The 1,034,587-nt window shown below is 40.1% G+C and overlaps 1 protein-coding gene across 5 annotated transcripts; it reads right to left on the bottom strand.

Annotated features, from left to right (window-relative positions):
* Nucleotides 1-154,873: 154,873 nt before the first annotated feature.
* Nucleotides 154,874-850,558, bottom strand: negr1 (neuronal growth regulator 1). Of its 5 annotated transcripts, none has more exons than XM_062978156.1 (8): nucleotides 849,942-850,558; nucleotides 553,058-553,290; nucleotides 396,800-396,925; nucleotides 358,089-358,220; nucleotides 301,124-301,244; nucleotides 286,630-286,781; nucleotides 245,164-245,205; nucleotides 154,874-160,715 (listed from the first exon to the last, which is right to left on the bottom strand). In XM_062978156.1, exons 1-8 carry the CDS (start codon nucleotides 850,115-850,117, stop codon nucleotides 160,591-160,593), a joined length of 1,107 nt encoding a protein of 368 aa, XP_062834226.1. In that variant the 5' UTR covers nucleotides 850,118-850,558; the 3' UTR covers nucleotides 154,874-160,590. The 5 variants fall into 5 exon arrangements, with proteins under 5 accessions (XP_062834226.1, XP_062834225.1, XP_062834227.1 ...); XM_062978155.1 differs by lacking the exon at nucleotides 849,942-850,558 and adding an exon at nucleotides 578,116-578,689; XM_062978158.1 differs by lacking the exons at nucleotides 154,874-160,715; nucleotides 849,942-850,558 and adding exons at nucleotides 242,752-244,683; nucleotides 578,116-578,685.
* Nucleotides 850,559-1,034,587: the final 184,029 nt, after the last annotated feature.

The following is a 1,034,587-nucleotide window of genomic DNA, read 5'->3' as shown; positions in this document are numbered from 1 at the left end:
TACGGCTGTGTGGAAGGGCCCTGGGTTATCTGAGTCCAACTCAGATAATGTGGGATTTTCTACCTTGATATTCTGGGATACAGGCCATGTCTGGAAGGGCCCTAACTCAACCACAGAAGTCAGCCATAGCAGAGCGTCTGATGAATCCACCAGGACACAGCGTATTATTTGAGAACACAAAATTGCTGGACCACTCTGACAGCCACCGTGTCAGACTATACAGAGAAGCCATTAAAATCCACAAGCGTGTGGACAAATTTCAACAGAAAGGAGGAAACCATGAAAATGAACAAAATCTGGCTACCAGTGTTAAAAAAACCCTCTAAAATCAGAACTGTAAATAAAGAAGAACACTGAGAAAACAAGAGATGTCCAGACTAAAAATCAGGGCCAGCCAATCACCTCCCAACAAAGGATTTCTTCAAGGAAACAGCCAGGCTTTGAAGCTGAAAGGCAATTCAATGCTAATCAATCTGGCTAATTGCAACGTTCGCACTTGCCTCAGAAGAGTTCTTTCTTACATCCTGGACTTTCCACAGATATATAAACCCCACTTGACTAGTTTCCAACAGATCTCAAAACCTCTGAAGATGCCATAGATGTGGGTGAAACGTCAGGAGAGAATGCTTCTGGAACATGGCCATCCAGCCCGGAAAACTGACAGCAACCCTCAAATTCGAATTGGAGGGATCTTATTCATTTTAATACACTACGAATCTGTCAAGCTGATGGGATGAAGTATCCTTTACCTTGTCCTTAAAGGGACAAGAGGTGTTTGGGATTCCAGATTTTTTTTTATAATGGAGTATCAATATAATAATAATTTTAATAATAATTTTATTTCTGTGTTTTTGAAGGCTTTCATGGCCAGAATCACTTGGTTGCTGTAAATTTTCTGGTCTGTATGGCCATATTCCAGAAGCTTTCTGTCCTGACGCTTGGCCCACATCTATGGCAGGCATCCTCAGAGGTTGTGAAGTATATTGGAAACTAAGCAAGTGAGGTTTATATATCTGTGGAAGGTCCAGGGTGGGAGAAAGAACTCTTGTCTGTTGGAGGCAGGTGTGAATGTTGCAATACATCAGCTTGATTAGCATTGAAAAGACTTGCAGTTTCAAGGCCTGGCTGATGCCTGCTGTGGGTGTCGGGAGGTTAGCTGGCCATGATTGTTTCATGTCTGGAGTTCCTCTGTTTTCAGAATGTTGTTCTTTATTTAGAATGTAAATGGGGCCTCAAATGCTCTTTTTAATTCCCCCCTCATGGACTTCCAAACATAAGTTGGATTTCATTTCCCCTGACTGTACAGAGAGTGCTTTTATGACACAAATGTCACCCAGTGGGTTTTCATAGCTGATTGGGGGATCCAAACCCTGTTTTCCCAGGATGCATCTACCATGGCTCAATGCTATGGAATGATAAGAGTTGTAGTTTAGTGAAGCACCAGCACTCTGGTGAGATGGCTAAAGACCTTATAAAACTCCAACTCCCAAGATTCCATAGCCCTGAACCTTAGCAGTTAAATTGGTGTCAAACTGCATTTATCCTACAGTGTAGATGTGCCTACAGACTCCTAATCCAAAACTCAAACCATTATACCATACTGCTTCAATTTTGCTGTCACTTACCTTTCTTTTTAATGTGACCTGAATGCTGCTGCACTGCAGCATCCATCCATAGTGAGATATGATGGGAGTTGGTGTTTAATAACATCTTCCCTGTTCCTGATATAAACAACAGAACAGTCAAAGCATCATATAGGAAATTTGATGTTTCCATTATGTGATACATGTCTCCTCTAAATTCAGCTTTGTCATGCTGTAAATTTATAATCCAATTTGAAAAGAAATGCTTATGCATTTGATACCATGATGCCCTTTTTATGGAGAAATGAGTGGGTTTATGATTAAAATAAGTATTTACTCATATGACCTAAATACCATAAACATGTCAGATCTTGTCTGATCTTGGAAGCTGAGCAAGGTCAAGCTTTGGTTAGTACTTGGCTGGGAGGCTGCCAGTGGATGCCAGGGACTGTGGGCAAAATGTAGCAAAAACTAGCAAAATCATCTCTCAGTATTTCTTCAGTAAGAAAGTCCTGCGAAATTCATGAGGTTACCATAGTTCCACACACACACACATTTAGATATAAATCTTCGAGAGTCTATTTTCTCATGAAGTTTGAATCCAACCCAGAGACTGGGGTAATGATCCAAAACATCCTTGTTTCGTTGACTCTTTAAGGCAGAGAAATGCTCCAGTTCTTGATCACACAGACAACAAAAGCACTGCATTTTCTTCCAAAGCCTAAAGACAACTCCCATATAATGTGTATTGTTCCTGTAGATACAGTAGGTGGCACTTTAGCAATGTGTAGTTTCAATGCCTGATAGTGATAAAATATTAATATGGGGGTTGACTTTTGTTAAAGGTGTAAAAATAAATGTTTCAAGATATAATTGTCAGGTCTCTCTGGCAAAATATAAAATGGATTGTCTCTAGGCATATGAGTCATGCTGAGTTTTGAAAGCCAAAATTACTTGTAATGATGGCATATTAGAATGCAAGTGTGTTGAAACAGATCAGAATGTTGTACGGTCTCTTTGTGCCTTCGCCTATTGATTTCATCCTTGCAAGGAGAGAAGTTTGGAGGTTGTCTTCGTACAATGGACAAAGGGACAGAAAACACTGAATATCCCAATGGAATAATATCGTAATTCTATTTATACTGCCACTTCATATTTACTTTTTACAGAAAGAGAACTATTTATTTAGCAAAGGTCTGAGTTTGTCTGCTAATTGCAGGCATTCTAATTCTCTTCTTGCATCTTTTGAAAATATGATCTGTTTATTCCCCTGGTAGTTTCCTTTTGAGGAATAGTTATCAGCTGAATTAATTTTGTCTTACAGCTGCCTGAATTTTATTGAAGCTTATCGGCATGCTTTTGAACTATTGTCTCATTTTGGAAATGAGCTTTCAGTTGATTCAGCTTGCCCTTTCAGGGGCTAAGGGTGAACCTACACTGTAGAATGAATGCGGTTTGACACCACTAAGGACCATAGGAGTTGTTTTACAAGGTCTTTGGCCTTCTCTGCCTAAGAGTGTTGATGCCTCACCAAACTGCAAATTGCAGGATTTTATACAATTCAAGTGGTGCTAAGCTGCATTAGTTTTACAATGTAGATGTATCCTAAGAGCCTTTTAGCAATGGCAAGACATACCCTTTATTTTATGCTATGGATGGAGGACGTCAGCTTCTGAATCTACAGTTTATAGATGCCATATATTGGGTGTATATCTAGATATCTGGCAATATTTTCTAGAGGTTTATGTGTAAGTTATTATGACATATTTATTTTAGGTTTATTTAGTATAGGCCCATTCTTTAATTTGTTTTACATTATTTGTGGATTTTCTCTACTTATACATTGCAAGTATTTTCGAAAGCTAAATGTATTGTTTAGTAAAGAGGAAGGGGCTCATTTCCTAGAATTTCTGAGAAAAAGAAGCAACTTTCTATCAAAGTGTATGTGTGTGGGTTGGCCTTCTAGAACTTCTTATGCCCCTGTAATCTTTTATTAATATTTGGATACATCCACTTAATGTAAGTAATCCTCATGGTAAGTCTTTGAGTTGCATTTTTGGCAGCTTTATTCAAATAGACAGCATTTGGTTCTCATGTTATACAAGAGGGTAGTATTTTGCCCAGAGGCAGTCCACTGGCGAGGCCAATTAGGCAGTCACCTGTGGCGCATTATTACTGGGGGTGCCATCGAGGCGCCCCCGCATATGCTGGGAGTCTCAGCCCGCCTAGGCCGCTCCGCGCAGCGCCAGGCCAAAGCAATCATTCTGTGCGGCCTTCCGTGTCCGCATGGTCGATTGAAAGGCCTGCATACATGCACAGGCCCATTGACCATGCTTTTTGGGCAATGGGCCTGTGCGCATGCGCAGGTCTTCCAATCACCCCCGTGGACGGGTGGCTGGGCATGCGCGCTCTCCAGGTTGGCTGCTGCCGCCACTGCAGGTATTTTTCAGCAATTTGTTTGGGGCGTGGGGGGTGCCAAAATTCGGGGGGGGGGGGGGTGGAAATGGAAAAATGGCCTGATGGGTTTTATATATAAGAAATTAATTGAAAAACAATATAAATTGAAACAAACATTGGCTGAGATATGGAAAGAAGACTTGAACATTAATGACTCTGACATCGAATACTGGATCAATTCTATTTAAAAAATCAATCAGATAAGGATTAGAGAAACCCAAAGGAAAATACTGACTAAATGGTACAGAACTCCAATCCAATTAGCTTATATAACTAAAACAATCACAAAATTGTGTTGGCACGGATGTGGGAAAACTGGCTCATATATTCATATGTGGTGGGAATGTGATAAAGTACAAACATTTTATAACAAGGTATAGAAGGAAATTGAAGATTTAACAGGACATAAATTGGTTTTTAAAAATAAAGAATTCTTCATCCAGAAATTAGATAAGAACAAAATTATAAAATACATGATAGTTGCCGCTCAAGCAACAGTTGCCTTGGGTTGGAAAGAGCAAACGAAGTGGGAAGTTAAAAAATGGTATGAATACCTAACGGATTTTATGCTTCAGGATTACATCCTTGAAAGGAGAACTAAATATATATCAGACCGAATAAAAAAGAACTGGGATCTGAAATGGAGAAGATTGATAGATAAAGTCAAAGGACAAAGAAAATATAAAGAATTGAATCATGCTCTATTTACGATTGATCAATTAAAATAATATCTGAATGAAAGAAAGTACTGTTCCCAGAGGGAGGGGTGAGGGGTGAGGGGTGAAAAACCAGTAGACGTGAGTGGGAGATAAAGGTGGAATTAGCAAGTGTAATGTTACCTAGAATATATAATTGGATGTGTATATTGAAATGGTGATGGATTTTGTCATTATTTCCCTGGTATTTATAATAAAAACATATTAAAAATATTAGAAAAATCCTCTGCCGCTTACTGAGCTGCAACAAGCAATAGTTTTAACCTGGATTACTGTCTCTTGTATCTTCTGAGCTTTTGTGCAGAACCATAGGATCCCATGGAAACAGGCCCGTAGCCAGGATTTTGATTCGGGAGGGGCTGGGATTTTGGTTCCGGGGGGGGGGGGGGGGGCTGAGTCTGGGTGAGAGAGGATCTCCCCTAGCAAACCTTTTGTATTGTTATCCCAATACCCCCATGCATATGGGATATATTGAGCATGGTGATCAGATCATGATATGAATAAACATAACAGTTTAAATAATAAATGTAAGGCCTTCTCGCGGATCATCCTGAGAATTTCGGGGGGGGGGGGGTGAAGCCTCTCAAGCCCCCCCCCCCCCCCCCCCCGGCTACATGCCTGCATGGAAAGCAATGGTTTTAACCTGGATCTCTTTCTCTTGTATCCTATGGTCTTTGATACAGAACCATAGGATTCCATGAACAATGGTTTCAACCTGGTTCACTGCCTCTTGTATTATATGGGCTTTGAAACAGAACCATAGGATCCCATGGAAAAAAATGGTTTTAAACTGCTGTAAGTCTACTTTAATGCAAGGGGCTTTGGGCAGAGCAAGGGATATCTTGGCTTTTGTATATTGTTGTTTCTCCTGATTAAAAACAAAAAAGTAATACTGACCTTGTGATGATTGTAAGATGAATATATTGCCAGCTCTTAGGTTTCCACAATGAGTGTGATGGGGAGGCAGAACACAAAATGGGACAGCTGACGATATAAGGGGAGATTCTCTCCTCCTTTGCTTTCCCCTCGCAATGTGATGAGGTGGATAATTTTATCCACAATATTTTAATAATTTGTGTACACAAAACTATCAAAAAGTAGATGTTCTACTATCTCACTACCCATTTGAATGATTTTGTTGTATTTCATATTTCAGAATTCCAACTATGGGATGCTCAACTTGTATCTGTAGCTGAAACTTTTGTTGCAGTCCAGATTTGGTTCTGCAGCTTTAAGTGCAGCTAAAGTTCCCTTTAGTATTAGAGACATTGATTGAGCCAAATGAAGTATCCTAACCAACAATACACACACACTTCTCTTATGTATAAATAAATATAACATGAGAGGTTTACAACAAGAATGGGATAGAGCATTGGAATATCCAAATGACTAATCAATGGCCATTGCTTCTAACATGTATAAGTAGTATGGCTATAGATCTCAGACTATGTCTGAGAAATTGCTCTTTTGGGTATATTGATCGCCACAATGTCTATTCAAGCAAAGGCTTTCTAAATCAGCAAATGTTGGGGCGGTAATACTGCTCATGCTTTTTTAACCCATATGATTTGGAGTTGTCCCATAGTAGCAGCTTTTTTGGGAAGAAGTTGTCACATGAGTAACTTTTGCTCATCTCTATTTACTGCATATACTTTTAGGAGTTCTGCAAATCAAAATAGGGTGGGCATCTTTCAGGAGTCTTGTATTTGTGTATTTCTGCATGGCTTTTGTGACTCCTTCCAGTTAAATGTCAACTAGGGAATATAATGAAGCTTTTAGTGTAGCTGGACTACAAAAACCATCATCTTGGACAATTGTTCTCAGGTTACCTGGAGCTGATGGGAAGCGAAATCTAATAGCATCTTGAGGACCTTGGGTTTCCTACTCCTGCTTTCAGCTTACACGATATGCACACACAATACTGAGAAATCGTCTTTCTTTGTTAAAGGAGGAACAAGCACCTTTCACAGTTTTTTTGCCAGAAAGAAGAAAATAATAGAGCCCTGAAGCAATCCACAAAGCACTGCTTCTGTATAATGCTAATTTATTCCACTTCACTTTTCACAGGAGCATCGCTTGATGCTCTGTTCCCAAAGAGTATTGCAAATGTGTAAATTCTGTGTAAACCATCAAGCGATGCTTCATTGTTTATAATTTTCTGCAAAAATATAATAGAGCTCTTTTTGATGGTTGTTGATTTTTTCTTTTTTAAATGCCTCATAACATTTTTACTTTCTTGGTCTCCTATAATATTTGTTCCAATTTTCAAGTGTGACAGACTTTCGGTAATAGAATCTCTGTAACTGATGCTTAGAGAGGGGTGCTCACATGTCACTCAAGCTGACACAGCTTGGAAGATATTTTCTTCAACATGTAATTGTTGCAAAAGATAAAAGATTAGCACTTGCATGTAAATCTTTCGTTATATGAAATGAAGAGTTCATACCTCCAAAGATCGTGCCAAAACACAATTCAAGAGACACCAGTGGCTCTAATAAAAATGCTAATATATTTTAGAAGCAATGTACTGTAGTCTAATATCTGCACTAATTTATCCTCTTCCATGTCATTTTTTCTTTGCCTTTGTCATAAGTCTCAGCACTTGGGTTATTTTATTTTATTTTGTTCTATTATAAATACAGGTTTGCTTGTTTGCTTGGTTTACTGACAGGGGTCTTTGTGATTCAGATTCAGTATAAAACTATATCCTTTTGTCACGTTATCTGGCAAAAAGAATATAGTATCTTGGAAAATACTGTGGCCCTAGTCTTAACTACAGGTTCTTTTACTCTGACTAGTACATTAGAAATTACTTATGATAACCCTAAGGCAAACCTATTTTGCTTTTGTTCAGAGGGGATTTGTCCTTGTTTTCTCCGGAGGCTCAATGTGTGACTTGCTGAAGGTTATCAAGTGGGTTTCCACAGACAGATGGGGATTCGGACCCTGGTCTCCAAAGCCGAAGTCCAATACTCAAACCACTACACAATGCTGTATGCCTTCTCCCAACTGTTTTGGATGACCACTCTCTTACAAAGTGTACCAGGCAACATGACCAAGAGTTGGCGATGATCAATGTTATTGTCCAGAATAGCCAAAAGATTGCAGATTGTTGAAGGTTGTGCATGTTCCCTGTGACTGACTTACTTTGCCACAATGACCTTGGTTGTATCCAAAAGGTGAAGTCAGGAAAGACAGGGGAAGGGCTTCTCATATAGTGTGCCTCTCTCATATGTTATTACCTGCTGCCTCTCCCAGACAGAAATCCTTTAGTGTTTCCACAAGCACCAGAGTTTTCTGTGTTTCACATGAAGAGCATTGGCATAGGTGAGAAAGTGATCATGGAAGCATGACTACAATTAAGGTAACATACAAGATCCTTTTATAATACTTACAAAGAAAGTAAAACAAAGAAGACATAGTTAGCCAAGGTAACAATTTAGCAAAGCTATTCTTAAGTTATTGCTTCTGTGAAAGTGGTTCTTTGATTTTGCTTCCTATTCGGAACATACAGCAAAACAGAACAAAATACAAAATGCAGAAAAGAGCACAACCCTTATTGGCTAACTGAAATGCACAAACTATATCACACAAGCTTTCAATGCACTTCTTGTTTCGTCAGGCAAAAGATGTTTTAAAACATACAGGAGAAGAAAGGTGATGGTGGTAGAGTTACGGGCCTACATTTTGTATCAGATGTTGTTTCTGTTGTAGTTCAGTTGTTCAGGAGGGATCTTAGTGCAGGCAAAGGACATTCCTCTCCTTGATCATGTGAGGACAGGGACAATGGTTAATAAAAAAAAACAAGTATGGTAATAACATTCTAGCATCATTAGCAACAGAAAAGAAATTTCCTTGAGATCCAGGTTGACCCTAACTGCTGCTTTCTCTCAAAATTCATGTACTGCTATATCTGGAAAAAACTTTAGGTGCTACATAGGTAACCCCTCCATTTGTAATCCAAATGAGTTTATCTTTATTGGAGGTAAAAAAAAACCCCCTCAAATAGGCGAATCTTGATTTTTTTGAAGTGCCCACTTCTTAAGGTTTCCCCTGATATGGCAACCTTTGCATCACTAAATCCAGAAAACATATTCAGGGATAGCCATGTTAGCTATATGATAAAATACAACAAAATCCAATATCTAAAATAGAGTGATACCTTTATTTGCCAACAAGCTTTTTGAGGCTCTTATTGAACAAGGTTCTCTTGTCAATCAGCTTGGGAATTAATCCTTCTTCCTAGAATATTGTTTTAATCATAGTGATATTTTCAGTTCAGGACCCCCCCTTTCCCTGTGAAAACAACTAACTCCTGTTGCATTTCAGGTTATTGTTCCACCAGCAAAGCCAATTTGCCAACAAGTTACCTGACATTTACAATACATATTTGGGTTTTCATTATAACCACAGGAGAACCACTTTAGTTTTTATATAATACATATCATAAAGAAAGAGATAGGTAAAGAATGTCTCTGTACCAAATTCTGATTGAAAGATACAAAATAAGTGACAAGATTGAGAAAAATGTATATTGGGGAAGGTCCAAATGACAGAAGAATCAGGAATCTGAGAACTGAGGGAGATAATAGATGAAGTGGGTGGAACATGGCTGAATTGTATATATTGATTCAAACAAACCGGTCAATGCTTTGACCATGAGTTATTGTTTTGAGTTCTGGTATTTTAAAACTCCCACGTCTCCTATATCCATCCAGCCTCCTACTCTAGTACTAAGGCAACCCAAGTGCTGTTTTGGCTAAAATGGTGTTTAGGAGGTACAATTCTTGGCAAAGTTACTTATTTGGGCTACAGTTCCCATAATCCTCCAACCAACATGGTCATGCTAGCTGAAATGTTTTGGAAAGCAAGAAAGCCCAAAGCAAGCAAGTTTGTGTTTACAGTACAGGGCTCATAGGAGCAGGCATGTAGAGTCAGATCTACCTTTTGACCTATCATAACCTTCTATGACTGCGTAGGCAGGAGAAAGACAGTGAGCAAAGAACTGAATGTTAATGTTGTCTCTGTGGTTCTGGTGTGAGCTCAGAGTTTTTCTCCTATTCAATCCTGGACCCTGGCAAATTTTCAGCATGTGGAGTAGGGGCAATCTGGACCAGAACCTAGGATTGGATTGTAGTAACCTCAAAGAGATATGGTTATTGACCTAAAACCACCAGTGTTGTGTTAGCATGTATACTAGGCTTGATCGATCCACGAAAAATTTGATTCTAAACTCGTTTCAAAACTAGAGGGGGGCAGCGTTTCGTTTCTGAAGGTATTTCCGAATTTTGCCCCCCAAAAAATTCGAAATTAATGAAAATTCGTTATCTTCAAAATTAATTCGTTAATGGCGGACGCGCATGCGCAATTCCCAAAAACAGCACAGAGGGAGAGGACTTTACAGGACTCTCCCACCCTCATTTTTTGAGTGATCTTCTTCAAACTTGGTACAGTGGTAGAACACATTTAACACTGATAGCTCACCAAAATTTGGAACGTTTCCCTTATCCTCTGATTTTTGGCGAATTTTCATAGCTTTTATAATAAACCATTTTTTAATAATTGCAGAAATCTGTTCCTGGTTTGAAAGTCTTATTTCCTGTTAAATTGGGTTGTCTTTACTGTGAAAGTCATTGTTCTACTTCAGAAACTTTGTTTTTGTGGCTGAAACTTTGTTAAATTGGTGTGTGTGTGATATATACTGTGTATATATATCCCTGCATATGTGTGTGTGTGTTTGTGTGTGTGTGTATATAGGTAAAGGTAAAGGTATCCCTTGACGTTAAGTTCAGTCATATCTGACTCTGGGGGTTGGTGCTCATCTCCATTTCTAAGCCCAAGAGCCAGTGTTGTCCATAGACACCTCCAAGGTCATGTGGCCGGCATGACTACATGGAGTGCCATTACCTTCCCGCCAGAGCGGTACCTATTGATCTACTCACATTGGCATGTTTTCAAGCTGCTAGGTTGGCAGAAGCTGGAGCTAACAGCGGGCACTCACTCTGCTCCCGGGATTTGAACCTGGGACCTTTCGGTCTGCAAGTTCAGCAGCTCAGTGCTTTAACACACTTCGCCATCGGGGCTCATGTATATATAATATACATACACATACACACAATGTGGAGAATATGTGGAAAGGTAGATAGATAGATAAGTTGGGAGCCACAGCGAAGGCACCTTCCTGGGAGCAAGGTCTAATAATAATAATAATAATAATAATAATAATAATAATAATAAAAAAAAATCCCTTACAATATCCAAGATGGCTCACTGCTACAGAATCTTGGGAGGTTTAGTTTGGTATGGTACCATTATTGGCAGAGAAAGCCAAGCTGTAGGAGTTGAAATCCAATCATTTATCCTCCCTATAGAATCAATTTTATATGCATTTTTAGCTACAGAAAAGCTAAAATCAGGACAGTAAAAGAACAACACCCAGAAAATGGGAATTCCAGACAGGACACAATCAGGGCCAGCTAATACCTCCCAACAAAGGATTCCCCCAGGTAGGAAGCAGCCAGGCTTTGAAGCTGCAAGGCTATTCAATGCTAATCAAGGTGACCAATTGCAACATTCACACTTGTCTCCCACAGACAAGAGTTCTTTCTCCCACCCTGGACCTTCCACAGATATATAAACCCCACTTGCCTAGCTTCGCACAGATGTCAAAACCTCTGAGTATGTCTGCCACAGATGTGGGTGAAACGTCAGGAGAGAATGCTTCTGGCACATGGCCATAGAGCCCGGAATACATACCGCAACAGTGTGATCCCGGCCATCGACAACACAACCACAGTATCCATTCAAGTTCATGTAGCGTGGTATGGAGACCTGTATTGGGGGGAGGGTGCGAATCTGGGCCCTTGGGAGTCGTAGTCCTCCCTCCCCGGGAGCAGCCGAGGACGGGCCTGGCCCACACCCCCTCACATCCCGGGCCTCTTCCTCCTCACCGCCGGGCCCCTCTCTGTCTCTCTCGGTCTCTCCATTCCCGGCTCCATCCGCCGCCTTCCCACCTCACAGAGAGACACCAGGCCTGAGCTGAGGTGAGGCGGTGGCGGCGGCCATTTCCCCCCTCCGTCTTCCTCCTCCTCCTCGGCCTCCTTCCCCCTCGCCCCCTCCCATTGGCTGAGCCCGTGACGCCCCTTTTGCTGAGGGGCAAAAGGAAAGGGCCTGAATGGTGGGAGTTTGGGTGATTTGCAAAAGCTTTTTTTTCCTAACAAAAAAAACCGACGAAATAAGAAAAAACGGCCTCTCGCGATTCGAAACCGCGATATCCAGACGTGTGGACAATCAAGGCCATATATTGCTTCAAAACAAACGAAAATAACGAATTAATAACGGGTAACGGGGAAATCGAATTATTTGAGCAAGCCTAATGTATACCCATTCACTTCTTTCATTTTATCATCTTCAGTTTGAAACATTGCTAAACCTGCAGAAATGTTTGGCTAGAGACAACAGTAGCATGAATGGGTGCACCGGAGGCAACAATACCATCATTATTCTAAAAAGGTTCTCCTCTCTCTCCAGCCTTAGTCCACCCACTCCTGCTGGCTTCATCCTGCCATCTGTGCCGTACATTATGGCACAGCTTGATTGATGCCCTCCAGAGCAACAGAACTATACTGATAGCCATCTCTTGGCAAGAGTAAATACAAGCATTCTCCTTAATCAACTTGCTATTATTTCTGTTACATATCAGTAACAACAGGAGTTTGATAGAGCTTCCTACTGGGCTAAAATCCAGAAATGCTATATTTACAACAACCATCCTTGCCTGTATTTCTCCAAAGTACCAGCACATGATATATGCAAACACATATAATGTTCAACAGATTTATTATATTTTTTAAAAAGTGTTTCAGTTGGTATGAGCCGAGGGCAGCCCTACTGTTTGGAAGAGTGAAGTAGCTGCATTCAGTTGTTCCTCCTGAATCACCTGGCAATTCCTCTTTCTTGGAGGACAAGGCATGTGATCTGCATTGCTTATCCTACACCCATTAAACTGGCCCGCTGTGCTTTTCTTCAGTGACAGAGGAGTCAAACCCATTGCCAGGGCTGAAGTAAGATTCATTCACAAGATGTGGAAAGAAACGGGAGGTTTTGGGCATGCCCTGGTAGGAACAGAGGAGTGATTGGGAGAAGGAGAGGATATTTATCACAGCCAATTCTTTCCTCAGTCCACATCACCTCCAAGGCAGTTCCCCTTGCTCCAGTTTGCAAGGTGTGGATTTACATGTGTGTTTGCTCCTGATGGCACAGTGTGTTAAAGCACTCAGCTGCTGAATTTGTGGACCAAAAGGTCGCAGGTTCAAATCCCGGGAGCGGAATGAGCGCCCGCTGTTAGCCCCAGCTCCTGCCAACCTAGCAGTTTGAAAACAGGCTAATGTGAGTAGATCAATAGATACCACTCTGGCGGGAAGGTAACGGTGCTCCATGTAGTCATGCCATCCACATGACCTTGGAGGTGTCTATGGACAATGCTGGCTCTTCGGCTTAGAAATGGAGATGAGCACCAACCCCCAGAGTTGGTCACGACTGGACGTAATGTCAGGGGAAACCTTTACCTTTACCTTGCTCTTGAGTGAAACATTAGAATGGTGTTTTTCTGGTTGAACACTATCCAGCACTGCTTCAAAGAGGTGACAGGATGGAGAATTTGTGGAAGCCATACTTCAGTACTGCTGTTGTGTTATTTACAATGAATTATATTTTAGAAAGCTAGTGTAGTGTAGTGGTCTGAGTATTGGTCTAGAATTCTGAGAGGGCAAGATTCAGATTCCCGGTCAGCCATGGAACCCTACTGGATTGCCTTGAGCAAGTCACACTCTTTCTGCTGCAAAGGAAAGCAGCTGCTCTGAAGAAGCATTGCTAAGAAAAGCCTGTGATAAGTTGGCCTTAGGGTTGTAATGATTTGAAGGCACAGAACAAATTACAAGATAAATTTGTATCTTGCTTTTCATCAATATATATTCAAAGCAATGTACTGCACATGGCTTTTATCTTCTCCGCCTTTTTTTTTTTTTTGCAACAGCCCAGTAAGGAAGGTTAGTTTGTGGTAGAGAGCAAGGGATGAAGGGAGAGAAAGTCTGGCCCACTGTTGCCTCCATGGCTTATTGGAGAACTGGGATTACAGCATTCTGGCTTTCCTCTCACAAATCCTATAAAGGCTACACTCAAAAATCAAAGCCAAGAAGAGATAAACCTATTCTAGCTCATCTGGGTCAATGCTACATGAACCTCTGGCAGAAGTTAGAATCATAGAGTTGGAAGAGAACTTGTGAGCCATTCAGTTCAACCCCCTGCCAAGAAGTTGTTCATTTCAAAAGAGTACACTATTATTCATTCCTTCCTGTTTTCATGGTAACTTTGAGAATGCATCCTGCAAATACATGGGTTGCATTGTATTAGTTTGGAAGTATAGGGATGTATCATTTTCTGTGTGCCACTAAGAGGCAATAAAGGAAGAGATGGGTAGTTAAGAGTCCCTGCTATGTTTCTGCTTTGTCTTACTTGCTCTGTTCTTTCCTTGCCTGTAGACTTATACTCTTAGGTTTTCCTGAATAGTCTTCTATGTAAGCATGTAGCCAGGGGCATTCTCTTTCCTTTTTGGTGCCCCTGGTTTCAGCCTTCAGTGCCGGGAGAGGAAGGGGAGTGTGCCAACAGCCCAGGCGCCAAAGAGGATGCTGCTGCACCACAGACCATTTGGAGGCTGCAATAAGTATGCCTGTGCACGCAGCAGGCCTTCACGCCTGTGCATAGACGTCTCGCCACATTTGTGGCTGGCAGTGGAGTGCGTCGAGCCCGTTGGCTGTCTTCTGGGACTCTCTGTATCCAGGTAAACAACAACTCCCATTTGAAAAAGGGCAATCATCCCCCAATCCCTGCCTCTGTGCACAGTTGGGCATATTGGCTCTATGTGCCAAGTTTAGTCCAGATCCAACGTTGGCTTGGTTCAATGCCCTCTGGATAAGGGCACACTGCAACTCCCAGATCCAAGGTCAACCACCCCCAATCCCTGCCTGTTGCTGTAAAGTAAAAAATAAGTCAAAAATATTCTAAACATTTTGTTAATTAAAGTAAATAAATAACATTTATTATTTAAACTGTTATGTTTATTCATATCATGATCTGATCACCATGCTCAATATATCCCATATGCAGGGGGTTATTGGGATAACGATACAAAAGGTTTGCTAGGGTAGATCCTCTCTCACTCTGATTCAGCCCCCCCCCCCCCCCCCCCATCAAAATCCTGGCTACGGGCCTGCTTCTATGCATATAATGTTTATTTCCCACGTAGGGCTCTTCTACACAGCCTTATAACCCAGAATACCAAGGCAGAAATCCCACAATATCTGCTTTGAACTGTGTTATCTTCATCCACACTGCCATATATTCCAGTTCAAAGCAGATAATGTGGGATTTTATTCAGCTGTGTGGAAGGGGCCCTAGTCACATAGCTAGTGATACCAAACTATTTTTCATTTCTCCCAAATACACTAATAAACTTTCTGAACAAGGTCTTTTGTTGATGCTTCTAAATGCCAGTTTTCACAAACGCAACCATTGTAAACACTTTCAATGATGCTATTAATGTCAGGAAATGCCAACAGCACAGGGAATGCTGGGTTTTTTTTTTGTTGAAAAAAAGACTTCAGGAAAACTGCTTTGTTTCATTTATCTCAATACCTAATACAGTAGTCTCACTTATCCAACATTCGCTTATCCAACATTCTGGATTATCCAATGCAGTTTGCCTCCTGCCCCAATCCACAGCTGTTTCTCTAGGCAGCAAGGACTGAACTTTTTATGGATTTAATTTCCAACAATGTTTCTACTGTAAGTTCATTTTATGCAATTCTATTTTTATTTGTAGTCAATTTGTTAGTAGCCAATGTTTTTTAGACAATGTTTTCAATACATTGCATTGTTTTGATGCTAAATTCATAAATACAGTAATTACTACACGACACTACCATATTTTGGACTGCTTTTTTGTTGATTTGTTGTAAAACATGATGTTTTTGGTGCTTAATTTGTAAAATCATAATGTAATTTGACGTTTAATAGGCTTTTCCTTAATCCTTCCTTATTATCCAACATTTTCACTTATCTAACATTCTGCCGGCCCATTTATGTTGGATAAGTGAGACTCTATTGTAGTTTACATACTGGCTGTTTTCTCTTTATTTGGAATCTCACCCCAGTTTCAGAAGCTGGAAAAAATATTATTGAAATACGCACCATGACACCTAAGGCTTCTGTCCCTACTCTTACCTGAGAGTAAGACTCATTGAACACAGTTGCATTTTCAAACTAACATGCATAGCCCTGCTCGGTATAGCTGCAAGCCCTATGGCAGTGGTTCTCAACCTCTAGGTCCCCAGATGTTTTGGCCTAGAACTCCCAGAAATCCTAACAGCTGGTAAACTGGCTGGGATTTCTGGGAATTGAAGGCCAAAGCACCTGGGGACCCACAGGTTGACCCACAGGTTGACCCACACTGCCCTATGGGGATTTATTAGGAACAAACCTAATTGAACGCAATGGAACGTATTTATGAACAAACAAAGCAAACATTGCCATAACTATCAAAAATCTTCTCTTTTCTTCTTTCATTCTACACATCTATACAGCAATTGTGCTTTACTTCAGACAACAGAATAAAAACGGTGTTTCCAGGATTGTTATAACAACTCCTAGAGCTTTGTTGCCAATGGCTGAAAGTTACTTATTCTTTTTCTGAGGCTGATAGCATGCTCAAGTAGCATCTGTTTCCAGGTCTGTTGGACCAGAGGAGCCTGAAGTTTGAGGCCTAGCACTGCTCTCCAGTTGCAGAATGTTATTTTTAAATGAGCTTTTGTAATGGTGATTGACAATTTCATTTTTGAGCTGTTTATCAGTTTACACTCTGCCCATCAGGTACCAAAAGAACATGACAACTCTTGTCAGTTAGACAAAAGATCTGGATGACAGCATCTCAGCTGAATATTTTTCCCCCACCATACACTTCCTGCATCAATGCTGATAAAACAATTCTATTCATTACACCCAAAATGAAATAAAATAATAAAAATCTCGATGAGATCCTGACAAGTTAGATGAATATTGAAAAATAACAAAAACTGCACCTGATCCCACTTCTTCAGCAGTTTCCAAATAACCTGTCAAATCTCATTAGAAATCTTTTATTTTTTATTTTTTGAAGACAATAAGCTCAATATGGTCATCTTGTCAGTGGAAGTGAGTCACCCACCTGCTCCAGAGCCTCAAGAATACAGGACAATTCTTTTCACCGCTGAACTTAAAGATACACCGAGAAAGGAAGAGTCAAAATTGGGTTCGCTCTAACTTGGTAAATCACAGAACTGGAATGAACAAAAGATACCCACTTTAAATTCCATGACCCCAAAACAAGAGTACTAACTTTTCTTCATGTTATTAGTTAATTACATTTACATCCACTCTTCATCTTTCAATAGGTTCTACCCATCAGAAACCTGCCCGATCCCTTCGTTCATCCGGGGAGGCCCTTCTTTCGCCACTGCCTTTATCCCAGGCCCGTCTTGTGGGAACGAGGGAGAGGGCCTTTTCTGCTGTGGCCCCCCGACTGTGGAATTCACTGCCCACTGAGATCAGGCAAGCCCCCACCTTGTTAGCCTTTAAGAAAGATCTAAAAACATGGCTTTTCCGATGTGCCTTTGGGGAGTAAATGTTATATACCTCTCTGGTTATTCCCCTTGGATTCTATCCTTTAGACTGCTCCACCATTTTATATCCCTGTTCCCTTTATTCGTATGCCTCTCTCTCCTGAGTTTTTAATTAAGTGTTAATGTGGCCCGCCCTGTTTTTTACTGTTTTCTCTGATTTGTGCTGTAATGTATATGATTATTTTTGCACTGTTATATTGTGTTATGATATGTTGTTTTATTTTGTTATATTGTATGGTGTCTGGGCATGGCCCCATGTAAGCCGCCCCGAGTCCCCGTTGGGGAGATGGTGGTGGGGTATAAATAAAGTTTTATTATTATTATTATTATTATTATTATTATTATTATTATTATTATTATTATTATAAAGCCTTTTCTCTTCCCACTTCATTCTTATAACAATTCTATGAAGCGGGCCATGTTGGGAAAAAGTGAGACTGGCCAAAGATGGGCCAGTAAGGCTGGATCTATACTGCCCTATAACCCAGAATCTGATCCCAGACTATCTACTTTGAACTGGATTATATGAGTCTCCACTGCCATATAATCTGGGATAAGCAGATGATCTGGGACCAGATCCTGTGATATAGGGCACTGTAGAAAAGGCCTAAATCTGCTCAACTGGGGGCCCTTCCACACCTGAATAAAATCCCACATTATCTGCTTTGAACTGAAATATACGGCAGTGTGGACTCAGATAACCCAGTTTAAAGCAGATATTGCGGGATTTTCTGCCTTGATATTGTGTGGAAGGGTCCTAAATCATGATGCAGGGAGTTGGCATTTGTCAATCCATCCTGAAAATTTGTTGCACAATACTGGGAGACCCTCTAGAGCAGCATGAATGATACTTGAGAGGTGGGTGCAGTGGGAAATAGAATGGAAAGAAAATAGTTTCCTTAGCCTACCTCAAGAGTAGATCATTTTCAATGCATGGAAGATGACTTGTTTTTAGCCGGCCTGTATCCAATGCTCCTGTACTTCTTATGTGTGTATGCATGTGGGGATGTTCCTTCAACCCACATTTTGACTGGTGGAGATTCCATGGCTTTCGTAGGGTTTTCTTTGGCAAGGAATCTTCAGATATGGTTTTGCTAGTTTCTTCCTCTGGAATATAGCATGCAGTGCCTGGGATTAATTGGCAGTCTCCCATTCAAGTACCAACCCAGGGCTGATCTAACTTAGTTTCCAAGACCAGACAGGATCTGCTGCCTCTATGATAATGATACTTGTCATATGTGGTAAAAAAAAGTTCAAAGCAGTTGTTTTCATCTCCTACACTTTCTGTTCACTTTGGTCTTGTTGCATTACAACTGCTGAACACTTAAAAGTATATTTTTAAAAATCAGAGAAGTGATTTCCAGCTTATACACGCATCATATAAATAGTGCTGAGCAATTTCCCCAGGTCTGCAGCTATGTGTGTCAGTATATGTGGGTGCATCTCCCATTGAGTTTGGGAGATTTTTTGCTTGAATTTTGTTTGTACTAAAAAGGCCTTTTCACCCTTCTAGTGTATGTTGGTGGCCATTTTAACTGGGTTGTGGGATGTATGCTCCGTTTTCATCATTTTAGATTTTCCTCCAAATGAGACTTCAATAGCTGTCCTTAGGTCATGCCCAGCCAGAGAAGATGTGCCTAACAAATCATTTGTTATACAAAGTTAAGCTTATTCTCTTGAAGCCAAGACTAATAATACTGGTAAAGTATATTTTTCCCCTTCACTCCCTGATGCTGAATAAGGCAGCACACATCAGCAGGTGGAATGCAAATCCCCATATCAGCTGCAATGAAGAATCTGATGTGCTGCTGTTTGTCTCTTTAATCCATTCTAAGCAAAGCTTTTCAAACTTTCTGCATATTCTGTTTGGCCTCTCTTTAGAAAATTAGAGACTTCCCATGGCCATTTTTGGGGGTAATGAAAGATTTATATTCGTTTCCCTAAATTGGTTTCTCAAATGGTATCACAGCCCTGCTATAATTTCTACCATTCTTATTTATCATGTATATAGAGCCTTAAATTGTTCATGTGCTGACTTTAAGTTAGCTGAAATCAGTGCTGAGAACCTGTAGAAATGAAATAGTTGCCTCTCAAATACTGCATTTACTCAAATCTAACCTTTTAGGGCTAAATTACCTTGCCAAAAATCAGGGTGCACATTAAATTCATGTAATCGGGCAATCTTAGTGCTGAACCAAAGCAAAAGGTGAAACTGCTTCAGGAGCATCTGGTGCTTCAATTTCAGGGATGCCATCTGTAATTTAATTGTCATAGTTGAATGCTATGTAATCCTGGGATTTGTAGCTTGATGAGGCATCCGCACTCTTTGGCAGAGAAGGCTCAAGGCCTTCTAAAAGTATGGCCCCCATGATTCAATAGTATTGAGCCAAGGCAGTTAAAGTAGATTCATTCTGCAGCATAGATGCACTCCAAGGTTTCTTTTCCATTACTGAAAATTGTGGTGTTCTAACACAATTGTTTTTAAAGAAGGAATTCTAAGCAGGTAGCAATTGTCATGGGCATTATACAAGAGTGTATCTTTTACTGCTGCACATTATATTCACTAGCAATTTTGGGTTTTTTTTTAGGGTTTTAAAAGTTGAGGTGCATATTAGATGCGATGCTGCATTAGACTTGAGTAAATACGGTAAATATCTTTGCTTTCAGTTGTGAAACACTCTTATCTGGACTGAGGCCACAAGAAGGAATATTTCAATTGTGATCTGAACTTCCTCATTCCCCACTCTAGACAAAATCAGCTGAAAATAGATTAGTCAATTACCAGGTGAAATTATCTGCCTTCAAAGTAGTGTATCAAAGGGCTGCTTGTAGCTTTGCTGTGACACTTGAGTTCTTCAGTGGTTCTCAACCTTCTGGGTCCCCAGGTGTTTTGGCCTACAATTCCCAGAAATCCCAGCCAGTTTACCAGCTGTTAGGATTTCTGGGAGTTGAAGACCAAAACATCTGGGGACCCACAGGTTGAGACCCACTGGTCAAGAGGGTAGTGAATTCAGTACTTTAAACAGCTCCTTTAACATTTTTACTAAAATCTAACATGGATTCAGCAGCTGACCAACATGAAAGCCACCATCCAACCCTAGACATGTGTCTACATTGCCTGAATACTTCTATCACTTCTTCTTTTGAAATATTGTTTTCTTTGTATGCAAATCTATTTAATTTAATTCACTATCTAACTAAAATGCATATGCTTATTTGACTAACAATTTTTTTCTGAGTGAAACTAGCCCTTAAGTGTGTCAGTCTGGCTACAGCAGTGTAAGAAACGCCCAGTAGATGTCAGCCTTGTGCTGTTCCAGGCCAAAGACAAAGTCTTTACATTTCATTCTGAATGGGCCATCAATATTCAGTATGAAATATACCAAGATGTAAAATAGCAGGTGCAGCAAATTTGGAGTGAGGATACAGTTAATGGGTGAAAGATTCAATATTCCATCTACTGAGCAAACAACTGTATATAAAAATTCCATCTGTAGCTCTTTATGTATTGCAGGCGGAGGTGGGAGGAGGCTTAATACATGATTTACTTTAAAAAATACGGATGTCTTTGTTTCGAAATATGATTTCCTACAATTAAGTGGCAATATGTTTGAAAGCCTTTGATAAAATGTAAATATTTTATTGGAGTAATTTTAGGTTCCGTCTGTGTATTTTGCCACAAGAAATCTTCCTACCACCTTCTTTTGCTCCCCCAGCTAACAGTTACATTGATTTTCAATGCTGTTTCCCCCCCCCCCCCCCCCCATTTTGGGAGTTTTTAGACCTACCTTCTATTTATTTTTTACTTTATCTACCCAAAACATCTTTCACTTATATTTGAAAGAAGTGACTAGAGTAAAAGTAAAGGTTTTCCCCTGACATTAAGTCTAGTATTGTCCGACTCTGGGGATTGGTGCTCATCCCCATTTCTAAGCCAAAGAGCCAGCATTGTCCATAGACACCTCCAAGGTCATGTGGCTGGCATGACTGCATGGAGCGCCCTTACCTTCCTGTTGAAGCAGTACCTATTGATCTACTCACAGTTGCATGTTTTCGAGCGGCTAGGTTGGCAGAAGCTGCGCCTAACAGTGGGAGCTCACCCCACTCCCTGGATTTGTGGCTCAGCAGTTTAATCCGCTGTGCCACCAAGGGCTCCAAAAGAAGTGACTACTATGCACTTAAACTGGGGCTACAACTTTGTTCTTGAAGTTGTGCCCAACCTGTGATGCCTCTAAGTCAAATCTATTACAGAGTTTTCTTAGCAGGATTTATTCAGAGGAGATTTGTCTTTGCTTCCTCTGATGCTTAGAGAATGTGACTTGCCCCATGGGTTCCCATGTCTGAGTGGGGATTGAACTCTGGTCTATAAAGTCATAATCCAACGGTCAAACATCTATACCATGCTGGCTCTGGTCTACAATAAGTACCTATGTATTTGATGTCCTGTATTGTATTATTTTAATGATTTCTTTATTGAATATGGTTTTAGGGCTTGATTTTGTATTTGTAATCAATTGCAATGTCTTTTGTGAAGATTTTTATCCTGAAAAGTGGGCTAAATCTATCAAACAATAAACAATGAGAATGAGGCACGAATTTGTCCGTTTCCAACGTCCTCAGATAATTCCACCTGAACTTGCAGCACACAATAGCAACTTGAAACCTTTGTTTTTGAGAATTGCTATAGTTGTCACTGCTGTTTTTTATGAGGCAGGGGGTGGTTTTATTAAAGAGAAAGAGATGCAGGCTATCTGCATCTCTCTATGTTGAGGCAGAAATCAGTTAACTGTTGGCTCAAATGCACAGTGAGCACAAAGCAGGCATAAGCCTGATGAAATCCATTGCAAAACTGTGCCACGTATCTTAAATTAAAGATGATGGAATCTGTGATAAATTATACACGTAAAGCTGTGCAGACGGGATGCCAGTGGAGAGCTGTCTCAACATAATGTCTGGCAAGTCCTCTGGACTTAAGTCTGTCTCAAGCAGTGAGTGTCTGCCTTGCCTTGGGTTATTCACCAACCATTTCAAGATCTATAGCCAGCTTTCCTCTTCCCTGTGTGACATTACTGGAAAAAAATCAATTGGGTAATAATGAATTAGTGTTGCTGCGTGCCTTCGTAACAGCAAATTTGAATAATAAATGCTCTTCTGGTTTTCACAGTACAATTGCATTGTATCATAATGTGTGTTCATTCCTTTTGAAACTTGCAGGGAACTGATGTGAAGGTTTATGTTGTTAAGGCACATGGGACAGATTGTATGAGGTCCTGGCCAGGATTGAGTAGTGCACTTCTAACGGATCACACCATTTCTACCAAAATCAGCAGCCTCCCTTTTCCCTTTATCTTCTGTGCACACTAATAAATGACACTGGAGGGCTGAGCAACCCTCTGGAGCAAGGTTTGTGGGCCATCAACCAGAGGGAGTGGGGATGAAAGTCATGATTCTGCTGACATGGGATACCATTGTATAACACTAGACTGAGTCTCTTTCACACAAGACAGCTATCGCACTTTGATACCACTTTAAATGCCATGATTTCAGCTATGAGGACTCTTCTCTATGGAAGCTATGGAAAAAAGTAGAGCACTGAATGTTACTTAAAGGGACAAGAGGGAAAGCCTATGTGTGTGTGAACCACTTGTGGAAGGGGTATAACCTGAAGATTGGCTCTGAAGTTCGGCTAACATCTCACAGGTTATTTAATTTGCCTGTGAATTGGCAAATACTGTTTTTCTTCTATTTTAAGACACCATTGATTGTGAAATGCACCCTAATTCCAGTACCACCACCAAAAATACATAAGATAACCTGTGACTCTAAGGCGTACCCAATTTTTAGATATGTTTATACAGGGGAAAAGTGCATTTAGGACTGAAGAAATACAGTATTGGAAGCATTACCAGATGTTTTATCTTCTAGTCTTGCTTGGGCAGATATTGGTCTGGAATATGCAGAGCTCTGTGTCCTCAATATTTTTGCCTACCATTGGTTGCCAAGTTTGATTGTGATGTAATTTGAGCTTTATGTAATAAAGTCATGGCCACCATATTTGACCCATTGGTATCCGGCTCCCCGACCCCATTGCAGAGAAGGGAACATTGCACCAAGTCTTCTGGTGATTGTGAAGTAAAGCCATCATGAGACCATTGGGTGACCATGTGAGATATATGGGGTTGATAGTTATGGAAAAACTTGGTCTTAGGTAGAACGTTGTGATTTATTTTTAGTTATTATTAATAATATTAAATGTGATTTTAATATGTTTATTGTATCGAATGACACCTTGCCCTTTGTAATCTTTGATAAAGTGTCTTTTATTAGTATATGACCAATAAAATTATTGATAATTTTGGCATGAGATTTGGACCCAAATCTTTTGTGTAGTTTCACAGAAGGTTCCCCAAGATCAACATAGTGATCATCTGTCTATCTGTTTACCTACCTACCTACCTATCACCCATCTATCTATCCATTCTTGGCTACTTCCTGCCCAGCTATTCTCAGCCAGACCATCAACATACTTCACCTTCCAGCCCTCTAACCATCTTGCCTCCTACGTGGTTCCCAGATTTATGCCAAGGAAACTATGTGGGATTGGGAAGGATTTTTCTATGTTATTGTAGCAGTTTTTTAAAAAAATTCCCTATGTTTTTCTTCTTCTTGCTATGGGGTGAAATCCTCAGAACCATGCTCATTTGGTTGCTGCATTTTGTCACATTCTTATGCATGTGTTGCTGACAGATACGGAAAAGAAGCACTCGAGATGCTAACCCATAATTAAGTGTCTCAATTGTAATTCTGAAGAATTCTGAATTCTGAATTTCCTGATAGAAAGTGCTAGTGCTTCATTACAGTACAAATTCCAGGACCCCATAGGATGCAGCTATGACAGTTACAGTGATATTAAACTACTACAATTTTTTCTGTGTAATAGAAACTACAGCCACTCTTTGAATCTACCTGCCCAGTAGGTTCCATATCTAAAGCTGGGGTTGCATTACTCTTGTCCCTAGCTCACTCCTGACCAATTATACCATTTCATGTAAAGGAGATTTAGTGCCTTACCACATTAAAGCAGTGGATCCCAACCTGTGGGTTCCCAGATGTTTTGGCCTTCAACTTCCAGAAATCCTAACAGCTGGTAAACCAGCTGGGATTTGTGGGAGTTGTAGGCCAAAACACCTGGGGACCCACTGGTTGAGAACCACTGCATTCAAGTGTCTATCCACTTTAAATCATGTGGTGGCTGATCCCTTTAATGCACTGAAAAATATCTGCCTGTCCGGCTTGTGCCTAAAATCTGCTGTCATTAAAATGGTCACTTGACTAATTTCCACAGGCAGGAATAGGTGGAACTGAGATTAAGTTTTAATAGGACTTTGCAGAAATTCTCACTTTGTTTCTGTTCAGTTGGAAAAGAATTGGATTAATTTATTTTAAACTAATTGGAGGAGAACGCGAAACTCAGAAATTGATTCGCCCAGACTTTAAGTGCATACCTCTTAAAGTCAGTGTTTTCATTTTTAAGTATACAGTGATGATCATGTTGAATTTGGGTTACAACCTCTTTCTCTCCAAGAAGTTCCTAATTTTTGACATGTATATTTCAAATGCAACCTTTCCATGCTGGGAGTTTGATCAGAGCAAATGAAGGAGAATTTCATCTGGGGGTGTGTCAATACTAAACAGTTATATTAGTTTGATTGGCGAGAAAGCCTCAGTGGAGACACCTTTTCCCCATGATAACTCTTAGGAATGAATTTCCCCTCTGAGGAGCAGATTTCTCTCACTTTCTGTTGTCTCGCCCCTATTTGTAACTATGAGTTGCTTGTAAGTTGGATATTTGTAACCCGAGGATTGCCTGTATTTGGAATTCTCTGCCAGAAAACCCAAGTGATGTGGATCAGCTTGTGTAGTTAAGTACCTAATGAAACTTCATATCCAAAGGATTGAGTCATGGCAGTTAAAGTAAAATAAATTAGCTGTAGTTGTGTGGAATGAATTTTATACCCTCTGTTTGTTTGTAAAGAATTTATCCAAAATTCTTCAAATATTTTAAAGGCAGGAGGGAAAAAACTTGAAGTTTCAATATTTTCAGAAAGGAAAGTCATGTATTTTTGACCCCATCTTAATCCTATACATTAGAAGATTCAGAATGCACCTAGACAATAGAATTAATGGAGTTTGATATCAGTTTAAGAGTCATGGCTCAATGCTATAGAACAAGGGGAGTTTTACAAATTCTGTAGCTTTTCTACCAAATAGTGCTGATGCCTCCGCAAACTCTAAATCCCAGGATTCCATCACATTGAGCCATGGCAGACAAAATGATGTCAAACTGCATTAACTCTATGGTTTAAATGCATCCTTAGTCTTGGATTGGACACTTCATATTTATGTAGAGGAAAGATTTGTAATCTCCCAAAAGAATTACACTTGTACTTTTGTTGCTATGAGTGGGGTGACTCTCTTCTCATGTAGGGGTATGTGTGTGTATGTATGCAGATCATTGGGGAGGAATACTGAAATGAATACTTACAAGTGTGCTGTTCAATATATAAATGGCTTCTAACAATCTAACAAGTGTGCAGGCGATGCAGTTGTATGACTAATTCACTAGGTGGCAGTGAACTTTATAAGAGTATAAAATGTATTCTGCATTGTTTTTGGCATTTCAAACTGTTTCAAATTGCTGTTTTTATTCCAGCACCCTGCCTTGACATCCTTTGATACAGGACAGGATACAAATATATATAAAAAAATTTAAATACAGCTGTTTAGAACAGAAGATTTTGTGGTTGTTGGCTTTATAAAGACAAAGTATTGGACAGGGAGAAAGACCAAGGACAGACAGTTTGAGAGAAAATGGCCACTGAATTAAATGAGAATAAAAAACACCATGGGAAACAGGAAACCAGTTCAAAATCATTTTATTTAATAACATATTTCTGTTAAATCTAATGTGTATTTTAAATGACATGTTTACAGATACATTTGCATCTCTACTGTTTTGTCTGCTGAGGATCAATCATATTTTCTATTCTGCTGTTGCAGTAATTTAAAGCTGTGAATGCAGATGTGTGAACAAGCCACATAGTTTAAAAGCTACTGGAATGTATTAATTTGTGTGCTGCATTTAGGGAGGGAACTTTGCTTCCACCATTTTCTGCTATAGTGAAGATCTTTAGCAGATGTTCTGTGTACCACTTTCTGACATAGCTGTTGCTAGGAGTGCAGAAAGAGACCAATACTCTGATGATACATTGCTTGACTAATGCCTATACGTATATTTAGTCTGTCTTTCCTGAAATTGATTCAGTTATCCTCCAATCACACTAACACATTGGATTAAAGAACATATGAATATGCACTACAAGTTTGAATTAAAATGATGTTTTGCTTGAACAGCATTGGGGTTTCACACAGCCCGAAAGACATACAACAACCCATCAATGGCCGATCAAGGATAACAGTGATTTCTTTGGGTACATTTGCACTTTTGAATTAATTCAGCCTTACACTACCTTAGTTCCCATGGCTCATTGTTTTGCTACCACAGAAGTTGTAGTTTTACAAGCTCTTTAGCCTTCTCTGTCAAAGAATGCTGGTGCCCCACCAAACTACAAACCAGGCTTCCAATGCACTGAACAAAGGCGTCAGTGGACAAATCTAACTACATATGCACTTTATAATTTGTGTTTTAATAGAGTTTAATAGATTTTTTAATTTTTTGTTATTGTTTTATTGAATGTGTGTTGGGCAATGGAATTTTGACAACTGTTGTAAGCCACCCTGAGTCCCTACAGGTGAGAAAAAGGTAAAGGTAAAGGTTTCCCCTGACGTTAAGTCCAGTCATGTCTGACTCTGGGGGTTGGTGCTCATCTCCATTTCTAAGCCGAAGAGCTAGCGTTGTCCGTAGACACTTCCAAGGTCATGTGGCCGGCATGACTGCATGGAGCACCGTTACCTTCCCGCCAGAGCGGTACCTGGCTTGAAAACCTGGCTCTTTACTCAGGCCTTTAGTTAAAGTTTGCTCATCCCCATAGCAATCTGTATCTGTGACCATTCCTGTACCGGTTTGCACTTTTTCCTTTTGTCAGCTTGATAAAGACACAGGGTCTAATCCCATCCCAATTTGCACTTCCAAAAATTTGCAGCACTTTATCAGTCACCTCGTGTTTACAATATTTATATGGTCCACCTTACTCAGTCTACTTTTACAACCTCTCCGTTTTAATCCATGTTTTTATTAGTTCTTGTCATTTGTTTTTAATGGCTAATGTTTAAATTTTTATAATGTGCATGTCTTTTGTCTATTGTTGTGTTTTATATTGCTATTGTTTTTATTCGGGCTTGGCCCCATGTAAGCCGCCCTGAGTCCCCTTTGGGGAGATAGAGGCGGGGTATAAAAATAAAGTTATTATTATTATTACCTATTGATCTACTCACATTGGCATGTTTTCGAACTGCTAGGTTGGCAGAAGCTGGAGCTAACAGCGGCCGCTCACACTGCTCCCGGGGTTTGAACCTGGGACCTTTCGGGTGAGAAGGGTGGGGTAAAAGTGATGTAAACAAACAAATAAACACACAACAGCAATTAAAGTGGTGTCAAAGTGCATTAATTGAGTTGTGTAAATACATCCGGTTATACGTTGTGTTTAACTGTTCAATAAGGCTGTTCTACTGGCTACTCATTGTCACTACAGACCTTATTTGGGGGTGAAAGCATTTTCTTCATGTGTCACTAGTTACCATTACATCTGTCCTCTTGCAGGTGATTAAATGAACCTCAGATTTTGTTTTCCTTTCATACCAAAGTTGTACATTTTCTTAAGTTCATTATGCGATGGCAATGTGTTTACTTTCTCTTAGGCTATTCCCCCCCCCCCCCCCTATCATTCTGTTTTTAGTTACGTCGACTTCATGCCTAGAGCTTGCCTGCACTTATAGCTCTTAATATTGTGTTGCCCAACAAAAACATTCCTACTGTATACTCTGAAGAGATATACTTATTTCTTTCCCATTCAGCATGTTAAATTTTGCAAAATATACCAAATTACACTAATTCTGTTACAGCATCAAAAGGTTACAATAATTTGGTGTATTTAAAACATTTAAGTAAAAAATTAAGCACCATAGATGAAAAACCTACACATACACATATACATTCTGTTAGATTGGTGCTGACCCGAAAGGTAATGGGAGTGTGTGAAATTTATTTATTTATTTATATAAATAAATACAGTATTTATATTCCGCCCTTCTCACCCCGAAGGGGACTCAGGGCGGATTACAATGAACACATATATGGCAAACATTCAATGCCAACAGACAAACAACATACATTAGACAGACTCAGAGGCATTTTTAACATTTTTCCAGCTTCACGATTCCGGCCACAGGGGGAGCTGTTGCTTCACCATCCAGTAGTGGCTGTACTTCCGCATTCCTTTCCTCGTTTTTTGCTGGCAGTTTTATGGTGTTGTAAATTAGCCTCCCGCATAAAGCGTCCCTAAATTTCCCTAATTGACAGGTGCAACTGTCTTTCGGGGCTGCATAGGTCAACAGCAAGCCGGGGCTATTAACGGAGGCTTAACCCGACCCGGGCTTCGAACTCATGACCTCTCGGTCAGTAGTGATTTATAGCAGCTGGTTACTAGCCAGCTGCGCCACAGCCCGGCCCCCCGATTGATGTGCTCAATCAGAGAGGGTTACAGCAGGTATTATTCTAATGTACAACTGAACATATTTTAAGCAAGAGGAAAATAAAACATGCAATGGGAACTAATCTGTTGTGTATTTATCAATATGGGCCTTGGTCAGAAATAAAGTGATTTCTTCAAATCAAGTTTCTGTTTAAAAGACTACTGCTGCCTTTCAGTCTTTTATATTTGAGTGTAGTTTACTGGGACTAACTATCTGATTGCTCCATCTGTGACCACAGAGGCTATCTGCATGAAGATCTCTATCTGCTTTGAAACCCACCATGTGGGACAATACAATGCAAGTATTGTCAGTTGCATTCAGCATTCCTTTTGGGCCATAGTTTCAGGGCTCACCAGCTTCTTGAAAGTCCTGCTTTTCTTCATCGGGTTTTGCCATGACTTTCACCATTTTGCAAATGTGTCCAATTCTGATTTGGTCTACAATGCCATGGCACCCCAGGGACAGTGCCAATGTATATTTAGTCAGTATCTTGGTGAGGCAACCATGTCACTTCCTACAATGTTCTGCAACATGATTGTGTAAATAATATGCCCAATAAATTAAGGTGATGTGCATCATTGTCACTGGGCAGCTGGCTTCTTATGAAAAAAAGCTTTGAATAAATTCTGGAACCAACACTGGAAATTTCATAACCTATTGGAAATAACTGCACCATAACCTTAATGAAAAGGTAAAAATGGTGTCGCATCTGTTTGGCAAATGTGAATCTCCATGTACATGTGGAGACCACCTTTTGAAAACCACTAGTCAGGAAAAGCATAACCTTGTTAGAAGTCAACCCTTTGAACAAGTAATATTCATAAGCATTCATGTAATGGCACACAGGTAACTCAGCTGTTAAACTGAACACCCATGTCTTTAAACTGCCAAGAATAAAGAGATGCCACTGCAAAAATATATTTGGTTAGCAGAGGATGGTTATTTCTTTGTAGTTGAAATTTGCAGTTGAAGTTGCGCAATATATATATATTTCCTTGAAACCTCTTAGGGTGCATCCAGACAGCTCCTTTAATGTGGGACTTCCCACAATAAAAAGGGGGCTGTCTAGATAACGTCTGTGATAAAAGACAAATTAATTCACCACAAATCAGGAAAACCCTGATTTGTGGTGAATTAATTTGATAGTGGGTTTATTCCATGCCTTCTTGGAAGGCGTGAGATGAACCTATTACTTCCACTGTCTGGACTGCAGTCCAGACAGCAGTCCTGCGATTCTCCAGGCTAAATTAGCCCGGAAAACCACGAAGACAACACCCCCTCCCCAAAAGCCCTCCAGACCCCTTTAAAAAGTAAAATAACTTACCAGGCCTCCATTAGAATGGTCCTGCAGCTCACCTGGTGCATAGGAATGACGCTCTCTCTCCCCCCCCCCCCCCCCCACTCTCCTGGTGTGTCATTCCTATGCGCTAGGAGAACTGCAGGACCATTTGGGGAGGGGGTTACAGTGTCTGGGTGTTCTCCCAGAAAGTTCAGGGAGAACATCTGGACAACCACCCCAGAAAGCATGGGCTTTCTGGGGTGTGTGTGGATGGGCACCCGGGAACATTCGAGTTTTTAAAATGCAAATGTTCCCGAGATAAATGCCTGTCTGGAAGCGCCCTTAGTTTAAAATATGCACTCAGAGATAAAAAAAAAACCCCAAGTCTTCTTTGAAAAATAACATATCCTGTTTACTCACAAACATCTTGTCTTAATTCACCATACAGGCACATTTCTTATTAAAGTTCAGTTATAGGTAGGATGTAGTTCTCTGTTATGAACACAGGATATCATTCTTAATCAATAGTCCATAGTCTTTAAGAATAGCTTTACTCACAGAAGTCCATAACTATCTATTGAAGTCTCTAAAGCATACTTCTGTATTGAAGTCCAAACAGCAACCTGCTTTCATTGAAGACCAAACACATATAATACAGGTTAGCAAATATATACATTAAGAAATGAAATAGTGAAAGGTTTGGGAGTTTGCTATTTCCAACACACTCGCCTTCAAATTTCACTGCAAAATGCAGTAGACTCTGGGAGACCAGGGTCCAGACTGCTGCTTGGCCATGGAAACACATTGTGTAATGTTAGGTAAATCACACTCTTGCTTCCTTATAGGCAGGCAATGGTAGTCCATTCCTGGATACATTTTGTCAGGAGAACCCTATGATACGTTTGTCTTGGAGTTGCCCTACATTGAAAATGGTGTGAAAGCCCCCAAGAACAAACCAGTGTCTGAAAGAAATCACAGCACAGCCCATATCACAGGTTAAGACCACAACAAATGCCCCTGCAGAAGACACAGAGAGACTATTAAAAATGTCTTTCAAGTGCTGTTGGTGTTTAACCTGCCTTGGGATCTACGCAAGCCTGTCCCATGGCCCCTGCTGGTGTTCACTCTTTTATTCTGAGACCCAAGGTCATCTTTAGACATGGATAGTCTGCTTGATTACTAAGCCACTAAACTGCTTCCAAACACATTTAATATTCTCTGCTATTTAACATAGGGTTCCTTTTTTGTTTCCATTTAGCTTTATTCATCATTAAAATGAGAGTAATCTGCATACCTTTTAATCCAGGATTAGCCCTTTTTAGTTTATTTTCCCTGCAGACTGATTGTCAGTGCTTCAGAAAACATCAACTATTGATGGATTTCTATACAGCTGCCTCCACATCTGTGGCTATAAAATGCGAATCTACTTTAACAATGTCTGAAGTCTTCTGTTTGGGGTTTTGGAAACACTTGCATATTCCTCAATGACAGTTTGAATAATGATAATAAAAAAGACTAATCACTGAGAGATTTTGTTTGTTTGTTTAGATATGTCTGTATTTAGATGTAGTTAAAGTAATGCTCTGGGCTATCATGAAAACAAAAACTCTTTTCTATATCTAAAATTCCTAAACGAAAAGTTTATAATCCAATTTGCGCAATAAAATCCAAATGTGAAGTCTGAACTTTCAGGCTGCTTAGCTATTGTACTCCCTCTGCAATACTGCAGTAAAAATGGAAGGAGAAATATTGGCATATGTGCGATGTACAATAATACCAGTTTGGTACCATTTTGACTTTTATACCTCTATTTTATGGATCCTAAAAATTATAATTTGGTGAAGCATTCAGAATTTTCTGAAAGACTTCTGGTAGACTTCTCAAATTATAAAGCAGGACCTCTCTAGTAGAGACTTCTATGTACCTCACAAAACTCCATGTACAAGGATTTTGTGGAATAAAGCACGACAGTTAAAGCAGTATAAGACTGATTTAAAGGTAAAGTGTTTATTCTCTCAAAATTGACCCAAGCACTTAAGCTAAAAGCTGGCCTGACAAAATCCCCATTCCTATTTTTCTTCCTGCTGGCAAAGGTCAAGATCTTGATTTGCATGAGTATTTTCTGCTGGTGGATTTGGGGAGTTGTTTTCCAAAGAAGTATTTTCCAAATCTAGTTTCTGTGAGCTGTGATTACGAATCAGCTTTGAACCCCATGATTCACAATCAACCTGGAAAGAGGTGACAAGAGTTGATCTAGAAGGGATCAATCCAATAAGATTCAAAAAGATAATTAAGGGGAGAGCTTATACATCAAGGTTAATAATAAAAATATCATATGCCGGATTGAATGACCAAATGTGACCTCAAAAACCTACCATTACAGCCGGGTAGCACCCCAATAAAAGCATTCCAGAGATGATGGAGACCAACGTGCTGGACAATGATATCCAGCACTTTCCTGGTCGGAGGGCCCCTTAGGATAAGTAGCTGTGGTAGGATCCTGAGGAGAACATCCAGCTGCCTGTTTGGAAGCCATCGTACAACCAGGAAAGAACTGCAGAGTGAACTACGACTATCCCAGATAAGATATAGGATCCACTTTGTTGGTAAGTTGCATGTGGCCCCTCCCACTCCCCTCAGCTCCTTTTTGGCTGGAAACAGCAGATCTGCCACTTCTAGAAGCCCCCAAGGGTAGCAATTGCACTTTAAAGCAAGTTGAACCTTAGAATTATAAAATTGAAAGAGATCACAAATGCCATTCGGTCCAACTTCCTGCTATACAGGAATATGCAATCAAAGCACCGTCAATAGATATCTATCCAGTCTGTTTGAAAACCTTCAGAAGAGCAAACGCCACCACACTCCAAGACAGTGTATTCCACTCTTGAACAGCTCTCATCGTCAGGACATTCTTCCTAATGTTTAGGTGGAATCTCTTTTCCTGTAATTTGAAACCATTGTTCCATGTCCTGATCTCTAGAGCAGCAGCAAACAAGTCTGCCCCTTCCTCAACTATTCAAATATTTAAACATGGATACTATGTCTCCTCTCAAACTTTTCTTCTCCAAGCTAAGTATACCCAGTTCCGCTAGCTGCTCCTCATACGACTTGGCTTCCAGACCTTTCAGCAGTTTGGCTGCCTTTCTCCGACACATTCCAACTTGGTGATATCTATTACACATCCCAAAGAAAGGAAATTGATCCTTGGATCCCTGGAATTTTCCTACCCTTGTTTAACATAATAGAACAACCATTTCAAGTGATCTTGCTACATTTGAGAGTAACAGCTGGTGCACCATTTTGTACAGAAGGAAAAAGAACCAGAAAAGGAGACTACATGTTAGACAGGGCCACTTGTAACTTATTTCCTGTAATAAGCTCTGAACAGTATCCTCCACTTAGCTGCCAAAACATGTAGAAAGGTTCTCATTATCAACAATCCATTTGCTCCTAAATCAGTGCTTTAACCAAACACTTTGACTCCGTTTCTTTTTTTTTAAAGCTACATCCACTTCCTTCCTCTTCTTGTTCTGATTCTCTAGCCCATATTGGTCTAAGAACACTCATTCTTCTAGCTATGGTCCACTTACCTACGTGTACTCAGGGTCAATCCTATGGAGTTCAATGGAGATCACTGCAGGTAAGCATATATATAACTGTAACTGTAATATTCCTTATACACCAGGGCTTAGGGGAATGTGTGCCACTCCCATCATTATCTATGTTGGAGAGGGCAATTGAGACTTGCAGTCCAACAACCTCTCCTGGAGGCCGTGTAATCCTCATCACTTTATAAATTCTTCTGACAATCCACTAGAAAGGCATTCAGAAGGCTGTAAATCATCATATTCTGGAACTTTCTCAGAAAATCCAATCAGCAGGTATAGTGTTGACACCTGGTTGATGGATTGTCACTTCCAAATGTATGCCCCAATGCATTTTAGAGCACTGTGCCTGTGCAGCTGTTTTTAATGAAGTAAGATATTTAAAAATTGCTATAATGACATTGTTTACTGTTTGCATTGCTTCTCTAAGCCTGGTTCATTAGCTGTCATTAAAAGCTTTTCACAACATGCTCTCTGCATATATAGAAAGCTTCAGCATAGTTCAAATGCCATTCTAAGTGCCCTATTTTCCAGACATCGTGTGGCCAGGAGAAAGTGTGAGGGAAAAGCAATTGCCATTTTTTTTAGAGCTAACCCCATCAAAATGATATAGCTGAAAAGTTTTCTGAATATCACACATGGAAAAAGCCAAAGGTATTCGCTAAAATTAAGAGATATTATGTAGAAAACAAATAGCATTAGAGGGTGCTGTAATCAAGGAAGGGGGAGCTGCTCCATATTTGTGGAATGGACCACATACTTTTATGGATGTCAGGCTATTTATAAGGAAGGGCAATTCAAATGGATCCAGAGCTAATTTTATCTCGTACCTACCCATAGATTCTAGAAATGCTTTGGTGTGAAATGTTGGTCATAAATTCAAAATGTACTCTTGGTATGAAAACATTTGATTGTGTTTAAGAGGAAGCCCTCATGTGGAACTGACATTTAGCAGCACAGATTTATTTAGTAGGGTGTGTTTGTGTGTCCAAGATGGTAATATGTCATGGAACCAAGTCCCAGGGCTGAATTTCCAAGCCCTGGACTTGGAGTCATAACATAAATAATCCTGGAAGCACCTGGCAGAAGAAGATAGAATGAGCCTGGGAACTCGGGGTTGAAAGTATAAACAATTATAATTGGTATAGTGTGTGGGAATAGTAGAAATGTGATACAAGGGGTGGGGTTTGATGATGATATTTGCGTGTGGTGTTACGTTGCATCAGAGGTGATAAAAATGATTGTATGTAAACATTAGGTCATTCTCGACTTTTCCAAAGTCATGTATTCTTCAATAAAGATTGGATTTGAGAGCAGCTATCTTTGATCTGCGTTCAGACTGGTCCTTTGAAGTGAGCCTGACATTTAAGTCGAGAATCCCGTTCTCACCCTCCTGCGGATTCGCAGTGAAGTGATAATGAATGAAGAAGGAGATCAAAGCCCAAATGGAGCAGGGAGGCCTTTGCCAGGGGCCCGGCCGTTGGGGGAAGAGACGCTGCAAGCCATAGCTTCCTCTACGGGGTACCCCAGGCCGAACGGCGTGACCCAGAGGATTCCCAGAGGAGGAAGAGGCGTCTCTGCGGCTGCAGAAACCAGTTGGGGATCTGGAGGAAGCATGCCGGAGACCGTGGCCCTGCGGTTATCCATCCTGGAAACTAATTTATCCAGGCTGTCGGAAACCGTGGGGAGGTTGGTGCCACTATTGGAAGAGAATCTCCAAAAGGAACCCACCCGATATGGCGCCGAGAGAGAGCCAAGTAAAGAAGGAGATTGGAGCCAGAGGGGCCAGCGCGCCTCAACGCAGAGCCCCGTGGAGGCGAGGGGCGAGGGGGATGAGGAATACTGGCAGGAACTGGAGTTCCGAGACAGAATGGCGCGCGAAGTGGAGCGCCAGCAAGCTCTGGGAACTCTGAGACCGCCAACTCCAACAGAACTTCCAACCCCCCGAATGGGCGTCGGGGTGGAAAGACCACTGGGGCCAGGGATCGGGTCCAGTGGATTAGCGGACGAAGGCAGAGAGGAGCCGGAGATCCAGGAAGAGGAGGAGGATGTGCCGTACGACGAGGGAAGGCGAGGTGCGGGGGCTACAGCGAGGCCCGCATTCGGATGGGTGGAAGGGCCGACAGCAGCGGCAGAAGTTCGGGAGCCGCGCAGAACGACCGCCGGAGTGGGGCGCGGCGTGTTCAAAGGGGCCGTCCAAGGAAACCCGATGCAACCCTTCCCCATGCCTCCCAGACAGCATCAACGGGCCGCAGAATGGATGCAAAGGAGGGAAGATCTCAAACTGGAATACGGAGGGGAATCATCTGAACTGAACTTTTTCCTCATTAGCATCAGAGGATATATGGAAGACAATGCACACACATTCCCCTCCGAAGCAAGCATGGTTCGGGCCATCGGCAACACACTAAAGAGAGGAGCGGCCAGCTGGTATGTGCAACTACATGCCAGACGCGACCCATGCCTGAGGTCAGTGCCCCGCTTCCTCGCCGCACTGGAAAACCGGTTCAGAGACCGGCTAGAGCAATTGAGGGCTCGAGACCAGCTTAAAGGAATAAAGCAGAGGGACAAAACGGTGCCCGAGTACGCAGAGGAATTCCTCCATCTCGCGGAAAGGGTACCAGAGTGGTCTGAAGTGACCAAAGTGGAGATATTTAAAGAGGGACTACGCCCCGAGGTTTTTAGTTGGGCAGCGCACAGAGACGACCCAGAAACACTCCAGGGCTGGATACAACTAGCGGGGCGCGTCGAATCCACCCTGGCCCAAGTAAAGCGTTTCAGGGGCGGCGGCGGCCAGCAAAGACCGGTGGCGAGAGGTCGAGGAGAAACGAGGAAGCAGGAAAGGCCCGGAGGGAGGCCGGGGATCCCCTTCAAAGGAGATGACAACAAACCCAAGCCGGGATGCTTTGTATGTGGGAAGACGGGCCATCGAGCAGCAGAATGTTGGGCCCGGAAGGGGGAGCCGCCAAAACCCTCAAAGCCCAAGCCAGCAACCGGGAGGCGAGCGGAGGAGGAGGTGCGAGCCCCAGAATCTTCGGAAAGGCTGGTGAGTCGAGACAAACGCATGCTAGTAGTGCCAATCTGCCTATCGGGGCTAGAGAATCGGGCCACCTGCAGGGCATTCGTGGATTGCGGTTGTTCTAGGAACATTATAACTCCGGAACTAGCAGGAGCGCTGAAATGCCAGCAGACGTTGCTTGACTCCCCAATTGCATTTTCGCAGCTAGATGGATCAGTTGCTGCTGGGGAAGTATCTACAAAGGAAATACGGGGGGTCCCATGTAAAATAGGCAAATGGGAAGGAAGAATATCCTTTGTGATAGCCCCTATTGCCACATACCACGTAATACTAGGGATCCCATGGCTCGAACAGGCAAATCCCGAAGTAGATTGGAGAGGAAAGAGCCTAACATTTAAAGAACAACAGACGCAATGGGAGATAAGCAAAATAGCAGGAGAGGAGGATGAGGAAGATGAAGCAGGTGAAATAGACCCACAGCTATTGCCACCTGAATACAGAGACTTTGTGGATGTTTTCAATCAGAAAGAGGCAAGTAAATTACCTCCCAAGAGGAATATAGAAGTAGAAATTGAAATAACCCCAGGAGCAAACTTACCAAAACCAAAAGTGTATCCCATGTCTGTTCAGGAGAAGGAGGAATTGAGGAAATATATTGATAAGAACCTGGCGCGAGGCTTCATTAAGCCATCCAATTCTCCTCTCGGAGCCCCAGTGTTATTTAGGAGAAAGAAAGACAACTCCCTAAGATTGTGCATTGACTATCGAAATTTAAATGCAATTACTAAGGACAATAAATACCCTATGCCCTTAGTAAAGGATTTAATTACCGTATTGAAGAAAGGGAGCATATTTACTAAACTTGATTTAATTGAAGCATATCATAAATTAAGAATCAAACCTGAGGATACTTGGAAAACTGCATTTTCCTGCGCATTCGGCCATTTTGAATATAAAATTTTGCCATTTGGGTTAAAAAATGGCGGCAGTTGCTTTATGCAGCTTATAAATGAAATACTGCACCCATTGTTGTACCGAGGGGTATTCATATTCCTTGATGATATATTGATCGTGAGCGAAGATAAAGAAAAGCACGTGGAATTGGTCCGGGAAGTTTTGCAGAGACTAAGGGAAGCAAAGCTGTATGCAAAACTGTCCAAATGTGAATTTAATAAAACTCAAATTGACTTTCTGGGGTATCGGATATCTCCAGAAGGGTTAGCTATGGACCCGTCTAAAGTATCAGACGTAAAAGAATGGGGAGTACCCCAAACAAGGAGGCAATTGCAATCATTTCTGGGGTTTGCAAATTTTTATAGATCGTTCATAAAAGGCTTTGCGCAAATAACCGCACCCCTTACTGAACTTTTAAAAACAAAAGGGAAAGGGGAGACAGCAAAAGTGAAAGCTCCTGGCGCCAAACTGAGTTGGACGCCAGAATGCCAAAAGGCATTTGAAACCCTAAAAGGATGCTTCACAGAAGAACCCGTCCTAAAACACCCCGATATCCGGAGCCCTTTCATAATCCATTGCGATGCTTCAGACTGTGCATACGGGGCAGTACTATTGCAAAAGGATCAAAATGGGAACTTAAAACCTTGTGGATATTTGTCCCGGAAGTTCAGTGAAACTGAAAAATGTTGGCTCACATGGGAAAAAGAGGCATTAGCCATATTAAAAGCCTTAGAATGCTGGCGACACTTCCTCGAAGGGAGCGGAATCCCATTTGAAATTTGGTCTGACCATAAGAACCTCCAGTATTTAAAATCTCCTCGAAAATTGTCCCCCAAACAAATTAGATGGGCACAATACTTCAGCAGGTTCGATTTCCAATTAAAGTTTTTCCAAGGGAAACAGAATGTCTTGGCAGATGCTCTTTCACGCATGCCTCAACACGAAGGCATAACCACAGCAAAAGAGGGAACAATATTCTCTGATAAACAATGGGGCTTAGCTGTCAGGACAAGAGCGCAAACCCAAAGAGAGAACACTGCTATTATTGAATTCGACGGGGAAAGTAGTTGGGGAAAAGAACTGAAACAGTCATACGAAGGAGATCAGTGGATCGCATCCAACGCAGAAAAGGGGGAGCAGAAGGGGGGATTTTGGTTTGTGAACAAGAAACTGTATATCCCAGCAATATTAAGGATTAAGATTTTGCATCGTTTTCACAATAACCAGAGCGCTGGTCATACAGGAATTACAAAAACAACAAAGGCAATAGCAAAACATTGTTGGTGGCCAGGAATGAGGAAGGACATAAAGAATCATGTTGTTCAATGTGATGATTGTGCCAGAAATAAATCGAGAGGAGGGAAGCCAATGGGATTATTACAAACAGTAGCGGAACCTACCAGGCCTTGGGAATGTGTAGCTATGGACTTTGTGGGGGAACTGCCGGTTAGCAAAGGACATCGTTATATTTGGACAGTATTAGACCTGTTTTCTAAACAGGCCCACTTTATAGCACTGACAAAATTACCATCGGCAGAAAAACTAGCTGAATTATACATAAACCATATTTACAAACTTCATGGATGTCCCAGTAGAGTGGTCAGTGACAGAGGGGTTCAATTCACAGCAAAATTTTGGGAAAAATTCTTGGAAATGCTAGGAGCAGAAAGGAGTCTAAGTTCTGCTTTTCACCCCATGACAAACGGGGCAGTAGAACGTACTCAACAGACACTTGGGCAGTTCCTTCGAATGTACTCTAACATGAGACAAAATGACTGGTCTAAGTGGCTGGCTTTCGCAGAACTAGCTTTTAATTCGACTATACATTCAGCAACAAATAAAACTCCCTTTGAAGTAGTTTACGGGTATGAAATACAGCCTCTGCCCCAGTTGCCAAAATGGACAGAGAATGAAGAAACAGGGGCAGGGAAATGGAAAACTCAAATGCTAGAATGCTGGAGTCAAGTGACTGCATCCTTAAAGGAAGCACACAAAAAGTATAAAACATTCGCAGACAGAAAAAGGGTGGAAGGCGATAAATTGGAGAAAGGAGATTTAGTGTGGTTAAGTACCCAAAACATCAAATTGGGGCTACCTTCGAGAAAATTGGGCCCCAAATATATTGGACCATTCAGAATACAGGGGGTTATCAACGAAGTGACTTTCCAGTTGGCATTGCCAAAAAGTTTAGGGAAATTACACCCAGTATTCCATCGCAGCTTACTGAAAAAGTATATGGGTACTTTGGACAAAATGGACACATAGAGTTATTGTTTGATTTATTTCAGGATTGTGATGAAAGAAGAGCCGAAGAGGAGGACGAAGAAAAAGAGGGCGCCATGTCATGGAACCAAGTCCCAGGGCTGAATTTCCAAGCCCTGGACTTGGAGTCATAACATAAATAATCCTGGAAGCACCTGGCAGAAGAAGATAGAATGAGCCTGGGAACTCGGGGTTGAAAGTATAAACAATTATAATTGGTATAGTGTGTGGGAATAGTAGAAATGTGATACAAGGGGTGGGGTTTGATGATGATATTTGCGTGTGGTGTTACGTTGCATCAGAGGTGATAAAAATGATTGTATGTAAACATTAGGTCATTCTCGACTTTTCCAAAGTCATGTATTCTTCAATAAAGATTGGATTTGAGAGCAGCTATCTTTGATCTGCGTTCAGACTGGTCCTTTGAAGTGAGCCTGACAGTAATATAAATTGCAAAAAAGATATCAAGCCCCACATACAGTCAATGGGTTGTTTGTTGCCTTTCAATGTTCCATAGGAGTGGGCTACATCATTTATCAGATGTCATGTTCTTTAAGGACATATAAATTACTATGCTGGATCAGATCAACAGCCCATCTATTCCAACATCCCATTCCCACAGTGAATGACCCAATGCCCTGGAAAATGTACAGGCAGGGAAAGTTACAATAGTGATCATTTCATTTCATGTGTCATGTATTATTTATTTGAAGCACAAGACAGCTCAGAGAGAAGGAGCATACAATGCATTAAAATGTAAAATGTCAGTAACCAAACACAGCAGTAGACCAAGAGATTTAGGCCAATTATTACTTGGATGGGACACAATCAATGAATATCAAGCACTGAAGGCTGTATTTCAGAGGAAGGAACTGGCAAAACCAACTCCTTAGTATTCCTTGCCTAAGAAACCCTTAGGAAATACATTGGGTCACCATAAGTCAACAGGTGATGTGAAGGCAAAGGCACACACACATCCTACAACTGTGAGATGGGAATCATGTGGCCCACCAGATGCTGCATTCCTCACCATTGTACTAGGATGTCACCTACAACAACATTGTAAATTAGTAATGCTATATCAATCCCAGTCTTGCTTTTCTGGGAGGGAATGTATCTCATGGAAATTAACAGGCTCTGCTTTCAAGTAGATATAGAACTCACCGATGAAAAATGTGTTCCTTTTGAAAGCCAAGATTACTAAATTTGATTTTCTCTAGTGAAGCACTGAATGTCCATTTGAAGTCAGAATATATGTTGCACTTGAGAAAGAATTTTCACACATAGCTGTAGATGGACTAGCAATGAATCCTGCAGTATGCAAAATGTATGTCTGGAAAAGCTTTCTTGTACATGTTCAGTCAGTGTTTTTGTTTCTGATCATTTATTAAGTGTTCATGTTGGGTTTTGCAGGATTCTACTTTTTTGTCTTTAGAAGCCTACACTTTCAAACTGTTCAAATGCAATGCTAGACATTTGGGGACTGAAGGGAAGTTTCACTTGGGGAGACAGTAGTCCCCTTTGCCTGTTTTACCATTATATCTCTGCTATGTTTAATAGATATGCATGTTTTTATACCATCAATTTTCATTAACTATACTATATCATTTCTTATGGTAAAATCCTGAAGTGGAATGTCATCATCACTATCATCACCAAAGATTATGGTAAATATTTCTCAAGGGCTTACAAAGTAATTAAAAAAACAGCATAGTTGGTAACTTGTGTGGTGGGCTGGAAACTGAATCCATTCTCCAGAATTCTTTGGTAGGCTTGAGGAAAAATAAACCATAACTGACAGAAATCCCCAAAGGTTTAAATCTAGAGGTTAGCATTTTAAGACAAAGTGTTATTGTTACCTACTATTTTACAGTGCAACTTGATCCACACCTACTGAGATGAAACTTCCATTGAATTCAATAGAATGTTTCCCCAGCTAGATCTGCATTGCATTGCCGACTTAATTAGACTAAACCATGATTGGTACAAAAGAGATTTCAGATTACACAAGGGACTACTGTAACAAGGAGATATGAATGGCTTTCTCTGTTTTCTGCCCCTCCACGCATACATCGGTTCCGTCTGATCTGTGTCTAGCATTAAGTGGAATGCAAGTTATAAAGCAAAATGAGAATCATGGTGTATTAGCAAAGGTTTAGGTGGTGCAGTTAAGTAAACCATTCACTGAAGCATTGCCACCGCTTTTCTCCTGATATCCTGGCTCTGTTGTATAGTATACAACATAAAGAATGATTAAACTCTGCCTACAGACTTGTCATCTAATTAAACTAAGCATTTGAGGTGGAAAAAGAAGACAATATGGATAAGGAAAGATGAAGAGTGAGAAATTAAAGCCGCAGTCTGAGGCACAATTTCCTGAGAGTGAGAACTGGTAATCACGCCATGTCTTATTTATCAGCAAATGTGTAGAGATGCAGTGTAGCTTATAATCTCAGCAAATGTGAGAAGGCCTGGGAAAAGAGTCGTTTACCATGAGACAGTCTCAAAACACCCTACAGATAATTCCTAAGCATATAGGTAATCTGTTTCTTCCAGTCTCATATATGGAGACAAATGACGTTTCTTACATGCTTTTGTCGTTTCCAAGAATATTAAACATACAAGTTCAGTATATTGTCAAAGGCTTTCATGGCCAGAATCACTGGGTTGCTGTGAGTCTTTCAGGCTGTATGGCCATGTTCGAGAAGCTTTCTCTCCTGACGTTTTGACTACATATGTGGTAGGTATTTTCAGAGGTTGTGAGCAACCCATACAAGATCAGCTTTTTAAAATGTTTATTTGTATCCCACTTTTCCTCTCCATACGGAGACTCAAAGCAGCTCACAACTAAAAACATTTCAATACAAGCTCCTGGTACCTGAGTGGGATGACCAGTTCACTTTTGATTTTTTTAAACCAAATTACTTGTATATTGAGCTTTCAAGTTGCTGGAAAGTATAATCTTCTCTTCTTATGTGTGAAATGAGTCAAGTTCATGTTTTCTCTTGCCTTTCCATACTGTATGAAACAAGGTTCGATATTGCCATTTCTGACATCCTAGTAATACAGGGATGCGTAAAATGGTTGCTAACACAGCATTCCTAATGGCTTTGTGTGTATCACCAGGAATGAGAAGACATGCACATGGCAGGCAAAACACACATTCAAATTCTGTTATTCATTTTGCACTCTACATATTCACTGTGTAGCACTTCTCCAAGTCTTTTAGCTTTGGGGTCAGGGGAAGGAGGGAGGGAGAAAAAGAACAGCGGCATGCTTAGAAAAGGACTTGCTTACAATCACTCAATAATTATTCTTCTAGCATGGCATTCTGACATTGTCTTACAAATGCCAAGGCATGGAGATAAGCTTTTGCCTATTGAAGATGAAGAGCTGTGCTGTGGCCATAGTTATTTGGAGCTAAATTGCTCTTTCTCCTGAAATTGTTGCTATTTCAAATGTGAAGTGGGGGCTTGCTCGGTAGATACACACTCACGTTCCCTGTGTGCAGCCCTCTCTTGTAAAAGCAGTTCCCCAATTATTTCAATATCATATAAGGCTGAACATCTGCTTTTTTTTTTTTTTAAAAAAAAAAACATTGTGCAAAGCCCACTTGTTAGTGGGTATCAGTAAATCATCTCCCAAACATGGTATATAGTCTTCCCTGCACAGCATCAATCATTTAAGTATTCCATAGGAATAAAAGAGAACGTTTTCTTAACTGTGTCTTGCTTTAGTGGCCACATTACATAAAGAGGATGATTTATGAAGCAGGAAAAAGAAGGAAAGGGTTGTATTCTGTTGTGCTCTTTTCCCATATATTTGTCTTTTGTCGTGTCTTTGGCTTTGTGGAATCATCCTTGCACTTAGTTTGTGTGGTGGCAATTAGGAATTTCTCTTTCTTTCGCACTGCCCCCACCACAACTTTGTAAAATGTTGAATCCTGTTTTTTCTTATGAGACAATGAAGCTAATCTGGCTAACACTATTTTAACAACATCTGTCTATTTTAGGCCATTGATTTCTATCAATACAACACAGCAAACTGGATGAAAATGGCCATAGTATATGTTTCCCTATATAAGTAGTACATTGTGTCTTTGCCATGGAAACCAATTTATCAGCTGTCAACCATATCCCAACTCTCTCTTCCTTATTCTTGTTCCCTCGTTCTCTCTCAGCCTCTCATACATGCATACACACACACACACACACACGCACACACACACACACAGTTGCTATGGTGGCACAAGATGAATGATCTTCCCTGCAGTTTCATTGATGGCGTAAAGTCAGGTAATGAACTGTCAATTTCTTTGTAGAGTTGACTTTTGGAGATTCGTAGCTTCTACGGATTCAAGGCCAGTAAGATAAAAACAAAGAGCAAAATACATTGTTGCTTCAGGGAAGGAGGGAGGACACAGTTCAGGGGTAGATAGAGCATCCAGCTAAAACACATTATTTCTAAGTAAGCCAGAGATAACTAGATAGGACAGAAAGTAAGATCAAAGATGAAAAACAGGAGAAATCAATTGGATACCCAAACATCGGGACTAGTTATTTGTATTTGGCTTTCTGGTACATGTATTACAGCTCTAGTGTTTCAGTATTCACACCCCACACAGATCTGTTCCACCTGGTACGTCTGCTTTGTTTCTGTCCTTCCATCACCTAATCCTAGTTTATGCTCTCTGAATCACTTACTTCAACATAGTTTCCGCTTGCTACTGGATTTTCAAAGACTATTCACAGGTCAGGACTTGGTTTGTGCCAAATTTGTATATGGGCTCAGGAAGCAACATTTTCCGTGTAGAAAACAATATTTTCTGCTCAGAAAATAATATACAGAATAAATATTTTGCACAGAATAAGGATTGTGAGAATCTCATCAGTCTGGGATTTTCTTCGTCAGTGTTTTGTAGCATTCCTTATTTTATGCCCATGTTTTGAATACTATCAAATATTTTGTCCACCCTTAGCATCTGACATGGAACTATGGAACATAACAGCATAAGATTTTGGAAACTGGTGGGTACAATGTACCTAGGCAGTAGTGAATACATGGATTTGACGTCCTCAGAGAAATAGCTTCTGGTAGCTAGTTGCAAACCTCAAATCAGCCTGATTTAAGATATTCAGGCTATTACACAATAGCTATATTGCAAAGATGGATGGATGGTATCCTTGAAGTGACTGGCTTGACCTTGAAGGAGCTGGGGGTGGCAACTGCCGACAGGGAGCTCTAGCATGGGCTGATCCATGCGGTCATGAAGAGTTGGAAGTGACGGAATGAATAAACAACAACATATTGCCTCAGTGAACACACTAGGAAGTGTGCCACTTGTGCTTTGTAGAATGAACTTTTTGGGGCAGAAGACCATGGTAAATGTGGAGAATTTGGTGAATCTGGCAATAGGCATCCATCATTAGGTATAAGGTTTTCCCCTGACGTTAAGTCCAGTCATGTCTGACTCTGGGGGTTGGTGCTCATCTCCATTTCTAAGCCGAAGAGCCGGCGTTGTCCGTAGACACCTCCAAGGTCATGTGGCTGGCATGACTGCATAGAGCGCCGTTACCTTCCCGCTGGAGAGGTACCTATTGATCTACTCACACTGGCATGTTTTCGAACTGCTAGGTTGGCAGGAGCTGGAGCTAACAGCGGCCGCTGCCGCCGCTCCTGGGGTTTGACCCTGGGACCTTTCGGTCTCCAACTCAGTGCTTTAACGCACTTCGCCACCGGGGCTCCTTATCCACCGGGGCTCCTTATTACCATTGTCCAAACTCTTAGTTTAGTTTCTAGGCAGATATCACTGGCTGCTGAAACAGGCAGGTCTTTATACAGTGCTATGGCTTCTAACAAAGCTTTCCCCACAACTGATAACAGCTTTGATAGATTAGGTTTGATTAAAATCATAGAAGAAAGGATAAATGCACATCACCATTCCAATGTACATCTAAGTGCCTGCCTGAAGACATGTACACAAAGGCACAAATATAAATCTAGGAGCTAGAATAATTTAAACAATTAAAAGTTGACACTTCAAAATAAAAGACACTGCTTAGAATGTAATTTTGAAATATTCTCCTTGGACCCCTCTCCATCCCGGTCTCCTGAGGCTAGAAGGGATAGTTGGCAGGACTGAAGCTCTTTCCTTCCTTCTTGTATCTGCCATTGCATCTGTGATGGTATGAAACAAAATTTCAAGATCTTTAAAGTTTTATCTGTAAATTACTGTAATTCTCATCTCATGTCTCCATCACCCTCTCTATTCCTCCCTACTGTGAGAATCCTCATCCATAAAACTAACTTCCTTTGATTTGCTTTTGCTTGCTAAACGTAGCCATACAGCTTGTGCCACCTCTGGTTTTATAGGTACATGTAGACAAGAGGAGGGATATTTGGCCAATTAAGGTCATGTTTACACAGGCAAAACAAAATGGAGTAACTGCTGTGAGGCATCTACATTAGCAGCTGGAAATGCTGCTTCCAGCTGCTAATCTGGCACAAAGAGAACCACAATTACCTCTGGAGCTTCCAGAAAATCGTCTCCCCCCACCCAATATTTTTGAAGTGTGGGCAACCGGATCAGGGTGGAGCTGGGTGGTTGAGTGTCCACACTTCAAAAATACCCACCACTGTTTTGCTGGTCAGGTCAGAACCATTATCTGAGCAGTGTGAGCAGTCTAAATCCCAGCTATGAATTGAATTGTAGCTACTTTCTCTCTCTGTGTGTATACATGAGGACACTGCTCTCCAATAACACAACCCCTTCTGTGAGTGTGTGTGTTTGTGTTTGTGTAAATGAGGACATTGCTCCTCAATAAGAATTTTCCATTGATCCCCACATTTCCAACATTTGCAGAGAGTGAGCATTGACAAACTGTTATATTTTCTTTGTTCTCATTCTCTTCGACAGCCCTTTCTCTTGGATGCATATCTGTATTTCTAAAAGCTCAAATGAACTTTTAACTAGTGCAAAGCTAGAAATCTGAGGACTGAAGAATAACTCCTATTTGGGAACAATGTCCTCATTTCAGAGGTGTCCTTTATTGACACCTCTGCCTATAATTGATGCCTGGCTATGATGATTCTAGACAATTACATGGTTATGATTCAGATTACCATGACACTAGTAGCTAGGTGCCAATCCAATAGGATATATAAAGCCTCCCTACCCCCTCTATTTTTATGGGTGAGGTTCCCCCACAGCTATCTCTTATTGGTTCACATGAGCTGAAGTGGCTTTTCAATTAAAGATTTAATTCCTTGCACTGATGGAGGTCTAGGGATGCTGAAAGCTCCAATAGATAGTGGGAAAATGCTGCATTGTTGGCTATTTTAATGGAGAATACATTATTTTTTTCCTTTATAGCATGTCCCCTATGTTCATTCTGAAGTATTGGTAGCTTGAGCCTATAACTACCCTCCTTTATGTACTACATTTTTATTGACAGGTACTGTTTACTATACACCACGAAGAGCTGTCATATTTGTGAAACTAGCTTTGTGCAAGTGGAAACGGATTGATTCTAAAGATTTTATATGCTAATTTCTGTTCTCTGGACTCTGGCAAAGAATGATTGTGGCCAGTTCTCAGTTTGGCTTTGTATATTGCACATTTATCTTGATGCTATATATTTGTTTTATGGGGAATGTATTATTATATATGTTTATGCATAAGGTGCGGCTGTCAGTGAGCAATAAATCTGTTTCGTGCTTTACCTACTGCTGAGCTCATTTTGGGACTCAAAGATCCTCTGTTAAGCTAGGGCGCAGGACAGTTGTAAACCTCAGTGATCTGCCTTCCTTCCCTTCCAAATGTGTGATGGATTTTTGCACAATAAAATCAGGGCTCAGGTTTGAATCGTCAGGATTTTTTGTTTGTTTCAGTACGTGTGGCATCATATTGCCACTGTATGAATTCAGCTGCAATACACACAGCTGGGAAGAATATATTTCCCAAGCAACCTTGTATTGTTAGAAGAGATCCTTGTTAAAATCCAACATGTTTTGAGATGGCTTGGCCTTGAGCTGGCAAGACCCATCCTCTTCACAAAAGACCTGATCTTAGTGGAGATGAAAACGAGAACTTGTTTCAGATTAGCACAGCTGCCTGCATTTGGGGGATTGTCCTTAACAATGTTGCCATGGAGACTGTCCTGTTGAGGGTCTGCACTTCAAAATTTGCCACTAAGCTACTGGCTGCAAGGTGACAAGGAGATAGTAGTGAGCAGCATTTGGCTTTTGCTCAGGTAGAGTTTACCTTTTCATCAGAATCCTCTGTTGATAACTTCTGCACTAACGGGCACTGGGTGGGTAGATGGGGAAGAACATCATACGCAGGACTCTGCATCTTTGCAATGAAAACAATATACTGGGAAGCATTTCAAGATGCCTGCAGCATCATCTACGGAAGCTTGTTTAGAAAATAGGTTTGGCTAAACAAAAGCCTTGGAAGTACCATAATCAGCCTTGCCCCCTGTTTGGGCAAATGGCTTGAGGGAGGAACAATTTGTCAAAAGACACACATTTGCAATGTTCAAAGAAACAATTTTCTAGCCCAGCGTTATCTCTCACAACTCCCTTTTCTGCACCTATGGTTTGCTATGTATTTTTGTTCAGGAGACAAATGAGGCCCACTTTGGAGTGTTTGCCTGGATTTTTGTGTCTGCCGGTGATCCGGAAGCTCAAGTTGGTACAAAATGCAGCGGCTTGACTTCTTGCGGGAGTCCCGTTGAGATGCCAATCTTACTACAGCTGCACTGGTTACCAATTGAGCATTGGATTGCCTTCAAAGTGATGGTACTTACCTTTAAGGCCTTACATGGTCTGAGGCCGATGTACCCGAGGAACCGCCTCATCCCTTACCAATCCCAGAGATCCCTCCGTTCTGAGGACCAAGATCCAATAATAATAATAATAATAATAATAATAATAATAATAATAATAATAATAACTTTATTTATACCCCACCACCATCTCCCCGTGGGGACTTGGGGCAGCTTACATGGGGCAGAGACACAAACAACATAGGACAAAATATAGGCAACATAATACAAAAAATACACTATAAAAAGATAAAACAGTAATACAATATATCAATTAAAACAAAAATACAGGATAAAGAATTGCAAAAAACACATGAATGGTAAAATCGTAATAAATACAGGATAGATGATTAAAAACCCTCTGGGGCTGATTAATTAATGACTGTACCCTGTTTCCCCTAAAATAAGACATCCCCAGAAAATAAGACCTAGTAGAGGTTTTGCTGAATTGCTAAATATAAGGCCTCCCCCGAAAGTAAGACCTAGCAAAGTTTTTGTTTGGAAGCATGCCCGCCAAACAGAACACCAGAGCATAAAGGATTGGTAAATGTACATACCATAGAGTGTTGTACATGGAAATATTGCTAGTAACAAGAAATTCTTGATAGGAGTCACAGTTTGGTTATGCTGGTTTATGATGACAACTACTGTACAGTATATAATATATGTTCATTTTTTTGCTCAACAATAAATGTGAATTCTTCTTCATGGAAAAATAAGACATCCCCTGAAAATAAGACCTAGAGCATCTTTGGGAGCAAAAATTAATATAAGACACTGTCTTATTTTCGGGGAAACACGGTATCTACAATGGCCTGCTGAAAGATCCAAGTCTTCAGTTGTTTCCTGAAAGAAGGTAGAGAGGGAGCCAACCTATTCTCCCTGGGGAGGGAGTTCCAGAGTCGGGGAGCCACGGACGAGAAGGCCCTCTCTCTCGTCCCCACCAAATGCAGCTGTGAGGAGGGTGGAAGTGAGAGAAGGGCCTCACCAGAAGATCTCAGTGATCGGGTGGGTTCATAGGTAACGAAGATAGGCAGGTCCCGAACTGTTCAGAGCTTTATAGGTAATAACCTGCACCTTAAATTGGGCCCGGAATATAATCGGCAGCCAGTGGAGCTGCTTGAACGGGGGTTTGACTGCTCCCTATAAGCAGCTCCAGTTAGTAACCTGGCTGCCGACCGTTGTACCAACTGCAATTTCTGGACCGTCTTCAAGGGCAGCTCCACGTAGAGTGTGTTACAGTAATCCATCCTTGAGGTAACCAGAGCGTGGACCACCATGGTCAAGTCAGGCTTCTCGAGGTATGGTCGCAGTTGGCGTACTAGCTTTAGATGTGCAAAGGCCCTCCCGGCCACCGCCGACACCTGAGCATCAAGTGACAGCGATGAGTCCAGGAGGACCCCCAAGCTGCAGACCTGCACCTTCAGGGGGAGTGTGACCCCGTCAAGCACAGGTAGCCATGCTATGCCCGGATCAGCCTTACGACTGACCTGGAGGACCTCTGTCTTATCAGGATTGAGCTTCAGCTTGTTGGCCCTCATCCAACCCATTACAGCGGCCAGGCATTGGTCTAGGATCCGAAGGGCTTTCTTGGAAGTAGGTGGAAAGGAGTAGTGGAGTTGAGTGTCATCTGCGTAGAGATGGCACCGAACTCCAAAACCCCGGATGACCTCGCCCAGCGGTTTCATGTAGATGTTAAAAAGCATGGGGGAAAGAATAGAACCTTGCGGGACCCCACAGGTCAAAGGCCAGGGTTCCGAGCAGGTGTCCCCCAGCTCCACCATCTGGGATCGGCCCTCCAGGAAGGAATGGAGCCACTGAAGTACACTGCCCCCAAGGCCCATTCCCGAGAGCTGCCCAAGAAGGATACCATGGTTGATGGTATCGAAAGATGTCCAGGAGAACCAACAGGGACATACTCCCCCTGTCGAGCTCTCTGCAGAGGTCATCCACCAAGGCGACCAAAGCTGTCTCAGTGCCATGATCAGGCCTGAAACCAGACTGGAATGGGTCAAGATAATCGGTGGCATCCAAGAATCCCTGGAGTCGAGAGGCCACCACTCACTCCAGAACCTTGCCTAAAAATGGGAGGTTTGAAATTGGTCGGTAGTTAGATAGAATCGAGGAATCAAGGGATGCCTTTTTAAGAATTGGTTTAATAGTTGCCTGTTTCAGGCTAGATGTAAATTGCGCTTGTTCCAGTGAGGCATTGATAATCCTCAAAAACCAATCGACCAACCCCCCCTCCCCCCGGCAAGCTTTATAAGCCAAGTAGGACTAGAGCGCATGTGGTTGGTCTCATCACTCCAAGGATCTTGTCCACGTCATCAGGCCAAACAAGCTGAAATGAATCCATCAAAGTTGACTCAACAGATGCACTAGGTACCTCAATTGGAGCTGTATCAAAATTGGTGTCCAAGTCGGAGCCCAATCGAGTGACTTTATCTGCAAAATGATGCACGAACTCGCTGCATCGAGCGACCGAGTTGTCAAGGGGCTCCTTCCCCTCATGAGGATGAACTCCGGAACAACTCTGCTGGTCTATTTGTTGTAGATGCGATGCGGGCAGTCGAGAAAGTTTTTCTGGCTGCCAGCAATGCCATGGAGTAGGCCTTAATGGAGGCTCTAGCCCGTGTTCGGTCGGTGACGCTCCGAGTCTTCTGCCACTTGCACTCTAGTCCCCGCCTCAGCTGCTTCATCAAAGCCAGCTCCTCGGTGAACCAAGGAGCCGACTTGGCTCTGCGGAGCGGGAAGGGGCATTCAGGGGTGATCGAGTCAAGAACCATGGCCATCTCAGTGTTATAGAGATCGACCAGGGTCTCGACAGGATCGTTAGCCAACATGACAGGAAGTTTCCCAAGAGATATCAGGAATCCATCTGGATCCATAAGTCTCCTGGGCAGACCATCTTAATCGGTCCACCACCCCTGCGGAGGTTTTGGGTGATGGTAAGTCTAACATTGACCAGATGATGGTTGGTCCATGATAATGGAAGGATGTTTTGATCTTCCACATCAACATCTCCCCGTTCATCACAAATATTAGGTCTAAAGTGTGTCCAGCCTGATGAATGGGACCAGATATCATTTGGGACAGTCCCATGGTCGTCATGGCAGCCATGAAGTCCTGAGCTGCACCAGATAAGGTGGCATCCGCATGGATGTTGAAATCTCCCAGGACAACAAGTTTCTGAGAGACCAACACCAGGCCAGACACCACCTCAGCAAGCTCAGGCAGGGAGACTGCTGTGTTGCAGGGTGCAACGGTACACAAGCATTATCCCCAAACTGTCCTGGCTCCCCACCTTCAGATGGACACACTCAAACCTGGTTGATTGAGGAAAGGGGCATCTGGTCAGTGGGATGGATTTCTGATAGACTACTGCTACCTCACCTCCCCGCCCCCCAGGTCTGGCTTGCTGGTGCACCCCATAGCCTGGTGGACAGAGCTGGGTAAGATTAACTCCCCCCAGCTCGTCCAGCCAGGTTTCGGTAATGCAGGCCAGGTCTGCCTTTTTTCCAGGATCAAATCCTGTATTACCGCTGTTTTACCATTGACAGACCTGGCATTTAACAGCAAGACCTTGAACCCGGGGGGTCTGTTATGGAGGCTACCTGGCCTATCTTTCCTCAGGGTTGCAAGGACTTTGTTGTGCTTCTCCCTGGGCTGATGGTTTCGAACGCGCCTTCCTCCTCCCCACACCACCTCAATGGCTGCCCCCCGACCCCAGTCATTTCCCCCCCCCAGGCCCCCCCAGAACAGGAGAGCAGTCGGAAAGGGCTAGTCAGCTCTCTAAGCCCAAACAATCAAAGGATAAGCCAACCTGAGGGATTCCTAAAGAGGGGGGGGGTTCATGGGAGGGGGAAAGGGGGGGAAATCAATTGAAATGTTTGAAGAGGAACTAAAAAAGGAGGCATATAAAAATTAATACAGCAGTTTTCCTGGATAGGGATTTGGGCCAGATAAGGGGTGACTGGGGCTTTATCTGAGATCTCTGAAGAAGATTCTAATGATGCTAAACTAGAGGTCGGGATGGAAGACCTAGGAGTGATATTTAAGCTAGTTTTTATCTGGGGGGCTGGTCTCAAACCATTTAATAATAATATAATAATAATAACTTTATTTTTATACCCCGCCTCTATCTCCCCGGAGGGGACTCAGGGCGGCTTACATTTAAGCAGAGACCTATTGGAAGTTCCTAGTTTTAAGATCTTGCGCCTAATCGCAACTAGACGCAGAGCCTTTACAGCAGTGGCGCCATCACTTTGGAACACCCTGCCACCTGAAGTTAGTGCCTTGCGGAACATATCAGCCTTCCGCAGGGCATGTAAGACACACTTGTTTCGGCAGGCTTTTGATTTTTGTTATTACTGTTTTTAAATTGTTTTAGATTTTAGTCCGTTTTGGAAGCCGCTCCAAGCCCTAGGGGAGTGGTGGCATATAAGTTCGAAGAATAAATAAATAAATAAAATATTGTGAAACTGCTCAATTCTATTTCCTGCAGATACAAGGCCACTTACAAAACACACATCCCCAAGTGAATTCCAACCAATAATAACTCCTCTTCAGTTTAAATTAGATTTACTATATTGCATGCTGGTTAAAAAATCCTTTTAAATATATATTTGAAAAGAAGTGGTGCAGGAAATTACAGAATAAAATTGCTTGCAAAAATAAAATATTGAGATGGATGCAATTATGCTTTTCCACTAGTAGAAACATTCTTCCACGCAGAAAAGTGTTGTTTCTAACTTCACAGAAGAGAGAACATGAGAAAATTATTGCATAAACCACTATCGAAATGCATTCTCAAAGCCATTGAAGGAATCACTGGGGTGATACTCTTAACATCTGCATTCCCCCTACATACTGTAGTACATACCATTTTTGACATTATCATGGATTGCTGGATACACTGTTGCACAGGACCAGTTTCCATTAGGTCTTCCCCAAGACCTAATGGTACTTTGGGAAAAGCCATTACCCTGAATACTATTATTGGTTTCAGAAAGTAAAGAAATATTGTCAGATTTATGGTCATAAACGAGCTGTGTTTTATCCCTGTCAAATATGTGTGAATTTGTTTATAAGCATGAAGTGCTAAACAGTAGTTAGGCACTCTAATTGTCTTGGGATATGTTTACATCTGCACTGTTTTGCCAAGGTTGTATTGCCTGCTGTAAGTACATTTTAATCCAAGGAATGAATGAAAATATATCTACCATCTATCTATTAGGTGTCTCTGATTCAACACAGCCCTTTCTGTCTGAAACAAAAATCTTGTTTCAATTATTCTTTTTAATAGAGTGCCTTACTATTGCCCCATACCGCCACATGATGGAAACCTGTGATGTGGGATGCCATAGCCCAGACCCAGTACTGTACCCTCATCTTGTCTGCCTCTACAACTAACTCATTGTTTGTCAATATGACCAGGATGCTTAAACCTCACAAGGTCAATACTCCTAGCTGCGAGGAGACTTACAGGGTGAGATCTCATGAACTATCTTGAGAGTTCATGATATCTCGGAAAAAGAGTTTAGGTTAGCATCCTGTTAGTAAGTTATAACATGATATATAATCTTTGTGACATCACAACTAACTTTTTGGTCATTGTGTAAGTCAGGATTCTGGCTATGAAACAACTGAAAGCCCCTTTCCAACCCACCTTATAAGCCATGTAGCCCTACCTCCACAATATTGCAATGTCCATGTTGTTAGAAAGCAAGAGGATAAGTAGTGATGAGTCCAACTATTTTCCTTTAGCTAGTTGGGATCCAAATAAGCCATCTGAAAAGACCTTGCTGTTGTTCGTAATATTTTGTCCAGGAAGATCGGTAGCAAACTCCTTGCTTTCCCACAAGCCAGAAATGGCTGCATGGAACGGGTGAGAGGATACATGGCTTACACTATGTTTTTTTTTTGTGGGAGATAGCATAGAGCTATAGAGATGTCATTACATAAATTTCTTGATAAAGGATCTCAGTCAGAGTCTCATGTGATTGGGGCAAGCATATAGACTTGTCTGCGTATGACTTACCTGAAAGCAACATGACCAACCACCTTTCCTATTTAGAGTTACCCTATAATACAACCTTCATCCATTTGGGTCTGGAAAGATATTTTTTACATCAGTGGGCAGATTTGAATGAATTTCTCTGGGATCTTTATTTCTTATTACTGGATAATGTTATATTTTCAGATTGATTTTGCTTCACATCGTGTGCATTATTAGTTGCATTTACCAGGGTTGACTGCTCTAGTTGTCACAACTGGTGGTGATAAAGGGAAGAGAAAACAAGTCCTAAATTTGGCTTAGTTAAAAATGTATAAAGGGGCTGCAAAGAGAGCCCAGTATGTGTGTGTGTTGCATTTGGGTATTTTTGTGGACAGTATATCCTACCTGGTTGTCTAACCTTTCTTATACTTGGTGGCTCCGTCAATGGATTTTCACCTTGCGGTGGTGAGGGGGCTTGCATGTTCCAATGGACCTGAGGGCACAACCACTGGAGTCATGCACTCCCAGGAGGGGCCACAGGGGAGAATCCAGACCAAGACCAATCCGAAGACCCTAAGACCTCAACAGCGGAGCAGGCGGAGGATAACATGGTACATGTTACAATGGCTGTGAAGGTGGAAGAAGGCTGTAACAGACTGAGAAGCCACTGTCGTTGTGTAATCACACCACTGCTGGGGCCTCACTCTGTGAAGACTGTGTGTTGACCGGCTGCGCACCAACCTCCATACATTAACAAAAAAACACGCACAGGCGTCTTCCAAGAAAAATAAAAACAAACCAAAAAGTCCCATGGTGATCAGTGATTGGCGACAGGGGCAGGACTGTGAAATCTGGAAGCCCCTAGTCACAGACTGGCACATAGGCGGTGGATATGGACTCCGTCGTTCTACCTCAAGGTCCGAGGCAGTTGAGTAGTCCGGCAGCTGTATCCATGACTGAGCAGCCCTTTTTAGGATCCGCTCTGCTCACCTCACATGGGGAAGGGGCTAGAAAAGGTGCAATAAACATAGCCTGCCTCTCTTATCCCTGACTGGACTGCTGCATCCAGAGGGGTCACCACTCTGCGACCAAAAACGAAAAATGAACTTTGAAACATGGAACGTACTGTCAGGACCCAGGCACCAATAACCATGCGCAGAGACCAGAATCTATCTAATATCTTTATTAAAGGAATATATAAAGTCAGTAAAAACAAGTGAAGAATATAGTTCAGAAGTAGACCTTTCAGGAAAGGTCAAATATAGTCCAGGAAAACAATGTCCAATATGAGATATTAAAGTCCAAAGTTATAATCCAATAACCGAAACACACACCTTGCCAAGCAAAGCGTGGGGAAATGACAGGGTCCTTTTAGTCCAATGGAGCTTGACAACAAAGGCTGGAAGCAAACTAGATGCTTGGCAAACAAGGCTTGATACGTGGCAACAAGAGGCAAGAAGCAAGAACGAGGTCCGTGGCAAGATCCGAGGACAAGGCAAGCTTGAAACTGGAACAAGGTCCGAGGGAACTGGAGTAGCGTAGTCCACACACAATCTACTCCCGAAGCTGACGAATTGACTCCGCAAGGATTTCTTTGTGGCAAACACCTATATAGGATCTTGTTTTCCCGCCAAGGAACACTTTCCCTGGGGAACAAGAAACGAAACCCATACTGTGTCCAGATGCATGACTCCTTAAAGTTTCCCAAGGGAAGCAGACTTAATCAGCTAATTGTCTGGCAGCTATCCTGGCGCTCCGGCGAATCGCCTCCCAAGCGCCTCTATCTTGATTATAATAATCCCGGCGAGAAAATGGGGGAGATTTCTGCTCAAGGCTTGTTTGGCTGACTTCTTGTGGGCAAACATCTTGCAGGTGCAAGGGCTCCAATTCTGGCTGAAACGGTGGGAAACCCAAGTTTTCCTCTTCATCTGCCTCAATAGTACCAGGAACGGGACTACATGGCCCATGAGTCATCACACTATCCCCGCCCTCAAGGCCCCCCTCAACCAAGGCCCCTCTTCCCGAGGTGCGGGGCCGCGGCTTGGCAGGATAGGCCTGATGGAAGCGACGGACTAAATCGGGGGCATGGACTGTGGAAGCGTCTTCCCAAGAGCGTTCTTCGGGGCCAAAACCCACCCAGTCAATGAGATACTGAAGGCGGCGGCGGTGGAAGCGAGAATCTAAAATGTCCTGAACCTCGAATTCCTCCTCCCCATCCACCAAAACAGGAGTGGGGGCCGGCCGGTCTGCATCAGGGTGCACACCATCCGCCGGAAGGAGCAGGGAACGATGGAACATGAATGCGCATGGAGCGCGGAAGTTGGAGTTTGAAAGTCACGGGGTTAAGTTGCGCCACCACTGGATAGGGACCAATGAAACGGGCATCTAGCTTCCGGCAGGGACGGTGGGTGGGCAAAAAGCGAGTGGACAGAAGAACCCGATCTCCTACCTTGATTTCGGGGCCCGGCTGGCGATGATGGTCAGCGTGGCGTTTATAGTCTTCCTTGGCTTGGTCCAGTTGCTGGAGCAATAGTTGTTGCACCGCTGTGAGTTCTTGCAGCCAGTCCTCCGCTGCGGGGACTTCTGAGGTTTCAATGACAGGAGGAAAGAAACGTGGATGGAAGCCATAGTTTGCAAAGAACAGGGTTTCCTTAGTTGAAGCCTGGACACCATTGTTGTAGGCAAACTCTGACAGAGGTAACAGGGAAGCCCAATTGTCCTGCTGGTAGTTTACATAACAGCGAAGGTATTGTTCCAAAGTGGCATTGGTGCGCTCAGTTTGCCCATCCGTTTGGGGATGGTGAGCTGAAGATAAACGAGAGTCTATGCCCAATAGTTTTTGTAGTGCCTTCCAGAAACGAGAGGTGAATTGAGATCCACGGTCTGTGACTAAACTCTTGGGCAATCCATGTAGTCTGAAAACATGCTGAAGGAATAAATCTGCAGTCTCTTTGGCCGTGGGGAGGCCATCGCTGGGAATGAAATGGGCCAACTTGGTAAAAAGGTCCACCACCACTAGGATCGTGGTGAATCCAAGGGAAGGTGGTAGGTCAGTGATAAAATCCGCAGAAATTATCTCCCATGGACGAGATGGAGTAGGAAGGGGATGCAGTAGCCCTGAGGGCTTCTCCCTTCTTGTCTTGGAACGCTGGCATACCGGGCAGGTATTGACATATTTTTCCACATCCTTGCGGATCTTGGGCCACCAAAAATCTCGTAGGATCAAATGCATGGTTTTAAATAGTCCAAAATGCCCTGCTGGCTTGCAGTCATGACACAGGCGAAGTGCCTTTTCTCAGCCTGGTCCTGGAGGGATGTAGACATGATTTCTGTAGCATAATAGCCCATCCTTAAGTGAGAAAGGGAAACGTAGTCCTTGGCGAATTTGATCTTGAGCCCAGGCGTCTGCTTGTTGACTGGCTCTAATTTCTTGAGCACAAAGGGGTCCTGGAGTAGAGGGAGTTGGTTCAACTGCAGTGGATTTGGTGTTTCCCACTGTGAGCGTGGCAAAGTTTTCAGGCTGTAGCAATTGAGATTCGTAGGTTTCTCTGCGCCCTGCAGCATACTCTGGTTTCCGTGAAAGAGCATCTGCTTGCTTGGTCTGAGCAGGGGTTACATAATGGATCTGGAAGTCAAAACGCTCAAAAAACAAAGCCTAGCGCTGCTGCCTCTGATTTAACTTGCGGGCAGTTCTTAGATGTTCCAAATTACGATGGTCAGTATGAACCTCAATGGGAAATTTGGCCCCTTCTAACCAATGTCTCCAATTTTCAAAAGCTGCCTTTATGGACAAGAGTTCCTTCTCCCAAATAGTATAATTTCTCTCTGGGGCTGTTAGTTGACGGGAGTAAAAGGCACAAGGGTGAAGATGTTCTCCCACTGGTTGCATGAGTACAGCCCCGATTGCCACATCGGAGGCGTCAGCCTGCACAATAAAAGGGGTTTTAGGATCAGGGTGCTGTAGAATTGGCTGGGACGTGAATAAATTCTTTAGTTGCTGGAACCCTTTCTCTGCTTGCTCCGTCCAGCGAAAAGGCTGTTTTCCACGGATGCAGCTGGTGATTGGGTCAGACCAGCGGGCAAAGTCTGGGATGAACTTGCGGTAGTAGTTTGCGAACCCCAAGAAACACTGCACCTCTTTCTTGTTGGTTGGCGCCCGCCATTCCAATACTGCTGAAACCTTTGCCGGGTCCATGGAGAGCCCTTGTGGCGAGACACGGTATCCCAGGAAATCAACCTCTTCAAGATCAAAGGCGCATTTTTCCAACTTGGCATATAATCCATGATCCCGCAATCGTTGTAACACCATTCTGACGTGTTTCTCATGTTCTGATTGTGATCTAGAAAACACCAAAAAATCGTCCAAGTAGATGATCAAGAACCGATCTAGATAATCCTGAAAAATATCATTGACAAAGTGCTGGAACGTTGCGGGAGCTCCACATAAACCGTAATTCATGACTAAGGACTCGAATAATCCGAATTTAGTCTGGAAGGCGGTTTTCCACTCGTCCCCCTCCCTGATGCGAACTAGATTGTAAGCCCCCCGAAGATCCAGCTTGGTGTAAACCTTGGCCCCTCGAAGCCGGTCTAATAGGTCCGAGATCAAAGGCAGGGGATAGCGGTTCCGCTTAGTGATATTGTTCAATGCTCTATAGTCCACAACCAAGCGTAGGTCCCCTGACTTCTTTTTCACAAACATCACTGGGGAAGCGGCTGGGGATTGAGAGGGTCTGATGAACCCCTTGCGGAGGTTTGACTCTATGAACTCCCTGAGAGCTCCTTGCTCTGGTTCAGTCAGGGAGTAGAGGTGTCCTCGCGGGATCGGGGCCCCCTCCACCAAGTCAATGGCACAATCATAGGGCCTATGCGGGGGTAGTTTCTCGGCTTCCTTTTCATTGAAAACATCCCAAAAGTCTGAGTATTTCTTGGGCAAGGTGATGATGGGTTCAGCGTCTGTGGCATGGCAGACCTTGGCTACAAGACAATGGTTTTGGCAATATTTAGAAGCAAACTGCAGTTCTCTGTTGGTCCAAGAGATGTTGGGGTCGTGGAGTATCAGCCATGGAATTCCCAAAATCACAGGGAAGTGAGGAACCTCGGTAACAAAGAAGGAAATCTCTTCCATGTGTTCCCTTATCCACATTCTGGTGGGTTCAGACCATTGGCTTACTGGACCTGTCTTTAGGGGGCAGCCATCTATGGCTTGCACCACCCGGGCGTTCTTGAAATCGTGATATTGTAATCCCAGAGAGTCGGCATACTCTCTATCGATGAAATTGTTTGTTGCTCCTGAGTCTATCATGGCATGGATCATGACGGGTCCTTTTTTCGCTGACCACAAGGTGACCACTAGGAGAAATAGGACCCCGGTTGGCGGCTCTTGAGTGGGGTTTCTGACCGGGTTGGCGAGCCTCTCTACGCCCGGTCGCTGGCTTCCCCCACCGGCTTTGCGCCAGCCGCCTCGGCCGTCTCCGTCTCCACGGAGGACGCCGCCGCCAAACGAGCGGCGGGCTTTCTTTTGGCTGGACACTCTCTGGCAAAGTGGCCCCCGTTTCCGCAGTACCAACAGAGGATTAAACGTTGGCGGCGAGCCTTCTCGGCAACATCTAATCTGGGACGCACATTGCCCAACTGCATCGGCTCCTCCTCGCTTCCCCTGGGGTATGGGGCTGGTGGCGGGGGTCTCCACACTGGACGTGGTTGGATGCCGGCGGGAGCGGGAGGTTTCACTCCTGCTCCTCCACTCTGGCCTCGGAGCCACTGTTTTCTGTTGGCAAGCATGACTTCGGCTCGTAAACATTGGTCAATAAGTCTCTCAAGAGAGTTTGGAGGATCCACCTTGGAGATTTCTTCCAGCATCTCGATGTTGAGACCCTCACGAAACTGTCCTCTGAGGGCTACGTCATTCCAACCGGTGTTTTGGGCCAGCACTCGGAACTCGGCTATGTACTGGGACAACGGCCTGTCCCCTTGGAAAAGGCGCCGGAGTTTATGTCCGGCCGCCTCTAGATTGTCCTCGATCCCCCAAGTCGCCTTAAGGTGATTCAGGAAGTTTTGCGCGGAACTTAGGTGCGGGGAGGCTTCATCAAATAGCGCCGTCGCCCAATTGCCCGCTGGCCCTTCTAGGAGACTGTAAATCCACGCCACCTTGACGTCTTCTTGGGGAAACTCGGCATGACGGGCTTCTAGGTATGCCTGGCATTGGCGACGGAAAACATGAACCTTGGAAGCTTCTCCAGAAAACTTGGTTGGTAGCGCCAGGGCAGGGAGACGGGCTCCGCGTTCCTTCAAGCCCCGTATTTCTCCCTCCTGCGTATGGAGTGTATCACGGATTCTGTCCACTTCATCCTTGGAGATGGTGTAGCTGAGTGGTTGGGCTTCCGCCCCGGTTCCAGTAGACATTCTGGCCTAGGTTAATTGGTGCTTAAGGGTGGCGGAGTCAAACTGTCAGGACCCATGCGCAGAGGCCAGAATCTATCTAATATCTTTATTAAAGGAATATATAAAGTCAGTAAAAACAAGTGAAGAATATAGTTCAGAAGTAGACCTTTCAGGAAAGGTCAAATATAGTCCAGGAAAACAATGTCCAATATGAGATATTAAAGTCCAAAGTTATAATCCAATAACCGAAACACACACCTTGCCAAGCAAAGCGTGGGGAAATGACAGGGTCCTTTTAGTCCAATGGAGCTTGACAACAAAGGCTGGAAGCAAACTAGATGCTTGGCAAACAAGGCTTGATACGTGGCAACAAGAGGCAAGAAGCAAGAACGAGGTCCGTGGCAAGATCCGAGGACAAGGCAGGCTTGAAACTGGAACAAGGTCCGAGGGAACTGGAGTAGCGTAGTCCACACACAATCTACTCCCGAAGCTGACGAATTGACTCCGCAAGGATTTCTTTGTGGCAAACACCTATATAGGATCTTGTTTTCCCGCCAAGGAACACTTTCCCTGGGGAACAAGAAACGAAACCCATACTGTGTCCAGATGCATGACTCCTTAAAGTTTCCCAAGGGAAGCAGACTTAATCAGCTAATTGTCTGGCAGCTATCCTGGCGCTCCGGCGAGTCGCCTCCCAAGCGCCTCTATCTTGATTATAATAATCCCGGTGAGAAAATGGGGGAGATTTCTGCTCAAGGCTTGTTTGGCTGACTTCTTGTGGGCAAACATCTTGCAGGTGCAAGGGCTCCAATTCTGGCTGAAACGGTGGGAAACCCAAGTTTTCCTCTTCATCTGCCTCAATAGTACCAGGAACGGGACTACATGGCCCATGAGTCATCACACGTACGGACGCTTTCGGATAACACTGACAGTGAACGCCCCAAACGCAGGACTGCTATCATTTCAAGGGAGCTGGGACGGTTTAACATCGACATAGCAGCCCTTCAGGAGACTCGGAGAGCAGGAAAGGGACAGCTGAAAGAAGAAAAAGGAGGCTACACCTTCTTCTGGAAGGGACTGCCTGAAGAAGAGAGAAGAATTCACGGAGTTGGCTTTGCTATCAGAAATGACCTGGTGAAGCACCTGACTGAAGCACCCACTGGCATTAACGAACGACTCTCAACCCTCCGAATTAACCTTGCCAAAAACCAACAGGCAACCATCATATGTGCCTATACACCAACACTAGATGCTGATGAAGACATCAATGAAAATTTTTATTGTCAGCTGGACACAGTCCTATCGGAGATAGCTAAGGAGGACAAAATAATCCTCCTGAGAGACTTTAATGCAAGAGTCGGACGGGACTTCGACCTCTGGCCAGGGATCATAGGAAAAGATGGGGTCGAATGGCATCTTGCTTCTCACCAAATGCGGAGAGCACAACCTTGTCATCACCAACACGTTCTTCCGCCAGAAAAACAAGCTCAAGGCATCATGGAAGTACCCCCGGTCAAAGCACTGGCACCTCTTGGACTATGTAATTACACGTACCAGAGACCGCTGTGATGTGCTTCTCACAAGAGCCATGACCAGTGCTGATGACTGCTGGACAGACCACAGGTTAATCCTATCCACAATGGCTGTCAAGATCGCTCCCTAACGCAGACTCCAAGGAAGAAAAATAAGGCGTAAAATGAACACCCAAGCCCTTCAGGAGCCCTCCCAACGAGCCCTTCTCCAAACAACACTCAAGGATCATCTACCCACAGAACACCCCGAAAATGTTGAGGAACATTGGAACAAACTGAAGACCTCCATCATCATAGCCTGTGAAGAAACCATTGAATACCAAACTAAGAAATATCAAGACTGGTTTGACGATAATGACAAAGAGATACAATGGCTAATTGATAACAAAAGGAAAGCCTTCCAAACATGGCAGAGAGACACCAGCTGTGCTCTAAGAAAAAGATCTATGCCAGTGCAAAAGCTGAGGTCCAAAGAAGGACCAGAGAACTCAAGAACATCTGGTGGACCAAGAAGGCTGAAGAAATCCAACACTTTGCAGATACCCATGATGCTCAGCAATTTTTCAAAGCCACAAAGATCATTTATGGACCAAGAAACCATGGCATACAGCCTCTACGCTCATCAGATGGAACCAAACCTCTGAAGGACAAAACATCAATTGCACTACGTTGGAAAGAGCACTACCAGAATCTGCTGGATCGCAACTCCAATGTGGCTGAAGAGACCCTCTCACAAATCCCGCAACAACAAACCAGGGATGAGCTTGCAGCACTGCCTAGTTTGGAAGAAGTCAGCAATGCCATCAGCCAACATAAAAACAACAAAGCCAGTGGACCTGATGGGATCCCTACTGAAATCTTCAAAGAGGGTGGACCTGAGCTGATATAACAACTCTACCAGCTCATTGAAAAGGTGTGGGTGTCCAAGAAAATCCCAGCAGACTTCAAGGATGCCAACATCATCACCCTTTTCAAGAAAGGGGATAGAAGAGACTGTGGGAACTATCGCGGTATCTCCCTTCTAACCTCCTCTGGGAAAATCCATACAAGAATCCTTGCAAACCGCCTTCTTCCTGTCTCAGAAGACACCCTCCCAGAATCCCAGAACAGCTTCCGCCCCTCCAGAGGAACAGTGGACATGATCTTCACTGCACGACAGCTCCAAGAAAAATGCAGGGAACAAAATCAACCTCTGTACATGGCATTCATTGACCTTGCAAAGGCATTCGACATAGTGAATCACAGTGCTCCTCCAAAAAATCGGGTGCCCTGACAAATTTGTGAACATCCTGTGGCTCCTTCATGATGACATGATGGCAACAGTTTTGGACAGCAACGGCTCCCAAAGTGACCCATTTAAGGTGGATTCAGGCGTCAAGCAGGGATGTGTTATTGCCCCTACCTTATTTTCCATCTTCATCGCTATGATACTTCCCCTTGTTGATGGGAAGCTTCCCACCAGAGTGGAAATCATCTATCGGACAGATGGCAAGCTATTCAACCTCAGCAGACTGAAAGCTAAAACCAAGGTCACCACAACATCCACTATAGAACTTCAATATGCTGATGACAACGTAGTCTGTGCGCACTCAGAAGAAGACCTACAAGCCACTCTAAACACCTTCGCAGAAGCATACAAGAAGCTTGGCCTCTCACTGAACATCGAGAAAACCAAAGTGCTCTTCCAACAGGCACTGGCTAACCCCTCTGCAATGCCAGGAATACAGCTTAATGGTGTAACATTAGAAAACGTTGACCGTTTCTGCTACCTTGGCAGCCACCTCTCCACAACATCGACACTGAAATACAACACCACCTGAGCTCTGCAAGTGCAGCATTTTTCCGAATGAAGCAGAGAGTGTTTGATGACCGGGACATCTGTAGAGATACCAAGGTGCTCGTTTATAAAGCCATTGTCCTCCTAATCCTGCTCTAAGCCTGCAAAACGTGGATGGTCTGCAGACATCACACTCACCTCCTGGAGCGTTTCCATCAGCGCTGCCTCAGAAAAATCCTGCAAATCTCTTGGGAAGACAGGCGGACAAATGTCAGCATGCTTGAGGAAGCAAAGACCACCAGCATTGAAGCGATGCTCCTACGCCATCAACTCCGCTGGACTGGCCACGTTGTCCGAATGCCCGATCACCATCTCCCAAAGCAGTTACTCTACTCCGAACTCAAGAACGGGAAACGGAATGTTGGTGGGCAGGAAAAAAGATTTAAAGATGGGCTTAAAGCCAACCTTAAAAACTGTGGCATAGACACTGAGAACTGGGAAGCCCTGGCCCTTGAGCGCTCTAATTGGAGGTCAGCTGTGACCAGCAGTGCTGCAGAGTTCGAAGAGGCACGAATGGAGGGCTTAAGGGAGAAATATGCCAAGAGGAAGGAGCATCAAGCCAACCCTGACCGGGACTGCCTTCCACCTGGAAACCGATGTCCTCACTGCGGGAGAACATGCAGATCAAGAATAGGTCTCTTCAGCCACCTAAGAACCCATCCTCAAGACAACAGGAATGGAGGACCATCATCCTCGAACTACGATGGATCACCTAAGTAAGTAAGTAAGTAAGTAAGTATACTTGGTGGCTAGATGGGACCCAAACGTGAGCCATGGAGTGGGATTAATGAGTGTGACCTGGCCCAATAGATGTAATCTGAAAATGTCAGCTCTGTGAAGGCCAATGTTATATGGTTTCTCTACACTTCCCGTTCAGATACATTTCTGATACTTTCTTCATTGCATTACTTACTAAAGCTAACAGCCTATATGTTACCCCAACTCAGATATCAGCAGTTACTACGTTTCAATTTCACTAGATGTAGAGGATCAGATTTTTTGGGTTATAATTCCAGTAAATACGATATACTTCAGAGCTTTATTTCAATTTAGCTGGTGTATAAGTGCTATTAAAACTCCGACATGTTAGAGAAGTGCATATGTAAATGTAATAGCCTGCTTTACAGAGATAAGATGATCGTTTTTTAGATAGATATATTAGTTCAATTGTTTTCCCATCTTATTTTTGTATTATCCTCCATGAGATCTTGCTCTATCAGATTTTATAGATTTTAAACAACCACTCTTTAATCTTAGTAGCTCCCTTTAGAATTTTTTTCAAAGGTCATTATGATTCTTAAGTCATTAGTATTATCCCATAATATTGTAATGCAGAAACGTACCTGGTATTATAGAGATTAACTGTAAATGTATTACAGGATAGTCTTTTCCAAAATATTACTATTGCTTTATGAAAAGGAATTACTTTTAAATTACCACATAGCTTACTTCAAACTGCAATTCGTACGTGTTCTTTGGATACCAGGATCTCAGTCCAATTGCTAGTCCTAATTAGAGTAGACCCATCAAATCAATAGGTATCTGAGAAGTGAACACTTCAATTAACTCAATGGTCCAACTTCTGTTAATTCAAAAATTACACACCTGTTGGAGCTAATGATTAGATTTAGGCCAACTGAACTTCCAAGTACATCTGTGTCAGATTGCACTTCCAAACTTTCCTTCTTTCTGTGGCTCAAATTCATCTCCTTACAGAATCACACTAAGGACATGGAGGAAAAATGCTTAGGAAGCCTGTTTTCTCACAAATTTGACATATATTCAATACATGTAATGTTAACTGCTTTTCTTTCTTAGACACTTGATTTGCCAGCTTCTCGGACTGCACCAGTAGCTGCTAGTGTCTTTCATGTCAGTGGGGTAGCGAAGCCATTACAGCATTTACTATGAATTTTAAAGGAACTAGTCAAAGTATGAATCAATTTTGAGGATAGGTTTCAGCAACTTGTAAAGTGCATTTAAAGTTCAGAATGAAACCCAGAGAGGATTCACTACTGCACTGTCATGAAAGCCACCATCTGCCACTAGATTAAACCAATTGTCTCCTCGGTTTGTAGGCATTTTTTCCAGATGTATATCAACAAGCTAAGCTTTACACTTGTGATGGATAATGGTATTCAGTTATCATATATGTAATACTTCTGATGCCTCTTTAACCAAAACCTTTTGCATAATAGTTCTTTATATTATTGTGAATTTCCCCACTCAAATTATTTGATTCATTTTGATTTGTAAATAATTTAAGATGTGAACTGGAACTGATTTTACAGTGCCAAAATGAAAAGTAGAGATCCATTTGAACAACACAGTTCTTCCAAATTACGATAATTGCATGGATGAGACTTCTGAATACACACTTTTTTCTTTATGTAAAGAATGATGAAAAATAGTTGGTTTCAGAAAAGCAGTACATGTTTTGATGTTTACATTGAACTATCTGCAGGGTTCTGAAAAGGTATTTAAAATTGTCTTTATAAAGAAATCTATAATTTTAGTTTTAGATACTTACTGTATAAATAAAAAAATAAATTATCCAGAGTAGAGACAGATGTTTATATTAATTACACAGATATTATATTAAATTTCATTCTTCAATTTTTTAAAAAAATACCCACTCTGCCAATTAAATATAATGTAGTTTTGAAGCTTTTTTGGGGTGTGGGGGTGGAAATGGCATGGGAAGATGACATTTGCATTTGACATAGCATCTTCCCACTTCTCTGCACTTCCTGCTATCCTCACTGAGGTTTTTTCACTTTTGATTTGTTGGTAGCAGCTGGAAAAAAATGAAGCATGATGGACAGCAACAAGATCCAAAAGGAGGGAGGAACAGGAAGAGGAAGCAAGCGACAGATTGCTTCTTTGCACATAAGCACTTGTTTGAAAGGAATGCCTGAGAGGTGAGAGTGAAGAGAGAGAAAGAGAGAACAGACTGATAAGAAGACAATAAATTAAGGAATAGCAATGAGGCATTATTTATTTTCCTCTTCCTTGTCCTCCCAAAGCTCCAAGGAGCTAACATGATTGTCCCCGTGGATTTATTGAGTTAGCAATGTCATCAACATATAATTATATTTTAATGTTCCATGCATCCATTGACATCCTTACTTGCAGTGCCATATCTCAGTAGAAATTAAAGACAGAAAGGAACATGAATGAATATTCTTTTGGGCTTTTTCATCTGCACTGCTTTTGAAAGAACTATGTTTTAAAAGTCTGGTATAAATAATACTGCAAGCCACATAACACAGGATCAGTTCAAGAACTTTCTAAAATGAAAAAGCAGACGTGTCACTGTAATCCTGTCAGTGATTTAAAGTGGCATAAAGTCCAGTTTATGGCATCACAACTCATATTTTTGGCCATTATGTAGGCCAGAAATCTCTTCTAACCACACAACACAAAAGCCACATAACAACACATCCCTTCTCTGGGTTGTTGGAAAGTCCACTTATTTTCTTTCAACTGGACATCATTTGCAATAACATCCCAAGAATGCTTAGGGCCCTTCCACACATACCTAAATCTTGGAGGAACTGGGATATTAAATACCAGTTCCTCTAAGGATTTAGTCCTCACCCCACCCTAAAACCTTGGCTTTCCCTGGGTCAGGGGTGGGGGTGGTTATATGCCCTTCCAGGTCTACCCCGGGAGGGCATCTAGCCACCCCCAGCCTGTCATTTTCCCCTAAAACTTACTTGAGAGGCCTGCCAGCAGTGCAAACCCTGACGGAGAGCTCTCCTGATGTACAAAATTTGGTTTTCCTTGAGGCATTATTTGGATGTCTCAGGTAAAACTGAGACAGATCCCATGTTTTGGGCTTGTCTGGAAGGGCCCTTTGAGATCCCTGATTTTTCTAGTCCTGGCACTCCAGCTAAAGGAAAATAACTGGCATGTTGCTACTTATCCCCTTGCTCTGATGACCCATAAATAGCGATATTAGGGAGTTATATGACTTGCAACATGGGTTTTTAGAGGTGAGAGCATTTGGAGACATGGGCATCTATTCTTGCTTATAGATATTGTATTCCCATTCTAAACAATTAAACACCTTCTTACCATTATTACATCATGTTGCCTTTTCCTTTAGCACTGATAAACAGTGGATAGTATTGATTATCTATCTCAAGTTGTGACTTTGTTTTGCTAAGTAGAATAAATTCTGCCTATTCCTTAATGCTCCCTTGTTTAACTTTTTAAAACTGGCCTCAATGCTGATATTTGATAGGCTAGATTAAATGGTTTTAGACAATAAGTTTCCAGATTTGACTTATCTTTGCTAATTGCGAATTGCATTTTCTCTTCTATTCTCATTCTGATTTTTGATGAAATATGGAGAGTGAATGACGAACACATTATTATTATTATTATTATTATTATTATTATTATTATTATTATTATTATTATTATTGTATGACACAGCAAACAAGATAGATATGCTGGATTTTATTTCACAAAATCACAAGTCAAACACTTCCCAAGTGTCTAGAACTGTGTGATGTATTTTCGGATGATGTGCGCAGTAGGGTGGCCTTTTGCAGTTGGCAGATTGTAATTTTGTCAATGTCTATTGTTTCCAAATGCCGGCTGAGATCTTTTGGCACAGCACCCAATGTGCCGATCACCACTGGGACCACCTGCACTGGTTTCTGCCAGAGTCTTTGAAGTTCAATCTTGAGGTCCTGATAGCGGCTGAGTTTTTTCTGTTGTTTTTGGTCAATGCGACTGTCACCTGGGATGGCAACATCAATGATCCAAACCTTTTTCTTTTCCACAACTGTGATGTCTGGTGTGTTGTGTTCCAGAACTTGGTCTTTCTGGGTTCAGAAGTCCCACAGTATCTTTGCGTGCTCATTTTCCAATACTTTTGCAGGTTTGTGATCCCACCAGTTCTTTACTGCTGGGAGCTGGTACTTGAGGCATAAGTTCTAATGAATCATTTGGGCCACATAGTTGTGCCTCTGTTTGTAGTCTGTCTGTGCAATTTTCTTACAGCAGTTGAGGATATGATCAATGGTTTCATCGGTTTCCTTGCACAGTCTGCATTTTGGGTCATCAGCTGATTTTTCCATCTTGGCCTTAATTGCATTTGTTCTGATGGCTTGCTCCTGGGCTGCAAGGATCAGGCCTTCTGTCTCCTTCTTCAGGGTTCCATTCATGAGCCATAGCCAGGTCTTCTCCTTATCAGCTTTTCCTTCAATTTTGTCAAGAAACTTTCAATGCAATGTTTTGTTGTGCCAGCTGTCAGCTCTAGTTTGTAATGTGGTTTTCTTGTACTGGTTTTTGTCTGCTTTGCTTTGAGGAGTTTCTTATTTTTGACTTCAATCAAAGCAGGTTCTTCACTTTGCTTTACATATTCTGCCAGGGCATGTTCTTCTTCTTTGACTGCTTGTTTTACTTGTAAGAGTCCTCTGCCCCCTGATCTTCTAGGCATATATAGCCGGTCAATATCACTGCGAGGGTGCAGTGAATGATGAATGATCAAGAGTTTTCTTGTTCTTCTGTCCAAATTGTCCAGTTCCGCCTGTGTCCAATTTATAATGCCAGCAGTATATCTTATGACAGGTATGGCCCAGGTGTTTATGGCCTTGATGGTGTTGCCTCCATTGAGCTTGCTTTTGAGAATTTTTCTGACCCTTTGTGTGTATTCTTTGCTGATCACAGTTTTCACATGTTCATGCTTGATGTTTATAGGCCTCTGGCTGGTGACACTTTATTGTTTGGCCATTAGGCATATTTATGCCCTCACTTTCAATGATTTTTCCCTTCTTCAATGCCACTGTTGAACATTTGTCCAAACCAAACTCTATGCTGATATCAGTGCTAAAAATTCGGACAGTGTTAGTCAGAGATTGGATTTCAGTTTGCGTTTTCCCATATAGCTTCAGGTCATCCATGTACATCAGATGTGAAATTTTGTGAGATTTTTTATATGTTTGATAGCCAAGGTTTGTTTTTTGTAAGACTGTTGACAGAGGGAATTATTATTATTATTATTATTATTATTATTATTATTATTATTATTATTATTATTTGATACACAACAAGATTAGTACATAGCAAACAAGATCACTATGCTGGCTGTTGCATTGGATCACACATCGGACACTTCCCAAGGGTCTAGGATGTGTGATGTATTGGCGAATAATGTGTGCGGATCTGAATAGGGTGGCATTTTGCAGCTAACAGCGCTGTTTATTTTCAAGTGCTGGCCAAGGTCTTTAGGCACTGCAACCAGTGTATCAATCACCACTGGGACCACCTTTACTGCCTTGTTCCAGAGCCTTTGCAGTTCAGTCTTTAAAACCTTGTATCATGTCAGCTTTTCCAGTTGCTTCTTTTCAACATCGACAATCCATACTTCATTTTTTAACACGATTGTGAGATCAGAAATATTGTGCTCCAAAACTCTGTCAGTCTGAATTCAGAAGTCTTGTTATTATTAATAAGGGAGACTCTTACTATTGTCATGACTTTGAAAGTTACATAATTTGGGGAATTTATTTTCAACTAAGGCATATTTACAGGTGACTGAGCATTGGTGCCAGCAATGGTGATGATGTCACAGGTCGAGAGCAGTTTAAATAGAAAAGAAACCTCTCTTCTTTCACCTCTCACATCTCATATTTGTTTTTTCTATTTTCCCCTATCTTCTGGTGGCACCTATCTATCTTCCCCTATCTTCTGGTGTCCCCTATCTCCTAGATAATTCATTGAACTACATTATATGAGTCTACACTGACCATATAATGCAGCTTCAAAATACATTATATGGCAGTGTATAACCTGAAGATTGCATTCCAGATGGATAAGAGTGAATCAAGGAAGTTACAGCCCTAAGTCTGCAAGACCTGAGCAGGGCTGTTGTTAATAGGAAGACTTGAAGGTTTCTCATGGGTTGAAGTTGATTTGATGGTAGTAAGCAACAATAACAAGTTCAAGTGACTTGTGCATACAGTTAAGAAAGGAATGTGTACATAATAGGCTTTCATAATTCTGGTATTTCCAGCATGTAGGCAATGGTCAACAAGGGTATTTTAGATGTTTGAAACAAAGAGAACTAAAACGAAAATATGCTTGGAAATGTATAGTAATGAACAGACACTACTGTATATAGGTTTCTTTGAAACTCTCTGCAAATATTGGAATCTTTTCTTATAAAAGTTTGTTTGCATTTCATATAAATCAGTTGACCTGGTCTCAGCAACAATGCCTTTCAAATTGTTATATTCATTTCATTCTCAGCTTATTTCTTCTGCAATTGGTCTCTGAGGTTTTATTTGCTGGTTCATTTCTTTCAGCCCGCAGCCAGCTCTGCTCTCTTCACCCACCCTCGGCTTCATGCCATTCTTCTGGGTCTTCTTGTCTACAAAAGGTCAGGCTGTAGTGGTTTGTTTTTTATTTGGATACTGCACTGCTTCCTCCTTGTAACATACAGACCCAAGATATGTATCTCAGGAAGAATACAATACTTTATAGAAGGAAATAAAATGTACACAAAAATGACTGGGAGACCTTAAACAACACTTCTTAATAGAACTATCTTCGCTACTTTAAATATAACTTCAGTAGGCTCGTAAATGTTCATTGGCTAATAGAACAGAAATTGGTGTTTTATAGATTTAGTTTATTTATTGGATTTCCACTCTGCCTTTCTCCCAGAATGCTAGACATGCCTTTGTTTTTTTCTACCTGTTCAATGACACGTTCATCTTCTTTTCCAATGTGACATGTATTCATTATCTACTAGGCAAAGCGAGTTCCGTTTAGCAAAGGCTGCAAGCTTTGCTCAACTGTATCAATTAGGCAATGCAATTAACCAAATAATTTGTTAATCAGACATTTGTTAAGCACTTTCAAAAGCTATTCCTGGACTAAAGACAGCAATTGTGATTATTCACAGCATTTGAAATTTAAGGAATTAGCTGAACAGCAAGAAAAGCTATTTGGTTTTAGACAGGCTATCACAGAAGCTTGTGTGACAGAGTAATTTCTCTAAAATGGTACTGTGAGTATCTTGATTTGGGAGGGGGTTACTGTAAGCTTCTGAATTCCAGGCAGAAAAATATTTTGGGTCAATCCTGCCTGTGAGATGGTTCAGGCTGAGAGAGAATAAGTGCTCCTAGACCGAATCCCATACCTTGCTCAGCTGAGATCCTACATTGTGCTAGTAGCATTCCAGCCATGTAGTTCTATATCTTTCCGACAGACGTAGTGACTCTCTTTTTTCCTCTGGGAGGCCAGTGCATCTCCATGCCTTTTTCTTTTCCTTCCCATGGGTAAAGAAGAGCAGCAAGGGGCCTTTCCCAGAGTTGACAACTGGCAGGGGATGATTTGAATGGAGTGCAAAGTAGAGAATAGCTCTTTATGCCCCATCCAAAAAGAGATACACACTAGGGCATGCTTCTATCAGTAACAGGATGTTGCCCTGTGTACTATGTCTCACAGCCTCTCTGCTTTCTTTATTTTTATAACTTCTAACATCTTTGGCTGTTTGTAAAATATACTAGTGATGTGAGGAGGCACGAAGTCCTATTTTATTCACTTTGTCTCTACCTGTGTTGTCAGATGTGGATTTCTACTAAATCCATGCAGTGCTTCAAGAACTGATCACATAACAAACCAAAGAAATGAATATAGAACTATCTTCATCCCCCAAATAAAGCTAGTGTGCTGTTCTGTTCCACAAATTGAAAGAAGGTAGATTGGAACCTACAGGTAAGGCTGTGCAGCTAAGATTCTGAATCAGATAAAGTTTGGCAGATGGACAGGAGTAAGGTTGTTGCTGTTTTTTTTGTGTATAAGGACTGAGGACTTTGTCACATGGACCTGTTATTCCATGACAATCCTGATATCATTGATAGAGGATGCATACTGGGATGAGCATTCTTGATATTGCAGCTCTTCTAATTTATGCAATAATGCTACTTCACCAATTCATGATTCACAAATCATACTTCTTATTGTCCCACTTTATCTGCTGGCTTTGAGTTATAAAATGTTGCTTTAAGTTCATGCTGTCTTACACTTGGTTTATCAACTGAAATGTACAAACATTTGCACACAGTTGGTTGGACTGAGAAGTAATAAAAATATTATAATAAAAAATTAGCCAAAATGTACTGCACACAGATTTACTGAGTAAAAAAAAAAAGGTTCTGCATGGGTTTAGCTGCTATTTCAACTACATAAACCTGATCCAACAAATGGTTTTCAACCAGGTTTTGGACTATATGTGGATGCTGATGACCTTTAGGGTTGACATTAAAATGGTAGAAAAACAGCAAAAGAATGTTTGAACAAACTGTCAGGGTATTGACCTTATCTACCATATAGTAAAACTGAAAAGCAAATATACAGAGACCTGGACAGGTCACTGCCAAGACAACTGTGGATGGTATGATTTGTTTGAAAATGTGGTCAGTGTGAATGCCTTGGAAAACAAACAAAAAGTCTTCCTTCTTCTCATCTGTCAAGCTCGGTTTGTAGTTAACGGTTTCAAAATGTGAATTCTTTGTGATCTTGGAATCTCCAAGTATTTGCTATTGCCTTATAGGAACTCAAGTCTTGCTCTGTCCACTAAGATTAATGAAAAAAAAAAAAGAAATGGTTCAGAGAAATGGAGACACAGTGGCAGCTTGCAGGCTAAAGCTGCAGCCTAGATGGCTTTTCAAATCCATTAAGCAAACCTATTCTATTGATTTACAGAATCAGAATGTTTAGATCCATATTTTTTGTTGTCCACATTGTCTGGTGTATTATTTATTTAGGTTTTTCTACAGTCATTCCGTACTGTCTAACTTTAGAAGTTAATGAAACTAACTCATATCTTAAGTATTTTTTCATGGAGCTGGACTTATATCCAGGACTCAGGTATTATGGCATGTTTGAATTGATTGATCTGGGGCGCATCCAGACAGCCCCTTAAAAGCACGAGCTCCCACTTTTTCATGTGGGGCATCCAAACTATGCTCCATGTAAAAATGAATTCATCCAGGACCAAGTAGGAAAACCCTGCTTTGTCCGGAGGTAATTTGTCAGTTGGAAAGACCCAAGTCTTTCAGAAGACCCACATCTTTCCAGGTGCGGGTGCTGTGTAGATTGGGACCAAGGATTGTGCCACGTGACTTCTGATGCCCATCTACACAACTGTCTCAGGTTTCTTGGGCTCCTGGAGCCCAAGAAAACCAAGACAACCCCCACCCCCTCCCAAAACTCCATAAAAAGCCTTTGAAAAGAAACTTACCCAGCCACCATTCCACTTCTCCAGAGCTCCCCTGGTGCGAAGAAATGACATGCCAGGAAAAGGGGAAGGGATCACTCCTGGCCCCCTTCTCCTGGTGCATCATTTCTACACACCAGGAGAGCTCCGGGGAAGGGGTAATGATGGCCAGTAAGTTATTTTGTTTTTAAAAGGCTTTTCTGGGGGGATTTGTTTTGTGTCCCAGTGCCCTCCCAGAAAGTCCCGCAGGGCATGTGGAACCACACCCCCTCCAGAAACACACATGCTTTCTGGGGCATGTGTGGACTTTAACCTGGGTGCAATCGCATTTAACAAACTCGATTGATCCTGGGTTAAAGGGCTGTGTGGAACCACCCCAGGAATTGTGGAATGTTTTGGTGAGTCTCAGAGGTAATTCCACTGCAACATCATAGAGAGGTAAAAGGTAAAAATAGTACTTTAAATCCATGGATTTATAATGGTAGCCATAAAATTGGAGTTTCTAAATCAAAATTCAGGTTTGAATCCAGGAGAAACTCACATAGTCTCTGAACTAGTCCACGCTACATCAGACTATTTTCCAAATGATCATATAAGGCTCTGAATCAAAACTTGCAAGTCGTACCTACTCATCTGCAACCCTTTATAATTATATGAATGTTTACTTGGAAGTAAGCTTAGTGAATTAACTGAGCAACCTTCTGAATAAAGAAGCTTTGTTTTACACCAAGACGTAGTTAATGCTTCTTACTTCTTTGTTTTTCCAACCCAGAAAACAGAATAATCAAGGGAGGAATTCTCCACGGATTGCTGTTCCAAAAAGGAGACATAGAAATGTGAGGCATAAATATCAAAACATCTGGAATTATTAATGTTGTATATTAAAATAATACATCAGAGAACATCCTGGTTAGAGCCTGGGCCTTTTAGATAAATGTCACATACTGAAAATATGCATAAATTTGCTGCACAGATTGTTTTGGCATGTCACATTCTGTAGGAAACGTAAGAGCAGGACCTGTGTGGCATTTCCCTGCCACAGATGCACATTCTGAACCAGGGTAACCATAGAGTATAGTTTAGTCCTTGTGAGATTTTTAAAAACATGCTAGAAACTGCAAAAGTTTTATCTGTAAATTTTATTCTGTGCAAATTGCTATGATCTACATTCAAACTTGACAGAAGGCTTGAATAAATTAAGCTCTTAAACCCAGAAACAATCTCCATGAGTTTTTTCTTTTGTTTGTTTGAAAAAGATTTTGCCATCTTTAGGTAGCCCACACCAATATAGATTTCCTTCTTTTAATTGCAAAACCAAGTTTGTGCATATTTCCATATTTCTGGACTAAAAGCCAGCTTACGTTTCCAAGGAACTGAGAACACAAGCATGCATTTTTTGTGAACATGGATTATGATTCTGGTCAGTTCTAGTAGATTGGAAAGCTCTGCCAGTATATCAACTCTGTAGTTTCTCCTTTCTATATAGAGGTGTAGCTATTTTCCCCCTCGATGTATTGTCACCTTGACGTGTTGAGGGGGCTTGCGTGTTCCAATGAACCTGAGGGCACAACCACAGGAGTCACACACTCCCAGGAGTGGCCACAGGGGAAGATCCAGACCAAGAACAATCCGAAGACCCAAAGACCTCAACGGCGGAGCAGGCGGAGGATAACATGGTACTTATTACAATGGCTGTGAAGGTGGAAGAAGGGTGCAACAGACTGAGAAGCCACTCTCATTGTGTTAATCACACCATTGCTGGGACCTCAATCTGTGAAGACTGTGTGTTGACCGGCCGTGCACTGTGTGTTGACCGGCCGTCCACACATTAAAAAAAATCACGCACAGGTGTCTTCCAAGAAATGGAGGACCATCATCCTCGAATTACGAGGGATCGCCTAAGTAAGTAGCTATTTTCAACCTGAGATTCCAGGAGATCCCCAAAGCAAAGACACTATGAGAGGATTGGAATGGAAAATTGCCTGTGCCTTGGAATGTACCCCTTTTCTTCAGAAACAGATGGAGGTAATGGGAAGACTATTCTGGCCAGATGTAGCCCCCATGACCACCTTTTCTGGATAAAAAGTTGTCTGCACATTTACTGTCTAAGGGTCCTTCCAGACAGGCCCTATATCCCAGGATCTATTTCCAGGTTTTCTTCTTTAAACTGGATTATATGAGTCCCCACTGCCAGATAATCTAGGATGAACAGAAAACCTGGGGTCAGATCCTGGGATATAGGGCCTGTCTGGAAGGGCCCTAAAAAGGGTTGAAGCAGGAGTTATTTTGCAACCACCTCATACAAAGCATGTGAAGGCCTTGGCAAAGTGAGATTCTTTTGAGTTTTGGATGGTGGCTTAGCATCATTTCTCACCTCAGTTCATGTCTCACTCTTTCTCCTTTCTGCTACAAGAGGATAGGTATCTGACAGGATGCCAACGTAGGTAACTGATGCTTGCCCATCTCTTCATAGTGGTGTTTGCTGCTTTTGTTGATTTTTAATTTATGCAAGGAGGTTGTGGAATCTCTTTTTATGAGAACATTAGATGTTTGGAGCTACAGACAATTGTGCTAATGGTTTGATTGAACAGGATTTTGGCTCGGGTGTTTCTTAAACAGAACTTGTTTACCTAATCAACAAAGCTACTGTTTTTTTCATGTAGCAGTCAAGAAAGTTTAATGAAGTGAACGGGGAATAAAATTTACATAAGGAAACTTGTATGATTCAGTGTGACCAGTTTTGAGTGGGAAATGTCAGTCAACAAAACAAAAAGTGACATTTTGCAATCATTTTTCTTACTCATTTTCACAAATACCTTCACAGAGTCAAATCTGTCATACCGAAAGAAATCATCAGTTTTTGCATTTCAGATCTATTTCATCTGATACAGCTGCATCATTAAGACAAACTAAATAGGGCACAGTGGCTAAGAAATGTTGGTTTTCTTTTACACTTTTCTACTCAGAGCTCATAATGAAAGCCTTTCTTCTAGAATGCTCTCATTCTTCTTCACATCTTCCCAGTCCCAACTATTCTTCCTCATCTTTAATATTCTCTGCCTACATCTAAAAAGACTTAGAAACACATAGTACACTTGAATGTCACAATACGTTAGATTTATAAATCAATCTTGGCTTAGGGCACGTCTCTACTGACCACCTAATTTGGTATAGCCAACTAGATGGGGCTGATCTGGCTTAAACCAGGGGAAGGCAGTCCCCCAATTTAGCTAACCTTAGGGGAAAACCCAAATACTGAGCCTGGGTTTGGGTTTCCCCCCAGGTTAGGGGTTGTCAAGAGGGCTGGAATGTGGAACCAACTGAAACTGTCTTGAGAGCCATCCCATGGGAGACAGTCACAAATATTTCCCTGCCCCTGTGCTGTGGTTGGTGACACGACTATCATCCTCCCTACTTTATCCTGGGTGGTCTGGCTGCTTTCCCCCTCCCTATCACAGAAATCTTGGCAAGCAGTGCTCCCAAGACTAAAGTATCTAGAAGCATTGAAGCCGATGGCATCCACGACACAGAGGGAAGGGATGCTATTTAAGGAGATTGTCCAGTGACATCAAACCAGGCTCAGCACAGCCGGGCAGTGGTAACTCTCTATCGCCTCTGAGGCAGCTCGGGGAGTCCCTATTAGACCAATAAGTGGGCTTACCCAGTGTCTCATATGCCAGATTGAGCTTACTTTTTTGGGTTCGTGTAGAACTATCTTTAGTGTGCCTTGGCAAGCAAGCTGACTCATGGTGCTTAATTGCTTCTCCATCTAGTAGGAGAGGTTAAACAAGCCAGGGGCTTGTGTCCACAATTTACTTGGCATGAAAAGCCAGAACTCTATAGCTATGGCCAATAGCAGACTCTAGTTTGTGATTCCAGTTTCCTGTTATGTCCTGCCTTTTCTCCAAGACTGGGTCTCCTGGCAGCTGGTTAGGAGATAAGCAAGCCATCATTCTTCAGGCTTTCCCTCAGGCAGGAGGAAACTAACAGGAGTGATTCAGTTTACTATAAATGCTATCTCACTTACAGGGAGCTAGAATATTTTTTAAAGCATACTCTGATGTCAAGACACATGCACACACAATCACCATATATGTCAGGAATTTCAGGAGAATTTAAATCTAGTTTTAGGTATTCATGCCGTTTCAGTGGTTGGTATATCTATTTTCAGGATAAAATCTAGTAAAACAGACTTAGTCCAGGGATGAACACTTTTACATCCAGGATGGGTCTCCTACTAGACGAAATATCCCCAGTACTTCAGGTGGAAGATAATGAAAGTGGAGATCACATGCCATACAACCTTTTCTACATCAACTATGCTCAAGAGCAGTTGTAGGGGGCACTTTGTATTTTAAATGGAATGGGTGGGTGAGTGGGTGAAGAAGCCATCTTGACCTTCTTTTCAGATGATAAAGTATCTTTGACTAACCCTATTTCACATTGCTGTTTTCACTCCAGCTTTCCCTTTTTAGCATTCTAAGTAATCTCATATCACTTTCCTTTTTTAAATGTGGAGGAAATGAATGTGACAACTTTGCCTCAGATGATATTTTAAGGCCAGAATACATGATACAAAATGTGAATTTGTGTCCCAGGTGCAAATTTGTAAAATATCTCTTCCAGAGGTAGCATTTGCTTTGAGGAAAATTCCCCTATTGGTGGTAATATGAGATTCTGGGCCCTCCTCAAAAATTATAGCTTTTCCCCTCCCAATTATTATTGAAAATCCAGCACAAGAAGATAGTATTCCATTTCACTTTCATGCCTCTTTTGATCCCATTAACTCTTCTCTACAACTGATGCTGTAGCCTTATGTAGTGGTTGGAGCCTGGACAGATTCTGAGGATTGAGATGAAGAGGAAGGGGATGCTGTGAGAGACTCAGTGGGTCCGGGGGGGGGGGGGGGGAGTGGAAGCAGCCCAGAGAGAGTTGTTTTGGAATCTCCTCCTGGCAGTTCCCAAGAGATTGGAAACAGTGAGATCCGTTCCCATGGGAATATGCCAGAATTGCAGGCTGAGAGAAATGTGGGAGATGAATGTTTGTCTAGGTCATGGTGATTGGAGTTGCAGAAATAGAGACTCGCATTTGCCAGAGAATTAGAGATAAGGAGGAGAGAAGCTGGTGTATGAGACTTGATGTCATGGGAGGTTTTGGGGCTTTTAAAGTGGTCTCTGCTGGTACAATCTTTGCGAGAGCAAGGATGCATTCAGGAACAGAGCTCTCATTTTTTGGGCCTGTGTTCTTGGAATTCATATAATCAAGTTTCTAAGCTGTTCTTGCTTCCCATTCCTCTATGGCATAGTTTGCCTGCCTTGGATTCATGTTACCTTGTCTTTGGATATCTCAGTGGATTTGAATGGATTTTTGGACTCTTGCCCTTCATGGAAATAACCTTTTGGAACTTTGATTATGTCTTTTGCTTGCCTTTCATATACTTTGCTTTTATTATACTCTGTTTTTTTTAAAATAAACTCTTACTTATTGGATCACCTATTGGATTGTTGTGAAAAGAGGCTTCAGGGCCCTGGTGTAACACACTCAGTCTAGAGGAAAGCAATGGCAAACTCCCTCTGAATAAATTCTGCAGGAAAACACCATGATAAGGTTGCCATAAATTGGGAACAACTTGCTGCACAGCACAACAGTTGAGATAATTTGTAGCTGGGATCCTACATCTCAGGATGCAAAGTATAACTTTAAAGTAGAGGAATTATGTTGCTGAAACAAGGCACAATATACAACCATTAAAAGAAATCATAACAATATGCAACAGGAAACTGTATAAGAAGTCCTGTTGCACCATGGGAGATTGCACCATACAACAGAACACCACGAAATGTAGTAACATATTTCCAATCAGGCGCGGCAGAGCATTTCATTGCCATTGTTCAAATGCCCTCTGGCTCTATTGCCCTTTCTTTGCACTGTCATTGCACAGGGGCAAATTACTGTAAAATTGCATACATTATAATTGTTGTGCAATGGCCGCACTTCTCTTTGTACTTTTACAATGTTTCCAATGCTATGACAATGCTCTCTTCCTGGGAATATGATCATTGTGCAACACTACAGTTGAGCTGTGGTAGCGCAGTGGGTTAAACACTTGTGCCAGCTGAACTTCTGACCTGAAGATCTGAAGATCGGCAGTTTGAATCCATGAGATGGGTGAGCTACCATATGTCAGCTCCAGCTTCCCATGTGGGGACATGAGAGAAGTCTCCCACAGGATGGTAACACACCCGGGCGTCCCCTGGGCAATGTCTTTGTAGAAAGACAATTCACACCAGAAGTGACTTGCAGTATATTCTCAATTTGCCTCTGACACAATAAAAAACCCCACACTTTTAAACAGCATAATAGTAAATTCATTTACAACATCATGAATTCGCAAAAGGATGCTGCCCTATATTTTTTTAAAGAGTATTTTGATCTATAGCTACATAGCACACATTACCATTATCAGTTAAGATTTTTTTTCAAAAAATAATAATAATTAAACAACTTCAGGTTAAGGATCAATCCCACAGAAATAGAATTGTTTGTGGGAGATGGCAATTTGACAGACTAATTGAATGAGTTTGGAGTACCAGGGTTTTTTAAGTGGAACAGGTGAAAATTAACTGATGATAATTGAATACTAATTACCTCCATGATAACAACTGTGTGCCAGGTGCTTTAAAGCACAGAAGAGGTGAGAACAGGGAGATGTGGTTATTTCATTGCATGGACAGCTGCAGCCAAGGACTCTTGAGTAGAGTCCTTGGGGAAGGGTGTTCAACAGAACCTGGAGTGCAAGGGGGGGGGGGGGGCTTCATGTCTTCCCTACCTTCCGTTTCTTTTGTTGTTGCTATTTTGTGAAAGAAAACTTAATGCCTAAATAAAGACCAAAATATGGTGAACAATCCAATTCCTAGACTCTACCCAAAGTTTTAAATTTTCTAAACAAAATTTTAAAATATCACCCCAGACCTCAGGAAGTGGGTAACATTTCAAGTTTTGTAAAATCATTTTCCCCAAAAGGAATTTTTTAAATGTCCTTGTGTGCCTAAATATGGCATGTGTATGTGTGTGTGTGTGTTGGGGGGCAACCTTGTCCCACAGGCCACACTTTACCTATCTTTGATTGAGACTGCACCTCTAGACAGGGCATCCAGACAGCACATTACCCCTGTGTAATTAAAGAAGTGTCTTTCTGTATCTTTTTGTTAGCCTTTCTGTCCATCTTTTTTCATAGTTTTCATATTTTCATATTTTTATCTGTCAATAGAATAACTAATCTGTGACTGGGGCTTGTAGCACTTAATCAGCAGGGGGCAGAAAGCAAAAGGAATAGCATTAGAGCCAAATGCTAACTGTGGAGGGGGGAAAAAGAACCTAAACTTCTGCATTGTCCTACAATCTGACCTTGGTCTGGTTCTGATCCATTGGATCTACTTGTCTCAGTGTCACCAACTTCTTCCCATTAACATGGAATCAAATGGAAAGAAGACATTTCAGACATATGTTACAGTGGAAAAATGGAGAGATAAAACGCTAAAAACACTGTAGTCATTCATGATAAAGTTTCTTTTAAAAGATAGCAAAAGTAAGTTTTTAAGTCAAAAGAGGCAGCAAAAGGCTTACTTTAATTATGAAAGATGGTTGGCCATTGTGTGGTAGTATGTGCTCTTTTGTTTTGTTTTTCAGTTGAAAACAAAAGTCCTGTGCCTTTCAAAGCAGTGTGGGACTCGGTCTATCCCTAATTAACATTTAACAAAGAAATAACTTGAAGACTGACAGAAGTCTACATGGTTTTGAGGTGCAAAGAAAAAAGGGATGCAGATGAGTGACAAACTGCATCAAAGAGGGTGTAAGATGAGGTGGCATGCTTTGAAATGATACAGAATGCAAGTTAGAGATGGACAGAAAATTCAACAATATGTGATTATTATGTAAAAGGAATTCAGAAAATCCACAACAAGGAAAGTTCCTCTGTCCCAAGAATCTTTGAAGTTTAGGACTTTTGGCATGAAAAATATACACCACCCCCCTCCAAAAAACCCTCAATTTTCTATGCAAATGTTCCAGATCACGCTCTGATTTTGCATGGCCAAAAGTGTCCCAGTTTTCATCTGTGAAATATTGATAGGTATGCATAGCGGCTGATTGTTCCAAAGATCTAACACAACTTTTATTTTAAAGCCTTTATCATTTTCTTAAAGGAAGAAAAGTAAAGAGACCAAGGTTGGTAGACATTCCCGAGGAAAAATGAAGTGATGTTCTGAAGTTAGGCTTGTGGTTACTAGGCTGTCCAAAAGAAAGCCTTGGGCATTGCAGCCATAAGCCTAATTTCAGAAAGTGTAGTAATGCAGGACAGGATCTAAACAGACAATCTATGCAGGTAGTGGTAGAGACTCTTACAGACGAACCATATCCCAGTGAATAAGCACTTGCCTTCCTTTCAGAACATTTCAGATGTTTGAGATCACATGGCTGCTTTTGTTTTACAATTTATCAGGTGATATAAAATATTTCCAGATGAAACCTTGGATTCATATTGTGAGTCATACTGAACCATACAGGCTATATGGAAAATCATTTTGTTTTGGTATAGGGTGGCTTCTATAAGGTGGTCATCACATGCACTCTGGACTCAGATGGCGGAGAACCCTTTTTCTAGCAAGAGTTAGTGACCCAAAGGAAAAGCCAATTGGTGGCTGGACTCAAAGCCAAAATTACTCTGATAAACATTCAGGAAAAGTAAGATAAGCTGGTCCCCTGTATAAAATGATGTAGCCCTGAATATGCCAGTGAATGAACAAAACGGCTGGCATTCTATTAGCAGTGCACACATGCATTGGTTTTCCTTTCTTCCTTTTTGGTCCCTTTGAAGGTTGGTACTGGAGCCCCCAGGGGTGCAGTGGGTTAAACCCTTGTGCCAGCAGGACTGCTGACTGATAGGTTGGCGGTTCGAATCTGGGGAGAGTGGGGGAGCTCCCTTGGTCAGCCCCAGCTCCCCATGCGGGGACATGAGAGAAGCCTCTCACAAGGATAGTAAAGCATCAAACATCTGGGCGTCCCCTGGGCAACATCCTTGCAGACAGCCAATTCTCTCCCACCACAAGTGACTTGCAGTTTCTCAAGTCGCTCCTGACATAAAAATGGTTGGTATTTCTCTGTCTGCAGCACCCAAAGTCCCACACTCCCCCATGGCTTTTATACACCTTATGGAGAGTTGGCACAATCAGAAAAACATTAAACGTAAAATGTTTGCGGTGGTGCTGAGACCCAGGGAGGACCCCAGCAGATCTTAGTCTTCATGTAATTATTTTTCAATGGCTGCAGGGTCTAGCCAGATATCTCTCTGATCTTGCCTGCTCCCCAGGAGGCAAGGAATAGTTAGATGGGCATGGGAAGTGGCTTTCAGAAGTAGTAGGGTAAGTTTGTGGTACTGTCATATGGCTCAGTCTAACATACCGTAAGCTCACATGTAGAACTTCTACACTGGACTCAGCTGTATAAGATTCTAGCCAATGTTTCAGAAAGAAATGCTGAAGAACTGTTTCTGTTTTATCTCTAAAGACAATGGCTGGAAAAGCTCTTGTTACAGCAATTCTGCTCACCACTTGGCTCCGTTAAGTGTTTCCTCCCCTCCTCCAACACCATCAATATTGGTTTTGCTGCTCCTTCATAGGTTTTTAAAACAGCATGGAGAATAAAACTACGAATTGCTCTTTCCAAATAGAGCTGCCATGAAAGTGGTTTTAGCAGGGTTCAGGAGGAGAAGGTGTGTCGGCTTGCCAATGTTAAGCCTAAGCAAACTGTTGTAGAAATTGAAATGGTTTAACAGACTGAACCTGTGCTCCTTGGATTAAGCTGAAAACTTGTTGGCACCATAGTGAGAATGTTGAAAGGAGCTATATCACTGCCAGTTTAAGCAAGGAAAAATATATGGCCAATCCATGCCCACAGTCAGCAGCTTGAATGGGGAACTTCTCTCTCTTCCTAAAAAATATTAACAAATGAGTCAAAACTAGTGCTACAGCAAAGAGGTTGCAGGGGGAGGCAAATTGCCTGCTACCTGGGCAACTGCAATTGTACGAAGGCTGCTGTTATGAAATAGCTGTGCCAGAAGAATAGGCGAATTGTTCCATTTCCCTCCACTTCTGCAGATTAACTGACTTTACATTATTTCCCAGTAATACATGCTGTATTATTTATTGCCATAATCAGCAAGTCCCCAAGACCATAAATAACTCTACTCCCACTATGTGACTTTGCTTTATGGGCCCATGTTAATGGTTTAAATTAGGTTTCATAGGAGGCAGATATTGCTTTGCATCTTCCATGAACACGCTTTGGAAAATGAGAGCTGCTTGGGTTTCCTTGTCTCTTCACCCTGGTATCCCATCTATTAAAAATGTATATAGAGACAAAAATCCAAAAATATATTGATTCACAAGTACAGTAATCTTACTGAAATGGGAAGTGCATTAGCAGAGGGAGCATCATAGACTGCTTGTTGTTTTTGTTGTGGTGGTGGTGGTTATGGTTGAAGCATTTTTGCCAGAGATAGAGATGAGTGACCTTTGTTCATAATATAACACATTTAAGGATCATTTGCAGAAGATGTGGGGAAATTTAACAGGCAACTCCGATAATGGCTTTGTCAACTGAAATAGTGAGACAAAAGGTTGATCTCACAACATTGAAAGTCATATCTGATGTGAAGCTAATGGTGCGAAGTCAGGCACATATGTCCTGCTTGCCAAACATGTTTTATTATTTCCTTTGGGTATTGTACTACTGTATTTTTGGGCACAAGTGTAAAAATATATCACTCAGTACTAACAATATTGTCATGACATTGTCTTTCCAATCTCTGTCTATTAAAAGTACTTACACCTACTCAGAAATTCTTTTAGAATCATTGGGATTTACAAGTATTCTTGCATTGGGATTTACGAGTCATACATAGGATATTAAAACAGTACTGCTCCCCCTTCTATTCTGCCTTGGTCAGACCACACTTGGAATACTGTGTCCAATTTTGGGCACCGCAGTTGAAGGGAGATGTTGACAAGATGGAAAGCGTCCAGAGGAGGGCAACTAAAATGATCAAAGGTCTGGAGAACAAGCCCTATGAGGAGAGACTTAAAGAGCTGGGCATGTTTAGCCTGCAAAAGAGAAGGCTGAGAGGAGACATGATAGCCATGTACAAATATGTGAGGGGAAGTCATAGGGAGGAGGGAGCAAGCTTGTTTTCTGCTGCCCTGGAGACTAGGACACGGAACAATGGCTTCAAACTACAGGAAAGGAGATTCACCTGAACATCAGGAAGAACTTCCTCACTGTGAGAGCTGTTCGACAGTGGAACTCTCTGCCCCGGACTGTGGTGGAGGCTCCTTCTTGGGAGGCTTTTAAGCAGAGGCTGGATGGCCATATGTCGGGGGTGCTTTGAATGTGATTTCCTGCTTCTTGGCAGGGGGTTGGACTGGATGGCCCATGAGGTCTCTTCCAACTCTACTATTCTATGATTCTATGATTCTACTGAACTGCATTTGTCCTTTATTATTAACATTTTCACAGAGGGTCTTGCAAAATTGCTGTGCACTAGGCATCAATAGTTCATTTTTTTTTTGGCAAACCCTTTGAGTAGAACGTCCTTAAAGCATGTTAGCTGCCTGCGGTTATCCATTGATCACCTTCCCCAAGGAACCTAAAGCTTCTGTACCTTGGCTTTTTCTGGGTGAATCCTGCTCTCTACCCCTTCAGGGTTCTTTTGGACACTGTGGAGGGGCCTTGGTGAGAAGCCTCATTTATTTTTAGATATAGATGAAGATATGTCAGAGGTCAGAACACACAGACTTCAACCCATGTACACTAAATGTTCAGAAATGAAACAACACAGAGGAAAGATATTTTGAAAAACAATTCTTTACATTTTTTTTTCCAAAAACAGGTCAAAGAATTATTTTTTTAGCAGTCAAAGGAGCTTCCCGTTTCATCTTCTCATTGTTGTTATGTTTTTCCAAGTTGACTCTAATTTATGGCAATCAGTAACAACAACAACAACAACAACAACAACAACAACATTATTTTTTTACCTCACCTCCATCTCCCCAAAGGGACTCGGGGCAGCTTACATATGGCACAAAGTGCCTAAAACAACACATAAAATAAACACACAGTACAATACAAAAGTAAAACCAATAGCATATAAAACAACAATTAAAACTCAGAACAGCGCACAATAAACCTAGGATAACAATTGTCGTAATACATGGCCAACTTTAAAAAAAAAAACAAGGCAATGGGATAGTGCAATTTGTAGCTAAGGAGCAAGGGCACAGTGTGAAAGTGCAATGCTGACATTAATTGCAGATCATTGGGGCTAGACATTCTCAAAGGCTTGTCTGAACATCCAAGTCTTTGAATCCCTCTGGAAGGAGAACAGTGTGGGGGCCTGCCTAATCTCCTTGGGGAGGGCATTCCAAAGCCGGGGGGTCACCACCGAGAAGGCCCTCTCCCTTGTCCCCACCAACCTTGCTTGTGACAGTGGCTGGACCGCAAGAAGGGCTTGCCTGGCAGATCTTAATGCTCACGCAGGTACATAGGGTTTTCTTGGCAAGAGGAGAAAAGATTTGCCATAGCTCTTTGGCTGAGATAGTGTGATTTGCCCAAGAGTACCCTAGGAATATCCGTAGCTGAGGAGGGATTCAAACTCTGGTCTCCCCAAGTCCTAGTCCAACAGCACATTGGCAAGGGAAATCGCAGCTTGCAAGGAAAACCTCTGCATGGGAAATGGGAAAACTTTAAAAATTCTCCTCATTGGAAGATATTTTGGGAAATTGGGGGAGATGTTTCTATTTGCTTTATACAACTTGTAGAAAATGACAAAAAAAACCCTAAAATAAACACAAAGCTTTTTTAATAAACAAAATCTATGATACCTTTGTTGGACCTATTAAAAAGAACAAAATACATAATGTAAGCTTTTGAAACTTCATCGGATTCTTCATCAGGCAAAGAGGAAGAGCGAAGGAGAAGAAAAGTGACAGTGTTAAGAGTCACAGGACTGTACTTTACCTATTACTTCTGGTGTCTGTTAAGATGGTCTTGAGGGATTTCCATGCAGGCAGAGGCCACTCATCTTCTTGGCCATGTAGGGACCAGGGCCAAAGTGCAGTAAAAACAAGACAGAGATAGCCTGGATCTTAATGGATGGTGTTTTATGGATTTTGTGTTTTGTTGTATTTTGCTACATGCCCCCATAGCTACCCCTGAATATGAAACCAACTTTTTTTGGTATTTTGTCCATTGAGATTTCTTGAAAGAGTGAAGTATCCACATGCTGTTGTTTGCCATCCAACCCACCGAAATAAGACAAGCACAACAGATATGAGTTCAAATATGGGCAACTTTATTAAATGTTACCTAATTAAATTTTGTAATTTGTAACTTGAAGGTATTCCAATGTGTGGTATGAATTTGGTGTGTAATGAAGTCGGGATAGTGGTCCTTCCTGACCTATCCTTCGACTGAATTTGGGCAAAACATCAGGTCCCCGGCTGAACTAATCCTGGATGACCTTTAAGGGAAAATTGATGGAGAGTTCTGCCCCAAGGATTAATTAAAGCCATAATCTCCCATTCCTAGGACACTTCTGTTCCCCCACAGCTGGGTTATTTGAACAACCAGTGAGGGTTTCCATTCCTGGCCTACATGCAAATGAGGTGCCTTGGGTGTACAGCAAATACATCTCTTACTGTCTTCTGTTATGGCCTATTTAAGCAACCACACCTCCAAATTTGTCATTTAAAACAGTATAGGGTTGGGATAAAACCCTTCTAGAACAAAAGAGGGGGAAAATTCCTACCTGGCCCCAGAGGCGACCAAAAATTATACTGTTAGTGGTGGGCGGGTGGATCGATGTCTTCCAACAGAATGAAGGAAAGTGGGCAAAATGCTAACTACTATAGCTCCGCCCCCATAAAGTAGATCTGGCCAGATCTATTTTCAGCCGCCTCCTTACCAGTGGAAGGTGTGTGTGTGTGTGTGTGTGGGGGGGGGGTGTTGATTTCCTATGCTGAGACAATCAGCCTTAATTATAATCGCAGCAATGACAATATGACTTCAATATGTTTATTTTTCCTAATCTAAAGGAATCCTGAAATTTCATGCAGTCCTTGAACGTTGACAGTGCTCTGGCTCAAATTAACTCTCGATGTGACCTTTCAAAATGAACTAGTTTACACTTTTCAAAGTAATATGCAGATCAAAATATAGTTATCATTTGGTCTGCTGACTTTGCTGATGTATGTGATGCATACTTTCAAATTTTGTTCAGTAATTTGTATTTTCCTTAAATATACATATGTTAGAGAAAACTGGGTCCAAGATTAAAATGCCAGGAGAAATAAGACCTAAGAACAAATGTGAATGTGCGTGTTTAACAAACTACAGACTGATGTGAAATTTTTTTGGATGGAACACCATTGGATTGAATGCATGTAAAATTGAGATGGGCTGCAGATATGCTGAGTGGAAAGACAAAGGAATGCCATCAAACGAAAGAAAAGAAACCTGTTGTGTTTTCTTCCAGAGAATATCAGATTATATTGTTTGATTGTTGCAATTTTAGAAGGTGCCTGTCCTCAAGTTCTTCCGCAGTTGTAAAGACAGGCAATTTTACATTCTTTTGTGCAACTCTAAAGTATGTGCACCCACTGCTATGTGTCAATTTATGAAAATATATAAAGCAGCAATGAAAAAAAAGTAATATGCCTCAGAAAGGCAGTTCAGGTATCATGCATGACTTCAGCCCTGCAGCATCTAAAAAGGTATAATGATCCATAGATACAGCAAACTAACATTTTATGCCTATTGTGATGATAGTAGGGTTTCTAATATACACCACTGTTAGAAAGAACCTCTGCTGCATACTGTCTTAGGAAACCTGGTTGTCTAATGATGACAAAAAAGCCTGTCTGCCTCTCTTTCTCTCATTTAAGTTAAGAAAGAAATGCCCATGAAATCCTGAATCCACAGGAAAAGATAGAAAGAAAGGCAGACAGAGCACCTGCTAGCTACATATAGGCAGGGAAGACAACACTGATCTATCTTTGGGGTGAGAGAAACAATGAAAACAACTGCAGGAACTTTGCTTATTAGAAAATAACTTAGCAGGGTATTGCAGATAATAATGCTGTAGACCTCCAAACCTTCAAAATAAAGTACAGAGCAGAGGTGGGATAGGTTCTGTGCAGCTGTAGTGTTCGGAAATGATGCCACTGATGTTCTTTGAGATTTGGAACTTTGTGGCATTCTGGAATAGAGGGCCATCTATTAAGGGAATTGATGAACTTTGAAAGAGCATTTGTCAACTCTGTTCTTATCTCAAGCATCTGATAAGGAAACATATGTATGGTGACAAAACTAATATTTCCATTATGAACAAATATGTGTGTGTGTGTGTGTGTGTGTTTACATACAGTTATCAGGCGAAGGTAAATGATGATAACTGTTGTCCATGCATAATGGATGGAAAATATATCAAAGCCACTTTAGCCTATATTTACATTTCTTAAACCCTTTCCATATTGAATGCACAGTTTGTGAAGTCTAATAGATGCCTAAAAATGTAATGGGTACAGCTATTACCATAATGGAAAGGACTTCCAGTCAATGGATCTTGCTGCTTAGTCTCTGCTTAGTCTGGCAGTGACAGCAGAACACAACGGTGGCCGTTTATACTAAAATTTCACTCTGCTTTACATATCATGTCCACTTCGGAGAAAGCAGATGAAGAGGAGGTCTGTATCCCAATTATTCTGAATACATGGTGCCAAACACCCAAGTCTTCACATTGGCTTATGTAGGGGGTTGTGATTATATGTTAGGTGTACATGTGTAAATCAGAAAGCATTGTATTGATTGTATGACTGGAAATCATGCACAAATTATAGTTTGGATTGACAGCTTGCACAACAAAAACCTAATGATAGTTTATTTCTTAATGTACAGACCAAACCATTATCAGATTAGAAGAAAATATGTTCTTAATATATGCATTCAACCTTGAACACATGTTACAATTAAGGCTTTTGGACCATAATGATCTCCCACAATGTCTGACCCTTTCACAAACATACATTCAATCTGGGAAATGTTTATATATTATATTTACAATTGAGTTTGAATATCTGCGGTGATTCAACTCTCATATCATTTTGACCCATCATTTATGTGTTAGTGTTTAGGAAGGGTCTTTGTTCTCTTTTTAAAGCAATGCCATGGAAACCTACAAATATGATCAGACTCTGATTTCCATCATATACAATCTATACAGCAAATACCTCACAACCTCTGAAGATGCCTGCCATAGATGCAGGCGAAACATCAAGAAAGAATGCTTCTGGAACATGGCCATACAGCCCAGAAAACTCTCAGCAACCCAGTGATTCTGGCCATGAAAACCTTTGTCTATACATTATACAGCAAATGTCAGGGATGATTAATGATGAGAGTCAACCAAGTCCTGCATTTTATTTTCTGGCTATTAATGCTGGCTGGTGATACCTATGTCAGTGAGGTGGTAAAGCCACCCTGGATAACTCCTTTAAAATTTGGACTAAAACTCAGAGTGCATTAACTTCCCCACTGTCAAGAGAGTCACTAGTTACCAATGGTCCAAATTTCCTGAAAATAGTGTCTACAGCACTTAGCATGCAAAGCCATAGTTTATGGTCTGATTTTTGTTTATACTTCTCATTTCATATAGATGATATACAGGTAATATCTCTAGACTAGGAGTTCTCAAAGTGTGCTCTGTAGAGCCCTTGGAGCTCTGAGGGTGATAGTGAGGGGCTCTGCGGCACCATGCTGCCTCCTCCTCTTTCCTCCTCCTGAGAAATGCAGGGAAAATAAAGTTGTGAACTGCCAGAAACAACAGTAGTAGCAGTAGCATCCTCCTCCTGGGGCACAGCTTTCCCCCCACCTCCTTCACTGTCCAGACTCTTTTCCTCACAGCCCAAATACCCCTCCTCACTTTCTTTGCTTCCAAAACCCTATTTCTCTCCCACCACTCAGGAGGTGCTTTGATTGTGTTTTTCCTGCATGGAAGAAGGGAGCTGGACTGCATGGCCTCTGGAGTTGCTCCTCCTTCTCCTATTATTATTACAAAGTCTGGATGGCATCTCTTGGGATGCTTTGACTGTGCTTTTCCTGCATTACAGAAGGGGGTTGGACTGGATGGCCCCTGGGGTCTTCCACTGAAATACTGTTAAGTTTATATTGGTTAAATATTGTTTTGTTCTTTCTTTTTCTGTATGAATTAGTTCAAACTAACACTCTCCATCTATCTGCCACTGACCTGGTCCATGTCAGACACACACACACACATATATATACACACACACACACACACACACACTATATATATATATACACACACACACACACACACACACACACACACACATACATACTTTTGCTTCAAAAAAGGACTTCACAGCTGAAATAGTTTGAGAACCCCTGCTCTAGACATTCAAAATGCTTTAAATATAAAGTTGAAATGGTCATTATGTCATCAGAAAATAGGAGAGAAACCGTTTGTGCTTGTGACACACACAAACGCACACAGGGATTTACTGTCAGCTGTCTCAGCTCCCTCTGCAGCAGCAATTTATCAACTCAAACTCATTAAGAATACATCTGCTCATGGTCTCCCGGGGACTGATAGGCCTCAGCATGCTACTTCATTCCTTGGTCCTTGCCACAATCTCTTGTGAAAGCAGAATGCAATTATTGGGATTTTTAAAAATTCATTTCATACTTCATACTGTTTTCTTTCAGAGTTACTGCCATCTGTTCGGTGGGCATCCAGGCTTCTGAGTTCATTGGACAGGTGAACCAATTCCTTTCAACCCAAATACCATGAAAGGTATCCCAGCATCTGAAGTGATAGTCTGTGAGTCATGATCCACCGGTTTCAGCATGTTGTATTACTGTTCACCTAGCAGGGGACTATCCAGGGAGCAAAGCTGTCATTCTTGACAGAAAAGATTAGGAAATGCCTTTCTTCTTCTTTAAATTATACGTTTAGGCAATTGTCATTCATTATATGTGAGGTTACCAGAGGGTAGACTTCTTCAGCTCAATTTCATTTAGAATACAGCTGCTTGTAATATGATGGTGCCGACTCTTTTCTCAGCATGATACTGTTCATTTCTGAATCTCCCCACTGGCTTTTGGAACAGTTTTGATATTATGGTTTTGTTAATAAACAAGTAACTTAGATTTAGTAGCTTTTTGTTTCATGAACTTTTATTAACTTCCATTTGCTTCCTCACTTTGCACTGAGTCTGCATCTGTTTCTTTCTCAGTCTCTTCTGATTTTCTTTTTAAGGGTTTTCATTTTTCCAAGAATCAATTCTACTTTAATGTGTGTGAGGACTTTTGTTTTCTCTGTGGGAAAAAATATAGGTTAGAGAACACAAACATGCATATGAATTTTGCATAGGGCAGCATCAAATATTCACTGTTTTCAATATCTGTATCCCTACTGGCATTTTAAGGGAGGTAGAAGTTTCACTTGAAAAGTGTTTCCATTATGCCCTTTTAACTCACTCTTTGCACACACAGTTGGGAATACAGTCGGGTGAGGAGAGAGAAATAATACAGCACAGTCAGTGGCTAAGTTGTCAGAAGCTGTGTCTTTATATACCGTGTTTTCCCGAAAATAAGACAGTGTCTTATATTAATTTTTGCTCCCAAAGATGCACTAGGTCTTATTTTCAGGGGATGTCTCATTTTTCCATGAAGAAGAATTCACATTTATTATTGAACACAAAATGAACATTTTATATATACACTATACAGTAGTTGTCATCACAAACCAGCATAATCAGACAAACTGAATCCTATCAAGAATTTCTTGTTACTACCAATATTTCCATGTACAATACTCTATGGTACTTACATTTACCGATCCTGCATGCTCTGTTTGGCGGGAATACTTCCAAACAAAAACTTTGCTAGGTCTTACTTTCGGGGGAGGCCTTATATTTAGCAATTCAGCAAAACCTCTGCTAGGTTTTATTTTCTGGGGATGTCTTATTTTAGGGGAAACAGGCTAGGATGTTAACCTTCTAAAGGTGGAATTCTATCTCTCGTCCATCTAAAAATTATTCTTCTCCCGAGTCATAGCCAAAGTGAGTGAGTGAGTAAAAAGGGTGAGACAGCAGATTATGTTGAAACAAAAATGGGTTGAGGCAGTCATTGGCTAGTACCATGTGCACATAGCTTTCTACTCCAAGCTCACTGGTACACAGCTTAAAACTTTGGCTCTGTCTTTCTTCAGTTGTGTGACTGTTTCCCCCTAAGGTTTAATGGCATCTCTTCTTCTCTCTCAGGATTCTCCTTTTTCTATTTCCTGAATAAATTAGGTATACAATCCACCCAATGGTGTCTTGAAACTGTGTTTGAACGTACCAAATATACTTGTGTATAAATTAATCTTGTGTTTCAGTTGAATGAGCACAGATTTGGGGACCAAAATTATGGATTTTGATATGAGTCATGGATAAGTTGAGCTAGGGGAAGCACCAGCACTGTCTTGGGGTGGGAGGGGAGACAGCCATCTCTGGACATGGCTGTCACAGTTTTTCCAATCAGGCATTTTAAAAAGCCAGAATTGGTACAATGGTGGAGGGAATAGAGGGACTGGTGTTTCTTTTAGGTTCTTCCAAGACAGACTAAGCTCTCACCTTTTGCCACTTGACTCAAATAAGATGATTTTTTTCTATTTTTTAATGCATCAAGGTACATTACTTATATTGACCCACAGACAAGTCAATCCAGTTTTTTTTCTTGATTTTTTTTGCTAACATTTCTTGACCTATATATGAGTATGTACACAAATAATGGCATTGGATATGATGGAATAAAATCTCAGTCAGCTAGATTTGGTTGTGCAAAAATGGCATTGTTGGTAGATGTGGGAAATTGAAACCAAGGGAAAGTGCCCTCACTTAGTATTTTGTGTGAGCTCACTGTAAAAAATTACATTTTTGTTATCTTTGAGAATATTTATAGGAGATTTTTTAAAACATAGAAGGAAGGGAAACCCAAAATTTTAAATGGGTGAAATATGCCATGCTTCTTTTCAGCAAAACAAAAGCTTAAGAAAAACAGCTATATTTTAGAAGGAGCACAACTAATTGGTGATTAAAAGATTTCATTAGGGGCAGGTGAGCTTTTTCTTGCTTAGATTGAAATGACTCTTACCCACCTAAATACCTAGTTTTATTAAGTTGAAATAAACTGTGGCAGAGATTATTCAGTGAAAGAAAAATGATTCAAAATACTATCCTTCTCCACAGAGGAGGGCCTGCTTTCGGTCCCACCTCCATCCCAAGTACGGCTGGTGGGAATGAGAGAGAGGGAGGGAGAGAGAGAGAGAGGGCCTTCTCTGTGGTCACCCCCCACCTCTGGAATTTCCTTCCTAAAGAAATAAAGCTGCCCCCTCCTCTCCTTCAAAAAAACAACTGAAGACCTACTTTTGCTCACTAGCATACGGAGAGGAGGAGGATTAGTCAATGAGTGACCACTATAGGGCCCTGGTTGAGAACTATTTTATATTTGAGCTCTGCTAGTCTATGCCAGCCCAATTTACCACCATAGTCCATACATCTAACCCACACAACTTTGTGAACTCCAGTTGGCTTCTGTAAATTAATATGGACATTTGTTCAGATTTTATGTCATTATATGATTTTGTCTATGTTGTTTTAATTTATTGATGTTAGATTTAATTCATTGATCTTAGCTTTAATTTGATGGTAGGTTTTAATTGCTGTTTTCATATATGGGGGTTTCCTGGGATTTTATGTCAGTATTTGTTTGTTTTATGGAGGCATTGCATGTTTGCTATTGTATGTTGGAATCCACCTTGAATCCCATTGGGGAGATAGGATGGAATGCAAATAAATATATATTATTATCCTCTTGATGATTATAATACCACAATTTCCTTCATGTATGATAGCTTCAAGGACTTGGCATTTAGATTTGACTTCTTGACATATCATTCTGACCTAAGGAGACAAATTATTTTGAACCAAGTTACATTTAAGGCCCATGGTTGTTGGTGGAGTTGGTTTTTTAACTGTTGTGTCAAAAAAGCAGAAATTAGGAACAATACAGCCAAAATGTTTTATTTGGGCAATACAAATACAATCAAATCAAAAATATCACAGATTTTCATACATTAGTAAGAAGTTACTGTACACTTGAACAGTTGCCATTTTATACAGCTAACAAAGCTTTACCTTTAATAAAATGTATTTTCCTCTCACATAAAATATACACTTTTCACTGACGTATTTTACATCATACACCTCTCTGGGATAAGAAACATTTCACAAACAATGCACAACGGAGGCCATCTTTTCTAAACCCATACAAAATATTACATTGAAGCGAGAAACACTGTAATATCCTACTATAGGCTTGCTGCCCTCAAAGTCATATTCTGTTGCTACTTAAAATACTACATGCATCATAAAATGCTGTACAGTGATTCAAGATTGAACACATCAGATTTGCACAGCACTCTGCACAGTACTTTAAAATGTTACGCTTCTAGTTAGATCAACGGCACACTTGCAACTTTCCTTGTGTCCAAATATGTGGAATTCACTTCACGGCCCAAATATTAAATGCCAAGTTTTTGTGGCACTATACCAGGAACTATGGTCTAGTACCTCTGTGTGCCTTGAAGGTGGACAGTTCACAATGATCTAATGTTTAAAGATAGATTTTTATTCACAGGCATTTGCCCTAATTCAGAGATTGGTCTATGTAAACACATTAGAAAGTCTTGTTTCTGGATATAGTATCATCCATAAAGCAGACCCACTTTTCTGAGACAAGAAAAGCAGATACCAAATTTCCCTCTGTGCATTTACCTCACTGCTGGATGACATCATGTTTGAGAGAAAATAGCATCTTCCATGGATAAAGCAGAAGATCTACTAGGTCTTATGTACATGACCAATGTATTTTAAACTTTTATGTACATGATCAATGCATCTCTGTCGGATGCATCCCGAAAGAAAAGTATTTCCAAATGTACATATTAAATCCATATTGTGTTAGGAGACCACACTTTCTTATTTGTTTTTTGATGCAAATGAAAGCATACAATCTATTTCTAGCAACAGTATTGTTTTGTATCATTGTATACATGTGCAATGTCTAATACTCTGAATCAGGGATATGTGCCTATGTATAGAAAACCCAAGCAATGCCAGTAAAATATTTCCTGTATATGCTGAAATACATAGTTTGTGGGGAACAATAGATTGCAAAATGTCCAAATCTGAGCTAGGAAGTAGTCTGTCGTACGCTGTAGGGAAAATATGTGACCATTACTGTGTCACCAATCTGCAGTAATATTATCCTTTTTGTTGCTATTCCTAACAACAGAAAGGAGGAAGGCTTTTTTTTTTGCTAAAAAACATTCCAGCTGTGCTGCAATCCAAAGAACAATTGCAGCATGTCTCTTTTATGCTGCAAGGTTTCTAGACGTTTGCTGGGGAAATGATCAAGAGATAATTTCTATAATGTCGTCTTCTTTATAGGGTAGATGATGGAAAGAAGTCCATTGAGTCTCACAGGATAATGCTAGGCACATACTCATTTTAATGGGATTTTCTCCAAAGTAAACATTCATAAGGTGGAAGCTTCAGGCGCAAACTACATATGATGAAAGTATTGTAAGAGGAAAAATTGGTATACAAGTGCTGAGTCTCCTGCACACAGTTTTTCATGGGTGACCACATCTGTTATAGTAAGAAAACCTAGAAGTGAAAAAACACACAGAGGAGAGGAACTATGGAGAGGGAAGTTGTAAGAGGAAAAAAAGGTTTGTGCATTTTTTTCATTCTTAAAATTGATCCACCCTAGCCTCTCTAAACGAAGTTAGGTTAGTCCTGGAATGAAATAAACAGAACTCTCAGTGTTATGTGTTATTTGAACCTTAGAGACACAATGGACTTCAGGTCAAATTAATTTCATGGAATATTTTACCACTTTCTAGCTCAGAGAGTATTTAGTTATACAATCATTTTTAACATGTTCTACATCAGTGATTCTCAACTTGTGGGTCCCCAGATGTTTTGGCCTTCAACTCCCATAAATCCTAACAGCTGGTAAACTGGCTTGGATTTCTGAGAGTTGTAGGTTAAAACACCTGGGGACGGACAGGTAGAGAACCACTGCTCTACATGGAAGGCAAATGTCTTCCAATGCTTTGTATGTTTAAATTTAGGAGGTTTTTTTTTAAAAAAAATCAAGTATTTTAGAAATATTTTGGGATTGCTCCAATAAATAAAACCTGTTAGTTTTATTTTTAAAAGATCAATTACACATAGTTAAAATATCAATTAAAATAGACAAACACAATATGTAGAAGTAGCTTTGCTTCTACAAGATCATCTGAAATTTGTATTACTGTGGAAAAGAATCAGCTTTTCAGGAACCTAAAATACTGACAACAGTAATATAACACCGTTAATTTTGCAAGAATTCTGGTTTCAATGGAACTACACCAGAGTCAGTGTTAAGACCACAATTTAGGAGTATTTAAGGATCTGTTCTTGTATGTCTACAATTTCCAGTAATGCAAGCAGGAGGTGGAGAACCACAGAACCTTCTAGGCTTAGGCCAATATCAATGTAGTGATTATTTGCTGATAGACTTGATAGTTTGATGTAACCATTTCTGCAAGTGTTAACCTACATTCAAATATCAGTTTTCTTTTCTGACCTCAGTTTCTTATTTTGCAGAGTTTCTTGCTTATCTTGCTGTCAAACTGACTTTTTGTAATAACATTCTATATATCCTACTGAACTCCATTCCTAGGAAGAAATTCTCCCAGGGGAGGTTTCTTCTTCTTCTTTTTCCTTGTGGAAGTTATACTTGGAACCCCCAGCTCATTTTGCATTCAGAAAATGTTTTCAACCTCATCTAAATAAGGCATCTATTATACTTTCTCTACTATGCATCAAATAAAACTTGTCTGTTATGTCAAGTGGATAGAGGACTTTTGAAAATCAGAAATATGTATGTCTTGATTAGAGTTGAACACTATACTCTAATTGTAAAATAAAGGCAATTTTGTGTGGGCTGGAAGGAACATAAGAGATTGATTTGATTATTGTCATCCACTATTAAATGACATGTCTTTTAACTGACATCGGTAGAATGGGTGCTCTAACATAGAAGATACATGCTTTTGATGTACTGCATCATCCAGCGATGCAGTAGGATTGTTTTCTAGAGTGAAATTCTTCATTTATTGGAGATTCACTGCACTGGCTTGAATCAGGCTATGAAGAATCAAATATTTGTGAAACAGTATGTATACATTATAATTAATGGTGTGACCTAATTTGAAAAGGCACTGACCTAGGTGGCTGTTTTGTCCATGTAACTAACCAGGGTCATCTGCCCCAGCAGGATGATTAATTTCTCATCTCTATGTTGGCAATTGATATTTTAAGTGGGATTTGGTGCTGTTTATGCCATACGTGTCTTTAATATACGTTTCATATCATTTATCTGGTTCCTTGCCTATATTTACTATGATTTCTGTCTTACGATTCAATACAGTTTAATTCAGGCAGAGAACACAATTTCTTGCAATACAGTCAGTAATTACTATTACCTGGAGGTAAATTACATGAATACAAGTTGCTGATTTGCTTGGGAAAAGTTCTTTTTTGCCACCACACCAACTGAGGTTGTATTAAATACTATGGAGTGTTTATACCTTTCTTTCTTATTGTGAAAATGAATAAAGAAAGAGAATTGATGTTTCCTGTGTACCACTGGGACCCTTAAGTGAACAGAAATGGATAGATTGCAATCTGACTTCTTGCCAAATCAACCTCATGTGAGCCAATGGATTAGAACATAATGAGGTGCAGAGTACTAACCCAAGCTAATATTACCTTCTGCTCACATAAACCAAGCTAAATGAGTATCCCTGTCTCACAACTGTTTATTAGAAGTGCTCTGCCAATGAGATATTTGCTGCTCAAATATATACACTATCTGTTGGTTGAAGGATGGGAACATAGCATTTAATGAACATGACTGGAAGGTTAGAGACCTTGTTTTTTTCCACAGAAAGTGCTTAGTTGTATATACACTATATACAGATCTATAGAATACAACACTGAATGTGTGTCCAGCATACCTCAGTTTTATGGTCCACAATTTCATAATACAAATTCTCTATCAGACTGATTCTTCTGTCTCCTAAGAAAGGGTACTCAACTTTCACCCATTCCTGTTCAATTTTGCTTGTGGTTTGAAGTAATAAAAGATAATCTTATTTCTACTATGGGTCTATTTTTAACAGAGTTACACCAACTGTGAGAAATGTTTTTGATATACTTAAGTGAGGAACACTAGGGTTTACAAACAAAAAATAAACTAGGTGGGAAAAGAAAAAAAAATAAGATTAAAAAATCTTGGCCAAAATTCAGAATGACCTCTCAGTGTAAAGTGTGTGCATTTAACTAAGTAGCCAATGTGCTAAGGAACATGGTTACTGAATTCAAGAGTGCCAATATACACTGATGATGCCTGATGTACATCATTGGCCCAATATGCAAGGTAGATCATAGCACAATTTGATATATTCCCATTGTGCTTCGGTCCCTTTGCCAGATTTGCTTTTTGCAACAGCAGCCCTCTACTGCATACAGTTGATCTTCATATTAATAACGGTTTTCTACAGATGGGAGTCAATTTATAAGCATGTAATGTCCCAAAATAATTCAGTTCATTTTTCTTTATGGAAAGACAAACCACTTGGTTTTTGCCATCCAGTGCATACGCTTTTTCTTTTAGGTTCACTTCAAAATAAAAAACAAAGGTCTAGAACTAAGAGTTCATGGAACTTAGATAACTACTGACTTGACAAGTTCCCTTATATTCAATGGGTCTAACTAATCTGGGAGCAGTCATTAGATTTAGATCAAAGTCACCACATTAGCTATTGTCTTGGTCAGCATGTTTTGAAAAAAGTATTTTCATGATATTAAAAACACACAAACACGCAAACAAAAATGGAGAATCAACTTGGGCTCATTTAGTTCTTATAGGCAATCCTAGATGCAGACTGAAACCATACTGGTACCTGGTTGGAGACTCTCCAGATTCTTCCATCATTTCTGCCTTGAGACTGAGACTAAATATAGACTATATGACTTTCACAACAACCAAATTCTTCCTACCTAGAGCACTATTTTTCTTTGTTTAATATTTAGCCTGATTTACACACTGTTTTATGACTTCTAGTTTGGGGTAATGAAATCATTTGGCTGAATTTGGATTTTATGTTTTATTTTCAAAATATTCTGATCTTTTAAATTCTGATCCACAAATCTGAACACCTTAGGATATGAATCTCAGAGTTTTTAGAATTTTTAAAATTATGTTTACTTGAATATGGTAATTGGAACCATTAAAAAGTTTGATTTATAAATATGAGATGTAACAAGTACAATATGCAACATTCATACATTATGGCATCAGCTACTATCAAAGGCAGTAACAATCATGCAACAGAAAGGATGGTGACAATTAGCTTAAGTTTAAATTGCGTAATAAAATTACTTAGAATTTCAGCCCAAACATTAAAAACCTATCCAATATTTTGAGCCCAATACCTATATTATTTTCAGCACCTTGGATAGTACCTTTAAAGTGAAAACTACAATGTTTAGATCAGGCATAGGCAAACTTCGGCCCTCCAGGTGTTTTGGACTTCAAGTCCCAGAAATCTGAGCCATCTTAGCAGCAGTTAGGAATTGTGGGAATTTAAGTCCAAAACACCTAGAGAGCTTGAAGTTTGCCCATGCCTGGGGTAGATTCATCACCTCATGGCCAGCAGTGGCATCATGGGAAAAAGCCAAGAATGTTGATGTCATCATCCTAACATCACAATATCTTTGCCATTTATTCCAAAAGAAATGATTCTATTTTACAACAGAAATAACCTTTTACTTGGGGTATAAGAGCAAAGGGTTGTGCAAATAGTTGGCGGCGGGGGGGGGGGAGGATTATATTTAAAAGGGAGGATAAATAATTGTGGGTCCTCCTTTCCTTTTTCTTGATGCTCTTTTACCTTTTTTTTGCTCCTAAGTAGCTTCAGCGCCAAAAGCTATGTCTGCAGAACGCTTTCCCCAATGTGACAGGAGCCCTACTGTGTAAAACTTGCCAAATCTCACAGTGTGCAACATTACGTTGCAAGCAGGTTTCACTACTTGCTTATTCCATTTTTGCAGCCAGGCTTGCACGGACTCATAATTAAATAGCAAAACCCATGCCGGGTAAAGGTCAAATGCTTTAAATGTGTCAATAAGAATGCTGTACATGTTTATGATTCAACTCACTTTATAGCAAAGTCGGCATAAAACAGCCAACACATCTGTTGAGCTAACAAGGAAGATTTGAGCTAATGATTTATAAGTTAAGCATTAAAATGCACTGAAGGGTGGAAATCACTGTATATAGCTTTCAATATACATAGGTATATAAGAGCATTTACAATTGCTTTACAGCAAGGGTAAAGTTAACACTTTATGACTGGCTCAAAACCTTTGCTCACTTACCTGGGAGGAAGCCTATTTGAAATCAACAAGTCTTGCTTCCAGGTAGAGCACTGTACACTAAGCTTTGTCTTTTAGTCTAAGCCTAAACACTTGGAAGTGACACATTGATTTCCATTAGCCTTACTTCCAGGTTAAACAACCTTAGAATTACAGCAAAAGATGGACTTGATCTTGGGCACATACTTCAAGATCACTTGAAGATTAGCAGTCATTAACTCTTTACACCTTTTAAGCAGCAGCAGTAGATGCCATCTGAGTGGTTAAAAGGCGGACCTTTTGCCTATGTTTGCCATGTGTCTTTATGAATGAAGCACAAATTCTAGTTCACTGACATTTTAATCATGGGGCAACCATTATTCTTTTCTGCCAAATATATAGAGGTTCTGCCTCAAAGAAATACTAGCTGTCAGTAACTCCAAAATAGCTATATGTTTCAGAACTTTTATAATCTGGCAAAAAAGAAAGATTTACTTCATAAAAAACGGATTATATATACTCTCATACATTTTCAAATAATAGTTTGCCTGCTAAGCAATCTAAACTGTGGACTTTGTCACACAAATCTGTGAATACGTGGTAATGGATACTTACCACATTGAGCACCCTCGATATCACACTTCTCTTCATTAGCACAATTGCGCTGATTTCTCAATTTGTGGTCCTGTGACCCTTCTTCCGCACAACCTCGTAACCCCACCTTCACACAATATTGCTGTTCCTCATTTCTTTTATTTTTATTTTTAGCACAATTGCACAGTTCCAGCAACTTAAAAAAGACAAATATAAGTAAGGTGACAATCCTGCCCCCTGACAACCCTTTCTTTTTTCAGGGAAAAATATCACTTTCACATGTCTAAATGATCATTCATTAAGACCATGAATGCAAAAACAATTAAAGCTTTTTAATCAGGTGATCAAGACAGATTTTAACAAATTCACAATCCAAATTTCTAAACAGATGGATATCACCCAATTCAACTGTGTTCCTAGGCATATGTAAATGCAAGTAATTGAATTTTAAGTAATTTATTCTAGGCACGAACATAGCTGTACCCAATAACATGCTAGGCGCAGAAAAGCTCCATTATCAATTCAAAAATAGAAAATAGGTATGATTAATCTCTACATTTTCTCTCCCTATTTTTCCCTGAAATGGTTAGTATAGTTAGGCCTAGATGTGAACTCTTTCTTATTTCCACTGTTTGCGGTCCTATAGCATAACTGTGGGTGCTATTTACAATAAGTGCAGACCAGTTTAGATAGTAAATAAAATATAAATAACAAGGACAAAGACTGAGGCCTCTTTTACACTGCCATATAATCCAGATCATCAAAGCAGATAATCCACATTATCTGCTTTCAACTGGATTATATGAATCTACACTGCCATATAATCTAGTTCAAAGTAAATAATTTGGACTTTATATGGCAGTGTAGAATGGGCCTGAGAGCAATGCTGGAATTGAAATCACAGATTTTAAATCTAAAAGAGATATGGCATGGTTTTATCTCTTTGGTTACCTTTCTCTGAATACATTCCATTTTATCAATATCCTTCTTGAATTGTGGCACCTAGAATGGGGCACAATATTCCAGGTGAGGTTTGACTAAAGCAGAACAGAGACATCTATTCTGCTTTGTAAGTACAAGGATTATAGTATCTCTACTCCTTACACTTCTTCCTGTTGAAATTCATTTAGCTTTCCGATCTATTAAGTTCATTTTGAATTCTGATCCAGTTCTCTTGGGTATTAGCTTCCCTTCCTAATTCTGTGTTACCGGCAAATTTGATAAGCATGCCCCCCTTCCATCATCCAAGTCATTTATAAAATAGCACTGGGTTCAGGACAGAACCCTGTGGCACTCTATTATACACCTCTCTCCAGGATGGAGAGAGCCATTGTTGAGCGCACTTTGGGTTCAGTCAGTCAACAGATTAAAAATCCATCTAACAGTACCATTGTTTCACCCTCATTTAAATTGTTGGTTTGCAAGAATATTAAACATGACAATATGCAAATCTTACAGCTATGGGGTTCAGTACAACAACCAGGAGATAATAAAATTTGGTTTGCAATGGACTGATGTTTCTGCTAACAATAACTGAAAACCACAGGAAAGCCAATCCCCCTGAAGTTAGGCTGGTCAAAGTTGCTAATGGAAATTTTATGTTATCAGTAGAAATGCTTGAGCATTCCGATTTAACTTTAATGCCAGTCACTTTTTAAAAAACTAAAACAAAATCAGAAATGAAAGCAAGTGGACATTTTAATAGTCTGCATAATTTAGAAAACAGTTTGTAAGAAATACTTCTAAGAATCATAAGATACATCCACGAGTGGATAGCTGGATGTCTCCACAATGCACAGCTATGTCCAATGAACATTCCAGTTTAGTTTTTGCTTTAAACCAGTGGTTCCCAACCTTTGGGCCTCCAGGTATTTTGGACCTCGGCTCCCACAGTTTCTAACAGCTGGCAAGCTGGCTGGGATTTCTGGGAGTTGAAGTCCAAAACACTTGGAGGCCCAAAGGTTGGGAACCACTGCTTTAAACTGACTTTGCTCTGCTTTGGGCAAAGTTGGAGGATATTCCAGAGTTTGTGGGAAACACCAAAGTATCCTGTGACTTTGAGGCAGTTTGGATAATTAGATTGAGTTTGATTTTGCCAGATCCACTATCCAAGCTGGACATTGGCGGCAACACTTTTTCCCTGCACTCATCAGTTAGGGTTGGGTAACTCTATTATGGGATGCAAAACACTAAAATAAATCCAGTGCTGCAGTGGGAGCCCAGAAGCCACACAGCTGCAGTGCACTAACCAACAGCTTGATAAGAACCCTCTTGATTCATATTTATCACATTTTCATTGTTTTCCCGGTCCTCCTTCAATGAAAAATGGGCTTTTTTCAATCGTATCTCTGTTTGGTTCCTTTTTACTAACAAAGATATCCAAGACAGATAAGTAATTAAGCTCGACATTCTCTGGAAGTCAAGCAGAAGTTTATAATGAAGGGTAAGCATCCTTGAAATAGTCAAAAAGTGTCATTCTTTGGGCATTAGCCTGAAGATTAGTAACATGAAACTTGATATTCATAGAGAGGCATCAACACCATATTATCACTAGCTAGTACATCTCTTTTCTTTCTGAAAGCTACTCAGTCAATTTATTCAAAGGTGTAAATTAGCTTGGCTCCATTGCCTTACATTAAGTTCATGGAGTTACATTTTCTGGCTTCAGAAGAGATATTAAATGGGAAATGCTCTAGGTTTTGATGGTGCATACAAAGGGCCAATGCCTGTTTTAAATCTGCTATAGTATTTTGAAACCAGCATTAGGTTAAAAATTAGATCAAGGGGTAGAATGAACTTGTAGAAGTATGATTTCCTTTTTTGATCTTTCGCTGATAAAATCTGGCTAAGCTTTCCTCAGTTATTTTCATATAGTTGGCAGCCATAGTGCAGTGAGCTAGGCATTTCTTGGCATTTCAATTGTATTTGTGTAATAACATACAAAGACAATGCTATGCGCTCCTTAGCATCAATGTTGTTATAAACTTTTATGGGTCTTGAACATTGAATCTGAAAATACCACAAGTATGTATGGCTATCTATTTTCAAGCAAGATGATGGATGCTTTTCATTCCTTTCCAGGAATGTATCTATAGTGCACAGTTATAGTAGGCTAATACCACTTTAAGACCCATAGCTCCAGCCTATAAATTAGAATTTTGCAATCTGTATTTTGGCAAAATTCTTTGTGGTTCAGAAAATGGAACAACATTTTTAAGTACCTCTCCGGTGACAAATATGACCATTAAAGTTTTACAACTCCGTAGTGAAAATGCACTCTGGGAATCCTACAAACAACACATTTTAGAGTATGTTGATGAGTCTCACCATTCTTCCGTGATTTTACCAAGAACCTAGAGTATCCGGAATTATATCCTTGCATTGGTTTCGTGTAGGACAAATTTGTAATTGGACAAGATTTTCTTTTAGCCAACTGATGAGGAACATTAATTGCATATTTGTAATGCAGATGCATAAATCCATTTATGTGCAGATACAATTGAATACATTTCCTTTACCTTTCAGAGCACCACTCAAAATACCTTGTTCAGCTTGTTTATTATCATGGGCATAATTAAATTTCTATTACAATGCCACTGAAGTTTCAGAACGAGAAGCTCCCTGTGTATTGATTATGTACTGATTGAGAAAGCCGGAATCTTGCTAGTGACATATGTGCATCATTTTGGGTGGAATTCAAAGGCCCTTTACACCTTATCCAAAGTTTCCTTCCTGGTAGCTTTTAACCATACAGTTGATGACTGCTGTTGATGATTACTGATGGGAAAGAAGGAACAGGGAGGTAAAGCAGAGGAGGGAGAAGTGGCCTGTCTGGGCTGCAAGAAAAAGGGAAATATGGGTGTACTCAAACTGGGACCATGCCCTTATTTCTTTCCTCCTCCAAGCTGATACCAACAATTTGTCCCTTCTCTGAATCCACCCTTCCCCCCAATTCTAAGCAGCTGCAGCGGACCTTTCCAGGGTTTGACAGACATCTCTCTATGGAAAATTATAGTTGTGAAAACTAACCTTTCTAATTTGAACAATAGTATTAAATACAGGAGTTGACAGGTTCTAGAGGGACTGAGCACTGTGCACTGCTGGCTTAACATGGGGTTTTGGCAAGAATATTAGGACTCTTGTCAATAAGACTTTGGAGACATTTGCACTTTATAATGCTTCTTCCAAATGTGTGAATTTGATGTAGAATTTTAAGGATAATTCTTTTTAGCAGGGTATGAATGAGAGTTTCTCTCCCTGTTTTTGTTTTTCCTATTCATTTCATTGGATTCTCTTCAGGTTTTGTTTTCTGTGAATTGAACAAGAAAGTGAAAAGAAAGCTGGTGCTGTCAGATGGCAAGTGTAAAGTCATACATATTGGGGCCCAAAAAATTCTAACTGCAAATATATACCTGGTACATAAAAGCCTGAGATTCCAGTAACTGGCAAAGAAAAAAGATGTTCGCATTATGGTGAATAGCTCAGTGAAAACATTCAAGGCATATCAGGATCGCTCCAACACATATCTTGAGAAGGAAAGAACTATTAACATCTCATTAGAAGGAAACATTGTTAGAAAGTCAGTGAATACTGTTTTCAAGAATGCAAGCAGGGTGTATCACTGTGTGTTGTGTGACTGTTACTGAAAATTCACATGTGTAGTGTCATTGTCAAGGAAACTTAGAGTTCCCTGTTAGATTTCTTTTCTACAACAATAGCCAAGAATGATTTTCCCTCCTAGAGTACCAATGTAACAAGCCCCTTGGGTTTAATTGTTCCTGGCTTAAGATCATTTTTCTCAGTGCATAGCGTTTAAACCACCACAAGTCAACAATGGATGACACTTCTCATCTGATATTTTCAGATACACTGCCTTTGAACAAAGAAATTCCATTCAGCTGTTGCAGGTAGTTTATGCCAGTGCTTTAGAAAAAAGTTTTTTCTCAGTATGACTCAAGAAATTCAGCAAAACTAGAATATTCTGGGAATTGTAGTCCAAAAAACCATAGCCTGAAATGTTGAGTAATAGATGCCTATTAACAGACCTTTTATCCATTAGTGGCCTAAGCAGTCTTCTCTTAAAGCCCTCTTAAAATATCAGTTAATCTGACCATATCTCATCTTCAGAAATCATATGTCTTGCAAGATCATTCAGGAAAGAAAAAGTAAGGCTTAGCACAGTTGCACTGAGCTAAGCTTCTTGTCCTATTGACAACCAAAAACATGGGTTAGAATGTCTCTTAGTTTGGTATATCAAAGCCTTCAAGTGACATTATGATGTTGTAAATGTGAATATATTATGGCTGCCTGTCTGAGAAAACCCATGGTTCCGGAGACTCTGAGGAAAACTGCTACCATGATGTAACCTATAACTTCTGAGGGATGGGTTTGCCACTCCTTGCCCATGTTGGGTAGCTGTCCCACAAAACAGGGGAATACAAAGCTATGTAAGTCTGCCACCTATTGATTGAAGTCTTCAAACATATGGACATATTTAAATTAACCAAAAAGTAATGTGTTTTAAAATGTAAATATCCCCCAGGCGCACATCTCAATATGGGTAAGGGTACTGTGCATGCAAATTTCAAATCATGATGGTCTTAGAGTCGTGGCTCAGACAGACCCTCTTTTCTTTCTTTCTCTGCCCCCTCTCTCATTCACACACACACACACACACACACACACACACACACACACACACACACTGTCCTTATAGATGGACAGATCTCTAATACGTGTTCTCCCTCCAACTCTGACTTGGGAATGAAATGACAATTTATTAGTAGTTCAGTATAACTGGCTTATTTTTTTATTCATCTGATCTCTAGAGATGTAAATATTCTCTCAATGTGAACCCTGCCTGATTTTTTTCTTTCTTGCACTCCATTTTTCCTGTCAGTGTCCAAAATGTAGATGAAACAATGTAATCACTTTTGAAAGGAACAAAAGGGTCAAAAGATGGTTTCTTGTCATTTTGCTTAGCTCAGCTAAGAGAGTGTGGAGAACCATCTTTGGTATCAAAAAGTGGCAAGATTTTTTCATGGCATAGCCATTCAGGTACTTCATAGGTAGTATCATGGTCCATTACATGGTGTCACAAGAAAAAATATGCTAGATATTTGCACATAAAGGTAAAGGTAAAGGTTTCCCCTGATGTTAAGTCCAGTCATGTCTGACTCTGGGGGTTGGTGCTCATCTCCATTTCTAAGCCGAAGAGCCGGCATTGTCCGTAGACACCTCCAAGGTCATGTGGCCGGCATGACTGCATGGAGCGCCATTACCTTCCCGCTGGAGCGGTACCTATTGATCTACTCACATTGGCATGTTTTTGAACTGCTAGGTTGGCAGGAGCTGGAGCTAGCAGCGGCCGCTCACGCTGCTCACGGGACTTGAACCTGGGACCTTTCGGTCTGCAGCTCAGTGCTTTAACGCACTTTGCCACCGGGGCTCCTATATTTGCACATGACTTACATAAATATTTATTTATTTATTTATTTTTCAAACTTATATGCCGCCACTCCCCTAGGGCTCGGAGCGGCTTACAAGAACCGGCTAAAATCAACAATTTAAAAAACATCTTAAAAACATCTTTAAAAACATCTTAAAAACATCCTAAAAGCACCTTTTAAAACATCAACAACAGAACTCAAAAGCCTGTCGAAACAGATGTGTCTTACATGCCCTGTGGAAGGCCAACAAGTCCGGCAAGGCACGAACTTCAGGTGGCAAGGTGTTCCAGAGCGATGGCGCCGCTACTGAAAAGGCTCTGCATCTAGTTGCAGTTAGATGAAAAGTCTTAAAACTGGGGACTTCCAGTAGGTCTTGGTCCTCAGAACGGAGGGATCTCTGGGGTTTGTAGGGAGTGAGGCAGTCCCTCAGGCACATCGGCCCTAGACCATGTAAGGCCTTGAAGGTAAGCACCATCACTTTGAAAGTGATCTGGTGCTCAACTGGTAACCAGTGCAGCTGCCGTAAGATTGGTGTTATATGGCATCTTATCAGGACTCCGGCAAGGAGCCGGGCAGCTGCATTTTGCACCAATTTGAGCTTCCAGATCACCGACACAGGAAGACCAATGTAAAGGGCGTTACAGTAATCCAGTCTCGAGATGACTGTAGCCTGGATCACCGTAGCTAGGTTGTCCCTAGACAGATAGGGGGCTAGCCGTCTAGCCTGCTGAAGATGAAAAAAGGCAATTTTGGTAACGGCGGATACCTGGGCCTCCATCGTCAATGAAGGGTCCAAGAGGACTCCCAGACAAATATGCTAGATAGTTGCACATGACTTTTACTATAACTTAAATACAATGCAGAAAACTCAATATAGCTTGAAAAGAAACATTATGCATCTCACCACAGTGGAGAGGATCTGCCCAAACTCCTGTCCATCCCAGGTGCTAACTATTGACGGATAAGGTAAATGATTCTGTTCCTCCAATACTTCTTTATTTGCGTTTGTTTTAATATTAGATTCTATACAATTTAAGTGGACATTAGTCAAATCAAGTCAGAAAGCTGGGTTTTACAGAGAATATTTGGAGCTTTATCACACCAAGCTCTTCCACCACTACAACAAAAAACACTATTCAATTAGAAGAGCTTTCTTTCCTTTCTGGCCTTCAGGATCATCCTAGGAATATAAAGTTAATTTGTGCTAAAAACTCACCATATAGACCAATGAAGACTGCCAACCCAGTACCACCCACTACCTTCTCTAAGACATTCTTAGTTGGCGAACACACACATACACCTGCTCCTGAAATATAAATGAAAATAGTTTTACATTTAAAAAGGGTGTGTCTCAACCAAACTTAACTGATCACTGGCAAAGGAAAGTCAGGAACTACTGATGTATCTGAACTATCTCAATAGCAGCTATCATTTGCCAGCAATTAGTTAAGTCTGTAGACATCTGAAGAAATCTAGAGAAAAGCAAAAAAGAGGCTGAAAGGTTAAAGATATTTTTTTAAATGTAAGGCTCTTTTGTATCTATATTGCCAGGCATATGTATGTTTATGTGTGTGTGTGAGAGTAAGAATCCAAAATAGAACTGGAAAGGGAGACTGGGGGGGGGGGGGGGGAGTCAGCGAATAAAGTGTTGGCTACTCTGACAAGTCCCAGTGTTTGTGTGTATAGCAATATAATCTGGCAATGAATATTTTCTATAGAAAAAAGTTGAAAATTGCTCAGTTACTTTGCCCATTCCTTCTCCAGCATGTCTCCATCAAAAGCATGCCCACTGAACACGTTCTGACCACCTAAAATTGTCATAAAAGTACTATTGATATTTCATGGAGGAAATTGTATCAGAACAGTAGTGGGAAATGAGGTAGTTAACATCTCTTCTGCTAATAAAAAACACTTTCAAAATGACTCCCACTGAAGAACAACAGAAAAGAAACATCATGTGATCAGACCCAACCAAAGGCATTATTATCCTGATGTAATTGCAATTCACATGCCTTATGTAATAAAGCCCCCATTGAATTAACTGACGTATTGATGCTAGTATGTGCTGTCAAGTCAGCTTTAACAGCTTTAACAGAAATCCAAGAGAGTATGACATCCCTGTTCTGCTCTTACAAAACCATGACTGTGATTTCTTTGATTGTGTCCATCCTGCCGTGAGGTCTTCTCCTTTTCCTATGGATTCAACTTTACTAAGCATTATTGTCTTTTCTAATGAGCTGTGTCATCACATGATATGCTCAAAGTATGACAGCCATTGTTTAGTCATCTTGGTTTCAAGAGACAGTTCCAGTGTGAGTTGTTCTCCAAACCATTTATTTGGGGATTTTTGGCAGTCCATATTATCCATAGAAATCCCCTCCAACAACATGTTTCAAATGAGTTGGTTTTCTTCCTGTCAGTTTCCTTCACTGTCTAGTTTTCATTTCCACACAATCTTCACTAGACTCAATGAATTACATGTTAACTCAGTCAGAGACCTGAATCCTATTTCCAGACTCAGCTAGTGCAGACTCATTGACTGAACATATATGTAAATCCCATTGTATTTTTCCTCTAGTTTTAAACTATGCAGCACTTGTGGTGCAGGGAGAGTAACTTGCAAGAAAGTCACACTGGGGAATCTTAGTTACTTGGGTCTGCATACTTATGTTATTGTTTCTGTACTTTTTGTATTTTGTGTAATTGCACCTTGAGTGCTTTGTGAGCTGCCCCGAGTCCCTCTGAGAGATGGTGGCAAGGTAATAATAAAGTTTATTATTACTTTGGGTCATTACATTTGACCTTGAGAACACTCAAGTGTCCCAAAAAGTGAAGAGAGCTGTGGGGACTAAAAAAAGGTTTTTCAAATACTCCAGAATAACAAACACTTGCTTTTCCCTAGTGGGTTTAATTCTAAAAGCTCATTCAAACTATGTTTGGTGTTGGTTTGGATGTCAGATATTTTTTTAACAGACCGAGGGAGCTATAGCTTAAGTAGGCCCCCCATGCATCTGGGGGCAAGTGTAACAAAAGTGAGAAGTACTTACCTCTGAGTAGGCATGCATAAATTTTGCATGATAGCATTCTTTGCAAGAGAGTTGTAATTTAAGGAACTAGGAGACGTCATTCTGGTTTTTTAGGTTTATAGGTAGGTATCCAGATGTTTCCATAACAGTGCTGAGGATACAAAACATTGGCTCCCCATGTATATCATCTCCATTGAACCTTGTTTCATATTTGTTACTTTATTCTAGATAAGTATGGCACAGATTTGTAATACAAGAAGACCATAGGATATGCAGCTATGAGGATACGACTCCTACCAAATACATGGTAAGACAGGCTAAAAGTTAGTAAGAAATTTGCAAAAGAGAGAAAAACATTCTAGTAGCAAGACAGTTTTATCTGTTTCTGATATTCACCGTTCATTAAAAAAAGAAAAGCTACCACAAGCACAGAATAGCATTGATTTACAGTTTCTGATAAATCATCTAACGACACCCCATCTATTACTTGTCCCGAAATTGCTTCATACCCCACCCTCTGCAAGCTATATTTAGCCTGGAAATATAGTGCTATCAATCAGTTTGTATTGTCACAATGGCCTTTTAATTTTAAGCTGCATGGTGCAGGAATTATTTATTGTTTTAATATGTCTCATCATATGATAATGCACTAAACCTTCTGTACAGGACCACTAATGAAAATATATCTGCTGAATGAGGAACAGATGGCTCACCACCAAGACATTTTTTTCCAGGGCAATGCTTCTCCCTCCCCCCTTTTTTGCTGCTCATCAAAATCCTAGTATTTTAATGCAGTAATTAAAATATAAGCTTGAGGTATTAGCACTCAGGGCGCTTTGCAAGCAATATTTTCTGCTTCTGTCACAGCTTCCACTACATCTGCAGCAAAAGGGAAAACACAATATATCTAAAATACACATCATTTTTGGCAGCCAAATATGATCCATTCAAAACACAACTGCCTCTGTAATTCCGTTCAGTACCCAGGGCTCCATTTAACACAGAATGCATCCAGATTCTGCATTGCAATAACAGTTATAAGACATTAACATCCGGATCCCTGCAAAGAACTTTACTGTGTAAAAAATAACAATGTAAACATCCTAGTGATTCAGATGGTATATCTAAGTCTAAGCCTGAAGTAAAGAGAAGCTACATCCAGTGTGTTGCATTAATACACTTTAATTGAACATCTTGAATTTGTAATGAGAAGCAATCCATCTTAGAACTGTTGATCTAACTATGCTGTGTAAACATGGAGAGTCAATCAGTCCGCTGGGTGTGTAATATGAATGCCAGTCGTAACAAGTTATATGTGTTTGGATGCTTGGCAGGATGGTGGGTGTGTTGGTGAAATTGATATCATCCCCACAGAGATTTTTCTTAGGAAAACAACAAAGCATTTAAATTCTCTCTGTGAAAACAGGCCAAGATAAGGAAAGTAGATTGTTACAGTAGGCTTTTTATAGCAAACTTTTTATATTTTTGCTCCTTTTTATGTAGTCCTGCTCTTCATGCAATTGGAGACCCCAATTGTTTAAAGGAGAGATTCCCTTTTTCACAAAGAAAATCCTTGTACAAAGAGCAATGGGACTAGAGATAGTGAAGCAGAGCAAACATATTTCCTTCTTTGTGTGTTGCTTTATAGGGCCTCTTAGTAATATAACTCTAGCTGCAAAATGGCCCACAGATGATAATATAGGCACCTAGAGACTCACTAAATGCCTAGATTATCATCTGTGGGACACCAAAATTTCCCAATTACTCCAGGCATTTAAACCTGTTTTAATTTGTATACAATTTTAGTGTTTCAAAGATTGTATAGCTGATTCTTATTATGACTGGCTAAATGCCCACTTAGAATCTCAAAGAGGATGAAGGGCAGTCTAGAAATGTCTTATATTCATGCAGTCAACTGCTTAGGCTTCCTTCCTTTGATGCTGCTCTGTGTGGCCACTACATAGCAACTGAAAGCCAAACCAGATGGAATATAAAATGAATTATTGCATTTAACATGCAGGATAATTTTAAAAATGCAAACACTGTAGTCTCATGTGGGGAAGGTCTGAAAATTACCTGATCACAGCAAGTATGACTAGTGGTTCTCTGTGGGTCCCCAGATGTTTTGGCCTTCAACTCCCAGAAATCCTAACAGCTAGTAAACTGGGAGCTGTAGGCCAAAACACCTGGGGACCCACAGATTGAGAACCACTACTGTAGACCAATGGTTCACAACCTTTGGTCCTCCAGGTGTTTTGGACTTCAGATCCCATAATTCCTAACTGGTAAGATGACTGGGATTTCTGGGAGTTGAAGTCCAAAAGACTTGGAGGATCAAAGGTTGGGAACCACGGCTTCAGACTTTTCTGTGCTTCAATCTTGGTGACAGACAACTGCCAAAGTAAATACCAGATCCAGCAGAGCTTCTTTTCTCAGGATTAAAGCAGTGGAAAAGGTGCTAAAATCACATGTGCTTGCAGAGAAGCAACTGTTAAAATCATATTTACCGGAGCTTGGGAAAATAACCTTTCGTACAATAACTTTCAGAACCTTCCTTTCTACTGGGAAGATCTAGAGTTGCAGTCCAAAAAAGGAACTTTAGCAAGTTCTGCAATTACCCAAAATGTCCAGCTCAGTCTTCAGTAGCAATTCATAAAGAAAAGGAAATGAAAGTGTTTCTGGGAAGGATAACCAAGCCTTTTGCAGCCTCCTTTGAAAAAAAAAAAAAAGCAAAGAGGCTATTTCTCAAACTGATAAAAATCTGACACAAAAACTAACAAAAAGGACTCTTAATTTATTGCAGAGGCAAATTTCATCTCTTCTTCTTCATTCCCCATTTTGGGGGAAGATATAATATTTTATTCTAACTACAAAGAAACATACTCTTTAAATTAACATTTGGTAGGAAGGATTTGATAGCAGTCTGATTATCAGATACAAGCCATAGCCGAATCCATTAAAAAGTCATTCAACTAATGACAACAAATATGTGTTTTTTACTGTATCCAAGAAGTGATGTTTTCCCACAAATGGGCTATTCTTAACTTAAGATAATCCACACTTAGTATGCTGAATTTTTGTTTTGCCTAAGACTCTTATGTCCAAAACTGAAATAGACTAATGGCTTTGTGTTTCCTCCAAAGGAAAGGTCACTTCTATCTCTCCAGAGATGAACCTTTTTATTTCTAGGATCATTAGTGCTGGCTGGAGGCTGGAGCACATTGCCTTGAAAAGATATGGCTCTCTGAGTCAAAGCCCTACATCTTTATGCCATCATACAAGTTCAAACAGCTCAGGGCCACTCACAGAAGAAAAGCCTATGAATCACTCCCTCTTCATATTGGATTTCTCAGCTGCCTGTTTCTGCTGCTGTTTCTTCACTTGGGAGTTTATCATATGACACAGAAAAATCACAATTGCAGCAGGATAATAGCATCTTTGTCTTGAACTCACCATATAACACCCCTCCTTTCCCGCCACTTTCTCAGTGGGAAGTAGCCTGGAAAGCATTTTTTTTTATAAACACAATTAATCTGTTAATGACCTCTTTTGTAAATGAAATGCCTTTTAACAGACTCCTACTGAGAGAGCAGTGTGAAAGGAGCAGTATTATGTAATAAGTTCAAGGCAAAGACACTGTCGTCCTGTGATTGCAGCTTACCTGCCTTGTGTGATAAACTCCCTGCAGGAAATAGAAGAGCTCCCATGAAGCCATTTTCCCAGTGCTGTACTATCATAATCCAGCTTGGATCGTTACCTTGACGTGGTGCTGGGGCTTGAGTGCCTTGATGACACCATTAGCTATACCGTGCAGGGCCACCCAAGACGGGAAGGTCATGGTGGAGTGGTCAGACCAAGCACGATCCCTGGGGAAGGTAATGGCAACCCACCCTAGTATTCTTGCCATGAAAGCTACATGGATCAATAGAACCAAAGAAATGTCCGTATACCATCGGAAGATAGGACCCCCAGGTCGGAAGGTGGTCAAAATGCTACTGGGGAGGAGCAGAGGACTAGTCCAAGTAGCCCTAGATGTGATGACGTGGTTAGCTCAAAGCCAAAAGGAAGGCTAACGGCCAACGGTGCTGGAGGTGAAGGACGAATCCGATGTTCTAGAGATCAACACACTATAGGAACCTGGAATGTAAGATCTATGAGCCAGGGCAAACTGGATGTGGTTATTGGTGAGATGTCAAGATTAAAGATAGACATTCTGGGGGTCAGTGAACTGAAATGGTCTGGAATGGGTCACTTCACAAAAGATGACCACCAGATCTACTACTGCAGACAAGAGGAACACCGAAGAAATGGAGTAACCTTCATAGTTAATAATAAAGTTGCGAAAGCAGTGATTGGATACAACCCAAAAAATGCTAGAATGATCTCAATTCAAGTTCAAGGCAAGCCATTTAACATCACAGTGATCCAAATATATGCCCCAACCACAGCTGCTGAAGAAGCAGAATTAGATAAGTTCTACGAGGACCTGCAGCACCTACTGGATAACACACCAAAAAGAGACATTATTCTAATTACAGGAGATTGGAATGCTAAGGTGGGCAGTCAAATGATAACTCGGATCACAGGCAAGCATGGTCTGGGACAACAAAATGAAGCAGGATGTAGGCTGATAGAATTTTGCCAGGAAAACTCAATGTGCATAACAAACACTCTCTTCCAACAACCTAAAAGACGGCTTTACACATGGACTTCACCAGATGGTCAAAGCCAAAATCAGATTGACTACATTCTTTGCAGTCAAAGGTGGCGGACATCCATCCAGTCGGTGAAAACAAGACCTGGAGCTGACTGTAGTTTAGATCACGAACTTCTTATTACAAAATTTAGAATCAGACTAAAGAGAATGGGGAAAATACACAGACCAATTAGATATGATCTCACAAATATTCCCAGTGAATATACAGTGGAGGTGAAGAATAGATTTCAAGGACTAGATTTAATAAATAGAGTCCCAGAAGAACTATGGACAGAAGTCCATAACATTGTTCAGGAGGCAGCAACAAAGTACATCCCAAAGAAAAAGAAAACCAAGAAGGCAAGATCGTTGTCTGTTGAGACACTGGAAGTAGCTCAAGAAAGAAGGCGAAAGGAAACAGTGATAGGGGGAGATATGCCCAATTAAATGCACAATTCCAGAGGTTAGCCAGGAGAGACAAGGAACTATTTTTGAACAAGCAAAGCATGGAAGTGGAAGAAGACAATAGGATAGGAAGGACAAGAGACCTCTTCCAGAAAATCAGAAACATTGGAGGCAAATTTCAGGCAAAAATGGGCATGATCAAAAACAAAGATGGCAGGGACCTAACAGAAGCTGAAGAGATCAAGGCGAGAATATACAGAAGATCTGTATGGGAAGGATAATAATATAGAGGATAGCTTTGATGGTGTGGTGAGTGAATTAGAACCAGACATCCTGAGGAGTGAGGTTGAATGGGCCTTAAGAAGCATTGCTAACAACAAGGTAGCAGGAGATGAAGGGATCCCAGCTGAGCTGTTTAAAATTTTGGAAGGTGATGCTGTCAAGGTGGTGCATGCCATATGCCAGCAAATATGGAAAACACAAGATTGGCTATCAGATTGGAAAAAATCAATTTATATCCCCATACCAAAAAAGGGAAACGCTAAAAAATGCTCAAACTTCCATACAGTGGCACTTATTTCCCATGCCAGTAAGGTAATGCTCAAGATCCTACAAGGCAGACCCCAGCAATACATGGAGTGAGAGTTGCCAGATGTCAAAGCTGGGTTTAGAAAAGGCAGAGGAACCAGAGACCAAATTGCCAATATCCGCTGGATAATGGAGGAAGCTAGGGAGTTTCAGAAAAACATCTACTTCTGCTTTATTGACTATTCTAAAGCCTTCGACTGTGTGGATCATAATAAACTATGGCATGTTCTTGGTGGTATGGGGATATCAAGTCACCTTGTCTGTCTTCTGAGAAATCTGTATAAAGACCAAGTAGCCACAGTAAGAACAGATCACAGAACAACGTACTAGTTCAAGATTGGGAAAGGAGTACGGCAGGGCTGCATACTTTCATCCTTCCTATTCAACTTGTACGCAGAACACATCATGCGACATGTGGGGCTTGAGGAATCCAAGGCCGGAGTTAAAATTGCTGGAAGAAACATTAACAACCTTAGGTATGCAAATGATACCACTCTGATGGCTGAAAGTGAGGAAGAGCTGAGGAACCTTATCACCAAGGTGAAAGAAGAAAGTGCAAAATCTGGGTTTCAGTTAAATGTCAAGAAAACCAAGATCATGGAACCTACACCTACTGATAACTGGCAAATAGAGGGAGAAAACGTGGAGGCAGTGACAGACTTTATATTTCTAGGCACGAAGATCACTGCAGATGCAGACTGCAGCCAGGAAATCAGAAGACGTTTACTTCTTGGGAGGAGAGCAATGGCCAACCTTGACAAAATAGTGAAGAGCAGAGACATCACACTGGCAACGAAGGTCCCCGTAGTCAAAGCAATGGTATTCCCCATAGTAACCTATGGATGCGAGAGCTGGACCATAAGGAAGGCTGAGCGAAGGAAGATAGATGCTTTTGAACTCTGGTGCTGGAGGAAAATCCTGAGAGTGCCTTGGACTGCAAGAAGATCCATCCTCCAGGAAATAATGCCCGGCTGCTCACTGGAGGGAAGGATATTAGAGGCAAAGCTGAAGTATTTTGGCCACATCATGAGGAGACAGGAAAGCTTGGAAAAAATCACGATGCAGGGGAAAATGGAAGGAAAAAGGAAGAGAGGCCGACCAAGGGCAAGATGGGTGGATGGTACCTTGAAGTGACTGGATTGACCTTGAAGGAACTGGGGGCGGTGACGGCCGACAAGGAGCTCTGATGTGGACTGGTCCATGAGGTCACGAAGAGTCGGAGATAACTAAACGACTGAGCAGCAGCAGGAACAGGACCCACAGTTTACTATATGCCTTCTGTGTCATCCAATAGGGTGAATAAACAAGTCACAGAAAAGCAGTGGTGTCCTTGTTGTTGCTATCCTAGGGTTAGAACAGAGGGGTCAGGATAGAAACAGAATCTGATATACCTCTGTTATAAAAATTTCTGGTTTTCTTCACCTAACCCCCTCCCATCACTAAACTCTTAAATAAGCATAGCTGATTTAGAAATGAGGAAATGTATTATGGCGTTGCCCTCTTTACACTTACTGTCTCTTTCATTAGAGAAAGCTTATGCCATGATATGCCAGCAACACTATTTTTGTTGTCTTGACTATTTTAAGGTGCCTGAAAACTCTTTGCTGTTTTAGTACAAGAGACCAGTCCCCTGATTTCATCTGATATTGTTTTGGACTGCAGTCCTGCTTAACAATAAGTAAACCTTACTGAATTCAATGGGACTACATATGAGTAGGCATGGAAATTATTGTTCAGTTGTTGTTGATGATGTTTACCTTCAAGTCATTTTTGACTTTTGGCAACCCAAAGATGAAGCTATCATTGAGTTTTCTTTGCAGTTTTTTTCCCCAGAGGGGATTTGCTTTTGCCTGTCTGTGAGATTCCATAGATGAGTTGTCATTTAAACCCTTTTCTCCAGAGTCCAGTTCAACATTCAAGCCACTGCACCACATTGGTTTTCATTGTTCTATTAAGAAATATAAAAATATTGATTTGCCTGGTATTTAGCATCTTATAAGCATCTTATAAAGAGGAGATACTGCTGTTTGGTTGCTGGAGCTAATGTTAATTTGAAGAATACGTAAAGTAACACATCACTGAGATTTTACATTCCCCCCCCCCATCACCATTGTATTATCATGAAGATATTTCCATGCATATGGGTTAGAGTAAATCAAGCAAGGTTTCTTTGCTCCATGAAGTCACTGGGTTTTAAGCATGCTCGTTTATGATAGTGTTCAATATTTTATTCATTATTTGCTTGTTGTACAAATTTTTATACATCCGTTTAAGAAGAAGCAGGCATGGAATATGCTACCTTTGGCCAGAGTAATGTTTTTTTAATTCAGCCCATGCACATGGCAGTGAAGCATATATTATTCCTCCCACACAGCACTTACCCTTATTATAATGGCCTAGATATATTAATTTATTTTGTTGACAACGATGAATGAATCCAAGTGTGGATGTTTTGTGTAAAGTAATGATATAATGCCAGCAAGCTCACATTTCTTAGTTTTTAAAATAAAAGACACAAACAAATGCTTTGACTTGCAAACAATAGCATTTAAATAGTGGATTTGGTTTCGAAGAATGGCTACACAAATGTTACACATTACATTTTTATCATTTTTCTTCATCTGTAATTTCTGCTATCTGATTCCCTTTTTGTGTAAATCAGTGGTTCTCAACCTGGGATCCCTAGATGTTTTTGGCCTACAACTCCCAGAAATCCCAGCCAGTTTACCAGCTGTTAGGATTTCTGGGAGTTGAAGGTCAAAAACATCTGGGGACCCCAGGCTGAGAACCACTGGTGTAAATGATACACTCACGAGTCAAGGAAAGTAGCTAATTCTGCAAGATTTTATAAATGTATCTATCAGTCTTCCCTCTTCTGAGCAATGGCAAGATGTAACCAGGGGACAATGTAATGTTCTTTCCTCATGATTTCCATCAGTAGAACGATTTATTATAGTGCATGGAGTTCACAAGTATCATGTTGTTACTTATAGAGCAGCTTATGGCTTTAAATCAGGTCAGGGGAACCTTTAGCCCTCCAGATATTGTTGATTTCCAATCAGCTATAGCCAGCCTGACTAATGGTGAGCTATTACATGAGCTGATGACTCATCAACATCTGGAAGGCTCTAAATCTCCATACTTAAAACCTTTGCATTTGCAACACAGTTTAACAGAGTAGCTACCCAAAGCTTCTCTAAAGCACAATGTGTAATATTGTTTGGAGAACTTTCTTCTTGCATTGAAAGCTGTGTGTATCTATGCAAGCTCCATAAAATTGGATGTTCAGATGTTTCCTAACATCATTACCCAACACTGTAATTTACACTGTAATGCTCAAAGTGAGGTAGGCCGAGATGGATGACAACAGTTATTTCTCTTCTCATTTAAGTTACTGGAAAGCCTTGGAAATCTTGTTTGTGTTTCATTGTCATGTGTAATGGTGGAAGTGCAAACCTTGGGCTGGATATGATGGTAAACCATAAGAAGACAAATTTCAAGAATCAAGAAGATATGTTTCATGACTTGCACTGGTAGTTCTTGGCAACTCTCACAGAGGCAGTTAGATTGTTTAAACCAGGCATGGGCAAACTTCAGCTTTTCAGGTGTTTTGGACTTCAACTCCCAGAAATTCCAGCCAGATTACCAGCTGTTAGTAATTGTGGGAGTTGAAATCCAAAACACCCGGAGGGCCAAAGTTTGCCCATACTTGGTCTAAATACTCAGCCATGACTAGGAAGAAAAATTCTTTAAATTACAGGAGAAATGGTAGTCTTTTAAGAAGGAATAATACATTTTATGATATGAACTAAGACCCAAAATTAAATTTAGTTTTATGTACACTGAGAGCAGTAAAACTTGGAAGTAACTGGAATAAAACAGAGGTGGCAGCGGCTAAACGACATTTGGGGAATGTGCAGGCCAAATCGAGTTAAGAGCTGAAAAGCTTAAAATCCGATTCCGCCCCCAAAATGTGTACCTTTGCATGGCTGTATATCCCTGCAGTCATGGAAAACATGTGACTTCCTTTCCATCCTCCTGGGTGGACTGCTCCAGAGCATGTGTTTTAAAAGCCTGAAACAACTGATTGGGCTGTCAAAAAATGGAGCCATGGACACACATGTGGCTAAAAGGAAGCACAATTGCAAAGCAATTAGAACTCTGCAACCATTCCTTTCTTTCTTATAACATTAATTAGAGCTTGACATAACAGTTGGGTGAAGAAAGAATTAAGAAATCTGCTTGTATATACATTAGGATCTCTGCCTGTGTGCATATGAGGTCCAGCATGTCTCGGAGATAAGGTTTTTAAAAAATACTTCCACCGGCTGTCCCCTGTATGCCCTCCGTCTTGATCAGTTTCAAAGGAAGGCATGAGGACAGCGGGAGAGCACTTCCTGGGACTGACAAGTCTCCTAGTGTACTTCCTGTGAAGTCTTGGGATTTTTTGCCTCGCTTTTAAAACCCGCATATTGACATCGTCTGGAAGCGCCCTGAGACCACTGAATGTAGACTAACATAGAAGGGAAGCGTTCGTGTGTTCCTTTGACCAAAACTGTTTATCATGCAAACATTTAGGAAGGTTCAGTGCAATCCCAAATTATCCATTAAGCTCAGTGATATCATTGTAGCCATAGCTTGAATTTCCAACTATCTACTGTCTACATCCTTCTTCTGTGTCTGAAATGTCTGGGGTTGAATGGCTGAGAGCAACAAGAGCAGATCCAGCATCAATGCTGTTATTACAGAAAGGATATATACACATATAAAATTCCTAGCAGAAAAGAACAGTTTGAAGTCATTTGGACTGATCCAGAAACCTGTTTGTCAAAAATAAACAAGAGAAGACTGACAAAATACTTCCAAAATGACAACTCCAATTCCAAAGCAGTGCAATATGGAAAAGAGGAACTGGCCTTTGCTCATTGACAAATGTAATGTGCAATCTGGGGCAAGAAGCTCACCAGCATTCTCTAATGACAGTGCTTATGGGGAGGTTTAAATAAGACCATCAAAGTTATATAGTCAATTGCTTCTTCAATGCCTGCATTTCTACCAGATTGAAAGATCTCAATCACTCAATTGGGGGTCCTGCAGATAGCCCCATTATCCAGCAGATGTGGAAGGCAATTAATGCATCCCACCATTTATGAATGGTTAAAACAATGACCCTGCTGACTATGTTTTTTATGCTCCATGAAATAGCTAAGGGTTATCTGAACAACTGCTTTGGCACTGACAGTGTTTTAATGATCTCAATAGTCTCTTGGAAACATAGCTTTGAAAACTTTACTATTTTTGTTATTTCACAGCCCCCAGCCAGTACAACTATATTGGCAAGGAAACTTTGAGAACTGTATTTCAAAAGAAGTAATCTTTCCTAGTAAATAATTGTTAGTGATCTTTGCTTGTAAATGGAAGTAATCTGTTGTCCACTCATTTTGGTGAAAGGACTCGCATATAAGTGATGGGATGTTTGTGCCTTATTTCGATCATTGTTCTAGATAAACAGATATTCCTCTCTTTTGCTGAGCAACACCCTGAACAGGCAAGCAGATATGTGAATGTTAGGCTAAGTATTCAAAGACACATCTGCTCAGCTAGTACACCAAAAGCCACAGGCAGAGAGAGCGCTGGAGATTTCACTGAAGAGGATTTTGCTTAAGCTCTGAGTGTCAGGAGCTTTGCAGAAATATGCAATTGTATTTTTTTTTCTTGATTAATCATCATATACTTAGCATATCAGCAAGAAAATTAAATCTGCCTTGGCAGGGTCTCCTTGTCCTCCAGTAATATTCAAGGGAAAGTTTAGCATCTGAGATTCTCACTTGCCTGGTCTTGTTTTCAAATCTCTTAAGTGTGTGCTATATCTGGTATAAGGTTAAGTCCAGAGGTCCTAATGGAAGAAAGCCCATTAGGTTCTTCCTTCAAAGAGTGGGGAAAGATTCAAAATAGTTCAGGATAGCTATGCAAGAGACCTTGGGATAGGGAAGAAATGGTGTTGATGTTATGGTGTACTCATGTATTGCTTACATTTATATCCTCTATTGATCTTAACGGATATACACTGCTCTCTTCCTCCCCATTTTATTGCCACAACATAGGTTGGGCTGAGAGAAAGAGAGTGTATGCCTGGCCTAAGGCCACCCAGTGAACTTCATGGTTCAGTATGGACATCAGTTTGGACATCCCATGTCTCAATTCAACAATCTCACCACTACTCCACACTGGCGTTTTCTATGTTTTTTCTTAACACTTAAAAAAAGTGAACTTATAATTGCAGAAGATAAGCATCTGCATTATCAGGCCTATGGCTAGAAGCCTGAATTGTCTAGAGACACTTACTGATAGATATTTCTCTATTTTTTCCTGCCACAGATACAGGAATAGATAAGATCTGTCTGACTAAAGTATAAAAAAGGCAAATGCATTCAATTACCTTTAAAAAAAAAGAAGAAGAAGAGATTTGTATCTTGCTGTTCCTAGATGTAGAATTTGATGGAAGAACACAGCTCCTTCCATCTCCACACCTTCAGAATCAGTCATCCTCTTACTATTCTTTCTAAAATAATGCCCAAGATCATGTCATATAATGAAATACAATTAAACTTTATAGATCTAAAATAGCTTCAATAGGGCCATCAATTGCATCAGCTCAAACTAATCGTGGAATTTTACGAGTATACAATGGCTTGCTTTATAATTATCACAAGGGAGCATTTTTCCTAAGCTCTAATTTGAATGGATATTGGTTTAATTCATCAGAATCCCCCATTATTGCATCTCAGGTAAAGCATTAAGTTATTACTCTCACACAATGTGGGGAACAGAGAGAAACAAAATTATTCTGATTCTAATGAAAGCAACAGGGGTATTTTGTGTTTTGAGGAGGGGCTATTGCTGGTGGAATGGAATTTTGTAGTAAGCGGAAACCAATTCGCATATTACAGCTCTTGTTTATATCATTAATCATACCAGTGGGTGCTCTGGTTATGTTTGATGCAGCAAAAACTCTGGAAGTTCAAACCTCAGTGTGTTTTTACTCAGTAGATTTCATACCATTGGTGCATATGAAAACATCCGATGAGCAATAATATAGCACTGTAATATAGAACTGTGTATGTGTAGAGATAAACACACAGGTTCACACATGGTTCAGATAGCAGAAAATTGAACTAAAAGGGATGTGACAAATTTAATGTATAAAATATGTTTGACTACATTATCCTGCACTCTGTTCACTAATCCATCTCTGCTGGAAAAAAAAACTATTTCAGACCTCTATGTAGCTTCAAAGAGCTGACATTTTTAAAGAATCCTGCTTTATGTTAAATCACCTTTAACTTTTCTTAACTTTTCTTTAAAAATGAGAGTTTCTCTCTTATGTGAAAGACAGCAAACTTCAGTGGAAACAATTGTAATTCGCTCCCAAAATAAATGTTCAAAGAACTTTAGGAAGTGTGCTTGCTTGGAGATTAAATATGGGTTCAAGCAAGTCATTCAAACTTCACCATAAGCAAAAGTAATTTCCATTTTGGAGGGTAAGGGTGGTTTAGAAATCAAGACCTTTGGAAATCTGGCTATATTGGGAGCATTTAGTGATTTAGCTAACTGGACTGATGTAGTGAAGTGAAGCAATACTAGGGATGTGTATGAATAGAGTTTTTTTACGCTCCCAGAAATAACAAGTAAGTACAGCTTTTGAGTTCTGCAGCTGAGCTTCCTGCTGATGGCACAGTAGTGCCTGATCTACAGAGAATCCATCTAGTGCAGTTAAGGTTCTGATGTATTCGCCACTGGCCATCGCACAGTGGTCCAAATGTTGGCCAACATGTGGGTAGGTTCTCCTGATACCCTTCTCTTCATTGCAACATCCAATCACTATCCCAGCGGACTAGGGATGACCCAATTTTGGGGCAGGGTTGGAAAAACTGTACAGGAAGCTGGGCTCTATATTTGCTGTAGTAACCATGAAATGAGGTCAAGCTGTTTCAGCTACCATTTTGGCCAGCAGGGTGAGGATGGAAAGCTTCCAAGAATTGAATTGCTGGAAATTAGCCCTCAGTAATTCTGCTCAGTTTGAAGGGTAAAAATAGCCTAAAAACAACATGTGGGTTTAATGACTTTGAGGTTTCAGGGGCTAAAAGTGGACACATGGAATCTGTAGGTCACACTTTCCCACCCCTGCAATAGGCTGAGCAAGGATGAGATAACAGATCCTGATGTGAGTTTAGCAGTGACAGGTTTTTAGCTGGTCCTCCAAGGTCTGTCAACCAATGCTCTTAAGGGATGCTCCCATGCCCTCTAACATAACATATTTAGACATGTCATCAAGAAATAACACAGTCTTGCAAAAATGGCAAACATCAATAGAGAAAAAACGAAAAGATAGGAGAGGATGCCACTGTTATGATTGAGCCTCATGGCTCTGTTACTGACAGACGTGGGCGTAAGACTCCTCGAGAGTCAGATACTCTCGAGGAGCGAGAAAGAAAAAGACTGCGAGACATTTTTGCAGCACCATCTGACGAAGAGTCTTTTGAGGGGTTTACGGAGAGAATGGAGGAGGGGCTGGTTAGCTCGGAGGAGGATGAGATGGATTGGACTCGGGTAAGGGAGGAATTGGGTGCCACTGGTCATGATGGGATAGAAGATGAATGGGGACCTTCAGGATTAGACCCATGGCTTAGCTGGAGGGATGGGACGGGATCCACAGCTGGAGATGCTGTGGGGCGTAGTCAGAGGTGTTCCAGCTCTGATGAGGAAAGTGATGAGGAAACGCCCGGGTTAAGGAGGACAGCTGACAGTGATGAGGATTTGTAACTGGCATAAAATGGGGCTTGGGAGCAATTGCAAATTGCGTTGGGCAAGGTAATCTGGACGAACGCTTGGGATCTGTGTGGGACGCTTTCCTGAAGACTGGTGTGTTTTCCTGTGCTGAGACGTAAGTTGTTTTGGAATTCAGGGTCAGACGGCGGGAGGAATTGTGTGGGCATTTGTTTGTGCAAACCTGTGCTTACTCTTATTAGCTTGACCTTCCGTCGTCTTCTTGACGGACGCCATCTCCTGTTTTGAAAACTCGGACTGAACTGACCACGGCTTGTCTTCCCCCCTTCTTGGACTTGGAATCTACAACGTCTGCTTCTGGCTTTGATCTACGGAAAGGAACTGGGTCTACTCTACTGCTACAATCCTTGGCTGATCTGTTCGTGTTGGAAATCCTGTCTGCTGTGTGTGTGGGAGCGACGCAAGTTACTCTAAGCACAGTGTTGGCAGCAGAGAGGAATCTGCTGCCAATTAGTTGCATTCTTTTGTATCTTTTGTTCCTCGGCTTTTGTTTTGTTTATCCCCAGGCTGAAGCAAGCAGTTTGTTTTTACCCGGATTAAACTCCGGTTTAATCCGGTTTATCTTTTGAACGTTTTTCCTTGCCCCTTTTTGCTCCTAAAGGCTAATACTGCCTGGCCCTTGTATTTTACGGGCATTTTTGAGTTCTGTAATCCAATAAACTCTGTTATCTTGAACCTTGTGGCGTTCTGTCCTTGACAGCCACAGTCTGCTTTTGTCCTATTGGGAAGGGAAATATTTAGCTTCCTTCTCTCCTCCAATGAGTTACTTCTGTGCAAGCTACTTTTTCTATTTGAACACAGTTTGTGACTTCTGAAATAAGCTTGGGGGCAAAGGGGGAAAGAGAGGGAATGAGAAAGAAAATAAAACATTATAAAAGCAGCTGAAAAAGTGGGATGACGGTGAATTAATTGGGACTGACCTTGTCAAATCAACAGTTAGATATGCACAGCTTTCTTAATTTTCTTGAAGCAGGCTTTTTAGTTTCAGTTCATGTATGTCTGTTTGTCTACATTGCTACCAGTTACCAATGCAGAATCAGTATTATGCTCCCAATCCAGGTCTCTTCTGTATGTGACAAAGTCCTTTTCTTTTTTGCAGGCAACAACATGTATTTTTGCCAGCTGGTCATTGGGTCTATTCTTTGCTGCTGCCCTGAAAAGGGGCAAAGAACCACGTTGCTATTCCTTCAGTTGGGTTCCAGAAATGAGCAGATACTAATGCAGGGCCGGCCCCACCATAAAGGCCAGTGACGCCGCCGCCTCGGGCGCAGGTCCCGGGGGGGCGCCGTCAGGCTGGGAGGGAGGCGGGGCACCGCTCTGACGGTGCCCCGCCGCCCGACCAGTGCGCCCTGGCCTTGTGGCTCCCTCTTTCGCCGCCGGGGGAGGGGAGGAGGGATCGCCTCCTTCCCTCCCCGGGCGGCGAAGCCTGCTTGTTTCGCCGCCCGGGGAGGGGAGGAGAGATCGCCTCCTTCCCTCCCCGGGCGGCGAAGCCTGCTTGTTTCGCCGCCCGGGGAGGGGAGGAGAGATCGCCTCCTTCCCTCCCCGGGCGGCGAAGCCTGCTTGTTTCCCCGCCCGGGGAGGGGAGGAGAGATCGCCTCCTTCCCTCCCCGGGCGGCGAAGCCTGCTTGTTTCCCCGCCCGGGGAGGGGAGGAGAGATCGCCTCCTTCCCTCCCCGGGCGGCGAAGCCTGCTTGTTTCCCCGCCCGGGGAGGGGAGGAGGGATCGCCTCCTTCCCTCCCCGGGCGGCGAAGCCTGCTTGTTTCCCCGCCCGGGGAGGGGAGGAGGGATCGCCTCCTTCCCTCCCCGGGCGGCGAAGCCTGCTTGTTTCCCCGCCCGGGGAGGGGAGGAGGGATCGCCTCCTTCCCTCCCCGGGCGGCGAAGCCTGCTTGTTTCCCCGCCCGGGGAGGGGAGGAGGGATCGCCTCCTTCCCTCCCCGGGCGGCGAAGCCTGCTTGTTTCCCCGCCCGGGGAGGGGAGGAGGGATCGCCTCCTTCCCTCCCCGGGCGGCGAAGCCTGCTTGTTTCCCCGCCCGGGGAGGGGAGGAGGGATCGCCTCCTTCCCTCCCCGGGCGGCGAAGCCTGCTTGTTTCCCCGCCCGGGGAGGGGAGGAGGGATCGCCTCCTTCCCTCCCCGGGCGGCGAAGCCTGCTTGTTTCCCCGCCCGGGGAGGGGAGGAGGGATCGCCTCCTTCCCTCCCCGGGCGGCGAAGCCTGCTTGTTTCCCCGCCCGGGGAGGGGAGGAGGGATCGCCTCCTTCCCTCCCCGGGCGGCGAAGCCTGCTTGTTTCCCCGCCCGGGGAGGGGAGGAGGGATCGCCTCCTTCCCTCCCCGGGCGGCGAAGCCTGCTTGTTTCCCCGCCCGGGGAGGGGAGGAGGGATCGCCTCCTTCCCTCCCCGGGCGGCGAAGCCTGCTTGTTTCCCCGCCCGGGGAGGGGAGGAGGGATCGCCTCCTTCCCTCCCCGGGCGGCGAAGCCTGCTTGTTTCCCCGCCCGGGGAGGGGAGGAGGGATCGCCTCCTTCCCTCCCCGGGCGGCGAAGCCTGCTTGTTTCCCCGCCCGGGGAGGGGAGGAGAGATCGCCTCCTTCCCTCCCCGGGCGGCGAAGCCTGCTTGTTTCCCCGCCCGGGGAGGGGAGGAGAGATCGCCTCCTTCCCTCCCCGGGCGGCGAAGCCTGCTTGTTTCCCCGCCCGGGGAGGGGAGGAGGGATCGCCTCCTTCCCTCCCCGGGCGGCGAAGCCTGGTTCTTTCGCCCCCCGGGGAGGGGAGGAGGCGATCCCTCCTCCCCTCCCCGGGCGGCGAAGCCTCCCTCTTTCCAACCCTGGCCGCGCCTCCCACGCTGCGTGGGAGGCGGGGCCAGGCGAATAGCATGGGAGGCGGGGCCAACCCTGGCCCCGCCTTCCACCCAGCGTGCCCTGGCCCCGCCTCCCACGCAGCGCGGGAGGCGGGGCCAGGGCACGCTGGTTGGGAGGCGGGGCCAGGGCGCAGGAGGCGGGGCCGGCGGGGGGCGCTTTTCAGCGCCCCCGCTTAATATTTAAATTTATCTCCGACCGGCCCTGTACTAATGATAAGAGTAGGAACAACAGAAATCATGGAAACACTGCTTTTGAGACATAAAGGAGGGCACTATTCATGTGTTTTTGTCAAGAAGGTGACCGCACCAGCTCTTCGAGAGTTCTAAACTGCATCAACAAAGTTGTTCTTCATATGAAGAAAATGATGGAACTGGCAATGGAGAAATTGAGATTAACATAGCCCCCCTCCTCAGTTTGGGAATACTTCTTCTGAATTATAACATGTTTGCACTATTTCATATGGCCTCCTTCATCAGTGATGCAAAAGAATATAAAATAATACAATCATTTAAAAATAGGTGTACAGAAACATTTTATGCAATTTCTTCGTAACTTAGAAGAGAGGATCTTATTGTTATGCATTCACTTTTACCAGAAGTACTTGGTATTCCAGAAACACTGAGTTGTCTTCTCAGCATCAGAATGTTGAATTGGATCATTGTGTTTATCCATTTATACAAAGTAGTAACATTTTATTTCAGTCTCAGCAGGTGATAACTGCTAGTTGTTCCAAGGAAGGTTGTGGATTTTAGCTGTCTTTAATGAAAGCATAAAATAAATAGATGTCCAAAAAGATTTAGAAAGCTTTATAATGTAAGAGCGGATGAAATAAGTATTAAGGGCAATAGACCCCCTTTGGTCTCTGCAGAAAATCTGTATCAATATAAAGCCCAAAGAAAATAGTTCTTAATCATCCTTCATCAGCTAGAGTTCATATGCTATTGCTTTAAACTACATTGACTATAATAAAAATCTGTTCAAGGACATAATATTTTGTAATGAAAGCTTGAAAACCATGCATTACAAGTACTGACATAAGAAGCTAGTTTTGAGGATAATGAGGGCAAGATGGTGGTCCCTCTGTTGGTATTACTCCCATGTAAAAGGTAATGTTTTCTCATGACTTTTAAAATTACTTTCAGGGTCTAAAATGGTTTAAGGGCTAAAATGTATTGTGGACATTTTTTGCTGGGCATTTCCTAATAAAGTTTAGGTCGTTTTCTTCCTTTCTAGAAAGATCCTAAAAAGTAAAAACAAAACAAAACAAAAAACCAGAATAGACCTTTTTTGCAAGAAAGTCAGGCTATAAATAATAAATGTGAAAAGTGAATCTCAATGAGTTACTTCTGTTGTTCTTAAAGGAGTAGCATGGACTGGATCTACACTGCCATAAAATGCAGTTCTAAACTGTAGAAGTGTAGATCCATCCATAATTTTGGAAAATAACCTTCCACACTCTATAAGGGATAGATTCCTACTTATAGTAATTTGTCTGCAAACTTTCCCTGATTGGAGTACATGATAAAATCAGCATGAAGTAATTTACTATAATTGAACAAGATGCAATGAAACAGTCCTTGGTTTTGTGAACCCAGTGCAGAAAGGTGTTAAGAGACTTTGTCAATTAGGACAGCCAATTCTTGTTGCTGTCAAAGACTAAGACAAGTTCAGTGAGATGACTAAATAAAATTAGATAGTTATATTCATCACAACACGAGAGCTTGGATTATTTGAACCTGATCAGTTCAGTAAAAAATGAGTGAAAGCAAATGATGGCAGGTATAAACTCCCCCCCCCCCCCCCCCATATTTTGCGAATTCCAGTGGTTTAAATAGAACCTTTTAGTCGTTTGACAAATATTAGTGAGTTTTGTAGTCCCAGATTTTCTTCCGAGCCATGGAAACATTTCTTCTTTTCATTCTCATTCTCTTGGTGGCTAGTGTGGCAGAAAGTGACATCCCTTCATCTTTCTTCCTGACATCTGAGGCAGTTTTCACACTGTACGGAGAGAGTGCTATGATTCCACTTTGGCTCCTATGGCCACATACTTTGAGGTTTGCAGTTTAGGAAGAGGCATGTAGATCTCTCAGCCAGAGAGCTCCAGTACCTCACCAAACTACAAACCCCATCTCATAGTATGCAACCATGGCAGTTAAAGTGGAGTCATAGTATTATAGTTGTGTAGTGGGAAAGTGACCCCAGGACATTGTCAAGGGTATGTAAATTGAAATGCCAAGAAGAAAGAAGGGCAGAGTGAGCAGCTGATAGATCTCTTTCCATTGCTGCTGGAACACAAGTAGCTCATCCATCAACAGCTAAGGGGAGTTGGAGGGTTCAGGAAGAGAAAGACTGAATGCTCCTGTGGCACTTGTGTACAAAAATGTCCTCTTTCTGCCGTGAGTTCTCTATTTCCAGCCATTCCTGCTGCTGCCTATCTGAATTAAGAAATTATTGGGCAGACAAACTGAAGGCAAATGAAAGCTGACATTAAGTACGTAATTGTCTTGTATGTGTCTTCAAATCAGTGGTTGACTTATGGCGAACCCATGATTTTCATAAGGTCTTCTCAGGCAAGGAATACTCAGAGGTGATTTTACAAGTTCCTTTCCTGTTGGTGGTTGTCCATCCAAAGCTGACCCTGATTAGCTTCCAAGATTAGATAAGACTTTGGGACTTAAGGGTATTTTCATTAGATATCTAACAGATGGGGAGATAGACCAGGACCAGGCAAGTAGCCGGGAGGGGGAGGGGCTTGAGGGGCTTCATCCCCTCCCCCAAATTCTCAGAGTGGCCTGCGAGAAGGCCTTATATTTATTATTTAAACTGTTATGTTTATTCATATCATGATCTGATACCATGCTCAATATATCCCATATATCCTGTATTGGGATAACAATACAAAAGGTTTGCTAGGGCAAATCCTTTCTCACTCAGACTCAGCCCCCTCCCCCAAACCAAAATGCCAGCCTCTCCTGAACCAAAATCCTGGCTACGGGCCTGACCAGGACTGAAAGTACTGAGGACAAGGAAAAAGGGATCTAACTCTGACCTTTTCATGTTCCCATTCTGGATCTCCTACTCTTTTTTGTTTAACTTTCTCCATTTCCTCTTTCTTGCACATGCTATGGGTGTTCTTTAGATCATATTTAGTTGTGTCAATACTTTCTTGGTTAATAAAAACACACATTAGAGGGATTTAGGCTTTCCAGACACACTGTCTAATACTAAAATGTAGATATATGGATTATTCAGAAATATTCAGTAGAGGACCAACCCCAGAGTATACATGGATGGCACTGTAGTACTTTCTGTATATCACCACATATAAACATTAGGATATTTCCTTTTTAAAAAAAGAGACCAACTCTCAAAATGTGTCTGAATCTTGCTGCTGTAATCAAAAACAATCCACATTCTGACTACCTATCTCAAATATGTCACTGCTTTCACTTTACGAAAACTTAACTTTTCACTCCCTGGCAGCATGTTTTATTCTCCTACCACAAAGCACAGACACATCTGAACACATGTGGGTGTTTACAGAAGACAAATAAAATACAGATGGCCTTGGCAAATAGAAATATGGAGCGTGGGTCTTTGTGGTCTAGTTAGAGCCATGCTTGACAACATACACCTAATACTTATGAAAGCTCGGTATGCTAATGGCTTCTTGAAAGGGCTCATAGTCAAACTGGGAAGGTTTATTGCTACCTATGTCTTGGTGATAGCTGAAAGACTTGCCTGCACTCATTTGGGTTAAGAATGTTTCGACCTACTTTAATAAGGCCACGGTCCAATTAACCTCTAGCTGAGAATACCCTGTCTTCTTCCTGCAGTAAGATAACAAAGTTGAAGTCCATATTGATCTTTTTAAAAAGTCAGATGTTATTGTATGCAAAGCCCTAAGGTATAAGCAGCAATCATACATAAATTTATTACAAACAGCCCAGAACTCCAGCTTTATTATTAGTTTCTCATTATATAGAGTATCTAAATTGTGATTCTTTTTTTAAAAAATGTTTAATGTAAATGGCAGATATACAATTTTTACTAACTACAGTCTAGCAAAGTTCATATATTTCTGCTTAGAAGAGATATTTCACTCTTTTGAATACAGAGCAATCCATGGACTTGTGCAATTATAAACATGTGTAATTTCATAGATATTGGTTTGGGGTTGCTACATTTAAGAATTATGGCTGAAGTCTCAAGAAATTGTTATATTTCCCTGGGTTTCCAGGCAGAGAAATAATGGTAGTGACATGGGGATGAAGTATGCAGAAAATTCAATTCTTGTGTGTGAAGTGGGTATAAAGCTTGAATGGACACTTATTTCTATTTCCAACTGCCTTTGTATGTGTGCTTCTACTATGTGTTATGGGAAGATAACCAATTCACGCATCCCTGGTTCTACCAGCAGTCCATCACCATTAGATGCAGGGACTAGAATTGACCATGTCTATTAAACAAGGCATAGGACGGAGTGCCAGTATTGGCACCTCTGATCTTTCTTTGGTACATGCCCTCATAGCAGTGGTATGGTGCATGAATGCAAACTCCCTGTGGCTTTGTTGTAAGCTCTTACCCTTTGCAACACTGCATCTAGATCTGGTTACTATTTGTGCATATTCTATTCCTGCCACTTCCAAGACAAGCGCTCAGTAATATTATGGGATATTCCTGGACATCATAAAAGCTGTTCCTGGGGCATATGTCCAGGAATATTCCATAATATTCTGTGGGCTTGACTTGGAAATGCCAGGAATAGAATATGCACAAATAGTAACCAGATCTAGATTCAGAGTCGCAAAGAGTGAGAACAACTGTTCTGCATTGGCTTTGTTATAATGTAGGCTATGTCAAATTATTGAGTGTTGGTAAGCTAGAGATTTATGACTGAGGCCCCACCTACACTGCCATACAATGCAGTTTCAGAATGCGGCTTAACTGAATTATATGGCAATGTAGACTTATGTAATCCAGTTCACTGCAGTTAAATTATAGGTTGCTGTGTCTCTATGTGGAAATGGAGAGAACTGGCTGCCAATGAGTTCCTGCTCTGAATTGAAAGTAAAATATTATGGGAGCATATGGCATACACACTAGTATCATTTTGGCACAAAGTCAAAACATAGTTTTTTTTAAAGTCTTTGTGTCTAATTATTTTATCTAGTTCTCACATGTGCTGTGGTTGTCACTATTTTTTTAACTCTGCTGTTTAAAGCTACATGTAGTTGAAATGGAATAGGAAGTTTTCATCTTTTCTTATACTCCAGTAGTTCCTGTTATATACATAGATACACACAGAGGCACAACCTTTACTGTGCAAGGCAGGGGAGACTTAAATGAGCTGACTGTGGGTTTCTGTGCTTAACTCCATGGGTGTCAGCAAAGGTAATGTCACTGAAGCATAGCATAAAAGCCAGATGAAAAGAAAAGAAAAGAAAGAAGCCCTAGATTGTTAGTAACTAATTGGTGGACAGAGCTAGCTCCTGGATTTTATTTTGATTGTATTCTCTGCTTCCAAGGAATTTACTCACAAACTGTTGTCTGTGTCTGCATGTTCTCCTAAACCATTTTTCAAGGGAGTCATATGATTGAAGCACAAAGAAAAAGCTCTGGGAAGGGTAGCTAGCTAGCTGCCAATACCAACTCAACACTAAGACGGGAGCACTTTTGCTACATACTTCAACAGAAAGCACTCAACCTTTGCTCAGAAATAAGAATAGAGATCTTGGCAGTGCAATTGCTGATACTTCTCTAGAAAAAAAGCTACAAAGATAACGTGCCTCACATCACTACCAGAATTTACTTATTTCAATCGGATTACACTATAAATCTATCTCTATCCTAAAGATCGACATTTTCTGCCCTTCTTCTGACTGCTCCTTATATTGCCTTTTGCTGTTCTGCTTAGCCATATGGTTTTGTGTTGTCAAAGGATCAAATCCTTCTTAACTGGCTCCTCTCTCTGCTTCTCCAGTTTCTCTCCCCACAGTATGACTTTCTGCTGATAGGAGATGTTATTAACTCTCTGAGTAAAGCTCAGAAAACTACTCCAAGAAATTACAAAAACCAATAATATTACCACATTAGCACACAAACCATGCAGCATAGAACATACACAAAAGAGTAGAATTGTTCAGCCTTCTGGTCCTGCTAGGCTTCAAACTTTGATAGAGAACACTGGAAACCACCAGTATTGTTAAAAGTGAACTGTATTGGCAAGAAAGGGGAAATGCTTTGAGAAAGGAACAATGAGAAAGGGACTATTATTTTGTGCTTCCCGAATATTCAGTGTGGAACTGGGCCAGGGACAATTGAAACACAAGTTTATCATCATCATTATTCTCTACTCTGGAGCTATCGAGTGATTCCCAGTGGGCCACAATATTGCAGTCCATTGCTTATTTTGGAAATGACTCAATATTCTTACTGTGCACAATTTTAATGTTGCGTAGCTTTGCGAAGGATAGCAGTTACACATTTATGACACTATTAACAGTGACATGATGATTTCTTTTTCTTCTAAAATGCATTGCAATGTTTTGTCACATGTAGATTAAAATGTTTATTTAAGATTATATAGACTGAATAGAGGGTGAGACCTGGAATAAAACCCACAAGGCTTAGTTATCAGGCCAAGCTGCTTACAGTTCTGGCCTACCTATATCTAAATTCTGTCCCTGAAAATTATTTTTGAATGCAGCAAGAGTATTCCTCTTTGCAGAGAAGCTGCATCTGTTTTTAAAAGCATGTTTTCCACAGATTCACCAGGTTGTATTATTATCAAAAATGTGACAGGTTACACTGGCAGATTCTGATTCTTGGTGGCCTTATCATGTAAGACACCTGACCAGAATTGTGAAAAATGTCAAACCAGAAAAATACTTTCAGATCCCAAACAATGGTGGTGCAGAGCAATTTACCAGCATTCAAATTTAAATGCACACCATTCATGTAATTTCATAATTCCTCAACATTGATAGATCACAAATTTGCAACACAGAAGCCCCTGATTTTCTTCTTTAGCATCTAGAGTTAAGAGGAGTTTTGGGCGGGAAGCAAGATTGACTGAATCCTTTGGGGATGTTTCTAATTATACTGACTGTGACCCGATATAGACATGCTTCAGGTGGCTGTTATATTTATTTATATGTGTTTATTGAACCTGTTTTTTCCCACTACTGAATCTTGGGCATGTAGGTGAGAACTTGGCAAGTAAAAAAGAATCCTGACTATTCTGATATTGTACTGCAGGGCAAAGTTTCTAGAAAATTGATCACCCAAAGGCCCTGTAGGTTTTTAAACTTTGAATTTTTCAGGAAACTGATAGGTTTATGGATAGAGAGGGATTAAAAGATGGTTTATTTAGAACAATGCTTCCCAACCTTTGGGCCTCCAGGTGTTTTGGACTTGGACTCCCAAAAATCCCAGCTAGCTTCCCAGCTGTTAGGAAGAGCTGAAGTCCAAAACACCTGGAAGCCCAAAGGTTGGGAAGCACTGATTTCGAATTATAGAATCATAAGAGCTGAAAGAGACCATAAGGGAAATCCAGTCCAATCTCTACCACATAGGAACACACAACCAAACATTCCCAATAGATGGCCACCCAGCCTCTGCTTAAAAATCTCCAGATAAAGAGACCCCTCTGCACAGTTTGTTGTGTAGCCTATACAATGGTCCACCCAGAGGTGCTGCAAGTTATTCAAATAAGTGCTTTGAAAAAGGGAACCTTTATGATCCCTTAAGACTTTTTAAAATAGCAGATTTCAAATATAAGGTCCGCCAGAATCCTGGAGATTGGAAAAGAGATTAATTTTGGATTACCTCACCCAGAACCCCCCAGCCAGAATGCCCATGTGCTTATGGTAGCTGCAGTCTAAAAAACCTAGAATTTCTAAGCTCTGTTATGAACATTAGAAGAGCTGACAGCACAGGTCTATTTAGTTCAGGAACCTGTTTCTCACAATGATCAACTGCCCCTTGAACAAAGCAGCTGCCGAATTTCTATTCCTCTTTATTCCATCCTCGGTTTACAAAGTCATTAACTACCTGCTGTAGATTGTTTTTCGAACTGATCTCTGACTAATTTTAATGACAAAGCATAACTCACCCATCTAAACCAATCGACTCCTAATGACTGAAGGAAGGAAGCAGTCATCTATTCAATATATACAGTCTATTGCCCCTAATCAGTGTTTATCTGTAGTGACTATTGTAGGTCACAAAGTCCGCAAGGCCTTGTGATTAATCACACAGCCAAGGCAATGGACAGTGGACACAATTTTCATTCCAGGTCGGAGGCTGGAATTGACACATGAGGCTAATCTGGGAGGGAAACACTTGTTCCTTTACTTGGCTTTTCCTATTACCAAGACTCATGTGCTATTTCAGGAAACACAAAATTCGGCTCCAAACCCAAAAGAAAAGAAAAGAGCTAGAACCAGCACTTTTGTGCTTTTGCATTCAGACTTCAGCTCCATTTTGAGAATTTCCTGCAGCTCATTAAGAACTACTTACAATTTTAAGTATTAAATATGTAGGAATCCTTTCTTTTTTAATCCAGGTTGTGTAAAAATTTAATACAGTATGTGCTTAATTTTTAATTGGAGCCTTGACATGCATAAGGGAATGTAAACCTGTTCTTTTAACAAAGATGCAAAGATGTCGATTTCATATGAAGGAGTTGCTGATTCTGCTCACTACCTCATCACGATTAGCACAAGCATGTCAGCTTTTGATTTTCTCTCTAAAGGCTTTTAAAGGGGCAGGTTCCTTTGTGATATTTTGCAGTAGCCCCATTCTGTCTATGCTGTGATATATCGAGGCTATAGTTATGAGAATATAATGGCCTCATATTCCAAGGTATGTCAGATGATTTTCATTTTTCATTCTCAGTTTTCTTCTTTTTCTTCACCTAATTAACAGAGATCAGGATCTGATTTCAAAACAAAACAACCAGAACTTTTTGAGCATTCGTATCATCTGCTCAGGATCTTGGATGCTTGGCCCTCTGCATGTTTTGGACTCTACCTGCTATTATTCCTTACCACACAGTATGTTGGCTGGGGCTGATGGGAAATGGGTTCCAACAATACCTTGAGGATTTCTGATTATTAACTTCTGTTAAAGGAGACTCTTTATGGGACATTGATTAGAGCAGTGATTCTCAACCTATGGGTTTCCAGGTGTTTTGGCCTTCAACTCCCAGAAATCCTAACAGCTGATAAACTGGCTGGGATTTCTGGGAGTTGTAGGCCAAAACACCTGGGGACCCATAGGTTGAGAACCACTGGATTCAAGTATTTTTCCAGAATTTAAAAACAGGACTGAAATTCTATTTATCATTCTCATCTAGAATGCTCCTATTGAATCAATCATTTAATGATGAATCAACACAAAGGTAACTAATGTAATGATTGTACTCTAGCCAGGAGTTTAGCTCAAAATCTTTCATAGGACTCTGGTCATTTTGGCCGAGGGATTTGAAGAGTTCTACTTCCCAAAAGTAACTTTTCAAAGCTTTCTATACATATAAATCCAAGATGAAAGCTGAACAACCCACAGACATGGCAAAACAACAACAACAGTAGACACAGGTGTTGCATTTTTCACCTGCTCTTGTGACTGACATAAAACTGAGGCAAACTGGCAAGTATCAATAGGAATCTGAGTAGAGATGATACCATGAGAGGACAAAAAGGGCAATCTGCTTCTCTTCAGTTTTAGATAGTTTGCATAAAAGCATGAATGATAGTCTGTTCTTCCCTCTGTTTTGTACTACTAGGGCGGGTTTTTTTTTAATTATTTGTTCATTTCTTTACATTTGTTTGTCCTTGTGCTGTGAACACAGTGGTAACATAAGCCAAAGGGAAGAAAGCAAAAGAGGACACAGTACTTGATGGCTTCTCTGTCATTGTGACACTGTACATGCTCTGTGTTTTAGTCTGAATTTTAAAGAAGTCATGGTTTGGAACACTAACCTTCACCCAAAGCTTCAGTACCTTGGAAAGCTCCTTAAAATTTTGGCCTAAAACCAAGAAAAGATTCTGTTCCCTACTGACATGGGTGTATACAGCCACCACTGATTTGCATGAATATTTCAAATAGCTGCATGTAAATCACCTATTTCTCAAATAGCTGTACTTGCACTATACAGTTTTACCACTTGCATACCACTTTAATTAATATTATTTCACCTTAGGGAATCTTAGGAATCTTCAGTGCATGGTGCTCTCATTGGAAAGTACCTTTGTTTCCTTACACACACACACACACACACACACACACACACACACACACACACAGGTAAATATAGTGCTCAGTCTAAAGTTTGATAAGCTGTCAAACTAGATTTTAAGGAGTATTCCTATTCTCTGTGACTTCTTTTCCATCAACAAGATGCCTCTGCCTCAGCAATCACATTTCCAAATTAACCCACTGTTTTTCACACACAACATGAAAAATGCAGATGAAGAAAAACACATGCTCGTAATTTATACATTGTGTCCCCTAAAATTAATACAACCGTAAACAGATTATCATTCTGGATTTGTTTGTTTATTTATTTATTACACCCCCCCCCCAAATGAATACATCCTCAATTCCAAAAGTAGAGAAATGTGAATTTAGAAACTTGACATGAGGTTTGCAACCCTCTGTTTCAACAAGGCAAACAACGCCTTGTTGTATAGGGGCTACAATTGGAACTCCTTACATAAAATTGTAATTTAAGGTGGAATTGGTAACTGATTAAATCATCATTATAACATATCTTGTTCAAGATAACCATATTTACTTAGTCTTCTAATAATTACAGTGGCTATTATAGACTGTTAAGGAATGTATATATTCTTTTCTTTTTGAGATTATAAGTAGCTAATGGCTATGATTGGGAGGCCTAATCTACACTGGCCAGAGGGGATCCAAATGGAATACTCAGAATCACAGCTGGATGAGTCTTCATAGCCTGTGGCTGCTGGATGTCCTGACTAACAAGGAGGAGTCCGCACAGTCCAGTGGCACAGAACCTTGTTTGGTGTTACTGGACAGCTACCCTGACTGTCCCTATCATGTGCTTGGCCTAGCAGTGAGTATCAGACACAAAATTGCTGGTAGTTGTTCTTCATCACATGTAATGATGCTGGCTGGAGTGCCAGAGCAACTTGGGAGAGAGGAAGGGGGAATTGAGGAATTGCCCCTTCTGTCCCAAAATGCAGGTGAGCTTCAGGGAAGCTCAAGGATATCCCCTGACTCTGGAGAACAAGGTTCAAATCCCCATTTGATCATGAAAACTCATTGGTTGACATTGAGCAAATTGCACTCTTAACTTCAGAAAATCCCATAATGTGTTTGCCTTAATATTATGCTAAGTTGGAAATGACTTTAGGACATGCAATAACAATATGTGCATTACAGATCAAATATGAAGGTTTGTGTGTGTGTGTGTGGGGGGGTATATATGGCTAACTTCTTTTTTGAATTCATCTATGTGGCTTAGGGGAAAGTGGTGCAAGTCACTGCTATTCTAAAGCATTGCCTCTTATGTTGGTGGCTGAAACAATTTTAAATGTCCAATCTTTCCCTGACTAAAATTAATGGGAGCTTAACTACAGAGGCAAGATTACATTGTTGGACTGTATCCTTTGCTGAGAAAGATGATCTGGCTTGCATATTTATTTCTAGTGGGCCACAACTATCCATTATATTTAATTTCCTTTTGAGCTTGGTTTAACCATAGAAAGAGTATTTTGGCTACTATATATTTGCTCATATTTAGCATGATGTTTCACCAAAGTGCAAAAGAAATGTTTTCTTGTTTGCAGGTACAACGAATTTCAAAGTATCTGTGATCTAGAGATCATCTCCTTGTTGGAAGTGGTGGCTGTTTGTTTCTATCAGTGGAACAGTGGATTAAGGTTCCAGTTTGAACTTTAATGGACCAATGTATGGTATGGAACCTATTCAAGGCTAGGTTCAGCACCTTGGGGAGTTCTTTTAAGCAAATTTACCATCCTACTAAAATGGTAGCTTTCATTGTCACTATTCACAGAGTAGGTGACAGAGCGGTGTTTGCCGGGATAGCAATTGCTCAACACAGCAGAACTGTTGAGCAAATGTCAATCTTTTGTTTAATCCAGGTGCACAATCTTTTATTTAATGGATGGCCAAGTTGTTGGATGCAGGATTGGAATTTTCCTCTATTGAGCACCATTTTACATAAGTAAACCTAAATATGGGCTGCTCTTTTGTTCATCTGTCACTGCCTATTTCATCATGAGGACAACATATTTCATGTTTTAGCAGAAACTTGGAACATACTAGAGAGATATAAGAGATTGCAGACAGTGAACCTCCTCCATATTCTGAAATGGAATATTTAACCACTGTAGTCTATATGGTACTAGAAATCTTTTGGTGTGCCAGTTCAAAGAAAAGGATAAGAAATTTCATTGTATTGTTTACTGCTTGGAGCAAGAGAGAAGGACATCTGGCGATCATGGTATTTTGCACCACAACTCCTATAATCCCTTTCCTTTGGCCATACTGGCTCGGGTTTGGGGCAACGAAGCCTAAAACACCTACACAGACAATATTTTTCCATCTTTGTCATACAGTCAAATGTGTGATGATCAATTTGTCTTTGCATTTAATGGGCACCTTTTAAAAAAACCTAAATTACAATGGCTGTTTTTTATTACTGTCATTTTGCAAATTGTTATGACTGTAGCAGATATGATGGCAGGGTGAGGGTGGAGGATTTAAGTATTTCATATCTTGCTGTTGTTTTGAGAAAAATCCTTACTCTGCAGTTGCCATTTTCATTCAAAACAAATTCCTTATGGTGTTAATGGGGATTTCCCCCCCTCACATCTAAATATTACCTTCATAGGATGGATGCTCCTCAGGATTATGGTAGGGGAGAAATAGATTAAATTTCCACTCTTCACTTATAACTGTAAATCTAAAATTATTTGTTCTCCCCTCCATAATTGATGCCATATCGTCTTAAGTAAAATAGGTACTTTATATGCAAAGATGTATTTAGCACCATTCTTTTTCTTTGAAGGTTTTCCTTTATTTTTAAAGATGGATTGAACAAGATGTTTTTATTAATTTACTTGTTTGGCATGAGAAAAGGAGCCCTGATTTAAGGACCTGAGTTATTTTCTTCCAGACTGTACATTTGACCCTTTATATCTATGGATTCTGTATCCAATAATTATCCACAAGCTGAAAATATCCCTGCCTCCCCCATTTTTTGTCATTTTATATAAGGGATAAATTTTCATCACCATTGTATATTATCGGACTTGGACATCAATGGAGTTTGGTATCCAAGGAAGGTACTCGAAACAAATCCTAATGGATACCAAGAGCCCACTGTATATTATTTTTTAAATGGCTTCTCCCAGACTTAGTACTGCAGTGTTGAATTTGGGGAAAGGAAAAGGCCCTATACAGATAACTTCATGAACCTTGCAAGATAGATAATAATACTGTTAAAAACTAATGGTCTGCCATTTTGATTTTCAACAATGTCTCCGAAGCTAGCATCACACTGGAGGAACATTCTACTTTTGTTACTCATTAGATTGCTGTCATGCACTGTCATTTCCAGGCCAAGAAGATAACCAGACGATATAGGGAATAGATGGCTTTGAACCTCCTTGGTGTAGCTGAAGGGTGAGGGAAGTGTGGCTCTCCAAAGTTGTTGAACTGAAACTCCCATCACCCTTAGTAAGTATTCCCAGAGGTGAGAAGTGCTTGGAATCACTGTACAACATCTGGAGGGTCTTATTTACGCTGTCAGGGACTTAAACAGGTAGGACCACTACAAAATTGTGTGCCTTGGGATTGACATGCATGAGAACATGAAACAGCAATGACACTCCCTACTTAAGATAATATATTTCACCCCCCTTTTAAGTACTGTGACTTGTTTCCATTTCATTTCTCGCTATTCCTTGCGCAGGTTATGACCCTTCAGTAGGTTTTCTTTGAAAAATGGTCTGGGTCATTTATACTTTTCACAACAGCTTCCTTCCCCTTCCTCAAGATAGATAAGAAAACAAAAGACTTATTGTCGCATTTAGTTCCAAGCTGATGGGTAGGCGGGAGATTGAACATACTGAGTTATAGACATCTGTGTTTGTTCTTGAAAATGAAAACCTTATAGCCCCTGGATATTGTTGTTAGATTAGAAGAAAAAGTAACAGGTATAATGGAAAAAAAATGTTGGATGACAACTGAAGGAGTTTTGAAATGGTCAAGGTTGCAAACGTTAGCAATTTCATCGTAAGTTGTGTTTTTAGATATAATCTAAAATCCCCAGAGATTCATTTTAAGAATATCAGCTTTTGTGTACTATATTAAAAAATAACAATACTTTGTTTGATCTCAGTACCAATTCAACTGATATGTCTTTGGATTACAGCAGGGCAGCCAAGTGAGTGTACAATGACTAGTTATCCAGGAGCCACAGATATATCTATACAATAAAGGTTCAGAAACAAATATATAACCCTGGTGGAAAAAGCAGAGTTACTGCTAGTTTGTGCATTTCCTCTTACCCATGTTTGAAATTAGTTATTGTGCCTTCTGTAATATTGCTGTGTTGGTGTTAGAAGTTTGCATCAATATATTTTACAATACTATGCACTATTTATGGGTGCCAAATGAGTTTCTTTGCCTGTTTTTGATGTTCATATTCCCTGTTTTACAATATTTAAATCTGTGTTTCATCTTCTGCTTGACTGTACTGTTTTTTCCCATGGCTTAACTGTTTTTCTCGTGGTTTTTATTGTTGTCAGTTGCATCCAACTTTTAGAGAAGACAGATAGAGATAGTTTAATTACATAATGGTTTAATTAAACACAGAAATGTTGTTGGACGAGCAGTACTGTGAAATAACACAGATGACACATCCCTGGAATGCAGCATACTTAAGATAGACAAGATAGCAATTAGTTTTGGGAAGCAGAAGCATATCAACTACTCATGTCCAACATTAAGAAATGAATTGTCTTTTCATGACAGTTACCAGATATGCAGTTATAAATTAGGGGCTTGTAAGCCCAATTTTGGAATTGTCTTATGCAGTGGTTTGTGCTGCTTAAGACTCTTATTTCCCAAAGATTCCTCAATTCTTCTACTAGTCTTAGTTGATCAACTTGATTGTAGAGACAGTGTGGGCCACATGAGACCATACAGTGTCATGAAAATATTCAGAATTAGGCAACATAACTTGTATGGCATATATGGGACATGAGTAGTGGAGAACAACACTCTGCAAGAAACAAAACACGCAGCTGCTAGAATAGGTTCTAGATTGACTAGGGTTCTAAGCATAGGTGTTTTATGCTCAGACTGGGGGATAGCAGAAACTCATAGGGCAATGAGAAGTTGTAGCTCTTAAAGATCTGCCAGTCCTATAGCTGCTGCTTCAGCCAACCAACACATTGGATCAAGCAAAAATTGAAGAAGAGGGTGGATCCAGTCAAGAGAGGATGAGGTCATCATGAATCTCCTAAGTCAACTAATACTGATTGGTTTTCTTAAAATGAACAATCAATTATAGAATAGATTAGCCATACACAGAATGAAAATTGGGAAAACATCCAGCAAGACCACCATCTTACTATGTTTCTGGAACAAACTGGAAGAACAATCTGATGAAATAGCAACAGATGCAAGAACCATAGCTCCACAATTCTAAAGAAACTGAAGACATGCAATCCAGAAAGCACTCAGATTGATACATGCCTCAAAAAAGAATAATCATACCCTATATAGTTCAACTGATTGTAATAATCATGAATGTCCTCTTCAAAAATGGGAAACTGGCAATGTTGTATTTTATATAGATGGCTGAATATACATATTAGCATACCTTCTTCAAGCATTGTCTCTGGGCAACATTCAGCTCCTAGGACACATTAACCTCTCTAGTATATTAAATTTAGTATTTAGCTATATAGTATTTTATTCGTTGTAAACTAATTTTATTGCAAAAGAAGTATGTTACAGTATGACCCCCATACCTGTGGGACCTGTTCCCACAATTTAACCTATCCATACCGTACAAAGTATGTCCTCTCTAGCATGTACACAGTTGGATACACACACATCCTGTAGTCCAAATATTAAGAAAGCCAGTAAAAATGCACTTAATATAAAACGATTTCTACAAGAGAGGAGATACAAGCTTGAGGCTGCCCTCCCTAGAGCATCTAGATCACCTGTAATAAAAGGAGCATCATTTTCAAACAAATCCTCTGCATCCATGGAATATAAATATATGCTCACATAACTTGTAATGTTTTAGCAGCATAACTCCTCTTAGGGCAAAGTCAATGTTCACACATTCAACTTGAGGATGAAGAATGTTTGTTTGCTTGTTTTTTAACTCACAAAAAAAAACCTCTCCAAATTTCTCTAACTGTAGATGGAATCCTATGATCTTTTTATACACAAGTCTGTATCTTCTGTTTTTCTTTAGCAGAAAACTACATGTAAGCAAACATAAGTGGCAAGGTGGACATAAACATACCATTACAGTGATTGTAAATTTCTATACATATACGCACACCCAGAAAGACTAAAACCTAGAAGCAAAAACAGTTGCTTGAATATTTATGAAATGTTGAATATAGGTTTACAATAAAGCATAAGGTTTCAGTGCTGTTGCTGAAATGAAGAGTCAAACTGTGAAATGTACAGTGTCCTTTAAAAGTGGCACTCTGAGGAGAAGGACACCTAATGATGGAGCATCCTCACTTTGGAGGCTTTGTTGTATCTCCATGGAGATCTCCAACCAGTCAATGTAGAGCAAGGATGGGGAGTATATGGTCTTCCAGTGTTGTTGGACTACAGTTCCCATCATCTCCCTCCATAGGCTTTGTTGCCCATAATTGATGGGGAGTTTTTGTGAAACAGTATCTAAAGGAATGCACATTCCCTAACCCTGATGTAGATGCTATTAGTAGTCTGAGCTGATATAAATCCCTCTTCAAGCAATACCAGGCTTTGTTGAACATGTGAGCAAGGCATACCTAGCCTTGATCCCTTCCATCAACACATTCCTTCCATAGAAAATACAGCAGATCCTTGGTGCCCACAGCAATTTGGTTCTAGGACCCCCTCCCTCCCATGAATACCCAAATCCAAGGATGCTCAAGTCCTATTATGCACAATGTCATAATAAAATAGCGACCCTTATATGACAAAATCAAGGTTTGCCTTTGGAGATGTTACAAAATATATTTTCAAGCTGTGGGTGATTGAATCCATGGATACAGAGGGCCAACTGTAATGCACATGAGGTTCCTGTTTTTGCAGAGGTTTTTCCACATGAATAAGATTCCTAATTTTCTTCATGCAAATATCTGAACAAATCTTCAGATGAATGTGTCAGTTGTGTTTGCTCTCTCTGTGTGTATGTGTGTGTACGAGCGCTTTAAATTCTAAACTCTACACGATTGGCTTGCAAGCTTATTTTCCAGATCACTGAGAGCAATAAGAGAAAAAATTTGACAGACATTGGCTAAAGCAGCTTAAAATCAGAGGCATTTGGTTTCTAAAGAAATCTCTCTCAAAGAGCCATTGACCACATTTTCTGCAGGTCATTGCTCAAGTGTGTCTTAGGTAGTACGGTGGGACATAAACTGTGCATAATATGGTTTTCTTTTTCTGTTGGGAACACAGAGAAGCAAAATGGAAAAAGATGACTTAGATCCAAAGCTCATTTTAAAGCCCACCCCCATAAGTGCCTGGTAACCTTTCAGCACATTGGTATAATATTCATATTCATTACCATAATTATTAAGGCTTGCACCATACTGTATATTTTGGCAGGCTAACCTTTGCTAAAGCATTTAATTGATGCTGTCGCCTGTGCAAGTGGAGGTACATACTATAGGCAATCTTCAAATTCTGTACAGCTTTCTGAAGTATGTGCTGATATGAGAAAATAAGAGTTTGGAAAAGTTATTTTGGACTTCAGTTAATGGTTTTCAAGCTCTGGAGAAACTGTAACAAATGGCACCACCCATGGTTTTGATTTTGATCTTTAATGCCTTTCATGATTTAGGTCCTGGTTATCTACAGGATTGCCTTCTCCCATATAATCCGCCATGCACACTCTGGTCCTCTGGGGGGGGGGGGTGACTATTCCAGCCTGTCAGAACCCGACTGGCAACCATTACCCAGAGGACCTTTTCTTTGGCCGCCCCAAGACTGTGGAATGACCTGTTACAAGGATCTCTCCAGCTACCAGGTAATAATCTTTTACACCCCTCCCACCTTATTGTTTCAGTTGGAAATATCAGGGATTCAACCTGAGTCCTCCTTGTCTAAGCCAGTCATATCTTTTAAAACACAATTGACGTGAACAACTGGAAGATTTTTTGCTTACATTCAGATCCCAGGAGCATATTATGCTGCCTGCCATATTTTAAATATGAGATATTTACACATGCAGTCTTGAGCAAGTTGTGTTTGGGTATTTTGAATTAAAATTCAGACAGCATTGCTAACAGGTACAGGAGAATCATACTACTTTCTGGGGCTGCAAAATATTGTAATGGTGCAGCATGGGCAGAGGAGTCCAAACTCACGTGACTGGCATAAATGTACTGTGTCTGTTCAGAGGCAGAAATACGCCATTTGTTTTCACTGCATTAAATGTAGAACGACTCTGTACTTTGATGTTAATTTGCTGTGAGGAAGCAAAACTATCAAAAATTCGACTTCCCCACTGCTAACTTATTTTGCAGGGGGAGGGGCTAATGTCAAAAGGCCAAAATTAATGAAGGAAAACACAAATTCTGAGCTCTTTTGGTGGAATAACTAATGCTTTTAGCAATTTCTGAGGAAATGAAAGAAAGAAGGGACCCCCCCCCCCCCGTCATCTTAACATTTTAAAGCTCCCATAGCCTAATGAAGCAAAATACCTCCTACAGTTCTTGCCAACTTGAAGTTTTGCAAGGAACTGTCTCATTAACTTTAAATGTAAGGAAACTAGTCAGGTTTCCGGAATGGTTTCCTGCAGCATTTTTCCATCTCACCTTTACATTTATACTGAGAAAGTGTTGCTACCTTGAGTAATATTGAAATACAATGAAAAATGGGAAGCACATCTCAAAGATTTGTAACATCCATGCTAAATGAAGCTTTATTCAAACGGTGCAAAATCCTCACTATAAAGCAGGACACAGAAAATTGTCCATTCCTTGCCTCAAAATGAGAAACAAATGGGAAGCCAAAAAATCCATGGTGTTATCGTAAATCCCAAGGGCTGCTTCTAATTTGAGAAGAATGTTTTTAAGACTGCCATGAAGTCAATGGAAGCTCTGTTGTAAAAGCAGGAGGTTTGGAGACTGAAAAATCTTATGTTATTACATATCGTTAGGCTAAGGATTATTTTGGTTCTGCTTGAAAATTAATATCTGTTGGTATATATTGCGCGCATGGGGGATTGAGAGTAGCAAGTAGACTTATCCTACACAGCCGAAGATAAGCCTTTTAAAAATTCCATTGATTTTAACAAGAGAGATTTAAGTGTGAGTTTAACTTGGTCACTGAAAATCAGTGGAACTTATATATGGTATTTAACCCCAAACAAGCTGTTGAAAATGTGCCAGAATGTTGCAAACTATGCTGGAAATGTTAAGATGAAGAGGCTCCTTTTTCATATGTGCTAGACCTGTAAGAAGGCAAAAAGTTATTGGTCTATGATTTATACAGAAGTAAAGAAAATTTTAAAAAGCCTGGGTCAGGGTGAGCTCCTGACCTTTAGCCCAGTTTTTGCCTACCTAGAAATTCGAAAGCAAAAATGTGAGTAGATTAACAGCTACTGCTTGGAAAGCGGAAAGGTATTTTAAAAAGGCACCCCAAAAAAATGCAGATGATTCATCAAAAAAAGAAGGAAGTTTACGAAAAAGCTCTTCAGCAGGGAGATGGAGCGATAGCATTCCCCGCCATATCGAAACCAAGCACAAGCCTCCAAGGTACCTCTATTCTATGTACAATTGTCTGTCTTGTCTGTATATATACATTGAATGTTTTCCACATATGTATGTTCTGTGATCCTGCCCGGGCCCCCTTCGGGGTGAGAAGGGCGGAATATAAATACTGTAAATAGATAAATAGAGGCCTCTGGTGGTGCAGTATGTTAAAGTGCTGAGCTGATGAATTTACGGACCAAAAGGTCACAGATTCGAATCTGGGGAGCGGAATGAGCGCCTGCTGTTAGCCCCAGCTTCTCCCAACCTAGCAGTTCGAGAACATGCAAATGTGAGTAGATCAGTAGGTACTGCTCTGGCGGGAAGGTAACGGCGCTCCATGCAGTCATGCCGGCCACATGACCTTGGAGGTGTTTACGGACAACGCCGGCTCTGCAGCTTAGAAATGGAGATTAGCACCAACCCCCAGAGTCGGATATGAATGAACTTAACGTCAGGGGAAACTTTTATCTTTACCCTAAATAGATAAATATAAATACTGTCACCAGAAATGTTTTTGTTGGACATTATGGATGAAGTGCTGGAAAGTGAAGTACTGATAATGGAAGAATGAATCGTTAAGCTTGCCAAGTTGGCCCAAAGGTAAAGGTAAAGGTTTTCCCGTGATATTAAGAATAGTTGTGCCCGACTTCGGGAGTTGGCACTCAACTAGTTGGCCCAAACTACCAAATTATATTAAAATATACACTAAAAGGATTTTTTTTGAAACGTTGAAAACCATTTTGGATCTTTTTAGCAAGAAGAAATCTAAACCTATTACAATCTGTGGTTATGAATATCAATAAATTAAGTAGATTTAGCTAGACCTGTAATGGTAGAATGATACTTTTTATTTATTTTTCTTTTTATTATGGTAGGTACTGGGGGAGAGGGGGTCAGAGCCCTAAGGTGCCTTAGGTATATGTCTGTTTCTTTTTTCTTTTCCCCCCTCCCTTTTTATTCCTTCTGTTTCTTTCATTGTACTTTGATTGTTAATCAATAAATACACAGATAAAAAAGAAATCAATTGAACTTTGTTTAAACTGTGCTCACTGTTACAACAGAAAAAAGCTAGGACATGTTTATACACACTATGAGTTTCTATTATTTTAGGATCTTAATTTTTAAAACTGAAGATAATATTTTCCAAGGCACACTCTTTTGGGATCATTTGACAATAACTGACAAAAGGAACCACGGTGGAAAGAAAGTAATATTTGTATCACACAAAGATGTTTAGATTACAATACAACTTTTACTTACCTGACAATGAAATATATTCAGTTGGATACACTTCTAAGTAAAGTATATATATTTAGGATAGTATTCAGTTAGCCTGACATTTTTTGCTATGTTGAGGTGAAAAACAGTTATAGCAAAGCCAACCCCCCCCCCCCCACTTTCTATAATGTCATTGTTATGATAGTAGCCTTGACCTATATAATGTATTTACAGAACTGCATTTAATGTTTTGTTGGTATTATCTTCAATGAATATCTGGGATAGATATAAAGGTAGGAACCCCTTTGGGTTGGAAAAGGGAGACAATATCATTTATTCTTAATAATCAACATTAAGTGCAAAGAAACAACTGGCTTCTTGGGAACTCCCATATACCCCAATGAAATTAGTTTTCAAGACAAGAACAGTTTTCATTCAGAATCTCCTTGGTATTTTTATGCTCTACTTATTATAATTGTCTCAGCCTGACTATTTTTAGGTCTGTCCAGGAGGCAGCATATATTTCCTCCTTTCCCTCTAATGATTAACAAGAGAAAAAGGGGGAGAATTAAATAGTCAACAGCAACAAACCCAATTAAAGTGCATTTAATACTTTTATTCATGTGTAGTAATTAATACACTTAAAACCAATCAAATTGAAAATGAAATAGTCTTTCTCAATGTAAATATAGGGGCAACTACATTTCCCGGCTGGAAACAGAGGAAAAAGGAACACAGGTCACAAGCTTTAGTTAGTCTGAGGCACTTTCTACACCAGGCATGGGCAAACTTGGGCCCTCCAGGTGTTTTGGACTTCAACTTCCACAATTCCTAACAGCTAGTAGACTATTAGGAATTGTAGGAGCTGAAGTCCAATACACAGGGAGGGCCCAAGTTTGCCTATGCCTGTTCCACACTGTCCTTATATCCCGGTTATCTGATCCCTGGTTATCTGCTTTGAATTGGATTATATGAGTCTCCACTGCCTTGTAATCTGGGATAAGCGGATATTTTGGGATCAGATCCTGGGATATAAGGACAGTATATAAGGGGCCTGAGTTCTTTGTGTTGTCCTTCTCATATATGCATTTGTAGTGCTAAGTTAAGTGTTCAGTATATTCAGCTTTGTATTATTATAAAGCTTGGTAGTGTTTATATTATTGTATATTGCACTATGTAGTTGGTTATCTATCATATTTAATAGCATCTAGGCTTTGTTTATTTTGTGTTACCTATATTTTTCACAGTATTATTGACAATCAAATTCACATTTCTCTTTAATAGTTTGGTTGTTTCGCTTGTTGTGAGACGCTTCAGTGTTTTTTGGGCTAAAGAAATACAATAACTAAGCATTTTAATGTGTGGTTACTGCAGTTTCACAGAACAAACCTTTGGAAAGCCTTTTTCTTGGGATCCATGAATTAGAGCAGAAGGTTAAATGGCCCCCACTCCATGCCAGAGCCCTAAGCTATCATCCAATAATCTCCAAATTATTACTTCTGTTCATAATGTGGGAGGACATGGTATAGTCTTCTTAATTATGGCACTCCAAATGTAGAATACCACCTCCTTGGATGTTCAGCTGGGGCCAAATTTGGTTATTTTCCAACATTATGCTGGCATATGACTTTTTATTTAAAAACTTCAGGGACTAATGTATTTTAAAGTGTTTTACATGTGGTTGTAGCTGTAAATTGTTTGTTCCATACTGTATTTTAAAAAGTATTTATTGAAATCTCATGATTGAAATCTCATGATAAAGGGTGGGAAATAATAATAATAATAATAATAATAATAATAATAATAATAATGTTTTTTCTTTTAGCAAAAATAGTGCAAACTACAAGGCCAAAGTATACATCTACCATCCCAAGTATGGGATGTATACCAAGTTCAAGCTTGGGATACAAGAGGACATATACCAAGAGAATGTATACCTCCTAACATTTCATCAGTAAAAACTAGTACAGTAGAGTCTCACATATCCAAGACTCACTTATCCAAGGTTCTGGATTATCCAATGCATTTTTATAGTCAATATTTTCAATATATAATGATATTTTGGTGCTAAATTCGTAAATACCGTAATTACAACATAACATTACTGCGTATTGAACTACTTTTTCTGTCAAATTTGTTGTATAACATGATGTTTTGGTGCTTAATTTGTAAAATCATAACCTAATTTGATGTTTAATAGGCTGTTCCTTAATCCCTTCTTATTATCCAAGATATTTGCTTATCCAAGGTTCTGCCGGCCCGTTTAGCTTGGATAAGTGAGACTCTGCTGTACCTAGATAGTCAAGCAACATCAGATTGTGGTCAAAATGGCAAAAGTTATTAATGAGGAGCAACACATGAGCTACATAAGGGCTACCAGGAATTGCAAGATTCCACTCCCTCCACTCTTCTTACTACTGAATTAAATTAGTTCAAATTAGTTTTTCATATTGATACTAGTTTACAGCAACTAAAGTAAGATATGATAAAGGGGAAAGTCTGTGTGGAGGACAGAGAAAACTGGACGTTTTTAAAAGCAGGTGAAAAGTGGCCAGTTGTGAATCTGAAGGTGGTCAGTTCCGAATCTGAAGTGGCCAGTTGGGAATTTGAAGGGGAACATTTGGTTGAGATAGACTCTTTGAGATCGACTCTTTGTACACACCAACTCCATATCACCTTGGTTTTCTGCTATATGCTGAGTACATCTTGGCATCCTAACTGTGCTAATTGAAATTGAAACCTTCTTTACATAATGAAGTTCCATGTCATTGCACATACATATAAAATAGGAGATTGTGTTAGAAAAATAGCTTGCTGTTGGGATTTTCGATTGAGATAGGCTGTTTCATGAAATCTGACCTCTTGCCTGAGACCATGCCACAACGCAATTCCCACATTGTGTCTTCTGCATTCTTTTCCCATTATGATTGCTAGATTTTATGCAAAATATCTCAGTGTTCAGCTAATGATTTCCCCTCGTTTGAAGCAAAACACAGAAACACTGGAAGCACCAAGAGAGAGGCTAATTGATCCACCCAGTGCTGCTACTTTTACTAATCAATTTAACAGCTATTACATTTTGTTTTGTTTTGTCCATTTCAGAGAAATGTGCAAACATTACTCTTGAAAATGCACAACATCTCTCCAGTGGTACCACCAAAAACTCGTCATCTCACAGCAAACACAATACTTTTGTTTTAGGTCACTGAAGAACACCCAACCAGGAATTATATTCCCAAGTGAATCTCTGTCACTGACCTCTAGGGAACTCTCTATAGAAAATAAATTCTGGTGAAAGTTGGGCAAAGTAAGAAGTAGTGTTTCCTTGGGAGGGGAGCATTGGGAAATGAAATGCAATGAAATGGTTGGGATCACTTGTCTTAATTTTAGGAAAGTAAAATATCATTTACAAATAATAGAAGCTAGGGTAAACTGGGTTAGCTTTTTTATTATCCCTGCCTCTAAAGAAATATTTCATTTTAGGCTGCTGTCCAATACAGAAATAATAAGAGTAAGTCCCTTTGATTTCAGTGACACTCAATAGGTCTTGCTTATATGTAGACACATGCTATTAGTCACCTCCAATTTAGCTATTAGAGGCTACAAAACACAAGTGTGTTAGCAGAAGAATATAGCTGTCACATTCATAGCAAAGCAGGGAAAATCATGAATATACCGTAACATACATGAGATATAAACTAGCAGTCTGTTTTGTATATCCAAACATCATTTCAAAGAATACATGACATTTTTAATACTACTAGTATTAAACATCTTAAACTACAAGATGTTTAAGAAATATAACATACATAATTTGAAAAGTGTGCTTTAACTTTATACAGTTTTAATCTTATTATGGCTCTCTCTTATACTGGTTTCTATTTTTCATGCGGCTAATCCTTTCTCTAATAGATTTCTTTTGCTACGGTTTCCTCGTCCACATTACAAGGGGTGGATTCATCTGCTTTGGGACAGAGACTTCCTTACTCAATAAAGAGAAGATGCTCCAGGCCTTCTAAGTTTAGAAGAACCAACGCAGGAAATCATATTTAAAGAAAGGAAGAGAAGAAATTGTGTTCAAATTGTGCACTGATGAACCCTACAAGTATAACTGAAATAAATTTTCTTTAATTCCACACTCACAGTGCTCCATTAAACAACTACAGAATATGTCTTGCTATGGCGTGCAGCAAGACTGAAAAACAAGGCAAGCATTGCCGTTCATAGGTAGCCAAGTTGTTTTGGCCGTCCTAAACAGAATAACATTTTCCCCTTTGTGAACTGCCATACACAATCAATTGGCAACATTCATTTTGATGGATTTTATTTTGGCCAGGCTTACACCACAATGATTATCTATTAGCAAGGGTTAATGGCGAAAGTTTTATTCAGGTTTACCATAATTTCCAGGTGCAGTCATCACTGGACTTAAACAAATGGCAGAAAGCCAACAGATTGAAATGGATCTGGATGGGAACCATAATCATTATCGTACAAAAGATTAGAACTCCCACCTGGACTCTCACCTTAGAGTTCCACCATGGCTTTGAATTTCTGACACAGTCTACTTGGTGAAATAATACTTCAATGTGTTAAATACCATTTTGGGGGTAGAGAATGAATCCGCCACCCCAAAATATTATGATATATGGACTATTTTCCTCAGACTGAATGTAAGTGCATACTGAGGCATTAAGGCATATCATTTATCCATGTAAATACATATTTTGGTATACACATTATTAAGTGCACACAATTGTATGGGGAGATGGGTGTTTTGGTCAGCATAATGTTGAGCATTGAAAATGTGCAAAATACCAAAAGCAAAACTTTCCCAGTTTTTAGTGGTGGTGACTCCAAGACTTCTGTAGCTAAAAATAAAACACAGCCTTGAAGAATAGAGAAGAACATCGAAACTATACTTCATTTCAATTATGAATAGCTAATTTCCCAGTTAATCTTGTTTTTTAAAACCTCACCATTCATATTTGCTATACTGAGACATTTCTACCTTCAACCAGCATCACTATCTACAACACAGTAATTGCAACCTTTTTTTTTCCTGTATATGTTAACCTGTCAACAACACAATTGTAGTTAAGTGTCCTGATTTATCAAATAGATTACCACAATTTAACTATTCAACACTGGACAATTTATGCACAATAACTCCTCAATTATACCACTTGGAGCTAATCCATTTATTTTTCATATTTTTCCATGACTGGGAGAAATATAATTGTGGTTGTTTAAAAATGTGAACAGCAATGATATCAACTAGATGAGCACAGATTATCATGTAAGAAATAAAAGAAAGCAAACATACCTCACAGTTTAAGGACTAGTAAACTCTGTAAAATGTTATTATAATTTGCGAAAACCAACACAATCCACATCAAGTCTTAATAATTCCCAAATTGTACAATGATCATATAGAAAAGGATTACCAAAAAGTAAGGATATTTTTTGTTCGAGAATTATCCTATAAGCACATAGACACATGCTATTCCTTATGACATAATTATGGGACTACTTTGTGCAAAACAGTATACACGTGTCTGTCTTGACAGGATTAGGCTCTTGGCTGATTTTTTAAAAAGGAGCCTTTGTGGGGCTAAGCATGTACTGAGACATTCCCAATATCACAGTAAATACCTATAGGACTGTGTCCCCGCTTTATACATACAATCATCCTCTTGAATGAGCAGGGAGATATATATTTTTTAAAAAAACAAATCACACCAAGGAGAAATTCCGAAGCTGGGCTGGACATGGGGCTAATGTGTTTCAACTACTATTGTGGAAGAAAATTCCACACACACGCAAACATTACTAATCCTTTCATCACAGGTATTTAATAAAAAACAAAATATCACCCTGTTTTGCTGCAGGAGTCATCAGACTGCATGTGCTGGGGAAGAATTATGAACACTGTTAGCTTGACTACAGAGTTGGGATGAGCAAAGGTATTGAAAGCTCTTTGTGCATGGGGAAAGCATGGTAGATAGGTACTCTCTTTCTCTCTCTGAGACATGTTGTTGAGTGCTGACAGAGATACTACTTTCTGCAGCACTGCTCTTTCAGTCTGTTGAATACATTCTATAACTTTAAAGCTGCAATACAAGGGGGAACAGAGAGTAACTGTAGACATTCAAAATTGCAAGGTCAACAGGATGTGCAAAGCTCTTACATTAATTGCTCTCTGTGCGTTTTGGTAACACCCTATAGGGGGCAGGTGAAACAACTACCACATACTGTTTAACCTACCCCAACAGCCCACCAAGCAAAAAAGCATATAAAACACCCACTGCAAGTTAACTTGTACTTCCTGCTACCCTTGGAAATCTGAACAGTCAGACATACCAAAGATCAGAATATCATATCAGATCAATCAAATGTTTTTGGTTCCCCCCCTCCAAAATGCCATCCATGCAATATCAACAGTTTTATAATATAGATATGAAAAGAAAACATTTTATTAATGAACAAAAAACCATCAAGAGTCAATGATATTTACTACCATCCAGTAGGATCTACATAGCAGTTCCTAACTCTTGTTAAACTGGATATCCTTCATAATCTACTGGTATGTTATTGTGGAGATGTTTATATGTAAACGTGTATGTGAGCTGATTATGTTGATACTCTCTAGACAACAAGTAGAGAACAACTTGTGAAGTGTATGTAGAACTGAATAGTTTGTGGTGGCATTGCAAAATGCCCAAGTATTTGCATTATGCACATCTTAACCTTCCCTTTCATCCCACTTGTATAAGGTTTAATGATTGGTAATTTAACTGTTTTGTTTAATATAATACATGTCTTTATTTGAAAATCACAGCTTAATGTACTTGAATTACACCATTGCGGCCTCTTCTATGTCTAGCTGGGATATCACTAAATTGTCCTTTGCTTTGAGACCATGACATCTACACAAACTCATTCTGAGATACAACAGCTTACTTTATATTCTCACTAGTTTGCTCTACTGCACTTTTCTGTGCAAACCATAACAAGTTCAATTAAAGAGACAAGCTGTTATCACTCATCCTGAACACAAAACAAATACGTTTGTCCTCAGTCAAGCAGCAAAGAGCAATTTCTCCCTACTTGTGAAGGAACCAGAATAAATTCAAATGAAACTCTTTAGTATTCCCTCAATTCATACTACAGTAACATTTGTAAGGAATGGTATAGATGTTATCTTCCATTTTTCAGGTGCTAGTTTTGACTTTTGTAATTTGTAGGTGACATGTTGTGCCTATGAGTATGATGCTACCAATTTGCAGGTTATTTTCCTCCCATTTCTTCTTTGAGAAATCATTTTTATAACCATTTGAAGATATGTTGCTAATTAGGTTGGGTTTCCTAAGGTTTTATTTAGGATTATATTTGAGTCCATTTGCACTGAAGCAGGACTTGCAGGATATGGAACCTGAAACATGACTTGCTGAGCAGGAAATGTAATGGTTATGCTATACTAGGAACAGAAATTTAGTAACCTATTTGAAATGTTTCCCACAAGTTGTGTTTAAAGATGCTATCATAAAGAAGGCAAAAGAGCCTGTGTTCTACAGTGGTCGTCCATGGACCAGTGCTGGTCCCTAAACCATCTGGTGGCAGTATCTGGAGAGTTTCCAATAACATAAGAAACAGTTGTAGTCATTGACACAAATATGGTATTGATGACACAACAAATTGCATCAAATAGCTTAAGAAGTAATGCTCTATATGACATGTCAGTCTTTCTTTTTCTAGAGTAATAGATTTCTCCATAATCCTTCCCACCTTGTGTGGCATCATAATGCTACAACACATTTACAGAACCTCCTCCACATTAACAGGTGGAAATAGGACTCATATATATTATTGAGCCACAGAAGACATGTGAAAAAGTTTTTCAGCCACATCTGTGTTGGAGAGGAAACAGTGGTTTAATGTCCATGAAAATTGACTTTGGGAAAACTTTGAAACAGTATTGGTATGCTAACAAAATCCAAAGAGTTGCTTGTATATGATAAAAAGTCCCTTTAAACAGGTTTTTCATAACTAAGCACTATGTTCTATACATGAATCACCTTATTACAGGATAAATTCAACAGGAAGAACCATACTGCATCACTAATTATCAAAATAATAATAATAAAGGGATGGTCACTTTCTGTGCACCCTTTTTTAAAATTCTAAACTTAGAATGAACACAAGAAATGTTACATTCATAAAGAAGTATCTGAGAGATATCTGCTATTTGTTCAGATTTCGAATACATGTTGTAAGTTCCATTTATTAACTCTGTCTGCTGTGCTCAGTGTTTGCAAGTGTCCCTTTATCCCACTGGTGGCATTCATTTTACAACCAATAGCACCTTTGTCCTTAAGAAGAGATCGACATCCTTGAGCGTAGCATCTACCAAAATATATATATTTATATATTTATATATCTCCCATTTGATTGAGAGGAAGAGAAAAGCAGTATCTTATGAAGGCACACCCATGCTGAACTGACAAGGAAATCAAAATCATAGCATAACTGCACAGTGCAGTTATATTACAAAGCTCATTCTTGAAATCTGAGTCTCATGCTAGAATAAAATCTAGATTTATTTTCTATTTTTGAAGAAATGAATCCAAGGCAATATCATTTAGGATTTTTTTCATTAAAAAAGGATTCTATATCAATGGAGATAGAATCTTATTTAAAGAGGGAAATGAATGCTTGTATTGCAGCCTTAAAGATCACTTTTTTAAACTGCAATATTTGGGTTCTTTTTAATGTAAACTACAGTCTGCAAAATCAGCAGACCATGACTGAATGCTTTTGAAAAGTTATAGATTACAAACATGAACTCACAATTAATATCCTCTAAAAGTAATTTCAGAGTTTTCACGTTTTTTAAAAAAACAAAACAAAAAAGAAAAAGAAAATGAAAAAGGACAATGTGTACTTCCTCACAAGGTAATGCAGCTAATAAAAAAGAGAGTAGAATTAAAGTATTTACATAATGAGCAATTCTACAGAAGGCGATCATCCCCATATAAGCACTGCTGATTATATCCCACGCTGCTTTTTAACAAACTCTACCAGATTGGATCCAGTCATCAGCACTTTCAAAGAATCCTTAAAAGCTTTCCATGGTTCTTTACATTTATTGTAGAATGATGTTCTTCAGGTACATTATGCTGGTGTAAGAGGACAGTGTCAAGACAAGGTACCAGCAGGACAATAGAACTTCAGCGCCTCCGGTGATCCCAAGCTGGGTCGTACTTGGAGCTGGAAAGAGAAGGATACAAGTTAGTGAAAATGTCACTGTTGTTTCACCACTCATTTTTTTCTCAGAAAAATACTAAGAACTAGTATGATGCCATGAATAGATTTCAAAAGCTAGCAAATAGTAGCAAATTCTAGATCAAAAGAAGAATATATATGTGTGTGTGTGCATTCCCACCACATTCGCTGGAGTTAGGGGCACAGGACCCCCATGAAAGCAAAAAAACAAAAAAAAAACTGTGAATAAAGCAATTACTATTGTTTTTAACCTGAGAGGACATCTCTCTAAAAAAGTACATGTCTTCTAGCATGACTTCTTCTGGAGCAGACCACAAAATTGCATTTGAGGATCCATAGATTCCTAGAGAGATGTTCTCCCTAGAAATCTCTAGGTCCTCCAGCATGACATAAGGATGTTAACTATAGAGTAACACTGGAGAAAATATTTTAATCAAATCCATGAATAATCAGAGCTACAAATGTGGAGGGACAATAATACTTTTACATAGCTGAAATTTCCCTGTGAGATGATGTTTCCTAACTAAGGACTTCAACACATTGAGCTAGAGAAAATGGGGGAAAGGCCGGAGTTTCGTAAGGTTCTGTCTTTAAAGAAGATGAAGAATTTACTCCCATCACACTAAGATCACCTCCTCCAGGTTCTAACTCAACCATCCACTTAATTCCCATCACATGGGCAGGTAATGACTCCTCTCATTTCAAGGAAATCATCACACTTTTTAAAACAAGCATCCTTTAAGGCAGCCCTGCCTTCAAGACCCTTTGACCGAAACAGAAGCACTTTTCTTAAGGCAGCACTTTCCCTGTGGTTGTTTACACTCAAGCCTCTTCCACTGAAACAGAAACACCTTTCTTAAGGTGGCACTTTCCCTGAGGTCAGTTGCACTGTGATTTCCTTCCATTGTCTCTCCAGGATTTTATTTATCTTTTAAAAAAAATTATCCCAAAACATAGAAAGTAGTTTTAAATTAACCTTCATCTTTCTCAAAGCCTTTGCATTGGTGATTGGAAGAAGTGGTTTTAAATTAACCTTTTCCACAAGCCTCTGATGGAGCCCCGGTGGCAAAGTGTGTTAAAGCACTGAGCTGCTGAACTTGCAGACCAAAAGGTCACAGGTTCAAATCCCGGGAATGGAGTGAGCACCCGCTGTTAGCTCCAGCTTCTGCCAACCTAGCAGTTCGAAAACATGCGAATGTGAGTAGATTAATAGGTACTGCTCCAGCGGGAAGGTAACGGCGCTCCATGCAGTCATGCCAGCCCATGACCTTGGAGTTGTCTACGGACTTAGAAATGGAGATGAGCACCAACTCCCAGAGTCAGACATGACTGGACTTAACGTCAGGGGAAACCTTTACCTTTTTTTACCAAGCCTCTCCATTGATGATCTGGGGAAAGGGCATTTTGGCTCCTCCCACACATAGCACCAACATTTTATTTACAAGCGGGCAACAAAAGTGGGCAACAGCAATTAATATCACATTGTGAAATTGGCCATTTTGCCTGTCTCTATGTGGGGAATTCAAAAATAAGTTGATCTCCATCCAGCTTAGGAATCATTGGAAAAACCAACACATTAGAAACAGCAAAATACCTCACACCCCCCCCCCCCCCTCCAGTTGAAGCTTGTGTCGTGTGAAGGGCACAGTGGGTTGTCATTTCCTAAATGTGTAGAAATGCTGATTTTATTGTGCGTGGAAGTCCTAAGGACTGATTGACACATTTCATTCTGAATGAGGGAATGCATGTACGTTTTCTTTGTTCTGCTGATTTGATAGTTTTGGACCAGATTCTATATTTTGTAAATTATAACTATAGGGAAATGGGGTGTGTGGATATTGGATTCAGTTTTGGAGAATGCAATGTCTATTCTTCTGGTTGTTGGGTGAAAGACAGTTTTTTCACACTCCCCTAGAGGCTTGGGATGAAGTCCTGCAGGATTAAGAAGGTTCAGTGGATCTCCCACTCTCATAGGGGTTGACATCTAGAGGCTTTTAAAATGCTGGATGGCATTTCACAATTACAGCCAGAATTCAGGATTACTTACTTAGCTATATAATCAGGTTTATCATATAGCTGGTGATGTCTCTTAATCTGACCCCTCCAACCTCAATTTACTGGGCACCAACCACTGTGAAGGATGGTGATCTGTTCACCTGTCAACCGGGCAGCAGTTGAGTGACATTTCCACTTTTCCCTCCATGAACAATCTCCAGTGTGAGGTCCAGAAGCAGGGTTGCAACTCCTGCTTTCACCAGAGATCACCCAGAAGAGAGGGGATGGGAATATCAATCAACTGCACTTCAAGTGGCGAAGTAACAGATCCATCTCCTTTCTTATAGTGGTTGCTGCCTGGCACGTGGGGATTGCCACAAGATAGTGGCTTCTTCTTCATGGACTTTGATTGTGTTTTTCCTGCATGGCAGGGGATTGGACTAGATGGCTCATGTGGTCTCTTCCAGCTCTATGGTTCTATGATTCATGTGTGTGTGCATATGTGTGCAATCAAGGGTAGGGGAGACTCAATGCTGCTATCATTTGACGTTAAGTTGAAATAATATGTTTTGTTCGTTTTTACCCATTAGACTAGGAGCTACAGCTTCTGTCAAATGAATTTAATATGCTTGATCACATTTCTCAGGATTGAACCATGATCTTCAAGTGTGGGCGTTTCTATAATCAAGTCATCTGCTATTGTATGAACCCCTGTGATTTCTCCAAATGTCTCAAAATTCTTTTGTTGAAAGACTTCACATATTGACCTAATTCCAAAAGTAGACTGAGACATTTGTATCTGTCCCATAGTGTGTTCAAAATGCACAGGTCAGCAGGCTTCCTGTCTAATCCAATTTGCCAAATCCATCTTCCGCATCCAGAATCATAAAGATGCTTTTACCAGCCAATCAACACTGAACATCTGTTGTCACTGGAATGGAACAGTGTTGTCTAAGTATAGCTTTATTAAGTGTTCTGGGATCCAGAAAAAACTACAGCATGCTGTCTCTTTCTCAGTGATGGCCATGTTATTAACCCATGGGGTAGAGACACAGAAACCCTGAGTATAATTCTTTCTTCCTCTATAAGCTTCAATGGATTCTAAAGTCTGTCCATCTCTGAAAATGCTTTATTTCTGCACCCATCAATAACAGATATGACTGCGGACTTTGTGAACATATGATATATGGCTTGAAATTTTCCAGGATTCATGAAAGTTCTATAGCAATCATTGTGGTTTGTGGCAATTATTTGTATCTAAAGAAGAGATGTTCAAGTACTCTAGGCGATGTGGTCATGAACAACTAAAGACAGCAGTTGTATCTGACTACAGCATATTATTAAAATGATATTCCACATCCCTGATTCTGTCTTGAAAACAAAAGAAGTAACTGTCTTATGGTATGCAGGAAGGACATTGACTTCAAGCTTAGCATTAAACCTAGATTGCTTAAGGAAACGCGAGTCATGATCCACAGGATCTCATACATGTTAACCAACTGATGACCACCACCTGGTGGATGTATGAATATAGACTTTCCCTATTCTGTGGGGAAATTTGCCAGGGATCTGGGGCTATGAATCCTGAAAGGTAGATTAGTCAGAACACAAAGCAGTAATGATATACATATTCATTTAGTCAATGTGTCAGGACAGACTCTAGTGCAGTGGTTCTCATCTTGTGGGTCCCCAGATGTTTTGGCCTTCAACTCCTAGAAATCCTAACTGGGTGGATGTGTTGTGCAACAGCACAAGCAGAAACTCTTTGTGGAAATATTATATTGTAGTACTGCTAATGTGTAATGCAAATTACTCATGGTTGTTGTATGTTTTCCGGGCTATATGGCCATGTTCCAGAAGTATTCTCTTCTGACGTTTCACCCACATCTATGGCGGGCATCCTCAGAGGTTGTGAGGTGATAGTCCTCACAACCTCTGAGGATGCCTGCCATAGATGTGGGTGAAACGTCAGGAGAGACTACTTCTGGAACATGGCCATACAGCCTGGAAAACATACAACAACCCTGTGATCCTGGCCATGAAAGCCTTCGACAAGCACATCAAATTACTCATGCTAATTTGTTTCATTTTTCTATATTTTAGGTGAATGTGAAAAACTTTGGAGATGTGTATTTTGATCCCTGCTTCTGTCTGGGGTCATGCATCTATATCACTATAGCATTAGTCTCTAAGGTACTAAAACATCACTATATATTGTTATTGCAAACTAAGATTGCTTTGTCTTGGAGAATTTTAGATAGAAATCAAGAAGATAAGAAATTTTTCAGAAGGTGTTATTGATTTCAGCAGTTGTATCTGCAGCCTACTTGGTATGCTAATGGTTGGCCTGATCTGGGGAACCAGGATAGGGGCTCTTGAATCCCAATGTATTACTTTATCTTTAGAACCAAAGAGGGTTGCTTGATGTCACTGACATCAGTAGAGGGAAAAAACAGTAGACAATAGTGGTCATAAAAATAGCTGAAATATCCTCTGATTCTGCCCTCTGATTCACACAAAAGCAGCATCTCGATCACTGCGTGTGCTCAGTGTCTGAATATTTTGTGTAATGTTTTGGGGGCAAACATTATACATTCTAATGTAAATATACATGAGATTCAAATGTACATTCGAATCTAGATACAACCAAAATCAATTCCTGTGGTTCTCTTTTTCAGGCTTTTGATAGATGTAGCTGCCAGTTATTGTAGGTGCTATTGATTTATTAATGACACAGAGTGATATAACTACAGAGGTAAATGACTCTGTAAGCTTTCTACAAAGTTCCTGGTAGGTACCAAAGTTATCTGTAAAGCAGATTGTTTTGGTAATCAACTTTCAAAATAAATGACAATGCATTTAATTCTAGGTGCCCACAATTCAGGTCAAGGGTAAAGCTAAGGAAAAGTGGAGATGCAAATCAAGGTCTGACCTCAATTTTGTATGAAGCCCTGGACAGAGAACTTGGGCAAAGCAGGTGAATTAAATGAGGTTGAAGTTGTTGAAGCAAATTAAATGAAGTCAAAGTTGTCAAGATGAATTAAACAGTGTTGAAGCTGCTGAAGAAAATTATTCAGAGACAAAGATTTCAAATGACCCCAGTCAGTTTAGTCGGTTTGGCTAATGAGCAGCCCCATTGGATGTCATCAGTGGATTTGAAAAGCTTTCCTTGTTCCAGCTATAATCAATCATTGAGCTGTCAGAGAAGAGTCCAAAATCTGCAAGTTAGTCCCAATAGTAGATAGAATGGTGCCAGTCCTGAGGTTTTCAGCAGAAAACTACCACCACCCTCACCTCTGAACATTTATGGTGGCAGAAGGTTCTCTTGGAAAGAAAAGAACCACAAGAACTTCACTGAAGGTTCTGGTATGCTTTGATAAGACACAATTATAATACTGTTATGCCACTTTAACTTCCTATCGATTCCTGGGATATGAAGGGGTATTCAGGAAGGGGTATTTAGAATTTCCAATTAGAGAGCTCTGGCATCAAATCAAACTACAACTCCAGGATTTCATATGGTTCAACTATGGCTGACAAACTGGGATGATAGTGATATATTTGTATAGTGTAAAAAGGGGCAGAGGACTGTTAGAAGATTCTATTTAGAAATTGTCACAGAAGACAATTGGAAGGATATTATGATTGCAAATCAATGTGCATCTCACCCTTTTGCTAATGAGGAAAGGACAACATATATGAATTTCTCCTTTCAGTTATCACAAATCTTTGAGAGAAGGTAGAGTTTTCATGCAACACACACACACACACAGACTTTCAAATAAAAATGTTGTCTAAAAAGTGGTTTTCTGAGCATTTTGATACAGAAAATAATTTTGGAATTTAAAATATAATGCTTCTATGTGCAAAATGTTTCTTATTCCACAAAATCAGATGAAAATGAAAAATACTAGAAAACGGGAAATGAAAGGCATTATTTGTCTTTTTAATCTTACTGAAAGAAAAAAAAACACTTTACTGCACTTGACAATTTTGTTTAATGTGATTTTTTGAGGTGTCAAGAATGATGTTCATTGTCGTCAAGATGAAAATATGTACAAATATTCTTTACATACTTAATTTGAACACAGTATATTTTAAATTCCGAATTTTGAGAAGCAATACCACCTATTGAAAACTAAGCTCTTTTATTTGTTAAAATATTCAGCCCAAATTAAAAATGTAGTTAGAAGAACGCAGTTGCATATATTTTTTTTACATAAGAACACTTATGCATAAACATTTTAGCAAGTTTATGATAAAATGGTATGTGATGGTGGGGGAAGGAAAAGGCAAACAGTTTTAGTGTGCATCCAAGCACAGCTTGCAACCAGATCATCAGGGAATGATAAGTCTCTTCTGAAATTGCTGATCATGTCTTCAGCTTGGTTATCTATTTCCATCTGCCATCAACCAGAAATACATTCCCTGGTTCCTGTCCTTCTCTGATGCCTTCTACTAACCCATATTCCCAAATTCTTCCAATCTGACAGTAACCGTTTTGATTAATTCTTTGTTATCTCAATTTTCAACTGCTTTAAACATTTTTTTGGCTTCTCTCTTCTTCTACTACTACTTTCGTCTTCTGTCCTCAATTAAATTGTTGCAAACTGAATTAAAAGTACAAAAGTAGTTTCCAATCTATTCATTTAGCCGGGAGGAGAGGAAAAGAGTGGTGGAAACATTCCCTTTTCAGTGGGGTTAAGTAAAATTGCTATAGCCTCTTTTATAGCCTTATCACAAAGGGGACCCCCCCCCCCGCCATTTTGCTAGCAAGGGTGGTCCTGTGTGCCGCTCTGGCGCTTCCCTCACCACACTGGGGGAGCATTGCCCAAACAGGTCAGAATTGTGCTGGCTCCATTGGAGCCAGCACAACATGGGAAGGCTCCATGTTGGGAGGGAAGTGCCCAAGGACACTCCCACCCCAGTTGGCGGCAGGGCCTCCACTGGAAGTCACACAATGTTGTGTGATGGCTGGAGTGGGAATCCATCCCCAAAACAGGCTAGAAGTGTCCTAAGATGCTGAATTTGGTAAGTGTAATGAGGTCACAGATTGCATGTTCCTCCTGATACCTTTGCTATCTGGGCACCACTCAAATTTTGCTTGCCCACATGTGTGCTGATTTTCATAAAAATTGCTAGTAAGTCTCCTGTGAAGTGATGCACACAAGGATCAAAGGAGGGAGATTAGGTGTGATTGCGTTAAATAGTCTCCTGCTCTGCCTCCTTCCCCATGTGCCAGCTCTGGTCTCCTCCACAGGGGGATTCAAATCCCCCACACCTTAGAAGTTGCCTGCTGCCGGCTACGTGTGGGGCAAATTGCTACAACCTCTCCTAGTTGCATGCTTAATAGCTTTTGCTATCTGGTCCACATTCAAATATTGATTACTCACATGTGTGTTTATTTTCATCTGTGAAACGTTAGAGGCTATAATACTCTAAAAGCATCAGATCTCAACCAATCTTGGAAGCTAAGCAGAGTTAACTCTGCTCAGTATTTGAAACAGAACATGGCCAATGAATGCCAGATGCTGTGGCTATATTTCATAGGAAGGAGCTGACAAAACCACTTGTGAGTATTGTTTTCCTAAGAAAACCCTATGAAAGCCATGAAATTGCCATAAGTTGACAGGCGATTTAAAGGTACACAAACACACATGCTAAGTCAACCCAAAGTTAAACAAGATCCCTGGTATTGGACAAGCAAAGCTGCCCTGATATCATCTATAGAGTGCTACTAGGGCTTCCATCATTGGATGAATGAGTGAATAGCCTTCTTCCACTATCTCATATATAAACTAATACATGGTTTTTGAGCTCAGCCTGTCTGAGCTAGCAAGGGAGCAGCTGCTAATTGCCACAAACACTAAACAACCTGTCCAGAGGCCCATCAGACTGGCACCAATGCTGTGTTTCTTGGATATTCCATCATGGTTTGTCTGACAACATATATTTGAAAAATATATTATTTTATTTCTTAACAATGTAGAAAAGCTAGAGTAAAAGATTATACATTCAAGGCAGCACATGCCTTCTTTACTGTTTTCAAGAAAGATTCATTCCACCACTATTTCCTGCACAGCAAAGGGGAACATGACCAAGCAGTTCTAAAATGACAACAGTCATTGATACCCATTCTGAGTAGAAAACAGTAATTGAATTTCTCACAGCTGAAGAGGGGCTGCCAGGCAAGATTCACCTCTGTATGATGAATGTACACAGACTTCTACATGTTGTGAATGCTGGATGCATTCTTTGAAAACTGTGCTTAAAGCTAGACCTTAGAGCAGCCCGCAGGAATTATGATCAACAAAGAGAGTGCAGAGATGACCATTGAATTGGTCTGCTAAGACTGACACCTCACATGGTTGAGTTGAAAGAATATATCTGTATCATTTAATGTGCTAAGCTTGACAGTCAAGCCATTTGCATGTAAAGCTGCAGGACTGAAAAAGAAACATTGTCTTCTCTCACACAGAAGATGCCAGTCCCTGGTGAGGGGCATTAAAGAAGGCAATACAGTCCTGCTGTAGCAGATTATGTGGTTGCATATATGCAATCTCAGTATGCTGTGATGGAAAATAGGAGGCCTGTGTACGCCTCCTATAATCCTAACTCCTAAATATAAAATCTGTACATCAGAATGCAATGTTCCTTTGCATTCTGTAGGTATAGGATTGCAGCTGCAGGCAGACAGCACTCCGGAGTATAGTTAAAGTGGAAAGGGGAGACACTTGTTCTTCCAAATAAAAGTGTTGTTCCTTCTATGTGATTTTCCTTCTTTCCCCACATTTATATCATTGTAGGGAGTGGGTTATTGAAAATAAGTCATAACTTTTATGAATTCATACTTTCTGTATTGAATAAGATGCCAAAATAAGGATGAACATGCAAGCTAGGAGAGGTGGCACCAGTTTACTGTTGGGAAACACAAGATTCCACTTCTCTCATCTTCCTTTCCCCACACTGAGTTAATTCAGTGCAAACTATCTTTGCATGTTGAACTCAGTTTGTAGTATGTTAAATAAGCTGGAGAAGAAAAGAGAAACGGAGACATTTTAAGAGCAATCAAAAAAAGGAATAATTGAGACTCCCCTTGTCAAACTGGCATAGGTGTAGAATATGTACCTGGATTCTTGTTTAGAATTAAAAAGTTTAGAAATAGTTTCATGTGCATTTTTAAAGTTTGTACATAAAGCAAAATGAGTGGAAGAATTTTGTTAACATTTACATGGAAATGTGACTTAGAGCAGAGACAGAGTGATCCAACAGTCCCCAGGCAAAGTGATGGTTTGGCAGAAAAAGGTCCCTTAACTATGCTTGTTTTAAATTCAGAGAAACAGCAGGTGGTATAACACATACACAAAGGCATCATGTTGATTTCTAATGCTTCTTTAATCATCTTGGAAATAGAAATACCATTAATATTTACTAAGTAAAGGGCCTTTCTAAGCTTAGTGGCAGACAAAGCACAGGAGATGTAATAATATTAATGGAAGAAACACTCAAAAGTTCATCACATTGTGTTTGCTTTGTGGCTCTGCAGTCCCCTGAGTTGGCAATTTAATTGTGTTTTGAATAGCAGACTAAAATTTCCCCTCATTTCCTGGTAAGAGAAAGTCAGAGGCACAGCTGTCACACTCTTGACAATTTCCAATTTATGTTGAGATATCTGCTTCTTATTATGCACAAGCTCCATCATGAACCAAACATTACTTTAACTCCACACAGAGATGCTTCACCTAATACAATAAATTTACAACATATAAAATTAGGCCCCAATTCGGAGACTTTCATTTGCATGAGCAGTGCTTTCAGCTCTGAAGCACGTAGGCCTCATTAATCACCTGAATTTTCAGTGATGCCGAAACTAGTACAGTTCTCTTTTACTTCCTTTGATTAAAAAGCAAAGTTAAATTAGAAATCAGTATGACAAAACCAACCTTTCATTTTTATCAAAAATCAAGCCAGGATGATCAAGCATGCTGTAGGTGGTATTTCATCTTATCACATTAAAACAGTTACCCCAATGTACGAGCTAATCTGGATTGTTGTGACTTCTTAAATAAGTAGAAAATTATGCAAATCTGCTTTCCTTGGTATGAACTGCAAACATAATGCATCCTATCTAGATTGTACAAAAGCAAACATACCCAATCTACAATTTGACTGTGATCTTTAAAAAAAAGATTCTGTATTATTTACAAAGGTTGTTTCAGGTAAATAAATGAAATTTCTTTCGTCTAGCACCAAGAGATGTCACAGATCTGACAAAAACATGGAAAAACTCTGCAGGCTGGTAAGTATAAACTACTGATATGAGGCCTCCTCAGTATATCCATTGGACTGTTTTATCCTACCACCGTAATCAGCCCAAAAATGTGTTTCTTACTAGAATTGGCAGCTTGCGCCTTCAGCCCCAGGTGTGTCATTTTATCTTAGAGAACCATAAAGGAAATATCTGGGATGATGATTACTTCATTTTTTGTACAATGCACATGGAACAATCACATGTATTCTATCTGTACATGTATGCATAATAAACTGCTGATACATGCAACGATCCATTAGTCAGAATAAACACAATGGTGGATTGTATTATTTTGCAGAGTGGGAAGCAGGACTCCTGGGAACCCTTAAACTCATCTTAAAGTCTAACCCCATACTGTGGTAATACGGGGATCCAAGCTCCATATGAAAAGTTGAATCTCTTTTTTGTTAATATATATATACCGTATAAGTTGTCTATGTTATCTTCTAAACTTCCTCATGAGGAAAAGGGCTTATGTTATACTCTATTTGTTTGGCCCAAAGAAATAAACATTTTTTAAAAAGTGATCCCCAGCTCCTTATTTCAGAGTAGGTGTCAGTTGTGTCATCACCAGATTGAACCATAAGTAATTGGGATGTATGGCAGCAATCAGGCTTATGTTTTAAATGCCTGGAATTTATCTGCCGGAATTGTGGTTGGGATGGCACCACTTTCTCCTCTCCATCCAAATGGGCTGATGCAAGCATCAGAGTGAAGTGTTCATTTCACAATGACTGGCATCATAAGATTTCCTTGAGTTTTGGAGTACTATGAGATTTAAACTTCACTGGGCTGGCCACACTGTCTGAATGCCCAATCACCATCTTCCAAAGCATTTACTTTACTCTCAGCTCAAGAACAAATAATGGAATGCCAGTGGACACAAAAGAGATTTGAAAACAGATTTAAAGCTAGCCTAAAAATGTGGAATAAAATAAGAGAACTGGGAAGCCTGGCCCTTGAGCGTTCTAACTGGAGATCAGTTGTTACCAACAGTGCTATGGATTTTGAAGAGGCACAAATAAAGGGCAAAAGGGAGAAACATGCCAAGAGGAAGGTGGGTCAAACAAATCTTTGTTGGGACGACCTTCCATCTGGAAGTTATGTTTTCATTATGAAAGACCATGCAGCTCAAGAATAGGTTTCTACAGTCACTTTATGAGCACACCACCAAGACTCTACCCTTGGAAGACAAGCATACTTGTCCACGAGTGATAGCCGATGATGATGATGATGATGATGATGATTTGTATTTGTCTTGTTTTTTTGGATTTTTATGAGATTAAAATCTCATAGTAATCTTGTCCTGACACCCTCAAGTTCTTCACTGCTTTATAGAAAACCTGGCAATCCTAATATATAGGGATGCTTACAGATTATTTATGATTGTCAGTTCCTTTACTAACAAATGTGATCTGCACTAGCTGGATCAGTGAGTGGATTGGTATAGAATTATAAAATGACTTCTGCATTTCCAGAAGATCACCAGACAGGGAATATACTGTGCAAAATATATTCGATAGCCCTATTCATGAATATGATAAAGAGTAGGGTTGGGCAAATTTTTCGTTAGTCCGTTAAATTTGTTTCAAATTTGGTTCGAAAGCACTTTTGAAGCAAGTTTTCAAACATCTGCTCACTGCCTTCTGCTCACTGCCTTCCTAATATTAAGAATTTGAATCAAAAGGCACCTTTTTTTTCGTCTGTCTCTGAAGTCTTCGGATGTAGCGGAAGGAAGAGGGACGGAGAGGCGGGGCCATCGTTCTGGTAACATTTTAAAAAAATTAAAAAAATTAAAAAAAAGAAGCCATTATCTGGACAAAATTCCATTTCCCAGAAGCCTTGGGCTAAGCTAATCAGGGCAAAAGGAAGAGGGGCGGAGAGGTGGGGCCGTCGTTCTGATAGCGTTTTAAAAAAATGTTGTTTGAAAATTCCCCAAAAAAATCAGTGGATGGGTCAAACATTATGAAACTTGATAGGCAAAGAATTATGAATATTTTCTTCCATTCTGGCAAATTTCATCTCAATAGCTTTACAAATGTAGCAGAACAAAGCCTCTGAATTCTCTCCATTTATAAAAGCATTGGGCTGAAGCAGATGTTTCTCCAATAGTACTATGCCCGCTTTAAAACTACAATTCCCAGATGTCCCAGGCCCTCTCTCCTCTTAACATTCCCCACCCCCTTTTGTCCTCACTTAGAATCATAGAATAACAGAGTTGGAAGAGACCTCGTGGGCCATCTAGTCCAACCCCATTCTGCCAAGAAGCAGGAAATCGCATTCAAAGCACCCCCGACAGAGGGCCATCCAGCTTCTGCTTGAAAGCATCCAAAGAAGGAGACTCCACCACACTCCAGGGCAGAGAGTTCCACTGCTGAACAGCTCTCACAGTGAGGAAGTTCCTCCTCATGTTCAGGTGAAATCTCCTTTCCTGTAGTTTGCAGCCATTGTTCCATTGCGTCCTAGTCTCCAGGGCAGCAGAAAACAAGCTTGTTTTCTCCTCCCTATGACTTCCCCTCACATATTTATACATGGCCCTCCTCATGTCTCCTCTCTCTCCACCTTCTCTTCTGCAGGTTAAACATGCCCAGTCCTTTAAGCCGCTCCTCATAGGGCTTGTTCTCCAGACCCTAGATCATTTTAGTTGCCCTCCTCTGACCATCTTGACCAAACTTTCATACAGTATGTGAATTCTTGGAAGGTATGAGAAGTTTAGAGAGAGAGGGGGAGGGAGGGAGAGAGGGAGGGAGGCAGAGGTTTGAGTGTTGGACTCCGATTGCAGCTTGATTCCCCACTCATCCACCCACTTTGGCAAGTCACACACTCTCAGCCCCAGAAAAGCCAATGAAATAGGAAATAGCACTTTCAAACCAGGAATTGATTTCCTTATTCAGAGGCTGATGGCCATCTGTCAGGAATGATTTGATGGTGTACTATGATTTCTGTTCCTGGGTGATAAATGTCATTTCCTAATTGGTTCTGTCATAGAAACATGGCAAAATTTATGACACTGCCTGAACTTTATCTTTGCGCAAGGGACATGGAACACATTATGGTTTGCTGGGACACTGTCCACCAATTTAACAAAGTTTCAGCCACAAAAACAAAGTTTCTGAAGTAGAACAATGACTTTCAAAGTAAAGACAACCCAATGAAACAGGAAATAAGACTTTCAAACCAGGAACAGATTTCTGCAATTATTAAAAAATTGTTTATTATAAAAGCTATGAAAATTCGCCAAAAATCAGAGGATAGGGAAACGTTCTGAATTTTGGTGAGCTAGCAGTGTTCAATGGGTTCTACCACTGTACCAAGTTTGAAGAAGATAGCTCAAAAATGAGGGTGGGAGAGTCCTGTAAAGTTCCCCTGGTGCTGTTTTTGGACACTGCGCATGAGCATCTGCCATTAACGAATCAATTTCAAATATTCCAAATATTCTTAAGTTTCAAAACTTTTTTGGGCCAAATTTCAGTAGTAGTTTCAGAAACAAAGCGCCAGCGCCCCCTACTTTAGAAGCGAGTTTAGAACCATTTTTTTCATGGATCGCTTATGCCTAATAAAGAGCATTGAATCATTAAGTAAAGGTTCATATGGCAAATGGGGATCACAGATAGCTATAGTATGACAAAGTCAAAGTGAAAGTAGATTTTAATAATAACTATGTAAGGTGTGTCTTACTGAGAATATGGAATAAATACGAATTAAGTTCGTTTCAGAAAACAAATCTCAGCAAAAGAAGCTTTTTGCAGAGAAGAAACAACAAGAAAGGAAAAATTGCTAAGATATCAAGATAATCTGGAGATGCAACAAGGAGAATATATGATGAAAACAAAAGAACAGTTATTTGTTGTATCCCAGCTGCCTACTTGATCTCTTTTTCACCCAAACATCACACAGATGAACAAGAATAGTAAGTTTATTAAGAAAAGAGTATCTAATATAAAAACAGTTTCAAAATACAATCATTAGCTATATTTCCAGAATCTTAACAAAAAGCAATGACTACCTCTGAATAGGAATTCCAAAAATCACTGAAGGCAAAAGCAAGAAACTAATCCAAGGGTTGTTGCACTTAAACTAGAATTACAGTGTTCCCTCACTTATCGCGGGGTTACGTTCTAGGACCACCCACAATAAGTGAAAATCTGAAAAGTAGCGGCACTCTTTTTATTTTAATAATTGTACATTACTGTATATTGAAGCCTTTCCTACCAGTGCTGGCAAGCCCCTTGCTCCATGCCTGGGTGCTGGAAGAGGATGCGCAAAGGCTGCAATGCCCGCTCGGTCCTTCCTCTTCACTGAGGGGAGAGGGCTCACAGTACTCTTCCCTCCTCTCGCTCCCTCAGCAAAGGCAGTAGGGAGAGGGACACACACACACACACACACAGAGCGAAGCCAGGGGTGCAGGGGACTGCAGCAGGAGGCAGGAAGGGGTTAAGCGGCGGGAGAGGCGCTGCTGAGGAGGCTTCCCTCACAGGTGGTCTCTGTCTGGGTGGGGGGAGGCAAAGAGGAGGAGGAGGAGAGCCATTGTCTGCCTGTGCGCGGGAGAAGGAAACATTCCTCAGATCTTTTCTGGGCAAAGGGGGGAAGAAAGGAAAGGGACAAGGAGAAGGGGGCCGCTGCTGCTTGGGGGCTGCTTGGGGGGCGGGGCCACTGCAGTAGATGGAATGGGAGGGAGGGATTGAGAGAGAGAGGCGCCCCTCAGCACCCCTCCAAGGGTGGTGGGGCTGAGCAGACCAGCTCTCCCTTTTCCTCCCTTCCTCACTTCCTTCTCTCCCTGCTTTCCTCACTTCCTGCCTTCCTCCTCAGCCCTGAGAGCATCTCCTCTCCTCCTCCTGGGAGGGAGCCATCCCCAGGAGGTGTGATCCTTTCTTGCTGCAGAGAAGCCTCGAGGAGAGGAGTCCGTGCCTTTTGAGATGCCAGCAGCCTTCTTTCTTTCCCAAACCTAGACTGGGAGGGATAGAATGAAACGTCCCATTCTTTCTCCCTCTCCCTCTCACCCCAAAGCCCCTTCCTTGCGTTCCTTAGTTGGGATCCACAGGTAGCAGCCCAGATCCCCTCTCAGGCCAGACAAAATGCTGCCTCTTCCTCCGCTTGACGCCGGCACATAAACAGGAGCTTGGCTGCCTCTTCCAGCTCCAGCTGCTGCTGCCGCCCGCCCTCACTCTCTCACCCAACCTCCAGGCAGAGCAGCCTTCCTTCTTCTTTGGCTGCAGGAGCAGAGGCAGCCAGAGCAACATGGCAGACACGGAGCAAGGGGGCAGCTATGGGGTAAATAAATTAATAAATAATTAAATCCTGCAAAACAGCAAGTCTGCAATAAGCAAACCGCGAAGTAGCAGGGGAACACTGCATGTCCCAAATCTTGAAAGCATGAACATGACCAAAATCCCAAAAAATGATACTTGAATTTTACTATAATCCCAAAGGCTTCAAACTTGAAACAAGATTTATAATCCTAACAGGAGGCATGGAACTTAAACAGGAGAACCAGATACAGACCCAGGAACAGAACTCCTAACTCGGAGCTCCCAAGACAGGCAATTTGACTCATGAAAATCCAGCGTTGATCTCCGCACCAAACATTGATTCCAGTGCCTTAAGAATACTCTCTCTTCCCCATGACATCACTTTTTCTCACATCTGGGTTCCTTTTGTTTATCTTTCAGTCTTTGGCAACATCAGATTTGTCTCTGTTTCATACTATCCCTTCTGATCTGTAGAAACTGGGTTATCTGTAACCCTCCTGTCTCCTCCACATTCTTTTCAAAGTCAATTCCTTGCTGATTCTCATGACAATCATTTCTTGTTTCCCCAACAACAGATCTACCCAAAACATTCCGATCATCTCAAAAACACTTTCATCCCACTCCCCCCCCCCCACAAACAAAAACACCAGGCTCCCCCAGAAATCCTTGTCCTCATCCCCAGAGGCTTCACAGGCCTCAACATTATTAATGGAAGGTTTTCATTTCCAGTACTTTTATCTATCTTTAAACTTTCGAGTCATTGTAAATAGGAAAAGAAATTATAGTTTTGAACAAATAAGACAGACCTTGAATTTCAATGATATAAAAATGATGAACAGGTAATTGGTAAAACGTACAGGCTTTGCTTAAAAATTGATATGGATACAGAACAAGTGAATCATTGTATAATAAAACGGACTAGGGACTTTGGATATACCTGTAAATTGAACAATGAAAAAGAATGTGATCAAGAGGTTTGAAATTTATGTTATAATCTTAAAGAATTTATTCATAAAATGATTTACCATTGATAAATATAATGGAACCTCAGAAATGTAAAAACCAGAATAGGTAGTGAACTTGTGAAAAAGAAACAAATATTCTTGTCCCCACCAGCTGCGCTTGGGATGGGGGAGGGACTGAGAGGCGGGGCCCCTCCACTGGTCGCAATGTCCAAACAGGTTTGTAGACGGGGATGCGGTTTGTCAAAAAGTCTAGGCCTGAACCGTTTTATTTATTTATTTTTATAATTTCTGGAATAATTGCTGAAGAGGTGTGACTTAACAGAAATGAACTTATTGCCTATTCTGATTAGGAAAAGTCATTAGTAAGTTTTCTGAAATATTGTAAACTCCTGAGGAAAAAACGAAGGTGAATGGATGACTATATTAGCACAACTTCAGTTTACAGAATATTCAGTTTAGGGAAAGAGAGAGGTTGGACGAAGGATAAATGAGTACAACTGAAGAAAAGATAGTTGGAAGTCACTTTGTGTATAATAATCTATATAGTTTAAATATTATGGTATTTTATTATAGTAAATTATTATTTCTTACAACTAGCAAATACCTCAAATATATTATTCTACTCAGTTAAAAATGTTATATGAAATTTGAGTTTGGTATGAGAAGATTGCAGTTTCAGTAACAACATTAGCATGATTGCCTTGGGGCTCCATCAACCTTAAGGAAATCTGCCCAGTAAGAAAAATAAGAGAAACTAACTAAGAGACCAGATGCTGGTTCATTTTGTAGCTTGCCAAACCTCTGAGGCATGATGTGCAGTGCTGGTGAATGATCTATTGGAATGTGTTGCCATCTGGGAAGACCACTAAGCAGACAGACTCCTTGCTTTGACTTATGTCACCCTCCAGCTGTTCCTTGCATTTCTCCGTCTGTGTATATCAACAATACTCCTCCATCAAGACTTTCTGTCAGATGAGTGTCAGCAGTTATAATACGGTAGTATTAATTAGATAGGATGCCAGTCACTACTGGATAAAATTGCATTTTTAAGGAATGCCATATTCATTTCCTTAAAAATTTTAAGATTGCTGACCAACCATAAAATTACAGAGTTGGAAGAGATAAAAGGGACATCCTGTCCAATCCACGTAGATTCCTTTTACATATACTGCTATCAAGCCAGGGACCATCCATCTGATATCTGTGCATTTCATTTTTTAATACCTAAGTGTAATATGTTACATTTCTCCATTTCTCCAATTTGATAACAAATTCATGTTGTTCGTTCCAGTTCAGTTTTCCAATTTGTTAATGTAATTTTGAATTCTGCTCTTTGAAGTATTAGTTATCTGTTCTAATTTGGTATTACCTGCAAACTTGATAAGTATGTCCTCTGTTCCATCAACAAAGTCATTTATAAAGATATTGAATAGCACTGGGTTCAGGTTAAAACCCTGTAACATCCTACTAATCACTTACTTTTATAATAAAGAGAAGCTATTGATAAGCATCCTTTGGGATAAACTAGTCAACCAATTACAATTCCACCTAACAGTAGTTTTGTCTAATCAACTAGGTTGTTTGTAAGAATGTCATGGGACCGTATTAGAAGGCCTTGCTGAAATTAAGATATATACAGCTACTTGCTAAGTTTCTAACTTTATTTTAAAAAGAGATAAAATGTATCTGGCATGACTTGAGAAACTCATATTGACTTTTTGTAGAGTTTAGAATGTATATCGGATTATGCCAGGCTTTTCACTCCCCCTCCCCCCCTTTCACTCCCCACGCATTTCCTGGAACTTCCAGACCACTGCTCAGGTCATCACTAAAAACATTGGTCCTCTTTGTTGTCTATGTTGCATTATGGAAAATGACATTATCTGTAAGACAAGTGAGTAATTTATTGGACCTTACATTCTTGGAAGAGGTTGATTTCCAACAAATATCAGTGTAGTTGAAATCTCCCATTACTTCATCTGTTCTTTCTGAACCTGTGGCCATCTGTTCCAGGAAGATATCATCCATGTCCTCAATCAGGCTTTGGGGCCTGTAGTAGACCTTGATGATAACATCCTGTTGTTTCTCTTCCTTTTAGTTTTCACCCAGGTGCTCTGAACCTGACTGCCAAGATTTAAGTCATGGATCATGGGAAAGATTATCTTATCTATATGTCAAAGATATTTAAGTCATGGATCATGACTTAAATATCTTTGACATATAGATAACATAATATTCCTCCTTTGCTGTTTGATCTTTTTTTCTGAAATAGATCTCATCTACCTGGTTTCAGTGATGCCTATTATATCATATTTGCTTTGCTGTATCAGGCGTTTAAGTTCATCTTGTTTATTTCCCATGCTCAGTGCATTAGTGTAGAGGTATCTATGGCTATGAGCCATTCCTCCTAACTGCTTATTTCGTTTTGTTTTCTTTCTACTGTTGGGTTCTTGTACTATTTACTATGGTCTCTCTTTAAACATTTGGCTTAAATCTCCAGCACTTGTTGGAACTCTTTCTCTCAATATTACTGTCTCCTTTCCCTACATAATTCAGGCTCTCCTGATTAGATTTCTGATACTCTTAGCAAAAATATTCCCACAAACTGCTGTGAGGTGCAACCCATTACTTGCCAGGAGGAAATGCAGACCATGGCCATTTGGAGTGAGTAGATGCAGAGAGATTTAAATATGACTATGCCAAAGAATATATCCTTTTCTCTGAAAAACACAGATTTTAAAAAATAATTTATATGTTTTTTTTATTTCAGTGGAATGATAAAGATGGAAAGATTACCTAAAACCTTTTCTTACCATAATCCAGTGACTTTTATTTGAGCATGGAAAACAGATTCTTTTAACTGGAAATAGAATGAAACCCTTCTCCAGGATTAAAATGTTGTAGAAAAATGTGGAAAAATATTGATAGCATTTTTCAAAAATAATCTGTATAAAGCTATTGATATCAGGTGTAGGATGAAAATAAGGCCTTTATGAAATTATGTTTTAAACAACAAATGCAGCGTTTTTTTTTAAAAAAAGAGACTAGAAAAGATCCCAGCAACTCCTGAAGAAGTTAAAAAGAAAGGAAAAGGAATTTTAAAAGTCTCCTACAAATACAGTGGTGCTCAATCAGAGACAAAGACAGCTATCAATGATAGCTGTGGGATTGAGAAAAATATGCATTATGCAAAGCAAAACAACTTTCTAAATAAGCCAGAGAGTTGACTAGCATATAAAATGAGATAAGAAAGTGAGAAAAATTAATCTTAAAGATACAAGAGGGAAATCACTGTAAATATTCAAAAGGCATTTCACTGATATTATACTTTATTGTACAAATACAACAAATTTCATGGATACAGTTATAAAAATATTTAGGCAAACAAAATTTACCTGTGATTTCAGACTCGTGAAAACAGATGTTAAATGTTCCTATAACTGTTAGAGGGATTTTTAAAGCGATAAAAACGATTAAGGCAGGCAAAACATCTGAACTGTCTATTATAAATGTCTTGAAAAAGAGACTTTACAGAAAACTCTGAATTTACTTCTTCAGAATGAGAAGATCCCTGACACATTAAAGAAGGCAAATGAAATAGAGTCAGGACTTGATTTAAAAAATACAGTTCTATTATTGCATAATGGCTGAAAGATTTGTACAATGATTTTAGCAGAAAGATTGAAGACTACAGGACTTTATTCATAGAAATCAAAGTGTATGTGGATTTTTACTGAAAATATAGCTATGTGATAATACTGTATGTGTGTTTAATATTCTGGAATGCTTATAAAGCTACAGAGAGAACCGGTGGCAATTATACTTTTGGATTTGGAAAAATATTTGATATCTCAACTTTTTCAAAAATCTAAAATCTTTAGTTTTGATGACAAGTTTATTATTTGGAAAATGGGACTATGACAAACATGAATTGCATTTATTGATGAATCATTATACTAACTCATGTAGTGATATAATGAAAGATTTATTAAGATGAGAAGAACTCAAACTGTCATTTTGGGGAGAATTTCAGTGATAAAAAAATGAATGTTGCCAAAAATGCTGTTTTTATTTGAGACAATACCAGTTTTGACAAATGGCATGCCATTTAAACAATGGTAGAGAGATTTATTGACTTTTATATGGGAAAGAAATTAATTGGAATATTAAATATAAACCGTTACATGATGCAAAACAAAGAGGTGAACTGGATTTCAAATTGCAAGCTATTTGGTTTGGCTGAAAGTCTGAGCTATATTGACTAAGGTTGGATCTACACTGCCATATAAAAATACAGATTAACTGCATTGAATTAGATTATGTGAGTCTACGCTGCCATATAATCCAATTCAATGCAGTTAATCTGCATTCTGAAACTAGATTATCTGGCAGTGTAGATCTAGCTTATGAGAGTGTTGTACTTGGAAGGGCATGACCTGAGGTCTGGATTACAATGATATTTATGATACAAAAAAGCTAAAGGGATCCTTTTGTGAAATGTGCTTTGTTAAGAATATGAAATAGATACTAGTCAAGATTATAACCTAAAATGCCCTTATGGGTTTCAACACAAGACGACTTCCTTAGGAATAAAACAGTAGCAAAAATGAAGTTGGTAGCATTTCAAAATCTTTTGGAATTTGACCAAGAACACTACAGTTCTATGATTCCATTCCTATGACCTTGTATTTCTCTAGTACCAACTCTGTGTGCTGCCACTTTCTAAAAATGCCTATGCCACATTAATCACATATTTTTTTTATGATTCTTTAGAACTGTTTAGGATTCTAGAACATATAACACTAATACGCTGACTTTGAAAACTATAATGCAAACCATTGGCGGAGCCACATCATTCATTTTTATATTAAAAAAAACATTGGCCTAAATCTAACATCATGACAGCAGAAAGAAAATTCCCAGTGTTCTATTGAACCACACCACTGCCAGTGTGTGACCTACAACACATAACAGAAATGACACTGGATACTGTTCTTGTGCAAGTTCTGCAAACAATTATCTGTTAGCACCAGATCCATTGCACTGCCATAACACCACCATTCAGAATATATTTACTTTTCAACATACTCCAAATCAGAGGATATTCAGCTTCTCCAGAGTTCTGGAGGTCTGCAGCCTTCCTACTCCAGCTGCCAGTTTGGTGGATAGAAGTGATTTCATCTCATTTCAGTTGCCTTTTGAGTTATCTTTGGTGGGGAAACAAGGTTACCTTTTAAGGGTGGAGGACCTCTGAACACAGTATTTTAATATTTAAAGAGTTTTTGATAGCCATAGATTTTTGAAGGGGTCACAAGGGTTTCACTGGACTTCCCAAGAAGGACATATAGCCCATTGGTCACCCCTCTGCAAGGGCACTTATATATACAACTTTAACTCAGTAATTCCTTCTGTTATTATTGGCTGTTTTGTATATTATATTTGGATCAGCCAGTAGTCAAGTGATTATCTGTGTGTAATTTGACTGCAAATGACATCACCCTTCACCATTGACTGTGCTGACTATGGCTGATGGGAGTTGCAGTTCAATAACATCTAGAGATCCAGTGCAGTAGACCATGCAAATTCTACTTCATTCTCTAACTAATATTTACATCAACCAAAACCGTAACTGCTTACTTAGAATAAAAGGTACTATAAATACACTGGCAATACATACAACTAGCATTTATGGATCACTTAACAATTGCTGTTAAATGCTGGTTGCATAAGTTGCACCAAAAAGCATATACAAACAATTACATAACTGTATGCTCCCCAAGGAAAGGGGCTTGCTGTTCCAATATAGCCTTGAGCACAGGGGGACCTTTCACTACGTAGTAATTTTCAGGTGATAATGAAAGACAAATATTATATAATAAGTACCTTTGCCTACTTTACTGATAAAAGCAGTACCTAATATTTGCTGGATAGACCACGCAGTTTTAGAATTACAATTCAATTGGAAGTGATGAAGTGCTATGATTATGTGCTATGTTCAGCAATGCTACCTTACATTATTCAGCAGATATATGCAAAGATGAAGTAAAATTCAGTGGGATGTAGACTGCTGAGTCTACTAATGACATCTTTGGTGCCATAACTGGAAATACTAGTTTTATGTGTTACAAGAATATAGTAAGTTGTTTCATGAGGGAGCTCTCAAATCTGGGGATAGTATAATTACTATGTTATGAAATAGGACAATTCCTTCAGATAAGCAATGAAGGCGGTAAAGATTTCGATCATATATTATCTTGTTGTTAAGAGTGCAGTATTGTTTTATCCCTCAATCAGTATTTATAAAGATAGATCAGAGAAATAAAAGCATGCCTTCTTTTTTTAGTCCTTAGGGAGAACAGTACCTTGATTTATTAGAAGAAGAGGCTAACAATATTAGTTCTCATAACTTCCTGACTTGTAGGTTATTATTGCTTAGGGACCTAATTTCTTGTGAATGGTTCTGCCCAACCACTGTGGACTCATAAGAATGGCATATTATTTTACAAGGAAATCTGCAGGTTTTATTTACCTGATTTCAGCGCTGTGTTTGGTGTTTTATGTGAACATGATCAGGATAGATAGAAGTAATGGACAATATACTTTATGTTAAAATAGATGTATGGATCCAGAGGTCTGAAGAAACTAACAATGACTATACTTTGGAAAACATCAATACAAGCCTAATAGTACAAAACTTAATAGTCCTTTTGAGAAAATCTTGGCATATTTTGTTGCTGTCTTTTACTGTAAAAGTCATATGGCCTTATCTCAAAGCACAACTTATTTTTACATAACATTTTAATTTTATAGCTGTTACAACAATCTCTCTTTCATGGTTGTCATCAAATTTGATGAGAAGAGAAGCACAGTTACAACGCATCTTTGAAAAGGAAATAGCAAAAGGTGCAGTCCCTTGACACCGTGATTTGGAATTCTGAAACAAAAAAGACTTGAAACAATCACTTTATGTCAAATAGTCCATTAACTAAGACAAAGGACACCTTTGCCTTACAGGGCAATGCACCTACCATGTTTCCCCAAAAATAAGACAGTGTCTTATATTAATTTTTGCTCCCAAAGATGCTCTAGGTCATATTTTCAGGAGATTTCTTATTTTTCCATGAAGAAGAATTCACATTTATTGTTGAACAAAAAAAAAAAGAACAAACAGACAAACTGTGAATCCTATCAAGAATTTCTTGTTACAGTAGAGTCTCACTTATCCAACGTAAGTGGGCTGGCAAAATGTTGGATAACCGAATATGTTGGATAATAAGGAGGCGTTAAGGAAAAGCCTATTAAATATCAAATTAGGTTATGATTTTACAAATGAAACACCAAAACATCATGTTAGACAACAAATTTGGCAGAAAAAGTAGTTCAATACGCAGTAATGCTATGTAGTAATTACTGTATTTATGAATTTAGCACCAAAATATCACGATATATTGAAAACATTGACTACAAAAATGCGTTGGATAATCCAGAATGTTGGATAAGCGAGTGTTGGATAAGTGAGACTCTACTGTACTACCAATATTCCCATGCACAACACTTTATGGTACATACATTTACTGATCCTGCATGCTCTGGTGTTCTGTTCAGCGGGCATGTTTCCAAACAAAAACTTTGCTAGGTCTTACTTTCGGGGGAGGCCTTATATTTTGCAATACAGCAAAATCTCTACTAGGTCTTATTTTCTGGGGATGTCTTATTTTAGTGGAAACAGGGTAGGCTCCCCCATAATTACTCCTCTATTGCCTGCTGCTATTCTCCACCACGACATGCAGTTGAGTAGAAACTAGGGATGGGAGAGGGAGTCATTTCATTCAGATTGTTTAATGAGTCTGAATTAAAACATAAATGGAAAGACAGTTGAAAGAATGGAATGAAAAGGTGGGGGAAAGGTGCAGCTGACTGGCAACAGAAAGCATGAAGAGTGAGAGTAAACATCTAGGGCTCATTCACAATACACCATAAAAGTGCTACAATTCCACTTGAACTGACATGATTCCATCCTATGCAAATGTGTAATTGGATGTTTAGAAAGAGGTACTTAGAATTCTCAGCCAGAGGGTTCCAACCACTCACCTTGACTACAAACCCCAGCATTTTACAAGATGGAACCATAGCAGTTAAAGTGGAATAATAGTGCTACAAGTGAAGTGTGAATGCATAATCTAGAGCATTAATTCTCAATCTGTGGGCTACAGCCCAGCAGTGGGCCACAAGAACAAAAATCCTTTCTGCGAACCTCCTTCCTCTTTATTTATTTTATTTTATTAATTTTTATTTATGCTTCTTTCTGGAGATCTGACCATTGCATGGGATAGATCACATCAGCTCTAGATGATTAAATATGTTTTTTTGTGAGTGAGCAGATGGCGACGATTGGATAGCATATGCTCTGTATCAGAAACTAGAGCTGATATTGTCTATCCAATGCAATTTTCTGAATTAGCACTCCAAATAACCAAACCGGATCTAAAGTTGACCAAAAACTGATTTGTAACCCTTTTGGCACTAATGTTGGAGAGTGCTCCCTGGTCAAAGTAGTCCCTGGTCAAGTGGGCTCTGGTCAAAAAAAGTTGGGAATCACTGATCTGGAGTTATGCAAATTTTATTGACCTGTCATGCATTCAAAGTCTTTATATATTGAACATCCTAGGTTAGGGTTATATAGGGACTGTGTAAGTCCCCAATCTTACTAGACTCTATGAAGGTCAGTTCCCGTGTCATTCGGGAAGCAGCTTGGCTGACAGTCCTGCCCCATACTCTGTGTGAGCAATTTCTAATATGAATTGTGCCAGGGAGCATATTTCTGCCCATTGCAATGGGGAATGGAAACTGCAGCTAGCTGCTTCCTAAGTGACAGAACAGACGTCATCAATTGTAGTGCCAGTGGGGATTAGGGGAGGGGAGGTCATGCTAGGACTCACAATGTATCAGTGTAACTAGAGTGTTTATGCATATCTAAAGACCACAGAGGATTCTGGCCAACATTTTTATGCTTGATTTCACAGTCTACCAGGCGTGACTGGAGTTTTTAATCACTCCTCTCCCCCTACTGATCTTATTCTTATTGTCATCATAATTCTACCTGATATTCAAGGGCCCTAGGGCTGCAAATAATAAAATCACGATATATTTAAAATTTAAGAGTAGGAATAATTTAAGCAAAACATGACAAGTAAAAGTCTTTTACATCTAAGCTGCATCTTAGTGAGTCATCATAAACAATTTGCACCTATACATGACAAAGTAAAATCCATCAGACATGGATCTTTTTAGGTGTATGGATCAACAGCAATAGTATTGGCCAGAATCATAGTGATTTTCTGCCATTGCTGTTGATTCCCTTCTAGCCATTTACAACTTAAGGTGACCCTATCATGTAGTTTTCTTGGCAAGATTTGTTGAGAGGGGAATTGCTTTTGTCTTCCTCTGAAACTGAGAAGAATCTGTCTTGCCCAAGGTCACCCAGTGTGTTTCCAAGGCTGAGCAAGGATTCAGACCCTGTTCTCTAGAGCCAATGTCCAATGCTGAAACAAACCACTATACTACAATGGCTTTCTCTGGTGACTTAGGCTGGACATTGTGAAATGTTCTGTGAAGAAATATCTAGTATCTCCTTGAGCACTGTTTTTTCTTAGTTGCACAACTGCTAAGAAAACCATTGGTTGATCAGTGGTTGCCCTGGGAAAATTCCTTTGAGCAACTGTGCACAGCTATCACTCTACTAACTTTCCTGAATACATGTTCTGGCAGAAGTGCTGCATTCATATTAAATATTATTTTGGCCATAATTAGTTGTAAGACTATTAAAGGCACTTAAGCAAGCAAATAAAGCAAAATATTAAAGACACTAAGGTATAGTATTTGGATTAAATGACAATTAGAGACATCCCTATGGGGTGGTAAACTGGCAGAGAATAATGCAAGGTGAAATTATATATTTTCAAAACAAAGAAGGAGAGCAATCAACACTGGCTTGTCTAAATGTTGCTATGACTAATGATAGGATTTAATTCTGAAGTTGCAATGCAGTCATAAAGATAAACATTACACTTTAGTTCAGGATTTATGGCTTTAGAGAAGCTGTATGAAAGCACTGAATTTGATAGCATTGACTTGAGATAAGAGACCAAATCTATGCAGAAAGTGTCACAACAGAATTATGAGTGACAAAACAAGAGGGAAGTTTGTCAACAAGGAAAACCATAAATTATGGCATGAAGGTCAGAATAGGATAATTTAAAAAATGATCTTGTGAGAATACCATATGAATGAATACACCAAAGATCTGAATTGGAGAAAAATCCAACTCATATTCTTAAGTACAAATTTTTTCACTTCTAAAAATTCAAAATAGCAAACTGTGGTTATAATCAAATGCTTCAACTAACTGACTATGCACTTCAGTTTGAAAATTTTGTTTTTCACAAAGAGAATGGTATCTCTGATTTTAAAAGTTGCAATTGATAATAATTTTAATTTACAATAATTTAATATTTTATATTTTAATCCTTGTATTTTGATGTAGTTTTAATGGCTTTTGTTATAAGATACAATGTTACATTTGGTAAGTAGCATAACCAGGGCCATAGCCAGAAAAAAATGGGGGGGGGGGGGGGGTTGAAACCTTTTTTTAGCGAATCATGAAGTCTAGTTCCATTACTTTTAAAATATCATTATAATCTGACACATAATTAAAAACATATTTTTATTAATTTTATCTTTTTCTTTATTTTTGAGATGAACAAGAGATCAAGACTGTTGTGAAAACGGTCCAAACATTGGACCAAAATGTAATAATTATTTTATCTTGATTAAAGTCATTGATACCTAAATTGATTTACATTTCAAATTTTATGTGTCTTGTCATGTATGTACAATTGGCATAATGACAGCAACACTAGGCAGCTGAGAATGAGCTTGAATCGTAAGACAAATCTGCTTTCAGATTTATGGTTACTTATCTCTTTACATGGCATAAAAATGAAAACAATGAACAGGAAATCTTATCATGATTTAATGAGATGAGCATCAGGCATCAGATTTTCACTTTATGTTTTCTAAAGCTACACTTCACTCAGATTGTTGCAAAAACTATGCAATACATTTCACAGGATAAGCATTTTGCCAGATTTGATATTTCTTTGTCAGATCAGAGGAAAAAGTGAAAAATCTTTAGTAATAAAAAAGTACCTAACAATATTGCAGACTTGTCTAATCGGGTATTGGATTCAACTCAATGCTGTGTAATAAAAACAGTGTCAGTTTTACTCAGATTATTTTGTTTTGTTTATATTATCATGGGACTCTAGGCAGCTTGCAAGAAAAATAAAACAAAGTACAATAACAATGTACAAAGTAAATTATTGTACAATAACAAAGTACAATAATGTGTACTTAATTAGGTGTGTGTGTTGGGGGGAGAGACGTGGGGGAGAATCTTGCTTTTCTCAGTAGGCTCAGGAATTAATGCCTTTTGTTGCATGTGCATGGGCAACACACCTCCCGCCACCAAGACAAAGATAACGCAGACACAAAACTGGGATATAAACTGGCCCCAACTTGTTTATTGATTACAGGAACAAGGGTTGGCCACCATGCATGGGTCCTGGATCCTAGATTGGTCAGCCCAATGCTGACCGATACTGAAACCACGCCAGGGTGCAATACCAGACATTATCCGCACACCCTTGGCAACCACCGAATGCTCCTCCCGTCATCTGGTGGGGGGGGGAGGAGGCAAACCAGATCCAGGGCCCATGCCACACACCACAAAAAGGGGGAAGGGGGCACCCACTCCCCTTGTTGCCAACCCACAGTGCCTGCACCAGTCAGGGAGCAGCCTTAAAAAGGCTGCTCTGGCCAATCAGCAGCGGGCCCCTGGCCTGGCAGGCAGCAGGCAGGGTCTGCCGCTGACAGGCCAGCTGGTCCAAGTGAAGGGAAGGAGAAGCCCCCTGCAAGTGTCATTGGCCGGTGAGGAGGCACCCACCACCACAACGGCTGTGCCTGATAAGTTGGGTGCCACTTATATCTTGACCATGGAGTGATGTTGTTTGGCCACAATGTCCTGGCTTTGATCTGCAAAATGTTGAAAGGTATGAAGTAACACTAAAAACTCTATATGAGAATAGTTAAAAGACAAACAAGCAGTTCTGTTGAAACATATGCAATGGAAGTAAATGATGTTTTCCAAATCGAGGATTGATTTTATCCTCCCCCTCCTCCCTCTGTAGATGCTAGGCTCCATCTACAGAGACCACTGAATGCAGTTTCAAACTAATACTGAAGAAAGTGGTTTTGCTGTGGAGATAATTACATACGAAATCCTGGAACCAGTTTGATGTCCAGATGGTGATTCACAAACCACAGAGCACTGAAGCACATTAAGGTCATTCTTTCACACGCTTTTCTGGGCTTTTGTCATCTGGTGGCTGTAGTTTGAAGCTACATTAAATGGTCTACATTAAATGGGACTCTAGGGACAACTCTGGGCCTCTATCACTGGTGGAGAGGAGAGGGCCTAGGATGATGGATCTTCTGCTGTGCTGTTGGAGAAAGAAATCTGATCTAATTTTTGGGCCCTGGAACATGCTTTCAAAGCCCACAGGACTATAGCTTCACTCCATCCATTCATCCACAACTCAATTCTTTTTTTTTAAAATTGCAGTAGCAATGAAAGCTAATTTAGTCAAGACTAAGAGGCTAACTGAAACAGGCCATCCAGATTTTCCAACTCCAGCCCAAGACATATGAGCTTCATGAGGCTTTTGACTTCTGTGAAAAAAAGTGTGCAAGCAAAACAAACAAACAAAAAACCCACACAGACCAAATACTAGAGGAAAGGCTGGGTCACTATGAAGACATCAACAGCTCCTCCAGTATTACTATTTTTGCTGTTTCTTGGACAAAAACAATGAGTAGTGCATTTTTCAATATAATCACCACATCAGACGGCCAGCAGCAGAAGGAGATGGAGGCCTGTTTCACTGCAAAGTATGGGGAATCTGGTGTCCCACAACTCGCATCGCCCACATTACTGGAGGGTGATCACACGGGGAAGCATAGAGCGTGTGTTGTGTGCACGGCTTCCTCACTAGATTGGGCAACACGGGAAGCCTCCCATGTTGCTAAGGCAGTGGCGGCATGCCGGTTCTGTCCCTGTGCATGCACAAAGCCAGCATAATGTTGTTTGATGGAAGCTAGCCAGCTCTGTGAGCTTTAGGTTGGTGTTTGTTGCCAAATCTAGCCCTGTATGAAGAGGTAGTAAGGTTGAATATGCTTTATTCAAACCTGAAATACTCCAAAAATTTCCAAAGGGTTGTCAATTGCCTGCAATGCTCCTGTTCATTCACAAGGCAGAAGTGGATAGCTGGCAAGTTCCTCTGATATCTCATGTATACTACTATATTTGTATTTTTTAAATATCATGTCTCTTCTATCCTCAGTCTCTCAGATCCTCAGTCTCTCAGATCCTCAGTCTCTCTTCAGTCTCTCAGATCCTCAGTCTCTCTTCAGCCTCTCATCTCATACACAATACAAGTAATGAGTGAAGGAGAAACAAGGCTTTAGGAAAAGGTGAAGATTTGTGAAATAGCAGGAGGTGTGTATTTGCGCTGAACACTACTCTTGAATACCAGCAATTTTATAGATCCTGCACCCCTCCCCAGCCTAGCAAACCATGCTACTTGTGGAGGGTATATTGTACATAAGCGCATATTGTGCATATGCAAATATTCAAAAATCTGAAACCCCCAAAGTCCGAAAGACTTCTGGTCCCAAGCATTTTAGATAAGGGATACTGTATTATGCATTGATCCAGTATCTGCTACCACAGATTTCCAGAAATGTATGAAAGCCAGTCATGAAAATATGCATGTTTTCTCTCAAGGGCTTGCCATTTCATAGTAATTCACATCAAAGAGAACTTTTTAAAATGTTGTCCCATCTACTACACAATGACAGATCAAGTCAAATTTTACATCCTTAACTTACATAGCCTTAACTTACAGCAAACCATTCATTTCAGCAATATATCAGCTGACATGTTTGTCATAGCCACACATTTTAATGGGACACTGGAGAACATCTTCCATAAATCAGTGACAGTCTTCACCTTTTCGCCAAACAAAAAAACTATTGAAACAAAAGCTCTCTTCACTTGACACAATAGTATTCTCATTACAATCAATGTTATTTTAGCAGTTTGCCCTTATGCTATTTTCAAAGTGTGAGCATTTTAATCTGTGAAACATGCTTAGGTATGCACTCTAAAGTCTTTTATGTGATAGTGTTTGTTCCACACAATGGTTTAAACCTTTTGAAAGTAACCAAGATATATCAATATTGTAGTAAAACATTTGTGAAAAATTATTGCATGAGATGTATAAGGCATCAAGAAAAAGAAAAAGGCCTCAAGGATGATAAGGAAACTATAGAGTTGAAATAGCATTTTGATTTATATTCCTAATAGTTGATCTCCTGAGTTCTTGTTGTATACTTAACAGTGTTTTTCAGGCCTGTGTGATCAATGAAAAAATATTTCAATACTCATTATGAAATTAGGGGGTGGGGAGTAAATTGTTTCTAAAGTGTTTATGAAGTTGGACAGGGTCCATATCGTAACTATGAGTTGCGCACCTAATAGTCACAGCCTCATTTTTTGGGTACCAAAAATTGTATTTTTGTTTTCCTTATATAATAGTCACCCAGACATTTCGGACTGATTTTCCCCTTCCTTCCTTCCTTTTCTGAAGATAAGGCAATTTAAAACTACACAATGGAGCTCCTTTACAAAACCTGGAATGGGGTTCTTTGAAGAAACAATAATAGAGGCATGATTTGAGTTCCAGAAACCTCAATTTCAGGTTTTTTTTTTTAAACTGCCTTTCCTTGGAGGAAAGAGGAAGGAGAGAAGAGTAGACCTCCAATTTATAATTTTAAAAGTGCCTTGCCTTTGGAGAAGGAAGGAAGGGAAGGAAGAAGGGAGAAAAAACCCCCAAATGGCTCTGCAGTATAAACAAACAAACAGAAACAGAGCTGTTTGTTTAAGGCCGGATCATCCCTCCTCCCAGGGCTGTAGCTAGAAAAAAATTTCGGGGAGAGTTTTGAAAATTTGGGGGGGGGGTTGAACCCCTAACCCCCCCCCCCCCTGGCTACAGACCAGTTAATATCTGCTTGAGATAGTGCCTGGAGGGACTCTTAATTTTTTGCGTCTCATAGACTTAGCATGGGGATTTGGTTAACCAGTTAAAATTCATGAGTAAACCAGTTTTTTTAACCTGAAAATTTTCAGGGGTTGGTTTGAACCCCTAACCCCCACCCCCCCCACCCCCGCTACAGGCCTGCCTCCTCCTCCCCTTTCAGAGGTAAGACATTTTATTTTAAAAAACAAGAACAGAAACTGGAGAATAATAGTCGGTCCCTTTTTGGTAAAAAAAAAAGGGAAAGGGTTTTACCATTATGCAATGAATTTGTCATACTGCAATTTCTGAATTTCAGAAACAGATTCCATCATGGTTGTTGTATGTTTTCTGGGCTGTATGGCCATGTTCCAGAACTACACTTTTTAATCACCAGCAACCAAAACATCTGCAGCAGTGATTCCCAACCTTTGGTCCTCCAGTTGTTTTGGACTTCAACTCCCAGAAATCCCAGCCAGTTTACCAGCTGTTAGGAATTGTGGGAGCTGAAGTCTAAAACACACAGAAGACTAAAGGTTGAGAATCACTACTCTACAGCATTTTGTTTGCATTTTGACTCTGTCTTTCCCTCTAAAAGAAACACAGGGCCCTTCCACACAGCCAGATAACCCAGAATATCAAGGCAGAGAATCCCACAATATCTGCTTTGAACTGAGTTATCTGAGTCCACACTGCCATATATTCCAGAAAATAATAGGGGTGTCCTTGAACAAAGTGGAAATGGGGGCCAAGGGACAGGAAAGGGGAAATGGAGGGACTTGGGGTGAGGAGACAACAACAACAACAACAACAACAACAACAACAACAACACGCAAAGATACTGTGGGACTTCCGAATCCAGACTGACAAAGTTCTGGAACACAACACACCAGACATCACAGTTGTGGAAAAGAAAAAGGTTTGGATCATTGATGTCGCCATCCCAGGTGACAGTCGCATTGATGAAAAACAATAGGAAAAACTCAGCTGCTATCAGGACCTCAAATTTGAACTTCAAAGACTCTGGCAGAAACCCGTACAGGTGGTCCTGGTGGTGATCGGCACACTGGGTGCCGTGCCAAAAGATCTCAGCTGGCATTTGGAAACAACAGACATTGACAAAATTACGATCTGCCAACTGCAAAAGGCCACCCTACTGGGATCTGCACGCATCATCCGAAAATACATCACACAGTCCTAGACACTTGGGAAGTGTTCGACTTGTGATTTTGTGATATGAAATCCAGCATATCTATCTTGTTTGCTGTGTCATAATAATAATAATAATAATAATAATAATAATAATAATAATAATAATATAATAATAATAATAATAATAATATAATAATAATAATAATAATAATAACAATACACTAAGAATGGAGGGTCCTCGCAGCAAAGGGTAATGGGGGTGCTCTCAAACCAAGGAAATAATATGTTGGGGGGGGGGAATGCCTAAACCCCCTTCAACACTTCAATAAAATGCCCATTGAACTGGATTATATGACAATCTGGACTCAGATAACCCAGCTCAAAGTAGATAGTGTGATTTACCTACCTTGATATTCAAGGGTCCCTTCCACACAACTGAATGCCATCACCCATTTCCTGCTTTGAACTGGATTCACTCTGAACAACACTCTAACAACAGGGGAATTCCAGACATGAAAAAATCAGGGCCAACTAACACCTTCCCAACAAAACATTCCCCCAGGGAGGAAGCAGCCAGGATTTGAAGCTGAAAGCCCATTACATCCAAAACATTCTGCAAAACTGCGGACTTCAGACTTGCCTCCAACAGACAAAACAACTAACAGCCAGAAATATTGTATATTCACATACTTTAGAAACTAACAAATACTAACTACCGCCAATTCTTCAGTACTTTATTTCTAACACCACTACAATTTGCCACAACATCGCGTGGCCGGGCACAGCTAGTGCTATATATGTTTAGTGAGATCTATGTTCCTTGAATTCCCTGAAGATTCCTCTCCTGTAATAGTGATTAAGATGACAATCTAGGAGCAAATATATCATCAATCAGAACTGTTAAACAGTACAAAAATTACAAAAATGTAAAGTTTGCTTTTGAAACATGTAAAAAGAAAGGTAGAACAGCTATTTCTGCCTTATACTATGTAAAAAAAATATTCTGGCCACCTAAAGTTGTAAGTAGAGACATTTAACATTCTTTCTGTCTATGAAATCATTCATATCTTCCATTCTGTTTCATACACAGATGTTTTGATACTGCATAAATTGTACTGCTTTGAACTGTATAGGCTGAACACCTTGTAAATGGAATTCCAAAATACTGTAGAGTCTCACTTATCCAAGCCTCACTTATCCAAGTTTCTGGATTATCCGAGCCATTTTTGTAGTCAATGTTTTCAATATATCGTGATATTTTGGTGCTAAATTCGTAAATACAGTAATTATAACATAACATTACTGCGTATTGAACTGCTTTTTCTGTCAAAGTTGTTTTAAAACATGATGTTTGGTACTTAATTTGTAAAATCATAACCTAATTTGATGCCTAATAGGCTTTTCCGTAATCCCTCCTTATTATCCAAGATATTTGCTTATCCAAGCTTCTGCCGGCACATTTAGCTTGGATAAGTGAGACTCTACTGTACTCTAAAATCCAAAATTATACAAATGGATGGCTGAGATAGTGACACCTTTGCTTTCTGTTGATTCAGTGTGCACAAATGTTGCTTCATGCACAGACATATTAAAAATGCATATAAAATTATCTGTAGACTATGTGTATAAGATGTATCTGAAGCATCAGTGAATTTTGTGTTTAGACAATATTATAATTGGAAATGGAGCCCCGGTGGCGTTAAAGCACTGAGCTGGAGACCGAAAGGTCCCAGGTTCAAACCCTGGGAACGGCGTGATCAGCCGCTGTTAGCTCCAGCTCCTGCCAACCTAGCAGTTTGAAAACATGCCAATGTGAGTAGATCAATAGGTACTGCTCCGTCGGGAAGGTAACGGCGCTCCATGCAGTCATGCAGGCCACATGATCTTGGAGGTGTCTAAGGACAACGCCGGCTCTTTGGCTTAGAAATGGAGATGAGCACCAACCCCCAGAGTCAGACATGACTGCACTTAACGTCAGGGGAAAACCTTTACCTTATAATTGGAAATAGCTTTTTAAAAAATCTGAAAAGACTCTGATATTCAAAAGACTTTTGTTTCCAAGCATTTCAGATAAGGAATATACAACCTGTATTACCTGTGTTGTATTACAATTTTTTTAATAGTTTTATTTGGAGACCACATAAAGACTGAGTAACAGAACGATGTGGATGAATGCATATAGATGATGATTCGGTTGGCAGGGAATTGGACTAAATGGTCATTGTGGTTCCTTTCAATTTTCCAGCTCTATGATTCTGTTATTCTAACTCAGCCTGCCCCTCTACGATGTAATCTACGTATTCTTTGGCTGTGTTACTTGTCTATGAACACCAGCAATTTAACTTATAAGAAATGGAGCAAAGAACTGTGGTTTCAAAAGAATTATTTTGGGTTCTGGAGACTGGACCCTCTTGCTTCCTTATACTTATTCAGAAATGTATTTTTCTGGATGTTTTTATTAGCCCCATCCCCTGGCATGACATTGCCCATGACTAAATTTGTGAGAATGTTTGTCTGTATTGTAAAGGCATCCACTGAAACAAACTGAAACTGAAACAAACTGAAAGTTAAACTGAAAGTTGGTGACTGGTCCAAGCTCAAAGTGACCTTTGTGGCTGAGCTAAACATTACAGTTGCTTTCGGATACAGTGGGAGAAAGGGGAGAATATAAAAAGACTATATGGATGAATGAATCAGTGCAGCTCTCTGCCTTTCTATTCTCTTCACTTTATAGGAACTTTCTAAATCTAGTGTGAACCTCTCATTCCAACACTGGCATTATTTAAAGTGTTTGAAATTGTAGGAATCTGTTTGAAAAGACAGTAACATGGTCAACATCTTGTGAGAGAAATTATGTTTTTTGGCAGCAAGGCAGCTGGGGAGATTATCATTGGAGCTAAATGTCAGAAGTACTGTTGTCAAGGATAGAAATTCATTACAACTAGGAAAATGATATTTTCCCCTAATGAATATTCTTTTGAAGGTAATTTCATTTTGATATGATATCTCTGATTAACATAACAGTCACAAACAATTAACAATTTCAGTTCAGTCAAGAGGAATCATGGTGACTGCCAAATCCAGAATGTATCACTTGACATGAGTAACTAATATCCACAGGCAAATAGGAGACTGCCAAACCAAAACTGTCCCTTTTCCCCTTAGTAACCACCATGGGATTAACAGGTGGTCAGAGTCTTATATGGGCTGGAATTTGGCAGGTAAGTCCTACTGCCTTTTGGATCTGGATCAATATATCTGTCTTCCAATTTTTCTAAGCAGGGGGAATATTTTTCATAAACATAATATTCAGATTCCCTGTGTGAGAAATATGGTGTCCCAGAAAGATGACATATGGTGGACCTCTATTGAATCCCTCCTCTCAGGTGTCCTTCTATTATTCTTTGTTAAATGGAATAATCATTTTGTAATAATCTCACAATCTGGCAATAGGTTCTGATTCCTCAATTATTTGAAGAACCTTCTGAATGAATATATACCTGGCTTAGATTTTCTTGTTTGTTTGTTTTTTTGCATGTTCTTTGTGAGGAAGTAGTTGAGAAGGATAATTTGAATTCCACGCTGTAAAAATGCTGTAGCACTTCCATATTCCAAATTCTTTAAAATAGTGTGCACATGTGACTCCAATACTGGTAAAAAGGGGGATGAATGACCCATGATGATGAATAAGTGACAGCATAAACTTGGGGGAAGTGGGATGTATGCTCCTGGTTAGGAATGCTAACTTAAGTAAAAGTTAGTTTGGTTTCCCCTCTGACGTCTTCTTTCCTTTGACCCACAGAGAAGGAATTTGCTCTGGTCCCTGAGTTGTGTTTTGTCTGACAGGAATAGAATTTAAAGAACTGATAGCTCCAGATTTAATCAGAATTGAATGCTGACACAGCAAGGCCACAGAAAGTTTCTGAGCTTCTATTAGTTCTTGCTCATTACCCAAGTAACATTAGAGATATGGGGTTATCATGCTAATGAAGTAGACATAATTAAATAAAGAACCATTATGGGATGTTCCTATGTAGCCTGACAAGTACACCTGTGCCAGGAAATCCGATCTACTAATTGGTGATATAACTGTAGTGTATTGGGATATGCTTTGTAATTTCCATAGAGTAATGTATAAATTCTCAGTTTTTGTCTCATCCAGGATGTCTGTTTTGTGGTTTTGAGACTCCAGAGACTTTTTCTCTACAGCCAAAATATACATTTGTGTTCTGGCTGAATTGTGCTGAGGACCCAACCTTTTTTAAAAGGGATAACACAAGCATAGAGGGAAAATATGTTGTGCAAAAAAAAATTATTCAGTGCTTAGAAACTCTTTCTGAGCCAGAGTTCACGCAGAGGTGAGGAGAGGAAGCAGGAAAGCAGCTTGCTCCTTGGTTTAGGTAAGGCCTGTCTAATAATTCCTTAAAAACCTGAGAGTGTGCACTCTTTTCTTAGATTGCCTACTCTTTTCTTAGATAGCCTTAAAAGCCTTAAAAACCTGTGTTTGTTGGACTCTTTTACCTTTAAAAACCTGAGTCTGGGCTGATTCTTGAGTGTGGGCTAGCTGTAATTAAGGCTTGCTGTTCTGCCATTGTTTGGAAGGTGAGGCAAGGCTATTGTTATTGAAAGTGTTGGCTTCCTGTTGAAGCTTTCTGAGCCAGAGTTCACGCAGAGGTGAGGAGAGGAAGCAGGAAAGCAGCTTGCTCCTTGGTTTAGGTAAGGCCTGTCTAATAATTCCTTAAAAACCTGAGAGTGTGCACTCTTTTCTTAGATTGCCTACTCTTTTCTTAGATAGCCTTAAAAGCCTTAAAAACCTGTGTTTGTTGGACTCTTTTACCTTTAAAAACCTGAGTCTGGGCTGATTCTTGAGTGTGGGCTAGCTGTAATTAAGGCTTGCTGTTCTGCCATTGTTTGGAAGGTGAGGCAAGGCTATTGTTATTGAAAGTGTTGGCTTCCTGTTGAAGCTTTCTGAGCCAGAGTTCACGCAGAGGTGAGGAGAGGAAGCAGGAAAGCAGCTTGCTCCTTGGTTTAGGTAAGGCCTGTCTAATAATTCCTTAAAAACCTGAGAGTGTGCACCACTACAGCAAAACACATTCTTACAGTATATACAATAAACAAAACAACTTTAAAAATACACACACAGGAAGGGGATAGCATTCTGCCCATAACACACACAATCCTCCTCGGTCACTTCACTCACCAAGAGATGGACCAACAGCAAATACTTGCCACCACATGCACCAGCTGTGGCATGTTCTGCTTTTTCACACAAAAACTAGTCAACTACATCTGCTCCAAATGCAAACAGATGACTCTGATGGAGCAGAGGATCCAACAGCTCGAGCACCGTATTAAGACCCTTAAGGACATTCAGGCACTCGAGCTCTTCTTGGACACTGCACAACACACTGCTGTAGATCTGCAGCCTGCATCACACCAACACCACCATGAACATGATCAGGAACCTTATGGGGAGATCAACTCACAGGTAGACAACCCTCAGGCTTGGAAGGAGGTCACCCATAGAAGGAGACACAGGACCAGGCAGCCTCTGCAGAACTCCTCTGCTCAGCTGCATTTACACAACAGATTTGAAATTCTAACACCATTAACATACAATCAGGAAACACATCTTGTGGAGGACCACAGTTTCTTAGATACCACTCAGTGGGCCACCCTTGATCAATGCGCAGGGGATAGCCCGGACGGGGACAGTGCATCACCACATTCACACTTATGTAATCATGCAAATGCTCCATCCCCAATCGTAGACCAGGAGCAACAGGAACATCCTTGGGAGAGTAATGGGCTCTCGGATGTATCTCAATGGATTGTCATTGATGAATGCACTGGGGATGTTGAGGAGGAGGACAACACTTTACACCTGCATGATTCACTTCAACAGGAACACTCTTCAGGGGACATACACACTGTCTTGCACAAAAGGGACCCTGTCAATCCTCAAAGGAAACAGGTCTTGGTAGTAGGTGACTCCCTCCTTAGAGGAACGGAAGCCATCATTTCCAGACCGGATGGGATGGCTCGAGAAACATGCTGCCTCCCGGGGGCAAAAATACACCATATCACTCAGAGGCTCAGCAGGCTCCTAAAGCCCCATCACCCTCCCCACCTTATGTTGATTCATGTAGGTACCAATGACACCGCTAGGCATACTTTTCAAAAGATCACAAATGATTTTCGAGCTCTGGGAACAAAGCTAAAACTGTATAATGTACATGTGATCTTTTCATCCCTCCTCCCCGTTGTAGGACACGGCTCTACAAGGGCCGGAAAAATAGTACAGGTCAATAACTGGCTCAGAAAATGGTGCCAAGAGGAGCATTTTGGCTTCCTTGACCATGGTCTACTCTTCCAGGAGGATGGCCTATTGGCAAGTGATGGGGTGCATCTCACACAAGCAGGAAAACATCTTTTTGCACACAGACTCACAAACCTCATCAGACGCACTTTAAACTAGATCCACTGGGGGAGGGGAACAACAGCCTGGCGAACACTATATTACCCACAACCACAGGGAACCGCCAAAAGGCTAAACGGAGGGTTGCACAAACACAGCAAGGACCAAGTACGGAGAGCACAATAATCCCAAATAAACAGCTCAAGGGGAGGTCACAGGGGCTTACATGTCTTTACACCAACGCTCAGAGCATGGGAAATAAGCAAGACGAACTCCAACTCTTAGCACAGCACCACACATACGATGTCATAGGCATCACTGAAACCTGGTGGGATGACTCCCATCACTGGAATGTAGCCATTGAGGGCTATAACCTCTTTCACAGAAATAGAACAAAAAGGAGAGGAGGGGGAGTAGCTTTATATGTCAAAAACAGTTACGTTGCAGAAGAAATGCAAGACTGTAATCTGGGAAACCAGCTAGAAAGCATCTGGATAAGAATCAAGGGAACCGGGACTCAAAAAGATCTTGTTGTGGGTGTCTACTACAGACCTCCGAGTCAGGATGAAGGACTTGATGAAGCCTTCTGTCAACAGCTGACCAAACAGGCACAAAGAAGAGATATAGTAGTCATGGGCGATTTCAATTATTCCGATATCTGCTGGAAAACAAACTCAGCCAAGAGTACAAAGTCCAACAAATTCCTCACTTGCCTTGCAGACAACTTTATGGTCCAGAAGGTAGAAGAGGCAACAAGAGGATCAGCAACTCTTGATCTAATCTTAACAAATGTGGAAGACCTGATCAATACAGTTGAAGTGGTTGGATCCTTAGGGGCAAGTGACCATGTGCTCCTGGAGTTTGCAATACAAAGGAATGCTGAAACTAAGACAAGTCAAACACGCATTCTGGACTTTAAGAGAGCTGACTTCCAAAAAATGAAGGAATTACTGAGCGGCATTCCATGGACACCAATATTAAAAAACAAGGGAGTTAAGGATGGATGGGAGTTTTTCAAAAGTGAAATACTCAAGGCGCAAATGCAAACAGTGCCAACAAAGAAGAAAAATAAGACAAGTGCAAAGAAGCCAGAATGGATGTCCAAAGAACTTCTAACTGAGCTAAAGCTCAAAAGTGACATGCACAAGAAGTGGAAAAGGGGAGAAATCACCAAAGAAGAATTCAAACGTATAGCCAACACCTGTAGGGAAAAGGTTCGCAAGGCTAAAGCACAAAATGAGCTCAGGCTTGCCAGGGACATAAAAAACAACAAAAAAGGCTTTTTTGCTTACGTTGGTAGAAAAAGGAAGAAAAAGGAGGCGATAGGGCCTCTGCAAGGAGAAGATGGGGTGATGGCGACAGGGGACAGGGAAAAGGCAGAACTGCTCAATGCCTTCTTTGCCTCGGTCTTCTCAGAAAAAGAAAGCCATCTTCAACCTCAGCAACATGGAATGGGCGAAGGATTGGGGGAACTCCAACCCCAAATAGGGAAACAAGTTGTCCAGGAACACCTGGCCTCTCTAAACGAATTCAAGTCCCCAGGGCCAGATCAGCTACATCCAAGAGTATTGAAGGAATTAGCGGAAGTTATTTCAGAACCACTAGCAATTATCTTCGAGAGTTCTTGGAGAACGGGAGAAGTCCCAGCAGATTGGAGGAGGGCGAATGTGGTCCCTATCTTCAAGAAGGGAAAAAAGAACGACCCAAACAATTACCGTCCGGTCAGCCTCACATCGATACCAGGCAAGATTCTGGAAAAGTTCATCAAGGAAGTGGTCTGCAAACACTTAGAAACAAATGCGGTCATTGCTAATAGTCAACACGGATTTACCAAAAACAAGTCATGCCAGACTAATCTGATCTCTTTTTTCGATAGAGTTACGAGTTGGGTCGATACAGGGAATGCTGTGGATGTAGCCTACCTGGATTTCAGTAAGGCCTTTGACAAAGTCCCCCACGACCTTCTGGCAAATAAACTAGTAAAATGTGGGCTAGACAAAACTACGGTTAGGTGGATCTGCAATTGGCTAAGCGAACGAACCCAAAGGGTGCTCACCAATGCGTCATCTTCATCATGGAAAGAAGTGACAAGTGGAGTGCCGCAGGGCTCCGTCCTGGGCCCGGTTCTGTTCAACATCTTTATTAACGACTTAGACGAAGGGTTAGAAGGCACGATCATCAAGTTTGCAGACGACACAAAACTGGGAGGGATAGCTAACACTCCAGAAGACAGGAGCAGAATTCAAAATGATCTTGACAGACTAGAGAGATGGGCCGAAACTAACAAAATGAAGTTCAACAGGGACAAATGCAAGATACTTCATTTCGGCAGAAAAAATGGAAATCAAAGATACAGAATGGGGGACGCCTGGCTTGACAGCAGTGTGTGCGAAAAAGACCTTGGAGTCCTCGTGGACAACAAGTTAAACATGAGCCAACAATGTGATGCAGCAGCTAAAAAAGCCAACGGGATTCTGGCCTGCATCAATAGGGGAATAGCGTCTAGATCCAGGGAAGTCCTGCTCCCCCTCTATTCTGCCTTGGTCAGACCACAACTGGAATACTGTGTCCAATTTTGGGCACCACAGTTGAAGGGAGATGTTGACAAGCTGGAAAGCGTCCAGAGGAGGGCGACTAAAATGATTAAGGGTCTGGAGAACAAGCCCTATGAGGAGCGGCTTAAAGAGCTTGGCATGTTTAGCCTGCAGAAGAGAAGGCTGAGAGGAGACATGATAGCCATGTACAAATACGTGAAGGGAAGTCATAGGGAGGAGGGAGCAAGCTTGTTTTCTGCTGCCCTGCAGACTAGGACACGGAACAATGGCTTCAAACTACAGGAAAGGAGATTCCACCTGAACATCAGGAAGAACTTCCTCACTGTGAGGGCTGTTCGACAGTGGAACTCTCTCCCCCGGGCTGTGGTGGAGGCTCCTTCCTTGGAGGCTTTTAAGCAGAGGCTGGATGGCCATCTGTCGGGGGTGCTTTGAATGCGATTTCCTGCTTCTTGGCAGGGGGTTGGACTGGATGGCCCATGAGGTCTCTTCCAACTCTACTATTCTATGATTCTATGATTCTAATAGTCTAACCATGTGCATGTTTACCTAGAGGTCAGGCTACTGTATTTCACAGGAATGATGTTCCTAGATGATTATAACCTATGGCTGCACAAATGTAGGAGTCTGACTGTTGCTGAATCTAGACCAGTGGTTCCCAAACTTACTTGGCCTACTGCCCCCTTTCCAGAAAAAAATATTACTCAGCGCCCCCTGGTAAGGGGGTGTGGCTTAGAGGGGATGGGCGTGGCTCCTGCTCAAGAGAGCGGGGCTGAGCCTCTCCCCTAGTCCAAGATGCAGGGCTGGGAGGGGGCGGGGGAGGTGGGCGGGGCCACAAATGGGTGGCCAGGACTGGGGTGGGCAGAGTTACGAGCTCTGAGGCAGGGCTGGGCTTCTATCCCTGTCCTGCGGCGCCTTCCAGGACACAGGATGCAGGGCTAGAGGAGGGGGTGGGGCCTCTTCCCAAGTGCCTGATAGGGCTGAACCGCTATACCCCGCCCCTGTGTTCTAACAAGTGCCTCAAGGGAGGTATACAGAGGCTCAGCCCTGTCTCGCGCTCTTGGGAAGAGGCCCCGTCCCCGACCCTAGCCCTGCCTTTTAGTCTTAAAAGGCCTCTCAGGAGAGGTATAGAGGCTCAGCCCTGTCTTGGGCTCTTGGAAGGAGGCCCCGCCCCCTTCCCTAGCTCCGCCTGCTGTGTCCCAACAAGCGCCTCAGGAGAGGTATAGATTCTCCGCCCTGTCTCAGGCTCTTGGGAAGAAGCCACGTCCACTCCTCTAACTCCGCCCCCTGTGTCCTAACAGGCACCTCAGGTGCTCAGTCCTGTCTCTGGCACATGGGAAGAGGCCCTGCCCCTCCCCTGGCCCCGCCCCATGTCCTAATAGGTGCCATCACCGTCCCCCTGGATTGCTGCAGTGCCCACCAGGGGTGGTAACGCCCACTCTGGGAATCACTGATCTAGACAATTTGGCCATGTCAGTTACTACTATCTACACCAGGGGAGGGAAATCTTTGGGCTGTAAGGCCAATCCCATTTGCAACTGATACCAAAGGGGTTTGTGGATCATCCATGGGAATGTTATCCCTCAAATCTCTCCCTTTTCTCAATGCACTGCCCCTTCGGAGTGGTTGCCTCTGGCCTTTCCACTTGGGAGGGGAAGGAGTACAGAAGAAAACATCCTATAGTAATCTCTGACATCAGAGTGGAGATAATAGAGGGATTTCCCCTCAGTTCATCTCATGTCACTGCTATTGCTTTAGGGGAGAGGAGCATTTCTAGAGAAGCCAAAGAATGAGCATGGGGCACTATGCACAGTGAACAGAATGGATATATATTTAAAAAAACATACACAGGGTACAGTTCCTTAGTCATATTTATAATAGAATAGTTCAAGGATAGTTGCTTTAAACAGGTCCACTCTAGCTATAATTGTTGAAATATATTTGCAACAATTGTTTATAAATAACACTTGTATTAATAACACCCTTGGAACTTTAGATGTGTATTAGATTTTCCTTTTCCTCCCAGGATTTCATTTATAATTTAATTATACTCTATGCTGGCCATAGACTTCCCCAAAATGAGATTGGGGGGGGGGGGGTAACCACACATACTTTAAAGCAAATGAAAAAAAAATCATATTAAAGGCCTTCCACATAGCTGAACACAATCTCACAGAAACCACTTTTGACAGTAATATTTCATTTTAACTTCCATGCCATATTTTTTGTATTAATCTTGTCATTTTATTCAGATACTTTACAAAATATGCAATTCTTAGATGCCACCTAAAGCAAATCTGAACCACTCGCCCCACTTTTTTTCCCCTCGAAAAACATAGTAACCACCTTGTGATTTAAGGATGAAGTATATTAATCAACCTCCTGGTGACTCATTTATTTTACAAAACAACAATGTGGTGATTTGATGAGTTAAACAACACTGGACAGCATTCAGTGCTTTTAGCACCCCCAATCAAGACATACTGGAAGGAGAAAGTAGGCCAAGATAAGTATGTAAAAAGAACAAAAGTAAAAGAAGAAAAAAAGAAATAAACAGTGGCTCACAAAATATCAAGGCTATGTTCACAAAAAAGCTATCCCACCAGAAAGTATTATTTTTCTTTATATCGATGGGGGGTGCCTGTTTCACGCAGATGTATTAAATTGTCAGGTATGTTTTAGCTGATTTGATGGGCACTAGATACCCTTTGTGATCGCTTCCAACTTTGCAATCCTGTGATTCTACAGCTACAATTCTACTGGCCTAGGATGGCAAGAGTAGAAGTCCAGCAAGACCATTTGTGATCTGATTTCCCATTCAGCATTATTTATACTGTCCACACATGTCTCTTGATGTGGCATCTGAATCAGTATATAATATAAACACTAAGAGAACCATAGGTTGAAATCAAATGTGAGGAATTGAAAGAATTTTTGAAAATAAGTTTGGAAATATTTTAAAATGGCCAAAAAAGTCCCCCCCCCCCCTCAAATATTGTGAAACCCTGATAATAACAATAGTATATGGCTGAGAATTTCTGTATTTCAGGTCTTATTCTGTATGAAAAATGGATGAGGTTTTTTGAGGGGTAAGGACAGGAAACGGGGGAGGGCAAAAATGAATTTTTCTTTTGCACAGAAAATAACATTGATGCTCAGAAAACAAGTCTTCTGCAAAGAAAGCAATATTTAGATACTGTTTAATGAGCAAGACATTCTTCTTTTCTCTGCAAGGAGCGTATGAACTTTTTTTTTCAACAGAATAATTTCTGGGGAAGTAGTTTTTTAAAAAAATGCACACAACCTTCTTGCAGCAAAGAGGAAAATGGTAAAAAATATTCAATTGTTGCCTGCAAGAATGAATTTTACTAATATTAATATCCCTATTATCTGCACATTCCAGAACAAGCCACATTGAATACAGAGTTAGATGGACAGAAAATACAGAGCAAATTGGGAGGGATAGCTCCAGAGGACAGGAGCAGAATTCAAAACTATCTTGACAGATTAGAGAGATGGGCCAAAACTAACAAAATGAAGTTCAACAGGGACAAATGCAAGATACTTCACTTTGGCAGAATAAATGAAATGTGAAGATACAGAATGGGGGACGATGCCTGGCTCGACAGCAGTACATGTGAAAAAGATCTTGGAATCCTCGTGGACAGCAAGTTAAACATGAGCCAACAATGTGATGCAGCGGTGAAAAAAGCCAATGGGATTTTGGCTTGCATAAATAGGGGTATAGCATCTAGATCCAGGGAAGTCATGCTACCCCTCTATTCTGCCTTGGTCAGACCACACCTGGAATACTGTGTCCAATTCTGGGCACTGCAGTTAAAGGGAGATGTTGACAAGCTGGAAAGCATCCAGAGGAGGGCGACTAAAATGATTAAGGGTGTGGAGAACAAGCCCTATGAGGAACGGCTTAAAGTGCTGGGCATGTTTAGCCTGCAGAAGAGAAGGCTAAGAGGAGACATGATAGCTATGGACAAATATATGAGAGGAAGTCATAGGGAGGAGGGAGCAAGCTTGTTTGCTGCTGCCCTGCAGACTAGGACACGGAACAATGGCTTCAAACTACAGGAAAGGAGATTCCACCTGAACATCAGGAAGAACTTCCTGACTGTGAGAGCTGTTCGGCAGTGGAACTCTCTGCCACGAAGTGTGGTGGAGGCTCCTTCCTTGGAGGCTTTTAATCAGAGGCTGGATGGCCATCTGTCAGGGGTGCTTTGAATGAGATTTTCCTGCTGCTTTCAGGGGGTTGGATTGGATGGCCCGTAAAGTCTCTTCCAACTCTACGATTCTATGATTCTATGGACAAATGAATGGTGTCAATACATTACAAAATAATAGGGTCTACTAAAGCAAGGATGAGAGTTATGGAGACCTCCAGATGGTATTGGAGTGTAACTTCCAGTACCCTCAGATAGCATAGCTAGTAGTAAACAATGCTGGAATTACTGCATATGAACAACTGGAAAACTTCACAATCCCTCTCTGGATCTAGAGTATTTCTTAAAAATGATGTTCAGCCTAACACCTGATACATAATCTAATGAAGTAGATAGATAAAACAATTGCCCAAACCATTTCTTTTCAGAATCTGTTACATTCAGGCTTGTTTGTCAAAATGGGTGTCCATGGTGTTTAAGTTTAGAAATGCAAAGACTATTCAAAATGTGTTTCTCAACTGTCAGGGAATCTTAAGGAGAATCTTAGACTGACAAGAATTTACACAATTTGGAAAAAATGAAAAATATTGTATCAATATTTATCAATATTTTATAAAGTCTGGGCTGATCTTTTTTCTTTTTAATAAATGTACAAATTTAAAATTGAAAAATATTTAACACAAATAATTTTCACAATTTGGGGTTTATTCTGCACAAAATTTGTAAAAACATGATTTTCTATCAATAAAAATATTATTCATTGTATAGTAAAATGCTAATTTCTGGATAAAAATCAAGATGTGAATTTCTTCAGAATACACTCTCAGTAACAGTCTTTTCTGTATAAGTTTCAGTGGTTGGAATCCTATTGGAGGTGTAACTGAGTTTTGCACATTCATTACAGCTTTGTATTCATGATCTTGATTTATTCACAAATTTAGAAACTGCATAGGATCCATGAAGCCCCACTTTCTCATCACAGGGAAGGCCGTTCTCCTGTTGCTTTAGATGCAGCTGGTAAGCAGTCCCCATTGCAAAGGTAGATTGTGACAGGGAACCTGTATCTGACTCTTGCAGCAGAAATCACTACTGTAAAAGGGTGGAGACATTTGTCAGCTGTTTTTGAAGTGACAGGGGAACAGATGCCCTCCATTGCAGTGTCTGCTGCTGCTGTGTAAAGCTGGAATCCATCATATCACCATAAAACCACCATGGTTATGTAACGTCGTGTGTAAAGGGTTCAGTCCAGCATTTTCTGTACATAATATAATATTTCTGTGCAAAACTATGATGTAAACTATTACACTGAATAAATTCCAAACTATGAAAAGTTTTTGAAATTTGTACATTTTTCAAAGGTTTCTTTCAATAGCAAGATTTTTAAAATTACTTTTGTTTCCTTCTGGAAGTTAATGAAAAATTATATCCCTTCTCGTAATTTGCACAGAAGGCACAATCTTACATGATCTTTGCATGTTTATCTCTAAAATCACTCTATTCATTTGCAGACATCTTCAGATTACTCTGATATTTTCTTATCCTACAATTCAACTCTTTGTTTTCATTTTGACTGCATCTGCTATGTTGTTGTTGCAAGCATTCATTCATCTCAATAGGGCTCTAAAAATTTAAATGGAAGCTTTACAGCAGTTTTCAGTGATATCTAAAGTCTTTTGAGGTAGGAGGGGGAATCCATGATCAATACTCCAGTCTCACACATTTTCATAAGTGTAGGAATAAATTTGAGCAACCTGCCTTAGTTCTATTTTGATAAATATGCCTAGCACAAAAGTGTCAGGTTATAACAATAGCTACAAGGTGATAAATTAAAGCTGGGACAAACATATTTCAGCCCTAATATCCATTGCACATGCTATCAGATATTTATGCATATACTTCTGGCACGATGCTTCTTCAACAATAACACATTCATTTGTTAATGTCATGTTGGAGAAAAGTAAGAACATTTTAATGCACAAGGATAGTTTTACTGGGGTACTAATTACTCTAATTTGATAGCATTTTTGTTTCATTTGCATCATTGACAGCTCTGTATGACTTATAGGTAATTAGGGCTCAAGATTTTATAATGTAAATAGCTTGAAAGGCACTCACTGAACTTCTAATTTTTTTTAAAGGAAGATACATTTATTAGTAGCTCTCATATTAAATGTTTGCTCATTTGACCTTTTGTAAAGCATTTCATTCCAAATTCTAAAAGATTGGCTTCAGAAATAATTTACTTCTCATCATAAAATGAGACACTGCAAATAAGCTCTCAAATTCAACAGCATGCATTCAGTGGGAACCGATGCTCCTTCTCTCTATCTTTTTTGTTAAAAATATTTCACTAGTTTACACAATTCAGGTAATGACCACAAGCTGTTTTAACCATGTTTAACTATGTTTATTGTTTTATCCTTAATTTATTGTGTTTTATATTTGATTTACAGCCTTTTGTTTGATATTATGTATATTGGGTTGTTGTGTGTTTTCTAGGCTGTATGGCCCGGAAAACACACAACAACCATGTGATTCCGGCCATGAAAGCCTTTGACAACACATTATGTATATTGTTTTTGTGTTTTGAGCTGCCCCGAATCCCTTTGGGGAGAGGGAGTGAGTTATAAATAAAGTTTATTGTTATTATTATTAAAGTCTAATAATTCTCACTGAATTTTGGCCCACTTTTGCTGAGCAAAAGTGGCAGCCAGAGGGCGAGAGCTTTACTTTAGAACTTCTGCCTGAGGCCAGCCTCACCAAACATACTGGGTGTGGCCCCCACAGCTGTGCCATCTCACCTGAAGCCAGCAGCAGATAAAAACACCATCACTGGACCCAGAGCCTGCTGTGCTGAGCAACAGAGGCAGCCAGAGGGTGAGAGCTCTACTTTAGAACTTCTGCCTGGGGCTAGCCTCACCAAACATACTGGGCATAGCTCCCACAGCTGTGCTGTCTCATCTGAAGCCAGCAGCAGATAAAAACACCACCACTGGACCCAAAGCCTGCTTTGCTGAGCAAAAGTGGCAGCCAGAGAGTGAGAGCTCTACTTTAGAACTTCTGCCTGGGGCCAGCCTCACCAAACATACTGGCCGTGGCCCCCACAGCTGTGCCATCTCACCGGAAGCCAACAGCAGATAAAAACGCCATAACTGGCCCTTTGTCACACCCTGTCTTGCAGATGTGTAATTTTAGTTTTTGTTAGTTTTTTGGGTTCTGAGATTTTTACCATCACCTTTGCAAGGGTTTTTTGTGTCTTAGAGGGTCTTTCTGGGTTCAGGGTGGGTTGGGCTATTTTAGTTTGGGTCTGGGTTGGAGTGGGTTGGACAAGACCTGTGGACTAGACAAGCTCGAGACTCTGGGTTCATGTGCAATCCACCTATGTTAAGCCATTCAATAAGATCTTGGCGCTCTAGGACTTTTATCAACATGGACAGAGACACCTCACCATCATGAACCTCACCCCATCTACTTCCCCAAGGATCTCATATCACAGGTTACACTGCACCCCCCCCCCCCAATGAACCTGGGTTGTGCCTGAACAGTATCCTGCGGAGTCCTTAGTTGTGATGATCTGGGAATCTTTGGGAGGGCATAAAGACTGGGGCTAGACATTGTGGGGAGGGAATCAGGAGGCAGGTGGGGGAGGGAAATGGTAACCAAATCCTTTTAACTTGGTCCTTTTTAACTTGTGGAATAGTGCAATATAAGAATTCTAATTCAGCCAGCACTTTAAACACTCTGACACGACATCTGCCCTGCTGGCTTGTTGCAAACTGCCTTTTTATGTTTAATGTTTTAAATGTTTACTAATATTAGATCTTTTAGTAAACATGTCCTAAATGTTTAATTTATATATTTAAATTTCTATTTTTGTTTTTTTTAGTTGTTCGATAAATACACCTGATGTTGTTCATTTTATTGTTTATGATTTGATCTGTTTGTTATGTTTTCACATGTATGGTTGGCATTGAATTTTGCCATCATGTTGTAAACTGCTTTGAGTCCCCCCAAGGGTGAGAAAAGCGGTATATAAATGCAGTAAATAAACAAATAAATGAATAAATATTGCCCATTGAACTGAGGGAAAATCTGATATTCAACAGTATGGCTTCTTTTGTTACTAGCTACTCTAAGATCAAATTTCACCTCTTCCGGCTGTCCCAAATAACATGGGGATTATTAGAACTACATTGTGGAAAGCTCATTCTTCCCTGGAGGTGGTCAATACAAAGACATATTTCAGCTGAAGGTTTTACCACACCGTTGCCTACTCTCGTTAACTGAATTTAATACAGTCTTCAGATGAAGATATTCCTTGAGAAGGAGCACTTCAGAGTTCAGTAGGCCAAGGTATCAAAATAGAATTCACAAAATAAACTTCTTAAGTGTTTCTATGTCTTGAAATGCTCTCTCCATGTAGGTGAGCTTTTTAAAGTTTTCTGTGATGGTGTAGAAATTGGTGTATCTTTCCTTTACACAGTATGGTATCATTCATATCCACTGACACAGTCGTCTATCCAAGAATGGCAATCTCTTAGAATTAGGGGTCTAGGAGACAGATGCCCCTCTCACAGCTTGCCTTCACAACTTTGAGAACTTTATTGTTTATGTAATTATGTTTATATTTTTTAACAAGGAACCTTTTTATGCAAAAAAAATTAAAGCTAAAAGCCAAAATGGTTTATGGAAATACATTAAAACAGGCCATGGCTATAAATACACAGAAGATGTTATAAAGCCACCATAGTGATGAAAAAGAGATAACAAACCAACTGCACACAGCAGACACCAGCAAGAACTAAGTGCCTTTAAACTAACTTTCAAGTTACTTGCCTTAAAACTTCATCCAGGCAAGATCCCCCCACCAATAAGAATAAAATCATACAAAGCTAATGCACATTATGCTTAATTCTATGTATAAAATAATATACACAGTAATGCATTAACCTATTTACCCTCTGAATATTATCTCTTTTAAATTACATTTAATACTTGAAGTAGAATTCTATGTCTACTTTTCTGGGAGTAAAGAGGAATGAACTCAGTGGTATTTATTCCTTAGTAGACATGGGTTATGCTGTGGGTGCATTATTGCATATTCAGAAACTAAGATTGTTTCCTGTCATACATACAAATGTTTTTAAAAGTCTGCAGCAAAATAGATACGTAGAAAGGTCTGTCCCCTTCTCAGTCTGACCTGAGAAGGCCAGGTGTACGGACAGGTTGCTCACCTGTAACCATGTTTCTTCGAGTGTACTCTGTGAATTCACACTAATGGAGAAGCTGCGCCTGCGCAGGTTCCGACGGAAACTCTTCCAAGCTGAAGTTCAAATTTTGGCGGTAACCACGCCCCCCTTCCCAAGGGGCATATAAGGCAGCCCCAGGCGCGCGCTCCCCAGTTCCTACGCCGCCAAGGCAACGAGAAAGGGAGAGGTTTGCCAGAGGGGAAGGAAGGGCGGGTTTGTGTGAATTCACAGAGTACACTCGAAGAAACATGGTTACAGGTGAGCAACCTGTCCTTTTTCTTCGTGTACTCTGTGAATGCACACTAATGGAGACTGACACGCTAAGGTCCCGGATGGTGGGACAAGGCAAACTCGACAACTTAGTGAATGTCCAAACACATATTTATTAGGACATAATGAGATAGCAGTCTCAAGAGACCAGTGCAAACCATTGTCCGAAAGGACCAGTGCAACGCAAACATGAGCATAGTAGAAGAGGAAAACATAACATAGAAATTTTCCAACAAACATGATAGAAAAAAACACTCAATTGCATATAGTGCATATAAACGCTCTCCCAGGGGGGAGAGGGACAAACACATCATATCCGCCTGGAACAATAAGGCGGTGCCAGGTAATAGAGCAAGTGCTCAACACAATCAGGGAAAAACACATCCCTAGAGGTAGGTATGGGGGAAAAAGACCGGCCGAAACTTGAAGGAGAGGTATAGAGAGTCACCTGCGGGTGAATATAAGGAGAAAAACGTTTGAGAGTCAGGAGAGGCAAGATGAGAGTACTGATCTTGCAAAGGCCGAGTCCTTTAAGGCTTTATTGTCCAGCCTGTAGTGAGAGACAAACGTAAGAGGGTTTGACCAGATAGCCGCTTTGCATATGGAGTCAAGCGGAATACCCCTAAGGAAGGCGGTTGAAGCCGAGAGGCCCCTAGTCGACCTCGGGTGGATGGATGGAGGAGGAGGTCGCTTGGCTAGTTCGTAGGCCAACTCAATGGCCTGAGCGATCCAGTGGGACAGTCTTTGGGAAGAGATGGGATTACCCAACTTGTCCTGGGCATAGGCGACAAAGAGTCTTTGTGTCTTACGGATGTCCTTGGTACGGTCCCTGTAGAAGAGAAGTGCCCTTCGAACGTCGAGAAGGTGCAGTTTTTGCTCTAGAGGAGAGGAGGGGTTAGAGAAGAAAGCTGGTAGGACAATGTCTTGATTGAGGTGGAAAGCTGACACCACCTTAGGGAGAAAGGTAATGTCCGGGCGAAGAACAGCGCGGTCATGGTGAAAACGTAGATAAGGCTCGTCGACCCTGAGGGCAGCAAGCTCGGATGGCCGTCGTGCCGACGTGATCGCCACTAGAAAGGCCAACTTCCAGGAGAGCAGACGGAGATCGGTCGAGGCAAGCGGTTCGAAGGGAGCAGAAGTGAGTTGAGAAAGTACAAGTTCGAGATTCCAGCCCGGCGTAGGTGGTAGCGACGGCAGGCAGATGTTATTGTAGCCTCGGAGAAAGGTTTTGATCAAGTGATGAGAAAAGAGAGATGGCTGACCGTGGCGTTGAAAAGACCAGGAAAGAGCTGCGAGATAAGCTTTAATAGAAGCGAGAGAGAGTTTCTTCTCGACGAGGGTCATGAGGAAGTCGAGGACCACCGATACCGAGGTCGGAAAGGTGTCGACGTTACGGGATCGAAGAAAGGCGTGAAAGCGAGAGAGTTTATAGGAATAAGCCTTGGTAGTAGACGGCTTATGGGCTGCCCGAAGGACGTCTTGCAGGCTCTGCGGAAGGGAGGCTAGGTAAGAATCCTCCATGCAGTGAGATGAAGGGAAGGGAGGTCCGGGTGAAGAATTTTGCCGTCCTCCCTTGAGAGAAGGTGCGGCGAGGGAGGCAGAGGGCGAAACGTTCCTCTGGAGAGACGAAGAAGGGCCGGATACCACGGTTGGCGGGGCCAGGCCGGAGCTATGAGAATCGCTGTGACCGAGATCGAGAGAAGTCTTTCGAGAACTTTCGGTATGAGAGGAATCGGTGGAAAAAGATAAAGCATCTCCGCCGACCAGTCCAGTAGAAAGGCATCTCCTAGACAGCCGGGGAAGGAGTTCGGGGGAAGTCTCGCCCCGTAGCGGGGTAGCTGAGCGTTGTGGGGAGACGCGAAGAGATCCAGAGTAGGGCGTCCCCAGTGGAGGAACAGACCGTCGAGGATCTCGGGATCGAGCTTCCACTCGTGAGAGGAAGATGTCATCCTGCTGAGGGCATCTGCTAGGTCGTTTTGGGCGCCCGGCAGGTGGATTGCAGAGACCTGTACGTCGTGGGCTATGCACCAAACCCAGAGACGGGAGGAGAGGAGCATCAATTTCCTCGAACCCGTACCGCCCTGTTTGTTGATGTAGAATACTGCTACGAGGTTGTCCGATTGAATGAGGATGGATTTGTGACGGATGAGGCGGGAGAATGCTTTCAGGGCTTTGAGAATGGCGAGAAGCTCGAGAAAGTTTATGTGGTTGGCCCTCTCGGAAGGGGACCAAAGGTCTTGAACCGTTAGACCGCTCATGTGGGCTCCCCAAGCATAGGTGGAGGAGTCCGTGGTTATGGTTAGTGACGGCGGGGCTGGATGAAATGGGAGGCCCTTGCACACGTTTTGGTGAGACGTCCACCATGAGAGGGACTGGCGGACGAACGACGGTACCGACAGGTATCTGGAGTTGTGATGGTAGAACGGCTTGAAAGTGTCTATAAACCACCTTTGTAGGACCCGAAGGCGCAGCCTGGCAAACGGGGTCGTGAGAACCGTGGAGGCCATGTGGCCCAGAAGAACTTGGATGGCACGGGCTCTGACTCTCCGGGCAGATCGACAAAGGGCGATGTGGTGGCGGAGAGCTAGAAATCTGTCGAACGGAAGTGAAACAGTCTCTGTGACGGAGTCGAAGAGGGCCCCGATGAACCGGATTCGGGTTGACGGGGAGAGATTTGACTTCTCGGAGTTGAGTTGGAGGCCGAGAGATTTTAGAAGACGCAGCGTGAAGGAAACGTGGTTTTCGAGAAGAACCGGATTGGGCCCGACGAGAAGCCAGTCGTCCAGATAAGGAAAGACCGTGATGCCATGTAGCCTGAGGTGGGCCGCTACGGCGGCGACGACCTTGGTAAAGACCCTCGGGGCCGTAACGAGGCCGAAGGGTAAAACGGTAAATTGGTAGGTTTGGTCGAGAACTTTGAAACAGAGGAACCGTCTGTGCGCCTCCCGTATCGCCACGTGGAAGTAGGCATCTCGTAAGTCTATGGAGGCAAAGTAGTCTCCCCGCTGCAGCATCGGGAGGATAGAGGCAATAGAGACCATCCTGAATTTGGAAGGGCGAATGAATATATTGAGGGCCCTTAGGTCCAGAATGGGGCGTAGCCCGCCTCCTCTCTTCGGGACTGTAAAGTATCTGGAGAAGAAACTTAAAGGGTCCAGTTGGGGAGGGGAGGGACGGATGGCGCCTTTGGCCAGTAATGCCTCGACTTCGGCCAGTATCTCTGGGGAAGGAGTTGAGTGGAGAATGCGACCTGTAGGTGGGAGGTCCGTGAACTCTAAGGCGTAGCCGTCTTGGACAATGCGAAGAACCCATGCATCTGAAGTAATAGACTCCCATTGATTGTAGAAGGGGGCTAGGCGGTCTGCAAAGGCGCCAGAGGGTCGAGGCAGCGTGGGCTCTGCATCGGTAGCGGGCGAGGAGCTTTGGCAGGGGTTGGCGTCAGGTACGCCGGTTAGCCTGCGGAGGAGCGGGGGTGGTTCGACCGCGTTGCTTTTGCGGATGAGGTCCCCGACGAGGTTGGTGATGGGTTTGGTTATTCGAGCCCGAAGGCCGCCTGAAAGAGTGGTGTCTGAAAGATTGCGGCGGGAAGCGGCGGGAGCGGTGCGGGAACCAGCGGGTGCGCTGAGGTTGCGGTTGGTCGCCACATTTAGACGCAAGAATTTTAAAGTCATGATTAGACTTGAGTTTGTCATCGGTACCGGAGTTAAATAGTCCGAGCGCGTCAAAGGGAAGGTCTTCAATGACCTGTCTGGAAGATGAAGAGAGACCCGAAGACCTCAGCCAGGCGTGGCGGCGGATGGATATCGCGTGGGCAATCATCTTGCCCGCAGTATCACCTGTATGTTTCGCCATTTGTATTTGGTGGTGAGCAAGCGAGTCTGCTTCCTGTTGGAGGGTAGTGAGGACGGAGCGGTCTTCGTCCGACATCTTAGCGAAGAAGGGCTGTGCCTTCTCCCAGATAATCTGTTGGTAGGCCCCCATGCAGGCACCATAGTTCGCCATGCGGCAAAGCAAAAGGGCTCCGGAGTAAAGTTTTCGACCCACGGCGTCGAAGCGCTTCCCTTCTCTGTCGGCCGGAGTGTTCGACTGACGACCTGAGGATTGAGAGGCCTTAACGACCAGGGAGTTGGGGTCGGGGTGGTGTTTGAGCCACTCCAAGGTATCATCGTCGGTACGGTACCAAGTCTCGATCCTCTTCGAGGTCGGAGGAATGGAGGAAGGAGTTTTCCAGGAGGCCTGGATAACGTCCAACAGATAAGGCAGGAAAGGGAGTAGCGTGGCCGGCGGAGCTTGGGCCTGCACCCTTTTGAAAACTGGATCAGACACCGCTTTGGAAGTCTGCTTGATCTCCAAACCCAGGGCGTCGGCCATTCTGACCATTTGATCAGAGAAAGCACGAATATTGTCAGTAGGAGAAGGCGGGTCCGCCTCATACGCATCGTGGGGAGGAGAGAGGTCGAGACCGAGAGAGACCACCGAGGCCGAGAGGACAGAGTCTGGGCGGTCAACATCAACATCTTCCTCCTCAGCCCCTTGGGGGGACTGAGGGGGAGAAGAAAGCACAGTCTCGGGAGGAGGCATGGCCTCGCGGGAAGAGAGGGTCGGGAGCCGAGGATCCTTGGAGGCTGAGGCCTGAGCTGCTCGAGCTAGGCGAGCCGTTTGCCTGCCACGCTCCGGTGTCGAGGTGGGAGGGAAGAGCTGTTGGCGCGACGAGTGAGGCGGCGCAAGGGGCTCCGGCACCGGCACCCTGACCACCGTTTGGGTAGAGTGGTGGGGTGAGTCCTGCAGCTCCCCGTCGGACAGGGGGTGCAATGGAGATTGGGAAACATCTCTAGGCCTCTGTGCAGGCACAATTGGAGAGGATCTTCTCGAGGAAGTTGCCGAGGAAGATGGCTGGTCTCTCCTTGAGGAGGCCGAGGAAGAGGAGCGCTGAGTCAGCCGTTTCTTTGTCGGCGGTTGCTTGGAAGCAACCCTCAAGGACTTGCCAGGTGTGGGAGGAACCACAGCTGAGTCAGATTGCGCTCGACGAGACTCCTCGTGAGCCCTTTTAAAGGCTATTTTGATAGCAGAGGAGGACGGAGGGGAGCCGATACGAGAGCGGATCGAGGTCACCGAAGCCAAAGAGCTCGACGTCGAGGAAGGCCCCACCTTTCCGGAGCGGGTCGATACGGTAGCCGTCGTCACGGTACACGGTGGCTTGACCGGCTTAGCGGCCCTGGAGGTCTTGGACGCCCTGGACGAGACCGAGGAGGCTTTAGCTGACGGAGGCTTAGCTGGTGGCGCCGACATAGCTCTTAGGGCTGAAGACGACGACGTACCCGACGTCGACGGAGTCGGTTCTGGCGCGAGAGATTTTTCGTAAAGTGCCGCTCTAAGCCTAGCGGCTCTGTTCTTTCTGGCCTGAGCCGTGAGAGCTAGGCAGAAACGGCAGGTACTGACCACATGAGCCTCGCCAAGACAGAAGAGGCACTTGGCGTGGCCGTCCGAGTCAGGAATTTTAGCAGCACACTGCGTGCAACGCTTGAAACGAGTAGTAGACATGCGAAGAGTCCGAAGTGAACCTTGCGGCGGAAAAAAAGGAACTGGGGAGCGCGCGCCTGGGGCTGCCTTATATGCCCCTTGGGAAGGGGGGCGTGGTTACCGCCAAAATTTGAACTTCAGCTTGGAAGAGTTTCCGTCGGAACCTGCGCAGGCGCAGCTTCTCCATTAGTGTGCATTCACAGAGTACACGAAGAAAAAATACTATGTTAATGAACAATGATATTTAGACCTGGAACAATGCTCTTTTTACTAAAAGGTCTGGGCATTATATGTTCATTAAGTTCAAGGAAATTCGTGCCAATAGTGTGTGTGTTCCTGTTAAAAGCTGAATCATTTGATTCTATATATCAAGGCAATGATGTTCTTTGTTATGGGGTGCAGTAAAAAAAAGGAGGACATTGGAGAAGTCATATTCATAAAACAGATCTACAGCTTCCTGGCAGGTGAAAATTCTTCTAATATATATTTTTTATGAAAGTACGACACATTACATTCTTGATGGTATAAATAATAAAACACGTTACCCAGACAATTTTGCATTTGCCATAATAGTTAGTAAAAGCAATGGTACCCTTGTTCTTCAACAATAAAAACTACACGGCCTTTTCATGAAAGATGATTGCAATTTCCACTGGCCTGTATATGCAATAAAGGACCATAACTCATCAAATTTTGAACTATTTGCTCTTAAGATACAAGAATTTTTTTCTTGAACACTCTGTGACATTAAGTATTCATGAGACTTGAGTGAGTTCAGAGACTGCACAAGTAAAAAACTATTACTATTTTTCAACTTGATTGAAATCTTTTCTCAAAGAGATGTACACTACAGCCAGCTGAGAGGGCAATTCAAAAAAATTGTATGCGGGGGGAGGCTATGGAGATATGCAGAATACATCCAGGTACTGGGGCTCTTAGTGATCGATTTCTTTGAGCACCCTTGTCCCTCCTCTGAAATTGATTCATGATAACTGCCTCCATTTGGGTCAAACAGTATTTAACCGCTTGTAAATTTTAATTAAATGATTTGTCACTTTGAACATATAGTTTGTCATCTTGGAGCTCTGCAATGTGTCTTTATCAGAAAATGACTCAAGGGAAAGACATTCGTCTACTCTGTCATTTCAACACCCATTAAGATAATTTGGTTGTCGCACTAGGCAGAAGTTGGGGATTTGTAAAATGGACTATTCCATTGTACATGAGCTGCACCACAGTGTAAAGTTTAAGACTATAATTAGTTCTTTAATTGCATCCTAATAATTAGTTTAGCCTGGTCATTTCTCATTAGTAGACATTTTATTTCAGTGTACAACACATTGTTCAGAGATCTTTTTAGAATAAAAGGTCTTTTTATGAACACCATGACTTTTGTTTCTTTAGGAAAACATATATTGTTCTTGCAAGTGACACAGTTTGAATATCATGGATCTGTTTTGAACCTGTAGTTAGTTTTCACATAGTTTGAAGAGAACCTGATATATTAAAATTAAGGCAAGGAATAACAGAAACAGCTAGGAGGGAACAGTAATATACTACTTACGTTATGAAGAAAAATACAATGTAAATTGGGTAGTACTAACTAAAACAGAGCAATTGAATTCATTATTGAATGATGAGCAACTGTATAGATACATCTACTGATTAAGTGGACTTACTCTAGCTGGGATTGATCAATATACATACAAGACAGAATGAGTCTTGCATGTGTATTAGAGGGACTGGAAAGTTCAAAGGGCAGCATAAGACATTCTGAACCAGCTACTAAAGGGAAAGTGATTTGCTGATGAGTGATTTCTGCAGACAAGCATAATCTACTTATGGCCATACGGCTTGGGAAAGGTCATTGCTTGAGATATCTGAGCAGCATCAATCTGGATCTAGAGATAACTTTCTTAGAACTTTAAGTATATAGGTTGCTTTGTGAGAACTCTTTAGTGTTTTAGTCACACATTCATGAGTACCATTCCAGAGACTGATGCTGTTCATTCCAAAGATGGATCCTCTCTTGTTTCTTCAATTGTAAACCTCACAGTATACACAATGCCCCATGTTATCATGTCTGAATCCAGCAGTCATGGGTCGTGGTGTGGTGGAGACCTGCAGAGAGTCAGGATTCTCTAACAGATATCATGATCTGGCTTAAAATGGAGATATTTAATAGTTCTATATACTGAAGAACTATCGGATGCTTACACAAAGAGAAGATCCTACTTATTTCATATTTCAGTAGATCAATCCCACTTGTCCAACAAAGGCAATCTTTGAATTCGAACGTATTCTAAATTTTTTTGTGAGACATGTGCCATCTCATGAATGTGCTCTTTATGAAAGGATTCTTCATGGTGGATGATTAGCTCACTCCCCCTCACCCCCAGCCCCAACCTGCTAGGAATGTTATTCATATGTGCTCCAATCAACAGAAGAATGGGCTTTAGAGACCCATTACAAATACATGGGTTAGATATCACCAACTCTAAAGCCACTCTCTCAGAATGCTTGTGTAAAATACAATGATTGTTCTAAGACAATGGCTACTCCACTTTATAAGGTGATAATGAACAAAAAGGTTCGCGTATGGAATGGTGCACAATTTGCTGGGGAAGGAGATCTTGGCATTACAATAATGGACCAGCAATGGCTCAGTATTTGGTCCTCATTTCTTTACTGCTCCATCTCTTTGAGCAACAAGGAATGCACAGTAATATTATTGCATAGATGGCACTTGATTCCAGCCAAATTACAACGATCATATGTGAGGTATCTTTCTCATGCTGTAGGGGGTGTGACAAAAGAGTTATAAAAACTTTCTGTTTGAATGCCATGAAATTTAAAAAATTTGGAACAAGTTCCTGCAACAATATAACAAATTATGTGAAACAGTATAGTGCTTTATTTCTCTTATCCATCATTCAAGATGAAAAATGCAAACTTGTATCAGGAGTTCATATCTTTCCTGCTCTTGGTGGCAAACATGGAAATAGACCCACACTAGAATAAGCTAAAAAACTTCTCAATGCATTCTTATTTGGACAGTCTCAGGTCAATTGTACTGGCTGAGAAACTTGACCATATTATAAAGTGAGCCAGATGCCTGGAGACAAAATACAATGCTGAACAAATATGTTTTATTTTAATGTATATGCCAATTAGGAAGTCTCTCTGTGGGGTCCTGTACTCTTAGAGATTTTGGGGAATCATTTTTGAATGGAAACCTGTAGTACCCTATTGTTGAAACATGTGATGTAGTGGCAATGCCTTTTTATAGAAAAAGTGTTGTTAATCTTCAGTCAAAATCTAATGTCCTTCATCTGCATATCTATTTATCTTCAGATGTAAGACACAAGTTATCCCTGGTTAACAGCAGGTATGGGAAGAATTGAATGGGGCTGTGACTAGGGACCTTATGAGGAAATTTCAGTGTCCCAAGATGTTTTCACCCTAGTTGGGCCATGGAGTCCCACATTACCCATCAGATAATGGAGACTCACTTCCAGCAAGACTCTGTGGCTTAACTGAAGCAATAGCGCCCTACAACACTACGCCAGCAACATAGGAGCCTCCCCATGTTCCATTAGGAACAACAGGGCTAGCGGGGGGGGGGAGGGGGGAAGACATGCAGCGATCCTTCTCCATGTGTGATGGGGAAGTGTTGTGGTGAGGCAGGGCACAGGGCACCGGGATTGCTCTGCTGCTCCAATGATTTGCAATGAAGACTGGCAAATTGGAATGCGGGACCTCATCAATGTGTTGAGGTCCTAGGTGTCTCTTTAGTGAGATAACATCTGGTAAAATCTGTTCAGGGAGAAATTATTTTCATGGTAGCATACAGTGAATACAGAACAGTAATGAGTGAGTAAATCTGGATAAATCTTCTATGTGTTTAATTGCCATGCAGTGATGATTGCAATATTACTGCCATGATCATGACTTCCCCTAACCTACAGTTGTATGGGGATAATTTTTTCCAGTGATCACAGCACAGGTAAATAACATTTTTATCAAGTTTGGGTGTAGAGTTTACTTAGATAAGTATACACTTAGAAACACTTGATGGAAGAAGAGACTTATATTCAGTGACATGCTACTAATTGTTTCCCTGGTGGCACTTAGGGTTTAGTGTGCACACTCTGCATCTTTCCACTGGCTGCTGATGCATCTCAAGTTCTGTTTCTTGCCTCCAGCTGTGCTATATGTTTCAGTTTCCTCTATGTAGCAGCTTAATGCTGTCTTACCCTCTCCAGCACTGACTGATGAAATAGATGGAAAATAGCAGAAAACCCCTCTGGCAGCAGAGAAGCTGTAGGATGAACGGCAAGAGTGGACAGATGAAAATGTTTACCATGCTTTCGTATTAGAGGATCAGTATCTTGATTGCAGACATTGTCTGAGCTTCTCCAAAAGGTATTTCAGTTAAGGAACAATACACTGATGTTTATGCTTCAGTTGCCTATTTATTGTTGTGTAAAACTGCATAGCATGTTTTTCTGAGCTCCTTGATCGGTTGAATTCTGCCCTTTCTAACTGCTTTGCAAGCTTCCTTATAAATTGCTTGACATACTATACAATTTTAGATTTGCCAGAGGTATGTGAACAATTTGACACAGCCAAATAAAATCTGTTTCAGCTCATGATTAATAAGTCCTTTTTTGTATTGGTTTGACAAATGGCTGCTTAGATTTTTTAACTTCCTGGGAACATTCTCATTTATCTTTCTCTGAGAATAACACTTTCCGGATGTAGCTGCCACGTGAGGGGTAACTGTGGCATATTTTTGCTTTAGGTTTATGTATGTGTTGACATCCTAAACCCAATTCATGCACTCTGAAGCTGAACAAAGTAAATGGCTAAGAACAAAAGCATCCTAGTGTTTTCCACATCCCTCCTGGCACCCTCTATACATGAAACATGGTTTTCTGAAGGGAAGTTTTCTGTATCGCATGCTTTTCAATGATGATGTTCCGGCATTAAAAAAATCACATGAAGAATCGCCATGGATACTGGAGGCTTCCTCCCTCAAAAATAAATTCTTCATGTCCAAAAATGATGATGTCTAGTTTATTCAGTTTCAGCTGCTCACACACATTCTAAAACAGAGGTTGGAATCATGTCCCCACTCTCCTTCCACAATTTAATATTCTGCAAATCCTAACAGTCTTGGTAGACAATAAATGGTGAGATTTCTGGAAATTGCATTCTAACAACACAATAGCTATCTTTAAATATCTGAAAGAATGTCATGTAGAAGATGGAGCAAGCTTGTTTTCTATTGCTCCAGAGACCAAGGACTACAACAACAACAACAACAACAACAACTTTATTTTTGTACCCCGCCTCCATCTCCCCAAAGGGACTCAGGGCGGCTTACATGGGGATGAGCCCAGTCAACATAGTTAAAATATAAAAATGAACATCCTGAGTACATACATAAAACAGATGTGCATAAACAGTAACATAAAACAGAGACATAAAAACATTATAACAAAAACAATTCAATCATCAAGCCAACGCATAAGGTAAGAACTGTCAATTCTTAGGTCACATGCTAGAGGAGGTCAATTTTGAAAGTAGGGTCAATGGATAAAGTGCGCAATCAGACAACAGGGATTGGGGTGGAGGACATTGTAACGTGGAGTATAATGTCTTGGATAGGGATGATAATAAAGTGCAAAATGAAATTTTATGTCTTGGTGGGGGTCAGGAGATCTAGGGATTGTCTAATCAAAGGCACAGTGAAACATCCACGTCTTTAGATCTTTTCGGAAGATGGACAGGGTGGGTGCTAGCCTAATTTCTTTGGGTAGGAAGTTCCAGAGCTGAGAAGGCTCTCTCTCACATCTCCACCAACCGTACCTGTGATGGGGGTAGAAGCGAGAGGAGCCCCCCCCCCCCGAAGATCTCAGGGACTGCGCAGGTTCTTAGGGGAAGATGCGGTCATGAAGGCAGGCAGGTCCTGAACCGTTTAGGGCTTTATAGGTGATAATCTGAACCTTGAATTGGGACTGGAAACTCATTGGCAGCCAGTGAAGCTGTTTGAACAGGCGGGTTGACTGCTCCCTGTGATCTGCCCCAGTTAACAATCTGACCGCCGCCCTTTGTACTAGGTTGCAGTTTCCGGGCCTTCGTCATAGGCAGCCCCACGTAAAGTGCATTGCAATAATCCAACCTGGAGGCAACTAAGGCACGGACCACCATGGTCAAGTCAGACTTCACAAGGTACGGTCGCAGCTGGGGCACAAGATTTAATTGTGCGAAGACTGAGCTTCAGCTTGTTGGCCCTCATCCAGCTCATCACAGCAGCCAGGCACTGGTCCAGGATCCAAGGGGCTTCCTTGGAATTTGGTGGAAAAGAGTAGTAGAGTTGAGTGTCATCTGCATAGAGATGGCACCGAACTCCAAAACTCTGGATGACCTCACCCAGCGGTTTCATGTAGATGTTGAAAAGCATGGGGGATAGAATAGAACCCTGCAGGACCTCACAGGTCAAAGGCCAGGGGTCTGAGCAAGAGTCCCTCAGCTTCACTGACTGGGAACAGCTCTCCAGGAAGGAGTGGAGCTACTGCAGAGCAACACCCCCAATACCCATTCCAGAGAGCAGACCCAGAAGGATACCATGGTCAATGGTATCAAAAGCTGCTGAGATATCTAGGAAAACCAACAGGGACACACTCCCTTTGTTGGGTTCCCTGCAGAAGTCATCCACCAAGGCGACCAAAGCCGTTTCAGTACTGTGACCGGGCCTGAAACCCGACTGCAATGGGTCTAGATAATCAGTATCATCCAAGATTCCCTGGAGCTGAGAAACAACCACTCGCTCCAGAACCTTGCCCATGAAGGGAAGATTTGAAATTGGCTGGTAGTTATTTAGTGATGTTGGATCAAGGGATGACTTTTTCAATATTGGTTTAATATTTACCACACGGGCCTGTTGCCTCGTCACAATGGCATTGTTTAAGTACAATGATCTCTTTCACATCTTGACACATTGTTGGTGTGAATTCCTGTGATCAGTGTAATCTCTCCCTTGTTCTCTTTCTCTTTTACACACACCCCTGTATATATAAATAGGCAAATATATCATTGCATGCCTTACATAAAAAGATAAATTTACCTTGAAATAAAATACAAACAACAGCAACAGCCATCAGTAAGACTTCCATATCAGATGCAGAGAAACATTTAATGTTATGTCTAGTTTGGCTCTCATTTACACCAGGAATAGAAAACCATCCTTTTATTGGGAAGTGACATTTGACAACATTTTCTGGATGAATGGATTTTAATCTTGGACATTCTTAAAATTTTATATAATGTGATTTTATTTTGTAATGGTACTTGTTTTATATGAACTGTTGTTTTGTAGATTGTTTTATATGAATTGTTGTTTTTACATAGTTTTTAGGCATTGAATTTTTGCCTGTTTACTGTAAGCCGCTTTGAGTCTCCTCGGAGAGAAAGGCGGGGTAAAAGTGATGTAAATAAAATAAATAAATAAATAATTTTTCCCTTTTAAATTAACATCAGCCTCAGTCAAGGTGAATTATATCTTCACTCTCTTTGGTGCCATGTTATATTTATGTGTTCTAGTGAGATAAACTTTAAATCATTCATATTCTCAAGTTCATCAAAACATTGTAGACTTCAGCTTCAAGCGGATTTTTTAGCCTGACAATATGCAATTAATTTTTGCCATTGATTTTGTCATCTATTTGGCACTTTTCTCTGTCTCCTGGCCTATTCAGTATATCTCCTTTGATGTAAATGAAGAGTGATTGTCCTGCTGATGCACATGGGGATAATGGGAAAATATGTAAGTGCCTTTAAGTAATAGAGAGGTATTTTGTACAACATACATATTTTCCTTTCAGTTGGTCTAATGTCCTGAAGGGAGGACAATAGATAGTAATTCAAAACAAGCGAATGCAGGCAAAATGACACCTTCTATTTCCAAAATGACACTGCTCAAATGATGTTTTAGAGACATTTCAAAAATTATGACTTCTTAAACATAGATATGCTTCTATAGGTGTTATACTTTTTAAAGTAATAGAGTTTCATGAAGCATACTAAAACTGTAATTCATACAACAGGAATATCATGATTCTGTAAAATGGGGCTAATGTGAAATAAATGGCTTGATATCTATTATAATGAAATTGTTCCAATGTTGAGTCAGTTACATTTCCTGACATACAGTTTACAATATTCTACCACACTCCAAAGCAATAAAAATCCCTTAACAACAGTAATTCATATCTTAGTCACATCCAAACTGGACAACTATATTGTATTCTCCCTGGAGTTGGCATTGAAAATAGTTCTTCCATTCAGTTGCTTTGTATTCACTGGCTTGTAGACTGCAATCAACTACTCAAAGCACATGATACCAATTTTATAGTAAATATCTCAGATGTGAAATAGTTCCTATGCCCAATGTACAGGGTTTAAGAATGGACATTTTACTGGACTCAAGACTTTAAAAAGTAGTTATTTCATGGGTCCAGGATTCACTGTGAGAAGGCTGAAAGCTCAATTTGAGGATTCATGCCTTTTCAAGGTTTAATAGTCATTCTGGAAAAAACAAATGTGCACAAAGCAATGAAGACATTTTAGTGTAGGATACCCAAAATGGGAAAAATGCACTCAAACATGCTTTAGTTAATAGGGAAATGGGTAAAATATATTAGGTAAATATATATTAAAATGCTCACATTAGAAGAAATGCATTATACACAGGAATAAGCTACCATGTCTTATAACCATTCACAACAATAAGCCTATGATTCCACTTTAACTTGTGTAATTCAGTCCTATGGAATCCTGAAATTTAGAGTTGGAGGACTATTTAGAATTCTAAACCAGAAGGCTCCAGTGCTGTGGTTCTTAATCTTTGGTCCTCCAGTTGTTTTGGACTTCAACTCCCAAAAATCCTTAGCTGTTAGGAATTGTGGGAACTGAAGTCCAAAACACCTGGAGGATCAAAGATTGGGAACCACTGCTCTAATACCTCATCAAACTAAAAGCCCCATGGGATGTTCCCATGGCAGTTAAAGTGGAACATGGTGTTAAAATATCAATGTATAGTATCAATAAGAAAGACAGAAAATAGAAACTGAATTTAACTAGATGGCCCATGTGGTGCCTTCCATCTATTATTATTATTATTATTATTATTATTATTATTATTATTATTTTTAAAAGAAATTCAACAAGCATTAATACTTTGAGATTTTCACATGCTGAGTATAGCATTTGAAACTGTAATGGATTCAACTAACCATGGCTTGAAAATATTTTGGAGGAAAAAAAGAAAGAGCAATTCTTGATTTTGCAACACACTGAGCACAACACTAATGTGTAGGTATACCCTACTGTAACGTTCTGCCATATCACAAATCCTCAGGTCTCTCTGTCACTTATTTGAGTTGGTCATAATTTTATATGAGGGACACCATTTTACTACATCATTGTATATAATCTAACTTTGGTGTCTACAAATTATGATATCCACTGTAGGAGGGAGAGTGTCCTAACCCCAGTGATTACTGAGGACTCACTGTATTAAGGTCAACCTCAGAGGTCTTCTTTCTGTACTCCAACTATTCTGAGACATGCAAGCATGAAAAATAGTGCTCTCTCTCCCTCCCCTTTCTCTCCCTCTCTCTCTCTTGAGCTAGATAACTTTAATTTCTCCTTATTGATTTATGGGCACTTGGCTTAATTGAGGCGGGGGGGGGGGGGTGTCAAGGCCTATGCATGCTTGTGATTTGCCTGAACAATACTGAATACATGCACATAATCTTCGCCCTAATACTGTGCTGAGCATACTGTTCTTTCTATGTGTCTATTGAAAATTGTAGAAACTAGTTATCTGATCATCAAAGTCCTCTCAGACCATATTCACTTTCTATTGTACCCTTTTCTCTTGTATTTGCCAAAATGGTTGTGACATTTGCAAAATTTGCTATTCTTAGAAAAGCATATGCTGAAAGTTTTATATGGTATAATGCTGTACAAAATGACACAGAGGGAATGAATGGTAAAGTGCTCTTTGGGGTTTTGGAGAATTATGACAAATGAATCATCATTTTGACCTGAAGGCTTTTAAAGCTGGTTTTAATTAACATGCCCTGTTGCACTGTGCAGCAGATATATCGCAGGGGAAAGGGTAAGAAAAGATTGACATATATACCCAGAATTAGAGCTAGGAAGAACATTTTCAGAAAAATGTCCTTTTCTGTGAAATTTTCTGAGATTCCCCCCTCACACTCCACTATCCAAAATAAAATAAAATAACCAAAATGAAAAAATGGAGTGAGGAAAAAAGGGGAAATTTTCAGACTTTTCTCTGAATAATCTGGGTGTGTGGGTGCACACATATGCAAATGATGACCACCATTACCCCTCCCCAATATAGCAGAATAATACTGGGTCCAAGGCATTGTGGAAGATGCAAAATGGTGGTCAACATAATTGGTGGTGGTATCACTTTTAGGAAACTCAAGGGGGAAAAGATGAAACCATGCCTGCCTGCTGATGATAAACTGTACTCCAAGAGAGTGTTGATTTATTTTCTCCTCCCAGTTAGGGATGGAAAGAATATTTACATCCTTAAGGAGAAAATAAGAAAGAGGTTTTTTGAGTGTCTGTAAACACTGAGGAAGAGTACCCATTTTAATTCTCTAGGTTGTTTATTTCCCCTGCCCTAAAAGAGCTTTATAACAGGCCCACCTATATCCTCTCCCTACATGCAGAGACAGGAATAGCACAGCAAGAAGAATTCTCCTTGTGGACTTTGCTGGTACTCATTGCATGATGAAAATGTTTTGCATTCTCATGAACCAGCTATCAGAACTGGTTGGAATGGCTATAGCTTCCCCAAAACAATGCCAGCTGATCTCCCATCACCCCCCCCCCCCCCCGCTGCCACCCATCCCGATGTCCCATGGCAGTGGAAGAGGGGAAACCAAGAGAGGATCATGGAAAGCAATCGCTTCTCCAATACACATCTATCTTCACCCCACTTTCACAATGTCATATGGGAATAAGCAAGGATGAGTCAGGAACTGGCAGCTGGGAGAACATTTATTATACCATTCATTCTCCCTGTGGGAATAAATAATTTAATAAAGAATCTCCTTACCCCAAATTGAAACATTCAGAGAATTGCTCCCCTTTCCATTTTTCTGTTCATCGATAAAGCAGAACATTTCAAGTCACCAATCTGGCCATCTATACACAACAGTAACTAGAATTAAAGTGCCACACATGGACATGGGCAATTTGATAGGTCAGAGTGGAAGGAGCATCTACGAACATTTTACAACAGCTCTGCTAGATTAGGCCAAAGGCCTTTCTAGTTCATTATTTTGTCCTTATAGAGACCAACCAGTTGCTTCTGGAAAGCCTACAAACAGGATATCAGCCCATTAGCATCATCTTCCTATGATCTTCAACGTCCAAAGATAATCCTTTCTGCCTACTCGCCATGTCTATAAACAATCTGGTGTTTTTGGTTCAGACCAAAATTTATCAGGCCGCAATATAGAATAATATGTTATTAAGATAAAAGCTAAAGGAGAGGTTATGCTTCGTATCCATAGCTAGCCAAAATGGCTAAGTTACTCCATTTGTGAGAAAAGCTAGGTGTGAGATAGGCCTCACACTGAAGCCAACTGCAATCTGTTTTGATTGTATTGGTTAATCCAATTGACTTATCAGTGATGAAGGATAGCTTATGATGAGTCTTGGCTAGTCATTAATTGGTTACTCAGGCTTCTAAGGGACCTTCCAGTCAGGCCCTAAATCTGAGGAAAAACTGAATCAACCTAGAGAAAACTGAGATTTCCCAGTTTGCTCCATATTAATGAAACACCTGGAAAGAGAGTTCTAAACCAGTGCCATTTTTTCATATTTTATTATGAAGCTAAGCTAAGATCCAGATCTTTCCAGGTGAAGGCCCTGTAGGGACCCCCACAGCAATCCCTGTTCTTTGGGCTCTAAAAGAAAAAAAGGAGTGGGATGGCATTCCCCCTTTCCTCCCAGTTCCCCATCCCTCCCCCCAAATTACCTGAGGGGCCTGCTGGCAGTGCAGGCCCCTCTAGAGAGTGCCCAGTGCTTGAAAATGATGCATCAGGAGGTGTGAGGGGATGAGGGAAATCTCTTCTCCCCCCACCTTCTGACATGTTATTTTCTCACTCCAGGAGATCTTTCCAGAGGGGCCTGGGCTGCTTGCAGGCCCCTCAAGTAAGTTTTTTTTGGGGGGAGGAATGGGGGGCTGGGTGATGGCTGGATTCCCTCCCAGGTCAACCTCTGGTTGACCCAGGAGAGCATGTAGCTCCCCCAGGGAAAGCGTGGGATTTTGGGGTGGGCTGGGGGCTAAATCTCAGGAGGAGCTGGGATTTAATATCTCAGTTTCTCCCGGGATTTAGTCATTTGTAAAAGGGCCTTAATTGCCTTGCCAACTTCTACCTCTGTTGAAACATCTTTCTGGATGCTTCTTCATAATTCTTCAATGGATAGTATTATTACAAATCCCCAATAATTCAAAACTCAATGTTTCATCAATGAGTTCAGTAAGAAACAGTGAATGTTTTACAATCCAAGCCAAAGTCTCTACCCTCATAAATAGGCTGAGACCAATCTGGGACACCCCATTATCTTATCATTCTACAAACATATCTTTCCTTGAGCTTTAAAGAAGGCTCTATTTCTGTCGTTATCTTGGTTCACACAATTTCACCTAGCGGAAAGATTGCAATGAATTGTAGTTTTTAAGATCATTTGGTATGGAATGCCTAGCAATTTGCAGCTGTTTATGCTTAGGAACTTTCTTTTAATAGTTTGGGGCTTCTTGAAGGCTTGTGGAGTGGCCCCTTCCATACATTTCCCAACTGCTCATGTGGAATCGTGAGTTTGGGAAAGGTGAAGGCTTTGCAATGGAAAAAGAACATATGAATACAAGAATTTAAAGATTAGTCAGCCTAACATTTTGTTTAGTCAGTGGCCAATCAATTAGATATAGGAAGTCACCATAAAGAAACAGGAATATAATTGAACCAAGGTAGGAAGAGAGGCTGACCAAGGGCAAGATGGATGGACGGTATCCTTGAAGTGAATGGCTTGACCTTGAAGGAACTGGGGGCGGTGATGGCCGACAGGGAGCTCTGGCGTGGACTGGTCCATGAGGTCACAAAGAGTTGGAGACAACTAAACGACTGAGCAGCAGCAGCAGCATGTATTTAATGAGATATCTTGTAGATGGGACCCAAGGTAGGGAGAATGATAGCAGTTGCAGGATGGAAGGAAAACATTTGGAAGTGGCTAGGTTTTTATTATTATTTAAATAAGTATCAGGGAACATTTGCATTATTTTCCTTACAGGAATTCTACATGCGCACACACACTACAGAAAGTGGTCATTTGAATTCAGTATATGAGCAATTTTGCCTTCTCCAATCTTTTCTTCATAGGAAGCAGTTGACATAGCTGCCAGCCACTGCTTTCACTTCCAAATCCCAACTGCTGTGTTTCTTAAATAATCATTACACCTTTCTTCAGTGACATCAGCACTCTTCCCACTAAACAGATGGTGCTTCAAAGCTACACTCAGATGTTTAATTACTGAGCCCTCCACCTTTACAATAGCTCTGTTTATGTTCCTGTTTATTGTTCTTCTTACCCTATTAAATCTGGTAAGGTTTAGAATCCTTTACAATACATCCTTTTACCTAAGCTGGCAAACAAATGTTAATGAGCTGAACATCCCACAAGAATATGTGATCAGTGTTAAGCCAGCTACTATGCAAATGTCTTTTTCACTGTCATGGTTTACAAACATTGGTCAAAATGGGACACTGTTCCATCCTCCTTTGATGGCACAAGGGTAACAGCTTATCCAACATCATCATTTGGGAGCTAAACCAATGCACACCTAATGTATACATCCTAAAACTAAACTATGAGGGTATCCACTCTGCAACATTATAGTAGTTTGGAATCATTTTAACTGCTGTGGCTCTTTCCTATGGAATTCAAGAATTTTTAGTTTGGTGAAGAGTCTTCCTCAGAACTACAGTAGTAGAGCCTTCTAGTTGTTCACTGCTTTGAGTCTTGTTTTGAGAGAAAAGCAGGATACAAATAAATAAATAATTCTAGTAAAGAATTCAGAGGGCCCCTTGGCAAATTACAGATCTATGGCAACTGAAGTAGTATTACAGTGTACAAAACTGGGTTATATAGATTGTATCTATTCTACAGATCTGGGTCTAAAAAAACTTATTTATTGGAGCAGTTGACTGTCAATATGGAAAAGATTCATTTTCTAATCCAAGGTCTTTATTCCATGTTTATCTTAGGGGTGCACAAAAGGCTAGGTTGGAGAACTTCTGTTGTTGCTTAACCACAGTTACCATCATCCCTGAAATCAATCTTGCTGCCTGAGATTAATTCGAATGATAGTCCAAAATCACTGAAGCGTTCTCCACTGCTGACATCAGATTATCAAGGATCTATCCAGTACAGTATCCTATTTCTAACTGACCAGGGAAGCCACATAATGAAGGCAAGAGCTAAAAAAAAGCTGTTCAAATGTGGGGCATAGAGTTGCTTCAGCCACCTTGATGCATGACTAGGCCTATAGCTTTGCATGATGATACTCCAGGATACTGCAAAAAGGTTCTGGCTAAAGGAAGGAAGGAAGGAAGGAAGGAAGGAAGGAAGGAAGGAAGGAAGGAAGGAAGTTGGTTGAAAGTTAAAACAAGTAACTTCTGTTCTGTTGACCACAATTCATTGTTCAGTGCCAGTGTTTCCTCTTAAACAGTGACAGATTCTATTTTTTTTAAGCAAAAGGGAACTGCATTGAAGTCCTAAATGGCTATAGAGGTTGCCAGTTGATGCTTAAAAGCCAGCTTTTAGAAGCTGCCTTTTGACATTTCAAAGATGATTGTTAGATGTTGCTATGCTCACTATTTTGACTAGCTTTCTTTTTATGCGGAGTGACTTTATAAACTTCATTCCAATGACTCGACTTGAGTGTGGTGAGAAATTTCATAATATGGAGCCTTATTAAATGCCACAACATTAATTGTGGTTATTTTTGTGGACAATAACTTCAGCAATACAAAGTACATGTGTCTCTTTCATCTTTTACCATTGGTTTCTTTGCATAATTGTCAACAGAATACTGTAACTACTGATACCATGGAAAATGCCATTAATCACGGCGTTTTTAAATCAGTGAGATGGAGCATAAAAGGTTGTTGGCTTCTGAGTCTTCTCTGGCCAGTATAGTCAATGATCTGGGATTCTGGGATGTGAAGTCATCTAACACCTGGAGCTTCCTGGCTGAAAACTACTGGTCTACTCCAAGCTTTCTTGCTGAGCTTTAATTGTTTTTAAATTATTTGTCTTTATTAGTTTTAATACTGGCAATCTAATCAACATTCAGAAGGAAAAGGGGCGAACAGAAACAATGAGAGGAAAAGAAAGATAAGTATATTTAATAATGCATGATATGTATGGATAACTAAGATTACATTTAAACTAAGCTAGAACTCAAACACATTACTAAAACATTTTTGGTGTCTTTAGTCATAAATGAACATTCTGAAAAATTACTTGACAAATAATAAGTGATATTTATCAAACAAAGGAGCGAAAAGATATGAACAGCACACACCTTTAAATATGAGATACAGAAACATAAACAGATGAACATATCTATAGAAGAAACCTTTAGATTATGGAGTCAGAAATTTTCACTCACTCAAATCACTGAGCAACTTTAGCATCGCTGCCTAGTTTCAAACTAAACCAAATGAAAAAGAAAACCATCCATTATAATGTCCTCTATAAATGTTGATATGTCACTGAAGTAATGCAATGTATTTCAAAATAAATGTGGAGTCAAAATCATGTAATTTGGAAGACTTGTTTATTTTAAGGGACCCAAAACAAGCCAAATATCATATTTTTATCTGAAAACTATATACTCACTTGTAATTACAGAAATATCTGAGATAACTATAATTTTAAAAAATGATAACATTTACCTATCTTCTAGAATGCTTGTTTAGAGTATGTGGTGACTGTTTCTGTTGAGCAATTTACTCATTTCCTTTTCAAAAGACACTTTTGAATAGCAACAGACATGAACACAGAAAAATAATTTTTGTTAGATTTATTTTTAAATGATTCAAGTTAAACGAGCTTATCGTAACCTCTGAAAACAAGGTGAAGTTGGCAACAAGACAAGAGGAAAATTTGTATATTCCTAGGATTTTTGGTATTCAACCACAGAAAGATCTAGCTTTTAAATATGAATTGTCACTCTTCCATAGATTATGAGCAAAATAATATTGTGAGGAATGTAATGAAGATGATTCAATTCCAAATTTTAAGCAGAAGATTTGTTTTAAGTCAATGGATTTTCCTTTTTGATCTTCAAGTCACATCACTTGGGCTGGTGTCACCTAGTGTATTAAATCATAGTTCACACAACCAAGCAAGTGCCATGGGGCAAAAAAATCATTTCTGTTGAAATGCTTCATGGGATGAAAGGCACCCCCGAAACATCCATCCAGCCCACACCCTCTTTCTCTCTTCCACCACTCATGAAATTCTTAAAAGCCTCAGGAAGCAGTGAGAGCCTGTGGACAGCAGCAGTGTCTTCTCTGACACCGTACAGCAGGAAGAAGAGGAAAGCAGGGCAGGGTGATGAATACACATTGCAATGGTGATGGAGTCTTGGGGAGAAAAGAGAGAAGGGAGGACTACATTCACCTCGCTTCCACTTCCTTGGTGAGCAAGCTGTCTTCTGCATGTGCCACAATATTACCTGCTCTGATGGAGTTACAACTGGAGTTTGAAACCCTGTCCACCAGGAATTGCCAGAATGAGGCAGGGGCTTGGCAGGAAGAGAGAAAGCCCTGGATTACCAAGCTGATCCATGACTGGGGCTCATGTACATACTTGGGGGTTTATTTGCTTCTGCCCCTCCCCACTGGGACTGAAAGTGTGCTTAGCACAAGTCCAGTATACACATTTCTGGAATAGGTGCATTTGGATGTTCTCTCACATCCAAAATGATAGGAGAGTAATTCTGGTGTTACTCTCTCTTTTTATGTCATCCAGTGTGGTCCAGACTTATTGTAGTGATGCCACTGCAACCTCCCAACAGTAAAAATATAAACATTTTGATATTAATGGCCATTCCCCAAGATCTGCTGCAGCACTGGCCCAATTTTATTTCATTTTTTTTTAATTCTCTGGCTTAGTCATATAGTTAACCCAATTCCACAGGTACAGGTAAACAAAAAGACATAGCAGTAGCCCTTTCACATTACACAATAGTAGCACTATGATCCTACTTGAATAACTATGGGTGCATCCTATGCAAACCTTCTTATCCATCTACTTTTTAATTTTAAGGATGCATAGAAAAGGCTCATATTATTGAGGGGACCACTGTCCTCCAGAACTTGATTCGTTGCTTGATTCTCACTGATTCAATGACAAACAGCAGATGTCACTACTGAGTAGTTGTGAATCTTACACTTCAAGCAGGCAAAATGATTCTTGGACTTCAATGTAGAATATGATTTTGCATTATTGGAAGAGTGTGAAAATAATCTAAATCATGCAGTGACAAAAAAAATGGTTAGGTGCGTTAAAGTGACAAATTTTCCTCTCCACTTTCAAGTTGAGAGATCACATCTAATCTTCATAACCTGTTGCACATGTTGTTTCTCTAAAGATCCATTAATTTAACCTTAAATATGATTGCAGACAAAATATGTGGTGACATATTTTGTCTGCAATCATATTTAAGGTTAAATTAATGGATCTTTAGAGAAACAACATGTGCAACAGGTTATGAAGATTAGATGTGATCTCTCAACTTGAAAGTGGAGAGGAAAATTTGTCACTTTAACGCACCTAACCATTTTTTTTGTCACTGCATGATTTAGATTATTTTCACACTCTTCCAATAATGCAAAATCATATTCTACATTGAAGTCCAAGAATCATTTTGCCTGCTTGAAGTGTAAGATTCACATCATGACTAGGTGGGCTCTGACATGGAGCCCAACACCAAAAGTCCCCTTTCCCTATCTTCTGCCTCAATCTGGAATGGGCAATGGGAATCGGTCCCTGGGACCTTCAAACACCAATTGCCAAACATGTCAGAAGGAAAGGAGAGGAAAAAGGGAGGGGAACAGACGGGAGGGATTGACGAATGGTAATGATAGCTGTGAAATCCAATTATATTTCATGATTAACCATGTTAATCATAAACACTGTTTAGGGCCTATCTATTTAAAAAGTGAATTGACATTCCTGGAGAATTAATTCATCCTTCACTGCTTTGGCCAAGAAAAGAGTGGTTTGAAGTCTGGTGGACTACAATTGCAGCTTAGATGAATTCCATGCAGGTCCAGTGCTGTACTTTACTTTCCTTTGAGCATGTGGTGACTGTTTCTGTTTAGCTTCAGTCTTCTTTTGGTCCAAAGACAAAATGACAGAACAAGAAGGGTCAATTTGGTTATTTGTTCACTTGGTCTCCTTCCAGAGCTTAACCAGCAAATGAGTTGGCAACAATGCAATTACAGTAAGGAGGAGGAAGGCATTGAATGTGTTTTACTACCTCTGTATCCAACCTTAGAGCAAGCTCTGGGTACAGAAGGTGATGTTGCAAGATGGTCCAAAGATATCTCACCCTTCCCCTATAACTTTTCAAAAGCATCAGTAGCCTCCATCTGTCCTTTTTTTACACGTATAAATCAAAGCATGGTAGGGTGACCCTTTGTAACCAGGCCATGTCTATCCTGTGCAAAGTAAATGTATACTCTATACCGCAATTATTGTTATTATTATTATTATTATTATTATTATTATTATTATTAATAATAATAATAATAATAATAATAATAATAATAATAATAAAGCTATTCATAAATGCAAGAGCCTGTATTATCAGATATAAAACTAAACAGAGCTTTCCTTACCCTTGGCCAAACCAGCTAAAGAATCAGAAATATAAATGGAGCAAAAATGAACAACCAAAATAATCCATCTAAATTGCAGCAGTTGAATTCTAACTTCTCTCTGAAAACTGGCTTTCATGTGTTGTATTAAGCATGACAAAAGAAGTATTTAAAATATTTGTTTTTACTCACCTTGTAGATTTGCAGAAGGATTCATTAATATTAAAACTGTCCATAAGGACAACTGCATTTAATGTATAGATCTAGAAAATGGGGGTCAATGAACTCAGGATGACCTATTTTAGATCTAGTTCTTTATATAATAGATTTTTTTGTTTAGAACTTATGCATTTATTCCAGAAATCATGATATGGTTATGGCTTTGTATCCAAATAATAATTCTGTTGGAATAATAATTCTGGAATAATTTCACTGTTACACATTATCCTATGAACTAGCCCAAACATCAACTATTGCTGAATAGAACATTTACATTTTTCATAGTATCTTTATTTTCAGTATTTTCCTGGATATTTTGGGATATTCTTTCTGAAACGTGTATTTGCAATAAAGACATTTCCAGCCATGTCCTAGAGCTGATGAAATAAATCGCTTCCCCACAGCACAACTGCTTTTGTCATTCTTCTAAAAGCTATAGTTCCATTCGTTTTATACAGTGCTTAAACTATAAAGTATTGAGGGGGAAGGGAATAATGTCAATTTAGACATAAAATTGTTCCAAGATTCACACCCTCCTGTTGTTACACCACTATTCCAATGCCACCTATCTTCCACTGAAACAATTTAGCCCTACAGTGTATTGTGAAGAGGGGAGGGGAGAACGGGGGAACTGGACGGATACCAATCAACTTGGAAATGACTATAGAAATGTTAGGCAATTTTGCCTTGAAGCCAACGAGACTGCTTTAATATCAATGTATAACGGCAGTCTTTTAAACCTTTAGGACATCAAGGCCATAAATCTATATCCCAAGGGCCTTAAACCATTAGAAGTGTTTATCCACCACCTTTCCTTCCCCATTAAAAAGCACTAAAACATTGTAAGATGTAATAATTTCTACCCAGACATAAGAATAAAATGACAACCTTACAATATGCAAAGCAATTTTTCCATGAAAGAAACTCAGTTTCTTCTGCTTCTCTTGGGAGGAATTGCTAGACAGCTCTTAACTTTAATATCCATTGACACAGTAATTCTATGTGATACAGGTTGGATTTTCCTTATTCAAAATGTTTGGCATCAGATTTTTTTTTTTGGGTTTCCTGTTTATTCCCCATTTTTGAAATACTTGACATTTGACATGGGAAAGGGGAGGGGGGAGGGAGCAGGTGGTCTCCCCAGTGGCACCACTGTTGTGAGACTAAGCGAGATCTGGTGTGAATGCTGCTCCATATCATGGGGGAAATCTCATGAGACTGCTAATCTTGCCAGACTGTGTGTGAGTCTGTACTACTATATATGGTTCATTTCCAGGGTATGATGGGCAAAAACAGCATAGATTAGTTCGGCCATTGTGCAGTCATTTTTTAACTAGCCCCTTTTTATCAAAGTGGCAACAGCAGTAAAAATATTCAATTTCTGTAGTCTTTTAGATTTCGAATTCTAGAAAAAGGAGATCCAATCTATACTATGAAATGATACTGACGTGCTCATAAAATGTTCACTCTGGAATATTCAATAGCTTAGTCTTCCCACTCTCCATTTCTCCAAGAATAAATGTGGAATTAATCATATTTCTATGGAGTTTACAAAATGTATACGTCTACAGTAGAATGAAAGGAAAGACTTCATCTTCACACTTGTCTTTCCATGAATTTTAGACAAAGATAGAACAGCAGTCTCTGTTATAAAGAATGGAGAGGAACACAAGATATGTAAGAAAATATATGATGAATGCTCAAAGTATTTTTATTGAGAAGAATCTGTAAGATACCAAAAAAATGGAGTGTGTGTATTTATGAGGGTTCGTTTCCAAAAGGAGAATACTGTTAAAAAGAAAGGAATAATGCTCTCTGTCTTTGAAAGTTTTAAGGTTGCCAATCATACTCTGTGACACTTCATTATAGAAACTGTGACTAGTTTAATACCTATTAATGTTTTAAAATACCATATTTCATTGTGTGATAGTCACATGTTTTACCTTTTTTGGGAGGGAAGGGACTATTATGCAGTGATTTTTTGCAGCGATAAGGCTTCTCTTGGCTGGCAGGTAAAGGAAGCCTCCTAGCTCTTGTGCCTTCACCCACATGGGTGTCTGTCCCTCAGAGCTACAGGGCTTCCCCAGGGGCGTTTCCCTCATAGCCCCGAGGGGCAGGCGTGTAGGCAAAGATTGTGAATAATGTACGAGGAATCACAAAATACCAAAAGCGAGACCCCCAAAAGGAGAGTGTGCTTATTAAATGATGGTGCCTATTATGTGATGGAATATGAGGTATATTAAATAGGTTACAGTGATAGGAAATAGCTATATAAGAATTATAGGTACTAATCCAATTTAGTTCTTAATAAGAAAATCATTCAGAGATATTCAGCATATACAAAAATACTTCAGGAAATGACCCAATTAGAATTTTGGCCTCCAAACTCCCAGCTTGGTCATTTTATTTCAGTTTTTTCTCCCCCACCCCTTCATAATATTCATGGATACATACCTTCTAATCAATTTCAGGTTATAAACAATTAAAAATTGAATAATATATGACCATTTGCTTAATCTAGTTATTAGCCATAAGCACAGTAGTAATGGAAGTTACATAACTGTTGACTAACCAGATTCCTATCAGTTCAATGGATGGACTGTATTCGTGACTAACAACTGAATTTAGGCCATTATGTTCAGTTTCTGTATTTATACATTTATTTCATCATGCTCAGAAAAAAGTAAATACAGCCCTCTATACTGAATATTAGGGGTGTGCAATTCAGTTAAGCTTTGTTCTGTTTTTGGTATCCAGATTTCGGTGGACCCCCAGATCAGTTTTTTGGGAGCATCCTGAATTAGGTCGGGGGGGGGGGGGGGGGAATTAGTTTTTTGTTCTGGCAACCGAAAGATCTGGCCCATTGACAGCAATGGGGAACTTATGAGGTTTCCCTTTCCGTCATTTTTAGGCCACCAGTCTTAAGAAATCCCCCTTTCTGGGATCCTTTCTCCTTATAATCTTTAATAAGACTTGGATTAAAAGAATCAGGCTTAAGAGCCCACCCTTTCTTGGATCATTTGCCCTCCAGACCCTTTCAATGAAGCTGAGTTATTTCAATGGGAGCCACATCACTTGAAGGAGAATTAGCCATTCTACATTACCTCCTAATTTTACAGCAGCTTTAGAAACAGTAAGATACCTCTGCCTTACATTTGAAGCTTGTCTCATGTGATGGGCACCATCGATGGCAGTTTCTTAAGTGTGTAGAAAGTAAAGTGCTTATTTATTGCTATTTGAGTCAAAAAGCAAGCCAAGCCATGCAGAGCTGCGAGTGGCACTGAGAATTTAGATCACTGATCGGACTCTCTCTGAAGCCTGCTCGCAACAGAAAAATGGAAGTCCAGCTTGGCTAAAAGACATGTTGTGGCTTTCTTCTGTTCTGATTGGCTCAACAGGCGAGGCTCACAGGGAAACTGCACTCCATGTGTAGCTGAAAGAAACCAAAAGTAGTCATTTTTGACAACCACATGGACTGTTGTGGCTGGAAAGAAATGGCGGCAGAACCTGTGCTGAAATGGCTGGCTGAACCACCTGAACCCCATTTTTCAAAATTGATCCATGCACAACCATAGTGAATATGGTACAGAATCCTGAATAAAAATACAATTCTGAACTTTGGACATAACTTACCACATTTCAGTTCTTATTAATACAAACCCAAATAACTAATTTAAATGTTATCTGCATCACTTTATATGCATTGATCATGTATAATAGGAAGAGGGTGTTATTTCCAATATAACAAGCTGGATTCAGTGGAAATAACTTGTTACCTTTCAAATCTTTTGTCTTTAAATTACAAAAAAAGCCTTTTGTTCTTAACTAAATGCACTGCAGGCATTGCTTTATTACCTTTTAAAAATATGTTCATTATCTTGTAGAATTGAAAAAAGAAAGAAAGAAAGAGCTCGTTTCCACAAATTAGCAACCAAGCACTTTTTTTCAAAGGGAATTCTCATTTGAAATCTCTGTGCTAAGTATGATAATACATTTTCTCTTGTGGTAAGAAATGAAAAATAATTTCAAGAATAATGTTTCCAAAGAATATCAGCTTAGAAATTGATTTTTAAAGTTTTATTTTGACTCTAAACAATGAAATTCTTCACAGTTCAGGAAGTCTTTCAGAGCAATTTGTATAGAGATACACATGGGTCAAGATCCTGCACTGGGAGATGCAACTATGATGACAAAGCTATAGCTCTGTACATCTCCTGATGCTACCATTCAAAATGTCCACTTTTTGAGAGAGCAGCCTCCCCACTGGGTCTTGTTGCATCTTGCTACTAGGAGAGGGTTGGATGTATCATCACTCATCATCCTGTTCTCCAGCACATCACAAATACCTCTGTTCACAAATACCTCTGTATCACCTGATGTGGGATTTAGACCATAGGGAGAATTAGACTTGCTATTTAATTATAGGATTAACTAAAGTGAGGTGAGTCCAATTTTTGTGCCTTTATCATGAGTAAGGCAGAATATCCTACAATGATCTTACTATGATTACCATTGGTAATTTATCTGTCTGATATATTCTTTATTTCTTTTTAAAACATTTGTCTGAGTTGTATGCCAGTTTCAAGAAAGAAAGCACATTGGAATCAAAGGAGTGATTCCTTTAATATTTTCATGCCTATTTATTTCATAGGATTTATAGCCCACCTTTCTCTCAAAACTCACATCGCAAGAAGGCTCACAGTAATGTTAAATACATATTTAGTACAATAAAGCACAAGACATAACCAAGTATTAAAAAGATGTGTTGTTGAAGGCTTTCACGGCCGGAATCACAGGGTTGTTGTGTGCTTTCCGGGTTGAATGGCCATGTTCCAGAAGTATTCTCTCCTAACGTTTCACCCACATTTATGGCAGGCATCCTCAGAGGTTGTGAGGTATATGGGTATATGCTATATATGCTGCCTGATAAAGTAGGATAGAGAGGGCTCTTAGTTAAGTAGCTGATCTAGGATCTCAGACAATATGAAATACAATATGAAATAATGGTTTTTTATCAGTAGAAGACAGAAATAGAAATACATTAAAAAGCATGATCTAAAACAAGACAGAGCAGTTGAATATTTATGAATACTAACCCAAAACACTCACCCACTGATTGCATGATGCAAGTATGCTTTATCTTACTCATATCAACAAATGGAGATGTGAACACATACCAACATTTAGATCTTAAAGAAGCTCTCCCAGGTGCTGAATCTATATGCAGGCTAGGATTTAGTACCATGGACAGTTCTTCTAAAATTGAAACTAAAACCTAAAGATTTACTGTCCTAATAACATGAAAGCCACCTGATGTCACTTTTTGAGGTGAACAATAGATAATTATTTTATATTACTATTTCTAAACATTTAACTGCTTCGACTTTATAGCAATTTGTTTGAGATTCATGTTGATTAAAGTACATATTCTTCTTCAACTGATTTTTTAAATCACAATTCATATTGTATTTTACTATTTCCCTTATTTTCCTTGTTTTCTTGGGGGACTCCAGATTGCAGAGATGTAAATGATAATAGAAGCATACCTGTCTACATTGACAGAGTTTCTTTTATCATACCTTTATGTAGTGGATGGGAGGAGGGCAAGTATTTGATTGTGATTGTGCTGTCGCGCCTGGGGCTGTACTCTTAGTGAAAGAGGCATGGACATGACATCTTTCCCCAGGGGATTGCTTCTTGCCCTCCTTTAGGGAAACTGGAACTCCCAAGGACCAAAACACAGTAGATAACTCAAAAACTGGGTTTATTGTTCACAAAGGGGGTAAAAGAAAATATACATTACAGTCTTTGATTGTTTAAGTCCGTGGAGCCTTCTAGATCCCTCTTTCTCTGGCTGTGAATGCCGGAGCAAACTCAGCCTCAGTCCAATGACCTATATCTGAAGACAAGAATCTTCCTCTGTTGCCAAAGGACTGATGTGAAGGCGCTTGAACCTCAGAATTGGTGCTGAGAGGTAACTTTTGAAGGGCTTTTAGTGCCAAGTCTCTCTCTCACGTCCATCCGATAGAGAGCTTGCAGGTGGAATGAAAAGAGGAAACACTGTCCTACTCGGGGAAGAGGTGGAGCCAAACAGTTTTGATGAGTGAGCAATATAACAGGTACAAACAACATTGATTGACAGATATAAATAACCAATCCAACTACATTTACAGGGTAAGGGCAAAATCAGGCATGATACAACAATTCAAATCTTGCAACTTATAGTTCAACATATAGATGGCGCCACTAGGGCCGTCACAGTGATTATAGTGAAAAATGTATTGAAGACAAAGAACAGCAAATTCATTGATTCAGTCAATATTGGAACATTTTGAGGCATGTATAAATGAATCAGTACTGTTTCTGCTTTTTTTGTTGTTTTTTTTAAACCTGCTCTTCAGGAGGAAAAAATGAACTGATAACATGTTTACAGAATTTCAGCTGCTGGTATGGAGGGGAAACAACTTATTACGGAAGCCATGTACAGACTGACACATTGCTATCTATACAGTAATAATAATCTTGGTATCTAAATGGAGGTAGTATGGGAAGGTATTTGGAATCTTGGGTACATCTGTTTTAGAGCCTTCAAAAATCTTGGGAACAAAGAAATACATTACCATCACTCAGCTATATCTACTGCATGACTCAGACCATGAAATGATTCCAATAACTGAGGTACACTTACATTCAAAACAATGGGTGGGAGCAGAAGAAAGTGATATCTGGAAAGATTAAGTGTAGATGCCAAGTCTTAAACAAATGGCTTAAAACATACCAGAACAAAGAAGACACTGCTTAATCACACAGCTTAATCAGATAGCTTTTCACAGGCATTCCTATTAGGGAGAGCTAATGGGGACAGTCAGTTTAGAACCAATTCTTGATTATCACGTGATGTATCTGTGCACAGTACTCAGGATGGCAACTTCTAATAGTGGCCTGATTGGCTCTTCATCGATAATCCCTTAAAATTGCATGATGCTTAGCCCAGCCACCTTTCCAAAACCGATCAAAACATAATGTTTCAGTGTCAATCAACCTCAAGACAATAGGTCACAGAGCTTTCTCATGAAAAGAAGTAAAAAAACAATCTCCAGCCACAAACCTTTTCTAGCAGGAGAAATTATAGTTTGCTGTTTCCTCGACTTGTTTATGTAGAGCAGGCATGGACTACTTGCTTTCCTTCACAGACATTATTGTAGTGCTGTTCCATGATACCTGATCATTGTGTATTCTGGCTACTACTGCTGGGAAACTTTGCAATTTGTCTGTATCAGAATTACATTATCTTGATTTAAAACTTGGAGAATGTATGGATGTTTGGAGCTGGGATTGTTCCCACAATTTGAGGGGGGGGGGGGAGGGGAAGAGAGCATTTGGGTGTCAATCACATATGGAAGACAACATTTTGTAGAAACTGAAAAAAACAGTTAGGAAAACACTATATTCTTTTGGCTATTTTATAAAAAGGAAATAAGAAAGTAAATATCAAAAACCAAAGATTAAGAATTGGTTCTGCCTTTTTAAAATGGAGAGCAAATGCAAGATTTCTTTCAGAAGTTCTGTTTTTGTAAGTTGACATTCACGAATCTCCATTATTTATCTTGTGATGTGCCCACTGCCCTTCTGCAGGTTCATCACATGAGCCACCTTTTCATTTGGAGAATATGTAGTCTGAAATGAATATTGTGCTGCATTTAGGGGAAGATGTTTCAAGCACACAATATTTATAAGTGAAGAGCCAAAAACCCAAAACAAAAAAACCACCTCCACACAGAAATGGGTTGCTTCTAGCGAAACAGCCAACAACCAATTTACTACAGATAATACCACAAAGGGAATATAAAAGGAAAGACATTTCACCACTACGCCAACACTGTATATATCTACTATGTGATCTTTGGGACAGAGAAAAGCAGAAAAGTGCTTTCATAAAAGAAATCCACTAAAGCAGAATACCATTTGCCCAAAGAGCAGCACAAACAGTGAATGCACAATGAGAGGAAAGACACAGTTCAGCAATACTCAGAAGTAATACTGTTGAACAGTGAATGGACGGATATTGGTATGAAACATACCAACATATGTTTACTGGAAAGAAAAAGAAAAATGAGAGTACCCAAGCATACTTTGGGGGTGTATGTGGATACTGACCTGGGCTTGAGACAGGACTAGTAGTAGTTGACTCAATAATTTCTACAAAAAGGGAAAAGGGGGAGGGGGAGAGAACATTTGGATATTAATCACATATGGAAGACAAAACAAAACAAAATATGTCTACAGATATGGTCATGCAACAAATACTGATGATGCTAATTTGGGAGGTGAAAATTCTGTAAATATCATGCAGTAAAGCAGGAATGGTGTTTATGAGTGGCACATATAATCATCTCAGCTTCTCAATTCATGCATCACTAAGATGCAGGAGTCAGAAAACAACACTCTGATTGACAAATTTCAACCAAGCTTTGCCTTTGCTGACCTACCCTTGAAGGTCTCAAAGACAGTTGTCTGGTGGATTACTAAAATCAGCACACAAAACAAAATTTAATATCCATGTTTTACTGTGAATACATAAGTAATACCTACTCACACAAATAGTGTATTTATGAAAGCTGCATCTACCCATATAAAACACATGCAAAATGTCTCTCAATTTTTGCTGTGGAAAGTATTTCTGATAGGCAACCATGGAGACAACTTGGATTAATCAAAGGAATATTTAAATAAATGACATCAAGCATCATCAGCTCAATCCATAAAATAATGTTACAAACAATTTTAGAACTTCACCTAAGGAGGCACAATTACTTTTAATGACGTTTAGTAATAATAATAATAATAATATTTCTTCCTCGCCTCTCCTCACGGCTCGAGGCTGGTTACAACACTGCTAAAACACATAATCAAAACACATAATCATTTAAAAATACTCCAATAATAATGATAATCAAACACAACATATCAAAATATATAGTTACAAATAAAGGACACACCAGTCATACTTTTAAAAAACTTAAATTTATATATTCTCAAACACATTTGATTGGATAAGGTCGTACTGATTTAGTGAATTTTACTTTCAAGTAACTATCCATAAAATTGTCATGTACTTCCATTCTCTCTCCCTCACCCCTGTCTCTCTCACTTTTTCCTGAATGATGTAGCATACTCGGATCAACATCAAGTCAATATACAACTCAAAGAAAGAAACTTAAATGACCATGCCTTTGAAATGCGGCTGGAATTGAAATGATGAAAAGCATGTCAAAATCGTGCATCATTATACTTTGAGCACTTAATTTTTTTGTAAAATACATTTTGAGGTCTCAAAAAGCCACCATCAAATTCTCCTATAAATTAGTACAGTTTTAGAAATGGAAAATGATTTTGGATTGGCACTTCTTTGATAATTATGCTACTTGAAGACCTTGACCTGCAATGCAGTAACTTCACAATTCCTTTGAGAAGCTAAAATGCATGCCCTTTGAAAGGCTATTATTTCATATCATATGCTGTCAATCATATCTAAGGGCTCGAGCTATGGTATTAATTCTCCCTCCATTTTGCCCAGACAGCTCACAGTTGCTCTCATGCTGACTTTAAACACCATAGCATTTCTTCAGATCGGAATTCAAGAATCACTCTGTTATAGGGTGCAAGCAGTTAAGAGGTATTTAATTTTGTCTCACACTTAACACACATTAGGCTTTTCTTGGGTTGTTAACCTATCTCTTACTGCCAGTTAATAATGTATATTGTACATTCTGATGGGAGGAAACAATTCTGTATCCCTGGAAAGAACATCTCTACAAACCAAGGCTTAAAATAACAGGAGTTCCCTTGGATAAGAAACAATGAAACTTTGTGTAGACAAAAATCTGTTTCATGCACAAAAGCATTGTGTATAAAACTGTCTTCAGGCTATGCACATAAAACTTGAGACTTATCACCATGTTATCTCATCATGTATACGCAAATATCCCAAAACATGATAAAACATGAAATATGGATCACTTCTGATCTGAAGTGTTTTGAATAAGGGATATTCAACCTGTACAAAACTCAAGTAAAGCAAAGCCGATCCTAAAACTCAAAGACTGACTAGGGTTGTCAGACCTTAGTAATCCTGGCCCCAAGTAATCAGTTTCCATGGGTCGTCTCCAGGTGGAATTGTAGGTGTGAATTCTCCAGTTTTGTGGGGCTCATTTCCAGACAAGAAAGCTCCTTGGAAATCTCTAGTTCAGCTAGTAACTGAGCAGCTTTCTACATTTGCAAGTGTCCATTGATTTGTGGTCGCAACTTGAAAAGTCTCTACCGTGTGTCTATGTACAGTAGAGTCTCACTTATCTAAGCTAAACAGGCCGGCAGAAGCTTGGATAAGTGAATATCTTGGATAATAAGGAGGGATTAAGGAAAAGCCTATTAAACATCAAATTAGGTTATGATTTTACAAATTAAGCACCAAAATATGTTATACAACAAATTTGACAGAAGTAGTAGTTCAATGCGCAGTAATGCTATGTAGTAATTACTGTATTTACGGATTTAGAACCAAAATATCATAATATATTGAAAACATTGACTACAAAAATGGCTTGGATAATCCAGAAACTTGGATAAGCGAGACTTGGATAAGTGAGACTCTACTGTATTTAGCTTCTACCTTTTTCCCATTTGTTGTGGCACCAAAAGTCACCCTCTGCTCTGTTCTGGTTAGTTGCCAGTAGGCTTGATTAAAATGTTCCTTTCCTCATCTCTCTAAGTAGAAGTTTGTTTCGAAATGATCTGAGAACAGGCTTAGCTATGACTTCTACTATTCAAACAGGGAAATACTTTCCCCCTCTCTGAATGACAAGCTGAAGGTGACTGTGGTCATTACTTAATGCATACAGTGTAGTAATATAACCAGGGGCAGTTCCTAGGACTCCGGATTTAGCCTAGAAGATTTATTTATGGTGCTCCAAAGCCCCCTACAGGGGTTTTGATCACAAATATCTGATTTGACCCAATCAGGTTGTCAAGACCTGCTCATAACAGAGCAAAAATAATTTTGTGCAAAATGCATTGCCTGACGTACCAGGCGATGGGCGATGCGGTGTGGGGTACCCTCCGTCCCATCACGGCGCTGGCAGGGAGCTTCTCCTTCCCAGAAGCCCCTGCATGGTGGGAAATTTTCCCACTGCCTGGACCCCAGCCACCCAATTGGCCAGGCCTGCAGCTCGGTGTTGTTCTTGGTTCCCCCACCATGGGGGGGGGATGTTTTGATTTGTTAATTCATTATAGTTAAAACTGTTACCACTTGGAAGTGATCATGCCGCTTTCATGATAGAGATGTTGTTGCCTCCATCTGAATACTCTGTGGGAATCTTTTTGAACAATACATTTAAATGTGTTTCGATCTAACGTCTATGTCTTTTAATATATGTGTTTTAATGGTTTATGTTTTATTTATGTATTTTAACTATGCTGTACACTCAGAGGTGGTTCAACCGTAAGGCAATTTACATGCCTGCTTAAGGCGCCATCGCCTATGGGGCGCCATTGAGGCATCTCCACTCAGGCATTGGCCGTGGAGGCAGGAAAGCCACACCTGGGCGGAGGTGCCTCTGCCCAGGCATGGCCTTCCTGCCTCCGTGGCCTGGCCTGGCCTGGTTCGAGGCAGGAAGGCCTCTTACCTGCCACCGGGGCCTCTGGCGCCCTGCCCACTGCACATGCGCCAAGTGTCCGCACAGCGCATGCACAGTGGGCGATGAGTGCACTCCGCCCATCTCAGTCCTCCTAGGCTCAGCGAGATGGGCAGGGTGCCCTCTCTGCTCACAATGCATGCGCCGTGCGCCTGCTTGGTGCAAGTGCAGTTGGTAGAGAGGGTGCCCTGCCCATCTAAGTCTTCCTAGGCTTGGAGCCTGCAGTCTTCCTGTCACCAGTGTGGCCTTTCTGGGGCACCACCACCGCAAGTGGGGTTTTTATTTTTTATTTTTCAGTGATTGTGGGGGGGGGATTTGTGGGGGGGGGGGTGTCAGACCCCTGGCAGCTGGGCACCAAGAACCATACACGGAGGCCAATCTCTATCTAATATCTTTATTAAGGAAATATATAAAAGCAATAAAATCAAGTGAAGAATATAGTTCAGAAGCAGACCTTTCAAATGAGGTCAAATATAGCCCAAAAATGTATTGTCCATTAAATGATATTAGAGTTCAAAGTTCTTTATCCAATACCGAAACACACACTATTGCCAAGCAATAGTGTGGGGAAATGTCAGAGTCTTAGACGTCCAAGGAAGCTTGACAACAAGGCTGGAAATAGACTTGGTTCTTTGACAAGGTCCGTGACTAGAAACAAGGCAAACAGTGAATCTTGGAACAAGGTCCGTGGATAACAGCAAAGCAAGGCAGTACTTGAATTCTTGATCTGGGAAGCAAGGAACTGGGGTTACGAAGTCCACACACGATCTCACTCCTGAAGCAGCTCTGTTGACTCCGCAAAGAATCTCCCGCGTCAAACACCTATATTGGGTCTCGTTTTCCCGCCAACAATCTCTTTCCCTAGAGAACGAGAAGCGAAACCCAACTCTGTCCAGATGCAAGCCTCCTTAGAATTTCCCAAGGGAAGCAGGCCTAATCAGCCTGTTGTTTGGCAGCAATCCGTAAACTCCTGCGATTTGCTTCTCTGACTCCTCTGTCTCTAGAGTAAGATTCCCTCCTGGGAAATGGAGGCGAGGAATGCCCAAGGTCTGTTTTACTGAATTCTTGAGGACAAACATCAACATCCGGCAGGTGAAAGGACTCCGGTTCTTGTTGAACTGGCGAAAACCCCATGTTTTCATCTTCATCTGCCACGATAGCACTAGGAACAGGACTACAAGGCCCATGAGGCATCACAGGGGGGCATGCCAAAATTCTGTTTGCTTAAATTTGAAAATTACCTTGGGCCAGTTCTGTGTACAGTGTCCTCAAGCCTTGAGGAGAGAAAGGTAAGAAATAAAAGAATAACCCTTCCTCTTCCAATCAGCTTTCCACATTTGCAGGTTCAACTTTTGTGGATTTGATTATTCATGGATTTGATTAATGTGTCCTCTCTTTAGGTCCTTTAGGTTATGTTTCTACTGAAGAGTTGCCTTTGAGGACCTAGAGATTCCTAAGGAAGTGTTCCCCCAGGTTAAATAAAGTGACGATTTTATCTGCATTTTTCCTATGTTCAGCAACATCCTGCATCCCTAATCGCCATGAAAGCAGAGAGCCTACTGTTTCTTCTACAGGGTCTTATGTTTCCACAGTGTAGTGATACACTGGAGGAATGAAAGAAAATTACATCTTCAGAGAACAAAAGACCAATATAAAATAGAATGAAGATGAAACTCAAGAAATCAAATGTTTTATAAGAAATAAGTTTGTTACCAACCACCACATATAAAATTACCTGAGAAACAAAAAAATTACCTGCCATGAGTAACCCAAATAATCAGTATGATATAGAACTGTGACCAAGAGTTTTTTGGAAGCACTGTATGTTACTTACTGCTCTATTTTTATTTAATTTGATTCAGGTTCTCTCAAAGTCATCCCATCTTTCCACTAATCTAAAGTTTCCTAGGAAGTGTGGTTATCTTTATTTCAAAAGCATCATTCAAAAATGATGACATGATCTCATGTGTTTACCTGTAAGTACAATATTTGAAAATAAGTATCTGAGAATATACATAAGTGACTCACAGCTCACAGAGTTTCAAGAATTCTTATGCTCGGTATTGAATTTCTATTCCTGATATGAAATGTTTGGCAGTTTCTCTGAAATTTGTCATGGTTTCAGTACATCTGCCTGTTTTAACTTTTTTGCACCAAAGCATCTTACGTCTTGCAAAGGGAACATGCATGCATGAGAACAAGTATTTGAGGAATACTTAAATCATCATTACCATGCCATTGTATGCAAAACTGGCAAACACCAAAAATACGAGCTCATTGATGATGAATTAACTGGCATGCAGGGCCGGTTTGACCTATGAGGCCCGTTAAGCCGTGGCCTCGGGCGCATGATGCTAGGGGGCGCTGTAGATGCCGCGACAGCACCCCATACCGACGCTGCTGCCGCCACCGCACCAAACGGCAAAGCGCGGAAGTTGCTGGATGCAGGCGCAGATCAGCTGGGCGATCTGCGCCTGCGTCCAGCAACTTAGGCTGGCTAGACCAGGGCGCGCTGGGCGGGAGGCGGGGCACCGTCAGGGCAGTGTCCCGCCTCCCGCCCAGCATGCCCTGATCCCACCTCCCATGCAGCGTGGGAGGCGGGGCCAGGGCACGCTGGGTGGGAGGCGGGGCACCGCCCTGACGGTGCCCTGCCTCCTGCCCAGTGCGCCCTGGTCTAGCTGGTCTTGTGGCCTGGCAGGCCTTGCCCGCCAGGAAAAGCTGGAAAAGGCCAGACAGGCGAGGGTGTGTAGCGCGGGAAGCGGGGCCAACCCTGGCCCCGCCTCCCGCGCTACTCGCCCTGACCCTGCCTCCCACGCAGCGTGGGAGGCGGGGCCAGGGCATGCTGGGCAGGAGGCGGGGCCAACCCTGGCCCCGCCTCCCACCCAGCGTGTCCTGCCCCTGCCTCCCACGCTGTGTGGGAGGCAGGGCCAGGGGACGCTGGGCGGGAGGCGGGGCCAGGGCGCGGGAGGCGGGGCCCGCCGGCGCCATGGGAGGCACATGGCCACGCCTCCCGCGGCACCGGCCAGGGGGGTGCTTTTCCCCACCCCCGCTTACTATTATAAATTTTCTCCGGCCGGCCCTGCTGGCATGTTTCATATATTGGACCTTTTTATATTTACTATTGGTTCAGATTAAACAATAGGGGTTCTTAAAGCTACTTTAATTATATTCAGCCAAATTGTTTTTAGCAGTTTTTTATAAAAAAAATATTGAATTTACATATTCTAAAAATCTCCACTACATGTGTTATTTACCTACTCCACAGTAAGTCCAAAGTAAATATTAAAAACACACAAATGTTTTACAATTTTTAAACTTTTTTTTAGAAAGGTTAAGTCCTACTCACTTTTAGAGATATTATAATATAAACCATTGCAACATGAAAACAAATAAATGTGTCTGTAACTCATAAGTGATTAAAATGTTTCTCAGGACCCTTTTACACAGTCACTAAAGCCCGTAATGGGTAATGGGTTTACCTGCGGCATCCAAACAACGCCTCAGGTAAACCTGGATTAATCTGGGGAAAACTGGGATATCCCGGTCTGGATCTTAGCAGGTGAGTACCCCTGGGTGAATTGACTCCCGGGACTGCTTCTGCAGTCCTTGGGGGGGGGGTCAATCTCCACAAGGATCCTGGTTCTTCAGGCTCCTGGAGCCTGAAGGAGCAGGATGACCCCCACCCTCCCCTACAAACCCCCCTATTTTCCCCATAAAATTTATGTGAGGGGCCTGTCGGCAGTGCAGACCCTTCCAGAGAGCTCTTCTGACACACAATAATGATGTGCCAGGAGGTTGGGGGGGGGGGGAGAGGAGGCCCCTCATATAAGTTTTTGAGGGGAAAAGTGGGGGTGGGGGTGGAGGGTGGCTGGATGTCTTTCTGGGTCAATGAAAGAATGACCCAGGAGGGCATCTAGCCACCCCCACAAGGAAATCTTGGGGGTGTGGGAGGGTGTGGGGACTAAATCCTAGGAAGAACTGGGTTAAAATAACCCAGTTTTTCCTGGGATTCCCTTTAGTATAGAAGGGCCTTCAGTCAACTAATCATTACCTTTTAATAGAGGTAATGATTGAAACTTGCAAGTTTGATATCAAATAATGAGGAAGTAATAGTTTTATTTGCCTGTCACACAATGCCGATTATAAATCATTTTGACAATACAATATATCATGTACTAAAGGACGATAAAAATGGAAGAACAAAACTAGAAGTTAATGGATAAAATATCTCTGATATCATCTAGCTGAGAAGCCTTTGAAATGTATACTTGACTTTAAGGTACCTTCTCTGCCTATCCTTTCTGATTTGGACAGAAAAAGAAGTCTCTCTAGACCCCTTCTGGAGAAGATTGTTAAATGTGAAAACCCCACACAATCTCCTTAACACCAGCTTAATGAAACTCCAATAAAAACCATATGATATTTCTAGCTTTCCATTAATTTTTGAAATGATTCATACCATGCAGATATTTCAAATTGATTGCTCCTGTGATGTCATTGGATATAACACCTTCTCAATTTTTTTTACTATATTCAAATAATATTGCTGTGATTTATACATAGTTTCCAGAAAAAAGGTATAATATATTACACACATATTCATCTCATTTCCTGATGAATGTGTAACTTTTGGAAACATACTCAAATGTGAGTGTAGTTTTATCAAAGGGTTCAAGGAATAGCTATGCTAGAGAAAATTCAAGTGATGAAATACTTGATTGATATCAGGGTTACCCATGAAAAACCAAGAATACAAAGAACAATTTGATAGCCAACTATGGAATAACGAGTCCACATGGAGAATGTTGGGTTAGATAAAGTTCTCTTTTTTACCTATTTCCTATTTAAGTTGATTTGAACTGAAAGGAGTGAAGAGGGGGGAGCAACCAGATGTAGGTTCAGCTGAGGTCACAACCTAAACTACATCTTCAGCCTTCTCTTGGGCAAAACACCCAAGGGTAATCCAATAGTTGAGTTTCCCCTGAGACAGCCACTTACTGGAAGGTAAAATCTGGAGTAACCCCAACCAAATCTCCAGGTCAGGTGAAAAGGAGACTCCTTCCCCAACCTTTGGGTTTCAGGACCTATAGTCATTCCAGTGCCTTGCCCTTCACCAAGAGGGTGCCAAAACATATATTAAACTTTAAAATTCTCCCACTACTACAAAGTCCTCAGATACAGTAGGAGGCAAAACACGTGTGCACATTTCCCAGGTAAAAAGGATATCTACCCATTCCTGAAGTGATAAGTAAACACACTTTGCACTGAAAGCTGGAGGGTGGACCATGCTGTGTCAATCCAAAGTGTACTTGAGGTAGTAGGTAAGCCTTAACTAGCTTGAGACACTGCCACCATCACATACCAGGTTCTGTTGTCCTACATAACATGCAAAGTTTCCCAGTCTCTAACCATGGAGGTCTTCAAAAGGTTACCTTCTAACACCCTGCTGGTCTGGGTATGTATACTCACAGTTCCTTCCAATCACCTAAGGTAGTTTTCTTACAGTGTCATAATACAATGTGCCACATGTCAACTACAGGAAAGGGTTGCCACAAAATGGAAGCATACATAGATTAACACATGGCAGATGAAAGATGATATTGCAAGGGTCAAATGTGATTATTCTAGATCACTACTTCTATGAATATGGTGAAACTGATACAATCTCCTTTTAAAAATACATTTCTTACAGAAGGCAGTTCATAATTACTACAGCATTTTATCTGTCATGTGTCAATGCTTATTTTCATAGAAGGTATAATTAATTTTCAACTATCTTGATATAGGCATTCACAGTCTTTTCAACACATTTCCCTCATGCATCCTCTTAGTTTAGTATATCATAGTACAGTGGAATAATAATAATAATAATAATAATAATAATAATAATAATAATATAAAACTTTATTTATATCCCGGGTTTCACTTTGACATACAAGCAGTGTTTTCAGTTATGCGCTAGTGCCAGAGGGAGCGCTGGCGCCAGAGTACAGGGCTTATGTATTTCAGTAGGCTTACTCAGTCAATTTTTAACAATGAATTTTAAACTCATGTCCTGTGGTTACTGTATTTTAATATTTTTACTGTGTATTTTACTATATGTATATAAAAATACATTTAAATATATGTATTTTACATAATGTTTAATGCTGATGCATTTCAACTGTTTTGTGCCCTGCCTCAAGGAGAGGCAGCTAAGAAATACAAATTCTTCTTATTTTTATATTATATTCTGAACCCATTTTATTCTGTTTACATGGGACAATTTTCCTTCCCCCTACATTAATGGTTTAAATCTGGCTTCCCATTGTATGACATCCACTAGTGTTAGTTTTTCCATACCCTCCCCTGTAACCTTCAGAGGTGCCAACAGCATTTTGGAGCAGGGTCTAAGTGTGTACAATCATTCCTTCCCTGTTCCACAGATGGAAGCCGTTCCAACAGTGGAAAGACTGTTACATTCTTTGGACTTTGTTGTTATTGATTTATCTGTTTATCTTAAATCTTGTCTTCAAGTGATGTAAACTAAATAAAAAGTCTGTGAATGAAGGAACTTTTCTCATGAGTCCAAAAGAGTTTGGATTTTCTCTAACCACATGCTTCATCATGCTACATGATAAACAGCTTTTGCTCTGAGAAAAATTTCAAAAGCAGTTTGAACTATTGTTCTAAAGTCAAACATTCCACTTGTACTTCATGGACTATCAGTTTCTAGGCTAGATTCCAGTTTCCAGGCATAAAACTCATCTGATTATCCAGGGTATGCTGGGTTCCTAAATTCACATCAGGCTACATTGTTTGCAATTAATATAAACCATTCATGTTACTGGAGGGACTGACATTTATGAATTCATGCTTCTTCAGAAAGAATGGACAAACTCTGAAGCAAATATTCTTTGAATAGCAGTAAGATTCATTTCTAAAAATCATCTTCAAAGAAAACTTTTTGAAACTCAAATTGTTTTTGAGAGATCTAGGACAGCAAAAATTCCTACTGCTGAAATATCTATTTTTATGCAGGGTACATGAAAGCACATTATACTTATCATTGTACTTATTTATCATCAGCATTAGTCATCAATGTCCTTCCATGATAATGTTCATTTCAGGGCAATGATATAGTAATCCTTTGTTCAGAATTGAAACAATGAAGAGTTTCAGTTACTACCAAGTTGTATTCCTGAACCATCCCAATGTTATACAGCCTAAGGCTGAATCCACACTGTAGAATATATCTGTTGGATACTACATTAACTGACAGGGCTCAATGTTTTGGAATTCTGGGATTTGCACTTTTGTGAGATATTTATCTTCCTCTGTCAGAGAGCTTTTGTGCTGCAAGAAATTACAAATTCCAAGATATCATAGGTTAGAGCAATGGAAGTTACAGTGGTGTCAACCTGCTATAATTTTGCAGTGTGTATGGTTTCTACATCATTTTTTGAAAGCAACTCTATAGGGGAATGTAGGAATTGCAAACCAGAATATTTGGAGAGCATTGGACTGGCACAGACTGCTCTAAATTGTATTTCTCTCATTGTACTTTTAAAAGGGCAGAACAGTACAAGGAAAGGAAAATTTAAATGAAGTAGTAGTTGTAGAAGAAGAGCGCGAAGCCATAGCTTCCTGACTATTTGAACACCCATTTTTCAACAGATTGCTCCCATTAAATTCCAGATGCATATTTGGAATTCACCTCTGTCAAAATGAGCAGCCTCACCAGAGAAAAATCTCCAGCTCTTGAAAGTTCCAGGTATGTGCTTTGCATTTGTGCAACTGTGAGAAAGAACTACAGCTTCTCTTTGCAGAAAAATCAAGAAAAAGTATTACTTTTGATCCAGGCTGTAATAAAAGGGTAGCCTTGCAGGAGACACAGATTGGCATTCAATTAGTGACATGCACATGCATAGGTCATTTGGGTGAATGATAGCCATAGCACAAGAGGTATATTAATTTGACAACATCAGAAGCAGAATTGGGAATAAAGGTTGAACGTTGCAATTTTACGTTGTGTATTGTGAACTGCATTTCAATGCTGTGTATTTGACATTGTGCAAATACACTGTGTTGTGAAGTACTGCATTTCTGCATGGCAGTGGCATAGGGATGGTGTAGCATATCTCTGCATGCAGGTATTTACATTACCCTAAGTGGAAGTTGGATTGCAGCCATTAGGGACTGCTATATCCATGAAATCACAACTACTATTTTACCTGCACATTTAAATTTTTCCAGATTTGATTATTGACTTTTGCAGATTTGATTATTCATAGATTTCATTCAAAATGTTCTCTCCAGGAATCTCTAGGTCTTCCAATGTGACTATATGGATCAACTTTCTAAAGTCATGTTGGAGGACCTAGACATTTCTAGAGAGAAGACTTCTATAAGAAATATATAGAAGTGGGATTCTATGGTCAGCTTCCAGTAAAAGTTGACCATAGGGCCATGTTGAATACCTAGACATTCCTAAAGAGGTTTTCTCTAAAGTGAAAAAAATAACCATTTCTTTATTTGTGGTTTTTCCACTTTCATGAGTCCTATGCCCCTAACCCCAGGAAATTTGGAGGGCTGACTGCATAAACTTAAGAATACAAAAAGCCAGGTTGTTGTATGTTTTCTGGGCTGTATGGCCATGTTCCAGAAGCCCTTTGACAGAACTGTCTGTAGATAATTCAGGAGGCGGGCTAGATGCCAGAATTAAAAAGGAAAAAGAAATAATATTCAAGCAAAATGGAATGATTTTTACATTGTATGATTTAACATAGAAGTTAAATTTCCCTGAAAGATTCCCAGCATTAATTTTGGCTGTCCATTTATGTCACATTTTATGCTATGGTTTACTTGTAAATTGCCAAGATAGTTTTTGCATCAAGATATCTGCATTATCTTTGAAATACAGGACATGCTGACTTGTAGGAGGAATTTGTCATTTGCAGAGAACTGCAGTTGAGATTCTTTGAAAGATAATGCTTTACAACACATCAGATAGGTTTGTTAATAAATAAAAATAGAAGAAAATGTGTGATTTTCACTGGAGAAATGGAAAAATATCATTTCTGTCCTTTCAAATGTATTATGACTTTCATAGAAAAGCATAATTTCTGCCCTTCTAAATAATGATTAATTTAATGATTCACTATTGTAGTGATGCACTTCTTTACATTTTCAACTATGGATATTGCAAGCTGTGCTGCAATTTTTACACTATGGAGGAGATTCACAAAGCAGTATTAACTAATTCTAATTAAAACCTGTGTGAACTAAAGGTAATTTGTTACTAACTTTGAGATGGTTAAAGTACCTGTTCTTAGCTAACGAAAGTAATCAAAGATGACGGTTCAGTTTTTGGTAATACATAGTCATAGACTTGTGGCATTCCATAATACTGTTCCCATCTTCAATAGCCAAGCTTCATTGTGAGGTGGGATTTGGGAAGCAGCAATTCATCAATGTATCAAGAAGCAAGGGCTCCACACCCTTAATGTAGGACGCTAAAGTAACTTTCAATGTCCTGTACTGAAACAGATTGATTTCTTCCTGACACTTTTTTGGGGTGTCAAACTCATTTTTGTTGAGGGCCACATCAGCCTTATGGTTGCCTTTAAAAGACTGTTGAATCCATGGAGAGACATTCTGTGGATACAGAGGGCCAACTATAATTTTTTTCATAGTGGTCGGTGCTCTTTAGTTTTTACCCAGTCTTTCTTGAGTTTGTACGCAGTTTGAGACTCTAGTTATTATTGAAGAACTCCCATCACTTTTGATTATTTCCAATGTGGACCGGGCATGATGGGAATTGCAGTCCAGCAGCACTTGTGGCTCAGAGATTTGGGAAAGGTTAAAAGACATTTAAAGTCAGACATCATATCTACAAGATTTGTATCAAAATTCAAACCCCACTATCCCGAATAAACAGAACAAGCTGCAGCCTTCCAGATGTTACTATATCACAACTTCCATAAGCTTAGCCATGATGTCTAGTGACGAGGAATGCAGGAGTTGTAGTCCAGCGTCTGGAGGGCTACACAAAATGACATGGAGGTTGGATTTAGCCCATGGTCTTTGAAATTGACACAAGTGTTCTAGTGGTTGTGGCTCCAACTTGCTCTGTTTTTGTGTGTACTCCTTGGGGAGAGTGAATGGTGGTTGGTGAAGATACTTGTATTTTCATGTGTTGGTGGCCTTAAAAACAAACTGTGTCAGCATTTAACATATCTTTTTCTGAATACTGATTTAGAAAAGGAACTTAGTGGAGCATAAATACCAGAATAAATATAATACAACCATCTTATCAATGGAATCATTATCCTTGATTTCACTAACCCATTGTCCAAAAACTACCCCTCGCTTTCCCAGAATTTTTGTGGGCCTCTCTAGATCTTCCAATGCATTTCTTTGAAATTCTTGCAGCCCAAGTATAGGCAAAATACAGAGTTTGCTATTATCCACAGTTTCATATATCCACACTGTGTTCCATTTTTGGAGTGCCACACACAACAAGGAAATGCATGTGAGGCATCATGCCACACTAACAAATAGTTCGCAAACCATGGATAAATTTACACATGCTAAGTAGGTATCTACATCTGACCATGTCACACCTTTCCATATGAATGATTGCAATTACAATCTTCTTTATGAATGACACTATTCTCAACATATAAATAATAATTTTTCTTTCCAATTTAAAAATTATGCTGAGAATTGAAAGGATATTATTTCATGCATTACATATGAAAACAATGTGCATAGAAAGAAAAAATAATAAGTTCTTTTGTTGTTCTTTTTATTGGTTGGCTGATGATAAATGCTGTGGAAAAGTGAACAGAATTAAATGATAATACCCTGAACATTATAATGGAAAGATTATTTGAATGCACAATGGGGGTGGATGGAAAAAGAAATGTATTTTTAAAGTGTCCAAAAATTTCAACAAGGAGAATCAGTTTTTCCCCATTCCAGACACACTCATTTCCTCTCTAGAGCTGTGGTGAAAGGGACATCTCATCAATGAGGTTCAACATCCCAAGCTGCGTTCTGATAGCTGGTACATGTCAACCAGACCTGCATGATCATAAACCATTTATCAAAATCAGATGGTGGAGCTTTCTTGACCATTACCAGTGCAACCCCCTACCAATAATGTTGTGTGACAGGCAAGTGGGGGAATCAGGAGAGGAGCTTAGACGAGCTTCTGAATTTCACCTTTATGGTGCTGAAGACTTTCTCCCCCCACCTCCACCCCATGCTTCTTTTCTGAAGGTGTTTGGCAGGGGAAAAATTTGACCAAATTATTCATTGTCTCTTGCAGAAATGAGGAATTTAACATAGCACAACTCTAATTGAGGATATTGTGAAAATGCTATACTGTAGTGCTGGTTCTGAAAAGACTATTTTTCAACCTAATGCCCTGTTTATGAACTCTCCAGTGGTTTCAGGATAGCCTCTGTCAGAATATCCTGATCTAGAGGGTCCTTGAGACAACCCTAGCTTGGTAATTATTCTTTTTCTTATGTAAAGATCAGGCAACCCTATTATAATTAACAATTATATGGAAATAAATGTGGTGTGATAATAACATGCCTTGCTTGACTCAGAATTTCAGTCTGTTTCTATATTACATTTCTCTGCAGAGTAGTATAGTCATTTAATAAGTATTAATACAACTAGTGGGGATAGTTCAACAATGAGTTTTTAAAAAAAATCTGCAATAACAATATTTTAACCAGATTCCAGTTTAAAACGTGCCAGCATATTTTTCTGCATTAACAACTCAGAATAATCCTGAGCAAAGGCAACATGTGCATCAAAGTCCTTAGTTCTAACCATAGATTAGTTGGAGGAAACAGCTGGTTTGAGGGTTATTCTTACAGCTGCTCAGCAGAGAAGAAAACGAAAGTGACAAAGTACTCACTGCTCCTGATATTCTTTCATTAATATGTATAAATAGCAAGTCCATGAATAATGTAAGACAGAAGGAAAATTGTTTGCAATTCTGCTCTTAAAAATTCATCTGATTAGCACTACTCCAATAATTATACAGCCTTGTTCTCAGAGGTCATTCTCCATATCTACATAAATAGTTATGCATGGGAATAACTATGTTTTTTTTTGGAAGGCAAGGATAGGATACATATTTAAGGTCTCCTAAATATCCTCTCCCCTTCCCTCTAACCACTTCAAATTTGAAGGGAGTGCAAATGACACCTGGGTCCCTTGCCACCAGCACCACCAAGAGAAAGAAGTGTCAGTGGAACTCCACTGTGCTGGAAATCCCTGCCACACCCAAATGTCACTCTTGATTCTCTTACTAGTGGTGCAAACTAACAGTGGAAAGGATTTTCCGTAGGCATTCTAGGTTTGGAATATTGATGGCATGGGTGCACAGGATACAAAACTGCTTGGGTCATCATAGACAAGTCCAATCCAACCCCTGAACCTGATATAACTTGGTCTGTCAATGAAAGTAGAATGGAAGTCCCCAGTATAACAGATCAGCCTACCTTGCAAGGTGGGTGTACTGGTAGTTTCAGGCCTTGCTTGCAAAAGCTAAACAGAGCAAGGGGGTGGAGCGATCAGGCAGCCATAACTTGAAGTGCAGTCTGATTGAAAATGGAGGGAGTTGCTTAGCAACTGGAGATGGGCGGAGCCAAAGTGACAGTTGGAGCTAGGCAGCCAGATAATTATTTAGTTAGTTAGGAAGTTAGTTGGATGGTGTTTGGAGTTTGAAGATAGAGATAGTTTTGGGAACTCTTATTAGAGAGATACCTCTTTGAGGAATATAGTTAAGAGCCTTTAGGGAAGAAGGGCTAAGAACTATATTGAGACTCTATAGTTTAGAGTGCTGGTGTCATGTAACAGGAGAAAAGTTTTTTTAAAAGGGTTTCATAGACCTGAACTATACACCTATATGAAGGAACATATCTCCGTAGAATTCAAGTTATAAAACCATTCTTTATAAGAGTGAAGCCTAATCTTTACTATGCATATTTACTGTTGAAATACAAATAAACATCATATTCTTGTTTTACTTCATCTAAAGAGTTTGTGTGTCCTCCTGACAATTCTAACAAAGAGGTGGGCTGTCAATTTAAAATCCTGATAAAGAGGTGGCTGAGATGTGATTAAATGGTGGCAGCAAAAGAAACCTGAATATTAATTGGTGGCAGCAAAGAAGTAATATAAATTAATGAAACATATAACACCTTATAATAAAATATCAGTCTTGTGCACCCCCCCCCCCCCCGCTCATGTCCTCTGGACCCAGCAAGATCCTGAGGGCAAATTCCATTTTATCCCATTTAGAATCAACAGTCATTCTTGCCTCCACTGACAAATGACCATTTATCTTTTGGAAGCACAAAATGTCCTCCAAATAATCAAATAGGAAGTCATATCTTCTGTTAAGGTTAGATCAATGTCATCCTAAAACTATTTACCCTTATGATGAGTTATTACAAAGTTATTCTGAGATGTATTTCAGATATTGGGAATACATTTTATTTATTCTAATCTTAGACAGAACAGAGGAAAAGTCTTTCTTGTGAGCCATCAGTCCAAAAGACACCGCTTTAACATAAACTTAGTGGAACAAAAATGTATTTATTTACTTTAGGAGTCTTCATCATTATGATTTATCACAGATAATTATCAAAATTGTTCTGATGCAAACCTCCTCCATAGTGATTTTGAAAAACGTAAATATTGTAGTACTAAAATGAACAGTATGTTATAGAAATGTAGTGACAGAACTGTTTGCATTCTTCTTTGTGTCAAGCATACCTCTACTCAATGTCACACCCACAGAATAAAGCGTGACCTTCACCATGTCACTTTTGTGTAGAATTCTGTTTCTTGTTTGTCAAATGGGAATAAGAGCTGCTTTTCAGAGCAAAATACTCAACACTGTAGTGCATATAAAATTATATGTGCACCATAAAAATAGTGTAGCAAGCTAGATGTAATGTTCTTACAGCCCAATGCAATGGCCCTGAAGCAAATGGAAGAGTCTAAATTCCATGCACATTTCAAAGCATTGTTCTTGACTTTCCACTTTCCTTAGATTACTAAATCCAACTGGAGAAATCTAGTTTAGCATTTGTAGATAGCTTAAAACCTGGGGTTGGAGGTGGATCTTTTAAACATTCAATGTTGCACTTCCAGTAGATACCAAGACCATATGATATCACAAAGCAAACTAAGCATGCAACAGGATGATAGGGAAAGAAATTGTGAAATGGTACTATATAAATGAATCCAGTTTCTCTATGTCTTTAAAATCACAATGTTTCAGTGCTTTTGTATCAGTGGAAATGCCCAACATAGCCTTCATGGAACATTAACTGCTGCCTCCTTCTTGGAGATATGTTAATATTCAGCTATTTTGTCTCTGCAAGAAAGGGCTAATAATTTTCACTGCTTCCTCCTCAATGCAGAGAAAATGAATATTTCTAAGCAGACCTTGTCATGTATCCTAAAGTGTTTGGGGACTTTATTCTGTACAGAAATACAAAGAAAATTGTGAATTGTGGAAAAACATGGCTTCCACTGTGGTTTTGGTGAAATATTAATGTTTTCTACATCTAAACAACATTAGACACAGAAACCTTGCACAGAAAGCAGAAATCTTATGCAAGATTGCTATTTTTGCACAATATTTCTGGGGAGGTTTTTTGTTGTGCAAGATTGTTATTTTTGTATAGGAAACAATAGGCTTGCGCAAATAAAAAAATCGCATGTGGCTATCTGCAAATGTGCAATTTACCATACTAAAAGTATTGTACTTCAGCATACAATCTGCACATGATTGTTTTGTATAGAAAATGTTTCAATACAAAATAATGTCAATTCATGTGCATAAAATGCATGATTCTGCACAAAAGTGCCATTTTCTATGCAAACAAATGATGTGCAAATTTTATGTAAAATATATCTACAATTATAGCTATTTCTGTGCAGAAAGCTGAATTTTCTGAAGTTATTTTGATATTTCTGCATTGAAACATTATGATATTATTTTTCATTTATACAATGCTGCTTATTTGCGCAAAGAAGCAACATGTAATTTTGAGCCCAATGACTCCCAAACTGTGAAAATTCTCTACATTTCAGGATTGATGTTATCAGGCTTCTTGACACTCAAAATAACATTTTTTGACCATTTTCAGAACATTTTTTCACATTCTTTCCATCCCTATTTTCTGTATATAAGCATTATTGTCTTAATGCTCACCCACTTCTCTCTTTCACACACGTACACAATTTACTACTAGTTTTACAGGATAACTAAATCAATGGCCATATTCACTCATAAATACCCTATTGGAGACCACATATTATCTGCATGATGCTACCACTATGGCAATTTGCACATCGTTTTTTTTTAGTAATTACTCTGTAATTACTGTGCTACTGATCCATAATGAATTGAAATCCACAGTCAGTGTTTCTCAAATGAGTCATTACAAATTTGTATAAATTGCTTAGTGAAAGGGGCTTCATGGTAAAATTCATAAACCGATGAATTTCGGGGAAAGCAAATTCATTAGCACGCTATTATAGCACTTAAACTGTACAAACAATGAAAGAGAAAACATTTGTATCCTCTTGGATTCATTTTCCTGTAAAATGTTATTATTTAGTTCAAAACTAGGGGGAAAATACATGTTCAGTATCACAGCAGGGACAGCAGCGCTTTCAGTAATAATGTATAGAATCAAGTATTTTTATTATGGAAAAATGGAACATGTTAGTATTGTTCATGCAAGCATTATCAATTGGCAGCCATTTTCCATTTCCTTTATTTATTTTTACCTTACTTTACTAAAGGAATGCAGCTAAGTATTAATATTTCCATTTTCACAGAAATCAGCAAAGACTCACTGTTATACTGGCTATGCAACATTAAGCCAGACAAAAAAGATGCAATTCCAATCTCAAAATTTAAATAAAACCAAGTAAGAGTGCATCCCCCAAGATTATTAGTCTTTTGGCTTCAGTGATCCTCAGGGCCCTTCTACACAGGCATAAAATGTGGAAGTTACCAGGTTAAAAGGGAGGGAGGCTAAATGACACTACCCTGTTTCCCCGAAAATAAGACAGGGTCTTATATTAATTTTTGCTCCCAAAGATGCACTAGGTCTTATTTTCAGGGGATGTCTTATTTTTCCACGAAGAAGAATTCATATTTATTGTTGAACAACAAAATGAACATTTATTATATACTATAAAGTAGTTGTCATCACAAACCAGCATAACCAGACAAACTATGAATCCTATCAAGAATTTCTTGTTACTACCATTATTTACATGTACAACAATCTATGGTACCTCTTGCAGTTTAGGTTTCACAAGGTTTCCACACTGATTTCTCTCTATTCTAGTTTCAATGTAGCCATGAATGATGAATAATATAATATACTATAATAATAATATAGTATAATAATAATATAATAATATACAATATATTAATGAGATAATATAGTAAGAGGATATAATAATAACAGAATATGATAATATGGTATTAATAGGATAATATAATAATGGGATATAATAACAGAATAGCATAATAATATTATAATAGGATAATATAATAGAATAATAGAATGGAATAGAATGATATAAAATATATTAATAGGATAATATAAAATGGAATATAATAATAAAAACAGAATATGCTAATAATAATAAAATAATAATATGATAATATAATAGAATAATAGTATAGAATATAATGATATAAAATATATTAATAGGATAATATAAAATGGAATATAATAATAACAGAATAATAATATAATAATATGAAAATATAATAGAATAATAATAGAATAATAATATAATGATATAATAATAGAAAAATATAATATAATGATATAAAATATATTAATAGGATAATATAATAATGGGATATAATAATAGTAACAGAATATGATGATAATAATATGGTAATAGAATAATAGTATAAAATAATGTTTCATGGCATAGGATAGGAATAAGGATGAGAGGAGAATCCCAATGCGTCCTGTACCTTTAAGAAGCAGAAAGAGCAGGACAGTGTTCAAGCCCTCTTCCTTCCCTCCCACCCTCCCTTGCCCTGGCTCCAAGAGCCAATCAGAAGCCTTGGGGGCAAAGGGAGCATGGCCAGGATGGAGCCTTGTCTCCGAAGGAAGAAACGGCAGCGCAGCAGCAGCCACAGAAGGTTCTTCAAGCCGGGGGACAGGCAAGGCAAGGCCAGGCAGGGAGGGAGACACAGAAAGCAAGCACTTTCTCTCCCTCCCTCCGGTGTGTGTTAGTGCTGCTTCTGCCCTGCAGCCATGCTTCCCAATGGAACTCTGCTGCAGCCTCAGTTGCTAGGTCTTACTTTCAGGGGAGGCTTTATATTTGGCAATCCCCCCAAACCCCTACTAGGTCTTATTTTTTGGGGAGATCTTATTTTAGGGGAAACACGGTAGAAGTAAATTTGCACTGATTCACAGCAACGGATGAAAAACACGCCCACCAATTACATGGAAACATATCCCCTGCCAATAAGATCTATCAGGGAGGGCTAACTATGTGGATTCAAGTGGTGAGAAATGCCTCACTGCCAAGAGGTCAGGTGTGAGACCCTCCAGGGCTTTGGGAAGCAAAATTCATTTGTGTAGGAATGCACATGGTGTTTCTGTGCACAAAATATAATTTGGGGCATAAAATAATGATTTCCTACACAGAGAAAAACTACACATGGCTTCTCTGCATGGGAATACGTATTTTAATGCAAATGATTTTAACCTTATGCATTAAAGGCATCCCAGAAACTAAAAAGGACTACACTTCACCAAAAGGTTTCAAAGACTCCTGCTAAATCATATATTCTCACAAAAGAGGTGAAAGGGGCCATTTAAACCCCAATGTGATGAGCTCGTCAGTTTAGCTAAGTTATTGATGTAATGCTAGCACTTAAAAAAACTCTCAGGGCATGTTGAATGATGAGATTATTCATTGAGAGTATCTACACAGTATCTACACAGTACCTAAAACACAGGATTTTCTGTGTTAAAAAGGGGGTAGCTATACCACGTTAGTGCTAAATGTGCACTGATTCACTGCAATGGCCAATAAGCCGGGATAAAAAGTTCTCCCTTTATCCCAATTCCAGCCAAAAATGTTCATATTCGCATCACTGTATATCCCTGCACTCACCAAAAACATGATTTCCTTCCCTCCCCCCGGTTGAGACTGCTCCAGCCTATGTCTGCTTTTAAAAAGCCCAAAACAGTTGATCAACTGACTGGGCTGTGAAATGGACACACAGCTGATTTAAAGGAAGCACAAATGGAGAGCAATTAGAACTATCTGAAACTCTTTATTTTAAACTGTATAATATTGAACAGAGCTTGAACAAACAATTAGGGGAAAGGAGACATTTGGTGGATTTTTTAAAAAAATTCACTATTATGTGCAGAACCTCATATGTGCACATGCGATTCTGCTTATATTTATATTAAAATATTTGCATATACAATTCAGCACACAATGGAGTGATTTTTTAAAAAAAGTCCGCCGGATGTCCCTGTCCACCATTCATCTTGTTCCAAAACAGAAAAGACCCTTGAGGACGGCGGGGGAAGAAATCCCAGGAACCACAGGCCTTTGTGGGGACCTCCTCTTAGGTCCCAAGGGTTTTTTTCTCCCTATTTAACTTACATAGTTTATTTTATTTTTTATTTATTTCCAGCATTTATACCCCGCCCGAAGGGAGTCAGGGCAGCTTACAACAATTGGCAAAATTCAATGACTACAACATAGTTATAAATAAAAAACAGTACATACAATCAATTAAAAAACTATTAAAATACAATATAAAATTTAAAACATGTAATTAGATCAATTCGTCCAGAAACCTCATGCTTTAGCCTTAAATCGGACCATGTAGACTTTGCCATTTATTCATTAAAAGCCTGAGCACATAACCATGTTTTTACAGCTTCTCTGAAGCCCAGAAGGGTTGGGGCTTGTCGAATATCTCTGGGGAGGGTGTTCCACAGCAGGGGAGCCACCACTGAGAAGGCCCTGTCCCTCATTCCCACCAGCTGCGCTTGCGAGGCAGGTGGGACTGAGAGCAGGCCCTCACCAGATTATCTTAGGGATCTTGCTGGCTCATAGGAGATATGTTCAGACAAGTAGATTGGGCCAGAACCGTTTAGGGCTTTATAGGTCAAGACCAGCACTTTGAATTTTAGATTTTATTTGCATTTTGGAATGCCTACATTTGCATAGAGGTACATAATTGAATATTTTGATGATAAGATCCAAGTCTAAAACATCACTTATGTTTCATATGAAGGTAATTTTATATTTTCAATAATGTTGTGTATGAAACATTTGTGTGCATTGAACCATCAGAAAGAAAAGGTGTTGCTCTTTTAGCCAACCATGTGGACAATTCAGAATTTCTGAGTATTTCAGATTTTGGAATTCTGAATGACAGTTGCTCAACCCAGACACATCCACACACAGACTCACCTACATCTATATATATAAAAGAGTGATGGAATCCGGGCAGCAGATAAAACAACAAAACTACAGGCCCCCCAACCTCAAAATTTGACAACACAACCCATCATCCACGGCTCTAGGTTGATACAACAAAAAGAAAAGAAAAATAAAGTCCTAATTACAGAGAGAGGAATAATAGTTTTTATCCAATTGCTGCCAGTTAGCTCCACCCACTTGGTCTCCTAGCAACCTACTCAGCCCAGGGGACAGGCACAGTTAGGCCTCACTTAGACCTCTTCCACAGATTATCAGATTTTAACTGGATTATATGGCAGTGTAGACTCAAGGCCCTTCTACACAGATTCCATTTAGAATCTTATATTATCTGCTTTGAACTGGATTATCTTGACTCCACACTACCATATAATCCACTTCAGTGTGCATTTTATCCAGCTGTATAGAAGGGGCCTCATATAATCCAGTTCTAAGCAGATAATATAACATTATCAATATACAGTAGAGTCTCACTTATCCAACATAAACAGGCCGGAAGAACGTTGGATAAGTGAATATGTTGGATAATAAGAAGGGATTCAGGAAAAGCCGATTAAATATCAAATTAGGTCATCATTATACAAATTAAGCACCAAAACATCATGTTATACAATAAATTTGACAGAAAAAGTAGGCATTGAATGTTTGCCTAATATGTGTAATGTGATCCGCCCTGAGTCCCCTTCGGGGTGAGAAGGGCGGAATATAAATGTTGTAAATAAATAAATAAATAAATAAATAAAAAGCAGACTGCGTTGGATAATCCAAAACATTGGATAAGCGATTGTTGGATAAGTGACATTCTACTGTAATATGAAATAATTACTGTGATAGAATAATACAGAACAATATAATCTCTAAAACCAGGACAGTAAATAAAGAACAACACTCTGAAAGCAGTGAATTTGGAAATTCCACAAAGGAAACAATCAGGGCCAGCTAACATCTCCCAAGAAATGATTCTTCCAGAAAAGGAAGCTGAGAAGGGAGTGAAGCAGTGTGTATTACCAAAGTCATTATTATTACTATTATTATTATTATTATTATTATTATTATTATTATTATTATTGTGTTGCTGTGAACTGTGAAAATGAATACAATCTGGCTCCAAGTATTCAAAAACACTAAAATCTGAATATATAACAATTACTGTGGTATAATAAAGCAGAACAATACAATCTCTTAAATCAGAACACTAAATAAAGAACAACACTCTGGAAACAGGGGAATTCCACACAGGAAACAATCAGGGCCAGCTAACACCTCCCAACAAAGTATTCCCACCACCAAAGTCTGGTAAATCCTGTTTTCTGAGGGCCACAGACAGTAGAAACACATAAAATATCGCAAACAACACCACTCTGAAAACAAGGGAATTCCAGATAGGAAACAATCAGGGCCAGCTAACACCTCCCAACAAAAAATTCACTCAGCCAGGCTTTAAAGCTGCAAGGCCATTACATGCTAATCATTTCCCCTAATTGCAGCATTCATACTTGCCTCCAACAGACAAAGAAAAAATCAGAAATATTGTATATTCACAACCTTTAGGAAATAATATCCCAATTGTGCAGCATGTTAAAGCACTGAGCTGCTGAACCTCTGGACCGAAAGGCCACAGGTTTGAATTGGGGGAACAGTGAGAGAGCCCCCACTGTTAGCCCCAGCTCCTGCAACCTAGAAGTTCGAAAATATGCAAATGAGAATAGATGAATAGGTACTGCTCCGGCGGGAAGTTAACGGCGCTCCATACAGTCATGCCGGCCACATGACCTTGGAGGAGTCTATGGACAACACCAGCTCTTCAGCTTAGAAATGGAGATGAGCACCAACCCCCACAGTCAGACACGACTGGACTTAACATCAGGGAAAAACCTTGACCCTTTACCTTAATTACCACCAATTCCTCATTACTTTATTTCCCATACCACCATACTTCGCCACAGCAACACGTGGCTGGGCACAGCTAGTGTATGTGTGTGTGTGTATATATATATATATATATATATATATGAGATAATTGAATTTATATTTCTTTATTGCCTTGGTAATGCCAGCACATACTCTTCAAATGTTTCCATGGAAAAAATATTTTAAAATACATTCAGAATCTTCTTTAAAAGAGTCATATTATCAAAGAGAGAAAAATTATATGTCTCTACCTCTAAATGTCTCAAGTGTAAATGCACTTGTTAGCATTTATTTCTAGTACGTACCGGTTTGTATTTCACTCTGAAACAACAGGCAGTTACATATCCCTAGTTATTACGGAAATACTGTCAAAAGCATTCAAGACTCCCATGGGGTTTATGCTTGTTGGTTTAATGTGATAACATGGTAAGTAGGCAAACATTTTCTTGAATCTTTTAAAAAGCCTTCTAAATTAGGGAGCTAAACCTTAAAGGAACGACATATTTTTAAATATCACGTTTTCTCCTTACATAATTAAGTGCTGAGATTAATAATTGCCAATGTTTTCTACTTCCTGAAGGACAACCTTTTTTCACTTTTAATGAAATAAAGCTGTCATCCTAGACTTCATCTACACTGCCATATAATGCAGTTTGAAATGGCATTATACAGACAGTATAGACTCATAATGCAGGTTAATTGCATTGAATGGCATTATATGAGTCTATACCAGTGGTTCTCAACCTATGGGTCCCCAGATGTTTTGGCCTTCAACTCCCACAAATCCTAACAGCTGGTAAAGTGGCTGGGATTTTTGGGAGTTGTAGGTCAAAACACCTGGGGACCCACAGGTTGAGAACCACTGGTCTACACTGACCATATAATGCCATTTCAAGCTGCATTATATGGCGGTGTAGATAGGCCCCTATGTTCATTTACCTAGAAGAAATCCCATTGAACTCCATGCGACTTGTTGCTAAGGAGTTCTACACTACACCATGAATCATGTTTATGAACTCTTGTGGCTAGGACCATCAGAATCATTAGTGCAAAAACATAGTTGTTTGAGCCTGCAAGGTGTTCCAACTTATGCTGATTCTAAGGAGAGTTTATTACAGGGTTTTCATGAAAAGATTTGTTCAGAAACGGCTTGCCTTTTCCTATCTCTGAGGCTAAGAGATAGTACTCCAAAATTAATCTCTTCACAGTTCCACATTACTGGAATTTTGGTGACATTTCTCTCATTATCTGTCTTTCTTCCTAGCAACCAAATCACACAGACAATTCTGACAGTGGACAACGTCTAAATGTGCTACTTCCTGTTCCCATAATTGAGGTTGATGCCTCTTTCTGTTCCCATAAAATATTAACTGAAAGAGTTACAACTTTTCACAAGGAAAAGAAAACATGGAGAAGTACCTTATGCTCATGTCAATTCAGCTCTAATTGAGAAAGCCGCCACTTACTGGTACATCATTATTATGATTAAAACATCCTTGGCTAACCTTAGAAATTAGAACATGAAAATATTCTCAAAGACAATTAAAGCCTCAACTGTAAATTCATCTCAAATGCCCACTGATGCCAATATCAATTATTTTAACTACAAGCTGCAACTGAACCCTAGTTTGTGAGCTAGGATGTTCCTTGCTGAAATTTCAGTTTAACTATGAATTTAGTGTGTGAACATAACCAAAGCACAGTCTTTCCGCCTCAGTCTCTTATCTGAAATATGGATCAATAATACTAGCACTCTAAAATACGGAAAGAAGCAAGAAGAGGGAGCTCTGTTTTTGTTTTGTTTTGTTTAAAACTATCTGTGACACTTAACAGATTAGAGAGCTGGGCCAAAACTAACAAAGTGAATTCCAACAAGTAGAAATGTAGGATACTACACTTAGGCAGAAAAAAAATAAAATAAAATGCACAGATACTGCCTGTCTCAACAACAGTACATGTGAAAAAAGATCTTGGATTCTTAGTAGACCACAAGTTGAACATGAGCCAACAATGTGACAGAGCAGCTAAAAAAGCCTATGGGATTTTGAGTTGCATCAAAAGAAGCATTGTGTCTAGATCAAGGAGAGTAATGGTGCACCTCTATTCTGCTTTGATTAAACCTCAACTTGAATACTGTGTCCAACCATAATTTAAAAGAGGGATTGACAAGCTGGAAGGTGTCCAGAGGAGTGCAACTAAAATGATCAAAGGTCTGGAGAGGAGACCATGTCCTAAGAGGCGCAGCTTAAAGAGCTGGGGATGTTTAGCCTGCAGAAGAGAAGGTTGAGAGGAGATATGATCGCCATGTATAAATATGTAAAAGGATGTCATAAAGAAGGAGGAGCAGGTTTGTTCCCTGCTGCCCTGGAAACTAGAACTCAGAACATTGGGTTCAAGTTACAGGAAAGGAGATTCCACTTGAATATTAGGAAGAACTTTCTGACTGTAAGAGGCTCCTTCTTTGAAGGCTTTTAAACAGTGGCTATCTGTTTGCAGTTCTTTGACTGTGCTGGATGGCCTATATGGTCTCTTCCAACTCTATGAGTCTATGATTTGTATTTGCCTATCATCCATAATATAGTGACTGTCCCAAACATTCTCCATAGATTCTACTACAATTAAAAAAGAAGCAATGTTGTGCTAAATCCAAATCTGAAAAACAATTTTTGACTGTTTTAGAGTTGTCTCGATATCAGTCCATCTACATACAGTACTTTGCATTTGATTCAAAATAAAAACCATTTTACAATGATATTTTGGTACTCCAAACAAAGAAAGCTGTAAGAAAACATGCAGCTCAATATTATCATAAGCATTTTTTCCAGAGCTAGCATTTTGTGACATGAGTATAACCAGGAATGAATGCTGGTGGTTCTTTTGTAGGCTGTTGGTTGACATGAGAGTGAAACATGAACATAAACTAAATTTCCTTGGAGAGCACATTTCTTCTGTACCGATGACAAAAGAGTTCGCTCAGTGGTACTACTGGGTTAAAACCTCGGGAAATCTGTGATAGAGCCACACATTAATTACAATGTATCAGTCAATAAAGAGATGGTCCTAACATTTAATGACCACACAAACCAATAAAATACCGAGAACATTTCCATTAAATTTGTGATGCAATGTGAACATTTCAAATGCTCAAAATATAATGACCCTGTAAAAGTCAACTTTGGAGCATTTTTAGTGATGGATATGCACTCACCCCACCCTTTAAGAAAATAAATACATCAAAGTAAAGAGGTCATAATGGAACACCCAGGAGACCTGGTGACAGCACATGTAAAAAATATCACGGAAGTCTTGTCAATATTTTGAAGCAAACAGAAGCTTCTAAAACTTCCCAGAATTACAGTGATTTACACCATATATTGTTGCTACAGTTATGGGGATGACAGTATGCTTTATTTGTTTTGATGTTCAGAGGAAGAGTTGGGACTCTCAAAGCAGGGCTTCCTTTTTCTGTTCAGTGTTTTCAACAAATAAATAGGTGGTGGATGTGTCATCCAGGCCATTACTAAAAGTAACAGGAGGAGAACCAGCATGTCCATTTATAATGGGATGGAATTAACCTGTCCTTGCCTCTTGCATGTGGGTTTGCACTGACTGACATCTGTGTGTACTTAAATGATGCATAAGGTTCTCAGTGTTCAGTCTGTGGCTGTTTCAATACAGTTCAAAGTAGCCATTTCAATGTATATAGTCTCATAATCTCAAGTCTAAATCTGGTTTACCACCATGAACCATTGCATAGATAAAATAGTCAAGAGAAACATTAACTAGGTCATTACCAACATGGTTAACACATATCATCACAAAGATACATTATTTATACAGTGTTAACCATGTAATTTGGTCCACAGGTTTCAAAACTGTATGTACTGGATTTTATGCAAAATGATACATAGTTGTATATGCATAGGTATTTCTATTTCTATCTATCACCAGACTGCCAGGAACTATATATACTAACCACCACCAAATGTTAGTCATGTCACAATACCAACAATCCTCAACTGCGGGACATGACACTAGATCACTCCAAAGCTCCCCCTCCTGAGGTGGACCTTCTACAGCAGCTCTGAGGATCACAAACTGCTCCAGACACCAACCCCATTTGCACTGAAGACAAGGTTAAGATTTTACTCACTATAGCAAGACTACCCCATAGATTAATTTATAACCGATGCCTAACAACAATATTGTCTTAACAAACAGCAAAAAGGGCTGTGCTCCCCAGCAGTCAGGATCATGGGGTGGAGAATTCCTTGGGAGCCAGTACTGGCTTCTGTTCCTCTTTTTCTTCTGACTCAAGCCCTGAACAAAAGACAGTCCTGCCGCTTGGATACCGGACACAACATTTTCTCATCTCCTGGATGGCAGCTTTACACCTCAAAGTCATAGTGCTGTTTCTTACAAACATTTCTTCACCTTTGGCACAGCACCAAACTGACGGTGTCCAGGAACCTCCTGCAATCTGTCCTTAGATCCAGGTGAAGACCCCAACCAAATACATCCCCATGATCCTTGAGTTCAGACTAAAGAATCACAATGACCTCCTCTGAAGAAAACCCAGAGATGATATTTGCAAGGGAAACCATAGAGCTACTCTGCCCAGCAGGAAGCCAATACTTTCCCCTTCCTGGAAAAAAGCTTGACCTTTGTTTCATGGGAAATGTTCAGATTGTAGGTCTGCCTCTTCTACATGGAATCCAAGAACAGCAGTGAACCTGTTGCAAAAAAAGGCCTGGAATTAAATCAGCCGTCTTGGTGACTTGTGTGAACATGAGTCCCTTCTGAAGGATAGTATTCTTGAACAGCCACACAACCGTGACCTTAGAGAATGGCCCTTTCACACAGAAGTCTGTAAACTGGGCCCAGTACATTGTCCAACAGATGAAGATCTTCCTCACTTCCCAGGATGTCTACATCTTGATCTTCCTCTGTTAGCAGCAAGCATTGATGCACGAAGCTGGTCTCTGCATCTGATCTATGGAAGATGATAAACCTGACAAATCACCTTGTACCGTGGGTTTAGAAAAGGGATTCAACCCCCAGTAAAACACTTAAGTGGTTGAGCCCAGCCACTCTCTTTGGATAGAGGTTTTTACTTTCTCTGACCCTTGAAATCTCTCTTCTGGCACAGATTTACATGAAACTGGGGCTGACTTTGGCTCACTAGAATCTGGAGTCTCACCTACAAACTCTTGGTCCTCAACATTGTCTGCTTTACAAATGTCCATGTTGATTTGTATTCCACTTCCTTTAAGAAAGCCCCCACTTTTAAAATCAACATCAGCCATTGACTGAATGTCCTCATGTGTAGGCAGTACTTTCACAGGCAGAGAGATCCCCTACATCTCTTTTCTTGCTTGTACAGCTGGCCCTTTCTCTGATGCAGCATGGGCATGCTGAGATCCTGATTCATCCGAAGCACTCTTCCCTGACATGGTCTCTGGATTACCATCCAGAGAAATGTGCAATTCTGGCATCACAGCAGATCTTGGGCCCTCAGGGGAAGTCATGGCAATTGTAGGATACCAAGAATGTTGCTGACACTCCACAGCAACTGATTTGCCCAGGTCCAAAGGTACAGCCCACTTTCGGGCCACAGGCAACAAGGTAAGATGAGAGGGTTCACCATCACCAACAGAAATAAGGTGGTGAGTTTCCATACATGACCTAGGCTTAACAATGTCTTTTCCAACACTTTCAGCCACAAGAGGAGCTGGCTGATACTATACTGGCAACATGTCCTGATTCAAAACTCCCAAGGAATCAACAGGTTTGACCTTCTGAATCTTCACAGAAACAGGAAATTTCAGCAAGTCAGCAGGCATTTTCCAAGGATCCCCAACCACCACAGGTTGGCATAACTGAGGATTTGGAGATTGGGTCTGAATTTATTGCAGAGCAAGATTTCTTGAATTGCAGAGGAAGCTGGAGTGAAAAATGAGTTCCAGTCTGCAGAATACAGAAGAGCAGTGCACATGAAACTCAAGGTCATCTGATGTACCAACTCCCCAAGTGTTTTTTCTGCCAGTACAATAGTAGTAGGGCTTTGCTGCTTAAGAAAATTATTCATAAAAGAATTCAAAGACACTGGAGGACAACTAAGGCCAGTCTTTACAAATTCCTGGAGCTTAGTTAACCCAAATTTACATGGCTCAGGAGACAAGACTGAGGCTCCTCTCTGGGGTCCAGAGTTAGCTGCAGATTAGTTGGGTTTCTCAGGTGCAAGGGGCAGAAGTGAAGTTGGTTTCCCTGGTGCAGGAGACAGCACAAACAGGAGCACGTTTCTCTGACTCAGGCCAAGTTCCAAAAGTTAACAGTGGAGCTTCCCTTTTAAACCACTGAAACATAGGTGTGGCCTCACGCTGCTCTATTTTTGACATTGAGTTCCCCTTATCACCACTTAAGCTTAAGCAATCTTTGGCCATGGCTGTCAGTGCCTGCAAAACTTAAATTACTCTTATCCCTTTCACTTCAGAAGGACTCCACAAAGACATTTGTCTTCCATGCCAGTCCACACACACACACACACACACACACAGCATAGCTGGGTTTGTTTGGTTCCATGAGGGAGAAAAGTATGCTGTCAGGAATCAGGACTCTGCCAGTAAGCAGGCAACGGTTAACCAAAACAACACACAGCTTATGTCAAAATTATTTTACTTAAACATTTGGCTGTTTCAAAGATTGAGTCAAAACAAAGATAGCACACAGAAGCAGTACAAAGCAAAGTCTTCTTAATTTGGAGAGTACTACAAACATCAGTTCAGAATTAAGAAGAAACAGTAGTCAAGGTTGCACTTCAAGAGTCAGACACTGAATAATGTTCCAAGGTTCAAGAGTACAAAGCATAGTCATAGCCCCAAAGGTCAATCAGATAATCCAGAGTTCAAAGGAGATCCAAAATTCATAGTCAAGAGTCAGTACAGCCAGGGATTCATTAAGGTCCACAATAACATACAGGAGCAACATAGTCTACAATAAGATTATCACCAAGATTCAAGGTTTAGCAAGGTACAGCACCAGAGTTCAGGATACAGGTCAGGATAACACCATACACCAACCTAGGGGAAAAATACCAACATCCATGCCCAAGTATAACAGATACTTTTTACCCAAAGAGCAGTCTCTAGCCAGGCTCTTTTTATGCAACTGATCACAGCTGCATCCTATCTCTGCAGGCCTCCTCCTGGATCTCTGCTGCCTGTGAGTTCTCACAAACAAATTACTCTGACCTTTAGAACCAGGAGGGAGATTAACCCCTTCCATACTTTTCACAGAAGATACTACCCATCACCAAACGGCTAAGCATGATACTATTTAATCATCGCCAGAATGCCAGGCATTATATATACTAACCACACCACAGCTAAGGATGCCACTGTACCAACCATCTTCAACTGTGGGACATGACACTTTAAATGTTATAAAGAAGCAGCTGGAACAAGGAACCTACATTGTGCTTTATTTCTTTATTCTCCATCCTGAGAATGTTGGTTCCACCTACTTTCCTTTCCCTCTGTTCTTGCAATCCAATTGTATGTTCACACAAAATAAAAAAAGATCTGAAAAAGTTTTTCTACTCAAGTAAAATTTAGAGCATACAGCTTCTTGACATAAAGACATTGCTATCTATTTCCTTCATTTGACACTAAAACAGATGTTCAAGATAACATGGTATTTACATTTCACCATCATTATTACCATATCTTAACATTTCTATTGCACCTTTCATTCCCAAAGAACTCAAAACATATTATTGGTATACAAACAGATCACTTAATCCAGCACTAAAACATATCTGTGACAGCTGCTTAATGACATTCAAGCATTCTGCAATGACAGAACATGCTGCTGAGTTTCTTTGAAGCACAGGTGTTTCAAAAAGATGGACCTGATTTGAAATCGCTATCTTTGTAACTACAAACTGCCCACGAATGAAATTCCTACCACTTGAAAGAGTTGGTAGTGCAGTTTCAAATGATTACTGTTAGATGCCTCTCCAAGTGCACAAGTAGTCCCGAGCCACAGTCATTCACAAGATGGCAACCCCACAACATAAGGTGCAGTCTAGCAAAACAGAATCCATAATTGTTGTGCAGTGGTGCATTTCAACAGCATTTTGGAAGAGGCATCAAGCAGCCATCCTTTGAAACTCTATGGCCCATCTTTTCAAGTGGAAAGAGTTTCATTCATGAGTGACTCATGGCTGCAGAGATATAGTGATATCAAATCAGGCTAAGGGAGTTGTTTCCATCTTTTTAAACTGTATGGTTGATAATTTAATATTCAGACAATACTACAGCCTAAAAATAACCCCTTTACCCTAAATAAACAGTACAAGAAACAAAACAAAAAAACCCGAATGTACACAGAAAAAAATACATTAAAACCAAGTTTGTGTGTCTGAAGAACTTACTGACGGTAATGATTTACAGTGTTATCTAAATTTGGCAGGTTGGATCCAAATTTATTAATTTCAAAATTAATAGAACCTTATGTCATATCTAATAACCTATTTATTTCAATGGGCATAGTTTCCCTGGTCTGTAATTAGCCTTTAACACTAATTCTAAACTACTACCCCCCTACCACATAAAGTTTAAAAGGTGAGTGATAAATATAATGGTATAAATGCTAATACTTGTTGATATTTCTTTTCTTTATATCAGGGACAGAATATAAGCTATCCAACTGCTACTGATCTCTACTATTATGGTGAAGAAGCAGCAGGGTAAAGAATTTATTTTAATCCTTTTGCAAATGCTGTAAATGTAAAACAAGACTACCATTCCTTGTAAGGGTTCTCACTGGAATAAAATCAGAACTAGCTGGGAACTGACAATCCTGTTCAAATTAAAGACATACTTTAATATTTATGTATTTCTAAAGGGAAGCAGAAACTAAAACAAGCAGGCTTGCCATTTTACCATGCCCATTCTGATCATTCTTCACTTATACTCTATTTCTTGACTTCAATTCCTCCCAAATAGCTCTTCCGCTTGTCATGTCAGTCATATAGCTAGTAGTAGCAGACCATATTTTCTCTCCATTTAATGTATTTCTCCAATAAACCTCCTTGTCTATACTGTTGACACTCTTTTGTTGATTATTCCAGATAATCAGTTATAGGTTCATCTCGCTTCTATAGCCAGTCAACAAGGCCTGCTTCCTGCAGTCACTCTCCAACTGTCCCAATTCGGCAGGAAAATTCTTGATTAATCATCTGCTATGCTTTTGGTGCTGATTTTAAAATATCCCAGCTTCTCTTTCCTCTCCCAGTTTCCCCCTTTGCCCTCAACTTACTTTGGTTGCTGCATACCAAGTTCAAAATGCAAAAATAGTTTGCACTCACTTAACTCAGGGGGGCATGTGGATACAGGAGAATAGGAGCACATTCTTTCCCTTTCCAGTACCTCAAGCAGAACCCAAACCCTGCACCTTGTGTGTTCTTAACAAACCTCTGGATTTCATGGCCATACATGTCCTATTTTAATCTGTATAATGTTGGAGAATATGTATTGAGGGGTTAGATACAGTTTATTGTTAATGATGCTCCATTCAGTTATGGCAGCCACATGACCTTGGAGGTGTCTACGGACAATGCTGTCTCTTCGGCTAAGAAATGGAGATGAGCACCAACCCCAGAGTCAGACGTGACTAGACTTAATGTCAGGGGAAAACCTTTACCTTTACCTACAGTCAGACCCATAGTCAGGATTTTGATGGGGGGTGGGGTGGGATTTTGGTTCGGGGGGGGGGGTGAGTCTGGATGAGAGAGGATCTAGCCTAGCAAACCTTTTGTATCGTTATCCCAATACCCCCATGCATATGGGATATATTGAGCATGGTGATCAGATCATGATACGAATAAACATAACAGTTTAAATAATAAATGTAAGGCCTTCTCGCGGACCATCCTGAGAATTTTGGGGGGGGGGGGCTGAAGCCCCTCAAGCCCCCCTCCCCGCTACATGCCTGTAGGCTCCAGTTTATTTATTATTTCCTTGCCAATCAGTCCCTTCTACCTTCCTTTGCTTAGAACAACGTCCCGCTGAAGAAACATCCCAAAGGGTTAATGTATGACTCTCCTACAGCAGAGGAGAAAGATGAAACATGAATCCATACAAAACTAGAATGTCATTCCTAATGAGGGCTCATCTGGTGCCTTGAGCTGAAGTTAGGCAGTGTTTGAATCTGTCAAAATGCTTTCAATCTTTTGAATGAAAACATGTGATGGACCTGTTATCTGCAGGAGAATCAGAAACTTAACACCCAAGTACAGTCTACATCAGGGGTCCCCAAACTAAGGCCCGGGGGCCGGATGCGGCCCATCGAAGCCATTTATCCGGCCCCCACGGCACAAGGGCAGAAGGGGGTGGGACTAAGTGACCCAAGGGGTCTCTTCTTCTCTTTCAACCCTTATTATTATTATTATTATTATTATTATTATTATTATTATTATTATTAACATTGAGGCTGAGTAGCCATCTGTCAGGGGTGCTTTGCTTGTGCTTTCGGTGCGCAAAGGCAGAAGGGGATTGGACTCAATGGCCCAAGGGTCTATTATTATTATTATTATTATTATTATTATTATTATTATTATTATTGACATTGAGGCTGGGAGGCCATCTGTCCGGGGTGCTTGGCTTGTGCTTTTGGTGCACAAAGGCAGAAGGGGACTGGACTTAATGGCCCAAGGGGTCTTTTCCAACCCTCTTTATTATTATTATTAAACATTGAGGCTGGGAGGCCATCTGTCAGGGGTGATTTGCTTGTGCTTTCGGTGCACAAAGGCAGAAGGGGATTGGACTCAATGGCCCAAGGGGTCTCTTCCAACCCTCTTTTATTATTATTATTATTATTATTATTATTATTATTATTATTATTATTATTTTATTATTAATTATTATTGCTCGGTGGCCAACTATAGTCCGGCCCTCCAATGGTCCACAGGATCGTGAACTGGCCCCCTGTTTAAAAAGTTTGGGGACCCCTGGTCTACATCATAAGGGTAATTAATTGTTTCTCCTACCCAGAACACACAATACCCCGAGACGTTTAATTTTATGTTTAAGCAAGTTGCACCTATTATTTGCAGAATTAACTGCTTTACAGAAATATTGTCCCCCTTACTTTGTGGCTGAATAGGAAGTAACAATCTGAAAGGGAGATTTGAGGTTAGTCCCTGTTTTCACAGGCAGTCTCCTGCCGATCTGTTAGGGAAGTAATTTTTTTTTGCTTTATTTTGTTTTAATTTGACACTGTGCTAATCTGGAAACAGAGTTTGCATATTTAAATAAGACTTAACTCCTTCTTTCTTTGTTTCTTTGCAAATGGAGCCTTTTATCTTGGGTAGGTACCATAATGCTGCTTGTCCTCCTGGGATAATGGGTTTAATGAATCATAAAATGCACGCTTTTGCTTATAGTAAAAGACTGCATTTCCTCCATTTTAGAGTTGTGCAAGCTCTGTTGAAAAACAATGCTAAGTAAACAATGCAAAAATGCTTAAAACAAGCCTCTAGATGGCAGGATGGGACTATCCAGCATTACCCACTGATATGGTTAAGAATGCCATCTCATTGGAAGCACAGGCAATGAACTCTAAAAATACCATATTTAGAATACACTAGATGAAGGATTAGTCACAAATAATTAGAATTCTGAAAGTTGCTATTTTATCCTTGTCATCATGAGATGGTCTGGGTGCTGGTGCTTTGTTTTTCCACTTCTGCTGGTAAGGGCTTGTTTATTCAACCACAGGTTGTCCACCCAATGATCCAGGCAGTATAATACAAGCTTCATAATACGAGGGTTATCCAGAAAGTTCAGTATGTTTTGGAATTAAAAATAAACAAAGTATAGGAGAAAACATTTACCATATTCAGTTGAAAGCCAGACCCAAATACTAGTTTTCATCATAGTCCCCACTGAAATCTAGGTAGTTATCATAGCGATAAAAGTGTTTGAAAAGCCCTCCCCCCCCCAAGATTTCCGCCTGGCTTGCGTCCTGAACCAGGCTGTTTTCCCTTCCCTCAGCTGTCAAATGGTGCGCTCAGCTTTCCGATCGCTCTTTCTCGATCGCTCTTTTGTTTTGCAGATGCTTGCAAAGAAGGTACTCTTTTAAGGTTTTTCAAGAAGCACACCTTTCCTGTCCCAAAAAACCTTCCTTGCAAGCATCTGCAAAACAAAAGAGCGATCGGAAAGCTGAGCGCACCATTTGACAGCTGAGCGAAGGGAAACCAGCCTGGTTCAGGATGCAAGCCAGGTGGAAATCTTGGGGGGGGGGGAGGGCTTTTCAAACACTTTTATCGCTATGATAACTACCTAGATTTCAGTGGGGACTATGGTGAAAACTAGTATTTGGGTCTGGCTTTCAACTGAATATGGTAAATGTTTTCTCCTATACTTTGTTTATTTTTAATTCCAAAATATACTGAACTTTCTGGATAGCCCTAGTACAATGATCAGCTAGAAAAGTTAAGAATGGTTTCACAACATATCTTTTGCACCTAGAGCTTCCTCTCCTTCAAAAAAAGAGAAATGCTAATTGTGCTGGGCTCAGAAATTACTTGCATACTTTAATCAGAATTCTTCATCTCTCCATTCACAGATACATGCTTGTTTGAAGTTCCCAATGATGCATCATCCAAGCATCAATTGGATACAAGTATGTTTAGCTTCAGCAATAGCAGTGAGTACCTAGGTTTGATTTCTATAATAGTAATAATAATAAAACTTTATACCCCGCCACCATCTCCCCGTGGGGACTCGGGGCGGCTTACATGGGGCAGAGGCCCAAACAACATAAGGACAAACTATAAGCAACATAATACAATCACAATATAAAACAGATAAAACAGTAATGCAATATATCAATTAAAACAACAATACAGGATAAAAAATTACATTAAAAACACATAAAAGGTAAGACCGTAATAAATACAGGATAGATTATTAAAAACCCACTGGGGCTGATTAATTATTGACTGTATCTCCGAATGCCTGCTGAAACATCCAAGTCTTCAGTTGTTTCCTGAAGGAAGATAGAGAGGGAGCCAACCTAATCTCCCTGGGGAGGGAGTTCCAGAGTCGGGGGGCCACGGCCGAGAAGGCCCTCTCTCTCGTCCCCACCAAACACAGTTGTGAGGAGGGCGGAAGCGAGAGGAGGGCCTCCCCGGAAGATCTCAGTGACCGGGTGGGTTCATAGGGGACGATGCGGTCACAAAGATAGGCAGGTCCTGAACCGTTTAGAGCTTTATAGGTAATAACCTGCACCTTAAATTGGGCCCGGAATATAATTGGCAGCCAGTGGAGCTGCTTAAACAGGGGGGTTGACCTCTCCCTATAAGCAGCTCCAGTTAGTAACCTGGCTGCCGACCGTTGTACCAACTGCAATTTCTGGACCGTCTTCAAGGGCAGCCCCACGTAGAGTGCATTACAGTAATCCATCCTTGAGGTAACCAGAGCGTGGACCACCATGGCCAAGTCTACCCTCTTAACACAGTAGCACATCTCTTAAGTAGTAAGCTGAAAATTTTCTTTATCGTTCTTCCATCTCCTTGCAATGAAAGGAAATATTTTGTGCTCTATCTTCTGTGCTTATGCTACTGCCATTTTTATTACTAGAAATTTGTATATTTTTACACTTTAGTGACCCATGTCATTCTTAGAAGAACAGCAGGCAAACCGTGACTGTAATTATATGCCCTTATATATTAGTAAGACTCATTTTGGATGTGTGTGAATTCATTTACATCATTAATCATGTTAAAATAATCCTTGTCTAACTAATTTACAATGTTGGTTTCTTAATATGTTGGACCAGATGTTGCTGAACACAAGGTGAGCAAGAATTTGATCCACCATGCTGGAATGCAAGTATGTAAACAACAGCAAAGTTGCTTTCTCTAGCAAGTAGATTTTGCAGTTCTATTGAAACGCTCAGTCCCAGAGGAATTACCCAAGATAAATGGCAAGCAGGTGTAACCTGAAAGCTCTAAAATTCCATGTTCATGGCGACAAGAGTGATGCCAACTTTATTTTGGCTGTGTGTATTATTTGATCTATAGTTAACATTTAATTTTCATGGGATGCTGTGTTGTGTTTCATTCAAACAGGAATATAAATATTTCTTAGAACCTTTCCTCGAAATGGTTTTAAATATGTTCCCATACAGAATTAGTATTTAGCAAAACTACAGCTTTCTTATAGCTGAAAAGCAATTTTGCTGTTACCACTTTCAGAAATGCCAGTTAATGAAAACTGGTAATCATAGAGAAATGTGTGCCTCCGGCCCATTTCAAAAAGAAACATTAGGTATACAACCCACAGAGGAGTCAATATTGCGAAATGTGGTAAGACAAAACATAAGAAATATTCAGTTTCAAATGGATTAAAAGTAGGTATTTGAGGTGCCTAGAGACCATGATAAGGAGGTCTAGATGATGAGAATACACAGTTTGGGAGTAATTCTGCACAGAAAAACACATAGGAATTTTGTGCAGAAAAGAAGTTTCCTGCACAGAAAAAACATCTAGCACAAGAAACCCCAGATTTTTTGGTAAGGAAAATAAAATTTCTGCATAGAAAATTCTATTGTGTTTGTACAGAAAATTAGCAGTCATACTTTACACAGAGCATGCTTCTGCTGGAAATTTGTTTTCTATGCAGAAAATGCAGTTCTGCACACACAAAAACCCATGTGCGTGTGGATCTGCACAGAATAAGTCTCTAAATGCAAATAGTCTGCAAAAAATGCTGATGCCTTATTGCAGTGAGGAGGAAAAAGGTAAAATAATTCATTTTTGCCTCAGATAATGAAATTTATATCATTTTACATACTTAATTTCCATAGTCATGCACAAAGAACCACAGAGAAATCACTGTTGCTTAGTTTATGGCTTGGAAAACAATCTGCTTCCATATCCATTTTCGCAATGAGAGTATCTCAATATTGGGAAGAGATCTGAGGTTACATTACCCTCATTGCCTTCATCTCAGGTTTGTGAAAAAGATACTGCCTTATAAATCTTCCATCAGTATTACAATCCCTTTCAGGAAACACAAATAAAAGTAATTAATTAGCAAGGATTCTGAGACTGTGGGAATTTTGCCAACGCTGAGGTGTGTTGGCTTCTACATTCATAAAATGAGTTGCTCCAGGGCTGTAGCAAAGCTTTGTGACAGAAACATGATAAAATCATGATGTCCTCATATACCAATTGTAACTCTGCAGGGGAATAATGATAGTTGGCCAACAGGGGCTCAGAAACCTTAGTAAGTATTGACAGCTTTTCTAATTACTCTTTTCCAACTGCTAAGTTATTTGTTGTATGTTCCTAATGTATCACCAGCTTTTTATTTATTCATGCACATTTTAATTAAGAAATCAAAACCTAATTTAAAAAAATGGTGAGCAATATTTTCCCATCAGATTTTATTTATTGTAACACTTGATAAAATATGTCAACGAATTGGTTATTGTCAGTTAATTGAATTCTAAAGGAAATGTGCACATGGTATGATATAGAAATCTAACACAGCTCTCAGAATGCACCCAACAAACTAAGCATCATTTTCCTGAGTGTCTACCAGTCAGAAGACTAGTGTATACTTTCTATTTAATTCTACATCACACACTAGTTCACCTTAACTGTGCTGCAAATTATAATATACTATTTGCCTAATGATTGAAAAAAGATCTCACTGGAAAGTAAGTGCAAGCCAAGGGTATTTGCGTCACTACCTTGACATAAGTGCTACACACACACACACACACAACAACAACAACAACAACAACAACAACAACAAAACTGAGACATCAGATAGTTATCTGATATAGGTCACATCTGGAAGAACATTAAGTTCATTTAAGAACACATGTCTAATATTTGCCTTCCAGAAAGCTGTACCATGAAATGTTTTGTTCCAAAGTTAAACATTTAATTGCCATTTACAAAAGCTCCATACTATTTTTATTTCTACCATGTATGGCACTGATGAAGATACTTGTCATGGGTCAACTTCTGTGCCCCTTGACTAACCTCCTACATCATTCCATGGCATATGATATTGTTAGAGGACAACAATAAAGCCCTTTGCCAGAGGAAGTTATAACCCTAGATACGGCCACACCCGGGAAGACATCAATCACAAACCAGACTGTACAAACATCCACCCTGCAAATTCATATCTTTACATGTTATGGCAGATACAACGATCTTGAAATCATACTGTATTCTGGTTGACATAGTTGGACCATGATGATGATAAAACTAACTGAGTTGCATCCTGGATAATTTCAACTAAATAAAACTCATGAAAATTATTCAGATAAATATTTATGAGCCACAGTTCTTCTGGAGAGATCCCAAGCCAAACAGACTGCACCAATTTTACACTCTCCAGAGTATAAAACACTCTCTCCCACACAACAGTAATACTTTCCATTATCTTTCTTGACTTACGGTTAAGAAGCAGGCTGGCATTGGTTGTGCCTAGTTTGTTGGCAGCGATACACGTATAGTTGCCAAAATGCTCCTCTGTCACATTGTTGAAATTTAAAAATGATCTTGAACTAAAGCTTTTAATAGTAATCCCTTGTTGTCCATTGATCAGTCTAGAAGGAAGGGAGATAGAAAATACTCTGTTAGAAGCCACAGACAAAGGTATTTGAATTTGTAAAATTACTTTAGTGTGTAGATGGATAACCACAGTTAGTATACCACACTGAAATTGTATTGTAGTCTACAACCTAATTTTGAATCAGTACAGCTTTTAGTTATTTGCTCAGGAGTAAGCAGTTTATCCAGAAGCGATCCCTCGTAGGCCGAGGATGATGGTCCTTCCATTCTGGTGTCTTGAGGGTGTGTCCATAGGTGGCTGAAGAGACCTATTCTTGATCTGCATGTTCTCCCACAGTGAGAACATCGGTTTCCAGGTGGAAGGCGTTATCCAGAAGTAAGAGGTTTACTCCCACTCCTTCCACCCACCCCTTGCTTAGGCTGTTCCTTGCCTGGCTCTGGAGATCATGGGAGGCTACAGGTAAACAAAAAGGGTGACACTTGCCGCCCTACAATCTTCCCTCTCTCCCAGAAGCCAGCCTGATCTAGATTGTACACATGTAGTGAAACACAGCAATAGACCAGATTTTCCTGGAAACTATGGAGCAATATATGAGTTTTGGTAGATTGCATTATGCAGCAGTCATGATCATGGCAATAGCCAGCCAAAGGTTGGGGGACCACCTGGAATAGTGTAGGAAGTGGCACTGGAGGCATCAGGGAAGCAGATAAAGGACTAAAATGTGTAGAGCTCTGATTCATTGGTATGACTACCTAAGGAAGAACATACTAAGGTTTTTTAATTTAAAATATAGCAAATGTCTTATCTTTTAGCAGTTACTTGGCACCTGTCCTGATATTTAGGGAAAGAGTTAGCTGTATCAACCTAAACCCAATATTAAATTTGAAGTAATTAGCTCACAAGGAGGGTGAGCTAATCCATCGATTCTGCCATTATTTTGTACCCTTCATATTGGGGGTGGGGGTGGGGATCAAATGTGGATAGCTTCCTGTATATATAGAGACTTGTCAAACCATTCAGTGTATTGGAAAAATTAGCCTACTGCTTGGAGAGCAGATTCATTTCTGCAAAGTCCGCACGTGAGAAGAGAGGGCAATGCGTAATGGGATGGGACAACTGTATAATCGCCCTATTACATATTTGTTTTATTCAGATTGCATAAAAACTTAATAAAATGTTACTATATCCTATTTCTCAGAATATGAAATTACCTTTAAAATTAATTGCATTTTTAAAAGTAAAAAAACAAATCCAAGCAGACCAAGGAGATGCAAAGAACTGACTGAATCATCAATACAAATGTTTTTAATGGTGTTTTTGCCGATGGTGGAAGGAGAAAAAACACATTGGTCATGTATTCTGCTGTTAATGGTATCCCATTTTCCAAACAAATGAATGGATAATTTTGCAACTATAAAGTACCCTTGATTTCACTGCTTCTGAAAATCTGTTGATGCTCTTTCCAGTATGCCAACCTTAGTTATCAATTTCTTCACCAATAAAGCGTTGATGTGAGAAAGACGTAAATGGTGGGATTATCTGGCTTTACAGAGGTTGCTGGACCGCAAGCCCCAGCAGACTTATTCTACACAGCTATCTGGAGAGCCACAAGACCCCTTGTAAATAGAAAGTTATGGAAAAGCAAATGGAACCCATTTAGCATTATCTAATCAATTTGTTATCAAAATATATATGACTTGGTTCAGATATTGGAAAACCATAGTTAAATATGAAAATACTTAGCTATGCTTGATTACTCAGAGATTTGCTTATATTTCATGCTGAAAGCAGAACTCTTGCTTATATAAACAAATTACCATTTAATTTTGATATATGATGGCAGCATGCAATAAATCTAAGAGAGAGGTACAATATTTCTTAGCATTCAGCCTAAAAATACATATCTATCATTATTAATGATATATCTGAATATTGATGATTTAATATTTTGCATTAAATTAATGGTCCTATGTATGTAATTTAATCACTATGCACTTCTGAATATAAAATAGGCTTTAGAAGAGCCCTATACTCCCAAACCAGTAACCTGCATACTAGTTGTCCTTGCAAATTTCTGAAACTTGACAAATTGCTCCATCACCTGAAGATGAAACATTTAGGAATTTTACACACCAGATCAGTACATGCCTACATGGAAGTAAGCCTATGCTCAAGGAAGTGGGTCTAAGGTAGCAGTTATGTTTAAATGATTCTTTCCCATAGTATCTGCCTCATCAAATCTACTTGTACTAAATATGTGATTTGCTCTGGAATTCAAGTTCACGTACATCATTTTCAAGTGTTTCAATGTTGTATGATTAATTTGGACATAAGGTCAGAAACTCTCAATTTGTTTTTGCTCCTGCAGCACACCAACCAATCAAGAAAAACAAATACACAAAGAAGTTACAGGAGTCTGAATCAATATCAAAATGATAAATGCACACACACAAAGTATAAGCTATGCTCTGGTAACAGGAATAATGAATAATGATGAGGCCAGCACAATCATGAATGTCCAATTGAAAGGATATTTGACTTGGATCAGTTAAATAATACTTTTTTTTACAATTGTTGCAAAATGTGCTTCTACAGGTCAATTAAACATGAATGGCCAAAAAGATTGAATCATATTGACATGCAGAATACCAAGGTGATTCATCCAAATGAAATGATCTACAGAATATGTAGAAGACATAGTCCTGTTTTATTGATTGATAAGTTAACATTCATGCTATGCTCCATTGCTTAACTGGCCAGGATCTCATTATGGAAGGGGTCTAACAGCAGTTCTTAAGAGTTATGACTTTTTAAACAGAAGCAGCTATTTATGCTGCAGACAAGGGAGCATTTTTGATGGCCTCCGTGCAGGGCCGGCCCTAGGTGATTTTCAAGTGTAAGCAAAAAGTATTTTTGGCACCCTCCCCCCCAACCAATCACTGAAAAATAAAAGGTAGAAGGTAGAGGTGAATAGAATATATATGTGTGATACACACACACACACACACACACACACACACTAGCTGTGCCCGGCCACGTGTTGCTGTGGCAAAGTATGGTGGTATGGGAAATAAAGTATTGAGGAATTGGTGGTAGTTAAGGTAAAGGGTAAAGGTTTTCCCCTGACATTAAGTCCAGTCATGTCTGACTCTGGGGGTTGGTGCTCATCTCCATTTTTAAGCCGAAGAGCCGGCGTTGTCCATAGACTCCTCTAAGGTCATGTGGCATGACTTTATGGAGCGCCGTTACCTTCCCACCGGAGCAGTAGCTATACATCTACTCTCATTTGCATGTTTTTGAACTTTAGGGTTGGTATAAGCTGGGGCTAATAGTGGAGGCTCTCTCCGCTCCCTAATTCAAACCTGCGGCCTTTCGGTCCAGAAGTTCAGCACTTCAGCGCTTTAACATGCTGCGCCATCAGGGGATATTATTTCGTAAAGGTTGTGAATATACAGTATTTCTGATTTTTTTTTGCCTGTTGGAGGCAAGTATGAATGCTGCAATTAGGCAAAATTATTAGCAAGTAATGGCCTTGCAGCTTTAAAGCCTGGTTGCTTCCTCCCTGAGTGAATTTTTTGTTGAAAGGTGTTAGCTGGCCCTGATGGTTTCCTGTCTGGAATACCCTTGTTTTTAGAGTGGTGTTCTTTGCGATATTTTGTGCTTCTACTGTCTGTGGCCCTTAGAAAACAATTATTCCTCTATCTCTAATTAGGACTTTATTTTTCTTTTCTTTTTGTTGTATCAACCTAGAGGCGTGGATGAGGGGTTGTGCTGTCAATTTTCGAGATTGTGGGGTGTTTAGTTTTGTTGTTTTGTTGGTCGCCGGGATATGGTCACATATGGTCCCTGCATATGTGTTTGTATGTGTGTGTGTGTGTGTGTGTATCTTATATATACATAGACATACACACAATGTGGAGAATATATGGCAAGGTAGATAGATAGATAGATATATGGCAAGGTTGATAGCCACAGCGGAGGAACCTTCCCAGGAGCAAGGCCTAATAATAATAATAATAATAATAATAATAATCATCATCATCATCATCATCCCAACAAAGGATTCCCCTAGGCAGGAAGCAGCCAAGCTTTGAAGCTGAAAGGCTATTCAATGCTAATCAAAGTGGGCAATTGAAACAATCACATTTGCCTCCAACAGAAAAGAGTCCTTTCTTTCTCCCACCCTGGACCTTCCACAGATATATAAACCCCACTTGACTAGTTTCCAACAGACCTCACACCTCTGAGGATGCCAGCCATAGATGTGGGCGGAACACCAGGAGAGAATGCTTCTGGAACATGGCCAGACAGCCCGAAAAACTCACAGCAACCCAGTGATTCCAGCCATGAAAGCCTTCGACAACACAAATTAATTATTATTATTATTATTATTATTATTATTATTATTAGTAGTAGTAGTAGTAGTAGTATTTTTGTTAAGATGCAGGGTATGAAAATAGTTTACATTCCAGGATCCCATCCCAGGATTTCGATGTTAAACTGGATTATATGAGTCCACACTGCCAGATAATCTGGGATAAACAGAATATTTGTGATTGGATCCTGGGATATAGGTCCTGTCTGGAAGGGCCCTAAGTGGCATATAAACTTTGGCAAGCTGGGCATTCCTTCTGCATGCTACAGCAGGCAGGAATGCAAATCGTGAGTCAGTAGAGCAACATGACAAGGAGGCAAAGAGAGAGGGCCCTTTCACACAGCCCTATATCCCAGAATATCTGCTTTGAACTGGGTTATCTGAGTCCACATTGCCAGATATTCCAGCTCAAAACAGAAAATGTGGGGTTTTATTCAGCTGTGTTGAAGGGGCCAGAGAAAGGACTCTTCCACACAGCCCTATACCCCAGAATATCCAGGCAGATATGGAATATATGGCAGTGTGGACTCAAACAGCCCAGTTCAAAGCAGATACTGTGGAATTTTCTGTCTGGATGTTCTGGGATATAGCCCAACTGTAGGATTCTATTTATATTTTACTAATTGCTTACTATTGATTGTTGTTGAGTTTATATTGCATTTGTTGCTGATTGTTGATGGTTTTATTTTGCATTTAAAATCTTGAAGCTGCTTTGAGTCCCTTTGTGGGAGAAAGCCACCAAGCCGATCAAACCGACCAGGGGCAAGATGGATGGATGGTTGGTATCCTTGAAGTGACTGGCATGAACTTGAAGGAACTGGGGGCGGTGACAGCTCTGGTGTGGACTGGTCCAAGAGGTCACAAAAAGTCGGAGACAACTGAGTGAATGAAGAAGTGGGAGAAAAGCGGGATATAAATAAAGGTTTATTATTATTATTATTATTATTATTATTATATTATTATTATATTATTATTATATTATAATAATATTACCATTATATTATCACATTGTTATATTATATTATTATTATATGATATGATATAATGGTGTGATATTATAATATTATATATTATTATACTATATTATATTATTATTATATTACCATTATATTACCATATTATTATCACTATACTATTATACTATATTATATTATATATTATATAATATTATACGATGTTATTATATTATTATAATATAATAATATATAGTAAAAAATCCCTTTGGGGAGATAGGGCGGAATAGATATAAATATAAATAGATATTATTATTATTATTATTATTATTATTATTATTATTATTATTAAATTATATATTATAATTATACATTATATTATTATTATATCATTATTATTATCATTATTATAGAAGGGGCCCGAGTCAAAACAGAGAAAATGCTATTGAAATGCATATATATGATTGGCAGGGTGTGCTCTGTGACAGGAAGTGGGGGTGAAGTTGGAGTGTCCCAGGTAGGGTGGCCAGGCCCCAAAGAGCCCCTCCCTCCCCCTCTGCTCATTCTCAGAGCCATGCCCTGGCCTATCTCCTCCTCCTCCTCCTCCTCCTCTCCCTCCTTCCCCTTCCTTCTTCTCTTCCTTCTTCCCTTCTTCCCTCAGTCCTCTTTTCAATCGGGGCGAGCATGTGGGGCGGGCGGTCAGGGCCCGGGGTGCACATGCGCAGTTGGGGGAGGGGAGGGGAGGCGATGGGAGTGAAGCCATGCCCCCTGAAAGGCCCCGTTTGGGTGGGAAAAGGCTCTCTGAGGGGAAAATGGCAGCGCAAAGGCCCCTCTGAGGAGAAGTGAGGGCAGAAGCCGCACAAGGGCACCCCCCCAGAGGATCGTGGATTCCACACTTGCATACTTTGTGGTATGGCTTGAACCGCCCCTGCCTCCATGGATAGAGGCCTATTAAAATTGGCTCATCACATGCACTGAGGCTGACCATGTGTAGCATCCCTCACATGGGCCTTCTTTACTTCACATGACTCACCATCCCACCCTCAGTGCAGTATGAAGTTATCTGCTTGCCTACTGGAGCTGTGTAGAATTCCCCGCACCCTCGTTGGGTGGTGTGGATAGTTTTATCTATCCAATACTATTTTTGGGGGATGGGAGAATTGACTTTAGGGTTGTGCCTTCAATTATACCTCACTGGCAGGTTTTGGAGGAGACTACCAAAAGTTGGGGTACACTTTGGCACCATTTGGGTGAAGGGTGGAGCTCTAGAATTGCCTCTTTAGGTTCTGGGGTCTGGGAAGTGGAAAGGGGCCTGTCCTTGGGGCTGACATGGGAGTTTACTCTCCCTTTTTGAGTCATGGGGCTTGTAGGAAGGGGGACTCCCTGGGTCTGTTTTCCAAAATACAATCATCTGGAGTGAGCAGGCCATAAGACCGGATTGTCTTTGGGTCAGCTGTTTTCACCAAAAGTAAGACTAGGGAGGTTTGTCACATGTAGATACCTGCCCCAAATAAACAGCAGTGAGAAAGAACTTCTTTGCCCTTCTTTCTTCCCTCCTATCTTCAGAGTTCCTTAAAATCAGTTTTAGAGAATAATAATAATAATAATAATAATAATAATAATTTTATTCTTATAGCCCGCCCCATCTCCCCGGAGGGACTCGGGGCGGCTTACATGGGGCCATGCCCAGACACGACAGCACAAATCAGATAAAACATTAAACCGAGCAGTAAAACTTCAACATGATTAAAAACAGTCATAAAAGTCAATATACACAATAATATTAAAATCCCGATTTGGGTCAAAAGATCCAGGCCAAGGTGCAAAGCAATATCAAGTTATCAGGGAGGGATAATTATACAGCAGGTGTAATACTTAAAGTGCTGAATGAATCCTAAAAACAATCCAGAGGGTCTACTGCTTAATAGGTAAATAACATGATCCCACAAGGATCAGTCAACAAAGGCCTTCTGGAATAGCCAAGTTTTCAGGCTCTTCCTGAATGAGAGTAGGGTAGGGGCCTGCCTAATCTCCCTGGGGAGCGAGTTCCACAGCCGGGGGGCCACGGCGGAGAAGGCCCTCTCCCTCGTCCCCATCAACCGCAACTGCGAAGTTGGTGGAAGCGAGAGGAGGGCCTCCCCCGACGAGCAAAGAGGCCGTGCGGGTTCATAGGGGGAAATGCGGTCTCGAAGGTAGGTGGGTCCCAAACCGTTAAGGGCTTTGTAGGTGATAACCTGCACCTTGAATTGGGCTCGGAAAATAAATGGCAGCCAGTGGAGCTCTTTAAACAGCGGCGTTGAGCGCGTCCTGTAATCTGCCCCAGTTAGAAACCTGGCTGCCGATCGTTGTACTAGTTGTAGTTTCCGAGCCGTCTTCAAAGGCAGCCCCACGTAGAGCGCATTGCAGTAATCCAGTCTAGAGGTAACTAAGGCATGGACCACCATGGTCAGATCTGACTTCTCGAGGTATGGTCGCAGCTGGCGCACAAGTTTTAGTTGTGCAAAGGCCCTCCCAGCCACGGCCGACACCTGGGCCTCAAGTGTCAGCGCAGAGTCCAGGAGGACCCCCAAGCTGCGGACCTGCGCCTTCAGGGGGAGTGCAACCCCGTCAAGCACAGGTTGCCACCCAATACCCCGATCAGACGTACGACTGACCTGGAGGACCTCTGTCTTGTCAGGATTGAGCTTCAGCTTGTTCGCCCTCATCCAGGCCAATACAGCGGCCAGACACTGGTCCAGTATCCGAGGGGCTTCCTTGGAATTAGGTGGAAAGGAGTAGTAGAGTTGGGTGTCATCCGCGTAGAGATGGCACCGCACTCCAAAACTCCGGATGACCTCACCCAGCGGTTTCATGTAGATATTAAAAAGCATGGGGGACAAAATGGAACCTTGCGGGACCCCACAGGTCAATGGCCAGGGGTCCGAGCAGGTGTCCCCCAGCTTCACCAACTGGGAACGGCCCTCTAGGAAGGACTGGAGCCACTGCAGGACAGTACCCCCAAGGCCCATACCGGAGAGACGTCCCAGAAGGATACCATGGTCGATGGTATCGAAAGCCGCTGAGATGTCCAAGAGAACCAGCAGGGTCACACTCCCCCTGTCCAGCTCTCTGCAGAGGTCATCCACCAAGGTGACCAAAGCCATCTCGGTACTGTAGCCAGGTCTGAAACCAGACTGCGATTGGTCCAGAAAATCCGTATCTTCCAAGAATCCCTGGAGCTGGGAAGCAACCACCCGCTCCAAGACCTTGCCCAAGAATGGAAGGTTAGAGATTGGTCTGTAGTTACTGAGGTTAGCCGGATCCAAGGAGGCTTTCTTCAAAACAGGCCTCACCACAGCTTGTTTTAGGCCAGATGGAAATATGCCCTGCTCCAAAGAGGCATTGATTATTCTCACAAACCAATCAACTAGCCCTCCACTGGCTTGTTTTAAGAGCCAAGATGGGCAAGGGTCAAGGGCACAGGTGGTCGCCCTCACCGCTCCAAGAATCTTGTCCACATCATCAGGCTGCACAAGCCGAAACGAATCCCACAAGATCGAACAGACAGATGCCTCGGTTACCTCACCTGGCAATGCATCAAGGCCGGCGTCTAAGTCGGAACGAATCTGAGCGACTTTGTCTGCAAAATGGTGAGCGAACTCGCTACACCGAGTTGACGAGATGTCGGGTGCTCCCCCAACCTGAGGAGGGTGGAGGAGCTCCCCAACAACTCGAAACAACTCTGAAGATCTATTTGTTGCAGACGCGATGCGGGCAGTCGAGAAAACTTTCCTGGCTGCCCGCAATGCCGCGGAATAGGCCCTAATAGCGGCTCTAGACCGTGCTCGGTCAGATACGTCACGAGTTGTCCGCCAGCGGCACTCTAGTCTCCTTCTTGCACGTTTCATCTCCGCCAGCTCCCCAGTAAACCAGGGAGCTGGGGCAACTCCACGCAGCGAGAGGGGACGCTCAGGAGCGATCGTGTCTATTGCCCTGGACAACTCGCCATTATAACGAGTGACCAGGGCATCGACAGGATCGTCAGCTTCCATGGTAGACAGATCCCCAAGAGACCTCAGGAATCTCTCAGGATCCATAAGTCTCCTGGGGCGGACCATCTTAATTGGTCCACCACCCCTGCGGAGGTTGGAAGAGACGGTTAGTCTTAAACTGATCAGATAGTGGTCGGACCATGACAATGGAAGAATAATTTACTCTTCCACTCCGACCAAACCGTCGCCCGCAACAAAAACCAGGTCGAGTGTATGTCCAGCTTGATGAGTGGGACCCGATATTATTTGGGACAGACCCATGGTCGTCATGGCGGCCATGAATTCCTGAGCTGCACCTGTCAAGGTGGTCTCAGCGTGAATGTTGAAGTCGCCCAGCACCAACAGGCGCTGGGAACCCAATACCACGCTAGAAACCACCTCTGCTAGCTCAGGCAGGGAGACTGCTGTGTCGCGGGGTGGACGGTACACCAGCAGAATCCCCAAACTGTCCCGGGTACCCACCTTCAAGTGGAGACACTCAAACCCGACCGATTGCAAAGCGACGCATCTGACCAGGGCGATGGACTGCCTAAAGACCACCGCAACCCCACCTCCCCGCCCTCCTGGCCTGGCCTGCTGATGCACCCCGAAACCCGGAGGACAAAGCTGGGTAAGACTAACCCCACCCAGATCATCCAACCAAGTTTCGGTGATGCAGGCCAGATCCGCATGTTCATCCATGATTAGATCCTGGATAATAGATGATTTACCTTTGACGGATCTGGCATTAAACAGCAGGACCTTCAGCCGGGAGGGGCTACCATGGAGGCTACCACACCTATCCTTCTCCAGGGTCGCAAGAACCCTGTTGCGCTTCTCCCTGGAAATTCGTTGACGGCAATTCCTCCTCCTCCCCCACACAACCTCGATGGAGCCACCCCCCGCCTGTTCCCCACCCCCCAAGGAGTCTGGCTCAATTGGCGCATCCTTAAGAGAATCTAGTCAGCTCCCTGGATCCAAAAGGTTACTAGACACACCATCTAACTTTACTTCAAAAGAAGGGGATAAATGGGGCCTACTGGAAAAACGTAGTGAGATTGAAGAGGGTGAAAGTTGCTGGTCTGGTACGGAAAATGATTGGGCCAGAGTCTCTACTTGAGACTTTTCTAAAGGGGGGAGCCTACGCTGAGGACTACACATCCTATTATCTCTGGGCCTAACAGATGGTTGAGTGTGTAAAGATAGGTTGGCCACCAAAGGGTGAATCACGGGGTCCACAAATACTCTTCTAATGGTAATGCCCCATGAGAGCAGCCGGAACCTAAGGGCCCATAATTCCTCTGTTATAGACTTATCCTCAAAAGTGAAGATAAGGCGTAAAGAGCGATCATATGATTGATAGCCCTTATGGAGCCAAGTGATCATTTTTATCTTGACTGTCGTCAGGCTCCTTGAAAGAATTTGACCCAAGGACCTCTGGATCACTCTTTCCGAGGTCCATCTACCCCTGTTCAATATAGAGTCTTCAATTTGAAAAGCCAGCTGTTTCGTCTGTACAAGATGTTCATAGTAATCCTCTACGTATGGAGGAGAGAAATCCCCCTCCAACGGAGAATTAGTTATCGGCTTCACCGCTGCCAAATCTAGATCCTTACCTTCCCTCCTTTGAACAGTTTGATCAACAAACAAATCATTCCCTCCCTCAACCTCGTCATTTTCTAATCTTAGCTCCTTAATACCCTTTTGGAGCCCAAGTTCTACCTCTCCCACCAAATCTGAAGGACAACTGGCCTCCTTTAGATCATAACCAGTATTATTATTATCCTCCCCAGGAACATCCTGTAGTCTAGTCTAACCCAAAATTCCTTTGAGGAGATGATCTAATTTCTCATTCACTGTTACGAGCTGAGAGAGGACGAGGCTAAACGATCTACCCATGAGGTGGCATAACTGGGATAGATCGTGGTTCCCATGTGCATCTGTCTGACTCATTCTCTACTACAACTCTACTACTCTACTCTTCTAGCCAGACCCTCCTTCTTCTACACAACCCAGTCCTGAATAAAGGCACCAAGGCACTAATTACTCAGAGCAATTATAACAATGTGAGTTAAGTATACTCAATTGACTCACACTGCTAAAAACATAGGTAAGAAACAAAAATGGGGAGAAAGCCAAGTGGCGGCGACACATTAAATCTAATAAGGGACACTCTTTAGACAAGTACAGCAATATCCATATGCGAATCTAAAAATCTCCAATGGGGAGCATTCAGTCCGACGAAAGCTGTCCAAGCGGACCCTCTGAGGTGGCAAGGCGATGACTCCAGTAAAGGCAGCCTCCCGGTCCGATGGCTTCCTCCACTCTCTTTCTTTCCTCCTTACCCCAGAGTAGCAGGGCCAGAAGTGGGCCAGCAGGACTCCCTTCTCCTGTGCTGGCTGGCAGCAGATGGAAACAAGAAGTGTCCAGACACAGATGTTTTTAAGGGCTTCTTCCACTCTCTTCCTTTCCTCCTTACTCCGGAGTAGCAGGGCCAGAGTAGCAGGGCCAGAGGTGGGCCAGCAGGACTCCCTTCTCCTGTGCTGGCAGGCAGCAGATGGAAACAGCAAGAAGAGTCCAGAAGCAGGAGTTTTTAAGGGCTTCCTCCACTCTCTTCCTTTCCTCCTTACCCCAGAGTAGCAGGGCCAGAGTAGCAGGGCCAGAGGTGGGTCAGCAGGACTCCCTTCTCCTGTGCTGGCAGGCAGCAGATGGAAACAGCAAGAAGAGTCCAGAAGCAGGAGTTTTTAAGGGCTTCCTCCACTCTCTTCCTTTCCTCCTTACCCCAGAGTAGCAGGGCCAGAGTAGCAGGGCCAGAAGTGGGTCTGCAGGACTCCCTTCTCCTGTGCTGGCAGGCAGCAGATGGAAACAGCAAGAAGAGGCCAGAAGCAGGAGTTTTTAAGGGCTTCCTCCACTCTCTTCCTTTCCTCCTTACCCCAGAGTAGCAGGGCCAGAGTAGCAGGGCCAGAGGTGGGTCAGCAGGACTCCCTTCTCCTGTGCTGGCAGGCAGCAGATGGAAACAGCAAGAAGAGTCCAGAAGCAGGAGTTTTTAAGGGCTTCCTCCACTCTCTTCCTTTCCTCCTTACCCCAGAGTAGCAGGGCCAGAGTAGCAGGGCCAGAGGTGGGTCAGCAGGACTCCCTTCTCCTGTGCTGGCAGGCAGCAGATGGAAACAGCAAGAAGAGTCCAGAAGCAGGAGTTTTTAAGGGCTTCCTCCACTCTCTTCCTTTCCTCCTTACCCCAGAGTAGCAGGGCCAGAGTAGCAGGGCCAGAGGTGGGTCAGCAGGACTCCCTTCTCCTGTGCTGGCAGGCAGCAGATGGAAACAGCAAGAAGAGTCCAGAAGCAGGAGTTTTTAAGGGCTTCCTCCACTCTCTTCCTTTCCTCCTTACCCCAGAGTAGCAGGGCCAGAGTAGCAGGGCCAGAGGTGGGTCAGCAGGACTCCCTTCTCCTGTGCTGGCAGGCAGCAGATGGAAACAGCAAGAAGAGTCCAGAAGCAGGAGTTTTTAAGGGCTTCCTCCACTCTCTTCCTTTCCTCCTTACCCCAGAGTAGCAGGGCCAGAGTAGCAGGGCCAGAGGTGGGTCAGCAGGACTCCCTTCTCCTGTGCTGGCAGGCAGCAGATGGAAACAGCAAGAAGAGTCCAGAAGCAGGAGTTTTTAAGGGCTTCCTCCACTCTCTTCCTTTCCTCCTTACCCCAGAGTAGCAGGGCCAGAGTAGCAGGGCCAGAGGTGGGTCAGCAGGACTCCCTTCTCCTGTGCTGGCAGGCAGCAGATGGAAACAGCTGAAGCAAATGTTGGGGTGAATAGGGAGCTGTGGTAGAAATCATGCATGCTCCCTCTTGTTTCCACTGAATTGTGCTGTTCCACCAATGGATCTCCTACTTCTATACCTTAAAAATAATTTTTCTTATGCATAGTTGCATAATTAGTTCTCTCAAACCAAAACGTTGAGAAATATCCAAGCTTTTAATTACACATGATTTCAGTTCATTCCAGTCTCTCAAAACTGGATGTGTTTTTCCAGAGACCATCTGTGAAACATTACTAATACTAAAACCAAGGTATAAAAAATAGCATGAGAATGCATCTTCCCCTTTGGTTATTTCCTTATTTTTAGAATTGCAGATTATTTTCTCTCCTTCTCCACACATTATTTTTAAGGACACAAAATTGTAGTGGAAAATATGTAACTCTTATGCTGTTTCAGGAGATATTTCTTATTTGCACTGAAGTGCTGTAGTGGGCACATATATCTCACTCCCGAGATAAGACCAAGCTGGAGGACAGTATGCATCAGCTTCCAGCCTCAAGGAATATCTATCTTTAGGCTAATATTTGAATATATTAATAATATTATAATATATTAGGTCATTATAAGAATGTTACTCTCTCTTCTGCTATTTGAAATGTACATTCCCTTTGTTTCACAGGTTTTGACAGAAATGACATTTTAGTGCCAAACTTTTTGGTTGGCTCCCTTATTAAATCTAATGTGCAAGAAGAACATATTGGGTTTCTATTAAATACTGTGCTGTGCAAATTATAACTGCCATGCTAAGTTTAGGTTAAATATTTAAGATGCAAGATATTGCTTTAGTTTGGATAATCTCAACAACATTTATGATATCAGTTTTCCATTACAGCATTTGGAATAAAGAATTGAGTTTGGGAAACTTTCCAGACATCAAATGATATTTGATGTAGTATAATTGGATATGGCAAAACTACTCTGAGTATTCCTTGCCTAGGAAAACCCTATGAAATTCATGCAGTTGTCATTAGTCAACAGTCAACTTGAACGCATTCTCTCTCTCTCTCTCTCTCTCTCTCCCCCCCCCCATTGGATAACAACAGCACAGCAGATGACAGACTCCATCTTCTTATGGCAAGACAAACAAAATGACCACAAACAACATTCTTATAAACCAACTTAATAGGTTTATTCAACTGAACTTATTATATTCTTATTGCTCCAGTAATATGGAGACCACCAGAGCAATATAGCCATATGTAAGAATGAAAGCAGATTTTCTCTACAAACTCACCTTCTTTCTCCTTTGTACCATTCAAAAGCTGGGGAAGGAACACCTGCACTTTCACATCGTATGAATCCAGGCCCTCCAAGCGTCACTCCACTGGATTTTATTTCCTGAATTGTTGGCGAAACTATAAAGAAACAAAACATTTGTTACTGCAAGTGAAATGTATTATCAAGTCAGGTAAAACAGGTTGTTCCAATTTATGATTTTAAATAATACTGTATATTCATATTTATTTGTTTAAATGTACAGAATTATTCAAAATATTGAAATAAAAACAGTAATAATCTCATTTGTCTGTTCTTTCATGCTTCTTTGTATCCCATTTTGTACACATTATCTTGTGGCTCTTCTTCACAATGAGTGAGAAACCTCTGAACCTCCAGATGTTTGAGAGATTACCATGCCTGGAGTTGATGGTATCTAGATGGCAAAACCCTATTTCACAATAGGGACCTCATCACATGGAGATCGAGAAGCCAGGGGACAGCAGGGGAAACTGGAGACCAGAGTAACACTACGTTCCCTTATCATCATGTGTCATGGGATCCCTTCCCATAATGTTTCCCCGCTGTCCCTGGCTTCGTTCAACTACTTCCCCAATTTCTTCTATGAGGAGGTGTACACTCGACTCCTGCTGGAAGTAGCCGTGTGTCATCTGATGGGTTCTGCAGGACTCCGTGCCAGCAGTGTGCTGGCAGTGCAGAGAAGCACAGAGAAGAAGCTTCTTGACCTCCATATGATAAGATCAAAACACTGTAAGGTGGATCAGTGTTAATATTTTCATACTGGAGAGACGGGGAGCTTATATTGAGAAAGCAAGTTGCCAAAGTTGCCACTAAAGAAGTAAAGAGGTTTGGCGAGATGGCGACGGGGTGGACTCCTTGAACGCTCTCAAGGAGCCAGCCAAGCAAAGCGACCGGGTAGAGCGCAGAGCTCCCTCTCCCTGACGGATTGAGATCAGGGAGACAGCCAAACCCACAGGGCGCCAACCGATGGTCTGGAGACCCTCACTCCTCAAGAATGGGGGCCAGGAAAGACCCGGACTGGTTGCCCGCAGGGTGTGCGGGTCGCAGCAAGGCGATCCAGACCCAAGACGTCTGGGGCTACCGTCAAAACTCGCCTGATTTTAACTTCAAGAAAGAAGATCTGGAAAGAAGGTACGGAAAAGAAAATATCCATTCTTTATATTGTCCAAAGGACTCTACCCTTAGAAACAAGAAGGGGAATTTGAAGAATAAAATCTTTCTTTTTGATATAAAATTATTTCAAAAGAGAAAGTGGACGGGAAGAGGACGGGAAGAAACAAACTCTTCTATACCCATACCCCCCGTACCTCAAAGGCTACATCATTTCAAACTAAAAAGCCAAAGAATTAAATTAAAGAATTAAATAAGAATAAAATAAGAACTTTAAGAATTCATAAATAAAAGGACATTACCAGAGTAAATCAACAAAACGCTGGTCAGAGGCGACCTTGAAGATAAGTTTGTTTGGTCTACGGCGGCCAGCTTACCAAAAACAAAGATTGGGAGATAGCAGCGCGTGAGGAGGAAGTGTGCCCGGGTGGAGGAAGAGTCCCTCCCCTCAGAACGGACGGAATTCAACTACCCACTGACCATAGAGAGGCGGAAGACAGGAGAAAGAGCCGACAATAGAAGAAGGAGGGAGGACGTGACGACAGGGAGAAAGGAGAACACAGAGACAGGAAAGAAAGAGAACCATGATCCAAAGGTAAAGGAGACTGAGAAAAAGGACGAAAGGACTGCTAAGATACATCTAGGAACATTGGGGAAAAGAATAGGGAAAGAAAAGAAACGAAAAGAGACCAGAGCGACCACGGATATAAACCAGCAAAGGGAAAGGCAGGGAAACCAGATAGGGACGATCACCAAAGGAAGGAAGAATAAGACAGAGAGACATAGGCACAGGAGTGTATTTAGAGGCAGGCTCAACAAGTAAACATTGAAGGTGGAAGATAGAACCTGAATAGGAGAGGCGGGAGAGAGGATTAAGAAGGAGACAACAGCATCAAAGAGGGCTCAATTCGAGACCAGGAAAAGGCAAGAGTGAGATAAGAGGGAGATAAGGAAGGTAACACAACGAGGATAGATTAAAGAGGATCAAAGAAGAAGGGGGATTAAAAGGGGATTTGAGGGAAAGGGAGAAGGAAAGGGAAAGAAGAAAAGAGGGGAAGGGGAAAAGAGAAGAAGAAAAGGGGAGGAAAGGGAAAAAAAGAAAAAGGAAAAAAAACCTATTCGGTGGGGAGAGTCAAAGTTAGAGATCTGTCAAATATAAACATAATGAGCACATTTAGATTCAAAACAGACACCAAAGATACTAAAGAAAAAGGATTACAAAGGAGAATGTCTCTTACGGAAGAATACAGCCTAAAAGATGTTATGAAGGAGGTGAAGGAAGTTATGAAAGAGATTCAGAAAGTGGCAGAGAAGCAAGACGCCTATCAAAAGATGTTCCAAGACCAAATGCTGACCATGAAGAATGAAATTACGGAAGAACTGGGGGATATGAAAAAAGATATAAACAATCTTAAACAGGAGATCCAGGAGATCAAACAGGAAAAACAAAAACAGGAGAAGACATATGCTAAAACTCAAACTAGAATGGAAAATTTGGAAAATCAAAATCAAAAATTAGAAGCGAAACAAGAATGGATGGAGCAAAAAAACCTTGAATTTCAACTAAGATTCAGGAATATAGAAGAAGAAGGCAAAGAAAACATAAGGGACTTAATAATACAATTAACATCCAAACTGACACAAACTGAATATGAAGACATGGATCCAGAGATAGACAGGACCTATAGAATATCTACCAACTACGCTAGAAGAAACAAAGTCCCAAGAGACGTAATCGTTCATTTTACCAGGAAGAAAATTAGAGATGATATATTAAGAGAAAATAGCAACCAACTGATATACTACAAGGGAAAAAGGATAGCGATTTTAAAAGAATTCCCACCATCAATTTTGATTAAAAGAAGAAAATACATGTTCCTAACTGAAGAATTAAAAAGAAGACAAATAAGATTTCGCTGGGAGAAACCAGAAGGGGTCATGGTGACATACAAAGAGGAAAGATTTTGGATCACTACAGAAGAAAAGGCGAGAGACTTCTTCGAAAGAATAAAGAAAGATACTGCAGATGTACCCTCAACAGAAATGGAGAAAAAGAGTAAGAAAGATAAAAAGAGAATAAGAAAAGAATCCCCCGAATTAGAAAATCCACCAGTAGGAATGGAACCCCCAAACTTGGATGATATTGAAGAAGAACCGCAAGATGGCCAAGAGAGGATGTAATTTGGAGAGAACTGTAAGATTTTACTCAAACAACATAAATGGATTAAATTCTCCAAATAAAAGAAATAAAGTATTTCACAATATTAAAAAAGGAGGCTATGATATTGTGGCTTTACAAGAGACACACATCTGCCAGAAACATGTCTCCCACTTAACATACAAACACTTAGGGAAAGAATTTTACTCTGCATCAATTGAAAAAAAGACGGGGGTGGTCTTATATGTAAAGGAGTGGATCCCGGCGGAATTAGCATTTAAGGACAACGAAGGGAGAATCCTAGGAGTTTTCGTATACATTGAAAACAAGAAAAATTTGATCTGCAACATATACGCACCAAATGGGTCAAAAATAAACTTCATTAAAAAATTAAATGACTTAATTTTGAAACAGGAATTCGAGAATCTAATTATACTCGGGGATTTCAATGGGGTTCTAAACACACCGTTGGATAAAACAAGAAAAAGCAATAAAAATAACAAGAAGCGTGGAAATGGAACTTTACCAAAGAACTTTATAAACTTTCAACAAGAATTTAATCTACAAGATGTGTGGAGATCCCACCACCCCCTAGATAGAGACTATACATTTTTCTCTGATAGGCACCAAGTATGGTCGAGGATTGATATGGTATGGGCATCAAGCTATCTCATAACCAAAATAACAAAAATAGAAATCTTAACTAGAAATCACTCAGACCATAGCCCAATTCAATTCACAATCAATGAAACACGAAGGACAGGGAAATGGAGACTGAACGATATATTGCTTAAATCCGAGGAGGACATCAAGAAGAACAGGCTCATTCTAAAAGAATATTTCCAAATCAATGACACTCCAGAAGTAAATATACAAACAATCTGGGACGCCAGTAAGGCGGTCATGAGAGGATACTTTATCAGACAGAATTCATGGAGAAATAAATTAAGAAACCAAAAACTGAACAAAATACAAGAACAGATAATAGAAACAGAAACCAAGTTAAAAAAATCTCCCAAAAGTCAAAAATTGACAAGGGATATAGAACTTCTAAAATTACAGAAAAGTAATATAGAATTAGAACAATTGGCGAAGAAATTGAAATTTGTAAAACAAGACCACTTCCAAAATGCAAACAAGCCTGGTAAGTGGCTTGCAAAGAAAATTGGAAGGAAAAAACAAAGACAATATATAACGAGAATCGAGGATGGGGAAAAACATTATCGAACGGATAAAGAAATATTAAGACAATTTGAAACCTTTTACAAAACCCTTTATAAGAAGGATCAAATAAAAAAAGATGACATAGCACAATATCTAAGTAAAAGGAAGCTGGAAAAAATTTCAGAAGAGCAAAGAGAACGGCTAAATAAATCTATTGAGGAGGAAGAGATCAAGAAGGCGATTCGAAAAATGGACCCCAACAAAGCCCTCGGCCCAGATGGGCTTACTGTGATGTACTACAAAACATTTGAGGAAGAACTCCTACCATACTTGAAGAAACTGATGAATAAGATAACAAATGAAGGCAAACTCCCTAACACATGGAAGGAAGCTAATATAACAGTTATCCACAAAGAAAAAACAGATCCAACAAACGTTAAAAATTATAGGCCCATCTCTCTCTTAAACATAGACTATAAGATTTTCACCAATATTCTAGCGGACAGAATGAAAGAATTTCTAAAGAATTGGATTCAAGAAGAACAAACTGGATTCCTCCCCAATAGACAACTAAGAGATAATGTCAGGACAATCGTGGACATAATCGAATATTATGAGGCCAATAATGAGAAAGAATTAGCCCTGCTTACGGTCGATGCAGAGAAGGCCTTTGATAACATCAATTGGAACTTTTTCAAAATGTTAATGAGAGAACTTGATTTAGGCTACAAATTCTTAAATGCAATAAATGCAATATACGAAGATCAGACTGCAAAAATTTGGATTAATGGACACCCATCAAAAGAGATAAAGATAAACAAAGGAACTCGACAGGGATGCCCCCTCTCTCCTCTTATCTTTATTTTTACTCTAGAAATCCTTTTGAATACAATAAGAAACGATGCAAGTCTTAAAGGGACAAAAATAAGAAATATGCATTACAAAACAAGAGCGTTTGCGGACGATTTGATCTGCATCATAGAAAACCAACAGAAAATATTAAAAAATGGCTCCATGCTATAGAAGAATTCGGTACGGTAGCAGGTTTCAAAATAAATAAAAGTAAATCGAAAATGTTGACAAAAAATATAACTAAGAAAGATCAAGAGAGACTCAAAGAAATCTCGGGGCTGCAGATCTCAAGCAAAATCAACTATTTAGGAATCACTATCTCTCCTAAAAATGCCCAACTACTCAAAAATAACTACGAGGCAAAATGGTTAGAAATAAGAAGACAATTAGAAAATTGGAAGAATTTAAATTTATCATTATTAGGTAGAATATCGGCAATTAAAATGAACATATTACCAAAAATGCTATACCTGTTCCAAAACCTACCAATTATTAGAAACATGGCTATTTTTAAAAAATGGGAAAGAGACTTGTCCAAATTCATTTGGCAAGGTAAAAAAGCTAGAATCAAATACACAAATATAATTGACGACACAAGAAGAGGAGGTCTAGGCATGCCAGACCTAAAATCCTACTACGAGGCATGGGCAAAAGATTGGATGACTCTAAAAAGAGAAAAAATCCTAACTTTGGAAGGGTTCAATCTACGAATTGGCTGGCATGCATACCTCTGGTATGGAAAAATGAAGATAGAAAAAAACTTTGGAAACCATTTCGTAAGATCGTCTATCCTGAAAATTTGGGACAAATACAAACTAAGAATATACCCAAAAACCCCGCTCTGGATCTCCCCGCTCGAAGCAGGGCAAAGAAGATTATTGGGCTGGGAGAGATGGCCCACATATAGAGACATTTTAAGACAGAAAAATGGAAAGAATGAAATGAAATCTCAAGAAGAAATTAAGGTAAATTTCTCCAATATCTCATGGTTCCAATTCTGACAACTAAGAGAATACTATAATAAAGACAAGAAGGAGGGATTTATGGACAAAAAAACCTTCTGGGACAGAATTATGAACTCCAAGAAAAAATTGATAACAAAGACTTATAAGAAAATCCTAGAATGGCAAACGGAGCAAGAAACAGTAAAAGAATGCATGATAAAATGGACACGAAATATAGGAAGAACAATTATGATGGAAGAGTGGGAAAACCTATGGAACAAAAGACTAAAACAGATGTACCCATACGACTTGAAGGAGAATATAATCAAAATGTTCCACAGGTGGTATATAACACCAAAAAAATTAAGTCTTATAAACAAATCTCTAGACACGGCCTGTTGGAAATGTAAGAAGGAGCAAGGGACATTCTACCACATGTGGTGGACATGTGGAAAAGCTAAAAAATATTGGAAAGAAATTCACGAGTCATCCCAAAAAATTCTGAATCTAAAATTCCAAATGAGACCAGAACACATCCTCCTCAGAATGACAGACATAAAATTTAAAGAAAATGACGAACTCCTACTCAACTATATGCTAACTGCAGCGAGGATCATCTTTGCGAAGAAGTGGAGACAAGAGGAAATACCGAGCGTAGACGAATGGCTGATAAAAGTAATGGAAATCAAGAATATGGACAGACTAACATACCTAATAAAGAAACAACAAGGTTTACCAAAGAAATGTACAGATTGGCAACCATTTTTGAACTTTATGAATAAAGAAAAGAAACATATTATAATTTAACATTAAGAATATTCAGATGAGGGACAGAACAATAAGAAAGATATGAAAACCCAGGGAAGCTAAAATATAAATATGGAACAATAAACATTGGAAGTGATCCAGGACGGATCGAAGACAATATGGAGAGGGATGGAAGTCAACAATTTTCTGTTTTTAAACTTCCCTCCCTTTTTCTCTTTTTTTTTTCTTTTTCTTTTCCTTTGTTTCTTCTTCTTCCTCACCCATCTATTTTCAAATAGATTCAAACTATCCAATTTCCTACTTTCCTATCAAACACAATGTTCTCCCACTTTTAATGTATCTATCTAGAAAATAAAAATAAAGTTTTTTTTAAAAAAAAAAGAAGTAAAGAGGTAGTTCCACCCAAGACTCAACTCTTCCCTTCCCACTTAGTCTCTTAGCCATTATGCTATTTCTCCTAAAATTTGACTACAGAACTTCTGAACTACAGTGCTGTGACAATCTATCAACATAACAGGACCTCATACAGAAAACCACCTATACAATGTGGAAGAAATCGTGTTATTAAAGGCCAAAATACTGGCATTCGGATTATTTAGCATTTGTTCCCCTACAGATGTACCTATAATCCCTCACTATTGCCTATGTTGGCTTGGACTAAATGGAACATTTTTATTGTGTCAGAAGCAAATTGAGGCAAGTCACTCCTGGTGTGAGAGAATCAGCCATCTTCAAAGACATTGCCCAGGGGACACCCAGATCTGTTACCATCCTGCAGGGGGCTTCTCTCATGTCCTCACATGAAGCTAAGGCTGATAGATGGGGGCTCACCCTGTCTCACGGATTTGAACTGCCAATCTTCAAGTCAGCCAGCACAAGAGTTTAACACCTTGCGCCACCACAGAACTGTAGGCTAAAGACATCTGGATGCTTACAAGGGCCCATCCTCTTTTAACAGATACACAAGTGACAATCTTATGCATAAGCTATGCATCCAGGGAAAAGTTGGGACTTGGGGCTGTGGCTTGCGCCGTGGCCTTGGATTCCAAGTCAGGTGTTGTGACTTAGACAGTGAACAGAAAAAAAAATCAAAAAGAGAAAAGTGGCTCAAAATTGGGTAATTGCCCTGGCATACCTGGCCAGGGCATATTAACTCATACAACATTTGAACATTATTTATTCTGCTTACATTGACTATAAAGGCAACACTTGGTTACTTTCCGAAAAGTGTTTTAGAAGAGAGGCAGCCCAATATCACACTGAGGTAGGATCTCATTGAAAACCAGTTGTGGGTGTAGGTAATGACCCTTGCACGTACATCCCATGGTGAAAAAGCTGATAGGTCATACCATTCAAAATTATAAAGGGGGAGAGTTCATTCGGCAAGTGCCCCCCCCCCACCACCACCACCAACAGCAACAACAGCTGACTCTGTGCTGGGAATATTCTTCCCAAGATGTGGGATGACAGACAGCCCCTTTCCCTAGGGTTTTTAAAAGGTCTTAAACAGATTTGTTCATCCCCATATGAAGAGTTTCTTTTTCAGGTGGTGGACCTTTTAGCCTTCTTTGGCGCACTTTGGGTCAGTAAATTGGTAGTTAGCTCTGAAGCATTATCACACCCATAGGGCTTTGATGTGGCAGATTTCTGGTTAGCTCCCCAACAGTTGCAGCTTATCATTAAGAAGTCCAAAATGGATCCGAAGGCCAGAGCTAGCAATTTGTAGTGATGTCAATGTATGCCCAGTCCGAGCAATGTCGCTCTATGTGGGGGTTAGGGGCTCATCAGCCAGCCCCCTTTTTTGTCATCAAGATGGTTCTTCCCTCACCAAATATCAGTTTGGGCTATAACCAGGGCCGGCCAGGGATAATTTTAAATATTAAGCGGGTGGGGAAAATTGCGCCCCCCGGTGCCGTGGGAGGCGTGGCCATGTGCCGCTGCAGCCCGGCCAGCTTTGGCTGGGCAAGGCCAGCCAGGCCAGGGCAAGCAGCGCGGGAGGCGGGGCACTGCCCAGACGGGGCCCTGCCTCCCACCAGGTACACCCTGGCCTGGCTGGCCTTGCCCAGCCGGCCATGCTGCAGCGGGAGAGCTCATTCGCAGCCAAACAGGCCTTCCTGTTAGGCGTGAGCGAGCCCATGGTCCCCGCAGGGGGGGGAACCTCGACGGCGCCCCCGGGGACCGTGCGCCCGAAGCGGCCGCCTCAGTGGCCTCCGTGTTGGGCTGGCCCTGGCTGTAACCTCTAAAGCTTTGAAGGCTTTAGGCATACATAAATTTGGGACCCATTCCTTCCACATTGGGGCTGTGTCAACGATGGCAGCACAGGCAGCACTAAGATGAAGATGGAGGTCTGTGGCATATTGTTTTTATGTTTGGACTGTTTCTCTGCATTAATGCTTTTCTGTTGTTCCAGATGTTGTTAGGTGCATTCTCATATGTGGCCATAGTTACATCCACTGGGCAGAGCGACAGGCCCACAGGAGTTCATTTGGCTAGCACCTAGGTCTAGGTGCAACAGCTATGGTGGAGTGGAAGGGGCAAAGATGCCTTCGCTGGGATGGGCTAGCTCCTCTACTATTTATGTTGGGGAGAGGACTTCCTTCTGACCTGCTGATAATCCACCTTGGTGGCAACAGTCTTTTAAAGGAAAAAGCGCTATTCCTTCAGGCACTGGCCGACATACATAAGATTAAAGAGGCATGGCCTTGTACTGTTATTGTGTGGTCCACAATCATCCCGTGGCTAAAGTGGCCAGGAGGCAGTGATGTTAAGAGGCTTGATGGAGCCAAAAAGACGGCCAATTGGGCGATTCTTAAAGATCTAAGCAATGGCCTTGAATTTGTCATATCTCATCCTGACATAAATCACCTCGGAAAGGACTTCTCCCAAGCGGATGCAGGTAACCATCAATTCCTGTGTGACTTTTTAAAGGGTATCAGAAATATTTTAGCAGCCTTTGTGGGGGATGGGGTAAAGTGGACACTTACCCCTACTCTGTGGCAGGAAAACAGGGACAGATTTACATCTTGGTGTGAACCTAAGGCACCCCTTTTGTGGTGTAGGCCACAAATAGGAACCCTCACCTGCTGTTTAAATCACCTTCACCTTGGTTAACAAAAATGGCCTTGGAACATAGCGAATTCTGGTCTCAATATCCTCTGGAATTGGGATGGAATTCATCCGTTTCCCTGAGCAGTCGCTCTGGAATCAACAGTTTGTTGCATTCAGAGACCTGGGTGTTTCACCCATGTTACCGGAGGAGCAGGTCTTGGATGGCCACTGTCTCAGCTTATCCCACACCAAGTTCATGCCGTTTAATTTAGTTGGCAGATCACACAGAGGTTGACTGGTAACATTAATAAAAGTTGCCCATAGTTTATATCACACTGTTGTGTTGACAATATTCAAAATGAAGAACAATTTTTACCAACATAAACCTATCAGTATTTCAATAGGAAGAGTGAGTCTGCCTATGGTGCTGAGATAGTCAAGTGAATTGGGTTGTTGTTATTTCAGACTTAGGGAGACCCTAAATCTAAAGTTTAGGGCAGGGGGGGCAGGTAAATGACCTTGGAGGGCTGCATCCAATCCACAGGCCTTCATTTGGGGACCCCTGCTCTAGGGAATCGTGAAAAGCAAAAAGTCCACTTCATTTTTTCCAATCAAGAAATAAATAACCTACTTTCTAAAGACATTACATAACACAAAGTAATCATTTTCCATTGTGCAATATTGCCATAGGAATATTGGGACCTACTTCACACCATCAGATTATTGTAATGTTTAGCTCTGTATTGTTTGTATTGACAGTGGTTCTCCAGAGTTTAAGACAGCTTGTCAAAAATGTTGAGCACTGAAACTGGAACCTTTCAAACACAAAGTGTGTAATCTATCATTGAGCAGAAGCCCTTCTACATAAAACGACTGAACTAATCAAGCAACAGAAAATATAGCATTTATTTTATTGGAGTTGATAGACAAAAATTGCTCTGATTATTTCTAAAGCCACATTTAGGAACATATACAGTATATTTCAGTTAAGGAGAGGAGTTTAGGAATCGTGCAGTCATCCAAATGTGTTGTACAGCCATAGCCAGCACAGCAAAAGTTAAAGAAGGATGAATGATGTAGTTTAACAACATGTGGAAGGCCCAGTGGTTCTTGTACCTACCCAGTAAGTATAAGGGGGCCTCAAATGACATGGGCGGGGGGATTTTTTTAGGCTGAATTCATTGTGAAATGTAATTTATGTGCATTGCAAAATATAAGAGCACAACTCAGCCTAAAAATAAAATTCATTTTCCAACCTACATTCCATGTGATCTGGTATTGGTACAGATGTGTGAACGTATGACTCATATTTCTCATTCTTTCAGAATCACACCCATCTTTCTGCTTTACACTAGGGTAATAGCAGTCAGTGACTACTTGCAATCAGATACAGGCAAAGTATAACCAAGTGAAGACAAGCACAGAGTCAGCGTGGATCGATGATTTCAGTGCTGAACAAGGAATCAGGGAGATCAGGAGAGATTTGACCAGCATACAATGCCCTTATTGAAACAGCTCCACTGGCTGCCGATAAACTGCCGGGCCCAATTCAAGGTGAGGTGCGGGCCTTGAGATCGGCTGGGGAGGCTCTTCTCTCACTCCCACCTCCTTCCCAAGTACGGTTGGTGGGGACGAGAGATCGGGCCTTCTCGGCAGTGGCCCCCTGAGTCCCCTCGTGGAGATAGGGTGGTATATAAATAAAGTTTATTATTATTATTATTACAATAGAGTCTCACTTATCCAACACTCACTTATCCAACGTTCTAGATTATCCAACGCATTTTTGTAGTCAATGTTTTCAATACATCATGATATTTTGGTGCTAAATTCGTAAATACAGTAATTACTACATAGCATTACTGTGTAATGAAGTACCTTTTCTGTCAAATCTGTTGTATGACATGATGTTTTGGTGCATAATTTGTAAAATCATAACCTAATTTGATGTTTAATTGGTTTTTCCTTAATCTCTCCTTATTATCCAACATATTCGCTTATCCAACATTCTGCCGGCCCGTTTATGTTGGATAAGTGAGACTCTACTGTATTATTATTCAGCTATGCCACACTCCTTCAGCTTTAGGGGAAGGCAATGACAAACAATTTTGGAATAAATCTTGCCTAGAAAGTGCACTATAATAAGATCTCTGTAAATTGGAGGTAGCGAGCCAATCTGATGTAGTGCATTAGTCTACAACGCTGGAAAGCAGGGTTCAATTCAGTACACAGCCATGAAAATCCACTTGGGTGTGTCACACACACATCCCCCAAAATCTTGTGATTGATTTATTTTGCTGTAAATTGGAAATGACTTGAAGGCACACAACAACAAAGTTTAGAATTGACTTGAAGACACATAACTTAACATATAACATAGCACTATGTGAGCATTGCCAACTGACTGGGTGGTTTGAGACACTTTGTTCAACTGAATAGTTGAGATAATCAAGAACACATGTTGATACCAATATTTGGAAAAACCAAGTGCCTTGTTCACAGTTCAAGTATTTAGTCATCTTAAGTGGCATAAATGGTCAGTGCTATATATTAGATAGAATGTCAAACTAGGGTAGTCTCATTTATCCTTGAAAGTGTCCTAGTCATCATCGCTAAATTCATATTTTTCCATAGGTTTGTTAAAACAGATGGTTAAAACTCTGTTTTGAAGATAAAACAGAACAATATTAGAGTGAGATTTGGGGCAGCAAATTTCTAGTCTCCAGGGGCCCATGAAACTTGGTGACCTTAGGCCAGACATTCTGTCTTGGGCTCTCCTATCTCCTATCTCTACTATCTAACATGATTATTGTGAACATTAAATATGGGAGAGTGACATTGAAGTGACTCATAGGAAGAAAAGCAAGATTTAAATGCAATACATTTTTTCAAAAAATAATCAAAATAAAATTAAAAAGTGTAAACTTCCATGCTACTGCTATTGTGTGTGTGTGTGTGTGTGTGTGTGTGTATGCAGACAAAACCATCATTCACTTTCAGAGAATTATAACCCTCAAAATACCACATTTACTTGAGTCTTATGCACCATCTAATCTAATGCGTACCTCAATTTTCAAAACCCTGAAATTAAAAAAAAAGTATTTACCATATTACACGAATTTAATGCACACCCTAATTTTGGAAGATAATTTAGTTTTAAAAGGTGAGCATTAGAATCGAGTAAATGAAGTACTTTCAATTTAATAGAGAGTGACTTGTACTTGTCTTGAAATCTCTCAGGAATTAGAAAGTCATCACAGGTTCTGTTCTTCTCCATTATTTAACCACATATCTCCTTGAGAAAACAAGATGCCTTAACTTTTCATTCCATGGGATAGGAGCACTCTTGATTTAGAATAACTATAAAAACACGTAATTTGAATGTTTTCCCATTTGAATCATTCATGCCTTCTCACCATTTAAATAAATGGAAACCCTAACACTGAACTGTACAAAACACCACTCCTATTTCCCCCACAGCTTAATATTGTACTCAAAAATGCAAAAAGAAAGAACATCTAAGATAAGGGAAGAGGGAGAGAAAGAAAAAAAAGGCAGAGTTTGAAATTTAAATTCCTATTTACAAGCATGTATTGATTCTGGGAAACTTCCTAGACTTGTACCATTGTTTTCATGTGGTGCTCATAGTGAGGCTACAGTCTAGCCGATACCTTTTTGTACCTTGACCAATGTACATGCAGATCATTTTTAGATTATTTCATATCTTTATAAATGATGTAGCATCTGGTGTGATATATCTGAATCCAGGGAGTACACTGGATTTCAGTAGCATTCTGAGAAGTACATGGTACACCATAAATAGCAGATCTGTTTAGAAAATGTGGTAGAAAATACTAGGATTTTATGATGCAGAACAGTTTGAAGGCTGAGAAGAGCTAACATTAACTATTTACTTTAATGGCAAGTCATCAAAGACTCACATGCTAAATGACTTTAGGAGTATAGCTAAATTTCTGAGTAGATTATTGGTAATGTACCAGGCTAGCAATTTGGGATCCCTGCTGCTTCCTCTGCTATTGGAAACTTGGAATAATTCTAGATGAAATTACACCTGAAAATATCTACTAGTTTATGATTATTTTTGCTTGTTTGTTAAAAAAAAGAACCCAGGGATGAAAATATACTAGCTGAGTTATGACACACTTTTCTCTTAGTTTTAAGGTTGTTTTATGGATAACATGAAGCTGTACTTCTCTCCTTCTAAAGTTAGGATTCCCAACTTCCTTATGGCAGCAGGGCTCCTGTCCCTTCTAAACAAACAAATAAATTAAACATCTGTGAGAAGCAGGAAAACAGCAGGTGGTGTTTTCCTCCTTACTTCACATGCTGAATTTATGGTTATCATGCAATAATACTACAAACAAGAGCCATACCACAAACTTAAGGACAACACTCTCTGTAGGAAAGAAACATGAAATAAAGCAGCAGTATATTAGATCCACTGGGAAGCAGGTGATCCTCAGACTTCTTTAAAAAAATCCTTTCTGGTGAGGTTGAAGTAGAATTGAAGAGTCAAAACATCTTTAAAAACATGTTTACCTCAGAGTTGCATACTGGAGTATGGAAAAGCATTTTTTTTTCCAAATTATAGCCCTGGCATTTTGGATGCGATCTGTTAATGTGATCTTGAAAAGAGCAGTAATGGCATTTCCTGTTGTTAGGCCCTTCAGTCAGCTGCTTTCCAATTGACAAAGTAACAGATTCCTGTCAATTGCAGCTGTGGTTTCCTGTTAAGTGGGAACTGGAGAGGATAGGGATGAGATTTACTGAGAAGCACTGTAATGACAATGTTTACACATACATACATCCCTATTCAATCCATTATTATCTGGTGATCTATGTGTAGGAATGAAAATGAGGAATAAAACTAAAAAAGAGAAAGTTTTTGGAGTTTTCCTTTATCAGATGTAGTGGAGCAAAACTGTTAATGTCATTCTGAAATTTTAAAAACAGGGCTGAAAGAACAATACATGGTGCCCACTACTGGCTGACATCAAGGTCAAATCCAGGAAGGCAATTTTCATGCATGAAGCAGAAAATCCCAGCAGCATTTTGGCCTACTCCTAGTTGCAAAAATAGAAAAGTCACTAATTTAATAACTGTTTTCTGTCTTTCAATAACACTCCATGACTTCATTTACACTTACCACTTAGGTTGGTGTAGACTGAATCAGTTCCTTAAAGGTCAAATTCCTCACAGTACTGATTCTGGTGGGCAAGGTCACCTTAATGTCACCTTAATGCCTTGCACCCTGAAACACCTACATTAATTCAGTCTGTGCACTAATTTTGGGCCTGTGGGATAGTTGTCCCCGCTGTTATCCCATGCTTCTAAGGCTTGGGCAGCCTTGGGACATGTGATGGCAGTCATTTTTCCGCCACCCTCAGTGTGGTGGCAATCTCCCACTGCAACATGGGTCCTTCCTGTCAGCTGTTGCCTATAGTGATGTCTGCTGGGTGATGGGGAGTTCTGGAAAGGAAGAGGGGAGGAACAGGGGGTTTCTTTTCTCCTTCTCTTGGTCCCCCCATCATCCCAGAGACCAACACTGTAGATGATAGTTGACAGGTAGGTCTTGTGCCACTGTGAAGATTGCCATGACATAGAGAGGGACAGGAAGGCCACTAATGCCAAAATACATTCAGTGCCACTGGGTGGTGGGGATTCCTTCCTGCTTCTATAGCATCTGAGGTACTCCTTGTGTGGCCAATATCTAAGGACAATCTGGTGTACAACATGCTGGATCGGCCCCAGAATATTGGTCAGTGTAGATCTACCCCAAAGTTCTACAGGTAGCAATCACAACCTGCTTAATAGCAGGGACAACTCTGTTGTTTAGGGCATGTGACATAAGTACCGAAAATGCATGTTAGTTAACTGAGAAAGAAAATTAATAAAACTGTAAAAAATCAAATGAAAACAAATCAGATATAGTTGTCTTTTACCCACATGCTGGGCAGACTCAAAAATATTAAATTTTCTCTAATCATATTTAAAGACTTGTTTGGCAGCCCTAAGAAGGTCCCTATATATTCCCCAAAGGCATATTGAACCAACACATTTCCCCCCTAGGATGTAACAATAATCAATGCTCCCTACCCACAAAATCTAAAAATGTAGTAACCCAGCTCTGGCAATGTTGGCTACAGGATTCTTTGTGCTTTCACAAACTTTGAAGCAGTGGTTTGATTTGGAATGAAAATAAATTATTTCTCCTTTTTTGTGCTTCTGACTGCCTACTCAAATTGAATTTTCCTATATTAAATGGACTATGGGAGTATTATTAATACACATTGGTATGCTATGCATAGCTTAGGATTCAGATGCATTGACAGCACACCTAGAAATGCTGTAAAAACTATTTGGATCCACTCCTAGAGCAAGACCATTATACTATTATTGTTAAAATATATCTCCACTGAGCCAGGAGGAATCAGACCTTTAAATATGTTAGCAAAAGATGATTTAAATTCTACTAAATCCAAGTAGCAATTATAATCCTTCTAATGCTCTTGGCAAATTTCCTGTGAGGCCATTAGAAGTGTTCTAATTGATATTAATATTCTTCTCTGGATACAAATAAAGTAAGTAATATTATACGGTTTCAAACATTTTATTTTTAACCACATAATCAGACTTCCTTCAAGCTGGCTTTTTACTATTGTTAATTATCAGAACTACAGCAACATTCAGCTGATGTGAAATGAAGTATTTTTATTTGGGTTTTACTAATAGCATCAGCATCAGGAAGCCTTACTGCAGTACCACCATCCATTTCCTAACATTACAGAGATGTTCATATTAAGCAAATACATAATTTTAAAAGTGAATGTTTTGATATTTAAAAGAATCCAAGTAATTACCCCCTCCCCCCGCCCCAAGAAGAACAAGATTCAGAAATCACCAAGATGAAATAGATGGTTTTAAATATAGAATACTAGTTGATTCTGAGGACTGTGGAGGGAAAGGATAAATGTGGAAGAAGAAACAAACAAAAATAGTCACACAGTTCTTGAGATTATAATTCTACTGCCACACCCAACAGCTTTTCAGGAATTTATTTTGTTAGGGCCACACATTACCTTGCAAGCTTTTTAAGTGTGTGCGAATTCATTTGGGGTCACAGAGCTAGGAAGCTGAGGGGTGAACCATGCTTCTGTGTCATTTTCCAAAATGAAATCAGGCCCATCTTTCAAAACTAGTATTTTATCCCAGAGAAGGTAACAAATCTGTAAGGTTTTTACATATTAATCCCAGTGAATCAAACAGTAGCTTTGAAAGGTAGTTTAAATTAGGAAACAGTTCAGTGGAAATTAATCATCTTTCTGTAGTACTGTTATTCTGATCCAATGTAGCTCTCAAATGGAAGAAAAGAATATTTCAAAACATGGGTGGGATGGGGAGGAGGAAGTGAGTGTGTCTCAAGTCTTCACAGACTCTGAGAAGAAGAATCCTCCTCAAACTTCCTTATCATGTTTTCCAAATGGGCTTCAGAACTAATTTTACTCCCTCAACCCAGCCTCACCTTTTTTCCTCCCTCTCTGGACAGACATACAGTGACTAGTGGAGGAGGAGAGGAGTAAGGAGGACTACTACCAGTATAGCCTGCACACCTGGATTGGTGTGCACGGCCTGCAATTAGCAGTTCTCCTCAGGTGGTTGTCTTCTCCTGGCTACACAGCTAAATAATAATAATAATAATAATAATAATAATAATAATAATAATAATAATAATAATAATGCTGTTGGGGGTGAGATAGGTAGTCAACTGAGGCTAATCCACCACTGGCTTGCTGCTGACAGATGAAGCTCTTCACTTGGCTGCTCACCTCTTCCCTTCAGCTGATCATGTGCTGTGAAAATAAAAGGGAGACAAGCCAGGCGGATCACATGACACCATTTCTGAAATCTTGGGGCAGGGATGCTCTTGATCTATTAACCCTGCCTATCGCTATTTTAAATTAATGAAACAAAAAGCCTCAGAAAGCCTGAGCCCAATAGACCTGGGAAGGAAAATATAGTCTTATCCTATTATGTTTTCACATAGCCTTCTGATGTATGAGACTAAGTAACAAGGACTTGCCCGAGACAAGGATTGGACTACATTATAATGTCAGTGTAGATTCATATAATGCAGTTTAACTGCATTGAACTGGATTATACGAATCTACATTGTTCAGCCTGCATTATAATGGCAATATAGATGGGGTCTTAGAGGGATTCAATGGCTGAATGAAAACAATCCAACCCCATCTCTCTTAATTACTAATTCTTTATTGTTGTTTTGTGCCTTCATACACAGCAACTGATTTTCTGACTCATGGCAACCCTAAGATTCACCTATTTCGTAGCAGAATTTCATGAGTGGTGAACTTGCTCTTGGTTTCCTCTGAGACTGAAAGAGTTGACTTCCTCAAAGTCATTGAGTGGGTTTCAGTGGCTGAGCAAGGGCTGAATCATGGTCTTCTCAGTGTTCTAATCCAGCATTCAAAATGAGAATACCCTGCTGGCTTTTATTAGTTTCACCTTACAGCTGGCATATTTCCACATGCACAGTTCTGTTTCCACCCATATGCTGGAATCCTCATGGGTTTCTCATTAGGGTGTCTAACCAATGTTACACATGAACTTTGGAAACTTGTTGCTGAATTAGCTATCTATATGCATGTACAATAGAGTCTCACTTATCCAACACTCGCTTATCCAATGTTCTGGATTATCCAACACATTTTTGTAGTCAATGTTTTCAATACATCGTGATATTTTGGTGCTAAATTCATAAAATCAGTAATTACTACATAGCATTACTGCGTATTGAACTACCTTTTCTGTCAAATTTGTTGTAAAACATGATGTTTTGGTGCTTAATTTGTAAAATCATAACCTAATTTGATGTTTAACAGGCTTTTCTTTAATTCCTTAATTTTCCTCATTATCCAACATATTCGCTTATACAACATTCTGCCGGCCCGTTTATGTTGGATAAGTGAGACTCGACTGTAACTCAAAAAAAAGTGGCACAAAAAAGGGAAAGTAAGACAAAGGATGTGATCTTTACATTAACCCAAACCTAAACCAAACCTTATATATTTGAGACTTTATATTTTAACATGTCAATGATTTTGGGATCTTTTCATGTTTGTGTTTTTTTCAGGATTTATCTGGCTGTGTATCAGCAACATGGAAATAATTTTTACAAATATATGCCACTTCCTTGCTCAGGAATCCCTGTGGACAACATATGGCCTTCTCTATAACCAGTTTATTGGTTATTGGTAGTGATTTTAAAACACATACAAAAGGAAGTTATGTTATGTCTTGTTTATTTGCGTCGTTTTATAATTTGAGTTGTTTTGATTTGTTTATATATTACTGTCGGCATTAAATGTTTGCCACTGTGTATTTTGTTGTAAGCCACCCTGAGTCCCTTCAGGAAGATTCATTCGTTTTACAAAGAGTGAAAGAACCTCTGCTTACTCTTATTCCAGGTGAAAATAGGACAAACCAGGGGATAAACCTCGCTCACTTGTCAAATGTTTTTGTTTGTAAAAATATATGAAGTCAAGGAAAACACAAATAAAGTAATGCAGAAGATATATTGGCATTGAGATGGATCCAAGTAATATGCAAAGAAACGCGCCTTTGTCTACACCAGGTTTCATCTTTTAACATTTTAATGAGCTTTGGGACTTTTATGCATATTAGTTATGTTGCCCTAATTACTCATTATAATTCTAATGTGCATTTTTATATTTAATTACAATGCTTATAAAGATTTGATATGGGCAGTAAATTATTATAGCTAGCATGTGCGTAATGATTATGAGCTGAATTTATTAACTTTTATGCTAGCATTCAACAGTGCTAACTTTCAATTTCACCTTTGTGTTTTAGCACATTGTTTGATTAAACAAACATTTTGTGGTATTAATTGTTAAGTCATAAAGAAATTTCTCTTTTGCTCAATGGATTTTGTGAGGTTTTTGACACATTTTATTGGATTGTGTTTATTTTTGTCATGGGTGTTTTTTAGCAAATTGTTAGCATTTAGAAATAAATCTCTTATGAGAATGATGGGTTTCTGGCACATGGAAAAAGTGATACTGAAATGTTTTGGTAAGAATGTTTTGGTTAGAAATTATTTATAATTAATTAATGTGTATTTGAACTTGCACATTCCTTCATCTCCTTTTCAAATATTTACCTTTTCACACACACGTTCTTAGGCATTGCATGTTAACATGTTTTCATCTTCTGTGTGGAGTGAATGCTCATAAACATTCCATAATATCTCAAGAATTAAATCAATGTCTTAAAAAAAACCCTTTTTGATCTACTGATCATCTTTCTCCATCTTTAACTTTTAATCCTTTTGGAGCTACAAAAAATAAAGTGAAAACTGTACATTGAGGGGGAGAGTAGTCTATGTATTCTATCATTTACTTTGATGCATCATTTTCTCTGAACACCGTTGTCAATACTTTTTCAGATTTTCCAGAACTGATTTGGCTTTCCAAACAGATGCAATGTCATTAGAAATATGATTTATCTAAAAGCAGGAAAAAATGAATAGACTTAAAGATCATCTTTGTGATTAGATGCACTTTCTGAATTGTTTTCATTTTGGACAAAAATCACCAGCAATTTCTTCCTGAAATCCAATGAAGGCACTGCATTTGTGTGTAGCTACCATTCTTTCAAGCAGAGTTTGTCCAGGCAAAATTTCAGTAGATTGTGTTCTTGGATTGCAGTCATTTATGGCTGTCTACTTATGGTACTGTTACAGAACCAATGAAACTTTGGCCAAGGTTTCCAAAAAACGTGGCTGTTTTTGATTCTATTTTCCTATTGTTGGAGAGAGTGGAGCAACATCTGCTCAACCCAGATGTTCTTCAACAGCGAGCAATTATGCTATTACTCCACATTTCAAATAGTTCTTACTGGCACAGATTATATGGCCTAGGATGATACCTTGTAACAGACTCCAGTAATTGCTTCTATCAGGAAAAGTAATATTGCATATTATATATGGTAGTTGGTTCCTGTGGTCTCTTCACTAACTTTCTTGGTAGGCTATTGGTTACTTAGAATTAATAACCATAGGGGGTATCCACACATGGACTTCTAGTGTGGTGAGGCACAGATCAGCTGTGTGGCTGAGACCCACTCAGTTATAGGCATGCATATTTTCATTAATTTCCTTGCAGCAGGAAATAAAAATAACTGATTAATTTTCTTTCCATTTCAAGAAAGTATTTGAAAATCATGTTTTTTTTCCCCAGAAAACTATCTGCAATTTAAAATTATTCTGCCTCTCAACAAAAGTATTGAAAAATAAATAAAAATCATGTGGACAGTGCAGTGGCAGTCTGGCAGCATATCCTGTTGGCTGTGGCCTTGTTGTCTGGAGAAGAGTGCACACTGTTAGCTGGTGAGAAGACAGACCATTTGGACAGTGGTGCACCTAATCAACCTAGTCCATCTCCTTATTGCTTCACCTGGGTAGACTGCACTCACCGCTCTATGCTTGGAATGCCATTGTATGGCATCTACCTTACTCCCTCACACCTTTAATTATTCGCAACTACAAGCACAGAAATAAAAAAACCCTTTAGATATTTACAGAATCGGGGGACATACAGCTGTTCACACATATTTCATCAATTTGCAGTTAGCCCCTATACTATGATGAAACAGGTACAATTATTCTGTCTAACATATTATCAATTTTAATTATATGTAATTTTGATAATTGTCAATTCTTATGAAATACAAATTTCTTGCAGGTATGGCCAATGCATTATTGCAACTCATTTGCCCTGCTTGCCCTGGAGGCTGAGCATCTGCCTGGCTTCCCTCCCTTCCTTCCTGCATCATGCAGCCAGCTATCATTAAACATTTATAGATCTCATAGAGTCTAGAAGATAAGATAATGAAGTTTTCTGAAAGAAGTAGGACACATATATTATAAGTACTTTCAATTTTTTCCTGCTACAAAACATTGAGAAATATAGTTTGGTTTGAAAGATATGCAGACCCAAAACAAACATCTGTTTACTTCTGTACAATGACTGAAAATGTCCTCTGCCAAATAGTGATATTTCCACATTATATATAGAATTCAGCAGTCTCTTCAGGGAAGAATCCCAAATGAAGCCAAAATTGCTAAAAAATTAAGTAGTTGTATTTTCCAGTGCAATTCTATGGATGTCAACCATAGAGTCATGCTAAAGGACTAGACATAGAGAGCACTGAAAAAATCCACCCTTCTTTATTTCTGTGAGGGTTTTGTATCACTAAACCAAGCAAATGTGGAGGGCTGACTGTAGTCTAAAAGGTCCTATTTGAGCTGGTCTGAATTTTAAGATCTTTGTGTGAGGGCTTTCTCGTGGTCCACCACTATCAAACACATGCTTGTTGAGAGCCAGTTAACTGCTCTCATGTTGTGGCACTTGAACAAAAGTTTGACTTGACTCCTCTCTGCTCTGCTACAGACAACAGACAGACCTTCTTATTTAAGCCTTTCAACCTAGCAGTTCGAAAACATGCAAATGTGAGTAGATTAATAGGTACCGCTCCGGTGGGAAGGTAATAGTGCTCCATGCAGTCATGCCGGCCACATGACCTTGGAGGTGTCTTTGGACAACACCAGCTCTTCGGCTTAGAAATGGAGATGAGCACCAACCCCCAGAGTCGGTCACGACTGGACTTGATGTCGGGGAAACCTTTACCTTTTTAATTAAAGTATGTGACAGAAAGTGATATGATTTACTTGTATGTTTTTGCCATATGATGATGTTTTAAATGTGTGTTATATGGTTTTGTATGTGCTTTTAAAAACAGAAAACTTTTTTGTTGCTTTTGCAAAATAAAAATTTCACCTGGATGTTCTTTTAATCTTTTGTAAGCTGTTTTGAGTTACTTGCTGGTAGAAAGGCAGAATACAAATTAAATATATATAAAAAGGATCCCACCTTTCTGCCAATAATCTTAAGGGAGTATACATTGCTTTCCCTCCATCATGACAATACTGTAAACTAGTTCAGATGGGAAGACTGTCATGACTTGGTGGAGAAAACAATTTGAATTGGATCTTCCAAGGCCTAATCCAATGCAAAAACTGCAATATCACACTAGTTTATTCAAGACAACCCAATCCAATTGACTATGTTGCATTGTGTTTTCAAATTAAAGTATTTTAGTAAATAAAATCAATATTGTAATATTTCATAGAGAGACTTCAGAATGAGCAATACTGTGACATGTTGTAACAAGCTTTGAATAATCATTATATCTACTTTCTAAAGTGATAGAATAAAGGACCAGTTAGTTTATTCTGGACTCATTTCATGTAGGGATTGAACATCCAAATTTCTTTTGAAAAAAATTGGAGAACAAAGTGATAATTACATTTGCATTATAATTACAGTAAAAAAAAAACACAGAAAAATGAGGTGCACTACAACATTGAATTTGTTGTTTCAACACAGACTGTATATTATCCAGTTTTCATTAGATTTATTTTCTTGTTATCATTTTCTATTTTAATTCTGCTTAATTATTGTAAAATTATACACACACACACACAGAGTGACAGTAACTTTTGCCACCAAAGCCAAAGGCTTGCCAAAATTTAGATTGTAGAATTAGTGGATGAAGGTTGCTTTGATGTTAAGTAACATTCATGGCTTATTAAATGGCTTTACATCTCACAGAGAAAACGCACCTAAATGGAAGTTACTACTAGACACAATAGCCTTTAAAAAATCAATTTGAAGAAGAAAACGTGAATCCCTTTTGGTTCCCACCATTCCTGTACTTAGCCATGCCATCTGGAATTTTAAAAAGACCAAAAACTACAGTTGAGGAAGACTCATATATTTAATCCAACCAGATAATGGTGGTTAATGGAAAGGTTTGTTGACTGTTCATATGACCACACAATTGGAAATAATGTTAAAAACTGTTTTTAAAATGGAGTTTGAAACCTATTGCCTGTCGCTTCCCGTCATGGCCCCAACCTGCTAGGAGCTCCCGTGGGGCTGTCCCCACCACAAATTGCCTAAGTGATGATGTCGATCTAATTTCCCACAACTTCTCAAATAGAAAACAGTGGAATGTGAGTTGAGTGAGGGATCTGGGGTCATGGTTGATATTTCTATGAAGATGTAAGGCTCTTATTTAAAAATGGCCGAATTCCAAATCAGGCATAATCAGAAACAAAAGTGACAATACCATATAAATGCACTGTGTGAACAACATCTGATTTTACTCCCTTGTCCCTCACTGTCTCTGTATTCACATTCAATCTCAAGAGGAAAAAAGTGAACACCGAAGTTTATCTTTGCTACCCTGTTGAAATTATCTGCCTCATATAAATGAAGCTCAGGGCCCATCCACACAGTACCTTTACCTCAGGAGCTCCTGTTTCAAAATGGTGGTGGTGGGGGGCAGACGACATCCCCGGAAAACACGGGAGGAAATGCTCCAAAGAGCTAAAAATGCGAGATTGTTAGTTATGGGAATATCCTGGTTCTGGCTAGAAAATGGGTTTATTCGAATCTCCATATGTCCCTACACTTGGAAATTATGGGATTTTTTATGTTGGTTTGTTCCTGGGTTATACATGTTGATTCCTGATTGGTCGTATCTTAAAAACATGGTGACCACTTTTTTCCATCTTGTGAAACTACTCAGGCTGCCATGTTGACAAAGCACATACATGAGATGTTGGAAAACATGAAGCTCTTGTCATTCTGTCTCAGAGACCAGATCAAAGCAATGAGAGAAACATTTATCGCAAAGAAACTTCTTATTTCTTCTTTTCAGTGGCCTCTCAAAACCTAAGGTGGGCAATGGTCATGATTCTGAAGGCCAGTCTCCTGCACTAGGGACAATGAGGGCTACATGGACTGTGTGCAAAAAAGAAGAACAAGAACAAAAAAACCCCAACAATCCCCAGAATTCTACTATTGAAAAACTAGTATATTTTCGTAAGGCTATATAGAAGAGGGGGTGCCCTGTGACTTGTTTAAAGTCAATTGCTGCACTTTTAGGAAACTGAAGTCCATTGCAGAGGGACTACGTGAGGTGAGCCACACTTTGCTTATCCTTATGTAAACAATGAGTGAACAGACGTGATTTGTTTAGTTGGACTACAATGAAGTGGAATATTTTCTTGAAAGGCTGAAGATCTTAATAATCATGAACTGTATTAACATATGACATCAAATATTGAAATGATCTTGGAAAATGTACAACATCACCAAACATGATTATTTCAGTTTTTGTGTCTGAAATATGTGAATGAAATCTGCCAAGAGAAACATACTGCACTTAATTAAAGAACCCAAGCACCATATGCAACAGAATTAGAAAGTTTAATTATATTTGGAAGTATTTCATGATGCCATTTAAATGGAAGAAATTGAGCTTATAAAGTGGCTGCCATGGCAAGTGAGTTAAATGAATTCATACAGGATCACAGAATTACAAGTACGAGTTCTGGTCCTAGCCCTTCCAAGGAAAGACAGTGGTAGAGAAGATGCCATTCGTCTCCCTTAATGTAGTAGCATGAAACCCTCAATGTCTCTGTTACAGTGATCCAGCGTGTACTAGGAAAATTTAGGCCATTAAAGTTTCCATGTTCCTCAAAAATCAATCTTTGCAGATATTATTTGGGGATCGGGGAGATGGAATCTGGCACATCCAAAGTACAAAGCATTACCTGTGAAGCAGGCATGTAGCCCGGGGGGGGGGGGGGGGGCTTGAGGGGCTTCAGACCCTCCCCCCCCCCCCCAAATTCTCAGTATGGTCCGCAAGAAGGCCTTACATTTATTATTTAAACTGTTACATTTATTCATACCATGCTCAATATATCCCATATGCATGGGGGTATTAGGATAACGATACAAAAGGTTTGCTAGGGTAGACCCTCTTGCACTCAGACTCAGCCCCCCCCCCCCGAGCCAAAATCCCAGCCCCCCCCCCCCTCCGAATCAAATTCCTGGCTACAGGCCTGCTGTGAAGGTATTATACTGTGGCCACTAACCTGCTATTGATTTCCACAAATTAAATCCAAAAGACCCGAGATCTCAGAGATACGGAAAGACTGACAACTCAATAGATATGAATTTTTCATGATAATGCTGCCTTGTGAATGAGGCTTCTCCCTCTGAATCTCCAACTTCTACAGACACATCTACACTGACAATTTAGGTCAGTGGAGATGCTAAAAATGTGTTCAATTGAAAAATATGCATAAAAACACACCATAATCAATAGAGAGAAATGCATACATTAAGTAAAACAAATACACAAATGTGGACATTAGAGGGGAAATATAAATATGCATATGTATGTGAGGAGCCCCCAGTCGCACAGCGGGTTAAACCACTGAGCTGCTGAACTTGCTGAACGAAAGGTTGGAGGTTCGAATCCAGGGAGCGGAGTGAGTTCCCATTGTTAGCCCCAGCTTCTGCCAACTTAGCAGTTTGAAAACATGCAAATATGAGTAGATTAATAATATCGCTCTGGTGGGAAGGTAACAGCGCTCCATGCAGTTATGCCAGGCACATGACCTTGGAGGTGTATATGGACAATGCCGGCTCTTCGGCTTGGAAATGGAGATGAGCACCAACTCCCAGAGTCGGACACAACTAGACTTAATGTCAAGGGAAATCTTTACTTTTACCCATGTGAATAGAAACACTTTACTCCAAGTAACCTAATCCAAAACAAAGAGATGGGATCCTGGGAGAACCAATAAAATCAAGAATGAGAAATCTTCACATCCCTAATTTACTTCCACTGTGTTCACACTGCTATGATTTTTAAAAAGACAAGAAAGATGGTAGTCAATTACCACTTTTCAAAAGTATTTTTGAAAGTATTTAGTAGAGAAAGTTCAGGAAATTTTGAAGGCTATAAAGTGAATGCCTCTCCATATCACCATGTGAATAGATGTCAGCTTGTCACATTTGCCAGGCTCTGAGATGTTGCTCTTAAGTTTTCAAGTATTCATTTAGCCAAAGAGCCCATACCATTGGTAAAAATCAATGCAAATGGGAGGCGCATTGCAGAAGTTGAGATGAGTGGGGAAGAATACACAGTGCCTTAAGCAGAGAAAGATCCTGTAATTCTAATATTGCCACCTATCATTGATGATTCTCCAAAAGGATCTGTATTCAAAACTTCTTTCTTTCTTGAGACACCCATGAAAGAAAAAATAGCAGCATTGGAATGTTGAGTATCTAATTTCAGAACCAGAAAAAATGACAAACTGAGCAATCAGCAAGTGAAATTATTTATCTAACTAGAAAATAAACAAGTGTTATAAAATGAAATTGTCAAAAAAGAAAGAAAGACTCGTTTAAATGCAAAAGTGAGAGTGCAGTTTACAACACATTTAAATCAATAAACGGAATAGTAGAATTATATAGAAATGCTTCATTTTAGAAGGACCATGTTTGTGATTTTATTTTTACTATGAAGAATTAAGGTTATGTTTCTATGAGATAAAGTTACATGGTCAAAATGCAGTCTTTCATGTAAATCTTGGTTGATTTAGGCATTTATTAGTTGAAAATTACCTGATACAGTCTGGGTCTATACTAGATACCCCAATGGGGGTCCTCTTTTCCTGAAACCTCCTCTCATGAGCCCACTTTTAGCTCAGAAATTTGTACCAGTATCTCAAAGAAACCGATAACACTGTCCCACTTTTTGGGGTAATCTTCAGTATCTCAGATATATGTCTGTGTGTGTGTGTGTGACCATTGACAAGAGCAGCACTCTGACAATATCTGGAGGGACACAGATGTCTTCTCACCTTATAATGAACAATCTCCAACTTCTAAACCCCAACACACAAGTATACATTTTGTACAATGATAGTAAATTATAATGTAAGCAATTACATTAGAAGAAAGTGGCATTCATTAATGTATACATTTTAAAATATGTGTTCATTGGTTGCTATACCAACCAAAAACCGCTTCACTTATTTCTAGGTACCTGCAAGCTGTTATCTCTCAATAGACAACAGAAGGCATTCAAAAGCCTTCAAGCTTCTTCTAATACAATATGCATGATGTCTACAGTCCAGTGAGGCATGCACTTATGAAGTTCAGTTTGCCATATCTGGTAATGGCTACACCATGAATACAAATCAGATCCTAATGTTTTGATGAAGTGTATGAACTACTTGCTCCATCAGAATTAAATCAGAGAGGGGCCTTAAGGACATGTGCATCATAATAACTGAATGGATGGATGGCTTCAGTTGAAAAACATCTGATTGCAAGTGATGGGATTTGCTTTTGATGTTTCACCTGCAATGTCAACTTTCCATATGTAAGGCATTTCTTGATGCACTGATCAAATGATGAAACATCTTCACGTGGGAGTGTGTAATAATTGGAGGCTAGGGAATCAACAGAAATCAATTGAAAACTGCACAGCACCGTACTGAATTCATCCTACTAGAGTGTAGACATCCAGCAATGTAGACCAGGGCATTATTGGACTTGTATTACAGTCCAATAATGGATCCAGCTCCTTTTCCTCAATGAAGTTTACTCTGAGATAACTGTATAAGACTGTAACCTTATTCTGAGTGCTTTCACCATAGCAATCAATCGTTCTTTAACATTATTTCTGGTGATGGAGCAAGCACTATGCAAAAATTCTAAGCCATTTCTGAATCATTAGACTTGATTCCCAAGTGACATAATTAGCATACTGGTTTTGTTTGGGAATCAACATCCTGTTGCTTTCTTCTGATTCTGCAGGACTTGTACACATAATAAAGCAGGCAAATATGTCCAGCCAGTCAAATTATATTGCTGAGGACATTGCTCATTACTACCACATTATAAATGCGAGGGTTAAGTCAGTGTTAGAATGGAACAGATTGTCTGGGCTTGAGAAGACAGCAGCTGTCACAGCATGACAGCTTTCTTGTTAGTGAATCTGTTTTACTGACAAGGAAGGCATTTTTTTCTAAAAACTGAAAAACCACTGTTCATTGACAGTATGTTAAAGCTGATATATATATAGGTTTCATGAAGGGGAGAATAGCCACGAGAAGCATCCAACTGTTGACATTACAGATACATTAAGTTTAAAAAACTGCTTTTGCAACAAGCTAGAGACAAGCAGAAACAGATCGAAGTATATGAGGTTAATGAATGATAAACATTTTTAAAAATCATGCTAGTTTCAGTCATACTAGCTTCCTTCCCAACAAATACAAACAACAGTTTAAAAATGTATATATTAAGCAGGATAATACAACATTCACAGAGTGGAAACTATCATGCAAAATTGTTATGTGCCTTTCAGTTTTTTCTGGCCTATGGCAACTGTAAGGAAAAGCTACCACAGACTTTTTTGACAACACTTATTCAGAAGATATTTGTCTTTCTCTTTCTCTGAGGTTGAGAGTGTGTGACTTGCCCAAGGTCATCTGGTGCATTTCAAGGCTGAGCAGTGACTTGAACCCTGGCCTCTAGAGTCATAGTCCAATGCTCAAAGCACTAAATAATAGGTAAAGTTGAACACCAGCAAATCCCTACGTTATTAAATCTATTGTCCCAACTGTTTGCTATTTTCTACTAGTAGTATAGTATGATCTACTTAGTTGATGTGCCTTCCTCCAGTTTCACAACTCATTCCTCTATGGATCTCATCACATGGAGGTCCCCAATCCAGGCAATAGCGGGGGGATTTGACACAGATGGTGGCGAATCTGATGTGGGCGTGGGAAACCCATTGCCCCACATCACCCCTACCTCATCCCAAGGGGGGAAGCATTGTCGCCCAGCTTCCTCCCATTGTTTCTGATGCAACACAGGAAGCCTCCTGTGTTGCTGGTGCTGCCTTGTACGACACTTCGACTTCACTTGAGGCATGGAGCCCTGTCAGAAGTAGATCAATGATATTTGATGGGATCCAGCAGGCTCTGTGCCAAGTGAGGTCGAAGTTTTATAGGACAGGCAATTTTGCCCACTGGATGAGGTTGTAAGCTTAAATACTCTTTCCTGAAATACAAACCCTTGGATTCCATGGGATGGGATCATAATTGTGTAGCATGAATGGGTCCCTGAATCCTTGTAGTGATGGTAGAGTTAGCCTTTCCTATTTGTTGTTTCTAGCTTCCTGCCAGGATTGGTTGGTGGATTCCCATACTACGTATGCTGCTTTAAGTTTCCTTTGTGGAGAGAAAAAGTGGGTTATGAATAAACATGAACATAATAATAATGAATATGAGGCAAATCCACCCTGGGTTTTACCTTTGCTCTGAGATTAATGGGAGTGCTATCATTGCTTGTTCCAAACTTGCAGAGTTTCTGTTCTACTCAGAGCAACTGTGAGAGCAGGGGCTGTAAAATCCAGAATGGCTTTACTGCCCAGTCAGTGGTAGTTCTACCAGCCACCCTTGTATTTTACATATTTAGGGACTGCATTAAGTACAGCACTTCTCTGTCTCAAACAAGCAGATCCAGGGCCCCAACTCCCAACTACATTTCTGGAAATGTTGCATTTTCCCTTAGCAACATCCTATGTAAAACCTTGCATAGCACTTGAGTCGGTTTCCTATGGCTTGCTCCCCATTTGCACTGACCATATAATGCGTTTTAAACTGCATTATATTGCTGTGTAGATGTTACCTTGATCCCTCTCACTTACACTTAAGGGATAAAAATCCAAGATTTATTCTTGTGGATTCTCAGATTCATTGGAAGGTAACTGTCTATTGCAGATGATACAACAGCCCAACTACAATGGTTTCAACCAATCTCAATGCAAATGAGAGCAATTGGGTAGCACATCCCAATTTGTTTTGTAATGGAAATGCATTCATCTTTTCAAGTGAATCACTGGCTACACTTGTTTGAAGAGATTGACACTAGGCCCAGTGTCTTCATGCATTGTGGTGGCTCCTCGGCTGTGGAACGCCCTCCCCAGTAATATCCGGCAGGCCCCAACTCTTTTGGGTTTCAGGAAGAACGCTAAGACATGGCTTTGTATGCAAGCATTTAATGAATAAGTACTACTGACATAGTCTGAACTTAGGTTTATGTGCAATGGTTCCTTGGAAGAATGGTATTAAGTAACTATATGTTTTAAGCTTGATTAATGTATTTTATTGATTATTGTTAATGGTTTTAAATATGTTGCCGGTTTTATTGATCTGTTTGGCATTGAATTTTGCCAGTTGTTGTAAGCTGTCCTGAGTCCCCGCGGGTGAGAAGGGCGGGGTAGAAATGTTGCAAATAAATAAATAAATAGTTTGAACTCAAACCATTAGGCATGTGTAATCGATAAAACATGTTTCAAAAGTCATTACAAAATTAGAGGATGTTGGTGTTTTGTTTCTAAAGTGTTTCTAAAGTATAGTTAGTGAAAATTTTGTTACTATAATAAAAGTAATAAAATTTTGTGACTTTTTGTTATAGTAATTGTGCATAATAACTATAATTGAAATTTCAGGGGCTCCTTTCTCCCTCATTTTACAGCTATTGGGGTGAAAAATGCTACAATAGTATAACACATTTGCCACTGTTAACTCATCAATTTCAGAGCATTTCACTTATCCACAGAGTTGTGGGAAATTTTCAAAGTTTTTATAAACAACATTTTTAAAAACAAAACCAGAAGAGCTGTCTCCTTAAATTTTCCATACAACACAAGATAACAAGGGATCATTTTCCCAACTTTCAGAAATATTCATACATATACCAATTTTAGGGATTTTTTTCAAGTTTTGACAAAAACTGCTTTTTTTAAAAGTCACAACAGCTAGCTCATTAAATCTCTCTCATATTAACCAATAGAAACCAATATTACCCAATTCTACATTTTCAAGGAATCCTAGAGTTGGAGGGAACCCCAAAGGGCCATGTCAGCCTCTAATTAACACGCTTCCCCTATTGAGTTGGAAGGGACCCACCAAGGGCCATCCATCTAGGAATTTCTTGCCAGCCCAGCACAGAGATATACTTACTAGAAGTATCAGTCAGTCCTCCTCTTTGCAGATTCGACAATTTATTGGAACTCTGGCTGGCTGCTGCTATAGAGGGACAAATCTCTCCCCTATCCCAATTGGGGCTTTCTGATATGAGCAGAATTCTACAAAATGTAGTTTTTGGCAGGGCATTTTGAATTATCTGGCACAGGGCTCCTCATCTTCCCAAACTACATTTCCCAGAGTTCTGTGGTTTTTTAGTCTTTTTCACAGTGAACACTGCCCCCTGCTTTCCCTCGCCTAATGGCAAGAGGCCATTAATTTAAAGAGAAAGGCAGCATTTTTGGCCTTGCTTTGCTTCCTTGTGCTGAAAATAAAATCGACTTTGGGAGGCTTCCGAGATTTACAAAATTAAAATGAAAAAGTATTGGGTAAGTTTCGATTCTTAAGTTTTTGGCATCGGATATCACCTTTCAAGTACAAATTAAATAAATTTGATATGACTTACGATGACTAACAAAAAAAAAATGCACACCCTTACATTGAACCTGACCCCTTTTTATACCAACTACCATATTATTGTTGCAAGCATTGCTGTGTATATGGCCAAATTCCAATAGTTTAAATCAAGTGCAGTTTAATCTGTAATAGACATGTATTTCCTGATATATTTTTATCACCAGTTCAGACACCCAGAAAGCACTTTTCTAAAAAAGGAAGGTAGGGTCCACATTGTTTTTTACATGAGTTCTTTCTTTCTATTTTTTAAAAAGAAAAATAAAATGTCAGTGCTGCACTGATTGCTCTTGCAGGAAAACAACTGACTGCTGCCTAGATTTTTGGACATTTCAAATGACTGGTACAAGCTAAAAGCAAAGATTTGCCTGCCTGTGACACCACCTGCAATTTTTGACAGATCATCTAGTAAAGGAAAAGAAACTCCACAGCAAGTCGTCAGAGTTAGCCATCAAAGAAATAAAAGAGAACAAAAATGCCTGAGGGCAATGATTACTCCAATCTGTATTTTATAACCATTTGAGAAGCATTCTTTTTATTGCTTGGGTCAGAAATTCATTGATGTTTTCTGTTTGAAACATAACAGTGGATGAAGGCAATTAAAATAATTCCTTTGAACATATTTTTCAAAATCTCAATAATTATTCAGTGTGACTGCCTGGCACTCATGCTGAAAAATGTGTCTTGAGCAGGGGAAACATTTATGCATTTCCTGGCATCAGGATCGACTTGTATAGCTTGCCATTTGAACGAAAAGCTATACGTTTTCCCTGACAGCACTAGTGTGATGCCATCAACTGCTACTTAGCTTAGAATATTAGCTGAGCTCTGTCCCTGTCCTCCTCAGTTCATGCATCTGATCGATTCAAGATCTCCATGGAAGTGGAAATCAGCTTATTTTGATAGGTTCTCGTCATCAAACAACACAGTTTACATGACACTGTTGGACAGGAGTATGTATGAAATAATAGTGAGGGCCTTTTCTTTTCCTGAAAGGATATATCTAAACTGTTTTTCATACTGTTTATGTGCAACATTGGACAGTCTTAGAATATTAATTCTGAAAAGGCTTATTCCTGATCAGGCAGCCTGAATTCAATAGCATTATATGCAGAAATGTACATAGGGCTGCAACACATGTGCATATGCCATGGTATATAACCTGGTGTGTAGATGATCTTATCTATTATTATAAAATTAACATGTGCGAGTTCTAATGGAAATCTAGAATAAAAACATTTGGAAAACTGTTTAAAACTAAAAAGACAGTCAAATGTTCCTCCTTTTGTTGTACAATTATAATACCCATAAATTTTATGGAGAACAGGCAGTGAACTGGAATCATTAGACTTGTGACCCACATTTGGAAAATCTTCCAGTTTCCACCCCTGAAGGAGCATCTATACTTGAACAGCACAGAAAGAGAAATTTCCAAACACATCCAATGTGTATGCTGTAGTTTGTTTATATTGCTTGAACTCATGGTTTCTCAGTACAGCTGAATGGAGTCAATGCATCTGATTAGAAACTGTACCTTTTTCTCAAACATTTCACAGATGTAGGATGTGTCACAGACTGATTTCCTTTCCCGCATATATGCCAAAATGTTAGTGCAAATGGGAGATCCTTACATGTCCATTATTACCAGTCTAGAAGTGACAGCTGCTTTTATCAACAGTTGCAGTATAGAACATGCTTTCACAATCTCTTCAAGAGCAAGGAGGGGAAACAGTGTCAGTTGCTATATGTACAGTATGTTACAAGTCCTATTGTTCAGGTGTAGCAGTTATAGAGTGTGGGGACTGTGGTACATTTGTGATGTTGTGGAACTGTAACGGCTAGCCTCCTAAGTCTTTACTATACAAGGTGAGGCTACTGAGAGTTGTATTTCAACAGCATCTGGAAGGGCACTCAATTTGTACCCTGGTTTACAGTGTGATTAACACATTTATCCCGATTATAAGAAGAGTGTATTCTTATTTCTTTGTGTGTGTGAAGAGAGCAGATGACTAATTTGCTAATTTTGATAAATGGATAGAAAGAATATTCAACAATCTGGAGGGAAAATGAAAAAGAGGTTTTTGAGTGTACAACACAACATAATACCAAGAAGGAGCGTCTATTAAAGGAGAGGACTATTAAAGGATATAGCATGACCCTTGTTTGACATCCCCCAACTTTCATGGGAAGGAGGGAGGTGGGAGGAAGCTGAGAAAGGATCCCAAAAGGATATAGGCTCCAAAAATCCTCTACACCTGGTTTACCCCCACTCTTCCAGTTTCAGGCAGTGGGGTAGTCAAGCCAGGATGGTGAAAGGCTAAAGCAGGGGTCCCCAAACTTTTTAAGCAGAGGGCCGGTCCACAATCCTTCAGACTGTTGAGGGGCCAAATTATCATTTGAAAAAGAAAATGAAAAAATTCCTATGCACACTGCACATATCTTATATGTAGTGCAAAACAACAACAATAACAATGAAAGACCAATACAATATTTAAAAATGAAAACAATTGTAACCAACATAAACCTATCAGAAGTGTGGGCCTGCTTCTGGCCAATGAGATAGTCAGGTTAATTAGGATTGTTGTTGTTGTTGTGTCTTCAAGTCATTTCAGAATTTGGCCGAGCCTAAGTCTAAAATTAATTATTTATTTACTGCATTTATTTACTACATTTATATCCCACCCTTCTCACCCCGAAGGGGACTCAGAGCAGCTATATGTACATACAATATATTATATTATTAGCTTAACACAAAATTAGCATTATATATTAATATATTGAACTATACCACTATACTATTTTATAATATGTAATACATAACATATAATTAATATTATTATATGGTATTACTATTAGTATAATATTGTATAACATAAGATTATTATCAATATCATATGTATATACAATATATTATATTATTGAAACTGATATAAAAATATTATATTATAAAACTGAGGGTGGGGGCCAGGTAAATGACCTTGGAGGGCCGCATCCGGCCCCCGGGCCTTAGTTTGGGGACCCCTGGGCTAAAGCTTCTGGTGAATCTCACTCAGCTTCCCCATGTCTCCCAATGTCAAGCACAATGGGGCAGGGGAGATGCCAAGCAAGGATCACTAAAGGCTATAGCCTCTTATTATTTTTATTATATTTTAATTTGGTTAATTTGTCTGTTTCAACTGTTATTTAATTTCACAATGTGTTACCTTGTTTTGAATTCGGCTAATTGTCTTTTTATTCATTTGGGCTGTTTAAATTTGGCTAAATGGACTTTTGTTTGAAGGGATATGGAACGGTGTTGTCTGGAGGATTGGGAGAGATATGCAGATCTGCACTTTCTTGTGAACATCTTTGAATAAATTATACTGTCTTCATTCCCTGGTACCTGTGTCTAAGTGGACAATGCCCTCATAATGATGAACATTGGGAGGCCTAAAAGGAATAGCATACATTGAATATTTCCTTGCTGCCAAAATGGTATTGATAAGTGTACAATTATTCTGTAGATCAATCAGTAATTTCAGCAGAATAGTTTGTGTATTTCATTCATTAGATAATACTATGAAAAGAACTCCAGCATCTGTGGAGTTTCGTTCATCCACTGTGTTTCTATTTCAAGATGTTTTGTGTTTAAATGAAACTATTGTTTCTAGAAATCCATGGTAAGTTCTGTTTTGGCAAAAGAAGAAGAAAAACTGGATAGCGTTAAGGTGACATACCCTCAAAAAGATTAAAGCAGGAATGATATGTTTCAACAGCAAGAAGCCACCATCAACACCACAGTCCCCTAATTTCTTCCACAGCAGGTTTAAGGGTACGGATATAATTAAGTTCAGGCAACTGGTACAGTATGTATGAATTGAAAGTAAAATTAGCAGTATGGCTAATATTATGCAAACCTCCATAGCAACAGTAACACAGACTTCTAAGAAATGCTAAATAAGTTAAGCTGCTCTGCAAAAAGCTTAAGAAATGAAATAAACCCAAACTTGTTGTTCTATTGAAACTCTTTTCTCTGAAACGAAGGCTTTGGTAAAGTCACCAGAGGGTGGCTTTTATCCTCCATTTTCATGAAGTAAGCTCCCCAACTCTGAATTTAACCCTCCCATTCTAAATCCGACACTGAAATTTCAGCATCTTGTAAAGCAATTAAATTACATTTCTGAGAGACACACAGATCTCAGATCCCACACCAAGGGTTCAAGACATACATGTGTCACCCTGTGGCAATTAAAAGACAACGTGACAATCTACAAGAATGGTCAGAGTCATACTGTTAAATAATGCTGGCCAATATTGATGGAAGTTGCAGTACAGCATCATCTGGAGGGCAACTGTTTCCCACCCAATCTAGGGCTTATCTGGTGCCATGCCTTGTATTTGGGATCTCTCTCCTCAGGCTGTTGATGCTACTTTTTGCCAAATTAAATACTACCTTCTAATGGTTAGAGGATAGAGGGTAGTTCTAACTACATGTATTTTTCCATTTTCACAGGTTACACCCTCATGGTTTTGATTATTTATATGCTTGTACTGCTGTCTCAGCCTCCAAAACTTGGGGATGCTGTGTGAAAAGGAGCTGGGATCCTCAGAATAAGTGAAGTGTTTTAAACATAGCTTTTATCTCCAGAAATTTAATTAAAAGTACTAATGCATATTCACACATTAAATAAAATTACAACTGTTGTAGCTAAATCCATATTTTCACATACAGTTTTTTCACAGAGCACATACACACACATACACTCCCACGCACACCCTTCATGTTTTCCAAGGTCATCATTTCAAAAGAAGGAGCAGATCAAATACACATATTTATCATGAAAACACACTTTATGCAATAAAAACAGTGCAAAGAGGGAAACAGATCAGTAGGAGCACTATTTATGTTGCAAGGGCAGACAGGAACCTTGTTGTTTATGTCTCGTCAAAAGCAATCCAACCACAAAACTTCAAATTTGAAAAGTAATTTAAAGTGGATAATTTTTCTAGCATGCATTTGGAAGACTAAACAGCTGTTTGCTACACGAAATGAGTATCCAAGATTCAAAAATATGGCTTGTGTTTATGCAGCATAGCTTCTCAGAATTAACTTTAGCAATATACTGTGTAGAGCAGTAACGGGGAGAAAATTCCAATCAGGAAGAAATTATCAACTGCACCTCAGTGAGGATGCTATTTGTGGACCCTTTAAAGCAGAATCATAATAAATCAAAAATAAGACAATAGACACTATTGTCTTAGAATGAAGCTAAGAATGAAAATTAATAGAGAAAGGAGAGTAGAAGCCACCAGCTACTCATAATATAGTGTATAGAGAGCTTCTCACCTTGCCCTATTTGTCTGCTTGGTGGCCCTTGCAGGATTGCTGGCTTCCTGTTGAAGCTTTCTGAGCCAGAGGCTGAACTCAAGTGACAGTGGGTTCACATAGAAGTGAGGAGGCAAGAAGTCAGCTTTGCGCCTTGCTTTAGGTAGGCCCTGCCTAAGATTGCATTAAAAAGCTTAATTTGTGCTGACTCTTTTCTGAGACTGCATTAGGAAGCTGCATGCTTGACTCTTTCTGAGACTGCATTAGAAAGCCGTGTGCTTGACTCTTTGCTGCTCTGCTATTGTTTTGAAAGTGCTATTGGTTTAACTGATTGCTGGCTTTCTGTTGAAGCTTTCTGAGCCAGAGGCTGAACTCAAGTAGCAGTGGGTTCACACCCCTACACTAAACACATTGTTATATTAGGTAAAGGTAAAGGTTTTCCCCTGATGTTAAGTCCAGTCGTGACCAACTCTGGGGGTTGGTGCTTATCTCCATTTCTAAGCTGAAGAGCCGGCGTTGTCTGTAGACACCTCCAAGGTCATGTGGCCAGCATGACTGCATGGAGCTGTCACGACCCAGGCTGCAGAGCACCAATAACCATACACAGAGGCCAGAATCTATCTAATATCTTTATTAAGGGAATATATAAAGTTAATAAAAGCAAGTGTAGGAAATAGTTCAGAAGTAGACCTTTCAGGGAAGGTCAAAATTAGTCCAAAGAAACAATGTCCAATATGAAATATTAAGGTCCAAAGTTGTAATCCAATAACCGAAACACTCACTTTGCCAAGCAAAGTGAGGGGAGATGACAAGGTCCTTTAGTCCATGAAACTTGAGCAAGGCTAGGAAGTAACTTGATTCTTGGAACACAAGGCTTGAAACAAGGCAACAAGAAACGAGGAGCAAGAACAAGATCCGTGGTAATTACTTGGCAAGGTCCGGGAAGCAAGGCAAGATCCGGGGAGTAAACAAGGCTGGGAGCGGAGGCTTGGAAACAGGAACAAGGCTTGGAAGCGGGAGTAGCGCTGTCCACACACACTACTCCAGTAGCTGACGAATTGACTCCGCAAGATTCCTAAAGGGCAAGGAACCTAAATAGGGTCTCGTTTTCCCACCAAAGAACACTTCTCTGGGGAATCAGAACCGAAAGTCAATCTCTGTGCCCAGATGTATGACTCCCTAAAATTTCTCATGGAAGCAGGCTTAATCATCTGAATGCTTTGCTGCGATTCTCAGGCTTCTGCGATTAGCCTGCTGAACTCCTTTTTGTTGTTGATAATAATTACGGCGAGAAAATGGGGGAGATTTTGACTCAGGGCTTGTTTGGCAGATTTCTGGAAGACAAACCTCCTGCAGGTGCAAGGGCTCCAATTCTGGCTGGGAAAGTTCCCTTTCTGGCTGAAATGGTGGAAAACCCAAGTTTTCCTCTTCATCCGTCACAACAGCACTAGGAACGGGACTACATGGCCCATGAGTCATCACAGGAGCGTCGTTACCTTCCCGCCTATTGATCTACTCACATTTGCATGTTTTCGAACTGCTAGGTTGGCAGGAGCTGGGGCTAACAGCGGGCGCTCATTCCGCTCCCGGGATTTGGACTTGGGACCTTTTGGTCCGCAAGTTCAGCAGCTCAGCGCTTTAACACACTGTGCCACCAGGACATTGTTACATTACAATCAATTAGAAAACAGCATTAAAACACATACACAAGGAGGTGGATAGCGGTCTGACCAAAAACGCACACTATAAGGAGCCTGCTTGGTAACTTCACTCACCAAGAGATGGAACAAAAGCAAAAACTTGCCATCGCATGCACAAGTTGCGGCATGTTTAGCTTCTTTGCACAACTACTCAATTACATCTGCACCAAGTGTAAACAGATGACACTGATCGAGCAGAGGATCCAACAACTCGAGGACCGTATTAAGACCCTTAAGGACATTCAGGAACTTGAGTTCTTCGTGGACACTGCACAACACATTGTTCTAGATATGCAACCTGCATCACACCAACACTTCCATGATCAGGAACTTTATGGGGAGATCAGCTCAAATGTAGACAACCCTCAGGCTTGGAAGGAGGTCACCCGTAGAAAGAGACAAAGGACCAGGCAGCCTCCGCAGAATGCTTCTGCTCAGCTTGACTTACACAACAGACTCCAAAATCTTATACCACTAACATTTGATCAGGAAACACATCTTGTGGAGGACCACAGTTACTTAGATACTGCTTAGTGGGCCACTCTTGATCAATGCATGGGTGATAGCCCTGATGGGGACGATGCATTACTACATTCACACTTACACAATCATGTAGATGTTCCATCTCCAATCGTAGACCAGGAGCAACAGGAACACCCTTGGAGAGGGATGGGTTCTTGGATGCATCTCAATGGATTGTCATTGACGAATGCACTGGGGATGTCGAGGAGGAGGACAACACTTTACACCTACACAATCCACTCCAACAGGAACACTTTTTAGGGGACCTACACACTATCTTGCAGAAAAGAGACACTGTTAATCCTTAAAGGAAACAGGTCTTGGTAGTAGGCAACTCCCTCCTTAGAGGAATGGAAGCCATCATTTCCAAGCAGGATGGGATGGCTCGAGAAACATGCTGCCTCCCGGGGGCAAAAATACACCATGTTACTCAGAGGCTCACCAGGCTCCTAAAGCCCCATCACTCTCCTCCCTCATGTTGATTCATATAGGAACCAATGATATGGCTAGGCATACCTTTCAAAAGATCACGAATGATTTTGAGCTCTTGGAACAAAGCTAAAACAAAGTAATGTACAGGTGGTCTTTTCATCCCTTCTCCCCGTTGTAAGATGTGGCCCTACAAGGGCCAGAAAAATAGTACAGGTCAGTAACTGGCTCAGAAAACGGTGTCAGGAGGAATGCTTTGGCTTCCTCGACCATGGCCTGCTTTTCAAGGAGGAAGGCCTACTGGCAAGGGATGGAGTGCATCTCACACAAGTAGGAAAACACCTTTTTGCTCACAGACTAGCAAACTTCATCAGGCACACTTTAAGCTAGATCAGCCGGGGGAGAGGGACAATAGCCTTGTGAGCAGTGTTTTACCTACGACCACAGTGAATCGCCATAAGGCTAAATGGAGGGTTGCACAAACACAAGAACAAATTGCCAAGAACACAATGATCCCAAAGGAACAGCTCAGGGGAAGGTCCCAGGGGCTTACATGTCTTTACACTAATGCACAGAGCATGGGGAATAAACAAGATGAACTCCAACTTTTAGCACAACACCACACTTACGATGTCATAGGCATCACTGAAACATGGTGGGATAACTCCCATCACTGGAATGTAGCCATTGAAGGCTATAACCTCTTTCATAGGAACAGAACAAAGGGGAGAGGAGGGGGAGTAGCTTTATATGTCAAAAACATTTACATTGCAGAAGAGATGCAAGATGGCAATCCGGGAAACCAGCTTGAAAGCATCTGGATAAGAACCAAGGGAACCAAGACTCAAAAAGATCTTGTCGTGGATGTCTACTACAGCCCTCCGAACCAGGATGAAGAACTTGATGAAGCCTTCTGTCAGCAGCTGACCAAACAGGCACAAAGAAGAGATGTAGTAGTCATGGGCGATTTCAACTATCCTGATATCTGCTGGAAAACAAACTCAGCCAATAGTACAAAGTCCAACAAATTCCTTGCTTGTCTTGCAGACAATTTTATGGTCCAGAAGGTAGAAGAGGCAACAAGGGGATCGGCTACTCTTGACCTCATCCTAACAAACGCAGAGGACCAGATTAATGCAGTTGAAGTGGCCGGATCCTTAGGGGCAAGTGACCATGTATTCCTGCAGTTTGCGACACAAAGGAAGGCCAAAATGAAAAAAAAGTCAAATCCGCATTCTGGACTTTAGGAGAGCTGACTTCCAAAAAATGAAGGAAATACTGAGCGGAATTCCATGGACGCCAATATTAAAAGACAAGGGAATCCAGTATTTCAAAAGTGAAATACTCAAGGTGCAAATGCAAACAGTGCCAACAAAGAATAAAAACAAGACAAGTGCAAAGAAGCCAGAATGGATGTCCAAAGAACTTCTAACTGGTCTAAGACTAAAAAAAGACATGCACAAGTGGAAAAGGGAGAAATCACCAAAGAAGAATTCAAACGAATAGCCAACTCCTGTAGGGAAAAGGTTCGCAAGGTCAAAGCGCAAAATGAGCTCAGGCTTGCCAGAGACATTAAAAACAATAAAAAGGGCTTCTTTGCTTACGTTGGTAGGAAAAGGAAGAATAAGGAGGTGATAGGGCCTCTGCGAGGAGAAGATGGGGAAATTCTGACAGGGAATAGGGAAAAGGCAGAACTATTTAATGCCTTCTTTGCCTCAGTCTTCTCACAAAAAGAAAGCCAGCCTCAACCTCAGCAACATGGAGTGGATGAAGGATTGGGGGAAATCCAACCCTAAACAGGGAAAGAAGTCATCCAGGAATACCTGGCTGCTCTAAATGAATTTAAGTCTCCAGGGCCGGATCAACTACACCCAAGAGTATTGAAGGAAGAACCACTAGAAATCATTTTTGAGAATTCTTGGAGAACGGGAGAATTCCCAGCAGATTGGAGGAGGGCGAATGTTTTCCCTATCTTCAAGAAGGGAAAAAAGGATGATCCAAAAAATTACCGTCCAGTCAGCCTCACGTCGATACCAGGGAAGATTCTGGAAAAGATCATTAAGGAAGTGGTCTGCAAACACTTATAAACAAATGCAGTAATTGCTAATAGTCAACATGGATTTACCAAAAATAAATCATGCCAGAATAATCTGATCTCTTTTTTCGATAGAGTTACAAGCTGGGTAGATGCGGGAAATGCCGTGGATGTAGCCTATCTGGATTTCAGTAAGGCCTTTGACAAAGTCCCCCATGACCTTCTGGCAAACAAGCTAGACAAATGTGGGCTAGGCAAAACTACGGTTAGGTGGATCTGTAATTGGTTATGTGAACGAACCCAAAGGGTGCTCACCAATGTGTCGTCTTCATATTGGAAAGAAGTCACGAGTGGATGGCCGCAGGGTTCCGTCCTGGGCCCAGTTCGGTTCAACAACTTTATTAACGACTTAGACGAAGGGTTAGAAGGCACAATCATCAAGTTTGCAGATGACACCAAATTGGGAGGGATAGTTCACAGTCCAGAAGACAGGAGCAGAATTCAAAGCCATCTTGACAGATTAGAGCAGGGGTCCTCAAACTTTTTAAGTGGAGGGCCGGTTCATGGCCCCTCAGAATGTTGAGGGGCCAAATTATCATTTAAAAAAATACAAATTCCTATGCACACTGCACATGTCTTATTTGTAGTGCAAAATAAAAAAACCCAACAACATTTATTTATCTATTTATTTACTACATTTATACCCCACCCTCTCTCACCCTGAAGGGGATTCAGAGTGGCTTAAAAGTTGTATGTACAAACAATATATTATATTATTAGCAAAGCACAATATTAGCATTATATATTACTATATTGTACTATACCACTATACCATAATATTATTAGTAATAATACATTTGATATATAATATATAGTTTATATTATTACATTATACAATATTATTACATTGTATTATTATTATTATTAGCCGCCCTGAGTCCCATGCTGGGTGAGAAGGGTGGGGTAGAAATACTGTAATAAATAAATAAATATTATATTGTATTACATTATAATATTATCAATATTATATGTATACACAATATATTATATTATTAGGATTGCACAGTATTAGTAAATTAAAGAACAATACAATATTTAAAAATAAAAACAATTTTAACCCATATACTGTGTAAACCTATCAGGATTTCAATGGAAAGTGTGGGCCTGCTTCTGGCCAATGAGATAGTCAAGTTAAGTAGGATTGTTGTTGTTGTGCCTTCAAGTCATTTCGGACTTTGAGCAAGCCTAAGTCTAAAACTGAGGGCGGGGGCCAGGTCAATGACCTTGGAGGGCCGCATCCGGCCCCCGGGCCTTAGTTTGGGGACCCCTGGATTAGAGAGATGGGTCGAAACTAACAAAATGAAGTTCAACAGGGACATATGCAAGATACTTCACTTAGGCAGAAAAAATGAAATGCAAAGATACAGAATGGGGGAAGATGCCTGGCTCGACAGCAGGATGTGTGAAAAAGCCCTTGGAGTCCTTGTGGACAACAAGTTAAACATAAGCCTACAATGTGATGCGGTGGCAAAAAAACCCAATGGGATTTTGGCTTGCATAAATAGGGGTATAGCGTCTAGATCCAGGGAAGTCATGCTACCCCTCTATTCTGCCTTGGTCAGGCCACACCTGGAATACTGTGTCCAATTCTGGGCACTGCAATTGAAGGGAGATGTTGACAAGCTGGAAAGCGTCCAGAGGAGGGCAACTAAAATGATCAAGGGTCTGGAGAACAAGTCCTACGAGGAGCGGCTTAACGAACTGGGTATATTTAGCCTGCAGAAGAGAAGGCTGAGAGGAGACATGATAGCCATTTACAAATATGTGAGGGGAAGTCATAGGGAGGAGGGAGCAAGCTTGTTTGCTGCTGCCCTGCAGACTAGGTCGCGGAACAATGGCTTCAAACTACAGGAAAGGAGATTCCACTTGAACATCAGGAAGAACTTCCTGACTGTGAGAGCTGTTTGGCAGTGGAACTCTCTCCCCCGGACAGTGGTGGAGGCTCCTTCTTTGGAGGCTTTTAAGCAGAAGCTGGATGGCCACCTATCGGGGGTGCTTTGAATGAGATTTTCCTGCTTCTTGCAGGGGGTTGGACTGGATGGCCCATGAGGTCTCTTCCAACTCTACGATTCTATGATTCTATGACACACCCCAGAAGGCAAGATACTTATCCACTGCAATGTAATTTAAAGGTATTATTTGTGCAAAAGGAGACACAATGTTTGTTAAAATACCATACCCTGTTTCCCCAAAAATAAGACATCCCCTGAAAATAAGACCATGTAGAGGTTTTGCTGAATTGCTAAATATAACGCCGCCCCTGAAAGTAAGACCTAGAAAAGTTTTTGCTTGGAAGTATGCCTGCTGAACAGAACACCAGAGCAATGCAGGATTAGTAAATGTACATACCATAGAGTATTGTACATGGAAATAATGGTAGTAACAAGAAATTATTGATAGGATTCACAGTTTATCTGGTTATGTTGGTTTGTGGTGACAACTACTGTACAGTATATAATAAATGTTCATTTTTTGTTCAACAATAAATATGAATTCTTCTTCATGGAAAAATAAGACATCCCCTGAAAATAAGACCTAGAGCATCTTTCGGAGATAAAATTAATATAAGACACCGTCTTATTTTCGGGGAAACACGGTATTTCATTGCATAATAGTCACATTTTATGCTCTTTTTTCAGAAAATTGGGAGGTGCAACCATTACGAGAAGGAAAAAAAATTGTGCTGGTTGGGGCTCATCCCTTCTGAGAAGCAGGAGAGGAAAAACTACTGCCATAGCCACAACCAGCTTTTTTTTAAAACAACGGAACTGATTGTGGCTTTCCCACTCTTACTTCCAAGGAGGGAGGAGCCCCAGGTGGCTCTGTTGTTTTAAACAAATAAATCTGGAGCTGGCTGGTGCTTTTCCTCTCTTACTTCTGATGAGGATCCTCAGCTGGCTCTAATGCAGCCATTACATGAGGAAAGCCAGATAACAATTTTTGGACGCTATTACACTGTGATATATAGGACTGTAACATTACTGGGATTAAATTTTTTATTAGACCTGAATAAAGTAGGCTGATTTAATCAATGGGATTGAAACTACACATAGACTTGCCAGTAAGAATATTGATTGAACAAGTTTACTGTAGTTGGGACTAACCAAAATTATGTCAGCCCTGGAATGTTAAGCTTCAGCAAGTCCATTTGCTAAACAGAAGCAGGGAATCTAAAGGTATATCAAAATGTTTTCTTCACAGAACTCCACTTCTACATGTGTCCTGCTTTCCACCTGTTATTTGCCTTGCTCAAGAGAAAGTTCCCAAATATTCAGAAAAGGTCACCTATTGCGAATTCCATTCCAAAACAAAATCCAATATCCCTAGTGCTACTGTATTCCATACTGGGGACAGCAGTGTTGGGCAGGCTTTCTGTCGTGTCTTCAATTGAGAGCTGGCTTGGTATTGTAGCCTGATCAGATTCTGAGTGCTCAGAAGATGAGGAAGGGGATACTGGGATAGATTCAGAGGGTCCAGCGGAGGATAGAAGTAGCCTGGAGAGAGTTGTTTTGGAATCTCCTGACTATTCCCATGAGACTGGAGAAAGCAATATATTAGTTCTCATGAGAACCTGCTAGAAGTGCAGGCTGAGAGAAATGTGAGAGATGAATGTTTGTCTAGGTCAAGGCACTTGGAACCTCAGAGGCAGAGTGTGCAATAAAGACAGACTTGCTTTTCCCAGAGGCTTAGAGATAAAGAGAGGAAAAGCAGGTGTGTGAAGAACGATGTCATGGGAGGGATTGAAGCCTTTTAAAGTTGTTTCTGCTGGTACAATCCTTTGTGAGAGCAATGTTGTATTCAGGTAAACAGCTCTTGTTCTTGGTTCTACATTTTTTTGAATTCATATATCCCAATATCTAAGTTTGTTCCTGTTTATAGTTCATGTATGGTATAGATTGTCTGCCTTGGATTCATGCTATCTTGTTTATGGATATATCTGTGGATTGATTCTTGAGACTGTATTTAAAAGGATTTTGGATTTTTGGCTATCTTGAAAATATCTTTTAGGACTTTGTTTCTCTTTTTGGATGTGCTTATTTTTTATATATTTTTCTCTAAATAAACTTTTACTTGTTTGATTATCTGGAAAGAGTGTGGTTTGTGGTGAAAAGGCTTCAGGACTCTAGTGCAACACCTGGATTGTCTCAGTCACCCTAGTGGGCTTTCCCTCTACACCATTCTAAATCCCTCCCCACTTTCAAGTGTTCCAATAATCCTATAGTGCCACTGAGCATATCAGATGTTTCAATCCAGGTGGGTAAGTATCTCTTTGAAGCAGAATTGGATGACCTGAAGGTCATCAATACAAACACCCTGTCACTCCCAACTTCCACAAAGACATTCCAGTTCCCATCAGAAGTTGGATGGTCATCTGGGGTTCTTCAATAGTGTATTGCATGTTAGGGGATTGGACTCAATGGTCATTGTAGTCTCTTTCATCTATGATTCTTATGATCAGTAGGCATTCCCTCTAACCTTATGCCTTTCCCAAGTTCTAGCACCAAATTAAAATTGAAGTGTCAATTTGCACTTTGTGAAGTGAACAAGCATGAATCAATCTATCCTTCCATATGTATAGAAACAATGCCTTGAATTGCTAAATAGGCTGGAAAAAGAGGGTAAAGCACCCCCTGGAGTTTCAGCAATATGACTTTCAGAATTAGACACATAGAAAACAACAAAGTAGATTAGGGGCATTACAGGAATTTGTTTTGAAACATGAACACACACATACATCCATTGAAAATTAACACGCAGACACACCCACAAATCATTTCTCTGACTTGGAACAGCTTTCCTGCCTGCAGCTGTTCTGTTAAATGCACATCTGGTGGGTGTAATGGCTTCTCCACCCTGATGAGTTAACTCTCATGCCAGGCATATGCTGATTTGCATGATACAGAGATCACTATGTCTCTCTTGCAGGAGCCACTGCTTGTAGAAGCTTCCTTCGTGAATCATTGCTTACTCATACAAGCTCAACCATCTATCAATATTTACAGCTATTTTAATTAGAATTCTAGAGCCAAGGCCATTAGGACAAATTGCACTTTGCTATGTGCTGCCATTAATCTGGCGCAACACGATTAATTTCTAGACAGTTACTTCATATTAACAGCATTGTAGACAGAATCAGAATCTTGTTCGATATGTCCAAAGACAGTAGAGCTGTAAATGATACACTGTTTCCACATCAAAGGACCAAGCGACTATGATCTTTTTGCCAGTTCGACTCCCTTCCCCCTTGTTAATACAGCAGTTTACTCCAAAATCTTCTTTTCATCTCACAGACAAGGCAATAAAGCTGAGTCTCCAGTGTCAGAGAACCAGAGGTATACCAGGAGCAATATACTGTTATTTAAGTGCAAGACCTGAACACACAATATGCTGTGCTATTATGAGACTTCTTTCCATACTGCATGATTCCCAATATGAGTAACAGAAGCCAAATTGGAATACACCAGTATATATTGGATTAGTTTTCTAAAGGAAGCGAGTTTCTAATTTGGTGTGGACAGCAGAAAATACACAAACACAGTGTACAAAAATTGCCCTTTTAATTGACCAGATCAGATGACCTGGAGCAATGAGCATTACTGTGAGGGAAATCAATTTGGCACAATCACACAGATTCAAAAATGGAGGAAAGATTAGCTTACTATATAATGGATTTGACAGAATACCACAAGATTATGCAGATTTGTATTGTCCTAATTGTAACGAGACCAATGTATGTACAGACAGTAAACAACTCAGTATGGATATTCAGATAATTGAGACAAGAGTAAGAATTGCCTTGTCTCCAACTAAAGACTCAACTGACCATTACAGTAGAGTCTCACTTATCCAACATAAACGGGCCGGCAGAATGTTGGATAAGCGAATATGTTGGATAATAAGGAGGGATTAAGGAAAAGTCTATTAAACATCAAATTAGGTTATGATTTTACAAATGAAGCACCAAAACATCATGTTATACAACAAATCTGACAGAAAAAGTAGTTCAATACACAGTAATGTTACGTAGTAATTACTGTATTTACTGAATTTAGCACCAAAAGATCACGATGAATTGAAAACATTGACTACAAAATGCGTTGGATAATCCAGAATGTTGGATAAGTGAGTGTTGGATAAGTGAGACTCTACTGTATCTGGTTTCCAAGGGACTCGCTTGTTCTTGGCAACCTCATAGATGAGACCATTCCCTTTCATTTATATAATAGTTGGAAATGTACATCTTATTACTAAGGTAGCTTTTACTTGGATGGAATTCTAAGAAATGTTTAAAGATATCACATAAAATTCTACAACTTGTATTGCTATGATTCTACTGTTGGAAAATGAGGATATCTTGAGTAGCAAAATGCTCTCTTTACACATGTTTTTTCTTTCTTTATTTTATTTTTATCCCACATTTTTCTGCTATAGTGACTCATTAGGCAGGCTGTACAGTTCCACAGAGACCTACTAGAGAGGTAGATCTAGACAATTCAGGGAGAACTCTTATTTTTCTATTTGCGACATAAGAAACGAATCTGACCAAAATAATTTTCCTTGACAACTTGATGCTAGCAAAATAATAGATTCTCTAGGAAACCAAGCATTCTGGGTTAGTCTTTTTAGACCACTGACTGTGTGCTACAGCATCAGTCCAAAAACTCAACAATAGCTTACTGAAAATGAGGACCTCAACACACGTCAGTCAAGAAGCCGGAGGACAATGGACAGCAGGGAAAACCATGGGGCAGCGGACCGCTTCATCCCCTTACCATGGTTGGCTTTTGAATAAGTTTAATTTTTAAAAAAATGTAATGCCACTGCTATCTTGGAGTGCTGCAAGAAAACTAAAAATGTGGAAACCTGCCAATCTTGTTCATACTGATTTTCTGAAGTGCCCACTGCCATCCTTGTGTGTTTATTTTATTGTAAGTCTCTTGTTTCCATGTGTACTTTCAAATGAAAGTTTTTCTTTCATGTTGCTCATATATGGACTGCAGTAGGTATTCTAAATTGACAAAAGTTAATTTGTATGATTTTTCCAATTGCATATATTGTTGAACATGAAAGGTTTCAAAACAAACACATGGATTATTATACTTTCTGCAAACAAATTTCACAGTTGTACAGATTTCCAGAGTAAGATGCTTTCTGTTCCATCAGCCATCTCAGCTAGTTTCTTTTAAAAAATGATTTTCTGTATGAAAATACAAATCTATTTTCCATCCCTAAAGAAAACCTCTACCATGGCTCTGTTGAAAGTAAAAACTGGCCTCTAGCAGAGTGTCTCCTGTCACACATTTTCATGTAGATTACCATGTCCTTATGGAGCTATGAACAGCCAAGTAGCTTGAGTAGGTACCTAAGAGGCAGCAACTGACAGAAGGAAGCCTGTGGCTGACCCTAGGCCTACAATGTACCCAAGCACCTCCAAGTCAGAAAGTGAAGTGTTTTCTTGATAACCACAGTACCGAATACAGTGATTTAAAAATGTTAAAAACTAGCCCTTACTGTATACTGGAGGAATGGATTATGATTTTTTGGTTACATAGCAGCAAAGAAATGCTGCAAAAGGAGGAAGCAGGGCAGATAAGGAACAGCACTGCTAATGAAATAATAAGACTCTTATCATCTATGATCTCCTCAAAGATGAGGAAGCTAACCTGCCATGCTTCCCTGAAACTTGGCTGGGAGATAATAGTGCTCTGACCTGGCCCCAGACCCTATCAAATGGGTACTGTGTCAGTGAGCAGGTGGGGAAAAGTGGATGGGATAAGTGGGGTAGCTGTGGTCTATATAGACCATTTTAACTTGACCAGATTACCTGTTAGGGAGCTGAATCACATTGAGTGTGTCTACTTGAGTCTTAAAACAAAGGATAGTCTGGGGATTTTGTTAGTGTACCATCCACCCCACTGCCTAACAGTTTCCCTGGCTGAGCTCATGGAACTGGTCTTGAAGGTGTTGTTTGCGTCACCCAGATTTTTGCTTCTGGGTGACTTAAAATTACCACTGGAAGCCAGTTTGTCAGGTGCACCTCAGGGGTTCATGACAAATATGGGCCTATCACAATTGGTTTCTGGTCCTATGCATTCAGCAGCTCATACCCTTGATGTGATTTTCAGCTTGGAACATATGGATCTGTGGTGGAGGTGATCAATAGCTCAGAGTTGTCATGGACAGATCACTTTCTGGTCTAGGCTAGCATCACAGCTTACAGGAGTGGAGGACCTATTAAAATGGTCCCTCCTTGAAGGCTAATGGATCCTTTGAGATTCCAGGAGGTCTTGGAGGGTTCTATGGGCTTGGGCTGTGGCGCAGGCTGGAGAGCAGCTGCAATGAATCACTGCAATGAATCACTCTGACAAGGAGGTCATGAGTTCGAGGCCTGCTCGGAGCCTATGTTTGTCTGGCTTTGTTCTATGTTAAAAGGCATTGAATGTTTGCCTATATGTGTAATGTGATCCTAAGTCCCCTTCGGGGTGAGAAGGGCAGAATATAAATGCTGTAAATAAATAAATAAATAAATATGGCTAGCTAGCATCACTGACAATCCTGTGGAATCCCTGGTCAATAAACGGAATCAGAATCTAACCAGGGTTATTGACATGATTGCTCCCAAATGTCCTCTCCAACCCGTTACAAATCAGACTTCCTGGTATACAGAGACCTTCAGGGAAATGAAATGAGAAGAATGACAATTAGAGTGCAGATGATGGAAAACTCGACTTTTATGCAACAAAACACTGTATAGACGGCATGTCTGCCCCCATATAATGTGGCTTTCTTCTCTGCACACATTGCATCTGCAGATTCACATTCAGCTGAACTGTTCAGAGTGATTAGAGGCTTAACTCAGGTACCCTCTCCTCCAAACCCATTATTAGAACCTTCAGTAGCTCACTGTGATGCTTTTAATAATCATTTCACAGATAACATCTCTCACATAAGAGCGGACTTAGATGCTGTCACTGGAGAGAAGCCAACAATGAGATATCCAGCAACTCTGTGAATGGGATTACACCAGATCAGTTAACATTGGTGAGTACTCTTGATGTGGACAAGCTGCTAGGGCAAGTAAGGAAAACAACCTGCTTTCTTGATCCCTGTCCCTCTTGGGTGGTCATCCAGGGAGGAAAAGCAATTTGATCTCAAATATAACAAATTATTAATGTATATCTCAAGGAGGCAAAATTTCCATCCTGTTTAAAAGAAGCAGTAGTTAGACCACTGCTGAAAAAGTCCTATCTGGATCCCCGGACCTTAAAAATTAGAGAGCAGTCTCTAAACTTCCTTTTTTTGGGCAAAATTATTGAGAAGGCAGTTGCCCTCCAACTTCAGGCAGTCTTGGATAGCACACACTTCCTTGAGGCAAAATAGAGCCTCTTTGGCTGAGAATTCTGAAGATAGAGAATAAAGATCTTTGGCTGAGAATTCTGAAGATTCCACTCTGAATTGTAAAATCCTAGGATTCCATAGGATGAAACCATGGTTAAAGTAGAATCATAGTTCTCTAATTGTGTAGTGTGAAAGGGCCCTTGATTTTTGCTCAAATTTCCCAAGTGCTGAAGCTTATTCCTAAATAGTTAATCTGAAATGAAACCAGCAGCTACTACTGAGAAGGCTGCTATGTAGTCAGTTGGGACTACACACTGTTCAGAGTATTAGATGTAACTTTCAGTCCAAATCAAATACACCCAGTAGCTAGGAACCATAGGAGGCATATGCCTTGCTAATGTAAGTAAGCTGTAACTTGAAATGTTATTCCTTTCTCTAGTCAGAATGAATATATGCTTGTAAAATAGAACAGATGTTGGCAGTATTTCTGCATTCCATTCAGTAATGCTAAGTGAGGCACTAATATGTATAGACAGCCAAAACATGTAGAATCAGTTACCTCTTGGAAAAGACTTTTTAGGATATCCTGCACTTCTACAATGTATTTTTAAATCAGGTATGTCTTGGGTTGTTATGCATTGCCTTTTCTTTTTACAGGAATAACACTGAAAGCCTATTACAGAAGCTTAAAGTAACCTGCAGCAAAATGGAAGGTGACACAGGTTAAGAAAGGCCAAGAAATAATACAGACATATATTTAAGAGAAAGCACTAAGCAACAGAACTCTTGAAAGCATACTTTGGAGACATTAAAACAGCACCTTCTCTAAATATTGCCTCCATCTTTGGGGAAAAAAATCGGAATAGCAAAATAATGCCACAAACCATCAACAGAGAAAATTTGGAGAGCTCAACAAGGAAAGAAGTGATTCTTCTCTTGTTATTTCAGACCAAGGATCCATCTAGTCTGTTACAGTATTATTAGGGCTTATCTAGTGTTCATGGGAAAATATGGCTGGAAAGAATATTTTCAAACATTTGATGCACAGATGAAAAGCTGAGATTCCTGAAAGCTGAGATTCAAAGCTTAATTAGAATCTTTGCAGCTTAGGACTACTTCAGCCTAGAAAAACTATGATGTGATTTTGCAGACAGAGGCAATACTCAACTGACAATTAATTTGCCTAAGGATGTATCTACACTGCAGAAATAATGTAGTAACTGCCATCGCTCGGTGCTGTGAAATCATGGGAGTTTCAGTTTTACATGGTCTACTCTTTAGCCTTCTCTGCCAAAGAGTGCTGGTACCTCACCAAACTACAATTCCCATGCTTCCATGGCACTGAGCCATGGCAATTAAAGTGGTGTCAAACTGCATTAGTTCTACAGTGTAAGTGTAGCCTAATACAGGAATGTGAAACTGTTGGAGACTAGGGAACCTCATTAGTCCCCAGAAAACACTGGGGAGCTGCATGCCCACTACACAACAATACCAATGCTCCCCCCCCCCACACACATTTTTGGTTTTAACCTGTTTAACCTCCACTAGATATGAAACACCTGAAGTACTGAAGTTGTCTCCTGAAGACAACTATTTTACAGAGGAAAAATGTACAGCTCAGTGATGGGGCACCTTTGGTTTTATAGATGCTGTTGGACCTCTCTGGGTTCTAACCAGGACAGATGGAAGTCTGACAGTGTATGGAGAATAATTACCTAAATTGTGCTTCAACTAAAATTCGAGATAAGGGGTATACCTTTTTGATCAGAGGGGCAATAGCTCGAGGAACAGAGACAAAATGCAGGGATGACTGCAAGTTTTGGACAATGTTTTATATATATTTTCACATGTCACACGTCAACCTATGGTGAACCCATGTATTCCAATGGGTTTTCTCATAGTAAAAATAAACCTTCTCAATAATTAACCATAGCAATGCTTAGGATAGCATGTCAGCTAGGGTTGAAACTATGTGGAAATTTTGTGCAAAATGTGGTGAGGGATGAAAGGAAGATAGGAGACTCCACAGCATGGAGCCAGGGCAGTAAAAATGGTATCACAGTGTGGTGTTGATACATTGTTCAACCAAAGAAGAATTCCTCCCAAGCACAGTCAATTTTTCTGGAAATGACCGAGAACATCTGGCCAAAACAGCTGTGAGGCTGCATTGGCATTCAGTAAGTCCAAGCCTGAATTCGCCCCTCTGGATCTTCATCTCATCCTCCATGTCACTGCTGCCATTCCCAGCCAGCCATGGAGCTCCACCTGAGCTTCTGGTCATTACAGGAAACCTCTGCTGATATCAGCAGAGGCATCCACAACCTGCTGTAGCTGGCTGGGAGTGGTGGCAGTGCCATTGGCCAAACCATCTCCTCCTTCAGCGCTACCCAGTGCAATACTCATTGAAAGTTGACAAATGTTGTTGCAGAAAAAACCAGGACTTTTTTTTTGTCTCCAAAGAGTTACCAACAGAGAGGTGGTTAAATTTTTTCCACTTTGTTGACTCCTGAATAATGTCTGGTTATTACATAGCAACACAAAATAGCATGAAGGTAGTTTATTCTCTATTACTGATAGTATACTGAAAATCAAGGATATCAGGACTTCAATCAAGCACCTTATGGCTTGACAGTCTGGACTTTAGTCTATTGAACTACAACTTGGAAATGCTAGCATAAAAGCCATTCATTCATTTGTATTTTTAAATGTTCATTGTTTAAGTAAAAACTAATTTATGTCATTATTTGTTAATCAAATATTAGTAAAACATTAATTTTAAAATTTTAATAAAAATAATTTAAGTCACTAAATACGACCATTTCCAAAAATTACCCCCCAAAGAAACAAATGTGAATTCATTAAACATAAATTAATATAATCTGAAAAGTTAATTGTTGCTCAGGCAATGACTGTTGCTGGAAATTAATTATTTAAGTAACAACTATTAAAATGGCTGATTAAAAAAAGAATTAGTGGGAAGAAATTGAGTTTTAATGAATTATCTCCACAATTGCAAGACAGCTATCTGGGACAATTTTCCTTGGAGTTCAGGGGCAAGAAAAATATCTGACATTGGCCTTCATGTACTGCAAAATTGTTTACTTCACCTCCCACCCAACCCTGCCCCACCCTGCAGGGGAAGTATTGCCATTGTGTGATGTGAAAGCTTATCTTATAAAAGTTTTTTAAAAGAAAAAATGTGTTGTTTAACGTGTTTCTGCTTCAAAGCAAGTCTATATAGACAACCAGCATGGGAGAGTGGTTTGAATACTGAACTAGATTTGATTATTGAACCATGGCCAAGTGAATCCTCACTTGGCCATAAAAAGTCACAGGTAAGCTTGGGCAATTCATTCTCTCTCAATTTCAGAAGGAAGCAATGATGAAATCTTGCTAAGAAAACTTTATGGCAGTTTTGCTTTTTGGTTGTGATAAGTTAGAAACATTTTGGAAGCAAATAGCAACAACAATGTTTGTTTGAATGAAGCAAATGTAGGTTTTGAGATAGAACAAGCTTGTTTTCTTCTGCTCCAGATATCTCGGGAGAGTCTACACTGATCCAACAATCTAGGACCCCAGTATGGGTCACACAGCCACTCCCCAGCCACTGTGGATACAGAAGGGAATCCTTACTGGATGGCCTCTTTTACCAGTTCCTCCCATCCTCCATTTTGAGGTGGTGTCCAGCCACAACATGGGTCCTACCTTTTCACCAGTGATGTCAACCAGGGTGATGGGAGAGGTGGAAGGGGAGATGGGAGAGGTGGGAAATATGGGATAGCAGTTGTGGCTGGTTCATTTTCAGGACAGGACCAATTGTTCAGATGCCCTAAAATCAGAGGATAGTCCAAATTCTAGGCCAGAATTCCGACTATCCCCCAACATTGTTTAATGTGGCGCAAGCATGTGTTAAGGTAGCCTTGCCATACATTACTCTAGATCAGCTTCATGAAGCATTGGGCTGCCCCAGAACTGATCTCGCTCCAATGCATCCTAAATGGTCAGTGCTGATGTGCCCTAGACACATAACAATGGATTCAAACGATAGTAAAATAGTTTTCACCTAAATATTAAAAAGAACTTCCTGGCAGTAAGAGCAGTTCAACAGTGCCTCAGAGTGTATTGGAGTCTCCTACTTTGGAGGTTATTAGAAGGCCATTGATTGGGAGTGCTTTGAGTCCTATACAACGGAATTGGACTGGAGAACCCTTGGGGTTTCTTCTAACTCTATGATTTGCCTAAAGGATAAATAGTTTAACAAATAAAATAGACAGTATTGTGTGTGTGTGTGTGTGTGTGTGTGTGTGTGTGTGTGTGTGATCTGTACAGGTATGGAATATGTAAGCGAGAATCCCCCCAAATTAAAATGGTCACAAACATTTAGTTTCTAATATCTATGTGTGGCAGGTTTTTGTTTTTGTTTTTGAGTTCTTGCCTCCAGCCCTGTCCCCAACCAAAAGATCAGACTTCAATATTTTGAGATGTGAGTAGATTAAATGAGACCTACAGTCCTCCAAAATTCCCTGGAGAAGAAATGTTCCCCTCTTACCCTAGTAGCTGCTCACTATTGGGAACAGAAAAGAACATAGGAATAAAATATGCCTACCATAGATATGGGTGAAACATCCGGAGATAATGCTTCTGGAACATGGCCATATAGCCAAATCACAGCAACCCAATAAAATATCAGTTTCAGTGGTGGTCAGGTAGAATGAAATTGGTGGATTAGTGAAATTCTAATGCTACTATAAAAATATTATGTATAACAAACCTCCATCACTCCATGCAGGATCTTTTTACAGGTGTTATAACAAAGACACATAAGATATGGTCAAATTCTGATGCCATGATGCTGGTTCCTTCCAACTGAATGTCTTTTTTTCTTTTCAGTCACAATCTTTTTCATTAAAATCCTTTAAAACCTAATGTTGAATTTACACACACATACAGACAAATAGAAAACAATCTTTCTGCATGTATGCACACACACATGTGGATATAACTTACAGTTGACTGTGACTTTTACTTTTTTCACATCTGGGACTGAGACATCATTTTCAGCACTGCATTCATATTCCCCAGCTTGGTCCCGTGTAATTCCATAGATGTCCAGATACTGTCCATTTTCAAATGGTTTTGCTGAAATTAAAGGGAATAAAAGAACAAGAAGAATGATAGTCTTTTTTAAAAAAAGAGATAGAAATAGAGAATGAGAGAGCATTTAGAGGAAGTTCAATTGGAGTTGAATGAAGCTTTGTTCAGCATAAACAACGACCTCATAAGTTACTACTGGAAACTGCTGACAAGATTTTTCCCAAAATGAAAGTGAAGAACAATAACATATTTCACCATTTCTCCCATGTATAGAAAACAATCTTATGTTGTATGGTGTCCCTTAAGTAGCAATATTGTAACAATGACAAGCAAAGGAAACAATATACACTATCTCTTTATAATTGATCAAAGTTACCTAACCTCAGCATACATCAAATAAATCTATGCCCATTTTGCAATTGAGTTGAGCAGTCTTCTAGCAGGCTAGATGAAAATTCACCATTACGCTACAGTTTATATTGACTTTTACAAAATATAAGGTTTCACTTTAACTAGGGGGAAAAATGGACACATATTTTAAACGTTTCCAAGGGAAAAGCATTTCATTTTTTATTAAATCTTTGAATCACAATGTTCTGTTAACAGCTTCAATAGTAATTGTGTCCTAGCTCAGGTCCAAATGTGTGTACACAAACTGCTACTGTACGTGACTGATTTCAAAATCAGGAAACAGAATAACAAGAGAAAGGGAGACAAATACTACAGGCTTGCCTAGTCAAACTACAGTTGACCCACTGTATCTATGGATTCTTAATCCACAGATGCAGCCACCCACACCTTGAAAATATTTTTTCAGAATTAAAAAAATCCCCTTATATATAAAAGGCATCATTGTATATAAGGGGACTTGCACATCCATGGGTTATGGTATTCCTGAGGGGTCCTGGTAGCAAATCCAGCAGATACCAAGGGGGCACTGCATTCATAAGAAAATTCCCAAACCTTGCAAGTTCCTACCAAAATGAGCTAAACAGTTATCTAAACAGAAGACCAATGAACTAGCTGCATAGAAATATGAAAAAGGGAAGCAGTTATAAAACTGCTACAAGATTAACGGGAGAAATACATTCAAATCTGTTTGCTCTTATGATTTCAATGCAATGATCATCTCCATAGGAATCAAATATGAAGCAAAATATTTTTATTTAGAGTCTTTGAAGTGAGACATAGGTTTTTTAGGGGAACAAGAGTCTCTCCAAAATTTTGTTTCTTTATAGTCAGTGGTTCTCAACTGTGGGTCCTCACATGTTTTGGCCTTCAACTCCCAGAAACCATAACAGCTGGTAAATTGGCTGGGATTTCTGGGAGTAGTAGGACAAAACACCTGGGTACCCACAGGTTGAGAACCACTGGTTTAGGAGAAAGTGGGGCAGCTTTCCATCTTTTCTTTGGCAATGGAACACTTTCTAACTAGGATTTCCCAATTCCATCTCTTTAGTTTATTACTGTTTGCATGAATATTCTGTCAGTCCAGTGCTATCTATCTGTCTATCATAGTTAAATATAATAAACTAATTTATTTTGTCACTGTGCAATGCACAGTCAACCATCTACCAATCACACTTTAGCAAACCTTATAGTTATCTCTGTATTTATAGAGATGGAGATGCCTACATTATTGTATTCAAGTCATCACATGCATGTGAATTCCACCATGGAACTGGAATTTGGAGTCCTCATGGACAACAAGTTAAACATGAGCCAACAATGTGATGCGGCAGCTAAAAAAGCCAACGGGATTTTGGCCTGCATCAATAGGGATATAGCGTCTAGATCCAGGGAAGTCATGCTCCCCCTCTATTCTGCCTTGGTCAGACCACACCTGGAATACTGTGTCCAATTTTGGGCACCACAGTTGAAGGGAGATGTTGACAAGCTGGAAAGCATCCAGAGGAGGGCGACTAAAATGATTAAGGGTCTGGAGAACAAGCCCTATGAGGAGCGGCTTAAAGAGCTGGGCATGTTTAGCCTGCAGAAGAGAAGGCTGAGAGGAGACATGATAGCCATGTACAAATATGTGAGGGGAAGTCATAGGGAAGAGGGAGCAAGCTTGTTTTCTGCTGCCCTGCAGACTAGGACACGGAACAATGGCTTCAAACTACAGGAAAAGAGATTCCACCTGAACATCAGGAAGAACTTCCTCACTGTGAGAGCTGTTCGACAGTGGAACTCTCTCCCCCGGACAGTGGTGGAGGCTCCTTCTTTGGAGGCTTTTAAGCAGAGGCTGGATGGCCATCTGTCGGGGGTGCTTTGAATGCAATTTCCTGCTTCTTAGCGGGGGGTTGGACTGGATGGCCCATGAGGTCTCTTCCAACTCTACTATTCTATGATTCTATGATTCTATGATTTGGAATTGATGAAAATCAGCATTCAGTTCTTTCACTAGAAAAGTGAGATTGATCAGAATGGCCAAATTGCCCCCTTACTGCAACCAGGAACACTCTCCCCTCTCAAGTCTGGGCAGGGACAGTTTTCAGTGGCAGAGAGGACATGTGACTGGAAAGTTCTCTAGAATCAGTTTTTAAGAGATGTAAAGGGCTAAAGGAAGGAGAGAAAGAAAATTCGGCTACATGCAAATGAGTAGGAATCAAGTTGGCTCTTCCCTATCTTTCTAGTCCTACTTGGAAATAACCCAATTTGTAGCTACAAATGCCTTGACTACAGACTCACATTGATTTTCCTTAATGCGTGGAGCAGAAGGAAGTTGTCTTTCCACATATCTCTCTTCCTTATCTGATACAACCTCATAAACAAGTGCATTCCAGCAAATGATGAAACAGGTAGAAGTTTTGGGTTATTGTGCCACCTTGTCTAGTCTCTTTGTTTTTTATCTAGGTTGTCTTTCACAATTCTGCTGCTTCTTCCATAATATTATTTTAAGTTCAAATAATGACACTAAAACACTAGGAAAACCTTGGAAGACAGTGAAAAAAATCCAGAAGGAGGTAAAGAAACTATTAATGGGACACAACAAATTGCAGCAGTTTTCTTTCTTTCTGATTTGCTTGGAAGAAACACATTATGAAAGGTAAGCTTCAGCTAAAGAGCCAGCTGTTCTATTTATGTGGTTGGCTGCTGTTACATTCCACTGAGGCCAGATTGAATGAATTTCTAGGAAAATATTATTTACTGACATTTTGAAATGAAACATATGCTAGCTGTAGTGTGCTTTGCTTGAAAGTAGATGGAGCTAGAAAAATGTGCTTCTTAAATATGCTGTGGCTGCAATATTTAAATATACTTTACTATGCTAGATTGATGGCAGATTCCTATTGAAAAACATATATCAAGTGAGTGTCATAGCAATGTAACAGATGGCAAACTATAAAACAAAGAGTATGTTTAGGTAAAATGAACTTCAGATTTCATCACTCATGATCAAATATATTTCAGATTCAAGGGATCAATACAAGAAATATATACTAGCTAGCAACAGTGCGTCCTTCCCTTCTAAATACTAATGGTTATCCTATACTACACATGAGCATGTACTTTTCATGTTAACTTCACTGTGTATCTTTTTTTATACAGTAAGTGTCCCATCATCTGTCACTGACTTTGTGAAGTCCTACTTGTCCATCATGTTAATCTTCACTTTATTTTGAGGGTCCTATTTCAGGTTGCCCATGGCTTGAGTGACTCACCTGGCTATCTAAAGCATATGTTATTTTAGATGTAATAAAACCATATTTTGCTCTAAAAGAAGTTTTTAAAATCCATGAGCAAGAAGACATTAAAAGTGACAGACAACTTGCATTTAAGGAATGTTCACCCTGACAAATGTTACAGGAGAAAGCCTCAGGCAACCATAAAGCAAACAATCATTTTAGACAAATAACTCTCATCCAATTCCTTCCCCTCTGGAAACTGTTGTGTTATGTCAACAAAGATTAGAAAGCCATCATACTATCACAAATAGGGGCTGTTAACAGGTAAAAGCAAAATATTTTCAGCTATACTTCAAGGAACATAATCCATAAAGTACAATGACTGCTAAGATGTACTAAAAACAAAGAAAATTGCTAAATTGATACAAAACCTTTTTTTAAGTGGAAAAAGAAACCCATAACATTATTAACAGTAGATTAATAGTAGATAGGGTCAAACAGGCATTTTCCATGCTGGAGATTGCATTATTCAGACTTGCATATCGGAAAGAAATACCTATCAGCAAGAGCCTCCAACCTGGGGAGGCAATGTTGGCCAAATGAAACTTTGTAACTGCTGACCAGTGACATCGGTAGACCTACCCAAGATTTCATTTCCCGAAAGAAAAGATAGAATGATATTTCGCTGTTGAGTGCAAAACTGAAGAAAATCATGTATCTTTACCTGACCATTCTCAAAGAAAAGGTTAGGGATGCTTGTTTGTTTGTTTGTTTTGCTGGGGATCAATAGAGAAAACATATACTGTTTGAAAGGCTGTTTCAAAAAGATGGACCTGATTTGAAATGGCTATATTTCTGTAAGCAGAAACCACCCATGAATAAAATTCTTACCACTTGAAAAGGTGGGGTATCATTTCCAATGATTACTACTAAATGTGTCTCCTAACACAGAAACAACCACTAGGGTGAGTGATTTGCAAGATGGTGACCCTACAACATAAGTTCTTATGAGGAAGGGAAGTCATAGGGAGGAGGGAGCAAGCTTGTTTTCTGCTGCCCTGCAGACTAGGACACGGAACAATGGCTTCAAACTACAGGAAAGGAGATTCCACCTGAACATCAGGAAGAACTTCCTCACTGTGAGGGCTGTTCGACAGTGGAACTCTCTCCCCCGGGCTGTGGTGGAGGCTCCTTCCTTGGAGGCTTTTAAGCAGAGGCTGGATGGCCATCTGTCGGGGGTGCTTTGAATGCGATTTCCTGCTTCTTGGCAGGGGGTTGGACTGGATGGCCCATGAGGTCTCTTCCAACTCTACTATTCTATGATTCTATGATTCTATGATTCTAAGTTGTCCATCTGCAGAGCTATTTTTTTAAAGATTTGGTTCAGGCTCAAACTTGACAACTAATAAAACTTGATAACTTGATCACTCATTAAACCATGTGTAACTTCTTGTGTAATTATAACATGTAGCCATCATTACATATATTGCTTAGAAATTGGGTTCATCATTTTAAAAAATGCTGGGATTTTTCCTTGGAAATAAAAATAATCTTTGATCAGCAGCCTTCCATATGTCTTTATCATCCCAAGTCCCCCACACCCACCAAAAAAAGAAAGCCTATGTGTTCTTGAAAGCTGTAGTCTGAATGTACTCTGGTTGATTTTAGGCAGCACCACACATGGTTTCCTGTGCCCTCCTTCTGCTTTGTAGATTCTAAACAATCCCAGTTTTCTCTCAGTTTTGGAACTTGAAAGAAGACTGGGGTTACTATGCAACTGCTTGGATAATCCGGTCCCTCACTTTAGCTTCAAATTTAGGGAGGAAATTGGCTGTTTGTCACTGGCACTACACTTAACATGGTGAGCATATTTGTTGAAGTCTGGCTATCACAGATTTAACACTCTCCTTTGCTTCCATTTCATTACACATCACACATTATTTTTCACAGTTCACTTATTCAACTGCCAGCACTGAAGTAGAAAAATAATACATTGCAGTGTAAATCACGTGATCTAAATGCATGTAAGAGCTGGCCCCTTTTCAGCAAAGAATGAACTCTAACATTTGAATTTAGTTAGCACAGTGATATGGTTTAATTATCATAGATTTATATATTTATTGAGAAGAAATGTGTGACCCTGAGTTCAGAAATAAACTTGGAAAATATTGTCTGCAATTGCCTGCCATAAATGAACAACTAGAAAAATAGTGGAGCTGGGGGGAAGTTTGCAGTGGTTAAGCACAGAATTTCTGCCCAGATCAGGTTTGAAAGAGGCACTTATTTGTTTCACAATGGCATAATAAAATGTGTCCCAAATAGAAAATGGCAAAATGAAGGTTTGTTTTGGATATATATATATATATATATATATATATATATATATATATATGTGTGTGTGTGTGTGTGTGTGTGTGTGTGTGTATGTGTGTGTGTGTGTGTGTGTATATATATATATGATTGAATCTGTGGCAGCGGAACAAATACTTTATGCAATGCACCTAAAATGTGTGTATATACTCGCTGTCTGTTTTGTTTCATTCATTCCACTTCGTTATCATTTTTGTTTGTTGCTTCCCAAATGGGACTCTATCCAAATAGGATTTTTGTCTCACATCCAAAAAATGGAAAATTTTTGGATTGGCAGCAATGGGAAGGCTTCCAAGGCTCACCCTCCCCTCAGTTTTAGGGCTAGAGGGATGAAAATCACCATGTATGGAGGGCATCTCGACCGCTTTTAGCCCACCAACTTTTAAAAGGTTTTCTAAACAGAGAAGGTAGAAGCCCAACTTTCCTTTGAAAAATATTGGTTTTTTTAATGACCCAATACTACCCAGCGGGAGGAAGAAAAAAAAAGGGGGGGGGTAAACAAAGGATTAAGATAAAAGATGGAAAGATTTAAAAATAGTACAGCAAAATGAAGCTACAGAGATCTGTTTCTTTCCCCCACCCCCGAAGCCCCAGGCACACTCCCAAGCCAAACACACCCACTCCCACCCCTTCAAAAATCCCATCCCCTTTCCTGTCAAAGAAATAATAAAAGAATAGAAGCCAAGCAGCCAGGCCTGGGGAAAAAATAAATGCAAACAAATCTCTTTCCCCTGGCAGCAAGGCAAGAAAGGAAGGCAAGGCAAGAGGCAAGGCAACAAGGCAGCAAGCAAGCAAGCACACTAGCACAAAGACTGAGTGAGCTGCGTGAGCTGAGTGAGGAGGAGCAAGCCACTCAGCTAGCCAGGCGGCTAGCCAGCACCAGCAAAGGATGTGCCCACAATGGGTGCTTTGGGCGTGGTTGCCCCATTAAAAACCCTGGAAACATCACAGCTTCCTTGGCCTCTGATTGGCCAAAAGCCCCAAACATCACCTCCTCCTCGTCTGACGCATGCAGAAGAACACCCTGGGCTGTGTAAGGAAAGTCACACAGCCTGAAAACCAAACAAAAAAACAAACTGTGTGAATATGAAACAAAAATCTGAAGGAAACAAATGGAACAAATGCCGCACACACCTCTAGTATATATATCTCTATGGAAATGTACAAGAAAATACAAATCAATATTGATGTTAAATTGAAAAGGAAATGATGCACATTCAAGAGCAGGATGGCAAGAACCAGCAGGTGGAAAACATGTATACAATTATAAAAAAAGAAAACCCAACACAGACACATCTATCTACAGCAGTGGTTCTCAACCTGTGGGTCCCCAGGTGTTTTAGCCTACAACTCCCAGAAATCAGTTTACCAGCTGTTATGATTTCTGGGAGTTGGAGGCCAAAGCATCTGGGGATCCATAAGTTGAGAATCACTGATCTACAGTATCCACAAGTCCATACATCAAGATCTGGGATGACATTATACATTTAAAGGCATCATCCACAATGTCCAACTAATGTGTAACCCACATAATGAGGCACGAGTGCATCACAACATAGTTTCTCATTACATTCAGAAATCTCTACCATTATGGGATGAAAACAGATCATGAACATTGGGGATCAAAGCCTCCACTGTTCCTTGCAGATGATTCAAGTCTGCATGGCAGGATTTCCCTATCTTTCATATCTGAGCTCTTGTTAGACTTGAATTGTTGGAGGAAGTTATTTTGCAATCCTGAAAGCAGCAATACTCAGCTTCAGCCAAGGTCAATATTGCTGCCACTCCAATATTGACAGAAATGACAGGCTTCAGGAGCTGCTATAACAGTACCTCACAAGTAGCCTAACTTGCCCGTTCTGGGAAGCCATCATCAGTCCATCTGAAAAATACCATCAGAAACAATAACTGTGTGGAAAATGGATGTTGCTTACACAAAAGACTGCATCATTCTGTGGTGAGGGGGGAATAAAAGAACAGGGCCTAGCCAATACTTCTAGAAAGGCAAGAGAATGTAGAAAAGTTGCTTGGTTTGTTCTAATAGCTGTTATCAGAGTTGTTATTAGTGTCTGTCAAATCTCCATTAAAGAAAAAAAAATCATGTGGGTGTATGCACTGGAAGATCTATCTCAAAAAGTCTGAATGCTGGTGGCAGCAAATAAGCCAGAGTCATAGTTTGGGGAGATAAAGTATTTGTTCCGCTGCCACAAAGCTTTGCTATTCAAAGACTAATCTGTTAATTTTTGTTAAATTATATTAAAATGTACAAGTGTTTTTGCAGATGAAATGTCACTCAACTCAAAAGTGGAATGAAACAATTTCAAAGGAAGGAAACAAGAATTCAGGGAGTTACTTTTCAAAAATGAATATGATGATATGATGATGATATCTGTAGCTGAGTAGTGTCACTATCATTATACCACTATCCTGTTATAGATGGCTTTAAGTCATATTCATCTTAGTATATCATTACAGTCGACCCTCTACATTTGAGGGTTTGACTTTGGTGGATTTATTCCTGGATTTGATTAATATGGACATCTAGGTCCTCCAGCAGTGGAAACAGAGCAAAGAGAGGAACTAGAGGACTTAAAGATACCAAGACAGAAAAGTTCTTTAAGCATTTGTAGGTCATCCAGCACAATTCTGGTCCAGTAGAAATTGGTCATAGAGTTGTGTTGTAGGATCTAAAGATGCTGAGATAAATGTTCTCTCAGGTAAAAAAGTGATTTTAATGTGTATTTGTCCACTTTTGGAAGTGTCCTGGATCCACAATGTCACTGTATATGCACTCTAGGCAGAGTTGGAAATTATCTGTTGTTTATACCAACATATGTAAGCAGAGAACATCAACACCAACAGAACAATGACATTCATACACCTGAGTTAACAAATACTTATTTAGTTTACAAGTGAACATTCTCTAGACACACATTGAACACAGGTGTATTAGAAGAATGTACGCACATGAGTCCAACTTGTGACTGGGTGTTTTAAAACGTGAAATTTATTACAATGATCTCATATTTGAGATATTTGTATTTTAATTGCCCTTCTATTTACTCATTTTGTACAAAGAAAGAAAGCATTTTTCTCTATTTTATCCATGTCATGAATGATGTTCTTTGTTTTACAGCCGAATTCAGATCTAACCTGAATGCCAATAATCTACAGTTTTGATGTGATGCAATATGGAACTCTATGTCATGTCTTATTGCTTTCTTTGAATTTCTATCAGTTTGCTGTCATTATAAGATATGTTAGAGTTGGGTTCCTCTTTTTGACTTTAGTTTTATTTAATTTTCTCACATTGTTCAGTAATATTTATTACTATCTATTCCTAGGGTCCTTTTATTGTACAAAATATACTGAATCTCTTTGAGAAACTAAATGAGGAAGGTCTTCTGTCCCAATGGTCCATTTAGGAATAACTTTTCAATACAGCTCTCTCTGGGCACTCCATCTCTTTCCTCACGCCTTCTAGATGTCAAATTTGACATCAAAGTGGGATGATTGCACATACAACCATGGGTGCCTGCTTTATGGTTTTGCATAGTGGAACCCCCCCCCCAAAAAAAAAGAAAAGAAAAAAAAGAGAGAGAACATGCTGCACACTTAACTTCCTAGGTACAAGCTCTAGACCAGTGGTTCTCAACCTGTGGTGTTTTGGCCTACAACTCTCAGAAATCCCAGCAACTTTACCAGCTGTTAGGATTTCTAGAAGTTGAAAGCCAAAGCATCTAGGGACCTACAGGTTGAGAACCATTGCTCTAGACAAAACTCTAGACCAGTAGGTCATAAGCTTTTGGTCCTTCAGATGTTTTACACTTTAGCTCCCAGTATGGCTGACTGTTTGTCCATTCAGCTAAGGTTTCTGGGAGCTGAAATCCAAAGCACTCAAAGGACCAAAGATAAGGAATCACTGCTTTAGACTCTCAAGGCCTGTAGTTTGCAGAGACATTTTGGCTGAGAATTCTAAATAGCACTCCCTAAATTCTGAAATCATTTTACCCGTTTTTTCCTCAGCAAAGTCTAGCAAGGTACATCGAGTTTACCAAATTAACCCCCGTAGCTACAGCAATAGGAGCAGTATGTGTCCAGATATGTCAGGATATGTTCATATATGTCCCTTAGAGACCCAATTTGCAACAACGTTGGCTTCAATCTAATGTCAGGTAAAAACACAACTCTTTATTAAAACTGTTGAAATTATTTTTCACAGGTTTAACTGGTTTCAAACTGTCTTTGTTAACTTATTAAATGGTGAATAGTAATTTCATTTTTAAATAATAATAATAATAATAATAATAATAATAATAATAAGTTTATTTGTATCCCGCCACCATCTCCCCCGGAGGGGACTCGGGGAGGCTCACAGAAATATCAAATACAAAACAATAACAATATACAATACATCAATAAACAATAACACGCACCAATTGTAATATTTGCACATTAACCAAAAAGAATAAAAACACACTTATTAAAAACATAGAATTTAAAAACAGTGAGGTTGTAATAGTAGATTAGCAAAGTGCACATTATAGGTTGTAAACTCAAAACATAGATAAAGTGCTACAGATTTGTTTGAGGTCAATTTGGGATGAGAGGAACCCTGAGCTAATGTCAAGTAACCAGGAGAAGTGTGACCAATGCAGGAAAGGTCAAGAAATATAGTTATGATTATGATGGGGATGGGCAATCTTACCCAAAGGCCTGAGTGAAAAGCCAGGTTTTCAGGCTCTTCCGAAACACCATCAGAGTGGGGGCTTTCCTGATCTCCCCAGGGAGTGAGTTCCCGAGCCGGGGGGCCACTACAGAGAAGGCCCTCTCTCTCGTCCCCACCAACCGCGCTTGTGACGGTGGCGGAAGAGATTGTGCAGGTTCATAGGGGGAGAGACGATCACAAAGGTAGGTGGGTCCCAAACCGTTCAGGGCTTTGTAGGTAATCACCTGCACTTTGAATTGGGTCCGGAAAATGAACGGCAGCCAGTGGAGCTCCTTAAACAGGAGGGTTGACCGCTCCCTATATTGGGCTCCAGTTAGAAACAAGGCTGCCGAACGTTGGACTAATTGAAGTTTCCAGGCCGTCTTCAAAGGCAGCCCCATGTAGAGCCCATTGCAATAGTCCAATCTACAGGTAACTAAGGAGTGGACCACCGTGGCCAAGTCAGACTTCACTAGGTACGGTCGCAGCTGGCACACAAGTTTTAATTGTGCAAAGGCCCTCCCGGCCATCACCAACACCTGAGAATCAAGCGTCAGCACTGAGTCCAGGAGGACCCCCAAGCTGCGGGCCTGCGCCTTCAGGGGGAGTGCAACCCGTCAAGCACAGGTTGCCACCCAATACCCCGATCAGAGATACGACTGACCTGGAGGACCTCTGTCTTGTCAGGATTAAGTTTCAGCTTGTTCACCCTCATCCAGCCCATCACAGCCTCCAAGCACTGATCCGAGGGGCTTCCTTGGATTTTGGTGGAAATGAGTAGTAGAGTTGTGTGTCATCTGCATAGAGATGGCACCTCACTCCAAAACTCAAACCTCTCCCAGCGGTTTCACGTAGATGCTAAAAAGCATGGGGGACAGAACAGAACCTTGCGGGACCCCACAGGTCAATGGCCAGGGGTCCGAGCAGGTGTCCCCCAGCTTTACCAACTGGGAATGGCCCTCCAGGAAAGACTGGAGCCACTGCAAAGCAGTACCCCCAAGGCCCATCCCGGAGAGCTGACCCAGGATACCATAGTTGATGGTATCGAAAGCCGCTGAAATGTCTAAGAGAACCAGCAGGGTCACACTCCCCCTGTCCAATTCCCTGCGGAGGTCATCCACCAAGGCGACCAAAGCTGTCTCAGTACTATGACCAGGTCTAAAGCCGGACTGAGATGGGTCCAGATAATCTATTGGGCTGAACATAAATATTTAAATGAACAAATATGTGGACATCCATCTGAGCTCTCTCTCCCTCTTTCTCATGCACACACACACACACACAAAGATATATTAAATGATACTTTCTCCCAAATATATGTATGTATAGTGAGTGGATCTTTAGTATTTCCTGAGGTTTGATTCCAGAATCCTCATGGACACCAAAATTCATGTATGCACATTAAATTATATGCAATAGTATAGTAAAATGGTATCCCTTATATAAAATGGCAAAATCAAAGATTGCTTTTCATTATTTCTTTTGGGGAATGGTTGAACCTGTGGATACTACATCCGTGGATCTTGTGGATCAACTGTACTATAAAAGCCAACATATGTGAAATTGCTTTGGTTAGCTTCTGCCCAAGAGCTAGAAAAATGTTGCTGCAAGTGCAGTATTCCCACACATATATGGTTTCTAGAGCTTTGGTAGATCCTTTAGGATGTTGACTTCTGGTCTTGACCTTAAATATATTCTTCAGAACCTGACTCCTTTCCTGGCCATTCTGCCTGGCAATCCCATGAGCCCTATCTTACATATAAACCAGTGGTGTCTAACCTTTGGTCCTCCAGGTGTTCGGGACTCCTACTCCTCAAAACCCTGACTAGCATGCCCTAAGCTCAGGGACTCTGGGAACTCTAGTCCAAAATATAATAATTTAATAATAATAATTTTATTCTTATATCCTGCCCCATCTCCCCGGAGGGACTCGGGGCGGCTTACATGGGGCCATGCCCAGACACGACAGCACAAATCAGATAAAACATTAAACCGAGCAGTAAAACTTCAACATGATTAAAAACAGTCATGAAAGTCAATATACACAATAATATTAAAATCCCGATTTGGGTCAAAAGATCCAGGCCAAGGTGCAAAGCAATATCAAGTTATCAGGGAGGGATAATTATACAGCAGGTGTAATACTTAAAGTGCTGAATGAATCCTAAAAACAATCCAGAGGGTCTACTGCTTAATAGGTAAATAACATGATCCCACAAGGATCAGTCAACGAAGGCCTTCTGGAATAGCCAAGTTTTCAGGCTCTTCCTGAATGAGAGTAGGGTAGGGGCCTGCCTAATCTCCCTGGGGAGCGAGTTCCACAGCCGGGGGGCCACGGCGGAGAAGGCCCTCTCCCTTGTCCCCACCAACCGCAACTGCGAAGTTGGTGGAAGCGAGAGGAGGGCCTCCCCCGACGAGCGAAGAGGTCGTGCGGGTTCATAGGGGGAAATGCGGTCTCGAAGGTAGGTGGGTCCCAAACCGTTAAGGGCTTTGTAGGTGATAACCTGCACCTTGAATTGGGCTCGGAAAATAAATGGCAGCCAGTGGAGCTCTTTAAACAGCGGCGTTGAGCGCGTCCTGTAATCTGCCCCAGTTAGAAACCTGGCTGCCGATCGTTGTACTAGTTGTAGTTTCCGAGCCGTCTTCAAAGGCAGCCCCACGTAGAGCGCATTGCAGTAATCCAGTCTAGAGGTAACTAAGGCATGGACCACCACGGTCAGATCTGACTTCTCGAGGTATGGTCGCAGCTGGCGCACAAGTTTTAGTTGTGCAAAGGCCCTCCCAGCCACGGCCGACACCTGGGCCTCAAGTGTCAGCGCAGAGTCCAGGAGGACCCCCAAGCTGCGGACCTGCGCCTTCAGGGGGAGTGCAACCCCGTCAAGCACAGGTTGCCACCCAATACCCCGATCAGACGTACGACTGACCTGGGGGACCTCTGTCTTGTCAGGATTGAGCTTCAGCTTGTTCGCCCTCATCCAGGCCAATACAGCGGCCAGACACTGGTCCAGTATCCGAGGGGCTTCCTTGGAATTAGGTGGAAAGGAGTAGTAGAGTTGGGTGTCATCTGCGTAGAGATGGCACCGCACTCCAAAGCTCCGGATGACCTCACCCAGCGGTTTCATGTAGATATTAAAAAGCATGGGGGACAAAATGGAACCTTGCGGGACCCCACAGGTCAAAGGCCAGGGGTCCGAGCAGGTGTCCCCCAGCTTCACCAACTGGGAACGGCCCTCTAGGAAGGACTGGAGCCACTGCAGAACAGTCTCCCATCCCGGAGAGACGTCCCAGAAGGATACCATGGTCGATGGTATCGAAAGCCGCTGAGATGTCCAAGAGAACCAGCAGGGTCACACTCCCCCTGTCCAGCTCTCTGCGGAGGTCATCCACCAAGGCGACCAAAGCCGTCTCGGTACTGTAGCCAGGTCTGAAACCAGACTGCGATTGGTCCAGAAAATCCGTATCTTCCAAGAATCCCTGGAGCTGGGAAGCAACCACCCGCTCCAAGACCTTGCCCAAGAATGGAAGGTTAGAGATTGGTCTGTAGTTACTGAGGTTAGCCGGATCCAAGGAGGCTTTCTTCAAAACAGGCCTCACCACAGCTTGTTTTAGGCCAGATGGAAATATGCCCTGCTCCAAAGAGGCATTGATTATTCTCACAAACCAATCAACTAGCCCTCCACTGGCTTGTTTTAAGAGCCAAGATGGGCAAGGGTCAAGGGCACAGGTGGTCGCCCTCACCGCTCCAAGAATCTTGTCCACATCATCAGGCTGCACAAGCCGAAACGAATCCCACAAGATCGAACAGACAGATGCCTCGGTTACCTCACCTGGCAATGCATCAAGGCCGGCGTCTAAGTCGGAACGAATCTGAGCGACTTTGTCTGCAAAATGGTGAGCGAACTCGCTACACCGAGTTGACGAGATGTCGGGTGCTCCCCCAACCTGAGGAGGGTGGAGGAGCTCCCCAACAACTCGAAACAACTCTGAAGATCTATTTGTTGCAGACGCGATGCGGGCAGTCGAGAAAACTTTCCTGGCTGCCCGCAATGCCGCGGAATAGGCCCTAATAGCGGCTCTAGACCGTGCTCGGTCAGATACGTCACGAGTTGTCCGCCAGCGGCACTCTAGTCTCCTTCTTGCACGTTTCATCTCCGCCAGCTCCCCAGTAAACCAGGGAGCTGGGGCAACTCCACGCAGCGAGAGGGGACGCTCAGGAGCGATCGTGTCTATTGCCCTGGACAACTCGCCATTATAACGAGTGACCAGGGCATCGACAGGATCGTCAGCTTCCATGGTAGACAGATCCCCAAGAGACCTCAGGAATCTCTCAGGATCCATAAGTCTCCTGGGGCGGACCATCTTAATTGGTCCACCACCCCTGCGGAGGTTGGAAGAGACGGTTAGTCTTAAACTGATCAAATAGTGGTCGGACCATGACAATGGAAGAATAATTTACTCTTCCACTCCGACCAAACCGTCGCCCGCAACAAAAACCAGGTCGAGTGTATGTCCAGCTTGATGAGTGGGACCCGATATTATTTGGGACAGACCCATGGTCGTCATGGCGGCCATGAATTCCTGAGCTGCACCTGTCAAGGTGGTCTCAGCGTGAATGTTGAAGTCGCCCAGCACCAACAGGCGCTGGGAACCCAATACCACGCTAGAAACCACCTCTGCTAGCTCAGGCAGGGAGACTGCTGTGTCGCGGGGTGGACGGTACACCAGCAGAATCCCCAAACTGTCCCGGGTACCCACCTTCAAGTGGAGACACTCAAACCCGACCGATTGCAAAGCGACGCATCTGACCAGGGCGATGGACTGCCTAAAGACCACCGCAACCCCACCTTCCCGCCCTCCTGGCCTGGCCTGCTGATGCACCCCGAAACCCGGAGGACAAAGCTGGGTAAGACTAACCCCACCCAGATCATCCAACCAAGTTTCGGTGATGCAGGCCAGATCCGCATGTTCATCCATGATTAGATCCTGGATAATAGATGATTTACCTTTGACGGATCTGGCATTAAACAGCAGGACCTTCAGCCGGGAGGGGCTACCATGGAGGCTACCACACCTATCCTTCTCCAGGGTCGCAAGAACCCTGTTGCGCTTCTCCCTGGAAATTCGTTGACGGCAATTCCTCCTCCTCCCCCACACAACCTCGATGGAGCCACCCCCCGCCTGTTCCCCACCCCCCAAGGAGTCTGGCTCAATTGGCGCATCCTTAAGAGAATCTAGTCAGCTCCCTGGATCCAAAAGGTTACTAGACACACCATCTAACTTTACTTTAAAAGAAGGGGATAAATGGGGCCTACTGGAAAAACGTAGTGAGATTGAAGAGGGTGAAAGTTGCTGGTCTGGTACGGAAAATGATTGGGCCAGAGTCTCTACTTGAGACTTTTCTAAAGGGGGGAGCCTACGCTGAGGACTACACATCCTATTATCTCTGGGCCTAACAGATGGTTGAGTGTGTAAAGATAGGTTGGCCACCAAAGGGTGAATCACGGGGTCCACAAATACTCTTCTAATGGTAATGCCCCATGAGAGCAGCCGGAACCTAAGGGCCCATAATTCCTCTGTTATAGACTTATCCTCAAAAGTGAAGATAAGGCGTAAAGAGCGATCATATGATTGATAGCCCTTATGGAGCCAAGTGATCATTTTTATCTTGACTGTCGTCAGGCTCCTTGAAAGAATTTGACCCAAGGACCTCTGGATCACTCTTTCCGAGGTCCATCTACCCCTGTTCAATATAGAGTCTTCAATTTGAAAAGCCAGCTGTTTCGTCTGTACAAGATGTTCATAGTAATCCTCTACGTATGGAGGAGAGAAATCCCCCTCCAACGGAGAATTAGTTATCGGCTTCACCGCTGCCAAATCTAGATCCTTACCTTCCCTCCTTTGAACAGTTTGATCAACAAACAAATCATTCCCTCCCTCAACCTCGTCATTTTCTAATCTTAGCTCCTTAATACCCTTTTGGAGCCCAAGTTCTACCTCTCCCACCAAATCTGAAGGACAACTGGCCTCCTTTAGATCATAACCAGTATTATTATTATCCTCCCCAGGAACATCCTGTAGTCTAGTCTAACCCAAAATTCCTTTGAGGAGATGATCTAATTTCTCATTCACTGTTACGAGCTGAGAGAGGACGAGGCTAAACGATCTACCCATGAGGTGGCATAACTGGGATAGATCGTGGTTCCCATGTGCATCTGTCTGACTCATTCTCTACTACAACTCTACTACTCTACTCTTCTAGCCAGACCCTCCTTCTTCTACACAACCCAGTCCTGAATAAAGGCACCAAGGCACTAATTACTCAGAGCAATTATAACAATGTGAGTTAAGTATACTCAATTGACTCACACTGCTAAAAACATAGGTTTAAAAGGGATAGGTAAGAAACAAAAATGGGGAGAAAGCCAAGTGGCGGCGACACATTAAATCTAATAAGGGACACTCTTTAGACAAGTACAGCAATATCCATATGCGAATCTAAAAATCTCCAATGGGGAGCATTCAGTCCGATGAAAGCTGTCCAAGCGGACCCTCTGAGGTGGCAAGGCGATGACTCCAGTGAAGGCAGCCTCCCGGTCCGATGGCTTCCTCCACTCTCTTTCTTTCCTCCTTACCCCAGAGTAGCAGGGCCAGAAGTGGGCCAGCAGGACTCCCTTCTCCTGTGCTGGCAGGCAGCAGATGGAAACAACAAGAAGTGTCCAGACACAGATGTTTTTAAGGCCTTCTTCCACTCTCTTCCTTTCCTCCTTACCCCGGAGTAGCAGGGCCAGAGTAGCAGGGCCAGCAGGACTCCCTTCTCCTGTGCTGGCAGGCAGCAGATGAAAACAGCAAGAAGAGTCCAGAAGCAGGAGTTTTTAAGGGCTTCCTCCACTCTCTTCCTTTCCTCCTTACCCCAGAGTAGCAGGGCCAGAGTAGCAGGGCCAGAGGTGGGTCAGCAGGACTCCCTTCTCCTGTGCTGGCAGGCAGCAGATGGAAACAGCAAGAAGAGTCCAGAAGCAGGAGTTTTTAAGGGCTTCCTCCACTCTCTTCCTTTCCTCCTTACCCCAGAGTAGCAGGGCCAGAGTAGCAGGGCCAGAGGTGGGCCAGCAGGACTTCCTTCTCCTGTGCTGGCAGGCAGCAGATGGAAACAGCAAGAAGAGTCCAGAAGCAGGAGTTTTTAAGGGCTTCCTCCACTCTCTTCCTTTCCTCCTTACCCCGGAGTAGCAGGGCCAGAGTAGCAGGGCCAGAGGTGGGCCAGCAGGACTCCCTTCTCCTGTGCTGGCAGGCAGCAGATGGAAACAAATATCTGGAGGATCAAAGGTTGGACACCACTGATATGCTCTCTAACCTTAAACTATATGTTTATGAACACTTAAAACTTGGCTCTTATATCACCTCAGTCCAGGAAATGTGTTTTTTGGCATGGAGATAACAATGCTCACTGTTTACTTTTTTTTAAAAAACCTGTCTTCGATATTTTTGCAAGGGCTTTAGTTGTTGAGGTTGATCACAAACCAAGCATATCTTTAAATGCTGATTCAGAATAGTACGACAGCATGGCTGTCCATCATTATACGACTACAGCATTAAGGGAGCAAATCTTTTAAAACTATTAAATTGATGCATTACTCTCATTCATCAAAGCAGTGTTCATAAGATGACGTGAGAATGGTAACTGTAATGCCAGCATAAACCCATCTGTTTCTAGAAAACATTTCCTATCATTGTAATAAATCAACCTGCTATAGGATACTGCATTGCAGACTTCCTTTAATACTAAAGCAATAGTCTTCTGAACAGCCCTTTATTGAAGAAGAAAAAAACTTTTTGTGTTCTATTCAGAAAGAAAATGACTCACAGGGACTATTCATACTTTTCAACAAGAACAATGTCCAGTTCACAGGTATTTCAAAATTGTTAGTTCTCAGGCTAGTGTACATATTGGTTTTAAGATTGAAAAAAAAAGCTAAGTTTAATTTTCCCCTGCTCTCAAAGTTATATTAACTTTTTATCACTGAGCCGAACTGCTGTCAGGCTAAATTATATATAACTGAAATCTATAAAGTCACCGTACTCTGAAGTAACTCAGAATTTTCCTTTTACAGTCATTTTACCAAGGCATCCTTAACCAGCTTGTGTGCTAGGATACATTAGGGTATTGATTTAGCTGCCTCGGAGCTAGAATCTTGATATAAAGGATGTCTGTCCACATTTTAATACTCGTGACAAAGATGAAACCAGCTTCTCCCTGTTGGAAAGAAGATAACACACTTAAACAAATAGATCTGATGGATATCTGTATGCTATATGGATAGCAGTATGATGATCAGACATCCTTCTGTAGTGAAAAGTGGGGAGTGTGTGTGAGATGGGAATATCTACACTCCAGGTACAAAGGGTCAATGTTCAATCACCGATTGACAAAACAGCAAGGGACCCAGTTTAAAAAAATCTTTCTCATCAAAGTTCTTTGTTCAGCACTTTGTTCAGCACTTTGTCACAGGCATTGGCCAGGAAGAATGCATAGCATTCACTCTTTGTGTGTGCAAATAAACTGTTCGGAACATGACATCGATCATGTTTCCAGTCTCAAACTGTGCATACTTACTCTGAGTTGTAAGAAGAATACTGTAACTAGGATTAGGGAAGTAAGGAATATTCATAAATACTCTATGAGAAAGGTTAATATTAGCTTTTCTGGAGGTTTTTATTTTGGGAGTCATCCCTCCAAATATACAGATCTGTCACATATGTGAAGTTGACAACTGAGTCATGCTGGAAGTTCTAGAAAGTATTTTTTTATTTGCAGTCTTTCACTTTTGATGAAGGGGAGGGTGCTCCTCTAACCACAACGAATGTGGAGGGATGAGTGTACAAGATTTCAATTTTTGTCCTGAGATGAGACCACTCTAACCACTGTCCTTTCATAAATAGCTCAATCTATGGAGACACTGGGACAAAAAGAAACAAAGGATCTCAGGAGTAATGGAATAATGGGGCAGTGAGTGACCTCTCTGTTGTGAAATGTTGCCTTATACAGTTTCCTGCTCTGTTGATGAAGCTTCACTTTACTCCTTTAGGCATTAGCTCAGACACTCTGGATTAAGGCCCCCAGAGCATACTAAAATCAGTGAGACTAGAAAAGAACACAGCAGATGCCTTACAGAAAATTTAACATGTTAACAAAAATGGCTGGATAGCCAAGCCACATGATGGGTACATCAATGGACATGTGCCACTCTTGTCTGGAAAAAGAGGACTGGTGGCCCAAATGCTAATGTACTATATATTTTTTGATTCTGTGTAGAATATGATCACTCGATCCCCGCATAAGACCTTACACAGAAAGTTACCCAGGCATGGACAATGTATTCTCATTTACTCCTGCTAAAGCAGGAAAAGGAATATGAAACATGTGACACAGACTGAGATTGAGATAAATCACTTTCAGCATGTGAGGGCAATTATTCATAATGGTCTAATGTCCAAATTTTTCTTTCTCTGCATAAAGAGCGAGAGCCCTTAGAGTCTTTGGCTACTTGTAGCCAAGTTGCTGTTGTTTCTTGCTGGTACAGTTTGCCACTGAAGGTTTCCTGGCTGGCCTCCAGACTCATTCCAACTTAGCTTCAGGGAACAGATGTTTCACCTCATTCTTCCATCTCTCACCTGGAAGATAAGTGTAATGCTGGTGCCCATAATCAAGCTGTTGCCTGCCAGCAGAATAATGATGGCATATGGGAGGTATGTCACTGATCATCAAATAAACTGACTGAATTGGTTTACGTGTTTCGCTGGAACATCTAAAGGGTATGAAAATGCCTGTAATAAATTCTTAGTCATCTAGAAAACCCACAAATGTCACTGCAAACTGAAAAGTAGAATCACTAAGGCCGGTTCCACATGGGAAAAAGTCTGGTCCAGCCCGGGTTTAAAAAACCTGGGTCAGGCTGGACTTTTGTCCCCACATCGGTGGAAAATCCATACTTTTATGGGAGAGGGTGTCCAGATGCCCTGCCAGACCTTCCAGCAGGGCACCCAAACAACAAGAAAATGCTCCCAGAAAAACCTTAAAAAACTAAAAATTACTTACCTGGCTGCTGTTACCCTGCTTCCAGCCCTCTCTTGGTGCACCACTTCAATGTGCCAGGAGAGGGCTGGCAGCAGGGTAATGGTGGCTGGGTAAGTAATTTTTAGTTTTAAGGCTTTTTAAGGGGAGGAGAGGGCCAGGCAGAGCCGGCCCAAGATAATTTTCAAGTGTAAGCGAATAGAAATTTTGGTGCCCCCCCCCCCCCACACACACACCAAACCACATGAACAGGCCAGCAGAGCATTGGATAAGCAAAAATATTGGATAATATGAAGGGCAAGTGTGAATAACTGCAGTTGATCACCTTGATTAGCATAGAATAGCCTTGCTAGACATGGTTATGGTTATTGAGCATTATTCCTAGCAGTGCAATAATTGAGGACTTTTTAAGTATTGACCACTGGACTGATTCTGGACTATGATTTTGAACTTATGTGGTTGTAATTGTTGTTTTTAGTAGTTTTTGTTTTAATGTTTGAGTTTAATTGTCATTATATTATTGGAATTTGTATGTTGGCCATCGAATTGTTGCCAGTTGTGAGGCCACCCTGAGTCCTCTTCGGGTGAGAAGGGCGGGACAGAAGTATGGGAAATAAATAAATAAATAAATAGTAAAAAAAGGACAGGGCCAGCTAACACCTCTCGACAAAGATATACAAACCCCACTTGCTTAGTTTCCAACAGACCTCACAACCTCTGAGGTTGCCTGCCATAGATGTGGCCCTCCTCTGGACACTTTCCAGCATTATTGGGCAGAGAAGGATAAATAATTTGGGCCCTTCCACACAGCTCTATAACCCAGGATATCAAGGCAGGATAACCCACATTACCTGCTTTGAACTGGATTGTCTGAATCCTTACTGCCATATATCCCAGTTCAAAGCAGGTAATGTGGGTTATTTGTTTGAAGCCATTCTTCCAAGTTCTAGTCTCCAAGGCAGAAGACAACAAGCTTGCTCCCTCCTCCCTATGACTGCCTCTCACATAATTATACATGATGAGGAAATTCCCAGCTTGATTTCGTCCCCGCAGGCTATATGATTATGTGGGATGCAGGACTTCTTTGGGGTCAGAAACACCGTTTCCCGCCAAAGGGAAGGGGATGGGGTCTCAGAAACATAATGAGGCAACATAACACATGGGCAAGTAAGAACACATAGAAAGAAACACTGAGCTTTTAGGGCAATTTTATATACATGAGAGATGTAGTTTCCCAAAGTACCCTAGCAAGCCAGACTCCTTGGCACATAAATCCTGGGGGACTCTAAAGAGAGGGATGAAGAAAGGAATGTCCCCAAGTTTGGGAAGGCGCGGGGCCAGGATGGCCCCGATAGAGGGAAAAGATGAACTGATTGCAAGAGAGTGAATAAGTATAAGTTCCGAATTGCTATTGTTACAGGGCAGTCGGTGGCTCCCAGAGAGAACACACCCCACTCAGAACCAGGAGGCTGCGAGTTTGAATCCCGCTCAGGGACAAAAATGTCAAAATCAGTTGGAAATGTTTTGCCAGAGAAGGCGAGGCTTGACAGCTCGATTTATTTATTTACTACATTTATATGTTGCCCTTTTCACCCCAAAGGGGACTCAGAGCAGCTTACAAATTACATTCACATACAATACATTATATTATTAGCATAGTAAAATAATAGTATTAAATTACTATATTGTACTAAATCATTACATTGTAATATTATTAGTAATATTACATTTAATATATAATATATAATTAAAATTATTAAATTGTATTATTATCAGTATTATATTGTAATAATAAATAAATAAATAAAGTTTTATTATTATTATTCTTAGAAGATAAAGGGAAAAGATGAATGATTACAAGAGAGTGAATAAGTATAAGTTCCGAATTGCTATTGTTACAGGGCAGTCGGTGGCTCCCAGAGAGAGCACACCACACTCAGAACCAGGAGGCTGCGAGTTCGAATCCCACTCAGGGACAAAAAAGTCAAAATCAGCTGGAAAAAGGCACAGAGGGTACGGGGCGCACGGAGAGCTGCCAAGACACACGTTTTGCCCAAGAGCGCCCCCCGTCGACGTGCGCCCAACTCCGAGGCGTAATTGGCGTCCCATGTTGGACCGGCCCTGGGGCCAGGAGCAGGGTAATGGTGGCTGGGTAAATAATTTTTAGTTTTAAGGCTTTTTAAGGGGTTTTGGGGTGGGGGTGGGGTCTGTCTTGGGTTTTCTGGGCTGCAAAGCCCCTCACTATCACCCACGGAGCCCCAAGGACTCTGCGGAGCACAGTTTGAGAACCACTGGGGTATGAAGTCCAGTCCCCTGATCAGTGTGGGATCTGCAACCAAGACATTGCAGTTGAGATTACTATAGGTTGAGTATCCCTTATCCAAAATACTGAGAGGACCAGAAGTATTCTATATTTCAGATATTTTTCTTCCAGACTTTGGAATACTTGCATATACACATATGGATATCTTGGAGATGGAATCCAAGATGAAGCTAATTTTATACACAATATTTTTCAATAATTTTGTACATGAGATAAAGTTTGTGCACACTGAAGGTGTCTGTATCATGATCTCTTCACATGGGGCTAAAATCAGCAGCATGCGTCGATCTATCCCCTGTCACCCATGGAGTTGGCCGGCTCCCATCAGATAATGTAGTGCCGGCTCCGTGGGTGAAGCAGGGCAGAACCAGCACGCTGCTGCTGAAACATGGGAGCCACACTCTCGCCACGCACTCCATGCTTCTCCCCATGGGATCAACAGCTGCAGTTGCTGGGAGATGTGGGGTGGCAAAGCAAAGCAAGATGAGCCTTTCTGCAGCCGTTAGCCACCCATGTGGACAGTTTTGCATTTTGGATAAGAAATCCTTTTTTTGTGTGTGTATGAACAAGTCCTTCTGCTTCACACAGGAATTTCATTGTAGCACCTATATGCATTATCAATATTTAGAAAATGACAGCAACACTGCACATAGTAGCAGGCTTTGGAATGACATTTTTTTGCACTTGCAAGGCTATCACAGGAAGCATTTTCTCTCATTCGCCATTCAGTTGTCTAGCAATGCTTTTTGTCCAGTAATTGAATTGAATCAACTGCTAGACAGCCCCATCATTTGAGTGCTCTGAAGATGTATTACACTAATATATCGTCAGAATGACAGTGCTATGATGATACATTAGTGTAATACATCTTCAGAGCTTTAGCGCTGTCCAGAAATAATAGGGATTGTATTGGATAGAATTCAGTTATGGTACATACACGTGTGTGTGCACATTCTCCATTAGTAGACTCCAATCTACAAATATGGAGAGAGCTTTTTATTGCTGAATTGAAGAGTAAGAAAGCTAACTCTTAAACACAAGATGGTCACATCACCAAAAAAGTGCAAAAGCAAAGCATATTGTAAAAATATATTGTGCTACAAACATTTTACTAGTATTAGTATATCCTTTGTTATTTCCAGCTATGTGTCTTCACCACTTCTGCTGTTTAGCATATTTTAATTTTACCCAGTTTAGAATCAATTTTCATTTTTTGGTATTTTCAGAACAATAACTAGCACCATTTACATTTGCTTTTGAAAATGGCTTGCATTAAGGCAGACATTTTATGTTACTATATTTATCAACCTCCTTGTAAGATAATGAAATTTTTACACATATTTATTCTGCAACTACAGCATTTCTTATAAACCTATGGGGTCTGCGGAACATATACTTGTCATTTAGTTTTTAAGAGGGTTCTCCTTAAAGACAGGAAAGAGATACACAGACTTTCAGTGGGACCAGCTTTTAAGAAGGCTTTTCTTAAAGATAAGAAAGAGAAACAGAGACTTTCAATGGGAACAGGACAATTACCTGCAATTTGGTGGTTCAGATTTGGATCAATTCAATCTGGATCAATCTAGAGCCAATCCATTCTGAATTGAATCTTAATGAGGTTTTGGATACTAGATGTCGCATATGCACACCCATAGAATCATAGAATCATAGAATCGTAGAGTTGGAAGGTTTGGCCATCCAGTCCAACCCCCTGTCAAGAAGCAGGAAATCGCATTCAAAGCACCCCCGACAGATGGCCATCCAGCCTCTGCTTAAAAGCCTCCAAAGAAGGAGCCTCCACCACTGTCCGGGGGAGAGAGTTCCACTGCCAAACAGCTCTCACAATGAGGAAGGTCTTCCTGATTTTCAGGTGGAATCTCCTTTCCTGTAGTTTGAAGCCATTGTTCTGCATCCTAGTCTGCAGGGCAGCAGAAAACAAGCTTGTTCCCTCCTCCCTATGACTTCACCCAGTTCACAATGACATGCTCTCCAACATTTCACACGTGAAATTTAGGGCAAAGCAACATCAGAGTGTGAGCATGATGACAAAGTCATCATAAGGAAAAACACATGAGAGGATGCAACAATTTGCCTTTACCTGAAACTAGGGGGGCGGGGGAGCAGGATTCTTTCTCCCCATTGTAGAGTTAATTGAGTGCTAATTACTTTTGCATTTTAAACTGAGTTTACACCAATAGAAGTAATTTGAGACAAAGGGAGAAAGAGAGAAGAGGAAAGAGAAACTGAGATGTTTTAAAACAGTTACAGTGGAGTCACACTGCATTGATTTTACAGTGTAGATAATATGCAATGGGATACCAACAATGATTGTGATCTTTCTTTTTGTATACATCAACATAAAATTTGGAGACATAGTAAGTGTACAGAGGGGATTTACCCTGCCAAATTTCAGGCAAGCAACATGGTGGATTTTGTACTGTAACGTTTGCTTTCAAAACAATACAATTTTTGAACTTGTCCGTCTGCTCAGTTTGGGCAACTCTTTTTCAGTGCTATTCTGGTGGAATGAGGTGGGGGGTGCAGCTCAAGAATGTAAAAATGCTACTGTCATAATTAAGTTACTGCTGTGTTTAAAGACCTATATCTGAGGAAATAATTTTAAAAAGTGTTTTACAGGAGGCTCTATTACTATAGAATGAGGCTATATGAATCCGCAAACTGATATTTGCCTGTGCTTTTCAATAAAAAAACAGAAAGTGACTTTCATTTATACATATTAAAATATCATTGCAATCGTCTTGTGGTAGTTGCACCAAGGGGCAGTTCTGGTACTACTGGTAAAATTGCTAGTAGGAGGAAAAGGGATAATGTTAAGCAGGTGTTTGATGAAGAACAGCAAGTAAAGCGGGTTCGGGAAATACTTATGGCTCCTACTGAGGATGAAACGTTTGAAGGGTTCTCTAGTGAAGAGAAATCAATGCTGGAAGATGATGGGTTAACAGAAAGTACAGGAACTAAGAGGTCAACTCGGGAGCAAGAGTCAGATGAGGAAAGTGAAAGAAAGAAGAGTCGGGATATACTTACTGCTCCCATGGAAGATGAAACATTTGAGGGTTTTTCTGGGGATGACGGGTCTGAGAGTGGGATGGAAGAGGCTGCAGATTGGACTCAAGTAAATGTGTGTGTAGCACCAGTTTCTGAGGGTGCATCGGGAGACTGGCATACTACTGGTACACCAGTGACATGGAGAGATCTAAGTCTTGAACAGAGATGGAGTGATTGGAGGGCTGGTGGGTGAGGTTCACATATGAGATCAAGATCAGCTGTGGATAATGATGACAGGGAGGAGGCCTCATCATCATGGGACTCCGAAGTGTAAGTTAAAAGTGGAGTTGAAAGTGAAGGTCCCTTGCAGAAGGCAAGGTGTCGTTTTTGGGACATTGCTTTGTTGCTGCCTGTTCTCCTTGGGTCCTGGCTGTACAGCTTTGTGTTCCTGAATCTGGATTGATTCCTGACTTGGCATTTTTGGCTTGGCCTTCCTGGCTTCCTCTGGCTCCTGAATCCAGTTTGGCTCCTGATGACAGCACTCGTTTCTGCTTTGGCGTTCCTGACTTGGCGTTTCTGGCTTGGCGTTCCTGGCTTCCTCTGGCTCCTGAAGACAGCGTTCGTTTCTGCTTTGGCGTTCCTGACTTGGCGTTTCTGGCTTGGAGTTTCTGGCTTCCTCTGGCTCCTGAATCTGGTCTGGCTCCTGACGACGACAACGTTTGCTGCTGGCTTGGCGATTCCGACTTGGCGTTTCTAGTTTGGCGTTTCTGGCTTCCACTGGCTCCTGAATCCAGTCTGCTTCCTGACGACAACAGTGTTTGCTCCTGGCTTGGCTTAGTTTTGACTGCCCTTTTGGCTTTTGAACTTGGCTTGGCTTTTGACAACGGTATTGTCAATATTTGTAATATCCTATGACTAGGTATCAGTGTTCTAGTAATTTGATTATCTTCATGCCTTCAATACTCCGGATAGTGTTCGATGGCAGACGTTTCTACTGTTAGATCAGAGCCATCCTACAGAGCCACTAAATTTTGACTTGAAGCTGGCTCAAGGTCAGGGTCTCTACAGAACATACACTTAATGTGAGCTCCAACATGAATTTACCAGGAAATTCCAGGAAATTGCTGAAGCTCATCTGTATATAAACACTGCACTGCTGGAAGCCGAATGCCAAATGTGAAGTGCTTATATTGACAAGGTTAATGCTGCAGCAGTCAGCGAAAAAACCTGGATACACAGCTTGGCGTGAAACACACCCTGGTGTGAAAAACCTTCTCCCTGGAAAGGATACTACAGCATTTTCTCTTTGGGCCCTTCTACACTGCCATATAATCCAGAATATCAAGACAGATAATCCATATTATCTGCTTTGAAGTGGATTATCTGAGTCTACACTGCCATATAATACAGTTCAAAGCAGATAACCAAGATTTTATACAGCTGTGTAGAAGGGGCCTTTTGTTTTTCAGTCAGTTCCTGGGATGCCTGTGTAGGCACTCTGGAGCAAACTGGTTTCTTAAATCCACTTTCTGCTCAGAATTAAATGGCTTTGTGGAAGCAACCTGAATTGGCTAGAATCTGCAGTCCCAACACCATTTAGAGGCTGCTTTAAAGATAAGAATACTGAAAACATGGGCTAGTTTACTACCTGCTTACTGAATATTCATAAAATCTCGCTAGGCAATTGGTTCCCTTGCTGAAATTCTCTTACTGAGAAGAAGTCCTTTCTAATGTTTAAGTGAAATGTACCCTCCTATAACCTGGTCCTATTCCCTGGGGCAGCAAAGAACAAACCTGCCCACTTCATTTGTGTCCCCCCTTTCTCTCTTTCTCTCTGGTGTTTATCTGCTTAATATGCACAGCCATTTTCTTTTCCCTGCATTATGCCAAAGAAAAATTATTTAGAGTAACTCATTCCATTATAGCTAGGGACTTCCTTTGTTCTCTTAGACTATATGCCCCCTTCCCTCCCCTGGAACATATACTAGATCTTCTGATACAAAACAATGAAGAAATCAAAGTTTTTTTTTAACATACCTATGGCACCTATGGGGCCCCTGGTGGCTCAGTATGTTAAAGCACTGAGCTGCTGAACTTGTGGACCAAAAGGTCACAGGTTCGAATCCGGGGAGCGGAATGAGCGCTTGCTGTTAGCCCCAGCTCCTGCCAACCTAGCAGTTCGAAAACATGCGAATGTGAGTAGATCAATAGGTACCGCTCCGGTGGGAAGGTAACGATGGTCCCTGCGGTCATGCCGGCCACATGACCTGGAGATGTCTATGGACAATGCCGGCTCTTCGGCTTAGAAATGGAGATGAGCACCAACCCCCAGAGTTGGTCACGACTGGACTTAACGTCAGGGGAAACCTTTACCTTTACCTATGGCACATTTCCTTCTATTTTACAATTGTTGTACAAAAAGAACACTACCTTTAAATTTGTAGATGTAAACCATTGTCAAATGTTCAAAAACACATAAAGATCTTGAACCTGCCTTCCTTCGTGTATTTATGTGAAAAATTACTAGAGCCTTTAACTACCATAAACTCACTCACTTACTTCATTTTTTATCATGGAAGTGTCTGGAATTATTAGCAGAAACTAATTTGGCAGCCCTTAGCTGCCGTAAATTCAAACACCCCTCCTTATCTTTCCCTCCAGGTATCTCTATTAACCACTGCTAAATGCACAGTGAAAGTATGAACCTTTTCTCTCTTGGCAATGGACTGGATTACAAAATGTCTCCATTACTACCAGGAAAGCCTGAACTAAGATGCTCTGGTTGTAACAGCAATGAGCTACTTTTTATGCATCCTTGAAAAGAGGATTCTTAATTCCTGTAATAGGCATTGATTCTACCCCTGAACTTCCTATCGAATTAATGATCAGTCTAATTTAGCATCAAATAAAAACCTTACTGTTCATTTCCTTCACATAAATGAGAGCAAGCACCAAGCAAGCACCACGATGTGTATATCTCTGGGTGCATCTACACTGTAGGATTAATGCAACTCTAGTTTGGTGTGGTAAAAGCACATTTTGGCAGAAAAAGCTAAATATCTAGATAAACTTCAACTCCAAATATTCCATAGCAATGCGCCATGGCAGTTAAAAGTAGTGTAAAACTGCATTCATTCCACAATGTGTCATCTGTATTTGTTTCATAAGAAATTATAACATAGTCACAGTCACCTCTTCCTCTCTCCCCCCTCCCTCCAGGAACAGTTTTACCTCTGATTTTTTAAATTATTTTATTTAATTAAAGATAATGGAGATGTTCACTTTTTAGTGTAGAAAGATCTCAAGTAAACCTCCTAATCTGTTGTTTGGAAATGACAAACTATTTCTAGTTGTTACAGGCATTCATCTCTTTAAAATATGCAGCAAGCATCCTAACTCTAGCTTGACCACACACTTATATTTTCCTGTATATGATTTTTAGCATCAGCCATTATGGGCTCATTCTCCTAACTGACATCTTTCAACAACAATGTCCTTCCAAATTGCAAGGGTGAGCAGACATACAATACACACTGAAAATAAGCAATAGAGATGAGCCCTCAAACATTTCTGATAGCAAATAATGGAAGGACAATGTTGACAATATTTCAGAGGTGGAGACTGTGCAGATTTCTTTCTGCTCTTAGGACCACATCACATTTGCTGCCGGAATCGTCACAAATCATGGCGAATCCATCAGTGCCGGGCAGGGGGCATGGGGAACCTGTCGCCCTATGCCCCATATCGCCCGGCTTCCCCCTTACCCTATCCTACTGGGGGAAGTGTCCGCTGCCCAGCTTTTCCCCGTTGATCCTAATGCAACACTGGAAGCCTCCTGTGTTGCCGTGTCGCTGCCATATGCTGGATCCTCTTCAGTTTTGCTACGGAGCTCTGCTGGAAGTAGATGTACGTCATGGGATAGGAGCTGGTGGGCTCAGTGGCAATACTGAAGTGGAACCACCATATGCCACTAAATTTGGCCTGTCTGATGAGGTCATTAATGTCATTGATACTTAATGTCTACATGGATTGTCAAACATATTTATTAACATGTTAAATTATTAATACATTAATCTTATCTATATTTTAATGAATAATACATCCTGTGTTTAAAATTATTTATTGTGTATTGCCCCTTTCCCTTTTGTGACCAGCCCCTTGAAGGGAGTCAGGTCAATATTTCTTGGCTGGAAAGCACTTGGACTGATTTCTGAAATTAAACCTTATTTGATGTGCATTTTGAAATTTACCTTAGTCTCCTCTTCACATTAGCTATGTATAAATGAGCTTAAATCAAAGGACACAAATGAAGCATCAAGTTTTTCAAAGCAGAAAAAGTGTAATTTGGGTTGCAAGGTTTTACTGGGCTAGTGCCTGAATACTATTTGACTCATCTTTCCCTCAAGCTCACTTTACAGGTCCTTTGTATTTCTTGTTTCTTTCACTGATTTCTCTCTTCAAATGTACTTTCACCTAGAAACATACCTGAACCAACTGTTCTACCATTTTTATGCATTAGTTGAGTTTGATTTACTGACAATGAAGGACTAACACTGCAGCCAATATAAAATATGAAACAGTTCTTTGCCTTAAAAATGGCATGTAAATTGTGTATATTTGGGAAAGCCATGTATACAGGATGTATGCTAGGGGAAATTATGCACAGGATGGATGCACATTACCATGAGGAAAACGAGCTTATGAGAAATGGACACAGCATGGATATAGAATGATTCATTCTTTCCTTCTAGTAGAAGAGGAGAACAGCATTAGGGAAAGGCTCTGTAATCACCAGAATGGTTAGTGATGGATTCAACATCACAGGACCTTCCACAAATTATTTCTGAAACCAAAAGATGACTTGAAATGACCTCTTTATGTTAGCAATAATATTTTTGCCACCATTGTGTATCAAATAATAGAATATGATCATGATAAGTAGAACTGGACATTTGGAACATTTCTACAAGCTCCAAAAGGTAACTCATAGGTATGGAACAGAAGAATAAAACACTGACCTTACAAATCATAGCACTAACAATGCTGAGCTTTCACGCATGCAGGCCCTTTCAATACATAGCTGTGTAACAGAGGTAATGCATAAGCAAGTCCTGAAATGAAATGGCAGAGCTTTGTTCCTTGGCAGCTTTGAGAAAGGTTGGGGAACACTGAACCTTTTATCCTCTGACTAACATTTCTAGTTCCCGCTTGTTAAAATGGAAACTATAATAAGCATGCTGAGCATACAAGTGTTGGAAGGCAGTATTATATTTCAGACAACCCCAAATTCTTTAAGATTCCAGTTTCATTCTTCGGCTATTGATGTTGCACTTTGCTCTTAAATGTCAGAACAAAATAACTAATACCTGCAATTTATTCAGATGACATTTCAACAATATAAGATTTTCAGATTACAAGCTTCTGCTCCATGTTCCTTCCAGTGTTACACTAAATGTGTAGATTTGGTGGATTTACATAATAGCTTTAGATAATGAATATTTATAATAATGAATGAATTTACATAATGACTGCAAGTTAAACATGCCCCATTAAAACTGCATGCTAATTTATGTACTAAGTTAAAAAAAAACTTTACAGTTTATTTTCATTCATATTAGACTATCAGTTTTTCTCTATTAAAAAGTACCAATCTCTGCCAAGCAGAAGTTGTCTATCAAGAGTTTTTCCTCTCCACAAATTAAGTTGCATCGTATAATTTGTACTCAGAATTATGGAATTTTGCATCTCATTCAACAACTTTGAAAACAATTAATATTCTACCCTATAGAGTGCTTCATGTTAATTTGAGTAGTAGCTAGAAAGTCAACAGATGTTTGGAATAAGTGGATATTGGATTTAGAAAAGTTGCAAGTTACTGTTTTATGACAAACATTCTTATTGTCTTAGGCCAAATCATTCTGTTGACAAGTTCTCCACTGTTGTTGTGTGCCTTTAAGTCATTTCCAGTTTATGGCAACCCTAAAACCTAGGACAGGGTTTTCTGAGGTTACATGTGACCTGCCCAAGGTAACCTAGTGGGTTTCCATGACTGAGTAAGGAATCGAACCTTCACATTAGTTCAACATTCAAACCACTACAGCATCCTGGCTTTCTCTGCACTGCCCCTCCTTTGTTTATCCTGCTACATATTGATTTTGATCTTTGATCTCTAAATCTAGCACAGTTTCCACTTAAATTGGTACTTTACTGTTGTAGGCCTCAGGTTTATTTTCCCTAGGACCCTTTCATTTGTCTTTTTAGCAGGCCATAGTATCCTCAGAACTCTTCTCCAGCACTACATCTCAAGTGAGTTGATTTTCTTCCTATCAGCTTTCTTCTCTGTTCAGCTTCACAACTGTACATGAACATGGGACTAAGGGAGCATCTACACCAGTGGTTCTCAACCTATGGGTCACCAGGTGTTTTGGCCTACAACTTCCAGCTGTTAGGATTTCTGGGAGTTGGAGGCCAAAACGTATGGGGACCCAAAGGTTGAGAACCACTGATCTACACTATAGAATTAATGCAGTTTGATACCACTTTAACTGTCATGTCTCAATGTTGTGAAATCATAGAAGGTGAAGGATACAGTTTGGCAAAAGAAGGCATAAGACCTTGCAAAACTACAACCCCCATGATTCCATAGCATTGAGTCTTGGCAGTAAAAATCAGGTCAAATAAATTCTACACTATGGATACACTACAAGATGAATAAACTGTGACTGATGTACTTTATCCATATCAGAAGATATATCTCCCTAGAAAATATGAAAATGCTAGGTAAGGTGGAAGGCAGTAGAAAATGAGGAAAGTCACATTGTAGATGGTTAAATTTAATCAGAGAAGCCACAGACCTGGGTCTGAAAGGCCTGAGGAAGATTGTTGATGATAGTGTTATTTGGGCCTCATGTACACTGGCCAATTAATTTGGGGCCAGAAATGCTCCAGATTGGTCCCAGAGACAGCCACATACACCATCCTGAACTGTGGTGACAGGTCATCCACACAGTCCAGCTGGGATAAAACCTAATCAGCCTCATTGGACCACCTGTGTTGCCATTGCCAATCCCAGATGAGCAAAGACCTCCATGAGAGTTCCTGGGTGTCATGGGCACCCCATAATGACACCAGTATAGGCACCCACAAGAACAGGAAGAAAAAGGTGAGAGATCTGGGAGTGGAAATGGCAGCAAAAGAGAATGATTTGTCCCCTTTTCCCTGCACTGCCACTCCCAGACTCTAGAGCATCCACAATTTTTCTAAATGCAAGGCTAAACTTGCTTAACCCCTTCAGGAAGTGGAAAAAATGTTGTGTACAGCTCAATGCTATGCAATCATGGGAGCTGTAGTTTTAAAAGGTCTTTTGTCTTATCTGCCTAAGATTGCCGGTTCTTCACCAAATCCCAGGATTTCGTCGTATTGAGTCATGGCAGTGAAAAGAGTGCCAAACAAGCTGCATTTATTCTATAGTGTAGATGTACCAAAAGCTTTCTTGAACCCAGTAGAATTTATTTCTGACTAAACATGCATATGATTGTGTCAAAAATATTAATGTGAAGCATTACAGAAAGAAAAATTGTGAGAATGTAGCTACTACATATCACTTTAATCATCATGATTCCATCACATTGAATCTGAGGATTTATAAGCGAGATACTTAAGACTCCTATAACAAAGAATTCTGGTGAATACCCCTGAAGTAAGTACCTTACCATAGGGGTGGTAAATCTCAATATCTCAAAGTTCCAACAGATGTAGAGAAGAATGATGTAATACTCACCCCATAGCTTCAGGAAACTTGGGAATTGTCCACCATCCCCTGTCTGCAATGATAGAAAACTGCTGCTTCCTCAGAAAATGGTAGTTTTCCAGAGCTCTTTTAGAGAACTATACAACCTAGACTGAAACCTGCATTCACAGGTAATCACATGTTTGTTTTGTGCAAGATCTTTTAAAAATGTAGTAACCTGCTATATTGCACAACAAAAATATTATTCAACAAAACCACATGGTTATTTATTTTGCATCACTGCTGATTTTGTGCAATACTTCTGTTATGGAACATTTTTGTTCTTAACCTTTGCTGGTTTTTCTGTAGCAAATAGTAATGTTGCCCAACAAAACCGCATGTAGCTGGAGTTTCAACCCGTTCCAGTCTTTTTTCCTAGGTTCCCATAGGATGGTATCAGGATTATTAAAGTGGAAGGATATGGATATCATTGTGTAAAGTAAAAACACTTTGTGTTGGTTCTAACGGTGGGTAGAAAGAAAGCTAATAGAGACCCTCACAAATGGTGCATTATTCTAGCTACACCTTTTGTAAAACCTGTCCTGTTTTTCATATTTTAAGAAACACAGATTTCAAGGAATTCATCCTGGGACTTCATCAAATGGAACTGGAAAAAGGGGGAATGTGGGGAAAATTATATTGTTTGCATGTAGAATCATCTTCTTTGTGTGGTATCACTTCCTCCTGCCTCTAGCTCAACCATCCATAGAGGAGACAGAAGGCATCATTCTTAATGCAGACACCCATTCTCTGGGTATCTCTACTTTCCTTCCCAATCTCCTTACTCTCAATCACAGAAGCACCAGAACTTACTGTAGTTGGTAAAAAAAAGGGGGGGGGACAAAGTTAAAAAGCTAGGAATAGTACAGTTTCAAAAGCCTAGATTACTATGAAGAAAAAATAAGGAAAAGCAAAATGATGACATTTTTGAAATTGAGGTATTCCTAATGATTAAATTAATTTAAAACAATTACCATGACAGGCTCATGAAGCAGGATTTTGGGAGAGAAATGTTAGTGCTTGGTAGGAGACCACACGTAGGAATACTCATTTCCTCATCTAACTGAAGTGATTCAACACAGGAAAATTTGACAGATCCCATCCCCCTGCTTTCTCCTGTTTCCACTTGAATCATGAGCTCAGAAGATGATTTCTCCCCGTCCCCTAAATTTCTAAACACTTCTAAAATAGTTCCCTGACGAGGCATCACGGACGGCAGGTGGAAGTTTGTTTGTGTCATTTGATGGGCTCTGTGAAACAGGGAACTGTTTTAGAAGTGATTTGAAATGGCATGGGGTAGGGTGGAAATTGTTTGTGATGAAGTCACTGATGTCCTGCAAAGGGGCTTGCAGAAATCTAAGCCCAAAATCTTGTGAATGCAAAGCATGAGTCCTATTACAAAGCAACCTTATTTATAATTACAGTAGAGTCTCACTTATCCAACACTTGCTTATCCAACATTCTGGATTATCCAACACATTTTTGTAGTCAATGTTTTCAATACATCATGATATTTTGGTGCTAAATTCGTAAATACAGTAATTACTACATAGCATTACTGCGTATTGAACTACTTTTTCTGTCAAATTTGTTGTATAACATGATGTTTTGGTGCTTAATTTGTAAAATCATAACCTAATTTGATGTTTAATAGGCTTTTCCTTAATGCCTCCTTATTATCCAACATATTCATTTATCCAACATTCTGCCGGCCCGTTTATGTTGGATAAGTGAGACTCTACTGTATATGAATTCTGCATTGAATTACAGGTAAAAACTGAAGAAAGACACAAAGTACTAGTAAATCTTACTTTGTCATGCTGTGAACGCAAATATCTGCTGCATAACCAAAAAACAAAAAACAAAAATCCTGCACATTTATCAGTAAAGTGTACTAATGTTATTACCTGCCATAAGAAGTGAATCAGATAAGAGTGTTGTGCTCTTGCCTAGTTTCTTTACCAATGTTTTTCTTCCCCATGGAATGTTTTATGATCCATATAAACAATCTCTTTGTAAATTACTTGGTATGAGTCTAGTTTCCTCCATGCCAGCAGGTCAACCAGCAATATAACCAAATCAGACTATCAAGGAGTCCTATTGTGTATATTCTTCTGTGTGTGTAAATGTGTGTGCATACTGTTACAGGTATCTTGAAAGTGGTTTACTACCATCCTTACTAGTGCTGCTGCTACTACTACATTTTATGATGATTACGTTAAACATTTGAAGTGGTCCCTTGATATCTACTCAGATTTGATTGCAGGACACACATCCTCACCCCGTCAATGACAAAATCCATGAAAGCTCAATTCCCACTATATACAATGGTGTAGTAAAATGGTGTCCCTAATATAAAATAAAATATAAAATCACCTCAAATTAGTGCTGGGGAGAACCTGAAGATCTATGAAATGGTGAGGGGCTACAGTAGAGTATGCAAATATTGTATGCTCAGCACACAATAAAATCAAAGTTTGCTTTTTGGATCCCTCCTCCTATTTTTAAACCATGGTGGGTTGAATATGTGGACCCTATGGATATGGCATTTTTACACCAATACTCAAGGAAACTAAAGCTATACAAATACTATGAAATACAGCATGGAATATATTGCATCTACCATTTCTATTAAACAGTACACTTCCATATAATAATTTCCCTACTTCTGTAATAGGGGGCTCAGTACTTTTTCACATTTTTGCTTAAGCTTGAAATCAACATAATGAGCATAGCTGGTTGATACTCCATGGCAATCTAACTGAGATCTACCAGCATTTCATGGTGAAATAAGTCTATATTTATTGAGGTCCACAGAAGCTGATTATTGAAGGACATGCAAATGGATAATTCTATTTCCAGTTGTCATTTATTCCAGCTAACATAAAAATGTAGATGAAGAGTTCTATGGATCCACATGTCTACAGCAATGAGACAATCTATTCTTGCTGTTATGTACTTTCAAGTCATTTCTAACTAATGGCAACCCTATCATAGGGTTAGCCGGGCAAACCTTATGCCAATAGATATGCTTTCCTCATCAAACAGTAGGGGCTAAAGATTAGACAAAATGTGACTGGGGGAAAAGTAAACACCTACCACACTGGTAATGTAATGCAATGTAATATAATGTATTAGAATCCCCTATAGTCATTATATGTAAAAATGTAGAGGAACAGGTACTTGTTAAGCATTTAATGTAAGGTGCACCTTGGCTCACAGATTACAGCAAAAATCCAATAGAGAGTGCTGCTCTGGCACAGGGAACTGACCACAAATGCCATGTTTTAGTTCTATGGAGTGTGTATTCTTGGGGGGGGGGGGGGGTTTGCACTACTTATGGCTGATGTTTGAATACTCAGTGTGCATCTGGACTGTAGATTAATACAGTTTGACATCACCTTAATTGCCATGGCCCAATGCTATGGAATGCTGGAGCTTGTACTTTGACGAGGCACTGGAACACTTCAGCAGACAAGGCAAAAAACAAAACAAAAAACAAAACAAAAACCCGTGTAAACCTAGAGCTCCCAAGATTCCTTATAACTGAACCATGGCATTAAAAGTGTTTTCAGACTGCCTTAATTCCACAGTGTAGATGTACTTTTAGATTCAACAAAATACCTTGAACTTAGAAGCTGAATAAATACCTCTTACTTGTTGTCCTCTTTCAATATACATGAGAAGTTGTATGAAATTATTTTCAAACTCATTCCCAACAGTTATAAATTTCAGATAACTGTTTGCTTTCCCTTACTATTGGAATCAATGCTTCACCTTTATTGGTTCAGCTCCTTTCGACACTAATAAGTGTTTTAACTTGTATTCATTTCCACTGATAATACCCAGGCATTTATGCCTAAAGTGTGGTTAGAATGCAATTGCAGTCTTAATGGACTTATATCTACAAAAGCCTTGGTTTTTTTCCAGAAGTTCAGTGAGGAAGAAAAATCCCATATTCCTCTGTGTGTTGAAGTTGCACTGCGAAGTAGTGGTATGGTTCTGCTAATGTCATTTTAACAATGATACTTAAGGTCCTCTGTTGCCATAAGGTGGACTCAAGTCCTAGGCTCCCACTTTGAAAGACTCCCCATGGTTTCCAACACAATTTTGTTTGACATTTAGTTAAAGACCACCTTTATGATGTAACTGATTTTTCTACTCCCTTGGTGGTCACTTAAAAAGGTTTAATTGTTGCTCCTTTAAAGGTCACTATTAGTAATTCTTTCAAGCCCTTCTCTGTAAAGCAAAGTGCTGATTAGCATTACTTTCAGGCAACCTAGGTTGCAGCTCCACCACCGACATCCATATAGCTTTCAATGTTTTGGAGAAAAAAGGCATTTGTACAGAGATGGGCTGGGTAGAGGCAATTCATTTCCCTTGTTTGGGGTACAAATATTTGGAAACGGGCCTAATCTTTACTCTGCCATTTGCTGACTTCAGCTTTCTACAGACAAAACATGAATTGTGACAGAAAAAAATGTTCAGACCTGAAATCTAATACTTGAAACAAAATAGTAATCCTAAAATAAAAATCATTAAGTGATATGGCAGACTAATGGACTTAGTCATTATTTCAAGTTATTAAATGTTTCAATTAGACTGATGTAAAAAGAAATTCAGATTTATACCTAGCAATATCACATTGGAATCTGGAATTTTGCTATCCTTTCATATAAAATTGTGTATGTCTTAAGGAAGAAAAGGTTATGAATCAGATTAGGGTTAGTACATACCTGATGGAGAGATATGCCTCCATGAGATGGAAGGGTCTGGTTTTCCTGTAGCCAAGCAAGCCAGTGTGACGTTGCTTCCTTCATTCACCACAATGTCGTTTGAGATATGACTTATCTTTGGAGAAACTGGAATGAAAGAATGGGAAACAGTTGAAAATTTCCTTAATCCAGAATCACTTCACCAAATTAGGTTAGAGATATCATCAGAGATATATTGTCCCATCACTTTGTATTCATTCCAGAATTGATTTGTCCCACAATTGCACTGACAAAAATAAAGTTTCTGTGTCTAGTTTTAACAGGCAAATATCCTCACAAAGCAGCATTTGCCAGAATTTCAATTGGCACATATACATCATTGATATTTACTTTTCAGCCTGTAATATTGGGCATACTTATTTGAGAATAAGTCCTATCAAACTCAATGGGAATTACTTTTGAGCAGTTGTGATACAATTTGGATTGCAGATATTATGTGTATGCATACATCTCTCATGGCATGCCAGGACTGCACAAGATTATACATAGGACAGAGTAACATGACTAGAATGGGTTGAGTGCCTACATGCTTAGTCTCATTTTGCGTCTGTATAAATCTTTCATATGTTGAGGAATAATGCCTGCTAGCTGAATTCTTTTTGATCCACAAATGCTTCTCGTGTTAACAAAGGAGAATGATTGCAGGGTATTTTAACAGAAGATTCAGTGCCAGTATTACAAATAACAAGAAAAATAGATTTAGGTTCCTATATCACGAAAAAATAGAGCAGTTCAACATATTTCAACAGACCTTTTATTCAAAACATGGGAAATGAAACAGATAGCATTTGCAATAACTTATGTCATCAGTCTATTCAATGCATCAGATGCTAGAGATCTACTTTCAAGATGTGTGTCCTCTACAGTTTCTTTAGTAACTCCTCTTCAGCCAGAGATCTTGCTGAACACCATCACATGACACAGACCATGGCCCCACCCCATTGATGGCTGAAGTGGTGAGGAAATGTTGCAAAGAGCTTCCTTGTCAACCACAGTTAGTCATGCGTCTTTTGGGTAGCTCTGATGGAACTACCCGGGTTTTTGGCCTTTCCCCGGTTTGATAGGGGAAATGGCAACGTGGCAACACAACGTGTATTGCCGCACTTGCTCTGATGCCCCATGTGATTGCGGAAGGAGGGAGGGCAGGTCGTTGCAAGGCACCCCACACCCCCTCCATTTTGCCTGTGATTGTCAGAAAAACGGAACAAAATAGAAGGGGGGGCACCAGTATGATGAGGTCCTGGGATTTCCTGGTTTGCTCGACATTAATAATACACATAGCAAGATCTGGACCTTGAGCTAAGGTCTGGATCTTTCTAGGTGAGGACCCTGTGGAGATTGACTTCTGCAGTTCTGGGGGCCAATTCCCATAACCATTCCCAGTTCTTTGGGTTCGTGGAGTCTGAAGGAGCAGGAGTACTCTCTGGAGGGGCCTGAACTGCTGGCAGGCCTCTTAGGTAAGTTTTTGAGGGGAAAAGGGGTGGCTGGGGGATAGCTGGATGCCCCCCCGGAAAGCCTGGGGTGTGCATCGTGGTGGGGACAGCAACCAAGGAGGAACTGGATTAGAATAAACTAGTTATTCCCGGGTTTTAGGATAGTGTAGATGGGCCCATTATTTTTCACTTCTAAGAGCTCTACAGGGTTGATGGCAATTAATTTCTCAGTTGAAGGCAATTTGATCTTGTTGGGAGATTTGAAATAGGGATTAAGTGTCTTATTGGCTGGCATTGTGTAGGAAAGAAACTAAGCAGATGCTGGCCCTTTGTTTCTGCCAAATAGTTGGGAGAAAGATTAAGAATTTGGTGCTCACTTTTTGTTAGGGGTTCAGGTCTAAATTGGCCTCAACAGCTCCTAGGACTTGGGAGGGGAGGAATGAGACTACTCTTGAGGCAGACCAAAGGTTTTGCTCATATTTATAAACTGGTTCTTGTTCAACCCAACTGTGACTAGTCTCATTATTCCATGGTTGGTCATCTAATATCAACAGTTTGCTACAAGCATGAGTCTAGCTTCTAAAGCTGTGCTGCACAGCCATGAAATCAAAGGAATCTCAGCACTAATTCAGATAATTTATATCCAAATATATACACCTGCACATTACATGATACAGTAAAGTGCATAAGCTACAGTATTTTATCCAGAGAACTGTTGCTGTAACGAAGAGTTACATTGTTTCTTGAATAGTCAAAGAAGCTCACACTTTAGATTTCATAAAGGGAACATATTGGAAAAAAGATATCACTACCAACAAGGTCCTGGTCATAATGGTTTTTAAAAATTGTTCTTTGTGGTCTCCTTGTTAAAATTGACCGTTTATTTTACTGGGATTATGCTGTTTCAAGTGATTTGCAGACAGAGCTCTGAAGCTTTCTTTGTAATGGAATCTCTCCTACCAATTATTCTATGTTCTGGCCATTGTCTGTAAGAGTGCTTCCTATGGGGACCAATTTAGAAAAGTTTCTGTTTGTTAGGAACCCAAATGTCAGTTCTGTTTGATAAATCAGTAGGGAAACTCCTTGAACCTGAACAGCTTTGCCGTCATCTTTTCTTCAGCAGGCTGCTTCTCTCATTCTTTTTTCACCTTTCCTGAAAACACATTCCTTTAACAAAATAATTCCTAACACATTTAGTTGCTATGTGACATCCACAATGCTTCTGCATTACTTTTCCCTAATTTTTTTAATCTCATTCCTCAGCAGTGAGCACCAAACCTTGGGCTATAGAAACCTTTATTCACCTGGAACCCACATTGTAATCAGGTCTTATTTTCGTTTAGACTGGTTGTGACTCAATTTGATCCAGGTCCTAATTTCAAAGCATGATTCAGAAACCCAGATCACTAGTCCTTGCATTTCCATGCACTGAGAAACCAATATGTTTTTTTCTTTGTAGCAAGATGTCACACCTCTGTAAGGAATTTTGTGTGTTATGATAACCTTAAAGAAGAAATTAATCTTTGCAGATAGATTGAGGGTGCTTTGTATTAAACACCTTTAACAGTTTCTCCTTCAGGGATACTGTTTTAAAAGTATGTCTACTTGGTTCAGTACTCATGCTCTGGTACTGTCCCCCCACCACCACCTTGCATAAAGAAGAGCCCATTAAGAATAAAGGTTCAGAATCTCATAGCCTTCAACATTTTGCAGACAAAAATTGTGATGCATGTAACCAAGAAACAGCAGAGTATAGCAAACATTGGCAAACGTTCTTAATGAAGAAGAAGACATGGGGGCTGTAACAGATTGCTTCTGGCTGAATTTGCTGAGATGAGCAAGATTTCTCTCTCTCTTCTACACCTACTTTACTAAGTGCAAACTACATTTGCCCTTTGAACTCCGTTTCTTCCAACTGAAGTAAGCCAATAACAAAGAAGGAAAGTGGGGGGAGAAGAGAGAAGCTGAAAAGAGGATTCTAATCAGGACTATCCATGCAAAATTGGGATTATTGGAGGATATGGAAACTTTAACACTGAACCCCATTCAGTAGTTTCTGAATTAAAATACTCCATGAAATACAACATATTAGGCACTGGGGGTGGGTTGGGGGAGAAGGACATCAATGTTACTGTGTAGAATGCAGTTGGACACAACTTTAATTGCCATGGCTTAATGTTATGGAATCATGGAAGCTGTAGTTTGGTAAGGCACCAACACTGAGTGTTATGGTTGAGCCTTCTGGCTCCGGTACTAGGAGACGGGGTCGTAAGACTCCTCGAGAGTCAGACTCTTTTGAGGAGCGTGAAAGGAAACGGAAACGGCTCCGGGACTTATTTGCAGAACCAACAGATGAAGACTCATTTGAGGGTTTTACCGAGGGAATGGAGGAAGAGATGGTTAGCTCAGAGGAGGATGACATGGAGTGGACTCGTGTGAGGGAGGATTTGGGTGTCACCGGCAATGATAGCATGGGAGGCGATTGGCGGGTTGCAGGATCAGACCCATGGACGGGCTGGAGGGATGGAGCGGGATCCACAGCTGGGGATGCTGTGGGGCGTAGTCAAAGGTGTTTTAGCTCTGATGAGGATGATGATGATGAGGCACCTGGAATTAGGATAGCAGCTGACAGCGATGAGGAGTTATGAACTGGGATAAAATGGGGTTTAGGATCAATGGCTAATTGCGTTGGGCAAGGTAATCTGGACGAACGCTTGGGCTCTTGTTGGGGAACTTCCTGAAGACGGGTGTGATTCGTTGCTGGATATGTAAGTTACCAAGGACACTGGGCATAGACGGCGGGAGGAACTGTGTGGGGTTTTTCTGTGCAACTTGTGTTTAATCTTGATAGCTTGGACCTCCGTCGTCTTTTTGACGGACATTAATTACCTACTCTGGATTGACGCTGGACTGACTGACTGACTACGACCTTGGACTATCCCTTCTGTGGCTATCGGTGGAACTTGTGGAACTTTAGAAGCCTGAGTTACTCATCTGTAGCTTTTGAGTAGCAGAGAGGAATCTGCTGCCAGTTTCTTGTGTTCATTTTGATCTCTGTTTACCAACTTTTGTTTGTTTAAATTGCCAGGCTGAAGTAAGCACTTTTGATTTAATCCAGATTAAACTCCTGTTTAATCCGGTTTATTCTTTCGAACCGTTTTAATTTAAACGGAGCTGTTTTTGTTACTTTTCACACTGAAGACAAGTGTTTGCCTAGTCCTTTGCTTTCTACGGGCATTTTTTAGTTCTGTAACTTCAATAAACTGTGTTGTACTCTATTTGGTGGCGTTCTGTCTTTGACACTGAGTGGCTAAATAGTATACCTTTGGACTCCAGGATGGTAGAACACCATACTGGAGCCCAAAGAGCATCTCAAATATTCAGAGCCTTTCTACACAGTACCTAAAATGCGGAAGTTACCAGGTTAAAAGCAGGGGGTAGCTAAATGATGCTAGAGGTAAATCCGTGCTGATTCATTGCAATGTATGAAAACATGTGTTTAAAAGGTCCACTTAGATTCCGATTTTGGCTGAAAAATGTGCATATTCAGATCACTGTATATCCTTGGACTAATGAAAGATATGTGATTTTCTTCCCCCGTGGAGACTGCTCTAGTGCACATGAGCTTTTTAGAAGCCTGAAACAGCTGATCGGGCTGTCAAATGAACACACTGATGGTTTAAAGGAAGCACAAATGGAGAGCAATTTGAAGTCTTTGAAATTCTTTATTTTAAACTTTATAATATTAAACAGAGCTTGAATTAGCAATAGGAGGAAAGAGATCCAGCAGAAGTTTTTAAAATTTACTCTGTTATGCATTGGACCTCATACATGCACATATGAATCTGCTTATATTTATATAAAGGTATTCATATGTGTGCATATACAGTCCAGCGCATAACAAAGTAATTTTTTTAAAAAGAAATCCCTTCCACTGGATGTTCCTCATCCGCCCTGTTGGTGTCAAAGGTCAGACACCAGCCAGTTAGATATAATTTATTAAAAAATAACTCAAAAAGGCTCAGCACAAAGTCCTGAGAGCTCACAACACGTTAACTTCAGTGTGATTAAACAGTTCAGAGCAAAGAAACCTCAAAAACGCAACCGGAATATAATCCGGATTATCCAAAGATATAATCCAGATTAAAACTAAAGTGCTTGAAAACAGCTCAAAATTGCAAGGCAGAGTCAAAATGGCAAAACAAACAAGGGCAAGAAATCCCAAAGGCTCAAAACCTCCCCAAAACCCAATAGTATGGCAAAAGCCCAAAACTAAAAAAAAAGCCCAAACCGGGCTAAAGTTCTTCGCCAAAAGCGGCGCAGGCAAACAAAGCTGGAAAACACTGAGGCAATAGCGACAAGCTGCTGCGGAGTCAAAAGCCAAGCCAGATGTCAAGGGAACGAAATGTCGTAGCAAAGTCAAACCGGTCCGGAGTCAGGATTGGAGAACAGCGTCAGAGTCGAAGGTGAAGCCAGCGGTCAGCAACGGAAGTCAGCCACGAACATGGAAATGATGCCAAGCCGAGTTTAAGAGCGAAGAGATATGCCAAGTAGAATTCCGGTCCAAGGTCCAAAGGGTGAAGTCGCCACAGCAAAGTCCATGGTGCAGGATAGCACAAAGAGCCAAAACGACGGAGGCGAGCAGCAGCTAATGCAAAATAGTACTAACAATGCAGTCCAAGAGAAAACACACACAGTTCCAGCCCTCCGTCGTAGAATAACCCGGATTAACTTACATCAGTTGCAAAGTCCCAAGCCAATATTCGGAGTCACGTACAAGAAGTCACACGCAAAGAACAATGGCCAAAAGCCCCTAATTTATTTAGGTTTCCTTGGGTGTCCAAACAACCAACGCCTTAGGATCAGGTGTCCCAAACTCCTCATCAGAATCCGAGCTCCAAATAGCCAACGCCCTAGGATCAGGCGTCCCAAGTTCCTCATCAGAGCCAGAATCACCCTGCCCTCACCCAACCCTGTCCACACCTGTGGAATTACCCTCATTCCTCCAGGCAGACCATGTGGGGTCTGCTTCTGAAGGAGCCCAAGCTTCTCCTGCGTCCTCAGCATCCATGGACCCAGTTTCCTCCCCAAGATCCTCCAGAGCCCGTGTCCAGTCCATGCCAACCTCTTCCACCACCATCGGGTCTTCAACAGTCATTCCCACCTCAGGATCCCCTTCCAGATCCCCGAATGAATCCTCATCTGAGGATTCCTCAAGTATTTCCCTGATCCTTTTCCTGTGTAAATCTTCCAATGAGCCTTCCTCACGAGGTGTCTTTCTTCCCCTCCTGATCCCACCATTAGTACTAACAGCCTCAGAAGACTCATTCACAACAGTTGGAGTTTTAAAATATACTAATCTATTTTGAAGATAAAATGTTGGGTTACTTTAAGTACAGGGAGTTTGAAAAAGACCTCCCTAGTTTTAAGTATAAATACATTAAAACTAGGGAGTTCTTTTTCAAACACCCTGTATTGTAAGTGCTGAGTCACAGTTACAATGATTAAGCATGAGGATAATGAAACCCTGAAGTTAGGTTGATATCAGGTGTATAAGATAATGAAAGCATCAACATTATGTCATGCTAATTTATATAAGAACACCAACAGAATAATTTGGTGTTGTGTGATGTGATGATGTATGGTGAATTGGAGGATTCTGGAGACAGCTGTGAATACTGTAAATAGCTGCAATAAAAGATAAAGCCTTCCTGTGGAAAAAATCTCCTGCGCCTGTTGTTTATTGCAAGTATTGCTCATAATATAGACAGTACTTTAATATTGCTTGGAGGTTTGAGCTAATAAACTCTGCTTCAGGTTGAAGAAATACGTGACAGTGAGGATGGAGGGGGACCCCATTCTGGAAGTAACTGTAGGACCTGCAGTCAGATCTTGGGATTTTTTACCCCCATTCAAAATACGGATTTTGGAGCTGTCTGGAAGCGACTCTCTGAGTTGACTTACTACTGCTCTGAATAGTACAGCAAAAGTTAAATGATCAGAAACTATAGTCTTTTCAAGTCTTTTTAGTGAATCAGGCTAGCTTCCACTACATCCAAAACTACAAGCCCTTGAAAGTCTAATGGTGAATAGTAAGAAACGGTTCTTCCTCTGTCTCTAGAAGCATCATGTGGATTTGCTTTACTGCTACAAAGAAATTTCATGTGAATTAGTTCAAATTACCATTTACCATTGTGTACTGTAATGGTAATAAATGTTAAAACTGTAATGTTTTACAAGTTAATTACATGATTTGCTTGCTTGACTAATATGAATCAAATGGGCAAGACATGACAGTATTGCTTTTCTTCGCCATATGAATTAAATACATCATACAATTAAAATGTATGTCCTAAAGAGTGGTCAGTGATATTGCTTGATATGGTCTTCTGATACTTTAGCTTTGCATGTACATTTGGGGAGAAAACTGCCTATAATATGTATTGAGTCAGACTGGTCAAACTGCCCTATAAAAATTGCATAGTGGGAAAATCAATCAATATAATTCCAACCAGCTTTCTTTCACAAATGCTGAGGCGAAACTGCAGAAACACACACAATCAATTCAAGACAGCTGTCCAAGACAGAAGGGAGCACATGGAATGTTTATTGAACCTGGCCTAAGGACATCATAAATGGCCAGTATGGTATCCTTGAAAATTTGCACTTCAGCATGTTTCCTCTCTTTTGTTTTGTTTTTAAAAAAATCTATACTAGGTGGGAGGGGGCACAAATCTGTTTCTTGAGAGTGTGTTGGGGAATTGCTCCAGATTAGATGGGGAAATGTGACAAACATTTCCTCTTTATTTCTACAAAGCAAATTGTTTACATGTGGGCACAATTTTAGTGATTGATTTCCCCCCCCAAGGAAACTAACATTTCAAGTTCAGAATAACAACAAATGACATAGAAAACACCTGGAAGAGACCAAGCTGTGCACGGCCACATTCACTCCCTTCGAAGATCAGTTATAACTGTTGCCAAGTTTAGGCAGTGATATAAGTGCCTTAAACATATAAAAACATGGGCTATGTTTTATTTTCACCACCACCCACATTATGTATTAACTTCGCAATGCAAAACAGAACTTCCATGGTTACATGGCTTCTGAGAAATAATCCCTACAGGAAAAATAACATGAGGAATAGTTGTTGGATTGTGGGTATGCTCACAGGGATTATGTGACTCATCATTGTTTGAAGCAGATGGTGGGATAACCCTGAACTGATTCAGAATGGCTTTTTTTTTTTTTTTTTTTTTGCATAGGAGGGCTTCTCAAATTCAGCTAATCCAGTGCTCCATCAAGCACAGACAGCTCATCACACTCTCATCACACTAGAGCATAGATCCACTTTAAATCTGGTTGCTGCCTCCTGCAGAATTCTGAGGTTTGTAGTCTAGGGAGGAGCCTTTAAAATGCTCAGCCAGAGAGGTCCTTGGCCTCACTGAACTTCAAACTCCAGAATTCTGCAGGAGGCAGCAACCGGATTTAAAATGGATCCATGCTCTAGTGTGATGAGGCATATGAAAGGTATTTTGATATCTCCTTGAGGCCTTGGCTCATGTGAGGCAACTGTTGTCTAACTGGCAGAAATTCAATAGGTGAATGATCGCACATTTAAAATGAAATAAAAATAAAATGCAAAAGTAGCCAAGTGTGCCATCAAAATTTCACTTTAGGTTAATGTTTTTATGAGGATAATTCAAAGGTCATCAGAAATATGCAAAGTTTCAAGGTATTTTGATTCCTATCAGGAAAAAAGTGACACCTCTCAATGTGACATAATTCTGTAAACTGCCAGATCATGCTGGACCTTTTATGTAATGTAAATATGAAATGAGAATGAATTAATAAAAGCACACACATCTAAAGCTGGGTCTAAAGACAGCTAGTTGCATCTTGTTTTGACAGAAAACTAAATGAGTGGGAGAGCTCTTATTTGGATCTATTAAATATGGGCATCTCAAAAGAGAGCAACCTATATATGCAGGTTGAATTTCCCCTTGTAATGAACTGAGGCAGGGATGAATCCTTTTTTTGATCCCACCGCTGCCACCAATTTGTAATGAACTGAGGCAGGGAGGAATCCTTTTTTTGATCCCACCGCTGCCACCAATTGCGCAGACGTTTCTTCAATTGGGATGGTTTAATCTAATTACGAAGACTCAATCCTGACACTGCCACCAATTGTGATGGTGCTAAAACCAATTGGGAAGACTCTAAAAAACAGCATTTCAGATGTAGGTATATATTTATAGGTATTTATTCCAATTTACATTCTACTAGATCTCCATCTTAACACACTGATGAGTCCTAATATTTCAAGATACATTGTACCAAGCTGAAAATATTGGTAATGATATTTCTTATATATTATTTCATCAATGGGACCTACCTACCAAGCACTATTGTTCAGTTTATTAAAATATTTTGAACATGCAACATGAACCCTGTTGTTCTAAAACCCAATTATCAGTTTTATACAAGAAAAGAAATATATTCTAACCATGCCAGTGTTTCTCAGGTACTGCATGTCAAACTACACTCAGGCGTATGATTTTGTGCCAGACTACACTATTGATCTTACAAACACTTTATTAAATGCAAAATTTCCTTCACTCAAACTAAATTGCTGCCCTAGTCATGTGGAACAAACCCCTCTTGCTCTCTACAAATGGACCCAGCTTTCCATTTGCAGGTGAGCTGCTTTGCTGTTTTCTGATGCAGCCCTAGCCAACGTTATTTAATGAGAAACCACATCCTGAGCTAAAGGTCAGAACTTTCTTTATGCCAACTAAGAGAAATAAAAGCTGGGAAGCATTCAATAGAGCCCACAGAAACAAAAGACATGCTACAAGATAGTTAAAATACAGTTTATTAGGACAAAAGGCCAATTCATTTTGATCTACGTATGCTTTTAGGATTTTTTCCCCAGGAAGTTGCATAAAATGATAAAATGACAATAATATCATATGGTTATAGCAATAGGCTCTACATGCTGACTTATATTCAAACTTCAGATATTTCTGAAACAGGATTCCTAAAGCTGGATAAATAAAATATGAACAAAAGGTGAAGTTCTTACAACATTTTGTGAGCAGAACGTAGAACAAACACAGATAATATTCAAAGGCACATGAACATAGGCTAAAGGGAAAGGCATCTTGTGAGAAGACATGATGGCCAGACACCATGATTGTGGACTGAATAAATGTCACAATTTTAATACTAGAAAAATCATATCATAAGCCAGTTTGTAAATCATGTCATAAACCATCCCATAAACCATTTCATAAATCATTTCATAAACCAACCATATGATATATAGTGTAATAAAGGTCGAGGGGCCCTGGGGCCTGATGGTTTCACAGACAACAAATACACCCAGAGCCAGCCCTAGGTATTTTTCAAGTGTAGGCGAACAGAATTTTGGCGCCCCCCCCCAACCAATCACTGAAAAATAAAAGTGTTGGATAAGCAAAAATGTTTGATAATAAGGAGGGATTAAGGAAAAGCCTATTAAACATCAAATTACATTAAGATTTTACAAATTAAGCACTAAAACATCAAGTTTTACAACAAATCAACAGAAAAAGCAGTTCAATACCTTGCGGAGGCAGGCCGCAGGAGACAGGAGTTGCCTCGATGGCGCCCCCAACAAGATGGCGCCACAGGCAACTGCCTAGTTGGCCTGGTGGTTGAACCGCCTCTGAATACACCAAATAGTGTTGGAAGGTGCCCAGGTCTGTTAAACACCTTGGTTGGCTGTACCTCAGGTCCCTCACATCCACCTAGACTGCAGGTTCTCTCCCCCTTCTATCATTTCTCCCCCCCCCATGATTATCCTCACCTCTATTTAACTTGTGCCTGATATCCTCTATTTCCTTTGCCTGGGAAAAGACAATAATTCTTGGGGAAGTGAAAGGCAGTTAGAAGAGGGAGACCGTACTATGAATGGATCAATTCAGTCAAGGAAGCCATGAGTTTGCAAGATCTGAACAGGGCAGATGAAAACTGGGATTCTTGGAGGACTCATTCATCAGGTCACCATAAGTCAAAGTTGACTTAATGATGAATAAGGGCAAATTGTTTTTCAGAATAACCAGTCAGGCCTTGTAATGAGGATGAAGTTGAAGGGCTTCTTTGCCCAGTATCTGAGTCAGGGGCAAGCAGAGAGCAGCAGCCTGACACTGAGGAATCTACCCCTGCAAAGCAAGACTGGGAGTCTCAGAGAAATAGGAATGCAGAGTTAGTGCAGAATCAGGAGTTTGAAGAAGTAAACTAGGAGTTAAACATTGCAGCTAGGCTGCAAATAAGGACTGACACCATCCAACTGAGGAGATCTAATTGGTTGGTTCAGAGGAGGACCAACAGGTGAGAGCACTTGTGAAAGTGGCATAAATAGCTGGAGGCTGGACCTGGTTATTGCTGGGAGCAATGTTGTAGTCTGAATGTCTGTTGGTGAACTCTTTGGACTTTGGCTTGAGTTGAGTTGCTGAGATTGCTTGGTTTTGACTCTTGGAAAGAACTCTGGACTATTTGTATGCTTTGCTCTTATTGGACTGATGGCTGTATATGACTTTGACTGAGATGGTGAGTGGCTTTATTAACAGAAATTCTGTGGTCAGGTCTTTGACAGAACCTCATCTTCCTATTGGCCAAAATCAGAGGTCTGTAACAAAATGATGTTGTTTCAAGCAATGAGTCACCATGGGAACATCTTTTTTGTTGTTCATTATCGTATAAGTGATGTCCCCCTATACATTTTTAAAGGCTTATTTGTTTTTCTTTTTATAGCTATTTTACTACTCTGTCTATTGCAGGTATACTTATGAGATGCTGAAATTCACAAACAACATCAACCAGCAAATGCATACTTTGCACCACAATAGCACTAGCAACAGTAGTTTTTTTTATTATGCTATGCAATACAGAGATCAAAAAGTAGATGTGAGAATCTCATCCTCTCCAAGTGAAACAGAGTACCTAGGACCCTAAATTGCTTGTTTTCAAATCCTCTTAAACTCTTCATTCAGCTAAACATACCATGCTCCAAACCCTTTTCTTAAAATGTTCCTCTTAGGGATCACATTCCAGCTTGTTGATATCTATCTTCAAATGCCATGTCTAAAAATGGACACAGTTTTTAAGGTGAGGTACTATTATTGTCCTTGTTCAGGGGATTATACAACCAAGAATTACAAAAGTTATTAAATAATTATGTCAAACATTGAGTTTATTATTATTACATTTGTCTTGTTGGAAACATTTACATATTTTAAATGCAGGGAATAGAGACTGACACCGAGGTGATTATGTATTGTCTGTCTCCCATATAATGCATTATTTGTACAAACACATACACACCAGGTTTATGCATTTGAATAGAATTGCTATCCATTTCTGTTTGTTTCATTCGTAAGCCCCGTTTTCATGCACCTCCCAAAAATGGGCACCTTTCCGAATGGGTGTTTTTGTACCACATCTGAATTTTTTTTTGACCCATTGGCCACTTTTGGCAGGCTTTCCCAGGCTCCCCTTCCCCTCAGTTTTAGGCCTAGAAGGGTTAAAATCACCACACATGAAGGGGAAATTTCCTCAAAAAGATTCCCTCTTTACTCCCACTGGCCATGTGCATGAAATTCATTCTTAACATTTTTTCTGTGTCTTTCATGTCTTCCATTTATTCGGAAGCACAAAACAGGAAACCCCCTCCCCACCAAAATTCAGCTTGACATGAAGGTCTGCTTTCATGTGGAGCTGAAATTTAATGTGTGAGCTCTTCTCTTTCTCCTCCTCCTCCCTCATGCCCACAATGCCCCACATTCACTCATGGGAGTAGTGTACTGCACACACCTCTAATATACACAGAACAGAAGTGCCCTCCCTCCCTCCCTCCCTCCCTCCCTCCCTCTCTCTCTCTCTCTCTCTCTCTCTCTCTCACACACACACACACACACACACACACACATTTCACTGATTTTTCACTAAACAAAGAGCAAAAACTTCCTTCCTTCCTTTACTGATGAGATAGTATTTGTCTGGTCAAGCTGTAGAGTCGGATATGCAGCTGGCTGATTATGTAATATACACTGTATGTGTGTCCTCTCAGCCAACAGTCTGAGGGACCATGAATCGGCCCTCTGCTTAAAAAGTTTGAGGACCCCTACTATATTGCCTCATTTCAGGAGAAAAGCAAAATAATAAATGAAATAAATAAGAGTAAAGTAAATAAATGAATTATTCCACCCTATCATTAATCCTTCCAAAATATTGTTCTAGATTGAGAAGCTCATTTGTTTTTGTGAATCAATTTTTTAAAAATTCAAAGTGAGAGTTATAAGAATTGTGTATCAGAATAATTAAACATGTTTCAGTTCTACCTTTTTCATTTTAAAATTAGTAGAATCTGAGTAACTAGTTTGCAGTAGCTGAATGGGGTGGGGGATATCTAGAATTCAATTTCCCAGAACAGACAAGTATAATATTACATTGCTTTGCAGTTTGAATTGAGTTTGTACATTTTCCCCAAAATAGAAACATATTTCAAAATATGTCAACATCTAACCCTCAAAGGCAATAATCCACTCTTAACATAGTTCATTTAATGGCCTCAAAAAAAAAAAAAGGATTCATACTCTGCAGAGCATCCTCAAGATTAGAAACATACAGAAGTATTTTTCCACATAAAAGGATAATTTATTAATCAGATTCCCCACCTAGATTTCTGCAATGAATCCATTACTCTAATTCATTTTGCAAAATTCTATTCTATGGCAAAAAAGCAAGTTAACAGCTTTGACCTATATAGCCCAAGATTGGGGGCTGGGGGGAATCCTATAAAGATTTGAGGTTTTCAAACTCTGATTTTTAAATACATTGAAGTTAAATATCATTACATAGATGAAAATAAATGGAAAAACATTTTTGAAGGACAGGTTTCATAGTTAATGATTGCATTTAAATAATTTGATATGTGATGCATCACTATCTGCAGTGTATTACTGGATAATTTTATTTTTCTTGTAAGCCAGTTAATAAGATCAACATACTGAATTGCTTGTTTTTTAAAAATCAGTATTACATTTTTGTAGGTTATTTCAACAGTTCTGTGGACACATAATATAGGTATTATAAATGCACACACACACTTCAAAACCTGTCAATGTGCCTGGGAAAAATATGTAAAATTACAAATAAAATATTATCTATAAAGGAGTAGCTTATCCCTAAAACTTCTATAAAGAAGAATAGCAGTTAAGTGCAGACGATGAAAATAATTGAATTATTATATGGTAGCCTTAGCAACTGCTTTGTTACTGTTGATAATAGGCATTCATGTTACATCCCCATAAAATAATAATGGACATTATTCTTCTTTTCTTGTCTTCCTATATATTTTTTTCATTATAGATATTATTTTTGGATGTTGTAATTTTACGTCTCAGTCCTGCCATATTTTGAAAGTGTGAAGTCTTCTATGAGTAGAGACATCACACTGGCAACGAAGGTCCGCATAGTCAAAGCAATGGTATACCCCATAGTAACCTATGGATGCGAGAGCTGGACCATAAGGAAAGCCGAGCGACGGAAGATAGACGCTTTTGAACTCTGGTGCTGGAGGAAAATCCTGAGAGTGCCTTGGACCGCAAGAAGATCCAACCAGTCCATCCTCCAGGAAATAATGCCCGGCTGCTCACTGGAGGGAAGGATATTAGAAGCAAAGCTGAAGCACTTTGGCCACATCATGAGGAGACAAGAAAGCTTGGAGAAGATCACGATGCTGGGGAAAATGGAAGGAAAAAGGAAGAGAAGCCGACCAAGGGCGAGATGGATGGACGGTATCCTTGAAGTGACTGGCTTGACCTTGAAGGAACTGGGGGCGGTGATGACCGACAGGGAGCTCTGGCGTGGACTGGTCCATGAGGTCACAAAGAGTCGGAGACGATTGAATGAGTGAGACGATGACGACGAAGTCTTCTATTTTACCCTATACCCATATTACAATGGAGAGTACCAATGTGAAAACTTACTTTCCAACACACCAAAAAACTTGATGAGCAATCCAGAAATAATGAGCAAGACACAGAAAATTGGGATAAACAAGAGACCACTTTATTGACCTAGAATCTATTTAATTTAGTTATGTCTGGGGAGTAGCAGAGGAATAGGGGAAGCAACTTGAATAAGGTTTGGTTGAGGCCAGGGGTCACTCTGTAACCCTCTCCTCAGCCTCTTCTGGGGAAAAAACACCTGACCTCAAAGGCAACCGAAAGCTATGGGTTGTTCAACGCAGCCAAACATTTTCTGGAAGACATATCTAGGCAGATTCTAGGGCCCTTCTGTATTGAGTCAAAGAACAGTTTTGATCCAGTATCTGGATGATGGATTGAGCCTGCTTGGCATCCCAAAAGGAACCCACTAGCTCATTCTGAGTTCTTACTGGCCAGCCATTCTTGCTGGCCAGCCATTCTGAACATAGTTTGATGCCACTGGGCAGCCACCAAAATGTATCTCTCTCTCTCTATGTCATGGCTGTTGCCAGCTTACTTCAGTATTGGTATCAGCCACTTGCTAAGGTGGCTGGGAGGGGGAGGTAGGGGTCTGGTTGTGGGAAGTCAGATGGCTGAAGAAAAGGTAGATGATCTGTCACAGCTAGGGACATCCACCACAAGGGTCGACAGAATGGGAGGGTACTGTCATCCTGCATCCTTGGGCCACCTGAACCTGGACAGTGCATAATGGCTGTCAAGACAGCCGTGGCTGGTTTTTGACACCCTGTAACTAAGGGGACAATCCAAATCCTGGCTCAGGAATCATGTCTACCCCGAGTTACCTGTACCCAGGGAAAAATCTGTATTAAGATTGCCTTCCCCAAGGTGGCATTTAGCTGCACTGAAGTTGCACTGATCTAAGTGGTCAGTGTAAATGGGCCTAGTTACAGGACTTTAAAAGAGAGAGCAAACACTCCTGGTTAGTTTCAAGGGCAGGCTCTTTCAACCCCCCCTCAGGGCGCAGGACATTCAAGTGCACTACCCTTTACTAAAATGATGCCAAGGTGTTCACCCAATACCTACCAGCATCAAACTATTTAAAGCCTGAATTTTTGAGGAATACTTATAATCTTTGAGTATATTTCCTAAGATGAAATTTTGAACAACAAACCAACATGAGATAAGGCACTCCTTTAGAGGTAAAACCCTGAAGAGAGCCCAATTTGTGGTACTCAACTCAGGCAGGGGAAATCTTTTTCTAAATCCCACTGCTGCCTCCAATTCTAGAGATGTGCGCGCGTGTGAGAGGGAGGGATGGAGGATGTGTGAATGTATGACAGGGATGATTTAGTGGATAAGGAAGGATAACGGAACTGATTGGGTTTAAATGAGTAAAGATGGTAACTTATATAGAAAAGTACGGTAACTTATATAGATAGGTACGGTAATTGCCACCAACGTGAGGTAACAGGCTTACAGAGAGGCAAGGAGACTTATCTTTATGAACAATAACAAAATTCAAGTTTATTTTTGGTACATAAGCGTATGGTTCCAATACATAACGTTTCAGGATCTTAAGTTACAATGTAGTCTTTCTTGAATGGATATTTCTTAAATAACTTCTCTTCAAAACAGTATACTAAACTCCCCCGGTCAACTTATATTCCCAGCCTTTCCCCTGAGTGACCATAAGCTGCCGTCCTTAGCTGATTTCCCCAGCTCCTAATCTTTCCAAAACCTAACCGCAACTGTCCTTTTTAAACCCTCACAGCAACTGAACTTTTAAAAGGGAATATGCTCCAACTGTCATCTTAGCCACGCCCCTTTTCTCCCAAGGGAAGCTGTGTTACCATGGCAACCTACCAAATGCTGCTTCCAGCTAGTTTCCATGTTAGGCTTTTCCTTGCTAATATATAACTCCCTTTTCCCTTAACAAACAAATAAATAAAATCGTATCAATAATCTCTGTTTAACACAAAGCTTCTCTACAAACCCTATTTGTGTTTCTACACTTTCAGAAACAGCTTAAGAGACATAAGCTCTGATCTGTCTCCTGTGAATGGATGTGCTTTATTCTGAGTTGATATGGCTAGAACTGGTAAGGAGAATTGGACTGCTTTGCAAGATAGTCCATGTAGTTAGGTTCCTGTTGACTCTTTTTCAATATTTATTATTATGACTTAGTCACTGTATGGTTAATAGCATGTTTCTATGGAAAAGGCTTGGCCTGTCCAGATTCAGCCTTTCTGGGTTTTCTCCTACATGGAAACAAACACAGTATCCACTGCATAAGAGAAAAACACCAGAACTTCTCTAAGAGGAAAGAAAGACAAGTTTGCCATCTAGTTGTTTAATGATTCGTAGAATCATAGAATTGGAAGAGACCTCATAGGCCATCCAGTCCAACCACCTGCCAAGAAGCAGGAAAATCGCATCCAAAGCACCCCTGACAGATTCAGGCAGCTTCACTTGTGGAAAGTCTCCAATATGTACCTCTTTGATGGACCAACCCATCTGTTATGATGAATAGTATTGACCCAGAGATATAAAGACCAGGTATTCTCTCTGTTCCTCAGACATGGGCACTGCAAACCCAGACGTCATCGTGTATCATAAATCCACTTTGGTTTATTTGCCTCCAGTTATTGCACCATTGCATCTAGACACTGCTTCAAACCTGCACAGTTGAACCTGATTTAGGTTCCCTACAATGAACGTACTGTGACAGAGAACAAGTCTTTTTCCAAATCTCCAAATGATTTCTTCCAATAACTTCATGTAAGTATGAAAGCCAATGCTTGACATAAGGAACATTCAACTCAACAAGGGCTTTTCAGCAGATATCTTTAGCTAGTTCTAATTTGCTACAAGAGGCAAGGATCATTATGAGAAAAAAGTAGACTAACTGTGGCTGTGATCTGGATTTTAAGCCTGTTGTTTACAGGGGTTGACACTGTCAAAGCCTGGATTTCACTGAGCAACAACAGCAGAAGTTTATTGCTACCTACGATGTGAAAGACACACCCATTCCACCTACAAAAGGCAGAAGGACTGGCAACTGAATCTTCAGCATGGATGATAGAACAGAATCATCTACTGGCCTTGAGGAGCACTTTAGTTCAGGGATAGAGGGCACGCTGTCCGGAACACTCTGCTCTTTCCTCCAATAAAGGAGAATGGATAGCAAATTATTGCTGCGCTGCCCTCTTCAATCATCTGGCATCTGGTGTCTGTAATGGACTTACTCTGACACGATAATAGGACCAACCATCAAAATGTACAGGAAATACACTTCTAAAAGTATTCTGAGATCCTTTGAAGTGTCAAGATGTAACTCAAAGCTCTCTTGTTATGCATCCATTTTAATCCTAATCACCTGAGAATCTGCAGCTTCATGTTTGATTCTTTCACAGGAAGACTTAAAGATGGGCTCTTTGCACTGTACAGCCTTATTTTCCTTCATGCAGGAATGCTAGACTTTATTTATTTTGTAATTAATAGAAATCAGTGCATATAGCTCCAGGGCAGCATTTCCTAGATTGCATAGATGGTATTGATCTTGGTGTGAACATCGCTTTATTGTTCAGGAAACCAAAGAATGAGTCACTGCGTACCTGGTCCCTCACCAGCAGAATAGTTATCTATCAGTGTAGGCAAGAACATAGCAAAATGCCAGCTCGGAAGCCTAACAGAGTTAACGACAGATATTCTTCACTATAGAGCTCATGTGACCATACTACTGGAGAACAGTGGGATTTGTAGCCCCCCAAAAGTAATTTTTCCAAGTTCTGATCCAAGATGTTATTTGAAATGAGAACAACAATAGTCAAGAGATACTAAGGGAAGCAATGGCACCAAGGTGGGTGAGGCGATAGCACACTGGACAGAGAGCAGCCATTATATTATTGGGATGGAGAGGACGCAACAACAGGTTCTCATAAAACTCAGATTTAATTTTACCAAGTACAAAATGCATGTGTGTGTTTCACAAAACACCAAACAAGCCTGGAAAAGTAGTTCACTTGTATCAAGAAAGAGCGTATTTTGAACTCTGCATAGATTCAAGCAAATAGGACCAGGCATATTTTTATCCATCTGAGACTGGAAACCCACCTCTTTCAAACCTATTCTCTATGCAAATAGGATGGACAGAAACTGGAGCTTGGAAAGAAAGTACCAAGGCATGAGTATAATGGGCCTAACCATTGCATGTTAGTGGTGTGCTCTGTGGAGCACACCACTAACAGCAGAGCTATGATCTGCACACCATGCTCATTATTACCCATGTGTAGAGTGAACAGATTTTTGTGCTTCGTCATACAATATTTACTCCTTGTTGTGCTAGCTTCAAAAGGTCACATTTCCTTCTCTCAGACCAGGAGCAAATCACTTGTTCCAATCCCCATTAAACATTTCTTTTTTTATTTTAGACTGCATATATATCAACCAGAATTCCCTTGGAAGACCATTTTCAAAAAAATTGCGTACAGTATAACATTAACTACACACTGGAATCTACTGGGCTCAAATTGGTTTTTGCCACAGTTTTTTTTTGCCAGCAACTATCATCTCTTACCTCCTAGAATCTGATCCATCATGCCTAGATATTTGAAGTGTTATTGTTATAAACTCTAACTTACAGAAACTTATAAAAATTATCCCCATCTGTAGGTATAGGGCTGGTTCTCCATTAACTTTTTTAGGGTCACTCCCTTCTCAGGGGGTTGATTTTTCATTCACTGGATTCTCTCTCAGTGATTACCATCACAACTTAGAAGGCCACCTTATTTTATCATGGCTGCTGGTTGATAGTCATTATTGTTTTTCTGCCACATTTGCTCTTGTAGATCATAGTTCTGTGACTGTGGCATAAGAGTGCTTTCTTCCAGCCCTCATGAGACAATGGCTATTCAACTAAGATAGGGATATAGTTGCACATATACAAAGATTTTAAAAGTCAATGTTTCTAGCATTTGCGAAGTTTAGGCAAGGCTCAGTTGATTTTGTTCCATCACTTCTGGATGTGACATTAACATACAAATGATATAAAGAATCTAATAATAATAATAATAATAATAATAACAATAGACATTGACAAAATTAGGATCTGCCAACTGCAAAAGGCCACCCTACTGGGATTTGCACGCATCATTCAAAAATACATCACACAGTCCTAAACACTTGGGAAGTGTTCAACTTGTGATTTTGTGATATGAAATCCAGCATATCTATCTTGTTTGCTGTGTCATACTATGGCATTATGTCAATAATAATATAATTTTATTTATACCCCACTCCATTTCCCGAAGTACTCCGGGCGGCTTACACTGGGACAAGCCCAAAATAGGAATACATCAATAAAAAGAGTAACACAATAAAATCACAATAAAATAACACATCTTACAAAAGTTAAAATAACTTAAAACATATACAGTAATCCCAATCAGTAGTCAAGCACCATAGGACAGGGGCCATTTTAAGGGGCAGTTATTGTCAGGAAGAAACTTTTTTTTAACCTTTCACTATTGACCTAAATGTTTGTATGGAGTAAACCTGCTTCAAATGTCTTTGCTTCTGAAATGTTATTGTGCATAGATGTTGTGATTGATTAAACTGGATTTGGTTTTCAATTAATGTTGCTGTCCATCACCCATGGGTGAACTAACAGAACACTTATAAGCACACACACATTCAAAACAACAGTTACTATAATAACCATAACATCATTCCACTTGATTTAGTTGAAATGCTTTTACTGCCTTCATTTAACTAGAAAATCCTGAACAGTATGCTGAAAATTCAATCAAGGCAGCCCTATGACTAGAACTGAGCAATAACACACTTCCCCTAATGAGCTTCATCAGCCTGCTTGGGGTTAGTCGGTGCAAATAAGAGGACATGGATCTTTGCCAGAAGGTACATGAAAACCAATTTAAAAGAAGTTTTCAAAATGAGCAGATAACCGAGGGTAGAAAACTCAGCATGGAAGATTTTGAGAAGATCCTCAGGGGTAGGATATGGTTTAATTAGAATGGTTTGCAGAAAATCCATACTTCTAAATGGCCATATTGCAAAGGATATAATATTATAGAAAAATATCAAAGAACTATTGGTATGAGCTAACCATAATACTCTGAGTCTTGGATGCAGTGTCTAAAAACAGAGGGGAAAATGTTATTTTGGGGAGCTACAACTCTGGTGTAGTCAACAACTGTAGATCAAGAAATCTGTTGGCATCAGTTATGATGGAATAGGTCAGCGGTTCTCAACCTATGAGTTCCCAGATGTTTTGGCCTTCAATTCCCAGAAATCCTAACAGCTGGTAACCTGTCTGGGATATCTGGGAGTTGTAGGCCAAAAGATCTGGGGACCCACAGGTTGAGAACCACTGGTATAGGTCTTGGCAACAAGAAGAAAAAAGATCATTAATGCAGAAGTCATGGAGGAAGGGACATTTTAATCATTGTTCTATATATTTTAATGTATTTTGTAGAAATATGTTTTAATATGTGAATCTTAAATAATGACTGTGTTTTAGCTATATTGTAACCTACCTACAAAACACAGGAAAAAATACTCTATGTCTATATTCATATAAGCAATTTTTCTCTTCCAACTGAGCAAATGCTATTCTAATGTTGCAAAAAAGACAGTTACACCTCTCATTATTAGGTTTTACTTTAGTATGCATTTGTTTTGTTACAGTATTATGTCACCCTAGCAAATAAGCTGAAAATGTGATTAGCCTGTAATTCTTTTTTTTTTTAATCTTTTCAAGTGGAGCACCATGTAAAAACCATATAACACCATTCTAAGAGGACCTGCATTTATGTTGCTGGTGAAAATTTAAGTAAAGGTAGGTAAAGGTTTTCCCCTGACATTAAGTCCAGTCGTGTCCGACTCTGGGGGTTTGTGCTCATCTCCATTTCTAAGCCGAAGAGCCAGCGTTGTCCGTAGACACCTCCAAAGTCATGTGGCCAGCATGACTGTATGGAGCACCATTACCTTCCCACTGGAGCGATACCTATTGATCTACTCACATTGGCATGTTTTTGAACTGCTAGGTTGGCAGAAGCTGGGCCTAATAGCAGGTGCTCGCTTTGCTCCCCGGATTTGAAACTGCGACCCTTTGGTCTGCAAGTTCAGCAGCTCAGCGCTTTAACATGCTGTGCCACCAGGGGCTCCTGGTGAAAATTTACAAAACCCTAAATGACTTAGATCTTCTATACTTGAAAGATGCCTATTCCTACATATGGCTGTCTGAGGACTGAGGTTGCAGGAAGGATATTTCTCTGAGCCCCATCAGTACAGAACAATCTACTGTGGGAGGATGTAGGAGAGAGTCTTCTCTCTTAATTTCTCCTTAGATACCCAATTGGTTCAAACACTGATGTGTTTCTTGTACTACCGTGTTTCCCCGAAAATAAGACAGTGTCTTATATTAATTTTTGCTCCCAAAGATGCTCTAGGTCTTATTTTCAGGGGACGTCTTATTTTTCCATGAAGAATTCACATTTATTGTTGAACAAAAAATGAAGATTTATTGTATACTGTACAGTAGTTGTCATCACAAACCAGCATAACAAGACAAACTGTGAATCCTATCAAGAATTTCTTGTTACTACCATTATTTCCATGTACAACACTCTATGGTATATACATTTACCAATCCTGCATGCTCTGGTGTTCTGTTTGACGGGCATCCTTCCAAACAAAATTTTTGCTAGGTCTTACTTTCGGGGGAGGCCTTATATTTATCAATTCAGCAAAACCTCTACTAGGTCTTATTTTCTGGGGATATCTTATTTTAGGGGAAACAGGGTAAGTAGTATAGACATTGATGTTTATTAAAAACCTTTGTAGCCCAAGTTTACTCAAATCTGCTGCTACATTGCAGTTTCAACTTTTTAAAAACTGTTTTCACTGGTTTTGACTGACTGGTTTTAAAGTGCCATATTATTTATTTATTTATTTCTATCCCACTTTTCTCCCATGGGTGGGATTCAAAGCAGGGTACAACATATAAAATTCATACAAATACATCCAACTGCAATACATAATCAGATTAAAACATAATATCCTAATATAATTTAATATCCTAATATACATATTGCTTAACATGTTTTTAGTCTCCTTAATGCATTCTGTACTCCCTTATATAGCCTGTGATTTTATATCAGGGTCATATAGTATAAATTGTCACATGTGTGGTTACATATTTATTTGACTATGCAATTCTTATATTGAAGGTCAATGTTGTGCATTGGAATGGATAATAAAATGTGCAAACAAATTATTTATTTTGCTCCAAATCATATATCGCCTTGGCCACTTTGCAGCCAGAAGGGTGATTCATTCACATGTCTGAAAGGCAAACAACAGCTTTGCTGCATGTGTGATATATGTCAAGGCAAAACAGAGTGGGATACAAAATGAAACACCTCCTAGGACCCTATATAAACTTTAATTAGTAAAATCAAAATCGTAATAATTTGTGTACACATAAATTTGGAGAAGCTGATGCAATTTGCTTTTACCTGAGTTTACTGGAATGGCAAAGATTTGACTTCCTTCCCCCCTCTTTCACTACTGAATTAGCTGAATGTAAACTATTTTTTGCACTTGGAACTTAGTTTGAGAATTTGGACATTTAAAAACAACTGAAAAAGTGGGATGTTATAGGTGAAATTGGGGTTGCCTCGGCCAAATTCGGACAGTTGGGATGTGGTAAACAGATGCTGTTTTTGTTACCATCACCAATTTCATTTATTCTCCTCTTCTCAAAAACTGGGACTCAAGGCAGTTTACACATTAAAATGGATACAGTATTGTGAAAACATGCGAAAAGTCAACATTAACATATAATTACCCTGTCAATTTAAAACACTTAAAATAATTTGAAATATGCAATTAAATATTTAAAACAGTTTAACACACTACAGTTAAAATCTGGAACGCACCCCATCGGAATAAAAATGTTCTGCTGATGGAAGGCCAAGAGGTTAGGCACTTTGCATCATCAAAAAGAATAAAATGCTCAGATCTGCAGTTTGTAGTGGCAAAATGTGACCCTTTCCCCTATACTTGATCATTTTTAAAGTAATAAAAACTAGGGATGCTAGAGGCAAATGGTCAAAGCCTCTCCTACTCATACTGAGTTTACCATCTGTGTTCACCTTTCCTATATTTAATGGGGAGTAAAGAAAAGGGATGTAATTGCTGTCTATATCATTAATGTAGATTGGCTGTCAATGTTAAGGCATGATGCTACAAGGTTGCTGTGGGGATAAAATGGGATGGAGGTTTCACATTTAGTTTGGAAGAAGGGCTGGATTACACAGAAATTTTTCACTCACTCTCAGGACCATTTCACACTACATAATTATAATGCTACTAGCTGTGCCCAGCCACGCGTTGCTGTGGCGTTGTCTGGTGGTGTTGGTGAGAATTTGTTGAGGTAGTGGTGGTATTGAATGTGTGTTGTATGGTTGTCTTTATGTTTAGTATGCATTTGGTTGTTTGTGTACTGTGAAAGTGATGAGGGTAGAGGGGGTCTATGTCCCTGTGTAGTATTGTATAGTATTTATACATTGTCCATGTGTTGTGAATGCTTGGATTGTGTCCTGCTGCATAGTAGAAAGGGTTGGGCTGGATGGCCCTTAGGGGCCATTCCAAACTCTTGGATTCTATGCTTCTATCATCATCATCATCATCATCATCATCATCATCATGTAGAGGCTGGATGGCCATCTGTCAGGAGTGCTTGGATTGTGTCCTCCTGCATGGTAGAAGGAAGTTGATCTGGATGATCCTTAGGGGTCACTTCAAACCTTAGGATTGTATGATGATGTTGCTATTATTATTAGTAATAGTATTATTAGTATTGAGAGGCTGGGTGGCCATCTGTTGGGAGTGCTTGGATTGTGTCCTGCATGGCAGAATTGGGTTGGACTGGATGGCCTTTAGGGGTCTCTTCTAACGGTCTGATTCTATGATTCGATGTGTATTATCACTGTGAAGATATTGGATGGCCATCTGTCAGGAGTGGTTGGATTGTGTCCTCCTGCATGTCACGCCCAAGGCAACAGAGCACTAAGAACCGACACACGGAGGCCAAAAACTATCTAATATCTTTATTAAGGAAATATATAAGAATAATAAAAACAAGTAAGAAATGTAGTCCAGTAAAAGACCTTTCTGGGAAGGTCAGATATAGTCCAAAATTATATTGTCCAATGTTTTATATTAGAGTCCAAAGTTATAATTCCAAACCGAAACACACTCTATTTACAAGCAATAGAGTGGGGAAATGTCCAAAGATCTTTTCAAGGTTCAAAGTAAGTCCACAGCAAGAACTGGAAACAAGGCTTGATACTAGGAACAAGGTCCAAGGCTGGAAACAAGGCAAGGTAATTCTTGAATACTTGGATAGGCAAGGCAAGGCGAGGCAAGGAAACTGAAGTTGCAGACTTTGCGAAGTCCACACTAGGCTGGAAACACGAAACCACTCCTGAAGCTGATCTGTTGACTCCGCACGGAACCCTCCGTGTCGGGCACTTTTAACTCAGTCCCATTTCCCTGCAAAGCAGGTGTCCAGGGCTTCCTTTCCCAAGGGAAAGGAAAGCGAAACACATCTCCCTCCAGATGCGTTCCTCCCTAGAATTTCCCAGGGGAACATAGCTAATTAACGTCTTGTTTAGCTGCTAATCTCAAGCTTCTCCGAAACTGCTCTTTTTCACCCCGACTTGCAGCATAGGACCGTTTCCTAGCAAAAGGAGGGGAGGCAGTGGGAAAGGCCTGCTCAAGGTCTTCCTTAATGGGCTCTTGGGTAGAATCATCAACAACAGGCATCTGGAAAAATTCCGTCTCTTGCTGAGCCGGCAAAAAACCCCTGTTTTCGTCATCATCAACCACGATGGCACTGGGATCAGAACTCCAAGGCCCATGAGACATCACACTGCATGATATAAGGAAGTTGAACTGGATTATCCTTAGGGGTATGATTGTATGATCTTCTTCTTTTTCTTCTTTTTCTTCTTCTTCTTCTTCTTCTTATTATTATTGAGAGGCTGGGTGGCCATCTGTTGGGCGTGCTTGGATTGTGTCCTCCATGGCAGAATTGGGTTGGACTGGATTACTACAGTAATTATTTCATATTAAAGTAGAATCTCACTTATCCAACATTCGCTTATCCAGTGTTCTAGATTATCCAACGCAGTCTGCCTTTTAGTAGTCAATGTTTTTGTAGTCAATGTTTTAAATTCATTGTGATATTTTGGTGCTAAATTTGTAAATACAGTAGAGTCTCACATAAATGGGCCAGCAGAACGTTGGATAAGCGAATATGTTGGATAATAAGGAGGGATTAAGGAAAAGCCTATTACACATAAAATTAAGTTATGATTTTACAAATTAAGTACCAAAACATAATGTTTAACAACAAATTTGACAGAAAAAGTAGTTCAATACGCAGTAATGATATGTAGTAATTACTGTATTTACGAATTTAGCACCAAAATATCACGATGTATTGAAAACATTGACTACATAAATGCATTGGATAATCCAGAATGTTGAATAAGCGAGTGTTGGATAAGTGAGACTCTACTGTACAGTAATTACAACATAGCATTACTGCGAATTGAACTACTTTTTCTGTCAAATTTGTTGTATAACATGATGTTTGGTGCTTAATTTGTATAATCATTACCTAATTTGATGTTTAATCAGCTTTTCCTGAATCCCTTCTTATTATCCAACATATTCACTTATCCAACGTTCTGCCGGCCTGTTTATGTTGGATAAGTGAGACTCTACTGTATATTTATAATCTTATATTATCAGCTTAGAACTGGATTATATGAGGCCCCTTCTACACAGCTGTATAAAATGCACACCAAAGTGAATTATCTGGCAGTGTGGACTCAAGATAATCCAGTTCAAAGCAGATAATATAAGATTATAAATGGGTAATATAGCTGTGTGGAAGGGTCTTGAGTCTACACTGCCATATAATCCAGTCAAAATCAGATAATCTGTATCTTATAGGCAGTGTGGAAGAGGCCTGAGGCCTAACTGTCCCTGTCCCCTGGGCTGAGTAAGTTGCTAGGAGACCAAGTGGGCAGAGTTTAGCCTTGTAACTGGCAGCAATTGGATAAAAACCAATTATTGCTCTCCCTCTAATTAGGACTTTATTTTTCTTTTCTTTTTGTTGTATGAACGTAGAGGCCTGGATGAGGGGTTGAGTTGTCAAGTTTAGTGTTTCTGGGATGTGTAGTTTTGTTATTTGTCCTAGGCCAATTTTTTTTATCCTTTTATATATATATAGATGATTCCATTTTAACAATCATGGCAACATATTTTGCAATCCTGGAGTTTGCATTTTATGGAGGGACACTTCTAATTCTCAGCCAACAAGCTCTAAAGTCTCACCTAATAACAAACCATAAAATTCCATAGGATGCAGCCATGCTATATAAAGTGGGATAATAATGACATGCCCTATACAATGTGTAAGTCTTGAAATTTTATTCAGAATATCAACCCAAAAAACCTTGGTCGACATATCCCTAGGTCAGTGTGAGTAGTGTGCTCCAACACGTATAAAAAAAGGAACCATATCCTTCTCGAAATGGAGTCGCAAAAGCCAAGAGATTAGTCTATCCTAGGAAAACTTAAAAGCAGCACTGATCCACTCTATTCTCTCCACTGCAGCATTGGTTTTGGTCTTTTATTAATGCCTGGGTAGGAAATGGCAGTAGTAGTCAGGGATGACTGGCCCCCTGAGGTGGCATTCGTACTTTTCCCTACCTATGTAATAACCCTCAACACATCTATCAAAATCCATAATTTAGTCCCAAAACCTGCCCTTGACTTGAGTGTGAGGTCAACATACATTAGTATACATGGTAATTGTATAGTGTAAAAATGCTATATGGATATTAGGAAAAGCTTCTTGATTTTTACGACGTTTGATAGTGGAATATGTTACCTCAAAGTGTGATGAAGTCTCCTTCTCTGGATGATTTTACACAGAGATGGCCATCTGTTTAGCATTCTTTCATTGTATATATATCTGGATGGTTTGTCATCTCTTTCAAGTATATGATTCTATGAATCTATGAAAGGACAGTCAATCTTACTGGTTTTTAAGTTCCACAATCTGGAACTGATTGAAGAGACACCCATTTCCCATCCCATCCCATCCAGGAGTGGGAAACATTGCCCATAGTCATAAATACATACATATCAGTTTTGTACTACCTTGCTCTCACTTATACCAGTGCCCTTAATATGACCAAAAATGTAAAATCCCTTTATTTGTACAGAACTGGTTGACTGGGCTGGTGGATGAAAAATGTGTTACAAATTACAAGGAATTAGTTCTTAGCATTAATAGATAATTGGCCAACCATTTGTGAACTGCTTTGCTTTTTAAAGCAGAACCAAGGGCATGCCTGATGAACAAAGTTCATCTTGCTTTCCTCTTTACCTCATTTGCAGAGAGCTCCATTTTAATATTTGCTGGAGCTGGGACTATAGGAATCATTAGATAAATTAATGCATTTCCTAGAGAGCTTCCAATCAATGTACAGTGGCAAGGGGGACATTAAAATATTGTTATTTCCCCCCTTAGCTCTTTCGTAAGTGAAAGTGTAATTTCCCTTTGCTTCCAAAACTGATAACGAATGATTCAATAATGAAAGCCTATGGAGGGCAAGCAAAACCTGCCCTTTTGTAAATGATCTTGAATGTGAGCAGGAGCAATAGAAATAATAACAACAACTTGATTTTGATCTCATACTTTGGCAACCCAGGGTTGTGCTTGCAAACCTACCTGTGCTGTTGGGCAAGAGATCCCAGCTGGGGGCAGAGGAGGGAAAGGCAGTGGTGGCTGTGAAGAGGCTGGTGGGAAGCTGATGGTGGCTGTGAAAAGGCTGGTGAGAAGGCCAGGAAAAAAGGCTGCAGCTTCCCACCAGCCTTCTCATGGCCACTACCAGCTTCCTGCCAGGCCTGATGGAAGGGTGCAGCTTCCCACACAAACCTTTTCATGGTCTTGCATTACATTCAAAATTTAGATGAGGATTACATTCAATGGTGCATTATACTGTCATGACCAGAAGTTGGTGGTTTTAGTGTAGCTGCTGGAGAATGCTTGGAAGGGAGTAATCTCCCTCCTGTTTGTAAGAGGTCAGGTCGACCTTCCCTTCCATGTAATTATTCACAGGCAATAGTGATTATTTGGGAGATCTGCTGAAATGGGATACAGTTGTAAAGAGCAGCATAAAAGAATGTGCTAAGAGACTGCTCTGTTGTTCTAGGATTTTCTAGCCATTCATATCTTGGGTTGGAATTGATGCCCAGTCCTGATCCTAAGATCTTGTATATTTTCTGAGAAATCCTGAAACCTAGCTGTGAATCTTGGAACTTTGTATGAAGATTTGGACTGACTTCTTGGCATGACTTCAGGAATGGAAAGACAGGTTAGAACCTTTGATTGATGGACATTACCTTGCCTGGACCACTGAATGTTATTTTGGGACCATTGTTTGAGTCCTTGAAGTTGGAACTTTGTTATATACTATCAGATGGTTGTCGGTTCAAATTTGTGAAACGGGGTGAGCTCCTGTCTGTCAGCTCTAGCTTGCAGGGACATGAAAGAAGCCTCCCAGCTAACACATCCGGGTATCCCCTGGGCAATGTCTCTGTAGACAGCAAATTCTCTCACACTAGAAGCGACTTGCAGTATATTCTCAAGTCTCTATCTTTATGTTTGTAGTTGGACATCAAAGAGACTATATATTTGAGTTATTGCATATTAGTTAAGGTGTTTTAGGCACACTCTGGGTGTTGTTTTGGTTAAACATTGCCCTCATTACCAGTTAGAGCCCAAGAATACGACATATACTCGAGAAAATATAGATAAAAGTACAGTAGAGTCTCGCTTATCCAACATTCTGGATTATCCAACGCATTTTTGTAGTCAATGTTTTCAATACATCATGATATTTTGGTGCTAAATTCGTAAATACAGTAATTACTACATAGCATTACTGCGTACTGAACTACTTTTTCTGTCAAATTTGTTGTTAAACATTATATTTTATAATAATAATAATAATAATAATAATAATAATAATAATAATAATAATAACTTTATTTTTATACCCCGCCCCATCTTCCCGAAGGGACTCGGGGCGGCTTACATGGGGCCTTGTCCGATAAAACAATCAAATATTAAAACACAGAAATAAAACAGTTATCCAATAAAAACATCAATTACAGTAAAAACAATCGTTAAAATCAACATAAAACATACAATATTAACACTGGAGACTAATTAATAGAACCCAGGCAAAGTGCAACATGTGCCGGAATGGGCCGAAATGGGGAAGGTAATTTCACAGTCAAAATGGACAAAGTGTAATATAGCATTGGCAACACCTCAAGAATGGGGCTATTATAAAATGGGCAGATAGATCAGTCTGACACCAAATTAAGTATCAAAGGCCTTTTGAAAGAGCCAGGTTTTTAAGCTCCTACGGAAGGAGAGGCTGCCTGATCTCTCTAGGGAGCGAGTTCCAAAGCCGGGGGGCCACGATGGAGAAGGCCCTCTCTCTCGTCCCCACCAACCGCGACTGCGAGGGTGGTGGGAGTGACAGAAGGGCCTCCCCCGATGAGCGAAGAGAACGTGCGGGTTCATAGGGGGAGATGCGGTCTCTAACCGTTAGTAGGTGGGTCCCAAACCGTTTAGGGCTTTGTAGGTGATAACCTGCACCTTGAATTGGGCCCGGAAAGTAAATGGCAGCCAGTGGAGCTCCTTAAACAGAGGCGTTGAACGCGCCCTGTAATTCGCTCCGGCTAGAAGCCTGGCTGCCGAACACTGTACTAGTTGTAATTTCCGTTGTAAAAGTTGTAATTTTAGTGCTTAATTTGTAAAATCATAACTTTATTTGATGTGTAATAGGCTTTTCCTTAATCCCTCCTTATTATCCAACATATTTGCTTATCCAACGTTCTGCTGGCCCATTTATGTTGGATAAGTGAGACTCTACTGTAGTTCCTGTTAAATTTACTCAGTAGAGAGGAAGAGAGGGCCAATTTTTCCTACTGTATCCTCTCATAGTTTGTGTGTTCTATGTAATTAAACATTCTTGGCATCTTAATTTCCTTTCTTAGGTTGCTTGGCCACAGGGATTCCAATTTTCCCCTCTGAACAAATTGTGACAAGAAACCCCATGACAGAATCACCATAAATAGGAAATGACTTGAAGGCAAATGACAACAATGCTAAACAGGGACCTTGCGACCAGATTGCTACCGTATGTACCTGTGTTTGTATCTGCAGGGCAGGGCTGGCCCCACCATAGAGGCCACGTGAGGCGGCCGCCTCGGGCGCAGGTCCCCAGGGGGCACCGTCAGGCTTCCCCCGCCCCTGCGGGGGGGGCGCTTTTCCCCACCCCCTGCGCGGCGCCGGCGGGGGTGCTTTTCTCCACCCCCGCTTAATATTTTAAATTATCTCCGGCCGGCCCTGCTGCAGGGCATATATCAAACTGACTAAATGGATACAAACCACTGCACAGATGTAGTTTCAAGCATATGTTCATAGGAGGCAGGACAAGGTTGCCACAAGACACTTTGCTGCCCTATAAAGTATTGCAACTCCCCCCCCCCCCCCCAGCAATTTAGGTACAAACCACTGCATAAAGCCAGCCGAGGTATTTGGGCACCTGAGACTGAAAACAAAAATGAACAAAGCCTTGATTCCTCTAGCTGGCAGGAAAGCTAAACAATAATGATTTGAACCACAATTTGCTGCTCTTTTTGGCAGCCAAAATATGTTATTTGGCTCCGTTTAATGATAAGGCAGGCCCCAAGGCAGGAGATTCATATGCAATTGCTTGCTGTCATCCATCCCTATACCCACCCAGCCTTCAGACATGATTGAAATAATAGCCTCATCATTGAGGCAAACTTGATATTCAAGTTTTTTTAAGTCCAAAGCCCCTACACTCTAGGTCACTCACTTTCCCAGTAAAGATTCGAGACCACTATCTCCATATAAGCAATGGCACTTCACTCAGCCTTTTTACAGTTATATTTATTTCTGATAGTTATCTTTGATGTTGAGGTTCCATGCCATATACGCTAATATGTTTTGCCTGGTGTGGTTACCGTGCCCTGTAGTTCACACTGTAGGAAGACAACCCAAGTCAACGATATCTTGCCACATTTCATGAGTGGGTGATTATTTATGGTTCACAAATCAGTTTATAAAGCACTCGGGGGCTCATTGTGATGAAAGATGCTGGCCAAATGTAATCTGTTATCGTTAGAAGGTAGGAAATCGTGCTCTGTGAATTACATTAGCAGCTAGAGTTGAAGAACAATATTGGAGTCATGACTTAATATTTCTGTCTTCTTTTATTCATGATTCTGCTACAACCCTATATTTTTGAAAAGCCATCTATTAGGACCTATTAAAAAGCAAACCTAAGTCCTCATGACACCTTCACACATACATAAACACACACACACAGACACAAATGCATGCATGCACACACACAAACACATACACTGTTCCTGCTAGTGCTATCACCGCTCTATGACCTTCATGGTAAAATCTTCAGTATTACAGTTTCATTGGAAAGTGCATTTTTATTCCCATAATAATCGGCTCGCATTTGAGTGAGTGTTAAATGATGACTAAAAGCCTAAACAGCACATAAAGGTTGATATTTGCTTATATTTTATGACATCTCCAGGGGTTTGATGTTTTTTAAAAAGAATCAAATCAGAAGACAAAGAACTGAAAGGATTTTTAAAACAAGAAATAAAGAAATAAATGAGAACACCCCAAACAATAAATCACTAGGAAGGAAGAGTAGAGTTCTAGGTTTTCCAGTAAGCAATGGCTATATAAACAGATAACGTCTCAGGAGGCATTTGAAACTGAACATCATTTCTGCTTCTCTGAGTGTCACCAATGATAACATGAGCATTCCTCTAAACACATGAATTCCACCCCATTTTTTGGGCCGAAGTTATAAAACTATGAGCACATTTCAAGCTTCTTCCTACTCCAGAGTCAGAATGTTGAATGAATTGTCCTTAAATGGCCATGCCTTCAGGAAGGTAATGGTGGCAGAACAGAAGAAGACAATCCATGACTCTCTTCAGGATGAGAACACAAATTAGAAGTGTTTAAGAAAGAGGATACTTGTATGTTTGCAGTGGCAGATAAAGCATTTTCACTTGGACATGGATAGACAAGTTAGTCTTCCAATGACACCAAAAAAATGGATGTGGAAACTAGAATTTAGAAATTCTGAGTTCTAGGCAACATATCAAATCCTGCTCAGTAGATGGCATGGGTCTGCACACCAAAGTCTGTAGGGTCCTCTATTGTTCCCTCTGAAGTGCAATATTGCTCCCACCCAAGGACCTATTATTTCAGCATGGACTCCAGGAACCACGCATTAACTATTCAGTAAATATAGGCCATTAAATGACCAGTGGAAAGGAGCCTTGGTTTTCTGAACAAGTACTGTATGTCCAGCAGTACTTTAATTCTATCCCCTATATTCTCATCCCATAATGCTTACCTTCTCTCATACTCAGAGAAGGCAATAATAGGAACATTTTATGCTGTTGAAGGGTATTTCTTATGTGCCCTGCTTTCTCCAAATCCTAATGCAAATGACAGAAGACTGACTGCCAAGTCCCAAACACTTGAGATGGATAAAACACTCTGCTTTCATTCCATGTCAGTTTACCTGGAGCTTAATCAAAGTCTTTTCAGTCTACTTGCATGGAAATTGAAGGCTTTCTGTTTAAAGCTCACATTTCCTTCCAATACAAGCAAAAGGCGATAAATAAATAGCTAGATAAATAAATATCTCTCAGTTAATAGACTAGCATATCCTCATTCCTTAAGAGATCAGGCAGGAGGAATAATGTCCTTTGACATACAAAGAGAAGGGGAACTTCTGATCCCATCCCGTGTACTCTTTTGAGTGGCTCTCAGTAACATATGGGCTGAGACAGGCAGGATGGATAAAATGACCTACCTCAACCCATGGCAGATGTGCACATGTTTCTGGGGATTCAGATGGGCTTCTCAGCTGCTCCTGATCGCAGCTTATAGAATCCAGTTGGAATAACATGGAGTGATTGACTTTTTTCTGCTGTATATTATCTACTTTTATTCAATTAACCACTAAAGAAAGGTTTCTTCATGCTATGGGTTTGTCTCACTGTGGTGATCTGGAATCCTATTTAGGATCTCTCAATAGGCCCCAGTTTATGATGAAACTAGGAATAATAGTGTATGGAGTGCATGGAGAACTGGGACAGTGGTAGAAGTCCTAACAATGAGCAGTTAAAAACAAAATCAAAGAAGCAGCTGGAGATAATCACTTGTGGTTTCCCATGGCACATCATGGAAACAAGACAGATGAAACTGGATTATTAACACAGAATCAAAGTACAATGAAAATGAGTATGGAAAATTGGTGGAGACTCATGACTGGAATGTAATACATTTATAACCAATTTACAAAGGATACACCAAATAGGAAGTGGATAGGGTTTGTACAAAGGCTAGGAGCTGTAAAAATTGAAACATGTAAGATAGATCCAAACCATTAAATACAGGTGGATTTTCTAGCCATTATGGCATACTGGTCTGAGTGTTGAAGTAGGTTTGTAGGAGATCACTCAGCCATGGAAATGCACTGAATGGAGATGGACACATCTGACAGCCTCTCTAAGGCTGGTTCTAAGCTGCCATATAATCCAGTTCAATGCAGTTCATCTGCAATCAGAATAGATTATATGGCAGTGTAGATGGAGACTTAGAAGAAGGCAATAACTCGTTCTGAATAATAAACACAGGGATTAGATATGTCAGAGATGAACTAAGAGATGCTTTTTTTTCTCTACTGATGTCACTCCAGGCCAGGATGAACAGCTTCCGAAGCTTCAAGTATAGGCAAAATTGTCAAATGTTTCTTGGATCAACAGTAATGTTTATTTTAGGCTTACTGAAAAGCAGAAAGGAAAACAAAAAACAAAAAACAGAACACATGTATGTGGTGGCAGCCTATCTTGTATAGGAGAGTCCCTGATCGAAAATAATGGTTTTATATTTCACATTATCTTTACCAGCTAGCACCATCATCTCATGACCCTTATGGTCAATGAGAAATTGACATCTTGTCTTTCCCTCACCTGTCTGGTCAGGAGGGTGAGGCTTTGCTTGACCACATCATTTCCTGCTCTCTGAATATGGGTATGTGGACATTTCAGGCAAAAAGCAGCTATCAGTCATGCACTGGCCACTATTTGGGCCATCCAATCAAAAAACAAGGAGAAGGAGCAATTTATGCACAATGGTGTTTTGCAAAAAAAGTAATTTAAATAATGCAAAAGAAGAGTATTTTGAAAACTAGATTTGCTTTACAAATAAAGATCTGAAACTATATTAATACAAATGTAAATTGGGCCTGCATTGCTGCATACCTCAAAAATAATATAAAGTGCACTACAAATAATCCTTAGCATACAAATTCAGATGAAAGCCTTTTAAAATTCTATAAGATTTAGGTCCAAGGTAATGTGCATAAAATGCATCTTTGGGCACAAATCCAACTGTTAGTCTAAACGATAGTAGTCGAATTAAATCAGTGATAACCTATGTAAGCTCAAGTTATTCAACCACTCGATTTGGAATTAACAATTAGATTTAGGTCTGAATCACTATGAAGGTATAACATGTGGGCATTGATGGATCAGATGTGCAAACTAATATGTGATATGATTACTTCTGTACAATTGTGTCTCATCAAAACACTGATAAGCAGATTTAAAAATGTAGGTTTCACTTATTAAGTAAGAGGACAGGAAGAAACTGGCTTATTTTAAGTCAGAATGTTGGCCTCCAATTCCAATATTTCCAACACAGATTAGCAGAAGGTCTCTAAGGTCTCAGGAAAGATTCTGGAATGGCCTCTAGTCTTATTTGTAGACATCAAAGACTGAATTAGGTGTCTTCTATACGCAAAACATGTGCTATATTACTGAATTATGACCTTTCCACAAATATCTAATAATATACCATTTATTTGCCTACATAGAGAGTACCAGCATTTTAGAGTATCTTCCACTCAATATAAACTGATTCTTGTCAAACACTAGCTTTGTGGTTAATGAATATATTCCACCAGCACATTATATAGAAGTGTATAATTTATCTCTCTCTAATGATAGACAGTTCCTTTAAACATGGTGAAGTAAGTAATGATAAATTCTGGTACATTCAATCTTACAATTCGGCCAGACTTTTGTAATTATGCATTTGGATAAACACAAAGACCATCACTGCCTTAGGAGGGAAATAAGAATAAGCTTTTTCATTAAATCAACAAACATGGGGAGGGGAGTCCTGAAAATAATGTCCATTTTAATGTTCTTCATTTAAGTCCCAAAATTTATTCTTAAAAAAATTGATACCCTCATGAGGAATTGTGATGAGGACAGATCTGTAACTCAAGTAGGCCACTTACATAATCTGGCGTCAAACAATGAAGAGGGCTTCCTCAGAACTGTTTTATAATTTCCAACCCATTCAAAGTACTGCACTCTTGACAAGCCTTAATATACAAAGTGGTAGAAATTAAACATACACGGTTTGCCTACAAAAGAGTCTCAGGTATTCAGTACATCAAGTCCTCTAGCTCAAGAAGCTGTCAGTGACACTGGAGGAAGGAACATTCTTTATAGCAGACAATTTGTATTAGAAGATTCTCATCATCTAAATATTCTGCTGTTTTTGTGGAGAAAATTAATTGTATTTGTATACATATGGTCACAAGAATTTTATGACAGTATCAAGATAAGTGTAAATAAAATAGCTGAGGAGATAACTATCTCTCAGGAAATACACTTTAAAGGGATTCCACTCCTCCGCCAATTAAATAATATTTAATCATTTTTTAAAACATGTATCCTATTGAGTATCCTTTATCCAAATCATTTGGAACCAGAAATGTTTACAATTTTGGAAATGTAAAGAAATACCTTGCAGATGAGACTCAAATCTAAATGTGAAATGCATTTATGCTTCTCTTTTGTGGTGTCTGGTGAAATAAGCACATGCGCACCTGTGCAGCAATCAACGGAAACCTCTGTAAAGCCAAGCCTTGTGGCTACAGCCCTGCCCACCCTCACCTGAGGGGGCTATAGCCTGAGCAAGGGGCTGTAGCCTCAGTTCTTTTTTCCGCCGCCCTTTGCAGCAGCATAGTAGGACCCTCTCTAAAAATTACACACTTAAACTTTGAATTTGGAGTGTTATTGGATAATTCTTTGACTCTCCCCTACCTTGACTTGGACTGTGTTTGGACTATTCTATTTGCCTTTCTCCAAACCCTCCATGACTACGCTGTGTCATCTGGTACCCTTGGAACTGGTCTGTATAATGGCTGCATTTTCGAAAAGCTATTCTTCTTGCAGGGGGCAAAATTCCTGAGGTGGCTGCACACTCTATGTGCCTTGTTTGTTTGGGCGAGGTGCATTCTGTAAGTTCTTGTTTGGCCTGCTGGGCGCTCATGCATTGGGCAATAAAAAGCCATGCCTCTCAGCTGCAGGCCTTGCGTTGTGAACAGGTCTTGGCTCTGCCTGCTTCTCCGCAGTGCCAGGAGGCATCAGAGCCACCTGCGCTAGGACCCAGCAACCAGCCAGCCCCAGCAAACACCAGTGGCCAGCAGAACTGGCTGCCGGCTACGCATACCCCTTCATCTACCGGGGACGCTGGAAGCACAAGACATGAGGCAGCGTGCAGCCACAGGAGGCCTCGGGGCCTCAGGTGTGGCTTCCTTCATCCACATTGCCGCCCCAGCCTCTCCTCATAGAGGAAACTGTGCAGGCGTGCACAAGGCTTCCAGTGGCGTCCGGAAGAAGGGGTGGAGCTTTGCTCCCAGGGCTGAAAGTGCCCCCACACACCCTCCCTCGCAGGGAGGTGAGCCATTGCTGGTGCCCCAGGCAGGGCAGGCTCGGCCGGAGCAGAAGACGGCGACAGTAGCATCCCCTGCATTGGTGCTAGGCCCACCTTCTCCTTCTGAGGACCTCCGCTCCTGCACTTTTTGCTACAGCCATTCTCCAGCCTCCAGGAGAACTCACCGGTCTTACTCTCAACATTCTCCAGAGGCCTCATGGTCTTATTACTCCAGGAGTCCCGGAGCCTATTCTGATTATAGGTCTCCTTCACCACATCATCACAGAAGGGACAGCATAGAGGATGAGTATTACCACCATTCTCCTGGGGGGAGGCTTTATGATTTTAAACCAGTACATGACCATCGCTATCGTCAGGCAGCAGGTCGAGCCTCACGTCACACCCCAAGGGCCCCTTCCTCACAGGTGAGGTGCCCCTCAGAGATTCTCTCTACTGCTCAAGGCATTGACCATGATGATGATAGAATGTCTCATTCAATCTCATCAGTTGACACTCCAAGGTCACCTCAACAGCCAGATCCATCTCTGTCCCCTGTGACTGACAATACTTTGGCTTTTTCTGCTCTTATTTTGTGCCTTGCCAAGGCTCTGAGTCTGTCTACTCAGGAGGCACATCAGCCTATTGAAGACCCAATGTTCCCACCGGAACAACAGGTTCAGCAGGCTGCAACAACCATGGCTTTGCCATCTCTGCTATACCTCATTCACTTAGTGAAGAATCCTAAACAGGCACCATATGCAGTTCCTGCTGTGTCATGTCAATACGATGCAAGATATTGCATTCATCTTGCTAAAGCAGAATGGGTGGCTAAACCACCTAAGCCTAATACTGTTGTACTCTATATGTCAAAATGTAAAAAGTCCCATTCTTCTCTACCCACACCATCTGACAAGGAGGGTATGAAGTTGGATACCATTGGGAGGAAGGCGCATTCTAATGAGGGGCTGGTAATTCGCACAGTGCATTATGGTACCTATATGGCATCATATGAAGATTTTTTGTGGCAACAGATTGCCCCTTACCTTGAACTCCTTCCTCCAGACCAGCAGGTGATGGCAAAAACATATCATCGTGAGGCACTATTAGTGGGACGAGCTCAGAAGGACATGGCTCAGCATATAGCTGACACAGCTCGGAAGCTCTTTGCCATAGCTTCATAGGCATGCATGGTTGTGAACATCAACGCTATCTGAGGAGGGGAAAGCCTTAGCAGAGGACCTTCCAGTTCATGAGGATGGTCTCTTTAATCCAGACACTAATACCAACCTTAAAGAATCCCAGGACGTCCGGCAGGCTGCATGGAAGTATGGGTTCCCACAATCTACATACCAGCCAAGATATAGAGGCTTTGCATCTACTTCATATTCTCATAGGTCTTACCTTCCATCTACACAGACTTCATCAAGACAAAGCCGGCACTGTCCCCTAAACAAGAGGCACAACCTAGGCAGTGGCAGCAGGGTAAGGGGCACTACCAAGGCAAGGCAAAGTGTCGCTTTTAGCGACAACTCTCATCTTTTTTCTTTGCATGTTCTCTCTTCACATCCTTCCGGTGTTCCTTCACCTTCACACCCCCATGACGCGGTCTCTTCGACATAGCCACAGCATGTTCATTTCGGCACACGCCTTGTTGATTTTTATCCAGCATGGCAAGCCATTACCACTGACAAGTGGGTGCTTGAGGTCATCCAGCATGGCTATGCCATAGAGTTTGACAGCACTCCACCAGTAGGGTTTGTATGAACTACAACGCCCTCCTTGGTCCTTTGGGATGAGGTTCAAGCCCTACTTGGTAAGGGAGCGATTGTGCCATTGCACACTTCTGACTACTCCTCAGCCTTCTTCTCTACATACTTCCTTGTTCCCAAAAACGATGGAGGTCAGAGGCCAATTTTGGACCTGAGACGCCCAAACCAGTACATCCGGCCTTGCAGGTTCCGTATGGTGAAACTGCAGATGATCCTTCCACTCCTCCCTCGGGGAGCATGGTTTGCTACTATTGATTTGAAGGATGCTTACTTTCATGTTGCTATTGCTGCACATCACCATAGATACCTTTCCTTCAAAATAGGACACAGAGCTTTTTCTTCTTGGGTTCTTCCTTTTGGTATTTCTACTGCACCCTGCGTTTTCACAGAAGTGATGGCAGCTGTCGTGGCTCACTTGAGGCTGAAGGGTATTACAGTCTTTCCTTACATTGACGCCTGGCTTTTGGTTGGTCACTCTCGTTCTGAACTCCTTCAGCACATAGAAATCACCCTTTCTGTCCTCCAGGACCTTGGTCTGGTGGTCAACCATCAGAAATCGCATCTGTATCCTACTCAGGATATTTGCATCATCCGGGGCAGGATCAACGCTCTGACACAATTGGCCTATCTTCCGGAAGAGCGGTTTCACAACATGCGGCCTGCTGTTCAACAAATCATACGCCAAAGGGCAGTTTTGGCCAAACATGTCCAATCCACATTGGGCCATATGGTTTCCACAACGGCAGTAACACCGTTTGCTTGGCTTCGGTTTTGGCCACTATAGGTGTGGTTTCTGAGGGTATTCAATCCCCTCCACCACAGCTCTCATTGGCTTCTTACTGCACCTACTTCATGCATCAGTACGAAGGTCTCTCCGTTGGTGGAAGTCTCATCAAAATGTTTGTGTGGGCATGCCCTTCCAGCCACAGGTGCCATCAGCAGTTCTTATGACAGATGCCTCTCTCCAGGGGTGGGGAGCTCATTCAGGCTATCTCACAATCCAGGGCCTATGGTCACCAGCCAAGGCAGCTTCTCACATCAATCTCCTGGAACTCACTATTGTACAGAAGGCTCTGCAAGCATTCGAGCAGTCTCTTCAAGGCCATGTTGTTCAAGTCCGCACAGACAATATCACCGCCAATTGGTATTTGAACAAACAGGGAGGCACAAGGTCATGGTCCCTACTCCATCTCACTCTGGACATCTGGAATTGATGTATTCCCAGGGGAATACATCTTCTTGCAACACATCTTCCAGGAGAGGACAATCTGGTGGCAGACCAGCTCAGCAGGACTTGTCCGTCAGATCATGAATGGTCCTTGCATCAGGAGGAGGTGGACCGTCTCTTCGAGCGGTGGGCCCAACCTTCCATCGATCTCTTTGCGGCACGACACAATGCCAAATGCCCCCTATACTGCACCAGGAGGCCACAAAACAAACATCATGGCTGTCTGGGAGACGCCTTCCTGTACAGAAGTAGTACAGAGTAGTGGCCAAAGCATACGCAGACAACATCGATGCCATTCTCATCACACCATGGTAGCCATGTCAGCCATGGTTTCCACTCCATAACATGATTTCAGTAGGGAATTATCTCCCCCTGAGGAAATGGCCAAACCCTCTATCCATCCAAGATGAAGCAGTGTTTCATCCTGACCTGCGGACCCTGCATCTAATGGTGTGGTGTCTTCGGCCGCTCCCCTCTCAGTAGAGGTGACACGTGTTTTAAATGCCGCACACAGGCCTTTCACACAACGATCCTATGCGGCAAGTGGAAAAACTTCTCTACTTTTACCCACCAACATGGCATACAACCATTGGAGGCATCTACAGATTTGCTTCTGGTATTCCTTCAGTTGCTAATCTGTGACAATTTATCCCTTGCATCCCTTAAATGTTATCTTGCCGCGATATCCGCATATCGTCAGCGAGCAGGAGCCCCTTCATGTTTTCAGGATCCTTTAGTTCAACTTTTTTTGAGGGGTTACAAGAATCTCTGACCCCCAGTAACTGCTGCATCACCAGCCTGGTGTTTAGATTTAGTTTTGGCTGCCTTAATGAAGGCTCCTTTTGAGCCAATGGCCTCTGTTGATCTTGTTTATGTTTCATGTAAAACAGCCTTCCTTATAGCGATTACAACTGCTCAAAGGGCTAGTGAACTTTGTGCATTATGTGCAGATGATCCTTATCCCTGATTTCATCATGATAAGGTCATTCTACAAACAGATATTTCCTTTTTGCCCAAAGTTGCTTCTACTTTCCACATGTCACAAGACATCATTCTTCCAAGTTTTTTTCAAAACCCTTCTACAAGCCTTGAGCAGTCCCTTCACATGCTTGATGTCCGGAGGGCACTGGCGTTCTACATAGATAGAACAATTTTTTTTCGTAGCACATCAAAGCTCTTTGTGAAATACTGCAATGACACCAAAGGCATGGTGATCTCGCTACAGCGGTTGTCTGCTTGGGTAACTTCCACTATCAAACTGGCCTATCAGTTATCCAACAGGGACCCTCCACCCCAATTGAGAGCCCATTCAACTAGAGCGTTGGCTACATCTATAGCATATCTTCGGGGTGTTCCTTTTGAACGATATTTGTAGAGCAGCGATTTGGTCCACCCCGTTCTCCTTTGCAACCCATTATAAAATGGACGTCCAGTCAAGAAAGCATACCACGTTTGGCAGAGCAGTTCTCTTCTTGGCGGTGGCATGATGCCCACCATCCAAGGTACGTGGCTTGCTAGTCTACCACATGTGCTTATTTCACCAGACACCACGAAGGAGAAAATATGGTTGCTTACCTATAACCATGTTTCTTTGAGTGGTGATCTGTGATGACCCATGGGCCTTGTAGTCCTGCTCAGGACATTGTAATTCCTGATGAAGATGAAAACTTGGGTTTTTTACCTTCCCAGTCTGAACTGGATTCCTCTCAGCCAGATCTTTCCCAGGCAGATCTGGGAACCTTGCACCTGCAAGAAAGTTGTCTCCCAGAAGTATGTCAAACAAGCCCAGAGCCTACTTCTCCCGTGTTCTTGCGCCGGGAGTTTTGTAAACAACAGAGAAGTTTGGAATCAGCTTCGCGCAGGAGTGCGAGGATTGCAGCTAAGAATGTGGCCAATTAAGACTGCTTCTCGTGAGAATCTTTGGGGAGTCTCACATCTGGTCTCAGAGTTTAGCTTTCGGTTCTGATTCCCAGAGAACTGCTTCGGCGGGAAAGTTAGACTCTATTTAGGTGTTTTACCCGCGTAGTAACTTCGCGGAGTCAATTCGTCAGCCTACGGAGCGAGTTGTGTCTGGACAGCGCGCTCCGATTCAAGCCTCGCTCCTGCTCAAGCCTTGCCTTGCTATCCAGCCTTCGCCTTGCTTCCCAGCCTTTGTTTATCTACGGACTTTGCCTTGTTTCCCAGGATCAATCCTTGCCTTGTTCCATGGATTTTATCAAGTTATTCCACGGACCTTGTTCTTGTTCTTAGTTACCTTGTTCCACGTTCAAGCCTTGTTTCAAGTATCAAGTTATTTCCTAGCCTCGCTCAAGTTTCATGGACTAAAGGACCTTGTCATCGCCCCTCACTTTGCTTGGCAAAGTGAGTGTTTCGGTTATTGGATTACAACTTTGGACCTTAATATTTCCTATTGGACATTGCTTTTTTGGACTAATTCTGACCTTTCCTGAAAGGTCTAATTCTGGACTATTTTCTACACTTGTTTTTATTAACTTTATATATTCCTTCAATAAAGATATTAGATAGATTCTGGCCTCTGTGTATGGTTATTGGTGCTCTGCAGCCTGGGTCGTGACAGTTTGACTCCGCCACCCTAAGCACCAATTAACCTCGGCCAGAATGTCTACCGGAGTCGTACCTGGGCCGAGCGGCCAGCCGATTACCTACACCATCGACAAGGATGAGGTGGACCGAATCCGTGATAAGCTCAATGCACAGGATGGAGAAATAAGGGGTTTGAAGGAACGCGGAATTCGTCTTCCGGCCATGGCGTTGCCAACCAAGTTTACTGGAGAAGCTTCTAAGGTTCATGTCTTCCGTCGCCAATGTCAAGCTTATCTAGAGGCCCGTGCTGCCGAGTTTCCCCAAGAAGACATCAAGGTGGCATGGGTTTACAGTCTTCTAGACGGGCCAGCGGCCAGCTGGGCGACGGCACTGTACGACCAAGCCTCTCCACACCTAAGATCAGCGCAACACTTCTTGGACCACCTCAAGGAGACTTGGGGAATCGAGGACAATTTGGAGGCAGCCGGTCACAAACTCCGTCGCCTTTTCCAAGGAGACAGACCTATGTCTCAGTATATAGCCGAGTTCCGAGTACTGGCCCACAACACCGGCTGGAACGATGTAGCCCTCAGGGGACAATTCCGGGAGGGTCTCAACATTGAAATGCTGGAAGAAATCTCCAAGGTGGATCCTCCCCAGACCCTCGAGGCACTCATTGATCAATGTTTACGGGCTGAAGTCATGATTGCCAACAGGAAACAGTGGGTTCGAGGCCAGGGCAGTAGAGCCGGGGCAAAACCCCCCGCTCCCGCCAGCGTTCAGCCACGTCCGGTGTGGAGACCCCCACCGCCAACCCCATACCCCAGAGGAGGCGAGGAGGTGCCGATGCAGTTGGGCAATGTGCGTCCCAGACTAGATGCCGCCGAGAAGGCCCGTCGTCAACGCTTAAACCTCTGCTGGTACTGCGGGAACGGGGGCCACTTCGCCAGAGAGTGCCCAGCCAAAGGGAAGCCTGCCGCCCGTCTTGCGGCGGCGTCCTCCACGGAGACGAAGGCGTCTGAGCCGACTGGCACACAGCCGGCGGGGGAAGCCAACGACCGGGTGTAGAGAGGCTCGCCAACCCGGTCAAAAAATCCATCCAAGAGCCGCCAACCGGGGTCCTGTTCCTTCTCGTGGTCACATTATGGTCAGCAAAAAGGGGACCCGTCATGATCCACGCCATGATAGACTCTGGAGCTACCAACAATTTCATCGATAGAGAGTATGCCGACTCTCTGGGATTACAATATCATGATTTCAAGAATGCCCGTGTGGTGCAAGCCATAGACGGCCGCCCCCTCAAGACGGGCCCCGTAAGTCAGTGGTCGGAACCCACCAGGATGTGGATAAGGGAACATATGGAAGAGATTTCCTTCTTTGTTACCGAGGTCCCCCATTTCCCTGTGATTTTGGGAATTCCATGGCTGACTCTCCACGACCCTAACATCTCCTGGTCCAACAGAGAACTGCAGTTTGCTTCACCGTACTGCCAAAACCATTGCCTCGTAGCCAAGGTATGCCATGCCACAGACACCGAGCCCATCATCACCTTGCCAAAGAAGTACTCCGAGTATTGGGATGTATTCAATGAGAAAGAAGCCGAAAAATTACCCCCACATAGACCTTATGACTGTGCCATTGACTTGGTGGAGGGGGCCCCGATCCCGCGAGGGCATCTCTACTCCCTGACTGAACCAGAGCAAGAAGCTCTCAGGGAATTCCTAGAGACAAACCTTCGCAAGGGATTCATCAGACCCTCTCAATCCCCAGCCGCCTCCCCAGTGATGTTTGTGAAGAAGAAGTCAGGGGAACTACGCTTGGTGGTGGACTACAGAGCATTGAACAATATCACCAAGCGGAACAGCTATCCCCTGCCCTTAATCTCGGATCTACTGGATCGGCTTCGAGGAGCCAAGGTTTACACCAAGCTGGATCTTCGGGGGGCTTACAACTTAGTTCGCATCAGGGAAGGGGACGAGTGGAAGACCGCCTTCCAGACCAAATTCGGATTATTTGAGTCCCGAGTTATGAATTTCGGTTTATGCGGAGCCCCCGCAACGTTCCAGCATTTTGTCAATGACATTTTTCAGGACTATCTAGACAGGTTCTTGATAATCTACCTGGACGATTTTTTGGTGTTTTCTAGATCACAATCAGAACATGAGAACCACGTCAAAATGGTGTTACAACGATTGCGGGATCATGGACTTTATGCCAAGCTGGAAAAATGCGCCTTTGATCTACAAGAGGTAGATTTCCTTGGTTACCGCATCTCGCCTCTAGGGCTTTCCATGGATCCAGCCAAGGTTTCAGCAGTATTGGAATGGCGGGCGCCAACTAACAAGAAAGAGGTGCAGCGTTTCTTGGGGTTCGCGAACTATTACCGCAAGTTCATTCCAGATTTTGCCCGCTGGTCCGACCCCATCACTAGCTGCATCCATGGAAAGCAGCCTTTCCGCTGGACTGATCAAGCAGAGAAAGGGTTCCAGCAACTAAAGAAACTATTCACCTCCCAGCCAATTCTACAGCACCCAAATCCTGGAACCCCTTTTGTGGTGCAAGCGGACGCCTCTGATGTGGCAATTGGGGCTGTACTCTTACAACCGGGGGGAGATCACCTCCATCCCTGTGCCTTTTATTCTCGTCAACTAACCACACCAGAGAGGAATTACACCATTTGGGAAAAAGAACTACTGGCCATAAAGGCAGCCTTTGAAACTTGGAGACATTGGCTAGAAGGGGCCAAATTTCCCATTGAAGTCCACACTGATCATCGTAATCTAGAACATCTAAGAACTGCCCGCAAACTAAATCAGAGGCAGCAACGTTGGGCTTTATTCTTTGAACGTTTCAACTTCCAGATCCATTATGTGACCCCAGCCCAAACCAAGCAAGCAGACGCCCTGTCACGTAAACCGGAATACGCTGCAGGACGCAAGGAGACCTTTGAATCCCAACTGCTACAACCCGAGAACTTTGCCACGCTCACGGTGGGGAACACCAAATCCATTCCCATTGGTTCAACTTCCCCTACTCCAGGACCCATCTGTGCTCAAGAAATCAGGGCTAGTCAGCAAGCAGATGCCTGGGCGCAGGACCAACTTCGCCAAGGTCTGCATTTTCCCTTTTCGCTTAAAGATGGGCTGCTCTGCTATAGAAATCATGTTTATATCCCACCCGGACCGGGCAGGGAAAAAGCGCTTCGTCTGTGTCATGACTGCAAACCAGCAGGACACTTCGGACTATTTAAAACTATGCATTTGATCCTAAGGGATTTTTGGTGGCCCAAGATCCGCAAGGATGTGGAAAAATATGTCAACACCTGCCCAGTATGCCAGCGCTCCAAGATACGAAGGGAGAAGCCCTCAGGGCTTTTACACCCCCTTCCTACCCCATCTCGCCCATGGGAAATAATTTCCGCGGATTTCATCACTGACCTACCACCTTCCTGTGGATTCACCACGATCTTAGTGGTGGTGGACCTTTTCACCAAGTCAGCCCATTTCATTCCCTGCGAAGGCCTCCCCACGGCCAAGGAAACTGCGGATCTATTTCTTCAACATGTTTTCAGACTACATGGATTGCCCAAGAGTTTAGTCACAGACCGTGGATCTCAATTCACCTCTCGTTTTTGGAAGGCACTACAAAAACTATTGGGCATAGACTCTCGCTTATCTTCAGCTCATCATCCCCAAACAGATGGGCAAACGGAGCGCACCAATGCCACTTTGGAGCAGTATCTTCGCTGTTATGTAAACTACCAACAGGACAATTGGGCTTCTCTGTTACCACTGTCTGAGTTTGCCTACAACAATGGAGTTCAAGCTTCTACAAAAGAAACGCCGTTCTTTGCAAACTACGGCTTCCATCCACGTTTCTTCCCCCCTGTCATTGAAACTTCAGAAGTTCCCGCAGCAGAGGATTGGCTGCAGGAACTCACAGCGGTGCAACAACTTTTGCTCCAGCAACTGGACCAAGCCAAGGAGGACTATAAACGCCACGCTGACAAACATCGCCAGCCGGGCCTCGAAATCAAGGTAGGAGATCGGGTTTTCCTGTCCACTCGCTTTCTGCCCTCCCACCGCCCTTGCCGGAAGTTAGATGCCCGTTTCATTGGCCCCTATCCAGTGGTGGCGCAATTAAACCCCGTGACTTTCAAACTCCAACTTCCGCGTTCAATGCGCATTCACCCAGTGTTTCACCGTTCCCTGCTCCTTCCGGCGGATGGTGTGCGACCTGATACAGACCAACCGGCCCCCCCTCCTGTTTTGATGAATGGGGAGGAGGAGTTCGAGGTTGAGGACATTTTGGATTCTCGCTTTCACCGCCGCCGCCTACAATATCTCATTGACTGGGTGGGTTTTGGCCCTGAGGAACGCTCTTGGGAAGACGCCTCCACAGTCCATGCTCCTGATCTAACCCGTCGCTTTCATCAGACCTATCCCACCAAACCGCGACCTCGCGCCTCGGGGAGAGGGCCCCAGTTTGGGAGGGGCCTTGAGGAGGGGGATAGTGTGATGACCCATGGGCCTTGTAGTCCTGCTCAGGACATTGTAATTCCTGATGAAGATGAAAACTTGGGTTTTTTACCTTCCCAGTCTGAACTGGATTCCTCTCAGCCAGATCTTTCCCAGGCAGATCTGGGAACCTTGCACCTGCAAGAAAGTTGTCTCCCAGAAGTATGTCAAACAAGCCCAGAGCCTACTTCTCCCGTGTTCTTGCGCCGGGAGTTTTGTAAACAACAGAGAAGTTTGGAATCAGCTTCGCGCAGGAGTGCGAGGATTGCAGCTAAGAATGTGGCCAATTAAGACTGCTTCTCGTGAGAATCTTTGGGGAGTCTCACATCTGGTCTCAGAGTTTAGCTTTCGGTTCTGATTCCCAGAGAACTGCTTCGGCGGGAAAGTTAGACTCTATTTAGGTGTTTTACCCGCGTAGTAACTTCGCGGAGTCAATTCGTCAGCCTACGGAGCGAGTTGTGTCTGGACAGCGCGCTCCGATTCAAGCCTCGCTCCTGCTCAAGCCTTGCCTTGCTATCCAGCCTTCGCCTTGCTTCCCAGCCTTTGTTTATCTACGGACTTTGCCTTGTTTCCCAGGATCAATCCTTGCCTTGTTCCACGGATTTTATCAAGTTATTCCACGGACCTTGTTCTTGTTCTTAGTTACCTTGTTCCACGTTCAAGCCTTGTTTCAAGTATCAAGTTATTTCCTAGCCTCGCTCAAGTTTCATGGACTAAAGGACCTTGTCATCGCCCCTCACTTTGCTTGGCAAAGTGAGTGTTTCGGTTATTGGATTACAACTTTGGACCTTAATATTTCCTATTGGACATTGCTTTTTTGGACTAATTCTGACCTTTCCTGAAAGGTCTAATTCTGGACTATTTTCTACACTTGTTTTTATTAACTTTATATATTCCTTCAATAAAGATATTAGATAGATTCTGGCCTCTGTGTATGGTTATTGGTGCTCTGCAGCCTGGGTCGTGACATGATCTGTGAAATTAGCACATCCCCGCCCATTCTCCTTGCATACATGCCTTATGCCTCGAGCCGCAGCATGGTGGCAGAGAACTGAGGCTACAGCCCCTTGCTCAGACTATATCACCCTCAGGTGAGGGTGGGCGGGGCCATAGCCACAAGCCTTGGCTTTCCAGAAGTTTCCATTGATTGCTGCACAGGTGCACCAACTACCACATGTGCTAATTTCACAGATCACCACTCGAAGAAATACGGTTACAGGTAAGCAAACATATTTTCATATGACCTTATACACATAGCTTGAAGCTAATTTAATACAATATTTTAAGTATTTCTGTTCCTCAAACAATGTTTGTATACATTGAGCCATCAGGAAGCAAAGGTGTCACTATCTCAGCTATGTACATGGGAAATATTGTATTTTCACATTTTGGATAAGGGATACTTAACCTGTAGTGGTATTGATATGTATTACCCTTCATTTCTAGCTTGACTTGACAGCCTGCACAGTCATAAAATTGTTAAGAGTTCCAGGACAGAATCTCTTGGATTAAAGCTGTGATGCTGGGAAAGGACTACTTTAACACCTCTCCCCATTTTGTTTTCCCAACTAAAACAGCCCTCTATGTGGCTCATGGGGAACACCTACAGGAATCCATATGGTAATAGTGTATTTCCTACCTGAGCTAAAGGTACATTTGGGAATTATTTCAACTGAAGGAATACTATTAAAATAAGTATATGCTCTTTCTCAAAGAACTGCCAATCTAATCTAATCTCCAGTCTGCTTTTGACTTTGTTTTAGAAGTGGAGTATTTAATCATAACTTCTTACTAGGTTATAATTTGGTCCTCAGATGTTAAGAATATGGGAAGGTGCTTTATGTCAGATGAGAGATTTGTCCATCCAGCCCAGAACTCAAGCCAATAGCTCTCCAGTAAACATGGGTCTTTCCCGTGACCTTTTCTTGATCTTTAACTTGGAAACAAACCTGCATATTTACCACTGAGGTGTGGCCTCTCTCTTAAAATCCATTAGGTTTATTATTCAGATGTCTGAGGGAGGCACACATGTCAAGTGCAAGAAACACACCCTGAATTTGGCCTGCCATTTAGGGTGTGGGTCTTGCACTTGATATGTGTCATTTTACGTGGCCCATGAGGCTTTCAATGCCAGGTCAATGTAGGTACACTTATACAGTCTTATAATTACAAATGGTCTTTTGAAGGCAGCGACAAGGCTGATGTGGCCCTTAGCGAAAATGAATTTGACACCCTTGATTTAAAGTGAGAGACTATGCTGCCCATTCGTTGTTGGCTATATGGTTAGGGGTTGTAGGTACTGTATTTATTTATTTCTATGCCAACTTCTCTGTGATCTGTAATTCAATACATCTCATGACAAAATTAAAAATACATTTTTAAAAGATACAAATATGAGTAAAATATCCCTTAAAAGGTTATATTGTTAAAACATCAATTAAGCATGATTTGTATTAAAACAGTGTTGAATTTAAAATTGTAAAAAGATAACAATTTACAGAAACAACCAAAAAATAAATGGCAGCCAGAAGCATATGGAGAGACACAGTTGGCTGTTATTGTCTGGGCTGTGTCACTTAAATAGGAAAGGAAGGGAAGCACTGTAACTCACCTCTTTTTCATAATCTCTATTTCTCTCTAGACATAGATTTTCTGGAATCAAAATCTCATCTTTCTATGGAAACTCTCCAAATTATTGTGAAAGCTGTTTTTTCCAGTGTCTAAAATTGGATATCAATAGGCACAATACCATATCCTTCGATAGGAAGCCATCTCTTAGTCACTGAAGGTGTCAAAAATGATGACAGAAATAGAAAGAGTGGGAATTTCAAGGAATGTGCTAATTAACTTCTCTCCCCGGTAATGAGGTTTTCCTGTAGAGAATCACATGTGCCTGTTGCTCCTGTTTGAAACAGTCTTTTCATCTATCATTATACAATGTTTAATTCTTAATTCCAGTCTTACATCAAGATTCTCCCAAACCTCTTAAATTAATAATAAGCCTTATGCCAACAATTCCCACAAATAGCCTGTTTCTTCCTAAGCTATGAGGTTGCCTTTCTGGAATTCATTCCTGGAGAGGAGCTCCCATACAGCCATCTTGTTATCTTATATTCATTATTCTGCTTATCTCCCTGTTTAGTAAAATCACTGATCCAGTAGAAATTGTGGGCTATAGAAGAGCAGCCACCTCAAACTGCCAGATAAGCTTTTATGAAAAAGGGCAGATCTGAGAGCCTTACCTCAGTGATATTCTTCCTTTGCCTGCATTGCCACCAGAGTGCCAATGTGATAGAGAGCCAGACTGAAATACTGTGTTCTTCAACCAAGAAATAACTTATTCTTGGGAATGGATCTAAAACTGAAGAAACTGTTCAATGCACAGCCTGTCTAGGAAATTAAAGATTTGGTGCAGTGGCGACTGCTGTTTTGATGAGATTCAAGCTGAATGGCTAATTTCCTTTCTGGCCTGGTTTAAAAGGTTACACCTGGGTTTCTTGGTGAAAAGTGGAGTCATTACATCACAGTGACACTTGGCATCCTAACTTATGGTATATATTTTCCAAACTGCAGCCACGGTTATTGAAGATTAGCCATGCAATTTGAATATCCAGTCTTGATTGTGTCCTGACCAGTAATTCCCAGAGCTTTAAGTGCAGGAAAAAAAAATAAAAACAATATTCTTCTATGCTATGAACAGAGAGTGACTAGCTGACCCCATTACTGTATGTCACTCTAGTCCAGTGGTTCTCAACTTGCAGATCCCCATATGTTTTGGCCTTCAATTCCCAGAAATCCCAACAGCTGGTAAACTGGCTGGGATTTCTGGGAATTTTAGGCCAAAACATCTGGGGACCCGAGTTTCTTAAATCCGCTCCAAAGTGGGTTTAATGTACGAGTGGAACCATCTTATGAGGCACTTAGGGCCCTTCCAAACAGCCGCATAATCTAGGACAAAGAAGTGGGTTTAAAAATGGCAATATCTTAAGCGGATCCCAGACACAGAGCTGTTAGTCCCGTTAAATGGTCCCCTGGCTTCCTGAGGGGTTCTGTTGTAGCAGATTTTAGAAATCTGCAAGATGGATGTATGAGACATTTGCCTGAAGTTTACTTTTAATTTCTTTTAATTGACACCCCGAGATGCGCTGGATCTCATAAGCGCTGATGTGCATATACTAATATGCACACAAGCAGATTACATGTCATTATCTCTCCTCACCCTCCTGCTGCCTTTACCTTTCCCCTCTTGAACCCCATTTCCCTTTGGAGTCACTTGCTTGCCATGATGGTGCCCACTGTGTAAATTCAAGCTGTTTAATTTCATAAAGATGAAAATGAAGGAATGCTTGCAGAGAGTTTTCATGAGAATTGCTTTACAATTGTGTTTCCATTTAGCCACCTGTGTGTCTATGGCTCCATTTGTTTACAACCCTCATCAGCTGTTTTAGGAGTTTAAATGCGCACATGCGCTTGAGCGGTCTATACCAGCGTATAGCAACAAAGTCACATGTTTTTCTTGAGTGTAGAGATACACAGTAATGTATACAGTGAGAATATGCACATTTTTGGCCAAAATCAGATTTTAAGTGCACCTTTTTAACGTGTTTTTTTGGCAATTTTTAACAATTTTTTGGCAAATGTCATCTACCCCCGCCCCCGATCCTTGTTTCTTCTGCATTTTAGGGCCTGTGTAGAAGGGACCTACAGTTTTCTCTCCTTCTGCATGTTCCCCTAATGTACATTATTAGATCTTTAACAGCACTTTGACAGAAGATTACATTCAAATGTTTCTACCTTTGGCTTTTAAAATACAATTTGCCTTGCATGCACAGGATGCTTCAGCCTAAGCCTAGGTTTGACAACATAAAAAATAGCCATGTTGGTAAGAAAAATTGCTGCATCTTGATTTATCATTTGCTCCCAATTTCATTTATTGCAGAAGCAAAAATAAAGACTCCTCTAGGCAGAAGTCCTGTTCTGAACGTTTTGATTAATCTGTATCACCAGACTCCTCCCTTGACATTGATATTACATAAAGTGTTTATATAATCTTGTTTAACATGCCTGTATATTTTAGCTGTGTCTTTCTAAAAATTTATTATCATGTAAATGCCTACTGATGATAGATTCCTTGCAGATTTCAATGCCAGCTTTATGGGAGAGAAATATGAACTCTATATTGGAATGAAGAAAATTTATATGTTGGCATATCATTTTTTTACTGAACTGTGTGCTTGCCACAAGCAACAAAACAAAAATGTTCAGATCATACCTGTAGTGGCACTCATGAGATGATTTCTCTATGAGAATATTGACCTCAATAATCTCCATTACCTTATTAGTAATGGAAGGATTATTATAAAGTATATCAAATAGAAAATATAATGACTTCATGGCGACAAGTTGGATTTGTTTCTTGCTGTCTTCAACATCTCTGTTGTCTCAGAACCATGATTAATCATTGTTCATAACTGGTAGAAGCCTTCACACACCAACAAATGCTGAACATTAGGCAGAATTACAATGGTCTATATATCCAGAATAATTAGTTCCAGTAGGAATTCAAAATACTTTGCTGAAGCATTCTCTTTTCTTTTTCTTACTCTTCATTTCTCTGCATACGGCACATTTGCATGCCTAAATTTCCATAGTTTTAATGTTTAGAGTTATTACTGAATTATGGAAACCTCAGGCAAACCGTTCTTGGCAGAATTTGTTCAGAGGGTACTTGTCTGTGTCTTCCTCTGAGGCTGCGAGTGTGTGACTTATCCAAGATCACTCAGTGGCTTTTGATGACCAAACTGAGATTTGAATCTATCTCCAGGTGCCCAACACTCAAACCACTACAGCACATTGGCTTTCATGCAGTATATGACATTATTGCTATGGAATTCTGGGTCACTGTGCTTAGAGTTCCCCTACTTGTGAGACAGATTCATCCAAGTGGCTGCACCTGTACTACTTCAGTCTAAGCAATCAAACCTAACTCTTCCATGAAACATTTTTCAGTTATTCAATCACTCCACCTTATCCTTTCTTATTATCAAGCAATATATATATTCAAATAAACTTCTGATCAAAAGAGGACAATGCAGATAACCTTCCTCATCAATGGACAAGCTCTGGGGTTAGTGGGCAAATAGAAGTTTTGTTGGGTTCTTTTTATGTCAGTAGTCACCCCTTGGGATTATCTAGGGGGGCTTCCACACATTACTTATAATTTGGGAGAGAATGGGTTAAAAGAGGAGTGGCCAGGTGATGTTTGTGATAAATGTGTGCTCAATCACAGCAACGGAAGGTAAACCTGATTCATAAAGGTCATCCTTTATCCTGGTTCAGGGTGAAAAAAAAATGGATTTACCCATGTCTGTGTGATGTCTCAGGCACCTTTGGCCCCTGATCCCGCAGCCTTTGCTGATCAAACTGAAGAGAATTTGGGTTTTTTCCCACCTCAGCAAGATTCAATCCCTTTTCAGATGTCTCCTGTTGACATTGCCGAGCCAGAGCCAATTAGGAATGTCCTTGAGATGTTGCCGGCTCTTCCCGGATCTCCGGAGAGTTTAGAGTTTGATAGAAGGGCTAGTTTCCAAACAGATCGCTCTCGAAGACAAAGTTTAAGGAGAAGTGTGAGATTAGCAGAGCGAGGAGATTGTGGCTAAGTCAGTTCTCTTGGGAAGAATTGGGGAGGCAGGCATCTGGCGTCTCGTTGTTAACAGTTCAGTTCTCTTGGGAAGATTTGGGGAGTCGTGCACCTGCTTTGGGGGAGCTCTTGGACTTCAATAAAAGTTCTGCGCAGAGAATATCTGTTGCGGTGTCAACTGAACTTCTGATTGAAGAATACATCGTCTCTTGATCCTGAGCTTCCAAGCGGCCCATTGGCTGGCTTACTCTCGAGTAGACCGGGCGTTGTGGCTCGTCCTCTGCCAAGTTTGGACTGCGTTTCAGATCCACCACAAACAGCCTTTGCCTTGCCTTGAAACCTTGTTCTGGACTATTATTTCAAGTACTTTCCTGAGGAACTTTGCTCTTTTCCCCACTCAAACTTCCAATAAGTTTGAGTGTGTTTCAGTTATTGGATTTTGGACTTTGGACTCTAATATTGGACATAAGACTTTCATTCTTTGGACTAATTTTGATCTTTTCTAAAAGGTCAACTGCTTGACTATCTATTCTGCTTATTTTTGTTTGAAACTTTTATTGCTTTAATAAAGATATTAGATTGTTGGTTCTCAGTGTTTGCGCTGCCTAGGAGTGTTACAGTCTGTGTGGACTTGCAGTCATATAAAGTTTGGGATTTCCCTCTTTACCTCCTGTGGCAACTGCTTCCTGCCTGTGCTGGTTTTACAAAGTCCAAAACAGCTGATCAAGAGAGGAGAAGTGGAGAGCCATTAGTGGTCTTTGAAAGTGTTTATTTTAAACTTCATAATATTAAATAAACAATTGGGGAAAGAGGACAATCTGGCAGCATTTTTTTTTAAAAAAAAATAAATATCCTGCCATTATGTGCTGATGCATATATGAACACATAGGAATCTGTCCATATTTGTATTAGGACATTCTCATGTGTGCATCAGTGCATAATTGGGGGATTTAAAAAAACCTTCAGGCAGATGTCCCCCATCTGCCCTCTATTTTATCCTGAGACTCAGAAGAGCTGTGAGGATGGCGGGAGAATGAAGCTTGGGACTGGCAGGTCTGTGTGGGGACCTATTCTGTGGCCCCAAGTTTGTTTTTCCTGCATGTTAATCCCATGTTTTGATACTCTCTGGAAGTGCTCTAGGAGGGTTGAAAGAAGTTGCAATCCAGAGACTATTTTATTTGCTTGATTTGCTTTGTCAACAGCAGAATGGTAGGCATTCACTTTGATGGATCTTGTGTTGTTTCCTGAGATAGTATGTTATCTGGATGGATTCCGATAGCTGTGGTCCAGGTGACCAACTTCTCCAAGCTCTTATGGTCTCAGCTAAATCAAGGGTGGGGTTTTAATAGCTTCAGCTGTTCAAATGCATTATATTCTATATGGTTGGTGACTTTGCCTTTTGACAGTCAGTGTGATTTGATGTATTGTAAAATTTGTAGTTACGCAGTTGACAAAATAAGTCATAATAGCATGCCTTGGGAAATGCAAGAAGGAATAAGACAAGGCCTGCAAAGAACATAGCTCCATGCGTGGGCATGTTTGGGACCATTTTCTGTATACAAAGATTTGGGTATCATTTTATTGTGAGTTTGTTTTAAGGCCTTTTCTGGTAAATAATGAAAAGGAAATCCAGCACGTCATGGAAGTATTGGGCACTTGCCAGAAACATTCATAAAAGTTGATTCCATGTTGCTTTGCCTCCATGGGACAGATGACTAAAAGTTAATTTGTGTGCATAAATGGTCCTATGAATCGCCCTAAGGCTCTAATCTAGCAATCAACTATGCATGTACAAATCTCATTGACATCAATGGCACTTTCACGTTCATAAATTGGATGTCCTTCAGTATAAGGAGATACACATAAAATAGTGACAGCTGTTGCAACTGAGGCATGGAAAGGCCAAACCAGTAAAAGAGCTACGGTGTGGTGGTGTGTTTACTCATCTTCTCTCATCTATCCACACCTCTTCAAGTTGTCAACATGTTCTTGTTAAAAGAGGCTAAATATAATTCTAGCCATCACATATAAATCAAGTATAGCAGAATTTATTTTCAAAGAAAATATGTCTTATATCTATATACTAATATAAATAAAAGCATTAACTATACCTAGATAAATGTTCTCTTTTACAAAATATGTCACTAAATATTTATCTATATTGACTAATAATTTACTATGTTAATGCCAATTTTCCCAATTTGTGAATATTTCTTTCAGGCTTATTTAAATATACACAATATTGTTTGTAACAACATGCTCTTCTGCCAGAAAAACAAGTTTAAAACATCATGGAAGGACTCCCAGTCAAAGCATTGGCACCTCTTAGACTATATAATTATATGTGCCAGATACCTCTGCAGTGTGCTTCTCACTAGAGCCATGACAGGTGCTGATGATTGCTGGAATGACCACAGGTTAATTTGATCTATGATGACAATCAAGAGCACCTCCAAATGCAGACTCCAAGGGAAAAAATAGACATAAAATGAACACCAAAGCCCTTCAAGATTCCATGAGATGGAACTAAACTTCTAAAGGATAAAAAAGAATTTACACTATGCTGGAAAGAATACTACCATAACTTCCTTAACCACAGCTCCAATGTGACTGAAGAGATTATCTTGCAAATCCCACAACAATAAACCAGGGATAAGCTTGCAGCACTGCCTAGTTTGGAGGAAGTCACCAAAGCCATCAGCCAATTAAAAAATAACAAAGCCAGCGAACCTGATGGGATCCCTGTTGAAATATTTAAAGAGGGTGGACCTGAGCTACACAACAACTCCACCAGCTCATTGAAAAGGTGTGGTCGATTGAGAAAATCCCAGCAGACTTCAAGGACACCACTATCATCCTTTTCAAAAAGGGGAAAGAACAGACTGTCGAAATTATTGAGATATCTTCCATTTAACTCAGCTGGGGAATTCCTCACAAGAATCCTTGCAAACCGCCTCCTACCTATTTCAGAAGACATCCTCCCAGAATCCCAGAACAGCATCCGCCCCTCCAGAGAAACAGTGGATATGATCTTCACTGCATGACAGCTCCAAGAAAAATGCAGGGTACAAAATCAACCTCTGTACATGGCATTCATTGACCTTGCAAACATTCAACACAGTGAATTGCTCTCTGGACCATCCTCCTAAAAATCAGATGCCTTGATAAATTTGTGAATATCCTCCAGCTCCTCTGTGATGACAATAGTTTTGGTCAGCAATGGCTCCCAAAGTGATCCATTCAAGGTGGAATCAAGTGTCAAACAGGAATGTGTTATTGACGCAACCTTATTTTCCACCTTCATAGTGATGATACTGTCCCTTGTTAATGGGAAGCTTCCCACCAGTATGGAAATCACCTATCAAACAGATGGCAAGTTATTTAACTTCAGCAGACTGAAGGCCAAATCCAAGGTCACAACAATGTCTGTTATAGCTGTCGAGCATTCTAACTAGAGGTCATCTGCTACCAACAGTGCTGTGGAATCTGAAGATGCCAAATGGAGGGTGAAAGGCAAGAGGAAGGAGTGTCAAGCCAATCCTTGTTGGAAATGTTCTCACTGCAAAAGAATATGCAAATCAAGAATAGGTCTCGACAGTCACCTACGGACCCACTGCCAAGACTTGGAAGGCAATCATACTTGGCCACGAATGAAAGCCTATGATGAGATCTAATCTTGCCTTGAATTTCTTTTATAGATTTTTTGTTTTACATCCTTGTTGCCTGCCTAGCCATTTTGTTCCACATAGTAGAAATCGTATTTCTACAGACTCAGGATTCCAAACAGACCCCATTCCTTCATAGAGGTGAACAGGGAATATAATGGCAAAAGCAGTGTCAGCAGGTGGAATGGCACTTGTCTCCTCCTTTATCACATATGGACAGAAGTTATATGAAGTCTCAAGCCTTGAAATTAAACAGGAAGAATGCTGTCACTCTTGAAACTGATTTTATCATGTTCCTTCAAGTAATTTCTGATTTCTGGTTACCATTAGGCAAACGTATCTTGGGTTTTTCTTAGCAAGATTTCTTCAAGAGAGGTGTGCCCTTGCCTTCTTCAGAGACTGAGAGAGTGTTATTGCCGAAGATCAGCAATGGGTCTCCATGGCTGAGTTAGGGATCTGAACTCTCGTTTCCCAGAGTCCTACTTCAGTATTTAAACCATTACAGCATGATGAATATCCCTTATCCTAAATCCCGATCTATAATTGAGGAAAAAGATAATGCCTATATGAGGCATCATGGCATAGGTTTTAATGCACATTTTTAACAGGGTATGGGGAGGGGGGTAGGCAAGGACTTCTGAAGACTACCTTAGCAGCCAATGTTTCTTTGTCAGTAAATCAAAGAGCCTTCATTTCTTACCAAGAGTTATTTTGTCATGCAACAATTTTCCCGTCAATGAAGAAGCAGAAAGACTCTCTGGAGATAATCATTCTTCAATTTTTGATGCCATAGATTTTCCCTATTTTCTGTGACTCATACTGTTCTCTTGGTGAATTCAGAGAGTGGGGGAGAGAACTAGCACTTGTTCTTTCTGCAGACCTTTCATCACTCTCCAACATTTTTTCATTACTGTACCCAATTTATCACTCAGAAAACAGAGATTGGGGGGGGGGGGCTGTAGATACTGAGCCTTGGAGATATATTTGTTGCCTGTGGCTTGATGCTACTAAAAGGGAAGAAAAAGAGGAAAATAAGGCTGCCATTTCTGTTGATTTGTTTCCTAAAGCCTGGATTCAGAGGTGGGGGGGGGGGGGTAGAAGGAACTAAAGCCAATCATATGATAAAATATTTTTAACTAAGCACATTTATCAGTTAAGCCTTTTGAACCTTCCGACTCAATTAGAATGGTTCAAAGCCATTTATCATGACAGAAACATAGGATTCGGCATATCTGAGCAGATTACTGATCCATCATTTTGATCTATGCAAGACACAAATGACAAGCATGTCCCTATCAGAGGATGAAGTTGTGTTATACTTTCTGTACACTCTTCCAATACAACACTCCCCATACCTCAAAAATCCCAAGAAAGGTTATATCATGGCTCTGCTTCAATTGCTATGAGTTACAGAGATTTACATGCTGCTGTTCTTTGCTAGTAACCCTCCCCTGTTTTTTCTCCTGTTTCTTCCACCTATTTTCCTGCTGTACAAAATTGATTAAGGAGAAAAAGATGGAATAATTGCACAGTGGTTTTTTAATTGGTAGAATGAGGAATCATCCATCTGGAAATGCCCCAAGATTAGATGCTCCTTGATTCATTAAGAAGACTTTGATTTGTGTGGGCAGAGTTCAGAGTGATGCCTTTCATTGTGTGCAAAGTAGGGTTCAGACAGCATATTCTGCTTGAAAATGCTCACCTGTATTGTAACTACAATTCCCTTCACTCCATACTTTTAATAATTTTTATTAGTGCTGTATTTGTGATCAAATATATGTTGTATGCCCAATAAAGGCAGGCCTCTTGGTCAACTGATTCTCTCTTGAGCATATGGTAACACTGTTTTGTGGCTTATTCTCTTCCTTTGAACTGAAAAAAAAATTATTTGAAAGCTGAACTCATGACAGAACAAATTAGGTGTTTGTTTTTATACATTATAATAGCATTCAGCATTACCTTCTACTGTGAAAACACACAGTTTGCGAAATAATTGGCCAGTATTTTTAAAAAATACTGGACTGGTCCATGAGGTCACGAAGAGTCGGAAACAACTAAACGACTGAGCAGCAGCATTTTAAAAAATATATATATCAAGCCTCTTTTACTTAAAGAATGACATTGGTGTACATTATTAATTTCTATAGAGGCTAAGAATGTTCAAAGTGATTTTAAGGGTGGGTAGAATCAGATAACACCAGCTTCCATTTCCATTCACAAATGGAAAATAAGGAGTGTCTGTCTTAATGCTGTTTCAGGCGATCAACATTCAGTCCTCAAACCGATTCCAGTGGAATGGTCAGAATGACCACAGTGGCAGAGGTTCCCTCCCCTCCCTTCTGTCTTTTCTTCCTTTCTTCACTTTAAGACAGAGGTTGGCAACTTTGGGAGGCAATATGGCCCAAGGAAACCTTTGGGGACTGCATCCCCCATTCCCCTCACTGAACCACTCCTCCACACACATTGTGTTTCCCAAATGTCACCCAACACTATCTAAGCAACTTTGGGTGGGGGGGGGGTCATTTTGGCCTTTTTTCAAAACAGAAAGTTACCATAAGTCACTTCTAATTTACTTCCAGCTTTTTTGTTTTAATCTGAATCTAAAGAGGCTTTGGGGGGAGGAATTTGAAAAGAAAAACCCTATGGAGCCCTGAGTGCTACAAAAACAGCCTTATGGGCTGCATGTAGCCTTGGAGCTGTACGCATTTAAGATAACTCCAAGCATTGCAAATAATGCAAAGACCACAAGTTGAAAACACACCTGGTTTTTCCATATCACCCCTTCCCTTTCCAAAAGGACCAGCTTGAAAACACCCAGAACAAACAGAAATTCACAGTTGATATCCTACATGTCTTTGCTGGTTATGGAAGCTTTGGCTGGCACCAGTAATTGCTCTAAATTGTATTTTTTCCAGTTTCTTTGCTCACAATGACTTAAATATATTTTCATTTTCTCTCTCAGAAAAAAAGAGGAATGCAAGATGGAATAGATAATGAACAGTGCAAACCTGGCACAAACTGGAAACAAGAATTTACCCAGCAGTACACCAGAGGATAAGGTCAATTTTTCACCCACTGGTTGTTGTGCTAACATCTTTCTGACTGATATTTTAGTGTTGGGAACAAACCTTTACATGGTCCAAAACCCCTGTGTTAAAAGTGGTGGTTCATCAGCATCACCATCACCATCACCACCATCATCATCATTGTGTGGCATGAGAAGATAGGCTTCTTTTCTCTCTTTGTTTTGATATTCCCCACACCAATTCTATTCCTTTGAAGAATTAAATTTGCTTGAAGAAGTCTTAGCAAGGAGAGGGTATAAATAAGTTGACTCAACTTACAAACGATTTCCAAAATGTCATGTAGATTTCCAAAATAGTAGCAATGCTTGTAGTCTGCATCTGTCAATTCTAAATGTTTTCCAGCAGCAGAATTTTCCTTCATCACTGAACACCGTCTGTTCCCTTTTATTCTCTTGTGTGTAAGCTCTTCATAGTTTATTACGTATGTGAGAGTGTATATGTTTATCCTTGTCAAACAAAATGTTGGTGATGACTCAAAATCCCATTTGTCAAAAAAAAAAATGAAGACCGCGAGAAGCATGCATTTTAATACTAATTTGAATGGGGTGAGATAAAATCTTGTAAATAATAAATCACATAGGGAGATTGTTTTCTGCTGCCCTGGAGACTAGGACGCGGAACAATGGCTTCAAACTACAGGAAAGATTTCACCTGAACATCAGGAAGAACTTCCTCACTGTGAGAGCTGTTCGGCAATGGAACTCTCTCCCCCGGACTGTGGTGGAGGCTCCTTTGGAGGCTTTTAAGCAGAGGCTGGATGGCCATCTGTTGGGGGTGCTTTGAATGCGATTTCCTGTTTCTTGGCAGAGGGTTGGACTGGATGGCCCATGAGGTCTCTTCAAATTCTACTATTCTATAATTCTATGATTCTACATACACCCAACACATAATAAGGATAAGTGTGGAGATTTGTTTTGTGAAAAAGAAGTTGGGATACTTTTAAATCAGTAAATGTAAGTTTGTAAATAATTCTAGAAATGATCATTGCTGCATGTATTATTAACATTTTTATGTATCAATAATCAAACAAAATAGCAATGATATATAAAATATTCTGGAAAGCATGCCACAGGACTTATTGAAATACAGTTTGTGTGTGTGTGTGTGTGTGTATGTATGTATGCATGTATGTATAGGTTTATACATAATTTACACAGTATGCATGATATCTCGTGTGGCTCTGTTTTCATTCATTCAAAAGAAGTATTCACTAATTACTTTAGTTCCAGATGTTACATTTGTGTCTAAATGAAACCTTAAACCTTTTCTTTCTCAGCTGGGAATATTTAGCAACATTGCAAAGGAAATTGAAGCTATGAGTGCTAATATCCATTTGCACTTGATTTTCAAGGATAATTTGGAAAGCCATAGTTTTAAAAGTAATTGGCCTGTTATAAAATGGGGATAGAAGCTGAAGAACGATGCATTTTATATATATACTGTATATATTGCACTTTCTGTGAAACATTGCCACACTCTGGAAGAGCCAGGGAATTTCCACAGAGCCAATAGGAACAATCATATCACTAGGAACACCAGGACCTGAAATCTTGGTCTGCCATATTCCTAGGACCAAGGTAACAAACTATATCATAAGTGTCAGATGATTGGTGTGTACTTTACATGCTTTGTCAAATGCACACATTTCACTGTATGAATGATCTGTTTTCCCATTAACTACAGTGTGTTTGTGAATACGTTTTTCACACACACACACACCCATATATAAGTTATAAAAAGTTTAAAGCATATCCATTTACATTAAATGCATGGCAGATAGCCTGCTTGAATAAAAGGGTCTGGATTCATCTTTTAGAAGAAGAGATGAATTGGTACTACTCCAGTAAAGAGATCATTTTTATTCTGTTCAATGACAGGATACTTAAAGTGAACATGTCACGACTCTGGTCATTCCTCCATTCCAGAGGTCAATTGTAGCTTCAACACAATTGCTTTCTTAGGACATAGGAAACTCTCCATGAACTGTCAGAAAACCATCTGGATCCATCAGCCTCTGGGGTGGATCTTCATTATCCCCTTGTCCCTGACAGCAGTTCTGAATCCCAGTATATTTACACGTCAGCAAATAGTCGTTTGTCCATAATGGTGCTCTAAACATCCTTATACTACAGAGTTCCCTCAAACTCACATTGCAGGAGTGTATCCTACAAAGCGAATAGGGTCAGATATCTCTTGGGACATTGAGTGACATTGAGGACATGATGTTCTGAACAACTAATGACAAAACAATGTCAGAAAAAGTAATGAAATCTCTCAGGACAAGAAAATACTTCAACATTACCACAAGACCAACATGGCTAGCCACGAAATGGAGGATGTTGAGCATGGTGTGGAGGAAGAACTTTTTAACAGCTGTAAGAACTTCATTAGCTGTGGATCAAGTCCCTTCTGTTACCTCTTATGAAAAGGAATATTTTTTTATTTCGTAAGATAAAAGTGACTTAATAATATGTGGTGTGTGGAAATATAGAAAGAGATAATAGATACTTTATCGATCTCTCTTAGCATCCATACAGTGTGCAAAACACCCCTCATGATCTTCACATATACTCTCTTAATCATCCTTCAACAATGCCAAAAGTTGGGTTTGTATTACCCACATTATTCAGGCAGGAAAAAGGAAAAGACTGAACCTAATAAACTGATTTGCTGGACATCAAGAGATCTGAACCAACTGCATTCTACATGACCACAGACTAGCTATTTCATTTACCATATTTCATCACATAAGAGTCACACTTACCCTATTTTTTGGGGGAAAGGTGTGTGACTATTACACAAAGAAACTTTTTGTCAGCTACAGGGCTTCCCTTGGCTGCCAGCCTAGAGAAACCTCATAGCAGCAAAGCCACCCGTGTCTCATCGTTCTCACCAAGAGCCATACGGGTGAGTGAAGGCTTGGCAACCCTCCATAGGTCATAGGGAAGAGGTGTTTGGGCAGATGTTGCCTCCTTGCATAATAGTCATGCCCTTAAAATAAAATGCATATATTATGTGAGAAATCCTAAAATATTAAAACCAGGACCCCAAAAAGGGGGTTCGACTATTATACAATTGTGATAATTTGCAATGAAATACAGTGTTTCATTCTCCCATGGAAGAATGGGAAAAAATTTAATTTTCATCAGCCAAAGTTTTTGTATATTTTACGACATTTTGAATCCTAGAATTTTTAATTAACATTTCAGTTGCACAATCTTTTTAAACAAAACCCCAGTGTTTTAAATGGAAATTATTCATTTTGTGTTAAAAAAAACCTTATTTTTTCCAAAAAATGTTATTTTATTCAAAACAAAAGATTAGCACAAATCCCATGGAAAATAGAGAAAATGGTAGTGATTGTTGGTCTTTTTTGGTCTTGCAGACATGTGAAACATCTCACTGTTGTTGACAGTTTTGCTCATGGAGTGTATGTCAAGATATTCCTTCTCACTGAGAATTTTAAAAATTGATATTTTTTTTTTACATCCCTTCACTTCAAGGCATTGAATGTTTGGCTTTGTCTCTTGACACTTTTATATTTGCCCACATAGCAATATGTCTTTTTCTTTCAGAGGGAAAATAATACAATAACATGTATAGCCCTATAATACCCTCAGCTGCTAGCCCTATGATACTGCCTGTCAGGCCCAATGAATATTTGAATAGGTTAACAAATATTGTCAAACCACGGATTAGATTATTCAGTTTGATTAGGGAGAAATATCTGCCCAATAGAAATTTAGATGCCAAACTCTCTGTATGAGGTAGTCTTCCTAAGGCGAAAACTGTAATAATATTGGCTCTTCCTTTGAGGTGGGGAAAAAAGAACTGGCTGTGAAAGCAGTGAAGAGAGAAAAATTAAATCCCTTTTTCTGAATGCTTTTCACATGATCTGCTGGACAGTATCTACCAGAGAAGTTGCAATTGTGAAGGTTGGCTAGGTCTACATTCAAGCTGCCAATTGGAACTGGAGGAGAAACATCCCAAATTAGGCAAGGCTTGGTACTGCTGTTAGTTAAATTTCCTGCCAGAATGGAGTTAATCTCCTTTCCTCTCACTTTAATGCTCCTAACGAGTCATGCACTTAAGAGCATATTTTCCTTTGTTGGAAGAGACACATCTGACACAAAGCTACTGTTCACAGAGGCCAAAGCAATGAAGCATTGGGGCAATAAATGGGGAACTGTAGAGTGCCAATTTCTTTTTCTTTCTCCCAGAAGACTATTCACAGAATGGTAGAACTGTGGCAGTAAAGGTAATCCAAACCCAACCCGGCCCAGTTCTGAGCATTCAAAGACAATATACCCACTAAGAAAGATCACCATAAAAGGAAAAGAAGTCTATACAAACATGAAATGATAACACCAAATGATGGTGTTAGTTAAAGCAGGACACATATATGTGGCTCCTTTAGATATTCATAGTACAAAGGTACAGGGTGCTTCCCAGATGGGAGGCTTCTTTATCAGAGCTGGGAAATTACACATTAACTTTAATGCATCAAACCTAATGGATTTATTTGAGATTAAGACTAATGACTTCCCAATGACCCTAGTTTTTATTTTTACATAATGAGGACTGAACCCATTGGGAAACTAGATATAATGTTAATGAGGTTTGGCTCATTAATAGTTATGCCTGCTTTCTAAATAAACCCTTCTACATGGGAATGGAGAAGGGAGGAAATAAGAGGATGATCAAACCCTGATTTCCCAAACTCCTAGTCCAACACCAAAAACTGCTATGCTATGATGGCTTTTGAGATTGCGTCATATATAGCATTCTAATTCATGAAAATATGCAGTTTCCCAATAAGAACTGCCTTTTTGAGAAAATGTATTCATTTACAAGGCAATAATGCAAAATTTACAAATTCAAAACTTTTGATTAACAGAAGCATATAGTAGATGACTCACAACAGATAAATAAACATCAGAAGAGAAGCAAGAGATTGCAAAGTTAAGTTACACAATATATTTTTAAAAATTCTTGTGGGTAGAACAGCTTGAGTTCCACCTAAATAGCTTGAATATCTCAAATCTGGAAATCTGAAAACCAAAATTGTCTACATGGGTGTCTGATATAGCGACACCCTTGCTTTCTTATGGTTCATTGTTTCATTCATAAAATTATTAAAAACACACTATATAAAATTGGCTTCAGGCTATGTGTAAAAGGTGTATATGAAACATAAATGAATTTTATGTTTAGACTTGAGTCCCATCTTCAAGGCATCCCATTATGTACATGTAAATATGCCAAAAACCCAAAACACTTCTGGCCCTAAGCATTTTGTATGAAGAATACCCAAAATGTGTACTGTAGTTATCTGGCTTCATGGGTTTTGTTTTATTTATGGAACCACTTCTGACTTCCTTCTTATATTGATTGCTTTTAATCAAGTTTTAGAAGAGCCAGGAGTCTAGAGCTGTTGTTATTATACTATAAATCCACAAGGATACATTCAAGTTCTTTTGTGAGGCTCTGTGAAAAGAGATATCTGCCGTCCTAGCATTACCAATCAGACATGTGTGCTCTTGTTATTAAAACTCTGACTTCTTTCACATTATATCAGCAGGCATGCAAGAGCGGAATCATGTTCTAGAAAGCTGTATCTCCAAGTCGAGCTAATTTTTCTCCTTTTCTTTTTCACCTGTAAACTATGCTGTGGTTGAAAGTGTAAAAAATGCAAGGGATCCCTTTCCCTCCTCCTCCATGTTTTTGTATATTAAAATCCTCTTTCTCCCACTGTGTCTTGTTTTGTCTTTCAAGAACAGCCTTAAAACACTATGGTAAGTAAATGAAAACTGCTTTACTTCAGCAAAACATAAAGTACAGCACACTCAGTGGAATAATGCAAAAGGAAGCAAGGAAGTCTTAGGGAAAACTAACACAGTTCTTAGTCTCTGTTAAATTCCTAAATCAAATAACAGCCTTACTTCAGACAAAGAAACACCAATAAATCCTTAGGAGCAGTTTCCCGAATGCAGACTTGAAGCAGGCACAAGGGGAGTGAAGAGTCAGTTTGTTACCAGCAAGAGCTGGCTGCACCTGTTTCTGCTTTATAGCCCTGAGTCCCCTCACAGCTGCTAGAGCAGTTCCTAATTACTCAGCTGCATTTCTGGCAGCTATTCTAGCTGAACGTCTCTGCTCTGTTTCTTTTCACCTCTCCTGAAATATGGGTACTTGCAAAATCTCCTCCTCAGATTCCAACTCACCCTCAGATTCATAAACACTTTCCTGCTCCCCTTCCTCTTCTGAAGAAAAGGAATCCCTAACACACTGGAATGCTAAGCTCACTGTTGTCTATCCACAACAAGGTAGTTGAAAAGTTTTTTGAAGGAAGGTGTACATTTGGGCAATATTGGTTGCCCAAATGTTGCCCACATGTATCCTATTCCTAAACCAAACCACATACCACAATGTCTGCCTGGCTATCTGTAAAAATTATATTGCTAAAGCAAAATAGTCAATGTTTGTATGAGATCAACATAATTCTATTTGTTTCGGTTTTGATGTTCTAATCAAGGCAAAATGAAAACCTCTGACATTAAGTATGTTTTTCAGCTAAGGAGCTACCATGATTGTGTCTTTACTATTTTTATCTGATATAGTGGTAACATATATGGTCATTCACATCTATATCTCTCTATTTATATATCCTGTGAAATTCAATAAAAAGTTAATTTGATTTATTTTTAACACGTCTATTAAATTACTTCATGAAACACAGTGATTATTATTAAAGTCTATGCTAATAAGGAATAAATCAAATCTGAAGTACTCTGCAAAGGTATTACAAGGATTATAAACATTCAAAATAGCCAGCTTATTCCAATTAATATTGACTTCCAGCAATGAATATTCAAAAACCTTTCTAATTAGAATTTCAATTCCCAGCTAATGATTTTGCTTAGATATTTAAATTGGGAGATTTCCTTTGTTTTTTTGGTCAAGAAGAATAACAGCACATTCAGGGTGCATCTACAAGGCCATTTACCACTTGTCTGGTCTGGAGTGGCAGTACTTTGCACCAGCCCCATGACAATTACATTGCTTGGCTCCATCCTGCTACACCAATGAAATAGAATCTAAACAGTCCAGCAGGGCTAAACCCAACTGAACTTCACTGGATGGTCACCCTTACCTATGTCAGTCATACTGTCATTGCCACAGCTGCAGCTATAGAGCTCCAGCCCATCTCTGGGAACTTTTGCCAATGTAAGCAAAGGTGTTGCCATGACTCAGGGGGGAGAGGGGCTGCTTTAGTGATGACAAAATGACACAGATAAGTGCAGTGCGCGGGAAAGCAGGGTGACACCACTGCACACTTGAGACCAGTTCCAAAGTACAATGGCCCAGCTGTTCACACAGTTCAAAGTGTGCATGCTCAGGAGCTTTGGGGAAGCTCCAGAGCATTCCCTAACTTTCCCTAGAATTGGGTGAAATGGCTCTTTCTTGCCAGCTTTTGGATAAAGCGCCCATGTACATGTATAGTGCCTAAGTACATTGGAAATTCAATATCAAGGACAAAAAATCAGTCTCAGATACAGGTTTCCTGCAATTTCAAAGGAGGTAACTGTTGATCACGATAATGGACAATACAAGCAACATCAGAATGTAGTTAAAATATAAACATTACAAAAGTGATTAATGAAGAAGATTTACCAAACTGGGAAAGACAGCAGCAGCAACACTTTTTTTCGACTTCTCGGGATGGTCAAGATTCCACCCTTTCTGCTTCCCTCTTCCCTTTGCCCTGAGGACTTAACTGAGTGCAAACTACTTTTTCACTTTGAACTCAGTTTGAAGTCACTGAAGTAAAGTGAGGATAAGAAAGTAAAAAGGAGAGAGAGAAATGGGACATTTCAAAAATAATGAAAAAGTGGAACGATAGAATATTAATCAGGACTGTCCCTGCCAGATCAGGAGGGTTGGAGGGAATGGCAGTAGGTATTGTGTCCTTTCATCACAGGAAAATGGGATAAATTAACTGTAATGACACCCCTCAATTAATACAATAGCAGTGAACATTTGTTTTTTCCCCTCTTTCTGAAGCTTATGAAAGCTTATGCAAAGTATCAAAATCAAATAAAATCACACAGCTTTTATATGTTGCAAATAACCACACATACATTCTGATAATAGTGATAATGACAATAAAGAAAACTACTGGTAAATGGATAGACAGCCACTATCATGAAAGTTTATAGCAGACATGCCAACATCATAGAGGATTTAAGTTAATCCAAAGTATTATTAAAAACTATTTAATTTTAATATCAAGAAGATGGAATTTTTTTTGACATGGAAAACCTGAGTTTGTCCTTGTAAGGATATTGAAAACATTTGAGACTGGACCTTTTTAAAACACAGCAATTGTAAATACTCATTTAATCCAACACTCTGAAACAAAAGTAAGCCAAATAGCATGGTATAATAAAAAACAGCAACCAAAGCGACTTGAACTGAACACAAAATTCCATTTTTAGTCAACAAAGTCAAAACCATTGACAGACTAGACTTCCATATGTGTGTGTGTGTGTATGTATATGAATATGTATATGTGTATGTATATGTTTGTATGTGTGTGTGTGTGTATATATATATATATATACACACACACACCGTGTTTCCCCTAAAATAAGACCTCCCCAAAAAATAAGACCTAGTAGGGGTTTGGGGGGATTGTCAAATATAAGGCCTCCCCTGAAAGTAAGACCTAGCAACTAAGAATGGGACCTCCCAGGCTGCAGCAGAGTTCCATTGAGAAGCATGGCTCCTGCAGCAGAAACAGCACTCATACGCACTGGAGTGCTTGCTTTCTGTCTTTCTGTGGCTTGCCTTGCCTCCCACCTCTCCCCCCAGCCGCCAGTGCATAGCACCTTCCCTCGCTGCTGCTGTGCTGCCTTTTCTTCGCTCCGTCCTAGCCACACTCCCTTCGCCCCAGAGGCTTCTGATTGGCTCCTGGTACCAGGGCGAGGGAAGGAGGGCTTGAACACCCTTTCCACTCTGCTCCTTCTGCTTCTTAAAGGCAAAGGGATTCTCCTCCCATTCTTATTCCTATGCCATGAAACATATTATTTTATACTATTATTCTATTACCATATTATAATCATCATATTCTGCTATTATTACTATATCCCATTATTATATTATCCTATTAATATATTTTATATCATTATACTATATTTTTCTATTATTATTATTATATCATTATATTATTATTCTATTATATTTTCATATTATTATTATATTATTCTGTTATTATTATATTCCATTTTATATTATCCTATTAATATATTTCATATCATTATATTCTATTATATTATTCTGTTATTATTATATTCTATTTTATATTATCCTATTAATATAATGTATACCATTATATTATATTCTATTATTCTATTATATTATCATATTATAATTATATTATTATAATATTCTGTTATTATTATATCCCATTATTATATTATCCTATTAATACCATATTATTATCATAATATTCTGTTATTATTATTATATCCTATTATTATATTATCCTATTATATTTTATATCATTATATTATTATTCTATTATATTGCCATATTATTATTATTATTATTATTATTATTATTATTATTATTATTGTATATTATATTATATTATTCATCATTCATGACTACATTGAAACTAGAATAGAGAGAAATCAGTGTGGAAACCTTGTGAAACCTAAACTGCAAGAGGTACCATAGATTGTTGTACATGTAATTAATGGTAGTAACAAGAAATTCTTGATAGGATTCACAGTTTGTCTGGTTATGCTGGTTTGTGATGACAACTATTTTACAGTATATAATGTTCATTTTGTTCAACAATAAATGTGAATTCTTCTTCATGCAAAAATAAGACATCCCCTGAAAATAAGACCTAGTGCATCTTTGGGAGCAAAAATTAATATAAGACCCTGTCTTATTTTCGGGGAAACAGGGTATAGAGAGAGAGAGAGTTTACAAGAATAATCTTCCATATGTGTTCACTTTGCACTGGATTTAATAGATTATTTTCTTTAAATTTCTATTTATTTTGATGTCACATTTGGGTTCTATTCTCATGGATACTTTTCAGCAAATGCAACTTTTGATTAAAAGTCAAGGTCTGAAGTTGCCATCTATATCCATGACAATCTTTATTGAAGGGTGGAAATGTCCTTTCTGCCTAATTAGGGTAGGATTAAAAGTTTGGTTTACAGGAATAATATTTATTTCTTTGAGGAAGAAAAGTTGTCTCCCCTCTCCTGACAAGTGGTGGGTAAACTTCTTTGGAAAAAAGCCAAACACTGGCCCACTGAGACTGATGAAAAAGACCCCAATATGTCAGATTTCATTCCTGTTCTTTCTGATTTTTTTGAGAGATCCATACATGTTTTGTTTATCCTATAATATTTTTGTCAGCTCCCAGTATGATCTGAGATGTTTTACACTAGCTCCCCAGACTGGTTTATTTTAATCCAGTATAAAATCAGAAAGAACAGGAATAAAGTCATGAGCTTTTCAATCAGTTTGCATGTGCCCTTAGATCCCATATATATTACTATAATTTATTTTATTTATTCACTATATTTATATTCCGCTTTTCTCTCAGGAGAAATTATTGTATGTTGCCGATTCAAGACAACATACAATAATTTGAAAAGTTAACACATTTATTTTTTAAAAAATAAAAAAACTATTTAAAAACAATATTATTAAAAGCATGATCAAAACAATTAAAGCACTTTAAACATATTTAAAACATAATTTCTAATAAAAGTTTTAAAAATACATCACAACACTTTACACACACACTACTGCTCTATTATTAAAATATAAAGATCTTTCTAAATAAAAATGTTCCCACTTGCTGGTAGAAAGAAAGAACAGGGGGCCAACAAAACCTTCTGGGGAAGGGAGTTCCACAGCATGATAACAGCCACAGAGAAGGATCTCTTCCAAATCCTCACCAACTGTGAATGTATAGCTGTGCGTCTGATGCTTCATTTTTAAAAACGATGTTTTGAGTGGGTTCTAGAGTCTCAATTTTTAGGTCCTGTCTACGTTGGCCCAAAATTCATAATTCAAATTGAAATTGATTCTGAATGTTCAGATTACTTCCAAAGATATTCTGATCTTCAATGCAGGATAAAACCAGTTAATATGGACAACTGGACTGGGTCTAGTCTGAACTAGTCCATTCTCCACATGGGAGTACCACCATCTGTTTTCTGCACTCTCTGTGGCGCAGGGCAAAGAGGATGGGTTGAGTTCATGTCACCCTCCTGTCACCACAGCAGCTGGCCACAGGGCTCTGAAGAGCTCCTTGCTGTTGCAAGTTATAATGTTGATATGCCCATGCATAAGGAAGCAGGATCAAGAGATCTCTGGAGCTCCATGGCAGGCTTGCATTGGCAACAAGGTGGCACTGACTGATGAAAACATCTGAAGTAGCACTGACCCCTTTCTCCTCTCTCTGGAATGACTCTTTATTTAACGGTCACATCAAAATCCATAATTTTGACTAACCTCAACTAATATATCAGGTTGACTGATACCTAAGTATATCTGGTACTTCTAAGGAAAAGATTTAGCAACCTGTTTTGTTAAGTTTAGACTAAACCTAGAATGGAATGATTGCCCCACTGACTTCCCTTGGTAGACACTAGTACGTCCTGAGAGAATAAGCAGTAAATGGAGAGAAAAAAAATACCATTATTTTATTGGCAAAAGAAAAGGAAGCTTAGTTTAAAAGGTTGTAAGCTGCTTGTTTAAAAAGACCAAGTGGAAGAAAAGAATAGGTTCAATGGGGAACAATCAGTGAATCTGCTCCAAATAGATTATAGGAGAAATAATTTCATGCAGGTCAGTTGGCATGTCTGGAAATAGATTGTTTTTTAAGGTTGGAAAATTAAGCAATAAAGCACATCAGGCGGTGAAGACTTGATGCAAGCATATTGAAGCAGCAGTGAAGTGCTTTAGTATTTTGAACACCCGCTTCTTCAAAGTGTGTTCTGGCTCTTATGGCATGGAGATTACAACAGGAAACCAGTGGGTTATCAAGGAAATACATTTCAGAGAGATTATAGACAACAATGTACCATCCGTGAGAAACACCACCTCTGTTCAAACATTTTTGAACTTATATAAGAACAACACCTTTTAAATCCACAGAAGCTCATTCATATGTTTGTGCATATGTGTGTCTGCATAAAGCACATGGTGGATATAACAATATTCTGTAGTTTAAGAAGGAATTGTGAGTAAAAGAAAGAAGTAGTGGCTGTGCTTTCATCAGCTGGAAAATCTTTCTGAAAATTCCTCAAGGTGCATCGACCCTGTAGAATTGATGCAATTTGACACTACTGTTATTGCTTTGGCTCAATAATGTTGAATTATGTGATTTGTAGTTTTATAAAGTTTTATAACCTGTTTTGCCAAATAGTGCTGCAGCCCCAACACACTACAACTCTCATGATCTCATAATATTGAGCTATGGCAGTCAGAGTGGTGCCGGGCTGCATTAATTCTAAAGTGTAGTGGTACCCTGTGCAGATGCCAAAGGGAAAAAAATAGTGACATAGAAGAGTAGTAGATTTTCCTCCTCCTCCATTAAAAGAAGACAAAATTCCAAAGTCTTGCTGTTAATTTTAGTTATTCTTTGTGTGTTTACAATTTGAATGCCTATGAAACATTGCTGGCACAGAGAAGAAATGCCTGCTGAACAATGATCCTCAGCCCCACAGTACTGTGATTGAATTCCCTTCTCTTGTATTTGTTTTGAAATAAGAATCTTTAGTGCTGTTTACTAGCTATCTCCAAGGGCACAACTACACTGACTATCCAGTTTGAAACTTCAAACTGCAGCACATACAAAAATGCATGCTGCCAAATTACGCTTCAGAACTAACCAAGGCCTTTAAAGTGTATCAAGCAAAGACAGAGGAAAGTTCAGGTTAAACCCCTTAATGCACTTAGAGTCCTAGATCTAAACCACATAATAAGGTGAAATCAGCTCTACCAAATGTGAAACACTTTATAGACACACATCTGAGCAGGAGCATATTTTTCAAAATATGGGGGTTTGGATTGCCAAAAACCACCCCAAGGGACGAGTATAACTAAGCAGTGTGTGTTTGTGTATGTGTGTGTGTGTGTGGGGGGGGAATTGAACCTCTGGGACAGGTAACTGATTACTTCCCTTTATCCCTTTATGTCTCTCTCTCTCTCCCCCCCCCCCCCTCTCCCGATCTATTATGCCTCCAGAGTGCTGGAGCACATCTCATCCAAAAATGGAAACAAATTGTGGATCCAGAACTGGCTACTTTCTGCTATTAATATAAGTACTATTAAGGCAGGAATGAAGGGGTAGGAGGAAATGGCCATATAAGGAGGTACAAGCAGGCCAGGTACACAGCTGATGGGTTATCACATGATTTCCCCGAAATCATGTGTTTTGAGAGAAACGAAAGTAATGACGAAATGTAATGCTATGCCACAAATATGCACCAATGGTTTGATATGTGGGCGGTCGTAAACCGAACCCATTGAATGGTATAAATAAACACTTGACCCTGTCAGCGGGGTTCTCCCTTTTCAGCACCTAGTTGTGCGTGGGACGAACCTCTGCAGCTGCATGAACTTTAGTAAACTGCTTTCTTTGGAAAAAACTCCAGTTGCCTGTCTCCTACTTCCACTGCGTCCGCACAGACACACGAGAAGCCGAGAAGAGGGGAAGTCTGACTTCCGCTACATTTTTGGTGACCCCGACGTGATCCCACAATAAGACGGGCCAGGAGGTCGGAGACGGATCCCGTTGGCGGGACGGTCCCAACTCGGCGGTGGGGGCCGGAGGCAACTACCGTGAGACGAGAAGGGGCCCCTGAATATTGCAAGACCGGCTGCGGTACTTGCCTCTGATGCCAACGCCGGCCGACGGTGGGAGCCGCAACGCCAGTAAGGTTCCAAAGAAACCAGACGGGAGGAACGGATCCAGGAAAAGTCCAGGGGTGAAGGTTGTTCCGACGTCTACAGCAATCTGGCAAGTATAGTGGTTAAGTAAGACAGTAGGTAAAACACACACCGGCGCCGGGAGGGAATCACTAAGACACCCAAGGGAGGGAGAAAAGGGGCTTGCCTTGCGATTCCTGACGCATACCGTCGAGTGTCCGGGTGCCCAGGCCAAGGCCGCCCCTGGTTAGGCAGGATGGGAGGCAGTGGGTTCAAATCCCCCACCCCATTACAGTGTATGTTAGACAATTTCGGCTCAGTTGCAAGTAGAGCCGTAGAAGGAATTCCCCAGAGAACAAGACTTGTGAGGGTGCCCCAAGACCAAGTCGTGCAGGACTCATGAGGATGCAAATCCATCCAAGACTGGGTCGCAGAAAGGCTCATGAGGATGAAAATCCAAGACTGAGTGCCACCAGGGCTCATGAGGATGAAATCCATCCAAGACTGAGTCGCAACTCCCGGGGGGGAAAAAAAATGAAAAGAGGGAAGGTGACATACCCTTTTGAAAACAAAAAGGAAAAAAAACTGTTTGATTTCTTTGTCATGTGTGGGGAATAATGAGTTTCAAGTTCTGCATGTTTCGTGGTAATATTGAAGTGAAAATGAAAAAAAAATGAGTCTATAGATTTATACAAAAAATGTTGAGCACAAATATCTAGAAATGTTTTATTACGGTTGAAAAAATCTGATTCGAAGAGGGTCTGTCTGTGTTGTTAGTTTACTTTTGCTGACAAGCTGCAGGGAGGCCAGAGAAAGGGAGGGAGGCTGTTGGGGTTGTGTTGAGGTTTAGAAACTGTCTTTCAAAAGAGAGTCTTTGATGAGGACCTTGTGTGTGCAAGAAAACTGGAATTATTTTGAGTTACTTGGCATAAATGGAAACTAAGCATATAATTTCTATGAGAAATGTTTAAAAGGTTAAATTGTGTTTCAAAAGAGTTTTCCTTGTTACTTCTGAGAAACAAAGGCTGTTTTCTTAAAAAGTTTTCTTTTGCATCTGGGCCTCATGCCAAAAAAGATAGTGGGAAAATCTTGGCAGACAGTCCAAGGTAAAAACGATAAGTTATGAACTTGTTAACTGTGTCTTAAAAAAAAAAAAACCTGATCCAAGTTTGTTAGAATGTTTCTTTCCTGTCATTTTTGTTAAACTCAGGCGAAATGCCCAGAGAAAGATAATGGAATTCCAGTGGACAGCCAAGGTCAATGAAAGCCGCTGTGAACTAGTGGAGTTTTAAAAATGTAATGTGAATTTAATATGAAAAAAAAGGAAAGAAAAATGATGATAAATGAGTGATGATGTAAATGTATATACATATATATATTGGGGTTCTGTCTTTCACCTGGATCTTAAATCTTTGCTTTGGACTTGTTTTGGGACAACTGGGTGAGAATGTTTCATGAGCTGAGAGAGAGTGTGTGACTTTATCTAAACAACTAACCACTAATCAGAATTCCTGTTGACCTTGTGTGAATGAGATGTATGTGTTCAATTCAAAATGCATAAAGAGTTATAAACGATGTTAGTAGATTTTAAAATGTATGTTGGACATGTGAATTTAATGAGAAAAGATGACAATTGAGTGATGTGATTCTAAATAAGAGATGTAGAGTGATTTTGGTTAAATCATTCTGTGTGTAAATATCTGCTATTTCCTGAAATGAGAAAAAAAAACCCTGTTTTCTGTGTGCTGTGCATTCTGACCTGGGAAAATGTCTTGAGAAAAAGCCAACATGTTTGTTCAGAAGCAATTCGGAAGCTGTAGATATCTTTTTTGAAAAAAAAAATCCTTGTTTTGAAAGAACAATGCTTCAGTGTTTTTGGAGAACATGGTGATACAACAGATAAGAGCTGGACATTTGCCCAGAAATTGAATCTCAAGAAGAAAAAAAATGAGCCTGAACAAGTGTACTTTTGAAAACTCAAGCCTCTGTGGGCTACTTCCCCCTTTTTCTGTTCGACAGACTGTTTAAACCCCTTACAGGTTATAGGGAATTGTTAAAAGTTCCTTTTTGCAGCACTTTGGAATACAAGTAATCTTGGTAAGTCAAGAAGAAGGAGAAGGAATGTGAATGAATGTTTTGGAGAGGAGATGGATACTAAAAAGAGAGGACAAGGAGAGGAGTTATTAGTTGTGGAGACTTTGTATGGAAAAACTGTCACAAGGTGGCAGTGCAAAAAATATTTATTTTTGAAAAAAAAAATTGATCCCATATTCCTGACACAGAAGGATTAAGAACTGACATTGATTTTTAAATTTTTGATTGACATTTTATTCAAAAAGGGAGCTAGTGCCCAAGTGATAAAAAGTTATCCTTTTGAGAACCAAAGGCATGATATAATTGCTACATCTCATGTTGCTTCATAATAATTTTGTGAGATTTGGATTCTGGACTTTGTGATTTTGGCCCAGCTCTTTCTAAAAGGTTACGGAAAGGGAGGACTAGGACTTTTGTAAACGGGACATTAGATCATGCAAATAGGGGCATTTTTCCATTGGCCCCAGCCTGGATTTTGCCAATTTGAGAAGCGGCAGGAGGCTTTTCAACGTGTGTTATTAACAAATTTTGATCTGTTAAAGCTGAAGAAAAAGAATGTAGCAACGAGACGGTGTAAAAAGGGAATTGAGTAAGTTTAACACTGCAGCAGGACTGGAGTGGAAGATTGCATTGCAGCAAGTGGATAGACGATTGTTAAATCGTTTGCGGAAAAGAAAAGAAAAAGATGCGGAGAAGAAAGATTTTGTTGGATTTCAAGACAGATGAGTGTGTTGTCGAAGGCACAACCTCTGAGGAGGCCTGCCGTGGATGTGGGCGAAACGACTAGAGAGAGTGCTTCAAGAGCCATACAGCCTGGAAGGATGAGTATTTCCCTCCCCTTCTTTTCCCTCTCATTGTTTTTTGCTAGTCTCTTACAGGTCCTGAGCTCCTGTATGGGATAAAACCAGAAGTCTATGAGACATGTTTATTGAGAGGCCTGGGAAGGCCTATAGGTGTTGCTGAGTGCTAAGGCTGTGATGGAGTGTGGCATCAGGCTGGAGGCTGTAAGGGCTGACCAACTCAACAACATACAATTTTCTATTTTGACCCAACTCTCCTGGGTAGGACCTTTTGTAACGGGACATTGCAAATAATTCAGATTTTTGCCGGATTTGAGAGACAATGAGGGACTTTTCATATGCCATCTAACAACCTTGCTTTTTAAGCCAAAAGGAGGATATAGCACGGAGACAATGTGACAAAGAATAAAATAAGTTAACCATTGCAGCAGGACCAGAGTAAAAGGATTGCTGCAGATCGCAAAAGAAGGCTCATGGAGGAATCGTTTGTCGCAGGGCCATGAATCGTTTGTCGAGAGGCCACTGAGGGGTCGTTTGGGAGCTGAATAGTGGCTTACCTGCCCCACCCGCGGAGAGACAAGGGATTTCAACAAGATTGGCCAAGATGGAAGTGATGCCGAATGAAAGTGATGCCGAACCGGATGATCGACAGATGGGTAATCCGTCCCCCTCCCCTTCTCTCTCACTATCTTTCTGCTTTCTTTTTCAGCCTTTTGGACTCCTGTTCCTAAATTGGAGATCCATAAGGCATTGTAACTGGGAGGCCTGTTTTCTAAAATTGGAGATCCATGAGGCATTATGACTGAAAGGCCTGTTTTGGAATCCAAACCCCGCAGGGGTTGAGTCTACCCCACACCATACGCTGGGTATACTGGGTATGACAGCTAAAGCCCTGAGAGATGGAGATTTTCTTTACAGACTTTTCTTTACACAGAGATTACCAGAGACTGGTTAGACACAGAGACTATTCTTAGAGACTAGAGACTTGATTGGACGAAAAGAGACTTTCTTCAAATTAACTGAACATTATTCCTTCGATCAAGGAAGAGGAAACACACCCCTAGTTTGACTTTATGCCAAAGACTGAAAAGACCTGAAAGTTGGACATGTATGTGAATGGCCACTTCTGGCCCTAGCAACAAATCCATCATCGGAAGAAGCCAAATGACTGGGCTAGATCAGAATTCTACTGTGGACTATATCCTTTCTAAAACCTGATTAATATTTTTAATCCTCATGTGTTGTTTACCTCTGGTGATGAAACTATGTACAAATGCTATTCTGCGCTCATTTTCCACTGAAAAGTTAGCTCGGCTGCAAGCTAGAAGGGATTGGAGGGACCCGTAAGTCTGCCCATTTGGTTTGCTTCAGCTTTTGTATACACGCTTCGCAAAAAAGAAAATGAGGGAATAAGGCAGGAATGAAGGGGTAGGAGGAAATGGCCATATAAGGAGGTACGAGCAGGCCAGGTACACAGCCGATGGGTTATCACATGATTTCCCCGAAATCATGTGTTTTGAGAGAAACGAAAGTAATGACGAAATGTAATGCTACGCCACAAATATGCACCAATGGTTTGATATGTGGGCGGTCGTAAACCGAACCCATTGAATGGTATAAATAAACACTTGACCCTGTCGGCGGGGTTCTCCCTTTTCAGCACCTAGTTGTGTGTGGGACGAACCTCTGCAGCTGCATGAACTTTAGTAAACTGCTTTCTTTGGAAAAAACTCCAGTTGTCTGTCTCCTACTTCCACTGCGTCCGCACAGACACACGAGAAGCCGAGAAGAGGGGAAGTCTGACTTCCGCTACACTATCCTGGCCTTAAACCTGTTCCAGACATGTCAATCTAATCATCTGCATAGTGAAACTGGTTTTTCCCAAACTGGTTCCAGACTGCCCTAAGGTACCTGTGGCAGACATTTGCAAAGAAAGAGGGCTCAGAAAGGCAGGATGGATGTGCAGCACAAAAATAACAACTGTCCTACGACAGTGGAAAAGGTGTAATGGGCATGGCAAATTCAAAGTCATTAAATCAAAGTAACATCAAGAGAGGGAATGAAGGAAAATAACTATATCAACACAGTAAAAATGACAGGTTACAAATTTTTTTGGTTCACGCTTTGGTAAGTAGTTAATGACAGCTATTGTTCCCATACTCCAAAGGTAGGCACCAGTGTAGATATATCTTCAAAATATGTGTCTACTCCCTCCCAGATAGTTATCTAAAGAATACCTGGTTATTATAAATCACTGCATTGTGGTTTTCCCATTCATCCCATCATTGATTCAAAATTCCAACCAAGCATTAAGCCGATCATGAATCATTACAACACAGTGTATTTTTGCTTTGTAAAAACTAGCAAGCATTTGCATTGGGCCTTGGTATCTTCTGGGATTTCATTCCAGGACCCATTGTAGATATCAAAATATGTGGATGCACAAATCTAATAATATACAGTGACACAATAAAATGGTATTCCTTATCTACAATGGCAAAAACAAGGTTTTGTTTTTGAAATTTTCTTTTAAGAATGGCTGGTTCAATCTGTCCATACAGAATCAGTGGATATGGAGGAACAACTATATTAGACCAGATTTAATGTGCTAGTAAAATGGAAAAGGATGTATTTTGAAATAATAATGATAATAATAATAATAATAATAATAATAATAATAATAATAATAATACTTTATTTATACCCCACCCCATCTTCCAACATTACCTAGCATGACAGCATGAACCTAAATCCCATATTCTTCTTCCGAATTGTGACTATGACTAAAGGATTATAATTGCTTCACTTTATTGAGGGTAGTCCTCTGCTGTTTGATTTTGGTTGAAGTGAAACATTTTAATGTCAATTTTGTGGCCACATTTAGGACAAACACCTATAGGAATTTGAGAGGGATGGTTCTTTGGGTTTCTTAGTAATATTCCTTTGCCAAATGGTGGAATAACAAACACATCCCAATCAAAAAAAATATTGGTGTCTTGTTTATCAGGCCTGTTTCTGGGATTACTTGGGGCCCTGATTCAGAAATTTATGTTGGGTAGACTGCATCCACTCTAGTTTCTTAGATATAGTTATCATGAATTTCTATAGGTGAGCAGATGAAGACTTTTATATGGCATATGTTCTGTATCTAGAGCTGATAGGGAACCAGTGGGTCAAATATACCCAGAAACAGAGCTAACATTTGAGGCACCAAAATGCATGTTGTCCAGTGAATTCTAACTACTGATTTTTCAGATTTTTTATGTTAAAAAAGAATTGTAACTTTTTAAAGGGAGTTTGACATATTTTCCTCATAAGCTATATGAGCATTCAGATATATCTTTTTTATATATCCACAGTTGCTACATTGCAGCCAGTTTCATCAGCCATTACCACATAGTATTTGAAATTCCCCAAACATTTTCTTTTTTATGTATAGGCAATGAGTGTGATATGCCATACACATAGCTATTAGTTGCTTCAGGCAAATTAAGTCTCTTTAACAGCTTAAGCTGAATGTGGCTCCCATTAGTACTACTGGAAGTTATGGCTCCACACTGAAAGACAGCTATATCTCCTGTATGTTGGAAGCACAGCCTCCAGCAAATTTTTATGGACAAGCTATAAAAGCTTAGAAATGGATACAATTGCAAGACATTAACTAGAGAGAGGCAGTTGCTGGAGTTGCTATGTACACAGCTAAAAGCAGAGACATAGGGGGATAGAAAAAGATTGCAGAAATAGGAATAGGAATGAGAAAGAAAAATCACCTCTGCACACTCCTGCCACCTGAAGTAGACCATATTTGGCTAGAACACACATGATCTCTGAAAGGGCATCTTGTAAGAATTATGGAAGATAGAAAAGAAGCTCTTAATTTATAGTAATGTTATGAATGTGATGATGAATTATTTACTACATTACACGGAAGTCTCTTTATTTACATATATTGTGCAATTTTTCAAAAGTGAAATTATTATTGGAACAGTGTGTGTTTTGGGGCAAAGAGTTGGACAAACAAGATGTGAGTAAATAACAATTTAGCTTCTGGAAGGGCCAGGCTATATACAAAAAAAATTCATTACACAAATACAAAAGTATCTGATAGGGCTGCAGCACACAGTGGTGTGCACAAGAAGCAGTTGGCTTTTAAAAGATGACCACTGTTCACATTTTTGTAAAATCTTGTCAATATGTGAAATTTCAACACAGTAATAATATTATCTCAACCTTTAATGAATTCACTGCCATAAAAGCCTCTGCATACGCCAAAGTAACTGTTTTCAGATATCTCAAGGGCAAGCATATGTGGCAAATCGCCCTCAAGATTTGCTATTTTAACACCATAATTATACTCTGGTTATTGATCGTGGGCTGACCTATGATTCACACAGCAAACCACAATGCAGCAGAAGAGAATGCCATGTAGTCAGCAAAGTAAGAAAAGAGGAGTTCAGTGAACTTCCTTCAATAGATGACAGTAAGATAATGCCACCATTAAAATGCAAATCGCTGATTTTCAGAGAAGTCACAGCAAAATGAGATGAGATTATTTCTAAAATTAAAACTTGAAATAGATATATATGGGGAGAGAGAGAGAGAGAAAGAGAGAGGGGGGAGGGTTCAAAATTGGACAAATATATATAGTACAGTATAGAGTATAGACTTTATATTTCTAGGCGCGAAGATCACTGCAGATGCAGACTGCAACCAGGAAATCAGAAGACGTTTACTTCTTGAGAGGAGAGCAATGGCCAACCTTGACAAAATAGTGAAGAGCAGAGACATCACACTGGCAACGAAGGTCCACATAGTCAAAGCAATGGTATTCCCCATAGTAACCTATGGATGTGAGGAAGGCTGAATGAAGAAAGATAGACACTTTTGAACTTTGGTGCTGGAGGAAAATCCTGAGAGTGCCTTGGACCGCAAGAAGATCCAACCAGTCCATCGTTCAGGAATGCCCAGCTGCTCACTGGAGGGGAGGATATTAGAGGCAAAGTTGAAGTATTTTGGCCACATCATGAGGAGACAGGAAAGCTTGGAAAAGATAACAATGCTGGGGAAAATGGAAGGAAAAAGGAAGAGAGGCCAACCAAGGGCAAGATGGATGGACAGTATCCGTGAAGTGACTGGCTTGACCTTGAAGGAACTGGGGGCGGCGACGGCCGACAGGGAGCTCTGGCGTGGACTGGTCCATGAGGTCACGAAGAGTCAGAAATGACTAAACGACTGAGCAGCAACAGTATAGAGCTGTTGATGCTATTAGTTGTATGCAACATTCCACAAGTTTGATAGAAAAACACAAAGCTAGGAAAGTTGAGTTCATAAATGGACTTCCTAAATACCTGTTTTATTAATTCATGCACATTCATGTTCACTTTCCTCTCATAAAAATCTGTTTGTTTTTTAACCAAGTTAGTAATGTGAAAAGATAAGATGTTCCAGACACGCTTGCCCCAAGAGCATTGCAAATAAATAAATGTTGAATGACTAGCTCTCTAAAGATGGCAAAACATCCCTGGGAGGAAAGAACTAGACTATTTGTTTTTCTGTACTTGCTAAGCTCTTATATCACTACCTGAAGATAAAAAATCTATGAGAAACACATATAATAAAAACTGGAGTCATATCATGGTTTTACATTAAAATGTACTACATAGAATTATCTTTTGCTATAAGCATTTATTTATCGTCAAAAGAGTTATCAAAGTACAAAATATAAGAAAAAGAATCCTGTTATTTTGAGACACTCCAGAGAAGATGTACTGATAATTCTTATTCACTGTATTTTCTCTTCCAGCAAAATGATAAGGAGCTCTTTTGAAAAATATATACGGGATGTGATCTTTTTTGACACGTAAAATATTGATTAGTAAGATCATTTAAACCACTCAACTGTTGCTAGACATTCCTGAACTAAGTGATCCAGAAATATCCTTATAATAAGCATTGGTATTTTGCTATTAATTAGAAAACTTTAGATCATCTCAATACGGCTTCCTAAGGTCACTTGTTAAAAAGCAACAACAAAAGCCACTCTACCATAATTTTTACTCTCTTAATATCCTCTTAACAGTTTAATATCATCTCTAATCATTCAGGATGAACTGCACTAATGAAATAGTAAATGCAACTAGGGAAACAATAAGTGAGAACAAATATAAAGAAGGAAATAAATGAAAAGTTTAAGAGTGTTAAAATCCAACAGTAGGCAATACATATAATAAAACCAATCACAGAGGTAAACATGTATAATCAGTTGCTTAAACAGAACAATGTCCAGTATCACACTCTTATTAATGGATTCAGTATTCACAATTTAGGTCCCTTTCACACAGCTGTATAAAATCCACATTGAACTGAATTATATGGCAGTGTGGACTCAGATAATCCAGTTCAAAGCAGATATTATGGACTATCTGTCTTGACAGTCTGAGTTATATGGTTGTGTGGAAGGGCCCCTAAAAATGCAAAAAAAAAAAAAGCCTCTCCAGGGCTGCTTCCAGACAGTAGGGAAAGCTGCACCGAATCGGGTTTAAAAAACCGGGTAACTTTCAGGAAGGCACCGAGACACCCAACCCCTCCCCAGGCCTTAAAATAGAAAATAACTTACCCAGCTGCCATTAAGGTTCTACCAGAGTCCTCCTGGCACCCCCCTCCTGGCATGTGATTTCTACACACCAGGAGGACTTTGGCAGGACCTTAATGGTGGTTGGGTAAGTTATTTTCTATGTTAAAGCCTTTGGCAGGAGGTGGTTGGTGCCCTATGGGTTTTCCAGGCTCATTGAACCTCAAAAACCCAAGGGCTGTGTGGATTGGACCCGGGTATCGCATGATGTGGTCACCAGGCTTAATCCACACTGGGGCCATACCTGGAATACCTACTATTTTTGTTAACAACATGCTGTTTGAGAATAGTGGGACATTTATCAACTAGAAGGGCTTCTTTCTATGGTTTGAATTCAAAACCCCCACCTCTCGCTTCCACCAGTTAGTGAGCAATTTATTGAGAGTTCCCGCCATTGTATTTCACAGATGTTTGACTGTAATAGACTAGGCATTTTGAAAGCCTTGAGCAATACTAGGATTTATTTAAAACCAGATATAGACTTACAAAATGAAGAAAAAGAAGATACCGGATATTCTGCAACAGCGTTCTACCTAGAGATTACAAACAATAACAAGCTATGGAATCTGTTACAGAGCTAAACCTACAGCTCTGACCAAAAACCACTTTGTAAGAGCAAAAAGAGCAATGAACTACGAAGTTACCTTAAGCTCAGTGCTTGAAAGGCCTTTATTTAAACTTTCTACACAAGTTTCAAAAAGCTTCAGCAAAGTTTTATACACACAGCTGGGATTAAATTAATCTGGCACATAGATAGCAGTAGCAACATACTGCATTTAAGGCTTGATACAAAGCACATTGACATCAATGGATTTTGGCTGTGACCTTTATAAAGGATCTCACTTGTTATAATGAATTGTGAGAACCTGAATAGCTGATAATCGTGATCTCAATCTAGACCTAGAATTACTTTATCTGATTGTGTCACCTTTTCTTTTATCCTAAAGTGTGCCATTCACATTTAAATCCGCAGCTTTTCCCTATCATGTAAAGAAATGAATGCTATAAAGATGCTCATCTAGTTATTTGGAGAAAAAGCTATAACAGAGAAGATAATAACATAGATTCTAAGTTAATAAATAATCTGATATTCATCTTTCATGTAATTATGAATCAAAAGTTGCTGCATTTTATTTCCAATGCAGATATATGAGAATTCTAAAGAATTGCAGATATGAACTTAAACAACAAGAAAAAAAAAACAACAGAGGACAGACATTTAACAGAATGCCATGAAAAGAGTAACAAATCAAATTAAGAAAACTAACATAGCATAGTCTGTGGTTTAAAGAATCTATCTACAGTTGTTCCATAAAGCAACAAATTGTATATTTTATACATTGTGGTATAAAAAGAGACCTTTTTATCTAGATTTCACCTATTCCTAGGGTCCATCCAGGCCAATGTACATGCTAAATACACCACATGGCCACTGGCTGAATTTATTTCCTAAGCACAGAACAGCCACGTCTCTCATAATACAGTGTTCCCTCACTACTTCGCAGTTCACTTTTCGTGGATTTGCTGTTTACCTGTTTTTCAATAAACTCTAAAAGACTATTATAAATCATAAAAAATTACAATTTACAGCCTAAGGAAGGGAGGGAGGAGAAGCCAAAGGGAGAGAAAAGGAGCCCAAGCGGCAACGGGAAGAGAAGGAGGCGACTTATCAACACATGATTGGTTGATAAAGACTTAAAATAGTGTATAACTACTAAAATGATGTATAAACATTAAAATAAATATAGTGTCCCTACTTCACGGATTTTCACTTATTGCGGGTGGTCCTGGAACCTAACCCCCGCGACAAGTGAGGGAACACTGTACATAAAAAGAAAGCAATTTTTTGGGGAAAAGTGTGACAAGCACATTCACTTTTATTAATTTCTGTTTTTTAAAATGGTTCCACCTATCTAGTTGGGAGGAATAACACAGTGTAAGAGTATTTCATCTAGTATTTACAGATCACAACCTGTTTGGGAAAATATTCTCCATAATCCATGGCCCCACAATCTTACTTCCGCATAACCTTGTAATTCTGTCCTTCCGCACTTCCACTGTTCTGTAATTTTAAATAGTTTTTTAAAAAGCAATTTCACAATTTCAGTTATGTTTAATAAAAAAGTAAAAACTTTTTAAAAATCACTGTCTGAGGCATAGCAAATGAGAGGAAGAGAATCCTGCCCTTGACGTGAGTGCTGGCATACTGACACAAAAGCGGAAGGGCTCCATTGCCCCAATTAAGTGACAGGAACATGCCAAGATCTACAAATATTGATGCGTTTTCACATTAATATCAAGGTAAGGGCTTACCATATGGGTAATAGGATGTGCGGGGCATCATGTGATGATGACACTTCTGGGCATCAATTCTGGTTTGCCTCCTTCTTGCGATAAAGTCCAATAACAAATGGTCAGTTTCAACTACAACTATAATGCTTAACTAAATGAGATATGTAAAACAGAAACTTTTCTGCCTCATATCAAAAATACTAATCTTTCCATGGAGATCCAAGTGGCAAGGAAGAGCCAAAAAAATTCCCTAGCTACAGTCAATTAGATAGCAAAGACAAGGCATATTTGAAGACCAAATTTAGAAACCCTAGGCCTAAATTAAATCTCAGTATGCTGAATTTCAAATGCCTGCATCACAAATAGCCATGGCTTTAATTCTGGCAGCAGGGGATGTACTTTCCCTAGACAGTTCAGGGTAGTTAAGCTCATTATTCACTGACATGGAATCTTTTGAAGATTATAAAGTTTCTCTAAATTTAAAACCTGTTAATGTTTCCCTTACAAGAAAACCTTCTGTGTCTCTGGTGGGAGGGAGAGTGACAAATTACAAAGGGACTGCTGTTATTTAAGAAAAAAAAATACCCAGTGTCTTAATTTCCTTTGTTTTAAATGTAATAAACCTTTTTGAACTTGGTGTGCAGGTAGAGATTAGCATTTATGTATATGTTGCTTTGCCAGCATATTTTTTATTACATCTGCTATAGGGCAGCATTACTCTTATTAATTATTGGGAATCCCAAAAAATTAGGGCAGTGGTTCTCAACCTGTGGGTCCCCAGGTGTTTTGACCTACAACTCCCAGAAATCCCAGCTAGTTTACCAGCTGTTAGGATTTCTGGGAGTTGAAAGCCAAAACATCTGGGGACCAATAGGTTGAGAACCACTGGATTAGGGGAAAACTGCCAAATCCATAACCCTACTTGGCTTGGACCAATAGGACAGAAGTGAGTTGACAGTGTTTTGACTTTTTCCTCTCTTTATTCTCCAGATATCTTTTGTTTCGGGGTGTTTTTATCAGATTTCACTCCAATTGATTGCTACCTGGATCTGATGTATTCCTTCCTACCCAGAAACAGTTACTGAGCTCAGTCAGAAGGCAGCAGATTAGGAAGTAGTATAAAGCTCTGGTGATTTTCTGGCTTTTGGGGGGGTAGGGAGGGGTTGGTGTGCTGTGTCATGGCCAGCTCCAATAGTGAGGACAAGGAGTTGCTGGAAGGCATAGAGGAGGAACTGGAGGTCAGCAGTTCCCAGCATTCTCTCCTGCCTGGGTCAGCCACTGCTGAAGATGAGCCTTCATCAGTAGAAATCACTCCCCAGTAGTCCTAGCAAGCTGAAGCAAGTACATCTGAACAGGCGAGTGAAGGATTAAACAGGTCCTCACCTTTGGAGCATAGGAGAGAGTGAGTAGAGAATTGCAGGTCTAAGAGATGAATAGAGAAATAAGCATTAAACAAGCAACGACTTAGATCATAGGATAATAAGGCTCTCAGTGTTGAGTCTTGTTGTGGAGGACAATGGCTTTGTTTTTTGTCTTTAAAACTAACTGCTGTTTTTCTCACTACTGGCATTTCTGACCCTGAACTGTGACATTGGCTTTCATTTGCACCTGACTTTTTTGGCTTGGATTTTTGAACTCAGCATTGGTTCACATCTATCTGTTTGTGGTTTGTACTTCTGTTATTCCAGCTTGACTTTAAAGGACTCCTGATTTTGGGCTTCTTTGATATTGGGCTCTACACTGTGGCTTACTGTCCTGTTGTTTGTTGAAATCTAAGCTCCTGATAACGTGGCCATGTTTTTGACATGCTGGGGTGTGTGTGTGTGTGTGTGTGTGTGTGTGTGGTATCTTGACCCATTCTCAGCTATGCTGAACCAGTTTCAACATGGCTGGGCTGTGGGGCCTCTGAGGCGGTTGATAGTATCCCCATGTAGATGTAATGCAGCTCCAAATCAGTGCTGTTCATACTGGTTGGAGCTGCATTATGTGCTTGTGTACAACTGCCCTTTAGTAGGTCAAAAAAAAAATAAACAAATCACTGGGATAAAAATGATTCTACTATACTAACTTCAAGGCTCTCAAATGTGGTCTGTGCTCATTCACAGACACCTGATGTTTGTTAAAGGATGAAATTATTTCACATTAATAAGAAAGCTACTTTTTATACCCCTGGCATTTAGCAAACCTGTTTTGTGTTTTCTCTGTTATTAGGCAACTAGAAATCATTTATCAATATTGTGTGTGTGTGTGTGTGTGTGTGCGTGCACACATTCTCATAGTACAGACATTCGCAACACTATCTGGCATGCTGCCAAAAATAAAAAAGTTAATTAACCCAATAAACATTACATTTTCACTTTCCCATAAGTAATGAATAATCTCTCTGAATTCAATCAGTGCTTCTTATTGGAGTAGTCTTTCATAACGCTTTAGAAATAAAAGGCAAGGAACTTTTCTTTGGAGGCTACATCTTGCAAAGTTATTGCCCTAAAGGTACATCTACTACAACTTTTCTTTGCTGTAATGACTTCTGGCTATGTGAAACAACACTACTCACAGATGTCTTCATTAGCACTCATTTATTTTTGGTTTCCTGGAATACTGAGAAATCTGGGATTATCTAGCACTCTACATTGAGATATTCTGGACCTGAGGTGGCGATGAGCTTGCTCCTGTCACCTGCCCCATTGCTAAGATAGGGGTATAAAGAAATTTTACTATTGGCTTCATTATGAACAAGGATTTTCCAACCTCCATGACAGTTCTTGCCACAGTTCTTGCAGGAATGTAGCATCTGCATCTTTTTGTTTTGTGTTGTTGTTAAGTTGGTCACAAATACAGAACAAACTCATACAGGTTGATTGTTCACGATTATGCAAATAGCCCATCCAGTACATCTATTTTCCAATAGCCTATGCATCAAGGCTGTTATTATGACCATTCTATTGTTCACTTGCAGGGGGAAAAATCAATGTGTAAAAATGGGAATGGGAAAAAACTGAGAGAGAGTGAGAAAGCACTTCCTTCCAGCTCCCCAAATCCTCACTGTTAGGCGAAGAGCATTTGTGGTTATGTAGTTTCTTCTTTAGATCATTACAATAAATTGTGTTACAACTTCATACTGCTACACTGAGTCTGGGTCTGCGTTTTGGGCACTATGCAACTATGAAAAAGGCAGTTTTATGACAAACATTGCAAGTCCATTATGGTATCTTCCAATGAACTTGAAGTTTACTTTTTTTCCCCTTCCCTGGATATTTTTAAAAAGATTCATAGCATCATCTCAGAGTGGGGTAAGGGATTATCACCTTCCCTTTGGCAACTGAAGGCATGCATTCAAAAACATAACGAAGGGTTGTTTGTGTGTGGGAAAGAAAAGAAAAATTTAAAGGATGAAAAAACCCCTCTAACAGTAATTTGCTTGATCAAATGCAATTAAGAGAGGGTTTTTTACTGGCTTGAAGATCAGAATATCCACCAGAAAAAACATTTCCTTTTATGTATGCAAGGAATTGTTATCATTTTGGTCATTCTTGCTAGCAAAGAATGGGTTATATTTGTGTATGTGTGTATGGATAAACAAAATGATGAGGTACTTAGATAATCACTGGTTACTCTTTCAGATGAAAGTATAATGGAATGTCTATTTTACTATACCTCTCTCTCTCTTTAACATCTACAGGCCACAGTATATAAGTATATTTTAGCATACATAGGATTACTTTTATTTATTAATGAGTACAGGTTGAGTCTCCCTTGTGTGAAATTCCTAAATCCAAAATAGTCCCCAAAACAGTTTTTTTTTTTTTTGCTGATAGCTACATTGGGGAAAGGGGCTGATGTTCCAGGTGCTTTCATGTCACAATCTGACTGGACAATGGCAGCATGTAGCAAGGCAGGCGCTGAGGAAATGGCCATGGCAGTGACTCCAGAGCGATCCCATTGGTTGCCACCAGTATCATAGAAAAAATGGGACTTTCCCCCTCCTTTCCCAGATAAAAGGGCAGAAAGGCAGCCAGGGAAGCATTTGGGATGCCTGCCTTTTACTAGGACTTCACATAACAGTACCCTTCTTCCTTCTCATTTTCCCATTGGGGGCTTCTTGAGAAGTGGCTGGGAGGGCACTGACCACATGTAACCCCATTCTCCCTCATCCCTCAAATCCTCCCCCCCCCAAAAAAAAAATCAAAATATGAACAATCTCTGGTCCCAAATAGTTTGGATACAAGAGATTCAATCTGGACATGCATTCATATAGCAAATTATTGTACAAATGTAAAATAGTATACCAATAATTTTTAATTAATACTATGTTAAAATTATAAATAATATATTTTTAAACAAATGAATGATCCCAAATAATAATTAGCCTAGCCACATCCTATTTCCCACAATAAACCAATTCCATTATAGTGTACTTTTCATGCTAAAAGTATATGATGCCTTAAATGCATTCCTCAAAATGGTTCACGATTACATCCACTTAGCTTCGCCAGCACTACAGCATCAAGTGCCAATGGACTATTCTAAGCTGTTTCATTATCAGCATGTGGCAGGGATCGACTTAAGCACTGTAAAGTACCCAAAAATGTGTTCTGGCCTGCCATTGGATTCCTCAAAACCAACATGCAACAGAATTGTGGCACAGTTGGTTTCAAATCACTACAAAACCAACCTGCTGATGTTTGTGTGTGTGCAAAAAAAAAAAAAAGCTTTATACATCTGCAAATGATCCTTTGGGGACGTGTGTTTGAAGAAAAAAACCAGTCCACCAAAATAGGCACTCTGCACGCTCCAGCTGCTTTGTAAAGTTGTCTTCTTTTAAATGTTTCCCTACTGCTAAAATTCAAAGGTACGGATTTTGCTCCATCTGGAGGTTCTGCTATCACAACACAGGAAAAAAATGCTTCTTCATCATCTAAGCCACTGAAAGGGTAAAGTTGTTCCTTTGTGCCTCAGAAGTTGAATTTAAATGAACTGATTTACACATTTCCATGTTTTCATGTAATTCAATCACCTGTGTAACTGCTGATAAATTTGGCTTTAAACTTATTTACGGCACATCAAATAACTTATAGTAAAATCCTTAGATAGTGGATTCATTACCAGCAAGCTCCATCCATCCATTCTGAGAATTTTTATAACATCTTATGGGGATGCCTCATATCCTTAGGGGCTTCATTATTAATGGGAATTATCCATGTGCATCAGAAGGAAAAAGACGTCTTCAATTAAAAGATCTTATGAGAAAGAGTACCATCAATGCATTCTTTTTGCCTACGTAAAAGCAACCTCCCATATGAATAATAAAGCACTCAAAATAGATTTACTTGAAAACACAATGGATTTTAAAGAAAATTGTCTGCTACTTAAAAATTGAAGACATACTAAGTTATTCATCTGAAAATAGAGACCTTTTTGCCTTTTTACATTAAAGGAAACTGTATTAAGAACTCAGAAGAGTCAGTACATAATTTACTAAGCATTTATAGCAAATCAATGCTGGCTTTCCAAGATAACCCAGGTGGGACTGGTGAAATTGTCTGTTGGGTAAGACTGCAAGATAGGACCCCTGGAAAGGTCCAGGCTATTTGTAGTGAATTGAAATCAAGTGTTCCCATTCTTATATTAGACCCAGGACACTGTGCTAGTAGCCAGGCCTGATGGGAGTGAAAGAAACTACTACATACACTAAGTAGGATAATAGAAAAAGTGGGAAACAAAAATTGTATGAAAGTATTATGGTTATACAATAAACTTAAACAGGGGAAATAAGAAGCATATTTAGACAAAGGAAGTAAATTGGAAAATATACTAACAAAAGGACAGAGAATAAAGAAAGGATTAGTAGGAGAAATATACAAAATGATGATAAAATACAATGAATATATAGTAAGAATGCTACAAAATAAATGGCAGAAGGAAAGGCCCCTCACAAAACAAACTATAGGGGAAAATAATAATAATAATAATAATAATAATAATAATTTATTTTTATTCCGTCCTGACTCCCCGAGGGGACTCAAAGCAATTTAAGAAAGGGATTAAGAAAATTAAATTGGAAAAATAGAATTAGAAAGTTTATATGGAAATGGTATAGGACCCCAGCCCAAATATCAAACATGGGAATGGGGCTAAGCCCACTATATTGGCATTGTAAATCAGAAAAAGATTGGTATGTACATATGTGGTGGGAATGTCTAAAGATAACAACTTTTTTGGGAAAAAGATATTTTAAAAATGGAGAAATTATTCAAAATACCAATCCAGGTAAATATGGAATTTATACTAATGGCAATAATTGGGAAGAAATATATGGATGCAAAGAATCAAGACTTATTCAAGGCACTGGTCCTAGCAGGATGGAGAAATGAAAAAAATGGAATTTGTAAAATTGGAATAACTACTTATTTGAGCAAGTACGATTGGGTTTTATAGCATGCGTATTTTGGGAAGGTACACAGGAGGAAAAAACAGAAGAAATTAAAGAGAAAGGGGCAATGTACATGAAATGGATAGAATCATAGAATCATAGAATAGTAGAGTTGGAAGAGACCTCATGGGCCATCCAGTCCAACCCCCTGCCAAGAAGCAGGAAATCGCATTCAAAGCACCCCTGACAGATGGCCATCCAGCCTCTGCTTAAAAGCCTCCAAGGAAGGAGCCTCCACCACAGCCCGGGGGAGAGAGTTCCACTGCCGAACAGCCCTCACAGTGAGGAAGTTCTTCCTGATGTTCAGGTGGAATCTCCTTTCCTGTAGTTTGAAGCCATTGTTCCGTGTCCTAGTCTGCAGGGCAGCAGAAAACAAGCTTGCTCCCTCCTCCCTATGACTTCCCTTCACGTATTTGTACATGGCTATCATGTCTCCTCTCAGCCTTCTCTTCTGCAGGCTAAACATGCCAAGCTCTTTAAGCCGCTCCTCATAGGGCTTGTTCTCCAGACCCTTAATCATTTTAGTCGCCCTCCTCTGGACGCTTTCCAGCTTGTCAATATCTCCCTTCAACTGTGGTGCCCAGAATTGGACGCAGTATTCCAGGTGTGGTCTGACCAAGGCAGAATAGAGGGGGAGCATGACTTCCCTGGATCTAGACGCTATTCCCCTATTGATGCAGGCCAGAATCCCGTTGGCTTTTTTAGCTGCTGCATCACATTGTTGGCTCATGTTTAACTTGTTGTCCACGAGGACTCCAAGGTCTTTTTCGCACACACTGCTGTCAAGCCAGGCGTCCCCTATTCTGTATCTTTGCATTCCATTTTTTCTGCCGAAGTGAAGTATCTTGTATTTGTCCCTGTTGAACTTCATTTTGTTAGTTTCGGCCCATCTCTCTAGTCTGTCAAGATCGTTTTGAATTCTGCTCCTGTCTTCTGAAGTGTTAGCTATCCCTCCCAGTTTTGTGTCGTCTGCAAACTTGATGATCGTGCCTTCTAACCCTTCGTCTAAGTCGTTAATAAAGATGTTGAACAGAACCGGGCCCAGGACGGAGCCCTGCGGCACTCCACTTGTCACTTCTTTCCATGATGAAGATGACGCATTGGTGAGCACCCTTTGGGTTTGTTCGCTTAGCCAATTGCAGATCCACCTAACCGTAGTTTTGTCTAGCCCACATTTTACTAGTTTATTTGCCAGAAGGTCATGGGGGACTTTGTTGAAGGCCTTACTGAAATCCAGGTAGGCTACATCCACAGCATTCCCTGTATCGACCCAACTCGTAACTCTATCGAAAAAAGAGATCAGATTAGTCTGGCATGACTTGTTTTTGGTAAATCCGTGTTGACTATTAGCAATGACCGCATTTGTTTCTAAGTGTTCGCAGACGACTTCCTTGATGATCTTTTCCAGAATCTTGCCTGGTATCGATGTGAGGCTGACCGGACGGTAATTGTTTGGGTCGTTCTTTTTTCCCTTCTTGAAGATAGGGACCACATTCACCCTCCTCCAATCTGCTGGGACTTCTCCTGTTCTCCAAGAACTCTCAAAGGTAATTGCTAGTGGTTCTGAAATAACTTCCGCTAATTCCTTCAATACTCTTGGATGTAGCTGATCTGGCCCTGGGGACTTGAATTCGTTTAGAGAGGCCAGGTGTTCCTGGACAACTTGTTTCCCTATTTGGGGTTGGATTTCCCCCAATCCTTCGTCCATTCCAGAATAAGGTGTACTCAGTATAGATATTGTACAAAGATTAAGAAAACTCTGCTCATAGTTAAAGATAAAGATATAGAGGAAATGTAGTGGGAATGTGGAAGGGAGGGGGGAGGGGGGGAGGAAGAAATAAAAATGTAAAGAGAAGAAATAACTATGTAAAGAAGGTGAATAGCTAGCATAGAAATATTTCAATCTCTAGAATGTATAATAGTTCTTAATTATCTATTCACAGATTGTGTTACTATGTTCTCTCTCTCTCTCTATATATATATATATATATATATATACACACACACACACACACACACACACACACACACACACATACCACTGGGGCTTGATGGCCCTGGAGCCTGACTTTGTTGCATAACTTTTTATCTTGGGGCATAGCAGCCTATAACCCTGTTGTGTATATGTGTGTGTGGGGGGGGGGGAGGGGGGTTGATGAAAACAAGAAGAATAGCTCTGCTCACAATAGAACAATTGTTATGAGCAGGGCTGGTGCAACGTAGAGGCCACTGGAGTGGCTGTGTCAGGTGCATGTCAAGGGGGGGGGGGGCGCTGTCGATGCCTTGACAGTGCTGCTGTGTAAATATACCAAGGAAGGAGGCGGTGGCAGCGCTGGGGACCATCGCCTCCCTCCTCGGCGAAGAGCTAGGCCTTAGATGAGGCCTTCACCGAGGAGGGAGGCGATGGTCCCCGCCTCCGCCCTCGGCGAACAGGGGAGGCCTATGGAGGTGTATGTATTCTTGCATGGTCTCTTGAGGACTCGCGAGACTTCGCGAGAATACCTAGGCCTCCATAGGCCTTCCCCGTTCGCCGAGGGCGGAGGCGGCGGCGGCCATTGCCTCCCTCCTTGGCAAAGGCCTCAACTTCCACCGAGGAGGGAGGCGATGGTCCCGCTGCCGCCTCCCTCCTTGGCAAATGGGGAAGGCCTATGGAGGCCTAGGTATTCTTGCGAGGTCTCACGAGAATACCTAGGCCTCCGTAGGCCTTCCCCATTTGCCGAGGGTGGAGGCAACAGTGGGGGCCATTGCCTCCCTCCTTGGCAAAGGCCTCAACTTCCGCTGAGGAGGGAGGCGATGGTCCCGCCGCCTCCCACCTTGGTGAATGGGAAGGCCTACTGAGGCCTAGGTATTCTCGCGAATACCTAGGCCTCAGATAGGCCTTCTGCGTTCGCCAAGAAGGGAGGCGGCGGGGACCATAACCTCCCACCTCGGTGAACACGGAAGGCCTTCGCCTGGGAGGGAGGTGATGGTCCTCCCCCCACCACTGCTGCCGCTGCTGCTGCCGCCGCCGCCACCGCCGCCACCAGAGGTATGCGTGGGGCCTTGGGGTGGGGGGGTGCAATTTTGGGGGGGGCACTAGGTTTGCTTACAAAGCAAAATTACCCTGGTTATGAGCATAGCTGTCCCCCAATTGTCCTGCTTAGTTGTACAGGTCCAGGCATCTGATGGAAGTAGCATATACCTAGGCCTATATAAAGCTACAGTAAACTTAAGTATTACCAGAAGAGGCTCTCTTGTGAATGTTCCAGGCACCAGCATGATCTCTTATCTCATGGAACTCTTAAAAGTTGAGGTGAGCTTTATGTAGACTGTCTCATTACACATCACCCAGCCTTGAACTGGCCTGTTAACAGAGAATGCTATTTCATAGTGCTGTTTAAAAAAAAACAAAAAACCCTGACAAGGTTAATTGGAGAGCTGAAAGAAAACTCACATGGACCTCAAACTGCTTTCATCAGTCCTGCCTGTTTCCCCACATAAATGTCTATTAATGACCTGTTCAATGACGTAAATGGAAAGTCTGATTTTGTACAGAAAGCTTGATAAACAGACACACAGCAGCATGGATTCTGAATAATTACTCAGTCTTTTTTATTTCAGAATGGTATTCTTTGTTTCTCAGAAAGATGGCAGCAATTGTTCTGTCTTTGGAAACAACTCTTAATGCTTACAAATGTGGAGGTCTGCAAGTCAGTAAAGAGCAAACTTTTGCATTTGACTTTCATAATCTGACTCTTGTAGCAAAGACAACTTGGTTGTTGTGAGTTTTCTGGGCAGTATCGCCATGTTCCCCTACCATATCATTAATGCCATGCCAGCGTGGAGTCATGGCAGCATATTTTCACATTTTGATTAATCCCACCCAGAGGAGAGCTTATGTGGCTGCAAGATGCAATGTGTTGCTGACAGCTCTTTTGGATGGGAGATATACAAACATGGGACATTCCAAAAGGGTTTATTCTTGTGACTTGGTCACCATTCTTGGTCTCTCTTGAAAAGCGTCACCAAATATGACAATATACAGATGAAATACTGGAATTGCATTTCTGAAAAAGAATGATACATTATGTTGTGAGACTGTTGCAAATTTAATTATTGAGATTAGAAACTTGTAAATATGTTTTTTTCTTTTTATGTGTGACTTCCTCTTGTTGTATATTCTTGTGTTGTGATTTTGTTGTTGTATACCTATAAAGGCTCTTTCTCTCTGTGAAATTCTTGGACTATTTTTATCTCACTATATTCCAGGAACTGTGGTTGGTGGCTGAGGATGGAAAATAGCCACTTGAAAAGAGATGAACAGTACCCTCCGATCTGAAGGTGGTGCTGCTGAACGCCAGGTCTGTCAACGGTAAAGCTGCAATCATCCAGGACTTCATCCTGGATGAGCGGGCAGACCTGGTGTGCATAACGGAGACCTGGTTGGATGAGGCTGGGGGAGTTAACCTCACCCAGCTTTGTCCACCAGGATATACCATGCAGCACCAACCAAGATCTGGAGGGAGGGGAGGAGGGGTTGCAGTGGTCTATAAGGAGTCCATCCCCCTGACCAGGTGCCCCATCCCGCAGTCTACCTTGTTTGAGTGTGCTCATCTGAGGGTAGGAAGCCGGGACAGTTTAGGGATTCTGTGAGTGTACCGACCACCCCGCTGCACTACAGTCTCCCTGCCTGAGCTAGCTGGGGTGGTCTCGGGCCTGGCTTTGGAGTCCCAACGGCTCATTGTGCTGGGGGACTTCAATGTCCATGCCGAGGCCACTCCCTCCGGTGCGGCTCAGGACTTCATGGGCACCATGGCAACCATGGGGCTGTCCCAATTAATATCTGGCCCTACCCACAGAGCAGGGCACACACTTGACTTGGTTTTCTGCCAGGGATGGGAGGAAGGTGGCGGTGTGGAGGAGCTCACCATCGCTCCTTTGCAATGGACCGACCATCACCTGATCAGGTTTAGAATCACTGCGCCCCCCAACCTCCGCAGGGGTGGAGGACCCAAAATGGTCCGCCCCAGGAGGCTTATGGATCCGGATGGATTCCTGACGGCTCTTGGGGAATTTCCCGCCACCTCAGCTGGTGACCCTGTCGATGCTCTGGTCACCCTCTGGAACAAGGAGGCGGCTAGGGCAATAGACACGGTCACTCCGGAACGTCCCCTCTCAAGTACCCGAGCTAAACCATCTCCTTGGTTCACCGAGGAGTTGGCAGCGATGAAGCGAAAGAAGAGGGGACTAGAGGGTGTGTGGCGTTCGGAGCCGAGCGAGCCAAACCGAACATGGCTGTGTTCCTATCTCAGGGCATACGCCGCGGCAATAGATGCTGCAAAGAACATTTTCTTTGCAGCTAATATTGCGTCTGCAAAGAACCGTCCGGCGGAGCTGTTCCGAGTTGTCAGAGGTTTGTTATATCCCGTCCCTCAAGATGGGATCCCTGACAACTCGGCAGCCCGCTGTGAAGCATTTGCTCGGTTCTTTGCGGACAAAGTCGCTTTGATCCGTTCTGGCTTTGACACCATATTAACGGCAGTCTCCGAGGATGTAGCAAGAGCTTGTCCTATTTCGATGGGTTCATTTCAATTGGTTCAGCCTGAGGACGTGGACAAGGTGCTTGGAGAGGTGAGGGCTACCACATGCATCCTAGACCCCTGCCCATCCTGGCTAGTGAGAGAAGCCAGAGGGGGATTGGCCGAGTGGGTGAAGGTGGTGGTGAATGCCTCCCTTCGGGAAGGCATATTTCCAGCGAGCCTGAAATTGGCTGTGATCAAACCGCTGTTGAAGAAGCCATCACTGGACCCCACTCAATTGGATAGCTATGGCCTATTTCCAATCTCCCCTTTTTGGGCAAGGTCGTGGAATGTGTGGTGGCCGCACAACTCCAGGCATTCTTGGTAGATACCGATTTTCTGGATCCGGCTCAGTCTGGTTTCAGGCCGGGGCATGGTACCAAGACAGCCTTGGTCGCCTTAGTCGATGATCTAAGCTGGGAACTGGACAGGGGGAGTGTGTCCCTGCTGGTTCTGCTGGACCTCTCAGCGGCCTTCGATACCGTCGATCACGGTATCCTTCTGGGGTGCCTTGCCGGGATGGGTCTCAGAGGTACTGTTTTGCAGTGGCTCCAGGCCTTCCTGGAGGGGCGTTCCCAGATGGTGTCATTGGGGGATGCCTGCTCGGCCCCACAACCATTGACTTGTGGGGTCCCGCAGGGTTCAGTACTGTCCCCCATGTTGTTCAACATATACATGAAGTCGCTGGGAGAGATCATCCGGAGTTTTGGGGTTCGGTGTCATCTGTACGGAGATGATGTCCAGCTCTGTTACTCCTTCCCACCTGTCACTAAGGAGGCTGTTCAGGTCCTGAACCGGTGTCTGGCTGCTGTGTCGGACTGGATGAGGGCGAACAAATTGAAACTGAATCCAGACAAGACAGAGGTCCTCCTGGTCAGTCGCAAGGCTGAACAGGGAATAGGGTTACAGCCTGTGTTGGATGGGGTCGCACTCCCCCTGAAGACAGGTTCGCAGTCTGGGGGTTCTCCTGGACTCATCGCTGAGCCTGGAGCCCCAGGTCTCGGCGGTGGCCAGGGGAGCCTTTGCACAACTAAGACTTGTGCGCCAGCTGCGCCCGTTCCTTGGGAGGTCTGACTTGGCCACGGTGGTCCACGCTCTGGTTACATCCCGTTTGGACTACTGCAACGCTCTCTACGTGGGGTTGCCTTTGAAGATGGCCTGGAAGCTCCAATTAGTACAACGGGCGGCAGCCAGATTAATAACTGGGGCGGCTTATAGGGAGCGTACCACCTCCCTACTTAGCCAGCTCCACTGGCTGCCGATATGCTACCGAGCCCAATTCAAAGTGCTGGTTTTGACCTATAAAGCCCTAAACGGTTCTGGCCCAATCTACTTGTCCGAACGTATCTCCTCCTATGAGCCAGGAAGATCACTAAGGTCATCTGGAGAGGCCCTGCTCTCGGTCCCGCCTGCCTCACAGGCACGGCTGGTGGGGACGAGGGACAGGGCCTTCTCGGTGGTGGCTCCCCGGCTGTGGAACACCCTCCCCAGAGAAATACGGCAAGCCCCAACCCTTTTGAGTTTTAGAAAAGCCCTGAAAACATGGCTATGTGCCCAGGCTTTTGAAGATTAAATGATAATGACGACCCGGACTGATTTACTACAGCACGAGGATTTTGGAGGAATGGATTTTAATCATGTTTTTATATTTTTTTATATTGTTTTAATTGTTTTATTGGATTTTTATTGCTGTTTTAATTATGTATAGGCATCGAATTGTTGCCAATTTTGTACGTCGCCCTGAGTCCCTTCGAGTGAGAAGGGCGGGATATAAATGTTGGAAATAAATAAATAAATATTTTCTTAACAAATGTTATGGTTATCTAGAAAAATGACCATGATATATTCGAGTAATAATGGCTAAAAGGTTAAAAAATATCCAAATCTACCTTGGGTCTCATCTCCTCTTCAGAGCAAATATCAAGAAGAGTACTACAATTTACAAACATTGCTCAAGAAAATGTGAGCTCCATGGCTAGCAAGCAGCGGTGACAATGTCAACATGGGATGAGCCAACTCCTTCTCCTGTGTGGATGTGTGCCGTCGCGCCTGGGGCTGTAAACTCTTAGTGAAAGAGGCATGGACGTGACATCTTTCCCCAGGGGATTGCTTCTTGCCCTCCTTTAGGGAAACTGGAACTCCCAAGGACCAAAACACTGTAGTTAACTCAAAAACTGGGTTTATTCTTCACAAAGGGGGTAAAAGAAAATATACATTACAGTCTTTTATTGTTTAAGTCCATGAAGCTTGTCCAGATCCCTCTTTCTCTGGCTGTGAATGCCGGAGCAAACTCAGCCTCAGTCCAATGACCTATATCTGAAGACAAGAGTCTTCCTCTGTTGCCAAAGGACTGATGTGAAGGCGCTTGAGACTCCTCAACGTTGTTCAGGTTGGCCCTGAACATGAAGTGTGAGTCCCAAGGGTAAGAACCTCAGAATTGGTGCTGAGAGGTAACTTTTGAAGGGCTTTCAGAGCCAAGCCTCTCTTTCACGTCCATCCGATAGAGTGGAATGAAAAGGAGGAAACACAGTCCTACTCCAGGAAGAGGTGGAGCCAAACAGTTTTGCTGAGTGAGCAATATAACAGGTACAAACAACATTGATTGACAGATATAAATAACCAATCCAACTACATTTACAGGGTAAGGGCAAAATCAGGCATGATACAACAATTCAAATCTTGAAACTTATAGTTCCAACACATAGATGGCGCCACTCGCGCCGTCACAGGATGAGTTCAGAGAAAGGATGATGGTGGCAGTATCCATCTGGACAGGGGACTGGGTTGTTGCAAAGTCACAGGATACTCTGGAGTTTCCAGCAAACTCAGGAGTAGCCCCTGACTTTATCTAAAGCAGGAGAAAGTTGGATTAAGACAAGAAAAACCCAGGATATTCATCAGAAATTGCTGTTTATCAGAGGAGTCAGATAGCAGTGGATTTGCATTGCTTTCGGTATAGACAAGCCCTCTGATTGCCAGCATGGAGGAAGTGGCACTCTTGTTCCCCTTAAGAGTTGCATAGTATGAAAGCAGCCACCAAAATAGAGTAGCAAAGAGATATACTTGCAACAACGCTTTTGTCTACCTTAAACTGCAATTACATTTGTCGCATACAAAGCACTGACTGGCTTGTTTATTGCTGTGGTAAGCAGTTATTTTTCTTTTACAGTACAACTGAATGAAATACAATTATGTTCAATAGGGCAGAACTTCTGTTTAAGCAACTCCCCAAATAATCTTACTTACACAGCAACATTTGCAAAAATTTCAAATCATTTTTAATTTTATATATACAGCTATATTTGAAGCTACCTCATTAGTCCTGCTCTCCCCCTTTGCATGGTAAAAACAACAGATTAGCAACATAAGCATTGGTAAGAGGATTTGGATGAGTAAGAAACCCATGAAGTTAGCTATTTTTATTTGCTTCTTCAGTTTTACTGAGAGAAGTTGTTTATAAATGATGCAGATTAATGAACCAAGGACTACAATATTTCCAACCCTTAAGAAGAATACAAAGAAAAATCAAGACTGGTGTATGACTGTGATTGTGTAATTGTGGATTGTAATGAGAATAACAAAGGGAAATCTTTACAGAATACTATGGTAGAATTCCAATGAGAAAACTGCCTCCTTCAACAAAATTGGGAAGGAATGCCTCCCAACCCCACTTCCCATACAAACTGAAAACCTACTCCAGAAAGTATAACATCTTTCACAACAGGTTTTGGGATGAACAAAGGATGCAGGCTGCTATGTTAAAAAGTCTTATTTACAATAACAAACATCTAATGTTGGCTTTATGCCTGAATATCCTTTTCTTTTAATTTGGAGAAACCTCTCAATTAATTATGCCAATCCAACAAGGGAGATGCATGTAGCAGATATGATATGCAACAGCAATCATAACTTGGATGAAAATGAATTTTGAAAAACCAATCCCTAGTTTGGTCCACAAGACACTTGTAAGAATATGTGAGACAAACAATATGTACATTGCTGTACATAGTGGACTATCTGAAAAGCAGAGTTTGGAAAGTTGTTTTTAGGAAAATGGAATAAAATTATGTTGAAGTCACTCATAATAATCACCATCACAATCATTTATATAAATAAAAATGTAATGTCTGTCCGCTAGGGACATCATATCTCCCAAATGATTCCACCAATGGCTATGAAATTTGGACACAACATAGCATTTGACCTGGAAAGTGTTTTAAGCCTACTCTCACAAACCTAACCCACCTGAGAAAGGCCATTGCTTTGGGGTTTATTTTTTACCTATCAGTCAGCTCCACCCTTAGCTACTGTCCTAACAGATGGTTACTCCCCTTAGCAATGGCCAAACACTCTCCTCCTCCCTTAGCAACCATCGTAACAGATGCCTCCTCGCCTTATAGCAACGGCACAAACAACGGTCAAGCAGTCTCCACCCTTTAACAACCGGTGTGGGAGGGACCGCACAGCACATGGGGAATGGATTTCTCAAGTCTTTTTTTCCCCCTCATGAAGGCCTCTCCCGATGGAGAGAGAAGACTTTCAGCCACTTAAGTGAGAAAATAATGGGAAAAGGAATAGGAAGGGGCCTGAGTCTGTTATGAATAGTAGGAGTTGAAGTCCAAAACATCTGGAAGGTGGGCACAAGCCTGTTGCACTTCTTTATGTTATAGAGGAGGCCTGGCCCAACTTGGGCCCTCCCTCCAGTTGTTTTGGACTTCAACTCCCACCATTCCTAAGAGCCACGGGCCTCTTCCTTTCCCCCCTCAGCCAGAAGGGGGAAAGAAGAAAAGGAATAGAAAGGGGCCTGAGGCTGTTAGGAATGGTAGGAGTTGAAGTCCAAAACACCTGGAAGGAGGTAAGAAAGAGAGAGCTCTGCTCATGCCCAGAGGCACCCTTTCCCTCCCTCTTCCCTCCCTCCCTCCCTCCCTCCAAGGATGCTGCCCAGGGGATGCCTGGATGTTTTACCTAACCAGACTGGGACACAGCAATGCATGGCTGGGTACAGCTAATTATTATTATTATTATTATTATTATTATTATTATTATTATTATTATTATTAATACACTCTGGCACAAGCCAGTAAAGGTGGTCCCAGTGGTGATCGGAACATTGACCTTGGCCAGCACTTGAAAACAATTGGCACTGACAAAATTACCATCTGTCAGCTGCAAAAAGCCACCCTACTTGGATCGGAACACATTATTTGCCGATACATCACATAGCCCTAGACACTTGAAAAGCCAGCATAGTTATCTTGTTTGCTGTGTATTCATCTTGTTGTGTATCTTGTAATAATAATAATACACTTTATTTATATTCCGCTTTATCTCCATGGAGGAACTCAACAGAGCAATGGTAGGATGATGTTCTTATGGCAAGGGGCTGGACTGGTTGACTAATGAGGTCTCTTCCAACTCTATGATTCTATGGCTCTGACATACCAAGAAGAACTTTCTATTTACAAATAGCTTTCAAGCTCTGCATGAAAAAGATTAGTCCAACCTGTTTACACCGAGTCATAACCATTTGTTACATATGCTGAAAGTATCATCTACATTTGACAATAACCAATCTTTTCTCAACAAATCTTGCCAAAAAAACAAAAAAACAAACATGTGATATGCCTGAGTTAGGATCACTGTAGGTTGGAAACACCTTGAAGACACATAACAAGAACATAACCATGTATTACAGATGTCTAAAATATTATCTAAATGTACTGAGAAGAAACTCCCTAGGTCTTGGGTCACAATATTTTCTGTTAAGAGGAAATTGAACCCTTTAACTAGTGATACCTGGAACTTTCTGTATGCAAAGTATATACTCTGCCTTTGGGATACAATCCCTTTCATTTGCGAACATAAATACTAAAAAACTCATGACAATATTTGATTTCAACACAGCTATCTCTCCTTAAATACATTGAAAAAAAATCTGACATATGGATTTCCTGATACATGGGGAGAGAAAACAGGGAAAGTAAGGTAGAACACATTGGATGTGTGTATGTGTGTGTGTGTGTGTTAATTCTCCAAGAAATCCCAGAGAAAAATAATTCTGAGTTGCTAGGAGGACCTTATCCACCATTATGAGATGTTTTCTCCATGTTAATCAGGAAAGGCAAATACTGACAAATTCCAAACCACCAGATAGTGTAGTGAGTCAAAGACAGATGTCAGGATCCTGCTTTGGATTTACACTTGTGCAAATGCAGTTATGCAGGCAATTGTGCTTTCTCAGAATTTCTTCAGAATTAATGAAGTTTGACACTACGTGAATTGCTATGGCTCAACAGTATGGAATTGTAGGTGTTGTACTTTTTAAAGGTCTTTAGCCTTCTATGCCAAAGAGTGTTGATGCTTCACCAAATGACAAAATCCTAAAGGAACGAATCATGGCAGTTAAAGTGGTTTCAAACTACAATAATTCTACAGTATAAATGTATCCTTTGAAGCACAGTATCAGGATGATGTCAGACCTCTTACATTAGTGTTAACTGATGAGAGGTTCCATTAGTTCAAAATTAGAAGTGAACAGAGTTGTATCCTTGATGCGCAAAGGGAACATGCAATATTACTCATTGAAATACTGGTTGTGCAATAGTGCAGTCTAGTAAGTTATGGTGCGGTCTTGCTGGCAAAATTTTACACTATGCTACTAGTAAACAGGATATTGACTTCAATGCACAAAAGTGCAAAGAATCCTTTAAATGTTAGATATCATTTTAAGATATGATCAGTTTGCTCTAATTATGCATAGTTTTTAAAGGCCACTCTAGTTTTTACCGGTTGTAGTTTCTGTGTGTGTTAGAAAGAGAAAAAGTAGGGAAAGATTGCAATGATAGTATTCATTCTATTATAGACATTGCTGAAATTCGCAGTCAGCTTTTATAAGCAATCCCACATAGTCCGACACACCAGGAAAAAAGTACTGTGCATTAGATCCCTAATCAACAATAGGTGTTTCTTTCAGCTTCACAGGTAAAAGGCATTAAAACAGCAGGCACCCTAATCCTCAAGTGTCAAAACCAAGGGCTTCCTCACATAGGCAGTGGCAACAATATTCTGAGGCTACTACTGACATGTTTCAGCAACACAGAGCAATTTTCACAGGCGTCTGGTACAAAGCGCAGGAAGGGGAGGGGGAGAAGAATTATTTTATAAAGCCGCACGCAGTGATGAAGGATGACACCTGAAAGGAAATATTGTAACCTTTAAGACACCAGCTGTGGGCAGTCATCCTTAGAGCTCTTTAATGAAAGAGTACAGCATACTCAACCCATTCTCAGTACTACACTTCTTGTTCTTCCAAGAGACTGAAAAATTTGATTTTGTTCCCACATTGTACTCTTTGGACACCTCAACTTTCCTGGCAACTCATTAGATATATGAACTCTTTTTCTCTCCATTGTTATCAAAATGGGGCTGCCCTTAGAGTCTGGGGTCTTTTCCATGGGTAGAACTTACCCATTAGGTGTTGGATGTCTTATACAGAAAGGGTTCTATGTGGAAGGGCTAGTATGACTCTGAAAAGGAGCTCAGTAGCAGAGCTGCCCTGAGATGAGAGAGAACCACTGCCTGTTTGAATATTCAGGCATTTCTCAGAATAAGGCAGTTTGCTCCAGAATCACACCAAGTAAAAAGTTATTAATCCAGTTCTTCCACAGCTATTGGTACTGTTTGGGTAAAGTCTTTGTTGACCACAATGTCAAAGAAATACAAATAATGTGGATAGCTACATTAGAGAGAGTCAGGCAATTGGTTCTCTGGTTTAGTATTATCTAGAACAAGGATGGCGTAAAACCTCATTTATTTTGTTTGTGTGTTTTCATATTAGAATCACATTTTTCAAAGGTGGGTCACACTACATGAGTTCTGCACTTTATTTTTTTTTGTACTTTTGGACATTTTTGTTAGCCTTTAATTAATATTTTTGTATAAAATACAGTGCCAAAAACATTGTTTTCACACCAAAAATACTTAATATATAATATAATATATTATATATATTAGGGCAAAAAAGAGAGCGTCTGAGAGAGGGATAAGAAAGGAACATAAAAAAAAAAGTGGGAAGCCAGGAAAAATACTGAACTTTTCACTCTCACTCTGTGGTGAACTATGTTATAGAAGTTTTTTTTTTTCATGGAATATTTTGCCCTCATTGAGATACCAAATATGCAGAATGAGAAAAGTTCTCTGCATCCTCATCCCTTTGAATATATGTGTGTCAAACTGCTAGTTAAATAAAGGTGCTAGTTCACAGACAATTCAATGCCCTAATGTATGCTATAGGTTGTGGTCAACCTTTGTCCTTATTGAGTAGCGATAAACCTAGATGTGTGGCAACATTTTCCTACAAGATATCTCAATAAGAATGATGCAGCTTTAAGACACAATGTCCTTCTAAGTGGAATTGCTTAGAAAGAGACTGCTGTTGCTGGCCAGATTTTACTGTCTTCACTCAAAATAGTACCATAAGACAGCTGATTTTTCCCCAGCACACTTTCTAAAATCACTAGGGAAAGGCCAAATATTTTAAGCCAGAACTGCTTAGGATAACTACAAGCCTTATGTGGCTTATAGATATCAATCAAACTGAATCACCATGCCTGGCACATGAGGATGCAAGCCTTTAAGGAAACAGCTTTGACCTCTCGATACCCATTTCAGCCCTGTAGCTTAAAATCCATTCTTCTACCTGACATCCTTTCTTTGTAAATAAATATTGTTTATAGCATTCTTGGACTGTTCCAATTATTTTTGCCGTTGTTACAAAATGTAAATGCCCTCGAGCATATTCATTTTGCTTCTCAAAATTATAATTTTCTTCTTAATTACATTCCCAGCATTTTAATTGCCTTTATTGATACATGTAATGTTCTGCATGTTTATAATTAGGTTTGTTTAACTTGCAAGGTTGCAAACTGAAAGATGGAGGGAGTTTTGTAATTGCCACCCAAAAAGGAATGTTTAACAAATAAGAGTAAATATATTACTTGCCTTTAAGAAAGGAAGGATTGGGTTACAATGTCACACTTAACGAGACATATTTTACAATTCGTCATCCAGTCTTGTTTCATATGTAAATGGAAAGCCATTTATCTTGTCCATCCTTTTTTATTTTCCAACTGTGTACGCTTGCACTAGCCACTCATCAGTGATGGGTAGATCTTGTTATGACAAGGTATCATTATTAATCCTTTCCCAAGACCAAGTGTATACTATCATTCTAGAGGCTATGGACCTTTTTTTTTTCTTTACATACTGCTACCTAATTAATCTTAGACTAGAGACAGGAGTTTCTCTTTCCCCTGCCCTCCAGGAGGTAAAAACAGTAATCCTCCACAAATTTATACAAATCTCAGAGGATTCATCATGCCAACTCAATACAGGAAAGAAATACTCATCATATTTTGCCGCAGCTTGGATTGGGATTGATTCATGCTGACTAGAGTTGGCCCTACCATAAAGGCAGGTATACAGCCAATTTTAGGTAGCAGGTTCTGGATACCAATTATTAACTACTGTACAACCTCATATGTGTGAAGGATATGTTCTAGGAATTCACATGAATACATGAAACTGCAGACAACAGTGAAATCTATTGATCTAACAACTTCCCCTGGACATTGACCGTAGATTTGTGCTGGAGGACCTAGGAAATGCCTACAAAGAAAACCTCCCTAGGCATTGCTAGGTCCTCTATTGTGACTCTATGGTCAACCTCTGGCAGAAGCATACAACAGAATCACTTGGAGGACCTAGGAAATGCCAAGAGGAGACATATTTCCTCACATGTGGGTAAGTGAAACCATGGGAACTGGTTCCAGAGTGCAATGGCACGCCGAGGGGGGCAGGGGAGAAAACTCTATGTCTGGCTACCCAGCTGCTATCGGTATACCGTCTGATGTACTTCAAAACCTTTAAAATAAAGACTCTTGAGACTGGATAAAGTTAACCAAAATATGTTTACTGAATAAAGGCAATGTTAACTTCAGTCTGGATTCTCGAATAATGAATCAAAATAACATATAACAGAAATGAAGTTTGTTGATTGAGCTTAGTCACACTGGAAAGAAACTCTTTACTGTATTTGAATAATATGAGGTAAAATATTTGACTATAACTGTGGTAAGTCACTTGGTTGTATACAATACAGAATAAAGATGGCAAAGTACAAAACTATAAGGAAGTACACTATGCTATAATGTTGTGAGGCAAAACACTCCAAATTATAATGAAATAGAACTATTTTGATTATAAATGAAGGTTGTAGTGATAAGTACAAGGCTTTGCTGTTGGTATGTACCAGCTATGTGGTATTGTGCAGGCTATCTGGAAACTATAAGGTATAAACAGAACTAAAATGGTATATATTCAAGGCTATAAGGTAAGGTATAAACTATAATAACTATAAGGTATGCACTCTAAGCTGTGATGGTAAATACTCTTAGCTATACTGGTATATACAAGCTATAATAACTGTTAGGTATGTACTCTTAGACGAAGGGTTAGAAGCCATGATCATCAAGTTTGCAGATTACACCAAACTGGGAGGGATAGCCAACACTCCAGAAGAAAGGAACAGAATTCAAAACGATCTTAACAGACTAGAGAGATGGGACGAAACTAACAAAATGAAGTTCAACAGGGATAAATGCAAGATACTTCATTTCGGCAGAAAAAATGGAAATCAAAGATACAGAATGGGGGACGCCTGGCTCGACAGCAGTATGTGTGAAAAAGACCTTGGAGTCCTCGTGGACAACAAGCTAAACATGAGCCAGCAATGTGATGCGGCTGCTAAGAAAGCCAATGGGATTCTGGCCTGCATCAATAGGGGTATAGCATCTAGATCCAGGGAAGTCATGCTACCCCTCTATTCTGCCTTGGTCAGACCACACCTGGAATACTGTGTCCAATTCTGGGCACCGCAGTTGAAGGGAGATGTTGATAAGCTGGATTGTGTCCAGAGGAAAGCAACTAAAATGATCAAAGGTCTGGAGAACAAGCCCTATGAGGAGAGGCTTAAAGAACTGGGCATGTTTAGCCTGTAGAAGAGAAGGCTGAGAGGAGACATGATAGCCATGTACAAATATGTGAGGGGAAGTCATAGGGAGGAGGGAGCAAGCTTGTTTTCTGCTGCCCTGCAGACTAGGATGCGGAACAATGGCTTCAAACTGTAGGAAAGGAGATTCCACCTGAACATCAGGAAGAACTTCCTCACTGTGAGAGCTGTTCGGCAGTGGAACTCTCTCCCCCGGACTGTGGTGGAGGCTCCTTCTTTGGAGGCTTTTAAACAGAGGCTGGATGGCCATCTGTCGGGGGTGCTATGAATGCGATTTCTTGCTTCTTGGCAGGGGGTTGGACTGGATGGTCCATGAGGTCTCTTCCAACTCTACTATTCTATGATTCTATGATTCTATGATTCTACTCTTTGGCTTTAAGGACTTTGAGGTATGTACCTGCTATAGATTGCCTGTTTGGGATTGCCAGGCCAAGGAAACTCAGACAATTTCTGTCCTTACTCTTTGAGACTATGAGATAGAATGAAAAGGGAGGGGAAAAAACCCTCTCTAACAGGCTCTGAGGCAAATGGACTAAACCAACTGACCTAGGCCTCCAGGGGTTTTTTAAGCTCCACCCCTAAAATTAAGTGCAAAGTGGAATAGTCCACACCAAAGGCAGAACTTAAACCAGGAAATGAAACAGAGGAGGGATAAAGCTAAGTGAAGACATCACACAGGGATTATATCATATGTACTTTACATCTGATTGTATTTCAACTTCCATAGATTTATTTATTTATTGTGTCAGAAGCGAACTGTGGGTACAGTTGTAATGTATTTAAAAACACAAACAAAATTAAAAACTTGGCATGATACTAAATGTCTTTGGCCAGTAGCTAGCCACTTAGAATGCCTCTGTGGGTGCTGTAAGAAGGTCCCTCATTGTGCACGTGGCAGGGCTCAGGACATGAGAGAAGTCTCACAGGATTGTAACACATCCAGGTGTCCCCTGGGCAATGTCTTTGTAGGCGGCTGATTCTCTCACAACCAGAAGTGACCAGACTTGCAACATGCAACCAAACAAACAAAGTTCCATAGATGGAGAGAAGGACATTTGGGATTTTCTCTGTCTTGGCCAAAATAACATTGTTTCCCTTTGAACTCTGTGTTAAGTTGAAAGGGAAAGACAGGAAAAAAAATTCCCTTTCACACTTCCTACATCTTGCCTCTCTTAAGCCTCCCCATGGTCCATTCTCTTCTTTTTCCCTCCTATTCTGGCAACAATGAAAGAAAAAATGGGGGGAAACGTCTCTCTTCTCTAGGACAATAGCATACTAAGTAAAAACAAGTATGAGCATGCTTGCATGCAAGCATATACAAAAAACATGGGGAATACAATTTAACCTCTACTATTTATGCCAGCAGTACTGAGGAAACTAGATCTTTCTGCACACTTTTGTATTTGTTAGAACTCTTCCTTAATGAAGCTGGAATGGAGAATACTTGCAGAGCAAGAGACGCAGCTTCAAGGCTCTTTGAGACACTGGGATGTGATGAGTTGTCTTCCAAGAAATGGAGGATCATCATCCTCAAACTACGAGGGATCGCCTAAGTAAGTAAGTAAGATGAGTTGTGTTCCTGATTATATTACTGGGACTACAATGAGGTCCAAAGTGGGCTTTTAAGTTTGTCTTGGTGGAGTTTTAGCACACTACAGCAGTAGCAACAATCTGAACAAATGTAGTGCTGGCCACTCTACTCCATTCAGACAGCCATCTGCAGACTATGAGTTGCAGAGCTTTGACTGTGTGCTCGACCAATCTCTGATTGACTCCGTTCCACTATGGATCTTATCTGATTCTGGTCTTTAGCATCATCTTTAAGCTGATAACATACCCTGTTTCCCCAAAAATAAGACATCCCCTGAAAATCCTAGTAGAGAAAATCCTAATAAGACATCCTAGTAGAGGTTTTGCTGAATTGCTAAATATAAGGCCTCCCCCGAAAGTAAGACCTAGCAAAGTTTTTGTTTGGAAGCATGCCCGCCAAAGAGAACAACAAGAGCATGCAGAATTGGTAAATGTACGTACCATAGATTGTTGTATATGCAAATAGTGGTAGTAACAAGAAATTATTGATAGGATTCACAGTTTGTCTGGTTATGCTGGTTTGTGATGACAACTATTGTAGATAATAAATGTTTTGGGTTTTTTTTTTTTGTTCAACAAATGTGAATTCTTCTTCATGGAAAAATAAGACATCCCCTGAAAATAAGACCTAGCACATCTTTGGGAGCAAAAATTAATATAAGACACTGTCTTATTTTCAGGGAAACACAGTATGTCTTTTTACCCTAGGCCTTTCATCTGATGTTCAGCATCATGTTATGATATGCCTCTCAGTGAGTCCATCGGTTGAAACCTTAATATGGTAAAGACAGAATTTCTTTTTTTTTTCTTGTTCACAATACCCATTCCCTAATATTGTTAATAATGTTGAAGAAGTTCATAGTCTTACTTTTTCCTCTTCTTTTGTCTTTTTTTTCTCACACTGAGTGTGTGTCACTTTTTCCTTTATATACCTTTGCCAGAATCAGATCATTCCTACTTGCTTCCTCTACAAGGGCTTACAGATCATGCTTTAGTCATTTCTTGCCTTGATTATTATAATTTTCCCTTGAACTCATTTTAGTTCCTGGGTTTTTGTTCATCATCCTGCTGTTAAAATTAGCCACTTGTTTGTATCACTCTACTTTTGATGCCTCTTCATTGTCTACCAGTTTTTTTTAGGGCCTAGTATAAGTGCCTTCTTCTAACGTCTAATTGAGTTGTATAGATATATTATTTTGTGGTATATTATAGATTATCATAATTTTCCCTTGAGCTCATTTTAGTTCCTGGATTTTTATTCAAGACCCTGCTGTTAAAATTAGCTACTTGTTGTATCACTCTACTTTTGATGCCCCTTCACTGGCTGCCAGTCTTCTTTAGGGCCTAGTATAAGTGCTTTTTTCTAACTTCCAATTGGGCGGTATAGATATGCCTCAAGTTTCTTACTCAGCCAACTATTTATTTCTCTTTTGCTCAGAGTTGTCTTTTCTTGCTGCTCCATATTCCTGGAGTCATCTGCCTGACTATCTTCAGACCCTTTCTTCAGTTATTGGTTTTAACTTGACATCTTTTTTTCTAATGCCCTTGGATCTGTGGAACGAAATTGTACTTTTGTATACTCAGAGTATATTCATTTGGACTATCTGTTTTTTGGATTTCTTTCATTCCCTTTTTAAAAAATTATATTCATTTTTCCAAAGAATGTCTGTTTTACTGTTTTAGTTTTACCATGTAGTTCGATGGTGGTATACTTTATGTATTATTTATTTATTAAAATATTTATATCTCACTCTATATCATGAGAGCTCAAGGTGATGTACAAGCAAAATTGGTCTATAAATAAATTAACAGCAGCAACAGGCAACTGAGGAACTGGCTTGGCAAAGGATGATTGGTACCTCTTTACAGAATTGTGAAAATATTGCTATAGACAAAATAATCAGAAATATGAAATGACCCAATGGGATTCCAGCCCGTACATGACAAGCATGGAAGATGTGTATCTTCTCAAACTGTTTGATTTTTTTCTGCATTCGTCTTTTCCCACTTGTATGTATTTGGGGGAAGGGGGTGTATTATTGAACAAGGTTTATCTGCAAACATTTTTCACATAGATGCACATATAATAATGGGAGCATGCAGCTGAGTACATTGTGTGTTTATGGGTGTTTCACACTCTTCACAGAAAACCCATTGCAAGCCCAGTTTCATGGTCCAAAATCAAGCCCAGAAGAGTACAGATTTCCACTCACAAACTTTATCTAGATCCATGCTTGATTCCAGAAGGCAAGGATTGGATATATCTGTTTTAAAAACCTCATTGCAACAGATTCTTTACACACCCTTAACTTCATTTCAATGAAATGATTTGTCAATAAAAACGCTTTTGTACAATGGCTTGAAGTACAAAAATGTTTTGAAACAACATATATTGAAAGTGATGTGAGGTTTATATTTTGTCAATTATCAAATCAATTCCAGGTCTGGACTTTTTAAATATGGATGAATGGATTTCTTTTGACATTCTGCCTGTTCACCTCTTCTTTGTCAGTTTGCCTGGGACATTCAATTTCTCAGCAATCTTTCACATCTTTTATGTGAATCTATGGAATTTTGTTTCCAGCATCATTTCACCTTATAGCACATTAACCAAACTTGACAAAAGGTTTTATCTGATGATAACATCTCAGTGCAGATATTTAATGTGTCAGACACCATTAGCTTTACATCAAAGAGCAGAATCCTGACCTCTGCCTTTCAGCCAGAAAAACCTCACGAAAGGCACACTGCTCACAAAATGATTTCTGTCATGTGAAGAAGGTGACACACCCCTAGCACTGTATTGAATCTGTTCAACATGGTCTGGATTAATGATGATGTCTGCTTAAGACACTGTCTGCATTTCTAATCATCTAAGACTTTCTTCATTCCCAAAGTTTAATCCCAGTTTAATTAGCTGACTCTTGTTTTTCCTTGACAGTTTACAATTTAACTGTTTTAGGCCAGTAGAAGTGATGAGATCTGTAACCCAGCAACTGAATGACTGGCACTTCATAGTTTTGTCTTATATGAAACAATTTTTTAAAAAGTATTTTAATTTTAGTCTACATTGCATTTATATATTTATTGAGGTGATCTGGTTTTGTAAACGTCCCTTGGGCTTCGTGGGAGGATGGAAATAGGTGGGTTAATAGTCCAATAGATCATACTTTTTAATTTCACACCTCCAAAAAAAACTGCCACATTCATTATACTAATATTTCATATCAATTGTAATGTTTACCACTTCCACAATTTTTAGAATAAGATATAAAAAGAAAAAAAACTAAAATGAAATTAATACACTACACTAAACACAAATAGACTACTGCACAACACTAAACTAAATGACTAAAAAACAAAAGGGCTCGGGTCTCACAATTCAAATTGTAATGAAAGAAAAAATTAAAAATATCATTACAGATCCAACTAAATAATCCTACTAAAATTACTACTGACCATAGATGGCTCATTGCTAATTTCTATAGATTTTAGATTAAACAAATTTTGAACAATACACAATGATTTTCCCGTAGCCAAAATGCTTGGGACCAGAAGTGTTTTGATTTTTTTCTAGATTCTGGAATATATATTAACACACACATACATACTGAGAACCCAAATGTAAACACAAAATTCATTGCTGTTTCATCTGCATCTTTTACACATAGCCTGAAAATAATTTTATAAACAATATTTTAAATATTTCTGCATATGAAACAAAGTTTGTGTATATTCAACAATCAGAAAGCAAATATGTCACTATCTCAGCCATCCACATAGTCAATTTTGGAAGGTTTAAGGTTTTGGATAAGGGATATTCAACCTGTATCTGGGTATCACATCTGTATATCACCGAACAAATGAATAGCCCTGTATCTTAAGAGATTCTTAAGATAAGAAATATTACTTTGCCAATGATGACTAGAGAAAAAAAAACAGAGTCTGAGAACACAGAGAAATAAAGCATGATTAACGTTGCCTGGATCCAACCCCACAAATCAATTAGCACTGGCAGTTACGAACAAGATAGGTTATGTAGGTTTGTTCTTAGGTTGAATTTGTTTGTAAGTCAGACAGGTATATTTTTAAGTGCAACTCCAGGCACACGCACACGCACACACACACACGTGTGTTTCATTAGCACTGGGAAGAGTGAACACCCCTGTGGTTTTTACTTTGCTGTCTGTGCCCCTATTCAGAAGATTTCACCTCACTTTCTGTCCTTGTGATAATTGGATTTTGAAAAATTTGGCTTATTGTGGAAACATGAATTGGTGATAAAGTTTCAGTGGAGACACCTTTTCCTCATAATATTTCCTCTTTCAGGACTGAACTTCCCTTCTGAGGGGTAGATGTCTCTCACTTCCTGTTATCTCACCATTCTTAACTAGGAGTCATGTGCAAGTTGGATATTTGTAACTCAGGGACTGCCTGTATTGTTAGATGTTGACTATTTTTAACCACATCCTCCTTTGATTATCAGTACAATTATTTTTGAGATGGCAGTAATTCCCATCTTATAGGTAGGTGGAAGTAGGTCCCATGTGATGTATTACGTTTCATTCATAGTGTAATGTAGACTATATGGATAGAATTATTGTAGTCTATAATGTTTCCAGCAACTATGATACAAATGAATTAATGCTATCATTGTTTTTTTCTAAACATCTTGTTACCATGCCCTATCAAAAACTGATTTTGAAACTCTTCATTCTCAAAAGCCATTAAGAAATATTTTTGACTGCTTCTTGTGGTCACAAAATCCATTTTTTTGGTTCCCTTGATTTTTGGTCAGTTTTCATATGGTCAAGAGATGAACAAGAGTCTATGTCAGGGGTCCTCAAACTTTTTAAGTGGAGGGCCAGTTCATGGTCCCTCAAAATGTTGGCGGGACAGATTGTGATGAAATAGTCCAAAATCAGGATTGTTGCTGTTGTGTGCCTTCAAGTCATTTCAAAGTTAGGTCAACCCTAAGTCTAAAGTTTAGGACAGAGGCCAGGTCAATGATCTTAGAGGGCCTTAGTTTGGGGACCCCTGATCTAGACAATCTCATAAGACCATAGGTAAGCAAAGAGACCTCCAAAGACCATCTAGATGGTCTCATAAGACCATAGGTAAGGAAAGGGACCCTCAAAGGCCATCTAGATGATCTCATAAGGCCACCAGAAGACCATAGATAAGGAAAGGGACCTCAAAGACCATCTAGATGGTTTCAGAAGACAAAAGGTAAGGAAAGTGACCTCCAAAAGCCATCTAGATGGTCTCATAAGGCCGTAACTAAGCAAAGAGACTTTCAAAGACCATCAGGATGATCTCATAAAATCATAGGTAAGCAAAGAGACCTCCAAAGACCAGGTAGACTTAGGTCAACCCTAATTCTAAAGTTAGGACAGGGGGCCAGGTCAATGACCTTGGAGGGCCACATCTGGCCCCCGGGCCTTAGTTTGGGGACCCCTGGTCTATGTGGTATAGTGTTTTGTGTGTTGAACTAAGGGCCCTTCCAGACAGACGCTATATCCCAGGATCTGATCCCAGGTTTTCTGTTTATCCCAGATTATCTGGCAGTGTGGATGCATATAATCCAGTTTAAAGCAGAAAAACTGGGTTCAGATCCTGGCATATACGGCTGTCTGGAAGGATCCTAGGATCCCCAGAAGACAAGGCTATGAATCTTCATTAAGCTATTGAAATTTGCTAGGTGACATGGGGTAAGTCGTATTTTCTCAGAGGAAGGCAATGACATCCTCTGAATTAATCTGGCCAAGAAACCACATAAGGCAACCATAAGTGGGATTTGAAGACAATAGTAGAGAGATTAACAAAGACAAAATCCATTTCTGGAAGCTTAAATATCACATGACTGTAAAGTTTACCGCTTTGTATACAAAGAGCTAGGAATGATCCACATTCACAGAACTGACGGCAATCATGTATCTATGAGATGCATATTAAAAGAGTGTAAATATGTATTTTACAGAAAGATTGCCTTACTATTGTTTTGCAAATCTTACTAAGCTACAGAAATCCAGAACAAATTTTTCTAAATCTTGCTCTTTTTGTTCTGAGAAAAGAGACAAGATGATAACAGTGGCTGGCACCAAGAAGTTAATTTTATAACAAACTGACATCTCAAGCAGCAGCAATTTAAAAGAGCAATGCTTTGTCAGTTTTAAGTGGGAAGCGGTTCCCGGTATGATTATAGATGTCTTCTGAATATTTATTTTGCCCCACTTTAAATAAATTTGTGTAAGATTTATCTTGTTAGTTCCAAATACAAGTCCCTCTTGGCTAGATTTAGGAAATAAATTAGTCTTCACAAACATTGCAGAGACTGAATCAATACATTAATATTTAGGAGGCATTAGGGAGGTTTATTAGTGGGAAAGGGCAGCACACGTTACACTAGAAATATTGGACATATTTAATTCAAAGTATCAGTTGCAATGACACACAGAATATATAAATTGTATTTACATACAGAGATAAATGAATCCACATATACAATGTGACAAAGAAGCTGAATGCTTTTAAAGGGGGGGGGCACCACATGTATTAAATTTGTAATGACCCGGTGGTCCAATGAGTAATGGGTTAAACCCTTGTGCCGGAAGGACTGCTGAGAGAAAGGTGGGTGGTTTGAATTGGGAGAGCAGGGTGAACTCCCATCTGTCAGCTCTAGCTCCATATGCAGGGACATGAGATAAGCCTCCCACAGGATGATAAAACATCAAACATCCAAACATCCCCTGGGTAACGTCCTTGCAGACAGCCAATTCTCTCACACTAGAAGTGATTTGCAGTTTCTCAAGTCACTCCTGACACACACACACAAAAGACTCAGTACAAAGATGAAGTATGGATTACAAATTAATCACCTCATCACAAAGGGCTAAAATGGGTGGCGGGTGCTGATTTTAGCCCAGGTTACCCATGGAGCCAGCCGGCTCTCATCACATGATGCTGTACTGGTTCCTTGGGTGAAGGAAGGTGGATCCAATGCAGGGCATCCGGTTGATGTAGGCTGTGGGGTGCCGGATTCCACACGCCTCTATATGAACAGGAGCACCGCCACCACTGGCTGTCTGATGAGTTTGTATATGTGCCTTCAGTAAATACTGGTGCAGTTAATTATCCAGACGTAAGAGGCCTTTTGTTTGCTTGATGATGATGATGATGATGATGATGATGATGATTATTATTATTATTATTATGTTTTTATATTTATTATGTTTATTATTATGTTTATCATTACATTTATTTATATCCCTCTTTTTCTCTTTACAACAGAGACTCAAAAATATACAAACATTAAAAGAGAATTAAACATTACTGGTATGGAAAAGAAACAGTTTAAATGCTTAAAACTGATTTAAAATGTATTCAGAGTTGACCCTTATTCAGAACTGAACCTTATTCAGGAACACACAAAAACAGATAGTATCTTAGCTTGGATCCTGAAATCCATCTTCAAGAAGAGTCAAAGTTCATACAAATACACTAAATATGCCCACATGCCTTTAAACATTTCAAAGAAAATTCCATGAGACTACTTCACAAGACAAATTCAAGTGTTTGTTAGACATTTATTAGAAATACCAAGGTTTTCTATTGCAAAATGACTAGATAAGACAATGATCTTGAAGAATTCTAAAATTTCCATTTCACAAAATGTCACATCTAATTTCTTTTTGAAATTAATGGTGACTCTCAAACTAACAGAAGCAACATTTTTATCTAATATGATGGTCACTGCTATGGTCCTTAACCACACACAAGTACATCAACCACAATCAATTCAGAATTAGATTAAAAATTGAATTTGGGCTATCTTGTATGGCAAAAGACTCCCACTCCAGAAAACAATATCTTGACCAAACAAACTCAGGATCATAAAAAACAACTGAAACACGTGGTGGAACATTCATAGTATCACAAGACCAACCCCCATAATATGTCCTCTTTGTTCCTGTGCTCCAAACCTATGCCATGCACTCTGTGGCTCCCCATTACAGAGGCACTTTAAGCTTATCCATAATGCAGCAGGCAAGCTCTTCCCACACAAGAGATTCAATGTCTATCTCTGTTTTCCTAGAGAAAAATAGTAGTCAATTGGAATGCCAGCTGATGTATTCATTTAGTTCTCAGATGATTTCAGAGGCGGTTCAACCACCAAGCCAATTAGGCAGTTGCCTGTGGCGCCATCTTGTTGGGGGCGCCATCGAGGCAACTCCTGTCTCCTGCAGCCAGGTATTGAACTGCTTTTTCTGTTGATTTGTTGTAAAACATGATGTTTTAGTGCTTAATTTGTAAAATCTTAATGTAATTTGATGTTTAATAGGCCTTTCCTTAATCCCTCCTTATTATCAAACATTTTCGCTTATCCAATACTTTTATTTTTCAGTGATTGGTTGGGGGGGGGGGCAAAATTCTGTTTACCTACACTTGAAAAATACCTAGGGCCGGCTCTGGATGATTTCAATCTTATTGGGCCCCTAATATCCTGAATGCCTCCCTCCTGTTTACTTGGCTGATGAACAGTTTCTGCTACCATGCCATCAATTCCTGCTCACCATCAATGACAGCAACACTGCTTTGTTAATTACAAGCACTGTGTGATGACTCATGAGCCATGTAGTCCCGTTCCTAGCGCTGTTATGACAGATGAAGAGGAAAACTTAGGTTTCCCACCGTTTCAGCCAGAATTGGAGCTTTCACAGCCAGAAATGGAGCCCCTGCACCTGCAGGAGATTTGCCTCCCAGAAGTTTCCCAAACAAGCCCTGAGCCGAAATCTCCCCCTTTTTCTCGCCGTGATTATTGTCAACAACAGAGAGGAGCTCAACAGGCTAATCGCAGAAGCCTGAGAATCGCGGCCAAACAAATGGTTGATTAAACCTGCTTCCCATGGGAATCTTTAGGGAGTCATGCATCTGGACTCAGAGAATGGCTTTCGGTTCTGGTTCCCCAGAGAATTGATCTCTGGCGGGAAAACGAGACCCTACTTAGGTGTTTTGCCCTCGTAGGAATCTTGCGGAGTCAATTCGTCAACTACGGGAGTAGGTTGTGTGTGGACTACGCTCCCGTTTCCAGCCTTGCTTTGCTTCCCAGGACCTTGTTTTGCTTCTCGGACCCAGCCTTGCCTTCCGGACCTCGCCACGAATTTACCACGGATCCTGTTTTTGCTCCTTGTTCTTTGTTGCCTTGAATTAAGCCTTGTATCCAAGAATCAAGTTATTTCCTTGCCTTGCCTAAGTTTCATGGACTAAAGGACCTTGTCTTCTCCCCTCACTTTGCTTGGCAAAGTGAGTGTTTCCGTTACTGGATTACAACTTTGGACCTTAATATTTCATATTGGACATTGTTTCTCTGGACTAATTTTGACCTTTCCTGAAAGGTCTACTTCTGAACTATTTCCTACACTTGCTTTTATTAACTTTATATATTTCCTCAATAAAGATATTAGATAGATTCTGGCCTCTGTGTATGGTTATTGGTGTTCTGCAGCCTGGGTAGTGACAGTTTGACTCCGCCACCCTAAGCACCAATTAACCTAGGCCAGAATGTCTACCGGAGCCGGACCGGGTGACCAACCACTCAGCTACACCATCGCCAAGGATGAAGTGGACAGGATCCGGGATATGCTCCATGCGCAGGAGGGAGAAATACGGGGCTTGAAGGAACGTGGAGCCCGTCTCCCTGCCCTGGCGTTGCCCACCAAGTTTTCTGGAGAGGCTTCCAAGGTTCATGTTTACCTTCGCCAATGCCAGGCATACCTAGAGGCCTGAAATGCCGAGTTTCCCCAAGAAGACATCAAGGTGGCATGGATTTATAGTCTCCTAGACGGGCCAGCGGCCAATTGGGCGACGGCACTGTTCGATCAAGCCTCCCCGCACCTAAGTTCTGCGCTAAACTTCTTGGATCACCTTAAGGCGACTTGGGGGATCGAGGACAATTTAGAGGCGGCCGGCCACAAACTCCGGCGCCTTTCCCAAGGGGACAGGCCCTTGTCCCAGTACATAGCCGAGTTCCGAGTGCTGGCCCAAAACACCGGCTGGAATGACATAGCCCTCAGAGGACAGTTTCGGGAGGGTCTTAACATCGAGATGTTGGAGGAAATCTCCAAAGTGGACCCTCCAAACTCTCTTGAAAGACTTATTGATCAATGTTTACGAGCTGAAGTCATGCTTGCCAACAGGAAGCAGTGGATCCGAGGCCAGAGTGGAAGAGCCGGAGCAAAACCTCCCGCTCCCGCCGGCATCCAGCCACGTCCAGTGTGGAGACCCCCGCCACCAGCCCCATACCCCAGAGGAAGCGAGGAGGTGCCGATGCAGTTGGGCAACGTGCGTCCCAGATTGGATGTAGCCGAGAAGGCGCGCCGCCAACATTTAAACCTCTGTTGGTACTGCGGAAACGGGGGCCACTTTGCCAGAGAGTGTCCAGCCAAAGGAAAACCCGCCGCTCGTCTGGCGGTGGCGTCCTCCGTGGAGACGAAGACGTCAGAGGCGACTGGGGCAAAGCCGGCGGGGGAAGCCAGCGACCGGGCGTAGAGAGGCTCGCCAACCCGGTCAAAAGCCCCACTCAAGAGCCGCCAACCGGGGTCCTTTTTCTCCTAGTGGTCACCTTGTGGTCAGCGAAAAAAGGACCCGTCATGATCCATGCCATGATAGACTCAGGAGCCACAAACAATTTCATTGATAGAGAGTATGCCGACTCTCTGGGATTACAATATCACGATTTCAAGAACGCCCGGGTGGTGCAAGCCATAGACGGCCACCCCCTCAAGACAGGGCCAGTAAGCCAATGGTCGGAACCCACCAGAATGTGGATAAGGGAACACATGGAAGAGATTTCCTTCTTTGTTACTGAGGTTCCTCATTTCCCTGTGATTTTGGGGATTCCATGGCTGACACTCCACGACCCTAGCATCTCTTGGACCAACAGAGAACTGCAGTTTGCTTCTAAATATTGCCAAAACCATTGTCTCGTAGCCAAGGTCTGTCACGCCACAGACGCTGAACCCATCATCACCTTGCCCAAGAAATACTCAGACTTTTGGGACGTTTTCAATGAAAAAGAGGCCGAGAGACTACCCCCGCATAGGCCTTATGACTGTGCCATTGACTTGGTGGAGGGGGCCCCGATCCCGCGAGGACACCTCTACTCCTTGACTGAACCAGAGCAAGAAGCTCTCAGGGAGTTTTTAGAGACAAACCTCCGCAAGGGGTTCATCAGACCCTCTCAATCCCCAGCCGCTTCCCCAGTGATGTTTGTGAAAAAGAAGTCAGGGGATCTACGCTTGGTGGTGGACTATAGAGCATTGAACAATATCACTAAGCGGAACCGTTATCCCCTGCCTTTGATCTTGGACCTATTAGATCGGCTACGAGGGGCCGAGGTTTACACCAAGCTGGATCTTCGGGGGGCTTATAATCTAGTTCGCATCAGGGAGGGGGACGAGTGGAAAACCGCCTTCCAGACTAAATTCGGATTATGTCACGACCTAGGCGGCAGAGGCACCAATAACCATACACAGAGGCCAGAATCTAACTAATATCTTTATTGAAGGAATATATAAAGTTAATAAAAACAAGTATAGAAAATAGTCCAGAATTAGACCCTTCAGGAAAGGTCAGAATTAGTCCAAAAAAGCAATGTCCAATAAGAAATATTAAGGTCCAAAGTTGTAATCCAATAACCGAAACACTCACTTTGCCAAGCAAAGTGAGGGGAGATGACAAGGTCCTTAGTCCATAAAACTTGAGCGTGGCTAGGAAATAACTTGATACTTGAAACAAGGCTTGAACGTGGAACAAGGTAACTAAGAACAAGAACAAGGTCCGTGGAATAACTTGGTAAAATCCGTGAAACAAGGCAAGGATTAGTCCTGGGAAACAAGGCAAAGTCCGTAGGTAAACAAAGGCTGGGAAGCAAGGCGAAGGCTGGATAGCAAGGCAAGGCTTGAGCTGAAGCGAGGCTTGAATCGGAGCGCGCTGTCCAGACACAACTCGCTCCGTAGGCTGACGAATTGACTCCGCGAAGTTGCTACGCGGGCAAAACACCTATATAGAGTCCAACTTTCTCACCAAAGCGGTTCTCTGGGAATCAGAAACGAAAGCTAAACTCTGAGACCAGATGTTAAACTCCTTAAAGATTCTCACGAGAACCAATGTTAATTGGCAACATTCTTAGCTGCTATCCTCGCACTCCTGCGCGAAGCTGAATCCAAACTTCTCTGTTGTTTACAAAACTCCCGGCGCAAGAACACGGGAGAAGTAGGCTCTGGGGTTGTTTGACATACTTCTGGGGCACAACTTTCTTGCAGGTGCAAGGTTTCCAGATCTGCCTGGGAAGGATCTGGCTGAGAGGAATCCAGTTCAGACTGGGAAGGTAAAAAACCCAAGTTTTCATCTTCATCAGGGATTACAATGTCCTGAGCAGGACTACAAGGCCCATGGTTCATCACACTATCCCCCTCCTCAGGGCCCCTCCCAAACTGGGGTCCTCTCCCCGAGGCGCGAGGTCGCGGTTTGGTGGGATAGGTCAGATGGAAGCGACGGGTTAGATCAGGAGCATGGACTGTGGAGGCGTCTTCCCAAGAGCGTTCCTCAGGCCCAAAACCCACCCAGTCAATGAGATATTGTAGGCGGCGGCGATGAAAGCGAGAATCCAAAATGTCCTCAACCTCGAACTCCTCCTCCCCATTCATCAAAACAGGAGGGGGGGCCGGTTGGTCTGTATCAGGACGCACACCATCCGCCGGAAGGAGCAGGGAACGGTGAAACACTGGGTGAATGCGCATTGAACGCGGAAGTTGGAGTTTGAAAGTCACGGGGTTTAATTGCGCCACCACTGGATAGGGGCCAATGAAGCGGGCATCTAACTTCCGGCATGGGCGGTGGGAGGGCAGGAAGCGAGTGGACAGAAAAACCCGATCTCCTACCTTGATTTCGGGGCCCGGCTGGCGGTGTTTGTCAGCGTGGCGTTTATAGTCCTCCTTGGCTTGGTCCAGTTGCTGGAGCAAAAGTTGTTGCACTGCTGTGAGTTCCTGCAGCCAATCCTCTGCTGCGGGAACTTCTGAAGTTTCAATGACAGGGGAAAGAAACGTGGATGGAAACCGTAGTTTGCAAAGAACGGCGTTTCTTTTGTAGAAGCTTGAACTCCATTATTGTAGGCAAACTCAGACAGTGGTAACAGAGAAGCCCAATTGTCCTGTTGGTAGTTTACATAACAGCGAAGATACTGCTCCAAAGTGGCATTGGTGCGCTCCGTTTGCCCATCTGTTTGGGGATGATGAGCTGAAGATAAGCGAGAGTCTATGCCCAGTAGTTTTTGTAGTGCCTTCCAAAAACGAGAGGTGAATTGAGATCCACGGTCTGTGACTAAACTCTTGGGCAATCCATGTAGTCTGAAAACATGCTGAAGAAATAGATCTGCAGTTTCTTTGGCCGTGGGGAGGCCTTCGCAGGGAATGAAATGGGCTAACTTGGTGAATAGGTCCACCACCACTAAGATCGTGGTGAATCCACAGGAAGGTGGTAGGTCAGTGATGAAATCCGCGGAAATTATTTCCCATGGGCGAGATGGGGTAGGAAGGGGGTGCAAAAGCCCTGAGGGCTTCTCCCTTCGTATCTTGGAGCGCTGGCATACTGGGCAGGTGTTGACATATTTTTCCACATCCTTGCGGATCTTGGGCCACCAAAAATCTCTTAGGATCAAATGCATGGTTTTAAATAGTCCGAAGTGTCCTGCTGGTTTGCAGTCATGACACAGACGAAGCGCTTTTTCCCTGCCCGGTCCGGGTGGGATATAAACATGATTTCTATAGCAGAGCAGCCCATCTTTAAGCGAAAAGGGAAAATGCAGACCTTGGCGAAGTTGGTCCTGCGCCCAGGCATCTGCTTGCTGACTAGCCCTGATTTCTTGAGCACAGATGGGTCCTGGAGTAGGGGAAGTTGAACCAATGGGACTGGATTTGGTGTTCCCCACTGTGAGCGTGGCAAAGTTCTCAGGTTGTAGCAGTTGGGATTCAAAGGTCTCCTTGCGTCCTGCAGCGTATTCCGGTTTACGTGACAGGGCGTCTGCTTGCTTGGTTTGAGCTGGGGTCACATAATGGATCTGGAAGTTGAAACGTTCAAAGAATAAAGCCCAACGTTGCTGCCTCTGATTTAGTTTGCGGGCAGTTCTTAGATGTTCTAGATTACGATGATCAGTGTGGACTTCAATGGGGAATTTGGCCCCTTCTAGCCAATGTCTCCAAGTTTCAAAGGCTGCCTTTATGGCCAGTAGTTCTTTTTCCCAAATGGTGTAATTCCTCTCTGGTGTGGTTAGTTGACGAGAATAAAAGGCACAGGGGTGGAGGTGATCTCCCACCGGTTGTAAGAGTACAGCCCCAATTGCCACATCAGAGGCGTCCGCTTGCACCACAAAAGGGGTTCCAGGATTTGGGTGCTGTAGAATTGGCTGGGAGGTGAATAGTTTCTTCAGTTGCTGGAACCCTTTCTCTGCTTGATCAGTCCAGCGGAAAGGCTGCTTTCCACGGATGCAGCTAGTGATGGGGTCGGACCAGCGGGCAAAATCTGGAATGAACTTGCGGTAGTAGTTCGCGAACCCCAAGAAACGCTGCACCTCTTTCTTGTTAGTTGGCGCCCGCCATTCCAATACTGCTGAAACTTTGGCTGGATCCATGGAAAGCCCTAGAGGCGAGATGCGGTAGCCAAGGAAATCTACCTCTTGTAGATCAAAAGCGCATTTTTCTAGCTTGGCATAAAGTCCATGATCCCGCAGTCGTTGCAACACCATTTTGACGTGGTTCTCATGTTCTGATTGTGATCTGGAAAACACCAAAAAATCGTCCAGGTAGATTATCAAGAATCTGTCTAGATAGTCCTGAAAAATATCGTTGACAAAATGCTGGAACGTTGCGGGAGCTCCGCATAAACCGAAATTCATAACTCGGGACTCGAATAATCCGAATTTAGTCTGGAAGGCGGTCTTCCACTCGTCCCCTTCTCTGATGCGAACTAGATTATAAGCCCCCCGAAGATCCAGCTTGGTGTAGACCTTGGCTCCTCGAAGTCGGTCCAGTAGATCCGAGATTAAGGGCAGGGGATAGCTGTTCCGCTTGGTGATATTGTTCAATGCTCTGTAGTCCACCACCAAGCGTAATTCCCCTGACTTCTTCTTCACAAACATCACTGGGGAGGCGGCTGGGGATTGAGAGGGTCTGATGAACCCCTTGCGAAGGTTTGTCTCTAAGAATTCCCTGAGAGCTTCTTGCTCTGGTTCAGTCAGGGAGTAGAGATGCCCTCGCGGGATCGGGGCCCCCTCCACCAAGTCAATGGCACAGTCATAAGGTCTATGTGGGGGTAATTTTTCGGCTTCTTTCTCATTGAATACATCCCAATACTCGGAGTACTTCTTTGGCAAGGTGATGATGGGCTCGGAGTCTGTGGCATGGCATACCTTGGCTACGAGGCAATGGTTTTGGCAGTACGGTGAAGCAAACTGCAGTTCTCTGTTGGACCAGGAGATGTTAGGGTCGTGGAGTGTCAGCCATGGAATTCCCAAAATCACAGGGAAATGGGGAACCTCGGTAACAAAGAAGGAAATCTCTTCCATATGTTCCCTTATCCACATCCTGGTGGGTTCCGACCACTGGCTTACGGGGCCCGTCTTGAGGGGACGGCCGTCTATGGCTTGCACCACACGGGCATTCTTGAAATCATGATATTGTAATCCCAGAGAGTCGGCATACTCTCTATCGATGAAATTGTTGGTAGCTCCAGAGTCTATCATGGCGTGGATCATGACGGGTCCCCTTTTTGCTGACCATAATGTGACCACGAGAAGGAACAGGACCCCGGTTGGCGGCTCTTGGATGGATTTTTTGACCGGGTTGGCGAGCCTCTCTACACCCGGTCGTTGGCTTCCCCCGCCGGCTGTGTGCCAGTCGGCTCAGACGCCTTCGACTCCGTGGAGGACGCCGCCGCAAGACGGGCGGCAGGCTTCCCTTTGGCTGGGCACTCTCTGGCGAAGTGGCCCCCGTTCCCGCAGTACCAGCAGAGGTTCAAGCGTTGACGACGGGCCTTCTCGGCGGCATCTAGTCTGGGACGCACATTGCCCAACTGCATCGGCACCTCCTCGCCTCCTCTGGGGTATGGGGTTGGCGGCGGGGGTCTCCACACCGGACGTGGCTGAACACTGGCGGGAGCGGGGGGTTTTGCCCCGGCTCTACCGCCCTGGCCTCGAACCCATTGTTTCCTGTTGGCAATCATGACTTCAGCCCGTAAACATTGATCAATGAGTGCCTCGAGGGTCTGGGGAGGATCCACCTTGGAGATTTCTTCCAGCATTTCAATGTTGAGACCCTCCCGAAATTGTCCTCTGAGGGCTACATCGTTCCAGCCGGTGTTGTGGGCCAGCACGCGGAACTCGGCTATGTACTGAGACATGGGTCTGTCTCCTTGAAGGAGGCGCCGGAGTTTGTGACCGGCTGCCTCCAAATTGTCCTCGATTCCCCAGGTCTCCTTAAGGTGATCCAAGAAGCGTTGTGCTGAACTTAGGTGGGGGGAGGCTTGATCAAACAGGGCCGTCGCCCAGCTAGCCGCTGGTCCGTCTAGAAGACTGTAGACCCACGCCACCTTGATGTCTTCTTGGGGAAACTCGGCATCACGGGCTTCTAGATAAGCTTGACATTGGCGGCGGAAAACATGAACCTTAGCAGCTTCTCCAGAAAACTTGGTAGGCAACGCCATGGCCGGGAGGCGAACTCCGCGCTCCCTCAACCCTTTTATTTCTCCATCCTGCGCGTTGAGTCTGTCACGGATGCGGTCCACTTCGTCCTTGCTGATGGTGTAGCTGAGCGGCTGTCCAGCCGGCGCGGCTCCGGTAGACATCCTGGCCTCGGTTAGTTGGTGCTTATGGGTGGCGGAGTCAAACTGTCACGACCTAGGCGGCAGAGGCACCAATAACCATACACAGAGGCCAGAATCTAACTAATATCTTTATTGAAGGAATATATAAAGTTAATAAAAACAAGTATAGAAAATAGTCCAGAATTAGACCCTTCAGGAAAGGTCAGAATTAGTCCAAAAAAGCAATGTCCAATAAGAAATATTAAGGTCCAAAGTTGTAATCCAATAACCGAAACACTCACTTTGCCAAGCAAAGTGAGGGGAGATGACAAGGTCCTTAGTCCATAAAACTTGAGCGTGGCTAGGAAATAACTTGATACTTGAAACAAGGCTTGAACGTGGAACAAGGTAACTAAGAACAAGAACAAGGTCCGTGGAATAACTTGGTAAAATCCGTGAAACAAGGCAAGGATTAGTCCTGGGAAACAAGGCAAAGTCCGTAGGTAAACAAAGGCTGGGAAGCAAGGCGAAGGCTGGATAGCAAGGCAAGGCTTGAGCTGAAGCGAGGCTTGAATCGGAGCGCGCTGTCCAGACACAACTCGCTCCGTAGGCTGACGAATTGACTCCGCGAAGTTGCTACGCGGGCAAAACACCTATATAGAGTCCAACTTTCTCACCAAAGCGGTTCTCTGGGAATCAGAAACGAAAGCTAAACTCTGAGACCAGATGTTAAACTCCTTAAAGATTCTCACGAGAACCAATGTTAATTGGCAACATTCTTAGCTGCTATCCTCGCACTCCTGCGCGAAGCTGAATCCAAACTTCTCTGTTGTTTACAAAACTCCCGGCGCAAGAACACGGGAGAAGTAGGCTCTGGGGTTGTTTGACATACTTCTGGGGCACAACTTTCTTGCAGGTGCAAGGTTTCCAGATCTGCCTGGGAAGGATCTGGCTGAGAGGAATCCAGTTCAGACTGGGAAGGTAAAAAACCCAAGTTTTCATCTTCATCAGGGATTACAATGTCCTGAGCAGGACTACAAGGCCCATGGTTCATCACAGATTATTCGAGTCCCTGGTCATGAATTATGGTTTATGTGGAGCTCCCGCAACGTTCCAGCATTTTGTCAATGATATCTTTCAGGATTATCTAGATCGGTTCTTGATCATCTACCTGGACGATTTTTTGGTGTTTTCTAGATCACAATCGGATCATGAGAACCACGTCAGAATGGTGTTACAACGATTGTGGGATCATGGACTTTATGCCAAGCTGGAAAAATGCGCTTTTGATCTACAAGAGGTAGATTTTCTGGGATACCGTGTCTCACCACTAGGGCTCTCCATGGACCCGGCAAAGGTTTCAGCAGTATTGGAATGGCGGGCGCCAACCAACAAGAAAGAGGTGCACCGTTTCTTGGGGTTCGCGAACTATTACCGCAAGTTCATTCCAGACTTTGCCCGCTGGTCTGATCCAATCACCAGCTGCATCCGTGGGAAACAGCCCTTCCGCTGGACGGAACAAGCAGAGAAAGGGTTCCAGCAACTAAAGAAATTATTCACGTCCCAGCCAATCCTTCAGCACCCAGATCCTAAAACCCCTTTTGTTGTGCAGGCTGACACCTCCGATGTGGCAATTGGGGCTGTACTCTTGCAACCAGTGGGAGATCATCTTCACCCTTGTGCCTTCTACTCCCGTCAACTAACAGCCCCAGAGAGAAATTACACCATTTGGGAAAAAGAACCTTTGGCCATAAAGGCAGCCTTTGAAACTTGGAGACATTGGTTAGAAGGGGCCAAATTTCCCATTGAGGTCCATACTGATCATCGGAATCTAGAGCATCTAAGAACTGCCCGCAAGTTAAATCAGAGGCAACAGCGCTGGGCTTTATTCTTTGAACGTTTTGACTTCCAGATTCATTATGTAACCCCAGCTCAGACCAAGCAAGCAGATGCTCTATCACGGAAACCAGAATATGCTGCAGGGCGCAGAGAGACCTTTGAATCCCAATTGCTGCAGCCCGAGAACTTTGCCACGCTCACAGTGGGGAACACCAAATCCACTCCAATTGAATCAACTCCCTCTTCTCCAGGGCCCCTTTGTGCTCAGGAAATCAGGGCCAGTCAACAGGCGGATGCCTGGGCTCAAGATCAACTTCGTCAAGGACTACAATTTCCCTTCTCGCTTAAGGATGGGTTACTTTGCTATAGAAATCACGTCTACATCCCTCCCGGACCAGGCAGGGAAAAGGCACTTCGTCTGTGTCATGACTGCAAGCCAGCAGGGCATTTCGGACTATTTAAAACCATGCACTTGATCCTAAGAGATTTCTGGTGGCCCAAGATCCGCAAGGATGTGGAAAAATATGTCAATACCTGCCCGGTATGCCAGCGTTCCAAGACAAGAAGGGAGAAGCCCTCAGGGCTACTGCATCCCCTTCCTACTCCATCCTGTCCATGGGAGATAATTTCTGCGGATTTTATCACTGACCTACCACCTTCCCTTGGATTCACCACGATCCTAGTGGTGGTGGACCTTTTTACCAAGTTAGCCCATTTCATTCCCTGCGATGGCCTCCCCACGGCCAAAGAGACTGCAGATTTATTCCTTCAACATGTTTTCAGACTACATGGTTTGCCCAAGAGTTTGGTCACAGACCGTGGGTCTCAATTCACCTCTCGTTTCTGGAAAGCACTACAAAAACTATTGGGCATAGACTCTCGTTTATCTTCGGCTCACCATCCCCAAACGGATGGACAAACTGAGCGCACCAATGCCACTTTGGAACAGTACCTTCGCTGTTATGTAAACTATCAGCAGGACAATTGGGCTTCCCTGTTGCCGCTGTCGGAGTTTGCCTACAACAATGGTGTCCAGGCTTCAACTAAAGAATCCCCGTTCTTTGCAAACTACGGCTTCCATCCACGTTTCTTTCCTTCTGTCATTGAAACCTCAGAAGTTCCCGCAGCAGAGGACTGGCTGCAAGAACTCACAGCGGTGCAACAACTTTTGCTCCAGCAACTGGATCAAGCCAAGGAGGACTACAAACGCCACGCTGACAGTCATCGCCAGCCGGGCCCCGAAATCAAGGTAGGAGACCGGGTTTTTCTGTCCACTCGCTTCTTGCCCTCCCACCGTCCCTGCCGGAAGCTAGATGCCCGTTTCATTGGTCCCTATCCAGTGGTGGCGCAACTAAACCCCGTGACTTTCAAACTCCAACTTCCGCGCTCTATGCGCATTCACCCAGTGTTTCATCGCTCCCTGCTCCTTCCGGCGGATGGTGTGCGCCCTGATGCAGACCGGCCGGCCCCCACTCCTGTTTTAGTGGATGGGGAGGAGGAATTCGAGGTTCAGGACATTTTGGATTCTCGCTTTCATCGCCGCCGCCTTCAGTATCTCATTGACTGGGTGGGTTTTGGCCCCGAAGAACGCTCTTGGGAAGACGCTTCCACAGTCCATGCCCCCGATTTAACCCGCCGCTTCCATCAGACCTACCCCGCCAAGCCGCGGCCCCGCACCTCGGGGATAGAGCCCATTTTTGAGAGGGGGCTTGAGGAGGGGGATAGTGTGATGACTCATGGGCCATGTAGTCCCGTTCCTAGCACTGTTATGACAGATGAAGAGGAAAACTTAGGTTTCCCACCGTTTCAGCCAGAATTGGAGCTTTCACAGCCAGAAATGGAGCCCCTGCACCTGCAGGAGATTTGCCTCCCAGAAGTTTCCCAAACAAGCCCTGAGCCGAAATCTCCCCCTTTTTCTCGCCGTGATTATTGTCAACAACAGAGAGGAGCTCAACAGGCTAATCGCAGAAGCCTGAGAATCGCGGCCAAACAAATGGTTGATTAAACCTGCTTCCCATGGGAATCTTTAGGGAGTCATGCATCTGGACTCAGAGAATGGCTTTCGGTTCTGGTTCCCCAGAGAATTGATCTCTGGCGGGAAAACGAGACCCTACTTAGGTGTTTTGCCCTCGTAGGAATCTTGCGGAGTCAATTCGTCAACTACGGGAGTAGGTTGTGTGTGGACTACGCTCCCGTTTCCAGCCTTGCTTTGCTTCCCAGGACCTTGTTTTGCTTCTCGGACCCAGCCTTGCCTTCCGGACCTCGCCACGAATTTACCACGGATCCTGTTTTTGCTCCTTGTTCTTTGTTGCCTTGAATTAAGCCTTGTATCCAAGAATCAAGTTATTTCCTTGCCTTGCCTAAGTTTCATGGACTAAAGGACCTTGTCTTCTCCCCTCACTTTGCTTGGCAAAGTGAGTGTTTCCGTTACTGGATTACAACTTTGGACCTTAATATTTCATATTGGACATTGTTTCTCTGGACTAATTTTGACCTTTCCTGAAAGGTCTACTTCTGAACTATTTCCTACACTTGCTTTTATTAACTTTATATATTTCCTCAATAAAGATATTAGATAGATTCTGGCCTCTGTGTATGGTTATTGGTGTTCTGCAGCCTGGGTCGTGATACACTGGTTCTTGAAGGCATGAAATTATAAACTGACTTTGCATTGACACAGAGACATTTGAGGGAGCCTACTCTTCCCTCCTGTATCATCCAATATGAATAACCAAATATGTTGTTTAATATCACAAAATCCAATACCCACAATGCAGCAATACCCTTATAGGGCCAAAACATTTTTTTAAAAAATTGTACAAACTTTTGAAGCTTCACTGACATCTGGCAAAAAAAAATGCAAGAGAAAAAAAGGTGATGATGTTAGAGTCACAGGCCAATATTCTGTCTCATGCTATTCCATTATCAGTTAAGATGGTATTGAGGGATTTCAATGCAGGCATGTCTTGGCCATATGGGGACAGCGAACAATATTTCAACTCCATTAGCACCAGAAAAGTACTTTCCTTGAGATTCAGCTTTCCCTGTAAATCTGTTGCTGGTGTTGGTAGTGTGCTTGTAAGTTCACTCTGACTGATGCAGGCATGGGCAAACTTGGGCCCTCCAGGCATTTTGGACTTCAGCTCCCAGAATTCCTAACAGCCTACCAGCTGTTAGGAATTATGGGAGCTGAAATCCAAAATGCCTGGAGGGTCCAAGTTTGCCTATTCCTGGACTAATGGATACCCAATAATAAAGGATTTCATTTTCTTGGCAGGATTTATCCAGAAGAGGTTTTCTAATGCCTTCTTCTACGGCTGATAGGGTTCAAGATTGCCAGTAGGTTTCTGTGCCTGACAGGAGATTTGAACCTTGGTGTCCCAAAATCCTGATCCAAGTTGCAAACCACCATGCCATTTTTTTCTAGCATAAATACTGTACTTTGAACTGGTGGAACAATTCATTCCTTTCAATTTTGCTGCATCACTAACCCATGAAATAATGAGAACACACAAAGTAGATGGATTGAAACATGGATAACTATGAACTGAACTCAGACACAAACTGGTAAAAATAAGTAAAGTTGACACTGTATTATAATATAGTCGGAACAGGCAGGTCCCAGAATTGTTGCAGCTGTATTCCAGGGTGACTTCAGTTCCTGCATTGTCTTCAAGAGGCAGTCCTTCATGAACTATATCCATCATTTCTCCTGATGGGCTCATGAAGTGACAGGATGCTCACCAAAGCTGCCTACCACAAAGAAATAAGCTTGTGTGTAACTTCAATTTATGATTTGACACCAGTGATGAATGGTCATTGGTGACAGGAGTTCAAACTTTAACTGAGGTTGTCAGCATGCTGCTATCAGACGACACTGATAAATAATAAAATTGAGTGAGAGAAAACAGACTAGAAAAGGCTAAACAGAAAACTTGTTTTAATTTTTTTCAAAGAAGAGGCTTTGATGTCTCTGATTTTTTTGTGCCAATAATATGATTTTGGACCTATGGCTTAATTTTCTGGAAAAGGTAACATAATTTGGACTTTATTCCTTTTCTGAATTGAACAGTGACATTTCTCTCATGTCATGTTACTGTAACATGTCCTTAACTCAATAGAGTTCACCTTGTAGGGCAGAAAAAATTCAAATGTTAAAAGAATCTATTTCCTTCTCTTACCCTTTCCTGTTTCGTATGCTGCCACAGCCTTTGTGCCAATCATCCACATACAATGAGAAAAGAAATTGAGTACGTTGATGTAATGATTTTGTGCTCTTCTTTTGTATCTCCTTTCCACATCCCCCTTTACAATTTTGATTTCTTTTTCTGCTTCTTCTTCATCACAAAAATTTCAGGCCTAGGCTCCTATTCTATATCTCCTTGTCTCAGATAATGTCTTGTGGAACTCCATTGGGCTAAGCTCCAGTAGAGACAGGGCTGCACTATGCTTGAGCTATTCTAAAAGGAATTATGAAAGCTGCAGGAATCTAGTTATACTCTATAGTGTATGTGACAAACACAAGGCCCATGGATCAAATCCAGCCTGTCATTTTATGTGGAGGATAATTAAAAGTGATGAGAGTTGTTGTTCAATAACATCTGGGGACCCAAATTTGGTAAACACTAAGAAACACGGATAACTATGTAAAAATTATAATTGGCCCTCTGTATCCACAAATTCTCCATCCATTCAACTGCACTTTGAATGCTGATGTGGCTATTGATTAAAATGAGTTTAGCCACAGCTCTCTAGGTATGTGTCAGTTAAGGGGGATTCATACAGTTAAACTCCTTTTAAAAAAATAAAGGATTGTTTTATTCCTGCCTCTTTTCCTTGCATAATGTCTACTTGGATGTTATTAGAATCACCAACAATTGGAAGGTGGTTAAAGAGGCCTGGATAAACCTAATTTTGACATCAATTTGCGGCAACATGTTTCCATTAAACAACACAATAAACAAATATTTTGCTGAGCAAGAGTGGGATTCTCTTCCAGCTGATTCCATTGTAGTCATATCTGCCTACAACAGGCAAGGTAAACAGAAGTTGCCTCTGGAATCCCTAAGTGAGCATATGAGAACTATAAAACACTGATAAAAGAGGAGAGCAGATAAGCATGACTCAGCAGTCCTCCTCTTGTACTACCCTGGGCTGGGCAGTATGTTAAAGAAATATATGAAGTAGATCTTCCAGATCCACAGATTCAACCATCCGTACCTTGAAAATATTCAAACCAAGAAATTTAAAATGGCAAATTCTGATTCTGCCTTTTCATATAAGGTCTTTTTTACACAGACCAAGAAACAAACATACTCACTAAGAACGGCCCACTGGCAGTCTTTCTAATGCATTACTTTAAGCCAAGTTTGTCCTGCTTTATTACTTGAAACTCTGGTGTATCCTGGGGATTTGGAGCAGTATGGGCACCTGGATCTGGTACAATTCATCCCAGTCCACTGTCCAGATGGACATCAGGATCATAATACTTCTGGTGTGCTGATTAACACAGTTAAAGTTGATGGCTCTTCCCTGTGTTACTGGTGCTGCTTTTAGCTGATTACAGAGCTCCATCCGGGTACAGTGTTCCCTCACTACTTCGCGGTTCACTTTTCGCGGATTCCCTGTTTCATGGTTTTTCATTAAAAAATTCAATTTACAGCCTAAGGAAGGGAGGAACAAGAAGCCGAAAGGAGAGAAAATGAGCCCAAGCGGCCACGGGAGGAGGAAGCGATTTATCAACACACGATTGGTTGATAAAGACTTAAAATAATATATAACTACTAAAATAATGTATAAATATTAAAATAAATATGGTGTCCCTACTTCACAGATTTTCACTTATTGCAGGTGGTCCTGGAACCTAACCCCCACGATAAGTGAGGGAACACTGTATCTAGTTTGATGCCAGTCTATGATATCAGAACAGAGCACTTATGTGACTAGCAAAAAGGAAAGGAGATCAACCCCCTCTTTGCTGGTGGTACAGGCATCCTATTCCAACATCATCAGAGGCAACTGCAGCAGCCAGGCACTTTGATGGAGCTCTGTGGTCAACAAGGATCAGTAGCAGCAGTAACATGGGAGGAGGTGACATCCAAGTGGGGTTGATGTGATCTCTGGGCAACCTGACAATGGCCCCAGATTCAGGATTTACATGCCTGATCTTGTGTTGCTCTGGACTAGCTTTACAGCAGTCTAACCTGCTTGGTGTAGATAAGTTCCGAAAGACATCATTTTTCATTGTATATAATGGGTCTTGAGCATCCAGAGGTGTTGGTATTCCACAAGCAGTCCTGGAACCAAAGCCCATCAGATACGGTATCTATAAGTTTGATCAGCAAAATGGGATTCAGAAAAAAAGTGGAGGAGAGAAAAAATAACCTGTGAATGTCTTTTGGAAGACGTTTTCAAGTTGTCTGTGTAAGGTTCAAATTATTTTTGTTTAGATATGTGAGCCACTTCTTCACTTGAGTCCACATGTATTGTTTAATTCTAAATAAAATGTTTTATGAACCATTCTTTATTGAACTGCTCCTTTTGTTAGTTGTGTTAGAATCTGTTTGCATTCTTTCAATGTTGTATCTGCCCCTGGTACCAAAGCAGTTATGTCCAGGAATGCATCTACTTTATTAACTGATATTCCTTGATCCAGAGTAACTTACAGTAGACTTATGTTAGAATGAATACTTCCTGTTGCCATAATAGTCACAGTTCTTTCAAGCAACAGTTTTCGCATTACAAAGATTTGTTTAAAGTTAAAAATGTAAACATTTCTCATCTTTCCTTTGCCTGCTAGAAACACAAAAGGTGATTGAAAATCTCTTTTTCACTTTTTACATTTTTTTAAAAAACACGACATGGCCTAAAACATGCTTTACAGAGCTGGAAAGCAAAAGCCTTCATTTTGGCCTCAAGCTTTGATGGGAAGTCTAGATAAATCAGGACCAGAATAATTCTCTAATGGACTCTTACTACATAATTCATCAAGTACTACTATTGGTGAAAGCCCATCCATTTCGCTGGATTACACAAGCAGTAGTAGGGCCATGTGATGGAATGCTGGAGTCATTAGTCCCATGCCATAGAGCAGCCTGTAAAATACAGCATTATGCCAAGGCACAGCCGGCGTACTAGTGGCCTCAAAGTAAAGGCTAATATATAAGAGTTTAAAGTGGCACACATTTTTCTTGAGCTCTGCCACTTCAGAGTGGGTTTCTTTAAAGAAGAAAAAGGATGGAGAGAAGGAAGGTCTGCAAAGCAGCAGAATACTCACTTTATGTACAAGTAATGTAATGGTTATAAAAAGCCATTTTGATGAGTTGAAATTCAAAAATTGCTAAGGCAAGAGCACATATACCTACACCTTCAGTTCCCTATTTATGAACTTGTCTACATAAACTAAAGACCTTGGGTTCTCTGCAAATGGAAAGTGGTCTGTCTTCATTATACCCACCTACTTCCAGGAGGAGTGGCGTAGTGAGTTAAACAGCAGGACTGCTGACCTGAAGGTTGGGTTATTGACCTGAAGGTTGCCGGTGCAAATCTAACCCAGGGAGAGTGTGGATGAGTTCCCTCTATGAGTTCCAGCTCCATGCAGGGTCATGAGAGAAGCCTCCCACAAGGATGGTAAAAACATGAAAAACATCCGAGCGTCCCCTAGGAAACATCCTTACAGACGGCCAATTGTCTCACGCCAGAAGTGTCTTGCAGAAGTGAGACACTTGCCCTACGCCTGCCATAGATAGTTGAGCAAATCGTTTTCATGGTTGCCCCTCGCTGTTAGGAATTGAAGTCCAAAACAACCGAAGGGCAGAAGTTTGCCTATGCCTGCTGTAAAGTAAACAAATGCAGCTTGGCAGTACTTTTAACTGCCATGACTCAATGCTATAAAATCCTGGGAGTTTCAGAAAGTCTTCGGGCTGGTGCTTTACCAGACTACACTTCCCGGGATTCCACGACATTGAGACGTGACAGTTAATGTGGTGTAAAACTGCAATAATTCTGCGGTGCAGAGGTGGGGATACGCTAGGGTGACCGGGCATGGGTCCAGCAGTGGGCAGCGGGAGGCTGGCTTTGTTCCAGCCACTTCTTCTCTCCTCCCTCCCTCCCTCAAGCTCAGGAAGCAACCAATCAGGAGGCCGCACCTCAGCCCTCCCTGGGAGCGCTCGGAGAGCTCCTTCAACCCCTTCCTGAATCCCTCGCCCATCCTGAGTCCTGGCTTACAGTGCTGGGGAGTCGGGCGAGGACTTGGAGCTGCTGCAGGAAGCGCCACAGGTTGAAGGGGCCACCTTGGCCTCTCCATAGGCATCCCCGTCGCCCTGTCCCCTGCTTTACATGCTGCACAGCCCTCCATTCCTCACCAGTGCTGGGAGCAAGCTGCGGCTGCCACACCCAAATTTGAGTGGCCTCCTCCTCAGGCCACTCCCCCAGGGAGGAGACTTGAACTCCCAACAGCCTCACTGCTTTGGCTGATACTCGGGGTTGGTGGGAACTGGAGTCTAAAACACCTGGGTCACCACCGAAGCTTGGGAAACACTTGAAGGAAGTGACTCTGCACCTCTGCTTTAAAGTGAAAGCACCTTGGAACCTTGGTGGCCTGGCCACCGCAGAGGCCAGGCCGCGGAGGCAGGAAGGCCACGCCTGGGCAGAGGTGCCTCAAAGGCGCCCCCTAGAGGATGGTGCCTTCAGAAATCGCTTACTTCGCCTAATGGTTGAATTGCCCTTGCATGTACATGACTGTCTAGGAAATAAGACTAGATCATTCCTTCACTGGTACTGAATTCATGATTGCTACTAACATGGCTACAACTTGTTGTTTTACAAACACTTTAAAAATAAACATAACAGCACAAACCAGTAGTTCACTGTTTTGCTGTTCTGCCTTTAGAATACATTCTAAATGTAGTCTGAATTACCAAATACATTCAATGGATGGGATTTATTTTGTTCCAAATTCTAATCTGTCTTTAGCTTATCATGAAAAATGCCCCAATTATACTCTTCAATTGGGAACATGTGCCAGCTGGTGCATTTTCCACTTCTTTCCCTTCACTATATCCCCCTGTATAGTTCATTGGGGCTTACTCCCAAGTAGGTGTGCATAGTATTGTATCTTAAGTGACTCCTGGACAAAGAATAGCATGAAATATCTTTCCAACATTGTTGCAATTATGCTGTCATTACTTGAATTAAATACAAATTGTAAGGAAGATAAATCTTCTGGTGATTATTTGTGTCACACAGGAAAAAAGTTTGTTTTAAGGGAGAACAATTTGCATATCTAATTTCTTCTAATGAACAAAGTGGCTGATCTACATATTAATGCTGGCAGACTTGAACAATCAGCTGTTTGGGACAGGGGGGAGCTGCGCATGCGTCAATGAGAGTAGACGTGCCTAATTGCTCTCCTAACTATAAAGGCAATTAAAGCCTCAAAAAGCCCATAAAGGGTCATAAATCTCTCCTTAACTGGAGTCCGGATCAAAGGAGAAAAGAGAGAAGGCTGGGAGGTCACAATCAAAGGTGACTGAAGCCATAAATCTCAGAATCCAAACAGAAGTTCAGACAACTGTGAGTATGGCGGACAGAAAGGAGAAGGAAGGGGAGGAAGAAAAATTGAACAAAATTATAACTACATTGGAACATCTTAAATTAAACATGGAAATTTTAAGACAGGGAAATGAGCAGACAAGAGAGCAAATCACACAAATTAATAGCAAACTCGGGCTGATAGAGAATAAAGTGGAAGAATGCCAAGAAAAGTTTAAGGAGGCAGCAGCGGAGATCAGAAGACAAAAAGGTGAATTAATCATTCTGAGAGACATTAATAGAAAACTTCTAGATAAAGTTGCTGACCTCGAGGACAGATCCCGAAGAGCCAATCTGCGTTTGAGAGCAGCAGGAGAGAGTCTTCAGATAAAGGAGAATCTGAAGGGAGTTATAACTGAATGGCTTACAAGAAATGCTCAAGTCCCATCGCAGGAAATCGAGAGGATACATTGGGCTTTCAGAGGAGGCAGGAAACCCAAGGATATTTTGATACGGTTCACAAGGGAGGCTGAAAGGGACATTGTTTATCGAAAATTGAGGAAAATGAAGAACCTGACCTTGGCTGGCAGTAAAGTATGGCCACTCCTGGATTTATCTTCAGAGACATTGGGAAACAGAGCAGAAATGAGGGAAATTACAGGAACTTTGGAAAGGAAAGGACAACGTTATACCTGGGCTTTTCCAGCCACCCATATTGTATATAAAGACAATAAATTATATAAAGCTTCCGACTTGGAAAGTGGGAGGAAAATGCTTAAACAGGTAAAACTGGATACAGACGGAAAAGAAACAGACGGTCTGGAGGAGGAATCAGATAAGACGAAGGACAAGCCGACTGGACAAGAAGCATCGAGAGAGCTGGAGACTGCAGAGAGAGGCGGACCAACAGAGACAGACTTACTTCAGAGTCTATTTGCAATGGGAGATCGAAAGGACAGGGAAGAAAAGAGAACTGTAAGGAATTTGAAGGACCTGGATTTAGAACAAATTAAATCTATAGAAAAACAATTAAGAGATCTTAAAAAACAGAAAATTAGAGAGGAGAATAGAAGAATTGAAACGAGATCTTGTACAGAGACTTAAGAATGAACAGCCTAACATTTGTGGAATAATGAAATTTGGACAAATGGGGTTAAAGGGGTAAAAGAAGATGCAGGAGGGGAGAGCAGTGGATGGCAACGCAGTCACCGGTGGGAGGGAGTCTGGGAATGGAAGAGAACAAAGGGAAAACTCTTTCAGGTCTCCCTCTGATGGGAGGAGGGAGAGGTCTGGACTCTGGGGGGCATGGGGGAGGATGGGAAGACAAGCAGACAGGGGAAAGAAACTACAGGAGGGTAAATGCAAATAATACCTAGTTATGGGTGAAGTAGTAATAATGTCTCATAATGTTAATGGTTTATCAACTCCACAAAGAAGGGAAAAAGTTATGAAAATGGTAAAGGATTATAAAGTTGGCATTCTGCTTTTACAAGAATGTCATAAGAGAAAGGACCATACTTCATTATTTAATGATAGGATTTGGGGACAGGTGTATGAATCGAGAGGTTCAAATAGAGCACGGGGTGTGGCAATTTTAATTAAAAATACAATAGACTTCCAAGTGGAAATGGTAAAAAGGGATTCAGATGGGAGATGGGTAATGATTAAAGGGAAAATTGAAAAAATTAGAATCACTTTAGTGTGTATATATGCCCCAAACAAAAATCAAAAAAAGTATTTTAAAAAGCTATTTGGGGAAATTGATAAGTTTGCACAAGGAGAAGTGTATTGTGCAGGAGATTATAACCTGGAATTGGTAACAACAAGGCAAAATAGTAATAGAAAGTTAAATATAAGGGAATACAACATGAATGATTTATTAGAAGGGGAACCAGAGAATAATAGATGGACATATTATTCGGGAAGACATGACATATATAGCAAAATAGATTATATTCTGGGGAAAAATACAAACCAATCAGTGATTCTAGAGGAAAAACACTTCCAATACATTTATCGGATCATGCACCATTAAGAGTAAAAGTAAAATTAGAAATAGAAAGAAAAGAAAGAACCTGGAGATATAACACAGTTTTAAACAGTAGAGAGGAAGAATATGAAACAATTAGGAAATAAATAAATAAGTATTTCGAGACCAATGCCAATGGACAAGTAACTAAAGATATAATTTGGGATGCAAGTAAGGCAGTGATAAGGGGTCACTGTATAAGTTTAGAGGTAAATCTTAGAAGAAGATGGAGGAATGAACAGGATAAGAGAATAAAAGAAATAGAAACCCTGCAAGACAAACATAAAAGGACTAAGGATAGACAGATTTGGAGAGAGCTAAAGGAGAAAAAAACCCAATTAGAAGCATTTGAGGAAAGGAATATAATAAATAAATATCTATACGTTAAAAGCTATTCCCAAAGTTGGAATATAAAATCAATGAAGATGATGGCTTACTATTTGAAAAAGAAAAAAGAAAAAACATGGATAAAGAGATTGAAAGACGAAAATGGGAAAGAACAAGAGGAGCAAAGTAAGATTAGGGAGATAATGGCAAAATATTATAAAGATCTATATAAGGAAGAGAGGGTAATGCAAGGGAACTTAAATATCAGAGAAAAAATTGCAGAGGAAGACAGAGAGTTATTAAACCAACCAATAACGCAAGAGGAAACAATAAGGGCAATTAAAGGGTTAAAGGGAGGCAAGTCACCAGGGTCAGATGGATTTCCAGCAGAATATTATAAAGCATTTATAGAAGAGTTGGCACCACACCTAACAGAGTTGTTCAATGAAATATACACCAAGCAAAAAGTCCCCCTAACATGGAAAGTATCAGAAATTATAACTATACCCAAAAAGGGGAGAGATTTAACACAACCAGGGTCATACAGACCCATTAGTCTATGCAATCAAGATTATAAAATATTTACAAAAATTTTAGCGAAAAGATTGGAAACAATAATGCCAAAAATAATCAAAGAGGATCAATATGGATTTGTGAAGGGAAGAAAAATTGGGGATCCAATAAAAAATGTAGTAATTGCAATGAATCATGCAAATTCGAAAAAGAAAAAAATGGGAATTCTCAAATTGGATGTTTGCAAAGCATTTGATAAAGTCAATCACAATTATCTGTTAAGATTATGTCAACAGTTGAATATGGGGGAAAACTTTTGCAAAACACTGCAACAATTGTACAGCAACTGTAAAGCAAAAATAAGGGTGAATAATGGAAGGACAGGCGAGATACCAATTTTAAATGGTACAAAACAAGGTTGTCCATTATCCCCCACTTTATTTGTAATAGCGATAGAAATGCTAGCTGAAAGTATCAGGAATAGCACCAATTGGACAGGGTACAAAATAGAAAAGGAAGGAGGACAAAAGGAAGAAATAAGGCTTAATTTCTTTGCCGATGATGCAATGATTATTACAAGTCAACCGTTAATTATGGTAAAAGATATTATTAAAAAACTGGACAGGTATCACATAATTCAAATTTCATAGAATCACAGAATGATAGAGTTGAAAAAGACCACATGGGCCACCTAGTCCAACCCCCTGCCATGCATATGGGTTAGAATAATTTTAAAATGTCAAGGTAAAGAAATTCAACAAAGCATGAGTAAACAGTGGAGACTAAAGCTCAGGCAAGAGAAGAATGACACTAATAATCAATCTCAACACCATGGTGTGTACTACCATGGTGCATACCAGCCACTGCCCATACTTCCTAGCAAAGAAGAGCATGGGGATGTCCATGTCTCTGGGATGAGTAAGAATGGCATCAATGAAAACAATAATCGGATAAGATTGAAGCAGGGGAGAATGAGCAAGACTCTTCTTACCTGCCAACCCTAATGGACTGGACAAGACTGCCACAGGGAAAATGAACATGTGCAAATTCCCGTACCTGCCAACCCAAAAAGTAAAAGTGCCAGCAAGAGAGCAGATAAGCACAGAACTCAAAGGGGTGGGAACTGTGAAGACTCCCATGCCACCAATGGGGCAATCTCATGATGATTAACCATAACCACCCTGTATGCTGCCTATTAACAACCGAGACAGAGTCTGTGATCATGCAGCTCGCCTAATTATGACAGACCATAGATGACGATGGGTGGGCCATCAGGGCAGCTGGTCATTCTCATCGGGCTCTGAGAAGGCTGCCAAAATGGCTCACATGATCTTGGGGCATGTGGATATCCATGAAGCTTGGGAAACCAGGGAAACAGTGATTGGATTTACGCTGCCATGTAACGCAGTCAAACTGCATTGTAAGGGCTTACACTGACTATGTAATATAGTTCAAACTGTATATTATGGCAATCTATGACAATAGATATCTGAACATGTCCTATACATAAGAAACACAAATATTAATACTTGAGCCATATGACTGGTCCATCTTGCTTCTTGGTAAGATTAAAGCAAAAGATGTCCTAAATATTGCAAAAAAAAAAAAAAAGCACCATCAGTATCTTGTCAAGGTAGAAATCCTGTGCTTTAAGTTTAGGCATTTTTCTATTATTCTGAGATTTTTGCATTATACATGTTATCTTGCACATGATCATCAACAAGGTGCACTTCTTTCTTTCTGACCTCCATTACTACTCTGGCTCTGATTCCAATGTTTTCCTTGAACAGATGCTGAATGGGTAGCATTTTTTCTATATAATATCCTTTCAGGGCTACTAAGCATCCAGAATCTACTTTTGCACTTGTTTCCTCCTCCAAGATGCACCATGCAATAATCAGGAAAAATCCTGGTCACAGTTTGAGAAGCCACATCACAATTGAAAGCAAAGCCATGAGGGAGAAAAAATGTGGAGGAGATATTATGATGCAATTTGACTGTTTTGTTAAGTAACTTGATGTTGTATAAGTCTTTATATGAACATTTTAAACTGCTTTATTTGCACAAAGATAAAAGGATTAAAAACACTCTCTAAGTATATTTCAATTGGGACATTTTACAGTTATTTCAAACTTAAACAATTACAGAAGCCAGTATAACAATACAGTAGAGTCTCACTTATCCAAGCTAAATGGGCTGACAGAAGCTTGGATAAGCAAATATCTTGGATAATAAGGAGGGATTAAGGAAAAGCCTATTAAACATCAAATTAGGTTATGATTTTACAAATTAAGCTCCAAACCTTCATGTTATACAACAAATTTGACAGAAAAAGTAGTTAAATATGCAGTAATGTTATGTTGTAATGACTGTATTTACGAATTTAGCACCAAAATATCACGATATATTGAAAACATTGACTACAAAAATGGCTTGGATTATCCAGAGGCTTGGATAAGCGAGGCTTGGATTAGTGAGACTCTACTGTATAAACAAAATGTCTGAGTTAGGATGGCTGAGTCATGTCAGTCTTATAGGTATAAAAAAGCAAATTGGCTCATTATCAATTCTGCAGTGGATTAGGGAAATGTTAGATTGTTACCTATTTTGGAAAACTGGTCATACAACTGCACAACTTGGAAAATATAAATTTTTGATAACAACTTCCAGAATCTCAGATTCTGCTTGTGCAATTCACAAAGTTATAATCCAAATAGTAAGTGCTTCAATTGTAAATCAGAATAGACATGCCATAAAATGAAGCATGTAATTTTCTGATTAAAAAACCCCCACTCAACTATGGATCCTCTGCATAATAAAATATCTAATCTAACCCAATCTATATATATAAAATGATAAAGTTGTTTGCGCAGTGACTATAACAACAAAACTAAACATCCCAGAAATACGAAATTTGGCAACACAATGCAAAAGGCTTGCCTCCAGGTTACAACAACACAACCACACCACAAAACCACAATCCAGACCCACAAAACTCACAACAACGCATCATGCAATAACAACACAACTAAACGCCCCAGAAATACAAAACTTGGCAACACAATGCAAAAGCCTTGCCTCCCAGTTGTAACAACACAACCACACCACAAAACCACACAGGACCCACAAAACTCACAACAACGCATTGTGACTGTAACAACACAACTAAACGCCCCAGAAATACGAAACTTGGCAACACAATGCAAAAGCCTTCCCTCCAGGTTGTAACAACACAACCACACCACAAAACCACAATCCGGACCCATAAAACTCACAATAACGCATCGTGACTATAACAACACAACTAAACGCCCCAGAAATACGAAACTTGGCACACAACTAAACGCCCCAGAAATACAAAACTTAACAACACAACGCAAAAGCCTTGCCTCCCGGTTGTAACAACACAACCACACCACAAAACCACAATCCGGACCCACAAAACTCAAAACAATGCATTGTGACTATAACAACACAACTAAACGTCCTAGAAATACGAAACTTGGCACACAAATAACGCCCCAGAAATATAAAACTTGACAACACAACACAACACAAAAACCTTGCCTCCCGGTTGTAACAACACAACCACACCACAAAACCACAATCCGGACCCACAAAACTCACAACAATGCATCGTGACTATAACACAACTAAACGCCCCAGAAATACAAAATTTGACAACACAACGCAAAAGCCTTGCCTCCCGGTTGTAAGAACACAACCACACCACAAAACCACACCGGACCCACAAAACTCACAACAACGCATCATGACTATAACAACACAACTAAATGCCCCAGAAATACGAAACTTGGCAACACAACACAAAAGTCTTCCCTCCCGATTGTAACAACACAACCACACCACAAAACCACAATCCGGACCCACAAAACTCACAACAATGCATCGTGACTATAACAATACAACTAAACGCCCCAGAAATACAAAACTTGGCACACAACTAAATGCCCCAGAAATACAAAACTTGGCAACACAACACAAAAGCCTTGCCTCTCAGTTGTAACAACACAACCACACCACAAAACCACAATCCGGACCCACAAAACTCACAGCAACACATTGTGACTATAACAAATACAAAATTTAACAACACAACTCATCCACCTCCCCAATCCCTACATTCACACTTGGCCTCCAAAAAAACAATTACAATAATAACAATGACAACAACAACAACAACAACAACAACAACAACAACAATAAGAATCAACACCATCACAGGCAAGAAACAGCCAGGCACTGAGGCTGAGAGGCCAGTCAGTGCTACACTGGGCCTCCAAAAAACAATACAGTAGCATCTAACTTATCCAACCTTCATAATCACTACAACAACAATAATAATAAACACCTACACAGGCAAAAAAAAAAAAAGACTATTGTACCACAATAAAAATATAAACCGCACTCAGCAGAATCAGACATTACAATTAACAACAAACCAAAGACAACAGGGATCTCAAGCAATTATCAATCAACACAAAAATTGAAGAAGGTAACAGACTTCAAATACTACTACTAATGTGAGTATAAAGAAGGGTGGAGGTCACAGCATCAATACAACCTAATGTAGACTGACCAACACCACCAGACTAAGCCACAGCAACGCGTGGCCGGGCACAGCTAGTACTTTTATATAATACACCGAAGGATGCATAACTGAGGGCACATTGCATAGGACTCAAGTGGCTCTTTCACACAAGCAGGCATGCATATCATTGTGCTACAAGCATCTTTATAGTCCATTTTGCCGATATCTTAAAACATGGTGGTGAAAAAGCTAATGGAAAATGATTGACTTGCCAAAGTGATTAGTTTGAGCCCACATATTTGTGTATTTTTAAAGACTGCAATTTCAGTTATGTTCTTCGATATAATGGATGTTCTAACTCAATAAAATGCAACTGAAAACTGTTAATGATAATTACACCAAATATGAACAATTTAGAGCCTGAGGTTATACTTGGAATTTCAGATGGCATAAATGCCATTCCTTAAAAATTATGCATGTCAGCTACTGATACATTTCTCCCCTATAGTTGATGGCAAGGTTAATTACCACCAAACTTCCATTTATGCTTTATACATATCAGGTTTTCAGATGGTAAGTATTATAAAAGAAGATTCTTAAAGATATAGTATCATTTCTTTACCTCACACACTCTGTATTAAGTGTAAGGGGGACATGATGGTAATCTATACAATTATACCTAATTTAAATGAAATGAGGTTCTCTCAACATAAGAAAATGAGTTGTTGGTTATCCAATGAGTCTGACTGGTGGAACATTCAGAAAAACCCAAAATCTGTGTATTTCTTCTCAACAGGAGACAAATGCATGGAATGGTAACTCTTCCAAAGGTTATACATCAAGCTTGCACAACCTTTTGGACTTCAGCCCACAGAATTCCTGGCCATTGGACAATCTGGCAAGGATTTCTGGGAGCTAGAATCCCAAACACATAGAAGGTTCTGTTTGACCTTGTTTGGTGCCATTGTCTTAAAGTTCACAACATTATAGATTCCATGTATTGTCAAAGGCTTTCACAGCTGGAATCCCTGTAGTGTTGTGTGGTTTCGGGCTGTATGGCCGTGTTCTAGCAATATTTTCTCCTGATATTTCACCTACATCTGGGGCCTGCATCTGTGGCTGGCATCTTCAGATCCTCTGAAGATGCTAGCCACAAATACAGGTGAAACGTCAGGAGAAAACGCTGCTAGAACATGGCCATAGAGGCCAGAAACCACACAACACCCCAAATTTATAATGACATAGAGGCCACAAACAATCACTATTTCTGAAGAAGGCAAAACAAAAAACAAAAAAACCCAAACAAACAAAACAAACAAAACAGAAACATGAGTGCTAGTACAGCCAGTCCCCACATTATGACCAAGATTGGTTATGTCGGTTTGTTCTTAAGTTTAATTTGTTTGTAAGCTGAACATTTTTAAAGTGCAACTCCAGCCACACACACACTTTGGATAGCACAGGGAAGGGTTAACACCCCTGTGGTCTTGGTTTTGCTGTCAAATCTATGCCCCAGTCCAGAAGATTTCAGCTCCCTTCTTGTCCCTATGAGAATTGGATTTTGAAAATTTTGGCTTGTTATGGAAACAGGGATTAGTGAGAAAGCTTCAGTGGAGTCACCTTTTCCACATGATAACTCTTCCAGGAGTGACTTTCCCTTTCAAGTGGTAGATTTCTCTAACTTCCTGTTGTCTCACTCCCATCTGTAATGGAGAGTCAGTTGTAAGTCAGATGTCTGTAACTCAGGGACTCCCTGTATATATAAACAGAAGCAATAACCAGTATGGACCCTGCCAAATATATAGCATGTGGCTTATACAGCTAGGACATAAAAACAATCTGCTTTCTCTCTCTATTTGGGCAGAATTATCACATTTTACCTTTTAATTCTCATATGTTATGTTTTCCATCTTTAACATTTAGCAAGTTACCTGTTCACTATTTTTATGTATATTTTGCATACCACACACAGCAAGAATAAACCACAAAGTCAAACTGGTATTTTTCCATTTAAAAGCTTCCTTCTGTTAAAAAAAGGTATTATATCTAATCTACAGGGCAAATGATATGGTCCATCCTTATAACACTGCTGTTTTGAGAAGTACTGTGAGCCCCTTGTTAGCACTTTCCACTGCTGCCTTATACACATTGATCTCCTTGGTTCAATATTACTAGGGGAATATGTGAAGCAACAGTGAAAGATCAGTAACCTTTCTGGTCCTACTGTAAGAGAGCTAACATTTCAGACAATCAAAGCATTCCTTCCTGTCACACACACAAAATAGTGACCACAGCCCAGTACAGATACCCTTAAGCCTAGTAATCCTCTAGTGCTTCCAGCACTCTTAAACTTCATGTTCACTTGTGGCCAATTAAATATCACTATTTACAGGGAGGAACCATCATTTAGCTAGTGGAGCCAACAGTGTAAAATCAATCCTCACTATCTCTAGTAACAGGAGGTCTTAGGTTTAGTATAAAATGGTTTTTCGTGCAAAATAAAAAAGACTCTAGGGAACCATTTGTATAGATGGCCTTGAGCAACAAGGATGAATGATATACTCCAGAATAAGCCAAGTTCATAGGTGTGCCGTCACACCCGGACACCTGTGGTAAATTAAGATGTGCTCCTTTCTTTGCTGGGTGAACTGTGGGGGCCTTACTTTGAAACTCAGGAGTCCCAGCAACTAAGGCCACTCCAAATCGAACATCAAACAAAATTTTTATTTTCTGAAAGTTCTTAACAGGCTTGGCACAAGTTGATGAGGTTACAAATACAAACAGTCAACTTATAAAATCATGCAGATGTTCCTTTTGTTTTTCCTTTTAGCTGCTAGGTTAACTTCCTCCAAAGGTGAAGAAATCCTGGGATGCTCTTTACCCTAATCCTGAGTTGCTATATCAGAAAGAGCAGGTCTTTCTCTATCTAAACTCAAAACCAGTTTTAAAGGCAAGAGGTTAGTACTTACGATGGCTTGTCTGAGCTGGCCTGACTTGACTACACAAGCACATCTGAGTTTTTTTCTCTTCAGTAAAAAGGCAAAAAAAAAAAAAAAAAGGCTTCTCAAAATGGAGGTTTCATCCCCAGGAAAAAGGGGCGGTCTCAAGAACAAAATGATAATTTTGCAAGCCAAAAGTAGCAAAGGCTTAGCAGGCTGGTTACAAACCTCTGTTAATAATTAACTATGCTGAGCCTGTAGCAACCCTGGAAGAAATGCAAAAAGGGTGCTATTTCCTACAACTATGGGACAATGCAAGTCATATTCCTGGGAGACGGAACAATAGGTAAATACTGAATTCTTGTTTAGTAAGTATCCGCTCCTTCCAGTCAGTAAAATATGACATAGCAAAGCAATGTTTGAGCTTTTGTGAAATATTCATTGTGTACAATGTGTAAAATGTATAACATTTCATCTGAAATATTGCTGGACATTTTGTGTCTGCATTTCTGGGTTGTTGTTTTTAAGCAGTTTGTGTCTTATTGGGAATTAGCTACAGAGAGCCGGAGTGACAGAATGAAAGGGCATTTCATGGAAGCTATGGACAGCCATCAGATGGTCTCTGCTTTCTGTCACTGCCAAGCAGGGCCGGTTTTACAGTGCAGCTCATGAGATGAAAGGCTTCCCTCATCTGACTGCTAATTCCTAAACCACCTGTCCCTAGGAATAGTTAATGAGGCCATACAGGCATTGGGAAATGGATGATTATTGTGATGGTGATTAACACAAAACTGTGGTCTCTGTGAAATAAAGTGCATATCTGCATCATCAGTTCTCAATACGTAAATGCTTTAAAACTGTCTACTCATTGATTTGCATTGTACCCACAACACCACCATGGAAATTGCAATCCTTAGGTACACATTCAAGCTTACATTGACAAGGCAAGGATGAAAGAGATTATCTGTAGAAGAACAGTGTGTTGCCTGACAGCTTGTTTTTGCATAATGATAACCATCTCTCGGCAAAGAACATTGTTTTCAATGACATTTACTCTCTTTTCTGTTTGACCCTGTTTGGCACAATGATATCTGCCCCACTTGAACTTTATTAATGCTTCCAAGTAGAAATACCAATCACTTTCAAAGACATAATGATATTTATGCATGAGTATTGGAAGAGTCCATCAAAAGGAAAGTGTTCCCTGCCACCTGCGACAAGCTGCCATGTCCCTATCCTCTGGCAGACTAATGATGAGAGTTTCATGCCAGTCTTTAGTGGTTGCAGAAGGCAGAGCATTCTCTGAAGTGGGAATTCCTCCAAGCAACCCATGAATGCAACTCACAGGATATTCTGTATGTCAGACACATTTGAACATGTCATCTCTATTGGTTTTCAATCCATAGAATCATATAGTCATGGAATGGCAAGTGACCACAAGGCTCATTCATTCCAATTTTCTGTTATGCAGGAACACATAATCAAATCACTCCTATCAGATAGCCACCCAGCCTCTATAAAAAATCTCCAGAGAAGAAAACCCACTACAGTGCATTTCTGGGCCTAATTTAACTCAATGTTAATATCAGTAATTTTTATATGTCTATGCAGATATAAACTTCACTGCATTTAGGAAATCTGAAGAATATTTGGGAATGCCCTTTGTGAAGTCTTGGCTCTGTCTTTTCCTCTCCTTTGCTTTAGTTTCCCCTGTTTATAGGTTTTCCCAATAGTGTAGATACCTCCCTTTGTATTAGTTTTGGGTGGAGCATAAAAAGCCCCCTAGAGGCCAGCCTTAGTTGGTCTATTCTATTTGCCTGTACAGAGCTCTCTTGCTAGACTCCTCCTCTTTCTGGAGCAGAGTTACAGTAAACAGAGGCTTGGGCATTGTCTGGTAATCCTAGGCCCAAGCAATCCTTAGCACCTGCATTCATCCAGTATTCATATACCCCCAGTCCCAGAGACAACAGAAGCTTTTGGCCAATTTAAACTTCACAAGAAAGAAGATTGAGACAGCTTATGAGCACCAGCATGTAAACCATCACTTTGCATCAGAGGCTGAAGACTTTCAAGGACTCCAGAGAGATGACCGCAACCAGCAAAATCTCCTTTTGTAATGTATTGTTATAAGAATCCCGGTGGAGTTAACCCTTTATTCATCTTGTTTTTAGTAAACTCATTTTGATTATCTTTTCACCTTGCCTAAAGTGCCTTTGTATGTTAAGGGTCTTGATCTTAACAGAAGGTATACAGATAGCCCCCGAATAAAGCAAAACACTATAGTTTTCCCCAAAGGCTCGGGCGTGCCATCACACCCTTGTCTTCTGTGGGAAAGACAAGAGTTTAGGTATCTTTGAAGGTCATTTGTGGTGTTCATGCGGTGTGTGTGCTTTAGGACCATTATGTCAAAATGTTATTCATGCAAAAATAATGTTGGGTGGAATTAATTGCCACAGTTAAAACCTAAAGTTATATACAGTAGAGTCTCACTTATCCAAGCTAAACGGGCCGGCAGAAGCTTGGATAAGAGAATATCTTGGATAATAAGGAGGGATTAAGGAAAAGCCTATTAAACATCAAATCAGGTTATGATTTTACAAATTAAGCACCAAGACATCATGTTATACAACAAATTGGACAGTAAAAGCAGTTCAATACGCAGTAATGTTATGTTGTAATTACTGTCTTTACAAATTTAGCACCAAAATATCACGATATATTGAAAACATTGACTACAAAAATGGCTTGGATTATCCAGAGGCTTGGATAAGCGAGGCTTGGATAAGTGAGACTCTACTGTATATGTAACTGATTTCTAATCATGGTCCTTAAATATTCATGATTTTTAGCACCACATACCATTGCAAAAATATTATATTGGGCACAAAATACAGTGGGTTTTTTTCTGCAATCCACAAATAGATAAAATAGAAAAAATGTGGAAAGAAATCTTGATACTCACATGCAGAGACACTTGTAATATCACCCAGTAGGAAGAAAACTTTTGCAATGTTTTACACTTATGTATGAAAGTGAAAGTGGAAAAGTGAGATGGGACTATAGTGTGTAGTGTACATAAGGAGAGATGCTTGAGTTCCAATTGTACTTTTTGGACTACAATTTCCATCATTCTTTACTATTTACCATCTTAGCTGATGCTCTCAGGGGAAATATTTATAAGACAAAATTTATTTGTCGCCTAGAGCATCTTGGATGGAGGGAAATTAATAAGTAATTAAATGATGATGATGATGATGATGATGATGATGATGATGATGATTTGGCCACAGAGACTTCAAGCTTTGGTGTATTATTTATCTGTCTAAATAAGAAATAATTACATGCTTTATGCCATATTCAAAGGAGTTAGCATTTTGGGCATTTTGCAAATGTAACCATGGACTTCTTCCACTTTCCTGGTTTATATTGGATAATAATCCAGGTTAATATAGGCTGCTTCCAGACAGTTTGATTAAACCAGTTTGCTTTGAGTTTTCCAGGCTGTATGGCCATGTTCTAGAACCCGCTTCATTGTGGGTTTAAGTCCCCATGCCCTTCCCAAAAACGTGGACTTTCCCAAGGGGGGGATGGGGCCACCCCAACCCCCACCCCTACCCCCACCCCAAAGCCCTCGAAATAAAAGGAAACTTACTGGGCTGTCATTATGCCTCTCTTGCAGGCCTACTGGCACATAGAAATGACATGTTAGGAGCTGGGGGAAAGCAATTTAGGTCCCTCTGCTTTCTGGTGCATTATTTCCACATGCCAGGAGGCCTGCCAGAGAGGCGTAATGGTGGCCAAGTAAGTTTTCATTTATTTTAAAGGTTTTTGGGGGGTGAGTATGGGGAGGGGTGGGTGCCTTCTCACTTCTCTGGGCTCATGAAGCCTGAAGAAGCGAGATAGGAAGTGGAGATTGGCCCCTGGGTAGTTGCAAGACTACCCAAGAGTCAATCGCCACAGGCCCTATACCCCATTAGACCCAGCCCTTTCAGGAAGGTCTGGATCTAATGGAGTATCAAATTAATTTGGGACAAAGCAGGTTTTTCTCTTTTACTGGAAGCGTCCAGTAAAAGTCTGACAGGGCCCAACTTTTGGGCCTTATCTGGAAGGGCCCTTAAGTGTAGCCTCCTCCTCTAACCACCGAGGCTCCAGCTGAGCTTTTTGAGGGTAACCATTTATTTCAAGTGGACCTATACACTATGATTGTGATTCATGCTATTAGCATCGCTGACTCACCGGGCAATCCGGTTCCGGAGGAGGGTGCCCTCCTGCCAGCCATGGTGTCTGCAGAGGGCTTCTCCCTCTCAAAAGCCCCCTGCGTGGCAGGAAAATTTCCCGCCACTTTGGCCAGCCAGCCTATCAGCAGTGGGCCCTCCCTGCTGCTGGAGAGGGCTGGGGCACACCGCCCATTGGCTGGGATAACCTTTATTAGGCTGCCCCATTGACTCAATCTGGCTTCTCCCCTTCCCTTATTGGAAGGAGGGGGGAGCATCTGGTGGTGGCCAGGGGTGCAGTACCATCACACCGATATTGACCCGGAGACACCCTGGCATGGTTCGTTATATCAGTCAGCATTGAGCTTTCTGATCCCTCATCCTGGACCCTTGTTCCTGTAATCAATAAACAAGTTGTGGCCATTTTTATATCCCAAACCCTGTGTTTGGGTCATCTTTGCGTCTGCCGGTGGGAGGTGTGTCACCCATGCACATGCAATAGAATCTATGCATCTGTTATCTTTGGCTCAGTGTAACTGAGGTGGTAAATTTAGAAATGACCACATACCATACCTCTAGAATCAACTTGTCCATCAGCACCTGTCTGTCTGTCTGTCTGTCTGTCTGTCTATCTATCTATCTATCTATCTATCTATCTATCTATCTACTGTTTCTTTGCTAGATGTTCAAGCTACTATGGGGGAAAAAACAGAGAAATTAAAGCAGCCTCCACCCAACAGATGAGTTCCCAAACTACATATTCAGATACTTAGTGAATGCGGTTAGGTTTCTCAGCATTTATTGATCTGTACTCAAGAATCTGGGGAAGTTATTAGATTTCAGATAGTCACAAAATTGACCTGTGCTCAAGAAGCTAGAAAACAATATCTGTATCCAGATATTCACAACATTAATCTAGGATTGTGAATATTCAAATTGGACTTCCAAAGACACCAAAATTCACATATATACAACAGTGTGGAAAGAGATTGATAACTAAAATATTCATTATGAGTTTTTATACTTTGTCATCAAGAAAAATGAACAATGAAAATTTATCATTGAAACAAAAGACATCAGTAATCATTTGTAAAATAAATTAAAAATTGAATGCTCATACCTTTTACTGTCAAGTACACCTGCATTGTTCTGGGTGTGTGTTGAGTCTGCACTGAACATGTATATGGACCATCATCTGAAACATCCACATCTTGTATCTGGAGGCTGTATTCCCTTTTATTCGCTGTTGCAATTGAAACTCGAGGATCTACTGACCACTTGTCTCCTCCTGCAAAAATAATACTTGATCGGTTCAGCCAGGCACCTTTTGAAGCACCATCTTCCAAGTAACACCTGTGGATTTCAAAGGAAAGAAATATTTAGGTTTCCTTTAATGTATATACATTTCTTTATAATTTAAAACAGGAGCCATGTATTATTAAGTAGGAAGATTAAGATAACAATTTCAAGCCATCTAGGTTGTATTCTGCTCTGCAGTTTTTAAAGTAATTTCTACTGATATTTGCACAAGAATGGTAGTAAACTAAAAATGTAATTCAGTGATCTGCTACTGTTTCGCTCTTTATTTCTGCATTTTCCCTAAGGGAAAACACTATATTCTAAGACCTAAATCATCTAGAAGAGAAAAAAGTAGGAGGAAAACTACAGATGGGAACGTTAAGTATCAGACCCAATACAGAGTTTGCCAGAATCAAAGCTGAAAACAAATATGAAAAACAAGTGAAGAACTTTGGGAGAGATCGGAAACATTTCAGTAAGACATTTCTTGGTTTCTTCATGTTTTACCCTAGCCTTTTCTATATCCCCAGTGGTTCTTTCATGACTGGAGAATGGTTCTATGGGAAATGCTGAAGATATGGACACAATTTACTTTATTCTGAAAAGCTACCAAATTGGCTCATGGTTAATCATACATGTAATATAATCATTACATGTTTGTGAGCAATGTCTACTTCTTAATCTTTCAGGTGCAGAAGAGATAGGTCACATCTGTATCCTATGGGCTGTGTAGATCAGCCCATAGCTACTCCTCTGAAAATAAATTATAAATTACAGCCCATGATGAGAACATAGTTTATCAACATCCCCGGAATACATTGCCCTGTTTATTAGCAGAACTAGCATAAATGGTTCTTATCTGTTTTACTGAGAAAACAGCAAGAGCCTATTTAGGAGTACCTAAATAATAATGTATATAGTAATTGGTATCAGGATAATATATATATTGATTTAGTAATCTATAGCATATTGATGTACATTTTATTTAAAACTATTTGTGACAAAGAAGAGTTTTTCAATATCAGAAAATGAAATTGGAACTCTGTTTAAATGAACAGAGCCCACTAAATGTTAGCAATGAATGATACTCCAGTCAGTGTGACAGACTGCTGCCTCTCTAAACTTCATTTTGAAAATGTTCTGCTACAAATTGAAGAGTGGTTCTTTTAAATGAGCACAAAGTCAGCCAGAGAATGAAATACACATCCATTGAAAAAGGTTTGACAGAATCTCTACACAATCCCTCAGGGGCTTGAACATGGTGCGGAAGATTGCTACAAAATCCCAAGCTGAATTCAACAGGGTAAGTTACTGCCAACAGTATGAAACTAATCAGTTCAAAAATAAGGAACAAGGAATATTGCAGAATCTAATTTGCAGCCAGCTTCATCCTCCTGCCAAACTAAAACCAAAAGGATTCTATAAAGATTTGCATAAAAAAGATGGGTTTCCATATATACTTCTAGAAAAATATCTAGAACCTGATTTTAAAATGAAAGCATTAAATACTAAAACATGTAGAAAAAATCAGAAATTAATATTATTATTATATAATTAGTGGACAATTCAAAGTCATCTAAGAATTCTTTTAATCCAATCATGTCAATTAGAATTAAATTTATGTTGCTGATTCAAGACCAGCAAATGCAAAAATTACCAGCGATTTAAATAAATTAGCAGAAAGTGTAAATGCATTTATATTAAATAAATCAATTTATGTTAGATTAAATTATAAGAAAATTTATACACACACACACATGATCATGCTAGCTAAATATCAGTGGCAGTTAGGTTTTCCTTAAACAGGGGAAATACGCATTATGTTTTGTTACACTAAAATATGGTTTAGAAAACAGTACTCTGGATTGGTCTTAAAAATAACATAAGCATCAAAACATTTTATTTTTAGACTGACAGGGCCAACAGAATATTGCTAAAGGTAATATTTGAGATATATGGTCCTTGGTCCTCCTGAAATTATGTAAAGTTAAGTGATGTTGGTAACATAACAGAATAAGGATGATGCTATCCAATCACATACCATGACTAATCCAAAGAACCTTTTAAGCTGAATGAGTTCAGTATTCTACATGAAGTTGAAGGTATATTATCCATCTGCTTTTGCCAACACTTTATTAGCCAAATGCTTTTGAGCGCTCCCCATGTCATCTGGATAAGGGAAATTGTACCCTATTTTCCTGATTTTCCTCCCTTGGAAGAGTTTTGCTATCAGCAGTGGTATAAGAAGCATTACAGACATGTTGAACATTGTGCTGAATCCCGCATACTGCTATTTGTCCCAAAAGTACTGTCACAGAAGACAGGCAAAGCTATCATGGTTTTTTTTTTCTTGGCAAGATTTGCTCAGAGAGTGTGTAGCTTCATTATTTGAATTAGAGACACAATGATCTGAAAGGAGGAAGCATCTTCAACACTCTATATTGTCATATGAATTCTTCATACAGTTCTTACAATTGCATTTTTAGAGAAGAGATCTCTCTCTAAAGAAGCATGTTGAAACTTTGACTCATGTTCATTATGTGGAGGCTCATTAGAAATACAGTTGTTTAACAGGGCAGTTGAGAAAGCCTTGACTTTCAAATGGATTGACACATGTACTCAAGGAAATGTTTAATAAATCTCTATGAATGAAGGATATTTTACTGATTTCCTCCTAGCAGGATATCAGACAAAGCTTCTGAGTAATTATGACTTATGCACATCAAATTGCTTTTACTCAAAAGCACTCTGTGCCTGAGTGTGACCTGTCATTGAAGGAAGTTACTAAGGTCCTCTTGATTCATAGAGATGCATTAAGCACCTCCCTAAGCACCTCATCCATCTGATTTAGTGCTTTCTCAAGCAGTCCAATAATAGTGGATGGCCTGGCAGAATTGTACATCAACACAAGTGAGACAAAGGAGGAAAAAGAGCTATAAAAAGAAGCACAATCCTGCTAGAGAAAATATACAGAAGGGATTAAATGAAAGATGCAAAATTGTTTATGCTGCTCAATTATATTCAGAGAACATTCTTTCCATGTAAATGGTAGCAGGTCTGCTTCTGAGATTTCCACACAAGCTTTGTGGACACCAGGATAGAGCTCTGATTGAGTTGCTTACAGTTATCTTAGGATCCTTCTACATTTAACACAATACAGAATGAACTGCCACTAAAATGCCAGTTCATTCTGCAATTTGATGCCACATATGGGTGGAAGTCCCACTTCATTGGCATTGGGGATGGGTGGCCATACAGCCCAGCCTTGACAGGTGCCACCCTACCTTCCCTGCCCCCAGTTTGGATGCCCAAGGCTAATGCAAAATCTATGCTGCATTTTCTGTTAGTGTAGATGGGCCCTACAGCATTCCTTAGCTAGATGGATCACATCTATGAATAGGTCCAGGGATGCCTCCTATTGCCAAGCTGTTTTTTAAAAATAATAATAATAATAAGAAGAAGGATGAAAGAAAGTTCACTTATGGATGCTCAACTGAAATGTGCCTTCAGCCAAAATGCATTCTTCAAAAGGAAGAATGTAAAATAAAATAAATCAGTAGATGCATAGGTTAAAAATATAAAGACATCTCATGAAACTTTACAGAATATTGTTTTTGTGATTCAGAGTTAGGGATTTAAATCCTTGACTACTTCATACTTGCTTACAAAGGACAGTCATTGCTCTACATTTGTCTACACATAAATGTTTTCCTTAATCCTCTTTATGTTTTTAATGTCTTTACCTGTTGCAGAGGAACTACTGTGATGAGAAAAATGTGTGGGAGTTTTTCTTTCTTTCTTGCACAGAAAATAAGACTAGAGAGATGGGCTGAAACTAACAAAATGAAGTTCAACAGGGACAAATGCAAGATACTTCACTTCGGCAGAAAAAATGGAATGCAAAGATACAGAATGGGGGCCACCTGGCTTGACAGCAGTGTGTGCGAAAAAGACCTTGGAGTTGTCGTGGACAACAAGTTAAACATGAGCCAACAATGTGATGCGGCAGCTAAAAAAGCCAACGGGATTCTGGCCTGCATCAATAGGGGAATAGCATCTAGATCCAGGGAAGTCATGCTCCCCCTCTATTCTGCCTTGCCCTCCCGCTGTCCCTCACTTGCTCACCCGGCTGGGTTCCGGCTGCACCGGGACCCTGTGGGGCGTGTGAGTGAGTAAGAGAGCGAGCAAGGGAGGAAGGGCCTTTGCTGCCCTCCATCTTTCACTCACTCACCGACTGGGTTCTGGCAGCACCGGGACCTGGTGGGGTGAGAGAGCAAGGGAGAGCCTTTGCCCTTGGATAATACGGAGTGTTGGATAAGCAGAACTTGGTGTTGCTACTAGAGGTTTACAATAGGCTTTTTCTAAGTAACAGGGAGGATCAGAACCTTTTCTGTTACAGCTGCTACAAATTAATTGGGTGTGTTATCAACTTCTGCATAAAACAAGGCACTAAGTTTGCAAGATTTGAGCTTTGCATTTTGCTTAGCTCGATGGCTCATTGAGAGCTGAAGAAGTTGTTGCTGGGAGTGGTTAAGCAGCTTCCAGAGGCTGAAACCTAAAGCTGTTTGAAGTGCCAAGGAAGGCAAGATAAGAACATTCTACTAAAAACAAAGGTGCAGTTTGTTTGAATGCTGTCGTTTGAAGAAGAAGTATCACCGGAGATATTGTTTTTTATTGAGAACAACTCTTCTGTTTTGTTTTGTGTTTTTGTGCAGTGAATAGAACTACATTTTCCTTTCTTCTTTAAATCAACAGACTCATATGTATTTTTTTGAGTTTTATCACACTAAGAGTTAAAAGGGGCTGAGATATTCTGCGGGCTGTTATCATTATCCTGACACCCGGGCTGTGGCGCAAGCTGGTGAGCAGCCAGCTGCAGCCAGCTGAGACCAATCACTCTGACCAAGAGGTCATGAATTCGAAGCCAGCTCGGAGCCTGCGTTTGTCTTTGTCTTTGTTCTATGTCAAGGCATTGAATGTTTGCCTTATATGTGTAATGTGGTCTGTTCTGAGTCCCCTTCGGGGTGAGAAGGGTGGAATATAAATACTGTAAATAAATAAATAAGCGGGGCTCTACTGTAATTGTGGATGACACAGCTGTATAAAATCCTCATTGAACTAGGTTATATGGCAGTGTGTTATCTACACAGTTCAAAGCAGATATTGTGGATAATCTGCCTTGATATTCTGGGTTATATGGCTGTGTTGAAGGGCCCTGTGTCCATCTATAGAGCTTGTAGATTTAATTTCAAGAACAGTGAACATGAATGTTATATTTAACATAGTATAGAAGGAACTGGGTTGAATAGATACATTGATGTGAATAGAATTAATGCCATTTTGGATGATGGAGCACCCTTTCTCTTTTTACTTGTACTCATTAGAGAAGAGCCCTTAAAAATATCTTGGCATATTTAATTCTAAGCTCTAAAACAAAACAAAAAACCCATCTAGATTTGTCCATAAATTTTTCTAGTTTTGTATGTTTACTCTGACTATATCTACACCCAAAGCTAAAACATATTGGTGCTGGGGGGTTGCCCTATCACCATTGCAAAAACCATGAGAAGCAAAACAAAAAGCAATTAACAATATAGATTAATACTTATTAAGCGGTGGCTAAAAAAAATGAACACTCCTACTCAATCAAGTAAAAACCTCCATGTACAAAGCAAAAAATGTTCAATTAATGATTAAAGCTGTTTCTCCTCTCATATGCATAGTTAAACTCTATGAAAGCTATGTTCAAACAGCCTAGGTTAGCCAGCTACTTTCACAGCTGTGTCTGTCACCTAACGGGCAGTTCTAAAGCATTCAGAGCACAGCCTTCAAAAGACTGTAAAGCAACCAGATGCTGTGACATGTGTTTTGAAAGTTGCAGAGTTTTCTCTCTGCTCCTCATATAAAAAAGCCCAGCTCTTTGGACATCAAGGCTTTAATGCTGAAACGGGTAAGATAAAACAGAATTGGACAGGAAAGCATCAGACTTACTGCAAGCTGTTTTATTCGCTTGCAGTGCCTGTTCTACCATCACATTAGAACTGCTTGCCAAAAGTCAATATAATATTGCTTATTGGCCTGATCCTGTATGTCTGCTGAAAGTAAATCCCCTGGTAAACAAGGTTCTTATCAAAAGGTGCTTGCATGTTAATGCAGCAACAATAGATGGCAAATTGGTGTGGTAGCTTTAATGAATTCACTCAAACATTGAAGATTGCCATACAAAGCTAATGTTGATGAAACGTTTATATATCAGAAATCAGACCTAATTCCCATAGTCACTTTGAGTTCATATTTCCTATTCATATTGGCTATATAATAGAAGACACTCTAGAGTGGGAATTAATAAATCAAATCTACTTCCAGTTCATTTTACCTTTGCTAATTTTCAAATTTCATTTCATTACAGCCCACTCTTCAATTTGGGAGCAGCCATTTTCTTCCATGCACAATGTCTCTGTGATGGAAGGCTCATTACAATGGACCTCATCAGAAAGACCCCCTCCCCTCACTTCTACACACCTTAAAGACATTTTAGAGATGGAGTCCCACGGAGCCAATAAAATTATGCAAGACTACTTCCAATGGTTCCCCATGGGACGCTGTCTTAAAATGGTTTTAAATTGTGTACGAATTGAGGTTTTTGGAGTCTGGGCATAATCATCTTCAAATCTCCCAATTTGCGCAGAAATTGCTAAAATATCAGATTTCCCAATTTTAGATCATTGTAGTGACATCAAAGTGTGAGCGTTCCTGTGGGCCGTCTCGAAATGTGCCCCAATGCTTTTTTCCTCTCCATTAAACCTCTTACATGAAACTTTTACAGTAATTTTAAAAATAATGTATTATCCAGGAATTGTGCAATTTTGATATATTACCAGTTTGCTGTAGCTATAAGGTAAAGGTAAAGGTTTCCCCTGACGTTAAGTCCAGTCATGTCTGACTCTGTGGGTTGGTGCTCATCTCCATTTCTAAGCCGAAGAGCCGGCGTTGTCTGTAGACACCTCCAAGGTCATGTGGCCGGCATGACTGCATGGAGCGCCGTTACCTTCCCGCCGGAGCGGTACCTATTGATCTACTCACATTGGCATGTTTTCGAACTGCTAGGTTGGCAGAAGCTGGAGCTAACAACGGCCGCTCACACCGCTCCTGGGGTTTGAACCTGGGACCTTTCGGTCTGCAAGTTCAGCAGCTCACTGCTTTAACACATTTCACCACCAGGGCTGTATAGTCCCCCCTTTTTATAGACCTAGAAAATGGCTGCTCCAATATTGAAGGGTGGGCTGGAATGAAATGAAAACTAAAAATTAGTAACGGTAAAATGAACTGGAAGTAGATTTGATTTATTAATTCCCACTCCAGAGTGACTTCTAAAATTCTGAGGTTTATGAATTACCATTTTTTTCTTTTTAAAAAATAGGAAAGACATGAAATGCTAAGGTGATTCTCCTGCTTCATGCCCCTAATGAGTTGAAATCCCATGTTCTGTTTCTCTGAAAACATTAAAAAGCACATTCTGAATATGTCTTTAATGATTTATTCCAATACAAACATTGAACCAGTTCTTTTTATATTGGAACTAGCTTGGGGACCCGGCAGTGCCCGGGTCATTTGAGAATGGTATTATTTGTCTTTCAATGTTATGTATTTTGTTTGGAGTGGGTGAACTACAATTCCCAGAATCGTGGCTCAATCCTCCCCAAACCCTGCCAATATGAAAAGTTGGCCATTTTGGGCCTGTGTACCAAGTGTGGTCCAAATCTGTCATTGGCTGGTCATCGCCTGGCTGCAGTGCTCTCTGGATGGGTATGAACAACTACAACTCCCAGAGTCCCGGGGCAAATGTCCCGAAACATCTGTCAGTATCCACAGCAGGCAATGTTCAGTCAGTGTGCCAAGTTTGGTCCAGATCCGTTGTTGGCTGGGTTCAGTGGTGTTTGGATGCAGGTGAACGACTACTCCCAAAATAAAGGCCCTTTCCCACAAACCCCTGAAGTATGTTCAGTTGGTCATGAGGCTTCTCTGTGCGAAGTGTGGTCCTAGTCCATTGTCGGTGGGGGTCACTGTTTCTATGGATGCAGGTGAACTATAAATCTCTTTTCCCCAAACTTGTCCAATATGTTCTATTGGTTATGGGGACTCTGTGTACCAAGTTTGGTCCTGGTCCATCCTCAGTGGGGTTCAAAGTGCTCATTCATTGCAGGTGAACTATAAATCTCAGTACCTACTACTCCCAAATGTCCAGGCCAATTCCCCTCCAAACCCACCAGTATTCAAATCATGGCAAGTTTGGTCCAGACCCATCATTGTTTGGTTTCATAGTGCGTTCTGGGTGTAGGTGAACTACAACTCCTCTAAATTCCCCAGTAGGAGTCACAGTGCTCTGACTTGATGCGGGGTGAACTACAATTTCCATCATGTGCAGTCAATCCCCAAACTCCTCCAGTAAGTTTAGTTGCAGTTCAGTTCTGCTCTGCTTGTTATGCAGTCAGATTTGAAAGCGAAGGGCAGTGGGCGGAGCCATGTAAATTCCACACCAATGAAGAACCCTGGGATGCCTGCCTGTGGTGAAAGAAAAAGCAAAATGTAGGATGAAATGTCCCCAAATGAAAGCATTCCTTGGAGGGTGGGTTGTAGTGTTTGGGGAGGACATTGGCAGGGGTTGGGCTACATGTTAATGTCGCTCGCTGTAACCGCAATGTCAGTGCAAAGGAGTGGCTTGCTGGCTTCTCAGCACTGGGAACTGGAGCCTGTTTGTGGAGGCTTGAGGTTGTCTGTGTGAGCGGACACCCGTGCCACATACACACATACGGGTTTTCACTTTTACAGTATTATGGATTTAGATTAGATTAGATATGAAGTGGTTGAATTCCTTGTGCAGCCACAACCAGTAAAGTCTGAAAATGGCAGTGATTGTGATGGTGAGTCTCATTTCTAGTTTTCTGATGTAAGTTTATGTGAAGCAAGCTTTCAGAAATGTTCATAATGGCAAAGACTGAAGTTTCACAAGCTCAGAAAAGTTGACAAACAAAATGTATTTACAGATGTAAATGAGAGTCTGAAATAGTGATACAGTACAGTCTCACTTATCCAAGCTTAATGGGCCGGCAGAAGCTTGGATAAGCGAATATCTTGGATAATGAGGGATTAAGGAAAAGCCTATTAAACATCAAATTAGGTTATGATTTTACAAATTAAGCACCAAAACATCATTTTATACAACAAATTTGACAGAAGAAGTAGTTCAATACGCAGTAATGTTATGTTGCAATTACTGTATTTACGAATTTAGCATCAAAATATCACGATATATTGAAAACATTGACTACAAAAATGGCTTGGATTATCCAGAGGCTTGGATAAGTGAGGCTTGGATAAGTGAGACTCTACTGTATTTGTGTGTAAATTATCAATTCAATAAGAGTAGCTATCATATTGCTATCCTACTCCTCTACTACAAAAGTCCAATTGTTCTATTTTACAAAGGTATCTGACATTCCCACCCACCCTCCACAAAGTATTTTGTTGGAATTTTGTACCTCTGATTTTCTGACTGCACATCATGGGCCCTCCCTGTAAATTGTTGACATGAATCTGATACCACCTCTAGATCTAAAGCTTATATGAAGTCTGATATTGTATATAACAGTATTGGGGCATCATAGGAAGCTTTTTTATCTGCTATACTTTCAACTGTACTCATTGTTGATGGACTAGAATCATAATGGGCACAAACAGATTCCACAAGAAACACAATGAAATAAAATATTACAGTATTACCCACTAAAATGGAATATCCTCTCCCATCTAAAATGTATCATTTGTATATAATGATTTGATTTTTACATTGCAATTAATTAAAGATGATAATCCAGTTTCAAGAAAGATCCTTCCTATTAACATTATTTTGTTACACTTAACTGCAAATTGTGCAACACATTCATTATCAACTGGCATTTATTATTGAGTTAATCTTTCTTTGACTTCAGTTATTTCTACCTTTCAGCTTCTTGTGGTCACCATAAGATTATGTTTAATGCAATTTATTAATAAAAAACCTCCATGAAGCACCAATTATTCCTTATGAATAAAGAATGACTATACAGCAAAATTAATTAAACCCAGCACTGCAGTCATTAGACAGAAGCGACATTAATCCTTATATTTTTCATGTCTCTTGAGAAAAATTTCTGTGAGCAAGAGTTCAGCTAGAGTTGATTTTCTATTTTCAAAAAGATTACTGTGCGAATAGCGGAAAATGTCTGCTTCAAAAAAAATCTTATGATTATTTAACCCACATTTTTTTTTAAAAAAAATAACAATTTTGAAGTAAATTCTATTGTATCTCATTGAGAATTTCTTATATCATCTTCAGAGATGAGATGATACAGATTTCTATAAAGGCATTACAATACTGACAGTTTTATACCCATTTTCTAATTATACTTAACTGGAGTTCATCCTTTCTACAGTGAACACTCAGATCTGGGCTATTGTTTCCACTGAATTACTGTATAAGCCAAGATCTGTAATCTTGACAAAGATCTTTTGCATGGTCTGTCACTGTATTTGTCAATTTTATGGAGGCATTGAATATTTGCTGTTGTATGTTGGAATCTCCCCTGAGTCCCCTTGGGGAGACAGGGTGGAATAAAAATAAATAAATAAATAAATAAATTATTATTATTATTATTATTATTATTATTTTATTATGACACAGCAAACAGAATAGATATGCTGGATTTCGTATCACAAAATCACAAGCCGAACACTTCCCAAGTGTCTAGGACTGTGTGATGTATTTTCGGATGATGCGTGCAGATCCCAGTAGGGTGGCCTTTTGCAGTTGGCAGATCGTAATTTTGTCAATGTCTATTGTTTCCAAATGCCCGCTGAGATCTTTTGGCACGGCACCCAGTGTGCCCATCACCACCGGGACCACCTGCACTGGTTTCTGCCAGAGTCTTTGCAGTTCAATCTTGAGGTCCTGATAGCGGCTGAGTTTTTCCTGTTGTTTTTCGTCAATGCGACTGTCACCTGGGATGGCAACATCAATGATCCAAACCATTATTATTATTATTATTATTATTATTATTATTATTATTATTATTATTATTATTGTATGTATGCTCAATCTGTATGTATGCGTGAAGTCAGCAGAGAAGAGAATTGTGTTATGCATTATTACACTGAATGACATTGGCCAGTTGATTGTCCATTCACTAAATTTGGAGTCTGCTTTTCAAAGTGATTATCAATCCCATTGAACAGTTAAATATTATTATTCAAACCCTCAGAAGACCTCAAAGATTTGTTTTCTTTCACAGAGGTGTTTTCTTCTGTCAATAGGGAGATTGGCAAGGTGTTTGGTTTCCAGCATGTACCAGGAAGGCCATTCCTGGCAGAATATTTATTTATTTATTCATTTGCTCTATTTATATCTCACTTTTCTCTACCCCGAAGGGGGCTCAAGGTGGCTTACATAGAGGCAATTATTCAATACATTAAAACACATACAATTCCAAAAAATTAAATTAAATTTGATTAAAATGTAAACATATTAAATATTTTTTTAAATTTTAATTCCATATTAAAAGCATGCCATCCATAATCACAGTCTAAGCCGTTCCATGGTCATTCCATATATTCCAAATATGTTAATTGCACAGCACTATTCTTCGAAGGCCTGATCCCACAGACAAGTTTTTACCTTTCTTCTGAATGCTTTGAGGGAGGGAGCTGATCTAATGTCCCTGGGGAGGGAGTTCCATAACTAAAAGTGTAGTCAAATGCCATTGTAATTTAATCATGACATCCATTGGGAAAGGATGCCTACAACCTAAATCAAGCAGGCTCTATCTTGTGACGTGCATGACCAATGATGGTACTGGAACCTCAGTCCCCATCTACACTACCATATAAAATTTAGATTATCAGCTGGAATACGTGGCAGTGTAGACTAATACAATCCAGTTCAAAGTAGATAATCTGGATTTTTTGGTAGTATAGATTGGGCTTCAGAAACATGAGTGCAAGTCATTGCCCATTCCCTCACCTTGGCACTTGAGAATGGCATTTGATTCATTGTATTGTGCTTCTCCTCTCACTCTGGTCAAAATGGCTTCATCTAAAATGGCACACAGCTACATCCTTAGCTTTTCATCACACAAAACAAATAAAGTTAAAACAATGAGCTGTAATAAAAAAACAATAACACCTCCTAAACATGTTATAAAAACAAGAAAGGCAGTAAAAACAACTAAACAGCCCTAATCAGCTAATTAAAAGAACTTGGCAAACAAGATGGTTTAAAACTGTAATTGGAACAAATGCAGTGTTGGCACCAGTAAGCACACTTCCATGGGGAGGGTGCTTCACCGTTTGTTTCTTAGTCCCTACCATTAGTTGGCACTTTCATCACTAATAAAAAAGTTTGGTCCCATTGCAAGAGAGCTCTAATGCCTACTCAGACAACAAATCCCAGGATAAAACCATCCAATCAAGTCTACATAGGGACCACCAAACGCAGCGCCCAAACAAGAGTCAAAGAACATGAAAGGCACTGCAGACTAATTCAACCAGAGAAATCAGCCATAGCAGAGCATTTGAAGAACCAGCCTGGACACAGAATACTATTTGAGAACACAAAAATGCTGGACCATTCTAACAACTATCATGTCAGACTACACAGAGAAGCCATTGAAATCCACAAGCATGTGGACAACTTCAACAGAAAGGAAGAAACCATGAAAATGAACAAAATCTGGCTACCAGTATTAAAAAAACTCAAAAATCAGAACAGTAAATAAAAAGCAATACTCTGAAAACAGAGGATTTCCAGACATGAATCAACCAAGGGCAGTTAACGACTCTAAACAAAGGATGCCCCAGAGGCAGGAAGAAGACAGCAGACAAGCTTTTCAATGCTAATTAAAGTGATTAACTACACAACATTCACACTGACCTCTCTCACCCTAGACTTTCCACAGATATATATTAACCTCTTTGCTTAGTTTTCTCCATACCTCACAACCTCTGAGGATGCCTGCCATAGATGTGGGTGAAACGTCAGGAGAGAATGCTTCTGGAACATGGCCACACAGCCCGAAAGACATACAACAACCCTGTGATCCCGGCCATGAAAGCCTTCGACAACACATCCAATCAATGTCATGTAATTTCAGGGAAACCAGTTTCACTGCACAAGTGATTAGATTGACAGATCTGGAACTGGTTTCAGGTTCTTTTGTTAAAGTAACCACCTTCCTGGCCTGAAACCAGTTCCAGATCTGTCAGTCTAATCACTTGTGCTGCGAAACTGGTTCCCCTGAAATTGGTTCCAAGCTGTAGTAAATGGTCAATATAGAAGGGTCCTAGGATGATTTCAATAGTGGAACAATGCTGGACTGAAATGCAAAAAAGTACAAAGACTTGTCAATATGATCATTAACAATCAGTATTAACATCCTAATATAAATGAGCCAATTAACACATTTATTAATAGTACAATATAATTAAGGAAGGATAGTTTCCAGTTAAATTCAAATAAAATATCATGCTAGATCCCATCCCCACATACCCCATGGGATCTCCGCTTTTCCTTTTTTCCCCTTGTAAATTCTCATAATGTATACAGGCTGAGCATTCCTTAGCTGCTATGTTTAGAACCAGAACAGGTTTTGGATTTTTGAAATATATATTTTAATAGATTATTTGCACATACACAATGAAGTACCTTGGAGATAGAGCCCAAATCTAAACACAAAATTCAGTGATTCTTCATATACATCTTATACCCATAGCCTGAAGGTAATTTTATACACAATATTATTTAATATTTTTGTGCATGAACAAAGTCCGTGTATGTTGAACAATCAAAAAGCAAAGATGTCTCTATCTTCACAATCCAAGTGAACTACCTTGGATTTTGGAGACTGCCTTTCTAATTTCCAGATGAAGGAAACTCAACTAGTGTTGCAAAGTTTTAAAATGTTAATACTAAAAATTATTATGCCATTGTTGTTGTTATTTTCTACTACATAATGATCACTGCTATTACTATTAATCTGAACTATACCAACCATGTTCATAGCCACATGAAACATTCCCCTCTCTCCATTTTTCAACACTAAATCCCAGCATGGTAGATTAACATGAATATCTGTATAATTTATTTAATGTGTATATTATAAAAATCTGACATAAGCTACCTGGATTTGAAGAACTGAAAAATGGCAACTCTGTGCTCAACATCCTAAAAAGATAATCTAATACTTAAAAGACCATGTTGAGCTGTTAATAATAATCTTAGTTACTTGTTTGGATACTGCATTTGTCTGTTAATAACAATCTTGGTTATATGGTTTAGATACTGCTTCTCTGGAACATGAGAAAATCATGATCAATACAGGCTTGGTAAAATTTAGGTATCACAGCATATCTAATGCAGTATTCTAAGCATATTAATCTCAAACACCAGGAACAGCCTATGGTGTGTCTCACTCCACCTTCTAGTCTTAAATTTGATGGAATTACTATAACCTTATCACTGTTAATCAGTAAAAGCAAAATAACCACCAGAGGGAGACTAAGGTGTTCCATGAAATGAAAGAGGTCTCTGCACATCCAATGTCCCTGAAGTCAAAGGAAATCAAATACACTCCCACCCCCTCCTTTTTGGTACAAGTTCAGAATAATATTTGATGTTGTGTTTTATGAAATGAAACTCCTTCCTGGCATGTTCACTTGGGTTTACAAAGAACATTTTGCTTGGCATTTCTTTTTTTAAAACCTCATACACAACACCGTATGCAGCCCAGACGGTGTGGAGGGATTAATAGATGCACCTGTGAGAGCAGCCCTGTTTTAATTTGTTCTGATTTGGGCTGTGTAATGTCGGAGCAGTTCATTCTGGTTCCAAATGATTGGAACACACTCTGAACAGGTTGAAGGAGTGTAGCCTACTTTATCTTCCCTGGCACCTTCATCACAACATATGCTGCACCCTGGAAACCGAATTTCAATTCACGCTGATTTTGCAGCTCATCTCTGAGCATCAGAGTGACCTGTTGACTTCCTCAAATCTGCTATTTTTAAACTCATCCCTGAGCTTCAAAAAATACACTTCTGGTGGATTTCTACTCTTTCCCTCATCCCTTTCTCAAAATGCAGTAGTACCTTTCCTATAAAAACAGTTTCCAGATGTTTGAACACCTGATACACGAAACTACACATGTCTTACTGTCTTGACTTTGTATTAGAGCATATGTCAATGAGTCACTATTAATGAAGACAAAATATTATGATCAGGTTCATGTACAGGAAGCATTTTATGGCAACACTACTAGGTACATGGAATAAAATTGCCCCATATGGTAAGAGTGGGCTATGCATTTTCAGATGCCCTTGGCTTTCCCCATCACCCCAAATTGTTAAAACTGTTTTGACTCAGAGTTACACTTGAGAATTAAGGAACAGATGTAGCTTTAACTTCGAAAGGTTATGGCCACAGTTAAGGGATTGCTTCCTTTTGAATTATTCATCCAAAGGATCCTCTGTCGTCTTGTTTCTTTCCTTGGAGGGAAAAGAGAAGGGCCATATTTCCCCTTAAAGAAAGATTTTGATCAAGGAAACAAATCTTCAAAAGAAAACAGCAAAATTACAGAAAGGGCACATCATTATATGGCAAGCTGCCTGCTACTGGAGTTTTTTTTTTTTTTTTAAGATAGTCAGGACTCCTGGAGTCATAAAGCATTTGGCATTTGCAGTGCTGTGTCATCCTGGTAAGTCTTGTATGCAAGACTAATGGGAGTCCAATGGCAGATCTCACTATCAATATTCACTCATAAGGTGGTTCATGGTATGGTTTTGTTTTTGTGCTTGGAGTTCTCTTGACATTTATATAGCGCATTGAGCTTTTGGGGTCTCTCTAAACCAGAGCTTTCCAAACTGTGTCATGACACATTAGTGTGCCAACTAGACAATAAATCATATATACATACGAGTATATAATATAGCTGAAAGATTTTTGTGTTGTGTCTCCATATATTTCCTTATTACAATTTATGCATGTGTTTATATCTCTTATAAGTGGTTGGTTTAACCTCCAGTTTACTAGAAAAACTGAGTTACTGTGTCACGAAATGATGCATGTTTAAAAAGTACTGTATTTAATTGAATCTAATGTGCATCTTTTTTGGCTTAATTGCTTTGCCAATATTGATATGCACATTAGATCCAATGGCACATTATAATTGTGTGCCAAAAGGTGCCTTTGACCCTCCATCAGGCTGAGACTATCAAACTCACCAGCCTCTGCCTGATGGTGGAACAGGGGCTTCTGTCTCCAAGCCTTTCTCCTTTGCCTCCCAGCAGATCCTTTCCCAGACAAGAGAGGAGGATAAATCATGCCCGTTTCCCTACTCAAGCTATTTCTCCTTCATCCCCTAACCTGGGGATGGAGGAGAAATGGCATCCCTTTCCTTTTCTGGCAATTTCTCCCCAGTCTCCCAACTTGGGAAATGGAGGAGAAATTGAGCTACCTTCCTTCCACGGGAAAGAAAGAGAAGAGAGCTGAAGGTAAACCTTTGGAAGCCCAGCCTTTTTTCCCAGCTGGGCAGGAGGGAGTGAGGGAGGGGGGGGGGGGGTGGAGAGAGAGAAGACTCAGAAGATGAAGCCAAATGGAAGACTTTGGGACATGTAAGAAGTCCAGCCTTCTTCCCCAGTTGGGAGGGAGGGGATGGGCTAGAGGGAGAGGGAGAAGGCAGAAGCTGTTGCACAAATAAGCTACCACAAAGTGATTTTTCCCAATTCCTTCCCCTGAAATGGAACTACTATTGAGGGAGTCCCTTTCAAACATTAACTAGCACTGACCTTTCCTAGTAAGATCAGATTGGACTTTCCTGCCCCACTTAAAAACCTGCAAAGTTTTGGGGCTTGTAGTTCAGTGAGCCCAGGACTTCTCTTGCTGAGACTTGCTCTAGACTTTAGGATTCCGGGTCTCACAGTTATAAAATATAACATTTCAATCCTTAAGTGTCTTGATTGAGATGTTCTCAAGCAGGGACTGTATGTGTAACGTGATCCTATGAACAACCCTATAGTAATGTGGATTTCACTGGATACATGCCTCTGTTTTGAGCCTTCTTCATATGATCTGAAATGGATGTAGAAGAAAGATATGAGATGAGGTAATGTACTAGCACTTCTTTTCCCATTGTATGTTTCTATATCCCTCTGCATGTGCAGAGTGGCTGTTTAAAGGTTTCATCTGTAGGGATAATGTCAAGGTTTGAAAGTACAAACATAGAAAGTTTCTATGGGCAGGGAAAGCCCTCTGCGTATAGAAGATGAAGGAAATGATGATGGAGAACAGAGGGATGGCTTAACCCTTTTACTAATGCATTTATTCTAGTTGGGTTTAGAACACTTGCACAATGCACAATGTTATTGATCAGAAATATAAAAACATGTGTAGAGTTCTCTGTGAATCTGTATGCATTACCTTTCACAAGATCTTAATATATTGACAGATTCCTATTTACCATACTCCTATAGAAGGACCACACACGTTACTGATACTATTATTAACAATTTTACTACTACTATATTTTTAATACTGACACAAATTAACATTTAAGAACAAATATGCATATGGATTATTTTCTGCAAAGCAACTACTGTTACTGAAAATTTTCTCTTCTAGTAAAAAAAACAAAACAAAAACAACATCTCACCCTGTAAAGCAATTATTGCACTCCTTTATGAATGGACAACTATGAATTAGAGATCAGCATATGTTTAAGGAGAAAGAAAGAAGTCTCCCTAGGGTACCTACCAAATCATAGATTTTTCAAGAGACGTAGCTTTTAGCGTGTGCTTCTTAATTGGCAAACTGCTGGAAATAAATGGATCAAATGCTTACTTGCTACCTGAATTTTTATGTGTAATTAGCATAATTACCATTCATGAATTTTTCATAGGTCACTTCTCATACTTTTGAGATTTTGTATATGGATTATTAAATGTAAGGGCTGTACAAACCACATTATTATTATGCTTGATGGCAGGCTTGAGAAATTAGTCTGCAATCTACAAAGTGGATGCTATTACAAAAGATGGGAAGCCAGGGAACGGTCAAATGCAGAAGTTCCAGTGTAATCTTTTGCTCATGATCATGGAGGTTTGCCTGATGGTTGGAGAAGGAATCTTGACAAGATGCAATTCAGCTTACAAAGTTGTGAATAGAAACTGACAAGTGTCATGTTACTTTGGCTCTGCTGTTGCAACAGATACAAGCGGTTTGCTTTGCAGCAAATGTAGGAAGACAGCCTTAGAGCAGTTAGTAGAACTTGCAAATTCAAAAGCCACGCTTCCTCGTAAAATTTACAACAGTCAATGGACTTTGGCAAAAGGAGTATATACATATTCAAGAAGCATCTCCCTCTCTTTTCAAAAAATACATGCAGTACCTGTCCAGCAGGAAGCAGAAGTTGGACCAGAAAAATCATGTTGCTTCACTAAAGGTAAAATGTAGCACCTTGGTTGTATGCAAATGATCCTAAGTTAAATGCACTGGTAGACATGTCTGTTTCATTTGCAAGTCTAGCTCTGCAAACAGTTAATTTTTATTACATACTTTCCCCACATGGTTGTTGTTGTCATGTGGCTTCAAGATGCATATTACTTATGACCCTTAGATGAATCCGTTACGGGGTTTACACAACAAGATTTGATCAGAGGTTGCCTTCCTCTGATGCTGAAAGAGTGTTACTTGTCCATGGTCACCCAATCCATGGCTGAGCAGGAATTTGAATCCTGGTCTCGTAACGTCCTAATCCAATATTCAAAGCACACTTGCTCATTCCCCTCATGCCTATCTCTAAATATATTTTACTGTACTTTAAACATATTTGGATCTATTTTTGAGCCAAGAAAGACATGTGTACTTTAAGCATTATTTCAGGAAACAGCTTAGGTATAGGTTAAGAAAAATCAAGAGAAACAACATTTCCTATCTTTTTCTAGTAATACTACAATCACTAGAGTTACTTTCCAGCTTTGTTAAAAAAAACCCTATTGGACTCAAATGATGCTGTGCTATGATGAGCAAATTGAATAGAATGGTGTGAAAACACAGAGCATAGCACCATATGTCTAGTTCACTATTACTAAGCAGAATCTAATGGGCCACGTTCATGTGTGGGACTATTCTCTTTTTCCAAGATTTTCTTTGTGAAAATTGAGAATTAAAGATATACCATATTTATTTAATTGAATCTAAGGTGCCACTTTCCCCTATTTAAAGGGCTTCAAAAATGGGGTGCACTTCAGATTCAGAGAGCTCTTGCATTTTATGTTCTTGTATATTTTCCAATATGATTCATTTTAAATCATTGACCCACATATTGTTTACCTGTTTCAAAACACACCAGTTATTTCTGTTCCAAAATATATCAAACCTAAAGCATTTAATACACTCACATTCATAATGATATTAACTAGATCATCATCATCATCATCATCATCATCATCATCATCATCATCATCATGATCTAGGTGTTCATGACAAAACCCTTTCTATAATAAAAATTGGTTTTTTTAAATGCCATTTTAAACTGCGTTTTAAGTTGTGGTTTTATATGCTATTTGTTTAATTCAATTTGTGTTTTATTTTAGACTAGCTTGGGGACTCGACGGTGCCCAGGTTATTTGAGAATGGAACTGTTTGCCTTTGTTCCAAGTTTAGTCTCGATCCAGTGTCAGTTGGCTTCAGTTGGTACGGGTGAACTACAACTCCCATATGTAAGTCCATGGTCCATCCCCCTCCAAACAGTGCCAGGATGTAAAGTAGGTCATGGGGACTCGATGTGTCAAGTTTGGTCTTGATCAGACATTGGTGGGGGTCGCAGTGGTCTGGGGAAGTGAGTGATGGTACTGTAAATCCCATCATCCATGGTGCATTGTTCCTCAAACCGCAGCAGGACATAAAGTGGATGATGGGGTGTATGTGTGCCAAGTTTGATCTTGATCAGTCATTGGTGTGGGTTGCAGTGAGTGAAGGTACTGTAAATCTATCTTCCCTGGTCAGTTATTCCCTCAAACGACAGGAGGACTTAAAGTTGGCCACATTGCACCTGTGTATCAAGTTTGGTACAGATTCGTCATTCATGGGAATCACAGTGGCCTGTGGGAGGTGAATTGGATGAAGATACTGCAATTCCCATCGTCCTTGGTCCATCCTCCCCCAAACTACTGTAGCATATAAAGTGTGTCATTTGGGATATATATACCACATTTGGTTCAGTTCTGTCATTTGTAGCAGTTACTGTGGTCTCAAGAAGTGAGTGAAGGTAGTGCATGTCCCATCATCCTTGGTCTATCCTCCCCCAAACTGCCCCAGGACTTAAAGGGGTTCATGGGGGTTCTGTGTGCAAAGTTTGGTCCATTTCCGTCACTGGTGGACATCGCCGTGGCCTGTGGGGATCGTAGTGATTGAAACGGCATCAGGACATAAAGCGCATCATGGGGTAGGCTGTCTGGAATTGTGGGAGTTGGAGTCCAAAACAGCTGGAGGGCCCAAGTTGGCCCGTGCCTGGTTTAAAGGCTTTCATACAATCCTAGAGTTAGAAGGGGTGCCCAAAGGCCATCAAGTCGAACCCCCTTCTGCCATAAAAGAAGACACCATCCAAGCCCTCCTGACAGATGGGCATCCAGTCAAAAATACAATTGGGAGATAGAGTCCTAGATTTGAAAGGGGTGTCTGAAGGTCATCCAGTCCAGCCCCTTCTGCTGTAAAGGAAGACACCATCCAAGCCCTCCTGACAGATGGCCATCCAGTCAAAAATACAATTGGGAGATAGAGTCCTAGATTTGAAAGGGGTGTCTGAAGGTCATCCAGTCCAGCCCCTTCTGCTGTAAAGGAAGACACCATCCAAGCCCTCCTGACAGATGGCCATCCAGTGATAAATATGATTGGGAGATAGACTCCTAGATTTGAAAGGGGTCTCTGAAGGTCATCCAGTCCAGCCCCGTCTGAAACAAAGGAAGACACCATCCAAGCCCTCCTGACAGAAGGTCATTCCAACCATACATACGATTGAGACATTTATTTATTTATTTAATTCTGATATCTCTCCCCCGCCTTTCTGCAATGGACCCAAAGTGGCTTGCAAGGTCATTAAGCCACGTGCTAACATCCACCATATAAATAAAACATAAAAGTAACGTCAAACAATAGTAGTATAAATAAGACATAGCGGGGTTCAGTGGGGCAGGTGAACTACAACTCCCATATGCAAGTCCATCATCCATGGTCCATCCCACTCCAATCAGTGCCCGGATGTATAGTAGGTCATGGGGACTGTATGTGTCAAGCCTGTTAGAGTGAGTAGGCTGAAGCCTGCTGGTGGTAGTTTTTTGCCTCAGTAAAAACTGAGGGGGGGGGAGTAAACCATCCTTAAAAGGAAAGATTAAAAAGATAGTCATTATTTTCTCTTTAGTGTGCTGTGAATAGTACTGTGTCCCAATGAGCCAGGGAAAAGCTGCCTTCTTTGGAACAATATTGAGGAGGGAAGATGGCGTCCTTTTTTGGGGGCCTAGCAGGGCAGAGCAGCCTACAAAGGCCGAGACATGTCAGTAGAAGCGCTGAAGGGGGGTGAGGTGAGGGGGTAGAAGTTTTCATAAATATACCCGCAACCATTGTTTAAAAGGAAGCATTAAAACATAATTATTTCCATCATTAGTTGGATTCAGAATGCTGTGAATGTGTGAGTGAACTGTAATTCCTAGCACCCAAAGTTTTTTATTATCAGTATGCACAGTTGGCCATGTTGGGTGTATTTGGTCCAGATCCGTTGTTAGTGGGTTCATGGGTCCTAGGGGTTATGTGTGTCAAGTTTGGTCCAGGTCCGGCCTTCCTGGTGGTCCCAGTGGTATTATTGATTACAAAAGTGTAGGCCGAAGACTGTTAAGTGTACCAAAGCTAGCGTTGTTCTGAGGAGAGAGAGTAGGGCGAAGCCTGCTGGTAGTAGTTTTTGCCTCAGGGGTCCCAGTGGCCTGTGAAAGTGGCGGCCAATCAGAAAGCTGGCCCATATTCCGGCAGGCCAATCAAAACACTGGCACATACAAACATACAAACATTCACTTTAATTATATATATAGATGTACTTTTTGTTTTATGTTTTTAGGCACTTTGTACTGGGTATAAGATGCCCTGAGTCCCTTCGCGGAGATGGTGGTGGGATACAAGAATTATTATTATTATTATTATTATTATTATTATTATTATTATTAATTTATTTTTTAAAAATGAGTACTTTGCCTTTAACCATTCATTGGAAGATCAATTAGAACAGTCTACTTGCAAGAGTCTCTATATTTTACAGAGTCAACATTTGTGCTGGTGATCACAGCCAATCCAGATGGTACAATTTTTCCCTCCTGATATTTTGCCATGTAACACTGAAACACAAAATTAAGGAAAAAAAAGCAACAGAAGCTTTGAGACCACCACAAAGCAGTACATTATGCCTAGAGGATAAGCAATAACAGCCTTTTGAAAATGTTGATTATATCCAAAATGTTCAATATCATGGGCTTCAGCTAAAGTACTGTACTCAATTTGCCATTTCTTTTTTCTTTCTTTTTTAAAATGGAAACTGCATAACTCCAGAAGCAATCAGCTGGGTTGCTGGTTCAATTAGTTAATATCGGCTTCAGTTTTTCAATACTTCCCTCCTCCCCTTGTGGTAAACATTTTTGTGTGTCTGATCTGTAAAAAACAAGTGATGAGAGCTGGCCTCATTTATATGTAAGACACTTTGCCAAATGGGCTGAGAATTTAGAGGAAAATGAAAAAAAGGGTTCCTATACATCAGTGATTCCCAAAGTGGGCGCTACCGCCCCCTGGTGGGCGCTGCAGTGATCTGGGGGGTGGTGATGGCCACCAGTACGTTTGCCTTATGCATTAATACATATATCTTTCTGTTTAATTGCTAATAAAAAAATTAAAAATTAATTTCCAGGGGGCGCTGAGTAATATTTTTTTCTGGAAAGGGGGCGGTAGGCCAAATAAGTTTGGGAACCACTGCTCTACATGTTTCAGTCTGTATTGTAGAATGTGTAGGTCAAGAGATATCCTTTGAAAAGGCTGGTCAGGCAAGACTAATTTAAAAATATTATTATTACAGCTATTATATTTATTTATATCATATTTCTGCAAATAGTCTAATGTGACTTATTGCCGCTCTGAGGCCACAGAGTGAAGAGAGGGCAGCCGGGAAAACATAGTTCTATTGTATCTCCTGCAACATCACTTGGGAATCCCTCAATATATACAATATAATAATCTATAGAAAATAATAGCATTGTAATGTAATAATACTAATACATTATATATAATATAATAATATATAATAATATTGTGCTATGCTAATAATATAAAATATATACATATAATAATAATAATAATAATAATAATAATAATAATAATAATAATAATAATAATAATAATATGTAATACAATATAATACTACTAATAATACAATATAGTAATATATACAGTAGAGTCTCACTTATCCAACATAAACGGGCTGGCAGAATGTTGGATAAGTGAATATGTTGGATAATAAGGAGAGATTAAGAAAAAGCCTATTAAACATCAAAATAGGTTATGATTTTACAAATTAAGCACCAAAACATTATGTTATACAACAAATTTGACAAAAATGTAGTTCATTACACATTAATGCTATGTAGTAATTACTGTATTTACGAATTTAGCACCAAAATATCATGATATATTGAAAACATTGACTACAAAAATGTGTTGGATAATCCAGAACGTTGGATAAGTGAGTGTTGGATACGTGAGACTCTACTGTAATAATATATAATGATATTCTGTTTTATTATTGTATATTTGTATGTTGTATTTTTTTTTATTGTGAGCTGCTTTGAGTCTCCATATGGAGAGATAAAGCTAGATATATAAAAAATATAATAAATGCTTTCTTCTGCCATATTTTCAGCCTACTTGACTTTTGGACAACAGACAGATTTTCTTCCCCCTGCTGGAAAGAAGGCTTCTCCATGGCTGTGGAACTCCTTGCCAAGGGAGATTAGGGAAGCCCCCTCACTCATGTCTTTTAGGAAGCAGCTGAAGACCTGGATGTGGGCCCAAGCTTTTGGCCCATTTTAGGATACGAGTTGATATAACCTGATGTATTCATTGGATTAATGTGAAGTTGAATACAGACTGTCTCTGATGTTTGGCCCATTGCTACTGGCCCTGTTGTAACGGGCACACAGTGTTTTACTGTTTTAATTGGGTATGATATTGGTTTTTAAGTGTGTTTTACAATTGTTGGTTTTTACTATATTTTGTATTATATGTGGCAGTAATCTTGCCATTATGTAAGACCGCTCTGGGTCCCCTTGGGGGAGAAGAGCAGAATATAAAATAAATAAATAAATAAATAAATAAATTTAACTTTGGACCTTTGGATGGTATTGCGGCAACACACAAAACAACAAAACTAAACACCCCCAACCTCCAAATTTGACAACAGAATCCTTCATTCACGCCTCCAGGTTGAAACAACAAAACATTGAGTCACGAACCTCCACGGGATCTAATAAACATCAACACCCAAAACGTGCCATGTGCACTTACACAAAAAGGACTCCTTGCCCCAACATAACCATCTGCTATACACTGGATGGCACACTCTGAACAGGGGAGCTGCTTTCCCACGTAATGGCACCTTCCAGGCTACTTTACACCCTCCCTCCTCGAAAACAAAGCCGGGAGACGGAAAGGGCACTTTCCCTTCCACAAAACTCCATCCACAATATCCTTCCGCCCGAGATGTCACTCACCCCACACTCCTCCAAAACAAGGGCGGGAGAGGGAAGGCCCAGCTTTGCCTTTCCTCTCTATCTGTTGCTGCTCCTCCCGTGACGTCACTCCCTAGCCGACAACGGCCGTTGCCCGTGTGCGCCCTGCTCGCAAGCCCCGCCCCCTGGGAGCCGGAGCCACTGCTTCTCCTCCTGACTGCCTCCTTCCCCTCACTCGCCACCACCATCATCATCTCTCACCAGAGCACCCTCCTCAGCTTCTTCCCCAGGTCAGGGAAAAAGCCAGGCAACTACACCAACGACGAAGAAGTCAGAGGTACCTCCTTCAGACCAACTTGAATACCACTGAATAGCCTTGCAGCTTCAAACCCTGGCTGCTTCATACCTAGGGGACTCCATTGTTGGCCAACTTAAATACAATTGAATAGCCTTGCACCTTCAAAGCCTGGCTGCTTCATACCTAGGGGACTCCACTGTAGGCCAACTTGAATACCATTGAATAGCCTTGCACCTTCAAAGCCTGGCTGCTTCATACCTAGGGGACTCCACTGTAGGCCAACTTAAATACCATTGAATAGCCTTGCAGCTTCAAAGCCTGGCTGCTTCATACCTAGGGGACTCCACTGTAGGCCAACTTGAATACCATTGAATAGCCTTGCACCTTCAAAGCCTGGCTGCTTCATACCTAGGGGACTCCATTGTTGGCCAACTTAAATACCATTGAATAGCCTTGCACCTTCAAAGCCTGGCTGCTTCATACCTAGGGGACTCCACTGTTGGCCAACTTGAATACCATTAAATAGCCTTCCAGCTTCAAACCCTAGCTGCTTCATACTTAGGGGAATCCTCTTTATGCCACCTTGCATGCCATGAAGAAAACCCCACTAAGGACTACGCCACAGCAACCCGTGGCCAGGCACAGCTAGTATTTCTATAAAAGATTTAAAATTACAATGAATTATAACTACATAGAGAAATACATAGAATCCTGATTATTAGCAAGCATGGATATCCAAGGAAATATTCTTGCAAGCAGGAGACCACATTTTGCACATGCAAATTCTGTAAACAATAACACGCAAAACACATTCTGTCATACCCTTCTTGCCTTTGTAAAACACAAGTATACATAGCCCATTGTCTCAAACAAATAGGTTTCATTTTATTCTCTTTTTTCCACCTGGGATATTCACATTCTAACATACAAGTCAACTCTTGGAAGATTTCATTTGTAGACAATTATGCTATACAATCAGGATATACGCTTACCACAAGATCAACAGATCACAGTCACATTTCAGTGCTTTTTAGGGAGGAGGAGGAATAATATTACTGAACTAAAAGCACATTTCTCATCTTCCATGACAGTACAATAAGATAGTACTGCTATAATACATAATGTTGTGTCAACCAACTCAGCCTGTTTCTAGCTGAGAGAGAGGAATGGAAGCCTCTTGAATTGAATTAACCATGAAATTGAATCTTGAACTCAACTGAATACATTGCATTAAGGACAGCAACCATTAAAGCCAAACATGCATGACAAATAAACTGAGAATCTCAGCTGAGCTGTAGCTAGAACAATAGCAATGAATACCAATTATGGAAAAAAAACAGGCAAAACTAATTTGGGGAAGTACCTGGGCCTCCCATCACTTCATCTACTGTGAACATTAGCTATACTCACAAGCCACACCTTAAACACAATCACCAACATCTTGATCTCAACTACACTTAACAGTCAGAGGTAAGTCACACTGATGTCAAAGAAGGATCGACCTGATAGGACTGTAATGATTTATTTGTTTTGTTCTTGAGTACAAGGGAAAACCAATTCATCAATTTCCTTCCTGGTTGACAAAAATACAATGATTTCTACAGAATTTCTGAGCAGTATGCTTATTTGGGATTGGGAAAATTCATTTGTGGTGAAAGACACATGCTTTTTCTATCTGTATAACTTTTCCCCCCACAAACTGAATGAATTAGCAAATTGCATGAATCAGTAGGTACTGCTAACAATAAACATCTACCAAATATGCACGTTTAAGTGATTTTTTGTAATTGCTATCTAGAGTGCTCTGTACAGTATAACCCCTGTATCCATGGGGGATACAGTACCAGACTGCTTGGATATGGGAAATTGCAAATAGCCTACTCTATTAAAATAAAGGACTTTTGACCCAAGAATATCATATGGCATGCTGGAGGACTTAGGAAATGGCTATAGAAGGCATATTTTCTCTGATGTGAATAAATTAACCAATTGTTATGTGGATACTGGGGTTGTATTGTATATTAAAACATTTCCCTTGTTCTGAGGAAGTGCAGGGTCTCTACATCATTCACACACATTTTAAACACATTCACTCTCAAGATTGTTCTAATTTCTTTATTTTTCCTTAATTTTATTTAGAACGATTTGTATTGGGATGTATGTTTTAAGTAGTATGCAAAATTAAGATGTATTAGGATATTTTATGTAGCTATTATTATGTAATTGTGTGTTGTCCATTTTTAATTTTACATTCATATTTGCTTTTATGCAGCTTCTGAAGAAGACTATGGAAAATATGCATATATGGTGAAAGTTGTTGGGATTTTTCCAAAATAAAAAATAGCTGACCACTGAGCATCTGGGGATGTATCTCCCATTTTTCTTTACATTGGGCCTCTCTAGTATTTACACACATACATACACGTTCACTAATATGGTGGATCTATTCAGTACTTTGGAAAGCACCTTTAAATTGAAACTTGGGGCCTTCCAGACGGGGCTCAAATTGCAGGACCTGTTGTGCTCTTACCTGAGCCGTCTAAACAATGCCTCAGGTAAAAGTGAATTAATTCAGAACACAGCAGGGTTTTGTTCTGAATTAATTAGACACTCAGTAAAGCCTGGATCTTAGGTAAATCCCTCATCCCTCCTCCCATTTCCTCAGATGCCATTTCGGAGCTCCAGGAGAACTTTGCAAGCAGGCCCCATGCCTAGCAGGCCCTAAAATGTACTTTTAGGTATATTTTAGGGCCTAAATTTGGGGTTGGGGGGGGGGGTGACTGGCTGCTATTCCAATTGCAATCGGGATAGCATCTAGCCACCCAGGAGAGAAAATCTGGGTTTTGGGATGGGGGGTGGGGACTCAAATGGTAGTGAAAATGAGTTATTTCAACCCATTTTTGCCCTCATTCAACTGCTGTCTGGAAGTGCCCTAGAACACAGGAATGATTCATTATCCCAAGACTCTGGCAAAAAAGAAACCAGAGGAAATAACAGATGAGTGTGCTCCTTTTTACAAGATCCATAAACCTACTGAATATACATATGTATAAGTTAACCTCATGTATAAGTCACGGTCAGAGGAAGCAAGAATTATGGATTTTGCTGTGAGCCATGGATATATTTAAAGTCATTCCTTGGAGAGGGGAAAGTGCCAGCGCCATAATAATAATAATAATAATAATAATAATAATAATAATAATAATAAGAAGAAGAAGAAGAAGAAGAAGAAGAAGAAGAAGAAGAAGAAGTTTATTTGTATCCCGCCTCCATCTCCCCTGAAGGGGACTCGGGGCGGCTTACAGCAAAATCAAAATACAAACAATGATAAAATATAAAACATCAGGACAAAAACAAAACCAATAAAAAATATACACAATAAGTTAAAAAACACAACGCAGAATTAAAACATCAGGTTAAAAACAATGAGGTTGCAATAGTGGATAAGCAAAGTGTACAGTGCACATTATGGGTAACAAATTCATAAATAGATAAAGTGCATTAGAATCATTTAAGGTCACATTAGGTATGGTAGGGAGGAGTCCTGAGTAATATCAATCAATCAGGAATCGGGAAGAGCGACCAATGCAAAAGGTCGAGGAGGATAATAATTGTGATGGAAAAAAGATGATCTTAACCAAAGGCCTGAGTGAAAAGCCAAGTTTTCAGACTCTTCCGAAATGCCATCAAGGTGGGGGCTTGCCTGAACTCCCTAGGCAGCGAATTCCATAACCGGGGGGCCACTACAGAGAAGGCCCTGTCCCTCGTCCCCACCAACCGCGCTTGCGATGCTGGCGGGAGCGAGAGGAGGGCCTCCCCCGATGACCGAAGAGACCGTACAGGTTCGTAGAGGGAGAGACGATCCCAAAGGTAGATGGGTCCCAAACCGTTTTGAGCTTTATAGGTGATCACCAGCACTTTGAATTGGGTCCGGAAAATAAGCGGCAGCCAGTGGAGCTCCTTAAACAGGAGGGTTGACCGCTCTCTGTATTGGGCTCCCGTTAGAACCAAGGCTGCCGAGCGTTGAACTAATTGAAGTTTCCGGGCCGTCTTCAAAGGCAGCCCCAGGTAGAGCGCATTGCAATAATCCAATCTAGAGGTAACTAAGGCGTGAACCACCATGGCCAAGTCAGACTTCACGAGATATGGTCGCAGCTGGCGCCATCTTGGGGTCCATTCACTGGAGCTACCACTGCTACCATTTCCTCACCCTAGCATTCAAAAAGAGCAGAAGGAGCACCACAGCAAAGAGAGTGGAGGAGCTTGGTGCTTCTTTTAGGTTTTCCCACAAGAGATTAAGTTCTTGTCTTATACTACTCTAACTAGAAATTGTTCCTTTTTTGTGATAAGAGTTAAGTTACAGTACTTATCAATGAATACGTTGATCCAATTTTTTGAGGTGAATTTTTAGGACTGATATGTCTATATTTAAGAGAGCTATATATAAATCTTACTTTTAGAGTTGACATGTTTTTAAAAGCTGGTGTTGTTCCTTATCTTTTAGAAACAGGTTTCCATTTAGAAATTGGGGATTGTTTGCTTGATTTTTCAATAACATAAATGTAGTTTCACCTGCTAGATTCTCTCTGTGTGGCTGCCATTACCAGCATAGAAGCTTTGGTGGGAAAATAAAGTTGGCAACTTTACTTAGGAACTTAATCCTTGCTCAAAAGCAAGTTTCCGGATCAGCAGGAGCTTTTTTTCATTCAAACAAAGGTTTCCAGATCAGGTCTGTAATCTCTTTAGATGGAAAGATTCCTGCAGTGTCAGAGAGACTATTCTTCACAACAGAAATCTGGTTCACATTTACGGGGCTAATGTCATTATCTCAAGCACACGTACTGTAGCATGTGGATTAGAAATCTAGTTATTTTTCAAAAGAATCCTGAAGAGTGCTGTTTAATGTAATTACCCTTTATTTTCACTCTGTCCCTGTATAATTTAACACCAAATTTCTGACTTAGGTTAACATCTTCCACTCATTCTGATGGAGGCAGGGTTTTTATTCAAGCACTTCACTTGCAGTCTGAAATGGAATTGACACATATGCTTCTTTTACCAAAAAAGGTCATAGATGTAGGCTTCTGGAGTGGGTCAAACAAGCAGTGGCTTATGTCACAGTTGTGTATTTGTGGCAGAACCCTTGTGTGTAATCATTATTAGATCCCTGATGCTCAAGAGGGAGTTGGTCTTTTTTATATTATTAAAAAGTGTCTAATGCCCTGTTTTATTGTTATTATTTCACATATGAGTTTCTCTTTAATTCAGAACATAGTTCAAAAGTTCTTCATGGACAAGCATCCTCAAACCATGGCCCTCCAGCTGTTTGGGCCTCCAATTCCAAGAAGCCCCTAGCCAGCTTATTCAATGGTCAGGAATTCTGGGAGTTGGAGGCCCAAACAGCTGGAGGGCTGCGTGTTGAGGTACCTGCTCATGATCCTAAGTATTTCATCTATTTTTCTTCTGTAAGAAATATAAATTGTTGGTAAGACTGCTCCTGCTCCCGTTTCTGGGATGGAGTGGGGCCCAGGGGTAGGCGGAATACATAAACTTACATCACTCTCTGTCTGTGATGGTGGAACTATGAAAAGGAAAATGTGCCAGTACAAAGGTGATGGGCCTCTTCACAAAGGCCAGAAGAAAGGAGAGGGGCAGCTTGGTGAATCTGTACCCCTCACAACTCCCTTTTGGCAATGCTTTCCCCATCAGACATGGGAAGTGTCACACTCCTGGAGAGGACCTGTGCTTGCTCCAATGGAGCCAGCACAACTTTCACTCTGGTTAGGGACAGGGCCTCCACCGGAAGTCACACAACGTTGTGTGATGGCCAGTGTGAGGCTCCATCCATTAGACAGAGTGAAAACATCCTAGGACACTAAATTCCCCCCATCTGATGAGGTCCCTGATGATTTGTAGATCATCATCAAAATTCGGATTTTGTATTCTCTGAAAATTTGCTAACCCTTCATCCCTGAGCATTTCAATAGATTATCTCAACCTTTATTGTTCAAAGGCAATAAATCAAAACATACAATTTTACTCAACATATATATAAGATAATTTTTGATACTGGGCTGCCTAACGTCTGCGCCATCTAAGCATAGTAAACATACGAAGAGGATGTTTTATGAACATGTTATTGATATGCTATTTCTATTTGATTAAGGAAAATGAGCAGAACACTCTCAAAAATTAGTCAGGAAACTCAGGAATGAATTCACTCAGCTACCTTTTTTTCCAAAGCAGAATGGATTGTATTTCATAAACAGTAGTTTATATGTGGTTTTATCAACATTTAATTGTTTCTCGGTATCATTCTTCATCATTGTTGCTGGGGGATGGCAGGTGGGTGAACTGTTACAAAGGGTGAGCCTGAGCATATTATTAGGATTACACTATTAATGACATGGATTATAGAATAATATGTATAATTCTATATTCTGTATTTGTTTTTTATATATTTTTTTGGCTACTTTCATGAGTTTTGTAACAAGAAGCAAGAGCTTTGAGATTTTCTTTCTTAACAGGATTTTTGTTTTCATTACATTAGAGCATAGTTTCTTAAATTGTGCTCCTCCAGATGTTTTGGACTTCAGCTTCCACAATTCCTAACAGCTGGTAAAGTAGCTTTGATTTCTGGGAGCTGAAGTCTAAAACACCTGGAGGAGCATGGTTTGAGAAACACTGGATTAGAGAAACAGGAAAGTGGAGTTCCCTTGAATAAAAAGTGTAATTATAAGTGCAACAAACTACTTCTTTAGGATTGAAACTGGAAGTAAATACTTCTAAAAACAAATATTATAGATTCTGCAAAAACCTTTTAAGTGTAGTAGCTTGAACCACAATAAAAATATATAGGGATGCTACAAGTATTTAGATATCAAAATGCATGTACTGATATACATAATAAAATGTCACATCCTGGCCTCAGCATTGACCCAAGTCATTTACCTCAAAAAGGTACTAACCTTGTAACATACCGTAATTCTCTCCAGGATACTTTTAGGAAAATAATAGAGTTAATGACAGATGCAAAGCAACCCATAGCGGTATAATTCATCATGGAGTGTTGCATGCCATTATCTCAAAAACATACAGTGTAATAATCACTTGAAGTAGTGATAACATATAATTGTATGCTTCTCATAAATTATAGGTGAATGGCAGTTTTTGCTAATGAGTGTGAAATAGCAGCTCCGGAACTGCAGTGATTACAGAAGATGTGGTTATGAATGCATTTTATTACTGAGGAATTACAAAGCTTTTCATATTAGAGATGGCAGGGATATACATAAATAACCAACCCGCTGCACTACCTGTAGATATAGCTTGGTAACAAAAATACTAATCAGTCGCATAACCTGCCCGTTACTTAGCAACCTTCATGAAGAATGGCTTTTGAACGGCTGCCTTAATGACTTGCACATATGGGGCTTGCTCAACATTCACACCAGGCTGAAGCATGGAATGTTTTATCTTTTATTGAACGTGATCAGATGTGATCAGATTATGGAGCAGACGAAACAGGCACTGTTGGCACACATAGGAATGTGTGAATACTTCTCAGCCTGACTTCTGTTACATTCCTCCCAACCCCATGTACATTTTCTTCCCATCTCTCTTCAATCTCTGCTTATGAAACTTTATAGATAGTGATAGGGAGCTACTGACATGCCAATCATTAATATCTTGGTGTTTTGCTTTTCTTAAAAAGCACACATACTTTTCAAAATATTTTTCTTAAATGGAACATCTTACTAGGCATTTCTCTCATTTTTCAGAGCATGTTTGTGCAGACTTTCCAAACAGACACAGGCATATCTATTTGTATATAACTTGAAAGCAGGAGAAAAGGATGGTGGAAGGCGGGAATGTTTTATGCAGATTCTTCTCAGCTATGGGAAATGGAATGACATAAACATACCTTCATTACCAGTTTTGCAAGCCATAAGTAGAATAAATTAGCAAAACAAAAAAAAAAAATGTTACTATGAATTCTTTCCCTAGAAATACTGCAGGCATTTAAACTACTGTAAACAACTCAAATTGTAAAAGAGGATCTTGAAAGCTAAAAAACAACAAAAAGAAAAATATTTCTTTATTAAGCCAATTTGTTCTGGTACATCTTAGAGGAGTCCTGCCAGCAACCTATACAGGATCTTTTCAGATAAAGCAATAATTGGCTGCAGCTGACAATATAACCTGGAGGCAGGGTTAAAAAAATAATTCTAATTAGTCTACAATAAGAAGCGACCTAGGTTAGATCAGAATATATGGATTGCATCTCTAACACAGTTAACACAAATAATAGCCATTAAAGTCTCTGAGTAGGACACTTGTTGGTTTTAGACCAATCGATACTGATTCACTGTATTTAGTAAAATATAGCTTGATTTTTGTCACTTGTGCATGAGGTTTCACTGGGTCAGATTTTTCCTTTTCATCGGCTGAGCTGATTTATTTGTCAACAGCTTCATTCCTCATACTTTATTTCCTCAGTCACCCTTGCAATATGTCTTTTAGATAGCACACACAATAGGTTATCCTCCAAGATAGCTGTGTATATGAATTTGGACTTAAACTCTACTTGAATCTTAGGAATGAAGCTTGGAACTTTTGCACTCAGGATAGATTCAAGGAGCTGCCTAAGAAATTGATTTTTTTTTTCTGGTAAGCTCCTATTCATTTTTCTGTTTTAATTTTTCCTGAACTTCATTCCTCTTTGGTTGGTATATGCTGGTTGGGAGCAAAACACCAGAATTTCAACCTATACAGAGGTTCCCAGGGTTAGATCTGGAGTATGGGTGGTCTTCTTGTCATTTTGAACTGGGGTACATAGTGACTGTGAAGAGAGGAACTGGCACCAACCAATCCACAGGAAATGTTGTGAAGAGAGATTTATTTGGGGAGGGGGATACAAAGCAGTCTTCGCTCTGACAGAATGCAGATAGGAAAAATAGAGATAGAGGAAAATGGCTCAGAGATAGGGGAAGGGGTGTAGAGAGATAGTGCAAAGCTAACATAGTAAAAGGTAAAGGTAAAGGTTTCCCCTAATGTTAAGTCCAGTCATGTCTGACTCTGGGGGTTGGTGCTCATCTCCATTTCTAAGCTGAAGAGCCGGCGTTGTCCGTAGACACCTCCAAGGTCATGTGGCTGGCATGACTGCATAGAGCACCGTTACCTTCCCACCGGTACCTATTGATCTACTCACATTGGCATGTTTTTGAACTAGATTGACAGAAGCTGCAAGTTCAGCAGCTCAGTGCTTTAACACACTTTGCCACCGGGGCTCCATAGCAAAAGGGAAAAAACTGTAATAGAGGTAGGATAGTCAGCCTAAGAGAAGAATTACTGTATTTAGTTGAGTATAAACCATCAAATCTAACACCAACCTCAACTTGGGCCATGTAATTTATTAAAAAAAAGTGAGCATTAGATTCAAGTAAATATGGTAAAAAGGAAGTTTGAGAGCTGTGGATTATTAAATAGCTCAGAGATTAATGGATGTTCTAATTGCGTCTTAGTAAACTTCCACTTGTTTATTCATTTATTTATTGATAAGTATGTCTGACTATTCCTATTAAGCTTTGATACAGTCTAGTCATGCCTACCACAGTGAACAAACTAAATAATGTATCCACTGATCCATATAGACAGACCAGTTGTGTCAGTTACCTTATTTAGGATTGGGAGACATTTTTATGCTATATCAAAACTGTACAGAAAAGTAATTACTTTGGCAAAAATTAATATCCTTCCTTATTTAATTATGATGGTTCAGCTTAGAGAAATCTCCTTGGAGCAGAGATGTAATTTTTCACTAATTTTCTTTTTAAAGAAGCACTGAAGAATTTACCTCTCTGACTATGAGAATGTATTCAAAAACTTTGCAGTTTTTGAAGACTATTCAGAGTTCAAGATTTATTTATGCTAAATTTGCACAAAGGTAAAGAGAAACATTTTGTGCAGGAAACAGCATTTATGCAAAAAGTTCTGTTTCATGGGCAGAAAATGCTGTTTTATGCGCAAAGGAATATTATGTAAGTTTTATAAGTCTCAGACTAAGAAGATTCCTTTCATCATGATTTCTCTACACTTATTTCTTTGAGTATTTTCCATTCTCTACCTTGGTGGACAAATGCCACTATGGCTAACTAACAATGGAAACAGTAGAAATATCTTGCTAGAGTATTGTTTATACAACAGGCAGAGTTTATAGGACAGTGATTGGTAGGTGGCAAAAGAGACAGGAGAGAACAGAATGCCAGTTATCCAGTGGCAACTCAGTCTATTAAAAAGGAAAGGGCTGAATTCCACATGACAGATTGCCAATGCAACTCAGGACTTTGACACTGGGGAGAAACGTGAACTGCCCAAGTCTAGTTTTTCTTTCTTTCTAATCTTATTCCTTTTATTTCTATGTAAAATGAGCTGATGTTGGTTAACTGCATTGTGTTATACATTTTATGTTTGAAACCTCATTATGTTTTCATTATATAATTTTATTCATTTAATGAAGCTAATGCCCTTTGGCCAAATGATAAAAGTTTGCTTATTTGCTACTTAACCACTTAGTGCAAATACTCATGTGTAAGTCAACCTCATGTAATTTTTGTTCATGGGACATTTTGGGGTGACAAGTACGGGTTTTGATATGACCTCTGATTATAACAAGGATCATTCCCTAGAGAGGGGAAAGTGCAGGGCAACCCCAAGGGCTCAGCTTCCCCTGGCCACCACTACTCTTTCCCTGATCAGGAACTCAAAAAGGCCAGAAGCAACATTATAGTGGAGAGAGTAGAGGAGGCCAGTGTTTCTTTTTGATTCTCCCACAACAGACTAAGCCCATACCTTTCATCACTATACTCAGAGAAGGGGAGGGTTTCTTCTTTTTTTTATAAGAGTTAAGATACAGTACTCATGTGACTAAATTTTTGACTAAAATTCCTAGACTTATACAGTACATGAGTATATAGGTTAAATCAATTTCAGGGCTGTTTTCATCTGGTGTTTTGGTGGAATAGGGAGGAATAATATACAGACTTTAATGTACTAGAAATACAGTTTCTTGTTTTCCCAAACCTACCATAAAGAAAGCTGCAGTTGAGCTATATGGAATCATTCCTTCCCCATCCCCTTTTAGGTTATATTGTATGTTTCTCTTGTTACATAGAATTTCAGGTTTTAGTTATTATTTTATATATAACAATTCAAGAAAAATCTGGACTGAATGTAATAATCTGGACATGAGAGCTGGATATTTCTCTTCTTTATATCAACAGATGAAATATTAACGTTGGACTGATTATAAATGTTAGAGTAACACAACAGTAAGACAACTCACTCAACTTTCAATGTAGCTCCATACCTTTCGGTATGTTCTAGTTCCATTATACCAGTATTCCTTTAAACTTCCAGTTATGTTGTTATGTCCACCTTTCTTAATTAACAGCAAATATCTAATGCATAAGACAGGACTAGAAGATACAGTATCCTATGGTATCAAATATGCCAGTGAGGTCAATGAAAAAATGTTTCAATACTCATTACTAAATTATGGAGGGGGACGGTGAATAATTTCTATGGAGTTTCTAAAATATCGTAAGGGGTCCGTATTGTAACTATAACAATATAATGAAATTTTCATTGCTTTTTTGTTATGTAATTGCACAAGTGGGGGAAATTCTGGGGCTCCTTTCGCCCTCATTTTTAGAGCTATCAGGATGAAACATGCTACAATTGTAGAACATGTTTACCACTGTTAATCCCCTTGAATTTCTCTACATTGCCACAACATAGCCAGGGCATAATTCCTCTCAAGTTTTAGAATGTTTGGATCATCCACTGTTGGTAGAGAAATTTTTAAAGTTTTAGAAATAAAAATCTATGGAATAATGGAAGGAAAACCAATTAAAAAATTATTGTGGGACAGAGTGCTTCCACAAGTAATGCTAACATGGTGGTTATCAGCTGTACTGATTCAGAAGGTGGTAGATGGGGACATAATGGTTAATGATAATAATAATAATAATAAACATAAAACAATACATAAATAAAAATAAATAATGGCCAATGGCCATTAAAATGGGGAGTTTTATGAACAATATTTTTAAAGGACACTACAAGAGCTATCTCATCAAATTTCTATTTTCAATTATACAACATAACCAGGGCATCATTTCCCCCAACTGTCAGAAAGATTTGCACACCAATTGATTTTTAGGGAATTTTAACCAACATAAACTTAACAGTACAATTTCATTGGAAGATCCCAGGGTTCATCAAATCCAATCCCCTTCTGCCAGGCAGGAAAAGCACAGTGGAATCACCTCCTACAGATGCCTATCCAGCCTTTGAAATAATAACAACAACAAAAACAACAACAAAAACAACAACAAAAACAATAATAATAGGAAACCTACTAGGTAAACTTGGAAGTTACTGCTTCTCAACTTTGCCTACCTCACAGAATCCCTTTAGAGCAGTGGTTCCCAAACTTCTTTGGCCTACTGCCCCCTTTCCAGAAAAAAATATTACTTAACGCCCCCTGGAAAGGGAGGTGTGGCTTAGAGGGTGGGCGTGGCTCCTGCTCAAGAGGGCGGAGCTGAACCTCTCCCCTAGTCCAGGGCTGGGAGGGGGAGGGGGAGGTGGGCGGGGCCAAAAATGGGCGGCCAGGACTGGGCTAGGTAGAGATACAAGCTCTGAGGCAGGGCTGAGCTTCTATCCCTGTCTTGTGGTGCCTACCAGGACACAAAGGGTGGAGCTAGAGGAGGGGGCGGGGCCTCTTCCCAAGTGCCTGACAGGGCTGAACCTCTATACCCTGCCCCCATGTTCTAACAAGTGCCTCAGGGGAGATATACAGAGGCTTAGCCTTGTCTCGCACTCTTGGGAAGAGGCCCCGGCCCTGCCTCACCCTTTAGTCCTAAAAGGCCTCTCAGGAGAGGTATAGAGGCTCAGCCCTGTCTCGGGCTCTTGGGAAGAAGCCACACCCCTCCCCTGGCCCCACCCCTGTGTCCTAATAGGTGCCATCACTGCCCCCCTGGATTGTTGCAGAACCCACCAGGGGGCGGTAGCACCCACTTTGGGAATCACTGCTTTAGAGAATGAACACGGGTTTTCCACCTCCAAAACTTTCAGGGAGGAGGAGGAGGCACAAGGTGATAAGCAGAATTCTGGGAAATGTAGTTTGGGAAGATGAGGACCCCTGGGGCAGAGATTTCAAAAAGCCCCACCCTAAACTACATTTCCCAGAATTCTGTTCACTTCAGAATACCAGGTCTATCCTCATTAAAGTATCAATGTGATGGTCTCTGCCTGTCTCTCTCTGGGACAGCCATGTGCTGGAGTGGCTTCTTCCTTTCCTGGCCACTCAACCAGGCATCTCTCCCTCCTGCCTGACTGGGCTCCCCTCACCTCCCCCCCCCCCTTTGGAGAAAGAGTGGGACTTCTTCCTCGACTCTGGGCCTCACCCATCCAGCACAGGCTGAATCCCTGTTCCCTGATCTATTGTTTAACAGCCCATGAGCACTTCTTTATGATCTGGATTAAGCTTCAGTTTGTTCATTTTCATCAAAACCACTACAGACAGCAATTTACTTGGAATTAGATGGCTATCAGAAATAGCATTGGGTTTCATTATCACAGTGGCTCTTGTGTAGCTGATGGTCTTTTCATCTTTAATATTCATCTAGTGGGGAGATACAAAATGGACTCTTTCATGTTTACCATATTGAAAGCTATACATTTTTTTTAAAAAAAAATCTTCATCAATTTGATGAAAAAGCTTTGTTTTTTTCATAAACAGGACCAGACTGAGTGGACATGAAAATAAACATCAGATAAACATCACCCCTATTTCTAGCTTCATGGATGTCAACTTGAAGAGAAATAAAGTACACGAAATACCCTTCTATCATATTGAACCCATCTGAAAATATGAGAGGTTATGTAAGGAACTGACTGAGAATGAGTGTTGTAATGCTGAAACTCTGCAAAGTCCTCAACCATGAGTTCATTAAGGAATTCTGTGATAGTTTCTTTATCCATGTAGTCAGATATATACAATATGCAACAGAATGATCTGTTTACTTATTCTGAAGTGCCATCTATGTATATGGGGATCTGCAAAGAAGTAGTTTGATACATTTTTTTTTACCAAACCAACATCACAAAAGCAGTTTTACATCATTGTAACCATTTTGTCTTCATCCTATAGGATACTGCATTTCTAGTATTGTGAAGTATTTAGAATTTTCTGCTAAAGACTTCTAGTCCAGTGCTTCTGAAATCTAGATATTTTGAGATTTTGCTTCCAAAATCTCAGTTCACTGAGATTTCTGGTAGTTAAAATGCAAAACATACAAAGCACCCAAATTGGGACTTATTCTCTGAAGTTCAGCATGATGACTCTTCAGTAATAAACTAGCTGTACCCGGCCACGCATTCCTGTGGCATTGTCTGGGTGTTATTATAATAACCTTATTATTATTATTATTATTATTATTATTATTATTATTGAGAGGCTGGGTGGCCATCTGTTGGGCGTACTTGGATTGTGTCCTTCATGGCAGAATTGGGTTGGGCTGGATTACCACAGTAATTATTTCATATTACAGTAGAATCTCACTTTTCCAACATTCGCTTATCCAGTGTTCTGGATTATCCAATGCAGTCTGCCTTTTAGTAGTCAATGTTTTTGTAGTCAATGTTTTAAATTCATTGTGAACTTAGCCTTGTAACTGGCAGCAATTGGAACTTAGACTTGTAACTGGCAGCAATTGGATAAAAACAATTATTCCTCTCCCTCTAATTAGGAATTTATTTTTCTTTTCTTTTTGTTGTATCAACCTAGAGCCATGGATGATGGGTTGTGTTGTCAAATTTCATGGTTGGGGGGCCTGTAGTTTTGTTGTTTTGTCCACTGCCCTGATGCCATCACTCTTATATATATATAGATTGGTTGCATGAAGGCTTTTGGTGAGGAGGTAAAAAGGAAAAGATGGTAAAAAGGTTTTGGAGAGCAGATGTTGGACAGTAGAAAGAGTTACAGGGAAGCACCAGATGCCTTCTGAACAAGAAGAGCTCATTTTTTTTTTGCTTTCTAGGATTTTCAACATACAATGCAAAAGCTAAATTGGAGAAGAGTAGCACTTCACTCTAATATAAGTAATTATTCTTATTTTGCACTAGGGATAGCATCTAGTTTTCCCACAGACATAAATAGTGTGTGCACACATGTCCCTTTAAGTCATCTGTCAACCTATGACAATCTTATGAATTTCATAGTGGGTTTTTAAAGACAAGTAATATTCAGAGTCAATTTGCCATTTTCTTCCTCTGAAATAGAGTCTACAGTTCCTAATATTTCTTGGTGGTCCCCATCCAAGTACTATCCAGGGCTGAACCTGCTTAGCTTCCAAGAGTTTTTAGGTGCCTTTAGAGTATTTAGGCTGGCTAGCATAAATGGTAGCAAGAGACAGAAACAACATGTTCTTTTCAGAAAGTGCTGGACATGTAAGTGAAATGGTAAATAGTTGTTTTCATCAGACTGTGTAAAATATTTACTAAAACATTTAGCTGCTATACTACATGCATGGGGGAAAAAACCCTGTACCTGTAGCACTCCAAACCTAAATTAGCACAGCCAGCATGCAAAGCTTCAAGCAAAGTGCAATTTTCTGAATTGTTATCAATATTGTAATAAAACAATAGGAAATAATAGGTTCCTAGGCTTTATGTAGAACAGAACAGAATGCTTAAGATGTAAATGGTACATTCTATGCCAAAAGATTGCATCCAAGGTTTTAATAACAGCTTTGAACATCAGTACCTAGGTCTGATGGTTTCATGTGCCTCCGTCGTTAATAGGATGATTTTTAAAGCACCTCAGGACTCTATTCTCATTTTTCATGCAGTATTTCCATTTGATTCATTCATTGTAAAAAGAAATTTTACCAGAGGAATTTAGCTTTTTACAGAATGCAGTCAAGGAAGTAGATTACTTAGCAAAACCGTCATCTCCACTCAACTGGTGCTCTTTATCTTCTCTCAGCAGATACTCACTTGGTTGCCTCAGTAATCCAGTCTAAAGAACATGGCCCATGAACATTAAACATAGTTACTGCAGGATAATCACAGCTATTGATTCTGACATGCTGGTTTTTCATAGGAAAAAAAACACACATGCTCTGTTATCTTCTATTACATTTACTTGCTTTGGAATGCATCCCAAATCCATATATTTATCAATGTTGTTTGCCAGGTCTTAAACTACAAATAAGACTTACCTTTACAATAAAAATGAAAAAAGTGTATCCACTCATCATTTCACTGCTTCAGGAAATGAGATGATTCTTTTTAAAGAAAAAGGTGTGGAGGGGTGGATGAAAAGAAAGCGTGCAATTTGCAAACTAATCCTAAAAATGTATCTAATATAACAACCTCAAAAAATAGTTCTTCATCTATGAATAATCAAGGAGTGGGAATCAACCACTTTCCAGATTAGGGATGTAAATCCCCAACTATTTTGTGTGTGCATGTGGTGATGAATAATTGCTGAAGTTCTTTTCCTGCCAGGGGAGAAAGCAAACATGCCAGTGCACTGTTCTCCCCATATTTGGATGCCCTGAAGTGTTACAGAGAATTTTTTTCAAAAACTTGTTTTCTGCACAGAGAAAAGTGTCCTTGCATAGGAAACAATGACCAAGATTCTGCATTGGAAGAATCTTACACAGGTAGGACTCTAGATGCTACCTTCCAAATCCAGCTTGTAAACTATGCAATATTCCCTCCATGCCAATTTTGGGATTGTCAGAAAGTGGGGTGGCAGGGCCAGCTGTTTTCTTTTAGATCAGTGTTTCTCAACCTGTGGGTCCCCAGATATTTTGGCCTTCAACTCCCTGGAATCATAGCTGGTAAACTGGCTGGGATTTCTGGGAGTTATAGGCCAAAACACCTGGGGACCACAGGTTGAGAACCACTGCTTTAGATGGATATGATGTGACATGCAGTAGCAGAAACCTCTAGAACAGTGGTTCTCAACCTGTGGGTCCCCAGATATTTTGGCCTTCAACTCCCATTAATCCCAACAGCCAGTAAACTGGCTGGGATTTCTGGGAGTTGTAGGCCAAAACAGGCCCAGGGTATATCTGCAGATGACATCTTTGCAGCATATCCAGTTAAAAGGAAATGACATCTCACCAGTGATCACCTCACTCTCTGACAACCTGGACATTTATTTATGTATTTATTTACTTCATTTCCCAAAGGGGGCTCAAAGCAGCTTACAAAAATTAAGATACTTCTCAACAAAATCAACAGTCTAAAACATGAGCAATTAAAACACATGTCAATCAATTAAACAGATTAAAACCAGATAAAATGCCAAGTCATGATTTCATAACCAAATCGTTTTCCAAAATCCAAAGTCCATTATTCAAGCTGTTAAAGTCTCATTCCATAGTTTCCTATTCACCAAATGCCTGAGAGAGCCAAGTTTTAAGTTTTTTTCCTAAAACCCAGGAGGGATGGGGCCTGCCTGAAATATCCATGTTGTGTGTGTGTGTTTGAATGCTTTTAAAATATGGTTTTTATTTTTGCATATTTGGATAGAATTCCAACCCACACAATGTAGAAAAGTTAGCTGGGATGATGAAAGTCAGAATTATAGCATTATAACATACCCCCGGGTGGCTCAGCGGATTAAACCAGTGAGCTGCTGAATTTGTGACTGAAATTTCAGAGATTCAAATTCAGGGAGCAGGGTGAGTTCTTACTGTTAGCCCTAGCTTCTGCCAACCTAGCAGTTCAAAAAATACAAAAGTGAGTAGATCAATAGATACCACTCTGGTGGGAAAGTAATGGTGTTCCATGCAGTCATGCCAGCCATATGACCTTGGAGGTGTCTATGGACAATGCTGGCTCTTCAGCTTAGAAATGGAGATAAACACCAACCCTCAGAGTCAGACACAACTAGACTTAATGTCAGGGGAAAACCTTTACCTTTACCTAACATACTAACAGGATGAAATTCACCATGAACCCCCCCCCCTTTTTTTTTTTTTTTTGCATAAAACACTTTTATGCAGAATAATTCTTCTGTGACAACAAGGTGCTCAAATATAAGAAAAAAACTGCACACAATTCTCAATTGTCCATTCTTTCTGGTGGGGTTTTCTAATTGTCTGGAACCCTGTTTTTTGACATGGGGATGGATAATGATGAATATTCTTTCCATCCGTATTTCCAGTAAGGGACAACTCAAACTAATCCTCACTATGGGCTTCTGCTATGCTGATTATGGATGTTGTCTAACAGCACATGGAGAAGTGTAAAATTCCAATCTAACACTATTATTAAATATAATTATTTTCATTCACATTAAATGTTTATCCCAAGTTGGGGGGAAAGCGGGGTATAAACTGAATAAGCAAACAAATGTGCAAATCTTTGTAAGCATTGATTTAATTGAATAGCAGGTGATGAATTTGTTACTTAAAAGGTTCATTTTTCAGAAGAGACTGTGGAATTTATAGAAAATGGCATTTGGATTGTCAACATTGATCAATGAGGCACATTTTATTGACTCCTTTTCATTATTTTAAATTTGAATTCCCTGTTTTCCCCAGATGTACTATAAACCCTATAATAAAATTATTGCCTAGGCATAAAAGGAATCTAAAATGCTTCGTAACTGCCAAGTTAGAAAGGCTGTCCTAAAGCAAAGGATCTCATTTTATCTCTACAACCTATTCAAATTAAGTTTTCTCAATGATCTGCATCTTTCTTTCCAGCATCATATCACCATGTGCATTGTTAATTTATCCTTCAAACACCTCAATGGTAAAAAGGTTAATTAGAAGTGATATTAAAAGTTAGAAAGGAGTGATGTGTTAATTTTAGCTAGAAAAATTGATCCAGTTCACGTACACCAATAATTGGCTGGATAAAAAGATCAGAGACTACATTTTAAAGAATCATTTTTTTGCACTTTCTAATTGTCATTTTTATAGGTTTTAGTATTATATGCTCCCTTGAGATATTTAAATAAAACATGAGATATAAATATTCAAATAAATAAATGAAAGAAGGAAGAAAGGAGTTATTGCTGCTTATGGTTCCCACTTGGCAGGTGATATGGATATGGTGCTTGGTGGTCACATAGTGCAAAATACTATGGAAAAATATTGAGAGATGATGTCACTGCTGTATAGGGTGATTGGGAAAACGACTTGAAAAGCTTAGATGAAAAGGAGGGGAGACAGTGCATAGGGGAAATGTCAACACAAACCAGCATAATAGGTTTTCTGAGTTTTTTTATGTATGCTGTTGTGGTACGGAGTCCTGGAGTGCATATTTACTGATCACGTATATGGATATTATTTACAGGGTTTGTGCCGATTTTGCTAGGATGGCTTAGCTGTATGATGAAGTCTTCAAGTTAAAGACAGCTGTGTGTCTTGCCATCCGTTGGGTGCATTCACAGTTCTGGATGCTCTTTTTAAAAATATATTTTTATTAAGCTTTCACATACAATTTTTACATAAAACGTTAGGAACAAAAGGGAGGGAAGGTTACAGGATAGGAAAAAAAATGGAGAGAGTGTGTAAAAAAGATAGATAAGGTAAAGGTTTTCCCCTGACGTTAAGTCCAGTCGTGACCAACTCTGGGGGTTGGTGCTCATCTCCATTTCTAAGCCGAAGAGCCGGCGTTGTCCGTAGACACCTCCAAGGTCATGTGGCCAGCATGACTGCATGGAGCGCCGTTACCTTCCCGCCGGAGTGGTACCTATTGATCTACTCATATTTGCATGTTTTTGAACTGCTAAGTTGGCAGGAGCTGGAGCTAACAGCGGGCGCTCATTCCGCTCCTGGGATTTGAACCTGGGACCTTTTGGTCTGCAAGTTCAGCAGCTCAATGCTTTAACACACTGTGCCACCAGGGGCACCTAGGCTATGATAGCGACTACTTAAATATGCTAACTTTCACTGAGACTTTTACCCTCATTAAAGAGAGGCTGCTAGAGGGTATGGAGGGGTTTGCAAGGGTAAGGAGGGATGGTACTGGGATAGGGGCACTGGAACTGGGAAAAAAGAAAGAAAAAAAGGAAAAGGGATTGGCAAAAGAAAAGGGTCAATTTGGGTTTTTTTGTTGTGTCTTCCATTCTTTTTCATTGTGGTGCAATTTATTCTTATCTCCTTGACCTCTCTATCGTGTCAGAGGTAATGATTTACTTCCCTGCCCCCTTATTCTTAAGGTTCATTTTGGATTCTTCCTTTATTCAAAATTGTCTTCTTTATTACATTGTTTAGTATAGTTGCCAAAAATACTCCAGTCTGTTTATTTAAACTGTCTTCCTGTGTTTTTCTTCATTAAGAAAGTTAATCTATCCATGTCTCTTATCTCTTTCATTTTCACTACCCATTGCATTACAGATGGTATGTCTTCTGAATTCAAATTTTTAGCATAAACTATTCTTGCCGCAGTTGTCAAAAAGGTAAATAAAATATTTTTATTTGCATCAAGATTGATTTCTTTGTCTGTTATTCCTAATAGAAAGTACTCTGGTTTCTTTGGGAATTTTATTTTCAGGATCTTCTGACACTCTTTGTGTATCTTTTTCCAGAACTTAGTGGCTTCTTTGCAGGACCACCACATGTGGTAGAAGCTCCCTTCGTGAATATGACATTTCCAACATTTGTTCTGGGTGTTTTTATACATAGTCCCTAGCTTTTTTGGGGTTATGTACCACTGGTGTATAATCTTCATCCAATTTTCTTTGAAATCGGTCGCGTAGGTGTACTTCATTTTCTTATTCCCAATTTGGTCCCATTCATTCAGATTTATAGTCCTACCAATGTTTGCAGCCCATTTTGTCATACAATTCTTTATGCCTTCTCTCTCTGTCGTCCATTCTAAAAGTTTATTGTAGATTTTTTTTAATTTGCATCATTCCCCCCCCCCAAAAAATCTTCCATTTCACAAAAACGTATCTTCCTATCATGATTAAAATGTTTAGTTATCTGTAGGTACTGGAACATGATAAATTTGTAAATTTTTGTACTAATTCCCCCGGGGATTTAATTGAAAGGATCTGTTTTTCTTCACTAGAATTTCTTTGTAAGTGGGCCATCTTGCCCACCCCAAGAGTCTTCTTTGGCTGAATTCCAATGGTGAAACCCACAATGGTGTTAGTGACAACCTGATAAAGTGGTTCCCAATTTTTTTTTCAACTGTAGTTTTTCCGTACCAGAGGTAGGAATGCCACCCCACCCTCAAGCCGAATCCTTCTAGTGTTAAATTTATTTATTTCTTTACCATTATCCAGTCTTTTACCCAAACTAGCAAACAAGTGTCAAACTAATTTTTAAAATCCAGGAGGCCAAATCCTCCTCTAGTTTTCACATCCATCAATATTGTGTATTTTATTCTCTGTTTTTTTTTTCTGTCTCTTTTTTGGATGCTCTTGATGGCCCGTCTTGCCTATCACAAACAGGTAATCACACAGTAGTCACATTGTTCAAAAGTCTCAGGTTGGAATGCTTGCCAAAGGCCCATCTGGACCATTTAATGCTGTGAGTTTGGTTTTCAGGGTGTTTGTAACTGGTGTCCTTGCAAGTTTAGATATGAGTGTTTCTGTTTGCATGGTCCAGAATTTAGTTCAGTGTTGTTCAAGAAGTATTGGGGCAGATAGTTCCAGGGACCAGTTAGGAAAAACGGGGACTTGGAGAACCCTCCATATTTTTAAAACCATCCAACTCCAATCAAGTTGGAGTGCTTGAATTTATTATTGCATATCTATCCTTCTAAGGAGGCAGGTGTGAGCGATGGTTTGGGAGGGATGCAAACTCTTTCTTCATCTAGTAGGATGTGTCCAATAATTTGAATGAAAGCAGTAGCTAATGCTAAAATTGACAAGGAAATTGCTGAAGATAGAGTTATTGGTCCCTTCTCTTATCCCCGTTCCGAATTTGAGGGCATTGCCAATGGGCCTTGTTTGGAGAAAGCACCTGGTGAATACAGACTTAATCACCACCTGTCTTTCCCTTGAGGGGAATCTGTTAATGATGCCACTCATGCAGACTTCTGCATAGGTCACTACAAGTCCTTTAACAAATCTGTGCAAGAAATAAATATAAATGGTGTGGGGGTAGAGCTGGTGAAATGTGACATTAAGCCTGCTATTTTTCTTAAACAATGATTGAAGCATGGAAAACCTTGCCCTCTACAACCAATAAAGCACATAAAGCCACTCTCACTTTTTATCATTTGAGTGAAAGAATGGTCAGGAACAGTAGTCAGTGTGAAGTCAGTTTCAAGACAATATTCAGCACAACAGTGTTGTGCACTCGACTTGTGTGGGAACTGCTTTCTTTACCAGGGATGATACTATGTTATTTGTAAACTACAAGTAAACAAAAACAAAAACTTTTCAGCATCTGCAGAATACAAAAAATCTCTCTAGATAACTCTCAAGGATATTTTGTAAACTAAACTTTCAGATCAGAGAATGTAAAATGCAAGAATAAATGCCATCATGTTTTTTTCAAAGAACATAGATGCCCTTTTTGAAAAGAAAGCTGGTTGTTTGGCTTCAGTTAAATAGACCCCGAGGGTAGCTGAACATGAGACTTAGGGCACAGGCCAGTTAATCTAGAACCAGTATGAAGCAAAAATGCTCCAGATTGGTTCTGCAGGCAGTCACATGCCAAACACATAGTGGTGACAATCAGAATCCTGAGGTCCAATGGGGCCAAGATCACATCAGCACCACTGGGCTGTCACCATACTGTTGTGTCATTGTCACCACATTGTCCCAGGTGGCAGCAGAGCTCTAAGTAATCACCTGGCCATTGCGAGTGCTCTGTGCTGAAATCAGTAGAGGTGCCCATATAACCAGCAAGAAGAAGGTGCCATCATAGCTAGGAGTTCACACGAAGCTGTCTGGGAGTAACAACAGCAGCTGTCTGGAGGTAGTGCTAGCAGTGATATGGGCACAATATTTCTCCTTGCCCCAGAGCTAATGAATGCTGGGAAAGGGGCTTACAGCAATGCCTGTGTAGATAGGTACAAATCAGAACCAATACTTCTGTGTTCACACTGTGTTGAAGCCAGAGCATCCCTTAGCTTTTATTAATGGGGCACCTAGTGAAAGTTGAGGACTTTCATTATGACAGGCAGGATCGAACTCACACTGAATATACGTTGTTATGCCCATGTAGGCGAGCCCTTTGATGTCTTTCACAGTACAGGGTGTTTGAAAAAGAACTCCCTATTTCACCATTTAATTAAATGGTGGAATAGGGAGTTCTTTTTCAAACACCCTGTACATAAGAATAAAATGTTGATACCACTTTTGCTGCTATGCATTCATTCTATTGTACCTGAGATTTGTTATTTGGTGGGTATTTAGAATTGTCTGCTAGAAAGTTATGGTGCCTCAACAAATTACAAATCTCAAGTGATAAAAAGTGATATAATTTTGTAGAGCAAAAATGACCTTAATTCTTCACCACTTTAAGAGTCACCCAGTTCATAGTGATGAAGCTGGAACTTGTCAAAGTGCAAGATAATGTACCATATCTATACTGACCAGCTAATGTGTGTGTCTAATAAAAATCTCAGCTGCATTTCCCCCAGAATTTTGAAGCTACAGTGAACATGAAAAACCCTTAACACAAAATGTTAAACCAGAAGATGTTTTTCCCCTGTTAATTTATCAAATAAGTGATACGATGTAATTGCTTTTCATTTCGGTAGTTTTAATGTGCTGGGTGCTTTGACAGAACACTCAGGCAACTAATATAGCATATTTCTATTAATGTTTTGCCTCACATTCAGAAAAAAAATGATCCCAAACCCATGGATGTAACTAGGCCAAATCTCAGATTGCAAACAAATTGATCTTAGAACTTATAAATCGTAATTAACAAATATTAATGTGACCTCCAGCATGAGTATTTCATTTTTTAAAAAAATCTCAAGCTATTTGAATGAGGAGAGTGTTTTACTTAATAATCAAGTTTGCAGCTGAGGAAGAATGAGGCAAAGCATATTTCAAATTAATTTTCTACGGCCCTCCAGTGAGCTGTTGCACTTTAAATTTTTTAATAGAGATATGAGTCACCCTTAACTCTGAAGGCAAAAGACGTGCATGAGCAAGCCAGAGGTGCATGAAGCATCCAGCTATTTCCTGGCATTAAAGAAATCAACTGAAAACCTGGGAGAGACCTTCTAATGTTCAAGGATCCAATTTATATAGTCACCCAGGCAATTGCAGGATAGAAGCAAAGTTTAAGTATGCTAAAATACTTAACCTCTCCGTATACAAGTGTATTATAAAGCATGGCTAAATTGAGTGAGGTGGAATAGCTTTTTCATTAGATTGTAAGTGTTGGAAATGCAATGACATTTTCAGGCTATCTCCATTTGGGACATAACATTTCGTAGAATCTCCCTAAAAGCTAGCCTGCTATTCTTGCAAGTTTTGTGCCATTCTTTATAGGTTTCCAAACAAGAATCTATAGTTATCACGCTATTCTGCTACTAGGTCGTGAAAATCTTCAATTCCTTAACTCAAGATTTCTTGTGAGACTTTCTGCTTGCCCAATAGTCCACTTTAGAGACTTTAATCTACATCCAGTGAATCACCCATTCAAGAACTTAATAGTAACTTAATAATAATAATAATAATAATAATAATAATAATAATAATAATAATGATTTTAATTCTTATCCGCCTCTCCTCATGGCTCAAGGCAGGTTACAGAATAATTAAAACACAGGCACCTGACAAAGAAGAGCAGAGTACGAAGATATATGAAAGTCCCGAAGAAAGAGAATTGAAGTTAACAAAAACCCCTCAAGCTTATTTTTTACCCTTTCACTTTCCCTTTTTTCCCCCTTTTCCATCCCACTATGTTTTCCTTTTTACCCTACCCTTTCTATCACTACCCTGTAGGGTTTTTAAAAAATCTTTTTCCCTTTGTAAAATATCAATAAAAATTTACTTTAAAAACACATACACATTGTAAAAATAACACAGATACAGATATTAAAATGTATTTTATAAAAGATACATATTAAAATGCATTTCTATAGAATATATATTAAAATTAAAAAAAACAGAAATTAAACAAAGGACATAAATTTAAAATTCATGCTTAAAAACTGGCTGAGGACCTGCTGGAAGATATAGGTCTTTAGATGGTTTTTAAATTCCAACAGCTCACTTAGCTGTTGGAACTCTTCCGGCAGGTCATTCCACAGTTGTGGGGTGGCTGATGAAAAGGTCCTCTGGGTGGTGGTTGCCAGTTGGATTCTAGCAGGCTGGAGCAGACACACCCCAGAGGACTTAAGTGTGTGGGGTACATTGTACACATGAAGGTGATCCTTTAAGTAACCTCAAACTATGTACAACACCTTGTACCTTTCCTGGAAACTAATTGGCAGCCAGTGGAGTGACTTTAGGATAGGTGTAATATTCTCACTCCTAGATGTTCCGGTGACCAATCTGGCTGCCATATTTTGAAATGCCTTCTCAATCGCATTGCCTAAAAAAAGAAGGTTTGTCAAGACCCAGGCTGCAGAGCACCAATAACCATACACAGAGGCCAGAATCTATCTAATATCTTTATTGTAAGAGTATATAAAGTTAATAAAAACAAGTGTAGAAAATAGTCCAGAAGTAGACCTTTCAGGAAAGGTCAAAATTAGTCCAAAGAAACAATGTCCAATATGAAATATTAAGGTCCAAAGTTGTAATCCAATAACCGAAACACTCACTTTGCCAAGCAAAGTGAGGGGAGATGACAAGGTCCTTTAGTCCACGAAACTTAAGCAAGGCTGGGAAGTAAACTTGATTCTTGGAACACTAGGCTTAATTCAAGGCAACAAGAAACGAGGAGCAAGAACAGGATCCGTGGTAAATTCGTGGCGAGGTCCGGGAAGCAAGGCAATGTCCGTGGAGCAAGACAAGGTCCTGGGAAGCAAAGCAAGGCTGGAAACGGGAACGAGGGCTTGGAAGCGGGAGTAGCGTAGTCCACACACAACCTACTCCCGTAGCTGACGAATTGACTCCGCAAGATTCCTACGTGGGCAAAACACCTAAATAGGGTCTCGTTTCCCCGCCAAAGAACAATTCTCTGGGGAACCAGAACCGAAAGCCATTCTCTGTGTCCAGATGCATGACTCCCTAAAGTTTCCCATGGGAAGCAGGCTTAATCAGCTGAATGCCTGGAAGCGATCCTAGCGCTCCTGCGAGAAGCCTCCTGAGCGCTTTTCTGTTGTTTATAATAATCGCGGCGAGAAAATGGGGGAGATTTCGGCTCAAGGCTTGTTTGGCAGACTTCTGGAAGGCAAATCTCCTGCAGGTGCAAGGGCTCCAATTCTGGCTGAAAAAGCTCCAATTCTGGCTGAAACGGTGGTAAACCGAAGTTTTCCTCTTCATCTGTCACAAGAGTGTTAGGAACAGGACTACATGGCCCATGAGTCATCACACGGTTAGACACTGGTCTGTAATTATTAAGGTCCAGGGGATTACCAATATACAGCATGACCCTATCTGCAGGACTGACAGCTAGAGTTTCATTTACCCACATCTGATAATCAGAGATAAGTTCCTACAAATGAAACATTCAATCAAGTAACCCTTCTATAAGTAAAGAAAAAGATTTTGAGCCTTCCCAGAAACTTTTTGAAAACATATTAAATATTCAACAAGGGATTACTCTCCACCCAGCCAGCCTCCACTTTTCTTATGATTTCCAATTTGGTGGTCAATTTTTTTTAATATACTAAGGACCTTGTCACACGTGCTGCCAGAATCACTGGATATCTCCAGATTGCAACAATACCTGCGATGCCTACCCAGGGGGCATGGAGACCTGTCACTTTGCATCACATGGAGGGAAGCCTCCTTGAAGCAACTTGGCCCATCTTTCCTAATGAAAAGACAGAGAGCCTACCATTGATTGTTGCCAGCAATTTTTCAGCAGCAGCATGGTTTTTGTGGCAGTTCAGCCATGGAGCTGCCCAAGAAGTAGTTCTCCGAGGTGGGATAGAAGCCATCGGGCTCCGTGGCTGATCTACTGAACACATGTTGCCTCCACCGAAAAATAGGCAGTGTGAAGGGGTCCCTAGTGAAGCCTGCTCTCACACACCTGCAGTTATAGCAGGAAGGGAATGCTATTAAGTTGCAATGTTAATGTAATTTACTGTAGCACTGCTGCTGAAGAAACAAGTCAATGACAAGTTACAAGCATACCTTGGTTAATAAAGCCTCCAGCAATGAAGCTTATTTTTACCAATTTTTTTCATTTCAGGATGACTTGAGAAGCTGCAAGTCACTTCTGGTGTGAGATAATTGGCCATCTGCAAGGACATTGTCCAGGAAATGCCCAGATATTTGACGTTTTACCATCCTGTGGGAGGCTTCTCTCATGTCCCTGCAAGGGAAGCTGGAGCTGAAAGATAGGAGCTCATCCCGCTCCCAGATTTGAACTGCCGACCTTTTGGTCAGCAGTCCTGTTGGCACAAGGGTTTAACCCATTGCACCACTGGGAGCTCCTTGATGACAGTTTCAACAGGAGGAGGTGCAAGACTTTACGTGTGTAATAGATATCACCCATTCATCTGTGAAACAGGCATTTTGTCCTCTGATGTAAAGAGCTAGGAAAAATAGCTTCCCATATGGCAGTGTATACTGAGTTCACTGCTGACTGTTTGAATTAAATGTAAACTATAAATTGGTTATAGATGCAACTATGGATCCCTTGTCGATTATGGCTAAAACATTTCAAGGTGAGGTAGGAAATGGGATAAGAACACTGCAACTCAATAGAACTTCAAAAGCTGTTTCAGGTTCTGAAATATTAATATGTTTATTATATGTTGATATCTCAATGTGAAAATCCCTCTGGAGGAAAAATTGATTATTCTCCAGATTTCACCATTTACGACATAACAATACTGCCACAGTAGGATCAGCATTTGCATAATATCTTAATACAGTTAATGTTTCCGATGAGGAAGGCCTGAGGGGAAAACTATGAAAGGATTAATATAGATCTAAAACAGGATAGTCATTATCGCTAAATACCATGCAGCAGCACTAGCTGGTAGATAGGATAATGAATCAAAATCAAGGCTGACTGGGGCTTAGCCCATTGTTTATCTCATTATGGGACCCCAAGCAAGTCAAGTAACACTTTGGTATCTGATCATGGCATCTCTAAAATGGGACAGGTGATATAATATAATATCACATCTGGAAAGCTAATTCCAATGATTAGCCTAATCATTTAAGGGTAAAAGATCTTTGGCTCATTTCAGGCTTGGATTTGTGTTGCAGTAAATGGATTGATCTATTACCATGAAAAAAAAAAAAAAGCAGAAGCAGAGCCCAGAATCCTAACTAATTCCTGTGTCCCAGTGGAAGAGGCAGAGTCCTCGCTTGCATTCTTGTTGATAAGACTCAACAGTCCAGTGAAGAAGGAAAATGCAGTACGATCAATTCCATTCCCCCGTGGTAAGCTTCAAACTATTATATCCATTAGCAAAAGAAAATTGTATTTGTCATCTGTGCATGCTGCTCAGCACAAAGCAAAACTATACAAATGAACAAGTGAAGCTAAGAGCCAAGCCATACGATTGCACTATTTTTTCATCTTTAAGCTATGCTATGGTCTCCATATTTATATACATATGTATTTTTGTGCATATGTCCAAGCTACATTTTAATCTTATACTGTTTATTTCTCCATTTCTTTTCCACCATTTCTGTTCTTTTTTATTTTCTTCCTCTTTTTTTGCATTTATAATTTAAATGTTAAGAAATATACATAAGGTTTGCCAAAGTGATTGGGGTATTGGTTAACAATGCATTTCTTTCCTCCACTGCTTCAATGAATCACTTTTTTACAAATTCATAAGTTGTCATGTTTCATGTTTGAAAAGTTTTCTAAGGGCTTGAGGCAATACTTTCATTCATTACTTACCTCAATCCTGTAGGAATGATACATTGTTCTCAATCATGAAACATGAACAGATGGTAGTTTCCTTGAGCTGCTGTCTGACCTCAGTAATAATCCCAAATCCCAGTTTGGATTTACTAGACTGATGGCCAGTTCATGTACTGCTGAACTCCTACAAGGAATGAAATGATATGATATTTCCACGAGGATCAAAGCTTACAATAAATCTAATATACTATTTGTGTGGTGTTTTCTACTGGGTATATATAAATGTTATGAAGTCTTAAAAATCACATTTCATATGGTCACATCATTTTTTGGTCTACAGCTGAGTCCCAAACATTTTTTACACAAAAATGCATTTCAGTTTCAGAAACCAGTAAGTAGTTCCAACAGATGCTGTTTTAATTTAATGTCTTTTTTAAAAGAGTATTTTTAAAGCCATCGCCTGTCTTTCATCATATTAAGCAATATTGAAATGGTCTGTATTGAAGTGTATTGATAAAGAAGGGACTGAAACACAGAAGCTTCAGCTTGATTTGAAAAAAAAAACACAAAAAAAACCAGGCTTGTAGTTTGATGCAGATACTCCTGTCAAAAAACAAGCATGCCCCCTTTGTAAAATGCTATAATCTAAAGACTCATTATAGATGGGAATCTTTCTATATCAGTGACTTCCTAATGTACATTTTAGGAATTGATATAGAAGTAAGCACATAGCTATATTAATTTCATGGGAGAATTATTAACCATAATTGAATAAAGTATAATATAAATTGGAAATGTAGGCATCTGAGCTCCAGCTTCTGCTAACCTAGCAGTTTGAAAACATGCAAATGTGAGTAGATCAATAGGTACCACTCTAGTGGGAAGGTTACGGCACTCCATGCAGTCATATCAGTCACATGACCTTGGAGGCATCTGCGGACAATGCCGGCTCTTCGGCTTAGAAACTGAGATGAGCACCAATCCTCAGAATCGGACACGACAAGACTAAATGTCTGGGGGAAACCTTTACCTTTAGGGTATCAAATTGCTTTCTAAGACATGAACAGGTGGTCCAGTAGTGACTACGCCAAATCAAATTTTGTACACATCAACTAGCTGTATTGTAAAACCATCTCAAATCTACCCTGCAAATTACATGTAAATCCATCCAACTCTGTTTTCCTGATGCAGCAGTAAATATATAGACAGAGACTTAATTTTTTTATATAATGAGCAAGTAGAACATAAGTAACATTTATACATTCATTTTTATAAATATTATTTAAGATTCTTTCTATTCTTAGGCAAATGCAGCTCTTCATGTTCCTCCATGTCTCTAATTCAGAATTTAATTCTGGGTCAAAAATTAGCACAGATTCCCAACATTATATTAGGAACTACAGAAGTGAAACTATTTCGGAGCTAGGATTCAGCACCTTGGATAGTTCCTTTAAAGATTCTGCTGAGCTTCCTATACACTAGAATATATGCAGTTTGACACCACATGAACTGTCTTGTTCAATAGCATGGGATCCTGGAATTTGCAGTTTTGCAAAGCAGTAGCACTCTTTAGCAGAGAAAGCTAAAAGCTTGTAAACATAGCTCCCATGATTTCATACTATTGAGTCATGGCAGTTTTAAGTGGTGTCAAGCTGGCAAAATCACAAACAGATTCCCTGCTCCAGGAACATGGAAATCAGCACAGAATTGATAGAGCTGGAAGGGGCACTGACTCCAATCCCCTGCTTAATATATGATCTCCAGACAAAGCATCCCAGCCTCTTTTTGAAGATGTCTACAGAAGGAGATCCCACCACCTCTTTAGGCATTTGGTTCAATTATCAAGCTATTCTTACAGCAACAAGTTCCTTTTAATATACAATCGAAATCTTCTCTTATATATTTTGAAATCATTAGATCTGGCCCCATCCTGTTCTCCATAACTCCTATCCTGACTGCCCTTTTCTAAACTGCGCCAATGTGTCTATATACTTCTTAAAATACGATGCCCAGAATCCTGATCTGTGCACAATATAGTTGGACTATTTATTTCCTCAACTTGGAAACTTTGATGAAAATAGCATTCACTTTCTTTGCTGCAGCATCACAAAGTTCTTTTTGCCTGCAGTACTGTGGAGCCATTTATTCTCCATCTGTGCAATTGGTATTTGTAACTTAAATGTAGAATTTTGCATTTGACCCTATTGAATTTCATTTTATTGATTTAGGCCCAATGTATCTAGGTACCTTTTGAATTATGTTTTTAAGAGGATCTGCCAAGGTATTGTATCAAGGCAACCAGAGAACTACAATAAAAACAAATATCAAAATGATGCTCAGACCATTTTTTCCATACCAGGATTGTGTACAACTTCACTGGACTGTGCTCTTTTGAGATAATGAATTCTGTTTTAAGTATTAAATAATGTTTTAATACTTTTAGCTGCATAGTAAACAACATGAATCACAAAAAGTTATTATTCTTTGAGAGTCTTAAACAATTGAGATTAATTGGCTCGATACTCATAGGCAGTATAAACACTTACAGAATTTAAGAGAAGCACTAATTCATAAATTGCATACCTGGTAAACACCTTCCTACTGGAGCTTGCAACCAAATATGTTTCCGGAAAAAGTTAAGATTTATTAGGACATTTTTGACATATCAATAATTTATCGTAATTTATAAAGCACATGTGGAAAGTGTGCTTGAATTCTGAGGACTATTATGGATGAAGAAATATTTGAGGTATTTCATTGGGGGTGATTTCAAAATGGAATTATTAAGTGCAAAACATTCAAAATAAATATGTGGTGGCATAAGAACTTTAAAGGGAACCATGAATCCAAAGACTGAATGGTTTGCCAGCCCTGTAATTACTACCTTGTGGTGCTACATTAACTGTAAGAGCATTTAATATTTAATTCTGGGATATATTAAATATATTATATTTTCTGATGCAAACCGAGTATACTCAGTGCCTAAAATCTGGATGACAGTCCCCATCAATTTCACAAAATGATGAAAAGCAAAAGTAATTTGTGCTGTGGGTCTCCACAGGGTAATGTCCAAAAGGCTGAGCAACTTTTCCATTTAGCCAAAAAGAACCAGAAAGCTACTATGACCAATTATGTTAAATATTGCTGGGAGGTTTAGCAGAACCAACAGGAATGTATTCTTCTGTCTCGTCTTTGGATTAGGTTATCCACCAAGGCAACTCAATCAGTTTCTTCCTATAGCCAGATTTGAAGCCAGGCTGAAATTCATCCTAGCAATCCAGTTAATCAAAGAATGCCCCCATCATCCACCCTATGATCTAGTTATCAAAAAAAGTAGATTAGAAACCGATCAAATATTTTAAAGTAGTAAAGTTAAGTGGAGATAACTAAGATTGCACAACTGGTTTTTTTTTTAAGACTGGCTTGACTAAAGCTCCCTTTTAAACAATGTTTGCAAGCCTCCATAACACAATTGCCCAGCCTTTCCCTGGTAGCTTTCATCAGTCAAGATGGGCCAGATCTAACAAGCATCTTGTTCACATCATTGTGTTAAACAAACTGAAAGTCATCTATCAAAATTGGACATCCCTCAATAACCTTTTCTTAACAAATGCATTACAACACATTTCTGAGTGTTCATCCTCCACAGTCTGAAGATTAGAATGTAATAGACCCTTGACTGCATGGAGCAACTACACTGGACAATATAATAGAGGCATTAAAAATTGTTCCATTAGAATGGGTTCTAAAATGGTTCTTAATTGGAACTTGATTAGATTTATCCCCCAAGAACTTTTCCACTGTCATTTCATTGCCTTGCGCTCCTCAGAAGACCAAGGAGTCCATGCTCTGCACCCAAGACACGTCAGAGCAATTATGTTGATGGTGCAGGTTACTTAGGGCCTAAATATCCTGACAGTACCAGAGCCTATCTGATCTTAGAAGCTAAGCTCTGCTTAGTATTTAGATGGGAGACTGCAAACGAACACCAGATGCTTCAGACTATATGTCAGAGGAAGGAGCTAACAAACCACCTCTGAGTATACCTTGCCTCAAAACAAACAAACAAACAAACAAACAAACAAAAAAACTAGGAAATTTCTGGAGTCATCATAAATTGATATGTTACTTGAAGGCATCTATACACATACACACATTCAATATTTCCATGTTTTGCAGATTAATCAGGGCATCAACAGTCCAAGTACAGCAGCTGGAATTCCACTGCCTCTCCTTCACATCCTCACATCAATACTCAACAGAAGACTAGGTAGATATATCAGAGATGAGGCTTTCTTCACTACTATACTGTTAAATGGAGCATAATCATGACACTGCTTTACCATTGAGTGTGTATGAATGCATTACTCAGTCACTTACAAAGCTTGTTCAAGTAAAAATGTATGCTTGATGATTATACATATTATTTGAATTGTTTATATGTGATGCTGGAAACATTTAGTATAAGAACAAGAAAGAAAGGAAGGGAGGAATAAAAAAGGGAAAAAAGGAAGAAGGAATGTAAAAAAGAGAAGAGATTGTTAATTATTGCACCTTGTTTTAGAAACTAAGCTAAGGGACAAGATTAATCTTATTTTTAACTACAGAACACCAAACACCATGTCATTAATGCTCAAGACATCTACTGCATCCCTTAGGAATGCGGAAGTTAATCAGATTTAAACATTCAAATTGCTGCAAGGTCCCAAACTTCCAATGCTTGGCCTTGCTAAGTAGAAAGTAATACAGACAGCTCCAACTGGTGAAGTGACCACAATTTGCAGCAAATTCATGACATTTCATGGGGATAAATCTAATCTAATTGAACAAATCATAAGTTTTAAAAATAGAGAAAAACCCAATCCTTATTGAGCTGGTGGGGGGATATCTGTTAATCAGGCAAAGAAATTCCCCAGATTATAATAATATTTATATTATTTTAAAGTTGGACCAAAACTCTTGTGATAGTAGCAGGGTGGTGGGGTGAGCACCCGTCAATTAAAAATAAAATATAGTCCCTGCTCGTTGCTGACCTAGCAACCCGAAAGATAGTTGTATCTATCAAGTAGGAAATAAGGTACCACTTATAAAAGTGGGGAGGCAAGTTTAACTAATTTACAACGTTGGAATGAGGAAGTGAGGAAGTGCCATCAGAGTGGATGATGAAGGAGCTGCTCCCCCCTGTGGCCAGAATCGAACATCCCGTCAGGAGAAGGTTAAATTGCCTCTGCGTCTGTCTGTCTGTTGTCTCTGTCTCGGTTTGATATGTTTATGGGCACTGAATGTTTTCCCTATATGTACATAATGTGATCCGCCCTGAGTCCCCTTCGGGGTGAAAAGGGCGGAATATAAATGCTGTAAATAAAATAATAAAATAATAGTATGACCACATGCACTTATCTAGGGCTTTTAGAAGGACTACCCTGCCACCCAGTGAGTCCCTATCAGCCTCCAAAAGGGAGGGGGGGAGGTTGCCAAATGCCTCCAACCTGTCTTAGATACATGGTAAATGATATTATGATATTTAGTACTGATCCAATAACTGCCCAAATTTCAAAAGAAGCTGAACTGAACTGAAAATCACAAGTGGAAGTGATGTTTCTTAGCATTTTGTGATAGAACTGGCACCTTCTAATTCCATGTCTTTTCCTCTTTTACAAACATTGACTAAGGGCCCTTCTAAACATTACCTAACATGTCGAAGATACTGGGTTAAAAATGGGGATGGCTAAATGACACTAGCGCTAAATCCACACTCATTCACATTTACAGAGGAAAAACACATGATTTTGGCCGGAAAATGTGAATATTCGCATGACTGTATAACCCTGCAGTCATGCAAAACACATGATTTCCTTCCCTCCCCCCCCCCCCCCCCCCCCCCCCCCCGTGGAGACTGCTCCAGCATACGTCCACTTTTTAAAAAGTCCAAAACAGCTGATCAGTTGTTTCGGCTGTCAAACGGAGACACAGTTGGTTTGAAGGAAGCACAAGTGAAGAGTAATTAGAACTCTCTGAAACTCTTTTATTTCACAGTTTATAATATTAAACTGAGCTTGCATTAAAAATTGGGGGAAGAGATATAAGAAATGTGCTTGTGAGTACATTAGATATTTGCATGTGTGCATTTGAGGTTCAGCGCATAACTCACTTAAAAAAAAAAAACCCTTCTGCTGGGTCTACTCTTCATCGTGTTCCAATACAGAGGAAGCCTGTGAGGACAGCGTGGGACTGAATGCAGAGACTAACAGATCTGTTTGGGGATTTTTTACACCTCCTTTTAAAACTCAGATTCCGGCACTGTCTGGAAGTGGCTTAAATCCTATGGAAATTTTTTTCAGAGCTTGGGAAAGGCTTGGGTCCTTCGAATGTTTTACACAGAAAATCAGTCCATATGGCCAGAATGGCAAGTCTTCAAAGAACACTTTTTTCCAAGGTTTCTTCACATACAAGTACATAATTTTCACATGAAATAATACAGGAGGGGGAAGATTCCCATTCGGATATACCTCTTCTGTTTCATTTTCATATCAGCTGTGACAAAGGGAAAAAAGAGATACCCATTCTTGAATATGAATTTCAGAGAAAATTAAGAGAAGTGTCTGATGTCTCAATTCAAGCTTGCCTTTGGCAGCTTCAAGCTGAAACAGAACACACTCCTGTTACAAATCAAGCAAAGTGAATTTGATCTGAACAGTGATCCAGAAAATTGTTATAGCCTTGCCCCCAGAGGACAGTTTTCAGATGCTTATCAAATTTAGAAATATTTTTATCCCAAATTCAGAATAAAAAATAATGTAGCCTCATTTCATTTGCCTCTTTGGCAAATGCCTCTTTGGCAAATGCCTCTTTGGCAATGTGATATATATATATATATATATATATATATATATATATATATATGAGAAAACATTTTTCATACAAAAATAATAATCAGTAAAGCCATGGCGAGGGTAACACAATCTTTAAATGGAGTTCTGTAGTATTGCAACATTTATAAGCTGTTTTCTTTTTTTGAATGCAAGTTCACATGAGATCACTTCATTTTCTTGTTGACTGTACTTTTTCAGAAGCCCCCTTGAGAAAAGAAAGTTGTTGCGTACATTCAAGCTGTTTCTGATTTAAGGCAATCCTAAAGCAAACTTCCATAAATGCACTTTTCTTGGCAAGATTTGCTCATAGGGGGTTATCTTTGTCTTCTACTAAGAACTGACAGTATGTGTTTTCTCCAAGGTCACCTAGTGAAAGAGCAAGCCCCCTTTCCCTACAATCTTATTAATTATGACCCAAGAAAAACTAGGACAGATCCTATCACCCTGTACTCAGCCCAGCCCTAGTTTCTCCATCTTTAGTTTCTCACTCAAATGCAGAAGTTACTATTTTCAATAGTAACAAAGAAATGGTTTGAAAAATTCTGCATTTTGATAGTAAGCAAACATCAATTACCCAAAGTACATAATTCTGCCATAATGCATTGAAGGAGAAAATAGAGAAAAAGTATATTCAACAGTGTTCTAGAAATGAGGCTCTAATAATGCTTAAAACACTGGGGGGACACAATTGTGGTATATTAGTAGCCACTATAATGTTCATGCTTGTGCTAATATAACAGAGGAAAACTATAGAGGTCTTTGTACAGGCAGTGAGAAGACACCATAGAGTTTTGTATGTGTCAATCAGTTCATTCCCCCTTCCCCCCGGAAGATAGATTATGTTTAGAGATGAAACACTGACAACAAAATTTTTGGATGGATGACCATTAGGACACTCAATCAAAAATCAACCATGTATATTTCCAAACAGGTAACTATCTAACACAACAAAATAACTAAAAAAATATTTAGTGTTCATGGTGTGAGTGTTTGGTGTAAGTTTTCATGGGCTGCATTAGAAGTATGGAGTTGCGGTGGCACAATGGGTTAATTGTGCCAGCTGGACTGCTGACCTGAAGGTTGGCTTGCTGACCTAAAGGTTGCCAGTTTGAATCTGCAAGATGGGGTGAGCTCTCATCTGTCAGCTCTAGCTTGAGGGGACATGAGAGAAGCCTCCCAGCAGGATGGTAACACATCCAAACATCCCCTGGGCAACGTCTCTGTAGATGGCCAATTCTCTCACACCAGAAGTGACATGCAGTATGTTCTCAAGTCGCTTCTGACACAATAAAAAATTAGAAGCAATCTCTTTATTTGACACAAATTAATAATAATAATAATAATAATAATAATAATAATAATAACACTTTATTTATATACCGCCCTATCTCCCAGATGGGACTCAGGGCGGTTCCCAATCATAAAAACCACACATACATTACATAACAACATAATAACACATTATTAAGCAAGGTAAAACAATACAATTATATAGCAACTAGCTGTGCCCAGCCACGCGTTGCTGTGGCAAAGTGGTGGTGGTATTGGTTAAAAATTGTTGTGAAATTTTTATTTGATGTTATTTGTATTTTTTAATTAATTTTATTGTTACTTATCTTTTTTATTTATTATATTTTATTATTTTCTTGTATTATTTTTAGTTATTTTCTGTTATTATAGTATTTTATTGTATTAATTTTTAGTGTTTTTAATTATTTTTAGTGTTTTTTATTATTTTTATTGTATTATTTGTATTTATTTTATTTTTATTCTTTCATTATTATTTGTGTTTTTATTATTTTATTTTATTATTTGTATGTATTATATTTTATTATTTGATTATATTATTTTTATTTATTTATTTTTATTGTATTATTTCATTTTGTTTTTTATTAGTTTTTGTATTTATTTTAGTATTTTTGTTTCTCTTTGTATTGGGTTGCTCTGAGTTTTGTGGTCTGCCTGGTCATGGTCCAAATGTATTCTCTCCTGATGTTTCGCCTGCGTGTATGGCAGGCATCCTCAGAGGTTGTGAAATGTGTTGTAACAAAAGGAAGTGGGGTTGATATATCTGCGGAATGACCAGGGTGGAAGAAAGAAGTGTTGTCTGCTTTAGGCAAGTGTGAATGTTGGAATTGGCACTGAATAGCCTTGTAGCTTCAAAGCCTGGATGATTCCTGCCTACCTGGAATGAACAAAATGTGGCTCCCGGTATTTACAAAATCTGTGAAATCAAGACAGTTAACTAAAGAACAGCACTGAGCAATCAGGGAATTCCAGACATGATGTACTGAGGGCCAGCTAACATCTCCCAACAAAGGATTCCCCCTCCGAAGCAGGAAGTAGGCAGGCCTTGAAGGTGCAAGGGCATTCAATGGCAATCAAGGTGGGGAAGTGGAACATTCACAGTCACCTGAGACAGATAAGAGTTGTCCCATCCTGGATATCATTGGTGAGATAAAAATAAACATCCCACTTGTCTGTTTTCAAACAGATCTCATAATCTCTGAGGATGCCTGGCATAGACATGGATGGCAGTTTGGCAGCAGATAGGGTCGTGAGGGAATGGGATGTTTAATCGGCTTTTCCTGAATCCCTTCTTATTATCCAACATATTCAGTTATCCAATGTTCTGCCAGGGTGTTTATGTTGCATAAGTGAGACTCTACTGTATATCTTATATTATCTGCTTATAACTGGATTATATGAGGCTCCTTCTACAGAGCTGAATAAAATGCACACTGAAGTGGATTATATGGCAGTGTGGACTCAAGATAATCCAGTTCAAAGCAGATTATATAAGATTATAAATGGGTTATATAGCTGTGTGGAAGGGCCTTGAGTCTACAATGCCATATAATCCAGTGCAAATTAGATAATCTGTATTTTATAGGCAGTGTGGAAGAGAGAGTGAGGCCGGAGTAGGTTGCTAGGAGACCAAGTGGGTGGAGCTTAGTCTTCTAACTGGCAGCAATTGGCTAAAGACAATTATTCCTCTCCCTCTAATTAGGACTTTATTTTTCTTTTCTTTTTGTTGTCGGAACGTAGGGGCAAGGATGGTGGATTGTGCTGCCAAATTTCTAGGTTCTGGGGCTTGTACTTTTGTTGTTTAGTGGGAGGGGAGGACACCATTTGTCTTATATATATATATAGATAATGATAGTGCTACTTGTTGTGAGGTTTCAAGTAATTTTGAGTCACTAGAACTCTAGCTGAGAAATCTAAATGCTTATTCCTAAACTGGCAGTCCCAGACATGGATCCTGATTGTTTTCTGCTGCTTCAGGAACTAAGAGATAGAGCAGTGAATCCAACCTACAGGAAAAGAGATTTTATCTCAAGATTAGGAAGAACATATTGATGGTAAGTTCAACAGTGGAATATGCTGACTCGGAGCATGGAAGTCTCTTTACTTGGAGCTGTTTATACATCTGTCAGGAGTGCTTTGACTGTATGTTCCTCCATAGCAGTGAGCTGAACTAGATGGTCCTTGTGGTCTCTTCCAACTCTGTAATTCTGTGATGATATCCTTTCATATATTTAAGCATGGCTGTTATTTCACCTCAATTTTCCCTTCTCCAGGCTAGAAATACCCAGCTTCCTAAGTCACTTCTCACATGGCTTGTTTTCCAAACTTTTGACCATTTTGTTCGCTTTTCTTTGGACACATTTCAGTTTGTCAATATACTCCTCGAATTATGGTGGCCAGAACTGGACATACTATTCCAGATGAGATCTGACAAAAGCAGAATGGAGTGAAACTATGACTTCCCTTGATCTCAATACTATAGTTCTTTTGATGCAACCAAGTAATAATATTGTAATTTTTTAGTGGCCATATCACACTGCTGACTTATAAGATGGAATTCCCATAGTAAAACTATAATAATAATAATAATAATAATAATAATAATAATAATAATAATAATAATAATAATAATAAATGTGAATAGACTCTTTATAGTGTTTTCCTACACACCTGAGAATAAATGGCTAATTTCAGAGCCCCTGCATTGGCATCCACCACCTTCTAGGTCTGAACTTGCAGTGCTCCTCATTATTTGGCAATCATCAAACATGATGTCTTGCTCTACCTGGTAGTGGGGCTGGCTCTGCTGAAAACTTCAACTCCTACTGTTTTAGTGAATAAGATCTGAAGCTACATATGCTACATTACATAATGACTAACTACTAGAGCCTGGTTTTCCAGTGAAATTCCTTTCCTTCTACCTCTCCACAGGCAATGGGAATCTGTATGACCTTCCCATGTCTTAACTTGCTTTATAGTGTTGCTGTTGAGATGGGTACCTATTTGTACATTTAGCATGAAAGCTGAACACCAAGGTGAGTTGGAAAAAGATATGACATAGAGAGGCTGTATTTCCCTTCAGTAATTTTTATTATTATTTCATAAAATCCTCTCCAGGTGATCTTGGGCAACACAGTGCATATCAATCTTTGCACAGCAGGTTCTGATGAATACTCCAGCTCATCATCGAAGAAAGGGGCAAAAAATAATATAAGAGCTCTGGAAATATTAGTGAGCTCAGCATGTCTGTGATGTTTATTGCCAGTGAGCCGTGAACAAGATGCAGAGGTTCACTTTATTTTCTTTTCTGTTCTTTCTATCATTTTTTAAAGTGAAAAAGCTAGACAAAAATCAGTAGGTGTGCCAATAATCACTCAACGAGGGATGGCTGGAAATGCTGAGATGGCAAATGCTACACATTTTATAAGGACATAAATGTGCCTACACATTTTATACAAGTCTGAAATTAACTCGGATGTTGGTACTGCTGCCACAATCTAGCAGTTTCATTTACTTTGTATTTCCCAAGCTTTCTCCAGCAATCTCATCTTGTTCAAGGTTGGTATCATTATGAAACTTTCTCCTCACTTCCCACATGGAGATGTGTATGGATTTTGGTACAGGTGTTCCCTAATGTATGCACCTGAATGCATGTTGGTTAATGTGCCTAGGAGTTTGTTGACACATTTACCTGCCCAAACTTTGTAAAAGGAAAGAGATGACTGCAAATTTGATGCTTGTAAGTTTTTCACACACAATAGTGGGAAACAGAAAGATATGTTCAAAAGTTCATTGTAGAACATAAAATTTAAAAAATTGTACAAATTCAAATTAAGATGAGTTGCCTTTCCATTTCTAGATCTTGCTGCTTGTTCTCATTAAGCTCTACTTTGGATTTGATACAGTAAGTATTGAATGCTAAAAATTGTCATATAAACATAAAGCTAGTAAAGTATGATTAAAGAATTTACTTTACATTTTTACTTTATATATTGACTACATTTGTGGGTCATGAAGGTGTCTCAAGGTGGTTTCAACAAGGGCACAATCATTTAAAGAAACCAAATACAATATTCCACATGAATAATTACAAGCACCAATCAATAATGAAGCAAACAAAAGTGGCAACAACAAAACATATAATGGGCCAACTTCAAATGCATTGACTAAATAGAGCATATCCTGTATATCCTCATCTATAACTCAAAAAATTTTAGTCAAAAAATTGACTCCCCTCTCTGTCAAATCTTGGTCAACTTATCCATATGTCAATGTAAATACAGTACCTTGTCAAAAAAAGGAACCATCCTGGGAGAACAGAAAAGAAGCACTGACCACTCTGCTCTGTCCACACAGTGCCACTTCTGGTCTTTTTGAATGCCTGGGCAGGAAAACGGCAGTGGCCAGAGGTGGTTCACCTCCCCTCTTTATGGAATTACCCTTGACTTACCAAAATGCATAATTTTGGCCTAAAAACCCGCTCTCAGCTTATACATTAGTATATATAGTATATAAAGTTCTGGACAGGGAACTGGACAGAGGGAGTGTGTCCCTGCTGGTTCTGCTGGACCTCTCAGTGGCCTTCGATACCGTTGATCATGGTATCCTTCTGGGACGCCTCGCGGGGGTGGGGCTTAGAGGTACTGTTCTGCAGTGGCTCCACTCATTCCTGGAAGGTCGGTCCCAGATGGTGTCATTGGGGGATGGCTGCTTGGCCCCACAACTGTTGACTTGTGGGGTCCCGCAGGGCTCTGTGTTGTCTCTCATGTTGTTTAACATCTACATGAAGCCGCTGGGAGAGATCATCAGGAGTTTCGGGGTCCGGTATCATCTGTATGCAGATGATGTCCAGCTCTGTCACTCCTTCCCACCTGTCACTAAGGAGGCTGTTCAGGTCCTGAACCGGTGCTTGGCCGCTGTGTCGGTCTGGATGAGGGCCAACAAATTGAAATTGAATCCTGACAAGACAGAGGTCCTCCTGGTCAGTCGGAAGGCCGAACAGGGTATAGGGTTACAGCCTGTGCTGGATGGGGTCAGGTTCGCAGTCTGGGGATGATCCTACACTCATCATTGAGCCTGGAATCCCAGGTCTCAGTGGTGGCTAGGGGAGCCTTTGCACAGTTAAAACTTGTGCACCAGCTGCGACCATACCTTGGGAAGCCGGACGTGGCCACGGTGGTCCACACTCGTTACATCCCGTTTAGACTACTGCAATGCACTCTACGTGGGGCTGCCTTTGAAGACTGCTCGGAAGCTTCAATTAGTCCAATGTGAGGCTGCCATGATAATAACAGGAGCGGCGTTCAGGGAGCGCACTACTCCTCTGTTACGCCAGTTCCACTGGCTGCTGATTAGCTACCGAGCACAATGCAAGGTGCTGGCTTTAGCCTATAAAGCTCAAAATGGTTCCGGCCCAGCTTATCTGTCCGAATGCGTCTCCCGCTACGACCCACCTCGAACCTTAAGATCATCAGGTGAGGCCCTGCTCGTGGTCCTGTCAGCCTCACAGGTGCGGCTGGTGGGGATGAGAGACAGGGCCTTTTCAGTAGTGGCTCCCCGCCTATGGAACACCCTCCCCAGTGAAGTCAGGCAGGCTCCCTCCCTCCTATCCTTCCGTAGGAAGGTTAAAACTTGGTTGTAGGGCCAGGCATTCAAATAACAACTAGCAGGGCTAATTATTATTATGTACACCAGAACTTAATCGACAAACCCAGTCTTTTGAACTTGAACATGCCCATCTGTATTTTAGAATGTGTTTATGAATGTTGATGTACACTAATAATTTTTAATCTGATTTATAATGTACTGTACAGTTTTTATATGTGTGTTTTATTGTAAGCCGCCCTGGGTCCACTGTTGGGTGAGAAGGGCAGGATATAAATGTTGTAATAAATAAATAGGACAGAGATCTAGAATAAATGGACTTCCACTGAAGAGCCCCTATTGATTATATTTCCTGTCTTATGGAATTATTATAACAAGGGTCATTTTAATGGCTAGGCATGCACTGCAGACACTCCTTGAAAGTTTCAATGGATTTAAGGCTTTAAAGGTAACAATAAGCAATTTTAAATTCTGCATGAACGTTCACCAGCAACCAGTACTGCTAATATAACATTGGAGTAGCAATGCAATAATAATACTAACAGGAGCTTCAATACCAGTTCAACTGTCAGGACTTCATCCAGTGTTGTCCAAGGATCTGTAATTTGGTGAGGGAGTTGAAATTCTCTGCTCGTCCAGTCCCCTGAAATATAGCAAAGGAGGCCTGTAGTAGACAATTCCAAGTCCTTCATTAACTGATAGCTCCAGGTATCCATTAGATGGAGTCTAGACATTTCAAGAAGTATTGAAATGCTATATCTCTGTAACGTGGATAAATCCATTTATAATGTGCACAATTTGCATCTATCAAACATTTCACTTTCCTATACAACTAATATCTAAGCAAAGAAGACTGTGTTTCTGAAACCTAATGGGAGCACAGCTACTATCCATAATTTATTGGACAATTGATGTTTACACAGTATGCATCCTTGATTTAGCTTTTGAAATAAGTTTGCTTTAATTTTCACTCTTAGTAAATGGATGTAATATTAGGGTTAGAATAGAAGAAGGGACACTTTACCTCTATGAAATTATCATCACCACCACCACTTCATTTTACAATGACAAGAAGGAATTTGTTAAAAACAACTTTGTTGCCATAGCAGCCAACATTGTCTGTTTGGGTACACCTAACCTGTATACTCTTTTCACTGTTCTGCTTAAACAATCAATGTTCTTACAATTTAAGGTAGAACAATAATTTGAGGAAATCAATTAGTTTTATGGGGGATTTTTTAAAAATATATATATTGAAGTAGTGTAATATTTGCTTAGGTAAATGACTGAGAGATTACCAGATAAAATGGTTTGTTCAACTATAAAGGTAAATTCATACATTTAACTCAACATTCTGCAGTTGTAAAGAGATGTTTTCTACTAGTCAACTGTATACAATATTTCAAAATATACAAAGCATATACCTTTTACGATTGGCTATGCTGGCTAATTCTGATTAGATTAATAATATAAGAACCTTTGGAAAGGCTTAAATAGTGGTAACTGATGTAAATATTCATTTTGTCATGAAAGACTAACACAGGGGTGGAAATAATGTGGGACTTCAGGTGGTCAGATTGCAATTTCCAACTGTCTGAAGCAGTATAGGCAGCGGTGCAGTCCAAAAACATCTGGAAGGCTGCATCTTTCCCATCCTGATATGAGCACTGATACATTATTGGCTAATTTTTTACCTCTGTTTTTCAGAACTGCTCAAAGTTCCACATCAACAATGTCTTTTATTCTTTACTTTATTTTCATCCATCCAGAACAAATTCAAAATATATTTGGTCTTAAATGGCATGTTTGCTGTTTTACTATTCACAGAATTTGAAACTGAGGTGTCCAGACTCAGGACCTTATCGGCAGCACTATTGAGAGGCATCAATAAGTAAAGAGAGTAATTGGGAGCTGATCATACCTTCCAGTCCTCCCTCGCTCATTTTCATTAATTCTCCTCTCATCAGACTTTAAGTGCTTCCCTGTAGGTGCCCACTATCTTCCTCATCACACATAGACAATAAGTCTCTGCCCTCAGCATTCTTTTTTCATGCAAATCTGCCAGAATCCCTTTTCATGGGATGCAATAGTTCTGCATCAAAACCCATTGGACCTTTGAGACAGAGATGCGATTTTAAACCACTTCTTTCCATGCAATCCAATTGTTCTGCATCTAAACCTACTGGACCCATGAGACAGGGATGTGGTTTTAAAACATTGCTTCCCATGGGATCCAATTGTTCGACATCAAAAACCATTGGAACCTTGAAACAGAGATGCTATTTTAAACCATTGCTTTCCATGGGATGCAATAGTTCTGCATCTTAAACCCCTTGGACCCTTGAGACAGGGATGCTGTTTTAAACCATTGCTTTCCATGGGACCCAATTGTTCTGCATCAAAACCCATTGGACCCTTGAAACAGGGATGCTGTTTCCATAGGAAAGAGTAATCATGCATTTCTATAAACAGGGATGACAGCTCTCCGTTAAGTACAGTATTATAATTGGAACAAACCAGTAAAGGAAAACTACCTGTTCTCTGTTCTACAATGCCTCCATTATGCTATTTCTGTCATTAATAATTTAAAAAAATGTGAAGAGAAGGAATTATGCAATTTTGTAAAGAGGGATGACCGTTCACTGCTACCCATCAGAACACCCCTTTTCACCATGGCAAGCTCTGAAACAGAACAGAGATTGTCATGGACCCCATCACAACTTGTTTTGAGCCAAAATAATGGGTCCTTAGCCCTATTTTGACTAAATTCATGATTTCTTCCCATGATTACAAATCTGCCCAATTTCACAATTGCTATGTAGTTCTGTGACTGATGGCAGGAGCGACGACTGGAAGTCGTCTGATGGCAGCCATGACTCCCAGTAAATTTAAGGTGGCTGCCTGTAAAATGGGGGGTGAGGGAGATTGTAATTGTGATTAGGTGGTCACACATTATTTTTTCACACTTATCAAACTTGTTCATTTTGCCATTAAAGCAGAATACCATAGTCTCTCCAAACATTAGAGAATCTGTTGCTCTCAGAATATACCCTGCTGCTGCTGCTGCTGCTGCTGCTGCTGCTGCTGCTGCTGCTGCTGCTGCTCCTCCTCCTCCTCCTTCTTCCAACAAGATTTCTATCTTGAAAATTCACTATGGTATACGTCCAATGCTCCATCTCCATATCCAGAAATATTTTACTGTTTAGCAAATGTTTGTTGATAAATGGCATTGTGACACAGTGGGAGAATGGTCAAAATATATTTTCCACTTATATCAGATGTTTCACAACTTGCAGAAACATGAAAACTTAAAGCACCTACTCATATACCATTGGCCAGATAGCACAAACAGTGAAGTTATTTTCCTGATATAATGTTCTGGAAGCCAAAGAAATTTCTACTTGTGAAAGCAGTTCCTTCTGAATTTTGGCTATTTAGATTTCTACAACAGCATCCACACTTTACTCAGTTGGGGAGGGGGTGGTGGTCCCTTACTTTGCATACTGTTTTTTCCTAGGTCATAACAAACCCTGGTGAGTCAGAGTTGTCAAATGTGCATGTTTTTTAGAATGGTGTTCCCTTTGGCACTCTCATTCTCTTCATCACTAATTTAGTCTTTACTTCTGAAAAAGAAATCAATCTCTGATATGCTTCCCTGAAGTGAAGGAACACTATGGGATCTTTAACAATTGGTAGAGTTACACAAAATGACTCACTCAATAGGCAGTTAAACAGAGTGTTCTGCTACTTTTCAGAACAAAACAGAACTATTTGTTCCTCAGGGTGGCAAACACAGAGTACTGTGAAGATAACAATTCATCTGGAGTTTGGTCACAAGCCAGTGAGCTGATTTGTTTAATTTCAATTTAGAATGTGGTTGTTCTGCAGAGCACACATAGCCTAACTTTGGTACTAAATTTCTCAAGTGAAAGGTGCTAGACTGAAGTTTTCTGGAAGACATGTATTCTGCTAAGGTGACTCTTTACCCAGTTTTGGTCCTCATATGTTACTGACTTTTAGTTATCTATGAGTGGGTATTGCAACCCAATAGCACTTGTGGCTCTGAGGTTGAGGAAAGGTTAAATAACATTTTAAAGTCAGACATCATATCCACAAGCCTTGTATCTAAATTCAAATCCCACTATTCTAACTAAACAGAACAAACTGTTAATGATACCGTATCACAATTCTTATAAGCTTTAGTCATGATGTCTGATAACGAATACAGGAGTTGTAGTCCAGCATTTGGAGCGCCACATAAAATGACATGCTGAGCCTCATTTAGCCCGCGGGCCTTGAGTATAACACATGTGATCTAGAGACACCTGAATCAGTCCAAGTTGGCTTGTGATTTTGCTGGAAGAAACCTTTGGTAGCTTCAAATGGTCCAGAATAGCAATTAACTGGAATACGCTGTATCATGTTGTATTAGTCCTGAAACAGTTGCCTTTGAGAACAATTCAAAGTGGGGTCATGATATCTGATGGATCACCTATCACTATTCCACCTTGAATTTTCCTTAAAATGAGGGGTGACACCTTGATATGTGTAACATTTACGGTGTAAGCACAATTGATAGAAAAAAGAGATACATAGTATTGTGTTGTCGAAGGCTTTCATGGCTGGAATCACTGGGTTGCTGCGAGTTTTCTGAGCTGTATGGTCATGTTCCAGAAGCATTCTCTCCAGAATGCTTCTGGAACATGGCCTTACAGCCCAGAAAACTCACAGTAACTCATATATAGTATTCTCAGCAGTTGCATCATATCACATTCAATAACCTTGCTCAGATCTTGTAAGTTCAAGGTCATGACTTTTTTGATTGAGTCAGTCCATATGTTAGATGTTGTTTTCTCTTTTTTCCACTACCTTCCACTCTACTAAGCATTAGATATTGCATATCTGTCATTTCATATAAAGGTTATGTATGATTTCTAATGGCTGCATTTTGTTGCATTTTAATGCAATATTTTCCCATGTACCGTATCTAATATTTAACTCCTCTTAGGATGGTGTGTGTGTGTGTTTTCATAGATGACTATATTAGAAATAGAAATATACAAACAGATTAGAATTTCTGCCTGGTTTAAGCAATATTGTTTAAGGATATGATTGTATACATATTTACCCGGGGACATGTGCCAAGGAACCCCATGGGGGTAATCGGTGAGTACATATAAATATGCCTAATATTCTATTTTTATTGAGAATTTCTATGGCAGTTGAATCTATTAGATTGTCCTTTGTGTTATACATGCCATAGAAATCTATCTGTTATTTGAACCATCATCAAGGTATTGGAATGACCTGCCAGAATAAATTCGACAGTCAGATCAGTTGTTGGAATTTAAGGCGCAATTGAAGAACTGTCTGCTTCAACTGAACTACCCAGTCAATTTTAAGTTGTGAATTTTAATCTGCACTTCATCAGTGGATTTTAACTTACATTTTAACTCTCTGCATCTTGTTGTATATCTTTTAATAGTATTTTATTATATCTTGCTTTAGTGCAGGAAGAGGCAGGAAATAAATTCATGATAATGATGATGATGATGATGATGATGATGATGATGATGATGATGATGATGATGATGAAATTAAATATAAATAAAATACATGAGGGGTCAGCATATTCCATTCTCAGCTTACTCTTTTTATACGTTGTGAGTTAAACTTATATGATCCAGTCAACGGTTTGTGCAGCTTAGAGATGATACTGCCTTGGGTGAAAATAAAATGGAATTGCAGGGTTGTTGTATGTCTTTCGGGCTCTGTGGCCATGTTACAGAAGTATTCTCTCCTGATGTTTCACCCACATCTATGCCACACAGCCTCTGAGGATGCCTGCCATAGATGTGGGCGAAACATCAGGAGAGAATACTTCTGGAACATGGCCACACAGCCCGAAATACATACAACAACCCTGTGATCCCGGCCATGAAAGCCTTCGACAACAAAATGGAATCAGCTTCTTTGCACACCTTCTTTTTTTAAAAAATGCATTCATATATTAAATTATTGCTCAGTAGAATCCAAGGCAATGTTAGGGAATGAGATACTCGCACACTTTTCTAAATGAAAGCCTTGCTGTGTGACAATAGCATTTCTTGTTTTATGAAGTTAGTGCATAGAAGACACAAGAACCAGTCCTATAAAGAATGTTCCAGTCTATTACTAATGTCTAGTATAATGAGATCAACCAGTAAAGACCAGACAGATATTTTTTAAAAAGAAATAAAAAGGGGCCACTTGGGGTGTTTGAAACTCATTGAGATGATGTCCCAGCCTTGCTGCATTTGATATATGTTAATGAGGTATCTAAGAAGTTGGCACAGTCGACATTTGTCATGATTTGATTATGTTATTATGCTTGTGCCTATACTGATGAGGTTACTATCTCCTTTCTTTTTATTCATAATTTTATTGTGCCATTTGTATGCATGTATTCATTGCATTAATATCCATAAACTATTCCAGGGTGTGCATTTTATGGAATTATTGCACTCTTCTAAAACACATAACGTCAATCGGCCTTTGCCTTCTACATTTACCAAAGCCATACTGGAGTAGGGAAGGAAACATATGCTTGTCATTATTTTTATTGCTTAATTTTTCGTTTGAGCACAAGCCACTCAATCCTGCCCCTTTACTTAAAACATGCAAAAATTGTTTCCCTTCCTATGGTTCATAAACAACATGTAGGCTTGAGAAATACAGCCCAGATATAAATGAATAGCTCTGGGGAAAAGAAATCTGAAACAATGCACCAAAAATAGCCATTATTATTTTAATTATCCTTTGGCAAAACATGTCCAACTAGTTAGGAAAATAACAATTATTTTCTAGATACTAAAGCTTTTATTCAAAGAGCCCACCCAAGGGTCTCACTGTGGAGAGCAAAAGCAGGGTATAAATAACAACAACAACAACAACAACAACAACAACAACAACAACAACAACAACAACGGGATTGTATTTGCCTGCAGAATTGTTGGCTTTTCTTTCAAGACTTGTTCTCTTTGCCATGACAAAACAGCAGTTTTCCATGCATCATAGGGATGGTGATATTTGAGGGGTAAAATAAGTCTAAAATCACATTGTGTCTGTGAAGATGATGTTACATATCTTTGGAATGTAGTCTATATTTAATATTATATTCTGGCGTAATGTCACTATTTCTACAGAAATTAGGGCTACACTTAGCTGTCACCTTTCAAGGTGAGAACAAAATTAAAGATTTGATACATTTCTTTGCTGTAGTGCACTGTTCACATCCCAATCACTGCTCTTCTTTGCCTGGTATACAGCTGCAATGCCACCATTAGAAAAAAGTAAAGAACAGAACTTTTTGCAAGATGAGCAAAACCAGCCAGGAATCATGAGACAACAAAGTTAAATTATATCATTAACAAGTTAATCCAATCAAGTTTAGGATCATGGCATCAAGTCAAATCAAAATAAAGTTTCTTGCTTTTTGCCTTTGGTAGTTGCTGGGGTTTGTTTCTAGGACTTGGTATGTGGATATCAAAATCTGTGCATGCTCAAATTCCATTATATACAATGCCATAGTAAAATTGTGTTCTCTATACAGTATATAAAATGACAAAATGAAAATTTGCTTGGATTTTGGATATTTTAAAAATAAATTCAAGATGTGGATAGTTGGCTCCATGGATATGGAGGGTTGACTGTGGATGTCAATAGAGAATAAGGTAAAAGTTTTCCCCTGACATTAAGTTTAGTCGTGTCTGACTCTGGGGGTTGGTGCTCATCTTCATTTCTAAGCCAAAGAGCTGGTGTTGTCTGTAGACACCTCCTAGGTCATGTGGCTGGCATGACTGCATGGAGCACTGTTACCTTCCTGCTGGTGCAGTACCTATTGATCTACTCACATTTGCATGTTTTCGAACTGCCAGGTTGGCAGAAGCTGGGGATAACAGCAGGAGCTCACCCCACTCTCTGGATTCGGACTGCTGAGCTTTTGGTCAGCAAGTTCAGCAGCTCAGTGGTTTAACCCGCTGCGCCACTGGGTGGTCCCAATAGAGAATAGGTGTGTGCATTTTGGCTGAACCTCGATCTGTTTTTGCTGGACGAATTTTGGGAGACATCCATATCCGTTTTTGTGAGCCTCCTGAGAACAGGCGAGTAGCTAAATAGCTGTTTTTGGCATACAAGAAAAAAATGTGGCTAAATCCGGCCCATTGGTGGCAATGGGGAGGGCCTTTATGGGCTCCCCTTCCCATCATTTTTAGGCTATCGGGATGAATATGACCACACTTGGAAGACACATCAATCACTGCTAGCCCACCAAGTTTCTCCCCTGATTTTTAGCAATTTCTTTTCTTTTTAGAAATAAAATCTCCTTTTAAAAATTCCCAAAACAGTATCCCGCACTGGCCCCACCTTGAAACTTCTCCAGGAGCAGCAGCAGGGCACCATTCCTTCCTGCCAAATGTCTACATCACACAGCTGAGTGCCCCATTACTGGCAACAGTCAAAGAATTATTACTAATATTATTATTATTACTTGAAATTCGGAAGGCAGAGAATACAGAAAGAAATAGAAACAGAGATAATTTCTTTGAAAAGGAATGAAATTATAGGTAGGTAGGTAACTAGGTAGTAGTTTTCTGATAATTAGGCTTTTCTGTTTGTTGTTGTTTATTCATTCAGTCGCTCCCAACTCTTCGTGACCTCATGGACCAGCCCACTCCAGAGTTCCCTGTTGGCCATCACCACCCCTAGCTCCTTCAAGGTTTGTTTGCTGGGATTGTTATTATTATTATTACTATTATCTTTTAAAAGTATTTTCTCAAGGAGAAGAGGGTAGAGAAAAAGAAGCTAAAGGTTGACTCAAGGCTCTTAGAGCCACCCAAATATTTTTAAAGAAAAGCAGAAGAACAAACAAATGCTCTTTCTTTCTCTCAAGTCCCCAAATGTGTGCGTGCACCCCACCCACCCATCCCACACTTGGCGAATGAACCCTTACTGTTACGGCCAAAGGGAAACAAACAAACTGAATCTGTGCACAAGCCTAATAGAGATATGTCAAAAGTAAAAGACATAGGTATTACAGGTGGATCCTTACATGTATGCATATTTTTGCCTTCTGCTGTAGTTCACTCACACTTTAAAATATTAGCACTGGAGAGGAAGACATAATGATGTCGAAACATTTCTCCCTCCACAGGAAACACCATCAACTCCCCCCCACACACACACACTATATTTTGGTTCAGTCCAAAACTGTAAATCCTCTCAGATCATCAAATCACACCTATACATTCAGTATGAGGCCAAAGGTTCTGAAATTATTTATTCTTAAAAATATGTTTCGTGTAATGGATGTGGAGTTCAACATTTTCTTTATGAGCCATTTCTCCACAAGTAACTGAAAGTAATAATGTAGTATTGTATTCAGAATGCAAATCTTTTTGAGTACTACTCATAACAATAAGCTAATCATGTAAAAAAGCTCTACCATTTTCAGGATGCTGGATAAAAAAATGAGCTACTCGTTTTCTTTAGTGATCTAAATATATGTCCATTTAAAACATTTTCCAAGTGAAAGTGAAGTGGACGCACTCAGTAGTGTAGAGTAAAATATTAATAATAGACACAGTAAACAACCTTGCTGTACAATTCAGATACAACAGAGTATGCTCTGTATAAGTATGGGGATAGGGAGAAAGAGTGCTTTCAATATAGTTGACACAAACATAGATAAATAAACAGCTACAGAATTCAAGGAGAAAACTGCAAGTGATAACATTTTTATTTTTCAAAATCTTGTACTTTTGGTAATGTTGTTGGATAGTGTCTTGCTTAATTAATAATTGAAGTAAATTCACACAGCATGACTTCTTTTGTTTCACTTGTCAATACCCTAGTTGTTCTGTCACCTTGCAGTAATCTCAGAGTTTGTGAAATGCCAAGAATGTATTCTGAGTAATCCACAGCTAAGAACTGAAAAGCTGTTAAGCTGCCAGGGTCACCTACCTGCTGAAAATTAAAAGTGATTTGTTATGTTTTGAAGTAGCCAGAATGAATCTCTACAGAACTAGAAAGGGACTTCTTAGGAATCCACTCATGAAAGTTAGGACGTTCAAATATGTAATGGGCTCCTTTGAGTTTGTTTTTTTGTTTCTGTAAGAACACACTCTCTTAATTTGCTATCTTAATGTTACAATAATCACAAAAAGTTAATATAATAGATTATTGTATAGTTTCTGTGTTGTATATTTCTAATATTGTGATCCAGCTTTTGCTTTATTCAGTAAAGATGGAAGAGCCTATATACATTTGGGTACTCTTAGTTGCCATCTAAAATGCCAGAATTCATTAAGGACTGAGATGTTATTATTATTTATTATTTATTTACAGTATTTATATTCCGCCCTTCTCACCCTGAAGGGGACTCAGGGTGGATCACAATGTACATATATATGGAAAACATTCAATGCCATTAGACAAACAACACAGAGACAGACAGACACAGAGGCTATTTAACTTCCCAGCTTCTGCCTTTGTGAGGGTATGCTTGATTCCGGCCACAGGAGGAGCTGCTGCATTATCATCTATTGTGATGACGAGTTCTTTTTGATGGAGTACTTCCTCATCCAGTGTTGTAAATCAGTTAAATTAGCCTCCCTGCATAAGTGGTCCTTAAATTTTCCTACTTGACAGGTTGCTTAGGTCAACAAAGAGCAGGGCTATTTTTCATTCCGACATGGCTGGCCTCAAACTCATGACCTCTTGGTCATAGTGATTTATTGCAGCTGGCTACTAACCAGCCTACACCACAGCCCAGCCCATTTTGGAAATGTTGTTGCTTGATTAAATAACCCTAATAAGCAATATATATGAAATTAAATGTCCAGCTCATATAATTGTAAATTGATTAGACATTAGTAGTTTCAGCATCCCTTACCCACAATTCCAAAATCCAAAATACTCCAAAATCCAAAATTGTCCACACATGTGAATGAGGCAGTGATACCTTTGTTTTTTTATGCTTTACTGTACACAGATTTTTTTTCACGCAGAAAATCATTAAAGGATATTGTGTAGAAATTACCTCCAGACTATGTGTATAAGGTGTTTACAAAACATAAATGAATTTCATGTTTATACCTGGGTTCCACCTCCAAGATATTTCATTATGCACATATATGCAAATACAAGTAATATCATCCAAAATCCAGAACAAATAAATATTAAATCTTGAAATCCAAAAAACTTCTGCTCCCAAGCATTTTGGATAAGAGATACCCAACCTCTACAATGCATCAGAAATAGGCACATGATCTTATTCCAAAATAGTCTGTCCTTTGAAGAAGCAATTTGTTTACAGGCTGGTCTAGGCCGGGAGTTGTCATAGTGCTGGTACAATGAGGTTACCATAAACAACTGGTAAACTGGATGGGATTTCTGGGAGTTGTAGGCCAAAGCACCTGGGGACACACAGGTTGAGAACCACTGTGCTAGAGAATATGAAACATCAAATCCTGTCCTCAGCAGAGAAAAAAACTCTGCACGGTGTGCCTGACAGTTGTATCCATTTACTTTGCCCCCCAAAGGTATGTAATGAGGAGACGGTTGCTTGTCACTCCTTTATCTCATATTCTCCAAAATGTGGTCCAAAAGGCAAATGTTAATACACTCAGCCCTTTGTATACACAGATTCTGAATACACAAATTCCACTATCTCTGGCTTGTGTGAAAAAGGGAAGAAACGAGAAAGTAAATATAAGCAGGAGGTCACTGAACAGCTACAGGCTAAACACAATCATCAGTTTCCTGAGAAGTTAAATCTTCAGTGTGATTTACACATCTGACATGCTATTTAAAAGACTAAAATAAGATTAGGCATCATCAATTGCTTTATTTCCTACCATAGTTGCCCAACATAAGTATATGTTACATTTGAGAAGAATAAGACACCTCAGAATTACAAGAATCAAAGGTTGCATTAGAAATATGGTGTCAGGTTACACTGGAAATCATTATGTTCTCAATTATTGTCTACTTTCCTTCCTGGATAAAGTTTCTAATCTTAATTTCCAGTTAGTACTGATCAAACCGATTCCAGCAATGGTGTTATATTGTGTCCTTGGGCTTCTAGCACTTTGGTCTTTTCTATTTTTGCTTTTTACATGACATCAAAACTAGACGCATATAAAAAGCCATGTAATCAGAAAAGACAACAAGAGGACTTTTAAAAAACGCTGGGATGACACATTTAAACTGCTATTTTACTGTAAATGTAACTTGAGATCAGAAGCTACAGTAGAGTCTCACTTATCCAACACTCGCTTATCCAACGTTCTGGATTATCCAACGCATTTTTGTAGTCAATGTTTTCAATACATGGCGATATTTTGGTACTAAATTCGTAAATACAGTAATTACAACATAACATTACTGCGTATTGAACTACTTTTTCCATCAAATTTGTTGTAAAACATGAAGTTTTGGTGCTTAATTTGTAAAATCATAACCTAATTTGGTGTTTAATAGGCTTTTCCTTAATCCCTCCTTATTATCCAACATATTCGCTTATCCAACGTTCTGCTGGCCCGTTTATGTTGGATAAGTGAGACTCTACTGTATTTTGCAGCCTATCTTCCTCTTTATGTTTGGGAAGTCTTTATTCCTGACAACCACATAACAGATATGTTTGGATAGGTTTTCCTTTAATTAAAATATGATATGTATCAGGATAATAAAGGAAGATTTAATTTTTTTTAAGTATGTAACTCATTAGATTTGTTTAATTAAATGTTTAAGACAGAAATTCTCAATTTAATCCTAATTCATGCATCAAACATTTAAACGGATCTAAATCTAACACGGTATAGGCGAATGAATGAATGGTTTTTATTAAGAAGGATTACCTAGGATTTCCAGCCTGCCCACAAATCTCAGGTGGTGGCATCCATACCAATTTGGAATGTCTTCCAAAGAAGTTAATCATTCTCATTGAGATAGCAAATTAAAATAGATTTTAATATCTTGATATTTTAAACTTTCAGTATATTTTTATTTTGGATAGTTTTTTAAACTGTTACTGGTTTAGAATTTTTCTGTCTTATTTAATTTTTTAATATTATCTTGTTTTAATTATTTTACCTGTACTACCCTATGTTTCTTGATGGATAGAAATGTGTAAGATGAACAGATAGGTAGATGGATTGATGTTTTTTAAAAAAGTTTCTAGATAGACATATATATGAAAATACAGCACAACTGCCATATCCATGGGGTTGCATTCCTGGACTTTGTGTGGATATGCAAAATTGTGGATAATAATGAACCACAGGAATATTTTTTGTCAGACATGGATAAGTAAAACTATGGATACAATTGCTGCAGATATAATGATTGACGGTAGTCAAGAAGCAGCTTGAATCCTCAGGATTGAGAGTTGAATGAAGTTCTGGAAACCTCCAGAGTCGGACATGACTAGACTTAATGTCAGGGGAAAATCTCTACCTTTACCTTTTATACAGATCCATGCCATACGTGCAAAATATAAGAAATTCTCCAGCATCAACTTTGCTGGACTGGCCACATTGTCTGAACGCCCAACACCATTTCTCAAAGCAACTAGTTTATTCTTAGCTCATAAACGGAAAGCAAAATTTTGATGGTCTACAAAAGAGATTTTAAAATGGGCTTAAAGCTAATCTTAAAAAATGTGGAATAAACACTGGGAAGCCCTAGTATTCAAGCGTTGTAACTGCACATTGGTTATTATTAACAGTGCTATGGATTTCAAAGAGACGCAAATACAGTGTAAAAAAAATGAAATGTACCAAGAGGAAGGTGCATCAAGCAAACCCTTGTCCTTCTGGAAATCTGTGTCCTCATTGTAAAAGACCATGTGGGTCAAGGTTACATCTCCACAGTTACTTATGGATTCACTGCCAAGACTCTGCCTTTGGAAAACAATTATACTCAGCCACGAGTGATCACCTATGATCATGAGCAATGCCAAAACCCAGACAGCAGATCTTGTATTATTCTGTCAACAGTGACTCTGAGAGAATCCACCTTAACTGTTTCCCTTGTGAATCAGCACTTCAGATGTAAGTTCTCTGATGATGTCAAAGTGATTTGGAGCATGTCTGAAGAAATGTTCTTCCTTGTGTGTTATCTATGTTTGATCACGACAGAAACCTTAGTGCCTTCTAAATCTCACGTCTTCTCACAATAAAAATGCATGCAGTTTACAGAAACACTGCAGTGATTCTTTATGGACTGGAGCCAACTAATTTGCACTATACAAACTTTTATATATCTTTCACTTACTATTCATTCTTTTGTAAACCATCAAGTTTTGGTTATGTGAAACTTCCAACTTCTTTGGATGGCAATTCACAGCATTTACCATATGTTAAAATTCCATGTAACTTTAATGTGAATGGTAATTGTCTTAAACATTGGCAGATTCCATTTTGTGGTGAAAATATTTTATAAAATACAGAATGCATTAATAATGATGTATGATAAATCCAGGATGGAAGCCAAATGCAAATGCTTTGGAACTGATACAGTAGCTCATCACTTAACAAAATGGTGTGCAGCCAAAACTGAGAAACACCAGGGATTAAAGACATTTAGAACAATTCATTAAATTCTTCCTCTTGAAAATGAGAGTCTTCTACTGTGGCACAACTCTACATGACACGAAGCAATTTATTTTAGACAATGTTCTTATGGATATTTATAAGGTCCAGCAGTACTGGTGTGTGCAGAAAGATACCTTTTGTGAAAGTGATTGAGGACTACAGATGTGGCAGCTTACGATAAGGCAGTTAACAAAATGTTGAGGCAAATGGAAAAGGCGAACATAAAGATTTTTAAACAAATCTTTCATTCTCTATGGTGATTCTAGCTGCTATTTCAGGAAGACAAATTAGACTAACTTTTCTTTTGGTAACTGTACAAAGGGTAAAGTCAATAAATTACAAATGCCTTCTAAATGAATAAGTTAATGAATGTGGTATATGAAGTGAAATGTAATTAAAATTTTAAAGTTATAAGTCTTTAAAGGATAAAGTGAATTAACTGCACAGCCTTCATAAATGAATTAATGAACACAATACATGAACTGAAATTGAATTGCATTTTAGGGTTATTCTAGTTTTTCATGTCCACAAAAAGTAGCAGAACATGTGATCATAACTTTTAATTGCTTTTGATGAATATAGAAAAGTCGTACATTCACACACTAAATAGACCATTTTTGAATATTTGCTTAATTATTCATGCCTAGGCATGTTCCATTTCCCATCACCACCTGAGGCAATTAATTCATGTGCCTTTTGTCTCATGTTCATTTCTATCTTTAGCTGCAGATTACACCCATTCCCTACTTTGTAAGTCTATGTTGCTGGAAAGGAACTTATCTGGTACCCCCATTAATCTATTTTATACTGAATTTAGACACACATTTCTACCTTTATTTTTTTTTAAATAGAGTATACATGCTTTTATTTAATGTGCTCCTAAATTCTTCCACTTGTTCTCTCCCCCTCACCCATTATTCTTCATAAATGTATAATTTTTACTTTGATGTGTGGACACTTAACTTGAATTGTGCTTGATAAGAAGGGATAGGGAACATTTTTGTCTCATTCCTTTGGAGGTAATATTTTTGAAGTTACATGGTAGAGGAGAGAAGAAAGCCTCCAAACAGTGGTTGGTAGATCTAAGGCAAAAATGTTTGACTACGATAAAGGAATTGCCCAATTTAATGGTGCCAGAGTGAGAAGCCTCACTATTACCACAATGCTTATGCTGGCATCTTGGGCTTAATTGGGTCTCAAGTGGTTTCTGAAACAGCAGATGACTATCTTCACAGCCAACCATAGTATTCTAATATCCTCCTCAGACCCACTCTGAGGCTGTCTGATTTCAGGAGGGCTGCACTCAATTATCATGTAAACATGGGAGAGACAATTACTTGGTTAAGGAGATATTTAATATTTACATAAACTTTGAAAAATTCAATGTTTGTAACCAGGATTTGCATGGATATATTGTCTTCACTTGATCCAGGCCTGCATCTGCCATCTTGTCCAGTGAACTCAACATCTACTACTTTGTTATGGACAAAAAAGAAATTTCTTTCTTTCTTCCTTGTGATAATTATGTACCGTATATACTCGAGTATAAGCCGATCCTAATATAAGCTGAGGCACCTAATTTTCCCACAAAAAATTGGGGAAATTTACTGACTCGAGTATAAGCCGAGGGTAGAAAATGCAACAGCTACTGGTAAATTTCAAAATGAAAATAGATTATATTGAGGCATCAGTAGGTTAAAGGTTTTTGACTATTTACTGTATTTCAAAGAAAAACAGTAAACTAGCTCTGTAAGTAGAAAAATAGGGTCAACAAAAACAATATTGTATTAATAATAACTTAATAGTAATTATTATTATTATTATTAATAATAATAATAATAATGGAAAAATGGCCCAACAATTCAATGAGATGCTGCAGAAAGGAAGTATGAGTAAATGGCTAACAACTGGAGGACTTACCTGATACAAAAGGATCCAGCAAAAGGAGCAGCACCAGGAAACTACAGGCCAATAATGTGCCTGCCCACTATGTTTAAACTACTGACTGGCATCATAGCTGACAGAATTCAAGACTATTTTGCAGAAAAAAACATCTTGCCAGATGAACAGAAAGGCAATAAACAGAAAAGCAGGGGCACAAAAGACCAGTTATTGATTGACAAAATGATTCTGGAGAACTGTAAAAGCTGAAAAGCTAATCTTCACATGACGTGGATTGACTACAAAACACAGCTGGATCATCAAGTGCCTGGACGCCATCGGGATTAGTAAAAACTTTGGCACCTTTATTGAAAACATGATGGAGCACTGGAAAACTGAACTGTTTGTTGGAAATGAAAGCTATGGACTTGTCAACATCAGAAGAGGAATTTTCCAGGGAGATTCATTTTCCCCTCTGCTTTTCATTATTGCCATGATCCCTCTTCTCTCAACAATCTTACAAAAAACAAATCTCGGCTATCAAACACCTAAGAAATCTCACAAAATTTTGCATCTGATGTACATGGATGACCTGAAGCTGTATGGGAAAATGGAAACTGAAATCCAGTCTCTGACTAACACTGTCCAAATTTTTAGCACTGATATCAGCATGGAGTTTGGTTTGGACAAATGTTCAACAGTGGCATTGAAGAAGGGAAAATCATTGAAAGTGAGGGCATAAATATGCCTAATGGCCAAACAATAAAGTGTCACCAGCCAGAGGCCTATAAATATCTGGGCATATTACAGCTGGACAACATCAAGCATGAACATGTGAAAACTGTGGTCAGCAAAGAATACACACAAAGGATCAGAAAAATTCTCAAAAGCAAGCTCAATGGAGGCAACACCATCAAGGCCATAAACACCTCAACCATACCTGTCATAAGATATACTGCTGGCATTATAAACTGGACACAGGCGGAACTGGACAATTTGGACAGAAAAACAAGAAAACTCATGACCATTCATCATTCACTGCACCCTCGCAGTGATGTTGACCGGTTATATCTGCCTAGAAGATCAGGTGGCAGAGGACTCTTACAAGTAAAACAAGCAGTCAAAGAAGAAGAACATGCCCTGTAAAGCACAGTGAAGAACCTGCTTTGATTGAAATCAAAAATCAGAAACTCCTCAAAGCACAGCAGACAAAAAAACCAGTTCAAGAAAACCACACTACAAACTAGAGCTGAAAGCTGGCACAACAAAACATTGCATGGAAAGTTCCTTGACAAAATTGAAGGAAAAGCTGATAAGGAGAAGACCTGACTATGGCTCACGAATGGGACACTGAAGAAGGAGACAGAAGGCCTGATCTTTGCAGCCCAGGAGCAAGCCACCAGAACAAATGCAATTAAGGCCAAGATCAAAAAATCAGCTGATGACCCAAAATGCAGACTATGCAAGGAAACCGATGAAACCATTGATCATATCCTCAGCTGCTGTAAGAAAATCACACAGACTACAAACAGACCAGGTGACAGTCGCATTGACAAAAAACAACAGGAAAAACTCAGCCGCTATCAGGACCTCAAGATTGAACTTCAAAGACTGGCAGAAACCAGTGCAGGTGGTCCCAGTGGTGATTGGCACATTGGGTGCCGTGCCAAAAGATTTCAGCCGGCATTTGGAAACAATAGACATTGACAAAATTACGATCTGCCAACTGCAAAAGGCCACCCTCCTGGGATCTGCGCGCATCATCCGAAAATACATCACACAGTCCTAGACACTTGGGAAGTGTGTGACTTGTGATTTTGTGATACGAAATCCAGCATATCTATCTTGTTTGCTGTGTCATACAATATAATAACAACAACAACAACAACAACAACAACAACAACAACAACAACAACAACAACAACTTCATTTGTACCCTGTCCTATCTCCCCATGGGGACTCAGGCCAGCTTCCAACATAGTAACAGGCAAATATTCAATGCCTATATAAACAATGCAGAGCTAGATATAGACCTATAATTCTATATACTCATTTCACATATGCATTTTTCCCTGAAATGTTTGCAAATCCTCTCTCTATATATGTGCATTTCCCTCCTGCAATATTTGCAAGCCCTATATATTTATGTTTATTTCTGTCTAGAAATCTGTGTGTGTGTGTGTGTGTGCATTTTCTCTGCAATATTTACAAGTCCTATATATGTATATTCATATATATCTATCTAGACATCTCTCTCTATATAATTATATCTGTATAGGATTTGCAAAGACTTGCAAACATGTGAGGGGAAAATACATATATAAAATAATGTATACACATAGATACAGACATACAGGTACATGGAAATTTCTAGATATCTATATGTATATATGATTTGCAAAGACCTGCAAACATATGAGGGGGAAATTCATATATAAAATTAATGTATATAGATAGATAGAAATATAAAGGTACATGGGGATTGCAAAGGCTTGCAGGGGGAAATGCCTATATATCTGTGGCAAAGATTAACAAATATTTCAGGGGAAAATGCTTTTATAAGGTATATATGGGTATATATATTCTTCTTCCTGACTTGTAAGGACTTCTTTCCCTTTTCAAAACATTCCCTTGGTTTAGAACAAGGGAGGCTTTGGAAAAGTAAACACTGATAAGGGAGGGTAAGATGAGAGATAAATATATCACCTATTGCAAGTAACGGCCTCCAGGCTCAGCTGCTGGCTTGACCTTGACCCAATTATAAGCCGGGGAGGCTATTTCAGCTCATAAAAAGGGCTAAAAAACTCTGCTTATCTTGGAGTATATACTGCAATCATTTCCTGAAAAAAACTGGAGGACTGTAGCTACAAGAGGGACAACAAATGAGAACATTCTTTCCCACTAAGAATTCTGTCCTCCAGTCGATATTTCCTTCAGCCCCCAACTTTCTAGTTGCTGTAACTGAAACTTCAGGTGAGCATAGAGAGTACAGTTTAAATATCCCAAGGAAAAGGTCAGCAAAGATACCAAGGAAATGCAAACACAGGAATATAAGAGTTCAATGTATGATCTATTGTCAGTGTCTCATTCTCTTCAATTTTAGAAATGTGAGGAGCGAAGGAAAAATGTATATGAGAAGCAGAAATCTTATGGGACTGTGTTCTCAATTCTCACACAGCTATACTCTTTCATATGTGTCAGAAAACACAAGGGGCAGGAGTACTTCTGCCAGCAAATGAAACAAGTTGAGGCAGAAGCAAACAACTATGATTGAAATTATGTTGTGCAAGCCAAACTATGGAACAATTTCATTTAACAGCCTTTACAGTAGGAAACTTCACACTCATAAGTAAGCAAAACCACAGTATTTATGATCTGAAATTAAACGGGATGAAAGAGAAATGATTTATTGGCAACCAGTACAAATATATATACTTTTGAAGAGAAAGAAAGGTAATGGACTGGGGGACCCAACCTCCAGAGCTATTGAGGAAGAAACTAGGCCAGTTGAGGATGAGAGGAAGAAAGAATAAAAGTACTTCTCCTTTGTTATCTAAATGAATTGCTGTTATCTGCTGAGATAAGGTTACCAGTAAAGTGGTAAGTAGATCCCCATGGGAACATTGTTATGGGAAAAGCTTATGAAAGGAAAGAAATATTTATGTTGTTCATGCAGAGAAAAAGACTCATTTTCTTTAAGAAAATAGTATATTTCAGTCTGGGAAAACTGAGCACTGTATGGGATCTAGTCCCAAGCCACCTTGTGCAGATGATCATGTGGATCAAACAGCATAGTGTGCAGAGGTGGTGTGAATCATATATTTCTTATGAGAATTATCAAAGAAATAAATGAAATACATCTAAGTAAATAGGCAATTAGCTTATAATCTTTAAGCATCTTTACTCAACTGCCTAATGAGAATGAGTAACAAGAAGGAGAGGAAATTTGCTTACAAAATATTTTTCAAGTGTACGGAAAAATCTGCTTGTGAATATTTGATTTTATGATTAAAGGAGAGTCCTCATGCATTATTCTCTTAGAAACACCACCAACATGTTACGTTCCACAGAGTTCTCACATGTAAAACAAATGAGAACTCCAGATTTAAGACAATACAATGGTATAATCCCTTCTGTGTAGACTTTCTTTTCATATGCAATACCCACAGAACACTGCTGGTACTAAATAAATATTTGAAAATCATCTTAAAGGCTCCATGAAAGCTTTAAATTCTTCTCTATATTTGAGCATTCAGGATACTTAGAACAACATCTATGGAAAGATTGGATATACTGTGTGTACATAAGCATTTTGATAATACCCTCTGTAACGGAAAGCATTATTTTATTGGTAATTTTTGCCTCTGTTATTTGATGTTGATTTAGAGATAAAAGTGGGCAGAAGTTAGCTACTGATGATTGGCCATGTGTCACCATGGTAACGTAGCTGCTTCGGTAGAAATGTAACAATTTCTAAGATAGTGAAAGGGGTGGAGCTAACTGGAGGAGAAAAGGAGGAGATGTTTTAAAAAGAGGGGAGTTATGTTGATGTTTCTTGTGAGGAAAACTAGAGAAAAGATGTGTGTGTCTGAGGTTGAGTTATGGTAGTCTCTAGCTGGGTGAGCTAGAAGGAAAAGGATCCTAGTTTAAGTCTGGGATTTCAGTTAGAATACTGAAGGAAAACATGACTGTTATTGAGTTCAGTGAGATCTGGGTTTTCTAGTGAGGTAGAACTGAAAAGAAAAGGAATAGGGGAGAGACAAAGTTTCAGTCAAGTGGTTAATGTTGAAGAATGAAAGATATGTTTGATATTGTATATATGTGAAACTGAAGACGTAAACTATTGACACAAGTTACGATTGTTGGACTGAAGTAACCATAAATAAATAGTTCTCTGTTTCAAATAAAGAAAGTGCTTCTGAGTGGTAAATTGCTTGACTTAGTATCAGTAGAAGATTTGTCTCAAATATTGCCCCTGAGTGACTCATCATATTGTACATGCACACGTACAGACTCAAGGGTTTATAGCTGGCAGAGGCTGGGATCCTGAAAGAAGGATTGCCCCCTGCCTGTTTATGAAGTGGACCTTTGCAAATAATGGTGGCAGCGGTGGGATAAAAAGATTCCCCCCTGCCTAAAAGAGCCTTCGTCCTTGCACCCTCACTCCCAAAAGGGGAACATCCAAGCATCTCTTATACTTCTAGTAGAAAACACATTGCAGAAGATGATGGGGAGAATGAGGCACTAAGAGAAGTTTCTTGGGATTTATTTAGGCAGGGATAGGAAACAGTAACAACACAGCTATTGACTACGTCAGCTAAGGCTGATGGGTGCTACAGTCCAATAGACAAATGATTCTCCCTATTTTTAAGGCATACATACATACAATGAGTCATGAGGATTATGTCACTGTCTTAGAGCTTAAGCTGAAAACACTCCAAGGTATTTATTTTCAGATCTAATAAACTGTTTTGACATAGTAAGTATAACTAAGTAAATGGTCCACTATCACTAATATATTTCCAAATCCAACCAGTTTGCCCCTCTCCTCTTATCACCTCTCTTCTCCTACCCTCTCCCATTTTCTCTCCCTAAATTTTATTTACATTTCCCATGCTCCTGTCCCCTATTGCATGGTTCTCATAAATAGAGACCTACTTTTGCTATCCGTCAATAAATCCTGCAGTCAAAATTACTAATACTATTTTGATTCTTATAGAATCTTTGGATCTGTAGTTGAGTGAAGTTCTTAGAATGCAGTTTACTACATCCCTTTGCTTTATATTCCTGTGTTCTTTGGAAGAAACTTCTAAGGATGGAACCATGGCACTTAAACATTACAATTAGCAAACTTTGTGTGCATATACACACTATTTGCAAGTTTTCATACTTACTATATTTCACCACACTCTGTCTTCCTACATTACATTCTCCGCAAATCAGCACTCATTTTCTAGTCTCTCTTTCCTCCATGTATTTAGTTATGAATGCGTGATTTTTAAGTAAAGGTACTTTTATATATATTACAAAGAATAGTCAGCTTGTGTTTTCTCTCTCTCTGCTAGATCTTGTGGGTAGATGTGGACTGTTTGTTGTTCAGCTTTGGCCTTGGCACTTTGATTACTATGCTTGAGGGATCCAGTACTATCACACATATTTTCTAAAAGTAAAGTGACATCAAAGAGCTGTGCTTGCATAGTGTGTATACATCTTTAACATCTGAACTAAACTGAAAACACAAAGGATGACAAAACGGAAGATGAATACAGTTTGAAGGGTGATACTATATTTTTGAAGGAGGATGCTACTTTCATATTTGACAAACATTAAAAGTAGGAGTCTAATATATCTGGCTAAGATATATAAGCTACACATTTAAAATGATAAAACATTTTATATAGGGATGTACAAATGTGTCCCTCCAAATATTATTTGACTGTGGTTCCCAGCTTTCCTCAGTTGTTATTGTGGACTAGGGTGGATGGAAGTTGCAGAACAAAATTTGATTATTATTAATATTTGTATAGTCAGGATTCAACAAATGTTTTGAGAAGACAATGGAAAAATTTGAGTGGGGCAACAGAAAACCTGAAATTATTCACTAACTTTTGAGGCCATCATTTTAATCTATGATTTGAAATGGAGATGACAGATAGTTCCATCACTGCAGAACATCGTAAAGACAAGCTTTTCTTTTCATATAAATATTTGGTAAATGCTAGCAACAAAAAAAGCTTGGTTGGCAAGGTGTTAAACTGACCCTCTTCGCAACCTGTCATACAAGAAGAATACAATGAGGAGAAAACAATGGGGACAATCAAACAAAGCAGATGGAATTTTAAAGAAATAACATGTTTATTCACTTCCTCCATGGTAGGATTTTGACCTCCCAACAGCATAGTTTAAAAAAAAAAATGAAAGTTGCCATGGTTTCATGGAAAGTTAAAGAAAAAGGATGCGATGAATAAGGAATGACACGTGCCTGCAAATCTTAGATGTCTTCTGGCATAAAGTCTTACCATAACTAAAAAAATGGGAAACACAGAAGAAAGGGTACTTCAAAACAGCCCTTCAAATGTGTGAAAGGGAAAAATTAAAATATTCGAAGCCTAAAGTCATTTGCATGTCCATTGGCAGAAGAAATCCACCCAGAAAGATGCAAAAATTAGCACATGTCACTCCAAATGGCACCACAGTCTTGGCTATTTTTGATGGCAGACAGCCCATGTTCAGGAACTTGATGCCTTCATGGCTACTATCAGAAGTACTGAAGTACCTACATGACAAAGTGGTTACCAGAGCAGATTTTGTTGCCACAAACACCAAACTTTCTACACTTTTCAAAAGTATTAGACAGCAGTTGGAAACCAAAATGTACAACACTCTGATTTTGAAGATGATGATATATTTTAGGTCCTGCTGGGACAAGATTTGCTACAAGATTAGAAGTGTGCATTTTTCCACATTGCCCTCCCTCTGTCTGTGAGGTGCTTTCCTTCCCTCACCATTTTATGTGTGTAATGGATGAGAAATCGTATCATTAACTTGTGGCGCCCCATGTGGCCTCTCTCATTTCCCCATCACATAGTGGGGACAGGACAAGATGCATTCCATCAGATGGAGGAAAGGGCAAAAAAATGTGGGTAGCTCCATCAGAACTACCCAAAACACACTTGCTTTTCCATTATTGTTGAGGAAGCATCTTGGAGGGTAAAGGGGGGGGGGGTTACTGACCATCATTGTCAGTAAGATCATTTGGGGAGGCCCTGCTCTCAGTCCCGCCTGCTTGCAAGTGCGACTGGTGGGGACGAAAGACAGGGCCTTCTCAGTGGTGGCTTCTCAGCTGTGGAATTACCTCCCCAACAACATCCGCCAGGCTCCATCCCTTCTGGGCTTTAGAAATAAATGGAAGACTTGGCTATGCACGGAAGCATTTAATGAATATGCTTTTACGGCTTCGATGCAGTCTGGATCAAGGATTATGTGCAAGGTTTTTTGGACGAATAGATTTATGAACTTCATTTGTTTTAAGCTTTGTATATTGTTTTAATTGTTTAATACTTAACTGTTTTTAATTGCTCTATGTTTTATTCTATTGTATTGCTGTTATGGCATTGAATCTTGCCAGATTTGTAAGCCGCCTTGAGTCCCCTCAGGTGAGAAAGGTGGGATAGAAATGATGTAAATAATAAATAAATAAATAAATAAATCATGTGATGGTGCTCAGCAGGGACCAACTCCAAAGTGCTTCAAAGGGGCAAAAATCCCCAATGTGATAAGGTGGCTAGTCTCAATGTTTTCCCCTTGATGGAAATTGAAGGCACAGCTGTGGATCCAGTTACAATCTCACCAAGACAGCTTCCACAGTGAATGGGATGACTCAGAGGAAAATGGTTTGTATATTGAGCCAATCAAATGCTAGGTATCTCTTCAGTTTATATTCTCTCATGAATAGGAATAAAAAGTACCATATAATGAATTTTCCCTTCGGATTCTTCAAGGTTTCCTGAGGACTGCCCCAGAAACAGTTATGGGTGGGGCTTCTATGCCTTTATAATCTTCAACAAGTGTTGCTAGACACGTTGCTTGCTTCAAATTCTCAAAGAAATGCGGCAGAATAATATGATCATTTGTATTTGGCAGTAGATTTTTATTGACTTTGTGTATTCCAATGGTTTTTGTTTTGAGGTGTTTTTCCTGGGCTGAACACAACTTTAGTCATTAAATACAAACAGAAAAACTGCCATTACTAGCATGTATTGAAAACAGCACATACTAGCATAAAGAAATAAGAATGAGTTTGGGAAAAATCAAGCCAAAGTGATTATGATTTAAGAAATTGTGGTAGCATAGCTAGATAAATCTTTCTCTTATCACAGAAAAAGATCAGGTATAAACAATTAGAATTCCAAGATTTTATAACCTGATTTCTATCTGTTTTCCTCATGGTAAGAACAGGTATGTCCAAGTGAGAGATTTGCCTTGAAATCTCTCACTTAAAAAAGAAATAAACAAATGAGTGCCAGTAACTTCATTGCAGCAAATTGTTTGGGAGTTATTGTTTTAGATTTTCTAGCAATTCATATGGTTACCACCTTTTCCATCCTCCCCCTCTAAAAGTTTGGATAGCTCTGATCAATATGGGAAAATACTGAGCTTTTCCACTATTTGATGCCCAGAGATTTGCTGATTATGGTATTATATGACTGTTATGGTTTCCCCTGTCTTATTGATATATTTCCCAATTCTGTTCTCACTTTCCTCATCTTAGGTTAAAGAGATGCAGTCACAATACATTTTTTCTTTCTTTTGTCTGAAGTCCATTAGGAAATGCCACACTGGAACTGGATGGTGAAAAGCACTCCAGGGGAGTGGTTGCTTTTGGCAGGCTCAACAGAGGAGGAGAGGCTGATGTTAACTGCATCAGGCACAAGATGCCATGATGTCATGTGGTGGGAGTTTTAAAGAGCTATCTCCCCACTTTGCGGCATCTTTGAACTTTGCTTCCCCCTCTTCCAGTGCAGTGAAATGTTTGTCAGTCTTTTGGGGGGCAGGTAGGAATTTTCTCCTCTTTATCTTTTTTTCTTTTTTTGCGGGGGAGGGGGGGGAGCTTTGATTATTGACTTTGTGTAGTATCTTTAAATAAGAAGTCATTTTCCAGGTAGTGGGGGTTGCCTCTCTATGTTCTCCAACCAAGTGGGTGGGAAAGGAGTCTACTTTTGAAGTGGACCTGAGGGTTCTGCTCTGTCACGACCCAGGCTGCAGAGCACCAATAACCATACACAGAGGCCAGAATCTATCTAATATCTTTATTAAGGAAATATGTAAAGTCAATAAAAATAAGTGTAGAATATAGTTCAGAAGAAAACCTTTCAGGAAAGGTCAATTATAGTCCAGGAAAACAATGTCCAATATAAAATATTAAGGTCCAAAGTTGTAATCCAATAACCGAAACACTCACTTTGCCAAGCAAAGTGAGGGGAGATGACAAGGTTCTTAGTCCAAGGAACTTGATGCAAGGCTAGGAAGTAAACTTGATTCTTGAAACACAAGGCTTGATACAAGGCAACAAGGAACGAGGAACAGGGACAAAATCCGTGGTAAATACTTGGCAAGGTCCTGGAAAGCAAGGCTGAGTCCTAGGAAGCAAGGCAAGGTCCGTGGAGCAAAACAAGGCTGGAAACAGGAACGAAGGCTTGGAAGCGGGAACGAAGGCTTGGAAGCGGGAGTAGCGCTGTCCACACACAACCTACTCCAGTAGCTGACGAATTGACTCCGCAAGATTCCTATAGGGCAAAGAACCTAAATAGGGTCTCGTTTTCCCACCAAAGAACACTTCTCTGGGGAAACAGAACCGAAAGTCAATCTCTGTGTCCAGATGCATGACTCCCTAAAGTTTCTCATGGAAGCAGGCTTAATCAGCTGAATGCCTGGCTGCGATTCTCAGGCTTCTGCGATTAGCTTGTTGAACTCCTTTTTGTTGTTGATAATAATTACAGCGAGAAAATGGGGGAGATTTTGACTCAGGGCTTGTTTGGCAGATTTCTGGAAGACAAACCTCCTGCAGGTGCAAGGGCTCCAATTCTGGCTGGGAAAGTTCCAATTCTGGCTGAAACGGTGGAAAACCCAAGTTTTCCTCTTCATCTGTCACAACAGCGCTAGGAACGGGACTACATGGCCCATGAGTCATCACATGCTCTGAGTTTAAACCCTGTAACTTGGATCTGTTTTCTAGTAGATGGCCAGATGAGAAGCAACCCAGCTATCAACTTTTCCCACATGCACCACCATGAAAACCTTCAAGCAATGATAACTTTTCAGCATTATTATTCATAACACCCATTAAGGCCAAGAGAGCTCATCCCATCTTGGTCTATCCTCATCACTGTCCCTCCTATACATGATTATAATATCATGTAGTAGAATATTTTACTATCTATTTGTGAATCTTTGATCATGTACGCTCACTCTTAATAAAGATGTATTTAAAAGGAAAGTAAGCCTTGTATTTATTACTATGTAGAAACCAACACTTGGAAATGTTAATTTTGTGGGCTACAACTCTTTAGACACCATGGCAACAGTATCATTTCCCAATCCTACTATAATCCAACAAGTGTAAAAAGGTGGTGATAGGCTTCATCAGCTAATTTTATAAATCAAAAGGCATGGATAGTTCTGATTACATCCTTGTTCTTTGATAAAGAAAGTAAATAAAATTAATACAGTGCTTCATCATGACACACATACCATAAGAAGTGCATTGGATTGGATGGCCCTTGCGGTCTTTTCCAACTCTTTGATTCTATGAAGTGAGCAACCAAAAAAAAGTGGCAGATGAGCTTAAAAAAGATATATCTTGGTAGGCCTTTGGGTTGTGTCCCTTAAACTATCCTTAGTTGTAGAGAATAGAATAGGTGATTTACAACTGAAAGCATAAGGGCTAAAGGGGGGGGGGGGCACCTGGCTGCACCTCAACTGAAGAGCGGCAGGAGAGAAACTGAGCCACCCCCCAGCCCATAGAACAAAACCACTCCACTCCCAACAGAAACCAGGGCCAAAACAAGGTAAAGATTGGGGGCAGACCAAACTGTATTTTGTTGCAAGCTGCTGAAGTTCCTCTGGGAGGGGCAGGCAGCATTTTAATAGCCTGCCTCTCGCCCCTCCCATCAGCTGAGACTGGTGTGATTGTTAGACTCACTGGAAACCCCATGATCTCATCCACTGAGGCTTCAAATCTCTCTCTCTCTCTCTCTCTCTCTCTCTCACTCTCTCTCTCTCTCTCTCTCTCTCTCTCTCTCTCTCTCTCTCTCTCTCTCCCTCTCCCTCCCTCCCTCCCTCCTCTCCCCGCCCCAGCCAAATGGCTTCACTTTTGGCTGTAGAGAAGAACAATTACTAGCTTAAGGGCCAATAGTTTGCATTAAAACTTACTCCTTCACTGATCATATAAGCAAGCTGGATGGCATGCTCTTTTAAATTGTGATGGGTAACTATGACACATCAGTTATTTTTGGCCCACAACTGTCACCAAACCCAGGCAGCATATCCTTTGGAAACTACAGTGCAAAACCATCTGGATGACCATAGTTACCAATTAATGCTTTAAATAAATGTTTGTCCTGGTTGATGTCTGTCTCGTGCAAAACAAAATGTTTCCTATGGGGTGAGGGGCAAGTTGTTAACATTCACAACCATTTCCAGATTAGTTTCAAACCCAGTTATGCACGAAAGGATAGTTTTGTTTTGATGCTAAATAGGGCAGATCACATGGCTAAGGTTTAGTGAAAGAAATTTATAGCCTCCTCACTTTGTAGTGAATGGGTGCAATCCAACTCTTTTAAAAATCAATGTCAGCTTTATCATAGGCTTCAATAGGAGATGGATTACACTCTGAGTCTCCTGCCAAAATCTACTTGCAAGTAAACTGAAATCAGGCAAATAAATTACTGTGCATTTTGCTCTTTCAAAAAATAAAATGTGAGGAATGAGAAAGACACTGTCTGCTAAGATTATTTTTAATCACTCACATTGACAATGATACACTCTCAGATCCCAGTAAAGTTTCTGTGTTTGGAATTTTTAGTTAACTTTTCAATGTTAAAAAGTCTAGCCTACAGAAAGCTCTCATATACATATTCCAAAGGCAGAATGAACCTACAAGCATTGTAGGGGGAAGAGTACAAACCAAAATGTCTGAATAAGACAAAATTACAAATATATATCTAAGCAACGATGGACAGAGGAGTCCTGGATATCTACAGTAGGTACTTGTTTGAAAACTTCTTAAGTTTACTGGATACAAAATCCTGCAAATGTCAATGTTAATGAATGATATGTCAACCAGAAAGCATTGTCCCATATTTCTTTGCCCACTATCAGATTATGATTCCATTCTCTGTCTGTAATTACCGTTGTCTCTATTTCTGCCATTTTTAAGCTGATAGTAGACTAGAATCAGCTTAAATATTCCAAGAAAAGTTATAATCGTCATTTGTACCTTAATAAGTTTGGTAGCACAACTTTATTACTTGTACACAATTTGACTTATAGTAATGCCTTTGTGTGAATAAAATAACTCTAAATAAACACTATACTCAGGGTTTCTTTTTTTTTATTTTCCTTTGTAAATTTTGTATGAGTTTTGAGAGAAAGGCAGGGTATCCTGTACTTTGAAAAGTTGGCATGATATAAAAAAAACTGGGGTCATTTTTTGATTCAGATGCCAAAAGTTAGTAAAAAAAAAATGTCAGATCTAACTCAACAAAGATAGTAGACTAGAATTAAAAGGAGCCCCGGTGGCGAAGTGAGTTAAAGCACTGAGCTGGAGACCGAAAGGTCTCAGGTTCAAACCCCGGGAGAGGCATGAGCGGCCGCTGTTAGCTCCAGCTCCTGCCAACCTAGCAGTTTGAAAACATGCCAATGTGAGTAGGTACCACTCGGCATAAAGGTAACGACGCTCCATGCAGTCATGCCGGCCACATGACCTTGGAGGTGTCTACGGACAGCGCGGGCTCTTGGGCTTAGAAATAGAGATGAGCACCAACCCCCAGAGTCAGACATGACTGGACTTAACGTCAGGGGAAACCTTTATCTTTTTAGACTAGAATACTCTATTTTACATTTATTTTTCTTGTTATATCCTGACATTTTCACTATACAAAAGTAACAGTCATTTGAATGATCTCTGGGCTTCCGCCAAACCATCGGTATACCAAATTGCAATTTATCACGTGTTCCCTTTGTCCACATGCATTAACTCCTGACACATTGCTTATGAGAGGCCCAGGACTTAACTTGATCACCAAGTATTATTTTAAAATATGCAAAATAGGCTTGCTTGACAAATGCCCTAATGTTTGTCCTTTCCCTGGGAAAGGTGAAACTGCCACAGATATAACAAAATGAATCAGAGTTGTTTAAGTACTCACAATGAGAAATAGCAGAGATGCACATGATTGGAAGGAAAGGAAATAAGTGTATATGTAAATTAAAAAATAATAACTTCTGCTAACTCCTTCTAAACAGACAAGAACTCGGACTACACTTTGGAATACAATTCACTATGTGGAGCGGCACACAACCTCTCACCATACTGTCTCGTGTGTAACTGAATAGCTTAGACAAATATGATCCTTTCTCTGGTCTCTAAGGTCGTCTCCCACCCCTCCCCACTCGAGGGAGATTTGTTCTCAGCAAGTAGGAGAGCACTAGTGCTTCCCTCAATCCAGCCTAGAGTGGTCACATTAAGACGAGCTGTATAGAAAAAACTTGATGTGATAGAAGAAAACTAACTGCTGTTTTGAAATCAGCATGTCTATTTAAGTCTAAAGCAGCTGAAAAATAAAGCTCAATAGGAATGTTAAAAATTGTTCCCCTCATCTATCTGTCATCTATGCACATGTACATTCACATTGACAAAAGGGGGGATTGTCAACACCAGCGATCTATTATTGAAGCATGCTTTCTAAAATGGGGTCATTAAAGCAAGTATTCTGTGTATTACTTTTTCTTGAGCATGAATTGCACCCAAGGTAGGCAGCTGTTATCCATCATGGATTCTACAGCTATTCAGTTTGCAGCCATATTCACTTAAGATTTTGCTAAAGGTGCTATCTTTCTCCTTAACAAGCTTAGCTAAGCTTTTACAAGCACATAGCAACTTCTGCTTGTTTCATATAATCTGATGGGATGGAATTCTTTTTACCTGCACTAGAAAATAATTGCTTGCCTATCTTCCACAGTACTCTTGTATTTGCTCCCATGTGGTTAGAACTAGGAAGGTTTGCCCATGCAACCAATGTACTTGAATGAGTGCTGCAATAAGTATGTTCAGTGCTTGCTCTCATTTTAACCACCACAAGCGTAGCTGTATGCAAAAGTAACTGCAGTTTATGTGGTGGCTGCACTTTTGACACACTTAAATAAGGAGGTAGTCAGTACCCGCTTCTGCTAGTTCCCTATTCAATTGCAATGCAATGGGCATCTCAAAGGCCAATGTAATGTGAAAAAATACTATTTTGGACTCTCTCTGTGTGTCTTCAAATTATATTTGATTTATGGCAGCCCTATCATGATGCTTTCTTGGCAGAATTTCTCCAGAGGAGGGTTTGCATTTCTTTTCTCTGAAGTTGAGTACAACTTTCCCAAGGTCACCCAGAGAACTTCCATGACCAAGTGGGTACTTGAACGCAGGTCTCCCAGAGTTCCAGTCCAACTATCAAACCAGCTGGCTCTTTTTATCCTTCCTTCCTTATTTACTTCCACTTTTTTTGCTGTAGCTCTTAAAATCAATTCCTCAAGCATCATTTCCAGTAGTCATGCTAAGGGGCTTCTGATAACTGTGGTCTAAATGAGTAATCATCTGGGGCTAGGGTAATACTTCCTCCTATTGTCACCTCCCTTTATCTCTTCATTTACATTTCTCTCCTACCGTTCTTAAGAACTGCTATTCAGAATGGGATGGAGAATACTTCCCAAATACCTTGGGTTGTATGAAGGGTTTACTAGAAAAGATAGATAATTTCTTGGTCTTTAAAAAAAGCTACAAAAATGTGTTCATCCAGAAAAGGTCTAAACCACTTAGCTACTGTGTATGAGTAAACAGCAAACGTTTGTTATGGACTGTCATGCTATGCCCCATATGATTGAGTGACTATTTAATCTTTTTTTCAAAGGACTTTATATTGTTGTGTGTTGGAAGGAAAGTGGCTAAATAATGTTTAACTTGAGTTATACATTGAGCAGTTACCTGAGTTAGGGCAAGGGGGGAGATTGAAAACAAACAGTAAAATAGCCTCTGATGTTTAAGGGGGCCTTACCACTTCACCATGGCCATATGGTTGCAGTGATGGAAAAGTAGCAAAAAATGATAGAATGCAAATGTCTCTGAGCAATTGGGTAGGGTAAACCAGACTATGCTAGTACTCTTGAATTTAAAAATTGGGCATAAAGATTTCACACTACATTCTGCTTCTCCTTACCAGTGGAAATTTATGAAACCATGAACTGAAGACACTGAACCAACAAAACCACTCTTTAAAGTGTTTCTTGCATCTCCATTACTTTAGCATGACTGTCAAGGACATGCATGTTGGGATGGACTGTCATAATAATAGTCCTCATAACCACATCCATCCATCTATCCATCCATCACTTTTTCTCATCACACCTTTATCTCAGGTTGGGAATCAAGGTGACTTACAAACTACAAGAACATATAGAAAAACATACCAAATAATGATTATAAAAGTTTTAAATAAAAACAGAATTAAAACCAATTAAAATCTCTCTTTAAAACAGATTAAAACAGTATAGCACCATAAAAGCAATTTATGTTAAAATCATTTTCCAAAAGCATGCTAGAAAAGAAAGATCTTAGTCTGTTGCTTTAAGTAAAACAAAGAAGGAGCATACCCTAATTTCCTTAGGGAGGGAGTTCCAAAGCATAGAGAAGGCTTTCTCCCATGTCCCTACCAACCATACTTGTGAAGGCGGTGGAACAGAAGTGCCTCCTTTGGAGGCCTTAGAGCTCATGTGGGCTCATATGGGAAAATATACCGTATATACTTGACTATAAGCCGACCCAAATATAACCCGAGGCACCTAATTTTACCACAAAAAACTGGGAAAGCTTATTGACTCAAGTATAAGCTAAGGGTGGGAAATGCAGCATCTACTGGTAAATTTCAAAATAAAAATAGATACCAATAAATCTACATTAATTGAGGCACCAGCAAGTTAAATATTTTTGAATATTTACCTTATTTCAAAGAAAAACAGTAAACTAGCTCTGTAGGTGAAAAAGTAGGGTCAACAAAAACAATATGGTATCAACAATAACTTAACAACAACGAGACTTGCAAACATATGAAAAGAAAATTATATATAAAATTAATATATAGAGATACAAATACTTAGGTACATAGGGATTGCAAAGGCTTGCAAGGGGAAGTGCCTACATATCTGTAGCTGAGATTAACAAATATTTCAGGGGAAAATGCTTTTATAAGATTAATGGATTATATATATATATATATATATATACACACACACACACACACACACACACACACACATACACACACACACACATATATACACAGTAGAGTCTCACTTATCCAAGCTAAACGGGCTGGCAGAAGCTTGGATAAGCGAATATCTTGGATAATAAGGAGGGATTACGGAAAAGCTTATTAAACATCAAATTAGGTTATGATTTTACAAATTAAGCACCAAAACTTCATATTATACAACAAATTTGATGGAAAAAGTAGTTCAATACGCAGTAATGTTATGTTGTAATTACTGTATTTACGAATTTAGCACCAAAATATCACGATATATTGAAAACATTGACTACAAAAATGGCTTGGATTATCCAGAGGATTGGATAAGCGAGGCTTGGATAAGTGAGACTCTACTGTATATATATATTCTTCTTCCTGACTTGCAAGGGATTGTTTTCCTTTTCAAAACATTCTCTTAGTTAAGAGCAAGGGAGGCTTTGGAAAAACAAACACACTGATAAGGGAGGAGAGAAATATATCATATATTGCAAGTAATGGCCTCCAGGCTCTGCTACCTGGCTTGACCTTGACCCCATTATAAGCCGAGGGAGGCTTTTTCAGCTGATAAAAAGGGCTGAAAAATTCATCCTATCTTCGAGTATATACGGTAGTTCTTTGCAATATGGGGAAGGGCACTCTATGGAATCCATGTTTTGGTACTTTGGTTGGAAGAAAAAAAGTGCTAATATGTCTTGGCAGGATAAAAGACTCATGGAGAAAAAAGGTGCAGTTTGTGTGTGACATGAAAGGACTATCTCTGCCACTCTTATACCAAGCAAAGGCTTGCTAAACAGGCCAATTTCCCTTTTTGTGGAGAATATTTTCTGTAGACTCCACTGTAAAAACTGTATGTTGTTGCTTTGTGTAAATGGATAAACCTTTTATCATTGCCATTTTTTTGTAAACCCAACATTGAGCTAAGGGGACCCCATTTGGGGTTGGGGGCTGCAGTTTAAGAAGCAATAGTTTAGAGAGTATTGGAGCAAGTCATAATGGTTTGTTGTTCAAAGAATGGAACATTACAGGACACAAGTTTGTACAGTAAAGAAAACTTGATACAATGTGTTGTCGAAGGCTTTCATGGCTGGAATCACTGGGCTGCTGTGAATTTTCCGAGCTGTATGTCCATGTTCCAGACGCAATCCCTCCTGATGTTTTCCCACATCTATAGCAGGCATCCTCAGAGGTTGTTACAAATTTGATACAAATTTAAGTAGTACAAAAGGGAAAAAATCAACAGCACAAGTATTTGAGAGAACTCAAAGCATATATTACTGTGTGAACCTGCCCATACAGAGAAAGATGCAGAATAATTGTTATTGTTGGATGCAAATAGGCACAAGAAACTTTATAGGAAGCCACTGGCAGATTCTCCAGGGTCTGAGATGATTTTGCATCTTTTTTTAAGGTAATGAAGAAGAATCTAATTGGTAATGAGGAAAAACACAAGCTGATTTTCTGATTGTCATACGCTTGGGTTTTTTTAACAGTTTGGGTCCTCTTTCTTACACCTATTTTTGCCTCATGTTCATTTTCTCCTTCCCCCTCTTCTTTTTGGGATCTCTAAAGAAAAGGTCAGCTTAGAAATTCAGCTATAACAGCCAATATGACAAAGATCTGGCCATTATGGAAAGGAAACAAACGAAATCATGCCTGGAATGTTTCACTCTGTAACCATGTTAGCTTTTGAGGGACAATTGTATTCCGAATCACCCTAGAACAAATCCAGATTAACTTTATTGGGTTTAATCAAGTTGCTTTTGTTTAAGTGAGATAAGAATCTGGCCTTCTGACAACTGCCTCACACTACAGACCTAAATTTATCAATTTTCTTTTGCAAACAAAGATGGTGTTAGCCTAGCCTGCCAACTGCAAGGTCTGTATTTTAAATATATAGATTGCAAATGCAGATAAATGAAACCATGGTTACAGGAGATGTTATCTATGCTAAAGAATGCAGTAATAAATAAGTGGCAGGTTTCCTCTTTTTGTTCAGAATTCTGCAGGAATTGACAAAACCTATAAAAGCAATTGTAATTTTTCCCTTTTCTTTTTTCTTTTCTTTTCTTGTAAGGGAGCATTTGAAAAGGCTTCTAGTGAAAAGATGCATGCTCCCATATCAGTCTTCCCCTCAAACATCACCACTGTGCACACAGCTTTGAAAATGTCTCAAGTCTACAAAGTAGGCTGTGTTATGGGGCAAAGGGGAAATAATATCCTTTTGACACACCGTGCTCAAAACACTCTTCTCTGACTAGTTGAAGCACAGTTAAAAAGTATGATTACAGAAGATATGACTGATGAACTGTATCAAAGCACAGTGGGGCACAACATAACATACTTTCTGCATATTACGATATGGATAGCATGGCAAGAATAGGAAAAGAAATGAGAAAGGAAATAGTGAACGCCGTTGCTAGAGGGAAAGTGGGAAAATGATGAAGAAACCCAAGCCTCCAAGTTCTTGAAGTTCTAGCAACAGTCAACAGCTTTTGCCAGTAGAATCTAAGTATCCATCAGGTTTGCAATCAGTTTGAGCCAATACAAAACAGTGAAGGAATTTGATGTGATAAAGGCCCATTTGTATCAGCTCTGGAGTAAACCTGCATCATTCTGTTCAATTTTACCACAGGGAATAGTGCGGTCTGAAGGGATTCAAAGAGAAATAAAGACTCAGACATCAAAAATGGGCAAGGGGAAGTCAGGCAGTGCATTTCACGCATGGCAAGGCAAATGGCCAAGGTGATGTGATATGGAGAAGGAGCCTGAGAGCTAGACTACCCATTGACAATTCAGTACTATATATGATTCTCACCATCAGTTCTCCAATTGCAGTGCTTCTAGAGAAGGATTTTGTGAGGTCTCTGAAGCCAACCTGTTCTAGCATTTACTCATTCTGTTATACCACTAGATTAGGCTACTTGATAACAAAACCGATTGTACCCTCACTCTATTTGTGCCTTGATATTTTGTTGTTGCTGCTGTTATTACCATTTCAGGATGAGATGAAAGATAAAAAGCCTGAGTCACCAAAGAAAAGGCAGCCCGCTATCAGGCACATTTTGTGATGGGAGAGAATTGCAGGATTGCTATATGCCTTCACTGTAGGCAGGAAATAAGCTGGGTTAAACAACACTAGCATACCAGCACCCTTTTTATTTTATGAGGCAACACAAAGCAGTTGTGTTCAGGACAAAGGAATAAAGAAAATCAAAACAGCTAAACAACAAAGAAAAATCAAGACCAGGACCTTGAAAAGAATAAGGCAGGAAACTTTGGAAAAGATGGGGTGATTAATTGGTCATGAGGCAGATGTTTCCAACATCAGGACAGATTATAGAATATATTAAGGAGGAATATTACTAGTTGAAATGCTAACAACATATAAAATGAATTTCTATCACTTTCTCACCATTATTTCCTTATGCCAAATCATTGGACCTCATCAGTCATTTTGCTAGTAGAATAAAAAACGGAATCTCTCTTCAAGTATGCCACCATCATTATCATAACTATTATGATCATTCTCATATATCTTAGTTAAAATTTAACAATCTTATTTGACTGCTGTTTTATAGCTCCAGTTCCAGAATAAAAGCAGTATGAAATGATCTATCAAAACCAAGCAGTGAACTACGGTTTTTAAAAGCTGTTTTTGTTTTGTTGTAAAACATCCAAATGTACAGGGGCCTAGAACAAAAATCTCCCTAAGCTATCTGTGTGGAATTATGTTAGTTAATTCCCTACTGACAGTTTATTATATTACCAAATTTATGAAAGAAGAGAATTAAAGTTACTGGAAGTGAGGGTGCTTCCAGGTAGGGCTTAAACCTGCTTTGGAGTAGGTTAAAGAAACCGCTCTGAAGTGGGTTGAAGTCCTCAAGTCCTGCCCAAAACAACCGGGCTTTGCCAGTTGGTGTCTACATATCAGCATGGTAACTTCCGCACTGGCATGGGGCCACTGAACCCCCCAAAAGTCCTTAAAATAAGAAGAAACTTACTGGATGCCATGAGGCCTCTCCAGGAGGCAGGGGGAGAAGCCAGGGGAAATTTGGAGTGGGTGCCCTCTTCACTTCTCTGGGCTCAAGGGGCCCAAATTAGTAAATTGGGCTATGGGGACAGACTCCTGGGACTGCAGAAACAATACCAGGAGTCTGTTCCCACAGGGCCTATACCCAATTAGACATGGGCCTTTCAGGAAGGCCCAGATCTGATGGGGGTATCTATTTAATTTGGGACAAACCAGGGTTTACCTGTTTATCCCAAATTAATCCTCCTTTACCTGAGGCATCACTTGGACATCTCAGGTAAAAGTCCAACTGGGGTCACATTTAAGTCTGTAACTGGAGATGGTTGTGCAACTGTCCCTACAACTTCTAGAGGTTGTGATGTAACTTGTTTATTAGAAAAGAATGAATAAATATTGCTGGGCTCCACACACAATCAGGGGAGCCACATGCAGCCTACGGGGTACATATTGCCCACCTCATTCTAATAGGTTGTCTTGTGTTTGGATTTTTAGTGTGTATTATTGGCAAATGGCTGCATGTAGAGAACCTGGCGGCACATATCTTCTCCAGTTTCACATGTGTTAGTGTATGCTAGTGTATGCTTCTTTGGAGGCTTTTAAACAGAGGCTGGATGGCCATCTGTCGGGGGTGCTATGAATGTGATTTCCTGCTTCTTGGCAGGGGGTTGGACTGGATGGCCCATGAGGTCTCTTCCAACTCTACTATTCTCTGATTCTATGATTCTATGATTCTATGTTGCCAATAAATGTATGGAGGTCCTGTATAAAACACCATAGGGGTCTGCAGTTTCAATTTTGCAGAGAGAGAAAAGAAGTGCAACAAAAACAGTCCTCCTGTGCAGTATTTAGTCATGCATGCAAGCTAAAAGATCATATATGTAACTAAGGACTGATCACAGTCTGGGAGGAGGGACTTATCCGGTCACTCCAAGTTAGATCAAGCCCAAATCCAGAGAGCACTGTGAACCCAAACACCAATGGATCTGGACCAAACTTGGCACACATACCTGATATGACAACATTTGATTACTGGAGGGGTTTGGTGGGAACTGACCTTCCTTTCTGGAAGTTGTAGTTCATCCACAACCAGGGAAACGGTGACTTCCACCGATGATTATCCTGTACCAAACTTGGCACAGAGAACCCCCATGACTAACTCAACCTTTTGGAGGGGTTTGAGGGGACTAACTAACCATAGTGGGAGTTGTAGTTTACCCTACAGCACACTGAACCCCACCAATGATGCATCTAGAGCAAACTTGCCCAAAATTCGATGGATTTTCTTGGGGTTATCCTGGCATGATGACAGCTGTATTTAATCCACAACCTTATGCATTTTGTACAATTAAAAAATTGACTTTTTCAAATAACCCCAGCAATGCCAGGTACCCAAGTTAGTATTAGAATATGTTATTTCTATAAACATGTCTGAAAAACATACTCAGTGTGGAAACAAAGAGTTTTTAAAGAAGGACTACCATAAATCTGGGAACAGAGAGCCTCTTTTTTGTTCATCTTACTGTACACTGATGACACTCCAATTCTATTTTAAATAGGTGAATGTTATCAATATTTCAGAGCTCGAGGAGGGTGGAAGAGATTCTGACATTCATATGACTAGATAAAAAGCGAAGAGACTTTTTCTCTGATGTAATTCCATGTTGAGGGAAGAATCTTTGAAATCCTGTACAGCTGCTTGGAGTCTGCACAGAGTCTATAGCATAGACAGCGCTGAACAAGATGAACCAATGGTATGAAACAGTATTAAACAACTTTCTTATATTCCAAATTAGCTGTGCTATCCTTTTGAGAGAAAACTTTTTCTCAGTGGTACAGCATAAATTTTACATGAAGAAGGTTCTGGATTTAAGCCTCAGCACTTCCAGAAGGCACCAGAAGGCCCCTGTCTAAAATCATGGAGGCCTGTTTCACACAATAATGTACTAAACCAATCAGTGTGTGAGACGGCTTCATATATTCTCAAATAAGAAATGTTGTTATACTGCACGTACCAAACCTTGAAATTAATGAAACAAGGAGCATTTTTATAATATCTCACATACACAACATTTTGCTTGAGAAGCATCACTTCTTTCACATTTATTCCTTCTAAATCATGTATGCAGGAATCAGTATAATTAAATGGATGCTATTGACTTTACTTGTGTATCATAGCATGTCTTCTATCGATTACCGTATTGGATTTAGCTAGAAAATAATTTGTAGCTTGCACTGAAATAATTATACACCCAAGGAAAACAGTCAGAACCAGAACCATCTGGCATTATATTTTTTCTTCTTAAAAAGCAAATTTGAATATTTACACACACACACACACACACACACACACACACACACACACACACACACACACACACACACAGCTTAGTAATCAAAGTAGAATACTGTTCAGTTAATTGCCACTTTCTATGGTACCTATTTATTAAGAGCAGCAGCATTATACAAACTCTTTAAGGTGCTATGAGTAAGTCAATTCGATCTATAAATTAGCAAAGAAGTATCTCACAGGTCACAAAAAAGATAATGAAGCATTTCAAATGAATGCTAAATACATCATAGGTTGATCTTTTTTATGATCATATTAAGAAACCTTTCATTATGAATGCTATGTGTGAGTGCCTTTTAAAAACAACAGTTCAAAGTCAGCTCACTGAAAGACATGATTGGAATCTTTGGCCCTCCAGAGATCCGACTCCAAAGATGTGATGTGCAATACATACATTATATGTCTAATCCACTGGAATTTGCAGGATAAATAGAACCACACAGACCTTGTTCAGACACTATTGCTGTTTTCTTCAAATCAAATGCACCAAAACAGATCATAGTGAGACGGAAGGGACCTCGTGTAGTTTATTCATGGCTGTAATATGTATCCAGGAGTTCCTCTTTTATGCTAAGGTAACATTTTAGAAAACTATGGCACAGTAGAGAGTTTTAACTCAAAAAACAATTAAAAATAAATGGTAAGTAGATGACTAATGCAGTTTTTGTTGCCAAGTTTATTTATTTATTTATTTATTTATTTACAACATTTTTACCCCGCCTTTCTCACCTGAGGGGACTCAAGCGGCTTACAACACCCGGCATGTTATGGTTGAGCCTTATGGCTCCGATACTGGGAGACGTGGTCGTAAGACTCCTCGGGAGTCAGATACTCTCGAGGAGCGAGAAAGGAAGCAGCTGCGGGACTTATTTGCAGAACCATCTGACGAGGATTCCTTTGAGGGTTTTACTGAGAGAATGGAGGAAGAGATGGTTAGCTCAGAGGAGGATGACATGGAATGGACTCGTGTGAGGGAGGATTTGGGTGCCACTGGCAATGATAGTATGGAAGGCGATTGGGGACCTTCAGGATTAGACCCGTGGACAAGCTGGAGGGATGGGACGGGATCCACAGCTGGGGATGCTGTGGGGCGTAGTCAAAGGTGTTTCAGTTCTGATGAGGAAAGTGATGAGGAAACGCCTGGAATTAGGGTAACAGCTGATAGTGATGAGGAGCTGTAAACTGGCATAAAATGGGGTTTGGAAGCAATGGCTAATTGCGTTGGGCAAGGTAATCTGGACGAACGCTTGGGCTCTGTGTGGGAAATTCCTGAAGACGGGTGTGATTCGTTTGCTGACTACATAAGTTACCAAGGACACTGGGTATAGACGGCGGGAGGAACTGTGTGGGCTTTTGTTGTGCAACCTGTGCTTAATCTTAATAGCTTGGACCTCCGTCGTCTTCTTGACGGACGCCATCTGTTTATTCTGGACTGACTGACTGACTGACTGACTACGGCCTCGGACTCTCCTTCCTGTGATTATCGTTGGACCTGGTGAACTACAAACGTCTGTACCTGCCTTACGACCTTCGGACCGGATTGGAACTTCGCTGACCGCTTCTGCCCTTGAATGCTGCATTTGTATCTGGAAATTGCTTGCTGTGTGGAGGAGTAACCTCTTAGTTACTCAAACATAGCTTTTGGCAGCAGAGAAGCATCTGCTGCCAGTTTTTTGTATTCCTTTGAACCTTTTGTTCACCAGCTTTTGTTTGTTTTAGTCCCAGAAGTAAGCTTTTTTGGTTTAACCCGGATTAAACTCCGGTTTAATCCGGTTTATCTTTTGAACGTTTTCCTTGTGTCTTTTTACTTTTAAGGCCAATGTTTGCCTAGCCCTTGTCTTTTACGGGCATTTTTGGTTCTGTAACTCCAATAAACTTTGTTATATCTTATCTTGTGGCGTTCTGTCCTTGACACGGCAAGACTCAATGCCAAACAATCAATAAAATTAACAAACACATTTAAAACCATTAACAGTAATAAGTAAAAAAATACATTATACAAACATTAAAAAGCATTTAATGTTTGTATAAGTTCATTTTTATTGGTCACATAACCTCATCATAAAGCCCTAGCAAAGTGCCTCGCTTTCCTGGGCTTCTGGGGAGGAAAGAGGGGGCAGTGGCGCAAATCAGTCACTCTGAGAGAAGTTCCTTCTCCATACTTTTTCCCCATCATATGGGGAAAGTATTGCCATTGCTAGGAGGCCCTACGCTGGCTCCATTGCAGCCAGCACAACACAGGAAGCCTCCCATGTTGCCAGGGAAGCATTTGGTGACACTTTCTCCCTAGTTGGGGTCAGGGCTTTCACCAGAAGCTCCCTTGCATCATCTGATCAGCAGCGAGTCCATCAGTCCTTCAGACAGGGTGGAAGCATCCTAGGATGCTAAAATCATCCCATCTGATGAGTTGGTAAGAGGTAGCAAAAATGCAATGTTTTTGAATCACAGAGTTGGAAGAGACCACACAAGCCATACAGTCCAAACCCCCGCCATGCAGGAAAAGCACAATCAAAGCATCCCCAACAGATGACTATCCAGCCTCTGTTTAAAAGCCTCCAAAGAAGGAGCCACCACAACACTCTAAGGCAGAGAGTTCCACTGCTGAACAGCTCTTACAGTCAGGAATTCCTTCCTAATGTTCAGGTGGAATCTCCTTTCTTATAATTTGGCTTTTATCATTGGATGTAACATGAAATACCACATTCATACTCTACCCAACACATTTCAGCTTTCAATGTATTAATCTAAGTAATTTTTTTAGGTCCAGTTAATCAAAGTAGGGGACCTGTCTTCAAGTGAAGAATTGTTTTAACTAACAACTAGATTAAACTGACATATAAAATTCTATTCAGCTTTGCAAACCTTGTTCATAATTTGCTGAGTTTTGTACTTTTGTGTAAAATAAAGAAATAATTTTTTTGAAACATCAAACTAATCTCACATGATGTTATCATCATACACTACTCCACTGTGCCTGTCAGCTTAAACTCCCTCTATGAGATTCAAGTATTTCACATTTTTAAAAAGGAATAACACCTCAATAATATAATTATTGTAAAAATAACCATCACAGAAGAGACACAGGTCAGAATTAATCATAAAACTATACTTCTGCCTCATCACAATTGAGCATTTTTCCCCTTTGATCCACTTTAAATGCCGTGACTGCCTCCTGCAGAATTCTGGGGCTTGCTGTTTAGGGAAGTCCAGGGCTTCTCTGGATGAGCAGTTTAAAGGTCCCTTCCTAAACTACAAGCTCCAGAATTCTGCAAGAGGCAGTAACAGCATTTAAAGTGAATTACAGTGGAAAAATGCTCACGTGTGATAAGGCCCAATCTACCGTGGTAGATTGGAGTGAGGAGCACTTACGCTTAGCACTTAAACACATAGTAGTTGTTGAATACTGAATTTTAAATAACTGAATATTCACACAAATATTGAAGAGAAAAAATCCAGCTTTTTACAACATAGATGTTAAAGATTTTTTTCCTTAAAATAAAATTTAAAGCAGATACATTGGCCATATCCCTAAATGCTTTCACATAAAAAAGATCTATAATAAATATGATTACTGTATAAATATATATAGCCATGACTGAAGTTTTTGCTTGAAGTAGATAACAGTGCTTTTTTAATTAGATATTTATCTTTCTAACTAGGCTTATTAATGCCATGAATTGGCTTTCCAGTGTTCATAAAAATTAAGATTTTTATAACTGATGAACCTTGGCTAAGCCAATCATCAAAGGGTACAAACTTATTACATTTTCAGTGCAAAACAATTACCCTTTAAGCCTTGCCATGTCAATCTTGTCCCAATGGTACTCTGATCCTAAACACATTTACTGGAAATAAAGTTCCACAGATTTTGGATAAATTTACTTCTAGCTGAGAATAGAAATTGTAGCCCAAGCATAATTTTTGTAATTGGGATAGTTTGTAAGGAGACACATGCTAACATTTTATATATTTTTCCTCTTAAGAGGCATGAACAATGATAAACTCATGGTTGGTGTTCTATCATTTTGAATGAAAGTTTGTAAAGTGTGTCATTTTGAATGGGGAATGAATGTGTTTCTCTCATTATAACAAGGTTATGCTCCAGGCATTACATGAAGAATGAATGAGACAGAAGTGAAAACAAAATATAAATCCATTCCCTACTCCCACACAATCCTTAGTCTCTTCAGTATGACATTCAGCCATCTGGAAAGTCTATGAAAAATATTTCCACATTCTGTACAGCAAATTCCCACCATATAATCTGATTTCTACTCAATTCAGACTGTCATCTATCTCAGTATCAATCTGACAGTATTGTATATTGTGGGTGATACTTCTTCTCTAAAATCTTATGTACATTTATTCTTAAGATGACGATGCTAAGGTATTCGATTTAGGACTTCAAGCACCAGGGCCGGCCCCACTATTGAGGCACCTGACGCCGCCGCCTCGGGCGCAGGCCCGGGGGGGCGCCGTCAGGCTGGGCGGGAGGCGGGGCACCGCCCTGACGGTGCCCCGCCTCCCGCCCAGTGCGCCCTGGCCCGTCTGGCCTTTTCTAGCTGGCCAGAAAGCAGCGGAGGTCCCTCCAGGCCGCAATCGCGGCCTACAGGGACCTCCGCTGCTTTCTGGCCTGCTAGAAAAGGCCAGACGGGTGAGCGGGAGTAGCGTGGGAGGCGGGGCCAGCTCTGGCGCCGCCGCCCCCCGCCCAGCGTGCCCTGGCCCCGCCTCCCACGCTGCGTGGGAGGCGGGGCCAAGGCACGCTGGGCGGGGGGGGGGAGCGGCGTCAGAGCTGGCTCCGCCTCCCACGCTACTCCCGCTCGCCCGTCTGGCCTTTTCTAGCAGGCCAGAAAGCAGCGGAGGTCCCTCCAGGCCGCGATTGCGGCCTGGAGGGACCTCTGCTGCTTTCTGGCCTGCTAGAAAAGGCCAGACGGGCGAGCGGGAGTAGCGTGGGAGGCGGGGCCAGCTCTGGCCCCGCGCCACCACCCAGCGTACCCTGGCCCCGCCTCCCACGCAGCGTGGGAGGCGGGGCCAGGGCACGCTGGGCGGGGGAGGGGCCAACTCTGGCCCCGCCCCCTCACTAATCGCCCTGGCCCCGCCTCCCACGCAGCGTGGGAGGCGGGGCCAGGGCACGCTGGGCGGGGCCAGGGTGCGGGAGGCGGGGCCGGTGGCGGGGGCGCTTTTCAGCACCCCCGCTTCCCATTAAAAAATATCTCCAGCCGGCCCTGTCAAGCACACACTGCCCAGTACACTTTTATCCTGTGATGGACTATTTTGATGGGCAACACATACATTTTTTAATAAAAAGTTCTCAGGGCAGCTCACAGCATTCATTCCTCCTATGAAACAATTTAAACTGATAAACAATAAAAATGTTACAAATATAGCATTATAACACCAGAAGAAATGAAATGCAGTTGTATGATGATGTAAGGATATTTAGGAAAGTACCAGACACTCCACTTTGGGTATTCTCAGCCAGGGCGACATCAACAGAAAGATGCTTTCTTATGTAACCATCTATGTCAGTGGTTCTTAACCTGTGGGTCCCCAGATGTTTTGGCCTTCAACTCCCAAAACTCCTAACTGGTAAGCTGGTAAACTGGCTGGGATTTCTGGGAGTTGTAGGCCAAAACACCCGGGGACCCACAGGTTGAGAACCACTGATCTATGTAGTACTTACAGAGCTTGATATAGGTGAGCAGAGACTCAGGTATCATAATCTGCAATCAGTCATCAGGTATGAGAAAAATCACTAAAAAGTGGTAACCCTAAGACAATTTCTGCAGTCAATCTATTAAAAGATTCAAGTTTAGTTCCAAGATCTCCCATGGACAACAAAATATGTGGATGCTCAAGTTCCATTATATACGAGTGGTATAGTCAAATGGGATCCCATAAATTAAATGACAAAATTGAGGTTTGTTTTTTGGATTCTTTGGAGGTGAGGGGGGATTTGAAGTTGTGGATGGCTGAATCTGTGAATACAGAATCTGAGAATATGGATGCAGGATCTGAGAATATATGACTGTATAAAAGCAAATTCCACTAATTAAATGGGTCTACTCTAGTCAGGACAACAGGATTTAGGTCAATGCCAGCCTGTGGTATAAAGAATTTGCGGTACTCAGTAAAAGATATAAAAATAGTCATTCAAATTACAGTGGAATCTCGCTTATCTAACCTTCACTAATCCAAAGTTCGGTATTACCTAATCCCGGATCCACAGCTGTTTCTCTAGGCAGCAATGCGCAGTGCGTCAACACGCCTAACAACAACACAAGTGCAGCCACGCTCCCAAACAAGTGGCAGACTTGTTGCAAAACATGATGTTTTGGTGCTTAATTTGTAAAATCATAACGTAATTTGACGTTTAATAGGCTTTTCCTTAATCCCTCCTTATTATCCAACATTTTCGCTTATCCAACATTTTGCCAGCCCATTTATGTTGGATAAGAGAGACTCTACTGTAATCACAAAAACGAAGGACAGCAAACTACCTCATTCTCAAGTCACAAGTTTGACTGGTGCTGCACTCGGTATACAGGAGTAAAAAGCTAGGAAGTTCTAACACCATAAGAAAATATGGATATGTATATAAGTTCAAAAAAAGCCTATAGTAGGCCTATTTTCTTGAATGTGCCATAATTATTTTAATTCCCTGATACAAAGCAAACTACTTAACCTCAATCAACTTGACAAATCTATGTTACTAGCCTTCCAAATGCCAAATCTATGGCCAGAGTTTAAATGGAATTAGATGAGTTCCGTAATGGTAGAGAATTTTGGTAGAATGCAGCACATAATCATGTGTTAAGTATTATACATGCATAATCATTGGTCATCATAAGTATGTACATCAAAGAGAAATACAATATTATTTCATGATGGAAAGAATAACACACACCTTATGACAAACTGCCAAGTGCTCTTTGTTTCCTGCATTTAATGGTGAAACTACATTTCCTGCTATTAAGCTATCATCATTATACCCAATTCTCAGTAAATTATAAGCTCAAATTTTTGTTTTGTTTGATACAAAAGGCATTTAATTTGTTTTTATTCTTACTGTTAGAGAAAAAAAGAAATAGCTGCTATTTGCTTATTAATGCAATTTTACTAATTCATATTTTTGGTCATGAACTTGTGAGTATTTATCTTGCCATTTTAGTACTTTGTTTGTAGTTATCAACTTACTGCTGCTGGAAGATTTAACACGCTGTATGGCAAGTTGGGGAGTTTTCAATACTAACATCAGCAAGATCTAGAAAGCTCATTACTTGGGCATATGGCATTTCATTTCAAGAAATCCTGACAAAATGATTTCTGAATTAAAATCTTTGAAGTTCAAGATGTATTCTGTACAAAATTTTCAGAGTTTTTGATAAAAAATAGACTTTTCAGCATAGAAAATATTTCTGTATATTGTTTCTGCATAGAAAATTATGTTTTCTGCAGAAAATACTGTTTTCTGTGTATTAAAAAAACAAATTCACACAGGAATTGTGTACAAATAGTTTCTGAACTTCAGAATTGCAGTTAGCAACACTTTTCTTGCAGATCAAATAAAATTTCTAAAATTACTTCTTGCTTCTTTAGAGAACAAAAATTGTGAAGAACTATATGAACCTGTGTTGATATCCCTCACATTACCCCATTATAATTTTTTAAAGCTCATATTAATTCCCTCCCAAGAATGTTGATATTATGGGTGGATTAAGGAAGTGTGTCCATATAGTCCTTATTTTTTCCTTTCCTTTCTTCTACAGTACTAAAGTGATATCTACAGCAAATTCATATTCTAAGAGCCACAGCCAATTCATAAGATCCTAGCTTTGATCTCATGCCTTCTGGTAGGGCTTGGAAATACTTCTGTGAAATATTCCAGTAAAACCACTGCCAATCATGTAGATTTAGATGCCTAAAATGTGAGACAACTTATTTGTAGACATTGTCCACTGATGCCTTCTCTGATCTCATAGACAAGGGCGACATCAGCAGTATTCACCTGTTCTATTCACCTGCTCCACTATAAAGGCTTCTCCTTTATAGTGGAGCCCGTCGGCTGCCATCCCATGACAGACTGCAACTTCCAGCAAGGCTCCTTTATAAAGGAGAAGGTGATCCAATGCATAACATCACCATGGCTTCCTGTGATTGCCTTGGATTAATGGGGGGAAGCCGGGCAGCAGATGCTTCCCCCCATGGGATGGGGATGTTGAGTGTGTCAGGCAATGCGGGGCATAGGGCAACGGCTTCCCCACAGCCCCAAATAGGTACCTCCAGCACGTGTGAAGAGGTCCCTCATCTCTCTTCTGAGTACTGAAGAACCTGTCAGCAACTGCAGTTTCCCAGGCTACATGTTTTAATATTGTGGAATTATTGAGATGTATTGTGAAATGCTTCCCTAAAATATTAAACAAACAAAACCCACAGCAATTAAACATACCCAAGCTACACATTAATCAGAGAGCTCGGCTGTACAATTAATAGCCCAAATATATAGCACTGTCAGTGTTCCAAGAAAATTTTCAGATTTGGATGCTGGCAAGGTATAAATGGAGTTATGTTGTGAAGAAACACATCATGTTTTCAATATGTGTTTTCTTTCAGTGATTTTGAAGCTATAATGTAACTATGTAGATCAGAAACTAGACATAGAATTGTGTATTGAGTCACAGTGAGTGGTATTTATTTAGTACCTTAGTTTTCATTGCTCTGTAAACTGAAACTTTGAAAACAACTAAGAAAAGGCACTGTATTTGTTCAGATTGCTCAAGAGGAATGGACAAATTGGTTTGGAAAGCTCACAAAGAACATGACTGGTTGAAAGTTCTGGCCAGGGGATTTGAACAAAACTGGGGACATTTAGCGAAAGTTCCATGTGAGAAAACCTTATCAGAAGTTCTAGACACTACAGTTGGTGGAAGTAGCAGGAAGTCATGGTGTGTGGTCATATTTTGTGATGAAGCTTCAAGGAGGCAGAAAAGTCTAGCATCCGAAGATTTCAGGCTGAGGTGTCATTTGAGGGAACTTCTGCCATTACTGCTGCCATTATTGTAAGCCGCTCTGAGTCCCTTCGGGTGAGAAGGGTGGGATATAAATGTGAGAAATAAAATAAATAAATAAACTTCAGCAAGATTTCCTGAAACATAATTATCCTAGCAGCTGAATATAACAAGAAGAATCCTCAAAAAAAAAAAACTAATCTAAGGGAAAAGTTGTTTGCCAGAGAATATTAACCTCACAAATGCAAAAGACAACAGTGTATATTTAAATGTAAGCGCAATTAAGCAATATTAAGCTATTTACTACAATACTAAGCTATGCCCATTTCTATCTTTATGTAAATAATGCCCCAATTAAGACCATATTTTTTGTTCATCTCTAGTGGTGGTGTCAATCCCATGCTTACGTGATGATGAGTTCTATTAGGTATAGACAATATATTTTCATGGCAAAAGTGACCTAGGTCATTTCAAGCAAAATTGCATTTCCTAACTGTTACATCTACTTGACTACTTTATTAAAAACTACAAAAGGTATCCCAATTCTTTACATTTTGAAAATGGAAGATAGATGGGTTAACCCATATCAGTGCTTTTGTCACAGTTGCAGGCAGTCCCCAAGTTACAAACAAGATAATGTCTGTGCCCCTGTTCTGAAGATTTCACATCACTTTCTGTCCCTGTGATCATTGGATTTTGGGGAAAAAAAGGTTTTTTTGTGGAATCAAGGATTGGAGATAAAGCTTCAGTGGAGACACCTTTTCCCCATGATTACTCTTTCAGGAGTGAATTCCGAAGGGCAGATTTATTTATTTATTTATTTATTAACAGTATTTATATTCAGCCCTTCTCACCCCGAAGGGGACTCAGGGCGGATCACATTGCACATATAAGGCAAACATTCAATGCCATAACATAGAACAGAGACAAAGACAGACGTAGGCACGGGTGAGCCTCGAACTCATGACCTCTTGGTCAGAGTGATTTGTTGCAGCTGGCTGCTAACCAGCCTGCGCCACAGCCCGGCCTCATTTCCTGTTGTCTCACCCCCATTCTTTACTATGAGTTGTTTGTAAGTCAGTTGTTTGTAACTTGGGGACTGCTTGTATTAGCAAAAATGGAACAACCATATCATTGTTCTACTACATTTAATGATAGCAGAGGGGAAAGCTATACTTTCCCCACAAATGCTCTAAGTAATTGGAGTTGGAAAAGAGCCACAAATGTGATAACCTGCAGTACAGACATATCTTTTTTCCCCCTGCAATATGTTTTAATGATTTTGCTAGACATTATTTAAGATGCCTAAAAATCTGTGAATGTTAAAAAATGTGTTGGTTGTTCTTGCCAAATAATCATTAGCACGAACATTTATCCTTAAAATACCTTCATGCTTTCCTGCAGCTCCCTCCTTCTAACATGTTAGAACCATCTGGATTTGTTTTCACTAATGTATTCTTTGCCTTACAGGCAGTTCACGCAGGAAAACTTGCTTGCTTCTGGTTTGCAAGGGGATAATCTGCTAAGAATACTACATTTCCCCTCTCAGTAGAGACAACACAATAGAAAATAGTTCTTAAGTTATTTCCAACCAAAGGACTCAGATGAAGTGGAGAGAACAGAAAGAGAGGGGAAAGCAAGCATCATTGATTGCATGTTGGGTAGTGTGCAAAGGGCAAAAACAATTAATTAGCACACAAGGTAGATGACATGGATGAGCACATAAGTATCTATCTAGAACACAACCAATGGATTTTTAAAAGCCCACTACTAATAGTGTGGTGATACTCTTTGAAGTGCAGGGGCTGATTCTAGGAGCATTCAAAATAATCTAGCATGCATTGCCTTAGTTAACAGAACAACACCCTGTATGTTAGGATCCTCTAATGAATCGAAATTCCTTATGTCACTAATCTTACCATTACATTATTTACCTTGTTATTATCTCGTTTGTTTAGAGCAAAGAAAATAGGTCAGTTCTCCACAAATTCCGGGCTGTTCCCTGAATGATATATTCGATGTATAGGGAGAACTCTAGATCAGGAGTTAGATCAGGAGGAGGGAGCAAGCTTGTTTTCTTCTGCCCTGGAGACTAGGATGCGGAACAATGGCTTCAAACTACAGGAAAGGAGATTCCACCTGAACATCAGGAAGAACTTCCTCACTGTGAGAGCTGTTCGGCAGTGGAACTCTCTCCTCCCGGACTGTGGTGGAGGCTCCTTCTTTGGAGGCTTTTAAGCAGAGGCTGGATGGCCATCTGTCGGGGGTGCTTTGAATGCGATTTCCTGCTTCTTGGAAGTTTGTTGGACTGGATGGCCCATGAGGTCTCTTCCAACTCTACTATTCTATGATTCTATGATCCTGTCTGCTGCCCACCATAGGTAAGCACAGGTGGACATACTTGCTTTATTGTCTCCTTAATATGATTTCAACATTTCAAGTTAATTTTCATTCTGCTGAAAGTATGTCATTAATGCTGGAATCATAATAGATTGGTGCTTGGCTTTTGAGGTAATCATAACAAGTAAATATTGCCATGACAAGTTTGAAATCTCTAAAAATTTGAAGAGAATTATAGTTCTAAGTACAATGAAATTCAAATAATTACATTCACTGACAAATTTAGAAGACAAATTCAGCAATGACACATTTAGCTACATAAAGTGACATCTAGATTGAATGGTCACCCTAGCAAACAAGATCAATGATGACACATTAGTTCTAGCCATATGCCTTTGCAAAGTGAATTGATCGCAGAAAGAAATATATTATTGAATATGAAATGTGAATGAAAGTAGATTGTTTTTTCCATGTCCAAAGTCAAGGAAACTACCAATGTTTAGCCTGTGTAAATCATAGAACATAATATTTTGAGTGGTCTTTGCTTTGCTTCTTTTAGTAAGGGAGGCAGCTGTAGTAAAACAAATACTTCTCTTAATTTGAAGGACCAAATTATGATCAGCCTGATCATATCAAGTTGTCCATCAAAACCTGGAATAATAACACCAAGGGGAAATAGTGGAGCCCTTATACAGAACAAGCCACTTTGGTGTTTTATATCCATCTAGTCTTAACATGAACTTAATCCAATTGTACTAAGAGTAAAATTAGTTGATAGATTTTTTTCTCCATAAAGTGTGAACCTTAGAAACCTCTTGGGTCTCCTCCTCATGGAACTAGTTCTAAATGTACTTTAAAAGAAGCTTTGAATACCACTGCAATAAGCACATGTAAAAATCGACTTAATAATTACTTGAACATTAGCACAACTACAGGTAGATCTAAACACTAAATATCACCCATGATTTGACCAGAATTACTTGTATTTTTGCTCACTGGTATGTGCAATAGTGATTACATTCTATAAATAACTTCAACGATGTAAAGCATTCATTATGTGCATCTATAAAGATGCTCAAGAATAAAAAAAACAGAATTAAGTTATGACAAAGGAAGGTAGGGCCAGTGTATGTGTGTAGGCCCAGTGTTTAACTAGACGTGAAGGAAGAAGAAGATGGCACATAAATCACAAACACATTCTCAGGGAAAAATACCATGGCTGCAACTTTTTTGTAACATTGGATAGAGCCTTAGCACAGTGTAAAACATAAATCAGGGTACTAGATGACCAGCCTGCTAACTGATGAAGCCTCTCACCCAGGCTTCCTGCTTAGGAAACCATTGGCTGGCATGATATAGGACTCCACAAAGGCATCCTCATTCCTCAATGACCCAGTCCCTCTTTGCCCTGACACCCAGGAGTGAAACAGGTCTGACAGTCTTCAAGCTGAGTTTGTTCTCCTCCAAGATCCTTATAATTTGAAGATCTAGACTAGTGACAACACTATTGTGTACAAAGGTGTGACATGGAGAAAATAGGAAGAAAACAGTAAATGAATATACTGAGCATCAATACTTGGGGAAAGGAAAATTTATTTTGAAATTCTGAAAGAGAGAGAACTTCTGATGGCTGCTTGGTGAAAAATGTTTTTAAGTTCCTCATGTGGCCTTGACTGAAGAGTTCCACAATAATAATAATAATAATAATAATAATAATAATAATAATAATAATACTTTATTTATACCCCGCCACCATCTCCCCAACGGGGACTCGGGGCGGCTAATATGGGGCCATGCCCAGAGCAATACAATATAAAATATAAAAACAACATATCATAGCACCATTAAAAATACAATAAATAATAATAGGCATTACATCAAGAAATCAAAAAACAATAAAACAAGGGCAGGCCGCGTAAACACAGAGATAAAACCTGGAGTGAGAGGGACAGAGGGGTACAATCAGGTCCACCTAAATATGTGATTACCTAAGATAGTCAATTTAGTCTTCCAGTTGACCAGGTCTGGAGCATATTATGTGTGGGGTTGTACCAGAACCAATTGTGAATGTGTTTATAAGGGAGAAAGTTAGTTGGAACAATACTGAAATGAAAATGGCAGCACCTTCCTCGCTGTAACAGCTGCAGCCTCACAAACAGGAGCCCAGGTAAGTCTGTGCCAGATGCTTGGATAGTGGGTCCTTGGTATCCACGGAGGTTTGGTTCCATGAATACCAAATCTGTAGATGCTCATTTCCCAGTATATACAATGGCATAGAAAAATGATGTCACTCATATAAAATGGCAAAATCAAGTTTTGCTATTTAGAATATTTTGAAATATATATTTTCAAGCTATGGATGGCTGAATCTATGGATACAGAATATGAAGAGCTGTCTATACCAGGCAGGCCTGTAGCGAGGGGGGGGGTTAGGGTTCAACCCCCCCCCCCCGGAAATTTTTCAGGTTATTAAAAAAACCTGGTTTAATTTTAACTGGTTAACCAAATCCCCATGCTAAATCTACGAGACGCAAAACATTAAGAGTCCCTCCAGGCACTATCTCAAGCAGATATTGACAGGTTTGTAATTTTCAACCCCCCCCCCGAATTTTTTTCTGGCTACGGCCCTGATACCAGTCATAAGAACTATGAGGATATTCAATATGAAAGTTGCAGGCCTACTTATAGCTCAGTATGATTATGACTAGAGTATTAGTTACCAGTTAGCATGCCAAGATGGCACATATACAATGGGAGATCAGATGTAACACTTTTCCAATATTTAAGTATATGGTATGATTCACATTAAATTAGTAAATTGCAAAAATCCTAGGTTAAGAACTACACACACACACACACTATCCTATTTGCTTTTCCTTATCCTACCAAACATTTACTCTGAAGAATACTACATCACTACTAGTCTATTTAATTACATACTAAGAACAGAAGTCATTTCAAATTAGTTGAATTTCATTCTTTTTGTGTGTGTGTGTGTGTATATATACCCGAGCACTTTGAATGCCAAGTCAGCTGAACAAATTAGTGTTCAGCTTTCTCCCATATCAGCAGTAATATGCAACACTGCTTATAATAATGGTTTTATACAGACAGAAAAAAAGGAAAAAGACAAAATGACAGGAATAGGTACGGCTATAAAGAAATTAAAATATTTAGGAGATACAAAAAGATATTGATAAGATGGCAGAAAGAAATGATAAAGTAGCATGGAAGAAAATATTCCAGATAATAAAGAGATGGAAGAATAAGAACTTGGGTATAATGGGCCAAATAAAAGCAGCTAAAATGTTATTAATCTCAAAATTAATGTAACAGTTTCAAGTTCTTCTATTAGAAATTAATCAAAGACAACTTAATATGTGGAACAAACATTTAAAAGATTGGATTTTTGGAGAAAAGAAATCTAGAATACAAAAAAAATTATATACATCTCAAAAGGAGCTAAGATGGGGAGTACCAAATTTGGAACTATATTATGAGGCAGTCCAACTAAAATCATTACTAGAAATTAAGAGTGAGAAGAGAGATAAATGGATTAGGTTAGAAAATGAAACTAACAAAGATCAAGGGTTTATGGGGTATTTACACATAATTTAATGGTAGAAATAAAAAAAAAACTTACCAGAAAGGTAGCGTTAAAGATATGGAAAAAATGGCAGTCAAAATGGATGCCAGTAACATCTAAAGTGTTTACACACAAAAGGAAATGACCAAAAGTGGTGGAAAGAAGTGAGAAATAAAGGTTTATACAGAATTAAAGATATGTATGATGTGAATGGCCAATTAATACCCTTGGACAGAATAATGGAAAAGACTTGAAATAGAAATTGGCTAGAAGTATTAGGATTAATACTTAAATATTATTAATATTAATAAACTTACTTAAATATTATTAATATTAATAAACTTAAACAAGGGGGATATGGAAGGAAGATAGAGGAAGAAGATAAGATAGAAGAGATATTTTAAAAATACAGAAACTACAGAAAGGATGGGAAGGACGAATATACAAGCTAATGGTCAAGGAGTGTGAATATATGATAAAGACAATACAAACTAAATGGCAAAAAGAAGAGCCACGGACAAGTCAAACAACAGAAAGCCTAAAGAAGGGGATAAAAAAAATTAAAATGGAAAAATATAAAGAATTGGAAATAAAGTTATTATTAAAATGGTATAGGACTCCAGCCCAACTCTCATATATGGTAAAAGAAATAAGTCCAATGTGTTAGCATTGTGGTACAAGCAAAGATTGGAATACCCATATATGAGGGTTGAATGAAAAGTAATGCTTCCACCTTCGTTACTTGGGTTTGGATGGCAATATTTTAATGACACAGAACACAGAAATAATCCTTAGAATGTGCTCTTTAACTACAACTATTCACTTTTCCACATAATCACCAGACAATTGGATACATTTCTGCCAAAGATGAACAAGTTTTCTGAAGCTGTCATGGAAGAAGACACTCTGTTTCTGCAATCAGCATCTCACAGTTCTCTCACAGTATGTGGGAGTGGGATGGCTAAATGCTCTCCCAGGTCAATCAGAGATCGATGTTAGTGGGGAAATAGGGGGCTGGCAAGAGAGGATGGCAGGACCATCCTGGTTCTTTGGACTCCTGGAGTCAGAAAAATTGGGGTGGGAGTGGGGAATTGCCCTCGGGATCACGGAAGACAGTCCCAGAGTCAATCCCCACAGGTCCAACACCTACAAAGTTCCGGACCACATTGAAAGTTCTGGATCTTTGCAGATGTCTTTTAACTTGGGGTAAACCTAGAAATCAAGGTTTAACCCAGGTTTACTCTGTATTAGTCTGGATTAGCCTGAGGTGTCATTTCAATGGCTCAGGCTAATCTGGGCCTGTGTAGAAGGGCCCCTAGGCTCTATCATTGTTGACATGGGCAGGCAAAGAGCCAATTAGCAGTACCAGGAGGGAGCGATGGCAACAGTAACGAACCTGCAGTTGCTGTTTTGCTTCTTAGTCTGTGCTTTCCTGGATTTCACCCTTGAACTGAAAAGAGGTTTTAGGTAATGATCATCTCTTATCTGCTCATAGAAAAAGACAAAACTTTATATTAAAGCTATTTCCCCATCTGAATGTGTAAAAATATGCTGTAGTTTATGGACAGTAATGAAAAGCAAGAAACTGCATTAAATGCAAAATTGTTTATTCCTAGCAGGTAAATGTAGAACAATGTTATTTTGTGGGAAAACTTTCCACTAGGCAATGCCATCTGTTTGTTCTCCTTTAATATTGCTGCTATTCTGATTTTTAAACCAATAAAACACAAAATATGACAACCTTATAAACTGGTCTCATATTTTTTGTTTAGTGAAACAGACATCTCACTTTGTCCAGATGGCTCAAGACAGGTAGTACAAAATGCAATGAGTTGGTCCCAAAATTAACCATCCTTAGAACAGAACTGTTGGAATCAATGAATTTTAATTAGATCTCATTGATTCCAGTGGGTGATCTGGATTCAGTCTTAATGTCTGTCCATCCTAATTAGGCTGGCAACACTACTAATTAGAAACTTCTTTAGATGTGAGAGCATGGAATTTTTTTTATCCGATGTTCTGAACAAGCCCAATTCAAAATGCTTTAATATGGTGGGTAGGTCAGATTCATAGGTTTAGAATGCAATCACACCCATGCCTTACTGAGTAAGCACTACTGAATTCCGTTATTTACTCTTCAACAGCTATGTGTTATTGTATACTGCTACTCTATATGCACCAATATCTGGACCAAATTGGTAGACTACAGTTGTTAGCTATATACAAGCAACCTTCTCATATTGGGCAGCCCATATAGTTCTGCACATGATTATATTTCTCAATGGCTATATAAATTTATTACACCAAGTGCTGAGTTGATATACAATGAGAATTAAAAACTTCTTTCTGCTTAACCATGAACACCATATGTCTGCTGAAGCAAAAAGGTGTTATCTAGTTTTAAGATAACAGTTAACATCTGTAAGATAATTATAAAATTTACTAAGGTGGAGTGATGCATTTACTTATCAAACATATTCAGCTTTGAAGCAAGGGATTAGATAAGTGTAATGCATAATAAATGGTGCTCCTGAAAACTGAAAAAAAATTGGAAATGCCAGCAGACTTAGGACCAGAAACAGCCAAGATTAAGATCAGAAATGGATGTTGGAAAATTGTTTAAATATGAGTCATAAAGTCATAGTTTAGAATAGTTTAGGTTATGTCTCCCATCTCCAATAAAAGCATATATCCAAGGCGCTTCTGTCTAAATCTGAGTGAACAGAAATATTAATGAGCTTTTGCTTCAATTATAACTTCCCTCAGAAATGTCAGCTTAGTTTATGAACAATTTGAAAGGCAGATGTGGATATTTTCTATCTCCAAAATGATAGCCCATTGCACAGTTTGAGCATGTGTAGCTTCCAGATTTCAGCTTCATGCATTGGCTGGATTCAGGTGCATCACCAAATCGTGTTTTGTTTTGCTAGCTTCTACCTCCTATGCACCTCTGCCAGCTAACTGTGGTTTATTTGAGACAAAAGGGTGACAAACCGAACCATAGTTTGGGTTGTTAGTTATTCTCAAATTTTCAATTTACTTAAGTATTGTGATTAGATCCAAATCCAGTACCACAAATCAATCCCAGTTTATTACATTTCTTTATTCATACATCTGCTTGGCTATGAGGATATGAAAGGAAAGAATACAGATAACAAACCTGTTGAGGCACCAAATAAACTATTGCTGATGTAGTCAGTGACTTCTTTGTTCACTATAGGCAAGAAAAATATTTATAGACATCACCCTTTTTCCTATGCAGTGCCAAAAGATGTGTGTGAAAAAGTATACCTTTGCTCTTAGCATGCATGCCATCAATTCCCCGGGATCAATTGAAATATTTGATCTAAAAAATTCTGAACCTTCACCCTGTTACCCATTCACTTCTTACTGCACTCTGCAACAATCAATGTACTGTATTTTCTATTTTATGCACTTAAGTAATAGCTGTCTAAGTGTTTATTTGTTTTGTTTTTTTGCTTGCTCATCTGTAACTCTGATGGTTGGGGGATCTTGCATCTTGATTAGAAGTATGACTACAACAAAAAGGTTTCCTATATTAAAAGATCTTGAGGAAAGTTTTAACAAAGAAATGAATCAAAACTTGTCAAGAACAACCCAAGATTGTTGTCTGAAGTATACATGTCTGTAGCCAGTCAATGGTAACAATACTCCTTATTCAGTGACACTGCCGTGTCAATCTTTACCTGCTACAAAATCTTCTACTATAACAGGGAAGAATGTATTTGGATAAGAACTAGAGTGAGAACAAGCAATCTTTTGTGAAAAAAAGGCTGTACCAGCAATAATGATACAAATAAGCTATGGCTTAGTGCTATGTCTAGTTATTATAATTTCCTCCTCTTCCTATTTCAATATGGTCCCTGTCTCTCTTCACTTTTAGTTCTTGCTTTCAAAAGCATATGCATTCATGATCCTGGTGGTTAACATGTTGATCTCTCAACTACCCATAGGAATCTAGAATCATAGAATCATAGAATAGTAGAGTTGAAAGAGACCTCATGGGCCATCCAGTCCAACCCCCCGCTAAGAAGCAGGAAATCGCATTCAAAGCACCCCCGACAGATGGCCATCCAGCCTTTGCTTAAAAGCCTCCAAAGAAGGAGCCTCCACCACATCCCAGGGGAGAGAGTTCCACTGCCGAACAGCCCTCACAGTGAGGAAGTTCTTCCTGATGTTCAGGTGGAATCTCCTTTCCTATAGTTTGAAGCCATTGTTCCGTGTCCTAGTCTGCAGGGCAGCAGAAAATAAGCTTTCTCCCTCCTCCCTATGACTTCCCTTCACATATTTGTACATGGCTATCATGTCTCCTCTCAGCCTTCTCTTCTGCAGGCTAAACATGCCCAGCTCTTTAAGCCGCTCCTCATAGGGCTTGTTCTCCAGACCCTTAATCATTTTAGTCGCCCTCCTCTGGACGCTTTCCAGCTTGTCAACATCTCCCTTCAACTGCGGTGCCCAAAATTGGACACAGTATTCCAGGTGTGGTCTGACCAAGGCAGAATAGAGGGGTAGCATGACTTCCCTGGATCTAGACGCTATTCCCCTATTGATGCAGGCCAGAATCCCATTGGCTTTTTTAGCTGCTGCATCACATTGTTGGCTCATGTTTAACTTGTTGTCCACGAGGACTCCAAGGTCTTTTTCGCACACACTGCTGTCAAGCCAGGCATCCCCCATTCTGTATCTTTGCATTCCATTTTTTCTGCCGAAGTGAAGTATCTTGCATTTGTCCCTGTTGAACTTCATTTTGTTAGTTTCGGCCCATCTCTTAGTCTCCAGTGTTAATATTGTATGTTTTATGTTGATTTTAACGATTGTTTTTACTGTAATTGATGTTTTTATTGGATAACTGTTTTATTGCTGTGTTTTGATATTTGATTGTTTTACCGGGCAAGGCCCCGTGTAAGCCGCCCCGAGTCCCTTCGGGGAGATGGGGCGGGGTATAAAAATAAAGTTATTATTATTATTATTATTATTATTATTATTATTATTATTATTATCTCTCTAGTCTGTCAAGATCATTTTGAATTCTGCTCCTGTCTTCTGGAGTGTTAGCTATCCCTCCCAGTTTGGTGTCGTCTGCAAACTTGATGATCGTGCCTTCTAACCCTTCGTCTAAGTCGTTAATAAAGATGTTGAACAGAACTGGGCCCAGGACAGAGCCCTGCGGCACTCCACTTGTCACTTCTTTCTATGATGAAGACGACGCATTGGTGAGCACCCTTTGGGTTCGTTCGCTTAACCAATTACAGATCCACCTAACCATAGTTTTATCTAGCCCACATTTTACTAGTTTGTTTGCCAGAAGGTCGTGGGGGACTTTGTCGAAGGCCTTACTGAAATCCAGGTAGGCTACATCCACAGCATTCCCTGTATCGACCCAACTTGTAACTCTATCGAAAAAAGAGATCAGATTAGTCTGGCATGACTTGTTTTTGGTAAATCCGTGTTGACTATTAGCAATGACCGCATTTGTTTCTAAGTGTTCGCAGACCACTTCCTTAATTATCTTTTCCAGAATCTTGCCTGCTATCGATGTGAGGCTGACCGGACAGTAATTGTTTGGGTCGTCCTTTTTTCCCTTCTTGAAGATAGGGACCACATTCGCCCTCCTCCAATCTGCTGGGACTTCTCCTGTTCTCCAAGAACTCTCGAAGATGATTGCCAGTGGTTCTGAAATAACTTCCGCTAGTTCCTTCAATACTCTTGGATGTAGCTGATCTGGCCCTGGGGACTTGAATTCGTTTAGAGAGGCCAGGTGTTCCTGGACAACTTGTTTCCCTATGCTAAAAACCTTCCCCTCACCAAGGTATTAGTAATTTTTAGCATCCCAAAGAACAATTACCAACTTGGATTCATTTACACTGACACTGAGGTTGGTTCAGAATTGGTTCAGCAGAAATCAGTGTCACTGTGGGGATGATTAGACTGCCATTTCTGGAACAGATTTGAGACTAGGATGATGATTACATTATCCATGGAAGGTGGCCTTGGACTAGTTCCAGAATCCACAATATCTGTGGCTTGATAACCATTGGGGAATGAGTCCCCAACTCCATTTCCAGGCAAGATGCATATAGGGGCATATGAGATAGAAAAACCAAAAATTTACACTTAGCAATGGAAGCATTCGATTACTTTTACCAGGGAGTCAATTGGCGACCTACTGGCCATCAATGTCATTGGGCATTTTTCATCAGCCCCCATTCCAAATTTCACAAAATGCATTGGCGTGTTGGGTATCTACAATGTGCTTCACATTCTGCAGAGTTGATTACAGTGCATTCAGGGGCTTATTTCTTCTGACTTTTCCTGATGCACTTTATCCTCAGTAACACTAGCTACAGCTCACTTTGACAGTATATGTTGTATAGTTTGAAGCTAGCTTTGAACTATGATGGCTATACAATGCATGTAGCCAAAGTGCAGCAACATGTGTTAAGGAGGTTAAAGCATATCAAGCAAAGTTGGATAAAAGCCCCAAATAAGCCCCTGAATGCACTGTGGCATGGGTGCAACGTAAACCACTTTGCACAGCGAAATAAACTCTGCAGAATGTATTATATAACTGCCACAGTTAGAAGTTAACTTCCAACTGCATTATATGGTCAGTGTAGATGTGCCCCTCAATTTTGAAATGCACCGAGCTAGCTTATATTTAGTATATAATCAGAAGCCAGCATGCAACTAAATCAAAAAGTGTTTACTTTTGAACATAGTAAGCTCTGCAAAAATGCATTTGATACTTTTTGCAATGACCAGTGGGGAAACTCAGCATGCAAACCTGTTCAAAATCTAGCCCAAGCAGCACCCTGTGCATTTCTCCCTTTGGAAAGCACCAAGGAGATTTGCCCACTGACTGTGCAGAGTGCAGACTATTAGCATTACTTCTGCAGCATCAATATGCAATCTTTTCGGTTGTCTCCTTTAATTATGATCTTATGACTAATGCCATAAAATGTCTGCAAAGGAGAAGAAGCAAAGCTATAATAAACAATAAAAAGGAAGAATGGCCCCCAAGGTTATATAATTTGTTATTGATTAAAAATAATAGCTACTCTTCACATAATCATAACCACTGTAAAGCTGAAGTGCACACTTTTTCATCTTGAGTTCAAGATGTACGTGAAGTTGAAAGTTGTAACTGATGCTGCAAATTCCTCTCACAGATCATTCCAAATGAATGGGTCCTGCCCTTTCATTACATTCTTTGGAGATATGATGGATCTTATGTCACACAAATATGTTAGCTTTTAAAGTGCCATGAGACTACTTGGTTTTGCTGCAGCAGATGATTAACATATTTATTCCTGCACCTTGAAACACTTGAATTGATGCATACAATCTGTACAAGTAACTGTGAGTCTTCCTCAGTATTATTAAGCAGAAATGAAAAACATAAATACCATAGAATCACAAGTGGTTTGCTAGATTACAGTCGTGAAGTTTCTAACTTTTTATTATTCTAATTTCTTCCCAGGCATTTTCAGATGAATCTCAATATGGAAAGATCCACAAATCAGTCTAGCTGAGTTTTTGCCCACAAAACTGTCATCTTGAAATCTCCCTGAGTTCACATTTCCAATAAAATAGGGTGACAACTGGAAGGAAGATTTCCAAATACACAAATGGATACTTATGACTATCTAAACTGTTATCAGAAGAGAAATCTTCTGTGGGTGAGTTTCTGTACTAATTTGGCGGTCACAGAAGAACTCAGAGCTTTCACACAGTCCACTGTATGATTAAATCAGTGACTGAGCCTTTCCTAGAAGTCCCACATCAACATTGATATGACGATAATGCTCTTTTTTCCATCTTAGCAGAGACTACTGATAGCACTTGCAAACACATCATTTACAGATTTGTTAATCTATAGTAGGCAAGATATCTAGACTACAAGGAGATTCTGAGCAAATGCTACAGAGTAGAAAGATGGCGGTAAGGCGACGGTTTCTGCTAATAGAAGTCTTATTTTAAAAGTATAAGCAATACATAAGGAGCTCTTCTTTATTCCATTTTTTTGTTTTTCTGAAAATGATGCAGAGTGTGGTTTGCCACAACATGCAAGTGCTTTGGTTGATTCATTCTCTCCCCACACAGCAATAAAAACATGAGGTGCACACAGATTAAGATGATGCAATATATGGCATCTTGTCATGTTTAGATGAGATTAAAAGTCTACCCTAAAATAGTTTGCAGTTCATTTTCTGGTGTCTTCCAAGGAAGCTCTCAGGAAGATTATAGCCAACAATTACTGTTTTAACTCCAATATCTGCTAAAAGGGTGCTGGTAATTCGTTGTTAAGTATTTTACAAATGCTTGAACACCACAAAGATCTCATCTGAAAAAACACATAAACAACCAATTTACTATGCTTTAGCTATGTGAACAAAACAGAAAGGATTTCTCTGCCTAAATAATCCATTTATGTTAGCATGAATGGAAATTACTAATTTGCTTCCTTTTTACCTGTTCTTCCTCTCTCCTTGTTAATACTCAAAGAAATATTTTTATTTATCTCTGCTAACCAAGGCTTAGTACAGGAAAAAGACCAGGCTTTTAAAAACATCTAATAACACTATTCAATGTAACTGTGTCTTGATGGTGCATTCTATATAATTCTTTCCTCCCATGAAGAAAAAGAAATACCATGTTCAATGCTTTGTTTTCAGTTGGTGTTTCGTATAGTATAGACTTAACAAAAATAGAAACAGCATTGGCAAAATAAAGAGAATGCCAAGTATACTAATTATTGTTTTCCTCTGGAATTAAGGGAACAAATGATTTGGCCACATTAGTGAAATTGGTGTGGAGCATTCTGAAGGCCTCTGATAATGTTTTATATAAGTATTCAAGTTTAAACCTTGTTTTTCTAGACTTTTTCAAATTAATCTCTGCCCCATGGCTATACAAATCTCCTCTTTTCTCAAGACGCTACTGGAGATCTCATGAGCTGTGATGTTGTCATACTACCTATGACTAAGGTGAGAAAGAAAAAAAAAGAAACATCCTATGCAACAACACAAACATACATGGAGATATAGTAGTAATGGGAGATTTTAAGTACTCTGATATTTGTTGGAAAACAAACTCTGCTAAGAGTTCAGTTCAACAAATTCCCTACTTGCTTTGCAGACAATTTTATTGTCCAGAAGACTTAAGAGACAACGAGAGGATCAGCTCTTCTGGATCTCATCCTAGTCAGCATCTGAGGACCTGGTCAATGGAATGGGAGTAGTGGGATCCTTAGGTGGAAGTAACCATGTGCTCCTGGGATTTGTCATACAAAGGAAAGTGGAAACTAAGATAAGTCAGACATGCATTCTAAAGTTTAGGAGAGCTAATTTCAGGAAATGTATGCATGCGATCCCATTGACAGGAATACTAAAAGAGAGAGGAGTCAATAATAGATGGAAGTTTCTTAAAAATGAGATACACAAGGTACAATAGCAAACAGTACCAACAAGGAGAAAAAAACTAGAGAAGTCTAAAGAAACCAGAATGGATTTCCAAAGAACATTTAATAGAGCTAAGATTTTAAAAGGACATGTACAAAAAATGGAAAAGGGGGGAATTTAAACAAATAACCAACATATGTAGGGATAATGTCAGAAAAGCTAAAGCACAAAATGGACTTAAACTTGCCAAAGAGATTAAAAACAAGAAAAGGGGTTCTTTGGTTATGTCAGTAGAAAAAGGAAAAACAAAGAAATGATGTGGCCTCGGCATGGAGGAGATGGTGAAATACCACAGGGGATAGAGAAAAGGCAGAACTTTAATAATTGCTTTTAATATTGCTGCTGATTATTGGTTTTAATGCATATGTTTATTTTTTACTCTATGCATGTATGTCCATAGCATCAAATTGCTGCCTTTTTGTAAGGCCGCTCTGAGTCCCCCTCTTGGGGTGAGAAGGGCGGGGTATAAATGTAGTAAATAAAGAAATAAACTATCCAACATCTTCTTTACCTTCTTTGTCTTATCCCAAGAGGAAATAAGTGTTCAACCTGAGCAACATGGAGTGGATGAGGCAATAGGGAATATGCAACCCAAAATAGGTGAAAAAAAGAGAGTAAAGGATGCAAGAGGAAGCTGGGAGACAGCAAGGAAACATTATGGGAAGGGATCCCATGATCAACAATGGTACATGGCCCCATGGTTTTCCCCACTGTCCCCTGGCTTTTCAGCCTCTATGAGTTTCTTAGGCTCAGTGCTGTTCAACATCATTCATAGGGTCACCAAAGGTAGAGGGCAACTTGATGTTAAATGACAGCAACAAACCTTATAACCCTTCAGTCCTCTATTCCGCATGCCAAACATACCAATAGGAAGATGAACTAATTTGCAGAAGGGAAGGGAAGATCGGGCAAGATTCTCAGTGTAGACTTCTTCCATGTATGCCCCCCACCCCTCATGCCACTACCATAATTGTCCATTCACTTGTTTTCTTTCCTTTGGATCAAAACCAAAAGAAATGAATCCTATACTCCTGCAAAAGGCTTCACCTAGAGCAAGAATGAAAAGCAAGCAAGGAGAATGTGTTATGTCACTCCATTTGTTGCTTTTGTTGGATTATAGCTTCTAGAATCTTCCACAATTTTCAGGAGAAAGAGAATTAGGGCAACAAACAATTTTTAAAAAGCTGAATATCCTATCTTTAAAAAGAATACATCAATAGCAACTTATTTAGATACCATTCCAATTTTTATGTCCATCTGTTGATCCAAATAGTTCATATGCTTCCTTGGAAAGACAGATAACTGGGTTGTAACTGCATTGCAGTATCGCTGTGCTTGCTACCCCTATTTTCATCACTCTCCATGGAATATCACATTCCACGAGAGAAACTGCAAAACACCTGATGCCTTAAGGGTATGAGGATAACAGATTTCTGTTCCATTATTTATATGCTTCAATTAAAATTTATCCAAACCATCTGTTTCTACATCTATATAAAAAATAGTAAAAAGACATAACAAGATGCATAGAAGCAAGCAATGTATACTTTTTCCAGGATAAAAGCTAAAAAATGTAACAGTGAACAACAGAAAGACAAAGGATTCTACTAAATGCTTTATCAGCCACCTGCTGTTTGCTGAATAGTGTTTTGATATTGAATTCTTTTGAACAAAGTGAAAAAAATATTTTTAAAAAACTACTCTTTGGCAAAACTCCTCTGGAAGATATAGCCACGTATTTACAGAGCTGGAAAAAAGTAGACAACACCTTGAGTTTGCAAAAAGTAAGCATCAATTATTGGTTAATATTGTTTACCACTCCCCTTTCTTTTAATTACTTCTGCAACACATATCTAGATTGGCTAGCAATGCAAATTCCAAAATCAAGAGTATGTTATTAAATTAAAGAATGACTATATGATTACATGTCAACTGAATCTTAAGGTTCATGTGCTTGACTAGTTCATTTTCTTACAACAGTCTATATATTATACAAAATTATCTAAGAAAGGGATTCACCTGGCAAAATCCAGGTGAACCTTTCATTACCAAATTTAAAAGTAACTAGCTGCCAGAGTTTCAATTCAGTTCCATATGTGTTCGATGTTTGTTTCTTTATGGTAATCTGGGGATTTAATCTGCATATTCATTCCATTTTCATTTGATGGGATTTCAAAGTACTTTTGCACACTGCTTCAAGCCTTGTAAAATTAGGTTTATACAACTTTAAGTAGATAGACTTAATAAAACAAATATCAAATAGCTCACTCACTTGTGCCTCCTGGTACTCTCATATATTGCTTCAAATTTCTAACAATCTGTCTCATAGTTTACACTGGAAAATGCAAATGCTGAATTCAGTACATGGGAAACAAAAAAAGAGGGGCTTGACTGGACACAAAAAACATGAACAATGCAGACATCAACAGCAAAACATTTAAAAACTACAGAAATTTCACTCCAGTTTTAAAACTACTATGCATTAATAAAAGCCTTTTAAAATGAAGTTGCTACATGAGTTTGTGGAATTGGAATGAATTGGCAAAGTTCATTTTGCTAGGGACAGGAAAATATAGAAGAAATGTCATACATAATACATATTGTTGGGGTGAAAGCGACAATTTCACCTACAACACCAGATCTGGCACACTCCTAAAGTAGGGACATAGAGGCAAGAAACCCCACATCCACTCACAAACACCAGCTACACTGCTATGGTAGAAAGGCGAGATTACAAAAACGAGCACATGTTGGGCACCGTTTCACTTTGCCACTTACTTTGAGACTTGGCTTTTGTCTCCTTCTCCATCACCATTTTAGGAACCTTTGCCCTCACAAGATGCTTACTGATTCTTCTCTTTGCAGGGTCGTAATTAACTGTTTCCCCTTTACCCTGCTCAAAAGCCTTTTGAAGCACTTCCAATTAAGTTGCAACAAAGCAAATCGCTTACCAACCTTGATCCAATAAGAAAAACAGCCGTGATTGCTTAGACTAATCTGCAGGCTTGATATAAATGAAAGAAAGAGCCTTTCTGACCTAAACAATCAATTAATCTGCACAAGTCCCTCCTGCTTGAAAATCTACAACCACAAACACCTTAATTTGGGATACAAGGACTGCAGTCGACTAAACTAAATGATCTAGAGCAACCCAGTCATATTTATCTTGGCTAGGCAGGATATTTTGAGGCAACTTTTTCTCTAGTCCATGGGCTGGTGACATCAGAGGCTGCAGGGACCAATGCTGGCCTCATGATCTCTGCTATGTCAATCCCCGAATGAGCTAACAAGCAGCCAACACCAACATTAGAATTATGTTTGATTTCAACCGTTGGCATGCGGCTGTGTATTTTCAGTCTATCTGCCACTGCAGAAATGGCTTGGTCAAATATTATGGAAGTTGAGGCTTTGAGGGCCTGGCAAGGGTTTGAAAGACTACCAAAATGTCACTGAGAACCACATATAGCCAATGTGTTTGTCAGGCTTCTTGATAGTGGGGACCACCAACATTGTTTTCCCCATTATGCCACAGACCAATAACATATCTGCACTGCTGGCTATAATAATTATGTTTTTTAAGGACATTTACCAGGGATTAGCAGCTAAGGACAACAGTCCAGACACTACCACTTTTAGTAACATTGATCTTAAGATACACTGAACTCTCTGAAAGATCATCACTCTATAAATTTATATAAAGGTGATGCCCAGAATGCAATCACTCTCTTGCCCAACATGCCTGGTGCAGTAGGCTAGAGTTGGGAGAACAATAGCTTTATAAACAAATATCTTGATCCTCAAACACACTCTGATTCATTAAAAATGCTGTGCTCACAGTGCTCAAATGGTATTGTATTTCAGCATCATTGTCAACTTTTGTTGACAATGATGCAGAGGGACTGGTTGGTGCCTGCTGGTAGAACACTTTGATTTTCTCAATATTTGGTATAAAGCTATTGTCCTTCCAACTTTATTGCATGCCTGCAAAACACAGTCCGTCTGTAAAATGTCACTCTCAACTACTGAAACGATTCCATCAGTGTTGCCTTCGAAAAATCCTGAAAATTACTAGGGAAGACAGGTGGAAAAATGTCAGTGTCCTGAAAGAAGCAAAAACCACCAACAATGAAGTGATGATCCTCTGCCATCAACTTTGCTGCACTGGCTATGGTATCTGAATGCATGATCAGCATCTCCCAAAGCATTTGCTTTACTCTCAGATCAAGAACAGAAAACGGAATGTTGGTGGACATGAAAAGAGAATTAAAGATGGGCTTAAAGCTAACCTTAAAAATGTGGAATAAAGATCAAGAACTGGAAAGCCCTGGCACTTGAGAGTTCTGACTGGAGGCCAGCTGTTACCAACAGTGCTGTGGATTTCAAAGAGGCACGAATAGAGGGCAAAAGGAGGAAACGTGCCAAGAAGAAGGTTCATCAAGCAAATCCTCATCAGGACTGCCTTCCATCTGGAAATGTATATCCTTACTGATAAAGACTATGCAAATCCAGAATAGGTATCTACAGTCACTTGGAAAAACAATTCTGATATTTCTTGCCTACAAAAATACTATGAAATATATGGGTTCACCATCAACTAATAATTGACTTCAACACATTGGTGTAGCTGCAGAAACGAATTGTGGCCACACATGAACCTCACATTCTACCCCATCCAAAGACACATTCTATTTATTTTTTTTTGGGGGGGGGGTGTCTTTTTTCTTTAATTACAAATGTTCATTTTATTTCATTTCTATAATTATTTACTTTTTCCTATTTATGATTACTCTATTTCCTGACTAAGCATCTTAAAGCCATCATATCCTGTCTAATCTTGGAGACTCTGGTTAGTAGTTGAACTATCAATGAATAGCAGATGCCATAGGTTATATTTCAGAGGGAGAAAGTGATAAAGCCACTTATGAGCATTTCTTGCCTAAGAAAATTATGTAATCAATAGGGTCACCATAGACTGACAGGTGACTTAAACGCACATGCAGGAACTACAGCATATAACCAAATATTATGAAATTATAACAAAATAAGCATAAAGCTTGCAGAGGAACATACATTATCCTCTTCAGTGAGAAAAAAAATCCCAGCAAGAAAGAAGATAATGCAAAAAAAAAAAGAATTATTATTTCATATTAGCAAACTATTCTTACTGAGCTATTTCATATTAATTATTATATTTGCAAGGTAAGAAAAGCATTGATGCTTGGAGAAACAACATTTCTCACACAGAAACAGAAACATGGTTGAGCTAAAAATGTTGGCAGTGTTGGTACATCATAAGATTTTGAGCACCCATAAGAGAGGAAAGTGTAATCACCAATCAAACTGTAATTTCTGCAAAGCCCTTTAGTTTCTACTGTGAAAAAACAGACAGCTGGAAAAATGCCAGTTCAGGTCAGACATGCAGCTTCTGTCTTCCCTCTGGTCTAGACTAGCACCCTTGGGCTTTCTAAGATTTTGTTTGTCTAAGATTTTGAACTTTCATGTGCAACTGCTGAAAAATAGTTTGTATACTTCAGGGGTGGACAAATGCCAGGGGGGTTTGAAAGGCCACGTTCTACATGCTTTGACCCTTCCCATGTACCTCCACCCTTAAAAATGAAATTATTTTTACCTTTATTTTTAACAAAAATGTAATCTACAAAGTGGAACATGTGAGGGCAATTTCACCAAATTTGGACTCTATTTAGGTCCAGATAAGAGTTTATTAAAATCAGGAAGAAAACCAGACACTGCTCTGATTCAGTCTGGTTTATTTTCCAGTTAAAAAAGGCCTGTTCTGGATTTAAGACAGCTGGATGGAAATGAACAAAATGTAGCAAAATTCCCCTTAGTGTAACGGGTGCATTTGCGATGGTTCAAAATGGTTACCAGAGGCTGATACATTTCCTCTACCACCATACACTTACATTCAACTATATTCCTGCACCCACTTTGGAATCAATTCCATTGAATCTGGAGGGATTTCTTTCTCAATAGACATGCAAAGGTTTACCGTGTCAGTCACTCAGCTATTTACAATGGAAGTACAGTCTGAAATAAGCTTTGTTTGAAGAATCATGCTGGTGCTATAGCACTTTGAAGATCAGTTCAGCTACTCCTTTTGAATTAATTATGTGGTAATTTCAGTTATCGCTTGACTATCTGAATAGGTCAAAACTGCTAGTGTCAAGTTACCATTTTCTGGACTCACAACACATCAAAAAGCTACAAACATCAGCTGGATTGTGAGCAGATAAGAAGAGATAGCCTATGGCCACACATCAAGGGGCGATTAATCTGCACTAACTCCGTCTTATTAGTTATTTGCTGTATTTGAAATCTAGTCTTCCTCAAAAGAGCTCTCTGCAGCACACAAAGTGTTCTCAGGCAACATCTTATGGCCCTGCCCAGACCAGCTGCGCTTTAGAAATATTTCCATTTCAAAGCCTTCAGCCTTTAGCCACTAACTAAACCATAATACAGTCTCCATAAAATAATGCATATAGACTATGCAATTACTAGCATTCTTATTTGTGTGTGTATGTCTGCTCTGAGAGCCAGTATTTTCTGTGAGCATTAGGCTATGATTCTGAAAACCAAGGTCCAAAATCCCTGTTCAGCTTTGGAAATGCACTAGGTAGCCTTGGACAAACCACATTTTCTCAGCCTCACAAGAAAGCAAAGGAAAATCTCCTCTGAATAAATCTCGCTAGGCTAGGAAAACTTAGCAACTTCTTTAATTGTGTCACTTTAGGAAAATGCTTGAGCTGGAATGGTTAGAACTCATGAAAATGAATACAGTACAATCCTCATAACCACAGGACTAGTATCTGTGGTTTCAAATTATCCATGTCCAAAAAAAATGAACCCTCTAGGCATTTTATAGGTCCTCCACCCTGTCTTAAGTGATCAATGTAGATAAGCTATATAATCTAACCTGATGTTACTAAAGCACCTGTGTGTGTAGTCTGATTCTGTATACAAATTAAGATATCAATTTATGTGTTTCAAACTCAGAGCATCACCAGCAAAAAACATTACAACAAGATCCAAGATTTACTATAAAGCTTAGGAGAACATACAGTACTGTCCTTGTACACATGGGACCAGTACCTGCGGTTTCATTTCCCCACATCTGAAAAAACATGTCCTCTCTAGGAATTTTCTAGATCCTCCAGTATGACTCTGTTATAACATCTGGTAGCAATCATTCATTTCAATAGAATTCACTATTATTCACCATTTCCTGTTTCATGGTAAGTTCAGGAACGTATCCGCCACAGGTATGGGGGTTATACTGTATAGTAAATTCTTTTCTCTGAGACATTTCATGTTTCAAATACTTGTTTTGAAATTAATATACAGTACATATATTACATTAACTGTACCTGCTGTAGAGTTCCTACCATGTAATATATAATAGAAACTGCTTTCTGTCCTCCTAAAAAAATTAAAACATTATTTCAGTTATTTTAAGGGCGCTTTCAAGGCAAGTATTTACATGCAACATTAAGAACAGATTTTACTAGCATGAAACTAGCATCTTACAGAGTAAAAGTCCATATAGATGGAATATACAAATTCTATACATAAATAGGGTAGTACGCAAAATACATTGGGAGAAATGTCTAAATATTGTTATCGAGAACTTGAAAAATCTCTAAGGTTGTTCAAGAGTTTAACCAAGATTTTTGAAAAAGGTTTGCATAAATGAAGTGTGAAGCCCTACACAGATGAAAATTGGAGAGGACTGACTATCATAGAGAAGTGATAATAGGCCTCATTTTAACTAGAAATACAACTATCTTCTGAACGCCAACTATCAGAGTTGTCTGTGAAACTCTCTTGAGTCAAGTTTGAAAACACAACTTTCTGGACAGCATTCCAAGCTGGTGTGTGAATCTGAAGTGTTATAAATTGCCACAGCCTCAGAAATCTGAGATGGAAACATCTCAGTTTCTCTTTCCTCTGTCATTACTATCCCTCAACTCTATCCCCAGTATCCCACCACCAAAATCACAAAACTCTTCAATTTCATCAGCTGCCATGTGGCTGTATAAGGCATTTATGTATTGCTTCTCAACACACAATTTTCCATGCAAAAGCAATTTAGAAATAAGCTGAGTCAAACAAAAGCTACGGAGAATATTTCCTACTGATCATGGAGCAAACTTTGTAAGAGATGATGTGAAAATGGTTTGTTGCCAAGCACGATGTCCTCAGCAACCAGTCAACTTCCCGCACATAAAAACAAAGACTAATTTGGGATTTTTAAAAGAGTAATAAAGCATAAAACATTGCCTATAGTATTGTTGCATTTGTATAAATATCAACCCTTACATATCTTACATTCCAATATATAAGTATTTAATAATAACTACATTTTTCTCATCCACAATGAGAAATGTTATATTTGTATGTAAAGATGCTTTATCAAAATGGATTGATATGAGATCATGTGTTCTTCAGTGAGAGACAAAACCAGCAATCCAATCTTGGCTCCTATTTGTGATGAAATTCTGCACCTTACAAAATGCTTTTATTCAAAATAATAATAACAGTAATTTATGAAAAATATAATGATTTATACACATAATATTTTTTGTGTAAAGAATTTCCCTTCAAAATCCTAAATTGTGAAAAACTAAAATGAAATGAAAATTTCATATTATTGCCCAGGATGATGAAAAGGTTTGAGATATTTTGTTCTTGGATATAGTGACAAATTAAACAACAATTTACAACCCTACTTCTACAATTCTATGTGTTGAATTTGTATAAATATCACTCTTACAGCCTAACAGCTATTAGGAATTGTGGGAGTTGTAGTCCAAAACACCTGGAGAGCCGAAGTTTGACCATGCCTGTTCTAGATGAATTTAGACAATATGTTTTCCTTATTGTCTTCTGGTTAAAGAAGAAGATATGAGAGAAGGATATCTGCATATGAACTCACAATTGAAAGAAAAATAGAAAAGCAATAATCCAGAAAAAAGTGAAATACTTTCTCAGATAAACCAACAAAAAAGACTGATAAACACCTTTGCATATGTAAGAGTGATATTTATACAAATTTAACAATACTGTATGCAAACCATGGGTCAAGAAAGATCACAGGAAAACAGAAATTGAATTTTTCAAAAGCAAAGATGGAAATGAGGAAAATGACTCCACAGAAATATTTTTGTTGCTCTGTTAAAACAGAAGGAAAAGTGTTGTGTGGGTGTTTGTGTATTCTCACAAGTCAATATGAAGTATACTGGAAGGTGAAGATGCGTTTCTTGCCACATATATTTTATATACATTTTAGAAACAAGTAAGCAGCAAAATTGCAGAAACAAATGCAGTTTAATTTTTCTTTCTACATTTTATGTTTTTCACACAGTTAGCCTCAGCAATCTTCACATTTACGTTTGAGCATCCAAAATATTCCTAAATTTAAAATTGTTGACAAGGGTAGTTGAGATAGTAACACCTCTGCTTTCCAATGGTTTAATGTACACAAACTTCGTTTCATGCAGAAATTTATAAGGTAGGTATATAAGTATATAAGTATATAAGAATATAAGGGGCGCCGGTGGCGGAGTGTGTAAAAGCACTGAGCTGGAGACCGAAAGGTCCCAGGTTCAAGCCCCGGGAGCGGCGGGAGCGGTCACTGTTAGCTCCAGCTCCTGCCAACCTAGCAGTTTGAAAACATGCCAATGTGAGTAGATCAATAGGTACCACTCCGGTGGGAAGGTAACGGCGCTCCATGCAGTCATGCCGGCCACATGACCTTGGAGGTGTCTCTACGGACAACGCCGGCTATTCGGCTTAGTAATGAAGATGAGCACCAACCCCCAGAGTCAGACATGACTGGACTTAACATCAGGGGAAAACCTTTACCTTTTATATAAGAATCATTAACTAATTTAATATTTGGATTTGGGTTCCACTGCCAAGATATCTATTTATACATATATATGCAATACAGGAATTCCAAAAATCTGTAAAAAGCCAAAATCCAAACCACTTTTCATCCCAAGTACTTTGGATAAGGGATACCCATCTTGTATAAGGTTAGAGATGGGAAATACATAGTTATCCACCAGCTGTAGTTAGACTTCAGATCACATTCACTCGAATCACTGGTTATTCTGGCCAACACTGAAGGAAGCTGCAGGCAAAAAAAATCTGCAAAATTGCATGTTCCCCATTCCTTGGTTTGACAGTAGGCTATGGTAAGAAAAAATCTTTATGGATTAATGCCAGCAAGAAATAAAAGGCTGTGTAGAATGCGACCTGCCTTAGGTTCTCAGCAATTTCTTCTTCCTTCATGCAACATAGTATTTTCTTCTGTGATGTCCTTTATGTCTGAAATTGCCTCCCAGATGGATTTTACGATGTCTCCTTCTTCTTCACAACTTTCAAATCCACCCTCAAATCCCTACTGCATAACCCCTTATGCTAGTTTATGATACAGAAAGTAATCTCAAATACATATAGAGATGGTTGAGGAATTTTATAATTTCGAACACCTCTGCATTTCTGGGATGAACACGTCAATTGGATTTCATGCCTCCCTGAATTTTGACTGGATTTTATACCTCTCTGAACACTACAATGCAGTCAGACGTATAAAAGGTATACTTCTAAGCATGTACTCTGAGAAAAGATATCAACATACGTGTTTAAACATGTGTTTGGCAAACAATTTTATACTGTGTATGTGCATATGCATGTGTATGTATGTATGTATGTATGTAAAGGTAAAGGTTTCCCCTGACGTTAAGTCCAGTTATGTCTGACTCTCGGGGTTGATGCTCATCTCCATTTCTAAGCTGAAGAGCTGGCGTTGTCCGTAGACACCTCCAAGGTCATGTGGCTAGCATGACTGCATGGAGCGCGGTTACCTTCCCACCAGAGAAGTACCTATTGATCTACTCACATTGGCATGTTTTTGAACTGCTAGGTTGGCAGAAGCTGGAGCTAACAGCGGGTGCTCACTCCGCTCCTGGGATTTGAACCTGGGACCTTTCGGTCTGCAAGTTTAGCAGCTCAGACAAGAAATTAGGTACATACACACACACACACAGAAGTCCTCAATTGAAGACATAAATGTAATAGAAGTATCAAAAATGTTATAGAGGAGAAACAGACCAAACAGAGGAGAATTTTTAAAAAAACATTGCAATAATGTATTTTACTGAACAGAACACACACCTTCATCTGCCTAACGTCACACCACCATCAGAATCCCATTCTTTCCCTGTGTAAAGCCTTATAGGCTATTTTTGTTACCCTTTTAACATCCTTGAAGACTAAAATGGCTGCTTCTGCAATTTCATCAACAGATCACACCAAAACGACATTGTGATCTCAAATCCAGTGGTATTACAGTACCTAACTTACATATTTCCCAACTGTTCAATTGGCAGCAACAATTCCTGTTACACTTCCATCAGCCTCACTTTTTGAGCTGCCTTTTAATTGCTTCTCTGTCTTCTTCCTCTTTTGTCTACTTATTTTGGCAAAAGTGGATTGTACTCAGTTAAGGCAGCAATGGGGAGAAGAAAAAGGTTTTGCCCTTCCCATAGGCTTAGGCCAGTGGTCTCCAACTTTTGATCCTTCAGGTGTTTGGGATTTCATCTCTCAGAAGATCTGGCCAGCTTGATCTATGCTCAAGTATTCTGGGAAATCCAAAACACCTGGAAGACCAAAGGTTGGACACTGCTGGCTTACGCAAAAGCACACCACTGGAATATCTCTTAGCTTGTGTGTTCTTCCTCATTAATAACTACTTTGACCATGTGTTGGGTTTTCGTCTCTAAAATATCATAGGGCATGAGCTTCTAGCACAAGCAGTTCCTGTAACTTCTGTGAGGATGTTTTTCCTGTGTCTTTTCCTCCCACAAATAGTGGTGATACATGTTTCCTCCACATTGTCTTAGGCCTCATAGGCCGAATATGATGATTCTCCAGTTGTGGGGTCTTGGGAATGGGTCTGTAGGTGGCTGATTGATCCGAATGTTCTCCCGCAATGAGGATATCAGTTTCCAGGTGGAAGGCAGTCTCGGTCAGGGTTGGCTTGCTCTTAGCATGTTTCTCCCTTAAGCCCTTCATTCGTGCCTCTTCAAACTCCGCAGCACTGCTGGTCACAGCTGACCTCCAGTTAGAGTGCTTAAGGGCCAGGGCTTCCCAGTTCTCAGTGTCTATGCCACAGTTTTTAAGGTTGGCTTTAAGCCCATCTTTAAATCTCTTTTCCTGCCCACCAACATTACGTTTTCCATTCTTGAGCTGGGAGTAGAGTAAATGCTTTGGGAAACAGTGATCGGGCATTCGGACAATGTGGCCAGTCAGAAAAATGCTGCAATCGCAGAGCTCAAGTGGTGTGGTATTTCAGTGTCGATGTTGACTTTTGTGGAGAGGTGGCTGCCAAGATAGCGGAATGGTCAACATTTTCTAATGTGACATCATTAAGCTATATTCCTGGCATTGCAGAGGGGTTAACTGGTGTCTGTTGGAAGAGCACTTTGGTTTTCCCGATGTTCAGTGAGAGGCCGAGCTTCTCGTATGCTTCTGCGAAGGTGTTTAGAGTGACCTGTAGGTCTTCTTCTGAATGTGCACAGACTATGTTGTCATCAGCATATTGGAGTTCTATAATAGATGTTGTGGTGACCTTGGTTTTGGCTTTCAGTCTGCTGAGGTTAAATAGCTTGCCATCTGTCCGATAGATGATTTCCACTCCGGTGGGAAGCTTCCCATCAACAAGGTGAAGTATCATAGCGTTGAAGATGGAAAATATGGTAGGGGCAATAACACATCCCTGCTTAACACCTGATTCCACCTTAAATGGGTCACTTTGGGAGCCGTTGCTGTCTAAGACTGTTGCCGTCATGTCAACATGGAGGAGTCAAAGGATGTTCACAAATTTGTCAGGGCACCCGATTTTTTGGAGGATGGTCTAGAGAGCACAGCGATTCACTGTGTCGAATGCCTTTGCAAGGTCAATGAATGCCATGGACAGAGGTTGATTTTGTTCCCTGCATTTTTCTTGGAGCTCTCGTGCAGTGAAGATCATGTCCACTGTTCCTCTGGAGGGACGGAAGCCATTCTGGGATTCTGGGAGGGTGTCTTCTGAAACAGGGAGAAGGCGGTTTGCAAGGATTCTTGCGAGGATTTTCCCAGTGGAGGTTAGAAGGGAGATACCGCTATAGTTTCCGCAGTCTGTTATGTCCCCTTTCTTGAAAAGGGTGATGATGGTGGCATCCTTGAAGTCTGTTGGGATTTTCTCGGTCACCCACACTTTTTCAATGAGCTGGTGGAATTATTGTATCAGCTCAGGTCCACCCTCTTTAAAGATTTCAGCAGGGATCCCATCAGGTCTGCTGGCTTTGTTATTTTTTTGTTGGCTGATGGCATTGCTAACTTCTTCCAAACTAGGCAGTGCTGCAACCTCATCCCTGGTTTGTTGTTGCAGGATTTGTGAGAGGGCCTCTTCGGCCACATTGGAGCTGTGATTCAGAAGGTTCTGTTAGTGCTCTTACCAACATAGTGCAATTGATGTTTTGTCCTTCAAAAGTTTGGTTCCATCTGATGAGCATAGAGGCTGTATGCCATGGTTTCTTGGTCTGTAGATGATCTTTGTGGCTTTGAAAAATCCCTGAGCATCATGGGTGTCTGCAAAGTGTTGGATTTCTTTAGCCTTCTTTGTCCACCAGATGTTCTTGAGTTCTCTGGTCCCTCTTTGGGCCTTAGCTTTTGCACTAGCATAGGTCTTTTTCTTAGTAGCACAGCTGGTGTCTCTCTGCAATGTTTGGAAGGCTTTCCTTTTGTTATCAATTAACAGTTGGGTCTCTGTCATTATCGTCAAACCAGTCTTGATGTTTCCTAGTTTGGTATCCAATGGTTTCTTCGCAGGCTGTGATGATGGAGGTGTTCAGTTTGTTCCAATGTTCCTCAACATTTTCGGAGTGTTCTGTGGGTAGATGATCCTTGAGTGTTGTTTGGAGAAGGGTTCGTTGGGAGGGCTCCTGAAGGGCTTGGGTGTTCATTTGACACCTTGTTTTTCTTCCTTGGAGTCTGTGTTTGGGGGCAATCTTGATAGCCATCGTGGATTGGATTAACCTGTGGTCTATCTAGCAGTCATCAGTACCTGTCATGGTTCTTGTGAGAAGCACATTGTGGCGGTCTCTGACACATGTAATTACATAGTCCAAGAGGTGCCAATGCTTTGACCTGGGGTGCTTCCATGATGACTTCAGCTTGGTTTTCTGGCGGAAGAGCGTGTTGGTGATGACAAAGTTGTGCTTTCCGCATCTGGTGAGAAGCAAGATGCCACTCAAGTTGCTGTTTCCGACCCCGTTTTTTCCTATGATCCCTGGCCACAGGTCAGAGTCCTGTCTGACTCTTGCATTAAAATCCCCCAGGAGGATGATTTTGTCCTCCTTAGGTATCTCCGATAGGACGGTGTCCAGCTGACAATAAAAAATTTCCTTGATGTCTTCGTTAGCATCTAGTGTTGGTGCATAGGCACTTACGATGGTTGCCTGTTGGTTTTTGGCAAGGTTAATTCGGAGGGTTGAGAATCGTTCGTTAATGCCAATGGGTGCTTCAGTCAGGTGCTTCACCAGGTAATTTCTGATAGCAAAGCCAACTCCGTGTATTCTTCACTCTTCTTCAGGCAGTCCCTTCCAGAAGAAGGTGTAGCTTCCTTTGTCTTCCTTCAGCTGTCCCTCTCCTGCTCTCCGGGTCTCCTGAAGGGCTGCTATGTCGATGTTAAAGCGTCCCAGCTCCCTTGTGATGATAGCAGTCCTGCGTTCGAGGCGTTCACTGTCAGTGTTATCCAACAGTGTCCATACATTCCATGTTCATAGTTCATTTTAAATTTTTGGCCACAGAGTGGTGACCCCTCTGGACGCAGTAGTCCAGTCAGGGATAAGAGAGGCAGACTATGTTTAGAGCATCTTTTCTAGCCCCTTCCCCATGTAGGGTGAGCAGAGCGGATCCTAAAAAGGGTTGCTCAGTCGTGGATACAGCTGCTGGACTACTAAACTGCCTCGAATCTTGAGGTAGAGCGACTGAGTCCACATCCACCGCCCATGTACCAGTCTGTGACTAGGGGCTTCCAGATTTCACAGTCCTGCCCCCGTTGCCACTCGCTGATTGCCATGGGACTTTTGGTGGTTTGTTTTTATTTTTCTTGGAAGACGCCTGTGCGTGATTTATTTAATGTGCGGAGGTCGGTGCACGGCTGGTCAACACACAGTCTTCACAGAGTGAGGTCCCAGCCAGTGGCATGATTAATACGACGATGGTGGCTTCTCAGTCTGCTGCAGCTTTTTTCCACCTTCACAGCCATTGTAACATGTACCATGTTATCCTCCGCCTGCTCCGCCGTTGAGGTCTTAGGGTCTTCGGATTGTGCTTGGTCTGGAACCTCCCTTGTGGCCACTCCTGGGAGTGCCTGACTCCAGTGGTTGTGCCCACAGGTTCATTGGAACACGCAAGCCCCCTCACCATGGCAAGGTGACAATCCATCGAGGGGGCCTCCACATTAACATGAACCAACATTATTATGCTGTTTGAGCCCTGTAATCCTTGTCAAGCACTACCCTATCAATGCTCACCGTGAGAAATATCATAACTGCCATGAAGTGATATCCACTTTTCAACTCAGTTTCTTTTATACTTGTAGTTGTTCAAGGAGATTTTATATTAAATTGATTTCTGTAAATGCCTGAGGGTCTGTATATAAAACCTTTTCAAAAACCTTTAACTGAAGTCTTTCACTGCAACAACATGCTTTTTTTAAAATAATAGAACCTGGAAAATTAAATTATTATTCTGTATTCTAGTATTTTCCTCATTTCCTCTAATGTGCAGAAATCATTCTGCTAGTGGTGCTACTGTTATATTTTGTTTATAAAGAATGGACAACTTTATTCTAAAAACAATTCCTATTGTAAGAGATCGATTTTTAAACCTTGAAAAGAAACACTTTGTTTCTTAATAGAAATAATAGTTGCTGGTTTTTGTTTTTTTCTTTAGTAAAGACAAAGTGGGATGGACACACAAAAACCAATATAGAAGTGACACAGAATACAAACTTGTGATTAATTTGTTGGATGTATGTCATCAATAAAATAAATCAATAAAATTGACAGCTGACATTTCAATAACAAGATGCAAAGGGGAAATGCAGATTTTTTAAAAATGAGCATTGGCATTGCTTTCCAATAAAGGATTTGGTCCAAAGTATCCTTTTCCCCCTTTAGAACCAGTGGAGGCTGTCAAGAAATCAAGTTCCTTCTCTGTGTCCTCCTGTGAAATCCATTTTGTCACAGCCTGAAACCATGTAATGCTCTCAAACACCTGTGCTATCTCTTGTTTTCAGTTTCTCAAGGTTAAGAAGAGGTCTTCCCATTAGAGAAAGTATAAGTTTTTCTGAGTTCTCCCAAGAACCAACATGTACAGCAAGATATAAGAATGCCTGGGCATTCTTTCTTATAGCATGATGTGTATATGCATTATTAAGGGAAGCCTCTGGTACTAAATTCAGCAGATAACCCCTTCGTTCATTGCTGCTGAATGCTTCTTTTTGGTTTCAGGTCTGGAACTCTTAGGTGCAGAAGTTGATCAGTTTTGACTCTTGTTGCTTGGAGACCAGAGTTACCCTCTAAACCAGGGGTCCCCAAACTTTTTAAACAGGGGGCCAGTTCACAATCCTTTGGACCGTTGGAGGGCCAGACTATATTTGGCCACTGAGCAATAATAATAATTAATAATAATAATAATAATAATAATAATAATAATAACAATAAAAATAAAAATAAAAAAGAGGGTTGGCAGAGACCCTTTGGGCCATTAGTCCAACCCTCTTCTGCCTCTCTGCACCAAAAGCACAAGCAAAGCATCCCTGACAGATGTCCACCCAGCCTCAACGTTGTTGATAATAGTAATAATAATAATAATAATAATAATAATAATAATAATAATGATAATAATAATAATACAGGGTATTGGAAAACCATACTCCTGACCTCACAACTGTGTTTAAAAACAAAGTATGGATTGTCGATGTTGCAATCCCAGGTGACAGAAGGATTGAGGAGGAACAACTGGAAAAGCTGACACGATATGAGGATTTAAAGATCGAATTACAAAGACTCTGGCACAAGCCAGTCAAGGTGGTCCCAGTGGTGATGGGCACACTGGGTGCAGTGCCTAAAGACCTTGGCCTGCACTTAAACACAACCGGCGCTGACAAAATTACCATCTGCCAGCTGCAGAAGCCCACCTTACTGGGATCTGCATGCATTATTCACCGATACATCACACAGTCCTAGACACTTGGGAAGTGTCTGACATATGATCCAATATAGCAGCCAGCACACTGTCTGCTGTGGACTCATCTTGTTGTGTTTCAAATAATAATAATAATAATAATAATAATAATAATAATAATAATCACCCTCGCAGTGCCTAGAAGATCAGGGGGCAGAGGACTCTTACAAGTAAAACAAGCAGTCAAAGAAGAAGAACATGCCCTGGCAGAATATGTAAAGCAAAGTGAAGAACCTGCTATGATTGAAGTCAAAAATCAGAAACTCCTCAAAGCACAGCAGACAAAAAGCCAGTACAAGAAAGCCACACTACAAACTAGAGCTGACAGCTGGCACAACAAAACATTGCATGGAAAGTTCCTTGACAAAACTGAAGGAAAAGCTGATAAGGAGAAGACCTGGCTCTGGCTCACGAATGGGACCCTGAAGAAGGAGACAGAAGGCCTGATCCTTGCAGCCCAGGAGCAAGCCATCAGAACAAAGGCAATTAAGGCCAAGATCGAAAAATCAGCTGATGACCCAAAATGCAGACTGTGCAAGGAAACCGACGAAACCATATCCTCAGCTGCTGTAAGAAAATTGCACAGACAGACTACAAACAGAGGCACAACTATGTGGCCCAAATGATTCATTGGAACTTATGCCTCAAGCACCACCTCCCTGCAGCAAAGAACTGGTGGGATCACAAACCTGCAAAAGTTATTGGAAAATGAGCACGCAAAAATACTGTGGGACTTCCGAATCCAGATTGACAAAGTTCTGAAACACAATACACCAGACATCACAGTTGTGGAAAAGAAAAAAGGTTTGGATCATTGATGTTGCCATCCCAGGTGACAGTCGCATTGACAAAAAGCAACAGGAAAAACTCAGCCACTATCAGGACCTCAAGATTGAACTTCAAAGACTCTGGCAGAAACCAGTGCAGGTGGTCCCGGTGGTGATGGGCACACTGGGTGCCGTGCCAAAAGATCTCAGCCAGCATTTGGAAACAATAGACATTGACAAAATCACGATCTGCCAACTGCAAAAGGCCACCCGACTGGGATCTGCACGCATCATCCGAAAATACATCACACAGTCCTAGACACTTGGGAAGTGTTCAACTTGTGATTTTGTGATATGAAATCCAGCATATCTATCTTGTTTGCTGTGTCATAAAATAATAATAATAATAATAATAATAATAATAATAATAATAATAATAATAATAAGGGTTTTAAGAGAAGAAGAGAACTCAGTCATTTAGCCCAACCCCCTTCTGCCCTTGTGCCATGGGGGCCGGATAAATGGCTTCAATGGGCCGCATCCGGCCCCCGGGCCTTAGTTTGGGGACCCCTGCTCTAAACATTAGGAATCTCCTAACTTAGATTGAATTGGTGGCTGTCTATATTGTATGTTTTCAGTTTGATCCCACTCGTTTCAGTTATTCCCCTTAAAAGAGGCCCTTTCTACACTGCCCTATATCCCAGTATCTGATCCCAGATGATCTGCTTATCCCAAATTATCTGGCAGTGTAAACTCATATAGCCCAGTTCAAAGCAGATAATCTGGGATCAGATCCTGGGATATAGGGCAGTGTAGAATCAGCCAGAGATTCCCATTGGTTTACATGGGACCAAGCCCAATATAACCAAGGTTACAAATTACACAATTAAAAATACATAACAGTAAAATATATTAAAACAGTAAAACCAATGAAATATTAAATATAATAAAACATCAAACATTAAACAACCAGTAGCCGAGAATGGGCATGTGCAGAGTTGAAAGTAATAGGGCAGGACAAGGGCTTGTGCAAATGCAAAACTGTAGGGCTGGGGCTGGGAATAAAGTGCTGGAGATCCAATCAAAATATTAGGGCTAGGTAGACTTAATAGCTAAACCATTATTCAAAGGCACATTGTAACATCCAAGTTTTCAAGTCGTTCTGGAAGGTGGACAGGTGGGGGCTAAACTAATCTCCCTGGGGAGAGAGTTCCAGAGCCAGGGGGCCACCACTGAGAAGGTCTTCTCATCCCCACCAACTGTGTTTGTGATGGAGATGGGAGCAAGAGAAGGGCCTCCTCGGCAGATCTTAGCACTCGTGCAGGTTCATAGACGGACATGCGGGCATGAAGATAAGCATGACCTGAACCGTTTAGGACTTTATAGGAAACTAGCTGTGCCCGGCCACGCGTTGCTGTGGCGAAGTCTGGTGGTATGGGAAATAAAGTATTGAGGAATTGGTAGTAGTTAAGGTCAAGGGTCAAGGTTTTCCCCTGACATTAAGCCCAGTCATGTATGATTCTGGCGGTTGGTGGTCATCTCCATTGCTAAGCCAAAGAGCCGGCGTTGTCCGTAGACTCCTCCAAGGTCATGTGGGATGACTGTGGGCGTTACCTTCCCACTGGAGCAGTACCTATTGATGCACTCACATTTGCATGTTTTCAAACTTCTGGGTTGGCAGAAGCTGGGGCTAACAGTGGGAGCTCTCTCCACTCTCCCAATGCAAACCTTTCGGTCCAGAAGTTCAACAGCTCAGCGCTTTAATATGCTGCACCATCAGGGGATATTATTTCCTAAAGGTTGTGAATATACAATATTTCTGATGGGGTTTTTTTGTCTGTTGGAGGCAAGTATGAATGCTGCAATTAGGAAAAATGATTAGGATGTAATGGCCTTGCAGATTTAAAGCCTGGCTGTTTCCTCCCTGAGTGATTTTTTTGTTGGGAGGTGTTAGCTGGCCCTGATTGTTTCCTGTCTGGAATTACCTCATTTTCAGAGTGGTGTTGTTTGCGATATTTTATGTGCTTCTACTGTCTGTGGCCATGAGAAAACAGAGGATTGGCCAGACTTTGATGATGGGAATCCTTTGTTGGGAGGTGTTAGCTGGCCCTGATTGTTTTCTGTGTGGAATTCCCCTGTTTTCAGAGTGTTGTTCTTTATTTAGTGTTCTGATTTTAGAGATTGTATTGTTCATTTTTATTATACCACATTAATTTTTATATATTCTGATTTTAGTGTTTTTGAATACTTGGAACCAGATTGTATTCATTTTCATGGTGGACCGCAACACAATAATAATAATAATAATAATAATAATAATAATAATAATAATAATAGCAATGATAGTAATGATAGTAATAATAATGACTTTGGTAATACACAGTGCTTCACTGCCTTCTCAGCTTCCTTTCTGGAAGAATCCTTTCTTGGGAGGTGTTAGCTGGCCCTGATTGTTTCCTTTGTGGAATTTCCAATTTCACTGCTTTATTTACTTTCTTTATTTCTTTATTTCTTTATTTACTATCCTGGTTTTAGAGATTATATTGTTCTGCATTATTCTATCCCAGAAATTATTTCATATCAAAGTAGAATCTCACTTATCCAACATTCGCTTAAACAATGTTCTGGATTATCCAACACAGTCTGCCTTTTCATAATCAATGTTTTTGTAGTCAGTGTTTTAAATTCATTGTGATATTTTAGTGGTAAATTTGTAAATACAGTACAGTAGAGTCTCACTTATCCAACATAAGCGGGCTGGCAGAATGTTGGATAAGCGAATATGTTGGATAATAAGGAGGCGTTAAGGAAAAGCCTATTAAATATCAAATTAGGTTATGATTTTACAAATGAAACACCAAAACATCATGTTAGACAACAAATTTGGCAGAAAAAGTAGTTCAATACGCAGTAATGCTATGTAGTAATTACTGTATTTATGAATTTAGCACCAAAATATCACGATATATTGAAAACATTGACTACAAAAATGTGTTGGATGATCCAGAACGTTGGATAAGCGAGTGTTGGATAAGTGAGACTCTACTGTAATTACTACATAGCATTACTGCGCGTGGAACTACCTTTTCTGTCAGATTTGTTGTATAATATGATGTTTTGGTGCTTAATTTGTATAATGATTACCTAATTTGATGTTTAATCAGCTTTTCCTGAATCCCTTCTTATTATCCAATATATTTACTTATCCTGCCGGCCTGTTTATGTTGGATAAGTGAGACTCTACTGTATATTGATAATCTTATATTATCTGCTTAGAACTGGATTATATGAGGCTCCTTCTTCACAGCTATATAAAATGCACACTGAAAGTGGATTATATGGTAGTGTGGAGTCAAGATAATCCAGTGCAAAGCAGATAATATAAGATTATAAATGGGTTATATAGCTGTGTGGAAGGGCCTTGAGTCTACACTGACATATAATCCAGTGCAAATTAGATAATCTGTGGAAGAAGACTCAGTGTGATGACCCATGGGCCTTGTAGTCCTGCTCATGACATTGTGATGCCTGATGAAGAAGAAAACTTGGGTTTTTTACCTTCCCAGTCAGAACTGGATTCTTCCCAGACAGATTCTTCCCAGCCAGATCTGGGAACCTTGCACCTGCAAGAGGGTTATGTTCCAGAAGTATGTCAAACAAACACTGAGGCTACATCTCCTGTGTTTTCTCGCCATGAGTTTTGTAAACAACAGAGAGGTTTGGAAGCGGCCTCGCGCAGGAGTGCTAGAATAATTGCTAAGAATTTAGCCAATTAAGCCTGCTTTCCATGAGAATCTTTAAGGAGTCAAACATCTGGTCTCAGAGATTAGCTTTCGTTTCTGGTTCCCAGAGAACTGCTCTCGGCGGGAAAGTTAGACTCTATATAGGTGTTTTACCCGCGGAGTAACTTTGCGGAGTCAATTCGTCAGCCTCCGGAGCGAGTTGTGTCTGGACAGCGCGCTCCGATCCAAGCCTCGTTCCTGTTCAAGCCTTGTTCTTGTTTTCAAGCCTTCGCTCCTGTTTCCCAGCCTTGTTTACCTATGGACCTTGCCTCGCCTTTCAGGACTAAACCTTGCCTTGTTTCACGGATTTTACCAAGTAATTCCACGGATCTTGTTCTTGTTCCTTGTTACCTTGTGCCACGATTCAAGCCTTGTTTTCAAGTATCAAGTTAATTCCTAGCCTTGCTCGAGTTCATGGACTAAAGGACCTTGTCATCTCCCCTCACTTTGCCTGGCAAAGTGAGTGTTTCGGTTATTGGATTACAACCTTGGACCTTAATATTTCATATTGGACATTGTTTCTTTGGACTAATTTTGACCTTTCCTGAAAGGTCTGCTTCTGGACTAACTTTTACATTTGCTTTTATTAACTTTATATATTTCCTTAATAAAGATATTAGATAGAATCTGGCCTCTGCGTATGGTTATTGGTGCTCTGTAGCCTGGGTCGTGACAGTTTGACTCCGCCACCCTAAGCACCAATTAACCTCGGCCAGAATGTCTACCGGAGCCGGACCTGGACCGGGCGGCCAGCCGATTACCTACACCATCGACAAGGATGAGGTGGACCGAATCCGTGATAAGCTCAATGCACAGGATGGGGAAATAAAGGGTTTGAAGGAACGCGGAATCCGTCTTCCGGCCATGGCGTTGCCAACCAAGTTTACTGGAGAAGCTTCTAAGGTTCATGTTTTCCGTCACCAATGCCAAGCTTACCTAGAGGCCCGTGCTGCCGAGTTTCCCCAAGAAGACATCAAGGTGGCGTGGGTTTACAGTCTTCTAGACGGGCCAGCGGCCAACTGGGCGACGGCACTGTTCGACCAAGCCTCTCCACACCTAAGATCAGCGCAACGCTTCTTGGACCACCTTAAGGAGACTTGGGGAATCGAGGACAATTTGGAGGCAGCCGATCACAAACTCCGCCGCCTCTTCCAAGGAGACAGACCCATGTCTCAGTACATAGCCGAGTTCCGAGTGCTGGCCCACAACACCGGCTGGAACGATGTTGCCCTCAGAGGACAATTTCGGGAGGGTCTCAACATTGAAATGCTGGAGGAAATCTCCAAGGTGGATCCTCCCCAAACGCTTGAAGCACTCATCGATCAATGTTTACGGGCTGAAGTCATGATTGCCAACAGGAAACAGTGGGTACGAGGCCAGAGCGGTAGAGCTGGGGCTAAACCCCCCGCTCCCGCCAGCGTTCAGCCACGTCCAGTGTGGAGACCCCCACCACCATCCCCATACCCCAGAGGGAGCGAGGAGGTGCCGATGCAGTTGGGCAATGTGCGTCCCAGATTAGATGCCGCCGAGAAGACCCGCCGCCAACGCCTAAATCTCTGTTGGTATTGCGGAATTGGGGGCCACTTCGCCAGAGAGTGCCCAGCCAAAGGGAAGCCCGCCGCCCGTCTTGCGGCGGCGTCCTCCACGGAGACGAAGGCGTCTGAGGCGGCTGGCACACAGCCGGCGGGGGAAGCCAACGACCGGGCGTAGAGAGGCTCGCCAACCCGGTCAAGAAACCCATTCAAGAGCCGCCAACCGGGGTCCTGTTCCTTCTAGTGGTCACCTTATGGTCAGCAAAAAAGGGACCCGTCATGATCCACGCCATGATAGACTCAGGAGCTACCAACAATTTCATTGATAGAGAGTATGCCGACTCTCTGGGATTACAATATCATGACTTCAAGAATGCCCGTGTGGTGCAAGCCATCGATGGCCGCCCTCTCAAGACGGGCCCCGTAAGCCAGTGGTCGGAACCCACCAGGATGTGGATAAGGGAACATATGGAAGAGATTTCCTTCTTTGTTACTGAGGTTCCCCATTTCCCTGTGATTTTGGGGATTCCATGGCTGACACTTCACGACCCAAGCATCTCCTGGTCCAACAGAGAACTGCAGTTTGCTTCAAAGTACTGCCAAAACCATTGCCTCGTAGCCAAGGTCTGCCATGCCACAGACACCGAGCCCATTATCACCTTGCCAAAGAAGTACTCCGAGTATTGGGATGTATTCAATGAAAAAGAAGCCGAAAAATTACCCCCACATAGACCTTATGACTGTGCCATTGACTTGGTGGAGGGGGCCCCGATCCCGCGAGGGCATCTCTACTCCCTGACTGAACCAGAGCAAGAAGCTCTCAGGGAATTCATAGAGACAAACCTTCGCAAGGGATTCATCAGACCCTCTCAATCCCCAGCCGCCTCCCCAGTGATGTTTGTGAAGAAGAAGTCAGGGGAATTACGCTTGGTGGTGGACTACAGAGCATTGAACAATATCACTAAGCGGAACAGCTATCCCCTGCCCTTAATCTCGGATCTACTAGACCGACTTCGAGGAGCCAAGGTCTACACCAAGCTGGACCTACGGGGGGCTTATAATCTAGTTCGCATCCGAGAAGGGGACGAGTGGAAGACCGCCTTCCAGACTAAATTCGGATTATTCGAGTCCCGAGTTATGAATTATGGTTTATGCGGAGCTCTCGCAACGTTCCAGCATTTTGTCAATGACATTTTTCAGGACTATCTAGATCGGTTCTTGATCATCTACCTGGACGATTTTTTGGTGTTTTCTAGATCACAATCAGAACATGAGAACCACGTTAAAATGGTGTTACAACGATTGCGGGATCATGGACTTTATGCCAAGCTGGAAAAATGCGCTTTTGATCTACAAGAGGTAGATTTCCTGGGGTACCGCATCTCGCCTCTAGGGCTCTCCATGGACCCGGCAAAAGTTTCAGCAGTATTGGAATGGCGGGCGCCAACCAACAAGAAAGAGGTGCAGCGATTCTTGGGGTTCGCGAACTATTACCGCAAGTTCATTCCAGATTTTGCCCGCTGGTCTGACCCAATCACCAGCTGCATCCGTGGGAAACAGCCCTTCCGCTGGACTGATCAAGCAGAAAAAGGGTTCCAGCAACTAAAGAAATTATTCACATCCCAGCCAATCCTTCAGCATCCAGATCCTGAAACCCTTTTTGTGGTGCAAGCGGACGCCTCTGATGTGGCAATTGGGGCTGTGCTCCTACAACCGGTGGGAGATCACCTTCATCCTTGTGCCTATTATTCTCGTCAACTAACCGCACCAGAGAAGAACTATACCATTTGGGAAAAAGAACTATTAGCCATAAAGGCAGCTTTTGAAACTTGGAGACATTGGCTAGAAGGGGCCAAATTTCCCATTGAAGTCCACACTGATCATCGGAATCTAGAACATCTAAGAACTGCCCGCAAGCTAAATCAGAGGCAGCAACGTTGGGCTTTATTCTTTGAACGTTTCAACTTCCAGATTCATTATGTGACCCCAGCCCAAACCAAGCAAGCAGACGCCCTGTCACGTAAACCGGAATACGCTGCAGGACGCAAGGAGACCTTTGAATCCCAACTACTTCAACCCGAGAACTTTGCCACGCTCACAGTGGGGAACACCAAATCCACTCCCATTGATCCAACTCCCTCTACTCCAGGACCCATCTGTGCTCAAGAAATCAGGGCTAGTCAGCAAGCAGATGCCTGGGCGCAGGACCAACTTCGTCAAGGTCTGCATTTTCCCTTTTCGCTTAAAGATGGACTGCTTTGCTATAGAAATCATGTTTATATCCCACCCGGACCGGGCAGGGAAAAAGCACTTCGTCTGTGTCATGACTGCAAACCAGCAGGGCATTTCGGACTATTTAAAACCATGCATCTGATCCTAAGAGATTTCTGGTGGCCCAAGATCCGCAAGGATGTGGAAAAATATGTCAACACCTGCCCAGTCTGCCAGCGCTCCAAGATGAGAAGGGAGAAGCCCTCAGGGCTTCTACACCCCCTTCCTACCCCATCTCGCCCATGGGAAATAATTTCTGCGGATTTTATCACTGACTTACCACCTTCCTGTGGATTCACCACGATCCTAGTGGTGGTGGACCTTTTCACCAAGTTAGCCCATTTCATTCCCTGTGAAGGCCTTCCCACGGCCCAAGAGACTGCAGATTTATTCCTTCAACATGTTTTCAGACTACATGGATTGCCCAAGAGTTTGGTCACAGACCGTGGATCCCAATTCACCTCTCGTTTCTGGAAGGCACTACAAAAACTATTGGGCATAGACTCTCGTTTATCTTCAGCTCATCATCCCCAAACGGATGGGCAAACGGAGCGCACCAATGCCACTTTGGAACAGTACCTTCGCTGTTATGTAAACTACCAACAGGACAATTGGGCTTCTCTGTTACCACTGTCGGAGTTTGCCTACAACAATGGAGTCCAGGCTTCTACAAAAGAAACGCCGTTCTTTGCAAACTACGGCTTCCATCCACGTTTCTTTCCCCCTGTCATTGAAACTTCAGAAGTTCCCGCAGCAGAAGATTGGCTGCAGGAACTCACAGCGGTGCAACAACTTTTGCTCCAGCAACTGGAACAAGCCAAGGAGGACTATAAACGTCACGCGGACAAACATCGCCAGCCGGGCCCCGAAATCAAGGTAGGAGATCGGGTTTTTCTGTCCACTCGCTTTTTGCCCTCCCATCGCCCTTGCCGGAAGTTAGATGCCCGTTTCATTGGCCCCTATCCAGTGGTGGCGCAATTAAACCCCGTGACTTTCAAACTCCAACTTCCGCGTTCAATGCGCATTCACCCAGTGTTTCACCGCTCCCTGCTCCTTCCGGCAGATGGTGTGCGGCCAGATGTAGACCGGCCGGCCCCCGTCCCTATTTTGGTAGATGGGGAGGACGAGTTCGAGGTTCAGGACATTTTGGATTCTCGCTTTCACCGCCGCCGCCTGCAATATCTCATTGACTGGGTGGGTTTTGGCCCTGAGGAACGCTCTTGGGAAGACGCCTCCACAGTCCATGCTCCTGATCTAACCCGTCGCTTTCATCAGACCTATCCCGCCAAGCCACGACCTCGCGCCTCGGGGAGAGAGTCCCAGTTTGGGAGGGGGCTTGAGGAGGGGGATAGTGTGATGACCCATGGGCCTTGTAGTCCTGCTCATGACATTGTGATGCCTGATGAAGAAGAAAACTTGGGTTTTTTACCTTCCCAGTCAGAACTGGATTCTTCCCAGACAGATTCTTCCCAGCCAGATCTGGGAACCTTGCACCTGCAAGAGGGTTATGTTCCAGAAGTATGTCAAACAAACACTGAGGCTACATCTCCTGTGTTTTCTCGCCATGAGTTTTGTAAACAACAGAGAGGTTTGGAAGCGGCCTCGCGCAGGAGTGCTAGAATAATTGCTAAGAATTTAGCCAATTAAGCCTGCTTTCCATGAGAATCTTTAAGGAGTCAAACATCTGGTCTCAGAGATTAGCTTTCGTTTCTGGTTCCCAGAGAACTGCTCTCGGCGGGAAAGTTAGACTCTATATAGGTGTTTTACCCGCGGAGTAACTTTGCGGAGTCAATTCGTCAGCCTCCGGAGCGAGTTGTGTCTGGACAGCGCGCTCCGATCCAAGCCTCGTTCCTGTTCAAGCCTTGTTCTTGTTTTCAAGCCTTCGCTCCTGTTTCCCAGCCTTGTTTACCTACGGACCTTGCCTCGCCTTTCAGGACTAAACCTTGCCTTGTTTCACGGATTTTACCAAGTAATTCCACGGATCTTGTTCTTGTTCCTTGTTACCTTGTGCCACGATTCAAGCCTTGTTTTCAAGTATCAAGTTAATTCCTAGCCTTGCTCGAGTTCATGGACTAAAGGACCTTGTCATCTCCCCTCACTTTGCCTGGCAAAGTGAGTGTTTCGGTTATTGGATTACAACCTTGGACCTTAATATTTCATATTGGACATTGTTTCTTTGGACTAATTTTGACCTTTCCTGAAAGGTCTGCTTCTGGACTAACTTTTACATTTGCTTTTATTAACTTTATATATTTCCTTAATAAAGATATTAGATAGAATCTGGCCTCTGCGTATGGTTATTGGTGCTCTGTAGCCTGGGTCGTGACACTCAGTGAGGCCTAAATTTGCCTGTCCCCTAACTGAAGCCTGGCTGTCCCTTGGTTGCTAGGCAACCAAGTGGGCAGAGATTAGCCCTCTAAACTGGCAGCAATTGGATTAAAAAAAATTATTGCTCTCCCTCTAATTAGGACTTTATTTTTCTTTTCTTTTTGTTGTATCACCCCTGAGGCATGGGTGATGGGTTGTGTTGTCAAATTTCAAGGTTGGGGGGCCTGTACTTTTGTTGTTTTGTGGGTTGCCGTGATGCCATCACTCTTTTATATATATAGATAACTTGCACTTTGAATTGGGTCCAGAAACTTATTGGCAGACAGTGGAGCTGCTTCTGTTGAGGCGTCATCCACTCCCTGTAACTCGCTCCAGTTAACAACCTGGCCGCCGACCTTTGCACAAGTTGCAGTTTCCAAGCTGTCTTCAAAGGCAGCCTCACATAGAGTGCATTGCAGTAATTCAATGCAAGTCAGGCTTCTTGACGTACAGTTGCAGTTGGTGCACAAGTTTTAACTGTGCAAAGGCCCTCCTGGCCACTGCTGATACCTGAACATCAAACATCAGCGCTGAGTCCAGGAGGAACCCCAAACTGCAGACCTGTGTCCTCAGGGGGAGTGTAACTTTGTCGAGCACAGATTGCCACCCGATACCCCAACTGGCCTCACAACTGACCAAGAGGACCTCTGTCTTGTCAGGATTAAGCTTCAGCTTGTTAACCTCATCTAGTCCATCACAGCAGCCAGACACTGGTCCAGGATATGGGCAGCTTCCTTGGAATTAGGTGGAAAGGAGTAGTAGAGTTGAGTGTCATCTGTACAGAAGTGGCATTGAACTCCAAAACTCCGAATGACCTCTCCCAGCGGTTTCATGTAGATGTTGAAAAGCATAGGAGATGGAATGGAACCTTGTGGGACCCCACAGAACAATAGCCAGGACAATTGCTTCCCACTTTCCAGATATAATTTCCAAACTAACAAACCTTCTCTAAATTATTTTTTGCACTTCTACATCAAATTTAACTCTATTAATCCTTGAAACCTAAAACTGATACATTCCCCAATGTTGTCTGAAAACAACAATTACCGAATCCTAATCCCTTTTTTTTTTTAGAAATGACAAAAACTATTTTTAATTAAGACTGTCAATTTGCTGATCTCAGTGATGTCTTATTTTCCCATATTTGTGCATTGGTATGTTATATTTATTTATTTATTTACAGCATTTATATTCTGCCCTTCTCACCCCGAAGGGGACTCAGGGCGAATCACATTGCACACATAAAGGCAAACATTCAATGCCATAACATAAAACAGAGACAGAGACAAGACGCAGGCATGGGCTGGCCTTGAACTCATGACTTCTTGGTCAGAGTGATTTGTTGCAGCTGGCTTGCTTTCCAGCCTGTGCCACAGCCCGGCCTTTCTCTGTGTATAGAAGTCTAACAGCTGTAATCATGTATGAGATAATTTTGATAATTTTGATATAGGGCACTTCTGCACTGCCCAAAATCTTGGGAGGAACTGATTATTTTAACCCAGTTCCTGCCGGCTATTTGTCCCCGCACTCTCCCACAACCACATGATTTCTGGAGGGGTGTGGCTAGACATAGGAGGGCGTCCAGCCACCCTCCAGTCCCCCATTTTCCCCTCAAAAACTTATCTGAAGGGCCTGACAGCAGCCCAGGCCCCTTTGCAGAGTTCTCTTCATGCACAAAAATGATGTGTCAGGAGGTAGGGGGAGGCACCTCCCAAATACTTCTTGATGCAAAGCTTTTGAGGAGAAATGGGGGCCTGGGAGGGGAGGGGTGCCATTCCACTCCTTCGGGTTCCAGAAGCTCAAAGAACCAGGATGTCTGTGGGGTTTGACCCCCGTAACTGCAGAAACAGTTTCGGGAATCAATCCCCACTGGCCCAACACCTGCAAAGACTCAGACCTTAGCTTAAAGTCTGGATTTTTGCAGGTGTCAAATCCCAGTTTTCCCCAGATTAATCTGGGTTTACTTGAGGTGTCATTTGGATGGCTCAAGCAAACCTGTTATCTATCACAGGATTTTGGACACTGTAGGAAGACCTGTAGATTCTTTCCCAATTTTTGTTCCATCAGAACCAACAGAAGCAGTTTACATTTTATTAGGATTTTTTTTCAAAATATCCTCCAACATCTTATGGATCTGAATCCAATATTTCTTCACCTTGTCACAAGATGGTACATATGTCTTCCAATGGGAACAAACATGTTTTTCAATTAACAAAGGGTGGATTCAGAGAAATGCATCAATATAAAGACAGAGATTTCACATCAGAAGATTTCACATGATAGCTAGCAAACCACCTATGGCCTTATCTGCCATTAAACTGTCTAAACTCTTTCTAAGTCACTGAATAAACATTTGGTTTCAATGTGGCTCAATATCGTGAATTGAAACAAAGTCTCCACTTCTTAAAACCCTATCAATCAGTGTCATCTTGATATCATAGTCTTTTGTACTTCCACATGCATAATGAAAATGTAAACACTTATAAATAATGATGATAAAGGCAGTTAATGATTGACATTGTTGTATGCATTCAAGTAATTTTTGACTTCTGATGACCCCAAGATGAACCTATCACAGGATTTTCTCAGCAAAATTTGTTCAGAAGGAGGTTTACTTTGATGTTTATTGGCTCTTAATATCCCTACTATCATTATCAAGTAACAAAATGTTTGACTGTATACTAGGTAGGCAATCTTTAAAAATACTTTACTGGGGGAAGCATTAAGAAAGAAACTTCCCATAAAGATCAGTACAGAAGCCGATAAGCAATAGTCTTAGGTAAGGAATATGTGTACTTTCATTGAAATGCATTAACCATAAAAAGGATATTTATGTGACCTGGGAGAGAAAACCCAAAATGGATGATGATGCATTATCATTCTTATAGCACTTAACAAATTGCTTGCATTACGTTTTTACCCAGACTCTGTTAAAATTACAAAGCATTATATTTAAAATGTTCCAAAAATACAATGATGAATTAATTACAATAGTGAGATTGGAATTCCCTGTTTTCAACTCTTTACCTCATGACTTCAGCAAGATGGACAAATATGTTTATATTACTGAAATAATGGACAAAGAATTTTAAAATATAATAATGCTTTTATAGTTTGGAAGCATCTCCAATAGATATAAGGTGCAGGGTTTGTTTAACAGAGAGGAAATTGGCAGTTGTGGTGTCAATATAAAAGTCCTAAGAAAATATTTGTAGAAGTGAAACCTTAAATGACCTTGAGTGTAAAACTGGTTTCTCAAATAAAATAAAACAAAAATTGCCCAAACAGCATATCTATCATTTGCTAGGTTGAACCAAACTATGAAAAGTCATTCTACCAAGACAATCCATGACTTCAGAGAATCATTATGAGATAAAATACTGCAACAGTGGTCAAGAGGCTGCTGTGAAATTACTGTTGACAGTCCTGGTGTCAGATTCTACCTCAATGGAGGATGAATTGAAACCTGACAACCCCAGCAAAACAGAAATGACCTTGACATGGGCAGTTTCTTTGGTGGCTGCATTAGAGTCACTGCAATTACAAACTCTGTCAGTTTTCTCCTTGAAATGGGATGACACCAGTTTTGTCCTCTTCTTAGTTCTCTATGTTGCTTCTGATCCTTCTTTTTGCTATCCCAAACTGAGATCAATTGCCTGTATTTTCATGTCAACATTTTAGATCTTTTGCTAAAAGCTCTCCCAAGCAACTACTTACTACAATCGAAACTCAAACAATTTGATTCACAGATGTTAATCATTAATAGTTAATAAAATATATAAATTCTTGAGTAATGCCATGTCTACACTAGCTAGTAAATCTAGACTGGCCTGAGAAGTGTCTACACACACCTTCTCAAACCTACTGAGGCAGCAGGTAAAAACCAAACAGTCCAGATGGGCCAGGACTGCATTAGGCCACAAGATCATCACCTTGAATTCTGTGTTGATTGGCTTCCTCCTCTTTCCTGGTTGTGCAGGTGATGGAGCTTGATTTGGAATATGGTGGGCCCTCCATATCAATGGATTCAACCATCCATGGCTTGAATGTGTGTGTTTGTGTGTGACTGTGTAAACACACACACACACACACACCACCTTGATTTTGCCATTTTATATAAGGGACACTATTTCATTACAACATTGTGTATCATAGGATATGCACATTCACGGGTTTTGGTAGCCAAAGAGGGTCCTGGAACCAAACCCCAGTGGTTACTTACTCTATTTTACTTAAGGGGTTTGGTTTTAATGTACTTGGGACTTAAATACGCAGTAATTTTTATAGCTGTGGAAAAGTTGGCTCTCTGTGTCCATCAATATAACTATGCAATTTTTGTCAAGTTTTGAAAAGGGTTGTGAGTGGAAAAAGTTTAAGAAGCCCTGTTCTACAGTAATCAAATGAACATTACTAAATAATTTTACTTGTGTTAAGCTCCGATAGATGTCACCAGTGTTCCATAACATTACATTAATTTTATCAAAGAAATTATGATTTTTAGCTAATGATAGTATAATCCTCCTAAAGGAATTTTAAGGACAAATACCAAATCAAGCAATGAGTTCAACTAGCAAATGACCAGTTACAAATCAATGCAAAGAACACAAAAGTGATTGTGATTGGAAAGGTAATGAGGAATGAACCAGTGGCCAGAGTTCCCTAGTAAAGCCAATCTTTTGCAGATTATATTGTTATTACTCCCACTTGGGGAAGGGGGGGGGTGATGAAAGACAGAGAGGATGTAAAGTATCTTTGTTCAGGAGAATTTTATAGCATACTTCCCTCCACTATAACTATCACAGTGAAAAGCACAGGTGTGCTCAAGCACTAAGGTTCAATTTCAATGAGCGGTGATCCAGACAGAAGAAATGGGAAAATGTCATTGACCACTTATCTAAAATATTTTCTTTGTATGTATGGCTCGTTGCAATAAAGACAATGCAAGAGATTTAGTGAGGATAAATTGGTTTAATATACTGAAAGTCGTTCCCATTTTGGCCATAAAGAGAGCAATGAAATTATGCAATCAAGGGAAAATGGGAATAAAATCTAAATAAGGTGCTCGGCCTTTTAAAAAGGAAAAGTTTTATTTAAAACTTTGAGGATCATAGCACTAATGTGAAGCACTTGGTATATTGTTTAATAAATACTGACCACATGGAAAACAACAGCTAACTCTTCTAGAAAAATCCTGAAGATGCATTATTATTTTATTTATTTCTATCCCACTTTTCTCCCAATCTGGACTCAAACTGGCGAACAACATGTAATAAAAAACATTACAGAGCATAAAAATAAGCAACACGTGCTCAAGCCATTTGTTTATCTTGTCCAGTATTATCACTTCTGTTTAGCAGTGTTATCTGACGTTACTCATGGCCATATTCTCTCATGTCAATTCAGCAAAGTAAGCTATGTGAAATCATGTACTGTCCATTTTATTGACTCTCTCCTATAAAAGGGACCCTGGTACATTTCTGGTATCTATGGAAATGCTACAGAGCTGAAGCATTCCCAACCCAGCTGACATAACTTGCTGTGCCTTTAGCTTGTCACTTACTGTAACAGAAAAAATCTTGGTAAGTTCTTTGAAAAAACTCCATTCCTCCCTCTTTGGAAGCCTGAACATTGTCTCTGCTCTTAAGGCCATAATAAATTGAATTTTCTTATGCCACTTGATCTGGAAACAACATGCTTCAGATCTCCTCAAGCTTAGGATGGTGTCGACTTGTCTGAGCAGGCATGCATTGGACCACTATCATCAGACACAAGGATAAAATTGCAGTCATTATTAGGATTATAGAGTATTTTCTCACCCTAAGAAAACTTAGAATGGTACAAAAATACTCCCATTTTAGTAGGAGTGTTTCTACCTGCGGAAGTATGTTCCACCCAAATATACAGATTCAGAAATTTTGCACAATGTAGAATAAAATAAAATAAAAATAAAATATACAATTCTAGTACAAGGAAGCTGTTTCTGATCCCTACAGACACACATAAAAGAAAGTTTTATTTCCTTCAAACGGGGCTCACCTACTTGCAGTCAGAGTGCATCACTTCAGCTCTGCTACATCATAACTCATTCAAAAATGGCAAGAGACATACTTTTTGGTTACAATATGTTACATTGGTTAAGCAAAAGTAACCCCGGGGCAAAATTTAATAGAGTTGTTGTGACACATTTTCATTTCTGGTTAAAAAGAACCCTCTTACACAAAATAAACAAGAAAAATGGATAATTTATGGGGCCATGGGGGGGGGGGGGACGGACATCAAAGAATCAGCTGTACAGAATGCCTATAATATAAGACCACATTTAGTGGATTCTACAGTAAATCACAGCTTTTGGTGCTTAAAACATCCTACTGTTATGCAAGAATGTTAAATATTGGTGTCAATGTAGGTAACCATTCAAAAGTGAGCACCCCAAAATTAAATGGGATTTACTCCCTGAATATGTGTGCAGAATTGGAGCCCAAGATACTAAGATTCTATTGATCTATCTGCCAACAAAACTGCTTAAATAAAGATTTCTGGTTTAATTATACAATATTAGTGAGAGCATTGGACTACATTCTCAGGCCACTAAGTGCTTTTACAGAAGAGGATTTCCCTTAAGAAAAGCACACCAGTATTAGAGACCTCTGCCCTGGCACCATCCTCAATACTGCCCTCTCCAGACCACAACCAACATATTAAAAGCAATCAAACATAACCTTAAAAACCAACAGTCACAAAATCTAAGCAAGTTACTTGTATCATACTAGAGGGGCTCAAATTAGAAATGTATCTAAACATACTATCATATTAAAAATTAAAATGATTTTAAATATTAAAAACAATTTCAGAGACATAAGGAACACTTAAGATACAACGTATTTTCTAATTTTATTACACCTCCTTTTACAGTGTAAATATGCTGGTTGTTTCGGGGCCAGGTAGGATTTTTTCCACCCGAAAGATTTTTTCACTTACCCTACACTGTCATAGGGGACATGACAATTGACAAGGGTTGGTACCTTGAATAGGCCTTCATTGGCAGGTTTTGGGAGGGGGGGAGATATAATAAAATTAAACATCACCTTCTGCAACATATTTGATGAAATATGAAAATCTGGAACTGCCTCTCAGTATCAAGCAATTGGGAGGAAAGAGGGAATTGCTGTCTTTGGGTCCGGTCTCTCAGTCTTCACCCTCACCAAGGGGCCATGCAGCTTGAGGATTGATACTTTCTGCTAAGCCTTCCAGTTTAATAGCTTGCCTGGGAGCAACCCATTTTTTTATATATATATTGGGTTCATTTCAGGGACCATAATGATCTTGCCCAGGGAAGTTGGGGAAAATGTCTAGGGGGCGGTGCTGGTTAGCAGCCAGTGCAACAAATCACTCTGACCAAGAGGTCATGAGTTCGAGGCCAGCCCGTGCCTGCGTCTGTCTCTGTCTCTGTTCTATGTTATGGCATTGAATGTTTGCCTTATATGTGTGCAATGTGAGTCCCTGAGTCCCCTTCGGGGTGAGAAGGGCAGATTATAAATACTGTAAATAAATAAATAAATGGGGGGGGGGACACTGCCCCTGGCTTCTCCTCCCTCCCCCAATTAAGTTTTGCTTATCACTGGGAAATAAGTAACATTAATAAAGGTGCCCTTGTTTTGACTAATATATTTTGTGTGGTCTCATTATCCCATCTGTTGGTCAATAATTTGGGGTTTAAAAGTTTGATGGCAGCAATGTGTAGACCATTATTTCTAACTCATTTTGGTATCCATTCCCCTCCACCTCAGCCAAGATACCAATGCAAACTTTACTTATACACTTCTATCACTAGTTCTCTTTTCCACTTCTGCTTTTTTTCTTATTCTGGGAAATTTAAGAAATGTAGTCACATCATGTGATAATACTGCAGAGGTTCCCTGAGGATAATGTTATAAATGCATAAGAAAGAATTAACTTTCAGTTGTTTGGATAAAGTCATTATTAAAATAACAAATGTCACATGAGATTAGCAATGTCCATGATAATCAACATAGACTTCTCCAATACAGTAGAGAAAGAAGGTTTCATATGCCTGGAATGATAACCATCAAAAGTCTCATCTTCTGCAGATAGACACTGCATAGCAAAGTAAGATTGTGTGTGTGTGTGTGGGGGGGGGGGTAGTATAGGGTCTATTAGATCATCCAAATGAATTTTTTTTTTTGCTTCCCTATCTACCTGCCTGGTCTGGTCCAAAGGATAGTGAGATTTGAAATTTTGTGTTGCATTATTCTGCTATCAAGCATGAGAATCTCATCAGCCTTGCAATGGTGCTGGCATCACAAGATTTTGTTTTGGGCTTGGTGCAATGGTAGTTTATTTATATTTATTTATTTGTGACATTTATATCCTGCCCTTCTCCCTGCCCTCACAATGTCTCATGGAATCTTGTGGGGATATAATATTCCAGCTCATATATGAATCTGGGAGTTTGATTTTATTTTCACTTATGATCCAAAGGAATGGTCCCAGCACTTTCTCTGGTTGTGTGCTATTTTGATCTGAAAATTGATTAATCAACGTATGTGGACATTTTAAAATAACATCATAGAAATACGTATTAGTATGGTCTGATATCCAGTTGTGCCACATTTCTATTATCTGACTGCACAGCTTAGTATTTTGTTTCCTGTGACAATACCGTTTTATACTGTTTAGACCATTTTCAGACATTCAAAACCAATTTTATACTATCTTGTATGCCTGCTACATCAGAATCTATTAAAACTCCCACCCTTAATTTTGATTACTGAATATTTTATCTATTCACAAATCCATTTTTATGTTGGAGTTGGCATTGTAGATGGTTGATAATAAGATCCAGTCTAATCCTATATTTAGGGCCATTTACATGCAATAAATCTGTTGTTCAGCAAGCTGTAGAATGTTGTTATTATATATTGAGAGATGCATTTAAAACAAATCCAAAAAAGACACAAAATGGCTACAATAACAGGACAATCAATACGTTGAAGTAGCAAATGTGTAGATATCATTCCACAGTCAGAATCTTCCTGGTGATGTGTGCTAACAAAATTGAGGATTATGGCAGTATAATTTCCTTGAAAAATATCATGCACCTCTTTGCACAACACTTTATTTGTAATTGTACAAAAATAGCTGGACAGCTCCCTGGTCCAGTTCTGTTCCTTCAATCCCAGCCACTGATTTGGCACAGAACATATCTAAGTGCCTCCTGGATAATATTATGCAGCCAGAGAAGGAAGAGCATATTTTACAGGGCAAAAGGTTCTCCAACTTTTCCAGACAGCATTTGGACATACCTTTACAGCCTATCTATGACCAAGGAAACAGAGTTGTGTCAGGAAGCAGCCCTCCATCCTACACCACCAGCATAATCCAGAGCTTTATACTCCATTAGTGATAAAATAGGATCTTTACCTGGATATAAAACTACACTGTGCCTGGAAATAGTATAGATCAGTCATTCTCAGCCTGTGGGTCCCCAGATGTTTTGGTCTACAACTCCCAGAAATCCCATCCAGTTTATCAGCTGTTAGGATTTCTGGGAGTCGAAGGCCAAAACATCTGGGGACCCACAGGTTGAGAATCACTGGCGTAGATGAAGGCGTTTCCCTCTGAACACATTGTTTTGGGGAGGGGATGCACATCCAAAGTCATTTATTCTTTTATTTTGCAGTTTTTCTAGTTTTCATAGTTTGCCAGGAATCCTCGGATTTGACTAATTTTATGCAATGAGTCATAAAATACAATAGCTAAAGTGACTGTCATATTTCACACTGGTTTCCAGTCAGCAATCATACAAGGAAATTGGGGCTAAAATCCTGCCTGGGAACTGCTCTCTCTCTCTTTCAATCATTCAGAATAATTTATTAAAGATTTTGCAGATACAAATTATACACGTTATATATTTTCTTGTTATACACTCAATTTAATCTCTCATCAGTAGAACTCTGCACTGGAAGAAGAAGATTGTATATCACTTGAAGATAAGATTTGTTCTGAGGATGTAGACTTGCTAACCAAATAGGTCAAGCTACCCAATTTGGCTGCTATTGACTTTTTAAAACCTAATCCAACCTGTACATTTATCTAGTGCCTAGTGCCTCTCTCTTGTCTGCCAACAGAGAGAGTTAAATTTGCATAGAATTGAAACTTTGAGTAGAATGAAGACAAGTTTACAGTGAGCTTGATGTTGTGAATGATGATGATGACCACAAATCTTGTGGGGTTTTTTTTTTTCAAATTTTTGGAACTTTCAGGGCAGGTTACACAATTTAAAAAAGAACAAAGGAGCTTCTGCGTTATTAACACACATGAGCTTCTCTATAACTAAACTATAAATAGAATTAAATATGAAAAAAGCAACCACATAGGCAGATAATTCTGGATGATACCAATAATGCCTCTCTAAGAAGGCAGTTAACAGAGTCTGAGAGTTTCCATCAAAAAGGCTATCACTCTGAGAATTTTATAGGTCTTCCAGGGTGACTCTGTTGTAACTTGAAGAGTCCATGTTGCAGTATTTCTATTTCTACAGTAAGTTCAGGAATGTATCTCCTGGTAATACAAGAGTTTTTTGAGCTCTGTATTTTACTTATGGTCACCACAGCATTTTAAAATATAAGCACAGCCACTAACGATAAGACTGGCCACTGATAACACATAAAGCCTCTACAAGCATAGGTTTTTTTGACATGCAAATCATGAACAGAAGGGGAAGCAGATTTAGTGGCAGACACAATATGTAAGCAAGTGTAACAAATCCCTGAAACCTAAATAACTTGAGTGGAAAAGATCACAAAATAAACCAAAACCAGTCTACAAACAACTGCTGCTCTTTACTGTTCAGACCATCTTTTCCCTGGACAGATGTACACTGACCACTTATCCTGGGACTGATCCAAAGTGCCCAAAGCCAAATTGATGCTGGAATGATTTAGACTTCCACAACCCCCCGGCCACTAGAGAGAGTCTCCTTCTTACTAGGAAGATGGCTGTAATAAAGAGTCTGAGGTTTTGCTATTAATTTTCTGTGTGTTTTGCCATATAGTTATTATATTCATGTACAAACAACAACAAAAACTACTACTACTACTACTACTACTACTACTACTTTATTTATATACCATCCATCTCTCCGAAGGGACTCGGAGCAGCTTATATATGTATGTACTTCAAGCTGAAAATGTACCCTGTTACAATATATGACGAAGTAAGAAAATTTTGAAGTTTTTTCAAACAAAGCTAATAAAGCATAAAAATAATAGACTTCCAGAAAATCCAGGGAAACACTATCAAAATATAGTTTAGGCTGCAAGTGTTTTGTTGCACAAAAGTTGCACTCACACTTCCATCTATTCGGTGGAAACATAATGTAATGATGAGAAAACATATTAAGAAATAATAATTACTAATGATAAAACATATGCCCACTTTTAAAATAATTCAGAGCAAAATAGCCTATCGAATATATGTAGAATACAGCCACTTTTATTCAGAATTTAGTCTGTATCAGATGCACCAAACAGGCAGGTGTTAGAAGAACTACAGTGATAATTACATGGATATTAAATTTAGGTAAACAGAATGTACTGTTTCTATGAAGAATAAGAAATTATCTGATGTACACGTCATAATTATTCTAGCCTTGATTACCAATTATCATTTGATTATCTCCGTCTCCTGATTATTACTGACTCATTGTACAATGCCTGTCCACCAGGATTTCTGTTCTGAGTATTCCAAGATTTTTGGATGTCCTCCAGACCTACAGAAGCTGCAGTTACCTTGCAAATGAAACATAATTACAAAGAAAACATCTCTTTCAGCTCTTTCTATCACCCAGAACAAGCACATAATTTCACAAATACCAATTTGCTTGAGTTATAGTAGAAAGCTACAATAAAACACAATAAGATACAATGGAAAATATTTTCCAAAACAAGACATATTTTGGATTTGTTCACTTCTTGACACTTATTTCTAAAGTAATTTGTTTTATCGCCTTATTCAAATAGCTGCCACTATCTCCAAACAGCTTGCAAATAACAAATGAAAAATTGTCTTCTTCACAGCGAGACATCTACATGCCACTTAATATGGAAAAAAAATGTCTACAGCTAGCCCTCTACATCCATGGATTCTTCATCTATGGATTCAACCATCCACAGTTTAAAAATAGTACAAAATAAAAGAAATCCAAAAAGTAAACATTGTTTTTGCCATTTTATATATAATAACACCCTTTTACTATGACTTTGTATGTTATGGGATTTGAGCATCCATGGATTTTGGTATCCAGTCTTCAATAAATTCTGAAAGACTATTATAAATAATAAAAAATTACAATTTACAGCCTAAGGAAGGGAGGAAGAAGAAGCCAAAGGGAGAGAAAGGGAGCCCAAGCAGCAACGGGAGGAGAAGGAGATTTATCAACACACAATTGGTTGATAAAGACTTAAAATAGTATATAACTACTAAAATAATGTATACATATTAAAATAAATACAGTATCCCTACTTCGCGGATTTTCACTTATTACGGGTGGTCCTGGAACCTAACCCCCACGATAAGTGAGGGAACACTGTATATCCATTTGTGGTCTCTGCTAGAAACCTGGTCAGTAAATCATAAAAGACCCATAACTTACTGGTTCAATCATATTTACAATTGGTCACATTTATTAACCACTTGCCTTTACAACCTCTCACCTTTTACTACATGTACATGCAGAGTGAAAAATTTATATCAAAATCTAACAATCTAACAATCTCAAAATATCAACAATGAATCCCCTTCAATTTACTTCCAGTAAATTAAAATGGCCAGCCATCGAACAGCAAGGGTGATGCATGCTTACTAGGCTTGAGCGATCCATGAAAAAAATGTTTCTAAACTCGTTTCAAAAGTAGGGGGCGCTGGCGCTTCGTTTCTGAAACTACTTCAGAAATTTGGCCCAAAAAAGTTTCAAAACTTAAGAATATTCGGAATATTCAAAATTAATTCGTTAATGGCAGACGCGCATGTGCAGTGGCCAAAAATAGCACCGGGGGGACTTTACAGGACTCTCCCGCCCTTATTTTTTGAGCTATCTTCTTCAAACTTGGTACAATGGTAGAACCCATTTAACTCTGCTAGCTCACCAAAACTCAGAACGTTTCCCTTATCCTCTGATTTTTGGCAAAGTTTCATTGCTTTTATAATAAACCATTTTTTAATAATTTCAGAAATCTGTTCCTGGTTTGAAAGTCTTATTTCCTGTTTCATTGGGTTGTCTTTACTTTTAAAGTCATTGTTCTACTTCAGAAACTTTTTGTTTTTGTGGCTGAAACTTTGTTAAATTGGTGGATAGTGTCCCAGGAAACCATAATGGGCTCCATGTCCCTTGCGCAAAGATAAAGTTCAGGCAGTGTCATAAATTTTTCCATGTTTCTCTGACAGAAACAATTAGGAAATGACATATATCACCCAGGAACAGAAATCATAGTACACCATCAAATCATTCCTGACAGATGGCCATCAGCCTCTGTATAAGGAAATCAGTTCCTAGTTTGAAAGTGCTATTTCCTGTTTCTTTGGCTTTTCTGGGTCTGGGAGTGTGTGACTTGCCCAAGTGGGTGGCTGAGTGGGGAATCAAGCCACAATAGGAGTCCAAAACTCAAACCTCTCCCTCCCTCCCTCCCTCTAAACTTCTCATACCTTCCAAGAATTCACATACCGTATGAAAGAATGGTCAAGATCGTCAGAGGAGGGCAACTAAAATGATCTAGGGTCTGGAGAACAAGCCCTATGAAGAGCGGCTTAAAGAACTGGACATGTTTAGCCTGAAGAAGAGAAGGCTGAGAGGAGACATGATGTATAAATACGTGAGGGGTAGTCATAGGGAGGAGGGAGCAAGCTTGTTTTCTAGGGTTGAGCAAATTTTTCGTTAGTCTGTTAAATTGTCTCAAATTCGGTTCGAAAGCACTTTTGAAGCAATTTTTGAAACATCTGCTCACTGCCTTCCTAATATTACGAATTTGAATCAAAAAGCACCTTTTTTATCTGTCTCTGATGTCTTCGGATGTAGCTGTAGCCCCTCTGAGAGGAGAAGCCATGTTGGCATGCCTCTCAGCCAATCAGAGTGGAAGGAAGAGGGAGGGAGAGGCGTGGCCATCATTCTGCTAGTGTTTTTTTTAAAAATGTTGTTTCATAATTCCCCAAAAATCAGTAGATGGGTCAAACATTATGAAACTTGATAGGCAAAGAGTTAATTTTTGCTTCGATTGTGGCAAATTTCATCCCAATAGCTTTCAAAAAGCAGGAGAACGAAGCCTCTGAATTTTCCCCATTTATTTAAGTGGAAATGAAGCAAGCAGCCATTGCCTGGAAAAAACTATTTCCCAGAAGCCTTGCACTAAGCCAATCAGAGTGGAAGGGAGAGAGAGGGAGAGGCATGGCCATCGTTCTGCTAGAGTTTTTTTAAAAAAATGTTGTTTCAAAATTCCCCAAAAATCAGTGGATGGGTCAAACATTATGAAACTTGATAGGCAAAGAGTGGTTAATTTTTGCTTCGATTGTGGCAAATTTCATCCCAATAGCTTTCAAAAAGCAGGAGAACTTTCACCATTTATAAAAGCATTGGGCTGAAGCATGACTGCATGGAGTGCTGTTACCTTCCCTCCAGAGTGGTACCTATTGATATGTGGTGTTTGAGCAATCAAGGGTTACATTACATTATCAAGAACTTTCAATCCACCTCTAGAAGTACCATGAGAAATCCTGGAAATATGGATGAAATTTACATGAGTAGCTGAATTTCTTTGTCCATGTTTTCAGTGATACTGTAGATATTGCTTTTATTCATGCTTGTTTCTGCTTTATTTAGAATGTTATGCAGCTGAAATTTGAGGTTAGCTTTCTGTTGTTGGTTTAACAACAATGGTGTAAAATAATTATTGTGGGCATTACTGCACCTGATGCCTTTCTTTCTTTCCTCCGTAATGCATCCTTTATGGCAGATTTGGAAGACCTAAAGATGGTAGTGCATGCACTGATAGCCTTAAGGTTGGACTTCTGCAATGCACTTTACATTGGGCTAGCTTTTTTATCAAGTTCAGAAACTCCAGTTGGTTCAAAATATGGCAGCCAGACTGGTCACAGAAACATCTAGGAATGAGAACATTACACCTGTTCTAATGTCACTTCACTGGCTGCCAATTAGTTTCCAGGCAAAATACAATGTATTGGTCTTGACCTTTAAAGCCCTACATGTTTTGAGTCCAAGTTACCTTCAGGATCGTCTTCTCCCATACAACCCACCCTGAACACTTATGTCCTCTGGGAGGCATCTGCTCCAGCCTCCCAGAACCCAACTGGCGACCACCACCCAGAGGACCTTTTTACTGGCTGCCCCAAGACTCTAGAATGACCTGTTAGTAGAGCTCTGACAGCTAGATCAGCTGTTGGAATTTAAAAACGATCTAAAGACACATATCTTCAGGCAGGCCTACTCAGACAGTTTTTAACTATGGATCTTAAACTCAGGTCCTTTGTTTGATGTCTGTTTTGTGTATTTTAATATGTACGTATAAAATGCAGTTTTAATTTGGATCTTCTATAGAGAAATGTATATTTGTTGAATTTTTGCAATGTTCATGTTTTTTAATTGTATTGTAACCTGCCTCGAGCCACAGAGAGGTGTGTGTAAGATATAAAATTATTATTATTGCTACTATTACACTGAGCTCCTCCAGGTGTCTTGTGGGAGCTGAAATCCAAAACATCTGGAGGAGCACAGTTTGAGAAATACTGCTTTATGGGAAGAAGCACTAGCAGGAAAGAGATTTTTTCTAATGTTTTTAGGTGTAAGGAGTAGTTATGATAAAGGATGGAAGGGATAAACCTTGCCCCTGCATCAATAATTTGTTAAACAAACCAAGATGATGTGATTTCAGGATCCATATTAAACATTACATGGGAGTTATGACAAAACTTATATTGAATCATTTCAGCAATGAAAGGAAGTAGGAAGGGGGCATCTTTACCCCTTCAATAAACATGTTCGCCTTTATTAAATGCTGTTTCTTTTTACAGAAGGCATTCTGAAAACACAGACACAGTGGCTTGTAATCATACATCAACAAACATTAAGGTTTCAGGATACCTTCTTTGATAAACAAGTATTTTGCACTTTGTTTGTGACCAACAAGGTTTATCAAAGCCTCAATAAATTGTATTGTGGATGCCATCAATATCTACTTAGAAACAAAACATAACCCATTCACTCTATTTTAAAAGGCTTTGGATTCACAACATCGGTGAAGAAAATTATATATTTCATTCTATGTCTCTTTTCTACATTTCATCATACCAATAAAAGATTATTTTCATCCTTCATGATTCTTGAAGTAGGATAGCTTTAGGCAGTGGGTAAGGGTAGGGATGGTGGTAGCTGAATTATGTTCTGCGAATGGTATCCTTATTGCTATATTAACTTTCGCTTCAGTAACTTAACCATAACTTAATAAGAATACAGTTATGCAAGTAAACCAAGAAAACCCCAAGGCAACCCTAGAACGTAAGAAGCAGGAATATTTATTCAATTCCCTGTAGGCCTGGAGCACAAATCTGAATTCTGACTCCTTTTAAAAAAAATAACAAAGCCCATGCCATTCTTGTCATACCCAAGAAAGTGACTTCTTTACCACCAGATTTTGTATGCAGGGACCTTGAGAAGATTAGTTTTAATTTATCACAAAACATAATTCTTTTGAATCCCTGAATATAGGTTTGGCTTGTATTTCCTTAAAACTGATTTACCACCTAATCATTTTTGTCCTTAAAACCTTGCATTTCACATTTTTCAATGTAAATAAGGATTAAACTTCCTTTTGCAACTTGTCCCAAGGTAAATGAATTAATGTTTGTTTTTGCTCTTAGGTATAGTAATTACTGTGCATAATGAAGACTGCTCTTTTTGAAATAAAAATTTAAAAAACAAAGTTGCCTTGAGTTACAACTATGCTGTGAAAAACATCATTATAGGAATCAGAGAAATATTCATTTATGCAATACCCAACAGTCAGACACAAACAAAATGGATAAGAATTACAGTGTGCTTCAAGCAGAGTTACATTCATTCAGTCAGGAATATGCTTTTTCCAAAACTTTTGATTTAATGCAAATGTGGTAGAGTTGTCACTCAGACAATTTACTTGCTCTCTGTATACAAAACAGCATATATTGTATTGTTAATACTATAATAAACTATTTGAGTCAATATGACTGATGTTCACAGATTTTCAATCCAAAAGCAGAAATACATCCTACCGAACATTTCCAAAGCAGTATAGTAATAAAAGGCAGTATCAATTCTAGTCTACATCTGTACTAATAACCACTGCCATTGTATATTTCACATCTTATCAAGCATTATATCAAATGTTACCCTGGAGCAGGTGGACTGCTTCAGTCATGTCATGGCTGTTTGATGAATAAAATAAGGATGCCTTGTGAAAAATTCATTAGGTGATGAGCAATAACTTGATTGTATATGAAATCAGTGGTGATGATAAAAAAAAGACATGCGCAGATTGTTTTAAGAAATCTACACAACAAAATACAATGCTAGCCTTTAATATTAGAGCATGCCTAAATCTAATAGCAAATCTCTACACAGAACAAACAGTTGCATTGAAATTGTCAGAGCAGAAACCTTGCTTTCAGTTTAAAAGATTCACAAGACACAAAAGTTTAAAAAACAAAATTAAATGCTCGAAATATAGATCAGTACCTCAAACACCCACACTCTGCACATGTACGACTGCAACAATAATCAAGATCCAGTGTATTATGTAAGAAAACCCTTATCATCAAATGACTGTTGAAATAGAAAATCTTTACTTGACTGATAAAATAAAGTAGGTAGTAGTCTGACTTCTCTGAGGCTGGATTTATACTGCTCTATATCCTAGGATCTGGTTCCAGGTTATCTGCTTTGAACTGGATTATATGAGTCTACACTGCCAGATAATCTAAAATAAACAGATAATCTCATATCAGATCCTAGGATATAGGGCAGTGTAGATCCAGCCTGAGAAGTAGGCTCCAAAACCTGAGAGCAGCTGACTCATAGAATCATAGAATCATAGAATAGTAGAGTTGGAAGAGACCTCATGGGCCATCCAGTCCAACCCCCTGCCAAGAAGCATTCAAAGTACCCCCGACAGATGGCCATCCAGCCTCTGCTTAAAAGCCTCTAAAGAAGGAGCCTCCACCACAGTCTGGGGCAGAGAGTTCCACTGCTGAACAGCTCTAACAGTGAGGAAATTCTTCCTGATGTTCAGGTGGAATCTCCTTTCCTGTAGTTTGAATCCATTGTTCCGCGTCCTAGTCTGCAGGGCAGCAGCAAACAAGCTTGCTCACTCCTCCCTATGACTTCCCTTCACGTATTTGTACATGGCTATCATGTCTCCTCTCAGCCTTCTCTTCTGCAGGCTAAACATGCCTAGTTCTTTAAGCCGCTCCTCATAGGGCTTGTTCTCCAGACCCTTGATCATTTTAGTTGCCCTCCTCTAGACACTAGACAATGGTGGGATAATTTTGAAAGGAGATACAGATACTTGTCCTTAGTTGTAAATTAAGAATTTATACCTCATGTTTTTTTTGGTTTTTTGTTTTGTTTTTAAACCCTTATGGCTAGCACTGATTATCATGCAAAATTTTTAAAAATAAAATCGCTGTATTCCCACCCCCATCTTATTGGTAATATCAGTTCAACCATCTATATATAAAAAAGGGTAATGAAATTTCGGCCTGGGACAAAACAACAAAACTAAACACCTCACAACCTTGAATATTGACAGCACAACCCCTCATCCACGCCTCTACGTTCATACAACAAAAAGAAAAGAAAAACAAAGTCCTAATTAAAGGGACAGGAATAATTATTTTATCCAATTGCTGACAGTTAGAAGGCTAAGCTCTGCCCACTTGGTCTCCTAGCAACCCACTCAGCCCAGGGGACAGGCAGAGTTAGGCCTCACTTTAGGAAATAATATCCCCTGTTGGCGCAGCGTGTTAAACTGCTGAGCTACTGAACTTCTGTACCAAAAAGTCACAGGTTTGAATTGGGGGAGTGGAGAGAGCCCCCACTGTTAGCCCCAGCTTCTGCCAACCCTAAAGTTCAAAAACATGCAAATGAGAGTAGATGAATAGGTACTGCTCCGGCGGGAAGGTAACAGTGCTCCATGCAGTCATGCCACATGACCTTGGAGGAGTCTACAGACAACGCGAACTCTTCGGCTTAGAAATGGAGATGAGCACCAACCCCCAGAGTCAGACACGACTGGACTTAATGTCAGGGGAAAACCTTTACCCTTTACCTTAACTACCAAAAATTCCTCAATACTTTATTTCCCATACCACCATACTTTGCCACAGCAACGTGTGGCCGGGCACTGCTAGTTGACTATAAATGTTCTTCATATATCACATGGAATTTCATTCAATTAAGAAAATCATATCCAGAGTTGACAACCATGCACATTCATCCTATAAATCTTTATAAAGTAAATTTAAACATAATGTGAATATTATTATAGCACAGATGATAAAGCTGTCAATGAACAGATTGTGTTCATGTTCAGTACAATATCTTCTTTGAGTATTGAACACTATGTCTAATATGATAGTTATTTTCAAAAGCCCTAAAATATCCTTTGCAAACCTTTGTTAGATACACATATTTCTGCACATTTCCTGTGCAGAACTTTTTTCAAAAGAAATAATTTGCACAAAACTTTTGTGAGCAATTTTTTATGTTTTGGAGTTTGTTTGTTGTGCAAAATATGCAGATTTCTTCATGAAAATTTGCATAAAATGACAGGAATTTTTTTACAAAGATGTCTCAAAAGATACACACAAAAACCTCACAGTAGTTGTCAACTTCTTGACGAAGTGTCTCAAAATATCATAACAGATACATTTTCTAGTATTTTTGCCTACCTTTGCTTACCTATCCTTTGCATCCCCTAGGTTGAAGGAATGCATCAGGATTAGTTATTTCAAACAAAAGGAAGAGGAATATGAATGAACAGAATCCCAAACACTATTACAGTAGAGTCTCACTTATCCAACATAAATGGGCGGGCAGAATGTTGGATAAGCAAATATGTTGGATAATAAGGAGGCATTAAGGAAAAGCCTATTAAACATCAAATTAGGTTATGATTTTACAAATTAAGCACCAAAACATCATGTTATACAACAAACTTGACAGAAAAGGTAGTTCAATAAGCAGTAATGCTATGTAGTAATTACTGTATTTACGAATTTAGCACCAAAATATTATGATGTATTGAAAACACTGACTACAAAAATGCGTTGGATAATCCAGAACGTTGGATAAGCGAGTGTTGGATAAGTGAGACTCTACTGTACTTAAAAAATGTAATGCCATCTGTATGATATAATTGGCTTCAAAAAACCTAGATTAAGACTAAAGTTGAAAAAGACTGTTTTGTAATGTGTCTTCAAAGCAGGGACACCTTTCGAAAACAAAAGTACAAGATGATAAAATGTCTCTCAGATACTCATCAGCTGAAGATTGTTAGATTCAAAATGGCATGATTTAGCTCAGGAATTAGTTCTCGCACTATTAGAAGCAAGTTGTTTCTGAAAACTCACCCGAGTCTCTGCTAGAGTTTGCAAAGAGATTGTACAATTACACTTGCAAGCATGGCATACATCCAATTTCATATCAGAAAGCATGATCACCATTTTCACTGCAGTGCAATCCCTCTGCATCACAGTGAAAGTAAGCCCAATTTTTCTCACCAAGAAGTCTTCAAAACTCCTGAAGCAAAGGATCAAAATGAGCTATTTTGAAGAGCTACTCCCAATAAAACTGTATAAGGTGCAATGCCTCAATTCCCATGGAGGATTGGATGAAAGATGCCCCCAACCAGAAACTCCTTGCACCAAGTTTTACTAAGAAGCAACTTCAAAGTCACCCCCTGCAAAGCAATGTTTTCCCTAGACAACTGATTCCTATCCCACTAAAAAGTTGGACTAGATCAGGACTTATAAAAAGTTTTTTCTTTATTTGAAAGAAAAGAACATGGCTTATTTCTTGAGTCGGTGAAAGGCAACTTTGGGGCAGAGGGCTTCTCATGGTATCAGTAACACTATGGGATCAACCAAGCAATATCCTCCAGCATTACATTTCTGACTGTAAACCTCTTCTGGGAGAGAACTAATTGTTTATACTTCAGGTGAGGGCCTATATTTTTTATTTGCTAAATCTTCCAGCAAATGAGCAGAAATTATGAAAATGAGAATCAAGAATCGGCAACTGATGATGGGCACATTAAGTGGAGAAATGGTGTAACGATATCATCATTCCATTTTTGCAGTGCTCAGGACTCCTGTATGAATTGTCTACATCTTTATGACTTTCAGTTAGCCCAAAAGTACTCTTACTTCCTTCACACAAGTCTATGTACTTCATAATAATTTTGTACAGGGTTATTGCTTTAATAGCACAACAGGTTTAAAGCAAGCTGGTATTTGTATGGAAAGGACAATGGCAAATAGTTTATATCCTTTATTAGTATTGTTTTAACAGTGCGTCTGGTATTGAGTGGAGGCAAACAGAAAATTACTGTACTCACAACTCCCACCTCTTTTTATATTGTCAATGAATACATGAGTCAGCTCTTTCTGTTCTCCAAAAATGGTTCCTGAGAAAATTATTCTGTTGGTGTGAAATAATAATTACCATAGTATAGTGATGTCATCAAACATCCTATAGGAATTACTGATAGCACAGTCATACAAGCCTCTCCAGAAGTAAAGGCTATTTCCTCACTCGCATGTGTGTGTGTGTGTTTGTGTGTTCGTGTGCGTGCAGGATTGGTACCTTAATGTACTAAACAATTTTGGACTTTCATTGTGCAGTACCTTTAAAATGTTCTTGCTTAACATTGCAGCTAATAATCATGGATGCCTGATTCAGACCTTCCAATATAATAATACAGTACAGAACATCATATATATGGTTTTTTAACTGAACCTATTGTATACTGTGCCGTCGCGCCTGGGGCTGTAAACTCTTAGTGAAAGAGGCATGGACGTGACATCTTTCCCCAGGGCATTGCTTCTTGCCCTCCTTTAGGGAAACTGGAACTCCCAAGGACCAAAACACTGTAGTTAACTCAAAAACTGGGTTTATTCTTCACAAAGGGGGTAAAAGAAAATATACATTACAGTCTTTGGTTGTTTAAGTCCATGAAGCTTGTCCAGATCCCTCTTTCTCTGGCTGTGACTGCCGGAGCAAACTCAGCCTCAGTCCAATGACCTATATCTGAAGACAAGAGTCTTCCTCTGTTGCCAAAGGACTGATGTGAAGGCGCTTGAGACTCCTCAACGTTGTTCAGGCTGGCCCTGAACATGAAGTGTGAGTCCCAAGGGTAAGAACCTAAGAATTGGTGCTGAGAGGTAACTTTTGAAGGGCTTTTTGAGCCAAGCCTCTCTTTCACGTCCATCCGATAGAGAACTTGCTGATGGAATGAAAAGGAGGAAACACAGTCCTACTCCAGGAAGAGGTGGAGCCAAACAGTTTTGCTGAGTGAGCAATATAACAGGTACAAACAACATTGATTGACAGATATAAATAACCAATCCAACTACATTTACAGGGTAAGGGCAAAATCAGGCATGATACAACAATTCAAATCTTGCAACTTATAGTTCCAACACATAGATGGCGCCACTCGCGCCGTCACATATACAACTCTAGGCATCCTGCAGTTAAAACTTTTACAAATATTGATCAATGAGCAACAACAACAAAAAATCACTATAAGAGCAAATGAAACCTAGCTAAGCGCACTACAGACAGTTTTCCAGGAGCCACTGTTTTTCTGGAATGCATTTCAGGAAAAAAATTATCTTGGAGGATAATGGCTGCAACTGGAAAGGCCCATTCTCAGTTACCCAAACCTCTAAAATTTAGAGTGAATTTCCCTAGGACTAAACACAGGAGAAGTTTACTCTGATGCTAAGACTTTACAACAAAAAAGTCCTGCTTTGAAGATGACCTGTAATTATAAACAAATAAAGCTTGTAAATGTTTTTTCTTTTCTTTTTTTAAAGACTGCAACTCCATGGTGCTGGGGGATTCTAGGAGTTAAAGTCCAACACAGATAACTTGTTCAAACTTTGTAGAAAACCAAAGACAAGGCTAGGCCAAGAACCCTTTTGGAAAATTACATCAAAGAATCAGTATTCCTTTTCCCATAACTACTAAGTTATTTGTATCTGCATAGACCTCATTTTGCCATTCTTTGGAAACTTTAAATTTCTCTTGATCTCACTGATTCAATACCAGAAAAAAGTAACCGTATTTGGACATTTTTACTTTGGATCAGCTGGAAGATCTCTGATCACCATCCTTGAATGTGTTCACTTTACGGTACCACTTCATTGAAGAAGCCCCTCTACATGGTCTAGCAGTCCAGCATCATTTGATATAGTCACTGCTTTTGAAATAACTGTATACTGGACACACTGCATGAACTGTGATGAAGATATGTAATATTAGACTCTGGGCTTATTGAACTACATTGCCATTTGCAATACTTCTGCTATGGAGCACAAAGCTAGCATTTATCTTCTCCCTAACAACTGACTACCATTTTATGTTTAACAAATGTTCTTATATTCCTGATACATATGTTGATATACATGCTTTTATATTCCTGATATACAGAAGATACACAATTGTCTATCAGCTCTGATGTTAACCAACACAAAGCAAAAAAGTCACTTGCATTTTAAACTCACTTCAATCCAAATACTATCATGACAACAGAAATAAAACTGCTTGCTTATGCTGTCCCAAACTTTAAACATACAGTAGAGTCTCACTTATCCAACACTCGCTTATCCAACATTCTGGATTATCTAATGCATTTTTGTAGTCAATGTTTTCAAAACATTGTGATCTTTTGGTGCTAAATTCTTAAATACAGTAATTCCTACTGCGTATTGAACTACCTTTTCTGTCAAATTTGTTGTATAACATGATGTTTGGGTGCTTAATTTGTAAAATCATAATCTAATTTGATGTTTAATAGGCTTTTCCTTAATCCCTCCATATTAGCCAACATATTCGCTTATCCAACATTCTGCCGGCCCATTTATGTTGGATAAGTGAGACTCTACTGTATCTCCTTTGTTGTAGGAATGGATTTTCTATTATTATTATTGGGGGGGGGGAGTGCAAATGCAGACCAAGAATTCTAACATCTCACACACAGAATACCAAGACAGTCAAATAAATACATAGTGGTAGACAATCAAGTATCTCATGTTACATGATGACATGTTACCTGAGGCGGTTCAACCACCAGGCCAACTAGGCAGTTACCTGTTGCGCCATCTTGTTGGTTACCTGTGGCGCCATCCTGTCTCCTGCGGCCTGCCTCCGCAAGGTATTGAACTGCCTTTTCTGTTGATTTGTTGTAAAACATGGTGTTTTAAGTGCTTAATTTGTAAAATCTTAATGTAATTTGATGTTTAATAGGCTTTTCCTTAATCCCTCCTTATTATCAAACATTTTCGCTTATCCAACGCTTTTATTTTTCAGTGATTGGTTGGGGGGGGGGCGCCAAAATTCTGTTCGCCTACACTTGAAAAATACCTAGGGCCGGGTCTGCATGTTACATAATATTCATGAGAATATTATGTCTGGCATAACCAGTAAAATATCACCCATACTCCAGTTTTGGGGTAGAGGGATACTGCAAGTTCCTTTAACCATTTGCTAGGAAATACATGGGAGATGTCATCGTAGCACACTTTCTTCAGAATGCTGCTTATTGCTAATTATGGTCAAAACACTTTCTCCTCACATTTGAAAGTGGATGTACAGAGTGCATGTGCTTATCTAGTTGGGGAATAAGATGTCTTAGGGTCCATCCAGACAGCCCCTTTAATGCAGGAGTTCCTGCAACAAAAAGGGGGCTGTCTGGACGACGTTTTTGGAAAACATGAATTAATTCGCCACAAACCAGGAAAACCCTGGTTTGTGGCGAATTAATTTCATAGTGGGCTTATCTCCCACCTTCCAGGAAGGCGTGGGATAAACCCACTACTTCTGTTGTCTGGATAGCAGTCCAGACAGCAGCCTCAGGGTTTTCCAGACTAAATTAGCCCAGAAAAATTAGCCTGGAAAACTATGAGGACTCCTACCCCCTCCTCAAAAGCCCCCCAAACCCCTTTAAAAAATAAAAAATAAAAACTTACTGTGCCTCCATTAATGTTCCATAAGTTTCTGCAGGATATTATTGCATGCAGCTATTTTGTGCTCGGTGTTCATGCAGTGTTTCATATAACATATATAACATATAACATATATGTTCGATCTAAGGTGACACCAAGATATTTAGGATGAAAATAATGTTCAAGCTCTTGGCCTTCACAGGTAACTTTCAATTTCCTATTGGCTTCACGGTTCTGTAGGTGGAAAGCACACACTTGTGTCTTGGCAGGGTTAGGCTTCAGGTGGTTATCTTTGTAGTAGCTGGAGAGATATTTCAAGGTATTAGTAAGTTGGATTTCGACTGTTTTAAAGTCTTTTGCTTGTGTTGTTAGACACAGGTCATCAGCATACACACACAACACATGCATACATCTAAAGCTGCGGCATGGCAATACTTAGAAATTCTCTACATCCATGTCAGCATTACTGCTGGAAAAGCATTCTCTACGTATTTGTACCTGCATCTGTCTATACTGGGGATTGGAAACTGTGGCTCTTCAAATATCCATGTGTGTGATTGTATAACATATAATTTCCATCAAAAGTTGCTAGAACTGCCAATAGTGAAAGATTATAGGAGCAGTAATGTCAAAACTTCTGAATGACTACATGTTGCCTCTATCTAGTATCTACTTAATATCAATCTATCTGTCTGTCCGTTCATCCGTCCGTTATCAAATGCAATGTGGTTTTGGTTCTATATTGATCAGAATATGTTTTCTTTGTCTAATTCTAAGCAATTTGTATTTGTAATACAATACGCTCATAAGAAACACCAGTAAAAGAGAAGAAACAGAAGGCTTAATCTACTTTTAGAAATCTCTCAGGACCCTATTTGTAAAGAAATAGCCTTTGCATATGTATGCAAAAATATACAGTTTAAACATTTGGCAAGGTTTATAATGGAATTTATTCCAATTTTTATAAACAACTTCACAGTTTTTTATTAAGAGAAAAGATCTTTGTAATTGTGTTTACTTTCAATGATAGGGATTAATTTTCTCAATCCATTACCAAAACTGTTCTTCCATATGCCATTAGTAGAAAGATTGCAGGGGTTTTTTAAAGTGTTTTCTACCTACAAGCCTCAATATTTTCAGTTATCTACTTCACATTCTCACCCAGATGTCAGTGTCGCATTAGCAGTTTTTGAGTACAATGATTTTGTGCATTGGTGGTGTTCATATGCAAGTTGAATAACAGCAATTAAATTATTTATTTAAAACATATTCATAAACTCAACACTCACAGCATAATTAGTTTTGTGAATGTGGGTGTTCAAACTGGAAGCAGTTTTTGTTAGAATCTATACAGGTTTAACTACACCAGGTATAGATGACTCATGGCTAAGAAGAGATAGGCAATTAGAATGTATGTATATATGTATATGCATACATTGTGTATTTGGATTAAGTTTCTGAATCAAAATAACAGTTATATCTAGTACATGTGAGATCAAGAAATTGAAACAACTAATAACATTTAATAATTCATTTTTGTGTACACATTTCTAGTACTATGAAAAGCATCAGATCCCTACTTTCAATGCATATACATTCTCTTTCTCATTACATGTTAATGGTGTTTGAGCCACCTGGACTGACTGATGAAATATCAATTATTGGAGTGATTTCATAGCAGATATTTATTATTTCGCAAAGACTCTGAAAATTATTTTCTCTCTCTCAAATTATATGTATGTCAAGACTTTGTCCCACAACGTACATAAAGGGAGTTAAACAAACAAAAGGGAAGAGACACAAATATCTGCTGTTGAACCAGCATGGGAAATAGAGCCTAAAATAGATGGTAAGCCCAAAGGAACTTCAGGACAGGGCCATCCAGAGTCAAAGGATTGAGCATCTTTCATTTGCTCCATATCCAGTTTTATCTGTAGGAAACTGCCACATTAACCCATATTCAGTGACTTGAAACTACAAATGGAAAAGGAAAGTTATACTCAAATATGTCACAGATCCTGAAGTCCTAGTCTGCAAGAGTCAAAACCACTGAATACCTTACAGTTGTTCTAGAGGTCTATTAATACCAGATCATCAAAATTCCTGCACACAGAATGAGGCAAAATCAACTGTGCAAATATGCAATATTTTAAAGAAATCAATCAACATGTCAGTCACTTTTAACAAATACCTTCCATTACGTTTAGTACAGTATGGGGTGGGGGAAAGGGAGGATCTTATTTGAAATCAGATGAAACAAAACAAAACTAATGTATGCATGTTGATCAATAGACAATAAGTAATTTTTCTAATTTCATTTACCCTCTTTATTTTTAGACTATTTTTAATGTACGAAAACTCCATGTTTAAGTTTTTTTCTTTTTTCTTTTTTGTAAATGATTTTATTAAGTATTTTTGCATACAGGTTTAAAATCATGGGGTTCAAAAATGGGGGGAAGTGGGGGGTAGGGTGGATGGTGGAGGGGGGTGGGGCTAGGGGAGGGGGTTATAGAAAAAGCGGAAGGAAGAAAGGGAAAAAACGAAGAGGGTGAGTTTGAAGAGGGGGAGAGGGAGGGGGAGAGAGAGAGGTTCTGGAGGATCGGTTGGGTCTTTGGATGGTAGAGAGTGGTCCTCTTGTGGTGTTGGCTATTCCGTGTTGTAGGATGGTGGTCAATTTGGGTGGGTGGGTCGTTTGCCTCATGAAGCAACATGTTGTATTTGGGTAGGTTTGGGTATTTCTAGTTGTTCTTATGGAATTTCTTCGGGGTTTGTCCGTCTTTTCCTTATGTACTCTTCAAATATTGACCAGTCTGTTTCTTTTATTGGTTGTCCATGGTGTTTCTTCATCAGGAATGTTAGTCTGTCCATGGTTTTTATTTCCCATACTTTTAATAGCCATTGGTTAATTGAAGGGATCTGGTTTATTCTCCATAATTTGGCGAAGACAATCCTGGCTCCTATAACCAGATAGTTTAGGATTTTTTCCTCATTTGTGTCCAATTTCAATTTTTTAAGGCCCAATAGGTATAGTTCTGGCCTCATATGTAGTTTCTTTCCCATTATTTTTACACATTCTTCATGGATTTTTTTCCAGTATTTCTTTGTTTCGGGACAGGACCACCACATGTGGTAGAAACTGCCCTCATTCACCTGGCACTTTCAACATTTTGTTTGAATATTTTTGTTGTAATGGCTTAATTTTTTCGGAGCGATGTACCATCTGTAAATCATTTTGTATTGATTTTCTTTTAAGTCAGTTGCATATGTGTGTTTTATATTTTTCTTCCAGATTGATTCCCATTCCTCATATCTAATAGGTCTTCCTATATCTCTGGACCATTGCACCATGCTTTCCTTAATTTGTTCTTCCTTGGTATTCCACTCCAAGAGTTTCTTATATATCTTTGTAATTAATTTGTTTTTGGACTCTAGAATTTTATCCCATTCTGAGTCTTTCTTCATGAAGCCTTCTTGTTTATCTTTAATGTATTGTTCCTTTATTTGCCTGTAGTGGCTCCATGATAGGTGTCTAAATGATTTCAATACTTCTTGTGTTTTTAGGACATATTCATTTTCTTGACTTATAAGGACGTCTCTGTATGTGGGCCAGTTTATGTTGCTTTGGATACTCTTTTGAGATATTGCTAGTGGCAATAGCCACATTGGGGTATTGGTGAACATTCTTGTTTTGTATTTCTCCCATATTTTATTTAGTGAGGTTCTTATTATGTGGTTTCTGAATATTTTCTTATCGTTTTTGTCTGCTTTGTGCCAAACATATAAGTGCCAGCTGGCTTTTAGGTCGAAACCTTCTAGATTTAGGATTTTCTTGTTTTTTTGAAATAACAAATCTTTGATCCAAGTTAAGGCACAGGATTCATAGTATAGACAAAGATCAGGGAGGCTCATCCCCCCTCTTGTTTTGTCATCAGTCAGGTGTATATATTTATTCTTGGTTTTCGACCTTGCCATATAAATTTGGAGATGTCCCTTTGCCATTCTAGGAAGGGTTTCTGTGAATTGGGAGGTTTTGGAAGTGGTAAAGATGTTTTGGTAAAACGAATGTCTTAATTGACGCTATTCTTCCCAGTAGTAATAGTTCAAGGTTGTTCCAGTTTTTAAATCTTTCTTGATTTCTTTCCACATTGTTTCATAGTTATTCTGTTGCAGATGGTTGTTTTTATTTGATATGTGAATGCCCAGATATTTCATTTTTGAGGTAATGTTTAGACTTGTTGTATCTGTAAGTAACTTTTGTCTTTCTTTAGAGATATTTTTCGTTATGGCCTGGTTTTTTTTCTAGATTTAACTTCAGTCCTGTCAAGTCTCCAAATTCCCAGATTCCTTTTAGCCAATTTTCCTCGTTGCTTATTGGGTAAGTTTTTTGCCTTTTTCTACCCTAAATAAGAACAAACAAAGGGAGGCATATGCTCCCTGCCAACATTGTATGTGTGTGGGTGAGCATGTACTGCCCACTAGTAATGACTTTCTCTTTGTCATGGAAAATTGTCTAACTGACCAAGGGATCCAAGAAATAAGAATATTTTGTTTAAAATAAATAAATAAAATTATTATTATTATGGAGACATTTATCAAAGGAAACAGCAACTCGAATGGCATCTTGCTTCTCACCAAATGTGGAGAGCACAACCTTGTCATCACCAACACGCTCTTCCGCCAGAAAAACAAGCTCAAGACATCATGGAAGCACCCTTGGTCAAAGCATTGGCACCTCTTGGACTATGTTATTACACGTGCCAGAGACCGCCGCGATGTGCTTCTCACAAGAGCCATGACAGGTACTGATGACTGCTGGACAGACCACAGGTTAATCCGATCCACGATGGATATCAAGATCGTCCCCAAACGCAGACTCCAAGGAAGAAAAACAAGGCGCAAAATGAACACCCAAGCCCTTCAGGAGCCCTCCAAACGAGCCCTTCTCCAAACAACACTCAAAGATCATCTACCCACAGAACACCCCGAAAATGTTGAGGAACATTGGAACAAACTGAAGACCTCCATCATCACAGCCTGCGAAGAAAGCATTGGATACCTAACTAAGAAACATCAAGACTGGTTTGATGATAACGACAAAGAGATCCAACAGCTGATTGATAACAAAAGGAAAGCCTTCCAAACATGGCAGAGAGACACCAACTGTGCTGCCAAGAAAAAGATCTATGCCAGTGCAAAAGCTGAGGTCCAAAGAAGGACCAGAGAACTCAAGAACATCTGGTGGACAAAGAAGGCTGAAGAAATCCAACACCTTGCAGATACCCATGACACTCAGGGATTTTTCAAAGCCACAAAGATCATTTATGGACCAAGAAACCATGGCATACAGCCCCTACGCTCATCAGATGGAACCAAAATTCTGAAGGACAAAACATCAATTGCACTACATTGGAAAGAGCACTACCAGAACCTGCTGAATCGCAGCTCCAATGTGGCCGAAGAGACCCTCTCACAAATCCCGCAACAACAAACCAGGGATGAGCTTGCAGCACTGCCTAGTTTGGAAGAAGTCAGCAATGCCATCAGCCAACAAAAAAACAACAAAGCCAGCGGACCTGATGGGATTCCTGCTGAAATCTTCAAAGAGGGTGGACCTGAGCTGATACAACAACTCCACCAGCTCATTGAAAAGGTGTGGATGACCGAGAAAATCCCAGCTGACTTCAAGGATGTCACCATCATCACCCTTTTCAAGAAAGGGGACAGAACAGACTGCGGGAACTATCGTGGTATCTCCCTTCTAACCTCTGCCGGGAAAATCCTTGGAAGAATCCTTGCAAACCGCCTTCTCCCTGTCTCAGAAGACACCCTCCCAGAATCCCAGAACGGCTTCCGCCCCTCCAGAGGAACAGTGGACATGATCTTCACTGCTCGACAGCTCCAAGAAAAATGCAGGGAACAAAACCAACCTCTGTACATGGCATTCATTGACCTTGCAAAGGCATTCGACACAGTGAATCGCAGCGCTCTCTGGACCATCCTCCAAGAAATCGGGTGCCCTGACAAATTTGTGAACATCCTGCGGCTCCTCCATGATGACATGATGGCAACAGTCTTGGACAGCAACGGCTCTCAAAGTGACCCATTTAAGGTGGAATCAGGTGTCAAGCAGGGATGTGTTATTGCCCCCACTTTATTCTCCATCTTCATCGCTATGATACTTCACTTTGTTGATGGGAAGCTTCCCACCGGAGTGGAAATCATCTATCGGACAGATGGTAAGCTATTTAACCTCAGCAGACTGAGAGCCAAAACCAAGGTCACCACAACATCTGTTATAGAACTCCAATATGCTGATGACAACATAGTCTGTGCGCATTCAGAAGAAGACCTACAAGCCACTCTAAACACCTTCGCAGAAGCATATGAGAAGCTTGGCCTCTCACTGAACATCGAGAAAACCAAAATGCTCTTCCAACAGGCACCAGCTAATCCCTCTGCAAAGCCAGGAATACAGCTTAACGGTGTAACATTAGAAAATGTTGACCATTTCCGCTACCTTGGCAGCCATCTCTCCACAAAAGTCAACATCGACCCTGAAATACAACACCGCCTGAGCTCTGCGAGTGCAGCATTTTTCCGTATGAAGCAGAGAGTGTTTGATGACCGGGACATCCGTAGAGATACCAAGGTGCTTGTTTATAAAGCCATTGTCCTCCCAACCCTGCTCTATGCCTGCAAAACGTGGACTGTCTACAGATGTCACACCAAACTCCTGGAGCGTTTCCATCAGCGTTGCCTCAGGAAAATCCTGCAAATCTCTTGGGAAGACAGGCGGACAAATGTCAGCGTGCTTGAGGAAGCAAAGACCACCAGCATTGAAGCGATGCTCCTACGCCATCAACTCCGCTGGACTGGCCACGTTGTCCGAATGCCCGATCACCGTCTCCCAAAGCAGCTCCTCTACTCCGAACTCAAGAATGGGAAACGGAATGTTGGTGGGCAGGAAAAGAGATTTAAAGATGGGCTCAAAGCCAACCTTAAAAACTGTGGCATAGACACTGAGAACTGGGAAGCCCTGGCCCTTGAGCGCTCCAATTGGAGGTCAGCTGTAACCAGCAGTGCTGCGGAGTTCGAAGAGGCACGATCAGAGGGCTTAAGGGAGAAACGTGCCAAGAGGAAGGAGAGTCAAGCTAACCCCGACCGGGACCGCCTTCCACCTGGAAACCGATGTCCTCACTGCGGGAGAATATGCGGGTCAAGAATCGGTCTCTTCAGCCACCTAAGAACCCACCCCCAAGATACCAAGGATGGAAGACTATCGTCCTCGAACTACGAGGGATCGCCTAAGTAAAGTAAGTTATCAAAGCATGTAATTTTCTCCACATTGACTATATGGATTATGTTATTAATCTAAACATTTTTAAAATCTCTTTAGACATATTCGTTAATTAATGTATTCCTCCCTTTTTTTTTGTCTGACGAAACAGTTATTAATTAATTAATTAATTAATTATTAATTATTTTGTCCATAGCATGAGCTTTTGATCTTTTTAAAATGTGCCTCACTTTTTGTCTACTGGAAAGACATGTTTGAAGCTAACAAAAAAAAAATCCCTGTTAAGACGTGCCTACTGAACTACATGGCATGGGGTGAATATCTTTACCATACAGTGTCTTGAAAAAACTGTAAGAAATTTGCATTTGACCTTATTTCCAAAAATATAAACACAGCAAATTATGCACCGCCTAAGGACAAATGTCACTGGGAAGGGCAAGGCATGCTAGCAAAAGGCTGACAGTGCATGGGCTTCACATTCATATTTTCAGCCTACTGATAAAACAACATTCAATGGTAGAACATACTGCCCATAGTGAAATAGGCACTATTTAATAGTAATCCGATTAGTATGCTGCAAAACATATTATATGCAATATTTAGAACTATACAAGCTGCAGACAAATTAGCAGTAGGTTATCTCACTCCCATCACAAAAAGAAGAAAATTCTGGATTGCTGTGTTCATTTTTTAAAAGCTTTTACCATGTAACTTGACTGAACATGCATTATGCATAATCAGAATGGAGAGAGAGGGGGGGATTTTGTATGCAGAAATCCCTAGTTATATCCCACGGAAGAAAATTACACTAATGTAGATGGGGAAACAGGAAGAGACTAGCAGATGTTACATTTTTCTTCTTCCATCCCCCACCCAGGTTGATGTCACCTAAATATGTGAATTGTTCTCTGATATTTTTTTTTTTGGGGGGGGGAGGGGGTTATGTTGGTTAAATAAGCAAACCATGGACAGTATCCAAACCAGGATTTCAAATAGTTTTTCAAAACACATTTTGGAACTCAGCGTTTACTTTAATTGTACAAAAACCTAAATATGTGATAGCAACATCATGTGAAAGGGCAAAATAGCACATGAAACTAGCATGCAATTCTCAACCTTTAAAACTATCGTTTGGATTATCATGCAAAGTGAGGACATTTTACAGGATAGTCAGTCTATAAATTAAGTTATCACAACTACATTTAGTTGCCTGTTTTTGGTGAATGCATACTTAATTCCTTCAGTTTCTAGCTGTACACCATACTTTTGATAGCAATTTGTTTATTTATTGGAATTTTATTCCACCTTTCTCCCAAGATGGGACTCTCACAAGTTTAATGGAGAAGGAGGAGTGAAAAAGACTCTCAACTAATATTCAATTTTCTTCCCCTTTCCTCCCCATGGCTTTTCACATTTTTACCTTTGGGAAGCATTCAGAATCTTTCAACAGTTTATGATGAGGCATTCCCATTTCTGAACCTCAAGAAAATGAGTCATTTCCCTTAAGTGACATCAAAGAAAAGCCTTTTCCCTTTTCCTAGGTCCTTGGTTCATGTGAGGTGACTCACAGGGAGTCAGGGTCAAGAGCAACCACAAACATTGGTCAGCTATTCAGGTCAGGCCAGCTCCTAGGATTAGTGAAGTTTTATTCAGTAGTGACTTGTGAGTTAATGTAGAAGAAAAATTATGAATTATTTTAAGAAATATATGGATGCAATATCCAGGTACTGAACCTTGCTCATAGAGGCATGGTCTTGCAACCACACACCTTTCTGTTAATGATGCTTTAAGAGAATAACTAGACTTAACCCATTTGCTTCCCTTCATGTCACAATACCCTTCCAAAATTGCATAACACCTGGGGGGAAATATATGCAAAGAGCCCTTCCAGATAGGATGAAATTCCAAACAAAACTGTGATTTTAAGTCCCAGTTTATCCCAGAATTTAGTCCAAAAAGCAGCCCAAACCCCGGAATTTAGGTGGGGAGATCAGCAGGGGCACTGCCAGCCTCCCTCTCCCTTTCCTCCATTTCCCACTCAATGTATGAGAATAAGTCTTGAATTGAGGCCTGAAGCCTTCTTTCTTATCCCTCGCCCCTTGGAAGAGCTGACAGAGAGCTTTGGGGAGGGGAGAAGGGCCCTCTGTTGGCTGTTAAAAAGAGAAGGGAGAAGGGGAAAGGCTTCAGGCCTCCATTGGAGCCTTCCTCCTGAAAGTTGAGGGGGAAATTGGGGACAGGGAAGGGAGGCTGGCAGTGCCATCCCTCTTCTTCTTACTGGCCAGGTATGATAAGAAATGGCTGCAGAAACAGACACTGGGATCCTAGAAGGTGATTCTGGGTGATCCTGAAGATCTGGATCTTCAAGGAAGGTCCAGAGTTTTAGGCCCCTTCTACACTGCCATATGAAATTCATTTTATCTGCTTTGAATTGGATTATACGGCAGCGTAGGCTTATATAATCCAGTTCAAAGCAGATATTGTGGGTTATCTGATATGATAGTCTGAATTATATATATTATTATATGGCAGTGTAGAAGGGGCCTTAAAAGTATTTTTAAACCTGGATTAAACCTAGTAAATTTGGTTTACTCCAGTTTAAAGTGGATTAGCTTGAAATGTCTTCTGGACACCTCAGGCTAATCAATTTCCCAGCCCGTTTTCGGACTGTGTAGATGGGCCCTTAAGATTCAGATCATGTGCTCTGCTTCTCACCTCATTTCCAGTTCAATGCTTATGGGTGCATCTACATGGTAGAATGAATGTAATTTGACATATTAACTCTCCTGGTTCAATGCTATGAAATTGGAGGGGTTATAGGTTTGCAAGGTCTTCAGCCTTTTCTTCCAAAGTGCCTCACCAGGATTCCATAGCATGGAGAAAAAGTGGTATCAAACTGTATTCATTCTACAGCATAAATGACCCTATGTCTCAAAGTAGCAGCATTACAGAGCATCAAACATTAGGCAAAAGGAATACCAAAAAGAGTCAATTCTGTGTCAGTATGTATTTCTCCAGGAAAAATCGGTAGCTCTGCTCTTTTTAATCCTCCATGTATTCAGAAGATCAACTGCTAAGTGGAAACAACACGTGGATTTGACTCCAATGTATTTTTTTTCTGTTCAAGAAAATGTTAAATCCATGCATAGCCAATTCGAGTTTCTCAGTGTGAACAGCAAGTTACTGTATTTTTAGCAAAGCATTATATTGGGGTGAAAACATAACCAACACTGAAGATTGGTTTCTAAACCTTATTTCATAACTATGTAGATTTTATGTATAGCATGAAAACCTGCAGGACGAGCACTGTGAATAAATGCAAACCATTCTACAAAAGGCCTTAGCATATAATTCACTGTTTGCCTTATCTTTAAAAAATGATTTGTCTTGACCTCAAAATTATCAGGATTAGAATCTGAGCTTCCTTTGATGTTCAAACTAACTCAGGAAGGCATGAAATATTTCTCATCTATCATATGATGTAGATACTTAAAAGCTCAAGCAAAGAAAGAAGATAAGCAGCTATGATTACATAATATAATCACACGGGATCATGGTGATGCATTACATTAAAGGGTTTTGAGAAGATTTAAATTCTTCTGAAACTAAGACATTGTCAAAAAAAGGGAATGGAAGCTAAAAAAATTATCTGGGGAAGAGTTGGACACTCTTAACTGAAAGTAGGCAAGTGCAGTAATAAATCATGAAATCACTGACACAGTGACTTGAGCAGAGAAAATGAATGGCTGTGGCCTGAGTGCAAAATATAATAAACCGAGGTGCCAAGAAATAGTCATATCTGCCAGTAATAATTTGAAGCTGAAATATAATCAGAAGCTATAAATCACAAATAAATAAATTAATATTACTGCTATAAAGCTCAGAAGATCAACTGTCAATGAATACCAGGTCTCAGCGAGGGTCATATTGCAGGGAAACTAACTGTGAGACCACACAGAGTTGCATGGTAAAAATGTTGTGTTACAGATCATCACACAAGGAGCAAAGGGAATAGGGTTAGGGTAAAAATCAGTTTTGAATCATCAGTTTCATATATTTTAAGACACATGAGACAAAGAAATCTCAAAAGGAAATGCAGAGCTATAGCTTAAGAAGTGTAGCTTCTTATACAAGGAAGACATTTATCAGGCTCACAGGAAGGCAACTGCTTTATGAGGTGTGGTAGAAAGAAGTAATAAGAGAACCTGGAATCATCCACTGCATCTGACTCATCCAACATTCAGGACAGAAAAATGTATTTCTTTACACAGCACAGTAGTTTGTAGTATAGAATTCAAAGCTGCAAGACATTTACAGCTCCCAGTTCAGACAGCTTTAAAGGGAGATCGGATACACTGAAAGAGGATGGAAAATCATTACTATTATGATGATTATATATTACCTCCAATATATTAGTTTCTGGAGAGCCCAAGATGAGGAGTGAAGTTGTCCTGATGTCTTGCTGGCAGGCATCCAGTAGGCAATTGACTGGCCATTGTGTAAACTGAATACTGGAATAGATGGGCCTTTGTTCTGACCCAGGATAGCTCTTCTCATCTTTTTAAATTGATCATTGGATGCAGCAGGCAATTTCCAGACATTCTAAAGTATTTTCCAAAGACCTTAGTCTAACAGGCTTGAAGCAAAATCATAGCACTGCATTCTGTCTAACATTTCACACACACACATACAAACTGGGATACATATGGCTAAACTACATCAGTCCAAGATGGCAAAAGGTATTAATGAAAAAGAACAATTAACCGAGGAGTTGCTACAGCCATTGGCTTTTGCCAGTGTCTTCTGGGAAGGTCAACACTCCACCCTCTCCATTCCTCTTTCTGCCATTGAGTATATTGAGGGCAAACTTTGCACTTTCAACTCAGTTGGCAGCAACTGAAGCAAAAACAGAAAGTGGGGAAGGAGAGAGAATCTGGGATGCTTTAGGCTTGGTCTATACTGCCATATAATCCAGTTTCAGAATGCAGATTTAACTGCATTGAACTGAATTATATGACAGTGTAGACTCATATAATTCAGTTCAATGCAGTTAAACAGCATTCTGAAACTGGATTACATGCTGATGTAGATCCAGCTGAAAATGTGGGACAATACAGAATTATTCAGGAATCTCCCTGCCAAATTCAGAGTTGGAAGATATCCACTAGAAATATAGGATATAAGATGACAGAGTACACCTACTGAAAAAAAAAAACCTGGTTTAAGATCCTGCTTGAAATTCAGATGGACTAACCTCCACAAAAACAATTTAGAGTAAAATAATAAAGTTTAAATTTTCCAATTGTTTTCTGGAGTTAAGGCCACAAAGGCCATGATATTGTCAACCCAATGTCTGTCTAGCTGGGCCTAACTTGTACACCAGCAAGGAATTTTGATCAGAGTGTATATGGAGTATGATACATAGGCACACAAAAATAAGGAGTCCTCTTTCCACTGAATATCTTTTTTTTTTGTTCGTGTCAGGAGTAACCTGAGTCGCTTCTGGTGTGAGAGAATTGGCCATCTGCAAGGACGTTGCCCAGAGGACACCCAGATGTTTTGATGTTTTTACCATCCTTGTGGGAGGCTTCTCTCATGTCCCCGCACGGAGCTGGAGCTGATAGAGGGAGGTCATCCGCGCTCTCCCTGGGTGGGATTCAAACCTAGCAGCCTTCAGGTCAGCAACCCAACCTTCAGGTTACAAGGCTTTAACCTATTACGCCACCAGGGGCGTAATGGGTTAAAGACTGATCATTGCTCTGAACAACCAGGAGATTCTACTGTCAACACCATTATCTTGTACTCTCACTGCCTTCTTTTCTTTCCCTTTTCTACACTAAATTAGGTAAGGTAAAGGTTTCCCCTGACGTTAAGTCCAGTCATGTCTGACTCTGGGGCTTGGTGCTCATCTCCATTTCTAAGCCGAAGAGCCGGCGTTGTCCGTAGACATCTCCAAGATCATTATTATTATTATTATTATTATTAAACTTTATTTGTACACCGCTAGCATCTCCCGAAGGACTCGATGCGGCTTACAAAGGCCAAGGCCTCAACTCACAATATAACAATACAAAACAAAAAGCAAATTAAAAACAATTAAAACAGTATAAACAACAAGCAATAACAATACGCTAAAACACAATAGAACTGGGCCGGCGTGACTGCATGGAGCACTGTTACCTTCCTGCCAGAGCAGTACCTATTGATCTACTCACATTAGCATGTTTTCGAACTGCTAGGTTGGCAGAAGCTGGAGCTAACAGCGGGCGCTCACGCCGCTCCCGGGATTTGAACCTGTGACCTTTTGGTCTGCAAGTTCAGCAGCTCAGTGCTTTAACACACTTCACCACTGGGGCTCCTCACTAAATTAACCTAGTGTCAAATATCTTTAGTTTTCTCACTTAATGCAAAACTAGAATATCTGTTATTGGAAACAGGCATCCAAATGATAGTCTACTTGAGAACATGATCATTATTATTATTATTATTATTAACTTCCTTTCTATCCTGCTCTTCTCACCCCACAGGGGACTCAAAGCAGCGTACAACATACATCTAGGCAAAAATTTAGTGCCTCATTATACAAAGCAAATAAAACATAGCATTAAATCAATAGAAACAATCTACATATAAATACAATTTAAAATCATTAACATTAAGATATTAAAACATAAAAACGGCATCTAGATCAGTGGATCATTCCAAACCCTAGCCTCTGCATGTGCAAGATGATGAGCAAATTATACACATGAGAGTAGGAATGGTTCAACTCTACATTATTCTACTAAGAGAAACATGATTGCTTTTGAATAGAAATCATTATAAGATACAATTATGCCTATTGAGGATAACACATAATGCACTGGCAGTACACAGCCACATGGAATATATATTGCAAAAGGTGCATACTTTCTTGAGGCACTAAGTGTTCAGCTAAGTGCTCCATAAGTGCTACCAGGCTAAAACAAAGCAGAAATGTCTATGGCAATGAAAAATTTTACCCACCAGAGTCTTGGCAAACTGATTGCAGGAGGATGCTTCTGCTCCACAAAAATAAAAGAATGAACTTCAGCTAGAAAAACCTCTTAGGCCCATTCTACACTGCCCTTATATCCCAGGATCTGATCCCAGGTTATCTGCTTTGAACTGGATTAAATTAATCTTCACTACCATATAATCTGGGATCAGATCCTGGGATATAAGGAAGTATACCAGGGGGCTAAAAATCATCTGAATTTCCACATAGATTTACCTCTGAGACAAATTAGGAAGCACTTAAAACATTATTATGAGCTTTTAAAAAGAGTTGGTTCTATCAAAAACAGGGCCGGCCCAACACGGAGGCCACGTGAGGCTGCCGCCTCGGGCGCAGGCCCGGGGGGGGGCGCCGTCAGGCGCCCTGGCCCCGCCTCCCACACTGCGTGAGAGGCGGGGCCCACACTCCCGCGTAGCTCAGCCTCGCCGCCCTGGCCTTTTCCAGGGGGGCAGACTGCAGCAAAGGTCCTTGCAGGCCGCGATCGCGGCCTGCAAGGACCTTTGCTGCAGTCTGGCCCCCTGGAAAAGGCCAGAGCGCGCTGGAAGGGAGGCAAGGCCCCGTCTGGGTGGAGCCTCGCCTCCCGGCCTGCGTGCCCTGGCCCCGCCTCTCACGCTGCGTGAGAGGCGGGGCCAGGATGAGCTGCGAGGGAGGCGCAGCCAGGGTTGGCCCCACCTTCCTCGCAGCTCAGCTTGCCAGTCTGGCCTTTTCCAGGGGGCCAGACTGCAGTAAAGGTCCTTGCAGGCCGCGATCGTGGCCTGCAAGGACCTTTGCTGCAGTCTGGCCCCCTGGAAAAGGCCAGACTGGCAAGCTGAGCTGCGCGGGAGGCGGGGCCAACCCTGACCCCGCCCCCCACGCCCTGGCCCCGCCTCTCACGCTGCGTGAGAGGCGGGGCCAGGGCGCGGGAGGCGGGGCCCACCGGCGGGGCGCAGGAGGCAGGGGGGCGCAATTTCCCCTCCCCGCTTTATATAAAAAAATGTGTCCGGCCGGCCCTAATCAAAAAGACATGGAAACCATATTTATAAAGGGTTGAAAAATATTTTTGAGAACCTGTAAATATTGGGGGCTAAAATCTTTGAAGTTCTGGATTTATTCTGTGCATGCTTTGCACATAGTTTTGTTTTCCATCAAAATAGCATGTTCTGTGTAGAGAATTGAATTTTGTGTGCAAATAATGCTGTTTCCTATACAGAAGATACTAATTCCTATTTAAAACATATTAATTTTGCAGAGTAAATCCTCAGCTACAACATTTTCTATAGAGAATCAAGTATTTTATGCCCAGAAAATGTTGCTTCCTGAAAAGAAAAGAGTTTTATTTTGCAAAGATAAAATTCTCCACATCCTCATGAAAGTGTGTGAAAGTGAATTTAAGATTTGCCAGAGGACTACAATATTTTAAGTTTAGCTGAGTGCTATACATGTTTTCAAATGTAAAGATGCAAACAAACAGGGAAATGTGTAGACCTAGCTACAATGAATTACAACAAATTGACCCTCAATCAGCATACACATTTCATGTTTGGTTATACATTTTATAATATATATCCTGCTTAAATAGCATAGACAAGCACGATAATAAAATTGGATAGCGATGAGTCCTGCATGAATACTATATTCCAGGAAGCAAATCTAAACACAACTTCTCTTCCAGCAGAACTGTATCTCATTTTTTTTGTCTGTATCTTATATTACAAAGGTTAGTCAAGGTTTTGTCTTCAGTCAGTCTTAGTATTTTCACATGTTCAATAAGCTGGAAACATGTCTCAAAACAATGCAGTTATTCTCAACTTTGTGTCCTTACTATTTATTAGACTACAACTCTCCACCTTCAGAATCTTTTCTATATCTATCTTATCCCCCTCTATATATAATTTTAAAGACCTCATTGCCACCCCATTCCTCTCCTTTACCCAAAGATTACATTTGGCTCCATTTCAGTACAGTATGGTAATTCAACCAATAACATAATGGAAAAGAAATATTTTGAATTTATACTCTGATGTGGTCTCACATACACACACACACACACAGAGAGAGAGAGAGAGAGAGAGAGAGAGAGAATGAATAAAGTCATTATGTTAACCTTCCAGGTATCTTGGACTAGAGCTCACATCATCCTAAACCTATGTCAATGACAACTAGTTATGCTGGCTAGAAACATGGGAGCTGTAATCCAACACAACTAGAGAACAAAAATTGGGAAAACCTGAATTGGAATGAAAGATCTGTTTTATGTAGCTATTTTTGGATTTTATTTACAAACTTTATGAACACTAAGGTTTTTTAAAAAAACAAACAAAACCCTAATGCTCTGATCTTGTTCTATTGTGACAGAAATGTCAACTTTCACATTTCAATGGTCAATGCTGTACCTTTGTTGTATTCCTTGCCTATTACAACTTAAACAAGGACATCTCAGGTGGATTCTACATTAATTTTGTTGTTTATTTCAATTCTGTGCATGTAAGTCAACATGAAATATAGTAGTTTTGGACTCACTTTCTTTGACAGACAGATGCACTTAGTAGTTTTTGGAGAAGGTTAACTCTATACCCTATTTATGGATGACATTGTGAAGAACAGCTTTTTGTTTTGGGCTTTATTTTTTTCTAAACAGTACAGAAATAATGACATAGTACATCTAAAATTAGTGACTTTAGCCACAGGCCTTAAGCCAAATTACATATTATTTTTCCTTCAACACTGTAATTCAGTTTCTAGCACTGTCAGTGAGAAATGAAGAATCATAAGCAAGGTTACTATTTAGTTCCCCGTTCTCAGGAGCTGCTATTAATATGATTAGCTTTAAACACAGGACTCCTGCCAGCCAAGCAGTAGGCAACAAAAAAAACATCAATTGCAATGTAGTTGCCCTCAAAAATATGTGCAAGTTCCTACTTGCAAAATGCAAAGCCTTAAGAATTACTTTTTATTTAACCCAATTCTTCTGATAATAATGCTCAAATATAATATCCATTAAAATATAATTTTGGATGAAGGAAAATCAAGCAGTCTCAATTAGTTGAACAGCTCAATAACTTTGTTACAGTTTCTGCTTTCAATAATTGTTTTGTCTTTCTGCTAACAGAGGAAGAATTTTAAAAGAGCACAGGGTTCTCACCAAACAGGAGTACATTCTGGCAGAGCTAAAAAATAACTTCCCTTTCCAATGAGTTAATAATAATAATAATAATAATAATAATAATAATAATAATAATAATAATAATAATAACTTTATTTTTATACCCCGCCTCTATCTCCCCAAAAGGGACTCAGGGCGGCTTACATGGGGCCAAGCCCGAATAAAAAGATTAGCAATATAAAACACAACAATAGACAAAAACCATGCACAGTTATAAAAATTTAAACATTAGCCAATAAAAAGAAATGACAAGAACTAATAAAAAAATGGATTAAAACGGAGAGGTCGTAAAAGTAGACTGGGTAAGGTGCATCATATAAATATTGTAAACACGAAGTGACTGATAAAGTGCTGCAAATTTTGGAGGTGCAAATTGGGATGGGAATAGACCCTGTGTCTATATCAAGTTGACATAGGTAACTTCCTAATTAACTATTTCTGCAGTAATTAACTGGAATTGAATACCACATTGAATTGCATAACAATTGTACTTTTATTCCCTTTTTTGACCGAAAAAGCCCTATATGGTTTGGGCCCTGCCTATCTGCGTGATCACATCTCCCCTTATGAACTGGTGCGGGCTCTAAGATCTGCTGGGGGGGCCCTCCTCTTGCTCCTGCCATCATCGCAAGTGGGGCTGGTAGGGACGACGGAGAGGGCCTTCTTGGTGGTGGCTCCCCAACTCTGGAATGCCTTTCCCAGAGATATCAGGAAAGCCCCTACACTGTCCTCTTTCTGCAAGGAACTGAAAACTTGGCGGTTCCTGCAAGTTTTCAAGCAGGATTACTCCCTAGACCCCCCCCCCCTCGGTTGTCAACTAGGATCCTGCTCCGCACTTTATCCACTTCCTGGCCCTATGATATTCTGATGCACTATTCTTTTCCTAGCCCTCATAGTTGGCCATGTTCATTCTGAAGTTCTGGTCATTGGCGCTTTGAACCTCTTGATGAAGCATATTGAACTGGATTTTAATTTTTATGGTTGTTTTAGTAGAATTGTATGTTCTTGTTTTATTAAGTTTACTATGTTTATTATGTTTAAGTTTGTTTTATGGTTTCCTTTTGGCAATTCAATGTTTTGCTTCATGTTGGAAACTGCCCTGAGTCCTCTCAAGGAGATGGGGCGGTATATAAATAGTTTTTTTAATTATTATTAAAAGGGGGTGCCCATGCGCAGTCTCCCTTCCATCTATGGCAATTTGCTCAGCTGAGTAAAGCCGCATAGCTGGAAGGAGAGGCGTATGGGCAAGCAAATGGAGCAGGGCTTTGGGGCAATGAACCAAGGGTGTGACTATTACTCAAAGACAGCAAAAATATCAATTTGGGGGGCCAAAAGAATGGGAATGCAGCTATTACACATTGGTGACTATTTTGTGATGAAATATAACTTTTTGCCTGTAATGATGGCTTGGAACTCACTGTTTTAGCCTTTCTCAGCCTTTATAACAGGGATGAAAATTTAAAATGATTTAATAATAATTTGAAAAACCAAACTCTGATGGAATCTTTAGCAATTTCTTGTTGGACTGAGAGTACCCAAGAACCCTAGTTGGGAAAGCCAGTCTACCTTACAGGTCCACCAAACATGGAAGAAGGTGCTTTTCTGCATTTTGAATCTCCAACATTCTCCCCATTGGGTTTTATCAATTTTAGCAATTAATTCAGGAGTTTTATTACTTCTATAGAACATTTTGTACATATTTTCTCTAATGGCCCCAGCTATTGAAAATTTAAATCCTTTTCCCGTAAGTATTCCCGATTTTCCAAATCTATATTTTCCCCTTAGTCTCTGGTCCTGGAAATCATTGCTATTTTAATTCGATTATATTCCAGGTTATACTCTTGACCAGGTTATACTCTTGAAAGCAGAGGGCCGGTCCACAATCCTTCAGACTGTTGAGGGGCCGAATTATCATTTGAAACAAAAATATGAACAAATTCCTATGCACACTGCACATATCTTATTTGTAGTGCAAAATAACAACAATAACAATAAAAGACCAATACAATATTTTAAAATGAAAATAATTTTAACCAACATAAACCTATCAGGATTTCAATAGGAAGTGTGGGCCTGCTTCTGGCCAATGAGATAGTCAGGTTGATTAGGATTGTTGTTGTTGTGTGTCTTCAAGTCATTTCAGAATTTGGGCTAGCCTAAGTCTAAAATTATTTATTTATTCATTTACTGCATTTATTTACTACATTTATATCCCATCCTTCTCACCTCAAAGGGAACTCGGAGCAGCTGTATGTACATACAATATATTATATTATTAGCATAGCACAATATTAGCATTATATATTACTATATAGAACTTTACCACTATACTGTAATATTATATGTAATATATGACATATAATTAATATTATTATATGGTATTATTATTAGTATTATATTGTATAAAATGATAATATTATTATCAATATCATATGTATATACAATATATTATATTATTAAAACTGATATAAAAATATATTATAAATGAGGACGGGGGCCAGGTAAATGACCTTGGAGGGCCGCATCTGGCCCCCGGGCCTTAGTTTGGGGACCCCTGCTCTAGACTATATCAGAAATATGCAAATATTTACTCAGAGGTATAAATGTTTGGTTTGGTTTTATTCTCACATGCAAGAAAAAAATAAGCAAAGAGTAAAAGTGATAAAAAGGGAACAGAGGAACCCCCTGTAGGTAACTACACAAACCCAACAAGATATTACTCAAAATTTATCCATCTTACTTGAAAAAAAGGCAATATAGAAAAAAATATTTTGCAAGAATGTCTGTGTAAAAATCTAGTGCAGTACTGCTACATCATGCATGGATTCAAGAACTTTGCAGAAATTTTGTTGGAAGCAGCAACATCCCAGCCCACTCACTATTTATTTGTTAATGTATATATTTGGTAACCTGTATTCTATATGTATGTTGATTTGACTCTTTGGTGTGGAAGGAGTTACAGACATGTGATTATACCGAGCATGTGCAGACTCAAGACTCCATTTTGTATTCAGTATCTGTTTAGACCTCAGAGGAGGTGAATGCATACAAGTTTCTGTTTGGACTTTAATGGAGAAGCCAGTTCAGACTTCAATATTTGCTTATGGACTTCAGTGAGTACAGTTATATTAAAGACTATGGACTATTGACAACAACAACAATTCTTTATTGATTAGTCACTTTTGACCATATCAAAACATGTAAAACATACAATACGTACACACTTACACATACATACAATAAAACCATGTAAAGATACAAAACATCCCAACCTGCGGCCTAATAACCTGCTCCTAGACAAATACAGAGTAAAAAGGTTAAAATTAGTAATTTCCTAAGGTAAGGTTTGAATGAGGACAGTGGTAAGTAAAACAAGTGTCTTGTCCGTAGTAAATTTTAAGTTTGGATTTTGTTAATGGCAATAATGTATCAGCTCTCAGCTTCCATCTTCTCACGAATGGCCAGCGCTTTTTGCATAAAAAGGGCCAGTTTTAAAATAGAGTTTTTATCTGTAGAAGGATATGCAATTTCTCCTTATTCTCTAAGTGAGTATGATTCTCCAGCAGAGGGTCTACATAGAGAGATTGAATCCTGGTGTAGTAGGGGCATTTTAAGAAAAAAATGTTCTGAGTCCTCCACTTCTGCATCTACCTCACAACACCAACAGGTTCTCTTCGTATAGGGGATATTCTGATGTCTACCTAGCTTGGACTTAATGTTGAGCTGATTGAATCTAGCCCGGGTAAAAAGTTTTCTAATATATAATGGAAGAGTCAAGAAGAGGTAAGTTTCCATGCCCACACTGCATTTAAATTTGGCCAGGTATGGAGTGGCTCTAGCTTGCGCTATGATCATAAGATCATTTTGTGCAGCAATGTCGAGGGCTCTTTGGTATACAATTGAGCACACTTTAGCCCCGAAATTTATTAGCTCATGTGGGGCAAAACCTATCTTGCTGACCGTGTGACCGAGTCTGCTTAGCCATGATGACCACTCTTTGCGATTTTCTTGTTCTAATAGGCATATGGCTGGGAGTCTATGTAGTTGCATTTGTCTTATTTTGTACCACCAATTGATCTGCCTCTTCAGGATTACTGTGGAAATTGGGGGTATCCCCATCTCTGCTCTCACAGCAGCTGACCTAAGCCAATTTTCAAGTGGTGAAGTTGGAATCTTTCTACCAATGCCAGATCTTGATCCCCCCATATTTCAGCTCCATACAAAGCAATGAGGAACACCTTGGCCTTGAGAACCTTCAGAAAGGGATGTAAAGATCCCAGGTAATTATGATTACATAATTTATGAATTGCCTGTGCGGCATTATCAGCTTTTGCGATACTTAATTTTAGGTGTTGGGACCATGCCCCAGAGGCCGCAAAAAGACTGATATCATGTGTTCTCAATACACAGAGAAGAAGCTACATCTTATCTGTAATTGAACTTTATTAAGAAATGTGCCTGTATGCTGAATTAATACAAGATGTGTTATTTGTCAAATAAGACTTTGTTTTTATCTCTGAGTGCATATTTTAACTAAGAGGTTTAAAGGGAGTGTATATCTTTTGGGCAACTTCAACTGCAAAGAAACAACCATCCTCTGCTAACCAAATATATATTTGTAGTGGTATGTCTTTACCCTTGGCAGTCTAAAGACATGGTTCTTCAGTTTAATAGCTAAGTTACCTGTGTGTCATTACATTAATGATTGTGAATATCACTTGTTAAAAGAGTTGACTTCTAACAAGGTTATGCTCTTCTTGACTAGTGGTTTTCCAAAGATGGTCTCCATATATTTATGGAGATTCACATTTGCCAAAAGGATATGTGCCCATAGACTGGGTGCAGTTATGTTCCAATAGTTTAAGCAATAACTTACGTTTTGCAATAGGTTATGGAATGTCTGTTACTCAGGGTCTGGCATGGTACTCAAAAAAAAAATTTGGACCAAGTATTACTCGCTTGTACTGAAAGTAGAAAGTATTGGGTAAGAACTACAAGAAAAACTATGCTTACTTATTAGCATAATAGCAGAATGTTCCATGCTCTCACTTTCCTTCTGCAAACAGAGTACGCACCTAATGTTTCTCTAATATTAGAGAAACACATCTATTCAGCTACAAGAAAAGATAACATAAAAGTTCTAGTTCTTAATGCCTAATTAGTATCCACAAACAATAACGGAGTCTTTCAAAAGCCCCTACAAGCTAGTCAGAAATAAAAACAGCTTCCTTTATCACTGGCTATATTCCACTTCAGCAAGTAGGATGGGAATAGGGTAGAGCTGCCTTCTCCCAAATATTCAATCCCTCATCAAACTGACATGTTATTTGCTAGAAACTGTGCCCAGTCACAAAAGTCATGGAAGTGATTTCAGCTCCCAACTATGCACAGCAATCAGAGAGGACAAAAGAAAATGGTTGTACAATAGAGATGAGCAATGTATGTCTACTGTAATCACTTTAGACTTGCACAGCCAAACTAATGAGCAGCTGTTCCAGCACAGATACTTGAATCAAGGGAAGCTGCCAAAAATATTGAACTCAAAACTCTCACTGTGGACTGAAAACTGATTATTTAAATCTGTTAACAGATGTGTGAGAAGAACTAATAAAGAACAAAGGGAAAATAAATAATGTAGAGAAAACATTGTCTAAACAGAGTGAGGTACGTCAGTATCCACTAGGGATAAAAAGAATACGCACAAACTTTCCTCTTTTCTGCAGACACTCAGAAAACCAGCAAGCACTGAATGACATTTTGGGAAGTTTTTGCATTAAAAATGCTTGCTGGAAAAAACATGGATAGATAAAAACAATAAATTGTGCATAAAATGCTGTTTTTCAGCAAAAAAAAGTAACATTTTGAACAAAAAAGTTTACAGTAAACTTCCAAAGTGCAAAACAAATTATAGAAAAATGTGCAAACACTCCCATAACCTGATCCAGCAGGGAGAATGCTTCTGAATAATTTGTACTTGTATACAAGAATGGAAAATATATGATTGCTGTGCTCAGTTGGAAGCTTCTAAGAAGTTCTTCGAGGTAATGAAGTCATGACATTTACTGAAATGTTTGTTAGATTTAAATCTCTCTGAAATGCTAACTTTTTTGTTCCTTCTTTAATTATGAGGGGAGTATTCAGAAATGTTTTTCTTCTAATCTAGGAAGACTATACTATTTATTATTGATATTCATTTCACTCAGTAGTAAATAATAGATTCAAATGTGCCATTTCAATCATATCAATCCTTTCGAACCATCTTTTGTGTGAGCTAATTTTGTATGCTTTGATAAAAAGGAAATTGTTACAAGGATGGCAACTAGCCATGGATGGGATGGTGAAACTAGAAGTCCAAGATCAATTCCTTCAGAAGAAATTAACACTGGAATTATCTACATTTATCTTCAGCATGTTTGTAAAGGAAGAAATGTCCTTGGAGACAGTGATATAAGTCTAGAAGCTTTATTGGGACCAAGTAAATATGCACAAAATTTTAGGCATGATTTCAAGATCTCAAAGTTCCTTCATCAGGCGCAGTGAAGAAAGATGAGTTCGTCATAAGAAACACATAAAAAGTGGGTATTAAATTCATGAAATCTGCTAGTTTAACTCATAAAATGAAATGGGCAAAGAATCACAGAGTTACACTGATTTAGGCTCTATTGGATATCACAAAGGTTTCAGACTGCATTCCAACATACATGAAATAATTGATTCAGCCACATTTGCAAATAATGTAATCATTACTCAGATTTGTCCAATTGTAGTCAAAACCCACACACTTCTTAGGAACTGTTTTAAGGATAAAAATGCATTGGTTTTATAACACAAGAGATGTGACCTATGCCAGGAGACTGTGACCTTATGGTTATCTTCTTGAAAGTTTCCTGTAACTTTTTAGTAAAACAACTGAGTGAGGAATATTTATTTTGAAAGCCAATGGCTAGAATTGACTGAAATATTCAAGGGGCATCTTCTGTCCCCTGAGCTAACTCTCTCAGGTACCCTATTCTCAGCAAGAACAGAGTTTCAAACTCATAACAAAAGGTGTAACAGTAAACAAAAAGGTAAATTATTGTATTGAAGATCAGTACCCTAACGCTTCCCAGGGTCTGACTAACAAATGAACAGGTGGAAGCTTGGAACTTATGGTAACTAGGTTTCTCTTGATTTCTTCCAATGGACTTCCGGTGGAGCAACGGGAGGAGCAGCGTCAGCCGTGCTCAAGGGCAAGTTCTGAAGCTGTTATCTTATTGCTTTTATATTATCTTAAACTCTCAATTTTAATTGAAGACTGTTGCCCTTGAACTCCTTGCTTTTACTAAAGACTGTTCATATGAAGCTAATGCAGTTTTAAAGATTTTATCGGCAACTGTTTGGAAAACACCTAAGCCTAAGCCTCCCTTGAAGGAGGGAAGGTAAGAAGAGGATCACATTGCTGAATCTCTGCTTGCCTCAAACTGCTTTCTTCCCGGCTGGCTGGATGGCTTGCAGTGTTCCAGTTTTCCAAAGGTTTTTTTTTTATAATTTTTTTACTTTTTACTTTTTTTTCCTGGTCTCCTTTTGTTTGCTGGCTGCTACCCTGGAGTACATACTAGGAAGCAGAGAGCCCTCTACTACTCAAGGCTGCTGACTCAAGGAACACTCTTTGAGCTGTTTTACTTCAGAGCTCTTTCAAAGCACTAATCTCTGCTAAATAGGTACAAACTGCAAGGAACAAAACAGTAGATGATATAAGGACTGCAGATAAAGGCCAAGTATTAAAACATATCAAGATATATTGGCGTGCTTTATCAAAGTCATTGCAGCAATCTCTATCAAATACCAACTAACAGTTATTAACTAGTACCTAAAACTCTTGGTTGCTTAAAGACTCTGTGACTTCATTTTAAAAGAACCATGGTAATCAGAACAAGACAGACCTACAGAAACAGTGACAAGTCCCTGTCTCCGCTAATCTCATCTCCCCCGTTTGGGAAAAGAAAGAAAACAAAACAAACAGAGATAAAAACTTACTTCTCTCCCATAGTCAAAATACAGGAGCTGGAGCAGGAACAGAACACCCCCTCAGCTTCGCCTCTCGACTGGACCCTAGATCACTGTCGGGTAATTTTTAATCCTTATGAGAACTCAGGCATAAGTATTGCTGAGGAGTTTGCCTTCGCTACTGACAATTTGGATAATCTGGATAGTAGGAGAGGGCACAGGAGGCATGTTTTAACATCCCCCAATGAAGACGTGGTGGAGGTCCCTATGAATATAACAGAGAGCGATCTAGAGACAAATCTAACGTCAGAGGCCTTCAAAAAACCACTCATTGCAGAGGATCTGGTCAATCAATTAACCAGTTTGAACGCTGATATTCAGGCTATCAAGATTTACCCTGCAGAAACCAATGCCCTCCTGATTACAATAACACAATTTATGGTCAAACAGGAAGCAAGCAAGGAGAAAACCTTCCCAACTTTAAATCAAGACACGGAGGTCAACGACTCCAGCATAAAAGGGCATCTTGGAAAAAAGGCAAGGAACAAAAACAACAACACAATAAGTTCCCCCAAACACAGCAAGGCTCACAAAAGGATAAAGTACAAATGCAGAAGTCTTCAAAAAGATCAAGAAAGGAAGAAAGTGGCCACATCCACAGTAAAACAATCAAATTTAAACTCTCAAAAGATCCTCAAGTATAAACACACAGATAAGAAGAAAGATCGAGGTACTACTGCGAAGCCCCCTAAAGATAAGATAGACAAAATAAATTGTAAACCGGAATCTAAAAACGAGACATCAATAAATCAGATCAAGCCAAGAACAGTTCTTGATGTCCTGGAAGTCAATCAAGCGACACCCCTCCTGTGTGACCCAGCAATACTAGCAGACCCACAAGTCACACAGGATCCCTGGGAAACCGTCTTTGCTAAAGGAAAGGAAAACAAGGACAACAATGAAAAGAAATGGGTAAAGAACTTTGATGTTCCAGATGTGGGGGATTGGGAGATGATACTTGTGCCAAACAAGTTGGTGATCTCTAACTACCCTAAGCCCCTGGGCCTCCTCTCACCAGCAGAACGGAAAGGCCACCTTCTAAGGGTTTTAGAAGTTGTGGGGTGCAATGTCATTAGTCTAGCTGAAATAACCCAGATAGAATACCTCTTTTACAACTACTCACATGCCCGGGCAGTTATAACATGTACAAACAAGCAAGTAACTAACAAACTGTATTGCCTTAAGGAAAAACTTATGGAGCTCGGGATGTCCATCTCTCAGTACTTTATTAACAGCTCCCCTCCCTTCCCACTATTCAAACAGGAACCTAAACAACTCTCCAGGTCTAACCAAATCCATTGCAATGAAGCCAATCTCATAGATCTAACAGATACCCCTAAACCTCTAAAACAGTTCCCTCTAGCAAAGCAGCTGGAATCAGTGCCCAATTGGCTCATAACTGAAACACCCTTTGGTGAGCTATACATAGATGAGGAAAGTGACCTGCTGGAAACATTCCAATGCTTGCCACAATTAAGTCAAAGGGAAATAATAGACAGACTGACTTTGCTACGGGTAGAGCTTCTCAGCAGGATGACCAAGGGGGATAAAATTCAACCTGAGCCAGGACATTGCATAGGGGATCTAGCAGAGACGGACATGACTTATGGAAGGGCTAGAGGAGGGCGACAAACAGAACCAGTGAGCCATTCTAAGGGTGATCACTGACTAGTCAGGAATATACTAAAAAATGAAACACGTCCCACCCAGTCCATCATTCCGCAACCTCCAACAGTCCCAAAAGTGAAAACATTGCAAACAAAATCATCTAACCTGAACTGTCTATCTTGGAACATAGCAGGATGGCAGACCAGAAGTAAAGAGGAAGGGGTAAGCAAATTTTTGAGGAAGTTTGATGTGATCTCGCTTCAGGAGACATGGAGTAAAGGGCCTATAGATTTCAACGGATACACTATAATTGACTCCCCGGCTAAAATGGAAAAAGATAGAGGGCGACCGAAAGCAGGCCTGGCCATTCTGCTGTCCACATCCCTTGGGGCAAAAATCAAATCAGTTGACAATTGCAGCCATATAGCTATGGCTTGTCACATAGAATATGGACCTACACAGATACTCCTGGTCAACGTATATATTCCCCCCAGCCCCAAAAAGCTAGAGCTTACCCGCACTTGGGAGGAACTGGAAGATTACATAGTAATGTTGGAATCACGCTTCCCAAAATCTAAACTAATTGTTACAGGAGATTTTAATGCTCGTCTGGGCCCTGATAATACAACCTTATTTGCCTCTAAGTTATGGCACCTGGAAGAGTTGGAAGACCACTTAAACAAGATTGACAGGAAATCTAAGGATAACAAGATCAACTTAGCTGGGATATGCTTAGCGCAGTTGACATCAAGACTAGCCCTAAACATAATAAATGGAGACCCTAAATTTGAGAGATGTGCCGAATTTACCTATATATCAGGAAGTGGCAGCAGTGTGATAGATTACGTTCTGGTAGCTAATCACACGTATAAACATATAGAGAATTTCACCACAGTATCCAGAACAGAAAGTGACCATCTCCCGATTTCTTATATAGTAAGTCTTCCTAAAGCACAACGCTTAAGTCCACAACACTATCTAGATAATTCCACCCTAGACATAAGACGAAACAGACTTAGATGGGATACAAAGAAGCAAAACAAACCTCCAGCAACTTCAGACCCCTTCTTGCTGGAGGAGTTGGGAAAGATCATAGCAGAAACAGAAAGTGTGGAGGAAGCAATATCAAAATACTCACATCTCACAGAAGAATTAATAGTCTCAGGGAAAAAATTAGTAGGCAGATTTAGGACCCAAAGCCAAGGAGAGGGGACAACAGATACACAGAAGGAATGTGCAATACTAAAAAAGAAGCTAAACCAGATTTATCAGTCCTATAGAGCAGAAAACTCCCAGAATCTCCCCAAAATGTACTATACAATCAAAAAACAATACAAAGCCATGTTAGTGAGAAACAAGAGGGAGAAAATGAATAGAAGATGGGATGCCCTGGTAGATGCTTCCTTAAACAACAACTCCAAGCAATTCTGGACCCTGGTCACGGGAATGCTGGGAACTGGGAAAACCTCTCCCAAATGCCATATACCAGTTCAGGTGTGGGAAAAGTATTTTACTATACTATATGGGTCAAATGAAGAGATACCCAGAAGGGAGTGGGAAGAAAATCCAGTGATCTCCTTCGGTAGCACAGATGCACCACAATGGTCCCCGGTGACCGGTAGGGAGATTAAAAGTTTGATTTCATCACTGAAAAACGGTAAAGCCCCAGGCCCAGATCAAATAGCCCCCGAACATCTAAAAAGCAACATCTCATGGTGGACAGCCTTTCTGGCCCCCCTCTTCACACACATTAACCGCACAGCCCTAATTCCTGCCCCGTGGTCAAAATCTATTATAATCCCAATTTATAAAAAAGGGGACAAAAACGACCCAGCAAATTACCGTCCCATCAGCCTGCTCTCGGTGGTGGGAAAACTTTATTCTCGCCACTTATACAACAGGCTCCTAGACTGGTTGGACTCCGAAAAAATAATAGGCGAGGAACAGGCAGGCTTTAGAAAAGGGAGGTCTACCATAGACCACTGTATTGTGCTAAACCACCTAGCTGAAAAATACCAAAAACGTCCCTACAAGGGACTATATACTGCTTTCATCGATCTAAAAGCCGCGTTTGACTCTGTCCCAAGAAATTTGCTGTGGCAAAAACTGCAGGAGACCACAATCGACAAAAGATTGCTCTGGCTGATCAAGAGCTTATACTCAGACACTACAACACAAGTAAGATGTGGTGTACAAGGCAACCTCTCAAAACCAATAGCTGTCAACAGGGGGGTGCGCCAGGGCTGTATCCTGGCCCCTATTTTGTTTAATTTATACCTGAATGACTTGGCCGCCCATGTTTCACTACCAAATGGACATCCCCCTAAAATTTCATCCACCAATATACCCCTATTGCTGTATGCAGATGATGCTGCCCTCATATCCTACACCATGGTAGGACTCAAGCGAGTGCTGAGGGCATTCTACGAATATTGTGAGAAAAATCAGCTAAAGATAAACTACAGTAAAACCAAAATCATGATTTTCTCAAAAAAGCGAGCCAGACACAACTGGTATATAGGAGAAAACTTAATACAACAAGTTTCTTCCTTTAAATACCTGGGGGTGACCTTTCAGGCCTCAGGCTCCTGGGGTTGTCATCAAAAAATGGCAATACAAAATGCTTTATCCAGTAGTAAAGCTATAATACGCTTTTTCTACACAAAAGGTGGTCAATATATCCCCGCTGCAATAAAGGTTTTCCAAGCAAAGGTAACAGCCCAGCTACTTTACGCAATTCCTGTTTGGATCACAGGCTTCTCATCTAAAGCTGAACAAGTTCAATCAGGGTTCCTTAGAAAACTGTTCGCTGTCCCCAATTGTGTTCCATCTGCTGTTTTAAGACTTGAATCAGGAACAGCCTCATTGAAATCAACAGCTTGGAGAAGGGCCCTAGGATATTGGATTGAGAGGATATATAAAGGACCTGAAGCAGGATATATATATTTGATTCAAAAAGACCTCTTCAAATCCCACCAAATCAAAGCATTAAATGAGAAGTTTAGGCAATTGGGGCTTTCAGAGAATATACTGAGGGGTTTTGAGTATAAAAAGACTGTGAAGATCTTAGCAGAGCGAATTAGTGACATAGACAAACAAACCTCAATGACTCAGGCGCGCTCCACATGCTCCCCATTGACTCTAGGCCTAACATTTAATTCTATGGGAGGTGCTAAATATCTAGAAAACTTAAATATACCAAAGTTTCGCCTTGCTTTTAGCTGGGCCAGATTCAATGCACTCAAATCAGCCATACTAGAGGGCAGATACAAAGGCATTAAATACGAACACAGAGCATGCCCTTGCGGGGAGGGAAATGTCGAAACTGTTATACATGTACTTTTTATTTGTACAATTTACAAAGATGACAGATTAAGGTTAATATCACCTCTACTCACTAAATGGCCAGGAAGAACCCTAAATTGGTACCGCAGTTATTTACTGTCTGACTTTGACAAAAGGATAACGGAGCAGGTGGCTAAATTTCTCTTTTCAGCGGCAAAAAGCCGCAAGTGCTTCATGAAAAATCTGTAAGTGTTGAGAGTATAACAAAGAATATCTAGGGGACAGTTTACTAATCTGCAAACAGTTTTTGTTTTAGATTATAAAGTTAGTTAAATAGCCAATAGAGTTTGCACATACCTGTTATTAACCATAAGTCAAATGCAATTGTCATAAATTACTCAAATGCTGTATTCCATCTGTACTTGATCTGTACTACATCTGTACTATAACTTGATCCTAGCCAATGGTTTGTTGACCGAAATAAAGGCTACTGACTGACTGACTGATTTCTTCCAAAGAGATCCCTTTTCCAGCCTCTTTTCTGTGTCCTTTGTCTGGCTTTGACTTCTCTTTACACCTCATGTGAAGTCTCTTTTCTTCTTTAAATTGTGGACTTGGTTCCGTAATACTTCAAGCTTATTTCTCCAAGTTTTAAACTTAATTTCCATAACCTTTGGCTTCTTAAACTTTGACTGAGTTTCTTTAACCTTTGACTTAGTTTCCTAAATCTTAGATTCAGTCTCCTTAATCTTTGACTTCAACCTTAGCCATGGAAGATATTACAGCCTCTATGCTCCTTGGGACCCTTATACTGACTAACTGCAAAGGAGTTGCTGAGGAGGACTGCAATCTCAACCTCTGGAGGGAGGAGGTCTTAAAGGGACAGGGTCTAATTAAGGTTCCCTCCAACAGAAAACTATACAAAAATGAACTAAACCCATTCTAACTAAGGGAAAACAGTAAATGACTTTGTGGGTGCATGACAGGGTATTTGAATTCTTTTTATCTAAGGTAAGTATTAAAAAGCATTTCTTCCAATCTAAAACACACTTTTCCTTCTCCTTGGCCACGTGGGCACCTTTCCTGATGTCAGCAAAGGTGCCTGGTGAAGGCCAAAGCTCTCTTGTTTAGGCTGAAGCTGTGTGGTGGTCTGGCAGCAGCAATAGGAAAACACCAAGGTAAGGTGATAGTTCCAGTGGGGCTGAATCAGTTTCAGTCCCACTAAATGGTCTACTTTCTGCCTCATCACTACTGTGGGACAGAGAATGGCAGTGTAGCTGCCCCTGGGACAGTATGGAGTATTGCTCATTAAGATGAGACTCTTGTCTCTAGAGCAGCAGAAAACTAGCTGACTCCACCTTCAATATGATGCGGGTAGGGCTCTCTTTATTCATGTCAAGTAATAGACATTTGAAAAGTTTATGATTGTACACTTTCTTAGAATTAAGCAGCAATGAACTCTGGGCTTTCTCTCTGTGGGTATCAGCAAAGCATTGCTATATGGGGCAAGCTCCAGAGTAACTTAAATGCCTTACTGCTGTATCTGTAATACCTCCCCATGTGTGTCATTGCTTCTAGCTTGTACCTTTATAAACGGCTCAGAATTAGTCTCCATTGCTTATGTACTCTGTGAAGTGCCTCATTTTAATGGGATCCCAAGTGAGACATAACAGTCACAGTAACATTAATTAGTCATCATGTTGAATTATCATCAGAAACTATTAAAAGCATTTTTGTATCAATTCATTTCTTGTTCTTTTGATGCAAATTTAAATTCTAAATCCATTTTACCATCACATCTGCCTCTGAAAATCAATAAATGTACATATTTTGAAAACATCCAGATCAAGAATATTAAGTATCTCAGCTCTTATTACAATATTGAGTCTAGAGATACAAGACCTTTATATCACTCTACTCGTATTTGTATCACATTTTATTATGCTTAGAGAATGATGTCCACTGCTTTGTTCTATCCAGGGCAATAAATAGCTGCCAAGTTTGATTAATAGATGAAGCAAAGCTAAAGCGCTTAATCAATCCCAAAGAAATGTATTGCTACTATTTTGCAATACTGATCATTTCTATGACTCAACAAAACAAAATATTGCAAAAGCAAGATAATAGGAGACTACAGTTGTATCATTCCAGAGAGACTGAAAGAACTGCATGCTTCCCTTTCTTCGTTGACTTCCAATTGGCATGTCACCAGATGTGGCATATATAAACAAAGTAGAATATATCTGAATGGTACAAATGGATAAAAGGATTACAGATACCTGAGGTCAGAGTCCTAAAACTATCCACATAAAAATGAGCATGCAATTTCAAGCCACAAGATAATAATCTGATTTGTATGTGTAATCAAAAGCTAGGCTCAGTTTTCATGACCGTAAGCAATGAATCTGGCAAGATACTTAAAATGCTTGTTTTATCTACAACAAACCCTAAAGGAATAGATTCTCGGCTCATTCGTGAGCATACGCACGTTCACTTTAAATGCAGTAATAAAATCTGCACACAAATGTGCCAACCTTTAATCAATATTTAGGTAGTTTGTCGATAAATGTTATTACCCCACCTCCCAAAAAACCACAATGCTGGTAATGAGAATGGACATAGCACAGTTCTGTGGATTTGGGTTAATGGAAACCACCGCTTACATGACGAATAAGGTATTTAAGTGTCCTGTTCCAAGGGATCTTAAATAAACATCTTGTTTGCAATTTTCATCATGAATGCATTACCTGACTCTTAAAAACAACTGGACTAAATGTGCAACTGTTTTACCATGCACTGCATAAGGTATTAAATGGCATTAAGGTGCCATAAATCTGCTTAAATAGGAGCCAGAAACTGCAGGTAAAGTGAAGGGTTACTTACCTCCTTGTTTCATGACTGTAATAATTGAGAATTTATAGTGAAAGGATACTAAAAAGACTAGTAGCTCATAAAAACAGAAGGACTAACTTTAGGCAAGCATTAGAAGAGCCATCTTCATAAATAAGTATATACCATCGTCATTCTATTAAAAACCATCCACGTATTAAAGAATAACAGACCTCTTAAGCTTAAAAGTGAACTATTGCAAGCAATTAAATACAAAGAAATACAAGCCTCCCTTCTAGACAATGAGTCCCTAGGGGAATCTCAACCTTCCATGGCAATGTAGAGAGGAATGGTATAAGGCACTTCACTCTCTATAAACACACATCTATTGTCTCTTGTCAAAAAAGACAAGGCAAGCTTGTCAGTGGGTTTTGGGAATGAAGTGTATTGAATATAATACTGGGACAGGTTGGTCAGAGTCCACGCTTAGCAGCATATACAGAGAGGCCAGGGAAAATGTTTGGTAGGTGAGCAGAAGAGAACTCATGTTGCAGGATCAGCTTGGACTAATAAGGCATTGCAGTTCTGGCACAAACAACTAGCTTACCATGCAATCAAATCAATCTATACAATCAAATCAATGTATATTTCACTGGCTAGTATCTGAATTGACTAGTAGCTAGCTAGCTACAGAAGGTTTTTTTTTATTGTGTCAGAAGTGACGTCTACAGAGACATTACCCAGGGGATACCCTTATGTGTTACCATCCTGTGGGGGGCTTCTCTCATGTCCCCGCACGGGTAGCTGGAGCTGACAGGTGGGAGCTCACCCCGTCTCACGGATTTGAACAACTAATCTTCAGGTCAGCAGTTCAGCCAGCAAAAAGGTTTAATCCACCACTGCTCCTAGCTACAGAAGGTGGATATAATTGATAATAATTCCAAGTCACTGTGATCATCTTGTTCTGCTTGAAGGAAGAGGAAGAGAGTTTGCAGAATGTTGTGAAAGACAATCTGAAGTATTTTCTCTCTTTCCCTTGGAGCACAGAAAGTTATCTGTCAGCTTCTACAAGAGTAAGAGCCTACTGTAAAATGAACTTTTTCTATGAAGTAAGGCCTGTTGGCTGTTAAGAGAAGTAACATTTTGTTCAATACCAGGCCACCTTTTAAAGCAAATATTTGTTTGCTAGGATAGCTGAACTGCTATATCTGATGAAACATTCCATGAAAATACTGATATAACTTTGATCCTTTCAAGGCCTTGAATAAAGTTTCCTCAGAATGTGGCTATAAGCTAGTCTAATACCAATTTTTGAGTCCCTGGTCCAATTCCAAATGTTAATTTGCAACTACAGTAGTAGTGGTGGAGAGTCAGTGTTTCTGTCAAGAGTCAGACGCCAATTAGCGAACAAAAATAGAGTTTATTCAGCAGATAAGCCAAAAAGTAATGTTAACACAGAAAAAACCTTGAAACACTTCACTATCAGTGCTTCAAGAGCAGCTCAAACAAAAATATAATTCAGCAACACAAGCAGGTAAAAACAAAGCTAAACAAACTTAGTGCAAACTGCACTTTCTGAGTCCAAGCCCTGCCAGCCGGCTCTGTAGTTTTCAAAGGAACAGTTCCCAAAAGAAAACACCAAATTGGTCAGGAAACAAACAAACAAACTAAGAATGCAGTAGACTGCTTCCACAATGTGGATAAAGCCGAAGGCTCCAAAAGGATGGTGAAAAGACGTCGTCCGGGATTCCAAGGTCAGGTCAGGAGATAACAGCGGTGTCCAAAGAGCAAGCCAGGAGTCAAAAGCCGATAGTAGTCATCAATCACAGGGCGAAGGCAGTAGCAAGGTCAAATTCCGATCCAAGGTCTGAAGAGGGTGCAGTCATCCAAAACAGGTCCACGATAAGACACAGCGAGAGCCAAGCTAGGAGATAACAGCAGATTCAAATCATAGTCCAAGTCCAGTCTTCATGGAAACACAGAGATCCCAATGGCGCCTCAGCAACACCTTGCCACACGCAAAGTGCAGTGGCCAAACATTCCCATTTTATTCCCCTTCCTCCTGGGTGACCAAACACTCACACCCAAACACCAGGTGTCCCAAATCTACTCAGAGTCTGAGCTCCACACAGCTAGAGCTCGTGGATCTGAAGTACCTAGCAATTCGTCGGAGTCCCAATCATCCTGCCCACACTTAGCCCCATGAACACTTAAAGAACCATCCTCCCTTCTCCAAGCATCCCAATTGGGATCAGCTCCTGCAGAAACCCCAGGTTCAGAAGTATCCATAGACCCCAAATCCCCAGACATCTCCGGTGGCTGTGCCCATTCAGTGCCCGCTTCCCCAGCCACCACCTGTTCCTCAGCATCCATCTCCCCATCTGAATCTTCCTCAGAAGATCCCCCATATAGCTCTCTAAGTCGCTTCCTGCGCAACTCCTCCAGTGAACCCTCATCACGAGGGTTTTTTCTTCCTCTTCGAATTCCATCCCCATCAACCATAATCCCCGAAGGCGCAGTCACAACACTTTCTTTTGGGTTCTCAGATTTTTTTTTAAAAAAATCAGAATTACATTGGCCCATTTTTAAACTAAAATTTCTTATATATTCAGTGTGTGTGTGTGTGTATTACACCATTGGTATTGGCATAGTGCAGTGGTTCTCAGCCTGGGATCCGCAGATGTTTTTGGATTACAACACCCAGAAATTCTAGCCAGTTTACCAGATGTTAGGATTTCTGGGAGCTGAAGGTCAAAAACATCTGGGGACCCCAGGTTGAGAACCACTGACATAGTGGAATCAAACTTGTGCAGATACCAAGATCCCGCTGTAGTAACATCCAGCCATCTGGCCCTTATACTTTGGACATACTGAAACTTTTATGGACTTTCTGACACCTAAGATCAGAAAACATGATGGTTAGCAAACTGAAACATTTTAAAAGCAGATACATTTGTGACAAATTCCATTTCTATTCTCTTAATCTTTTCTGACTTCTATATATTCTGAAGAATAACCTTTTTTAAGTGACACAAATATTTTCTCATTTCTCTCATTAACTTTAGGAACAGTTGTTGTTGATGGAAGAGATGTTATCTAATACAAAAGCAATCCAAATGAGGCACACAACCCTCATTCATTACAGTGGAGCTTTCACAGGAACTCTGCATGAGCCTTATTGAAAATGAATGGAAGTTGAGCATCAGCAGTCTGTTGGGCTGGCCCTACAAACACATATTTAGAAATACTGCTGGTAAAAATGCTGGTATTGCTGGCTGAAAATTATTAGCAAGTTCTACCCATGTATAGTGTTTGCTGATAAAAGCATAAATGCACACAACCCCAATAAATGCACACAAATCTCCACTCAGTTTCCCAAGTGCTGTGCTTGTAGGGAACTACTTATGTGACCAGATGGTATCTGAAATATTTGGATCTGCATTCTAAGAGCCTGTCAGATGCATCATACTCCGCTCTTCACATACGACTGCTCTGAATCCTTCAATAATTTGCCTAGGAGCAATTCATATTTTATAGGCATTAGAAGTCCAAAGCTGAGAGTCTCATCCTGAGAAGATTTCGGCAGATTTCCTCTGCTATTCATGCATTGTCCTTTAATATTAATTTAAATCACCAGCAATCCTGACACCTGTCACAAAGAACAAGCTTCTCAACCTGGAAATATAGTGTGATTTTATAACTGACACATGCTGACAAGAAAGAAAAAGCAATTTATATTTTTTTAAAGAAGGAAAATGTAAAATACTAATGGCATTAAAAAAAACTCTGGCAGAGATGTCCCCATATTAAGGGTAAAAAGTTTAAACATTTGAAATAGAAAAATCCTTGCATGAACTAAAGTTAAAAATAGCTATAAAAATGAATATCAGATTGGAAGGGAAAACTTTGAGAGTATACACTGAGAAAATTCTAGTTCTTGTTAGGTTTAGACACCTGATCAGTGCAAAGCTTACGAATTGCTATGAAGTAACTTGAGCAGCGTTAACAGTTCCAGAATGTCTTCTTGAAGTTCCTTATTAGTCCAACATGTGACTGATACCAACTAGGAAAATATCCTGAGAACAAATGTCTGGATCTCACATAGGACAATGCTTAGTTGACTGTGCTTGAATTTCCCAAACCTCTTAGACTATTCTAGGTAGGGCTCGGACCCTACCTATCTCCGTGATCGCATCTCCTCCTATGAGCCAGTGCGGACCTTGAGATCTTCCGGGGAGACTCTTCTCGTGCTCCCACCACCGTCTCAAGTGCGGCTGGTGGGGACGAGGGAACGAGCCTTCTCGGCAGTGGCCCCCCGGCTCTGGAATGCACTGCCAAAAGAGATCAGGCAATCCCCTACATTATCCAATTTCCATAAGGAACTGAAGACCTGGTGGTGTCGGCAGGTTTTTGAGTAATTATATTGGACTACCGCCGATTTCTGAGCCTGAATACATTGCACAAGATTTCCCTAGCCTAAAATGATACATTTTAATATATTGGGTTTATGGTTCCCGTCCCCTTGATCTGGTCATGTAAGTGTGATTTATTGTTATAATTGTATTATTTTACTTTGTTTAATAATGTGTATTATGTTGTTATGTAATGTTTATGTTGCTTTTATGACTGTAAACTGCCCTGAGTCCCATCCGGGAGATAGGGCGGTATATAAATAAAGTATTATTATTATTATAGATATTTAAATATTGCACTAAGAAAAATCTTTCAATTATAAACCACATAATCTGAACCCCTATACCATGGGATTTTCATACATCCTATGATACATACACTGTAAACAATGCATATCTAAATTGTAACAATGGTCATGGAAAGGTTATCAAACTGCCAGGAAGTAAATTTTGCCAGTGAGACTTGAAGTGTGTCTCCACTGCAGAATTAATGCAGTTTGATATTTTAACTGCTCAATGCTATGAGATCCTGGTATGTGTAGTTTGGTCAGGCAGCAGTGCACAGTCAGAGAAGGTCTAAAAACCTTGTAAATACAACTCCCATTCCATAGCACTGAGCCATGGCAGTTAAGTGGTGTCCAACTGGACTGATTTAAAGTCCTACATGATTGGGGTCCAGGTTAACATACAGGATTGCCCTTTCCCATATAATCTGCCCCTTAAGGCCCTGAGGTCCTCTGCTTACTCCAACCAGCCAGAACCTGATTGGAAAATGTCACCCAGATGACCCCAAGACTGTGGAATGACCTGCCAGAAGAGCTTTTAAAGCTAAAGGAGCTGTCAGAATTTAAGAGAAAATTGAAGACCCATCTCTTCAAGCTAGTCTAAAGTCAACTTTCAACTATGAGTTTTGGATGTGCATTATATTGCTGCTGCATTTTGTTTTTTAAATCATGTGTTTTGTTTTGTGTATTTTATAGGGGTGTGTTTTGTAATTGATTTATTTATATGTTCAGGTGAGAAGGGCAGGATAGAAATGAGGGAAATAAATAAATAAATTATATGTTCTAATTGAATTGGGATTCGATACCATTTAGTCAGTATTTTCCTTTGTGTTTCTGTAATCCTTATGTGCTTGATTTTTTGACTGAATTGATCCAGTATTCAGTGTCTGAGTCATTGATATTCAAGTCATCTTTCCATATCTCAACCAATGTTTGTTTCAATTTATATTGTTTTTCAACTAATTTCTTGTATATAAAACCTATCAGGCCTTTCTCCTTTTCTAATTTCCACTTAAAAATTTGGTCAAAATCTGTTTCTGGGCATACCTTGTTGTGATGGAGTCTTTGAATAGTGATACTACTAGGAGTACTAGAAGGGGAAGAAAGACTACTCGTGAGCAAGACTCTGATGAGGAGCGACAAAGGAAGCGGATCCAGGAGAGACTTATGGAGCCTACTGACAATGACTTAGTTGAGGAGGAGTATGGGGTTGAGAGTCAGGAAGATGGGATGACAAGTTCTGAGGATGAGGTAATGGACTGGACTAAGTTGCGGGAGATCCAGGACATCTTTAGAGAACCCACAAGTAGCAACATGTTCAAGGGTTGGCACAGTGGGGATCTGGCTGAATCTTGGGGAGTTATGGGTTTGGATAAAAGATGGACAGATTGGAGGGATCGGCAAGGGGCTTCAGCTGAAAGGAATCTGGTGGGGCGTTGTCTGATTCCAGTTCTGAGGAGGAATTGAGGCAAGAGGCTTCAGCTGCTAGTAGGGCGTTGGCTGATTCTAGTTCTGAGGAGGAATTGTGAATAAAAGTGGGGTTGGGAAATAGGGCCACTTTGCAGTCGGCAAGGTGTTGATGGGTATTTGTGTGTCCTTGAGAGCTATTTGGGAAGATGTGTTTGGAAAGACTGCTTTGGACGTAAATTTAATCCAGATTATTCTTGACTACGGGGGTTGGAACTGTGAGGGTTTTTCTCTGGACTGCCTTGTGTTGATCTTGTGCATTAGCTGCCATGCTGCATTCTACGCCTTGGCTCTGTGTATGACCTGGACTGGATTATCGTGTCTGCTGCCTTCTCCTGCTTTGACCTGGATTGGATTCAACAGCGATGATACTGTGTTTGACTGACTTCACCAGTATCCCCCCCCCCCCCCCGCTGTTCGTCTCTTCCTGCCTGCTGGCGTCCTGCTGTGAATTGGAGTGCTTTTTCCATTGTTTTGCAAAGTTTGGAGTTTGATCCGGATTATACTCCGGTTAAATCCGGGTTATTTTCCTGGGTTTGGGGTTTTGCTTTAACTGTGGGAAATACTGTGCTTCACACTGAAGATTAAGTGTTTTGAGCCTTTTTGAGTTTGTTTTTGGGCTCTTTTTGTTGTGAACTAATAAACTCTACTTTTACTAAAGACTGGTCTGGTGCTTTAAGGGGTCTGTCTTGCAACATACCTTCTTCTTCCAATTCATAATCTTTTGTTTCCGTCCATTCCAAAGGAGCCAGTTACATTTACCACAATTGTCTTTTATTGTTTCCCAATCATTAATTGTCCCATCTGGGTTTAGGAGGTCTCTTATCAATTTCATTCTATTTTGTTTTAAATTTATCACTTTACCAAATATCTGTTCCTTTTTATTGTCTAAAAACCCTATTGGGAGTATATCTACTTTATTTATTGGTAATTTACCTTGCCATTTTTTCCAGCACTCCATGGATGAGATCATTGGCCCCCTTTAATTTCTTTTAGAGTTTTATTGTCCACCCATCCTTTTAAACACAGGCAATTATGCCATTCGTTTATTGTTTTTTCAATTCTGACCCATCTTCTTGAGTCATCAAAATCTAATTCTATTGGCAGGCTTCAAAATAGTCTTGTAGATTAGGTCCCCCCCCCCATCCTCCATTTTGTTCTGGGGAGTAAAATACTGAATTGGCAATGTGAGTGTTTCTGATCACACGCAAAACATTTTTTGGTTTAACAATCACTTAATCTTTTAGCTTCCCATTTCCTGTCAAAAAGAAAAGTGTTAGAGCACAAGAGCTATTCAATGCATCACATTTCTAGTTGAAAAGATCAGGTATCTAACAATCTCACAAGTCTGTGCATGGATGTTATCTTACTTCTCAATCTTGTACTGGAAAGCAAATGAAAAATCATAAAGTTTACATTCACAAATTTCTTCATGGGTTCAAAAAAAACCCCACAATAATACACCCAACCATTCTTAATTACACTGAAATAATTTCCAGGCAGTACTTATGCAAGGCTTCTATGAAAATTAGCTTCTTTGTCCCTGTGGCTATGTTTATAGTGTCTGATTTAACCTTTATGACAGATTTATATGCATACAGTGCTTGTTTGAATCCCCAGATTCCATGAGAGGGTATCATTTCTCAGAAGAGCTGCCCTATGTGACTGTTGCCTTGTTCCCACCCAAAATAATGGGAAATATTTGCACAGAGGGTTCTGTATATTTGAACCAATTCATAGGATAAACACCATCAGCTGAAGGGCATTCAGAGTTTGCAAGTCTCCTTTTCCTTGGTAGTCCAGGTTACAAAAACTGCCTGAAGTGAATACACAATAGAAAATGACGACCAAACTATCAAGGTTTCATTCTTTTTTCCAAACTCAAACAGCTGCTACCATCAATGATGAAGCAGGTGCTGGTGCATGAACACTATTATTGCTAAAAAGAACAGACTATTCGGTGATAACCTGCCTCGCTATAATATTATATCAAAGTAGTTTTAAATTCCCCAAAGTGTTTAGGTGAAAATGAAGATTAAACGTTTTAAAAGCATATTTTTTAAAAGCACCCCACACACAAAAAGAGTTTTTATTATTTTAATTTATTATTTATATTTATATTTATTTTATATAATTTATTATTTAATCTCATCCCACCTGCATGCTAAGAGGATGATGTAGGAGTTAACTACTTTCATTTTGAAAGCCAAAAGGAAACTAGGGTAGAAAAATTATATGACTTAGTTGTATTTGTTTCAATAACAAACCAGATAAGGCAGAAGGGGAGACTGGCAGGGAACTAGGAAGAAAATAAAGTGAGTTGTGAAACTGTAAACAAAGCAGATATGCCAAACTTGAATCATATGAAAAGCAATGCATTGCACACAGCTTCATACTGAGCCTGAATTTAGGGTCTTGAATCCAAACTCTTGAATTATTAAATCAATTGTTCCAATGTCCAAAGTTGTAAAGTTACCTTTCAGCAATTGAAAACCCTGCGTCTGAAGCTGTCTGAGCTCCATAGACTGAAGGGATCATCAGAAATCTGACTCATTGTCATCCAGTGTTGAAAAAGAAATTGGGGGCCTGAATAGTTATTATGGTGGTGCCAAAATTGCAACCTGGAGTTATAAACTGGATTTATAATTCAGGAAAGCAAAGGAATAAATACACTTTGAGGTGGGAGCCAAAATGCCTGTGGAGCCACTAGATTTTTGTTTTCTAGCCATTCCTCGCTCCCAGTTCTATTTCTCAAAACTTAACTGAGCAACTCTAATCGCCTCTCCACGTTCACTTCGAGTTCTTCTCCCTTGCCTTGTATCTCCAAGAATTTGTGGCTGTTTACAAGTCACACTGGATCAAGGCAGTCATTCTAACAGGCCTATGAGTGTGTAAATGGAAAGCAGATTTCTTCCTTCCTCATTTTCAAATCAGCAATGGGCTCTCACAACTATCAGAAGACATCAAAAAAGCCAAAGGGATGCTTTAGAGACGCATTTTCTCAGTCCTTTACTGTCTCTAAGCTAAAGCAGGGAGAAAAGAAAGCATTAGTAACTATCCCTTTCTGCATCTAGCAAAAATAGGTTAGAAGTGGTCAGCCTCGATCTGTCTTAGAAATTTTTGGCTGAATAGTACTGTGAATATGAATAGTAATGTGAAATGTGGTGTTGGAGGAAAATTCTGAGATTGCCTTGGACTGCAAGAAGATCCAACCAGTCCAGACTCCAGGAAATAATGTCTGACTGCTCACTGGAGGGAAGGATATTAGAGGGAAAGATGAAGTACTTTGGCCACATAATGAGAAGACAGGAAAGTTTGGAGAAGATAATGATGCTGGGGAAAATGGAAGGAAAAAGGAAGAGGGGCTGACCAAGGGCAAAATGGATGGATGGTGTCCTTGAAGTGACTGGCTTGACCTTGAAGGAGCTGGAGGTGGTGACAGCCAATAGGGAGCTCTGGCATGAGGTCATGAGGTCACAAAAAGTCAGAAGTGACTGAACGAATAAACAACAACAAAGTATAGCAAGAGATTTTTGTTGTTGTTGCTTGGCACTGGCGGTGATATAATTACTCTGCTCATTTTGGAACATTTTTCCCTTCCTTTATTCTAGAAGGGCAATCATGTATCAACTGTTTCTCTGACAAGCAGAATGAAAATTATCAAGCACTCCCCATACAACTTCTATATATGGACTTGAAACATTTTTTCGCACCTGGTTTCTCAGAAAGCTCCAAAAAGACTGTATCTGTAATATCTCAATGAGGGGAAGAAGTGCAGACCATTCCCTGGTCTTGGGGAATATATTTGACAAGTGTTCAAATTTCCTGATATTTGTTCCCATTGACTAAAGATGGTTAGATCACTGTCACAATCAAATTAATACCACAGTACTTCTTGCATCGTTATTTTTTATTGGAAAGTGTTTGGATATAAGAAAAAACAAAGGTACTGTAGTAATTAAAATACCTACATTGTGTGTGATTCACCATGTAGAAATAAACAATTTCTCAATCTAAATGCTTAAATTCTAGAAGATGGTATGCATTGTTTGTTAAATCACCTATTTAGACAATATGAAATATCTGTCAGTCAATAACAATTGAGACATCTGTCCAAGATTAATATCACGCTGCAAGGAATACAAATAATTGTTATGTACAAAATCAACCCCTCTCATCTATTAGTTCAGCTGGACTGACCTATCACCACCATGGGTTCAAGAGAGTGTGTGCAGATGCCTCCAAAGCTAGTTCAGACATGACCAGTTTAATCAATGTGGACATGAGCTTTGTCAGAAGGTTAGTTTGAAGTGATTCTTTTTACCATAAGCATAATGATGTTACTACATTCATAACTATTTTTGCCTAAATGTGGAAAGAACACATACTCAAAATAATTTTGTGATTCTGTGAGTTTTCCTCATGATGATCATAAAATGGGGTTTCTGCATATGATGAACTGTATTATTAATGTTGTATGGTTGTGAACTTAGTAATGCTGAGCTCTCAGACTTGAAAAATAGTTGAGTTCAGCAAATGAAACTATTCAAAATAAATTATGCAGAAAAAAGACCTGATTATTTTCTACCAAAGTTGGTCATGTTTCTCCCAGTAACATTCTCAGAAGAAATCATTATATGATGAAAATCAGTGTTGAAAAGCATGTGGCCCTCCAGATGTTATATAGCTCATGCTCAGCATAAATGAAGAAAAGCTGGGAATTGTAGCTTAACAATTTCTAGAGGGCCACACTATTCCCATGTATGGTAGAAATCCTCCTGTCCTACAATACTTGTAACCTTTTTTCTTTGTTGTGACTGATCAGTTCCATTTTATCTCCCATCTAATTTTTTTAGCATTCAGATTATTTCTTTATGGAAGTTGAAGAATTCTGGTGAGTTCTTTTACAGTAACAATCTGAAATGAATTTCACCCCATTCCATTTGTAATTATGATGAATGCAACAACTCTGCACCTCATGCGTGAGAATTTCACTGGAGTCATCTTCTCTTTTGAATGTTTTATTCAGAGCAATTTCTTTTATATTAATTGAATGAGAATGGTTGGGGACAGGGGAGATGGGGAAGAAATTTCCGGCACAGCACTACTCTCTACCTCACAACAGGAAGCTTTATTGCCCATTCGCTCCCTAGAGCAAGTTTTCTGCACCCAATATATCACACCAGTTCTTTGTTTCTCCGAATCTCTAATTAGCTCTTCTCTCTATGGTACCTTTTCACAGCAGTTCCCTTGTGTGCTCATTCTCTCACCCAATATTTCTTGGCAGCTTACAATGAGCAGGGAGGCTATACCAGGACATGAGTAACTCAGACTGTTAAGGCTTCTTGCTGACTTTCCTCACTACGTTGCATCGAACAACTGTTCTTTCAGTCTCATTCTTTCTCCTGTGACAGGAGGCTACCTTCCTCATACTAAAATGCTTTCCATTTGTTTGATCTGCTGGCTGCATTCTGTTTTGAGCTGGCATTTTTCCTTGCCTCTTGTCTCAAAGTTTCCTGCTGGCACAGCTTCTATCGCCTCTTTCCTTTATTTTATCAGCCATGCACAATATTTTCAAGCTTGCCTTCTTCTGAAACAAGATTAACAAGCTTACAGAGGTACACACAATCACACATCTCTCAAAGAGGCAAAGGGTCCTCCATAGATGCCATACCGTCTGCTACCAAATCATTTGGGAAGATGGTGTACTTCCCAAAGGTAAACCATTTTTCAGCGGTGAAGCTTCTTCAATTGAACAATGAGTAGTTTTCAGGAGAAACCTATTTTATAGGGAAATGGAACCGAGCTTGGTGCTAACAAAAACGGGCAGGAGAGGTACAAGATACAACATAATAGGAAATGCCTACACAGTTATAAAATAATTCAGTAGCATCTTTGGGACTAGTACTGAAAATACAAAACATTTTGGAGTGGTGATAAGTGTAAATTTAATGATGCCCAAAAAGAGATTTTTTAAAAGTGGGAGACAGGTTTTGCGACAAGAGCAGCTAAGCTGGTTAAACACATATATAGGGAACCAAAGTCTTTGTCTAGTGCAGAACAAGACAAAAATGGCTGTAAATCAAGTATGAAGATAATATTTTTGAGTGTGGCTGTGCTGAAAATTAGTGTTTTAATACATGTAGTGTTTTAAGAAACTACAGCTGTTTCCATTGCCAGACTTCCTTTATTTGTAGGTGCAAGAACTGCAACTTGGAGGTCAGAAATACAATCTTTGCAAGATGACCAAAAAGAATACACTTAAATGCAAAGTGAACATTCAAGAGGTAAAAGAAAGCTGCATTTGAACAGGTTACACTTGGCATGCCACAACATTCATGCTGTGTTGGGATGGCTATTTACAAAGAAAGTGTGTATGCTTGATTTGTAAAGAAGTACTGATGCTCCAAGGTCACATGAGAAATCTATTTTAATTGGACACGCTATTTTATTTAGATATGCCTGTAACTAATGATGACAAAGAGATCTTTAATGGAAGTATTGTACATTTTACTTCATTACTGATTTCAATGCTTTTAAAATTGTTCTATTACTGTTTTTAACACTAATGAAGATTACTAAACTAAGGCTGTCATACTGTGGACATATCATGAGATTATATGACTCACTGGAAAATATGACAATCCACAATAAAGTGGAAGGCAATAGGAAAAGAGGTAGACCACATTACAGGCAAATATTGATTCAGTCAAGAGAATCACAGCCCAGAGTTTGCAAGTAGAGGAATGAGTAGAATACTGGAGATCAATATTTTCACCATAGGTTGAAGTCAACTTGATAACAAACAACAACAAAGGGTACTGTGTATTCAATTATTTTAACTCTTTCTACTTAAATTGTTTTTCTTGTATTTTATTTTAATCTGTGCCATGTTGGTGAAAGTTAAACAAAATAAACCTTTATCTTCAGTTAAAAGATCACTGGGTTCAGAGCTGGAAAAGCCCTTTGCAAGATCAATAGCCAGTTATCTCAAGTTGCACTGGTATGATGCAGCTACCTATATCTAAAAACAAAAAACAGCAGAAGCTGATGAAGAGTAGAACTAGATTGTCATTTTTTGGCTTAGTGTAGAATTAAAGGTGAGTGATTATTAATGGTTAATCATCTGTCACCTCTATTAACAGATATTGACTATCTATGCATTATATGAATGACCACAGGCAGGGATAACAAAAAAAAACCACTGTATACACCAGCAATTTCTAAAAGGAAATATTCAAGACAGCCTTTTCTATCTAAAATGGAGTAATACCTAATAGCAATGGGTTCCTGAAGTCTACCTTTCTGATACTACAGTTATTCCCCTTATATGGATGTTATCACCAATGCATTCTGTCCATCTAATTGAAAATGAGGATTACTGTAACTCAACTTAAGAGTTGCTCACCTTACACCTTCATAAAGTATACTGCACTTTTGCCTGGCTAGGCACCTTTAGTGAGGAGGTACAACACATTACATCTTGGAAGCTGAAAATACACCTTTTTTCTTGCTGATAAGAGCTTCTGTGTATCAGCTCTTGGATTTCTCAAATACAATCTGTGATAAGGTTTCTTTACAAAGACAACATGGCAAGATATTTGAAGTGACAGAAGTGCTATAATAAACTCGATCTCTCTGCTTATGAAAAAGCAATATATCTCTAAAAGCTCTGATGATTAAGATTATTGAATTTGGATGGGGGATATTTTCTAAAGTAAAATATTTCAATATCTAACCATTTTCGGGGCATAGGGAAGGAAATGCCACAGTAAAAAGCTCTCCATTGAAGTTAGAAAATGTATTTAAATAATCCATCTCCAACTCTCTTTTTTACTGAAAGGTTGGCCACATTACATACCAAAAAATCTGAGCATACAGCCATTTCAGTGTACAGTGCAATAATCACATCTACTCTTAATGATTCTGTATGCACAGTCCTTGTGAGTAGCCCTTAAATGGGAAAAGCTTTAGAAACACATATTTTCAAGGTGTTGAAAACAAGCTTATAAGATTTGTGGAAGATATGAATAGATGGTTTACTATTAGCAGCTTGCACACTGTACTCTCAAGAGAGTTTGGCAGATATGTGAATGTTAATGCTTTATTGAAAGAAATAAGACCACATTGCATTATGAATGTGTTTTAACAGTTCTAAGAGAACTGAGTTATAAATAAGTCTCATGTTATTCTATAATACGATATGCATCTTTGCTTGGATTCCAGCTAGTTGAGTTTGTGTAACTCTTGTAGAATAGCCAGATGAAGAAGATAGGGTTCTTGCACCTTAAGTAATTGCACAAAAATGGCATTTCAGATATTGTGTTCTTAATAATAAGTAATAATAATAATCCCCCCCGCAGGTGCCACCTGGACGTGTGTGTGTGTGTGTGTGTGGGGGGGGCTTAACTCCTCCAATGATGACTGAGAGCTGCGCTGGCAGTAGTGCAACTACCGGCAGGTCCAACCAAGCCAGAGAGGTCTCAGCTGAGGAGTAGAACTAAGAGCACCTAACCCATTAGCATTATGGAGAATCAGACCAAATGAAGTCTATACTGACTCGGTTGTCGCCCAGGATAAAAAGGATCGCAGTGGATGCTGCTGATTCTGGACATCCATCGACAAGTGGGCTACGGAATCAAAATACAAATGAGCAGTCACAGAAGCGGCAGAAATATACAATGCCAGAAAACCGCACAGTTATGAAATGCTATTACAAATCTGAACCTCAAAAGTGTGGCTACCAAAAAAGGATGCATCAGCTATGGAAACAAGAGTACCCTGACTCACAGATAACAGAACCCTGACTGGCTGACCAACGAAGATTCATAATCAGAAACAAAGTGTTCAGTGAAGTTGAAATTGAAGAAATCCAGAAAATCTTCAAAGCAAATTACCATCAGACCACAACACAGACAGCAGAAGACTCCAGCAACACTTGGAATGGTGGAACAGATTGAACCAGAAGAAAGTGTGGAGCTTTTGCAAGAATTTGAAGAACCAGCACTTGAAACACCTGTTGAACCACCAGGAACCTTGACAGCAAGGCAACAAGAGCTCAAGGATAAGATCATGGCTCATGCTGCAGCCAATGCAGTAAGAAAGTGGCTCCCAACTCTAAAAACAGTACCCAAGAGACACCTGGCACCTCTCATGAAAGATGTGAATTCAGTACTCTCCACTGTCCAAATAACATCAAACTGAACAAACAAACCAATATACCTACAGTGCAGCAGTGATAGTAACAGAAGAGCTTGGGTTCCTACAACCAAGGCAGCCCCAAATAAAACCTACTGGAAAACCAAAGTGGAAGGTCAGGCTAGAGTTGAAAATCAAAAAACTTAGATCAGATGCAAGTAACCTGAAAAATATGAAAGAGAAGAAACTAATGAATGACAAAATCTAGCAATATCTGATCAGAAAGTACTGGTTGAACACCAGAAAAATTGAAGAAATCGTGAAAGAACAGATTACAGCAACAAACAGAAAAATTAAAAGATTAAAAGATCTGTACAGAATCATCTAGTACAGACAAAATCAACTGTTTCAATCAGACCAAAGACAGTTCTACCAGAGTCTGAACCAAACAACAGACACAGTAACCATAAAGCCAGAGAAAACTACAACAACAAAGTTCTGGAAAAAACTTTGGGAAAATAATAAGAACTACAACAAAAAAGCTGGATGGATAAAGGAGTTTGAAAGAAAATTCTCACATAACAAAATGGAACAGATGGAAATAACAACTGAAATGATCAGCAAACGAGTGCAAAAAGTCAAGAACTGGACATCGCCTGGTAGTGATCAACTTCATGGATTTTGGCTCAAACATCTGATTAGTTTACATGGGGAAATGGCCCAACAATTCAATGAGATGCTGCAGAAAGGAAGTATCAGTGAATGGCTAACAACTGGAAGAACTTACCTGATACAAAAGGATCCAGCAAAAGGAGCAGCACCAGGAAACTACAGGCCAATAACGTATCTGCCCACTATGTTTAAACTACTGACTGGCATCATAGCTGACAGAATTCAAAACTATCTTGAAGAGAAAAACATCTTGCCAGATGAACAGAAAGGCAACAAACAGAAAAGCAGGGGCACAAAAGACCAGTTATTGATTGACAAAATGATTCTGGAGAACTGTAAAAGCCAAAAAGCTAATCTTCACATGATGTGGATTGACTACAAAAAGGCCTTTGACTCACTCCCACACAGCTGGATCATCAAGTGCCTGGACGCCATCGGGATCAGTAAAAACGTTGGCACCTTTATTGAAAACATGATGGAGCACTGGAAAACTGAACTGTTTGTTGGAAATGAAAGCTATGGACTTGTCAACATCAGAAGAGGAATTTTCCAGGGAGATTCATTGTCCCCTCTGCTTTTCATTATTGCCATGATCCCTCTGTCAACAATCTTACAAAAAATAAATCTCGGCTATCAAACATCTCAGAAATCTCACAAAATTTTGTATCTGATGTACATGGATGACCTAAAGCTGTATGGGAAAACGGAAACTGAAATCCAGTCTCTGACTAACACTGTCCGAATCTTTAGCACTGATATCAGCATGGAGTTTGATTTGGACAAATGTTCAACAGTGGCATTGAAGAAGGGGAAAACCATTGAAAGTGAGGGCAACACCATCAAGGACATAAACACCTGGGCCATACCTGTCATAAGATATACTGCTGGCATTATAAATTGGATACAGGTGGAACTGGACAACTTGGACAGAAAAACAAGAAAACTCATGACCATTTATCATTCACTGCACCCTCGCAGTGATATTGACCGGCTATATCTGCCTGGAAGATCAGGGGGCAGAGAATTCTTACAAAGAAGAAGAACATGCCCTGGCAGAATATGTAAAGCAAAGTGAAGAACCTGCTTTGATTGAAGTAAAAAATCAGAAACTCCTCAAAGCACAGCAGACAAAAAACCAGTACAAGAAAACCACACTACAAACTAGAGCTGACAGCTGGCACAACAAAACATTGCATGGAAAGTTCCTCGACAAAATTGAAGGAAAAGCTGATAAGGAAAAGACCTGGCTATGGCTCACAAGTAGGACACTGAAGAAGGAGACAGAATGCCTGATCCTTGCAGCCTAGGAGCAAGCCATCAGAACAAATGCAATTAAGGCCAAGATCAAAAAATCAGCTGATGACCCAAAATGCAGACTGTGCAAGGAAACCAATGAAACCATTGATCATATCCTCAGCTGCTGTAAGAAAATCGCACAGAAAGACTACAAGCAGAGGCACAACTATGTGGCCCAAATGATTCAGTGGAACTTATGCCTCAAGTACCACCTCCCAGCAGAAAAGAACTGGTGGGATCACAAACCTGCAAAAGTATTGGAAAATGAACACGCAAAGATACTGTGGGACTTCCGAATCCAGATTGACAAAGTTCTGGAACACAACACACCAGACATCACAGTTGTGGAAAAGAAAAAGGTTTGGATCATTGATGTTGCCATCCCAGGTGACAGTCGCACTGACGAAAAACAACAGGAAAAACTCAGCCGCTAGCAGGACCTCAAGATTGAAGTTCAAAGACTCTGGCAGAAACCAGTACAGGTGGTCCCGGTGGTGATGGGCATACTGGGTTCCGTGCCAAAAGATCTCAGCCGGCATTTGGAAACAATAGACATTGACAAAATTACGATCTGCCAACTGCAAAAGGCCCCCCTGCTGGGATCTGCACGCATCATCTGAAAATACATCACACAGTCCTAGACACTTGGGAAGTGTTCGACTTGTGATTTTGTGATACGAAATCCAGCATATCTATCTTGTTTGCTGTGTCATACAATAAAATAATAATAATTTATTTCTAGACCACCCTCTCTCCCCAGATGGACTCAGGGCAGTTAACATACATATAAACGGCAAACATTCAATGCCACAACTACATCACTTAATATCAAAAGTATAAAAAGACGATAACATACTCATTATAATAAAAATTCCAAATTAGAAAAAAACCCAATAAATTTAAACATGACATGATATACTATACTTGCTGAAAGATCTCAAATCATTTCAGAGTGGGGTTTTCATTAATTTATTTTGAGGCTGAAAGAGTGTTCCATGTCCAAGGCCAACTAGTGGATTTCCATGACAAAGCAGGAATTTGAACCCTTGTCTCTCAGAATAATAGTTTAATACTCAAACCACTACGCCACATTGATTTTCCAATATCCTTACACAAATGTTAAAGATTTAATAAACCTATCCTTTTCCATGTCTAGCCTAATATTCTGGATTTTCACATGAACAGCTGTAGCAAGTAGTAAGTTTTAAAATGTTAATTCTTTTCATTGGAGGTGTAAAACGTAATAAAGAATTGCTTTACTGGGAATCACTTGCTTCAGTAATGTCCTTGAATTGACCAGCCTGAGGAGGAAATTGGAGACAGAAACTATAATGAATGAGTTGTTGTGCCAGGACTACTGGACCTACCCTTTGTTAGTAATTTCTGCATGGGAAGTGTTGAAATCAAGCTTACACAACATACAAACTGGTAATTCATAGGGACCAAACATGTTTGATGTATCAATTACTTCACCTCATTGTTTTTCACTCTATTGTCCTTGACTTAATTTCTTCTTCCCAAAATAATCCTATGTCAAAATGAATTTGAACATTGTTTTATCAGCCAATCACATCTGGAGGATTTCAAGTTACCCACAGATTTTGCTTTCAGTGTACCAAAGTATGAGATTAAAAATGAAATTATTGTTTTGTGCCTTCATGTAATTTCTGATTTATGGCAACCCTAAGACCAAACGTATCATGGAGTTATTTTTTTGACAAGATTTGTTCAGAGGGGTGTTGCTTTTGCCTTCCCTGCAGCTGGTAATGTGTGACGTGTTCACAGTCATATAATGGGAAAGGAGACAGCAGACCATTTATCAGCCATACACAATGTATATGCATCCTAATCCTCACTACAGTGCTTGCAGAATTTATTGATGAATTAGTTAGAATAAACTGTGGCACTTCTGAAAATTCAAGATTACCTTTGCATTGCAACATAATTTGTCTTGCATTTCATTAGCAGCATCCCTTTCAACATGCAGCTTCAATTAGCAATTCCAGACTGGGATTTACCTGTGACTGTCATGGATGGAAAGTGCTTGCTAATGAATTATTCCAGCAAATTAAGAGACCAGGAAGTTCTCTAGGTGCCAAAGACTAATCCACACTTTATTAGTGAATATTTTCAGTTGTAACACACATGGGTATATCACAGAGCACTGTACCAATTGGCTAGAATTGACTTTTCTTTGTGTCTAGATCAAGATAAACAATAAGCTTCAATTAGAGATGAGATTAGATGGGCACCAAAAGGTTTCTGACTTAGTTCTTTAGAATTATCCAATACCTAACCACAACTTGTCACTATAGAGAAAGGCATATTTTCTTGGTGCAGATGAGTGATGGGAGCTCTGCATCTGGGCATAGTGAGGGGAAGTGGATTTTCTAGTCAACTTGATGTTGTGTGTGTGTGTTTTCAAGACATTTCTCATGGCAACCCTAAGGCAACCCTAATACAGGGTTGTTTTGGCAAGATTAGTTCAGAAGCAGTTTACTACTGGCTTCCCTCTGAGGCTGAGAGATTGTGACGTGGCCAAGATCACCCAGTGGGCTTCATGGCTGAGTGGAGATTTGAATCCTGGTCCCAGGAGTCACAGTCCAACACTTGAAGTACTACACCACACTAGTTCTCTTTGACGTTTACCCTTCCGCTATTGTTGCAAGAAGAAGAAATCAGTTCTGATAAGGGTTCCCAGATATTATATCTAATATTGACTCTCAATTCAAGAGCTTTATTTTGTGTTGTTCTGACGACTCACACTAGCTTGGTTGTGAGGTTGTTTAGGGCAATATCATGTAAGGTAGTGTGAGGCTTATTTTGCTAAGTTCTTGGTTTTGTCTTGGTGATTAATCTAAGGCTCCTTACAACTTTCCCCTAGATACATCCTATAAGCCAGTGTTCTCAACCTTTAGGGCAATATCACTGTAAGGTAGTGTGAGGCTTATTTTGCTAAGTTCTTGGTTTTGTCTTGGTGATTAATCTAAGGCTCCTTACAACTTTCCCCTAGATACATCCTATAAGCCAGTGTTCTCAACCTTCAAAATGCCGTGACCCCTTAATACACTTCCTCATGTTGTGGTGACCGCCAACCATAAAATTATTTTTGTTGCATAACTGTAATTTTGCTACAGTTATGAATCATAATGTAAATATCTGATATGGAGGATGTATTTTCATTCACTGGACCAAATTTGGCACAAAGACCTGATATGCTGAAATTTGAATACTGGTGGGGTTGGGGGTTGGGGGTTGGTTTTGTCATTTGGAAAGAATGTGGCTACTAGGATTTATAGTTCACTTACAATCAAAGAGCATTATGAACTCCACCAACAATGGAATTGAACCAAACTTGGCACACTTGGCTCCCATGACCAACAGAAAATACTAGAAGGGTTTGTTGTGCATTGACCTTGAGTTTTGGAGTTGTAGTTCACCTACATCCAGCCTTCTCTGCCAAATGGATTCCTAAGACCATCATAAATATGTGTTTTCTGATGGTCTTTGGTGACCCCTCTGACGCCCCCCTCGCAACCCCCTCCCGGGTCCTGACCCACAGGTTGCGTAACACTGCTATAAGGGGTGGATAAGATTTTTAGATAAATATAGGACATTTTTTACAAAGCCATGGGGATTATCATGGAGATTATTCTCTTTATGCTTAACTTCATGGGATATGACGAAGCATGACTTGAGGGATGGCTAAGCATTTCCCTGTTAGGCTACATTTACCTGAGCTCATAAAAGGACACTAAATTAAATTAAATGCAAGTGACATTATGGAACAACACAATGAAGGGGAAATGTTCCTTTCTTTTGCCTGGTAGAAGCTCCTACTAAAAATGGGAGTTAATCATGAAATGTTCTGGCACATGAGACTCCCTTTCTGTATACAATAAATCCACAATTCCAGCAACATATTAATAAATGATGGCAGTTTGGATGTGGACATGTTAAAGATATGTACATTAATATTGCAACCATTTAATAATGTGGGTGTGGGTCATCCATGTTTTTCATAGACATGGCAGGTCCAGAAACCTAAACCTTGCAGGCATGGCAGGCCCACTGTGTAACTAATGACTGTTTTATGAAGTAGAGAATTCCAGGTGGTGTCATTTGTCGAATTATGATTGTCATGTCATTTAGTTCCACCATGAAATTCCAGTCCAGTTTGATAAACCACTTTAATATGTACAGATCAGCCTCACTTATTTGCTTGAATATAAAAGTAGATTTTGTATTGAATAAGATAAGGAGTACCATAAGACAACAAAGCATCCATTACTTTCACATATACTTTCCACATACATTCCAGACAAGCAGTCTTCTTTGCAATGATAACCTTAACTCCTTGAAGGAAAAAAAAACCCAATTCTATATCTACCAAGTGATAAAATAATTGGATGGAGTGCTTTGTTTGCTTTGTGTTCACCAGTTAAGTCTCAAATCCATGATTGCTCATCCTTAATTGAACACTCTACATTGATGTTTTATGTTTCAAGAAGCAGCTCTACACTTTTTTATGGTTACTTGCAAGAAAGGTATTCAGTGTGCAACAGCAGGAAACCCCTCAAAAGTATCATGAGCTTCCAGAGGCTAAAAAGATGAAGTCTATGTAATCCAAAGTCATATAACTTATAAATGGCAACTACATTCTCTGTATTCTATAACATAATGCCTATAGCACTCTGTGGACATTTTTCAGCAGATTTCTCTAACTGTCTCCAAGAATGTTAGACTAGGACTGATGGAGGAATATAAATGAGTTCTGCCATAATGTCAGTGGCATAGATAATATATAACAAATACCTTCAGAATCTGTGGACCAATTGAATGTTTTTGAGATTATTTGCACATTGATGTCCCACCAACCACAGTCTTATCCCTGAGTGAATGCACATATCATCCTTTGAATTGTTTCCTTTTCTCTCCTTCCCACAGAGGTCATGTTTCCAAGCTAGCATTCTAGCAGTATCATTCTTTATAAAACATAGAGTTGAAAGTGGCATCATGGTCCATTGAGTTCAATCCCCTACTCAATGCAAAATCTTCAGCTAGAGCATCCCCAGGAGATAGCTTTCTAGCCTCTTTTTGAAGATGTCCAGAAAAAAAGGTCCCACCACACCTCTACATAATTGGTCCTTTTCTTGAATATCTACCACTGTTAAGAGATTCATACTAATGTTTACTCAAAATATATTCTCCTGTAACTGTAACCTGTGACCAGGACCACCTTTCACCCGGAAACCGATGTCTTCACTGCTGGAGAACATGTGGATCAAGAATAGCCACCTATTAGCCACAACCACCTACAGACCCACCGCCAAGACAATACGCTTGGAGGACCATCATCCTTGGTCTATGTGGGATCGCCTAAGTAAAAGGAATAACACTATATCAAGAAATGATAATAACAATGATCACTTGATGACAAGATCAGAGAATTATGATACCTTTTAAAGTAATCAAGTGGTGTTAAGGAGGCAGAATCTATTTCTGGGAACTGGAAGTACTTCCTAAAGAAAGGTTGATAGAGGACCATTCCTGGGGAAGTGATAACATGTGCTAATAAGGTTGAAAGTTTTGAAAAGTCATTTAAGTGTGTGATATTGTTCCTCATTTCTTATGATGCTTTAATGGTTCGAAATATTGGCCTAAGGGCTATATAACTTGAGTGATGCCTAGGTTCAGAGGGAGTGAAAAGGTAGACTTTGTCTGTAAAAGGTGGTCATCTTGGCTAGTAAGTTAGAATGAATAAGTGAGTCCAAGCTATTTAATGCTACTATGACTATTGGTGCTTTGTGATGTTATTATACAGAATTAAGGTTTGTGTGTTTTACATATAAACTGAGGCCCCTTCTACATCCATATAATCCAGATTTTAAAAGCAGATACTCCACATTATCTGCTTTGAACTGGATTCTATGAGTCTACACTGCCATTTAATCCAGTTCAAAGCAGATAATCTGGTTTTTAAATGGTAGTAGAAGGGGCATGAAAGAGTAAAAGCATTGCATCCCACTATTTCCAAAAGAATTGTGTTTAATGTTTCAGACCAAATGAGTCAGTATTTAATATGATGTTCCCTGAAATATTAGAATCTACTTTTCCTTTATTACACTAACAAAAAAAACCCCAAACAAAACCAAACCCAAACTCCTCAAGTTTAATTGATTAAATAACCAAACGGAAAATTCAAAATAAAATGTGGCTGTTAGCACATATAGAAAAAAAATCTACACTGAAATTTGGCATACTGCAGAAATGAATTAGTGACTCTAGTGAATAAATTATCAGTACAAATCAGAGATATTTTAATCACCTTGCAATGTGACAGCCTGGTGAAGGTCTAGACTCCCAAAGGACAAGGAATGTCCTCTGAAAGATATTGATTTGCTCCACTGCACCTTCTTTTACTAATTATTACCAATGCAGTTCCTCCAATTAATCAGCTCAACTGAGCAGCGGCAGTAGACTCCACTCTTTACATGCATTATGCAGATAAGTGACAAAGTCAAGGCTTCCTGCGCAATTACACTAATTATAAGCCTTTCTTTGGTCAAGGATTGCAAACAAGCATGCAGTGAGTTCTTAATATATTTGCTGTGAACCGTGCTGTTTGCGCTGTTGAAACAGATCCAAGAGCAGCATTTTCTTTTCTCCACAAAATCCAGGGGGGAAAAAACCCCAACTATCACCACAATGATTCTCTGTAAAAATGGTTATTACTGGTGATACTAAAATCCTTTTTTAGCAAATGAACCAATAAAAAATTACTTTGGATTAACCAGATATAAAACCAGAACATAGTCAAAATATCACAGTATACTGAAATTATTAAAAATAGATCTATTCACATTAACACCATAAATTAGAAATGAAAGCCTAACGTATGGCAAAATTCTTATTTGATTCCCTGAATAGGCATCAAAACTGGATCTTATTTTTGCACATTTGATCCATAAATATGGTACATAGATATAGATAATTTCACAAATGCATTCAGTGCATCTCATACATAGAAAAATGTTTTCACAAGTGGTATGGACAAGTGTAAAAAAAAAAAAAGACTAAACACATTTTGATGAAAAGGCTAAGAAAGAGGTCACTCTTGTTCAACACAAGTAAGAGAGCTTCAAAAAAGTACTATTTGGATTGAAAACATTAATTTTATCCTCCAGTATAATCAGTGCCCACGATAGGTGGTACCTTTTCTAAGTTCTGGGTTCTACTAACTAATAATGACTACTACCTTCTTCACTGCTGATTTTAATTTCTTCTTGTATAATTGCATAATTTTGTCCATATTCACCTTGATCAGGTCCAAAGAATGCTATGAAATTTTCAGATTTATAAATTCTTGCAATCACAGTCTATGGTAAGTGAGTTGAACCTAAGTCCCACATTGTTCATTTAACCCAGTGGTTCTCAACCTGGGAGTTGCAACCCCTCTAGGGGGTCGATCTGATATTACAGAGGGGTCACACTGCCTCCTCCGTTGGCCCTGCCTCCCCCAGGTCACACTGTGGTGCTTGGAGGCAGAGGCACATGTGGGAGAAGGCGAGGATACAGGCCAACACACTTCCCTTCCTCCTCCTCATCTTGCTAGGCATGATGACCACCCTACCATGCTGTCTTTCTCTCTGGGTGTCGCATCCCACCTCGGAGCCTGGAGGTAATACTAATGGTAAATTCAACCTCTATGAAACTGTATGAGAAACTTCCCCTCCCTTTGTAGTAAATTCCTGTGCTCACTCCAAGTTTCTTTGTTCTCAAAAAACGCAGTGAGAGCGATTTACACACAACTCTATAAAAGACCTATAATCCAGCATTTTTTGAGCAGAACCATATTATTTTACTGTAGAACATATGAAATTGCTATTGTACAGGAAGAAAGCTTTCTGTTTCATATGTTTTGATGCAAAAGTGAAAAAAAGAAAAAGAAAAGAAGTATCTATGTTCATTCAGCATAAAACACCACTCAGGAAGCAGGGTTAGTGACCTCTGCATAAGAGAAATCTATCATGCTGTTAGAACACAGATGGAAGCTATATTTAGCTAAGCATCTAACAATGGTTTTGTTCATTATTCTGCAAGTATCCCATAAGTGTTTCTCACTGGGCAGATCAAAATGCATACATTACTAACCAGGGAAACTAAAGTGTTGTAACATTTAATGAGAGTCAGCATGCAAGAGGATAGTGCAGGACCCTTGAAGAATATAAGGAAGCTGAACTCAGAATCATTACACGTGGTTTCCACGCACCAAAGGAAGAGAGAACAGGCACCAGGAGAACTGAAAATACCCAGCAGACATCACAAAAATGCTGGCATAGTGGTTGCACTTTTGTAATTGTCAGAACAAGTTACTTAATCTGATTGTAGAGAGCAGGTATCCCTGGCAAATTGTCTTCTACCGCTCAGTCCTGTTAAATTGGAAAAGGGCTAAATTAGCACACATGGGGTAAGTATGTGACTATCTTTCTTTGGCTTATTTCCCACCTGTCCCCTCAGATCTTCGTGCTAGAACACTGGCCACTTTCCTGAATAAGGCTGTACTTTGATTACTCTAAAACAGTATTAAACTGAGAAAACCAAAAAGTGAACTGTCTATGACTTTTGTAAATAGGATCTATCACACACACACACACACACAACCATGGCACCCAGCGTAAGTAAGAATTTAAGAATGTAAGGAAAGCTCGCAAGATCAGATCAGAAAGCTATCTAGTCCAACATTCTGTTTATACAGTCGGCAGTCAAATGCCAATGGAAAACTAGCCAAAATGACATGTGTACAAACACACCATCCATTCTTCATTCTGCAACATCTGATGTACAGAGGCGTATTGCCTGATACTAGAACTGACATACAGCTATCATGACTAGTAGCACAGATAGCCACATCCTCCATGAATTTGTGCAATGCCTTTTTAAGCTATCCATATTTTAAGCTGCTGCATCTTGTGGCAGAGAGAATAACAGTTTACTTATGTGCTATGTGAAAAAGTAATTTCTATTTTCTTACTGTTCACTATCTTCAAGTCATTTTTACTTATGATAGTGCTCAGACGAACCTATAATGGGATTTTGTTGGCAAGATTTGTTCAGAGGGGGGGTTGCCTTTGACTTCCTCTGCGGCTGAGAGAATATGATCTGCCCAAGGTCATCCAGTGGGATTCCTTGGCTAAGTAGGGATTTGAACCCTGATCTTCAGATTCAAGGTCCAAACCATTTCAATATACTGGCTATCTGTCCTGAAAGTTGTATCACTCAGTGTCTGTGGGTGACCTAAATGCTGGTATTATGAGAGGAAGAAAAGTTTTCTCCTGTTTTCTTTCTCCACATACATAAAAAATTCATTTTATTTGCCTTTTATTTAAGTTAGACAGCACCACACAGTCTGATCTTTCTTCCTGGCAGTGGTGCTCCTGCCTTTTTACCATATATTGCCACTTTTGTGTATCTTTTCCAGCTCTATAATATCATTGTTAGATGCACTGACCAATACTGTATACAGTATTTCATATGTAATTGCACCATGAGCAGTATGACATTGGCAGTTTTCTTTTCAATTCCCTTTTCAATTATGCCCAGCGTGAAATTTGCCATTTTGACACAAGCTGCACATTTGGATGTTATTTTCATTGAAATTCTTTTACTGAAGATCCTAGTGGTCAGGACTGGAAGTTGAACCAATCACTGTATGAAGCTGGGAACTTTTACTCCAAAATGTATTGCTTTGCATTTGTTTACATTTGATATCACTTGACATTTCGCTATTCATTTTGCTGTGTACCTGTTTTTATTATCCCCAAATAATTTAACGACAATCAGCAAACATTTTTACCTCAATACTCGTCCATAATCCCATCCCATTGATGAATAGACTAAAAGCACTGGTTCCGGTACAGAACTGTGAAAAAGTCTTTGGTCTGGGGCTTGGTCAAAATCCTTTTGATCCTACATCTACAAGAAGTGGGCAAGCAGAGCTGCTTCTAGTGGTCACAACTCTTTAATACATATGCCCAAGAAAGGTAACCCCAGTCTACTCAATAGCTGCACCTATTCCCTGAAAATTTCCTCGAGATCTGGTCATAGTTACCCATACTTTAGTTACATCCTACTTGTATAACTGTAACATACTCTATGTGTGGCAGTCAGGGCCGGCCCCACCATAGAGGCCACGTGATGCCGCCGCCTCGGGCGCAGGTCCCGGGGGGCGGCGTCAGGCTGGGCGGGAGGCGGGGCACCGCTCTGACGGTGCCCCGCCGCCCGACCAGTGCGCCCTGGCCTTGTGGCTCCCTCTTTCGCCACCCGGGAAGGGGAGGAGGAATCCCCTCCTCCCCCCCCCCGGGCGGCGAAGCCTCCCTCTTTCGCCGCCCGGGCGAAGCCTCCCTCTTTCCGCCTCCCTCTTTCCAACCCTGGCAGCGCCTCCCATGCTGCGTGGGAGGCGGGGCCAGGGCGAATAGCATGGGAGACGGGGCCAACCCTGGCTCCGCCTCCCACGCAGCGTGGGAGGCGGGGCCAGGGCACGCTGGGTGGGAGGCGGGGCCAGGGCGCAGGAGGCGGGGCCGGCGGGGGGCGCTTTTCAGCACCCCCGCTTAATATTTAAATTTATCTCCGACCGGCCCTGGTGGCAGTCTTTAAAGAGTGTTTGGAACTGGCCCAAAGAGCTGTACCAAGCTTACTAACTGGGACTGTCTACAGGAAACACACCACTCCAATATTTCTTTTCTGGTTGCTGGTTCACTTCTGGCTATAATTCAAAAAGTCAATTTTGACCTTTAAAGCCCTATATGGTTTTATATATTTCAGATAACCTGGAATACTGTCCAGGTTCACTGGACAATATTCTATTACAAATCAATTTTTGAGAATCTGCTGGCAAAGCACTTCTCTTTGCCCCAATATACTCACAAGTACATCTAGTAGGAACATGGGAGAGAGCCTTCTCAGAGACTGTCCCCAGGTTCTGAAACTCCCTTCCTAGGTAAACCGGATTGGAACCCCTCCTGTTCTCTTTATATAGAGAAGTGAAAACTTTCCTGTCCCAACAGGAATTTGATAAATACCGTATATACTCGAGTATAAGCCGACCCGAATATAAGCCAAGGCACCTAATTTTATCACAAAAAACTGGGAAAACTTATTGACTCAAGTATAAGCTGAGGGTGCAAAATGCAGAAGTTATGAGTAAATTTCAAAATAAAAAAGATACCAATAAAATTTCATTAATCGAAGCATCAGTAGGTTAAATGTTTTTCAAAGAAAAGCAATAAACTAGCTCTATAAGTGGAAAAGTAGGGGCAACAAAAACAATATGCTATCAACAATAACCTAATAATAATAATAATAATAATAATAATAATAATAACAACAACAACAACAACAACAACAACAACTTCATTTGGATCCCACCCTATCTCCCCATGGGGACTCAACATAGTAACAGGCAAACATTCAATGCTTATATAAACAATGCAGAGCTAGATATAGATCTATAATTATAGAAACTAATTTCACATATGCATTTCCCCCTGAAACATTTGCAAATCCCTCTGTGTGTGTGTGTGCATTTCCTCTACAATATTTGCAAGCCATATATATATATATATATATATATATATATATATATATATATATATATATATATATACACACACACACACACAGAGTAGAGTCTCACTTATCCAACAAACGGGCCGGCAGAATGTTGGATAAGCGAATATGTTGGATAATAAGGAGGCATTAAGGAAACGCCTATTAAACATCAAATTAGGTTATGATTTTACAAACAAAGCACCAAAACATCATGTTATACAACACATTTGACAGAAATAGTAGTTCAACATGCAGTAATGTTATGTTGTAATTACTGTATTTATGAATTTAGCACCAAAATATCATGATATATTGACAACATTGACTACAAAAATGCGTTGGATAATCCAGAATGTTGGATAAGCGAGTGTTGGATAAGTGAGACTCTACTGTGTGTGATGTCTCAGAGACCTTCGAGCCATGACCCCGCAGCCATTATAGATCAAACTGAAGAGTTGGGTTTTTTCCCAACTCAGCAAGATTCCGTTCCATTCCAGATGTCCCCTGTTGACAGTTTGGGTCCAAAGCTAATTACGGAAGCCCTTGAATTAGAGCCTGACTCCCCGGACAGTGTTGTGTTTGATAGGAAGGCGTTTCTCAAAACACACCGCTCTGAGAAGGAGATTTGGAGACGAAGTGCGAGATTAGCGGAGAGGATTGTAATTAAACTGGTTCTCTGGGGAAGTTTACATCTGGCAAGTTCCACCACGACCAACTTTGCCTTGCCTTGCTTCCTTGCCTTGCCGTGCTTCCCTGCCTTGGACATTGAACTTGGAACTCTCTTGAGAGACCTTGCTTTATTCCCCATTCAAACTGCCTGGAAGTTTGAGTATGTTTAGGTTATTGGATTTGAAGACTTGATCTCTAATACTGGACATTAAACTTTATATTACTGGACTAAATTTGACCTTTCCAAAAAGGACTATTGCTGGACTTTATATTCTGCTTATTTTTGTGTGATTCCTTTATTGCTTTAATAAAGATATTAGATTGTTTATTGGCCTCCGTGTTGGTTTCCAGTGCTCACGCAGCTTAGAGGTGTTACACTGTGTGTGTGTGTGTGTGTGTGTATATATATATATATTCATATCTATCTAGATATGTCTATATATATTTGTGTGTTCATTTCCCCCCTGTAATATTTCCAAGCCCTATATATAGCTATATGTATATAGATAGATACACATTAAGGTATATAGAGATTGCAAAAGATTGCAAGAGATGCCTATATATCTGTAGGAGAGTTGAACAAATATTTCAGGGGGAAATGCTTTCATAAGATTAATGAATATATATTTTTCTTCTTCCTGAATTGCAAGGGTGTCTCTCTTTTCAAAACATTCCCTTGATTAAGAGTGAGGGAGGCTTTGCAAAAGTAAACACACTGATAAGGGAGGAGAAGAGAGAAATAGATCACATATTGCAAGCAATAGCCTGCAGGCTCCGTTGCTGGCCTTGACCCGATTATAATCCGGGGGAAGCTTTTTCAGCTCATAAATAAGGGCTGAAAAACTCATCTTATCTTCGAGTATATACAATAATTGTATATGGCCCATCTCACATAGACTGTGCTGGATCTTGATAATCGTTGTACCGGTGTGTGCATGTGTTTAATGACATGTTTTAATCTGGGTTTTTTTATTGTTTAATCTCATTTTGACTTTTGTATCTTTTGAATTTTAACAATATATGTTCACATTTGTCATAAGCTGCTTTGAGTCTGAAATTGGGGAAAAGGCAGGATAGAAGGAATAATCATCTGCATCCTCATTCAAGTACTGTCTACCAGATTATTACTGTACACATATATATTGAAAGCTGAAGTCTACAAGATTTGTAATAAGGAAATTAGCTTTGTTGAAACTACAATTCTTTTTCAGCATGGTTTGCTCTTCTTTATAATTCACAATTTAGTCTTAAAACTTTCAAACTATTTAACTGGAACAGACATTACATTAAATGGCTTATCATTTCCTGGATCACTCCAGATTTCTTTTTTCAAAAGATGTTACATTGGCCATTCTGCAGTTCTCTAGAGCATGATCTTTGAGACATCCTTTAAGTAGAATATCAATAGTTTCAGCTTTGAATCCTTTAATAACTTTCAGGTGGATTCCGTCTAAACCCAGATTCATTCGTAAATAAGGGCACAATTTTCTTCACTTGTCATAACTCTTTCCTTCCCAGAAAGACTACTTCAGACACCGGTGTTCCTTCTATATTGAATAGGTAATTGCACAGATGTGGAGGGCAGCTCTCAGTGTGACCCATGGGCAGCAATTGCACATCTTGTCATACCAGATGTAGTGCCATCTCATTTCCAGTCACCATTTTTGGCCAATTTATAAGACTAGGAATTTTTGTAGGATAAAAGGAGTACGGAGGAAGAGTAACCCCCATATTTATTACAGGTGGTAAACCATTACATGATGTGGTATAGTGTAGTATGGGATTTAAAACTTCCCAGAAATCAGTGCAGTTGCTTTCTAAAGTGAGTCTCTAGGAAGTCTCAGGGCATGCAAAACTAGGACTTGGGGTTCATGTTGCTTTTTCTTAGACCTTCTCCAAATCTTCAGCGGTGAGGAAAAGATATCCTCTTCAAGCTAAATGTCATGCTTGTTTTCAATGCCTGTTTAATTTTATCTTGATAAGAATGCATATGCCATATAATAGAAACAGAAACTCTGAACAAGTCAGTTTCTAATGGTAAAAACTTTTTAATTGTAAGTATGTCTAATTCTATATGTAAATGATTTACTAGACTGCATAGCAACCACTTTTGCTCTATTCAATTTAGTTTAGGATTAATTAATAACCAAAATATATGGCTTATGTGTTGTTGCCCTCTTAGGGGTAAATGTTCAACCTATGGGAAATATTCATGGGGACCCCTGAGTAATTGTGGTTCTCCAGAAGTTATGAAACTGCAGCCCCCATCAGTGTAAGCCAGTATAGCCATCACCGGTGATAGATCTTTGGAGTAAAAATTTAAAAACATCTTGAGAACCACAGTTGCCTATCCATAGTGTAAACACTACATGGACCAATGAGTGTAAGGAACTATTGGAAAATAGGAAGTTATTATCTTCCTTTATTCCTAGAACTGAAGTGCAAATAATATCCAGTCTGATTGTAATTCATAGAATGACAATACTTTCCTTTCTCATTAAAATTGGAAAACCCAGTTTGGTTCATCAGGAAGAGCAGAGAATTATTTTATTTTTCACACTTGGTCTAGTAAGGAGACTCTTTGTAATCAAGTAACCATAATAGCTAAGAATTATGTGTGAATAATGTTTAGAGGAATCCTTTTTCCTACACAAAATATCTACAGCAAGTTAAAAAAACACTAAATTGTAACCATAAGCTATTTAAATATCTTTCATAAGACATGTGGGATATTGTGAAATCTAATTAGTAATATACTTGCACATTCAAAAGACTATGACAGATGTACAGAATTTGAATAATAATAATATAGCGGGATAGGAGAAAAGAATATTTGAGCTGTAATATGCATAGGTGATAGGTAAATATCAAGTAATGTTAAATCTGACTTGATGTATAATCCAAAACTTTCAACAAAGGGAACTTCATAATAATTACCCAAGCCTGCCTTTGTAGTAACATTGAATAGCATATGGTTACTTTCTTAAAAATAGGGAAAATTATACTGAAATGTCAATATTCCTTTGTAATCACTATAGTGGTATTTTCAATTTATAATAATAGCATCATGACCCATCTTGGAAGGGGGAAAATTATTTCATAATGATAAATGGCATGACCTTCAGATCTTGGTAGTTGAAGAAGGACCAGCATACAATCCTTCATACATTTATTCAGCATTGTTAAGTGATATTATACCATTGATTTGGTCTTTGTAGATGCTGATCTATCTCTAGCTTCCATTTAATGTTTATCTATGAGAATTTTTTACTGGCACATACAATATATTTTCTCCAGTGCTGTTAAAGCTTTTTTGTTTTGTTTTATTTATTAAATTGCTTGATGAAATATCACTTATGTCTTCCATACCTATGACTGAATTTTAGTTGCAGAAAATATTTTGAAACTACCTTTTATATGTGTATAAGCTGAGGGCAGCTTTTGGGGCCTAAATTATGAAATTTGATATGACTCTTGTATATGCTGGGCACGTTGATCATTTTAAAAGATCAGAAGTTACGTCGTGGCAGACACCAGGAGGGCTATGTGTGCTGGTGCTCTTAAGTTCTCTCAGGATGGAGAACTCCCACCTTTCACTATGCTACTCAGAGATTGTTCTTTAAAAAAAAGAGACCGCTTACATTGAGCTGTGGATAAACTGATCCAGTTTTTTTGAGTTGCCTTTTTAACTAAAATTTCTAGATTTATGTATGAGTATAGACAGTGTTACCTTTGTATTCAGCCAGTCCCCTTCTCTTCATTCTGAAGCAGATCTTTAGCCCACCACTCCCACCCATTAAACAGTATAACTTAGTGGTCGCCGTAAGGGGCTGGCTAGGAATTTTTTTACCTCCTATGTTCTAGGAGGGTTTTTCACCTACCCTATACTGTTCTAGGGGCAAACTGGGATGGCGCGGCAGTTAAATAGGTTTCATCAGAAAATAGCTAGGGGAATATACAATCTGGCTTATACCCAGCCCCCCTACCCCACCCCTTTGTGGTGAAGACCATAAACTAAAACACTCACCTGGTGTCCATTTAGGAGAGCTAAGATGAAACTAAGTGGCCTAGGAATGGGGAGAATCTGGCCTCAACAACTTTGAGGGAGGCTTCTCCAACACATTCCCCTTAATAGTTACCCTGTTTAGGTTAACAGGGGAATCAGGTTTTTCGCCCTAATCAGCCGAGGGGTAGACTGGGTAGGGACGCTACCTCGGCTGTGTTACACCATGTTCTCTACACACACAGAGTTATTTCCAGTTTCAGAGTTAAATAGCTAACAGTCAATAAAGTTGCCTATATATTTTTTCAAAATTTTGATGCACGAATTAGATTTAGGTTATCAATTTATCAATGCAATCAGTACGATATATGCTAAACAATTTGCCAGGATTCAAATTAATGGTCTAACGTCAGAACTATTTGAAATTAATAAAGGAACCAGACAAGGTTGTCCCCTTTCCCCACTTATCTTTATACTATCATTGGAATTATTATTAAAAAGCATAAAAGAAGACAGTAGTATAAAGGGAATAAAAGTTGCTAAACATGAATTTAAGACGAGGGCATTTGCAGACGATATAATAGGTATAATAGAAAATCCAAGCAAAAATTTAGAAGCTTGGCTTCAAAAAATAGAGGAATTCAGGAACTTGGCAGGTTTTAGATTGATAAGAAAAAAACAATGCTATTAACGAAGAACATGTCAAAGAAGAATCAAGAAATATTAAGTAAAAAAAATAGGTATACAATGCGTGACAAAAATAAAATATTTGGGGATCTGGATCACTTCAAAAAACTCCCAACTCCTAACAAACAACTATGTCAGTGTGTGGAAAAAAATAAGAAAGAATTTAGAATCATGGAAATATTTAAATCTATCCCTTTTGGGAAGGATATCACTGGTCAAAATGAATATATTACCAAGGCTATTGTTTTTATTCCAAAATATTCCAATAATATGAAAAAATAGTATATTTAAAGAATGGAATAAAGACATAATGAAGTTTGTTTGGAAGGGGAAGAAACCCAGGATTAAATATACAATATTAACAGACAAAAAAAATAGAGGAGGATTTGGATTCCCAGATTTAAAACTTTATCACGACGCCTGTGCCCTAGACTGGATTAGAGATTGGATGAATCTCAAAAAAGAAAAACTTCTCACTTTGGAGGGTTATGACTTGAGAGTGGGCTGGCACTCGTACATTTGGTACGAAAGAGAGAGAAAAAAGAAAAACTTTGGGAATCATTTCATCTGATCCTCTTTACTCAGGACATGGCAAAAATATAAAAAGTTATTTCATTTAAATACCCTGTTATGGCTATCTACTATGGAAGCCAAACAAAGAAGGCTGTTAGGTTTGAGCCTCCTATGAGCCAGGAAGATCCCTAAGGTCATCTGGAGAGGCCCTGCTCTCGGTCCCGCCTGCCTCACAGGCATGGCTGGTGGGGACGAGGGACAGGGCCTTCTCGGTGGTGGCTCCCCGGCTGTGGAACACCCTCCCCAGAGAAATACGGCAAGGCCCAACCCTTTTGAGTTTTAGAAAAGCCCTGAAAACATGGCTATGTGCCCAGGCTTTTGAAGATTAAACGATAATGACGACCCGGACTGATTTACGGCTACAGCACGAGGATTTTGGAGGAATGGATTTTAATCATATGTTTTTATATTTTTTATATTGTTTTAATTGTTTTATTGGATTTTTATAGCTGTTTTAATTATGTATAGGCATCGAATTGTTGCCAATTTTGTACGCCGCCCTGAGTCCCTTCGGGTGAGAAGGGCGGGATATAAATGTTGGAAATAAATAAATAAAATAAATAGGTTGGTCTAACTGGCCAACATACAAGGATTTACTAATAAAAAGTTCACCAACTTTGAAATCTCATGAAGAGGTAAAACAAATTTACCCACATCTCCTGGTCACATTATCTGCAGATTAAGGAGCAGTATAACAAAGATAAAGAAATTGGATTTAGCCAAAGTGAGCAATTTTGGGACAAAATCTTAGAAATGGAAAACAAGATAATTACAAAAATTTATAATAAATTATTGGAGTGGTCAACAGAAGGGGAAACAGTAAAAACTTGTATGATTAAGTGGGCAGAAAATTTACAAATACCAATAACTCTAGCAAAATGGGAATCTATTTGGATTAAAAAGTTGAAATACACATATGCAATGGACCTGAAAGAGAATTGGCTAAAAATGTTCCACCACTGGTACATCACACCAAAGAAATTAAACCAAATGTATACGAACACTCAAAAAAATTGTTGGAAATGCGAGGAACAAGAGGAAACTTATTTTCATATGTGGTGGACATGTAAAGAAACAAAAAAATATTGGGAGAAGGTCCATATAATCTGTCAACAAATACTTAAAATAAATTTCCCCAGAAAAGCGGAGTATTACTTATTGGGTATAACGGACCGGGATATTCACTTAGATACTAATGATGATATCCTATTTACATACTTAACTACAGCCGCTAGAATTAGTTTTGCCAAAAGATGGAAGCAAAAGGAAATACCGAATATGGAAGAATGGCTACAGAAAGTGAGAGAGATAAAGGACATGGATAAACTAACCTTTTTATTAAAGAAAAATACAGGGACCCTGATAAAGACATACAGACTGGACTAAAGTAGAAGAATTTGAAAGGAAAAGAAGCTGAAGGATACTAGTCAAAGAATAGAAGGACAATTTTTTTGTGTCTCTCTTCGTAAGTCTTATGAAAAGTAAAGAATCAATGACTTAGCCAACACAAAGGACAACATCTCCTTTTTTTTAGTGTTCGTCCTTATTATTACAGAAAAAGAGGCTGATTTAATATTGTTTTTTTCTTATCATCCTCTTCCTTTTATACAGAATGGGAATCGCAAAGGCAAAGATGGAAGTCATTTTTATATATATTATATTTTTCTTTATATAGTTTTTATTTTTATTTTTATTTGTTTTTTGGTTTTTTTCCTTTTTATCTTCTTTCCCCATACCCACATTTTTTCCTTCCCATTTTTTTCCAATATAGACTTTTTTCTTCTCTCTCTCTCTTCTTCTCTTTTTTTCTTCACTTTCTGTTAAAAACTATTGTTCCCACTCTTTCGTTGTTACTTAATTGTTATATATATATATCAATAAAATTTTCATTAAAAAAATAAAATAAAGTTGCCCATATGTTAACCCATAACAGTTGTGTGGTCTCGTTATTTCGGGTGTTGCCAGGCAAATTGCAGCTGATTCAAAATATAACATGAGAGTACTATTTGGAAAAGGGAATTATGACTACACTACTTCAATTATTTACCCAAAGAATATAATGCTATTTATGCTAGAACTCACGATGGGGTTCGAGGCGATAAATTTGAACAGTATTTGGTGATGTGACATTCGTATTAGCTCCACACATTCTCAGTTCTACAGAAATAGGAGAATTATGTAAAGTTAGCTAACAATTTGTGGAAAATTTGCCTTACAAAACTGCCATTGGCTGCATATACCGCACTCTTATATAATTGGTTTGCAAAGTCACTCAGAAAGCAAGTGAAAATATTTTACTAAACTATTGAAATGAGTGGAATGTAAAAATCCAGGTTCTCCCAAGCTGTCTTAAAAGCCCTTTTCTCTTAGTCCACTTCTCAATCTGCTTCTGAACACATCAATCTCATTTTTCTTTTTTCCTTGCTTGTCAAATATGTCATTGTCTTCCTTCACCAAAATTTGGAGGAACATTTGTGATATTGCCAGACATTATGGCTCAAGTTTCATGCACTTGCACCAGGATTTTCAGATAAAGCCATCTATAGATATTTCTGCATTGCATAGTAATTTAGAAGCAGTTTGATATGTCAGCTTGCTTTTACCATTAAAAAAACTTTTATGGAACCAGGCAACTGCAGAGCCTTTCAGCAGCTCCATACAAGTGAAAATATCCAGGAACAATTTTGAAAATAGGTGTCATATCCACACAGACTACGAAGCATTTTCAGAAAATGTCTAGTGCAAATCACAAAGCAAATTGGTTGGAGTAATGGATAGAAACAAAAAAGTAGCAGAATAAAGGGAAAATGGAGGGTTTATTCATAAAAAATATATATGGATAACAGCAGTTTTTCACCATATCAGGTGCACATATAAAACAGAAAAGCAAAACAGTGGGATAAGAGAAAATACACAAGATCTAGCAGTCACGTATATTTTTATTTTTATTTTAGAGATCTGAAGATATAACATAAAATCAAGACTTTATATTGGATGAATTTATGAGAATAACTTAGAAATAAGGAAGCCCAGACCATTCTTAGCATTTTCTCCTTTCAGGCAGGTTATCACAGCACTCAGCTGGACTGCTTCCAACTTGAATCCTCTTGCTGGTTTTGATCTACAACACCAACTATCACTGGCCATGCTGGCTGTGGCTTGTGGTAGGTGTAGCCCACAAATCTGAAGGGACTCAACGTGGGGTATGTGTTTCATCTGTTAGTTAATACTAGGAACAAAGAAAAATAGTCAATGAACAAGAAAAGCGTGTTCTCAGCATGCGAAAGTAGAAGGAATGAGTGTTGGGCTCTGCTGCCATCAAGCTTTCTCTTGGGATGACACACTACTATGTGCCAAGCATGGCAGGATGCCCCATTTCTTTACACATAATGGGCAGCAAATTTGTGTCTGCAGGCATTGGCTGTGAATTGAAAGTTAAGGGGAAGCTAACTGAATATGGCCTCTTTGCTAGGCACATATCAGCGTATCCCTCCATTTTGACTGTACAATCAGTGATTCTCATTTTCAGGTTTAATTTTTTTGTGAATGTGATTATTTGTATATTTGATCAATATATTATCTCATCACAACAACTTCTAAGTTTACCACAGAGTTGCCCTGGAGGACTTGGAGGGTTTTTTTTATTTTTAGAGAAGTGCTGCATCTAGATTTTTTAAAAAATAGTGTTTTTTTTTAATTCATAATTTTCCACTTTTGCAGGGGCTCAGCCCCCCAATCTGCATGAAGGTGAAGGGCCAACTGTAAGATGTTTGGGAACAAATTATGTTTGAGAAGTGGGATATAACAAGGCTTACCAAAAGATAATTAAAATATCATAGAAATGGTACATTTGGAGACTCCACACACAAAAAGCAACATGGAATTTCTCTGACCATTAAAATCTTACCCAATGCCAATTTCAGATGGATCATAATGGTTTGGCACCAACTTGCCACTTCTTTGATACTTGTCTCCTTTCTTTTCTTTATTTTGCTTTGCCCTGGTTTGGTTTTAGCTTAGACAAAGAGTCGACAGAGAACACCAGTTAAAGCTAAAGACAATTTCAGTGTCATTATAATTCATGACATCTACCACAAAGGCTTTTGGGAATGCTTGAAGCATTCATTGCTGCAGAATTCCAAGAACAGTAAACAAATATGACACTTCCTGTAAATTCTAGTGGTGTGTTTGCCTTTCTGGAAAATTAAAATCAAGGCCACATGAGATTCCCAGTTTTATTTGATCCTGGCTTCTCTACTCAATAGCAATTGATCATTGGGGATATGTGGGAAGAACATATGGTGACATAGAGAGGAAAATCAGCAGCATAGTCATTTCCCATGATATGAACACAGAAACCTGTATGTACATTCGTTGATCTACTTCAGTATTGTTGACACTGATTGACAGCTTAAAGTACAGAAGCTTCAGGCTAAAAAAATTTCTGATCTGGAGATGCTGGGGACTAAACCTGCGACTGGGGACTATACCATTGAATACAGTGCAATTGTGACCCAACATGCTGTAGTGGTTTGAGAGTTGGACTATGACTCTGGAAAACAGGATTAAAATTCCTGTTCAGTCATGGGTATTCACTGGGTGACCTTGGGCAACTCACTCCCTCTTAGCCTCATGAGAAGAAAAACATGAACCCCCCCCCCCCCCATGGACAATTTTTGCCAAGAAAACCACAGATGATGTCAGAAACAGGATGAAGACATACAATATGGATCATGAACAATTCATAATGGTTCTATTTCATGTACAGTGGTAAGAGAAGATGTCTTAAATTATTATACTACCTCTTAGTGTGTACAAAAAATAAAATAAAAATAGTATCTGTTCTAAATAACAAAAAGTGCTTTATATGGATTGACCTAACTAATAGGCTGATTTTCTCACCTAAACTTACAGTAACTTCCACAGATGACCAAATAAATGGCAAAAAAAGTATCAACATATTTTGAAAACTCATGTTAAGCCAGAAAATCTTAACTTTTACTAGGACAAGACTCTATATTTTCTCTAACCAAATCAGGTGAATATTTCATGCATTATGTATGCAGCCGGACAGAATCCCACTGGACATGTCTAGAGTACAATTTTTTAAATCTATTTGGAATACAGTACTGTCCTGATGCACATTCAGAAGGAAGCAAACAGCTGAGAATTGCACTTTTTGCCACAATTCTTCTTCACAATATGGCCACCCTGCAATTTGAACCCAACTTGAGGCCACGGTGGCCATCAAATGCACACTGCTAATGCATGCTGCAGTGCACATCTAAGGGTATAAAATGCATTTGTAAAAGTTTCAGACAAATCCAAGTTTAGTAAAAAAAAAAAATCCTTTGGCATATAGCAGTATATTCAAGATCCTGGGTAAATTCAGCTGCACAAAATGCGGAGTGCATTGTAGACACTCGCCCCTCACACTTGTTACATAACAAATCCAACTCTCTCAATTAGAGCCTACTCTCTCTAATGTGTTTGCAGATGCCAATCTTTCATCAGTATATATCAGCTGACTGTTCAGCCATCTCCAATGTATGAAACAGGATAAGTGGCATCATCATGCCTTCTCCCGCAGGCAGAACAAATGTGTTGGCCTTGAAAGTAGACCACATGTTGTGTTGCCTGTACACAGATCTATATGTGTGAGAGAGTACTTTATCTGATCAGAACAGCTGGATGCAAAGGTTTGCTAGTCACATGGGAGTATGTGCACATATATGTATCCCATTTCATATGTCTCAAAAACACTGAGATATTCAGATAGAGACCAGAAGGAAGCAGCAACTGTTGTGGCTCAGCCTTTGTGTGACTGATGAGGATTCTGGGATGCAGTTTCAAGATGATGGGATTCAGGTTCAGGATGAGTTTCAAGATGACTCTGATGGGAATTATGGGATTCAAGTGCAGAGTGTTCCTGCTGTGGGAGATGAGGTGCAGGGAGCTTTCCCACGGGAAGAAATGTTGTTGTTAATGATGATGATTTTCAGGTGCAAGAAGCAGAAAAAGAGAGCAGCTCCCAGCCTCAGCCTGATAACACTAACGAGCCCTGTGGTGTTGAAAGCGAAAGCGATGAGGCCGCTTCTCTAGATCGGGCTAGTTATTTGGAATTTTGGGGGTTGCGCAGAAGTCTCAAAATAGTAAATAAGAGGGAGTTCAAAGGGCAAAGAAATGCCTTCATATTATGCTATTAAAACAGTCTGCTGAGAGGGAAATCTTCGTCAAAGCAATTTCCTCGCTTGAATCAAGAATCAAGTCTGCTTTCCTGTATTATCTTATAGCCTGGATGTATCCTCATTTCTGGGACTTTGGCTTTGTTTTAAGGACCTTGTTTCATGCCTAATGTTTCCATGGATTTGTTCTTATAGCCTTGTTTTTGTAACTATCTTTTGCAATTGAACTTTTGCCTGTTATGAACTATCTTTTCCCTATTTCCTAATAAACTACAAAAGACTACATTTGGCGTGCAATCTTTAGCAAGGTGAAGCTAACCCGAGGTGCGACAGCAACTTCCTCAACAACTTTCTCCCTCTTTGTTTGGGCACAGAGAGAAAAATTAAGAAATCACTTTTGATATGCATATATTCTATACGATGATGAACAGGCACATGACTTGGAAGTTTTATTAATGTGGCGTTGTCACACTGCACAATTATATAACTATGCCCATAGAATTTACAGTTTGGGAAAGATTTATAATTATCAGGCAGGGAGCACTAGTGTTCCCCCACTACAAAACCAAAAACTCCACAGAACAATATGGCTGTTACAATGGGACCATAGTGGAAATTGTATGGTATGAAAGAGCTTGTAATCACTTGTTAAAAGTTATCAAAATAAAAATGCAGGAAATAAACCAAACTGGGTGCAGATACATATGAATTTCATCATCCATGTACATATAATCTCACCCCTCTTAATTCTAAATTACTATCAGTGTAACTATCTAAGGGCACTTCCAGACAGTGTCAAAATGCATGTCAAATTAATGGGGGGAAATTGGGGGTTGTTGTGTGCTTTCTGGGCTGTATGGCCATATGGTTGAATGGGGGACCTAACAACAAGTCCAAACACAGACCTGTCAGTCTTGATAAATGGTCCCTCACCCTCCTGACACCTTTGTTTGTAGCAGATATTAGAAATCTGCAAGATTTATGGGGACATCCGGCGGAAGTTTACTTTTTTAAAATTGACATTCCGAGATGCACTGGACCTCATATGTGCTCATGTGGATATCTAAATGTGCACACAAGCAGATTTCTTATTATCTCAACTCACCCCACTTTAAATTCAAGATGCTTATTTTCATAAAGATCAGAACAAAGGAATGGTTGCAGAGAGTTCTCACTGTAATTGCTTTCCATCTGTGCTTCCATTTAGCCACCTGTGTGTCTGTGGCTCCATTTGTTTACAGCCTTCATCAGCTATAAGGGTGAGCTCCCTCTGTCAGCTCCTGCTCTCCATGTGGGGACATGAGAGAAGCCTCCCACAAGGATGGTAAAGCATCAAACATTTGGGAGTCTGCAATGTCTGTGCAGATGGCCAATTCTCTCACACCAGAAGCAACTTGCAGTTTCTCAAGTCGCTCCTGACACACACAAAAAAATCAGCTGTTTCAGGATTCTTAAATATGCACATGCACTGGAGCAGTCCACACCAGGGTATATTAATGAAATCATGTGTTTCCTTGACTGCAGGGATATATAGTCATGTGAAAATGCATATTTTTTGCCCAAAATTGGATTTTAAGCACATATTTTTAACACATGTTTTTCAGCTGTTAACCCGAATCAGTGCACATTTTTGTGAAATGTCATTTAGCCACCCCACCCCCTTTTATCTCAGTTTCTTCTGCATTTTAGGCATGCGTAGAATAATCCTAAGTGTGCATAAAACTTGAAGTATACTTCTGTGCTGATATACTCCATGTTTTCTTGTAAGAGGACTCAAGTATGCATATATAAAATTTGTGAGTTTTAGCTAGAAAGAAAAAGGACACCAGCCCCATACAAAGGCTTGGTTGTTTTTTTCTTTTGTTGTTGTTGTTTTTTTAAATTTCTAAAGTTGCATTAGAGATCATACAGGTGGCAGAACACATTTGAAAATTTAGTTTAATTTTTCTCATTGCTATCATCCTATACTGTGTCTTAAAGCAAGTTCATTCAACAGCAAAGCCTTATTAACACAAGAGCTTGTCTTTAAAGTTGATAATATAAAAGGGGAAGAAATCCAAATTGAACTCTTTCAAACACAATGAAAAGCTTAGGAGAGAATTCAGATTTACCATATTCTTCTCAGAGAGATTCAGAGCTCTTGCATTTATGCTGGCTTTTAATCTACTCTCTGTGGGTGGAAAAATATACAGCCTGTGCTACTCATTCTGTGCTTTGTAATACATTTGTCTTGAATATATATTCACAATTTTCAGATTCCCTTCTTTATTCATTGTAAAGAATCTGGCATAAATACAATTGCTAACTCCAACTAGAGGAAACCCACTGAATCAGCTGCAGAACAAGTTAATGTGCATGTAAATTCCATTTATTCAATGAGTTTACTCTATCTGGAGCAATATACTTCAGCTTAGGGCTCTATATCTTATTTTATTGTATTTTAGGACTGTTGTATTGAATTTGATTGCTCTTCAAATGTATGCAGTTCCTACTACTTTGGTCATGATTGAAATATAAAAGATGTAAATGAGTTTAGAAGAAATATATCTGTATGTTTGGGTTTTACTATTGTTTGGAACTACAGTAGAGTTTCACTTATCCAACACTTGCTTATCCAACGTTCTGGATTATCCAACGCATTTTTGTAGTCAATGTCTTCAATATATCGTGATATTTTGGTACTAAATTCGTAAATACAGTAATTACAACATAACATTACTGCCTACTGAACTACTTTTTCTGTCAAATTTGTTGTATAAAACAATGTTTTGGTGCTTAATTTGTAAAATCATAACCTAATTTGATGTTTAAAAGGCTTTTCCTTAATGCCTCCTTATTATCCAACATATTCGCTTATCCAATGTTCTGCCGGCCCGTTTATGTTGGATAAGTGAGACTCTACTGTTTGTATATCACGCATAACAAACTGTAATCTGAGTACCAAGCTTGGAGCATTATTTCTCACATGGCATGGGAGGGAAATGAGGCTGGGCTGGATCAAGACTTCACTTATCTTGGGACCTTTTCATACTGGCCCAAAAGTGAATTAAAATTCATTCACCTTTGGAGGGCAGACTGGGGGCTGAAACCTTTTTTTGGCAGGGATGGCCACACACCAACCCGTGCATATCTTCAATCAGCATGGGTGGGCAGAGCACTGCCAGCCTCCCCTCCCTGCCCTCCACGCCCTCAATTTGCCAGGCAAAGCTTCAGATAGAGGTCTGGAAGCTTCCCTTCTCTTCCTGGTGCCTCATGCAGCCAACAGAGGGCTTTGGGGAGGGGCAAATTCATTCTCCAAAGCCCTCTATTGGCTATTCAAGGAACCAGGAAGGGAATGAAAGCCTCCAGGACTCTGTTCAAGACGTCCCTTCATAAACTGAGGGCAGAAAGGAGGACAGGGAAAGGAGGCTGGCACTGCTTCTTGAGCCTGGTGAGACAGGATGGCTGTGGGGACAGACAGGTGGGATTGCAGACGGCGAGCCCAGGTGTCTGTCTCCACAGGCCCCATACCTCCAAAGATCTAGACCTTCAGGTAAGTTTTGGATCTTTGGAGGTATTTTAAAAACCTGAATTAAACCTGGAAGAATCAAGTTCACTTCAAGCTGAAACGGATTCACCTGAAACGTCATCTGGATGCCTCAGGCTAATCCATTTTATATTTCTAATTTTAGGCCGCTGTTGATGGAACCTTATTCTTGTGAGGGGAAACAAAAAACCTTTAAAATTCTCCTGCTCACATGAAAGATGGCAAAGCATTTTTTGCTGGTGTCAGCAAGAGCATACATATTTACAAAAGCGGCTTTTGCATGCATTGTATTAAAATATGAAATGGCTAGACATAAGAGAGGTAAAGAATATTAATAAGTTTTTACATCCCAGATGGGACAGGGTGTGTTGACACAGAGATACACTGCTAAAAATGAACTACCACAACATTGTTTTAATTTTTTAACTTTTCATGAGTTCAAATGTAAAAAATGTTTAAAAAAATTTTGCTGACAGTAATACATAACACAACATGTATTTTGATGTAAGAGAGTTCTTTTTCCACAAAATAAAGTTTTCACTGTTCAAGTTTCTAGACATGAAAAAAATAAAAGAAAAATGTGTTGAAGTTTTCCATATCTTATCCAGAAAGGGCACTTTTGAAATCCTTTGTACTTGTATGAAATAGTGTAAGGGCTGACTTCCTCAGTGCTTTTTGGCATGGGCATTGGATAATTGAAAGGGCTGTTTGCATCTTTCTGATAAATCACCAGGTCTCCTATGTTTGATATATGCATATGTGTGTGGTTGTGCTGGTATGTGTTTTGCTTCAGAAGGAAGAATACTAGCTTTGTGATGAGACATTGTATATTCTCATGTGGAAACTTTGACCAAAAGAAAAACATACATACTCGTATCTTTCTTGTACAGGAGTAAGAGCTCTTGTGGGGATGGGAGTTAATAACCTGTCCTGACAGGCTAACATAAAGATAATTTAAGTATGTGGGTGGGATTTATTCACTTGTCTAATCATAAACAAAACCCTTCATACTGGATATTCCACTAGAATAAAAACTTCCACTGGTGTCAGTGGCAGCTTTCTATCCACTGTTGAAGAAAGGCATAGACAGTAATACCATTTGGGGATTATACTAAAAGAAAGATATAAAGCCCACTCCCACCACTTTTTATAGCCTGAATCTGACTTAGATCCAGTCGTGGAGAAGGGAAGGGGGGGGGGCAACCACCGTTATTTAGGACCAAACTACATGTCACATTCCCCTCCTTGCTACTTCTCTCTCTTAGGAGTTTATTTCTATGACAGACATGTGAAGTATTGGCATTAATGAACTCCCATAATCTTTTCATGTGTGCATATAGATACACATGCATCTCTTTAACAGAGTAATTAAGGCAGTAGTGTGCAAGTATATTCTAATTTCAGAAAGCGTTTTCTACATCAGCTTCTCAGTTAAAGGACACTTCACAGTGTGGGGTCTACAAAAGGTAGTGATGAACAACGGATGAGACTCCCATTCACACCTTACATTATTCTGCTATATAAACTGGAAGAGATCAACAGTGAAGGCAAGCTATTATCCAGGGAGGCTGTTTGCTACTACTGATCTTCTCACCAAGGAGCCTCTGATAAGTTTCCAAGAAATCCCAGGGTTTCCAAAACACAGTTTGAACGTCACTGATCTAAGGTAACCCACCATCACATCTGATTACTTTCTAGATATAATCCTTTGGTATCTGGGAATCTAAGTTTCAAACGGCTGTGGCCTGTGGGCATTGCTCAGAATATATGAAATTAATTCCATCTAGGAGTTGAAATTCTTACAACTTATTAAATAAGTGTTAAGATGTGTTACAACTAGATAGATATGTGCATCCACTTCGTGTAATAACTGAACAAAGGTCTATGACAAAGGATGACACATCAGGTCTCTAATACCATGATTTGAATAAAATAACTAATAAATGGGATAATTTTCAGAATTATATCTGTGTTGTTTCCACAACCAGGCAAATGTTTCCTAACACATTAATGGCTTGGCCACAGCAACAATTAACAGTGAATTAAGATATGCAGAGAGATGAATTCTTAACCTACTGAGATAGTGGAACTAGGGGGTTATTCCAATTATCTACAATTTAAATGTCATTTATCCAGTACTCTTAATTATTTACCAAAATCTTATCAGTATTTGCCATGGATTTATTTTTCCACTGAAAAAAATTAAACACCCACTCCATTCAGTGAGATCCACTGTGTCCTGTTTATCATGGATATTGCTATTTAAATTTCAGGAAAAAGTCAAGATTAAATTTATACCTACCATTCATTCTGAGGGTAAAGAGAAAAGAAACATATTGTTTACAGAAACATAATAGAACTGGAGAGAGAAAAACAACACAGTTGCATAAAATTAAAAAAATTCTATCATGGGTAGAAAATTTCATCCATGCACACATCTAGCAAGGTCAGTGAAACCGTGAGCATTTCTGCAGTGATCAACTGTAAGATAAAGGACAAGGGCTAAGCCTATGCTTTTCCCTTAAGTGTGTGTGTGTGTGTGTGTGTGTACACACACACACACACACACACATATACACGCACAAAAGATTCCTGAAAGGATGTGATTTTTGGATGATATATTTTCATGGAAAGGAGCAATAAATGGGCAGAAATGCACATAGGTTAATAGAAAAGTAATTTTGTCAGTTGCAGTCTATAACTAGCAATGTTGTAGTGTTGGTTTACATTCTTAAGTACAGAAATAACTGAAATACCTTTTAAAATGAATTACTTCAATTCTATATTTTTAAACTATATTTAATAGTATGCTAACTTTTAATAGTTCTATTTAATAGTGTAGTTTACTATAATACATCTATGTTATGGCACTATTTGCATAACAATGTGTAAAAAATCCCTCCAAATACTTTGTAGACGACAGTTATAGAGGTTCTGAATTTGGCCTTAATCACTCAGAAAGTTCTTTGATTCCATATCAGGGAAGTGACTTTTATCAATCCTCTGTTGACCACTCTGCATGTCTGTTCTTGAAGCCTGAATGATCACTGAAACTACACGACAAAGGGAACAATAGGGAGAAATCCATGACAAGAGAAGACTCGTCCATTTCCAATCATTTCCAGTTACTTTCCCTTTTTCACCAAAAATACAGTTTAATTCCAGAACCCCATCTCATAGTTCTGCACAAGTATTAGCTAGCTGTCACTCAGGTTATGCTGAATTACACAAACAATATGTGTAGATATGCATACAGGAACCAAAACCTTTGAATTCAGTTGTTTCAGAACAGCTGATAAGTTCCCTGTCCATCAAAGTAAAAATAAAACAGAAATGTGTATGTTTGCATGTGGCAATACGAAGTGCACTTAATGCAAGCTCTGAGAAAGTCTGACTGATGCCACAACCACTTCCACACTACCCTGACACCTCAAGATGATAACTGCCATGGTGTCCAACAAAATATATCACAGTGGATCTGAAGGGTCATCTAAAGTGACCATTTAATGTTGCTCCAAGCCTACTCAAAATTGCAGCACCCACAAAATGACACCTCCAATGTGTGCTGCAGCTTGGATTAAAGAATATACAGTGCATTAAAGAAAATTCAGTTTAAGCCCTTTAATGCACTGCAACAGATCCCAATGTATCTCAGATGCCAGGGCAAAATTGGCTCTGCAGAATGCAGAGTGAATTGTATTTATTTACAGTATTTATATTCCGCCCTTCTCACCCCGAAGGGGACTCAAGGTGGATCACATTGCACATATAAGGCAAACATTCAATGCCATAACATAGAACAGAGACAGAGACAAACACAGGCATGGGCTGGCCTCAAACTCATGACCTCTTGGTCAGAGTGATTTGTTGTAGCTGGCTGCTAACCAGCCTGCGCCACAGCCCGGCCTATTGTAGACACCTGCTCTTGCTCAAACAGGGACTTAATTGACTTCACTTCTGTCACTTTCCTTTTTGTTTTTCATCTCCTGATCTGGAGCATTAGTGCACATCTCTCCTGGAAACAAGGGGAATGGGGAAGGGGGTGGGGGTTGACAGAGAGTTCTGAGGCCAGGTTCCATGGTTAATGTAAACACCCACCTGACTTCAAACCAGTTTGGGACCTGTACCAAGTAATTTTAATCTACATCTTAGGGACTATGCATTCTCCCATATGAGCCTGCCCATATTCTAAAATGTATTGGAGGCCCTTCTATCTGTTATGCTATCATTTAATTTGTCCCATGTATTTTATTTGTCCAATGTGTTTAAATTGTTTTATTGTTGACCGGCTACGTTTTTATTGTTATGTTTATATGCAGCATTGAATTTTTGCCAGAGTTTGTAAACTGCCATGAGTTCCCTGTAGGGTGAGAAAAGTGGGGTATAAATGAAGTAAATAAATAAATATTATCATTGGTCCATCTGGTGGCTGCTCCCCAAACGCTAGAACTCCTTTACTAGAAAGGTTAGATTGGCAGTCTCTTTTGCTATCTTTCTGCAGGTGGGGGAAGACTTTTTTTTGTATTTTAACAGGCCTTTGATAAATCAAAGGGGACAAACCTTGTCTATTCTGCAGTATGGCTTATTTTTAAAATAACCATGTTTTAAATTGATTAAATGTTATTGATAGCTTAATCACATTTTAAACTTTTGTATTAGGGATATTTTAGTTATGTTAGTTTCAACTGTTGCCTCTTGGACTAAGACAAGGACATGTCATAAATATAACCTTTTGATTCTAAATCCTTTTTTAAAAAAACCAGGCTCTTAAATAAATATAATCTTTTAAAGCATTTTAAGATTCTTTAAAAAAAGTGATAGAAAGTATTAAGAATGTAACAAGTGATTATTATTTTATTTATGTGGAATCCTTTTCTTTTCCACTCCATGGTTCTTGATATCCATGGAAATCCCACTGTCATGGATACTACTGGAGCCTCTAAATAACTTCAGTTTCCAAGAGCAAAGTGTTATCTACTGTGCTTGCACATACCATGTTTTGCACTTCTAGTTACTGGTCAACCATAATTGCAAATTATCCCGTCCCCATGTGAAGGCTCCAAAGAGCAGCAATGAAACTGGCATGTTTTCTCCTCACCTCTGCAGTGGGTCTAAGAAATGCTGTCATTTGAAAGGTGAAACTGACATGGGGTTGAAACTCTGCTCTTTGAAGCTTCTTGAGAGGGAGGAAAAAGACCTCTCCAGGACATGTATGTGGAAGCTTGACATGGCACCTTGGCAGCAGGAGACAAAGCTAATAAGTTCAGCCTTCATCTTGCCTTGCTATGTGAAATACTCTTATGCTAATGAGATATAATTGTGAATGCTTTAAGTTCAAAGGCAGTAAGAATTTAGCTATATAATTGATGCACAGTTGGAAACCTTCAACCTTCTAAGTCTTAATATTCTACCTGTAATTGCAATCAGACATTTCACCCAGTCCTTTGTTGTATGCAGAGTAGAGGGTGTGTTTGTGTTTTTCTTCCTTTTTAAAATGTAAATGTGACAGGGAGCGGCAATTTTTACCCATATAACTAAAGAAAAGCATTAGAGGAGACACTTAAATGATACTGTGCTACAATTTTGTTGTTTAGCCAAACTGGTACTTTAGTACTGGCTAAAGGGGAAATCACCAGAGGGATAAAAGGCATTTTGCTCATTTATATTCCACATAAGACTCTCAAGGAAAAAACACTAATCATTTTTGTTCTACTGAGTTAAGAATCAAGATGGCAATGATATGGGAATTAAAAAAAATCCATGTGGTTATTTTGACAAGAGAAATATATAACTTTGGGCGACACAAAAAGATACAGTAGCTGAAGAGATATACTAACTGAGAACTTTGGCAGACTTTCAATAACTCTGATTTCAGTTACTTGAAAGGCCATTTCTGGCATGCAATGAAAGCATTCTTTCAGGAAGAGTAGGCTAAATGTACAAAAAATTAGAAGCACAGGAAACATGTTTATGGAGCAGTTTTTTTAAATCTAAACTTTATGCTTTTTATTTACTCCAGCTTTATTTTACATAGTTATAATTCACCAGACCACTGAATTAAATAATCAGTTTAACTTGACTGTTTTTTCTAGTTTTGTTTTTTCAGTTTCTTTCAGATCTGTTGGACCATACCATGACTTCAAAATGTTGAGGTAGATAATGGAATCTGTATCTTTGCTTACCATATTTATTTGGTGAGAATTTGATTTGGGTAACACAATTTGTTTAATTTTTATTTAAGTTAAACCACGTATATTAGTAGAAATGTATACACACTGCAAGTATTTGGAATGCCTAAAATCTCAGAATGCTTTATTATCCATTAATATACAGCTATATAATCTTGGAGATTTAAAATATGATTATATTCATGCTTACTCAAAAGTAGGTCCCATGATAAGACTTACTGGTAGACAAATATGTAAGGATTGCAATCTTAAATAGTCTACTTGATCACATCCCTTAATGTCTGTCCAAACAACATTCATAAATTAGACTGAAGTCTTTCAGGCAAGCATTATGCTTTGTTATCAGATTTTTATACTGCCAATGATGACAAAGTATTGCTTAGGAGTTCTATACAATATTATGTAAAGCCATTTGTGGCAGTAGTCACCACCCATGTTACAGAACTCATGGACTATTTGACACCCTCAAGGGTGATGTTAACTCATCCACTTTTCCTGCACTAAATATAGTTTTATTTGTATTGAATGAAGACTTACAATATCTTGGATCACAGAATGAAAACTTTTGGTTTGGGGTTTTTATAACATGTTGCTTAACAACATTTTAAAAACCTACTGAAATATACTACAAATTGTTTACTTCCATAGGCACACCTAAATCACTCTCTTATGCCTGTAAATGATTGCCATCTAATATAGTACAGTAGACTCGTGTTTTACACGAGTTCATGTTATGCAGTCTCAGTTATACACAAATATTTCATTGTGTCACCTGTGCTAGTCCATGCTGCTTGTGTTAGTTCATGTTAAGCATTGTCTGGCTCTACACTACCTGCCCATAAGTAACCTGTGGTAATGTATAGTCATTTTAAAGGATGCCTAAATTATTTGTTACTATATAATGCTTATTTTATGAATTTATGAAGTACATCTTCTGTCAACCAGGCACCCAGAGTGATTTAAGTTAAAACCCAGTAAAAATAAATTATATTTTTGCATCATTAAAGAAAAAGAGCAAAATGATTTCATACCATAAAATTGGAGAGCTCAATTAAAATTAAAGTGTGACATAAGGCAACATTAACCACCTTTAAAAGACTGATAAAATAGCATTTTATAAACATATTTCTATTGTTGGGTAACACAGTGCTTATTCTTATTCCAAAGGATTCCTTAACTATGCTGGGCACTGAATATTGTTCAGCAGCAATTTATGAAGGTGGTAAATCACTTTTATCCCTCACCCCAAACTGCATATTGTCTCCCAAACTGCCAATATTCCTCACCCTCAATTGCAAATGTTAAAAACGTCAGAAACATACAACACCAAATAATGATATTACATAGACTTCCAGAAGGAGAGTAGAATAAATGAGGATTCAGAATTACCACATATAGACCTTATAAATGGCAGGTGTCGTTCTTCTGTCCAAGGTTTTTTTCCTGCACAGTATAATTAGAAATAGCACTAACTAGGGTATGATTATTGAAAATAAATACTTCAGACTATAATTTAAATATGTTACTAGCTAGTTTCACATTGTTTTAACAATAATGACATTTACAATGGATTCATTTTTAAACAAAATCTCACCTTTCGAGTAAAGAATTTTGCCATAACTGATAATAACTCCTAAGTGTTTCAAGCAACCTTGGTGTCATTTGCAAAACGTATCACAAAGTGTTGACACAAGAGTAATCTCTCCAAATACCTTATACACCTTATATAATCATACTTAAAACGAGGCAGATTCGGGAAATAGAAAAGAGCATAGCTAACTTGTTTTTGTAATGGGGAATATTGAAATACAATTGTAGAAATTGTGAACATATAATGTTTGTCCTGTAGATAGGAAATCTGGAGAATTCATGTTCACCAAAAAAGCAAGAAAATGACAGAACACTCATGTATTAGGCAACATAGGGAAATTACACCGTCCCATTTTGTCCAGAAACTTTGCAAAGTACATGCAAAAGTTGGATGCAATGAAGCCTTTAAAGGAAGGAACATTTAGTCATATCATCCACACTCTGAAGTGGTCTAGCCAAATAAGAGTCAGACTACTTCAGTGGAATAGGGTACCTGCGAGAGACAGAGACCTCAAAGTTCTAAGGAAACAGAGTATGGGGGATTTCCTCTCCTGCCAGCCCATTGCTTGAATTTGAAGGACCATAAAAGCTATAATTTAGTTAACAGATGCTAGAATTTCAATCAATCAGAAGTGGAAACAAAGGACATCCCCTGAATGAAATAATGTGTGATGAGTGTGTAGACCTTGGTACTTATACTGAAATTTACAAATGTTATCAGGGTTAGAGAGGGCAGACAGGGAAATTATTGCTTTATTAGAAGATACTCTATCTTCATTGTGCTCAAGAATAATAAAGTGAGGGATAAGGTGCAACTTTATAATTTATTAGAAGCACTCTATAATGGAACAAGAGAAAATGTTGAACAAAGTTATGAAAATGACATGAGCTAATATAAAATGCCTGAAAGAAGAACAATGGGATGTCTAGTTTGCAATGTTAGGAATAATTTGTACCATATATATTAAGTCAGGGGAAGTAACCATGCAATTTATATTTAATGCTGCCTATTATTAATTACAATTTGAGCATCCCTTATCCAAAATGCTTAGGAAATATGGTCCTATTGATTGCAATTTTTTCAGGTTCTGGAATACCTGTTTTTGCATATATGTCCAAAATGAGATATCATTGAGATTTATGTTTCTTATATACCTTATACACATAGCCTGAAGATACTTTTATATAAAAGATTTGATAATTTTATTTATGAAACAAAGTGTGTGTTTACTGAACCAGTAGAAAGCAAAACGGTCACTATCTTAGCCATCCATGTGGATAATTTTGGAGTACCATATTTTGGATCACAGATTTGGGGATCTAAGGGATGCTCAACCTGCATTATGTTTTTTATAGATTGTGAAATAAACTAGGTGGCAGGCTATTATTCTGTATTCTAAGTTAGATGAGCAATTAAATAATAACATTGGCTACTTAGTTGAAATGTAGATGTTCAGTAAGAGTGAAAAAGACCACTACTTAGGCCCCATCTATACATGCTGTAAAACCCAGAATAATTTGGATTACATGGAGGGTGGTAGTGGCTAGAAAACACACACTTCTAATGTTTACTGAAATGCGAATCCACATGGAAAACACATGTTTAAAAAGTCAGGAGAAAAGCTGAAATCAGGGCTAAAATGTGCTGCTGCTCTCATGTAAACAGTGCCACCTCTGGAAAATTTGGATAAAGGAACCTGATTTGGCTTTCTCATGAAGGCAAACAAACACCTTTTCCCTCTCTCCATGAGAATAAATCTCTTTCACCTTTTTGTTTTGAAATTGAGCTCTATTGCTGATTCTCATGTGATATACCAGGCCTAACATGTACAGATGACAAGGTGTTAAACTCTGTATTATCAAACTTTATCAAATAATGTATGTGCTTAACCATCTGCTTGCAGTTCAGCACATTTCTTTTCCATGGTTCCTGGGGTGCATGCGGAGACTTTCCAGAGTAGAAACTTGTCAACCACATAATCTGGATCAGAATGTGAATTAAAGAAACCCAGTTTTTTTCATTCACATTCTCATCCAGATTATGCAGCTGACAAGTTTCCATTAAGAAGGAAAATACAAGGATCCATCCCACAGGTCTCTTCAGTTAAAAAAGATCATTCCAAATTACAGAGAAGCATCATATGTTGTTGTCATACAAATATTACATGTCTTGTACAAGATGGTTAAGCACATAAATTATTTGATAAAGTTAGATATAATAAAGAGTTTGACCCCTTTGTCATCTGTACATGTTGGTCCTAGTACAACTTGTAATGGGATAGACAGATTTATTTTCTTATTGGATTCAGAGTAAATTGGAGAGGATTCAAATCTTTCTTTGCCAAATCAGAAACAACTGAAATTGTTCTCTGGGTCAGCTGGATGCCTGAAAAATTATCTTCTTTTATAACATTTGAAATAGTATATATATGGCAGTGGCAGTATAGATGCAACTTCACTTGAAGTTGACCATAGAGTCATCCTTGAGATTCGTAATGAGCACATATTAAATCCACGAATAATCAAATCTCTAAAAAGTTAAACCTACAGTTATAAAGGGCCAACTATATATTCTATTTTGAGCACAATCACAACAGTCTAAAAAAAATAATACTACGTGTTTAGACTATGAGTGTGAATCCACTTTGAACACAGCATCCATTCTAAGCCAAAGTGGGCTAATTCCAAAGTGAAGGGTTTGAAATGCAAATTATTCAGAACTTAAGCCAACAGGTCCTGATGTTTCAGAACTAGTTGGAAGAATGTTTTCACTTTTTGGGTCAAGTTGATACATTTTCATATGCCCCAATCACTCCATGAAGAAGCATTAGACTACAGAAACAGAGAGTGCATCTATTCTAGACCATTGCATTGTTGTAGTTTCACATTACTTTAACTGCCTTGGCTCAATGCTATGGAATCATGGGAGTTTGGTGAAGCACCACAACATTTTGGCACAGATAGTTTTTAAGACTACAACTCCCATGATTCCATAGCATTGAATCACAGAGTAGAAGGACCCAAGGATATAGATGAGGGCGGTATTATGTATAAGAATTCTTTCTTCCCATCTAGGAATTATTTGCCAGTGCTATCCAGTCACAGTGCTTTTAGAAGGGGTGTTGAAGGAACATCTGAAATGTTCCTTCCTTTGGTTGATGACATTTTTAGTGTATGAACTTCCCTTATTTCAAGAGAGGGAAATCTGCAGCATGTGTATATAATACAACTTGTGATCAATCCCAATCAGGACATGAAGGGTTTGGGATATTTCATTTCCCAAATTCCACCTCCTGGGAATGGCCATGTACAAATATGTGAGGGGAAGTCATAGGGAGGAGGGAGCAAGCTTGTTTTCTGCTGCCCTGCAGACTAGAACGCGGAACAATGGCTTCAAACTACAGGAAAGGAGATTCCACCTGAACATCAGGAAGAGCTTCCTAACTCTGAGAGCTGTTCAGCAGTGGAACTCTCTGCCCCGGACTGGGGTGGAGGCTCCTTCTTTGGAGGCTTTTAAACAGAGGCTGGATGGCCATCTGTCAGGGGTGCTTTGAATGCGATTTCCTGATTCTTGGCAGGGGGTTGGACTGGATGGCCCATGAGGTCTCTTCCAACTCTACTATTCTATGATTTTATGATTCTTCCAGCACATTCCAAGTGGAAAAAGAGAAGAGAAAATTGAATGCCCCTGTCATCTTCAATCAAAGATTGGGGGGAAAAAAGCAGCAAGGGTCTTATCTTCTCAAATGGAAAACCAATAGTTTATATATAACTTCTCACCATTACCACTAAACTCTGATGAGGAGGTAACCACAAGAACTACCATCCACTTCATGTTCTTCCTGACAAGAGAAATTGTAGGTTGGGGAAAACCTCCCAGGGCCCTTCTAGACAGGCCCAAAATATGAGACCGGTCTCACTTTTTACCTGAGGTGTCCAAATGACCTGCTTCCTCTCAGATTTTATCTTAGTGTAGAAGGGCCCTCAGACCCAAGCACCAGTTACAACAGAGGACAGTAACTGTTTCAGGAGCAGGAAGACAATTTTTACATCAACTCCAGCAGGTCACAAAGAGGCATTTTGGCAAATCCAGAAGTGAGATGGCATTACTTCAGTATTCACACACAAAAAATGTTATTTGGGAAGGTGGGTTGGATATACAAGGTGCTGTGAAGCAAATCAGTTGAAAAGACTACATTTTGTTGTTATTCGGATAGTTTTTTACTTCCCCAGTTCTAAATATTGAGAGTGTAGAATTTCGGAGGTTGACTGTAGTGGCCTTACATCTGCAAAAAAGAACTTGGTGCCACATGTGAGTTATAGGCTACATTTTTCCCATCCTTGGGATACAAAAACCATGGGAGAAAAGGAAAGGACAGCCCCATCTACACTGCCATATAACTTCATTTCACAATACAGATTAACTGTACTGAACTGGATTATATGGCAGTGCAGACTCATATAATCCAGTTTAATGCAGTTCAGTCTGACCATGTCATCCAGTTCAAACAGTATTATATGGCTGTGTAGATGCGGCTGAAGGGGAAACTTTCCAGAGACAAGCATCAGCTACAGGAATGCACACTGATCTGGTTCCTTCCCCACCTTTCCCCAATTAGATAAAAACAAGGAGGATCAGATATAGCACAAGTTAGAAGCACCTGACAGCACAATTTCAAGCACAAGACATTAATATCATCTGGCCATACACAAACTTATTCCCCAACCTATATTCAAATTCATCCCATTTCTTTTCTAAACACCCGTTCATTACATCTTTGGGGCTTGATTAATTTAATATTGATGCTGTTTGTGTACATCTAAGCAGCTTGTTATTATATAAGGAATCCCACAATCTAGAAGAAATAAAATTTGCATTGTTGCCTAAGGCTGCAATCTTAAAAGCACTTGCATGTTATTAGAGCACATTAAAATCAGTGAAACCTATTTCTAAATTTCATTAGTATCTAACTGGAAGATGCTTTTGGAACTCTTCATAGGTGGTGTTTTAATCCATAGAGGATTTTCACACTGACTGTTTTCCATTCATAACGAAAATTAAGAAGTAAAGTTCAATCAAAATGTTTAGATGAACAAGAACATTCAATCCCAAAAGCAAATAGCTTACTTTTCATTATTAGATTTTCATTCCCCTAACATAGTTTCATTCTCCATTATTCAAAGTAGCAGTCATAATTACATATTAAGCAGTAGGAAACCAAATATTTTGCAATGTTTAAGTAATTCAATCAGTTGTGTTGGCAGAAACTGTAGAATAGCTCAATATGTAGCTCAATTGATACACCTTTAAGAGGTTAAATTTACTGTAGGTAAAGGACATTCATTATCTGTAATTATTGCTACTGAGACTCCAAATATTGTATTAAAGCAATAATCCCCAACAGGGAAGGATTACCTTGGAAAACTAATGATACAAGGAATGAAAAACTCTTGGTAGATTATTGACAGAAAGAGAAAAGACAGTGCAATGAAGTTAAATTTAGGTTTTTTACACATTTGTTGTTCTGATTGTGGATAGAGGACAGAATGAGCTGCTTACAGTGCTATGTATGAATATGCAAAATGAATATGTAACAACTGTCATCTTCAAATCAATGAGTTTTAATCAATCAACTGGAAAAGATACATCCAGTCTTGACACCCTACAGAATTTAGATATCCTTTCCATTGTTCCAATTTCTAACAAGGCAAGTGACAGAAAAGCTTATAATTGAAAGAAAAGAGTGTCTTTCATGTTTCCTCTTTCCTCAATATGGAAATCTGGACAGAACTAAAAAAATACCCCACAAATGATAAGACCCAATCTGGAGTACGCCCTGATTACCAACCCCCTTTGGGATATTTTACTGTGTTTCAGCAGGGACAGCTGTGTATAATACACTCCTCATTTTCTAAAGCTGACTTCACCCTGAATTTGGGACACACAGGGATCAGATGTAGCACATTTTTTGGCTGAACTCAGATTTTTCTGGGACTTTTTTAAAGTGTTGCATGTGGTGGTGCGTGTTTTGTGGTCACCAAGGACTCAAGTTGTCTATGAACTTCATTATAGTGTTAGTGTAGAAGAGCAATCAGTTCATCTCTAAGGTGCTAAAGGATCACTTTACATACAGATATTCCCAACTAACATGACTGTCTTTGAATTCTACAAGAAAAAAAGTCATTATGGTTTCTCCCTGAAAAGCAGTGCATCTGCTAGCTTTGGATGCAATAACTGGAGAAGTGCCACCTTTTCTGCAATAAATATGATAACAAAGAAGGAGAGAGAATAAAACTGGCACATCCTATACAGTTTGTAGAATGGCACATGTTTCAGTCTCCACTCCTTTCAATTAATTGGGACATGCTCTTTAAACTGCAATTAAAGCTTTGACCAACTGATCTACCAGTTCAACAGAATAAAGTTTTTAATCCTAAACAACAGGCTTGGCATGCGCGCATATATATATATATATATATATATATATATATATATATATATATATATAAAGTGTGTACAACCTTGGCTATAGTATTCTTAATGTTAATCTAGATAAATGAATGTACACACTGGTCACTTTTCAAAACACTTTCCAAGATGTCAAATAAAGCACACCACAAGATACAAGAAACAGTGCCAACTCAAAATATAGAACTCATCACTGAAGCCACTTATTAATCTTCATACCCATCACTAATTAGGTGGACATAATCCTGATTAAATAAATAAGATTTTTAAAAAGTGTATGCAATACTTTAAAAAAGAAAATAGCCAGAGATTCATAGCCTCTCACTACAAGCGGAAAGCAATTCTATAACTTTGGAGTCACCAACATAACTTAGTTGAAGAAACTATCATTAAATATATGACAGATCTATAGCATAGTTTGTAGATTAAAATATTTATCATATAAATGCTTGTCCACTTGGACCATAGATTTTGTGAAGGCTCAAAATGGGAATGACAAGAGAAAAGGAACACTATTGCTTGAGATTCTAACCATAACATATACGCTCCATGCAGGCGTTGGCTTTAATGTCCGTAAGGTTAAAGGGATTATACTATGTAACAAAAGTTGAAATCTTTTCTGTTCCTGGTTTGAAAGTGTTATTCCCATTTAATGGTATGGTACGTTGGTATGATAGAACCAATTAGGAAATGGTGTTTATAACCCAGTAACAAAATTGTGTTACATAGTATTATAGAAGTATGCATAGGCTCTGCCCCTATCCACACACCTACATCACAAGCATTCACATATTGAACATGATGGTCTTTGTAAGCATGAGACTTGTTATAAAACTCCTGTGCCTGGGAGGTCTAGTAAGGCGTAATTTCCACCCATGGAATCTTTACAACTGTGTTCAAGCAAACACATCCATACCATGCCCTCTAAAAAGTTTGTGCTCAACACATGAAAGTCAAGCATATTTTCAGATGTATGGGGATGTTTGGAGGCAGAGCTGACATAATTCCCTAGGTTCATGTCAATGACTTCATGAGAAGTAGTAATACAAGTGCTGCAAGTACCAACACAGAACCTTCATGAACTGGGCTTTCATGAAGCTCCCATAGAAAGGCAAATGAAAATAAACCACTGAAAATCATCTACCTTTATTCATTCAGAAGCTTATACAATAGTTATAGCAGTTTTGTCAGGATAACAGATGAAATGTATTTCTGTTTCTTATTTACTATCAGAATTCTGCTTTACTCATACTGTGGAGGTTTTTTAAAGGGAGGGGGCGGAAATGCTTAGGGACTTGCTGTTACCAGAATGAGATAGACGCAGCACAGAGGTACAGATGGCTAAATGGATTTGCAAGGGATAACAGCTCATGCTGCACCATGTTCTAAAACAAACAAGGATGTAAGAGATGGAAATGAAATCAGAGCTTGAATTCTGACATACCATCACTCAAAAGTTTATTAATATTACTATACCTAGACACATGTTATACACAGCAAGTCATCTGACTGCCATCTGAGGGATAATACAGACTTTTGAGGTATAAACATTAATAGTCATGACAACGGAAAATGACCTACATTTTTGAAGTCTCAAATAAAACAGTCAAATAGTACCCTCTTTCCAGACTTATAATGAAATAGTTTGGTAACAAGGACGAGTATGAATTCATACTGTTTTGTTATTTAATTTACCAATATTCAGAAAATTAAAATGTAGACAAAAGTAAAACTGGCAGTTTGCCTATTCCTGAGGAGGGGGATTCTCTCACCCGCAGAATCTTCTGTCAAAAATTATCCTGTAAATTTTCTTCATGAGCAGTGTTTGCCTGAAGGAAAACACAAATGCTGAAATGTCTGAATGGTACTGCAAGTGCATACACACTGGAATGCCAGAAACATTTCCTCTCAGAGAAGCAGGGTGACACAGAGCGTGGTTTCACTGTCTTTATAGGATTAAAAACAGTGTAATTCATTTTCTACAGTCCTTGGGAATAATGCAAACTGTTTAACCACGTCAGCTGATCAGGCAGATTTAATCCTGAGGCTGAATCTCCTATTTTGCTTGGGTTTAGGACACTGACACTTATACCATGCAATAAGGGAAAAGCAATTGAAAAATCCAAAGTAATCCTTTTGTCCTGAAAGCACTTCTTGTACAAAATGTGACAACCTTCCATTCCTAACCACACATTTATTTTTAGTAGCCTTTAAGACACTGCAATTTGCTTATTCTAGTATAAAATAAATACAAGGGCAATTCAATGGCCTCTTGGTCTGAAGAAATGGCGCAGCAATCACCTAACCAATACAAAAAGAAGGCATATAGTCATCCGCAAATTTTGAATGCAATGTTTAAAGTTTCAGACATCTGCAGGTGATGTAATTTTGGCCTCCAGGTGCTTCGGACTTCAACGTCCAGAAATCCCAGACAGCTTACTGGCTGTTATGAATTGTGGGAGTTAAAATACAAAACACCTGGAGGGCCGAAGTTTGCCCATGATTGGTGTAGGGAGTCATGATGTATTTATTTGCAGTCTTCAATTTCTCATTGCAATATTACTAATTAGTGATTAGCTTTATAGACACGTCCCACAGTTGTGCAGGACAACCAGACCAGGTACAAAGAACGAAAAAGGCAAGCAAGCTGTTGATGGTGGTGGAGCGGCGGCGCGGGGGGGGGGGGGGTTGGTTTAACCTGAATTTTTTCTGGTTAAAAAAACCCCTCTTTTACTCATGAATTTTAACTGGTTAAGCAAACTCCCATGCTAAGTCTAGGAAAAGCAAAAATTAGAGTTCCTCCAGAACTGCAATCACTATCTCAATCAAATTTTGATAAATTTGTCACACTATCATTACCTACCTTGCAATAGAAGCAATAGCTGACAAAGTGGAAATGACCATGTTTTGATGTCACAGATGTTTAATCAACATCTTTATCATGAAGACAACATAATTCACTAAAACTGACACAAGAATCAGACACCCCAGGTTACACTCCATAAGAAAAACTAAAGTTTAATACAATTTATGATGTTTCCATTTATAGAACAACTATGATAATTTGTGCTTGCTTTAAAAGTTTATACTTTAATTTCTCATAATTTTTCAAGTATTTTTTGAATAACTAGGTACCAGATTAAAGGTGTTTTATGTAGTTTCTAAAAATGTAAAAAAAATATGTGTGGGTCACAGATCTTGATTTTTAGATGTTTCAATTGAAAGTGAAAATATATGTATAAGTAATCTTTCAAAACACTGCAATTCTAATTCCAATCAACATTTTTTGTGAAATTGGAATACGATTATAGAGTTCATGTATGTAGTTTCATTTGTTTTATCCCATGTAATTACCTTTAATAGTTTTTGAAATATATATAAAAACACCTGGAAGTAGTCATATCAATGTTCTCTTGCTCTTCCCCCTTTCAGAGCTTTCTTGCTTCTTGCTCCTTCCACTGGGGTATAAAAGAAAGGAATGAAAGTAGTTGGGGGTCATTTCAAACACAGTTGTCTTACTGTGTAATCGTCTGCTAGCTTGAGTTGCTGTTCTGAGACATAAAGCCCTGTTAGGTGCTGTTAGTGTTTCCTTTCATCCACCTAACCCCAAAAGTTGCCTAAATGTCTATCAAAGCAACTGAACATTTCTGAGTTCATGGCAAAAAAGCCAAAGCCAAATATTGAAGACCAAACAGGTTGAGAACCATTGCAGCAACTGGTACTGATGAAGACCCCGGAACATGCAGAAGCTGAGGAAACTGAGGTGTCTATCACTGGTTCATCTAATCCAGGCCCTGCCAAAGAAACCAAGGATCAGGAGCAAAGACAAGAAGCAGTGTCATAGTTAGATCTTGAACTTTTTCTGTTGACCAAGTGAAAATTCACTTAGTGCAAAATCCACAGACTCCATTTTCCAGGATATGTATTTCCTGTGGGTAAGAAGAAGCATCTAAGTTTTCAACCCAAATAGTTCAACAGATTTCCCTGGTTAGCCATGTACAAGGTGCACTCTGTAAGTACTGTGTAGTGTTTGGAAGAGAAGTCTTCAATGGACACCAAAAAAAAAACAAAAACAGAGTACCATCAGAACAACTTGTGCTTGGCTGAAAACCTCTAGCTAATTCACAGTGGAAAATGTCTTGATGTAACATGTCATCATGATAAAGGAAGTAAGAAAGCAGAAGAAAATGGAAAGAAACTTCTGCCAATTATGGAAACTATTGTCCTTTGTGGCTAATAAGAACTGGTTTTAAGATGGAGCAATGATTCAGGACCTATTATCTGTGAAGAACCTTTGCACTATGATGGTGTAGAAAACAGAAAAAGATTACACCTGCAGAAAAACCATCAAATGCACTGGAAGCATATATCGTCTGTGATATACAGTTTTTTCAGAATGTGAAGAAACTTCTTCAGATTTCAGCAACATTGCCAGAGTCAACAGCTACAAATGAAAGGTCATTTTAAACTCTTAAACATTAGAAAACATACATAAGAAGCACAATGGAGCAAGAAAGACTGACTGGACTTGCACTTTTGAGTGTCCACTGTAGTTTATTGATGGAGCCTGATTTCTATCAAAGTGTATTGACACCGTTTTCAAGTGTTTCCAACAAGCATTGTGGTATTCTTTTGTAACCACTAAATTACCCATTAAGAGTCATTTTCAGGTACTTTTTTAGACTTGAAACTTTGTTGCTAAAATCGAAATTTGATTTAATTAAGTCTATGTAAAATATAGAATGAGTAATAGAATTTAAATAATTTTGTGTTATGCTACTTTTCGTTATTCGCTAAAAATTCTCCCCTGGCTACGGGCTTTAAGACAAGGATTTTCCCCATGTTCCTCCATGCAGAGAATGTGCTGATTTATATAGTGGGCTAGATATGTAACAAGTTGGTAGAAATTTAGTATAAACACCAGCAACTGAATGACTGGCATAAGTTTTGTCCCCGAATTTGGCTTTGATGTTGAATTTGTTGTGTCAATTTTTGATTGCACTAAACAACAAAGTAAAAGTTGTCCATACTACAGGTTAGGGAGGGACACTGAGAAAAATTAATGATTTGAGGTGTTTATGAACTTCTAGACGTGTTCCTGATCTTTATATTATCATTTGATAGTTCAACTTTTGATTTTTGGGGTTTTTTAACTTGCTGATAGATGAACAAGAACTAATTGTAGAAAATGATTCAATGTTTGATTTTTACTGGTTACTGGATTGATTTTTTTTTCTTACCAGAAATCCCAAAAAACCTTATACTGAGCTGCACACTTTGGGAAAATCAGAAATTAGGTCGGAGTTACAGCCTAGGTGGCCAGCCAGCAATCTGTAGAGCAGGGCCCCCCAAACGTTTTAAACAGTGGGCCAGTTCACTGTCCCTCAGACCATTGGAGGGCCGGACTATAGTTTTTTAAATAATAATAATAATAATAATAATAATAATAATAATAATAATAATAAAGAGGGTTGGAAGAGACCCCTTGGTCCATTTAGTCCAACCCCCTTCTGCCTTTGTGTGCCAAAGGCACAAGCAAAGCACCCCTTACAGATGGCCACGCAGCCTCAATGTTGTTAATAATAATAATAATAATAATAATTAATAAAGAGGGTTGGAAGAGACCCCTTGAGCCATTTAGTCCAACCCCCTTCGGCCTTTGTGCACCAAAATCACAAGCAAAGCACCCCTAAATAATAAATAAAAAAATAAAAAATAAGATGCCGTAATAAAAAGCACAAGCAAAGCATTAGAAGATGTGCACCGGGCGAGGGAGGAGGTGGGAAAGGCACGCACGGGGTGCCTTTCCCTCCTCCCTCACCCAGTGTGAGCCTTTCTTGGTGGCAGGAAAGGTGCACACATGCCTTCCTCGGCAGAGGAGGAAGGACGGGGGCCAGACAAATGGTTTTAGTGGGCCGCATGTGGCTCACGGGCCGTAGTTTGGAGACCACTGCTGTAGAGGGAACAACACTCTTTCTGTTCCTCTGGCACTGTCTCATTTGACATCATATACTCAACAGAAGGAAGAAAAATAGCTACTATAGCAAGTGCTTTAAAATAGTCATGGCTCACTTAAGGCAAATATTTTTTGCATATCCCTTATGACTTTTCTTACCCTTTAGTAAGAATTGCTTAGTTCTATTCTGCTCATCATAACAACTGCAGAATAAACAAACTCTTTATTCTAATTGCTGGGAGAGAAAAAAAGGTCTTGTACCTGGTTGGGTGGAGCACTCAACTGAAACTGAAAAGCATAGCAAAGGAAACTTCAAAGGCTGGAGTCTACTTCTAACCAATAATACAAATTTTGAATACTTGACTCTATAGCGGCTGTGTGACTATTAAACAGGAGAAAGAAATGTGTGTCCCATCAGATATAGTTGGATTGCATTTCCTCATATTCATTTCCACTAATTAGAGTTACTAAAAGTTGCATTTTCTTAGACATCTTCCTATTAATAAAACATGGTGCCCTTCTTTAAATGGAGGCTATTACACTAAAAAGACAAATTTTCAAAAATAAAATGGAGGCAGGGCAGGTCAAGGCTGACATTAAATCTCGGAGACTTCATGCTGGCAGAAGATATTGAACCTCAGAGCGTATACACCTGACTGAGCTGCAGCCCATTCCCAAGGGGAGCAATTTCTTACAGTTCCAAGCAGATTTTCTTCCATAGACTGTCCAACTATCTTTAGCAAAATTTCAAGAGAGATGTCCACAGCAGTGCTAAGCAACTCGTTTCTTTACTCAAGTGATTTTCTGGCTAGGAAACCTTTCGTACTGTATCATTCAAATCCTTGCCCTTTTTTAATTCAATAAATTGAAGAGCATATTGAAGACAATTTAACCATAGGTTCAAAGGCCAGGTGTTTATATCTGAATTGACAAAGATTTGGAATGAAGAAATCTTCCATAAACAGCTTCTTAACTTTAAATATCTAAATGTGGCCAAAAAAAGTATTTATATTCCAGAAAGATCTGCAAAAAGGCTCACATTGTTAACGATTCTACAAATGTAAACTAGGGTACAGAAATTGATCCCATTAAAAAGAAATTGATTTGCAGTTGAAAAAAGATTAAATAAAATAGGTACAGCACCAAATATATCTAGGAGCATCAGAAAGAAGACAACCATAACTACAAATGATTAGATGCTGACTGTTGTTGGAATATACAGTGAAAAAACTTCACTCCTATAGCATTGGATCTGAAGTAAAGCCACAAACAGAAATGTCACCTACTTTAAATATCCATAACATTCACAAAATATTTATTATTGAAGGTTATGTTGCAATAATAAATATTTTATACATGTGAATGTTATGAATATTGAAGGTAGCTGACACATCTGTTTGATGATTAAAGCTAATTTCCACTGGTTTATTTATTTATTTATGGTATTTATAATCCACCCTTCTCCCCCTTTATCACATGGCAAACATTTAATGCCATTAGACATACAGACAAAGAGAGACAAAGACACAGAGGCTATTAAACATTCTCCAGCTTCCAGGCTTCATAAGGGTATGCTCAATTCCGGCCACAGGGAGAGCTGCTGCTTCATCATCCACTGTGACACTGAGTCCTTGATGGATTGCTTCCTCATTCCTTTCTGCATGCTGCTAGATGATTTTTATGGTGTTGTAAATTAGTTAAATTAGCCTCCTCGCATTTCGGGTCACTTAGATCAACAATGAGCTGTGCTATTTTTTTTTTAATGGCCAGGCACTCACTCCAATGTGGGCTGGCTTCGAACTCATGACCTCTCTGTCAGTAGTGATTTATTGCAGCTGGCTACTAACTAGCTGCACCACAGCCTGTCCCAATGTGTGAAGTACAGCCATAAAGGTTCTGCTATAGATATAGAGAACAAAATAGAAAATATATCCAACCAAAAATAATTGGATATTCTTAGTAACAGTATTAGAATTTTTTTTTACTATAGATTATGTGATGGACACCATTTATAACAACAACAACAACACCAACAACAACACCAACAACAACAACAACAACAACAACTTTATTCTTATAACCCTTCTCCATCTCCCTGAAGGGACTCAGGGTGGCTTACATGGGGACCAAGCCCAGAATAAAAAGAGAATCCAAGATAATAAAATATGTCAATGAACATCACAGAAACAAAAAGTGGGCCTATTGAAAATAGCAAGGGAAGGGAAGAGCTTGTTCAAAACACAGGACAATAGGACCAGGACTGGGAATAAAGAGCTGGAAACCTTACGCTTGATTTCTCTTCAAGTTTAAGATTTCACACTAGTCAGAAAAAATATCTATTTCCTTATATGCCATAGTGCTTTGGTTATAGCCTCCAGACTTTTTAACACATAAGGCAAAAACTGGTTTACAAGTGGAAGGGGACTGCCACAATTACATTTCTGTCAGGTTTTTTTTTTCCACAAAGAGTGAATTATCTGTGTCGTCCAGAAAGAAACAATTTATCTCAGCAGAGGTAAAGTACAGCTGAAATGACACAGTCAAATATCTCAGGACTTGAAGCCATATCTATTTTCTGGCAAAGGTTTTACCACTTGTAACTTGTGACATTAAAATTACAGTATTATGCCATCTCCTAAATAAGTTCACCATTTTCTTTCACAGTTTGAGAAGGAAGACCTCTGAGTCCCACAGTTAAACTTCCAAGTTCTAATGTAATGAGCCATAAACGCAGAAAGAAGACACAAACCTGTTTCACTAAATCATTTGTCTCTGTTACTATATCTAGCATGTAATTGTACCCAATGTCCAAAGCTTCTATTCAACTATTATGAATAAAAGTCAATACTATACAACTGGCAACCTTATATTGATTCTCGATTCAAATATCCAAGACCTTGCAGTTTCACAGTTTTTGTAACCTTCAGATTGCTTCACATGTAAATTATCTTCTCTATTTCTATATCTCTCAAACCCAATGTATTTGTATTCCAAATCAATATGTATTTTGGTACATTTGTTAATTTTTGAGTCTTCCTTTCAGTCCCATGTCAAACCCAGATTATTTATTTTCATTTGTCCAATTGCACAAAAATTTTACAGGGTTTAGAACAGGGCAGAGCACAAAGTTTAGATACAAAGTGTTTCATGTTCAGTTCCTGTTCTGCCTGGTAAGCAGTGGTCAGTCACCGCCATATGGTGTAGTTCAGGGATAAAAGTTCAAGGATAAGGAATGTATGTCCTTCCAAATGTTATTAGGGTACAACTCCCATCACTGATAGGCAGGTATTGCAATGCTGAAGGATGACATTGTAACCTAGCATATCTTGAGGACCTCAGTTTCACCTCTCAGGATGTAGAAAATAACTAGATGGAGCAGTTCTCTGACTGAAAATACAGTAGAGATAGATATTTTCTGGATTAATTTGAGCACATCTTTCTTTTTTAAAAATTGAAGAAGGACAAAGGTGTTTTTTTAACTTATTATGCAAAATGAAAAATAATCCTCAAAAAGGTGAGGAAGCATGTGGAAAGAATTTCAATGATTTTTTTCCTATTTCTGCGCCATTTAATAATTTTACTTCTTCTTCTCACTTGATTTAGTGTATGGTAACATTTAGTACATTTATATCCCAGTTTCGTAGCACCATGGAATTCAACATGTAGTGTTCCCAGATGAGTTCCCAGTCAGGGGCACCGAGACCCATATCCACTACTTCTGTGAAGATAACTGTAGAGAGATATAGGGTGGAAAATTCTCCAGAAAATTTTACAGAGCTATGTTTTTCAATTAAAATGTTCCACACTATTTCTGTGTGTGTTTATCTACCATTGTCTGGACTCTTACACTATATTCAATGATCTTACATAGGCTAAATATGGAATTCTAATCATTCTTATTACAGTGGTTCCCAACCTAGAGTTCCCAGATGTTTTTGGTCTTCAACTCCCAGAAATCCTAGCAGCTGGTAAACTGGCTAAGATTTCTGGGAGTTGTAGGCCAAAAACATCTGGGGATCCCAGGTTGAGAACCACTGTCTTATTAGGAGATAAGCATGAATAAACTCTAATAACTCAGATGAATAGATTAGCAAAAGAACACACCACTAAGCTTATTATATTTCACAAAATAAGCCTGCTTTTCAGCTTATTTATAATATTTATTTATTTATTTATTATTTATAATAATAGCAGTCAAGATAAACCACAGGCTTACAGCCATCCTTTAGTGCAGTAGGGTCTCCAGATGTTTTTGCCATAAACTTCCAGAAATCCTAACAGCTGGTAAACTGGCTGGGATTTCTGGGAGTTGTAGGCCAAAAACATCTGGGGACCCCAGGTTTAGAACCACTGCTTTAGAGCAATGTTTCTCAAACTGTGCTCCTCCAGGTGTTTTGGGTCTTCGGCTCCCAGAAATCATAGCCATCTTACCAGCTGTTAGGAATTGTTGAAGGTGAAATACAAAACACCTGGAGGAGCAGAGTTTGACAAACGCTGCTTCAGTGCAATAAAATGTTAATCTACAGTAGGTGTTATTCTTAACCTAAAATGGAACTGATTCGTAGAGCAAAGAGAGAGAGAGAATTAAGCTGCAGGTACTACAGCTATACCTCAGCAAAAGAAATGTTAATGTAAAATATTTTAAGAGAACTATCTTGATGCATGTGTCCTTTAAAAATGCCCTTTCTGATACAGTCCATTTTTATTAGGTGAGCTGTATGCTATTCTCTTTACTGTATTACCAATATTCCAACAAAACAGCATCTACATAAAACAATGTGTCTTTATATAAATTTAAATCAAATTTTGTAAATGAGATGACATTATTTAGAGCGCGAGAAATATTATCTGTAAATTTTCATGGAATATTTTTCAGTTTTACTTTTTCTAGGTAACCCACATCATTGTGACTGCACTGTGTGTCCTCTAAACAAGCCTTAGGCCCATTTGAGAATGTCTATCCAATTTCAAAAATGTAACTGTTAAGTTTACCCAATCTTTGTTAAGCTATTCTTGTAATAAACAAAATCTGTTGAAATAAACAGCCTAGCCTAAATTCTGTTCAATGCCTTAGGGGATGTCTTAAGAAGTTATGTCACTGTATTCAAATAATTCAGTGTCTGCATCTGTGGTTTTCATTTTTGATGAAGGAAGTCAAACAAGGTCATTATGTAAATCACAATTTCATTCAAAATATGGAAAGAAAGAGAGGCTTTTGTGGAGTCTAGAACCAGTCATTTGGATTTATATTACAGAAGCACAGAAATAAGACATCAAACCAATATTCATGATATTCACTAATAAAGCTGAATTAATTTTCAGTTAGTACTACTAGTTACAGTGGAATCCTAAATATATCTGCTAAGAAGTAAGTTTAATGAGAATAATCCAGGTAGATTTGTATAACGATGCAGTCTGAGAGAGGATCCAAAGATTACAGGCATAATAAGAAGCACAAGTGTCTCATATCTTCTGTTTATCTACATCTCCAAAATAAAGCATCCTTATTTGCTCTATCACAGAAATGTGCAAGCTATATGCCAGGAGTTTACCATTCATGCAGTTGAAAGAAATGTGGAGCCCCCATTTTAGGTTAGATTGGTAAAGCAACAGAAAACACAAAGCCTTTTACTATGGCTCCTACACATAAGTGTAATATACAAAATTAATGTTATTTATAGGGCCGAAAATCATTGTTTTGCTTATATTCAAACAACCAAAAACAAATGACCAAGAAGAACTCTGAAGAGACGACTGGGTATCTGGACTGAATGTTTTGAGGCATGTATGTAACTTTAGTTCTATATAATCTAGAAAAATGTCTGTCATCATGATGGTCAAGGTATTGGAGAGAACAAGCCTAGATACTGAATGATCCCTGAACAGCAACACATTGCTGTGAGCTGAGACGATGCACTGTGGATTACTGGATGCCAGGTCAGCCAGTGTTTAGAAGGTTGAAAGGAGACAATCTTTATATTTTTTCCTCCTTGGGAGGGAAATTTTCTTGCTTGTTACACAATGTCCTTGGAGTAGAGAATGCCTGGCTCAGTTCAACTTTCCACAATTACAATCACCAATTAGAGGTGAAGTGGAAACCCACTTGCTGGCCTTACCAGCACTTTCACACCTATGTTTTGCTCTTGACTCCCACCATCCACATGTTGTGTCTGAAGAAGTGAGCCTGGTTAATATAAGCTGACTAGGCAGCTTTGAATGGAGCCCCCGTGGCGAAGTGAGTTAAAGCACTGAGCTGGAGACTGAAAGGTCCCAGGTTCAATCCCTGGGAGCGGCGTGAGCAGCCGCTGTTAGCTCCAGCTCCTGCCAACCTAGCAGTTTGAAAACATCCCAATGTGAGTAGATCAATAGGTACCGCTCCTGTGGGAAGGTAACGGCGCTCCATGCAGTCATGCCGGCCACATGACCTTGGAGGTGTCTACGGACAACGCCGGCTCTTCGGCTTAGAAATGGAGATGAGCACCAACCCCCAGAGTCAGACATGACTGGACTTAACGTCAGGGGAAAACCTTTACCTAGGCAGCTTTGAACTCTGCAAAATATATTCACAAATGACAAGGGTAGCAGGATATGCAATGCTGGAAGTAGATAACACTAATACAAAATTAAAATTAACCAAACCAAACAAAAGCAATCAACACATCAACCCTTATGTTTAATTATGGGTACATAGGAAAGGATATCTACATGGCATTCATAATGATGGTTACACTACCGTGTTTCCCCGAAAATAAGACAGTGTCTTGTATTAATTTTTGCTCCCAAAGATGCTCTAGGTCTTATTTTCAGGGGATGTCTTATTTTTCCATGAAGAAGAATTCACATTTATTGTTGAACAAAAAAATGAACATTTATTATATACTGGACAGTAGTTGTCATCACAAACCAGCATAACCAGACAAACTGTGAATCCTATCAAGAATTTCTTGTTACTACCATTATTTCCATGTACACCACTTTATGGTACATACATTTACCGATCCTGCGTGCTCTGGTGTTCTGTTTGGCGGGCATACTTCCAAACAAAAACTTTGCTAGGTCTTACTTTCGGGGGAGGCCTTATATTTAGCAATTCAGCAAAACTTCTACTAGGTCTTGTTTTCTGGGGATGTCTTATTTTAGGGGAAACAGGGTATTATATAACTGAAGTAAACAGAGGACAATGGGGTCAGCCTGAATAAAAATTTGGAACAAATTAGAAAATCTAGCCACACTCCTCATACAAGAAATTCTAACAAGAACCCTCTCCCTTCCACCATTATCACATTACTCAAAACACCGTCTAATCTCTCAGAGCATTCTATTGTTGGGACTGCAAGAATTAATTGTATCAATTGTATCATGCAATATGCTAAAAAGTCATGGTTCACTTTGTGGACCTGGGAATATCTTATAGAGTATCTCTATTTTAAAAGATATGTTCTTTCAAACAGAGCTTACAGGTAGATTCAACATGTTTAAAATGTACAGACAGCTAGGATAAAGTTTGCACAATTCCAGAATAATATTTATAATAATATTAATACATGTCAACCGTTCACACATCTCTCTTGAAAATCTTTAAACAGATAAAACTGAGGCATGTTTGATCTGACATGAACATTATTATATTCAATAAGGCTTACTCAAGTTAAGCGCACATAGAATTAAAGCTGTAATAGCATGAGGGCCAAATGGAGACTGGGCTGAAAAGTGTCTGCAACCCTAACCCTATTCCCTCAGAGGCCAATAAATTCTACTTGGTATAGGATCTCACCCGATTCTGCTTAAAGCCTTTATTCTATCACATACCCCCTCAACATGCACACAGAGCACTGAAAAGTCACAAAGTGGTTACCACAGTTTTTAGTCAAAGTTTGGCCCTGGAATTCATGAATGATGACTAACTTAAAGTCATGCTTGCTAGAATTTATTTATTTATTATTTATTACATCACTTCTACCCCGCCCTTCTCACCCATCAGGGGTGAGAATGCTAACAATGACACACCAGCAGATTTTACCAGTATCATCTGGCTTTCATATACCATGACATATACTTGTTGGATCTTAGCCAACATGTCAACCAGCTAAAGCTTCTCAAAAGTTCAGCAACTAGATAAATATAGTGCTTGTTTATCATATATTTTAACATGCTTTTCCTTTGATTAAGCAACCAAAGTGCTGACTAAAGACCAGAAGAATAAGTCACAGATGCTATAACTGTATGGAAATGAGATACAACTATAATGTTGGGGAATTATATAATATGAACTCCACACAATGCAGCATGTGCTAGTCCAAAACATCTACTATAGTGTAACTGGAAGTACTTGTTACCATTCCTCTCTCCATTAGGAGGAAAACGCCTCTCCTGATATGACATTTAAAAAGCAGCTTTTTACATAATGTCATTCATTTAAAGTGATTCAGGTTTTATGTGGTTTCACTGAAGCTGTGGATTGTTTTGTTAGGGTAATCATTACAAAAAGCATGGGAGAGTCAACATCTGATGTTCAAGTTGTTCCTCCATTTCCTATGTAGTAACATTGCAAATTTGGCTCAAATAATGCAAACTTTACTCTCACAATGAATACAAATGGTAATATACATATTTGTGCAAAATGTGCCCTTCCTTATGAACTGTTGTAGAATTTCCAGCAGTTTTAGTATCACCTTTGGTATCCCCACCCAGTAGTTCAAACACATACCCTTTTATGCTAACATTATATAAGGTGTCCTATTGACAGTTGTTGTTTTTTCTTGAAAAAGGTCTTTTATAAACAGCCCCTTCATCTTACAAGATGAAAATTATTGCTTGACCCTAAAACTACAGGTGCATTTATGTGTAACGTATTTACCTCCATACACAGGCCTAAGGGGGGAAACTTTCGAGGGATAAAAAATACTTCTAACCACCAAGAGACACCATTACTTGCTCAGTTTTAAAATGTAAAGGGTGTGTGTTGAAGAATATCCCCCCTCCCCTTTCAGCAATCACTAGTATTCATCTGAGTTCAAATGTAAATGGGAAAGTTCAGCTCATCAACTCTGATATATGTCTTTCTTTACACTGGAAGCAATGCAAATACAGAAAGACAGAATAGGCATGGTTGCATATACTTGCTGTTTGCAGTACCGCATAAGAAAACTGAAGAGTACATTCCAATTTATTCTAAAACCATGGAGTGTAACTACAGCATATAACTACCAATGGAAAATATGTCAAGCAGTGGTGCATAGGCACTCGATATTTCCCAGCATCTACCACATGAGAACAGTCATGAAAACAAATATGGTTGGGCTGACTATGCCATAGTTTGAATCAATGAACAAATCTCTTGTGCTGTATTTAGGCATTTTATTTTGCAGTTGACAACATACTGCAAAGGCAAACCTCCTTATGTTCTTTGATGAACCTGGTCAATCAATGACAATCAACCCAGTTTATGACCACATGGGTCAGGGTAAAAACTGACGCAGATACTATCTCTCAATGTATATAATACAAAAGTAAATAGTAAGTCAATTCAAATTATCCCCAGCAAGACACAATACTGTCTTTGGCAATATATTAACTGAAAGTTAAGCTGAAAGGATAGTACTGATGAAATACAAATTAAAGTAAAAGATATGACAAACCTGCATCAGATAGAATCACACAGATAAAAAACTGCTAATAATAAGCAAATGTTGTACTACCCAAATGGATTGCTACTGTATGGACGGCAAACAGCATTAAAAGTAAGGAGGCAAATGCTGAACTGCTGTGTATCTGCAGTCTTCCTGTAGTAAAGAGATATTTTTAAATGCAAGTATATCATTGCAATCATTATAAACTGTAGTGTGGTTTCTCTACTGAACAAAAGCATCAGGAAAAACACTAAGGATGTTAAGTAGTGTGTATGCATTTATCTGTATCCTCAGTGAACTGTTACTGCTGAACAGTGCTATATCCAGTCATTAGAAAGGTTGTACTGCAGATCCTGTTACAAACATCAGGCACTATCCCAAGGAAATGAAGTCAAGCATCAGTGATTTCCATTCCAACTTGTAGGAACAAACTTAGCATTCCAAAAGCAAGCGAAACCCATTTGTGTTTGTTCACTGCTGAAGTAAGAATGGGAGGGAACAGAAACCCCTTTTGGGTTCCTCTGTCACAAACTGTATGCTATTTCATACCCTTTCAAAAGGACAACTCATTAGGCACGGGGCTCTGCCATTACAAGACAAATGGTAATCTGTGTTCTTAAAAGCACCTATGTCACTTTATTTTGCAGCATAGATGGGTGCTTTTCAAAACACTTCGAACCAGCCTAAGAATATAATCGAAACACCTCTCCTGGATAAGGTCTGTAAATACTATGCTAGGTATGCACTGGCTGCTTATTAAAGCTGGAGCTCTGAATGAACCTCGGGTGAAACGTATGTATCCCATAGCACAGGACTCAGTTGCGTAAAACTGCACTGTCAGTGCTAATGCAGCAAACATCTGGATGGGACTGGCAGAGAAGGGAGAGGCGGGTGAGAAGAAAGGAGTCTTTCACATGACTCCCATCCCATCATATCTGCTTTGGATACCAACTTCACCCTCCCTCCCCCCAAAAGAAGGAATATTTTTGCCAAAGCTCATTCTGCACTGCAGCCGCTTTGCTTTCATAAAGCTGTGGAAAGGGAGGAGGAGAGTGGGTGAGCTTGCTTACTCTCCGATGAGCCATTACAGTTTTCAGAGGCTTAACAAGGAGAGTGAGAAAGATGCTTTAGGGGGAAGCGCAAAAAATGAAGTCCAAGGGGAGACCTTCCTGCATGTCTCCTCTGCTTTTCCCTCCTCCTTCTCTCTCAATTACATTCGATAAGTGTTCCAGAGCCCACCGAGCAAGCAGCCAAGGGAGATGCCTCCGAAGTTGAGCATGAAGATCCATCAAGAGTGGGACATTTCAGGGAGAGGCAGAGGAAATGGGTGAGGATTGGAGGCATCTTTTAATTCCACTGAGGAAAAAAGAAAGCCAGCAAAAAAGAAGGCTGTATCTACAGGGAGGCTAGGGTAGTGGGGGCAGCAATGAAGGAGCACTAACTGGAGGAGAGAAAAGTGTGTCCTTTTGAATGGGTAGTTTGGAAATGGGATGGGTCCTCCTCCTGTCACCCTCCTCCACTGCCCTATAACCAAATCAAAGTCTCTGTGCCAAGTGGGGAGCTTGGCCCATTTTGCTGCAGAGCAGGGGGGAGGGAGAAGGTAGGTTTTTTTTTTAAGGAGGGGTAAGGAGAAAGGGAGTTGGGGTTCATTTTTTCTAAAAGAGGAGTGGGGAGAAAGACTTCTTCCTTCTCCTCCTCCTATCTTCTGAGCCACTAACCTGGGGGGGGGGTAAGTTTTCCAAAGGGAGGGTGAATTTTCCAAAGGGAGGGTGAGAGGGAAGACCTCTCCTAAATCTCTTCTTCCTCTTCCTCCTTCAAAACTCAGAACCCCACAAGTGTGTGTGTGAGGAATGGTCTCCTCCTTCCTCTTTCCCTCCTCCTCTAAGCTTCTGAACCCCACACCTGTGGGGGAAAGGGGGACATTTGTTTCAAAGTGGGGGAGGAAGCTAAAGACCTTTTCTTCCATTCCTCATCTAAGCTGTTGAACCCCTCACATATAAGGGCAGAAGAGATATTTTGAAGGGAGGGTTGAGGAGAAAGCTTCAGAGCCCCACATATGTGGGGATTAAAGAGGGGCAGTGTTTTTTTGGAAGGGAATGTGAGGGTAAAGACCTTTTCTTTTACTCCTTGGATTTAGAGGGGCTAATAAACCTTGGGGGGATAGTCAGCTCTCTGTATTTGTCAGAGGGGAGGAGTTCTAGGGGGGACTCATAGGAAGGGTATTAAAGGGTCATTTAATATCATGGAGGGCCTTTCTAGGGAGTTCTTCCTGGCTAATTTTTAAGGGGGTGGAGGATACTAAGATGTTATCTGACTCCTCACTATGAGACTGAGGGACAGATTTTAAGGACCTCTGGGGACTATTTCAGCACTTTTCCCTTTGAGGGCCTGCTACAAACCCCTCACATTGAGGAGAAAAACTTCTTCCTCTCCTTTTCTAAGCTTCAGAGCCCCACATATGTGGTGATTAAAGAGGGACGGGGGGGGGGGGTTGGAAGGGAATGTAAAGACCTTTTCTTCTACTCCCCTTTCTTTCTTCTCTAAGCTGAGCTCCTCCCATGTGATTCCTCACATGTGGAACATTTTGAGGAGAAGGAGTGAGGAGCAATACTTCTTCTTCCTCTCCTTCTCTAAGCTTCAGAGCCCCACATATGTTAGGATTAAAGTGGGTCAGGGTTTTTTCTGGGAAAGGGAATGTGAGGGTAAAGACCTTTTCTTCCACTCCCTTCTTCTTCCTCCTGTAAGCTGAGCTCCTCGCATGTGGAACATTTGGAGGAAGAGGGATGAGGAGGAAGACGACTTCTTCCTCTCCTCTTTTTCTAAGAGCCCCACACCTGGGGGAAGAGGAGCAGGATTGCAGAAGGGAGGGATGAGGAGAAAGACCTCTTCTTCCCTTTCTCATCTATACTGCTGAACCCCTCACATATAAGGGAGAAGATATTTTGAAGGGAGGGTTGAGGAGCAAGACTTCTTCTTCCTATCCTCCTCTATGCTTCAGAGCTCCACATATGTGGGGATTAAAGAAGGGGCAGGGGTTGTTTTTTGGAAGAGGATGTGAGGGTAAAGACCTTTTCTTCTACTTCTCCTTCTTCCTCCTCTAAGCTGAGCTCCTCACATGAGGAACATTTTGAGGAGAAGGGGGTGAGGAGGAAGACTTCTTCTTCCTCTCCTCTTTCTCTAAGAGCCCTACACCTGGGAGGAAGGGGGACGGTATGGTTGAAGGGAGGGATGAGGAGAAAGACCTCTTCTTCCACTCTTAAACAGAGCCCCTCACATGTGAGGAAAGAAAAGGAGGGACATTTTGAATGGAGGGATGAAGAGAGAGAGACTTCTCCTCCTCCTGCTCCTCTAAGCTTCAGAACCCCACACCTGGAAAGAGAGGCCCGTTATTGGCGAAGTGGGAGGGGGGAAGACCCTCTCTTAGTTCTCCTCTTCCTCCTCCACGCGAGGAGGGGGGGGGTCACAAAGGCACAACTTCGACGCAGAACCCCCCCCCCCCGCGCCCCATTCAAAACAAAAAGGGGTCCTACCTGAGCACAGCCGTGTCCCCCTTCCTGACCACCAGGCTGTCCACAGCCGTCCCGGGAAAGTCCACGCTCTGCCCGGCGGGGAGGCAGGAAGGCAGCAGGCAGCAGAGGCTGAGCAGCAGAGCGGCCAGCCACTGGTTGGAGCAACAAGCGCCCTGGACCAGGAGCATCATGTCCATGCCTGCCCGACGCGGCTCCGCTCCGGCTCCTCACGACAAGGGCGGCGGTGGCTCTCGTGCTCCTCCTCCTCCTCCTCTTTCCTGGGTCCAGGGGCCAAAGGCGCGCGGGGTACGATAGATCCGACGCCTGGCTGCTTCTCCTCCTCCTTCCTCCTCCTGCTGCTGCTCTCGCCTCCTCCGCGGCCACCCTCCCGCCCAAGCCTGCCTTCCTTCCCGGCGTCCCTTCTCTGCTGCTGCTGCCTTCTCGCGCTTCTCGCCGCGTCCGGAGCGTGTCTGGTCTCGGGTGCCTCGCACACCATCTAGCGAGGAGGGAAGCGCGCCCGAGAATGAGGAGGCAGCCAGCAACGCGGCGGCGGAGGAGGAGGAGGAGGAGGCAGAAGCGCAGGCAGCAGCAGCAGCAGACGGACCCCAGGCTCGGAGCCCGTTGCCATGCAGCCGTTTCCGTAGCAACTTGTCCTGCTGGCTGGTGGGGCTGGCTGGTGGGGATGATGGAGCCGAGCGAAGCGGGAGGGAAAAAGGAAGGGGGGGGGGTGCCTGCCCGGCCGATGAGGGGGTCTGTCCCTGTCAAGGAGGGAGGAGAGTTGGGCAGGTAGCGTGGGATTCGTAGATATTCTCACAATTTGTCCCCAAAGCACACCATGGCATATCCATGACACTCTCTCACTGTGTGGACGGGGTTATGCGTGTACACACACACACACACACACACACACACACAACACACATATATAATTGGGATGTATATGATCCACAACTTCCCAACACACACACTGGCACAGCCACAATTTGTCCCCAAAACACACCAGGGCATGGCATAGCCACACTCTGTGTGTGTGTAGGCGTTTATGCGTGTATATACATATATAATTGGAATGTAGAGGGGGTTACACACACATATAATTGGTGTGTGTGTGTGTATACACACATGTATATCATCCACACCTTCCCAACATACACACACACTGGCATATTCACAAAACGTATGTCCATGTGTGTACTCTTTATATTGGAATTAATATTCTATTTATCCTCTACAACTTGCCAACACACACATATTGACATAGCTACAGCTTGTGTGTGTGTGTCTGAGAGAGAGTTGTGGAAATATAGTGGAATTAATGCACACGCAGTACAATCTCCACAATCTCCCCTCAGGACACACACTGTAGCAGAGCCTCTTTCCCCGTGCGTGTATGTATTTGGAGGGGAGTTGAGGAAATATAGTAAAATGAACGCACACGTGGGTGTTCTCCACAACTTCCTTTCAACACAGACAATGGTATATCCACACCCCTATGTGTGTATACAATACATCTCTCTCCCCCAAACATTGGAGAGCACACACACATATATTCGCCACAACTTTCAATATTCATGTGTGTGTGTGCACTACATCCCCCCAAACACTGAAACACACATACACACAATCTCCACAGCTTCCCCTCAACAAAATATCGGCATATCCACACCCGTGTGTGTGTGTGTGTGTGTGTGTGTGTGTGTGTACACACTCCATCTCCCCCCAAACACTGGAATACACACACACACATAGAGAGAGAGATGTATGTATATATACACACATATTCTCCACAACTTCCCCTCAACACAGACACTGTCATATCCACATCCCTGTGTGTGTGTATGCACTACATCTCCTCCAAATACTGGAATACACACACACATATATGTTCTCCACATATATGTTCTCCACAACTTCTCCTCAATCTAGACATTGGCATATCTACACCTGTGTGTGTGTGTGCCTGTATGCACTACATCTCCCCCCCCCCCCCCCCCCCAAAACACTGGAATATAGATATATATACACACACGCACATGGTGGATTGGGGCAGAAGTTGTAGACAGACACACACATGCAGAGTTTCAATCCCAGTAGTTTGGGGGGTGGGGAGGGAGATGAACTGCCCTAGTGACGGCAAGATCAGCAAAAGGCAATTAAAGGCATTGATTGATTGCCGCCCGATTAAAGACACCGACTCCAGCTGGCGTGTGCCAGACAGGCACGGATAGATAGAGCAGGACGACGAGCCGGCGTTCTTCTCCAGAACGGCGCATCCTCTTTCTCCTCCATCACCAACTTTTCAATTATTTTAAATTGATTCTTCCCTACCCTCCACAACAATAACAAGGGGGGGGGGACGGCAACTTTAGCAATTCGCCCATTCTGACTGTGTTTTGGTCTGTTCCCCCCGCTCTTCTCTTTGAAAACGGGGAGAAGAGCGGGCAAGTGGCTGTTTTTAACCTGGGCTTATCTCTTTTCCTCCCTCATCTTTCACGTGCAGGCGCGCGCACAGGAACACAGGCCGGAGCACGTGGAGATGCACACCACTCCACTCGGCTCTCTCCCAGCAACGCGCTGCCAGCTCAGCTACTGCAGGCTGAAGGCAAAGCCCAGTTTGGAGTGAATTGGAGCCTTTAGGGCCTGAAATGTGGGTTCAGTGGGAGAAGGAACTGGTGGTATTCAATTCTCCCAATGTGATGCAGCAGCTAAAAAAGCCAATGGGATTTTGGCCTGCATAAATAAGAGTATAGTGTCACCGTCTAGACTCTAGAGATCCAGGGAGCTCATGCTACCCCTCTGTTCAGCCTTGGTCAGACCACACCTGGAATACTGTCTCCAATTCTGGGCACTGCAATTGAAGGGAGATGTTGACATTGACAAGCTGGAATGTGGCCAGAGGAGGGCAACTAAAATGATTAAGGGGCTGGAGAACAAGCCCTATGAGGAGCGGCTTAAAAAGCTGGGCATGTTTAGCCTGCAGAAGAGAAGGCTGAGAGAAGACATGACGGCCATGTATAAATATGTGAGGGGAAGTCATAGGGAGGAGGAAGCAAGCTTGTTTTCTGCTGCCCTGGAGACTAGGGCACAGAATGGCGGCTTCAAACTACAAGAAAGGCGATTCCACCTAAACATTAGGAAAAACTTCCTCACTGTGAGAGCTGTTCAGCAGTGGAACTCTCTGTCTTGGAGTGCTATAGAGGCTCCTTCTTTGGAGGATTTTAAACAAAGGCTGGATGGCCATCTGTTGGGGGTGCTTTGAATTTGATTTTCCTGCTTCTTGGCAGGGGGGTGGACTGGATGGCCCATGAGGTGTTTTCCAACTCTATGATTCCATGATTCCCCCCAAAACACAAATGAGCAGTAATAAAGAGTTACAGATCAACAGTGGTCAGTTCTAGAAGCTGGCATTGACAGATATTTAGCATCTGGGGTTTACCAGAAAATCTGGCTGCCTTTCTCTCCTACTGTTGCAGCCCAGCTGCCTGCGTGACTCCTTTTCATCCAAACACCACACAGTTCAACAATAAGTAATAAGTTTATTAAGAAAAAACCATAATAATCATCATAATAAACTTTATTTCTAGACCGCCCTCTCTCCCCAGAGGGACTCAGGGTGGTTAACATCCATATAAACTGGCAAACATTCAATGCCACAACTACTTCACTTAAAATCAAAAAGTATAAAATGACAATAACATTACCATTATAATAAAAATTCCAAATTAGAAAAAAACAATAAATTTAAACATAACAGTTAATATTGCACAGAGTGAGCATTATACCTGGACCGAATCAAATGACCAAGTTGCAGAAAATGTTCAGCATTTGTTGTAGTTTCACTTAGAGCATAGGTGCTATGGGGTGACAAGTATGTTAATCCTCCTCCTCTCTGTAAGCTAAAGTGCATAGATGTGTCTTTAGCTGTTTCCTAAAGGAGAGGAGGGTGGGGGCCATTTTCATTTCTTTAGGGAGTGAGTTCCAGAGGCAGGGGCAATCATGGAGAAGGCCCCCTCTCTCGTTCCCACCAGCCGCCCTTGTGATGGGGGTGGGACTGAGAGCAGGGCCTCCTCCATTGACCAAAGTGCCTGAGATGGTCTATTCAGGGAGATGCGATTTGACAAATAGCCTGGACCTGGACCTATATAATAGAAAAGGCAGTTTCAAAAATGAGCAGACAATAATCCAAAAGTCATTCTAAAATCAACAGACTGTAAAAGCATTTTCAAAGTTATATCCATAAGATTGATATTATTGAGCGTAACCGATAGCAGTGACCAACTCTGAATATGAATCAAAAATCCCAAAAGTAAAAACAAGCAACTGTAATCCAGGGGTTTCAACACTTCAATCCCTGGCACATTCTCATAAGAACCACTTTCTGTTTCCCTAACGACAGATCTAACTGAAACATTCCCATCATCAGGAGGAGCACTTTCATTTCTCCCCACAGAAGTAACAGGCTCAGAAGTAAAAACTTCAGACTCCACCAAAAAGTCCCCCTCCTCATCCTCAGAGACTTCACAGGCCTCGACACCTACACACAGAGACATATACACATGTATATTTCCACAACCCTCCTTTTTGTATAAATTTTTATTGTGATATAAGAGAAAAAAACTTCATACAATATTTGAGATTCAACAATGAACTTCATCCGATTTCGCTGGGAAGTGTTCAGAAGTGTTGAGAAGAAGAGAGTTCAGTCTAACTCCATTCCATAATAAAAAGGAGTTTTTCCCTATCTTGGCATCACACTGTTTAATACACTCAGTTGTCTTGCATATTTTTCAATGAAGAGGTTTCCACACTGCAGACATTTGGCCCTGCCTACTATCCCTCTCAGTGCTTTTTGATACCCTAGGTTTTTTCACTATGTACGCAAACCTAGGCCCGCACCCCCCTCCCTGAAATTACGCCCCCCCCCCCCAACATACCGCTGGCAGTAGCGGCGGCAGGCTCTCCAGGAAGTCCTTGCTATTCTCATGAGATCTCGCATAAATCTTGCGAAATCTCACGAGAATAGCAAGTACTTCCTTGTTCCATGGCGAGTGACCCAATGGTCACTGCCGCTGCCGCCGCCCCCGCCATGAGAGCACCCAGCAAGGACTGCGCCCGAAGTGGCGGCTTCAAGGGCTTCCATTACAAACCGGCCCTGTTGATACTTCAACTCCCACAATTCCCAAAAGCAGAGGGGGAGAGGGAAAGAAAAGGGGGGAATCCCCTTTGGAACTGCAGCAACACAGGCTCAGCTGGTGTTTTGGACTACAACTCCCACAATTCCCAACTGCAGAGAGGGAGAGAGAGAGGGAGAGAAAAGCAAGGGGGGATTCCCCTTTGGAACGCAGCACAGGCTGACAAATTATGACACAGACAAATCATGGAAGGAAGAAATAAAGGTACCCTAAAATGCTATTTTATTTTTTGGCAAAATAGAAACCTTATGAAGTAGCTTACAACCAAACCTTCCTGCTTGGGGAGCAAAAGGAAATGACGGAAATTGCCCCCAAAAGTTTATTTTGACTCCTCCCCCAAATTGGGTGTTCCTAACCTGAGAGCAACAAGGGCTACTTCATTAGAAATTTGGCAAAACATCTGGAGTTTTGAGAAAAATTCATTTCCTCACCTCTTCCTGATATGTTGGAAAAAATAGCTGCCCTCAACGTTTAAAAGACTAAAAAAAACCCCTGCACTTTAACCAAAACGAATGTAATGGACCAGTGGAATACCAGATTTTAAGTATAGAACTCAGTGGAATTTAAGTTATGTGATGAAGTGGAATAAAAATACAAGTATTATTTCCCCTGTCCCACCATCTCCTCATTCCTTGAACCACCACCCATGACTTCCGACACCACACCATATGGAACTAGTGTCTAACAAAAATCTGTCCTTATAATCCCCCGTTTGGCTATTTCAAAATCTGTATTGTCTTCTTTTTTAAATACCAAAAGGCCAGTCTCCATTTTCTAGTAAAATCTTCTTTGTTTCTTCCTCTTATGCCATTGAAGATCTTGACCATTTGGATATACTTTACTACTTTTCTTCTCCAATCCTTGATATTTTTTTTCCCCTTCCAAGATTTTGCTATAATTATTCTTGCTGCCACATTGGTAATATTGGTAATTTTCTACATAATTTTGCCAATTATCTCCTGAAACAAACCCAGTTTGGGTTTTTCTTAATCTTCTTAGTAATCATTTTGTTAGTTTCTTTAGTCACCTTTTTCCAAAAACCTTTTAACCACCATACAGGTCCACCAGACATGGAAGAAGGTGACTTTCTGCATTTTGCATCTCCACCATTCCCCCCTTTGGGATTTACCTATTGTAGCAATTAATTCAGGAGTTATATAACTTCTATAGAACATTTTATACATATTTTCTATCCGCTATGAGGAAAAAATCTATAAGTATTCCCAGTTATCTAAATCTATATTTTTCTCTAAGTCTTTGGAACAGGAAATCATTACTGTTTTTATTTGATTGTCTTCTAGGTTAAACTCTAGAATATATTTGTATAACCTGGAAATCAATCCTTTGTTTTCTTTCACCAAAATATATTCCAACTCTGATTTCCTTCTGGCAAACCCAATTTTATTATCTTTCCTAAATATATCCTGTAATTTATGATAATGAAACCAGTCATTATCCCTAACTCTTCTCTCCCTTTTAGTTTCCATTGTCCTTTTTATTCAATTAGATAGTCCCTATAAGTTCTCAGTTCCTCATTATATGTTTTAACACTGCTTCCAAAGGACACAGCCATAAAGGGATTTTTCTGCTCCACCGTTTCCTTGTATCTTTTCCACATTACTAGAAGGCTAGCTCTTATGGGATGCTTATGAAAATCTTTTCCATAACAAAGGTAGGCATGCCGACCAAATCTCAGATTTTGCCCCTCCAGAAAATCTGGCTGCCTTTCCCTCCTACACACTCAGATATAACAAAGATAAAGGTTCTCCCCTGACATTAAGTCCAGTCGTGTCTGACTCTGTCCATAGACACCTCCAAGGTCATGTGGCCAGCATGACTGCATAGAGAACTGTTCCCTTCCTGCCGGAGTGGTACCTATTCATCTACTCACATTTCCATGTTTTCAAACTGCTAGGTTGGCAGAAGCTGGGGTTAACATTGGGCGCTTACTTCAATCCCAAGATTCGAACCTGTGACTTTTTGGTCTGCAGGTTCAGCAGCTCAGCGCTTTAACACGCTGTGCCATTGGGGGTTCCACACACAGATATTGATAGATAGATATACACAACTTCTCACCAACACACACGCACTAGCATGTTGTTTGGTGGAGAAGTGTATACACACATACATATGCTCCTGTGCTCACTCTCTCTCCCTCTCTCAAAAAATTTAGGACACTCCAAAAGTTTAGTTCATCACCTGTTCACTCTGGCTGGATTAAGCCTGGGGTGTTATAATTCCCAGCATCTCCTGGTCACAGCCAATTGTGAATATCATATTCATACATACACACAACTGACTCTCAGTTAACTGGAAGTCAAGCAACGAAAACTGTCAAACAACAAAAAAATTAGAAGAAATAGTACTTCAAATTAAAATACATGTATAATACAGTAAAGCAGTATCACATTAAATTAAATTTGCCTTTATTTATCTTAATTTGCTTTTAATTTTTGTATTTCAATGTTAATATCAAGTCAATGCAATGTTTATGGTATGATATAATATGGAGTATAGTATTAGTTAGTCCCATTTTAATAGTAACTCTGAAGCAACCATGAACTACATTTTATCTGGCATTGCCAATTTCCATAGGTGCTGATTAACTGAGAGGCTACTGTAGGTATGGACAAACTCTGGCCCTCCAGCTGTTTTGGACTTCAACTCCCACAATTCCCAACAGCCTGGTCTACTGTATACATGTGTGTATAGGCACACACACCAGTGCTTGCATGTGTTGGAAAAGAAGTTGTGGAAATGTATATACCTCCCCATATTAAAAAAAGGAAAGTTAACGAGATCTTCTGACAAACTCCAAATGCACCAAAACTGTCACTGTCAGTTTCTAGAATTGGTCACAGTATTATTCCTTCATTACTAAAGCCCACATCTATGAAGAGCTGCTACTTACTGCACATACCTTCAGTGTGTCCTAAACTCTTGGAAAGAGCTCAGTGGAGCAGTTCACTCCCTGTTGTTAGCAAACAGAATTAAGGTTCTGATCAAATAAGAAAATATAGGCAGCTCCCCATAATATATATATTTATTTTAAACCCCAAAAGTAAATTTTGCTTTTGCCATATTATATATGGGACACATTTTCCTATGCCACTGAATATAATGGAAATTAAGCATCCACAAATTTTGGTGAGTGAATGAGTCCTGGAGCCAAACCTCAATAGATACTGAGGACCCACTGTATATGTAACATGTTGTCACAATCTCCAAAACGATCCCAATACATTTTGTCAGCAGTCAAAGGAAAAAGGGGGCACCTCTTCCAGTTTGATTTATGGTCACCTACTGGACTGGCAGACAGAACATTTTGAGTATAATAGGTTAAGTTCTGAATGTAAGAGAACAAGGCTATATGCATTTCCCACATCTCACTACTGCTTCCAAGCTGGACTCTGTGGTTACTGGAAACCAGGAAGTATAGTTGTCTTCAGATCGCACTTGCAATTTTCAAGACAAGCTGACTTCTTAACTGAGTTATGAAATGTGTGGTGTAACCTTCTGATAGCGATTGCGGAACCGCCACTTGTCCAGTCTCATTGGATTAATTGGCCAGAACTTAGAATCATTGAATTGGAAAAGACCACGTGGACCATCCCCCGGCCATGGCAACTTTATTTTTAAGACTATAATTCCCAGCACTCCCCATTCACAGTGAATTTTGGCAATCGTATTCTGTTTGACTTGTTTTCAGAAAATGATCTATTTAATTAGAATACTGCTTTTGCTTGATATCGAGCATCTGCCACCATGATCTAATCTAGGCCCAAGCTTTACTTGATAGCACCTGATAGCTTTTCTACTGCAGAATTTTAAAGATCACTATGTTGTGGTAATCTCTGAGCGGTTAGACTCAATTTAACCCTCTCTGGGGGAGATTCCACCAAAATCAGCAGAGTAGCAAAAGCAAAGCTTTCAAATGCAACAGTTACTTACACTGGCGAGCAAGAGAAGCCTTTTTAGGATTGCAATGGACTGCAGAGTCTCAATAAAAGTTCAAAAGTATTTATTCAGGTAAAAAGAACTCCATTGTAGATAGAAAGCCTTGGGAGCTGTCTAGATTACTATAGACTGGATTCTAAGGAAAAATAAGAAAGGAAAAATAACAAACATCTACATAGTTACATCTTGCCAGGAGAGATGGCAGGATGCTGCTTGTTAGCTTGAAGAACAAAGGGAGAAGAAGAGAACCAAAATAGTCCCAACCGCATGGTCCAGTTTATTGGGGCCATAAAAGACACTCTGACCAATTGAGAGTTAGTGTCCCTAAAGATTCACATTTCTACCAACTTCAAAGTAAGGGATGTGACGTAAACAGGATAGAGTGAAACACAGTAAAGCCTGTCTAGGCATGCTTTGGAAACAGGGAAAGGATTCCCTCAATCTAACTCTATCATCTAACTACATTTGGACTTGAGTAGTCCAGGATGATTTCCCAACACACTAGAGGTGGACAAAGAGCCCCGGTGGCGAAGTGCGTTAAAGCACTGAGGTCCCAGGTTCAAACCCCGGGAGCAGCGTGAGCGGCCGCTGTTAGCTCCAGCTCCTGCCAACCTAGCAGTTTGAAAACATGCCAATGTGAGTTGATCAATCGGTGGGAAGGTAATGGTGCTCCATGCAGTCATGCTGGCCACATGACCTTGGAGGTGTCTACAGACAACGCCGGCTCTTCGGCTTAGAAATGAAGATGAGCACCAACCCCCAGAGTCAGACATGAATAGACTTAACGTCAGGGGAAACCTTTACCTTTACCTTAGAGCTGGACACATTCCAATATAACTGATACAGATGTTTATTGGTAGACTGTAGTAAGTTACTGAACAACAACATCATCATCATCATCATTTCACTTGCCATTGTTAATCCCCACCTCCCAAAGTTTCTTGGATAACTTGTTAAATGAAGTAGAATAGAGTATTTTTCATGTTTCTTGCAGGTACATGTAGAGATGTGATTCAGTGAAGGAAGACTAAGGAACAGATGGGAATCGAGTATTTTAATTGCAGCAAATCAAGAAGTTATATAATGCAAGAAGAGGCTTAAATGGTTTGAGTCATCAAGTAGAAAACTGTGCCCCAAAAGAAAGACAACATCTGAATTTAGTGGCAGGGGTTATAATATGTAGAATCACTCTTCACTGTCACCAAAGATTTTTAAATGATAATTCAGAAACTGAACACATAATTCTTTGTGCATGTGTGGGATGATGTTCACTTTTCAATATGAAAACCTCTTTTTCAAATAGAGGTTGGTTTTCTATTTACAGTATATATGCATACTTTTTCCTGCTGAAAATTATGGCTCTTTATCAATACAATTGGTGACCTGATTTTGCATTACAGTTTCCAGAATGATCTGTCTCCAGATTCTTGTTCAGCATTGCAGGACCTCTTGTTCACATCTGAGAGCTCTACAACACTGTGTTCAGTTTAAAGGTGTGCAGAAACACTGTGTTCTCCCTTTTGTGATATTTAATGCATGGTAGAAACTTGTGTGTGTCTGTAGGCATTGAAAGGTGTCTGGCATTAAGGAGATAGAGTTAGCTGCTTTCCCAAGTCTCCATGGCTGCCAATGGCTTTTGGAAATAATTTCATGTAATTCCAGGACTGGCTCTGTCATTAGACAGAGTGATGTGACTGCCTGAAGCAGCCAATTTTGGGTGTCATGAAAGGGCAGCAAATTGTTAGTTTCTTGTTTTTATGCTTTTGGTGCCATGGATAGAGGAATTTTCTACTCCATATTCCAAAGTAACATGGTTGGCTTTATATGCTTTGTCCTATGTAGTGTAGGGCAAAAAGCTGTTTCTCCATCTTAAGCAGCAAATTGTCTTGGGCAGACCTTTGGGAGATTGGGCAACCCATATTGGTCTTTATGAGGGAAACCATACTGGTGAAAAGTGAATATAGAATCATATCAGGGGCTAGAACAGAAAGTCATGCCTGCCGAGATTTTAGCTGTTTGAACTAAATGTTTAAATGTAGTTTCCATGATTGCATAACTGCAGTATTTGCCTAGTTATACAGAGTTTGCTGATGGTTACAAATCCTGGATATTTTGTATCTGTTTGCTTTGATGCAAAATTATGAAAGATTGCTTCAGTTAGGTAAAATGTGTCTGAAAACAGGTGATGACTGGGAAAGAGTGAACAAGTCACATCCAGCTTTGCAATTTTGAGAAAGGAAGAAAAGTCAGCAGATGGGCAAAGGTGGTGGACCTTTTTCTAACCAATTATGGAATAATGAGACCCAAAACATAAGAATGATTTGAAAAGGGATACCTTTTCTGGAAAGGAGCAAGGGGGGAGAGCAACCTGCTGTAAGATCAACGGAGGCATGCATCATTCCTTGAAGTCTCCTTCAACTTCCTTCCTTCTAAAACACAAAGAAACCCCAGTGGCATGATTGTTCCCCATCTGGCCATCTATTAGAAAGCAAACTCAAAGAATCCTCCCCAATTTTCAAAACTTAACATGAAGGAAAGCTCCCAGACCTCCCATGAGGGTAGTCTCGTTGCCCCATTCTTGGGTCCTTGGACCTAAAGAAGCAATTCCAGAATTCTCCCTCTCACCAAATGGATGCCAATGAATTCACCATAACTTCTGCTTTTCTCCCTCCACTATAAGCCAGGTTGTCATCTATTTAAATATCCCACCCTTATCCAATTACCAGCCCAAAGCAGCAACACTGATACTGGAGTGGGTTGAGTTTTCCATCCAAATTTCCACTTTCCACACATTCACCATCAAGATGACTGATGAGCTGAATACCTAACCTCTTTCCATTGGAAGCCAGCAAAGGTAACAGCTCCATTGTCTTGTATTGCAGAATGTGCATAAACAAATTGGGTTTCCTTCTGCCCTTCACCCTGCCATACATCCATTAAAAAAACCTTGGGAAATAGCATACATGTATCAGCAATAAATAATACATTTTGTACAGTGTAGTTACTTAGAGTTGTGCTATAATTTAGGGTGAATCTCCTTCCCTCTTTATCTTTCTCTCCTCTAGTGACATATATTTAATTCTTGAAGATTTACTTGAACTCCACTATAACAATAAAGAAAACAAAGTATTTTATTTCATTCATTTTCAAATCCAAATCTCCTGCTTTGGAGACCATTTTCAGATCAATGGAGAAAGAGGGTGAGAAGTCAATAGCAGTTATGCCAATCAATGTTGTTCTGGAGACAAAATTCTTTCATCTGGATTTGTTTTCTCAGAGCCTCTGGATTGTGGAGAGGCTGGCATTGATGCCATTGCCTACATACACAAATTCACACCATTTCTACAAGGGGAAGATGAGATAGGTTTGGAAAGCAGCTGTTTTTCCCCCTCTCCTATCCTTGGCATTAAACAAGTTGGCATCTCAAGAACCCTTCAGAAATAATTACTGCAGAGATTAGTAAGTGGTTTCTTCTCCCAAACTGGATAGTTACTAAATGATGAGACATTTGCTACAGCAACAGAAAGACTTTGCAACCCACTGGGTCATAATCAGACACAGAATTTGAACCCTCAATATATTGTTATAAGGGTATTTGCTAAAGACATTTTTAAAAATGAAAACATTGGCAACCATTTCTAATGGCTTCAATATCACAAGCTGTTTATTTTACAGAACATCATTTGTACAAAGCAAAATAAAACAACACACCGCTGTGACTGTACTCTCAAAAAATGACTTTTAAGAAAGATGAATATAATGAGATAAGCATAAGTGAGAATCTGTAGGGTGATGTTCTGGGACTTAAGTCTGCAGAGGTAAACTGAATTTAGAAAAGGGTGTCTTCTCTCTCCTACCCCTCACTCCCTCTCATACATGCACATGTGTGTATATATATGTCACATATGCACACAAATATTATGGAATTGGCCGCCACTGCTCCTTAATAATAATTTCAGATGTTCTACTGAGGAGTGCATCAACACTATAGAATTAATGCAGCGTGACACGACTTTAATTGCCATGGCGAAGTGCGTTAAAGCACTGAGCTGGAGACCGAAAGGTACCAGGTTCAAACCCCGGGAGCGGCGGGAGCGGCCGCTGATAGCTTCAGCTCCTGCCAACCTAGCAGGCCACATGACTTTGGAGATGTCTATGGACAACGCCGGCTCTTCGGCTTAGAAACGGAGATGAGCACCAACCTCCAGAGTCGGTCACGACTGGACTTAATGTCAGGGGAAACCTTTACCTTACCTAATGTCATGGAATCATGAGAGTTCACACAAAGTGCTTGTACCTCATCAAACTAAAAATCCCACGATCCCATAACATTGAGTTATGGCATTTAATATGGTATCAAACTGCATTAATTCTACAATGTAGCTGCACCCTGAATAATATAATCCGTCTTTTTATCTCAGAGCTGTTCCACCAGCTGCTAACAGCTTGTTAATATTCAGGTTTCTCTCTTTTTCCTCTACATGGAGATCCCACTGGTTGAACCCTGGAGCTCTTGGACACAGAACACTTTCCTAACTACTGAACTATCTGGGGGAAAGTGCCCCAGACTGATCAGAGACTGTCAGAAATGTCAAACTCCATTTAGCTATATGTTTTCATTGTTTCTGCCAAAGTAGTATTTCCTAGACCTGCTGTCTAAGATCCTTTGGGCAGAAGATGCCTGTGATTCTTCTGATTGTACAATGAGGATGGAATATTTATGCAAAAATATTAGAAAAACTATCAATATATATATATTTCAATTGTTGGCAAATTGAAAGAAAATTGGACTGATAATAGTCTACTGAAGAACACATTTTACACAAAATCCAGTCATTTTTTTGTTCAGATATGAGCATTTTTCATTTTCCATAATATTAGTTGTTGTGCCAAAAGCTGTTTCCTATTCAGATATGCTGTTTTCTTTGCCAATCAACCACACACATTTTTTGAATCATAGAATAGTAGAGTTGGAAGAGATCTCATGAGCCATGCAGTCCAACCCCCTGCCAAGAAGCAGGAAATCACATTCAAAGCACCCCCGACAGATGGCCATACAGCCTTTGCTTAAAAGCCTCCAAAGAAGGAGCCTCCACCACAGTCCGGGGGATAAAGTTCCACTGCCGAACAGCTCTCACAGTGAGGAAGTTCTTCCTAACGTTCAGCTGGAATCTCCTTTCCTGTTGTTTGAAGCCATTGTTCCACGCCCTAGTCTCCAGGGCAGAAGAAAACAAGCTTGCTCCCTCCTCCCTATGACTTCCCCTCACGTATTTATACATGGCTATCATGTCTCCTCTCAGCCTTCTCTTCTGCAGGCTAAACATGCCCAGTTCTTTAGGCTGCTCCTCATAGGGCTTGTTCTCCAAACCTTTGATCATTTTAGTTGCCCTCCTCTGAACACATTCCAGCTTGTCAACATCTCCCTTCAACTGCAGTGCCCAGAATTGGACACAGTATTCAAGGTGTGGTCTGACCAAAGCAGAATAGAGGGTTTTTGCATACAATAAATTCCCAATTATGGCATTTTTTCTATAGAAAAGGGCCTTCTCCATAGTGGCCCCCCGGCCCTGGAACTCTCTCCCCAGGGAGATTAGGCAGGCCCCTACCCTCCTTATTTTTCGGGAAAGCCTGAAAACTTGGCTCTTCCAACAGGCTTTTGGCGACTGATTTCCTTAGTTTGGGATTGCCCTGTTTGTCCATTCTATTTTTATAGCATTTTTACTCCTTGCAGTATATAGTCTTTAGGTGTATGCCTCCTCCAGCACCTTAATGGGATAATAGTCCCTAGGACCTACCTCTTTCCTAATCTGTACTGTATAAAACTATTTGCACTTTTCTGGCTCACTATCCTTTTTAGTAGCCATCCCAGGTTTTTATCAAAGTGTGCTTATTGTTTATTGGTATATGTGATTTTATTTGTTTATGATTTGTTTTTATTGCGGAGTTTTATGTTGCTTGTTGCCTGGGCTTGGCCCCATGTAAGCCGCCCCAAGACCCCTTGGGGAGATGGGGCGGGGTATAAAAATAAAATTATTATTATTATAAATATTATTATTATTATTTCTACAAAATAATATTTCTACAGCAAACAGCTCTACTTGAAGATTTCTACAGAACAAAATTCCACAAAGTTGTTTAGTATTAAAAAAAATGCATAAAAAGCTGTTTACTACATAGAAACGACGTTTCTGTGCAAAACAGCCATGTTATGATTTGTGAACAGGCTTTGAAAACTGCATGGTTTTTGAGAACTTCCTTGTAATAAAAAGAAAATTGGAAAAATGACTTGGTGCTTCCTTTGAGAAATAAAATTATTGAATAATCACATCACTAATGCCTGGAAACCTCTAGGATGGTTCTGAAATTTTCTAAAACCATTCCAAGACAATTTTGTTTAGTCTTGCTTTTACTTCTGCCAGAACTCCTATCAGAGCCAGAAATCTGGGACATCTTTGATCATTTACCACTTGGCTTAAGATGTCTGTCACTGTGAACTTGGTTGGATTTTCCTCCTATTATTATTTTTCTATTATTCTTGGAACTGACCTAGAAAATGTTTGAATATAGGACCATTCCAAATATCATCCCAAGCAGATCAGAAATTGAGGTTCCAGCCTGGATTCTATGTATTGCTCCTATATCAATATTTGGACAGGTTTAATATTCTATAATGTTCAGAAACTGAACAACTAATCCATACTGTAATATCATAATGCAGTTACTAGCATTCACATTGATGGAGCTGAATGTATCTGGGCATGCCTACAAAAATATACAGAAATACTGATGAGACTTTGAATTTTATTACTTGTAGTGTTATAAAAAGCAACTGTGAAAGATGCCGAGAAGCTGAAACAGCAGAAGCAAAAGTCTAGGAAATCTGCCAAGAGGATATGTCTGTCCAGCTGTCTTTGAAGCCATCTTTTTTGAGCCAGCATGAATGGATAAACCATCTTATCTGCACAGTGGACCAGTTTTTTTTGGTGCTCTCCAGTTTTTGGACATTAGGGGAACTCTAGGAATCCAAAAATATGGCGAGATGAAAAGCACAGTATGTGTCTCTTAAGAAAATATTCATCGTGTGTGGGTGAATGAAAACATTTTCTTTACCATATGGTATGCTAAGGGAAATAATTGTCAAATGACAGAAGTGTACTAATACTGATGCCAAATATGTCGATAATACTGTCAACTTGTTAACAGCCTACAGCTTCCTATTTTTATGACACACAAATGAAGAAAGTTTGAAAACATCTAGAATGGGCCCAGTCATGCAGAATCATTAGAAGAAGAAAAATATTCAAAGTAGAAGCATCATATACAAAATGCACCAACAAAAATTCATAGAAGATACATGATATGAATTCATCTGCATCTTCCACTTCTGTTTTAAGCAGGAAGGGTAGTAACACGAGGTGCTTCCTTTTTTTAACCAGTTTCAAATATTCACTTTGGCAACTATTTCCTAGGAAATCAGAACCAATGTCCAGAACTTTTTGTTTTCTTTTTTTTCTTTCATGCTTCAGCAATTTTTATAGATACTGTGATACCTCAAGCTGGATACCAAAAGTGCAGTTTTATTAAATGTGCAATAAAACATATTTAAAGGGACTGCTGCAGTTTTGACTGCAAGTATATCTGTCTTACTAATCTTTGCTGTTTGAGGAAGAAAGTTGAAAAACAATGCTTTACTTTAGAAAGCTTAACTTTATTTAAAAAAACCCAAAAAAACAAAACAAAGAAAACGATCCTGGTACTTTAGCACCGCATTGACCGCATTGAAGAGTGTGACTCTGCACTTTACTATAACATCTAGAAGAAATCTTTCTATTGGGAAGACGAACATTACCCATTGGTAGGCCTATTGCTAGCAGGTGAAGGTCTTTCTAGCTATTCAAGCATTTGGCAAGCCATTTGGTGCTATAGGCTTTTAACGTGGGAAGAGGGATTTATGTATTTATTACCCTTTAAAAATATGTTTCTGTTGTTTTTAATACAGATATTGTTGTACCATTGTAACCTGCTTAACTGTGTTTTAATACTAAACTGCTGCTGCTCAGTCATTTAGTCGTCTCCGACTCTTTGTGACCTCATGGACCAGTCCACGCCAAAGCTCCCTGTCAGCCGTCACTGCCCCCAGTTCCTTCAAGGTCAACCCAGTCACTTCAAGGATACCGTCCATCCATTTTGCCCTTGGTCGGCCTCTCTTCCTTTTTCCTTCCATTTTCCCCAGCATCGTGATCTTTTCCACGCTTTCTTGTCTCCTCATGATGTGGCCAAAATACTTCAGCTTTGCCTCTAATATCCTTCCCTCCAGTGAGCAGCCGGGCATTATTTCCTGGAGGATGGACTGGTTGGATCTTCTTGCGGTCCATGGCACTCTCAGGATTTTCTTCCAGCACCAGAGTTCAAAAGCGTCCATATTCCTTCGCTCAGCCTTCCTTATGGTCCAGCTCTCGCATCCATAGGTTACTATGGGGAATACCATTGCTTTGACTATGCAGACCTTGTTGCCAATGTGATGTCTCTGCTCTTCACTATTTTGTCAAGGTTGGCCATTGCTCTCTTCCCAAGAAGTAAACGTCTTCTGATTTCCTGGCTGCAGTCTGCATCTGCAGTGATCTTCGTGCCTAGAAATATAAAGTCTGTCACTGCCTCCACATTTTCTCCCTTTATTTGCCAGTTATCAATAGGTGTAGTTGCCATGATCTTGGTTTTCTTGACGTTTAACAGCAACCCAGTTTTTGCACTTTCTTCTTTCACCTTGGTGATAAGGCTCCTCAGCTCCTCCTCGCTTTCGGCCATCAGAGTGGTATCATCTGCATACCTGAGGTTGTTAATGTTTCTTCCAGAAATTTTAACTCTGGCCTTGGATTCCTCAAGCCCCGCATGTCGCATGATGTGTTCTGCATACAAGTTGAATAGGGAGGGTGAAAGTATGCAGCCCTACCGCACTCTTTTCCCAATCTTGAACCAGTCTGTTGTTCCGTGATCTGCTCTTACTGTGGCTACTTGGTCTTTATACAGATTTCTCAGGAGACAGACAAGGTGACTTGGTATCCCCATACCACCAAGAACATGCCATAGTTTATTATGATCCACACAGTCGAAGGCTTTAGAATAGTCAATAAAGCAGAAGTAGATGTTTTTCTGAAACTCCCTGGCTTCCTCCATTATCCAGAGGATATTGGCAATTTGGTCTCTGGTTCCTCTGCCTTTTCTGAACCCAGTTTGGACATCTGGCAACTCTCGCTCCATGTATTGCTGGAGTCTGCCTTGCAGGATCTTGAGCATTACCTTACTGGCATGGGAAATAAGTCCCACTGTATTGTGTAATTTAGTTGTATGTTTTTTTAATCATGTTGTTAAACATTTTGGTTCTCAGTGGTGGGAGATAGATGAGAAATGGATTGTTTGATTGGTTGATTGATCAATCAGTCAGTGAAAAGTAAATGTTCTGTGTTTCTGAAAACACTTGCTTCATGAATCAAGTTGCATAGTTCTGTCTGGAAATTCAATACATAGAACTATAAAATCAAGATACCACAAAGGGTTATCCACATACCATGCTCTTACATACAATCAGAGCCCTCTAAAGGAAGAGGCTCCACCACATTCTTAGGCAGCATATTCCACCATCAAACAGTGCTTACCATTAGGAAGTTCTTATCAACGTTTAGGTGGAATACATTACAGAATGTCCCAAATTGAACCTACACTTATTGAAATAATCTTATTGAAATAATTTGGCCAGTGAACATGACCCTAGTCTCTTCAGCAACAGGAAACAAACTCCCACCATCTTAAATATGCATCCTTTCAAATATTTCAAGATGTCTACCACGTCACTCATCAGGCTTATTATTATTATTATTATTATTATTATTATTATTATTATTAATACACCCAGCCCCCTACATAGTGACCATCCAGGCTAATTAAGAGTAAACTCAAGTATAAATGTGAGTAGAAATCCTCCAGCATGTCATAGATAAAAACCAGTATGTATATGGCTAAACAACATATTTAGTTTCAGCTCCTGTTCCCAATTTCTATCAATTTCTTGTTTTCTTTATCTATCTTGTATTGAGTAGTTATGTGTGCCTTCAAGCAGTACGTTCTGTCTATCTTTACTTATTTATTTATTTATTTATTTATTTAGTACAGTATTTCTACCCCGCCTTTCTCACCCATTAAGGGGACTTAGGGCGGCTTACAATATAAAACACATGTATAAACAATCCCAGTAACACTCCAATTCATCATAAAATTATAATTATATTTAAAAACATTCATATATACACATATAAATATTACCCTGTGTGCCTTCCACACCTTTCAATTTTCTCTCTTTGTCTAGTCCACCCAGTCCTTTATGGTCTCTGTTGTTCTGTCTCAATCTCTGCACCCGCTCTTCCCTCCCATTCCTTCTGCAGTTTCCCTCCAATGTGTATATTCTACACCAGTGGTTCCCACCCTCGAGTCCTCCAGGTGATTTTGGAATTCAGCTCCCAGAAGTCCTGACAATTGGCCAAGCTGGTTGCACCTTCGGGCAGTTAAACTCCAAAACACCTGGAGGACCAAAGGTTGGGAACCACTGCCCTACACAGCCAGGCAGCTCATAATAGATTTCATCTTTCTGTTCCCTTCCTCCTTCTTTCCTTTTCTTTGCTTCCTGCTGTCTCTTGTCACAGAATGAAAATCTGGCCAAAAACCCCCCCCCCCCAAAAAAAAGAGAAAAAGAGAAAAAAAAATTGCAAATCAGTGTCCATATTGTTCCTGGAAAAATAACCAGAAACTGCATGCAATTTAATTACACAAGGAGGAAGGAGAATATTTACATTCTGAATCACAGGGCTGAAAAAGTTACATTAGAAGATTCTTAGAGTTGCTACACATTATAATGAAATGTACCAGGAAGCAAAGATAAGCCAGAAGCTTAATCACTGAAACTGCTGTTGAAGCTTTGGAGGAGGCATCCAAAGGAACGTGAGATCATAAATCATGGAGTTGGGAGAATCTCAAGGTATGTCCACTGACAAAAAACTGGGCCATCTATTAAAGATAATGGCAGATTTAGATTTGTCTGACAGAGTTGATGCTGGAAGTCAAAGATACAAATCTGAACATTTTGGAAATGAAATTAAAAGGGGAGGCGAATGAGAAGAATTTTTTGAGTCTAGAAACTGAAGTAGACACCTTGCAACATAAATTAACTGACTTGGAAAACCCGATCAGATGTTGAAATTTTAAATTCAAAGGCTTCCCAGAGACAATTAAAATAATGACTTAATTAGTGTTATCTCAGAATGGCTATTGAAGCAGGACATTCATCTATCAGAGATGGATTTTGAAAAGGCACTCCAAGAGACATTGTGATGGCTTTCTCAAGGGAAAAAACACGGAATTTTGTCTTTAAGAAACTGAGATCAATCTGGAAATTTAAGGAAAATAAAATCTATGGTTATCAGGACCCAACGAAGGAAATTATAAGTCAGAGAGAAGCCATGCAACCAATCACCAGAAAGCGGACTGCAAGTGGAATAAGATTTTTGTGGGCATTCCCAGAAGGCATAACAATGTACAAAAATGGAAAAAGACTCAGGGCTAGAAATTTGGCAAAAGGGGAGAATCTTTTGAATTGTTTTGGCTTATCCTTATTAGACACAGCTGGAGGTCAGGCAAGTGGAGGAGTGTCAGAACAAAATAACCAACAGCACCAACATTAGAGCCATCAGGGTGACCAAGAAAAAACACAGAAAGATGAGACAGTGGCAGTGGAATCTAGGAAAAGAAACAGGCCTGATAAAACATGGAAATCATCTGACCAAAGCAGAATGATCACTAGAAGGAGGGATAAATGAAACCTCTAGATTAAAAGGAAGACCGTGATTACCACATTGGAACCACTTTGGTATTATTTAAATGGAAGAATTTATCAGAAGTGGCTTTAAAAATGAGATGATAGCTGAGTGTCTAAATACACTAAAAATGAGACTGTTTGGGGAAGGTTTATTTTAGATAATGGGGCACTTAGGCTATCTGCTAGGGATCTGGGAACATCTCAATAAGACCTTAGCAGAATGCACTCTTGCAGGAGGGAAATTTAAGAATCACTCTCTAGGATTAGAGTGATGTTGGTGACACTGGATTCATTCAATACTGTGCAAACAAAATAATATTATATATATAAAATTTTTAAGGTATGGCAACAAGGGCCTAAAGTAAAAGGATAGTAGTGGATTGTGTTTTTGAATGTTTGTGTTAAGTTATACATAGTAAAGGGTTGGTATTAGGGTTGGGCAAAATAGTCATATCCATCTTATGTTGGATCATATTCGCATGTTTTGTCGCTTTCGTATGCGGTTCCGACTCGGGTTATCCCATCGGATGTATCCCGCGATTTCGAACTGGTATAGCTAATTTTTGTAATGTTGCCATATGTATTTTGGTACAAAAGCCATGCATTTTTGAAGCGACCAAACTTGGTTTGAGGGAGGTGCAGCCTAGCCTGGGCTTGCCTCCCTGTGGCCAATTGCAGTGCATGTTCATGTAAGGGGAGGTGCTTGTACGTCCTCCATGAAAAGAGCCTGCAGTGCACCTCGTGGCTCATTCATGCCCAGGAATTGGAGAGGGAGGTTGGCTGTTTGGGTGGGTATGCTCTCAGGCAGGAATTTTCTGCTGTGCCATTGCTTTCTTGCCTGGTGGGCACTGCTGCCTGCTGCCGGCCAGGGGCTATTGCTGGCAGCGGTGCCATTGTTCGGGGCCAGGGCAGGGCATTGAAAGAAGATACTGGGAAAAGTGGGGAAAGGGGCAAGGAAGGGGGGCTTATTTTTCTTTAAACATTTGAAAAATAAAGGAGAAGGAGAAGTAAAGTAACACAACATTTTATTTTTGATTCAAAATGTCGGGTTGGGGCTGGGAGGGAAAAACTTTTGTGAGTATGCCCCTTTTTTTCCCGGGCTGTCAGTGCTTCCATTTGCTGCCGGCCGCCGGCCTATTGTTTGTTAAGCTTGCCTGGCCATGGGGAATTCCTTGCTACCTGGTGGGTATTGCTGGCTGCAGGCCCAGGTCGATTCCTTCCTGCATCACCATTGTTTGGGGGGGGGGTCCTTATTTTTCTTTAAACATTTGGAAAATACAGAAGGAGAAGTAAAGTAACACAACACTTTATTTTTGATTCAAAAGGTCAGGTTGGGACTGGGAGGGCAAAACTTGTGTGAGTGTGCCACTTTTTTCCCCCTCGGGCCACCAGTACTTCCGTTTGCTACCAGCCGCCGGCCCATTGTTTGCTAAGCTTGCCTGGCCATGGGGAATTCCTTGCAGCCTGGTGGGCATTGCTGGCTACAGGCCCAGGCCCATTCCTCTCTGTGGCACCATTGTTTGGGTGGGGGGGGGGAGTCCTTATTTTTCTTTAAACGTTTGAAAAAATACAGAAGAAGGAGAAGTAAAGTAATGCAACATTTTATTTTTGATTCAAAAGGTCTGGTTGTTCCCCTCTTCAGTGCTGTTTTTCACCATTGCGCATGCACATCCAACATTAACTAATTTATTACGAATATTCCGAATTTTCGGAAAGTTCCAAAATTTTTGGTTCAAAAATCAGAAATGACTTTAGAAATGAAGCACCGGCGCCCCCTACTTTGGAAGCGAGTATTGAACCATTTGTTTAATGGACCGCAAATACCTAGTTGGTATTATGCCCAATAACAGGAATTAAGAACCAAGCACTCAGCGAATTAGGGACCATGAGATGCTTGAAACTAACTAACAGGGTCAAGAGTAAAGGGACAAAGAGGGTTAGCAGAATTTTAGGTTAGTTTCTGGTAGATGGCGAGAGACAATTTCTCAGCCATTCTTTCCAAAAGAATTGGTGATGAATTGACAGCCAGAAAAGGGGGGGGGGAGAGAGAGAGATAGATGGGAACAGTCTTAATACAAGGGGAAATGGGATCAAGGAAAGGATAATATAGGAACAAATAAATAAAAATAAATATGGATGGGAGAACTAAACATAATGTCAGTTAAACAATCTTGGCTAGGTATTGAAGAAACAAAAAATAGAGAAATTGCTAAATCAGTTTCAAATCCACATTACTCTTCTCCAGGAAACACACAAAAGGAAGGATAGTACTAAATTGCTTAATTTTAAAAAGCAGGAAACTCAGATAGAATCCAGGGGCTTGAATACATCTCGAGGAGTGACTATCCTTATAAAAGAGGACTTAAAATTGGACATAGGGAAAGTAATAAGGGATGCAGAGGGTAGGTTTATAATGATAAGTGGCACGGTTAATAATGTTAAAATGTCAATAAGTAGTGTTTATGCCCCAAATTAGAAGCAAAAAAAAAATTCATTAATAAAAACCCTTAGGAAAATTGACAAGAAGGCAGAGGTGGAATGGAACTTGAATGTGGAATTATTGAAACTTTAAAATAAAGTGGGAACAGAAAACCTAGTTGCTGATCCCAATATTAATCTGAAAAAATTGAATATTAGGGAAGCCAATGAGAAATTAAGAGAAAGAAGTGATCCCTCCACATATTTTTCCCCAGAATACAATACATTCACCATTCTAGATTATTTTCTGGTAGGGAACAATAATAATCTTCCCATAAAAGACTTAACAATGGGAGGACAGTGGCCAGGGGACCACGCCCCCTTGAACCTAAAATTAGGATTTGACATTCAAAGACCTGAAAGAAAATGGATATTTAACCAATTAGTTACTCCAAGAGATGATTAGAAAGAAGGGCTAAATACATGTTTGTTAAGAATGAGCTCTAAATGAATTCTGTCAACAATTCTAAGAGAATGGATAGATATCTAAAAAAAGAAAGGGTGTAATAGAACAGCAAAACTAAAAGATGAAAACAGTCAACTAATATTCAAGGATAACAAGTTAAAGGAAATTATGGCAAGATAATAATGTAATTATATAAAAATAATCAGGCAGTGGATCCAAATCAAGAACTATCAAGAACAAAAGTAGAACAAAACAAGGTTGTTATCTCTCCCCTAGTTTATTTGCCATGACAATAGAACCTTTAGCTAATTTAATTAGAAAGGATTTAAATTAGGCAGGGAAGAAATCAAAGTTATGTGCCAACAACACCATAAAATATTAGAGTCACCAGGATAATCTGTAAGGGAAGTAGTAAATATTATTTTAAAATTTGAAAAAAAATTCAAGTCTTGCAATAAATCTCAAAAAATCAGAGATTATACATAAATATCTTTCCTGGCAAGAATAAAAAAAATTCAAACAATCATGGGGATAAGATTGAGGAAAAATGAAGCTTAAATACTTGGGAGTTTAGATCCCAAAAAATTAAATAATATAATACAAATAAACTATAATCAGTTATGGAAACAAATTAGTAAGCAGATTAGAAATTGGTATAAATGGATCTGGGACTTAGTTAAGATGGTGATTCTTCCAAAAATCTATTTCCCTTCCAGGCATTACCATTCAATATACCAAATAAAATAATAAAAATGGGACACCTCAATAAAAACCTGGATGGTAGGAGCCAATAAAAGCAGAATGTCCAATCTGTCATATTATTCCCCCACAAGAAAATGGAGGATGGGGAGCCCCCAACCTACAAAGTTATTTTGAAGCATGCCAACTAGTGAAACTATTAGAATTAGAGTTGGACAATGGAAAAAGATGGGTAAGAATTGAGAAGTCAATAAATGAGTGGAACCACTGTTCGTACCTAAAGGAAAGGATGAATTGTCAAGAAATAAAGAAAATAAATGGAAGCACACTATCTTCGACATTAGAATGCTCGAAAAAAATGGCAAAACAAACTCCCATTCAACAAAATAGACAGTCTCCCAATAGGAATAATAGATAATAAAGGTATCAGATATATGGAAAAGTGATAATAAATGTAAATTAAAATGATATAACAATGATAGAGGATCTTTTAAATTCAGATGGAACAACAAAAGACTGGAGGGAGTTAAAAGACGAATGTGGGCCAAGCAATTGGTTGTTATGCCATGGAATGTCACAAAAGATTACAGAGTGGAAGAAGAAGGAAGGTTCTGAGACAGATTTAGATCAAATATTACAATGGAAATCTGAGAAAGGGAAAGGTATAATGGGATTCACATATAACAAACTAATAGATAACCAATATAATTTGAAATACACCCTGTTAGAAGTATGACAAAAGGAAATAAACTGTAATCAGAAGGACTTAGAACTGCAGATAAATTTAATTAAAAAATAATCGTTTAAAGATCAAAGAAATACAATGGAAACTACTAATGAAATGGTATAGGACCCCCCCCCCCCCCCCACTCAGCAAATAGCCCATATTACAAAATGAACCTCTAAAATCTGTTGGCATGAATGTGTGGAAACTAGAACATTTATCCATATGTGGTGGGACTGTCCCAAGGTACAATAATTCTATAGAAAAATAAAGGGGGAAATGGAGGAATTATTAGAGAAAAAAATAGGGTTGAATAAGAAGCAGGTTTTTTTACAGTTAATCTGGAATGAGAAAGTAGTAATAAAGATTAGACAAGATGTCTAAATATATGTTAGCTATGACCCAAGCCACGATCGCCCTGGGATGGAAAGAACATGAAACATGGGATATACAAAAATGGTACAAATATTTAGCAGACTACATGCTTCAAGATTACATCATGGATAGCAAAAATATATGTACCAATGGATACTCCAGGGAAAAATAGAAAGGGAAATGGGAAAAATAGATAGCGAAGGCTAAGGACAACAGAAAATATAAAAAATTACACCACATGATCCTTACAATCCAACAAACAGAATGAATGATAAAGGAAATGTATGACTGTTCCTGGAGGGAGGGGAATGAATGGGAGAGGGAAGGGAGAGGGGGAAAATAGTGGAAAAGTGATGTAAACAAGTAGGGACGAGGGTGATTACATATTATTTTTATCTCTTTTTTTGTAAAATGGTTAGAATATATGTTCCATAAAAGTTGCCTATGTTATCTTCTAAACTTCCTTACGAGGAAAAGTGGTTTGTTATACTCTACTTGTTTGTCCCAAATAAAAAAAATTTTTTTTAAAAAAAATGAAAACCTGTAAGTTCCAGTTTCATAGAGTTAATACATCATGACCCCTGTATTTGAGTTTCATTTAACCACATGCTTCTCTAGGCATTTTCTAGGTCCCCCAGTGTGATTCTTTCATGTTCTTGGGCTAGATGTTCTTCCTTTCAATTGGTTAGCTATTATATGAGATTTTACATATCCAAGCAAGGTCCAGGAATTTATTCCCCATGTATATGGGGATTATACTTTCGTGACATTATAATACAGTATACATTTTAATTGTTCTTTTACATTATTTTTCATTGTTTACTTTTAAAAAATGTGTACTTGATGATGACAATAAACTACCATGCTGCTATATTACCAATCAGAGTAAAAGTGAAAAAGAAAAGAATCAGAATTGTATTAAAGATGGTTGGAAAGTCAAAAACTGCCCCTTGGCATATTGTAACTATCACATGGTCTGTGGAAATTAAATTAATGCAATTTGAAATATAATGGATATGGTTAATCTGCTTCTTTACAATTAAATCAAATGGCAATGAAAAACCTGAGTTGCCAGATGAGACACTTAAAAATGCATAAGTAACAACAAAAAATAAAATAAAACAAAATAAAAATTAATGAAGAGTAAGAATTAGAATTAGAATCGGAGCCCTGATGGCAAAGTGTGCTAAAGCACTGAGCTGCTGAACTTGCAGACCGAAAGGTCCCAGATTCAAATCCCAGGTGCAGCGTGAGCGGCCGCTGTTAACTCCAGCTTCTGCCAACCTAGCAGTTTGAAAACATGCCAATGTGAGTAGATCAATAGGTACCGCTCTGGTGGGAAGGTAACGGTGCTCCATGCAGTCATGCCGGCCACATGACCTTGGAGGTGTCTACGGACAACGCCAGCTCTTCGGCTTAGAAATGGAGATGAGCACCAACCCCCAGAGTCAGACATGACTGGATTTATCGTCAGGGGAAACCTTTACCTTTTAAGAATTAGAATAGCTGATCAGAAGACAATCATACTGAAAAGAGAAGAGAAATCCAGAAACATCATTAGTATCTATCGTTATAAAGATTAGAAAGTGGCCAAGAAAACAATTTAAGATTCTCCAGAAAAGTATTCACATTCAAACACTGTCTAAGCAGCACTTATGAAAGGTCAAGTGTAATCCATCATCTCGCCATGCATTTTTTATTGATGGTAATGAAATATTCACAGATAAGATGGAAAAAACTACCAATTGTTTGATCAGAGATCAATTGCATGGAAGCTCATAAATGGAAAAGACCTGTCATGCAAACTGAGTTCCTTAATAACTGGATTCATTGTTTATTATAATTAACAGTAGTCTGATTTCAAAAATCCTGTCTGATCTTGAAAACTAAGCAGAATCAGCCCTGGTCAGTATTTGGATGGCGAACCACCAATTAATGCCAGGAGTTGTAAGTTTTATTTCAGAGGAAGAAACTGGCCAAACCACCTCTGAGTATCCCTTGCCTAAGAAACGCATACACAGACAATTCTATATATGTTTACCCAGAAGCAAGTCCTATTAAATTCAGATACTTGGTAAGTATGAAAAGATCTATAGCCTCAGGCATCATTGCTGTCATCACCGGCATAGGAAGAAAAGATTGCCAATTGTATTTTCTATAAGAAATGTTGTTACTATATCAGTACATGGCAACAATGGTCAAAGCTTATTATTAAAATGAATGAAAGATACACAGAATTCAGTTGGCCATGTAAATAAAAATGTCTGAAAAACATGTTTTTATGGATATGAGATTTTGCTTAGGCTCTGTATAAATGCATGTATTATGAACTGTCGAGGACCTACAGATATTAGGCATCATGCAATGCCCATTATTTTGTATCCGCAAATGGAAAGCAATTCCATTGTCACATTTTATGGTTCAAAATGTACTGCTTAGTAAAAACATCAAGAATTTCCATGAAAAATATGCTCATATATTAATGTGGGGAGGGGGAGAGAACTGAAAACATAAGGGTAGGAGATCCTGCTGAAATCGTTGAGTGTGCTAAATCCATTGGTTCTTGATAGTCTAATTCTATATACATCTATTTGAGAGTGAGGCTTATTCCTGGGCAAGATTTTTTGTGTGTCAGGACTGACTTGAGAAACTGCAAGTCGCTCCTGGTGTGAGAGAATTGGCTGTCTGCAAGGATGTTGCTCAGGGGATGCCCAGATGCTTGATGTTTTATCATCCTTGTGGAAGGCTTCCCTCGTGTCCCCTGGGTAAGTGAAAGGACTATAGCAAAGAATTGCCTGGGAAAACAGAGGGGAAAAAGAAGCATATAATTTCAGTGTCTTGCACTGTCATGGAAGGGCATCACTGTTTGTCAGGTGCCGTTTCACATAGCACAGTTTTAGTATTATGATCCCACTTTAACTGTCATGGTTACATCCTGTGGAATCCTGGGGTTTGCTGTTTAGGGAACTATATTTAGAAGTCTTAGCCAGAGATCTCTAGCACTTCACTGAACCACAGACCCTAACATTTCAAAAGTTGTTGCCTGACAGTTCAAACAAAACCATAGTGCTATAATGTGCAGTGTGTAAGGGACCTTCATGCCTCTTCAGATTTCCTCTCTTCTACTTAGAATATTAATTTGGAGGAAAAGGCACATTATTGGAAATGGTTTTCGTTGGGACCAGGGAAACACAGGAAAGAAGCATGCAGAGTTGCAGACTTCTTCCCTAACTGCTGTGATCCCAGCAAAAAAAAAAAACCAAAACTCCCACTGTACTCCCTGCTATTAACTGTAAACATAAAAAATCAAATCAAATGCAAGTGATGCATCAAATAATATGTATTATTTGAACCTCAAAAAGTTTGCAAGTATTTTCATTAACTATGTGCAGAAGGGAAGGAAAAATCTGGCTGTTTTAATAGTTCTAACACATGCATATTTTCAGCCTCAGTTTGTGAATGTGCACTATGATTGCCCGCAAAGGATTTGTACACAATTTTGTATGCAATTTCCCCTAAGATTGCTCCATTTTTTTCTAATTATGTATCTTTTGGTATGCTGTTTTCCCCCACAAGAACATATATTTGTGTGCATTTTTCTCCTATCATAATGCTGTATTTCTATGACTTCCTAAAAGTAGGACATTTCAAGAAGTTTGTGCCCTCTCTTCATTTGTTAACACAATCCACAATTTACTCCTGACTGGAAAATAAAGTAGTGTGATGTCGCAGAGCCCTTCAGGTCATGACCCGGTACTCATTGCGGACCAGAGCGACGAGGATTTGGGAATTTTGCTGACTCAGCAAGAGCCCGTTTCCTTCCAGATGCACCCTGTTGACAATTCAAGCCCAGAGCTCATTAAAAGAGCCCTTGAAGCCGAGTCTGTTCCCAGCGGTTCCCCTCCTTTTCAAAGGCGGCTGTTTTGGGAATCGAGCTGCTCAGAGAAGGCCAGTCGAAGACGAAGCGCAAGATTAGCTGCCAGAGAGAATGTTGATTAAGCCGGTTCCCTTGGGAGTTTTCAGGGAGGCTTGCATCTGCTGAAGATGTTGTCTCTAGTCAGTCTTTCCCCTGGGAAAAGTGTTGGACACCTGTTTGAAAGGGAGATTTGAAGTCCCTTAAAAGTTCTGCGCGCTGGCCAGCCAGTGCGGTGTCAACGTGTCAGTTGGAGTGTTAACTTCGCCTCTAGCCCTTGTGGCGTTCTACTCGTGTGTAGATTGGGCGCGACGCCTCGCCTTTGAGTCAAGTTCGGATCGCGTTTGGATCCTCTATTTCCAGCCTTGCCTTGTCTTGTTTCCTTGCCTTGCCCTGCCTTGAATTCCTTGCCTTGTGACTGGTCTCATTGGAACTCTTGCTTAAGATCCGGATTATTCCCCACTCAAACTGCTTGGAAGTTTGAGTGTGTTTCGGTTAACTGGATTTTCACCTTTAAACTCTAATATTGGACATTGAACTTTATAATACTGGACTATATTTGACCTTTCCCAGAAGGTCTATTGATGGACTATATATTTTGCTTATTTTTGTTCTATTTCTTCAATTCTATAATAAAGATATTAGATTGTTTATTGGCTTGGTGTCTGGTTTCCAGTGCTCTCGCAGCCTAGGGTATCACAAGTAGGTGTCTTTAAAAACTTGAGTCAGTAGAAGAAAGACTCAGTAATAAATCACACAAATTATGTGAGGTATCAGGTTTTACAATCCTGCTTCAAAATATTTAGGAAGCTCACCATTAGCCAAAACTATCTATGACCCAATTGTCACAGGTACTTTGTAGTTGACCCAATTATTAGCTAAACAGCTCATATTTTAAATATTTATAAACCTCGTGTTCTTTATTTTTTTATACGCAATGCTAAATTTGTCAACTTTATTTGAATAACTAATCCATCAGAGAGAAAAATGCAATGTGCTTGTGTTTATTAGTCAAGCTAAATTAGTCAAATAAATTATTTATTGGCAAGTCGTTCACCTCTGATTTTCATTAGATGAATTTAATATCTAAATTAGTAACAGGTTCAAAAATACACCAGGCAAAAGCAATTGTGTTTGGTTATGGGAAACAAGTAAACTGTTAGAGAGCTCCATGGTTGTAGTTCAGGGGAGTATACCATTAAAATGATTTCACCAGGTTAAAATCTCCATGTTTCTATAGGACAGGCTCTAATATCAAACAGTTATACCTATGTAATGTAGCATATAGTCTTTATGAAACAATGCATTTTTCAGTTTCATTTATAATAGAACATAGGATTCCAATTCTAAACAGGCCTGGCTTGATCAGTGTATATTATAGGAGTGTTGCTAATTAATTTAGTGGCTCGGAGCATGGACTTTTCCCTATGGATCCAAAGCGCCATTTCTATACTACCAATCCCCAAGAGTTAAAAGCAGTATTGTTTCCCTAGAGGAATTAAGAAATAAGAATAGTAGGACATGAAAGACTAGCTTACAAATTGGGTCTGTTTGGATAAGGCCATTCAAAGTATATCTGAGCCCCCCCAAAAAAGGCTGCTCTACTTTGACAGAGTTGTTTTCATGCTCATCAAGTCAGGGCACATGTCATCAGTGTTTATAATAAAATGAACACCTTCTGAAAAAGAAAGTATGAAACAATATGAACCATATAGATAAAAGTAAATTGATTTACACACATACATGTAATTATAGCCTTTGCAGGAGGATTGAGGAACACCATTTGTAGGACTTGAAGATCAACCACAAAAGATTCCACTTTCTGTGGAAAGTTCTCTACTCAACTGGACCATATGTTTCATTATAATGTGTTAGGTAGAACCAGTAACTTTTTCCAGGCAATACAATCTTATTCAGCCCCTAGTGCACATTGTTGTTGCTGTTTGTGCCATCAAGTAATTTCCAGCTTATTGTAACCCTAACTTGAATCTATCACAAGATTTTCCTGGCAAGATTTGTTGAGAGGGGAATTGCCTTTGTCTTCCTCTGAGGTTGAAAGAGTGTGATTTGCTTGAGGTTTCCCAGTATGTTTCTATGGTCTCTAGAGCCACGAGCCATTATCATACACTTGCCACTATCTCATGCTATTTCCCCAGTGTGGGATAGCAGAACATCATGGTATGTGATTACAGTACCATTCCTATACAAAGTTGCGTGGGTGGCATAACTCCAACGTCTCACTGTGCTGCTTCCCCTTCTTCAAATTTTCTATAGCAAGGGAAACATAGCAGATGCCACCATAGAAATACCCACTGCACAAGGTAAGTCCCAGAAGCATGGCACAACAGAGACTATTGACAGGCTTTGCCTATCAGTAACCCCTGAGAGTTTCATTGCAAAGAAGTGTCAGACTGGCAACAAGTATCACCCAACTGCTACTGGACAGGTTTGCCACTTCCATGTGATAAAGACCATAGTTCAATGCTCAGCACATGGACTCTCTTCAATGAACATACTAAAACTTATTTCTGCGTAGGGTGGATGCTGTTCTCTTATATATTATTAAAGTTTCCTTCCCCTTTCTTAAACCCTTTCACTTTCACAAGGCTCTCATTCCTTAGTTTTACAGTTGTTTCTTTCAAAGCAAAATACCTCAAATACATCTATAATGATGTAAACTTACCATGTTCTGTCACCTGGTCTTCTGAATAAAGAAATGTCATTCAGAGGAAAAGACTATCATCAGAAATCCCTATGTGAAAACTGTATTCATTTGAATAATTTGTGAGAATACAATCACACATTGCTTATGAAAAACTGCATGAAAATACAGATAAAACAGTCTGTGTTCATAAGTACAGAGACTGTTGAATGGAATATATTCAGTGGAATATGTGAAACTCACTTACACCTTGTCCAGATTTTTCAGTGCAATTCATAGTTCAGTAAGAAGTTGAATCTATAGTCTTTATTCAACTAACACCTTTTTTCATCTCTCAAATGGAAGTAATAACTTTATGAAAGAGCTGAACTCTACAAACTACTCATCTGTGGTACAAAAAAAGCTGCCCTTCAACTTTTCGTTGCCCAACATCTACAATAAAGCAAATGTTTCACCATTAAATATGGCCATGCTCCACAGGGATAAATGCAATTAGATGTTATATTTACACCAAAAAGGGGATGAAGTTCTCCTTTATTAAGTTGTATGCATAAGCTACACATAGTTTGGGGTGAAAAAAGAACTGGTGTCATGAAGTAATAATTTGTAATTAATGATCTCACATGGCTTACAACTAATTATTATACACAACTAATTGAATGCTGTATCCTGTGAGCTAGTATGTCACAGAGCTTGAAAATGCTATCTATTTCATCCAGAACATGTAAGAGTATTTTAATCGCTACAACACCCAGCATCTCCCAGTCAGCATGGTCTGGCTAAACAAATAATGATATAAACTAAAATAAAATCCCAACAAAATCTAGATACAGAAAATGTTAGCTTTATCCATAGAAAGATCAGAGAAGAAACAAAACCACTTTCACAATTTTACTTACAAAAGACTGAAATAACAGTGATGTATTGAAAGTAATATTGTGTTCAATTCATCTACACATATATTTAACATTCTTCAAAGCAACTGCACCCTTGAATAAGTTTATATTAAAATTCAGCAAGGCAGAAGTTCTAGTATCATGAAAGGTTGAAAGTAAGGCAGGAAAAAAACCCCCAGCTAGAACTGCCTCGCTCACCAGAAAATTTAAATAAGATACCAAAGCTATATTTTGAACAGTATACATTAAACTAATTTGTTACAAATTGTTATCAAAGCTAAGTTTAGATGGCGTGGACCTAGCAGTCATCCCACAAAATTGTTTATAGGCAAAACCACACCTGTTTCCAAGCAAAAACACATTAACTCAGAGTGCATATGAAGCAAAGCTCTATTGTGCATTATCTCAGTCATGTCCCAAATAGCTACGTAGTGGGGGGGGGGGGGGTAACCAGGTGTGTTGCATTGGAACTGGCTAACCCATAAGGTGTCTATGGGTACACCTAGGGATATACCCTATCCAGGCGACATTTTACTGGGTAGTTCTGAAGATTGCAATTGTGGGCAAAGCATTCATCATGTGATGCACATGCAGATAGTTCAAATTTGCAAACACCTCCCTATCCCACACTGTGTGTCAATAAGATAAATTTAATAAGACATCATAAATATACCGTGTTTCCCCGAAAATAAGACATACCCATAAAATAAGCTGTAGCAGGATTTCTAAGCATTTGCACAATATAAGCCATACCCCAAAAATAAGACCTAGTGAAAGGCGTGGATATGCAGTGTACCGGCATGGAGCGGTAAAGAAGGCAGCTGCCCTTTCCCTTTACCATGGCCGTGGCTGACTTACCAGCTCACACCAGCCCACCCTCCTCCCTGCCCAAGCAAGGGAAGAGTGGAAGGCACTCCAAAGTCTCCCAACTGAAAAAGCTGGAGCAGTGGCAAGCTCTAATAAGGGCTTGAGTGTCACAGCGTTCTCTCCCTCGCAGGAGCAGCAGCCCTCTCCAGATGGAGGGAGGCATCTAGTCATCATGTCATCTGAGTGCTTGAGTACTTGCCATTGATATAAAAATAAGATATCCCCTGAAAATAAGCCATAGTGTGTCTTCTTGAGGAAAAATAAATATAAGACAGTGTCTTATTTTGGGGGAAACATGGTAACACTCATTAAACATCAAGACATGTAGACAGTCAAAGCAGAAATTCAGCAAGTAATCTATCCCCTTTCCAAGAGATAGCTTGACATAGGTGACAACAATGGGCTCATCTACACTGGAAACTAGCTTCAAATTATATTGGCTAAATGATGCACAATGCCAAAGCGCACTGCAGTACATGTTAAGAAGATTAAAGTGTATCAAGGCAAGTCACAGGAAAGTCCAAAATAAGACCCTGGATGTGATGCTGTACAGACACTAAATGTCATCGAAGCCAGAATTGAAAAGTCGACTACAGATTCCAAGTGTAGACTCTGCAAGGAAGTAGAACACCTCATATGTGGCACTCTCCTCCATAAAAGCAGGAAAGACAGCCAATTGTTGTTAAGCTCCTTATAAGTGGGATGACATGGCTGTAGTCCTTTCCATCCAGTTGGAGAGGTAGAAGTGTAATTAATAGACTTGTGGACAGATTCGTTATGGATATTTGTCTTTGGTTTGTTTCTTTGGTTCAGTTGATTCAGAAACCTGTAATGGCATGGGCTGTGCCACCATTTTTTACCTGCTGCAACAGAACAGTGGCTGTTGAAAACCAGCTGCTTTCAGTTATACATGGAGTGTAGGGAAGGAGGCAGTCACTAGAAGCAAAAGCTGAGGGGGGAAAGGCACCACTCTAGCACCTCCAAATCAAGAGAGAAGAGAGGGCTTTTAAAAGGAAGCCCAGGGTAGGATACTTCCAGGTCGATCTCTTTTTCTTCCCTGGAAAGTGGGAAGCATTCTTAAAATGCCTTGGAAAACTCCCTGCTGTAGGGAGAGAGTGCACATGCCTGCAGCTTCAGTCTCCTCTAGAGTAGAAACAGTTTTAGTGAAGCATTAACCCTAGTCTCTACAGACAGAAGGGAAAGAATCACAGAAAGAGTAGTATCTTAACTCCGATGCTTTTAATCCAGGTCTTAATGAAGGATATAAGGACAAACAATGCCTAAAATGATGGGAAGGGGAGCCTGTGGGAAGTCCCCCCCCCCCCCCCCATTGACACCATTGAAAACAAACCTTTCGGCTTCCGAGATTAAAAATGGATTTCTGTCCTTCTGAATTCAGGAGGCGCCCAAAAAATGGGTTGGAACTCCCCATTGAAATCCAGGACACCGAAACAGATCATAGTTTACTTGGATTGCACAAACCTAGTAATTTAAAAATAATAACCATGCCAACTTTTGAAGAAATACATGTCAGGACCCAGGCTGCAGAATCTATCTAATATCTTAATTAAATGATTATATAAAGTCAATAAAAACAAGTGAAGAATAAAGTTCAGAAGTAGACCTTTCAGGAAAGGTCAAATATAGTCCAAGAAAACAATGTCCAATATGTGATATTAGAGTCCAAAGTTATAATCCAATAACCGAAACACACACTTTGCCAAGCAAAGTTTGGGGAAATGACAAGGTCCTTTAGTCCAATGGAGCTTGACAACAAGGCTGGAGAGCAAAATAGATTCTTGGCAAACAAGGCTTGATTCAAGGCAACAAGAAGCAAGAGACGAGAACAGGGTCCGTGGCGAGGTCCGTGGCAAGGTCCAGGGAAACAAGGCAGGGCTGGAACAAGGACAAGGTCCTGGAAACAAGGAACTGGAATAGCGAGTCCACACACGATCTCGCTCCCGAAGCTGACGAATTGACTCCGCAAGAATCCCCTTGCGGTTAAACACCTATATAGGATCTTGTTTTCCCGCCAAGGAACACTTTCCCTGGGGAACAAGAAGTGAAACCCATACTGTGTCCAGATGCATGACTCCTTAAGATTTCCCAAGGGAAACAGGCTTAATCAGCTAATTGTCTGGCAGCAATTCTGGCGCTTCTGCGATTCGCCTCCCTATCTCGATTATAATTATCCCGGCGAGAAAACGGGGGAGATTTCTGCTCAAGGCTTGTTTGGCTGACTTCTTGTGGGCAAACATCTTGCAGGTGCAAGGGCTCCAATTCTGGCTGAAACGGTGGGAAACCCAAGTTGTCCTCTTCATCTGCCACAATAGTACTAGGAACGGGACTACATGGCCCATGAGTCATCACACTATCCCCGCCCTCAAGGCCCCCCTCAAACATGGCCCCTCTCCTTGAGTCGCGGGGCCGCGGTTTGGCAGGGTAGGCCTGATGGAAGCGGCGGACTAAGTCGGGGGCATGGACTGTGGAAGCGTCTTCCCAAGAGCGTTCTTCGGGGCCAAAACCCACCCAGTCAATGAGATACTGAAGGCGGCGGCGGTGGAAGTGAGAATCCAAAATGTCCTGAACCTCGAATTCCTCCTCCCCGTCCACCAAAACAGGAGTGGGGGCCGGCCGGTCTGCATCAGGGCGTACACCATCCGCCAGAAGGATTAGGGAGCGATGAAACACTGGATGGATGCGCATGGAGCGCGGAAGTTGGAGTTTGAAAGTCACGGGGTTAAGTTGCGCCACCACTGGATAGGGGCCAATGAAACGGGCATCTAGCTTCCGGCAGGGACGGTGGGAGGGCAAAAAGCGAGTGGACAGCAGAACCCGATCTCCTACCTTGATTTCGGGGCCCGGTTGGCGATGAATGTCAGCGTGGCGTTTATAGTCCTCCTTGGCTTGGTCCAGTTGTTGGAGCAATAGTTGTTGCACCGCTGTGAGTTCCTGCAGCCAGTCCTCTGCTGCAGGGACTTCTGAGGTTTCAATGACAGGAGGAAAGAAACGTGGATGGAAGCCGTAGTTCGCAAAGAACGGAGTTTCCTTGGTTGAAGCCTGGACACCGTTGTTGTAGGCAAACTCTGACAGAGGTAATAGGGAAGCCCAATTGTCCTGTTGATAGTTTACATAACAGCGAAGGTATTGTTCCAAAGTGGCATTGGTGCGCTCCGTTTGTCCATCCGTTTGGGGATGGTGAGCTGAGGATAAACGAGAGTCTATGCCCAATAGTTTCTGTAGTGCCTTCCAGAATCGAGAGGTGAATTGAGATCCACGGTCAGTGACCAAACTCTTGGGCAATCCATGTAGCCGGAAAATATGCTGAAGGAATAGATCTGCAGTCTGTTTGGCCGTGGGAAGGCCATCACAAGGAATGAAGTGGGCCAATTTGGTGAAAAGGTCCACCACCACTAGGATCGTGGTATATCCAAGGGAGGGTGGTAGGTCGGTGATAAAATCCGCAGAAATTATCTCCCATGGACGAGATGGAGTAGGAAGGGGATGCAGTAGCCCTGAGGGCTTCTCCCTTCTTGTCTTGGAACGCTGGCATGCCGGGCAGGTATTGACATATTTCTCTACATCCTTGCGGATCTTGGGCCACCAGAAATCTCTTAGGATCAAATGCATGGTTTTAAAAAGTCCAAAATGTCCTGCTGGCTTGCAGTCATGACACAGGTGAAGTGCCTTTTCTCTGCCTGGTCCTGGAGGGATGTAGACATGATTTCTGTAGCATAATAGCCCATCCTTAAGTGAGAAGGGGAAACGTAGTCCTTGGCGAATTTGATCTTGAGCCCAGGCATCCGCCTGTTGACTGGCTCTAAGTTCTTGAGCACAAAGGGGTCCTGAAGTAGAGGGAATTGGTTCAACTGTGGTGGATTTGGTGTTTCCCACTGTGAGCGTGGCAAAGTTTTCGGGCTGTAGCAATTGGGATTCGAAAGTCTCTCTGCGCCCTGCAGCATATTCTGGTTTCCGTGATAGAGCATCTGCTTGCTTGGTCTGAGCTGGGGTTACGTAATGGATCTGGAAGTCAAAACGTTCAAAAAATAAAGCCCAGCGCTGCTGCCTCTGGTTTAACCTGCGGGCAGTTCTTAGATGTTCCAAATTTCGATGATCAGTATGAACTTCAATGGGAAATTTGGCCCCTTCTAACCAATGTCTCCAATTCTCAAAAGCTGCCATTATGGCCAAAAGTTCCTTCTCCCAAATAGTGTAATTTCTCTCTGGGGCTGTTAGTTGACGGGAGTAAAAGGCACAAGGATGAAGATGTTCTCCCACTGGTTGCATGAGTACAGCCCCAATTGCCACATCAGAGGCGTCAGCCTGCACAACAAAAGGGGTTTTAGGATCAGGGTGCTGTAGAATTGGCTGGGACGTGAATAACTTCTTTAGTTGCTGGAACCCTTTCTCTGCTTGTTCCGTCCAGCGGAAAGGCTGTTTTCCACGGATGCAGCTGGTGATTGGGTCAGACCAGCGGGCAAAGTCTGGAATGAACTTGCGGTAGTAGTTCGCGAACCCCAAGAAGCGTTGCACTTCTTTCTTGTTGGTTGGCGCCCGCCATTCCAATACTGCTGAAACCTTTGCCGGGTCCATGGAAAGTCCTAGTGGCGAGACACGGTAGCCCAGGAAATCTACCTCTTGTAGATCAAAAGCGCATTTTTCCAACTTGGCATATAGTCCATGATCCCGCAATCGTTGTAACACCAACCTGACGTGGTTCTCGTGCTCCGATTGTGATCTAGAAAACACCAAAAATCGTCTAGGTATATGATCAAGAACCGATCTAGATAATCCTGGAAAATATCATTGACAAAGTGCTGGAACGTTGCGGGAGCTCCAGATAAACCGAAATTCATGACCAGGGACTCGAATAATCCAAATTTAGTCTGGAAGGCGGTTTTCCACTCGTCCCCCTCCCTGATGCGAACTAGATTGTAAGCCCCCTGAAGATCCAGCTTGGTGTAAACCTTGGCCCCTCGAAGCCGGTCCAATAGATCCGAGATCAAAGGCAGGGGGTAGCGGTTCCGCTTCGTGATATTGTTCAATGCTCTATAGTCCACAACCAAGCGTAGGTCCCCTGACTTCTTTTTCACAAACATCACTGGGGAGGCAGCTGGGGATTGAGAGGGTCTGATGAATCCCTTGCGAAGATTTGACTCTATGAACTCCCTGAGAGCTTCTTGCTCTGGTTCCGTCAGGGAGTAGAGGTGTCCTCGCGGGATCGGGGCCCCCTCCACCAAGTCAATGGCACAGTCATATGGTCTATGTGGGGGTAGTTTCTCGGCTTCCTTTTCGTTGAAAACATCCCAAAAGTCTGAATATTTCTTGGGCAAGGTGATGATGGGCTCAGTGTCCGTGGCATGGCAGACCTTGGCTACTAGACAATAGTTTTGGCAATATTTTGAAGCAAACTGTAGTTCTCTGTTGGTCCAGGAGATGTTTGGGTGGTGGAGCGTCAGCCATGGAATTCCCAAAATCACAGGGAAGTGGGGCACCTCGGTAACAAAGAAGGAAATCTCTTCCAGGTGTTCCCTTATCCACATCCTGGTGGGTTCAGTCCATTGACTTACTGGACCCGTCTTTAGGGGACGGCCATCGATAGCCTGCACCACCCGGGCATTCTTGAAATCGTGATATTGTAATCCCAGAGAGTCGGCATACTCTCTATCGATGAAATTGTTTGTCTATCATGGCATGGATCATGACGGGTCCTTTTTTCGCTGACCACAATGTGACCACTAGGAGAAATAGGACCCCGGTTTGCGGCTCTTGAGTGGGGTTTTTGACCGGGTTGGCGAGCCTCTCTACGCCCGGTCGCTGGCTTCCCCCGCCGGCTTTGCGCCAGCCGCCTCGGCCGTCTCCGTCTCTGCGGAGGACGCCGCCGCCAAGCGAGCGGCGGGTTTTCTCTTGGCTGGACATTCTCTGGCGAAATGGCCCCCGTTCCCGCAGTACCAACAGAGGTTTAAACGTTGGCGGCAGGCCTTCTCGGCAACATCTAATCTGGGACGCACATTGCCCAACTGCATCGGCTCCTCCTCGCTTCCTCTGGGGTATGGGGCTGTTGGCGGGGGTCTCCACACTGGCGGGAGCGGGAGGTTTCACTCCTGCTCTTCCACTCTGGCCTCGGAGCCACTGTTTTTTGTTGGCAAGCAGGACTTCGGCTCGTAAACATTGATCAATAAGACTCTCAAGAGAGTTTGGGGGATCCACCTTGGAGATTTCTTCCTGCATCTCGAAATTGAGACCCTCACGAAACTGTCCTCTGAGGGCTATATCATTCCAACCGGTGTTTTGGGCCAGCACTCGGAACTCGGCTATGTACTGGGACAACGGCCTGTCCCCTTGGAAGAGGCGCCGGAGTTTATGGCCACATTGTCCTCGATCCCCCATGTCGCCTTAAGGTGGTTCAGGAAGTTTTGCGTGGAACTTAGGTGCATGGAGCCCGCATCAAATAGCGCCGTCGCCCAATTGGCCGCTGGCCCTTCTAGGAGACTGTAAATCCACGCCACCTTGACCTCTTCTTGGGGAAACTCGGCTTGACGGGCTTCTATGTATGCCTGGCATTGGCGACGGAAAACATGGACCTTGGAGGCTTCTCCGGAGAACTTGGTTGGAAGCGCCAGGCCAGGGAGCCGGACACCTCGTTCCTTCAAGCCCCGTATTTCTCCCTCCTGGGTATGGAGTGTATCACGGATTCTGTCTAATTCATCCTTGGAAATGGTGTAGCTGAGTGGTTGGGCTTCCGCCCCGGTTCCTGTAGACATTCTGGTCTAGGTTAATTGGTGCTTAGGGTGGCGGAGTCAAACTGTCAGGACCCAGGCTGCAGAGCACCAATAACCATGCACAGAGACCAGAATCTATCTAATATCTTAATTAAATGATTATATAAAGTCAATAAAAACAAGTGAAGAATAAAGTTCAGAAGTAGACCTTTCAGGAAAGGTCAAATATAGTCCAAGAAAACAATGTCCAATATGTGATATTAGAGTCCAAAGTTATAATCCAATAACCGAAACACACACTTTGCCAAGCAAAGTTTGGGGAAATGACAAGGTCCTTTAGTCCAATGGAGCTTGACAACAAGGCTGGAGAGCAAAATAGATTCTTGGCAAACAAGGCTTGATTCAAGGCAACAAGAAGCAAGAGACGAGAACAGGGTCCGTGGCGAGGTCCGTGGCAAGGTCCGGGAAAACAAGGCAGGGCTGGAACAAGGACAAGGTCCAGGAAACAAGGAACTGGAATAGCGAGTCCACACACGATCTCGCTCCCGAAGCTGACGAATTGACTCCGCAAGGATCCCCTTGCGGTTAAACACCTATATAGGATCTTGTTTTCCCGCCAAGGAACACTTTCCCTGGGGAACAAGAAGTGAAACCCATACTGTGTCCAGATGCATGACTCCTTAAGATTTCCCAAGGGAAACAGGCTTAATCAGCTAATTGTCTGGCAGCAATTCTGGCGCTTCTGCGATTCGCCTCCCTAGCGCCTCTATCTCGATTATAATTATCCCGGCGAGAAAACGGGGGAGATTTCTGCTCAAGGCTTGTTTGGCTGACTACTTGTGGGCAAACATCTTGCAGGTGCAAGGGCTCCAATTCTGGCTGAAACGGTGGGAAACCCAAGTTGTCCTCTTCATCTGCCACAATAGTACTAGGAACTGGACTACATGGCCCATGAGTCATCACAATACAGCTGTTTTTTTTTTCTTTTTTAATCTGATGCTATTTTTGATTATAGTGAAAGTTCTGCATTCTAAGATTAGAGTGAGTTAGAGTGAGTGTAGTAGCTAGTGTCCTGGAATGGCAAGATAAATCTCATGGGTGTTTTTGGAGTAAGCTAGAGAAAGTGAAACACTCTTATAACTCACTGAAATCAAACATTCCATCAAAAGTTTCATTGTATGATTCTGCTGGTTCTAAATTGAATTCTGACCTGAAAATTGGAGTCTTGGCATGTGGGATAGAATGCTCAAGAGCCTATTATACCATAAGTGCATTTTATATTCACAGGACTATAAAAATGTCAATATGGATTGAAAATAAGCCCCCAAATGGATCTGACTGTTGGTTTTTGCTTAGGCAGTTAATCCTCCTTCGTGGGTGATATGAGAAAAGAAGGTTTAATCTCACGCAAGATCCAGGGGCTCTTTGACGTTTGATCGAGAGACTATATGAGTCATCTCTTAAAATTACAGTTTATATAAATAATATGTCTTCTTTATTTTTTTACATTCAGTGGTGATCCTTCATTCTCCCTTTTGCTCCCAGATTTTCTCTTCACCAAGTTGAACAAGCCCAGTTCCTTCAACTTTACTTTGATATCACTTACTATTCTTGTTACCTGTCTGTGATCCTGCTCTAATTTGTCTATATCCTTCTTAAAACGAGACACTGAGAACTGGACACAATACCCAGTATAAAGCCTGGCCATGGACTATTACTTTCTTCAACTTGGAAGCTATGTTTCCATTAATGCTGGTTGATCTAGCCATCACCTTCTTTGCTGTTTGGAATAGATTAAGTCTCAAACAGCAAATATTCTTTGCAAACTGCACAGTTCTCAAAGACTTTTTCATAGCAGGAGGAGAATTACCAAAATTACTTTCTATAATTAGTAAAGATTACATTCATAGTGATTAGCAGAAACCCATAATAGGCCTCAGAAAACAAATATTACAAATTGAATACATAAGAGTTATTGTTTCTTTGCAATGTATTTTGGTTCAAATGAATTGAGCCATTGGGATAACACTTGTTTGTGGAGTAACTTTATATCAAATTGTGGTTAATATTGAAAGAAACCCCAGTAAATTTGATTAGATATCATGTCATAGAAGGAAGATACTTAAGTTTGGAGAAGGCATCTGAAATAGCTGAAACATCATAACATTTGGGACCAAACCAGAAAGGCAGAGGATATAAGGTTTTATTCATTATATTGCTGTTGATTTGTTGGTTTGATCTGCGTAATGTTAAATGTTAATGATGTTTTTATTGTGAATGTATTTTTAGATTTGTTTATTGTGAAAATTTGGGCTTGGCCCCATGCTAGCCGCCCCGAGTCCCCGCAGGAAGATGGAGGCGGGGGTATAAAAAAAATTATTATTATTATTGACACAACGACATAGTATGACACAGCAAACAAGATAGATATGCTGGATTTCGTATCACAAAATCACAAGTCAAACACTTCCCAAGCATTTAAAACTGTGTGATGTATTTTTGGATGATGTGCGCAGATTATTATTATTAATATTATAGAAGAGAGTTAAATTAGAAGAACAGAATTAGGGGGTTTAGGTTTCATGTTTGAAGTTTTGGTGGGGTATGATATGAATCCATCCCACTCCGTTAAAAGATAGAAAGAATCTGGAATGCATTCTGCAATTTATGACCATTGAGAAAAGTGAAAAGAAGCCTAGGATGGGTAGGTTCTTTCTGCATACTCTAGAGCAGTAGTTCTCAACCTGGGCTCCCCAGATGTTTTTGGCCTTCAACTCCCAGAAATCCTAACAGCTGGTAAACTGGCTGGGATTTCTGGGAGTTGTAGGCCAAAACACCTGGGGACCCCAGGTTGAGAACCACTGCTCTAGAGCATACAATGTGGTGCAAAAATGGTCAATTTACTTAGCACCTAACTGATGCTTTAGACATATTTATTTACTATTTAGCCTTCTGGCAAACTTGGAGAATGAGCAATCACTTTATTTTTCATGGAAGGTGGATTTAGCAGTCTGGAAACAATCCAGAGCATTCTGTACTTAACACTCATTTATTTCTGCAATGAGCCTGGGACTCTTAAAGAAGTGGAAGCTGTGTTGTATTGGTGAAATTTATCTTATGGTTAGAAGCCATGATCCTGGCCCCCAATTTTTTTTCTGGGGCAGAACCTAAAGGCTGAAGCCAAAATAGTTCTGCAAAAGTGTTGTTTGTGATGAAGCCTTTTGAAAACTTGAGTATTTAAAGAAGGTCCCCTGTCTACACATCTATATATCTTTATATCTCTATATACATTCACAATATGACCAATGCACTCGTATTTGTAGGGATACATTCTGTACTTTGTGTGGAAATATGAACTGCAGATAGTAGTGAAATGAGACTTCTGATCCACAAATACCATGGAGAACTCTAAACAATGAAGAAGGCACATTTTGCTGAGCATAAATGAAACTGTGGATACTGGGCCCATTGATAAAGGGGTTGTACTGTATAGATATATTAATACACACTCCACACACATGCTGTTTTACTAACATTAGAATCCTTTACACATTTGAAGAACTATCAATGGAAGTGTGAGTGACTCCCCCTGCACTCACAAGTCACATCTGAAATTGGAAGCTGCATATATACGCCTCAGGAAATGAATGTACATTGTTTCCGTGCAGAAGGAGAACACATATCATTTCTATGAAGCTCATGTATCTTCCTTTTCTGATATGACCTGGGAGCATGGCAGGGCAAAGTCAGAGTGACACTTTCTATCTTGTTGCTTCTGGAGAACATCTGAAATGGCCACAGGTACATACAGTGCATTATGAATCATATTGCTACAGGTAGTCTCTTATTCCAGGTCATGACTCTGTCAACCATTAGGAATCTGAGTTGTTCAGAAAAGGCACAAAAAGCAGAGCATTTCAAGACACAAAGCATAACAGTGCCCAACCCTGAGATTCTTTCAAAGGAATTAGTAAACCAGAGTAAAAAGGTAGTTATTCACCTTATTGATTTCCCTGTCTGTCTCTCAAATGTACTCTTAAAAGGACAGTAAATTCGCATGAGCAGTGTCCTTGTCTCAGCTGGATCAAGTGTGTAGACTTTCTGGAGGCATTGAAATAGCCATGAAATTTCTTCCAGAAATAAAGCATATCTTTTACTTCCTATTGAATTGGATGAGAGATAAGGTCCATAATTTAGTCCTCTGGATGGAATAGAAGCTAATTTCCAGGCATCATTTCAATTAGCACAAACACATTGTGTTCAGCTGATACCGAAACAGAATTTCAAACACAATGGTCAATTTCTAGTTTACAGCTCAAACAGGCAATTTACTATCCTTCCTGCTCCAGCTTGTTACAGTGACAATGTAGTCTGCATAAACAAAGCCCAGTTAATTTCTTGTTAGAATGGGTCCAAGATTTACTGCTGGTGAACAAAAACAGTTGCCAGGGGTAGACTGCTTTCAGTTGTTTCCCATGATAGCCCCCTTCATGTGGCTTATCATTTCTGTATGACACCACATTGTATGTTTTATTGAGAATTTTTTTCTATAATTTTAGGGTGAGGTGATGGTTTAGTTTATGATGAGTCCCTTAATTTTACAGGAAAAGATAAAGGGCTGCTGTACAGGACTGTTTTGTTGTGTGATTAATATATTTGAGTATTCACCGGAATTATTCTATGGGTAGGAATGTGTGCATTTGTCATATCAATTTCCTGTTTTTCCTAACTCCAGATCTACGGTTTGCTTTTTCCATACAGATTTGTTAAAAAATTATTTGGAGGAATTCTTTTAAAAATAAACAATATGCTAATGTGTGTGTACAGTTTTCAAAGTATATGCAATGCTTGAGTACATAACAGCATGCATTTTAAAAATGAAGTCACTTAACTATGTATATTTTTCAAATATGTTTATTTTATCTGTCATCTGTCCAGGTATGGAAATATGTGGATTTCTGCATACAATCTGCATCCAATCTCTTTTGGAGTGCACTTCTCACACATTTTTGCCAAGTACGCTAGATCAGGCTACTTAAACTTCTTCCACTCATGACCCCTATCTGCCTGAAAAATATTCCGGTGACCCCTAGTATATAGGTATATAAAATAATTATGAAAATCAAACATTTACTGATTTTAAAAAAATCAGCATTTGCAAGGCTTGAATAAGGATGCTTTTCCTTTTTGTCTACTGTAACCACTACATGTTGTCGCTTGAGAAGAAAATTTAGACAGAATAACTGGAAAGATAGAATACATATGGAATTTATTTCTGCAATAATTTAGGATCTTCAGCCACATATATCCACTTTGTATGGCATAATGGGATGGCAAGATAAGATTTTGCTATGAATAATTCTAGTTTCATGGCATTGATAGTTCCTAAAATAAAATAACCATAGTTTCTTTAATTTTAATTGTCTGTAATGCTGATACACTATGCTAACATCTTTGTTATTCTTGGGGTGGACACATATTCTTGAGATTATGTCTGGTCAATAATTGGGTGGGAGAGTACCAATGGTGTAGGCAATATTTTAGAGGAAGGAACTGGCAAAACCACCTCTGAGCAGCAAACCTTTCCTAAGAAAACCCTATGAAATTCACTGGATTAACGTAAATTGATGGCCAATTTCAAGGCTCATACACATACAATGACACATTGTGGAGGAGAGTCAGTATAGGACATTACCTCGGTGCATGGTAATGTTTTATTATTGTATATTGGTTTATATGATGTTTTAAATGTTTTTAGTTTTTAATGCCTTTTGTATTGTATTGTTGATGTGATGGCACTGTGTTGCCAATTTGTAACCCGCCCTGAGTCCCCCAGGGGAGAAGGGCAGGGTAGAAATACTGGAAATAAATAAATATAGCATAGTGTTGGACTAGTAATCTAAGAGAACAGGCATGAATTCCTGCTTGGGCATGAAAACCCAATAGATGTCCTTAGGTAAATCACACTCATTCAGTTTCAGAGAAGACCATGGCAAATCTCTTCTAGACAACTCCTGTCAAGAAACTACTGTGGGGGAGTCACTATAAGTCAGACCTGACCTAAAATTTTAATATCAAAATCACCATAGGAGAACTCCTCAAACTTTACTCCTTCCATCTTCAACACCATGGCATTAGAGGGAGGGAGGGAGAACTTAAACATAATGAAATGTAGAGCAGAACCATAGTGTTATTTTTTACTTGTCTGATGCCCAATATTTGGGTTCTGTGTGGCTCCTTGTTTGTTATTAGAGGCATAAGTCTACACTGTGACAGAAGCATCTTTTACTAGATTAAACAGGTATGTCAGCTATAACCAGAATCCTGGTGGTGACTTTTGTTGGCATAATCTTTAATTATGAAGTACTTTTTCGGATATTGTACAAGGAGGTAGCACATCTCTTTAGCCAACCCCATTTGTTATAATATCTGAAGGACCAACTTTTTCTACGTATTTCCACAGTTGTCCTGATATCATCCTGAGACGTTGCTCTGGTGTCTCACAAAATGAGAGACAGTCAATGGCTACTTGCGAATGGGACTTTTCAGTAGTGTGGTCCCCTTAAAGTTATGACCTGTTCTTCCCAGAAGGTCTACATGATAGCCCTCTTATGGCTTTATATTCTTCCTGTATAGTTTGCATCTAAGGTTGAATTTAAGTCCATGAAGCTTTTCAGATCTTTTAGTGACTGCAACTGCCTATCATGTTTTGCCTCTACTGGCTTTGAAGGTTTTTTTCCATGCAGCTTTTGACATTATGTATGTGGATTTTATTTGATTTTTTACAATTTGTGTTTTGTCTGTATTTATGTAAGTCACTCTGAAAGCAATTTGTTATTCATGTAAAAATAAATTATACCCTCCTTAAATTCACTTGCTGTTTTTAACCCCTTTTGAAGAGTGGTGTCCACTTGAGCCATTCAATTAAATAATTTTCCATGTTGTTTTATAGCTGCATAACACTTGTTGCCAGTCATCTGCAGACAGATTTTTTTGCTGTGTAAGGTAGGTTCATCATCTTCATTTTAAAGGTTGAAATGAAATAAACTGCTTTATTCCATGTGTAGAAAGGTGGATCAACAGCATCATGGTAACATAAGAAGCAGAAATCCTCCAACAATGCTGTTCCTACTGTTCTTTGCGGTTGTTCCATCATACTTAATCCAGAGTTCAGTGTGGAAATGATGTGCTGTAATGGAAAAATGTTCAGGTAATGTGTACTAGATGAAGATGAGGCAGCAAGGATACATACACACATATACACATACACACAGATTATAGATAGATATTTTAACAGTGGCTGTTTGTGCTCCCATGTCTGTTGGATAGGTTAAATACCTTGGACAGCATCTTTAAAGTCTGAAATACAACCTTCTAGAACAGTGGTTTCTAACTTCTTATTGATCAGGGACCACTTTGACCAGGGACCACTTGCCAAAAGGGTTACAAATCAGTTTTTGGTCAACTTTAGATTTGGTCTGGTTATCTGGGGTGCTGATTCAGAAAACTGCATTGGATAGACCACATCAGTTCTAGTTTCTGATACAGAACATATGCCACTCAGTAGTCACCATCTGCTCACCCACAGAAAACCTTCTAGGACAGTGGTTCTCAACCTGTGGTCCTTGGACCACCAGTGGTCCATAAGAACTAAAATATGGTCCACGGCTTTACTGCTACTACTACAGAGAATAACACAGCCCAAACAAAAAAACCTCACAACCTCTGAGGATGCCTGCCATAGATGTGGGCAAAACGTCAGGAGAGAATACTTCTAGAACATGGCCATACATCCCGAAAAACATACAACAACCCTACAACAATATCCCGGCCATGAAAGCCTTCGACAACACAAAATAAATTTCTTGGTGTCTTCATTTTTAGACCTGTTCCTGGGGTTATTTGAGGAGCTGATTGGGTCTATCCAATGCAATTTTTGAATCAGCGCCTTAAACACTTAGAGTCATAATTACTCTTAAATAATTTGAAGAGACACAATAACAACACTCCGAATTAACATACAGATCATACCACTAATTAGATATGCAGGTGATACCACTCTGATAGCTGAAAGTGAGGATGAGCTGAGGAGCCTTATCACTAAGGCGAAAGAAGAAAGTGCAAAAGCTGGGTTGCAGTTAAACATCAAGAAAACCATGATTATAGCAACCAGACTGATTGATAACTGGAAAATAGAGGGAGAAAACATGGAGGCAGTGACAGACTTTATATTTCTAGGTGCAAAGATGACTGCAGATGTAGACTGCAGCCAGGAAATCAGAAGACGTTAACTTCTTGGGAGGAGAGCAATGGCCAACCTCAATAAAATAGTGAAGAGCAGAGACATCACACTGTGTCATACCCCAGCCACCTTTGGCTTCTGAACCTGACCCAGAAATGAACTTTGACCAGGATGAAGCTTATTCTGACCTTTTGCTCCCAGCTCCTTTCAGTTACAGCTGCTGGCTGTTGATAGTTCAGATGCTTCCTTAATTGGGAGAGATACGGGAGATGTTACTCCCGTGGCTGAACCAGATGTCCAGAGTTCCCCAGAGAATGTGCCCTTAAAGCGAAAGGAGTTTCTGCATCGCCAGAGATCAGAAAAACAAGGGCTTAGAAGTAGTAACCACTTGGCATCTCGAGGGGATTGTGGATAAGAAGGGAACCTTTGGGGAGTTTGGTCTCCCTTCGTTGGGATCTGATCTTCGTTCCACAAAAGTGTCTTGCACTGCAAACATTTTGCAGTGTCAATGAAGTGTTTCCCTGAGAACACTTCACTGACTCCAGTTCCCTGATTTCACCAAGCCAAGCCTCCTGTTCCTGGCAGCCAAGCCGAGCCACGACTCCCGATTTAAACTGGAGTAAATTCACTTTTTTGCCTTGTTCCTGAATCAAGTTTGATCTTCGCTTCGTCTTGTTCCTGCTTTGATATCCACTATCTCCTAGTGACTTGGGACCTTGTTATTCAGCCTTGTTTCCTTGTTGTTCCCCGCTCAAACTTCCCAACAGTTTGAGCATGTTTCAGTTTTGGACTCTGGACAATAATATTGGACATTTTCCTTCATCTTTTTGGACTTATTCATACCTTTTCACAAAGGACTATTTCCCACTCATCCATTCCACTTATGCATTCCTGAATTTATATTTGCTTTAATAAAGATATTATATGATTATTGGTCTCTGTCTAGTTTCCAGTGTTCACGTTGCCTTGGGGTGCAGCACACTGGGAATGAAGGTCCGCATAGTTAAAGCAATGGTATTCCCTATACTAACCTATGGATGCAAGAGTTCGACCATAAGGAAAGCTGAGAGAAGTAAGATAGATGATTTGAACTTTGATGCTGGAGGAAAATCCTGAGAGTGTCTTGGACCGCAAGAAGATCCAACCAGTCCATCCTCCAGGAAATAATGCCTGGCTGCTCACTGGAGGGAAGGATATTAAAGGCAAAGATGAAGTATTTTGACTGCATCATGAGAAGACAGGAAAGCTTGGAAAATATCATGATTCTGGGGAAAATACAAGGAAAAAGGAAGAGAGGCCGATCAAGAGCAAGATGGATGGATGGTCTCCTTGAAGAGACTAGGTTGTCCTTGAAGGAACTGGGGGCGGCGACGACCAACAGGAAGTTCTGGCATGGACTGGTCCATGAGGTCACGAAAAGTCAGAAATGACTGAATGAATAAACAACAACTCATCAGCCAAAAGTAGGCCCACACTTCCCATTGAAATACTGGTAAGTTTATGTTGGTTAAAATTATTCTTCCTTTTAAATATTGTTTTCTTTCATGTTTTGTGCACTACAAGTAAGCTATGTTCAGTGTGCATAGGAATATGTTCTTGTTTTTTTCCAATTATAGTCTGACCCCACAACAGTCTGGGGGGACTGTGAACCACTCCTCTGCTTAAAACATTTGAGGACACCTAAGCTAGAGGATTATGGATTCTGTAGTCCAAAAAGTAATTATTTCACTTTCCCTCATTCACTCATAGCTTCTCCTCCCCTTATTTATTGTAGAAAAGAAATAATAATGTTAGCCTAAAGAAGTGGTAGATAAAGTGAAACTCACGAGCCATACACATTCCCCAGGATCCTTCAGGGGTAAATCAAAATGGAAAAGAACAAAAATTATCCCCAAATTCCCTCTAAATAATTGTGTTTCCCCTACATAGCCATTTTAGTCCCAGAAGAATGAACAGGAAGTTAAACTCTTGTTGCATTCTGTTGTTAAAGAGGAAGTGGAGGCTCCTATAGGCCTAAAATGACCCAGTCCTTCCTCAAAAAAACAAAACAAAAAAAACACAGTAAAAGTCCCCCAATATGCTTTCTAACGAGCATCTGGATATTTGAAATTTTCTGTAGGGGTGCACAGTGGATGACCAGTTCTTTAGTTCCCCATCATATCACAACCTTGACAAGTTTATTTTGTCTGTGGAGGCAGTTCTGGGAAAACAAGGCTTCTGGGATTCAGAAAATCCTCCTTTCACTATTTCTTGTGCCCCTACACAAATGTCCACATTTTGGATCTACCCTTCCGAGCACTGTTAGCAACAGATATATGCTGGACTGCAAGACCACCTGTAATAACACAGTTCTATCTATCTAATGAAAGTGCATTTTTGCCCCATCCCAATTCCCTTTTGACAGAAGTCTGAGGTGGTTATGGTTGCAACCTCAGAATACATTGCACTATTGGGACTCTTGGGATTTTTCTTTAATGCTAGGAAAGATTGGGCTCTCTGAAAGTTATAGAACAGGCCATGCAATTAGCTATGTAGTGTAATATCAGAGCTTAAATGAATAGCACTCTTCTCATAACTAAGAAAAATGATTAAGCACCTTTTATTTTCAGTTCCACTTTCTCCTCTTCTACTTATGTGTTATTTTCCCTTGTTGAGTTGTTGCATGAATAATAATAGAGGATGTGTTTACTGAAAATTCATAGTTTGTTGACATTTCTAATGCCTTCCAGTCATAATGCTACCAATATTTCTTATCTTTTCTTTTTGGGTGGAGAAATGATAGTGATAAAGTTAAAAGATGAACACAGCCAAAAAATCTAATTTTTGTTTCAGTGAAATTGTTTTGACAACAGCAATGGCTGGAAAGCAACTTAAAATTTAAGCCATTACTTTAGTTAATGCTCCCACCCACCCATCCCTGTTATTGCTTAGATGCATAGGTAGCCTGTACTTGTTAAAATAGATACCATTACTTTTGTCTAAAATTATGCAGAAACTTCCCAGACGAACATAATAAAGTATGATGATAAAGATCACATATGGTGCTTTTGAAGCTCAGAATTGGTAGCTTTCTGTTTTCTATGAGTATATAAAGCTAAAATATAATCACAAAACCAGGGTGCTTTATGTAATGTACCTTATAAAGTCGTCCACTGCAGTATTGCTTATAGATGTGAAGTGGATGGATGGATGCTTGTTAATGTCCTGATTTCCACAAGCACAAGAACATAACTAATTCAGAACTTGATTTGACATTATGGTTGCATTGGTGGACTTATGATGTAAACTGAGGTTGACATAAATTAAGTGAGACTGATATAAATGAACCTGGAGATCAGGTGGATGTATTCTGACAGATGTGGAGTAGTCACAGAGTTAGGAATCTTACTTCTCTAACAATCAGTTTTTAAAAGTTTTAAAGCTTGAAACATCGGCGCTCACTGTCTCCAGGCTAAATAAATGTGCGGATGTTCCCCAGAGGGAGAAGAAGAAGCAAGAACTGTTGATCCCAGGGGTTTTGCCTCAGGCGAACTGATTTGCTGGTAGATTAAAATTGTTCTTCAGACGAATATCCAGGGACCAACTGGTTAGTTCTGCTATGTCTTCTCCATCAGGCTTTCCAGGCAAAAAAAGAACACCAGGAGAGAGAAGCAACACACCTTCTGCTGTGTCTTCAGCAGCAGCTGTTGAGGACATAAGAACAAGAGAATCAGCAGATCTCCAACTGTGTCCTTTCCAACAGTTTTGCAGAGTGAAGAAAACATATTGTAATTGCTCACCCTCCACCTAAGTCAAAAGAGAAATCTAGTTCCCAACCACACAAAAGCTCTAAAATACTAACTTATTTCACCCCTTTCAAGAAAGAAAAGGAAGCCTCTTGCTTCCAGCAATGGCAAGTGATTAGTAGATCCCTGCTCCTTTTCTACTCCATCAGCCCAGGAAGGTAAAATTGAACCAGTCAATTCACTGTTCTTTAGCTCTCAAAATCCCGTGACAAAACTCCAAGAAGCCTCAGGGTGCTTCCACACAGCACCAAAATATGCACTGAAACAGGTTTTAAAAACCTGCTTTGGTGCAGATTCCCATCCCCACTTCCCACCAAAACCCAGGACATTCCTGAGGGGGGCGCGCGGGGGGGGGGGGGAGGAATTGGCTACATGCCATCCTGATAATTGGGATGGCATGCAGCCACCTTGATGCCCCCCTTCAAATTTCCCCTAAAAATAAAATAAAAGTTACCTGGCTGCCAAAACTTTGCTCCTCCAGCTTCTGTTTAAAAGCCTCCAAAGAAGGAGCCTCCACCACACTCTTGGGCAAAGATTTCCAATGCTGAAAAGTTAGGAAGTTCTTCCTCATGTTCAGGTAGAATCTCGTTTCCTGTAATTTGAAGTCGTTGTTCCACGTCCTAGTGTCTAGGGCAGCAGATAACAAGCTTGCCCCCTCCTCTCCATGACTTCCCCTCACATATTTCTACATGGCTATCATGTCTCCTCTCAGCCTTCTCTTCTGCAGGCTAAACATGCCCAGATCTTTAAGGCCATTTCTCATAGGGCTTATTTCCTCATCAGCCCCTCCAGAAGGGCAAGAGGGCCACAAAGAGGAATGTCATGGTGGCCAGACAAGTTTTATTTTATTTTTAGGGGGAAATGAGGGCTGAGGAGGAGGGGACAGGTGCCATTCTGGACCTTTGGGCTCTATGAGCCCAAAAGGTTTGGGATGACAAATGGGGACTTCCAGGACTACCAGGAAGTGAGTCTGCACAGGCCTAATAACCCATTAGACCAAGGCCTTTCTGGAAGGCCTGGATCTGGTGGGGTATCTAATTAATTCAGAATAACAAAGGTTATTCCAAATTAATTCATTTTTACCAGTGGTGTAATTTGAACGCCTTCAGTAAAAATCCAGATAAGTCCTGAGATATGGGCCTGTCTGGATGGGCCTTTACTCTTTTCCCCACTCCTAATTCTCTCACCTATCCTTCTTTGCTCAGCACACAGATGTGCTGGAAGAGCTATGTATTGCTGGTTAGACATTTTTAATATATGTATTTGTGGAGAAACATTGTACATTTGAAACTCTACTAACTGGGGCAATACAAACTTAGACTTGCCTGTAGCAACATATTCACTAGAAATATAAGTATTTGATTATTTCATTCCCACGCGCAAGATAAAATCATTTCAAATCAAATACTTTTCTCCTTGTTGGATGCATTTTTTGTTAGTTCTTCAGACCAAAATATTTGCATGAAAAATAGAGTTTGCACAAAAAAGGACTATTTTGCACAGGTGATGTATTTTTTTGCAAAAGTCATTATTTTCTCCCATACACAAAAAAATTGCTTTGAAATATGGACACCTATCTTATGGCAATTGACTATCAGGATGTCTTCACACCCTTTCTCACTAAGAATTCTAAAAATTGCAAATATTTTTATATTCCTAATACAATTAGTTATTTTTTTAATGCAAGGGGAAATCCTGAGTTAATACCTGCAGAATTCTATGCAGGTATTCTTATGGAAAGACATTTTTGCTATGCTCTCCAAATCTATAGGCAGCATAGCATATGTGTGTAGCCATTCTTGACAGCAGTGAGAGATGTAGCTAGGGAACACATCCTGGTAGTACTTTCCACATGTTCTTGTAGCATGAACCTTCCTAAACTATGCAAAAGGTATTATGCAGAGAAGCTAAGTGTTTTAAATCAGAACAGTGATTTGCCTGTCTGACTTACAATGGTATGGGTCATGTAGATATTTACATCTGAATGAATCCTTTGTCATACAGCACTCCAAACACCAGGGAGAGGTCTTATTTCTATCAGCTCAGCATTTACCAGCCCTTTTCTGAAGGATTAAGAAAATCCATGCTAGATTGTCTGCAGTGATTTTTGTGTTCTGCTCTCTGGATTTAGGTTGAGTAGAACAGAGCAATGACCTCTTACTACAAACTCTTAGGAACATTTTTTTTCAAGTGACTTGAAGCAAAAATCCTTTTCTTCCATGTCTTAATGGTCATGATTTCAATTTTGTCAGACTTGTAGCAATGGAAAGAAGCAGTGGCCAATTTAGAAACAAGCATTTTTTTTAAAAAAAAAAGCCTATATCTAGGAGAAAGAATATGTACTGGATAAAGACTGTTCTATATAATCATCTAAGAAATAGGAGGAAGAGAAGCAACAAAAAGGCACAGGAGGAGGAAGAGAAAGAGGGGAGGGAAGATGAAGGAAATGCTAATTTTTTTCCATCATGTCATCTAGTGAAGATTTAAGTAGAACATACACTTCTTACATGTAGTTTACAGGACAGCTTATGCATACAGTCTTGAGTGGCAAACTAAAGATGGGTATGACTGATTTCACTTCTGAATTCCAAAGAATGCTAATTAAGGTTATACCTATAGGAACACACACACACACACATTTTCTGGCATTTCAAAAAGGGTTTAACATTTGAAAAGGAAGGCGTAAATTTGATTGGGACTATGGCTCTGGATATTACAAATTCAACCTTTCTTATGTGTTATCCCCCTCCCCCCCAAATACAATTGCACCCTTCTTCAAAGCTGCCATGTGTTCATACAGTTTGCTAAACTAAATCAGAAATTAATGAGGAGATTACAGTATCAACTCATATCACCCTATCCAAAATGCTATCTGAATCTAGTTCATATGACTCATGCTTGCTACCCTTGGGAGAATAATTTCATTCGGAGACTGCACAGTGAATAGTATATATATCAACACATGGCTATGATGTGTTTCCCCAGTGCAGAAGTATTTCCTTAAAAGGCTGAACCAAACTGAAAAGAGATCTCATAAAACCTTTAAAAAATGAAAAACTGAAAGCAAATGAAAAAGTATTCTGTGAAATTTCAACTCGCCCCCACACCTCATAGAGTTTCATGGAGGTCTCCAATACGGTTGAATAATCTTTGCTGAAACCCTTTTAGCATACTCCGGAAGAGCCAGAGGAGCCCTCTGAACCCAGAGAATCTCTAACTATCAATTTCAGCCCAGTATTTCACTTTACATTATACATTTTTGGGGTAAAACCGGGCAAATATTAGTAAGAAAAAATGTTTATAGTGTTCATTTTAGTAGTAGCTTGTCCTAAGTAACCATATCAATCATATATAATGAAGCTGTCAGTTTTTCATTTGGGAAGCAACCACGTACAAAACCAAATATACATTTCAGAATGTGACTTATTGAAGACAAAGTATATTTATGGTCCATTCAAGGAGATCACAGAAAACTGCAGCCTATTATCTTTATTCCTTAAACCCAATAGCAAGAGGGTGTAAAAACTTGTTTCTGCATTTCCAGGTGGTGGAAATGTAATTGCTTAATGGTTTAAGTAGTCACAGGCAAATCTGATAGTGGATACAGTAAAACCTGCTAAATTGAGCCCCGCTCGTCCGAGTGTCCGGGCAATTTGAACCAAATTCCTTTCCCCCCCCCTCACTCACCCTGCAAGATCCCAGTGCTGCCAGAATCCAGCTGGGTGAGTGAGTGAGCGAGGGATGGAGGGTGGATTCTCTCTCTCGTGCTCCTCCGCCATGCTGGGCACCGGTGCTGCCGGCCCCAGCATGGCAAGGGAGCCGAGGCATGGGTAGGCGGAAGAAGGAGGAGGGCCCCAAAAGTCCTCCTCACTCACCCGCTCTCTCTCTCGCTCCTCCTCCATGCTGGGCGCTGGTGCTGCCGGTTCCAACATGTGAGGGAGACGAGGCAGGGGCAGGTGGGTGAGTGAGGAGGACTTTTGGAACCCTCCTGGCTCACCTCCTCGTTGCCTGGCTCCTCCTCCATGCTGGGTGCTGATGCAGCCAGCTCCAGCATGCAAGGGAGCCGAGGCATGGGCAGGTGGGTGAGTGAGGAGGGCTCCAAAAGCCCTCCTCGCTCACTACCCGCTCGTGCCTCGGCTCCCTTGCATGCTGGGGCCGGCAGCACCGGCGCCCAGCATGGAGGAGGAGTGAGCGGGTGAGTGAGGAGGACTTTTGGAGCCCTCCTGGTTCACCCACTCGCTGCCTGGCTCCTCCTCCATGCTGGGTGCCACTGCTGCCGGCTCCAGCAGGCGAGGTAGCTGAGGCACGGGCGGGTGGGTGAGCGAGGAGGGCTCCAAATGTCCTCCTCGCTCACCCACTCACTGCCTGGCTCCTCCTGTGTTGTTGAAGGCTTTCGTGGTTGTTGTCAGTTTTCCAGGCTGTCTGGCCATGTTCCAGAAGCATTCTCTCCTGACGTTTCGCCCACATCTATGGCAGGCATCCTCAGAGGCATCCTACTTTACTGTGTATTGAACTGCTTTTTCCTGTGGATTTGTTGCAAAACATGAGGTTTTGATGCTTAATTTGTAAAATCATAATGAAATGTGACATTTAATAGGCTTTTCTTTCATCTCTCCTTATAATCCAAATTATTCGCTTATCCAAGCTTCTGCTGGCCAGTTTAGCTTGGATGAGTGAGACTCTACTGTATTTAGCTCTATCTGTGAATCCACTCTTCTTCCAAGCAAATATGGGCCCTATGCAACTGGCCGCTAGAATGGCTTAATCTATGCCCTAGGTATTGTCATTAATGCCAGTGGTTTTGTTTACAAACAGAAAATTCATAAAACCAGGCTGCTTGGGGAAGAGGGGAACTGTTTTCACTGGAAAAGCAGAATTGGTGTTATGTTTCTATGGAAAGACTAGAGTTGTGTTTTTTTAAAAGGTGTCTCTTTTGTTATATTCCAGGACAAACTTGTGATATTGAGTTGCTCAGAAAATGCAGCTTTTCGCTCCCAGCAATTTTTCTTTCAGAATGGAAGCAGTGTAGATTGTGGTTGCTGGAGTGTGACTGGCAACCACTGGTTTCTTCAAAGTCACTGATAATGAACTACAAACATTTCGGTTAGTGCTGCCCAATTTTACCTTGAAAATGTAAAATAAGCTATAGCTTTTATTGTAATCTATCTTGCTCCAAAGTTGTTCCTTTTTTAAAGATAAATAATAAATTATTTTTGCTTTCTTGAGGTAAAGTGCGAACAAGCCAATGACTGCTTTAATCCAGTCTTTTCTTCAATGTAGGTAGGTATCCCTTTTGTGTACATACATCCTCAGAGAAGCAGGAATGGTAACCTTCAATATGCATTAAAATGTGAAGCAGCTCAATGTTCAAAGGGAAATGGGGATGTACAAAGTCTCTGTCTGTCATATCATTTCCCTGGCAGACTCCACCAATCTACAATGTCCGTATGGAGAACAGAAGTCTATGCACTGGTTTTCCATTTCCTTAAACTTTAAGAAAGAGCCCCTGATGGTGCAGCCGGTTAAACTGTTGAGCTGTTGAACTTGCTGACTGAAAAGTTGGTGGTTTGAATCATGATGGTTACTTGTTACACAAGCCTGAGTGACATTTTATTAAACTACAGGGTTTATCTTGATTCAGAAACTATGATAAAGCTTCTATTTATTTCTTTCTACAAACCTCAACATTGCAGACTCAAGTCTGCTCAGGCTTTGCATTTCATTTCAGAAATGGCTAATTTACAAGTTGCAATGTTGCAATTGCACCATCAACATTACTAACAAATGTCCTTTATTTTTACACACATTATAAACAAGGATTTTACTGTCCAAGAACATTGTTTCAACATCTCTTAAACAAGATCCCTTGTTCTTGTCTAAAAAGACTAAGCATCTGTAAATGGTAATTATCTACCATAGTAATTATCTACCTACTCCTCTTAATTGGGGATTGCTGCTGGGAAAACTGTTTATAATGCCACAACGAACATGCACTTATGATTGCTCAATATGATAGTTCTCTCTGGAGTTCTTTGCCAATTGCTTTAAAGGTGTGATCAGTGGGCTTAAAATTACAGTGGTCACAATGTTCTCCAAGGGAATTAAGGAGCTAGCATTTATTTTGGTGGGGCACTTTTGTCAATATCACCAGTAAGCTTACCTTACCTCAATATTCTGCCAGACAAAATTTCTAGTATTACTCAAACATTGCATAGTAAAAAAAAACCCCACCAGCCTTACCTACTGTGAAACTAATAATACAATCGGTGATTATAATTCCAGGCCTTACTAACATGTGTGATTTATTTGTGGCAAAGAGTTGTCTTCTGAATGCCTATAAAGCACTGGATTTTGTCTTTCTCATTGCTGTCACATAACATTTTATTTGCAGATGTGCTTTGGGTTAAACTCAAGAGTGATAGAACAAGTTTCAATATCATCTTCACCAAAGGACTTGAGATGAATTATATTGTTAATGCTTTGAAGTAGGATAAGTATAGTGAAAACAATCAATATGGCATTAATGTTTGTCTAAAGGCCTCATTTTTTAGGACTAAGGGCTGCGGTAAACATTTGGTGGCAGCTGAATAGCTATGAATTGACAGTGTCAAAAAGCTAGGAGCATCTGTGTGGGTTAAGGGTGTGAATCTTTCTCCTTGCTGGAGAAAACGGAGATCTCTGTGTAGTTCTCAAGAGGTACCTGCATTTTTACAAAGCCTTTTAGGGAATACACAGGTTTTTTCTTCACATACACAACAAATGTTCCTGGATGGGGAATTGTGTTTTCTACATGGTCAACAATTTCTGCCCATAATTCTTTCCAGCAAGTTAAAAATAGATATACATATTTTTGTGCAGAATATTTCCTCACAAAACAGTCAATGTGAAGAAGCTCACTGGGGTTTCCTGAGCATTGGGGAATCCATTATTCTGTTGGTAAATGCACAGTAATAAATATTCTTTCAGTCCTCAGTGATAATTCTTCCTCTTCATGCTCCCCTGGTACATTTGCCAAATAATGGGGAAAGAAGCTGGGGAAGGAATTTACAGCAGTAAAGCAGTGAACTATGCTCTTCTATTTGTGTCCTCAAGAGTGAATCAATGCCTCCCACTGTTGCTTTGCTAAAATTCAGTGAACAACTGGTTCCTAGATTCAGCTCTGATTTGAATGTCTAGCTATCTACCTTTGTCCATAAGAAAACATGCTTGAGGAATTCAGTCTTTTCACACTGATATAGGAACTGTTCTGATCGATGCCTCCTGTACTAATGAGCAGATGAGAGCTTGGATATTTCACAGCTTCCACCTCACTTCATTCAATATTCACATCCATATTTTAAAATGCATATTTTGAGAGACAATGCATTTTAAAATATGGATCAAATGCAAATTTTCTTGCACATTGTGAATGAAATTGCAGAAAATTATGAAAATAGGACATACTTATGAGTCACAAATAGGTCATGCAGAGTAGAATAGTTTGATCCATCCCTGGTCCTATGTTTTCTTACTCTCTTTCTCCTGTTTAACTCTTTCATTATTGGAATTACATAGAATAACATCTGCCAGTAATAGGGGAAAAAGATTTATAACAACCCCAACCCAGAAAAAAACAATCACAGCATTGTTTGCATTGTTTGCATTGTTTACAAAGAATTCTTTAATATATTAAACTTGCTATGAATTTCCTTGCTTGGTAGATAAGAATAAACAGAATTGTAGAATAAATGAGAACAGAAAACATTATGGAGTCCAGGAGCAATAATTTGCATATTGCATTTAGAACAAAACCATACGCAAGAATAACTTGGGTTATAAAATTCATTGTTAATCCTCAGCCATTTGGACAGGGTATTTTTGTCCTCTGGGATCATATTTTCTTGCAGAATTCACATTGAACCAAATCTAGAACTCATATCCAAACAGTTATTTCATAATGCAAACAGATGGGATATTTTGGTGTGATAAAGTCCTTATATCTTGCATCCTATGCTAGAAAAAATGTGGCAGAAAAACAAAACAAAACAATGGAATCAATCCATTTGGTGGAATCAGTGATATATGAAATTAGGAACTGTGCCTAATAATTTTTGCATCGTATGTTCTGCAGTCTAGAAATGCAATGAAACCAAACGTAAACTTCGGAGGAGGTACTGGAAGATCTCTTTCACAGTGATTCTGAATGACGCTGCATATCTGAAGACGGGAATACTATATTCGCTGCTGAAGATTATGTTTTCTCAGAGTATTTGTCTTGGACAAGCACATTTGGGGAGAAACCAATGGAAATATTGTAAGGTGAAAACAATGAATGAATCTAACAACTAAAGATCAGGTAGAGAATCTAGCAATAGCTGACCTGATTTTTCCAGTAGTAGATTTGCATTCTGATAGTATGCTATATAAAATAAGGAAATATGCCATACAATGTTGTGGTTTTGCAATGCTGAGTCATTGTATCCTCTGAAGGAAACATACCTCAGCAGGTAGCCTCCTACACCACAGGAAGCTCAGCTTGTTTAGTAACAAGACTGGTTATCCATATTTCTATACTAGACAAAAACGTGGTATGGGGTCCTTTTTTCAGCAACTTAGAAATGGCAGAAGTCCTGTCAAGAAAAGGCCTAACGTACATGGGCTCCATCTGATGGAATAAACCATATGCTACCACCAGCAGTCCATGCTGGTCCTATTGTGGTAGAGCAGCAAATAAGAAAATCAACAGATGGTGCACAATGTGTGGAAAGTTTACTTATACCAACATTTCCGTCAGCAAAGACTATTTTGTTTCAAAGGTAGGAAATTGGCCCATGAGACGATTAACATTAGTTCTTTGTGCAAATACTCAACAACAGAAATTTCCCATCAGGGTTTATGTTTGTTTCCTAATTTATTCAAAAAGATTTCATTATTTTGAATGGGAAATAACACTAGTAGTGTTTTCAAGATGTAGACATTGTATTAGTCACCTTTTGGGAAGGCATCTACAAAATTAAAAAAAAACCCCAAAACATCTCACCATTTGAGATTATTTGAAGGTGGGGTGTGGACCTCATTGAACAGACTTTTATGTAGACCTGCCCAAGTCTCATGGCAACAAGATTTCTCACACTTATCCTGAGCTCTTACGGGAGGTCATAAGAATACCAACTGGAGCCCTTCAAATGACTGGAACTCTTCACCATCATTGTATCCCTAACAGGCACACAGAATAGGGTTGGAAAATCAGGTATACAAGCTTGTTAGAAACACAATACATATCTCTTGTATTCTGCACAGCAAAAAAAAAAGATCAGAAAATGTGCACAAAAATTAATTTAATAAAATAAATCAAAATGAAACGTTTTGGCATGAAATGCTAGCTTCAGTCAAACAGGTGGGATGACTCACGGGGTTTATAATAGGAGGGAAACAATTAGCTTAATTTGGCACACCTGCCCTTTTAGACTCCATTAATGAATGACATTAATTAACAAGTTATGTAACTTAAGATATGCTAATACTGGAAATTTGCCAAGCATTGCATTTCTTGAAAACTTCTGACAGCTATATAATTTTTAAACTATAACAGTGAAAGTAGACTTTTTATTATCATTGTCAATGAAAACTATATTTTATAGGGACCATTTATTTTGTTAGTGGGTTGCATTTTTTTATAATAATGTAAATGCTGCTGTTGTTTTGTGCCTTAAAGTAGTTTCTGATTTTTTGCAATACGAAGGCAAAACTATCATGGGATTTTCTGGGACTAATGCGACTCAACCTAGGTCACCCTGTGAGTTTTCATGGTTGAGCAGAGATGTGAACCATGGTAGTCCTGTACAGGCTGTCCCCAATTACAAACAAGATAGGTTCTGTAGGTTTGTTCTTTAGTTGAATTTGTATGTAAGTCAGAACAGTTACGTTTTAAAGTCTGACTCCAAACACTTTTATATATATTAGCTTTGGACTGTACAGAGAAGAGTTATCACCCCTGTGGTGTTTGTTTTGCTGTCTTTGCCCCAGTTCACAAGATTCACCTCACTTTCTGCTCTGTGATATAGTCTTCTCTTCATTCTAATTTGAGTAGTGGCAGAAATCTACCTTTAAACACTAGCAAAAGATTACTGACAGCCAGACCGAGATGTTTAGAGTTGGCATATATCAATCTGCAGTCAGAAAAATGACTTTGGTCAATCAGCCCTATGTCTGTGCTGATGGATGATAAGTTTGAATAATATAGAAGTCTTTGCTAGGTTAAATAGATTTCACTCCACATGGAAGTGAAATCATTCTGAGACCTTGCTGATCTTTATTGGTGACAGAAATGCCTGGCAGAAATGATGAACATCCACTTTGACTGAATTGTTTCACCAGATTGCATACTTCTATTCTTTAACTCTTGTAGTCAGCTATACTCATCAAAATGTGCATATCAGTGTTCCCTGTAAATGAGTGTACTTGTAACCTGGCAGGTTTAAAGATAAACATGAAACTAACACTCCACATTAAATTGTACAAGCTGAAACTTCCTTGCAGTTGAAATAAACAGCATATAGGAATTATGGTAGCTGTTGCTGCTACTATTTTCTCATAGATCAATTAAAAGTTTTCTTAGCCAACTCTTGCACTCAGCTCCAAGACTACAGTTTTTCTCATCTGCATACCGGTACTTAGTGTATCAGGATAAGCTACTTTTGTTTTGGACCTCCAAAGTTACCTCTTCAGGGCTACATGCTGGAGATTGTGGCAGAAATCAGTAATGGTGCTGGGCACAGCCAACATATTATAAGTTAGAGCTTATAAATCCACTGCCTCTGGCCCCTCACATTCAACAAGTGCCTGGTCTCTGGTCTCTTCTCCCTTGGCTTCAGCTATGAAAGGGTCACAGAAGGAAAATGAGTCCTGCAGGGGTAGAGATATAGCGTAGCTTCACCATGGCAGTTCATGAGTTACAAATTTACAAAAGACTTACAAATGACTCACTAACAGGGGTGAGACAACAGGAAGTAAGAGAAATCTGCCCATAGAAAATGAAATTCACTCCTGTAAGAGTTATCATGGAGAAAAGGTGTGTTGAGGCCTGTGAAGCCTCTGTGGACAGACAAGGATTTTCTGTTTCAGGCTTGTGTTTCTGTTGGGGAAAGCGAAAGTGTTTTTTTGAGACGATGGAAATATTTTGGGTAGATCTGTTGTTGGGGAAGCAGGCAGTGATTCTCATGAAAATTGGCCAGACATTGATTCTGAAAGGAATGTGGAGGAGACAAGAGGGTTACAGATAACCCAGTGTTTACAGATCAGATGAGATAGTGCAAAACAGAAACAAATCTGTTGTTCCCAGAGACTGAAAGATAAACAAAGAGAATGCAGATGTGAGAAAGGGTGATGTCATGGGCATGGGGGAGTATTCTTAAGGAATTGGGGTCAATGTTCAGTGGGGAGACCAACCTTGGATTTAGGACTTCTGTTGTTGGGTCTGTATTTTGTTGTCCTGTTTAAATTCCATGCCTCCTGTTTGGATTACAACTCTTGTTTCAAGTTCCAAACCTTATAGTCAAGTTCAAGTATCAAGCCTTTGTTTTTATGGTATGTTCATGCTTTCAAGCTTTTGGATATAATTCTAGTTTAAGTGCAACAACTCTTGGATTACAGTTTCTTGCTTTTTCCTTAAGTGGTTTTCAGAATTCCTATTCAGAGTTGTCCACTGCCTTTTTTAAAGCTTCTGGAAATCTAGCTCATGGATGTATTTTGAAACTTTTAAATATTAAATACTCATTTCTTAATAAACTCATTATTCTTGATCATCTGTGTGGTGTTTGGGTGAAAAAGGGGATCAAGTAGGTGGCTGGGCTGCAACAAGGTTTCTCCACTGAAGCTTTCTTATGAGACATTGAAATTTTCTCACCAATCCTTGTTTCCACAATAAGCCAAATTTTTCAAAATCCAATTATCACAGGGACAGAAAGTGAGGTGAAATCTTCTGAACCAGTGCATAGATAGCAAAACAAACACCACAGAGGTATTAACCCTTCCCTATGCTATCCAAAATGTGTGTGTGTGTGTCTGTATGGCTGGAGTTACACTTAAAAATGTACCTATTTCAACTTATGTACAAATTCAACTTAAGAACAAACCTACAGAACCTATCTTGTTCATAATTTAGGAATTGCCTATACATCATTTGATACAACTCACCATATGAGTTGTTTTATTAGTGTTGTTTGTGTTGTTTCTTAGGTTTGAATAATAATCACTTAGAGGCAACGGTAAAGGTACAAACAACAATATGTCTTATTGAGATTGGTAAATATTGATATAATCTTCCATAAAGTTTATGGTGACGCCATGAATGAAAACCTTCTTTTGACTCTATCCTCAACAACTCTTCTCAAGTTTGCAGACTCTGGACTATGTATTCTTGACTGAGTCTATTCATTTGAAATTCAGTTTTTCTTTTATCATAGTGCCTTCTACATTATCAAACATTATTTTATTTTCTAATGATTCATGTTTTCTCATGATGCAACAGCTTCAACTTAATAATCTTAGCTTCTTGGGAGAGTTGAGGTTTGATTTACTCTAGGAACCATTTATTTGTCTTTTTAGCAGTCATGGTATTCATAGAACTTTTTTCCATCACCACAGTTCAAATGAGTTGGTTTTCTTCCTATCAGCTTTTTCCAGTACTCTGATTTCACAATTGTGGGAAATATGAAGGCATGGACCATATTAAATATAGTGTTCAGTGATATATCTTGACATTTTAGGATCTTGTCTATTTTATTCCAGCTGTTTTTCCAAGACCTAGACTTCTGATTTCTGCCGTCTCCATTCTAATTAATGAATAAGTCAAGGGATGGAAAATTCTGAACTCTTTCAAACTTCATCTCTACTTTAAAGTTATGTAATGAATCTGTGGTATTATTTTGTTTTCTTAATGCTCACCTGTAAAACTGCTTTTGCATATTCTTCTCAGAATAGCAACTCATGCATCCAGTGAAGAAACCTGGGCCACAAAAGATTATAAATGTGCTTGTTTAGAAGAGGATAACAACATTGTTGGATTTTGGGGTGTTTTTTTTATATATATATAAAAAGCCAACGTGGTAACACCTTTAGAAAAAAGAAGGAAAAACTGAGATTTTTTTTTCTTTTTCAGTCTTCTGTGAATGAGGGAGCTGCTGATTCTATCCCTGTCTCATAATATGCATTTCTATATTTGTACAAACCTAGGAAATAGCTGCACATTGGGAATGGGAAGAACAACAATCAGCCCACTATTTCAATAGAAAATGCAAAACAGTCCACAGGGGCTTGTCTATAGAATGAACTAGTACATTGCATAGATGATCAATATTTTACTAGTTTTAGCTATTGTCAGTTTATTTTCCCATGGAAGGTGTGTGGCACTGATATTTTTCAAAACAGGTATTAATTTGAAATTGATTGAACACATTTTTCACTTCTCTACTTCATGCTGCTTATACATCTTAGCAAAGATTCATGAGTCTGTCATCCCAATGAGTATAACTGCAATCTTCTTTAACTGCCAGATGTAAAAATTTGAGAAAGACCTTCTGCAATATGTCTTTTTTGTTCAGTCATACAAAAATTATTAATAAGCCTATACATTTTGTCAATAAGATAATATTATCTCTTAGAAGCCAAGTTCATTACTAGCTTTCACAATGTCAGCATTTGACCAAGTTTGAACAAATGGAGAAGACAAAGCATTGAGAAAGACATTACATCTGTATAAAGTGACTATGAGAACAAAAGATTAATGCCCTTTACAGACGAATAAATACTGAAGGGTGCCCTCAAAGTCCAGCCATCCCAAAACTGAAGCCATGACAGTTGCAAAAGTGATAGGCATCACTTCAATTTGAAGCAACATCGTGCAGCTTAATCTTAGGAGCTAGTTCTCTGTTCAGTATTTTAATACATACAGTAGAGTCTTGCTTATCCAGCATAAACGGGCTGGCAGAACGTTTCATAAGTGAAAATGTTGGATAATAACAAGAGATTAAGGAAAAGCCTATTAAAAATCAAATTATGTTATGATTTTACAAATTAAACACCAAAACATTATGTTTACAATAAATTGACGGAAAAAGCATTTAAATTCTCGTAGAAATTGTATGCAGTGGATAGCTATGTGTGAAAAAGATATTTTGGTATTTTCGCCCAGATGTCCTCTCCAGGGAGACATGCTAGCTTGCTTTAACATTATATTTTCTCATTTTCACATTGATCTTTTAAACTTCTCATTTTTATTCACTGAGTCACTGGATAATCTTCTCTTATGGGATGGCCTGTAAATAATGGGAGTGGTACAATATATTTGGTATATTAAACTGGAATTGGATATTATTGATTGATTGTACTTATATCCCATTTCTCTCTCAATATGGGGTTTAAGGCAGTTTGAAACAATTTTTAAAACATCAAGCAAAATATTAATTTAATTTGTCAGTACCTCCTAAAACACACTTTTGTACAACTGTAAAAAGATAAAGTACTGAATGACTTTCAGACTTTCTTTGTCATTGCAAAAATCTCAGGTCATATGACCTTTGTCCCATTAGTATACAGCCTCTGTTCAAGCCATAACTAGTGGGCTTCTAAGCTGAACCCAGAAGTGACAAGACAGGAAACCTCTATATTCTAGTCAAATATGTAAAGGGAAATTATGTAGGAGATGGAGCTAACTTGCTTTCTGCTGCTCCAGAATGAGAATACAAATCAATGGATTCAAATTAGAAGAAAAGAGTCCACATAAATCTTAGAAAGAACATCTTTAGTGTAAGAAGTGCACAACATTTGAATAGATTGCCTTGGAAGGTGTTGGATGGATTCTCCAAATTTGGAGATCTTTAAACAGAGACTGGATGACATCTTTCAGGAGTGATTTGGTGGTCTATTCCTGCATGGCAGGAAATTGGTCTAGACTGCCCTTGTGAAGTCTTCCTATTGTGGTTCCCTGAGCAGAATTCCATTCAGGATGTTCAGACAAGTAGATGAAGAAAAATAGGGTTGAAGAGATAGTGCTGATATTATGCCCTTCCAAACAGGACTAGGATGCCTCTTACACTGTTCTCTGTCTTCTGGAACAGACTTCCAGGGGGGGCCATACTAGTATGTAATCTAAGGGGAAAATAATTTTAAAACATCTTTTCCACTGCACCACCAGTATAATTTTTTTATGGGAACAAGAACCTTATCAGATGGAGCTTGGGAAGGATCCTAGGATGTTTCCCTACCAGTCCAGCAATGCATGGGAATGCCCCAACAACAACTGGAGTGAAAGCATTGTACAATGCTAGCCCATGTTGTGCTAGCTCCAATAGAGCCAGCACGCAGGCCTGTAGCGAGGGGGGATTAGGGGTTCAACCCCCCCCCCCCCCCAAATTTTTCAGGTTAAAAAAAAACCTGGTTTACTCATGAATTTTAACTGGTTAACCAAATCCCCATGCTAAGTCTATGAGACGCAAAACATTAAGAGTCCCTCCAGGCACTATCTCAAGCAGATATTGACAGGTCTGTAGCCGGGGGAGGGGGCGCTAGGAGTTCAACACCCCCCCTGAAAGTTTCAAAACCCCTCCCGAAATTTTTTTTCTAGCTACGGCCCTGCCAGCACGGATTCTTCCCACTCAGGTGACGCTTCTCACATGTTATGGGATAAGCATCACTGTGAGGGAGCAGCACAAAGAGCAAAGGATTTGCCCTGCTGCTCCTCTGTCAGCTGGCTTATGTGAAAGTATCTTCCACAGATAAAAGGACCCAATGATTGCTAGATTTAAACCAATAATTTTATTAGATATTTATAAAAAACATTGAATTGATTAGAAGACTCCCTCATTGTTCTTCCCACCCTGTGCTATAACCATCAAATACAAAACCATTCATTCATTCAATAATAATATTTATATCTGAAATAATTGCCCATTCATAATAATAACCATTCATAATATTTTATATTAAAAATCAAATTCTTATGGTAAACATTCCTAGGATCAACTTTAAAATATTTGGATTACTCACAGAGCGGCATTTGAATAGTTTATTGTACATGTTTTGTGTGGGAATTTTTGCACTGCAATTGAGAAAAAAAATGCAAAGCCATCCCAAACCTCAGATGCTCAGAAAGCAGATACCTTGTCATCATCATAGGGTTGAAAACCTGACATATGTCCACACACATTTGTTGTGCTTTGACTGAAGTTGAATGTTTGACTGTTGCCTTCTTCAAAGAGACAGAAACTTAGAAAGGTAGGCTGCTTTTCATAAGTATTGCATATTCTATCAGAATCCCCCTAGGGTATAAAATGGAATTGATAAACATATTCAAGAGAGGAGACAAATGAAAAAAATATATATTTGAGTGGAAAAACTGGTGAAAGATAAAAGGAATGATAAAAGGGCAGAAATCGAAGCAGTGTCAGCACCAACCAACAGAATAAAATCACTGACCAATGTTTTATTTTTGTATTAAATAGTCAATGGGGGTTGACAGATCGCATATCCTAGAATCGTTCAGATTACTTAATTAGCAATGGGCAAAAGCATGGGTTTAGAGCATAGCACTTCTGCAGACAAAGTCATTCTCCAATTTCCTATGAGCAAATGAAGGACAAGACTCAGAGCTATTCACTTCAGTGGAGTTTAGCTGAGTTAGATAACATTTATGTATAAGGAATCAAGGTCAATAGACTACTTGTATTTCATCAGTACTTCTGCAAAATATCACATGTTTTACGGACAGACATATAAATATATTAAAAATATAGTTAGGAAGATGAGTGGATGGTGGTGCTGCACATTCTGTAACAATGATTTAATATTGCTAGAGTTTTTGCCATTGTATATGCAGTATGTATTGTTATATTATTGCTATTGCTGTGCTATTTGGAATAGCAATAAGGAATAAGCATGCAACATCTTTGGATATGTAACCATGTACTAGCATTTTAAAAAACCCTTGTATTCCATGACTGGTGAGGCCTTTTCTGATGCTCAATGAAAATTACAGATAATTATGAGAATATAAAAAATATAAAAATATTCAGTCAAAGGGTGTTGGCACACCAAATATATATAACCCAAACCCCCAGAGCTAAAAAAAAAAAAGTGAAAGGAAAGCAAAAACAAACTCAATTAAAATAAAGCAAATAATGGATATTTTATCTGTGAACTGTCTCTTTAATCTAATGTACTCCAATGTTCCACCATGAAAGAAATACTGAATTTCCTTGAATGAGAACAAAGAGACCACCTGAACATGACTTTGTGGTATTATAGCATCATGGCTTGCGGGGAATTATATGGGGCATATTTTGTCCCAATATGCTACATTGAGGGGTGGAGAAGGCATGAGAAAAAAAGAAACACTCAAATAGCTAATATTAACAAATTTGTTGGGAAACATTTATTCCAAAAAATTTATTTGTAGGGATGAAAAAAGCCTGCAAGTGATCAGGCATTCAAATTTGGAGACAACAATGTAGGACGTTTTCCAGTCAGCGTTATAGAAGGGAGGCTATTGTCTGCTAATCGTCCAAGTTGCTCCTGCAGAATTCTGGGAAATGTAGCTCAGGGTGGAGCCTTAGGAATTCTCGGCTAGAGAGAGCCTCTGTTTCTCTAAACTACATTTCCCAGAATTCTGCAGGAGGAACTCAAACAATTGGCCTCCATTCTATAATGCTGGTGGGAAAAAGTTCATAGACATTGAATCAGTGGGGTTTATGATTCAGTGAATATACTTCAGTTGGGATTGAGAATTGCTTTAAGATACTGTTTACTCAGGAGAAAACATAATAAGAGCTCTCTCTTGAAAGTCTAATTCTTTATGAATTAGAGTCATGAGTCATGTTTTGTTGCACTATCCACACAGAACTAGACATATAATACGGCTCTAGTGTTTGAGAGTTAAAGAGGTTAGTACACAATACATGAATATATTGACAAATCCTGTTTACTTTTAGTATATAATATAGTAAGCTTTCTTGAGACTGCAGCTTCACTGAATCAATAAAGATAATGGATACCCTTCAATATTTTACAGATGATAATTAGGACACATGTGGCCAAATAACATTAGAGTGTGATCGAGATGGCATGGGTTATTAAAGCACATTAACTGAGAGATAAGACAGAAGTTTAGTTTTGCTTGTGTCTACAGGGAAGAGCAAGATGCCACCTCCTATCTTATCTGCTGCTGAATTGAGTACTAACTACATTTAAAAATATAATTCAGTTTCCAGCAATTGAAGTAAAATTAGGGGAAAAGGAGAAAGTGGCAGGAGGAGAGAGAAACTGGGATATTTAAATGCAACTGAAGAATTGGGGTGAGTAAACATTGGGATTGTTCTTTCCAAATTGGGAAAATCTTATAATTTGATGAAGGAAGTAAACTACACACACACACATACATATTCCAAAAATGCAATTTAACCTCAATCAATTGAAAATAAGCAAATACAAACATAGTCTTTAAAATAAAACAAAATAAAGGAATCAAATACAAAATAATTCCTGAATACTCCCTCCCCATAACTACATCCACACCTTTCTTTTTAAAATGAAAATAAAAATACATAAAAACATTTTAAAAAGCAACCAACCTCTGCCTTCCTTAAGCCCAGATAGCTATCAAAATATTATGCCATACTTCTGTTTTACTAAGTGCACCAAATTCTGTCAAATACAGACACTATATCTAGAATTAATACATATCAATAAATAATATGGACAGGAGGCATTATTCTTAAGACAGACATCATTTCTCTCCATGGGCTCCTTTGCTTTCCCCTCTCAATCCCTTTACTCTCAATGATAGGATGCATCATTCTTAAAACAGATTTTGGAAGAGAAATTGAGCATCAATGCTCGGTATATTATTTCTGTTAACCCCAATTTTGATTTCCCTTCAGTTGTTAGTCCTGTGTCTGAAACTTTCCTTGACAGAAATCTATAAACTACCAGTCATGCTGATGACACTATATAAATTTTTGTTTATTATCATTAATAATAATTTATTTTCTTAAAATGCAAAAACAAGAAAATAGTTTTTTGTTTTTTGTTTTTTAAAAAAGTTTAAAATAATTCAGGGTTCAGTGTATTAGAGCCAGGTTCATGGTTCAACAGAGGGAGCAGCGTATAAGGTGTGCAATAATTGAGGATGAGTTTTTCCCTGAGGAACCCTCATTCTATCCAAATGAGAGCCTAAAGAGGTAGGCAGTGGCAGTATATTAATTATTAAGTCAGATAGTAAGCTATCATGGACAAAATCCAAGATTTTATTTGTCTATTGCCTTGATTTTTGGATTACATAGCCAAAATTGAGCCCCTGAGCTGTACCCTATTTACTGTTAACAAATATATAAGGTCACACATAGGTATGTACAATGCAGTTTTTGCTAGAGAAACAGTTTATTTGCTTGTTATGTGTATTTTCGCCTATTCCCACACATACGAATCTCTGTTCTCTGTCCTTGGAGACAACCAAATGCATGCCCTCCCCACAGTGTTATTCACCATGCACACAGAGGTATGCATTACCTCTTCTTTTGGGTCCCATGACATAAAGGAAAAATGTCCTCCAGACTAGTCTCCTCTCCCAACTTTGTTCCTGCGACACAAAAAGGCAGGTCAGGAGACATCCTCTTCATCAAATAGGCATTTTGGGGTGTTTACATTCACTGCTTGTTTCATTAACCCACTCAAAGCCAATTTTCCTCATTCAGCACATAACAATGTAGGATTGGCACCAACCCCCCCCCCCTCCTACCTGACTCCATGTGATAGTCAGAAAAAGCCTGCACTAGAGTGAATTCATAATGTGAGCAATAACAAAGAGGGAAGATTCTGATATTAAGTAGGCTTCAAAAACCTGAGCTCAACGTGTAATTCACCCTGTAATGGGTGTTGTGTTTCAGGATGCAATCACTGTATTCCTTCCATCCTGATTTGTGTCCCTAGAGGTCAGCAAAGACCTCCCTTCCACACAGCTGGGATTCATTGTGTGGGATTGGGTAAAGATTCTATGATCATATTTATATTATGCCCAGTGCCCATGCAAATAGGTGACAGAATCCTATAAGGACCCCAAAAGCAAGTGGCAATGAGCCTCTGCATGAAAAAAAAAAAACTACAGTGAAGGAGTCCCTTTTTTTTTTCAAGGTAGACTAAAACAGCTCTTATGATCAGAAAGTTCTTATAATGATTGTGTTACTATTAGTTACACTGACAGGTGTGCATCCGAGTAATAAAAGATTACAAATAATTTTAAGAATCCACATATAATCTTATTGTATGTTAAAGGAACAGAAACTTCAGAAATTTCTTTTTCAACTCTTCTACTAGGATTATGGTATGAACATGATAGCATTTTTAAAGTTGTAGACCAATCAATTTGTAGACATGTTTCTGTGTTGCCTGTTTAAACATTATGTATCCCTGAAATATATATATCCTAGCTGGAGGCAATGTGGCATGTGAAGATCCCATCCTGCCTACAATAATAAGGAGAACAAATACAGGCAACTTTAAGAAGTGACAGCTTTTTAGGAATGCAGAGCAATAAAGTATTAGACTCTAAGTGCCAATATTTGTCCCTCCTACATTCAGCTAATAATTCATGTCCAGAGTAAGCTTGATTATCTTATTCCAATTGCCAAAATATAGTGCTGTACGATATATTTGTTTGGATCAGGATTGACAGGAGAAATAATGTTGTGAATTAATTGGTACAACATATGTCAAATTCTGACAGCGCATTTGTCCAATAAGCTGGTTTGATCATTTTAAAAACTAACAATTCATATATATGAATATATATTCTTTCTGTCTGCATTTCTGCTCTTAATAGCTTTACAATTGCTACCACAAACTATTTTTCTTGAACTAATCAAAGTTTGCTTCCTGTCAACAAAGCAGTCACAAAGTCTAGCCCTTTGCTTTGCACCCCAAATATATGTGCTTTATACATCTGCATAGGAAGACATACCTATTCTTTAACTCTTTTCTGAGCCATTGTGAAAATAAAGGCATTTGCATATGAGTAAACTATATGGCAGTGGGGAAAACAATTGCTTCTTTCTCATCGGCCTTCATACTTAGAAATGTAAAAAAATCCATGCTTGATCAGACCAAAAACTTTTCACTTTCCCACTAAACATGTGGAAAATACAGAGACAAAATTACAGCTGAGATACTGGTAATTTAGTATATTCGTCCCATGATTCATTTGATATTTATTGGGAGAAATATATGAATATTTTAGGTACCAATATCAGCAATATATGGAAACTAGTGGCAGGTTATTGTGATGGCTGCATTTTAATATCTGTGCCTTAAAAAGACATTACTGCATCAGTTCTGTCAAGAAGCAGAATTCCCTTCCTCAAGAATTTTACAAATAAGGTTGGATTTTTTTAAAAAAAATCTACTACTGAACCACATTATTGCTTGATCTAGTTCAGTGCTGTCTAATTTGACATGGTAGTGGATCTCAAGGGACATCATCACATTAAAGCTGGGATTCACCATGCATCGTGGTGTGGTGAATCCCATGTTACCACTGCTGGCTCTTGCAACACTTTCACTCCTCTTGAGGCACAGAGCCAAACTGGAAGTAGATTGATGTTGTGTGATGGGAGCCAGTGGACTCCATGCTTCAAATGAAGTGGAAGTGTCCTAAGACAGGAATTTTGCCCATCTGATATAATAATAATAACTTTATTTTTATTTCCCGCCTCCATCTCCCCGAAGGGACTCGGGACAGTTTACATGGGGACAAGCCCGATCCAACAAAGATTAAAACCAAACACAGATTAAAACAAGACAAATTCCCTGTACTATTTGGAAATGTTGGAAGCTGACGCTACTTTTTTGCCTGCGAAACATTCACTCAACCACAATAATCTGGCCCTCTTGTTTGCCACTCTGCTTTATATCTCAGGCATGTTTTAAAGTTCTATTAAAATTTACAATTTAACTAAAACAGGAATTCATATTTAAGTCCAAACTTATTAGTTAATCAATATATGAATTAGTCATAGTTATGCTATATGAAGTGTTGTACATAAATAAAAATTCAGAGTTTTTATGTAATTCAGATCAGTTCCTACCACTTACTGCTGCAGTGCTGAAACCAGATTACTTAAGAGATTCAGAAATATTCTAAATCAGTGGTTTTCATCAAGAACAGACACAACTAGTCATGAAAGAGATTTGCAGTGCAGTCTCACACAATCAAAACAGATTCCTATTGAGTTCAAAGCAAATGACTTCCAGATATGTAAGTATAGGATTATACTTTTAAAAAACCAGTAAAGGGTTATAAACACAGTTGAGGTCAGAGCCCATACACCAGTCTGTTAGATTAAGAGAAGCAGCAATAACTATAACAAGAGTTCTACTTATATTGCACCTGTGATATTAACCCTGTATGTCCCTCCTATTATGTGTAGCTTAAGCTGTGTTTCCAAGTTTATTGTGTAATTGTGTTTGTCTTGTGATTGATGAAACGGAAATTAGGTTGGTTCACATTAAAATTTATCTACCATTCATTGGTGAAATTATCCTTCAAGTAAGTCATCAGTCATGCAGATGTCACTATCCAAGAATGCTCATTCTATAATCCAAATGACAGAACCTCTTAGAAGTCATATTCAAGAGTACATGGTTTTCAAATCTTTTAGATTGGGGCGAAACATGAGTGTTACTTCCTAATCCCAGATCCATGTGAACTATATGTTTTCTCTCTGTTTTCAGATACTGGCAAAATGGAGTCCCACAGAGGCCATCCCATGACATATGACCATGTCCAGTGGTTGCCTGTGGGGAAAAAACTAATATAAGTACTCTCTGTTCTCTCAGACAGATATAAACCCAAAACATTTGATCTCTATAGAAATTAGCTCAGGTTCAGCTTTTAGCTAGAACAATTCATATCACTGACTGTTAAATTAAAGAAGTGCCTCAATGCACTGCTGTTGCTGTCTTTAAACATAACAGGCAGACCAATTAAAATGCACAAATCTAACCCAAAAGGCCAAGAAAGCCCCAAATATAAATATATTTTCAAACATGAAGAAGGCCTGTAATGAAAACCATTCCAGCCCTAACATAGTCAATGATAATGAAATGTTACAGCACTGACATCTTCAATGACAAGTTACAAGTGATGCTAGGGGAAATGCAACATTGAAGTCACTAGCTAATTGATGTGTGCTCTTGTGGCATGTGGCAAAACATTAGTATGAGACTTATTAAGATTCAGAAGTTTATTCCAACTATACATGATATCATAGATGGAAACAATATGCGATAATCCAAATGAGCTAGCTAATGTGAGGCAGCAAAGACCCACTTAGGAGAAGTGTTTTAATTAAATGACATTTGATTATTATAATCAGATACCAAACAGCCCTGTTAGATGGAAATTGCTTTAGAGTTACAATATTTTTGTTCAATGTATCTTATGATATAGTATAGGGCTATGCTATGTATGCGAATGAGCTAAGTATATGGTCATTACTGTTTTTGTTCTGCAATCACTATTAACTCTTGACATTCTGAAATCTATCCCCATAGCTCTAGCCAATGAGATTTTACTAAAATGTCACATCAAAATTAAGTACATGCACACATAATGTGGCCTAAGGCAGATGAGCAAAAATTGGATAATGAAAACATGTCTTTCCAAACTTTTTTTTTTAAAAAAAGTGCATGACAGATTATGGAATGTCTATAAATAGTATAAAATATTCCATGATCTAAATAGTTTCAGCAACCAACAAAGCATTTTCTCCATTGCTCTGAAAGCTGAAGAACTGGAACAAAGCACTGAATAGAAATACTTAAGTTCTGAGAGATTTTATATACTTCACAACAAATGTAGCAAAATTCTTGGGTATAATTTTGCAATCGAGCTTCACTGAAATGTACATTCAGGAGCAGGTAGTATTTTCTCCTTAAAGGAAAAACCATCTTATGTGTAAAATGGGAGATAAAAAAAAGGAGGAAGAGAATAGAAGAGGTGCAGAAAAATTTCACATGCCAAACTCAGTCTGTACAGATAGGAATAGCTTCAGACAAATAACAAACAATGACATTTGAGATTTCAATGAGAGAGAATAAAGAGAGTTTGAAAACTTTCACTGATGTTTAAAGGATCAGACTTGCACAAAGTAAAGATTTAATTATAAAATGAGATACAAGGGAAGGAATAATGTTATATTTCAATGTTTTTACCTTTTCAACTATAATTTTGTCAACACTGCCCTTCTCTTTTCTCTCGAATGCTAGGCAAAGTGAGATGCTTTGCCTGGCCCTTATGATGAGGCACTAAGAGGAAGGCAATAGCAAACCCCCCCTTAGAATAAATTTTGCCAAGAAAAATCTAATATTGGTTCATCTTTGGATCTCTTTAAATTGGAAATAACTTGAAAGCACACAATAACAATAGCTATAGTTAAGTTCATCCTAACAATTACTTTACTCCTTTTTAAAATGATCTGACAGGTAAAAATATTTAATTTAAATATTCAAATAAAATTAATAACAAAACATGTGTATTGTAGTAGAAATGAATGGCTTCATCATCACCATAGTCATGTCACAAAGCCACATTTTACCTGAATTAGTCAACAGACTATATGAAAGTAATGTCATATATTTACAATCTTTTAGACATACTTTAAAAACTTTAAAATGCATTTTGCATGGCATTTACATTAAAACGTAATTTAATTTTACGCATATAACTCAATAAAATTCAGTAATAAAAGAGAGACAATACAAAAACTAGAAAATCATTGAGACTAAGCTGATATCTTTATGACTGACTACTGTAAGGTTTAAAAAAAATCCTCTATCATCAGCTGTAGATACAAAAATGACAACATGAATTGCACCATGCACTGCACTGCATTTTTATGTACTTCAAAGTGCTAATAATGGTAATCAGTTTTGGAGACCAGGGGGAAAATGACATTTTTCAGAGCCAAAACAACTTGTGTGGTAAAGAAGTTTTGGATAGTATGTGAAAGAGAAATAGGCTAGCTACCACTCAAGAATCACATTAAAATATTACAAAGGAAGATAATATGCAATCAGAAAAGAAGCTGCAAAATTCTGATGGCATTATAAAATAAAAACCTGAATCTTGTTTCATTTACAAGTATTGACAGGAAGAACACCAGTAAATGACCATCATTACAGATAAGGCAGATACACTAAATGGGCAATTATTTGTGGAAGGAGTTTAATGGTCTGCTTCCCTTCTTTTATTTAATGAACAATACCACTATTAAGTTAAACAATGTAGTGGAGAATCCAGGTTTAAAAGAAAGTTCTAAAATAAGTAGGTATTCTCTGAAGAAACCAAGTTTTCTATTTTTCTACTGGTGAAATGAATTACAAATACAAACCATGTGTGTGTTTTGCCTATATCACCACCCACACTTGTACATCTACATTATATGGATCTACTGCACTGACCATGCAATAATAATAATAATAATAATAATTATAATTATAATTATAATAGAATTTATTTATAACCCACCTTCCTCCCCAAGGGTACTAAAGGTGCCTAACAGTCACACACTTTAATCAATTTTAAACAAAGCAAATACAAAAATGAAAAAAAAACCCAATTAAATAGTATTGTGTGTGTTAGGTTAAAATACTTTAAAATTATAATTAAAATGCATTTTAAACACTTAATCACCCCAAATATTTCAGTCTCATAACCAGGCCTGAAACCAGACTGAAATGGAGCTAGATAATTTGCTCTATCCATGAACCCTTGAAGCTGAGAAGCTATTCTAGTACCTTGTCCAGAAATAGGAGATTGGAGACTGGCCTGTAGTTGTCAAGTACAGTGGGATCCAGGGAAGGTTTCTTTAGTAGAGATCTTACCAGAGCCTTCTTGAGGCTCGTGAGGATCCTGACCTGATGTAAGGTCACTCCACCAGTCCCCCTCTGGCCTGATTTATGAGCCAGGAAAACCAAAGGTCTAGAACACATGTGGTGGTTCTCGCCTCTCCAAGGACCCTGTCAACATCCTCAAGCTGCACAAACTGAAAAGTATCCATCAACACTAGCACCTAAGTCGAGTTAATCCGAGCAATCTTATCTGCAAAATGGTGGGCGAGTTCTTCACAGCATGCTGTTTTATGGGTGGAATTCTCTTTTGGGCCAGATTTTTTCATGATTCTGATCAGAATTGCTATGAGCTTCTTCCTTGCCCAGCCATCCAGCCAGGCATCCCTCCCTCCCACCTGTCCACCTTCCTGCCTGATCTCCCCTCATTACCCCTTTGAGGCTTCTCCCCCCACTGCAGCCTCATCATGCTCCACAGGGCCCTTTGGGGGAACTAAGCCCAGCCCTTTTGGGGCAGAAGCAGTGCCCATGGCAGAGACCTGGAGCCATTTACAAGACTTCCAAAAGTCATAGGTCAGCGTTTTGAATCTTAAGTTTTTTGCATGGGCACCTCTCACATTTCTTAATATCGAGTTGTATGAATCTTATGAAATAGATACAACAAACAAGGCAGAAATGAAATTTTTCACAGCCCTAATACACACACAGAGAGTTTCACAACGATGTCTAGGAAGTGAAGGGGGGAGTCTATTCTGTCTAAGAAGTTGCTAGGTCCTTCAGGCCATTCTTTGGCATATTTACTAGAGCAGGATCTTGTTTGTTTCATATTTTCATCCATGCATTTGTTTTGTGTCATTCATTTGTATGGCATGGTACAGCAGACCCCTCCCCAAATGGAAGAAGCAGTAAAATGAAAGGAAAGTGGGAACAGTAACAGTTTGGTTGCCTGATTTTCATCCCATTGGTAGCAATGGGCGGTTTCCCACGCTCTCTTTCCCCTCAGTTTTAGGGTTAGAGGGTCTCACAATTTTACTGATCCCCAGGCTCTCTCCAGCATTCATTTGAGTTGTTGGAGTTGGTGCGGTTAACCCCTGTCTCTGAATCCAGATAGGCAAAATGAGGTGTGGCTCATTGATGCTGTTTTTGCAGCCCTTGTCTAAAATGAAAATGGGGCCATACAAATGAATCAAACAGAAATGGATAGCAATTCTGTACAAAAGCACAAGATTAATATTTACCATAGGAGTTATCATAGCACTGCATTGGAGAACTTAGCAAATTCATAGAAATGACTCCTCTCTAGTAATCCCTTGGTCTTCCAATGTATATAGTATATACTGGAACCAAAAGTAATGCAATTTAATGGTGGTTGGTTGTAGTTACAGTTTTACATAACCAAGTTTTTGCCAGGAACATATCCCTGTGTTTACAAGATCTTGCTGTATAAACCCTTATTGGATATCATAAATACAGAGTTTTGTATAACCAAGTTTCAAAATCACCTGGAGAACTTTTACAGAGAGAGGATAAAGAAAGTCACTCTTCATGTCAGAAAAGTATTGAAAGTGGTTATAGAATGTGGCGAATCTAGCATGTGCCTGTCTATGCATTTTTATATTCCATCCAAGAACATTTAACTAAGGGTCAAGTATAAGAATATAACTGCTTTTGCACCATAGCTTTTAGTTCTAAAGGCAGAGATCTAATTCCCACTTACTCACAATAATAGCCATAGACCCAGTCTTTTCGACTTGAACATGCCTATCTGTATTTTATAAGTGTTTTTTTATGAATGTCTGATGTAATTTAATAACTTTTTAATTGATTCACAATGTATTGTACAATTTTATATATGTGTTTTATTGTAAGCCGCCCTGAGTCCCCTATTGGGTGAGAAGGGCGGGATATAAATATTGTAATAAATAAATAAATAAATAGACGGACACTCATGCCCATTTTAAATTCACAATGCCTTTGTCCTTTCAAAAAATTTCCATCAAAATCTGTCTGGCTATTTTCTAGCCTCCACTGCCTACAAAATAGTTTGCTGCTGGTTTCCCTCTTCCTCTACTTTAGAGAGTTGCTAGGGGCCTGGAAACAAACAGTTCTGACATACTTGTGCTTTTCATATGTTTTTTGAAGATATGAAGAACAGCAAGGAGCTGTTGCTGTTGATACCATGTGAAGGAGAATGGATGAGACAGAGGGTCAATTAACACATTCTTATTGTTTCTTATGAGAAAAAAGAGACACAAAAGCTGTTGAGAAACTGAGAAGAAAAAATACTGTGATTTTGGGAGAGGAGGTAGATTTTTAAAAGCCATTTGCAGTTACTTGGGCAGGAGGACAACAAATTGCAGAGAGGCTAGCATACATTTTTTAAAACAAATTGTTGTGTCAGAGTTCCAAACTGGTTACTGATATTTTTCAGGCTGTAGCATAATTTCAAAGGCATTGCAGGTAGAAACGGTGCCCTTCCCCAAAGAATACTATGGTCCCAACTGGTTAGTAGAATTTAGTCAAAGTGGAGAACCAGTATTCCTTGGAATTTTTGTGAAATGGCAAAAGGATTGAGTGGAATACATACAGCAAAAGATGTCCAGCAATTAGCATGTTCAGAATAAACCGCCCTTTGGAATTTTTAAAGTGTATTTTTATGAGATGAAAGTATGAGTCTTCTTTAATAAGTTATTCTCCACAATCCTTTTTACAGTATCTCTTATTCTTGAATCCATTTACTAAGCCCACGGCATCATCAGGAAAATCAGGAAGGGCTTTATTGCAATGGCTGCATTCCTGTTAAGTATTAGAAGTGATTAGCTGTATTCATGAATCTATAATTGCACCTGCAAATGACAAAGAAATCTATAGAAAAAGGAAGTATCTTCAAAAACATGAATATTTATGTGGTTGTGATGCCAAAAATATCATAATGAAGATTATGTGAAAGTCTTCAGGACCTAGGAATACAGCATTTATTCTTCAGATGTCAAACTTAACCAGTTTCCTAAAGACTAGTCACCATACACTGAAAGTCAATGTAGTGAGATCTGAAAGGAGTTTTTGAAACCATCATATTTCACTGTGTATAAAGCTACTTGTCTTTTATAGCTATTAAAAATATCCAGTTTTCAAAGATTATTCTTTTGTTAAAGAAATATATATCTAAAATTGCAGATTGTGACTGAAAATGCAGAGATCAGCTTTTCATATGACTCTGCAGTTGAAAAGCAACTGAGTCCACACATTATATTTTATTAAAATTACACAATACGTTCACAGGTTTTGCCATGGTAATCAATATCTGAATATGTAGTTGTTCCACCCAGTCATAATTTTGTTTAGAAAGACCTATACCCCACAGCTTGGGTTTGTGTCAGCAGCATAGAGTGTTTGGGAGTAGGACACAAGAACAATAACAAATCCTTTAGTGAATTGGTCAGTAACAAATGGCTACAGGTTTACTAGCTACTGCTGCTCATTGACATAACATAACATTATGACATGACATAAAACAAGAATCCTGTATGATGGCTTATACCAATATCCAAAGTCAGTGCATGGATAATATTGTTGGGAGGGCAGGAACATTGCTATTATCATTTCCAAGTTATGAAAATCCTAAGATTACCCTATCATGGAGTGTTCTTGGTAAGATTTATTTAGAGTGAGCTTCCTTTGGCTTTCCTCTGAGCCTGTGACACAGTGACTTGCCCATGGTCACCAATGGCTGAGCAGGGTTTCAAATCCTGGTGCTCAGAGTCAAACCACTATACCGTGTTGGTTCTCTATGGGAATATTAGAAGTCCTTGGACATATCCTGACAAGCTTCAGAAATGCCAACCCCAAAACCAGACTAGGGCCTTGAAGCCATGCCCCAAGAATCATGACAAGCCTCTTGAAGAGTAATGCAGAACCCAAATCCCACTTATTTGTACTAATTGAGTTTTACCCAATCTATCCAGCTCTTGACATGAAAAGTTATGACAGAAGTATACACTACTGTAATTAACAAGAGGATTGAGACAGAAATATAAATGAATGCATTTAGGTGGAAATGGTATTATGACAAATAGCAACCCTCCTCCCTCCATGAATGGAAATTATTGCACCTATGGATAATATTCTTTCAAACCCATTTTTACTTTGATCAATCATAGTCCATAACATGGTCAGAAATGCTACATTTTGGAAACATTTAATTAGTGACACCTAGCAATACTACTTCTAATGGATGGATTTTAATCTAATTAGGGAGAAGTTTCTCCATAAGTGCCCTCCAAAGCTCTGTCCTAAAAGCCAACTAGCATTGCATATTGCTTCTCATGGTGGGTCCCAGCCTCAGTAGTGATCTGTGGAGATCTGATCAGTAAAGAAACTGGCTGCACACAAAAGAAGATTGCCTCGATTCCTCAGTTTCCCATGCTAAGGCCATATAGAAGACATGTGCGAAAGTGGAATACCTTGGAGTATGGTGGAGTCTCATTCTCTGGACAGTTTGAATCAGAAGCTAGATGGCCATCTGTCAAAAATGTTTTGATTGTATATTCCTGCATGAATACATAATTGTGTGTATGTGGCTTGAATGGGTCCTGTAGTTTCTTCCAATTATATGATTCTATTATTCTATGTGGTTAACATGAAAGTTCTGTTCTCAGCCACAGGCCAGAGGTTCTGATAACATACACCTCTGCTATAACTAAAAACACACTACAGTTAGTCCCCAACTTGCGAACTAGATAGGTTCTGTAGGTTTATTCTTAAATTGAATTTATATATAAGTAGGAATAGGAACATTTTTAAGTGTAACTCCAGCCAAAAATATATAATTTTTGGCTTTAGGTAGCATAGGGAAGGGTTTATCCCTGTGGTGTTTGATTTCCTGTCTGTGCCCCTGTTCAGAAGTTTTCACCTCACTTTCTGTCCCTGTGATAATTGCATCTTGAAACATTTGACGTGCTGTGGAAACAAGGATTGGTGCTAAAGCTTCAGCTGAGATTCCTTTTCCCCATGATAATTCTTTCAGAAGTGAATTTCTCTTCCCAGGGGTAGATTTCTCTCACTTCCTATTGACTCACCCTCATTCTTAATTGTGAGTCATTTGTAAGTCAGATGTTTGTAACTCAGGGATTGCCTGTATACATTTCTAATGAGGGTATTCCCAGATAACAACAGACAGCTGTTTGAGAAATACAGCCATTTTGTCCTTTTGGAAAATGGTTTTATCAATAGAATGTAACTGCAGCATGTACGTGCAGAAACAGGATCTTAAAAACATTTGTAATGGGGGTTAAAAGAGTTGTAAATATTGTATGAAGATAAAAATTAAGGACATTGTAACTTCACCATGATTGCAGAGAACTTTCTCTAGCATCTGAATTAAATAATTTAGAACATTCTCTGATCTTTCATGGCTGATGAGAAGTCATACACTGCATAATGTAACAGCATAGCCATGAAATTGAACTGGTATGATAGGGACATCTGCCTTGGGCCTGTTCTGGAAAGTGACATAAAATTGGTATTAAAGAATATATAATACACCTTCTCAAATATCAAGATAATGTAATATTTTCTTTTCTTTTCAGTATAAAGTAATGAGTAATTTTAGTTTCCGAGTGATAGAAGAAATATTGCAGTTTTCCAAGAGAATTGGAGAGAGTAGTAAGCTGATTAGAATGCCAACAATTACGCTTCCAATAGATCCTGATCCCATATCCTTTCAGAATAGTTTTCCGTAACTGAAAATTACTGGAATGGGTAAGAACTTCCTCAACAACATATGCAGTTGAATAGTAACAGATAGCAATGCTAGTGTTTCTTTCTTTTGATTTTTTTTGCAGTTTAAGTACTTTATTGAACTAGATCAATTCTTTCTACAAGACCTCTGAACTGCAATAACTTCTCTCTCTGTCCTCCTCACTGTCAAAGTCAAGGATTCCTCAGTAAGCAGCAGAAGCCATTTTGTGAAAAAGACATTAAAATAGCTCAGCCAGGAAGGATTTTTTATTGTTGCCATGAGAAACAGCATTGTTATTTTAGTCATTTTATTTAAGCAGAGTAATCCATATATTAGATACTTTCGTCATGATTATGTGGATGTACCCATTTGTCCCTTATTTCTGTAACACATGCATGAAAACTATGTGCTCTAAATTATAGCTCATCTAGAAAGTTGGTCTGGCTTTGTTCATTCTTTAATCAGACTTGGCATTTTGAAGTAATGTGAGGAAGACAATCTACTAAAATGTGAAGAATATTCTTAGCACATGGAGTGCTTCATGTTATCTTTCCTTCAAGAAAATCAGAATTGTATATAAAATATTCAGTGCTTAATAGATGGGCTGACTCTTGCTGGGTTTTGTAATGAGATTCAATTTTTCATTTTCATTGTTTCACAGGAAATTTTACCTAAAGACTTTGGATTCTGGCCAAGGAAGCCTGGGTTACACTTTGAAAGATATGGCTTGGCCATATGAAAAACTGAGATGCAAGATACCTCAAATATATGGCACAAGGAATGCCATTCCGATACCCCTACTCACCTTTTTCCATTCAAAAAATGACTATTTGGTCAGAGATCTTGCTGATCTTATACATTAGTCAGTTGGATGCACAACAATAGCACATAAAAAGAGGACAACTTTGAGATACCACACTAATCTATGCTAAAGATTAACAAAGATTTCTAATGAACATTTTCACATTTCTGTTCTTGAAATTTTATTATAAAATCATGAATATTTCTCAGCAAGAGTAAAACAGAAAAGAAAACAGGAGGTGTCTGTTCATTTTTCCTCTAAATCTATTTTACTTTACATGGCTTGCCACCCCAGAAATCTATATGAAGTCAAGTGTGATCTATCAACATGCAGGGGTACATTTTATGACATTGTTAATAAAAGCCAGATAAAATACTTGTTTTGTGCATTGAACAATAGAGGACAAGCTGGTTCATGGCTTCTTGTTGTTACATGCTGTTTCTTCATTGCAGCAATGGCAATGAAGAATGGCTTGTGCTTGTCAGTGATTGATTTTGCTGACACTTGTCCAATTGATTGCCATGCACAAATGACATGGATAACACAGAAAATAAGTATGATATACTATATCATGCCATTTCAGTGCAGCACTGCTTGGTATGATATAGAATTCATCAACAGCATTTGGGTCTCTTGATGCTGTTTTCCCTCCTTACCCAATGTGTAGATAGCCAAGGAATATGTTTATTCACTGCCTGTTAATGGTGAAATCTAGTCCTTTACTCCCTTAAAAAGTGTTACATGGATCAAAGCAGCAGTTGGCTTCATAACATCTCCTGCTAAACTCTCCTTTAGATTAAAGATGATGGCCAGAATGCTGTTCTTTATTCTTGACTAGAATAGTCCCAATGACTCAATTGTTGAGTCAATACACAGTTCAATTCTATTGGTTGAATTGTATTACTCTAGTTAGGACAAATAATGGGGTGTAAATTATTGTACTAATATTTGATATATCAGCTGATATTAAACAGGATTATTCAAGGGCACAGAAAGACTATTCTTAGATTTGGGACCACAGGAAAAGAAGAGCACAAGAGACTACCATTGTCTGAGCAGACACCTCAGTATAGTTATTTGGAGGCCTCTCATTATAATTCCCTCCTCGAGCCTCCATTAGGAGAGGCCGGTAATAAATACATTTGTTGTTGTTGTTGTTGTTGTTGTTGTTGTTGTTGTTGTTGTTGTTGTTGCTGAATTGGAGAATGAAGTTATGCCTTTACAAGTTAAACTTCATGCAAAAGTGAAAACACTTAGATTCTGTTATCTCTATGCAAGCTCTTGTCAATGAAGATGCATAGAAATTTTCCATGAAACATATGGTACACATTTAGAAGGGCAAACATAACACTAAAATAAATTTAGCATCTTTCATATGGTGACCATATTGGTTGGGTTGCCTTTCAGTATGGTGGGATTCCAGGCTCAATTTGTGCATTCTCATCAAGAACAATGTGGCTGTTCCAAGGTTCGCACCAACTTTGATATATATTAAAACAAATAAAAAACAAAAAAATACAGAAAATCAAACACTAGCCATAAAAACAAATGCCTAAACTATTGACTCAATGGGGATTTGGTAAATTAATAGCTATGAAAATTTCATTAATTCCATGGGTTTAATCTAGTTTGGACTAACAATTTATCTTTATGTCATACTAAAAGCTAAGTTTCAAGAGAAGAGCAGGCAGTTGCAGGAAGGGCAGCCTGAGCCTGGGGAGCATGGGATTGCAGTAGAGATACAATCCTGGATCCCCACATAGGGATGTAGGATGACGGTCCCCACTGCCCCAACACATGGGAAGGTCTGGGTTCTGCTTTAGGATTTTGATGTTATCCAATGTTTTTCTAACCTGGAGACCAGCCACATTGAATGGTTTACCCTGGATTAGATCGCATTAACGTGTGTGCATTCTGTGGACTCATCAGACTAATAAGATTCCCACACTGCACTATATGGCAATGTAAATACAGCCCTAGACTGGAACTATAATGCCTTATACTGCAATTTTGAACTGCATTAAATGGTCAGTGTATAATGCAATTCAGTGCAGTTTAAATTACATTATTTAGTAGTGTAGATTCAGTCCTAGGGACACCCACTGTATGGACTCTGAGGAACTTATGGATTATTATTGCATAATTTACATTCATTATGCAATATTTTATTTTTTATTTTATCTTTACTTTTAATTAATGGATACCCCATTTTTCTCCTTATACAAGAATCAAAGGAGCTTTATAGTACAGTTCTTGATTAAATAATTCTTTTTTTCCCATGAAAAAGCAAATGTAGATTATAACTTCTAGACAGTATAAGAGTTTTACTCAGCTGACAAATGTAACAGATCTAATATTAAAAATATGAACTGAATCTTAGGAATGATTCTTATTCAAAGTTGAATTCAGTTTGGTTTCACTTTTTAGATTCAAAAATTAAGTTGAAGGGGAAATGGCTGGAATGTAGAGATGTGTGGATTCATTGAAACCATTTCATTGCAACTTGGATTAAATGTTGGCTTTAAACCCATCTTTAAATCTCTTCTCCTGTCTACAAATCTTTTGTTTTCCATTCTTCAGTTGGGACTAGAATAACTGTTTTGAGAGATGATGAACAGGCATTCAGACAATGTGGCCAGTCCAGTGGAGTTGATGGAGGTGGATCAACACTTCAGTGCTGGTGATCTTCAAGTTCAAGTTCACTTTATTACGGTCAATGACCAGCTCATAAGAAGAGAGACCCAGTGCTGCACAAACACATCAGTTTTAAGGGTCAAAAAATTTAAAACTTTGCTTCTTTCAGCACGCCTGTCTTTCCAAGAGATTTGCAGGATTTTTCAGAGGCAACACTGATGGAATCTTTCCAGGAGTTGAGTGTGATGTCTATAGACAGTCCTATGCATGTCCTGATCTTCAAACACTCTCTGCTTCATTTGGAAGACTGTTGCACTCGCAGAGCTCAGACAGTGCTGTATTTCAGTGTCGATGTTAATTTATGTGGAAAGGTGGCTGTCAAGGAAATGGTCAACATTTTTAAACGTTACACCATTAAGCTGTATTTCTGGCATTGCAGAGGGATTGGCTGGTGCCCTTTTTTGCCCAGGGTGCATCTGCATTAAGAAGTTCACCCCAGGTTAATGTACATTAACGTCCATTATTTGGTAGTGTGGATGCAGCTTAAGAATTTTAATTTCTACACTTTTAAAATTTAACCATTATTCTAAGCTTCAAACTTCAAATTCCACAATGTCTGCATGTTTTCCCTCTTTTAAAATAAAAGTCATGAAAAGTTTCCAAACTTTTATGAAGTTTTGTTGTGTCTTTTCTATTTGTTCCATATTTTGTCTTGGTAAAATTTATACAGTCTCTCTCTCTCTGTTACAGTATATACTGTCACAGTCATGTTAGTTCAATGGAAATGTATTGTTTCAGTGAGCTACATTCAGAGAGATGATGCTAAGAGTAAGAAAAGACACTGACAATCTCATCAAATATATAGGAACAACAATGAGCCCTTTGCTATTGAGCTAGAGTGCTCCCTCTTGTTATGAAAAATAACTGATGACTTTCAAAGATCTCTGACATAAAATAATACAAGTTTATTGAAAAATGAAATGAAAGTCCAAATTAATTCAATGCACTGATGATTAAATTAAGTAGCAAAGACTTAAAACATGGGATTCTTCACACTGCCCCCCCCCCCCCCCCAAATACCTGCTCTTTCATATAAGGGTGAAAAAATATATTGGTTGTATTTTTGTTCTTTTTCTTAGAACTCCACCAAATCTTTTGTCCTTTTGGATCAGCTTACATACATTTTTCAAATATACCCATAACTGTCACGACCCAGGCTGCAGAGCACCAATAACCATACACAGAGGCCAGAATCTATCTAATATCTTTATTGTAGGAATATATAAAGTTAATAAAAACAAGTGTAGAAAATAGTCCAGAATTAGACCTTCCAGGAAAGGTCAGAATTAGTCCAAAAAAGCAATGTCCAATAAGAAATATTAAGGTCCAAAGTTGTAATCCAATAACCGAAACACTCACTTTGCCAAGCAAAGTGAGGGGAGATGACAAGGTCCTTTAGTCCATGAAACTTGAGCGAGGCTAGGAAATAACTTGATACTTGAAACAAGGCTTGAACGTGGAACAAGGTAACTAAGAACAAGAACAAGGTCCGTGGAATAACTTGATAAATCCGTGGAACAAGGCAAGGATTGATCCTGGGAAACAAGGCAAAGTCCGTAGATAAACAAAGGCTGGGAAGCAAGGCGAAGGCTGGATAGCAAGGCAAGGCTTGAGCAGGAGCGAGGCTTGAACCGGAGCGCGCTGTCCAGACACAACTCGCTCCGTAGGCTGACGAATTGACTCCGCGAAGTTACTACGCGGGTAAAACACCTAAATAGAGTCTAGCTTCCCGCCGAAGCAGTTCTCTGGGAATCAGAACCGAAAGCTAACTCTGAGACCAGATGTGAGACTCCCCAAAGATTCTCACGAGAAGCAGTCTTAATTGGCCACATTCTTAGCTGCAATCCTCGCACTCCTGCGCGAAGCTGAATCCAAACTTCTCTGTTGTTTACAAAACTCCCGGCGCAAGAATACGGGAGAAGTAGGCTCTGGGCTTGTTTGACATACTTCTGGGAGACAACTTTCTTGCAGGTGCAAGGTTCCCAGATCTGCCTGGGAAAGATCTGGCAGAGAGGAATCCAGTTCAGACTGGGAAGGTAAAAAACCCAAGTTTTCATCTTCATCAGGAATTACAATGTCCTGAGCAGGACTACAAGGCCCATGGGTCATCACACTATCCCCCTCCTCAAGGCCCCTCCCAAACTGGGGCCCTCTCCCCGAGGCGCGAGGTCGCGGTTTGGTGGGATAGGTTTGATGAAAGCGACGGGTTAGATCAGGAGCATGGACTGTGGAGGCGTCTTCCCAGGAGCGTTCCTCAGGGCCAAAACCCACCCAGTCAATGAGATATTGTAGGCGGCGGCGGTGAAAGCGAGAATCCAAAATGTCCTCAACCTCGAACTCCTCCTCCCCATTCATCAAAACAGGAGGGGGGGCCGGTTGGTCTGTATCAGGACGCACACCATCCGCCGGAAGGAGCAGGGAACGGTGAAACACTGGGTGAATGCGCATTGAACGCGGAAGTTGGAGTTTGAAAGTCACGGGGTTTAATTGCGCCACCACTGGATAGGGGCCAATGAAACGGGCATCTAACTTCCGGCAAGGGCGGTGGGAGGGCAGAAAGCGAGTGGACAGGAAAACCCGATCTCCTACCTTGATTTCGAGGCCCGGCTGGCGATGTTTGTCAGCGTGGCGTTTATAGTCCTCCTTGGCTTGGTCCAGTTGCTGGAGCAAAAGTTGTTGCACCGCTGTGAGTTCCTGCAGCCAATCCTCTGCTGCGGGAACCTCTGAAGTTTCAATGACAGGGGGAAAGAAACGTGGATGGAAGCCGTAGTTTGCAAAGAACGGCGTTTCTTTTGTAGAAGCTTGAACTCCATTGTTGTAGGCAAACTCAGACAGTGGTAACAGAGAAGCCCAATTGTCCTGTTGATAGTTTACATAACAGCGAAGATACTGCTCCAAAGTGGCATTGGTGCGCTCCGTTTGCCCATCTGTTTGGGGATGATGAGCTGAAGATAAGCGAGAGTCTATGCCCAATAGTTTTTGTAGTGCTTTCCAAAAACGAGAGGTGAATTGAGATCCACGGTCTGTGACTAAACTCTTGGGCAATCCATGTAGTCTGAAGACATGTTGAAGAAATAGATCCGCAGTTTCCTTGGCCGTGGGGAGGCCTTCGCAGGGAATGAAATGGGCTAACTTGGTGAATAGGTCCACCACCACTAAGATCGTGGTGAATCCACAGGAAGGTGGTAGGTCAGTGATGAAATCCGCGGAAATTATTTCCCATGGGCGAGATGGGGTAGGAAGGGGGTGTAAAAGCCCTGAGGGCTTCTCCCTTCTTATCTTGGAGCGCTGGCATACTGGGCAGGTGTTGACATATTTTTCCACATCCTTGCGGATCTTGGGCCACCAAAAATCCCTTAGGATCAAATGCATAGTTTTAAATAGTCCGAAGTGTCCTGCTGGTTTGCAGTCATGACACAGACGAAGCGCTTTTTCCCTGCCCGGTCCGGGTGGGATATAGACATGATTTCTATAGCAGAGCAGCCCATCTTTAAGCGAAAAGGGGAAATGCAGACCTTGGCGAAGTTGGTCCTGCGCCCAGGCATCTGCTTGCTGACTAGCCCTGATTTCTTGAGCACAGATGGGTCCTGGAGTAGGGGAAGTTGAACCAATGGGAATGGATTTGGTGTTCCCCACCGTGAGCGTGGCAAAGTTCTCAGGTTGTAGCAGTTGGGATTCAAAGGTCTCCTTGCGTCCTGCAGCGTATTCCGGTTTACGTGACAGGGCGTCTGCTTGCTTGGTTTGGGCTGGGGTCACATAATGGATCTGGAAGTTGAAACGTTCAAAGAATAAAGCCCAACGTTGCTGCCTCTGATTTAGTTTGCGGGCAGTTCTTAGATGTTCTAGATTACGATGATCAGTGTGGACTTCAATGGGAAAATTGGCCCCTTCTAGCCAATGTCTCCAAGTTTCAAAGGCTGCCTTTATGGCCAGTAGTTCTTTTTCCCAAATGGTGTAATTCCTCTCTGGTGTGGTTAGTTGACGAGAATAAAAGGCACAGGGGTGGAGGTGATCTCCCACCGGTTGTAAGAGTACAGCCCCAATTGCCACATCAGAGGCGTCCGCTTGCACCACAAAAGGGGTTCCAGGATTTGGGTGCTGTAGAATTGGCTGGGAGGTGAATAGTTTCTTTAGTTGCTGGAACCCTTTCTCTGCTTGATCAGTCCAGCGGAAAGGCTGCTTTCCACGGATGCAGCTAGTGATGGGGTCGGACCAGCGGGCAAAATCTGGAATGAACTTGCGGTAGTAGTTCGCGAACCCCAAGAAACGCTGCACCTCTTTCTTGTTAGTTGGCGCCCGCCATTCCAATACTGCTGAAACTTTGGCTGGATCCATGGAAAGCCCTAGAGGCGAGATGCGGTAACCAAGGAAATCTACCTCTTGTAGATCAAAAGCGCATTTTTCCAGCTTGGCATAAAGTCCATGATCCCGCAATCGTTGTAACACCATTTTGACGTGGTTCTCATGTTCTGATTGTGATCTGGAAAACACCAAAAAATCGTCCAGGTAGATTATCAAGAACCTGTCTAGATAGTCCTGAAAAATGTCATTGACAAAATGCTGGAACGTTGCGGGGGCTCCGCATAAACCGAAATTCATAACTCGGGACTCAAATAATCCGAATTTGGTCTGGAAGGCGGTCTTCCACTCGTCCCCTTCCCTGATGCGAACTAAGTTGTAAGCCCCCCGAAGATCCAGCTTGGTGTAAACCTTGGCTCCTCGAAGCCGATCCAGTAGATCCGAGATTAAAGGCAGGGGATAGCTGTTCCGCTTGGTGATATTGTTCAATGCTCTGTAGTCCACCACCAAGCGTAGTTCCCCTGACTTCTTCTTCACAAACATCACTGGGGAGGCGGCTGGGGATTGAGAGGGTCTGATGAATCCCTTGCGAAGGTTTGTCTCTAGGAATTCCCTGAGAGCTTCTTGCTCTGGTTCAGTCAGGGAGTAGAGATGCCCTCGCGGGATCGGGGCCCCCTCCACCAAGTCAATGGCACAGTCATAAGGTCTATGTGGGGGTAATTTTTCGGCTTCTTTCTCATTGAATACATCCCAATACTCGGAGTACTTCTTTGGCAAGGTGATGATGGGCTCGGTGTCTGTGGCATGGCATACCTTGGCTACGAGGCAATGGTTTTGGCAGTACGGTGAAGCAAACTGCAGTTCTCTGTTGGACCAGGAGATGTTAGGGTCGTGGAGAGTCAGCCATGGAATTCCCAAAATCACAGGGAAATGGGGAACCTCGGTAACAAAGAAGGAAATCTCTTCCATATGTTCCCTTATCCACATCCTGGTGGGTTCCGACCACTGACTTACGGGGCCCGTCTTGAGGGGACGGCCGTCTATGGCTTGCACCACACGGGCATTCTTGAAATCATGATATTGTAATCCCAGAGAGTCGGCATACTCTCTATCGATGAAATTGTTGGTAGCTCCTGAGTCTATCATGGCGTGGATCATGACGGGTCCCCTTTTTGCTGACCATAATGTGACCACGAGAAGGAACAGGACCCCGGTTGGCGGCTCTTGGATGGATTTTTTGACCGGGTTGGCGAGCCCCTCTACACCCGGTCGTTGGCTTCCCCCGCCGGCTGTGTGCCAGTCAGCTCAGACGCCTTCGTCTCCGTGGAGGACGCCGCCGCAAGACGGGCGGCAGGCTTCCCTTTGGCTGGGCACTCTCTGGCGAAGTGGCCCCCGTTCCCGCAGTACCAGCAGAGGTTTAAGCGTTGACGACGGGCCTTCTCGGCGGCATCTAGTCTGGGACGCACATTGCCCAACTGCATCGGCACCTCCTCGCCTCCTCTGGGGTATGGGGTTGGCGGTGGGGGTCTCCACACCGGACGTGGCTGAACGCTGGCGGGAGCGGGGGGTTTTGCCCCGGCTCTACTGCCCTGGCCTCGAACCCACTGTTTCCTGTTGGCAATCATGACTTCAGCCCGTAAACATTGATCAATGAGTGCCTCGAGGGTCTGGGGAGGATCCACCTTGGAGATTTCTTCCAGCATTTCAATGTTGAGACCCTCCCGGAATTGTCCCCTGAGGGCTACATCGTTCCAGCCGGTGTTGTGGGCCAGCACTCGGAACTCGGCTATATACTGAGACATAGGTCTGTCTCCTTGGAAAAGGCGACGGAGTTTGTGACCGGCTGCCTCCAAATTGTCCTCGATTCCCCAAGTCTCCTTGAGGTGGTCCAAGAAGTGTTGCGCTGATCTTAGGTGTGGAGAGGCTTGGTCGAACAGTGCCGTCGCCCAGCTGGCCGCTGGCCCGTCTAGAAGACTGTAAACCCATGCCACTTTGATGTCTTCTTGGGGAAACTCGGCAGCACGGGCCTCCAGATAAGCTTGACATTGGCGACGGAAGACATGAACCTTAGAAGCTTCTCCAGTAAACTTGGTTGGCAACGCCATGGCCGGAAGACGAACTCCGCGTTCCTTCAAACCCCTTATTTCTCCATCCTGTGCATTGAGCTTATCACGGATTCGGTCCACCTCTTCCTTGTCGATGGTGTAGGTAATCGGCTGGCCGCTCGGCCCAGGTACGGTTCCGGTAGACATTCTGGCCGAGGTTAATTGGTGCTTAGGGTGGCGGAGTCAAACTGTCACGACCCAGGCTGCAGAGCACCAATAACCATACACAGAGGCCAGAATCTATCTAATATCTTTATTGTAGGAATATATAAAGTTAATAAAAACAAGTGTAGAAAATAGTCCAGAATTAGACCTTCCAGGAAAGGTCAGAATTAGTCCAAAAAAGCAATGTCCAATAAGAAATATTAAGGTCCAAAGTTGTAATCCAATAACCGAAACACTCACTTTGCCAAGCAAAGTGAGGGGAGATGACAAGGTCCTTTAGTCCATGAAACTTGAGCGAGGCTAGGAAATAACTTGATACTTGAAACAAGGCTTGAACGTGGAACAAGGTAACTAAGAACAAGAACAAGGTCCGTGGAATAACTTGATAAATCCGTGGAACAAGGCAAGGATTGATCCTGGGAAACAAGGCAAAGTCCGTAGATAAACAAAGGCTGGGAAGCAAGGCGAAGGCTGGATAGCAAGGCAAGGCTTGAGCAGGAGCGAGGCTTGAACCGGAGCGCGCTGTCCAGACACAACTCGCTCCGTAGGCTGACGAATTGACTCCGCGAAGTTACTACGCGGGTAAAACACCTAAATAGAGTCTAGCTTCCCGCCGAAGCAGTTCTCTGGGAATCAGAACCGAAAGCTAACTCTGAGACCAGATGTGAGACTCCCCAAAGATTCTCACGAGAAGCAGTCTTAATTGGCCACATTCTTAGCTGCAATCCTCGCACTCCTGCGCGAAGCTGAATCCAAACTTCTCTGTTGTTTACAAAACTCCCGGCGCAAGAATACGGGAGAAGTAGGCTCTGGGCTTGTTTGACATACTTCTGGGAGACAACTTTCTTGCAGGTGCAAGGTTCCCAGATCTGCCTGGGAAAGATCTGGCAGAGAGGAATCCAGTTCAGACTGGGAAGGTAAAAAACCCAAGTTTTCATCTTCATCAGGAATTACAATGTCCTGAGCAGGACTACAAGGCCCATGGGTCATCACACTATCCCCCTCCTCAAGGCCCCTCCCAAACTGGGGCCCTCTCCCCGAGGCGCGAGGTCGCGGTTTGGTGGGATAGGTTTGATGAAAGCGACGGGTTAGATCAGGAGCATGGACTGTGGAGGCGTCTTCCCAGGAGCGTTCCTCAGGGCCAAAACCCACCCAGTCAATGAGATATTGTAGGCGGCGGCGGTGAAAGCGAGAATCCAAAATGTCCTCAACCTCGAACTCCTCCTCCCCATTCATCAAAACAGGAGGGGGGGCCGGTTGGTCTGTATCAGGACGCACACCATCCGCCGGAAGGAGCAGGGAACGGTGAAACACTGGGTGAATGCGCATTGAACGCGGAAGTTGGAGTTTGAAAGTCACGGGGTTTAATTGCGCCACCACTGGATAGGGGCCAATGAAACGGGCATCTAACTTCCGGCAAGGGCGGTGGGAGGGCAGAAAGCGAGTGGACAGGAAAACCCGATCTCCTACCTTGATTTCGAGGCCCGGCTGGCGATGTTTGTCAGCGTGGCGTTTATAGTCCTCCTTGGCTTGGTCCAGTTGCTGGAGCAAAAGTTGTTGCACCGCTGTGAGTTCCTGCAGCCAATCCTCTGCTGCGGGAACCTCTGAAGTTTCAATGACAGGGGGAAAGAAACGTGGATGGAAGCCGTAGTTTGCAAAGAACGGCGTTTCTTTTGTAGAAGCTTGAACTCCATTGTTGTAGGCAAACTCAGACAGTGGTAACAGAGAAGCCCAATTGTCCTGTTGATAGTTTACATAACAGCGAAGATACTGCTCCAAAGTGGCATTGGTGCGCTCCGTTTGCCCATCTGTTTGGGGATGATGAGCTGAAGATAAGCGAGAGTCTATGCCCAATAGTTTTTGTAGTGCTTTCCAAAAACGAGAGGTGAATTGAGATCCACGGTCTGTGACTAAACTCTTGGGCAATCCATGTAGTCTGAAGACATGTTGAAGAAATAGATCCGCAGTTTCCTTGGCCGTGGGGAGGCCTTCGCAGGGAATGAAATGGGCTAACTTGGTGAATAGGTCCACCACCACTAAGATCGTGGTGAATCCACAGGAAGGTGGTAGGTCAGTGATGAAATCCGCGGAAATTATTTCCCATGGGCGAGATGGGGTAGGAAGGGGGTGTAAAAGCCCTGAGGGCTTCTCCCTTCTTATCTTGGAGCGCTGGCATACTGGGCAGGTGTTGACATATTTTTCCACATCCTTGCGGATCTTGGGCCACCAAAAATCCCTTAGGATCAAATGCATAGTTTTAAATAGTCCGAAGTGTCCTGCTGGTTTGCAGTCATGACACAGACGAAGCGCTTTTTCCCTGCCCGGTCCGGGTGGGATATAGACATGATTTCTATAGCAGAGCAGCCCATCTTTAAGCGAAAAGGGGAAATGCAGACCTTGGCGAAGTTGGTCCTGCGCCCAGGCATCTGCTTGCTGACTAGCCCTGATTTCTTGAGCACAGATGGGTCCTGGAGTAGGGGAAGTTGAACCAATGGGAATGGATTTGGTGTTCCCCACCGTGAGCGTGGCAAAGTTCTCAGGTTGTAGCAGTTGGGATTCAAAGGTCTCCTTGCGTCCTGCAGCGTATTCCGGTTTACGTGACAGGGCGTCTGCTTGCTTGGTTTGGGCTGGGGTCACATAATGGATCTGGAAGTTGAAACGTTCAAAGAATAAAGCCCAACGTTGCTGCCTCTGATTTAGTTTGCGGGCAGTTCTTAGATGTTCTAGATTACGATGATCAGTGTGGACTTCAATGGGAAAATTGGCCCCTTCTAGCCAATGTCTCCAAGTTTCAAAGGCTGCCTTTATGGCCAGTAGTTCTTTTTCCCAAATGGTGTAATTCCTCTCTGGTGTGGTTAGTTGACGAGAATAAAAGGCACAGGGGTGGAGGTGATCTCCCACCGGTTGTAAGAGTACAGCCCCAATTGCCACATCAGAGGCGTCCGCTTGCACCACAAAAGGGGTTCCAGGATTTGGGTGCTGTAGAATTGGCTGGGAGGTGAATAGTTTCTTTAGTTGCTGGAACCCTTTCTCTGCTTGATCAGTCCAGCGGAAAGGCTGCTTTCCACGGATGCAGCTAGTGATGGGGTCGGACCAGCGGGCAAAATCTGGAATGAACTTGCGGTAGTAGTTCGCGAACCCCAAGAAACGCTGCACCTCTTTCTTGTTAGTTGGCGCCCGCCATTCCAATACTGCTGAAACTTTGGCTGGATCCATGGAAAGCCCTAGAGGCGAGATGCGGTAACCAAGGAAATCTACCTCTTGTAGATCAAAAGCGCATTTTTCCAGCTTGGCATAAAGTCCATGATCCCGCAATCGTTGTAACACCATTTTGACGTGGTTCTCATGTTCTGATTGTGATCTGGAAAACACCAAAAAATCGTCCAGGTAGATTATCAAGAACCTGTCTAGATAGTCCTGAAAAATGTCATTGACAAAATGCTGGAACGTTGCGGGGGCTCCGCATAAACCGAAATTCATAACTCGGGACTCAAATAATCCGAATTTGGTCTGGAAGGCGGTCTTCCACTCGTCCCCTTCCCTGATGCGAACTAAGTTGTAAGCCCCCCGAAGATCCAGCTTGGTGTAAACCTTGGCTCCTCGAAGCCGATCCAGTAGATCCGAGATTAAAGGCAGGGGATAGCTGTTCCGCTTGGTGATATTGTTCAATGCTCTGTAGTCCACCACCAAGCGTAGTTCCCCTGACTTCTTCTTCACAAACATCACTGGGGAGGCGGCTGGGGATTGAGAGGGTCTGATGAATCCCTTGCGAAGGTTTGTCTCTAGGAATTCCCTGAGAGCTTCTTGCTCTGGTTCAGTCAGGGAGTAGAGATGCCCTCGCGGGATCGGGGCCCCCTCCACCAAGTCAATGGCACAGTCATAAGGTCTATGTGGGGGTAATTTTTCGGCTTCTTTCTCATTGAATACATCCCAATACTCGGAGTACTTCTTTGGCAAGGTGATGATGGGCTCGGTGTCTGTGGCATGGCATACCTTGGCTACGAGGCAATGGTTTTGGCAGTACGGTGAAGCAAACTGCAGTTCTCTGTTGGACCAGGAGATGTTAGGGTCGTGGAGAGTCAGCCATGGAATTCCCAAAATCACAGGGAAATGGGGAACCTCGGTAACAAAGAAGGAAATCTCTTCCATATGTTCCCTTATCCACATCCTGGTGGGTTCCGACCACTGACTTACGGGGCCCGTCTTGAGGGGACGGCCGTCTATGGCTTGCACCACACGGGCATTCTTGAAATCATGATATTGTAATCCCAGAGAGTCGGCATACTCTCTATCGATGAAATTGTTGGTAGCTCCAGAGTCTATCATGGCGTGGATCATGACGGGTCCCCTTTTTGCTGACCATAATGTGACCACGAGAAGGAACAGGACCCCGGTTGGCGGCTCTTGGATGGATTTTTTGACCGGGTTGGCGAGCCCCTCTACACCCGGTCGTTGGCTTCCCCCGCCGGCTGTGTGCCAGTCGGCTCAGACGCCTTCGTCTCCGTGGAGGACGCCGCCGCAAGACGGGCGGCAGGCTTCCCTTTGGCTGGGCACTCTCTGGCGAAGTGGCCCCCGTTCCCGCAGTACCAGCAGAGGTTTAAGCGTTGACGACGGGCCTTCTCGGCGGCATCTAGTCTGGGACGCACATTGCCCAACTGCATCGGCACCTCCTCGCCTCCTCTGGGGTATGGGGTTGGCGGTGGGGGTCTCCACACCGGACGTGGCTGAACGCTGGCGGGAGCGGGGGGTTTTGCCCCGGCTCTACTGCCCTGGCCTCGAACCCACTGTTTCCTGTTGGCAATCATGACTTCAGCCCGTAAACATTGATCAATGAGTGCCTCGAGGGTCTGGGGAGGATCCACCTTGGAGATTTCTTCCAGCATTTCAATGTTGAGACCCTCCCGGAATTGTCCCCTGAGGGCTACATCGTTCCAGCCGGTGTTGTGGGCCAGCACTCGGAACTCGGCTATATACTGAGACATAGGTCTGTCTCCTTGGAAAAGGCGACGGAGTTTGTGACCGGCTGCCTCCAAATTGTCCTCGATTCCCCAAGTCTCCTTGAGGTGGTCCAAGAAGTGTTGCGCTGATCTTAGGTGTGGAGAGGCTTGGTCGAACAGTGCCGTCGCCCAGCTGGCCGCTGGCCCGTCTAGAAGACTGTAAACCCATGCCACTTTGATGTCTTCTTGGGGAAACTCGGCAGCACGGGCCTCCAGATAAGCTTGACATTGGCGACGGAAGACATGAACCTTAGAAGCTTCTCCAGTAAACTTGGTTGGCAACGCCATGGCCGGAAGACGAACTCCGCGTTCCTTCAAACCCCTTATTTCTCCATCCTGTGCATTGAGCTTATCACGGATTCGGTCCACCTCTTCCTTGTCGATGGTGTAGGTAATCGGCTGGCCGCTCGGCCCAGGTACGGTTCCGGTAGACATTCTGGCCGAGGTTAATTGGTGCTTAGGGTGGCGGAGTCAAACTGTCACGACCCAGGCTGCAGAGCACCAATAACCATACACAGAGGCCAGAATCTATCTAATATCTTTATTGTAGGAATATATAAAGTTAATAAAAACAAGTGTAGAAAATAGTCCAGAATTAGACCTTCCAGGAAAGGTCAGAATTAGTCCAAAAAAGCAATGTCCAATAAGAAATATTAAGGTCCAAAGTTGTAATCCAATAACCGAAACACTCACTTTGCCAAGCAAAGTGAGGGGAGATGACAAGGTCCTTTAGTCCATGAAACTTGAGCGAGGCTAGGAAATAACTTGATACTTGAAACAAGGCTTGAACGTGGAACAAGGTAACTAAGAACAAGAACAAGGTCCGTGGAATAACTTGATAAATCCGTGGAACAAGGCAAGGATTGATCCTGGGAAACAAGGCAAAGTCCGTAGATAAACAAAGGCTGGGAAGCAAGGCGAAGGCTGGATAGCAAGGCAAGGCTTGAGCAGGAGCGAGGCTTGAACCGGAGCGCGCTGTCCAGACACAACTCGCTCCGTAGGCTGACGAATTGACTCCGCGAAGTTACTACGCGGGTAAAACACCTAAATAGAGTCTAGCTTCCCGCCGAAGCAGTTCTCTGGGAATCAGAACCGAAAGCTAACTCTGAGACCAGATGTGAGACTCCCCAAAGATTCTCACGAGAAGCAGTCTTAATTGGCCACATTCTTAGCTGCAATCCTCGCACTCCTGCGCGAAGCTGAATCCAAACTTCTCTGTTGTTTACAAAACTCCCGGCGCAAGAATACGGGAGAAGTAGGCTCTGGGCTTGTTTGACATACTTCTGGGAGACAACTTTCTTGCAGGTGCAAGGTTCCCAGATCTGCCTGGGAAAGATCTGGCAGAGAGGAATCCAGTTCAGACTGGGAAGGTAAAAAACCCAAGTTTTCATCTTCATCAGGAATTACAATGTCCTGAGCAGGACTACAAGGCCCATGGGTCATCACAATATTTGATGTGTATTTTTCTCAAGCACGACCTTAGTGCATATTTTTTAATTAGATAAATCATATTTCTATGCATTTTTCATGGACATCTTTCAAACATAAACATGACTTTGTTTACTTTTTTCTTCTTGAAAGCTGTGCAACATTCATAAGAAAATGGGTTTCTGCATCAAGATATGCTTTCTTTTGTTCTAGGATTCAGAATTATAAAACCAATGGCTCAACATGGAAATAAAAATCCAACAAAATTATTTTTGTTCATGCTCAGTTCTATTTGCAAATAGCACCAAAGCACTGAAATGGACCAGCTGAGAAGTATTTGCAAAGGTACAATTCTTAATGTGTAAGATTGTTGCTTTTCCTACTTAGCAGGTACGTTCATACCTGACTTACCCAGGGCTCCACCAACAGAGACTGATGAAATTGATTTGGAGTAAGTATTGAGAGTCTGAAATGGAGGCTTTCAATTTCAATTTGTTTCTTTTATATTTTGAGACCAACATAGAAGCAAGCACCATTGTAAAACTCTTGACAGAACTGCTAGAGTTTGAAAATGACTAATTATTATGACAGCATTCATACAATAAAACTTTGAAACATAGCGTTAAACTGTGAAATATGTCTTTCACTCTCGATTAAGCAATGAATACTCATAAGCATTTTGTTTTCCCTTGGTTGCAGTCCAAATGACGTCAACAGAAATTTAAAAAGCATATGTTAATCAATATTAATTATTTATTTTTAATACAGTGTATTTTGTATTGCTTATCTAAGTTGCAAAATTCGACAGCCTTACTGCATAGTAAAAGAAAATAGGGTAAATGTGGGTTTTATTACTTTATTGACTTTAATAAGATGGAAGAAGAAAGGTATAGATTAATGTACTACAATATGTCTGCCTGAATCAGTTCAAAACAAAATGGCTTTTCAATATAAAATATAGATTTCATTCAGATACCACAAACTGGTTCAGGACTTTATTTACCAAAGCAGGTTTCTAGATGAGTATTACAAAATAGATAATAAAAAACAGGTGGGTGCTGTATGTAACTGCAGTTTCTGAGCTTTATCTAAAAGGGAGGGAAGGTGAAATTTGAGGACACACAAACCCCAATATGCATCAAAAATGGCATTGTTTCAGTAATCCAATCTGTGCATATGTAGCTGGAAAAGGTAAACACAACTTAATCAGGGCTAGGATTGAATGACCACTTAGCATCAAGAAGAAACATGATGTCAGCACCCATTGTGGAGTCACTCCTGCCTAATATCATAATGTTCTGTCACTTCTGGTACTTATTGTGATTAATCCCAGATTAAACAGATTAAGAAAAATCAGGGGATGCTCTGGAGTTTGACCAAAACACCACAGCAACCACATGGTTTTCACCCAGCATAGACAATAAAAGCAGCAGATGGATTGGGTGTGTTTTGCTGCTGTCATTGCTTCCAGACAACCACAGATCTCCATGAAGGTTCCTGGCTGTTGTGGGTACCCTTTGCTGGCATTGGCAACGTCATTCATATGATCAGGAGCTCTGTTTCCAGCTGGTAATGACACAGACAGTAAAGCAGTCTTGGTCCATTTGGACCATCTGGATTCCACCTCACCATCAGTTGAGGACAGAGTGTGTGGCTGCCTCCTGGGGCATTATTCCTCCATCTTGGCTTCAGATTAAGTGACCCACATAGATGAGATCCCAGTGCACAAAACTGAAACCCAAAGGGCAAACGCTCCTTGTTTGGGCTAAAGTAATCCAAAACCCCATTGAAGATCAGCTGATGAGTGTTAAGATGGTTTAGAAAATAAATTATTTATTTATTTATTTATTCTGCTGGATTCCTCTATCTTATTTGTTTTGGAAGCATCCAGTATACTCGTATGAAGTCACATGACTGAAGAAAATCCACCAGATGATTTTATTCAAGTAAAAAGGGATAAATTGAGGGTTTTCATACAGTGTGGCATTAGATCATCTGAATGTAAGGTCTTCCTGCTCCCTAGCATAGCCCAGAAATAATTCCCATATTTACCTTATTCTTAAAGTGGTGAAGTTTATGTTCTGTTATGCTAGATTTTTTAAAAGAAAAGAAAAGAAAAGAAAGATCTATCAATAAAATAAAATAATGTCCTCCCTGATTAAAGTGAGCCAGAAAGGCTTTGGAAGTGACTATTAGCTCTCTCACACTTATAGTTGTTCTGTAAACACACAAATATGTCGTGCTGAGATAGTTCATTTGTCTTATAAACCTGAAGAACAAATTCTACATAATCCTACTGCTTTAAGAATTTGTGAACAGAAGAGCATATTTATTACATTTTGTTGGATTCCCACACTAGTTCCTGATTGTCCAGGAAGTGTCCAGCTGGAATCTATTCCTTGGTTGGCCAGAGATTTCCTCTGATTGCATCACTGGTTGGTTTTTGCTGTGCCAGGAAATGCAAATAAACTGCAATTGGATTATTTTGAAGTGTGTGTTTGTTTATTGATCCACCCAGGAGAGGGGTGCAATCAAGAAGGAAAGTGGGATGTCTGGTGATAATGGGATGAGATGGGTCCCAACCCCAGCTTCAGTGTGGACAATGGTATTAGGCTTGATAAATAATAGGATGCTTCAAGGTGTTGGCCAAGTCAATAGGTCTCTCCATAGGGATCCAATACAGAGACCTGGGAAAGGGAGACCAGGCTATCCCAGGTAGGTAAAGCAGACAAAGGTGACCTAAAGATTCTGGTGCAAATTCGTTGTGTGTTTCCCCTCCCATTCTTCCCAGTTCATTTTGTGAGAATTATAATAATCTCCCCTGGTGGGGGTAGGTGAGATACCATTCTGGGGAATTTCCAGGGAATTTCATAGAAAGGTTGCTGTAGGGCAATCAGAAATAACCATGAGGCTTGCTATATTTCCCAATGGAGTCACATTTCATAATTCCTAATTTTGGGGTCTATTTTTTTTATAACATCATCATCACCTGTTTCAGCAGGGTTTGGAGTTCTGTTATTGATGTTTTAAAAGGTGCTTTTAGGATGTTTTAAAGATGTTTTTAAAGATGTTTTTAAATTGTTGATTTTAGCCTGTTCTTGTAAGCCGCCCCGAGCCCTAGGGGAGTGGCGGCATATAAGTTTGAATAATAAATAAATAAATAAATAAATAAATCATTATCATTGTCATCATCAAAGAAATCTAAAAGCAACATCATTAAAACAATACTATTTTAAAATTACAATAAAATAAAATTAAACATAGAACTATTAAAAATAAATACTAAAATTCACATAAAACCACTCAAAACTATTAAAATACTCAAAACCTTTATTCTTTAAAAGCCTGCCTGAATAAACATGTTTTAGTGTCCTATCGAAAGGACAGCAAGTAGGGGTCCATGCCGGCTTCACTAAGCAGAGAGTTCCATAGAGGTAGCAACCGAGAAGGCCCTCTATCATTTCGCTACAAACCGTGCTTGGTGGGGATATGAGAGAGAGAGAGAGAGAGAGAGAGAGAGAGAGAGAGAGAGAGAGAGTTAAATAACTGGCTAGAATGCTATAAAATAAGATAGTGTAGAACTGGCTTTTATGTTTGTGTCCTTATGGAGGAAAAGAAGTATAAATAAAGTGTTGCTGTTGTTGTTGTTGTTGTTGTTGTTGTTGTTGTTGTTGTTGTTGTATTCCTTAAGAAAACATTTCTATAGTTGACTATTATGGGTTTTGTTTCCACAGACTAAATCTTGTATGCATGGTTGGGAAGGTCTTGGTTTTTGTCCATAATATTGATTTTCATATTTTGACTTTCTTCTTTGGAACATAATTCTGTCTCCAACTTTTCCTCAGGAATAAAAATAAGACACTGAAATTGGATTTTAAACAGAGTGTAAACACATTTACAGTGAGATCAGTGATGCTAACCTCAGAGTTTGGTGTTAGGGATTTCTTCTACCACTGGTAGTGGAAAATAGCAGGAGGCTTCGTGCAGAATGGTCATGGTCATGTAAGATTTACAGCATAAATAAAAATAAAATTGAAATGAAATAAATATTTAAAGATATTTAAGAAAGCTTCAGGAGACACACTGTGAAGTAATGAATTGTTTATTTGGTTTCTCGTGCAATAATGCCTAGTGCAATAAATAGATAAAGAGTGGTAGAACAATTCCCTGTGCTATCCAATTTCTGCTTACAGAACAGGAAGCAATAGCAATGCATATACACAGGCATTTGGATCACATATCTCTTAAAATGTTTGTACAATTATGGTTGATTTAATACAGAATGAATTAGTCTTTAGAGACACATTTCTGCCTGTGTGCTCATATAAACAGGAGGATCCCAAACAGCTGTATGTGCCTAATTGCTTTGCATTTTAAACGTGTGGGCTATAGCTATTAATGCTTGGGAATAGGTCTCAGAGGAGCCAACTGCACACAGAAACAGACCTCTTCTTTTGGTAGACCATTTTTCTTAGACCCAAAATAGAATTTGATCAGAAGATCCTGTGATTTAATGACATACTTTCCAACTTCCTGTATATCTCAGGGACAATTAATTCTTTGTTATCTCACTTCTAAAGGTGCTTTTAAAATGATTCAGTTTTCCTCTCATTTCCTCTCAATTTTTCTTCATGCCCCTAGTTTACCTAAATTGCTGCAAAATGCAAAAGTAGTTTGCATTGAATTAAATGATTAGGCCAGTAATTCTAAACCTTGAGTCCCTAGATGTTTCTTGCCTTCAACTCCCAGAAATCCTAACAGTGGTAAACTGGCTGGGATTTCTGGGAGTTGTAGGCCAAAAACATATAGGGAGCCCAGGTTGAGAACCACTGGATTAGGGAGAGATGAGAAGAAGAAGGAATGGAATCTTGCCCACTCTAGTAGACTCAGGCAAAAGTACAGTAAACTGCTTCAGATACGCCAAGTTTTATTCCTCACCAATAATTTTGACATCTTGACAATTCTCTGACATTACTGTGCCTTATTTTTTCATCTGTGAAATGTTAGTATTTAAAATTGTCAAAAGTCCAAAAGAACTTGAAGGTGAAAACTACAACAAAAATGATGAGATTGTAATAATGTTTGTTATAAAATGTTGATTAAAATACCTTTTGGAAGGATATTCCATAAATCAATAACCTTCCCTTTATAATCAATATAAAGTAGATGATGTTAATGTGAAATGTCCAATCTCCAACCCTGATATTTATATTATAAAATCACACAAGTTTCTAGGGAGTCACTAACTAGTAAAAATGAGCTCAATTTAGCAGCAACAACAATTTATTAGCAATAAACTGCTTAATCTTCTTGTTATAATTAAGAATTGATGGTTTCTTTATTTTCATATCAACATTTTTTTAAAAAGAGCACAATCCAACACATATCTTAAAATTACCTTTCATTCTCCACTTCCACTGCCTGGGAGATGCTATAAAATCATCTCCAGCGTGTTGTCCAGTCCTCTGGGTCAGGTTTTTGGGATGTTCAGGGGCATATAGTATGAAATGCATCAATTATTGATTCCACCATTGTCCAAATAGATGTCCAGTACTGGATACAGCTCAGCAGGATCCCACAATCAAGGTGTATATATATTGTACTTATTTCCTTTGATCTCAGCATCTTTGAGTTGGTTTTATTATTAATTGATTGGCACTCACTTTCTTATCTTCATTCATTCAAGATTCATATGCAATAGTCAAGTCCTGTACACCCCCCCCCCCCCCCCAAATTGGTCTTCCATTCCACTACTTCTTTTATTAGAGCTACTCATTTTCTTTCCCTAATCCTAATCTTTAGTGAGGAAATGCATTTCTGAATTGGAAGAGAACAAAGTCTTTTTTTGTTTGCCAATAGCTTGCAAGTGTATACTTGATAAATTAGGTGGCTGTAGGATCCCAATCAATGACTCATCATCGCTTCCTAAGCTGTCCCATCATCCAGTTAACTACAGTCCTCTGCAATTTGTAGATAATATTTCTCAATCATTTTCATTATATTCAAGTGACATAATAAATTATAGTTAATAGGGAATAGTGGTTTCAGTCTTGGATTAGGGCTGTAGGGACCAAGATTTGAATCCCTGCTTGGCCATGGACACCCACTTGACAACATTGGGCAAGTCACCCTCAATCCCAGAAGAAGGCAATGACAACTCAGCTCTGAACAAATCCTGCCAAGAAGATCCCACAACAGATTTGCCTTAAGGCTACCAGAAATTTTGAAAATACATAACAACAACAATAAATTCTAAGCTGCTCAAGCGGTTTGACCAGGAAGGAAAACAAAATTGCTTAACATTCCTCAGCATTATCTCAAATCCTCTAACTTGTACATGGCATGAACATTCTCTTAATCCCTTGTATATGAATCATGCAGTAGTTTTGCCAGATGCCTGGTGAAAATCTGATTCATTTTAACATGCCCTCATTTCTATAGCTATGATATGCATTTGTCTGAAGAAACAATCTGTTCTTCTGCAGCCTTTAAAAAATATACTCCTAACATCCTTTGGCTTCTTGAATCTTACAAGATCTTCACCATTAGACTGACTTGCAAACTTACTAGGTTACCTTAAGATCTTAAATTGTCTTGTGTTTGTATTGAGAACATTGAATAAATACAAAAATATGAGTGTCACTCTCATTGTAAGCTTGATATCTCTTACTCAGTTATATTAATTTCATAGTATATATCTGAGACAATGCTGAAAGGATTCTAACTAACCAGAAATATACACTACGAGCTTTGAGCGTGCATGAGACATGAGTTTATAAACAGTGTATTAGTGTCAGTACTACTTACGTTTCACTTCCACATCCTATTTTCTTTACACCCCCAATTTAATATACCCACAAAGTCTAAAACAGACCAGTATGTCATTCCTTAATATTTGGGTGGGCAAAAAACAGCCATGTGGCCCTATAAAGCACCCAGTATTTTGTTGTAGCCCTCACCTTCACAATCCCCAGACCATCATTTTTCTGGGTAAATAGGAGAGTAAATAGGAGCATAGAAGCCTCCAAGAGCAAAAATGTACCTTTTAAATAGGTTGCAATGATTCCCTGTACTGTTTAACATTGACAGATAACAATTTTCAAGACCAGAGAAGACCTTTTGGCCCCTCTGGATTTTTTATTTTATTTTTTGATAGTTGCATGTGCAGCTTGAAGCACAAACGTTGCCACTATACTTTCTCAATTGACCACCCCTACTAAAATAAATTCCTGCCCAATCCCGATTGCTGTCAAATTTGCCACAAAGGCACAAAAGAATGAAAGTTACATTTCTTTTTAAAACAAGATGTGCACAACTTTTAGTAAAGATACACCCTCTGCCTTGCTTACTGAAGTATTACATCAATCAGAACATATCTCCCCAGTCCACATGGTGAAGAAATTCATGTTGCATGAAATCAGGCTTTCGGAAAGAGTTGTGTTAAAGTGTGCACAAATTTAGAGAATATTTGAAGAATATACAAATTACTTTTCTGTTTTCTCCCACAGGATTAATTTATTTAACCTGTCTCACTTCAATTACTGCAATTAATATACATTATAAATCTAGTCATGGGACTCAAAGCACACGCTAGAAATCCAGTTCTGTGTTATTGGCCCTTTTCCGTAACTCTGTGTCTGTTTACAGTTTTGATCCAGTGGTTGCTTCACATTCATGCTTCATTCACCCCTTCTTGCTAATTTAAAGATGTTCACTTGCGAAAACTGTTTTTTCACGCAGCAGGATATAACTTTGACCATTCAAAATGACTTTCTGTACTTCTTTCTCTTGAAATGCTGAAATCATGCAATAATATTAGTTAATTATTGATTCTTCAATATTCTAAATATCAGGGAATGACAATGAGGAAAACATGGATATGATAAGATTCTTTGCCATCAGATTCTTTTTTTTTTTGTGCAAAATTTACCTATGGGGTGTTTTGTTTTTGTTTTTTGGCATTCTTTCTCCCTACCCCCCTCTCTGAATGTTTTTGTCCATAAAAGGGTTTCTCTGTACAAGATGCTTGCTGCATGTACAAAACAAATCTGATTTCTGTGCACCAAAAAAGGAGATACCTGCACCGATAACTTCTATTTGTTTATATTGAAACAACCACATATTTGTTTTTCTTGTGCATACAGTAAGTCATGATTTGCACAATTTTCAAAGAAGAGTGGTGTGATAAGAGAAATACAAAGGTTAGAATCCTGCATGAGATTTATGTCTTTATAAGTGGACTTATAAAGGGCATTAGTTTCTATCATTTTGTAACATCTGTATCCATTAGAGGACTGCAGTTACATTTCTACAAAGGATCCACTGGGGATTGTGCACTGATGTGCTTTGCACACTGATGTGCATAATTTCAAGTCAAATTGAGCAGTCTCACTAGTGATGCACACACCTTTTCAATTCCCTAACAGAGTTTCTTAATGCATCTGCTACTTAGCTAAGTATCATGTATGTTAATTAAAAGATTCAAAATTCCAGTGAATGATTATATCCTGAGATCTGACATAGGGAAGACAACAGATTTTAAAACATTGCTATAGATGAGGCAAGGGAAAGCACTGCAAAGTATTAACGTAATGTTGAGAGATTGTCACTATTGTTTGGTGTAAACTATTTAAAAGGAATAATGCAGGGATCCATTTATCAGCCTGAGTTTGAATGGACTGTTGGTTTGTTTTCTAGACCTCACTACATCCTAAAATACAAGGAAATGATTCCATTTCTCGTCATTAGTGTATCTGAAACTCCAACTGGGTACAGTCATTACCTCAATAAAGCGGTTGACCGGAGGCACAGAAAACACTCTAAAACACACACACACATTACTCCTCAGAGTCACATATTCTCCACTCACCTGGCTAGCAAGCAACATACTCGTATATTCACTTAACTCTCTGTGTCAATGTGCAGTTTTGCTCAATCTTTCATCTTGCCACTGCTATTTTTGTTGTACTATTGTTAGGCTTGCTGAGGGAATGTCTCCCCCTCTCCCCCAAGGAAATCAGTTTTAGAGTTATAAAGAGCAGATATAAAAAAAAGTGTGGGTATTTAAAATGTCCTATCAGCCTATTGTGAAAGTTTGCTGATGGAATACCCCCACCCCCAGACAGAACAACTTCTATCTATTCACAAGTTTGAGCTCCAGAGAAGAAAAATACGTTTTTCATTAAGAGAGAGCATGTTAATGGTGATTCTCCATTCTATCTTTATAGCTGTCCATCAGTGTTTCCTGCCTGAAATACACTGGGCAGTTCCGCTACAAATCCAAATGCAGCAAAATATGCATTTCATTTAAATTAACAGCTAGGGTTGTTTTGGAAATGTGTGTTTAACATATGATGAGTGCAGTCTCAAATTATGACTTTCATGAGACACAACTGAAAACAGAAATACAGCATCTTTAAAATAACTACTCAGTTTTCTCTTTTCATAAGAGAAGGGAAGGGATCACAGAACGAGTGGTACCTTAACTCTAATGCTTTTAATCTAGGTCTTAATGAAGGATATAAGGACAAACAATGCACTTGCCTAAAATGAAGGGGAGCCTGGGGAGCCACCTCATTGCCACCAATGGACCGGATCTGGCCATGTTTTCTCGTTACGGTACAAAAACGGCTATCTGGCTACCTGTCCATTTTTGGAAGGAGTGTAAAAATGGATATGGAGATCTACTGGTATCTGGCCAGCAGAAACAGATCGAGGTCAGCTGCAATGCACACACTGACAGAAATCAAATCATTAACATGGAGAACTCAGTATTTTAAAACTTAAAAAAATTAATTGTGAGAAAAAGCAACATGTGATTACAGAAGAACATCGGTTCTAGCTGTAGTGTAATTGAATAAGATTGAAAGAACAGACCATTGAAAAGTGGACTGTCAAAATGGGGGGCACATATTAATAAAAGACAAAGGATCCCTAAGATTAAAAACTAGACACGAGTTAGAAAAAGAAGGGGTTGAAATACAGTGGTTTTAATACATGAGGCTAACAGGACATTTCAGAATTGATAGTAAACAAGAAGGAATACAATTGGTAGAAACTGATTGGCATAAATTGATAGGTGATAAGGGAACAAGGACCATTTCCAAAATATATAAATTTTAATACAGAAGGAACAAGAATTACAACCAATAAAAGAATATATGCTGGTGTGGGCAAAAAATGTTAGAAAGGTAATTTACATTGACAATTGGGAAAGAGTTTGCAAAGACATGGAGATTTTTCCATGTTCTAGCAATCTTAAAGAAAGATGTTATAAAATACACTATTGATGGTATTCAACCATATAGATACTAAGTAAAATATATGAAACCAGAAAATACGTTTGCTGGAAATGTGAGAAAGAGAAAGGTACACTCTATCATACGATATGGAACTGTAAAAGAGTTAAGAACTATTGGAAGAAGATATATAATAAAAGTAATACTATTTTAAAATCCTAGTATTGGAAGAGACCACTTGGGCCATCTAGTCCAACCCCCTGCCATGCAGCAAAAGCACATTCAAAGTACCCATGAAAGATGGCCATCCAGCTTCTGTTTAAAATACTCCAAGGAAGGGGCTTCCACCACACTCTGAGGCAAAGAGTTTCACTGCTGAACGGATCTTACAGTCAGGAAGTTCTTCCTAATGTTCATGTGGAATCTCCTTTCCTGTAAAACAAGCTTGCTCTCTCCTCCTTATTACATCATTTCACATATTTATACATGGCTATCATGTCTCCACTCAACCTTCTCTTCTTCAGGCTAAACATACCCAGCTCTTCAAGATGTTCCTCACAGGGCATGGTCTCCAGACCTTTGATAATTTTAGTCACCCTCCTCTGGACACATTCCAGTGTCAGTATCTCAATTGTGGTGCTCCGGATTGGACACAATATTCCAGGTGAGGTCTGACCAAAGCAGAATAGAGGGATACCATGACTTCCCTCGACCTAAACACTATACTTCTTTGATGCAGCCCAAAATCCCATTAGCTTTTAAAGTTGCAGCATCACATTTTTTCAACTTGCTGTCCACGAAAACTTCAAGATCTTTCTCACATGGACTGTTGTTGAGCCAGGCATAACCCATTCTGTATCTTTGCATTTTTTTCTGTCTAAATGGAGTATCTTACATTTTTCCTTGTTGAAATTTATTTTGTTAGTTTTGACCCAGCTCTCTAAGCTATTAAGGTCATTTTGATTTCTGACCCTGCCCTCTGGCATATTAGCTATCCCTCCTAATTTACTGTCATCTGCAAACTTGATAAGCATACCCTCTAAATCTTCAACTAAGTCATTAATAAAGTACTGGGCCCAGGACCAAATGGCATTCTACTAGTCACTTCTTTCCAGATTGAAGTGGAACCATTGGTGAACACCCTTTGGGTTTGGTTGCTTAAACAATTACAGATTCACCAAATAGTAGCATTGCCTAGCCCACATTTGACTAGTTTGTTTGCATGGGGGACCTTGTTGAAGGCCTTGCTGAAATCAAAATATGCCTCATCCACAGCATTCCCTATATCTACCAAGCTTGTAATTCAATTGAAAAAAGAGATAACATTAGTCTGGCATGACTTATTTGTGAGAAATCCATGTTGGCTTTCAGTGATCACAGCATTCCTTTCTAAGTGACTAGCTGTGCCCGGCCACGCGTTGCTGTGGCGAAGTCTGGTGGTATGGGAAATAAAGTATTGAGGAATTGGTGGTAGTTAAGGTCAAGGGTAAAGGTTTTCCCCAGACATTAAGTCCAGTCGTGTCTGACTCTGGAGGTTGGTGCTCATCTCCATTTCTAAACCGAAGAGCCGGCGTTGTCCGTAGACTCCTCCAAGGTCATGTGGGATGACTACATGGAGTGGCGTTACCTTCCCGCCGGAGCAGTACCTATTGATGCACTCACATTTGCATGTTTTCGAACTTCTGGGTTGGCAGAAGCTGGGGCTAACAGTGGGGGCTCTCTCCGCTCCCCCAATTCAAACCTGTGGCCTTTCGGTCCAGAAGTTCAGCAGCTCAGCGCTTTAACACGCTGCGCCATCAGGGGATATTATTTCCTAAAGGTTGTGAATATACAATATTTCTGATTGGTTTTTTTTGTTTGTTGGAGGCAAGTATGAATGCTGCAATTAGGAAAAATGATTAGGATGTAATGGCCTTGCAGCTTTAAAGCCTGGCTGTTTCCTCCCTGAGTGAATTTTTTGTTGGGAGGTGTTAGCTGGCCCTGATTGTTTCCTGTCTGGAATTCCCTTGTTTTCAGAGTGGTGTTGTTTGCGATATTTTATGTGCTTCTACTGTCTGTGGCCCTGAGAAAACAGAGGATTTTCCAGACTTTGATGATGGGAATACTTTGTTGGGAGGTGTTAGCTGGCCCTGATTGTTTCCTGTCTGGAATTCCCTTGTTTTCAGAGTGGTGTTGTTTGCGATATTTTATGTGCTTCTACTGTCTGTGGCCCTGAGAAAACAGGATTTGCCAGACTTTGATGATGGGAATACTTTGTTGGGAGGTGTTAGCTGGCCCCGATTGTTTCCTGTGTGGAATTCCCCTGTTTATTTACTGTCCTGGTTTTAGAGATTATATTGTTCTGCATTATTCTATCCCAGTAATTATTTCATATTAAAGAAGAATCTCACTTATCCAACATTCGCTTATACAATGTTCTGGATTATCCAACGCAGTCTGCTTTTTCATAATCAATGTTTTTGTAGTCAGTGTTTTAAATTCATTGTGATATTTTAGTGGTAAATTTGTAAATACAGTACAGTAGAGTCTCACTTATCCAACATAAACGGGCCGGCAGAACGTTGGATAAGCGAATATGTTGGATAATGAGGAATTAAGGATAACCCTATTAAACATCAAATTAAGTTATGATTTTACAAATTAAGCACCAAAACATCATGTTAGACAACAAATTTGTCAGAAAAGTAGTTCAGTACACAGTAATGCTATATAGTAATTACTGTATTTATGAATTTAGCACCAAAATATCACGATATATTGAAAGCATTGACTACAAAAATGCGTTGGATAATCCAGAACGTTGGATAAGCGAGTGTTGGATAAGTGAGACTCTACTGTAAATACTACATAGCATTACTGCGCATGGAATTACTTTTTCTGTCAAATTTGTTGTATAATATGATGTTTTGGTGCTTAATTTGTATAACGATTACCTAATTTGATGTTTAATTGGCTTTTCCTGAATCCCTTCTTATTATCCAACATATTCACTTATCCTGCCGGCCTGTTTACGTTGGATAAGTGAGACTCTACTGTATATTGATAATCTTAAATTATCTGCTTAGAACTGGATTATATGAGGCCCCTTCTTCACAGCTGTATAAAATGCACACTGAAGTGGATTATATGGTAGTGTGGAGTCAAGATAATCCAGTGCAAAGCAGATAATATAAGATTATAAATGGGTTATATAGCTGTGTGGAAGGGCCTTGAGTCTACACTGCCATATAATCCAGTGCAAATTAGATAATCTGTGGAAGAAGTCTAAGTGAGGCCTAAATCGGCCTGTCCCCTAACTGAAACCTGGCTGTCCCTTGGTTGCTAGGCAACCAAGTGGGCAGAGATTAGCCCTCTAAACTGGCAGCAATTGGATAAAAAAAATTATTGCTCTCCCTCTAATTAGGACTTTATTTTTCTTTTCTTTTTGTTGTATCAACCTTGAGGCGTGGATGATGGGTTGTGTTGTCAAATTTTGAGGTTGGGGGGCCTGTACTTTTGTTGTTTTGTGAATTGCCGTGATGCCATCACTCTTTTATATATATAGATTACAGACTGCCTCCTTAATGATCTGCTCATTAAGGCCAAGCGTCCGTCCAGATTACCTTGCCCAACGCAATTAGACATTGGTCCCAAACCCCATTTTATCCCAGTTCAAGCTCATCATCGCTGTCAGCTGCCATCCCAATTCCAGACGCCCCAACATCATCATCCTCATCAGAGCTTAAGCACCTTCGACTACGCCCCACAGCATCCCCAGCTGTGGATCCCGCTCCATCCCTCCAACCAGTCCATGGGTCTGATCCTGCAACCCGCCAATCACCTCCCACGCTTTCATTGCCTGTTTCCCCAACACCCAAATCCTCCCTCACACGAGTCCATTCCATGTCATCCTCCTCTGAGCTGACCATCTCTTCCTCCAAACCCTGAGAAAAACCCTCAAATGAGTCCTCATCTGTCGGCTCTGCAAACAAATCCCGGAGCCGTTTTCTTTCACGCTCCTCGAGAGTGTCTGACTCTCGAGGAGTCTTACGACCCCTTCTTCCATTACCAGAGCCCGAAGGCTCAACCATAACACTGCTAGTTCCTTCAATACCATTGAATATAGGAAGAACTTCTATATCAAAGAGAGAGAAAGAAGTAGTGTTTTATATTTATTATTTATTTTATGTTTGCTTGGTTTTTATGTGTCTTTTCCTCTCTGTTTCTTATGATGTTGTATGTTTTTTTCTTTTTTTTGTTTCTGAAAATCAATAAAAATATTACAAAAACACACCTGTATGTTTTGGTAATACAGTAGAGTCTCACTTATCCAACACTCGCTTATCCAATGTTCTGGATTATCCAACGCATTTTTGTAGTCAATGTTTTCAATACATCATGATATTTTGGTGCTAAATTCGTAAATACAGTAATTACTACATAGCATTACTGCGTATTGAATTACTTTTTCTGTCAAATTTATTGTATAACATGATGTTTTGGTGCTTAATTTGTAAAATCATATCCTAATTTGATGTTTAATAGGCTTTTCCTTAATCCCTCCTTATTATCCAACATATTTGCTTATCCAACATTTTGCTGGCCTGTTTATGTTGGATAAGAGAGACTCTACTGCACGTATATTGTTAGTCCCAGCTTCTGCCAACCTAGAAGTTTGAAAAACATGCAAATGTGAGTAGTTCAATAGGAACTGCTCAGGTGGGAAGGTAACAGTGCTCCATGCAGTCATGCCAGTCACATGACCTTGGAGGACAATGCTGGTTTTTCGGCCTAGAAATGGAGATGAGCACCAACCCACAGAGTTGGACACGACTGGACTTAATGTCAGAGGAAAACCTTTACCTATATTGACAGTTAACTTTCCAATATATTGCATCAGTTTTTATATTTCAATCTTGATCATTTGTTTTACAATTGTATCGCATAGTTTAATATTTGTACTACTTCCTTTTCCTATGTGTGTGTGTAATAGACTATACACCTTGGCATGGTTGGCTTTCCTCCTCTTCCTCCTCTTGTTTTTTGAAGTGTAAAGCATTCAATACATGGAAGACACTATATAAATAAATGGATGATGGAGATGATGTTATGGGTACTGAGCAACAGAAGCATAATAAGATGATGTAGGTATTTAAGATTGGAAACCCAAAACATTGTGCTCCCAGAGATGAAGCAATTAAAACACCAATCCTCGCAGCTTGGAACATTTACATTTTTGGCCTATATTGAGTCCATAAGTGTTCAATAGGCTTGATCGATCCATGAAAAATTTGATTCTAAACTCGTTTCAAAACTAGAGGGGGCAGTTTTTCGTTTTTGTTGCTAATAACGAATTTGGCCCCCAAAATTTTTCGAAATTAACGAAAATTCGTTATTTTCTAAATTAATTCGTTAATGGCGGACGCGCATGCGCGGTGGCCCAAAAACAGCCCGAAGGGGGGGGGACTTAGGGGGCTCTCCCGCCCTCATTTTTTGAGTGATCTTCTTCAAACTTGGTACAGTGGTAGAACACATTTAACACTGATAGCTCACCAAAATGTGGAACGTTTCCCTTATCCTCTGATTTTTGGCAAATTTTCATAGCTTTTATAATGAACCATTTTTTAATAATTGCAGAAATCTGTTCCTGGTTTGAAAGTCTTATTTCCTGTTAAATTGGGTTGTCTTTACTGTGAAAGTCATTGCTCTACTTTAGAAAATTTGTTTTTGTGGCTGAAACATTGTTAAATTGGTGTAGTCCCTGCATGTGTGTGTGTGTAAAGGTATCCCTTGACGTTAAGTTCAGTCATGTCTGACTCTGGGGGTTGTGCTCACCTCCATTTCTAAGCCCAAGAGCCAGTGTTGTCCATAGACACCTCCAAGGTCATGTGGTCGGCATGACTACATGGAGTGCCATTACCTTCCCGCCACAGCGGTACCTATTCATCTACTCACATTGGCATGTTTTCAAGCTGCTAGGTTGGCAGAAGCTGGAGCTAACAGCGGGCGCTCACTCTGCTCCCGGGATTTGAACCTGGGACCTTTCAGTCTGCAAGTTCAGCAGCTCAATGGTCTTTGTCTTGGCTGCCTTCCAGATCAGGCTTATAACCAGCCTATTATGGGCCACAAATTAAAGAAAATTCAATCCCATTTAAGCACAACATGAACAGTTTTGATGCCAAAACCATAAACTCTGTTTATTAAACTCTACGATCCAAACTTTAGAACAACTTGCAAACAATTGAAGGTTAGACCACAGTAATAATAACCAATTCTATTCCTTTCCAAAATTTAAACATAAAATAGTATCTTTCTTTCCAATAGCATATAAACTTTTCCTTTCTTTACAAAACAAAATTCTAGACAGTAGCCATTTAGAAGATATTTCTATATTTTCCCTGCAAAGGATAGGGCTGCATCCCTCTGGAGACACACATGATAACCCGGACATGATATAAGGCACTTATATACGTTAAATAAACATGATGTCATTGCATATATAAAAGAAGCATGATATTAGGCAATTATAGTTGCAAATAATATAATTAAACATGTAAAAATTATACATCCATACATAAAAGAAACATGTAAAGTAACTGCATATATAAAACACAATATAAAATATGATATAAGGCAATTACAGATGTCAAAGGAACGTGATATTACATATGTAAAAAACATGATTATATGTATAAAAAAGCATGATACAAGGTGTCAGGATCTAGGCTGCTGGGCACCAATAACCATACACTGAGGCCAGATTCTATCTAATATCTTTATTAAAGGAATATATAAAGTCAATAAAAACAAGTGTAGAATAAAGTTCAGAAGCAGACCTTTCAAATGAGGCCAAATATAGTCCAGCAGATTATTGTCCAATATGAAATATTAGAGTCCAAAGATTATAATCCAATAACCGCAACACACGGTTTGCCAAGCAAAGCGTTGGGAAAACAGAAAAAGTCTTGAATCCAATGAAGCTTGACACAAGGCTGAAAGTTACTTGGAACGTGGCTGGAGCTGTGGCTAAAGGCAAAGCAACTTGAAGCATGGAACAAGATCTGTGGTAAATCCGTGAGACGAGGACAAGGCTTGGAACTAGATTCAGGAGGCAAGGAACAGGATTCGAAGTCCACACACACATGACCTCTCTCCAGGAGCTGACGAATTGACTCCGCAAGGAATCCTTCGCGCAATTTCCCTATATTGGGTCTCGTTTCCCCAAACAACAATCACTTTCCCTAGAGAACAGGGAGCGAAGGAAACCAGCTTGCAGGTGCAAGACTCCCCGTATTTTCTCAGGGGAAATACTTCTAATCAGTGGCATATTTGGCAGCAAGGCGAGCACTACTTCTAAATTTTTCTCTCGATCCTCTATCAGTCGTGTAAGCCTGTTTTCTCCCATAAGGGGGAGAGTTCCCACCAAGGTCAGGTTTAATTGGTTCTTGGACTAGAACTTCAGGCAGCTGCCAAGGCTCTGACTCCGACCGGAAATCTGGGGAAAACTCCATATTTTCCTCCTCATCTGCCACAATACTGTCAGGAATAGGACTGCAGGGCCCATGAGTCATCACACTAGGCAACTGACACATCTAAAAGAAACACAATATAATTAACCTAGGTACAACAAATGTGAAAGAAGGCAACAATATACATAAAAAAACATTTCTGGACTCACAAATGTAGTCTAAGAGAATTGGGCTTCCATTCTCCAAACCTGAAACAAAGTGGGAGGAAATGTAAAGAGTGTTAATGATGCTCGAAATCAAATGTTGTTCTTTTACAAAGTCAAACTAAAACTAAGAATAAATGCTTCGGTCTTCTCCTGATCTTCTTATCTCCTCACCTTGCGTCCAGCCGAGTTACGTCCGCACTTGCGATACAGCGACCTCTTCCCTTGGCTCAGTGGGCAGTATTTTAAAGTATGGGCCTTTTCGCCCGTGGCACCGCAGAGCGGACAGGTGTATTTGCGCAAGATGGGGCACTCCACGGTGCCGTCCATCCCCTTCAGCCGGTGGGACGAATAGACCTGCTTGGATTCCCCGTTGTGTTTGCAGAAATTGCAAATCTCCTTGTTTTGGGAAGCCTGGCCATTGGCACTACCTTTGGAGCTCTTGCTGCTGGAACTGCTTCCATTAACCCATTGTGATGCTGTTTCAAAGTTGTCCTCGTTGAGGACTAGCTGCATGTCGTACTCCATTGTGTCCCAACTCTGAGATGGAAATGGGACCTTCTTGCGTTCCGCGATGATCTCCGTAACCACTTTCGCAAGGCTCAGATAGCCCTTCCATCTGTCAAACTCCCTGAACATGGAAGGGGCATAATGTGGCACGTGCATGGCTGATCTGGAGAGCATGGTGCCAATTCTACCCTGGTGTGGACACACACTGAATGCCACATATTGGAGGCGGAGTCTTTGTTTTATATATAAGGGGAGGGGTTCCAAACCTTTCACATTGGACCCTCCCATCTATTTTTACCCTCCTTTGCCCTAGATTTAACCCCCACATGTCTAGACAATCACAGCTTTTCAAGGAAGAGTTTGGTTTTTCCAATTTTTTAACTTCGGAGGTAATGCCACAGTTTCTCCCTTGAGGCAGTGGTTCTCGACTTGTGGGTCCCCAGATGTTTTGGCCTTCAACTCCCAGAAATCCTAACAGCTGGTAAAATGGCTGGGATTTCTGGGACTTGTAGGTAAAAACACCTGGAGATCCACAGGTTGAGAAACACTGCCTTAAGGGAACGTTAGCAGTTGTGGTTCTGTTTGTCCATCCAAGAATGAGTTGAATTTCTGCCTTGGATGAAATAGCAACATTGCACATCCAACGTTTGCAAAAGTCCTGAAGGACGGATCCAGTAATGATGAAGCCTGCAAGAGTGTTATATTGCTTTTGCATGGCAGAATAGCATTGGACTGGATGGTCTCTTCTACCTTTATGATTCTATGATGTTTGGCGCCATGACTCTATGATTCTATCATTTTAGGATTCTAGGACTTTTGGGATGATTCTGTTACTTGGTTCTTTGAGTCTATGACTTTAGGGACCATGTTTCTATTATTCCATGACTTCTGTGACCATATTTCTATGACTTTTGTGACCATTCATGGGCCATCTGGCTAGTATTCCGGGACGGTAAATGATATATCGGTTACAGCACCAGATATTTCTGGATACAGTAGAGTCTCGCTTATCCAACATTAACGGGCCAGCAGAACGTTGGATAAGCAAATATGTTGGATGATAAGGAGACATTAAGGAAAAGCCTTTTGAACAGCAAATTAGGTTATTTTACAAATTAAGCCCCAAAAAATCTTGTTTAACAGCAAATTAGACAGAAAAGGTAGTTCAATACGCAGTAATATTACGTAGTAATTACGAATTTAGCAACAAAATATCACAATATATTGAAAACATTGACTACAAAAATAAGTTGGATAATCCAGAACATTGGATAAGCGAGTGTTGGATGAGTGAGACTCTACTGTATATTGTTTTTGCATGGCAGAATGGCGTTGGACTGGATGGTCTCTTCTAGCTTTATGATTATATGATGTTTGGTGCCATGTTTCTATGATTCTATCATTATGTTGTCGAGCAATTTAGAACAGTATAGGATACCGCTAACTATTTCTTTGAGTGGTGTTCTGTGGAAACACAACCCGCCCATCCTCCCCCTCTGATTTCATGAAAATAAAAGAAAAGAAAGAATAAGCCACATCCGGCAAGGCCCACACACTGAAATACTAGGCCGGCCATCGTTGGCCGGCAAGCTTCCCTGAGTGGAAGAAATAGAGGCCGCCGCCCCAAAGAAGGGTTCTGTGCAAGATTGCACCAAGGGGTAAAGAACGACAGCCGCGAGAGAAGACAGAGGCGGTGCATCGTGGGAAACACGTCGACCACGTAGGCCGACAAGGCCCACACGTTGAAATACTAGGCGTGCCACCGTTGGCCGGCACGCTTCCCTGTGAGGAAGAAAGAGGGGCCGCCGCCCCAAAGGAGGCTTCTGTGCAAAATCGCATAAAGGGGTAAAGAACGACAGCCGGCGAGAGAAGAGAGAGGCGGTGCATCGTGGGAAACCCGACCACGTAGGCCGAGAGGCAGCAAAAAGAAAAGAAAAGAAAAGAAAAGAAAGAAAAAAGCCACAGGCGACAAGGCCCATACATTAAGCCGGGCCGGCCACTGTTTGCCGGCACGCATCCCTGAGAGAGAGAGAGAGAGAGAAAAAAAACCAGAGGACACTGCCCCAAAGGAGGCTTCTGTGCAAAATAGCATAAAGGGCTAAAGAACGACAGCCGGCGAGAGAAGAGAGAGGCGGTACATCGGGGAAACTCGGCCACGTAGGCCGAGAGGCAGCAAAGACCAAAGAAAAGTCAGAAAAAGCCACCGCCAAAAAGGCCCACACTATAAAATACTAGGCCGGCCACCGTTGGCCGGCACGATTCCCAGACAGGAAGAAAGAGGGGCCGTCGCCCCAAAGGAGGCTTCGGTGCAAACTCGCATAAAGGGGTAAAGAACGACAGCCGAGAGAGAAGAGAGAGGCGGTGCATCGGGGGAAACTCGGCCACGTAGGCCGAGAGGCAGCAAAGACCAAAGAAAAGACAGAAAAAGCCACCGCCAAAAAGGCCCACACTATAAAATACTAGGCCGGCCACCGTTGGCCGGCACGATTCCCAGACAGGAAGAAAGAGGGGCCGCCGCCCCAAAGGAGGCTTCGGTGCAAACTCGCATAAAGGGGTAAAGAACGACAGCCGAGAGAGAAGAGAGAGGCGGTGCATCGGGGGAAACTCGGCCACGTAGGCCGAGAGGCAGCAAAAAGAAAAGAAAAGAAAAGAAAAGAAAGAAAAAAGCCACAGGCGACAAGGCCCATACATTAAGCCGGGCCGGCCACTGTTTGCCGGCACGCATCCCTGAGAGAGAGAGAGAGAGAAAAAAAAAACCAGAGGACACCGCCCCAAAGGAGGCTTCTGTGCAAAATAGCATAAAGGGCTAAAGAACGACAGCCGGCGAGAGAAGAGAGAGGCGGTACATCGGGGAAACTCGGCCACGTAGGCCGAGAGGCAGCAAAGACCAAAGAAAAGACAGAAAAAGCCACCGCCAAAAAGGCCCACACTTTAAAATACTAGGCCGGCCACCGTTGGCCGGCACCCTTCCCAGAGAAAGAGAGAGAAGACCAAAAAAAAGGAAATGTGGGCCCAAGCCCCTCAGACCCGGGGGGCCGGCCACCGTTGGCCGGCCCCACGCCCACACGCCGCAACCCACGGGGAAGGGCAGGCTTTCTTCACGTCTGCTTGCAAAATGTGGGCCCAAGCCCCTCAGACCCGGGGGGCCGGCCACCGTTGGCCGGCCCCACGCCCACACGCCGCAACCCACGGGGAAGGGCAGGCTTTCTTCACGTCTGCTTGCAAAATGTGGGCCCAAGCCCCTCAGACCCGGGGGGCCGGCCACCGTTGGCCGGCCCCACGCCCACACCGCTGGACCCACAGGGGGAAGGGCATGCTTTCTTCACGTCTGCTTGCAAAATGTGGGCCCAAGCCCCTCAGACCCGGGGGGCCGGCCACCGTTGGCCGGCCCCACGGCCACACCGCTGAACCCAGAGGGGGAAGGGCATGCTTTCTTCACGTCTGCTTTCAAAACGTGGGCCCAAGCCCATCAGACCCGGGGGGCCGGCCACCGTTGGCCGGCCCCACGCCCACACCGCTGAACCCAGAGGGGGAAGGGCATGCTTTCTTCACGTCTGCTTTCAAAATGTGGGCCCAAGCCCATCAGACCCGGGGGGCCGGCCACCGTTGGCCGGCCCCACGCCCACACACCACAACCCATGACACAAAGATACACTCCATAACAGCAAACCGTCTAGCCTCTGGAAAAATCTAGCCATTTCTGTAGTCAATGATTCCATTATATTGTGATATTTTGAAGCTAAATTCATAAAGTAAGCAATAGCAACATATCATTTCAGCATATAGAACGACTTCTTATGTCTCCTTGGTTGTATAACATGCATTTATGGTGCTTTATTTGGATAATAATAACCTGATATGATGTGTTATATGCTTTTCTTCAACAAGTCCAATCCAAGAAATCTGCTTATTTCAGCAGTGGTAGGCCCGTTTGGCTTTGATCAGTGAGACTCTTCTGTGTTCATGTTGGGTCAATAAGACATAAGATATAACTGAAGTCACAGTCAGCATACAGCATTACCAGCTTAAAAAACAGTGGTGTAAAAACACGGCTCGAGTCCGAGGACTGAAGAGGAGGTAGTTTGACAGTTAAAAAAATATACAGTGCGAAATACTATTGGCCTGTCAAGCTATTCTTAAATAGGCTACAAACGACCACACAGACCTATAATGCTTTTTGGAGGAGGAAGGTTTTAAGGCTCTGATGTTAGGCACATGTTTCCATGCAGTTCCACTGCAGGTAAGACTAGTGTGTTCTTCAGGGGTTATTAAAGTTCTCCTGCAGATAACCTGGATAGAGGGAAATGACTTCAGTTGGTATACATACAGTTTAAGTAAACTTGAGGAAGTACAATTATGAAAGATATAGTGTGTAATGAAGTAGAAAGTAATTCAAAGTAGAAACAAAGCAGAAATGTTGATTCCAAAGGAAACATGAAGGCATTATTAAGTAATTGTTTTTAATAGCAAAAGAGATTCTGAGTGGATTGATTCTCTACTTCTTACTCTGCGTAAGATTATCATCACATGCTCTCGACTACACCCGCACAAGGCAATGGTACAGTAAAAGAAGACAATTTTGAGAAGTGGTAAAGGCCAAGGTGTCCCACTTCTTTCAGTGATTCCGCGTGCGCGGCCAGAGGGCGAGGGGAACAGCAAGAAACAGTTTCCACGAGACGGAACTTGCGCCCACTCCTTGAAAGCAGCCGCAAAGGCACACGCCCTGACGGGCAATCGGCAACGTCCGTGTGCGCGGACAGTGGGCAAGGGGAACCAAAGGCGGCCGTTCTGCCGCCACATCGTTGAGTACACTTCCTTTTAAGGTGAATGGGACACTGTCCCACAGTCTGTGATCACTCCACCCTCGTTATTACCAACAGACCAGCAAGAAACAGTTTCCACGAGACGGAACTTGCGCCCACTCCTTGAAAGCAGCCGCAAAGGCACACGCCCTGACGGGCAATCGGCAACGTCCGTGTGCGCGGACAGTGGGCAAGGGGAACCAAAGGCGGCCTTTCCGCAGCAACAGCGTCAATCACAACCTCTCAGGGTGATGGGAGACTGTACCACTGTCTTTGATCATTCCACCCTCTTCTATTGTTTTACCCACAGGCCAGCAAAAAACATTTACCACTCGGCGAAACGTTCTGCCAACACCTTGAAAGCAGCCGCAAAGGCACACGCCCTGACGGGCAATCGGCAACGTCCGTGTGCGCGGACAGTGGGCAAGGGGAACCAAAGGCGGCCGTTCCGCAGCAATAGCGTCAATCACAGCCTCTCAGGGTGATGGGAGACTTTGAATCGTTCCACCCTCTTCTATCGTTTTACCCAAAGGCCAGCAAAAGGCAGTTCCCACTCTGGGTAACCTGCGCCCACACATTGCAAGCAGCCGCAAAGGAACACGCCCTGAAGGGGGAATTGCATATACCTCTAGACTCTGGCGTCACGTAGTCCGAGAGGCAGCAAAAAGAAAAGAAAAGTAAGGGAAAAAAACAAAGGGCAGCAAAGACCCCACCCTGTGCCAGCCGGCCACAGTTGGCCGGCATGCATCCCGGAGAATTCGGCACGGCCCTCCCACAAAGTTTTTTGTTTTTGCGACTTAAGCCTCTACCCACAGCAACACTCCACCACCCCAGGGGAAGGCCGTGTACCTCTTCTATCGTCCTGCCAACAAGCCAGCAAAAGGCAGTTCCCACTCTGGGTAACCTGCGCCCACACATTGCAAGCAGCCGCAAAGGAACACGCCCTGAAGGGGGAAGGGCATATACCTCTAGACTCTGGCGTCACATAGTCCGAGAGGCAGCAAAAAGAAAAGAAAAGTAAGGGAAAAAAACAAAGGGCAGCAAAGACCCCACCCTGAGCCAGCCGGCCACAGTTGACCGGCATGCATCCCGGAGAATTCGGCACGGCCCTCCCACAAAGTTTTTTGTTTTTGTGACTTAAACCTCTACCCAGAGCAACACTCCACCACCCCAGGGGAAGGCCGTGTACCTCTTCTATCGTCCTGCCAACAAGCCAGCAAAAGGCAGTTCCCACTCTGGGTAACCTGCGCCCACACATTGCAAGCAGCCGCAAAGGAACACGCCCTGAAGGGGGAAGGGCATATACCTCTATAGTCTGGCGTCACGTAGTCCGAGAGGCAGCAAAAAGAAAAGAAAAGTAAGGGAAAAAAACAAAGGGCAGCAAAGACCCCACCCTGAGACAGCCGGCCACAGTTGGCCGGCATGCATCCCGGAGAATTCGGCACGGCCCTCCCACAAAGTTTTTTGTTTTTGCGATTTAAGCCTCTACCCACAGCAACACCCCACCACCCAAGGGGAAGGCCGTGTACCTCTTCTATCGTTTTCCCAACAAGCCAGCAAAAGGCAATTCCCACTCGGCGTAACCTGCGCCCAAACATCTAAAGCAGCCGCAAGGCACACGTCCTGAAGGGGGAACGGCACCCTCTGCGTGCCAGGTCAAAGGGGGAGGGGACCCAAAAGCGGCCGTTTAACGACCACAGCGTAGACCACGGCATATAAAGGAGAAGGGACACTAGACAACCATTTGGAGAAATCCTGGCAAAGGCGGAGGAGTACCACTGTCTTTGATGATTCCCCCCTCCGAGTTATAAAGGCACCCTCCGCGTAAGCGGGCAGAGGGCTAGGGGACCCAAAGGCGGCCGTCCCATGACCACTGCGGCAACCACACCCGCTCTAGACAATGGGACACTGAAAGATGACAATTTAGAGAAGTTCTGTCCCAAGTCGAGGTGTATTAATTCCAGTGGATAAAGACATCCTCAAAGGTTCAGATGGACAGATAGTATACCTCTGTAAAGTGAGAGTCTGGCGTATTCCTACACCTGAAATGATTATCTGAAGTATCCACATCAAATATAACAGTGCTCTTTCTGTACAGGAGCTGCGAGGATCTGTAGAAGACCAAACAGTCATGGCTCGTGATGGTAATATTTCCCCCCCCCCCCCCCAAATAAAAAGGGAATTGAATGAAATCCGAACAGAACACAAAGAGGAAGCATTATCTACCTTGGCTTTTATGGTCTAATTTTCCACAGAATATCCTTCAACCTCTACAGAGCCAGTATTACATGAGAGAAAACGTTTTGTAACTTCCGAATACAGAGATGGGCCAAAAGTATATTAAGTTCAACAGGGACAAATGAAAGATAGTACTTCTCTCCGCGATGGTTGTTCGGGAGTGGAACTGTCTCCCCCGGACTGTGTTGGAGGCCCCTTCTTTTGAAGCTTTTAAGCATAGGCTCGATGGCCATCTGTCGGGGATGCTTTGAATGATACTTCCTGCGTCTTTCTTGGGGGAGAACTCGATGGCCCATGAGTTCTATTCCAACTCTACTTTTCTATGATTCCATGATTACATGATTCGTGAAACGGCCCCTTGAGATGGATGAACCCAAAAACGTCAGTGGGGCAACGTCGAGTGATGAAAAAGAGGAGAAAGGAAGGGAAAAGAGAGAGGAAAGCATTGTAGGATAGAGGAGAGAGTTGTTGGACAGAGTCCAAAGGGGCCACCCCCCCGCCCGGACGCCCAAAAAATTGGCCAAAGTTACTCTGAAGCAGAGTTGGTTAAAGGAGGAGAACTGTTGCTCTAGGAGCAGTCGGTCTCAAAATCCAAATCTGGGAAATTCAACACAGGAAGGTTGGCCTTCAGGAAAACAAGTTTCTCAACTGTTTGAGGGTCCAGCAAGCTGCGGTGGGGCGTGACTACATCTCCCGCTATGCTGAAGACCCTTTCGCTCTGGACGCTGGTGGGAGGACAGCTGAGGAACTGGCGGGCTACGTGCGACAGATCCGGCCACATGTGTTCGCGTGAAGCCCAATAGGACAATGGATCACAAGAAATTATCTCCGGAGGCTCCTCAAAGTACCTGTTGACCGAGCATTCGGCCGAGTCTACCTTTTGAGCAGAAGCCAGCAAAGAGGATTCTTCAGAGCAGGCAAGTATGGCCACCGTCTCTGCAAAGAAAACGTTTCCTGTTCGCGGCTGGAGATCCGTATCCCTACGGCAACCCCCTACCGGCTCCGCGGGACTTTCCGTCTCGCCACTAGCGCTAGTGCTTGGGGTGACAGGCAGTTCTGGAAGAGGGGCCGCTGTGCCCGTTTCCTCCACCCTGGCAGCAAAGACCTCCCTCACAAGGTCAACAAGTTGGGCCTTCCACATGGTAAAGTCTTTTGGGCAGACGTTGTACTTTAGCCGTGGATCACACAAGGCCGCCAGCATATGGACCTTGCTGGAAAGAAGTGGCTCTAGCCGTTTCCGTACAGCAAAGGACAACCTCCTCACCACCTCCTGGACCGGCGGTGTCAGCGGTCCAGCCAGGGAGTCAATTGTTCGACCGGCCCCAAGCCTTTCTAGGTGCCTCCTTAGCCTCAAGACCATGGGCACTGCCTGGCTCAGAAGAGCTTTTGATTCCGAAAGTGTCTCAGTGGCATGTTTGAATGGCTTTAGTACGTCTACTAGCTGGGAGATGGTGTCCCACTCTTGCTTAGTTGGAACAAGCTTGCTAACAGGCGCAACCAAAGTGAGGGAGATGCCGTGTACCGCCTTCTGCTGCTCGACCATGCGTTCGAGCATTTTTAAGGTTGAATTCCACCGAGTCGAGACGTCCTGGAGCAGCTTGTGCTGCGGGAGGCCTTCAAGGCTCTGCCTGTCTCTCAGCTGCCGGGCTGCCTTGATGCTCCGGTGGAAGTAGCCCGCGATCTTTCTACAGCGCTCGATCAGCAGGGAGATGTTTGTGTTGCTGCCCGACTGCTCTTCCTGGCTCTTTAAACCTTCCTTGACGGTATTGTGAAGCAAGTGGGCCATGCAGGACACATTCTGAAACCCGGCACTTTCAACCGCTTTGATCATATTTTTCCCTGCGTCCGTCACCATAAAGCCCCTCCTCATTTCTTCCGGCCTACACTGCATCCATTCCCCCATCATGTTTTCCAGATAGTTGCAGATGGTCTCTGCCTTGTGATCACGATCAACTACCTCCAATGCGAGGAGTGCCCAACGATGGGATGTATCCATAGTGCCTTCCTTCTCCCACCAATGTGCCGTGAGAGAGAGGTAGGAGTGGCCTCCTCCCAAGCTTGACCAAATATCAGAGGTAAAATGGATGTGTCCTCCCATGGCGCTACGCAACATCTGGATAATGCGTTCCTTACAGCCCTCGTACAAGCCGGGGATTACTTTTCTGGAAAAGGTGTGACGGGAGGGGATTTTGTAGCGGGGGCACAGTCGTTTCATAAGGCGTACAAAGCCTTCTTGTTCTACCAGGCGGAAGGGATGGTGATCTAGGGCAATCATCTCTCCCACAGTTTGGGTTATCTGCTGGGGTGTGAGCAATGTTTCCCCCGTTTTCTTTCTGGGTAATGGAATGGCCCAATCCTCCATGGTGGACTGTGTCCGCCTTCCACTATCTTCACCTGGTGAACTTTGCGTGCTAAGGCTGCCACTGGAAGGGCTTGCAGTTCCCCCTCCCAGCGAAATGGAGGGATGGTGTCGCTTCATGTGAGAGCTCAACCCCGAGGTCGCAAGATGTCTCGTGTCTCTGCCTCTGCTGATATTTGCCCCACAGTGTCTACAAACTGCCAAAGTAGAACTCTGAGAGTGGACATGGAAATGGTCCCAAATAAATGACCTTGGCCTCCCCACAGCCACTGTGGCGACGCCCTCAGAGATGGGAGTCGTGGGCACCCTTTCAGCAGCATGAGGAAGTCTACGTTTTGATGGTAGTACCTCCTCTACCTCCTCCTCACTGTCAGTAGCGGGTGGAGGGGTGGGGTTATCTATATCCTCACTATCCACCACCTGTATTTCCACAACGGCAACACCTGTATGTTCCAATGATCGTCCAGTTGTCTCAGCTCCATGCGACAGCCGGCTCCGGGTGGATGCCTGTGAACTGTCTGCATTAGAACAGCCTGGTTCTTCATCAAGTCCACCCACTCCCATAGTTCGGCGTTCCAGACGTATGGGACCCACCTTAACTTTTTTGGCCCCCCACAGTGTCCTGGCCGTGGCTTGACCACTACTAGGACTTGCTCCCCCAGACCCGCGTACAGCTGAGCGCTTCATGTCAAGGGGAGTGTTTTCAGGTAACAGAAGGGATGATGGTTAGGTGTTGTGTTACTGGTGGGAAATATTTGTTGAATCTTGATTGGCAACGTGTTATATTCTGGCCAATTTACTGTTGCAAAAGCGTAGTCTATAACATTTAGTTAGTTTTATTTATTTACAAGGGGATACCTGTACTTTCCAGTTCTACAGGAAAGTATGGGATATGCAACTCTTTCCCAAAGTTGTCTTGGGAAAATCAGGAAGCGTCCCTGGCAGACACACACACAAGGCAAGGCAGAAAGGCAAGCTTTTCTTTCCCCCAAAGGAGTTGTATTTTGAACAGGATGGGATATGCAACTCTTTCCCAGAGCGTCCCTGCAGACACACACACAAGGCAAGGCAGAAAGGCAAGCTTTTCTTTCCCCCAAAGGAGTTGTATTTTGAACAGGATGGGATATGCAACTCTTTCCCAAAGCGTTCCTTGCAGACACACACACACCCGTAGCCCAGGGGAAGGCAAGGCAGAAAGGCAAGCTTTTATTTTCCCGAAAGGAGTTGTATTTTGAACAGGATGGGATATGCAACTCTTTCCCAGAGCGTCCCTGCAGACACACACACAAGGCAAGGCAGAAAGGCAAGCTTTTCTTTCCACAAAAGGAGTTGTATTTTGAACAGGATGGGATATGCAACTCTTTCCCAAAGCGTTCCTTGCAGACACACACACACCCGTAGCCCAGGGGAAGGCAAGGCAGAAAGGCAAGCTTTTATTTTCCCGAAAGGAGTTGTATTTTGAACAGGATGGGATATGCAACTCTTTCCCAAAGCGTTCCTTGCAGACACACACACACCCGTAGCCCAGGGGAAGGCAAGGCAGAAAGGCAAGCTTTTATTTTCCCGAAAGGAGTTGTATTTTGAACAGGATGGGATATGCAACTCTTTCCCAAAGCGTCTCTGGCAGACACACACACAAGGCAAGGCAGAAAGGCAAGCTTTTCTTTCCCCAAAAGGAGTTGTATTTTGAACAGGATGGGATATGCAACTCTTTCCCAAAGCGTTCCTTGCAGACACACACACACCCGTAGCCCAGGGGAAGGCAAGGCAGAAAGGCAAGCTTTTATTTTCCCGAAAGGAGTTGTATTTTGAACAGGATGGGATATGCAACTCTTTCCCAAAGCGTCTCTGGCAGACACACACACAAGGCAAGGCAGAAAGGCAAGCTTTTCTTTCCCCAAAAGGAGTTGTATTTTGAACAGGATGGGATATGCAACTCTTTTTCAAAGCGTTCCTTGCAGACACACACACACCCGTAGCCCGGGGGAAGGCAAGGCAGAAAGGCAAGCTTTTATTTTCCCGAAAGGAGTTGTATTTTGAACAGGATGGGATATGCAACTCTTTTTCAAAGCGTCCCTGGCAGACACACACACAAGGAAGGCAAGGCACAAAGGCAAGCTTTTCTTTCCCCAAAAGGAGTTGTATTTTGAACAGGATGGGATATGCAACTCTTTCCCAGAGCGTCCCTGCAGACACACACACAAGGCAAGGCAGAAAGGCAAGCTTTTCTTTCCACAAAAGGAGTTGTATTTTGAACAGGATGGGATATGCAACTCTTTTTCAAAGCGTTCCTTGCAGACACACACACACCCGTAGCCCAGGGGAAGGCAAGGCAGAAAGGCAAGCTTTTATTTTCCCGAAAGGAGTTGTATTTTGAACAGGATGGGATATGCAACTCTTTTTCAAAGCGTCCCTGGCAGACACACACACAAGGAAGGCAAGGCACAAAGGCAAGCTTTTCTTTCCCCAAAAGGAGTTGTATTTTGAACAGGATGGGATATGCAACTCTTTCCCAGAGCGTCCCTGCAGACACACACACAAGGCAAGGCAGAAAGGCAAGCTTTTCTTTCCACAAAAGGAGTTGTATTTTGAACAGGATGGGATATGCAACTCTTTCCCAAAGCGTTCCTTGCAGACACACACACACCCGTAGCCCAGGGGAAGGCAAGGCAGAAAGGCAAGCTTTTATTTTCCCGAAAGGAGTTGTATTTTGAACAGGATGGGATATGCAACTCTTTTTCAAAGCGTCCCTGGCAGACACACACACAAGGAAGGCAAGGCACAAAGGCAAGCTTTTCTTTCCCCAAAAGGAGTTGTATTTTGAACAGGATGGGATATGCAACTCTTTCCCAGAGCGTCCCTGCAGACACACACACAAGGCAAGGCAGAAAGGCAAGCTTTTCTTTCCACAAAAGGAGTTGTATTTTGAACAGGATGGGATATGCAACTCTTTCCCAAAGCGTTCCTTGCAGACACACACACACCCGTAGCCCAGGGGAAGGCAAGGCAGAAAGGCAAGCTTTTATTTTCCCGAAAGGAGTTGTATTTTGAACAGGATGGGATATGCAACTCTTTTTCAAAGCGTCCCTGGCAGACACACACACAAGGAAGGCAAGGCACAAAGGCAAGCTTTTCTTTCCCCAAAAGGAGTTGTATTTTGAACAGGATGGGATATGCAACTCTTTCCCAGAGCGTCCCTGCAGACACACACACAAGGCAAGGCAGAAAGGCAAGCTTTTCTTTCCACAAAAGGAGTTGTATTTTGAACAGGATGGGATATGCAACTCTTTCCCAAAGCGTTCCTTGCAGACACACACACACCCGTAGCCCAGGGGAAGGCAAGGCAGAAAGGCAAGCTTTTATTTTCCCGAAAGGAGTTGTATTTTGAACAGGATGGGATATGCAACTCTTTTTCAAAGCGTCCCTGGCAGACACACACACAAGGAAGGCAAGGCACAAAGGCAAGCTTTTCTTTCCCCAAAAGGAGTTGTATTTTGAACAGGATGGGATATGCAACTCTTTCCCAGAGCGTCCCTGCAGACACACACACAAGGCAAGGCAGAAAGGCAAGCTTTTCTTTCCACAAAAGGAGTTGTATTTTGAACAGGATGGGATATGCAACTCTTTCCCAAAGCGTTCCTTGCAGACACACACACACCCGTAGCCCAGGGGAAGGCAAGGCAGAAAGGCAAGCTTTTATTTTCCCGAAAGGAGTTGTATTTTGAACAGGATGGGATATGCAACTCTTTCCCAAAGCGTTCCTTGCAGACACACACACACCCGTAGCCCGGGGGAAGGCAAGGCAGAAAGGCAAGCTTTTATTTTCCCGAAAGGAGTTGTATTTTGAACAGGATGGGATATGCAACTCTTTCCCAAAGCGTCCCTGCAGACACACACACAAGGCAAGCCACAAAGGCAAGCTTTTCTTTCACCAAAAGGAGTTGTATTTTGAACAGGATGGGATATGCAACTCTTTTTCAAAGCGTCCCTGGCAGACACACACACAAGGAAGGCAAGGCACAAAGGCAAGCTTTTCTTTCCCCAAAAGGAGTTGTATTTTGAACAGGAAAAACACCCACAGGACAGCCCTTTGCAAGTTTGCAACAACAAAACAAATAGAAAGACCTAAGACCCACACCACCAAACTCAGCCACAGACCACCCCACCTTTTCTCCTGTCCTGGTCTTCACACAGCCATGCTGTGACGCAGCAATGTTTCCTGCCTGCCTACACCAATGAATCTCTACCCTTCCACCCTCTCCAAAAGTCCCAGTGCGACTGAGCCACGAGGCGTGTGCACGCTGTTTTCATTAAGCACGTCCTACCAGCCCCTCCCCCTGGTTAAACGTGCTCTCTGATTGGCTACAAGGGGCAAACAACACACTAGATTGCCCCAGTGGACTTAAAAAAGTTTGGATGATTTGACAAAGCATTTTTTAAAAACGAAAAAAAAGGCGCCATTACGGAAAACGGCCAATCGCGGTTCGAAACCGCGATATCCAGGCGTGTGGACAGCCAAGATTCAATATTGCTTCAAAAAATCCGAAAAAAACGAATCAATAACGGTAAACGGGGAAAACGAATTATTTGAGCAAGCCTAGTGTTCAATAAGTATCCATAGCAATTACAAACATGATAATTACAAATTATATAACTAACAACTTTCATGATGCTCTAAACCTGCTTTCTGAGCTGGTTGCTTCAATCTGCCTAATGGTAAAACCAGCTCTGCATTCAGGGATTTCACAAAATCCCAGCAACAGTTTTCTTATAATATAGCAGTGAAGGTAAGATAAGAATGGCAAATTTCTGACAAATGCATTCATTTCCTTTGGATTGTAATGTTGATTGTTACCTTGACCCAGTGAATGCAGGTGACTTAGCAAATGGGATATCAGCAAGATGTAAATAACATCTGGTTCTCATTTCACTGGGACTGAAATAAGAGACTGAAGTGCCAATGAAACCTTAAGGGGCTGTTGGCACACAGCCATATGATGTACATACCCAGGATGACGACTTTTATATATTAAAAATGTTAATGGAATCTAATGTTTTCTGTATATGATGACTAAAACATGACTATAATCTTAGTGATGTGATAATGAAGTGACTGGTGAAATATCAAGGTTTATTAGCTACAGAAGTATTTAGTACTAGACTATAAATCTTTGTAGCAAATCAGTGCTTTCTTTCATTTTTAATATTGGTTTTATGGATTGTAATAATAATCTTTCAGGGGCAAAGTTTTAGAGTTGGGCTCTGACAAAATAAGTACCTGTGTACTCGTCCTTGGTCACATTTTTCTCTCACAGTATAAAAACAATTGTTAACTGAACATTATGGAATGTTTTTCCCAGTAGGCTATAAATGTAGTCAGCCATGGAAAAGTTAATGGGAAACAGTTAACATGTTAAATGAATCATTAATATGTTTTTAAAAATCTAATTTCATTGTGTTTATGTTGAAAAGAGGACATTTTAACAGTTAGGTTCATTTGAAATTTGTATTGAAATCTAGGTTGTATTACAACATTTTTTTTGCCACAATGAAAGTAAAAGCTGCCATTCATCCTGATAGGTCCCATTCCTTTTGTCTACATTTTGAGCACTGGATAGAAGAAAACTTTGGAAAATTATATATTTTTATATATAAGACAACATAAAAAACCAAGATTACACAAATCAAATACAAACTACACTAAACTAAAATATACATACCTTTAACAGAAATAGCAACAAAGGGGGAAAGAAGTGACTTTCAACTTTCCAATGGTACTAATATATCCTACTTTCTCTACAATGACTGTAATCTAAGATTCTACATTTTATTTAATCAAACTGTTCTTCAGATGCTAGTATTAATGTTTTCCCCACTCTCAGAAACCGACATATATCAATCTCTTACTAACACTGTAATACATCAATAAAGTCTCTCAATGTAATGATAAATTCAATATTTTTAAATACTTGGAACACATCTTAATATAATTGGCATTGTTGATTTAGCCTGCCATCTCCTCTTATTATTACATTTTTTGCTAAATAAAGCAAACAAATGGGACTTGGAGGTACTGTCCTGCAGTGGCTCCACTCATTCCTGGAGGGTTGGCCCCAGATGGTGTCATTGGGGGACGCCTGCTCGGCTCCACAACTGTTGACTTGTGGGGTCCCGCAGGGCTCTGTGTGCTCTCCCATGTTGTTTAACATCTACATGAAGCTGCTGGGAGAGATCATCAGGAGTTTTGGGGTCTGGTGTCATCTGTACGCAGATGATGTCCAGCTCTGTCACTCTTTCCCACCTGTCACTAAGGAGGCTGTCCAGGTCTTGAACCGGTGTTTGGTCGCTGTGTCGGACTGGATGAGGGCCAACAAATTGAAATTGAATCCAGAAAAGACAGAGGTCCTCCTGGTCAGTCGGAAGGCTGAACAGGGTATAGGGTTACAGCCTGTGCTGGATGGGGTCACACTCCCCCTGAAGGCGCAGGTGCGCAGTCTGGGGGTGATCCTAGACTCATCGTTGAGCCTGGAGCCCCAGGTCTCAGCAGTGGCTAGGGGAGCCTTCACACAATTAAAACTTGTGCGCCAGCTGCAACTGTACCTTGGGAAGCCGGACTTGGCCACGGTGGTCCACGCTCTTATTACATCCCGTTTAGACTACTGCAATGCACGCTACGTGGGGCTGCCTTTGAAGACTGTTCGGAAGCTCCAACTAGTCCAACGGGAGGCTGCCAGGTTAATAACTGGAGTGGCGTACAGGGAGCGTACCACTCCTCTGTTACGCCAGCTCCACTGGCTGCCGATTAGCTTCCGAGCACAATTCAAGGTGCTGGCTTTAGCCTATAAAGCTCTAAACGGTTCTGGCCCAGCTTATCTGTCCGAACGTGTCTCCCGCTACGACCCACCTCGAAGCTTAAGATCATCAGGTGAGGCCCTGCTCGTGGTCCTGTCAGCCTCACAGGTGCGGCTGGCGGGGACGAGAGACAGGGTCTTTTCAGTAGCGGCTCCCCGCCTATGGCACGCCCCCCCCCCCATTGAAGTCAGACAGGCTCCCTCCCTCCCGGTCTTTCCGAAAGAGAACAAAAACATGGTTATGGGACCAGGCATTTGAGCATGAGTAGCAGCAAAAATGAGATATGAATATATGACCTACTGACAGACCCCACCTGGACATGGAAAGCGCCTTAAATGTATATTTAAATGTATAATTATGTATATTTTAATGTATATTCTTAATTTTATTGTAATTTTTAATCTTGATGGATTTTTAAATTTGATGAAAACTGTTTTTGATGTGTATGTTTATATTGTAAGCCGCCCTGAGTCCCCTGACGGGTGAGAAGGGCGGGCTAGAAGTGATGTAAGAAATAAATAAATAATAAAAATCTCACTAGTTAACAAAGAAATTGTTCTCTTATTACTTATCTTTATCTGCCTGATCTCATATTTCAAATTGTATTGTTTCAAAATTTCGAAATCCTAAAAATAAAAAACCCTGCTTATTAATCTATCACAACAAATACAGATTTTTTTTTGTGATACAATTTATTATACCTTACATAAGGTTTCCTTGCAAATTTTCATTTTAACACAAGATGGAAATACCAACTCCAGAGCACTCACGTCCATCATTATGAAGTGCATAGAAAAACTGGACTGTAGGCATATCGTTTCTTGCCTTCCATACACATTGGACAAACATCAGTTTGCATATGGAGCCAACAGATCGACAGAGGATACCATAGCCATCACACTCCACACTGCTCTGACCCACCTGGAACAATGGGGGAACTATGTGAGGATGCTTTGCACAGACTTTGGCTCCATGTTTAATACAATCCTCCCAAATAGACTGATGTCTAAACTCATGGTTTTTAGATGGTCATATTCAATTTGTTCCTGATTTATTGTCTGTTTGTCTGGACGTTGCAAGTGGGTTAGATAATCATACCTCTTCAGCTCTCACTCTCAACACTGGGACGCCACAGGGCTGTGTCTTGAGTCCTCTGCTTTATACTTTGTACACATATGATTGCATCCCCCTCTACCATAACAATATCATTACCAATTTTGCGGATGATACAACAGTGGTGAGGCTTATCTCTGAAGGAGATGAATCTGCCCACCAGGATAAGGTGGATCAGCTGCTCTCATGGTGCAGGGACAATTGTCTGCATATGTTGTTAAGGACAATAATTTGGTTCTTAACATCAATAAGACCAAGGAGCTCTTAGTGGACTACAGAAAGAACAGACCAGAAACAGCTTTTATCCTAGAACTGTAACTCTGAGGGTTGAATGAAAAGTAATGCCTCTACCTTCGTAAATCCTGAACAGATGGCAGTACTGGTATGTGGCAGGTACTGGCTTGTTCAGTAGACTCTCCTCTACAGTTCCATTTGGTGGGAAGCCTTAGCATTGAACGGTTGTGTTGTTAATGTGCGAAGTATGGAACCCTGCGCAGACGGTCGGTCAATGCAACTTAAGCTATGTGCAGTCATTGAATTCTTGACAGCAGAAGATATCACCCCACAGGAAATTCATTAGAGAATGCAAACTGTTTATGCTGATTGTGTTGGTGTGAGTACTGTGCATCACTGGGCGATTAAGTTTAAAGATGTTGAGGTGGGAACATCTGAGTTGCATGACAAACAAAGAGTTGGATGTCCTATGACAGCAACCACCAAGTTTCACAAGAAAAAGGTTGACAGATTGATTCAGGACAATCGTCGTATCACTTAGAGAGAAATTTCAAGCATAATCAGAATTTCACAAGATCTCGTGGGTCACATTATTGCTTTGCTTGGCTATCGGAAGATCTGCGCACAATGGGTACCTAGGATGCTGACACCTGAAATGACAGTGCACAGACTTGAAATTTGCCAGGAACTTCTCTCACATTACGAGAATGAAGGTGATGCCTTTCTCCATTCAATTGTGACAGGAGATGAAACATGGGTACACCATTATGACCCGGAGACAAAGCGTCAGTCTATGGAATATCAACACAAAGACTCGCCCCAGAAAAAGAAATTCAAGACACAGCCCTCAGCTGGAAAAATCATGGCAACAGTGTTCTGGGATGCAGATGGTGTTGATTTCCTTGAATGTGGAACAACAATAAATTCAGAGCGTTACATCACAACACTGCGAACTTTGAAACTACGGCTAACAAGGGTCCAAAAGGAAAAGGGGAAATGTTTTCCTGCAGCGTGACAATGCCAGACCACACACTTCACATGCCACCACAGCAGAACTTCAGAGACTGGATCTCACCACCATACAGCATCCTCCATATAGTCCAGATTTAGCACCATCTGACTTCCATCTGTTCCCAATAATGAAAGAAGATCTGCGGGGACATCATTATGCTTCTGATGAAGACATTGAGAGAGCTGTGAGATGCTGGTTGCGGAAACAGAGTGTCGACTTCTTCTGTGATGGCTTCAGAAAACTTGTTCATTGTTGGCAGAAATGTATCCAATTTTCTGGTGATTATATGGAAAAGTGAATACTGGTAGTTAAAGAGCACATTCTAAGGATTATTTCTGCGTTTGATTTATTAAAATATTCCCAACCAAACCCAAGTAAATAAGGTGGAGGCATTACTTTTCATTCAACCCTCATGTATTGAACTCCATGGCTTTGCATTGACGTGGTACTGGGCGCTGTGCCATGGTGGTGGGAGTGTGTAGGGATGGGTGTGTTGTTTTGTGATATGTGCTGGGGAAAGCATTTAATTTCATTGTACAATGTACAATGACAAAATTATTCTGTTCTGTTCTATTCTTTTTTTTACAATGTTTTTATTGGTTCAAGTTTACAATATCTTACTTACACTTAGTTTCCATTGGTACTCACATTTATACACACTTCATTTCCATTCCATTCGATTCCATTCCATTCTATTCCATTCCATTCTGAAACATATAGTCTTTCAGAACTGGTATGTTCCCAATATGCCATAAGATCTTTCTTCTATATTCTCCATAACCAAACTACTTATTGTCCTTGAATTGCTCTTTTCCCACAATTTTATTTCTCCCACTCTAATCATTCTACAAAGGGCAACTTTGTTCCCCTTACTCTTCTCTGGCTGTTCTATCTTCCATTTGATGTACTTGATTTCCATCCCATCCAATTCTAAGAGTATCTCTTCACAAAACTGTTCCTTGGAGTTCTTCCCAATCTCATTGTTTGCATTATGGTACTTTCTATGGCCTCTTCAGACTCTTCTATCTTCCTTCTCTTGATGATGCCTTAGGGCAGGGGTCCTCAAACTTTTTAAGCCGGGGGCCGGTCCACAATCCTTCAGACTGTTGAGGGGCCAGATTATCATTTGAAAAAAAAAAATACAAATTCTGATGCACACTGCACATGTCTTATTTGTAGTGCAAAGACAACAAGAACAAGAACAATGAAAGAACAATACAATATTTAAAAATAAAAATAATTTTAGCCAACATACATTTATCAGGATTTCAATGAGAAGTGTGCTTCTGCTTTTGGCCAATGAGATAGTCAAGTTAATTAGGGTTGCTGTTGTTGTTGTTGTTGTTGTTGTTGTTGTGTGCCTTCAAGTCATTTCAGACTTTGGGCAAGCCAAAGTCTAAAATGTATGTATTTATTATTTTTTTATTTACTGCATTTATTTACTACATTTGTATCACACCCTTCTCACCCCAAAGGGGACTCAGAGTGGCTTACAAATTATATGTACATACAATATATTATATTATTAGCATAGCACAATATTAGCATTATATATTACTTTATTGAATTATACCACTATACTATAATATTATTAGTAATATTATATGTAATATAGAATATATAATTAATACTATTATATGGTATTATTATTAGTGTTATATTGTATTACATTATAATATTATCAATATTATATGTATATACAATCTATATCTATATATATAAAAGAGTGATGGCATCACGGCGATGGACAAAACAACAAATCTACAGCCCCCCCAAACTCGAAAATTGGCAACGCAATCCATCATCCCCGCCTCCAGTAAGATACAACAAATTTACACATAAAACACTATCACAACACCAAAAAATGCCAAAACTAAGTACGCATGCGCAAAAACACCATGCTTCAACCCTTTATGGCGCTCGCGCGGCTCCAGTAAGATTTATAGGACAAACACAATCACAGGGCCACAAACGGCCAAAAACTGCAACAGGCGATGTGCGCCTGCGCGCACCCCCCCATCCCTTCCCGCGCGCGCACACACACACCTCGCCTCAGAGCTGAAGGAAGGAAGGCAGGAAGGGCGATTCCTTGCTGGGCGCGGGATGGAGGAGGCCGCGCTGGGAGGCGTGCGGGCCTCACGTCGCTCTCTGCCCTCTCCCCCTCAATCTCCCCCCCTCAGGGCCCATGGAGGGCCCCGGTTGCCGTTCAGGCCCCCTCCTCCCACCCCTCTCCCCTCCCCCCAATGCGAGGAAGGCCCCGCGGAGCCCCCCCCGCCTCACCCTCTCTCCTCCTCCTCCCTTCTCGGTTCTTCTCGGAGGTCTTCAAGCTCTTCAAGGTGAGGGGGGAAGAGGAGGGCACGGCCCTCGAGCAGGCCTGGACCTCCCCTCGAGTTGTTTGGGGCGCCAACCCCCGCCCTTCCCGGCCTCAGGGCCCTTCCTTTTCCCCCTCACCCGGTTAAACGGCTGATGGGGAAAAGGAAAGAGCCTCAGGCCAGGAAGGGTGGAAGTTGGCGCCCAAAACAAGTCAAGGGAAGGCCCAAGTTGGCCCAGGCTGAGCTTCCCCCTTTTCTGTTGTTGTTATTGTTGTTGTTGTTCTCACCCACAAATTACAACCCCTCCAATGCCTCAGAAGCCCCCCTTTTTCCCCTCTCAAACCCTATCGCCCTCACCTTTCCCTTCCCTGTAATAATTATTAATATAATAACTGATCATCAGTTAAGAATGTAATAATCACCAATAATAATACTAATTTATTATTAGTATAATACTGATAATCATTCGAGAACATAATAATTCATAATAATAGTCAGTTCTTATTATTATAACACTGACAATCATTCAACAATGTATTAACAAATCGTATTAATAGAAAATTATTATTATTATTATAGTAATAATCATTCACAAATTAATAATTATTATTATAACATTGATAATCATTCAACAATATAATAACAACTAATAATAAGTAGTTATTATTTTTATCACAATGATAATCATTCAAGACTATAATAATTATTATTGTTATAACAGAAGGCGCCTCATATAATCCACTTCTAAACAAATAATATCACATTATAAATATACACTAGAATCTCACTTATCCAACATAAACAAGCCGGCAGAACGTTGCATAAATAAATATGTTGGATAATAAGAAGGGATTCAGGAAAACCAATTACACATCGAATTAGGTCATCATTATACAAATTAAACACCAAAACATCATGTTATACAACAAATTTGACACAAAAAGTAGTTCCATGCGCAGTAATGCTATGTAGTAATTACTGTATTTGCAAATTTACCACCAAAATATCACAATACATTAAAAACACTCACTCCAAAAACATTGACTATTAAAAGGCAGACTCCATTGCATAATCCAGAACATTGCATAAACGAATGTTGGGTGAGATTCTACTGTAATATGAAATAATTACTGTGGTACAATAATACACAACAATATCATCTCAGGACAGTAAATAAAGATCAACACTCTAAAAACACAGCTATTCCATCCAGGAAACAATCAGGGCCATCTAACACCTCCCACCAAAGGATTCCCCCCTTCACACAGGAAACCACCCACACTTTGAACCTACAAGGCCATTCCGTACTCATCACTCTCTCATCTCAGCACAGTAAATAAACAACAACAGTCTGAAAACACACAAATTCCATCCAGGAAACAATCAGGACCACCTAGCACCTCCCAACAAAGCATTCCCCCCCTCTAACACACGGAACCACCCAAGCTTTGAAACTACAAGGCCATTCCGTACTCTGGGGCCAATTTGCAATATATTAATATATATAATAATACAATACATATATAATACAATACATTGTATATACATATAATACTACTAATAATATTATAATACACTACAATATAATACTAATAACAAAACAAAACAATATATATATATATATTACTACTAATATTGTGAAATAGTCGTATATGTTATAGCGTAATATCCTATCATATGTCTTTAATGTAATAAATGAATAAATAATACTGTATAATTTTTGTTGACGGTCACAACAAAAATAAAACCCAATGTAGATTGACCAACATCACTAAAAAAAAGCCACAGCAACGCGTGGCCGGGCACAGCTAGTATATAATAAAAGTGAATGTTTGTATGCGAGTATGTATCAGCGTTTTGATTGGCCTGGCGGAATATGTATCAGCGTTTTGATTGGCCTGGCGGAATATGTATCAGCGTTTTGATTGGCCGGCCGGAATATTGGCCAGCTTTCTGATTGGCCTCCACTTTCACAGGCCACTGGGACTGCTGAGGCAAAAACTACTACCAACTGGCTTCGTTCGGCCTACTTATCTCCTCAGAACGACGCTAGCTTTGGTACTGTTCACAGCTTTTGGCCCACTCACACATTCACAGCATTCTGAATCCAACTAATGATGGAAAATAATTATGTTTTAATGCTTCCTTTGTTTATGAAAACTTCTACCCCCTCACCTCACCCCCCCCCCTTCAGCGCTTCTACTGACAGGCCAAGGCCTTTGCAGGCTGCTAGGCCCTGCTAGGCCGCAAAGGAGGGGGCCATCTTCCCCCCTCAATACTGTTCCAAAGACAGGTTTTCCCTGGCTCATTGGGACACAGTACTATTCACAGCCGACTAAAGAGAAAATAATGACTATCTTTTTATTCTTTCCTTTTAAGGATTGTTTACCCCCCCCCCCCCCCAGTTTTTACTGAGGCAAAACACTACCACAGAGCAGGCTTGGGCCTACTAACTCTAACAGGCCTGACACATACAGTTCCCATGACCTACTATACACCCGGGCACTGTTTGGAGTGGGATGGACCATGGATGATGGACTTGCATATGGGAGTTGTAGTTCACCTGCCCCCACTGAACCCTGCTATGTCTTATTTATACTACTATTGCTTGACATTACTTTTATGTTTTATTTATATGGTGGATGTTAGCACGTGGCTTAATGACCTTGCAAGCCAAATATCAGAATTAAATAAATAAATAAATAAATGTCTCAATGGTATGTATGGTTGGAATGACCTTCGGTCGGGAGGGCTTGAATGGTCTCTTCCTTTGTGGCAGATGGGGCTGGACTGGATGACCTTCAGAGACCCCTTTCAAATCTAGGACTCTATCTATCTCCCAATCGTATTTGTGACTGGATGGCCATCTGTCAGGAGGGCTTGGATGGTGTCTTCCTCTATGGCAGAAGGGGGTTCAACTAGGTGGGCACCCCTTCTAACTCTAGGATTGTATGGAAGCCTTTAAACCAGGCACGGGCCAACTTGGGCCCTCCAGGTGTTTTGGACTCCAACTCCCACAATTCCAGAGAGCCTACCCCATGATGCGCTTTATGTCCTGGTGCCGTTTGCAGGATGATGGACCATGGGTGATGGGATATGTAGTACTTTCAATCGCTACGATTCCCACAGACCACTGCGATGCCCACCAGTGACGGAACTGGACCAAACTTGGCACACAGATGGGACATGCAGTACCTTCACTCGCTTCTTGAGACCACAGCAACTGCTACATATGACAGAACTGAACCAAATCTGGTATATATATCCCAAATGACACACTTTATATGTTGCAGCAGTTTGGGGGAGGATGGACCAAGGACGATGGGATTTGCAGTACCTTCATCCAATTCACCTCCCACAGGCCACTGTGATTCCCATGAATGACAAAACTGTACCAAACTTGATACAAAGGTGCAATGTGGCCCCCTTTACGTCCTGATCTGGTTTGGTGCAGGATGGACCTTGGATGATGGGATTTGCAGTACCTTTATCCGATTCACCTCCCACGGACCACTGTGATACCCATGAAAGACGAAACTGTACCTTACTTGGCATACAGGTGCAATGTCACACAATTTATGTCCTGGTGTGGTTTGCAGGAGAATGCACCAAGGATGATGGGATTTCCAGTACCTTCATCCAATTCAACACCCACAGACCACTGTGATGCCCATGAATGATGAAACCGTACCAAACTTGACATATAGGTGCAATGTGGCCCACTTTACATCCTCCTATCATTTGAGGGAGCAACAGACCATGGATGATGGGATTGACAGTACCTTTACTCACTTCCCCAGACCACTGCGACCCTCACCAATGTCTGATCAAGACCAAACTTGACACATCGAGTCCCCATGACCTGCTTTACATCCTGGAGTTGTTTGGAGGGGGATCGACCATGGACTTGCATATGGGAGTTGTAGTTCACCCGTACCAACTAAAGCCAACTGACACTGGATCGAGACTAAACTTGGAACAAAGGCAAACAATTCAGTTCTCAAATAACCCGCTGGGTCCCCAAGCTAGTATATTATATTATAAAACTGAGGGCGGGGGCCAGGTAAATGACCTTGGAGGGCCGCATCCGGCCCCCGGGCCTTAGTTTGGGGACCCTTGCCTTAGGGGAATGAAGCTGTGGTGATCAAGAACTGTATTTGTTTTGATTGCTCTAATATTATCTCAGACTCTTTCCTCAGATTCTATTGAATGCCAGTTTCCAGATTTCTCTTCAAATCAGCTTTCAGTCGATTCACATCCATTCTCAACTACCTTAGTTGATCATGAATTTATTGCTTTAAATCCATCAAACTGTCTAGTTGTTTCACCTTTCCATTTGTATACATTGTGACAGCTGTCAAAGAAATGTCAAAAAAAACAGGCTGGAAGCAGATTTTTACTGTTGCAGTTTATCTTCTTCACCTCTTGGTATCACTGTTTAGTAGCTCCCTCTAATATCAAAATCATTGTTTGCCTAGCTGTAAGGTGCAGTTTGGGTCAGATTAGGTTCACTATTATATCACTTCATTTTCCCCATGATGTTAGCTATGACCTTGAATTTATCAACAAGTTGGCAAACAAAGCTTGATTTCAAAATTAAGATATTTTAAATTTAATAGTGCTTTTTCCTTTTTAAAAAGAAAGATATTCCCCAGTGACTGACTCACTTTTACACTTATAGAAGTGTTTGCGCAGGATGTTTATGCAGGCCCATTGACTAGAAAGTTTATTTAAACATGGTGCAAAAAGGGACCTAAGAAAAGTTGAATGTATAGCACGAATGCTATCATCAGTGGTTAAATGCAGCTGGACATAAATGGCTCTTGCCATGCAACCCCTGCAAATGAAGAGGCAACACACATGAATGAATTAACTATGGACAACTTTTATTAATGTTACCTAATTAAACGATATAACTTTAGCAGTTATACTGTAGTTAGGACTAAAATGTGTAATGAACTTGGCAATGAACTTGGTAAGGGTACAGCCATGGTAGTGACCTTTAATTCTACCCTTTGGCTGACAAGGGAAATGTCTCCCGCTATGAGCCTATAAGGGCTTTAAGATCAACTGGGGAAGCCCTGCTCTCTGTTCCAACCTCTTCGCAAGCACAACTGGTGACGACATCAGGCAAGCCCCATCCCTCCTGGTTTTTAGAAAAAAACGTAAAACCTGGCTTTTCTTGCAGGTGTTTGGTGAATAGGAAGCTATGGAATGAGACTACAGCTTGAGTAATGGATTATAGATTTTAGAAAACAATTTGGTTATGAGATCATGACTTGGCATTTTATTTAGATTTAATATGTTTAATTGATTGATATGTGTCTAATTGTTCATGGTTAGATTATTGATATTTTGTTGAGATGTATTTTAATGTTTGTAAGCTGCCTTGAGTCCTCTCTAGGGTGAAAAAAGGCGAGATAGAAATGAAGCAAACAAATAGATAAAATAAGACTTGAAGGAGAATTCTGTGCCCAGAATTTATTGATTTCATATTCTCCAATTCCTAGGCCATTTGCATTCGCCGCCCTCCCATCCTTTATTTACATTATAGATTAGGGTTCCTGTTCCTGGCCTACACTCAAATATAAGTGCCTTGTGTGTGCACCAAAAATCAAATCCCCTGCTGTTTTCAGGTATGCCTATTTAATAGCCTGTACTTCCCAATTTGCCCTGCTAAAAAGTATAGGGTAGGAGGGAAAAAACCCCTAGAACATAGGGGGGGATTCTTACCCGGCCCCCTTGGGCAATCACTTCAGCTATACTGTTAATGGATGGCAGGGTGGGCCGGGGTTCAGCAGTGGAATGAAGAGGAGGGTGGATTGCCTGCTGAAGCCCCCCCCCCCGAAACATAGTCTATTCAGGCACCACTGTCTGTTAGCCTCCTCTGTAGGGGAGGCAGAAAAGCCCTTTCCGGTCCTAGCTGTGCAGGGGTCGGAAAGCCCCTTGCCATGCAACCCCTGCAAATGAAGAGAAAGCATACATGGATGGGTTAACTATGGACAACCTTTATTAATGTTATCTAATTAAACTTTATAACTTTATCAGTTATAGTTAGGACTAAAATGTGTAATGAACTTGGTAATTAACTTGGTGATAAAGCCATGATAGTGACCTTTCATCCTACTCCTCAGCTGCTAAGGGGAACGTGACAGAGAATTCTGTCTCTAGAATTTATTGATGTCATATTCTCCAATTCCTAGGCCATTTGCGTTCACCCTCCCATCCTTTATTTACACTATAGTTGAGGGTTCCCACTCCTGGCCTACACTCAAATATGGGTGCCTTGTGTGTTTGCACCAAGTTCAAATCCCCTGCTGTTTTAATCACAGATTAGGGGCAAGTGTCCGTTTTTCCCTTATCCTCCACCAAGCTCTCTAAATCATCTTGTTAACTTCCTCCATGGAGGTGGCAGCAAAACCCTTTCTGGCCCCAGCTACGCAGGGGTTGTAAAGCCCCTTCATGGTCCCCTTCATTTTGCTCACACCTCAGTGATCCTTGCTTGTATCACCTGGGTGCCAGAAACAGGAACCAGATTCTTATGCATACTCTTCTTTGAACTATATTTCTCCAGGTTTGCATCCAAATATTCTTGAACCAGGATGGGCTTCCTTTCTTCCCCCTCCTGTGAGTTCTTTCTCCTCCCCATCCCACTGATAATTTGTCACATCTGGATTCAGAAAACATTTTAGAAATTGATTCTCAGTGATTTCCACAGTCTCCATCATCATCATTATCCAAGAATTGTACCTGAGGTTTTAAAGTACTTTAGCAATATTAAGTTAGTTAAACATTTCTATAGTAATTTTGTTGGTGACTGACTGCCATCTTACCTAGTTCTGAAACAGTCCAAATATACCAACTAGGTATGATGCATTTTATTTCAAAAATGTTGAGTTAATTTAAACTGATTGAGGGAGCTGGAATGCTGGGAGTTCCCAGGAACTACTTCAGGATGGAAAAAAAAACGCAGTGTGGATCTCCAAAATAAAATCAGTATGTAGAGGAACAGAATTGGGATTTTGGGGATTTCTTTTTCCTCATCTGGGTGGCCTCTAAAATTCATTGGCCCTTTAGCAATGCATCTTATTTAATTATTTAATAACTTAATTCTGTAGAAACATTTTGATTGAAATTCTGATTTTACTACAGGACATACAGCTAACAGAAGCACAGTGTGTGACCCACTTCTCATACTTATAGTATCTTCCTGCCACCTCCCTGCATCTGTTAAAAAGCATCTGCCTCATTTTGTCTACTGATAGTGGTGGCCTTGCCATCTGATTGTATGTTATATGAACACTTTATGTTCAAACTTCTGGATTTAAATCTCAATAGTTTATTGTGCAAAGGCCTGGCAGGATCATCCAAGGGCACTTTCACATTGGGACTCTCCAAAAGGAAGAAAGAGAACAGAGACAAAGATACAAATGTTTGTACAACCCAGTGAGTAGGTACTGGGCCAGGATCAATCCTTCCATGTTATCATGCAGATATCATCCCTCATTAATAGTCTGGCATTCTTGTACATTATCTTACAAATGCCAGCATGTTTGTGTGAAATGAGCCTTTTGAAAGTTTATGACGTGTTACAACTGTCTTTTTCTGTTCCTCATTTCATTCTGATCCTGCCGCACAACTACATAACTCAGCATATATATCAGATGCTAGAAAAGTCTACTTAATTGGGGGTGCAATTACAAAGTGAAGACATTGCTACCCAAGACATAGTGAATACAAGAGTTCTAGGTGTGAACAATTTATATTGACTCCAGATGAATGTACCCTGTTGAACCAGTGTAGTTTGACACTACTTTGCTGAGGCTCCATCTACACTGCTATATAGGCCTATTTAACCTTCTCTGACAAACAGTGCTGGTGCACCAAACTAACCATCTCAGGATTCCAAGGGATTGAGCCATGGCAGTTAAAGTGATGTCAAATTGCATTAATTCTTCAGTGTAGATGTGGTCTCACTCTCTATAATACTAGAAATTTGGGGAGAGAAGGAAAATTTAATTAAAGGGGGATAAAAGAATTATTGGGGAAGTAATATTCTCATTTTTCTGCATGAATCCTCTTTCCTCCTTTCTCTCCTCTTCTTTTTATATTGGAAACATTCACTTTGAAGGAATGTGACTAGTTGCATGCATTGTATTAGGGTCAAGGCCAGTAAAAGGTGCTCCCCTGTAGTTATGACACTGAACACGGGGGGCGGGGGCGGGGGGGGGAGGTTGGAGGATTTACCACTACATAGTTTTGAATTCACCTTTGGTTTGTTGGTCCAACGGTTGGAAAAAGTTGAACTAAATGTTCACTGATGCTATGCAATAGTTGGAGTGGCACTCCTACTAATCAAGTGTAGGCTCCTCATCTTTATGACAGTAAATATACCCACCGCCATTTCAACAAAACATGTTCTTACCATTTTTATAGGACCCAGTGGCTCTACCTAGAATTATGCATAAAAATAATATAAACATTGGGTTCACTCTTTATGTTTTGTATAATTATCACCCATCTCCTCAGTGAAAATTATCTTCATTGAAATCAGCCTGTCAGACTACCCACCTCCAATATTAGCTTGAAGCTACTGAACAATAAAATATTCTTCTTCTAGGCTTTTGATCTTCTCTTTATCCAAAGCATGTCAGCAATTGCAACATGTGGTCCATGTCAAAAATCTGGGACAATACTTTCTACAAACAAACACAACAATCTGTCAGATTCCTACCTTTTTGCCCTGCTGTTAATGACAGAAAACCAGTGTTTACTCCAATATTTAATCCTCTTTGAGGGGTTTGACTTCCTGTACTTCTTTTTGAACATGTATAGAAGTTATAAAATATAGAGGAATTCATTATAAAACTTACTGCCTAGCCTCTGAATACTATATAAAAAAGATCCTTTTTTAAAAAAAGAGAGAGAGACAGAGAAGAATTTTAAATAGTGGGAATTGGAGAGAAGAGAAACTATTTAAAATTTCTTTATGTATGTGTATAAGTTTTAGACAGAAGAAGAAAGCATTTCTTGTCAAAGTAATTTAAAATAATGTATCAGATGGCTGCAATATGAATATGTTTCTCACTTGGCCCATGTAATCACATATATTCTTTGTATCCTTTTCCATTCTATTCCTGTCTACCTAAAGACTAACAAAATATAAAATGGAGGATAATTTCAACATACACGTTAGCAAGGGAACAAAGAGAAACTGTTTTGAAAGGTTTTTCCATTTGGCACTCCAACTGCTGTTTAGATTAATACTCAGAAGTACAATAGGACTTGATTTTTTTTCTATGCCAAAGTACAATGGCGTTCCATCCTTCTTTCCACAAAAAGGATCCATCCACCTACAGACAAACCTATCTGTCTGTTGCTGTGGCCCTGAATAAAGTGACGAATGAGCTTGTGAGCCTGATTCAGGTAGAAAGACGGAAGCACTTATGTTCCAGTTATAACCACGACGTCTTGTCTTGATACAAATTATACAAGCAGAGATAATCAATAACTTATCAGCCTGCTGAGAACCTATTAGCATGTGGTTAACATGCGAGTGTTCAAAGTGGTGTTCTGCTGTGCAGAACATGGCCTTTGGTATATCACACTTCAGTGGTTTAAGTTCAATAATAATAACTCTTGTTTAACAAGATATGAGATTGACTCTTATAAATTAGAAGATTGTTTTCATGATCCGTCTAATCCGTTCGATTAATAAAAATAGACCAAAGCCTTTTGGCACATTTCATTTCTCACTTTCCCTTTCAAGTAATCTCAAACTGTAAGAAACACAGCCTTGCCCAATTAATCAGGCTGAACATCTTGAATACCTGCAGTGAATGCAGAGCCAATGCTATCAGAAAGTTGAAATTAAACACTTGAGCCTAAATTAAGCACCATTTAAAAGACAGTGACTATTGTCCAGACCTATCTTGCAAACTAATCTCTTTTGCTCATTCAGTCCTTAATAGACAATTTCAAGGAAAATAATAATTTGCAGGTTCACGTAGGTCATTTGATGTACAGTTCACATTGAGCACAGCAACAGGAAAGGGCAGGAGCGTTTTGTAGTAAATATTTAAGCTTCAAAGCATTTTAGTTTTAATTTGCACTCTTGCCATGCTAATCTGTTAACTGAGTCTCATCGCTGTCTGCTCTTTAAGAAGAAAACAATGCAAAGCCCATACCAACAGTAACAGATGACTGCAACATATCATTTATGATATACACTTTGGGATTGTCATACTGCATCTGTGGGATTAAGCATTTTAAAGACTTGTCAGTTTTAATTGGAGACTGCACAGTTCTTGTTTGCCAGATACATCACACCATCAAAATAGATCCCCCTCTTTTATCATTTCATCAGAATTTGTAGACCAAGATAAAAACCATCTGTGAACAAAGCATGTAGACTTAAATAAACAACTTTCAGAAATTGACTGGAGCCTAATTTGTCCATTTTACAACTATCCTCTCTGTGTTAGATTGCTTTTGGAAGTATGCGTGGAAGTATGTTCACTGCGTGTGGGGAAACTCAGGGGAGGGCACTGAAAAAAAAAACATCCTCAATAGATCAAAGGCTTTTGTTCACAGTCAGATCACACATTAATAAATGCATGCATTTTTGTTATGTTGCAAAAAGCATGTGTATCTTTTATTGAAATGTGACTATCAGGGTGCATCAACACTATAGAATGAATGCAGTCTGATACCACTTCAACTCCTATGGCTCTTAAACTTTGCTTGTGTTTTTTCTATACATTATAACTGTATTCTCAATTGGCTTCTGACACGATAAATAAATAAACTGCCATTGCTCAATACTCAGATCTTTAGCCTTCTCTGCCAAAAGGTACAGGTGCCATAATGCATTAATTCTACTATGTAGATGCATTCTTACAGACTAATCTTTAAAATATTTACTCAGATGTAAGTCATTTTTAAGTACAGTAGAGTCTCACTTATCCAACACTCACTTATCCAACGTTCTGGATTATCCAACGCATTTTTGTAGTCAATGTTTTCAATACATCGTGATATTTTGGTGCTAAATTTGTAAATGCAGTAATTACTGCATAGCATTACTGTGTATTGAACTACTTTTTCTGTCAAATTTGTTGTTAAACATGATGTTTGGATGTTTATTTTGTAAAATCATAACCTAATTTGATGTGTAATAGGCTTTTCCTTAATCCTTCCTTATTATCCAACATATTCGCTTATCCAACGTTCTGCCGGCCCGTTTATGTTGGATAAGTGAGACTCTACTGTACATGGAAGTGCTTAGTAAGTCAGTTTAGAACTGCAGCCAGGGCCGGTCCAACAATGAGGCGAATTTATTTATTTATTTACAGTATTTATATTCCGCCCTTCTCACCCCGAAGGGGACTCAGGGCGGATCACATTACACATATAAGGCAAACATTCAATGCCTTAACATAGAACAAAGACAAGACAAACACGGGGCTCCGAGCTGGCCTCGAACTCATGACCTCTTAGTTAGAGTGATTTGTTGCAGCTGGTTGCTCAACAGCCTGTGCCACAGCCCGGCCCCCAGCGGTCGCTTCGGGCGCAAAACATATGGGGGCGCAGTCGAGACTGCTTTTTCTGTTGATTTCTTGTAAAACATGTTTTGATGCTTAATTTGTAAAATCTTAATGTAATTTGATGTTTAATAGGCTTTTCCTTAATTCCTCATTATCCAACATTTTCACTTATCCAACGCTTTTATTTTTCAGTGATTGGTTTGGGGGGGGGGGCGCCAAAATTCTGTTCACCTACACTTGAAAAATACCTAGGGCCGGCTCTGACTGCAGCTGTAACCACATGTGAATTACAGCATTGGCAGTCTATGTTTAGTTTTCCCCTTCTCCTTCACAATATGTGATAATATTGTGCCATGTCAAGCTTTCATGTTATTCCATATATAATCCATTCCTCCCCATAACTATTACTGGCAAGTGCAAAGCAACAATAAGTTAATATGCAAGTGCAATAAAAATATGGAGGATATTGCTAAACTGCCATCTTTAGGAGACTCTGAAATTTGAGCCTATAATCAAAGGCTTAAATCAGGATAAGAGTTTCATATCTCTCTATGGTCAAGATCATACATACGGCATGGCAATAAAAATTGACAATAGATTTAGGTTCAGCTTGCATAACACAGTTCCTATACCGAAATCCCCAGGATGGTGCAATTATGAATTCTCTTCAAAGAAGTTAAAAAGTAATTCTCTTTTAAAATGCTACCTCTCTCACACCTTCAATGTCTGAAAATATCATCTAAAGTTTCTGTTGCTTTTTTTGTACACACACATACAGAGTTTTCCTGGACACACGCACACACACAAACACACACACACACACACACACACAAAACCCTAATCACAATAACATGCAACTTTAAACTGAAAATCTGTGCACTCTTTTCTCAAACTGGATTCGTTCTGGGGTTATTTTCAGGAATTTTCACAGGCACTGGATTTGATAATTTAGCATGTTGTTTCAGAGACTTTAGATTTTAGTAATCTCTGAACTTTGTCAAGGTCTTTTGCCTGTTTTACAAGTTGAAACACTTGATTCTCTGTATAGAGAAAACGGGAAGAAAAGAAATGAGGCCAAATGCCTATGAACTTGTGCCATAAGTTATGAATGGCAGTAGGGACGCGTCACTGCTTGAAAATGTGCCAATCTGAATTAATGGGTTGCTGTGAGTCTTTTGGGCTGTATGGCCATGTTCCAGAAGTTTTCTCTCTTCACGTTTCGCCCACATCTGTGGCAGGCATCCTCAGCAGCTGTGAGATATGTTGGAAACTAGGCAAGGGAGGTTTATATATCTGTGTAAGGTCTAGGGTGGGAGAAAGAACTATTGTCTGTTTGAGGCAGGTGTGGAAGTTGTAATTAATCACCTTGATTAGCATTTGATGGCTCTGTGGCCTCAAGGCCTGGCTTCTTCCTGTCTGGGAGAATCCTTTGTTTGGAGCTGTTAGCTGTTCCTGATTGTTTCATGTCTGGAATTCCTCTGTTTTCAGAGTTTTGTTCTTTATTTACTGTTCTGATTTTAGAGTTTTTTAAAATACTGGTAGCCAGATTTTGTTCATTTTCATGGTTTTCTCCTTTCTGTTGAAATTGTCCACATGCTTGTGGATTTCAATGGCTTCTCTGTGTAGTCTGACGTGGTAGTTGGGAGAGTGGTCCAGCATTTCTGTGTTCTCAAATAATATGCTGTGTCCAGGTTGGTTCATCAAGTGCCCTGCTATGGCTGACTTCTCTGGCTGAAGTAGTCTGCAATGTCTTTTATGTTTGTGAATTAAACCCAAGAAAAAAACAAGAACAAGCAAGTCCAGAACTTTTAGGTGAATGTTTTTCTAACTCATTCTATTGTGGTGAGATATGATTGTTCCTAATATCCAGCAGTCTTAATGGATTCTTCTGCATCAACAACTTTGTAGTAAATGAGAACCAGATGAGAGTTTTGTTTAAAACAACAACAAGAGTAATAAAAAATGGCTACATATCTTCAGGTAGGCAGGCTCATGACAATCATGCCTCAACTGGTACTAGAAATGTCAAGGGTGCAACTTGTGATTTGTGGCCAATGGAAAAAAAAAACAATGCTATTTTAATTTATCAAATGGCAATCTTTGGAACTAACTTTGGTCTTTAACAAAATCCAGTACTAAAAACACACAGTTATTGCAGTGGCAATCTCAATCCTTATTCTGAATTATGTTCTGTATAAATTTAGTACACATTAGCAGCTGTTGAGAAAAAAAAACTTTTTAAAAACCTCAGCTTGAAATAAAACTAATACATACAAATCTTTACTAATCAGAGTCTAGTATCTGGTTGAACTTTTGCCATTTCTTGAACAGAAAGATTATGGAAGAAGTTCTCTGATAATAGGATCTGAAGGGGTTAGAAGGTTCATTTACCTCAAATGTCTATAGGGTTTTATAGAACTTATTATTTTCAAAATCTTGTCTTGATCTTTTGCCATGATTCCCTAAAAGGAAACATTGTAATATCTACTCAGAAAGACACTTTGTTTGAATTTAATGGACAGCACTACTGAAAATCCTAATAATAACATAGTGTTTCATCTTTCATGATATCTAGGCAAACCTTCAAAGAAAGAACCAACGGTATTTATTCAGATTTATAGTAAATTTGAAAAGCAAGGGAAAGTAGGAGGAAGCACATTTCTGGTCCCAGAGGATTCTTGAAGCTGAGAATCAATAGAAATCATATGACATATTGCATATTTATGATATATAAAGAATCTAAGAATCATTTCTCAAGCGGATGCTGAAGATCCATCTAGTCTATTTTCACCTTAACAGTGGCTGGTCATACTAGCAATTGATGCATAATGTATTTTATTGCATTTCAGTGTGGAATTAACAAATTCAGAGGTCTAGAACTTAAAACTTGATCCCAAAATTTGACTGCCATATTTCTACTTTTCTTAATGCAGTTTTCATAAAAAATTAAAATAAAATGCGCAAAATATTTTTTTCCTGAAAGAACTGTTCACATAAAGTTTGTACAGCAAAAAAATAAAATAAAAATCAAACAAGCACTTTGATAAGTACTTTAAATGGAAACATATACAAAAGTATATAACAAAATCTAAACATTTAAAATGCGCCTGGGGCATATACTTTAAATATATATTTATCAGCATGTGATATATGCCTTGTGTTGTGAATTCCCTCCCCCAAAATCTGATTTGGAAATTAGATGGAACAAGTAAATGTATAATGAATGAGAACAAAATTTGACAGATCCGCCCATTAAAAGACCAGACATTTTTACAGGGTCGCAAATAGTGCTTGCATGTTGAATATAGATATTGCACATTACACATACAAACAAAACACTTAATGCATCCTTCAGGGGTTTTCTTGGTTTTTTTTTACTAGGAATGCCTCAGTTGTGTATGTCAATTCCCCATGAACTGTCCACAAAAAGTAGTGGTACAAAAATATCGTTTTATCCATCATCACTTCCCAAAACTATAAAGTTTGTCCATATATAAAATTCCCTATATCTAGTAATCTAAACCTGGTAACCCTGGTCATCTTGACCCAGGATAACTCTCCAGATCTGATACAGAAGAAAAGATTCTAGTCATTTGTTGAATTACAACAGGAGAAGACATAAAGATTTAGATTTCTTGACTTCCGGTGTGGCGTTCATGGTGGCTGGCAGGGCGACGAGAGGGCTCTCTCTCAACGTCAGTCCTATTGGCGATTCGGAGGAGTTTTTAACTCTCACTTTCAGACGGATAGATGCCTGAAGGACAGCCAAGCCCATAGGGTATCATCTCAGGGTCAAGCGTCCGGCTACCCCTCAAGGGTGGTCGGTCCACGATCCAGTGGGATAGATCCCGGGGCAGAGCTGGTCGCCATAGGAGAACTGAGGCAAGCACCTCGGGATAACAGCCTACCAACGCCCATTTTTAAAATCAAGAAACAGAAGACCACAGAAAAGTAAGTTGAACAAACGTTCTTTTCTAAGGGGGACTTCCTCCGCTACCAAATTTAACTGGGATCATATTGACGAAAATCATTACTTAACAATAATATGGAGAATGGAAACGGAATGAAAATCAACAGAAAATAACAGACAACTCAGGAGAGGGGATGCCAGAGTTTTCTACAAGTAGATCCTATCCCAAGCTTGACGTTTGGCTAAAGAATTAAAGAAAGCAAAGATTGAGAATCTCTTTATATCGCTAGAAGAACTTAAAAGAATTAAAAACGTAAAATAACCTTAGGAAATGGCGGCGAGACCGCACTGACCTTGGAGAGGAGATCCACGGAGGATTTGTTTTGTCTATGGAGCCTTGGTAATAAATAAAGAGCTTGGAAAAGGAGAGCTCTGTGGGGGAGGCCCAGAGCGACTGGAAATAGAAGAAGAGGGAGACGGGGGAGGAGAGCGTGTGGCGATAGTGACGAAAGGAGGAGGAAGGAAGAGGGAGAGTGAGGGCGGAAGGTGGAAAGACAAAGGGCGGAAGCCAGAGAAGTCTGGGCGGAAGAAGCCAACAAGGGAGGTGTGGGCAGAGACGAGAAAAGGAGGAAATAAACCCAGACGGACGCGGTGCTCTGGAAACTCGGCACGGGGGAAACAAGAGCCCAAATCGAAATACCCTGGCAAGGGGAAGGACTCGATTACAAAGTAATATAAAGTAAATTAGAAAGAAACTAAGTAGAGACGGGAGGGGATCCAAAGGGTTGAAAGAGGAAAAGAAAAGATAAGAATTAACGAGGAGAAGGAGGAGAAAAGCAACCACAACAACCCTATACCGGACATAGGGTAGAACAAGACTTCAACTAAATAAATTTATATAAATAAACTTACAGGATAAATACATTATACTATATCACTACACCATTACACTGTATTTTACCACTATACTGCCTTAAGTAAATTATATAAGCAAACCCACGGACACAGTACTAATAAAGAAAAGATAGATTAAATATTTAAAGACAATTATTGAATGCCAAACGGTATACAACGAATATTGAATTTCTGATGAATTAAAATAAAATTAGATCAGACAAATTAAAGGCACTACAGTGAAGGAGAAACTTCCGCTTTGAATAAGAAATACGAACCATAACGAAGAAAAGAAAGAAAACAAAACTTAAGAGAAATGGCATTTCTAAAGTCTAAGGATGACAAAAAGGCAATGGGAGTGGGTGCAGGAAGAAGAGGTTCAATTCCGGATGACCTATCCCTCCGTGATTTGATGAGGGAGATGCAGAAAATCTCCGAAAAACAAGATGCATATCAAAAGATAGCGGAGGAACAAAGAATGGAGGCAAGGAAAGAGATGAGAGAAGAAATAGATACACTAAAAAAGGAAATCTCAATGGAATTAGGGGTTATGAAGAAAGATCTGGACTATTTAAGACAAGAAATGAAACAAACAAAGATAGAAACAAAGAAAATAGAAAAAACACAAGATAGAATAAGCAATAAATTGCAAGGATTAGAGGAAAAAAACATTAAATTAGAAGATAAATATGAACAATGGGAGCAAAAGGAATTGGAATTTCAATTAAGATTCCGAAACATCCAGGAAGAAGCAAAGGAAAATATCAGACTGATCATTACCAAAATGGTGGCAGAGAAACTACGGATAACAGAAGAAGAAGCAGATCAAAATATCGACCGGGTATATAGAGTAACTACGAATTACTCTAAGAGAAACAAAGCTGATAGGGATGTGATAGTACAATTCGGACGAAAAAGAGTTAGAGATGAAATTTTGAAAGAAAATAGCCAAACACCAACAATATTTAAAGGGAAGAGAGTAGCAATACTTAAAGAATACCCAACATCGACCCTGATAAAGAGGAGAAAATATTTCTTTTTAACGGAGGACCTGAAAACACTGGGAATACGATTCAGATGGGAAAAAAAGAGGGCATTATGGTCTCCTACAAAGAGAATAAGTATTGGCTGACAACTGAAGAGAAGGCCAGGGAGTTCCATAAAAGACTGAAAAGTGAGATGGGTGAAAGTAAATCTAAAGAAGGCATGGTTCCAAGAGAAACCAAAAAAACTAAGAGAGCAAGGTTTGATTCTCCGGAAGAAGAAGATATTCAATCAGGAAAAGAGGAAGACATCTGCGATAGAGAAGAAGAGGAAGAAGAAGGAGTAGAAGAAGAAGAGAAAAACAAAGAAGATGGAAATCAGATTCTTCTCTAATAATGTTAACGGACTAAACTCCCCACAAAAAAGGAAAAAAATCTTCAACGCTATCAGGAAGGGCAGATATGATATATCGGCATTGCAAGAAACCCATATTTCCCAAAAACACATATCGTATCTGACCCAAAAATCAATTGGCCAAGAATATTTTTCCTCAGCCCTTGAAAAAAAGCGTGGAGTAGTAATTTATGCAAATCCAAGACTAAACACACAGTTGGCATTTAAAGATGATGACGGAAGGATAGTGGGAATTATATTACAATTAGACAAACGAAAGATCTTAATATGTAACATCTATGTGCCAAATGGTCCAAAAAAAATCTTTGTGAAAAAACTGTCAGAATTAATCAGAAACCAGGAACACGACGAATTAATTATTATGGGAGACTTTAATGGAATAATGGATAAGAAGTGGGATAAAACGGAGAAAGCGACGAAAAACAAAAATAAATCATTGGGACAACTACCTCTTGATTTTATGAAAATGTACAAAGATCTAGACCTGGAGGATATATGGAGAAAGAATCACAAAGAAGAAAAGGACTATACCTATTTCTCTAACAGACACCAAATATGGACAAGAATCGACATGATTTGGGCCTCTAACACATTAACCACAAATATTAATCACATCAAAATTTTACCCAGAACGCATTCAGATCACTGCCCAATGGAAATGATACTAAATCAAGGAAAAAAGACTTGGAAATGGAGGCTAAATGACACTTTACTAAAAGAAGAAGGAGACATTAAAAAAAATAAGGTAATTCTGAAAGAATTTTTTGACCTTAATGAAACGCCAGAAATTACTATCCAAACCGTATGGGATACCTCCAAAGCGGTAATGAGGGGGTACTTTATCCAACAAAATTCAATTAGGAAAAAAAAGAAAGATTTGGATATAAAGAATAACCTAGAAGAAATCAGCAAAATGGAAAATGAATTAAAAAAATCCCCCAATAACAAGAATATTCAACAAAGCTTGCAAGCACTACACAGACAAAGAGAAAATTTAGAATCAGAGGACCTGGCCAAAAAACTGAAATTTATCAAGCAACACCACTATGAAAATGCTAACAAACCGGGAAAATGGCTGGCTTCAAAAATAAGGAAGAAGAGACAAAAACAATTTATCCCTTCGATACGAGTAGAGAACAAAGAATATTTGTCAGACCAAGAAATAATGGATCAATTTTACAAATTTTATAAAACTCTATACACAAAAGACCAGATAGAAAAGGAGGGGATAGTTAAGTTCTTGAACAACCAGAAACTAGCCAAAATTACAGACAAACATAGAGAACTACTAAATAAGGAAATATCAAAAGAAGAACTGTATAAAGCAATCAAGAAGCTTGACCCCTCAAAGGCGCCAGGACCCGATGGATTTACAGCGGGTTACTACAAAACATTCGAACAAGAATTGTCACCAATGCTCCTAAAAATAATGAATCAAGCAATGCAAAACGAGATTATTCCAAATACGTGGAAGGAGGCTATAATAACACTAATCCATAAAGAAAAATCAGACCCTCAGGATATCAAAAATTACAGACCAATCTCGCTTTTGAATACGGATTACAAATTATTTACAAATATACTGGCGGAAAGATTGAAAACCTTCTTAACAGACTGGATAAAAGAAGACCAAGCCGGATTTCTTCCAAGGAGACAAATAAGAGATAATGTCAGAATAATACTAAACGCAATAGAATATTATGACAGAAACAATCAAAAAGAATGTGCCTTCCTCGCACTAGATGCGGAGAAGGCGTTCGATAATATTAACTGGGATTTTATCATCATGCTGTTAAAAGAATTGGATATGGGTCATCAATATATTACAGGAATAAAATCAATATATACCAACCAGGAGGCAAAGATTTGTATAAATGGCCAAGAAACAAAAAAATTTAACATAGCGAAAGGCACAAGACAAGGATGCCCACTTTCACCTTTATTATTCATACTTTCACTAGAAATGCTCCTAAACAACATAAGAGAAGACAAAGAATTAACCGGAATAAAAATAAGAAAAGAGGAATATAAAATAAGGGCATTCGCCGACGACATGATTTGCATAATCGAAAATCCATTGGAAAATATCCAAAACTGGCTAAAAAAAATTGAAGAGTTTGGTAAAGTCTCGGGTCTGAAAATTAATAAGAATAAAACAATGATAATGACCAAAAACATCTCAAGGAAAAGACAAGAAGAATTGGAAAGTATGATAGGAATAAAAGTCACGAATAAAATAAAATACTTAGGAATAGTTATTACACCTAAAAATGCACAATTATTAAAGAACAACTATGAAGAAAAATGGAGGGAAATAAAAAAAGACATGGAATCATGGAAACAGCTAAATTTATCGTTACTCGGAAGAATATCCACAGTTAAAATGGTGGTCCTCCCAAAAATTTTGTTCCTGTTTCAAACAATCCCCATAATAAGAAACTATCAAATATTTAAAAAATGGAATTCAGATATATCTAAATTTATATGGGCAGGGAAAAAAGCGAGAATAAAATTCCTCAATTTGATCGATGAAAAAAAGAGAGGAGGACTGGGACTACCAGACCTGAGATCATATTACGAAGCATGTGGTTTATCCTGGATTAAAGATTGGTCAAATTTAAATAAAATAAAAATTTTAACTCTAGAAGGATTTGATTTAAGATGCGGCTGGCATGCCTACATGTGGTACGAAAAGAAAAAAGTGGAGAAAAACTTCGGAAATAATTTTATTAGATCGGCCCTTATTAAAATATGGGAAAATTATAAAGCAAGATTTTACCAGAAAACACCTCTCTGGATATCTCCAATAGAAGCAGCACAAAGAACAGAATTAAGATGGGAGGAATGGCCAACATATAAAGACGTTTTGAAAAAACAGAATGGGGAATATATATTGAGAACCCAAGAAGAAGTAAGAAATAGATTCCAAAAGGTTTCATGGTTCCATTATAGACAGATTCAAGAATATTACAATAGAGATAAAAAATACGGATTCGCAGACAAAGATACTTTATGGGACAAAATCAGATTGAATGAGAGAAAAGAAATTACTAAAAATTATAAAATATTGTTACAATGGACTACGGAAACAGAACAAGTCAAGGACTGCATGATAAAATGGGCAGCATATGTGAGGCACCCAATAAATATGGCAGAATGGGAGAAAATGTGGAACCTCAAACTGAAGTATACCAATTCATATGACCTTAAAGAAAATTGGTACAAAATGATGTACCAATGGTACATGACCCCCCAAAAACTGGCAAAGTGTTATAAAAATGTAAAGGATCAATGCTGGAAATGTGAGAAACAGACAGGTACATTCTTCCATATGTGGTGGGGATGCAAAGTGGCAAAAGATTATTGGAAAAAAATACACGAGGCGATACAAAAAATTATCAAGGTCAACATCCAATTAAGACCGGAACACTTTTTACTAGGGATAACAAATATGAACCTCAACAGAAATCAAGAGATTCTATTTCACTACTTAACAACAGCAGCCAGAATAGTCTACGCAAAGAAGTGGAAAACAACAGAAACACCAACTAAAGAAGAATGGATATTGAAAATAATGGATATAAAGAATATGGATACATTGACATACTATTTGAAGACCCAACATGGTAAACCAATAAAAGAAACTGATTGGACACAACTAACAATTTATATAGAACAAGAAAAACTTTTTTTATTAAACCAGAATGTCGGAGCGGATTTATAGCGAAAACAAACACGAAATTTTTCTTTTTTGACTACCCAAAAGAAAAGACGGGAAGTACTGTTTTTTTTTTTTTTCTTTTTTCTTTTTTCTCTCTCTTTTTCTTCTCTCTTTCTCTTTCTTCTTCATCCAAGACCCTTTCCCCTTTCACTATCTTTACCTTTACTCACAATGTTCTCACTCTTTTTATGTATATAAAAAACCTGAATAAAATATATTTAAAAAAAAAAAAAAAGATTTAGATTTCTTAATGGAAATGTAGATCCATTCAGTTAAATAGCCTCTAAATCTGTTTAAGCTGATATTTTATTAGCATCTACACAAATCTTGTGGTAAGTGTGCACCTTGGCTGACAATCTTCACAGCTGCCATTAACTAAGAGCAGTAAATGGTGAAGTGCTTTTGTTATGGCACTAGGACTCCAGGAGATGGGAGTTCAAATCCCTGTCAATCCTGGAAACCCACTAGGTAACTTGGGCAAGGTATGACCTCTCAACCTCAGAAGAGGCAACAGTAACTCCCCTCCAGACAAATCTTGCCAAGAAAACCCCATGATAACTTCATCTAAGGCTGGTGGGTCAGTCACTTTCTCAGCATTTTCTACTCCATTACATTGCAATGAAAACTACATACATGATCACAGCTATGTGAAGCATGTTAGATGAAAGGCAGAAACAAACAAACAAATAAAGCAATTGGTAAAATCAGATTTATTCAGTTTTGTGTACATTTCTAATAGGCCATTCTGTTGTAGCTATCTTGATCATCATCACTTGCCAACACATATTTTATGCCCCAGATGTTAACTTTGTATATTTGACCTGCTGATTCCAAAATTGGTAAAAGTTTTGTGATACGGAACATATGACATCTACCCATCACCATCTGGTCACCCATAGAAAATTATAACCATTATTTAACAAACTAGAGCTCATGTGAACTATCCAATGCAATTTTCTGAATTGGTGCCCCAAATAACACCAGAAACAGGCCTAAAAACCAAAACACCAAAGTTTATTTTGTTGGGCTATGAATTACTTTTGATGTATTCCGCTTTATGATGGAGGAGCTTTAAAAACTTGCTTATATAGATGTTTTGAAAAACAAATAAAGAAGTATAAAAGCAGATATAACCATCTAATCTACTTTGGACTGGTGGCATATTTCTGAGATTTCTTCTACCATCTCATGTCTTCAATCTACTGCTCCTGTAGATAGATGTGAAACTAGTATCATGGTGAATAGCTATTTATGGCTTTTAACTGATTTATCCATGATAAACCTATTGATTTTAAAAGCCATGTTGATTGAATAGCACCTATTTTGGTAAATAATTTGATGGCATTCCTCATATATATATGGAAATCATATCTAGGTGGAAAAAGAATTCCTCACAAAAACAACAGGGATTACCATCATAACCTGTTTATTCATTGTTGGTGAGACCATAGTGTTTGGCACAAATAATTCCCATATACATTATATGCTGTTCTTATGATGCTGAAAAGACAAATTTTTAATAATGGCTCAAATGCTGATCTTAAATGAAACAGTCAATCATACAGACACATTCTTGCTTCTGATACTACTAGAGAATGAGTGTGCATGCTCTGTTTTGCCAGGAAGACATTTCAACTCAAGCCTTGTGCTCCCATCTTTAATGCTGCTTGTTTGTTTTCCCTCTGGCATTTACTTAATACCTGCAGCTTGTAAACTAATATTTAAGTGCATGTTGAGATTGCTGAGTTAGAGACAGAGTCATAAAAGCCTTTTGCCACCACTCACTGTGTATGCAGCCAGCTTATCGGAGAGCTCACTTGGGAAACACACATTTCCTGAGCTGCATTATGCCTGTACATTTCCAGTGCATTAACCCCTCTTTTTCCTTTAGCACATCTGCCTCTGATTCATACAGCAAAAAAAGCAATCTCTAGAAGGACAAATTATTTGCTTGCAATTTTGTTTTCTTATTTGAATAAAAATGCAAAATACATGCCACTCTCCCCCAAGAACTTTGTGGAGAAACAGAGTGGCCACTATTAAGCCTTTTATTCTAGAGCTTATTAAGGCTTATTTTCTTGTGCTTTCAACAGTCAGACAACTTAAAATTTTACTCACTTGCTACTGAATATGTAAATGTAAACAGATGGATGATGCTGACTGAAATCTTAGGAGGTAAAGCATTGGTCACATTAGAAATAACCCAGCTGTTCACTGGAGAGAATGGCTGCAGGTCATTTTCTCCAGTCTTTGAAGTCAGATGTACAAATATCTTCTGCAGGTATGTACATTGTTTTTGGTGATGTGTCCAAAGATATTTGAAACATACATTTTAACAAGATTCAGATTTTTAAAAACTTTTCCATTCCAAATATGTTGTGTGACTTGGGGAACTCTTCAAAAGTGGAATATAGCCCCATCTACACTGCCATATAATGCAGGTTGCAACAGGGTTAGTGTACACTCATATAATGCGGTTGAACTTTATTATATGAGTCTATACTGACCATATAATGCAGTTTCAAACTGCATTATATGGCAGTGTAGATGGAGCTTATGCTGCAATTGGAGGTTTATTCTTCATAGCTTTAGAATACATTGGATTGCATGGAACATAACATTTTCCATGGGGAAAACATTTTCTGTGCAGGAAACGATATTTCACTAGAGAAATCATATTTTCTGCACACAAAATGCCATTTCTGGTGCAGAATGTGGCCTGGTCTATGGATGGTGTAATTTTTATATATTGTTTTTAAATGTTTAATATGTCTGATTTTATTTATTTATTTATTTATTTACATCACTTTTACCCCACCCTTCTCACCTGTAGGGACTCAGGGTGGCTAATCTAATTTAATTTTAATTTTTAAATTGTATATGATTTAAGGCATGAAATAATTCCATCTGTGTAAGCCGCCTTGAGTCCCCCGGGGGGTAGAAAAAGGCAGGGTATAAATAGAATAAATAAATAAATGTGCTATTTTATGGACAAAACAACCATCTGTGATTTCTTTTAATTCTAAATAGCCTTTGAAAATGTGTTGATTCTTTTCAGAAGAAACTTAGTGAAGAATTACATCTTTAAGTGCCTGTCATAAGAGCATCAAAAGACGAGGCTCAAAAAACAGGAGATGGAAATCCAAATGTATGTGGGTGAATACATTGGCTACGTAAAGAGCCCTGAACATTTAAGTGGTAGTCAGTTTCATTTACTCCCAAATGTGTATGTGCATGCACTTGTGTATAAACACACACACATACACAAACAATTATATTTTTGTCTATCAGAAGTATAAAGGAATTTTCAAATTATCTCAAGTAGATTGAAACAAAATCCTTACCCATCTCTATTCACCTTTTTGAGATGGTAACATTTTGGGTGTAGCAATTGCATCTTCAGAGGTCTTGTGAATCCTTCATAGAAGCACCCTCTTCTCCTCATTGAGCTATCTTTTTTCATATAATACCTTTAGGGAGACACTATGTCATCATGCCACACTTTCCCAAGGGCATCTAAGACTCATTTTTCAAGGCCGACAAATAAGTTTGCTGGTAGTGGACACTCAGCTGGCCTAAAGCATTGTTTTTCAAGTACATACACACAAAGAAAAAAGGAGAAGAGAGAGAGAGAAGTCATTGGATCACCATGTAATACAATTTGTAATGCCCCTGAATTTCCTTGGTCAAGTTAATTTGAAAGACATTGAAAGGATAAAAGGAGAGGGAACTTTGTATCAGTTTTAACATATTGGAAATGAACAACAAACTGGAAGGTTAACCAGGGTAAAATAGTTTCCCACTCAAGTGCTACTTCAAAGTGCAAACAATGGCCTGTTAGCATAACAGCAGCTTCCTGTCCTTCTTCATAAAGTAGTGAATAATATACTGTGGATGTCCCCCAATTCTAGATTGTAATGTTTTCCATCTCCTTAAAAAAATCCACTTTCCCCTTGCATTAGCTGCCTGTGAATAGGCTGACAATCTGAGGAACATTTTCATTCAGTCCCCAAATGAAGCCAGAAGTCATCAATAATACTGTACTATTACTGTATGTAGAATAATATTTCCTAATTGTTGAATATGTTGGTAGGTTCTGTGAGATTTACAGCTTTTGCATGCCTATAACATACTAGTTGCTAGTATGAATGTTTGCTATCTTCTAGTTTGTCTGCTTTATTTGCTTTCCAGTCTGATTTTTTTCTTATATATCTGTATCTCGCAGTTATCTATTTCTTTCTCCCTCTCCCTCCCTCCCTTTCATTAGGCCACCAGTTTGATCATGATCAAGTGTTTGTAAGTTAATTTACTTTCACATATTTTTCTGTCCTCTACTAGAACCTATGGATGTGTGGGCATGGGACTATTCAGCTTCTGCCTTGCTAATTTAATTATTTCGATGCAGAGATCAAGTACTACCTCTCATTTTACCAATAGGTAGTGAATGGGGATCTCAGTTTAATCATTTAAGAAAGTACTGTGTCCCTGAGGTTTCTATTAATGTTATTTAAGAATAAAACTAAGCCTGACTTTCACTTGGAACTGTAAGCAAAATGTGTAGATGGTTGTGCATAGGAATCTAAAACATTGTTTTTAACAGTTAAAAGAAGATATCATTTTTTCTTCCTCTGAGAAAGTTCTGGTTCTGGTTCTCGGTCCCACCTCCTTCGCACGTGAAATTGGCAGGGACGAGAAACAGGCCCTTTTTAGTGGTAGTCCCTTGGCTATGGAATTCCCTCCCCAGGGATATTAGATCAGTCCCCTCCCTCTTGACGTTCCATAAGAGAGTAAAAATGTGGCTTTGTGACCAAGTGTGATGTCTTACTTGGTTTTCTCTCTCCTGCTTATTTTCTGGTTTGCTGCTCTTGGGTGGAATGTTCCATTGGCTCTTGTTTTCGGGGTGGAGCTTGGGACTCCCATGTAGGTTTGGGTAAGATGGTTCAGCCTTGCAGCCTGAGAGCTAATCTCTAAAGGCTTTTTTTCCCTCCTTTTCATTCCAGAGCAAAACCTCTTAGAGTTAGGTCATAGAAGTGTCTGGGTTATTTGGCATGGCAAATCAAAAAGGCAACCTATATCACGTACTTAGCGTATAGCATATCACATAGCTAGTACTTACTACATAGATCATAGTTTTATGTACTTACAGTATAGCATACCTCATAGTGAAGTACTTACCATATAGATAGTTCACCACATCTTTTACTTACCACCACAGCTTGTACTTACCTACAGCATAGATAGTATAGCATAGCTTGTACTTAATACTATCTTGTACTTACCTCAGAGATTATAGCTCAGTATTCACCATCAAAGCCTAAAGCACACACCACAGCCTGTGCTTACCTTATAGCTTATAGTTACCATCATAGCCTAAAGCATATACCACCACTGCTTGCGCTTAGATTATAGAAAGCTTTCACCTCACAGCTGGTACTTACCTCACCTCATAGCCTAGTACCTACCTTACATTATAGTTTCCTCATAGTTTGTGTACTTACATCACATAGTCTTTATAGCCTTCATTCTCAATCAATGTAGTTTTATTTCTTTATAATTTCAGTGATTTTACCTCATATTATTTATAATACAGTAAAAGGTTTATTTTCTGTGTAATTAAATTCAATCTACCATCTTTGTTTTCTATTATATGTTATTCTGAATCATTATTCAAGAATTCTGCCTAAAATTATCATTTCCTGTGTTAAAATAAACATATTTTTGGTTATCTGTAACCAGCTTCAAGAGTGTTACTTTAATGGTTTGAGTTATAATAAGGCGTAAACCGATTGCTGCTTGGATAGCCAGACGCATAGCCTTCCTTTTCACCCAGCATGCCGTCACACCAAGCCTTTGGAGAAATCATGCAATAGATAGCTATGCAGTAACTTGCAATGATGACAGGAACAGCCCAGATTATGCTTGTGGATTACGTGATTAATTGTGATTGTATTCTTTTAAATTTTTCTAATTGTTTTAATGTGTTTTATTATTGTATTTAAATGTTCATTTTAATTGTACATTGTTTTTAAGGCATCAAATAGTTGCCTATGTGTAAAGCTGCCTTGAGTCTCCTTTGAGGTAGAGAAAGGCAGGGTAGAAATGGTGTAAATAAATAAATAAATTCATAACAAGAAGAAACATGCCTTGTTTTAATGATTCACACAGTTATGAGATTTCTGGGCCATTTGGAGAAATGATATGCACACAGAACTATTGTTCTAGTCTCTATTTATGTCCCACCCCAGTTCCCCAAACTGGGACTTTACAGATTAAATAAGTGCAATGTAATTAAAACATACAGAAGCTTGGTAGTGCAGTGTAAGCAAATAGTTAATAACATTAATACAATTTAAAGCACACAGAGCAAGTTAAAAACAGTACAATTAAAAGCAGTATTTCTTATGTGTGCAGTTTTTACAATGTGAACAATTGAGAAATGAACACAAATACTTTAGTCAATGGGAGGATAAGCAAATTAGACAAAATACCTAAATAAATACACACTTGAAGTAAAATGCAAAAAAAACAAAACAAAAAAAACCTTCCTCCTCCCCCAGAGCTTTAAAATGTGTAGAAATTTCATTGTGAGAAGAAAACACTTTATCTGGAAGCTCAATAAGAAACAGAGATAGGAAGAATATCCAGGTGGGATTTCAAGAAAGACAACAACATGGAGATTGAGAGATTTTCACAGAAAGACCCCCAGGCCAATAGATGTTATCATATGCAAAAGAACTTGGCCTGCTACCTTCAGGAAAACTGTACATATTTACAAAAGGCTCCTGAAAGATTGAGATTTGGATGTTAATATTAAATAAGTAGGAAATATTTCTGGACTACAGCAAATGGTCTTGGTTGGCCTGAACTTTGCTGCTTCATGATTTCAGGAGAAGCTCATCTTCTCACCCACCAAGTTTTAGAGGAGTCTCATCTCCCTCTGCACCCCTTTCTGGGGTTGATGGCAACTTGATCAAATGCAGTTTTTTGTTTTGTCCAATACTGGGTAGAGATGTAATGTGTTGGAATAAAAATGGACATATGGACAATTTGCCTGCTTTAAATTAGGATTATTGCTATGTGGCTGACAAATGTAACCCCATCATTGTTGCTGTGTGCTTTCATTTTTTATTTATGGCAACTTTAAGGTGAAACCATTACAAGATGTGTTCGGAAGGAATTTTGTCTTTGCTTTACACTGAAACTCAGAAAGTGTGACCCACCCAAAGTCACCCAATAGATTTCCATGTCCAATGTTGAAACCACTGTACTATGCTAGCTCTCTAATCCCATCATATCAATCTGAAATTTATTCAGGATATCTGTTTCCACCACACTGTGATGATGTTTCAACTATAACATCAGATCATGTGCAATTTTAGAAGTAAACAGGATTAGACATGGTTTGAACTTAAATGGAAGACCACTAGGTAACATCATAGATATCCAGGTAGCCTGGAAGGAGCTCTGCCTAAATTGCTTGAGAGCTGCTGGTCTCCAGATCTGACAATACTGGAGCAATACTTTCTCTCAGTAAAAACCAGTTTCCTATATTCCTGTTGTGACCACAAAACCTTACAATTTATTTCAAGCAGAGTGGGATATGCACATCTCTCACACACTTTCAGCTTTTGTTATAATCACAGTATGCCAATCAATAGGACATATTTTAAGTACGTTAGCAGGAAGAAAAATTACCTATGGAAGCATTTTGGAAAACGTTACTCATTTCTTATCAACCCTAAGTGCAGTTTATGTAAGAGTGCATGGAGAAAAGAACACACTGGCTTGCCCTATTGACACTTGTGTGTGTGCTTCATAAGCAATAGCAGGAAAAAAAACATTTCAAAAGCACAATATGTAATGCTGTTGTGGCAGGAAAAGTTTGTGCCCAAACTGATAGCAGCTTTCTATATTAGGAAATATATTTATATATCACACCTGATTTGTGTGTGGGGGGAGAATGCTATTGTTTTCTCCTCTAAATGTGAAATGTTTGTAATATTTTCAGTTTAAGAAAATATTATTGATTCAGTTCTACATTTTTGGTCATTTTTTCCCCAATAAAACAAATGGTTGGATTCATTTGCTTGTGAAATGACAATGAACCTAATGTGGGGTATCATGCCTTCCTCACACACCACAGCCACCATCCCACAATTCAGAAGGACATTCAATTCCTTTGGATACTATCTTAAGGCTTCTGGAAGGGGAAATAAGAGTTTTCTGTTTCTGTCTGCACGGTTTCCAGATTAATACATGTATGTCTATTGTCTAGTCCTCTGAAAGAAAAAAAATAGCATGATTTTGGTGACTTAACTCATAGCAAGAATGGATCTACTTATTACAACTATTATGTTGTTCCTCACACTGAACAACATAAAATTTCTTTAAAATTTTCTGTACCCTGAATGAAATCAGCATTTAACATTAGCATATGTTAATATAATGGATAAAATGCAAGATTCCCCAGTTAGAAATGAAATGGAAGAATAGCATATGAGTAGGGCTATGCAATCAATGAAAAAAATGTTTCAGAACTCATTTCATAATTAGGGGGCACCAGCGTTTCATTTCTAAAGAGTTTCTAAAGCGTGTTAGTGAAAATTTCATTACTATAACGAGAGTAAGGAAATTTTGTTACTTTTTCATTATAGTAATTGCACAAGTGGGGAAACTTCAGGTGCTCCTTTCTCCCTCATTTTACAGCTATTGAGGTGAAACTTTACACAATGTTAGAACACATGTACCGCTGTTAGTCCAACAAGTATCAGAATGCTTCACCTATCCACAGATTTTTGAGGAATTTTCAAAATTTTTATAAACAACATTTTAAAATGAAAAAACGACAAGAGCTGTCTCCTTGAATTTTCTATACAATGACACAAGATAACAGGGGTCCATTACCCCCAAAATTTCAGAAATATTCATACATCTACTGATTTTAGGGAATTTTAAAAAAGATTTTGACAAAAACATTTTGAAAAAGCTACAACAGCTATCTCATTGAATGTTTTTCATATTATTTACTTACTTACTTCATTTATACCCCACTTTTCTCAACCCGCAGGGGACTCAAGGCGGCTTACAGACTCCAGCAAGATTCAATACCACATATAAACATACCAATAAATACCCAATCAAACTATAAAACAATTAAAACACATGGGCAATTAAAAAACATAGAACAATAAAACAAATTTAAACATATAAAATGCTTGATTCCATTAATCCATAATCCTTATTCATAATCCTTGTTCAGAGTGTGTCGGGGTCCGTAATGTCTTATTCTCCAAATGCCTGCTTACAAAGCCAGGCCTTTAGCTTTTTTCTGAAGACCACAAGGGATGGAGCCTGCCTGATGGCACTGAGAAGAAAGTTCCACAGCTGAGGGGCCACCACTGAGAAGGCACTGTCTCTCATCCTCACTAATCACACTTGCAAGGAGTGTGGGACTGAGAGCAGGGCCTCCCCAGCAGATCTTAAAGCTCTAGTTGGCTCATAAGGGGAGTTATGTTCCATTTAGGAATTTCTTCCCAGCCCTGCACAGAGATTTACTAACTTGAAGTATTGGTCAGTCATCCTCTTTGCTGATACAACAACTTATTAGAACTTTGTCTGGCTGCTGCTACGGAGGGACAAATCTCTCCCTTTTCCTGATTGGGGCTTTCTGATGCTGAGCAGAATTCTTGGAAGTATAGTTTAGGGCTGGGCCTTTTGAATTCTCTACCATAGGGCTCCTCACTTTCCCAAACTACATTTCCCAGAATTCTGTGCTTTCTCAGTCTCTTTCCCAGCGAACTCTGCTTTCTCCCTATTGCTTCCCCCTGTAAATGGAGAGACGCCATTAATATAAAGAGGAAAGGCAGCCTTTTTGGTTTTGCTTTGCTTGCTTGTGCTGAAAATGAAACTGACTTTGAGAGATTTCCGTGATTTAAAAAATTAAAATGAAAAAGCATTGGTTAAGTTTTGATTGTTAAGATTTGGCACGGGCCATGCTCATGTGGTAGATATTGCATAGTAAGTATGGATTTGATATGACTTACGACGACTAACAAAAAAAATTGCATACCCTCATATTTATATCATTTATATTTGTGGTGGTGGTTGAAGGATGGGCAGACACTTGTCTTTACTGTCTTTTATACTAAAAAGATTCGGTACAAAGAAGACTTTTGATGGCCAATGGATAACTGATTATAGACAGTCCCCAAGTTACAAACATCCAACTTACAAATGACTCATAATTAGGAATGATGGTGAAATAACAAAAAGTGAGAGAAATCTACCTCTCGGAAGGGGAATTCACTCCTGAAAATGTTATCATGGGTAAAAGGTGTCTCCACTGAACTTTTCTCATCAATCCTTGTTTCCACAACAAGCCATTTTTTTCAAAATCCAATTATCACAGGGACTGAAAGTGGGGTGAAATCTTTTGAACAGGTGTACACACAGCACAACAAACACTACAGGGGTGTTAACCCTTCCCTATACTACCCAAAGCTGTGTGTGTGTGTGTGTGTGTGTGTATCTATATATATATCTACCCCAAACTATAAGTTGGAACATTTTTACACATGGAATTACCCATAAAATGCACCTGTTCTAACTTACCTAAAGACCTACATAACCTATCTTGTTCATAACTTGGATACTGCCTGTATATGCAAGGTCAAGAAAAAAAATACAAAAAAGTAAAGGGAAGACAAAATGAAGTGCTTCATGAAGGTACATCCTAACAGTGGTCATTATTCCACAGACATATTCTACAGAAATCACCCAGTTTTAGTGTCCAGAGAAAACAATATCCCATTGTTAATTCATTTAAATTCTAATAGCCACATTCTCTACATTTTCATCTTTAAAGAAACAGAAAATGATTGTCTTCATTAAGGTGACAGAAGGAGGGCAAATACCAATCAGAAAGCAAGAAAGGTAATTTGTTACAGAAGTCCAATTATGAGTGGAGAAGACAGAGGCCATTTTGAAAAAGTTTGCTACTTACAAAGTCAAGAAAAAATGGAAGGCTGATTATTGCAGCTTTGACTAAGCAAAAATCAGATGAAAGTCAGATATTGTTTCATTTGGAGAACACTACACCTCAAGTCCAAATCAGTTGAGTAGAAGTTATTAGCAGTGTTAAAAATATATTTTATCATGCTTATGTGAATACAGTCATCTCTAGCTTGATTATATGGATAACTACTTGAAAGTATCTCTCATTATATCAACAGGCTGTTTAACAAGAATTCCATAGGATGACAACTGAACAGGCAGACAATGAATCAAATTGTATTTCTTTATCCAAAGAACCCATTATATGAACATCGCCATAATATCCAAACTTCCAGAATAGTTCCAGAATAGACAATGTGAATACCCAGTTTAGCACTGAGTGACCTTTGCTGTAGTCCTCTGTGATTACTGATTAATATAGGTCTCAACCTGTATAATTGGTTCTTCATTTAGAGAATGGAAAGAAAATAGAAAGCCCAAGGAAAACTGTAGCATATGCATTAATTTCCTCACTGGATAACTTGAGAACAATTGTGGTGCATTAGAAAGACAATTTGGAGTCCTTTAATTATTGTAGCCTTTGATTTCTCATATAAAAGACCTTTATCAAAGACTTATTTGCATTTTTAAATAAACAAAAACATTTATTTGTGCATTCTATACACAAATAATTCCCAGACTATTGTTGTTTTGAAAATATGTATTTCATAAAATCACAGAAACATAGAGCTGGAAGAGACCAAAGTGCCCATGCAGAAAAATATTTCAAAAGAGTTTAAAAGATCTGGCATCTCATCATAGATGAAACATGGTCAGGATGGAATTGGTTTTGTCAATGATGGTCCTTCATTTTGAGTTTTAGCCAAAAGAATAGTATTTCAGAGGATACATTTTTCAATCCAATGTGGACACCTGAAACTATAGATAATAGTGAACACTTTATTTTAAACTATACATGGGCTGGAAGCATGTGATAGAATTGAACTACAGGATCTAGAAAGGCCTACAAACAATTCCAGGGGTGGGGAGGAATGTTTTTTGGAGTGCGGGTAAATGAAGTTTTGGATACCAAATCCACGGATAAGGGGGTCATACTGTACTTTGCTTTCTTTATGCATATGCTTTTTTCAATCTAGATAGATTAATGATACCAATAAAAATAACCTTTTCTACAACAAAGGCTTCTGCCTATATGCTTTACCCCCCCACACCCCTTTTTCTTGGAATAGAACATATTCATGTTAAGAGTTCCATGCACACAAAATGTACCTTCACGTGCTCTTTAGTCATCACACAATCCATCTTCAAGCATTCAAGGAGCCTTACTAAAGTGGGGAGATGAGAACACATGCTTCAGCCCCACTCATTTCATTCTTAGTTTTCCATTATTGAGAGAAAGTATCATACTTCATATATTGTTTTGTTTTTTAAATCCACAGTGTGGAATTTTTCTGAGTTCATAAAATTTAGCAAGGCAGATGTGGTTGGTTTTCATAGCTGCTGTTCTGTATGACAGAATACTCAAATTCCCAATGCTTTCTTTTTGATCAAGCTAGCTGTTTGAAAGAAAATTGCTTTCTACATTAAGCTCAAACTTTAATTTTCAATATATTAAATTTATGGGTTGTTTGAAGCAATAAAATGTTCTTTTTATTGGTTTTGTTCCTGCAGTTATTAAACTAAAGCTGTCATTTAAGTAATCTCTTTAGGTAATCTCTGTCATGATTTCTTGTATATATAATCTGACTTTTATATTCATGAGATGAACAAGTCAAATTGAATATGATTGTTTTGAAGAAACAAAATATAAACTTCAAATGAGCTCACTTGTACAAATCGTTTTCTTATTATATTTTGTGACTACAGATATGACAAAATAACATTCCTAAATAGAACTCAAATTTGACATCCCAAATGGAATCTTCAAAATTGCACTTACATAGAATTCAAGTTTTAGGGCTATTTCATAGTACATTATTAGGGCACTACGATGCCACTATTATTGCTACTTCCTATGGACTTTGGAGTTTCTAGTCTGAGAAGGCACTACAGCTCTTGATTGAGAATTTGAAATGTTTCTGACTGAACTTCAAAACCCAGGATCCCAAAGGATGGAACCATAGTAATTAAAGTGGGATCATAATTCTGTAGTGTCTTCCCTTAGACCAGTGGTTCTCAACCTGTGGGTCTCCAGGTGTTTTAGCCTACAACTCCCAGAAATCCCAGCCAGTTTACCAGCTGTTAGGATTTCTGGGAGTTGAAGGCCAAAACATCTGGGGACTCACAGGTTGAAAACCACTGCCTTAGACTAAGGAAGCTCTCTCTCCCACCCCGCAGTTTCTAAACACTTTCAATTCCCTGCCCAGGGAAGCAAGAATGGCCCCCTCCTTGTTGTCCTTCTGGCAGCAGGCTAAAACCTTTTTATTTAGACAGGCTTTTAAGATCAATTCAGGGGGTGCTTTGATTTTTATCTTTGAATTTGTTTTAATGATTTTTAACTGGGAAATTTTTAATACTATATATTTAATCCTGATTTAGTATTTGTATATTTGTATATTTTAAATGGTTATGCTGATGTTTTAATGTTAAGCCATTTTGGATCCCCTTTGGGGGAGTAAAGCAGGCTATAAATAGTAGTAGTAGTAATACATTTAATACAGAAATAAAACAGTATATGACAGAGCCCATCACGCGACACAGGGGGACTACCTGCCTGCGTCTATCATACCTTTTTAGAAAAGTAAGCAAATATTACAATGATTCACAAAGAGGGCTCAGACCTGAGTGATGTAAAGAATTACAGACCAATCTCACATTTAAACATAGATTACAGGATTTATGCCAATATACTAGCTTAAAGACTGAAGACTTTCCTTCAAGAGTGGATACAGGAAGAACAAGCAGGATTTCTTCTAAGACGTCACATTAAGGACAATGTTAGAACAATAATCAATGTAATTGAATATCATGTAAGGTATAATCAGAAGGAATGCGCTTTGATAGCAATTTAATTCTGCGTTGTGTTTTTTAACTTATTGTGTATATTTTTATTGGTTTTTGTTTTTGTCCTGATGTTTTATATTTTATCATTGATTGTATTTTGATTTTGTTGTAAGCCGCCCCGAGTCCCCTTCGGGGGAGATGGAGGCGGGATACAAATAAACTTATTATTATTATTATTATTATTATTATTGACACCAAAAAGGCATTTGATAATGTGAATTGGGATTTTTTTTCTCTTACTTTTGCAAGAATTAGATAAGGGATACCATTTTACAAAAGCTATGAAATCAATATATGATCGACAAGAAGCAAGAATTATAATAAATGGTATGGAAACGGAAAACTTCAAAATCAGCAAAGGAACAAGACAAGGATGTCCGCTATCCCCATTATTATTCATAATGTCATTGGAAATAGTATTGAAAAATATAAGAGAAGATAAGGAACTACAGTAATTGGCGTCCAGATAAGGAAAGAATCTTATCAGATTTGAGCATTTGCAGATGATTTAATATGTATAATATAAAATCCAATGGATACTATACAAAAATGATTAACAAAAATAGAAGAATTTGGAAAAGTTTCAGAATTTAAGATGAATAAAAACAAAACAATGATTTTGACAAAAATAAAACAAAAAAGAGATAAGAGGGTTTACAAGAGAAAACAGGAATACAAATCACAAGTAAGATAAAATACTTGGGAATAACTTTTAACAGCTAAAAATGCCCAATTTTTAAAAAATAACAATGATGAACAACGGAAGAAGGTAACAAAGGATCTGGAAAATTGGAAAAAAGTTGTAACTCTCCCTGATGGGAAGAATATCAATCATAAAAAAATTTCTCCCAAAAATGCTTTTCTTGTTTCAAACAATCCCTATAATAAGAAATAAGGAAATTTTCAGGAAATGGAATATGGTCATAAAGAAGTTTATTTGGCAAGGAAAAAAGCACATAATAAAGTTCTTAAACTTAACAGGTGACAAGAAAAGAGGAGGCTTCGGTCTACCAGACTTGAAATTATATCATGATTCATGTGGATTAGTATGGATGACAGATGTAATGTCAAGGACAGAACGCCACAAGGTTCAAGATAACAGAGTTTATTGGATTACAGAACTCAAAAATGCCCGTAAAATACAAGGGCCAGGCAGTATTAGCCTTTAGGAGCAAAAAGGGACAAGGAAAAACGTTCAAAAGATAAACCGGATTAAACCGGAGTTTAATCCGGGTAAAAACAAACTGCTTGCTTCAGCCTGGGGATAAACAAAACAAAAGCCGAGGAACAAAAGATACAAAAGAATGCAACTAATTGGCAGCAGATTCCTCTCTGCTGCCAACACTGTGCTTAGAGTAACTTGCGTCGCTCCCACACACACAGCAGACAGGATTTCCAACACGAACAGATCAGCCAAGGATTGTAGCAGTAGAGTAGACCCAGTTCCTTTCCGTAGATCAAAGCCAGAAGCAGACGTTTGTAGTTTCCAAGTCCAAGAAGGGGGAAGACAAGCCGTGGTCAGTTCAGTCCGAGTTTTCAAAGCAGGAGATGGCGTCCGTCAAGAAGACGACGGAAGGTCAAGCTAATAAGAGTAAGCACAGGTTTGCACAAACAAATGCCCACACAATTCCTCCCGCCGTCTGACCCTGAATTCCAAAACAACTTACGTATCAGCACACGAAAACACACCAGTCTTCAGGAAAGCGTCCCACACAGATCCCAAGCGTTCGTCCAGATTACCTTGCCCAACGCAATTTGCAATTGCTCCCAAGCCCCATTTTATGCCAGTTACAAATCCTCATCACTGTCAGCTGTCCTCCTTAACCCGGGCGTTTCCTCATCACTTTCCTCATCAGAGCTGGAACACCTCTGACTACGCCCCACAGCATCTCCAGCTGTGGATCCCGTCCCATCCCTCCAGCTATACCATGGGTCTAATCCTGAAGGTCCCCATTCATCTTCTATCCCATCATGGCCAGTGGCACCCAATTCCTCCCTCACCCGAGTCCAATCCATCTCATCCTCCTCCGAGCTAACCAGCCCCTCCTCCATTCTCTCCGTAAACCCCTCAAAAGACTCTTCGTCAGATGGTGCTGCAAAAATGTCTCGCAGTCTTTTTCTTTCTCGCTCCTCGAGAGTATCTGACTCTCGAGGAGTCTTACGCCCACGTCTGTCAGTAACAGAGCCATGAGGCTCAATCATAACACTATCCCCTCTCACAAAGGCCTCCTCCCCCGATGGCGGAGAAGTGGCAGTGATACCCTCCGCTATAGCACCACGACGACTGGAGGTATCGAGTTTCAACAGCGAACGATGGAAGACTGGATGGACCTTTAAACTAGACGGTAAACGCAAACGAAACGCAACGGAAGAAATCTTTTTAACGATAGGAAAGGGACCCAAATACCGAGGCGCAAACTTTCCCCCAGCCTGTTTAATATGTTTGGAAGATAACCACACCAAATCCCCTTCTTCCAACTCCTCCCCTGCCTGCCTGTGGCGATCAGCCTGAGTCTTTTGCGTTGCCTTAGCTTCCAACAGTAAGCGACGGGCAACATCATGTAATGCAGCCATTTCCGAAGAGCGGTACACAGGGTCCGAAGAGACCACATTGGTCGACGGCGCCACACCTCCCCGTGGGTGAAAACCATAAGTTAGCTCAAATGGCGTATGCTGACTAGACGTGTGCACCGCATTGTTGTAAGCGAACTCCGCCACCGGTAACCACTTCACCCAAGCCGTGGGTTGATCTAAACAAAAACAACGCAAATACTGCTCTAAGAGCCCATTAACCCGTTCCGACTGTCCATCCGTTTGCGGATGAAAGGCTGAAGAAACGTTTAACTTAGTCCCTAAGCACTCATGGAAGTGTTTCCAAAAGCGTGACACAAATTGCGGAGCCCTATCTGAAATAATCACCTCGGGTGCTCCGTGCAAACGATAGATGTGCTTGGTAAATAGTAAGGCCAACGTAGGGGCCGCCGGAATGGTTGAACAAGGAATAAAATGAGCCAGTTTGCTAAATAAATCCACCACCACCCAAATACAAGTATAACCCCCAGACTTAGGCAAATCCGAAATAAAATCCATGGAAATGATTTGCCATGGCCTCTCAGGAACAGGTAGAGACGACAACAACCCTCTAGGGCGCCCAACAGGCGTCTTACTCTGCTGGCAAACAGCGCAGCTGTCACAAAAGCGCAGAATGTCTTGCCGCATCTTTGGCCACCAGTAGCTCCTGGTGATAAGCTGTACGGTCTTGAATCTGCCAAAGTGCCCAGCCATGGGTTCGTCATGGTGGGCTCTAATCACCTCCAACCTGAGGGCCCCCACTGGTACGTAGACCTGCCCCCTGCGTACCAATACTCCGTCTTGATCTTGTAGATGCGGCAGTATTGTACGGTTACCTGCTGATAGCAGCATCAGTTGCTCCTGAGTCCACACATCATCCCTCTGAGCCTCAAGGATCTGGTCATGTAACCCGAGCTCATTATCTACAACACATAGAGAGGCAGTAGGCAAGATGGTCTGACATACTACCTGCTCATTGGTCTTAAACTCCGGCTTGCGGGATAAAGCATCGGCCCGCAAGTTTGCCTTCCCCTCCACGAACTGCACCTTGAAGTTAAACCTGGAGAAAAACAAAGCCCATCGGATTTGACGCTGGTTTAACTTCTTTGCTGTTTGCAAGTGTTCTAAATTCTTGTGATCAGATCTGACCACGATCTGGTGCCGCGCCCCTTCAAGCCAGTGCCGCCACACCTCAAACGCCACCTTAATCGCCAACAACTCCTTCTCCCATATGGTATAGTTCTGCTCGAAGGGTGTTAGTTGCCGCGAGTAAAATCCACAGGGACGCAAGGTCCCTGAGGAATCCTTCTGAGACAATACAGCCCCCAACGCGTAACTAGAAGCGTCCGCTTCTACCACGAACGGTTTGTCAACATCAGGATGTGTTAGTATGTTGTCCGATTGAAAACTAGACTTAAGTTGTAGAAACGCATCGTGAGCTTCCCGCCCCCACACAAATGGCTGTTTCTTACGCAGGAGCTGCGTCAGAGGTACCGTGAGCTTTGCAAAATTCGGAATAAACTCCCGGTAGTAATTGGCGAAACCTAAGAACCTTTGTACATCCTTCTTAGTCTTAAGCTCCTGCCATGAGTTGACGGCGTCAACCTTATGTGGGTCCATTTTAAGTTCCCTACCTGACACTACATGACCTAGGAACTCCACTTCAGGCACATGAAAGACGCACTTGGAAGCCTTGGCGAAAAGCCCATTAGCCCGCAGACGGTGCAGAACCTGCTTGACATGTTGACGATGTTCTTTCTCGTCCTTAGAAAAAATCAAGATATCATCCAAATAAATCACTAAAAATTGGTCAATTAGGTCCCTGAACACATCGTTCATGAACCTCTGGAAGACCGCAGGAGCATTGCAAAGTCCGAAAGGCATGACTCGGAACTCGTGGCATCCGAAACACGTGTTAAATGCCGTCTTCCATTCATCCCCTTCCCGTATACGGATTAAGTTATATGCCCCCCGCAGGTCAAGCTTGGTAAAGACCTTAGCCCCTTGCACCCTTGATAACAGTTCCGAGATTAAAGGTAGCGGGTACCTATCCCGAATGGTGTATTTGTTTAGGATCCGATAGTCGCAGACCAGCCTAAGTTCCCCAGTCTTTTTGGCTACAAAGAATACTGGTGCCGCAGTTGGAGAGCTAGATGGGCGAATAAACCCCTTGGCTAAATTTTCATCTAGAAACTCCCGCAAAGCTTGCCTTTCCGGTACAGTCAAGGCATACAGCCTTCCTGCTGGCAATTTCGCACCTTCTGCTAGCTTAATGGCGCAATCATATGGCCTGTGCGGTGGTAATTTGTCCGCTTCTCTTTTACAAAATACATCAGAGAACTCCCCATACTCAGCAGGCACTCCCTCCATATCAGATTGAGTAACATTCAGAGTGCAACAATCCTGCCTCTTTAAGGTCAATTTACGTGTCGCCCAATCTACTTGTGGGTTTACTACAGCTAGCCAATCCATCCCCAGGATCACATCATATCTAGGCAAGCTCGTAATATCCCACACAAACGTTCCCGTTACTCCCTGCACCTCCCACATTACTGCTGAGGTTTCCTGGTTAACCACCCCAGTCTCCAGCAGTCTCCCATCTGCTCCTTCCACCCACACGTCGCATGCCTTGCGCACTCTAGGAATGCCATGCTTCTTGGCAAACTCAATATCTACATAAGAGACCGTAGCCCCTGAGTCCAGCAGTGCCAAAGTAGAAACAAGTTCCCTTCCCCCAACAGATAATGTAATGGGTACGAAAACATGCTTCCTCCCCTCAGTCGACTGCTTGAGGAGCCCTAGTGCGTTGGACTCACGTCGCACTAGGGCTGGCCTTTTCCCGAAAGCTGAGAAGGTTTCACATTACAGTTTTTGGCAAAATGCCCAGCATTCCCACAGTACAAACACAACCCCAGCTGCCTCCTACGGCTCTTTTCCTCTGTAGACAGCTTTTTAAAGACCCCAAGCTCCATAGGCTCTTCCCCCATCACCACAGGTGCCCTGGTAACATGCATGGGTGGCGCACACATTGCTTTCGAGTGTTTACGAGCCTCGAACCTTGCGTCCAAACGCAGCACCTTAGCTACTAAGGCGTCCCAATTTTCAGCCGGCTCCAAGCGTGCTAATTCATCCTGGAGCATATCACTTAACCCAGCAGTAAATAAAAGCATGAATGCATTTTCCCCCCAATCCAGCTGGTGGCGATACAAGTTAAACTTATTTAAATAATCCAAAACAGTCCCCTTTCCCTGTTTCAACTGATACAGAGCCCACCCAGCATTCTCCGTGCGGAGAGGATCCCCAAAAGTGTCAGTTAATAACTTTTTGAAATTATTCAAATTGTCCTTGACTGGGTCATTTCCCAAAATTAAATTAGTGGCCCATTGTCCTGCGGGACCGGTCAACAAACTCAAAATAAATGCCACCTTGCTAGTGTCTGTAGGAAAAGCATGAGCACTGAGCTGGGAAAAATAAAGCTCCACTTGTGCCAAAAAGGTTGGCAACTTGCACCTGGTTCCGTCAAAGCGTTCAGGAGTCAAAACATGTCCTTTCACAGCATGAGCTGCTTGACTGACGGTAAAAGCCGTTTGTAATTGGTCAAATTTGGCCCTTAACTCCTCCATCGTCTTCCTGACGGGTTTATTACTGCAATAAACTTTTTATGGGCGTTGGGCAATCTGTCAAGGACAGAACGCCACAAGGTTCAAGATAACAGAGTTTATTGGATTACAGAACTCAAAAATGCCCGTAAAATACAAGGGCCAGGCAGTATTAGCCTTTAGGAGCAAAAAGGGACAAGGAAAAACGTTCAAAAGATAAACCGGATTAAACCGGAGTTTAATCCGGGTAAAAACAAACTGCTTGCTTCAGCCTGGGGATAAACAAAACAAAAGCCGAGGAACAAAAGATACAAAAGAATGCAACTAATTGGCAGCAGATTCCTCTCTGCTGCCAACACTGTGCTTAGAGTAACTTGCGTCGCTCCCACACACACAGCAGACAGGATTTCCAACACGAACAGATCAGCCAAGGATTGTAGCAGTAGAGTAGACCCAGTTCCTTTCCGTAGATCAAAGCCAGAAGCAGACGTTTGTAGTTTCCAAGTCCAAGAAGGGGGAAGACAAGCCGTGGTCAGTTCAGTCCGAGTTTTCAAAGCAGGAGATGGCGTCCGTCAAGAAGACGACGGAAGGTCAAGCTAATAAGAGTAAGCACAGGTTTGCACAAACAAATGCCCACACAATTCCTCCCGCCGTCTGACCCTGAATTCCAAAACAACTTACGTATCAGCACACGAAAACACACCAGTCTTCAGGAAAGCGTCCCACACAGATCCCAAGCGTTCGTCCAGATTACCTTGCCCAACGCAATTTGCAATTGCTCCCAAGCCCCATTTTATGCCAGTTACAAATCCTCATCACTGTCAGCTGTCCTCCTTAACCCGGGCGTTTCCTCATCACTTTCCTCATCAGAGCTGGAACACCTCTGACTACGCCCCACAGCATCTCCAGCTGTGGATCCCGTCCCATCCCTCCAGCTATACCATGGGTCTAATCCTGAAGGTCCCCATTCATCTTCTATCCTATCATGGCCAGTGGCACCCAATTCCTCCCTCACCCGAGTCCAATCCATCTCATCCTCCTCCGAGCTAACCAGCCCCTCCTCCATTCTCTCCGTAAACCCCTCAAAAGACTCTTCGTCAGATGGTGCTGCAAAAATGTCTCGCAGTCTTTTTCTTTCTCGCTCCTCGAGAGTATCTGACTCTCGAGGAGTCTTACGCCCACGTCTGTCAGTAACAGAGCCATGAGGCTCAATCATAACATGTAACTTGTCTAAGACAAAAATATTAACATTGGAAGGTTTCAATTTAAAAAGTGGATGGCATGGTTACTTATGATATGATAAGGAAAAAGTAGAAAAGATTTTTGGAAATCACTTTATAAGAGCATCATTAATAAAAATTTGGGAAAATTATAAAAGCAGATTTTACCAAAGATCACCATTGTGGATATCTTCCATGGAAGCTCAACAAAGAAAAGAATTAGGGTGGAGTAACTGGCCAACATACAAGGATATTCTTGAAAAACAATTGGATATCTATACTTTAAAGTCACAAGAGGAAATAAACTCTAAATATAAAAACATATCCTGGTTTCAATACATACAGTTAAAGGATTACTTCAATACAGATACTCAATTAGGCTTCTCTGATAAAGATTCTATATGGAACAAAATATTAAAGACACATATGAAATTAATCACAAAAATATACAAAATTTTATTGCAACGGTCGACAGAAACTGAGCAAGTACAAAATTGTATGATCAAATGGGCCGCCAATATTGGACATAATATAAAATGGAAAAATGGGAAAGATGTTGGAACAAGAAACTAACTTATACATACTCCTACGATTTAAAGGGAAATTGGTACAAGATGCAGTATCAGTGATATATGACACCAAATAAATTAGCAAAATGTTAGAAAAATGTAAAACCGAACTGTTGGAAGTGTGAAAATCATATAGGTAGTTTTTATCATATGTGGTGGACTTGTGATGAAGCAAACAAGTTTTGGAGAAACATACATGAAAGAATCCAAAACATATTAAAATTAAAGTTTCCAATGAAACCAGAATATTTTCTACTAGGTATAACAGATTCAATTTTTAACAAAAATCAAGACAAATTATTTACATACTTCACAACAGCAGCCAGAATAGAATATGCAAAAAATGGAAAATCAAAGAAATACCTAATATGGAAGATTGGATTATAAAAGTTACGGATATCATAAATATGGAAATTTTAACATATCATCTAAAAAACCATCAAGCTCATTCAATCAAAAAAACGGATTAGACATGTTTTAAAGATTATAAAACTCAGAAAACAGTAAAACATTCATTTGAATACATATGAGTTGTGAAGAGAGACTAGGTGAAGAAGGAAGAGAACATTAAGGATATATCCCAAAAGGAAGAGATTGGAAGTCAACAAATACCCTTGTCTGTTTGATCCCTTATGTTTTCCCTCCCTTTTTAATCTCCCTCCCTTTTCTTTCTTCTTTTCTTTCTGCTTTTATTCCTATTATCCTGAAATTGAATTTTGCCACCACTTTCAATGTAAAAGGATATATAGCACTTACTGCTGCTGCTGCTCAGTCGTTTAGAGGTCTTCGTGATCTCATGGACCAGTCCACGCCAGAGCTCCCTGTTGGCCGTCACCGCCCCCAGTTCCTTCAAGGTCAACCCAGTCACTTCAAGGATACCGTCCATCCATCTTGCTCTTGGTCGGCCTCTCTTCCTTTTTCCTTCCATTTTTCCCAGCATCATGATCTTACTATTCCTATATATGTGTGTGTGTGTAAGTGAGTGCGTGTGTGTGTGTTTGTGTGTGTGTTTTTACTCT

Source organism: Anolis carolinensis, chromosome 4 (genome assembly GCF_035594765.1).
Source record: "Anolis carolinensis isolate JA03-04 chromosome 4, rAnoCar3.1.pri, whole genome shotgun sequence".
Lineage (NCBI taxonomy): Eukaryota > Metazoa > Chordata > Lepidosauria > Squamata > Dactyloidae > Anolis > Anolis carolinensis.
Note: the sequence above shows the minus strand (reverse complement) of the source record. Positions and strands in the feature narration are given on the sequence as shown.

Coding starts and splice junctions, on each gene's coding strand:
- negr1 (XM_062978155.1), bottom strand. CDS start 578,327: ATGATGATGGTGGTGGCGAGTGAGGGGAAGGAGGCAGTCAGGAGGAGA. Junction 358,221..396,799: donor GAGGCATATCTCTCCATCAG/GTATGTACTAAC, acceptor CTTTAATTTCAG/CAAAACCATTTGAAAATGGA. Junction 245,206..286,629: donor TGCCAGCCTGCTTCTTAACC/GTAAGTCAAGAA, acceptor CCCTTTTTGTAG/AAATTATTGAGTCAACTACT.